The sequence below is a fragment of the Ambystoma mexicanum genome, chromosome 1p (assembly GCF_040938575.1).
Source record: "Ambystoma mexicanum isolate Mex_15411 chromosome 1p, UKY_AmexF1_1, whole genome shotgun sequence".
NCBI lineage: Eukaryota > Metazoa > Chordata > Amphibia > Caudata > Ambystomatidae > Ambystoma > Ambystoma mexicanum.
This window is the reverse complement of record NC_090921.1, coordinates 800,776,343-801,929,775: the sequence shown is the minus strand read 5'-3', so window position 1 is coordinate 801,929,775 and position 1,153,433 is coordinate 800,776,343. Positions and strand designations below refer to the sequence as shown.

The window sequence follows — 1,153,433 nt, the reverse complement described above, 5'->3', positions numbered from 1 at the left end:
AAAAATCTCATGTTAAAGTTTAGGAAGACTCCTGCCCAATACTCGAAGAGGTTTAGAGAGTACAAAAAGAAAGAAGGTAGTACTTGGGTGTCTTATGTTACTGATTCCTTAAAGAACTTGACTGGTTGGGTTAAAGGCGATAAGGTCTCCACCTTTGAGGGTATGATATGTCTTGTCATACTTTAACATATTTTTGCTTCTTGTTCCCCTGAGCTTAAGCAGCACTTGACAGATTCAAAGGAGTTTGATCCTAAGAAGCTGGCCATAGTAGCAGATGTGTGGGTGTCACATAGAGTGTCCCATAAGGACAAGACTCATCCTGGCAAGCAGGAGGAGGGGAAAAGTCCAAAGATAAAGAGGGTGGGGGGTCTGATAAAACTTACTCTCAAAAGAGCCAGAAAAAGAAATGTAAGGGTAAGTCCGATGAGAATTTACAGGGCAGAGGAAGTTATTCTTCCAAACAGAACTCTGGTTACAATAACCCTCCCTATGTCCCAAAATCCAGTGGATCTTGTGTGACTTGTGGAGCAAGTGGCCATGTGAAAGAGGACCCCATATGTAAGGTCAGGACATTGGGGTCCACTCTGTGAGTCTTGCCTTCCCCTCCTATGAGGAGGAAGAGATCACAGGGACATCCTTCTCCTCAGACTCCTTCTGAAGTGGGATAGAATCTGAGGTAGTTCAGGTTTACCTGGGTTCCTGGTAACCTAAAGTCTCAGAGGCTTATGCTAGCATTTCTGATGACACCAAAAACGATTTCAAAGACAGTGGGCCTCATTACAACCTTGGTGCTAAGTGCACCAACTTTACCACCATGGTGTAAACTCCGTTTACACCATGGTGGATGGCGGATTTACCACCCCATTCCAAGGTGAGTGGGGCGGTAAATCCCCATTTCCCATTTTCCCTTCCCCATTCCCATTTTTGCCCCATAGGGCATAATGGGAGTGGGGAAGGCGCTAATTACGCCGCCGTAAATTACGGCGGCGTAATTAGCACCATGGCAGGTTAGCGCCATGGATTTTAACGCCTGCTAAAAGCAGGCGTTAAAATCAGAATCAGGCGTTGAGGGTTAACGGTGGCGTTAACCCTTAACGCCTGAGTTGTAATGAGGCCCAGTGTGATGATCAATGGAGTTGACACTCCTGCCCTTAGGGATAGTGGGACCAGTAGAACAGTAGTGGATTCTACCTTAGTAGACCGAGAGGCACTTGCCAGAGCTCCTTTGATGGCCACTAAGTTAGCTGATGTCCCCCTCTCAAGTTCCCAGTTATGCTGTATATCTTACTATAAATGGTAGAGTGTTCAGGATTCCAGTGAGCATTCAGAGGCAAGCTCCAGGGAAGGTCCTGCTGGGGAATGATCTCAGAGCTTTAGGGCTTGTGGGTGACACAGCAGAGAGACCCTGCACAAGGTCACAAACAAGGGCTGTACTGGCCAAGTCCAATGGTAAACCCAAGCCAAAGGGGAAACCCAAGGCTAAAGAAGTCAAAAAGGCACAAAGAGGGAAAGAGAATATTCCCCGTAACTCACCTAACGCTGAGGTGGAGCTAGCTGGTAAAACACCTGAACCTGATGAGGAAGAGTTGTTGCCTGTAATCCTCAATCCCCACGACCATCCTGAACTACAGAGTTTGTTGGTGGAAGAAGGTCCTGATAGGATTGAGTTCAGTAATGGCCAACGTGAGTGCCCATCTTTGGTAGGCCTAAGGAGACAGGCCTGCTCCCAGCTTGAGGGTGAACCTCCTGGGAAGCACAGGATTTATTGGGAAGGTGGGCTCCTCTACAGTGAGCCCACAGAGTCTACAGAAGGTGACTATAGGAGGTTAGTGATTCCTCTTGCTGTAAGACCTTTCCTCTTGCAGCACACACATGAAGTCCCCCTTGCTGGTCACCTTGGCATCAAGAGAACCAAGCAAAGGTTATCCATGCACTTCTACTGGCCTAAGATGGGGGTGCAAGTAGAAAGTCACTGCAGGAGTTATGCCACCTGTCAGTTATCTGGGGAAAGTGACACAACAATCCAAGCTCCATTGGTACTACTCCCAGTTGTGGGGGTACCATTTGAGAGGGTATGGATTGACACTGTTGGTCCTCTTGACCCCCAAACATCCTCAGGCAAGAGGTTTATCCTGGTGCTGGTCGGCCATGCCACCAGGTATCCTGAGGCCATCCCATTGAAGACTGTGACTGCCAAGTCAGTTGCAAAAGCTTTACTTGCCATATTCACTAGGGTTGGCTTCCCTAAAGACGTTGTGTCTGATAGGGGCAGCAACTTCATGTCAAAGTATATGCAGGCCATGTGGAAGGAATGTGGAGTTACCTATACGTTTTCATCTGCATACCACCCACAAACCAATGGTCTAGTTGAGCAGTTTAAAAGGGCTCTTAAGAGCATGATTGGGGCCCTGGAAGAGCACCAAAGAAGGAAATGGGATCTTCTATTACCATGCCTACGGAGTGGTACCTTAGGAGGGTGTTGGCTTCAGCCCCTTTGGGCTTCTTTCTAGTCATCTTGTAAGGGGACCCTTAGCAATAGTAAAGGAGGAGTGGGAGATGCCCACTCCCTCCATCACTACCAACCAACACACCACCAATGTGTTAGGACTCAGAAAAAGAATGGTACTCCTGAGGGGTCTAGCTAGTGAGAAGCTGAAGGCTGGGCAAGCTCTGGTGAAACATTGGTAGGACCAGAAAGCTGCCCTCATCAACTTCATACCAGGTCAGCAAGTCCTGATCATGAATACTATAAGGCCTAGAGCTTTGCAGGACAAATGGTCAGGCCTTTACACAGTGGTGGAGTCACTGCGTGAGGTCCACTATTTAGTGGACCTTGGAAGGGCTGGACAGGCTCCAAAAGAGTTCTAAGTAAATAGACTGAAGGCTTTCATCCCAAGAGTTGAAATAGCTGTACTGCTGTTGGCTTCAGATGTTGAGGAGGAGGAGTCCGAACCTCTCCCTGACATGTTCCAGGGCAGCCCTTCAAATAGCTCCATTGAAGGTGTCAAAGTGGCCTCTCACCTGACTTCTGATCAACAAGATGAGGTGAGAAATCTGCTGAGGCAGTTCTCCCCCTTGTTTTCACAAGCTCCTGGTTTGACACCTTGGTGCAAACATGATATTGACACAGGAGATAGTGTACCTACTAAAAGTAGGGGATACATCATGTCAGACAAAGTAAGGTCTTACTTTAAGAAAGAGGTCAGCAAAATGTTGGATCTTGGGGGGAATTAAACCCTCCAGTAGTCCTTGGTTGAGCCCTGTGGTGTTAGTTCCAAAGGCAGGTACCTCTGGACTGAGGTCCTGTGTGGAGTACAGGGCTCTGAATACTGTAACCAAGACAGATGCACATCCTTGCCTAGAACAGATGGGCTGGTGGATGTGTTGGGTGCCTCCAAATACCTCTGCACATTTGACCTCAATGCAGGCTATTGGAAAATAGCTCTTGCAGAACAAGCCAAGGAGAAGACAGCTTTCTCAACACAAGAGGGTCTTTACCAATGCAGTGTAATGCCTTTTGGGTTGATGAATGCACTTGCCACTTTTCGGAGGCTTGTGAATGATGTACTTAATAGGTTATATGAATTCTGTCTTGCATATCTGGATGATCGAGCAGTTTTCAGTGCCACCTGGGAGGATCATGTGAAACACCCTTAGAATTGTGTTGCAGGCTCTTCAGAAGTCCCACTTGACCATAAAGGTCAGTAAGTGCCAGATTGTGGTCTACCTTGAGCATGAAGTAGGTGGAGGGAGGATACAGCCTCTGCCCAGTAAAGTACAAGCAGTACACAACTGGCCTACCCCCACTACACAAACCCAGGTGAGAGCATTTATAGGACTCACAGGGTACTATCAAAATGTCATGGCAGACTATGGCACCATAGCTGCCCCTCTGGCTGCTCTCACAACTCCTTAGAAACCCAAGAAGGTAACTTGGTCTGATGAGTGTGGGAAGGCCTTCAATGGCTTAAAAGACTCATTGTGCCAGGTCCCTGTTCTCAGGGCCCCTGATTACCAAAGTCCTTTTATTGTACAGACAGATGCCTCTGACACTGTGATAGGAGGTGTACTATTACAAGTAGATGAGAAGGGTAAGGAACACCCTATTGGATTCATTAGTCACCATTTTAAGGACAGAGAGCTCAGGTGGTCTACAGTAAGGAAAGAATGTTTCTCTGTTGTGTGGGCCCTAGGGAAGCAGATGCCCTACCTCCATAGGACCCACTTCACTGTGCACACTGACCATAAGCCTTTAAAGTGGCTAATGAACATGAAGGGAGAGTTGCTCAGGTGGTCCAAAAGTCTGCAAGGGTTTGACTTCACCATTGAGCATAGGCCAGGTGTCCAACATAGCAATGCTGATGGGTTGTCCAGAATGTTTAACCGACCTGAACATGAGACTCATCCAGGGGTGGATTAATTCCCACTGTTGTTGGTCTGGGAGGGTTGAGTGTCAGGAGGTTTTCCCATTTATGCGTAATTTTTCCTCCAGTTGTGCACCCCCCAACGTTTTGCTGCTGTTCAAACACCATAGTCTCTTTGCCAGTGGAGCACAGCCGTCAGATGCACTCCACTGGGCTTTCACTCACTTTATTATGGTGAAACTAACATGCCCTTAAAGTCAGTCAGTACTAGGAGACTTTGTTTCCCTTAGTCCTTTCCAATGTTGCGTCATTTCTGCAACATATTACAGGTGCACACTGTATCTTACAGTACAGTGTGCTTGGGTCTTCCTTTCATTTCCAAAGGCCCTAAACTCCCTCAAAGGATTTTTTAGGAGAAGTGCAGATGTGCCTTGGACAGGGCTGGTGGCAACTTATCTTTTTGCTTATTTTTAACCGTTTCTGGCCATGCAAATGTGTTTACCGTGGTGGGCACAGGAAGGTGGACTGGCTCCAAATTGGCCATTACATGAGGTTCTTTGTCCTGTTATTTGGCCATCTTGCCCCTTTGCCTTCCCCAGGTCGAGCCGACCCGGGTCACTCCTTATTTGGGCAGGCATTCTCCTGCAAAATGCCAAGCTTTCGTGGGTTTCTGCATGCCTTGTGTCTGTGCCTCCAGGATGTGGGCTGGACTGACTAGTTCGAATACACATCCTGGGTGTCAGAGAGTCTGGTATGCTGTGAATGACTGGGACCACTGTGGTCCGTGATTGGCCCACGTCTGGTGGGCTTTTATGTGAGCAGATCTCCAATTTGGTCCTCTTCGTTTTGACGCGAAAGAGATTCTGGATAAGAGAAGGCTCCAAACACCCACAACAGGTCTATCTGTTGAGTTCTCACTGAACCAATAATAGGATCCAAGTATCCTGACACTAAGAAGCTGAGTCGAGGAAGGGATGGTGACTCGCTGGAAGGTTTGGCACCCTGAGCCCGCTGTTGTCCCGCTGGACCCCTCTGCATCTGATCGAACCAGAAGGTTTGCAAAGGCGCTTTGAACCATTTGAATAGTGGGACCAACTATTCACAGCACCTTCATCTAAACCTTTGAGGGGACCCTTGAAACTTGGTACATCGCAAGCTCTGTGTTCATGGCCCTCACACTGAATATTGTATACTTGGCATTCCAAGGACTGGAATAAAGAGAGAGCGCCCGAGCCGGAGTACACGCGGTTACTGTGTCGCCCGGCAGTGGTGACAAACTTTGCAGGTGCCTTGCTGCTGTGCCTCTCTGTGCCCTGAAGCCTGCTACAGTGAAACTGTCTCGATCCCTTCATCTGGAGCAGAGAGATCGCCACTGTCCCAACAGGGAATCAATGCCATAAATTTGTCGTTGAAAGCCGCAGAGCCGCACAACCGCTGCATATGAACCTGCAACCGAAGTGGACTCGATTGACGAAGTTTGGTCCGGAGTGCGCCGGGGGTCGGTCATTACCTGCAACCCTTACCGGTGGCCCCTAGCGCATCCACCCACTTTTACACACGAATGTCCCCTGAGGGCCACTCACCTTTCCACAGGTAGCCTGTGCTACCGTCTGTTTCCCAACTCCTGGAACCTATTCTGCCCTCTTGGGGAGACCCTCCACGAATAGTGGGAACTTATTCTTCACCCACCTCCCTGAGCTGCTGCAGCCCCTGCAAGAGACCCTGTTTTCACCCTTTTGCACTATCGCGTGCACCAGCATTTGAAAGTACATTGAGCATTAGGCTCCTCTCTTCGTAGGGACTGGACTGCCTCTCAAATAGGGTGTATTTAATGAAGAACTGCCTAAAGACTATTTGCACTGCTTGTTTCCTTTTTAACCATTTAGCCCACTTGGTATTGTAGATATGTGTTATAGTAGTGTTGTATTGGTTTGCTGTATTACAGTTGATAATTGCTTTGTGTTTGAGTTCAAAGGCCTTGAATAATTGTGCATGTATTTCAAATATATATAATCACCTGACTGGGAATGATTTGTAGTGTCCTTTACTCTGTGTGCTCATTGAGGTCTTTCAGTCACCTTCACCACTCCTGAGACCTAGTCTTGACCCCCACAAATGCTACCTTGAGTGGTCTGGCTTGTCCAGAAGGTTACTATGTTCCAAGAAACTAGGCTGGCCTTCTGAACCTCTGCCCACCAGGTCAGAGCTCAGAAATCCATCTTTTTTTTTTTTAAACTTTTCTTTATTGGCAAGAAGTAGCAGCCGATACAGCCGATACAGTGTAGTTTAGCATATTGACACACATTTCACAATACAGCATGGGTTATGGCGTACAAATATTACAGAGGGTCATATACAGTGCCATCAGCGGTTACCTGCGGTAGAGGCGTGCTTCATGTAACAATGTCAGCCCCCCGATCAGGAGAGGGAGGGGAAGACAAGAGCTCCAGGTCCACCTTATTGTTCAGGTAACTACAAAACTCCGTCCAAATGTATTTAGGGCGAGCATGACTAGGCAGCATTTTAACATAGTCTTCTTCACAGGATTGTGTCCAGGTGAGGGCCTTGAGCCACATCTCCAGAGAGGGAGGGGACCTGCGCTTCCAGCACTGCAGAATGCATTTCTTGGCCACACTCGCCGCCACATTCAAGAACTTGGCTACCCGTTTCGGTTCAGTCCCTTCCCAGAGCCCAAACAGGAGAGGCAGGGGTTCAGGATCCACGCGGAACCCCACTATTTCAGAGAGGGCATCGAGTACCGCGTTCCAGAACGGGGCCAGTGCCCCGCACGACCAGAACATGTGTGCATGGTCCGCGTCGCTAGCCCTACATCTCTGACTTGGGTGCGATTGATCTCGGGCAAATTTTCCAATCGCGTAAAGGGGTGTAGTACAGGCGGTTGAGCAGTTTGTATTGGATACACCTAACTCTAGAGTTAAGGGAAACCTTGCGGGTGTGCATGCACATTTTGGACCACATATCATCTGTGATGTCTAATCCCAGGTCCCGGCTCCAGGAATCCCGGACAGTGTGGGGGGGTTCAGCAGCCCGTGCCATCAACATTTTGTATAAGTAGGATACGATACCCCTACAACCAGGGGAATTGGCTATATAGCAGACCTCGGGGGATTCAGGGGGTTTGTTCGGGTATGAAGGCCACAGGCCCTGGACCGCTGCCCTAATGCGGAAGTATTGCAGCATTTCTAGTGGGGATCTGGAGTGGCCGGGCCTCCACGTCTCTGGGGTGATGAATTTCCCGTCAGGGAACAGATCAGAGAATGATCTGTATCCCAGGTCCGACCAGTGGCGTATAAGGAGCTTATCCTGTGTGGGGGTGAGGCCCGGGAAAGACCAGAGGGGAAACCATTTGTAATACGGGGGGGAGTCCGAACCAGGCATCAGGATCTGCTGCCATGCTTTGATAGTGGAGGCCACTGGGTCGGCAGGGGCGTGCGTCTGACACGAGTGAAATAGGATCAGGGACATGACATTCACCTCCTCGGTTGCTAGTATTTCGAGTTTAACATGCGGGGGGGGTTCCTGGTGGTGGTACCAATACGTAGCATGTTGGGCTTGGGCCGCCGTCCAGTACTGGGTGAGGTCAGGAGCTCCAAAGCCCCCCCTCTCGTAAGGGAGGGTCATGTGCATCCACTTCCTGCGCCCAGCGCCCGAGTGCCAAAGGAAACGGGCGAACTCAGAGTTTAGGTCCGCAAAGTATTGTTTCCTAGGCCAAAGAGGAACATTAGCGAACACATGCATGAGTTTAGGCACGATGATCATTTTAATTAGGGATAGTCTCCCTGATAGTGAGAGGGGAAGGTTTCGCCATCTCTCTATTCCGGTACGAGCGTACTCTGCGGTGGCCCCATAGTTATCGGACACCATTAAGGCTTTCGAGAGGGCCACATGGACCCCTAGGTACTTGATGCCCTTGGGCGCCCATTTGAGAGGAAATTCACATGCAGGCTGGGGGGTAGCAGGAGTAAGGGGAAGGATTTCTGATTTAGAATAATTTATGGTGAAGCCCGAGAATGTGCCTATTTTAATGATTTCTCATATGATCGGGTCGAGGTGGACTGAGGGGTCTCTGACGTATAAAAGCACGTCATCTGCGCATAGTGAAATAATTTCAGGGGCGTCACGGAGGCGAATCCCTCTGCGCACGTGGTTGTTTCGCACGCTATCAGCCATGGGCTCGATGGCCATAGCAAATAACAATGGAGAGAAGGGGCACCCCTGCTGCGTCCCCCTGTGGAGCGAGAAGGGAGCCGATAAGCGGGAGTTGACCAGGACTCTGGCTACCGGGTTAGTGTATAGTAGTTTAATACAGGACAACATGTATGGGCCAATCCCCATCTTTTCGAGCATCGCCCACAGATATTGCCAAGAAACCATGTCGAACGCTTTTTGGGCGTCCAATGTCACGGCCACAGCGTTGGCTTGGAGATGACATTAAACAACCATCGAATATTTAAGGCAGTTGAGCGGGCAGGCACAAATCCGCTCTGGTCAGGGTGAATTAGATATTTCATGAAGGGGAGGAACCTGTTTGCTATGATTTTGGCGAAGATCTTGGTGTCGGTGTTGATGAGAGATAGAGGTCTATAGGATCCGCACTCATCTGGGGGCTTGCCCGGCTTGGGGAGCACGGTAATGACAGCCTCCCACAGGGACCGGGGGAGGGTGGCACGGCGCAGTGACTCCTCCCATAGCTCGTGAAGGCGTGGAGCTTGGAGAGCAACATGCTCCTGATAGAACTCAGCGGTCAGGCCATCCGGACCGGGGGCTTTCCCTTTAGGGAGGGCCGAGGTGACTGCAGTGATCTCGTCAAGGGTGAAGGGAGCATCTAGTTGTTCTTTGGTGTCCAGGGATAATAGGGACATTGGGATGCGGTCCGGGAGGTCGTCCAGGTCTTGTGGGCAGTGCTCCGATTGCTGGGCATAGAGGGTTGTATAGAACTCTGCAAAGGTCTCAAGAATGGGGCGGTCGGACCAGTGTCGCACTCCATCGTTGTCTATGATACTATCAATGCGTGCCCTGCCACCCTCGGCTCGGGCGAGACGGGCCAGAACCCGGCCTGGTCTCTCTCCCTCCCCGTATTTCCGCGCCGCGATGGGGCGGGCGAGGTAGCTTATCTCGCTATGGGCAAGGGACTCGAACGTGTCTAATTCAGTTCTAATCTGTGCTAGTATGGGTGGAGTCGGGGTGGCCGCATATTCGCGTTCTAGGTCTCCGAGCTTGGTCTCAGAACGGTGCAGAGAATTTCTTATATCTTTCAGTACCCCGGCCTCCCTAGAAATGCACATGCCCCTGATGAAAACTTTAAAGGCCTCCCATCTTACCCCTTCTGTTGTGTCGTGGCGTTTGTTGCTGTCAAAAAACGAGGTGATATCTGCAAGAATGTCAGCCTTGAAGACTATATCGTGTAGTGCGTCAGATTTAAATCTCCAGTTAGAATGCAGAGGTAGGGCAGGGCGAAGGGCGATATCCAGCGTGATCGGAGAGTGATCAGAGAGTGTGCGAGGGAGAATCTGTGAGGTGAGTGTTTTGCCCATAAGGCCCACAGAGAGAAGGAACAGGTCAATCCTGGAGTGACTGTCATGGACGGAAGAGTAAAATGTAAACTCTTTCGACATCGGGTGGAGAGTCCTCCATGCATCAACCAGACCAGCGGTGAGCATGTGTGCATGGAGGCGGCGGGCGGCGCTGGACAATGTTCTGGGTGCAGCCCCGGATCTGTCCAGGTCGGAGTCCAGGAGGAGGTTCATATCCCCCCAACCATATGATGGGAACCCCAACATAGCCAAGGAGGATATTAAGGATAAGGTCAAAAAATGAGGGTGTATCAATGCATGGAGCGTATGTGTTGACCAGAAGGCACTCTGAATTGGCCAGGAAACAGTGAAGGATCACATATCTACCCTGGGCATCGATATGACTGGCGCGAAGGGAGAACTCCAATGACTTATGAATCAAGGTGAGGACACCCCTGGATTGAGAGGAGAACACAGTGTAATATTTATTGGGGCCCCAAGCCGGGGTGAGCGAGGACGATAATTGTGCAAGGGCATGAGTTTCCTCTAGGAAGAGTATCTTGACCCCGTGCCTCTGGACGTAGGCGGTGACCCTGCGTGCCTTGGTGTAGTTGCTGAGCCCCCTGATATTCCAGGACATTAGCCTAATGGCCATTCATAGCAATTTAGGGGGGATCCGAGTAATGTGTGTCAAACATTGCCAAACAGATGCCGGCCACTAGTGCGGTGGCCTGATGTGTCATTACAAAACTGCCAGTGTCTCACCTTTTTTGTTAATAAAACATCCCCAAATAACACCTCCCCAGAAATCCATCTTAACAGTACCCACCTTGGTTCCTTTGGGGGGGGTGTGCACCATGTTGGGGTTTACCTGTGTTAAGGTACTATGCATGGCAGTGATTTTATCTACTGAATGGGCTGTTAGTTCCGTTTCATTGTTTAGATTGTGCATAGCGCTTTGCACTTTACATTTGTTGCGCTAAGCAATTCTAGTTTGCATATGCTGTAATATGGGTGTTTCATCTCCCTGCATTTGCACAGCACTTGAGCAATGGGCACTTTAGATCTGACAGCATGCTATCGTTGCTACAGAAATGAGCTAGATGGAAGCTGTATGTATAACGGGAATTCAGGTTGGAATAGTACTCTTGAACAGTCTGAATGGAGGAGGGTCCTAGTTCATGGAATTGTTGTTACTCATTTGTGTGATCATGACATAATCTATGCATATTTTAGCATTGATGGCACATAGCACTTCATTATATGTCAAATGTTTTTTAAATCCTGAATATCATTGTGCACTTTACATCTGCCACATTAATTATTATGTATTGGGATTGTGAGTTTTAGATCTTTCTGCATTTGCACAAACACTTTGCACTTTAGATGTGTCTATTGTCCATCATACTATAGTATAGAATATACGAACCCTAATTAATGGTGCAGGCATAACAAGAGACTCTGATCTTCATGATACTTTTCCACTATGTGTTTAAAATGTTATGTTTTGATTAAGGTAATTGTTCTCATCAATCCGTGTGCTGGGCAAGTACCATTTTTAGAAATAAGAAAGCATTTTGCACTTTATATGAGGGAAATGTATTCTCAAATCTCAGATCTTCTTGCATTCACAAAGGCAGTTTGCACTTCAGCTATAGAATATAAGAATACTAATTGCGTATAATGGTTGACATGACACTATTGCACTGTGCATTTCAAATATTATGTTTCAATTGATGTAATTGTTTCTACCAATCTGTGTGCTGACCTACTACTATTTATGGAAATATTATTGCATGAGGAAAGATTGACTACCACTTAATGCAACGGCAAACCTATTCACTGGAGACATCACAGTACTGTATAGTGAAATAAGATGATTTGCCCAGGATCACAGTATTGGCTTATGGCAAAGCGGGGGTTTGCACCTCAATATATTTGTTCCACAGTTTCAAATGTAGCTACAAATTACCTCTCCTAACTATGAAACTATGCCCTTAACTGGGGGTGAATGACCAGTTTTTACAATCCTGGTTGGGAGGAGCCGAGCTCTGGACCTTCACCATGCTGATGCTGTGTTCGTTTTAGAAATAGTGTTATCTGGTGCAGGTACCTGGGTTTGTAGCGAAGCAGGTTCATATACTCAAGTTTATCAAGCGCGCAATGCGCACGCGGCTTTCGAAGGCCGAGGAGGCAAAGGACAGCACCTGCAAAGGAGAATCAAACAGCATCATCTGGAACGGCTGGGAGCAGAAAGTGCTTCCCATCATTGAACTAGAAAGTGTTATAGACTTGCAGGAGGGACATGATATTGGGGTGTAGGGTTCCAAATTGTGGAACAGTCTGCCGATGGAGATCCGTGCTCTGAAATCCCTTTTGCTTTTTCGTAAAGCCTAAAATACCTGCTTGTTCAAGTGATTGACAGGTAGTTATATTAGCTCGACTCTGCCTCTGGGCTGCTTTTACCATTGCTGAATTTGTTTTCCTTTTTGATCCTACTATTGTTCCCCATCTGTGCCTCAATACGATTTAGTTTGTCCAGAGCGTGATACAAATAATTGTTTTTAAAATGCAAAAATAAAGAGTGTGACATGTGCGGTTGACAAGCCCGTACAACCATAGATACCATACATGGCACACAAGCCACTGGCCTCCACTCTATTCAGATACAGCATAAGTGCACACACTCACCAATGACACAGCCAAGAGTGACCATGCACACCGCCCCAACAATAAGGAACACATCAAACCGTCCCAGATCCCTGCCACTGCACAGTCTATGTACACACACAGGTGACAAGGTCAAAGAGAAGCACTAGCCCATACGTGGGTATCCCGAGACACATGCCGTTAGATGGTCCCATATATTGCAATACCTATCAGGCCGCTCCAACTATGCTATTTGTGGGTGGCAATTGGTATTGGGGGACAAAGCAATGCATGTCCCAACAAATGCCCACCAATGGCAACTCTGCCTCCGCTTCTGTCCCGGCGTGCAACATCTCACAGGAATGATCAAGCACAACGGCTGCAGCAGAGCAGGGAAGACACCTGGGGTGGAAGGCTGCAGAAGACACAACTGCCACAGGCACCAACACCAATCTCACTGCCACACACCCTAACAAGGAAACTGCAAGTGGCATTGGAGGAAAGACAGGTCAGGCCCAGGCCAGCGGAGTCTCACAGCACGTGCCAGGCAGTACTGTAGGGGAACATGCCAAAAACCAAGTAGTGCAAGCCAGGAGACAGCTCAACATATCACACATGTGCATGGAGAGGAGGGCGTGTTGCAGCAGACCATGGCAGATGACCAGTTGCTTGACTTGGAGCACGAGGGAAACCAGGCCCCTCAAAATGTAAACCCGCTATTCTTGTGCTACCACACCACCAATGTGCAGCATACACCGTTTCCACTGAATGACTATGGCATCCCAGTCTCACAGCTCTGTTGGTGGAGGAGCAGCATGAGCCCATACTTCATCAGGCTGAGGCAGCCGAATGCCCGGTGTAGCGGGGAAGGGCATTCTACAATGCCTTGTGGAACAGTAAAAGCTGCTCAGTACGCAGAATGAGATCCAAACTTCACACAAGGACTCCCTCGACCCTCACATTGACCCTGCTGGAGCAATAGCGGGAGGACCTCAGTCTGTCAGTAGAAGGTAGAAGGAGATTGTGCTAGCAGAATGCCACAATCACCTGCTCGAACTGAGGTGTCACGCACGCCCTGTCTGCCATGGGAACCCTGTAGAGGGGCTGCTCACATAACGATCTCGGCGCCACACATTCTGTACAGGAAAGGGTGGCCACAGTGTTGGACAGGCCAAACCAATCAGTGCAACATGTTTTGGTCTAGCACCAGCAGACATGGTCATCATTATCACATTAGTTCAGCCTGGCATCTCGGAAGAGATCACCACCATACACGAGTAGCTGTGCAGTACACACACCACCAGCAGGTGACACATCTGAGATACTAACACCACCTGCACAGTAGATACAGTGCCTCTGAGCATTCTGGGGATGGTTTACTAACATGCCAACAATCACTCACATGGAAGGGACACACAGGTTGCAACATCACTTGAGTGTAGGAGACCTTGATGTTTTCTAGTACCCTGCCCTGGGTTGTAGTGTAGCTCCCTGACACTCCTGGTTGACTGTACGGCAGCGCTTGAGGCATCATGCCCTACCATGGATTGATTGAAGGGCATCACTCTACCCCTGGTGGGCTACTATGAGGCAGCAGGTGAGACAGTGTGCCCTGTCCTGGATCCCGGCACCTGTTGGGCTACTTAGTTAGACCTTGCTATGCAATGTGCCTTTGGATCTGGACCGGGCACAGTCTGAACACAGGTGAGTGTTGCATACACATTTTAGGGCCCCTGCGGTCATGCCAAAGTTTTCAGTGACCTGAATGATGGGCATGCATGGCTGGGTGCGGCCATTTGCAGGCTTATCCTGTCACTGCATCCAGGGTCATAGGAATGTGGGATGATGTGAGAGCTATATCCTGTCCCTCCATGTGGATAGTTTGCTCCCATGGCAAGTCAAGCGGCCATCCTGGGCCCCTCCCCGTGCATTTGTTGCAATGCATAGTTGGCCTCCTTATACCTTATGTGTGATTGCAACTGTAAATCTGTGCCTCCTCACAATCGGAAGAAATCCTGCATTAGCGATTATTTCATGGCGGCTGGTTCCCCAAAGGGTATGATAAGACATTTATAACGCCCTGTACACATGGATTTCTAGGTGTGGGTATGGGTGAGCTCTCTGCTTTTGTCTCATCTTGGTCATCCGCCTCAACCTCAATGTTTCCCTCCTCATGTGATGGCAATGGGACACCCCTTCATGTGGCAATGTCATGTAGTGTACAGAACACCAATATGAAGCTACGCACCTTGCCAGGTGCATACATGAGGGCACCTACCGCCTGTGCGCTGCAGGCAGCGGCATCCTTTTTTTAACATGCGTAAGGCATGCTCAACCACTGCACAGGTCTTTGCATGTGCCCGATTTGTCCTATGCTGTGCCATAGTTTGGGGATAATGTACTGGGGGTCAGCATTCAGGTTTTGCATGGATATGTAGCACCCCCTGTGGAAATGGAAGGAATAACAACATTGGTCACGCTGGCAGCCATTGTGGGTGTGTTATCTGAACATTGTCATCCACCTGCGTGGTGAACAGCTGCAGCGCAAAGAAAAAAGAGTCGTAGTTAAACATCGAGGGGCACTTCTATATTTATCAGTGACTTCTTGTTTCCATTGCTTATTGGCTTAGAAGAATATTCTAGGATTTCTGGCGCAGAGGGGTATCGTCTCCTGGCCCATGAAGACCAATTCGAACATATACAAAACTACCCTGTTGTCTCCAACAGGCAACCCCTATGCACTCTGATGGGGTCTACTGACCTCTACGTCGTTTGTCCTGTACTTTTTATGAGTGTATTATGCAGCCAGGTTTACCTGTTGCTAATGCTTCACATCAAACGTGGCAGACTGCTGTTTTGCAAGACCATGGCATCATGGGTGGATCCGGGAAACATGGCGTGGCACATGTGTATGTGAAGACCATCTCGGCATCGCACACAGCCTGCAGATTGATGCTGTCAAAGTCGTTCCTGTTGAAGACCATGTGCTCGTGTACTTTGGGGGCTATGAAAGCCACAGGGTTTCCATCTATGATGCCTGCAATGTTTAGTAAGGCTGCCACTGTTGATGGTGATGTAATCAGCAGGGAAGGTTTGCCACACAGGAGATGAAGGCACCCAGCACCTGCATCAGGATGCCACTAGAAACTGGTTGAGATATTCCTGACACACACCCACTGTGGTCTGACATGACTGACTTGCACAGTCGTGCGGGACACTGATCACCTTTAGGAATGGTGGTATCAATATGCCAATGTCTATCTGTGGCTCAAGGTCCAAATCAAGACATGAAGGCAGGAATCTGCTATGCCCATGCTCATCTGGGGGTCGCTGCTGGGCAGGTAGAATGCCAGTGTCTACGTGATTGCCAATGCGAAGGAGAATTCTTGTGCCCGTTATGTGTTGTGGCGATGTAGGTCCATGGTTCACCAACACAGGACACTGCATGCATTTGTGGTGTTCACCCTGTTGTCTTTGATGCTTGTAAACAGCAGTGGCTTGGAGGGATGTGTGTAACATAAGGCGGGCCTAGGTTGTGCTGCATGCAACATATGCACAGTTTCGGGCACCTCCCACCGTCTTGCCAGGTGCACATGCCTACTCAGGAACACATTTGTGTAGTCCCACTCACCTTGCATGTGGTGCTGCTTGGTCCTATGGTGCTGGGTCACCCACTGATCCATCATCTGCTCCAAATGCACCCTCTCTTACTAGTCGTCTTGCTGCACGTCTCCTTGTACTCAAGTGGTACACTACAAGTGCCATGTACGCCCCCGCTGTAGCCATGGTGCTGAAGGAGTGAGCTGTCTGTTCTGCCAGATCATAGTTGGTGGCATTTTCTAGCATTTTTTTATGATGGTTTCTTAATATATGGGCCACCCGATTATCGACTGATACTCATCCTCTGGCGTATTTTCTATCTGTAGTGGGTCAATGGAATTGGTGCTTCAATGACTGGACTGATGGTGTGCTTACTCCACCTACGCTCCACTAATAATTGGCAGATGAGCGATGGATTCTTGTTCGAAAGCTTTCTGACTTTCTGGCAATTTCCGATGGCTTTCTGTCATACTCTAAATGAGGCCCTTAGTGACCTTCGGATGATCACAACCTGGACCTTTCAGACGAAGGCGAATCTAGGCAGAACGGAAGAGAATGGAATCTGATGATCTGAGTGAGTGATCCTGTGTATATTTGGAATAAGCCACATGGCATCTCATGGGTGACCATACCACTAGTGGACTGTTCCACACTTGTTGGCTTCAGTCCAAGAGGAATGATCCTATCTGTTCCAACTCAGCCCCTGAGACTCCTACTCCGTCTGAGAAATGGCTGATCAGGATTGGTGATCCGCAATGTTAGAGGCCACTGATACGACTGTGTCTGGTCACTCCCTCCATAACGCACTGCTACTTGTGTGTGCCTGGCACACATGTGTGTATGCTCAGTTGCACCACACCTGCTTTCACCACCATATGTGTCCGTGTTATGTTATGTATGTTGGAATGTGGTTGCAGCCTCTTCCTTAGCTCAGGATGTACTTGCTCACGCCTTTAGAAACCCCTTCACTGGTCGCTCCATTTCTCCTCCCAAGGCCGCCTTCTCCTACTGCTGACACTGTGGTTTGCTCTTATGTATCTAAGTGAGGATATATACCCGGAATGTATGTATTAGTAAAAATACGTTCAGCTATATTTTGGTTAACATGTTTCATTTATAATCGAGGCACATTTACCAATATAATTGTCTTTGTCTGGTGCCATTACAGTGGGCAGTAGAATGTTTCAATGGATAATTCCAATCTGGTCTGGGTCTCTACTGCCTTTCAGAAACAGTCAGACTGGTGTTTCTTCTTGATAGTCAGTTCGCCATGCATTCATTTGCATTCTAGATATAATGGACAGTGTGGCACTGGTGCTTGGGAGCTGGTGCATGAAGTGCCATTGATGGCCTCATCATCACTCTCACTGTAGCATTTGTTCTTTTGGGCTGGCCGTTCTTCCACGGATATTTCTCGTTGCTTAATTTGCTGATTGCTTTGACAGCCCTGTGTCCTGCTCCCCCTAAATGAAAGCTAAATAAAAGCACACAGATACCTATTTCATTATATGTCCCATTTCACACTGTTTGCTGGACTGCTCTAATTGATCTCTCCGTCCCCCACCCTACCCGTGGTGCCCTTTGCTTCTGCTCCTGAACCCTCATTACTCCCTACAGCTGGAAATCTCTGAGCACGCCCCATAAAGGAGACACCCATGATTCCAGCAACCACCACTGCCATCAAACAACGTCTCCCCTCACTTGATGGGTCCTCTGCACTTACCCATCAAACGCTGCTTGCAGGGTCCCATCAAACAACGTCTCTCGCTTGGTGGGTCGCCTGGGCCGTCTCATCACGGTTCCTCCCCTCTGCGTATATTATTCAAATATCTATTCACTACTTGCCCTTCGCGTGTAAATATTGTACATGGCCCTGCGTTATCCAAACAAGTGAACAGACCTTTACCTGACTTGGTGCAAAAACGACGCATGTGTTGCCAAATCTCGGATCTCCTCATCGCGTTGCCCGGACGAAATGTCTGTGGGCAGAACAGCGGTGACGTATGTGCATTGCTAACCTGCGACTGCTCTTCTGAAATCTCAAAGCCATCAATAAGCGGAGACCCCCTGATCTGCGACTGCTTCTGGCCTGCTGGCGTGGCCGCCCAGCAACCTCTTCTGTAAGCTCCTAGCAGTCAGCTCGTCTCAGGTTTCCACGGTAACAAACCACTTACATATGATTACAATTCATCAGACCCAACTCTGCGCCTCGTCTGACCTCAACTTCTGCGGTGATTTTCTTTGCCGCCATCATGTCACATTGCACAGTGCACGTCGCCATTCACTGGACTGCATCAACAAGCTCAAGTGGCTGCATTACTGTGGACATGATGAGCTGCCCTCACTGTGGCTTGTGTTGTAACGCCCTTGCATGACGTCCCCTCTGTGAAGGTTGATGGTGTGCATTGTGAGGTGGAATAACGTACGAAAATCCAGCTGGATCCAGGTGGCTGTGCACTTTAGCTCCTTGTAATGCATACAGTCGTAAATACCTCCCTCTAAGTACATGCATGGTCGAAGGCAATTACATAGATTTCAATGGGATCCTTCTGCTTTCAGCAGGTGCAAAAAGCAGGCGGATTCAACCAAAATCAATAGCATCTACTACGCCAGCTTCAAAATAGCCTGTGGGTGGAGATGCTGTCAGATCAAAAGAGGGGGTGGCTGGAAGGTTTAGAGTTAATCTTAACCTCTGGCATTGCTCTGGGCAACTCTGCAGACCATAATTCTTCAGCCTGCCAAGCCACTGCAGACAGGGGAAAGACCATATGCAAATCAGGCTTAGTCCCACCCCAAAAAGGAGCAATGAAGCCTGAACTGATTGGTCCTATCACTTTTACCATGTGATGAAGCAGTTTGGTCTGGATGAAAATATAAACCTTCTGCGTTTTTTTGGCTAAGGGCATTAGACAATTTTAGTAATTTCAGAGGCCCGAAATGTTACGACATCCAAATTGGGCCAAGTGTTTGCAGGTGTGGAGTTGGTGACAGAGTGGAATTATGGGTAGAATCTGCCAATTCTGCTCCACCGGGGGAACATTCTGCATGTCCCTATTACCAAGCATTCGGTAACATTGTGGTTTACTATGAACCAGGGCTATGTAAAGGCAAACCGTGGAAGGGGTAAAATCCTGCAAATTGCCACTTTAGCGTGGCTTTCTGGATTTCTAGCAAGAGCAGCTGTTGTGAGGCATGCTATGCGTTCCAGAGGGGATTAGCCGCCTACAGTGTGGCAAGTCTGTGAAAAGGCTGTAATGTGGAAACAATGGCGCAGCCAGGAATACCTGCCATCTCAGGGCTTGATGTTGATGTTGGCACAGTGGATAAGTGCCACTGAAAGCCCTTCTGGTAGCTTTGCAAGTGCATTTTTATTGTGGTTGGCAACCCATTTTAAGGGGTGACACCAGTATGGCCAATAGGTGTTCATTCGCTTGTAGTGTTGCATGTTAACATTGGGCTAAACTGCAGAGAAACACGGTCAGACTCATCTCAAGTGGAAAAGGTCACTTTAATGTGACAGGCCCAAGCTTACAAACATTGCTAACCTGACCCGTCGGCCTTACAGACTAACCAAATAATTCACATTGCGATGAATTGACACCACTAGGCAATCCCCCCGTTCAGCCCCATCCCAATTCTCTTCCTTCAAAACTCCTCTGCCCCTGCTAAAGCCCCCAGGATGTTCCTAACTCTTGCCCTCTCCACCCCCGAGCCGACACCCTTTCCTCTTCACTACTTCCAAACCCTTTCTGTACCCCTGGGCTCGCCTGTCTGTCCGAACAGATCAAACCACCCTCCTTAACGACAGCCCAAGTCCTAAGCTTCACCCAACCATTCCTTTAACTGGCATGCCCCCTGGAACCTTGTACGCCCCACCATCCTTCTCCGTCAACCAGCCTTCCAGCACCTGCACATAGTAAGACCCCTCCTAACCGCAAAACCAGCCTGACCTGCCATATCAGCAACAAGCGCCCAAGTGTTACAATAAATGGCCCGCCCCCTGATGCAGCCCAGATATCAACTGTACCTGAACATTCACCTGTCGGGCTAACATACCAAGTTGGGCGCTCTGCCCCTATCCCCCGATCCTGCACTCGCTGGCCCATGCAGTGCCTAAATCACCACGCCTATGTGTACCCCCCGGCAGCCATTGCGCCTGTAGCATCACAAATGACACTTTCAAGTTAAACAGAACTCTGTGAGCACCTAGCTGCATGCCGATGCAGCGCTAGCATTACAGGAGAAGTGCAGAACACACCTGTTAGATGCAGTGGCGTCGCCAGGAATCACATTTAGGAGGGGCATAGAGAGGGCCAAAGACAAAGTAGGGAGGCCAAAGACAAAAGTGGGGGTTCCGCCTATTAAGGTAATGTGTGACGTCACAAGCACTCCTGCAGAGAGGCTTTTGTGCACACCAACTACCCACACCCAACTGCACCCCCTCCCCATCTGAATGCAGGCACGAAACCATTCAGTGACTAATGGCCCATCATTAGCAGTTTCGTGGCTACATTCTGATGGGAGGGGCTGCAAGCTGCCCTGCACACTATGGAGGTCACTGTGCAGAATCCGGGCAGGAACACCTGAGAAGTGTTCATGCCATTGCCAGAATGCATACAAAGATCACTGCTAGCTTTGAGACAAAAGGGCAGTATTTGCCGTGTGATATGCAGACATTTGCCTTAGTGAGAGTCACAAATAACACCACGAACTGAGAACACGGTCACTGCTCACCTTAGGTGGGGGGTGGCACATGGGGGGCCCAGGGCTTTAGAGGGGTGTCCCGCCCCCCCCCCATGCCCTCCCCTAGCGATGCCACTGGTGTGATGCTAGCGTTGCCTTTGAGGCTGTGCCGGAGTTCACTGACACCCTCTCATGTTGCAAGACTTAATTCCGCATATTTTCCAGCATTGTGCATATTAGCAGTGCGATTGTACTGTGGGACAGAATTTCACCACTACAGTTTGTCAGCATAATATTGTATTACGTCACAAAGTAGAAATAGCTGAAAGCAGAAAAAGAAAGCAACATGTGTCAAAGCTGCGATGGAGGTCGGTCCTAGTAGATGACGTCAGTCACATGCCTGTTCTTGTTGGTATGAGGGCACAAAGAACATCATTTCAGGGAATATATGTATTATCTGGAATACAAAACCAGGACAGTTTCTAGCCAACTTGGTACCCAGGGCGAAAAACTAGAATGTGCCCCCCTGACTGGCACGTCTCTCCCAAACTATACCTCTAAGCCACGCAACAGAATCCTCCTCAATAGCAATAAAACAATGCTAAACAAATCAAGCTGGTTTAATTACATTGTAATTCAAGTACTTTATAGAAGAAATCTAATGTAAGAAAAACTGCTGTTGCTGCTCAAGTAAATGGTTCTTCTGTCACCTGCACTTAGGGAAGGCCTTGCCTGAATGAAGTTTCAAACTGCCCGTACTGAAACACTGCCTGCCGGGATCTGCGGGCCCACAGACCACTAACCCTGCGTTGCAGGCCTTCTGTTCGAACCACCTCACTTGCATTTCGTAAGGGGTAACACTAGACTAACCCTATGAATTATTTTCTGATAGAAGGTTATCATTCCAAGTTGGGCAGTCTGGTACATGGCTATTGTACTCTCTCAAAATACCCCTATGAGAGAGGGAAAGGGGATAAGTAGCACCAATGAGTGTTCCTGTCTGCTTTGCATTAAATCATAGAGTGTTTTGGGAATATAACAATGATCAGAGATCTCTATTTTTGATAAACAAGTCTGTGATAAAAAGGCTGTATGTGTGAATCAGTAAATACATAGCAGACACATTGCTTGGTGCTCACATCACTGTTCACGCACACTCACCCTAACATAAAAATGTCTGTAACCATGAACCTTGCAAACTCATTCAAACATCTTATGTTTTGGGATTCTAGGCTAAAATGGCTGCAACATCCGCCACTCAAATGGGGTGTAAGGACTCTTATGCTTCTTGTTTCTGGAAAATGTTAGATGTGGAGCGGCTGGGTCTCAGTCTGAGCATACCCAGTCGCCAATACAGAAATACCTTTAGGGAATTATATCTTTAGACAGGAACGGATACTCTACAAGAGACACCTAATAAAGATGGAAAAATGCACAGCCAGGATTATACTTCTTACAAACGTTAGCCGGGCCTGAAATAAACTGATGAAACATTTTAAACAAAACCAGCTTCTGATACGTGGTATAGGGTCCACAGTTTCTCAGCCACTACCTCCTCACCATTGCACAGGCCTCAGGGGTTATTTCTGCAAAAAAGAGCAGGCCCATGCTTTATCTAACAGAGCTGGCATTAGCATCTCTTATTAGTGCTGGCCTGCAGCTGGTGAAAATCATGGTGTGGTGGTGTACAAAGGGTGTTTGTCCTAGTGGAGGTACAATTTGACGGAACTTCTTTGATTGTTTTATGTGTTTAAGTGTGGGGACAGTACGGCACATTCGTTAGAACTGCATACACAAACAATCCCAGTGTGCTATTGCATGGACAATGGACACATCAAACAAAAAGAGTATTATGTGTTGTTACATAGAGGACCAACACATATATGCCTGAACACACAGGCACACAGGGTGGTGACTTGGGCAGCACACAAATCACTGTGGCACACATACTACTGCATTGATTTACCACCGACTACTGTCTGCACAGTGGCACAATAGACCCTGCTTTCCTAATCAAGGTGCCAAGTCATATTGAAAATCCATCTGGCAGTGGTTGGCGTGTTGAGAAAATAAAAAAGTGTTTTGATGCCAAGGGGATGATGCATTTAGACCATGTCCCAAAGCAGCCACTAGACTCTAATGGCCGAAAAGAACAGGAAAGAAATGCCAAATGTGAGTTTTATTTGCATTCACCATAGTAGAAAACGCGGAAAACCATAATGCAGAGCAAGGGCGGTGTGGATTTGCGGGGGGTGGCCCCCGCTCCTATAGTGCAAAATTATGTGCTTTGGGGTTGCAGGGGTGTCCCCCGCTCACATTACATGAAAAGCGGTTGGCAAATGTAAGCATTCGACATTTTCAGAATGCAAAGATGTCAGTTTCGCTGTATTGAGACTCGTTCTTTTTGGCTGATCTTTTTTCACGTAGTTCCCCTCGACCATTTAGGCAAGAAAATTGCAGTTAACCTTCTCAGGCATGCTCCATATGTAACTAAAATTAATATAGAAAGAAAGACTTGGTGTGTGAAAAAAAAGACATGAAAATAAAGAACATAGTTTTAAACTTTTTCTGTGTGGCATGTTAATTATCTTGTAAGAATGTGTAAATTTGGTCAGCTAACTAATGCTTTGTGCTGGCCTTCAGAATAAAAATGCCCCATGTTCAGTTCTTATCCCTGTGGTGTAAAATCAATGGCTTATTAAATGAGCCATCATTTATAAATTGCGCCCACTTTAAAGGCTCCATCAACACAAAGAGCATAAGCTGGACACTGGGGGAGGGGGAGTGTGGGGCAGAGCATCTCATGCTCTGGTCGCAATCTGCATTCTTTTATTTGAAACAAAGGAATGCTTAACTTTTTACTGGCAGCGAACTCAGAGGCAGCAGTCTGGGTCCCACCATTTTTAGACCCCCCATTGTGCCCCATAAACTATGCTCCCCGGGAAGTCACCCTTACCTCTGCCCCAAGAAACAAGGCTGTACAAACCCATCAAAGGTAAATGCGGTGTTATTTACAAAGCATAGCACAGAAGAGTTCAGCAAACCTCTGGCATGATCAGCAAAGGTGTGTGCACAGAAAGTACTTTGATGCAAAACGTCATGAACGAGGAACATGGGGCAGTCATCCCATGAATCAAATTGTTCTACTCATGGTCCTGGCAACCATGGATGGACGGGCCCCACCAGGACCTGGGGCCATTGAGTCTGGTGGTGGTCTTCCCTTGGCTGCATTGCTCTAATGCCTTCTATTGCAGTGTTCTGTTTGATGGTCACTGTGTTCGCCTGTAATCTTCCATTTGTCCACGTGGCAAACATGAGTAGATATGCAAAAGATGGCAGCTTATTGTCATCACTGGACAGCTGTTGCGGAATAAACCATGCCTGAAGAAATTACTGGACGTGGCGTGGCATTGCCAGTGCTGAAGGCTCATGAGAATGCCGGGCTCCCGTGCCATTTTGCTAAAAATATCCTCGGCGGGGCCAGCCTTAGTGCCGACGCCTCCATGTTGCATGGCCCAGGAAACTGTGGTTTTGGGGTCGAGGGGGCTTCGCAAGTCACTGCCCATGGGAGGCCTCATCAGGGGGTGACAGGAAGTGAGCTGCAGCAGGGGAGAACCCCTATGTAAAGGGTGCCGGCAAGTAGGGGCGGCCTCTTTGTTTCCTGCTCCTTCTTCGTGTTGTCCTCCAACCCGCCCCTTCATTATTGTTGTGTGTGTTTTTTCTTGCAGACATGCCGTACTGGCGGATACCACAAGGGAACTGCACAGCCATCAGCTTAGAATGAACGGCACCTAGGAGTATTAGACTCAGGGGAGGCCCATGCAAAAGGGGAGGGCTAGGGGGCTTGGATGACCTTCCAACCCCAAACATGGGTGGGGGAAATTGGGGAGTGTATCGAAGGAGAAGGAGAGTTACAACGAATCCTAACAAGGGGAGGGGAAGGAAAGAAGGGAGTTAGGAGAAAACGGGGCTCTGGGAAGTAATGATGAAACAAAGATTGGGGGTAGGGAGAGAATGGGGAAGTGAACTTGGGAAGAGGAATGGTTAGGGCGGGGATAGGAAGAAAATTGGGGAATTTTAAGGGTCAGCTTAAGAAGCTGGGAAATGTCTAGGATGGGGTCCTTGGAATGCTGTGGGAAGTGGGAAAGAGGAGCAGGGTCGGGAAGATTAGGGGAGGACCTGTAGGAGCTGGGTAAGGGGATGAAGAGGGGGAAGGAATGGCTAACGGGACCCGGACGGGAAGGTAGCTAATTGGGCGGGGGGCCTAGGTAGAGACCAGTATGGCAAAAAGGGAAGGAGCTGGGCAATGCCAGGCCGCGGGGGGGGGGGGGGCAGCAAAAAGATTGAGGAAGTTTGGACTGTACAGCACTGGGTTTGACAAAGGGGGGGGCATGATAGGTAAGGGAAGAACGCAATGGGGTAGGGAAATTGTAAGGAAAATCGAGACTACCAAGGGGAAAGGATAAGGAGGAAAGAAGAGGGTGACGTAGGGGAAAGAAAAGGAATAAGTAATGGGGTGCAAATTGGTAAGTTGTATGGTACTAATTAAAGGAAATGAAGTGAAAAATGGCAAGTGAAAAACGAAATGGGAATGGAAAAATGAGCGATGAAAATGAAGAAAAAATGAAAAGAAAAACTGAAAAGACAAAGTTGCCAGGGGTAGAGTGGGACGGATAGGGAGGGACGGGGCCCTCGATGGGTCCACAAGGACCTTAAGGGGGGGGGTTAGGATGCTACTCTCAGCACAGAATCCTGAGGGTAGCGGCGAAATGGAACACCTGTAACATAACTCCTGACTTTATGTATGTTAATAAAGTTTGCTGTGGCAATTTCACTTCCTCTCAGCCAACTGGTCCTGCCTCTCATTTGGGTATATGGGGGGGGGCTCTGAGGGAGGAAGGAAGTGTGAATGGAATGCAGACACAAGGGGGTGTAAGAGTGTGCATTATCTCGGGACGTTCCCCCGCTACGTGTCAGTGGTATGGAGATTAGTGCTGAAAACCCCTACTTGTCAATGTTACAAGTTAGTCACATGTGGGCAACCCAATTGGAGAAGTCATTCCTACTGCTCCAAAGTCATGTGAACTGCCCGCAAATGCTGAAGATACCACAGTGGCCCTTGCAGGTGCAACTGCGCTCTTTGTGCAGACACTGCTGCAGAGTGAGGTCCCTGGGTTAGAGTGGGCTGAGACAGCAGACCCCCTTCATAGATGCAAAGCGGCTACTCCAGAGTTTAGCTAGAGGTCGCCATAGAGGGTGCGGCAGAGGTGCCAGATTGCAAGCCCTATGCGTGTACACCAGCCCCGGCACTGCAAGAAGGCACAGACGAAATTGGTGGCATGATAAACATGAATGTCGGGCATGAACAGACTGATGACACCACATGCCACTGTGCAAAGGCATTAGCGTACTTATGCCCACGTGGACCGGATTTCAGGGCACGCAAAACCGAGGAATGTGTTCAGTGCACACATTTTGAGGAGCCAGTGGCGATTCTTTTTAATCAGCAACATATTAGCTCGTTTTATGGTCTAATTGTTACATTGGGGTCTTGAGGTTCATGGATAATTCATTGGAAACACGCACTAATCTATAGAACATACAAGAAAAGGAATATAAACTCAAAACCCAGCAATGAAGGAAACATGCGCAAGGGTACGAAATTAATACAAACAGTTTTTTCCCATGAGTTTTTAGCTGAAAAAACTCATTGAAAAATATGAGGGGTGGGTAAGGGGACATATGGAGTAGGGCGGGTTGGGAAATACGGAAGGGAGGCCTGAGGGGGAACCCCCCACAAATAAAAAATACAATTTGTTTATTCGTTTATTTGGCGAAAAACCTTCAGCAAAAAACTAATCGTAAAAAACACTGCCGATGTAGGCCCAGAGAACCCGCGGAAGATATTCACGGCCACTTCCAAACGCCACCATCATCCTTATCATACGCAGCGTCCACGGTGCCAAAGGACGAGCGCGCCACAGAGTTTCCATTAAGTATACAGACAGAAGACCCAGAAGAGGGCAACATGGACTTTAGTGAAAGGGATTTAGTGCAAATGATCTTTTTCTTTCTGTGAGCCTGTCAATTGACGAGCCGTGCATAAAACAGTAAATGGCATGCCATCAACATTTGCACTATCATCTCACATGCTGATACACGTCGCTTTGTCTCAGAGGGCACGCTGCGGCACAGGCAGGCAGAGACGAAAACGTTCTGTGGCGCTAGACGTTAACTGCACCGCACAAGTGTAAGCTTTTGGCCAAATGCATTCGTGGTGCTGCTTGATGACATAAGGTACTAACCCTATGTATATGGTACATGCTTTATTGCCATGACATTTGTACCAGGGTTTAGAGGTTTGTGCACTGCTCCCTCAATAGGCATTGCAGTGTGTGGATGCTGATTTTGAACTGAACCTCTAGTTTTCTTTTCATAATGGCCTAAAATGTATGTAGTAAAACAACAATATCCCCCAACAAATAATAAATAGCTGGAATGTGTATTTGATTAGGGAAGGTGCCACTGAGCGCTTGCTAACAAAGGATGCCAGGCGGCACCCAAACTTCTGGAGGCTTCTACAGGCTTCAGAGTCATGGCTTTGGAGCATTACAGAACAACAAACAGTAGTGCACCCCCATATCGAATACTTCCAATGCCAATGGAAAATGTGTTATGTGAAAATAGGGGAAGAGACCGGAAACCGACACAAGGCACTGTACAGCAAACTGCCATGAGCAGTGAAGAGGACTTTGTTCTTCTTTGAAGGCACTGGGACTTTCCTGGCCTTTGTGGGATCCATTCGTCTTCTGAGGCCTCTTCCTGTTCATGGCAAGAACCTCACATAGCAACATTTTTCTATCAACAAAGGTGAGATCTCTACGTGGAATGGTCCTCTACTTGTCTGACAACCTGTTGGTCTCCACTTAGAGATTGATGCCATCCACAGATCGGGTCAAGGCAAATACTGTGTTCAGACTTGAACTGGCAATAATGGTGGAACTTGGCAATCTCCTAATGATTCAGCAGGAAAGCATTCTGACCTCAGGTCTGCCAACCCTACAATGTAGGATTAGCACGATGGGCACCTTGTTGGGAAATCACTACAAAATGAAAGGATTTCAAAACATTTCAAAATAAATATATGAAGTGCATTTTTCCCAAAGCATTGGAAAGAAACAAATGCAGGGAAATGGTGTGATTTCAGCAGACCAGCTACAACAAAAGTGTATTTGTTCACAGTAAACGACGAGGCCAAAAATGATTATTTTCAGTTAGATGGAAGTATACAGCAATCCGTATTCAATATATGGAAGTCAATCTTGGAATAAAAAGCACAGCACTTTTAAAGAAAAGTGAACATCGAATTGAGGCCTACAACAGTTATGTTTTCTTCTGACTGAGAATCACCCTTATATCATGAAACCTACAAAGGCTTGAATTGTCAATTGTTATCGACAGGAGCTTGATTGCAAAAATGTTATAATGACCCTGTTTAAAGAACAAAATATAATATGGTAAAGAAAGTGACTTCACATGTAACATTTAGGCATAAAACTAGCAACATTGGCTAAAAAGCAAAATGCTATTTTCTCTGATCCCAACAATAGTGCTGAGGAGACGTTTTCCCAAAAGAACTGAGACCAAGGCCTGGAGGCTGAGCTATAAGCTCTATGACAGCATGGTTCCACCAAAGGATCAAATGCTCCCTTTGTTATGAGATAATAAAAACACATGATGCCCATGAACAGTTTCCATTTGTCATTGTGTCTATCCAAATTATCAGCAACTTTCATCAAACAGTCCTTCCATTAGGTAAGCCATTCAGGCTTGCAGAGACATAAAGTGCCCAATTACAAGTTTGGCAGTACAGGAAAAAGTGGTGATAATTCTATTAATGCCAATTCTTTGGGTGGTAATGAGAATACCACAATTTTTCCTGCACCGCCAAATTATAGGTCCTGGTTGTTTTACAACTGGCTGCATTACCATGCAGTAAACCTGACAATATTTGGAAGAAAAGTGGCAGATTCACCTCCATCTTATTTCTGGGGGTAAATTATCCACTTTAGTTCCTAACACTGGCTGATTTACTGCGCGGTAATACCACTGGCACTAAATCTGCCAAAAATCGCCATGGAAATCTATGGACTCCAAAATTGGGAATTACACCGCCCTACACCATCAAGTGGTAAACACACAGGCCAAGTGGTGGTAATGGTAAACATTTGGGCAGTAATTAGGCAGATTTAGCACCAAACTGCCATAAAACTTGTAATGTGGCCCAAAGTCTGTCGTTTGTGACAGCCAGCTAGTATAATCACTTAAGAGGCTGGGAACTGTGTCAACATTTGGGCTCTGAGCAGCCTTATTTCAGAGAACCTTCTGACAGTAGCGCCATGAGAGTCTATAACTCCACTTACATTTTGCAGTGCAGTCATTTTGTAAAAAGCTGCCTTTGCAGCATTCATTTCGATGTCGCCACTGAGAAAATGATCACATATCTTAAGGATTTTGCAGCATGTCGACGAGCGCTGTCTAGCAGCCATAGAAACAGTGCGTTGATAGGACCTAGTGGGGCGGAAATGCAGGCATGGCAGGAATTCCACTGAAACTGGACCTGCAGTGCAAATGTTGCTGCTGGGCGCTAATTCACACCTGACTTTCTGCTGCAGCTTCACAGTGGTTTTCGGGTCCAATTTATAAGCATTCAACACTTGCTGAGAGGACATGTTAAGCTTGTCCACCAAACTAGGGAACACATTCCTTTTGCGGCCTTCTCCTTTTCAAGAAAATGCATTGTCATCCTGCCGAGGGAACAGTTAATTCACCACTGTCACATGGCTTGTGTTCTTGGGCGATGGCCATAACCTGCCTCACTGCCCTTACCAATACAAACTACTGGCATGCCACCTTTCATGTGCTGGCAATGTGGGACAAACACGCATTGCAAAAAACAACACGTAGTTACAACAAAATCAACCACAGAAGGTTACAACAAAATGTATGGGCAAAATGGGGTTGCTGCTATTTGCATTTATAAACTAGCACCAATGGAAACTATGACGAAAGCAACATACCTACAAACCTTTTTGACCACCGCGAAATTGGAGTAAAATACGGTTTACTCAATGTTCACATGAGTGATGACTAACAATACAATTAACGCAGACCCATTTTGCATACAGATTGTGTTGTAACTTTGTGTTGTTCTTTGCCATACTTGTTGCTCATACATTGCCTCGGCAAGATAGGTGGCGTTCCAGTAGTTTGCAGTGGGTAGCAGTTATATTCTCCGGGGCTGTGGCCCAGTGGAGTAATGCATCCACTCCAGGGGCCCGTGTTTCACCCCAAGGGCACAGGTGTGAAGGCCGTCAGTCCACACAGCCCTTTAACTTCCAAGGTAGATATAATTATACTTGCTATTTTATAACGCTAGAGGGATAGGGATTCGAACCTGTGTTGCACGCGTTGCCCCTGAGCTATCCTTCCTGACTGGAAGGATAGCTCAGGGGCAACATGTACCGTTTAGGTGGGTAACAATGAACATCTGTTATCTGTCAATAGCCCCAAGATGCCCCTGTGGGGGCAATTGGGCGCTCTACTTTTTTTTTTTTTTTTTTTAATTTGTTTTGGCACCAGCCTTTACAAAGTAATAAATTTGCATATGCATTTCATTATTGTCCACCAACCCTGCCAAATGTTCCTGATTTTTACTGGATCAAAGTTTACAAATACTCTACTTTATTTTATTATATTAGATTGTCAAACCACTTTCTATTATGACCTGGGTTGCTGCAAACATCAATGCAGCGTTAGTGCCCGAGATGATTCTATCCCAGAGGAAGTCTGTAACTATGTCTTCCTCCCTCCGCACGAGATCTCTAAAAAGTCTAAATCGTAGTGGCCATGTGCCTTCACAATCCATTAGAACATGTCTTAGCGTTTGTTTGGCAGGGTTTCCACAGACTGAGCATAGTTTTTTTGCCATGTCCCCTTGGTTGCGTTTTACCAGAACAGCACCACAATGGACAAGGTTCAGTCTCATTCTGAGGAAGTCTGAACGCAGTTTCCTATTAGGGGACTTCAGGAGATATCGGGAGAGACACCCGAGTTTCTTTTCTCCTTTCAGGAAAGTGTTTTGCATTGGGTCCTCTCTTACTTTTTCTACCGTTTTAATCCAGTCCCATTGTTCGCTCTACAAATACACCTGTTATGTTATGTAGCGGCTATATTCCCCACAAGGTTGTCTTTACCTCGGATCGCACCTGCATCAAAATCAAGCACTTTGGCCTCTGTCCCCTCTTTGTCGTGGCTTCTCTGCACTGGCTTCCCCTTAGGTTGATGACTCTTTCCAAGCCCATTTTAAACCGCAATAATAGACCCGGTTTATCACGTAACCTCCCTTTCAAGTAAGGGCCAGTGGGGTTGCTGACCTTACTGCTTGTCCCCAAATAAGAGGCCCGAGTCTCAAGCACGTTGGGGGTTTTGTGGTACCGCAGAGGCGTAGCCAGGATTGTCTAATAAGCAGGGCCTGCAGCTAATGTAGTTGGTCCTACCACAGTGACGTTAAAATCTGTAAATGGCCACCCTGCGCTGCCGAGTGGGCATTTACAGATTTTGGGTGGGCCGTGTCCTCTCAGGCCCTACCCACCCTGTCTACGGCTCTGACCCCGACTGTGGAGTGATCTCTCCCTAAAGGATTTACACAGCATTGGGAGCCACGTGCAGTTTTGGAAACGGGTCTGCGTTACTCCATGGCACTTTCATCTCAGAACTCAGCCGCGAGACCCCTGCTGTGGTTCTGCCATGAGACGCTTTAGGGCTTTGATCTCTGTGCTATGACGCCAGTCCAAGCGCTGGGTCTACAAAATACTCCAAACGCCAATATCATTTGCGAAAAATCGCTTGTATAGCTCTAATTATTTAGCAACCCTTAGGGTGTACTCCAAATTGTTTACAAAGAGTGTATTTTGGAATAGATTTCCTCAAAATATTTCTTCACAGAAGTTGAAATGCATGGAGATGTAGCGTTAATTTGTAGTTGTTTCCATGGTGGTTCAGGGGACCTTTATACGTGGCCTGCCCTGCAGTAGTAGCTCCATTTCCACATGCAGGTCCAGGTACTGCTACACGAGTATTCTTCCAGTTTCCCGCCTGTGACCCTTGTTCAGATCAATACATCACTGTGTGTCTTTATGTCCTTATCTGCCAGAATATGGAACCCTTAGGAATTAAACAAGGGGTTGCATTTGCAAATCTGTTAATCAGAGCATGAGGCAGCTGGCTGGGAGTGGAGTTAAAAGGCTTTATTCATGAGGTTATGGTCTTGTATAAACCTGTTCAGTAAGTATATACCAGTAGACACCCACCTGCCACCTTGTTCACAATGAGCCCAGCCTCCAACTGCCACACACACGAAACACTCATTCAAAGCACTCACTCAACAGTCTCTGGGCTCCCATGCATCTTCACTCATCAGCTTTTTAAGCTTCACAAAGGATGGCCAGCAGGACAAGCAGACCAGGACAGCACTTCACCTAGTCTCTCATTCCAGACTCACGCCCCAGTCGTACTCTAAGGCAAGACAGACAAGCCTGAGCTTTTTTGATTTTTTTTTTTGTTACCCGCCCCAGTTGTACTCTAAGGCAAGACAGACAAGCCTGAGCTTTTTTTGATTTTTTTTTGTTACCCGCCCCAGTCGTACTCTAAGGCAAGACAGACAAGCGTGAGCTTTTTTGATTTTTTTTTGTTACCCAAAATGACGCTGGTAATTCTGCCCCTGTAAGTGAGATCTGCTTTTCAGGCTCACTTTCATAAATGCTCCACATTGAAAAGTATAGTGCAAACAGGTAATTGTAATTGTTTATTTGTACAGCGCGTATACACAAGTGAATTGCTTCAAAGTGCTTCAAGGCAGGAAGGGAATAAGGGAATACAGTAGTCAATTTTAGGCCTTTGAAATCTCTGAATGATCTAACATAAATTTACTAGCATACTAGGCCTGAGGCATATTTACTAGTGCAAGTGCATGGCAGGAGGGAGGGAGAGAGGGGGGAGAAGGATCATACAATCAATAGCCTGCTGTACTAGGCCTAATGACTTGTCCGATAGTACAAGGGCATGGGAAAGAGTGTGGAGAGAAGGAGGGGGAGAGGGGAAAAGACATACAGCACAATAAGCTACGGTTCTAGCCCTGTCGCCATTCAGATTGATTGATGATAGGTCATCATCAATAATGCACCTATGCACAAGTGTTTCATGTGCAACCAGGCTAGAGAGGGGAGACAAGGGGAGGACGGGACAAACAATCTTACTAGGCCTAATGCATTCAAGGTCGTGTAAGTGTGCAGACAGGAAGTGCGAGGAAGGAAGAGGGAGACAAGTGCTCCCAGTATGTCAGGGGCCGGGGTTAAGTGCAGAGAGGTTGCCCCACACATGGAACATATTACCGGGTGCAGTAGTGCAAGGCAGAGTGCAGAGGCCCGGAGGCAAGTGTGGGACTGGCAGGGGAGCCTGGGACCTTTGAAGTTCTGGAGGTGCACCAGGCGACCTGAGCAGAGTTGGGGAAGATAAAGGACTATCTACCAACACCTCTCAGAAGCTGGCTTTTAGTTAGGCAACATGGGAGTTGTAGAAACATATGTGCCTCCCTGCAAACAGTCTTTTAAAATCCAAAGTACTAACAGCCAAGAACTCCCTGTAGCCATGGGAAGCCCCTATTCAAGTTATATATTTGTGTGCTCTCACGGCCTGGTGAAAGAGTAATATCTGAAAACAACCCATGTCTAGTTTTGACATGTTTGTCACTGGGAATCTACAAATATACTGACCATTTTATTGTGAGCTTGGTTTTTTGTGACCCTTCTGTTAGTGCCTTCTGTGTATTTACTGTCTGGGACCGAGCTTTCCGCAAAAGAGACCATTTGGGCTCCTCCCCAACAAACTGATTTGTTCTCTCTGCGAAAGGCTTGCCGCCTTCCAAGAGGACATGATCTGTGCCCAAAGGGCAGGGAAAGGCCTGTGCTTCAAAGGACAGGCTCTGCCCACCAGGGGAAAGTTGCACCATTGCATGTTTGACTAGAGACTGTACATACAGGGCCGAAAGGAGAAAGGGTAGAGTTAGAATAGCAAGAAGAGGAGCACAAGTTCAGAGAAGGGTGCCACGATCTTGAAATTACCCAGGGCTTCCACACTTGTTATGCCCCCTCCCCACTTACTATAAATAAGGACCATGGGGCTGGTCTCACCAGGAAAAGAGACTGATCACACCAGCCAGGATTGGACCCTTGCAGAAGGCTTGGAATGGACCATTTGCTGTGTCAGGTGGACTTTATAAGGGTGTGGGCCTGCTCCCTCTAAAATAAATAAATCATCTTTATACTTCAGAAGAAGAAGGATTTTGTCCGGACCTCTATCAGGGAATTTTCTGCCCAAATTCTGCTGCCATATAAGTAAAGATAAGGCTCCAAGAATAGAGAAAGACCCTTCTTCGCTCATCCCAGAGCAACATTTGGGGTGAACTCCTGTGTGGACAAGGCCTGTCTGCAGTCCAAACCCTGGAAACAGGACCATGCACTATGGAGGTGACAGGCCCTGTCATCGCTCTCTGACAATCTTCTGGGCTGGGAAGAGCAGACAGAAAACTCTTCCACAGCAAACAACAAGCAAAGGAATAGCTTTGGCCTCTGTCTTCCACCTTGATTTGCTCTTTGAGCCAACTCGCTCATGTTCGAGTCATTTTGTGCCGCCGCAGGACACCTGGAGAACAAGCCTAAAAGGTATTCATAGTGGTACTGTCCCCCTAGCATGCCGTAAAAAGACCTTAGTGACAATCAAGTTCCAACTCCCTACCTTTCTAATGACACCTTAATTCAACATTTATGCTGTAATTATTGACTAGCTAGCCCTGTCTTCAGATCTAGAGCGCCCCCTTTTATTTCAAACGTCTGCATTTCTGTGTCTTCTCTTACAGGGGTGGATTATTAGTATTTATATTAGTTGTGTGTATTCTTACTTTACATTTAATTTAATTTCAATTTTTGTTTACATTTTTAGTTTAAATTTAGGATTGCCTTATCCAGAGGAAACCTGATGCAGGATTTTGCTTAAAGCAGATCAGATTTCAAGAGGAAGAAGCAGAGACCAGTGGGCCTAGCTTATTAAGGAGAATTGCTTTCGAGCCGTGATGATCCACACTGCTCCTGTGCCTTAAGAGAAACATCCTAAATGTACCAAAGTCCCAATGCAGTTAGACATTTGTCCTCAAGAACCATTTATCAGTAGGTCACTAGGGCAACTAGGAGAGAAGTAAATGGAAAGACTGATTTCAAATAGCATTTTCTGCGCACTGCACACAGGGTCTTTTAACTATATCTAATTGATTGCAAACAGAATTCTGTAGAAGTTTTGGTGTGAAAGGCACCTTGCTTTTCTCACCATATTCAAAGCCAAGGGGAAGTCCGATTTAAATTAGTGCTCCATAGCATTCTCTGCTCAGAGTGTTCAGTGCCTTTAAACCATAGCCAAGTAAATTCAACTAGAGATTTTACAGGTGTACTCAAAGACTGAGACTATGAATCAGTGCGTAACATTCCATAGCCTGACACTGTATGAATTAGTCATAACCTCTGAAGGCCATAGTCATTAAAAAGTGGCATATTGGGAACTTCCACACCATTCTAGTGGGGGAGCCTAGCAGAGCCACTTCCATTCCTTAGCAAATGATGCAATTTTGAATGGACATTCAAACCTTGCTCATCACATTGTGCAGAAGGAGGAGCACGCTGTATCAGATAGACCCAATCTGCGAAGTGAAGTGGGAAGGTATTTCTACTTTCAGAAAATCACAAAACTTATGTTGTGTAGATGAATAAATATTATGTACGTTCTAAAATAAAACACAGCCTTCTCAAAACCCAAGCTAGTAGCTTCTAAATTCAACCTACCATTGGTTGTATTTTACTTACATGCATATTCTAGAAACCAACAGCACCACACATACAGGGCAATACAATAGCAATGGGGGGAATGCATGCATACTAAGCGTAACCTATATCAATGTCAATGTTTCTGTAATCTTTATTTGATACCAATACTTGTTGCTGATATTGAAGAATTTTTTTAAAAAATTTGTCATTCAACCAAAGTAAAGTTACATGGTTCATGAGAATCTTTAAATCATATGGGATGATAAGCAGCGATGCTTATATTAAGATATTAAGCTGTATATTGATGTTTACAAATAGTTATTCAGATATTTAGATGTATTTCATTTTGAATGTTAACCTGTAATTTGATTTGGATTTGATTTGAGTTCATTTCTAATGAGCATAACGTTAGGTTATATCGGTACTGCATTTAGGTGCAGTTGTCGCAAAATTGTTGAACAGTGCTGACTTGCTAGAGTAAAGAGAGGATTGTCTAAATAATAGAGCTTTTAGTTCTTTGCGGAATGCCATAAGGGAGTTAACATTCCAGATTTGAGAGGGTAGAGAGTTCCACACACGTGGTCCAGCTGCTGCAAAACATCTGTCACCTCTTGTAACATAGTTTGAGGAGGGGCTAATCAAAAGGTCATGTTCGATGAGCGTAATAAGAATAAAGGGTGATCAGGTAAATGTTTTTCAGCCAAATATTTGGGGTCTGAGCCATGAAGACATTTAAAAACCAAACAAAAGATTCAAAAGGTAATATGCTGGTTAATCGTCAGCCAGTGAAACGCCTGTCGGGATTCTGAGATTGAAGCATCTTTAGGTAACCTTTAGATGAGTCTCACTGCAGCGTTCTGAGCTTTCTGAAGACTGTACAATAGAGCCTGTGGCAACCCCACATATAATGCGTAGTCCATTTGGGTGTTAATCAGGGCATCCACCACCCTAAGATGCATAGATACCGGATGAAATGGATGAGTTTGGTGCAACAGTCTAAAATGGAAAATGGAAAAATTAAGGTTTAACTACTTCAATTATCTGATGATCAAGTCTTACTTCAGAACTCCACGTTTTTCCAAGGTTGTTTAGCTTCTTGGAGAATGGGAAATAAGTCAGAAATAACTGTGGGGGTTTAGGGCATCTTGTTGGATCAGAGAGAAGATGTCTGGGACTCAGGAGAAGAATTTCTGTTTTTGTGGGGTTGAATTTGAAGTTTTTTAGTGGTAAGCAAGGCCTTGATTTCAATAGGTGTTGAAGATCATTTTCATCCGGGCCTGCCACCTTAACAAGTAGTTGGTGTCATTTGGATTTGATTGGAAAAAAAAATTTGTTTGAGAATAATAATCATAAGGGGTAACATTTAAACACTAAACAAAAATTGCAACGGGGGAGCCCTGTTGGACTCCACAAGTAGTGACCCTAGTGGGAATTCATAAAGGTTGGCACATCTGAACTGCCTGATTTCTAGCCAAGAGGAAACTTTGGAACCATGTCAAAGTAGGAGCTGAGAGCCCCAATAAATATTGCAGACGGGAAAGTAATACGCTTTGATCCACAGTGTCAAATGCTGCCGTCAAGTCAAGCTGCAGGGAATTTGGGTAATATCTGAGTGGAGTAGGGCCCCATCCCAAGCTGGTACCAGTTCTGATTTGGTTCCATGCCTGGGGTGGAAGCTGGATTGGTGCAAATCAAGCATTTGATGATTTTCTGCAAAGTATGATAGTTCTTTTGCCACAACTCACTCATTATAGACCTGCTATTGGGTGATAATTGCCCAACGCTGCAGGACCTCTATGTTATAGACCTGCTATTGGGTGATAATTGCCCAACGCTGCAGGACCTCTATGTTTTTTTAATAGAGGTGTTGTACGAGCAAATTTTAATTCTGGAGGGACAAATCCGTGTTTAAGAGAAAGGTTGATGAAATGAAAACAATGGCAGGCAACAGTAGATGAATGTTGTTTGGTCACCACGTAGAACATCAAAGCTGGACTGAGTAGCTTTTCATTTGAGTAGCATTGGGCCAATAACCTCGGCAGTTACCTTTTTAAAGGAGAAGGCATGGGTAGGTGCTGAACAAGTTTCCTATGGTTAAGTGAAATATCATTTGATAAGTTAACTTAATGTTGGTGATTTTCTGAATAAAACGTTTATTAAATTCATCAGACAAGGAATATGACGGTGTAATCCTTTGTGAAGTGTGCAAGGGATTGTCAAAAGATTTCACAATTGGGAAAAGTGCTGAGGTGTTTTTGGCAGCTGATAGTATGCGGCTATGCAAAAAGACTGTTTGAGCTTTATTATTTCTATTTTGTAATTGTTAAGAGCTTTGTGAGCTTCTGCCCAATGAAGGGCAGACCTACGCCATTACTTTATTTGGATCTATATTACTTAGGTTATTTTAGATCCAGGCCATACCATGGATTGCTTCGATTATTGGTTTAGATGCAGAAAGAGGGGCACAGGGATCACTTATCCTTTAGAATGCTAGCCGGCAGTCATTAAAGGAATAATTAGTTGAGTCGGCAGTGTTGCAGGGGAGTAAAGTTGAAGAAATATAATCTGACTAGATTTCAAGAAGTACTTCTTTTAGACTGCTGTTTCATTTAATTTGACATTCCCTGATTAATCCCAGGGTGTCTAGAAATTATGGAGAAGAGACTTAGGTAGGGCTCACTCCATGATAAGTGGTAGATGTTAAACAGAGATCAACATTTTTGGTAAAGATGACATGCTTTTAAATTGCTGCATTCCATGTGTCTTGTCAGTACGATAACTACACATTAAAGGGTTAGTCCTCTTTCTACTTCTTTGGAGGCGGGGCTTTCCCCTCTCCTACACTGGCTCTAAATGTGCTACACCGGCCGCCCGCGCAATGGTCAGGCGCAGCGGGCACGCCGCCAGCGCGCCGTAGGCACGCTTAAGGCAAGCCCATCTGTGCCCGTCCATGCTGGGAAGGGCCGGGAAGGTTTCATCAGTAGGGGTTCTCTCCTCACCCTGGCACCTGTAGATACGATGTGGCTGGCTGGCTGGAGAAACTGCCTGATACCTAACTGCTCTGCTCTTAATAAAACTCGCCCAGAGAAGACGTCTTTGGTTGGAGTACCTTCCCTACTTTTACTAAATACCCGTTCTCTCCCAGCTCACACTGGGGAAATGCATGATCCTATAATGAGTAAGCAACCTTCGATGCTCTGCCTCACTGAAACCTGGCTTGTCCCGAGCTCCACACCGGCACTGGTTCTTGCTATTCCGTCAGAATATCGTATCATCCATCACGACCGCCCCCCCCCCCAGCGTGTGGGTGGGGTGGCTGTTATATTCCGGGTTGAGTATGATGTTACCCTATTACCTTACCCACATGAGCTTAATATGGAAGTGCAGGCAGGAGGGACATGATCGCCCCAGAATTACGGCTTTGCCGACCATGTAATGAAGTGAACCAGCCCGAGTCGGCCAGACATTTGCTGACCGAATGACACAGAATGACAAACACCATTAACCTCGGGCTGGGTAACTTTGTGCACCATTACGGACACATCAAAGAGGAGATATTTTGGTATCATTGCATTAATTCCAATAGCATGAGACTCCTGATGGCACTGTACAATATCTGGTTGAAGGTGGAAACAAGCCTTAATATAACTATATAGGGAGATACTAAGATGAGTTACTGATTAGTTACTGTTGAAGCGTAAGTGAGTTTGCTACTTGTCTTAAGTTTGCACCTCAACATGAACAGCTGTATCATTAAACCTTCACCGATATACTAATCAAATGCCGTAAGTCTCCCTTGAAGAGCAACGGGCATTAGGAGTCATTGTATGGTTCCTGAACTATTATTTATACTGAGGCTATTGCTATTTGAAATGTCAATGATGCTGATATTATGCTCTGCTTGCTTTGGGAATTCGATGTTTTTTCCTATCCCTGTAATTTTTATATTTAAATGTTAAGTGATCTTTTTTATGATTATTTTTTATTCTTTTATGCTATAATTATTTTATGTGTAAAGTTTCAATGAAAACTAAATCACAATAAATTAAATTAATTCAATTTAATATGGAAGTGCTGTTTTTCAATGTGCCATCTCGCCTTCCTGTGTCTGTCTTTTTTTGCTGATATACCACCCGCCGGGGCCTGTAGGTCGGTTTGGGATATCCTTCCTGGATCTACTGGCTGACATGTGCCTACACTATACTAATCTAATAGTGTTAGGCAATTTCAATCTTCGTTATAACACTCCTAGATCGAACAAGCTTAGCTCCTTCTTCGATAGTCTATTTGATCTTGAACTGCACCAATTGACCCACAGTTCTACCCATAGTCTGGGCAATACTCTTGACCTGTTTTTTCTGAAAGATTCTTTGTTGAGCCTGGATACCATTGAAACAGTGGTATGGTCCGACCATTACCTGGTAACTTGTGTATTTCAGTCCCTGAGCCCCCTGATTAAGATCCTCCCACCTAAAATGCTGTTGCGCTCATGGCGCTCGGTTGATACTAAAGAACTCAGCGCCCATATAATTAACAAATGTGACTCTTTGAGGCCTCCGTCTCTGCGCTCACTGTCTCAGTTATTTCAGGAATCTGCCGACTCTTATGCTCCCCTGAAACTGGTACAAGGTCGTAAACTACCATCTCAACCTTGGTTCTCAAAACAACTAAAAATTGCCCGTCTGAAGTTAAGACGGACCGAACGTAAATAGCGAAAGATCTACGATCCCGATCTCAGAAAATCTTATAAAGCCTGTCTGTCCATCTATTTGGCAGACATTAAAACTGCCAAAGCCACTTTTGTCTCCCATATGATTGAAACAGCACTCTGCCAACTCAAAACTCTCTTCTCTGGTGTTAAATCTCTAACCTCCTTTGAAGCCTTACCTCCAGGGTCAAACCTACCCAAGAACTGTGCGACGATTTGTCCCTTTTATTTATCAACAAACTAGAGGTTATTCGCATCAACATTGCTAAATCTCTAGCTATGTCGGCCTCTGGTGCCAGCAATACACCTTCTATCACGTCCTCTGATAATTCTGCCATTTGGTCGACTTTCCCTCTCTTTTCCGAGGCTGAAGTCCTATCAGCTATTCAAAGAATCAAATCCTCTTCTCCCGCGCATGCCATTCCTATGGAGATTATGAAGAACAATGCTCCTGTCCTTCTGGTAGCCCTCACTTCAGCTGTAAAGGACTCTTGCCAATCTGGCTTTGTTGCCCCTGATCTGAAATCGGCTAGGGTTGTACCTCTTTTGAAGAAGCCCATGCACGATCCCACAGTTCTAGCTAATTTCTGTCCTATTTGCTTGCTCCCTTTTCTCTCTAAACTCTTGGAATCACTAATTGCTCCTCTATTATCTTCCTTTCTGGAAACCACTAATATCCTTAATCCTGCCCAGGCAGGTTTTAGACCAGGCAGAGGCACCAAGAGTGTGCTGGTGTCCGTGCAGGACAATATGTCCAGACTGGTTGACTCGGGGGGGTTGGAGCCCTGATTTTGCTCGATCTCTCAGCGGCGTTCGTCATGGTCGACCACCCCATCCTGCTGTCACGCCTGGCCCAGATCGGAATTTCTGGCCAGGTTCTTGCCTGGTTCACCTCCTTCCTGTCGGACCACACACAAACTCTTGCCATGCCTCCTTTTCTTTCTTTACCCTGTTCTCTCACATGTGGTGTCCCTCAAGGTTCTTCCTTGTCCCCGATTCTGTTTAACATTTATATCTGGGCTTTAGTGTGCCTCATCCATGCCCACGGCCTCAACTGTTACTCGTATGCCGACGACACCCAAATCCTGATCCGGCTACATCGGGATCAGGCGTTGGCGTCGGCATGTCTTCGTGACTGTTTGAGGGCCGTGGGCGACTGGATGGACCACAACTGGCTCAAGCTTAATGGGGATAAGACTGAGGTACTGGTGGTGGGATGTTCCCCTGATCCCTCACTGTTGATCTCTGCCTTCTGGCCCTCTACTCTAGGTACCCTTCCTCATCCAGTTAGTAAGGTAAAAAAACTTGGGGTTATTTCTTCTGACACTCTCTCCATGACTAACCAGGTGGCGGCTGTGTGCCAAGCTGGCCACTATCAACTTAAGGTCCTGAAGAAGGTCCTTCCTATGATACCTGAACCCCTTTGTCCTCCGGTTGTTGCAGCACTGGTTCTATCTCGCCTTGATTATTGTAACTCTCTGTACCTGGCCCAGCCAATCGGCCTGATACAACGGTTACAACGAATACAGAACCTAGCGGCTAGGTTAGCCACGGGCACCCCATATGGAGCTCATATTTCCCTGGTTCTGCGTTCGCTTCCCTGACTGCCGGTAAACCAGCGCATCCTTTTTAAGGCTATGTGCATTGTCTATAGGGCTATTCACGCCCAAGGAGCTGAGTTTCTGCAGGCTACATTTCTTCGTTACCACCCTGCACAGGATCTTCGCTCCTCTTCCGCCGACCTCCTCGTTGTCCCAAGGTTTTGGCGTACCAGGATAGGCGGTCGGGCCTTCTCCATAGTTGCGGCTAATCTATGGAACGGCCTGCCCTTCGCTATGAGGAAAATGTCTAATCACCTAGCTTTCAGAAGAGCTCTGAAAATGCCCCTCTTGAAGGCCTTCGTAGTGTGGCCTCAACAACAATGGCTCTGTCCTCCCTCTCTAGCGCCATGATGTCTTTGGGCGACCGCGCGCGGTATAAATGCATATAACATAACATAACATCAAGGCATCCCATGGAGGGTGAAGCAGCATGGGATCTCAAATCAAGGCTAAAAAGGATGGTATGTTTTTCCATACCAAATATTTAAATTTCCCAAGACAAGGAGTTTATTGCATGCAAGCCCTTCACTAGAATTTAAATCATCAACACCATGCAGACAGTGTTTGCATTGGCTTATAGGTCTATAACCCAGAATGAATCTGGCTGTATTGATGGGTGACACTTTCATAAGAAAGGAGCAAATATGAGAGTTTACATCCCAACTAAGGGGCTTAAAATCTGATGTAGCTAGTCCTGATTAAAAAGATATTGCTACCCCAGCCCTAGGCCAGTGTTCTCTATTCTCCCATTTAATAAGGTAGCCATCACACACTATTATAAGGACGTATTTCCGTTAATATGAGCATGTCTAAGTCATGTTCAGTAATAGGTTGAGCCATTTAAAAGTGCAAGGCATAAGGCGAGATAAGCAGCACGATTTTACAAGCAGGTCGAAATCGGTACTTTTGCAGACATGCTGCCTATGGTTATATGTCACTGTTGGCGATTCCTCCACCATAAAGGTAAGATACTACCTTTGTTTGACTTTCATTTAAAAAAAACAGGTTTAACTCCAAATTCAGTCTGTTTCCGGTCCTAGAATTGTGGATTGAATTGTGTTCTAGACGGTGTGAAATCAGATGGTGCACCTTAAAAGAATTCAGTTGCATTAATTGAATATCCCACATGGTTTAGTAGTAGTGTGGGTTGGCAGTAGCAATGAGTAGGAGTTTCCTTAACTGCTCATCCTTTTATCCTGCAGAGCAGTACTATTTTCGTCACACTGGTGCCCTGCAGTGGGGATCTAGTACAGGGTGTCTCCTGCTTAGTCATCCAAATAATAAGAAAAACTGTAAAGGCAACATTAGAAACATTGTCAGGCGATGTTTTAATATTTGCACATGGATTCTATCAAGGGGTTACAATTCAGTACCCTTCTCAATCTGTGTCAGGAAGGGGACTCCCTGAAAGCAGGAAGGTTAGAAAGCACGAAAAGCTGAAACTCCTCTAAGCTTTTGAGGAAGCAGGGGTGGCAGAAGACACCCAGGCAGTGAGCACTGACCTTGAGCCCCCAAGCCAGGTACCATTCCTTGGGGAGGTGGTTATGGAGGGGGACAGCGATGGGGATAACTATTCCCGCAATGTGGGGGCGTGGCTTGATGGCTACGTGAGAGGACGTTCCTTGGAGGAGCTCCCGATGATCCGATCCTGGGAAAAAAGTGATGGTTTTTGGCGGACTTTCGAGCCCACGGTGCAACTAAAGGCGTATGAAAGTGGGGGGCATGGTGCGTGCCCTCCCCAACGGCGAGACTGCATATTCACGGAACTAGACCCCGAAGAAGTTGGCGGTCGCGCAAAGGAAGGGGAGCACCCAAGATGGCCGCCTGTGGACAAAGGGCCATAAAAGGTCCGACGAGCTGAGGAAGACAAGGTTGGTCGGAACGTGGGCGAGCCCAACCAGATAGACAGGTCGCATGCGCCTCGGGCTGAAAGCAAGAACATAAGGGCGAGCCCCTACTGCAGAGGCCATGGGTTGTGGCGGGCTAGCAGAGTGAACCCGCGAGGATACAGCTGGGCGTGTGGGCCCAATCGACGCAACAGGATGTCTTCCAAGGTGGTGCGACCCCGGATCAAGCAGCCTACGATGGAGACCTATGCTAGGTTGCCCTCTGGCGCGGAAGGGGGCAAGAGCAAAGAAACCCCTGCGGCGGCGACGGACCCACCGGGTACCATCCAGGAGGTGCTGGCAGCAATTGCTGACCTGAAGGTGGCCTGGGAGACGAAGCTGGGCCTGGCCATGAAAGAGTTGCAAGAGGGACTAAACCTCAAGATAGGAGCGGTCCGAGAAGAAGTGAACCTGTTGCGCCAGGATGTGCGAATGATCGCGGAGCGCACTGGGGAACTGGAGCAGGAGTTGGCCCCGACCGTGGAGGCGTGCAATACACACGCCAAGGAACTTCATGCCCTCGTGCAGCGAGTGGGCAATTTGGAGGACAGAGCAGAGCAGGCGGAGGGGCGCGCCAGGCGCAATAACATTCGCATAGTGGGGGTACCGGAGGGAATGGAAGGATCGAACCCCATGGATTTCGTTGAAACCATGCTTTTGCAGGAGATTACAGGTGGAGAGCTGACCCAGGGGTTCGCGGTCGAAAGGGCGCACAGGGCCCTGACCAGGAGACCGGCCCCAGGAGCCCCCACGTGGCCGTTGATTGCAAAGATCTTGAACTATCGTGACCGCGAGAAGATTCTCGAATTTTTCCGGAAAGGGGGCACGATAGAAAGGGGGTCAGCGAATATAACAGCGTATCCGGATTACACGCTGCTTGTACAATGGAGTCGAATGAACTTTGGAAAGGTGAAGAGGAGGCTCAGAGAGGCAGGCCACCGCTACATGTTGCTTTACCCCGCTAGGTTAAAGGTGATCCATAAGAACAGATCCCTCTTCTTTGAGACGCTGAGCGACGCGATGGAATGGCTGGATATGCAAGGTCGACCACAGGAATCGGATGCCCAGACAGAAGCGGATGGAGATAAGTAGCACGCTGCAGAGGCACCCGTGAGGCCATAGCTATGACATTGGGACTAGAATATAGTTTGACATTGTGCTTGTGTGGGGGAAGTCACGGCATCTGCCGGCGGGTCCCGTTGAATTCACTTCTCCTAAATAGATGACTGGGAGCTCCTGGGGAGCAACCTCTGCACCCGATAGTAGTATACTTAGTTAGGTCACTGTTAGATTGGTGACACCCCGCGGGGTCCTTGTTCTTGGTCACGAGACGGGTCCAGACGTGGGTAGGCCTGAGATCCAGGGATGGAGCTGGGCTTTTGTTGGGGGTTGGTGGGGAGGGGGGGAGTTGTGTGCAGTGGTGTGAGGTTGGGGAAGGGGGGACGGGGCACAGTTTGTTAATAGAAGGGAAGGAGCCAGGAAACGACCCTACATGGGGAACATTATGGGGAGGGATGGGACGGAGATAGACTGACTAGATGGCATCGGGTAATCTCAGAATTGTGACCTGGAATGTACGGGGCCTCAACAGCTACCTTAAACGCAACAAAGTGATGATGTATTTAAAGAGGATGCGCATAGACATAGCCCTGCTGCAAGAGACCCACCTCACTAGGGAAAGGCTGGAGGTGGTCGGGAGGAAATGGAAGGGCACCGGTGTGGGGGTGGCGTACTCAGCCTATGCCAGAGGGGTCGTCACTTGGGTGGTGCCCCATGTGCCGTTTCAAGTGCTTGATTCTATGGTGGACCCAGAGGGTAGAATGGTGGTGGTAACGGGTCTCTTGGAAAACAGAGAAATACACATCATAAATTTGTACAATAATAACGATACAGCGGCTTACTATAGGACCCTCTACGGTAAACTTGGCCCCCTGGCGGGGGTACGGTAGTGTGGGGGGAGGACTTTAACTGTACCGTAGACCCCAGTATGGATAGGTCCAAGTATAGGGCAGGAAAAATGGCACCGGCGGCTAAAGCGCTGAGTACCCTACTGAAAGACCTAGGCCTAGAGGATGCGTGGAGGAGGCTGCATCCCACGGATAGACAGTACTCACACTACACAGCGCCACATGATTTGTACACAAGGTTAGACTACATGTTTGTAACAGCCGGGATAGTGAGAGAAATAGAAGAAGCAGAATACAAGGCCCGAGTGCTGTCGGACCACTCGCCCTTGGTGGTAGACTGGAGACACCAGCCCCCACGCCCGCAGATCCCTACATGGAGACTTAGGTCCGAGGCTCTGCACGATGAGGGGTTTCGGGAGGGCCTGAGGGACGCCATTGAAGAATATTTTGATAAAAACACGGGAAGCGTAAGCTCTGTGGGCACACTGTGGGAAGCGTTTAAGGTGGTGGTGCGTGGGGTAGCTATTTCCCAAGTTAAAGGGCTACAGGGGGGGGTTGAAAGGGAGCTCCGGGATGCGGAAAGGGATCTAGAGGAGCTCACGCGTTGCGTGAGCACCGCTCATGATAACAGAACCAAAGTAGAGGAGCTACAGTTGTCCTGTAGTGCACTCTGGGATAGACTGTGCAGACTCAGCTACAGGAAATATACAGAGCGGATACACGTAGGGGGCGATAAGCCGGGCAGATTGCTGGCTTGGCTGTACAAGAGTGAGACCCCACGCTCGGTGATTAGTGAGATTCAGGGCGAAGGAGGTAGCATATGCAACACCCAGAAAGAGGTAAATGAGGAATTCCTTAAGTTTTACAGACACTTGTATGAGGACACGGGGGAGGATATGGGTCAAGACATACTAGACACATTGGGGGACATTGAGCTGCCCACCTTAGATGATCTAGAACGCTCTGAGTTGGACGCACCCGTCACCTCGGATGAGCTGGAGGTAGTGATTCGGAACTTGCCCACTTGCAAGGCGCCGGGTTCGGATGGGCTGCCCAGTGAGTTCTACAAAACATACCAGCAAGAGTTGCTCCAGCCACTGCTTGCCACCTTCAACAAGGCCTATGAGAAGGGAGAACTCCCGTTGTCTCTCCGTGAGGCCGTAATCATCCCACTCTTGAAACCAGGCAAGCCGGCCATGGAGCGCGAGTCTTACAGACCGTTGTCCATGCTCAACCAGGACAGCAAAATACTCACGGCGGTGCTGGCTAATAGACTGAAAAGGGTGATTAAGAAACTGATACACCCAGATCAGACGGGATATGTTCCGGGCAGGAACATCACCGACAACCACCGGAGGCTACACCATGTCATGGACCAAACTGAGGAGGACACGGGCGAGCTGGCCATAGTGTCGTTAGACGCGGTCAAGGCCTTCGACTCGGTACGATGGCCCTGGCTGAAAGCGGTCCTGAAGGGGTATGGAGTGGGACCCGGATACCTCAGATGGGTACAGTTGTTTTACAGCACCCCGATGGCGAGGGTCAAGACAGGGTCCATGGTCTCAGATTCTTGGCAACTGGGCAGGGGGACCAGACAGGGATGTCCCTGGTCACCGATGCTATATATACTGGCATTGGAGCCGCTGGCAATATGCCTGCGTCAACAATATGGGGAGGTGGGCATAAACACGGCCAGTGGAGAGCATTTGATATCATTATATGCGGATGATATGCTCCTTTATTTACGCTATCCAGAAGAAAACCTACAGTACGTCCTAGAGGTGATAGAACAGTACGCCATCCTCTCCGGTATATCGGTGAACCCTGGAAAGTCCAGCCTGTTCCCTTTGGGTAGATATAGGAATGTCCCGGTGCAAAGGCTGCCTGTTCTGCCAATACCATGGCAGCCCGTAACATTTAGGTATCTGGGAATAAACATTTACCACAAGATCGAGACAGAACACAAGCACAACACGGAAAAGGCGATAGAGGGGATTAGGAACAGTATGGTATTTTGGTCCAGACTGCCTCTGACCATGATGGGGAGGGCGGCCTTGCTCAAGATGGTGGTCCTGCCTAGACTCTTGCACTTTTTTACAAACGTCCCGTTCGCGAAACTTCACAGCGTGTGTAGGAGTTTTGTGTGGGGCAGCTCTAGGAATAGGGTGGCTCTGTGGACGCTCCAGAACCCGTGCGACAGGGGGGGGGATAGGCCTGCCTAACTTCGAACTCTATTACCTGGCGGGGCAGCTGCAGTACGTGGCCAGGTGGCTCTCGACTGAAGATTCGGCGGAAGCCGGGCTCCTGCGCGAAGATACAGCACCATACTTTCTGATGGAAGTGGTGTGGTTGGGCAGAGATGAACTGGTGGGCAAGGGGCGGTTACTGAGGTTGGGCTGGGAGATCTGGCACAGGACATGGAAGATTGGGGGGGACTCGGAACCATACTCCCAGCAGGCCCCTTTGGCGGCTCTGTGTGGGAGCGACTCCCAACTACTTGAATCGGTCCGCAGATACTGGGAACAGGTAGGCCTAGCCACCCTCGGGGACATATGGCAGGAAGGGGAGGCGGTGGACTTTCAGCGGCTGCAGGAAGAGACAGGAGTACATGGTGGCCAATATATAACCTACACTAGGCTGGTGAAAAAGACTAGAGAAAGATGGCCGGAGACAGTGCTCGCGGAGGATACAGATGCCTCCGTGGAAACCATGTACGATGTATCGGAGGGCGGGCACGAAATATCGAGGATATATGAGCTCCTGTGGGCAAGGGCAGGGAAGGAGTTGCTCCAATTGAGACAAGATTGGGAGGAGGAGGTGGGAGGACCCATGACGGATGAGCAGTGGGAACGGGCCCAGAGGTACCATAAAAAGGTGTCCCGTAACGCGAGATTCCAACAGCTTCAGTTGTATGTTACCCACAGGGCTTATTTAACCCCCGGGAAGATTGCAAAGTTTGGGGGATCAGCTATCCAGCAATGCTCCAGGTGTGGGGAGGTGAACGCGGGACTGCTACACATGTTTTGGGCTTTCCCGGAGGTGCATAGATTTTGGAATGAGGTCAAGACGAAACTGGCTGGCGGGGGGTAGTGCTGGATGTGGAATCGGCCTGGTTATGCTTGCTTGGACTATTCCCTAGACCCCGGCATTTGAAACATATAAGCAAGATGAAGGACCTGGCCTATGTCTTGGCCAAACGTAGGATCGCCATGGGCTGGAAGGCGGCCCATAGACCCAGGGTGGAGTTGTGGGGGACAGACCTCTTGAGATGGGCGGAAGCTGAATCCGTAGTCTGGTTTGAAGCGGTCACCAGGGGGGGCGAAGAAGAAGTAGGGCCCTTGTTGGCCTGGCGGCAATTGGTGTCCTCGTTGGCAAATCCTCACCAGGGTGACAACGAAACAGAGGACCCAGTTGATGGCAGTCTAGGTAGTGTGCCACCCAGTGATGTTCCCGTAAATGATATGTGAGAACTGGCTCTAGTTTAAAGGGGGAGGGGGGAGTTGGGGAGTTTGAAAATGTGTTGAAATATGATGCCTTTTTGAAACGGTTGTAGTGTGTTTGTTTGACCTTAAAAAATAAAATAAAAATATATTAAAAAAAAACCTATTCCCGGGCAGGTAGCCTGGTGTCCCAGAGATCGCGGGTTTCAGCTAGGTTCAGAGTCTCAGACCGGTCCCAAGGTAGTTTTCCTGGGGCCAAAATGGCGGCTAGAAATCTCCTTCTGGAAGAAAGGAGTGAGGCTCTAGCAGTGAAGAAACAGAGGGATTTAGCATCCATAGGTGGACAGAAGCAGAGGGATAGGGTGATGCTAGACCTGCTTAAGCTAGAGCTTGAAAAGAGGGGAGATCCACAGGCTACCCTCTGAGGGGGAGGTAAGCGTTTCAAGCAATGGCGTGCAAGGAAATCCCAGGTACCATATCCCAAAGGACTTAGTGTAGCCATACAAGATGGGGAAATACATCTCTGGCTGGTTTGAAGCACTGCAGTTAGCCTTCAAGCATCTGGAGGTGGAGGACATATTGTGGGTTGCAGCCCTAATAAGCTACTTCAAAAATAAAAGCTGTCATCCTGCGGATGTTTTGTAAAACCCGAATGCAATACCTGAGGAGTTTTAGAGAACTCACAAAAAAGGGTAATAAAACATTTCCGGTTTGTTTCTAAAGTATCTGAGTGGATGGGTGACTGGAAACAAAATTAACACATTTCAGTGAATGTATAATTGAGTTGCATGCAAACATTGTCTTAAACATTGTGAGTCAGAAAAAGGCTCAGCTGCAGAACACCCAAAGCAGAAGAAAAGGCTTCTGGGAAAAGTAAAGACAAGTATGGTGAGGTTGAAGGTTGTCACTCCTCTCCCAAGAAAGGCCCTAAAAAATCTGATGGGAAAACCCCACTACATGGCAAGCAAGCCTCCACAGAAATGCAGAGTGATGGTACCTCGAACACTGGGCCACTAATTTACACCCTCAACACCCATAGGATGTTTTCTGTGAGGGGACTTGACCCATAGAAAGTGAAATCCAACCCTCAAGGGCAAACCCAAGCATGATATAGTGAATGTGGGCCTAGTGGAAGAATTCATAATCGGTTTGGGCATCCTTGCGGATCAAGTCGCAATACACCAGAGGGTGGCCAACTGTCTTCTAGACTCTCTTAGTGGGAACCTGATCGACTCCCCAGAAGAGCCCTGATTCCCTGCCAATACTCTGATCAGGTATTCATAAGTTTGAAGAAAGTTTGTGCACTGCATGACGCAGATGCTAGTGTCACAGCTATCCGGCGCCACTGGGTGCAAGATGTGCAGGATATCACTGGCCCAAATCGCAGTCTAAGAGGGTTTGATGGCTTCAGCCAATGTCTAATGGCAAGCGGAGAGTGTTACTATAGTGGAGAGGCCTCCACACACCACATGTTAGTCAAGGACTTTATTGCCATCGGGTGTCAGTTAGGCAATGACCAGCCTGACGCTGACATTGTCGCAGCAGTCTCTAGAGCGAGAGCTTTGTGAGCAGTGTGACAAGGTAAGTATGACTAGGATGACCTAGTCAAGAGGGAATGGGGACCCCTCTCAGTCTGGGGTGGGGAGCCTACTAGCCAGAGCCATTCCCACCCCAAAGGAGGAAGTTGGCAGTTTGGGCGGGCAGTTCTTGTCCCCTCCCTAAATTACTTTATGTGCGAGGGCAGCACCACTGTTCATCATCCCATATATCTGTATGTATAAGATTCTGGCTAGTTTCCTTCTTCTCATTTCAGGCCTAGGCATCCATCAGCTTTAATAGTGGACCACACACAACATGGCAATCCACCAAAGCCTCCACACAGGGAGCGCCAGTCCTACCAGGGAGAGAGAGCAGCTATGCAGAGCCGCAACAACCATACACGGCAAGGAGCTCTGCGCTGCCAGCTGACTCCAATGCCCACCGAGATGGAGCAGCGGCAACGTAGCTGGCAAAGACAGACATTAACAAACCTGTATAGGAACTGCACCCAGAAATGGACACAAGACAACGTACCTATAATTCAGCTGCCGCGCATCTCCCTGACACAAACGGGAACATTATACAATGCTGGCTGCCATCGAACTGGCACAGTGGAGCAGTGTGACGAAAAGGGGCAGGGCTTAGCTCCCTTTTTATATATTATGATGGCTGTAATCACCTCGCGGGCAGGAAAAAAGGGCACTATTGGTCCAGGGAACCAGTGGGAGAAGATAAAAGGGAACAGGAGGGGGGAGGATAAAGATTTGGGACAGGAAACACGAAGGGAGGGGTTGTTCTGCTGAGCTCAGAGCAAATGGTGTCAGACGAAGTGGTGACAGACAAGGAGCCCAGAAGGAGGAAGGACGGTGGACAGCAGTTTGGAGGTGAATTAAAAAAAGGTGAGGTATTGGTTGGTGAGAGCAAGTGGTACTGTGTTGTGAGTATGTGTGGGCGTGTGTAAGCGTGTTAGTGAAAGAGTAGAGAGTGAGTAGAAGAATGTGACTGGGAGTGTGAAAGGAGGGTAACTGAGTAGAAGTAGCATTGGAGTGGAAGGCAGAGATCAGTACTGGACAGGAGAGGGCAGTGGTGGGATGAAGAGATGAGAGCAGCCTGGGCAGTAGTGTTGTGGAGAGGGGAGCTTATCAGGAGAGAGAGAGCGGGAAAGAGTATCATCAGAGGTTGGAGGGAGGCTGCAGAGAGAGAGAAAGACATTAAAGCCACAGAAACTGAGGATGCAGGGAGAGAAAAGAGAGAACGCGGGCGGAGTTGGAGCGAGGAGAGTAGCTGGAGGGAAGGGAAGTGGCAGAGAGATACAGGGAGGGGAACATCAGGACATGAAAGGAAGGAGATAGAGTAGGTCAAACCTAGGAAGTCCCAGAGGGAGATCATATGGATGAAGTAGTTGCCTTTCAGCCCGCACCATCAGAAAGATGAGAGATAGACAGTAGAGGTAAACAATTAAATAGGGGATTAGGAACAACTGGGTTATGGAGGGTCTTGCTTTCTCTAGATTAAGATAGAGGGACGGCCCTTAGAGCCGCTTTCAAGAGAATTAATAAGAATCCTTGAACCGTAATTTTGGAGTTGGTGTGTTTTTGAGACCATCTGTGACAGCAGCTAGAAAAGAAGTGCTTGGGGGGCCGTTGGCCCCCCTGAAGCTCTTCTGGATGGAGAGTGCAAGACACCTGTCCCAATCTTAGCTTTGAGCCTAGATCCTATGTCCACTGAATTGCCTGTTCCTACATGTGAGGGAACAGCAGCCACTCAAATACCCGGTGTGGTATAAGGGGACTCGGTGATCTCAGGTTTGACTACTGGTGTAGAAAGTCAATCTGAGATGGAGGACACTGAGGATTTAGACCTTAAGGGCATAGCAGAACTGAGCAAGTTGTCCTTAGTTGGAGGTCCAAGTTAGACTTAGGGCCTCATTACACGGAAGGCGGTGAACCATGGCGCTATTAGCGCCATGGTTCATGCCGGTAAAATACCGGCACCGCCTTGGTGGAAAGGGGAATTACCGCCCCATTCCAAGGTTGGCAGGGCAGTAATTCCCCCTTCCACCATTGCCCTTCCCCATTCCCGTTTTTGCCCCATAGTGCTCTATGGGAATGGGGAAGGCGCTAATTACGGTACTGCAAATTGCGGTACCGTAATTAGCTCCACTGGTCCCTTTGCGGGTTGGTTTTTAACGCCTGCAAAAAGCAGGCGTTAAATTCCCCTACCCGCAAAGGGACCTCGTAGTAAGGCGGTAAGGATTTACCGGTACCGGTAAACCCTTACCGCCTACCGTGTAATGAGGCCCTTACTCTTTTCAGGAACATAGTGACAGTCCCACTCTGGCAGGTGTGTGGAAGCAAATAAAAGAGTAAGATCAGGGCAAGGTGCTGGGTTCGTTCAAATGGTACACGGGTAGAGTAAGCCAAATAATGTATTATTGGCTGGGGGCATGTGACAGAAGGCCATCTGTGAGAGGCGCACTACTCATTGGCGTGTACAGCCCATGTGGGTGCTCTCTGGCAATTATCTTGGCTGAGAAGTGCAAAACAAGGACTCCCCTTATCCACGGAAACCCTGAACAGTGTCCCACAGCAACCAAGAAGCAAAGAAACAGTCTTGGGCTCTGGCTCCCGCCTCAATACGTTCCTCGTGTCGACTTGACAATTTTAGAGTTAATTTGAGCCCCACAGGAACCCCCTCAACTGCTTTTGTCACTCTATGCACTTTGAGCAATGTAAACCATTCTTCGATCCATCTCAATGTCGTCTTAACCCGCTGAAAGCAATCATCTCCCTCCGTCTTGAATGTCAACTCTACCCGCTGGAAGCAATCATCCCGACCCGTCTGAATGCTGACTCCCTCTCATGTAAGCAATCATCCCACTGACTCGACCCACTGGGAGGTTATCTTAAAGCTGTCTCGAACTGCAGAGAAGTGCCTAGAAGTCTTTTGCGACACTGACAAGCCTCAAAAACAAGCCTAAAAGCTATGTATAGTGGTGCGGCTCCCTTTCAATGGCCCTAGTAACAATTAAGACCACCTACTCTACCAGATTCAGAGTGCCTCCTTTTATTCAAAAGTCTTCATTTCTGGCTTTTCTTTTACAGACTGGGGTATTAGTGTGTTAGATGCATGTATTTCTACTTTTTTGTTCTTTCAAATGTTTTTATTGATTTTTCAAAATAACAGAACAAACCCCCCAGCCAGTCCCGTCAAGGTACCATCTCCATCGCACCAGGGTGGGACCCGCCAGTGCGTCCCCTGGAAATGAAGCATTCTTTTTCAGGACAGTTTCAAATCGGGGGAAGGCCATGAGAGCATTCAGCAGTTGCCCCCAATCCAACAGTATAGCCTCCTCTACGTCCTCATCTTTATTTTGACTTGACGTAATATTTCACACATCCGACACCCTGGGGGGGGATAAGTGGAACTCTGGGGCACTTCCACAATATCGCTAACCTCCTTTTTGCTAACAATAAAAAAAAATGGGGAATCTCTGTCCTTTGTTTCATTTTCTTAATACCTGGTAATTTACCCAACAAGCAGAAGGCCATTTCACACTCATAGGACTTATGAAGTCATGTATTGATGCTAGCCATCACCTCCCTCCAATAGCGTTTAATCACAGGGCACTCCCAAAGCATATGCCAGAAGCCTGCAGTCTTGAGCACCACTGGGACATGTGGAGGGCAACTCTGGGGCAATGACACGCTTCCTAGCTGGAGTCATATAGACCCCGTGAACCTGGCATTCCTGAATACCTTTTTAATGTGTTCACACATCACCAGCCATTCCCGCTCAGATATAGCATGGCCCAGATCAATCTCCCATTTACCTTTAACTGCAAGGACGGGCGACTGCCTTCCATGTCATGTTATGTTAAATGTTCTTGTACTGCGCCCTGTTGCCACCTGTGTGGTCTCTTGGTGCTCTGGCGCATCTGCAATGCAAGGACGGTGGCAGGGTTTGTTATTTGGATTGAGCGGGAGAAGAGCCAGAGAGCTATGATATGCTGTCGGCATTTTCAGTTTGGAGAAACCGGTCACTGAGAGTAGGTGCATTTTCAGTTGGTAGGCTTCGTGTGGTGTTGAGGTGAGATTGTGTATGGTTTGTTTCCTTGTTGGGGTCTTGTGAAGTGCGTGCGGTTTGTGGTGCTGTAGAGGTATGGTTGTGTTTAGTTCACAGTTTGAGGAGGCGTATGCAGAGGGGTGAGTTTTTGGTATGGTTAGTTAGTGGCAATACTTTTCCTACCACCAACATTCTGACTAAATGCAACCCAGATCTCTTCCCCTGTCGTTCATTCCAGTGCAAAGCAATTACCACCCACACAAATCCACACTTAAGTGAAATGCAACTTTGGCTATCTTAGACAGTTGGCTAGATGCAAACTTCGGCTACCTTTCCTACTAAGGCTAAACACAAACTTTGGCTATCTTACACTCTTCGACAATTGGCCAAGTGCAAACTTTAGTTACCTTTCTAACATAGGTTAAATGCAAATGCTGGCAACCTTGGACAATTAGGCTAAGTTCAAACTATGGCAATCTAACATGCTAAGGTTGAATGCAAACTTTGGCTAACTAACACACTTGTCTAAAAGCAAACTTTGGTAGCAAAATATGACTACGTTACACAATTAGGCTAAATGCAGAATATGACTACCTCACATAATGAGGTTAAATGCAAACTATGACTACCTCACAAAGTTAGGATAAATGCTAAATATGACCACCTCACACAATTAAATGCAAAATATGATGACCTCACCCAGTTAGGATAAATGCAAAATATGACTACCTCACAAAAATTAGGCTAATGCAGGATATAACTACCTGCCATAATTAGGCTAAATGCAGAATATGACTACCTTACACAATTAGGCTAAAGGCAGAGTATGACTACCTCACACAATTAGGTAAAATGCAAAATATTACTACCTCACACAGTTAGGATAAACACAGAATATGACTACCTCACACAATTAGGTTAAATGCAAAATATGACTCCCTCACATAGTTAGGATAAATGCAAAATATGACTATCATACACAATTAGGCTAAATGCAGAATATAACTACCTCCCATAATTAGGCTAAATGCAGAATATGACTTCCTCACACAATTAGACTAAATGCAAAATATGACTACCTCGCACAATTAGGTTAAATGCAAAATATGACTACCTCACCCAGTTAGGATACATACAAAATATGACTACCTCCCACAATTAGGCTAAATGCAGAATATAACTACCTCCCACAATAAGGCTAAATGCAGAATATGACTACCTTACACAATTAGGCTAAAGGTGGAATATGACTACCTCACACAATTAGATTAAATGCAAAATATGACTACCTCACACAATTAGGCTAAATGCAAATTACATTAGATGTCTTTAGGTATATGACGGTAGGTAGTAAGAGTGGTGGGGTTTTACTGGAGTATAGTAATGGCTGTACTCCCTGACCATGACCACACTTACCTTATCAGTCGATGCTGGTTGACTGTGGCAGGTGTTGCAGTCAGGGAGCTGCCCTTTGCCTTGTGGCCCTTAGCTGGTTGCCTGGACAGGGCTGCCCTGGGGCTCTCCATAAAGATGGCTGCCCTCTGGGGGAGTAGCCAATCACAGTCATTGTGGATGGGAGAGGGGCTTGAGTAGGATAGGGGTGGGAGGGTTGGAAGGGATGAACACATGGGCTCAAGGGGAAGGGAATGGAGACTAAGGTGGAGAGCAGACCAAAAGAAAAATATAATAATAAACATGGCAAGAAATAAGTAAATAAATAAATACATTTGGCAATACATAAATGAGCGCGGCAGTAAATAAATCAATAAAATGCAGCAGAAATAAATAATGTGTGGGGCACAGACTACAAAGGAAAAGGAGCGGGAGACTGGAAAGGTGAACAAATGAGTGTGGCGGCAAACTGGATCAACAACTCACCACTTGGAAGGAACGTTGGGCAGTGCACATGTAAAAGAATGTGCAGGACCTCCATGTAATAATATTTTATATATTTGTGAAAGCAAACTTTTCCCTTCCCCTATTGAGAAGTAATCCTGTAGCAATGGGATGGGTTCTGGCTCACATGGAATAACTAGCTATAATTTAGCCATTCTTCCAACTACCATAGCATAATTCAAAAAGTGCCCTTGTGGCATACTCTATTCATACGCCCAGCGATTGAAGGGGAGCAGAGAACTCTCACTGAAGAAATCCCCCACTGACCTACAACCCTTAGAATGCAAGGTGGAAACACATTTCCCTATATATCCCAAACCAAACATTGTCAAACCTGATAGGGAAATAAGGGTAGTAAGGTGTGTTCAGTCTAAATTTTGTCAAAAGTCTCTTCCATGCCATCTAATCTACCTGTGACGTAGCTTTCAACGAGGGATGAACACAGCGGACACACCGCTTCCCCTCGCTCAGACTCGGAGCCACTGGGAACGGCACTTCATTCTCCACACTCACAGTATCACTCACCGGGACGCCTGTGTGGGTACGTACAACTTGATGTTCCCACCGCCCATATATTACATTACTGGGGCGCAGAAGTCATTTTATCTGTTCAGACAGATTCCTGCTCTTCCTCTCCAAGTCCACCCACGAGAGGACACATTCCAGGTTCCACACAGCCTGCATGTCTAATGATGATGACAACTGTACCACATGAGTTTTCCGAGCTCTCCCTCACTCCTACACATGGGAACAAGTGAACACTCCAGATACATTTGCAAACTGCCTACCCCTTTACGGCTCCAATTTTATATCACTTGTTAGAGGGTCCTGCTATCTACTGCCCTGATGAAGGCGGAGTACTTTCCTTAGCTGTGAAGAGTATCTCTCTACTGACTTTGCTCCGCCGAAACGCATTGTTATTTCAGAGGGAAATGAGGTCCTCCACAGAATATTTTGCCAGTTAGGATCTCTCTCTCTGTGTGGCACCATCTACCGATGGGCAAGGATACTTCTTCCTGAAGCTCCTTCAACCCGTTTGTCCGTTCCCCCTGATGCGTTGGCAGACCCAATCCCAATACACAATAATTTCAATTTTGGGATCTTACTATAATTCTAAAACAATACTTGTTACTTGCTTAACTGTTGAATTCTTAGCAAGAACATTGTTACCACTATTGTAATTGATTTCCAATGTAACCCTTTTTCTTCGTTCTGGTTTAAATAGAGCACCAAAGTGACAAACAACTTCTTTCTGTTAATGCTCAGATTTGTTTTATGTTTTTTTCCTTCATGTATTGTTCTTTATTTTTTGAAGGACTCCTTATTCAATTTTCAATGTGTAAATTATGTTATTGATTATATATGTTTCTACATGTTTGATTTTACTATATGCACCACCTTTTTGATATAAAGTTTCATTTCAATTTCAATCATCTTTCATGTTTTCTTTGAAGGAGTGTCTTAATACACAAACTGCATGTAATATTCATAACCTGTGTGGTTATATGAGATCGGGTCAGGTGAATGGTTCTAATTCATTTATACTTCACATGGGCCAACCCTTGATGTACCAGTACCCTTGTTTTGTCATGACTACTTGTACTATGCACCTGTTTCCTCTACACCTGTACTAGCTCGTTCCCTTGACGAGATTTCGGGGGTCTCCCAATAACATGCAAAACCTTGCCCTCCAGTGAATCATTGCAGCGTAGAGCATATTGCAGCTGAGCAGCACGGAAATACAGCCCTGTATCCGGCAGGGATTAACCACCTTCCTGGTAAGGTCTCTGCAGCATAGACAATGCCACTCTACATCTACCAGTACCCTAAAGAAATTCAGTGATTTTGACATCCAACATCTGAAAAAAATACCTGTTTTATCATATACCGGACATTGTTAAAGAAATTCAATAATCACGGAAGTACTATTATTTTACACAATGCTATTTTACCAATTAAAAAAAGACTTAATTTCTGCCAAAAGGTGATTGTATCACAAATCCATGACCGTGCCCTACCTGTATTACACACAAATGTGTCCTCCATTTTATCATGACACATCTGAACCCTCAGATACTTAAATGATTCATTTTCCCATTGCAACCCCCGATCCAGAAATGTTTCCTGGTGTCTACGCCTACTACCAGCTAGGGGAAACAGTATGGATGCATTCCTATTAATCCGGAACCCAGACAACACTCCGAAATTGTCTAGTACCTCCATAATGTTGGGTATATTGTACAAAAGATTACACACGTACAACAACGCATCATCAGAGCATAAGGAGATTGTATGTGTGCGTCCATCCACCCATATACCCCCCCTTTGAAATGCACTTTCTAAAATAGCCAGTCAACGGTTCCAATGCCAGGGCGAACAGTATCGTAGATATCGGGCAGCCCTGTCTATCTTGTAGAAATAAGACTTCCTGTCTTAACCCTTGCCATCAGATCTTGGTACAGTAAGCGGAACCACAGCATTATAGTTGAACCAAATCCATCATTTTGTAACACTTTGAATAACCAGGGCCATTCAAGCAAATCAAGTGCCTTAACTGCATCAAGGGACATTATCGCCAATTCCTCCCTTGACTCTTCAAACATATCCATAATATGATGCAAAGGCCATAGATTCATAGGTTATGTTATGCTATGCTATGTCATTCAGATTTATAAGGCGCCAAAGCCCGTGGGCAGCCAGGCGCCGAAAGACAGCAGTGGTGGAGAAAACTAAAAAGATCCTAGTTGAACAGAATTGTTTTTATCTGTTTACGGAAAGAAGATGATCCTCAGTTTTACGTATATTGATTGGTAGCGCATTCCAGGCTTGTGCACCCCGGACATGAAAGGCCCGTCCCAATCCACGAGATCTTTTAGTACGTGGCGATACCAACAAGCAGCCTTCCGTAGATCTAAGGGATGTATTTGGATGATAAATGCTAATCCTCTCCTTCAGATATGAAGGGGCATTTCCGAAGATGCATTTATGGCACGTAGTAAGCAGTTTAAATTGAATACGAGTTGCCACCGGGAGCCAATGCAGCTTTCTTGTAGCAGCGCTAGTGGGTTCGGAGCTTTTCATCTGGAAGATGATTCGAACCGCTGCATTTTGAATTTTCTGCAACTGTTGAACGTTTGTTTTACTGGCTCCTCCTAGGAAGGCATTGCAATAGTCAACACGTGGCAGAATTACTGCTCTTACGGGTTTTATGCGGTTTTCCACTGATATTAGTGGAGCAACTTGTCTCAGAACCTTAAGATGGTAGTTGGTATTAGAGGAAATGGCTGTGACATGTGCCTCGCTGTCAAGGTTATCCTCCATATAGGTGCCCAAGGACTTGACTTTCTGCACCGTTTTGATTTGATTGCCTTTAATGGAAAAGCAGTTATATTTTTGATTCAGTTTGGATTGAGCATGTTGTGGCCCAAAAAAGCATCAGCTCAGTTTTAGCAGCATTCAAACAGAGCCAATTCACTGACTTCCATAATTTGAAAATATTAGGTTCGAGGTCAACTTTACATGGATAATATCGCAGCCCTGGCAGTGTATTTTGTCCTCATAGAACCCCAGCTCTTTTTTTTACATATTAAGGCTACTCCACCCCCCATATTGTTCTCTCTATGTTTCCCAAAGAACATGTACCCAGTAGGGGTCACCTGCACGATAGTTGGTCCATGTGCTTCAGTGAGCCAGGTTTCCGTGAGGCACATAATATCTGGTTTGTATTCCTGGATGTAATTGTGTATTTCGATGCCATGCTTAACCAGTGAGCGAGTATTTTGAATGGTGTGTTTCTCCCTCCTACAGAGTCGCACTGATCCGGATGCACCAATTTAGAAACTACATTGAACAGCCCTAAATTATTAATATTAATATTAATATTTTGGCATCTATTTTAATCAGTGAAATTGGGCAATAAGTGTCGCAGTATGGGGGCGTGGCCAACCGCCATGTAGAGCGGACGCGACTTCGGCAAGCTCCGCAAGATGAGCCATCGATAAGCTGTTTTTCCTGTACTTAAGCCGGCCTCAGCGCCTACAAATCATCCCGAGAGCCGCCGGCGGCGACGAGAACCTCCTGGACCCTTCACACGCGAGGGTGGAAGCCCGGGAGCCGAGCTGAGAGGATCGCACACCCCACGACGCGGACAGCCAAGATGGCGGCTCACATCTGCTGAGCCATCCGAGAGAGGGCCGCCCTGCGCCGCCGAGCGGAACGGCGAGGGGGTGCCCCTGCTGACCCCCCGGTGGCCACCCCTGCGGTAGGCTCGGGAGCCCCAAGCCCGAAAACGAGTGATCGACTGAGGCGGACGAGGGCGCCTGCTGGCCCCGCTGTCGGAACCGCAGGGGACGGAGGCCCGGCTGGAACCGAGGCCCAGAGATCGCGCACTACACCGAGTGCGAGTGCACCGGCCACCTCGCGCTGCCCCGGTTGGCGATACCACCGGAGCTGCGCACCCCTGCCCGAATTGCGCCACGGGGGGCGGAGTGCTGGAACCGCGGCATTCGGAACGGGCAGCTACAGAAAGGAGTTCCCCCCCCCCACCGGGCACCGAGAAAAGCAGCGCGGGCCGAAACGCGAAGACTTTCCACGAACTACCATATCAGGCCTAGCCAGGCCGTATCGCACCCCGCGGTGCCTGGAGGCCCTTGAGAACCGGCGCCGGAGCGCTTGACGCCCCGCGGGAGGGCCCGAAGCGTGGACCATAACCCTCCGAGCGCCGGAGGACATCAAGCGGGCAACTTCCACAGCGAGGTGAGGGGATGTCCTGCCCGGATAAGTCAGCGGGGAGGGGGACCAGGTCTAAACAGCGGCAGACCACCCTGGATGCCTACACAGCCCCCGAACCCCCCAGCCCTGAGTGCCCGACCATGGCGACTGCCGCAGGGGACACGAGCGCTACTCCAGCGACGCCTGAACCCACTAACTTGCAACTCTTGGAGGCCATCAAGCTAATCCAAACGACTATGGTGAATAAAATCGACGCAGTGGCCATAGATCTGGGACTCCTCCGCCAAGACGTCCGCTCCCTGGCTAATCGAACGGAGGCACTCGAGACTCAAGTACGCGAGAATTCCGAAGCGAACACCCAACTTCTCCATGACATGGAAGGCCTCCAGCAAACGGTCAAAAACCTCGAGAACAAGGTGGAAGAGGCCGAAGGGAGGGCCCGCCGGAATAACATCCGGCTGCTCGGACTGCCTGAGGGCATCGAAGGCCCAGACCCCACCAACTACGTGGAAAACCTCCTGCTGCAGGAAATCGGCGCAGAGAAACTATCGCAGGGGTTCTCCATCGAAAGGGCCCATAGGTCGCTTGCCAAGAGGCCCCCGCCAGGTGGCCCACCCAGGCCCATGATTGCTAAAGTGTTAAACTACAGAGACCGCGAGGTCGTCCTGGCGTACTCTCGGTCAGGGGGCCAGATATTGAGAAATTCGGCCAGGATCGCCATCTACCCCGACTACACTTTTCAAGTGCAGATGAGCAGGGCCCAGTTCATCTACACCAAAGCCAGGTTGAAGGCCGCTGGTTTGAAATACATGCTCCTTTACCCTGCTAGGTTGAAAGTAATACACAAGAACAGAGCCCACCTATTCGACACACCGGAACAAGCCCGGGACTGGATGGACGAGCAGCAACTACCAGACATAGACGACAAGAGGCGCAGGCCGCGCTGATACACCTACCTAAGACTACTGTATTATACCGCACCATAAGAACACTGCAATCCAACCCCAGGAGCAGCTGAAGGGATCCTACCACGCGGAACACCGAGGTTTTAGCTCCCTCAACCCCCCAGGAGCTTGTGTTTTTCTGTTTTTTCAGGGTACGTTTACCCACCCGTAGGGCACCCGAAGACCATGCCAGGTCCTAGGGAGCGGAAACGGGACAGTCACGACGAGGAGCACCTTGTTAGACCAGTTATTTGTTGGGGAAGTTCTTTCTTAGGGAAAGGGGTGCCGGATATCCGCACCCTAGTTGGGATCCCTAAAGTTGACACACCGAGACCACAGGACTCCTCCAATACCACAGCACCTCCAATGAGGCCTCGACCGGGACCTGGACTAGTGAGAGTACACCACCTTGACTATGGCTGAGAGAGTGAAAGTGATGACATGGAACGTCAGAGGCATGAATAGCTACGTGAAACAGCGAAGAATTCAAGCATACCTGCGACGATGCAAGGTAGGGATCGCCATGCTTCAGGAGACACACCTAACGGAGGCTAAACTGACTGCGCTAGCCAAAACCTGGCGGGGGACCTTGGTGGGATCCTCCTACTCCTCATATGCTAGGGGGGTCCTGGTGTGGATTAACCCGTCAGTCCCTTTTAAAGTCACGGACACAAAAACGGATAACGAGGGTAGGATGGCGCTGGTGCAGGGTACCATGGAGGGAAGAGACCTATGCCTGATTAGCACATACGCACCCAACCATGACGCCACAGCTTTTTTCCGCTCCTTGAGCCCTAGACTATGCCCCCACGCAAACAGCACCATGATCTGGGGCGGGGACCACAACTGCACTTTAGACCCCCTCAAAGATAGGTCAGACACCAAACACTCCCGCCCGTCCCCCCCCGCCAAGATACTATCCAAACTGATTTCCAATCTGTCCCTTAGCGACCTGTGGAGGGAACTGAACCCGGAGAGACGGGAATACTCCTTCTTCTCCCCGCCACATAACGTCCACACTAGGCTGGACTACATGCTAGTCAGCCTGGAGCAGCAAGCCACTTTCAGCGAGGCACAATACTTACCCAGAGTATTATCAGACCACTCACCCCTGTCGGTCACTTGGGAGGTACACCCGCCCAGACCCCCTATCCCTACATGGAGACTGCGAGCAGAAGCATTGCTTGACGCGGCCTTCAGGGACCACGTACAAGACAGCACAGACGAATATTGGCTACACAATCTAGGCAGCGTAGATCGCATCAGCACCGCTTGGGAGGCGTATAAGGTGGTCATGAGAGGGGACATGCTGGCAGCGGTAGGGGGAACCCAAAAGGCCATCACGAACGCCCTGGCAAAAGCAGAAAGTAAGCTGGGGGAGCTGGAGAATAGAGCGAACCCGACCCCCGAGCAGGTACGGGAAATAATAGCGCAGAGACAAGCCTGTCTGTCACACTGGGAGTCCCTGGGGAAACTAAGCTACGCCAGGCACACGGAAAGGACACACGCCCTGGGAGACAAGCCCGGCAAACTCCTGGCCTGGCTGTACAAAAGGGAATCCCCTAGGGCCCCCATCTGCCACATCCTCAGACCAGATGGCACTGCGGTGCACACCCAGGCTGATATTAATATGGTCTTCTCCGAATACTACCAGGACTTATATTCTCAAGCCCCGCCCCCGTTAGACACCGGGATCGAGGACGCCCTAGACTGCATAGAGTTACCCAAACTAGACCCACAGTTGGCCGCAACCCTGGAAGACCCAATCACCCCAGACGAGGTCAAGGCAACCATTAGATCTTTACCCTCTGGGAAAGCCCCAGGTATGGATGGTCTCCCGGGGGAATTCTATAAGACATATGAGGAGACCCTCGCCCCGCTGCTGGCACAAGTGTACAATGAGGCTTTCGAACGCGGCATACTCCCTGACTCCATGAGGGAAGCTGTAATCATCCCCTTGCTGAAGCCCGGCAAAGATGGAACAGATTGCGGTTCCTATAGACCTCTCTCCATGCTCAATGTCGACTGCAAAATACTTTCGGCACTCCTCGCCAACAGGCTACGCAAGGTGATCCCCCTGTTGATTCACCACGACCAAACTGGCTATGTACCTGGGCGCTCTATCACTGAAAATTTACGCAGGTTGCACCACATCATATACCGCACTGAGCATGACACCCAGAAATACGCGGTGGCATCACTAGACGCCACCAAGGCCTTTGATTCGGTTAATTGGGAATGGTTGTACGCCACCATGGCCAGGATGGGCATTGGACCCGCCTTTCTTAAATGGACCCATTTGCTTTACACACACCCCGAGGCTAGAGTGCGTACCAACAAGACGTACTCTGACAAATGGCCCCTCCACAGAGGCACACGACAGGGATGTCCCTTATCTCCCATGCTCTATATCATTGCTGCTGAGCCAGTGGCCGCATACATCCGGCAGGAATACGGTGGGGGAGGCATTATACTTGATGGAGTGACTCACATCATCTCCATGTACGCGGACGACACCCTCCTCTACCTCAATAACCCTGAGCATCTCCTGCCCTACATCTTGGAGACTCTGGACTGCTTCCAAAAACACACAGGCATCCAGATAAACAAAGACAAGTCGTGTCTCTACCCCCTCGCAGCGCTACACAGCAATGAGGGCGGACCCCTGCCCCCACTGGCTCTCCAGTGGCAGGTAACGTCCTTTAAATACTTGGGCATTGTCATACACCGTAGCCCGTACACAGAACACATCCTCAACACAGCCAGATCAAAGGACGCACTCACCAACTCCATGGCCTTCTGGGGCAAACTTCCCCTTTCTGTGGCGGGGAGGGCGGGTCTCCTCAAAATGGTAGCGCTCCCACGCCTACTGCATTGCTTCACCAATGTCCCCTACAACATCCCCTCAGCCTTTTTCAGAGAATTGAACAAACTCTGCAGAGAATTCCTGTGGCAGGGAGGCAGGCACAGGGTGGGGCTTGACATCCTCCAGAGACCCTACGAGAGGGGCGGACTGAAAGTCCCTAATTTCGAACTATATTATCTGGCCAGCCAATTGAAACACGTAACGCACTGGATGGCGGATGAAACCACCACTGACACCAGACTTCTCCAGCCGGCCCTGCCACTACTGCTACTTAGAGACTTGTTGTGGGTCGGGAAGGGGGCTCCACAACGTCACCCATACCTGGCCATGTTGGGAACCCAGCTCTGGAAGAGGGCCTGTAAGGCTGTGGGGCTGCGAGATCCGTACTCCCCACAGATCCCCATCGCTGCAGTCATGGCGACACCCTCATGGGGGCACACCGAGGCTCGCTCGGTATGGGAGCCCCACGGAGTAGCGACGCTGGGCGACCTCATGCACGAACACGAACTTTCTACATTCTCCGACCTCTGCGAGTCGACGGGCCTGCCCATCGGGCAGTTCTTGCTCCACGGGGCAATAACTCGGGCCTTAAGGAAGAGATGGCCTGAGGCAGACAATCGATTTACAGAGAATGAAACCATCGAAACCTTGCTGGACACAGCCGAGGGAGGCCACGAAACCTCCAGAATATACGAGGCCCTGTTACAGGCAACAACAACGAATGAACTGAAATGCAAAAAGAGATGGGAGAGCGAAATGGGCCTTGTATTCGAGGACAACGCATGGGAAAAGATTACCCACTACCACAAAAAGACCTCCAGAAATGCACGCCTCCAATTAATACAGCTATACATCACGAACCGAGCCTACCTCACACCTGACGCCATATCTAAGTTCAAGGGGGCCTCGCCACAATCATGCCCCAAGTGCCATGCGCCACAAGCAGGAATGACCCATATGTTCTGGAGCTGCCCCATGGTCCTGAGGTTCTGGACCCAGGTACGAGATAGGGTGGCGCTGGCCGGGATAGAAGTCGAAATTCACGAACCAGCAGCTTGCATACTGGGGGCTTACAAGCGAAGCACCAAGAACAAGCCCCTAAATAGACTCCTGGACTTGATTTACATAACGGCGAAAAGGCGCATAGCCATGAGCTGGAAGAGCGCACGAGGACCTGGTGAGGCCCTTTGGTGGTACGATCTCAAGAGATGGGTCGCCGCGGAGACGGCGGCTTGGGAAATGGCCATCCAGGTACAAAAACTTGACTCCAGTGCAGATCTTCTCCGCTGGGTAGAACTGACTGAGCCGCTCCTCCGTTCAGCGACATCGGCCAGCACTCCAAACAGTCCTGGTAGTCCCTGCTCGACACATGAGCATATTGAATGATTGGGGACTGACCTGTGGTCTCGGGGGGAGGGGGGCGGAACGGGTGGGGAGGGATTGTTGAGGTTGTTGGGGTTTTTTTTTTTTTTTTTTTTTTTTTTTTTTTTTTTTGTGTGGGTGTTACACATATTACACCGCCATACCACGCACTGTTTGTTATATGTTTTGAAAAACCAATAAAAATTTTTCAAAAAAAAAAAAAAGTGTCGCAGTATTTCAGATCTTTCTGGGGTTTGAGTAACACAATAATTGTGGATTCCTCACATTGATCACAGGAGGATTCAGACCCCTGGAGCATGACTGTATACTTTATGCAACTGAGATACCAACAGATAAATGAAGGTTGTGTAAAATTCAACCAGGAGTCTGTCGGACCCCACCGTCTTGTCCTTCCGCAGACACTGAATAGCACACTGGATCTCACCTTTCTCAATCGAAGCTTCTAACATGGGCTTGACTTTATTTGACAAGTGGGGTAATTGCACCTGTTCTAATAAATCTGAGACCTCCCTCTCTTCATAGGTATTTGTGTGTAGGGTTTTGAAATAATCCTGGAATACAGCATTGTTCCGTTTGTATGAAGACACCAAGGCCCCTAACCTGTCGCAAATCTGGGTTATGGTAGACCTGGGCACTTCCCGCTTAAGAAGCCATGCTAGAAGTCTTCCTGCCATGTCCCCTTCACCGTGAATGCACACCACATGCTGATTAAATTCATATTTATTTAGAGACTCCTGAAGCTCCCCATATCTATGAAGTTCCCTGTATAGGTCATCTCCACACTGATTCCCCATTGATTTTTCCCATTGCAAGTCTTAGTGACTTGTGAAGAGTTTTACGCAACCCAAGGGTATGTATAATTATTATATATGCATATTTATAACACGTTCAACACCGAAGAGGTTTCTAAGCGCGGACCTGGGATTCAAACCTGTGTTGGTCTGCGTCGTCTTGCTTCCAAGACGAGCGCATTGCCACTGATCTATACTACCCGTGCTAAATGAATGAATGAATGAATCAATTGTATAATTGGTTCAATGGGCATACATAGCTATACATAGACCCCTGATGGTGACCTTGACGGTCCCCCACATCAGACCTACGTCCTCCCCATTGATGTCAAAGAAGGAAGCTATGTCATCCTTAATATGACTCCAGATCGCCCAATCCTCCCGAGCTTCTGCTGTAACCTCCAAGTGAATATAGCCAGTGCGAGCCCCTTCCATGACAGTGTGGTTGCATGAGGGCAGTGGTCTGAGAGTACCCCACCCACATTTTCAATATCAGAGAATAACTAAAAGTGTTCCCTACTCACAAAATGGGAGAAAAAGGAAGATCCTCTCACTCCACCACAATTTTAGTACCACAAATCCACCAATTCCAATGTATCTGATCTATTCAGCCTTGGATCCAGTTAAACTCCCTGCCCCAAACAAAGATGCCATATCTATAACCCCCAGTCCATTCAAATACCTCCTAAAAATACTACTTGTTATTCACATTCGGTGCAGAGGACTTGATGAGGCATATTTCTCTTCCATTCAAGCTATCCTCCAATATCAATATCCTACCCTCCATGTCCCCCACCTTTTGTCCACCTTCAGATGGTACTCCTCCCGCCACCCAGATCCTAACCCCTCTTGCGTTTCACGAATGACCTGAACCAAATACCCTTTTCCCCCCATCAGCTCTTCACATTCCCAAGGTCTGAATCCGTAAGATGCATTTCCTGTACCAGTGCTATTTGACCGCATGCCATTTCAAATTTTTACATATCTGCACCCATTTCCCTTTTTCACCAAGGCCCTGCACATTCCCCATCACCAGTCTTACTGTATTGGGAACCATACCAGATCTGTCCAGAAACAAGCCTTCTGGCAATCCATGGCATATATGCCAACCTGTGATTTGACACATTCCTTTAAAATTAAAAACTCTGACTCCTCCCTCAACCACTACTAAACATTCCACCCTTCTTCCCAAACTCCCAACATAACAGACTTACAACTCAAGTCCAACCAAAACAAACACAGCATGTGGGAATTGTACCCTCCATATGGAACCGTGGGTAGGGGTGTCCCTGAACTCCAAATCCTAACCGCTCATCACCACATGTCCATGTAGTGTAAATATTTGCAGAATGCCACCATATACATGACATGTATTTCAAAAGTCTGCCTTTATTGCCCATGCTTAATATAGCGTGTGGTCTGCAGACCAGGCCTATTTGCTAAATGCACAGTGCGATGAAAAAACATTCATTTTTAGTGCCATGCAAGCCGCAATATTTGCTTTTTCATGTTTCTAATAGTCTGGGCTGCACACCAATGGCCTTGTGCTAGGTACATCACACTCTTCTTGTGTAAACATCAATGTCATCAATGTCAATTGCTATGCAGACTCTCTCTGGGACGGGAGCCAATGTACTCACAAAATAGAAAACACAGATAACGGCAAACACTACAAAATACAAAAGGCAGTCCTTCTGTAGTTTTATTCTGTAGTTTTAAACACGATTCTGTAGTTCACTAGCACATTGTTGGAACTATCCCTAATAGCCGTTGAAGGACAGAGCCATGTTCTTGGCCATGCTGTCTACGAGAAAGGTGCAGTCAGCTAAAATACAATTGTTGGCACAATCGCTAGCATAGGGAGAATAGGGATTGCCCAGAGGGTATATAACAGAGTAAGCTGAGCCCCTACACACAGCTGTTCAGGGTGACAGAGCTGACAGGAAGACGGGGGCAGACACATATGGCTGGAAGGAGATGATGAGCAGCAAGACATCCCAGATCAGAGGGGTCAACCCACTCCTAATTCATTTCCTGGAATTCTGAAGCCCCAAGCTGGATTCCGGCTATTTTGAAGCGTTCTGAGCAGAACTTGAATTATTTTTGAGCTGCTTGCGGAAAGATGTTTGCTTCCTCCCCCCCCCCCCAAGACCCTTCAGCCTAAGAGCAGACACCTTATTCTGGATTAGCTATATGCTGGCACCAGTAAATCCAATGGACATTTAATTCATTATGAAGCATGTTACCCTATTTTGATGCATTTCTGATGAAAGGCTTATGGTGCAGCAATATGTGTCTTTTGGGATGTTTTCCAATTTTTTCATTTTTCATTTTTTATTTGAATTGTGGATTTTTCCAGGCATCCAGTCTTCTTCAGCCCTCTTTAACTCTCTACCTATGAGTACACCTTTTACCCTTCATTTGATATCACACTGTGAAAGGTTTTGAGGTATTGATTAAGTCAGTTGTTTTTTTGAGAATGCGTATCATGATTTAGTCAGGCAGATGGTTCTGTGAAGATTGCTTAGCGTGGATTCTAAGGTTGAGGCAGGTATCTGGTCTATTAGATGATGATGGTTTCTTGGAGAAGGTTGATCAGTCCTAGTCTTAATCATAGGTAGAGGCAACAACAATGATTTCAGCCTTTTAATTCATGGATTTTTGCATTTTCAATGTGTTGTGTATTGTGACATGCAAACCCAAACCCGACCTTGGAAACGCGAACAAAACCTGACTTACAAAAATTCAGTAAGGGCTTGTAAAATCGCCATTCTCAATGCCAAAAAGAATTATTATAATACTCGTATCACTAACGCAAAGTCTAACACTAGAGAAATATTTAAGATTCTGAAAGAACAGGAGGTGGTCCCTACTCCTTAGACCCTTTGTTGACAAAAGATAAATACTGGTGTCAACTCATTCAAGATGATCTTCAAAATAAGTTGCATAACAGTAGGACTGCAATGCTCGAAAAAAAGAATGCGCCCTCAACATTCGAGCTCAAGGAGCCATCAAAAGTCCCTTTGTGTGACCCGGGGTCCCTCTATTCAATTTTCATCCGATTTCTGAGCTAGCACTAATAAAAATCAATGAACAGATGAAAGCGTCCCATTGCAGAGGAGATGCATGCTCTTCCATGATAATTAAAACCTGCACCATTGCCTACTTAAAGCAGTTTGTCTCTTTATTAACTCTTCACTGAAGGAGGGTAATGTACCTGATGAGTTAAAGCAAACAATGGTCACTCCCATTCTTAAGAAACCAGGGCTACACAGGAACAACCCCCTGAACTATCATCCTACTTCTAACACTCCATTCTTTCTTAAAATATTGGACAGTGTCACTTATAGCCAGAACGCAGAGCACTTGGACCAGTACCCTATTCTTCACTCCCACCAGTCTGGATTTAGGAAACGATTTAGAACAGAGACATCACTCCTTGAGCTGAAATCTAAACTTGTAGCTCAGATGGATAAGGGTGCTCTTTCCCTTCTAATTTCTCTTGATCAATCGCTGCGTTCGATTTGATTGAACATACCATCCTGAATTCAAGATTAAAGGAGGTGGCTAATTTCTCAGATACAGCGGTGTCTTGGATCGCCTCCTTTCTGGAGCACAGATGCAGCAGAGTCTCCTTAGACGTAGCAGAAGCATCACCCATTCCAGTACTCTACGGTGTCCCAGAGGGGGCCAGTACATCTCCTTGTCTGTATAATCTCTTCATGGGGAGGAGGGGTTATGTTTTCAAATTATGCAGACGACACACAATGTGTCGTCCCCCTCACGGGTCTTCATGAGAAGGACGAACAGGAAATAAATAGAATTTTCAACCTAATAGAGAAATGGATGCTGGATAACTACCTAGCCCTTAACAGGGGTAAGACTGAACTTTTGATTGTTGGCAGTCCACACTCTTTGCGCAAACTGAATCAGACTTATAGTTTGTTCAAATTAGGCGACAGTATTAGGTCTCCTCTGCCGAAAACCAATATCTTGGGAGTCACCCTTGATCAGACAATGTCAATGAGAGCTCATGCTACTGTGGTTGTTTCAGCATTGGTTTACTACATCAAGATTTTATCACATCTTAGGCACCTTATCACTCGGGCAAGTGCCGAAAACATCACATGGGCTATAATAGGGGCCAAGATAGACTACTTCTGTAGTCTTCTGTTGGGCATCAGCATGCAAGTCATTCACAAGCTCCAGGTAGTACACAAATGGGTGGTTAGAGTTGTTCTAGGCCTTTCCTGGCGTGACCATGTATCAGAGGCCAGGCGCACGCTTCACTGGTTACCTATCGTACCTAGGGTTAAATTTAGGGTTCTCGTCATCACCTTTAAATGTAGACTACAATTGATGCCACCATATCTGCAGACATATATCAATGCTAATGTTAATACAAGAGCATTGAGGTGCAGCACTCAAAACTACCTTGTTCAACCAAGATGCAAAACATCGAAAGCCGAGAATGGGGCTTTTTTCGTAACAGCACCTAAACTCTGGAACTAGCTGCCGTACAATATGCAAAGGCAAAGTTCCCTACAGGCTGTTAAGATAGATTTGAAGACCTTACTATTCACTTGAGAAGGGATGGATATTTTACCCAACGTCAAGTACCGTCTTTAGCATGGGTTCTTGTAGATCTCGTCTAGAAGCCATTTTATGTGTGTCTTCAGTCCAACATGTCTGCACCTTTTTGCCTGAGGGTCCATAGTGTGCATTACAAATTACTTTTTACATGTGAGTGTAAGACACATTCATTGAGTGTTCATTACTGAGTGTTATCAGATGACTTTGAACATGAATATTGGGCGCAGGTCATCTATTTGAACTACTGTGTACTGATGTGTTATACAAGATACATGTATTTTAATACACACCCAGTGGTAATGGATGGTGTGAGCAGTGGACTATCAATATAAATATAATGTGACTTTGGTAAATCTCTCCTGTGTTGGCATTTGAGAGCAGCTGCCAACTTCAGGGGTGGTTGCATGCTCTCTTTACTGTTGCAGAGTGGCAGGTACATGCTTTCCCCGACCCCTACACCTACCACAGCCCCTGCTGGGGTGGTCATGGACATTTGCCTGGGGGTGGAGGCAAGTCTCTTGATTCCTTTAGAATCACGACACAAGTTAGGAATGAAGCTAATGCTTGAACCAATATAATAGAGATATATTAAAATGGATTTTAACTATACACCGCTTCTGCTGGCTTTTACATGAACAGTAATAAACTGTAAACATAGTATACGTAATCAAAAGTGCATAGTGCATATATAAACACATTTGTGCCTTGTGTTTGTGCATTTACCTTAAGTTTGTCTGTCATGTTTTTCTATACCTGATGTAGCCCCCTGCACCATGAAGGACGGCTTTGCTAGATTATGTTTCTAAGTATCACCTACTTGTTGTAACCTGTAGGTGTGGTCTCGCACTTTTAAGAATGTTCTCCTCGTACTTATTGTAACTAGCGCCCTGATGCCTGAGGGTTTGGCGCACTGAAATAAATGCAAAAAATAAAATAAATAAATAAAATAAAGTGCAGTGTGCATAAATAGTGCATTCATTTATTGTGCATTTGTAAGGTGCTTATACATCAAGTAAATTGTGTTTCAAAGCACCCACAGGTTAACAGGGAGGGAACATGGGAGTGAAATTCAAATAAAGAGAGATAGAGGCGGACCCACTATGCCTTCTGAGCATTCAGAACGTGCAAGTGCAGAGAGAGAGAGAGAGAGAGAGAGAGAGAAAGGGTTGAGGGAGTGGAGGTAAGTGCTAAGTGTATCAAGAGAGAAGTGCTAGGAAGGGTGAGCAGCTGTAAGTGCCTAGGTGAGTGGTTAGCTGCCATTAATTAAGTGGAGGCATGTGGTGGCATAGGCCAGTCGGTGCCAAGCTAGGTGCTGGGAACGGGGGGAAGCTGAAGGCGATTGAGGATGGGAGGCCAGGGTCTAAGAGAACACATAAGGGCCCCGGTCAGCCTTATCTTAGAGTGAAGATTTGAAGTTTAAAATTGCTCCGGAAGTTGGCGCCCTGTAACTGTAGCTGTCCGGAGACCTTTGATTTATTCCCCTGTCCCACTTCACACCCTCATGTAATTTCACTGTCCCCTGCTTCCCCCCCAGATATGGAATCTGGACGCAGGGCCCATTCCTTCTTTGGTAATACTCAGAAGTAACTACTGCATGAAGCCCTTTTCCAGCCCATAACCCGCAGTTCGCCTGACATTCATCCGCAGAACAGGGGTCATCTTGCACGTTTAAAGTGTCAAAACCACCCCTAGCTGCTGACTAGAAGTGTATTCTGCAGGATGGACTGCCGTGCTACAAGCAAGCTCTAACAAATAATCATGCTCTTCTTTCAAACACTCTTAGCCTTAAATGTAACTTTTTCCTAATGCTATTGTTAATTAAATGTGCATTTAAAGTCTTCCATACTGTGAGTTGTGACTCAGAAAACTATGCGAAGGCCATTGATAAATTTGTTGTGAGAGGTCAAGTTGACATTGTTGACAGATTCCTATTCTCTTAAATTAAAAGGCTCTTGAGGCTCTAAGAAAGCTCTCAGAGCAGACCCGCAGGGCGGCCTTGCCTCTGCCGCTCTGCTACCTGAGCCGAGCGGACTCAGCCGAGTGCATTATCATATGCTGCTGTTCAGGGTCGGACTCGGACAAGAAATAGGCCCGGACACCCCAAAAAAAGTGGCCCACCGCTCGCCTAAAAAAAATGGCCCTCAAACCATCATCTGTGAATCGCGTCAATTCACGACTTTACAGAAAATGTTACTTACAGGGTTCATCAGTCTGTTGCATGTTATGTTTTGTGTAAATGCTTGAGAAAGTGCCAACATTCCTTTTGTCCCTGTCCCTGAAGTCATGCGTCGTGGACCGACAATTTATCACCCCACACAGCACTTTGTATTCTGGGACTTGTAGTTCTGTTGTTCCTTCTTAAAATATGCACCAGCAAAGACCAGCATATAAAATAAATTTGGCCAATAGACAGGACGGTCCAAAGGTGTCACACACAACATGGAAGGTGTGGTGGGATTACGGATGCGGGATACCACCACATGAATTCCAGAACCATTGACTGCACCGCAAATCCTTCCACGACTGAGCCACAATTCCAGACTAGAGCATGAGCACTCTGCTAAGCAAGCCTTGGCCCCCCACAACCTCCTGGCCTAATACCATCTGAGATAAGCACAGAAGGTGCAAGTCTGTCCACCATCATGCCCCCGGTCTCTGGGACAATGTACCTCTGCTTCTTCACCTTCAACCAGGCCTTTAATAACCTACACTCTGAAATTCTGTTTATAACTATAGACATGGGGCATGATTCATTAGCTTTTTGCATGGTTCAAAGTGACTTTGCACTGCAAAAATACACTTTGCACTGTTGCATGAATAAGGGTGTTTTTTGGCAGTGAAAAGTCACTTTACACTGTGCAAAAAATTCTATGATTCAGGCCCTTAATGTTAATCACTTCGCACGGTTCCCTAGACTTCCCACTGAACACCATTCTCTTCTGTCTGCCAATCCTCTTCACTCATCTTTTTTTGCCAACTATAGTTTTCTGAAGCGACCATAAGGTGGCCTAGAGCGCTGCATAAAAACTAAAAAGAAACACATTGATGGGCAGAATGCAAACTACGACTACGAGAAAAAAATCCATCCTTTTTAAGAGGTACGAAACCAAATAACGTGACTGCACATCCCTTCTAGTTCTAATACAATCTATTCATTTTAAGGCCAGCTGCGATACATCCATTATTTACTGAAAGCATCAAAACGGGTCACTAAAGAGATATCTCCAACACGAAACACAAAACGACTGCTCTAAAGCAGTGGCTAAACACAGCCTATGCGCCTCGTTGAGTTCCATTATTGTATCCAACACATCCCTGCTTGCTGTGAGCAGTGCAACTGCGCACGGCCTGTGAAATTGTTTGCCATTGCCAATGCCAGGGTTTGTGTTGCTTGTGCACTACCCATTCCAACAACTCCTCTCGGATGGACGGGGCAGGCATTAGGGAGACACTTAAAAGCGGCAGCAGCATCCGCTCCCTGACTGTAAATCTGCGCCTGTTCCAGCCCGCACATACTTTCATTGCAAATATCAAAGTCTGCTTTCATGAGGATGTCCGTGCCGCAGCTTGAGCAGTGTCATTTTTATACAGTACAGTCCCCGGCAATCGATGGCCATGGCCCATCGAGCTGTGGAAATTATGGGGGGCACGGGCTGGGGGCAAATGATTTATCATTGATTAGAGGGACTGGACCATCACCATTCACCAAGAGAGACATTGTAAAGGGTGTCAGAAATGTTATTGATATGATACGGCCGATCGGTTGCTGGCCTTCACCAGATGCGGTCATTGGCGAAAGGCCACTGCGGAGTGAAAGGCTCACTAAGATCTTATACTCACTCAGTGGCCAAAAAGGGCGCGCTGAGCCAATGGAGGCCATACGTTCATGCACTCCCTTACTCCAGTGAGAACTGCTGCTCACTTCAGACTTGCAACCTATAATTGCAAGGAGCTCGGTTAGCCACAGGTCACCGGAGCTGGATCACTTATGGGAAAACGTGTTCCGTTTTATAAAAGTAAAAAAATAACACCCACCAACTTCCACTTCTCAAATTAGTTTAAGTGGTGTGAGGGTGGAAACGTGTGGGTACGAAGTCCTGTATTTATATAACACAGGCCTTAAGCTGCATGGGCTGTTAAAAAATGCACCTTTTTGAGCAAAATAAAACGTGTTTCCACGCCCATCCCCCACTTACTTAGTTGCCGCTGTGGCGGGTGCTGTAGTGACTGCAGTGCTGCTGCTGATGCTGCCTGCCACAGTCCAAGTGAAAATGCCGAGCCCCCCCAACCCCCACCGACTTGAAACTAAGAAACTTTAGTGTGCGACCCACCTCTCTCTCCTTGTTCAGGCCACGCAGAGTCTTCAATGTAATTGGCTCTTACCCAGCCCCAGGGCACTCAGAAAACAAAGTTGCTTTCAACTTTTGCACGTGCATCAACATTTTGTTGTTGGCACCTGCAAAGTTGAAAGCAACTTATAAATGGATTTCTGTGTCTGAGGGCTTGTAACTTACGAGGTGTTACAACAAACAATTAAGAGAACGGCCTGACTGGCGCCAGCCACGCCATCGGATGCCATGGCCAGCCAGGGACTGAGGCAGGTCAGTGAGCAGGACAGCCCCTTTCCCTCTGCATGATAATTCATCAAAGAAAGGTAACCAACGTGTGTGTGCTACTTTGCTTTGATGAATGCTGCAGCAGCCAATCCATCAATCTGCTGCACAGCCAGACCAGAGAAAAGTAACTTGCTTTACTTAAAGTAACGTAAGTTACAAAAATCAATATTAGATGCAATAAAAATCAATATTAGAGGCTGATCAAAAATCCGGCCCCCATTTCTTCAAAGTCGTTTGGCCACGGGCCGAACAAACGATAGCCCCAGTCCAACCCTGCTGCTGTTGGGCTTGGCTCCGGACGGTGCACAGAACATTTGTGGGCAGGAAGGCTAACTCATCTCAGGGCTCGTAAACAGTGAACAGGAACAAGAACAACAGCACGTTGTCAGTTCAAAGTCGGGCATACTATGTAGTGGCAAGAAGTGGTCGCTGAGCAGTGATGGAGCTGCAAGGGTAGCTACTTAAGGGTCAGGTGTGAAACACTCTCGGAAGTGTATTGGGAGCGAGGGGAGCTGGACACCGGACATTTTACTATTGTCTCACAATGCCAATCATGTCGCACTAGACACTACACAAAATAATTGCAACAATCACTTGAACATATATAAATCTATGTATACATATGTCTGCATATATTATATATAAACACATGCATATATATTTTTACAAATTAACAAATATGTATTACACCAAGACTTGTAATATTTATCAGCTATTAGATATTTTCAAAGGATTTCAGAATTAATGCAAAATAATTGCAATTAATCAGAGAATAAGGTTAATTGCAACTTACGTGGCCTGGCCCTGGCATCCACCTTCAAGGTGACTAGCGAGAGCAGCGCCATCCCAAGGACAAAGGGCATCTTGCCTTTTGGATTCTGGGATTTGAAGTTTTTTCCCCCACTTGGAAATGTAAGAAAACTATAAGTCCCAGAATTTCAAGCAAGCACAGGACTGGATGGCTTTCTCGCACATTGCCATGGGAAACTTTAGAGCTCTACTCTGTGAGGCAGTATTAATGTGGGACTTGAAGTAAAACATTTCAATATTTGTACCAAGTACAGCATGAAATGTTTGTCTTCAAGTGCCTAAACTGTACAGTGGGTTAAAATTCTAGCTTCGCTGTTTTAAAGAAACTGTGATCCTGGACAAATATTTGATTATCTTCTAGTAATGAGCAATGGCCTCAGCTCATCCATTTATTTCTTCTCCTTTTCTACCAGTCAGGCAGTCACCAAAGTACATGAGCTGTCCAGACTACTGCCACAAAGCAGGGAATGAGTGAATCACGTTGCTGTGCCCTGTTATGCTATGGCATGTATAGCTCACAGTGTACCATTTTCACTGTTTGATCTGCAGGAGGTGGGGCATGGGGCTAATTTAGGAGCATGCAAGTATCCTTTGTGACAATGCTAATGAGTGCAAATATGTGAGGATAGGTTTCTCTGTGGTGTGTACATTTTATAAAGTTCATGCCACAGTAAGAAATGGCTATGTGAGTATGTTCTCTTAGAAACCTGGGCAGAACACTAGATTGTTAACTTTTATTTAATGGAAGCATGAGTAATCCATTGGGTTTATCTTTTTTCAGTTCATGTGCATCATGGAAAATAGAAATAAATTGTCTGGGTCACAGTATAGTAAACTCAGAAGAAAAAGGGATAACGCAAAAGCAAAACAAGAAGAGTCTTTTCTTAAGTTTTTTTGAGGCACTCCACTGCAAGATCGAGATCGTTCAAAGGATCCCCCTGATACTGAAGTTGAGATGGCAGATATAGCTACTGCCTCACAAGTGGAAGAAGAATTGGAAGTGCAAACTCTCAATGTAGAAAATTAACCAAAGGAACAATTGCAGGTTCAAGATTTGAGAAGATGGGAAAGTGCTGCTGCCTCCATCAGTGTGAGCTATAGTGATCCTGCTACCTCGGCCAATTTTCCCTCCAAAATCAGTGATCATGTCCGACAAATCCTGATAGAATATAGGCCAGAACAGGTTATTCAGTTTCTTTTCCCTAAAAATAGAAACAAAATAAAGTTTTCCTCAAATCTTTACAAACTGAGGCTTCCCAACGAAGATGATGTGCACCGTCGGTGGCTACAGTATTCCACATCAAAGGACACTGGCCCTCATTACGACCCTGGCGGAGAACCATGGTGCAATTTGCACCATGGTCCATGGCGCTAAGCTGCCAACTCCGCCATGGTGGTTGGCGGACTTACCGCCCCATTCCGACCTTGGCGGGGCGGTAAGTCCCCAATCCCCATTTACCCTTCCCCATTCCCATTTTTGCCCCATAGGGTATAATGGGAGTGGGGAAGGCGTTAATTACGCCACCGTAAATTACGGTGGCGTAATTAACAACAAGTCCCGTAGCGCCATGGATTTTTCCGCCTGCAAAAAGCAGGCGTAAAAATCACCATGGCGCTACGGGAACTCGTACTCAGGCGGAAAGGGGCGCCATGGTTTACGCCGGCGTAAACCCCTTTCCGCCAGGGTCGTAATGAGGGCCACTGAGTTTTGCTTCTGTTGTAAGATGTTTAGCAGCAATCCAACCAGTACATCATTTCTTGCTGATAAAAGGTCAAAGGACTGGAACCACATGTCTGCAATTCTAGCAGCCCATGATAGAGGCAGGGAGCATTTAAAAAATATTCAACAGTGGAAGGCACTGGTACTGCGAATGAAAAAAGATAACAATTCATTAAGCAAGAAGAGAAGTATTGGCAGCAAATCCTAGAATGACTGATTGCTTTAGTAAAGAGTTCTCAGTATGCAAAATCTGGCCTTTCATGGAACTCATGGAAAACTGCATACATTTGTTAAAGGAAACTTCCTGAAATTTGATGAATATCTAGGTTTGTTTGGCCCACTCATGTAAGAGCATCTTTGAAAAATAACAGACCAAAAGACACTCATTCACTACCTCGTAAAGATATATAAAATGAACTGATTCAACTTTTAGCCATAACCGTTAAAGAGGAAATCCTAGCCTCAGTTTGGGCTTCCATTTACATTTCAGTGATTCTAGATTGCACACCAGATGTCAGCCAAATTGAACAAATGACAATGATTGTTCGCTATGTGACCACCATGTCAGTGTTAGACTCTGATCATTGTGAGCCTGTGTGCATGAAAGAACATTTCTTAGGATGTGTGCCACTAAAAGAAACATCTGGAACTAGTATGACACACACTATTCTCCACCAATTACAAGAAATGTCATTGCCCATTGAAAACATGGATGGCCAAGGCTATGATAATGGAAGCAATATGAAGGGAAAAGAAAGTGGTGTACAACAAAGAATTTTGAATGCAAATCCACATGCTTTGTTTGTTCTTTTTAGTGCACATTCTTTAAATTTGGCTGTTAATGATGCAGCTAAGTGTTGCATGATGGCAACTGCTTTCATTGACATGGTACAGTGTATTTATGTGTATTTCTGTGGTTCAATGTGCCATTCGGAAGTTCTAAAGCATCATGTTAAAAATCTTACAATGAAACCACTGGGTGACAAAAGATGGAATACTCAAATACATGCCTTGAATCCTCTCTGCTATCAGCTGGGTGATGTGTATGATGCACTAGTTGAGATATCAAATGACACTACGCAAACAGGATCATCTGGTAATATCTCTCGCATGGATGCCCAAGGTCTTGCAAAGGGTATTTCTAACTTCAGGTTTGTAGTTTCCCTTGTTGTGTGGCATAACATACTCTTTGAGATAAATGTGACGAGCAAACAACTTCAGGCAAAAACATTTACGGGGTAATTCATAGAATTCCACGCACAAGTGGCGCACGCGGCTGGCGCACAGCGTGTGCGTGCGAATGTCTGCGCCAGCCGCATGCGCTAAAATCGATTTCCGCGCACAGCGTATTCATGGATTTTAGCCTCCAAAACCAGCAGTGGCGCAGAGTGGCACAGCGACTCTGCAGCAGCGCCAGTTACGCCCCCAAGAACGCCCTCGCGCAAGGAAAAGCCTTCAAAATCCCCAATCCAGCGCAAAGGGCTGCGCTAACCCTGGACCAGTTTACAGGGCTGCCAAACAGCAAACGCCAAGCAGGGAACGTGTATTACTGGGGTTCGCGTGAAGTTTCACACGCGAAAGGGCCTGTGCGAGTGGGGTACGTGTATAACTGGGGTTTGCGTGAAGTTTCACACGCGATTGGAGCAGGGTACGTGTATTACGGGGGTGCGCAGGAAGTTTCACACTTGAAAGGGCATGTGCGAGTGGGGTACGTGTATTCCTGGGGTTCACGGGAAGTCTCACACGTGATTTCAGCAGGGTACGTGTATTTCGGGGATGCGCAGGAAGTTTCACATGCGAAAGGGCCTGTGCGAGTGGGGTACGTGTATAACTGGGGTTGCGGGAAGTTTCACACGCGATTGGAGCAGGGTACATGTATTACAGGGGTTTGCGGGAAGTCTCACACGCGATTGGAGCAGGGTACGTGTATTACGGGGGTTCGCGGGAAATTTCACACGCAAAAGGGCCTGTGCGAGTGGGGTATGTGTATAACTGGGGTTCGCGGGAAGTTTCACATGCACTAGGCCCTGTGCGAGTGGGGTATGTGTATTACTGGGGTTCGTGTGAAGTTTCACACGCTAATGGAGCAGGGTACGTGTATTACGGGGGTGCGCAGGAAGTTTCACACGTGAAAGGGCCTGTGCGAGTGGGGTACGTGTATTCCTGGGGTTCGCGGGAAGTCCACACACGATTTCAGCCGGGTACGTGTATTTCGGGGGTGCGCAGGAAGTTTCACACGCGAAAGGGCCTGTGCGAGTGGGGTACGTGTATAACTGGGGTTCGCAGGAAGTTTCACACGCGATTGGAGCAGGGTACGTGTATTACGGGGGTTTGCGGGAAGTCTCACACGCGATTGGAGCAGGGTACGTGTATTACGGGGGTTCGCGGGTAATTTCACACGCAAAAGGGCCTGTGCGAGTGGGGTATGTGTATAACTGGGGTTCGCGGGAAGTTTCACACGCACTAGGCCCTGTGCGAGCGGGGTACGTGTATTACTGGGGTTCGCGGGAAGTTTCGCATATGATTGGAGCAGGGTACATGTTTTACGGGGTTCGCGGGAAGTTTCACACACGAAAGGGCCTGTGCCAGTGGGGTACGTGTATTCCTGGGGTTCGCGTGAAGTTTTACACGCAAAAGGGCCCTGTGCGAGTGGGGTACGGGTATTCCTGGGGTTCGCGTGAAGTTTTACATGCGAAAGGGCAAAGCCCGTGCGCGATACGTCACAGACGCGCTTACGCGCTAAGGGCCTTTGGTCCAATGAAATCACGTACGTGTGCTGACCCGCTTACGCTCTAAGGGCATTTCCTCGAATTACACGCTGACGTGCAATTTTTTCACGTGCCAAATCACTCCGTATCAAGCTGGCCACGCATACACACATGGAAGACCATGCTCCTGCCATGAAGGCCATTTTCCTGCCCCAGAGAGCCCCGAGCACGCTCCCACCTGCCATCTGCTGCTGCCTGACTGTCTGCTGCCCACGTGCCCTGCTATTTGGTGCCTGGACATCAGCCATCTGAAGGGGTCCAGTTGCTGTGTCCACCCCTGCTGGAACAGAAGACTCCCGACTGGGATTCCATCGCTCCACAGCCCAGCCCCAGGACCCAGTTGCCCACCCACTCCTGCCTCTGTGGTTACCATGTCGGGCACATCTCCATCTGGCACCACTGGCAACCGCCCAGCCAGAGAGGCAGAGGGCCACCAGCTTCACTGCCACCGAAGTTGGTGTCCTAGTGGAGCATGTCCTGGGGCATTATGATGCCCTCTTCGGAACATCACGCGCCAACAAGGAAGGACGGGAGAGGATCTGGGACGACGTAGTGGTTGCCATCAACGCGGAGGGGGTGGCCACCCGCCACATTAAGCACGTCAAGAAGCGCTGGGAGGACTTCAGGTCCAGGACCCTCCACAAGGCCCGGAGGCTTGCGGAGGGGGGGCGGGCACGCATGAGTAACATCCAGATGAGGGTCCTGGAACTCGTAGGCCCAGCGCTCCACGCCCAGATCCTTCAGAGGCAGACCCGTCTGGAGTTGAGCGGTAAGTGGCCAAGCATTGCTGTGTGAGACAGGGCATGTTGCAGTGTGCTGGTAGTCTGATGCTTGCCTGTATGTGTGACATAGGCCATGTATGGATGTGTGTGTACAGGGACATCATGGTCATGCATGTGAGACCAGTTATGTGTGAACCACATGGTTGGTGCATGTGTTTCAATGCAACATGGGGAGCTCTATGCGGAATGCACACATGAAAGCATGGCTGTCTCTGTTCCTGGACATGGAGGGGGGGTGAGGAATGGGTGCTGATGTCATGTACATGTATGGTGCACATGTGTGTGTGTGTGTGTGCCTGAGAAGTGTGTATGTGACTTTGAAACGCCATGGATGCATGTAACTTTGAAAGCAACATCTTGGTTTACAGGGGCCCTTCTACATGGATGTTGATTGCAGGCGCCAGGACTGTTTCTGCATGTGTATTGTGTGCATTCACCCATGTGTTGTGGAATGACAGGATGGAAGTGACATTTGACAGTCCCACTCATGTGTTATTGCTTCCTGTCTAGGGTATTTTGTACTGTACCCTGATGCTTGTGTTCTATGTCTCCCTCTACGCAGCGTCAAGTGAAGAAGAGGGCGGAGACGGCGCTGTGGAGCCAAGCGGCGGGGATGCCTCCACTGGGCAGCGACGCAAGGCCCAGCCACCCTCCCAGGAATTATCATCATCCGGGAGCGAGGGGGCTGGTGCTGCGTCTGCCACAACGGCTGTGGCGGAAGGGCCGGGTGAGCCCCCACAGGGGCTTCCAATGGCGGAAGACGGTGTGGAGACATCCAGGTTGGTGGTCTCCACAGAGGAGGAGGAGCCCGCTAGTGAGCCGCACATGGGGCCTGGTGGGGGTAGTACCACTGGTGCAAGTGGTGCAGTCCAGGGCGAGGGTCAGGAGGCAGCACAGGTCACTGCGGAGTGGCCTATGCATGTCGCTGTCCCTGACCCTGTGACTGCACCACCATGCACCAGCAGGGAGGCCCCGTCCCAGGCCCGTCCGGAGGTAGGGGAGAGTGCCATGTCATCTGCCTCTCCAATACCTGTGGACGAGGGGGCCCACGAACGTATGGGCTCCGTCCTGGTTGGTGGGTTCCTACATGTTTCGCGCACTCTGGCGGACCTCTCCTCCTCTGTGGAGACTATGCGCCAGTCGTTCCCCACACCATCTTCCGGCCCAGATTCCACAAGGGCCCCCTGTGGACCTGGCCCGACCAACACAGCCAGCTTGGTGGAGGACACATCCATGCCACAGTCAGGAGTCGGCGGCCCAGCAGGGGTGGACACCACAACTGGAGACCAGCTGATGGAGGATGTACAGGCACCATCAGACACGGCACATGGACAGCAGCAGCAAGAGCAGGCTCTAGGTGGGAGCAATGATGGCTCGGGGCCATCAACATCGGAGGGGCAGGCATCGGCCAAAGGGCAGGAGGACCCAGGAATGGGAGTGTCTTCCGTGTGGCACCGGTTGGGCCAGCAGATAGGTGCAGAGCGGCGGCGGGCGGAAGAGGCGTGGCTCACCATGGTCAGGGCGGAGTTCTCCATGCGTCGGGCTTTGAGGCGGGCAGAGTGCCTCGAGGCAACTTGCAGGGAGTTGGAACAGGCCATGAGTGCCTCCCTGCGAGACCTCGGGGACAGGACAGAGGCCCGCCTCCGGCAAATAGACATGGAGTTCGATGATGCCCTGGCCCGGGACACCACAGAGTGAGCCGCTGGACTTGACCGCCACCATTGCATATAGTTAGATAGTGTTAGGTTTCCTTTCATTTTTTCTTTATTTTGGTTGCGCTTGGACAATGCAGCACGTTTTTGTATATAGTTTTTTATTAGGTAGTATTTTTGATAGGTTTCATTTCATCAGTTGGGCTCATGGACCTTGGATTGTTCATCTGTACATAGTTCACCATTGGATTGTTCTCTTTTTTTTTATTTTCACCATGGAGCAATGGTTTTCACTTTCTTTTTTCCCTTGGATTTGCTTTGTTAGACTGTGACTTTGGACACCATTTCTTTTGGATTTCTTTGGATTATGATTTCTTGTTTTTTATTCTTTTACGGACATGCAGCTTTTCTTTTATTATTCCCATTGTTGTGTGTTGGATTTAGATTACATTCATGTTGTGTTCAATACATTTCTTTCTTCATACTTTGATGTGTGGTATTATCTCATTGGTTTCATGCATGTCATGATATGGGTTTTCACATTCACTTGCACCCATTGTGTGTGTGTGACGGACATGTGTTCATTTACATACTTGCCATTGGGGTTGTATCATGTAATTGCCTTTTCTATGTGGGTGGATGCAATACTTGGTTGGGTCTTTGGGCTGGGGAGGCTGGCCATAAGGGCCACGATTGAGGATCGTCATGACCTGAGGACAGGGGAAGATGAGTGGGACATGAGTGGGGGCCTGCTGGCAGGTGCCCTGCATTGCAGGGGGTGTGGGTGCAAGGGGAAAAGAGTGGGGGCCTGCTGGCAGGTGCCCTGCACTGCTGGGGGGTGGGGGTGCAAGGGGACATGATTGGGGGCCTGCTGGCAGGTGCCTTGCACTGCTGGGTGGTGGGGGTGCAGGGGGACATGACTGGGACATGAGTGGGGGCCTGCTGGCAGGTGCCGTGCACTGCTGGGTGGTGGGGGTGCAAGGGGACATGAGTGGGACATGAGTGAGGGCCTGTTGGAAGGTGCCCTTCACTGCTGGGTGGTGGGGGTGCAGGGGGGCATGAGTGGGGCCGTGCTGGCAGGTGCCCTGCACTGCTGGGGGGTGAGGGTGCAAGGGGACATGAGTGGGACATGAGTGGGGGCCTGCTGGCAGGTGCCCCTCAGTGCTGGGGGGTGGGGGTGCAGGGGGACATGAGTGGGACATGAGTGGGGGCCTGCTGGCAGGTGCCCTGCACTGCTGGGGGGTGGGGGTGCGAGGGGACATGAGTGGGGGCCTGCTGGCAGGTGCCCTGCACTGCTGGGGGTGGGGGAGCAGGGGGACATGAGTGGGACATGAGTGGGGGCCTGCTGGCAGGTGCCCTGCACTGCTGGGGGGTGGGGGTTCAAGGGGACATGAGTGGGACATGAGTGGGGGCCTGCTGGCAGGTGCCCTGCACTGCTGGAGGGTGGGGGTGCAGGGGAACATGAGTTGGGGCCTGCTGGCAGGTGCCCTGCACTGCTGGGGGGTGGGGGTGCAAGGGGTCATGCAATGGTGATCAGTAGTGCAAGCTGACATGTGGCTTGGCTGGGGGGCATGCCCATGGTGGATGGGCTGCCTGTGGGACATGACCAGGGGTGCAGGGTAGACCCCTGTGGTGTGGGCTGCCTGCAGGGGCCGTGGAGGGTGTAGAGGGAACACCTGGGAGGACCCACACTGCCAATTCACGTGTAGGACTCCCCTGCACCCCCGAAATACACGTGCCCTGCTGAAATTGCGTGTGAGACTTCCCGCGAACCCCAGGAATACACATACCCCACTCGCACAGGCCCTTTCGCGTGTGAAACTTCCTGCGCACCCCCGAATACACGTACCCTGCTGAAATCGCGTGTGAGACTTCCCGCGAACCCCAGGAATACACGTACCCCACTCGCACAGGCCCTTTCGCGTGTGAAACTTCCTGTGCACCCCCGAAATACACGTACCCTGCTGAAATCGTGTGTGAGACTTCCCGCGAACCCCAGGAATACACGTACCCCACTCGCACAGGCCCTTTGCGTGTGAACCTTCCTGCATACCCCCAAAATACACGTACCCTGCTGAAATCGCGTGTGAGACTTCCCGCAAACCCCAGTAATACACATACCCAGCTTGCACAGGGCCCGTTCGCGTGTGAAACTTCACACGAACCCCAGGAATATTGGCCCTGTGCGATTGGGGTACGTTTATTCCTGGGGTTTGCGTGAAGTTTTACACGCGAAAGGGCCCTGTGCGAGCGGGGTACTTGTATAACTGGGGTTCGCGGGAAGTCTCACACGCGATTGGAGCCGAGTACGTGTATTCCTGGGGTGCGCGGGAAGTTTCACACGCGAAAGGGCCTGTGCGAGTGGGGTACGTGTATTCCTGGGGTTCGCGGGAAGTCTCACATGCGATTTCAGCAGGGTACGTGTATTTCGGGGGTGCCGGGGAGTCCTACATGTGAATTGGCAGTGTGGGTCCTCACAGGTGCTCCCTCTACGGCCCCTGCAGGCAGCCCACACCACAGGGGACTACCCTGCACCCCTGGTCATGTCCCGCAGGCAGCCCATCCACCATGGACATGCCCCTCAGCCAAGCCACATGTCACCTTGCACTACTGATCACCAACTCATGTCCCCTTGCACCCCCACCCCCAGCACTGTGGGGTACCTGCCAGCAGGCCCCCACTCATGTCCCACTCATGTTACCCTGCACCCCCACCCCCCAGCACTGTGGGGCACCTGCCAGCAGGCCCCCACTCATGTCCCCCTGCACCCCCACCCCCCAGCACTGAGGGGCACCTGCCAGCAGGCCCCCACACATGTCCCACTCATGTCCCCCTGCACCCCCACCCCCCAGCACTGTGGGGCACCTGCCAGCAGGCCCCCACTCATGTCCCACTCATGTCCCCCTGCACCCCCACCCCCAGCACTGAGGGGCACCTGCCAGCAGGTCTCCACTCATGTCCCACTCATGTCACCCTGCACTCCCACCCCCAGCACTAAGGGGCACCTGCCAGCAGGCCCCCACTCAAGTCCCACTCATGTCCCCCTGCACCCCCGCCCCCCAGCACTGTGGGGCACCTGCCAGCAGGCCCCCATTCATGTCCCCCTGCACCCCCACCCCCCAGCACTGTGGGGCACCTGCCAGCAGGCCCCCACTCATGTCCCCCTGCACCCCCACCCCCAGCAGTGAAATGCCGATCTCATGACACAAACCAAAAGTCAACTATGTACATCAACACATGTCCATCGCACACATACACTGGTTGGCATGGCTTGTTTAAACCCACATTTTCACATGCATCAACCCAATGAGCGAATCCCACACATGGAACTAAAAATTGAAAATGTATTATGTACATGAAATCAAAAATGAAATGAAAGCATACCAAAATATGAAACATGAAATGAAAAGCATGTGAAAAAGATGATTGAATGAAAATGATAACCAATCCAAAATAATTTGAAAGAAAAACAGTCCAAAGTCACCCTCCAACAACGCAAATCCAAAGGAAATGTAAAAAAAAAATCTCCATTGCTTCATGTTCATAATAAAAAAAAAAAGAAACCAATCCATAGTCCAACTATTTACAATCCATTGTCCGGAAAAAATAAATCCATTGCTCCATGTACATAATGCAAAAAAAAAAATGAATACATGATGAAACTATATACAATCCATTGTCCAAGGATGTAAAGGGTCCATGATCCCAACCAAACAAATGAAACCTACCTAACAAACTACCTAAAAATATAACTATATGCACATTTGTGTGGCATTGTCCATTGACCACAAATAAAAGGAAAACGAAAAGGAAACCTAACTCTAAAAACTATTTACAAGGGCAGCGGGCTAGTCCGACGGCTCACTTTTGGATGTCCCGGGCCAGGGCATCATCGAACTCCTGCTCAATGTCCTGGAGGTGGTCCTCTTCCATTGCCCCGAGGGTTCGCAGGGACGACGACATGTTCTCCTCCAAATCCCTGTGAATTGCCTCGAGGCACTCGGCCCGCCTCAGGGCCCTCTGCATGGAGTTCTCCGCCCTGACCATCGTGAGCCGTGCCTCTTCTGCCCGCTGCCGCTCCGCATCTATAGCATGTCCTAACCACTGCCACATGGAAGACACTTCCAGTCCTGCGTCCTCCTGCCCTCTGGCCGATGCCTGCCCCTCCGATGCCGAAGGCCCCGAGCCATGATGGCTCCCACCTTGTTGCTGCTGCTGCTGTGCCTCTGCCTGTGGCCTGGCCCTTGCTGCCTGCACATCCTCCTCCGGCTGGGGTGCAGTTGTTGAGGTGGCCACCCGTGCTGGACGTCCGACTCCCGACTGTGGCAGGGATGTGTCCTCCACCAGCCTGGCCGCAGGGTCAGAGGCATCTCCACAGGGTACCCAGGTGATCCATGGGTGGGAAGATGGCATGGAGGACGACTGGGGCATAGGGGGTTCAGTTGAGGAGGGGGTCGGAACAAGGTCCAGAAAACAGAGGAATCCGGCCCTGGTGAGCTGTCCCAGTAGGTCAATGCGGTCCACGAGCCATTCGAGAAGACGTGCAGTCTCCTCATGAAAAGACTGCAGGTCATCTCGCATGGCCCATTGACGCAACGCCACCCCACCCAGGACAGGCTCAACCCGGTCCCGGATAGCCACGTCCGCAGGGAGAGGAAGGCCAGTTGTTGTAAGCGGATCCCCTCCCTGAAAACGGGTCTGGACGTAGGCATCCCTGCTGGTGCGGGATGATACAGTCACAGGATCGGGGACAGGATTACACACAGGCACCTCCGCTGTGGCCTGTGCTGCCTCCTGTCCCCGCCCCTGTACTGCACCACTAGCACCAGTGGAATCCCCACCTCCAGACCCTGTGTCTGTCCCTTGCACGGCCTCCTCCTACACCAAACCCCCCACCAACCTGGATGACTCCGTGCCATCTTCCTCCGTCGCACCCTGTGGGGTCTCAGCTGCCCCTTCTGCTGCCGAGGAGTCCAACTCCAACCTCCGCCTCTTGGACCTTCCCTCGGCAGCTGCGGCCTGGGACGTGGCACCAGACTCCTACTCCCCGACAAGATGACAACCTGGGAGGGGAGCCGGGCCTTGCGTCTCCGGCTGGCGGGATGATCCCTGCCGCTGTGCTCCACAGCACCCTCTCTGCCCTCTTCTTCAGTTGACGCTGCAGACAGGGAGAGATAAAACACAGGCATCAGGGCACTGTACAATGGACTGATACACACATGACAGTTGCACATGAGTGGCATTGTTTAACTACAGACACGGCATCACACTCCACGACACACATGTCATTTTAACTCACACACATGAACATTCCAACAGCAATATTGCACCAGGCAGCACCATCCATACACATACAACAGCATGAACAGCCAAAGGTGAGCCTGACATCACATGAAACACAAGGAGTGCACTAGACATGCACACACGCCACCACACTTACATGCATGTCTACATCTCCTCCAACTGTTGCAGTGATGAGATCGCCATACATGTCACATCTGCCATTCATCCTTCTACATATCAGTGTCACGTGCATCCATTTTGCATCACAGTTGCACACTTGTCAGATACACATACATGCACATGTACACAGTGCAGATACATGCATTATGAGAACCACCATCCATGCCACAACCATGCCAATGTACATACACAGAAATTCAAACATGTGTGCTCCCACACCTGCATTTTCCCAGCATGCTTACCAACACATACACCATCAATGTGTCTCACAACTGAGAGGACTCACATGTGGCAGCCTCACGCCCATGTTCATACACATCCCTACATGGCCCTACATAAACACATGTGCAACCTGCACACTACTGGCACACTACGACACGCACAGCGTACTAACAACATGCATGTACACTTACCGCTCGACTCCAGACGGGTCTGCCTCTCAAGGATCTGGACGTAGAGCGCTGGGCATATGCATTCCAGGACCCTCATTTGATGGTTCGACAGCTGGCCCCGGCACCCCTTGGCATCCGCTGCCTTCGCGAGGCGCCGGGCCTTGTTAAGGGTCCTGGATCTGAAGTCCTCCCAGCGCTTCTTGACATGATGTAAGTCGCGGACTGCCACCCCCTCCACGTTTATGGCAGTCACGATGTCCATCCAGATCCTGGTCCATCCTTCATTGTCGGCGCGCGAACTTCCAAAGAGGGCATCATACTGCCCCAGGACTTGCTCCACCAGGGCACCAACTTCGGTGGCAGTGAAGCTGGTGGCCCTCTGCCTCTCTGGCTGGGGGTTGCCAGTGCTGCCAGATGGTGTTGTGCTGGACATGGCAACCACAGAGGCAGGAGTGGGTGGGCAACTGGGGCCTGGGGCTGGGCTGTGGAGCGATGGAATCCCAGTCGGGAGTCTTCGGTTCCAGCAGGGATGGTCACAGCAACTACACCCCTGGCTGACGTGAAGGCAGCAAATGGCAGGGCACGTGGGCAGCAGGCAGTCAGGCAGCAGCATATGGCAGGTGGGAGCGTGCTCGGATCTCTGGGGGGCAGTAATTCGGCCTTCTAGGCAAGAGCGTGGTCTTCCGTGTGTTTTCGCGTGGCCAGCTTGATACGGAGTGATTTGGCACGTGAAAAAATTGCACGTCAGCATGTAATTCGAGGAAAGGGCCTTAGCACGTAAGCGCGTCAGCACACGCACGAGATTTCATTGGACCAAAGGCCCTTAGTGCGTAAGCACGTAAGTTACATTACGCGCACAGGCGTTTCCCTCATGGCACGTGATGACAGAGCACACGTGGAAAAACTGCACGTCCGAGTGTCATCGCGTGTAATTGGAGGAAAGCACCCATGTATACACGTATCTGACGTGTACGTGTGGGCGGTTTAAAAGCTATTTATTTTCAAATTTCTTTATTGGGATTTGTGTAATAAAACAGTGCCTCACTGGATCGCACAGTCACAGTAGTAATAGTCAGGACTACACAAAATAGGCCATTTGTGAATTAACGATTAAACAGAAATAACAAAACAATAACAATGTTAACAACATGAACAAGTCTCCATATGGTCGATGATCTAAGCAACAAGGGGGGGTCAAGCAGCAAGCGAGCACAGGTTAGGTACTGTGCCAGTGTTCCGTTCCAGATATCGTGTGTCAACAGGGGTCAGTAGCTCAAGGGGGTTTATCGTCGTTGGAGGGGTTGAGTAAGGCCCAAGTAAGAGTTTTCCAGGCAGCAAGTCCCAAGCTCGTGTTTTCAGGGGATGTGGTGAGGCCGTTCTCCCAAGCTGAGGTTTCTGCCCCTATCCAGCGCTCCAGTCCGTTGTGCCATACCTGATACTGTGGGCCTCCAGGTCGCTTCCAAGCCATAGCAATGGTCCTTTTGACCAGAATGCATGCCAGGTCCATGAGCTTGATTGAGTGTTTGAACTTGGCCAGTCTGGGGTATGTTCCAAGAAGGCACTCCTTCGGGGTCCATTCATATCTGGTCATGCCTGCCTCGCTACATAAGAGTTCCACTCTCGCCCATAGTCGCCGGACCTGGACACATCCCCAGAACATGTGTAAAAGATTTGCTTCGTCTCTGCCACACCATGGGCAGTTATGGTGGGGTAGCTTATATATTTTGGCTATTCTGAGTGGTGTCAAGTAAGATCGGTATAACATGTTGAGTTGTATCAGTTTAAATCTAGAATTTCTGGATACCGCATTAGGGAACGCTAGTGCTCTACCCCATTCGGCTTCAGACAGTTCGTGACCCAGGTCCCTCTCCCATTTGGTTTTGAGGTCCTGACTGCGGGGGTTGGGCCTGTCTATTAGGTGACTATATATGCGGGACACAGGCCTCCATCCATCCGCCAAGCTGTATAGGTGTGTTATGAAGGAGTCGGTTTCGGGCTCCTCAGGCCATGTGTCCCATTTAGTCCTAGCCAATTTGCGGATCTTTATGTACCAAAGGAATTGACCAGCCGGGATGCCAACGTCAGATTGCAAGGAGGGGAAATCCCGGAAGGTGCCCTCATTGTATAGATCCCCCCAAGTGTATACTCCCAGCCTTTCCCAGTGTCGGATGGAGGCGAGGTCCACCGAGTTCTGACATAGGTCGGCTAAGAGCGGTATGTCCGGGTTGTAACTGTGTTTCAGGTGATGAAGGCTCATAACCCTTTGCCATACCTGACGACCCAGGGTAGCTAAGAAAGGAATCCCGTCCATAAGACGTTGAGGGGCCCAAATGAGTTCATTTAACCGGATTGGAGCAATCGGGTGCTGTAAAAGCAGAGTTTCGGGGGTAACATCATCGGCTAGCCATTTAGCCACAAAGCTTAGTTGGGCAGCCAGGTAGTAACGTTCCAGGTCAGGGAGCCGAATGCCTCCTTGTTCGTAGGGGAGGGTCAGCGTGGATAATGCAAATTTGTGCCTACTGGTTCCCCACAGGAAGTCTTTAAGTATCCTCCCTAAGAGACGGAAGAAGGGAGTTCTAATGTAGTAAAAAATATTTTGAAACCCATAGAGAAATCTGGGGAGAACAATCATCTTAATGATGGAAGCCCTACCCATCATGGATAGGGGGAGGCGAGCCCAAAACCCAATTGACTTGCGCAAGGGAGGCAGCGCCGCTACCGTGTTGTTGGCATGCATGAGTTCAGGCGTATGATAAATATTGATGCCTAGATAGCGGAACGTGGTGGGGCACCAACCTATGCCTAGTGAGGGGAGGTCATCTACGTGTATATTCCGGAGGGCGCCCAACGGAAACAGACAAGACTTGTGTCTGCTAAAGTGTATGCCTGATACCTTGGCAAAGTTGCCGAGGACCTCCAACATGGTTGGGACATTCAACTGTGGGTCCCTCACATAAAGGAGAACATCGTCCGCATATAGGGAAATTATATGATCGACCCCGTCAATCCTTATGCCAGCGTCAAAAAATTGTTTTCTAAAGAAAATGGCAATGGGTTCAAGCCCGATTATATATAGCATGGGGGAGAGCGGGCAGCCCTGCCTTGTGCCCCTTTGCCCCTTTGTATGTCCCATTCCTTGGAGATGAGCCGACCAGTTTTCACCCGAGCTCGCGGCTTGGTGTAGAGGATTGTGATCCATCGAATGAATCGTTCTCCGAAACCAAACTCCCTAAGTACCGCAATCAGCCATTCCCAGAAAATTGAATCGAACGCTTTGATGGCGTCCAAAGAAAGCAAAGCGTGGGATTTCCCTGTATGAGTGGGATGTGACAGTACGTGTTGTAATCTACGTAGATTGGCAGTGGTGTTACGGCCCGGCACAAAGCCGCTTTGGTCGGGGTGCACCACCTCTCCAATCACCTTGGACAGCCTCTTGGCCAGAATGGTTGTGAGGATTTTAACATCATAATTGAGCATAGCGAGAGGGCGATAGGAGTCACAGTCATCTGCAGGCTTACCAGGCTTGAGGAGCGGAACCACCAAGGTCTCACGCATGCTCCCGGGCAGGATGCCCGACTCATAGGCTTCTAGGAACACCTCGTGCAGCAGCGGGGACAGTTCCTGCTCGTAGGTTTTGTAAAATTCGGCGGGTAGCCCATCACTACCCGGAGCCTTGCAGGTGGCCAGGGACTCGATGGCGTCTTTTATGTCATCTATGTTGATTTCAGCATCTAGAGCCTCCTTGCATGGCAACGGGAGTGGGGGCAGTCCAATTTCGTCCAGGGTGTTTGAGATTTCCTCGGAGGGCACCATATCAGTATGGGAATATAGTCGGGTATAGAACTGCCCGAAGGTGTTATTAATTCCCTGTTGGGACCGTTGTAGCGTGCCATCAGCATCTCTTAGGGCTGTGGTCGAGTGCTTAGGGTGTTCTTTCCTGCACAGCCAGGCGAGTAGTCTACCAGGTTTGTCAGCGTGGGCGTGTGTTTTATTGGTTCTGGTAATGTAATCAAATTTGGCAAGTCTGTCCCAGGCTTCCTTGCAGGCGGCCCTGGTGCTGGCCAGCCTGTCCTCCTGTGGTTGGGGGTCCAGGGTATTGGATTCTAGCTGTTCTATTTCAGATTCCAATAATTCAAGTTCGGTTCTTAGGTGTTTCCTCATGCCTCCAGCCTTTGCTATGACCTCTCCCCTTACAACCACTTTGAGAGCGTCCCAGACCGTGCTTAGGTGGTCAACACTGTCTTTGTTCTCACAGATGTAGTTCTCTAGAGATTCTCTAAGGCTTTCCCTGAACTCTGAGTCTTTAAGTGCCTCAGTGGGCATCCTCCATGTGGGTATGGGAGAACTGGGTCCAGTGATGTTCCATTCAATTATCAGGGGAGAGTGGTCGGAGATGGTGCGACCCAGGTAGTTAGAAGAGTCAATCTGGGGGAAGCTCTCTCTGCCGGTGAAGAGATAATCGATTCTGGTGTGAAGATTGTGTGGCGAGGAGTAAAAGGAGTAGCCCCGATCCCCGGGGTGTTGTTCCCGCCAGATGTCTACCAGGTCTAGACGATTTAGCATGGTGTTCATGGCGGTGGTAGCGGTTGACGTGCCCGCCAAGGGGGGAGCCGACCTGTCAAGCACAGGGTCGCTGACGCAATTAAAGTCGCCACCCCAAATAAGGTATGAATTGACAATACATATCTCTGTTTGTTCGATGTGGCCCAAGAGTATAACATACCTTCCATCAGGGTCCATTTCAGCTTTGGTAAGCTGGAAGGGGATGTGAGGACTGATCCAGGTGAATACCCCTCTAGCGAATTTGGAGTATGTGGACCCGAACCCCTGTCCACCCCAATATGATTTGAGTGCCGCCATGGATTCCTTGGTTAAGTGGGTTTCTTGTAATAGGGCCAACTCTATCCTTTTTCTGTGCAGATAGGATTTTATTCTGTTCCGGCGTAGATAAGTACCCAGACCCCTCACATTCCAGGTGGCGACTTTAAGGCGTGTGGGCATGATGGTGGTGAAGGAGCCGGGGCGATGGGCCCGAGGCAGTTTCAACCCTCCACGAGCCGGCTCCATGTGCTGAGCGGCTGCCCCCTGGGTCTGTGCATTGCAATCTCCCTGCTGACCTTGATTGTTGCGTTGATGTGTTAATCGGAGACTTGTGAACAAATTTAACTTCCACTCGAACAGGTGGATTGAACAAGAAAGTTAACTGTGTGTTGCCCCCAGCAGCTGTTCTGGGAGGACAACGCTCGGGGGCTACCGCTACCCATCGGCCTGTCCAGGTCATGTGGTGCGGTTGTGGTGTTGGCCTTGGGCCAGCCATGCTTGGGGTGGGGTGGGTTGTGACGATGTCTGTGGGGTGGTCCGTAGGGCTCCCGTCCTTAAAAGAGCCAATCAATCGTTGCTGTAAGAAGATCTATTTGGGTTCAGCCGTTGGGTGTCAAGATGTGATCCTCTCCCTCAGCCAAATTGTTGTGCTCCATCCACATATTGGCTGCTGCCGGGGTCTCCATGTAGACGGCTTTGCCTTTGTATAGTATTTTGAGGCGCGAGGGATACAGGAGCATGTATTTGAGGGCGAGCTTCCGCAGTTGGGCTTTGACAGGTATGAATGAGTTCCTGGCTCGCTGCACTTGTGGGGTATAGTCGGGATAGATTGCGATCTTGGAGCCATCGCGTCTGATCTCGCCTCCGTCCCTCGAGAATTTGAGGATCGTCTCCCTGTCGCGAAAGTTTAAGATCTTGGCGATCATCGGGCGAGGGTGTGATCCCGGAGGGGGTCGCTTTTGTAGGGCACGGTGGGCTCTCTCGACAGAGAAGCCCTGTGTGAGCTTGCCAGCTCCGATTTCCTGCATTAGTAAGGACTCAATAAATTCTGTGGGGTCGGTGCCTTCCATCCCCTCAGGAACGCCGAGGACTCTGATGTTATTGCGGCGAGCCCTCCCCTCTGCTTCCTCCGATCTCGCTTCAAGATGTGCCACTTGTCTCTCAAGTGTGACGACTTTTTGCTTTAAGTCCTTGGCAGTGTCTGTGGTGTCCTGTAGGTTTATTTCCACCTTATCTATTCTTTCCGCTAGGTTGCGGGCGTCCTGACGGATGAGCTGTATGTCCACCTTGAGTTCATCTATCCTAGTCTCCATGCACGTCTGGAGTGCTGCGATAGCCTGTAGCACTTGGGCGTTGCTGGGGTCGGCAGCGTTTGTTGGGGGTTCTGTCTGTGTGGGGATCTCGTGTTGGCCGGGCTGTTTGGATTTAGCCCCCGAGAACGAGTCCATGATTGATGTACCCCTGTTCTTGTTGCGTGAGGTAGACATTTGTCCTTCCTGGTATTGTGACGGCAGGGATGAGCCACCAAACGGCCCCTAGGCAGTGTAAAAACAATGTGAGCCACACCGAACTGCGCGTTTCAGAGAAGTTCGGTGGTATTCTTTGGTAGCGCCGGAGGGCGCAAGGGGGTGTAGGTAGTTGTGTGGCCCAATGCAGGATATTCCCTCAGCAGGACAACGGGGTGCTCTGCGATCCCCTGGCACACCGGGCCGCTATCCCGCAGCCCCACTGGGCCCTGCCGTCTGTGGCTCAGGCGTGTTCCGGCTCCCAAGCGTTGGGTCAGGGTTTACAGTCTTACCGGTGCTTCTGTGCCTGTGCTGTTCGCTCCCCAGCCGCCCGGCTATCTATTCAGGATGAGAGGAGGAGGGACCCGCGTAGCTCGCCGCGGTGACAGGGGCCTGCTTAGGTCTCCGCCGCCCCGACACACGGAGCTCCTCGCCGACGGGGTCTCCCACGTGGTGGCCGCTGTCCGTTCGCACTCCGTGTCTCCTCCGCGGCGATCCCGGAGCCGCGAATATGGCTCCGTCCGCTCCCCCGGGCAATGCGGAGATTCTTTCGGGTGTTCGGGGGCCCCCAGCAACAGGGTGCAAAGGTGTCCGGTCTTTCCACTCCGAGACAGGGGGGGCGGCGCCCGATGGATTATCTCCCCGCTGCCTCGCTGCCAGCTTGGCCCGTCTCTCCGTCAGGCCTCGCCGCCGTCCGCCATCTTGTTTCACCCGGGGGCAGCAGTACGAAGGCTGCGTTTTCGGGAACGCCGGTTCCGATTCCTCTCGTTTCAGCGCCGAGCGGGGTCGGAATCGCCTCCCCCTCCTGGGTGTGAGTTTGGCTCTTGGTTGGGTCGGGAATATAGGTCGAGTAAAGGATCTGGGCCAGGATCGAGACGGGAGCTCCACACAGTCACGTCTTTACGCCATCAGCGCTGGCCACGCCCCCCGGGCGGTTTAAAAGCTATGTGTAGGATGCCATTTCCTTGTACGTGCTTTTCGTGGAGAGCGAGTGGGTGAAATCTGTACTTCTTGTCGGTTCCACACGATTACTTCACAGCGTTTCTAGTTCGTACTCCCCGTTACCTCTGACAGCTCTTTTCTGATTTTTTGTTGGGCCTGTTTCCTCAGAGTTCACTTCTCCTTTTGTCTTGTCTCCTCAGACAGCGTAGAATTCTTCTTTTGGCGGGGGTGTTGCCAACGCGCACATGCGCATATTTTTCACGTTCTTTTTCCAGGCAGACGGTGAGTTCTGCACGTACTTAGCAACTGTGCTTGCCCCGTGTGTCGCGTTCCCCTTCAGAGGTCATTGTAGGCTGTGTGTATTACGCGTATGCTTAGTTTTGTGTTTCTGGGTGCCACAGCATAGTGCGGGTTCATTTTTTCACGCACGTGGTCTACGAGGGGTTGCGTGCACATTAATGTTTGATTTTGGGCTGCCTGTGCGTTGCGTGACCCGTCATCTTCCCCCAGGGGTCACAGACAGCCTTGTTAGAGCACTAGGGTACGAATTCCATCTGGTATCCTACCCCTTTGACCCCCAATTGCCCAGGACAATAGTTTACTGCAACTCCCATACGCACAACAACATCAGTGCCATGGTTGGGAGGCGACCAAGCGGTAAGGGACGCAAAGGTGGCCGACCTTCAAAAGGTGGGCATGGTGGGCGCGGTAGGGGACGTGGCCGGGATTTGCAGGGTGCCCCTATACCCCCATGTGTGGAGGAACAATCAGGGACACCCATGCCTGCCCCCATGCTTGAGGGAAACGTGGCTGACACCATCCCAGCTCAGCCCCTGTTGGACCAGCCCATTGTGGCACCTGACCTGGCACAGGATGACTCCCTGGCTGACTTCCAGGTCAGCAAGTCTAGGCCACGTGTGGCGGTGCAAGTTGTTGTCACCAAGCCACGTGGATCTGGGGCAGCTATGTCATCTGCTGCCCCAAGTATGCAGGGTGGGGAGGCTGCAGGGGCAGCTGCAGCTCCATCCGCCCGAGCTCCGACTCTCCCAGCCAGGACAGTGTCAGTCCAGGTCCATCAAACTGACGTTCCCCCTGCCAACATTACCCTGCAACCAATGCCTGCATCACGACCTATGGTCATTGTGCATTCCCACACTCCTACTACCCAGTCCACCGGTGATTCTGCCCCTACTGACCACAGCGGCATATGCCACTCTGGCTCTGCTCCACCTTTAAAGAAGAGGAAGAAGGGTGCTCTGGCACGACAGGCTGAGACCCCAGACACGGCTACGCACTCCGGTACCTCAAGGAAGCCTTGCTTTAATGATCCGGAACTTGATGCACTTGTGGCCTATGTGTCAGCACATAGCCGCAAAATGGTGATGACTGCAGGGTGCAAGACCACACCTGGTCAACGTAGGGCACACTGGCAGACCATCGCGGACCACATAAGTGCCCTTGGATTTGTGAGGCGCACAGCTGATGATTGCTACAAGCGGTGGAATGACCTGAAACGCAGAGCAAAGAACAAGCTGGCCTCAAATCATGCCGCTACTCTGGTGACTGGCGGTGGGTCTCCACAAGAGGACAACAAACTCACTGAACATGAGTCTGTTGCTGGGGCCTTCGTCACAGAGGAACAGATCCAAGGTGTGGGAGAACAACCTGATTATGATGCATTGTCCGGTGAGTGCCCATGCATGTGTGTGTAATGCATGTGTATGTTGTTTGGGTGACGGGTTCTGATTGAGTGCCAGGTGAGGGTGTGTGTGCCTGAGTGGTATGGGTCACTCATGTGCTTCATCCAAAACATTCAGCGGCCTTGGATTTGGGTGTGACAGTATCCCTTCTGCCCACAGTAGTAATTTAGTGCAACATTATGGCAGTTGCCCTTAAAATGGCATCTTGCAACAACATTGTTTGTATTTTTCAGTGTTCGTTCAGGCTGATTGTTTCAGTTCTCCCACTTTTGCTACACATTCCTCAGCCCTATTGTCACATTTGTGACATGCTTCTGTCATTGATGAACCCCACATTGGCCCACATGTGTTACCTTGTTAGGTGAATGATTTGACCATTCAGGCTGATTGAGTATTGGCCTGATCACATACATTTTTGGGGCCTGTTTGAATGTGGAACATGATAGTTGTTTCCTGTCATGTTGAAGTGCACAACCATTGATGTGTACATCGGCCTGCATTCACTGTATTTTTGTACACTGGATTTGTTGCAGTGTGTGGCACATGCCTATTTTGTCACACTATGTAGCATTTTTCATCTCATCATGTTCATCTCACACGGATGGCTGACAGTATTCATTCACTGACATATGGATGCACTTGTGGAATGTACCATGTATGGTACATGCCATCTGTGTGATGGCATGTGTCATGTATGTGTATTGGACATGCCACTCACAGGCCAATGTGTGATGGCAGTGCTACCCAGCATGCAGCAAATGTGTTGCTCTTCCATCTTGGTGTCATCAGTGTCTGCCTTTTGCCTCCCCTTCCAACTCAGTAACAGTGCATGCATGGGAGGGTTATAGTCATGTGGGACATGTGTAAATCATGTACTGGTTCTGTAGCTTGTCAGGCCTATTTGTGTGCTATGGTGCTAATGCCTGTTTCCATTTTTTATCTTTCATGTTTTTGCAGGGGATGACGCACTTGATGCTGTTGAGGTTGAGGAGATGGTGCAGACCCAGGAGGGATCTCAGGCACGACCGGGCACCAGTGGGGGACGTGGTGTGGTGGTGGGTGAGAACCCCATCTTGCTGCAGACCATTATGTCCAGGGGTGTCTCTGGGTGCACCTCCCCAGACCTCTATTCAGGTGCTGATTCGGATGATGAGACCTATGTGGCGTCGCAGGTAAGTGTTTCTGGCAGGGATTCTGTTCTGTCCAACCCACCTGCACCAGGGGTAGAACCATCTATGGGGATATCAGTGTTGGCAAGTCCGCCTTTGGCAGTTACGGATGCAGGGTCACACTCCACAACATCTGATCCTGTTCCTGGGCGAGCAGATCAGAGGGGGAATGCAGTCCTGCAGCCTCAGGCAGTGCCGGCACAGCAAGGCGCAGATCGCCTTGCCCCAAACAGGTGTGGTGCCCGCCGACGCGGTGGCCGTACGCCACCAGGCAATATCGCATGGGAACAATCCATGTACGGTATGGCAACCCAACAGGCAGCATCAGTTGAGATTATAGCTCAAGCAATGGAGAGGGTAGCCACTTCCATTGTCCCCCCTGAAAGGCAGATGGAGCAACTACAGCAGGCAACAGACTCCATTTGCCAATCACACAGGGAGGACATGTTGGCGTCCAACAGGGACAGACGGGCGGCACTGGAGACTCTACGCCAATCGATATCAATAGAGTCCCAGGGCCACAGGGAAGCCCTGAGGGTAGAACTCCATCACCTCAGGGAGACTCTTGTTGACCTTGAGGCTTCCACTAACTTGAGGACAGAACAGCAGCTGGAGCGGCTCACACATTCGCTCTCAGCTCAGATGCAACTCGGGAGGAGATCCGGGCATCATGTCAGGTGGTGCATTGGGATCTCTGCACTATAATCCTCCAGAACGAGACCTTCCACACCCGCATGCTTGCTGCTATGGAGGACCATACCAGGGCTTTGCGTGGGCTGCCTCCCATAGCACCACCACCTCCTGTGGCAGCAGCAGAGGGTGATGAGAGCGACAGCAGCAGTTCTCCCACATTGGCATAGCCGTGCAGGCCATGAGCCCATGGAGGTGTTTTTTTTTCCCCAACATCCACACAGGTGGCTGTTGGTCCGCACCCTGTCCTCGGACCTCCTGGGTGCCCCCCCCGGCTCCCACATGGCCATTTTTGATTTTTATTATTTTTTTTTTTACAGTGTGTTGCCTTGTGTGGCTCCCGTGGGCATCCACTGTATTCCGGCTGGGCACATGCAGGCTTGTCCTGAGTTTGGGTTAGATGCTTGGGTTCGTGAGACACACACCCCTCCTGCTTCCCATTTCCATGGGCTTGCAAAGGGTGTGCCCAAGTGACAGTGACTTAGACAGTGACGTTGGACTCCCATGAGTTGTGTGGGCAGTCTGTAGTCAATACTGTGTGTACATTCCTAGTGGATATTGTTGTTGTATTGTACACTGCATGGTGTATTGATATGTGCTTGTGCATCCATGTCTTCCTCCTAATTTGCAGGTTCATTCATCATGTCTTCACAAGGCCGTCTACTTTGGAGATGGAGTTCATGTTGTAAGCAGTGCACTTACACATTTGCGTGGCAGCAGCACTGTACAGTTGGAAGTGGTCGATGTGCTGGCATAATTAGGTTGTAAGACTACCACTACTTTAACTTAGTACTGTCATGTTTATGCTATGTTTGAGGTTGTGTAGCTGCATTGTATTGTTGGTAAGTATTTGGTCATGTGTGTTGTTAGTTCTACATTACTGGGAGCATATTGTATGTGGCCAGTTTCCATTAGGGACACTGTACTTTGTGACACTTGTGTCATGTTTTGGGGATTGCTTTGTTTGCTCTCGCATAGCATGACATGCCATGGTGTGTTGGGTGGCGGTGCTGGGGAGGGGTTGGGTGACATGGCACTGTTGTCATGTTGTATTTTGCAAGGGGGTAATGAATTTAGCAGCATGGAAGTGTGTCTTTTGATGACACAGCATTGGTGGTGTTTGTGTAGGTAGGGATGCACACAATGTAACACTTCCAGGTGACCAATCACAGGCTGGTATGGTTGTGACAGTTGACTGTCCCTTATGTCATCATCATTGATTGTCAGATGGTATGTGCCAAGGCTGTGTGCACTCCACAGGGGTGTGATTTTAGGTGAAGTAATTAGCCACCAGCTGCGTACGGGCTGCCTCACCCCGTGCCCTTTCCCCTCCCATGTGCAGTGGGCGTGCATGTGGTTGGGGATGTGAGGGCACCACCATGTCCACGGGCAGGCCCCGGCGTGTTGCAACGTTGTGCAGGACACATGCTGCCACTATGATCCTGCACACTACTGGGGGAGCGTATAACAGCTGCCCGCCAGAACGGTCAAGGGAGCGAAAGCGTGACTTGAGCACTCCGAATGTGCGCTCCACTATGCCCCGGGTTGCAATGTGGGCTGTGTTGTATCTTACCTCGGGTGGCGTGGTGGGGTTCCGAATTGGCGTCATCATGTGGGTGCTCAGAGGGTAGGCACTGTCCCCTGGGGAGGTGGTGATGGGTATCATTAGTGGGGTTGTGACATTACTCAGTATCTGACATGCATTCATGTGCTGTGGCATTTATACTCACCGAGCAGCCATGTATCGCCATGCCGCCCAGCTTCTAGGTCCCAGTTTAGGGTTGACATTCTGTAAATAAAACTGTCGTGGGTGGACCCTGGATAGTTGGCATATACTGAGGTGATGATTCCCTTGGCATCACATACTACCTGGACGTTGATGGAATGCCAGTGCTTGCGGTTTCTATTGATGTGCTTTGATGCCCTGGCGGGACGTAGAGTCACATGGGTGCAATCAATGGCACCTAGGACTTTGGGGAATTGTGCCACCCCGTAGAAATCCTGGACGGCAGCCTGCCTTTCTGCAGGTGTTCTGGGCAGGTATATGTGCCTGCGGACTGATGGGCGTGCAGTCATGATGGCCAAGACCTGGTGTAGGCAGCATGACTGCATGGCCTGTGACACCCCCCCCACTATAGCACTTGTCCGCTGAAATGATCCAGTGGCCAAGAAGTGCAGTACATTGAGGACCTTCTCCAGGGGGCTGAGTGCTTGGGAGCACAGGGTGGGTGATGTGAGGTCATCCTCCCACTCACTGACCAGGTCGAGTATTATGTGAGGTGGAAACCTGTACCTCCCCCCATACATCTGGTCATCAGGCATCCCAAAAAGGCTGGTTCTGGGTGTGAAAATTCTGGGCCTGACTATCCTCCTCCTCCTCCTGCGGTATCCCATGACCACTGCTGCTAGGAACGGTATATTCATCCTGGCGCCTGAGCTTGTTTGTTGTTTGCGTGCACTTTTATGCTGCGCAGATCCACATACGCCTGCTTCCTGGTGGCGTACGTGTTTCCGGATTAGCGCTTCTTTTTTGGCGCATGCGTTAGCCCGTTCGAATCCATGAATACGTGTTTTGAACGTGTGTGTGTGCGTTCCGCGCATTTGCCTCCTGTACTTCCCCCGTGACGCCCACATTTTCATGCGTTGTTCCCCATTCCACATGTCACGCCCTCTGTTCCTCCTACTTTTGTTGTGTGCACCGTGCTATGTGCGATTTCGCTGTGCGCGTAGCGCACGCTGTTTGGAGACGTGTGCGCCAGCGTGCGCCATGCAGAATTTTGGCGCACATCCTGGGATTTACACGTGCACGGACTTCCATGAATCACTGTGCACGGGTTTCGCTGCGATTTTCGCACTGGCACTGCGAATCGCACGCTTTCGCACGCTTTCGCACGCTTTCGCACACTTGCGCTGAAAATTTCAGCGCACATTAATTCCATGAATTGGCCTGTCAATGTTTGTGATGCTATAAAATAACTGGAAGAAACCAAGAAGTTTCTTAGTGAGTGCAGGAATGATGAAGGGTTTCATAAAGCACTTGTCAATGCACGTAAACTTTCAGAAGAGTTAAAATTCCTACATGCTGGGGGGCGCTGTTGCGCTTGAACATGCATGGCGCCTGAGTGGGAGCTCTGCTCCGAGGGAAGATGCTGATCCGAAAATATCTCGCAGCGGTGCTGCGGTTCCTATTGAAAGACCGGTGGCAGCCTTCTGAAGTGGTCCTGCACCCACTGGCTGACTCCTGACCCCAGTGAAGGCACTCTTGCAGAGATAGTCGTGGGCTAAGACTCGCCGTTAGAGCCCAGTGTGACAGCCCGGGCTGCGGCTCCACACAAGGCTGCTCATCTTTTAATTGAGCGGCGAGTCGGCGCAGGCCCATTGGGGTAGGGGCACCATCGTTCTGGACTGCATGCACTGCCCGACTCTCCCTGCACCGAGGCAGTGGATGGAACACTCCCTCTGCCCCTCTCATCAGGGAAGGAACACTTATCTGGCGCCCCTGCCTCCCCATCTCCACTACGTGGCTTCTTAACCATACGGCAGACACTGCCCTGGACCGGAGACTCTGGCGTCACAGGCCGCCACATTCGCTCTGAATCCGCCTTGCCTGTAAGACACTACCTGCTTCCGAGGGCCCCGGGCGAACCATCCAGGCCCGTGCGGTCCATGACGGAGGGCACGGAGCCAAGATACCGCACCACTGGGGCCAACAAGGATCCTGCTGCTGGACTACTGACCTGGTGCACCGGGTCCCCTCTTCCCGATTATAGTTGCGTGCCATAACATGCTGGCAAGGTAGGTGCAACAGGGGGCAGCGTCCATCACTCGGATTTCCTGCAGCCCCTGCGGCCCTGCGCAATGCTGGTGATCACCCACACTACTATCCATTCTGTCAGCATCCAATGCTGCGCCTGGTGTCCTCCATTGCTGTGAGTCTCCCTGCTCGTGCCTTCCCTCCGTGCGTAGCTTGAAGACACTGGAACACTGGGTGAGGGGCTGCGGGTGGTGGGACTCCCGACGCCACCAAGATATGTGATCTTGTACAAGAGCAGTGGAGAGTAGACCGTTAGCTGGCACCTGATTGGCACCTCAGGCCCTGCTGCACGTGACCTTCCACAGTCCATTTGGCGGGAGACCCCGCAACCACGCATACTCCGTGAGGCTTCACGGTGTGGTGCACCTCTTGTGACAGCCAGAGCCACCATTGGACCTCCCAGCTGTGCAGGATGTCTCCTTGGTTCTCCCACAGATGAGGTTTGCGCACGTGAAATATTCAGCCAACTTCCTAAGGGCAATCTACAGAAGCCTTGATACCTAGGCTGATACCTGCCGCACTCCCTAGAATCAGGTACCAGGCAAGTCGAATTACCTTGTTTTTTTTGGGCTGGAGCTCCCCCCTATCCGTCCCATCCTACAATCCTACGTGGAAGGACACAGGCCACCCGAGAGAGGTGGGGCGTCCCACCTGGCACCGAGAGGAGAGCACGACCCGCCTGGATCCGGCCTGAACTGGACCTGCTCGGCCTGGAGATTATTACTGGCCATCCCTACTGTGCCTCTCCTTGACTGTAACCGTGCATAGGTCACTTGCACCGGGACTCTAGATCCCCGACCCAGATCTGTCTATTGCACACCCCGCAGCTATACCCTCCTCCCATAATACCCGTGAGCTTCATTGTCTAGAGCCCTGCCACCCCTTTGTAGTCCGAGTTGGATAATCATCCGGCCTGTGGATATCCGCCAGAGTAAGGCCGCCTGACTCTAGTCAACCACTACAGCTCCCTGTGCAGTTTACCCCCGGTAGCAGCTACTGGGACCATAGACAATAGGGGCTAATAAAAAACAGAGCTCCATCAACATGTTTGTGAAGGCGCCACCTAAGCCTGCTGAGCTTGCACCTGAACCTCGTTGCCTCCTGAGTCCACTGTGTCTCAGAGAATGATGGACTTTGTGCAGAGGTGACCACGCTCTCCAGACAGGATGAAGAATGATGATCTCAAATCTCTGTTCAGCAGGAGCGCAAGACATTCCTGGCCGCCAAGAAGAGGCTGCGAGACCTAGGGGTCAAGTACTCCATGATCTATCCAGCCAGACTCAGGGTTGAACACTCGAACCAAGTCTACTTTTTCGCTATTCCTGAGGAAGCCTCCAAATTTATCGACAAACGCGTCCCGAGATGACCGCACACACCTCAGCAGCGGAGTTCAGGCCGCTTTGTTCATCTATAACTGCATGATGTTATCTAGCTTGTTCTGGAACCTGTTAGTAGTGGACCCTAGAGCCCATAGACTACTCCGGACCACCTGATCCTTTGCTCAAGTTAGACGATTTGTTCTCTTTACCCATTCTGCATTCTCCTCCCGCTATGCACCACAAAAATGCCTATTCTTATCCCTGTTCCGGAGGTACCACTGCTCGTGGTCAACACACAGCCCCCCAGGCGATGCTGCCATCGTTTTTATCTTTGTTGGGAGTTTTTTGGATATTCACCCCTCTAATTGGGAGAGGGATGGGGGTGGGGAAGGGTTGGGTGGGATGTTATGTTGATAATTGCTTGACATGAGACAAGGAGCCAGAGTACTCATACATGCCCAGTCTGTCCCATATAGATTGGGGCCCCATCCACATTTTTGAGGAACCGGTACCCCAACTACTACCACTATGTTTTGTCTTGATACTGTTCGGTACCTGTGTCGATGACTGGTGATAACCTTGTTGGTATGAGCTGGAACGTCAGGGGGCTGGGCAATTACACAAAAATGCGGACATTACAGCTGTACGTCGAACGATATGGAGTGAAACTGCTCTTCTTACAGGAAACCCATGCTCGCATTGGGGGATGTGAGAGGTTTGCTATATCATGGGGCCCTCAGCGATACTATAGAGACTCTACCCAGAATCACAGAGTTATGACTCTGATGCTCAAGAGCCTCAAGTTCCAACATAAAGCAGTTCATGTAGACCCCCAGGGCTGCTATGCTTTGGTATTTGGGACCCTGCTGAACAGTGAAGTTGTACTCCTTAATGTGTACGGTCCCAATGTGGACGATCCTGAAATTTACATGCACCTGGCATCCCTGTTATCTGGGTTTCCCCTTGTCCCTATCATCTGGGGTGGGGAGTTTAACACCATTTTAGATGTAAATTTAGACAGATTGGGCTCCAAGCTACGTCAACTCTCCAGAGCAGCTAGGACTATCATAGATGTCCAGGCCCAGGTAATGGTGTCGGACGCTTGGAGGCTGATGTACCTGGATGCCCGATCATACACCTTCTATTCCACAGTACACAACTCCCATTCACGGATCGACAAGTGGCTTGTCTCGAATATACTTGTCAGATCCATCACGCATATGACAATTCTCACCAGAATATTCTCTAACCACTCCCCGATAACAATCTCCCTAGATTGGGGTACAGATGACAGAGGGTTCTGATCATGGAGACTGAAGCCGCATGCCTTATTAGATATCTCCTTCAAGGCGGAACTGGGGGCAGCCATAGATTTCTTCTTTGTAGAAAACACTGGCTACCCTGTGGGAGGCGTTCAAAGCCTACATTAGGGGCATAGCAATCTCCAAGGAGTCTGGGATCCTTAAAGTGATCCGAAGAGACATCGCAAAGAGTGAATCTCCACTCTCCTCCCTTGAGACTCAATATACCTCCTCACAGTCACCTACAGCCCTCTCCGATACTGGCATAGAGCTAGATGGATTTCACTCCCATGCGGAGCGGGAAAGGAAGATCCTAGATGACCCCCACTCAGATCGTAGGTATGGGGAGGGGGAGCGCCGTGGTCATGTCTTAGCCAGGCTTCTCCGTCAGGAGTCTGGCTCACCCCACATTCCGGCCATTGAGAGAGCCGATGGTACCGTGGCACTATCATCGCAAGCTATTAATGCAGAATTCCGCTCATCCTATGCATCCCTCTACTCCAATGCTGATGGGAATTCAGCGATAGATGTAGAGGCATTTCTGGACAGTCTCCCACTTTCTGTACTCTCCACTGAAACTAGGGTCTCTCTGGATGAACCAATTACACCTGAAGAGATAGCTAAGGCGATTGATTCCCTGGCGTCCGGGAAGGCCCCCGGTTCCGATGGCCTCCCGGTCGAATTTTATAAGCAGTACAAAGCCCGCCTGGTCCCCCAACTGCATGCCCTGTGGGAGGAACCCTGTGAGATGAGTATACTCCCCCCTTCCCTCCGAGAAGCTATAATTTCAGTATTACTCAAACCAGGCAAGCCCCACTCAATGCGGCTCATATCGACCCCTCTCCCTCATCAAATGTGATGTCTAGATCTATGCTAAAGTTCTGGCTCTGCGCCTAGCCCCATATATGTCCTACATTATACACCCAGACCAAGCGGGTGTTATCCTGGGGAGCTCTACTTCTCTTAACCTCAGTCGCCTATTTAATATTCTCGCCTGTATCGATCTGAGCATACAGGCAGTGGCGGCCACCCATCACATACAGAAGGCATTCGACTCCTTCTCCTGGAGCTATCTCTGGCGGGTCCTTGAGAAAAGCAACTTTGGACGCCGCTTTCAGTCCTGGGTCAAACTCCTTTATTCTTGTCCAGTGGCCAGAGTCCGCACCAAAGACAGATGTTCAGCCCTCTTCCAAATTGCCTGGGGCACACGGCAGGGTTGTCCCTTCTCTCCACTGATCTTTGCCATAGCCATTGAACCCCTGGCCGACAGGATACGTCAAAAACATGCACATAGAGGTCTGAGATTGTCTGGCCCTCCCAAGATCATCTCTCTATATGCTGACGATGCGCATCTGTTCGTCCGCTTCCCAGCGGATAACCTTGTCCCAATCCTAGAGGATGTCATTCACTTTAGTGAGATCTCGGGTCTCAAGGTGAATTGCTCCAAATCTATCCTGTTTCTGCTTACAGAGGTTACTCTCGCCCCTCCGGACCCCTTGGGCTTCACATTGTCACAGACTGAGATCACCTATCTCAAAGTAGTGGTCGCCCGCCAATCCGGCTCTATATATACCGCGAACTATGGAAAATACCTTACTACTCCTACCAGGAAATGTACAGGCTGGGCTAAACTACCAATCTCCTTGGCGGGCAAAATTGGGATTCTGAAAATGATTGTATCCCCCAACTCCTCTATAAATTCGTCAATATCCCATTATGGCCTGGCAATGTGTTCTTTCAAATACTGACCTGCACCGTTAATGCCTTCCTGTGGCATTCTGGAGCGGTTTGTCTAAAATTGGACACGTTAACTGCCCCCATGTCTGTGGGAGGCTTCGGCACCCGTGATTTTGAAAGGTACTGGATAGTCACCCTGGCACAGTACACCTCAAACTGGTTTATGCACACTGATCCCCCATTGCATACCAGGCTTGAATGGCTTGCTGTAGAAGGCTGGGATATTTGCTCTTTAATCCTCCCTTCCCAACATGTCAAGTTTGAACATCTCGCCCCAGTAGACTCCACGTCACAGGCCTTAACTACGCTGTGGAAACTGACCACTGTTTCACATCCCTTTCATGGCAACCTTCCCCTCTGGAACTTCTTTCTGGAGGCTCCCTGCATATCCCCCAGCCCTGGTGCGCTTCTGGGCGGATCAACGTTTTGAGACTGTCCGAGATATCTTTGACCAGGGTAGCTTCATCGGCTGGCCGAATCTCCCTATATCCCTACGTAGGAAACCCTCCCATTGGCTTCAACACACAGGTCTCCGCCATTCCCTTAAGAAAAGATACCCAGACTTCCCCGCAATCCCCCCAGACGATCCAATATTAGCTGAAATCCTGAACACTATGTCCTCCGCAGGGAAGGTCTCCAGATATATATATGCCTTACTTCAGTCCAAAGCCACCCCCCCCCCCTTGACAAACTTAGACAAACCTGGGGTGAGGATCTGGGAATCAAAATAACTGACCATGTGCGCTCGTACCCATGATGTATCGTTCAATTCCCGTTATAAGCTGATACAATTCAAAGTGCTCCATAGGTTCCATTACACCCCGATTAGACTGAATCACATGCTAAAAGTTCACTCCCCCAGATGCCCCAGATGTGGTTCGGATTATGTAATATACATGCATATGATATGGTCTTGCCCACGTCTCTCTCGGTTCTGGGAGGAGGTTTGTTCACTGTGTCTGAGGTCCTGGATTGTACCGTTGCACCATCCCCAATGACATGTATTTTTCATGAACTCCCCAGACATAGTCGCAATGCCATGAAACTAGCAGGGTTATGAATGCTGCTAGCAGTCCGCTGTATCCTGTTGTGCTGGCTCCGCCCCGGGGCCCCCACACATGCCCGGTGGCTCCAAGCCGTGACTTGGGCTTCGGATACAGAGGAGGCCTGGGCGGCCCAGCAACCACTAACCTCATGACCCAGGAACATATGGACTCCATTCCGCTCCTATATATCCTCTATATCGGCCGGGTCCGGTGATGACTCTGGCGATCTCTGCACCCCAGCCCCTTTGACCACTTAAATGGCACGCTCTGGTTGGTACTGCAATATTTGAACTCTGTACGTTGTGGTCTTCACTGGTCCCCTATCTTTCTACATATTTCATCCTTGCACTGTGTATGTTGATTGTATATTTGCTAACTGTTTGTAAGTTACTCACTCCATTGTTGTCATGTCAAGCACAATTAACAAAGTTTGAAGAAAAAAACAATCCTACATGCTTTGAACCTGATCATTCTGTCCGTGTCCGAAGGAAGACGAAGCAGTGAACATATGAAGCAGATGCTGAGCCTATTGAAAGCCCAAAGGAGCCCGTCAATCTGTAGATCAAATGCATCAAATTAGTTATGTGTTTGGCTTCCTCTATAACATACACAGTTTGAATACTAAGACAGCACAACAAACCTTTTACCACTGCTTGAAGCTAGAGAAAGCTTTAAAAAATGAGGACTCAAAGGACATTGATGCGTCAGATGTGTGCAATGAATTGCAAGTCATTGCAAGAAGTGTTTCCAATTGTTCATCACCACAAGATGTACTGTCATTTGCATACAATAATAATTTGTCAGAGAGTATCCCCAACACATTTATCGCTCTCCAGATTCTCTTAACACTGTCTGTTTCAGTGGCAAGTGGTGAAAGAAGCTTTTCAAAGGTAAAGTTGATCAAAAGTAATATTCGATCTTTGATGATGCAAGAAATACTTGTTGGGCTAGCAGCCTTGTCAATAGAGCATGACATCGCTCAACACATTAATATCAAGAACCGTGTGTCTACATTTTTGAAAATTAAAGCTAGGAAAGTTAATTTATAATGTGCATTTTCACTTGTTTTAACACACATCTGGTACAAAGTACCATGCAGCCTAGATATATGTGTGTTTTCTATGTCTGGGTTCTGTGAGAAATGCACAGTGGCAACAAGTAAGACAGACACAAGTGAACACAGTTCAAGGGTGTTTATTGAAAAATTAAATGCTGTATGCAGGTTGGAAAAATGCCGAGTATAAACCTAAATCTAGGATGTGAGCAAGCGTCGACCATCAAATGAAAATAAGGCAGTCCTAGTGGCGTTGTGTCATATAAAAAGGGCCTATACTAAGAAACCTATTGGCAAACCTTACAACTAATGCAAAAAAAGGTGTGGGATAGTTTTCAAGACAAGAACGAAGTGTTCTCAAATAGTATGTCAGGATGCGTTAGCATGGGTCTCACATCCTCACGTTTTGAGCACAGGGTAAAGTAAGATTTCGGCACAGACTCTGGCTTCCCCAGAACAAGATGACAGTTCCAATGGCAGCTCTCAGGACCGTCCTCTGCCTTCGAGGGTCTGACGTGTTCAATATAACTAAAACAAAAGTCTCTTCAACAAATGAAAGTTCTTTAGGGTAATGATGGTTCACTCCTTGGTCCCCCTCTTCTGGGCGCTGACCCTTCTCAATTGCTAGCCACAGTTCACAAAGGGTGATGGTTTCACCTCTGGGTCCCCCTTTTCTGGGCACTGACTCTTCCCCTATTGTTCTCCACAAATTATATAACAATTCTTTTCTCAATGAACATTTGGGTGATAGCTTCACCCCTGGATCTCCCTCGGTCGGGCTCAGACCCCTCTTGACTGTCAGTGCTTGGGTGATGGCTACACCCCTGGATCTTCCTCGGTCGTGCTCGGACCCCTCTTGACTGCCAGTGCTTGGGTTATGGCTTCGACCATGGATCTCCCTCGGTCGGGCTCAGACCCCTCTTGACTGCCAGTGCTTGGGTGATGGCTTCACCCCTGGATCTCTCTCGGTCGGGCTCAGACCCTTGTCTTCTCTTAGTTTCTCAATGTCTTTTCAAACAGCTCATAGTGGACATCCCTCAGCCGGGTTCACATCTGTCAACACACTGTTTCTCTGGACTTTAGACTTTGCCCCTCTCGTCAGCATCCCTCAGTCGGGTTCACTCGTGCCAACTTCATCTTCACAATTGTTTGCGGGATTCACCTCCCCCTATCTTTCACACAATTTGTAGATCAAAGTTTTTCGATTGTACAGGGATTTTACTTGACCCCCGGTATGACCACTTTGACCTATTTCGATGGCCCTTCTATGGCCTTCTGGTATCTGTTGTTTTTCTCAGATGGAGATTGATCAGAGTCTCTTGAGTTAGCACCCACATGGTACTGGTTTCCCTCGGCAGCTGGTCTGCCCTTAACACTTTTACAATTCTTTCATACTTCATTGAACTTGGTTCAAACTTGCCACTTTGCGATACTCACTCAACACAGCCAGGTTCTTATTGTTTCTACCCTCGACTCACCGGCTGTGATGAACCACTTGGCTTTCCTCTTCCTTGGAGTCAAGGCTGTTACCACGGTCGCAGAACCTTCCCTCACTCCTGTTTATCGGCGTAGGCTTGCCCCATGTTCCGTTGACATCTGCTGCAAGACACTTGTGCTATTGTTCACGGTCCTCTTCCATGAAGGTTCCACAGCCTGGGACGAAAAGGGCAAGGCCACTTCTCTCCTCACCACCCTCTCAATTTCCGCCGCCTTTCTCCTTCTCTTGAACTGCTGTGCCTGGTTAGCTGTGCCGTCGTGCTGTCTGCCGTACCATCAGGTGTGCGTGATTCAAGTCAATTGCCTGAACTTGCCTGACCCTCCCGTCGGGACATGTCAGGTAAACAGTCATATTACAAGTCCATTGTGCAAAGGTGTTCATGACGGAGAGGGGGGCAGTTAGGGAATTCGAATATATTTCGAGGTATAGAGAGGAAGAGTTGTTGTTTGGGATTTGGGTAAATACGGAAGGGTGAGATTTGTGGGGTGTGTGGAACAAACTGGAATGACAAGGATTATTGTTGGAAGATAAAAAGGCGGGTTTGTGGGAACGGTAGTGTTTTGTATGAGCCGGTTGGGATTGCAGGAAATGATTATTAGAGGGATGGGATTGGTAGGGTTTTGTCAAGGTAGATTTGGTATTCAGGAAAGAATAACCAGAGGAACAAGGATAAGAGTTAAATAGGAATCAGGAAAAGCGGGATTCTGGGAGATGTATTTCTTAACAAGTTTACCAGATGCGAATGGGTTGTTGGCTTTACGTTTGGGTAAGTGAGATTCAATGGGTGGAAGAGATGATGAGCAGGAATAGCTCATAAAAGCTTCAGGGACTTTGCTTCATTCTCCTCACCATCCTCTCTGTGATGGTACCGCATCTCACCTGGGGTATTCCCTCAAGAAAAACCCTGGGTTCCCCCATCCAGGTGATCCTCCACCACCGGTCCAGCCCCAGGAACTGGATCCAACAGCGATGGCCATGTCCTGGCCACCTCAATAAGGAATTCTCGAGGTTAGTTGGGGAGAATACCCTCAGGTTTCTCACAGTTCCCAAAGCCATTACGTATAGTACATGATGGATTTGATGACCCAGACACATATGTTTCATGGTTTGACAACAGGTGGCCCACCACTTCTGCTCCAGTGTTTCTTGGGTTTTTGGATGGTTTTGGAGAGTCACTCACTGATTTTCACTTTTTTAGGTGTTACTAATAAGAGAGATATTGCAAATTATTGTTGAATTTATCCATATCATACTTTGCAAGTATTGGGACCGGTTTAGTATTTTGTATGAGGTACTGCTGCTTGTGTGCTTACATGTGTCTAGTACGTATTACCAAAATAGTTTTCCTACTGTATTAATTGCATTGTCTACAAATAATGTACAGAAATTATCAGATCCACATGCCTCAGTATTACATTTGTTGTTGCGATACTATCATGGACTTGTTTAATAAATCTGTATTTATGAAACACAGAGGCTTTGAAAAAATCTGATGGATTTGTGAGAAACGAAAAAAACAAAGAAAAAGAGGGAATTGTGGGGAAAAAGTCTCCTCCCCAAGTTACTGAGGAGAAATGCTTGAATCCGAAGACATCAGTTGAAATTGCTAAAAATATTTCCCCACCTCAGGAACCATGCTCCAATCGTGCCGGCGCTGGGACAGAGAACCACGGTAAGCAAGAACAGGTAACTGCACATTTTTCCAATCATATTGCACCGCCTCAACCATCGTTGGAGCTTCCTAAAACACTACCTGTGGAGGTCACAGGGCTTCAGTCGAATTCACAGTCTATAAAAAAGGCTCAAGAAGAGCGTGAAACAGGAAATTTACCACACAAGACTCCTGTGAGTTGGAACAGAATAACAAAGACATTAAAGATGAAAACGAGCCAGACTCGTACTCTGTGGATGCCAACCAGATTCCTTCCCATAACTTTCACTCAATTCCGAATGAGATGAAGAACATCATCGGATGGAAGAGCGATGCTAACATCAATAATTCTGTTCGGATTAATCGCCCTTTCTTAATGAATGCTCTCTTTAAGATTCCCTTGCTCCGAATCCTAGCGACAAATGATATTGAATGGATTTGGCTCCCAAATGAGAATAACAACCGTATGCTGTCTAGGATGTTTTCACCAATAATTGTGAAATTGATATGGGAACATTGAAGCGATCTAGAGATACTTGGCCTTAATATGCTTGTCTTCCCGAATATCAAAGATGCAATGGACTTCTTAGAATTTCAACCACTGCCAGTTATAGCTGCTGTCATTAACGGCGAAAAATCCAACTTGCCTTAATGATTCCTCTAAAAACATGATGGAACAACTATCACTGCTCACGAACCCCCTGAATGGGCTAAAATGGCTTGAACCGCAAATTAAAACAGCTGCTAATACAATCACTCCTCATGCACCATCATAAATTCACAACCTCAAGGTTGCTTCGTGAAATTGTTATGTCTTCTCGAATCTAATGTACTAGAGGAGGCAGTTAAACCAAGAATTTCTTCCTCACATTTTGTTGGTTCAAGAAACCATGGGCGTAACTAACATCGACTTGGATGGTTTCGTTTCTTATGTACATCCCGCCACTAGAGGTACAGAGGGTAGACCAGCAGGTGGGTTGGCTATTCTGATTAACACCAAATTGAATTTCACAATTAACCATGTATATGCCTCCGACCTGTTCTTATTGGTGGATATAAAAATCGATTCCCTATATAGTGGAAATCTATTTGTAATTTCACTATATTGGAACCCTTGTCGATATCCAATTGAAACAGCATGTGAAATTCTAAATGATGTCCTCATTAAGGCTTACCACAGTTCACCCTTTGCTGAAATCCTTATTGGAGGGGACTTTAATGCATCATTTTGGACAATGAATAGTAAAATTTCCCGCAGTTCAGCAGACTTCCAGACTGCTGTACAAAAGGGAAATGTATGGAGCAAGTTTCTAAAATGTTGGGATGTTCATCTATTACAACCTGAATGTAATCATGTGAAGTTCACATGGAAACGTGGGGACCTACAATCGTGGATTGACCATATGTTTTCTTCCAAATGCCTACCAGGTATGCTTTCAAAAGTAAGCACTATTGAAACTCACTTGGGCGATCACTTAATGATTGCCACCTCCATTGTAGACTACTTGAAATCTCGACAGTCAGAATCTCATTTAGCCCTCATCCAGATTGATAGACCTAGAGTGTCGATTAACTGGTCCCCCTCTACTTGTCGAAAATTCACTGCTCTTGTAAACAGAGATCTATGGAAGAGCAAAGGGAAAGATTGTCATGAAAATGAAGATATCCTACAGTGGAATTTTCAGATGATTGCCTCACATCTTCTAAAAATGGCCCAAATGTGTGGCGCTCATAACATCATTAAAAATGAGGATGTGCATTATTCTCAAGAAATTGCCTCAACCAAACAGAAAAAAAATGCTGACCTTAGAGAGGCAAGGGAGTCCAGGTTGAGTAACACTACTTCTGAATATGTAACAAGGAAATAAAAATCATATTCAACTATAAATGCGCTTTAAGTCAAATTCGTGCCTTGAATAAGCTAAAGCTAAATCAAAAAATAGTTAATGTTTTATGTAATCGTAAGACTAAAGACATTTGGAAAATCATCAGATCAATAGACAAGGAACAACCCCATGAATTCGACTCGAGAATTGCTAGCTCAACCTGGACTGCATTTTTTCTATCTAAATTTGCTCTTCCAGATAGATTCAGATCGTTTGAACGTCCCCCTGATTGTCATCTAATTCCAAATTGTTGTCCATGGGGACCCACAGATATACTTCATGCAATTTCCAAATTGAAGGGATCCAAATGTGCAGGTCCACATGGTTTACCCCCTTGTTTGATCAAAGATGATCCGTTGTTCTGGTCTTCGATTTTTAGCACCATGTTTCAAGAAATCTTTCGTTCAAAAAAGATTCCGAACTCCTGGCTCACATCAATTATTATTCCACTTCACAAAAAGGGGTCTATATGCGATCCTAATAATTATAGACCTGTGGCAATAATTGACATAGCAGCGAAAATCTTCGCATCTCTAATCCTGCAAGAACTGGAATCATTCACTCGTAAAAACGCTTGTCTAAGTACTGCACAAGTAGGGTTTAGAAAAGGTATGGGCACCCCTCTTAACGCCTGCATTCTTGCCCACACTATTGCTTATGCTAATTGTTCTGACAATAGTCCCATTTTTGTCGCTTCACTCAATCTAAAGGCAGCCTTTGACTGTATTATAAGAGGCAAAATATGGCAAAAAATGCACAAAGCTAACTACCCTCAGTACCTGATCACTTTAGTAGAAATGCTCCACTTTAACACGAACTTCAGAGTGCGAATCAGTCATGCAGGATCACCTACTGAGGCTATACCAAGCAGGAATGGTGTCAAACAAGGCTGAAATCTCACAGCCATCCTCTTCAACCTCTATTTGGCTGACATAGACGAGATATGCAACCCTGATAAATCTTTTGCCGCTCGTATAGGGTCTCTTACCCTATCTTGGTTAGCATATGCGGATGATATCCTGTTGTTTGATCGAACTCAAGCAGGACTTCAGATGAAATTGGAAAGTTTTCTACATTATTGCAATACTAACAATTTAACTATAAACCCTCAGAAATCAAACATAATTGTATTTTGCAACAAGAAAAAAGTCTGGCACTTCTCTTGGACAATCGATGCCTTACCAATAGCTGTATCCATAAATCTACCCTATTTAGGGCTAATTTTGACGAATAATTTGTATTATAAAAGAATGAAAGAAATTATGGTAAAATTGCTTCCTCTGAAGGGCCAAATGAAAATCCTGCTTTACAAAATAGTTTTCACTAATCCCTTTACTGGAATTTTATCAGAAAAAAGTCGAGGCAATTATGCTTTATGGGTGGAATTGTTTCTTTACAATCTTGGTCACCTTCTAGATCAAATCCAAGGTTCTATCTGGAAGTATGCTCTGGGACTACCTGCATCTATGCCAAATGCAATTCTTAGGCACGAATTAGGCCTCAATTCACTATCGGTTAGATATAATTGGCGCCTATTTTCCAATTTCTCCAAAATGATGTTTCCTCCCAAAAATTCTGTGTACATGGGCCTACACCACATGCTTGTCAGTAATACCCTCCCCTCTTTGGTACAGTACAAAGGGCGTATGCTGTCCTTGTTGGAAAAAATCAATATGTCTGTTGAAGATCTAGAACTGTTTCAAGCAAAGGTCAAGAAAAACATGTTTGAATACGACTGGGCGGATTGTTGCTTGCAAATGCAAAGATATCCCTCATTTGCAGAATATTCTAAATTCTGCCATAAGCAATCACCCCGCCTTGCTTATATAACATTGTGTCCTTGTTCACAGGTCCGTAGAACATACATGTTGTTCAGACTTGATTTGCTCCACACAAAGGTGAGAATGAAACATTGGGATAAAAATAAATCAGACAGGAGAAATGAAATATGCAGATTCTGTAAACTAACTCAGGAATCGCTCAAACATCTTTTTATCGTTTGTACATATTTTGAAAATGATCGCTGTAGAATAATGAATTCATTTTTGCAAGCAAATTCTGTTTTAGCCAGAAATTGGATTTGGCTAATATGTATGTGGGGAACTACTAATGCTTCCATACTTAAGACTGTAAGGTTGGTAAATGTTATTGCAAACGAACTCGATGGAGTGAATCACCAATCATAATTATGTTTCATATGTTAAGTTGAATAGGCTATTGCTGGTTTCGTCCAGGCTATAAGCCTGTTGAAAATCTATTACAGGATGTGGTTATTCTGTCAGATGATTTTATTTGTATCTTCTTTTTAATTATTTGTAAAGGTCTTTGTACTAAAAACAAATAAAGAATTAAAAAAGAGGCTTTCATTTTGACTTCTGAAACCTAACACTGTGAGTAGATGTGAGGGTGAGGAAAGTGCAATTGGATCCATACACAGCAGAATACGTGAGCAATGTGTTAGCTGCAGGTAATGGGTTGCAGCAATCGGCAAAAAAATGGGGACGGTTGGTTGAAAATGGTTATCACCCAGAGGAGAGGGGGCGGGGCGCCAATCTGACAGTTTTCCTAGGGTCTATGTCTAAAAATTGGTACTTCCCAATGAATTTTGTTATTGGGGACCAGCTTCACGATGGGAAGAAAACTACACTAGGTTGGCAAAATTCCTCACACCGGCCCAGTTCAGATGATCTCCTTAAAGAGGGGCTCGAGCCCTCTTTTAAAGCCAAGTGAGCCACAATGATTGGTGTAAGCTGAGCCTACCTTAGTGAACAAACCAATCCTGAGGTCCCTACCAACAATTTTCTGTATGTGTGAGGTCATAACTAGAATGTACTTTTCGAGGAACCTTATTTGTTTGGGCTTCCCTTTGAACAACCTCAGCGCCCTGAAAATTTCCAGATACTACACTGTTGTGTTAGGACTTTTCGCTTTTTCGTGGTCGCATGTGATTGTAACCACAGAGTTCCGGTTCCTCAACTCCGTTTTGATTAAGACACAAAAGCAAACTTTTGGTTACTGTTTCTCTCATGCGCCCTTATGCTTTGAGAAGAAAAAATCCACCAGACTCTCCTTCTCTTGATTTTGTAAAAGATGGATATCTTTTATTTAAACAACTTAATTGTACTCTTTATGTTGCCCTTTATGATTACACGTGTTTTGACGAACACATCGTCTTTTTCAAATCAGGGCTGATTTATAGAAAAATTCCAAGACACATAAACAATTAACGAATTTCAAAACATAAACCAAAACATGTACGGTCAAGTACAAATAAAATGACAAGAAATATAATTAACCATTTTTTGACATTGAGTATAAGCAAAACATTTTTTCATTACAATAAACATTCAATGGGATGGCCATTTTGAGAGGGGTTAAGGGTCGGAATGTTGAGGGTTATGAAAAAACACACAAAACATAACATAAACACAGAGAGAGAAATGTTTGCAAAAAAATATATTAGTTAGTTACCACTTTCATGTTGTTCATAAAGTGTAAGAAAGTTTTAGTTTTTAAATTTTGGTAAGTGTGAGTAGTAATTTACATCTTGTTACCTAATGCTTCCTGTTCAATACTCATATTGCTTTAGTCTGTCTCTATTGTTGATAACGGGTTTGTCATGGGTTAAATCCCTGTAAATTAAAATACACTACATGTAACACCAGGGTTTATACTTTTCATTTGTTTACTCAATAGTGTTTGGAAATTGAATCCTAATGTAGCCCGAAATTGATTTAAACGTACTCATGAGTTCTTGACTAATATGAATAAAATGAAGCTCGCTGTGGTTTATTCTGCTTAAAGAGGTCCTTATGTGCCGCACGGTATACTTAAAAAATAATAATAAATCACTTTCTCTAATTTGCCGTTGAGTTTCCTCACCTCCATGCAGACTCACGTGTCCACATTGAAAATAATGCAGCCCCCTCAGGAGACCCTCTCGCACGCTTACCTGTGGCCGCGTGTCCTGTTCCAAGTGGATTGAGAATACAAATTTTCCCTGACCTTACAAAAGACGAGGATAAAGATCTAGCAGATGCCTGGGAAAAGAATTTGAACCAGAGTTCAAACAATATGTTTGAAATTTTGATCGAGCATGCATCCAGGGAACATAAAAGAATAACAGTTAAAATTGAAGAAACTAAAAAAGAAATTAAGGAAGCCAAAGCCCTAGAAGTAACCAAAGAGAAAAATTACCAGAAGATGTTTGAGATCCTAAAAGAATATCAAGATGAGATCAAATTAAGAAAAATGCGAGAATTTTTCAGAGATAACAGAGACTATGAGGATGACAAGGTGTACACCTTTCAGGACAAATACAAACTATTCACCAAACCATCCTCGCATGAAAGTAAACCAAACACTACCCCGGAGAGCTCAGATGCAGACTCTGAAGGAGATCAAGAAACCACAATCGAGACAACAGAAGGACAGGGTTTTTTAAACCAAATTAAAAGGTATAAAAAAGGAAACAGACTTACCTATCAAAATCAAAAACAAGTGCGTTTTTTATTGCCACAACAAACAATCCAACAACAATCACCCACAGGAGGAGGGGGAAACGTGGGAGTGGTAGACTCAGGAAATCAAGATGCTTTAGAAGACTCCAGAAGATTGACAAGAGCCAAAACAAGGGAAGCAGCAAAAAAGAACAAATGAATGATCTGATACTGAACATATCATTGGAAAGAAATCACCAACTAACAGACAAACATGAACTCAAATTCATAGGGCTTAAGAAAGTGACTCTAGGACCAAGAGGAGGTGATCAAGAAGCCAAACTTAGACAAGAGGAAGCGAAATTAATTTGTAAATTCCGTAGAGTTGAAAGGAGTCTTAATTCAGACCATGAAATGGCCTCTTTTCTATGAATTTTATCCTTTTCAATTTTTAATATATGGGAATTAAGACATTTCGGTTAAAAAATTAACCAATATTTGTAATTTACAGAAAAAAGGGAATGTAGACATTGTAGTACTGTTACTTAAAGGAAATTAGTATTTTTGAATTGGATTCGAACACAGTTGATAGATATTATAACCATTCGTCTTTTCCCTTGGTATGGCTTTTTTGAGAGTAGCATTGAAACCCCTAAAAATGTTTTAATTAAAAAAAAAATCTTGCTTCATAGCAATGGGGCCACCGATTAATTTTCAATCCATTTGTATTAAACAAAGTCAATTACTTTCGAAGTGCAAATCACTATAGAACTTCAATATTTTAATGCTGTTTGCCCAAAAGATGGCCGCAGGCGTGGAAACAGAAGAAGGATAAACCGAAAGGGAAGTAGTAATCACAAACAGTATAAAAGAAACTGGCACACGAGTTAGTGTCAGTGTTAGTTAAGTTAGTGCTCAAAACACCAAAAGGAAATAATATTCCAAATGCCAAAGGATTAACATGAATATTTTGTTGAAGACGGAGTGAATTTTGGTTCATTATTTTAGATTTAAAATTGGGCGTTAATTCGATATTTTCATTTTTTCAAATATGCGCACATGCGATTGATACTATTTTTCAATATAGAGTACACACAACAGGACTTGCATATTAGTAGGACCATTACGTTAGCTAAGTGAATCAACATGGCGACCGCAGTAGACATAGTTGTGGGACTCGCTATCCCACAAACCGACATGAAGTAATGTAAACAGGGAGACGAGACAGAAACATTAGGACCACTTGGAACAGGACACGCGGCCACAGGTAAGCGTGCGAGAGGGTCCCCTGAGGGGGCTGCATTATTTTCAATGTGGACACGTGAGTCCGCATGGAGGTGCGGAAACTCAACGGCAAATTAGAGAAAGTGATTTATTATTATTTTTTAAGTATACCGTGCGGCACATAAGGACCCCTTTAAGCAGAATAAACCACAGCGAGCTTCATTTTATTCATATTAGTCAAGAACTCATGAGTATGTTTAAATCAATTTCGGGCTACATTTGGATTCAATTTCCAAACACTATTGAGTAAACAAATGAAAAGTATAAACCCTGGTGTTACATGTAGTGTATTTTAATTTACAGGGATTTAACCCATGACAAACCCATTATCAACAATAGAGACAGACTAAAGCAATATGAGTATTGAACAGGAAGCATTAGGTAAGAAGATGTAATTTACTACTCACACTTACCAAAATTTAAAACCTAAAACTTTCTTACACTTTATGAACAACATGAAAGTGGTAACTAACTAATATATTTTTTTGCAAACATTTCTCTCTCTGTGTTTATGTTATGTTTTGTGTGTTTTTTCATAACGCTCAACATTCCGACCCTTCACCCCTCCCAAAATGGCCATCCCATTGAATGTTTATTGTAATGAAAAAATGTTTTGCTTATACTCAATGTCAAAAAATGGTTAATGATATTTCTTGTCATTTTATTTGTACTTGTCCGTACATGTTTTGGTTTATGTTTTGAAATTCGTTAATTGTTTATGTGTCTTGGAATGTTTCTATAAATCAGCCCTGATTTGAAAAAGACTATGTGTTCGTCGAAACACGTGTAATCATAAAGGGCAACATAAAGAGTACAATTAAGTTGTTTAAATAAAAGATATCCATCTTTTACAAAATCAAGAGAAGGAGAGTCTGGTGGATTTTTTCTTCTCAAAGCATAAGGGCGCATGAGAGAAACAGTAACCAAAAGTTTGCTTTTGTGTCATAACTAGAATGCTTTGCAATAGGAAAAGGTAAAGGGGTGAAACAGGAACAAGGGGTGTCCCATAACCAACATGGCGGAACCCTTCTCTCATCAGAAAGAGCTCTGGGCTCACTCCCCTGTGATAGTAGGTCCCACCAACTGTGAGAAACCTTAAGGTGTCCCACTCGCTAGTCCCCGGGGATCTGTCATCCAGGTGGCCAGGACACGGCCATCGCTATTGGAACTAGTTCCTGGGGGTGGACCAGTGCGGGAGGGTCACCTGGATGGGGGGTTTTAGGGGAGTGGAAGTCATACACCAAAGAGCAAGACGCGGTATCCCCTTCCTTATATAACACCCTTTCCCCATCCTACCAGCTAGGATAGCTAGAAACTCAACCCCTCCTCTCACCTTTGCAACACAAACACTTTCTCATCGTGAGCAACAGCAGACTAACACTAGAGCCGTATATCTGACATGTCCCAACACATGGGTCAGGCAGAGTCAGGATATTAATGCTAATTACACACACCTGACTTCCATCACACTTCCCCAAACTGATAAAAGGTGGAGCACGAAAGCACACTCTGTCAGGACAGGTGCAGTATTTATCCCCTTCTGAGGTGCAAATGCCCCAAATGCCTGAATATCTAATGGCCTGTTGTCATAGTAGGGCTTCGCCCCAGACTTACTCAAAGTGCTAATTATAAGATTTTACATTAGGTTTGGATAAACCTAAGAGAAAACTATTACCTCCTTTACAACCTTCCCTTACAAATATATCCCATAAACCACTCAGACAGAGTGGATTAAATTATCTTAAACAACTAAGAACGTAATGAGACAGAGTTACTAAACCGTAGTGTGCAGTCTAGTTGCTCTAATAACCCACACCTGAGCGGGATGTGAGGAGGACCTTTAAACATTTAGAGGCCTTTCAGGTGCAGGTCAGGAGAAAGCAGAGGGAGCAGCAGGAGATAGCAGAAGCAAGACCCGCCGCTGTACGCTGTGCAGAGAACATGGCAGAGGTCGAGGTTCCTGGGAGATGCAGAGGACGTGCAGCAGGAAGCAGTGTGAAGCCCAGCTGTACCGAGGGGGAGAGAAGCTCTCCTTGTTCTGCATTTTGCCACGGTGGGAGGTTTTCACTGGAGCGCGTGTGGAGCAGTGGAAGCTCTATTGACAAACCATGCGAGTAGCAGAAGGCTGACCAAAGCAGTCAAACGCCAGGGAAATCCTGATGCGTGAAGAAACAGAAGCAGCGAGTCCAAAGGAAATTACTGGAAAGACTGGCGAGTTGGCTTGACATAGGTCACCCCCGTAGCGCTCCAAAGTAGATCGCTGAGTAAGAATACATATTTTGAATACCAAACTTGAATTGAATCAAGTTGAGCGTGACTCTCCTATTAAGGGGAGGGGTTGAATAACAGAACATTGTAGCCCACATTCCCAAAACCAAGATTGGGGAATAATTAGGCAAAGTGAATGTAACATCCCAAAAGGCAGAGTTTGAATAAGAGAACATTGTAACCTGAATTGGTACAGCCAAAGGGAGGCAATGATAAGGCAAATGAGATACAACTTGCCTAAAGAGGGATTTCTAACAAGGGGACATTATAACCAGCACACATTGGCGCACACATTGGCAACCATCATGGAATTTTTGGAACTCATTTATCTTCATAATACTCTTAGAACAACCCCTATTCACACTTTGGTCCTTAATTTCCATTTGCACGACTTTGGTACTTTCTTATTTAATTCAGCTAACTACACGTACCATAATGCACCTTGCTACAGTTATCAATTCCTGGCTATTCCCATTCATCAGTATTGGAACCACAATCCCCAGAAGCCCTAGCGATCAGTGCTGCTTCCACCTTCTCAGGACCAGAGAGGGAGGAGGCATATTACCTTCAGGTGTGCTGCTCCAGGTGCTGCAAATTAGCCTGCCTCAGTATAGGGCAGGGCTGTATTTAAGCAGCTTCCTGCAGGAACCCAGTCTCTTGCATCAAGAGTTCTCCCAGCCCCTTCTTGCCTTGAGCCACAATTTGTATGCTGTTCCTGTTGCCGTATTATCCTCCTTCTGAATCCAGCGATCCTTGCTACCCTGCTCCTCTGGGCTCCCTGCCTTGCAGCCTGCTACACTCGTCTGCCTTCAGCCCTGGTCCTCTGGGCTCCCTGCCTTGCTGCCCTGCTCCTGTGGGCTTGCTTCTTGCTGCCCTGCTCCTCTGGGCTCCCTACCTTGCAGCCTGCTACACTTCTCTGCCTTCTGCCCTGGTCCTCTGGGCTCCCTGCCTCGCTGACCTGCTCCTGTGGGCTCACTCCTTGCTGACCTGCTCCTCTGGACTCCCTGCCTTGCAGCCTACTACAGTCCTCTGCAGTCCACAACAGACTGCCTGCACCGTGTACCATCGGTTACTGCAGCCCTGCTTCTTTGTTTACAGCCCCCCTGTTTCCTGGCTACTGCTCCCTTACTCTCTTCCTTGTTTGCAACCCCATGCTTCCTTAGTCTCTTCCTTGTTTGCAACCCCCTGTTCTTGATCCCTGTCCTTCTCTTCCTTGAGTCTTCTGTCCTCCCCTTAGGTTATCCATTTCAGTTATACTGTTTCATTCTTTTCCTTCTGCTAGCTTTCTCTTGTCTTTCCAGCCCTGAGTTACTGGTCTACTATTCCGTGTACAGTTTCCGGTCACCATTCCCTATAGTTCGATACTAGGTTTCTGCCCTTCCTTTCTTCCGGATTCTGTTCTTAACCTTGTTCTCTTTGACTTCCTTTTCCCTGGATATTTCTGTTCTTGTCTTCACTTGTGTCTTATGTAAATCCTTTGTACAGAGCTTGACTGTTGGTTTCCGGCAGGCAACCTCTGCCCCTTCCCTTGTTGTGTTTTCAGTGTTGTACTTCGTGTCATTGTTTGGTTCCTGCTGGACCCGTACAGGCTTCAGTCTTGTGAAGTACTGTTACCTTGTTCGTGCCTTAGGGTTCAAGTACAGACACCCACTGCTGTTGTTCCCAGCCATGAGCATACAGAGTGGGCCCCTGTTATAGCAATCTGTGCAGAAAGCTGTAGTTTCCAAAGGTCCTGTTACTCACCGAGCCGGAAGGTGTGTGTGACCCCAACTTGGATCGAGATGTAGGATGAGCTGTAGACGTCTCCAGAAACCCAGGTCCCCTGATTTCAAAGAATCAGGCTTCCTCTTAGAGAAGGGCTCTTTTTCACGATGTACCACTCTGCTATTTATGTAAGAACAGACAGAACAGTCTACAATGCAAAAGAGTGGGATTGAGAGCACCGCCAGATCAATGCTGCAAGAGATACAGAAAGGTTTGAGTATTATGCCTAACTTGTGTTTTAAATTATTTCTATTTAACACAATAGAACTGCCGGTACCTGAGGTAGTGTATGTGAGTAGATCTGAGAGGGAATCGTGTACCAGTTTCAATAAGGAACACAAAATCCAAATGGTGGATGACAACGACAGGATAAAATAATAAAGTGGGACGGTCAGTATAGGGAGGACAACCCGAACGGCACGCGGGACGCACTAGGGCCAGGTTGGTGCAGGTCCTGGAAAGCGTTTGTAAATGCACTTCAGTAGAAAAGACAAACAGTCTCCCAGGATGCGAACACAGCTAATCAGGTAGTTGGAGCAAAGGCAATCCTTGATATGCAGAACTGGTAGGATGGGATTTATACTTCCAAATAGATGATTCAGATAGAACAGGAAGAAAAGGACCAACCAGGATACCACTTACGCTATTAGCGAAATTCCCAAGCGTTGCGCTGAAGCAGATCTCAGCAGGTCTTAATCGCAGAGCCGGAACTCAGATGGAAAGCAGAGGCGCTCGTGCAAGTATAAGTTGTATGAGAGCTGGAGTCCAGTTTTGAGCAGAAGTGAAGTGCCGCAGAGCCAGTAGAACTGAAGGTTGAGCGGGGAGGCTCTTGCGGTTTTACGGCAGTAAAGGAAAACTGCACGTGAATAGAAAAAGCTGTGGCAACAAGTCCGTAGGGTAATCCAGATAAGCAGAAACAGAGTACAAAGCCAAGGTCTGGTAACGAGAGTTCAAAGTCAATAAGGTTCACGGAGGGTAATCCGAGAAAGGCAAACAGTGCCGTAGGCGGGCTACGAAAAGGCACGTAGTAACGTACAATTAGCAGCAACGAAGTTCCTGCGGCTGAAGGCTTTAAGGAACAAGAGAGCGTGGCTTCCGTGTAAGCGAAGCACGTCCGATCAGCTGACTAGCATGTTTACATGACCTGAACAGTTTCCAAGGCAACTTGTAACTATGCCAAAGCGGATTCCATGGTCGGGAACTTCTTCGTAAGAAAGCCCTTTGCTGCCGTAGTGTAACAGCATCCGCCTCCAAAAACGCCGGCATCTACCGGGTGGCATGGAATTCCCACAGGAGATCGGGGCAAAACCAGGTGTCCTTAGCGGGACCCGCAAAGGGACCTCGTAGTAGGGCGCAAAGGGATTACCGGCACCGATGTCCTTAACGGTGCCCGGTATCCCTTTGCGCCCTACTCGGAATCAGGCCCACATATATTAATGATACATATGGTGATCCATTCTTGTATGAAATGCACATCACATTAGTGAAATCATAACCATATTTTTCGTAGTGTAGTTAGGAACAATGCTATTAGATGCCACTTCCTGATTTGTCAAGGGGTGAAAGGTCGTGTTTCATCGCTTCTCGGATGTCACTCTGGAGTGGGGTCAAATGACATCACTTACGGTGATGTCAGAGGTCAAGGGCCACTTTTTTGAGGCCAGGGGAGGGCCACTTTTTATTTGGGTTTCCGGGCCTATTTCTTGTCCCAGTCCGACCCTGCATGGCTACCCCCAAACTCGGGTCCGGCTCCGGGTCCTGCGAAAGGGAAATTACCGGGCTATTCCAACCTTGGCGGGCCCGGTAATTCCCCTTGCACGGGATCCAGAGCCGGTAAGTCCCCATTCCCATTGAGCCCCCATAGGGCTCAATGGGAATGGGGAGGATGGTAGCAGCGGTACCGTTCATAACAGTACCGTTGCTACCATCCTGTTCTGCTTGCGGGTGCCGGTCTGCACGCCTGGTCTGACCAGGCGCGCAGAGCGGCCCCCGTAAGCAGAACTCATAATATGGCGGTACAGTGATAAAGGCACCAGCATCACTACTGACGCCGTTATCACTGTACCTCCACAGTTATCATGAGTCCCATTGTGCTCTGCTCTTTGCTCATATTCTAACTAAATATGACAGGGTCAGACTGTGCCTGTAGGCTGTGTCCATGCCAGAGTACATGGGTCTATGTGTTTGTTGTGGTGTGGGCGTAGGAAAATGTGAGTGGATTATCCCCACACATGTTCTTGAGGCAGGTCTACTATCATCCATTTACTTAAAAATGTCAAAAAAGCCCAGGCGAGCCCATTCCCACCATGAAGATGGTCGTATTCCTCCCACAGACCATTTGTGCATACTGGTGAACACTCTAACTTGCTGAACAAACCTTCCAAACTTCCAGCGACCACTGCTGTTTCCCGTCCTGTGGTTTCTAGGTCTGGGCGTACCAAGCTTTGATCATTGCCAGAGCTAATCAAAATACGTACAAGCAAGGGGCCCTGGAATCAGTCACCTGCTCGGTCGTGCATAACCAGGGCATTGTGTTCAAAAGTATGCGACAGCAGGGGCCATTTTTTATAAGGGCCAGTGGAGCCGTTTAAGTTGTTGAGAGATTTGCTGAAAGCTGTTTTTAATGCATTTGTTTCTTTCGCTACTGCCTGGTTGCTTTTCTCGTGTGTGCTTACGTGCCTCTCAGCACTGGCTGACTTTTTTCCCTGATCCGCATGTTGCTCCCCATTTATTGTGTTCCCACACTGTGCTACTCCCCATTTTCCCGTCCTCAGAATAGCTGGGTAGGTCATCTTGACGTCAGTCGCACTGCACAGGCATTTCCAGGAATAAGAAAGGTGAGCCTGGTGTGCTGTGTTTTCTTTCCTTTGCCACTCTCGGCCCTGGCACCAGAGGTCCATAGATATGTTTCACACTACCCCATTGCTCTTTGGCAGCCTGAAAGCCTCCCCCTTGTTCTTGACATCCATGGTCGAGAGCAGCCCACCAGGGAAGGATGCCCTGCAGCCTTCATCATCTGCAGTCAAGAAGACTGGAGCCCTGGATCCCGGGAGACCAAAAGGAGAGACGGGTGGCCTCACAGTATCAAAGGGTAAATGTGGTGGACTCAATGATCCCTCTAGGTCGTGGTAAGGTTAATCTCCTTATTATTATCCTCTGTAACAGATAGCTAGTTGCTTCACTGTATCAGCAGTTCAGCAAAATCTGGATGCTTTCTCATGAGCACATGAACAGATCTACATAAAGTATTTGGGTTCCTCTGTGAGTATTTCAGTCTCTCTCGCTCAGGAGGAGCACAGCGGTGCTTGTGCTTTTGGCACAGAAAACGCTCTTAATGGCTCACCGTGGTGTGTGCCTCGTGCATGTCTGTGCTGGTCTCGCGAGAGTGCCGGGGGCCTGGCATCTCGCGAGTCCTAATCCCCACGTACCTCCTTTTGTTAAGCAGCTTGGTTCTACTCCATCACAAAGTCAGCACACCTTGCAGGTCTCCTCCTCTCATCTTGGGGCCCTTTCTCTCTGCTCTCCTCATCCTGCGACCTCATCTCTGATTTCCCTCTCTGCTCATTCTGCACCACACTTCCTTCATCTTGCACTTCTCCCTGCTCTCGCGAATTCTCAGAAACGCCATCTCTTTCCTGTTCAGGTCCCTCCACGCTAGACCTGTCGAGGCCCTTTCGGTCCTCGGGTCTCTTTCGCTGGACACCTGTTCCGCGCTGTTCCTTCTCATTAAACTCCCTGGATCTCTTCTGAAACATAATCTTGAGAAAGGGGGACATAGCAGCAAAAACCGGGACGTCTGGTCACCCTACCCATCTGCCCTCACAGTTGTGATGTGTTTCAGGTCAGCCCATCACACTTCATGCTCAGCAGCAGGCACATCTGATTGGTTGTGTGCGAACAAACAGCTGTCACGTGCCTTCCCCAAGCAATGCCGGGAGGAAAGGGATCTATGTGATTATTGCCATGGCCGAAAATGCCGACTTTTTTTTAAAACCCCTTTACACAACATATATATGCGGGGGGAGACCCCTGCAGCCCCACATATTAATATTATATTGTATACTATTATATTGTATACCCCCCACATATATATCTGGTGTAAGTGGGGGTAAAAAAAAAAAAAGTCTGCATTTTCGGCCGTCGTAATTGTGAGGGCGACATTTTGGTACGATTCCGGAAAAGGTATGTTGCTAAACTCCACATTGGTGCAAAGCAGTGCTAGAGACGATTTTGTGCAAACGATTTCAGAAAGGCACCATTTGGGGACATTGGTTAAGGGGAGTGCCTAGCTTAGGCTTTCGGTAGCCCAGAATGAATTTCCAATTGCTATCTATTTCAACATCTTTTCAGAAATACACGTAGCAATTTCAGAGAAACATTAACCCGAGGAAGTACTTTCTCTAATTATGGAACACGTCCTAAATGAAACCTGTGCTGGGGACTCAATAACATAATAGCAAGTAACGTCACAAGATGTGCACGTGAAATATGCAGATTTCATTCAATTGGTCTTTGCCAATTGAAGAAAGTTTACAGGACAATCAAGAATTTGCCACTCAGAAGATAAATAATGGGCATGTGAAAAATAGCTTGTGAGGAACGCCTCCTATAATGTTGCTGGCAAAGAATAAAAGGTGTGCACCTTTTAAAACTAAAAAGCTGTGATTGAGTATTCCCTGCAGAGTAAAATCCTAATGAGATAAGCATTTTTAGCAGGCCTTCATTTCGTCTTGTGGGTAAGGGTCTTATCCAGTGGTCGAAGTGTTCGAAAAGAAGAAGTGGAACTATGTTCCCTGCTGGCCTGCCCCCGCTCCCCACGAACCCCATGGCCACACACAATACAAACCCCCCAAACAAACGCACCTGCTCTTTAAGGGAATGTTCAATGCAGTGCACTGAAGTGAAAGTTTAAACTTCTTCCTACACTTTTATTTGAAAAGTAACCCATTCCGGAACTGTTTCTTTTTAAAATTAATGTATAGGAACAGTAAAACGTACCTAAAAAAAGTAGAGGTGCTCCGCTCTCAACCGATCCCACCCACTTCGACCACTGGGCATCGATTGATGCAGGCCAATCACACTTAAACAATTGAGGGGAGCAAGTGGATGCCATTCACTCATGTGCCCCCCTGCCCTATTTAAACCCTGCCCCTAATACTCTATACAGCCCCCTATTGAGAAATGTGTATTCAGAACTAGTGCAAAAAGCACATTTGTGTTTAGGAGCTACTATGGGGGTCATTCCGAGTTGGGTGGTAAGGGAAAAATGATGCCGGTAAAGGACTACCGGCATCGTTTCCCGTTACGGCCCATTCTGACCCACCAGACCGTTATTTACGGCGTCGTAAAGTACGATGCCGTAAATAGCGGTTTAGTGGCGCGCGCCCGACACGCCATGCCGTAATTAGCGGCATGGCGTAAACCGGAGCTGATCCCAAGTAAAGCGGACATGGAAAAAAAAGCCTCCACAAGACCGCAAAGTACCTTACCGCCATGGAGTAAATACCGGCATCGCAGAGAAGGTGTTAAGGACCCTGAGCAGTGTTTCCAAGAGGAACAGGTGCACTCAATCAGCACAGGTGGAGGCAATGGAGTCTGGCACAGCACAAAAGGAGCACACCCACACACCACACCCCCTCCCACACCAAGATGATACAAATTGTAGCAGCATTCCTGGAGCTGGAGGCCCTGCTTGCAAGGCAGCAACTACAACAACAGCAACTACAACAACCACAATCCCCACCACAGAGGATACACAGGAGGAGAAGGAGGGTGAGACAGGCCCAGCATGCCCTACCGGTGCAGCCACCATTACCACGCCGGCAGCCCCCAATCCCCTGCATCAGAGCCACCCCCTTCAACCTCACACCAGAGCAGATCCACACCCTGTACTGGCTTGACTGGGACACCATTACCAGCATAGTGGACATGATACATGATGATATAGTGAGCCGCATAGAAATCAGCACTGCCACCCCCCCTCTACTGAAGGTAGTGTCTGTGCTCCACTTCCTTGCCACAGGCAGCTACCAGCATACAGTGGGGCACATGCATGGCATTTCACAGCCCATATTTTCACGGATACTCAAACAAGTGCTGGATGCCCTCCTCACCCACACAAGGGAATACATATCCCTACCCCGTACTCCCCAGGAGATATATGACACCAAAGCTGCCCTCCATGCACTGGCAGGCATGCCAAATTGCATAGGTGCCATCGACTGCACCCACGTGGAATTAGTGGTCCCGCATGCCATGGGGTGGCGTATCGCAACCGCAAGCAATACCACTCCATCAACGTCCAGATGGTGTGTAATGCCAGTAAATCCATCACACGTTGCAATGCCCGATACCCCGGATCAACTCATGACTCCTTGGTCCTGCGGAACTCAACACTACCACGCTACATGGAGCGACATGCCGGACGACGTGCCTGGCTGCTTGGTGAGTAACCTGAATGGGCCATGGCAGTGCATTGGGGCTGTGAGAAGGTCGCCTGCATACTCCACCTGGGTGGGGAAAAGGGGGGATGGATGCATACTTCACCTGGGTGGGAAAGGGGGGGGATGCATACTCCACCTGGGTGGGAAAGGGGGGGGGGTGCATACTCATCCCAGTAATCATCTGCGGCCATGTAAGACTAGTACAATTCTCCACCATGAATGCACACACACTTACCTCCTTTCCACTTCTATGCAGATGATGCTGGCTACCCTCTAAAGCCGTGGCTCATGACCCCGGTCCGCAACCCACAGAACAGGCATGAGGAGGACTATAATAGATCCCATTCCCGTACACGGGTGGTGATAGAGCAGACCTTCGGCCGTTGAAGGCACGATTTCGTTGCCTCAGCCGGTCTGGTGGGGCACTCATCTACAGCCACGAGAAGGTGTCCAAGATCACCATGGCATGTGTAATGCCACACAACATGTGCATCCGTCGGAACGTGCCACTGCCCCCTGACATGGAACTGCTACCACCAGATGATGATGAGGGGGAGGAGGAAGGAATGGCAGGACAGCAGCACGGTGCCGATGCACAGGAGGGACGTTCAGTGTGTCAATCATTGATTGGACAATATTTCTGACTCACAAGTCAGGTGAGGGTGTGAGAGTGAGAGGACATTGGGCACTGGGTGTGGGGATACATGTACACCATGCAATGTGCGACATTAAAAGACACAAGCAAAATGAGCAATGTACACCCTGTTTTTTGGGAATGAACAACCAGTGTATTCAACATTTATGTAGGAACGTGTACAACAAAACCACCACCCTCACCCCCTCCCCCTCCCCCCCAACTCCCACACACACCCTCACCCCCCTCCCCTTCCCCCCCAACTCCCACACACACCCTCACCCCCCTCTCCCTCCCCCCACAACAACCCCACAATAGTCCCATCAGTGCAACATAGGCCACATGTGTGTGGCAGTATGGTCATTGTGTACTTCCAGAGCCAGGGGTATCCATGTTCTGACGGCGGAGTGTGCGCATTGACCGACGGACAGGGCTGGTCTGCGTGGAGGAGCACTGTGAGGGTGGGTACTCCCACTGGGGCTGTGGTCTGGGGGGTGCTGCCTCCAGGACATCAGCGATCCGGCCCAGCACCTCACAGAGCCGGTTTGTGTTGGCAGTGATGACTTCGCCCAGGACCTGCAGGTCATTGTGCCACTCCGACCTGGATTCACGGTTGTCCCGGATAAAGTCATCAATCAGGCCCGTGAGGCGCTGGGAGTGCAATCCATCCATGGCCGGTGTGGCAGATGTGCTCGGCAGCCGTGGTGTTGAGCCTGCAGCCCTTTCGGGGCTTTCTGCAGGGGAGGTGGATCCAGGACTGGCAGGTGGTGCTCCTTGGCCTGTGAGGCCTGGGGTGTCACTCTCCCCGGAGTCGCTGTGTGCAACTTGACTGTAGGATGGGGTGTCTGGGCTGTGTACAATGTCATAGGGCTCCTCCATGTCGGATACGGGAACTGATGTTGGGCTATCTGGCTCCTCGAGGAGGCACATGGCAGCATTCTCCACTGCCACACTGGACTCCTCTGAGTGCACCGTGGGGCATGTCTCCGTCGGCAGTGCAGGCATGGGTAGGGGTGTGGGTTGTGCAGCCTCCATGGGGGTTGCTGGTGCAGGTGGTGTTGCCTGTGCCTTCTTCCTTCCTGCAGGTTTACGCTGTCCCCTGGCTGTGCCCCTGGAGGTACAGGGCTGCGTGGCTTCCTGGCCCTCACTTTCATGGCCGCTGCCTGTGGGGTGGGAAGAGAGAGATGGCATGAGCTATGATTTGGGGGTCAGCATTTCTTCAAGCCTATGGTATAACAATGGGATTGCAGCGTTTTGTTGACATTTGGGTGGGGAGTGGGACAGTGATCTGGGCTTGGATGGTAAATGCATGCAGGTGTCTGGGTCACTCATGTTGGTGGAGTACTGTGCTGACTCACATTGACTGCCTCTTTGTGTGCTATGGCCAATATGGGTTGGAGCCTTGCACCTGGCATCAGCCTGGGTCTCACTTGTGAAGGCATGATTTGATGGGGGGGGTTCCCATACATGATGTGACTGCTTGCCCAGCCCTTGGCGGTACCTTACATTGGGAATGCATTTACTATCTTCACTCATGACACTCACCTCCATCTGCGGATGACGGGGCACCGCACTCCATCTCGCCGACCCCCTCTATGGCTTCAGTGCCCATCATGTCCGCACACGTTTGCTCCCAGGGCATCATCTTGATGGGAGAAGCTGGGCCTCCTCCTGTCTCCAGGGCCTGTGTTCGGTTGGCCGATAGGATGACCCGCACCCTGAGACGGAGGTCATCCCACCGTTTCCTGCAGTCCCTCGTCGTACGGGGGGTGTTCCCTACGGCGCTCACCCTCTGTGCAACCAAGTCCTAGATCTCCTTCTTCCTGGCAATGGTGGGCCTACGCATGTCACTGCTGAATACTATCTCAGCATTTGCGTGCAGGGTGTCCACCAGGACCTGGAGCTCGTCCTGCGTGAAACGCTCCTTCCTGATGCGGGCGGCACCTTTCTTCAGTGCTTTCGGCATGATACTGGTCAGTGATGGCTTTTTTAATGGTCAAAATATACCTCAGGGTACTGTATTAAGAGGATGCCAATGGATTGTGTTTTTAAAGATGGCCGCCGCGCTCCTTCCCGTTCCTGTGCGATGACGTAATTTCCGTATCCGTTAATTAGCGGTGACCGTAATTTACGGATACCGTAAATTACGGTCACCGCTAATAACGGACAGCGAAGCTTCGGTGGTGGTGTTGTAATGACCGTCTCGCTTTATGCCACCAAGGGGTTTTACGGGCCTTTTAGCGGTATGCCGCTAGGGGATTTACTGGCATGGCGGAAAGCTTGTGCCCGCCAAGTCGCAATGGCCTGTAAATTGCGGCGTCGTACCAGACCGGACTCGGTCTTTCCGCCATACCGGTAAAAACCCAGAATTAGCGCAAAACTCGGAATGAGGCACTATGTGTTTCTGCCATAACATGATAGATACATTTCAGGCAGTCTGTATGTAATTACATCTGCTTCCCGGAGAATGATGAATGGGTCGGCACCAGTTAAAGTAGCAACCAATGAGTGAGACTGGTCAGCATTTAAGGAGACTTCAGCTGCCATTGGTTTGAGCAGGATAATACTGAGCTTGATCTTCCAAGTTTATGGTATCAGTGCTGGATTTGGGCAGGATTTCCCTAGGTTCGGAAACCGGAATAAGTTGTCTCCAAAAGCCCATGCTTACCCGCTGCATGCTGCATTTGCAATGATGAACTTTGCCAGCAGCACATATACTAAAATCGGAACGATACAGAGAAGATTACCATATCCCCTGTGATAAGTGAGATGTCAGTTGGGGTGGGGGGATCTCTCTTGGCACATCGCTGCACAGGTCAGAGAGTTGTCGTCAGCCGTGTGTTAGAACGGGCCGTGGCTAACTGAGCCAGCAGCGGCAGATTTCCCAGGGGCCCATTGCTGAGGCAGGGTGAGGGCCAGGGCACATGGCACCATTGGTGGGTGGATTGCTGTTATGTTCAGGCTGTTCTGCTAAGTGTTCCTGAGCAATTCGCTAACCATAAAATGCGGGTCTGTAACATCTATGATCCCCCTGGTGGGAAATTCACTGAAAACATCATAATATATCTTTAGGACGTGCTAAATTCAGTGAAGCTAGACAGAGATAACGACCTGATTGTGGTGGGTGGGGATTTAATTGCCCTTTGCGTTGACAGCACAGTTCACGCAGAGTATAAACATGTTAGGCCATGGAGTGTAATGCTTGACATTGATTTTGCTTAACGGCAGAGTGGCAGGGGACAACCCCGATAATCAAACCTGGAGAATGGGGGATATAAGTGTGGGGTTCATTCAAAGGCCCCAAACTGAAGGTCCCTTTCACCTGAGAAGCAGCATTTTATTTTTAACACTAACACAAAAAACAGATTTGCATGTGTGGCTGCAAGGGAAAACTGAAGGCCCCTTTCACATGAAAAGCAGGATTGTTCAACACTAACACCAAAAACAGCTTTACATGTGTGATTGCAAATTAAAACTGAAAGGCCGTGTGAAAAAGACCTATCTCTCACTACCCGAGAAAAAGCAGTTTTTTAATTCACAAAGGAAGAAATAAAATCAAAGGTCCATTTCACATGGAAAACAGGATTTTTAAACAATGACACAAAAACAGCTTTGCATGTGTGTTTGCAGTTTAAATGTGAAGAATTGACCCCTGCTAACATTTGAAAATAAAGATTCTGTAGGCTAGAGACAAACCCTTTTGCTTGATGTGGGACACTTCACAAAGGATGTCCCCAACTGCAGGTCTGGATTTACACCCCCATCTAATTCTAACGGCAATAAAGCTTCCTGCTAAAGACGTGAAAAGCTCAGTGTTCCCCAGACTTGCTGGCTCTGAAGGCAGTGACAGCAGGACAAGTTCTTCACTTATGGAGAGGTACTATGGATCTGTTGTGGGAGGGGGATGGTAAATATAGACCTTGTTTTAAGAGTGAGGCAGATGTTGCTGCTTGAAATACTTACATGGGTGACACATGCATTTTCTTTTTCCTGGATAGGACTGTCCCAGTGATTTTCTTCCCCGGTTCAAGAGTTCAGGTTAGTACCTGGTATGGGTGACATACAGCTTCTAGATTGGTTTAACATGTGATTAATATCCTGATGGGTGTTTATCTGTACTCTCTTAGGTGAACTTACACAATTGTGAACGACATTCGGAACGATTAAGCTTTCTTTGCCCTGAAGATGGATTGTTATTCAATCCGAGTCGCGTTGGCCATGTTACATCATATACAGAAGTCTTTTTGGATATTGATACAAAAGAAAGCAATTTGACTGTTCTCTACACACTTGTTAACACCTGAGATTAAAGGGTGGATCTATGATATGTGGATCAAGGAAAGATGTCACAATGTCAATATGCTTTTTTCTGACCAAAAGTGATGTGAAATACTACTTTATGCTTTGAACTGACTTTTTTTGTTTGAATTGACTTGATGTGTATATGAGATTTATGTATCAGCAGTAGACTGAAGCTTTAATTTGCAACTGTAAAATGATACGCCTTGGAACTTATCATTGTGTTTAATTTGTTTGAATTACACCGTATTGGTATTTCCTTTGTTTATTAAATGAAACTTGTTATGAATTTGTACTGAATTGTGTTTGAAGATTCATACGGAAGTGTGTTAAGAAGGGACACCCAGGTTGTGCTGATTCCCTTTACACACACTAACACACCTACTTTGGGTTCGGAGGAGCCCTTTGGAGTGCATTTTGGGGTTACTGTACGGTGATGTATGGTTTTGTTTTGCTCTGCAGGACAAGTTTCCCTTGGCTGGAGCATGACCAAAAGGTGTGAAAATGGAGTCAAGTATCATCAAAGAGCAAGCTGCTAACACAAAGAGAATAATAAAAACTCTGGTTACAGACTGACCCAGTGAGACCATATTGCCTGAAGGCAGGAGAATGGTCATTTGTCCCACATGAAGATTCATAATTTATCTAAAAGGACTATTATCATTTAGGCCTTCTTCACAGCAAGCATAACTCATACTGATTACATGTATGTGTTATTTTTTTATGTAATTTCCAGGCGATTATGGAGATATAAAGTTCATCCACCTGCGACTCTGGAAACTGTGATGTCCATCTAAGATGGATTTCTGGCTGATCTGAAAAGGTTTCAAATATGAGAGTTGGTGAACGGGTGGAGGGAAAAATTAGGAATAAGGGTAACCAATTATATATTCATAAATGTTATGCTTTTTGAAAATGAAAATGGCAGAAAATTGCCAAACAGTCATGCAACATGGTTCGGACCTGGCTGTTTGATTAGATGCTGCACAATTCGCAGAAAAGGAAAATGTATATATTATGGTAGTTACTAGTAAATCACAAAGATTTTGATACATAACTAGTTCTTGCCTAAAAATGTGAAAGGAGGAAAAAATGTCGATTACAAATGGGAATTGTCATATGTTGCTCCAGATCCCTACACTAATCCTGAGAGGGAGGCTGGATTTGGGAGAAGAGAGAAGGGTAACTGTCCAATCCTAGTTGCGGGAACTATTGCAGGGTACTTCTGAAGATTGTAAAATTGGTGGTGTCATCACTGCTATATAAGGGGGACTGACAGCTGTAAGGAAACACCAGAGTAGATTGCTGAGAGTGCATCTGGGTGGAGCTTTCGATTTCTAAGAAGTCCTCAAAGCTGACTGGGTCCTATGGTTGAGAGCGGGAGGCCAGCTTTGAGAGTGGAATGACCAGACCCATGCCCTATCTTTCAAGAGTGTCCTGAGATGCAGCTGGCTTTCCTGAACCTTAAACAGAGGCTTTCTAAGTCAGTAGAACTGAACCTTGGGAAACCAAATGGTGGGGGGTCTGCTTGCCTTAAATCCTTCTCTTTATAGTGGGCGCGGGGCAGCAAAACTGTGTAGATCCTTAGCCCATTTAACTAAAAATATTAATTTAATTAATTCCGCATTTGGCAGAACACTAGCGGGTTAATTTTGTTAAAATTCAAAATTAACAAAGCTCACTTCCCAGTGTGCTCTGAAAACTATAGCCTATAATTTCATTGGGCAAACCTTTTTGTCCTGCTGACCCCAACTTCTTTAAGGAAGAGGAGTGTCTTTGTTCTCAAATCAGTCCAACCTTTTTATCCAGCTTGCCCAACACAGGCCTTTCAGTGGAGGGGTGTCTGAAATCCAAAATTCCCCAAATCGTTCCAATTTTCTGTCCAACTTCCGCAACACAGACCAAAGTAATGGGGGGTCTGAAAAACCAACAGCTAAATCACCCTGTGTTTATTTTAAACCAAAAGTGTGAACAAAATCATAATTGCCATACGTATTTGTACGAATCTTGAAATCCTACTGTTAGCCTATTAAGCCCGCAGGAAAATCACATTTATAATTGTTTTGGTTATTGATCAGTTTCATTATTTCTTGGAGTTAAATTTGTAGAAAGTGAAGGATTGTGATTATGTTCTTTTCAACTCGCTTTTGTGATTTATTTATGCTCAGAGAAGTTGATTGTGTTGTGCCAGGGATAAAGTGGTGTTTAACATTGTCATGTGAATTTATATTACTTTTCATTTTAATAAATACAAATATATTTCCTGTACACTGGCCTAGTTCTTGGCTAATTGGTAACTCAGGGGGAGGGATCCAAGGGGCATTATATGAGTCTGAGATAGGGCTGAATAAAATAATCTGTTAAACAGTTTGTTGTGAGAAACCTTGAGTGGGGAGGGAAAGAACTCCTCGTGTTGAGAGTGGCCTCTCAATAAACTGTTATAAATTGGGGACTCGTGGCTGAGATTTAGCTAGCTATTTACGACCCATGACAAAGTGCATTGAGACAGACTTTTCATTTTGATGCAATTGCATTAAGGTGGAGGGAAAGACATCTTTGTTTTGTTAAAGTGCTGCAAGGACTGGACCCCCGAGTTCCATGGAGGTGTATAGGTGAAAAGGTAAGATTTTGTACGCATTTATTTGTGTGAGGAAATCAAGCAGGAACAGGTTGATTTTTCCCCTGCATTAAGAACGTTTTACTAAGGTTCAAAAAGCCATTGTGAAAATGACTACTGTACAAATTGGTGAAGCCAGGGAGCATCTCCTAACTAGATTATTTATTAAAGGAGAATGGGTTGAGGACGATGGAGGAAACTGGCAAACCATAATTGTACAAGACGTTACCTCAGTAAGCAATGATATTTGGCTTGAAGATGGAATATTGTACAACACACTTGAGGCATTTTATATGACCACAACTGCTTGTGATGAACAGATACAAATGGCTCACCTAGCTGCTCAGTTACATTTTCATTTGTTGTTAGTGAAGAGCGTGGGCAAAATAGTGAGGCTAGTAGGACAAATCGGGCTGGAGACCTGTCACAGGCCCAGGATCTCATTGAACAACTCAAATATGAGTTAATACCCCAGCAGCAAAGGAGTGCAGAGTGTGAAACACAGTTTTCTGCACTGCAGAATACACAGAAAAAGTGTGGAAATTTTGAGCACATTGCAACATACGTTTAATGATCAGAATATTTATAATAGAGTGTCATTAGATGACATTGTGGCCCTCAAGTAACAAATAAAGACTGTAGAAAGGGAAAATAGTCAGTTTATCATTAAAGAAATGGATTCCCAAATGGAGTTTGATGACATTCCCCAAGGTATAAGTACTCTGAAACAACAGAGGACACAGCTGATTCAGGAAAAAGACCTCTTGAATCAGGAGTCCTATTACAGAGGATAAATCAGTTGGAAATGGAGCTGGAAAAGGAACAGTCAGGTTCTCAGGAACTGACCAGAATTAGAGAAGCAAGTAATGAGCTAGAAAGGCGTGCGAGACAAATAGAAGCTGAACTATCAGAGGCAGCGAATGGTAGGGATGAGTAAGAGAAAGAGATTAGTTTCCTGAGGGAAAAGTGCCTTGAATATGCTTAGATTGTACAGGGCTCACAGAGGGAGAATTAATCACTTCAGCATGAGTTGCCGCAAACAAAAGATTGGTTGGCAACTCAGAGCAGGGTGCTTGACACTAATCAGGCCTTAGTGCCAGAATTAAAATGCCAGCTCTCTGACAACCAACATGAAATACATAGACACACAGGTGTGAGAGCCTCATTAAGGAAATTATAAATTATAAACAGGACCTGCGGCACCCTGCCCACTCAGGATATCGGACAAGGCCCACTGATCAAGGTGAGGCACCCTTCCCAACAGGGGCCTCATGCCAGTCATTTATAAACTTCAATGTACAAATGGAAACCAATCTCATGCATGCCATCGATCTAGAACAGGGCGACATGAGGCAGTTAAACCTTACCCAGGCCTAGCCCAACTGATCAAGGAGGCGAGTCCCAGCCTGATATTGATGAGTATTCATCTCTACAACACAGAAGAGAAAGTGGCCGGACCAGTGTGTCCTGGGAAGTAAGGAATAATACTGTAAGTACTTCAGACCATGAAAACTCTTATGAGGAGAAAGTCAGGGAGTAAGATTGACTGAAGATGCGACTACAAAGAGACCACCTTGCCCACCTCGCTGAAGGAGAAAAGCCAGGCCCTCATCCTAGGAAGGGCATTCGAAAAACATATGTATATTCAGGGGAAGGGGGAATTCCCCAGACTCCCTGGTAGGAGGGATGAGGAAATTGGATTCTATCTTGAGCCCGAAACGAACTCCAGGGAGAGTGACCCTGAGAGTTCACTTTGGTCCAGGCGAGAGAAGTCGACACCCCATGGTTCTGGGAGATATTCCAAGTCTCATAGAGATAGCAAGCGCCTAGAAGACAGTCAAACGAGTATCAGTAGCAGCTCTGAGTCAGAAAGTGAATGGACTCCGGTGCAGAGGAAAAAAAAGACAGGGAAAAAGAGCAAGGGTTTTGTAAAAGAACCAATAAGACAAATCAAGGCCATAAAGAGCTTCCTGACCCCATACCACAAGAATGCAAAGTATTTGGTATCCGAGCACCTGGAACTTTATGAGCAGATGATGGCATAATTTCAGATCAGGAATTATGGGAATTGTATAGCGTTTCATAAATGGACTTTCTCACCTGAGTACTTCAGTTTCTTTGCAGAACTGAAAGACCAGGATCATTATAAATGGTCCACTTATAAGGCGGTCATATTGAAAAAAATGTCCACCCGCCAGAACCCACAATAGGGCCGTAAGGCTGCATATATAATTTGGGGAAGATCAGGCCTAGGGAGTTTTTGAAGGCGGGTGAACACCAATAGCAGGGAGTTCATAACCACACCTTCCCATGCGCTCCCCAAATACATAATGAGTCCGTTGGTGCGTAATTTTCATGAGAGTAGGAACTTGTATTGGGTGATTGCACAGGACACCAGGATCTATGAGGTGCAGAAGCCTGCTGAGAACAAAAACACCCCAAACCATCTAACACCCCTGCCGCTGCAAAGGTGGCAGAGGTAAAAACTACCTCTCCGTTGGATCTGGAGACGCGGGGGCCTAAAAGTAACCCTCCTGCCAGCAAGCAAAATGGAAGGCAGAATGGACCCCCCCAACCCAGCCCAAATAAATGGTAGTCAGGCAGGGCCCAGCATAATGATCTCTATGACCCTCCCACCTATATAAGCCCTAGGTACAAGGGAATCAAACCAATCCTGGGATATCTATACACTTCCCCGGCCCGTGGGGAAGGGACCAATCAGGTAAGTGCTGTCCCGGGAAACTGCCCTCCCACCTTCCCTCAGGAGAGAAGTATCACTTCACCTCCCACTCTGAAACTTTTCCCCAGATATCCCCCAAACCAGAACTTCCAAAACAATCCACCTCTCTCTGCCCGATACCTGGACAATAAATCCCTGAACCCTGGAAAGGGGAGATTCAGGGCAGAATATTATTGTGGGAATTCCTAGTACCTGAGATGCTCCAGCAGAAGGGACAGTTACCCTTTTCTGGGGCAGCAGAGGTATTACTTGAGACCTCCCTACCACCCAGACAAGGTCTTGCAACTGGCGCGTCAGGTCCAGCAACTGACCAATGATCTGGGGTGCATGCTGAGGGCTCAGTTCAATCCTCAACCTAACCCTACTTCCCAGAATTCTCCAACACCCAGGGCTGATGCCTCAGGGGGAAATGACGGGAGGAAACCTGTGACAAACCAGAGGTCCCTGAGGAGTGGTTCTGGGTGGAGGGGACATGCCAAGCCCTAGAGAAAATTTGCTTTCTCACCCAGACAGAACCCCTAAAACGCTCTCAGCCTGAAAGTGCCTCTTCTCCCCCCGAAATGTTAGAACCCAGAGAGCAAAGGGTAAGTAGGAGAGGCCGAAAAAGAACCCACTTTGTGGAGGAACTCCTGATTATCCCCTTTCAAAGAGAAGAATCCCTGGGGGATTCAGGTAAGCAGACCTTCTCTTTCAAAAACAGGGAGATCACTCCAAAAGGAAAATGGGTCCCAAAAGACCCTGAGGGGAACAGGGTAAGTATGGAGACCAACCCAGAACAAGAAACTATTGAACCTCAAACATGTGAGCCAGACCGAATGGAAACAGAGGGGGTTTCCTTTCTCCAAATGGGTTCTGACAACTGTCGCCAGGTGGACAGACAAGGAGCCGGGGGAAAAGGAGGATTCCCCAACAACTCCCATTGCGAGTTGCAAAGTTTTTTTTACAGATTCCAACTCCAACACCGAAAATTGACCAAGATCACGCAGTGTCGAGTTTAGTATTACTAAGATGACCACAGGGCTGTCAAATAACTCACACTTTCTTTGCACCTTGGAGGAGAAAGAAGGCTGAATGTATGCACCGGTCAAGGTGCAGTGTCAGTGTGAATTACCAGCTCTGGTGGATACTGGATCCCAAGCCACCCTCCTGTCAAAGAGGGACTTTGACCAACTAAACTCAAGACCAGGGGAGGGCTACCAAATTCCACTCACACCACTTCCTGGACAACTCCAAAATGTTGACATGAATGTTATTTCCATCGAAGGAACTGCAGATCTTGAAATAAAAATTGGACGGCACAAGCTAAAACATCCGGTGATAGTCTTGACTCCCGAGGGCATGCCTTGTTTACTGGGAAATGATCTCCCGAGGAGGTTATGACCTCTGATCGACTGTGTAAGCAAGGTCCTCTGGACTCAGACTAACCGTCCCATAAAATTAAAAATGAGTACCAATTACGTAAGCCTGAATGCTACCTGTTACGTAATTGATCAATGTTCTGAGAATGTAGAGCTCCATTTCCAGAATAAACAAGTTCCAGACATCGTTATCTCTGTAGGAGAACACATTGGTGAAGGCAACCCTCCTCAATTTTTGAAAATCAACATTCATCCCAGTTTTAAGTGGAAGGGAACACCCTAGAATTTTACACAAGTTCAAAATTAGAAGAAACCTTTACTCCCATGAAACCAGACAAGGAAGATCCCACTCAAAGTCTGATGGGAACTCAGAAAAAGGGTGAGCAGTTGTTTTTCCCCATTCAGTTAAATGAGGGGGAGGAGTCGGTGCTCGCCAGAGTATGCCTGAATAATGGAAGGAGCTTTATCAGCGAACAATTATTCAGGAAACTCCCAAAAGATAACACCATTCCCACATTGAAATTGATTGACAAATGGGAAGTAGGTCTGGAAACCCGAAATTTCAAACATCTCCTGACTAGCAGGTGTATGCTAAAAATGTCCATTGGCAACAAATGCGTAGACCATCATTGTTGGGTCGTGAGAGATATCTCTTCTACCTTTTATCTGGGAAGTGACATTCCCAATCGATTCACAATCAATTTGGATCTAATTAATCATAAAGCATAGTCCAGACTGGGGAGTAACCCCATGGAAATTGACAACACTGAAAAAGCATTCTGCTCGGCTCAATTGCTGCCTTATGCGGTTGAAGTTCAAGTGCAAGGTGAGGTTAGCATACCAGGGCAGGTGCAACAGTTTATTCTCCCCCTCATAATTAAGCAAGGAAAGAACCTCAAACATCAGGACACCTATATAAATCTAAATTCCCATCTCCAACAACAAGGTTTGTATTTAAATCCGACACCTCTAGTAGATCTAGAAAATGACACCATTTGAATATTGGTGGATAACAGCGACCCTCGAAGAAACGCTTTGGGTGCAGACACCTTTATTTGAATTGCAGATGATTCCCAACATTATTCCACTGATTTAAGTAATTAAATCATGGGGCCAATCCCAAACGACTGTTTTGACATCAGCAATGGTATTTCTCCAGAAAGGATTTTGACTAGATATAGGGGGAATTTCCTGGTGTACTCTTCTTGCCCCCACGGTGTGGAAGAGGTGACCTATGACATTAGGAGGGAAGAGGTAGTGTTCAGAGTCAAGGACCACTACCTCGAAGCCCCTGTCCGGGTCAACACCATCAAAAAAGATCACTCCACCAAACTGGAGGATACTGCTGAAATTACCAGGCCCAAGGTATTCCCAGGTTTCAAGCAGATGGTTGAAGAAAGGATCAATCTTGTTGATGCCTGTGAGATGGAGGAGTAAAGACAAAAGCTAAAATGGGTCCTCTTGGAATTCCAAGATATCTTTCAGTGTACTGATATGACTGCGGACGCACATCCATTCATTCAACCACCATTCCCACGGACCCCGAGCTGGCTCCAGAATTTGTGAAACAATAAAGGTTACCTCTCGTGTCCATGGAGTCACTCATGGAGATTATTAAGAATTTAGAATCCTTTGGGGTAATTCGTCCGATATACAGTACCTTCAACAACCCAGTACTGGCGATACTCAAACCGAACGGCCAGTTGACACTATGGGCAGATCTGAGGGAGTTGAAAAACAGGTCCACATGTCAAGATCGCCCCTTCCCTACATCAGACAGGGACTGGCCCAGATCCAAGGGCCATAGGTGTACACCGCCATTGACCTGACCAATGGTTACTGGACAGTACCCGTGAGTAGGGAAGACCAGTACAAGCTTGCCTTTACCTTCGGGGGGCAGGAGTACATGTGGACCCGAACCCCCTTTGTATACATAAACTCCAGCAATTAGTTTAACATCTTCCTACATAAGGCCATGCCCGATTTGGGCGAAAGGGGGAACCTGGCCTACGTGAATGATGTTTTGATCAAGAGCTCAACTGTGGAGGAACATATAGCAGAAATCTGCTATGTTCTAACCCAGTTGCAGAAAGTCGGAGCAAAACTGTCCTTTCAGAAGGCACAGTGGTGTAAGACCCGAGTGAACTTCTTAGGGCCTGAGATCACACCTGAGGGTCTTAATCCCCAGGCAAAGAAGGTGGAAGCCTTATTTAACTGAAAAGACCCTACTACTCTCCAAGAATTAAGAAGCCTTCTTTGGCTCACTAATTATAGTTGGAAGTTCATTGAACACTATGCAGAGGTCATTCGACCCGTGGTCCATTTATTAAAGGCCGGAGTCTAGTAAGAGTGGGGTCCGGAACAATCTGAGGCAGTGAAACAACTGAAAAGAAGCCTTTCCCAGGCTCCTTGTTTGACCTACCGCACAAAGAACAAGTAGTTCTTCTTGGAGACAGGGTTCACAGATACTTGCCTAACAGCAGTATTGTACCAAAAGCATGACAAGGTCAACAAAGTCATCTGATACGAGAATTCAATAACTTTGAGAAAGCACTCCTGCCAACGTTATGGGCGTCAAACAATTACTGTCCATTCATCCAGGGGGAGCACATCATTGTTGAGACTCCTCACCAACCCTTGCAATATCTACAAAGTGACAGATTAAAGGAACTCATGGTGACAACAGTAAAGACAGTCCCAAGTGATCACAGTTCAAGGGTGGTTATTAAACTGTAAGTGCAGGGTGGAAAAATGCCTAACCTAAGCCTGAATCTAAGATGGGAGCAAGCGTCGAACATCAAATGAAAAATAAGGCAGTCCTTGTGGTGTCTTGTCAAAGTAAAAAGCCTATACTAAAAATAAAACATATTGCCAATGTCTTACAGCTAATTACAGAAAGAGTGTGGGAAAGGGTATTCAAAATAAATAAGAAAGTGTTTACAAATAATAAGTCAGGATGCGATTGCCTCGAGGTCTCCCTTCCCCGTGTTTTTAGCACGACACAAGGTGGGACTTTGGAGCACAGCACACGCTCGAGCCTTCTCAGTACAAGCCAACAGTTCCATATCAGCTATCAGGTTCTTCGATGATTAAGTCTATTTTCAATAAAAGTCTCTTGCCTTCGAGGGCCTGATATTCTCAACAAACAAACACAAAGTTGTGTTCCACGAATATGTTAGGTGATGACTTCACCCCTTGGTCCCCCTCTTCTGGGCACAGACCCCTTAGAAATCGTATTCAACACATTAACAAGAAAGTGGGCCTCATTACAAGTCCGGCAGTAGCTGTGCCGGTAAAACTGGCAGGGTGGCCGCCGGACTCATGATTTTTCCAGCGTCTGGCTTCCCGGAATTACCGGGGTATTACAACCCCGGCATTCCGGGAAGTCAGGCGCAGGACAAATTGTATTCCCCATTCCCATTCGAGTCCCATAGGACTTAATGGGAATGGGGAAGACGGTAGCACCGGCACCATTCATAATGGTGCCAATGCTACAGTCAAAGTCTGTGAGCAGGGTGCCGTTCCACCCTCGCCAGATCAGACCTGGCGTGCGGGGTTGGCATTTGGCCCACAAACTTGTACTTTGCCGGTCCGGTAACCGGACTGGCAGGGTCGTAATGTGGCCAAGTTTCTTTCTCAGTGAACTTTGGTGATAACCTTCCACCCCTGGATCTCCCTTGTCTGGGCTCGGACCCCAGATGACAAGGGAGGCACTTCCTTTGCCCTTGTCTTGCAATGCTTCTTGCTCTCCCAAATCTTAATGTCTTTTTAAACAGGTTTTCTCAAAAGTGTTCATATTGGAAAAGGTGGGGGTGACATGAGGAGTGATATCCTTCATCCTAGGGATTTTGGTAAACTCAGGAGGGTAAGATTGGTAGGGTTCATGAAACAAATGAAAATGATCAGAGTTTCTACTGTGATCTCAACAGGGGGGATTGCGGGAATGGTAGTGTGTTGTCTGAACAGATTGAGAGTGCAGGAAATAATAATCACAGGGATGGGAAGGAGAGTGACTGGAAATACTCGGGTAGAAAACCAGTACGAGACAGGGATTCTGGGAGTTGTGGTTCTCGAGAGTAACAGTGTTTTGGCTCCTAGGGGATTTGCCAAATTTGAAGGGGTGGTTGGCTTTACCTTCAATGGGTGGAACGAAAGATGAGCGGCAATAGCTTCTAAAAGCTTGAGACTTCGGTCCCCTCACCATCCTCCCTGTGATGGTACTGCGTCTCACCTGGGGTATCCCCTCAAACATAACCCTGATCCCTTCAACCCAGGTGGTCCTTCCCTACTTGTCCACTCCTAGGGTTGGGATAGGAGGGGGCTAGTTCTCTTCCCCAGCCACCTGAGTAAGGGATTCTCGAGATCTACTGGGGAGAATACCCTAAGGTTTCTCACACAGAATCCGGATGGGGAACGTTAGCAATTCCAGAATTACTTCCTGGATTCTGTCCATGCAAGGCTTTCCTGTGGAGGTCAGATATGGCCAAAACAAGAGAGTGCCTTAGCGCAAGGGTTGGCGGACTTGCAAGATTGTGCTCAACAAACCTGTCTTGAGGACAAAAGTCTAATGACCAACAACAAAATGGAGGCGTACTTAACTTCCCCACACAAGGTCTATGAAGAAGACATGTGTCTGGGATACCCACATGGGTGCTCCTGCCATGTTGATAACAACGGGGAAAAAGAACTGGTGGCTGGCATTGGGAATGCCTCGGTGAATGATACCCTAGAGCCCTCTGCTGGTTATAAAATAGGACCCAAAAGTAGTCGGGTTGCAGAGTTGGTGGCTGTCTATCAAGCCATCCTCACTGCAGTGTACCACTGACTCAATGAACTGGTCATAACCAATGACTCTGATTATGTCAGCAATGGGTTTGTGGAGCACCTGATTAACTGGAAGACTTGAAGCATGCATTGTGCCAACAACAAACCCCTAAAGCATGCAAAACGGATCCTGTCAATTGACGATCTGGTGACCTCCATTGAGATGACCATCTATTGGAAGATAAGAGGTCATTCGAAGATAGAAGCTCCAGAAAAGACTGGGAATGACCTGGCTGATTAACTGGTTAAAACCGGAGCTCTGCAGGGAGTTTTCATAGAAACGGGATCCCTGCTAGGTGAAATCCAAATGGCAGCTGTCACCAGGCCACAAACACATGCTAACAGCAAACTCTTGACAGCACAGTGGAGTTAAGATACCCCAGATGCAGATTCGATCACTGCACTGAAAGAGGAGCCAATCATTGGAAAATGTTATCGACACATTGAAGACCCTGTGAGCTTTCCTTTAACAGAGTCGGATTATACCAGTAAAAAGGATCTTGGGAGTTGATGAAGTCTTCTGAAATGTTCTGGATCCAAGATGGTTTGTTGGTAAGGAGACCCCTATCTGGCTGTGACCAATGGGTGGTGCCTACCTCATTCTGAAGCCTGATGTTGAACCATGCCCATGACCGGCCACTGCCGGTAATAGGGGGTTTCATACGACATTGGAAATCTTGCGGGTGTTTGCCTACTGGCCACACATGGGCCAGGACCTCGACATTTACCTAAAGGGGTGTCTAGTGTGTGCTCAATTTCAACCCAGTTCACTCACATACTGAGCCTCACTACAAAAAAGAGGAATGAAACTGCCTTGGTCAGATGTGCAAGTTGATTTCATTGGGCAAGTGATTCACTCTTCTAGAAGAAACAAGTACATGTTGAAAGTGACATGCTTTTTCACAAATTGGGTAGAATGTATTCCACCCCGAATTGTAAGGCAGAGACAGCTGCTGCACTAATAATCAACCACATCTTCTCTTGTTCCGGCCTCCTACAAAGGATTGAGTCAGACTGAGGAAGCCATTTTACCAGTGAGGTGATGGTGAGGATGTGGGAGATTCTAGGGGTTAAAAGAAAACCACACTGCCTACCACCTAGCCTCAAGCAGGGGGTAGATAGATACAACAAAACAATTGGGAGTATCTTAAAGAAGTTTGTGGCAGACTCTGGACCCACTAGTGGCATCCGATTGCCACTTATCCTGATGGCTATTAGGTGTACACCATCTTTTGCAACAAAGATTTTCCATTTGAGCTCATGACCGGATGAATAATTGTGTTACCGCAGCATCTGCTCTATAGAACTCAAGAGCAGACACTGATAAATGCATCCAATACTGATGAGTACATTGAACATTTAAGGAAGCAGCACCAGCATGCTTTTGCGAATGCGCGGTGCAATTTGGAAAGATTGGCTGAAGGAAGACCTATTATGATCTATCGACAACAAAGAAAGAGTATGAAGTAGGTGACAAGGTTTACCTATACAATTTTCAAAGGAAGCAGGCCAAGGGGTGGACATTCCTTCCATCTTGGCATGGTGCCTTTAAAATTGTAGATAAAATATCACCTGTTGCTTACAAGATCTGCATCCCAAAAGGAGAACAGACAGAAGAAAAATGGGTCCACAAAGCTGTCATCCCAGAAACGCTTTACGACTGAGTGATGAGCCAAATGAAAGTCGAGCCGAGGAACCATCTGAAGAATGAAAAGGAAGGATGAAAAATAAATCGGGTGGAAACTAAGACGAATATATATATATACATATATATATATATTATATCACTAACAAAAACATTGTTAAAGGGACATTATGGTTAAGTTGCACTAGCAAAAAGCTATGAAATTCAATGGAAAAACATTGTTACAGGGACGTTATGGTTACAGGTAAAAACTGAAAAAAACAAAATTCACCAGTTATGTTAAGCTAAGCAACCAAATGTAGACTTCCATAGTGCACCACGACAAAGTAATTGTTCGTGACGATGCCAAATATCTCCAAAGGCAAACCATCACGCCAAAACTGCAGTCACTCTGACAGCTCCAGAAAGCATCAACTCCTTCCAACCCGAAATTACCAGCAACGCCTCTTTGCACACAAAACCTGTGCAGATGGTGCACAAAGGTGTCACAGACGATAAGCACTGTGCGTCTCTCCATCTCGACCAACCTCACGACACAGTATTGGGACGAAATGGTACCGCCCCTTCCTGTCAACCACACCCTAAACACCTAATTGCCTATTTCCCACAGTTCCATTTCCATGTCCACCATGCTCATAATGGAAGAATGTGGTACGTGTGCTTTCCCATCTACAGTGAAGGCCATGGCCCAGTAAAGCACACAAATACTTCTTCCCCTTGCACAGGCATTTTTGCAGAACTCCCCATTGGGTGGTGTCAAATTTTCAAACACGCATGCAGCAATCACATACAAAACCATTTCTGTACACCACTCCATATTCACGGTTAAACACAGAAACTTCTGCTAAAGAATGCACGATTGCAGCATCCACAAAGATCCTGAGGCGCAACCAGCACACCTTTGGCCATGCACACAACAGTGCAGCCCTTTCCACACCCACCACAACAGCATGGATCCATGCATGCGACCATGTGGGCACCTAACATTATGCACAACCGTAACATAGCACTTCTACCCAACTCCCCCACACCATAAAACACCAAATCACGAGAATGTGTCACAATTAGCAGAATCCACAAACATACCACAGCCTGAACCACCCCTACCCGCTGCCATTCGCAAAGTATTGTGTCACTGGCAACCTATGCACAACAGCTTCACAACAGTGGGCCTACTTCCAAGCACATGTAAGATGCAATTCGACCATACCCTCTTCCAAACTCACATTACGTAAACACTGCAACACTACACAACTTCTTACTGCACCATCTCCTCCCGTACACCAAATACTGTAGCATGTTGCAACTATCACCACAACCATGGAACGCACAATACACACTTTGCAACTCACTTGTGCTGCTGTGGCACGTCAACAATGTGCTCCACACCCATTGTCCAATGATCACCACCCTGTGCCTGATGCACTGTCAAACCTGCATTGCTGCAGTGGGTCTGCTCCTTGCACACATTCCCCGTACCGTAATGCAACCATGCATGTCAGCATGTCAGCAACTACTACTATGCACTTACGCACCACTGGCACCAGCACTCCTACCCAACCTCCACACTGCAATGGATATGCACAGCCTTAAATGCAACAGTTACCATAATGTACAAACATGACACTGTCTCCGGCAACCCTACACCCTTTCATTCTCATACTATTGTCTTACCCACTTCCACTCAGAAAGTATTGTGTCACTGCCAACCTAACCACAAAATGTTCACAACATTGCTCATGTCAGCATGTCAACAACTACCACTATGCACATAAGCACCACTGGCACCAGCACTCCTACACAACCTCCACACCTCAATGGATATGTACAGCGTTAAATGCAACAGTTACCATAATGTACAATTATTACACTGTCTCCGGCACCCCTACGCCCTTTCATTCACATACTACTGTTTTACCCACTTCCACTCAGAAAGTATTGTGTCACTGGCAACCTAACCATAAAATGTTCACAACATTGCCCATACTCCAAGCAATCTGCACACAGCACACTATCCAAGCACATACAAGCTGCCCTTCAACCATACCCTCTACCACACTGACAGTATGCAAACACTGTACCCAGTACCCACACTGCGTCACTTTTCACTGCACCATCTCCAACCACACATGAAAAATGTTACCATGTTCTAACAGTCACCTGACCTGCAAAACCAAACATACAAGCATGGCAGCTCACTTCTGCTGCTCTATTGCAAGTCACCACACTCTAACTGATGCAGAGTCAAAATGCATTATTGTCGTGGGTGTGCTCAAGCCCTAGGCTCTTGAGTGCTTGGCCTATGGCCTACGCCCTTCGCCATTACAACCAATAGTCTAGGCCTTGCACACACCCACCACAACGTAATGCCACCATGTATGTCACCATGTCACCAACTACAACAATCCACATACATATTACTGCCACCAGCACTCCTACCCAACCTGTGCACTGCCATGGAGCTATGCAGGAAGAAATTGCAACAGTTACCATAATGTACAAATAAAACACTGTCTCCTGCACCCTTGTGTACTTTCATTCAATTACTATGCCGTACCCACTTTCATTCACAAAGTATTGTGCCACTGCCAACCTACCCACATACTGTTCGCAGCATTGGCCCTACTCTAACCAATCTGCACATACCACACTATGCATGCAACCCCTCTACCGGATGCAGAGTGAGACATGCATTGCTGCGGTGGGTGAGCTGAAGCCCTAGGCTCTTGAGAGCATAGCCTACAGCCTACAACCTTCGGCCATGCGCCCAATAGTCTTATCCTTCAAGAGACCAACCACAATTTCAAGCACCCATTCATGCCACCATGTGCCCAACTACTGCTATCCATCTGCATAGCACAGGCACCCGGGCTCCCACCCAACCTATGCCAGGTGCAATTCACTCCCCTTCTGCAATTCACCTGCCACCACTCACCACGGAAAGAGGTTGCCGCCAACAGGTTGTGTTACGCTCACCTGGCTCCCACAGGGGCGTCGGTCGGATCCGGGCGGCTGCGGTCTCCACCAACATGATGCGTAGTGCAGAGATGACTGACTGGACTGGCCCTCCTAATCTTGTCTGCTTGACCCGTAGAAGTATTCTCCTGCAAGTGGAGGGATGGATTTAGCCACCCGTGGATTCAAGTGATGGCACCCCCCACAGTCCTCCCAACTAATCACCTCCGAAGTGCCCTCTCAGCAATCTCACCTTATATTCTAGAAAGATGAGCTCTCCATCCTGCATGGATTGCAGGGGCACGTTGATGCCAGTTACTTCAGTGGTTTGAAGGCGTGGGAGAGCTCCGGAGAGTATTGACTCTGAGGTTCCTGGCAAGGTCCAGTAAGTATCAAGTTCATAGAGTTCAATATGTCTGATGTTTCACTCTTGTCCCCCCTTCCTACCTTGTCCTGCAGCTGAGATCATAAGAAGATGCTCTTGTGGCAGCTGGTGGCGCTCAGGTAAGATTCTGAATTACCCGACGCTGTCCGGTAAATGTTGCATGTGTTTAACGTGTTGTTTTCTCTCTCTTGGCAGGTGCGGCACATGAAGATGTGGAGAGTTATAGAATAATGCCTCCGGTGGTAAATCAGGTAAGTCTATGGTGAATAGAGTTATATTTGTTGGTTTTCTCGGCTTACCTTTCTTTTGTCCCCCAGGTGCCGGAGTTCGGCGAAGAAATGATGGAGGCAGCGCCGAATCGAAAGATGCTGCGAGGACTGGTGAGTATGGCGCGGCGCTGCTGCTGGAGATGCGACGCGTACAGAAATGATGTTCTTTCCAGGTCCGGAGGTGAGATGGATCCGGAATCAGGTGAGGAATTCAAAAATAGTTTGTTTTCTAACCTTGTCCTTTTCTTTCCTCTTTGTTTTAGGAGCTCCAGATTCGAGGCGGGCGTGGCAGAAGACTGGATGCAGACTGCAGGCACGGTGAGCGTTACGCTGCTGGATGCAGAATAACGCGAAGCGTGTGCTGTTGTTCGGGCGTGGTTTAAATAGCCTCCAAAGTAGTTCCAGGTAAGAAGTTCCCTAGAACCACATACCCGGTGCACAACCTCCATGCAGTAGAATTTACGCCCTTACGGAACCCGAAAACCTTCACCTATGACAATACTTGGACCAATACGTTGCTCATGGCTTCATTCGTCCATTCAAGTCCCCTGCATCCTCAGCTTTATTCTTCGTGCCTAAAAAGGAAGGTCACCTCAGAACGTGCATAGACTACCGCGCATTAAATCAGATTACGGTGAAGAACCGATACCCGTTGCCTCTGATCCCCGAATTACTAGACCAAATAAAGGATGCTTGCATCTACAGCAAATTAGATCTCCGAGGGGCATATCATCGGATACGTGTAAAGAAAGGCGACGAATGGAAGACTTCCTTTCGCACCAAGTACGGATTATTCGAATATCAGGTGATGCCCTTCTGGTTGTGCAATGCACCAGCAGCCTTCCAGAATTTTATGAACGATGTCCTTCGTGAACTCATTGACGTCTGTGTTGTCGTATACGTAGACGATATTCTAGCGTACTCCTCCTCAGAATCAGACCATGTTAAGAACGTGCGTGCAGTCCTTGAGAAACTACGCCAGCACAAGTTATATGCAAAATTGGAAAAATGCGTTTTTCATGCTACGGAAGTTGAATTCCTTGGATTTATCTTGACTCCAAAAGGAGTCCGAATGGACTCTCGAAAGGTGGACGCAATTCTCAAGTGGCCATCACCCAGTTCAGTAAAAGGGGTACAAAGCATGCTCGGATTTGCTAATTTCTACCGCAGATTCATTCCGGATTTCTCACATGGTGTACACCCTATCACAGCACTTTTGCGAAAAAAACAAATGCTTCTTGTGGACCGAAGAGGCCGAAAAGACCTTCCAAGAGCTGAAAGCGAAATTCACACCTGCACCTGTCTTAAAGCATCCACGCCCTGAACTTCCATACATATTTGAAACTGATGCATTCAGTTTAGCCATGGGAGCAGTCCTGTCCCAGAAGGATCCTGAAACCGGTCAACTTCACCCAGTAGCATTTTGGTCCACAAAATTCTCGGCACCCGAGTTAAACTATGCAGTTACCGATAAAGAGTTATTAGCCATCAAATCCGCCTTCAAGGCTTGGTGGCATTATCTTCTCGGTGCCAGGTATACTATTACTATAATCATCGATCACCGGAACTTGCAGTATTTAAAAACAGCCAAAGCCCAATCGTCGCACCAACTTCGATGGGCATTGTTCTTTGCCGAGTTCGATTTCGTGATCACTTATCGACCAGGCTGTAAAAATGGCAAGGCAGAGGCCTTATCCTGAATAGGGATGGGAGAAGCATATGCGAACCCGGAACCGATGCCTATAATTTCAGAACAAAGAATGCTTTGCATAGCTACTCTACAGACACTAGAGGATATTCATGTAAAAATCCAACAACTCTTCGATCCAACAGCCCTGCAGGACTGGGTAAAGAAAGGCCCGGACTACTCAGTCATCAATGACCTACCTTATTATCAAGGGCGACTATTTCTACCACACAAGGAACTACAAGAACTAGTCATCTCCAATTATCATGACACCCTGATGGAAGGGCACCCAGGTATCGCAAAAACTGAAGCTAAAATTAAGAGACAATTCTGGTGGCCCACCTGGTGAAAAGACGTAACAAAACAAAAGTCAGAAGAAAAAACCAGCTGGCCTTTTACAACCTTTGGACATTCCACCTACACCATGGCACACCTTATCTTTAGACTTTATTACAGATCTACCTCCATGTAATGGATTTAACACCATTCTAGTTATTGTGGATCTTTTTTCCAAGATGGCCCACTTTATTCCTTTAAAGGGAGTACCTTCTGCTTTAATTCTGGCCAAGGATTTCCTCGAAAACATTGTTCGAATACACGGATTTCCTTCCGTTTTGGTCTCTGACTGAGGTAGTCAATTCATTTCACATTTTTGGAAGAAATGTTATCAATTGGCGCAAATCGACGTGAGGTTATCAACCAGTCACCATCCCCAGACCGATGGTCAGACAGAGAGGACCAACCAGACCCTTGAACAGTACCTACGTTGCATGCTACACCAGACCAGCGCCAGGACCTATTTCTGTGATGAGTCTGGCGCCTATGGCACCAGGACTGAACCCAAACAGCCCCCAGCCGAGGCTGTTGGGGTTTTAATAAGAATCTGGATGACTGCTCCCGGAGCTGATGGGCTTGATCCTGATGCCCGGGGGTAGGCATCATGACAGGTTGCGGCAGAAGCCATCAGGCCGTTATGACAGCTGCCTCCAATCACCACACAAAGTAGGTGCCTGCCTAGATACACACGAACCGGCGCAGTACACACAAATACTGCAGCCACTCCTCCATCTTCTTCCACCTATTTACATATGTCACATAAACCACTTTTCACTCCCCCACCCTTTCCCCCACTTCTTGACACCAACACATGGCGTATGGTATATTTTGCAGACCCTTCCGCCGGCGCGCTGTCCTCCGAAACACCATGGCGGCTTTTGCCAAAAAATGTTGACGCAGAGCACGCTTCCCTCCAGCCAACCACCGGCCGCATCCTATGTTCTCTGACAGCACGCCGTACCGCAAGCCAATGGCACTTCTGTCCGCAGGGTGAACTGGGAAATGGGTCTGTGGAGCGGACTGAGGTATCAGAAATTTTTAGAGACGTACATTTCAGTTGTTTGCAACAAAAGTACTGATCGGATTCCCACCGAACACACAAAAGTATGCTTTCTGACCCAAGCCCCTGCTCCTGCCGCAAATTTGGTGCAAATCTGTCCAGCCGTTCGGGCTGTTTTTCCCCATTCAGTCTATGGCAAAATTTATAATTTTCGGACCCCCCTATAACTTTCCCCCTGGGGGAAACCTCACCAAAGTGCAAGTGCAATGTTGTAAAACAACAAATAATGGCCGTGTAAAACATGGAGAGAGGAGAGAGAAGGGTAACTGTCCAATCCTAGTTGCTGGAACTATTGCAGGGTACTTCCCAAAATTGTAAAATGAGTGGTGTTGTTGCTGCTATATAAGGGGGGTTGAACTAGGAGGAGTGGGCAGAGCTGGTGGAATTTACCATCAGGAGGGCTGCAAAAACCTACCATCTGACAGCTGGAAGGAAACACCAGAGGAGATTGCTGAGAGTGCATCTGGGTGGATCTGTCTATTTCTAGGAAGCCCTCAAAGCTGACAGAGTCCTATGGTGGAGAGCGGGAGGTCATCTTTGAGAGTGGAGTGAACAGACCCCTGACCTATCTTTCCAGAGTGTCCTGAGATGCAGCTGGCTTTCTTGCACTTTAAACAGAGGCCTTCTATGTAAGTAGAATTTAGCCCTGGGAACCCAAAAGGTGGGGCAATCTGCTTGCCTTAAATCCTTTCCCTTTATAGTGGGCGGGGTGGGTAGGCGGTGGCAAATCTGTTCAGAGCCTTAGCCAATTTAACTAAAAATATGAATTTAATTAATTCCTCATTTGGTAGAACACTATGGGGTGATTTTTTTACAATTCAAACTTAACAAAGCTCCCTTCCCAGTGTGCGCTGAAAACTATAGACTATAATTTAATTGTATAATCCTTTTTGTCCTGCTGACTCAGCCTTCTTTAAGGAAGAGGGGTATCTTTGCTCTTGAATCAGTCAAAAAGTTTTACCCATCTTCCCCAACACAGTCTTTTCAGTGGAGGGGGTCTGAAATCCACTTTTCCCAGATCATTCCAACTTTTCCTTCCGACTACCAAAACATAGACCAAAGTAGGTGGGGTCTGAAAAACAAACCGCTAAATCACCCTGTGTTTATTTTAAACCAAAAGTGTGGGCGAAATCATAATTGCCTAATGTATTTGAACCAATCTTGAAATCCTACTGCTAGCCTTTAAAGCCTGCAGGAAAATCAGGAAAATCAAAATCACACAACACTACATTTATAATTGTTTTGGTTATTATTAATATTATTATTAGTGTTAGGAAAGATTTGTCTTTACTGCCCCTTTCCTTCCATTTTAATGGAACCCCAAACATTTTGCTTTTATATTTGAGCCTGACTTGTACTTTTTACAGACAGCGAAGCCTTGAGCTTCACTACACTGTCTTTTGCTCATCTGTTTTGGGAAAACCAGCATGTCCTTCAGGCTGTCAGTACTGGGAAACATTGTTCCCTTAGTGTTGCGACTTTGTTACTACTTTAGTAACTTGTTATCACTTGTGGTAACTTTTATCAATTTACAATTAATCTTACAGTGCAGTATAATTGGGTACGCTTTTTGTTTTGCACTAGACTAACACTTGAAGGATTTTTGGTTACTCTATGTGTGCTAAATGGACAAGGTGGTATTCAGCAGTGACTTTTTACAATTTTCTGGTGCTTTTCATTTTAGCCTTACCACGTTTACCGTGTTTGGTTACTAACTGTGGCTAGTGTCCCAACATGGCCATGTCACATGGGTTTTTGCTTGTCCTTTGGCCATCTTGTTCTTTAGCCTTCTTCCTGGCCTGTGAGGCCAGGAAAATCCTTATAAGGACTTCCAGAGCAGAGGCTTTTGGCAGGCTACCAGAGGGCTATGTGTGTTTGTTGAGAGGATGTGGGCTGGAACTGTCTGGTCCCAATCCACAAACTGGTTTCAGTGTGTCTGAGTGGTATGCATGAATGTTACCACCAGTGGTCCTGATTGGACCACCGCTGGTGTATGTGTGTGGGCTAGTCCTGCTATTGGCTAGGGGGAGTTTCGGCTCTTACCTGGCTTTTAGGATAAGAAGAGGACCCCTGCACCCATTCTTCAGAGAACCTGGAGTAGCCTGAAGGAGCCAAGACTCCTATCCAACTGTGAGACCTTTGAAGAGACCAGAGACCCGACTGAAGGAGGCCTGGCGACCAACCTCTGCTGCTGTCCTGGAGGAGCCCTGTCTTGCACATGATCTTCAGCAGTCCTGTGAAGGAGCTGTGACCTTTGAAGTGGAGGGAACATCCATTCCTGACATCTGCTCGGTACCCTGCGAAGAAGGGCTTTTGGAAGTATCCAGGGACCGTCCTGTGGCTGACCAGCTCGGAGTTTAGGCTATCCATGCTCTGACATCGCCATTCTGAGTCCCGACCTGGAATTTGGGTGCTCCTCAGCTTGTCCTACAAGACTCAGCGCCGTGAAATGTCGGCTTCCTAGCTTCAAGGGGACCCGAGATAGGAGGGAAAGTCTGACCGCGACAAGTGGGGCCCTTTGCGTCGCCGTGCTGTGGCGACCACCTTCTGAAATAGCTTTGCCGACCCGAGTCCAGTCCTGAGAGGGGTCCTGCATGGAGTTTTGCTGCATTTTACATCTGAGAGTTCTTGCAACAGCAAAAGACACCAACCGGAGATCAGCTCAAACCTGCAACACCTGCAAATCGAGGACTGTGACTGATGGCAGGAAAATAAACCTCTGAACCTCTTCCATTGACCTGCCAAGTCTGGTGAAGAATCGGAGCATGGGGGTAAGTTACAGTTGGTCTTACCTGTCCCTAAACTCCCTTTAAAAGTTGTCCTAACTTTTACAAAACTTTTACTATACTTTGGTTTTACCATATCTTGCTGGTGCAAGCCTTACGAAAGTTGGAGACACTTCTATTAGTTAGGAAACATTGTGCCCTAACCCTAGAAACTATTTACTGGACCCCAGAGACATTACCTTCATTTTTCACAGCTTCACAAACTTTGTTGGAACTCTCCTGAACTTTTGGGCATAAGGCCCCAGACAATTTAGGGAAGGACAATTGAAGTTAAGGTTAACTCTCTGTGGACTATTGGTGCATAAACTAATCTGTACTTTCTTTTACAGGGGTTTGATTTGTATTATGCTCTCAACCGGTAAATGTATATATGTGATCTATCATTATTGTTGTGTGATATTTTTACCTGTCAGTAGTCATTTTTCATAGTGTTGTTTGGCCATAAATAAATAACTGTATTTGTATACATACTGTCTACGTGTAATCTGTGATTCCCATTGTGTGTACTCATTGTGGATCCTTTACAAGCTAACCACCTCTTGAGACCTAGCCTAGACCCTCGTCACTGCTACCTTAAACTGGTTTGGCTACAACTCCCCAGAGCTGTCCCTGTCACAATATAGGTTGGCCTTCTATACATCTGTCCGCCAGGTCAGAGTATAGAAAATCACTCCTAGCAACCAGTTTAATTATTTTTTTGAAGTGAAATTTGTAGAAAGTGAAAAATTGTGATTGCGTTCTTTTCAACTCACTTTGTGATTTACTTATGCGGAGAGAAGTTGATTGTGTTGTGCCACGGATAAAGTGGTTTTTGTCATTGTCGTGTGAATTTCTGTTACTTTTAATTTAAATAAATAACAATATATTTCATGTACACGGGCCGGTTTCTTGGCTCCTTGGTAGCTCGGGGGGGGGGGAGTGTGGGGGGATCCAAGGGGCATGATATGAGTCTGAGATAGGGCTGAATAAAAGAATATGATAAACAGTTTGTTGCGAGACACCTTGAGTGGGGAGGGAAGGGACTCCCTGTGTTGAAGGTGGCTTCTCAATAAACCGATACATAAGATCTCCCACCGATTACCAATTTGCGAATGCTATTACATTATCCATGAGCCAGATCCGGGAATGCACATTTAATGCACGAAGTGACCATACACTGATTTCTTTAACCCTTTCCATTAAAAAAGAAAGAGGAAGCCTGCCCTTTTAAGGTAGGAGAGCTAGAGGTTGGGAATAAGGGCTAACGGCTGGGGTGTTCTGATAAATATATGAACGCTAGGTGTAAATATATTGAAATATTTCCCGTTGATCGTATTAGAAGAGCGGATGTTGATGAGCCTCATTTTATTGTAAACCAAGTAATTAAGGTAACTGCTAAGTTTGTAACTCTAGAGACGAATAACATGGTTATGGCTAGCACAAGAGATACAGGTGCATTTGATATTGCAATATGCACCAAAAAGTGAATACTGAGGCAACAAATCAGATTGGTGAACAAAACAAGGCCGGATTGCCTGGAACGTATATTAGAAATACGAGAGCTTCAAAACCAATACTCACATTGAATTAAGAGACATAGGTTCTCAGTTAAGAAAAGTGATTGGCGAAGAGTGTTAGAATTATTGAGAACATCAAACACAAATACATTGTGGAGAATATTTAATAAGACCGAAGGATGTTGGACTGGTCTATTGGTCAACCCAATCTGTGAAGAGAAATGGGAACTGTTCTTAAAGAACAAGCATAACCCACCTCTGCAGAAACGTGACGAAACTGGGGGGAGTTTAAACCTGAGCTCTAGATAGATGAGGAAAATATTTTACACTGCATACATAAACTGAAGAACTCGAGGGTGCCCGGACCTGATGGGTTATCAAACATGGTCATTAAAAGAAACCCTGAACTGTTGGCTAAGGTACTTTATGGGCTGTTCAAGGCGGCTATTAGGAGAGGTTGTATACCTGACACAAGGAGGAGGGGAATAATCGTTACTGTATATAAGAAGGGTGAGAGGAGTGAAGAATGTAGCCTTATTAAATATTCCTGCCAAATTCTTCTCCACTTTCCTATTAAAGGAAATAATAGCTTGGGTGAAGAAGGTTAATTTATTGAGTCCCTTTCAAACATGTTTTAGGGGGGGTTGCTCAACAATCCCCAACATCTTTGTATTTAACACCCTGATAGAAGGTGTGCTGCAGGATAAGCACGGGAGTATAGGCAGGGTCAACGTGCTCGCCTTGGAAACAAGACAACAAGGAGCAACACAGGTTTGATCCCTGGTTCTGCGCTTTAGAAGCCTCTGGGTACTAAGCGCGTTATCATATCATATCATAGCATAAGCTGCCATTGTATGCCCTGTTCGTACACTTCAGCATGGCGAACAGGGGTAAATTGTGGATGAAATTAAGGAACAGGGGTATACCGGAACACTTGCTATGGTTTCTGAATCAACTACACACAAATACCAAAGTACAAGTCAAGATTAATAGCTTTGAGTTGTTGTCTAAAGATATCAAGACGAGCAGCAGAGTTAGGCAAGGGTGCGTTCTGGCCCCTATGCTTTTTAATATATATATATATATATGGATGGCAGACTTCACTGAATACTTAACTTTGGTTAAGAACATGCTGCCTGAAATCCCTGATAAGATATTGTGTGGCTTGCCTACGCGGGCGACCTGCTCCCATTAGACCTCACATATGACAGTATTGCTGGAAGCGCATCTAAGCTATGCAAATTTGTGCAAGATAATGTTCTTAAGATTTATTTTACCAAGAACAAATGTATGAAATTTAGAAGGGACAGAGCCAGTAGAACATCGATTGCTACCTCGGCGGGGATAATTACACATGTATCTACGTATTCTTATGGTAGATAAACGAGTTGGTGGTGAGGAGATCACCAGCAAACAATTGAAGGCGTTGACCCTTATGCAGGTAATAAAAAAAAGTTTGCTAAGCAAAATGCAGGTTATAGCCTTGAAGGTATGCATATGTTATATAAACAATGTGCTATATCCATGTTGACATATGGTTTAATGGCCAACTATTTTCGTCATGGCTCCTGGGTTGAACTATTAGACAGACAGATTTGGAGAAACAATCAATACCCATAGAGGTTATCCAATTAGAACTAAGTTTGACCTCAATTGACACCATCATAATGATTTAAAAAATTGTCTATTGTACATCAAGGCCTACATGTCCCTCTCATCCCAGTTATTGTGCCTATTGGGCACGGCTACATTGGGCAACGCTAACCATGCTTTGAGTATTTACAAAGCGCAATGTGAATCCTTTTTCAAAGCTATGGAGTGATAGCCTAGTTGGGAGCTTGACCATGAGCTATTAAGGCGACAATCCAGGTCCAGGGCCATGGCTTGCGACTGCACGATCACTCAGGAACACATTGATGGTGTGAAGAGCTATGATCATTTCACTTGATTTTATAGGACATTTTTAACTCCTCCCTGCTATCCGACTAAACACCCTTCGCCTAATTATCGTAGGATCATCTAATCGATGAGACTGAACAAATTGCCAACACTGGCGGTAACTGGTAGGTGGCTAGGTACTCCAAAACCTAAGCGCCTTTGTCATTTATGTAAAAATCCAGATATGTTTGAAACATATACACATGTATTGACGCCGCTTTGGTCAATTTAGTCCGCTTTGTGGAAACTAGGGAGCCATTGACCCAGGCGCTAAGTGTTTAACGGCGCCGTAAAAGGCTGCGGCACCGTTAAACACTTAGTGCCTAATTACGAGGTCCCTTTGCAGGACCCGACCTTAATGTTAAAGTAGGGACCCGCAAAGGGACCTTGGTGCTAATTACGGTGCCGCAATTTGCAGTACCGTAATTAGCGCCTTCCCCATTCCCATAGAGCCCTATGGGGCGAAAATGGGAATGGGGGAGGGCCATGGCGGCATGGGGAATTACCGCCCCATCAACCTCGGAATGGGGCTGTAATTCCCCATTCCGCCATGGCGGACTCTGGCATGGACCATGGTACTAGCACCATGGTTTAGCGCCGGAGTCCTAATGAGGCCCGATGTGTTCTGGGAACGCTGTCTTGAGTGTTCGAGCCTGCCTTTGATGCTTGCTCTCTCAACATTATGGATCAGTAGAAACAAGTTGTTGGCAGCGTTTGAGATATCAGCACCGCTAGCCATCCAGGATGCACTATGAGATAGAAGCGTCATGATGCCTGAGACATTGGTCTCAAGTGTTTTTTGAGTTGTAACTTGATGGCTACACTGTTGGTTTAAAGTTCTTTTAGCCCTTATTTTGGAATCCATCTGGATGTAAATGATCGGTTTATCATGATGAATGTAATGCTATATGTATTTAACTCACAGCCGCTGTTTTAATGGTCTAGTGCGTAAAGTTAATTAGAACTGTGCCACACTTAAATCATTTTTTTTAAATGATGAGCTGCCCCCAGCATAGTGTGACAAACGCCGTGCTCAGACGAGCTCTGGTGTCTCTTTGATGTGCTTTAATGAAATTAAAGTATGATTAATGTGAGATGGCTGAAGGTACAGTAGACAGTGGGTGATTGGGAGCCTTTTGTCCCTTCAGAGGTGTCAATGTGTGACGATTAGAAAAGGGCGTGGTGCATAAAGCTGCATGCTGTGAGAAATGAGGATTACAGCAGGTGAAGGGCGCGGTGCATAAGGCTGCATGCTGTGAGAAATGAAGATTACAGCAGGTGAAGGGCGCGGTGCATAAGGCTGCATGCTGTGAGAAATGAGGATTACAGCAGGTGAAGGGCGCGGTGCATAAGGCTGCATGCTGTGAGAAATGAGGATTACAGCAGGTGAAGGGCGTGGTGCATAAGGCTGCATGCTGTGAGAATTGAGGATTACAGCAGGTGAAGGGCGCGGTGCATAAGGCTGCATGCTGTGAGAAATGAGGATTACAGCAGGTGAAGGGCGCGGTGCACAAGGCGGCAATGCTGTGAGAAATGAGGATTACAGCATGTGAAGTGCGCGGTGCACAAGGCTGCATGCTGTGAGAAATGAGGATTACAGCAGGTGAAGGGTGTGGTGCACAAGGCTGCATGCTGTGAGAAATGAGGATTACAGCAGGTGAAGGGCGCGGTGCACAAGGCTGCATGCTGTGAGAAATGAGGATTACAGCAGGTGAAGGGCGCGGTGCACAAGGCTGCATGCTGTGAGAAATGAGGAGTACAGCAGGTGAAGGGTGCGGTGCACAAGGCTGCATGCTGTGAGAAATGAGGAGTACAGCAGGTGAAGGGCGCGGTGCACAAGGCTGCATGCTGTGAGAAATGATGATTACAGCAGGTGAAGGGCGCGGTGCATAAGGCTGCATGCTTTGAGAAATGAGGATTACAGCAGGTGAGGGTAGCATGCGTTTTCTTTCAATGGGTTTCTCTCAACCTTGATATTACTGTCGAAAACCCAGATTTTATATTTGTTATAACCCACATGTGTATGTGTATTGATAATTGTAGGCTTTAGTTCAGGTTGGGGCAAATACAGATACAATCGTACATTTTTTTGGTCAAAATACCACTCTAAGAATGTATTGTCACGTTGTTTTTTTGTGTGTTTTGAGCATGTTTTAAGTCATCTCTATAAAACGGGGTGTTATTTTATTTTAGTCCTGTGTTTTTCTTACTTTTGATCATCCTGTCACTTGCCTGCCATGACTCCACCTCCGGCCCTGTCCCATCCACCACAGCGTCATCTTAAAGCATTTGTGATCCAAGGGTATAGACACATTTGTCCCCCATCAACAAATTAATTAAATGCAGGAATCCAAAATCTTTGATCATATCCCATGTTAGGACGGTTTTTCAAAGTCACTTCCTTTGGCAGGTCTTAAAAATGCCATCCTAGCGTTATCAAGATTATTCACCACTCCAGATGAGCAAAGCCACTCTCATAAGTATTGTTCATCAAGCAGCAAGGTTCCGTTGAGGAGGAATGGGGCACAGTTCTGTACTCCAGTTAACGCTAAACAGAAATGATAAGGAAAAAGACCCAGGGCCTCATTACACGGTATGAGGTAACCATGGCGCTTAGCGCCATGGTTGCCGCCGGTATTTTACCGTGTCCGCCTTGGTGGATGGCGGAATTACCACCCTACTCCAAGGTGAGTAGGGGCGGTAATTCCCGATTCAACAAGACACTTCCCCATTCCCATTTTTGCCTCATACATAGGGCTCAATAGGAATGGGGAAGGAGCTAATTAGCACCAAGGTCCCTTTGCGGGCCCGTTCCTTAACGGCTGCTAAAACCAGCTGTTGAGGTCGGGTCCGGCAAAGGGACCTCGTAGAAAGGCGGTAAGGGTTTACCGGTACCGGTGCCCTTTCCGGTACCGGTAAACCCTTACCGCATTCCGTGTAATGAGGCCCCCAGTCAGGTAAGTTATAAAAATAACACTATTTATTACAATATTACAGCTGGGCACACTGTATATTCTCCAATGAAAGTAAAAATACTTGTACATGTATGCAACTCAGTAAGGTAACGCACTGGAATCACAAGCAGTTATTAACACAATTGCATTCACCAATGTAAGGAGAAAAGATGCTATACTCGTACATCAAAATATAGGACTTATAATTATATTATATACCTCAGGTACTCTAAACCCACACCTGCTATAAATGCATAATGCAATGTTCTGTTTCTCCAATGTTTTGTAATGTATTTCCTTCCCTTCGGTAACCAAGTGTAATTACAAGTAACAGTGCCGCGATGCCTAGGGGCTGCGTTGTGTGCTATACAAATGTAAAATAAATAAATAAAATAAAAGCACTTATTACATATACGAAAACTTAAGAAGTCCAACCCTAACCTGTACCAAGTCTGTGGTAGTCTTTTAGGTGTTCAAAAAGGTTCCTGAAGGAGGAACGGAGTAGTCCAGGAGGACCCATACAACTAGAGCAGGTAAAGTACTGATGTTAGTGCAGAGCAGATGTAAAAAGTGAATTAGGTGCTTAAGGGTCTTAAGTCAGCTCATAGTAAGAGCATAAGACAGTACCATGCCTGAGGTCCAAAAGGATGACCCACAGAAGGACTGGCCTGCTAAGGTAAGCAGGACTTTGTACCCAATGCAAACCCAATGGGGCGAGGGTGGTTTCAAGAGATATAAGTGATCTCAGGCCCCCAAAACCTTAGAAAGTTAGGAATGGTCCCAGGCGACCGCAAATAGCAGAGGGAAGACATACCTCACTGTCGATGTCATAGTGCAGAGTCGTCGGATTAAGAATTCAAAGTTGAACTAAACTAGTTGTTTCTAGGTGCCTGTGGAGACCTCGCACTCTTGAGGGGGGCACCAGGATTTGGTCCCACGATGAAGGATACACCCTCAAGGATGACTTGAATGCATGTCTTGCACTGACCCCAGGCAAGGTTAGGAGGCACTCTGCAACTCGGCAACATGACTTCTGAGTCTCCCAGGAGGATCTTCTTCTGGTGGAGGGCAGCACAGTGAATTTCCAGTATCCCAGTAGAGTCTAAAGGAGGCCCACAATGAGTACCACCCATTTGGCCAACTGGAAGTCCTCGCAACTATGAAATGCTGGATCCGGGGCCTTGCAGAGAAAATGAAAAGATGCACGCTCCAACAACCAAAAACAGGTGATATACCGCGAGCAGGACAGGTGACTGGTTGGTTCCATCAGATGGAGGTAGGAAGGCACTTCACATTTGGTCTTCCCTGTCAATTGGAAGGTTGAGGTTTGCGGTGAAGTGGCATTGGCTGAGCCAATGTTGGTTTCTGCCGCAGTCCTCCAGGCGTCCCTTGGTCATCTTCTTCTTCGGGACTTCTCAGCTCCTGTGATCGACTTGGTTTCTGTGTTGAGCTCACCTCTTTATATCCAGAATCTGGGCTGGGGGCAACCCCAGCCCCCAATAAGGACACTTCCATCCTTCAAACTTGGAGGTGGCAGTCTAATAGTGAGCAGTCAGCCTCCCAGACTGTGCCCAGAAACATACAAGCCCCTGAAGGATATTGACTGGGGCAGACAGCCCCCTACGCACTTCCTGCCAGCTCACACACAAAAGAGAGCCTTTGAGGGCTTCTTGCAAAATGCTCCTAAGTTGCATGATGAAAGGGGATCTCCCACACTGGCAAGGTAGAAGGATGGCCAACAAAGTACTTGCCATCTTGAACGGGACTTAAACACACTGAGAGGCCCTTTCAGGTATATGGTCACCTTAAGTGTATTATTGCAGCTAAAAAGGCAGCGCGTAATACACCCACAAAAAGGGCAGGACATGTAACGACTGCCATCAGCCTGTTCAGAGAATGCTGGAAGGTAGACAAAATGCCACTTAGGCCAAAGATAAGGGGTACAAAGTGCCCCACACACCTCCATGTAGGGTGGCTTGTGTTGCAAAGGTAAAAACACATGTCATAAAAAGGAGATAACTGCTCCTGCACTGGTAGGCCTAGGGGCTACCCAGGAAACCCAAAACGACATTTGAAAAAGGGCCCCTGGGGGTCCTTTTCAGCATGCCACGTAGGGTGGGGGAGGGTGCTTGTAAAGACCGGATGGGGGGTCTGCACTTCCACTCTCTATATGGTAGAGGGGAGGCACAGAGACCCCTGCCAAGATTCTCTATTACGGTAGCAATGGACGAGCAATCAAGGCCTAGCTTCTCGGGAGGTGATGTGAGCTGGTTCTTAAGTACAGTGTAGTCCCCAAGCACCCGCAAAGGAATGTCCACACACTGTATTGGTTACAACACAGTCTTTATATAATTAATATTCAAAGTCATATACACGATCACGATAACTCACTTTGTACTCCGGACATCAACAATGGTAAATATGTACAATTCTAAAGTGGTACCACTAATGTTATTAGATCTCCTTAAAGTGCATATGGTCAGAATGACACACAGATCAAAATAAAGAGGAAACCAGCAGTAGAGAGAGGAAGGAAAGCAAGATGGTTGAGCAATAGGCAGGATACTGGTAACTACCATTAAACACAGCTCTGTGTGGAGATCCCCCCACCTGGGCAACCTGTAGGAGAAAGATACAAGCCCAGTCCATATATTGTTCCCACTAGCCTTTCCAATAGTTCTGCAAACCCAAAGTACCTGGCGTTGCACCGTTCCTCGTCGGGGAAATCGACAACCCTTCTTGAGTGTCCTCCCTTTCAGACAGGAGTCACGGGTCGTCGAACGTCCGACGGAGAACAGGTCGAGCTATGATGGTGAAGTGGCCGCATCGTTCCTAGCGGTGCTCGTTGATGGGGAAGCGTAAATGTCCTGCCAGGAAGAGACGTGCGAGGCACCTGGGTGTTGATAGTTCTGGACTGCAAAGAGTTGAAGAACTGTGGCCCAGCAAGGGCGTCCAGTCATCGGCATCTCTGTGGTCTTTGGGTGGCGGGAAACCCACCGGTGGATGCTCCTCGGCGTGTCGACTGTCAGGCCTTCTCCAGCAGGATACAGCGGCGACGATGCGGACAAAAGCGTCCTTGGATCAATGAAGTTCTTAGGCAATGGGAGCACGGTGGCTCCAGTCGGTGACAGTGGTCGTCGACAGTGGCGGACAACAGTCCGGGCGCTTCTCCTTGGAGTTCCTCAGCAGTCCCCGTATCGGGTCGGCAGCCTGTCGAAGGTCTGTCTACCAGGGAGCTTAGGCAAAGATCACTGTGCACGATGGTCCCTCGTAGCTCGGGAAGAGGGTGCCTTACCAGGTCCTCTCTGGGTCAGTTCTTGAAGTAAGCAGCTTTCAGATTGCGAAGGAGAGCAACAGCAATTCTTCTCGTCCAACAGGGCTTTAGGATCAAGCTTCAGTTACTCCAGTTACTCGTTGCAGTGGACCTCAGCTTCTGAATACGATTCCTAGCAGTGAGAGGTCCCCAGATATACTGTTGATCTCCCATTCATTCCGCTGGGTCACACTCAAGCATCCAATCACGACTACAGGCATTCATGCAGGCAGGCAGCCAATCAGGCACATGAGGTCTTCAGGCCATTCACTTCTCTCCAGACACTCACAACAAGTTATGTGTATTGGGACAAATACCGAGCCATTCAACACTCCAAGCTGCATTCATACCGGTTTCGGGCAGGGCTGTCTCAACCATTGTGTCAAACACCAGATACTAGACAGCCACAACATAGAATGTATATTCGTCACACACTCCATTCACCCAGGTCCCACCCACAGGCGTACCCACAACATACGGTTGTTGAGAAGGCTCCAGCCAGTCTGGTCGGCACTTCCCCACACTACCATATACGGAACTTCCACCCAACAGCCAGTCAGGGGGAAGGGACAGTGGCAGGGCTTTCCGGGAATTTGGGAAGATCAAGGTAACAGGTGATGGAAGGCAAGAGGCCATGGGGGCCATTTTGTCTCCATCCGTAATCTACCGATTCCCAATGACAGGGCCTGGGCATCCCAAAATGGAGGACGCTCAGGGCACCAGTCATTTCAGCACGGAGCTGCCTCAAGCCCGTACCCTGCTCTGTGGGTCACACACAGGTGCCCAAAAACATACACTAGGGGCACAGGGTTGTACCCCTACCCATGGGTGCCATAAGGGTATCCCACGGGTCTGTTCACCAAACCAAAAGAGAGAGAGCTGCACCGCCAGGAGTCCCACATGAACTCCTGCGTGGAAAACATGACAGACCACATGATAAAAAGCAGTAAAGGACAAGGATACAGAGGCCCTGTCCCTCCAATGCATTTCCAGCATCACAGTGCCGTCATAGGAAAAGCATGGATTCCAAAACAAAGTGGAGAGGTCTCTGTAGAGACTGGAGGGGGGTATCTGTACTTCTGCTCTCTATATGGCAGAGTCAAAGCACAGAGCACCCCAGCCCAGATTCTCTATTTGGTCAAAAGTGGATGAGCAATCAATGCTTAAGCTCTCAGGAGGTGATGCAGGCTGGTTCTTAAGTACAGTGTAGTGCCCAAGCACCCACAAAGGAATGTCCACACACTATGGTACAGTCTTTTTAAATAAGGTTCAAAGTTATATACACAATCACAATAACACACTTTGTACTCTGGCAATACTATAATGGCAAATATATACAGGTCGACATGGCACAACTCTTAACTATCGATTCCTTTGAAATGCATCAACTGCTTCCAGCTCAAATGACATGAGAATCAGGTTATAAGATGAATCAACGATAGACCACAGAAAGAATGCAACTTACATCAAGCAATGGCAGAACAGTCTCCCGTCTACATAGAGAATGTTCTGTGTGAGGATCCCCCAACCTGGTTAACCTGTAAATAAAACGTGTTGACAGGCCCAGTCCAGATATGCTTACTATAGTCTCGATTCCTTCTAAAAGTTCTACAACCCCAATGTACCTGGTTTCGTAGAGTTCTTCGATGAGTCATCGACGGGCCATTCTTGAGGGCATTCCCTTCAAGTCAGGAGCCACGGGTCATTGAGATTCCAAGTGAAGAAAAGGTGAACGCTGTTGTCGGGGAAGCAGCTTCGATCCTCTCGGTGCTTGTTGACAAAAAGTATGTGAATGTCGTGTGAAGATGAGGCATGCGGTATACCTTGACGATGATTGTTCGTTGCCGCAAAGAGTCAATGAAGAACTTCGGCCCAGCAATGGCGTCAAGTCGTCAGCATCTGGCGTCGGCTATCGGGACGTGATCATGGCTGCTGTTGGATCTTCAGTGGCGTCTTTGTGTTCTTCACGTGGCGGGAAACCCACCGGTGGATTCTCAGTGGTCAACGACGACCTTGACTTTCTCCAGTCGGACAAAGTGGTCGACGATGATGAGCAAGGGAGTCCTTGAAACAAATGTCTAAGCAAAGGTGGAACGTAGCTGCTCTTGTCGTTGAGCAGCACAATGTCAAGTTGTCCCTGTGTCTGGGCAACACACTTCAACAGGCTTGCAGCAGTTATAACAAACCTGCAAACACTGGTCAACAACGATGGACTTGGATGTCTGGGTGTTTCACTTCGGATTCCGCGGTGGTCCCCTTCTCAGGTCGGCAGCCTTTCGAGGGTCTGACTTCCAGGGAGCTTTGGCAAAGATCAGCTGGTACACGATGGTCCCTCGTAGCTCGGGAAGAGGTCTCCGAGCCAGGTCCTCTCGTGGATCGGTTTCTTGAAGACACAGCAGCTTTCAGATTGCATCGAAGGGAACAGCGGTTCACCTTCTTCTTCCAGCTCGGCTTCGAGAGTAAGCATCAAGTATCAACTTCAGCTTCTGAACGATTTTCATCAGTGAGTGGTCCCCAGATTTACTGTTTGATCTCTTATTCCCTCTGCTGGGTCACACTCCGGGAACCAATCATTCAGAAGGGCATTCAAGCAGGTAGGCAGCTAATCAGGCTCACAGTGCATTCAGGCCATTCTTCTCCATACAGACTCTCACAACATGGAATGTGGACTCGGACAAGCATCCAGCCATTCAGCACTCCACACTGCATTCATACCAGTTTCGGGCAGGGCTGTCTTGGTTATTGTGTCACACACCAGATACTAGACACCCATTACAAGAAATGTGTATTCGTCACACACTCGATTCACCAAGGTCCCACCCCACGGGCGAACCCACAACATGCAGTCATTGGGAAGGCTCCAGCCAGTCTGGCCTGGACTTCCACACACTACCATATATGGAAATTCCACCCAACAGCCAGTCTGGGGAAGGGACAGAGTCAGGGCTTCCCGGGACTTTGGGAAAACAAGGTAACAGGCAATAGAAAGCAAGAGGCCACAGGGACCATCTTGTCTCCATCAGGAATCAACTGATCCCAAAATGGAGGATGGTCAGAGCACCAGTCAAATTCAGCATGGAGCGGGCACCAGCCCATACCCTGCTCTGTGGGCCACACACAGGTGCCCAAAAACATACACTAGGAGTACAGGGTTGTACCCCCACCCATGGGTGCCATAAGGGTAATCCCAATGTCAAAAGAGAAATTCTATCGTGCCTCCTATTGCAATAAATATATGCATATTGGCCTACGCCAAGCTGCTCGAAAGTCGCTTGCGAAAGAATCCGTGTTGCAAGGTCCTGACCTTAAAATCAATGTAAGCCGCCATTTTAGGATTCGCTTTGTAAAGTCACTATGTGAGTTAAAATGGTGGACGATGTCATTCCAAAAATACAACATGGCCGACTTGACCTCTGTACATATCTAATATATAACTTGCCTGCAGGCCACTTGTTGAGGTCGTGAACTAAGACCTTGTCCTTCGTTGACCTGTGTGTAAGGGATTACTCGTGTAAAGAAACTAATCCACGAGTATACTATAAAAAAATGTATTCAAATACTGAGCATAGAACACTTGTTTAACCACATTGTATTAATGTTTAAGAAGACTAACATGGAAAATCCCAGAATACACAGTTGCTGTATAGGCTTGTTGATACATGTATTAAAAGCGAATCAGGTATATGCGGTTGTTCGAGACTTGGCATGAACCCTAGATCGGTGATGTATTAGATGGAATATTAACCCGAAGTGGGGCTGGACATCGTGCTCACAAAATGTATAAAAAGCCAATGCATTCTAATGTACAGCGTCTCTCACTGAACACACTGAACCACACTGGAGTTTGTTGTGGTGTACTGAGGGCCGATAGCTATCTGATTTTGCTCTGTTTTTGTAACTGGATTCAGTATAAAATGTATGTTCCTTTGTAACCCGTGTTCGGTGTATTTCCTTTTGGGGTACTCAGCCTCGATATTTTGATTTTGTTTTCACAGTTGGCGCCTGAATAGGGACCCTCAAGATTGATGCCGGATTGTTGAAGGTTGGCATACGCGATCGGACCGGGATAGGACGGTGTGACAAAAAGGGGCCCCACTGAATGAGACGCGACACCTCAGCAGCGCTGCACGACCCGATCCCTGGACGATTAGCTTGTGGTCTAAGACAACATCTTGACAAGGGTCCACTTATCGAGGCGGGCAGATATGCCGAAATCACCATACACAAGGTAAGATTAGTTAGGTAAGATTCTTTGAAATCCGATTGGACCTCCTTAGGTTTGTTCAGGTGAGTCGTGACCCGACTCTTAATTCAACCCTGAAAATTTGAATTTGGCGCATTGTATCTGCAGACACAATTATTGACCATGTAACACCAATAAATTGATATGCCTGGGAAATTGTCTACCTGCTTCAGGGCGTTGTTCCGCAGCGATAGACAATCTTTGGAATTTAGCCATCCGGCACCACAGGAGGGGTCGCCGGCATGTACTATGTACTGTAAGCATGGTATTGGAAGTATAGTATTTAATGACATTAGGCACAGACAAACCAGACATGCCTCCGAACTTCAGTGGCCAATCAATGGTAGTTTTGAAATCCCTCGTATTGAGTATTTAGAGTCAATTCTATTAAAGAAAAAGGCTCGACCTGCAGCATTTGATGATTTGCAGAATTGGTCAAAAGAAGCGTTGCAACAACTTAAAAGTAGAGAAAAGCATGCACGCCGTCATAAGACGAACGCCGAAAAAGCATTATTGTATGACCAAGATAAACATTCTGAATCGACTAGGAACATGGATAGGGCTTTCTCACTTGGAATTCAAACAATATATCCTTCCAAAGACCTCCATGCTTCCGATGAATTTATAGATCAATTGTTAAATGAACAAAGGCCTGGTGCCTCTGCGCCACCTCTGTATGTTCCTCTTCCTGCTGCTTTGCCTCTCCCTCCTGTTATTCCTGCTCTACCTGCTGTTGTTCCCGTTGTTCCTGCTCCTCCTAATGTTCCCCTTCCTCCAGCTCCTCCACCTCTTCTTATCACACCAGTTACAGTACCTCCATTGAATTTGCCTGCTCCCTCTCTTCCAAGTGGTCCTGAGCTGCTTGTAATCGATCGAGGTGCGGGGTCAAAGGTTGTCACTCGCAATACTGTACTACCGGAGAAGAAACGTGAGTTAATGGGCTAAGTATTGTATGGAGAAGGATGATCAAGCTATTGGTTTTGCCACACTTTGTAATATGGATAATTTTCCTGAGAAAATTTTTTTATTGAAGGTTTAGGGATTCAATTATGTGTAACGTGGGGAAAATTAAATAATACAGATCTCCCGCAAGGGTTAAGGAATCTAAATACTTTAGCGTTTTCTAGAGACACTGTGGAGAAAGTAAATGAGCATGCCGAGAGGTTATTTGGGTATAGAAAGGAGTTAGAAAAGTTGCAGAATAAGGATGACGAGGAGGAAAGTATGTATGTACAGAAACAGTTCCTTCCTTGTCGTAAATCGATATCTGAGGAAGCACGGATATGTACGAAGGACACGCTTAGATGGATTTCGGATATGTCGATAACTCCAGTTGAAGTATATGACACATATAGTCAGTATACAACCAGAAATGTAGAGGAAAGTGATACAGGTAATGATAGAGTACCTACAGGATGATTGTGTAAAAAGAAAGATTAGTTGTCCCACAGAGTTATTTATAAGAGAGCTTTTTCACTTGACACTTCCATGACTGCATTAACGCTCGATTTAGCTCTGTTGCTTAGTAATCGTTCGGAGTCACTTACTTCTTAGTTGCCTATGAAAGAGGTTCCTCCGACATTTGTCCCGAAGGTTGAGATTGTGACCGATGTTGCACGAAATATAGTCACTGGGGACATTCCTGCACATTATGTATCGCAGTTCGTTCACGTCCCATTCTCAAAACAGGAATTGGACACTATTAGGCAATCTATTCCTGATATTAGGAAAAATCCGACAGGATTCTATAAAGAAATAGAGTCCGTCTTGCAATCCTCAGTGTTCACCTTAGGTGATATCGATTTGTTATACCCTGTACTCCTGCCCGTAGATTTGTGGAAGCAAGTTAGAACTATAGACGACGTGCCAGGGTTGGGAGATACATGGGTAAATATAACTAGACTCGATGGAGAAAGGCCAGCTGGTGAAAGACCGCCTTAGGTGATATTAACTTTGCCTGATAGAATCATTGCAAAATTGAAAACCATAATTCCAGAGAAAAGAATTATTTGGGACAAACTTACGGCCTGTGTCCAAGGAAAGTCTGAAGGTGCTACCGAGTTCTTTAATCGGTTCGAACAGGTATTCTCGGATTTCAGTGGACAAGACCTAGGCAGAGAGTCTGGGAAAACGTTATTTGTGGACAAATTTGTGCGTGGATTGCTGCCTGACATCCAGTCACAAATTATGTCTTCTGAGAGCGCTTGGCAGGCAAAATCGCAATCAGAAGTACTGCACATGGCTCAGTACTACGAGAACCGTGTCAATAATGAAAAAGATAGAGTTGAAAAGCGAAAAGGTGATTTGAAAACTAAAGTGCTATTGCAGCAAATTGTTAGAGGCCCCAAAGGGGGTAGTTCTCAGATTAGAGGTCAGTATGTCCCGCATGGGAATGTGCCCTTGGGTCCTGTGTACATTAACCAGTGTGCCTATTGTCGTCAAGAGGGTCATTGGCGTGCAAAATGCCCTGTCCTTCGCCAAAGGTCGAATAACACATTCGGGAATATGGGTAGACGATCCAGAGGTCGCCCGGGTGTAGGGGGCCCTGGTAGAGGTCAGTTTACACAGGATCCTCAGCAACCTTTCTTGCAGGATAATCAGATTTCGAGTATGGACACCAGGAACATATTTGATCATCCTTCCGCTGCATATTTATCTGAAGAGCTTCCTTTTGATGAGATTCTGTTTCGTTAGGATTGCCCGAAGCCGGGTTTGGAACCTACACCTATTCCAATCAATCAGAAAGGTCCCTACGTTGAAATGGTGGTGGGAAATAGGAAACATCAGTTTTTGATAGACACTGGAGCACAGAAGTGTTCCATTGATCATTCACGGGTTCCAAACATTCCACTGTCAGGGAAAACCAATGTTTCTGTAGGGTTTTCTGGCACACCAGTTGTTTGTCTGGTTTCTTCGCCAGTACCTATTTCTTTGGGTCCCTTTACGGACCACTGTCCATTTCTGTTGACTTCGAATTGTGGAGAGAACTTGCTGGGGTTGAATCTGTTAAAAGAATTAAATGCAGTGATTTATTGTTCTTCTGATGGAATGCGCTTGACGATTTCACCACAGGGATTTTCTGTCTCGCAATTCTTGACTAGACCTTTGCCGCCAGAATTCATTAAATGTACCAGGGAGCTTGTGGGCTGTCGACGACAATGATGTCGGTGTTTTAATGATTGAACCTGTTGAGATAGTTTTGTAACACGGAATGGAGCTGCCATGCATTCCCCAGTATAAGATTTCAGTTGAGGGCGAGCGAGCTTTGAAATGCATTGTTTCCGATTTTGTGCATCGCGGGGTGATTGAAGAAATTTCAGGAAGTTTTTGTAATAGTCCGATTTTACCCGCGTACAAGAAAGGCCATAACGCAATTCCATACCGTTTCATAATTGATTTACATGCCATTAATAAAGTCGTCGCTCCACAATTTCCAATTGTGCCTGATGTGACGACAATCCTAACCATGATTCCAGCTACAGCTACTTACTTTAGTGTGGTGGATCTAAAGAATGCTTTCTTTAGTATTCCTATACACAAGCATAGTAGATACTTGTTCGCGTTCACCTTAGGGCATGGGTGCACAACATACGGCCCGCGGGCCAGTTGCGGCCCGCCATGCCCTTTTGACCGGCCCGCGAGGCACAAAGACTTTCCTAATGGAGGGCGGCCCGCGGCCGCCCTCCATTAGGAAAGTCTTTGTTGTCTTCCGGGCCGGTGAAAACACTGGCCCTCATTGGCTCAACACACACACACACGGATCACGTCGCTCCTACGAGCCACGTAATGCGTGTGTGCTGCACCAATGGAGGGCCAGCACTACGGCTGGCGTGGCCCATAAGGCTTGATGCCGGAAGGCATTTCAGCCTTGGACCACGCCAGCCGTAGTACGAGTCCAGCGTTCCTGCTTACCTGCCTGCCTTCCAGCACGTCTCCGGTAAGTGGTCTGTTTGTGTTTGTGTGTCGGGTTTGTTTTGCTTTATGTTTGTGTGTATGAATGTTTGTGTTTGAATGTATTTTGAGTGTATGTTGAGATGCGGGGGTGGGGGGGTGTGTCGGATGTGTATGAATGTTTGTGTTTGAATGTATTTTGAGTGTATGTTGAGATGCGGGGGTGGGGGGGTGTCGGATGTGTTTGAATGTTTGCGTTTGAATGTATTTTGAGTGTATGTTGAGATGCGGGGGTGGGGGGGTGTGTCGGATGTGTATGAATGTTTGTGTTTGAATGTATTTTTAGTGTATGTTGAGATGCGGGGGTGGGGGGGTGTCGGATGTGTATGAATGTTTGTGTTTGAATGTATTTTGAGTATGTTGAGATGCGGGGGTGGGGGGGTGTGTCGGATGTGTATGAATGTTTGTGTTTGAATGTATTTTGAGTGTATGTTGAGATGCGGGGGTGGGGGGGTGTGTCGGATGTGTATGAATGTTTGTGTTTGAATGTATTTTGTGTGTATGTTGAGATGTGGGGGGGTGTGAATGTTTGTATTTGAATGTATTTTGTGTGTATGTTGAGATGCGGGGGTTGGGGGGTGTCGGATGTGTATGAATGTTTTGATTTGAATGTTTTTTGTGTGCTGAGTTGGGGGGTGGGGGTTCGGGTCTGTATGGGTGCTTGTTTGAGAGTTTGCTGAGTTGGGGCGGGTGGGGGGTTCGGGTCTGTATGGGTGCATGCTTGAGTGTGTGTGTGCTGAGTTGGGGGTGGGGGTTTGGAGGGGGGGTGGGGGGTTCGGGTCTGTATGTGTGCATGTTTGTGTGTGTGCTGAGTTGGGGGGTGGGGGTTCGGGTCTGTATGGGTGCATGCTTGAGTGTGTGTGTGCTGAGTTGGGGGTGGGGGTTTGGAGAGGGGGTGGGGGGTTCGGGTCTGTATGGGTGCATGTTTGTGTGTGTGCCGAGTTGGGGGTGGGGGGTTGGGGTCTGTATGGGTGCATGTTTGTGTGTGTGTTGATTTGGGGGGTGGGGGGTTCAGGTCTGTATGGGTGCATGCTTGAGGGTGTTTGGGGCATAGTGTTTGGTTGGGGGTGAGGGGGCCATGGGGCATAGTGTTTGGTTGGGGGCTAGAGGGGTGAGGGGGCCATGGGGCATAGTGTTTGGTTGGGGGTGAGGGGGCCATGGGGCATAGTGTTTGTTTGGGGTTGGGAGCCATGGGGCATAGTGTTTGGTTGGCGGTGAGGGACAGGGGGCATAGTGTTTGGTTGGGGGTGGGGCCCATGGGGCATAGTGTTTGGTTGGGGGTGAGGGGGCCATGGGGCATAGTGTTTGGTTGGCGGTGAGAGACAGGGGGCATAGTGTTTGGTTGGGGGGTGAGGGACAGGGGGCATAGTGTTTGGTTGGAGGTGGGAGCCATGGGGCATAGTGTTTGGTTGGGGGTTAGGGGGATGAGGGGGCCATGGGGCATAGTGTTTGTTTGGGGTTGGGAGCCATGGGGCATAGTGTTTGGTTGGCGGTGAGGGACAGGGGGCATAGTGTTTGGTTGGGGGTGAGAGACAGGGGGCATAGTGTTTGCTTGGGGGGTGAGGGACAGGGGGCATAGTGTTTGGTTGGAGGTGGGAGCCATGGGGCATAGTGTTTGGTTGGGGGTTAGGGGAGTGAGGGGGCCATGGGGCATAGTGTTTGTTTGGGGTTGGGAGCCATGGGGCATAGTGTTTGGTTGGCGGTGAGGGACAGGGGGCATAGTGTTTGGTTGGGGGTGAGGGGGCCACGGGGCATAGTGTTTGTTTGGGGTTGGGAGCCATGGGGCATAGTGTTTGGTTGGGGGTGAGGGGGCCATGGGGCATAGTGTTTGGTTGGGGGTGAGGGGGCCATGGGGCATAGTGTTTGGTTGGCAGTGAGGGACAGGGGGCATAGTGTTTGGTTGGGGGTGAGGGGGCCATGGGGCATAGTGTTTGGTTGGGGGTGAGGGGGCCATGGGGCATAGTGTTTGGTTGGGGGTGAGGGGCCCATGGGGCATAGTGTTTGGTTGGGGGTGAGGGGCCCATGAGGCATAGTGTTTGGGTGGGGGTGAGGGGGCCATGGGGCATAGTGTTTGGTTGGGGGTGAGGGGGCCATGGGGCATAGTGTTTGGTTGGGGATGGGAGCCATGGGGCATAGTGTTTGGTTGGGGGTGAGGGGACCATGGGGCATGGCGTTTGGTTGGGGATGGGAGCCATGGGGCATAGTGTTGCACTCCAAGAGTGAACTCAATAATAAAGCTAAAACAGGCACAGTTAGGAGATGTACATCCTTTGCTTTTTTGAGGAAACCGGACTCAACGAAGGCCATACTCCTCTTGGGTAACCCAAACAGCAAACTATAGAAGTCCAAAATAACGGAATGTCCAATCAAGGGTCAATAAAATATATATAATTTAATTAAACAGACGATATACAATAACTAAATCGAAATAAATGATAGCAATGGAAAATGTGTAGTACAAAATGTAAGTTTGAAATGCAATAAAAATCGTTACCCCTCAAAAACATATCTTTTTCCATGTGTTTAATACAAATTGGGGGTTGAAAAAGCCTCCTGACATGTCCCGCCTACCGCCCCGCCCACTTTTACTTTTCGGCCCACTATAGCCCTCATGTAAGGTACTTTCGGCCCTCTGTCAAAATCAGTTGTGCACCCCTGCCTAAGGGGGATGCTCGTTCACATTTACTCGTGCACCTCAAGGGTACACAGAGAGTCCTAGCATTTATAGTAGGGCTTTGAAAGAACAACTTGATACCCTTGAATTGCCCTCTACTTGTACATTGCTTCAGTATGTTGATGACTTGCTCTTAGCTGCTGACTCTGAGAGTGCCTGTAAGGAGGGCACTGTGTTATTGCTTATCCATCTAGCCAAGCATGGTCACAAAGCTTCGCTTACAAAATGTCAATATTGTTGCCAGGAGGTCGCCTATTTAGGCTATCTCCTGTCAAAGGAGGGAAGAAGATTGACACCTGAAAGAATAAAACACATTTCTGGCATGTCTGTCCCAAATACACAGAAGGAAGTTAGAGCCTTGATAGGTATGGCTTCTTACTGTAGGTTGTGGATCCCAAATTGTTCACTAGTGATCAAACCGATGTTGGCTTTGATAAAGAAGGGCATTTCTTCGCCATTGCCATGGAACGCGGAACACCAGCAATCGTTTGACTTGCTTAAGACTGCATTATGCTCTGCACCAGTTTTGGGCACACCAAACTATGAAAAGGCCTTTGTGTTGTTTGTCCATGAATGTGATGGATGTGCTTTGGCTGTATTAACGCAGGAACATGGAGGGAAGAATAGGCCATGCGGTTACTTTTCTTCCGCCCTTGATCCTGTAGCATGCGCTTTGTCAAGATGTTTGCGAGCTGTCGCTGCTGCATCTGTAAAACAGACTGAGGGAATGGTCCTAGGCCATGATTTAATCCTGATGGTGCCTCACTCTGTAGATGTTCTACTGAATCGAACTCAAACGCAACACCTCACTTCTGCATGGTTGACAAGATATGAATTGATCTTGTTTGAACCTCACTGTGAGGTGGAAGCAGTGGCAGCCGCCCTGGACACTGGGAGAAAGGAGGGAGTTGAGGAAGAGTCCCGTCAAGTGCTGGCCATCAATGAAAAGAGACAAACTACAGATCCCAAAATGCCCCACGAAATACTGCATCAGAGGGGAGGCACAACGATGGGTAAAGAAAGAAGAAAAAGGAAAGGGAGAACCAGGTTTCTTTACGTTAAAACCGCCCGAACACAAACATAGTACAGGGTTAGCCCACAGTGGACGGAGCAGGGAGGAGGTGGGGAATCTGAATCAGGTGTGTTAAAACCGTTGCTGAGAACACATGGGGCTGATTAGGGGGGAGGGGCCGGACAAGGATTAAATGCAACTCCAAGAGACTCACGAGGCGTCTTATTTTTCAGGAGCAGCCCGAGACGAGAGACGCTGCACCCGAGTGGAGTGAGACCAGCCAAGATTACGAGTGGGCTTACTAGTAGTAAGCGGAAAGTTCACAGATTGACACCGTACCCGGACCAAGGCTCAAGACCTTCCATTGGAGAGAAACGGACGCCTAAGAAGAAGGATTCAGAGTGGTGAAGTGTGTACTATTGACATTTTGTTAATTTCGTTTTCATGGCCGGCGGACAGGTTGAAGGGTGAAAAGCCTGTAATCGCCTGGCTGTTATCTTGGAACTAATTAAGGCCAGCAGAGGCCGTTGCAAGTAAAGTAAGACAGAACGCCTGTACCTATGAGGTGAAAAGAACCATCATCAGTTGGCCAAATTTATTGATCTGTGACCAGAATTTGTTGTGCAATAAACCACTGTGAAAGAAAACCTTGTTTGTCTCCAGCTGACTACTTAACACTCACATTCAAATTAAGAGGTGTTGTATTCTTAATCTTGCGGCGATGAAGAGTCACATGATTGTCTGTATACTACCGAACAAGAGACAAAGGGTAGAATTGATTTGAAAGACACTCCTTTGGATAATCCGCAAGGAGAACTGTTTTGGGATGGCTCCTGCTTCAAACTTCCGGATGGTACATCCACAGCTGCTTATGCAATCACCACATTAAGCACGGTTGTAGAAGCTAAGAGAATCACGCATAATTCTGCGCAGGCCGCAGAGATTATAGCATTGACCCGAGCTTGTGAACTTTCCGAAGGGCTTGCAGTAAATATATATACTGATAGTCAGTATGCCTTTGGGGTGTTCACAACTTTGGGAGACTTTGGTCAGAGAGAGGGTTCCTAACTTCACATGGCACCAAAATCCAACATGGCTCCCTAATAGTACAACTAATCTCAGCGCTTGCGCTCCCTACTCAGTTAGCAGTTATGAAATGTGCAGCACATCGAAAGATTACAGATGATATAGGGAAAGGGAATGCTTTCGCTGATCAGATAGCTAGACAAACTGCTACCGATCCCCTTACGGAGATGTATGTTTCAAGGGAGACTGTAAATGCTTATGCAATGGATGAGGGTGTTGGGTCTGTACGGGATATCCAAGCTGATGCCACGTTAGAAGAATCCAAATGGTGGGCTGAAGGCTTGGGGAAACTTGATGATGACGGGTGTTGGGTGGATATAGTGGAAGGGAAATGGCTAATCCCTGACGCATATGTAATGATGATGTTCATCATGGCCCATGGTCCTACGCATGTATGTGCCCAGAAGATCAAAGCACACAAGTGAATAGGTTCAAGAACACTATTGCTCATACATGCGAAATCCCACAATTTTTTGTGTAAACTCTGCCGTTTCTTCAATGAGACAATTCTCAGAGAGGTAATATCGTAGAGAAAAAAAAGACCATACGTGCAATTAAAATGCGGATCTCGGAGCACCGTTCCTGCATCAGAAATAAGGTAGCAGACAAGCCCTTAGTAGATCATTTCACTGCTAAGAACCACAGGGGCATGGATTGAAGGTGGTTTGTCCTCCAAAAAGTTAAACCAGCCAGGAGGGGGGGGGGGTTTGAATAAATCACTCACCCAGTTAGAACAGCGGTGGGTACACAGACTGAACACCGTACATGCTGGTTTAAATGTTTCAGTAGAATGGAAATCCTTTCTGTAACCACTGATTCATGTGTTGTTGTTTTTTTTCCCCAGTGCAATGTTGTTTCTATTTGTTTCAGAGCATTAATTCACCCAGCTCCATCTGTGTGAGTAACTGTCTGAATTGGCCTAACATATGGTTTTCTCTCACTATATGATATATGCACTGCACCAACAAGTATAGCCTGGTGTTTGTTGTGTGTTTTTTGAGGACCATATGAAGCATGCATTCATTTTTCTATGCATTTGTAAGCACTTCTTATTTCAGCATACTATGTATACTATGTGTTCATGACATGCACCACTGCCGCAATGCATTGACCCCCTTCCACCCATTCTTGAATTTATTTGTGGTCGATGGTTGCCATGGCAACCTTTAGATTGAAAATAGCCCCTAAATTGCTTTTTCATAATCACTTGAACATTAGGCACACTCGTATTTGTTTTAGTGCAATTATACTAATCTGGATCAAGTGCTATACACCAATTCCTGGCGGCACTCGATCCTAGCCTGACTCTAAGATGGCTGCCATATGAAACAGCCTCTCTGTCCTGGCAACAGCTTTACTAACACTTTGCTGCCGGCTCTCCCCAGTGACTCAGCAGCTTGAGGAGACGCTGCCCGCTGTCTTTTTCCTGCAGACTACCAGTTCTGCCTGATACACGATCCAAGGTAATTCTACTTCTACGGTCCCCAGCTTAGACTAAAACGAGGATCCTGTAGTTCTGGACTCTCATTGTTACTTTATATTTATCTTTTAGCCGTGCACCCAACGGCGGATTGTTGTTTTTTGAGAGAGCACTCCTTGACCTTCTTACCTGGATTTTGCCGGTGGGAGGTAAGACTCATTTACATTCAACTAAGCATGTACTTTAATAATTATTATGTACATGACACTGGAGGGTTTTTCAACTCCCCACCAATAGTACTTGTTCTGTTTTGTATAACAGGATTACCTAGAGACCAGCCAACGCGGCTAGCGGATCTCTTATACAGTGCCTGTGAATTTACCCCATAGGTAAGCTGTGTGTTTTCTAATCACATTGATTACACAATACCTCTAATTCATTCTTTTTAAATTATTTTGCTCATACACCCGTCTGATTGTGGTCTCCCTCCCCTGTAGCACAGACGTCATTTCACTCAGAACCGTCCTGATGATGGCCATATGAATGATGAGGTTCATCTAGCTCAACTCCAAATGGCCGAAACACCTGGTGTAGACCCACTATTTCCCTGAAACTACAGCACATATATTGCTGTCCACACATGCAAATTTCTCTTTTGTGTCCTTGCAAATGTTTTATGTTGTTTTAAGAACCTTGTTTTTTAACTTCACACCATTGAATTGTGCATTTTTGACAAACCCCCACACAGATTGGGTTTGTTATACACACACTGACTTTATTTTTGCCTGAAAAACGCCTTGATACAGTGTGTTGAAAACATATTCTTGTTTGTTCTGTTGTGGTCCAAGAAACCATTTTGATGTCTGTTTCTCCCTGGAATTGTGCTTTTATGTATACCACTCACACAGTTCCAATATATAAAATAATTGTGTCTGAGAGTTTTTTTTCTCTATGATATAACCTCTATGAGAATTGTCTCATTGAAGAAACGGCAGAGTTTACACAAATAATTGTGGGATTTCGAGTGTATGAGCAATAGTGTTCTTGAACCTATTCACTTGTGTGCTTTCTTCTTCAGTTAACCCTCCTGGGTAGAATAGGTTCCATACCAGGAGCCCAATTATTTGAATCTGTGCCCAGAAGATGACAAAAATGTTAGAGAAAGTTTGGGTAAATGACAAAATTTCGAAAATTGCCCAGCGCTACGTCCAGGATTGCATGATTTGCCTACAACACAATGTGGGAAAGGGGACAGTAACTTTTAGGGGAAGTTTTGGGCCACCCTCTGTCCCCTTCGAAGTGATCCACTTTGACTTTATTAAAATGGAATGTTGTGATAATAAAAAATATGTGCTGGTGGTCATCTGTGCTTTTAGTAAATGGGTTGAGGCTTTCCCAGTTAAGGATGCTACAGCCATGACTACTGCAAAAACCATTTCAAGGGAATACTTCCAGCGGTTTGGGCTCCCAAGAGTTATCTGGTCGGACAATGGTCCACATTTTGTCGCTGCTATAATTCTGCAGATATGTACGGCATTACGAATTGACAAACGGTTCCATTTGGCCAGACATGCTCAGAGCGCCGGACTAGAAGAAAGACACAACGGTATCATTAAGAACAAACTCGCTAAGCCGTGTGCCGGCACCAAACTAAAATGGCCGGACGCCTTACCGATCGTGTTGTTTTCCATGCGTACAACCCCTCAAACTAAGACTGGGCCCTCTCCATTTGAGGTGGTAATGGGGAGACCTGCAACTATTTGGAACCTTCCTAAATGCAATTCATTGAGAAATGTTGAAAATGTATTACTTTCAGATTATTGCAGCCAGTTGACTAAAAACCTGTATTTGATTCATCACCAGGTATGAGAAGCTTTACCTGTGCGATATGAGGGCCCGGGACACAGTATACGGCCTGGAAGCTGGGTGCTCGTCAAAGCATTCGACCGCTCTTCCTGCCTTGCGCCTCGCTGGCGTGGGCCGTTCCAAGTCCTGTTGGTCACCCAAACAGTGGTGCGGGTCTGTGGGAGAAAGAACTGGATACACGCGTCTCACATCAAGAAACTTCCTCACCCTGTGCCACACGTTACAGAAGAAACAGAACCCCTCGCAGATACTGCAACCAACAATCCCAAAGCAGTAAGTAGCACTGAGAGTGTGTCGGAGAATCTCTCTGAGCCTGTGAGGCTTGGGGAAGCTGCCATTTTGTCTCCACACTCTCCAAAGGTTTTGCATCGGAAACTGCTATTTCAAATTCGGCATCTTCACTTGTTTCTGACACATTGCTTCCAGCAGGAAGTGATGACATATTGTTTCGGGACCAATCAGTACCAGGAAAAGTAAGGTACAATCTGCATCCAACAAAATAGACTTACGGCACGGTTTTGCTGTGCATGTGTTAAGACTTACGGCACGGTTCGGCTGTGCATTTGAAGAAGGAAAGGAACATCGAGGGCTTGTTTTTGCCCAAATTTGAGAAAGGGGATTCTGTTGGCTAGGGTTGTGGAAGGACTAAGAAATCACTTGACCGGGAGGTCGCCAGCAACGAATATTGGGGTATAAATAAGGGAGTGACCAACCGGGACAATGGGCAAAATGCCTGGGCCCCGAAAATGTATTGTTGTATTTTTATAATGATATTTGGGTTTTTAATAGTCGCTGCCTTAGGATTGTGGTAACTTGAGGAAACTCATTCTTTAGAACTTTTGTTACCTACTGAAAGTACACCTATTGTTCCTATTCCCTTTGTACATTTGCATACTCTATCCCCTAGGGACTCTCAGCATAGACAAAGGTACCACAATAACACTCTACTGTTTATCATGAATGCTACGCATGCCATTTTTAATAAGTCTAACTGTTGGGTCTGCTCACATTTACCGCAACACAGGGATAAGGGGCTAGGTTGGTATATTCATCCTTTACCTTTGACAACTGCTTGCTATGCTTCTCTTAGAGCACTGTTCTTTGGTCGATGGAATGATAGCATCTCAGGGAACTTTGATGGCACTAATTTGAATAGTTTTGAGAAAATTGTTTTGACTCCCCTGGGATGCTCGCTTTTTGCAAACAGGAGTAAACCTAACGTTGCTTCTATTAGGCCTTCTGACAGACTGTCTCGTCCCTTCCAATCTTTGATTTCCTTTAGGATGGCTCCAATAGGCAATAAGGATGCCATGCCTCCTTACACGGTTAATCATAGCCCCGATTCAGTTTCTTTTTGCATACAGAGGAATGGAACTCAGTCAATGGGAGATTTTCTAGGTTGTGCCAACGTTGAAAATTTGACTGGGGAAAACAGACCTTTGTATGTAGGCAAACCTGTCTACTTTGTTTGCGGTAATGTAGCATTCCCATGGTTGCCCAGGGATTGGCAGGGAACCTGCTATTTGGGGATCCTGTTACCTGGGGTGTTTATAGCTAGTGCAAGAGAAGTTTCAAAGGCTCGTCCACGGCGGGACGAGAATGGTGACACCCCAGCACAAATCTTGGGAGATATAGCAAAATCAGTTGTGCAATTTTGGGGGCAGATAGCGAATTCAGAAGATATCAGAAAACTAGTGAGAGTACTGGAGAGAACCATCAATCGGACCACGGACATACTCTATAATATGACGTTAGGACAGAAGGTGATAAGACTAGTAGCACTTCAAAACCGGAAGGCATTAGATGTCATTCTGGCTGAACGTGGTGGAGTGTGTAAATTAGTGGGGTCCACTTGCTGTGTTTTCGTACCAGATTCCTCCACAACCATCTTCAAGGCAATACAGAATCTGCATGTCCTTAGTTCAGAAGTGCATGTTCCCAAGGGAAACTGGGATTTTAACGCTTGGTTCTGGGACTTCTTGCGATCTTGGGGTTGGAAGGTACTTTTGGTCTTGGTGATTATTTTGGGAATCCTGTTGTTTCTTTGTTGCTGTATTCAGTGTGTACCTGGTATGTGTTCGATGCTAGGGGGATGTTGCGCACAAGCGATAGGTTCGATAGGACATAAAGTGTATCCCACAGATAATACTTCCAAAGAATATGTGTTGAAAGAAATTTTAGCAAATGACCTAATGGCAATAGATATTTCCGACAGTGATTCAGGGTGCATGGACGATGATGCATGGAGTTATTCGCAAGGAGATCCAAAGTAGTTTTTAGCACTTGGCATAGCCCAAAAGGAGGGTTTGTCAAAAGAGAAATTATATCGTGCCTCCTATTGCAATAAATATATGTATATTGGCCTACGCCAAGCTGCTCGAAAGTCGCTTGCGAAAGAATCCGTGTTGCAAGGTCCTGACCTTAAAATCAATGTAAGCCACCATTTTAGGTCAATCCGCCATTTTAGGATTCGCTTTGTAAAGTCACCATGTGAGTTAAAATGGTGGACGATGTCATTCCAAAAATACAACATGGCCGTCTTGACCTCTGTACATAGCTAATATACAACTTGCCTGCAGGCCACTTGTTGAGGTCGTGAACTGAGACCTTGTCCTTCGTTGACCTGTGTGTAAGGGATTACTTGTGTAAAGAACCAAATCCCCGAGTATACTATAAAAACAATGTATTCAAATACTGAGCATAGAACACTTGTTTAACCACATTGTATTAATGTTTAAGAAGACTAACATGGAAAATCCCAGAATACACAGTTGCTGTATAGGCTTGTTGATACATGTATTAAAAGCGAACCAGTTATATGCAGTTGTTCGAGACTTGGCATGAACCCTAGATCAGTGATGTATTAAGTGGAATATTAACCCGAAGTGGGGCTGGACATCGTGCTCACAAAATGTATAAAAAGCCAATGCATTCTAATGTACAGCGTCTCTCACTGAACACACTGAACGATGCTGGAGTTTGTTGTGTTGTACTGAGGGCCAATAGCTATCTGATTTTGCTCTGTTTTTGTAACTGGATTCAGTATAAAATAAAGTACTTTGTATGTTCCTTTGTATCCCGTGTTCGGTGTATTTCCTTTTGGGGTACTCAGCCTCGATATTTTGATTTTTTTTCACACCAAGGGTCTGTTCACCACGACCAAAAAGAGGAAGAGCTGCACTGCCAGGAGTCCCGCATGGACTCCTGTGCATAAAAAATAACACACAACACACATGATAAAAGGACTACAGGACCAGGTCATGGAGCCCCTGTCCCTCCAATGCATTTCCAGCATCACAGTTGGCCCCCCCCAGACTGAGGTTAGGGGGGTCTAATCTCCCACGAGATTGACACCCTCATCCAGACGGTCAACATATCTTCTGGAAAGGCCATCCGCATTATCATGACTCTTCCCTGGCCTATGCTCAATGGTGAAGTCTAGCCCTGGCATGCTAATGGACCACCTGAGCAGTTTCAGGGTTTCACCCTTCATCTGCATAAGCCATTCTAAGGGCTTATGATCTGTTTGGACCTTTAAGGTAGACCCCGTAAGGTAGGGCCTAAAACACCTAAGGCTCCAAACTATGATAAAACATTCCTTTCCAACAGTAGCCCACCTAGGTTCTCTATCCTTGAGTTGTCTACTGATGAATATGATAGGATGTTCTCTCCCTTTGTCATCTAACTGGGACAAGACAGCTCCAATTCCGGTGTCACAAGCATCAGTCTGAACGATAAAGGGTTTGCTGTAATCAGGTGCACACAACACAGGTGCCCTACACAGACTTTTCTTCAGGCAAATAAAGGCTGTCTGATAGTCTTCCGTCCAGTTAACCTTCCTCAGTTGTTTGGGTAAAGTCAGAGCTGTCAAAAGGACAGCTATGATTCCATAGTCCGCCATGAAATTACGGTAATACCCAGTGAGGCCCAGAAAGTCTCTCACCTGCTGGGTTTGAGTAGTGGGAGTCTCACAGTTATGTACATCCTGTACCTTACTGGGGAGAGGTTGGATTCAACCCCCTCCTACCTCATGACCAAGATAAGTGACTTTCCCCTGAGCTATCTGACACTTTGTGGCCTTGATAGTGAGGTTAGCCCTTTTCAAGGTCTGCAACACCTTATCCAAATGAATCAAATTCTCTTCCCAGGTGGAACTGTAGACAGCAGTGTTGTCTAAGTAAGCCACACAAAAGGCCGCCAGCCCACTGAGTGCATGGTTGACCAATCTTTGGAAGGTGGCAGGTGCGTTCTTCAACCCAAAAGGCAGGGCTCTTAACTGGTAGAGCCCCTTAGGTGTTGAGAATGCAGTTGTGTCCTTCGCATGGTCCGTCAGAGCTATTTGCCAATAGCCTGAGGTAAGGTCAAAGGTCCTATAAAATTTGGCACCACCTATGATGTCCACAAACTCATCAGCCCTGGGCGATGGGTGCTCGTCAGTTTTGGTGACAGCATTGACTCCTCTGTAGTCCACACAGAACTGGCAATCCTTGGTACCTGCCTGGGAACTTGCCTTGGGGACAAGGACCACCGGACTGAACCAGGGACTGGTTGAGGGTTCAATAACACCCAGATCAAACATCTTGGTGACCTCAGTCTGGATGTGGTTCTTAACCATTTCTGACATCCTGTAGAATCTGGTTTTGACAGGTACAGTGTCACCAGTGTCAATTTCGTGCCAGCACCATGAGTTGAGGCCTGGTGTCAGTGAGAACAGAGGGGCATACTGCCGGAGCAATGGCCTGCAGGTCCTCTGCTTCTCTGGTGTCATATCTGGAGAGAGATGCACTCCCTCCACTGAGCCATCCTGAGATGCAGCAAATCAGGAAGGGGCTCATTCTCATCCTCTTCTTGCTCTGAAGCTAGCAAGAGGCATGGGACTTCTGCTTGCCTATGGAAAGGCTTGAAACTGTTAACGTGGAAAACCTGAGGGGCTACCCCATGGACTCCCGTGTCAACCAGATGATTGATTTCACCCATCTTGGAAATGATCCTGAAGGGTCCAGTCCACTTATCTACAAAAGCTTGAGGCTTGGTAGGCTCCATCACAAGGATCTCATGTCCTGGAGTCCAATCCACTTGTGATGCTTTAAAGGTCATGCCAGTATTTGTTCAATTCCTGGCTGGCCTTAAGATTCGCCGTCGCTTGGCCCATCATCTGTGTCATCCTCCATCTGAGGCCTAACACATAGCCCCCACTTGCTTGGCAGGACCTGGAGGGGTGGCTTCCAAACCTTCTCTGATCAAGACAAGGGGCCCTCTCAAGTGATGTCCAAAGAGTAACTCAAAGGGGCTGAAACCAACACCCTCTTGAGGTACCTCTCTGTAAGCAAACAGCAGGCATTGTAGGAGGAGATCCCATTTCCTCTTTAGGGGCTCTTCCAAAGCACACAGCATGCCCTTGAGAGTTTTGTTAAATCTCAACCAGACCATTGGTCTGGGAATGGTAGGAGGTGGAGAACTTGTAGGTTACTACGCACACTTTCCACATTGTTTTCATGTAACTCGGCATGAAGTTGGATCCTCTGTCAGAGACAACCTCCTTTAGGAATCCAACCCTGGTAAAAAAAAAAACCAGGAGAGCCCTGGCAACCACCTTGGCAGTAATGGTCTGAAATGGTATAGCCTCAGGGTACCTGGTGGCATGATCTACCAAGACCAGGATAAACCGATGTCCACCTGAAGTGGGAGGGTCAATGGCACCGACAATGTTGATGCCCACCCTCTCAAATGGTGTGCCAACCACTGGCAACGGCTGCAGTGGGGCAATGACATTGCTCCAGTCTTGTCAGACAACTGATAAGTGGAGCAGGCCCTGCAGTGGGACTCCACTTCTACTCTTCTCCGGGGCCAGCAGAAATGGGCAGAGAGCCTTTGCTTTGTCTTCTTGGTCCCATGATGACCAGCCAATCGCACCTCATGTGCCAACTGCAGGAAGGGCCTGTAAACCTGGGGTACCACCAACCTCTTAAGGGCACCAGGTTCAGGCTTAGTGGGCTCACTACAAAGAGGCTCACCCTCCCAGTAAATCCAGAAAGATCTAGGCACTTCTCCTTGTGCCTGGGCCAGGGCCTGTTTCCTCAGACCCTTGAGAGTGTGGCACTCTCTCTGACCCTTACAGAAGTCGCCCCTAGAGAGCCCCCCCTTCAGCCAGCAGACATTGAAGGTTGGGGTGATCCTCTGGGTTGAGCACCTCTCCCGCAGGAGGGTCTTCTGGCTTGGCTCCCTCCGGAGTCGAGTCTTGGGTCACCACTGGATTCAGCCCGTCCGGAGCATGAATCCCAGTGGATGTTGCTGAAGCAGCGGGAAGAGAAGGGGCCCCCTTTGCAGAGGTGGTCTTCTTACTCTTCCGTCTTTCTTGCCTTGGGTTTCCCAGTCGGCTTGGGTACCAGACTTTCCACCGGGCCCGGTGCGACCAGTGATCGGGTGATGTGATCAGGTGACTGCTGCTGCAGTCATGGGTAGACTGTCTGCGATCATCCCCAATTCCACCAAATCATTGTCTAACAAAATGTTAGCAGGTACGTTGTCCTGAAACAGGGCAGGAAGCTTCACTGTATTGTCTCCAATCGTAATGTTGACTAAGGCTACATGCGATAATTTGGGTGGTCCACCAGCTAACCTGAGCTAACCTGGTAGTTCTCAGAGGAGCACCTACATAGTCTTCTGGCTTGAGCAGGGTCCTGTCCACCACGGTCATGCTTGCTCCAGTGTCTCTCAAACCAGTAGAAGGCTGGCCAATCAAGAGGACACTTCTCAAAAACGTATGGGTGTTCTGTGGGATTGTAGCCAGTACTTCTGCGTACTGGTCCCAGGCCCCAAGGGACACCAGGGAAATCTCTACGGGAGCGCTGAATGTGATCCCTGTAGAGGAGGGGAGGACAGTGGCCTCCACCTCAGACATGGGGTAAGAGAAGGTCAGGCTGACAGCCTGGACTCCAAGTGCCTTAACTTTACACTTGGGGTCATTCTTCTTGTGGTCCAGAGCCCCACAGTCCCAACAAGTACCAGTTCTCTCTCTTACTACCCTTCTATGTCTTCAGTCCACAAATCAGCCGCTCTCAGACGTGACTGGCGTAAAAAAAAAATCTGATCTTACTACAGCCCTACTTAAAGGACTCACATCTGACAGCTCCCTTACTCTCACTACAGTCGAGAACGCCTTCCTGGAAGTGGCCAATCTTATGACTCCTCTTAGATTGTCCAAAGGCATTAAGCATAGGTCAGTGCTGTGTTTCTCTGAAGAACATAAGCTAAAAAAAACTGACCTGCAGACAAGCTGAAAGGAATTGGAGAATATGCTATTCACCTTCAGCTAAGCTTACTTTTCGAAACCTGCTGTCTGACTATCACCAGGTTATTGTCCTGGCGAAAAAAGGCCTTTTTTGGGTCTAAGGTAGAAACAGCCATAAACAAACCCAAGGCCCTCTTTGAATTGGTCAGCTCTCTCTCTGCTCCTATCAAAACAGGCTCGGCGGTTATTCCGTCACAAGCTCTGTTTGATTCTCTCGCACCTCAAGAAGCCTCTGTATGCAAGTCTGAGCACTTTAAACTGCCGATCTTGCGTAAGGTGCTCCCTTTCATTCCGGCCAAACATTGTGCCCTGTGGTTGCTGCTCTAGTCCTAAGCACCACGGACTACTGTAACTTCCTATATCTGCGTCGGCCGAGCTACCTCACCAAGCACCTTACATCACGCCTTCTATAAACAGGGTGCCGAATATATACAGGAAATATGTTCCTGTTATGTGCCATCCCGGCTTCTGCGCTCTCAGTCAGCTCTACTGATTTATGTTCCTCGAGTTAGACTCTCCCGGATTGGTGGTCGTGCTTTTTCCGTGATGGCCGTGAAAACTTGGAATAGTCTTCCATTGCCTCTCTGCGCTATTGACAATCATCTGTCATCCTGCCATGCTCTAAAGACACATCTGTATTAGGTTCCCTTGCTGCTGCACCTTCTGCTCCACTCAGCGCCTAGATACCTCCGGGTGAAAGCGCACTTTAGAAATGTTTCTAACATAACATAACATAACATAACATAACAGGAATGCGGGGTATGGTACTGGAGCCACTGGGACCCTGCTTCGCCGCAGGCGGACCACTACTCTTACTCCCACCCATGTAAGACTTATCCCAACTAGATTTCTGGGTCTTAGGAGAGGATGTTTTTGGTTTACTCGACTGTGAATGCTTTTGGGACTCCTCAGTCTTCTGAGAGGTCTCCTTTTCTTTATCCTTGTCCTTCCACTGGGTTCCTTAGTTGACACCCGGTGGGACACCCAATTGTCAGCCAGCCTGACCAGCTTAAAGGTATTTAAAATGTTCTGGTCAGCAACATACTGACGGAGCTCTGATGAACAGGCTTCAGAAAAATGCTTAAAAAACAAATGGTGGGACAACTCAACAAACGTTTTCACTTTGTAACCATCAATCCACCCCATCATGTTCATATGTGCAGAACTCACCCAGTCAATCCAAGACACATTGGGCCTCATTACGAGGTTGCAAGGCTAACTCCAAACTTGCATCCGGGTCCGGCAATCACAAATGGGCAATTACCGGGCTATCCCGGCCCAGCCGGACCCGGTAATTGCCCTTTCGCGGGTGCCGGGCCCGGTACATCCCCATTTGAGCCCAATATGGCTCAAATGGGAATGGGGTTGGTGGTAGCACCAGTACCGTTAACAACGGTACCGGTGCTACCATCATGTTCTGCTCGCGGGTGCCGTTACAGCCACCAGGTCAGATCTGGTGGCTGCAAAGGCACCCCGCAAGCAGAACTCCTAGTATGGCGCTACAGTAGCAACGGTGCCGGTAGCAATACTGGCGCCGTTGTTGCCTTACCGCCATACTTGTAATGAGGCCCATTCTCTCTTTTCTTAAATTCTCTGAATCTTTTAAGGTATTGGGTAGGTATCTTGCCAAACTTGGCAATTAAAGCAGACTTCATGCACTCATACTGACCCCTTTCTTCCACACTCAGTTTCAGGATACAGTCATAACCAGTCTGAGGCACTCTGCTTAACAAATACTTAGCCCAATCTCTTTTATCAACATCATGGATTTCACAAGCAATTTCAAACGCTTCAATCTATTGGAGGATATCAGAACCCTCTGCATACACACCAACCAAATCTCTCATAACCTTGGTGGCAGGGGACCTGGCACTCTCAACTGGTTTCGCTGAAGTCTCCACTCTAGCTTTCTCTAACTGGATTCGCTGGCATTCAGTGTCCTTGGTTTTGAGTTCAAGATCCCTATCCTTGAGTTCCAGATCTCTTACTTGAGTTCTATATCTCTAGCTTTGAGTATCACTTGCTGTGCCAACTCCTCTTTCTTAAGTTCAGCTTCTGTTTCCAACTTTTTATATTCAAAGGCTAATTCCATCCTCAATAATTCAAGTTCGGAGGGATTCCCTGAAGAAACATTGCTCGGGATCAGAATAGAGGCAGCAGGAGTGGTGATACTCCCGGAAACAAATTCAGTAACAACTCCAGGGGCAGGGGCCTCAATGGTTGCATAAACCCCTTCATCAAGAACTTCACAATCAGTCTGGTAGTCCACTAGGGCAGCGATCAGCTCAGCCATAGACGTATCATCAAAGTCTATGTCCCTGGCTTCACAAGCACTCTGTAGAGCCTCTAAGCTCATCCTAGTGTATTTGCCATTTGCAATAGATCCCATTGCTTGTAATGTAGTTATCTAGTACACAACTAAACCTCAGTTTATCAAAGTGTAGATATTTTGTAAGTGGCAAAGTTACACACTGATTCTTAAAACCATAAGCATCCCACCGCTGCCACCAGTGTAAAGACCAGAGGGGGGTATCTGTACTCCTGCTCTCTATATGGCAGAGTCGAAGCACAGAGCACCCCAGCCATGATTTTCTATTTGGTAAAACGTGGTCGAGCAATCAAGGCTTAAGCTCTCAGGAGGTGATGCGGGCTGGTTCTTAAGTACAGTGTAGTCCCCAAGCACCCACAAAGGAATGTCCACACACTATCTTAGTGAAAACACAGTCTTTATATAAATAAGGTTCAAAGTTATATACACAATCACAATTACACACGTTGTACTCTGGCAATAGTATAATGGCAAATATATACAGGTCTACGTGGTACCACTCTTAACTATCGATTCCTTTGAAATACATCAACTGCTACCAGCTCAAATGACATACGACTCAGATTATAAAATGAATCAACGATAGACCACAGAAAGAATGCAAGTTAAATCAAGCAATGGCAGAACAGTCTCCCGTCTGCTTAGAGACAGTTCTATGTGAGGATCCCCATAACTGGTCGACTTTATATAAAGCGTATTGACAAGTCCAGTTCAGATATTCTTAATATAGTCTTGATTCCTTCTAAAAGTTCTACGACCCCAATGTACCTGGTTTCGTAGAGTTATTCGATGAGTCGTCAATGGGCCCTTCTTGAGGGAACTCCCTTTAAGCCAGGAGCCATGGGTCGTCCAGATTCCAAGTGAAGAAAAGGTGAATGCTGTTGTCGGGGAAGCAGCTTCGATCCTTGCGGTGCTCGTTGATGAAAAGCTTATGAACGTCCTGTGAAGATGAGGCGTGCGGTATACCTCGACGACGATCGTTCGTTGCCGCAAAGAGTCAATGAAGAACTTTGGCCAAACAAGGGGGTCCGGTCATCGGCATCTGGCGTCGGCGATCGGGACATGACCACGACTACTGTCAGATCTTAAGTGGCGTCTTTGAGGTCTTCGGGTGGCGGGAAACCTACCGGCAGATTCTCCTAGCCAGGTCTTCTCTTGGATCAGTTTCTTGAAGACACAGCAGCTTTCAGATTGCATCGAAGGGAACAGCAGTTCACCTTCTTCTTCCTGCTCGGCTTCTAGAGTAAACATCAAGTATCGACTTCAGCTTCTGAACTATTTTCATCAGTGAGTGGTCCCCAGATTTACTGTTTGATCTCTCATTCCCTCTGCTGGGTCACACTCAAGCAACCAATCATTCAGAAGGGCATTCAGGCAGGTAGGCAGCCATTCAGGCTCATAGTGCATTCAGGCCATTCTTCTCTATCCAGACTCTCACAACACGTAATGTGGATTCAGACAAGCACCCAGCCATTCAGCACTCCCCACTGCATTCATACCAGTTTCGGACAGGGCTGTCTCAGTCATTGTGTCACACACCAGATACTAGACACCCATAACATGAAATGTGTATTCGTCACACACTCCATTAACCCAGGTCCCACCCCACGGGCGTACCCACAACATACAGTCATTGGGAAGGCTCCAGCCAGTCTGGCCTGGACTTCCCCACACTACCATATATGGAACTTTCACCCAACAGCCAATCGTGGGAAGGGACAGAGTTGGGGCTTCCCGGGACTTCGGGAAAACAAGGTAACAGGCAATAGAAAGCAGGAGGCCACAGGGACCATCTTGTCTCCTATCAGGAATCAACTGATTTCAATGGCAGGGCTTGGGCACCCCAAAATGGAGGATACTCAGAGCACCTGTCAAATTCAGCATGGAGCTGCCACCAGCCCATACCCTGCTCTGTGGGCCACACACGGGTGCCCAAAAACATACACTAGGAGTACAGGGTTGTACCCCCACCCATGGGTGCCATAAGGGTATCCCAAGGGTCTGTTCACCACGACCAAAAAGAGGAAGAGCTGCAATGCCAGGAGTCCCACATGGACTCCTGTGCAGAAAATAACACAGAACACACATGATAAAATGACTACAGGACAAGGACATGGAGGCCCTGTCCCTCCAATGCATTTCCAGCATCACAGTCCCCCCTCTCTGGAAACTCAAAAAGAGGATCCACTGTCCTCAAAACAAAAGTTAATGTAGGAAGTGAGTGAGATAGAAACATCTCAATCACCTTCAAGGTAAATGAACAAAATCCTGGTGAGTACAACAGTAGTGCTGGGAGGCTCAGCTCACAAAAGGTAAGATTTGCAAAAAGAACTAACCCTACCAGCCCAACTTCACTGTCATAATCACCACCCATCACTTGATATTCTGCCCTGGCAGAGATCTAAATAGGCAAGCCCCTTCAAGTCCCCTTACCCTCTTCAACCTTGCTTGAATCAGAATAATAAACAAGTGGTATTTAAAGGCACATTAGCAATCCATGACAAGGGTGCTTGTGATCTAGCATAAGTACATGACAATATTTACAATATAAGCCACAAGGAAGGTGTATGGGCTTCGTGTGTAGATGCAGGACACAGCTCAGTAGCCATACGAAAGGGATGCACAAACCCTAAGTAGGACCCAAAACTCAGATATAATCAGCCTCCCAGAATGCACTGGAGCTCAAACATGGATTAGAGAAAAATAGGAAACAACGAGAAGGTCCACATAGCATAGACGCTGAATACGGATTAGAAGAGTCCTCAGACATGGATTAGAGACAAATAGGAAACAACGAGAAAGGTTCACATAGCATAGATACTACATACGTATTAGAAGAGTCCTCAGACATGGATTAGGGACGTATTGGCAACAACGAGAAAGGTCCACATAGCATAGCCGCTGAATACGGATTGGAAGGGTGCTCAGACATGGATTAGAGACACATTGCAAAGACCCAGAAGGTCCACATGGCATAGACGCTGAATACGGATTAGAAGAGTCCTCAGACATGGATTAGAGACAAATAGGAAACAACGAGAAAGGTTCACATAGCATAGATACTACATACGTATTAGAAGAGTCCTCAGACATGGATTAGAGACACATTGGAAACAACGAGAAAGGTCCACATAGCATAGACGCTGAATATGGATTAGAAGGGTGCTCAGACATGGATTAGAGACACATTGCAAAGAACCAGAAGGTCCACATGGCATAGACGCTGAATACGGATTAGAAGAGTGCTCAAAAATGGATTAGCGACACATTGAAAGCAACGAGAAAGGTCCACATAGCATAGACGCTGAATACAGATTAGAAGAGTGCTCAAACATGGATTAGAGACACATAGGAAACACAAGAAAAGTCCACATATCATAGCAGAGATGCTGATTACGGTTTAGAAGAGTGCTCAAACATGGATTAGAGACAAATAGGAAACAACAAGAAAGGTCCACATAGCATAGACGCTGAATAGGGATTAGAAGAGTGCTCAAACATGGGTTAGAGACACATTGGAAATAATGAGAAGGTCCACATAGCATAGACGCTGAATACGGATTCGAAGAGTGCTCAGACATGGATTCGAGACACATAGGAAACAACGAGAAAGGTCCACATAGCATAGATACTATATACGGATTAGAAGAATCCTCAGACATGGATTAGAGACACATTGAAAACAACGTGAAAGGTCCACATAGCATAGACGCTGAATACGGATTAGAAGAGTCCTCAGACATGGATTAGGGACACATTGGAAACAAGAAGAAAGGTCCACATAGCATAGACGCTGAATACGAATTAGAAGAGTGCTCAAACATGGATTAGAGACACATTGGAAAGAACGAGAAAGGTGCACATAGCATAGACGCTGAATACGGACTAGAAGAGCGCTCAAACATGGATTAGAAACACATAGGAAACAACAAGAAAGGTCCACATAGCATAGACACTAAATACGGCTTAGAAGATTCCTCAGACATGGATTAGAGACACATTGGAAACAACGAGAAAGGTGCACATAGCATAGATGCTGAATACGGATTAGAAGAGTGCTCAAACATGGATTAGAGACACATAGGAAACAACGAGAAAGGTCCACATAGCATAGACACTAAATACGGATTATAAGAGTCCTCAGACATGGATTAGAGACACATAAGAAACAACAAGAAAGGTCCACATAGCATAGACGTTGAATACGGATTCGAAGAGTGCTCAAACATGGATTAGAGACACATTGGAAACAACGAGAAAGGTCCACATACTATAGACGCTGAATATGGATTAGAAGCTACCAGGTTGCATGTATACGACTACATGCCGAGGATAAAAGAGGGCAATGGTGTCCAAGTAGTGTTCCCATTAGTGAGCAAAGAAACACATTACTTGTGGTGTTCAATAGATCAGTGGTTGGTATTATTATATATGAAGTAACACTATAGCCAGTTAAACCAGTGAAGTCTTTCTGAAGGGCCTACCCTGAGAATTAACACACTCCTAGAAGCTGATACTTTGGAAATACTAAGGGTCTGGCAATTTAGGAACTTTGACATTGTAAAAGGTGAAGCCGGGATTTCAGCCCAGTCTTCAATTTCTGCATCGCCCAGTGTTTCCAGTTCTTGTCGTACAAGATGCAGCACTTTCATGAACTTAAATAGCGGCCAGTTTTGTGGACCTGACATGGTAAGTTTACAAATCTCATAATAGCCTATCATGGCGAAGCATGTTATGCAAAACGCGAATGATTCTAGCTTCATGCTCTCCATCATTAAGGGGAATGCCAGAATGCTAATTGGAGTAATTTTATCCAATCTCATCTGGGTATTACTGCTTGAAGCTTAAAATACACCCAACACTTTCACTTACAGACTGTCTTTCATGACCTTCAGAATGCTTGTATTTAAAAAAGCCAATCATTTTATGTATCAAATAAACAGACCTGAAAATAAGCTCCCAGAGACCTATGCCATTTAGTTGCCACTTCTACACAGGACCACTTACACTTAAATGGCCCATATGAATAGAAAGAGCAGACAATAGGCTAAACAATTCGTGCAAAATGTGAGAAGCCACACCTTGTCACAGAAGGCAGCACAGGGAGATACGATGATGTGGTAAAGCTGGGGTCAGAGCCTTTAGACACAACCTGAAGAATGGTCCCTCCAGGAATTAGTTATATATAGAAATGATTTAGGACAATACTTGCCTTAATGCACAAATGTCATAGTGCTTGGCAAATAACATGCCAATCAGACCTTTCGATTCAATCAATGGGGGCGAAAGAAGGAGTTTTTTTTATCATTCATATACGAATACAGACACGTAAACCCATTTGTGTCTGATACATGTCAAGCATTTATTTTTACAAAAATAATTCTTAACACACAGTATAAAGCACATATAATATGCACACATATAACTTAATGACAAAACAGCACATGTCATGTCAAAAGACAATCAGAACTAATGTTCACAGGATGAAAATAAGAAGCAAACAAAGGATCTTTTTGTCAAATCACTGAGACCCAAAAACAATGACTATGTCGAATAGAGAGTCCCTAATTACGTCTCACCCTCTAATGGGGGACTGTTGGAAACCCAACCATTTGAGCTAAGGTGAAGGTTAGGGGGTCAGCACTTTGATGCCACTGCATAGAATTGGGATACCTACGAACCCCTCCCTACTAGCATATAGTGCTCTTAATTGAGGGTGGCTGTCACATGGATGAACCAGGCCCTGGACCTGCACTACACTGAAGCAATGCATGTTCTCTCTTATCACTAGCACTACATGGTGAAGGTATGTCATGTTGCAGGCAGTGGTCGAAGTGAGCGGGAACGGTGGGAGCGTTGTTCCACTACTTTTATTTTTTACCGTTAACAGCTCCACTACTTTTTGCAACCATTTTCACCGTTCCAGAACTGTTCTTTGTGAAGTTAAAGCACACTCCTCCATTTTAACACCGGGTATCAGTTCCAGCTAAACTGAAATCTGTTTTAACTCAATGGGCTGTCAACCAGCATGACTGCAACCCTTGAAAAATGTGTTGCGCGTTGCTATATTCCTTCCCACTGATGGAGTCACAGTTCCACTACCTTTTTTGGTACACTGCTATCACTGGTTGTAGGTCTCTAGGGGTGACTGTCACCAGCGTGTAAATTCGCAAGTATATCAGCCTTCACAGAGGGGACAAGCTGAGCCAGCCTGGCCGGAAAGTGGTACTGTGATCCGGCATACGCCATTTTCTCAACTTTCCTGGCACAGCAATCTATCCTGGTGCACTTCAAATGTGGGTGTTGAACATGCCAATATAATCAGCACCGAAAGGCGAAACCGCTACACGATCTGTGCTAGAGTGGACGTATACACGGTATGTACTACAGTGAACACGCGACATATTGCAGGGTTCATTGATGAGATTGGAATGCACTTGCCAACAGCGCCCAGGCAGCCGTTTCAGCGCCTCAACGGAACGTGCGATTTATGCTTTTCTACAAAGCGGGCACTTCTTTGAATCAGACAGCCACTTAGGGGCCCCTGCCAAGGCGGGGAGTCGGGGATGGGGCCCCTTTTGTCCTCACATAAAGATGTCTATGTCACTGCATCCCCCCCAACTCTAGAGTATTTTTTCCCATTTCCAGCGCTGTATGGCCTACACTTTGCAGAAAATTAAAATGAAAATTGATATCCCATTATTATTATTACGATATTTATGAGCACAGGCCAAGCTTTGACAAGCAACGGAGCGCTTTCCAGAGGTATACAACAGTACAGATGCATAATGGAGCGCCTTCCAGAGGTATACAACAGTACAGATGAATAACGGAGCGCTTTCCAGAGGTATACAACAGTACAGATGCATAATGGAGCGCCTTCCAGAGGTACACAACAGTGCAGATGCATAACAGAGCGCTTTCCAGAGGTATACAGCAGTACAGATGCATAATAGAGCGCTTTACAGAGGTACACAACAGTGCAGATGCATAACAGAGCGCTTTACAGAGGTATACAAAAGTGCGGATGCATACCAGAGCGCTTTGCAGAGGTATACAGCAAGACAGATGCATAACGGAGCGCTTTCCAGAGGTATAAAACAGTACAGATGCATAACAGAGCGCTTTGCAGAGGTATACAGCAAGACAGATGCATAACGGAGCGCTTTGCAGAGGTATACAGCAAGACAGATGCATAACGGAGCACTTTCTAGAGGTATAAAACAGTACAGATGCATAACAGAGCACTTTGCAGAGGTAAACAGCAAGACAGATGCATAATGGAGCGCTTTCCAGAGGTATTCAACAGTAAAGATGCATAACGGAGCGCTTTCTAGAGGTATACAGCAAGACAGATGCATAAAGGAGCGCTTTCCAGAGGTATACAACAGTACAGATGCATAACGGAGCGCTTTACAGTGATATACAACAGTACAGATGCATAGCGGAGCACTTTGCAGAGGTATACAGCAAGACAGATGCATAACGGAGCGCTTTACAGAGGTATACAACAGTACAGATGCATAACGGAGCACTTTACAGAGGTGTACAACAGCACAGATGCAAACGGACCGCTTTTCAGAGGTATACAGCAAGACAGATGCATAACAGAGCGCTTTACAGAGATATAGAACAGTACAGATGCATAACGGAGAAATTTACATAGGTATACAACAATACAGATGCATAACGGAGTGTTTTACAGAGGTATACAGCAAAACAGATGCCTAACGGAGCGCTTTACAGAGGTATACAGCAAGACAGATGCATAACGGGGCGCTTTCCAGAGGTATACAACAGAACAGATGCATAACGGAGCGCTTTATAGAGGTATACAACAGTACAGATGCATAACAGAGCACTTTACAGACGTATGCAACAGCACAGATGCATAACAGACCGCTTTTCAGAGGTATACAGCAAGACAGATGCATAACAGAGCGATTTACATAGGTATACAACAATACAGATGCATAACAGAGTTTTTTACAGAGGTATACAGCAAAACAGATGCCTAACGGAGCACTTTACAGAGGTATACAACAGTACAGATGCATAATGGAGTGCTTTACAGAGGTATACATCAGTACAGATGCATAACAGAGTGCTTTCCAGAAGTATACAACAGTACAGATGCATAATAGAGTGCTTTACAGAGCTATACAACAGTACAGATGCATAACGGAGCACTTTGCAGAGGTATACAGCAAGACAGATGCACAATGGAGCGCTTTCCAGAGGCATACAACAGTACAGATACATAACAGAGTGCTTTGCAGAGGTATACAGCAAGACAGATGCATAACGGAGCGCTTTGCAGAGGTATACAGCAAGACAGATGCATAACGGAGCACTTTACAGAGGTATACAACAGTACAAATGCATAATGGAACGCTGCAGTGACTGAATGTAAGCAACACTAAAGATATCTGGCGCCAGCCGAGTGGGCAGAAGGATGTCCCTCGTGGTAAACTGTGGAATTCCAGGCCTCTTTAGTTGAGGAGTGTGCCGTCCCATCTTAGCTTCACTTCATGGGGCCTCATTACGACTCAGGCGGTAATGGGTTTACGGCAGCGTAAACAGCGCCGACCCTTACCGCCTGATTCCGAGGTCCCTTAGCGCCATGGCGGATTTAACACCTGCTTTTAGCAGGTGTTAAAATCCATGGCGCTAAGGGACCATGTTGTTAATTACGCCACCGTAATTTACGGTGGCGTAATTAACGCCTTCCCCACTCCCATTATGCCCTATGGGGCAAAAATGGGAATGGGGAAGGGTAAATGGGGATTGGGGACTTACCGCCCCGCCGACCTCGGAATGGGGCGGTAAGTCCGCCAACCACCATGGCGTAAACGTAGTTTACGCCATGGTGGTAAAGGTACGACCCAGGTGGTAACTTACCGCCTGGGTCGTAATGAGGCCCATGAACAGTTGAGGTGATGCTTTAGAGCTATGCTTAGAGCTATGCTTAGAGCTCCCAGATGCTTTAAGTAAATAAAGAGAACCTATAACATAGAGAACATGCTCTGTTATGTTACTGTGATGTATGCAGTGCACTGCTGCCATTTGCATAGTGGGTAGGCTAGTGGCAGACAAAAACAATCCAAGACACATTGTTTGATGTTTGCAACTTATTAAAGTAAAGACTTGTCGTTAGAATTATTGAATTCAATTAATACATTCATAAGAACGTGAATTTCCTTTAAAAGAACTAAAGGTTCATTGACATATTTTGATTTGGTTTGGTTTTTATATTTCAATAGTGTTGCTAGTTTTGAGTGCTGGTTATTTATAATACATATACAATGCAACTTTTGAAATAGATTTTACTTCGTTTCAGGCAATGTACAACAAAGCAACCTCGCCTGTTTGGCCACTCCTTAAGTTACACAGGCCACAGCTCTTCTGGGACTCCTTAGCTGTCATGCCACACACTTCCTGGGACCCACAGCCAGATATCGTTTGCAATTAGTTGGGGCGCCCCTTTATTCCTTATGCCACTTAAAGCACCGCATGGGGCGGGCCATGGGGCCCGGGGGGTGTTCGTAGTCGACAGCTCAGGCCTGTGTCCCTCGTGCAAGTTGCAGGTTGGAGTCTGGTGGGACCTCTCGCTCCCTGAAAGGTGTGGTGTACCAGTCAGTGAACTGTCAGTGCTAATTACAGTGCTGCGAGGCTGTAAAACCACGACAGTAGGCACGGTAGATTTGCAAACGATACTTTTTGGGCGTGTTTTGTTTCCCCGGTGCTTGGTGCTTGATGTGTTTTTTATTTGCTTTTGTGCTGCATTGCGCTGTTCTTTTTTATTGGTTTGGGGATTTTTCCGGAGCCCGCCCTGCACAGGACGAAGCAAATCTACATCTACGGAGCCAGACCTATTGCCTTTGACAATGACTTTTAAGATTTTGGACTTCATTCCCTTCAAGGACCGGATTTACAATTAACTAACTCCACGGAGGGGGGGGGAGTTAGGGTTTATGAAAGGAGCTGCTACCAATCAGCACCCTTTTATGCGGGCCATGATATGACCTTCTGTGATCCTCTTGCTGAGATGAGGCAGGAATATTTCCCAGTGTGTTCCGCGTGAGGATGCTCGGCATAGACAAGGGAACTCATTATTCTACCCCTCTCTCTATCTGCGCCCCTTTCTACATTGCAATACTGAACTCTATTTTTGATTTTAGCGCACACATCCTCTTCCCTCTGCTTTCAGATATTGTTCTCACCCTTTGTCCACTTTCCTCAGCCCTTGCTCTTCCATTCCTCTTTTTTCTGCACACCGTATCACTCTTCATCCAGTTTCGCAGTTTTGCATCTCATACATTTCCATCTTATTTCCCTCATACTGGTCCTCATCTTTCTTTCCTGTATTTTTTTTGGGGGGGATTTCCTCCTTTCCTAACCTTGTACTGTGTAGCGACCCCCGCTGCAGCTACGAGGCTGGACCCAGGAACCACGTATCTGGGTGGTCCCTGCTACAGCCGCCGGACGCCGTCCGGACCACACCAACCATCGACGTTGGATCTTCACTGCAGGATGTACGACACTTGACCCAGGGGCACTGGGATATAGGCGGCCCCCGCTGCAGTCAGCCGACACTCCGAAATTCCAACAACACTGCGTCAGACAAAACAGCCCCCGAAGACGCGATGGAGAGCGGCCCGCCGGGTGGAATCTTCGAACAGGAGGGCGGTGTCTTCTCCAGCTGTGCTGCCCCCTCCGCAGCAGCCCCGAACCTTGTCGCCAGTGTAGTAAAGTAGGTTCTGCACTCAAGGTAAGTTCTTTGTACGTCTTTAATGTCTCCAAGTACAGATGACATGTAAGAGAACAGACACCAGCTTCCCCACCCGGCAGGCAGTCACCAACAGACACCTTACGAACACCGCACACGTCACACATACATTCCTGCAAGCGCGTGCATTCCATTCCATCTGAGATCACAGATTACAACATACTGCCTCCCTTGTTGTCAATGGCTGTCCCCTTTCTATGTTCTTGCTTTTTAACCTACCCATTTGCATCTGCCCCTCGTTCTTATCTGCGTTCTTTTCTTAATCTCCCTTTCATTCGCCCATGTCACAATGTGTGTTCCAGATCTTTTCTTTTTCTCTCTGCAATCTTGACAAGATCCTGTCTCTGCCACCCATTGCTGGATTGCATTCCAGTCTACCTTGATGGCACGAGCTGCATGTATCATTTTGATGCCGGATTTCAGAAACATGCATGTGACCAATCAACTTCCAGTTCACCAGTGGTGCAGGAATTAATATCCGTTTGTAAACCATCAATCAGCCCCATATCTCTAGTACACCAGAAGGGATCCGAACAGATTGGAAACACAAGCAAATTATAAACCTCCTTGTTCAATGTTGGTAATGTGGACGGGACAGCAGGCTTAGCTCTGAAAGATTGTGAATCATTGGTCACAGAGGCGTTGTTAGGGGGGTAAAGGGGCTATAGCCCCTGGTCTTTTGGTTGTAGCCCCGGATATAATCTCAGGAGCTACAACCAAAAGGCTAGCTAGCCCCCAGTCCTGACAGTTCCAACATCAGCTTAGCCCCGGGTCTTTTCCAGACCTAGCAACACCCCTGGTTGGTCACCTCCTGTATCTGAAAAGCAAGCTCGAGCACTTCATACCGGTCAAAAACATTCTTCCCCACTTGGTAAACCTGCACGTCTCTGGGGATGTGCCACCGGATCTTATCCCAGGTACCCTGGTTTGAGCTGCTACCGCTGCTTTCACTAGAGGTGGATCAGTTGGCCTCCTTCTCTTCGAGCGCCAACTTGCGCAGCTCTATGGTGACCTTGTCCCGCAGTTTCTGTTCCTCTAGTGCTAGTCTCCTCCTCTCTAGCAGGAGCTTTCTAGCTTTCTAGCCCCTTCCTCGTTAACAGCCGGAACAATTACAGGGCCACTTAGAGACCTCGCCGAGGTCTGCGACCTGTGAACTGCCGCACTAGCCCCTAACCTCACTGACACACTAGAATGTTGAGAAACCACGCTTGCCCCTACAGTGGGATGGTTGGCAAGAAACACTACTCCTGCTCTCTCACTCGTCATCTTCTGTTACTCCTTCCGGAAGGTCTTCTTCATTCGGGTACACAGTGTTGTCCCATGCCCCGAAGTCTTCTCCCCAACCGCCCTCGCTTCTACCCAAGCTTGGAGGATGGCCAGCAACTCAAGTTTATTAAGCTTGTCGCTGTGGAGGAAGTCCCCTCTCTTGACAGAACACGCAAGACATCCTTGCTCATGCCGTTTACAGTCTCTATGTCAAGATCCATGATTATTACAAATACCTAGCAGTGTTCTAAATGTTGCCTGAACAGTACTTTTATCGTTGGGTGTCTAAGCTGTTCGCAAGGTTCCAACTAGATTCAACCGCCTGCCACCAATGTGATGAATCAATTTCCGGGTACCAGTGGTCCATGGGTGAATATTGGGTTCTAAACCATCAATCAGCCCCACACCTCCAGTACACCAGAATGGACCTGAACAGATTGGAAACACAAGCAAATTATAAACATCCTTGTCCAATTTTGGCAACGTGGATGGAACGGCAGGCTGATCACTGAAAGGTTGTGGATCATTCGTAAATTGCAAAACAGCGTAAATACTATTATTACCCAATGATAAAAGGAACTGTCCAGTCAAGGTTGCATCAATATATCTACTTCATTATTATTACAACAGACAGTTCTAGCACACTATGAAATACAACCCACCTTGTAAAGGAAGGCAGAGGACAGTTTCAAAGAAGGAAAAGGGATGCACTCTGGATATTAACAGGATGGTAGTTGTAATAGTAAATAATCGCTATATTTCAAGGATGCTTGGTTTCAACACAAAGGGAGCAATGGGTCGTAAAATGTCATTAGGGGTCTTCGGACAAGGACCATGGGGACAGAATCACAATGTACCTTGTGCTTGTAGGTGTTCTTGGTGCTCGACAGGTTTGAGTCGTTTCAGGGCGCTTTGCAACTTCTGCAACAGAGTTCAAGACGGGAAACAGTTGCGGGTATCAGGAGGCTGGCAGTTCGACAAGCAAAGCTTGGCTGATGGCTGCAGGCTTGCCTACACAGCAGCTCAGGGTCAGGAATCTTTGTGTCAGTGCTGGTCGGCGGTTCTGAAGCACTGGTCGAGGCATCTCCGACAGCTTTAGCAACTGCGGTGTTACAACAGTTAGCGGTGCAGTCCGTTGCAGCTCGAGGGGCTTGACTGGCTCAAAAATGTCCTTTATGGCAGACGTTGGTAGATGGTTGACGTTGGTAGATGCTTGTTGATGCACTCCTCCTAGCTTCTTCACTGGGGTTGTGTCGTCCTTTAAGGTGGATGGCCCAAAGCTGAGGAGCGTGTTGCAGGCAGCTGCCTTGTCCTTGGTTTGGGTCAGAGACTCTCTGGCACTTCCCACCTAGGAAGCTCGCTGCAGAGCATAGCAGGGCATGCTTTCTGCTGGCTGAGTATCGATTCTGCAACTGATGTAGGGTCCTCTGGATTCAGTATCTCCCTCTGTTCCCTGGGAGATGTTTAGGGGGAGGATCTTGCTTCCCTCTTGGAGGCCTGGCCTTCCTTCACTGGTGGAAGGCGTAAGGCAGACTGTACCTTCAGCCAGGGTCCAATTATGAGTTCTTCCTTCTACTTGTGAAGTTTTCAGATGATCTGCCAAAAGAGGGGCTCAGCCCTCTTTTAAAGCCAAATGGGCCACATTGATTGGTGTAGGCTAAGCCTACATTTGGGGAACCAATCCTGGGTCCCAACCAACAATTTCCTGTATGCGTGAGGTCATAATCAGAGTGCTTTGCAACAGAAAAAGTAAAGGGGTGAAAACATATGCTACTAAGTCCCACCCATCTTCTTCCTGTCTGTCCTGGATGAATGGTTCTCTCTGGTTAATGGTGCTCTCTGTGGTTCCTGATTAAAGCGGCAGGTCTCCCTTGAAGCTGCGGTGAGACCAGACGTTCTGTCTCTGTCAAACCACATACTCATACCTTCTGAATGGGTTCTCCCTGTGGGGATGAGTACTGTAAAAACGCAGTCCCAGACATGACAATTCACTGTCAATCGATCTTGAGGGTGGGAGGTGGCATCAGGTTGACACAGTGATATGAAAGGGTGTTGGGGTTTCCAGTGTCCTTTGTTAGCCTCTACAACCAAGCCCCATGTGGACTTGTTTAAATTAATCTCTGATTAGTATATAAATGCTACCACCAGCTAAAAGGACACAGTGGATCCATGGATCCTTGGTTAGTTAATTAGAATGGACTTGGCAGGGGTGAGATTTGCCCCCCCATCCCCACTAACCCCCCTTCTGGAGATGCATTGTGTACTCCACCGTTCAGATCCCAACTAAATATGACAGGGGGGACTGCCCCTGTAGGCTGTGTCCACCCAAAGTACACAATCTATTCATATGTCATGGGGTGAGCGTAGAAAAATGTTCACGGATTAGCCCCACACATTTTTAGGAGGTTTATCTGTCATCATTCAATTTCATTTAAAATTTCAAAAAAGTCCAGGCAAGCGCACACCCACCTTGCATGGTGAAATTGACGCAGTGCATATGAAAGGGTGTTGTGGTTTCCGTGTCCTTTGTTAGCCTCTACAGCCAAGCCCCATGTGGGCCTGTTTAAATTCAGCTCTGATTAGTATGTGAATACTATCACCAGCTACAGGGCTCAACAAAAGGACAGGATGGATCCATTGCCTTGATTAATTAATTAGGCTGCCTTAGCAGGGGGGCGGTTTGACCCTCCCTCTTCTTGCGATGCATTGTGTACTCCACCGTTCAGATCCCAACTAAATATGACAGGGGGACTGTGCCTGTACAAAGTCTATTCATTTGTCGTGGGGTGAGCATAGGAACATATGCGCGGATTAGCCCCACACATTTTTGCAGGAGGTTGATCTACCATCATTCAATTTCATTTAAAATTTCAAAAAAGCCCAGGCAAGCCCACACCCATCGTGTGGACGGTGAAATGATTCACATTAAACATACTTCTATTCCTGGTAGTAACTTTTTTTCATCAAACATTTGCAATGGGTTTATGGTGGCGCTATCAAAAAGAACAGATATGATTTGTGACATAAATGTCATTAGGTTATAAGTCATTAAAGGAATGTCACAGCATTTGACTACAATGACTTGGTGATAAACAAGGCTGCACTGTAAGACAGTATCCAACTGATCTTTGCTTCACTTCGAGGCCATATGAATAACATGGCTATAGGAATGCTTGAAAGACAGGGATAGCCGAGAAGAACCTCCACAATGGACACTTTAGTGTAAAGTCTCTAGATGGGCAATCCCAGCAGAAGTTGGGACATTGTTCTCACCTCATTCTACCCGCCATTGACGCAAAGAGAAAATGACACGTCTGACAATGTTAGGATCAGAGAGCCACCCTGCCACACAATCCTATTTTGGCTCAGAGGTAGGCATGACCCTTCCAAGTAGCCAACCAAGCAACTCTTAACTAGTTCACATGGGTAGGCCCAGCTAGTGACCGAAGGGCGAGACCCCTAACAAAAGGGGGAAAACTCCTTTTCACAGCAATCCTTTGGTCCACACTCATGAGTCTGCACCAGAGGAGTTCCATCCATCCTCCTTTATACTACCATGGAAGCCCTTGGCGAGAAGGGAGCGTGCGCTCTGACGAGTCACCTCACTACCCACCAGCAAACAACATGAAAATAGGCAATCACCCTAAAACAGTATGCCCACCTGGAAATCTATGACTATGATCAATGTCGCGAATACAAGCGCCAGTCTCAGCAACCGCCACAACCACGAATACCCAAACCATGACGAGCAGGACTGCAGGCCTGACAAACACTGTACACCAAGCAGTAGTAGTAGTGCATCACTTGTGCAGCGCCTTTTGCCATTTGTATGATCACAAGGCGCTGCCGGTTGAACGCCATCAGGGGACAGAAGTCCAAGGTATGGGAAATTCGAGGAGGTGCTAGTACGCGCATGTACATTATAGCCAATACGAGGATATGAAGAGGTGGCCAAGTGCCTGCTGGCCACGCCTCTAGTCGACATGTGAATGGGTGGAGAGAGGTCGTTTATAGAGGTAGTCTAGAGGGGGTATCCAAGAGGATAGTCAATATGTGTGTAGTTACAGTTCGAATTTTTTTTTACCCTATTTCCTCTACTTCTCTCCCCCATTTTGCTTCGTTTAGTCCCTTTTTTCTTCCTGTCTTCTGTTGCATTTTTTTCGTTGTATTCTATATCCACCTTCCCTCATTTCTTCCTTTCCACTTTCTTCAATCTTCTATTTCTTTCTTTTTCTCCTTTGTATTTCTTCTTTCATGTTTTGTTTTTTCTTTTCTGCTTGCAATTTATTTCTTCACTTCCCCTTTTCCTCCTTTTTCCCCATCCATTTGCCTTCATTTACTCCGACTTTCTTCTTCTCTTTGTTTCTCCATGTTATCATTATTTAGTCCCTTCCACTTTCTTTCTCTTTCTCTTTCTTCTGTAATGTCTTCCTTATCCTTTTCTGTATTTATTACTTTCCTCTTTTCTTCTGACTACCTGTTTCTCCCTTCGTTGTGTCTATCTTCCTTTGTTTCTTTTATGCCATCGTTTTTTCTACCTTTGCTCAATCTATGCCCCCTTTCTCTTGCATTTCTCTTTTTTCTTTAGTTCCTGTCTTCTTTTTCTTTCCTCGTCCTTTTGTTCATTTCCTGCGTGGCTTTTTTTCGTTATTCTCTCGTTTTCTCTTCTTTTTCCCTTATTCTTCCCACTTTCTCCTTTCTTCCCTAATTTGTGGTTCCTTCTCATCTCCTTCTTTCTTCTAGCGTTTACTTGTGTCCGTTCCTCTGTTGTTTCTGTACCATTTGCCCCTTTCTTTCATTTTCTTTTTCTTTGCCCTTCATCTTTCATTGTATTTTTCCTCTCGTGGTTCCTTTTCTTCTCTCCCCACTTACGCTGTCTTTTTCTTCTCTTTACTGTTCCCCCTTTCTTCCCTTCCTATTTTCCTTCTGTCTGTCCTTCTCTTTTACTTAATGCGTCCTTTAGCCCGTTCGTCCCTCTTTTATCGTCCTCCCCTTCTCTTTCCTTTTTCTTTCGTGCACGTTTTGTTCCCTTCTTGGTGGAACACAGGAACCAGGCTCTGCTTTCACGGACCTAACATGCGTTCCCAGTCTTGCTGTGATGGTCTTTATTCGTGTCGATGGAAATTGAGTGCCATAGTTATTAAAGCTGTACATCACGTTGGGATTCATATGAGAAGGAACCGAGTACCTCATGTCTCTATGTACCTCCCTGACCCCTTTTCATGCCCCCGTGGCATCTCTGCCGGTCTCCTTCATCAGTGCCGCGCCCCCACCCCGCCCCCCCCCCTTTCCCGCTCCTACCAATGCCGGGATGCTTCTGAAGATGTCAAACTGCAACTCCCAGCAGGTTCTGCGTCCCAGCGCACGCTCGCCGCTGGAGCTGGCTGTGGGGGGCGTGGCTAAAAGAGGATTCTCGCGCAGCCAATGAGCGTCGCCCCAGCTGCTGAGCTCCGGGCTCGGCTGCTTAGCAGAGCAGAGTGTATTGACAGAGAGGAGCGGGAGCCTCATGCACTACCTCGGCCTCCTGCACCCTCCTCCCTGCACTCACACAATGCCTCTCTGAGGGACAGTCCTTGGGCCCTGGCCAGGCAGAGCCGAAGCCAAAGAACATGGGAGACCTGCCAAGGCCCTTCTTGTGGTCTGCAACACTGATGTCTTCTCTTCCTGTGGAAACCTTCTGAAAGAGGGGGGCAAGCCTGGGGGGTCCTTGGAAGGAAGCCCAACCAATCCAGATCATGGAAACCGCTGGCCACTTCCATGACTCCGGGGTTGGAGACTTGGATGAAGACCTCAAGTGCCAGTGTGTGCCCGCCGGGGACGAACAGCAGCCACAGCATCACCATCCCCACCTCACGCAACCCCTACACCACGGCCTGTTGAACTCCTCGCCGACAGCCTTCAGGGTGCCTCCTTGCCCCAACTCCTGCCCTGTTGTGCCCACTTCGTCCCGGCATGGAAGTCAACTCAACTTAAATGACCACTTGGCCGGTCATTCGCCGGGGTCCACCACATCGACCGGGGGTGGCGGCGGGGCTGCTGCAGGGGGCTGTAACAAGCACAGACAGGCCAGCCCGTTGGTGCACCGGCGGGACAGCAACCCCTTCACCGAGATTGCAATGAGCTCGTGCAAGTATAGTGGCGGCGTGATGAAGCCCCTGCGCGGCCTGAGCGCCTCCCGCAGGAACCTCATCGAGTGTGAGCCCGAGGGCCAGCTGCCCCTGCAGACCTTTGGTGCCGGGCACCCGCCCGAGATTGTCATCTCGTCGCGGGACGAAAACCACTCCACCCAGACCCTTCTCCACCACCACCAGCTCCACCACCACCACCCCGGTAGCATCGGCAGCGCCAGCAGCACCTTCCCCAAGACCACCAAGAGGAAACACCAGAACATCGGCTACCGCCTGGGCCACCGGCGGGCCCTCTTTGAGAAGCGCAAGCGGCTCAGTGACTATGCCCTGATTTTTGGGATGTTTGGAATTGTTATAATGGTCATTGAGACAGAGCTGTCTTGGGGTTTATACTCAAAGGTAGGGCCTTTTTCCTTCTACTAGTAATGTATGTATATATGTCCTTTGTAAAGCGCTTTCGATTAAAGCGCTATATCAAAACACATTATGATTAGAAACACCCCCATCATCATAAAGAAGAGAATAAATCTGTGCTCTGTGTGTGCCTATAAATACCCCCCTCCCCCACGGCCCACCCCCACGCCCCCTCTCCCCCGCGTGGAGCAGACAGTCCTGAATGCATTAGTAACATCGTGTCTCTGTGGGAGCACTGGGAGTGAGCAGCCGTGGAGCAGGGCGATATCCTGGCACTTCACGTGTTAATAGCTCCCAGAATATGGAATTGATGCTTCAATAAAGATATCACCCGGCGAGAGATTTTCCTTCAACCAACCCCCACCCCAGCACCAGTGCCACCCAGATCGGTGATCTCACTCCATAAAGATCCCTCTTTTTGGAAAGCCTCTTGTAGACTGGTTTCCATTTGTCTTAAAAAAAAAAAAAAAAACAAGAACGCTCCAGTTCCCTTCGATATACCCCCTCTTCCCCCCAGCCCCACCACCCCCCATGCTGAAGTTGTGTTAATAAATTATGGATCCACGTTTGGGTGATGCCCGTCCTTTGATCGCGGTCCCCGCCTCCCACTGCTCCCTGTGCTTTGGCAGCTGCAAAATAAACTTGTTTGTTTTTCTATCGCAAATCGGCTTCCCTCCCCCGCCCCTCCCGCTCTCCAACCTGTTCCACTCCCGTGGGGCGGGGGGGGGGGGGGGGTGCGTGCAGGCGATCTCCCAGTCTGGAGCCTGGAATTAAATGTCGGATTTAAGGCTGTGGGAGATGGAAGCTGCGAACCCTTCCTTTCCCACCCCTTAAAAACCGGGATCCGGCAGCCCGAGCCTGCCGCCGCCGCCGCCACACACAGCGGACCGAAAATGGCTACAGGTGTCTCCGGGAAGAGGGGGAGAGAGGACGGGGGGCGTGTGTGGGAATAGGGGAGTGCTGGAATGACAACCAGAGAGGGGGGCGGCAGAGTGACGGTCAGCGGGAGCGGTGGGATGGATGGACAGGGGAGCCCGAGCTGGAGCGGGAAGAGGGGGAGGGAATATTGGAAGGGAAGAGGGAGCGAGTGAGGAGAGGGAGCGGCAGAGGCGATGGAGGAGTGGAGCTGTGTGGTGGGCAGAGAAGCACCAAGGGGAATGGGCTGGCAGATGGAGGGGTAGGCGGGAAGAGGATGGGCGACGGGAGCAATGATATGAGATGGAGGGATAAGGAGCCTGTCGGAAGATTGATTGGAAAGGGGATTGGGTCACAGGTCGGTTCAGTTTACAAGTGATAACGACACAGCCGTCCGATTATCCGGACGGGGGGTCAGGGGTTCAATGTATAAACGAGGGGCGCATGGCGGCCCCATTTTAAGAGGCGAGAGTTTGGATCTGAGCGCACCCCACCCCGGGCACAAACCAGAGTCCGCGAATTGCACGCTGACCCTTTCCGCGATTGTCTGTACAATCTGGAGCCCCCGAGAGGGCAGGGGGTCTCATAAAACAGCATAGGTCCTAGGTCAATAATGGGGCCTCGGCTACTTGAGCGCCGTTCCTAGAGTACTACATGTGGGCTGCAACAAGGGGGGGGGTCTTAAATTAGATCCGTTAGGGTTCTGGGATGAGGGGGAGGAGGAGTATTCAGAGGCCCGCGGGGTGAGAGAGAATGAGGCAGGTGGGAGAGGGAGAAACAGGAGGAGACATACAAGAGAGGACACTAAGAGGCGACGCGAAACAGCAAGGGGACGAGTGGAGGAACACGCAGCATTCTTAAAAAAAGAGTCACGTGACTGAAAGGGCAAGAACACGAATTCAAGATTGGGGGTATAGATCTCAGGGGAAGGGACACAGTGCTGCAAGGAAAGCGTGCTGGTACAGAGTGTGATGCAAGGAAAGCGTGCTAGTACAGAGTGTGATGCAAGGAAACAGAGACGGGACTAGCAAGAGTGATGCTAGAAAAAGTGTGGAACCAGAGTGTGATGCAAGCAAAGCGTGCTGGTACAGTGTGATGCAAGGACAGAGAGGGGGCTAGCAAGAGTGATGCAAGAGATGTGTGGATCCAGAGTGTGATGCAAGCATAGCGTGCCGCAGGGCTGGACTGGGAACTAAAAGAGGCCCTGGAAATAAAGTTCAAAGTGGCCCTGTATGACACCTTTTCAGCAAGCCCAATGCTTTTCCTATGAGAAAATGTGGAAATCCCACAGAAAAGAGGCCCATGGTGCAGAGGCCCACCGGGAAATCTCCAGAGTTCCCTATGGGCCACTCCACCCCTGGCGTGCCGGTACAGGGTGTGATGCAAGGAAACAGAGAGAAGGAGACTATCATGAGTGATGCAAGAAAAAGTGTGGAACCTCAGTGTGATGCAAGGGAAGCTTTTCGGTACAGAGTGTGATGCACGGAAACAGAGAGGGGACTAGCAAGAGTGATGCAAGAAAAAGTGTGAAACCAGAGTGTGATGCAAGGAAAACGTGCCAGTACGGAGTGTGATGCAAGGAAACAGAGAGGGGCCTAGCAAGAGTGATGCAAGAGATGTGTGGATCCAGAGTGTGATGCAAGGAAACAGCGGGGACTAGCAAGAGTGATGCAAGAAATGTGTGGATCCAGAGTGTGATGCAAGCAAAGCGTGCCAGTACAGAGTGTGATGCAAGGAAACAGTGGGGACTAGCAAGAGTGATGTAAGAAATGTGTGGATCCAGAGTGTGATGCAAGGAAAGCGTGCCGTTACAGAGTGTGATGCAAGGAAACAGTGGGGACTAGCAAGAGTGATGCAAGAAATGTGTAGATCCAGAGTGTGATGCAAGGAAACAGAGAGGGGACTAGTAAGAGTGATGCAAGAGATGTGTGGTTCCAGAGTGTGATGGAAGGAAAGCATGTTATTACAGAGTGATGCAAGGAACAGAGAGTAGGAAACTCACAAGAGTGATGCAAGAACAAGCGTGGAACCAGACTGGGATGCAAGGAAAACGTGCCAGTACAGAGTGTGATGCATGGAAACAGAGAGGGGATTAGCAAGATATGTGTGGATCCAGAGTGTGATGCAAGGAAACAGCGGGGACTAGCAAGAGTGATGCAAGAAATGTGTGGATCCAGAGTGTGATGCAAGGAAACTGTGCCAGTACAGAGTGTGATGCAAGGAAACAGAGAGTAGGCGACTAGCAAGAGTGATGCAAGAGATGTGTTGATCCAGAGTGTGATGTAAGGAAAACGTGTTATTACAGAGTGTGATGCAAGGAAACGGAGAGTAGGAGACTCACAAGAGTGAGGCAAGAACACGTGTGGAACCAGAGTGTGATGCAAGGAAAACGTGCCAGTACAGAGTGTGATGCAAGGAAACAGAGAGGGCACTAGCAAGAGTGATGCAAGAGATGTGTGGATTCGGAGTGTGATGCAAGGAAACAGCGGGGACAAGCAAGTGTGATGCAAGAAATGTGTGGATCCAGAGTGTGATGCAAGGAAAGCGTGCCAGTGCAGAGTGTGATGCAATGAAACAGAGAGGGGACTAGCAAGAGTGATGCAAGAGATGTGTGGATCCAGAGTGTGATCCGAGGAAAGCGTGCCAGTACAGAGTGTGATGCAAGGAAACAGAGAGGGGACTAGCGAGAGTGATGCAAGAAATGTGTGGATCCAGAGTGTGATGCAAGGAAAGCATGTTAGTACAGAGTGTTATGCAAGGAAACAGAGAGGGGACCAGCGAGAGTGATGCAAGAAATGTGTGGATCCAGTGTGTGCGTGATGCAAGGAAAGCATGCCAGAACAGAGTGTTATGCAAGGAAACAGAGAGGGGACTAGCAAGAGTGATGCAAGAAAAAGTGTGAAACCAGAGTGTGATGCAAGGAAACAGAGAGTAGGCGACTAGCAAGAGTGATGCATGAGATGTGTGGATCCAGAGTGTGATGTAAGGAAAACGTGTTATTACAGAGTGTGATGCAAGGAAACGGAGAGTAGGAGACTCACAAGAGTGAAGCAGGAACACGTGTGGAACTAGAGTGTGATGCAAGGAAAATGTGCCAGTACAGAGTGTGATGCAAGGAAACAGAGAGGGCACTAGCAAGAGTAATGCAAGAGATGTGTGGATCGGAGTGTGATGCAAGGAAAGCGTGCCAGTACAGAGTGTGATGCAAGGAAACAGAGAGGGGACTAGCAAGAGTGATGCAAGAGATGTGTGGATCCAGAGTGTGATGCGAGGAAAGCGTATCGGTATAGAGCAGGGGTCTGCAACCTTTGGCTCTCCAGATATTTCGAACTACAGTTCCCATGCCACCTGGCTATTGACTGTCCAGTTTAGGAATGATGGGAATTGTAGTCCAGAACATCTGGCTAGACAAAGGCTGCAGACCACTGGTATAGAATGTGGTGCAAGGAAACGGAGAGTAGGAGACTAGCAAGGGTGACAGAAGAAAAAGTGTGGAACGAGGCAGAGATGCAAGAAAAGGGAGCGATGATATAGAATGATGCAGGAAAAGAGAGTGAAGACAGAGTGATGGAGGAAAAGAGAGTGAAGACATAGAGTGATGGTGGGAAAAAGCAAAGAGCTAGATAACGATGCGAGGAAAGAGAGTGAGGGTGGAGAGTGATGCAGGAAAAGAGAGTGAGGACATAGAGTGATGGAGGAAAAGAGCAAGGAGCTAGAGAGCCATGCAAGGAAAGAGTGATGGAGGGAAAGAGCAAGGAGCTAGAGAGTGATGCAAGGAAAGAGAGTGATGACATAGAGTGATGCAGGGAAAGAGAGTGAGGACATAGAGTGATGGAGGAAAAGAGCAAGGAGCTAGAGAGCGTTGCGAGGAAATAGAGTGAGGGTATAGAGTGATGCAGGAAAAGAGAGTGAGGACAGAGTGATGGAGGGAAAAAGCAAGGAGCTAGAGAGGAGATGCAAGGAAAGAGAGTGAGGACATAGAGTGATGGAGGAAAAGAGAAAGGAGCTAGAGAGAGATGCAAGGAAAGAGAGTGAGGACATAGAGTGACGGAGGAAAAGAGCAAGGCGCTAGAGAGCGATGCGAGGAACGAGAGTGAGTGTATAGAGTGATGCAGGAAAAGAGAGTGAGGACATAGAGTGATGGAGGAAAAGAGCAAGGAGCTAGAGATCGGTGCGAGGAAAGAGAGTGAGGGTATAGAGTAATGCAGGAAAAGAGAGTGAGGACATAGAGTGTTGGAGGAAAAGAGCAAGGAGCTAGAGAGTGATGCGAGGAAAGAGAGTGAGGGTGTAGAGTGATGCAGGAAAAAAGAGTGAGGACATAGAGTGCTGGAGGAAAAGAGCAAGGAGCTAGAGAGCGATGCAAGGAAAGAGTGAGGGTATAGAGTGCTGGAGGAAAAGAGCAAAGAGCTAGAGATCGGTGCGAGGAAAGAGAGTGAGGGTATAGAGTAATGCAGCAAAAGAGAGTGAGGACATAGAGTGCTGGAGGAAAAGAGCAAGGAGCTAGAGAGCGATGCAAGGAAAGAGAAAGAGGGTATAGTGCAGTTCTGGCCCTAGCTCTGCCAGCGCCATGTGCAAGATTTGTGCGCCCCCGCCGCGCCACCACTAATGTAGAAAAGCAGGCGGCCCAGTTCTGCTGTTTGATTGATGCTAGAGCAAGTACCAGCCAAACAACAGAACTGATTATAACAAAAGAATGTCCTAACACTTTTAATTACAGCAAGCATCAATTTGGTTTATTCCTTCATTAATTTACGCAAGTTACTAAGTGCCTCAATTCCCTCACAGAACATCTTGCTAGACATGCATGCTGGTCAAAGAAAATCCCCTATATTCTATGACTTTTGGGGGCGTTTCACATTGCCCTGTTTTATTGATTCATAACACTAAACACTGCCACATTTACCATTTTGTGGTGTGCTGTATTTCACTTATAAACAAGCAGGCAGGAAAAAAAGACAAGTTTACAAAAGTGGACGTGGTGGATAAACAAACATAACCTTCAATTTAAGACATGGCAGGATCATTTCCTACTGTACCGTGCTCCTGGCAATGGTATATTTAGACATTCTTACAAACAAGTAGGACAAAACATTGTGCTGCACCTTCTCTCTTTGTGTAGTCAATACCTTCTTTTGTTGTGAGCATTGCTTAAGTCTTAAATACACAAATGTTGAACAGACCCTGTTGTTCCTATTTCAACAAAGTCTGCACATTAAATTCTTATGTTGACAACATTGGTGAAAAACACTTAATTACTATGGGGGTCATTATGACCTGGGCGCAAAGGGATACCGGGCACCGGTAATGACACCGGTGCCGGTAATCCCTTTGCGCCCTATTTCGAGGTCCCTTTGCGGGTCGTTCCTTAACGCCTGGTTTTAGCAGGCGTTAAGGATGGGACCCGCAAAGGGATACCGGTGCCAATAACGGTACTGCAATTTGCGGTACCGTTATTGCCCCCTTCCCTATGGCGGCTCAAATGGGAATGGGGAATGGCATTTCAAATGGGGATTTACCGGTCCCGCAAAGGGCAGAATGGACCGGTAAGTCCATATACCACCACGTCGGTGGCGGTACCGGTATTGGTGCTAGTCATGGCGCTGATAGCGCCATGACTAGCACCAACCTCGGTATGAGGGCCTATGACTGTTATTTGTGTGTGTTTTTCTATTAGTGCTCCAATGGTATCTGGTATCTAGTTTTTTGTTTTCTGTGCTGATTGTTAGGTAACCCTGTCACAGTAATTAAGTGTTTTTTATCAATGTTGTCAACATAAGAATCTAATGTGTAGACTTTGTTGAAATAGGAACAGGATCTGTTCAACATTTGTGTATTTAAGAAGTAAGCGATGCTCACAACAAAAGAAGGTATTGACTACACAAAGAGAGAAGGTGTAACACAATGTTTTGTCCTACTTGTTTGCAAGAATGTATAAATATATAATTATCAGGAGCACGGTACAGCAAGAAATTATCATCCTAGTTCTTAAGTTGAATTTCATGTTGGTTTATGTAGAAAAGTAAGTTCCTTGGACACATCTGTCAGGTTCCATAAGTAAGCTTTATTCCATACACATAAAGAGCCATCAAGATGACAAGTGTGACCCACTGGGTCCCGGGACCCAAGCAGAGTCTCTCCAACTGACCTCCTCTGGAACCTTCACTGCAGGCATTCCTGCACTCACAGCTAAACATTCTCTCAGACACACTGACATTCCCTCACGCATTCCCAAGCACCTGCATTCACACCAGGCACGATACAACAGTTACGAATCAATAAAACGGGGCAACGTGAAACGCTCACAAAGGTCATAGAATGTAAAGGATGTTCTTTGACCAGCATACATGCCTACCAAGATGTTCTGTGAGGTAATTGAGGGACTAAGTACCTCGCATAAATTCATGAAGGAATAAGCCAAATTGATGCTTGTTGTAATTAAAAGTGTTAGGACATTTTTTTGTTAGAAACAGTGTGTTTTGGCCACAGTCCTAACACTATAGGGCTACCCTTCTGTTAAATAACAACAGAACTGAGCTGCCTGCTATTCTTGTGAAGTGTGTTTAAGGGCGCCTTGCCTCCAGCTCAGTGTCATGCAAATAGCGCCTATTTAAGAGCCATTATGTGACTCTATAACAGGCGCTGTTTACATGACACTGAGCAAGAGGCACGCAGGGTGCCCTGTCCCATGGGGGCGCCCTTGTGCGGCCGCACCCTATGAGCACACCTTGAGCCGGCGCTGGTATAGTGTGATGCAAGAGCGGAGAGTAAGGTCATAGTGAAATTATGCAAGAGCGAGGGAATGCAAGGAAAAGGATGAAGGATGGAAGGGTCAAGTAAGGGAATAGAGAGTGACGTCAGGAGACAGTGCACGAGGACACCTAGAAGGATGCAATAAGAGAAAGCCAGAGAAAAGACAGCGACGCAGGACTAGACAGCTAGGCAGCAGAGACGGGGGCAGGGACTAAGAGGACTAGGGAGTGTTGCAAGGAAAGAAGGCGGAAGCATCGAGAGTGATGTAAGGAATGAGTCGGGGTAAGAGAGTGATGCCGGGAAAATAACTCTCTGCTGCCTTCACTGAGAGCCCACCACAGCGCTGCGTCCTGCACTCACGAATCCACCAGCACAAGGCTCTCCTGTATGCCTCTACCCACCGGACACACACTTCCCCACTCAGCAACCACTGGGGTACACACTATGACATCACCAGAGCCCTGCGTTCTGCACTACACGAATCCACCAGCACAAGGCTCTCCTTTATGCATCCACCCACCGGACACACACTTCCCCACTAACCAATCACTGGGGTGCAGCCTGTGCACACTATGACATCACCAGACCCCTGCACTACACGAATACACCAGCACAAGGCTCTCCTTTATGCATCCACCCCCCGGACACACACTTCCCCACTAAGCACTCACTGGGGTACACACTATGACATCACCAGAGCCCTGCACTACACGAATCCACCAGCACAAGGCTCTCCTTTATGCATCCACCCACCGGACACACACTTCCCCACTAAGCACTCACTGGGGTGCGGCCTGTACACACTATGACATCACCAGAGCCCTGCACTACACGAATCCACCAGCACAAGGCTCTCCTTTATGCATCCACCCACCGGACACACACTTCCCCACTCAGCAACCACTGGGGTGCGGCCTGTACACACTATGACATCAGCAGAGCCCTGCGCCCTGTACTTCACGAATCCACCAGCACAAGGCTCTCCTTTATGCATCCACCCACCGGACACACACTTCCCCACTCAGCAACCACTGGGGTACACACTATGACATCACCAGAGCCCTGCACTACACGAATCCACCAGCACAAGGCTCTCCTTTATGCATCCACCCACCGGACACACACTTCCCCACTAAGCACTCACTGGGGTGCGGCCTGAAAACACAATGACATCACCAGAGCCCTGCACTACACAAATCCACCAGCACAAGGCTTTCCTTTATGCATCCACCCACCGGACACACACTTCCACACTCAGCACTCACTGGGGTGCGGCCTGTACACACTATGACATCAGCAGAGCCCTGCACCCTGCACTACACGAATCCACCAGCACAAGGCTCTCCTTGATGCATCCACCCACCGGACACACACTTCCCCACTCAGCAACCACTGGGGTGCGGCCTGTACACACTATGACATCAGCAGAGCCCTGCACTACACGAATCCACCAGCACAAGACTCTCCTTTATGCATCCACCCACCGGACACACACTTCCCCACTAACCAATCACTGGGGTGCAGCCTGTGCACACTATGACATCAGCAGAGCCCTGCACTACACGAATCCACCAGCACAAGGCTCTCCTTTATGCATCCACCCACCGGACACACACCTCCCCACTCAGCACTCACTGGGGTGCGGCCTGTACACACTATGACATCACCAGAGCCCTGCACTACACGAATACACCAGCACAAGGCTCTCCTTTATGCATCCACCCACCGGACACACACTTCCCCACTGACCAATCACTGGGGTACACACTATGACATCAGCAGAGCCCTGCACTACACGAATCCACCAGCACAAGGCTCTCCTTTATGCATCCACCCAGCGGACACACACTTCCCCACTGACCAATCACTGGGGTACACACTATGACATCAGCAGAGCCCTGCACTACACGAATCCACCAGCACAAGGCTCTCCTTTATGCATCCACCCACCGAACAAACACTTCCCCACTAAGCACTCACTGGGGTGCGGCCTGTACACACTATGACATCAGCAGAGCCCTGCACTACACGAATCCACCAGCACAAGACTCTCCTTTATGCATCCACCCACCGGACACACACTTCCCCACTAAGCACTCACTGGGGTGCAGCCTGTACACACTATGACATCAGCAGAGCCCTGCGCCCTGCACTACACGAATCCACCAGCACAAGGCTCTCCTTTAGGCATCCACCCCCCGGACACACACTTCCCCACTAAGCACTCACTGGGGTGCAGCCTGTGCACACTATGACATCACCAGAGCCCTGCACTACACAAATCCACCAGCACAAGGCTCTCCTTTATGCATCCACCCACCGGACACACACCTCCCCACTCAGCACTCACTGGGGTGCGGCCTGTACACACTATGACAACACCAGAGCCCTGCGCCCTGCACTACACGAATCCACCAGCACAAGACTCCCCTTTATGCATCCACCCACCGGACACACACTTCCCCACTGACCAATCACTGGGGTACACACTATGACATCAGCAGAGCCCTGCACTACACGAATCCACCAGCACAAGGCTCTCCTTTATGCATCCACCCACCGGACACACACTTCCCCACTAACCAATCACTGGGGTGCAGCCTGTGCACACTATGACATCACCAGAGCCCTGCACTACACGAATCCACCAGCACAAGGCTCTCCTTTATGCATCCACCCACCGGACACAAACCTCCCCACTCAGCACTCACTGGGGTGCGGCCTGTACACACTATGACATCACCAGAGCCCTGCGCCCTGCACTACACGAATCCACCAGCACAAGACTCCCCTTTATGCATCCACCCACCGGACACACACTTCCCCACTGACCAATCACTGGGGTACACACTATGACATCAGCAGAGACCTGCACTACACGAATCCACCGGCACAAGGCTCTCCTTTATGCATCCACTCACCGGACACACACTTCCCCACTGACCAATCACTGGGGTACACACTATGACATCAGCAGAGCCCTGCACTACACGAATCCACCAGCACAAGGCTCTCCTTTATGCATCCACCCACCGGACACACACTTCCCCACTGACCAATCACTGGGGTACACACTATGACATCACCAGAGCCCTGCACTACACGAATCCACCAGCACAAGGCTCTCCTTTATGCATCCACCCAGCGGACACACACTTCCCCACTGACCAATCACTGGGGTACACACTATGACATCAGCAGAGCCCTGCACTACACGAATACACCAGCACAAGGCTCTCCTTTATGCATCCACCCACCGGACACACACTTCCCCACTGACCAATCACTGGGGTACACACTATGACATCAGCAGAGCCCTGCACTACACGAATACAGCAGCACAAGGCTCTCCTTTATGCATCCACCCAGCGGACACACACTTCCCCTCCTTTATGCATCCACCCACCGGACACACACTTCCCCACTGACCAATCACTGGGGTACACACTATGACATCACCAGAGCCCTGCACTACACGAATACACCAGCACAAGGCTCTCCTTTATGCATCCACCCAGCGGACACACACTTCCCCACTGACCAATCACTGGGGTACACACTATGACATCAGCAGAGCCCTGCAATACACGAATACACCAGCACAAGGCTCTCCTTTATGCATCCACCCACCGGACACACACTTCCCCACTGACCAATCACTGGGGTACACACTATGACATCAGCAGAGTCCTGCACTACACGAATACACCAGCACAAGGCTCTCCTTTATGCATCCACCCAGCGGACACACACTTCCCCACTGACCAATCACTGGGGTACACAATATGACATCAGCAGAGCCCTGCACTACACTAATCCACCAGCACAAGGCTCTCCTTTATGCATCCACCCACCGAACACACACTTCCCCACTGACCAATCACTGGGGTACACACTATGACATCAGCAGAGCCCTGCACTACACGAATCCACCAGCACAAGGCTCTCCTTTATGCATCCACCCACCGAACACACACTTCCCCACTAAGCACTCACTGGGGTGCGGCCTGTACACACTATGACATCAGCAGAGCCCTGCACTACACGAATCCACCAGCACAAGACTCTCCTTTATGCATCCACCCACCGGACACACACTTCCCCACTGACCAATCACTGGGGTACACACTATGACATCACCAGAGCCCTGCACTACACGAATCCACCAGCACAAGGCTCTCATTTATGCATCCACCCACCGGACACACACTTCCCCACTGACCAATCACTGGGGTACACACTATGACATCACCAGAGCCCTGCACTACACGAATCCACCAGCACAAGGCTCTCCTTTATGCATCCACCCACCGGACACACACTTCCCCACTGACCAATCACTGGGGTACACACTATGACATCACCAGAGCCCTGCACTACACGAATCCACCAGCACAAGGCTCTCCTTTATGCATCCACCCACCGGACACACACTTCCCCACTGACCAATCACTGGGGTACACACTATGACATCAGCAGAGCCCTGCACTACACGAATCCACCAGCACAAGGCTCTCCTTTATGCATCCACCCAGCGGACACACACTTCCCCACTGACCAATCACTGGGGTACACACTATGACATCAGCAGAGCCCTGCACTACACAAATCCACCAGCACAAGGCTCTCCTTTATGCATCCACCCACCAAACACACACTTCCCCACTAAGCACTCACTGGGGTGCAGCCTGTACACACTATGACATCACCAGAGCCCTGCACCCTGCACTACACGAATCCACCAGCACAAGGCTCTCCTTTATGCATTAACCCACCGGACACACACTTCCCCACTCAGCAACCACTGGGGTGCGGCCTGTACACACCATGACATCAGCAGAGCCCTGTTTCCCTGCTGCATGGACTCATCAATACCACCTGTATCAAAGGCCCATGCGAGAGGGGCAGAAATCTCCATACTGAGCGAAGCAAGGGAGTTGTGCTCAATGCCCGGCCAAAACACATTTTACAGCAGGAATTGGGAGAAAAAACATACCTTTTACAGGAAAGTGCAAACCGACAGCATCTTAGCAACAGCTGCCTAAGCTGCTGCGCTATCTTTGCAGCATTCTGCTTTAGGATCCCCTTCTCCCCCCTACCACTCCTGCTTCCATCAAACAGCCTTGGCCTGCCTCCCACCCCGCCTTCACTCAAGGCTCACTTGATCCAATGACGAGGCTGGCTCCCCCCTTGGAAGTGAGCAGCAATTGCTATTTTGGCAAGATACACGCTAACACTCCACCAAGCTCGCGCCCAGTGATCTTCATGATCCCGGCACTCAAGCTCGATTTTGTGTTTTGTTCTTGGTCGTCCCATGCAAACACTGGCAACATCTCAACGGGGACAAAACTACACGTAGGCCCTTGTTGCTAAAGGAGAAGGGGGAGGGTGGGACAATTGCCTCCTGTGCCCCCATGTACTTGGCGGCTATGTAAAGGCCTACCGTTATCTACTTTATGAGATCACAAGACAGCATTTTGCATTCCACAGAATCACAAAGGCAAGAGTTCTCGCTCCATGCAACACATATGGCCCTGCTTTATGCACATTTAGAAATCCCCATGACATGACAGGTTATTTATAACGCCTTAATACCCTGAGGTTTCTAAGCCCGGAACCAGGGATCGAACCTGTGTTGCTGCGTGTCATCTTGCTTCCAAGGTGAGCATGTTGCCCCTGAGCTATCCTCCCTAGCTTACTCCCTCTCTGGAATCAAAAGATCCCAAGCTCCTCCCCTCTTTCTGTTCACCAGGGTTCAGCTGCATCCACTCTTTGAAATCCCTGTACATATCTTCCTCCTCTATGTTTAATTCCCAGGCCCTCATCTGTACAACATTAGCCGTTGGCAGATTCCTTCACTTTACAGAGTGATTAATGGCTTGCTTCTTCTATTGTATGAAAAGTGTGTGGGTAGTTGCTACCGCTGGTTAGCGGTTTGCAAGGCCTTGCTCCCACCACAGCATGGACTGTTCAGCATATAGGCCTACTAGAGCCAGCTGTATATAATGGATACCTTGCCGTGAAAGCAGCGTATTCACCGCAAGGTATCCATTATATGGAATCCCCCTTCCACTGTACAGATACAGACTCACCAGCTTCCTAGGAGTCACCAGGGTATTGCTGCCTCCACTGTGTAAAATCACCAGTGTCTTGTTTCCTCTACTAAGTGGGAAGGCATATTCCAGCTTCCTCCACTCAATGAATCACTGGAGCCCAACTTGTCCCTCAGGGTGGAAACCACAGGCTCACGTTTCTTGGTGGTATTAAATTATAGGACCTCGTCTTCCTCCATGGCAAGGAATCTCCAGGGCCAAACTTCCTCCACCCTATGCAATCATGTGGGCTCAGTTTAACCCCAGGGTCCAGCTTCCTCCACTGACACTTAATCCTCCGGCTCCGATTCCTTCCTCCTCTGCATGGGCCAGTTTCCTCCAGTGTGCAGAATTGCATGGACCCAGCTTGCTTCACTCTATGGAATCCCCTTACTTCAGACCCCTCCACTGCATCCACTGCATGGATTCTCCAGTACTGAACTAGCCGCGTGGAATCCCCAGTGCCGAGCTTTGGAATTCCTAGACCGAGGCATCTCCACTCCATGACGACAAGGGGGCACACAATGCTCCACTAGTTGCAGTCGCCCAGTCCTGCTTTCTTCATTGTATGGAGTCCCCAGGCCCAGGTTTCTGCACGGCACAGATTCCTCAGGCCTCAGCTTCTTTCACGGTCTGTAATCCCCAGAGTGTGTTATCCCAGGGCCCCTCTTCTCCCTTCTTAGAATAATCTGACTCCTGTTTACTGCACTGTATGGAATTACAGAGGGCCAGCTGCTCCACTGTATGGAACCAACAGAGCCCAGGTTTCTGGCCCCAGCTTTTTCGTCTGTGTGTGAACCCAGGTCCCACCACCCCCCCACCCTGTGTGAAATCACACACTATACGGAATGACCCGGTGCTGGCTGCCTCCACACTGCGTGTCATTGTTGTCAGTCTTTTCTTTCCCATGGATGGGGAGGTGGATGTTTAGCTTTTCAGCTGTTTCAGAATTTGACATGGATCTAATTTAGGTCTGGCCACAGCTGTTGCAGGATTGCTGTGGCATTCTACTGGCCTTGGGTGGAGGGATTCTGCACCCTCGCCTTCCCGCTTATTAGGCGGAGAAGGCCCTAAACTTGTGTAGCTGCTGTCTCCCTGCGTACAATGCCCTGATGATATGTAGACTCTGGGAAACACTGCCCTCCACATGGCCTTTTCCTTTTTACACTCTCTTCTCACTGTCCAGCCTGCGGGGTTCGGAATTGAGGGGAGCTGTGAGCTATTTAGCTCCTGCTTGTAGCCTATAAGAGCCTGGTTAGCTTGGCTAAATAACTCCACCCCAAGGGGTGCCACATTGTGTTATGACATGTTATAAAGCTTTTATATCGCACCAAGTCACTACTGTGGTGGTCTCAGAGTGCACAGGCGTTTCTGGAAGTTGGCCTATTGTGCCGCTGACCTGGGTAACACGATCATACCCAGATACAAGATAACTGCATCTGAGTTTAAGGTATGTTAAACTAGCACCATGTCTGTGGACACTTACCGCAGGCACAGCCAGCCATCCAGGCACTATAGAATGCAGCTATGGCTATGCAAACCCGGACTACCAGCTCATACAGCCGTGCACACCGAAACCCCTGGCGTACCTCAACACCTCTGCCATTAGTATACAGCAACAACCTTCAAAAAATGTCAGTCCAGCTGGGCGCACATCGAGTCTCCGGGACTAGCACTCTACCCTAAACCACCAACAGCACGCACCCACGTGCCTGACCTCCGGGATGCTTACTGGAGCCTAACCAGCCACCTAAGCCCTATCCTGGCAGAATGCACAAACGCATCTTAACGTTAACTCTTAGAGTCTCCCATACATGGACTTCGGTCCCTGAGGGCGTTCCAAACACAAAGCGCATTGAGCCCATAGAACTGGGTAAGTGGCACTATATAAATGACAAACGCAGTACGATACAATACTCTGTAAGGGAAAGGGAAAAGGGGATAAGGGCATATGGGGAAAGGAAAAAGGATAAAGATAAAACAAACAGGGATTCAATCCGAGGCAGGTGAGAAGGAGAGGGAGGATGCGCCTGGTAGTTTGGGTGCATATGGTTCCAGCCAGATGGATCCTGGAAACGAGTGCAAAAGAATGTAGGGGGAATTCTAAAGTGCCTGTATGAGCAGAGCATGTTTACTTGAAGGCAGGTGTGAGACTTATACAAGTTAATAACTGTGGTGTGTGGCTGTCTGATGCACTCGGGGTGTGCTCAGGGGAACCCCATGCATGGGGGCTTTTTTCCGAAAATAATTTCATTTTTCTGATCAACACACTCCAGCACGGATGGCCAAGTCAAAAGGCCAAGAGTGGGTAAGCCAAGAATAGACTGGGTGATCGGTAAATGGGAATGGAAACGTAGGTGGAATAAGAGAGGGGTGCAGTGGGTGTCCATCCTTCTGAATGCAGCGAAACACTGGCACCTCAATATTATGGAATGTGCTAGCCCGGCCCTCTGTCATATGAAACGCTATGGTGGGTAACAGTGGCCGAGTTCGGTCGGGTAATGGTTCATCTGGAACTCGCCCAGCCCAAATGAACTAAGAATACATCATGAAAATAGGGTACATGATAGAGTCAGTAGCAACCATCTCTATTGTTACAAATGCCAAGGGCGTAGACGAGACGGCCCCCAAGGTGGATGGTGTTGATCTCCGTAAACATAAGGAAAGGAAAAAAAACCCTGAAAAGGGTATTGCTTGACAATATTGCCCATTTGCTCAGAATATCCCCATAAACAGAAAATCATGACGAGGCATGAAAGGCATACAGGATTAGAAGTTATAGCAAAGTATAAAAAAGGCCGAGCCAGGAAAAACAACTTAGCATCTTCTCTGCACTCTTACCACTGACCTCTGCAGAGAAGCTTTTCACTGGCTCACTTTGCAGCTGTCAAATCCTGCCTCTGTCTGCCTGTCTGCGTCACGCTCTGTCTCTCCACCTTTTTCTCTCTCCTCCCTCTCTCTCTCTCTCTCTCTCTCACTTTCTATGAAAGAGATACATTTTACACTCCGTGCAACAAGGAATTGGTAGATGAGATGAGGGGCAGGGGAGAGCCTGGATGGGGAATACACTCCGTGAAACAAGGATCTGGGAATTGGTAGATGAGATGAGCGGGCAGGGGAGAGCCTGGATGGGGAATACACTCCGTGCAACAAGGATCTGGGAATTGGTAGATGAGATGAGCGGGCAGGGGAGAGCCTGGATGGGGAATACACTCCGTGCAACAAGGATCTGGGAATTGGTAGATGAGATGAGCGGGCAGGGGAGAGCCTGGATGGGGAATACACTCCGTGCAACAAGGATCTGGGAATTGGCAGATGAGATGAGGGGCAGGGGAGAGCCTGGATGGGGAATTCACAACTATCATTTTGTTGTTGTTTGTGTGTGTAAAGAATGACTTATTTTCGTAATTGCTGAATGGCGGCTGGTGTTCAGTGCATGCAGCCACATAATGATCGCTGGATGCATGCACCTGCCATCATTTATCAACCTAAATGTTTCAGGATTTGCTGAAGGTACCATTTCTAGGCATTCACTTGATTATAACCAATGCATGTTTCCTCTCGTACTCTGCGCTTTGGAATTAGCCAAATGCACGGCCACACCCCACATACATCTGCTTTCACGTACATCTCGAATGACACTTTGCACAACACTTCTGCCATAAGAATTTAGCTACCTTTCACGACAAAAAATATGAACTGTAGCTGCTCACATAACTGACTAACCTCTTACACCCACCCCTCCACCTTATTCCCCTAGTGTACCTCTCTCCACCCAAACACAAATTAAACATGGGTGGCTGGCAGGGACTCAGCCAAGCCCTCGTAACCTTTAATGGCCATTATGCATACTAGCACCTCCTAACTTTCCCATACTTCGGACTTCAGTCCCTCCGAGGGCGATTAACCTACAGCGCGTTGGAACTGTACCCATGGTGAAAGGCGCTATACAAATGACGAAATGAAATAAGTGAAGCACCAAGAGTAATGGGAGGCATGAACGTTTGGTTCAGAAAAAGAGCTGCTTGAGAGATGACAACTCCAGATGCTCATTCCACCTTCCTTAGTTTGCTGGTTGGCTCACAGAGTTGGTTTAACCTGCCACTGTCTTACTCAGGTGCTGTGGTCAGTGGACCTGCTGGGATTTTTACCCTTTACAGCAATAAAATAAATTTGTTTAGGCAATCAGTGTAGGGGCCAGCATCCCTTATTGTTTCTCCCAGAGGTCTTCTCTAGTATCGGCAAAAACCCTCAAATCCCTCATTCACAGCGCACAGCCACAAGTTGAAAATCAATTGCCTCTCATGTGCCCACACGAGTCATCAGGTATCGAGGCAGCTCCTTTACTCCAGTTTCAGAATGATGCTGAAACACTGCATGGGGCTGTCCATGGGGAATGCGATGAGATGAGGAGCAGGAAATATGAATAGTTGAGTTTAGGTTCCTAGAAACTGGGTTGGTCATCCGATGAACAAAAGGGAGTGACAGTTGCAGGAAAGAGAAGCATGCTGGCAGTGAAAGAAAGGGGGATTAGGCATAGTATGTGCAATCCAACGACACTAAAACCTCGAATATGCATTATCTCCCGACCCCTTACTAGACAGTGATCTCTGTCAGAGCTCAGTGGAAAGCTCTGTGCACAAGCTAAACAATGAACCATTAGAAATGTTGAATGTGATATTGTCGAATATTAAAGGCAGAAAACAAAAAAGACTGATTTGTTTCAGCCGGTTTGCTGCAGCCTTAATATTCACCAACTTCACTTTTCAGCGTCCCCCGTCCTCGTCACCTACCCACCCATTATTCCTGCATCCTCTCCGCCTGTAACCGTCCTTAAACCCTCCCCTTACTAACACACTAACACAAGCACCAATGCATATACCCCTCGCCCTAGCCCCCACACACTCTAAACACCACCCCTCAACATACACGCAGACGTGCAAACACACACACACACACACAAGCACACACACCTACCTCACTTCTGCCTTCCCATGCTTTTCTCGGCTGCACCTGTCAGCCCCTGTGCACACTCATGTGTGACAGGGGCGTGATAGTTAGATTTAGAAAGATCTCTCTGTGCAGTCACAGAGCGGTCTTTCTAAATCGAGCTATGACAATGTTGTTTTTTTAAACAACATTTTCATTTAGTACGTTACAAAAGCAGGTTTGCAGTAGTTGCCTTATTTTAAGGGATACCCTTCCACAGCTAAGGAAGGGCCGTCAGGTTTTAACATCTGCACAAGGCATGACATGTCCCCGCATATGGTGTCCTGCAGCCTGTAATGAAACTGCCTTACCTTTAAACAGCTATTCTGCAGTGGCAGGAGGGCTTTCCGGAATACAGCAATTGCTGTATTCCCCACCCAGACCATTCTTACCATATCAGTTGCTGATGGTTGGTGGTGGCAGGCTTCCCTGGTGAACACAGGCAAACACGGACTGGAGCTGCCTCTTCGGGAGCTGCCCTTTGCCTTTGGGCCCCTAGCCAAGGGATGCCCAGGCAGGGGCTGCCTTGGCGACACTGTTAAGAAGCACCTCCCTCTTAGGAGGACCCAATCAGGAGAATGGGAGGCGGGTGGGGGGCAGGAAAGAGGGCAGGACAGGGGTTACCTAAGAGAGCCAGTTATGGTAGAGGCCTGGTAGGGTGAAAAAAGGAAGAAGAAAGAGGAGAAAGGGGCCAAATAACAGCAGGAAGTGGCGAAAATGTAATCAGAGGACTGGGAAGATGAACAAAGGAGGAAGGAAGGAAGGAGAGAAAGGGACTGAAAAAGGCAGAAAGGGGCAAAAATTGAGGCAGAGGTCTGGTAAGGTGAAAAAGGTGGAAGAAAGAAGAGAAAAGGGCAGGAAAATGGCAGAAAGTGGCAAATAGGTAGGCCGAGGCCTGGAAAGATGAACAAAGGGGGAAGAAAGGAGAGAAAGGGGCAGGAAAATGCTGAAAGGAGCAAAAAGGAAGGCACAGAGCACAAAGAGCGGCACCTTCTGAGTGGGTCCCAATCAGGGGAAGGGGAGGCAGGTGGAGGGCAGGAAAGAGGGAAGGCCTGGGGTCACCTAAGAGAACCAGGTACGGTAGAAGCCTGATAAGGTGAAAAAAGGTTGACGATAGAAGAGAAAAGGGCAGAAAAACGGCAGAAAGTGGCAAGATTTGAGGCAGAGGCCTGGAAAGATGAAAAAAAGGAGCAAGAAAGGTGCATAAAAATGGCAGAATGCAGCGAAAAGGGAGGCAGAGGCCTGGAAAGATTGGTTGATTCCCAATAAAGATGCTAAAGGAGATGATGTTGTGATCTGACCAGAGGCAGTTCACATTTGGAGCAATTATTATGTTGCAATCACGTTTGGCCAGCCAAACTAGGATTCAGCATTTGTTGTGGCTAGGGCTCAGGATACATTGTGTATCTGCTAAAGCCAGGGCATTGGAGTCAGTGCTGTCATTGTAGTCTAAGTTAACATCATCCAGAAGGACACTTCTAGAGGAAGGCTTGGCATCAGCTGAGAGGAGCTGTGTGATCTTGTCTGCAAAGGACAGCACAGGGCCAGGTGGTCAATATATAAGATGAAAGGTTATGGTGGCTATGTGATACAGTGAGTAGTTCACCTGATTGGATGGCCACGATGTTGGCTTCTTTAATGCCTAGGGAGTCTTTAGCGATAACGGCCACCCCTGGCCCCTCTGGAATACAATCTATCTTTATGAAATATTGAATAATTCTTAGGTATGACAAGGAAAAGGGTAGGGCCCGAGGTATTGTGCAATCACGTTTCTGTGATGGATAATATGTATAGCGCCTTCTGCCATTGATATGGCCATGAAGCGCTGTAGGGATGAACGCCCTATGGAAGACCGCCGTCGGCTGTGGGGTGAAAGGAGTTCTAATTTGTGTGTGTGCATTTTTAGCCAGCAGAAAGGTGGGTAGGGAGTTGCTAGGTCGCTAAGCAGTCTACAGTTATCACATGAGGGAATGGGTGCCGTGACAAATTGTCAGGGGAGTAGGTGAGTCAGAACAGTTGGATTATAAAAACTAGTGTGAATTTGCATGTGGCTTAGTTGTATTCTATTGGTGGTGGTGATGTGTTTTAAGTGTGTGTAGTAGAGTATGTGTTTATTGCATAAAAATGAAGGTGGGTGGGTTGTGACCGTGTCAGCTATGGTTTCCGTTCTGATGGCAAGCTTGATAATCCAGTAAAGAAAGACTGACACCTAGTTGGAATGGTCTTGCAGAGCTCATCATAAAGGACGGACTGAGATGCATTCAATTGGGGTGGGTGATGCTATGTCCCCACCATGTCGACTCATGTGCCCCAGCTTTCCAGTTAGAGGGTAAGAAATAGTTCACCTATGAGATGGGTGTCATTCAGGCTATTGAAGGGAAGAGCTGGGTTTTGAGAGCCACACTGAAGACCAGGTGATCTGTGCGGCGGGTAGTTAATGAGATTGAGTTTCAGATGGTAGGCTTCTTGGACTGAGAAAGAGGAACCCCCTATTCACGAAGTGATCGGTTCTTAGGGGGCCTGACCATGGGATGATATAAGGCCAGGTTGGGCTGGATGGTCGGGCATAATGGGATGTTGTCCATTTGTTGGCTTGCAAGTCTGAATGAATGGAATCAGATCTGTCCACCCTGTGCAAGACCTCTTAGTCCTTTTCTTTAGTTCAATGGGTGGTGACCGTGACTCTGACTTTCGCACACTGCTGCGAGTCTCCAGATGCCAAGGGTCTCCTCCTAGACACCCCTACGAGCACTTATGACAAAAGGTAGGAGACCTACGTTGAAAGATTTCACTGGGGGTTTCTGGAGGAGGATACTGGGGCTGATGAGGGTGCATGCTGGGCCACACAGGGACCAGCATGTCCCATTTGGGACAAGAGGATGGACAACGGTGGGTGGGATTTCTACAGGGGTATGCAGAAAAGGTATGGAGATTGTGGGCTGGGTATTTGGTACTGGTTATAGCAGTGATCCTTTTCGTTTTGTCTTTTACCCTGAAATGAACTTGGCTAAATATCAAGGGTAGTAACTAAGCCCAGTGGGAAGAATACCCGACAGTACAGGCCCCCCAGAATGCGTATGACGCATCGGTACTTGTTATGCTTGGGGGATATAATATTGGGGATAGAGGATATAGAGATTCAGGGTTTAAGCCCCAAAGTAAATCGGGAAAGGCGAGCGACTGGATGATGAGCCCTTATGTTAGTTATTTGTTAAAGATTCTTATACTGTGCACTGTTGCCACTTGCATTATTTCTTGGCGCTCTGGCGGATCTGTAAAGCAAGGAGGGAGGCAAGTAAATTAGTAGGACTGAGCGGGAAGAGCAAGGGAGCTGTGATGTACTGTTGGCAGCTGCAGTGTGATTGACACCGTTCACTGAGGTGTGTTTTTTCGGTTTGGTAGCCGTCATGTTGGGCAAGACTATGGGCCTCATTACACGGTAGGCAGTAACCATGGCGCCGGTATTTTACCGTGTCCGCCTTGGTGGATGGCGGAATTACCGCCCTACTCCAAGGTGAGCGGGGGCGGTAATTCCCCATTCACCAAGGCACTTCCCCATTCCCATCTTTGCCCCCATAGGGCTCAATGGGAATGGGGAAGGCGCTAATTACAGTACCGTAAATTGCGATACTGTAATTAGTACCAAGGTCCCTTAGCGGGCCCATTCCCTAACGGCCGGTAAAACCAGCCGTTAAGGTCGGGCCCCGCAAAGGGACCTCGTAGTAAGGCAGTAAGGGTTTACCGGTACCGTTGACAGTACCGGTAAACCCTTACCGCCTACCGTGTAATGAGGCCCTATGTGTGGTTTGTTTCGATGTTGTGGTGTTATGAAGTGTGTGCGTTTGTTGTGCTGGACAGGTATGGTTGTGTTTAGTCCAGAGTTTGAGAAGGTGTATGCAGAAGGGTGAGTTTCTAGTAGGCTTAGTTGGTGGCCGTACCTTTCCATACATGGGCTAAATGCAGGGCATGGCTCACTAACAAATATGGGCTAAATGAAAGATGGGCTAAATGCAAGATATGGCTCACTAACACAGATGGACTAAATGCAAGATATGGCTCGCTTACACAGATGGGCTAAATACAAGATATGGCTTGCTTACACAGATGGGCTAAATGCAAGATATGGCTCACTGACAGGCTAAATGCAGAGCATGGCTCACTAATGAAAATTGACTAAATGCAGGGCATGGCTCACTAACACAGATGGGCTAAATGCAAGATATGGTTCACTAACACAGATGGGCTAAATGCAAGATATGGCTCACTAACACAGATGGGCTAAATGTAGGGCATGGCTGACTAACACAGATGGGCTAACTGAAGGCCATGGCTCACTAACAGATGGGCTAAATGCAAGATATGGCTCACTAACACAGATGGGCTAAATGCAAGATATGGCTCACTAAAACAGCTACATTTAGGGCATGGTTGACTAACACCGATGGGCTCAATGCAGGGCATGGCTCGCCGAAACAGATGGGCATAATGCAGGGCTTGGCTCACCAAACAGATGGGCTAAATGCAGGGCATGGCTCACTAACACAGATGGGCTAACTGAAGGCCATGGCTCACTAACAGATGGGCTAAATGCAAGATATGGCTCACTAACACAGATGGGCTAAATGCAAGATATGGCTCACTAAATAGATGGGCTACATTTAGGGCATGGTTGACTAACACCGATGGGCTCAATGCAGGGCATGGCTCACCGAAACAGATGGGCTAAAAGCAGTGAATGGTTCACTAACAGATGGGCTAAATTCAGGGCATGGCTCACCAAAACAGATGGGCTAAATGCAGGGCATGACTCACTAACACAGATGGGCTAAATACAGGCCATGGCTCACTAATAGGTGAAATGCAAGATATGGCTCACTAACACAGATGGGCTAAATGCAAGGCAAGGCTCACTAACAGCTAAATGCAAGATATGGGCCACTAACACAGATGGGCTAAATGCAAGATATGGCTCACTAACACAGATGGACTAAATGCAGGGCATGGTTGACTAACACAGATGAGATAAGTGCAGGGCATGGCTAACCAATACAGATGGGCTAAATGCAGGGCATGGCTCACTAACAGATGGGCTAAATGGAGGGCATGGCTCACCAAAACAGCTGGGCTAAATGCAGGGCATGACTCACTAACAAAGATGGGCTAAATGCAAGATATGGCTCACTAACACAGATTGGCTAAATGCAAGATATGGCTCACTAACACTGAATGGCTGAATGTAGGGCACGGTTGACTAACACAGATGGGCTAAATGCAGGGTGTGGCTCACCAATACAGATGGGTTAAATGCAGGGCATGGTTCACTAACAGATGGCCTAAATGCAGGGCATGGTTGACTAACACAAATGGGTTAAATGCAGGGCATGACCACTAACAAAGATGGGCTAAAAGAAAGATGGGCTAAATGCAAGATATGGCTCACTAACACAGATGGGCTAAATGCAAGATATGGCTCACTAGCACAGAATGGCTAAATGCAGGGCACGGTTGACTAACACAGATGGGCTAAATGCAGGGTGTGGCTCACCAAACAGATGGGCTAAATGCAAGCCATGGCTCACTAACACAGATGGGCTAAATGCAAGATATGGCTCACTAAATAGATGGGCTACATTTAGGGCATGGTTGACTAACACCGATGGGCTCAATGCAGGGCATGGCTCACCGAAACAGATGGGCTAAAAGCAGTGAATGGTTCACTAACAGATGGGCTAAATTCAGGGCATGGCTCACCAAAACAGATGGGCTAAATGCAGGGCATGACTCACTAACACAGATGGGCTAAATACAGGCCATGGCTCACTAATAGGCGAAATGCAAGATATGGCTCACTAACACAGATGGGCTAAATGCAAGGCAAGGCTCACTAACACAGATGGGCTAAATGCAAGATATGGGCCACTAACACAGATGGGCTAAATGCAAGATATGGCTCACTAACACAGATGGACTAAATGCAGGGCATGGTTGACTAACACAGATGAGATAAGTGCAGGGCATGGCTAACCAATACAGATGGGCTAAATGCAGGGCATGGCTCACTAACAGATGGGCTAAATGGAGGGCATGGCTCACCAAAACAGCTGGGCTAAATGCAGGGCATGACTCACTAACAAAGATGGGCTAAATGCAAGATATGGCTCACTAACACAGATTGGCTAAATGCAAGATATGGCTCACTAACACTGAATGGCTGAATGTAGGGCACGGTTGACTAACACAGGTGGGCTAAATGCAGGGTGTGGCTCACTAATACAGATGGGTTAAATGCAGGGCATGGTTCACTAACAGATGGCCTAAATGCAGGGCATGGTTGACTAACACAAATGGGTTAAATGCAGGGCATGACCACTAACAAAGATGGGCTAAAAGAAAGATGGGCTAAATGCAAGATATGGCTCACTAACACAGATGGGCTAAATGCAAGATATGGCTCACTAGCACAGAATGGCTAAATGCAGGGCACGGTTGACTAACACAGATGGGCTAAATGCAGGGTGTGGCTCACCAAACAGATGTGCTAAATGCAAGCCATGGCTCACTAACAGATGGGCTAAATGCAGGGCGTGACTCACTAACAAAGATGGGCTAAATGAATAATGGGCTAAATGTAAGATATGGCTCACTAACACAGATGGGCTAAATGCAAGATATGGCTCACTAACACAGAATGGCTAAATGCAGGGCACGGTTGACTAACACAGATGGGCTAAATGCAGGGTGTGGCTCACCAAACAGATGGGCTAAATGCAAGCCAGGGCTCACTAACAGATGGGCTAAATGCAGGGCATGACTCACTAACAAAGATGGGCTAAATGAATGATGGGCTAAATTCAAGATATGGCTCACTAACACAGATGGGCTAAATGCAGGGCTGGCTCACTAACACAGGCTAAATGCAAGATAGGTCTCACTAAGACAGATGTGCTAAATGCAAGATATGAGATACTGACCAAAATGATCTATGTTCGAGTAGGTAATAAGAGTGGTGCGTCTTTATTGCAGTACAGTAATGGCTGTACTCCCCACCCAGACAACACTCCCAAAGGTCTGACCACTTTCTGTATCTGCAAATTAGGGGTTGGCTTTGTTGTCCAAAGCCTATTTTCAGTTTCATGAGGTGGGGTTTAGGCGATACAACCCTGCTGTCTAAGGTCTAACCAATGGAAGGTGCATTATGTGTCAGTTAGGTGCTAGTTCTGTTGTCTGAAGCCTGACCATGCAAGGTGCAATATGTTCAATTTAGGGAAAATCTCTGCTGTATAAAGCTTGACCATAGAAGGTTCTCTATGTGTGATTGCGATAGTTCTGCTGCCTAAAGCCTGCCCGTACAAGATTCAGTATGTGCAGTTTAGGGGTTGGCTCTGCTGTCTAAGGCCTGACCATGCAAGGTGCAACGTGTGTAATATAAGAGCACAGCCACAGCTCTTCTTTCTGAACCCTGATCATGTACTGTGCAGTACGTGCAATTTAGGGGGTATTTCCTCTGCCTAAAGCCAGGCCATGTAAGGAGCAATATAAATGATTTAGTGGATAGCTTTACTGTCTAAAGCAGGACCATGTATGGGGGAGTAGGTACAATTTAGGGGAACCCTGTTATTTTGCTTTTATACATGCCATATATCACCCCTGCAGCAGCGTGTCTGAAAGTTGGCTACTGTACTCCCACCAGGGGTAACCAGTCCATAGTGTTTGGAGGACGAAGGAAAAGGGATAGGGGTGTAGGGCTAGGGGAAAGATTTTAGGGCTGAAACAAAAAGGGAATGAAGTACCGGCAGGTTAAATCGAGAGGGATGATGTTTGTGATAGCATGGATACGTGGGGATCCCACCAAAATGATCATCGATCCGGAGTATAGGAGATTTTACAGAGTACATTCGAAAGTGTCTTTAGGAGCGGGGGTATTTACTTGAAGGCAGTTTAAGAAAGATAAATAAGCATTAATAATTCCATAAATTCGGCATACAAAACCATAAAAGCAACGTGCATAAAATATCAATCAATACAAATAGGCAGTTAATATCAATAAGCAAAAAATACATGCATAATTACAACATGTTACATACAAGGTAAAATAGGGAAAAAATTCCTAAAATCTCTTGTCTCCCCTATATATGATAGTCACTATTTATGCTAAAAGGAATAAAAACAGAAACAAATAAAAATGTTAATTCTTAAAAAAAGAAATGTGCCGGTCAGGACAATGCGAAAAAATCCCAGATCTAATTCCTTGTAACCATTATAAATGTTGCCCATTGCTACACAACACAGTCCTCCTTCTGAGCCACGCTCTATGAATATACTTGGCGATATAATGTAACATATTAGAATCTACACATCCTATGCAAACTTCGAATGCCTCTGACGCCCTCCTGTGACCCTGTTGTCTACATAATGGCAGTAGGTTACCTTGCCCTAAGATCGTTATACCTGGGGCAGAGCAGCATAAAATGAAGAACACTTTCATTCTGAGCGAGCGCCACAACACCGGCAAACAGGGCTGCCTGCTTTAATACATTTTTCATAAGGAAGGCCACACGCAGGTTCCCTGCTCTCAAGTCGAACAGTAATGAGCGAGCCAAGCAAGGACTAATATTATCCAGATATCGTTCAAAGCCAAATGTACCCTTCACCTGTAGATCAGACCGGCCACTAGATCGCCTTGCACAGGATGACACCAGAGCCTGTCCATACTGTTCTCTGCAGGCGCCTTTAATTACTTCCTTGCTGTCAGGGCTAATACGTGCCAGTTGCTCCCAATAATGTTCAAGGCCCACGGTTGTACACATACTTTTAACATGCCTAAGCCAAGGAGTCGTACGGCTTCCTTCTATAGCTAAGAAGTTAACTAATAACCCCTTAAACATGCACAGTCCGGATGTTGAAAATATACGTGACCATATAAAAGAGGTTTGAAGGCCGCTACATGTGGGGCGCACATCGCATTCTAAGTGCAATGTGGCGTTCAGGGTGCTGCTTGGTTGCGACATTATTGACTTTAAAAATTTGTTTTTAGCGACCCCCAGGCTTTTAGACCTTTCGCATCCCAAATCTCTGCACCATATAGAGCTGTCGATAAGGCCTTACAGTGATATAACTCCAAGACTGGAGTTAATGCACCTTTGCCATGCATATGATAAAACATCTTAACTCCACCATGATATTTAATCAAATTTGTCGTGGTTTTAGAGACTTAATCTTGCAATGCAGCATTCTCTGCAAAACACAGGCCCAAATAAGTGTACCTTCTAACCTGCTCTAGCACGATACCCTCCATTTCTACACCCAGTGTTGTTTGTCTTGACATTCTGCCTCTAAAGACCAGTACCTTCGTCTTGATCTTATTTTTCTCCAGGCCAAGATTTCGCAAATATTGACACAGTTTGCCTTATGCTCATAGGCGAAGTTGAAAGCAAAACTGCGCCATCTGCGGAAAAAAGGCCCGGAAAATGAAGAGTACCAACCCTGGGAGGATCCATACCGCTAGTTACCAGCACCTCTAAATGCCTTTTTATGTAAATACAGAAAAGGAGGGGGCGACCTCACAGCCCTGCCTAAACCATTGTTGAACTTCAAATGTCTCTGTATTCTCGCAGGTCTTCCCCAATCTAACGAAAGAACTGTTCTTGCTATACAAGGATTAAATGATAGACAATAAACTGGGTGGAATATTGTAACCTTGCAAAGCCAGGCAGAGTTTATCGCGAGGGACAGAATCAAAGGCCGGTTTAAGGTCGGCGAAAAACGCATACAGCTTGCAATTATCCATGCGTGCCATGTATATTTCTTTACAAGTAAGTGAAGTCTCAGGCACTGTCCTTGCAGTGGGTCTGTTATTCCAGTTGACTCCACCTACTCTTGGAGATGCACCAGGATTACTATTTAGGTGCATCTACATCTGCTCTATTTTTCAGGCAGTCCAAAATATCCCTTTTACTGGATTGGCATTCAGCATCATACCATCCCTGGCCCAGCTGAACCGTTCTCTTGGGTTTGGGAGCTGGTCTAATAAATACTGGTTGTAGCGCAGTGATCAAGTCGTCGTAGTGAGATTACATATCCTGCGATCCTCTATTTGGGTCGCAGATAACCTCAATATGCCCAATAATTCCTGAGTATATGTCTGGCAGACAGTTCTTGGTCACCACCTCTGCCTCCCACTTAACAACCCTACTCAGATGCTCGCTTTTCTCAGATTCTAGGGTCGGCCCTCAAATAGCTCTTGGGTACCATTTCAGTACTACAAGCGATGTGTCTATGTTCGCTGTCGTATCAATCAAGTACTTCAAATGATTTAATCAGACCCCAATCCCTAGCGCCTACCATCACATATTCTATTCGACTGCTACCATTATAGCCAAGGAAGGTATCCTTAGGCGGTTAATCCGCGGCACATCATCCAATACAGGCCCTGACATTAACAGTATTCAGGAGGTGAGCTACTTCCAGTGCCAAAGGGTGTGTTTTCCTAGGGAAATCAGCCACTAACGATGGAATACCGCATGCCTCATCTTGTTCCTGCCACATACCCTCAGTAAGATCTAATTTCTCAAATTGGAGATGTAAATCGCCCACAACAAGAGTTACAATAGAGGCACCAAGTTTACCAACATTGTCCTCTATAAGTTCTTGCATCGTGTGCAAAGTCCCCATTGGAGTTGCCTTTGTAGGGTGATTGTAGATGTTATATAAGTGCACCCTAGTGTCCACTGTTGGTTCGAGAACAAGATGTTAAAGGTCGGTCAGACCAGTTGGCAATTGGGACACTTTCCAATTCAACAAAGTGCTGACCCAGGTCCTCATACCCCCACTTGGACCACGTCTTAATAATTATGGTCTGTGGTTGTATGATGGGCTCGAGTTGTGCTGAAGAAAACTCCTTGTAGTGTGGGTCTTCTGGTTCTCCGGGAATGTATTTAATTTATTGGATCAAGCAAACTGTAGCACAGAAATACTGGGACTGTCAGGTCAAGAGGCCAGGAGTGGCCAGTGAATGGGAATTGAAACGTAGGGGGAAGAGGGGAAGGGTACGCAGGTGTCTGTTCTTCTGAGTGTAGTAAAAATCCAGGCACCTCAACTATGAAATGTTATAGTGGGTAACAGTGGGTTGATTGTTAGGTTCAACCTAGTAATTGGTCATCTAGAATTGCTCTATCAGGGTTGTCCAACTACAGGCCTTGAGGGCCGGAATACTGATGGGTTTTCCGGATGTCCCACATTAATATTCACGGGGAAACATGTGCATATACTTAGAATCATTGTATGAAAATTCATGTCATGAATATTTATGATGTGTATCCTGAAAATCCAGCATGTTTCCGGTCCTCAGGGACTGGAGTTGAATAATCCTGCTAACTGCAGTAAACTAACAATACATAATGTAAATAGGCTGAAGATGGACAAGGTAAAGGAGAGAATTAGCAGCAATCATCTCCACTGGTACTAATGCCAATGGCATAGAAGAGCCTGCCCCCAAGTTGGGTAGATCTTCATAACCATAAGGAAGAACAATGATAAAGAAAATGTGATTTCTTGGCAACATTTCCAAGTTCCCTGCAATATTCCAGCATTCAGCAAATGTGTTGAAGGCTTCCCTCAACTTGTTTCCTCATTAGACACTCAGACAGAACTGTGGAGTTTAGTATGTGTCACCCTTGAAGTGAAAGGTGAAGCTTAGCCATGCCTCACACTTTAAAGTGAAATGTGAAGATTGGCCATGCGTCACACTTGGATGAGTTGTGAGGTTTAGCCATGCGTCACACTTGGAGTGAGGTGTGGGGATTGGCCCTGTGTCGCGATTGGATGGAGTAGGGAAGTTTAGCCATGCACCACACTTACATAGAATTGTGAAGTTTAACCATGCACCACACTTAGACAGAATTGTGGAGTGTGGTGTGCATCACATTTAGAGTGAAAGGTGAAGGTTAGCCGTGTGTCACACTTAGAATTGTGAAGCTTAGCCATGCATGATATGTGGATAGAATTGTGAAGTTTAGCAATGTGCCACACTTAGAGTGAACTGTGAAGATTAACCATGCCATCACGCTGAGAGTGAAATGTTAAGATTAACCATGCGTCACACTTAAATAGAATTGTGAAGTTCAGCCATGCATCACACTTGGAGTGAAAGGTGGAGATTCGCCATGCGTCCCACTTCGATGGAGTTGTGAGGTATAGCCATTCGTCACACTTGGATATAGTTGGGAGGTTTGAACATGCGTTGCACTTGGATGGAGTTGTGGGGTTTAGCCAGGCGTCACACTTGTATATAGTGGTGAGGTTTGGCCATGGGTCACATTTGGATGGAGTTGTGGGGATTGGCCATGCGTCACACTTGGAGTGAGGTGTGGGGATTAGCCATGCATCACACTTGAAATTGTGAGGCTTGGCCATGCGTCGCGCTCAGATGGAGTTGTGGGGTTTGGCTGTGCATCACACTTGTGGGGATTGACCGTGTGTCGCACTTGGGTGGAATTGTGGAGTTTGGCCATGGGTTACATTTGAATAGAGTTGAGAAGATTAACCATGCTTCACACTTAGACAGAATTATGGAGAATAGTCATATGCACTATGCTATCAAACCAGGATCTACCAGTACTTGCAAATCCTACATATCTAGAATTCCCTACGAGAAACTATAGCAAGGAATGTTCTAGCACTTATCTGTTGCTAATCCCAACTATCTGGGTATGTCCAAGCAGAAACACCTATCAGGGATCCGATTTAACAAACTGCCGACAGAGGATAGCGCTAGCAGCTGTGAAGTAAGAACATGAGTTTTGGGACAGATCTCCCTGTCACCACCCATCAGTCTTCAAAAAAACAACTTGACCCATCAAGATGCAGGACGATTCCACACCCCTGACAGGCCCTGGAAGCTGAACAGAAACAAGCCCCCCAGAAAACACACAGACACTCAAACACACCACTATGCCAACTCTTGCCTCTGCACCAACAAACAATTAGTACGCAGCTACACCCATCGAATAATTCAGCCTAGCTGCACACATACTTACACACCTCCACAATCACCACAAAAGGGTTTAGAACGCAGCTATACCCCTCGAATTCGGCCTGGCTGCATACAGAACGTTATCCTCAAGCACCAACGCTGCCAGAAAGCAGGTACCATAGTCCATTGGTCTTACTGCACACATTCTACTGCCCTTACACAGCCACCGCACCACAGCTAGTGCCAGAATGCAGCTACACATTACCTTTTGCATTCTAGTGCACACATAACATGTGCACCCATGCATGCTGTACCACACTACTCTCTCTACTGACCTGGACTGCGGTCCCCGAGGGCGTTCAAGCCATAGCGCTTTGAAATCATAAAAATGGTAAAAGGCGAACTAACATAGCATTAGCTTGAACTGTGATAGGAGTAGTTTCCCCCGGGGCAGTGAGAAATAAGTCAACCCCATTCACACCACAGGCCACCTCATGATTCTTTAACCGCACAGCCCTCTGTCCTGCCACCTCTTTTGGAATGATTGGGAAAGCTTCCCTCCCTCCAATCTCACCATCACCTGAATTGTGTACCGGAAGGAACCATCTGAACGGGGTATCTCCACTCTTCCAGACTGCACCGTCCTTCTGTGAGGCTTTTCAGTCCAGCCTCATTTTATTTATGCTGGCATTTGGGTACCACTCAGCTGCCACTGAAGAGGTCTTGTATGACAGCACTGAGGGCCAGGGGTTGTGTGCATGGGTGACAGAGAGTGTGGTTGAGATGTGTCCTATGGGGGCTATGTTAAGTGTCATGGATCCGTGCCATTCTTGCACCTGATCCGTGTGAGTGTAGCAGTGAGGTGTCAGGGCATACAAAGATGGAGCACAGCCTGGTCCATGCGTACGAAGATCTGAGGGAGCACAGTTGAGAATTCTAGCCCTTGCGGAGTCGGTGGCGCGGGGCCTTGTTGAAGCCCATGTGCAGTGAGCACTTTGGGTCCATCTCTGGCTTGAAAGTGTGTCAGAGGTCTTCTGTCAGAGCCCTCAAGATGCAGAGCGCCACCTTTCCACACTCTCCTTCAACTCCACCCAGACAGGGAAGGACTTGCTGCTGTGACTAGCCCGAAAGGCCAAGGTTGCTAGCCAAAACATGAAGAGAGGTGTACCTGGTGTTGGATTCGGGCAGTGCGTTGGCCCCTTGGTCATCCTTGTGCAGCCCAAAGTGGTGGTGCCCTGGCATTGCCTTGAGTGGCACTGCATAATTAGCCAAGGCTCATCAAGGGGGCGTGGCCTAATGGTGGGGTTCATCTGCTGGCTCATAGGTCCCGCCCCAGCTCAATGGGCTACAGGCACCCTGCCAGGCAGCCTTTTGTAAAGATCAGCACCCTCTACGCCCACTAGGGGAGAGGGTGCTGATCTCTGCTATTATTTCTATAGGCTTGCCTAGCAGGGGACACCGCCTCGCCTTTTTAGCCTTAATGGTGGCGTTGCCCCTCGCCAGCTGGGGAGAGGCAGCATCCCCATTAAGGCTGAATGGGTGAGGCCGCCGGAAGCTGAGGCCTTTTGCCTAAAGACAAACTCCCACGAATGCGCAGGAGCTTCAGGATTTAGAAAACAAGGCCTCTGCTTCCAGCAGCCTCACGTTTCTCTCCATAATGGTGGCGTCGACCCACGGGCATCTCTTGCTTGAAGGGATGCCTCGCAGATGTGATGCCACCATTATGGATTAAAGGCATTTTCTTCTGAAGCCTGAAGCTCTTGCACATGAGCGAGAGCTTCAGGCTTTAGAAAAAAATCCTTGTCATGTAGTGGCCGGGGCCCTGCCTCAAAACGAGATTTCGGTGCCTGCTGGGGCACGGCCCTGGCTGGCCACAGCCCACTTAAAGCCCTGCGCTCTGATCAGTTTCAGACCTAGGTAGTGGGCACATGGGCTGGGCGCCCTGTGATCCTGTAGGAAGAAGCATCAGCAGAATAACCGTGTGATTCCTCTGGTCGATCGTAAGTCATATCTATTTCTTCATGATAATTCTACAAAATAACAAAAGGGGTTCCAGTTTAGACCTTTTCCAAACATAAGGAACTCAGATAGACTTGTACACATTTTAGGCAATTAACGTACAGAAGACGGCCCTAGGCCAGGCAAAATGAGAACTGCCACCAATCCTCAGGAGGTGCCAGACAACGTACGGCCAATCAGAAGTTACACCATTTCCCTGAAGATGGCCCCCAACCACAGGTCCTTTTTCAACAGTTAAAGGGAAAGGGGGGGGGAGAAGTTAATGCTTGCCAATTAAAGAAATTGGCTCCAGTTTAGCCCCTTTTCAAATTAAATAGGGTCAGACATTCCCAAATTGAAACTATTTCAATCTTAGCTAAAAAGGAATGAGGACGCAGAGCCACAAGAACAAGGGAAGTGTTCAAAACTGCTTAGTTGCTGGCTATCAGAACTCTATGGACAATCGCAATACTGGCTGAAAAGAAAATGGGCTCTCATTTCTGTGCAGCCAATCAGTGTGCAAGGAAGGCCATTGTCACAGGTGAATCAGTGAAACATCTGTGCGTGGCTTTTGGAAATCTGAGCCTGTCTCGGTAGGCATGTCAGGTGTAGCTTGTTCCATAGCCTGGGCGCCAAGTGAGCAAACGATTTTCCACCTGCCCCGGCAAGTCTGGTCTTGACCGATATGTTGGCTGGTTACCAAAGATAGCCCGTGAGGGAAGATTCCAAGATTCAATTGCACAGGTTCTCTAATTGGAGTAGACAGTGAAGCTGCCGGGCACTGGAGACAGGTGAGCTCCAAGAGTGTCCACGACTGTTGCCCATCATTGGAGACAAGTGAGCTCCAAGAGTGCCAACCACTGCTACCGAAATCTGGAGACAGGTGAGCGCCAAGAGTGCCCCTCACTGCTGCTGAAATCTGCAGACAGGTGAGCTCCAAGAGTGCCCATCACTGCTGCCGAAATCTGGAGACAGGTGAGCTCCCAGAGTGCCCATCACCGCTGCCGAAATCTGGAGACAGGTGAGCTCCAAGAGTACCCCATCACTGCCGCCGAAATCTGGAGACAGGTGAGCTCCAAGAGTGTCCACGACTGCTGCCCATCATTGGAGACAAGTGAGCTCCAAGAGTGCCAACCACTGCTGCCGAAATCTGCAGACAGGTGAGCGCCAAGAGTGCCTCTCACTGCTGCTGAAATCTGCAGACAGGTGAGCGCCAAGAGTGCCCCTCACTGCTGCTGAAATCTGCAGACAAGTGAGCTCCAAGAGTGCCAACCACTGCTGCCGAAATCTGGAGACAGGTGAGCGCCAAGAGTGCCCCTCACTGCTGCTGAAATCTGCAGACAGGTGAGCTCCAAGAGTGCCCATCACTGCTGCCGAAATCTGGAGACAGGTGAGCTCCCAGAGTGCCCATCACCGCTGCCGAAATCTGGAGACAGGTGAGCTCCAAGAGTACCCCATCACTGCCGCCGAAATCTGGAGACAGGTGAGCTCCAAGAGTGTCCACGACTGCTGCCCATCATTGGAGACAAGTGAGCTCCAAGAGTGCCAACCACTGCTGCCGAAATCTGCAGACAGGTGAGCGCTAAGAGTGCCCCTCACTGCTGCTGAAATCTGCAGACAGGTGAGCTCCAAGAGTGCCCATCACTGCTGCCGAAATCTGGAGACAGGTGAGCTCCCAGAGTGCCCATCACCGCTGCCGAAATCTGGAGACAGGTGAGCTCCAACAGTGTCCACGACTGCTTCCCATCATTGGAGACAAGTGAGCTCCAAGAGTGCCAACCACTGCTGCCGAAATCTGCAGACAGGTGAGCGCCAAGAGTGCCCCTCACTGCTGCTGAAATCTGCAGACAGGTGAGCTCCAAGAGTGCCCATCACTGCTGCCGAAATCTGGAGACAGGTGAGCTCCCAGAGTGCCCATCACCGCTGCCGAAATCTGGAGACAGGTGAGCTCCAAGAGTGTCCACGACTGCTGCCCATCATTGGAGACAAATGAGCTCCAAGAGTGCCAACCACTGCTGCCGAAATCTGCAGACAGGTGAGCGCCAAGAGTGCCCCTCACTGCTGCTGAAATCTGCAGACAGGTGAGCTCCAAGAGTGCCCATCACTGCTGCCGAAATCTGGAGACAGGTGAGCTCCCAGAGTGCCCATCACCGCTGCAGAAATCTGGAGACAGGTGAGCTCCAACAGTGTCCATCACTGCTGCCCAGCACTCGAGACAGGTGAGCTCCAACAGTGTCCATCACTGCTGACCAGCACTGGAGACAGATGAGCTCCAAGAGTGCCCATCACTGTTTCCCAGCACTTGACACAGGTGAGTTCCAAGAGTGCCCATCACTGCTGCTGAAATCTGGAGACAGTTGAGCTCCAATTGTGTCCATCACTGCTGCCCAGCACTGGAGACAGGTGAGCTCCAAGAGGGCCCATCTCTGCTGCCCAGCACTGGGCACAGGTGAGCTCCAAGAGTGACCATCACTGCTGCCCAGCCCTGGAGACAGGTGAGCTCCAAGAGTGTTCACGACATATGACCCTCATTGGAGACAAGTGAGCTCCAAAAATGCCAGTCACTGCTGCTGAAATCTGGAGACAGGTGTGTTCCAAGAGTGCCCATCACTGCTGCTGAAATCTGGAGACAGGTGAGCTCCAAGAGTGCCCATCACTGTTTCCCAGCACTGGAGACAGGTGAATTCCAAGAGTGCCTCCAATGGGCACTAGGCTATGTTGTTAAAATTCTACCTCCTGATGAATGTTCCACACTAAAGCCTTGATGAACAGAAACATGTCGAGACATCTTTCTGGACTATAAACAGAGATCTAAATCTTTTACACATTGATTCTAACAGAATTGGGTACCATACTATTTGCTTTATAAGTACCCTATGTGTTTGTTGTTTTTTCTGTGACACCGTTTTAACTTGCTATTCTAGCTTGATACGTAGTCCTTGTTGCTGTTTTACACATTGGATGTTAAGTTTTGCACTGTGGACCTCTTTTATGTTTTAATCATTATGCTTCATTATTAAAATTTAAGATGCACTTTTTATCTTGATTGGTCCCCCATTGGAATCATTTTGAGTATTTATGTTCTGTATCTCTAGCATCTACACTATAGCTTTGTCTTCTTATATACTGATTATTATCCTCCCGGATATAGACAGAGTATACACTGCTAACTTCCTTTAGCCAGTAGTATACCGGGTTTCCTCTCCTTATAAGGAGCTCCAAGAGTGCTCATCATTGCTGCCGAAATCTGGAGACAGGTGAGCTCCAAGCGTGCCCATCACTGCTGTCGAGCACTGGAGACAGGTGAGCTCCAAGTGTTCCCATCACTGCTGCCGACCTCTGGAGACAGGTGAGCTCCAAAAGGGCCCAACACTTCTGCCCAGCACTGGAGACAGGCTCCAAGAGGGCCCATCACTGCTGGGCAGCACTGGAGACAGGCTCCAAGAGGGCCCATCACTGCTGAGCAGCACTGGAGAAAGGTGAGCTCCAAGAGGGCCCATCACTGCTGCCCAGCACTGGAGACAGGCTCCAAGAGGGCCCATCACTGGAGACAGGCGCTCTGCAGAACTCAGTCAGCGGTGGTTCGGCTTCAGCTGGTGGGAACCGGAGGCAATTCTGCTCTCGCCACTTTTCTCGACGTGTCATGTCGGCCTCCGCCTCCTGCTCTATAAGACTGGGCTGTGGGGGTACAGAACAGACCTTTTTTGAACGTGATATGTTTCTACTCAAGTCCGAATTGAAACACACACATTTATTTTCCGTTGTTCAAGGGTGAGAGGCAGGGCCGGCCTTAGTGGCAGCAGTGCCCCAGGCAGTGAAACAAAAATGTTGTGATCCCCCACAACCCCCAACCACCCCACATGCTGCAGGTTAAAGGAGGCTGGGACGGGGCCGCACATGTTATGGGGGACCCCCCTGCTCCCTATTATTAAAATGCACCCACTGCCATGCTGGAAAGCCTGGCGCCAGCACAAGAGCGGGGTGCATTTGATTTCAATAGGGAGCCTGCAGCGCCTTCTCCAACCATGCCAGCTTGGGGGAGCCCTTGAAAGATTCCTTTGAGCTCTAGCATGGCGGGGGGTTAATGGTGCTCCAGGAACCCGGGCAGCCCTGGCTAGAGGCGGTGCTCTGCACACATCCCCATTTCTAACGCGTCCTATACCACTCACAGAGTCCTCACACACACACACACACACACACACACACGCCCTCAGCACCGCGCTCACATCCCCCAGGCAAGTCCTAAATGAGTCCCCTGTAACCACAAGCACCCCTAGTCAAAATAAAACGCCTTTCTTAAGTATTGTTAAGCTAGGCAGACTGTTTACAGAATGCCTAACTTACGCATTTTCTGAGCATGCATTGGGCTTGAGATATTTAAATGAGGTAATGCGTGAATGCAGATTTGAAAATGTCTGGCAAAAAGCTGCTTATCAACGTTTTGCAAGTAAACTTTTTTTTTTTTTTTTAATGTGTTTTTAGTGTAATACACCTTTACAAACTTTTATCAAGACCATATGATTATTGAATGCAATAAACATTTTAGTAGCTGTTTAATATGCTCATTATTGAACAGTCAGTAAAAAATGTATAAGCACCTCACTCAATCCTTAAAGTATATATGAACTGCTTGCAGGGGAGAAATGCTTATCCCTGCTTGGGAACTGTTACTTAAACATTCGAGCTGCTTGATAGGGGCGCAGGGAATGTTAAGCAAGCATTTCAGTTTGTCTAGGGAGGTCTCGGTGCTCATCTCCTATGTGCTCACCTTGCTGCACTCTTATTACACTCTAGTTGGGCATCTAGCGCACGCGCTGGGAACAGGCAGATACATGCAGGTGATTGTCAGTCAGAGTATCCGCATTGCCTGAAGGGGTGGACTGGGACCCTCAAAGGCGCAGATACCCCTAAAACCTAGTTGCCAAGTGTCCCCATGTCATGCATGACACCTTTTTCCAAATTTTTATAAAACAGGTTTTTATTGATTTTCATTGCACATTCATCAACGTTAACCAATTAAAGCAAAGGTCGACCTGATAACAAATAAAATCCTGTTCCACCATTCCCTTCCCCGAGCAACCTCCCTCACGTCTGGTTGTTGCATGGCACCTTGAGTCAGCCTTTTTTTTTTCTTATTGCATGCTGGGACTTTAGGTTTTGTTTTTCCAATTGTAAGTATGGGCGTACAAGTCTCTGTGTGGGTAGTTAAAAACAAGGACTGGCTCAGGGTTCATGCAATGGTGCAGACGGGCTAAAAATACGGTGTGGTGAAAGGTAGTTGCCCAGAGCAGTGCCAGTGGTTCAGATTAATTCAAAACCTTCCACCCATCACTTTTTTGGTTTGTTTGTCTTCCTATGTGAGAGAGGGTATGCCCAGACGTGGGTCCCTTGCTCGCTGCGCCATAGGGAACCAAGCTGCACCTCACTGTTGAGGCCCAACAAGGCTGAAACCTGTCTGAGTTTGCTTGTGTTTCCATGCAGAGGGGACCTGGCCTAGCAGTTCGGGCTGGGCATTGGTGGCAGTAGCTGACTGATTTGCATATGGCTGGACCCATTTGGCAATGGCACAGATGGGCTAAAACACAGTGGTGTGGAAGGTTGCCCAGCGCTGTGCCAGTGGTTCAGAGTTTTTGAAAACCTTACACCCACCACTTTTGGTCAGGGTGTTATGCATGGCATGGGCCACTTGGCAGCTATGCCTAAATGGTGGAAGTTCAATGGGCATGGCACTGATCTGGTAGCCTATGAACTGAAGCGCACCGTTGCCCCAGAATGTCCTCAGAATCTCCCAGGCATCACCCCCTTATGTCTTGGTGTTTGTGGGCGTTCGGTGGTTATGGAGGTGGTAGCTCAGAATCTCCCAGGCATCACCCCCTTAGGTCTTGGTGTTTGTGGGCGTTCGGTGGCGATGGAGGTGGTAGCTCAGAATCTCCCAGGCATCACCCCCTTAGGTCTTGGTGTTTGTGGGCGTTCGGTGGCAATGGAGGTGGTAGCAGTCGTCCCACTTCACTGTTTATTGTGACCTGTTCTCATCTCTCCATGCTTACAATTGCTCGGCTTGCCGTAAGCCACTGTACAGCCACATGTTATATACTATATGCTGGAGATCTACGTCAAAATAGTGAAAATAAAAAACTGGCCGAAAACCACGATTTCTTTTTGCTCGAATTACCACCATTTTTCTTTTTTTCACTTATTTTTTTTGCCGGGGGAGACCTCCCACCGCCCCACATCTCCCTCCCCTTTTTTATGCCCTTACCCAACCCACCATATTTTTTTTAACAAAAGGAACGAAAATCCTGCAAAACTTCAGCCAAACAATTGTGATTTTTTTCGGTCTCTTTTTTTAGGAATCTATTTTGACGCAATATCATATAAAACACCCGACACCTGGGGTTCATGGTAAGACGGGCACTGTGCTATTGCGGGCGTTCTTGCCATGCACGTAGCTGGGTCATGTATTATCAACGTACATCCATAAAAGAGGCGCACCCGAGGGAGCTCATCCAAAAGAAGGTTAAAAAAGCTGCTATGCCTCAGCTGGCAGGGCCGGCGCTAGGCGTGTGCAGCATGTGCAGCTGCACTTGGCCCCGCGCTTACTAGGGCGCCGCACCGAGGGAGCCGTTGACTCCCTCTTGCAGGCTGCAGCGTGGGCCGTCTGCTCAGAGTCCATAAACTTGCTACAGTACATTCTGAGCGCAAGGCCGGCCCATGCTGCAGCATTCATGATGACAGGGAAGTTTGCTGGCAAATCTTTTTCAAAAGCGGCTGCTCCCCCTTGAGGTTTTTCTCTCTTTTGTTTCTTCCATTAAGGTAACTTGTCACCAGTCAACCTCCTGCTGTGACTCTGGAGAGACAAACACCCCCCCCCCTCCTCTCCAAGTGGCCTGATAGGCCGCAGGGACCTCATAAGCACTCCTGATCACTTTCTTTCTTAAAGCAGAGCGTTTAAAGTGGGTGCAATTTACTATTCATGGCCTATTTAAGAGACCATTCTTGTGTTAAGAACTGCAAAGGTACATTTTGATTTTGAAAGCACATACAAAGCAGCAGTTAGCTGCCTAATGTCTGTGTCTTCCTCCAGCACAATTAAACATATTGCGCAAAACAGTTTTAGCTATTTGCCTTATTTCCACATGTTTATATTTACCCAGCCAAAAAGCGTTTAAGTCGAATGTAACATTTTCCTCACATTATATAAGAAGCATGCAAGTGAGCCATGAATATTTACCAAGGATGTGACAAGAGAGGTTGTCATCCTGGATACTGGAGGGGATATTTTCTCCGTTACTGTCCCTGTACTGATTTTCAAGGCACAAGTCGATACATGTGTGTTGATAGCGTTTCTTTGTTTTTGAGCACAGCATTAAAAAAAGTGTGCTTGCTCAAGTGTTCAGCTACTAGAATTTCACACGAGGTTGTCAAGTTTCCAATACAGGTGCTTACCCACAAGAACACATGAAGTGCCATCAAAGCACACGTTTCCTGTTTGGAGTTTGTTTTCTTTGGAATATTTCATTATAAAATTGTTGGGCTTAAAAGGTGGGCACCTTTTATACTTTGGTAGTGTAGTTATTGGAAATTCTCCTCTCGGATTACCATGTTTTTGCTGCTGCCTACGTATGTAGTTGTCATCATCTTGTGATGTCACATCCTACGATGTCACTTCCTGTGATGTTTATCAAATGAAAATTAAGGGGCCCGTGCTTAATTTGCCGCACTTGGCCCTGCAAATCCTAGGGCCAGCCCTGCAGCTGGACTCTGTTAATGGACAGAGGACCCTGTCCATTCGATCGTTGAAGGAACATCTTTTTGTAAATGTAGATGCTTTGTAGTTGCGAAATCTGGATTTCTTTGTTTTCATCTTCAGAAAACAACTTCTACTGAAAGGGTTGAGTTGCCCGTTCATTAATATTTCGAGGTACAAGCTTTTTTCATTATCCACGTAAAAGCACCAATATTCAGAGGACACCATTTTAATGGTAGAAATGTAAAATAAAGGTTTACACTTCCTTCCATTTTGTCACGATGCTCGTCTGGTGAGGGCATTCTACACATGCAATGGGTGTATGAAGAGGAAGACACGAACAGTTGCCTTTCATCTCCCAGTTTCTTGCCCAGGGACTCTAGTCCTCCCGTTTTTAGTTTTGGCTATTTGTGACGCTTTAGGTAGTACCATTATGGCATTTCCTGATAAATGTTTATCTCTTGCCTACCCATAAGCCAAAGCTATGGGCTTTGCCAATGCTTGTTAGAGCAATGTCACCTGCCTAGCCGCAACCACTTGTAAACACTGTTCATTCTTACTGCTAATCACCTTCTTTCACTTTCCTCGTTGTGCGATTAACGGCTCCACCCCAAATGCTAATAAAGTAAACGTATTGTTCTCTGGCACCCCTATTTATTTATTTATTTATTTACTTATTTATTAAACATTCTTGTATAACGCGTGAAATGCCCATGGGCCTTAGTGAATACAGGACTCAGAATAACCCAATATTCCAGATAACCGAGTGCATAGTTATGTCTTTGGGACTTATACCCGACTACACTGCCACTTTCCATGTTCTCTTGGCTCCATGGGATCTGCAAGAGGGATGGATTGGGTCAGGTTAGTAGGAACGTGTAAGATAGCGTTGCTGATATTTTGGTGCATGCATGTCTGAAGACCCTGTGTTCTGCTTGTGGGTATGTTTTTTGGTGATTTGTAGTGAGGCACATGAGGTATCTGTGTCCAGAAGGGAGCCTTGTGTGCCCATAGTGAGAGGGTGTGTTGGCAGGCACTGTGCTCTACAAGTTGTTTGGGGGGGTGTAGCGTTCTGATGGAATGAGTGTATTGGGAGGGGTGTGCATAGGAAACGTATGCAATGTAAGCATGTTAGTAAAGGTGAGGAGCAGTAGAGCTTCCAATGGGCATTTGGAATCTTCGTCCATTATGGTGGTGTGGACGCTCTAGTAGTGGTGCACCTAGGAGCACCTTCCAGCTGTGCAGATGCCCTACTCGGGTGAACCCCCGCCACTGAGGGGGTGGGGGCACACCTGAGAACATCACAGTGGTGGACCATCGAGGTGCAAATTAAAAGGGGGAAGCGCCGCAAGCCACAGTTGGGGAGCACAAAGGGGCAAAAGTCGGAGGCAGTCGCATAGCATTACACAGAGGATGGGAATATATGGAAAATTGTAAAGTGGGCCCCATAGGAGTAGCTCCTCGCAGGGCGCCTATCTCTGTGCATGTATCCAGCAGGCCCTAGGCGTTGGTCCCAGGCTTCTGTCTGGACCAGTCCATGTATCCAGCAGGCCCTAGGCGTTGGTCCCAGGCTTCTGTCTGGACCAGTCCATGTATCCAGCAGGCCCTAGGTGTCGGTCCCAGGCTTCTGTCTGGACCTACTGACTGGAGCAACTCCTCTTTACAGGGTGTACTATGCACCCCCAGGAACATCCATTCATGTATTTTTGTATATGTTTTGTAACACACTTTTGCAGACACAGGTTCCTTCAAACGGTTGGAGTTTACAGATGAAAAATAGCGCTGTAACAAAAGCAAGGGCCACAACAGGAAAGGGGCTCAGGTAAAGGTAGTGGGACATGGTAGGATTAGGATCTACTGGACGCCTCCTTAGATGGGGATGAAAGCAGAAGTAGCTAACGCCTCCACCTCGGACATGGAGCCATGATCCTGAAATCCTGGCATGGAAGATCATGGGCTTTTAGCTTGCCGATAATGGTGGCGGCACTCCTGGAAGGATAAGTGGACTGCCCGTTGATCTACACAGAAGATGCTACACATCTCCCCGCCTTTTTGGGGGGAAAGAGGCACTCCATGTGTGCATGTCAGTACTCACCAAGGATGAAGGTGATAGAACTACTGTTATATTCTGTACTCTTGCAAACCCAAGCCTAAAAGGCAGGGTCTCCCCAATGAGGGTGACCTTCCTTTTGATACACCCTTCTATTTGTTCAAATAAACACAAACAAAGGTGTAGTTCAAATGAAAGACCACAAAATACCACCGAGTATGTGCCAGGCTGTGGAAATAATTATAGGTCTTAATACCGACACTCTACTGTATATGTGAAATGCGAGAAGTCAGCACTAACCTGGTGAAGCTTGGGGCTCAGCCGGCGAGTCAAGGGGTCATCTGCTGGCCAAAAGGCTCTTTTCTCACTCTAGATAGAAAGAGAGTGCAGAAGCATGAACCAACTAGACGGACTTACGAAGGTTTGCATGCCTTGCCTAGATAGACAGAGAGTGAAGTCCTGCAACTATTGAGTGACCAGAGTAGCAGTTCCAGGGCAATCCACAGGAAATACGAGCACAGAAAAGAGGCAAGAAGGAGAGGAATTAGTAGGGACTTACCGCCAGACGGCACAAGGACGCTCTAACGATGGGATGGTGCACAGCAGAGTGTCCTTAGTCCAATGCACATCACAGCCCTCCAGGGTTCAGCAATCGACTATTGTCCACAATCCCACAGACTCAAAGAGCAAGAAATCACGGAAACATAGGGCAGTCCAGAGAGCAGTCCAATAAACATCAACCATTTGTTACCAGGTAATCAGCAAAAACAGAAGGACCAATTAGGAAGCCAAAGCAGTTGGTAGTGCAAAAACAGGGTCATAGGAAGTTCAAGACAAGAGGCACGGAAACCACGATGTGCAGGTACTAACTTCAGTAAGAAGGACCGACCCCATTGTGAGGCTGTTCTTTATGGTCCTGCGGAAGAGGATGCTGCGCGCTGATGTTGCACCTTGCGTCAGGTAACCATGCTGATACTGTTGTGATATGACCCCTATGTGCATGACGTCTGCCTAAGCGCCATGACAACCGCCAACGCCGTAGGAAAGGAGAGGCTGAGATACGCTGTGTGCGTAACAGATGCACGTTATGGCGCAGGTCCATGACAATGCATCATGAAAGAAGGGCAGACCTTACATCAGTATAGCCAATTTGCGTTGGTGCCCGAAATTTGACTTGCCAACTAATGTGGAGCACACACCCAGCCCTTTTTCTTGGCGAGCAACCTAAGTGTAAGAGAAATCAGAAGGATCTCAGGGTCTGTCCTTTATGTGTAGGGTGCCTGAACTAAGAGCTCCACATACATAATAACACTGATTGTCTATGGAGTGTACCCTACAAACTGAATTGATTCTCAGCACTGACAATAGGGGTCATTACACAACAGAATTGGACCCAAACCTTCGACCTCGGGAGGGCAAAAGGCAGAGCCATCCTGGCTGTGACTCGAGCTCATACCTGCACACAGAAATGTTTAACATGAACCGAATCCCATTAGAGTCTCCCAACAACACGGTTGATTGGATAAAATAGGTTTCTAGTAAATGTGGTACTCATGGGAGCAAGAAAGAAAAAGAGTAACATTATTCATGACATTAAGATTGTAGAAACTCTGGAGAACGACTCTTGGACTGCCCTAGCGTGCACCTATAGAATGTTTGCGTTTGGAATTGAGTATCACTTTACTAGATTAATTATTAGCAATACAAAGAGGCTGTCTCTATATCAAGAGTATGAAAAGCCCATAATATCCTTTGCTTGCTATTCTGGGTCAAATCTTTAGAACTGAACAGACTACAGGAGTTCACGGGTTTGAGACAAAGAACGTGGTATTCTTTAATACAATTGATTTGACTCTGGATCTGTCTGAAGAATTGTCAGTCTTGATAAAATCCTTAGGCAAATTTATGGGATTGTGGTCACAACTATGACTATCCTTAAAGGGAAAATTCACTGGTTAACTATAGTGCATATATGATCAATGGTACGAACCCCAAAACTATTATTTGAAATTCTGCACGCCGAAACATCAGAGGCAATTGATGATACTTAGAATAAAATTACTCCCGACTTTATCTGTATTGGAAATTACAAAAGGAATATGTGCTATGTGGGCTACATAAGTATTATGGTCAAGAGGAAACCATAGAGCACTGACTGACTCAATGCACCGCTGTTGCTCACCTGCATGACATTTATCTTGGTCAATGTATGCATAGGTTTGAAGTCACTGAAACAGAGGCTTTTTGGAGGCGAGGTTTAAAGAACTCCCATCCATCGCTCTCGTCTTTAATCAATTTATGGTTAAGAGTGGAAAGTGTACTTATTAATATTGGTAGGTTCTCAACTAAATGTTCCATATCGGCTGTAAGGATTTAAGAATGTATCTGCGTTATAATTTAATGTGGTGGTAATGTGCTTACTAGACATGTGGATATTATTTCAATGATTGTATCTGTCAATTTAAGAGTTTATTCACGTTTAGGATTTAGTGTGGACAGTTGAATTTCATCCCACCGAGTTATCTTATGGACCTGTATATTTAATGGCCAGGCCATATAGCACTCAAATGCCAGTCCTGGTGGAATTTAGGAAGCTTGGGCACAGCGACTTGAACTTATACTGGTGTTGCCATGTCCGGGATTGATGTATGGTTTACTAGTCTGTCACATCCTATAAGATTTGGCAGTCCAGGATTGCCACCTCTAAGCTTTTCCTAAATTCATTTGGGGCTGAATTTCCCCCAGAGACCCATCTATAACCCGGATCATCATGTTTCCAGAGAGGGTGCAGATCTTCCCTTGAGAATGATACCAGCTTCGTAGGAAAGAGAGGGCACAGCCTAGTTTTTATCACCATTGTGCCCATGCCAGATAGATTACCTGGTACACTAAGCGGAGGGGACAAAATGGGGACATGATCCTGGCTTGTAGATGATCCCGGCTTGCTCTGATATGCTACCACTTCAATAATCATTAATAAAACATTTGCTGAACGGCTTAGTGCTTCATGCCAAACCCCACAACTCCTAAGCGCTGCAATAATCAGCCCACACTTGTGGAATTACAGCAGTGCACTACCATGCATTGAGCCCAGGAGGAGGAGGATCGAGTCGGATCTGTGGTCAATTCTCAGCCTGGCCGGCGCCTCTTGGGAATTTGTGCTGAGTAGCGTCAAATGTATCCGTGGGATAAGGGGGCAATGCCCACTGGGCCCTCCCCCTCCTCTGCCTCTCCCGCCTCAACGACAAACAGCCAGGGCCTCACACAGCCTCAGCAGCAGACCATTTACAACAGGAACGGATTAGTGATGGAACAGATAACTGGGAGTAACTATTGATGTTGGACTTTTTTCCTTAGAATTGTAAACAATTTAATATGCTATTTAATTGTGATTGTTGGGTGATTCGAATATATGGCGGTGGAGAACTAGCTGTAAGATGTGTGAAACAATTACCTTTTCATGCATTTTACCTCACTGTGTGTCGTGTCTGTACAACATTGTAAATTCTCATTCATTTGTGTGCTGGAACTTGCAAGCGTCCATTCACAATGGGAACATATAGTGACATCATAGGGGGTCATTTTCCAAGTCCTGAGGATTGGAAAAGCGGTGGTAAAATCATTTACCGCCACTTTTTATGCCTCATAGGATTATGTACAGCAGACTTAACGTGTTTGCCTGCTATTCCAGGTCTGCCTGCCAAATATGCTCCGGGTTTACTCCAGCTGCTATTTTTATACTGGTGAAAATCAATGAAATCTTTTGGAATCTGCCTACCAAGGTGTTTACACCTTTCCAGTCATGTAGTCGAAATGTTAAGAAGTGCCTGTGTCTTACTATTTACTTTTCCACTACCTGGTGGTAACAATCATCATTGCACAGAGGGGTCATTTTGCTCAAAACTGAAAGCAGGAGAACTCCCCTGTATAAATCTACAATGATGTATATACATTGTCAGGGTGATTTATCATGTGAATTGAATACTTTCTAAGCCATCCGTATCAAATAGAGTACTGTGCTAAGTTTTCAAATCCAAACATTAACACATGTTTGTACTATCTAGAACTGGGAAGATAAATGGTAAAGTACCTACATTTCAGGCGAGGCTCACATTCTGGCTTCACCACTTAACCACAGTGTGTGATCCTGGCCAAATTATGTAATCGCATTGTGCCTTACCTGACAAAATGAGGTGCCTCTAGAAGGGATGCAGCTCACAGTGCATGCTATTCAAAAAAAGTCACTCTTGGTGTGATCGACTAGTGTTGGTCCATATATAATAATAGTGACCCTTCATATTCACCATACAAAGTACATGTTTCCAAATGTGTATGTTGCCCTGAGGATATTGGTTACCTTTCCAAATGCTGTTGCTGATGCACCCTGCCCCTCTTCTACATACTAGCACTCCTTCAAAATGTGCTGCAAATGAAGCCACAAACAAATCCACTCATTTGCTTCAAAATGTCATTTTTTTTTCTTTTTCTTATTAACTTTATTTCCATTTACAACAATAAGGAAAATATTACATATGTATAATCAGCAGATGAATCAGTAATACACTGTCAAATATATGTCATTAAAGCTTCGATCAAAGAAACTATCACATATCCGTTAAACCCTATTCACAAATAACAATCCCACATTCACAACCACACAGAACAAAACACAAACACCCACCCTGACAATATAATTCTTGAGACAAGATGCAACACCTATAGACCCCATCAAACCAAACAACCTTCACCCATAAAGATCATTAAATTTCCCTCATTGTTCATCATAACATGTTTCCTTGTGCAATTTACAGAACATAGGGCCTCATTACACGGATGGCGGAGAACCATGGCGCTATTAGCGCCATGGTTCATGCTGGTAAAATACCGGCACCGCATTGGCGGAAAGGGAAATTACCGCCCCATTCCAAGGTTGGCGGGGCGGTAATTCCCCATGCACCATTGGCCCTTCCCCATTCCCATTTTTGCCCCATAGGGCTCAATGGGAATGGGGAAGGCGCTAATTATGGTACCGCAAATTGCGGTACCGTAATTAGCTCCCTGGGTCCATTTGCGGGTTGGTTTTTAACGCCTGCAAAAAGCAGGCGTTAAATCCCCCAACCCGCAAAGGGACCTCGTAGTAAGGCAGTAAGGATTTACCGGTACCGGTATTTTACCGGTACCGGTAAATCCTTACCGCCATCCGTGTAATGAGGCCCATAGTCTTTTCGTAGGCAGAAAGAACTTGCACATCAAAAATCCAGTCCTCTACCGAAGGTTTCTTCCTCGTCTTCTAGACTTTAAATATCTGTTTTGTAGCCACCAACAAAACCTTGGCGATCCAACTCAATGTTACCCAATCAATTTTATAACCCACGGTCAATAATTGCAAAATTATTGCAGATGAGTTCCTTGGATTAGTAGAGGCATTTTGAAGGTTGGAGACGTTTGGGGGGAGACTGGAATAGTTTCATTTGAGAGGCTGGTGGAAAAGTTTGGGTTGCAAAATAGCGAGTTGAGGAGATATAATATATTGGTGGATTTGGTATCGGAAAGGGTTCGAATGTTGGAAGTGCCGATATTGCAGGAGCCTGAGGTTCTTAACCTATTAGTCTGTGGACTGCGTAACGTGTCTGACATTTTGAAATTCATGAAGTTAGATGTGCGGTGGACTGATTCGTGGGATAAATTGAGGTTGGCATGGACAGAGGAACTGGGTAGAGAATTGACCCCAGTTGAATGGGAAAGGGTTTGGAAGATCCCGATTAGGGCTAAAGTAGATATGCAACTGCGATATATTTTGGGTAGAATCTATTGGATTCCGTCAGGTATGTGTACTCTAGGTATGACTGATAATGATAGTTGTTGGGGTTGTGGGAAGGAGAAGGGTACGTTAATCCATATGTTATGGAGCTGTGAGAGAGTCAAGAACTTTTGGTGTGATGTGGTTGATAGGATTGATCGGGTCTGGGACAAAATGTCATTTTCTAATCCACAAAATATCCCATTCCGGGAGGTCTGTCTTTCACAACAAGTTGCAGGGCCCCAAACCCTGCCCCCCCGGGCCCCAAACCCTGCCCCCCCCGGGCCCCATCCCAGCGGCTTGCTCGAAGTAGAAACAGTGCTCAGGGAGGCATTTTTGGGAGAGCGCTGAAGGTGACATGGAATAAGGTCTGGGGGTCTCATTGCTCAGTCCTCTATGAGGAGAGGGGGCATCATCCTCGATTCTACTCCCACAGGCCAAGTAGGCATGGCGGGGGCGGTAAAGTGGAATGGTGGTAAGGGGCAGCGGGTGGAGCGTGATGGGAGCGTGAGGGGGTGGATGGAATAGGAAGGGGAGAGCATATGGGAAGTAGATTCCTGTTTCCACACTACTTTTCATGCTTCTCGTTTGCTTTGGGGTTGTACTGTTTATTTTATATTTGAATTGAAGACCTAGGTTGAATAAAAGTTTCATAAATTCTAATAATTAGGCAGGATTCTCCTCTCGGTCTCGTGTTCAGGGGTCTGAGATGTACAGTTGTCCTTTTTCATGTTGTGGCAATAGTATTTCTTACAGGGAATGGGAGTGTGGATATAAGAGGATAGTGGAGGGAAGGTCGAGGTAGTTGGGAGTTAGGCCTTATGGAACGAGACGAGGGAGAGGATGGACATTTTGGAAGAGGTGTGGGTGAGCCTGTGATTTTGGAAGGGGTGAGTGGATGAAAGAGGACAGCAGATGTCCTACTTGAACGCATGGGCACATAGATCCGGGAGCTTTCTCCACTGAAAAGGCTTTGCCCATTGAAATGTGCATTTGTAAGTTGCCATGTCTCCATCCTATACATATCCTTATCCCTCTGATTGGGTGGCATTAGACATGTCACCAAAAGGCATGTCAGATTGAGGGATTCTGGGCAAACCACTATGCCAGCAAAATCTGTTGAGGTGATTAGTTTGTTTCCAGGTGGTATCATAGCACTAAACAACATATAACTTCAATGACAGAAAAACTCATTTTAAAAGCATGGAACAATTGTACCAAAAGTTCATCATTTTTGCACTTGTGACAGCCATTGACTCTTCACATCCTAAGCTCCTCCCCCAAGTCCCACCTACTCAGGGCCCTCAGTCGGTCTTGCCCACAGGGCCCTTTGCTTTAAATCCATAGAATCCATAGTTGCCAACATGACCCATTGCAATCTGTAGATGCTTATAAAGTACTGTTTTTTTTTCTTTGCATTCTGGGACTTGTAGTCTGAGTTTTAAAATTGGGAAAGTGGAACTACAAGTCCCAGAATGCAAAGAACTCCCTCTCTCCCCCTCCAAGACTGGATAAGCACCTACAGATTGGAATGGGTCATGTTGGAAAGTATGTAAATCTGCCACTGGTGGTAAGTGTGCTCAAGTAATATTTGGCCAGTTGAGCAAGTCCACACCGCTATGAGTGTGGTACAGGGATCCCTCCGGAATGTGGGCAATGAAGCGCCACCCTGCCACAGGCAGGATCGCACTTGTGGCAGTGCCAGATAGTTACACTATCTGCAGGATGGACAGACCCTCAGCTATAGGTGGAGGTGTAGCCATCATTGCTAAAAGTGCCTTCAACATGAGAGAAATACATAGTGCTCCTATCACATCAGGTGAACTACTATCAGTGAACTTGTCATTTTCAGCTACTGCTACACTGAATATCCACCTTATCTACAGACGTCCAGGGCCTGTACTCACTTTTGAGAATCAGGTAACACAAATTCTATCCTCAAATACCAAACCCAAATCACAAACCATTATATTGGGTGACTTCAACCTATGTTTCAGTGACCCACTTGACAAAAATGCTCTTTCCCTCGCCAACACTATGTCAGCACTCGGCCTCTTGCACCAGAATCCTACACATGCAAAAGCTGCATACTCAACTGGCTAGCGGATATCAACTGCAACTCGACCATCACCTCAAACTCTCCCTATCCTTGGTCAGATCACCATCTCATAACCTTCAATATTGATACCAAGATTAGCCGCACTAACCTCCCTAAACTGGCCCCAGCGGCCCCATCAAGAAAGAAACAGAATATCACGGCCAGTAACCTACTACCCTTGCTGCAACCTGTCTTACTTATACAAAACCTTGATAATCCTGATCCGTCAAAAATGAGTAAACAGTACAACAAAACGATACTAGCCGCCATAGACAAGCTTGCTCCTCTTGCCTTACATTACACCAAATATATATAGCGCACTGTGGACCCGCAGGCATAAAGGCGCGGACAACAGAAAGAGACAAACAAAACAGCGCAACCTATAAATCATCTAAAAATGAATCTATCGATCCATTAAACTAAAGAGAGAGCTGGGCAAAAGAGAGAAATGCCCACTGTGGCAATGTCCCCAAGTTTACTCTCATGTGAAAAGAAAGGTTTTAAGGTCTTTCTTAAAGAGTGCAAGAAGTTTGTGATTGCACAAATGTTCTGGTAATTGATTCCACAAACTGGACGGTTTAAAGGCGAAAGCCCTGTTCTCTGCCTTGGAGGTCCTTGGTCTCAATTGCTCCAGACCTTAAAGATCTGGTATTTACTTTATCTTTAATATAGCATTGAAGATATGGAGGCATCATCTGCATTCTGCACTTGAAGGTTATCACCAGAGTTCTGAACGTAATTCTTGATTTCACTGGAAGCCAATGAAGTGCTCGCCTTGCTTCTGATACATGTTTGCACCTTGAGAGTCCTGCCACAACTCTAACAGCCTAATTCTTTAGCACTTGAAGTTTCTGTAAGACCTGCTTGCTAGTTCCCAACAGTAGACTACAACAGTAGTCCAATTTAGTCCCTATTATCACTCTCGCGAAGGTTTCAGCGCTTTTCTTTGATATGAGTGACCTCAGGTGTGACAATAGTTTGACATAGTAGATTGAAGAGGACACAACCGAAGTAACGTGTGCTTTCATATTGAGAGACTGATCAAGAGTTACACCCAAAATTTTAGTTTTTGGGAGTGGACTTATGATGTCGTCCCCCAGCTTGAAGGAACTATAGGAGATATTTAGGGTCTTAAGAGCATGTGGGCTGCCAACGATCAGTAGCTCTGTCTTGCTCCTATTTAATGCGAGATAATTCTTCAAAATCCATTCCTCAATCAAGCTGGAAACTCTGTTAACTTCACGCTCGTCCTGACCATGAACACCAGTTAGGGGACCTTCACATTGGGTGTCATCCGCGTAGTTTGAAAAGGTCACCCCCTCCTGCTCTAACATATAAAAGAAAGGTGCCATGAAGAGATTATAAATACATGGTGATGTGCAGGCCCCCTGTGGTACTCCATAAAGTACTGAAATTGGGGCTGCTTCTGCCGTGTCCGAACAGACACTACTATGTCTGTGTTCCAAAAAGGAAGCGATCCAAGATGCGGCCTGGTCTGAGAAGTTAGCGACTTCCTTGATCCTTGTGTTTAAAATAGAATGTTCTATTACGCAAAGCCAAAAAAGCAGCCCACTTAAATGGGTGGTTAACTCCCACTTTAAAAGCATTAAGAATTGCGAAAAGAAAAACAGATTCTCAATGGAAAAAATTCCTGACCTAAATAAATAAACTAGAATTTAAAAGAGTCACCCTAGAATACAAACAAGTCATCCTAACAAAAAGTTTGCTGTATAATAATAGAATTACCAAGGCTAACTCAAAAACAAAAGAATTGTTCTCAATCCTCAGGGAATTAGAGAATCTGATTCCTGCAGTGGAAAGCTGCAACAAGGACACAAACTGGTGTCTGAACATACAAAATGCTCTCCAAGATAAAGTTGCACGAATCCAGTCCAAAATCAAAGCAAAAAGAACACTAATTAAAATTCCTGATCCCTCTAGTCACCTGACAACTGCCCCGACCACCAGTGAACTACCGCAATTAGAATTTACAGAGGTCACAAATACAGAACTCCTCCAAATCATATCTAGTCTAAAACCCTCAAGGTGTCAAGGTGACCGCTGTCCGGCAATAGTAATTAACGACTGCGCCCCCCAACTAACTCCATTTATTATGGATTTCATCAATGCCTCATTCAAAAACAATTGTGTTCCCATTGACCTTAAAAACGACTGGATATTACCCCTTCTAAAAAACGGACCCTCGACCCAAATATACCTACTAACTACCGCCCAATAACAACAGTACCCTTTCTTCTGAAAATTCTGGACAGGGTAGCCTACCTCCAAATTCAGAAATATCTCGAAGCTAATAACATCCTTGGACTACGACAGTCAGGATTCTGCCCGAGACATAGGACAGAAACAGCACTATTGGATTTCAAAATCCAAATGGACGAGCTAAAAGATAAAGGGAAGCTAGCCTCACTTCTCCTCCTGTCGGCTGCCTTTGATCTTGTGGACCACAACATATTGTGCAAACACTTGGCTTCAGCAGCACCTTTCTCCACTAACGCTACCCAATGGATCAAATCATTTTTAACAGACAGAACAATGAGAGTCTTCTACCCCAAGGCTGAAGCACCCCCTCCTATTGTCTCATGTGAAATACCCCAAGGATCGTGTGTATCTCCAACATTATACAATGGGCCTCATTACAACCCTGGCGTTAAGGGGTTAACGGCGCCGTAAAAGGCTGCGGCGCCGTTAAACCCTTAACGCTCGATTCACACTTTAACGCCTGCTTTTTGCAGGCGTTAAAGTCCAACCCGCTAAGGGACCTTGGTGCTAATTACGGCACCGTAATTTACGGTGCCGTAATTAGCGCCTTCTCCATTCCCATTGAGCCCTATGGGCCAAAATTGGGAAATGGGAAGGGGCCATGGTGAATGGGGATTTACCGCCCCGCCAACCTTGGAATGGGGCGGTAAATCCGCCATCCACCATGGCGGAATCCGGCATGGACCATGGTGCTAATAGCATCATGGTCCAACGCCAGGGTTGTAATGAGGCCCAATGTCTTTACTAAGCGCCCCTATTTCACTGTCTTGATGATTTGGGTGTCACCTATACTAACTACGCAGATGACACCCAAATCCTCATACCTAGCACTGGGGACCATGTCATTGACACTGCCACACTTAATGCCATCTACCTAACCATCCAAGCATGGATGGCGCATCATGGGTTATGTTTGAACGACGACAACACTGAGTTGCTCATCATAGGCTCTCAACTCAGATTGGCCAAACTAAACGACTCCTTCAAATTTTTCAACATTGATGGTAACACCATCAACGTTTCTAATGAAGTAAAAACACTAGGCTTCTCCCTGGACTCATCGCTAACACTTGCAAAACAAGTAAATGCTACCACATCAACTGCAACATAGACGTATAAACTCATCAATGCATGTAGATCATTTCTGTCACCTGACAGTTGTATTACTTTGGCCAGAGCCTTAGTCCTGACCCGACTAGACTACTGTAACGCCATATATGCTGGCACCAAGATCCAGAACATCCGAAAACTTCAGGTCCTGCAAATAACGCCCTTACAGCCGCACTTAACATCCCTAGATCAGCCCATATCTCTTGAACGAGATGGAAGATTCACTGGTTGCCGGTACAAGAGCAAATCGTTTCTCAAAACACTCACTCTAACACACAAATGTCTTCACTGGGTGGCTCCCTCCTGCCTGGCGGACAAGATTTCAAAACCCCATCTTGTAAGGCCTACCAGAGCAGCCTACATGCACCTCCTCGCCACGCCACGATTCAAGCTACAAAAAGCAGGCGGCAGTAGCTTCCCCACGATTGCTAGCAAGCAATGGAATACCTTTCATGTCCAGCTCAGAGCACAAGAATCCTTCTGGACATTCCGTAGACAACTAAAGACCCACCTCTTTACACAAAGCCTGGGTACATAATGCATACTAATCATGTCTGTTGTACATATTGAAAACTCACCCGTCTCCAGTAGACTCCTCCATATATGAACTATGTGAATAATGTAATGTATTACCTGCTGTATACGTTATTGTCAAAAAATGCTTGGATATATGTAACCATGGAAACAATTGTAACTTTTTTCTGTAAAACAGCACCTAGATGCCTTTGGGCTTGGCGGGCTATATAAGCAACAAAATAAATAAATAAAATAAATGGTGCTTTAGGGGAGGGGCAAAGATAAATGTTTATCTATGCCCAGCCCCTATTGTGATCGACCAGGTGCTTGCTGCCCAGGCCAGGGAGCCTCGGCGCATCGATAGGTAGTCCTATTGGATGGGGAAGCACCTGCATGGGTCCGCCCACGCATTCAGTAATTTAGAAGAAGAAGGTAGATACCGCACTGCATTTACTGCAGAAGCCTTCCGGGCGCGGGAATAGGAATTCCTCTTTTGCCGCCGGCATGCCAGGAATTGCATAGATGCAAGCACTTTGCCAAGCAGCCCCTCCTTCTTTTCACCGTGGGTATTGCTGCCGTTACCCTGCCCCGTGCCTAGCAGCGCTTCAGTAGGAAGGTGTTTTTCTGATTGATCCTGCGATCCGTGCAGGTGTGAGTCGCTTGCTGTTCACTTGCTCGGCGGCGCTTCAAATAGGGGTGGGGGAGGAGCCACTTGACGGACATAAGCCATTCGGCCTGACTTGCAGTTAACAGAGAAGCCTAAAGGATATGATTACACATCAGCGGGAAGCCCAGAAATTTCCGCGAAGATTGAGGCAATTGTAAAACATGATAACACTGCCTTTCATACTCACCTTAATGGGAGAACTGTCGAGGCGGGAAAGCGCTCGCAGAGCCTGCCAAAGCGGAGACGGGAAAAAGCAGGAAGTGTTGTGGGGTGGTCCATTTTACAGGCCACATGGAGTGATCAGAAGTATAACAAAAATAGAAGGACTCGACTCTCTTCTAAACATGTTTTGGAAAGGGTAGTGCTGAGTGTTTGCCCCGGGAGCCTTCGCCTCAACTTCCTCGTCACAGCCCCTTCCTCGTCACCGTCTTTACATGTGCAAGGACTGTGACGAGGAAGACTGGCGAGGGAGGGATTCCTGTATAGGTACTGTAATGCAACGGGGTCTTGTGTAGCACAACTTCTGCTATTTCAGTGGCCTGTAGAAAGCGGGTTAGGCATTGTGCTTGATATGTAGGGTGAGAGAGTATGCATACGTGTTGTATTTGTGCAGCAAAGTATGTCTTCATATTGTTTATGTTGGGTGAGGCATACGTGTTTGTGTATCTACAACAATGGGTATTTATTTGTGTTGCACGCTTAAAGCAAGTATTTGTGTGCAGTGCAAGGGATATATTTTGAATTGTAAATATAAGGTGAGACATATGTGTTGTATTTTATTGTATTAGTGGGGGGAAATATATACTTGTATCATATAGGGAGGCAGGTATGTATTTGTGTTGCATGTGTAGTACAAGGGATGTGCGGTCGGATTGTATAATCTCTACGTTCCTAAAAGATGATTGCCGTCAAAACCGTGTCCACTGGGAAACAATTATTGGAAAGAACTTAATTTAAAAAAAGGATGTCCTAATTTGAATGGGAGGTGTGCGTAGTGGTTGAATTAAAACACATATTTGCAAAAGTTTTTTTCACTAGAATGATCTCAGCTGGATCTTTTCATACATGCGTGAGGCCTGTGGTGGATAACACATCGTGAGGAGGAATGGTCGCTCCGCCACCTGAACACCATCATTTTGCTGACGCGGGACTGCTGCGCAGAGAAGTGGGCCTCGTCAGCCCACCCCCTGTCACAAAAGTAATGAAAGAAGGCTGACTGAACCTCTCCAGCACCGCTCAGAGACGCCTTGCTGGAAGTGCCACTAGAGAAAATGGCCGCCAGTGGAGAGGGATTTATTTGATTTTTGATTGGAGGCTTTATACCCACTGCAGGGATCTCACAATCATTTAAAACAGGCCACATGAACTTTTTTTTTTAACTACCAGTTCTCCTGGTAAAAATCATCAGAGGTCAAGAAAACCACATAGGCAAATTAGGCTCTAATCCTGGTCTCCAAGTTGCTTCTCCTTGTCTTCGGCCCTTATCTTCCTTATTCGTCACTTGAGAGCACTTGAAAAATCACTGTTGACCATTGCCCCTATTCGCAGATATGATTTCTGCTTGCCTGTGCCAGGAGCAAGTAGAAATAAACCTGTATTTTGCATGTATGCAAATTCACAATAATGAAACTGCATTACTGAAAAGACATATAGAGGCTGTTTCAGTCCACACGCAACATGCCTGTCCTGGTGGCAGGCTGAGAAAGTGGCAGTTGCGTCCTGGAGTGCGTCCCGTAGTCTCAAATGGATGCTCTCAACCTGCTGCTCTTTTTCCTGCTCCTGGCCTGCCCTGTTCCAGACAGGGTGCAGAGGAAAGCGCCGTGCAGACTGGAATCTTTTTAAAGCCATACCCATATGGCACTGGCCAACACATAAACAGAAGCCTGAGCATTTCTAATTCTTTTTTAGTGTGGGTTATTATTTGGCGCTATGCGCCACCTATATGCCGACCGAGTACAGATAGGGAGAAATGGTATATGAGGAGTGATACAAAGCTCATAGGTGTTTGGTTATTTTCCCACCCATTGACTGCCCATGTCCATGCAAATCCCTATAGCCATTCCCACCCAATCCCTGTCCCTCCCTGCCCAAACACCTTCTCATGGGAACTCTTTGAGCTACCATTAAACACTCCTTTCCATCAAACTTTGCACTTCAAGTGCCTGCCAGGAGCAGTCGTCTCAGAGTTAATGGGCCTCATTATAAGTATGGCGATAAGGCAACAACGGTGCCGTTGCTACCGTACTGCCATACTACGAATTGTGCTCGCTGGTCTCGCTCTGCCCGCCCTATGGGGCCGAATGGAGATGGGGAGTCCCTTATTACCGGCACCCACGAATGGGCAATTACCGGGTCCGCCAAACTCGGCATGACCCGGTAATTGCCCATTGGTGGGTGCCAGATTTTTTTTTGTATTACAGGCCTTGCTACCTCCAAACTTGTAATGAGGCCCAATGTCTTAATTGGAATTGGAAATGCGCCACTGGTGTAATAAAAATGTCTTAACAAGGTCTGGCTTCAGCCACTCCATGTATAGGAACTATGTGCTTCTTTCACTGAAGTCTTGTTGAAAACAAGCATTGGGAAAGCCAACAGTTTTGCCTTGTGTATAAGTATTAGGCATTTTCCAGGCACTGCTATTATATACCCAGGTACTCACACCATGTTGCACCTGCTACCACCAATAGCCAGTTAATAGCACTATGGCAGTGCCTGGTAAGTGTCTTGCCCAAACCTACGCAAAAGCCCAAACTGTTGGCATTCCCAATGTTTGTTTGCATTGTTACATATGAAGCGGAGTGGAACTTTAAACATGAATTGCCAGACACAGAGATCAATCACTGTCGTTGTGCACTTAGCATCCACATGGGTAGAGTCTGACCACAACTTTCCACCTTTGAGGGCGCTATGACCCAATGCATGTCTAGGTGTCAAGTCATGCCATAACATTAGATGTGGAGTGGGGTTTGGGCAGTGGCGTTGCTAGGGTAGGGTCGTACTAGCCTCCCCTGCAAAATGCTGCGCCACTCTTTGTGCCCCCCCTCATTCCCCAGGGATAGGGGAAGGGACAGGTGAAGACTTGCCCTGGGAGTGTTGCTAAGTCTGCTTAAAATGTCTTGTTGACTGCAGCAAAGCCCATTACATCTCACAGCTGAACAGAGCTCCTTGACTGGCCTGCATGCAGTCCTAGCCATTGGCTTAATGGCCTGCAATTACTCCTTTGTCTTACCTGATGGTTCTGTATTCCATCTCAAAGACTCCTAACAGCAGGTTTACCCAGTTACTTTGGAAAAATCGGATTGCTTTACAGGGAGAGTTAAATGGTCTTCAAAAGTTGCACAACAAGCTGGAGGTTTGTGACAAAAGTCATCTTTATCCTAGTGACTTAACCAAAAAAACTTTTTTTCAGTGATTCCTAAAGTGAGAAAAGTACTGTTGAATAAAAAGGAGGCTTTATTTCAGGCTTGCATTATTTTGCATTCAGCGCCTTCAATTTTTCCTTTCAGGATATGGAAAATAAAACGACAACAATATTCTTTTGGCTTAAAATGTTTCACTAAGTATTTACATATTGTAAGGTTACTTTAATTTGTGATATGTGTATTTTGCAAGTAAACTATCAGAACTCCCAAGCTTCCAGTGGCCAGGCATGAGAAGGCTATCCAGTCCTGTTTGTCCCCATCTGGATTGTGGGACTTGTATTTTTTTCTATCCCATTAGAAATGTAGGAAAACTACACGTCTCACGATTAAATGCATAAACAGTACTGGGTCGCCTTCTCGCGCCTGGCTGTGGGAAGCTTGAGCACTGCTCTATCAGGCAGTTTATTGTAGGCTTTGACATCCAAAATGTACATATTTGTAGGAAGTTGAGCTTGAAAGGTATGTGTTCAAAAACCAAAAGTGTAGATTTGTTTAAAATCCCAGTTTTACTGTTTAACCAGTGTGTGATCCTAGGCAAATAATGTAATCTGTTCATGTATAGTGGACTGACCTCAGCAGAGCCAACTATTATTTCCTCCTCTATTGCTGCCAGTCACCAAAATGGCGTGGGCCGTCCATAATATGGCCCCACAGGAGAAGGTAATATCTATTCTCTTGTTATCTGGTGTGACACTGGTCAGTTGAGCTTTTGAATGGTTCAGGGTCAGAGTGGTGTTGGTGTGGCATTCTAGTGCTTCCGTCTTGGTGAGTCTGTGTATTCGGTCGTTCGTTTCCACCTGTCATGCCTGTCTTTCCGTTGGGATTATGGAAGAAGCTTGACCGGATCGGGGTCTTGGACTAACGCAATTGATGTACAAGGATACCTCAGCTGTGACCTGGTGCTCTAGAGCAAATAAGTACTCAAGGACATTTTGCACAAATAGGGGGTTGAAGCAAGGGTGCCCTGTAGCACATTATTATTCTCCCTGTTTTACACGATTTTTAATCCACATAATGCTTTACGAATGCTAATCCCTCCACTTTTAAAATAGACAAAATTCAGCACCCCGCTTTACGCCAGATGCCACAATTTTAATCAATCTTACGCCCAAAAGGTCTTCTGAAGAGCCTATTTAATGCCAAACCCCAAAGATATTGGTTTTTGCTAAGGGTGAAGTCAAAACAAGCTGGTTTATTAAAAAAGAAAAAAAATCGGAGGTGGTCAGTGTTTATAAATATCTATGCCTGACATTCTCCAAAAACGGAAGTTGGCAGAGCCATTTAAATATGGCGGCTAAACAAGCTGCCGCAGGTCCCAGAGGGCTGCTCCGATTATATCTTCAATATAGGGGTAAAAGGCTCAACAAATGCCTCCTGGTGTTGGAGGCTAAGATCCAGATGGACGTTTTAAACGGTAGAATGATCTGAGGGTTCATATCTTGCAGGTGTTCAGAGGTTATGTAGAACACATTGGGCCTCATTACGACCCTGGCGCTAATGGGTTAACGTAAAAGGCTGCGGCGCCGTTAACCCATTAGCACCTTACTACGAGGTCCCTTTGCGGGACCCGACCTGAACGGCTGGTCTAGACCAGCCGTTAAAGTAGGGACCTGCAAAGGGACCTTGGTGCTAAGTACGGTACCGCAATTTGCGGTACCGTACTTAGCGCCTTCCCCAGTCCCATTGAGCCCTATGGGGCAAAAATGGGAATGGGGAAGGGCCAATGTTCAGTGGGGAATTACCGCCCCGCCAACCTTGGAATGGGGTGGTAATTCCCCATTGAACATTGGCGGACTCGTTACGATACCGGAACCAACCATGGTGCTAATAGCGCCATGGTTTAGTGCCAGTATCGTAATGAGGGCTATTCTTCAGTAAGATTCTGGACTATCGCCCAGTTCCCCATGAGGTGTGTTAAGGCACGAAATTGGGCGTTTTAAGCATAACCTGCCAGGCCCAAAGGAGGTTCTTGGAGTGTTTCCTTGCGGTTCAGCTTGACAGTCCTGAAAACCCTAATCTGGATAGAGCAGTGGCTGAGCTAAATCAGTTCCCTATCAAGGGCCCTGACCGGTTGGCTTGCTTGCAGGCTTGCTCTGATGAAAAGCTGGGGGCTGGGTTGACATAGTAGTAAACCTTTGAACGTAGAGTGCAATGCCATTATTAAACAAAGGGCAGTGGAAATAGAGTTTCATTTAACCCAGGATAGAATTTGTGCAATGCCATCATTAATATACTACATCCCCTCCTGGCTGCACGTAGGGGCAGCAGCTTTTATAGATCAAACCAAATCACAGGAATGCCGTAGGACAATGCTGAGGGTTAGGCTAAATCTGCTCCCTCTAAATGCAGGGATGGGCTGGCTGAGCCCAGATAGGGTATGCAGGTGTGGTTTGGCTAGAGATGAAGATTTTACATATTTTCTTAACAGTTCCTCGTTTTTTTAACCAATTTTAGGAAAAGAGGCTTAGGCCTCATTTGATTAAAAATAAGGACATGCACGAATGCTATGTCTTTATGACATTTATCGATACAGATTTCTTGTATGATGTTTCATATTATGAAAGAGGCAGCATTTAGGAGATATGAATTTGATGAATACTAGCTTTGTTTAATGTTATGTGCAGTTGGTAATTCTTGTTAATGGATAGATTCCGAATAAACATTTAACTCCTCCTCTAAGGGGTTTGACGTCATTGAATAGGCCACTTGTTGACCACTCATCACTATTCCTCAGTAATTTTGCTAGTGAAATCAGAAAATACCACACCAGGTACGAATGCTCCGTTTAAAAACTTTAAAGGGATGGTCTAGTAAAAATGTTTATTTAAAAAATAGATAGGCAACATAAAAAAAAAAATACTAGCATTCTCCGTTTTAAAACTTCCTATGTAAAATTTTGAGCTATTCAAGCTCAAAATTCGCAAAAGCAAGCACATGGGCGCATCCATTTTGTGAAATGGAGGCCCTCCTGTGATGGCTTTTGCTTTTGCGGCACTAATGAAGGAAAAGCCAGCCAGCTGTAGTAAACAAAGGCTGCCGCTGGGTGGCTTTCCCTTCATTAGTGCTGTAGGCGGAGGACGGGGACTGGAGACCAGAGCAGGAAAGCTGCAGCTGAATCTCGGTAAGTGCTATTTATTTAAAAAAATAAAACAAGCACTAGCTGCGTTTTATTTTTAAGTTTTCCAGGCTGGAGGAGCCCGGAAAACTTAGAAATAAAACTGCAGCTTTAAAAACGTATTTATGTTTGCGGTCGCTTTTGAGGCAACCGCAAACATAAATACAACGTTGTGTTGGAAAACGCTGCAGTTTTTCTTTCCAAGTTTCTCAGGCTCCTCCGGCTCGGAGGAGCCTGAGAAACTCGGAAAGAAAAAAATGCAGCGTTTTCCAACACAACTGCGTTGTTTCTGCCTGAATCTGCTTTACCATTTGGGGCTCTCGGGCTCCTGGGGAGCCCGAGAGCCCCAAATGGTAAAGCAGATTCAGGCAGAAACAACGCGGCATTGCAGAAAACAACCGCGTTGTTTCTACCTGAATCTGCTTTCCCATTTGGGGCTCTCGGGCTCCCCACGGGGAGTCCAAAGTGAAAGCCAAGGCAGGCAGAAACACACGCGGTTATGTTTACATGCCGCATAGTGTTTCTACCTGCAGCCGATTTCCCATTTGGGGCTCTCGGGCTACCCACGGGGAGCCGAGAGCCCCAAATGGGAAAGCAGATTTAGGCAGACAACGCAGCATTTAGCATTTCCCATTTGGGTCTCTCGGGCTCGGAGTGTGCTTGCTTTTGCAAATTTTGAGCTTGAATAGCTCAAAATTTTACATAGGAAGTTTTAAAACGGAGAATGCTAGTATTTTTTTTTATGTTGCCTATCTATTTTTTAAATAAAAATGTTTACTAGACCATCCCTTTAAAGGAATCGATCTTGAAAGCATCCCACCACTGAAAAAAACTACACTCTCCACTATCTCAAACCTACCGTCAGCAGCAAAAGCCTTCGATAAGACTTTCTGAAACACCTGATGCAACTGCCCCTCTGAAACGAGGCAAAAACCTAAGGCCACTTAGTAAGCCTTGTTGGTTCTCTGATCACAAAACATGTACAGAGACGAACTAGTTCACCACATGCATAGTCGTGCCTAACACTCAGATATGAAAAGCCAAATCAAAATATTACCCCCAAAGGATGCCTCCATGCTACAAATTCACAAAGGGAGGTTTGCAAAATTCTCACAATTCAGGTCTCCTACTGTGCAATTAACCAAGGTATCCTCATCCCAAGAGCTTGGCAACTGACTTTCAGACCACTTTCACAATCAACTCATGCTAGAATCCAAAATTCAGAAGAAAAACAAAAATCAATGGAAAAAACTATTATGGGGCTTAGGCTTTGGTGTGGTGGGGAAAGGATGACCGGTTTGGGGCTTGTGTTCTGGCCTCTGGCTGTTGAGGAGGCAGTATTGCAGGTATGGGGCTTGGGTTCTGGTGGTGGGGCAGCAGAATGGCAGATATGGGCCTGGGTTGTGCTGATGGGGAGGTAGGCTGTCCTGTACGGGACTGGGCAATGTGGATGGGGAGGCAGAGTACCAGGTATACAGCTTGCGTTCTGGCCTCTGGCTGTTGAGGAGGCAGGATGCCAGGTATGGAGCCCAGACTTTGGTGGTGGGGAGGTAGGATGATTGGTATGTGGCTTGCGTTCCGGCCTCTAGATGTTGAGGAGGCAGGATACCAGGTATGGGGTCCAGGCTTTGGTGGTGGGGAGGTAGGATGCCCGGTATGGTGATCTGGTTCTAGGTTTTGGGGGGTGGGAGGAGGATGCCAGGTATGGGGCTTGCGTTTTGGCCTCTGGATGCTGAGGCAGGATGCTAGGTATGAGGCCTGGGCTATGGCGGTGGGCAGGCACAGTGACAGGTATGGGGCCTGGGCCCTGGGTAATGGGGGTAGGGCACATAGATTATGTATGTCGCCTGGGCTCTGGTGATGGGGAGGCAGGATACCAGGTATGGTGCCTGGGCGATGGGGGTGAAAGGATGCCAGGTATGGGTCCTGGGTTCTGGTGGTGGGGAGGCAGGATGCAAGGTATCGACCCTGGAATCTAGTGGTAGGGAGGCAGGATGCCAGGTATGGGCCCTGGGCTCTGGTGGAGGGGAGGGAGGATGCCAGGTATGGGGCATGGGCTCTGGGGGGGGAAGGATGCCAGGGGCCTGGCCTCTGGGTGGTGGGGGTGAAAGGATGCCAGGTATGGGGCCTGGGCTCTGGGGAGGCAGGATGCAGAGGCCTGGGCTCTGGGTGGTGGGGGTGAAAGGATGCCAGGTATGGGGCCTGGGCTCTGGGGAGGCAGGATGCAGGGGCCTGGGCTCTGCCTGGTGGGGATAGAAGGATGCCAGGTAAGGGTTCTAGGCCATGGCGGTAGGGAGGCAGGATGCCAGGTATGGGTCCTGGGTTCTGGTGGTGGGGAGGCAGGATGCAAGGTATCGACCCTGGGTTCTAGTGGTAGGGAGGCAGGATGCCAGGTATGGGCCCTGGGCTCTGGTGGAGGGGAGGGAGGATGCCAGGTATGGGGCATGGGCTCTGGGGGGGCAGGATGCCAGGGGCCTGGCCTCTGGGTGGTGGGGGTGAAAGGATGCCAGGTATGGGGCCTGGGCTCTGGGGAGGCAGGATGCAGAGGCCTGGGCTCTGGGTGGTGGGGGTGAAAGTATGCCAGGTATGGGGCCTGGGCTCTGGGGAGGCAGGATGCAGGGGCCTGGGCTCTGGGTGGTGGGGGTGAAAGGATGCCAGGTATGGGGCCTGGGCTCTGGGGAGGCAGGATGCAGGGGCCTGGGCTCTGCCTGGTGGGGCTAGAAGGATGCCAGGTAAGGTTTCTAGGCCATGGCGGTAGGGAGGCAGGATGCCAGGTTGGGGCTTGGGTTCTGGGTGGTGGGGTGAAGGATGCCAGGTGCAGGGCCTGCGTCAGTTTGGGAAAGTATACTAATAGCCCTTTTTTGGCAGCCCCTCTACCTTTGCCTGTGGCCCCTTCTGTGGCCCCCTAAATGTGATTCCTGGAGACGCCACTGGGGCTGGGCAGTCAGGCCGGCACTCCTGCATGCATATTCCCTTCCAGACCCAGGGGACCGGGGCGAAGGACATTCAGGATGTAGGGCAGTCGCATCCTGAGTCTGGCCTGTTTTTTTAATTGCCCCCTCTATTCCTAAGCATTGGCCCTGTGGCTTTGAAACACATCTGAACCCGAAACCTGACCCCAAGAGGTCAAATGAGCCCATTGCCAATCACTGTTGCCCGCCTGCTGAGCAGTGTCTATTATTGTCAGACTTAGTGAACTGGGTGTCGCGGGGTAGGGGCTGCTCTTGGAAGCTATGGGGTGGGATGTGGGGGGAGGGGGGAGTAAAACACATTGAGTCATTGCAATCCCCCTGGCAGCGAGGAGGCGAGGAGGTGATGGGGTGGTGAGGTTTCAATCAGAACTTGTTGCTCGAGATTGTTCTGGGACTTCCCTGCTCGCATTCCGCAGCCCAGCAAATCTAGCACTTTGACCCGGAGGTGATGGTCGTAGCTTGATTTCTTGTGCATGTGCAGCCGCAGCCCACGAGCCGATCATTTGGTCCGTTTTACTCCTGAAGATTAATGCACTGGAAGGGGTTGGGGGTGTCAAAGCAGGTCTAAACCAAACATATTTTGAACCAACAATAGGGTAGCGATTGCTTATCGATTACCATCATTATAAGTGACCGTGGTGAAGACGCCCCCGCCCCCCAACATCGTTGCATTGTGTATCTGGGGACCAGGTGGGCCTCGCCTTGCTCAAGAAGTCTATCCAGACTGAAACGCTACAGCAAACGTTTGCACCTAGCCCATGAGCGTGAGGAAGTGTATATATAGCTGCCAAGTTTCCCATTTCCGTGCGTGACGCCTCGAGGCACTTCTGTTTTTTCCCATTGCCTACTGGGACTAGTAGGCGCATTTTATAGCAGAAAAAGACAAATAGACTAGGTATGGGGCCTGGGCTCTGGTGATGGGGGGCAGGTTACCAGGTATTGGGCCTGGGCTCTGGCTGGTGAGGGTGAAAGGATGCCAGGTATGGGGCCTGAGCATTACCTTGCAGGGGTATGAGCGGGTTTCCTCCATCTACTTCATCAAAGCTTATCACTGGTGATCTGAATGCGTTTTTGTTATCTGACGTTTCACTTTTAGTTTTAACTATTATGTGGCACTGTAAGTGCTGTATTTAAGCTGCAACTATTGTCATGCAAATGGCAGATAGGTCAGAGTTGGAATGTGAGTAGGAACACACAACCCGTGGCAGCTGTTTAGTTATTTAACCGCCCTTTGACTGCTTATGACCCTGCTAGTAGCTATAGACAATCCCCCCGCTACCCACCCCAGCCCACCCAAAAACACATCACTTCCGGATCGCTTTGAGCTAGCTCTGTGCTTTCTGAAAGGTAATGGGTTAACTTCAGCTCTAAACCAGCTTCTGGTGCATGTAATAAGAATGTCTTAACCAAATTTGCCTTCAGCCACCTGATGGATGCAAGGGTATGTGTGTCCTTTCATCTGTTCCTTGCATTTAATTCCCCTGAAAACAAGCATTGGCAAACTGAACAGTGTTTTGTAATGAATCAGGAGTGAGAGTTGGACACAGGAGCATTATGTTTAGGGCTATAGACTTTTAGTCAAGGAGAAGGAGGGTTGCAGATCTCACCCTATCGCTACAGGGGATTTCCCTGCCTCAACAGAACTAAAGGATGTCAGTGTCAGAAATGTAAAAAAATAAACAGTTCTGCGTCCTGTGTCCAGAATCCTACCCTGACCCCTTACATGCTAAACATAAAATAAAGTGCATAGGGATATCGTCTTTCAAGTGGCCATCTGTAGCTTTTTCCAATGTTCCAACACAAAGTTACAAAAAGGTGCAAACATTAACAAATGATCAAAGTTCCACAAGGTTTCACAATCCTCAGGGAGAGTCCCCTTCCCCCTGAGCTTCTCAGCTCCTTTACATCTCACAAGCACAGATCTCCTTCTCAGAATATGCAATGTTCCAGTCCAGGGGGTATGGCTCTCTTCCACTGGATTCCACACAAAGGGGCGGCATTTCACCAAAATGCCAGGGGTAGCGGAAGTGACATCACATGACCATTGACCTCTGATGACAACACAGGATGCAATGGAATACAACCTTTCACCCCTTGACCAAACAGTAAGTGGCATCACATAGCATTATTTCTAAGTACACTACGAAAAATATGGTTACGATATCACTGTAAAGTGATATACATCTATGCAAGAATGGATCACCATATGTGTCATTAATATCATCGTGCAGTGGAGTAACTTTGCTGAAAATGTTGGGGGGGACATGACATCTGAGGAAAAGGTGCCCCAGACAAATGAATGGGGGAAAAAACAGTGTGCCATGAAAGTTGGGGGGACAAACACCCCTGCCCCCCCTAAAATTACACCCATGTGTATATGCCCATATTACCAAATTACTGTGAATGCAAGCAGACGTCCAAAGCCAAACGATAATGATGTGATAATATATAGCACTTACGCTAAGCGTTTCATATAGAACAAGATTACATACAATATTACCCGACCTGTGTTGGTACTCATTTATCAACCTCATCAGGATGAAAGGCTGAGTTGACCTTGCCAATAGTCGAACCTGCAACCTGCAGATCACACACACATTGCAGCAGCAAGCGCTCAACCCTCTGTGCTATCTTAATGGCTATAGCTATCAGAAAACCAGCCACTTCAAAAACAAAGAGCCACATGCTGCTAGGTAGGGGTAGCAAGGGAGACTACAGAGGTAGCAAGGGAGACCTCAGGTGCGATGCCTGGCGACCCCTAAATGACATCCCTGTCCACACAAAAGCCCTTCAAATCTACTCCACTAGTTAACAACTGTGGAGTACAACAGGGATCCTCACTATCACTACTATACTTCAACCTCTACCAAACAGGATCTTCAAAAAATACAACATTACATGCTACAACTACACAGACGACACTCATATCATCTACAAAATCGAAGACACTCAAGCAATCACTCAACACTAATAGAATGTCTAAAAGAAATCTTCGATTGGATGACTGGCAACAACTTGAAAATCAATCCAGGAAAGACTGAAATCATGATCATATGCAAAAACCAAGAGAACAACACCTACATTCCCTGGCCGATGGAAATGGGAACCGCACACACACCATCTAAGGTAGTAAAAAACCTCAGAGTCCTAATGGACTACGCCCTAACCTTAGAACCACAAGTGAACGCAATAATTAAGAAATGCTTCTTCCTCCTTCACACAACAGGCAGAATCCTTCCTTTCCTCTCCTTCACCCACAAAACACTGACAATCATCGCCCTCATCATGTCAAGAATAGACTACGCAAACAGCCTCTACCTCGGGATGCCGGAATACCTCCTGAAGAAATTACGACGCATCCAAAATGCAGCAGCCAGACTCCTTCTCGAACTATCCAGAAGAGACCACATCACTCCTGCACTAAAAATTCTACATTGTCTCTCAATCAAACATTGTATCACGTTCAAAACAATGTGCATAACACACAGGGCAATCAGCGGACAGGGAGCAGAATTCCTACAAAAGAAAATAACAATCTACAAGCCAACGAGACTCCTCAAATCAAGCAATGAAATCTGACTGGAACCAAAACCATACGTCAAACAAAAACTAGGGGGCTCTTCTTTCTCCCACCTAGCCACGAAAACCTGGAACAAACTCCCGAAAGAAATCAGAAACACCAAAGACCACCTAAAATTCAGAAAACTTCTAAAAACCTGGCTCTTCAATAGCTCAGAACCAAATTGAAACTAAAACAATCAAACTAGCAACACAAAGAACAGACTGACTGACTATATGATGGCACAGACAACACTCAAGGCCGACTAAGGGTAACCTCTACAAGAACAAGAGAGACGACGCTAGGTGGAATAGAACACAAGAGACAACCCCATGAGAACAAAATTAGCATAAATGCCCAACACTACCAACAACCTAACCCACCCAGAAAGGACGTAGGGTACAGGCGTAGCCTGCAAATAAATCACTCCAAAACATGGTCACAGCAAGGAAAACTGGGATAAAAGGGCTGGCCAAATACAAAGGTGGAAACACGAAAGTAGCTAACTTAGCATAATAACAGAGAGATGAGACAGCCTGATGACACCAAACTTAATTACCAAAAGGAAACTACCGTCTCTAAACTAAATCATCTAAAGGAGATGCATTAAGAATACACATATCTCATAACGACAAGGATACTAACCAATCCCAAAACTACTAAAAACCTCACCCCTCCTCACACACCTCTAACACTCTAATCAAACACAACCAGACCTCTTAAAACTGTAGCAACCCGCATGCAATTTACCACACCACAACAACAACCACATCACACAACCCTGCAAGCAACAGCACACAATGGAATCAGAACCCAATAACATACCAATATGCTTAGCGAACGGTGTTAACCGAACCAAAGCTGCCAACAGTACTCTACAGCTCCCTTGCTCTTCTCCAAACTTTATCCTAACACTCCTAACCTACCCCCCTTTGTTTTTAGATCACCAGAGCGCCAGGGGAGCACTCTGGTGGTGATAGTGCACAGTGCAAAATCCTTTAACATTGACAACATTATCACACTCAAGGGATTTTCTATCTCTGCATGAATCTCACAATTCCTTCAATTTCCCAGTTCAGGAGTTATGGTTCCTTTCCCCTAGACATCACCCACCCATTGCCTCTTCTTGATTCTTATACTTTATTCGCAATTGGGTGCACGTCCCAGACTTGCAATCTTATTACCTGGTACTGAAGAGGGATGGACGAATCCCACCCCTGCACCCCCTCCCATAAGATACATGGCCTGGAAGAAGAACAGGAGATACTGTGATCGCCCATACTATTTCAGAACGATTCCAAGTGCTCCTGTGATAGACAAGTATGCCGAGAGGTACCCACTCAGCCAAACTTACAGCCCAGGAGCAGTGCAAACGCTACCTAGAGTGGACGAGGAGCCCCAGGATGCAACTAAGAAGCCTTTAATTGACAGTATTAACTAAAGGGCCAAGAAGCCGAAGGCACTGAAGTCTTTAAAGACACCATGATATAGCCACATCAGACAGAAGCACACGTACCGTCTACACATCAGGACGCAAACACGCACCCAAATACATGAAGAACACACAAGTAACAGTTCTATAAGTTAGAGGACAGACATATATACGTACTGTCTTTGCTTTATTATTTTGCCATTAGCTAACGCAGCAATGCAGAAACCACAAGAACCAAGAGATCCTGAACAAGTTTGCAGATGCTTACATGCTATTAACCCTATGGAGCTGCAGGAGCACCTATGGGACCTGACAGAGCCATGTACGACTAACGTATGGAGGATGTAGAATAATACAAATATGTAGAAGCCATGTGCTGGTTTAGGAAAATGACAACATGCCACAGACCCTCGGCTGGAGCTGAGCTAAGTTGAATTCAGGCTGAACAGAAGAGCAACCTTGTGAGACAAGGCCTGCTGCCAAGGCCACCATATATGAGTGACATTCCATTCCCTGAACGGCAGTAACACCAGCTACAACAAAGGCGAATAATTCCTCATAATTCAGAGTAATTCAGAGCACCAGAAGCCCAAAACATGGTCTCTGAACACGTGATTTGGCCGGCTCGGATGATGAATCGAAACCAGTGCTGGGAATGAGGAGAGATCTCATGCCGCTAGACAGAGCTTGCAACAAAGTCGTTACAAGAAGACAAGTGTTGCACGATGTGAATGGGTACTCTCATAGACTATGGTGGTACACACACGTTACAATGCAGACACATAGTTATACTTATTACATTGAGATGGTACACCTCGAGCTGAGAATCATTTCGGATCCCAGGCCTGGGGACATCGTCTCTATCCAACCACAGTTCAGCACCCTAGGGTGGGTAGCAATGGGTAAGAACCAATGGTAATACCCGCACACTGCAACTTTGTTTAGTGATAGTAATATTGGGATGAGCCAGGCCTGACACCCGACATGGGAGAGCCAGTAAACTAACATGTATAGGGTCTGCTATAGGCAGACTATCACTCTGCACCCAATCCAGTGATGCATTAGGTTTGCTGGAGAGTGGCCCAGGTTGTTACATTATTATGACATAATGTGCACACAAAAGTGGCCTGCGAGCCAGAGAGCACTGAAATGTCCCAGGATTAACTCCTTCCCTTGTACGAATCCCTGTTGGTTTTGGCTGTAATAAACTGCAGTTTGTCTGGGTGGACCTGCGTTCCTTTTGGGGGAAGGTGTTGGGCCTTCCATGAGTTATTAGTCCACAAACTCCTAGTAGTCCTCCAACCTACCTGGGAGTTTGGCCCAACAGTAGTCTCTCCTGCCAAGACTTTCACTATGTTCACTTTGTAATTGGGTGTGTGTCCCAGACTTGCAACAGGTGGCCTGGTATACTCTCCTGCTAGGGCTTCCTCGACACATAATAATTTGACCCATTCTGCCAATGGGTCTTCGACCCCCCCCTTTTATCTGTTTCATTCCATATTGCACTCAGCGTCCCAGCTCCCTTGCTCGGGTTAATCTTTTGAATGTCTCTGTCTTTCCTCAGTGTGCAGTATATACGCTGCGAAGCACCCCGTGTCACAATTTCCCTCTCTGGGCTCTCTGGGCTCACCAGTGTCTTGTGGCTGCTTCAGCATTCTCTGCAGTCTTTGGTTCTCCAATGAGGGGGCCGCCTCCTTCTGCTGGCGCCGCGTCTGCTCTCCGGTACTCGCTGTGCCTTGGTCTCCTCTCCACAGCGTCTCCTGCTGCAGGCTTCTGTGCGGCGTACCTTCGACCTTGGAGCTTCTTGTGACCACGCTGGTAGGAGTTCTCCTTTCCCCTTCTGCTGCTGGCTTCTTCCTCACTTCCCGATCCATGTCGTGTATAGTGGATCTCCATCTTCCTCGCAGTGGCGGGGTTTTAAATTTCCCAGCACTTATCGGATCCATCCAACCACTGGAGCGTGTCTCTAGTTCTGCAGCTTTAATGCTCTGCATTACTCCCGTGCTCTTCCTCGTCTGTTTTGCAAAAAGTATAGGAAAGAGCCCACTGTCAATGCAAAGTGATGGGCTGGATCTATGTCACAACATGCCATACCGGTTTTGGACATCAAAGGGTTGCTGTCATACCCTGTGGAAAGGGGGATACCATGTTCCTGCCAGTGAGTCTCATTCCCTCCCATGAGGGTTGTCGCCCCCCATTAGTCCTCCCTCAGGCAGTCATCCCCAGGGTCAGGATCAGGTAGCGGCTGCCCTTCGCTGGCCATATAGGAAGAGAGTTTCCCTGGAGCACGAGTGATGCCATCTCTAGATTCATCACAGTTTGCTCTTGTACAGGGATTAGGAAGGTGTTTGCAAGACACTGTCATCAAAATCACACCTAGTAGCCAAATTGAACCTGCCAATACTTAAAACCAGGTCTCTTGTCAAGAACACTATCAATATATATGATTTTATCCTCGAAAATAAAGTGCATGTTATGTCCGTCACAGAAACTTGCCTCTCGGATGCCCACGGACCTACTATAGAGCAAGCAGCCCCACCGGGGTATGTTTTCTTTGGAAAGCATCGAAAGGACGGTTTGGGAGGGGGGGTCAGCATCCTATGCAAAAAAGAGCTTGGTATTTACAAAAGCTAAAATAGAATGTGATGGATGTGATATCTTGCACGTTAAACGTATCCCAAATTTTAACCACAGCATTCATTTTGTATTACTCTAGACCCCCCGGAGAATCGGCAAGTTTTAATGAGGACCTTATAAATATCCTAACCCCCATGCAATCTACTAATTCTGCTCTGGTATTGTTAGGAGACCTGAATCTTTGGAACGGGCACTCCAAGGACAAAAAAGTCATAGAATTGGAAAAATGTCTAAACAATCACAATATAAATATCCATAATACTTGCCCAACTCATATTAAGGGGAACACTCTTGATTGGGTGGGGAGTGGTAATATCCTCCTTACTGAATTCATAACTACACCTTGTGTATGATCTGACCACTTCTCAATTTTATGTCAACTTCAGGTTCTGTCACCTTTAAAAAAACAGCATGAACCAGTGCGCAAAGTTCCAACTAGAAATTATGAGGCCATTAAGGTGGCAGATCTACTAGTTTGTAGGACTGCTTTAATGAATAAGACAGAGGATTCAGACGGCCCCCACACCCTCATCACCAGTTACAATGAGGATATAACTACTATGTTAGACAGACATGCCTCTCTAAAAGTAAGAAACATTAGAGACACCCCTAATCACCAGAAATGGTTCTCCCCAGCTTTAGCACAATTTAAAGCTAGAAAGAGACAGATGGAACAAGCTTGGCTAAAAGAGCAAACCCTAAGTAATAAGTCTGCCTGGAAAGTCAAGGAAAAGGAGTACAAGACTGAGATCATTGAAGCAAAGTCTAGCTTTTATAATGATCAGATAAATTCAGCTGGTAACAAGACAAAAGAGCCTTTTAGACTTCTTAGATCTTGGGGTGGGGGGGGAGTAAAGCTCTATATCCTACTATTAGACCTACCAAGGATGACTGCATACGAGCACAAAAACCTTTCTCAGATGAACAGTGGCATGCCAAAATACCAAAATACCTTCAGCTATCCCTCCGCAAATACCTCCCCTCTCGAGCTCTTCGCTCCTCTACCGCTAACTTCATCAGGGTCAGTCATTTCTCAAAGAAACGAGCTGGGGGTAGATCTCTGTCTTCGGCCGGGGCCTCCCTCTGGAACAGCCTCCCTGCCACTCTAAAACTTGAGGAGAACCATCCCCGGTTCCAGAAGCACCTCAAGACCTTCCTCTTTGCTTCTGCCTTCGCTCCCCTCTCCCCTGCTGATATGTTCTCTCTTGGCACCGTGCACCTGGCCACCCTCTGTCCTCCAGGCCCAGGTACCTGCTCACCCTAGCACTGCCTCCGGGCCACCCCTTGCACTGAGGTCTGTATCTGTACCCATACAGCCTCCCCCTTTTTCTTCCTGCACTTATCAGACCTACCCTGTCTGCTGCCTTAAACCCAGCACTTGCCAATTGCTGGCTGCACTAATACTGTTTGTTGCCTTTATTATTTACTTATTTACTATTATTTATCTGTTTCTCATTTGCTCCACACTTACCATTTCTCCCCCTTCCATGCACTTTTCCCCTCCCCATCTCCCATGCACTTGTGCGTTCTCAATGTCACTGGGCCTAGTAAGATCGTTGTTTTGTTCTCCTCTGTTCCCCTCCCTTGCATTATCGTGCTCTGAAACACTTGTTGTCGAGCACAATAGGAATAAAATATCAGTATCAATATCAATGCCCAAAGTAAGATCAGAGAAGACCTTGCTTAGCAGGAGCTACAGTTAACACTTGGTAAATCAGATAGCGAGCAAGGATGCAAGGAGGGGGGAAATAAGATAGATAACATTGAAGATCAAAATCAAGGGGCACCTTCTTTGGGGTTTGGGTTTTCTGCTATGTCAACTGCAGAAATCCTCAATATCCTCAAAGCTATGCGGCCCAATAGTTGCCCTGGAGATCTCCTCCCCTCTAACATAATTTTGGAATAAAAGGACATTTTTGCGCCATTTCTGTGTAGGTTTGTAAATGCCTCGTTTAGATCATGTGTTATTCCTCATTTAATAAAATGGGTGGTAGTAACGCCGCTTTAAGAAAAGGTGGGTTTGGACCCAAAGGATGCTGCTAACCTAAGACCTATCACCAACACATTGTTCTTCCTGAAATTGATCGATAAAGTTGCAACTATACAACTACAATCCTACATCACCGCAAATAGAATCTTGCACAATAAACAGTCCGGTTTTAAGTTTTCATGGCAAGGAAACTACTTTATTGGATTTGCAGACTCATGTTGTCTATGCTGGAGAAGAGTAGATCCGGACTGCTGGTTTTATTAGACCTATCGGCAGCTTTCGATCTGCTTGATCATAAAATCTTGTTGGATAGGCTTGCCTGTGTTGGAGGTCTTTCAGCGGAGGCAGTCTGATGGTTAAAATAATTTTTGGAGGACCGGAGATCAAGGGTCTGTTGGGGTGAAAACTCACCTAAAGAGGAAATTACCACATGCAGAGTCCAGCAGGGCACATGTTTGTCCTCCCTACTCTTTAATATATATACTCTCCGAGTATATATATACATATCATCCCTCTGTGTATAGGACTAGAAAAATGAGGGCTTTTCTTTTCTAACTATGCCGATGATTTCCAGCTGTCGCTTGAGATCAGTGGAAATTATGAGGATCAGAGAAAGCTCAACCTTGTCTACCAAACCAAAAAGAGTTGGATGACAAATAAATGGTTATGCTTAAATGCAGCCAAAACCAAGCTCATGATATATGGATCACAACATGCCAGAGATAACCTGAATCAGGACTTTAATAGCATTGTGATCGATGGTAGTCAGGTCACTTTTAGAGTGCAAACTCTTGGCACTTACATGGAGGCCAGCCTTAATGGGGGTACCCATGTAGAGGCGATATTAAAAAACACCAATGTCAACTCAAAGTGCTAAGACAGGTTGCACCGCTAGTTTCAAAAGATAATCGGGCAAAACTAGCAAGGGCAGTGATATTGTCACGCCTGGACTACTGTAAATCTCTATTGGGCGGAGAAAATAGAGATGATATCGAGAAGCTACAAAAAGTACAAAATGCTGCAGTACGTATGGTGCACCAGATGATTCGAAATGAGCCCACCACTGCAGCTCGTAGAGCGCTGCACCGGCTGCCTGTCATGGCTAGGATTCTTTACAAACATCTGACAGTATGTCATAAATGTGTTTTTGGTTCTGCACCCCAGTACCTCAAGGAAAGGGTGAACATTTACCGACCAAATAGGGACCATAGATCTTCAAAGGCCTGTCGCCTACAAGTTGATCGTAGAAGAAGAGCACGAGGAAACGGCTGCGCTTTCCCAGTCCTGGCAGCCGGGCTTGGAATGAGTTGCAGGAGACTCTTCGAAAGGAGGAGAATCACCTGATCTTTAGAAAACTGTTGAAAACCAGACTGTTTAAATAAATTGACTAAGTTGGTTTGGAGCCGATGGCAGAAATAGCACCTGGATGCCTTCGGCCTTTTGGGGCTCTAGAAATATACAAAAATTTATATGCCCAAATACTAACACCATTTGCCAGCTGCTCATCTTATAGCCAGGTAGGAACATCATACCATTGCTTGAAAAATGCCAATCCCTAGCCTACTCTGAAGCTGAAACATTTGTGATGAAAGGTAGCCCACATGGGATGTGATTTTGCCTTTATTGGTAGTAGTATCATACAAGATGTGGGTAAACAAGCCCCCATCTACACCACCCTCCTCACACTTTCTCCATCAACCGTCCAACTGATCCTTCCCCAACATTCTCTCTCAACTTATGAATGTGGAACACATTCAACTATAAACATGATGTGCTGCAGCAATCCAAAACACTGGATTGATTCCATACATGAACACTCTAAATGATCCAGTACAACATAACACACCTCACATAACCCAATTCCTTCACAGATGCTGTGATATGGTTTCCTTTATCTCTGCACCCCTTTAGCAATCCTACTCTTATTCCACACCCTACCATCTTCCAGCACAACAGTGCCGTCAGACACTCTTCTGACCTGTTGTGGTTCCCACTACCTACTTTGTCCTTTCAGAACCAATCCTGGCTTCTTCTCATGGACATTCTCTCCCTCTGACACTTTACACCTCTTCCATCTGCTCAAGCTATCAAACCTTTCCTTCATGCGATGAGCCCTGTGCCCAACAACATCCTGCAACCTCTGCTGATCCCACTCTACAAAACCAGCCCTTCCCAACCATGGTGGACACACTGCTGTGTGTGCCTTCCTTCTCCTTAGCACCTCAAAAGGTATCCAGCCCATAGTAGCATTTGGGGCCCACCTGTATGCACATACTCTTCTCTTGACCAACTCTTCCCAGCCATGTCCCGCAAGCAAAGCCATCCTAATGCCTTGCATTAGAGTATGATTGAATTGTTCAACAGTAACATTTGTCTCGGGGTGATACATAGATGTTTTGTGGTGCACCACTCCACCCCCTCCAAAAACAACTCCATCAACCTAGAGGTTAATTGCACCCCATTGTCGGTCAGGCTTTCTGTGGCTAACCCTCCCATTGAAGCACCCCATCCAGGAAATCAATAACTGCTTGTGTGTCATCTTATAGCACAATCCATTTAGAGTAGAGAGCCATAAGAACAATTCTATACTTCCTCCTACCCCTCTCACTCTGAACACATCCAAGGGTATCCAAAACAATGAACTCCCAAGGCATACCAATTTCAAAGGTCCAAGTGGCTGAACATAGTTACTCAACGTCTTAACAGTTTCCTCACACAATGTACATGATTTGATCACCTGTTCAACCTGCGTGTCTAATCCAGGCCACCATTAATTGGCTTTAAGCCTCCCCTTTGTCTCAGTCATCCTAAATGTTTTGCATGCCTTGCCTCTATCAGTTTTGCCCTTATCCCCAGTGGATGCACCACATGAACCACTTTTCACAACAAATGCCCCTCCAGACTGAGCTCATTGTTTACTTTGTGAAAGGCTCCCAACCTTTCTTTGTCCGTCTACCTACTCCAACCTGTCCTAACATACTCTATGGTGCAATTCAACCCACTATTCTCCCTGGTGGCATCATCCCACTCTTTTCTCCCACAGCTGTATCACACACCACAAAGACCTGATCTGTCACTCCTATGTCACCATCCTCAAGCTCGCTCTTGTCATCAGCATGACTGGCCACCCGTGTATTATCCATACCTGATGCATGCTCTACTACAAACTCATGTCCTTTCAGGGAAGTAACCCACCTAACTATTCTTCAAAACGCTCCATCTAGTGCCTTACTCATGAAAATTCCCACCAAGGGCTTGTGATCTGTGCGAACCATGAACTCTCTAGCCCAGAGAAACAATGTACATGTTTTGATCCCCTGAACCACACAGAGGGCTTCATTTTCTATGACAGAGTACAGTGTTTCTGCTCCTCTCAAAACACGTGAAGCAAATGCAATCACTTTGTCTACCCACATTGTCTTTGCATAAGAACAGCACACAGGCCCATGTCACTGGTGTCTGTCATGATGAACAGCTTGCACTTAGGGTCAAAATTCACTAGAGCCGATGCACTGGCAGTCGTCCCCTTTATATCTTGAAATTCCTCCTGACACCCTGCACACCAACCAAACGTGGACCCCTTTTTGCACAGATTCCTTATGGTATTGCACCTGTCTGCAAAGTGTACCACAAATGTGGCATAGCACTCAACAAGGCCCAGAAATGACATGACCTCCTGTTTATTCTTAGGGGGCTCGACTTCAGTTATGGCTCTCACCAATTCACCCCTCGGATCCAGGACTTTTTCACTGAGCTTGTTTCCTAAATATTCAATAGACCTCTCCCTAAACTTGCATTTCTCCTTTCTAAGCATCACTCTAGCTAGCTTCTGGTCATGCTCCTCCAGGTCCTTTCCTCTAACCAGAATGTCATCTTGTAAGTAGGCTACTCCTTCGTCCCTCTCAACAAATGGTGCATCACTCTTTGGAAGAATACATCCGTCAATACCAGTTAGAAAGTCATCCTCCTAAACCTGAAAGTCCCTCCCTGAGTCACAAGTGTGGTACGGTCTCTGCAATTGGAGTGCAGTCTCACCTGGTGATAGGCAGAAGCTAAATCTAATGTGTTGAACACCCTGGCCCCAGCACCCATCAAGACCATTTCTCCAATTTTGGGGAACGGAAACCTGCCCACAACCACCTTGTGGTTCAGACCTTGAAATCTATGCACAATCGCGCCTGACCATTTGATTTGTGTACCACAACAACAGGCACCACCCATAAAGATGCTTTGATAGGTTCAATCCAATCACACCCTCACTTTCCAACCTTATTCTGGCTGTAATTTCTTCCCTCATAGAAATTGTCACAGTTCTTACCTTTTCCAACACAGGTCTGGCACCTTCCTTTAACTGAATGCGGTGATGGTGCCTGTTCAAACAACCCAAAATCTCTTTGAACACTCCTTCATATGTCTCCTCTGGACCACTCACATTACCTTTGGTCAGCACAGCAATGTGACCCAGAACACTGGAGTCCACCACAATTTCCATTTTTCTTTGCTCACACCATCCTAATAGGCATCCTCTCTTCCTTTAGACGTAAACATCCTCTATTGTAGACTTTCCCTTACATCCTGTCCCTGCTCTAAATACCCCTAATAACTCTGTTTGACCCTTCATAAGTGTTTGCACACACAGAGGATGGTTTGAGCTTCGTATCTTTGAACCTCTCTTCCCACACTCAGTTATCCAAAATTGTGTAGTCGAAACCTGTGTCTACCAGAATTGACACACCTATACCGTTCACCAGCACAACAGCATGTGGTTTCTCGCCCCTTAGTGGATTTGAACCCACTTGGCAACAATCTCACCATCTTCATCTTCTCTCTCATCACTCTCCGATTCCATGCTTATTTCTCTAACTACACCCTTCGAAAGGTTTTTGCAACAGCATGCAAAGTGCCCCTTTTTGGCACATTTGTGGCACAGTGCCTTGAGTATTGGACACGCTTGATTGCTTGCAAAATGGAAGGTGCTTCTGCACCTGAAATACCTCTTTACCGCCAATTCCTTTATTGCCTTCTGGGATGTCGTCAGAACTCTTCTTAGGATTTCCCCCTTTATTCATGGGCATGCGTTTCTTCAGTAGAGCCTTACTTTGCTCAGCTTGTCCAGTTATAGTTGTGCATGCACAATTCTCCAGCTGTTGATCCTTTTTATCCAGTGGCTTTACACCTGCCATCTTGTGCTCCATTTTTATTGCAAGTTCTAGAACTTGGTCCAGATCTCCTCCTGTATCTTATTCTCTCGTGTCTGCAACTTACCACTCCTATATCTGCACTCTATGTCTCCTCGGCCCTCGAGACTCTATTTCTACATCACTCTCTCAACTCGGCTGGCTCCCATTCGACCCACAAGTGAAATTTCAATTCCTCTGCCTTGTCTACAAATTTCTCCATGACCTCGCCCCCTCCTATCTTTCCTCCCTGCTCTCTCTCTACTCTGCTTCCTGCCTTCTTCGCTCAGCTGACCAATACCTTCTCACCATACCCCCAGCCCCTCGTGCCTCCTCGCGCTTCCGCTCCTTCCAACTCTTGGCCCCCCTCCATTGGAACTCTCTTCCTCTCCCTATCCGCTCCTCCCCCACCTACCCATCTTTATGCTCCTCCCTGAAAGCCCTTCTTCTCCACTCCCCCCTCTGACTCTCCTGCCCTTCCTGTCCCCCCTACCCATCCCCACCTTCCCCTCGCCCCTCCTCCTGTTGACCATATTGGATGCTGTAACCACCCAAAGGCGTTAAGACCCCTGAGTTCTCTCCTCCCCCCTCGAGCAAATTGTTCTGTATACTGTACCACTGGTTTGTTTTAAGTTTGTAAATCTGCTTCTGTCTTTTTGTACTATTGTTATATGGTAAAGCGCTTTGGTGTCAAGTGCTATATAAACTCCATAAACATAAACATAAACATAACTTTGTCTTGCAAGTGTTCATCATGTGATGATGCAAAATTGTATGTGTTGGCAAGTTCCATGAGCACTATAATGAAGTCCTCCACTGACCCCAACATACTTGGTTCTCATATACTAAAGAAGTACCTTTCCAGTATTATGCTTGTCTGCTTTTCAAAGTGAATGTGCCATTTCCACAGTATGATTGCGCTCTTGGAAGTCGCTGGAAAGTCGCTTGGAGATTTGAAACCCATTACTGTTTGAATGCAAATTATTTGGAGGCCACGCCTCTTCTCCCAGAATCCCTACATATTGGGAGAGCGCGCACTTTTCCACGTGCGCTTTTGGAAGTTGCTGGAAAGTCGCTGTTTGCTGGTGGCGTACTCTTGAAGATTTGAAACCCATTACTGTTTCCATGCGGTAGGGAACAGCTTTGCACCAGCGCTTTTAAAAAAAAGGACTTTAAGTGGACTTTAAGTTGATTTCTTCTAATACATTTAAGTATTTGAAGTATCTTAACTATTTTATTTGTTTAAGAATTATTCACTCAGAAGCACTACATATTGGCAGAGCGCAGGCTTTTGCGCGCGTGCTTTTGGAAGTCATTGTAAAGTTGCTGTTTGGCTGTTCGGCCGCTCGGGGGGTAGGGTGTAGGGTGGGAAGGCATCTTGCTCTGTCCGGTGTTCATGTATTGACACGTACTGATACGGATACACCTCAAAGCAATATTCTTGTCAATATTGCCCGGAAGAAAACTGGGTCAATCGGCTCTGTACATGTTCCGGGACGATCACAATCGCGCAAATAAGTGACCGCGATGACAGACAGAACGTTGAATAAACGTTATGAGTTCCAGGTGAACAGGATACATACGAAAGCCCAGAAGTTATAGTCAGATCCTTAACCTTAACCCCTTTGTTGTGCTATGCTGTGTCGTGCTGGGTAGTTTGTTGTGTAACTGAATGGCTGGATATCAGTACACTATTAGCATACTAGCACATTAGCAGTGCTCTAGCATGTAGTAGTAAAGCGTGGCAGTACAGTTTTGTAAGAATGAGTTACTAAGTTAGTAGTTGACCATCTCAAACTACTATTATCCTATACTGTAAACTGAAGTGTACTTTAGTTCGACTACTGCTGTTTCTCAGATACAACCTCGCTTTGGGGCAGCAGCATTGTGTCAGTATCAAAGCGCAGTAGGATAGAATTCCATTTATGTTGTTATATGGTTGGTTATATTGTGTGATACGTTCATACATGATTAAACAGGCTTGCACACATACTAGATTGTCTGAAGAGTTTGAACATGGGTGAGAACACAGCAGATGTAAGCCCGCACAAAGTATTACGTGGAAGACGTATTTGTCTCCCAAAAATCATTACAAATTCTAAGACATCCGGTATATTGTGTAAACAGCTGACTGAATATTTTCCAAAGAAATCATTTCCGGATGGGCCATCACAAAGTATGGCCACAAGAGAATTGGTTGCTGACTTGACAAACGAGTTGGGATGTGTAAGCTCTAAATTATTTGATGATGTCTTGTTTGGTGCAACAATGCCCCAGCAGAGTGAGCCGTATGGCAATATGAGTCCTCAGATGGTGTGAAATGCAAACTCAGTGACAAAACTATGAGAATTGTAACCTGTAGCAGTTCAGGGGGAATGCTGCGCATGCACACGTCATTGGAAAAGGACTGGACAGACCCCATAGCACAGGGAGCAGAGTGTGATAAGCTAGCCCCCTCAGTAGTCAAAAGTGAACATAGGGTATAGGCTATGGTACACGATGTTGGAGAGAGTGCTACTCAGCCTGCTATTGACAGTCTTGATCTGCTTAATTGTGACTTAGAGGAACCTGATATAGAATATCTTGGCAATATTATGGATATGTCATCCTCTGAGGTCACAACCACTCCAAGAATGTTAATGGAAATGTCTGCTTCTATGGGTAGTCATTCTGTACATATTGTCCCTAGTGTCATCCCTGTGTCGCAACCCAATCAAATTGACGGCCAGTATGATATAATGTCAGAGAAGGCTGTGTTTGGGTTCGTGGATAACCATGTGAAGAATGAGGGTGCCATGTCCAAGGCTATTGCTGACCCTAGTGAAAGTACAAACGTAAGTGTCCATGATACAAGCATGTCCTCTGATGATATGTTTAAGGCCTTTGAGAATCTACTCAAAACACTAATTGCTAAATGTGACCATTTGAAGCAAAAGATGGATATCCAAACCCTATTGTTACACAAAAACCTGATCGTAAGGTAGTATGCAATCATGGTACGTTTACTTCTCCAAGTAGATCTGTAGGGTTAATTGTATTAGATTCAGACATGGTGATAGAGATAGATCCAGCTCGCATGGATATACCTGATAAAAGTGTCAAGCTTCACATATATAAAAGCCTTCGACTCCGTGAGGTGGCCGTGGATGATGGCGGCCTTGAAAGAATATGGGGTAGGACCTGGGTATCTGAGGTGGGTTAAGATGGTATACAGCTCCCCAATAACTAGGGTCAAAACGGGCGCGATAATCTCACATAAATGGCAACCTAGCAGGGGTACAAGGCAGGGCTGCCTCTGGTCCCCCATGCTATATAATCTTGCATTAGAACGACTAGCAATGTGTCTCAGACAACAGTACGGGAAGATAGGGATCCACATGAAGGGGGGACCGCACTTGATATCACTGCACGCCGATGATATGTTGCTATACCTTCACTACCCAGAGGAAAATTTTCAGTATGTCCTGGATGTGATGGAACATTACTCGACCCTTTCAGGCATAGCAGTAAACCCCAAAAAGTCAAGCATTTTCCCCCTGTAAAGATATAGGGGGCCCCACAGGAGGACCTACCTATCTTGCAGATACCCTGGCAGACTATAACTTTCAGATACTTAGGGATCAATATATATCGTACGGTCGCAGACAAATATAAATACAACACGGAGAAGGCAGTGGAAGGCATCGAGAACAGCATGGGGTTCTGGGCGAAACTCCCCCTGGCCACGGTGGGTAGGGCGGCCTTGCTCAAGATGGTGGTTCTACCCAGGCTGTTACACTTTTTCACGAACATTCCATACATGCTCCCCAAACGCTTTTTCACGAAACTCCAGAGCCTATGCAGGGTTTCATATAGCATAATTCCAGAAACAGGGTGGCCCTATGGAAGTTGCAGAACCCGTATGATATAGGGGGCATAAACCTACCAAATTTTGAGATATACCACCTGGCGGGGCAGCTTCAGTATGTGGCCAGATGGTTGTCCGAAGAAGAGATGGCAGAAGCTAAATTACTAAGTAGGGATTGTGCCCCATTCTTTCTAAAAGAATTAATATGGCTGCCTAAATCAGAGATGCAAGGACGTGCAAGATTGCTGGAACTAGGCTGGAAAACATGGCGCAAAGCGTGCTAAGTAGTAGGAAACCCGACCCCATGCTCCCCGCAGGTGCCTCTGGTAGCGCTATGCGGTGATGACATGCAAATGATAAAGGGGATCTGTAAATTCTGGGAACCAATGGGCCTAGTGACCCTTGGAGACATATGGCAAGAGGGGGAGGTACTAGACTTTCAAAAGATAATGGAGGACACCAGGGTACATACAGGACAATACATTACATACACCAGAATCATCAAACGAGTGGGAGAAAAGTGGTACGAGGCAGTACTAGTAGAATAACCTGATGTCATTGAAACGATGTACGATATCTCGGAGGGCGGGCACGAAATATCCCGAATTTATGAATTACTGATGTCCAGAGTGGGTAAGGAGTTGCTCCAACTGAGACAGGATTGGGAGGAGGAGGCAGAATGCGCAATGGGAAAGAGCCCAGAGGTATCATAAGAAGGTGTCTCCGAATGCGAGGCTGCAGAAGATCCAGCTATATATCACCCACAGGGCATACATGACCCCCAGTAAAATCGCTAGGTTTGGAAACTCAGTGACACAGAAATGCCCCAATTGTGGGGAGGTGGATGCTGGGATGATTCACATGTTTTGGGTGTGCCCGGAGGTGGGAAGGTTCTGGGAGGAGGTTAAACAACGCCTGTCCCAAAAGGGGATTAAGGTGGTGGTGGAATCGGTATGGGCATGCATGTTGGGGGACTTTACTAGACCACGTAACTTAAAACACATCTGTAAATTGAAAGACCTGGCCTACATCCTGGCCAAACGGAGAATCTCTATGGGCTGGAAAGCAGCCCAAAGACCCAGATTAGAGGTGTGGTAGAATGACCTCCTGAAGTGGGCAGAGGCTGAGACGGTGGCATGGTACGAAGCAGTCAGCAGCGGAGGGGAGGAGGAAGCGGGACCCCTGATAGCATGGAGGCAAATGGTAGCCATGATGTTGGGACTCTCCCATGTCGAATCCAGTGAAGATGATACGCCTGAAAACGGTAAAGGAGATAAACCCTAAGTAACGAACTTTGAGGCATTGAAGTAGGAGCTCGAGTTAAGGGGGCGGGAGGGGGTAGGACTGTGATGCGTAACATGCAAATGTAAAGACAAGAAGCGTACGTATGGAAATGTCCTACATGTTGGTTAGGTTTGGTGTGTTGTTCAAAAAAATAAAAAATGTTTAAAAAAAAAAGCTTCACATATATAATGAAAAAAAAGAAGCAAAAACTATCAGTGAAACGTAAGTCAACATCAGTAAAACAAGCTTTTATGTATAGTAATAAGGTTAAATTACGCAAATACACAAGAAACACAAAGATATTGATAAATATGCCAGTGAACACCAAAGAAGGTCCACAAATAGATGAATCTCACTTTGTGGTGGCGCTTAAGCCAGATATCTGTAGGCAAAATAGCACCAATGCGGCAGTGTCGAGAGCACAACAAGAAATAATAAGTTTGCCAACTGCACTGGTGCTCAAGTGCTGCTGCCTGGTTCGAGTTTGGGGAGGGGTGTATTAGGAGAGCATAAATCCCTCCCCAAGACACAAAGTACACTAACACATTTATGGCATACACATAAAAACCCTGCTGAAATAACACCTGTAGGAAATGACACTAATGTATTGGATAATGGTCCACAAGTAAAAGCCTTACAAATGACCTTAGTGTACCATGAGGCTAATCAGATGCCATTAAATAGAGCTGCCATGTTGTGTATTTTGCATTCTGTAGTTCCCCTAAGAACTATTACTACACGTGATATAAAGATTGTTGATCAGGTCGAAGTAGCTGCAGAGAATATCACAAATGTCTGGTTTTTCAATGAAACCACCTTACAATATGTAATAAAGTATGAATTCGATTTGCTAAGAATGGGCTACACGTGTAAAGTGGTGTCAGTACCAACAATAAAACTGCATTCCCAGCGGTCGCATAAACTACGCCCACAGGTTACTAACCCATGAGTCTCACAAGTGGATCCCGTGACAGCTGCACGGGATGATGGCATCTCTTGTGGTGCAAGTGGTAGTAAGAAGGTAAGGAACGTCATTGGAATGCGACTCCAGTAGCTAATATAAGTAGAGACCACGGGGCTGACACCCAAGAGACATCCAACACTGGGTATTGGCAGTGGCTCCCGTTAGCTTTTAAGTCCCCTTTTATGTCTGAGCATCGATGATGTTGATTTGTTATACACTTGGAATACCAGGGGACATGCCCATTTATTTGGTATTGAGGGTTTAGTATCCGTACTAGATAATATATTATTTGCGGCACTGCAGGAGACTTGGTGTACGGCCATTATCCAATTTGATGGGTGCTGTGCAATACAGCGAGTAGCAGTAAAGGGGCCAAAAGGGAGACCAAAAGGTGGTTTAATTATATAGGTAAGATTCCCCTGGGTAGTAACAATGTTAGGGGAATCCACACCAAATGTATTGGCCGCAATATTATCCTGTCGAAAGACAGAGATACTACTGCTAAACGTTTATGATCCTCCAAATATGACAGCTACTAAAGAAAATACAAGAGTAGTAGACAATATCCTTAATCTATATGGGCATAAATACCCAGTATGGATTGTTGTTAATAAGCATACATCCTCACCTATTCCATTGTGTGAAACTAATAAACAAGGAAAGCTATGGAGTAAGATAATGTTACAGCACAGTCCAACTATGTTAAATGGGAGCCCTATGAGCGACTCTAAAATGGTGTTTTCGCGCGTTGATGGACTATGTAATTATCAACACTATCGATGTTAGATACATAGTCGACATGGGCATTGTAAGCAGAGGTGAGAGCGATCGTTTCCCTTTATGCTCTCTTTTAGCTCTTCCAAAAATGTGCAGTACGGTTCCTAATCACGATCCGAATGGGCAGATTTATATAAATGAGGGACAAAATCGTATTCACTGGCATAAGACCAATCTTGACAAGGCAAATATAGTGGTTACTAACATAATACCTGTGTTTATATCAGAGGGCTTGCTTGCTAGTAATAACAGTAGCGATAGCATAATGCCTCCGTTTTGTGAGATGGTGGCCGCTATCAGTGCCCACGTCCAGGAGCAAAGGACATATACATCTACCGTAGAAAAATCCAATAAGGTGAGGCATAACAGATGCTATAAAGATAAGTCCATTAGTAAAGCCAAAAAGATCATGCGCAGCGAGATTGCGGTGGCAACCTCACATATCCAAATAGGACTCGCCTCTGAGTGTGTCTCTGCCAAGGTAACATCTATTAAAAATGAGTATAGATGCTGGCTTCGACACTATTTGCACAGTTGTGAAATCAAGCGCTGGCAAAAAATCGCCCCCTCCTCGCACAGTCGCGTAACTCCACTGGTATATGGGAAGTGATCCGTAGTGCAAAGAGCTTTCTATGAATTGCATTTCAGAGAAAGTATGGTCCTCCCATATTACATCCACACTAGGACGCAAAGAATGCAATAGTGAGGCATTCCCATTACCATCTAATAGTTAGTCTTGTAAGGCATCTGTCCTAGATATAATTGACATTATTGTACACCTAAACAACTCACATGCCGCAGGCACAGACGAGGTGTGCAATAAGCTAGGGATGCTGGATAGCCCTTCTAAGATATTTGCACAGGTTTTGTTATTTGAACTGAATGACTGGATCAGTGCCAATGGTGTTCTGTCAGTAAATCAAATTGGGTTCCAGCAAAGGTCTAGCACCACGCACAACCTTGTTATACTTACTTCAGCTATTGAATACGGCTGGAAAAGGAGAGATTCGAGCATATACTGCGCTTTCATAGACTTCTCTGCGGCGTTCGATTCGGTCCTCAGTAATCGTCTATGGAAGAAGCTAAGCAAATGGAACATCCCTCTGGTCCTATTAACAATGTTAATGCTTCTGTACACAGATACATCTGTACATATTAGACTAGATGCGAAAGGAAAATGGTCTGCCCTAATACCAACAAGCTGTGACATTAAGCAGGGTTGCATGGTGGCAGCAACCCTTTTTAACTTATATCTGGCGGACGTGCAACAGGTCTTCATGATACCATCAACCTGCCCTATTAAGATAGGCACCTCCTTCGTGAGGTGGTTAGCCTATGCCGACGATTTGTTGTTGTTGGATTATACCCCTTCCGGCCTACATAGGTTGTTGGACGCACTGGCTTTTTATTAAAAGTAAAGTTATGATCTTCCCAGTAAAAACATCTAAAAAACAGAACAAAATGGATTGGCAACTTAATAAACAGACGCTAGAACAAGTACATTATTAAAAATATCTTGGCATCATACTAGATGATAAACTAAGATGGGAGAGGCAATGGCTTTCGATTAAAGAAAGATGCCTAGCATCGCCAGTGCGATCAGTGCCTTTATAGGTAGGAACAATGGCTATTCAGTCTATACCGTCCTAATGTTGTCCACAACAAAAATGTGTGCAATGCTTCTTTATGCCATTGAAATCTGGGGACATAGATATGTTACAAATCTGAGGAAGCTTGAAGCTTTGTTGCTTCGCAAGCTCATTCGGCTACCTAGTGCATTGAGTCTGAATTTATCAGTAGAATCGTCATGTGTTACGATAACCTTATGAGACTAGAAAAGGAAACAATTGTCTCATATGTGCAGGCTTTTGAGCAAATTGAGAATAGCAAATCTATAGGAAGGCTTGTCAAAATTCAAACCATGCATGCTAAATGGGCTGTTGGATTTGTCCAAATTCCAGTATATAATGTGCATCGACAGTTTAAAGGTTGGCTTAATAAGAGGTTGGTACTAGTTAGCCAGGAACGCCACATTGTGGAGTTAGCAATGAAATCCCACAGTGGCCCTTACTGTCAATTTAGGCTGGAACGTGTATCTAGGCCTAAATATAGTATGGCCTACCCTAGCCCTAAAACCTTTTGATTTTATTTGTTGATGAAATTCAATAATTTAGAAACAGAAAGTGCGCAGCTCGATTGTGCAGATCTATGCAAATGTGCCGCCTATGCGGCAGTGAGGTAATAGAGCCCCTAGAACATTTGATGTTATGCTGTGATAGCCTGTTGGAACGGCGATTGAAATATTTAAAATCCTATGATAATACGATGGACATTAACAATCTTTCCAACATATGGCATAATTTTATGAAGGGCGATGATTCTAACCTTATCTATTTTATGGTGCTATTTACTTACATATTGTTGATATGTTAAACTGCTTTTAGAAACTGGTAATTCCAGTTCTAAATATTGTGACATTTCATCAGGTTTTTATGCTAGAATGATTTTATGTAGGAAAATGTCATTACGTAAATTTTAAATTGAATTAGATACTGGCAATCCCTTTTAGATGTTGTGACTTTGTCATGCCCTCAATGGAATTCTTCCTTTTTAGATTTTGTGTTGTTATTGTAATGTAATATCTGTTGTATATACACAGCCATTTGGCTAAAAGTATATTAATAAAAACTGAAACTGATTGCTCTCCAGCACCTTGAAGTGTCTCATGTGCTAGATGGAATTACCAATAATGATCTCGGCCCCAAATGACCAGACAGACTCAAAGAATATGGCAAAGTACTACTTTTGTAGCATAGAAATAAAGTAGGGCAATCTGGCAAATAGCCGGCAGTAATTCACGCACTCACACCTAAATGTGATTATACAAAGGTTTTATACCTCGATATGCATCATCTGTGATGTCATCCTATGTGGCAAACTAAATCCTATTGAAGGGAGGGATTAATTAAGGGAATACATGTACCTATAGTATATATAAGTGTTAATAACTTAATTGGCTGCCCCATATCTTGTGGGCACGCCTCAAACCACCTCTAAATATGTATAATACTGATTATAGCGGAAAAATGACAGCGAGTTGGTCTTTGCAACACTGTATAGCATGCTGCTATATAGACACTCTGATTGGTTGGCATGCTTTTCCAACCGTGGACATTCGGCTCGTTAGCAACACGTAAGCAAAAAAAAACTCAGGTGCCGCAAGCAACGCTAGACTACTCCCCACTTTCCCAATTAGTCCATCGTCTCTGATCTTCTCCTTTGTAGTTGACCTCAAAGTCTGCTCTCTGTTCTGGGACATTCAAGGGAGTGTAGGCACTCTTTTATCTTCATTTGGGCTTAATAAATAGCCCTTGTTTTTAACTTCTGACTCACGTGTGAGGAGACCACACATTTGTCCATCTTGACCTTCTATTTACTGCTATTGAATTCAATTGAATTGGGTGCCATTACCCTTCTTGGCCTCTAGAGACTTGCTCATTGCATCTAACATGGGTTTTCCACATCTTTAATTGTCTAATACTTGGCTCTTGCAGAGGGTTTCTCCTTTGCTTAATCTAAGAGAACTATGTCTTACGTACATGGCTTATACTTTTGACTCCCCTTGTGCCTTGCAATTATTCCTTGAAGTAGCATTCTTGATCCCGGGCCAATATACTCTTCTTTATTCCTCACACAAAGCTATTGTTCCAGAGTCTTCTGACTCTGCAGCACTGGTCAGTCTCTGAGGTAGCTTGAATGGTTTTAATACAAGTCCGACATCCATCTTTCCATCATGGCCGCTCTAGCCATGTTATGTTTTCCTCTGCAGCAAGCTTCTATATGTCTCATTTACCTTGTGTTTCTGCGTATATACACATTTATTAATCAGCAGGTTACTTTATCTTCTTTGCATATACAAATTCTTCATAGTCGATGTTTCTCTTGTTAGTTCAGTTAAATCCTTATTCTTTGAGTATTTACATATTATTTCACTAAGTCTCAGTGTCTTTCCTCTATGTCATCACTCTGCTCTTGTCAGATTTCACTTATAGCTCTATGATGTCCAATGGTGTGTGCAGACATCCTTGCACCCTCTCAGTGCGAGAGTACATTAAATCCGGTTGTCTGAGTGCATATTGTCCCTCATATACTTGATGCGGTATTGGGATGATACTTGGTGTCCCACATAGGGCTGTTCTCCTACTGTTCCTGATCCTCTACATGATTTAATAGGCATTTAAGATCTCCATTCCACCACTCTCCTCCCCAGGTGGCCCAGTCCTGTCCTGGATTGATTCTGGGAGAGTTTTCAGGACCCCCCCCCTTCAAATCCAAGGCAGTGCATAAGGAGGGCACTGTGCCAGCCAATACTGTAGGATGGCCCATGTACAGCCAGGAAATAGTCCTGGAAGTCCTCCTTCCAAGCTTCCCATTTGATGGGGGGTATTGCCCGGTTCGGGAGAAACTGAGGTGGCAGGCTACCCATTGCAGTATGACTAGTGGCCTATTTCCATGTGTGCTACAGGTGATCCTTATGAAAGCAGTATCTTGACAACCCTGCACTAATGTACTGCCAAAATAAAACCCCATACATTCCAACCAAGTTCAGCAGTATATGGCAGTGATAAATGTATCTTCCAAAGCGAAGCTGGAATCATGCGCTGTATTGGCTACCCTCCATGCTTTCAAAAGAAAGCTGGGTCTTCATGCTGTATTGGTTGCCATCTCTGCGGTCGTGGAAGCCAGCAGAGCGGGAGAGCATCCCTTGTTGCTATGGGAACAGCCCCAAGCAATGTTGGCATGTGACGGCATGCAATGCACATGCCGATGTGCCTTTCCTTTAGCTGCAGCGCCGTCAGCCACCAGAACATTTCCTCTGTTCACGGCCTGCCGCAAGTCGCCTTTCCATCAGGGTGAGTCAATGTGGAAGGTGGCTACCACTCCCCAAACCTCAGCTTCGAGCTCTGCCGCTCATGGGGATCACCACACTCGAGGCAGGGAGACGGACGCAGGCCCTGACTTCCAAAGCCGTCCTTCACAGAGAACCCTCGGTGGAGCACTGTACATGCTGTGCTGGGCGGTCGCTGCTGCTGTACCCGGCACTGCAGGAGGATCAGAGGGATCTCAGCGGCTTTCCAGCTCATCACCACTGATGAAATGTAGGCCACACACTCTAGTAATGTGTTGTAAGAGTGCCTTTATTGGTGGTAGTCTCATGCAAGATTTGGTTAAACAAGCCCCCAGCTACACCATCCGCCTAACTCTCTCTCGCTCAACGTCCAACTGATCCTCCCCACAACATTCTCCACCCTCTTATCGATTGGAATATCGAACACATTCAACTATATACATGATGTGCTGCAGCTAATTCACAACACTGGATTGATTCCATACATATACTGCATGCTAGATGATCCAGTACAACATAACAGTTTGGCTTTGCCAGTTCCTGTTATTATTGTGAGTTTTGCCAGTGCCACCATGGGATCAGCTGATGTGTCCTGGTAGACTGTGCCGCCACTGGTCCATCAGTGGATTTGTCCAGGTAGAGCGTGCACCACTAGTGCAGGCACCCAATTGTAAAATCATGTCCTTAGTCCACGTTCTTCTTCTATTGTTCTCCCAAGCAAGCAGCCTGATGGTTGGAATCATAAGGATCCGGAATGGGTGATGTCACCAATTGGCTCAGGCACTGTTTGAGCAGGGAGATTTTCCCCTTACAAAGTGGTAGCTCACCTCAGTCTACTGATGGCAGCACAGTGATCCACTGGACGCCAGATATGCCCTCTTACCTTGTTTGTAGGACTGCATGTTGAGTGGCACACATCCTCAGAGCATACCATTTTGTTACTGAGAATGACGATGTATATGTGGATTTCTAACCTAGAGGGAACGCTTCACAAAACAGAATTGTTTTTTGGATCTTGTCAAATGATGAGTGATTCCTAATGAGTGATTACCCACCATTCTCAGATTCTTTTGGTTTATATTTTACACGTGAGCACCTTTCACTCAGATTGGACTCTTCCAAGTGTGACATTCCCCATAGGTGGTTTTATGATGGTATTTGTAGCCATAGGCTGATGTGCACTGTAAGGAAGGCATGGTATCAGAAGCACGACAGACACAAGGAATGTAGTTCAGGGTTTGTTATTGAACTTTGCATGGGTTGGAAAAACGCCTATTCTAAACCTAATTGCTAACTATGGGAGCAAGCTACAACCATCAAAATAAAGAAAACGCTGTCCTAGTTATGTCATGTCAAATCAAAGATGGCCTATACTAAAAAAGAAATATTGCCAAACCGTACTCTATACAACAAAAGGGTGTGGGATGATGACATGTATAACAAAAACAGTGTATAACAACATGAAAAGGTCCAAGGGGCTTGGTAGGTCAGGACTGCTGAACTGTAGCTTTCCCTTCCCCACGTTTCAGCTCAGGACGAGGCGGAACAGGAGTCGAGCTTGGAGTACATACGAAGCTCGTGGCACATGGAAGCAGTCCTATACGCAATGCAGGGTCTTCCTAAACAAAGTCTCTCTTTCAGTGTCAAGCAAGAGTCTCTCCACTGGGAAATCCTGCTGTGCAGTTCACATTCTAAATGTTACAAACAATGAATACTTCAGGTGCCCCTCTGTCAGGCTCAAACCTTTCTCTTTTCCTTTTGACATGGACTTCCCTCAGCCGGGCTCGAGTCCATGTACTTTCTCACAAATGTCTCACTAGTAAAGGCTCCCTTCGATCGGGTGCAAGTCTCTTCACCTTAATGATAAACAACAGACTCAAAGTCTTTCGATTGTTCAGAGGGGTTTTGCTGTAACCTTTGCATGACCACTTTGAATTTAGTTCATTCAGTTCTGCACTTTCACTGAAAGATGCGCTGTCAGAGACATTCGACTGGGCACCCCAGGTGCCAGACCATTCTGCAGTAGCTTATCCTTGAGTCTTTTTCTGTATCTCGGCAACTCCCTCTTGCCGCTAAGCCTTCACTCGCATCTCTCAATACGGGCCTTTCAAAACATTGTTCACGTTGCAACAATCTTGCCGCTCCCAGCCTTTGCTTCAAAGCACACCAGTATCTCACAGTTCCCTCCAACTCAAAGGTTTACACAAAGCTGTTTTATCGACGGCTTTGTTACTCGAGCAAAGGACGATACTCCGGCAGCTGTAACTCCTCTCTGCCTCCAGCAGATGTGCAGCAGGGCCCTGGATATTGTGCACAGATTTCGAAGCATTGCTTAGTATTCCTGCTAGGTTTTGCTTGTGAGATAGTTGATCACTGTATGACGGGTTAAAGGGCCTCTCCTCTTTCACTGCCCAGTTCGGGTCTGCCACCGCTCCTTTTCGATACTGCTGTCACCATGGAAGTTTTGTTCCTCCGTGCCTTTCACTTTGCTCCCTGTGTACTCCCTTGCTCTGCCTTTTATCCCAGTGGGGAAGGATAATGGGATTCAGGTCTGAGTCGTTGTAGGCAGTGTCCAGTCAAAGGGTCGAATACATTGTTTCGAATTACAATAGTTTCGAAACAAAAGGACCAAAAAAAAGGTTGAATGCCTTTTTTGAAATGTATTTTTATTTTTTGGCTTCCTTATAGGAAAAAAAAGTGGTTCCAAAAACAGGGGTATGGGGAGCGACCCCCCCAAAAAACAAAAACATTCAACCTTTTTTTCCGGTCCTTTTGACTCGAAACTATTGCATTCGAATCAATTGCAGTCGACCCTTTCACCTACAACTGTTGTAGGCAAGTGCCTGACTCTGTTGTTAGGACATGTAAAACTGACGGCTAGGGTTGAGTCTGTCTTGCCCCAGAGCTCTCCATCTGCGTGAGTGTGAAAGGGAATGGGGGTAAAGTTTCTTGGTAATCTGATGGGGAATCAGGGAAACAAGAGCGGGGATACCATGTCTCACCTCCGGGGGCCCCACTCCCCATGGACCCCTCACCCAGGTGATCGTCCTGCACTGGTCCTACCCCAGGAAATGGATCCGAAAGCGATGGCCGTGTCCTGGCCACCTGGATGACGGATTCCAAGGGACTAAGTGGTGAGACACCCTTGGGTTTCTCACAGCATGTTCTTGCGACAAGTGCATGCTACATAAATGTATCTCACAACGTAAAACAGTACAATATACTATAGTACAATGAAGCATGTTGTCTTGTTACTTTATATTTTATGCTTGTCAGTCATAATTTCCACCAAAAAAAAATGTAAAGACAATAATGTCGAAACGATAATATCGAGAAAAAAAATATTGTTTTTTTTGTTTTATTATATATTTATTTTGGGGTCCGGGAATAAAAAAAAATGGGTAAAACAAAAAAAAAATTTAAAAAGGGGGGTTTGGCGGGGAGCCCCCATTTCGAATAAAAAACATAATTTAAACAAAAATGCGACTTTTTTTATATAATTTTCTTTCGATATTTTGACTTTCGAAATTTTTGTTTTCGAAATTATCACTATAAACCATATTTTATGTAAGATCCTATCTTTCATCTGTCTGGATCATGCAGTTAATTTCAATTATTTTGCATTTCACTGGAAATTATAATAGATTCTTACACATTGCTTTGGAGTGGTGCTGCATGCTGCCACTTTCTTACTTCTGCTGTGTTACGTTCATGTGTGTTGGCAATGGGAGCTGCCCCCTTGCCTTCGAACCGCAGGTCAATGGCCATTGGCAAATAGTGATACTTGAGCTATGCTTGCAGCTCAGTGTTCTCATGGAACCTATGCATTTGCAGAGCATTCATTTTTCTTTCTGGAGCTCTGCAACCTTTGGCTATCTGGATATTTCATTATAAAGCTGCCATCATCCTTAGCCAGCATAGTCAATAGTGAGGGATTATGGGATTTGTGGCCCAGAACATCTAGAGGGACACAGATTGCAGACCCCTGAAAGTGTGAGTGGTTTACAGTGATATGTCGCTTCATAGCTCTCAACATTCGGTGTCTCAAGCGCGGGTGAAAACACGCAATATTTTTTGGTGGGTGTGAGGAATTGCCATCTGGCAAGGGTGTAGATGTGAATAGTTCCATCTCAGAAAGGGTGGTCTGCTAATTAGACCCTCCCTTTTCAAGGCTCCCTAGAAAAAAGCATAGTCACACAGGTGCACTGCTGCATCAGTTTCCTGATCTGCGGCACCTGCTCTACAGTGGCACAAAGTAGGTTCAGAGGTCACAGGAGCCCATTTTGTGACGGCTTCTATAACAGCCAAGCCACTGAAATGCAAGGCTGCATTTAAATATGCACCTCTGTTCAAAAACCACATAATATGAGCACTACTACCCTGTGTAAGTTGTGAACTTTAAATAAAAGCCATACCTGAGTTTGGGTATGGTGTCGAGTATTTCCCATAATTACCGAAGCAACATCTGATTGATGTCATGCAGGGGTGGTCTGGGATGTGGGGGGCAAGGTGGCAATCGCCCCGCAAGCCGGCTGGGCTGTTCGGCCTCAGCTAGAGCAGCATAATGAAAAAGCAATACAATAAATAGACACAATTCTTCAGAATCCAGCATACCTCGAAGGAACGAAGTACCACACAGTCTCCTTGGCTTCTGTGTGGATGGGGCGAGGTATTGAGAGGGATAGGAGTCTAGGCAGCAGGGTTATGGTCATTCTGCCCAGCGGAAATGTATACATTTCAATGTCAGGTTCTTTGACCCTGGGTGGTAACGTTGGTATCACTGTGCACCATACCCCACTGCTCTCTTACAAGCCACAGCAGCTTATCATGACACCTACTAGTCAAGGAAGTAAGGTTTCATATCTAATTAGAGTGTGTGTGCAGTTTCATTCTGTAAGAAGGCCTGCGCTATTTTCTGGTGAATTTCTCAATCACTAATGATTTAAATGCAAAGCGTGTAGTAGCACCATGAATGGCACCCATGGACGTTACTATATGGTGGTTATAGAAATGGCTGTTGCACTGTTTGTGGTACTCACTTTTTGGCACAGTTGGAAAACACAGAAAGATTTAACATTCAGGTATTATTAGTAGGCTACAAACTAAAGGGGTCATTCAGAGTTGGATGGATTTCTTTGAATGAAATACTACTAGAGAAATGTACCAACTCTGTCAGTGGTATTTCTGAAGATCTACCCTAGTCAAACTTTACTTCAGAAATTTCACCGGTAGAAGGTGCTTATTAAACATTGTTTCAGCCACTTTTACCATCAATGTGAAGGTAGAAATGGAGTATGTACAGTTGAGGCTCATACCACTACTGTATATTTTTATGCATAAAAGGGTACATTCATATCCTTTTATGCATTACAAGGGCAATGTGGGGAGAGGTGGCCAATCAAACCTGCCCGCCTTTTCACCCCTTTAATTAACATGGCCCTTTGCAAAAACATTTTTTCAACCGAGTGAAGAGAAGCAAACAGGCTTCCCTGCTGCACAGTCAAAAAGGATTTTCTTTTTTAAATTGGGGCCAATTTTGATTTTTATCTTGCCCTCTTAGGTGAAGGTAAAATAGATGCATTTTCTACAGAATGTCGACCTAAAATACTGCCACTGATATTCCCGTGGAAAACTGCCAATGGTATTTGATCAAACACTGAGGGCCTGATTCGTGGAAGTGTTTTATAATAGTGCAATCCCATAAGAAAACGTTCCATGAATCAGGCCCTGAATTGGGTTGATGGTGAAATTGGTGGAATATGCTCAATATTGCTTATTTCAAGCAACTGAAAGAGTCCCTCAGTCATTTGTCATCATCTTGTCCAGAACACTCTTAACTTAAAGAAAAGACACACAGAAAATCAACAAATCGACAAAAGATGCGAAATCACATAAATACAGATACGCGCAACCTTCCTAGCCTGCACCAATACATTTATTAGGGCACTCTTGCTCCCTCTCCATCACCGGATCCCAGGGGTATACCTGTTGCAGTTCCCTCTGCTTCCATGAATTGAAATATGCAGCCGAATGTCCAAGTAAGTGCAACTTAAGAGCACAATAATAGCCCACTCCCCTCGGTGTCTTTCGTTCTGTGTTGTCACAATTGACGGCAAGACCCTGATTACGGCTTCTTGTCATGTCTTCGAGGCTGACTGGCAAATCAAGTTGGTCTACTGTCTGCATGTGAGGCAGGGCAACGGAAGATGGTGGGGCTAGGCTTGGTGTGATGGGCAATTAAAGGGGGCGAGTGGCAAAGAATTGGTGACCATGCAATATGGGCAAGGGAAGGGGGTGCATGCAAGATAAGGGTAGTGGATGGAGTTACAGGTTAAAGGATCCAGCAAAAGAGGAAAGTTAACTGTAAGGAACAGGGGTGCATCAAGAATGTGGTACAAGGAAAGGATACAGGGGGTGATGGGTAAGGAAAATTGGTTCAATGAGACAGAGATATGCATCTGAAAAAGTAGATCGACAGGTTGATGCCATTGTACCCAGTTGTGGGACTGTCTTTCTTTTCTTTCCTTCTTTCTCTCTTTCTTTCTTTCTTTCTTTCTGTCTTTCTTTCTTTCTTTCTTTCTTTCTTTCTTTCTTTCTTTCTTTCTTTCTTTCTTCTGACAAAGTAATGTATTACTTCCTTTGTGAGTGTCTGTTTCAATTAAGATTGCTCTCATATATTTCTGGTTGCTTTATCATGTGACTTGGTGCTTTGAACATACACACAATTGTATAGAATAAGATTATAAATATAGTGTGTCTTCATTAAATCCTTAGTCTGTGCAATTGTGTGTATTCTCACATACATGTGGCTCAGGATACAGACACTTAATAGGCTTCCCTCTTGCAGATACAGTGGTGCTTTGGAAGCTAGATATTTTGAACAGTGTACTGATGTAGCTCTAGAATTACAACTTTGCAGGAAGTGCTCTGTTGTTCCTAATATTAATAATAATAATAATAATAATAATAATAATAATAATAATAAATAATAATAATATTGAAAATACGAAAAGGAGAAGATGCAGTCTCCCGTGATTTCTAAATTGGAAACTGTGGAATCAGGAAGATGGGGCTCAACTCCTTTCCTTCCCCACTTCAGACATTGGGCCTCATCAGGAGTTGGGCGGTAACGCCGGCGCTATTAGTGCCGGCGTTAATAGCCCTACCGCCAAACCCCCCTGCGCTAATAGTGCGGGATAACGGGTTTGGTGGAACGGGTATTGCCCATTCCCGTCTGAGCTCATTCGGGATTTCCCCATTCCCCATTGGGCTCAGTGGGGAATTTTCGCGCTCTAACCGACGGCAGATTTCCTGCCGGTGGTAATAGTGCAAATTTTCAGTGGATTCCCCCCCAGCTCAGAGCTGGGGAGAAATCCGCCAAAGCCCTGATTTGGCAGACCCTTAAATCCAGCAGTATTAAATCAGGGCTCTGGCACCTAAACCCGGCAGGGTGAAGACTGCGGGGTGCAGGGTGCAGGTGTTGGCAGCCCGCTCTTGCATTTTCCTGCTTCTTTTGGCCCAGGAAGACCACCATACTGGAAGCCATGCCCCCGTGCCTACTTCTGCTGCACACTTACGCCCGGCAGGGTGAAGCCTGCAGGGTCAAGGGCGCGGGTGTTGGTGGCCTGTTCCCACATTTTCCTGCTTGTTTTGGCCCAGGAGAGCCACCATACTGGAAGCCATGCCCCCTTGCCTACTTCTGCTGCACACCTACACCCGGCAGGATGAAACCCGCTGGGTCAAGGGCACAGGTTTTGGCAGCCCGCAGGGATGTTAGCAGACCCAGGGGGTCTGAATGAAAGGTCTGGCCACCACCCGGACTGAGAGGTGAGATTGAGCCGGCTATTGCTGGGAGGTCAAGGACATCAGCGTTTCGGGAGGGGCAGAACTCAACCAACCTGTTATTTTTTACCCCTAGCCTCTGGTCATCATAGAACATTGGCAATGGAAGAGGTAGTCTTTTCATCCCCTTCCCCTCCCTGTACCTCTGCAAGTCTGCCCTTTTTTTAAGCCTGCCAGCCCTCATGGAGGCTGAGCCTAAATCCAAACGTAAGATGCTGGTGGTGCGCAAGGAAAGGGGGACATTACCCACCAAGCCAGGTTGCCACTGGCTGTGCTTTTGACCGTTGACCGTGTACCCTGTACCGACAGAGCTCCGTGTAAGAGGATTCAATTCAACACTACAGCTAAGTCAACGCCTAGCCTAGAATACTGAATGAAACCCTTATTGATATATCTTTATGTCCAGTTCATGCATTCTGGATGACTACCCCTATATAACACCCCTCTCTTGGAATCCCCCTGACCCCACTGAGCCAAGAAGTAGTTCTGTTTTGCAAGTTAAAACGTTTATTTGAGAATTTAAACAATATATATATATATATATATCACACTTTATGATAAATTAAATAATTGGATATCACACTTAATCTGAGCAGTAATCAATAATGGATAGCCTGGCACTAGCACACTTCTTTATAATCAATGATGAGTGGTTATAGGATGGATAAGATAGCAACAATACTTTTATGGTTTCAAATGGATGCAAGGTGGAATGAAAATGCAATACAGAAAATACTCAATATGATTTCAACAAAACAATGTAATCACTTTCCTCTGGCAATCCACTCCCCCCTTTATGCAATGCAAGGAAATGGAAGAAAAGCACACAGTTCTCAGAAATGCAATCAAATGTAATTCAGTTCACCCCAGCAAGCTTAGACTACAGATAGGAGTTTTGAAACACGGACCCAAGTGCTTTGAATATGGTGACAATGCAGTGAGAAATATGCTGAAAATGCTTTTAATTCCCTTCTAGAGGTTCAGGGTGAGTGATAGATACTTTGAATGAGTTCAGGATCACTTTAGCAATGCTCTATGAATGGTTGTCAGGTTGCAAACGAATTTTTGCAACGGAAGGCAAGCAGCTGCAGATTTTTACACGTGAGCTAACCTTTCAATTCGCGGCAAAATGTCAAATCGCGGCAGATTTTTCCGAGTGCGCCGGGCGCGATTACAGAGGAACTACAAGGAGTAGCACTATTTGGGGTTGTAGGACAGCCTAGGATCTCAGCTTCCAGATGAAAGTTAAATTTCGTTCCTAACCCAAACGGTTCCGGAGTTATGAACGATTTAGTAAAGGTAGATTTTCAGATTTAAAACAACTCAAAATGACAAGTGACAGCGTGCAACTTTGGAATTACATATGACAGCTCACAGCTTAAGAATGACAGGTGACAGGATCTCTAGGAGACAGTTCTACTCAAGTTAAAATAGCTTGCATTAGATTATTTTAACTAAGAGATTGGGTTCTGCACAGTTTTGGCGGATACTCACTCCTAATTTTTAGAAGGACTGTCACGATCTGGTCAGCGGGTTTTCTTCACTCGCCACGGACGGTCTCTGCACACAGCGTCTGGGTCAGCTCTACTCTGCTGGTCTGGTCTGGGTCTCTGTTTCTGATCAGGTGTGTGGGTCCGGATACAGCGGTCTCCGGTTCAGCTGGTCTCTCTCTGGATACAACACTGCTTTCTGGCAAATGGCAAGAGTTCTTGCAAAGAATTCAAACAGCTCGCCTGGCTGTGAATAGTTGCAATGATTTGAGGCCTGCTAAAGAGGGATTTAGCTTGTAGTTGACCTCTCTGCTACAAATTCTGAAGTAAAGTCTTGGTCTCTGAAGGTGGATAGATTGAAGTCTCTGTGTTGGCTCTCTGGAGGTTGATGGAGGTAAAGTATGGATTTTCCCGGCAGAGCGTCCCGCAGCAGATGGAATAGAATGTCTCTATCTGTCCTGACTGTCTGCTTTTATGTGTTTTGAAAGTGGGTGGAGAGGCTAGCTTTCTAGGCCCTACCCCTCTCCACTTGTCATTGGCCACTTCCTCCTCTTCCCCTTGATTGGGGGAATGAAATGAAGTGTCATCATGATGAGGTCTGTTTATGATACAGAGAACCCACCCCTGTCAACTTTACACACAATCTATATCTGATCCAAATACATACTTCCCCGATAGACAGTTGTTTGGCATTGCATACACACATCATGCATTTACTGATGGTAGCCCCTGTTCCAATTCTGTCGTTTCTAGGAGCTTGGGTTCAAAAATGGCAACATATTTCACTTTTTGGTCGGGTTACCAATATTGGATTTGTCCCTGCATTTACACAAATGTTCGCAAAGCATGTGGGCATTAGGTGGTGGAGTGTCAGATTTTTAACATATATACATTTAGAGTAATATCCTCTTTTCCGCTAAAAACCCCCCTGAACATACCACCGGGTCCTAACACGTCTTCAAATGTGCACAGAAAAATCACAAGAATAATGATATCACTTATAAAATTTTCACAAGTCCACTCTATGAATGATCCATCTTTTTAGGTTTATGTTCTGGCCCCAAAGGGGTGTGGTTTCCCCCCAGCACAAGGTTGAATTTCTGGTTTTTCCAGTTCTGCCAAGCCAGCTTGCTCTCACAGGCAGTGCTCCTCCCCTTTCCTTCCAGGAGGAAGCCACTTTTACGACCCCCCCAATAAAACATTTGCCTGAGTCAGGACAGGGCTTTGTTCAATTTCCTGCAGAGCCCAGGTAATTCAATAAGAGAAGTGTCATATCCCTTTTGGTGGGAACAGCAAAAGGCAGCTAGGCCTGGGAACACAGCTGTTGTGCAAGTCTCAACTCCTGTCGGGGGTAGCTGGTGGGCAAAATTCCCTCTCTTTTTTTTTAAGCCAGGCCTCAGCTAAATGTCTCTTTGGCTGCCAGTTTCCCTGTCTAAATCAAACTTCCAATTTTTACGCATGCAGCTAGAATGCTGATTCTAAGTTTAAAACTATGACATTTAAACAATTGCAACCTATGTGACACTCAAAAGTAGGTCACTCATTTCTTTTAAACATTTAGATTTTTAGTGTCTTTCAGTCCAAATTTACTTAAACTGCTGAAATCCACAGCTCAGCCAGTTTTGCTATGAACATTATTTTAGGCTCATCCTCTTTCCAGATTTTGTATGCCCACAAGACTTTATTCTGTCAAATGTCTGCTGGTGTTCAGTGAGATTGTTGGATATTCTGCAATGTTTGAAATGGGCATTCTGAGCTTGCCTTCAGAGAAACAAAGGGTGATTTTTAAAGTGCTTTCTAGCGAACAGGCACTGCTGTTTTTCTCTTTGGCACCCCATTTCACTCATGGCTCTTCTGACCCAGCACACCCGCACCGGGGGGTGGCAAGTCAGGCGACCATTTTGGTGTGCGCACAAACTGCGCGGTTTTCATAGATTCTGGCGCACATGTGGGCTTTTTCGGCCATCTTGGATTTCCTAAGCCCACAGCACCAAATGTTGTAGCATAATAGTCCAAACATGGGTCAGAACACCCAACATCCGGCTGCTACTGTAATTGACACTACTAAGGAGCCACCTTGTGGAACACTAACTTGCTCCTTCAATTTCATGGGGATGGTTTACCCTACAACAAACGAGATTGGCCAACCCCTGTGGTCTACCTCTGACATTCCCATTCCCTCCATGCCAATCTCCACAGTGCTGCAGGGCACACCCGAGATCACAAGGAACCCAGAGAGCTATCTCTCGACCACCGTTTCCTACCTTGGAACCATGGACCCTGGAATTGGGGGATTCTGCGAACCTCTTGCCTCTCCATTGGTTTCAACTTTGGCAGTCTGCCCCCCACCCCTTCCTAGCCCTTCCCGACAGAATCTATGCCCAGCTCCTGCAACCCTCTTCTCATTAGACCCCATGCTTGATCCCCCACCTTGCCTGCTCTTGCTCCCCCTGCCCTAGACTCGATGGACCCAGAGCCTGATGGAGCAACGGGGCACAGGTCCAATTGTAGCATCTGGAGTGAGAACATGTTGGCAGCACTATCAGAGACTAGCTCCTTTCCCTGCCTAACCCCACTCAGGGCCCCGTAGCTACCTATTTATGGAAGTCAATCCTGTCTTAGTCAACCACAAAGGGGGATCCACAATGTGGGGCCTGCCCCTGTGCACGGGTGCTCATCGAACTGGAAGCCATAGAAAAGCTTCTACTGTCCCTGATTGAGGCTCAAGGGAAGACCAAGGAGGGAAAGGGAGGGGGGGCTTGTTGGAGGAGTTTTCTGGCACGTCCCCATTCCTGCCCTCAGCCCCTAGCAAACTAGAAGCTAGTACAGTGATCAGACGGCCCATGGCTGAGCAGCCCTCACTCTTTATTGCATCCAGAGAGCTCCACGCTTTATGCAATAAACCAATCCCGATTGAGGCTCGTACTTCCGGTGCACTAAAGACTAACTGCCCCAGTAGGAGAAGATCCAGTGTGTGTAGTCATCGATTAAGGGGGCGTACGTCCAAGCCACTTTTGTATGGGGTGGAAAGAAAAACCACTCTATATCTAAATGGGGTACCGAAATTGCCTCCTGGCAGGAAAGAACTGAGGGATGCCCTCTCTAATAAATGCCTCCACTGGATTCGTACTGTTGGGAAATGTCCCTTTGTGACCAGGGAAGACATGGTGGGCTGTCTTAGAATGCCCGTTGAGGGAGAACCGTATAATGACTCTGTTAAACTGTCTTTTAGCAACGAGCAAACATCCAGGGATGTCCTGGGAAGGTCTGGGCGCCATGGCAGGGTAGTCAATAGTGGGATTTTTCTGAGTTTACACCCATTTATGGGACCTCTAAGCCCCCCTGGAAACGCCTTAATTAACACTGTTCTATCTGGATCAAACCTGACACCCCTGGGTATAAGGGTGGCGGGGAGATAATGAGGCTTGGGTACTTTCATCTGTAAAGGGCGTTCGTTGTCCCCTATCTGCTCCACCTTCCCTTCATTGTTGTATTGTTATGTTGAAAATGTAGAAATGTTTTGTTAGTTTGCACTTTGAAGGCCCACAGCCGAATAAAGTTTTATGATGATGAATGCATGCTGGTAGGGATTCAGGATGCCAAGTCAAGGTCTTATGTTGTAGGGGTGTGGGAAGACAGTGGGAAGGTATGGGTTTTGTGTTGTGGGCTGTGGAGGCAGGAAGTCGTTATGGGTTGTTTGCTGTGCCAGCTTATGTTTGGCCAGACCCCCTGGTTCAGCAATGGCTCAGCTCTGCCAATTAATTCTCTAGCGTTGCCACCTCTTTACATTGGTCTAAAACTATTGATGGGATCAGATGAGATGCAACCTGCTGTCAAATTGCAAACTCGGACACAAGGAAAGCTCAAATCCCAGCTTTCCCTTTTCACCAATTATGTTATCCTGATGAAATCATTTCACAGTGTTTCCCATGTGGGAACATTTCCAACTGGGGTGCAGGTCTCTAGGAAACCACAAACATAACTGAAAGATATGTTGTATAAAAGGAAAGTGTTGTCAATAATGTCTACGGTATATACTTGTGAATGTGTGGGAGTGAGGTTGGTATTGAGTTTACTTGTACAGGAAGTTGGGGGCCCTGCTTTGTGGGCTTTTGCTGCCTTAACACGGGTCCGAAATTATGCTTGCCCCCAGGCTTCCAGACAATTATAATTTTCCGGAATCAGGTGTAAATACTGGATGCTTTCATTGAACCCATCAAGCCCACGAGTTCCAGAAGTTTTGGCTTGTAAATTCATGCACATATTTGCCTTTCCCAGGTTGATCACATCACAAGCAACAGTGTTATTTTTGTTGCGCTGACCTCGTATGTGTGGTTTGTGCTAGTCTGTATCTTAAAATTGATGTTTCCTTTGTAGAGAGTGTTGTGTTATTAGCGGCATGCACGGAATGTTTATGGAGGCATGTCCGCTGCACGAGATGATAGCTGTGGGCTATACAATATCTTGAAGAAGGGCAAACTCATTTCTGATTGACAGATTGAGACAATGGGCCTCATTACAAGTTTGGTGGTAGCCTTGCCGGTAAAACCGGCAGGCTGCCGCCATACTTGCAATTTTTTCCAGTGGCCGCGAATGGACAATTACCGGGTCATTACGGCCCCGACGGACCCGGTAATTGCCCATTCGCAGGAGCCGGAATGGAATACTCGCCCGATGGGGCTCAATGGGAACGGGGAGGTCAGATGCACGGGCACCATTCAGAATGGTGCTGGTGTATCCGACATGCTCTGCTCGCGGGTGTCGGTACGGCCACCAGGTCAGACCTGGCAGCCGTACTGGCACCCGCGAGCAGAGCAGAACTCGTAGTTTGCCGGTCCGGGAACTACGGTACCGGCAAGCTTTCCGGTACCGTAGTTCCCAGACCAGCAAACTTGTAATGACCCCCAATTTGATTTATAATAACATTTCAAGATAGACCTCGATTTTGGTGTTATTTTCACTTGGCTTTTGGTTGTAAATGAGGAGGAAAGTGTGCTCTTATACAGGGGTGCGGCCATGTCTGGAAAAGACCTGGGGCTACACTAATGTCAGGAGTGTCGGGACTCGCTAGCCTTTTGGTTATAGCCCCTCCTAGAAACATCTTCTGCTCTTGTACCCTTAACGCAACAGGCTATACTGTCCATTTAAGGGCCACAGGCCCAGTTAGAAGCTCCAGCAAACGGACCAGAGACAAAGTTAATGCCCAGATTCAAAGGCACTTGAGTGGTTGAACCGTACCACCTAGGCACTAATGCAGAGTACAAAATGGCCTTCAGGGTATTATTAGTTAGGTTAGGCGTCTGCAGCCTTTGGCTCTCTATATTTTTGAACTACAAATCCCACCAGCTGTAGACAGCGCAGTCAATGTTGAGGGATCATGGGAGTCGTAGTCCAAAAAATCTGGAGAGTCACAGGTTGCAGACCCCTGAGTTAGGGACTCTTGCAAGAACAATACATCTTGGACTCCATTGGTTGCTGACTTCTGGAAAACTTTGCAAGGTTTTTCCGGGTGCATGGTTCCCTTACTTGTGAAACCAAAGGAAAGTTAGTTTTAGAATTTTACAAAACATTTAAAGCCCCTCACCCACAAACGAATCCCTGCTTTAGCGACAGTTGTGACATTGTCCAGACCTAGGTCATCATGTTATTAAACTTTCATGCGTGATACTTCTTTAACTGGAGTTGTGTTGGGAAGATGGGATGGTAAAACATTTCATGTTGTTAGCACATTTCATTGGGTGTTCTGTTGGAAACAGTGCCGTTTTCTAGGAGCGGGCCGGGGGTTGGGGGGGGGGCTTGTCCGGGGCACAGAAGGGAGGAGAGGCACAAAAGAGGCAGGTGTCAAGCTCACCCCTGCGACCGCGGAGAAGGGCACCCCATAAACACATGCACCTTGATGTGCAGTGATTACGGGAAGCGGGCAACATGCTGGCTGAGATGTCTGGTGGGAAGTCGGGGCCTGGGTGTGTTTTAGGAGAGACTAACGTCCACACAAAGAAATAAAGGTGCGCGCTGTGAGGCCGAGGCTCAGCAGCTCACAGGAACCAAAAGGGTGTCCTTGTCTGCAGATAGCTCGGATCTGCTCCCCTCCATTCGCTGTTCTTTCCCTCTCTCTCATTTTCGCGGCATGATGACACACCTCTGGGAATACACAAGTGCAGTCAGAACACACACAGATTGATGAAGCGCCACCCCTAGTTTTCAGGGGGTAATCAAGTAGCTGATTAATGGCATTGCTGTTTTAGTCTGGTTTTCTTTCTTCAGTGCGCAATGATTATAGCTCATTAAATATTACAAAGCCACATTTATGAGCTGCAAAACATTGCGATTTCTTTGTAAAGAAGGTGAATTGTCTTGGCTGTTCTAAAGGTAAGTATTTTGCTCAACTCGTTGTTACAATAATATCGTTAATAAGTCTGACTTTTCTGATGAGTTTCAATACTGTAGATCTTGTGGTCTTGTGGGCTTGCAGTGGCATCCTTGCATTTGCCAATGTTTGCAGACATGTGTTCCCAGGGAGCGTGACAAGTGCTAGCGGAAGAGCCCTGATGACCCAAGGTGCTGCTGTACATAGGTTTGGAAGAGGTCTCCTGTGCTTTAATGGAGACAGGGCAATACGCAGCCTTAATGTTCAACCACTGGAGCAGAGTGGCAGTGCCCGCAAGGTCACCACACACCATGGTGGAGTGCTGTTGCGATCATACAAATCCCCTGCTAACAATCAAAAGGTGAAAGTAATGCTTCTAATTCAGGGTTCTACAACCTTTGGCTGTCCAGATCTCCTGGACTACAAAATCCCATCAGCTCTAGCCAGCATAGTGAATGGTGAGGGCTCATGGGAGTTGCAGTCAAAAGCATCCGGAGAACCACAGCTGCAGACCCCTGCTCAATTTGCTTACATATAGTGGTTTACATGGCGTGTTGCCCCTCTCTGGGCTGCATAGTTAAAACCAAACCTGGCACTCTTTTATGCACATGTGGATACTCGAGTTGTGCACAGCATTAACAAAACAAGCAATTCCAAAGTCAAAAGGCTTTGTCGGACATGGGTCAAGTGCAGTCTTAAACTCCCCAATTAAGGCCACCATAGGCTATGGTATTCTGAACCATGAGCAAACTCAAGTATTGGAAAAAGGTCTCTCCTTCGTCCCCACAGCAGTGCATGACCCATTCCAAACTAGGATCGAAATTGCTCAACTAGACCGGAAGATCTGATTAAAACAATTATTCAGTGACAAAGAGCTTGAAAAAAAACTCAGAGTGCAACAGACTTACACAATAAGTCCACATTCAACCCCCGATATCAGGAATCGGTACAGAAACCATCACCTTTGAAAAGGCCCTTCTGAAAAAACAAGATGATTTAGAATCTAATCAACATCAGGGCTTCTCCAACTTCCCCCAGAGAGACAAGATCGTACTGTTACCCCTAACAGATGATGAACGTATAATCAGACCAGCAAACTGTAATTATGAACATTGAAGACTACCGTCAGATGGCCAAAACTTTATTAGATGATCAAAGTAGGTATAGATGACTTGGCAGTGACCCAACACCCAAGATAAAACATCTATTTGATCTTGTTGTAGAGGAAGCACTCCATGAGGGGTACATTTGTCGAAAAGAATATTCATTTCTAATCCCCTCTCACCCCAAATGCCCAGCTTTCTATGCACTCCCCAAAGTGCATAAAGGACTGCATCCTCCACCAGGACAACCAATAGAGTCTGGAATAGGATCCATTCTGGAACCCCTTTCTCAGTTTGTGAATTATTCCCTAAAGCATGAAGTGGTAAAAATGATGTTGCACCTTAAGGACACAACAACAGTCCTACAGATTACAAAAGAACGTTGATTCAACCCTGCAACACAATTCCTTGTGACCCTCGACATTGAGGTATTGTATACAAAAATCCCCCAGGATGAAACACTCCTGGTCATTGACCGAATCCTGAGGGAAAAGGATCCACCATTTGAGACCCCAGCCATCTTTGTCATGCAACTAGCTGAGATAGCTCTGACGAAGAACTTTTTCATTTATGAAAAGGATTTCTATGAACAAATCTCAGGCACCGCTATGGGGGCGATCTTTGTGCCCAGTCTAGCAAATGTATATGCTGCAGAGTTGGAAAAAGTTACCATCTCCAATACTGATAATCCATTTAAGGACAACATCAACATTTGGCCAAGATAAATTGATGCTATCCTTATGGTTTTTGAAGATACAGAGGAACACCTGCAAACATTCCTGCTCTTGCTCAATGACCAGAATTAATTCCTCAATATTATCAGGACATGGAGCCATTCACTCAATTTTTTAGATCTTGTCTTACCGGAAAAGGAGAGGGGATTACCTCAATGGTATACCTCAAACCCACTGCTAGGAATTCCTTCCTCAAATTTCAAAGTTGCCATCCACAAAACCTTAGGCAAAACTTTCCCTTTGATCAATTCCTCCATTACAGAAGGAACTGTTCATCCTTACAGGATTATGATGCACACGCTGCTGACCTGGTGAAAAAACTGCACTCACAGAGATACCCCAAGAAAGTAGTATGTCATGCTTGTAAACGAGACAGACGCATCCCCAGACATATTATGCTGGAACAACACACAGCCAGGAGACATACCTCTGACAATATCACAGCTGTTGTGAGCTACTCCCCCTTAACTAATCGCATCAAGCAGAACATTTTGAAACTGTGGCCCATCCTGAATGTTGGCACCCCCACCATCCTGAGTCCCAGATTTGCCATCAAACAGAGATGAAATCTCTTAGACTCTCTGGTCTCCACATACGAGGACACAACAAGTGACACTCAAAACACTTTATCAATCAACCGGGACGAACAGGACATGCGCCATATGGACATTCTGTAGTATGTTCCCAAACACAACAAAGTATTCGGTCGACACAGGGTGGCATTATCCTTGGGCACAAAAAAGTCACCAAATTTAATACCAGTTTTGGCATTTATCTCATCACATGCCGATGCGATTTAGATAAGTGGGCATGATCACGCGCCCTGTTAAGATCAGAATTGGGGAACATAGGTCGTGCATTCGCACAAGAAAATTGACTGAACCCCTGGTAGAACATTTTGCGTCCCTCAAAAACACACACTCAGAATTTACTTGGACTGAATGTTAGAAATAATTAAAGTCCTACAGCGCGAAGGTGATATTGGGTCTTTCTTGTCCCGGTATTATGTACGCTCTGGAAACAGTGGAGAGCAAATATCTGAGTAAATTAGATCAACTCGACGGGAAGCTCTGGAGACCTGTCCTAGGATTACCTAATGCTGTGCCAATACAAGCAATAAGTTGTGAGTTGGGGCTCATCTCCCTTTTGACTTTGTGGAAAATAGGATGATGTAAACTTTATTTCAGAATAATATCGGGGGATGGGGAGGAAGGAAATCTGCTTAATCTTATAGGAAAAAATAAAAGTGAAGGCAGGTTCAAGAATACTTATATTGTAAGTTTACAAAATACAGTATAACCCTTCCTTGAAGCTTTAGGTTACAAGGATCCTACGGAGAAAGACAACACTGTTTGCATTGTGAAAAATCTAAAGGAAAAAGCATGTATCTGGGATTTGTGTGAAAACCAATCATACCGCTATACTAAGTCACGATACGCTGCTTACGCTCTACAAGGTCTTAAACCTGCCACCCCGAGAGAATATTTGTTAAAAACAGGTAACAGGGCTCTAAGAAGATTCATCTTGCAATTACACCTGAATACCCTCCCTTGTAATGGAGTAACCGGGGCATGGTCAAATATCCCACGAGCAAAAAGACTGTCTAGGCACTGTAAAACAGAGGTGGAGACTGTAAGACACATTCTTACCATGTGTACTAAATTAAAGGAATGATACTACAAAGGGTATGTAAATATAGTTGGGGATCTTCAAATGATTGAATCCGACCAATTCTGGTCAGTTATTTATGACGGAGAGATAAAGGTTTTTATTGGGCCAGCCTTTTACATTTGGAAGCGAGCTATCTGCTAGTTAATTATTTGTAATTGTCTTCTTATTATGTGTTTCTTACCTCCTTTCATGATATCTTTTTACATTGGAAATAACTGTTTGTAATACGTTTGTAAAATGGTTTTAGGATTGAAATGTAATTGTTTTTGTTGATATTTTTTCTGTAGTGTTAAGGTTTCAATTAACCAAATTGCACTTTATACTAATAAAACAAAAAAAAGAAATAATGAAAGTCCTGCAGCGCAGAGGTGATATTGGGTCTTTCTTGTTCAGAAGAGAACAATTATGGATATTTTGACTTTAGACTGATTCAACAGGTCTGAATGAACACACTAATTGGCAGACTTTAGGCAAGTGTTTCAACCGTAGGTCTTTATCAAGGCCCCTAAATATCACAGTGACCACCCATCTTGTTTCCTGTAGCCTTCCAGGCTCCCTTGTGGCTATCCAGTATCCTTAGTCAAGGACCAGCACCCATCTAAAACTCTGCCTTAATAAAGACCTACAGTCGAAACACGTGTTGGCTTTCCTCATGTGACAAAGCACTACCACTGGCCATTACGTGCCGATTAAATGAAGACTAAACACACAATCAAGTGTCTTGACCGCCCATTTACCGCCCATTTACCAAAATCAACCAGATTTGGGCAATTTTCTCACAGATCCAGTGCCAATACTAACAGGGTTTCAACTACCTCTCTTACCTCCACATATGGGAATCTGTGAGCTTGTCCCACTGGAACCTTGTATACTGCAACAGGAAGAAGACCGGCTTTTTGAGAACCAGACCAGCGCAGGTGACCACTTTTCCTATAAGCTCACAACCACCAATTCCATATCGTATTAAAACCAATCAAGCTACCTCAGAGACAGACCAAGGCTGCATAGTCAGTAGATGCTGAAAAAACAGCTTTGTGTGAGGAATAAGGAGGAGTCTATTGGCCTGGGATCAAGGATGCTACTTAAAGAATAATTGCAAGACACAAGGGGAGTCAAACTGATAAGCCATGTACTTAAGACATATTTCTCTTCGATTAAGTAAAGAAGAAAACATCTGCAGGAGCCAAGTATTTGACAATTAAAGATGCAAAAGGCCTATGTAAGACAGAGTGAGCAAGTCTCTAGAGGCCGAGAGGAGTAATGACACCCAACATAATTGAATCAAATAGCAGTAAATAGAAGGTCGAAATGGGAAAATTCAGGGTCTCCTCACACGTGAATCAGAGGTCGAAAGCAAGGGCTATTCATTAAGCTTCAGATTAAGATACCTACAGTCCTTTAAAAGACCCAGAATGAAGAACAGGCTTCAAGGTCAACTACAAAGGAGAAGCCTTGGCTTGGGGCGGACCGATGAGAGATGATGGACTAATTGGGGAAAGTAGGGAGTAGTCTGATGTTACTCTTGGTCCAAGGTTGGGAAAGCATCCCAACCAATCAGAGGGTCTATATAGCCACAAGCTATACAATTTTGCAAAGACCAATCCGCCACCATTATTCTGCTATAATCAGTATTTTACATATTTAGAGGTGGTTCATGGCATGACTAACAGATAAGGGGCAGCCAATGGTGTTATTAATACTTAGACATACTATAGGTACATATGTTCCCTAAACCAAACCCTCCTTCAATAGGTTTTACAGTTTGCCACGTAGGATGACATCATAAATGATGTGTATTGAGGTATACAATCTTTGTATAATCAAATTTGCTTGTGAGTGTGTGAATTTCAGCTTGTTGTATGCCAGATTGCCCTACTTTATTTTATTCTAATAATAAAGTAGTGCTTTGCCATATTCTTTGAGTCTGTCCGGTTATTTGGGTCTGAGATTGTTATTGGTAATTCCATCCAGCACATGAGATGCTTCAAGGTGCTAGAGCACAGTGTGGTATGGGGACTGAGAAGGAGGGAACATGATGTAATGTTATGTCAATTGTTGGAAGATGGTAGGTCGACAGGGAGCATGGCGTTATACCATATTAGTTGCTGGAAGTTGGTAGGAGGGAATGAGGGACAGGCAGCATGTTGCTATGCCATGATAGCTGCATGAAGATGGAGGTGTGGTATGGGGACGGGGAAGGCGAGAACATGATGTAATGTTATGTCAATTGTTGGAAGATGGTAGGCCGACAGGGAATATGGCGTTATACCATATTAGTTGCTGAAAGTTGGTAGGAGGGAATGAGGGACAGGCAGCATGTTGCTATGCCATGATAGCTGCATGAAGATGGAGGTGTGGTATGGGGACGGGGAAGGCGGGAACATGATGTAATATTATGTCAATTGTTGGAAGATGGTAGGCCGAAAGGGAACATGGCGTTATACCATATTAGTTGCTGGAAGTTGGTAGGAGGGAATGAGGGACAGGCAGCATGTTGCTATGCCATGATAGCTGCATGAAGATGGAGGTGTGGTATGGGGACGGGGAAGGCGGGAACATGATGTAATATTATGTCAATTGTTGGAAGATGGTAGGCCGAAAGGGAACATGGCGTTATACCATATTAGTTGCTGGAAGTTGGTAGGAGGGAATGAGGGACAGGCAGCATGTTGCTATGCCATGATAGCTGCATGAAGATGGAGGTGTGTTATGGGGACGGGGAAGGCGGGAACATGATGTAATATTATGTCAATTGTTGGAAGATGGTAGGCCGACAGGGAACATGGCGTTATACCATATTAGTTACTGGAAGTTGGTAGGAGGGAATGAGGGACAGGCAGCATGTTGCTATGCCATGATAGCTGCATGAAGATGGAGGTGTGGTATGGGGACAGGGAAGGAGGGAACCTGATGTAATGTTATGTTAATCGTTGGGAAATGGTAGGCCGGCAGGGGAACATGGATAGGTAGGAGGGGATGAGGGACAGGCAGCATGTTGCTATGCCAAGATAGCTTTGTACATATGGAGGTGTGGTACAGGGAAGGAGGGAACATGATGTAATATTAAGCTATGTCAGTTGGAGGAAGATGGTAGACAGCTGGAACATGGTGTCATACCATGTTAGTTGCTGAAGGGGTAAGAGAGTGAAGTTGGTGTTATGTCACATTAGTTGCAGGAACATGGCAGGAGGGTATGGAGGAAAGGGTTTGCCTAATACCACGCTAGTTGCTCATGTAGATCTTTTTAGGTGTTACGGCCACATTAGAGCCCCTAATGAGCACAGATGGGAAAGAAGGAGAGAAGGTGATAGGGTTTGGGGTAGAGGGACAGATGTAACATGATGCTGGGCCCTGTCACTTGCGTGTGATGCTTTGCCCACTTTCAGGCAATCAAAGCACTCAGATGGAACTAATGGGAGGAGACGAGGACATAAGAAAGGGAGACTGGGATGGGCCCCTACTGGATTCAAGAGCAATGAAGACATGTAAGAAGATGCCTCCTGGAGCCCCAGTTTTTTAATGTTTAAGGTCTAGATCACGGATCTCCCACAAAGACTTGCAAATGTAGGGCCTGTCCGTCAAAACAGGTAAAGCACAGGTCCCTTGTTGTGTTACAATGATTAATGCATGTCCCAAGTCACTCTGCCAAAGATCTCGAACTTGAAGCAAACCCCAGGAAAACTAACATAATATGTTTTGGACCAACCAAAAGTGGACCAGAGTTTGAATAATTTAGGGATGGATGTCCTAATAAATTGTGAAACGAGTACAACTATTTAGGGGAACTGTTAACCGACTGGTGTCTTGGCGGGACCATCAAGATGAGGTAATTGCGGCAGTGCATAGTGCTATAATGGGTTTAAGTTGCTTTCAGCAAAGATTTGATGGCTTTATGTTGTGCTCTCTTATTGAAGTCTCTGAAAGCACAACCTCGGCCATAGCATTGCACGGTCCAGAGGACTGGGCTTTGATATGAGCCTGTGGGTAAAGCATGTGGAATGGAGATGCTGGCTGTACGCCCTGTGCCTACCTGTAGAGGAGCAGGTGAATGCTTTCTCACTAGTTCCCACCCCCTCACCACCAAAATTGGAACAGCAGACAAAGGGATATGGTTGGGACCCTATTTGTAATCCCACTACCGCATTGAGTGTATGAGAGAGGTTATGCGCTCAAAGAGCCATATAGAATGTCCCCTTTCATTGAAGGTGTGGAAGGATGCTGCATGGAAGGATGTTGCCATGCACCTGTGGACATTATGGGGCGCTAAGTGAAATCTGGCAGAGTGACATAATGAAGAAGATATATGAACCTATGCTGAAACGATATGAAAATACTTAAGAGTGACGATGTAACTGAAACACCCAGAGAAATAGGTACATAAAGCTAAAGTAATCATGGAGATAAAGAAGAATGAAGTAACTTGCTGGTTGATAACTGTACACACGCAGTAAGACAAGATAGATGAGACATATATAAGCTTTCTATAGAGTAATATATAATGTGGCAATTATGGCCATGGTAGAAAAGTGGACGCTGGCTCATTTTGAATTCAACCAAGCTACTGCGATGAGTCGAGGTTGGCCTAAAATCAAGGACACTATTTTAAGGAATAATTGCAAGTCACAAGGGGAGTTACCCGGATAAGCCCTCAATGTGAGACATTCCTCTTTGATTAAGGAAGAAGAAAAAAAACTGCAACAGCCAAAGTCTTGGACAATTAAAAGTGAATGAAGTCTATGGAAGTTAATCAAATAGCAGTAAATAAGAGGCTGAAATGGATAAATGTGTGGTCTCTTTACGTGTGAGTCAGAAGTTGAAGACAAGGGCTATTCATTAGAGCCTCAGACGAAGATAGTGGTGTGCTCACACTCCCTCAAACGTTCCAGGACAGTGAGCAGGCTACAAGGTCAACTACAGATGGAAGGTTTTGGTTTAGGGATGACCGATGAGGGGTGATGGATTAATTGGGAGAACTGGGAGTAATCTGATGCAATTCAAAGCACCTAGGTTTAATTTCACGTGCTAGAGAGCCGAAAGTCCAAGGTTGGGATAGTATGCCAGCCAATGAGTGGGTTTAAGGGGAAACCTGCTATGGAATGTTGCATAGACCAATCTGCTGCTACTATGCCCACTATAAATAGTACTATACGTATTTAGAGGTAGTTCAAGGCGTGCCCATCAGATAAGGGCATCCAGTAATATTTTTAGTACTTACATAGTATATATGTTCCCCTAACCAATCCCTTCCTTCAATAAGTTTTATGATTTTCCACATAGGATGACATCATAGATGATGCATATAAGACCTTTGTAATCAAGCTGCTTTGTGAGTGTGCATGCATCAGTCTGATGCCTGTCAGCTGTCCCTGCTTTATTAAATGAGAATAAAGTAGTACATTGCCATATTCCTTGAGTCTGTCTGGTTATTCGGTCCGAGATCTTTATTTGTAATTCCATCTAGCACAAGAGGTGCTTCAAGGTGCTAGAGCACACACCCATCAATCTATCCCCTGACTTTTTCTTGATAGACTTTGGCTTGGCCTCGTAGGGCCCCTAGAGCCACATGTTGTGCCCTAAATCCTCTTGTCGAAATACGTGATGCCTGCCATAACTCTTTCTGGCAGGTTATTAAAGGTGAGCCTATAGGCTAAAAACCTTGGGGTCATCTTAGACTCCACACTCTCCTTCTCTCCTCAGATCTCTGACGTCTCTAAGAAGTCACACTACCAGCTGCACCTCCTCAGAGGTATTCTTCCTTTCCTCTCCTTCCCGCAGAAGTTCACTGTCTCCAGAGCTCTGGTTCTCTCTAGGATGGACTATTGCAACAGCCTCTTTCTAAATCTGCCTGCTTCTACTCTATGCCCTTTGTAACTCATCCAGAACAGGACTGTAAGACTTGTCCTTGGTCTCAAGCCCAGGGATCGTATCTCTCCAGGACTGAAATCTCTGCACTGGCTCCCAGTGGCTCTGAGGATTAAGTTCAAAACCCTCTGCATTGTCCACAAGGCCTTCTGGGGCCTGGGGCCTCAATACCTTCAACTCTCTCTTCCTAAATATCTTCCTTCTCAATCTCTTCGCTCATCCACCTCCAACTCCCTCAGGGCCAGTCGCTTCTCCAAGCATCGAGCTGGTGGTAGATCTCTTTCTTTGGGTGGGGCCTCGCTCTGGAACAGCCTCCCTGCCTCCCTGAAACTTGAGGAGAACCACCTCTGGTTCCGGAAGCACCTCAAAACCTGCCTCTTTGCTTCTGCTTCCTCTCCTCCTCTTCCCTGCTGAATTCCTACTGAATCTGTACTGGTTACCTGGCCACCCTCTGATCTTGGGCCCAGGTCTCCTCCCCCGCCAGTTACACACCTGCACTGCCTCCATGACAACCCCTCCACTTGGAGACTGTTTTCTGTAGCCCTACAGCCCCCCTCCAGCACTTGACACCCGATGTCTACACTTACCCTTGCACTTGCCACCAGCTGGTCTACTTCTCCTATTGTTTATTTATTCTATTATCCCCTGTACTGCACTGTCCCCACCCCCTCCCACTCTGCACTTTTCCTCTTCCCCCTTCCACTGCACTTGCGTGATCTGAATGACACCTTGCCTAGTAGGATTGCTGTCTCTGTCTTCCTTCTGCTCCCCCTCCCTTGCCGTGTGGCGCCTTGAAACACTTGTGTATATGCGGGTTATAAATGCCATATCATATCATAGCCCGTGGCAGGGCAAGAAAGTAGTGGGTTGTGCATCAGCGCTTTACAAACCTAACCCAGAGGAAACCCTGCATTTTGGATTCGTCCACGACCAATAAAAAACTATTCAAGATCTGAAAAAAGAAGTCATCAATACGCACGTGAGCTTTTCAGGGAAGTGGCAAAGAGCGCCGGGGTTTGTGACAGCCTTGCTACCACACATAGAATCTGCAAAATGTGCGGACATGTTTCCACGTGCTATTACAAGCGGCTCTTATATGAGGAGAATGCCATGTATACATGCGACATTACGGAGGACTGGCATGGAATATATTGCGTGGCCAGGGAAGCCGCAGCCGGGAAAGCCTGCTTGCAGAGCCGGCCTTAGGTGGGGGCGAGCCGGGCGACCGCCCGGGGTGCCATGCCCCCCAGGGCGCCTTCCCCCCCACCCCCCTCACCCCCAACGCCAGCTCAGAGGAGTCTTTCAAGGGCTCCCCTGAGCTGGCGTTGTGGGAGAAGGCGCAGCAGGTGCCCTTTTACTGTAAATTGTGCCTGCGGCTTGCATTTAAATGCGCCCCTCTGCCGCGGGCACTTTTCACCAGAAAGGGCACCATTAGCCCCACGCCAGCTCCGGGGAGTCTTTCAAGGGCTCCCCAGAGCTGGCTTGGTGACAGAAGGCGTGGCAGGCGCCTCGTTGCCATTGAATGAACCCGAGGCGGCGGGCTCATTCAATGGTAATGGGGTGCTAACGCGCCCTATTTAACCTCGCTAAAGCGAGGAGGTTAAAAAAAGAATAAAAAAAAAAGTGGCCCCTCCTGGCCCCGCCCCCTGTTAACCAGGGGGGCGCTGTGGGCAAGGGGGGGCGCCAATTCGCCCAGGGCTCTGCTGCCCTTAAGGCCGGCCCTGCCTGCTTGCCATAGTGGTAGTAGAGTGTGAGATCACGGCACAGCAAAATGCTTTTAAAGATTTAGAAGCAGGTGCTGTGGCGTAGGAGAATGCCACCCCTCAGGACGTTATGCAGCGGAATAACATGGGCGTTCTTCTGGCTGGTACTCGATTTTTAGGGGCCATCAAAGGAAAACATTTTAATTGTGTAGGATTTTGAACATGTTATGACTGGAAATTAATTATTGATTTAGTTGGACTCAGGAAAATGAACGTTTGTGTTTTATGCGTATAAACATCGATAATGCTATTAGCTATGAAAGGTTTGTACAAATCCATTAAGTCACTTAAACATGGTTAAGAATTCTTAGAGATTTCCATACGCTTTTGAAGGTGCCGGCATGCAAAATGCATATTTTACTTACTTTATTTATCAGGAGGACTCCCCACTTAAGAGTATAACTCATAAAAACATAGGAACAAGTCATTAACAATCTCAGCAAGTAAAGGGGAACAGAAACCATGGCTCCTACAGTGGAGCCGGGCTGGCAGAAGGAGGGCAGGTGGGCTATCATTCACCGTCTTGCATGTCTGACTGTGCAGCAACCGAGCGCTGTGCAACAAGGTCATGCAGTGACAGGGTGCAATAATATGGATACGATTAGGCTATGCTATTAAGGGCCCACTTGGAAGGGCATGGAGAGGGTACAGGGGGTGGCAGGCAGGGGGTGCAGGTTAGAAGGGGAAAGGCGGGCCCAGTCTTGAGTCATTTGTTGGTGGATCTGCAGCTGGGCCCTCTTGAGTCTCGCATGATGTAATGTGCATCAGTGACTCCATCCCTTGCCTTTTTCTGCTACATTCTTTGCTTTCCAGAAAAAAAATGTTTTTCAGCACTCCATTATAGCATTTCTCAAAAATACCTCACTTGACAAAACCAATCGGCAAAGTGTCATGCACGGGGTCTTTTATGTCAATGACGCCACAAGACATGACCACCCTGTGGTCGCAGAGGCCATGCAGCTGCCTGTGAACCCAGTCCCATTTTTAAATCATGCTTTGCTGTTAAGGCGACCAAAGAAAGTATAATTGGGGGTTCGGAAATGAAAACGTTCTAAAATATCAACACTTTTGAAAATGAGGGACTTAAAAAAAACAAGGTTTTTCAGTGATTATACATGCCTGTATTTGTTGGGGAAGTGCATAGTAAAACATTTTAGGATCAGAAAATACATAACTTCAAGAAAACTAAATAGAATTACGAATTTAGGCCGGTGTCACTGTTCTATTTTAACAAAAAAAAGTCTTCCCATTATTAATATGAAACACAATAAAAAATAATAATAAAAACATTGGACAACTCTGCAGGGGGGACTCTATAAAGTTGCAACTCTAGCGAATCACTGCTGAGGTTGAAAACAGACATCTTGGTACTTTCTTCTGCCTTTTCCAGTCCCAAAGACACTCTAGCGCCACCTACGACATACACAATGTACCTACAACTGAGGCAGGCCACACCTTTATTTTGCTTAATCTTTCATTTGGTGCTGACAAAAGTAATTTGCAAAGAATGAAAAAACATTGAATGTAGCAGACGAAGGCAAGGGAGGGGGTCACTGATGAAGACCCGGGCACATAACAGTGCTGGCAGGAAGCTCAGATGTTGTGGCTAACAGTTGGGTAACCATGGTTTGAGGGGAAAAAAGATGTACAATTTAGTGAGGGGTTACTTTCCATAAAACCATTACTATGTTTTAAAAGTACTCATGCAGAAAGGTTCAGAAGCATTTAGTGGAGGGGTATAGGGCAAGGGTAGAGACGCTCCACGCTCCTCTCTACACCTTGCCCCGTTAGGGACAAATGCTTAATTTCTTTAAGTTTTCTGGTTTTGGGGGTCTGACTCTAGCTAGAGACAGCTGGGCCTCCTCGTCAGGTTTTGTCTGTCTGTGGTGGTAATATTGAATGATCACACCTGAAGCTAATGTTGGAACTGATTGGACTCAAGGCATAGGGCAATGACTTGGGCAATGGCAAGGGACATTACAGGAGATGACATCATGGGATAATTCCTACAGCATGCAGAATCATCTTGTGCATGTCCCGGTGTTCTAGGCCTTACCTTTGGGCCAGGCGCCCAATACAAATAAACAAAATACAAATACAAATTACCACACAACCTTGAAATGTCATTGAACACCACAGACTTGAAGGAATTCACCTTTTAATCTCAAAACATACCAGGGGTTACCCTTTCTGTTGGTGCTGATTGTGGCATTTGAAAGACCCCTTAGCTCCAACCCACCACCTCCATATCTCCTCCAGCTCCATAGGGCCCTGCTGCAGGGCAGTGAATGGAAATGGAGAGGGAATACGGACAGGAGAGAGAGGGAGAAAGGAGCAGGGAACATGAACACTGATGTGGCAGGAGGGTGAAGAGTGGAGGAGGGCAGAAACGTGAGGGGGAGATTGAGAGAGAGGGAAGGCAAGAGATGAGGTGATTGAAGGGAGCCAGGTAAAGGTAAAAGGGTGAATGGGTTTAGAGAATGAATGGCAGGAGATAGGGGTCAATAGTTAATTAGGCAAAAGAGTGAGGGCAAATGCAGGGCAAAGAAGATGAAAGGGAGGGAAATAGAGAGCAGGGGCTTCAGGAATGTAAGGAGAACAGGGAATAATGAAGGTCTAAAGAGTCAGGGAGAAATGAAGAGCGAGGGAGGGCAGGAGAAAGGGAGGGGAGGGAGGCAAGTGAGTGAGGAATGGGGAGTAGAGTAGAGGGGCAGCAATGCAGGCAAATGGTGTGTGATGTGGGTAAACGACAGAGCGAAAAAATTAGTCAAGGAAGGCAGGTGAGAATAGCAGCAAAATGAGGGAGAGAAGGATCTTTATAGCAATGAACCTTTGGCCGAAGTGGAGAAAGAAAAAGGCAGGCGGATCAAGGGAAAGAACAGGGGACGGCATAGTGTTCAAAAAGAGCAAGAAAAAGTGGGATAGTAGGGGAAATTGCTAGTAAGGAAAGAAGAGGGGGACACAAAGAATGCTGTATGGGAGAAAAGGAAGCGGGAGGGAAAGGAGTAAAAGGGGGGCCTATTTGTGATGCGAGGTTAGCGGTTACTTGCCCTATCTGCCCACCTATACACAGTCACAGCTGCAATAGATAAACAAACCGGGAAATCATTAAAATGCAGCCACTTAGATAAGGTTTTATTGAAATAGGCCACAAAGATCCACGTGGTTGATGAAAATCCCCTTTGTGTGGGTTTACTGTGTTCACCTTATACCAAGTTGGCAGCTAAACAAGCCCAGATGAAACCCATGGCCAGGGAACAGGTCTGGGTGTGTATGCAGGGTGGACAACCATCCCACATTTTGCAGGACTGTCCCATTTGCATTGGCCATTTCCTGTGTATCGCACACAGCCGGCTCGGGACAGGAATAAAGCCTTGATGTTCTTCTCTGAAGCAGAATCAGCCGTCCAAAGCCTTCCCTTTTCATGTGACAGTTAAAAGCACAGGGAAGCACAGCACCTTTCCCACTGCCCCCCAGAATCCAGAATCCCTGGGTTCAGCTTTGTCTCAACCTCATTTCAATACACCGATTAGACGTTGATGACCCAGGCACAGGGGTGCATGGGTAAGAATTACTGTGCCTTAGATGGTGCAATTGGTGGGCAATATTACATGGGGCTAGGGGGTATAACGTTGCATGCTGTGTAAAATAATGGCTAAAGCAGATGACCTGATATTAAATTCTCTTTCACTATGAATACCTTTTTAAACACCAAATTATATTGTTTCTAGGTCCACATTCGTTTGCAGGCTGCTACTGCAATCATGTACTCAGGGTGGTGAAAATAAAGCTATGCATATATCTTTTTGCTTGAGCTATTTCTATAAAAAAAAAAGTATATAATGTCAGGTTGCTTTCTTATATTATTTGTGTACTTTGCAAGGCATTGATAGAAAAACAAATCATTTTGTTTTTGGAAACCCACCCACCATATAAAATATTCATGTGACCTATATGTGGTCAAGTGCTTAACTGACAGCCTGGGTCCAAATACTGATTCACCACTTTAACAAAAGATGTGATCCTGGGCAAATCATTTAATCTCACTGTGCCTGATCATCTGACATTGTGGGCCTGATTCACAGAAGCGTTTTATAATGGTGCATTCCCATTGGAAAACGATCTATGAATCAGGTCCTCTGTGTAACTTGAAGTGATTTATGTTCCAATTTTTCCTATGAAGAAAAACCTTCATGATTTATTAAACTATTGAGTTGTTGCATATTAATGATAATGACTATTTATATATTGCACAGCATATTATTCTCCTGGCTTACACATGAAAACATCTTTAAACGTCTTTAGCAATAGTGTTCTAGAATACTGAAGACTGATGTCACTGCTTCTAATGTTATTTACTTTGATGTCTCTTCTGATCCTGGCAATCCATATTGTGCAAATTAGGGCTCTGCATATCTTTTTCTGGACAGGCCTGTAAGCCAAATTAGAACATGCCAGTGCTTTTCTGTTGTTCTGTGTGTGTGTTCAAGAGCCTCAGCTGCCCCTGTTTTGACTACTACACAGCAACATATTTCTTTCATGGCATTAAATGTGCACTTTGCCTTATCCGCATGTTACAGGCTGCCCTTTGCTGCCCGCTGTCACCTTAATTGAAGACTTTAAATGTGTGCTTTGCAGCAAGGTATACATTGTCTTTGATAGCATCCAGCAGTGTTATCACCTCTTTCCCTTTTACTCTGGTTTCACACGAGTTAGCACCTTGCTGAGAGAGCAATTACTAACTTTTCAGTGGCTGTTTAGTGTTTCAGCTCCCCTCTGGCTGCCTGCCCCGTGAGACTACAGAGCATTCCTTTGCATTCATTCTTATTTAAGCAACCCAAGGGTGCCACAGACTGTCTTCACCCTGCCCCCTTATAACCTCCATTTAACTGTAGGCAAGGGGGCCCAATTATATTGTAATGGGCCCCTACAAGCCCTGACAAATGTTTAGTCGGGCCCTGTGAGTGATCGCTAAGACTGCTCTTTGTTATGAGGATGTGTTGTGGCTGATGTGATGAGAGTGGGATGGTGTTGGACCAGGACACAGCAGGGCCCGCTCACCCGCTTGCCCTTTGTCTGTCACCAGAGTGTTAAATTCGCCTCTTCTCTCCACCCTCACTCCTGCTGACTTCAGTGCTCTTCCTTTGGAGGGAGAAGGCTGCCATTAAAAGTTGCTTTGGGGTCTTGGAGCTGGCAATGGAGAGGGGCTTGATAACAGAGTGCAAGCAGGAATCTTAAAAAGTCCTGCCTGCTATCTAGGAGAGATTGAAGGCAGCTGGGACCTGCGCTGGTAACTATAGTAGGAAAACCCTATTTCTGGGATGATACTGCTGTCCTATTGCCCAGATGGCCCTTAAACATCTCTGCACCCATCCTCTGGGCTGCCTTGTTTACAAGGAAGTATATGTGTAAAGCAGATGTTGAAAAGGGATACATTTCTTGTGGGGCCCCAACAGGCCCCTAGAAATTAGTTCTGGTAGCCAATTGGGGCCTGCAGGTAACTGACTTGCTTATCGTGTATGTGTCGGTGTTCAGAGAACGAGGTCATTGCTACAAGAGATGTAAAATGATGGCCAAATATAGATAAAAAGGGGCGATACTCAAGATTTCCTGACAATCAAATGATCAGGGAGCACTCATGGACAGAGATTATGAGTGCACATTGTTATCCGGATGCTTTCAAAGCAGGGCTTGCATTATCTTCTATTCAGAGATGGCTCAAGGAGCGATCAAGTGGTGGCGTCGCACACGGGTGCAGCAAAAAAAGGGTGCCAGCTAATTTATCTTAGTGAGTGTGGCGTGTGACCCTCCCAAGTGTGTTGCCCTATTAAGGGAATGTGTCCCTCCCCTCTGTATTGCCCTTTGAACATGGCGCCTATGCAGACACGTGCACCAGAACGGCTGCAGACTCCCAAAGAGGAACGACTGAGTCTGTCTCTCATTCATGTAGGCCTACAGGCCCCCGCCGAGTGAGCACGGGCCTGCAGGCCATGTTGCCGTGGGACCCTCGTGCCAGGACGGCAGCAGAGGTCCGCATGGTTGTGGGCATGGTTTGCTCTGCCCCCACTCCCAGATGGTGCTGATGCCCCATAGCACCCTGGGGCCTGCTGGATGCCCCTAGTAGCCCCTCCCCTCCTACAACAGTGAGTGACATTCTCTGTCACTCACTGGAACAGACTAATCAATGTTTCTGCTGGACGCAGGGGGCCAGGGGCTCACTCCGAATCTGAGCACCGCCTGCAGTCCAAGAGATGGTGGTGGGGTGGCGTGGCAGTAAAGACGGTGCCTATGCTATGATGCTGCGTGCCTCAGGCACGTGTGAGGCGTGCAGCTGCGACCAACGACGAGCAGCATCACAGTGAGTGAAAGAGCAGCTACGTGTGACCCAGCCTGGGTCCAGACCATCACCATAATCATGCCAATTTGATGGTCACTGAGGCCTACGCGCATGTGGGCACTACTGCACTGGGCATTCAAGTCCCGGGTGGCGAGCCAGTGCTGGCACTGCAGTGAATCTGAATCAGTCACTGACCCTCCCTACCAGTCCCTTCCTACAGGCCCTGGCAGCAGGGACCGTGGCTCACGTACCCGCCGCTTCCCAGGGCAGCTGACTGAGCCAGCCGCAGGTGAGTGAACTGCCAGGCAGCCTGAAGGGCCCAGGGGCTTCTGTGCATCTAGACATCCCCAGTCCCAGAAGTGGAAGTGGAATATAAATCATTGGTACGCGGCACCGTACTACTAGTTTGTTTGCTTTTTACAGAGCGTACCGTTAGTTATTAGCCCGCTTATTAATGCATGCGGACATGAAGAACACAACAAAATATGCTGTTTTTGGCCACCCCAGGGACCAACCAGGCTCCTCTCCATTGTTCACCAACAGTGCCAGCTATTGATTGTCCCCCTCCCAGAACATCTTTGGGCAAACACATGCAGCACCACGGCAACACTGCAGCCCTCCTCCTTTCCAGGGCCGGCCTTAGTGGCAGCAGTGCCCTGGGCGAATTGGCACACCTTCCCGCCCTCCAGACGCGCCCCGAGTCAACAGGTGGAGGGAAGAGGGGGGGGCAGAGCAACACATTTGTTTCCAGCTCCCTGCTCCAGCACCTGGCAGGGAGGTAATAAAAACCGCCTCGCTCCCGTGTCGGAGCGGGGAGGTAATCATCTCAATAGGGTGCTGATTGTTATTAAATGCGCCCCGCCACCGCAGGCAAATTTGCGCCTGCCCCCACTGAGCCAGCTCGGGAGCCCTTGAAAGACTCCCCTGAGCTGGCGTGGTAGGGGGCTAATGGCGCCCTCAGGGGATGGTGCCCCGGGCGGTCGCCCGGCCTGCCCTGCTCTAAGGTCGGCCCTGCTCCTTTCCTTCAACCATCCCACCGCTCCCACGCATCCGGGTTTGGTAGTGTCTAGCGAGGCCGCTGTGTTCGCAATGTGCACAAGATCACTAAAACTAGGTTGCGATGGGGAGCAAGGTACATTTAAACTGTAGCACAGAGAGGGGAAGGGACTTGCCCCAATCACACAATTTTGTGGTTGTGTGCTCGAGCCAGGATTAGAAACTGTGCTCCAGATCCTAAGTGCGGCTACTGAGCCTACTGTGGAGGTGGCTCTTGGAACTTAGAGAGAGAGAGAGAGAGAGAGAGAGAGGGAGGGAGAGAGAGAGAGAGAGAGAGAGAGAGAGAGAGAGAGAGAGAGAGAGAGAGAGAGAGATTGTCACATATGTTACTCACTCATGGACCTGACTAGTCACTCCCTCAAAAAAAAGGTCTCTGCGCTGGCCCTTATGAAATATTGGCATCACATGCTTCCAATCTTTTCCATAGTTCATACAGAAACACTTTTAATACAACACTTTAGAAATTGAATTTTAAAAATATGTGTTTGAGTGAATAAAGCGGGTCATACATAGGCTGAACTGTTCAAAGGCTCTAGAAACGGTCCTGGACGTGTTTTCTTTCTCCCACGCCAATTATAGAATCGGCTCAGGCCGGACATTCAAGCACTGCCACTTTCACAGCTAAGCAGACACACACATCATCCATGGCACTGCAGGTTCTTAAGGTGCTCAGGTTGCAAACACATTTCTTTTATCAGCGGCAAAACCTTTCAAATGCAAGATGGAACATTTCCAACTCAAAGAGCTCGCAAGGCACCAGTTACCTTGCAAATCTGTGATAGTTAAAGTGAGCAACACAAAGGACCATTTTAAAGATTTGTTTATAGCCATGATCTCTACTATCTTGACATGGAAAATATTAATTTGCTTTATGTCACTAATCAAATGTTTTCAACATCATGAATTACAATGAGCCGGAGGTTTGTTGCAGAGAATCTCCATATCTACCCGAGTTTATTACACATCTTTTATTACATGGCTTAAATCACTGAAAGTATGGTGGGGGTTGGCATTATCTTGCATTCTGGGACATACAGTTTAGCATTCAGGATATGAAGATTTAACCACCATGAAATGATTTTGCCTCAACATGTAAGGATTGACATGTTGCCATGTGGCTTTATTATGCAATTTGTGTTTTCTGTTTTCTGTAAGTAAACTCTATAAGACCTTATTAATTACTCTAGGCCTTGAAGTCCACACTATTTGTGCCCAGTAAAGCCTGGTAGGTATGTGGTCATATTCTGTTTGTGAGCATTTGAGAGCAAGCCCATCGGATGGTCCCCAGAGCAGGGTTTCTTTCTGGAGCGATTGTTTACCCATGTAAGGATGGATTAGATAGTGCATAGCATTGGTGGTTAAGCTTCCTCATTCATTATTGCAACGAAAGAGTGTTTCATATCTAAAAGGAGCGTTGATCTGCATGGCTACCATCAGCCAGACGTGAGTCCGTGCGGCTGCCCCGTCTGAGTTGCTGCTGCCTGTCCCTACCAGTGTTGTCAGAACGGTTGGTGGGGGTGGGGGGTGCACCCAGAAATCTCGCACAGGGTGCTGGTAGACCTGGGGCCGGCGCTGCCTCTATTAGCACCCGGGAGAGTGCCTTTGACCAATCAGCTGGCGAAGAAGGTGAGCTGAATTCACCAGTAATCATGTGTGTTCTATCCTGGCCACCTGTGCCTCTTCCACTATGCCCTGCGCCATTTTCCTGCCTTGCGCTGCACCCCACCCCGACCACCTCAACTATCCTCCCTCTCAGCTTCAATCCTGCCCTGCATTTATTGCTTGAGTGCCTTGGGGATGTTTTACCGAGGATCCTACGTCCGCCCACCGGTCTTGGAAATAAAAAGGGTCTATGCCCCTCTACTATTCCCAAACACAGCCATTGTTGTGTAGTTTGTTATTTCGGGATATAGGGGCGCAGACAGCTTCCCTTAAAAAAAAAAAAACTATCAACACACCAGACAAAGGCACCTGGGTGCTAATAGCCATACCCCTGAATGTTACAGCGCCTCGATGCCCCTGGGCTGCCAGTGTGCTTTATAAATTCAAATAAATAAATAAAATAAATATGGGGGTAGGAAGGAGCGATAATGCACCATAGCCCTGGCCATGGCGCTGACTTCTCTTGGGCATACCTTAGACTTGGGCTAGCAGACCATTATCGCCCCAGTTGGCCCCAGGATCTGGGGGGTATCACTATTGCGAAAGGTTCATGGCTAGCCCCAAGTCTGGCCACCTTTTGAATATTCTGCTCAGTTTTGACTGTGAAATTGGAAAATGTTCCGAGTCGACTCACCAAACGAGTTAAAGGAATGGAAAATATGAGTTACAGCGGAAGGCTGCACCCACTGGGGTTTTTTGTTGTTGTTGAGAAATGGAATCTGCCCTGGGATTTGTTTACACGGCTGAAGTGTGCAAATGCGATGCCATCAGGAGTTAGGGGCGAGCGGGTAGGCGAGAACCTGCGACCAGCCATTGAGGTTGCGTGGCAAGTGTTTGGGTCGCTGCCGGACAGGAAGCCTTTTTCTGACAGTGTGAGCAATTCTGAAGCGGAAAAGTTGGGCTTTCTTGCAGCGCCATTACAGATGTTCGGTCTAGGTGAGATGAGCTTTCAGGGAAGCAGGGCATTGGTGGGCACTGGATTAATGCAGGCATTCATAAAAAGGCGGACCCCTACAGGCTTGACATTGCAGGCAATAACCTACTGGTCCACTTTCTACGTCATTACAAGATCAGCAATGGCATACCGACCCAGCGCTCTCTGCCCCTCTCTCTGCATTGCCCCGTCTGTCTCTCACACTCTCTCTTTGCTCTCTTACTCCCCTGTATTCCTCTCTCTTTCAGACCCAGCGCTCTCTGCCCCACTCTCTGCATTGCCCCGTCTGTCTCTCACACTCTCTCTTTGCTCTCTTACTCCCCTGTATTCCTCTCTCTTTCAGACCCAGCGCTCTCTGCCCCACTCTCTGCATTGCCCCGTCTCTCTCTCACACTCTCTCTTTGCTCTCTTACTCCCCTCTATCCCTCTCTCTTTCAGACCCAGCGCTCTCTGCCCCACTCTCTGCATTGCCCCGTCTCTCTCTCAAAACTCTCTCTTTGCTCTCTTACTCCCCTGTATTCCTCTCTCTTTCAGACCCAGCGCTCTCTGCCCCACTCTCTGCATTGCCCCGTCTCTCTCTCACACTCTCTCTTTGCTCTCTTACTCCCCTCTATCCCTCTCTCTTTCAGACCCAGCGCTCTCTGCCCCACTCTCTGCATTGCCCCGTCTCTCTCTCACACTCTCTCTTTGCTCTCTTACTCCCCTCTATCCCTCTCTCTTTCAGACCCAGCGCTCTCTGCCCCACTCTCTGCATTGCCCCGTCTCTCTCTGAAAACTCTCTCTTTGCTCTCTTACTCCACTCTATCCCTCTCTCTTTCAGACGTAGCGCTCTCTGCCCCGCTCTCTGCATTGCCCCGTCTCTCTCTCACACTCTCTCTTTGCTCTCTTACTCCCCTCTATCCCTCTCTCTTTCGAACCTAGCACTCTCTGCCCCGCTCTCTGCATTGCCCCGTCTCTCTCTCTCACACTCTCTCTTTGCTCTCTTACTCCCCTCTATCCCTCTCTCTTTCAGACCCAGCGCTCTCTGCCCCGCTCTCTGCATTGCCCCGTCTCTCTCTCAAAACTCTCTCTTTGCTCTCTTACTTCCCTCTATCCCTCTCTCTTTCAGACCTAGCGCTCTCTGCCCCGCTCTCTGCATTGCCCCGTCTCTCTCTCACACTCTCTCTTTGCTCTCTTACTCCCCTCTATCCCACTCTCTTTCAGACCTAGCGCTCTCTACCCCACTCTCTGCATTGCCCCGTCTCTCTCTCACACACTCTCTTTGCTCTCTTACTCCCCTCTATCCCTCTCTCTTTCAGACCTAGCGGTCTCTGCCCCACTCTCTGCATTGCCCCATCTCTCTCTCAAAACTCTCTTTGCTCTCTTACTCCCCTCTATCCCTCTCTCTTTCAGACCTAGCGCTCACTGCCCCGCTCTCTGCATTGCCCCGTCTCCCTCTCACACTCTCTCTTTGCTCACTTACTCCCCTCTATCCCTCTCTCTTTCAGACCTAGCGCTCTCTGCCCCACTCTCTGCATTGCCCCGTCTCTCTCTCACACACTCTCTTTGCTCTCTTACTCTCCTCTATCCCTCTCTCTTTCAGACCCAACGCTCTCTGCTCCACTCTCTGCATTGCCCCGTCTCTCTCTCACACTCTCTCTTTGCTCTCTTACTCCCCTCTATCCCTCTCTCTTTCAGACCTAGCGCTCTCTGCCCCACTCTCTGTATTCCCCCATCCCTCTCTCACACACTCTCTTTGCTCTCTTACTCCCCTCTATCCCTCTCTCTTTCAGACCCAGCGCTCTCTGCCCCACTCTCTGCATTGCCCCGTCTCTCTCTCACACTCTCTCTTTGCTCTCTTACTCCCCTCTATCCCTCTCTCTTTCAGACCCAGCGCTCTCTGCTCCACTCTCTGCATTGCCCAGTCTCTCTCTCACACTCTCTCTTTGCTCTCTTACTCCCCTCTATCCCTCTCTCTTTCAGACCCAGCGCTCTCTGCCCCACTCTCTGCATTGCCCCGTCTCTCTCTCACACTCTCTCTTTGCTCTCTTACTCCCCTCTATCCCTCTCTCTTTCAGACCCAGCGCTCTCTGCCCCACCATCTGCATTGCCCCATCTCTCTCTCACACTCTCTCTTTGCTCTCTTACTCCCCTCTATCCCTCTCTCTTTCAGTATCACGCTCCCTGTTTCTCTCTGACTCCCTCCATCTCTCTCTGGGTGGGTGGGAGTCATGTAGTTGGGTGAGTGTTTGCTATAGTCACCCCAGTCTTTGCTGGCAGTTGCACAACGAGAGAAAACAAAAGCAGATACCTTTGAGTCTACCCTTATTCAATTGTACTAGTACTGTGAGCTGTTTCTTTTTACCGTTTTGCAGTGTTTATTTGTAATGATCATAATAAGCATATTACCCTTGTCTTACTGAGTAAAGCACATGGTCAAAACCTAGAATAATCATGTCAGTTGGTTTCTGATAGAAGTTTATCAGAGTTGAAGTCATACAACTAAAATAACATGCGCAAAGCCAAATTCCCCAACCCAATTCTGAGGATTGTCCATACTGACCGTACACACCCACATATATATACACTACATGTCTCATCCTCACGTTTGACAGTCAAGCCGCGATGATCAGACAAATACTGCAAAGACATTGGAAGATGTTATTAGCAGATGAGGACCTCTCCAGCAGTTTGAACAAAAACCCAGACATCAGTGTATTAAAGACACACTAGTGCAGAGTTTTATGACTAAAGAGGAAGACAAAAACTCGGGGACCTGGCTCTTTAACCAAAAGAAGGGCTTTTGTAAATGCATGAAGTGCAATATGTGTAAATATGCCAAAAACTGTTCATCATTTCAACATCCAATAACGGGGAGCGCCATCTCCATCTCGGATAGTGAAGCGGATTAGGTGGTGTACGTCCTGTCATGTGCCTGCCAAAAATGGTATATTGGCAGCACAAAGTATACATTAAAGATCAGGGTCCAACAGCATGTATGGGCCATTTTAAATAATGACTCCAATGACCCCATGGGTAAACACTTCATAGACTGCCACAAGAACAATATGGAAAGTTTCGGCTTCTTCGGCATTCATAGGGTTGCACCTGGACCACGGGGAGGCAATAGAGAGCAAATGCTTCGGCAAAAAGAAACTCGCTGCATCCTCGATTTTGAAAGCAAATACCCGAATGGTTACAAAATTGATGAAGAACTGTATACTTTCATAGGACAATGATACGTTTCTGTCAGCGTTAACCAACTCTTCTTTGATCCGCAATGGGTCCCCTCCTCCTCACCTGTATCAAGGTCTTCCTGTTGAGGTTTTTGTAGTTTCCTTTCCCATAAACTCTTTTCTTTGTAAGTGGATATGGCTTGCCATGAAATGAAGCCACAGTGGAAGCTTATCCCAGCAACCAGGTGACCCCTTTCTGGAACACAACCGGTACAGGGGAAAAAGTCCAAAGGCATAAAAAACCCGTTGGAAGGTTCAGGTTACTCTTTAAACCGTAGACGTAGATATAGAATAGTTGTTTGCAGGAGAAGTTGAAGCCCAAGCTGCCGCGTAAGGAGTGGCGGCGGTAAGTATAACTGAAGGGAGGCAGAAGGGAGGAGTCGACCAAAAAGGTAAAGATAAGTATAATAGGAGTGGAGTAGCAAGTAGTACCGGAATAGGTAGACATGGGAAAAGAAGCCAGGAAGAGAGGAAAGCGAAGGCATGAATGAGGCTGGTATACTCCAACAGAGACAGACAGAAAGAAGAAGAAGAAAAGCAAAGCCGCCGGGGCCGGGGAAGTAAGAGGGAGAGAAGCGTACCGTGTGTACGAGTAGAGGAAAACTCCAGCGAAACAGCCCGACAGAGGAAAGCGAAAACACCAAGCCTGGGGTTGCAACGCATTGCCCGCCGGGAGGAAAGGAAACAAGTACCTCCCGGCGGACAGGCTTGCAACAACTAGACCACTGCAGCGCGCTGTCGGAAAAAGTGATGGCGCAAGCAATGGCCGCTTATCCGCCAACGATCCCACAGGCATCTTCCCAAACGGGGCATGACAGTTTCCGATTATTAATCTGCTCCCCTAATCAATTGAGTTGTGCTGCAAATGAAAGATATTCAGGTTTCTTTTTGAAATAATGAGATTTGAAGATTTATAGCTCACTGATAATAATGTAATGCAATGCTATGTGCTTTTACTCAGAATCTTAACTTTTAATCTTCCCCTCTGGGTGGTGGTTTCCTTGACCTTTTGTTGATTGTTGGTTAACAGGCACATTAATGTGTCTGTGCTGTCCAGGTGAGATTGTGTTAGACTATGACAAGGTCAAGCAATTACGGATAAGTTGTGTGTGTATATTATAGACAAAATAAAAAAAAAAACTGGTTATTATCTTGCAGGCGAGCAGACATTGTGAGAGACTAATATTGAATACTATGCATTTCTCTCTGCACACATGTCTGCGCAGCCTCGATTTAGAGATATATATGAGAGGCGCTGAGTCAATTATAACCTCAAATGCCCATTGTTTCGAAAATATTGTGTGATGTAAGGCCGGCTATGTAATGAGGATATATGCAGGTGGTACAAATGGCATTTGACTGGGTACTACAAACATGAAATAGTAGACTTTATACATTATGGGCATACTCTATGTGACAAAGTGATATACAGTACATTCAAACTTTATTTTACGTGCCCAACAGTATTACTGCGGGAGAAAATGCATTTTAATATACTCTAATATGCTCTGAAAAGCACTATGCACTTTATATTGATCTGTTTACATTTAAAATGCTGCTGGCATGTGGCACTTTTAAAATGAAGTAATAGGTAGCACTATGGACTTGGCAGTCACTTGGCTGCTTTTAAGCCTGCTGCTAGCACTTTGCACTTTAATAACGTAGGAGTATGCAGTATTGATATAAAAGGCTGCCAGCAGCTTTGCATTTTAATAATGCTGAAGCACGCAGTATTGACATACAAGTATGGTAGGCACAAAATACTCTATATTGGCTTGTATATAATTCACAGAAAAGGCAAAGATATCACGGAAAAGTAATATGCCTTACACCTCCACTGACAGCTAAAGGATGAATGTTGGGGATAAACACACATATGAGTAACCAGATTAAAATGGCTGACATACACACATACAAAAAACGGGAGGAATAAGTCCTCTTTTTACCTCTGATGTAGTCACACACCAGATATTTTAATGTGCACATTTCTACGGGAGACTAGTTTTGAACAAGCGGCGAGGTAGCTGTGAAACGCGTCAACGCCACCATAATTGGGTGCTACACTATGGAAGTGCCATACCTTATGGCTTTTAATTTTTGAATGCTGTGTTATTTTTTTCCACAAGATGTCCAATAAAGGAAGTATGTTTTTGAATCGAGGTGGATCCTGATCATTATTTTGCAACGACTATGGAGAGTGGCACTCATTTGACTGATGCATGATCAGTAACAAGGAAATATATACATATATATATTCAGTAAAAAAACGTTGTTAAAAGGACGTTATGGTTACAAGTAAAATCGAAAAACCCCTGAAATTCGCCAGTTATGGTAAGATAAGCAACCTTAACTCACGCCACCTACGTGCACTGCTAAGACTAACACCCAGGACATCAAAGATGACATCACAAATATCATTGATGACATCACTGATGACATCACCTGGCTAGCCCCTTCTTTTTTGTTCACTGCCATATCTAGGCCAGGTAGGTTTATTTACTGACAGTCAGAAACTTAACTTTCAAAAATTATTACATTTATAGATATTGCTATTCTCACATGTTCTTACACTACTTTCCTTAGAATTTAATGACATCTTATGATGTACATATATAGGGGAAGAAGCAGGCCTGAAACACAGCAATCTTTTTTGTACGTGAATACAATCATGTAGATTATACACAGTTGCTAATGGTACTGCCTCTTGTTTGCTTACTTTAGTCTCCATATATAAGCCCCATATGTGAATGCATTGTAGTCTATTTATGTTTTGTGTGTATTAGTAGAAATATGTAGCAAGTGATGCATTATTAGCTACTTAGTACATGTTTCACAGTATGGAAAAGTCTGATACAGAAACATTCACTGTGTTATATATATAACTTTGGAAAATTACAAATATAGCACCTGTGTGGTGTATGCTACAGCCAATACCTACATTTCTGTATGAGTAGGTTCCTGTACTAGAAAGAACAGTGCAATGGAATGTTCTTTAGAACACTACATTGCGTGATGAAGTATGTAGTTTATTACACATCTCCTGATAATCCCTGATACTTTTTTGCCAACATTACATTCACAACCCCTTGTATGAAAAGTAAATGCACATGTGATGTCATCAGTGATGTCATCAATGATATTTGTGATGTCATCTTTGATGTCATGGGTGGTAGTCTTAGCAGTGCATGGTGGTGGCGCAAGTTATGGTTGCTTAGCTTACCATAACTGGCAAATTTCAGGGGGTTTTCGATTTTACTTGTAACCATAACGTCCTTTTAACAACGTTTTTTTACTGAATTTCGTAGGTTTTTATTAGTGCAACTTAATCATAACGTCCCTTTAACAAAGTTTTTTCAGTGAATTTCGTAGGTTTTTATTAGTGCAACTTAACCATAACGTCCCTTTAACAACATTTTTTCAGTGAATTTCACAGGTTTTTATTAGTGCAACTTAACCATAACGTTCCTTTAACAAAGTTTTTTCACTGAATTTCATGGGGTTTTACCAGTGGATGCTATTTTCCTACAATTTACTAATATCATACTTACCAAATATAACAATATTTGTGTCCAATTTACAAAGTGTCACCTTAAAACTCTGCCATTTCCCACCTTCTAGAATCATTTGTAACACTTCTATACACGTTTTGCAACTATTTCAACTAGTTTTGTATCCGTAGACATCTACGAACATCTAACTTCATTGCAGACCTTCCAGACAGTGCCACATGACCATATGCTGGCGCGCGGCATGATGACATGTCCGAGAACCAGCCCGCACTTCACGATAAGATCCATCCTTCGCTGACAGTTTGGAACTGCATTTTCTACTGATCTAGGAACTTTCAACTTCAAAATCTCCCTTGCACACCTCTGACACCTTTTCGTACTCATTATCCATTAGCAATCTAGTGCCCAGTACATACTCGGAAGAATGTTATCAAAACTGCTATTTATCTTAAAAATGGCATCAGTTATTGCCATCCCTCCTCCCCAAGAGCCACCACCACCACCACCAGCTGGAGGACCTTCACACCAAAAAAAGCGGAGTACTTTCAAAGACAATGAAGAGGACCAAGAAGATGAGGTAGAGGAAGTGCCTACTTCTAGCAACAAGATCAAATCAGGGGTGTGCCAGTTCGTTGCTACTGTTGGGAGTGTATCAAAGGTTAAAGCTACCAAAGTGAAATGCACTGAGTGCAATTTTGTACTCAGTCGCAGACTACCTGGACAGTACTCCTACGGGACCACCTCCATGTGCCGCCACACCAAATCCAATGACCGCAATGCTCTCAGAAAGGTTATTCCTTTCTCAGTAAGTAGTAAGCTGTCTTCCTCCACCTGATCTTCCTCAACAAATACTGAAACCACACAGCCTGATGTCTGCGGCATTGATGTGTTATAAATAAATAAATAAATAAATAAATAAAGAGGGCTACGGACCATTATCGTCCATTGCAGCCCCTGAAATGGGGGATAAAGGCCATTAGCTCCTCTGGTTCCCAAAGCAGGAACCAAGGGTGCTAAAACAGATTTTTCTTCCTATAGCGGGACGCCTGCGGCGGCCCGCTCTAAGAAGGAAGGATTATCCTTTTCCAAGACAGCCAACAATGAAAGAGAAGGCGGGGCTCCATAAAGAGCCCATCTTCCCTTGCCATGGCAGCCTGCAAAACCCTATGAACATATTACTACAAGCACTTTTTTTCCCTTTCAAACCTGTCCTGCCTTCGAAAAAGGTTACCACATAGCCGGTCCCAGGTAGACATAGCCACTTTAACACCATTTTTCGTCCCTAGCGGTAATGGCCAGTAGCCAGATTGGCCGCGTCAGGACCTTATGCCATGACCCAGTCAATCTGGCTACTGCCCACGGCCACAGGCTATGCCTCAGTCACCAAAGGTATATGACTATTTTTTGTACCTACATTATTACACTTGTCAAAAAATAAAACACAGGCACATTTGCAAAACCATGCTCTAATGTCCTTGCTCGAAATCCACCCATGTTTTATTTTTTAAAAAGTGTCAAAATGTATGTACATACAATAGTCATATAACTTAGCCCCCACTTGACAAAAACCATTCAGTCTTTACACAAACATTGAAGGTTGGGTCTATAATCTTTCTCAAAACTTTTGTCCACATTTGTTTAATATAGCAACAAAGTTCTAAGCCATCTAAAAATGTTGAGACCCCCCCTCTAATTTCGCCCCCTCTTGAGAAAATCCCACCAAACTTTAGTAAACCATTTATATCTAGATCCAAAATCGTTTTGCCAAATGTTGTGCAGATTCGTCAAATGACACCACATTCATATGCCTTTACAATTTTTTGGGACCCCCCTCTAATTCTGCCCCCTCTTGACAAAATCCCGCCAAACTTCACAAAATCATTTATATCTAGATCTATTATCAGTTTGCCAAATTAAGTGTAGATTCGTCAAATGGCACCTAATTTATAAGCCTTTAAATTATTCTGGGACCCCCCATCTAATTGTGCCCCTTCTTTACAGAATCCCACCAAACTTTGCAAACTCATTCGGGATCAGGTCAGGAATATAATTGCAAAATTACATGCAGTTCCGTTAAGTGGTGTCAAAGTTATAAGCCATCCAAGAACTGCTTTTCCCCAAACCAGTAATGCAGAGGTGTCCGTGAACTTTCACAGGACTGTTCGCTGACTTTTGCTGACGAAAAACATCTGTTTTTTTGCCTCTTTCAGCCATATCCCATCCCATCCTCATCACCCCAGAGATTATTTGATAAATTTGACAAGTGCAATGGTGTGTTTTTTGATATATTTTCACCGCAATGTCCGCGGACAACAGCCGATGTCCGCAAATCCAAGATGGCGGGCGCTTCCAAAAATCTGATGCACCTCACATTTCACTTCAACCAATCAGCGAACACGTTGGGTGTCCGCAGACATGACGCAAGCCGATTAACCAATCGGTGTCCTGTCCGCGGACCGAACAGGGAAGTGTGTCCGCGGAGCGGACATAGATATCACTAATTTTTTGAACTTACATTTTGGTCGTTTTTTAAAAAACTACTGGACGGATTTACACCAAATTAACAAAAGCACGCTTTTGGAACCAAGCCGCCGCTCCTGCCGCATATTTGGTGAACATCCGTCCAGCGGTTTGGGCTGTAGGCGTGAGCAAAGTTGTTTCCCATTATGTCTATGGGCAAAAAAGACATTTCGGGAGCCCCCCTATACCTTTCCACCCCCTGGACCAAACCTCACCAAACTTTGCAAAAGAATTCAGTGTGGGCCATATACTTTTTTTGCAAAGTTTGATTCGTCCAGGGAGAGCGAAGTTATAAGCCGCCCAAAAAGTGCTCTTCCTATGGAAACAGCAACGTAACCATAACTACTGTGGCTGTGTAATATAATATATATATATATATATATATAAAGAAAGCAAACATACAAACGTATAAAGTACGGTGCACATGCACTCCTCCACCATCAACTGGCACATATTAAGAGACAGTGTTTGTGGCACAAAGATACTTCCTTTATTCATGGATCCGTCCGAAGGGACATGGAAATCAGCAATGACGCGTTTCGCAACACACTATTGCTTGTTCACATTCAATTTACAGCGCAATCATATATACATATATGGTTGGTATGGAAAAGTTTGAAAAAAGAACAAATGGTGTAAAAAAGTGGAGGGAGAGGCAGAGCAAGGGTAGGGGTATTGCTTGGAGCAAGAAGGAATAGAGGAGGTATTCCTTCTGTAGTATTATATTGAGACCACTCTTAACCTGGGGAGTTCCTTTCCCCCAATCATGGAGCCCACAACAATTTGCTTCAGTTTTTTTTTAAGCACTGGCCCTATTGACGACTCCGATAGAGCCACATAAATCTCCCCCCTGTGCCAACAGTGAGCCAAGAACCAGACCGGGGTATAGAAAGAATATATATTTATTTAAATTATAACCTCAGTGAATCGTACGTTCATTAAATCACACACACCATCTGCTTTGAAATAAAACTTCAATTACAAAACACACTGTTTAGGATGTTACTTTTAAACACACTTCTTCTGCATTTACTTTAGTCTCCCAGACATGGAACACAGGCTAAAGAACCAGTTAAACCCTCTTGTCCCACAGGCCCCTTTTGTCATATTAAAGAACACTTAGTACCATAAGCAGAGCATACACATCAGCACTTCTTGATAAGGGAATACTTTCAAATGACATACACATTTCGGTTTTCAACGCAATCTGACATCAATATTTGTTAGGTTAATTTCCCTGCCTGCTTGAAATTGTTTTCAGTTTTGGAAACATAGATTTGAACAAATGCATGTGGTAAATGGCACCCCGTTTTCCTTTTCACCCAAAAGCAGTGCAAAATCCTTCTTTCGGGGTGACTTACTCTCAGGAGAGAGTGTATATCGTTCACTGGAAATTGCACTAGTTTCATTTTTGAAAACACTTCTCCCCCAGTACCAAAACCCGTGCAGCAGTGCTATGCAACACCCCTCTTTTTAAATGAGTTTTAACATTTAAGATTTTTTCATTTACGATCTATACTTTGTTTTATTTATGTTGTCCAATCTCCCACCGCAGCAAGCCAAAGCAAGGCAGGTTTTCATTCATACTTATACATTGCGAGATCAGGCTGTTTCAAAGTTACAGAACAGTAGACACTCATACAAATTCATAATTCCTGAGCCAGAATGAGGAAAGTTTGCTCCCTTGACAAGTGTATCATTGAGCTGTACACAAGCATACAAAAAGGTATCAGAGATGTACAGGAGTAATCCGCGATTCCGCGCATTGAGTTGCTGAGTCCACTCTTGTCTCCATGGCAACGAGGTAGCGCTGGATTAGGCTAGTTCAAAAGTGATACACCAGTAGACACACAAAACGTAATCTTTCTTTAGCTACAATGAGGAAAGTTCCAACCATGCCTTGCTCACTTGCCAAGTGTAAGATTAAGCTGGATTCAAGTAACAATAATAGAAAAGTCAACAGAGATGAGCAGGAGAAATCCTGCGCATCCAGTTCCCGAGTCCACAATTGCCGACAATGCAACATGGAACCGCGTCATAGACGCAAGCCAGTATTTTATTTAGCGAGTAAACGCCAGGAGGGAAGGAGCTTCAATTCCACCTCAAACACGATGAACTCGGCACCGCGGACTATGTTTTTGTGACTACGAGATAAAACGCTCTCACACATACACAGTGCTGGGTGTTTTCACACTTTCTGGTCACCCACATGGCTGTTTATCACACATACGCACGAGGGCTTGATTGGTCAATTAAATCGCAGCGAGTGCACATTTGACAGAATTAAGCACTGTATGTAACCAACGCGGCATTTAGCAGTAAATACCCAGGAATTTGGGCAAAGGGTCTGTTCTAATCTCCATCTCCAACGAAGATTGTTTGGGGTGCTAGATGTGTTTCAAAGAGATACAGGGCTATTTCAACCTGTAACACAGTGCAGAAGAGAAAAGACACATTTTGTTTGCTTTCCCTTTGACTTCATTCATGACATAGAGAATGGACATTTCTAGATGTGACGTGTGCCCTTTCAAGAACAGCGAGCGAAAGATAAAACAGCACAGTAGAACGTTTTTTAAAATTTGAAATGAAATATTGGTTGAACACTAAGGGCCTGATTCTCATGTAGGTGTTAAGTACCGAAAAGGACGTTAAAAGGCTTAATTACCTTTTCGGTACTCAAGACCTATTCTGAAGGTGGCGCACCTTCAGAATAGGTCTTGTTGCCATTAGAATCCGCCTGTTTCCATTAGAAACAGGCGGATTACAGCGAAAGCACTGTCGTGCTTTGCGATGACGCCCTGGCCCACTTCATAATAGCAGTGGTGCCTGGGCGTCACAAAATGGCGCAGTGAATCGTGCTATTTAGCATGTTCACTGCGCCATGATGAGATTCGGGCCCTAAACAAACAGTTTGGTGGTGGGATGCACACGTGCTTCCTTTTCAGAAATAATCATACATGTGTGCAACTTTGGAGTGAAGAATTTTGCAAAACATCTAAATTAACGTGTGCTGCAAGAAAGTGTATGGGAGTTCTGGCTTGGTGAATGAATAGACATTGGTCATGTGAGAGTGAGTATGGAACTGACAGAAGAATGTGTTTGCTTGCAGAAGCTGCTGAATGAAAATAAAAGGGTCCACCCAACTACTACATTACAGATCGAACATGGTGATACAAATCCCTCGTTATATCCGGACGAAGGCCTAAAAGAAAAACGGAGAGGAGGGGCGCTCAATTTAAGAGCAGACTCCAGCTTGTACAGGCTGAAACACAATGTTGGCGCCATTTTGGTTTTCATGAACAGTGCATGAATAAATCAATGCAAATCTGAAACAGGAAACACATAGGTTACCATCAGTTTGCTGATCCGTTGTGTTTGCCGACCAAACATGGCCCATTGAGATGATCTACATTAATTGTTAATCAGAACGGCCCATTTCTGAAGATTAATGACATCTAGTCCAGATTATTACTGTGTTGTATGGAGTGAAAATACACCATAATTTGATTGTAGCCATTTAGAAGATGATTTAGGTGCACCTTTTTACTAACTCCATCACAAACTTAATTTGTGGAAGATTCCACTATGGGGGAATAGAGACTATTGTTTTTTTTTTTTTTAATTTTAGTTTTATTGGTTTTCCAGGCGGAGGCTTCATCATTCGAATACAAACATTTTCAGTCAAACATGGTATGAAGAATGAAAAGACATTGCTCATAGTACATATTATTGACTATAAGATACACAGCTTTCTCAATAATATTTCTAATAATGTTCATCCTCAACTCTCCACCCCTTCCCCATCCCATATGACCGTAGGTGAGGCAGAAATAATTCCATTATTTCGCGGTGGAGTCTTTGGTGGAACCATAACGATGAGCAGAGGCACACATTAGCACATTATGACTCTTTGCAGGCATTGTCAACTGGTCAACTTAATGTCTATTGTGTTTTGACATATTGCGCACACATTCTTTCATACAATATTTTTGGTACGAAATTCCGACCATTCGTTATCAACAGAGGTACGGTCCCCATGGAGGGCAGCGCTCAGGTTGTCCATTCTGAAAATGTTTCGCGAGACACCTATCCATTCAGTCTTGGTGGGGAGAGTTGCCCTTTTCCAAACGGTCGTGAGGCAGGCCCTTGCGGACATCAAAAGGCCCTGTATAATTTTGGGTACCTTAGTGATCGCCTCTTCCGTTTCGATTAGACCAAATAGAATCAACAACGGCTGTTTCACCCTCTCCTTTTCATCTAACTCTTTAATCAAACTGAGTACTTTGTCCTGTATGCTTGCACCGCCTTGCATTCCCACCACATATGCCAATAGTCTGCTTTTGGTACACAACCCCTCCAACAGTATGAGCTCACATCCTGATACATCTAGGCCAACCTGAGCGGGTCATATTGCCATCTATACAATAGTTTAATGGCATGTAGTTTGTACTGACAAGATATAGATGATTTCGCTGTTCTTCTACATATTTGTAACCATAACCTCTGTGAGAGATGCCCTCCCAAATCTGCTTCCCATCTGTTCTTCAGTGTGACCGAGGGGGTCATGTGAACCTCTACTTGTGCCGTGTACATCGCACATATGAGGCCTTTGGGGCTTGTGCAAGTGTCGAGGATTTTCTCGAAAGGGGTGCGGTCCCTCTGCAGGTGGTCTTTCCATACCTCCCATGTCATGACCCCTTTCAATTTCAAGTATTGAATCACAGAGGGGGGCCCATACAGAGTGCTTCTTCGAGCTCTTGGAGGGTGAAGAAGATCTTATTTCTCCACAATTGTCCCGCCCTGTCGAGCCCTGCCTCATACCAGGATTGGAAGATCCCTGGTTCCGGGAGACCGCCTTGGATCCCTGGTACCCATAGATGTCCTGGGGGGGGGGGAGACCAGGTCGTGGCCCCTCTCATGTCTTTGTTCGGTGTCCACACCACCCATATTGTTCCAAGGATGGGGTGGTTCTTTATTCTATTCTGTAATTGGGGCCCAGGGACCCAAAGCCATTCTCCTACAGTAAATGGGTGGAGGTGTTAATTGTCTAAGACACTGTATTATTTTTTAATATATTTTTGATACTGAACAAATAAATGTATATATTTTCTATATATGAGTGTTTGTGTTGCCCCTGAGAGGTGAGAATGGTATGATTGGACAGAGAAAGTGGAAAACACAGGCTGAGAGAGGAACAGCCAGAGTTACTTAGTTCTAACGTGTCTCCTGTGGGCGATGTTTTTCACAATTTGCACTTCTGACATACAATCAGGTTATCATTCAAAGATGGACAGCCTGCTATACTCATGTTGTACTCTTTAGAAATACCCCAAATTGCATAAATGAGGGCTTCAGGCTGCTCTGCATAAAATCAAAGAGCATTTTGGAAACATAAGAATGAACCGAGATCTTTATATTTGACAAATACGCTTGAATCACTAAGTACATAAGGCACGCTACACTTGTTGCTCATTTAATTTTCTGCGCATCACTCACCCTACCGTTCAAATGCTTGTACCACTAAAGTATATATACTGATTCGTACGGACTCAGAATTTGGTTGTGAGGATGGAATGGTTGTGAAATCAATCACTCATTTAGGTCCTGAGGCCTTTTGGAGGTTTAGTTGGGTCTCAGGGTTAGGGTGACTGTGTACATGCCCAGTTGCCAGTTGACAATTGACAATGGACAGACACCCTAAGATATATATATATATATATATATATATTTATTTTTTTTAAATAAAAATTTCCTTTTTAACTATAATCTGCACGATGTATCCTGATTCCTGCAGGTGTGCTGCTGTCACATAGCCCAGGGAGGGTGGGGGGTTGGCCTAAAGTTATTCATGCGTTTATAAACCCGAACATGCAGGCATTTATTTACAGTTCTGTGAAATCTTATTAGTTATGACATCACAACTATCTGATTATGCTATAACCATCTTACATCATGATATTTTATGTGAGTCACGCTTGTTCACTGCTTTCCCCAGCCAAAGTCCAACTTGCCAAGCATTCATGGGCGTGTTCCCGCACCACACCCAAAGCCCGTCGCTGCTCCTCGCCAATGTCCCATCCCACCTGAAGGCCCACTATCACCCTGTAGCCATCTCCATTTGTGACCAAACCATCCTAAATCCCGCCGCCACCCAAGGCCCACCCACACCCTTTAGTCCATTTCTGTCCCGAGGCCAAATCCTGCCCCATCTTACTTCAATGCCCATCCCTGCCTCTTCCCCTCTCCAATGCCTACTCCTAAGGCCGTCTTCACTACAAAGACCATCTCCGCTCTGAGGCCAATTCCTGCCACCAGGCGCACCCCCACAACGAATCCCACTTCTGCCCTGAGGCCAAAATCTGCTCTCAGGGTCTAGGGCCAGAGCTAGGAAATTAGATAAAATGCTGGTTCACCTAAAACTTCCCAATGCAATTGAATTCCCAATACATTGAGCTTTTGGACAATCACAACAGAAAATGTGTATGTGTGTTACTTTCTCACTTATGGCATTATAAAGAATCCAGTGCTGCCAGCCTCATTCTTAATGTGGCACAGAATCCATTCTGAATTTTCAATATCCTTGTGATGGGTTGGGGTGCATTATTGTTTGTACCTCGAAAATACAGGCAATATGAGTTTGACAGGAAACGTGGGAGACTCCCGGGAATTCATTGGCTAGGTGGAATTAGCCAGCGATAGGGAGGGGCTCACTAAATGCACCCCATCATTCCTCCTGTAAAGAAAAATGTATATTTTCATGGATAGGCAGCTTCTATGAAATAATGAAACAAACAAATAAATGATAGGATGGGTGAGCCGAGAGTGAACGGATCACACATAATTGAATTCCGCTGTGCAAGATTGAATCATCATCCCTCGTTGGGATATAGCGAAGGCTGGGATTAATGAACCTGGAAACTGAAGTATGAAAGTACTCTCAATATAAAATGGAACCTGAAAATGGTTGGATGTCACTTTTCCACTCTCACCGCCTGTTTTTGGCTTCAGTGCCATGAACATTAGCCACCGGAGCCGATACAGAGGGCCTTTGTTTTCCCTGTGCAACGGGCTAACATGTCCCTGATGAAACAGTGGGGCATGTCTCGAAGGTTCCAAGAGGGGAGCAGAGGTTGCCCAGGTTTCTCTCTTGAGGGACATGTGAGTTTGGCATGCATGGTCTATCCGCTCGTTATTCTGTGTGTTTAAACGTTTGACTGTATTGAAGTTATTTTATTTGGCATTTTATAAAATGACACAAGTATCCGGGGTACTTGGAAGTGCAAAGTGCAAGGCGTTTGCGGACCAGGGAGGCAGAAGGGACATCATGGTTCAGAGCAAGCACAGGTAGACATCTGTGGAATAGAAGATAAGGCATTACAAGTGCTGCGTGGACAGCATAGTCTCATCTTCATGGTATCATATTAGTGAAATATAAGTGCATTGGCTGTGCCCTATGCATGTTGCATCTTTTACCACAGATATCCACCCTGTTCTTCCTCCCATTAAAAAGGTTTGGAGTCAGCTCTCTTCCTTAAAGCGAAAGGGCTCAATGTTGACCTTTGATGTGTCCTCCTCGTTGGTGGTAGTGCTCGTACTGCTAGGATAGACCCTCTCATGTCAGGGCATGGCACCAGCAACACTATGAGTGCCACCCCCTTAGGTGCTGTATATTGATACTGCGAGCCAGGGCTCCAGACAGTGGCGCAGGCAGCTTTTGGTGCCCGGAGTGGGATGCGGCTCTTGTAGCATGGAAATGGATGCATCAGGAAGCAGCCTTGCTAAATGGACGATATTGTTGCAGAATGATGTGTCACCCATTATAAACCCCGCAATCTGAAAGGGTGAGGCTCACCTGGGTAAGTCACCCATAAGGATGGGTGAGGATTCTGAATAATTCATGGGTGAGCCCACACTGGTGGTGAACCTTTTCATTGAAGGGGTCTAAATATGTCCACAAATTTGCATAAGTAACTGACTATAGCAAGGGAGCCCAAAATAATTAAAAAGGTTCGTGGTGGGGGGGGATATTGTCCACTCTGAGAATTTCTTTTTAAATACTGTGATGAAATGATGCATTTTGGAGCAAACTTTCTGAGAAAAATTGGGGTTAAAGGTCATACAATGTACAACTGGTTCTCTAGGGAAAAATTAATAAATCGGGTAAATGTAATAATTCACTGTCACTCATGTCTGTACATTTTTACAGTGGAAGGATCTAAATATTTCCTCAAATAGCATGAGCAACCGAATGTAGTGAGGGAACCAAAAATAATTAAGGTGGTTTTCCCCCCGGAGAAATGTTTTAAAAATAATATGCTGCAATGATTCATTTGTCAGCAACATTTGTGGGAAAAACTGGGTAAAATGTCATACAATTTACAAATAGTTCTACAGTAATGATGCACGGCCAGTCATGTCTGGCGAATATTTTCAGTGTAGGGGTCTAGATTCTTCTTCAAAGTAGCACGAGTGACTGAGCGTAGCAAGGGAGTTCCAAATAATTAACAGGAAGTGGGGTGGGTGTTGAAATAATGCAATTTGCAGCATTATTTTTGGGAAAAATCAGGTAAAAACATACATTTTACAGTTTGTTCTCTAGGGTAAAACATTAAAAGGTCCAGTAAATGCCATGTCGCCGACAGCACAATACACAGGATCGATCACTTTATACAATGTTTACGAGGCTGTGGCCACAATCTAGCTATACCAGAAATGGTCAGTGTGAATCGCATGTGCCAGTCTGCGGCCACAAACAAGCTATGCCTTTAATGGTCATTGTAAATACCTTGCATGAGGCTGCTGCTACAGCCTATCCATGCCAGTAATGGTCACTGTATGTCATACGCATGAGGCTGCTGCCACAAACTTGGTTTGCTAGTAATGATCACTGTAAATCACATGCATGAATCTGTTGCCACAATCTATATATGTCAGTAATGGGCACCATAAATTGCGTGACTGATGCTGCTGACACAAACTATCTATGCCAGTATTGGTCACTGTAAAATCCCTTGCCGAGGCTGCGGCCACAATTTTCTAATGCCAGTAATGTTCAAAGTAAAATACCTTGCGTGAAGCTGCGGCCACAATGCATTTGCCAGTAAGGGTCACTGTAAATCACATGCTTGAGCTTCTCTGAGTATACGAGCTACAGTTACTGTAGCATGAAAACTGAAGAAAAAGCATTACTCTACCCCACCTCATACCATACAAACAAATGCATGTATGTTCATTCGAACTGAGGGGCGCACACGCGTGCGCACTCACACACAAACACACACACACACGCAGGTGCTCATATATACAGGCACAGCTTCAGACTCACTCAACTAGTCACCCACACAAACACACCATGCATTACATTCAAACACACATGCAAGCCTACATGCACATCACACAAATTACACTTACCATATATCTTCTCTTCTGCCTTCATTCTGTCTTGCATGGGGCGGTAGCAGGCGTATGGGCACAGCACAAGAGGCAGAGGCACGGGCACAGCATCCGGAGGGACGATTCCAGGTGTACTGTTCCGTTGCACCCTCAAAGGACTAGAACACCTGGGGTGGGATGGTGGCTCCAACATTGATCGGTAACATGGTTGCTAAGCAACTTGAGTTGGTGTTGCACACCGCGCCGCAGAAGTGGACGTGCGTGCAAAGCAGGCGTTCTTTTTTAAAATTAAATTTGAAACTCCAGGGCTGGTACCTCGTGCACCAGCACTGCAGGAGGCATGAGGAGTGAACCAGGCACTAGCCCCCTGCCCCTCCCTGGCTCCAACACTGACTCCAGAAACGATTTTGAAGTGTGAGAATGTTGTTCCTTTGTTTAAATTGGAAGTACAATAGTTTTTTTTTAAATATTTTCTGTTTATTAATTTCATGGAATGGTGCAATATAAACACAATGAGCATAATATCAGCATTTGAAGAAAGAAAAAGAAACAGACCCACATCATCCGTTGTGTTCATACACTTGTAGCAATTTAAAAGACCAACTCATTCAGGTCTAGGTTCCAATGTTACTGCACATTTCTCAAAATTCGTAACCTCAACCATTTGTAAACATACACCAATTTCTGAAGTAATTAACCTCCCTGCATACGCGCCCGACCTGAACATTCACCCCCCAAACAGTGGCATCCTAGGAAATGAGGTGTGGAGTAAGGAGCCAGCCCTCCCTGGCAGTTCTTTCTCACATGGGTGAGCTCTGAGCCTGTATGCGTTATACAAATAGTTCTGAAGTGCTCATTTTTTGAGGGCAGGTCAGCTTATCATGATCAGAGGAAAGGTGGCGAATTATCTGACCACATGTGACCGTAAACTGGCCGGCTAGGGAGAAGGTTACCTGCTCTACTCCCTTCACGCCCCAAATCCTCTGAATCCAGCTCAAGCATGGGGGAGTTGGGTTTCTTCCACCATGCTGCAACAACCATTCCAGCTGTGGTGGGCGGGGATGCCGAAATGCTCATATGGTTATTTGGTTATTTCTTAGGGAGTAAAAATGTTACTCCCATTCACCATTAAGGTATTTTTAGCCTAAGCAATCTATATATTTAAAATGTGCAACAGATATCTTTTCATAATCCATACATCTATTCACTCAGTAATTCAGGCAATGAAAAGATGTATGTTTGCCCTACGGTGGTACTTCTTCAGCCTGCTCTTCTGCTACCACTGAACCAAACACATGCAGCTGTGTGGTTGGGGGTAGCCAGCATGCTCCTGTGCGTATCTTGCTTCCTATTTGTGTCAGCGTATTTTGAATCCCTGTTTTTATTCTTGATTGGGAGTATTTGCCTTTTTTAGGCGGTAAAAGCAGCCGTCAACCCTGCATCCTGGCTGCACTTCCTGATCAGCACTTCCTTGGGCTGATTGCAGCAGGAAAAAGAGGGGGTTTCATGGTGGCATGAACTATCGCTGCCTTAGGTATATTGCTATTCATTTCCATCCTGTGACAGAAGCAGCGGTGGTGGATACAGTCGTCATCCTCTACTCCAGACACAAGACTCTTTCCTCGCCATTTTAATGCTGGCTCAGCTTCTTCTATATAGACCAGCTGCTCCATTCAATACATACCACATTATACTTGAACAAGGACCTACTTAAAATCGCTTGCTATAGCGCCTCGATGCCTTTACAAATCCAAACAATAAATAAAAGATACTTGATATCTTATTAAGAAGTGGAGCCCGCCTGTTGTCAACAGTCTAGAAGATATAATGCACTAACCAAGTGCATTCTATTTTCAGACCTGGCCATGGAGCAGAAGCAGGCCTAGTGTCCCAGTAGCTCCTTGGGTGTCCTCAGGCAGGATAATGCTAACAATCCTATCACTTCTCATTCTATCAGCACTGGATTACATACCGCAGTTCACAGCACTTTGCTGAGCAGTCTCCTGTCGATTGGGCAACGCATCGACACATGTACATGAATTTGTTCCGAACTAATCAACATGGAAACCGTAAACAAAGTCAATATGTCTTCTCATCCCCTCCCATTCCATAAGAGACTTGCAGGGGCGCCCTTTCCTCCTTAACATCTATATTCCCGGCTGCCCGCCCAGGGCTCAAACTGCAGAGTCATGGGATATACCTCGATTACTACATGAATGATGCACAACTGTACTTGGAATAAACCAACAACAAGGGCGATGGCTCAGTCCTGAAGGAATTATTCAGGGACATTCCAGAATGGCTGGTAAATGCTTGCCAAAGCTTAGCGGATCCAGTACGGAGCTATGTGTAATGTGGGTAAAGACTCCATTTCTGAGAGCCTTCCTCCTATTATCTATTACACTCCATTACCTCTATCAAATGAGCAAGAAACCTGGGTGTGGGTTTTGATGAAGACATGTAACAACACTGTCAGCTGTTCAGAGAAATAATGTCAGGTTCAAATCATCTTTCTCCAAGTTACTTCCTTTCTTGTGGACAAAGGGAGGACCTTTGCCATCAATGAGCTTCTCAAAAAAACGTATTGCAATGTCACAAGTAGGACATTCATCTCTCTCACAACGCATTCTCTAGCTAAAAATACCTCATTCAGAACTGCACAGATCGATGAAGGGCCAAACCAAAGCTTAGGGGACACACCACAATGATAGTGTAGAGGATCAGATGTGTACATCCGCAGCAGATCCTACCCCCCCTTCCCATCCCTGGATTGGAGGCATGAGACCGTGCCCTGTCTAACACCAGCTATTGTACCAATACCGCAGCGAGTATTTGGAAGACGGTATCCATTAAGACAACCATATCGAATGTACCCTCGAGTTGATGACAACCTGCAGGAGAAGGAGCTTAGAAGATTGACTGATGGCGTCATAAGAAAGTGTGCACAAAGTCCTGAAATACTGAATGAAGACAATGTATGAATCCTAGAGGAGAAATGATGAAGTAGAGACTCGAGTGAACCTTAAAAGTGTAAAAGACGAAGATGACACTTTATAAAGTGCTGCCGAAATCAGAAGTATAATGCATGTACATACGCTGAAACGCAAGAAATATCAAGTCATCGTATAGGCCAGCTACAAATAGTGAATAGAATGCAGGCGGGGCCGCCATTGTACAGAAACTGGACATTCGTGTCATGAAATAATTAAGCCAAAGAACCATGAAGAGAAAATGAAAGGCTGTGTTGCAGTAGAATAGCAGGTTATTGGAGCTGCGTTGGGAGGCTGTCTGGCCTGAAGTCAAGAACTGAGAAGTCAACGTCAGCTATCTATGCTGAAGAGGAACATGTGTGCGGAGGATGAACCCTCTCAAGTTAAGGTGCAAGAAAGAACCCAGAAGATGCCAAGTCTTAATTCATTAAAACGTTTAAAAGTTTGCAGAAATTAACAGAATTGTTGTCTCTTGTCACGCGAGTCAGAGCTGAAAATAGGGCTTGAACTTGGAGTTCGAGACACGATAGTGAGTGCCCTCCCTCCCGTTGCATTCCAAGAACTAGAATACTCTGCAAGCCAAGTACAAAGAGATTTTCATGCAGACGGCATGGGTGATGAGAGATGTTGGGCTAATTGGGTGGTACAGAAGCTTCATGTTCTATCTACTTGCACCTGGGTCTTGGCTTATGTGCTGATAATTGAACTGAATGTTCCAGGCATGGCAGAAGCATGCCAAACCAATTATATTAGTGCATATAACGAAGGATCTTATAGCTTGAGAAACCAATGAAACACGGTGTAACTGATTTTGCTTAAATGACACGTATGAAGATTTAGTTGTAAATTGTCCACCTGATATCTGGCAGCCAATAACAAACCTAGCTCCTACATAATTGTATATTGAGATGTGTCCCTTAAACAATCCCAACCCTTGATAGGTTTTTCACTATTGCCACATAAGATGATGTCATTCTGACGTACAAAGAAAGTATATAATTGTATTTCATGTGGAAATCTCTGAGAATGAGCTTACGTCCGTCGATGTTCGTTGTAACCTCCTTGTTTTGGAAAATTGCTAATAAAACAGAAACTTGCCATCTTTTTGAGTTCGTCCAGTTATTTGGACTCTGAATTATTCTGGTGTGATCACATCCAGTAACAGATGCACGTTTCCAAGGGCCAAAAGCTCAATAGACATAACTTTTCACTCGATTTTGGGACAAGCCTGCATTGAATTGAAGCTCCAATGCCTTTTGCAGGTATCCAGTGAAAAAGTCTCCTGGGAAATGGCCGCCAGAGGGTGACATTTCCCAAAAAATGCACCTCATTAAAATCAAACACTTTCCCCAAATAGTGGGAGTATATAATATAAAATTACACCCCCTCCTAGAATATTTGGGGAAAGCATTTTAGGGGTCCGGAAAAAAAGTCACCTACCTGTCGACTTTTGTCAGGTGACATTATCACATGTAACTCTTTTGTATAATAGTCCACATTATTGAACACCAGCATCCCTGACAATAACATGAAATTCCATAGATGGAGCTGGGAGCTTTGTTCTATTGCCCGGACCTTCGGTTACTTCTCAAAGTGCACCTACATTTCAATGCAGAACAGAGATTCTCTGCAGCAGGCCCGAAGCTTTGGAACTATGGGGTTTCCAGAAAAAGGTTAACGCCTCCTATGTTCAAATGATAACAATGCTGCAATGTTCTTGTCTGGAGAAAAGTCTGCTATTATACAGGTGCCCGCTCAAGTGCCCCTTGCTTTTATGCCCTCATGAAGAGAAAACGGCACCCCATCTAGCGGATCTGAGGGTAAACCTATATTATTTATCCAGGCATCTGAACACCCATGGGATGGGTGACATTAGGGCTCCAAAAACAACTGCTGTGTTTCGCCTCGAATGAGCTTTCACAAGTTAAGTGCATTACCATGATCTAAAGTGAATGATGAGCAAATTAATTCTGCCCTAACACAAGAAAAGCTGCCATTGATCCATCGACACTGCGCATTGGAAGTAAACTGCGCATTGGAAGTGTGGCGGTGCGCTGTGCTGCATTATTTGCAATGTATTGATGCTCGGCAGGCTGCATGGACTTCTTCAGGGTGTGTACATTTGCAAAGGATGACTAGGCTCTGGCCCATTGGGCTAGCAAGTGTGTATTATGCTCCTAGCCTTATGGTGTGCAGGGTCAGAGGAAGGCCCCGAGACAAGGATCCCCGGGAAGGGATATTAGTGCACAAGGATCCCCCCTCTCCCTGCCGCAGTGAATATACTGGCATTGTTTTATTGTCATTAGCAGCCTGGCCTTGCTACATTGCAAATGGGCATTAAGTGGACGCCCATGGGGCCGTGGTTTTAGGTCTGTTTTCCTTTTCCATGTACTTCTCTGAGTGCTGTGCTCATGCCCCACTATGGGTGCTGTCTGTGCAGCAGTGCGAGTGAGGCTGCACATCCGGGCTGCACATCCGGTAGATGTGGCGGGTGCTCCGGCTACCGCCCCCCTCTGCCATCCTTTCCGCAGGTGCTTGTAGTGTCAGACTCTGCTCCAGGCAGGCGGCACACACTGTTCCACTGAGCTTCCTCTGGTGGTTCCTCTCCATTTATCTGTGCAGGACATTGATCCCTGGATCATCATGAGAACAGCACCAAGGTGGGCATGAGCATATCCCTGCCGCACGATGCCAACATCTAAGAAACAAGGCCACCTCAACACAAAGCGTACCTCTTTTTCAATCACATCTTGTACTATTCTAGACAAATTCACTGGGACAGCAGACCAAACAATTGTACCATGAGGAGTCAAAGATATGCCAATACTCCCGAAGCAGTGTGAAGGCCCAGGCCCAGAGATACCTTCCCTTTGCGTCGCACCACACTGTCCATCCAGCTCCAGTCCCCTATTAAGGGATTTCACCCTGTCTTTTCCTCCTTCTGTCTTCCCTCCCTCTCGCTCCTAGAAACATTTGTGTACAGTTGCCCTATAAATGACTTATCACATCATATCATATCTGTCCTGAAGCGCACTCGGAATAAGCTGGAGTGCAGGGGTTCCCTTCATCTTCATTATTCTCCACGCTGGGCATGCATTGCGACCGCACATGCACTGCACAGACGTAGTAACCTTGCATGTGGTATTGCATGGACATTTCAAGGCGATCAGAATGTCTTTCATTGATTGGATTGTGTCTGAGCTCGCTGCATCAACTTAATCTAGGCAAAATGTCACCGTTTGCATTCTGGGCCGGACGGGGTATCCATTCTACAACTCCAGATGAGCATGCGCGGGGAGAAGATGTACAGGACGCACATTTAGGTCTGGCTCCTGAGGACCGAACTTGGCGACCCTTGATCCATGGTCCTCTTAAATTTGGCTCTACCCCTTCTCCTGAGGTCGCAGGTCCCACGGCTTCCCGTCCCGTCATCCCTTTCTCCTCCGTTGCTAACCCTCTCCATTTCTTGTCTCCGTGGACGTAAAGGCAGTTCCAAACCACTGTAAGTTTCATGCCGTCCCTCACGACCTTCAAGCACTTCTAACCTCTTTCCTTACTGCAGCCCCAGCAATGTTCTTCCAAGAATACAAACCTATTGTAGTTGCACTGCCTGGTGGACTAGGTCCTAACAGCATCCAATTCATTCAGGGATATGATTTCTGCAACCCTACATAATGGCAAATCTTGAACTCGATGCAGAATAAATACAGCCTCGAAAAGGCTGTGTGGCCCCGTCTACGGTGGGAGGAGTGAGGAGGGGCAGAACACCTCAGCAGGGACCCACAGCAGGGGGGATAAGCATTGGAGTGGGGAGGTCATTTACTGACATCCCCAAGGGTCAGGACCGGAAGTGACAGTGGGGGGTGGGGCCTCAAAGGCTACAGACAGCTGGCCAGGCGATACTAGTTGCTAATCTAGAAGTGCAGTGTCCTCTGGAAGGAAGAGTAGCGTTATAAAAATGGATTGCCTGGAGGGTAACTCTTACAATAAAGCAAGGCTCACTTTCTTACAAAGCGCATCTCTGGCCTGTGTTTTTGGTTGTCCCTCCTAGGCAATGATATGAGTCTTTAATACAGTGGTCGAAATGTACGAAAAAAAGTAGTGAGACTATGTTCCCTGCTGACCTGCCTCTGCCCCCCACAAACCCCATCGCCACGCCCCTCCCATGTGCAATCCAAGCCCCCAAACAAACACTCCTGCTGTTTAAGGGAAGGTTCAGGGCAGCGCACTGGCGTGCAAGCTTCAACTTCTTACTACATTTTTTGTTTAAAACTCAAACATTCCAGAAAGGTTTTAAAATAAAAGTATAGGAACAGTCAAACAAAAAATAAAAATAGAGGAGCACCTCTCACAATCGCTCCCGCCAACTTCGACCACTGCTTTAATCACTCACTGACGGGCCACAGCCTGGCTGAAAAGAGCTGATGTGTGAAAGGCAGGGAGTCACTTCAAGTCTTCTCGCCAATAGACGTCCAATCCTTTTCTGTACGTAGTCTGATTTTGGGATTCACTCAGATGACCGTGACTTTACAGTTAGTCTCTCACGGGGTGCTAGAGATGCTGTAACTTAAAAAAGGAAAATTGTGTGTCTTGAATTCCACTCTCGAACACAGCCGAGCAGTAGCGACCGGCGGCATACGTCATTGGCTGAATGAAACACAGCCGAGCAGTGGCCGATTGAAACCCAGCAAAACCAGTAGCGACCGGCTTCATGCGCAAGTGGCCGATTGAAGCCCAGCCGAGCAGTAGCGACCAGCGTCATGCGTCATTGACCGATTGGAACCCAGCCGACCAGTAGCGACCAGCTTCATGCGCAAGTGGCCGATTGAAGCCCAGCCGAGCAGTAGCGACCAGCGTCATGCGTCATTGACCGATTGGAACCCAGCCGACCAGTAGCGACCAGCTTCATGCACAAGTGGCCGATTGAAGCCCAGCCGAGCAGTAGCGACCAGCGTCATGCGTCATTGACCGATTGAAACACAGCCGAGCAGTAGCGACCAGCGTCATGCGTCACTGACCGATTGAAACACAGCCGAGCATTAGCGACCAGCGTCATGCGTCATTGGCCAATTGAATCCCAGCCAACCAGTAGTGACCGGCTTCATGCGCCATTGGACGATTGACAAACAGGCCAATTGTTTTAACAACTGCAGACAGAGGTCGAAGGGGGGGTGGAACTAAAAGGTTCAGTGATCCTCTACTTTTGGTCAGTAAAATCAGCCATCGTTCCCTTACTTTTATGCTGCCCCCTTATTGGGGATTCCAACCTCTGACCTGGTGGGTTTGCTGTAATATCACATCCCCTTGAGCTATTGTGGAGCTCCCGGTTAGCTATTGTTTCTTTCAGTAGCCGGCTGTGGACATAAAGCCCATTCGTGAGACACCCTCATAGCCCTGGTCCCACAGTAATCAGCATTGGTCTTCTGAATTTAAGTAACCGATTAACGAGAAATTGCTGCAGGCACAGCTGTGTGTGAAGGTATTCGGTGGAAGGGAGGGCTGTCTGTAGCATGACCCTTAAAAGGTGTGAATGGTGGATGATTAGAAAGGAGAGGGTGTATGGGGCTGTATGCTGTCGGGGACAATGACTGAAACTAACAGCGGTTAAGATGCATTTGCTGGGGTTGGAGTAGAAGTAAAGCAGTGGCCCACGTCACTTGAGTTTTGGGAAGTTGCTTGCCCATCGGATAGGGCTGGCTTGGCATTCCTGGCAGGAGTCTCTGTTTCACTGCAGATCTCCTCTGGAGCCACAAGTCTCTGATCCCTCTTGACCTGGCACCCTGGCATGCACCTGCAAATTGATGCTTCAGATGACCTACAGAGTGGGCATACCTGAGGCACTCATCCTGTGTTTGTATGTGGGTGCCTCAACATAGTGGCGAAAAGGGCTGGAGCAAAGATGCATGCTGCCCCATCTGCTAGGGTGACCAGATGTGCGGTTTTCCCGGGACAGTCCGGGAAAATCACCATGCGTTCTGGGGTCCTGCGAGTTTGTTCATTTTTTAAACCGTTTGCATGTTTGGGGGGGCTACAGTAATTAAAACCATAATTATTTTTCACAAATTTCAGAATTTTGAAGTTGGAGGTTTGGCTTACTTACTGACTGTGCCACAGAGATTGGCTTGGAAATGGATTCACAGACAAAACTGCACAAATGAGATTATATACAGTTTATAGAAAGGAGAAGTGCTGGAAATATGGTTGTGGGGGCGTGTTGGGGGAGGGGCGGTAATTGGTGGGCTGCGATGGGGTAGCCCCTCTTTTCAGGAGCCGCAACGGACGGAGGAATATAGCCGTATACAAGGGCCCAACAGGTGCCACGCCTGTCTACACGACAGCAACCATTCCAAGACCAGGACCCCACAGGGGGCTCAAGAATTTTGTCAATAGCCTTGATAAGGACCCTTCGGGTCAAAACACGTTTCGGCTGACAAGCAAGGCATGCAATTGCCTTCAAATGTACATGACGCTGATGAATGTAATGTGAGAAACTATCCAATACTATCACGAATAAAAGCGAAGCCTTTATTGCATTAACCACAGTGTTAAAACAATCGTTTCAACAATTGAAGCAAGATAGCCAGGAGGCAATTTTTCCTTATCTACCTAAACAACTTGGGGTACTGGCTAAACCCCAAAGCTCCTGTGATCTTGCAAAACTGAAACAATTTTATTCAGATAAATAGCGGGCCTAGCACAGGCTGTTTCCACATCTAGAGCCAACCTCGACCTTATGTTGTTGGCCGTCCCGGTTTTTTGTTTTGAAAATCTGGTCACCCTACCATCTGCCCACCTTCTCTGACAAAGCAGCCAGATTTTTGTTTTAGGGGACAATGATGCTCGAGGAACCGTAAACAGCTGCTCGAGAATGCCACTTCCGGCTGGTGAGTGAACCAAGAAGTCAATATCCTTCATGAAGTCATGCACAGCACATGATGCTATTAATACATTATTGTAGTGGTGTTACGTTTCCACATGTCCTCTGAGAAAGGCGTGTATCCATTTCGGAGTAGCATTCTGAACACTCGATCACAAGCCTGCCTTTATGAATGAAGTGGTCAGATGCTCAGGGTAGTAAATGGGCGGGGACAAACAGGAGTGGAAATCCGGCAACGTTTGTCTTGACCCAGCGCTGCCAGAGGAGTCTGGAGGCCGGCGAAGAGCAGTAAACTCCCAGATCTGTCCCCGAGCCAGTCCTTCACCCAGGAACAGCTAGACTTAGAAAGACGTGGGTACGCAAGTTGCGTAACGCAACGGTGAATGCACAAACAGCCAAAGTCTTACATTCTCAAGAGAAGCCGCCAAATTGATATATACGTCTTTCAATTTAGAGCCATGTTTTTGTTAGAGTGAGTATTGTGACCAATGAAAAGAGCAGAATCTAACTCGCATTACTCACCCAAAAGGGTTTCTTACTGAAACACTATCACAGACATGTTTGAAATAAAGAATTGTGGGCATTCTTATTTTCCCAAAATGCTTTTTACTTTTATGCAAATAGCAAGGCTTGGGTTCTTGGAAGAGATACTATGTTGCATCACCTGGCCTGGGGCCACATGGCTCCGCCCGGCCCCCCCCCCCAAAGCACCTAGTCAAACCCGACCCGTCCCCAAGAAGAGGGTAGTCACAGTAAATGTTTTCAATTTTCAGCACTGTAGAAACTTATAACAAGTAATTTTGCACCGTCACTGCAAAGGGACATATAAGGGCAGAAGAGAGCAGAATGTGCCTCAGCGCCACCCTGTCATGAAAATAACCAGATCCTTAGAGTTGGAGATCAAAGACCTGCTGAGGGCACAATGAGGCTAGAGAACGTTGCAAGAGCTACACATCCGACGCTATGGAGTCTTTCCGATGGTGTTGAAGGACAGAACCCTGTGGAGAAACTTCAAAACTCGCTCTTCGATTGGTGGTGGGTGATGTAGAGGACAGAGCCCGCTGTATCTTTGCCGCTGTTTGCCTGAAACACAGGAGCAAGGCACAAATGCGCAAAGTACCCAGTTGGCATCCTCGTGATGGCTGATGCGGAACATTGCAGCAACAGTATGCCTGCTGTCTGACAGAAAATTAGAATTCTGCAGTGGAACTGCCAGCTACCTTCCCTGCGGCTGCCACCACTAAAGACAACAAAGAAATGCTTAAACCAGTCTCAGATTGCAAGGTCTTATGCCGCGGTCTTCGGCACCAATGAACCCTCCCCTGCCCCAATGGCTGTGCTTGTGAATATGACCTGGAAGTCATCTAGAAGAGATGATGCTGTCTGGTATCTAGCATGTTTACTGAAAGCAGAACATCTGCGACCTGAATCCTAGCATCACCACTCAACCAACTTGTGTGATCCTGGATATATCTAGCTCTCTGTGTCTATGTGCTCCCAGCTGCCAGAATTGGCATCACAGAAGCAGCCATTAGTTGCCATTGCTCTAGAGCAGTGGTCTTCAAACTGTTTAGGCCTGGCCCACCCCCTTGAGCAAAATGTGGGCAGGACGGCCCTCCCCGAAAATGCCAAATGGACAGTAAGTCCAAATGGCTATGAACTATTTTTCTCCGTCACTGCACCCTACTCCCAGTATAGTCCCTGGGTCCCACAGTGCATAACACAATCAACATGATTATGTCTGTATGCAACACACTGGAGGGACCAGGGAGAAGGCATCATATTTTTTACTGGACATCTATGAAAGATGTCCAATAAACAAATACCACCACCGTCCCCTGGTTTCCACAGCCCCTCAGAAGGAGAGCTGATTTCGGCAGGTGGGTAGGGGGATTGTGCAACAAAGGCATTTTTAGCTCGAAAATCAGCTCAACGGACCAAAACAAACACACACACAAACACACACAAACAAACACACACATTCACACAGCAATCATTCTATCATTCACATGATCACCCATCACCATACACTCACTCATAGCACGCACACACGCATCCATACACATATTTATGCAAACATAAACGTACCTTCTGCCCCGGTCCTGAAGTTTCCTCCCCAGTGCTCCAGTTCTTGCATCAGGAACAGGTATCGGGAAGCAAGAGCTTCCTGGTTCCTGCAGAGGCGCGCAGAGGCGTGCGTGTGTGTCCTGAAACGTCCCCCTCCAGGCTGCTCTGTCCATATGTGTAAGGAGGCGCAGGAGTGCCCCCTCGCACATACAGACATGCAGTTCCCCAGCCAGCATTTCCAATGACCTATGCAAGGTTTGTGAAGAAAAACATCGATCCCCCATCCCCCAGCCTTGCATGGCTCAGTGAGCATGTGCTTCCCTTTGTTCATCCAGCCCAGGAACACTCCCTCAGCTGGAAAAATCAGCTGAGGGAGTGTACAGTGTTTCACTGGGCTGGCTCCTCGGCTCCTCCATAATGGGTGAGGGGCTCACTCGGTAGACGCCCCCTCAACCATTATGGGTGAGCCACCAGGCTTGGACTGGCTATAGGGCAACAGTGCAATGCCTGAACCAAAAATGCAAAACGCTAGTTTGGGTCGTTTTTTGGGTCAAATTGGGCCACTTTTCTGACCAGTCTGGGCCAGTTTGATGAGTTACTTCACTATGAAGCTAGTAGCTTTGACTATTGTTGCTGAATTAATATTCTTTAAATATCACAATGTGCTTACATTTTAACAAGAAACACCGCCATGGGTACTGTTCAAACAGTCTGTCCCTAGAGCTATGATTTACAACTATGGGCCACTTTTTCATTGGCATGCTCCAGTCCGACCCTGTTAGCCACCCCTGCACGTTTCCCCCATTTAAAAAATAAATAATATATATAAATAAAATGTCAGACTGGGGTCTCACCCACCCCCTCGGCCCGCCCCTGGGAATGCCCCTCCCCCCCACAGTTTCAAGACCTCTGCTCTAGGGTGACCAGATGTCCCGGTTTTGCCAGGACTTTCCTGGAATTGGATCCTCTGTCCCCCTCGTCCAGAGATACTTTTCTATTTAAAAACCCTGTCCCGGTTTTGGGGAAAGGGAGGATGACCACTTACATGTTTACAATCTGCCAACTATTTAACGTAACATTTCTGAGCCAAGTAAACCTTGTAATAATTCGACACCACATCTCCGGCATCCCGTGATGTACTCAAACCTTTACCCTTTCAGGGGGCAGTCATATGCATTAACTCAGGTGCCACCGGAGGCTGGCTGGGACAGCGATATATTGTAAGGCTTGTAATAGTAATAAGAGCAAAGGCCCCTTCGTTTTGTAAATGCTTACGTTTACAGCCACATCCCCATAGTTTTTATCCCGGAACATTGCGGGGATTGGAAATTATGTATTATTTACTGTGTGATCCCACCAGCAGCGTGGGCAGGTGAGGGAGGAGCCGGGTAAATGTTGGGGAGTTGAGGGGGTGGGGGGCATTACAGTCCTACTTTTATGTTTGTAGCCGTACCGGTCTTTTTATTTTGGAAATCTGGTCACCCAAATTGCTCACTACATAAGAAGGGGATATTTACATTTGCAATGACACATAACAATCTTTCTACAGCGGGACAACAATCAGAAAATACAGCATGCACGTGACTGCATTGTTGATTGGCCTTATTCCAAGAATCACGAAATAAATGGGCTGCTCTCCCGAACCCTGGGGGTGTGTAGTGATGTACTACATGCCCCCTACATCAGTTCAAACAAATCCATCATCGGAGCCCAGAAGCAGATGCCACGTTATTTGTTCCAGTTGGTAATCACACTCTTACAGCATGACCGATCATCAGCCAGGGTCCAGACAGCCCACAGGCATTCTGCATTGCAATCACTCACTGCAAGGTGCAGAGGCACAGGCAACACGCCAGTGCTACCAGGCTGCTGCCTAGGCAGCAGGGGGAGACCTCTGTGTTTATATAATGCTTAAGGCCAGCTTCGTCCAGCTTCTGTTCCCTGCAATGATATTGGTTCATATGACCTAATGTATTGGCCTCGTTTTATCACTCTGAGTAGGGCTCGCGCCTGGGACTCCCCTTCGTGGACTTCAATGTCCCCCCCCCCATGTTGCATGGGTGGGGCGCATAACTAAAAGAAAACAAGAACTGTATCCTTTGAATAGCCCTGCTCTCTTGGCGACTCATGTAACCCGGTACAAAAAAAGCGAAGACTTCCTAAACAACAGGAACAGGGTGTGGGAGGACAGAGGCACTATCAATTTGTGGCTCTTCTGTTTGTTGACTTGTTCTTTCTTTCTCTTGCAGGTAAAGTTGAGAAATACTGTCTTAGATATTACATCATTTGTACCCAGTGTGATGTTTGGAGACACCCGTATCACGTGAGCGAGGGAGAGCCCACCTCACGTGACAAGGGACGAGGAGGGGAAATAAAGCAAGGAATCCCCGGAAGGGATTCCTGGTAACTATCCATGCTGACTGGCCGTGTCTTATTTGAGCTCCGGCACACACAGTGTGTCCCGATAAGTGAACAAGTGCGATCCCAACCCCGGAACAGCCGCCGGAGGTCAGTGCGTCGCATAGTATCGCACCCGTGTGAGGGCTAGGTGTGTCTGCATCCTTGTATCTACCCCGCTGTTATGGGGGGGACTGGGGTCTCGGGCCCCCACCATGGTGTGCATGCCCCTCCTGGTGGGGCTGCCTGAGGGGCTCATGATCTACGCTGTGCGGAGCGCAGCAGCACCACACGTACACCCATTTCTAACACAACTGCCGAGCGGGAGACCGCTCAGCTCTTTTATTAGAGCGGCCCACGGGTGTAGACTGTGGCCCCAACATGTGACTTGGCACGAGCCACAGTGCTCGTGCTGACGTCACCATATCCCATGCCAAGGGTAAATACAAACAAATCACACAACAATTTGAGATGGCATGTGTTACAATAACCACTAAACTCACTCTGACCTCATGGGTCATTTGGAAACATTATTATACACATTTCTGTATTAGCACGCTACTGTATACACTATCTACATGTTCCGTTTATTGTCACATGAGTGGTGATGGTAACTACTTGCAGTTTTGGCCACCACAGATGACATGCTGTTATGCTGGGCCTACTGTAGATGTATTGCGTTTGTGGTGTCACTGCATTATAACCTTTGTTCTGGCATAGACGTATACACATATATACATTGGTGTGTGACACACCTTTGCTGCTCTATTACTACAAACTTTACTAGTCCAATACGAGAGTGGGCATAACCCCACTGTCCGGAAAAGCCTCACTGGAGATACCAGGGCCAAATAGGCAGATGGTCACAAGGCAGTGACTCTGTGTCTCCTCAACCACAATGGAATGCGCTTCACTAGCCTGCAAAGCCGCGCTCAAGGATACCGTGGGCCACATCGGCTGACGTCTTGCTAGCAAATCTTGACCTGTTCTGCTGTAGGATGGTCATTCCAGTAGGGCCTGGGTGTTCCTTCCTTGCAGGAGATCGTAGTTGCAGTCTTTCAGGCCCCCCCTCCTCCCTGAGGATAGGGGCAAGGGGAGGGCACTCTCCTTGCGTCCCTCATCAGGTGAGGAACAGCTGACGGTAGTGGTCAGGGCCACAGCCGGTTTTCCCCTTCAGGCAGGAATTCTTCCACGCTACCGCCGTGTCGGCAGTCCCACCATGTTGAGGCTCCCTGCAGCAGGAGTTGGCACGTGCAGCGATCAGGGCAACACAGTACTCAGGTCTTCCCTCTTCTTCTCAGATCGAACTTCTGTTGATACAGCAGCAGCAACAGCCTAGCCGTGGCCACGCTCCCCCAGTCAGGAGTTCTTTCTCACCTTCCTGCTGCCTGGCTGCACAAGCACTCTCTTTGGAGAAAGTCACAGCCGGGCTAAATCCAGGCTAAGGCTGTTGCAACCATGTTGTCTCTCCCAGATGGGAGGTGCTGTGGTGGGCTCTGGTGTACAGCCACTGTGGCAGCGGATCTTGCTGCACCGCTCTTCTTGTGCTGATGGTGTCGGGGGCATACGCCGATGCATGACCCGCTCCTGGCACTTTGGCCGCAAGGATAGGCAGAGTCACGTAGTAGCTTCCTGTGAAAGTTGCAGCGGCACCGGTTCTTGCCCGCCCATTCTTCTCCCTCAGGCAGCAGAATTTGTCAATTGTAACGGCATGCTCTGCTCTTCTCGCCCAGACAGAAGCTTCTTTTTGGCAGTGCACCTCTCCCCAGGCAGCGGGCAAGGCCTTCCCTGGGTTTCCTCTTCAGGCGGGAGTTCTTCCCTGCTACCGCCATGGCGGCAGCCCCACCATGTTGACCTTGTTGACACCTGCAGCAGGAGTTGGCACGTGCAGCGATTAGGTCCACGCAGAGCTCAGTTCTTCCCTCTTCTTGGCAGATCGAACTTCTGTTGATACAGCAGCGGCAACAGCTAAGCTATGGCCTTGCTCCCCCAGTCAGGAGTTCTTTCTGGCCTGCCTCCTGCCTGGCCGTATGACCACTCTCTTTGGGGAGAGTCGCGGCCGAGCAAAGGCTGTTGCAACCTTGTTGTCTCCCCCAGGCGCGGGGTGCTGTGATGGGCTCTGGTGTACAGCTTCTGTGGTGGCGGTGGCGCTTCTTCTGTTGTCATGCCATTCTTCTCCCCCAGTCAGGAGTTGATGGCAGCCTTTTTGGTTCAGGCTCTCGTTCATCGCTCACCTTTTGTCTGACCGCATGAGCACTGTCACAGGGGAGAGCCGCAGTCATGCCAGCATGGTGGCAGGGATTTGTGGTGCTTGGGTGCAGGATGGGCAGTGCTCCAGGTCATACCATCTGCAGGCTTCCTTCTAGGTGGAAGGTCACTGTTGTGGGCTCCGGGGTACAGCCACTGCGGCGGTGGTTTGTGCCGTGCGTCCCTTCTCCCGTTGAGTGGTGGGGATGTACCCCGATGCATGACCTGCTCCTGTCACTTTGGCCACAAGGATAGGCAGAGTCGTGTGGTGGCTTCCCGTGAAAGCCACTGCGGTGCCTGTTCTTGCCAGGCTGTTCTTCCCCCCAGACAGGAGCGTTTGTAAATTGTAGCGGCATGGTCCACTCGTCTCCCCCAGACAGGAGCTTCTTTTTGGCACTGCACCTCTCCCCCAGACAGGAGTGCCTCTACTTTAGGCAGTGAATCTCTTCCCCAAACCTGCACATCACGCACGGATCTCTGCAATAGATGCATAAACCTGCTGAGATATCTTATTGCACAGTTGAAAATGCAGTCTACTCTGGATAGAATTCAGAGATGGACAGCACACTATTTTCTCTTTCTATAATTGTAATTAGCCTCCCCCAAACACACCTCCCTTCCCCCCACCACTTCTCCCCCCTGGTGCAGCCTTTCCTCTCGGTGGAACTATCCAATAACTAATGTTGTTTTTAGTACAGGAACCGAAACTGAATGCTATGAATTTCCCCATGTAAACAGTGGGTCTGAAGTGAGATTTGGAACCATTTGGCCTGCAGGAAACATCTGCTGAAACCGGCCAAACCACCGGAATTGAACGTATTGCCTTGACGGAAAACACTTCCTGTTTGATGATGTCACAAGCCTTCTTTGCAGAAGACACGAGTAGAAATAATGAAGTATCCGTTCCTGTGAGGAAATTTTGAGACTGCGCTTCACTAGCCTGCAAAGCCGCGCTCAAGGATACCGTGGGCCACATCGGCTGACGTCTTGCTAGCAAATCTTGACCCGTTCTGTTGTAGGATGGTCATTCCAGTAGGACCTGGGTGTTCCTTCGTTGCAGCAGATTGTAGTTGCAGTCTTTCAGGCCCCCTCTCCTCCCTGTGGATAGGGGCAAGGGGAGGGCACTCTCCTTGCGTCCCTCATCAGGTGAGGAACAGCTGACGGCAGTGGTCAGGGCCACGGCCGGTTTTCCCCTTCAGGCAGGAATTCTTCCACGCTACCGACGTGTCGGCAGTCCCACCATGTTGAGGCTCCCTGCAGCAGGAGTTGGCACGTGCAGCGATCAGGGCAACACAGTTCTCAGGTCTTCCCTCTTCTTCTCAGTTCGAACTTCTGTTGATACAGCAGCAGCAACAGCCTAGCCGTGGCCACGCTCCCCCAGTCAGGAGTTCTTTCTCACCTTCCTACTGCCTGGCTGCACAAGCACTCTCTTTGGAGAAAGTCACAGCCGGGCTAAATCCAGGCTAAGGCTGTAGCTTAGCTTAGTAGTAGAGTTAGTGAGTGCCGATTGGACGAGAATCAGTCCCTATTGCCCCACCCTGAATTAGGCTGCTGGAAGGAAGAATGGCCTGTCAAGACAGCGTTTGCAGGTTATGTTTTATAGAGTGCTAGATTTACTTTGCGGCCATATCATTGCACCGGTCCTCCTTGGTGATAGTGTCCGTGTTGCAGTTCAAGCCTTCTGGGGATTAGTCCCATGACTGTCTGATTGGCCAACAGCTATGTTTTCCTAGTGGTGGGGCCCAATCCATCATCCGAGGGGGATGCCCACTTCCGTCTGCAATGGGGTAAAAGTTAGACCTTGGTGCCCCTGCCAGGAACTAGGAGCTGTAGACATAGGAGCCTGGTGGCCTGTCTAAATAGACAGCGGCAATGTGGACTCATACCCCAGAAGCATCGGTAACCATCCAGGATGGTGAAAAGGGGGCTTTCCCTGGATCCGGCCGCAATGCTGGAGTCTGCAGAATTCGCCCATGGGCGGGAATTGGAAGGAAAACCATTCCCACAAATGTCCCTGAGAGAAATCAGTGCAATGCCAGATTCCTGGTGGGATATGGAGCCGGGGAGCCAGCAAACTGGGTGGATGGGAGCAATGCTGGAAATGCAATTATTTACTGGGGGATCCCACTGGTGACGTGGATGTGAGAGGGGGCTTAGGATGGCAGAGAGGGTGGAATTTTCTCAACTACCCCTCCCCCAAACACAAATAAAAATGTCCTTTCCTTTTCAGGAGAGGTTAATCTTGTTTGAGCCCTTGGAAAATAACCCATGCGAGGAGTGTTTCATTTCCTACAATGTTGCACACCAAAAAAACAACTGCAGTTAAATATTTTCTGCATATTGCTATCCTAACAAGCAATCACACAGGCGCCCTAACCCGACGTTCAATTGGTCTTGTGGTTCAGTGACACAACTGTGGTCATGGGTAGTGGGTTGGAATCCATTATCGGGAATGTGTAATCAGGGCAAAAACACTGAAATACTTGAGGGTGTAAATAGATGCCCCGAACCGGGGAACCATTTTCTTTGCCGGAGCCCAGATCCTGGAAAATCTGGCTCAATGACCAGCACTGGCTTGGTCTAGGAAGAGCCTGCAAGGTGCTACTGGGGCAAGATGGCAGCTCCTGTACTTGACTGTATGTACAGGTCTTTAGTGCCCAGTGCACCGCAAAGCAGAAACACAACAAGTCCCAACAAAGGCAAACCTACCATTAACAGTATCTCAATGTAGTTGTACACAGGGCCTAGAGCTACCAATGAACCAATGGGCCCATCGCACTGTTTACACCTAGTGGATGGAGAGGCCCACTCCCATGGTTGATAGCCCCTACCACTGGGGGTGCTACTATGTCCACGAGCTGGTGCTGGAACCCCCATCTGGGTATCCCAAATGGAACAGTTAAAATATGGTCATGGCCCTTTTCTGACTGAGGACCTGTGATGCGGAAGTAGCTTTTGCACCTCTTTTGTGAATGCCTGCTATTTTGTACCGACGGTGCACACTGTATGTTTGCTCCAACTTCACAATCCAGCTCCCAGGTTGCGGTGGACCAAACGCCTGTTTTAGCGACATGCTGTGTCTTTTGTCAGCTTCAAAATTCACAATGAAAACAATGCAACACTGCATTTGCGTGTGATTAGTGATGGGAAATTGGAGCTTTTGTGTAGTACCTCGGTACAAGCAGTGTTAAAGTGCTGGGTGATATGGAGGGCAGCTTCAAGGGGTTTTCTCTTTGGAGGATGGAGTGGGAGGCCACGGCAGATGGATGTTTGTTGGGGATGCTGCTGGGGTTTTACTGTTTCTGTGGGCGATAAAGGAGATGAACCTCGCAGGGGACAATGCTGTATTGTCAAAGTTGGTTTGCCACTGGGGAAAATGTGTGCATTGAGCAGGGCATTGCGGTGCCAGAGGAACATATGTGTTTTAGGTGGGGACAGAGAACTGCCACATGAGCATTTGTGTTTCGCGGTGGAATTGTCCAATTTACAATAACTCACCTAACAGACCCTTTTCTATTTACATCACACACTGACAGCTCCACCCCAGTGGTGAAAATAGAAAGGGACAAAGTGCCCACAATGGAGATTTAAACAAGCTCTCGACCCCTCAATACCCACCAACTATAGACCCATCACCACTGTACCCTTTTTACTTGAAATTATTGATAGAGTAGCCTACCTACAAATTCAAGACTACCTAGAAACGAATCATCTGCTAGGCTCATGACAATCAGGATTCCGCCCTCTCCATGGCACCGAAACAGCCTTGCTAGATCTTAAGACTAAAATTGAGGAGCTAAAGGACAATGGCATAACTGCCCTGCTACTACTGCTGGACTTGTCAGCTGCCTTTGACTTGGTGGACCACACAGTCTTATGTAGCCACGTAAGACTCGCTACCGACTTTGCATGGGTTCAATCCTTCTTAGCCAACCGGACTATGAGAGTTTTCTCTACATCCTCTTGTGCCGATCCCATCCAATTAACATGTGGAGTCCCACAGGGATCCTGCGCTTCACCCACTATGTATAACATCTTCACCAAACCACTATTTGACAAGCTGGATAGACTGGGTATCACCTACACTAATTATGCAGATGACACCCAGATCCTCATACCCCTTTCGGGCTGTGAAAACAAGGAAATAATATGAGGCAGGGTAACCAAAAAGGAAACACACCAAACACAGGTTAAAAAGGAACATACAAAGTACTTTATTTTATACTGAATCCAGTTACAAAAGAACAGAACAAAATTCAGATAGCTATTGACCCTCAGTACAACACAGCGAACTCCGGCGTGGTTCGGTGTGCTCAGTGAGTGCAAATATTCATTGAACCAGTCAGGCTTTTATACATTTCTCCAGCCTGTTGTCCAGCCTTTCTTCAGGTTAACCATTCCATAAATAAGTTACTGCTCTAGGGTCCCTTGCCAGGTCAAATCTAGTTCATCTTAGGTTTATACATTAACAAGAAGAAATGGTAATAATGTATGCTCTAGGCCTAACATTACAATGCAGGACTTAATTTATACATTATAGTTAAGCAGGTGTTCTCATTCAATTATAGATCAGTTTCGGTGATACAGGTAATCCATTGCACACAGGTCAGCAGAAGGACAAGGTCTCAACTCATGACCCTAACAAGTGGCCTGCAGGCAAGTTATACATTAGCTGTACAGAGGTCATGACAATCAAGTTCTGTTCTGAATAACATAGGCTACCATTTTAGCTCACATGGTGACTTTATAGAGCAAGAAAACCTAAAATGGCGGCTTGACCCAAAATGACAGTTTACATGGTTTCTAAGGTCAGGACCTTGCAATGCGAGTTTATTCACATGTAGTTTATAAGCAGCTTGTTAGCAGCTTGGCGTAGGCCAATATACATATATTCATAGCAATAGGAGGCACGATATAATTTCTAGTTTGACAAACCCTCCTTTTGGCCTATGCCAAGTGCTAAACTACTTCTGATCTCCCTGCAAATAACTCCATGTGTCATCGTCCATACATCCTGATTAGCTGTCAGAAATATCTATCGCCATTAGATCTTTTACTAAGATCTCTTTCAGTAAATACTCCTTAGAGGTTTTATCTGGGGCATACACTTTATGTCCTATTGTACCTATCGCCTGAGCGCAACATCCCCCTAGCATTGAACATATACTTGGTAGACATTGGATACAACAACAAAGAAATAGCAGAATTCCCAAAATAATCAGCAAGACTGAAAGCACTTTCCAACCCCAAGACCGCAAGAAGTCCCAGAACCAAGCGCTAAGATCCCAATTTCCCTCGGGAACATGCACTTCTGAACTAAGAATGTGCAGATTCTGTATTGCCTTAAAAATAGTTGGGGAGGAATCCGGTACGAAAACACAGCAAGCGGACCCCACTAGTTTACATACTCCACCACGTTCAGCCAGAATGACATCTAATGCCATTCGGTTCTGAAGCGCTACCAATCTGATCGCTTTCTGCTCTAAAGTCATATTATAGAGTATATCTGTGGTCCGGTTGATGGTTCTCTCCAGTACTCTCGCTAGTTTCCTGATATACTCGGAATTCGCTATCTGCCCAAATAATGGAAGGAATGATTTCGCTACATCTCCTAAAAACTGTGCTGGAGTGTTGCCATTCTCGTCCCACCGTGGACGAGCCTTCGCAAACCTCTACAGTACTTGCTAGAAACACCCCAAATAACAGGATCCTAGATAACAAGTTCCCTGCCAATCCCTGGGCAACCATGGAAATGCTACATTACCGCAAACAAAATAGATAGGTTCGCCTACATACAAAGGTCTGTCTTCCCCAGTCAAATTTGCAACGTTGGCACAACCTTTAAAATCTCCCATTGACCGGGTGCCATTCCTCTGTATGCAGAAAGAAACTGAATCGGGGCTATGGTTAACAGTATAAGAAGGAGGCACGGCATCCTTATTGCCTATCGGAGCCATTTTAAAGGAAATCAAAGATTGGAAAGGACGAGACAGTCTATCAGAAGGCCTAATAGAAGCAATATTGAGCTTACTCCTATTTGCGAAAAGCGAGCATCCCAGGGGAGTCAGAACACGTTTCTCAAAACTATTCAAATTAGTGCCATCAAAGTTCCCTGAGATGCTATCGTTCCATTGGCCAAAGAACAGTGCTCTAAGTGAAGCATAACAAGCAGTTGTCAAAGGTAAAGGGGGAATATACCAACCTAGCCCCTTATCCCCATGTTGCGGTAAATGCGAGCAGATCCAACAATTGGTTCTGTTAAAGATTGCATGGGTAGCATTCATAATTAGAAGTAGAGTGTTATTTTGATAATTCCGTCTATGCAAAAGATCTCTAGGTGACAAGGTATGTAGTTGCACAGAAGGAGTGGGAACAACAGTTATATTTTCAACAGGTAGGAAATCATTCAAAGGGTACATTCTCTCCAAATACCAAAACCCACAACCAACAGTTACTAAAAGTCCCGTGATTATCACCAGTAGACAACAAAACGTTTTCGGGGCCCCCATACATATCTGCTCATTGTCTCTCCTAGTCACATTTTTATCCAAAAGTTCAGTACGAATGGTAGCGGATGCGGGCATTGTCGTCTTCAATCGAGAAACACCAATTGTTCGTTTGCTGGCGACTCCGGTCGCGCGTCTTCTTAATGTCTTTTCCCACAACCCTTAGCCAGCAGAACCCTTTATGCAATTGGGCCAAAAAAAGGCAAGCCCTCAAATTCTTTCAATTGTACAGCAAGAGCCGTATTGCAAACCTATCTCCTTGGGCGGAGATTATACTTCACAGTTTCCGGTGCAAAAGAATCAGCAGACAGGATGTCGTCACTTCCCACAGGAGGTGGCGAGTGAACGGAAGTTAGATCAAAAGATGGATGATCCACAAACGATGCAGTGGGAGAGCAAGGAGGTAAAATGGCCATTTTGTCGGGCCTTACAACTTCGGAACGGCCTCCGATACTCTCTCTCCACCGTCTGCCGTTTCGGGTACGTTGGTTTCATTGTCAGAAAGGGGTTCTGCGTCTTCGGTATCGCATGGCACTGGGTGTGGGATCCGTTTGGTGTGGCTGCCGTGGATCCAGTGGCGACGTCCTCCTACCCACACCGCAGTCTGAGTGACCAGGAGCACCTGGTAGGGGCCCCTCCAACGTGGTGCGAGACAAGACGATTTATCGAAGGATTTAACGAGGATCCAATCCCCTGGTTGTAGACTGTGACCGGGGCCCTCGTACCTCACCGGCAATGCCTCTCGCACCTGGTGATAAATTGAAAACAGGTTTTTAGTCAATTGGTTACAATAGTTTGAGAGAAGTACATTTTCTACATCGCGCAATGCGCAGCTTTTAGGCAAACCCCAAATATTAGCAGGTCTCCCCATTACCACCTCAAAGGGAGAGAGCCCAGTCTTAGTTTGAGGGGTTGTCTTCATTGAAAGTAACACGATCGGTAAGGCGTCTGGCCATTTTAGTTTGGTGCCGGCACACGTCTTAGCGAGCTTGTTTTTTATGATGCCATTGTGTCTTTCCACTAATCCGGCGCTCTGAGCATGTCTGGCCGAATGGAATCGTTTGTCAATTTGCAATTCTGTACATATCTGTAGAATTACAGCAGCGATAAAATGCGGACCATTATCCGACCAGATAACTCTCTGCAAACCGAACCGTGGGAAGAATTCCTTTAACATGCTCTTTGCAGTGGTCATGGCTGTAGCGTCGTTAACAGGGAAAGCCTCAACCCACTTACTAAAGGCGCAAATGACCACAAGGACATATTTTAGATTGTTACATCACTCCATTTCAATAAAGTCAAAGTGAATCACTTCAAACGGGACAAAAGGAGGCCCAAAGCTACCTCTTGGAGTTGCTGTCCCCTTTCCCATATTGTGTTGTAGGCAAATCATGCAATTTTGGACATAATGCTGGGCAATTTTTGAAATCTTATCATTTACCCAGACTTTCTATAACATTCTCATGATCTGTTGAGCGCACACATGTGTGGGACCGTGTGCCATGGTAACCATCATTACTATATAGGCATTAGGAAGCAACCATTTCCCTTCAACCATGTCCACCCAACACCCATCATCATCGCGTTTCCCCAAGCCCTCAGCCCACCTCTTGGATTCTTCTAATGTGGCATCGGCTTGGATATCCCGTACAGACCCGACACCCTCATCCATTGCATAGGCATTTACAGTCTCCCTTGAAACATACATCTCCGTGAAGAGATCAGAGGCAGTTTGTCTAGCTATTTGATCAGCGAAAGCATTCCCTTTCCCTACATCATCTATAATCTTGCGATGTGCTGCGCACTTAATGATTGCTAACTGACTAGGGAGTGCAAGTGCTGAAAGCAATTGTACTATCAGGGAGCCATGTTGGATCTTGGTGCCATGCAAAGTTAAAAACCCTCTCTCTGACCAAAGTCTCCCAAAGTTGTGAGCCACCCCAAAGGCATACTGGCTATCAGTATATATGTTTACTGTTAGCCCTTCGGAAATCTCACAAGCTCGAGTCAATGCTATAATCTCTGCGGCCTGCGCAGAGTTATGGGTAATTCTCTTGGTCTCCACAACCGTACTAAATGTAGTGACTGCATAAGCAGCTGTGGATGTCCCAACCAGTAGTTTGAAGCAGGATCCATCACAAAACAGCTTCCCTTGTGGGTTATCCAAAGGAGTGTCCCTCAAATCAACTCTGCCTTTTGTATCTTGTTCAGTAGTATACAGGCAGTCATGTGACTCTTCGTCACCGCAGACAGTATTTTGCGGGAAAGGTAGGAGTTCAGCCGGATTAAGAACGCAGCTCCTCCTAATTTGAATGTGGGGAGCAAACAAGATTAATTCATATCTTGTCAGTCGTGCGGAAGTGAGGTGTTGCGTTTGGGTTTTGTTCAATAGAATATCTACAGAGTGAGGCATCATCAGGGTTAAATTATGGCCTAGGACCATTCCCTCACTCTGTTTTACAGACGCAGCAGCAGCAGCGACACCGCGCAAACATCTTGGCAAAGCGCATGCAACAGGATCAAGGGCGGAAGAGTAGTAACCGCATGGCCTATTCTTCCCTCCATGTTCCTGCGTTAATACAGCCAAAGCACATCCATCACATTCATGCACAAACAACACAAAGGCCTTCTCATAGTTCGGTGTGCCCAAAACTGGCGCCGAACATAATGCAGTCTTGAGCAACTCGAATGAATGTTGATGCTCCGTATTCCATGGCAATGGCGAAGAAATACCCTTCTTCGTCAAGGCCAACATCGGTTTTATCACTAGTGAGAAGTTTGGGATCCATAACCTACAGTAAGAAGCCATACCTATCAAGGCTCTAACTTCCTTTTGTGTATTTGGGACAGACATGCCAGAAATGTGTTTTATTCTTTCAGGTGTCAATCTTCTTCCCTCCTTTGACAGGAGATAGCCTAAATAGGCGACCTCCTGGCAACAATATTGAAACTTTTTAAGCAAAGCTTTGTGACCATGCTTAGCTAGATGGATGAGCAACAACACAGTGCCCTCTTTACAAGAGCTCTCAGAGTCAGCGGCTAAAAGCAAATCATCAACATATTACAGCAACGTACAAGTAGGGGGCAATCCAAGGGTATCAAGCTGCTCTTTCAAAGCCCTACTATAAATACTAGGACTCTCAGTATAACCTTGAGGTGCACGAGTAAATGTGAATGAGCGTCCCCCTAAGGTGAACGCGAACAAGTATCTACTATCCTCATGTATAGGAATACTGAAGAAAGCATTCTTTAGGTCCACAACACTGAAGTGAGTAGCCGTAGCTGGAATCATGGTTAATATTGTCGTCACATCAGGCACAATTGGAAATTGCGGAGCGACGACTTTATTAATGGCACGTAAATCAATTATAAAACGAAATGGAATTGCATTATCACCTTTTTTGTACACGGGTAAAATCGGACTATTGCACAAACTTCCTGCAATCTCCTCAATCAACCCACGATGCACAAAATCGGAAACAATGCTCTTCAAAGCTCGCTCGCCTTCAACTGAGATCTTATACTGTGGAATACGGGGCAGCTTAATTCCATGTTTCAAAACTATTTTAACAGGCTCAATCTGCAGAACACCGACATCATTGTCATCAACTGCCCACAAACACTCTGGTACATTACTGAATTCTGGCGGCAAAGGTCTAGTCAAGAATTGCGAAACAGAACATTGCTGTGGTGAAATCGTCAAACGCACTCCATTAGAAGAACAATGAATTACCACATTTAATTCCTTCAACAGATTCAACCCCAGCAAATTCTCTCCACAATTCGAAGTCAAGAGAAATGGACATTGGTCCGTAAAGGGACCCAAAGAAATAGGTACCGGTGAAGAAACCGGACAAACAACTGGTGTGCCAGAAAACCCTACAGAAACATTGGGGTTGCCCTGACAGTGGAATGTTTGGAACCCGAGAATGATCAATGGAGCACTTCTGTGCTCCAGTGTCTATCAAAAATTGATGTTTCCTATTTCCCACTACCATTTCAACGTAGGGACCTTTCTGATTAACGGGAATAGGTGTAGGTTCCAAACCCTGCTTCGGGCAATCCTAACAAAACAAAATATCATCAAAAGGAAGCTCTTCAGATAGATATGCAACAGAAGGATGATCAAATATGTTTCTAGCATCCACACTCGAAGTCTGATTATCCTGTGAAAAAGGTTGTTGGGGATCCTGCGAAAACTGGCCTCTACCAGGGCCCCCTACACCCGGGCGACCTCTGGATCGTCTACCCATATTTCCAAATGTGTTATTCGACCTCTGTCGAAGGACAGGGCATTGTGCACGCCAATGACCCTCCTGGCGACAATAGGCACACTGGTTAATATTCACGGGACCCAAGGGCACATTCCCTTGTGGAACATACTGACCTCTAATCTGCGAACTACCCCCTCTGGGGCCTCTAACAATTTGCTGTAACAATACTTTAGTCTTCAAATCACCTTTTCTCTTCTCGACTCTATCTTTTTCATTATTGACACGGTTCTCGTAGTACTGAGCCATGTGCAGTACTTCTGATTGGGATTTCGCCTGCCAAGCGCTCTCAGAAGACATAATTTGTGATTGGATGTCAGGCAGCAATCCACGTACAAATTTGTCCACAAATAATCTTTTCCCAGACTCTGTGCCTAAGTCTTGTCCACTGACATCCGAGAATACCTGTTCGAACCGATTAAAGAACTCGGTAGCACCCTCAGATTTTCCTTGGACACAGGCCGTAAGCTTGTCCCAAATAATTCTCTTTTCGGGGATTATAGTTTTCAGTTTTGCAATGATTCTGTCAGGCAAAGTTAGTATCACCTGAGGTGGTCTCTCACCAGCTGGCCTTTCCCCATCAAGCCTAACTATGTTAGCCCATGTATCTCCCAACCCTGGTACATCGTCTATAGTTCTAACTTGTTTCCACAAATCTACAGGCAGGAGTACAGGGAATAGCAAATCAATGTCGCCTAGGGTAAACACTGAGGACTGCAAAACGGACTCTATCTCTTTATAGAACCCTGTCGGATTTTTCCTAATGTCAGGAATAATTTGTCTAATAGTATTTACTTCCTGTCGTGAAAACGGGACGTCAACAAACTGCGATACATAATGTGCAGGAATGTCCACAGCAGGTGTACCTGCTGCAGCATTAGCAGGAATCTCAACCTTTGGGACAAATGTCGGAGGAACCTCTCTCATAGGCAACTGAGATGTAGGCAACTCCGAACGCTTACTAAACAACAGAGCTAATTCGAGCGCTAAAGCAGTTGAAGAAGTGTCAAGTGAAAAAGCTCTCTTATAAATGCTCAATACCTCTGTGGGACAACTAACCTTTCTCTTTCAACATTCATCCTGCAGGTACTCTACTATTACCTGTATCACTTTCCTCTGCATTTCTAGCGTATATTGACTGTATGTGTCATATACCTCAACTGGAGTTATCGATATGTCTCAAATCCATCTAATCGCATCTTTTGTACAAATTCGCGCCTCCTCAGATGTCGATTTACGTCACGGAAGAAATCGTTTCTGTACATACATACTTTCTTCTTCGTCATCCTCATTCCGTAACCTTTCCAACTCCTTTCTATACTCAAATATCCTCTCAACATGCTCATGTACTTTCTCCACAGTGTCTCTTGAAAACGCTAAAGTATTCAGGTCCCTCAACCCTTGTGGGAGGTCTGCATTATTTAATTTACCCCACATTACACATAAATGAATCCCTAAACCTTCAATGAAAACATTTTTCTCAGGAAAATTATCCATATTAGAAAGTGTGACAAGAACATTAGCTCGATCATCTCTCTCCATACAATGCTTAGCCCATGCAAACAAATCCTGTTTCTTTTCTGTAGGAACAGTATTACGAGTAACAATCCTCGACCCCGCACCCTGATCAACTACAAGCGGTACAGAACTACTTGGGAGTGAGGGTGCAGGCAAATTCAATGGAGGTACTATTACTGGTGCAATGGGAAGAGGCAGAGGAGCAGGTGGAGGAACAACAACCGGAGGAATAGGAGCAACAGGTTGAGCAGGAAGAGCAGGAATAACAGCAGGAAGAGGTACAGCAGGAGGAAGAGGAACATACGGAGGTGGTGCAGAGGCACCAGGCCTTCGTTCATTTAACAATTTGTCGATAAACTCATCAGAAACATGAAGATCTTTAGAAGGATAGATTTTCTGAATACCGAGTGAGAAAGCCCTGTCCATATTCCTAACGTACTCAGTCTGTTTGTCCTGATCATATAACAATGCCTTTTCAGCATTTGTTTTATGACCGCGCACATGTTTTTCCCTACTTTTAAGCTGCTGCAACGCTTCCCTTTTCCAATTTTGCAAAACATCAAATGCTGCAGGTCTGGCCTTCTTTTTTAACAAGACTGACTCTAAATAAACAAGGAAATAATATGAGGCAGGGTAACCAAAAAGGAAACACACCAAACACAGGTTACAAAGGAACATACAAAGTACTTTATTTTATACTGAATCCAGTTACAAAAGAACAGAACAAAATTCAGATAGCTATCGACTCTCAGTACAACACAGCGAACTCTGGCGTGGTTCGGTGTGCTCAGTGAGTGCAAATATTCATTGAACCAGTCAGGCTTTTATACATTTCGCCAGCCTGTTGTCCAGCCTTTCTTCAGGTTAACCATTCCATAAATAAGTTACTGCTCTAGGGTCCCTTGCCAGGGCAAATCTAGTTCATCTTAGGTTTATACATTAACAAGAAGAAATGGTAATAATGTATGCTCTAGGCCTAACATTACAATGCGGGACTTAATTTATACAATATAGTTAAGCAGGTGTTCTCATTCAATTATAGATCAGTTTCGGTGATACAGGTAATCCATTGCACACAGGTCAGCAGAAGGACAAGGTCTCAGCTCATGACCCTAACAAGTGCCCTGCAGGCAAGTTATACATTAGCTGTACAGAGGTCATGACAATCAAGTTCTGTTCTGAATAACATAGGCTACCATTTTAGCTCACATGGTGACTTTATAGAGCAAGAAAACCTAAAATGGCGGCTTGACCCAAAATGAGAGTTTACATGGTTTCTAAGGTCAGGACCTTGCAATGCGAGTTTATTCACATGTAGTTTATAAGCAGCTTGTTAGCAGCTTGGCGTAGGCCAATATACATATATTCATAGCAATAGGAGGCACGATATAATTTCTAGTTTGACAGGGCAACTATGAAGAGGACCTGGATCTGGTGAACAAAATATACATCCTCATTCAGGCATGGATGGCAACCCACGGCCTCTGCCTGAACGACAATAAAACCGAGATCTTACTCCTTGGATCTGACTCTAACCTAAAAAAACGAACCCCTATCTACACATCTTTTAACATTGATAATAACATCATTAAGGTTATGCCGGAGGTAAACCTTAGGATTTTACCTGGACTTCTCTCTTAATCTAAAAAAAACAAGTTAACTCTCTCTCCACCACTGCCTACACATGTAAATTAATCCGAGCTGCCAGACCATTCCTGTCCAATGCCAGTTGCATTACCCTGGCCAATGCTCTTATCATGTCCAGATTAGACTGCAACGCCCTTTACTCAGGAGCCAACAAGTATGTTACTGACAAACTCCAAAGATTGCAAAACAACGCTCTAAGAGCAGCTTTGAACATCCCTCACAGAGAGCATATCTCTAAATTCAGGAACGAAGCCCATTTGCTAAAAATAAAGGACAGAATCCTCCTCAAAACTATATCCCTCACCTCCAAATGTCTCAACACTCTAGCACCTCCCTATCTATCGGAAATAATTACCAGGAAACTCACCTCCCGACCCCTGAGATCTGCCAATACCTTTCTGCTTGACATTCCCAGATTCAAACTTACCACAGCTGGAGAAGCCAGCTTCCCAGTTAAAGCTGTTCAAGCATAGAACACACTCCCTATTGACCTCAGACGCCCCTTACCGTACGCTAGATTTAGAATCAATGCTATCAAATGGCTTCACGCGAACGATCCATAACCTCTTCACTGTCTGAGAACTTTTGGCAAAGAACCTGTGACTTACTTATCTTCTTACTCATTGTTACAACCATAGGCTCTCAGTAACTTACGTCGTGCTAGACTGACTTCTATCCGGCACACCCCCTTATGCTCCGTGAACAGCAAATGACTACCTTACCTCACTTACTGTATCCACATTATAACACTCGACTGTACTGTATTTTGTATTGTGATCTACTTTGTAATCACATGTATGTACAAAATTTTGACAGGCACTGTAACTAAGTTTCGAGAATTCTTGTATTGCTGCGCCTAGCTGCCCAAGGGCTCGGTGCGCCTTATCAAATTAATAAACAAACAAACAAACAAACAAACAAACAAGCACTGAGCCAGCGAGTGCTTCGCTCTTCCCCATTCTGAGTCAGGGATGAGCCTCAATACCTTTGCACTCACACCGGCATCAAAATGCTACGTAAAATGCTGGTGTAAGGGTGATTGCGCTGTCACTGCTACTAACTTCACAGTCACGTTCACAATTCATACTCTTACTGGATTACAACCCCATTCAGGTTTGGCATATCACATCGGTCATAATACATTTGTGTTATGTTCTGCATAGTTACCTGATAGGTGGTAGAATTTCTAAACTTGTTTTTTTGTGTCACTATTTGAATAAAGGCTATTTTATCATCATATATGTTTCTTGACCATGTGTTGTGTTTAAACCACACAACTGCACTTTTCTTTGTTATTTGACCTATTGTTTCAGTTCATCTCCATATACTGGTGTCTTTCCGTCTTCCTTTAAGTATGCCAGGCTTACAAAATCTTCTTTCTCGAATCACTCCTCCTATTTAACTATTCTCTGATTCTCTTCTTCCCTTTCTTTCAAAACTTGCTTTCTATTCTCAGCGATCTCCTTATCTGGTCTCTAATGTTCCTTGACACCTCTACTGTCAGGGTTTCGTGATTCTTCGTGTTCTTTACCTCTGTGCATTGTGTTCCACAAGGCTCGGTCCTCGGACCCTTACTTTTCTCTGTATATGCTATTCCTCTCACTGCCATTATCCATTCATTTGGCATTCATTGCCATGTTTATGCCGACGAGTTTCAGCCTTTCACCTCCTTTTCCACTTTCTCTTCTCTCTCTGTCTCTCATTGGTCAAGATATCAATCCTCATTCCCTTCATCTTAATCCTACCAACAAGAGATACCCCTTTTCCCTACTATTTCCTCTGATGATCGCTGGCCTTCTCTTCTATCTACATCGCTCCCGATTCACCCTCTCTTTCATAATTTGATAGTGATCTTGGTGTCATTTCTTACCCCTTTCTCTCTTTCGCTAGTCACATTCTCTCTCTTGCTTGTTCTTGCGTCTTCCGACTCAACAACATTAATTTCCAACCTTTTCTGACAATAAAGCTCTTATTCTTACTTTGGTCTTCTCTCGACTTGATTCTTCTTCTTTACTTTCTTGTAGGCCTCCCTGCCTATGCTCTCACACCTCTTCCATCTATTTTGAATTCTGCTTGCTCTGCTCCCTCCGCTCTCACACACCTCGTCTCTCACGGCTCTTTGTTGGCTCACCTTTCCCGCCCATCTGCAGTTCTGTTACTTTTGCATAGTTTTTAAATGCATCCATGGTCTTGCTCCTTGTTATCTTTCCTCTCTTGTGTCTGTCCATACTCAATCTTCCCCTATGTTGCTGTTTACTGTCCCTCGCCCCGCTTGTGCTCATTCTCTTTTCCTCTGATTTGCTCTTCTCGCTCCTCTGTAGCTCTCTTCCTTTGATTCTACACTCTGCCTCTACTCTTTCATGCATTCAGCCTTCTCTAAAAGCCCATCTTCCTGCTACTTCCTGAACTTAAAAGTAACAACACGTTGGCGTCCTTTTTAGTCACCTATGACCATGTTACATTATTGTAAGCATCCTGTACAGCACTTTGGAAAAAGCACTCTATACATTCAAATAAATAAATAACATGCCCCAGCTGGATGCAGTGGCTGAGCGAGCCCGGCAGTGTAATTTCTTTCAATGCAATTGTGACAGCATCAATAATGTGAGAACAGCAGCCCAACCAAATGGATAACAATTCTTAAGTTTAAAGATATCATGGTACAGGACTGTGAAAGCTGGGCAAAACAATTGAACAGCACTTTAAGTATTGAAATCCCAGACAGAGCCTCAAGCTATCGCCTCAGCTTTGCTTCCTTCCCCTCCATCTGCCTGAGTTTCCCGGGGGCAGATGTGTCGCTGTGAGTCTCCAACAAAGCAACTTACGTGAACCAACGCCCTTCAGCCAACCATCTGCCCAGGACCAAGGGCTACAAACTGTGGTTTCTAGAGGGCAATCCCTCGCCCACAAGTCAAATTCTAGGCTTGGGCCAGAGTCGATCTATTTCACACAAGCCCAAGCTACTTCAGGGCCTGGTGGGAGTCTGTGGGATTCCCCAGCTCCACTGGCTTCTCTGGGTCCCCCCAGTGTGTAAAATGGCATGACCTCTGGCAGGGCAAGGACAATAACATGAGCTCCCACGAATCTTCTGTGGCCTTATGGGAAGCCAGAGTGCTGTCTAGAGCCCCTGCATGGCCTGCTGCACCACAGCGGCACATGGGTCCTCTTGGCAACACCTCAAGGCTCTGGAGAGCTGTGTGGGCCTACCATGGGGTCCGGACTCCCTGGCGTGCCTGCGTCTAAAGGGCCTCTTGGATGATTTACTCTTTATTGTGATTTGGCTAAAAGATAACCTTTCACACAAACATAAAATGCAAACAAAAACTAAGAAAGAAAAAATATCTATTTTACATATACAACTTTTCTAACAGAAAGATTAAATAATCAACACATGTACATCATTTGAAATCGGGAATTGAGCAAAAGGGTAGAAATAAATCGCAGTGCCGACCTAGTCAGAGAGATATTCTTCCCACTAAGAACTCTCAGCCAACTATGGGGAGAAGAAAGGATAGCACAATTGTGTAGATGACGAGAAAAGGAAAAACAGCAAGCATCACGGACATCAGGACACTCAATACAAATGTCCTCCAGTGGCTCAGCAACAGAAGCATCTTGGCAAGGTCTACACACTCTAAGGGATCTTGGGATCTGGTCTCGAGCACCCATCACCTTTTAGTCGTTAATGAACTGAGGCGTGGTCTCAAGAATGGATCCCTCCACATCCTACCAGGAAATGTGGATAAATGGGGCAAAACAGTGTCCAAGGGCTTTTCAATACCCGTGCAACTCTTGAAAAGAGCCTCTTTTGGGCCACTGCATCAGAGGAACTCGAGCCCATTTTATTTAAAGAGCCCAGCTATGACTATTCAGCAGAATCCCAGCTAACATCCGAAAAATGGCCGTTTTACAGGCTGCTGCCCCAAAAGCACCAACACAGACAATATGTGTAAAAAAAAAATGGCAACCCTCACATACCCTCTTCATTTGGCCGCAACCCACACCTGCCCCCGCCCTCCATGACACCCAAAATGTGTTTTAGATTTAATGTTTTTTTTTTTATTTTGGCTGCTTCTGGAGTGCTCCTAATGGGCTTAAATCATATGAATGTCCAAGCTTGTCACTCAAGTGTCTAGACTGTTACTTGTAGAATGACGGGACAGGAGTTTTAGTCCTGGTTCACTCACCTGAACAAATTCTATAATCCTGGGTAAATCATATTTTCCTGCAAAATCGCCTGTAGTACTAACCCCCTATCGCCCCTGACCACGTTCCCCCAACCCCCGGTGTTTCTACAGTTTGCTAAACAGAAGGTGCCCCTTAAAGTGCACTATGAGTAGTTTTATATTTGTCTATTTTCCCTATAATAAATATTGAAAGGTAATTTTTTGAAAGCTATTGGTCATGAAAACAAAAGGAGCTCATAAGGATTGATTAGTGGTTATCCAGCCCTTCTAATAAGGAATGCCTCCATATTGTCAGCCACACGGGGGGCTAGGGAGCAGCAATGCTCCTTTCCCTATGTGTGGGGGTCTCTAATGTTGTGCATTTTACATTCTATTTGAACCCACCACTTTCCAATGCTGACTACTTTTACAGCTTCATAATAATAACAACAATGACGGCACCCAGTGAGCTAAATTACCACTCCAGGCCTTCATGAGCAATCTTTGGGGACCTCGTTGATGAACTAATGGAAAACCTTGCTACTTTCGGCGACCTCCCACTGTATTACAGCATGATTTCCTTACTGCAGGCTGCGTAGTCAAACCTCACCCTCCTTACGAGGCCGCCACCCCCTTTGGTACCCATGTTCACCTGTGGAAACAGAAAAATTGATATGAGGCCGGGAAGCCCAAAAGGAAACACACCAACACAGGTTACAAAGGACATACAAAGCGCTTTATTCAAAGGTAAAACAATTACCAAAAGTCAATTGACATACGGATAGCTATTCGGCCCTCAGAGTAACAGAACGAACTATCAACGGTAGTTCACCGTGTTAGTGTGAGAGACCGTACATTGGGATACTCGGGTTTTTATACTTTTTATCCAGCTCTGGCCAACCCCCTCGCGGGTTAACCATTCTCAGAACCAGGCCTAGGATTCGTTGCCAGGTCAATCCCATAATGTATGCATTTGATCGGTTCCGCTGATATGGTTGTTCATTTACACATAGGTCAGGGATAGGACAAGGTCTCAGTTCGCGACCCCAACAAGTGGACTGCGGGCATATTACTTATTCATGTGTGCGGAGGTCACAACGGCCAGAATCCCACTCGAAATGTCATTCGGCCTCCATTTTGTTGTTCAGGGTGACTTCCACACTACGAGAGAACCTAAAATGGCGGCTAAATCCAAGATGGCGATTTACACAATACATTAAGGTCAAGACCTTGCCGCGGAATCTATGTACACAATGTTTTTAGACAACTTGGCGTAGGCCAACATACATTCAAACAATGCGATAGGAGGTACAATATTATTTCGATTTCCACAGACCCTCGTTTTGGCCTATGCCAAGTGCTAAACATCATCCCTAATACTTCTGAAAATAACTCCATGCATTAACATCCATAGATTCCGCATCATTGTCTGTAATGTCTATAGCCATAAGGTCGTTCATAAGAACCTCTTGTAACATGAATTCTTTAGATGCTGCATCTGGGATATATATTTTATGCCCTATTGCGCTCACTGCTTGAGCACAACACCCCCCTATCATTCCACACATACTTGGGAGGCATTGAAAACAGCAACAAAGGAATAACAGAATCCCTAAAATAACCAGAATAACGGAAAGCACCTTCCAACCCCAAGATCGCAAAGAATCCCAGAACCAAGTACTAAGGTTCCAGTCTCCTACAGGGATATGGACTTCAGAACTGAGAGTATGCAAGTTCTGAATTGCTTTAAAAATTGTTGGTGAGGAGTCTGGTACAAAAACACAACAAGCGGACCCCACTAATTTGCATACTTCACCTCGTTCTGCCAAGATGACATCTAATGCCATCTGATTTTGAAGTGCTACCAATCTTATTGCCTTTTGCTCTAAGGTCATATTGTAGAGTATGTCCGTGGTCCGGTTGATCGTTCTCTCCAGTACCCTTGCTAATCCCCTAATGTTCTCTGAGTTTGCTATTTGTCCCCAAAAGGGCACAACTGATTTCGCTATGTCCCCCAATACTTGTCCAGGGGTATCTCCGCCGCGGTCGAGCCTTTGAAATCTCTAGTGTACTTGCTATAAATACCCCAGGTAACAATATTCCTAAATAACAGGTTCCCTGCCAATCCTTGGGCAACCAGGGAAATGCTAAACTACCACAAACAAAATAGACGGGTCCCCCTACATACAGAGGCCTGTTTTCCCCAGTCAAATTTACAACGTTTTTACAAGCTTCAAAATCTACCATTGGCCTAGTACCATTTCTCTGTACACAGAAGGTAACTGAGTCAGGACTGTGATTTATAGAATAAGAAGGAGGTACAGCGTCCTTATTGCCTATCGGAGCCATTTTAAAGGAAATCAGAGTTTGAAAAGGAAGAGATAGTTTATCAGACGGCCTAATAGAAGCGATGTTAGGTTTACTTCTTTTTGCGAAAAGCGAGCATCCCAGGGGAGTCAATTCACGTTTCTCGAAATCATTCAGATTAGTTCCATCAAAGTTCCCTGAGATGCTATCATTCCATCGGCCAAAGAACAGTGCTCTAAGAGAGGCATAGCAAGCAGTCATTAAAGGTAGAGGATGTATATACCATCCCAGTCCCTTGTTCCCATGTTGCGGCAAATGAGTACAAATCCAACAATTACTCTTATTAACAATGGCATGAGTAGCATTCATTACTATCATCAGAGTGTTATTATGATACTTTTGTCTATGTTGGGAGTCTCTAGGGGACAGAGTGTGAAGGTGTACAGAGGGAGTCAAAACAGTTGGTACAATCTCGGTCGGTAAAAAGGGTTTCAAAGGATAGATTTCTTCGAAATACCAAAGTCCTACAGCAGCAGTTGCAAAAATAACAATAATCATTATCAAAACACAACAGTACGTTTTCGGGGCCCAGGCACATTGTTCATTGTTCGATTTGGTCACCCCCTTATTTACAAGTTCAGTACGGGGAGCAGCAGTGAAGGTGGCAGGCATCGTAGTTTCTCGATCGACGGCCCCAATGTTCGTTGCTGGCGACACTACGGTCGCGTGATTTCTTAGTCCTTCCCAACCCTAGCCAGCAGAATCCCTTTTTGTTCAACAAAACTTTCTCATAACAAGACAATTTTCCAATCACTTCCTTTTCCAGATGCACGAAACTCGTGCCGTAGTTCTATTTCCTTGGTCGAAGGTTGTACCTGATGGTACCCAAAATTGTGTGGTCCGGAAGCAAGGTATCGTCACTTCCTGAGGGAAGCGACTTGTGTTGGTGGCGACGGAAGTCGCAGAGCTCGAAACAGTGTTTTCCGGAAGTGATTTTTCAAAAGAGTGCAGAGACGAAATTGACTGTTCCCCAAGCTCCTCAGGCTCAGAGAACTTCTCCGACGCACTCACAGCGCTGTTTGCTACTCCAGGATCAGAGACTGTAGCATCAGCGAGGGGTTCTGCTTCTTCTGTAACGTGTGGCGTCGGGTGAGGAAGTTTCTTGACGTGCGTCGCGTGAATCCAGTTGTTCTTTCCAGCCACCCGCACTGCTGTCCTGGTGACCAATAACACCTGATGGGGTCCCCGCCAGCGAGGCGCGAGACAGGAAGACCTCTCGTAGGCCTTCACGAGGACCCAACTTCCAGGCTGTATATCGTGTCCTGGGCCCGTGAACCGTACAGGTAAAGCAGCATGCACCTGGTGGTAGATGAAATACAGGTTTTTAGTTAACTGGTTACAGTAGTCTACAAGCAATACATTTTCCACCTCCCTCAGGGCTTTAGGTTTCGGGAGACCCCAAATGTTAGCAGGTCTCCCCATTACTACTTCAAATGGAGAAAGCCCAGTTCTAGTCTGAGGCGTGGTACGCATAGATAATAACACAATAGGCAAAGCATCTGGCCATTTTAGTTTGGTATCAGCACATGTTTTTGCAAGTTTATTCTTTAAAATACCATTGTGTCTTTCCACCAACCCAGCGCTTTGAGGACGCCTAGCTGAATGAAATCGTTTCTCAATACATAGGGCTGCACATATTTGCAAAATTACTGCTGCGATAAAGTGCGGACCATTATCCGACCAGATTATCCTCGGGAGCCCAAATCGAGGAAAGAATTCTTTTACCATAATCTTTGCGGTGGTCATGGCGGTAGCATCTTTGACGGGGAAAGCCTCGACCCATTTACTGAAGGCACAAATAATTACAAGAACATATTTTAGATTATTACATCGTTCCATCTCAATAAAATCAAAGTGTATAACCTCAAAGGGGACAGAAGGGGGCCCAAAACTTCCCCTTGGAGTCACTGTCCCCTTACCCATATTGTGCTGCAGGCAGATCATACAGTTCTGGACATGCCTCTTTGCAGTGTCCAGAATCTTGTCATTCACCCAGACCTGTTCTAACATTCTCGTGATCTGCTGGGCACACACATGCGTAGGACCATGTGCCATCGTAACCATTGCCAATACATAAGAATCAGGAAGCAACTATTTCCCTTCGGATGTATCCACCCAACACCCTTCGTCATCCAGTTTCCCCATTCCTTCAGCCCACTTTTTAGATTCTTCCATCGTTGCATCAGTCTGAATATCTCGCACAGACCCAATACCTTCATCCATTATGCAAACATCTCTCATTTCCCTCGAGGCGTACATGTCCATGCTAAGGTCTATGGCCGTTTGTCTGGCTATCAAATCCGCAAAAGCGTTCCCTTTGCCCACATCATCTATGACCTTGCGATGTGCTGCACATTTCATGATCGCTAACTGTTTAGGGAGTGAGAGTGCCGAAAGTAATTGCACTATCAAGGGGCCATGCTGAATCTTGGTCCCATGTGAGGTCAGAAACCCTCTTTCCGACCAAAGCTTTCCGAAGTTGTGAGCCACCCCAAATGCGTACTGGCTATCAGTATATATATTGACTCTTCGCCCTTGGGAAACTTCACAAGCTCAGGTCAACGCTATAATCTCTGCGGCCTGCGCGGAGTTATGCGAAATTCTCTTAGTTTCGACAACTTTGCTCAATGTAGTAACTGCATAAGCAGCTGTAGATGTACCATTCGAAAGTTTGAAGCAGGAGCCATCGCAAAAAACAGCTCCCCTTCCGCATTCTCCAAAGGAGTATCTATGAGATCTATCCTGCCCTTTGTTTCTTGTTCAGTGGTATACAGGCAGTCATGTAATTCTTCGTCACCGCAAACAGTGTTTTGCGGGAAAGGTAAGAGTTCAGCCGGATTAAGAACACAACACCTCTTAATTTGAATATGAAGGGCAAACAGAATTAATTCATACCTTGTTAACCGTGCTGAGGTGAGGTGTTGCGTTTGAGTTTTGTTCAATAGAATATCAACAGAGTGAGGTACCATCAAAATCAAATCATGGCCTAGGACCATTCCCTCACTCTGTTTTACAGACGCGGCAGCAGCAGCGACAGCGCGCAAACATCTTGGCAAAGCGCATGCGACAGGATCAAGGGCGGAGGAGTAGTAGCCGCACGGCCTATTCTTCCTTCCGTGTTCCTGTGTTAACACAGCCAAAGCACATCCATCACATTCATGCACAAACAACACAAAAGCCTTTTCATAATTTGGAGTACCCAGAACCGGTGCCGAACATAGCGCGGTTTTGAGAAGCTCAAATGATCGTTGATGTTCCGATTCCCATGGCAGTGGCAGAGAAATGCCCTTCTTCGTCAAAGCCAACATCGGTTTTATCACTAGTGCGAAATTCGGGATCCACAACCTACAGTAGGAAGCCATACCTATCAGGGCTCTGACTTCCTTCTGTGTATTTGGAACAGACATGCCAGAAATGTGTTTTATTCTTTCAGGTGTCAATCTTCTCCCCTCCTTTGACAGGAGGTAGCCTAGATAGGCAACCTCCTGACAACAATATTGAAATTTTTTAAGCGAAGCTTTGTGACCATTTTTAGCTAGATGAACAAGCAACAGTATAGTGCCTTCTTTACAGGCATTCTCAGAATCTGCAGCCAAAAGCAAATCGTCAACATATTGAAGCAACGTGCAAGTAGGTGGCAATTCAAGGGTGTCGAGCTGCTCTTTCAAAGCTCTACTATAAATACTGGGACTTTCAGTATACCCTTGAGGTGCCCTTGTAAATGTAAATGAGCGTCCCCCCAAGGTGAGCGCAAACAGATATCTGCTTTCTTTATGTATAGGGATACTAAAGAAAGCGTTTTTTAAATCCACAACGCTGAAGTGCGTAGCCGTAGCAGGGATCATTGTCAATATCGTCGTTACATCGCGTACAATAGGAAATTGTGGGGCGACCACCCGGTTAATAGCACGAAGATCAATTATAAACCGGTATGGAATTGCATTGTCGCCTTTCTTATATACGGGTAAGATCAGACTGTTACACAAACTACCTGTAATCTCCTCGATCACCCCACGATGTACAAAATCGGAGACAATGCATTTCAAAGCACGTTCGCCTTCGACTGATATTTTATACTGCGGGATGCGAGACAGTTTCACCCCATGTTTCAGAACTATTTTAACGGGCTCAATCTGTAACACTCCAACATCATTGTCGTCCACCGCCCACATACATTCCGGGACAATGCTGAACTCGGGAGGTAAAGGTCGAATCAAGAACTGTGAGTTAGGAAGTTGCTGAGGTGAAACCGTTAGCCGTACTCCATCCGAAGAACAATGAATTACTGCGTTCAATTTCTTTAACAAATTCAACCCCAGCAAATTCTCTCCACAGTTTGAAGTGAGAAGAAAGGGACAATGGCCCGTAAAGGGACCCAAAGAAACGGATACCGGCGCAGAAACCGGACAGACAGTTGGTACACCAGAAAACCCTACGGAAACATTTGTTTGCCCTGACAGTGGGATGTTTGGAACCCGAGAATGATCAATGGAGCACTTCTGTGCTCCAGTGTCAATCAAATACTGGTGTTTCCTATTCCCTACTAATAAGTCAACATAGGGGCCTTTTTGATTAACGGGAATGGGCGAAGGTTCCAAACCCTGCTTCGGGCAATCCTAATAAAACGGAGCCTCGTCAGAAGGAAGCTCTTCAGAAAGGTAGGCAGCAGAAGGGTGATCAAATATGTTTCTCGAGTCCATACTCGAGGTCTGATTTTCCTGCGAAAAAGGTTGCTGAGAAGCTTGTAAAAGCTGACCTCTATCAGGGCCCCCTGCTCCAGGGCGGCCCCTAGGTCGTCTACCCATACCCCCAAACGCACTGCTTGACCTCTGGCGAAGGACGGGGCACTGTGCTCGCCAATGACCTTCCTGGCGGCAATAAGCACATTGATTAATATTCACAGGACTGAAAGGAGTATTTCCTTTTGGGGCGTACTGACCTCTAGTCTGTGCTGTACCCCCTCTGGGGTTTCTAATAATTTGCTGCAATAATACTTTGGTTTTCAAATCTCCCTTTCTCTTTTCAATTTTCTCCTTCTCATTATTAACACGGTTCTCATAATACTGAGCCATGTGCAAAACCTCAGATTGAGATTTTGCCTGCCAAGCGCTCTCAGAGGACATAATTTGTGACTGGATGTCAGGTAACAATCCACGTACAAATTTGTCCACGAACAACCTCTTCCCCGACTCTGTACCTAAATCCTGTCCACTGAAGTCAGAAAATACCTGCTCGAATCTATTAAAAAATTTGGTGGCGCCTTCAGTTTTCCCTTGGACACAGGCCGTAAGCTTGTCCCAAATAATCATCTTCTCTGGAATTATAGTTTTTAGTTTAGCGACAATCCTATCAGGTAAAGTAAGTATTACCTGTGGCGGTTTCTCACCAGCTGGTCTTTCTCCATCAATTCTAATCATATTTGCCCACGTGTCTCCCAACCCCGGCACATCATCTATTGTCCGAACCTGTTTCCATACGTCTACGGGTAGGAGTACAGGGAATAACAAGTCAATGTCACTCAAGGTGAACACAGAGGACTGTAAAACGGACTCTATTTCTTTATAAAACCCCGTCGGGTTTTTCCTGATATCGGGAACTGATTGTCTAATTGTGTTCACTTCCTGTCGTGAAAACAGGACGTGAACAAATTGTGATACATAATGTGCAGGGATATCCACAGCAGGGGCACCAGTCCCAGCGTTGGCGGGGATCTCAACTTTTGGGACAAAGGTCGGAGGAACCTCTCTCATAGGCAACTGAGATATAGGTACCTCCGGCCGCTTACTAAGCAATATAGCCAGGTCGAGCGCTAAGGCAGCTGTAGAAGTGTCGGGCGAAAAAGCCCTTTTACAAATCCCCAATAATTCTATGGGGCAACTAACCCTCTTCCTTACACATTCCTCTTGTCGGTGCTGTACCATCACCTGAATTACCTTTCTTTGCATATCTACTGTATACTGACTATACGTGTCATACACTTCGTCTGGCGGTATCGATGAATCCGAGATCCATCGAACCGCATCTTTGGTACAAATTCGTACTTCCTCAGGTGCCGCTCTACGGCACAGAAGGAACCGTTTCTGTACATATATTCTATCGCCCTCATCATCCTCATCTTGTGATTTTTCAAAGTCTTTCCTAAACTCAAACAATCTTTCAACATGTCCATATACTGTCTGCTCTGTGTCCCTCGAAAGTGCCAAAGCATTCAGATCTCTCACCTCTTGTGGAAGATCCGGATTTTGTAATTTACCCCACATCACACACAAATGAGTCCCCAAACCTTCGATAAAAACATTTTTTCTCGGGAAAACTATTCAAATTAGATAATGTAGAAAAAACATTAGCTTGATCACCTTTCTCCATGCAATGCTTAGCCCATGCAAACAATTCCTGTTTCCTATCTGTAGAAACAGTACTACGAGTCACAATCTTTGACCCTGCACCTGGATCGACCTCAATCAATACGGGGCCACACGGGAGCGGAGGTATAGGTAAATTTAACAAAGGTGCAACTATCGGTGCAGGGGGAAGGGGCGGTGCGATAGGCGGAGGAACAACATCCATAGGACTAGGAACAATAGGTTGCCTAGGGGGAACAGGAGTAACAACAGGAGCGACAACAGAAACGGGCAGGGCGCCCAAAATAGGAGCATACAGAGGTGGCGCTGAGGCATCGGGCCTGCGCTCATTTAATAACTTCTCAATATATTCTTCAGAAACATGGAAATCTTTAGAGGGGTAAATTTTTTGGACTCCGAGTGAAAAGGCTCTATCCATATTTTTAACTAATTCTGACCGCTTTTCTTTATCATATAATAATGCTTTTTCAGCGTTTGTTTTATGACGACGTGCATGCTTATCCCTACTTTTAAGCTGCTGTAATGCTTCTTTCTTCCAATTCTGTAACACATCAAAGGCTGCTGGTCTAGCCTTTTTCTTTAACAAGACCGATTCTAAGTATTCAATACGGGGGATCTCAAAACTACCGTTGATTGGCCACTGAAATTCTGAGGCATGTCTGGTCTGTCTGTGCCAAATATCATTAAATACTATACTTCCAATGCCATACTTACAGTACATAGTACACGCCGGCGACCCCTCCTGTGGTTCTGGGTGGCTAAATTCCAAGGATTGTCGATCGCTGCGGAACAGAGCCCTGAAACAGCTAGACAATTTCCCAGGCATTTCACAAAAAATTGGTGTTACCTGGTTCAATAATTGTGTCTGCAGATACAATACGCCAAATTCAAATTGTCAGGGTTAAATTAAGAGCCGGGTCATGACTGCACCTGACCAAACCTAAGGAGGACCGTACGGTTTACCAAAGAACTTACCTAACGAATTTTACCTTGTGTTTGGTGGTTTCGGCAAATCTGCCCGCCTCAAAATTGGACCCTCGTCAAGATGCTGTGTCAGACCACACGACTATCGTCCAAGGATCGGATCGTGCAGCGCTGCTGTGGTATCGCGTCTCGATCGGTCGGGCCCGCAGAATCACACCGTCCGATCCCGGTTTGATAGTCTGCGTCAACCTTCAATGATCTGGCATCAATCTTGTGGGTCCCTATTCGGGCGCCAACTGTGGAAACAGAAAAATTGATATGAGGCCGGGAAGCCCAAAAGGAAACACACCAACACAGGTTACAAAGGACATACAAAGCGCTTTATTCAAAGGTACAACAATTACCAAAAGTCAATTGACATACGGATAGCTATTCGGCCCTCAGAGTAACAGAACGAACTATCAACGGTAGTTCGCCGTATTAGTGTGAGAGACCGTACATTGGGATACTCAGGTTTTTATACTTTTTATCCAGCTCTGGCCAACCCCCTCGCGGGTTAACCATTCTCAGAACCAGGCCTAGGATTCGTTGTCAGGTCAATCCCATAATGTATGCATTTGATCGGTTCCGCTGATATAGTTGTTCATTTACACATAGGTCAGGGATAGGACAAGGTCTCAGTTCGCGACCCCAACAAGTGGCCTGCGGGCATATTACTTATTCATGTGTGCGGAGGTCACAACGGCCAGAATCCCACTCGAAATGTCATTCGGCCTCCATTTTGTTGTTCAGGGTGACTTCCACACTACGAGAGAACCTAAAATGGCGGCTAAATCCAAGATGGCGATTTACACAATACATTAAGGTCAAGACCTTGCCGCGGAATCTATGTACACAATGTTTTTAGACAACTTGGCGTAGGCCAACATACATTCAAACAATGTGATAGGAGGTACAATATTATTTCGATTTCCACACACCTGCCCAACAAATCTCATACTTCCCACAGGGACTTCCCACCTTCCTAGCAAACCTTCCCCTTCCAAAAAGTGCTAATTGCCATTGACTTTAATGGGGTCACTCCCCCTAAGGCCTGTGACTTACCCCACCATCTGAATAAACACACTGAGTGATGTGCGCATTAGAGGTTCACAGTATAACTATTATTATTCTGTTCCTGTTTATCACCAAATGTTTTTCAAATATTACAGTATGTATGTACTGTTTCAGCTGTATTATTTATTCCATAGTTAGGGTGTCCAGATTTTAAAAAGATGGAACAGGCCACCAACATAAAAGCAGGACTTCGGTTTGACAGGGGCTACCAGGACTACACTGCAGTAGTGGGAAAGGGGGTTTTAGGCAGGGGAAGGTCCAGTCATTCCCCGGGATATAGACTGTGCATATTTGGCTGTGACTGTAAGCAGGTTCAAACCAAAAGGAACATTTGCTCCGATTACTATTTCAGGCTATGCGTTTTACCCCTTTTCTAAGCAGTCTTTGTGGGAAACTCAGTTAATTCATGTGGCTGTTAAGGGAAAGGTAGTGGGCTCAAGCTCACCCCTGGATGGCTTGGGAAATGTAAAATTACCAAGCTATAATATAGCCCTGCAGACCAAAGGAGGGGTCATTATCTCTGGATACGCCTTGGGCCATGACTTGGAGGTGGGTCACTATCCCAAACGATAATGCCCGCGCCTGAGGTCCATAAGTATATTGAATACTAGCAATACATGTTTTGGAGTTTTGATAGTGAATTAAAAAGACAAATAGACAAACTGAGTTAGTAAATGGAATGTGGCTTTATTTTATAATATTTAAATAACAAGGTTATCTTCATAAGTTAAGCATTTTAATTACAAAGTTGGTTGAATTGAAACAGGTTTATAATGGGCATGTATTAGGTGTCTTGAGAAAGTGAATGCTATTCCCCAGGTTTTAGCTGTCTCTTTCATGTGTTAAACTGCATGTTGCCGCTAAAATAAATGTGGAGGAAGTCTCTTGTTGAAATAAATCTTGCCTGGGAATTGCATTGACGATTTCCTTGTCTGCTTTTGAAGACATAATGTTCACAATAAAGTCATTACGAGTAGTTATTGACTGCACTCTAAATGTTTGGATTGGCTGAGACGAGGTAAACAACAATCTCCATGTATTAATAATGTTTATTAGGTCCATCATTTGGAACTGAGTGAGATGTGATGGTTTCTGCCAGTGGACTCTCCAGACAGGTGCTCTTTATTGCTTCAGTTTAATCAATAGCTTCCCTGCCACATATATATTTGGGGGTATCTCAATCATTGTACCATTTTTTCGTCAAACTGTCACCAGTACCTTGTCGTGTCCTTCCCAACATGTGAAATGGGGCTGCCTTCACAAGTGCCCATGGGAGGTCCCGTCAGTCCTGAGGAAGGCAGTGAAGGGTCCGCTCTTACCCTGGTCACTACATTTCCAGATCCGCGATTGGCTTCGATGCGGGCAATGCCCGTCAGGAGTGGCCCATCTATGGAGATCATTCCAGCATTCCCTGGCTGCAGAGATCAGAGAATGAAACACGTGGCTCTCAACCAGTAAGGGGGTGGGTGGCATCGCAACCTCTTCTCTCTAGCAGCATCTTGTCTGTTTGGTTTATTAGGTTGTGCTATGCATTGTTATTAGTTTTAGAAAAAAAAGTCTTATCATTCAGGCAGAATATTCAGTACATTTGGTCAGACTTGTCAGCATGTGATTCCTGCCAAGTCAGTACCCCAGCTGATGGACAAGGCTTCCTCTTGGCACGGAAACGTATTTACTCTTTAAATCTGAAACAAAAAAAATGCCCTTAACGAGCAGTCCAGTCCTATTCCTGTGCAATGGGATTCTTACCCTGAGATCCTTCGAAAATTCTGCCTGGGGAAAGGAATTCTCATCAGCAGACAGCCCTTCCACCCCAGTGGAGTGAGCAATGTGGCAGCCATTTTATTCTCGCATCCAGATCATGGGGCTGTCCGAGGCAGTGTTCATGGTTCAGTGTTTACAAATATTTTAATGCAAAGTGAGTTTTTAAAAAAAAAAGAAATGAGCACCAAACTCAGTATGCATTTTGTACTTAGTGAATCAAGCGTACAGTCCTTTAATCATACACACATCAGTCAAATATAAACAACTGAGGTAGTTCTAATTTTAGGCAACTGCCATCCCTCCAAACAGTTACTGGAAGGGGTTCTCTGCTGGGAGGGCGGGTACAGGCTGTGCACGTTGGAGAGCAATTAAGGGGAAATAACCAAGTCAATGGCTGGAAGACACCTCATCAGTTGCACATTGGCTGTTTTTGAGGTAGCGGAAAGACGTTTGGGAGGTCAGATCCTAGTCTGGGGGCCTCATTACAAGTAGAAAAAGAGTGCAGTGCAGCAAAACGTGTCGAAAATGGAAAAACTGCCACTTTTGCCGCAACAGCATATTCCAATTTTGGAGGGAGAGTGAGGGAAAACATTTTCCAAGGCCACAGCAATGTCACAGGTATTTCACCACAAGCTCCTTTGTGAAATAAATCACAGTTTCATGAGCATACGTAGTTACTGCTACAAATTAATTTGCCCCAGTTGCACACACTGACGTGTCATGATATCATGAAATATTATAGCCTTATAGCCCGCGGGAGGGGCCCCTCATAGTCCTTGGGTGAGGGGCACTATCCCAAGCAATAATGACCCCCCCTGAGCTCTACAAGTATTACAATACTTGTTTTTAAGTTATCATTATGAAGAATAAAAGTTACTTTAATAGTTTGTAAATAGAGACATTGAGTTCGTACATTAAATGTGTTTATTTTGTAGTATTTGAATAAGCTTGTCTTCATGAATTGAGCATTTAAATGGCAAAATGTGTTATTCTGCAGCAGATTTCGCGTGAGCCTGCATTAGGTGCCATGTAAAAGTAAACGATTTCTCTATAAGAAAGTGAAAGCATTTTCCCGTTTGAGCTTTCTCGTGCGTAATAGGATGTTGCAGCAAATGAAAATCCTCCCAGAGAGGAAGTGCCTTGTTGAAAAAAATCTTGCCTTAAAATTGCACTGTTGTTTCCCTTATTGCCTATGAACACAGAATGTTCAGAATGCAGTCAATACCAATCGTTATTGACCATCTCTGAACATTCTGATTGGCTGAGAGGAGGTCAATAACGAGTCCATGTGCTAATGGGGTGTTTTTGCCCATCGTGAGCTCATTGTCTTGAATATATGATGCAGATTTTCCATTCTGGTATCCACAGGCTCACTCCCATCTTAGTCAATTTCAGCAGGGCCCATTTCTTTAGCTTCAGTATTGTCAGACAATAAGTGTATTCACCTGACAATCAAGTTGCAGGGCTAATGTTATTTCCACATGTATTTGCGATGGTCAGCAAAATAAGTAGGCATAATCCCTGCGCCGTTAATTCCTCTATCAGGTATCAGGTTTTTCCGCAATAACCTGTATCTGCTGGCTTTTTCATATTGCATCACTTCTATAGGCCTGGCATTGGAGGACTAAGCAAGCTGTGGCATGACTGGCATGCTCATCTGCTAAACTGCTTTTTGCCAGTGTATGGCCTGCTCAAAATAATCCAACAGTGATCTGCCTTTACCCCGCAGTTTGCTACTGGAAACCAAGATTCAGTTATGCAGCACACTGGAGCAAATCCTGCGGCGACATTTCTGGGATTATGCGACACATTAGTACTGCAAAGCAGATATCAAAATATATCTGAATAAAGTATTATCTGTCCACATTGCTTCAGTTGTATTAACAAAACATCGGAACATGTATTTATATATTTCGCATTGTAAACCATGACGAATGCGACCAATGGATGTGCCAGAGCCAGAGGTGTTGCTGGGGGAGGGGTCGGGGCCTGAGGGGGCTATAGCCCCTGGTCTTTTGGTTGTAGCCCCGGATAGAAGCTCAAGGGATACAACCATAAGGTTAGCTATCCCGAGTCCTGGCAGTCCCAACATTAACATCGACCCGGAACTTTTCCAGAACTAGCAACTCCCCTGGCCAGAGCAATGCATATGTGATAATTTACCCTTGCTCTTGCAGGCCATCTTGCGCATGATCGATTATACTGACTATCATACAACAGAGATGGCGTTCCTTTTATCTAAACGTAAAGTAAGAAAGATTGAGTCCGCTTTGCCAGATTGTGAAATTAGAAACTGTGATTAAAAAGCACCACATTGGGTGCTTTCCACAGCTGACTATGCAACTAATCACAGACGTTCAAGGGAAAATGGTTGTCCAACAGGCTCAGGTTACAGCCGCTAATACTGACACGAGGAAGCGGATGATATCAAATCACCCTCACTCCAGACCCCTCCCCCCACACAAACCTCCAATAGACACCTGCAAGTCATTCTCTGCACCACGTAGCGGTCACTCGAAAACCCAAGGATGCAAAGTCGAGGCCCCGGCCAGAGAGTGTCCACCAGGGAGAGCCAGGCCATCCAAAGGGTACTGCTGCCTGTGCTCCCCGGCAAACCAGCGGCCACAGCCAGCTCACTCACAAGGCACCGGTAGTGTGGCTAGAGAAAGGTGCAGTATACCACAGCAATGCAACACTGAATACAACAAATGGCGTTCCTGGCATAGGGCGTAATTTTAAAAAGTCTAGAAGTTGCATCCTCTTGTTAATCTGGTTGCATGTTGGCAAACACTATGCAGCCTTTTTCGGTGCCCCGGTACCCGGTAAGTGGGGCAGCTCGTTCGGATAGTCTTTCCATGCTCTTGAATCCTATGCTTGCGTTTCTTTTCAGTGCGTGCATGTAAAGCATGTGTTGTTTAAATTGCACCCATGCATTTCATGAAAGGCATGGCAATTTGATGTATTCTTTAATCATATACTGCTGTCTGCTGCTCTTGCTTATTAGTTTTAGTCTATACTCTAAATATGGGGGGATCCAGATTATCAAGAGGGAGCTGCTCATGAAATCCCCACCTTTTTCCGGGTATGGAGAATTATAAGAATTATAGAGGCAGATGGATATTGGGACAGTTCAAAGAATCATCTACTAGTTTGAAAAAAATATATCAATTTTATTAATAGGACATAGTATAAAACACAATGTAAAAAACATCAATTAGTACATATAAATTGTATATAAAAACTATTAAAAAAATAGCCTGTGACCAGAAAAATCCTGTATAGCATACTCTTAACAGTAGATTTCTTTCGTTGAGGGATTAGAGAACATTTCTAATTCTTATTAAGGCTGTTATAAATACACCTTTCTTATTTGACTTCATCTCGAGTTTTAGGTTTAAGGTACATATTGGCCAATATGGTAATTTAGCATTGATAGCTTACTGTTGTTATGATATTGACAGTTCAAAGACTCAGCTCAACTCTACAAAAACAAGGGGAGGACTAATTTTATCCCTGAATAGAACAGTGACTGCAACAAATTCTCCTGAAGAATGTTCATCATTCAAAGTCCCTGAACAAAAACATGTCGATATAAACCTTCTATAATCAGATACACGGGTCAAATAAGAAAAGTGTATTTATAATATCCTTAATATGAATTAGACATTTTCTCTAATTTCTCAACAAATTAAATCTACTGTTAAGAGTATCCTATACAGGATTTTTCTGGTTATGGACTATTTTTTAATAGTTTAAATATACAATTTATATATACTAATTGATGTTTTTTCCATTGTGTTGTATACTCCTATTAATAAAATGGATGTCTTTTTTTCACTCTAATAGATGATTGTTTGAACTGTCACAATATCCATCTACCTCTATAATTGTTATAGTTTTAGTCTATCCCAGATGGCGAAACCTATGGTTTTACAGATGTTTTGGACAACTACTGCCATGATCAATGAGCATTGACAATGCTGCCTGCAGCTGAGGTAAATTGTAGTCCATCTGGAGAGCCAGAGTTTGCAGACCCCTGCTCTATCCCGTACACGTTAGGATTCTTTATGTTATTTCAAAACTGGGCACTCATGCGTTTCCTTCACTCAAAATGAGTGTGTGATGTGTATGTCTGTACATATATAGGGCATGTACCCCATATGCTGATACAAGATGTGGGGATCTCCGTGTTACCGTAGGATCATATGCCCTAGTGGCAGGTTGCGATCTGGTTTTCAGGTTTGGGAATACCTTACCAGTACCTGGGGCAGCTAATGTCCTTCAATATAAGTAACACTACATACAACTTAATCACTCGAACACGGAGCGCACAGTGAGCAGAACTACCCAGCCCTTGCATTCCTAATTCTTTATATGGTAGCCGTAGTGATTCACTAGCACCCTCCTTATGTGGGGGGTTTAGCTTTTAATGATGGCATATTAAAGGGTACCTGCACCTGCTTTGCTTGCTATTATGAAGCTCACTATGCCCGATTGATCTTCCTTTTTCTGTTTATCTTGAATTAAAGTGGTTAGGGAGGCCACACAAGCAATGCAAAAGGGACCACACAAGCAATACCAGGGATGCAACACATGCAATCCTAGAGAGGCCACACAGGCAATCCCAGAGAGGCCAAGCATGCAACCCTAGAGAGGCCACACAAGCAATGCTAAAGGGAACATGCAAGCAATGTCAGGGATGCAACACATGTAATCCTAGGGAGGCCACACAGGCAATCCCAGAGAGGACAAGCATGCAACCCTAGAGAGGCCACACAAGCAATGCTAAAGGGAACATGCAAGCAATGTCAGGGATGCAACACATGTAATCCTAGGGAGGCCACACAGGCAATCCCAGAGAGGACAAGCATGCAATCCTAGAGAGGCCACACAAGCAATGCTAAAGGGACCACACAAGCAATCCCGTGGAGGTAACACATGCAATCCTAGAGAGGCCACACAGGCAATCCTAGAGAGGCCACACAGGCAATCCTAAAGAGGTCACACAAGCAATCCCGCAGAGGCAACACATGAAATCCTATAGAGGCCACACAGGCAATCCTAGAGAGGTCACACAGGCAATCCTAGAGAGGTCACACAAGCAATCCCGCGGAGGCAACTGTTGTAATCGTATAGAGGCCACACAGGCAATCCTAGGGAAGGCATGCATGCAATCCTCGAGAGGCCACACAAACAATCCTAGAGAGGCCACACAGGCAATCCTAGAGAGGCCACACAAGCAATCCTCGAGAGGCCACACAAGCAATCTTATAGAGGCCGCACAGGCAATCATAGAGAGGCCACACAAGCAATCCTCGAGAGGCCACACAAGCAATCCCGCGGAGGCAACACATGCAATCCTATAGAGGCCACACAGGCAATCCTAGAGAGGCCACACAGGCAATCCTAGAGAGGCCACACAAGCAATCCCGCGGAGGCAACTCATGCAATCCTAGAGAGGCCACGCAGGCAATCCTAGAGCGGCCACACAAGCAATCCTAGAGAGGCCACGCAAGCAATCCCACGGAGGCAACTCATGCAATCCTATAGAGGCCACACAGGCAATCCTAGAGAGGCCACACAGGCAATTCTAGAGCGGCCACACACGCAATCCCGCGGAGGCAACTCATGCAATCCTAGAGAGGCCACAGAGGCAATCCTAGAGAGGTCACGCAGGCAATCCTAGAGAGTCCACACAAGCAATCCTAGAGAGGGCACACATGCAATCCCAGAGAGGCCACACAGGCATTCCCAGAGAGGCCACACAAGCAATCCCACTGAGGCCACATAGGCAATCCTAGAGAGGCCACACAAGCTATCCTAGAGAGGCCACACATGCAATCCTAGAGAGGCCACACAGGCATTCCCAGAGAGGCCACACACGCTATCCCACTAAGGCCACACAGGCAATCCATGAGTGCCCAAGCATGCGATCCCATGGAGGCTACACTGGCAATCCATGAGAGACTATACAAGCATTCCTAGAGAGGCCACACAGGAAATCCTAGTGACGCCACACAGGCAATACCAGGGATGCAACACATTCATTCCTAGAGAGGCCACACAAGCAATACCAGAGAGACCACACAGGCAATACCAGAGAGACCACACAGGCAATACCAGAGAGACCAAACAGGCAATCCCAGAGAGGCCAACCAAGTAATCCCACGGAGGCAACACATGCAATCCTAGAGAGACTACACAAGCATTCCTAGATAGGCCACACAGGCATTCCCAGAGAGGCCACACAAGCAATCCGAGTGAGGCCACGCAAGCAATACCAGAGAGACCACACAGGCAATACCAGAGAGATCACACAGGCATTCCCAGAGAGGCCACACAAGCAATGCTAAAGGGACCACACGCAGTACCAGGGAGGCAACACATGCAATCCTAGAGAGGCCACACATACAATCCTAGAGAGGCCACACAGGCATTCCCAGAGAGGCCACACAAGCAATCCCACTGAGGCCACACAAGCAATCCTACAGTGGCCAAGCATGCAATCCCTGGGAGGCTACCCTGGCAATCTTAGAGAGACTACACAAGCATTCCTAGAGAGGCCACACAGGCATTCCCAGAGAGGCCACACAAGCAATCCTAGTGAGGCCACACAAGCAATACCAGGGAGGCAACACATGCAATCCTAGAGAGGCCACACATGCAATCCCACGGACGCCACACATGCAATCCTAGAGAGGCCACACATGCAATCCTAGAGAGGCAACACAAGCAATCCCAAGGAGGCCACACAGGCAATCCTAGAGAGACTACACAAGCATTCCCATAGAGGCCACGCATGCAATCCCAGAGAGGCCACACAGGCAATCCTAGAGAGGCCACACAGGCAATCGTAGAGAGGCCACACAAGCAATCCTAGAGAGGCCACACAAGCAATCTTAGAGAGGCCACACAAGCAATCCCCGAGAAGCCACACAAGCAATCCTATAGAGGCCACACAGGCAATGGTAGAGAGGCCACACAGGCAATCATAGAGAGGCGCACATGCAATCTTAGGGAGGCTACACAGGCAATCCTAGAGAGGCCACCTAAGCAATCCAGAGAGGTCACACATGCAATCCCAGAGAGGCCACACTGGCATTCCCCGAGAGGCCACACAAGCAATCCTAGAGAAGCCACACTGCCAATTCTAGAGAGGCTACATAGGCAATCCTAGAGAGGCCACACATGCAATCCCAGAGAGGCCACACAAGAAATCCCAGTGAGGGTACACTGGCAATCGTAGAGAGGCCACACATGCAATCCCACTGGGGCCACACAGGCAATCATAGAGTGGCTAAGTATGCAATCTCAGGGAGGCTACACTGGCAATCCTAGAGAGGCCACACAGGCATTCCCAGAAAGGCCACACAAGCAATCCCAGAGAGGCCATGCATGCATTCCCAGAGAGGCCACACAAGCAATTCTAGAGAGGCCACACAGGCAATCCTAGAGAGGCCACACAAGCAATCCTAGAGAGGCACATAGGCAATCATAGAGAGGCCACACATGCAATCCCAGGGAGGCCACACAGGCAATCATAGAGAGGCCACACATGCAATCCTATGGATGCTACACGGGCAATCCTCGAGAGGCTACCCAGACAATCCCAGAGAGGCCACACAAGCAATCCCAGAGAGGCCACACATGCAATCCTAGAGAGGCCACACAGGCAATCCTAGAGAGGCCACACAGGCAGTCATAGAGAGGCCACACATGCAATCCCAGGGAGGCCACACATGCAATCCCAGGGAGGCCACACAGGCAATCATAGAGAGGCCACTCAGGCAATCATAGAGAGGCCACACATGCAATCCTATGGATGCTACGCAGGCAATCCTCGAGAGGCTACACAGGCAATCCCAGAGAGGCCACACAAGCAATCCTAGAGTGGCCACACAGGCAATCCTAGAGAGGCCACACAGGCAATCCTAGAGAGGCCACACAGGCAGTCATAGAGAGGCCACACATGCAATTCCAGGGAGGCCACACATGCAATCCCAGGGAGGCCACACATGCAATCCCAGAGAGGCCACACTGGCATTCCCCGAGGGGCCACACAAGCAATCCTAGAGAAGCCACGCAGCCAATCCTAGAGAGGCTACATAGGCAATCCTAGAGAGGCCACACATGCAATCCTAGAGAGGCCACACAGGCAATCCCAGAGAGACCACGCATGCAATCCTAGAGAGGCCACAAAGGCAATCCTAGAGAGGCCACACAGGCAATCATAGAGAGGCCAGACATGCAATCCTAGAGTGGCCACACAGGCAATCCTAGAGAGGCCACACAGGCAATCCTAGAGAGGCCACACAGGCAGTCATAGAGAGGCCACACATGCAATTCCAGGGAGGCCACACATGCAATCCCAGGGAGGCCACACATGCAATCCCAGAGAGGCCACACTGGCATTCCCCGAGGGGCCACACAAGCAATCCTAGAGAAGCCACGCAGCCAATCCTAGAGAGGCTACATAGGCAATCCTAGAGAGGCCACACATGCAATCCTAGAGAGGCCACACAGGCAATCCCAGAGAGACCACGCATGCAATCCTAGAGAGGCCACAAAGGCAATCCTCGAGAGGCTACACAGGCAATCCTCGAGAGGCTACACAGGCAATCCTAGGGAGGCCACACATGCAATCCTAGGGAGGCCACACATGCAATCCTAGGGAGGCCACACATGCAGTCCCAGAGAGGTCACACAAGCAATCCCAGGGAGGCTACACATGCAATCCTAGAGTGGCCACACAGGCATTCCCAGAGAGGCCACACAAGCAATCCCACTGAGGCCACACAAGCAATCCTAGAGAGGCCACACAAGCAATCCTAGAGTGGCCACACAGGCATTCCCAGAGAGGCCACAAAAGCAATCCCACTGAGGCCACACAAGCAATCCTAGAGAGGCCACACAAGCAATCCTAGAGAGGCCATACATGCATTCCCAGAGAGGCCACACATGCAATCCTCGAGAAGCCACACATGCAATCCTCGAGAAGCCACACAAGCAATCCTAGAGAGGCCACACATGCAGTCCTAAAGAGGCCACACAGGCAATCCTAGAGAGGCCACATAGGCAATGCCAAAAAGCTGCACAAGCAATCCTAGAGAGGCCTTCTCTGTATGAAGAGAGAGATCGAGATCTGAAGCCCACAGAGTTCAGAAAGTATCCCTCCAGCTCTCACACCTTGTTTAGCAAGATACAAATGGCAGCTGTTTCTTTAGAGGCTGCCTTTGGCCAATCCCGAGTAAACCAAGCATTTCAAAAGGTTGCAGGAAACTACAATCAAGTACAATGGAGGGCTTGCTATTTATCACTGGTGTAGAGAAAAGTCTCTGATGGCAGACAAAGGGGTAACTCCCACCATACTCCTCAACATAGTTTCCAATGGTGTCTTCCCTGGGCCAAGTTTGACAACAAAAATACGCTCCCATTTGACCTTCACAGTAACCATCAATTCCAACAATTGAGTACATTTCCAAGAGTCACAATCCAAGTATATGTCTAGTTTGACATTGGCAGTATTTTGCCAGTTTGGAAACACCAGTATTCTCAAAGTTTGGCATTTTCCCAGTGTATTCCCTCTGAGTTGACAACCACTGTTTGCTCCAGCTTGATCACTCCAGTATACTGCCAGTTTGCTTAATTGAAGTGTAGTCCAATTTTGACAACCTTAGCATACACCGAGTTTGCAAAATAACAATAAACTCCCAGTATGACATTCACAGTTTGCACAATCCCAGTATATTCCTGGTATTGCCATCCCAATGTATTCCCAGTTGGCGCAACCACAGTATATTCCAATATGGGCAATCTCAGTACACTCTCAGTTTGACCATCGCAGAACATGGATGTATGTGATTTCTTCGAAAATATTTCACCTAATGGAGATTTCACCAAATCCGTTTCACTGAAAAATGAAATCCACATTTTTCTACTTTTTTTAAAAATATAATGCGGGGGAGACCCCCCCCTCAACCCCCACTCACCCCTCCCTACCCTAACGTATACCCTTATTCCACACCCCACCTATTATGCATTGCACATATACCATTTCACCTACCATTATCGGTGAAATTAATTAAGTGATATCTCATTAGGTGAAATAGTATTCTAAGAGATCTGTGGTCATAGCAGAACACATCAATTTTTTCTTACCTCCGCTATTTGGCTTTAATTGACCCCTCTCTCCGACTTCTGGTCACTAAAGAGGCTGTCACGTTTTGGAGTTCTTCTAATATGCATTATGGCTTCTAACCATAGTGTTTTTTCTCTTTCAACGTGGGACTACAATTCTGGTGGTTCTCTGCGTCATCTCTTTAATTCTAGCACAGCCATCATTATGTCATCTGGGGAAATGATTCGTTTTTTTCTCACATTGAACATTAGATTTTTTAAATCTCATATTTACTCTTAACAATCTTTTTAGTGTTCAAGACCCATCACATAATGGGCTTTTCCTGATTACGTTGCTGAAGGTATTTTTTCTTTTTGTTTCTAAAACGTTGGACTTGTTCATTACAACTAGCATGCTCTCATTTGGACAAGATTTTTAAATCGATTTTCCAAAAAAACAAACCTGCCTCATATATACAGCATCCAAGGGTGTTTTAGTTCTTTATTTCTTTCTAAAACACATATTAAGCTTTATTTTTCAAATTTATTCTACTGTCAAATATACACATTTAGTATGGCAGATAATTAGTTTGTATCTTTCAATCTATTCTACTTTTTGGTCTTTGTCATTTAAAACAATGATTTTTCTATATCAATAATTTCCTAACTTCTTTTCATCCTGTCTGGTCCACTTTCTAATTTTAACATTATTAACAATTATTTCTATAATATTCCTGCTACAGCCCATCCAGACAGTATGTGCTCAATACTTACTATAATTTGAGCAGTATTAACATCCCATGTCATAAAGCCATGTTATGATATCGTCCCATCCTCTTCTCTCTCTCTGTAAGTGTCTTTTTCCATTCCACATTTTCGTTCAAACTTAGTCTATCACTTTGTAATCAGAATATCTTTTTTTGTTCCAGTTCAGTCAATTGTGTCCGGTTCCTCTCCGGGTTGTGTCTGTGTAGTTGTAGGAGTACTTATCTAAAATCTTCGGGTTTGTTTTTGTACTCTAACTAACCTAGTAAATCGCTGAAAAAAAGAAACTATATTTTGATAAGATTGAGAAAATAAAATATTGGATGAATCTCCAGCTTTACTTTTTCTTCAACTTCTTTGAGTTTTTCCATTCAATTGTGCAATTTATGACAGAGAGATACTTGCTGTACTGAGATATTCACGGGGTCTTGCATATTATAGTTTGCCTTTTATGCCTATAGTATGTCCCGTCTTTTGACAATGCATTCAGTCTAGCAGTCCTTCATAGCAGTGATATTGTTTTCTTGTAATTAAGGGATATTTTCTTTTTGTTCTTATAGTCTTTGAGCATGTGGAGGGTGCGACGATGCTTTTCATGTACATTGTTCTGGCTGGGGAATCTTTTGTGAATGAAATGCAAAATTGTATTTATATGTGGTGTTTACGCCTGCGATAAATTGGAAGTTTATGCACAAAGATGACTTTTTTGCAAGTATTAACATTGCTCATTGTATTGCTCCTGCAATGTGACCATGTATGCTGGTCTTAGTTCCGATGCAAGGGTAGAATTGGGGCAGGTTCCACGGTGAGCACAATGACCACTCTTGAGCTGGTGGTACTTTCAGTGCTACTGCCACTGCAAAAGTGGTCATTGCACAGCATCCAGACCAGCCATCCCTGGTCAATGTCCAGAGAGCACAATTAGCATTCCAAGTTCTACGACTCACTTTGGCTGGTTTTACCTCTGGATGGGTGATCACATTTTCACAGGTGTTAGGACTGCCTCTATCTTGGGTGTCTCATTCTTAAACGCCATACTTATCGCTCTAAAAACATTATGGACCCTACTCTATGGCCTATGTAAGCTAAGAAAAGTGTTGTTTCATGGTTTGATTACACTTATCTTCATTGCACATAGTCCTGAAGAATGCTGAATCTGGCGGCAGACCATGAAATCCACCTTTTTGTAGGGTCCGTGCCCTAGGGCAAGCAATAGCCCTAGTGACGGTACATCTGTAGCACTGGCTGTGGAAATGGATCCTCCCCGTTCAATGATTGAAGTGTGCACCACAAAAGGAATGAAAGTACTGCACCTCTGAGGTGTTTTGCCATATGGAGCACATGAAGCGTGGAGCCCTGCCGTGGTGTACTGGCCCAGGAGAGTGGATTCAGGGTCACGCGTGATCCACACAGGGCTGCTGTAACCCTTGAGTGGTTGGGCAGCTAAAGGGATCTGGGTGGCTCTGCTATAATGTCCATTTAGTCACCACATGTGGGGGAGGGCAGAAAGCATCCTGCACAGTAGCACCTCCCCATATACATAGGAATCTACACTTGCGCGCCCGGTGCATTCCCAGGGTGCTGGTGACACTTTTCTGATTTACCCAAAGTGTTGATGACATTTCATTAAATTAGAAAAGTGGTGGCCCGGTCCTGAACCCTAGCGACTCTACACTGCTGCGTCCGCAGTCTACAGACGCCTACACTGCTGCACCTGCAGTCTACACACTCCTGGATTTGCACAGGTTTCACGATGTGGAAAGCACGACTGCTCCCCGCCACTCCTTCCACCAACTTTAAAATGGTGGGGCAGGAAATTGGCAGGCAACGTGTCAGCCTTCCACGCTAGTTTCCCTCAGGGCTGCGTATCAGGCCCTGTGTCTTCAGCCGAGTGCCCACAAAGCTTGCGATCAAAGCTGGTTCCATGAGGAACACTTTGATGGCAGATGCTGGTGCCCTATAAAACACCCTGTTGTGGCACAATATACCATCATAAGGGCACATCTCCTTCATAAACCCCTACTAAGTGAGCATCATTTTAGTTTGCTTGTCTCTTTCTGCCTGCATTTGATTGGGCACCTTCTCATTTTATTGAGGATTTATGGCAGAGGTTTTCAAACTGTGGGGCGCGCCCCCTCCCTACCCGCCCGGGGGCACAGCCGCATCCAGGGGGGGCGCGAGAGCCCAGCATGAAATGTAAAAAAAAAAGGAAAAAACATAACTTTTTTTTTTAGATTGGAGTAAATGGGCAGGGGCGGCTCACATGGTCGGACTGGGCCATAAAACTGTCTCAGGTACCAATGAAAAAGTGGCCCGCTAGTGCAAATGGATATTCATTCCGTTAGTCACAGACTGTTTGAATAGTAGCCAAGGAGATGTTTTTTGTTAAAATGTAAGCAAATTGTGATATTTAAAGAATATTTATTCAGCAACAGTGATCAAAACTACTAGCTGCATAGTGAAGTAACTCATCAAACTGGCCCACATTGGGCAGAAAAGTGGCCAATTTTGACTGGCCTATATTGCCCTATAGGCCAGCCCGAGCTGGGCGGCTCATCCATAATGGGCGAGGGGACATCCACACAGTGGCTCCATCACCCATTATGGAGGAGCCGAGGAGCCAGCCCAGTGAAACACTGAGCACTCCCTCGGCTGCTTTTTCCAGATGAGGGAGTGTGCCTGTGCTGGCTGAACTGTCAAAGGGAAACAATGTTTACATTTGACAGTTCAGTTCCCCAGCCCACATGCTCACTGAGCCATGCAAGGCTGGGGGCGTTTTTCTTCGCCAGCCTTGCATAGCTCATTCTAAATGTTGGCTGGAGCACTGCATGTCTGAATGTGCGAGGGGGAGCTCCTGCACCTCCTCACACATACGGACAGAGCAACCTGGAGCGGGGCATTTCAGCACCCGTGCACAGGCCCCTGCAGAAGGTACGTTTATGTTAATTTATTTTTTTATTTAAATATGTGTATGGATGCGTGTATGCTTGTGTTATGAGTGAGTATTGTGATGTGTGCTCGTATGAATGATAGAGTGATTGGTGTGTTTGTTTTGGTCCATTGAGGTGATTTTGGCGAGTGAGGGGTAGAGGTGGATGGAGGGCTGTACAACAAAGGCATTTTAAAAGTGCCTTTTCTGCACAATCCCCCTACCCACCTGCCAAAATCAGCTCTCCTTCTGAGGCGCTGTGGAGCCCAGGGGACAAGGGATGGGATTTTCTTATACTGGATATCTGCCATAGATGTCTAGTCAATAATAACATGCTTTCCCCCTTGGCCCTCCAGCACCAACTGCAAGCTATTTTTCTTTTTACCCATTCTTTTTTTAAGTATGCTCTAAAATGCAACATTTTAGCCCATTATTTTAACCTTTCATTGGTTCGGGCTCCCTCGCTGCGCTCAGTCGCTATGGCATTTTTTTGGGAAATATGCATGCCTCTCCAATTAAAAAAAACACCAGCCGCCACTGGCCCTCGGACTGTGTTGGGAACAGGGTGGGGGGAGCCCAGGGACTGTGGTGGGAGCAGGATGGGCAGGAGCACTGGGATAGTGGTGGGAGCAGAGTGGGGAGAGCCCAGGGTCTGTGATGGAGTGGGGAGAGCCCAGGGATTAGGTAGGAGTGGGGTGAGGGAGCCCAGCGACTGTGATGGGACTGGTGTGGGAGCCCAGGGACTATACTGGGACTAGGGTGCGGTGACGGCGCCCATTTGTAGATCCTGTCCATTTGGCATTTTTGGGGGGGGGGGGGCAGCCGGGCCACATTTTGCTCAGAGGGGCCCAGGTCAAAAAGTTTGAAGACCACTGATTTATGGCATGTGTCTATCACATCTGAAGTCCTAAAATTACAAATTCTTTGAAGAACCACAAGTAGGACCAGTCACCTTAGCCGTATAACATTGCATTTCACTTTAGTGCCCCCTGAAGTTTCCAAAAGGCCACCTCCTCACTCCGATCACACAATTTACACTGACTTGCCCCCTTCCATCGAAAGAGCGCACGCCAGTTCAAACCCAAGAGACCGAAATGGCGTCTGACTAGGCACTGATGCTTAGAATGCGCCTTTGGTTTGTAGTTTCTCCTTCAATAGCACTTAGCTTAATTCTTATAAATAAAAATGAGTCTGCGGCCGCAGGCAAGGCAGCGTGTTTCATGGATTTGGCAGCAATCTTATGAATGTATGAAAAAGTATTATCTACTTGAGTGAATTGTGCACCACATTGTCTTGTAGCCATGCTCCGCGCTCTCTACATCAAGGACGCGTTGGGCATGTCAATAAAGTACACAGCTCGACACCCCTTGGTACATTCTCCATCCTTTTCTGCCTCCCCACAATGGGGGACTACATCTAAGCCTTGGGCTATTTTACAGAGGCTGCCTGGAAGTTATTGACCGATAAGGGACCGAACCAATCAATTGTATAGATGATTCAATTTGTTTTATAGCCAAGCCAATCAGCATCACTTCTGTTTTACTTAGACCGAGAGAGTGTGTGTACATGTGTGTGTTTATGGCTGTGTGAGTGTGGTCGTTGGTGAGTGTATTTGTGACTGTGTTTATTATATGTAGAATGCTGTTTCTCTGTTCATGTGACTATTCATATATGTGAATATGTTGTTGATTTCTATCTGTGTCTTTTGTTGGTCACATAATATTACTGTGGGAAAGCCAATTAAAAGCAATCACAGATTTAGGGGGGCATTCCGAGTTGGGTGGTAACAGCAAAATTACAGTATTTGATAAATACAGCTGGTTTTGGTGTCCATCCAATTTAGGATTTTAGCAAATACCACTGGTGATGTTCCTTGGGAATATCGGCAGCAGTGTATTTTTCCTGCATAAAATCCACCTGTTTTTACCTCCAACACTTCAAATTGGCCCCATTTTTTTAAAAAAAAACGTGTTTTACTGTACTGAAGGGAAGATCAGATGCTTATCTTCAATTCAGTTATACAAGCTTTTACAAAGGACCATGCTTAGAGGGAAAGAAGGTCTAGATCTCTGATGCCCCCCTCACCACCATGGCCATGCAATACAAAAAAAGGTGAGAATTGACCCTTTTGTGAATATGAATGTACAACAGGGGTGTGAGCAACTACTGTAAATAACCTACTTCTCCCTTCCCAATGAAGGAGAACTGGGTGAAAGACATGTTTAAAAAACACCTTTTCCCGTACCACCAGATGAAGTTGTATTCCTGAAATACCTCAGGAGGTTTTCCAGAAAAATTGCCTTTGCTGGTGGTAAACTCTGAATTGGGTGGATTTTCAGAAAAACCACCAGCAGAGATGGTAATTTTCTCCATCAGTTTTTCATTAAAAATATCCGCTCACTTCTACTAATAATTAATACATGAGTGTTTCATGTGTTTTAGAGTGTTTGAACTGTTCCCAAAAGTGAGCACCACAACCAGTCCAAGAGACAATTCTGTAAGCAGCATAATGTAACATACATGGGTACTATTCAGGGGGCTATTAAACTCTTTTTGTAGTGAACTTAATAGTGATCAGAAAATTCACCAGAACATCGGGGAAGCATTCTTACAGAATAGAACCAAATACAAACTCTATTAAGATAGGGACTCTTACTTCCATAGGGGTCGTGATAAGCTGCTGAGGGTCGTAATAGACTACTGGTGTATGTGCCACCATAGTGCCAGCATTACCATCCTGGGGCACAGCATCTGTCATTTAAATGCGCACATTGGCGCTCGGTGGTGTGAACATGATCCTGCGGCCCAGGCTCCCCCCCCCTCTCACTCACTCTAGGGGCTCACATGTGGGAGCACTATGCACATCTGCAACTGTCCTGAAGTCAAGATCAGTGCCTCGCCCCATCTACTCAGAAGCCATCAGGCCTTACACTCAGTTCCACGGAGGCAGACTGGATTCTAAATAATTTTCTCTTTTTCACTTTTTGTTTTATACATTTCAGCTCCGACCCAGGGAGTAAAAGCCCAGCTAGCCTGTGGGTGCAGGACCTTCAATTGCCCCCTAGGCCCCTCCCCAGCCCTCCCCTGGGGGGAGGCGGGACCTCAGAATGACACTCATATTGGGGTATAAAACCCATAGCTCTGGCCCTGAAAGTAATAGCAGCCTCAATACAGAATGAAAGGTCACCTGAACCACGAGTTGAAATTCCTGGATCGTAGGGCACGTTACGGGTTTTGCATATGACACATAAACTTGCCAGCTTCCATGAACCCGGCCCTCAATGTAATGCTTCCTTCTCGGTGTCCAGACAGTTCAGGATTGCGGTGCACACTGGGTGATATGAGCTGGAGTAGGTTCAAGTGGCGAATCCGCAATGGCGGGAAATTACCTCAGACAACTTCCAACCAGGCTTTTAAGCTGAACACATTCGCGGTGTCCCTGAGGGAGCTGTGGCGAACAAAATGTCGCGACTTCAAACACAGGGGCCTTGTACACACATTTTAGAGAGGCGCGAAGTGAATAGCTGGGACCGGGGTTTGCTTTCTCGTTTGATTGTTTTTCCCAGGTTTGTTGAGTTTGCTTCTATTAATACGCTCGCTTTTTCCTGCTGTCTGACGCTTGGGCCCTTGGGCCGCTTTGTGCCTGGGCTTCTGAGATTGCGTCGCTGGAGCGTCGCTTTCAAGGACTTGGCCCGCTGTGGGGTGTGAATGTGACGTAGGGCTTCATATGGAAGCTTCTGGATTCAGGGTGCGAGCACAGGCACAGAGTCCGACGCCACTGAAAAGCATCCACTCCTTTCTTTTTCACACTGGGTCTGGCCTCCACTGTCCCTCCCTACATTCACAAGGGCTTAGGAATGCCCAACACAAACAAGCATTGACAAAGCCAATCTCTTAGATTGTGTGTGATGAACAGGTGTTCTATGTTGGTAGGCACACCAGCAGGCAAAGGGGCAAAGAGGGGAGGTGGCGGCCAGCAGATGGAGGAGGCCAGGAGGGTGAGGGGAAAGAGGTGAGGGGCAATAGCAGTGCCTAAAAGAGCTGATAGGTGAAACTGGGACTGGGAGATAGAGAGGGGGAGGAATAGCGCTGAAACGAGGTAAAGGGGACCTTTATGGTTGACACTGATATGTAGGGATATCATAGCAGGCATGTGTCTTTGAAAGGCCGCGCTTGGTGTAGAGGTGGTCATGTGCAGTGTGGACTTGGCTCTGACGTTTATCATTCCAAGGGTGATCAAATGAGAACAGCTGAGCTGGGCTATACCTTATGGGAAATATTTAAAGTCAGCAATCAGGTGAGTGTGAGCAACCAATCCGATTCCTCTTAGCGTGGGCTATACCAGCTACCACAAGTCGCATTCCTGGACAAACTATTGGTTGCCCGTAGCCGCTATTCTCTGGACTGGAGGGCATCTAATTAGTAGTTTTCGCTTTTCATGAGCATAACGGGTCGTGAGCTCTTTAGCACACTACATGTTATCCAGGGATGTTTTTGCTGATAAAGCCCGCAGTGACAGACTGCACTGCCCTGTAATGGACGTTAGCACTCACTCATGGCCTGCCCCTTGCTTGAGCCCATTATCTTTGGATGGTTGGCCGTTACTGGTCAGTACAGTCTGACCACCTCTGGCTTTCTTGCCATGATACCAATTTATACCCCTGGCATTCTGTGGGCGAACAAATGAGCAGCATTGACTTTGATGGTATTAAACGGGGAATAATGGCATCTATGTATCTGAAAAGCCAGCCGAGCTGGGGAAGAGTCAGTCGCATCTCACGTGTGTCTCGAATCGTTTCATCCGTTCTATGCAAATAAATAAGTTAATTCATAATGGATTATATCACAATGTGAAGAATGCATATCTGTTTGGTATATCTATCAGTATAACAGTCCGATGTTCCAGAGAGGAAGGATAGCTCAGGGGCAACGCGTTTGTTTGGAAGACAACGTGGCGCAACACAGGTTCGAATCCCGATCCCGCACTTAGAAGCCACTCGCTGGTATTAAGCACATTATAAATTAACAATAAATAAAATAAAATAAAAAAAATGTTATGAAGCAAAGTCAGCTGCCGGCAGGTGTCCCTGACTCAGCCTTTCATCCTTCGACGTGCGATGCAGAGCACGACAGAAGGAGAACCGTAGGGTGATATTACAACGAGTTAACTGAATGCTGCTGGTGTGTAACAGACCCCTTGGGCGTGACTGAATATATGCAGTAGCATGTGGGATGCAGAACTGCTTTCCACGTGCTGTGGAAGGCGAGGAAGAGACCATGCTTTGTACGGACCTGTGCACCAAGCAAGTGTCCAAGGTTCAACAGGACTTCCTGCTTTGCAGCTCTCATGTGGATACAACTCTCTCAACAACAGCCGGCAGACGGTGCCATCACCAGAGTGCCCGATAATAGATGTGTGGTAGCCAAGCCGCAGGCGGGCCAGTACAGATCAGAGGTAGTATTTCGAGCGAGCAAGAGTCAGCGTCCAGCATTCAGATACGAGACTATACCCAACCTTTGATAGCAGAGGTTTCTAATTTTGGGAATACCCTCAGCCCCCGCCCTGCTAGATGGAAGCCTCATTGTTGGGGAGCATTGGGGTGAGCGCTGGTCTGCCTGTTCTGGACACCCGAGAGAGTGGAAGCCTCTGTAGGGGATATGGTGCCCAGGTTGAGAACGCGACAGGTGAGGAGTAGCAAATAGCCCACAAGGCCCCCACCGTAGGGATTTCTGGTTAACCCCAAAGGAAGTAACACAGCAGGAGAGAGAAAAGGAAAGGAGGAGTAAGCGGAAATAAGGAGAAGCGTTGTAGGGACGGAAGTGCAGTGCTCCCTTCTGTGTGTCCCGCAGGCTTTGCCGTTGTGGAATGTCCACATTCACCCGGATGCAGCTGAGCCGTTCCCCCTTGCCCTGTAACACTTGATTGCATTTCCTCCCACAGAGGTCTACAAGCATCGCTGTTCCCGATCCTGTCCAGAGGGTATATCTCCACACGGGCTCGATGCAGCCATCAGGCTGGATAACAGTTTTCTGTTTTTTTCCCAGAGGCTACCACAGAGATTGTGAGCATACTTTATACTGGAGACCCATTTCATATATGTTTGACTTGTCAGTACAGGCCTTGTCCCAAGGCTCAAGGAGGGCACGTGGAAAGATGGATACTAGATGGTGTTAAAGAAGCACGCTGGGGTCAAACAAAGCCTGAACATACGTGAAGCTCTGTGTAGTGTCATAATGTATTGTAATGTAATGTAAGTGGTCTTGTGTAGCGCCCGCGTGCCACTATTTGCGGCCGCGCTGCGCCTGGCTCTGTAAGGGAAAGGGGGGGGGGGTTTCATAAGTGGGACAATGGGAAAGGCAGATGCGAAACCTGTGGTGTTGGTGGGTGCAGGTCGGAAGTACCCGGTTCCTGAGTGCCAATCTGCTTCCTATTGGTTTGCCGTTGAAGCTTGGGAGTGTGATATCCATAGGGAAGAGCCCAAGATCTGAAGGACTATGGTGCTTTGGGCCTGGCTAGCCACTGATGTGGGAGAGTGCAACAGGGCTGAAGAGGAGAGCTTAGTCATGGCTCGGTCCTACCTACCTGCATCCGGACTGTTCCTGCTCCTTGTGTCTCACTTACCTTAAGTCCCAGGCTGCACCCTTTGAATATTACAGTGTGGCGACGAGGATGGGATCAAAGCTCTGGATCTCCAGTATCCCCACACCCCCACAGGTGCACTCTGACATCATCATTTGTAAGGAGGCAGCAGAATTGTACAGAGCTGCTGGTCATCAATGGCCGTATTGGAATTTCAAAACTATTTGCTTAATAAACAGAACTTTTCCTTAATCTTGAGGTTACCCCTTGGTGGTGGCTCCTACTTTCCTGGGGTTGTGGGCCTTCTCATATGGCTGTCCCCTTCCGCAGCTCCTTAAATGCACTGCAGGTTAGTTTCCAAGCCTCTTCAAGGACCACTCATCGCCAGTGTAATAATATAAAGTCTGCCGGCTCATGTGGGTGGAAGTAGGTTCCTTTATTAGGGCTTAGTCATAGGTTGCAGGTAAAGGGGTAAGGAGAATGCCCACCAGTCCCAACCACCCTGGACCCTCTTGGAAGGAACCTTCCACAATATGCATGCATTCCATCGCTGAGTCATGACATCATGGCTACAGGCTCACCACTAAAGAGGGAAGGGACGTGGATACACGATACTACAGCACACAGCCTGTGAATGTGAAGTCTGAGGCAGGGCCCTGCCCTTTCTAGGGGAATCTACCTCTTTTGAGGCGTTGGAAGCTGCATTCTCCCTGTCCTGCCTGGGGCATGAGAGGCAACACGCTGCCCATGCAGGGTGTCCCTGGGACCGCACTCTGCCCCCCCCCCGTACTGGTGGCAGGGAGTTAATGCTGCATTTCAGTCTGCACTCATCCCTATCCCGGCCTCCTGTTCTACGGTGTCTGAGGCTGCATCATTCCCTGGCTTGTCTTGCCATCCTGGAACGTCTATGGCGTCACTCTTCTCTGTCTTGCCTCCCTATCCTGGGTGGGTAGTCTTAGAATGAACCCTTTCCTGCCTTCTTTTCATGCCAAGTCAGCAAGAAAGGACATCCATGAATGGTGTGACATCCTTCTGGGCCCCCGTGACCACCTTTGTTTGTTTATCCGGGCCCTATTCCCTGGTAATCAGAGCAGATTAAAAGGCACAAAATGTGACAGCGGTGACAAGGCCTGGCTTACAACATGGGGGCAGGGTCTGCAGATAAGAGGCCTCCTGGTGTTGCTATTGTAACATCGAATCGCGTATTTGATATTTGGGAGTGCAGTCTATTCTAATAAGTTTGCCAACCTTTAGAACAGTTTTCCTGGGTGTATCAATCAAGCTCGCTGAGATTAACGGCGTGTTCCCTTCCTTGCATTTGACATTGTACCAAGGGGAACCGCGCAGATGCATTTTGAATCGGCGGAATGGCTTTACATAATTTTGCATATATGCATTGTCGGATGCGTTCGTGAGCCCTTTCAGAAGGGACAGAAATGATGCAGTCTGATATGTAACTTGTCAATTTTGGGGGTCAGGGTTTGGCTCCCAGCTTCAAGCACTGGTACTTTGTGATTATGCCTTATTTGCCTTCCGTTGGATCCCTTGGCAGTGTGATTGCAGTACTGCTCATAATATAGTGCCACAAAGCCCCTAGTGCCATACATTGAATTTCACAAATGAATCATACAAGCCATAATAATAATTTTGAGCATGTAAACTGAATTGTCTCTGAGCTCACCTGGGGCAATCTCACTCGTGAGCCACGGTTACCTCTCCCCCCCCTCACCCGCAAAGTGAACTAAGTCACATGTTAGGTTAGATGTATGCATATTTGTGGGGGCTCTACCTTTGGTGCCGGTGCCAAGTAGCTGCAAGTATTTCTAGAGGCATTCCTGAATGTGCACTTCTATCCAAGTCATTTTTTTCCTGCCCCTATCTATTCCACATAAAGTCAATTGGTCGACTTTTTATTGGTTCTGGGTTATTAGCTAGCTGAGCAATGTATTTTCAAGTGCATAAATGATTAATTAAAAACCTACCTGCCTTCATTATTTTCAGACTTGCTAGGGATACTTGATGTTATCATCAGCATGTCTTGGCAAGGAGATAAAGTGTTCAGGCACTCTATTATAGCGGGAAATAAAAAGAGAACATTGTATAGCAAACATATTATAATAATTGCCTCTTGAATGCACAATAGGCCCACCCAAGACTGCCCCAAACTCTGGCCACCAACAGTACCAGCCCATCCGCATCACCACCGCCACCTGCACCGGGCCCATTTTCTCATTCATTCCAACGTGACCCTTTATTTTAAATCTGCAATGGGGGGCTGCACTCTTCCTTGCCATGCCTCCGTCTTACAGAACACCCCAGGCTGCACTCTTCCCTGCCCTTATATTCAACCCTGCGGTGTCTGAACCTCTACTATTGTAGAGGATCAGATTCACACATCATCTCTAGCGCCCACACCTCACCGCCATCATATTGGAACAGCAGAAGAGCCCTATGTAGGACACCAGGTATTATCCCAATACCGCACCAAGTGTATGAGAGATGATATGCACTCAGAGCACCGTATCGAATGTGAGCCCGCACTGAAAGGGTGGAAGGATGTCTGCACACACCATTGGACATCAAAAAACTGTACGTGAAATCGGACAAGGGCAGAGTGACGTCATGAAGGAAAGACACGAAGACACACTGAAACAATATGCAAACACTAAAAGGATAAAGATGTAACCAGAGTGATAAGAGAAACATGTAATCGAATAAGAGGAAATCATATGCATCAAAGAAATAAGTGAGTGGAACACAGAGCAGTCTATTGGCTTGGAATCAAGGATGCCACATCACCGAATAATTGCAAGGCACAAAACGAGTCAAGAGGATAGGCCATGTACGCAAGGTAGATTTCTCTTGGATTAAGCGAAGAAGAAAACATCTGCAAGCGCCTAGTATTGGACAAAGATGCGAAAAACCGATGTAAGGTGGAGTGAGCAACTCTCCAGAGGCCAAGAGGTTTAATGACACCCAGCTTAATTAAATCAAAAAGCAGTAAATAAAAGGACAAAATGGACAAAATTGTGGTCTCCTCGCACGTGACTCAGAAGTGGAAAACAAGAGCTATTCATTAAGCTCCAGACGAAGATAATGGTGTACCTACACTCCCTTGAAAGTCCCAGAACAGAGAACAGGCTGAAAGGTCAACTATAAAGAAGAAGCCTTGCTTTAGGGCCTGACCGATGAGTGTTGATGGACTAATTGGGCAAATGGGTAGTAATCTGACGTTGCTCTCTGCACCTGAGTTTCATTTTACTTACGTGCTGCTAATGAGCCAAAAGTCCAAGGTTCGGAGAGAGTGCCGATCAGAAGGTCTATGCAGCAACATGCTATACAACGTTGCAAGGGACAACCTGCTGCTGTTATTCTGCTATAATCTGTATTATAAGTATTTAGAGGTGGTTCAAGGCGTGCCTACCAGATGAGGGGCATCCAGTGATATTATTAATACTTATATGATATATAGGTACATATGCTCTCTCAACCAATCCTGGGGTGTCTGAGGCTGCACTCTTACTGGTCATTCGTTTTTCTCCTGGGGTGCCTGAGTCTGCACTCTTACCGGTCATTCATTTTTCTCATGGGGTGTCTGAGGCTGCTCTCTTCCCAGTCCTTATTTTCTGTCCTGGGGTGTCTGAGGCTCCACTTTTCCCTGTCCTGCAACACTATCCTGGGGTATCTGAGGCTCCACTCTTCCCTGTCCTGCAACACTATCCTGGGGTGTCTAAGGCTGCTCTCTTCCCGGTCATTCGTTTTTTTCTTGGGGTGTGTGAGGCTGCTATCTTCCCTGTCCTGCCTTCTTATCCTGGGGTGTCAGAGACTGCACTCTTCACTGTCATTGGTTTTTCTCCTGGGGTGTCTGAGGCTGCACTCTTTCCTGTCATTCGTTTTTCTCCTGTGGTGTCAGAGACTGCACTCTTCAATGTCATTGGGTTTTTTCCTGGGGTGTCTGAGGCTGCACTCTTTCCTGTCATTAGTTTTTCTCCTGGGGTGTCTGATGCTGCACTCTTTCCTGTCATTAATTTTTCTCTTGGGGGTGTCTGAGGCTGCACTCTTCACTGTCATTAGTTTTTCTACTGGGGTGTCTGAGGCTGCACTCTTCCCCGTCATTCATTTTTCTCTTTGGGGTGCATGGAGCAGCTCTCTTCCTCGTCCTTCCTTTGTCTTCTGTGGTGTCTGAGGCTGACCCTTTTCGGCCCTGTGCTGCCCTGTTCCGGCTTGTATTTAAATATGCACTTTGCCTGTGCTGGGACGTGTGAGGCGCTTGCACCCGGCCTGCCCTCTGGCGACTGTGCCTGTACTCTGCACATTGCTGCTGTCCAGGGTGCTGTACTAACTCCCATTCAGACTCGAGGCCCTCATACTGACGTTCACACGTCTTCCCGGCGTCCAAGGTCTTTACGTCTGAGTGTGCGCGCGAAATGCTGCATCATGGGCTCTGCTCATCAACATGTATGGTTTAATCACGTTAACCGTGTTTAAAGATGGCCTCGCGTTGATGTAATAGTCCGCCTTTGAAATTAAATCAGTATTCGCCGATACGTTATGCATACTGCTGGCTTCCGCTTCTTTAAAATTTCATGAGAAAAATAAGAATTTCCTGCGATGTACGTGTTTATTTTACTGAAGGCGGATTCCAGAGGGCATTAATATTTTACAATGGCCCCGAGCAGTGTGGCTCTCTTCAGGAGGCGGTGTTGAATGGGGTCATTAGCGCTAATGTTTACGCTTGTTCGTGCTCATGGTGTTTAAATAGACTTGGCACACAAGACTTCCATCGTGGGCTGCACGTAAACGAGGCCGCGGAGCAGACGGCCGAGGGAACACGTGGCGATTAGAGCCGGTAAGCAACGGCCATCCATGGCGCAGCCGCGTAGGAAAAACAGTGATTGGTCGAAAATCACAAACCAGCGGTGTAAACGTGTTCACGTCACTTACCCTCTGCAGCCCTTCAGCCTTCCAGCTCTGCTTGATCTGGGACCAGCGAACGTGACTGTTGATCTCAAGAGGAAGGCTTTAAATCTGAGAGAACGACGTTTTATGGCGACCACAGACCCAAATTAGAGCTGCGCCCTCAAGGAGATCCTCAAATGCTAGGAACAAGCAGTGACCGTATTGGCTAGTTCTAGCTTTTGCATAGTGAAGAGGAGATACTTATGTTGTCAGCTGTTGGCAGACATTCTCAAGTATTTACATCACATGCTCAGGCCTTGCCACTGCTAGCCAGGCATTGACACCCTACAGCCAGATGCTCGCCACATATTAAGCCAGATGTACTATTGGCCTGTTTTTGCCATCAGATTCACAGGTAGACCATTGGCCTGTTTTGCAATCATTTGCCAGGCAGTCATTTCACATGGCAGCCACGGTATACACGCATTTCACTGCGGTATTTTTCATTGCGGGTTTTTTCATCGCCGGGAATAAAAAATAAAAAAAGAGGGGTTTGGGGGGGTAACCCCCTCCCCCCCAAAAAAAGATGAGTTTTTAAAAAAAAACGGCAATGAAAAAACCTGCGATGAAAAATACCGCGGCAAAATAACGTAGAACCTCCAGGCACATGCGCCATTTTCTGTGGGTTAGTTACGCATGCCCAAATCCTCACACTATTTGTAAAGTATTTCCATCACATGTCCAGGAAGACAGCACGGGAATCATATGTCCAGGCCCCTGCATCATTTGTCAGCTCTTGCCATCATATGCCCAATTACCCATTTGCCAATTATTGCCAACATATGGCCCGGTAGTGACACCATGTAGCAGTTATTACTTATGCTCTGGTACTTTTACCACATGCCATGTTTGGCAATCACGTGGCCAGCTACTCACACCATTTGTCAGGAATTGGTATTAGTTGCCTTTGTACTCACATCATATGCCAGGTGTTGCTGCCATTTGCCAGAAACCTACATTATCTGCATAGGTACTCACATCATCTGCCATATATTGCAGCATTGGCTCAAGTACTCACACCATTTTTCAGGGTTCTGCATTGTTACTTCAAGCCCTGTTTGGTTGGTGTACTTTTGGTCAGCACTTTTTTTTGTTGACCGTCGCCAACTAGACCCCCCCTCCTCATTGTTTTCTTTTATGGGAGGTCCTCTCCGTTCCCCACTATGCCTCCACATACCCTCTTCTCCACACTGCTACCCCTTACTACTCCCTAACCTAAACACAGACACACAATTGTGTGTGTGTATATGAATTGCAAATAACTTTTGACTTGCATGAAGGATTATGCTGACATTTTGCAAACAAATCAGATTTGAAGGCGTGCCGCCAGCTATTTTGCAGGGTCCCCCTGCTGTTTTTTCAATACATATATATGTATATATATATAGCAATCTAAAACATATATCTAATCTCTCTCTCTATCTCTCCCCATAGAAAAAGAAATGTCTGCCCAAATATCTCGAAATTGGCTGCTTCCATTCTCACAATGTTTTTGCATTCGTCTAGATTTCATCTGGAATTGGTGCACTGAAATTTCTTTGGCTGTGTGTATATATATGAATATATATATTTACATATATATAAGCGCATGCATCTTTAGTTATGTTTACGTTAGAGACATGGAAGGGACCTCGCATACAAAAAAAGGATTCGCATGGCTTGGGCCATGGTCACCAAAAAAGTGGCGGCCAAAATGACATCGACCGGTTGATTTAACAACGGCATTCCATGTGCCGGGAATTACAATCATATGCTGAGGTAAGCATATCATTTGCTAGGCATTGTCTTCAGATGACCAGTCCAGCAGGAGCGGGTGTTGTGAGGGATTGTAGGAGAGAAGGGAGTCCACATTCCCATCCTCTTCAGTCTGCTAACCTACACGAGCTGGTGTCCTTGCTCCCCGCTGCCCTGCTTCCTTACAAAAGCAGGAGGGCCAGCCAACCTTGTGGAGCAGGCGGAGGGCAGGCATGCTGCATCCTGCTCGCTACTCGGCAGAACAGTGCGATAGCCAGGTGACTTACTCTTGCCCAGTCTGGACCTTCAGCGGTGCCATGGCTTTTGGAAATATCTCGTATTCCTTATCCGCCATTAATTCTCTGCTTGTGACTGCCTCTGCCCCATCTCTGCCAGCCTTACACAGGTACCAGCATGTTGGGCAAGCAATTGTTTTATCCATGAAAGGGACCTTTAATCTAAACCTGGCCCCCCACTCGATGACATGCTGAAACCTCTCTACGGCATCCACCTGCACCCAACTTCTCAAAAAGCCAAAAAAAGTGGACATTGAGAAATTGGCTAAATGCCAGTACATAATTAGTAAAAATACAGTAAAACAATTAATAGAACTTTAACAGCATTAGCCCAGAACTAAGACTGGTTGTTATTCTCCAACAATGGTATGATTAACACCCAGGAGGGGCCGTTCAGCCAATCAGGCTGTTTGGAATGCAGGCTTTATTCACTGGTACAATTATGCCCATGTTCAGAGGAGCTCGAGAGCTGCCCGCCCCTCGCCTCCGGCACCGCTGCTGCCGTGGAATCGCGCTCCTTGCTCCCTCGCTACCATCAGTCCAATTAGCAGGTTTTAAAGTATTTAATCTAAACATTAAAGAAAAGCAATACCTAACTGCTGCTGCTTCTCCATCACGGTGTCCTTTCGGATGTAGTCCGTTATCAGTGTTCATTACTGCTCTGTAACTGAAACTGAAAACTGGCTACCTGCATCTGAATGTGACAGCAGAGAATCCCTCACGGCCTGAGGTACTTTTCAAAGTGTAAATTCCCTGCAAAAGCAGATTACAGCCTTCATGGTGTGGCGTCCCTCTTGGCAAGCTATTGCTTAGATGCAGGTCCTGCCTTCTGGGTAGTTATCGCCTTAAATATATATGCCATGGGGGTGCATATATTTAAAGAAGCGTGGCGTTGCATGTTGCCACTAAAACCCAAGTTACATATATCCTATGTTAGCATGTTAATGGGTTTTTATGCTGCACGTAGCAGTCTGACAGCATGTAGTCTCCCACTACAAGCCTTTATCATCTTCAAATCCTGTTACATCATCTACAAGGGATGTTCTGTTGTGTCATCGCCAGGAGTATAAAAGACGAAGTATACTGCAAGGCTATCCCCACATCCGACCCCTTTTTGCAGCCCCCTTACCTCGGCACATTTACAAGGCGATGTGACCCTCCATGTTTCTTCGGATCCTAGATGCATTCTTCCTGCAATTTCGCGGGTCACCACCTCAGGTTCTCTCCGACCTCCCTTAAAAACCGCAGCTTAAGTATTAGAAAACAAAAATGTCTACCACAAAATGCTACTTGCCCGTGGAAAATACGCCCAGCGTCTCTTCCTTTTCGCAAGCATCAGGTTTCTGGCCTATCTGGCTGCGTCACAGCCTGCGTCAAAGCCTGCTCTGTGCCTGCGTTACTTGCCGCTCGAGCAAGAGCCAATGGGTAGCAGTCGGTCCCCTGAGGGTGCAACTGAGAGAAAACCGAGACTTACAGAGACCCGTTCTGTAGTCCACGCGAGGCAAAGCTGAACCCTTGCGTACTTGTTCCTGCAAGTGTATTTTCAAGTTACACAACTCTCTGTATATATGTCACTGTGTCATATTTACTAAGGGACAACGGAATTGATTGAGGTTGGACTGTTTAGGACAGTAATTACCATTGGAAGTGGAAGGATTTAGCTGCTGTAACACCTGCTAGTGGACACATCATTTCATTTAATGGGGAAGGTGGGTCCTAAAACTCAGCATCACAGAGGTCTCTGTTGTGCAGGCGCAGGTGTTCCTCAAACCTCACCAAATCAGTTCACTGCAGAGTCGTTTGGGGAAACCTTGGATGCAAGGACATACATGCTAGGAGTTGCATGAGAATAGTGGTTTTTTTTGGATGCACCAAAAATATGGTACGTGTAATCTAGGGAGGGTCTTTTATTGAAGTATGTATGGGGGCTGGGTCGGTGTACAATGTGGCGGTGTGGTGGGACTTTAACCCTACTATGTGTGCCACGTGTTCGTTCTAATGCCTAAAAATGTATGCATGCAAATGCAGTGCTTTCAATGAGACGCTTTGCACTAGTAATTGCCAGCCCATGGTTAACTTTTAAGTCGCAGGCACTTTCTGTCCTGTCACTGCTCTGTAGGTCAGCCAGTTTAAGTCAACATTACCCATTGCGCCACTGTGGGAGTCTACAGGGCCTTTGCTGAACAGGTATTGGGGGCAGTGGGGTGCATTTGTGTAATGGAGGGACTGAAAAGGACTTTGGGAGGGAGATTTCTGGCTTGTTACAGTTTGATGTCAAAACAGGCTTTCATGTTCGAAGTCAGAACACCCTCATAATCGTTGAAGAAACATAGAACCCTACCAGGCTGTCATGCTAAAGTCCACAAGCTACCTCACTGAGAAACTCAGCATCTCCGGAGGCCTGCGATCCACCAGGAGTAAGGACATGTGCAGACTTGAATTACGACAGTGCAGGAAGGAAAGAACCAGAAGACAGGCCTTCTCTGTGTCTGCTACAATACCCTGGAACCTCCTCCCCCATCAACATCAGACTTGCCCCATCACTTCTGCAGTGCAGGAAAAAGCTCAAGACCTTCCTCTTCAAGGAATGGCTCCTCCCTCACACCTAGGCCCATAGACCCTATGCTCCCCACCCTACCTAAAGTCTGGTGATCTGCTCCCCACTGTCTTCCACCATGCTGCCAAGTGCCCATCTTCCCCTGCCGTCCTTTTGGCTGGACAATGTTCTGAAAAAGGGGAGGCAGATGATTTTTCCTAAAAAGTGGTGATGATTGGGTTGTGTTTTGTAAGAGGATTCAATTCAACACTACAGCTAAGTCAACGCCTAGTCTATGATACTGAATGAAAACCCTTATTGATATATCTTTAGGTCCAGTTCATGCGTTCTGGATGACTACCCCTATATAACACCCCTCTCTTGGAATCCCCCTGACCCCACTGAGCCAAGAAGTAGTTCTGTTTTGCAAGTTAAAAGGTTTATTTGATAATTTAAAATAGATATATATATCACGCTTTATAATAAATTAATAATTGAATAGCACACTTAATCTGATATGATAAAGATCAACAACGGAGAATCTGGCACTAGCACACTTCTTTATAATTACTAAGGAGTTGAGATGAAATGGATAAGGTAGCACACTGGTAAATAGGAACAAAAGAAGAAGGTGGTACAAAATGCTTTATAGAGTTCAAATGGATGCAAGGTTGAATGAATGAAATGCAGTATAGAAATACTCAATATGATTTCAACAAAACAATGTAATCACTTTTCTCTGGCAATTCCCTCCCCCCCTTGATGCAAGGCAAGGAAATGGAAGGAAACACACAGTTCTCAGAAATGCAATCAAATGTGATTCAGTTCAATCCCAGCAAGCTTAGACTACAGAAGTTTGAAAACACAGGCCCAAATTGCTTTGATATGTGCTGGCAATGAATTAAAAAATATGCTGGAAACGCTTTTAATTCCCTTTCAGAGGTTCAGGGTGAGTGGTATCTAGTTAATATTAGTCCAGGCTCACACTAGCAATGATGCAGGAATGATTAGCAGGTTAAACGAATTTCTGGCAAATGGAAAGCAAACAGCAGCAGTTTTTACACGTGAAGAAATTGCAAATCGCGGTAAAATTCGCGGATGCGTGTTCCGCGATTGCGGTAAAACTATAAGGGGTAGGAATGCGGTTCTAGGTGCGATTCAAAGCTAAGATTCTAAGCTTTCAAATAAAAGTTATTGCAAGTCTCTAGCCCAAACGGTTGCGGAGATATGAGCAATTTAGTAAAGGTCGTTTTTGGTTTTGTAAATTTTAAACGCACACTTTTTCAAAATGACAAATTTTACTAGAAATGACAGGTGACAGTTAGGAGGCAGTTCTACTTAGGTTAAATAGATTGAATTAGATGAATTTAAACTAAGAGATGTGTTCTGAGTTTTGCTAAGTACTCACAAGAGATTTTGAACAGGAAAGCGGCTTTGTCACGATCTGGTCAACAGTCTGGTCAGGTCTTTCCGGGTTCTGCTCACAGCGCCTGGTCTGGTCTCTGCTAAGCACAGCACTGCTTTCTCTCTGGTCTGGTCTCTGCTAGGCACAGCACTGCTTTCTCTCTGGTCTGGTCTCTGCTCTGGATAGATTGAAGTCTCTAGTTTGGCTTTCTGGAGTTTGATGGAGGTAAGTATGGATTTTTCCGGCAGGGCTTCCAGCGGCAGATGAAATTGAATGTCTCTATCTATCCTGTCTGTCTGCTTTTATGTGTTTCTTGAGAGTGGGTGTGTTCTAGCATCACTGACCCTACCTCTCTCTCAGCTTCTAATTGGTCAAACTTTCACTCGTCCCCTGATTGGCGAACTAAGTTGTGTCAGAGTGATGTCATCCATTTATGATCTCTTGAAACCACCTCCCTTATCATCTGTGCACCCAAATCTATATATGATCAAAATACATACTTCAGAGTTACACAGTTGTTTGAAATTACATACCCATGTCACCTATCACATGAGGTATACTCTGTCCCAAATCTGCTGTTTCTAGGAGCTTGCATTCACAAATGGCAACTTCTAGCACTTTTTAATGTGCTAAACAACATTGGATCTTCATTAAATTTTATACAACTGTTCCTCACATATCTACCCACATACCAATGCATTTTCGTTTGTCTAGCTGAAACAGGGAGTTTGTAATATTAATAAACAATGGGGTTTTGCCCCAGAACATCACACAAATTCGAGTTTAGTCTTGAATTAAAGGTACATTTTTTAAATTAAAGCTCTCAAAGTTATACATTTCTGTCATTTGATTACAAAGAGTTATCAGTGTTTTTGTAAAATATATATTTTACTTCCAATTCAGTCCTCAGAGTGTTGAGGTCCGCCTCCAAGACTTGGGTGGGTCAGTCCTCTGGGCAGGCAGGGCTTTGTTGACATTAAACAGACAAAATTAACATATTCCTTTCAGAGGAAAGGGTCCTTTGTGTGGTCTCTGGGAAGCTCCCAGCCAGTCTGCCTTCTATCAATCAAGAGGTCATGTGAGATTCTAACTCCTGGTGTGAAGCTCTTGAGGTGATAGGGTTTCCCAGGCTTCAGGCCTCTGGGAACAGCATGTGGCTAATTTTTAATTAAAATGCAGCCTTTGAAGTCAGCTGAGTCAAATCCCTTTGTCAGCAACTGCACTCAATTCTCCTGTCAGAGTTTAGACCGCTAGCTCCCCCTTGAGGATTTTGTTGGTACTGCATGCAATTTTGGGATTTTCTTGGATTAATGCATTCTAAACAGGAATGGTTCTTACATGGTAGTAAATCCTTGCTTAACATTGTTTTGATGGGGCTCCTTACAGTAAAATGGTTATGTGGAACCCCACAAAAGGGTTGAATCTTTAAAGTGGTCCAATGAGTCACGATTTCAGCAACTTTTTGACATCAGTAACAGTGGATTTTGTTAACAAAGACCTTTCTTTACACTGGTGGGTGGCAAGTTAGGTAACCATTTTGGTGTGCGCACAACTGCGCAGCTGTCCTGGATTCTGGGATGAAATGATGGGCGGCGACAGCGCATCCCCATCTTTACCCACTCCAATTATTTATTTTTGTTCTGGGGCAAAATGATGGGCAGCGACAGCTTAATCCCCATATTTACCCCGTCTAATGATTCCACATGGGTCAAAACAATGGTTTCAGACTACTGTGCGGGTAGTCCAATGGTGGTTTTAGGCAGCGTCCTTCTGTGCCCATAACATCGGCAAAAATGGGTGGCAGCCTATTCTTCCTGCATTTCCCGGTGCATTTTCTGGGAAGCTCTGGTCATCATGATGTTTTCATGTCAGTACTGCACAGTTTTGAGGTAGGGCTAGGATGCATGGGTAAATACATCCCACAAGCCCCCCTCTTGCGATGGCCATCCTATTTCACGAATGGGACTCGCAAGATCTGGGATGTTTCCTCATCTTCTTCCAATAGATGGCATAGTTCAGCATCTTTTCCTCCATCCGGTACTGATCGATCGGTTCTCCTCGCCGGTCCTGATGGGAAGATTGGGCGGTACCCCGAGCCCGTTGCGTCTCAGCTCCCGGTCTCCGGATCGTCCTCCTTGGCCCGTCTCAAGGTTTTCTTTCTCCTAGGACGACAAAGGAAGAGCGGCAATACCTATTCATAGACGTTTTTCCACCACCGTTGAGATAGTGGGGCAGCATATGCATCTCATCATCACGACACATTACCTTCTTATTTTGAAAAAACAACAGTATAACTAAGAGACAGTTTCATGCAAATCACAATATTTTAGAGACTAGATGTGGTATGTTTTATGATTGGAACTGAATTAGTCTGAGACAGTACCCGCTAGGATTCCAGAGGATTCCTCCAGTTGTTGCAGAGTGTGCCTGGGATGGCAACATTTCAACTGGTTTATGTGGACCCACTTGTCTTCCCCCTCTGCCAAAGGACCCTTGGGGATGTGGATTTTGTAGGCCACAGGAGAGATTTTGTCGATGATCTCAAAGGGTCCCTTCCATGTAGGCAAAAATTTGCGCTGCTTGGCCTGGTTCCTTTGGAAGTTGTATAGATAGACCCGGTCTCCCACCTGATATTCCTTCCTGGAAGTTTTCAGGTCATAATGGGTCTTCATGCTATCAGCTGATCTTTCTAGATTCCGCTGAGCATAAGCAAAAGCATGTTGAAGGTGTTTCCTTAAATTCTCTACATACTCATGAGTAGTGGAGGCATTTATCAGTGTCTGCTCTTGGGTCCTGTAGAGCAAATGCTGAGGAAGCACCATCTTGCGCCCAGTCATCAACTCAAATGGTGACATTTTGGTTGCAGATGAAGGGGTAGATCTGATAGCCATTAGGACCAGAGGTAATCGGATATCCCAACTTGGCCCAGAATCTGCCACAAACTTCTTTAATATGCTCACAATTGTCCGGTTATATCTCTCTACTGCCCCAGAAGAAGCTGGCCGGTAAGCAATATGCAGCTTTCTCTTGACCCCCAGTATCTCCCACATCTTTGTCATTACCTCACTGGTGAAGTGGCTACCTCTGTCTGACTCAATCCTTTGAGGTAGACCAAAACGGGAAAAGATGTGGTTAATCATCAAGGCAGCTGCAGTTTCTGCTTTGCAATTTGGGGCTGGGAGACATTCCACCCACTTGGTAAACAAGCATGTCACAGTCAACATGTACTTATTCCCCCTAGCCGAGCGAATCACAGGGCCCACAAAGTCGATTTGTAAATCTGACCATGGCAGTGTCATTCCCCTCTTTTGTAAAGGCGCCCGGTGTGTGAGGGATGTCGGCTGAAATTGTGCACACACAAGACAACCCTTCAAATATTGGTTGAGGTCCTGGCCCATGTGTGGCCAGTATGCAACCTCTCTTAAGATTTCCAATGTTGTGTGAAACCCCCTATGACCGGCGGTGGCCGCATCATGGGCGTGACTTAACATCAGGCTTCGGAATGAGGTAGGAACCACCCACTGGTCGTGGCCAGCTTTGGATTTCCTTACCAACAAACCGTCTTGGATCCGGAACATTTTTGGACATTTCATCAACACTCTTAGGTCCTCTTTCCCAATGTAATCGGTATCCGTCAGGGGAAAGTTCTCAGGGTCCTCAAGGTGCTGGTAAAATTTACCAATTATTGGATCCCCCTTCTGAGCAGTAATCAAATCAGCATCAGGGGTCTCCTTACTCCATTGTGCAATTGAGAGGTCGTTGTGAGCATTTGTCTGGGACCTAGTGATGGCAGTGACCTGGATTTCCCCCACCAGGGACTCAATCTCAATTAGATCCCCTTGGATGGCCCCGGTTTTGGCCAGCTGATCAGCTAAGTCATTTCCAGTTTTGTCTGGTCCCTCTACTTTGGAATGACCCTTGATCTTCTTCCAATAGATGGTCATCCCATTCGAGGTGACCAGATCATCAATGTTTTGGATCAACTTCCCATGTTTCAAGGGTTTGTTGTTAGCACATACCATGCCTCTGGTCTTCCAATTAACCAGGTGCTCCACGAACCCGTTCCGTACATAATCCGAATCTGTGATTATGACCAGTTCGTGGAGTTGATGCTGGACAGCAGTGAGGATGGCCTGATGCACAGCCATCAATTCTGCCACCTGACTACTTCGGGGACCAATTTTGTATCCAGCGGAGGGTTCTGGGGACTCATTCACCCATGCATTCCCTACGCCGGCCACCAGTTCTTTCTCCCCGTTGTTGTCAACATGGTAAGAGCATCCATCCACATAGACAGTGGGCATTCCCTCACACTTGTCTTCTTCAAAGACTTTGTGTGGGGAATTAAGGTATGCCTCCATGTTGTCCTTGATTTTTAGACTTTCGTCCTCGAGACAGTTTTCTCTGGCACAATCATGCAAGTCAGCCAGACCTTGCGCGAGGGGACTCTTCTTGTTTTGGCCATATCTGACCTCCACAGGAAAGCCTTGCATTGACAGAATCCAGGAAGTAATTCGGGAATTACTCACATTTCCGGCCCGGATTCTGTCACTTTGGAGATATTGCAGAGGCTGGTGTGGAGTCTCCACTATGATGTGTTCCCCCTGGATAAACGGGCGGTAATTCTTCAATGCCCACACCGTTGCCAGGAGTGCCTTCTCACAATCGTTGAATTTTTCCTCCACAGAGGATAAAGTTTTGCTCGCATAGGAGATTACTTTATTGACCTTGTCATGCTTTTGGTATAATACTGCCGTCAAGCACGTATTAGAGAACCCCGTCTCCAGGAAGAACTCCTTGTTTCTGACAGGGTAAGCTAGGCAAGGCGCTTGTGAGAGGCTTCTTTTGAGTTGTTTTACTGCTTCGGCTTGTTCTGGACCCCATTCCCACTTGACCCCCCCCTTCAGGAGATGAATCAGGGGTCTGGTGATCTCTGCGTAGCCCTCAATGAACTTTCTGCTGTAATTAGTCAGTCCAAGGAGGCTCCTTAGTTCCCGCAGAGTTGTGGGGTCTTTCAGTTTCTGAAGTGCTTCCACTTTCTTTTCCTGGGGACAGAGGCCCTGAGGAGTAATCTCATGCCCCAAGAAATTAACACGGGTTCTACACCACTGTGCTTTCTGAAAGGAAAGTTTTGCTCCGGCGGCCCTCAACTGTGTCAGAACATAACGGATCTCCGCTATGTGTTCCTCAACAGTTGAGCTTTTGATGAGGACATCATCTACATAAGCCAGGTTACCCCTTGCACCCAAGTCAGGCATGGCCTTGTGTAGAAAAATGTTGAATTCATTGCCGGAGTTGAGGTATCCGAAGGGAGTCCGGGTCCAGGTGTACTGCTGGCCCCCAAAGGTAAAAGCCAGTTTGTATTGGTCCTCCCTACTGACAGGCACGGTCCAGTATCCATTGGTCAGGTCTATTGCAGTGAATACCTGTGACCCCTGGATCTGGGCCAGACCTTGGTCAATGTAGGGCAGAGGCCATCGGGAAGTATGGACCCGTTTGTTGAGCTCCCTAAGGTCGGCGCAGAGTCTCCACTGGCCGTTTGGCTTCAATATTCCCAGCACCGGATTATTGAAGGTGCTGTGGACTGGACGGATTATTCCCCGGGACTCAAGGTTCTTAATTATTTCAGTAAGGGACTCCATTGATGCGAGAGGCAAGCGATATTGCTTCACAAACACAGGAGTCATGCCAGGGTCCGTGGGGATTGTTGTTGTGTGGATGTCAGTGCGACCACAGTCATATGAGTCTACCGCAAAGAGATCTTGGAAATCCAAGAAAACTTGTTTCAACTTTTGCTTTTGTTCCAGAGTCACACAGGCATCAGCTAGGTTGACTCTCTCTTCCACCATCTGCCTGAAGCCTGGAAAGACTTCTGGTTTGGCTATCTCAGCGGCCTCCTCCAACTGGGTGGAGAAGTCCCTGGTCAGAGTGCTGATTTGGACCGGAGGCTTCAGGTGGAAAAGGCAGCCCTCATGGACTTGGAAAATCACCTCATCCCTCCTGAAATCACAAGTCACATCTTCCTTACCATAGGGGCAGGAAGTGTACACCAGGAAGTTCCCCCCATGCCGGGTAAAAATCCTGTCTGGTGTTGTGTGGTCCTCACTGTCACTGTCAAAACAGTCCTTGGGGATTGGTCCTAACAGTTCATTTACAAGATCAATGGAGAAATGTCGGTCATCAACCGCCATTCCAATAATGGTGCCTGCGGCTAGAGTAATACTCTTTAAGTCGCTGTTATCCACCTCTATTGGAATGGTGTCATGTTCTAGGTTGACTAATGGAGTTGGGTTTACCCCCAACCCTTGCTGTTGGAGAGAAGCATTTAGATGTATGTAAGCATCAGGGTTTTTCAACTCTTGTCCCCTTTTAACTTTCACTTCCAGGGAGAATTGTCGGGTCCTTTCTGGGATGGTGACTTCCTCTTTGATCTGAATTTCAACTGCATAAGGTAGCAATTGAGCTGACCTAAATGCTTTTTCTGGATCATCAAAGCCCATGGGATTATCCGCTAATCGGGACCAAGCTTTGAAGTTTATTAGGTCCAAACTAATGGCAAAGCGATTGAGAATGTCACTGCCTAAGTAAAAGGCGGCAGTGACGTCTCGCACGACCCAACAATTGTGGACTATGCTCTTGTTGCCAATGGAGATTTTGAGCATACACCTGCTTGGCAGGAGATGTTTGGAATTAGGTACTTCCAGGTCCATTTCCCATTTGTCTATCAGTTTGAAGGTGGGAATGGCTGGATCTTTTGGAAGTTGGCGAAACATGGCTTCGCTGATGAAGCTCTTACCGTTGTTCACACACACTCGAGCGAGAACAGAGTCCTTCCCATCATTTAACTGAACAGGGATGAACAACTGCTCTCCAATTTGCTGAATATCAGCCAGGCTCTGAGCTGATTTCACATCTTTCTGGACTATAGGAGTGGGAGTTTCTGATTGTGGATTAGTATAGAATTTCAGAGTGTTTCCTTCCAGCGTGGAATACCACTTTAGACTGGAAGGAAGGTTGATTTTCAGAAATAGAGAGGACCCCCCATCACCAGTCTGTTGTCCTACTGCTATTACTGTCACGTCTGGAATTTGGTTGTTCTGGAAGTGAAATTCTACTTGGTCAGATTTTTGTTCAACCATGTGGCATGTGCCGTTTAAACTAACATGGTTGACACTCTGTTTTAATTTTATGGGTCGGCTAGTCTGAGTCCAGAGGACCTTGTTTACGCAATCTATTAGGGGTGACAACCTTCTCAGGAGGTCATTCCCTAGTAAACAAGGGGTGCCCTCTGGGGTCACCACTATGACCGGGTGTTTCAACTTATGTCGCCCGATCTTAATGTCCAAGTCTGCAGTCCCCTCAACGGGAATTTCCTTCCCGTCAAAGTTCTGCAGTTGTCCAGGAAGAGAGGTGAGAGGAATTTGGTAATTCTCTCCCCTTCCTGCATTCAGTTCGTCAAAGGCCCTTCTGGACAGAAGGGTAGCTTGAGATCCAGTGTCCACCAGTGCCGAGATTGTACCCTGCCCCTGTACTTGTACCGGGGCATAATATCTTCCCTCCTTCTCCTCAAGGGGGCACAGATAATGTACATTTTTGGACAACTGGTGGGCTAACTTTCTGGTTTTGGACATCGCTAGCGAAGGGATTTGGGCAGAATCTTGTGGAGAGCCTTGGGAATCTGAAAGAAAAATTTTGCAACTGGAGATCAGAGCCATTGTGGGTTCCCCTGGCTCCGTTTCTGGGCCGCCCCCCCCTTTTTGGAGGCAGTCCCCAGGATGGGTTTGAACCAGGGGATTTTCTTGCTGTTGGTTCTGGGATGAGATGGTGGGCGGCGGTAGCTCAGTCTCCACATCTCCCCAGTCTGGATTTGCATCCCTAGGGACCCATTTTTCTTTGGGAGGAGTTCCCCCCTCTCTGAAGGAGAAGATCCTTTTCCCAGGATCCTCTGAGGATCCCTCTCCCTCAAATTGGAAGATCTGTACCTCCTCCTCAAACTGAGTCTGTTTGGGTCTTTTGTTTCTCCTACCCCCCCTCTGCTCCTTAGGAGGCAGACTTTCAGGGGCAAGAGATTTTGTTTCCGGTTCCTGGGTTTCCAGGGGCTGTTTACAAATGAGGAAGGAAGCTTCCTCCAAGGCTTTACACCCCCCTTCCCCTTGTGCCTCCTCCCTGGGAACCGGTGATTTATCGGGGTGCTGCCCCCGTCATTGTTCTGGAGCACCAGGTCCAGAGTTGGGTGCATTCTGCGCTGGCACGCCGATCTGAGGGTTCTGCTGCGCCCTCAGTATATGACCCATATCCCGCGCCATGTTTTGAACCTGGCGCTCTAACTGGGACACCCGCTCTGGCTGATACGGGGCCCTGTTTTCTCCCCTGGGCTGATCCCGGGAAGGGTAGCTGCCCCTCCTCTGGTAATACCCCGGGTTGGGAAGATTTGGGTACCCCTCCACCCTTGGCCTCCCCTCTCCCGGATTCAGTGGTCTGGGCTCAGGGAATTGAGGAAAGAAGGATGGATGATTTTGGGGTTGGAAGTCGGGTGGATATCTGGGGAAAAAGTTCTGCCCAGGGTTTGGTAAATTTCTGCCCTCCTGTGGGAAGTTTGGAGGGAAGTTCCCTGGGTTAGGTGCTTGGCTGGATCCCCCCCCTTGGGCTGGAGGAGTCCACACATAACCCAGGATGGGTCTGTTACCTTTGTAGCGAGGACTTACATAGTCAGGAGAGCGAGGGACCCCCTTTGTGGGGCTGCCTCCCTGGCTCCCTGTCTGTGACTGGCCCGAGGACCTTCTGGGCCTAGCATTATTAGGTGCAGGTAGGTTTTTAGGCCCCCCCATCTCCAAATCTAAAACGGGGGTGACCTTTACCTCTGCCACCTTGGCAGCAGCAGGGGTGCTGTTGGCTTTGGGGTTTTTCTGGGCATTGCTTTTATTTTCTATGGGCTTCTGCACCTCATAGATGCGGGTAGCCTGTTCAATGACCCAGTCTAAAGATCTTTTCTCGTGAAAATCCCTCACGAGCTGGGTCATGATATATTTGGGCAAGGCATGGAAAAACGTGTTGATAAATTCACGGCTATCCGTGCGCACCCTTCTTGTGGTCTGTGCAAAAGCCCGCTTTAACTCCTGCACAAATTCTTGTGGGGCCTGATCCTCCCCACATTGCAAATTGTAGGCTGCCTTGCGAGCCTCTTGAGGATTTCTGTGAACAGAAAAATGTTTCAGGATGGCCGCCTTATAGGTGGACCATCTTAAATGATTTTGGTCCTCCAGCCCCGCAAAGAAACTGGAGTATTCCGGGGAGAATGTCCACTTTACATATTGAATACAGCTTTGGCTGTCCTTCAAATGGAAAGTCTCCATCATTTGTTCAAACAACTCTAAGTGCTCCCAAACAGAATACTTAGCGTTCTTATGGTAAGGCGTGATGACGCTCCTGATCGCCTTAATCTGCTTTAAGGGGTCCTTGAGCAAGGCCCTTTTTGCCTTATTGGCCTTTTTGGTTCGGGTAACCCTTGTCCATTCTTCCTCTGACTCAGAGGCACTGCTCCCAGAGGTTCCCGTCTGTTCTTCCAGGTTTTCCCGGATTCTGCGAGCCTGGGAATGGCTGGCAGAATGTGGGGACCTGGTCTCCTGTGCCCTTCGCAGTTCAGAGGAGTCTTCAGATTCCTCCTTGCGGCCAGGATTTGATGGGTACCCCCTCCACTGACCTAACTGGGCAGAGGTTTTCAGGATGCCCTTAATGGGCCTACTCTCCTGGGGTTCCCCATTGAACTGTACTGTACTTGAGTGCCCATACCCGGATGCCCACCCCTCCATTCCTGAGTGGTTCTGGCCTATGAGCCCCATACTCTTAGCTGGATAGTAATCTGCCATCCCTGTGGCCCTGTGCTCATGTGCGCCAGGGAACATGGGGGTGGCAGAGTCCAGGGACTGAGAGGTATGAGGGCCTCTGGTACTAGGGCTCCTGAGGTTATGCTCCGGAGTTTCCCTTTCCCAGCGAACCTCATCTCTATCCGCCCCTGCTCCCTGTTGCAATGCAAGAGCCTGCATTTGTGCCTTCAGTTCTTCAGTTAAGGCCTTACTGGACTCTATCAGTCTCTCCTGCATCGCTACCTGTTGTTGGAGCCTATCATTGTGTTCACAGAGGGCCTCGTTTTCCCTCTGTGCTTCCTGGTTGGTCCTGGAGAACTGGGCCAGTCTTTGCTGCAGGAGGGTTACCTCCTGAGCTGTGTCCCTATTGGCCTGCTCCTTTCTTGCTAGAGCATCCTCCACCCTCCTGGTGTGCTCTAACAAGTTCTGGTGTTCTTTTTGGAGATCACCCAGTCCCTGGTGGGCCAGGTGATTTTCTTCCATTTTTCTTTTTAAATGGCAGACTTCCTGGCCTAAGGCGTCTCTTTCCTGACTGAGAGCCTGCATTTGTGCCGCCAGGTCGTCCCTTTGCCGTTGAAGGGCACCAGCTTTTTGGCGCTCCTCATCAAACTCTGCCTGGGTATCCAGGTCTTTCAAGATCAGCTTGTTGCTCTCTACCTTCACTCTATCTAGATGACTTTGCAGGGTGGCTACCTGCTCCGTGCATGCCCTGTTAAAGTCTAATTGTTGCTCCAGCTTTTTCTGGCTCTGCAGTAAGGAGTCCAAACTGTCTTGGTGCTCCTTCTGCAGGGCCAGAAATCTGGTATCCTGTTCTGACTTTTCCTTTTGCAGCACATCCATATCCTCCTTCATTTTAGTGATGTACAGTCTGCTGTCATTTTCTGACTCCTGGCTCCTCTGCAGCCTCTGCTCAGAAGAGACCAGGTCAGATTGGACCTTCTGTAATGCCAGCAGTTGCCTACTCGCCAGATCTTGGCCTTCAGCACATTTGTCCTGCACGGCTCCCATATGTAAATATAAATACGCCGCTACCCTGGCAATCTTATTGTGTTCATCTTTGGCTTTAGGAGCCATATATAGTTCACTCAGGGCCACATGTAAGGGACCCTGATCTCTATATATATCTGACCCTGTTTCAGTGACCTGTTGTGTGATGGCCTGCAACCACGCATCCTGGCCCTGTTCGGTCCATTCACCTCTCACAAATAGCTTATGCAAGAGGTGCTCTCTGGCCATTTTCATGTCTACTAAGGTCGTCATTCTAGAGATTGGTCTCTGTCCTGACTTACAGAAGTTTGTATTTTATTTTTGCAGAACAGAACTTTTCTTGGAGTGTCCCTTTTGAGGAATGCTTCACAGCGTAATGCAGCGTGGTGATCCGACCGGATGTATGTATCCCGTCAGTTAGCACACTGTATTAAGCTGCACAAGTGGTAAATCTAACCCAACATCCCGGACGAGCCCCCAATTTGTAAGAGGATTCAATTCAACACTACAGCTAAGTCAACGCCTAGTCTATGATACTGAATGAAAACCCTTATTGATATATCTTTAGGTCCAGTTCATGCGTTCTGGATGACTACCCCTATATAACACCCCTCTCTTGGAATCCCCCTGACCCCACTGAGCCAAGAAGTAGTTCTGTTTTGCAAGTTAAAAGGTTTATTTGATAATTTAAAATAGATATATATATCACGCTTTATAATAAATTAATAATTGAATAGCACACTTAATCTGATATGATAAAGATCAACAACGGAGAATCTGGCACTAGCACACTTCTTTATAATTACTAAGGAGTTGAGATGAAATGGATAAGGTAGCACACTGGTAAATAGGAACAAAAGAAGAAGGTGGTACAAAATGCTTTATAGAGTTCAAATGGATGCAAGGTTGAATGAATGAAATGCAGTATAGAAATACTCAATATGATTTCAACAAAACAATGTAATCACTTTTCTCTGGCAATTCCCTCCCCCCCTTGATGCAAGGCAAGGAAATGGAAGGAAACACACAGTTCTCAGAAATGCAATCAAATGTGATTCAGTTCAATCCCAGCAAGCTTAGACTACAGAAGTTTGAAAACACAGGCCCAAATTGCTTTGATATGTGCTGGCAATGAATTAAAAAATATGCTGGAAACGCTTTTAATTCCCTTTCAGAGGTTCAGGGTGAGTGGTATCTAGTTAATATTAGTCCAGGCTCACACTAGCAATGATGCAGGAATGATTAGCAGGTTAAACGAATTTCTGGCAAATGGAAAGCAAACAGCAGCAGTTTTTACACGTGAAGAAATTGCAAATCGCGGTAAAATTCGCGGATGCGTGTTCCGCGATTGCGGTAAAACTATAAGGGGTAGGAATGCGGTTCTAGGTGCAATTCAAAGCTAAGATTCTAAGCTTTCAAATAAAAGTTATTGCAAGTCTCTAGCCCAAACGGTTGCGGAGATATGAGCAATTTAGTAAAGGTCGTTTTTGGTTTTGTAAATTTTAAACGCACACTTTTTCAAAATGACAAATTTTACTAGAAATGACAGGTGACAGTTAGGAGGCAGTTCTACTTAGGTTAAATAGATTGAATTAGATGAATTTAAACTAAGAGATGTGTTCTGAGTTTTGCTAAGTACTCACAAGAGATTTTGAACAGGAAAGCGGCTTTGTCACGATCTGGTCAACAGTCTGGTCAGGTCTTTCCGGGTTCTGCTCACAGCGCCTGGTCTGGTCTCTGCTAAGCACAGCACTGCTTTCTCTCTGGTCTGGTCTCTGCTAGGCACAGCACTGCTTTCTCTCTGGTCTGGTCTCTGCTCTGGATAGATTGAAGTCTCTAGTTTGGCTTTCTGGAGTTTGATGGAGGTAAGTATGGATTTTTCCGGCAGGGCTTCCAGCGGCAGATGAAATTGAATGTCTCTATCTATCCTGTCTGTCTGCTTTTATGTGTTTCTTGAGAGTGGGTGTGTTCTAGCATCACTGACCCTACCTCTCTCTCAGCTTCTAATTGGTCAAACTTTCACTCGTCCCCTGATTGGCGAACTAAGTTGTGTCAGAGTGATGTCATCCATTTATGATCTCTTGAAACCACCTCCCTTATCATCTGTGCACCCAAATCTATATATGATCAAAATACATACTTCAGAGTTACACAGTTGTTTGAAATTACATACCCATGTCACCTATCACATGAGGTATACTCTGTCCCAAATCTGCTGTTTCTAGGAGCTTGCATTCACAAATGGCAACTTCTAGCACTTTTTAATGTGCTAAACAACATTGGATCTTCATTAAATTTTATACAACTGTTCCTCACATATCTACCCACATACCAATGCATTTTCGTTTGTCTAGCTGAAACAGGGAGTTTGTAATATTAATAAACAATGGGGTTTTGCCCCAGAACATCACACAAATTCGAGTTTAGTCTTGAATTAAAGGTACATTTTTTAAATTAAAGCTCTCAAAGTTATACATTTCTGTCATTTGATTACAAAGAGTTATCAGTGTTTTTGTAAAATATATATTTTACTTCCAATTCAGTCCTCAGAGTGTTGAGGTCCGCCTCCAAGACTTGGGTGGGTCAGTCCTCTGGGCAGGCAGGGCTTTGTTGACATTAAACAGACAAAATTAACATATTCCTTTCAGAGGAAAGGGTCCTTTGTGTGGTCTCTGGGAAGCTCCCAGCCAGTCTGCCTTCTATCAATCAAGAGGTCATGTGAGATTCTAACTCCTGGTGTGAAGCTCTTGAGGTGATAGGGTTTCCCAGGCTTCAGGCCTCTGGGAACAGCATGTGGCTAATTTTTAATTAAAATGCAGCCTTTGAAGTCAGCTGAGTCAAATCCCTTTGTCAGCAACTGCACTCAATTCTCCTGTCAGAGTTTAGGCCGCTAGCTCCCCCTTGAGGATTTTGTTGGTACTGCATGCAATTTTGGGATTTTCTTGGATTAATGCATTCTAAACAGGAATGGTTCTTACATGGTAGTAAATCCTTGCTTAACATTGTTTTGATGGGGCTCCTTACAGTAAAATGGTTATGTGGAACCCCACAAAAGGGTTGAATCTTTAAAGTGGTCCAATGAGTCACGATTTCAGCAACTTTTTGACATCAGTAACAGTGGATTTTGTTAACAAAGACCTTTCTTTACACTGGTGGGTGGCAAGTTAGGTAACCATTTTGGTGTGCGCACAACTGCGCAGCTGTCCTGGATTCTGGGATGAAATGATGGGCGGCGACAGCGCATCCCCATCTTTACCCACTCCAATTATTTATTTTTGTTCTGGGGCAAAATGATGGGCAGCGACAGCTTAATCCCCATATTTACCCCGTCTAATGATTCCACATGGGTCAAAACAATGGTTTCAGACTACTGTGCGGGTAGTCCAATGGTGGTTTTAGGCAGCGTCCTTCTGTGCCCATAACATCGGCAAAAATGGGTGGCAGCCTATTCTTCCTGCATTTCCCGGTGCATTTTCTGGGAAGCTCTGGTCATCATGATGTTTTCATGTCAGTACTGCACAGTTTTGAGGTAGGGCTAGGATGCATGGGTAAATACATCCCACAGTTTCCAAGGCAGATTTGACGAATTGTAAGTTAGTACAAAATGCGATGTTGGATGCATGAGCGGCTTGAGAGTGGGCTTAGTCAGTCATGGAAGTTTGGTGCCATACTTGTCTGGGTTTCTCTGTACTTTGTAGCCCAGGTCAAACACCAGAATGTTAATTCTGTGACTGCCAAAACTGAGCCAGGGGTTGCATAGTCAAGAACAGACTGTGTATAAAGACGAATGTGGTTGGTAACTGAAGGTAAGGGAGTCGAGTGGTAAAATTAAAAAAGACAGAGCACCTTTAGGCCAGAAAAGTGAATAATAGTTTGCTCCATGTCATGTTGTGCTAGACATTGTTTCAGTTCAAGTTGAGACAGGGTGGTGCCCTACTTCGATACACAGTAACCATTTAAGGTAAGTGCCCAGACATTGTCCACTGACCGTTAGCCACTGTTTTAGGCAGAGGTTGCCTGGATCATACGGCTGGGGGACTTCAGTCGCATACCAGTTGCACATGTGTGGCTGGTTGTGATGCAGCCCTAATGGACTTTCAGAGTACCCAGCAGGCCTCTATGTCTTGGTAGTAGATGTGTTCTAGCGACTAAGTTGCGGGCTGTGGTCCCGGGTGACTGGTGTTCTTACCCTGGCTTTGCACTGTACTGGACTGAGCAATTATTGGCAAATCCCATGACCTTCCTGCAACCTAGTGTCATTGTCTGACACAGTTGTGAGCATTAGAAACGAACTACAGGCCAAAATATGAGTATAAGAAAATGTAATAAAGCACGGTCCAGGCTTCTTAGTAAGTTTACTTCAGTTTCTTCAGTTACATATTACAGGATTTGGACATCAGGAATAAGACATAAAAACACTGGCACCCATCACCCAAGCAGGGAGCGCCCAACTGACTCAACATGGAACACTCACCACAGCATTCTCCGACTCATACATCAACATTCCACAGGCACTCAGGTGACATCATAAATCACATGACAAACTACATCAGACTAACCAAGCACTTCACAACACATCCCCCTCCTTACCAAACACACTCACAAACAAGTACTTCACAAGACATGTAATCACCTAAACAACAACACACATCACACCCAGTCCAAAGTACCGTGGATATTCTACATGAAAATCCCACAGCTATGCAATTCCAGAACTCCGCCTATCATTCTTCAAGCACCATCATTATAAACACTAATCACCTTCTGTCTACCCTTGCCACGGGCAAACTCTAGACTCCCGCTCTAGACACCAACCAGCCCAGATCCAAGGCTATACCTACCCAACAATACAATAACCTACAAACAAACTTTGGTCCTTCTGCCCACCCCCGCCACAGGCGAGCCTTCAGGCTGCCACCCTGAAGCACTACTTGTCAACCTGACGCAATACTAGTCATCCAGGATAACAATGAAATCACCATAGTCAGATAGGAGATTCAGTAAAACTCTACAACCATCACTAACACATATCCAACAGCATGCAAGCCTCAGAAACACAAATATACAAATGGACCAAGCCAACCGAACAAAACTTAACCATACCATGGTGTACATTCTAAAACAACTTGAAGATGCTGGCCAGTCATCTCCAAGACCACCTACGAAAACATATGGGTAATGCTATCACTCTTCTCAATGGCAGTACTATTAAGTCCCATAAACAAACCCTGACCAACAAAAACAATAGCCAGGATTAACACATAACACATAAAGATAAACAAATCACCATGCAACTCTTCATCTTGAACAGCATCTTTAACTTTAACATAGTATTAACTAGAGGGCGTCCCCTACCAGCAACACACTTCATCTAACTTAACCAGCTGTCCCTTAAGATAAGAATCGGCTCCTCCAAAGAGTGCACTACTGCCATAACAAAAGACACTAGGCTTACCACTCCCATTCTCCTTAGTGCAACTCTAACTTACCACTCAATAACAATCCTGACAAGGGCGCTACCCCCAGGTAACTATTGGAAACTAATAGAGGAGGGGTTACCGCCTAGAACGACTAGAATCGCAAGATGGAGGCGCTACCTCCTGTTAACTTAACAGAGGCCCTACCTCCCTACTCTCAGTGATGCATAGAACACAAAAAAAACCTCACATCTGCTATAAGAGGCGCTACCACCCATCAACACTCATATTAAAACACAGAGGCTCTACCTCCTGTCAACTTCAATGGAGGCGCTACCTCCCTAATATCTGTCTTTCATGCCAATTCTTCACTTCCATACTTCTCAACTAAGCGCTTATACTTGTGACATTTCTTCACTACTATACTGTGTAACTTATTGACTCTACACGTGACATTTCTACTCCTTCTTCATTTAGCAATTCTAAACACTATAATTTCATACCTAGCATTTGCAAAGTTCCTTCAAATTCATATACGAAAGATGCATTTTTCTATTAGTCCATGTTGTTATGTCACATACCTATAACTTAAAATCCTCAAAGCTTTAAGATAACTTAATCCCTCTTAAATAGGCTTCACATTGCATTAGCAGCTTGCATTGCATTAAGATCTGCAAAAGAAAAACAAATAAGTCCATTTACCTGCAATTGCTTGAATCATGTTAATTCCCTAACACATTACATCTTTACTCGCCACGCACGCCACAGCATAAAGTGTCTCAAATGCAGTAAATTACAACTTTACTCTTGGCAATCATACACTTTACGGAACCCATGCTATGTAGCCTCAAATCTGCTTGGCAGGTGTATGTCTTCACAACGACTTACTGCTCTGCCAAAACTTCAGATTGTCACACCATTACTTTGCCTCATAGTGACATAATGCTCTTTTAATCCTGATACAACATCAAATTACGACAATTTGCCTACAAAACCTGTAAAATCACCGTCGGCCGCTAGACAACACCCTAACAGGTGGAGCGTCTTTGCCGCACTCACTACTGCAAAACTTGATACAGTGTGAATGCTTCCTGTAAGCCAAAACCTTTCCAGCATAAGTTGCCCAGCGATCCATGCACTGCTTCCAAAACACTGGTTTCCAAAATGTTCCTCGTAATGCTTCTTGATCTCCATAAGAACGTCTTGTTTTGCAGATTCGGCACAATCTGGCACGTACCCCTCACTTCGCATCTCCATTGCCAAGTCCGCTTTCGGGTTATCAGTCGCGTACTACTAAACGTTGCGACTCCATTACAAAGTCCTCTAAAACTACCACGTGAGGGCGTCACATTACGCTCACTTGTAAGGTCCTTTACTTTAGCAATATCACTCTCCCATTGCTCCTTTCATTATGTGTCACATATCTTTCCAGAACAAGTGGAATTGCAACGTTCCAGTACTTTGCCAACTCCCCCAGTTGTATACTGACGTCATCAGTTTCCAGAATGTCACAGGTTTCTCAAGTACTGCTGCGCAGACCCATGGACCAATGGTCACTTCGCAGGTACTCCAGTTGGGCGCACAACCTCTTTAAATAAATGTACTGTAAACACTTCACTTCTGGGATACACTGCTCATGTGTGTACACGATCTCTTCACAGGCATTCCCTACAAACCGCTCATTCTTAGGACCCTATTTTTCACCAAAGAAACATTTCAAAAGACAAAAAGCACACAATTCTACTTCACTAGGGAATCCAGCTTCATGACTGTGATGAGCCGTCTCTCTACGATTTCACAGCCATGTGCAATAATGAGACTCACGCATGTCTTATCTCTTTTGAATATCTCCGAGTGTGGGCCGTTTTAACTCCTTGAGGCTTCACAAGCTCATGGGTCCCAACTTAATACCGAGCTCTTCTTAATCTTGTTACAGCTTCACATCCCCGCGGACCCAGCACTCCCACGACCTATGGTCTGCCGATCCTAACTGCAGGGGCTCTCCTGCAATTACCATTTATTCATAATATTTTGTCCAACCAAATAATCCCAGGGACTCCCCTCTCACATTGACCACTTCAAACTTTAAAACTTGTTTTGTCCCGGGATGCAGCACTCCCAATAACCTATGGGCTGCTGGTCCATTAAACCTCCTCCCTTATCCGTCTTGGGTGATGGGTTTGCTTACTTGGGGGTGGTGTTGTCTTGTTCACTCCTTCTGGTCCTTATGTCCACTGCCCCCCCCCCCCCCCGCAGCAGTCCTCTTAAGTATCTGTCTTCTTTCCCTGCACCAGGGGTCCTTTCTCTTAGTGATCCTTGTCGCCAATGTTATGGGGTTGTAAGACTTTTTCTAGAAAGCGAATATTGAAATTAAGGCAAGAGGGGGAGACAATTTGAAGAGGGAGAGCCTCCTTGTGAAAGAGAAAAGTCGAGAAGTACACAAGTCTGATGTTTAACCTGGCACTGAAGTATGAAGAATGGAGAAAGGCACTGCGAACGTGTACACGACTGCACTGTGAAGTGACCGTTGGTCAGCGCAGGAGTTCTTCTGTGCTATGTGCCATTTTAGACACTGATGACGTCAGTTCAGGAGCAGAGGGATTCGGTGAAGAAATCGAACACTTTGGTTTCAGTGTTCTGTCAAAGCAACAGATCTCATTTGGAACTTCTTTCTATTGATGAAGTCAGTAGCGTCTGTCTGAGCTGCAGTTTACGACTAACGGTCCTTGTTGATGTTGTCCGGTGCGTCATGTCACACTACTGTGTTCCAGAGATCCTCATCGCCAATGTAATGAAGCACTGTCCACACCGCTTTGAGGTACTTCTTCTTAAGTTTACTTCTGCATTTCTTGGCCCTTTCCTGAGACTATGAAATACTGCTCGTTCGGGATACTTAAGCAGTAGCAGCGCCAGTGATGTTTTAGAAGTAATTGAAGGTGCCGTGTACACAATGGGAATGTTAGCTGAACACAGGAAAGGGCCAAGAAATGCAGAGTTTAAAATCTTTTTTGAAAAAGATGTGTGTACAACAGAGATGCTGGCTGAATGACCATTAGCCCAGGAGTCAGACCAGCAGAACCTTTGTTTGCTGTGCCATTTTCAAGTGTGATGATGTCACACTCCAGCAGAGGGATTTGGCGAAGCTTCCAAACACGTTTTTGATGTGAGGTTAGGTGTAAAATGATCTTTTGGAGGCTTTTAGGAAGGTCACATGGTGCAGTTGCGATAATGGGTTTATAGTATCAAACACTTTTGGCCTCATTACGACCCAGGCGGTAAGTTACCGCCTGGGTCGTACCTTTACCACCATGGCGTAAACTATGTTTACGCCATGGTGGTTGGCGGACTTACCGCCCCATTCCGAGGTGAGTGGGGCGGTAAGTCCCCATTAACCCATTTACCCTTCCCCATTCCCATTTTTGCCCCATAGGGCATAATGGGAGTGGGGAAGGCGTTAATTACGCCACCGTAAATTACGGTGGCGTAATTAACAACAAGGTCCCTTAACGACATGGATTTTAACACCTGCTGAAAGCAGGTGTTAAAACCTCCATGGCGCTAAGGGACCTCGGAATCAGGCGGTAAGGGTCGGCGCTGTTTACGCCGCCGTAAACCCCTTACCGCCTGGGTCCTAATGGGGCCCTTTGACACTTGTCATGTGATAGTATAATGTGACAATGATTTTGAAGTGGGTGTGTTTGTTGCATGGATGACTTTGACTGATGACTGTGAGTATGATGTGCATTTAAATGTGTCTCATCAGTGCGGTCTAATATTTAATTTTAACGAATTCGTGGATTTGCAGGTTGTAGTCTGGCATCCTGTAAATGTCAACATTGGACTTTTACGTTTTGGTATTGACTTTGGAATGAAATTCTGGTGTGCATGCCGTTACTTCTTTCCCTGACATGAAAAGCTGAGGGCACATTCTGAAATGATGCTTCCTCTTCCTGATGAAGGCACGTGACAGCGTCACAATACGTGCCTTCCATAATGTCCATTACTCAAGCATCTCTTCGTCACACCTTACTCCAACCACAGACGAAGTCGCTCGAGAATATTGAGGAAAGTTCCATGTTCGGAAACTTCGCCAACTCCCTCTGCTGGAGTGTGACATCATCACACTTGAAAACGGCACAGCAAACGAAGGTTCTGCTGGTCTGATTCCTGGGCTAATGGTCATTCAGCCAGCATCTCTGTTGTCCACACATCTTTTTCAAAACAAAATTTTAAACTCTGCATTTCTTGGCCCTTTCCTGTGTTCCGCAAACATTCCCATTGTGTACACGGCACCTTCAATTACTTATAACGCTTTACTGGCGCTGCTACTGCTTAAGTATCCCGAACAAGCAGTATTTCCATAGTCTCAAGCATATTTTACAGTACAACATTAAATGTGCAGCTCCAGTGATAAACTCCTTTAACATGACACTGTCTCTCGATTGGAAACCCCTGATACAGCACTCCCAAATTCTTAAGGGCTACTGATCCTGTCTGATAATACCAGGGGCATCCTTCACACATGGACTTGTTCCAGCTACTTATTTCCAGATCACAGCACTCCCAAGATGTATGGGCTGCTGATTTAAACCGTTATTGTCCATATAAACCCTCCTCCCTTGTCCGCCCTGGGTGATGGGTATGCTTACTTGGGGGCGGTGTTGTCTTTTCTTCTCTCCTGGTCCTGATATTTACCGCCCCCCCCCCCGCAGCAGTCCTCTTCCTTATCTTCTCTTTTTCAGCTTCCTCTGCAGCAGGGTTCTGGGTTCCAGAGATCCTTGTTGCCAATGTAATGAAGCACTGGCCACACCGCTGACAAAAAGCGCACAGTTCAACTTCACTAGGGAATCCAGCTTCCTGATGTGATGAGCCGTCTCTCTACGATTTCACAGACATCTGCAATAATGAGACTCACGTATGTCTTATCTCTTTGGAATATCTCCGAGTGTGGGCCGTTTTAACTCCTTGAGACTTCACAAGCTCATGGCTCCCAACTTAATACCGAGCTCTTCTTAATCTTGTTACAGCTTCACATCCCCACGGACCCAGCACTCCCACGACCTATGGTCTGCCGGTCCTAACTGCAGGGGTTCCCCTGCAATTACCGTGATGCTTCTGTCAATTTATTCATAATAATTTGTCCAACCAAACAATCCCAGGGAATCCCCTCTCACATTGACCACTTCAAACTTTAAAACTTGTTTTGTCCCGGGATGCAGCACTCCCAATAACCTATGGGCTGCTGGTCCATTAAACCTCCTCCCTTACCCATCCTAGGTGATGGGTTTACTTACTTGGGGGCGGTGTTGTCTTGTTCACTCCTTCTGGTCCTGATGTCCACTGCACCCCCCCGCAGCAGTCCTCTTAAGTCTCTGTCTTCTTTCCCTGCACCAGGGGTCCTTTCTCTTAGTGATCCTCATTGCCAATGTAATAAAGCACGGTCCAGGCTGCTTTAGGTTACTTCTTAGTAAGTTTACTTCAGTTTCTTCAGTTACATATTACAGGATTTGGACATCAGGAATAAGACATAAAAACACCGGCACCCATCACCCAGGCAGGGAGGGCCCAACTTACTCAACATGTAAACTCACCACAGCATTCTCCCACTCATACATCAACATTCCATAGGCACTCAGGTGACATCATAAATCACATGACAAACCACATCAGACTAACCAAGCACTTCACAACACATTTCCCTCCTTACCAAACACACTCACAAACAAATACTTCACAACAGAAATCATGAATGCATGATTACCAGAACCAGAATTGCTTTTCTGTGAGAACTAGAAGAATTTCATAGGTTCCACCGCAGTTCACAGTTGGCATATGTTCATAGTCCACTTTCTTTACGTTGTATGCCAATCGATCTATCCCTGCGATAAAAACACACAACAGTGTTTAAAGTTCAGATTGTGAAGCTGGTGTATATCATTTTACCTAGTAGTGCCCCAGTTACCTTGCTCTACGCCAGAATTTGGAGTGCGTTGGTGTGAGCGGAATGCCAGTAAAGCTCTATTAAATAGACATTACCGCCGTTGTGGTTCATGGGGTTACATTTCACTTGGAGCGGTGCCTTGTAGAGGGTAGCAAAAATTATAAGATAAAAATGCCCTGTTTGCGACTATTAGTACACATTCAATAAAAGAAACTCATTAAACAAAAGGACAGTTACGAGAATAATAGCTAGTTTGCGCTATTGCAGAGCAGTTTTATACGTTCTGTTAAAGTGTATATTTGATATATGATCATATGGTAGATTATCGTATTATCAACAGTAATTACTTCATGGTAATTTACTATGAAGCAATTACTTTGAAATTAATACTCAATATGAGTATTTTAGGGTATAGGGGCAATAAGGGGATGGGGAGGGTTTGGGGGAGGGGTAGTTATGAAGGAGAAGAGAGGTTATGGGGGAAAGCCCCCGAAAATAAAAAATGCAAAATGTGTAGTAAAATGTCAATGTAATTACGCCGTAGTAAATTACCACAAAGTAATTGCTGTCAATGAAATGACATGGAACCATATATTATTGGTTTTCGAATGTGCCAAAAACATAACTGTGTAGTAAGGCTTTTAGCAAAAAAGTAATGGACTGCGGACCATGTAGCCGTGCTCTAGAGTGTTTGGCAGGCAAATGGTATAACCGAAGTAACCACAAATTCCACAAAGCAATGTAATGGCATGCCATCCAATTTAAGGCGGGATGCATACACATCCAGGTGGGCACAGCAGGACATATTCACCAGCAGAGAATGGACAAAAAGTGAAGGCCTGATGCAGTAACAAGGAGTAGACCGTCCCCATGATACCCTTGGTATCTCAGATCGGGCTCTCGACTGGCTGACCTCCTTCCTCACTTACAGTCCCTCCCAGGTTATCGTGGGTTCTTTCTGCTCACCCACTTCTGTCTACACCTACGGCATTCCCCAGGGATATATCCTTTCGCCTTGGCTCTTTAACATATATCTCTCCCATCTTGCTCACCTTATCACCATTTTCTCCCTGCCCTTCCGGTGTTATGCAGATGACACCCAACTCTTCTTCAGCCTACCCTCTGCATCTCTTCTGACTTCCTCTGTCATTCCTGATTGGCTGTTGCCATCCAGTCTAGGTGCACCTCCAATGATCTCTGTCTCAATGCCAGCAAGACTGAGATTCTTCCTATTGGGACACTCATGTTCCCTCTTTTCACCCTTCACTATTACCACCCTCTATGGGCTCTCTCCCCTCCCCTTCTTCTGAAACCAGAAACCTTGGAGGCATCTTCGACTACTCTCTCTTTCATTCCTCACATCTTGGACCTTGCCAAGAAGGCCCATTTCCAAGTCTACCTCCTCAGAGGCATCCTTCCTTTCCACACTGTTCCCCAAAAGTGTAATGTCTCCAGAGCTCTGGTACTCTCCAAGCTGGACTATTGTAACACCCTCTTCCTCAATCTACATTCTTCTTCTCTCTGCCCCCCTCAGCTAATCCAGAATAGGGCCACAAGGCTTATCCTTGGCCTCACGCCCATGGATCATATCTCTCCAGCCTTAAAATCTCTCCAACGGCTCCCAGTTGCAGAATACATCACATTTAAATCCCTCTGCATCATCCATAAGGCTGTTGGGGGCCCGGGGACCACGCTATCTGCAACTTGCTCTCACCAAATACTCTCCTTCCATATCCCTCTGATCCTCAAGCTCCAACTCTCTGCTTGTCAAGTGCTTCTCTAAGCAGAGAGCGGGTGACCATTCTCTTTCCTCAGCTGGCTCCCTTCTCTGGAACAGCCTTCCCCTTTCCCTCCATCTTGAGCCAGATCGCCACAAGTTCTGCAAACACCTCAAGGCGTTCCTCTTCTCCTCCTCCTTCTCCCTCTCCCTACTGTGCTAATCCCCCACAGTCACTGTGATTGGTGGCCTGGGCTCTTATGTGTCCTTCTGGGTCCTGACCTTCTGACCAATCACCCGCAGCATCTGCCCTCCCCCTGCACTTGCCTTCGGCCACCAACTGGCCTGCAATGTCTTACAGCCCTGCACTTATTGTATTGGCTGGTGATCCCTCTTCCACCAAGTGGTCACTACCTGGCACTTACCTGTTGCCTTTGCAACTGGGTCTCTGGCACTCATCCCCCCCCCTCTGTGGAACCTCTAGCACTTACCCCCCGTCCCTTCTTTCTCTCTGAACTTGCATGCTCCGAATGTCCAGAAGACTAATAGGAACGCTATTGTACTCATCACTGTTATCATATTCCATTGTCTTGCTGTTCCCCTCCCTTTGCCCTGTGGGCGCTTTGAAACACAATTTCTTGATGTAAAATTGCTTGAGAAATGCCCAATAAAATAAAATAAAATAAATCCCTCTCATTAACCGGGCTGCTATCACAAAAGAGGAAGAGCCAGCATAATTAAATATATGCAAATTGAGATTTTATTTTTACACCCTGCAGGAAACCCACTCCCCCTGGCGCTTAGTGGCAACATGCTCCTTTTGGAAGCAAGACGACGCAGAGCAACACAGGTTTGAATCCCCGGTCCGCGGTTAGAAACCTTTTTGGTATTAAGTGTGTTTTAAAAAAGCAATTATAATTAATTATAATATAATCCCTTGGCAACTTTCCTTACTGATTTCATAAGATTAATATTTTCGTCTATCTGTGGGGTCTCAGAAAGCCAAACCCTTGTAATCAAAAGGTATCATATGAATATATTTCCTCAAGCATATCTCTTTATAATGAAATATGTTTATGCAGACGCATGAGGGAGTCTGGGAATGGTTACACAAGACATAGGTGAGATGCATTAACTCTGATTAAGATACTGTGCAGCCAAGACACATCTGTTTTCAGGGGACAAACGTGTGTATGTTTTTTTTTTGTTCCACTAGACGAGGACCATATGTTCCTTCACCCCAGTGGTCAAAGTTGGCGGGAGCGGTGGGGAGCGCTGCTCCTCTACTTTGATTTTTTACGTTTTACTGTTCCTATACTTTTATTTAAAAAATAAACCGTTCGGAAATGGTTTTGTTTTAAAATAAAAGTGCAGGAAGAATGAAACTTGCAGTTTGGTGCACTGCACTGAACATTCCCTTAAACGACAGGTGTGTTTGGTTGGGGGTTTGGATTGCGTGTGGGAGGGGGCCAGCCAATGGGATTTGTGGATGGAGAGGGGCAGCAGGGACAATATTTCCACTACTTCTTTTCGTACCCTTCGACCACTGCTTCACACACCTGATTTTTTGTAAATCTTCCAAATCTCGATGTCCATTGGTAAATGGTTTTCGAGTCTCACCAACAAACATTTTGGCAACTGCGGTGGATCTTACTTGCAATCTTGTACCTGCAGCCTGCTGTATTGGCCCCCGCAAATTCAACATAATCACTATCCTATGAGGTCAGTACCCTCCAAACAGGAATTTATTTCAACACAGCTAATACAGGTGTCCTGTTCAGGGGTCTGTTTCTCGTTTAGGAAATAGTTCTTCCATCATAAAGACTCGTACGAGCTGTATTAACAGGGTGCTCTTTGCCCTAAACCCAACGAACGCGGCCTTAACTGTTTGTGACTTTTTATCAACCTCCTCAGTTGTGCTCAATGATTGGTCATCATGATTACACAAGGACTGAGCTTCATCTTGTAAGGTTGTCCTAGAGATTGCGCCGTCAGCCGCAATTTCCAAATCTCCCGTTTTGAGCACCTAGCGCTTCCTCTCACAGTCCTGTGAACTCTCAGGTTTAACCGGAGGTACACCAGCGGATAGATTCCCATCATTTACTAAAGGTTCCGCTGCAGCTTGCTCTGTGTTCCCCCTCATTTTTGCCACCCTTCCTGGTCGCCCACATCATTCTCAGATCTTTATAACTTCGGCCATGCTGCGGAAGAGTAGACTGGTTTGACTTGGTTCTTTGCTTGGACCCTTTCTTGGACCCCCCTATACAAGACTCATCTTTCGTGATGTCAAGCGCTCTGTCTTTCGTTTGGGTATGTTTGGTTTCCTTGGAGTCTTCGTCTTTGATTCAATAATAGACTTGGTTTTGGTTGCGCCGTCTTTTAGCCCCTTCTTCTTTGCCTCAGTGCTCCTCTTCTTGGGTAAGTTCTTCTCACATTTACCCTAAATCCATTAGGCCGATAGTGTATAGAGCCTTCCGGTGTTTTTGATTCGACAGCAATAATGTTCTCATCCATGGATTTATTTTAATGCTCTCCTTTGCTCGATGCTTCATTGTTTGTTGGTTAATAGCTTCATTTCCTAAATTTAAATCTACCTGTTCCAAATTGGGGACACATCGGGGCTTATTAAGGATTAGAGAATTATCCTCTTTCAACTGTACAGTAACTAAAGTAATATTACCACTGGCAGGTTTAAATATAGATTTTCATTGCTCCATCTTGTACCCATGATGCCAGTTTATCATATCATTTAACAAGTACTTTAAAAACAAGGTGTAGCACTCATAAAGATGAGGGAGACAGAGTTCAATATTTAAGGGTAAATTGTTCTTCATCCAATAATTTTGGAAGCAAAACTCTGTTGGGCAAATGCAAATCACGGGCTTCTTTACTAAGCAATGGTGATGTCAGTGTCCTTTCCCGATTAAGGAGAAGTATGTAACATAGAGTTGGTATTGGGCTAATTGCTCGACCAACAACTGCTCGAATTGTTTTGGGCAAATATTTGTCATCATATTTTACCACCAAAACGTGGATGGTGGTTTGGGGTCAGCCAATATTGGTGAGGGGCTGCATTCCTCTTAACTCTCTTGCTTTTGGAAGGCGTCACCTGCCCTGTAATGTTACTCACCCGCCAAGCCCCCTACACCCTCATACATTTCAATGGGTTCCCATCGGCCAAAACAAAACCAGGTGCTGCCACCCATCTTTGGGGCACCAAAGGTTCAGATCTGTGGACGGAAGGGTGGAGAGGGTTGCGGGGAGGTCTCCCCCCGCACTCTGTGGTAAAATATTAGATGAAAAAATTAACGAATGCAAAAAATGTAAGCCGTTTTTGTTCGATCAATACCCCTACATGCGATACAGTATTTCCCCATTGCCTGATCTCAGTTGTTGAATGGCCATGATCCACTTGTGGGCGAGACCCAAACTCTTCTAAGCCTGGCAAACTATCCACCTCCCAGAGAAGGCATTCATCCACTCCTGCCCTGCCCCAGAGAATTCGGCTCAAAAGAGACTGCACGGTTTCAATTTCGCTCTGTAAGCTTCTAAGTCGTTTTTAGGGGGCCTTTTCATTGGTGTAATGGGGGCTCCCGCAGCCCCACAGTGTGGGGAGTCCTATGCTGCCCATGTCCCGTGGCGGCGCAGTGGCAGTGGGGGCCGCACTCAGCAGGGCTTGCAGCGGGGCCCCCACATTTTGTGTTACGCCAGTGGGCCTTTCCCAAAGATTTTTGTCCCTATATAAAGACTGAGAAGTAGCAAAACATAAGAAGTAAAACATAACTAAAATGTGACACAGAAGTTTGGTAAGTTTGAGGAATAACACAATGGACGTTTTCAAACAAATTCTTTACTTTAAAAGGATGTGGGGGAGAGGTGGTGCAAGGGAGAGACTATTATGGATGATAGAGAGAGGGTAAAGCACCGCAGATGCCAGGTTCATTGCCACAGAGAAGGGTCTCTGGCAACTGCGACCATCTGAGGCTTTGGAAATGGACGGGCATGGTCCTGCGTAAGATCCTGCCCTGCATGGTCTGCCAGTGAGCCGTAGGATGATGCCGGCTGAAAGAAGCGTCACCTGGAGAACATGAAGGGAGATTGCCCTGCTTGCCACAAAGGACTGTCAGGTTGGAAGCCTTGTCTGGCCTGTTGAAAAATTGGGGTTTACCCCAAGTTACCAAGGGTGGTCTGGACACGGACCCCCTTGCTCACTGTGCTCAGAGAGTCTTAGCATCACCTCAGTGATGATGCCCAATATGAAAGAAACGCATGCCTGGAGTTGTTGTTGGTACTCTCGTTCAGAGGAGCATAGCCCATCACTTCCATGCTGGAGTGGCCTTGTGGGCGGGTCCAGAGTGATACGCTATTTCTCCTCTGTCAAAGGTACCGTGAGCTAAAACATGGCTGTAGACCCTCCTGAGTGGGAACCTTCCCATAGATCAGGTTATTTGACTGTGCTCGCCCTCAGTCATGGGGCTCCCATATTTATGCATATATTTGTTTAAAACGACCCAGTAGTCCATTTCATTTTTGGCAACCACTGAGGTGGAGCTTCCAGAAAAAAAACCTTCACCATCTCAATTGACATTTCACTGTTAACTTTCCCTTTGGGGATTCTTTACAGTTTTTCCCAGACTTAAAGTAATCTGAGAACACAACTGCACCTGTTCCCTAGTCACTCATTATGAGGCTAAACAGGGTCAGAGGACTGACTGGTCCATGCTGGCCTCTTTCCCACAGTACATCCTTGCTCCACCTCTAAACGTGATTAGCACATCTCCATAAGAATCTTTTGTCCTGACCCCCACACCATCATTGTGGATTGCCCAAGCTACTGTATGTGAACAAGAGACTGGAGAAGGCAGACATCCAGTGGCTCCAGACTCCTCCCAGAAACAGCCCTTCTGGAGAGTTAAACATGTAGACCAACAGGTGGTGCCCGTCCTTCTCCTCGGGTGGATGAACCTTTGCAGGTGGAAGGTGATGGAGGCACTTCCAGGAGGGGCCTGAAAATCGTACGACGACTGGGTGGACGTTTACAGTGCTCATGCCCATGTATTCCATTGTCCAACCCGCCTCATGACCCATCAGACCTGCCCCCCCCCATTCTAAGGTGACAGGGCAGACAAAAGAACTAATCGCATCCATGCCCATTTCATCTTCACGTGTCCAAACACATAGCCCTATGGAGGCCAGTACGGCTCTTTAATTACCCATCATTTATCCTAATCTCAAGGTTCCTCTGTATTTCTAGGATTGTGCAATGTTTACTCTTTCAAAAGGCGTCTGGCATATCCCTTCCAAAGCTTGTCTAGAACATCTTTCATCAGACTCTGAGCGAGCCTTCTCCGGGGATTCTCTGTGCTGCTCTTTCTCTGCTTGAATGGTGATCTTATAGACTTTCCCCTATCTAACCTAGAGTGGGCTTCACCTCTGAGGGAGAGGCCAGTAGACAGCATGATAAATACCTGCCCCCTACCCAGCCACTCGTGTGACTGCACCAGGGCCGGGCTCATCCACCACCCCCTGAATAGTGCAATCCACTCATGCTTTCACGCGATGAATACCCATAAAGCCCAGGCACCTTTAATTAATTTGCATAGAGATTGTTTTCATCTTAGATTGGTCAACGAGCGCAGAGCTAGGCCACATCTCTAGCTCCCAGATAAGAAGCACAGACGTCCGGGGACAGTCTGGGGAAATCACCCTCCATCCCAGGGTCCCTGTCTGGGGTTTGCATGTTTGGGGGGGCTACGGTAATTAAAACCGTAATTATTTTTCACAACACTTTCAGAATTTTGAAGTTGGAGGTTTGGCTCGAAACCCAACCTCTCAGGTACAAGTCAGAACACTTACTGACTGTGCTACAGAGACTGGGTTGGAAATGATTGCATGGCAAGCCATGTAATATCAATAAGAGCTCACGATCGTTTTGAATTAACATGCCACGATTCAGAGACAAAAATGTACAAATGAGATTATATACAGTTTATAGAAAGGAGAAGTGCTGGAAATATGGTTGGTGGGTGGTTGTGGGGGCGTGTTGGGAGAGGGGCGGTAATTGGTGGGCTGCGACGGGGTAGTCCCTCTTTTATGGTGTTGGCCGTCTCGGTTTTTTGTTTTGAAAATCTGGTCACCCTAAGTTAACATTAGGCAAACTGAAGAGGTTCGGGGAGTAGTGAAGGATTTAGCCCATTAGTTGAGCCTTGTTTGCTTGCCGTGCATATCCACCTCGTGTGCCTGACCTCCTCTGTTTCATTTGGAACACGGATACATTGGCCACCACATGCCTTAGAGAGAACATCAGCACGGCTACAGCTGGACCGCCGCCATTGTTGATCCGGCAGCTGGCCGAGGCCTTAGAAGCTCTCTTTGTGGCGTCCCTTGCTCGTGGGCCCGCGCCAAGGCAGGTCAAGCGGCTGGAACAATGCCTTCATCTAAAACCTTGTACTGGCAGCACAAACACGCCGACAAAGAAGCACTGACGAGTAATGCATTATGGGACGCACATCCTTGGCACTGGTGCTGGGGTTGTGTTGTTTACAATGAAGGATATGGACCAAAGGCTATAAAATCCCAAATAAATATAGATCAAAGTAATCCGTACACGCACGATGATTGTGAAAAGCGGCCAGAGCTACATTTGTTGTATATCTAATCCAAATAGCGGCTATGCAGAAATCACTACAGAGTGTAGGAACATCATACTCTGCTGCGAGGATGTCACTCACCCCTGCACACCTACCTGCACCACTGGCCTGCCTCACAGAAAAGGGATCACTGACCTCCTCCTCATCAGGACCCCAGGAAGCTGCCTCCTGAGCCTCAGGAACCCATCTCCAACCACAGAGCAGTTCATCGCTGAAATCATGGTGCCACGCTGTCTTCTAGCCTACTGAAGGCGAGGATCCTAATTCCTGCTGCCTCTGGCGCGGGAAAACACACAGAGAAACTGTCTGTCATCACTTCACATGGCGCTCAACAATGTTCAAGGAAATCAGCCATCCCACCCGGGAGCGCGCATCCAGCCCACCCCACATTACCTAAGCAGCGGCACATCAATAAAGTAAACACGGCCCCGGGTGAAAAAAGGGCCTTCCTTCTGTGCTGCTAATCTGCCCATTCAACCAGCCCAAGTCACCCGTGGACTCGCATCAAGGGCTGCTGCACACAAAACCAAATAAAGCCCAAATGCAACTCAAAGCATGCTCGCTGTGCTGTAGAGAAAACACGCAGGTTGGATCACCAGTGCCCAAAACAATCCACACATAGCGAAAACACCCCAAAATCAGTGTACTCGTTAAAGAATTACAAAAACAGCTCTAATGCCTGTGACGACGAGAGATGAAACGAAAAATGGAGGAGGCACCCCGATAACCCGGGTGGTGTCCTCCTCCTTCCTCCCCCATGGACAAGGGGGAGGTGCCGGCCAAAGCGTGGCAGAAAACAAGAAAGCCCGCGAAGGGCAACAAAGAAAAGGGGCGGGGTTACCTCTTTAAAATGGGTGGGCTCCTGGCTGCAGGTAGCATCCAGCTTCTGCAGAAGGACGCCCGCCCGTACCACAGAGGATTTCATTTTTCCACCCACCCTACAGACAGGGCATAGGCACGGGCAAGCCTGGTCGTCGACATCGCAGGACGGCGAGGCGGTGTGCCAGTGTTTGGGGGCGACCAAGCACAAGAGACAGACTCCGGATTAGCCAGGAGAAAGCCGGAAGGGTCTTCGCTCTTCTCAGACCAGCGCCCCTTGGGAGCCTAAGCGTCAGGGGTGTCTGGGGGAACAACAAGGGCTCAGCTTCCCCCAAGGAAACGGCGCTCTGCCTGCCCAGGAACACCGGCATGGGCAGACGAGGCTCAGGAGCAAAGGGTTGGGAGAGTTGGGCCTATGCTGGACTTGTGGAAGGAAAGGGGGAAGCAGGTTGTTTGATACGGAGCAGTCACTGCATCTTCAGACTTATTTCCACTAATGTGTGCAGTATGGTTTTTATGATATTGTGGAAAATAAATCTGCAGCCTTTTATGCCAAAAAACAAAAAAAGACTCATTCTGCATGTTTCTGGGGGGAAAAGAGGAATGAACATTTATTATATGATGGGTCCAAATGGACAGATGCACGGATTATTGGATTCAATGGAATTCATACACAGTATGCAATTAAAGATGGGTGGCTATTAACTGGCAGGGATACCTCGGATTTCAGAGTGACATCTGCAAGACAATGCAAGCTTTACGTGTGTGGTCATTCAGAGGTCACTCACAACATCAAGATGGAATACAATACGTTCTCGGGGCCATCAACACTTCCTCTTTTTCATCTTTGAGACAGTCTCTGTACTGCAACGTCTGTAAATCATGTCTTTTCACTGGCCTACATGGTCCTCCCACCTGATGGCACAGTATTGGTTTGCAATGATCAACTCCTCACATCGGTAGTAGTCCCAGGTTGACATACGTCAGGCATGGAGGGTCCTCTGTTGCATGAAACGACCATCCAGCTCTCATGTCATCTCCCAACACCCTTAAACTTCTAATTCGATGGAGTCCATTGTGACGTCTCAACTGTGCACATCTGTGGAAACTTCTTCTCTTTTGGATGATAGCCAAGGCAGTTTTCAACCTATTGAAAACATGGAGTCAGTATTTGTGGCGGCCACTGGTGACCTTAGGAGAGAGGTTGGTTGAAGGTAGTGTCAGAGGCCTGATTTGGTAGATCTTCCAGCTGCATTTAACACCATCCCATGCTGCAGCATTGACTACTGCATTTTGGCAAATGGATAGAACCATAGCATGCATTCAATCTTTCCTTATATTCAATCTTTCCTAAATATCTTCAGCTATCCCTCCACAAATACCTCCCCTCTTGAGCTTTTTGCTCCTCTACCTCTAACTCCCTCAGGATCAGTCGTTTTTCAAAGAAACAAGCTCGGGGTAGATCTCTGTCTTCGGCTGGGGCCTCCCTGTGGAACAGCCTCCCTGCCACTCTGAAACTTGAGGGGAACCATCTCTGGTTCTGGAAGCTCCTCAAGACCTTCCTCTTTGCTTCTGCCTTCGCTCGCCCTCTTCTCTGCTGAACTGCTCTCTTGGCACCGTGAATCTGGCCACCCTCTGTCCCCTGGGCCCAGGTACCTGCTCACCCTGCCACCATCCTGCACTGCCTCCTGGCCACCCCTTGCACCGGGTACTGTATCTGTACCCATACATTTCCCTTAACCCCCATTTTCTTTTTTCTGCACTTATCAGACTTACCCAGCCTGCTGCCTTAGACACAGCACTTGCTGGCTGCATTACCACTGTTTATTGCCTCTATTATCTATTTATTTTTATTTCTTATTATTTATATGTTCTCCTCTGCTCCGCACTTTCCACTCTCCCGCTTCCATGCACTTTTCCCCTTTCCCTTTCCCATGCACTTGCGCTTTCTCAATGTCACTGGGCCTAGTAAGATTGTTGGTTTTGTTCTACCCTGCTCCCCTCCCTTGCTTTGTCGTGCTCTGAAACACTTGTGTACGAGTGCGATATAAATAAATGATCATATCATATCATACTGGGTATTCTCAAACAGGGGCTGTCTCCCCTTTTGAATCCTCCCCAGTAACAGTGGACTGTGAGTACAACACAGGTCTTCAACAAGTCTGCTACTATTCAAGATATACATGAAACCATTAGCAGATTTGGTTGGGGCTCATAGGCTGATGTTCTACACAGATTATACCCAAATCAACCTCCGTTTGGACAACAATTTAGGATTCTTGTGTTCAGTGGGAGCCAGTGAAGGTCGATGAGGGCTGGGGTGATGTGGTTGTATCTGTGTAGACCCTTGATGAGGCATGCAGCTGCATTTAGGACAATTATCAGAGGCACAAGGGAGGACGATGGTAGGCCTTCAAGGAGGCACGGCCCCCATCCAGGTGGCATAGGACCAGTGCTTAAAGCTGTCCAGAGGGAGGAAGGGCTTCACTTTTCACAGGAGTGAAAGCTGATACCAAGCTGTCTGAGTTTTCCTAGCTATGTGTGTCTTGAAGGAGAGATGTTGGTCGATGTGGAACCTGAGGTGCTTGGTGCAGGAGGTGATCTCAGCTGTGAAGCCCTTAGCGTTCATGGTTGATAACCAGATCTGTACGTTTGGGTGTTCGGTGTTGTTGGTGAGAAATCGGAGTTCGATTTAGAAGGGGTTAAGCTTCGAGTATGCACTGGACATCCATGACGGGATCAGCGAGAGCCAGGTTTTGAGCCTGCGGGTGTCCTTGATGGAGTCGATCTTGAGGTATAGCTGTGTGTCATTAGTGTATTGGTGGATATGGATGTTGTCTATGTCTAGCTCCCAGCTATTCCATGTTTACAATGAAGATCACTGCAGAGAGGATCTAACCCTGCGGGGCTCCACAGGTGATGGATAGAATTGGCGAGCTAGAGGAGTCCATCTGAACAAACTATTGGTGGTTGGCGAGGTAGGAATTAAACCAGTGTAGGACAAGGTTGCTGATCCCCAATGCACCGATGTAGGGTGTCCGTGAGCGCCTGATGGTCTACTTTGTCGAAAGCAGTTGATAGGTTGAGTAGAGGACCAGAACAGGAGGGAAGGGTGACATCATCAAGGATGTTGAGGGTGTCATCGACCACCTGTATAGTTGCTGTCTCCGTGCTGCATCTTGATCTGAACCCGGATTGGTACATTTGGAGGAGATTGTTGGTGTCGATGAGTTGCTGCAGTTGCGTTGCTACCTAGAAAGGGAAGATGGGTAATGGGGCAATAGTTACCTAGGCTTTCGGGATCCAGAGTGGGTTTCTTTAATAGAGGGAGGATTTGTCCTGTCTTTAGGGACAATGGGAAGGTGCCTTGAGTTAGGGAGCTGTTGATGATCTCTAGGTAGGAAAAGAGATTTTCTGCCAGGAGGGTCTTGAGGATGGATGCTGGGCGGATGTCGTCTGTATACGATGTCACTTTGAGGTTGGCCAGGGTTTTACCAGAGTATCTTGAATTTTGCCCTGGGTGTGAAGATTTCATGAGGAGGGGCATGAGGTGGATCTGTGGATGCAGAGCTGGTGTCTCTGTGCTGGCAAATCTTGCTGATTTTGTCAATGAGAAGGTGTTGATGGCAGTGATTTTTCAATGGAGTGTGGTATGGCAGGGTCGGGTAGCGGGTGTAAAGACTGGAGGAGGTATCTGTACTTCTGCTCTCTATATGGCAGAGTAGAAGCACAGAGCACCCCAGCCAAGATTCTCTATATGGTAACGCTGGACGAGCAATCAAGGCTTAAGCTCTAAGGAGATGATGCATGCTGGTTCTTAAGTACAGTGTCATCCCCAAGCCCACACAAACGAATGTCCACACACTGGGCCTCATCACAAGTCTGGCAGTAACCCTTAAATGTGGTGGTAGCGCTATTACCGCCGCATTTAAGGGTCCGCCAGATCATGGCCTTGGCGGATTTCTCCCCAGCTCTGAGCTGGGGGGAAATCCATGGCAAATTTGCTGATTTTCGTCGCTGTTACCGCTGGCGGGAAATCCGCCAGCGGTAATAGCGCGAATTTTCCCCATTGGGCCCAATGGGAAATGAGGAATTCCCGAATGAGCCCAATGGGGAATGGGCACTAACCGTTCCGCCAAACCCGTGATCCGGCGCTAATAGCGCCAGGGGGTTTGGCGGTAGGGCTAATTGTGCCCAACTTGTAATGAGGCCTACTATGTTAGTGATAGCACAGTTCTTTATATAAATAAGGTTTAGAATATATACACACACAATAACACACTTTGTGCTCAGGCAATACTATAATGATAAATGGGCAACCTCTATGTGGTACCACAATTACTCTTTGCTCCTTTAAAATGCACAAACTGCTGACATTTTCAAATAGCATACAAATCAATAGCAAAAGGTATCAACAATAGACATAGGAGGAAAACAAGTTGGTTAAACAATTGGCAGAATACTGGGCCCTACCACTAGGCACATTTCTTTGTGAGGATCCCCCCACCTGGGTATATTGACAAGCCCAGTTCAAATATTGTTTAGCAGAGTCTTATTCCCTTCTAAAAATGTTCTTCTACCCCAATGTACCTAGTTTAGCAGAGTTCGTCGATGGGTCGTCGACGGATCCTTCTTGAGTGAACTCCCTTTAAGGGAGGAGCCACGGATCATCAAGATCCCTCAAAGAAAAGGTGAACAATGTTGTCGAGACAGCAGCTTCGGCCTTCGCGGTGCTCGTTGGCGATCCTCATGGACGTCCTGCAAATATGAGGCTTGCGGTGCACCTCGAAGAAAAAAGTTTGTTGCCGCAAAGAGTCAATATAGAACGTATGCCCAGCAAGGCCGTCGAGTCGTCGGCGATCGGGACTCGACCATGGCTGGCTTTTGGATATTCGTTGGCGCCTTTTTGGACTTCGGGTGGTGGGAAATTCACCGGCAGATTCTCCTCAGTTCGTCAGCAACCTTGACTTTCTCCGGTGGGACAAAGTGGTCGACGGTGATGAGCAAGGGAGTCCTTGATTTCAAAGCGTTTTAGGCAATGGAGTGTTGCGGCCATGGTTGAAGAAGTTACAGCTGTCCCCCAAACTCAGTCGACGGTGGTGGTCATCAATGGCCTTGATTTACTAGCGCTTCACTTCAGATTCCTCAGCGCTCCCAGTCTCTGGTCAGCAGCCTTTTCGAGGACTAACTTCCACAGACCCTTGGTGAAGGTTAGCTGGTGCACAATGTTCCCTCGTAGCTCGGGAAGAGGTCTCCTAGCAAGGTCTCTCTTGGATCAGTTCTTGGAAACACAGCAGCTTTTGGATTTCTTCGAAGGAAAGCAGCAGCAAAGCCTTTTTCTTCCAGCTGGGCTTCAAGGTTAAGCATCAAATTTTGACTTCAGCTTCTGAACAATTCCAGTAAGTGAGAGCTCCCCAGATATACTGTTCTGTCTCTCATTCACACTGCTGAGGCAGGCTCAGGCAACCTATCATTCAGAAGGGCATTCAGCAGGCAGGCAGCCCATCAGGCTCACAGTGCATTCAGGCCATTCTTCTCCATCCAGACACTCACAACATGGAATGTGGATTGGGGCAAGCACCCAGCCACTCAGCAATCCACACTGCATTCATTCCAGTTTCGGGCAGGGCTGTCTCATTCATTGTGTCACACACCAGAAACCAGACACCCATGACATGAAATGTATATTGGTCACACACTCCATTCGCCCAGGTCCCACCCCAAGGGTGTATCCACAACTTACAGCCACTGGGAAGGCTCCAGCCAGTCTGGCCTGGACTTCCCCACACTACCATACATGGAACTTCCACCCAACAGCCAGTCAGGAGAAGGGACAGAGTTGGGGCTTCCCTGGTCTTTGGAAAACACGGTAGCAGGCCATAGAAAGCAAGAGGCCACAGGGGCCATCTTGTATCCTATCAGGAATCAACTGATTCCAATGGCAGGGCCTGGGTATCCCAAATTGGAGGATAGTCAGAGTACCTGTCAAATTCAGCATGGAGCTGCCACCAGCCCATACCCTGCTCTGTGGGCCACACACAGGTGCCCAAAAACATACACCACGGGTACAGGGTTGTACCCCCACCCATGGGTGCCATAAGGGTATCCGAAGGGTCTGTTCACCACAATGGAAAAGAAGAAGAGCTGCACTGCCAGGAGTCCCAAGTGGACTCCTGTGCAGAAAACAACACAGAACACGCATGAAAACCGAGTACAGGACAAGGACAGGGAAGCCCTGTCCCTCCAATACATTTCCAGCATTACAGCAGGGTGACACAGTGTTTGACCATGTTGAAGAGGGATCTGCTTTTGTTGTCGGCTTCTGCTATGGTGTTCTGAGATGTGTTGATTAATTGTCGGCAGGTTTCTCAGAGTTCCTTGATGAATGAAAATCACCTTACATTTAATCCATCCAAGAATGAGATTTTACTTTGTAATATTACTAGAAAAAGAGCTAAACCTACTTTTACTATCAATCTTTGGCCAACCTGCTTGGGATCCTGTTCATCAGTGGCTCCACTGGTAAGCAATCCTGTCATCTTATTGATTATTCTTCATCTTATGAATCTCAGATAAGTCAAATATCGAAATCCCGATTCTTCCATCTATATGCTTTGTGAAGGTGTTGTAGTTACTGGGTGTGTGATGTTATGCATGTGAGAGTTCTCTGATGACACTTGGTGTGGAATGCTGGTGTAAATTGAGTGTATGCATTCTAAGGTGGACAGTTACTGAGGACTGGGAGAGAGTCAAGATTAGCCTGGGTGGCGGTCCCAGTTTACCCCTATGTTACCCATTGGATACCTACGTTATATCTTCATCATACATGTGTACTGGGCCCTATTGAAGGAGGCAATGAAGAAGACTTATGCACAACTTAACTGGTGACTCCTGCCTCTCCTTTCAACCTGAACATTGGCGATGAGTGGAAACAGGCCCTCCTTTGCTGCAGCTGCTGGGGTTGGGGGGTGCAGTGTGGTAAACCGCCCCTCAAGTCACTGCCACCGAGGCCCCCTTAGTTGGCCCTGAGATGCTCCTCAGACCACGTTTTCCAGCAAAGAAAGAGAAACGTGGCAGTATAGCCGGCGCCGCTCGTGGAGCTGGGGCGAAGTCAGGCTGGGGCAAAGTTGAAGTCCGCCAACCGCTGTGTGTAACAGCCAACCCAGCCACAACAGAATCAACGCTGCTCAAGGGTCTGGGGCAAAATCGAACCGCAGAAGGTGCTGACAATAAACTCGAGTATGGCCACCTGGAGAAAAGATGTGCAACTTTCACCAAGTGCAGTTGATCCTCCGTAGCCAGTAGGAGACAATGCAGACCTGAAAAGATGGTGGTCACGTTTGCTTTTACTGGAAGCAACACCCTATCAATATCGCAGCCGGGAGATCCATCTCTTATGAGCGATAAAAGAGTTATGATGACATCTGCACTCAGGAAGTCAACGGCTGCACACGCTGTGTTAGCGTTGCATGTGATTGGAAGCAGGGACAACAATAGATGCGTGGCAGAGAGTCACGTGCTTCGTAAAAGAATGCAAACAGTGGATAGTGCCACGAGTGAGCAGAATGTCAGAAAAGAAAATGTGCAGTTACTTGTCATTACTTGTCCGGTGGAAACCCTGCCCGTGCTACAGGCGGGTTGCCGCCGGACCCGTAAAAGATTACTGGCGTCCAACTTCCCGGTGCCACCGGGCTATTCCAAGTCCGGAGTCCGGGAAGTCAGGGGCCGGTAATTTCGTTAATCCCCATTCCCATAGAGTCCCACAGGACTCTATGGTAGTGGGGACACGGAAGCACCGGCCCCATTGTTAATGATGTCAGTGCTTCTGTGAGTTTTGCCTGCTGTGCCCAGCAGGGTCATACCTGTCGGCAACAGCGGCTCCCGAAGGCAAACCCATAGTGTGCTGGTCTGGAAACAAGGGTGCCGATGAGCTCACCGGCACCCTAATTTCCCAAACGGCAAACTTGTAATGAAGCCCATAGTCCCTGCAGGTACATCCCCGATGATATGTGTGGTGATCTGTGTGAAAGCTCGGATAATGAGGAACTATTCCGACCGAGGATCGAATGATTCTTTTTTCCGTCTCTGCAAGTTTTAAATGCTTGGAGCAAGAGGGGATGCTAGCGGCCGTCCTCAGATGCTGCTTGATATGTGGTCAGTTACTTCCTCTCAGAGGAAGAGAGCACAATAAATTGCTCCAAACGTTGAATCCAGAGCTATTAGAGCTCTATAAAAACATGATTATAGGATCAGCATATTTCTGATATAATGCATAAAGTGGAAGAAAGCTTTACCATACATATTTCTCTTTGTTTAATGTGTGGGACGCTACTAGATGTTGCAGAAATGTGTATCCTTATGCTCACCAGGTGTCAAGACCACAGTTTACTAAGTTTCTTAAGATGTAACCTGAGTGTCTAAAGTGATCTGTAGTGAGATTAGATCTGTGTAGATAACAGTGATGTGACTGTCCTAATTTTATAGTGTGCGTTCAGAATGGCAATATGAAGTGCATGCTTGAATGTATGACACAATAATATCCTGAAGATTTTTAACTGCATTTTTGAGTTACAGTTAATGGATAATAATGTTTTTTTTATATATGTAACGTTCATATGTGGTTACGCAATTAATCCTATCAACAATTGTAGAAGAGGTCCGACATACAGCCTTCACCCCAGCCCCCCACTTTGAGGTACCTGAAGCATACTCGCCAAGGTATGTGGCGTATAAGGAGCAAATAAACCAACAGAGAGCCACAGTGGGGCTCTGTCCAGTACCCATCAGAAGGACTTGTATACCTATCGAAGCACCAATCACCAGACAACCATGGGCTGCACAGTATCCATTGAGACAACCATACCAGCAGTTGATACGAAATGAAAATTACGCACAACCTGTCCCTGAAGAGACCCAAAGGGCCTTACTCGAAGGCAAAACGTGAACAACACAAGGGCCCAGACAGATGCACGAACGAACAAGACACGGATTAAAAGAAGTCACGCAAGAATGAAATGCTATGGATAATGACGTAATGGACTTATCAGACAAAACAACGTTGCAGCACGAAGAACATAACCATGAAGAGAGGATGAAAATACTCAACTGGCTGAATGCATGTAAATAGGCTTGGAACGCAAGAAGCTCAGCAAACGGTACTGCTTGCAATGCTTAGTAGAAGAATAGAGCGGCAAGTGCCAATTATATATCTACCTCAATGAAGCACATTATACAAGTGTGACTCCATTTTGTACAGCAGAATCAAGCCCAAGCTGCAAGGGGCAAAACAGGCCAAGATTCATATTCCAGCCAAAGCCAAGCAAAAGAGCGGAATCGAAACTCAGTAAGAAGCAGCTCAATGCCTGGGAATTCGAGGTCAACCTAAGGAAGGGAGGAGAGCAGCAGCCTCGAAGAATCGAAACTTCAGAGCATACCAGCCAGCCAGTGAAGGTCAAGATAAAGAGGCCCCAGGCAGGTGGTGAGGCTATAGAAGAATCAAATACACGAATAACAGGAAAATAAAGCAGATTCACTGTGAACAGACACGTGACCAGCAAAGGGCGAAGAGGTACCAACGTCTGATGTCACCCACAACCCGAGGATGCCATAACTTTTCCTGATAAGAAGCTACAGTTTCGAGGCCATCCTAGCCAACTAATTGACACATAGCTCTAAAAGTGCTGATTGATGGAAGAGAGGCAGAGTGAATCCTGGGACACTAGGCACCTGGGTGTCCATTCTACATGCTGCTAATTAAAGTGGAGATTTATGTCTAGGGTTGTAACCTACCCAATCACAATGGACCAAATAATCTGGTGTCCTATAGCTGTAGAACCAATTAGACGTTGTACTTGTAGTGATGTCTGTCACGAGTGATGTAGAGGGATTGGCGTAGACGCCCATCCGATAAGAGTTATCCAATCCTCACGCTCTGTTACCATATACAGATATAGCACCTATACTTAAGTTACCTTTTCCAACCAATAGACTTGCATGACAAACTTATGAGTGTTACACGTCAATAATGATGAATTTTGGGTATAACTGTTGCTGTTTAAATGAAGAATTTGAAAGTTGAAGTGAGACAGGCGATCGCAACACTGCTGATTTCCGTTTGGTTCCCCGCTTTTTGTACTTGTCATTAAACGGACTTCCCTTTGCCAAGCCATTGAGTTTTCCTTATTGATTTGTGTTGGAGTAAGAGAATCCTGCACCCCATCCTCCACAAGGTGCAGCTACCTCGTCTTAATAGTACTTGAGGGTGAGCTCTGACCTATGGGCACGTCAGAGGTCGCTCCGCCCTCTTGTACACAATGATAGTGATCAATTGTGTGCGTATTTGTGAATTGTTCAATCCAGGTTCTTTCGTGATTAAAATTGAGGGTAGTCAGTGTATAATATCTATCAAGTCAATGGCTGATGAGGTTTGGAGCAGCATGTTTGTATGCTCAGTGACTTAATATTGGGCTTTTTGCCATGCCTGCGTGGCATTTGTTTCTGCTGTGGAGGAGTTGCCTGTGTGGCTATAACCTAGTATTCGGAAGGGTACCTGGTTACTGCCTTGCTCTGCCCAGGTCGGTACAATAATATCAACAAACGAATGAGCAAGGTCAGGTCGATCTCGGCTGAAGAGTAACCACTGATACACCCTGAGTGGGTAACCCCTTGTGTGGGTGGTCACAGAATTCTCATGAAACTGTTCTTCTGCACAAAAGGGTTTTCTTTTGAAGTGCAGTGGTGTAGTAATACACTGGTATGTTTCAAAAACATAGGACATTCACATTTTAGGACAAACAAAGTGTAGTACCTAAGTACGAATGATCAAGTAGTCAATATTTGAGGCATCTACTTGTACAGTTTGTTCATTCTCTATAGGTTCCTTGGGAAGGAAACTTAGAGAATTCAGTAGAATCATTGACAGGTAGAGGGCCCATAGAGTGTGGGCACAATCAAGAGTTGAACAACAACATATAATACATGTCAGCACGACAGTGTTTCGGCCAATTTTGCGTGGAGCTAGGTGAGCTCTAATGTTGTAGGCCTTCATCAGGACAGGAGTGTCTTTACGAGTGGAGGGTCCTATGTGGTCAAATCCGAGGAGCTTAGTGTCTCAGATTAAGAGGTGGAAGGATCCTCGACATCCGAGATGACACACTGCTGCTTCAACGATCCTGGCAGCTGAATGCACTGGCAATAGGCGTGACCGTGCCTGTTGACAAGATGACAACTGCATCCTAAAGAAGTGGATCCTTCCACCTCTTAATCTGAGCCACTAAGCTCCTTGGATTTGACCACATAGGACCCTAGCTCCACACAAAATGGCTGAAACACTGTCGTGTTGACATGTATTATATGTTGTTGTTCAACTCTTGATTGTGCCCACACTCTATGGGCCCTCTACCTGTCCATGATTCCACTGAATTCTCTAAGCTTCCTTCCCAAGGAACCTATAGAGAATGAACAAACTGTACAATTAGATGTCTCAAATATTGACTGCTTGATCATTCGTACTTAGGTACTACACTTTGTATGTCCTCAAATGTGAATGTCCTATGTTTTTGAAAAATACCAGTGTATTACTGCACCACTGCACTTCAAAATAAAACCTTTTTGTGCAGAAGAACAGTTTCATGAGAATGCTGTGACCATCCACACAAGGGGTCACCCACTCAGGGTGTATCAGTGGTTACTCTTCAGCAGAGATCGATCTGACCTTGCTCATTCGTTTGTTGATGTGTGTGGCTATAACTACCTTGTTTAGCTGTGAGCTGTGCCTGTGTGGCATTTTTGTGTTTCTGTCAAAACCTTGTGTGTGCTGTCAAGGAGCTGCCTGTGTGCCTTTAACTACCTGGCCTGGCTGTGAGCCATGCCTGCATGGCATTTTGTGTTTCTTTTGACACCTTGTGTGTTGCGTGGGAGTTGCCTGTGTGGCTTTAACTACCTTGTTTGTTTGTGAACTGTGCCTGCATGGCATTTTTGGATTTGTGTTGAAATCTTGTGTGTTGTTTCGGAGTTGCCTGTGTGGCTGTAACTACCTTGTTTGGCTGTGTGTTGTGCCTGCGTGGTGTTTTAGTATAAGGTAATTTTCACATTAAGAAAAATGAGTTGGAGGCTAGGTCTGGTTCACTTGGCATAGGTGGCAGTTGGAGAGCGCTTCTGTGGGTTCTCCATGTCTCTGGAATTCGGTGATTTATGAGGGATTCAGTAGTCTAGCCAACGGACTTTCAATGCATTTTGTGATAGAAGGACCGTGACCCTCGGGTTCTGTGATAGTTTGGATAAGAAAGACGGTAGGAACTGGCTGTGCTAAGAGTTGTCAGTGGCAGTGCGATGTACAGGTTGTTTGTCTATGTCTTCTGGTGCCATAGATGCCTGGGAGATCCAGTAAGTAATCCATAGTTGGTTATGTTGGGCAGGGATTGATATCTGCCATTAAGTATGTTGTTGGCTGGTATAAGAGGTTGTGGAACAATGGTTGCGTCTGTTGGGTGATTGGTTGCACGACCATGTTAGAATTGTGTGGAAAACAGTTCCATACTTTGTTTGGAGAGTTGGCATCTATAGTATCAGTAGTGGATGCCTGGTGGAGTAATGGGTGAGCATCCGGAATAATGCTTTAAACTTAGTTATTGTGCTCATCACTTACAAAGTTTTATGTTTTGTTATTGTGTTTTTGGAAGGAGTGAGGGCCTCTAGTTAGTGTCTAGACTCTGTTTTGCTGTCCACTACTGGACTCTGTTATGTCGAACCATAACATTAGGGAGCATTTGGATTGTTAATAGAGTATTCGCTGTAGGGAGCATGTGCATGGTGAATGTGACATCTTCAGTACTGCATTTGCTAGCCTTTATATAGGTATGAATATAAGTGTGTGTGGCTGTGAGCATTGATTTCCAAACTGTCATGGATCTAGGGTACTACGTATAGTGTTCTTGTGCAACTATTGCATCACCTCATTCATTGCATTTAATAACTACTTTCTTCCTCTGCTACTAAGGAATTTCAGGAAGGATATTTCTCCCTTGTGCAATTATTTAGCATATGGCTTATGCTAGCCGTACTGTACCTTCTTTATGTCATGCAATAAGCATGCTCTGTGTTCAGTATGCGTCCTTCCAATTTCCTTTTATTATGAATAATATAGGTGTGCTGTGTTTACCTGGTGTGTGATGTTATGCATGTCAGCGTTCTGTGATGACACTTTGTGTGGAATGCTGGTGTAAGTTGAGTGTATGCATTCTAAGGTGGACAGTTACTGAGGACTGGGAGAGAGTCAAGATTAGCCTGGGTGGCGGTCCCAGTTTACCCCTACATTACCCATTGGATACCTACGTTATATCTACACCATACCTGTGTACTGGGCTCTATTGAAGGAGGGAATATAGAGGACTTGTGCGCAATTTACCTGGTGACTCATGCCTCGCCTTTCAACCTCAAGAGAAGGTTTCTGGATTACTTTCAGTTCCCTCTTTGAGTGTAACTGATCAACGCATTTGTGTCTAGTTTTCTAGACTACTGCCATGCTGTTTATCTTGGTCCGTCTTCTAGTGTTCTGCACCAATGTTAGCTTATCCAGAACGCATCTGCTCGTCTTCTTTTAAGATTAGATCACCTATCACCAGGGCACTTTGAGCACCTCCTTGGTTCCCCGTCAGGGAAAGGCTACAGTTTAAATTGATTTGTTTGGCTCACAAGGCCCTTCATCATAATGTTGCCAAGTCCTTCACCTGAGGTTTTCACACTGATATGATTATGATGTGTTTGGTTATTTATAGCATGCTTAATAACCAGAGGTTTCTAAGCGCAACCCCGGGAATTGAACCTGTGTTGCTCCACGTCGTCTTGCTTCCAAGGCAAGCACGTTGCCCCTGAGCTATCCTCCCAAGACAAAGTGACATTTAGGACACTTAGATCGCCTCCCCAAAATCAAGTGTCAATTACGCGGCTCTGACTGCTGTGGCAGATTGTGTACGGAGCAGGCGACACACCTTTTGAATTCATTACCATTAGAACTTAAACTGATCTTTCATCACCTATTAAAGGCATTTCTTTTTCCGTGTTAACTATCCGAGTTATTATAATCTCCAACTGCTGGTTGACCTGTTATCTCAAATCGTTCATAGTCAGTAGCTCTAGCACCAAGATACCCTTAGAGGTGAACTCCACGCTTTACAAATATCTTACCCACCTCCATAGTTCCCTCATGCACACCTTCTAAATCCAGTTGCAATGCTGGCCCCGACCGACAGCACAGAGGGTGGAAAAGCGACACAGGAGGGCATTACAGAACATAAAATAATAGGTAGCTTTCAACGGCGGGGTGCACACCACCTCTGCGTTCCAAGTGACATCCTGGGCCACTGCCACTTCCTTCTGGTTGTCTTTCATACGTCTTTCAGAACATCTGAGGGAAATACACATCCCTGTAGTAGACAGCCAGCTACCTCTATTTCTATTTATTTTGTATAGCACCCATATTAGAAATATTTGACACAGAAATTGCTTTCCTTAGTGTCGTGATGTATCAAATAAGATGTATTCTTGCTTGTATCCAAACAGCAAAATGTTGTATTGTAACTAATTTCTGCACACGGATACCCAAGCAGCTTGTTTCCAAGATCATCTACAAAATAGTGCATAACTGTAGGCTTGGAAGCCCAGTGCAATTTCCCTCTGCCTCTGACATGGCCCTTAATTGCAGACTGTTTGCGCAACTGTCACTAGATCAGTCCTTACAGGGGACGTCACGGCTGCAGCTGGAAAGGATTTCTGAAAATAAAGCTGTACCACTGAAGTGCTTCTTTCATGGGACCAATCTTAGAACAAAGTCACCATGACAAAACAGACAGTGGACTTCCGACCCAGAAAGACAATCCCATTTACTAACTTGGGAATCGTACAAAAATGTTGCCCTCATTTGTGCGCCCCCCGCAGTTACTGCAAATTTGGGGGCGCACAAAATGAGGGTGACATTTACTGTGCCCAAGCACAGCAGGGTTTGCGGGGGTCAGAGGCGTTGCTAGAGGGGAGCTAAGGGGGCTATAGCCCCTGATATTTTTATTGTAGCCCCAGATAGAATCTCAGGAGCTACAACCAAAAGGCTAGCTAGCCTCCAGTCCCGACAGTTCCGACATCAGCGTAGCCCCGGGTCTTTCCCAGACCTAGCAACACCCCTGCGGGGGTGTCCCCCGCTCTGCTTGGACACCGTAACGGTAGTCACGGGTTGCGGGGGTGTCCCCCGCTTACCACTTTTGGTAAGCGGGGGACACAAAATAAAAATAAATAAAAGCACCCTGTGGCGTCAGCTCTAACCCACGTTAGTGGAAGGAGTGGGCGTCGCAGGGATAGCAGGGTGCAGGTGGCACACACAGAAGTGTGCTGCCGTAAAAGGTAAGTTGTGGGGTGGGGGGTGGGAAGGGAAAAGCAGGCCAGGGAAGCGGGCACAGTGATCTATATGATCACTGCACCGCGCCGTAACTGGCGTCGGCATTTCGGCCGTCGCAGTTGTGGGCGGCGCAGTGATCACATAGATCCACTAACTTGGTCTCTCAACTAAATAACAGATGTTAATATGAGCACCGATATGTACATACGAGCAATAGGGTAAACTGGCCTGCATTGCTACCAGAGGATATCTTGAACCTCATAATGTCGCCACCAGAATTGGATCCAGTTGAGCTTTGCCAATCGAGTTTAGGTAACCTTATGTGTGGCAAACGCTGCTGAAAAAGTACAACGTTCTTCCAAACAGACAACTTTGTGAACTGCAGGCCTGGTGGTGGCACTTAAACTGCTCTATGGTAAGCTTCCTCATCCTCAAAAACGAGGAAAAGGGGTCTTTTTTGATGTGCAAAAAACGGAGGTCTGCCTCCTTGAAATCCCAACAAAGGTTTTTTTGTTTGTTTTTTGTATAATGCAGGTTAGCACTAACGAGGGCTTTGAAGTAACAATGACAAGCTATGGTAAACGCCAGAGCTGGGCTTCACAGGCCCCCAGGCCATTCCCTCAGTCTGTTTGTTTGATGTCTTATCTTTTATTATTGAGCTGAGCAGGGGCGTTGCTGGGGGGGCTAAGGGGGCTATAGCCCCTGATCTTTTGGTTGTAGCCCCGGATAGAATCTCAGGAGCTACAGCCAAAAGACTAGCTAGCCCCCAGTCGCAACAATTCCGACATCAGCGTAGCCCCGGGTCTTTTCCAGACCTAGCAACTCCCCTGGAGCTGAGGCAGACACCTGTGAATTGGAGAGTGCTAGCCCCTTTCCCCGACAAGTCACAGCTCACTGGAAAGGGGCTATAAACCTTCAAAAGCACAGCATCCTGCCTAGTACACACAGTAAATGGCTGCACCACATTGGCCTGAAACTGTGTAATGCATACACACTTGCACATTTTATTCAGAAGGTGCTTGTGTAAAGAATTCTGTGATGTGCAGACAAGTAGGGCCATCGACAGAGATGTCTGGGTGTCTTGTGCAGGTAAGACATTTTCAAGCATCAGGGTGTTGTAAATGTTTACGGACTCCTTGATTTCGATAAGGGGTGTTTACCTTTTTTTTTTTAAAGAAGGAAAGAGGTTGTTTTTATCAAATTGAGATGAGCATGGGTGCAACTTTTTAGTTTAGTAGATTTTTAGTAGGTTTTAAGATCAAAAGTCAAAGAATACATAACATCAGATCATAGTTTGCTAGCATATACTTTGAATGCCATATGAAATAAACATTCATAATGCACCTTATTCAATAAGCATGAACAGCAAAAAAACATGAAAGACCGGGTTATATCTCCATTGTTCATTGAGAAAGAGATCAACTAACCAATGCATTAATACAGGGTTAAGCCTGCAATCTTTTATGATCTAAATCTATTCAACTATGGGATGGACAGACAAACATAGGGATGGACAAAACCAACAAGACCGAACACGACACACAAGGAAGAAGTGAAGGAATGAATGGTACAATGCATATAACACAGCAAGGCCGGTGCAGGTTTTTCAAGGGAAAAGGAGATCATCTATTGTACATAATATTCTGATGAACATTTATGAGGCAGGAGCTGTCATATTGTGAAAGGTTAAGTAATTAGCTAAGAACATCATATTTAGAAGTCAGGTTGAGACGGGTAACCATACAATGTTCAAGTCTGTGAATGTGACAAATAATGTCCCACCAACCTTTAACAGTTTAAACTTTTCGATGATTTCCAATTGGCTGTAATTAGTTTAATCGCAATGGCTATGAAAAGGTCAAATAAAAGAGGGAAGGAGTCATTAATAACCTTACCACAGGCAATACTTCCCAACACAATATTTGTAAACGATAAAGGGAGAGTCATATTAAAGATCTTTTCTAATACGGCTCAAACATTCTGCCAAAATGTGTGTACATAAGGACATTCATAGAACATATGAACATAGGACACACAGTAATTTCCACACGACCAACAACCACCATTGCACCCATATGGAGTCTTGAGAAGTTTGATTGGGGTTGTAAAGGCTCTGTGCATGAAAAAATACATTTTGAGTAGTGTTTGCTCCGGGAGATATGCATTTGATTCTAGACCATAATTTGCACCAGGTAGTGTTATCAAACTTAGCGCCACAGTCATTCTCCCATTGGAATTCAACATGCCATCTGAATTCCGACTGTCTAACTACCCCCCAACACCTTATAAAAATGTGTGGTTCTAACATCAGAAGCTTCGACCAGAGTCAATATTCTAACAGGATCAGGGATTAATATGTTGTTGGTAAAGTGATCAAATGTAACCAGGCAAGCATTAACCAATTTATTATAGAAAGTATATTCCAATGGAGGAACATGGAAATCATTTCTGAGATCATGAAATGACTTCCAACTGGATCCCTGATATATTTGATAAATAAACCTAATTCATTTATTTAGCCAGAGGTTCCAATAGAGCGGTCTACCTTTAAAAGTAATACTTTATTGTGCCATAGGAACGGCGAGAAAGCCCTGGAGGGGGCATTAATCTTGGGGAACAGAAAAGTTCTTAGAGCACGTGTAGAGGCTTTGATAGGACTGGTGAGTTTAGAGCATGTGGAACCAAATATATAAACCAAATCACAAATATTAATTAGGGGAAATTAATTCTTTCTCCAAAAAGTACCAGGCAGTGGAATCCACATTAGCACCCGAGCCATACCAAGAGCAAGTTTGTTTGGGAGTGATGGCCTCATGATAGTGCCTAAACTCTTGAAATCTAACTCCACCATCTTCATAAGGAGCTCAAAGTTTGCTTATAGCAATTCTTTTACTTTTTCCCTTTCCCTATAGAAAACCTACCAGAATTGAATTGACAGATTTAAAAAAGGTATAAGGGAGGGGGACCGGTAGCATTTGCAAATAGTAAAAAATAATAGGCGAGAGCATAATTTTGATTGTTTCTAGCCATCCCCATCAAGACAAGTACAAAGGAGACTAAAGTGATGTTGATTGGCTAAGGCTATGTGGAAGGGTGTCTGTGTTTAGTTTAACAGAGCTACTTACTGAGGGGTGGGGGGGAGAAGTCCCAAATATTTAAATGAGCTATCACACCATTTAAATCCCTAGGAGTCAATTTCATGTTTGAAACAGAAGGCATTTAAGGGGAGAATCTCAGATTTATCTGTGTTAATTTTATACCCCGATACCATGGAAAAGGAGTCTAATACCGCAAGTAAATTTGGGAGGTGATCTTTAGGGTTTCTCAGGAGAATGAGAATATCATCTGCATAGGCAGCTATCTTAGAATCAAATTTACCACATCCCGTACCCGGGATATTTGTATTGTTTGTAATACATTCAATTAATGGTTCAAGAGATAAGATGTATAAGATTGGGGATAAAGGACAGCCCTGCCTACTACCCCTCCTAAGAGGGAAAAATACGGATGATTGCCCATTTATAAAAATCGAGGAATTAGGATCTGAGTATAATAGTTTAACAAGGGATACAAAACCATCACCACAACCATGCCAACGTAAGGCCCTAAATAGATAGTCCCAGCTGACACAATCAAAGGCCTTTTCAGCATATAGGGCAATCGTTGCATAAGCATGTCTGTCTGTTTTATTTTTGGCCACAAAGTGTATGATGTCAAATAATAATCTTGCATTTGAGGAAATAGTCTTTCCTTTCACATATCCTACTTGGTCAGAATGTATTAGTTTTGGTAGGAGAGATTTCATTCTGTTTGCCAAAACTTTGACAAAGATTTTGCATTCCACATTAATTTATGAAATAGGTCTATAATTCTTTGGTAGGTCCAAATCTTTTTGAGCTTTCAGGAATAGAATTAATAATGCTTCCACGAATGTTCCAGACGAGAAATGCCTGTTACTAAAACAAGAAAACAACGCCTTCAGGAAATAGAAGTAGAGAAGTGATGAAATAATTCAATGGATAGAACATCTGGCCATTGGGCCTTGCCTGTTCGTAAATTAGAAATCATGTGAGTTATCTCATGGATATTGATAGGAGCATATAGGCCTTCAAGATTGGTCTCAGGATATAAATCCCTTTTGATGTTCTGGAAAAATGATTCCAAATCTGTTGGTGCAGTATTAATTTCCGGGAGTATAAATTAGAATAGAATGTTTTGAATACCTGCAGGATGTCATTAGATTTGTTAACATTTAAGCCATGCACGTTTTTAATGTGTGAGATAAAAGATTTCTCTTTTTGGGCTTTGAGATATAACGCAAGAGCTTTGCCCGCTTTATTGGCAGTTTGGTAAATCTTAGATTTATATTTCAATATAGTGCCAGATGGCAATTCAGTAAGTTTCTTATTAATTTCAATTCGCAAGGACAACACCTAATGATTTCCTGTTAGAGAGGGGAATAAATAGTATTGTTTCTCAGCTTTATTAAGTGAATTAAATAATGTATCTAGACCCTTTTTATATTGCTTTTTCCTTCTACTCACGTAAGTTATGACATGTCCTCTAAGGGCAGCCTTAAAAGCATCCCAGTTATTAGGTGTTGATGTATCATCATCCTTTGTTACCTTGGAAAAACTGCTGCGTAAAACTAATAACTGTCTGCGTAAAGTGTTTGTCTTGTAATCATATATTATTGAATCGCCATCTGGTGGGGTGTTTTTGAATATCACGGATATCAAATGTGGTTATAACGGGGCATGGTCAGAGATAATAATTTTGGCAATTTCAGAGTCGATGATTGTACCCAACAAGGATTTGGCAACAAAGATATAATCAAGGTGTGAGAGAGTGTCATGTGGGAGGGAATTAAAGGTATATTCAGCATCCGTAGGGTGAGAGAGCCCTCAAGTATCTATCAGACCTAATTCAGCTATACAACGAATGAATGAGTCATGGGACTTAGAGCGTTTAAAAATGCATCTAGATCTCCTGTCAAAAAACAGGTCAAGAGCATTATTAAATCACCACAAACTATAAGGTTGGTAAGATTAGATTGTAATACATTTTGTAAGAGGATTCAATCCAACACTACAGCTAAGTCAATGCCTAATCTGGGATACTGAATGGAAACCCTTATTGATATATCTTTAGGTCCAGTTCATGAGTTCTGGATGACTACCCCTATATAACACCCCTCTCTTAGAATCCCCCTGACCCCACTGAGCCAAGAAGTAGTTCTGTCTTGCAAGTTTAAAAGGTTTATTTGAGAAATAAAACAAAATATAGATACCACGCTTTTATAATAAATTAATAATCGATATCGCCCTTATAAATATAATGTTAATCAACAATGGGTAATCTGACACTAGCACACTTCTTTATAATCAATGAGGAGTGGGTGTAGGATGGATAACGTAGCAAAAATACTTTTATGATTTCAAGGGAAAAGCTATGGGGAGTAAAATGCAGTACAGAAATACTTGATATGATTTTAGCAAAAGATAAAATAATCACTTTTTCTCTGGCAATTCACCCCCCTCCCCTATGCAATGTAAGAAATGGAAGGAGATGGAAAGAGGAGCAAACAGTTCTCAGGAATGCAACGAAATACAATACGAAATTCAGTTCCCCCCCCCACCAAGCTTAGAGGAAACAGGTAGAAGTTTGAAACACAGGCCCAAAATGCTTTGAATGTGATGACAATGAAGTGAGAAATGTGCTAAAAATGCTTTTAATTCCCTTTAGGAGGTTCAGGGTGAGTGAGAGATACTTGGGATGAGCTCAGGCTCACTTTAGCAATGATTCAGGGATGTTTATTAAGAGACAAACAAATTTTTAGCAAAGGAAAGCAAAAATGCTGCTATCTTTTTACAGGTAAAGAAATCAGGCCAAATCGCAAATCGCGGCAAAATTCGCAAGTGCGTGAATCGCGATTACGGCAAAAGTATAAGGAGTAGCAAGTTAGATTCGTTGGAAAGCTTAGATTCTAAGCTTTCAGATGAAAGTTAAATTTCGTTCCTAGCCCAAACGGTTCCAGAGATACGGACGATTAAATAAAGGTAGATTTTTGGATTTAAAGTAAAACTCAAAATGACAGGTGACAGCTTGCAGCTGCAGAATTGACAGGTGATAGTTGTGCAGCTTTAAAAATGACAGATGATACGATTTCTAGGAGGCAGTTCTACTTAGGTTAAAATAGTTTGGATTAGATTATTTTAACTAAGAAATTGGTTCTGCACAGTTCTGCTAGGTACTCACAATATAAATTTGAAATAGGCCTCGCCACGGATCTGGTCAGGTTTTGGACTGGACTCCGGTTCTGGTCTCGGCACTTCACAGTGATCTGGGTCAGCTCTCTGGTTCTGCTCACAGCGGTCTGGGTCACTCTGGATCTCTGGTCTGGTCTCTGGCAATTGTTCTTGGCAAAAGAATTCAAACAGCTCGCCCGGCTGTGGAATAGTTTTCAAATGATTTTAAGGTTGCTGAGGCCTGCTGAGAAGAGTTCTCAGTTTGTGGGTTTAGGCCCTTGCTTTAAGTTCTGAAGTAAAGTTCTGGTCTTTGGAGATTGATGGATTTGAAGTCTGGATCTCTGGATGTGAAGACGTCGGTCAGCATGCTCCGCAGCAAATGGAATTGAATCTCTCTACCTGTCCCAGCAGTCTCTTTTTATGTGTTTTGAAAATGGGTGTGTGCCTGGGCCTAGCTAAGCCTGCCCCTCTCTACTTGTCATTGGCCCAATTCTCCCCTCTCCCATGATTGGGGGAAGGAAATGGATTGTCATCATGATGAGGTCTGTTTATGGGTCAGAGGATCCTCCCCTGGTCAGTTTGCCCACAAATCTATATTTGATTCAAATACATCTTTCCCAGATATACAATTTGTTGAAATTACATGTGCACATTATATATTCCTTATGGTCCATGCTTGTCCGCCTCTGATCTTCCTGGGGGCTTGCATTCAAAAATGACAACATTTTGTGCTTTTTAACTGGTTTTGCAATATCGGACATTTACCCAAAATTACACACATGTGCGCAAGGAGTATGGACATTAATTGACGAAGTGTCAGATTTTTAACATGCAGACATTTGGAGTGAGACCCTATTTTCCGCTAGCAACCCCCCAGAATACACCACAGGGTCCTAACGCCTCTCAAAATGTTCACAGAAAAATCACAAAAATAATGATATTACTTATATAATTCTGACAAGTCCGCACTATGAGTTATCTATCTTTTTAAAATTATGCCCTGGTCAAAAAGGGGTGTGGCTTCCCACATCACAGGGTGGAATAACTGGTTTATCCACTTCCCCCAAGCTCAGCTACTAGCAGATGCCCTGCCCCTCCCAGTATCCCCTAAGAGGAAGCCACTTTACGACGCCCCCAATATAACATTTGCCTGAGTCAAGGGAGTTGCATTGTTCTGTTCCTTCCAGTCCCAGGTGCTCCACCCCTAATCTAATCAGAGAGGTGACAACTCCTTTTGGCAAGGGGCAGCAGGATGCAGCTAGGCCTGGGAAGAGTGGCTGAACAGGTTTCTCCTGTCGGGGGTAGTTGTCAGGCAGAATCCAGTTTCACTAAGCCAGGTTTCAGCTAAATGTCACTTTTTGTTCCCAGTTTTCTACATTCAAATCAAACTGACAATTTGTACCTATACATTAAATAATTACTTCCTTCAAGTCATTTCAGAATATGGTTTTACATTCTTCCACCTCTTAGCAAGTCTTTCCTTGGTCTGGTTTTGTTTCATTTGTGCAGTTTTACACAAAAGTCTGGTGGTTTTAAAATGCCGGCTTTCTGATAGTGGTGAGTACTGGTAATGCAACCATTTTTGGGATTAAGAAAATGAATTCCCCACAGTTCTGAGTTGCTTTTTTGTCAATCAGCATTGCCATTCCCAATGGTTTCAGGCTACTGTGTGTGTAGCCCAATGGTGGTTTTAGGCAGTGCCCTCCTGTGCTCACAACATAGGCAAAAATGGGTGGCAGCCTATTCTTCATGTTTTCCCTGTGCACTCTCTGGGGAGTTCTGGCAATCATGATGTTTTCCATGCCAGTACTGCACAGTTTTATGGTAGGGCTTGTATGCATGGGTAAAAACATCCCACAAGCCCCCCCTCTTGCGATGGCCATTCTGTCCTTTCGCTGATGGAACTCGCAAGATCTGGGATGTTCTCCTCATCTTCTTCCGGTAGATGGCACAGTTCAGCATCTTTTCCCCCATCCAGTTGGATCGATCGGTTCTCCTTGCTGGTCCTGATGGGAGGATTGGGCGGTACCCCGGGCCCCTTGGGTCTCTGCTCCCGGTCTCCGGATCGTCCTCCTTGGCCAGTCTCCAGGTTTTCTTTCTCCTAGGACGACAAAGGAAAAGCGGCAATACCTATTCGTAGACATTTTTCCATCACTACTAATGGTGTGGCAGACATATACATTTTATACTTTAACATACCTAACATTTTACTTTTGAGATACAAGTTATCATTCAAAGACAGTGGCTTACAAGAGTATAATATTTTAGAGACTATATGTGGGATATTTTAGGGTTGGAACTGAATTAATCTGGAGCGGTCCCCTCTGGTATTGCAGAGGACTCCTCCAGTTGCTGCAAAGTGTGCCTGGGATGGCAACACTTTAGCTGGTTAATATGGACCCACTTGTCTTCCCCTTCCGCCAGACTGCCTTTGGGGATGCAGATCTTGTAGGCAACAGGGGAGATCTTGTCTATAATTTCAAACGGTCCCTTCCATGTAGGCAAGAATTTTCGCTGTTTGGCCTGGTTCCTTTGGAAATTGTATAGATAGACCCGATCACCCACCTTATATTCCTTTCGGGTAGTTTTTAAATCATAATGGGTCTTCATGCTCTCGGCTGATCTTTCTAGATTCCGCTGAGCATAGGCAAAAGCATGCTGAAGGTGTTTCCTTAAATTCTTCACATACTCATGAGTTGTGGAGGCATTTATCAACGTTTGCTCTTGGGTTCTGTAGAGCAAATGCTGGGGAAGCACCATCTTGCGTCCAGTCATCAACTCAAAAGGTGACATTTTGGTTGCAGATGAAGGGGTAGATCTGATGGCCATTAGGACCAGAGGTAATCGGATATCCCAACTTGGCCCAGAATCTGCCACAAACTTTTTTAAGATGCTCACAATGGTTCGGTTATATCTCTCCACTGCTCCAGAAGAAGCTGGCCGGTAAGCAATATGTAGCTTTCTTTTGACCCCCAGTATCTCCCACATCTTTGTCATTACTTCACTGGTGAAGTGGCTACCCCTGTCTGACTCAATCCTTTGAGGTAGACCAAAACGGGAAAAGATGTGGTTAATCATCAGGGCAGCTGCTGTTTCTGCCTTGCAGTTTGGGGCTGGGAGACATTCCACCCACTTGGTAAACAAGCATGTAACGGTCAACATGTACTTGTTTCCTCTAGACGAGCGAATCACAGGGCCTACAAAGTCGATTTGCAAATCTGACCATGGCAGTGTCATCCCCCTCTTTTGGAGAGGCGCACGGTGTGTGAAGGATGATGGCTGAAATTGTGCACACACAAGACACCCCTTCAAGTATTGGTCGAGGTCCTGCCCCATGTGTGGCCAGTATGCAACCTCTCTTAAGATTTCGAGTGTTGTGTGAAACCCCCTATGACCGGTGGTGGCTGCATCATGGGTGTGACTTAACATCAGGCTTCGGAATGAGGTAGGAACCACCCACTGATCATGGCCAGCTTGGGATTTCCTTACCAACAAACCGTCTTGGATTCGGAACATTTTTGGACATTTCATCAACACTCTTAGGTCCTCTTTCCCAATGTAATCGGTATCCGTCAGGGGAAAGTTCTCAGGGTCCTCAAGGTGTTGGTAAAACTTACCAATAATTGGATCCCCCTTCTGAGCTGTAATTAAATCAGCATCAGGGGTCTCCTTACTCCATTGTGCAGTTGAAAGATCATTGTGAGCATTTGTCTGGGACCTAGTGATAGCAGTGACCTGGATTTCCCCCAACAGGGACTCTATTTCCATTAGATCCCCTTGGATGGCCCCGGTTTTGGCCAGCTGATCAGCTAAGTAATTTCCAGTTTTGTCTGGTTCCTCTACTTTGGAATGACCCTTGATCTTTTTCCAGTAGATGGTCATCCCATTCGATGTGACCAGATCATCAATGTTTTGAATTAACTTCCCATGTTTCAAGGGTTTGTTATTAGCACATAGCATGCCTCTGGTTTTCCAGTTAACCAGGTGTTCCACGAACCCGTTCCGTACATAATCCGAATCTGTGATTATGACCAGTTCATGGAGTTGATGCTGGACAGCAGTGAGGATGGCCTGATGCACAGCCATCAATTCTGCCACCTGACTACTTCGGGGACCAATTTTGTATCCAGCGGAGGGTTCTGGGAACTCCTTCACCATGCATTCCCTACGCAAGCCACCAGTTCTTTCTCCCCGTCGTTGTCAACATGGTAAGAGCATCCATCCACATAGACAGTGGGCATTCCCTCACACTTGTCTTCTTCAAAGACTTTGTGTGGGGAATTAAGGTATGCCTCCATGTTGTCCTTGATTTTTAGACTTTCGTCCTCGAGACAGTTTTCTCTGGCACAATCATGCAAGTCAGCCAGACCTTGCGCGAGGGGACTCTTCTTTTTCTGGCCATATCTGACCTCCACAGGAAAGCCTTGAATTGACAGAATCCAGGAAGTAATTCGGGAATTACTCACATTTCCGGCCCGGATTCTGTCACTTTGGAGATATTGCAGAGGCTGGTGTGGAGTCTCCACTATGATGTGTTCCCCCTGGATAAACGGGTGGTAATTCTTCAATGCCCACACCGTTGCCAGGAGTGCCTTCTCACAATCGTTGAATTTTTCCTCCACAGAGGATAAAGTTTTGCTCGCATAGGAGATTACTTTATTGACCTTGTCATGCTTTTGGTATAATACTGCCATCAAGCACGTATTAGAGAACCCCGTCTCCAGGAAGAACTCCTTGTTTCTGACAGGGTAAGCTAGGCAAGGCGCTTGTGAGAGGCTTCTTTTGAGTTGTCTTACCGCCTCGGATTGTTCTGGACCCCATTCCCACTTGACCCCCCCCTTCAAGAGATGAATCAGGGGTCTAGTGATCTCTGCGTAGCCTTCAATGAACTTTCTGCTGTAATTAGTCAGTCCAAGGAGGCTCCTTAGTTCCCGCAGAGTTGTGGGGTCTTTCAGTTTCTGAAGTGCTTCCACTTTCTTTTCCTGGGGACAGAGACCCTGAGGAGTAATCTCATGCCCCAAGAAATTAACACGGGTTCTACACCACTGTGCTTTCTGAAAGGAAAGTTTTGCTCCGGCGGCCCTCAACTGTGTCAGAACATAACGGATCTCCGCTATGTGTTCCTCCACAGATGAACTTTTGATGAGGACATCATCTACATAAGCCATGTTACCCCTCGCACCTAGGTCGGGCATGGCCTTATGTAGGAAAATGTTGAATTTATTGCCGGAGTTGAGGTATCCGAAAGGAGTTCGGGTCCATGTGTACTGCTGGCCCTCAAAGGTAAAAGCCAGTTTGTATTGGTCCTCCCTACTGACAGGCACGGTCCAGTATCCATTGGTCAGGTCTATTGCTGTGAATACCTGTGACCCCTGAATCTGGGCCAGCCCTTGGTCAATGTAGGGCAGAGGCCATCGGGAAGTATGGACCCGTTTGTTGAGCTCCCTAAGGTCGGCGCAGAGTCTCCACTGGCCGTTTGGCTTCAATATTCCCAGCACCGGATTATTGAAAGTGCTGTGGACTGGACGGATTATTCCCCGGGACTCAAGGTTCTTAATTATTTCAGTAAGGGACTCCATGGATGCGAGAGGCAAGCGATATTGCTTCACAAACACTGGAGTCATTCCAGGGTCCGTGGGAATTGTTGTGGTGTGGATGTCGGTGCGACCACAGTCATATGAGTCTACCGCAAAGAGATCTTGGAAATCCAAGAAAACTTGTTTCAACTTTTGCTTCTGTTCCAGAGTCACACAGGCATCAGCTAGGTTGACTCTCTCTTCCACCATCTGCCTGAAGCCTGGAAAGACTTCTGGTTTGGCTATCTCAGCGGCCTCCTCCAGCTGGGTGGAGAAGTCCCTGGTCAGAGTGCTGATTTGGACTGGAGGCTTCAGGTGGGAAAGGCAGCCCTCATGGACCTGGAAAATCACCTCATCCCTCCTGAAGTCACAAGTCACATCTTCCTTACCATAAGGGCAAGAAGTGTACACCAGGAAGTTCCCCCCATGCCGGGTGGAAATCCTGTCTGGTGTTGTATTGTCCTCACTGTCACTGTCAAAACAGTCCTTGGGGATTGTTCCTAACAGTTCATTTCCTAATTCAATGGAGAAATGTCGGTCATCAACCGCCATTCCAATAGTGGTGCCTGCGGCTAGAGTAATACTCTGTAAGTCGCTGTTATCCACCTCTATTGGAATGGTGTCATGTTCTATGTTGACTAATGGTGTTGGGTTTACCCCTAACCCTTACTGTTGGAGAGAAGCATTTAGATGAATATAAGCATCAGGGTTTTGCAATTTTTGTCCTCTTTTAACTTTCACTTCCAGGGAGAATTGTCGGGTCCTTTCTGGGATGGTGACTTCCTCTTTAATCTGAATTTCAACTGCATAAGGTAGCAATTGAGCTGACCTAAATGCTTTTTTCTGAATCATCAAAGACCATGGGATTATCCGCTAATCGGGACCAAGCTTTGAAGTTTATTAGGTCCAAACTAATGGCAAAGCGATTGAGAATGTCACTGCCTAAGTAAAAGGCGGCAGTGACGTCTCGCACGACCCAACAATTATGGACTATGCTCTTGTTGCCAATGGAGATTTTGAGCATACACCTGCTTGGCAGGAGATGTTTGGAATTAGGTGCTTCCAGGTCCATTTCCCATTTGTCTATCAGTTTGAATGTGGGAATGGCTGGATCTTTTGGGAGTTGGCGGAACATGGCTTCGCTGATGAAGCTCTTACCGTTGTTCACACACACTCGAGCGAGAACAGAGTCCTTCCCATCATTTAACTGAACAGGGATGAACAACTGCTCTCCAATTTGCTGAATATCAGCCAGGCTCTGAGCTGATTTCACATCTTTCTGGACTATAGGAGTGGGAGTTTCTGATTGTGGATTAGTAAAGAATTTCAGGGTGTTTCCTTCCAGTGTGGAATACCACCTTAAACTGGAAGGAAGGTTGATTTTCAGAAATAGAGAGGACCCCCCCCCCATCACCAGTCTGTTGTCCTACTGCTATTACTGTCACGTCTGGAGTTTGGTTGTTCTGGAAGTGAAATTCTACTTGGTCAGATTTTTGTTCAACCATGTGGCAGGTGCCATTTAAACTAACATGGTTGACACTCTGTTTTAATTTTATTGGTCGACTAGTCTGGGTCCAGAGGACCTTGTTTACGCAATCTATTAGGTGTGACAACCTTCTCAGGAGGTCATTCCCTAGTAAACAAGGGGTGCCCTCTGGAGTCACTACTATGACTGGGTGTTTCACCTTGTGTCGCCCAATTTTGATGTCCAAATTTGCAGTCCCCTCGACAGGAATTTCCTTCCCGTCAAAGTTCTGCAGTTGTCCAGGAAGAGAGGTGAGAGGAATACGGTAATTCTCCCCCCTTCCTGCATTTAGTTCATCAAAGGCCCTTTTGGACAGAAGGGTAGCTTGGGATCCAGTGTCCACCATTGCCAAAATTGTACCCTGCCCCTGTACTTGTACCGGGGCATAGTATCTTCCCTCCTTCTCCTCAAGGGGGCACAGATAATGCACATTTTTGGACAACTGGTGGGCTAACTTCCTGGTTTTGGACATTGCTAGCGAAGAGATTTGGGCAGAATTCTGTGGAGAGCCTGGGGAATCTGAAAGAAAAAGTTGGCAACTGGAAATGGTTTCGGGTTCTGGGCCACCCCCCCCTTTTTGGAGGCAGTCCTCAGGATGGGTTTGACCCACGGGATTTTGGTATTGTCGGTTCTGGGATGAGATGATGGGTGGCGGTAGCTCAGTCTCCACATCTCCCCAGTCTGAATTGGCATCCCTTGGGACCCATTTCTCCTTGGGAGGAGTTCCCCCATCTCTGAAGGAGAAGATCCTTTTCCCAGGATCTTCTGAGGATCTCTCTCCCTCACATTGGAAGACCTGTACCTCCTCCACAAAGTTGGTCTGTTTGGGTCCTTTGTTTCTCCTACTCCCCCCCCCCCTCTGCTCCTTGGGAGGCAGGCTTTCAGGGGTAGGAGATTTTGTTTCCAGTTCCTGGTTTTCCAGAGGCTGTTTACAAGTTGGGAAGGAGGCCTCCTCCAAGGCTTTACTCCCCCCTTCCCCTTGTGCCTCCTCCCTGGGAACCAGTGGGTTATCGGGGTGCTGCCCCCGTCATTGTTCTGGAGCAACCGGTCCAGAGTTTGGGGCATTCTGCGGTGGCATGCTCATCTGAGGGTTCTGTTGAGCCCTCAGTATGTGACCCAGATCGCATGTCATATTTTGGACCTGGCGCTCAAGTTGTGAATCCCGCTCAGGCTGATACGGGGCTCTATTTTCTCCGCTGGGCTGATCCCGGGAAGGGTAGCTATACCTTCTCTGGTAGTACCCCTGGTTGGGAAGATTTTGGTGCCCCTCCACCCTTGGCCTCCCCTCTCCCGGATTAGGTTGTCTGGGCTCAGGGAATTGGGGAAAGAAGGATGGATGATTTTGGGGCTGGAAATTGGGTGGATACCTGGGGAAAAAGTTCTGCCCAGGATTTGGAGAATTTCTGCCCTCCTGTGGGAAGTTGGGAGGGAAGTTCCCTGGGTTAGGTGCTTGGCTGGATCCCCCCCCTTGGGCTGGAGGAGTCCACACATAACCCAGGATTGGTCTGTTTCCCTTGTAGCTGGGACTTACATAGTCAGGGGGGCGGGGGACCCCATTTGTGGGACTACCTCCTCGACTCCCTGTCTGTGACTGACCCGAGGGCCTTCTGGGCTGTGAATTATTTGGTGCAGGCAGGTTTTTAGGCCCCCCATCTCCAAATCTAAAACGGGGGCAACCTTTACCTCTGCCACCTTGGCAGCAGCAGGGGTGCTGATGGTTTTGGAGTTTTTCGGCACATTATTTTTATTTTCGATGGGCTTCTGCACCTCATAGATCCGGGTAGCCTGTTCAATGACCCAGTCTAAAGATCTTTTCTCATGAAAATCTCTCACGAGCTGGGTCATTATGTATTTGGGTAAGGCATGGAAAAACGTATTGATAAATTCTCTGCTATCCGTGCGCACCCTTCTGGTGGTCTGCGCAAAAGCACGTTTTAATTCTTGCACAAACTCTTGTGGGGCCTGATCCTCCCCGCATTGCAAATTGTAGGCTGCCTTGCGAGCCTCTTGAGGATTTCTGTGCACAGAAAAATGTTTCAAGATGGCCGCCCTGTATGTGGACCACCTTGAATGGTTTTGATCCTCCAGCCCCGCAAAGAAACTGGAGTATTCTGGTGAGAAGGTCCACTTTACATATTGAATACAGCTTTGGCTGTCCTCAAATGGAAAGTCTCCATCATTTGCTCATAGAGCTCCAAGTGTTCCCAAACAGAATACTTGGCGTTCTTATGATAAGGCGTGATGACACTCCTTATTGCCTTTATTTGTTTCAATGGGTCCTTAAGCAAGGCCCTTTTTGCCTTATTGGCCTCTTTGGTTCGGGTAACCCTGGTCCATTCATCCTCCGTCTCAGAAGCGCTACTCCCAGAGGTGCCCGTCTGATCTTCCAGGTTTTCCCGGATTCTGCGAGCCTGGGAATGGCTGGCAGAATGTGGGGACCTGGTCTCCTGTGTCCTGTGATGCTCAGAGGAGTCTTCAGATCCCTCCTTGCTACCAGGATTTGCTGGGTATCCCCCCACTGACCTAACTGGGCAGAGGTTTTCAGGATGCCCTTAGTGGGCCTACTCTCCTGGGATTCCCCACTAAATTGCACTGTGCTTGGGTGCCCATACCCGGATGCCCGCCCATCCATTCCTGGGAGGTACTGGCCTATGAGCCCCATACTTCTAGCTGGATAGTAATCTGCCATCCCCGTGGCCCTGGGCTCATGTGCGCGAGGGGACATGGGGGTGGCAGAGTCCAGGGACTGGGAGAGACGAAGGCCTCTGGTACTAGGGCTCCTGATGTTATGCTCAGGAGTTTCTCTTTCCCAGCGAACCTCATCTCTATCCGCCCCTGCTTCCTGTTGCAATGCAAGAGCCTGCGCTTTCAGTTCCTCAGTTAAGGCCTTACTAGACTCTATCAGTCTCTCCTGCATCGCTACCTGTTGCTGGAGCCTATCATTGTGCTGACAGAGAGCCTCATTTTCTCTCTGTGCCTCCTGATTGGTCCTGGAGTACTGGGCCTGTCTCTGCTGTAGGAGGGTTACCTCCTGAGCTGTGTCCCTATTGGCCTGCTCCTTTCTTGCCAGAGCATCCTCCACCCTCCTGGTGTGCTCTAACAAGTTCTGGTGTTCTTTTTGGAGGTTACCCAGTCCCTGGAGGGCCAGGTGATTTTCTTCCATTTTCCTTTTTAAGTGGCAGACTTCCTGGCCTAAGGTATCCCTTTCCTGACTAAGAGCCTGCATCTGTGCCGCCAGGTCATCCCTTTGCCTTTGGAAGGCACCAGCTTTCTGGTGCTCCTGATCAAACTCTGCCTGGGTATCCAGGTCTTTCAGAATCAATGTATTGCTTTCCTCTTTCTCTCTGTCTAATCGAATTTGCAGGGTGGCGACCTGTTCTGTGCATGCCCTGTTGAAGTCCAGTTGTTGCTCCAGCTTTTTCTGGCTCTGCAGAATGGAGTCCAAACCTTCTTGGTACTCCTTCTGCAAGGCCAGAAATCTGGTATCCTGGTCAGCCTTCTCCTGTTGCAGTCTATCCATGTCCTCTTTTATTTTAATGATATACTGCCTACTATCATTTTCTGACTCCTGGCTACTCTGCAGCCTCTGCTCAGAAGAGACCAGGTCGATTGGGCCTTTTCTAACGCCAGCTGTTGCCTATTTGCCAGATCTTGGCCTTCAGCACATTTGTCCTGCATGGCTCCCATATATAGATACAAATATGCTGCTATCCTGGCAATCTTATCATGTTCATATTTGGCTTTAGTGGCCATATATAGTTCACTCAGGGCCACATGTAGGGTCCCTGATCTCCCCATATATCTGACCCTGTTTCAGTGTCCTGTTGCGCGATTGCCTGCAACCAGACCGTTTGGTCCTGATGAGTCCACTCACCTCTCACAAATAGCTTATGTAAGAAGTGCTCTCTGGCTATTTTGATGTCTACCAGTGTCGTCATTCTGGAATTTGAGTTCCTTCCTGACTTACAGAAGTTTGTATTTTATTTTTGCAAAACAGACCGTTTCCTTAGAGCGTTCCTTTGAGGAGTGCTTTACAGCGTAACACAGCGTGGTGATCCAACCGGATATGTGTATCTGGTCAGCTGGCACACTGTATTAATCTGCACAAATGGTAAATCTAACCCAGAATATCCCGGACGAGCCCCCGCTTTGTAAAAGGATTCAATCCAACACTACAGCTAAGTCAATGCCTAATCTGGGATACTGAATGGAAACCCTTATTGATATATCTTTATGTCCAGTTCATGAGTTCTGGATGACTACCCCTATATAACACCCCTCTCTTAGAATCCCCCTGACCCCACTGAGCCAAGAAGTAGTTCTGTCTTGCAAGTTTAAAAGGTTTATTTGAGAAATAAAACAAAATATAGATACCACGCTTTTATAATAAATTAATAATCAATATCGCCCTTATAAATATAATGTTAATCAACAATGGGTAATCTGACACTAGCACACTTCTTTATAATCAATGAGGAGTGGGTGTAGGATGGATAAAGTAGCAAAAATACTTTTATGATTTCAAGGGAAAAGCAATGGGGAATAAAATGCAGTACAGAAATACTTGATATGATTTTAGCAAAAGAATCACTTTTTCTCTGGCAATTCACCCCCCTCCCCTATGCAATGTAAGAAATGGAAGGAGATGGAAAGAGGAGCACACAGTTCTCAGTAATGCAACCAAATACAATACGAAATTCAGTTCCCCCCCCAGCAAGCTTAGAGGAAACAGGTAGAAGTTTGAAACACAGGCCCAAAATGCTTTGAATGTGATGACAATGAAGTGAGAAATGTGCTAAAAATGCTTTTAATTCCCTTTAGGAGGTTCAGGGTGAGTGAGAGATACTTGGGATGAGCTCAGGCTCACTTTAGCAATGATTCAGGGATGGTTATTAAGGGACAAACAAATTTTTAACAAAGGAAAGCAAAAAGCTGCTATCTTTTTACAGGTAAAGAAATCAGGCCAAATCGCAAATCGCGGCAAAATTCGCGAGTGCGTGAATCGCGATTACGGCAAAAGTATAAGGAGTAGCAAGTTGTTAGGTTCGTTGGAAAGCTTAGATTCTAAGCTTTCAGATGAAAGTTAAATTTTGTTCCTAGCCCAAACGGTTCCAGAGATACGGACGATTAAATAAAGGTTGATTTTCGGATTTAAAGTAAAACTCAAAATGACAGGTGACAGCTTGCAGCTGCAGAATTGACAGGTGACAGTTGTGCAGCTTTAAAAATGACAGATGATACGATTTCTAGGAGGCAGTTCTACTTAGGTTAAAATAGTTTGGATTAGCTTATTTTAACTAAGAGATTGGTTCTGCACAGTTCTGCTAGGTACTCACAATATAAATTTGGAATAGGCCTCGCCTCAGATCTGGTCAGGTTTTGGACTGGACTCCGGTTCTGGTCTCGGCTCTCTGGTTCTGCTCCCAGCGGTCTGGGTCACTCTGGATCTCTGGTCTGGTCTCTGGCAATTGTTCTTGGCAAAAGAATTCAAACAGCTCGCCCGGCTGTGGAATAGTTTTCAAATGATTTTAAGGTTGCTGAGGCCTGCTGAGAAGAGTTCTCAGTTTGTGGGTTTAGGCCCTTGCTTTAAGTTCTGAAGTAAAGTTCTGGTCTTTGGAGATTGATGGATTTGAAGTCTGGATCTCTGGATGTGAAGACGTCGGTCAGCATGCTCCGCAGCAAATTGAATTGAATCTCTCTACCTGTCCCAGCAGTCTCTTTTTATGTGTTTTGAAAATGGGTGTGTGCCTGGGCCTAGCTAAGCCTGCCCCTCTCTACTTGTCATTGGCCCAATTCTCCCCTCTCCCATGATTGGGGGAAGGAAATGGATTGTCATCATGATGAGGTCTGTTTATGGGTCAGAGGATCCTCCCCTGGTCCGTTTGCCCAAAAATCTATATTTGATTCAAATATATCTTTCCCAGATATACAATTTGTTGAAATTACATGTGCACATTATATATTCCTTATGGTCCATGCTTGTCCGCCTCTGATCTTCCTGGGGGCTTGCATTAAAAAATGACAACATTTTGCGCTTTTTAACTGGTTTTGCAATATCAGACATTTACCCAAAATTACACACATGTGCGCAAGGAGTATGGACATTAATTGATGAAGTGTCAGATTTTTAACATGCAGACATTTGGAGTGAGACCCTATTTTCCGCTAGCAACCCCCAGAATACACCACAGGGTCCTAACGCCTCTCAAAATGTTCACAGAAAAATCACAAAAATAATGATATTACTTATATAATTCTGACAAGTCCGCACTATGAGTTATCTATCTTTTTAAAATTATGCCCTGGTCAAAAAGGGGTGTGGCTTCCCACATCACAGGGTGGAATAACTGGTTTATCCACTTCCCCCAAGCTCAGCTACTAGCAGAGGCACTGCCCCTCCCAGTTTCCCCTAAGAGGAAGCCACTTTACGACGCCCCCAATATAACATTTGCCTGAGTCAAGGGAGTTGCATTGTTCTGTTCCTTCCAGTTCCCAGGTGCTCCACCCCTAATCTAATCAGAGAGGTGACAACTCCTTTTGGCAAGGGGCAGCAGGATGCAGCTAGGCCTGGGAAGAGTGGCTGAACAGGTTTCTCCTGTCGGGGGTAGTTGTCAGGCAGAATCCAGTTTCACTAAGCCAGGTTTCAGCTAAATGTCACTTTTTGTTCCCAGTTTTCTACATTCAAATCAAACTGACAATTTGTACCTATACATTAAATAATTACTTCCTTCAAGTCATTTCAGAATATGGTTTTACATTCTTCCACCTCTTAGCAAGTCTTTCCTTGGTCTGGTTTTGTTTCATTTGTGCAGTTTTACACAAAAGTCTGGTGGTTTTAAAACGCCGGCTTTCTGATAGTGGTGAGTACTGGTAATGCAACCATTTTTGGGATTAAGAAAATGAATTCCCCACAGTTCTGAGTTGCTTTTTTGTCAATCAGCATTGCCATTCCCAATGGTTTCAGGCTACTGTGTAGCCCAATGGTGGTTTTAGGCAGTGCCCTCCTGTGCTCAAAACATAGGCAAAAATGGGTGGCAGCCTATTCTTCATGTTTTCCCTGTGCACTCTCTGGGGAGTTCTGGCCATCATGATGTTTTCCATGCCAGTACTGCACAGTTTTATGGTAGGGCTTGTATGCATGGGTAAAAACATCCCACAATTTCTTTGTAAGGTGTCCCAAAATCCTGGCTGTTGGTCCATAAATGTTCATAATGGATATTACATCAGGTCCAATTTGCAGTTTTACTCAAACCAATCTTCCTTCATTATCCATGCCCTGATCGAGTAACTTATAGGGAAGATTCTTGTTGATTAACATCGCAACACCATTTTTATTCTCAAGGGCAGGGCTAGAGATAACCTCCTGTACCCAATATGACTTAATTTTCATGGATTCCATTAAGGACGAATGTGTTTCTTGAATGCAGACAACAGAGGGATTACATTTCTTAAGGTACGCAATCATTTTATATCGAGTGATTGGGTTATTTATACCTTTAACATTCCATGAGACACAATGAAAACCCATCATAATAACTCAAGATCAATTAATGAGGCATATAAACATCATACAGATGAAATTTAGCAACATATTATGAAAAAGAGCCAATTCAGAGATCTGTATCTTTGTGATTATACAAAGTGCACCATAACTGGGAGGGTAGCACATATGGGGTATACACAAAAGGAAGGGTAAGGAGAAGTAAAAGCCTGACATTAACTAGAAGTAGTCTGAGTGAAGAGATGAATCGTAGAAAGAAATAAGCACGTCAAGTTTACAAAGAAGGGAAGCAGAAAGAATAATAGGGGAGTGCCTGACACCAAGGAGGACCAAAAACATATCCAACCAGAGGATGACTACCCAAACATCATCTCTAACCGTGAACTAGAGAGTTGGTAATGTGACCGCAATGCAAGACCAATAACAAAACATGATGTGAAGTGAAACACCTTAGAAAACTCCTGTGACAGAGGACGAGGGATATATAGGCAATGATGTATCCATCTCGTCATTTTTTAGGGATCTTATAAAAGCCTTTAGATTGGTCGGATCATCAAAAACGGAAGGTTTTCCATTGATAGTGACCTTAAATGAACATGTACGGTAAAGACCATATCTTGCGTTGAGTTTGATCCCCAGGTCCGCGCTAAGATACCTCTGGTTATTCAGTGCGTAATAAATAACCAATTATAATTATAAAAGCTCTGTATCATGCCGAATTGCAGTGCACCCGCTTCGATGCAGAGGGGAGGGTGAAGGGTAGCGCAAAGTGGGGTATAGCCAATGAGAGAACAGGGGACATTTGTCAAAAAAGCAATCTGGTAATTGCATGGAAGCAGATCTCGGGTTGTTTTTGGGGGCGTGGTTCCTGCTGCAGGGGAGAGTAAGTTGGGACCTGTGTTTGTGGACTTTGCACAAGGTCTTCAGGAGGATTCTTTGTTCCACAGGGAGCCACAGCAGAGATTGTAGGGCTGGCTAGATTCACTCCCAAAGTTTGAGTGTGAAGATTACTCCTGCGGCCTTCGTTTGTAGCAGTTGTAGATGATGTATAAGGCCTTGATTTAAGCCCATTTAGTTATGATCGAGTCTTTGACACTTGGACCTTCTGTGGCATTTCCTTGTATGGGATGATTTTCCTGATCATGTGAAGCAGGAAATGTGACTTTTGGATGACGTGACTGATCTGAGGAATGCCCGACAGGGATTTTGTAGGGGAAAGGGTGGTGAACCCCAGGAAGTATGCCATTCAAAATGGGGGATGCGTGTCTCTGGAACACCAAAACAGAGAATTTGGGTTTTGGTAGGGTTCAAGAAGTGGTTTCTGTGCATTGTCTAATATTGTAATCTCTGGAGGAATATTATGACAGAGAATATTTGTTCACATCCTTAGGATCGACATTAAGCATCCGTTGAAAGTCTTGGGCGTCCTTTTGAAATATCGGGTTGAGGGACTCAACCCCATTTGCCAGGGCTTGAATTAAGTGTTAAAGCGAAATGCTCACATGATTAATCCTTGGGGAAAGCTACTTATCTACCAAATCGGTGAATTGAAACCACCGATTTTAATTATTTGGCAGCTGAGCGCTATCTAGTCAAGGCGCATGAAGGCATTGAATACATTGAGTTGGTTTACAGTGTCGAAGGCAGGAGAGAGGCCAGAAAGGATTTGACTAGCCAAGTTGTTATCCACGGAGACAAGGATTCTTTTCTCTCATGTATAGGACCCGATCTTTAGTGCTTCTGCAACATCCGAGGCATGATTAGGTTTCGTGGACCAATTGGGTGCTTGGCGATGTGGCATGTTTTACGTGGCGGTAACCTTTTATGTATTCTACAAAGGAAAGAATGCTAGGCAAAAGATGCTAGGTCCCCATTAAGGTGGGATCTGCATTAGGCCTGGTTAATACTAATAACATTAAAAACAGCAACAATAATAATATTTATAATATGATACTAATCATATTTTATGTATGTATGTACTATTTATTTAATAATATAGGTATTTTGTAGTACTCTATTGGTCACCGTGTAGCCAATTGAAGGAGCTTCCACATGAAATTGTCTTACATCAGTTGATATTAGATATTATTATTATACAACGGCATTGGATATCCATTTTACCAGACTTGAAAGGATGGAAAGGTGTGTTCAAATTGTTAAGTTTCAAACCTATGAAATGTTGATCTCGCAGAGATCAATGTGTGGGCGCTTAGCCCTGTGAACTATCTCACCAGCCTTTTCATAACATGGCTTTACAAAAATTAAATAACTTTGACACCTGTCGGCTTGATTGAATAGAATCTGGTTAGAAAACTATCTTTGTGGTGTTGTAGATCACTTTATGTTCAGGAGGGGCTCACCATAATTTCATTTTTACTTTGGAAGTTAGAAGTGCATAACCATATTACAAAATATAAAGTGCTCTTTCCACATTTCTCAAGTGTATTCCATGGAGGGTGAATGATTCTGAATTGTATTTTTCAAAAGCATCCCTAACTATTTTTTTCAACCTTATTTATCTATTTCATGATATCTTTTCACCTGAATTCAGTATCGACTGGATCTCATGCAGTGATCAGAGGGGTTGGAGTGGATGGTGAGCCTGATATTCGCTACTTTAGAAAAGGCATTTGTGTGTGGCCTTTGCCACAGCAGGTGTGCTGTGTGGCTTGTATTGTTTTGTTGATCTTCAGCAGTGTCAGTGGTGTAGTGGAAGCCCCTGCAGCCCCATGCCCAGAGGGTGGCGAAGCGGGCAGGGCGCTCGTTCTGCCTCAGCCCTCTCCCTGACTAAAGTGAGGATGAGGGCTGTACTGGGGCCTTTATCACTTGCGCACACCAATAATGGCCGCCACCTTCCTTCTCTTGTTGCCTCCGATCCAAACACAATCCCTGTTTTGTACTTCCACACCCATGGACCTGAAAAACCAAATGGACGATGCCAGAGACATGGGCAAACCAGCTCTCCTCCTACTCCTTGACTTATCGGCAGCGTTCGATCTCGTAGATCATGACGTCCTCTGCCATCATCTCTCCTCCACTGCCAAGTTCTCCCCTGACGCCACAGCATGGATCACATCCTTCCTACAAGACAGAACCATGCAAGTATTCTCTGACCTAGCCTCTGCCTCACCCACTACCATACTCTTTGGCGTGCCCCAAGGCTCATGCCTCTCCCCCACACTCTACAACATTTTCACACGACCCCTCTTCCTCATCCTCGACGCTATGGGTATATCCTACACTAACTACGCGGACGATACCCAGATCCTCCTTACCCTCACAGGCAGCTACGACACTGACGCCATGACCCTTAACAACCTCTACAACACCATCCAAGCCTGGATGTCAGACAATGGACTATGCCTCAACTCTGACAAGACAGAACTCCTACTGATAGGTTCCCCCGAAACGCTAAAAAAACTTGACTCCCAATTCAGTCACTTCACCATCGACACCATCAAAATACCTGTATCAGACTCAGTCAAAACTCTTGGAGTCTATCTAGACTCTAACCTTTCCATGGACAGACAAGTCAACGCCATTGCCTCCTCAGCCGCATATCATGCTAAACTGATCAACGCAGTCAGGCCTTTCCTCTCCAAAGAGAACTGCACAAACATAGCCAGAGCCATCACCGGCTCCAGGCTAGACTACTGTAACATACTCTTCCTAGGAACCTCTAAAAGAAACTTGGAGAGGCTACAAGTCATCCAGAATAGTGCTCTCCGAGCAGCCCAAGGTATTGCCAAAAGGGACCACATCTCAGAAGCCAGAAAACTAGCCCACTGGCTCCCAATAAAGGAGAGAATAATTTTCAAAGCGCTCACACTGACACACAAATGCATCCATCTCACTGCCCCCGACTACCTCTCACAAAGAATCCACTCCGTCACCTCTACAAGGCCAACAAGATCACCCTACACCAACATGCTCTCTGTGCCACTAGTAAAAATATCCAGAGCAGGTGGATCCAGCTTCCCCTATCTCGCACCCACTCATTGGAATGCCCTACCTCCCACCATCCGCAGTGAGCCCTCCCTCCTAGCCTTCCGCAAAGCATTGAAAACCACCCTCTTCTCATAAGGTCCCTTGCAGCAGCATGAATACCAACCATAGGACCCACTGCTTAAGTTGTATTGCCCAACCGCATAATCTGCAATGATAACCTTGCTTGTTCCTTTCTGTAATATGCCTCTTATTGATACCCTGCCTGTAACTAAGCTCATGCAAGTAACAGCGCCTCAATGCCCCTGGGCTGCTTGCGCGCTATACAAATTTAAATAAATAAATTACAGATACCTCAGTGCATATGTTCTGTCTCCCCATCCTATTCCAGCAGCCGTGACCAGCCATGCAGAGAGTAAACACGTCTGCAATCGTTTCCGGGCTAAGAGAACGGAAGATGACATTGGCGCTTAATCTGTGGTCTATTTGCCACTGTTGTTGTACTGTGTATGTCACCCATCTGGTATTACAAACACAAACAGATCTATGTTTCTAATCCCCAGCCAGGAGCTTCAAGCTCATATGTTTTTAGATCTGGGACACAATCCTCGCATTGAGAAGTGGCAAGGTTGCAGATTGCATTTATCAATTTGCAAACCTCCATCTGCCAGACCTATAAGCCTGGGAATGTAATAAGCTGTCACTCTGGACTGCTGCTCTGTTCTCTGTTGAGGGGTTGGCGCTAGGCCTTGTCTTGCTTCTGCTTTTCAGAACACAACTTGGACTGCTCTGAACATTTCTCTTGGGAACATTAAGTGATTGGAGCATAAGCTAATTTTCCTGCCCCACCTACAGGCATGCCCGTCCTTCTCCACGCTTGACCGCCCCCGCCCCAGTCATCGGCAGTTATCCTTAGGATCCTTTTACCTTGGTCCTGAGCATGATTGTGACCTGAAAATACCTTTCAGAATGTCTTGTGCTATAGCAGTGGTTGACAACACATAGGACTTACTGTCCCATGCCCAGCCCTAGGAACTCTCATAGTTTAACTGTGTGCTTCTATACTAGCTATTATGCATCTCCCCTGCACCATCTCAGGGTTTTACCACGGTATGTAGGGCTTGTGTTACATCCCTCGCCTACCCTCAGAGTTCTACCAGGGGCTACAGAACCACATTTCTGTCTCAACCTAAGTTATCTAAGTGCTGCTACGCCTCCCTTCTTGCCGGCTCATGTGACCCTCTGGCTACAGGAGAGTGCCCAGAAACATTTGTTGTACATTAAAAAGAGATTCCACAGTCAAATCAAATTCAAACAGGGAACCTAGTGTACACAGGCTACTGCAGTCAGTACCTGCTTCTGCACCTGCTGTGATGAATTGCAGTCTGTCAAGGGGGTGATTTGCATTAAATAATAAAATGATGCAGGTAATTCCATCTCTGAAAGGGCAATCTGCTGTTCAGATTCCCCTTGTATAGACTCCATGCCCAAAGCATAGTGTTATCTGTGACCTTCTGCATCAATATCCTGATTTATAGCGCCTGCTCTATCAGTGGCAGAGAGCAGATTCAGAGATCACAGTTGCCCATTTGACAGCTGCAGCGATAGTCAAGTCTCTGCAGTGCCGGGGCTGCATTTAAGATATGCTCCTTTGTACCACAACTATAATGACCATAAGTTGCCATGATGGTGGTAGAAAAAACTGTATGAACAAAGCTATGCCTGGATTAAGGCACAGTGCATGGTCCTACTTATGATCATTGCAGCAACATTACATTAATATTGCACATGTATCAGTCCTTTTTGGTGCCCAGTTCAGCTGTGGAAGGATTATGTATATTTCTGCCAGACAAGGCCCACGCCTGTCCACTGTGAGGACTGTAGACTTAGGGGATTGCTTCTCTTTGTTCCTTTGTATGGGCAGGTTACACCCTTTCTCCCAGGACAGCCACTCCACAGGATGCTGGCCTGGAAACAGAAACCACGAGCCACAACTATTTACAGAGAGCCAAGACTCACACCAGAGGGCTGCATTCCTAAATGCCCTTGATCTTACTGAGAAGGAAAGGGGGTGGCGTTAGTGTAGCCAGAGAGGGATCCGTACTGTTTTGGGAGGGTTCTACCATCTTGATTCTCTCTGCCTCTCTTTCTCTTTCCTGTCCCCTCACTTCCTCAGTAGCAATATCCTTTGGGTGTAACATCATGGGGGCAAAGTGCTTGAATCACCTTGGAAATCATCTTAAAGCATCTTTGGATCCTCACTTGAGAAGATTTCGTTGGGCCCTGCTGAGAGGGCAGTCCTTTCTAAAGTCTTCCAGTTGTGAAGTGAGGGCAGGTGTTCCAAAGGCACAGGTACGCTCAGTCCACTAGCCATCCCTAGAGACCATTGGGGGTGATATGCTGCTGGAACACGGCCTGCCTCTCTGCCAGCCACAGCAGTACCCAGGACCACACCGTGTTGGAAGGCCCTTGCAGTTGTGTGCTAGGCTCCCCCGTGTTTGGGAGCCGGAGAATAAGGACAAATCTTGTCCCTGAGACCCTGGAGTGGGACTCACAGCAACCTAAGAAGTGTCCTTCTACTGGAGCAAGACCGCCTCTCTGTCAGACACAGTGGTACCCAGTACCTCAGTGTATTGGAGGACCTCTGCAGGCAGTTGTGTGCCAGCCTGCTTCATGTTTGAGGGCACGGGAAAAGGGTTAATATTGTCCCTGAACCCCAGTATTGGGACTTACAAGACCCTGAGAGCCAAGACAGCCGGGATCCTAGTGTTTTTCGCTGTTGAACTGCTTGGAGCATGTTCAAGAACTGTTCAGCATATTTAAACCAGCAAGACAACCTGTTGCTGCCTTTTGCTCTCTCTCTCTCTCTCAATCTTCACACAGAGCCAAGATGTCTAGTTCGGCACTGCTGGACCACCAAGAACTGCAAAGAAGTTACTTATTGACTGCTAACTGCGCACTTGGTCAATTTTTGGGCCCTAGAGACTGATTAGGTCACTTTGAACACTTTTTGCTCACAAGTACCTTTCTTCAAGAACATTGTTGCTTTTTCTTGCCTTTCACCCCTCATTAATTTCCCCAGAGTGCTGTATTTTATTTTTTATTTGCATTTTTTAAATCGCTCACGCTGCCCGGGGACATCGAAGCTCTGTTACAGGGATATGTCTCTTAGTTGCGTATTTATAACGTGCTGAATACTCAGAGGTTTTTAAGCAAGGACCCGGGGATCAAACCTGTGTTGCTTCATGTCATCTTGTTTTCAAGGCGAGCATGTTGCTGCTAAGCTATCTTCCCGGGGCATCTACTATCTTTGCTTATTCTGTGTTCATCCCTCATGGTTGAGTTTTGTGTAGTGTTTTTCTAGTTAGTTATTATTGTGTATGGTATGTCTAAGGCTTTTTATAGAACCTGGATTGGACATTCCTTTATTTTGGACTGTTATACTTCGCTGTTTGGGTTGCTAGTGAACCACATTCACCCCTCTTAAGAGTATTGCCTTCCCTCGGGCCACGTCACCACAAAAGGCAAAGGAGATATCTCTTGACTGTGCCTGTTTTACCTTTATGATTGTGTTGGCTCTTGGTTTGTAGAAGTGTGAGGGCTGAGTGGACGTTTAGCCTCTACCCATCCTTGTACACCTGCAGGGCAGAAGTCGATTTTTCACAACCGCCAACTCCTCCACACGAGTCCTTTCCTTCCACTGCCCGCAGCTGGATGTTTTGTTCACAGCTGTCGGTTTGTTCCACATTTCTGTCTTTTCCAATGTTACTTGCTCGGTGTTTCAGATCGCCAGTTCCCATATTTAGCTCTGTGTCCCTCATTACGCCGTTAACGACCAATTCCAAGCAATGCAGCTTGAATCTGTTCTCGGAAGCTGCACCCGATTGTCCTTTTCTCCCAAACCTGGAGTCTAACCCACGTGGATGGACTGTGCCCATTTGCTATCAGCTTTCCTTTTAGCTGCTCAATGATACGTTTCTTTGGTGACCCATCCAATTTTCTGTTTCCCCCTTTGCTGAATATAACAAGAATGTATAGCAAGAAGCAGGAGGAGACAACTGAAACCAACAAGGTTATTTGTTGTTACACCCTAGAATCGGGAAAAGGTTTGTCGAGCTTCAGTCCGGTCTGTAGCTGATCTTCATCTTGTGCGGGAGCAATCCTCTTGTTTCCGGAGCATTCTGTAAGTTTGCTGCCTGTGTCTAACACCTGGGTCTGCCCTGCGGCATAGAGCTACCAGGGTGCTTCACAAGGTGTCCATTTAGAATTCCCACTGCGCTTGCCTCAATGGGTCCTCTGGGTCTGCATTGATCGGGGTTCTCCTGAGGTGCTAAGGACGGCTAACTGTGAAGTGGGATAGCCAGTGAATCTCAAACTGAAAGGAGTACAAGGTGATCCTAAAACGTAAGGGTGCTGACAAGCGTCTCAAAAGCATGACCAACAGTGCCTGAGTCACATGTATATAAGACTGAAACACAAAAAAAAGGTCCCAGGCCCGTAGTAAGGCGTGTCGCACCTGGACATCATCTACAGTGTTTCAGAGCAGTAAGCCAATGTATGGGTTACCCTTCCCCTGCTCAGAGCAGAGCAGCAAGAGGTGCCATAAGCTCCTCAATGGAATCTGCTGAATGTGAGGCTCAAGGAAGTCCAGACAGGGGTTTATGTTCTTGAATTCAGTACTCAGCGGGCCTGAACTTTTACAGCACAAGTGTTCGTACCCGTATAGGGGGCCAGTTGACTGGTTCTACTACTCTTTAAGAAGATGCAATTGGGGGTTTGAACACACTTCAGCTGCTTGTCTGCTTTGCTTTATGGTCTAACAGAAAAGAGCACTTTATACCATGATGCATGTCTATGCTTCCCCATTTCTGGGTCTGTGGCTCAGTGGACTAAAGCATCCATTACAGGGACCTATGTTTGACCTCATGGTCACATGTTCGAATCCCGGCAGGTCCACTCAACCCTTCATCCTTCTGAGGTCGATAAAATGAGTACCATTGAGTTGGGTAACAGTAAACATCTGTTATCTGTCAGTAGTGCCAAGGTACCCCTCTGGCGGTCAGCGTGCGCTCTACAAGTATCCCTCTTTATGTTTATTGCTGTAGGAGCAGTCAGTGTTTGACTTTAAGCTGTAGTCTTCTGCAGTCTCCCTATTTTCCTAGCTCTGGCTGCGTATTTAACTTCCATGTTGCAAGAGCTAGGGCCGCATCACAAGTAGGGCGGTATCCCAGTGGTAAATCCGCTGGGACCAGCCAATGCAAATTGTGTTACCGCAACTCGGTCCAGCACTATTAGTACCGGATCCCGAGGTGCCAGGGGGGCTGGTGGTGGCAAGTCAGCATTCCCCTTCCTAATGGGGCACATCGCGGCGCTATTAGCACTGTGGTAATACCGCCGAAAACAAGCAGAAAGTGGTGGCAAGATTCTCCAACTTTCTGCCCAAACTCGGGATTGGGTGGAGCAGCAATAGTGTTACCCCTGCATGTGTACTGCTCTGCCCAACCCATGATGAGGCCCCGAGTCTCGTAAAAGCTTCCATGGCACCACTTGTACCCTCCATGGAAGCCCATATGTTATGGGGTCCACGATTTCAAAGGCCTTTGTGGCAGGTAACACACCAGCGTCACCAGCTCCGTTGCCTGTCGCCTCAGCAAGTTGATGACCTAAGAGGTGATGAAGTTCCCCTCTGGTGCCGGTTGAAAATGTACCCTCTCTTACCGAACTCAGATGGTCTCTGTCAGGTGCCTCCACTTTGATCCTGTACCATATTTCTTCAGCCGGGCAGGGAGGTCTTTTCGAAGGATAGATTGTAATGCGCCGTTCTGTGACCTTATGCGGAGGATGGAGCTCAAGGATGACTCTTATTACCATGTTGGTTTCCATCCTGCCCTTCTGACAGGACCAGGATGCCACAGTCCAAGTGCCAATAGGATTCTGAATCCATTGGTGTTCTGCCACTGCAGGGCGCAGGATAGCCAACCGTTAGTGAAAGCTCTTGCGGGCAAGTCTGGTAGTGTCTCTTTGCAGCCACCAACACATTAGTGTTTGTGGTTTTGACTTTCCTGCTCACATTATTATCTCCTGCTTTGTTAGAATGGGGTTACATGCGTTATCTTAAAGGTGTCCGGAAACACATCTGTATGCAAAGAGGCATTGATCATCCCTCTGAGAGCATTAGAGGCACAGATTAGGATATCTAGTCCTTTAGAGACCCTGGGTGAAGAAATGTCTGCTTTGACTTTGTGTAGCGTGACACAGCATAACATAGCCTAACAAGGCATAATATGTCATAACTAGGCAGAGCAAGACATGCAAAGGCTTGACAAAGTATGAAGGGCATAACTAGGTTCCACATGCCTTACAACATCTTTACCACTTGCATCTGCATTTTCACTCTCTTCATTTGCCGTTGTTGAGCTCTCTCTCAAACTCTGTGTGTTTCACTCTCTCTTTTTCCGTCACCCCTTGCTCTCCCTCACTCTCTTGGTGTTCATGTATTTTGTTTATTCCTTGCTATTTGTTCAGTATGACATGTATGATGTGTAAACCTAGCTCACTAGGAATAAAGGAGTGGTATACAATATAAAATGCAGGTACCCTATATCAAAGAAGAAACATACCTTCAACGTATGCTACTCATTCTACAAAGTATTAAAATATACCATAATAAAAAAGCTAAACACATATAAATATTGCATTTCTATTCAAATGTGGTCCAGAGGGTATGCTCATTTCATAGTCAGTAACTAAAGTGTATTGTTCACAGTGTAACGTTTCCTTAGCATACTGCAGAACTAGGACAGTCTCGTGCTCTTGTTCGATTTTCAGCAAAGTTGTACTCAAGCGAAATGACACTGGGAAAAGGCTTCAAGAATGTTGCAGCATAGTCAGAATGTCCTTGTTTTGGGAGTCCTCTCTCTCTTTATTTTAGGAATTTCCAGTCACATGTAGTGTAGCTCTTGTCCTTTGTGCGTCTCCTGACATCAAAACCATTTAAGGGAGTTTTTACTGTGTCAATGCCTTATTCATTCATTCATTTTTGGCATTTGTATAACACCTTTCAGCATATTTATGGTCCCAAAGCACTGTTTGATTGCACATCCTCGGAGGGACCAGAGTCCAAATGTGGGAGAATTGGGAAGTGCTATTATGCGTTTCTGCATTTCGGTAATTACAGTTATTCAATAAATATGTCAATTTAAAAAAAAGAATTAAAACAATGACAGTTATGTGAGTGTGGCCAAGACCCTGCTAATCACCCAAGTAGGAAAGGTGTGTGGATGGGTGCAGTGGAGGTAAACTATGAACTAAAGAGGGTTGTTTGTGTTTAAGGAGATTGAGAATTATGTGGGAAGCTATAGTTCTTTTTTTTGTCCTTAAAGGTCGCTACATTCTTATGGCAGAGGTGTTGTGCAATAGTGTTTGTGTTATATGTGAGTGCAGGGTCTGTCGAATGAGCCCTGTTTCTTCAGTTACGTTACAACGCTACAGGGTGCAAGGGGATAGAATGGGTTAGCTGTACGAGCAAACAGTTTTACAACCTGAGTTCCGTCTATGTAGAAAGAGCAGTGCTACGTATCACCTAGATTCAAAAGGAGAGTCGGGTCTAAAATGCATAGAAGATGTAAACACTTAGATTTAAAATGGGGGCATGGCCTAAAAGGTGTAGGCAAACATTGAGTGATTGATTTTAGAAAAACTGTATGCAATATATTGCTACCTTACAAAATTAGGCCAAATGCAGAATAAGGCTATCTTACACAACTAGGCTAAATGCAGAGTAAGGCTACTCGTAGGCCAAATGAAGAATAAGGCTGCCTTACCCAATTAGGCCAGATGCAGAGTAGGACTACCTTACACCCTTAGGCTAAATGCAGAATATGGCTGACTAACACATATTAATCAAAAAGCAAGGTAAGGCTACCTTACCCACTTAGCTAAATGCAAAATATCATGATCCTTTCACACTTCGGCTAAATGTAAAATATGACTAATATGTCTGACTAACACATATTAAGGTAAAAGCAAGGTAAGACTACCTTACCCACTTAGGCTAAATGCAAAATATGGCCACCTTACACACTTAAGCTAAATGCACAATATGGCTGAACAACACAATTAAGCTAAAAGCATGTAGGTATATGACATCATATTAGATAGTGAGAGTGGTGGGGCTTTACTGGAGTACAGTAATGGCTGTACTCCCCGACCAAACCACACCTACCTAATCAGTCGCAGTAGGTTGTCTGTGTCAGGGGTCCGAGGTAAACACAGGGAAACACAGAGTGGACTGCTCAGTAGGAAGCTGCCCTTTGTCTCTGGCCCTTTGCCGGATGGCTGCCCAGGCAGAGGCTGTCTTGGGCCCTCAGTTAAAAGGGCAGCGATCAACATAGGTCAACCAATCACAGGCAGGGAACGCGGGCAGAGGGCAGGATGAAAACATTCCTTTTCACCCATGCCCACAACCATGGGGACAATGCCCTGCAGGAATAAAAAACATATTGAAGATAATATAGGCTTCCAATAACAGCAAATGTGAACATGTGAAAACAGAGTAACCACAAACAAACTTCCCATTAATCACTATCAGTTTTGCTGCTGCTGCATGAAAAACTGTTTATCATGGGAGAAGTGTAACTTGAGGTCAACCCATGAACAGGACCTTTCCGCCATAAGTATGGACTAACACTGAAGTGTGTACTGCTGATCGAAAATTCCCAGTAGGTACATGTGGTGGATGCAAAGCTGAAAATGGGTTCTCTCAGGTTTGCCCATTCATTGAGAAAGGTTTATATACCCTGAGACGTCCTGGGAGTGTCTTTCTCTTTCTTAACATCCCTAGTAGAAATAACACTTTCTGGACCGGCTCATTCTGAGTCGGGTGGTATGGGCTGTGAACTTCCGGCAGGCCTGATTTACCGTAGTTCAGGCCCCTACCGGCAGAAAAATCACTGAAGCACCAGCACCATTAGCAACGGTGCCGATGCTTCAGTGCTCCCATTCCCGTGGCGTCCTATGTGACGCCACGGGAATGGGAATTTACCGTTCCATCCATAATATCCCGGAATTACTGGGATATCGGGCGGTGGAAACGGTAAGCCGAGGTTGCCATTAGGCAACACCAGCAACCTTATAATGAGGGTCAAAGTGTCCTTCGAAACAAGGTGCACCCAGGAAAGCAGAGAGAACAGGATGTCAGTGAAAGAACAGGGGGAGGCGGGGGGTGGCGGGGGTTGCTGTGGCATGCAGTAACATCGCAGTCTTGGCCCCTCACAGTCCTTTGGTGCTAGTGTTATTATCTCCTGGCTGCCTTTCTCTCATGTGGCGGCCTTGCTAGATTTGAATTCCTGCTGATCTGTTCACAGTAGGCCTGTAGACATAAGTACTTACATGAAATCTTGAACCATTGGCATACAGAGGTTCCTCACAGGCCCCCTCATCCCAGAACGCTGGCACCACAGGTCTTACATCTTAAATGGCCTCTTAGAAGGCACGGTTAGCTCAGCCCAGTCCTGTGCGAATTCTGGGACTTGCTGTCCATGAGTTAAGAGTGGGGAGAGAAATGTTAGATATAGCCGTCTGCAAATAATAAAACCGGGACTAGACGCGCTGCGCACACCTGACACGGAACAGATTGAGACCTCTGCTGCGACAGAACTTTACAAGTGAGACCGCACTCTGCAAGTAATTGCTCCGAAAAGGCTTTCGTTTGTGGAACGATTGTCTTCACATCAGTGCTCTGCAGAGCTCCTTTGGGGCGGGGAGGGACACACGCTGCGCTCATCTGCTGTCTAGAGTGAGAAAAGCTTCAAATGAATCTCCTGTCAGGGCAAACGTTCTTGCTCTTTCTGAGAGCAGAGCTGGCTGGGCAGAGGTGTGACTAGTACCTAGCTATTCTAGTGGTGCACGTAGCTAGCTGTGTAGATGGGCCCAGTATAGCTAAAAGCTAGATAAACGAGGGCTGCACATAGCTAGCTATGTAGCCAGCTGAGCAGCATTGTAGCTAATACTAGCTACACTTGGGTGGCGCATAACTAGCTATGTAGCAAGCTGGGCAGCAGTGTAGCTAAAAGCTAGCTAAACTAGGGTGGCACAAAGCTACCTGTGTAGCAAGCAGTGCAGTGGGTTACCTAAAAGCTAGCTAAACTAGGGTGGCACAAAGCTACCTGTGTAGCAAGCAGTGCAGTGGGTTACCTAAAAGCTAGCTAAACTAGGGTTGCACATAGCTGTGAAGCCAGCTGGTCAGTGGTGTAGCGAATAGAGTGCATAAGTAATAGGGTGTAGGTGACAGCGATGGATATTTTCTTTTTAATCCAGCTTGAATACATAGATTTTAACAAAAAGGTGGGCCAATTTGCGGTGGCCTATGTAGGAATGATTCACGTGAGTGACTTTGGCAATAATAACATATCCTTTCCGTAATTTTCCAATGATATCTGTGTGATGGCAACTGAGCATGTGAAAAGCTCAGCATTCCCTCTCCTTTACTCCTTTGCTAAAATTCTGGCTCATTTGGGCCCTCTTCTCCACAATGGAATAACAGATGTTGCATCCCCTTTATCATCCCCTTTATCCTCACTTCCAAATACTGAGGCTGACAGACTGAGCATATATGGTTCATGGTTACAAACACTTTACTGTTAGGATGAGTGCTGTGAAAAATAATATGAGCCCCAAGCTCATTGTGAATTATGTACATAGTGATTCAAGCATAAAACCCTTTTATCACACACACTTTTATCAAATATAAAGCTCCCTGGTCATTCTGATGTTTCCAAAAGGCTCTTTGATTTTATGGAAAGTAGCCAGGTGCCCTCATTGGTGCTGTTTGTCCCCTTTCCCTTTTCATAGAGGTATTTTGAAACAAAGAAAGGGAGTATACCATATTGTCCATCTTGGAACGCCAACTTTCTATCAGAAAATAATTTCCATAGTTCTTTTTAGTCACTACAATATATCGTAAAAGATCCTTAAAAATGGCATTGTACAATTTAATTTAAAAAGCCAGTTTATCATTAATGTTAGTACAATTAAATAATTTCCTTTTTTAAATACCTTTTTTTTTGCCAAGGATATACACCTTTTTGTCACTAAAAGGCATAATCTGTTTCTTCTGTGCGCACCATAGCAATGTTTAATTATGTGTGCTGGCCATATATTGCACAAATACTAATAAAAAAAAAATAGAAGACACAAATTCAACAGACCCTGCAGCCTGTTCCTCTAGTCACAAATAGAACACATACAAGGCGTGTAGGAACCCGAACACATATGATGACAATGGTCCTCATTACAAGCATAGCGGCCGGGAAGTACGGTACCGGTAAGCATGCCGGTATCATAGTTCCCGGACCGCCATACTATGAGCTGTGCTCGCAGGCGTCTGCCAGCCCGCCAGGTCTGACATGGCGGGCAGAGCGGCACCCGCGAGCAGAGCCTGTTGGATGCACCGGCACCATTCTGAATGCACCGGTGCATCCGGCGTCCCCATTCCCATTCAGCCCTGTGGGGCCGAATGAGGATGGGGAGTCCCTTGTTTCCGGCACCCGCAAATGGGCAATTACTGGGTCTGCCGAGCTCGGCATGACCCGGTTCTTGCCCATTCGCGGGTGCCGGAAAAAATGCAACTCCGGCGGCAACCGTGCAGGTTTTACTGGCACAGCTACCGCCAGAGTTGTAATGAGGCCCAATGTATTTCACCATGTTCATTTACTTTTAACCAGAAAAATCATTGCACCCACTCCACTTTCCAGCTCTCATATCAAGCTTAATGCCAGACTCCTCTGCCTTCCAAACGCCAGACCCTGTATCAGACCCATGTTGCACAGCATTGTCTTGTTCCCAAGGCAAGTGCGTTGCCCCAGAGCTATCCTCTGAGCCTCTGTGCGTCACTCAGAGAGACAGAGAGACACAGAAACATCGAGTGTGACAGAGAGAGGGACATGGTAGAAAGAGAATACAAGAGAGAGAGAGAGAGAGAGAGAGAGAGCGCACTAGATCAACTTATGATAGGATATGCCTGGTAGAGCGACTGTAGATGTGTTCAAATTATCCACCAGCAAGGCACCCGTAAAGACTGGACCAAGCCTACATACCCTGGACCCCCCTCAACCGATAGACATCTCAAACTCTTAGACATTGGCCAGTTTTAAACAATAGGACACATGTATTTGCAATCACTGAGGCCATTAACTTCAGACCTTTTACCACATGTAAGAAAGCCATGGGCTTGGGCGCAAAGATACCCAGGGAAGAGGAAGAACGAACCCGCGAATCAGCACTAAAACAGAGATGTGGACCTCATTCTGTACCTCACTAACATACCATACTCCCGCATGCAACACCGCAGGCATGGAAGACACTTCCGGGTTGGTTTCCCCCGCCTCATTAAACGGAGGTGGAATAGTAGGAGCTGCACATACAAAAAAAAACAACAGCTCAACAAAACTGCCACAACAGTTGAACAAGAGATTGGCAGGGGCAAGGTCAATGTAGGCTTGAAAACACCCAGGATAGGAGGCCTTGCTAACCAATTGCCCACTCCCACACTAACCAACTATCCCACCACATGACACTACTCACACAGTCAAGCAACACACACGTCAGCGATCTGTCCAAAAAAGTCCACTGTAACCGAGCAATGCCCGTGCTTACACCTCTAGCTCTATCACATGCCCCCGTTCCCCTGCCCTGGCCAATGAATAGCCAGGTCTCAGAGCACGGACTTCGATTTGATTGACCTTGGGCACACTTCCGGGTGGGAATCTCACTGCTGCAAGCCACTTGCAACCACAGCAGCATTCAGGACTCCGTGCTTGCAGCTTGCACCCACCCACATCTCAGGATTTGCATCTGCCTCTCCCTCTATCCCACTGGCTACCTATCCCAAGCCATTCCTTTCTCTCATGGCCATGTGCAAGAAGGACCAGAAAATCACAGCGGTGTGCTGCGCAGTATACAGTCTTCTCATCGAAAATGTTTCAGTGAAAGATGTTTCATCGAAAATGTTTCATTGAAAACTTTTTTAATCGAAAAAATCTTTCAATTATTTTTTTTCTTATTTAAAATATATGTATGTATGTTTGGGTCGGGTAAAGTGTTACATTTGGAAAACAGGGTTTGGGGGGAGCCCTAAAAAAATATATATTTGGGAATGTTTGGGGTCTTTTAAAGGGCAGAAAACGGGATTGGGGGGACCCTACAATAAAAAAAAAAATCGGTAAATTCGATATACACATTTTCGATGAAAAATGTCATTATCTACATTTGATGAAACATTTTTTGATGAAAAGACATGTAACCGTGCTACGCAAGGCCACTTTACATTACATATATGCAAAAGGGGATGTCCGCAATAAATAGTGCTATGTATTAAGTTATTATTTATGGAGAACATACATGGATCGCTGCATATACATATATGTGTACATGCATACAAAACCGTGCTGATTAGCTGGCAGAGCTGGCGTTTCTTCCGATCACCTACTGGGTGTAAAGGCAAAGAGCAGAGCCCACAGTGGCAACGTGAATGAATGCGACCAAGCAAATGACAAGGTCTTCAGTCGAAGGCCAACATATGAAGGTCCACGACACAACCAACCTCAGTTGCCATTTGTAGGACCTCCATGTCTGCCCGGTGGGGTGGGGTGGGGGACAGATTCTGTTCGGCGGTCCCGACGGAAGCCTGCTTGAAATGGATGAATAATATTAGAAGGTTTGACAAAAGCTGGAAAAGTGTGTGTTTGTGTGTTGCCACCATCATGTGATGGCAGTCATTTAACATTTGGAAGGAGCTCCCTGATATCACCTATGTCTAGTGATGGAAACATACGAGTTGAAGACGAGCCATGTGTGTCCGTATGGGGCTTAAGTGACAGTGAGTCTCATCGGGCTCTCACCTCCCAGAAGCTTCAAAGCAAACACTGTGAGAAACTCACAACCAGGAACGAACCAAAACTACAGTAGCCTGTTCTATGGGCTGCCGTTGCAAACCCGGGAGCGTCTCAGCCTGGCTGTATCTCTGGGTTCCTTTCAGAAAGTCAAACATCCACAGCCTGTGTCTCAACCAGGTGGGTTCCATTGGTACCAGAGCCGGCCTTGTTGGGGGGGGGGAGAGCCGGGCAGCCGCCCAGTTCGCCATTAGCCCCCACCACGCCAGCTCGGGGGAGTCTTTCAAGGGCTTCCCCGAGCAGGCATAGTGGGAGAAGGCACGGCATGCAGGCTTTTGCTGTTGAATGCGCCTGCAGTGGCGGGCGCATTTAATGCAATAGGGTGCTGTTGTCTGCACCCTATTGTCATTAAAGACACGCCTCTGCCGCGGGTGCCTTTAATGACAAAAGGCGCCATTAGCCCCTCACCATGCCAGCTCTGGGAGTCTTTCAAGGGCTCCCCCGAGCAGGCGTACTGGCAGAAGGCGTGGCAGGCACCTCATTGTCATTAAATGCACCCACGGCGGGCTCGTTTAATGACAATAGGGTGCTGACGCACCCCATTCATATCATTGCCTTCCCGCCGGAGTGAGGAGGCTAAAAAATGTAAAAATTTAAAAAAGTGTCCCATCCTGGCCCTGCCCCCCTTCCGCCCCGCTCCCTGTTAACAAGGGGTGTGCATGGGTGGGGGGGTCAATTCACCCAGAGCTCTGCTGCCCTTAACGCCGGCCCTGATTGGTACTCCATAAAACCATCAAGATGACCTGCAAAGGCCTCACCCTCACTAACGTCTCTCTCAGATTCGCCCGCCATTTCCTACCGACTCGTCTTCGTACAGCTGCCCCATCCACCTGTCTGTCCATTAATTTCGGTTTCTCCTTGTTTGCATCATACCTACTCCTGTCGCCTCTATCTCACAATAGCGCACCCGTCTCCAAATAGCAACATTTCATGTTGTCTTTCTTTCTCGGCGTCTCTTCAATCCCCTAGCTTTCAGCCCCTCCCGTCCCCCGCCCCCACCCCCACTCACCGTACCTTAAACGCTACCTATTCTAGTTTTCCCTCCCGAACTCTCACCCGCTGGAGAGGTTGGAGCGAGCGAGAAGTGGAAATGGCACGCGTGAAAAGAAGTGCGACTCCAGGGCTCGGTGGCCTCGCTCGCATTGCGTTCTCGCAGACTGGTGACAATCCGCGAACAAAAAAACACCTTTCCCAAAGAGATAACATGAGTGAGACTCACTGCAACCGAGCGAGGCGTGTAGCATAGGGGCGTGTCACTTGGACCCAATTTCCTGGGACTCACCCCTCCATGGTGAGACACATCCTGGCCTAGTTCACTGGAGTAAAGCCGTATTTCACCTCTCTCCCCGGGCCTAAAACTCGGCTGGGACCAGAAATGACAGTATGTTGTGAAATGTTGCCAGGAGAAAACAGCGAGAGGAAATGTGTTCCAAGATGCGGGCCTTATTTACAGCCCATTGTATGTCTGGCCTGTCTGGCGTTAGGAACACAAACGAATCTATATTTCTATGCACCCGCCATGGGACTCAAGCTTCTCGGGCCTGCATTCCTCAGATTGAAAAGAAACGAGGTTACAGATGCAATTCCTCAATGTTACTGCCTCTTGACTGTTTAGTACCAAGCCTTGGAAGTTAATCAAATCTCTCCAGCTCTTTGTCGGACTGCAACTAGATGCCTGTCCTGTTATAGGAGATGCTGCTGAGCCTTGCGTGCTCATCCAGCTTGCCGTTTCCCTGGAGCACACATAAAGGTCAACTGTCACCCAACCTTTTGTGCGGTCATTGCTTGAGCCTTTTCTGATTCTGTGCCCAAATCTAATGAGCTGACAGCTCCATATCGAGTGACACCTGGGGTCTGCTCCCCCTTTCCTTTTGCTATCCCAGGGGTTTTCAACGTGCAGATCTCCAGACTGTGCTTTGCTAGGGAAGATGGGAGTTGTAGTCCAAAAATTTGATGAACAAAAGATTGAGCCTCCCTGCTGTGTACCAAATCACACTTGGGGTCAGACCGTTTGGGTTGTCCCTGTATCGAGGAACTCTGGGAGACTGCCCCCAGTTGAATGGTGCAACCTTTGCATACCAGTAATCTCTGGAAGTCTGACTGCTAGTCTCATGGCATGATGTGTCCATCCTGGAGATCTCTGGATGTCTCTTTGACAGTCTCATGTCATGATGTCTCCATACTAGAAATCTCTGGACTGCTGATCACAACCCGTATGTCATGATTTATTCATAACAGACGTCTCTGGAGGTCTGAAGCCCAGTTTCATGACATGATTTCTCCAAACCATGGATCTCTCGAGGTCTGACTCTAGGTCTCTTGGCATGATGTTTCCATACCAAGGATCTCTGGACGTCTAACCTCATTCTCAAGGCCAAGGCAAGATGTCTCAACACTGAGGATCTCTGCCGGTCTCACTCCCAGGCTCAAGATGGCAGCATACAGATTACCTCTGGCAAACTAACCTCCGATCCTCCGTCACATGGCATGATTCTACCATACAGAGGATATATGGAGATCTGACTCCCAGTCTCAAAGGCATTGTATCTTCATAGCCAGGATCTCTGGTAACCTGATCCCCCACCTCATGGCATCATACCAGGGGTCTATGGCGATGTGACTCCCAGTCTCACGGCATCATGTCACCATACCAAGGATCTACGGAGATCTGACTCCCAGTCTCATGGCATGATGTCACCATACCAGGGATCTATGGAGATCTGACTTCCAGTCTCATGGCACGATGTCACCATACCAGGTCAGGTATCTATGGAGATCTGACTCCCAGTCTCATGGCATGAAGTTACCATACCAAGGATCTACGGAGATCTGACTCCTAGTCTCATGGCATGATGTCACCATACCAGGGATCTATTGAGATCTGACACCCAGTCTCTTGGCATGATGTCACCATACCAGGGATCTATGGAGATCTGACTCCCGGTCTCAAAGGGGTTGTATCTTCATAGGCAGAATCTCTGGTAATCTGATCCCCTGTCTCATGATATGATGTCAGCATACCAGGGATCTATGGAGCTCTAACTCCCGGTCTCATGGCATGACGCTCCCTTAACCATGATTTCTGGAGGTCTAGCCCCACTCTCTTTGCACTATGTCTGCATACAGAGGATCTTTAAAGGCCAGGCCAAACCCCCAGTCATGTGGCATTATGTGGTGCATACAGATGTTGTTTGGAGGTCTAACTCCCATTCTTATGGCAAAGAGGATAGCTCAGGTGCAACACTTTTGTCTTAGAAACAAGATAACGCAGAGCATCACAGGTTCCAATTCTGCTCCCCCGCTTGGAGGCTGTTCTCTGGCATTACAGCCGATATAAAAACTCAATGTAATTTGTTTTTTTAAGTCTCTTCACTTATCAACTTTTACAGTCAGATTCCCCTATTATTATTTGGTACCGCCATATTGAGAAACAGTCAGGGCATGACCCTGAGTCTCACATCTTTCTGTTTCTTCTGCCATTGAGTACTCAGTGCCTGACCACCAATCAATGCCTTCCTACCTAACTTGATGTTTTTTATACCAAGAAATTCTTGGGGTTCTATTCCCAACTGACATTGCTTGGCATCTCCATGTGGTGATACCCCGGGGAGCATATTAGTCGATGCCCGGGGGAGCCTAAACCTCAGTCTCATGATGTGGTAGTTTCATATTGTGAAACTCTTGGAGCATGGCCATCATTCTGATGACATGCAGCCTCTGTACCGAGAAAATACTGGTGTTTGCTCCCAGGCTCATGACTGTCATGAACTGGTATGTGCATAGTGAGGCATCCTCAGAGCCGTGGCCCAGCTTCAGGGCTTGCTGCCGCTATAATGGGGACCTCTCATACTCTGATCTGCAGTTTCGTTAACCGGCTCCTCTCAAGATGTGATGTTTGCTCTCATGATTGCGGCCTCAAGTCAACACAGATAATATGAGGTGTGCAAGTCAGTGGAGAGACTTACAATTTAATGGGACTTAAATTTGTCAAGGTTTGTGAAGTTTCTAGGGTATGGTCGCAGACATAGGCCCTCATTACGAGACTGCCAGTAACCCACCGGTGCTACCAGCGGATTACCAGCAGTCTCGCCTTACTGTTACCGGCACCCGATATCCTGGTCTTACTGGGATATTACGGGCTCATTCCATGGACTCCCATCGGACTCCATGGAATGAGAACCACTGAAGCACCGGCACCTTTGTTAATGGTGCCAGTGCTTCAGTGATTTTTCTGCCGGTAGGGGGCTGATCTACCAGCAAGTGAAGCCTGCTGGTAGTTCATTACTCCTACCAGCAGAATCGGAGTAACCCAGTCCGATAAAAAGGCCAGAGCCGGTAGCGCCAGCCACTTTACCAGCATTTTTTCTGGACCAGTTACTCATATTGAGGTCCATAGTGTGCGTACAAACAGTAGCTCCAGGGCCCTTTCTGGTTATTTGTATACATGCAGTAGCGTTCATATCTGGGCTAGGTCAAATATTTAGGTAGTCTTTGAAGGCTCAGAAATATAGATAATATGTTTCCACAGCATATCCGCATATATTCTGGTTCCCTTGTCCTTGTTGATACGCGATTAATACCCAGAGGGTTCTAAGCGCAGACCCGGGATCGAACCTGTGTTGCTCCGTGTCGTCTTGCTTCCAAGGCAAGCACGTTGCCCCTGAGCTATCCTCCCGAGACAGCAGCATCTAGTTACTGCTGAAAGCTGTATCTACATGCTTTCTGGGAGGTTATATAAAAACTAGTACAGCGACAGAGCTTCCGATTGCATGTTGGTCCTCATTATATATTGGGTATGGCAGGAGACGCTGTACAAGTGCAAGATAATATAACATATGCAGTAATCCTGAAAACCTGCCCTCTGGCAAGAATACAGCAGATATTGTTGTAACCAACAGATATCCTGCATGGATTATTATTATATATTTTTTTAATTCATTTGGAGGATGCACATGGTTTGAATCCAGTAGCTGATTATATCACTACCGTACAATGTATAACAATGCACAGGAAGGTCAGTATTGACCATTCTGTGCATTCCATTCCGATGAGATGGTGGGCATCAAATATGCCCACTTTTTCGGCGCATTTGATTGTCCCCCTGCAGAGCTGCATTTCCCTGAATTGAAGGGATGTGCTAGTATGGGCGTAGGTGCTTATTCATGGCCAGGGGTGTTGCTAGGTCTGGAAAAGACCCGGGGCTACGCTAATGTCGGAACTGTCGGGACTCGGGGCTGGCCATCCTTTTGGTTGTAGCTACTGAGATTCTATCTGGGGCTACAACCAAAATACCAGCGGCTATAGCCCCTTTGTTCCCCCTTAGCAACGCCTCTGTTCATGGCCACAGAGCCTTCAGGGTTTGGCCACAGGATGTTACCCTGTTGGCACTGCCCCCTGGGCATTGCTTGCAACCATGCTATGGACACAGTTGTCTCACAGCATGGATGCAGGCCATGCCCGGCAGAAACTGTAGTGGCTATGAGTACCCCGCTCATGAATGTCCAAAGGCCATGCCCCAAATACACCGGGACATATATGTGTTTTACAAATAAATATATAATTAGATATTCCAAATCATGAGTTTCTTCCTAGATTCAAATCTGACCCTATAGTGCCATGCACACATACTATTCAGTAAACCATGTCCCATTCCAGTTGCATGCAGCCATTGCTCCCCGGAATCTTGCATTGGTATGTGACATTTCAGCATGCACGGTACAGCTGTTATGACAGAATAGGCCATTAAAGGAAACATAAGAATACACGGCGAACAGCACCTCCGTTTGGATGAAGTCTTCAAGTAAAGTCTTACTGTCGGTCCTGGCACTCACACTTCAGGCGATGGGCCACCTGTGCCAGCAGAATGACTTTGGGGAATTTGATGCACATTTGGGTACCTGTCAAAGCGTGCACTGCCTTAAGATGCCTGGGCCATCATTTACAATTCAGCCCACCCGGGAAGCCTAACTACTTAGCATCAAAATGACATCTGTAAAATCACAAGCTGAGCACATGAGCCAGTGACGGCCGGCTGCTGGGAATCCCCAGGAGAAAGACACCGAGCGTGCAAAATCTAGGGCCTGCTCCTTCTGGAAGGTTCCACAAGCCAATCATTGATCACTCAACAGTCTGCTGTTCGTCCAACAAAGGTTTTGACCCCATCCATTCCCTATTTTTCCACAGTGATGGGATCGACCCTAGGGCCATCTTGCTAAAACCCTCATGGGCTTATAGTGAAAATGTCGACTGCAAAAATGTCGGAAAAAAAACATTTCGAATTTGTTTTTTTAAAATTAATTTAATTTTTTAATGGGGTGGTTCTCCCCCCAACCCCCCGTTTATTTTTACTAGCGAGACCCCAAAAAAAACATACAAATAAAAAAAAAGACATTTGAATTTTTTTCGACATTTTTTTTTTCGACATTTTTGCATTTGACTCTTTGCAGTCAACATTATAACTGGACACCCCCCTCATGCCCACCTGAGGTAAGGTAAGCCTGCTTTGGTTACTGCATTGCTTGGCTGTGCCTTTTCATGTTAAAGTTTATGTATCTGACTGTTCCCTTATTTTATTTTATTGAGCATTGGCAAGGCGCTCTGTACAACCGAATTGTGTTTCAAGGCGCTACAAGGCTACATGGGAAGGGAACAGGGGAAATAATAATGGCAAACAGTAATATACAGTCGTGTTCCTACTAGGCCTTGAGGCATTCGGGCTTGCAAGTGCATTGAGGAGATGTGCAGGGGAAAGGGATGGAGGAGGGGGGAGCAGAGGAGGGGCCAAGTGCTGGAAGATGGGCCGAGAGGGAAGTGCTAAGGGGAGCCCAGGAGGAGAACCTCAGGCTAAGTGCTAGTACAGGCGACTCTCATGGGTGCGATGTGGAACCACCAAGCAGGGGCCTGCAGGGCAGTGCAGTGGGGTGCTGGTATTGACTGGCAGGAAGGGCCTGGGATCCTGTGAGATTCATGAGGATCAGGCCACTGGTCAGAGCGGTAGTGGGGTGATTAGCAGGGAAGGGAAAGAGGTGTAGAAGAGCAGAGTTTTGAGCAGTTTCCAGAATTTAAGGAGGCCTTGCTCACAGAAGAAGGTTAAAGTGGCAAGGTCAACACATGCAGAGAGCCTTAAACATGTGCAGGCCAGCACATTAATAACCTATGTTTTGTGATGTTATCTTATGTAACGTTATTAGGATGTGTATAGCACAGCATTGGCATGTTCATGCTCTCTTGTAGCCAGTAGGATGGGGCACTGTGCCAGTGAACATGCTGCAGAGAAACCGGTCAGATAAAAGTGATTGCATTCATAGTTTACATTACCTTTCACCACATGTGTTTAAATGCCTTTCCTCAAAAATAAGTATCTTTTCATGAAATGTACAATATCATCTATGTATTAGATAAACATAAGAAATCAATAAAAACAAAATGTGGAAACATCAGACAGAAAGATAGACAGGTAGGTAGGTATGTGGGCAGATAGATAGATAGATAGATAGATATACAAAATTAGTCTTGGGTGCTCCTCTATGAGAATGAACACGGCAAAAATGGCCTGTTCTTTAGTAAGTTACCCACTCTAGAGTCTGCAGCCACACTTTAGCTCACTGTGCCTTTCACAGATGGGAAATATTCATTTGCATATCAGTCTTTGTCCCACCCACATGGGCAGTCCAGCACCGAAATGCTATGGCAATTCCCTTCTGAACAAGAGCACCAACAGCAACCCCATACATGTGTTACAGCCTTTTTGGGCATGATCAGTGAGGTGGAGCTGTGCCTCTCTGAGCACAGTGAGCAAGGGGTCCACGTCTTGATGACCCTGGGAAATGTATTGTGACTAGACCTGAGGCCCTTCAAAAATTCAAGAATTAGTCATGGGCACTCCTCTATGAGAACGAACACGGCAAAAATGGCCTGTTCTTTGGGAAGTTACCCACTCTAGAGTCTGCAGCCACACTTTAGCTCACTGTGCCTTTCACAGATGGGAAATATTCATTTGCATATCAGTCTTTGTCCCACCCACATGGGCAGTCCAGCACCGAAATGCTATGGCAATTCCCTTCTGAACAAGAGTACCAACAGCAACCCCATACACGTGTTTCAGCCTTGTTGGGCAACATGTTAATGTTAATGTTAAAGGACATTTGTACCGCGCACTATCACCACCGGAGTGGTCCCCTGGCGCACTGGCGCTCTGCAAAATGGAGGGAGGGCGAGTTAGTGGGAGAAAGCAGGAAAAGTGCAAGAGAGCAGTGATGTGCTGTTGGCGGTCTCAGCCCGGTGGGTCTGTTGGCTGGGCCCGGGGTGTTTGCGGCCGGTAGTCGTTGTGTACTGTTGTGGAAGTCTATGTGTGTTTTTTTTGGTGTTGTTGCAATGTAGTGAAGTTTGTGCGGTTTGTTGTGCTGTAGGTTTGTGGTTGTGTTTGGTTTGGAGTTTGAGAGGTGTGTGCAGAGGGGGAAATTGTTAGTGGAATTGGTTAGTTAGCATCTCTACCCTGAATTGAGGCGCTGGGCTTGTGTAGTCTCTACTGATGCGCCACAGATATAATCTGGGCCCATCTTGCCTTCAATTTCCCTTTCACATCTTTTCCCCCACCTCAACCAGCCTCCCTCATAACCCCACCGGTCCTCCCTTCCTACTCCTGTGGCCAGAGCTCCTGCCAATGTCCACCACCCAGCTAGTGTGGTGATTGTCAGTATCTTGACAATTCAATTGACACTTGGTACCTGGTTTCCAGTTTAGTTGTCCCTTTTCTCTGTTGTTTCGGTTTTCAGTTTGATTCTGTGGTCTTGAAGAGCCAGGTTTTTAGTAATTTCCTGAATTTGTGGTAATCTTCAGTGTTTCTTATCTCTTTTGGGATGTTGTTCCAGGTGTTTGCGGCTAAGGGGTAGAAGGAGGTGCCTCCACTTTCTTTCTTAAGGTATGGTTTTAGTTCCAAGCGGATTTCGTTGCTGGATCGGAGGGGCCTCTTTGGTTTGTAGACTGTTATTTTCTTTTGAAGGAATTCTGCTCCTTGTCCTCTGATTGCCCTGTGCGTTATGCACATGGTTTTGAAGGTGATGCAATGTTTTACTGGGAGCCAGTGTAGTGTTTTTAGGGCAGGAGTGATGTGGTCTCTTCTGGATAATTTGAGGAGTAGTCTGGCTGCCGCATTTTGGATTCGTTGTAGTTTCTTCAGGAGGTATTCTGGTATTCCGAGGTAGAGGCTGTTTGCATAGTCGATTCTTGACATGATGAGGGCAACGATAGTGAGTGTTTTGTGCGAGAAGGAGAGGAAAGGTAGGATTCTTCTTGCTGTGTGGTGAGGTGGAGCTGTACCTCTCTGAGCACAGTGAGCAAGGGGTCCACGTCTGGATGACCCTGGGAAACTTAGGGTGACTAGACCTAAGGCCCTTCAAAAAATCAAAAATTAGTCATGGTCGCGCCTCGATGAGAAGGAACACGGCAAAAATGGCCTGTTCTTTGGGAAGTTACCCACTCTAGAGTCTGCAGCCACACTTTAGCTCACTGTACCTTTCACAGATGGGAAATAGCCATTTGCATATCAGTCTTTGTCCCGCCCACATGGGCAGTCCAGCACCAAAATGCTGTGGCAATTCCCTTCTGTACAAGGGTACCAACGGCAACCACATGCATGTGTTTCAGCCTTGTGTGTGTGTTACATGCTTCTCAAACAGGAAAGTTAGAAAACGACACTTGTATCTGCCCAGCAGGGCCCGACTGCCCACTTGACTTACCTTAAGTAAGGCGTAGCTGTCGAGTAGAGTCTCTGTCTCTCTCTCTCTCCCTGCTCAATACTGCTGTCAGTGGAGGCACCCTGCTGGCAGTAACAGTAACGTACTGCGCCCCCTCATGCATGGACCTGATGATTTTTTTTTTATATAGCGCTTTCATCTAAGCGCTTTACATAGGACATATTTAGATACATTACTATTGTTACCCAATCGAAGTTGGTACTTTATTGATCTCAGCTGGAAGTAAGGCGTGTTGGACTTTCTGGTATTTGGACCTGTATCCACATATCAAAAAGACTGATCCCCGCCGCAGAAGCGTTTAACCCATTGAGCCAGCTTGCCGTCTTATTAGCTCTTTTCATTCATGGGGTGATATCTTTTAAACAAGTGCAGGATACTTATTTGTCCTGACCTAGTTTTTTGGACTGCTTTGTATTACACTGAAACTTTTCTCACAAAGGCCAGCAGTTTCCCAGCCTGGGCCTTATACGAAAACACAAACATGTGAAACTGTCTCTATTTTCCACTATACTTATCTAGTTTTTTCCACCACAGGGGTTTGCTTTCTGCTGAATGTTAACATTTTCTACCCTTATCCCCCCATAAGATATCTGGGACCGCAAACTACGCGGGCACACCTATCCCGGTGTCCTTTGCTAGGGGGTTTTCAATATTGGCGTTGAATGTTCAGGGTTAAACTCATTTCCATTTGCATTACCCTGCATTCCGGAGCCTGTAACTCTTTTACTCCCGGGAAAATAAATTATAATCCATTATCCCATACATTTTCTGTACGGTTGGATTGTCGACTAATCCCTCCCTATGGCAGGCTCAATATACCGTTAAAAAAAGCGAGCCGGTGAAGGGTCCCCCCGTTCATTGCGCTTCTGGGCACTGGGGTTGTCGTTGACGCTTGGAATATTACCTTTCATGATCAGCTAGCGAGCATTAAATGATATTTGTGTTGCATATTTGCCCTTACCCTTAAACTGCAGCAGGTTACACACATTTTTTTTTGTTGGGGTGTGGGGGGGGGAGAAAAGCTGACCAAAACATGCATGTAACATGCCGTTTCTATAGATTCACAAGGACATAATGCTTAAATCCTTATACTTTGGGGAAAGGGAGGGCATAATATAATTAATGCATACTGCCCCATTTTATATAGCGCTTCTATATGCCATAATCAGCCCACTTCTAAGTGCTATAAACTGGGGTGTCCTTTAAACGCCATTTTATTTTATTGCTTTTTGTTTGTCATCATTAGTTTAGGGGTGCAGTTTGTACATGGATAGCATTGATATGATATGATATGATATGATCGTTTATTTATATAGCGCCTATACACAATGTGTTTCAAAGCGCTTCAAGGCAAGGGAGGGAACAAGGGAAAATACAACCACATTCTTACAGGCCATGAACAGTAAGAATGTGAAATTAACTATCGTACTTGGCCTGACGACATTTCAGATAGTGCAAGAGCTAAGACATAGATAAGGAAGGGAGGGGGAGAGTGGGAAGGAAATAGAAACAGACAGGCGACTACTGTACAAGGCCTGACGACATTTCTGGTAGAGCCGGAGAAAAACAAAAGGTGAGGGAGAGGGGTGCAGAAAGGGAGGGGAGGAACAAAACAAGCGACTATCATACTAGGCCTGATGACATTTCAGATAGTGCTGGAGGGGTGGTGGGGAGGAAAAAAACAGTAATGGGAGGGTGGAGGAAACAGACGAGGTTGCTATCATATTAGGTCCAGGGACAATTCTGATAGAGTAAGTGCATAGAAGAAAGTAAGGGGAGTGCGCTGTGCCACACTCTAAACCACTTCCCCAAAACACTATTAATTACACTTCAATGGTGGGGCCACTCAGCCTGTGACTGGGATCCAACCCTGTGGCACTCTACAGTTGTTAGCTTTGGGGCCAAAGCGTTGCTCCCGGGCTATTTTCCTCAGCCCATCTCTAGCAACTTAACTACTCCTTGCAGGCCCCTTTACTGGTGCTATCTCTGTAAATGAAACATGCGCGTTCAAGGTAACGGGACCCGTTGGCCCTTTAACACTTACCAAAACTTCTCAATTATGCTGTGACGCTTGCGACAACCCGGCTGTGCGTTTTCATGCGCCTCTGCTGCCTGTGCTCTTGACGCGGCTTACCCAAAGGCCCTGTTGTCCGCCTTCTTTAGTCTGCTGACTAGAACGTTGGCTGGACTACTATCCTTTCCACTTCTCCATGTGCTCTTTGTAATGCTGAAAACGATCTTACTGTGACTGTTGCCTCGATTTGCTTCCGCGCTCAGTTTGATGAATTGCAACATTTCCCCGTGTTCACTTCAAACTTCCAACTTGCCGTATTTCAATCCTGCTGCCCACCGTGTCCAAATCCAGCAGAAGTGCGTGAGGAAAGGAAACAGGAGTCTGTCTGGAGTTGAGGGGTACACTGTGTACACCAAGCTGGCAGGGAATGTCAGCTAGTCGTTCTGGGCTCTGTGCACAGGGCCCATGCGCCCTGACCAGGTTAAACTCTAGTCCCTCTGGGCAGGCGTAGCACCTCCTGGCATGAGCCTGCTAGCATTGATTTAGGGTCCCCCTGCTGACTCTGAGCAGGTCGGACAGGTGCGATTTTAATCTGGCTCGTGGAGGACCGGTCACGGAAGCAAAGGGGGCTTGGGGCAGAAAGATAAATGTGAAATGGAGTAGCACTCAAAAGAGAAGAGAATGAAGGGCCTGGGAGATAGGAGACAGGGATGAGACAGTAGAGGAAGGGACCTTTGTGTGAGGGAGTGAAACAGCAGGAAAGCAAAGGGGATGGGGGAAAGATGGGGAGGGGAAGAGAGGAGGAGGACATTCATTAAATGAATGGAGAAAGAAACAGAGAGAAAGAAAGAGAGAAAGAGAGAGGAAGGGGCAGTTTGAAGTCAGAGAGGTCTTTAAAGAGACAACTCACTTGGAGAAGAGCGGCGAGGGGGCTAAGCACAATGACCATGTCCTGGTTCCTTTCCTCACTGCTTTCCTTTTTCTTAATTTTCTTCTGTTTTCTTTTCTTCTTTTCTCTTGTTTTATACAGTGATGATATATGTCATTTAATACGTACTGCTATTTTAATTTTGTGAAAAGTCGAGTTCTTTGACTAAAACACAATAAATAGATATGGCAAATCCCCTAAGGTGTCCCCTTCCACCCCCCCCCCAGATTTTATGTGTCTCCTACACCCCTGCCGAAGAGGGTGGCCAGAGGGTAGGAGTAAAAGAGGGCACATGTGTGAAAGGCACTCCTATACCCTTAGGGAGGTGGCCCACGACACTGAACACTCTATGAATAAATACAGTGAAAATGGACGAAATGCAGTGAGAGAAGCCGGGGGGGGGTGGGGGTGAGGGGATGTGTTCACCTCCTCAATATTCAATTCGGCGGGACCCTGAGGAGTATTCCAATAAGGGATCTCCAACCTTTAGCTCTGCGGATATTTTGGACTACAACTCAGTGGCAGAGGCGGCTTTTGGATGTGGGGGTGTGTGGATAATAGGGTGCCCCCCTGTGGCTGAAGGGTGCACTGGGCTCCAGGGGGAAGTGAGAGGAGGCTGCAGAGGCAGCATAGTCCATGGTGAGGTATTATTGAAATTGTTGTCCCAAAGATCTGTAGAGCGATGGGTTGCTGACCCATGCAGTAGGGCCTGGGTCTCTTCTTGGACCTTGCATGAAAATGAGTCCAGAGTGGAGCTGCTTTTGCAGACTGTCATGTCTCCAAGGATGCTGCTCCCTGAGTCTTCACGCATATTGAGAACTGGTTAGATGATAACATTCCATGCGCATTGACGAGCAGAGCAAGTCAGTGCCCGAACAATGTTCATACTCGACGCCATACCCTGGCTTTAAACCATTACTATCCATTCGGGAGGGCACAGTAGGACAACCCCTAGTTGTAATTAGTTTCCCAGGAGAAGCTATTAACAGCCTCCGGATGCGAATAACTGGTCAAAATACATAGCGCTGAGGACATAGATGGCACGGCAGTATGCCTGTTCTGGGCTGCTCCGGTTACTCTCGTTGCCAGAAACACCGCCCTGCACTGTAATCTCGCACAGCACTCAGGAATCCAGGGGCTAATCCCACGATGCACTTTACGGCTCTCCCTGGTTGGCAGTGGGTTAACCCAATCCCAGCCGCCATTGGCTGTTATTGGCAGTGGAAGCGTTGAGGAATCAACATCTAATTAGAATTAATTCTAGGCATCCCTGCTTCAGACACCTCCTTCTAAAAATAGGAGCTGTGAATAGCTACACTGGCGGCGCATTATCATAACGGGACTCGGCGCGGGAAAGCGCGCGTGAGAGCACTGGCAACGAGATGGCCACAGCCGGAGCAGGACGCAGCCATTCCTGACACGCCGTCTCCTCATTCCAATCCCCGCGGCACCTGGCACTCTGCATGCGCAGTTCATAAAGGGAGGCCTCGCGTGACCCGCGTAGACTGATCAGATCAGCTGCTGTCGCCACACTGGGCCTCTCACCTCAGCTCCCGCCATATCCCTCTCGCTGCCACGCTATTCGCCGCCCCGCACTCTTCCATTCAGTTCTCCTCTGCCCTCGCCTCTCTTTATAACCTTCTTCTCAACTCCTTCCTCTTCCAGATGTTCCCGTCTCCTCCACACGTTTCCTCTATTCCTTTCTAATACACCCCCTACTGTGTTCCTCTTTCCTCCACGCTCTTCACTGTGCATCTCCTCTCGCTTCTATTCATGTTGTGTCCTTTCTCTCGCTTTTTCCTTTCTCCTTGTATTCCTGTCTTCATTTCCCTCCCATAGACCTTTTTCTTTTCTGTATGTCTTTCCACCACCACCTCCATAGGGTCCCTCAGCTCTTCCACTCTCTACTTTGGCCCTCACTCATCCATTCGCCCCACTGCCACCTTCTCCTCCAATGTGTAAACGCCTCCTTTTGTGCTTCATACTCTTCACATTCACCCTCCATTCTTTACCTGTCTATCTTGTCTCTGTGCTGCACTCTATTTCTCCCACCATCGCTCCCCATACTGTTGTTGTGTTCATTCTCTTCACTATCCTCTCCACAATTATCTGTAATACCTCTCTTCTTCACCTAATAAATTGTTTCTCTCTCCTCCTTTCTCTTCAGGGACCTCCATTCTCCACAGTATCTTTCTCCGCTGTATTCTCCATTGTCCCTCCCTCCTATTTCTCCATCGTGTCCCTTTCTTCTCTCGTGTCACTCTCGCCATCTTCGAACATTGTCCCTCCATTCTCGACAGTGTCCCGCTTTCCTCTTTTCTCTACACTATCCCTCTCTCCTCCTTTCTTCATGGCATCCCTTTCTCCTGTATTCTCCACAGCGTCCCTCTCTCACCTATTCTCTAGTGCCCCTCTCTCCTTCTTTCCTCTGTGTCCTCCATTCTCCATGGTGTCCCACTTGACTGTCCCCCTTTCTCCACTAATGCCCCTCTCTCCTCTTTCCTCCAGTGTCACTCCCTCCTCCATTCTCCGCAGTGTCCTGTTCTCTTCCATTCTCCAGAGTGTCCCACTTGACTGTCCCCCTTTCTCCACTAATGCCCCTCTCTCCTCTTTCCTCCAGTGTCACTCCCTCCTCCATTCTCCGCAGTGTCCTGTTCTCTTCCATTCTCCAGAGTGTCCCACTTGACTGTCCCCCTTTCTCCACTAATGCCCCTCTCTCCTCTTTCCTCCAGTGTCACTCCCTCCTCCATTCTCCGCAGTGTCCTGTTCTCTTCCATTCTTCAGAGTGTCCTGCTCGTGTCCTTTCTCCACAGTATTCTTCTCTCCTTCATTTTCTAGTGTCCTTTGCTCTTCCTCCATTCTCTACCGTGTCCCACTCTTCTTCCTTCTCTATCCCTCCTGTCCTTTCAGCATTTTCTAACAATGCCATGTTTTCTTCTGGGTTTTGTCTGCTTCCTCTCCCGTCCATTGCGTATGTGGGTCACTCCCTGCTATTCTCTATAATGTGCCTCTCTCCAGCCAGTGTTACTGATAAATATTCTTTAAAATGCATAAGTTGCATCATATTTTATCAAAAGCCTGCCCTTTTGGGTACTGCTCAAACAGTCTGTCACAAAAGGAATGTCTTGACATTCGCAACTGTGGCCCACATTGTCATTGGTATCCGAGACAATTGCATGCCCCAGGGCGACCCTGCCACTCTCCTCGATTGTTTCTCTCTCCTCCCCGCATCCGTAGCGTCCTCTTCTCCTACGTCTGTCCACTTTTTCGCTCTCATCTCCTCTCTACGTAGACCATCTCCCCTCCTCACGCGCTTACCTTCTCTCTGCGAACACTCTGTATTTCCGCATCTTTTTTTCACTTGGTGTGTTCCTTTCCTTTACCTTTTTTTAATCCTGCTTCCAGTGCAGTCAAGACCTTCATGACCTTCACTGGCTCATGACCTTCACTGGCTGGGGAGAGCTTTTCTTGAGCAAAGAAACAAGGCCAAGATGGATGAGAGGGTGAAATCATTATTATTAATGCAAGCTAAAACGTGCACAAAGTCGGGGAAAAGGTTACTCCACTATTTGGGGGAAACCACATTCAGGAAGACCTGTCTGTGGTCAAGTAAACACGAGTATGACTGTAATAATGGGAGCACACTTTTGATTTTGGTTACGGGGAAAGACATTCCCACTCTGAGCATTTTACAGAACATTTTGCAGCAGGATTTGGGATAAAAGACACAGGATTTACAGGAAAGTCTAAACATATAACATCTCCTGCCGAGCTGTCTTTGAAGCTTTCGTCTTTAGGGCGACCTAATTCTCCCACACCAAAGTCAAAGAACTTTGGACTGTACCCCTGCCCTCCCCCCTTCTCCTCCCCTCCCCGCTTTGCCCCCTCCCTGACTGTCACCTCATTATTAAGGCTTAGGTGTTCCCTTGTTGATTCAGTTGAAGGGAGCATTACTTGCTATTTATGCAGGATATGCATTCCAATACTTGGCCAAGCCTGAGCCCAACAGGAGAGGAGCCAGGAGCCATGTAATTCTCAGGAATTTAGAAGAGCAGCCTACAAAATAAGGATTGTTTTGTTTTGATTGGTCGCATCATACAAATGCTTCCAGAAGCTCCATGGGGGCACTCCTGCTCCCGTTGTTGATGGATAATGGGGCTATTGCCCCCCTAAGCCTCATGTACTTGGCACCTGTGATTGTAATCTCTGTCAATGGCATACATATTCTTACCACAAAGCCTGTCTTTATGTAAATATAAGTTTCCCCACCTCCTCCCCTCATAGTACGCTAGAACTCTTTGGCAAGTCATTCCAATAGGATAGTATCAGCAAAGTGATCTACTATAATCCAAGTCCGAAGACAAGTAGACGAGTAGACTTGATGGGAAGTTTCTCCCACAAACGTTACTCTCCAACGCGGACGAGTTAAGGAACTGGCTCCATGCCAGGATTGGTCTATCCAGGTCACGTGTTTACAATCACATGATCGTAGCAATCAAGCAAAATCTAGTGATCTGCCCCCCAGAAGGACTGCTCAGTCCAGATCACCCGCTTAACCCTCAAGGGAACTACTCACCCTTCTGCTATAGACCTATGACTTTTCTGGCAAAGGTTTATAAAGACCTAAGAACTAAAAAAAGAAAAAGGGCGATTTCTGAGTGGTCCTTTTGGAGAGTGGTAATAGCCAAGGGGCAGAAACTTTAATTCTCAAGCACCCCATATGCATCACATTGTACCCAACTCTCATATCGAAATCGAAATCCCTACCATCGCACAGACAAGCAAACCTCATCTGCACCACACATGTACGGCAAACCTAAAAAAAGAACACACAACCTCATCCACCTATCAGGCCGGGAGGATAGTTCAGGGGCAACAAAGCAAGACCACGCATAGTAACACAGGTTTGAATCCTGTGCTTGTGCATAAAAACTGGTTCCCGGTAGAACAACTATAATTATATCACACAAAGCAAACCTCTTGCTCATCAACACTCTCTTATCAGTCTTCACATAACACCCATCATTGCTCACAACTGGCTCCAACTTCACACACAAGATAATACAGGACTGGGGGATGTTTTCACCACCTGATCCTCTCATTTCCTCAGCTCCTAATATTTTCTATTGCCTACTTAAACTGACACTTTCCACCTAAACTGCAGTCCATCAAAACCCATCAAAGACTTCAATGGCAATTTCGCTGAACTCCGGATCACCAAGAATGGTCTCTGGCCCCATCCTGGCCATCGTCAATGCTTTCCTCAAGCAAGGATCCTTTGCTACCAAGACAGAACAGATCCCCCCACCCCCAAAGACACCTACTGACGACCCCTGCATCAATCACCACATCAACCATTTCTCCTTCCCCAGCAAAATCATTGAACGAGCCAGAGCCCTTAAACTGAAATCCCACATTGACAGCGGCAACCTCCTACAGACTTTTCAATCGGTAGTGAAACCCCTGAAAAAATCACCATTCAAGTTATATATGTCACATTTCTCGTTCTGCACAAAGGCTGCCCCTGCCTCCTACTGGTGCTGAATCTACATATAAGCTTCAACTAAGGTCAAGTTGAATATCCTCAACATCCTCCGAAGTCTAAAAGTCCAAAGTCTAAGTGAACTGAAGATAACATCCTTCTGCTTGATGGAATTACACCAGTTTGCCCAGAAGAGTCTCTCCAATTCCTCATCACTACAAGTCACCTGTAGAATCCACTAGAATCCATCCTCCAATCTTCAACCCATACCGGGAGCCCTCAACAAACATTCTGGTCACCAACATTACCCACATATATAAATATACCAATGACAACCAACTCTCCCGGAAGATATCCTGATGAATAATATTTTTTGTTGTTGTGTTCATCACTTTTTCATTGAGTTTACAAAAGTGTTGTCGAAGAAATCTTAGTTTCTGTGTTTTGTGTTTTCTCTTATAACAGTAATTCTATTTGTCCTTCGTGTCTTTAAACTTGGTCTTCTGTCTCTGTTTCTGGGGACCTTGTCAGTTGGCTTTCTGATCTAAGGCACTCCGCCAGCACCGCTTCAAGAATCTTGGCTGTCGCGATCGTCCAGCTTGTTTTGTTTTGTTCCCGCTCATGAGTCAATTCCACCAGGTTTCTTCTTCTCGCAGTTCAAACGAGTTCAGCAGAGGAGTTAAGTAGGCCTTTATCAAGGCCGAGGTTTCCGGGCATTTTGTAAGAAGGTGGCGCACTGTTTCGATTTCTGTGGGCTCTTTGCACAATCTGCAAATGGCGGAATTCGCTTTACCTCTTATTGCTCTTATCTCGTTTGTTGGGAGGAGGTTTAGTCTTGCCCGTATTTGCCTTAAGCCTTTATCTGGGAATCTTCTAATGACTAGGTTGAGATCATTTAGTTTTTTGCTTTGGCACAGAAGATGGGCGAGATGTTTGTTGGATGCTGTTATTTCTTGCGTGTATATCCGATCTTTTTCGTCCATCTTCTTCTTGATTTTGGTTAGATTTATGAGTAAATCTTCTTTGGTGTAACCAATTTGTTCCAATGTATTTTCTTTTCCTTTTGCCCAAGCTAATAATGCTTTGCATTGGCCCTTTTGAATTTCTTGGTTGATCAGTTTGTAGTGCGCTGGGGCTTCTGTTATGGTTACTTTTCTGTAAAGCAACATTTCATTAGTGTCTACTGATGCTTTTAGTGAAGACAATCCTAGTTCTCTTCTGATTCCCGCAATAGATGTTGATTTTGGGAGGCGCATCACTTCTCTCCAAAAGTGGCCTTCTAGCTTTGCCCAGAGACCCGATGGGATGGCGAGGGAAGCTTCACCTCCATAAGTCAAGGAGGGGACAACATTGGCTTTGTAGAATCTTATAACCGGGAGCATAGAGAAGCGTCCACATTTTCTATCCATGGCTCGTGCTTCGGCAGCCAGGTTCCTAGTTTTTTCCCACAGGTAGGTCTGCATTTTTGCCTCATTCCTCGTGCTGTCAATCATCACTCCTAGATATTTGAAGTCTTTTACGACTTCAATTGAGATGTTCTCGATATTCCAGCGGTGTGTTTTCTTCTTTTTTGCTGTTTTTTCTAGAATTAGGATTTTTGTTTTTTCAATGTTTATTTCAAGGTTGTTCTTTGAAATGTAGCTGGCTAGGTTGTTTAGTTGATGTTGCAGCCCAATGGGGGTTTGGTCAAGGAGCATGATGTCATCTGCGTAGAGGAGCCTTGGAACTGTTGTGCCTCCCAGCTTTGGAGCGAAAGTTCTGAGCTCTTTGTCAGAGTCCTTGTAATCGCTGAGAAAGGCAGTAAAGAGCGCTGACGCCAGCGGGCATCCCTGCTTCACCCCTCGGTTCATTGGGATTTCTTCCGATAGTGCTCCATGTTGGTTTAGCTTTACTTTTATTGATATTTCACGATGTAGAGCTTTAATTGGTTCCAGGATTCGGTTTGGGCATTTCCATGCTTCCAATTTGGCCCATAGCAGGGTGTGATCAATCTTGTCAAAGGCCTGTGTTAGGTCGACAAAGGCAAGAAAGACCTTGGATCGTTGTGCCCGCATTTTGTTCTTTATGATATTCAGAAGCATAATATTTGCTGATGCTCCGATGTTCTTTGTGAAGCCTGCTTGGAATGGATCCCAACTAGGGCAGTCTTTTGCCCAATTTTGGAATTCTTTTTTGTAAGAGTGAGCTGTAGAGTTTTCCAATTGTATCCAACAATGCTATCGGCCAATAGTTGCTGGGGTCGGATTGATCTCCCTTTTTAAAGATTGGCACCACCATCACCGTTGTCCAAGATCGGGGTATTGTCTTTGTGTTTGTTGTTGCTTTGAAGACAAGACTAATGAACGGGGCCCAATCGCTGGGGTTGTTTTTCAAGTCAATATTTGTTTTTCCGTCTGGGCCGGGGGCTCTACTTGATTTTAGTTTGCGAATGGTTTCTTCAATGTCTTCGATGTTCGAGAGGTCTTCCCAGAGAGAAATGCAACTGAGATTGTATGACGAGATTGAGCCTTGAGGTGTTTGAAAAAGGGCAGAAAAATGGCTCTTCCATCTATCTTCGCTCACAGTGTTGGCTAGAATGAGCTCCTTTTTTTTGTCCACTGATTTTATGAGAGACCAAAGTTCCCTGGAGTTTCTTCCTATGACCTTTTTAAGCATCTCCTCCGAGTCATTTCGGTAGAGTGTCAGGCGGTGAGATTGTATCCAAGACCTTTATTTTTTGCTTCTTCTTTGAATGTTTTTTTTTTTTTTCAACTCTTTATTTCTCATTTTCAACAATATTCAACAAGCAGTATCATCATCATAAGTCATTGAACTGCAAAATATACAATAGCAGGAAGCAATACAGAGAATTTCATACCATAACCCCATATCCCACCATATCAAAATGTAAAATTAACTTAAAACCAAACCAGATATATCAAACAAATAACAGACAAACAAGACTACACAAAACAACCACATAAACAACACAATCCCCCCCCTATATGTAAAGTACCTGAAAGTAAACCATTTCACTCCACTCTATAATTCAACCTAGCATTATCCATAAAGGTCATTAAAACTCTCCCACATTTCATCATAAAGTTCTGCCTTGTTTTGTTTACTAAACATAGTTTTTTCAAATCTTGATAAAGCTCTAACATCCAAAATCCACTCCTCCACTGTCGGCTTTTTTCGTGTCTTCCAAACCTTCAACACTTGTTTAACCGCCACCAACAAAACTTTACGCACCCCGCACAATATCACCCAACTTACATTACGCCCACCACCATACGACAGGAATATAACTGCTAAGGGATTGCGTGGGTAAACAATGTGCCAGACCTGATCAATCCTGTCAATAACCTCCCTCCAAAATCTTACCACTCTTTCACAATGCCACAACATATTTAACAGAGATGCAGCGGTTCTTCTTTGAATTTGATGTGGCTCGATCTGGATTTTGACACCTGACGTTTTAATTTCCTTATCTCGCGGCGTTTATCCAAGAGTAGTTTGTCGTATTGATGGGGTCCTTCTCCGCCTTTTTTCTGATGTTTTGAGGGTTTCACCTGATGTTGAATCAGTAGCAGTCGATAGTCAATTTCGGCCCTATTCTTGTCAAGTGTTTTTTCAAGTTTCTTTTTGTAATTAGAAGTCAAATCAGATATCCTTTCTGCTGTTAATTTTAGGCGATTTCCTTGATTTGACACTTCCACCTTTTCCTTCATTATGGGCTTTGTGTAATGATTCATGGACCATGTTATTTGGAGAATGTTATGGTCACTTGCTTCCATTAGTAGAACATTGAACAAGGTAATGAAATTTAACATTTCTTCCAAGGCAAATATATAATCAATGGTTGCCATTTGATTGGTTCTTTCCCAAGTTGGGATTTGAGGTGTTGTTGGTTGGAGCTGGGCTGCATTGTGAATATTTCTTGAATTCATACGTTTTAGCCATTGCTGTCCTCTTGAGTCGCCTTGAAGATTGGATATGGTTGTAGGCAGGTGGAGGTTTTCATTTGGGCATTTGGCATTTAAATCGCCACAGATGACTATCTGCTTGATTTCTGAGTTGACCTGAATCTCGTCGATTTCTGATTCGATTGTTTGAAGAAATGTATTGTCCGAGACTGAACTGGAATTCCAGTAAGTTGTTATGATTATGATTTGGGATTCCCAGGTCTTAGTTGTCTTTTGGTTCTTGTTGTACCCACCTCACCAGTACCGATAAATGGCTTTGCGAGGCGGATAGTTGCTTTACAATTGATAGACCGCTCCTTGAGCGCACTGCGACCAGTAGGTCAGCGGAAGGGCAGCCTTTTTATCCTCTTGTAGCTGGGGAGGCAGTTCTTTCGTATTCGTCCATTGCTGGCGTGGCCGTAAGCCAGGTCTCTTGTAGCGCTAGGATATCAAAATCTCCCAGATTTGTTATTCCTGTTCTCATCAAGTGTTTAAACCCCAGTGTGTTCCACGAGGCCAGTTTTAGTGTTGTCGAGGTCTAGAGCGGTTTTGTCGGTTTTTCTCCCGGTGTTTCCATTTCCGCCCTCGTTGATCGTTGCTATTTATTAGATGAGTCGGAAGTTGCTTTAGGTAGCCAAGCCCAAAGTTGTTTTATTGGAGCAAAGGCGAGGCCAGTTTGGTTTGTTTTTTTCTTTAGTTTCAGGTGGTTCTTTTTTTGTTTGATCCCCTTCCCGTGTTTTTTCTTTGTCCGTATTTTCTTTTTCCTTTTCTTTGCCACCCCGATTTGGGGATAATTCCTTTTTTTGCTTATCTAGCATCACAGGTCTAGAAGGAAGACAATGTTGGCTGCGTGGGCTGTTTTCCGGGCTATGGCTTGCTGCGGGTCTCGACCTGTGTTCAGTTGACTGGGCTCTTGCTGAAGTACGAGAAGTGTGCTTGTCGATGGTTTGGGCATTCGCCTGAAGCTCTGTCAGGTGATAGCCTCTTTGTCGTAGGGCCTCATTTGTCTCTTTGGACTGTTTTATTGATGTGGTTTCTTTTATATCTATGTAGGCTTTTGCCTTTCTGTCACTGTGATAAGGTTCTACTAGGGTGATGTCTTCTGGGTTTAGATGTTTGAGGGCCCTGATGTTTCTAGAAATCTTCATTAGCGTCCTGCGATTTAGGATTACTGCTTCAGAATTTTGCTTAGTTTGTTCCATCTTGAAGGTCTTTGTTCGCTGCCAATACTTCTTTTGTACTTGCGAGATCCATGTTTTTCTTGGTCTAATCTGAAGGTCTTGACCTCTTGAAGGCGAACAACTTGGGGTTCTGCGTAGAGTAGCTCTTTCCCTATATCTTTTTGATGTTTTTTTTTACTGGTGGATTGTTCACCTTGCTGTTCTCGTCTCGTCTGTTGTCACGAAACGTTGTTTGTCTTTGTTTGTGCGATGGCGTTCCTGTTTCAAGCTTGTTCGAAGTCGCCGGCCCTTTAGGGTATCTCAAGCTTTCTCTCGAGTTTGGAGATGGACAGGTTGAGCTCTTGTGTCTTAGTTGTTTTGGTGACAAATTCTTGTTTGTTTTTTTGCAGTGTTTCTAAATTGATTACTGTGTCCTTTTTGACGTTTGGTTCTGGCGTTGAATGTGTGGTGAGGTTAATGGAGGTTTTATCTGCCATGAAATCTTCGATCGATCTTGGGATTTTTGTATTTGGTGTTGTGGCGCCGTTTGAATTGTCAGTGCACTTTTTTTTTTATTGGAAAAAGAGAACACATTGTTTTGTTTGGTCTTCTCTGGGCCTGCTTTCTTGACACTTGACCGTTCTGTCTCTTTGATTAATTGTTTTTTTTTGTTGTTCTTCTGAATTGCTTGTTTTCTCCTGCTGGGGCCTGTGATGAAGGCCAGACTTTCTCGGTGATCCTATTGTGATGCAGTCTTCGTTATCTGTATTTTGTGTCCTATAAGCCTCTTTTTCTTTGGGGTCTCTGTTTTTCTTTGTTGTTTGACCATCATGTACTTTGCTAGTAAATCTAAAGAGTGCAGGGCTTGGCAACAGCTCTGTTTGAGATTCCTTTGTTAATTGGTGTTTTTTTTCTTCTCCCCTTTCGACTCTCGGAGTCTGCCCTTTTGCTTTGTCCTCTTGATTTTTAGCCATGATGAAACCTTCAAGGAAAATTAGTTTCATATGCATTAGTGCAGTTAGAGTCGTGTGATCCTTTAGCGTGTCGTTAAGAGCCTCATAAAGTTTTCCGAAGGGTGCTAAAGCTATTGTGATGGCCGACATTATGGTCATCATGTCATTTTTCTATTGATGGCGGGTAACTTTTACGATGGTGCCTGACTGGCGTACTTTGGGATGACTTGTGTCTTGGTCTTTCTGAGGACTGATTGTGAGATGGATGGATTTCTCTTTGGGCCCTCGTTGAGGAGCTTATTATCGTTGAGGGCCTTGGCGTTCTCGGAATCTGCCAGTCTTCTTCAATTTCTGTAGCCGGATTGAGTTAAGGTTGCTCTTTGTCATTCCGGGGCTCTTCATTGAGGATGGAAACCAACAAGGGCAAGGGCTGCAGGGTGGGGCTTGGCTCATTCTCCCTTTCGCTAGCCTCTGCTTGGACAGAAGGTGCCTCTTCCAGGGGGATCTTGGAATCGCCCTGGGGGGGGTGAGCCGGTGACGAGTGGCGTTGGGTCATCCACAATCGTGTCTGACTCTTCTGTCACATCTCTCTGGGCTATGTTGGTTGTCATAGGTGTTTCAGAAGAGAGTTTGTTAGACCTTTGCTCAGGGAGGTTTCCCAGCTCTGGGGTTTTGATTGTTTTTTTTGTCAATTCAATGCTTTTGGCCATCGTTTTACAGGCTTTTGGAGCTGGCGTACGATCCATTAATGCCTCTAGGATCTCATCGTCTGTTAACTCGGTGAGGACTTCATGTTTCCTTTTGCCTTGTCTTTCAAAAAAGTCTTTGAGAGAATTACAAAATGTTATTTTTAGACTCGCTTCTTTTGTTGTGTCTTGTTTGTCTGCTTTGTTTTTGCACTGTTTTCAATTTTGTTTTAATTTTCTTTTTTCAAGCAAAGGGTTTGTCGGCAGCTTTTTATAGCTTTTTAGTCCTGGGTGCCCCAGGTTCTTTTTAGGTTGGGCAATGTCCACTTTGTTTGACTGTTCTTTAGTTATTTTTTCCTGTTTGTCCGTCTTTCGTGGAGTGAGTTCCTCTAAATCGCTGATTGGGTGCGTAACCTCGCACTCCTCTAGGGGCGCTCTTGCAGCCAGCCAGGACGTCGGAGCAAGGAGCGAGTGAGGCATATTTTGCTCTGCCCGCCACTCACGGGGCTCCACCCCCTCCTCGACCGCCGCCGTGTGGACCTGGGCAATGATCTCCAGCGCAGCCCCTCTGCCGGTCAGCCTGTCCATATCCGGGGGGCACGACTGGTCCACGGGCGGGGCCTTGGACTGCCACCCGTGTTCTAGAACGTCGTAGTCGGGCGTCTGGCTCAGCGATTCCACCAGCTGATCGGACTCCGCCATGGTTCGGGAGGGCGTCCCCTCTGCGCGCTGCCGCTCTCTTCAAGTATGTTTCCCAGGGCTTCTGTGATTTCATGTTGTGACGTGTTGTCAGGCCCGCTTGTACTCGCACCACCCGTTTGAGCAAAATCCCTCGCAGCCTGGCTGCACTGGGCTGCTGCTAACAGGTGGGAGTTGCTGTGGGGCAGAGCCTGCCAACAGTTCCATTTGTGCCTGGTCATGGCGAGTTTCGCTTTGCGCCTGGTCGATGTTCTTTTGTGGTTTGCCCTTGTGGACTGGGTCTTGAGGGAGCAGTTGCTTTTTTTGAAAGTCCTCGCTCTTTGATCTCTTATTTTCCTTTGTTTGCACGTTGTTACGCTCCAGCGAATTTCCAAAAGGTGAAGTGGATTTTGTATGTGGGGGCGTAGAGGGAGACATCAGGCTTGTGTTTGACAGACCTGGGAGGCATAATCTGGGGATTTGATTTGGTGGAAAAAGGCACGTTGATTGGGACGTCAGGCGCGAACTTCTCAGGCGGCTTTTTTCAGGGTCTTCATTTTCCATCGCTGATTTCGCCAGTGGGCTTTGTTGAATCATTTCTGGTAGCTTTGCAGTCTTTCAGTCCTGACAAGGACTGCAAAGACTGCACACTCGAGACCACACTCCGCGGCCTGCTCCGCGGTGTGGTGAAGGATTTGTAGTGAAGGTGCTCCGCCTCTGGCAACAATGGAGACAGGAGAAAGACTGCAGACTGAAAAGACTGCACACTCGAGACCACACTCCGCGGCCTGCTCTGCGGTGTGGTGAAAGATTTGTAGTGAAGGTGCTCTGCCTCCGGCAACAATGGAGATAGGAGAAATCCTGATTAATGACATTCACTAACACATGCCATGCTTCGTACTAACCTTCTTTTGGCTATACATTGCATTCCCCAAAACTAACCCTGCTCCCCAACAGATACACAAAAAACCCGAACATCCAGAACTGGCTGTCTGCCATGCAACTTGAACATTTCACACCACAATTCAAACCAAGTTCCTTAACACTACACCAAAAGCTGCTTTATCGTAAAATCACTCATAGCAAGAAGGCACAGCCACAATATATCAGCATTCCCTTCCATGGATTAACACCCACTTGCTTCCAGCAATGCTGGCAGTAGCCCTGTACCAGCTAGATGAAACAAATACCCTGCTCATGAGCTTAACCAGCTTGACCCTGACACCCAAATGGAGATTCCTTCATGTCACAGGTTGCCTGATATAGGCACGTCAAAGGTGTGACCACACAAATCCCACCCTGGCCATAAAACACTGCTCCCCCTCCCCCTAGCACGCCCAAATCACATTCAGAGCCAGCTGTACCCCCTAAAAAGCTGTGATGATGCAGTCCTGCACATACCTGTGTTGAAATCCACCCATCTGTGGTGGATCCCGAAAATACCAAAACCCATACCATTATCACCATCAAACCCCAGAAATACAAAGAAGTGAGTCTGGGAAATAGGCATTTCCAGTATACACCCCCAGCACATGGAACCCCGCCCTCCCTCAATGTCCCTGTGACCATTCAACAGTTATGAAAAAGCTGAAGAAGAAGAATACGCCCCAGATAATAGACCTGCTTACACTAATCGCCCATTCCGTACTTTGAGCATCCTGCACGTCCTCTCCATGCCAAACCACCCCCACTCCTCAAACCTGCTCATTAACTTCCTACTACTGATTTACAATCGGATATGTTCCCTATATGTGCAGTACCCTGTTGCATAGCAAGGCACTCAATAAATACCCCAACCAAAGTCAATCAAATGAAAAGCCAAACCTGACATGGGGTCACAAGCTAAAGGTGGCACAGGTGCTCTGGGGTGACCCTTTACCCCACCTCCTAGTGGTCATGGGCCAGTCTTCATGGTTGGGAAGAGCAGTACTTATGGGCAGACAGGTCAATGCAACCCCTCCAATGTATTGTTATTAGGAAGATTGTGGCAGTGCTTGAGGAAAAAAATGCAACCACTTTTGTGCCATCCCAGGGTACTGAGGGTGCTAGAAGTTGAAGGAGGTGAAAAGGTCAGATGGCTGGATCAGCTCAATGCAGACTATGTTCCCACGAGGAGGTTGAAGTCTCAACTGTCTTGCATGATTGATGTTGTGACCCTTCCATTTCAGGAATTCATTAAACAAACAAGTATTGACAAAGCAAACAGCTTTGAATTTTGTTTAGGCACAGGATAGGCATTTGCAAAGCACTCTCATAATGGTACTACATGACCATACGATGGACAGCTGGAAAATGATGAGAGTATATGATAGCAGTCCTTTGCAAATACATATCTTATACCTGCACACAAGCCAGAACTGTTGGCTTTGTCAAAGCTAGTTTTTTTTACAGAACTTCAGTGCAAGGAACAGATGTGAGGGCACAGATGCTGCTTATAAATCAAGTGGCTGAAGGCACACAAAGCTAAGCCATATATTTATTACACCAGTAGTACATTTACAGCAGCCATTCACTCTCCGAAAAATGCATAGAAATAACAGATTCAGGCCATGTACATAACAACATTTGATGTTACTGCTTGATAGAACTAGCTCAAAGAGATCCTAGCAGGGTGTGTTTCAGGTGTAATGGGGAGGGTAGTGGGTGGGAATAACCCTATTGACTAGCATGGGGCCTTGGCAGTTAGTGGATTTGTAAATAACTAAATACCACCCACAAACTGTGTGTCCCCACATCCCATCTCCCTCTATTTGCACGCCAATGCAAACGTTTCGGCTTATAGGTGGTGTTTAAGCTCCAGCTACTAGCTAAAACCAACAAAGGGAGCTAAGACGAGCCAAGGCAATCACTTTCATTGCTCAGCATTTAACAGTGGCCCTGACAGGTGTGAGGGGTCAGAAATGCGACATGGACACAAAGTTGTTGTTTTCTCAATTTGTCATTTTGTATTTCAAAAAAAGAGTGGTGAGAAAAACGCCTATGTATCCCTATCCTAATGAGAATGCTCCTACCTAGCAAACTAAAGCCAAAGAAAGATGACCTAGTGTCCAAATGTATCTGACCCTAACACTGATACACATATACCCAAAGTGAACAAGGTAAACGTAGCTGACTTCAGCTCAACAAAACAGTGTAAACGTTCAAACTCGTAATTCTTATAAGTACTCCTTGTAACCAGGTTTGGGCTCCCTTACCTTGGATCAATTCAGCAAAACCTTTCAGCAAGTCCTGATTTAACCGAGTTCTGTTCAGTTCAACACAAAATATCTTTTCCATCCAATGGGCCCTTCCACTTGGCAAAGTAAATGTCTCTTTCACAAAACACTTGTTCCTTCCACTTAGCAAAGTAAAGGTCTCCTTCACGAAACACTTGCTTAAAAACCAAATCAATTGTTTTCCTCCACATACTATCTTTTCTGGTAAAGTAAATGTCTCTTTCACACTTATTCTTCCAATGGTATGCTTTTGTCAGGATAGCATAGCAACTGTCTTTTCTGATGCAGCAGTTTGTCAGGATCATAAAGTTAACAATTTCTTGGGGGGCGTGGCTTGGAGTGGCCGCGAGCAGCATGTCTTCTTAGAAGCTCCTGGCTGGCTTGGTGCGCAACATATGAAAACGCCGTTCCTAACCTCCGTTTTTCAATGAAAATTAGACACGGCGCGGAGGAAGGCCGCAGCAGCTACACAGCGAGCGATTCCTGGAACAGTGACCGAATCGCTGAATTCAGACCCAGTTTCGGTTCCGGAGATCGCCCGGCGGCAAAATGGCGGCCGAGCTTCTAATCTGCGCAAAGCTGTGAGGCGGGGGAGGTGCAGGTGTCTGATATCTGTCAGCACGAGCCGTCGAACGAACTGGAGCTAATCAGCCCGCGCTGCCCTGATGTATGCTATCGCCTGCCCGGAATTTAACAGCGGGTCCCGGGGGGAGTGCAGCTTGGCTTGCCCGGGCTCATGCTTGAGAAGGAACGCGGCAGAGCCCTGCAGCGGTGCGGAGGAGGATACATGGTGCCCGATCTCGGGGTGCTTGGTGAGATTCTGAGGCTTGGCTCCTCCCCGGGACCCATCCCCGACATTAATTCATGCTCCCAGGACATGGAGGCCAACTGAGTAGCGAGAGAGGCAGTCTTCAACGCGCCGTAGGTGATCCATACGTTCCACGATCCGGGACTTGTTGGCGTGCATCGCATTTGTGGTGCTGGAGCACGGTGTTCCTCCGAGCCTTGCTCGCGTCTGGGGAGCCCTCGCCTCGGAGCGTGCGGGGGAGGTCCGGGTGAGGTGGTGCGGTCCACAAGTCGGGACACGGCCCAGCGAGGAGCTCACAGGCTCATACGTTCAAGCTGCTGGCAGCCGTGGATAATTCATCAGAGCACTCACTGCGCCGGAGACAAACTACCGTCAGACCTGCAGTCTGGCTGACGGTGGGTGAGAAGTGGGACAGTGGGCCATTGAATTAAGCGGCACCCTTACACATACACCCACTCCGGAGTCTGAGAGACCAGCTACAGCAGTGGGGGATCTGGATAGAGAAGCAGCTCCCCGTGTGCTCTCAGGTGCAATTAATCGAGCAGCCCGGCCCGCGTTTACACACACCAACGCTTCTGCAACTCGGGAGCCATACAGCTGTCAAACGATGCTCTAGTGTCTCCAGTGGCACATAGCACTAAAGAGGGAGAGATACAGCCACGGCCATCCTCCTACTACAGACCAAGGAGCGGGATCATCTGAATACACCTCTGCACTGATAGCTCGTCAAGTAAAGCCCCTACTCAGCGGCACTGTGAACATAGAGGCGTACCCGGCCCCTGCATCCAACGGGAGGACAAGTAAGCAAACACATTCTTGAGAGGGAAGTGCAGGAAGTAGTTGTGAGCAGGAAATGGCTAGAAGCGGGAAGATATCTAAACAAACGGACATTGCGGCGTTAATGGCTAGCGCCTCGACTGAGCGCTCAAAAAAAGGGGAAGCATCTGACGGTCTCTCCAATGAGGACGCCCATACCACTGCAACGTTGGCTTCTATCCCGTCACAAATGGTAACCAAGGCCAACTTGCAGGAGCTACTTACTGCGTTGACAAAAGACATTCAAAAGAGTACAGAAGAGGTGACGAAGAAAATAAACTCCTTGGACAAAAGAGTAGTGGAGGTGGAGAGGAGAACGGCAGAGCTTGAATCTGAGGTATGTGATCAGCGGTTCGAAGATGAGCTGGATAGAGACAGAATCAAAGCTCTGGAAGCGAGATCTGATCTCCTAGAGGCTAAACAAGAAGATGCAGAGAATTGGTCGAGAAGAAGTAATATTCGCATCAGGGGGATTCCATCATCTATACCAGATACAGAGCTAAGAAGTTACGTCTCAGAGCTGCTCAGGTTCATCATAACCCTACCGGATGGGGCCCCTCTGGAGCTAGATCGGGTACATAGATCAGTCCTGAGATCGGCATCCAACCTTCCCCCAGATGTTCTGGTAAGGGTTCACTTCTATCAAGTCAAGGAAGAAATAATGCATGAAGCAAGACAAGTGGGCCAAATAACGTTTCAAGGTTCCACAATATCGCTGTATCAGGATCTAGCGAACTCCCCGCTTCAGAAGCGAAGATCCTTGCGAACATTCACAGAATGGCTCCGGGGGAAAAAGATCGCATATCACTGGGGCTTTCCAACCTCGGTCAGGTTCATATGGGAGGGAGCTCAGAGACAAATCCAGTCACCAAAAGAAGCTGACAAATTTATGGGCATCTGAAGGTCAGGGGGGGCTCGGACTCCGAAGCACCATCCCAAGTTCAGCAAAGCAAAACCTCTGACGGACCATGGTCCAAGACAACCCGACGGCACAGACCTCGAGGCCCATGCGGGAAAAACACCAATTCGGGATGATCCACTCAAAGACCCATCAAGGTCGGCAGGTCACAGAAATCAGATAATGGAACGAATGGATATGCGATGAGCGCGACGGATGGATTTACTCGCTCTGTAGAAGGCGTGAGCCTCACATTGATCTAACTGTCATCATAGTCCAGCGATCAATGCCCCGGCATACTGATCCAGCTCTAATTTACATTTCGTTCGGCGGCCAAGTTGGCCATGATGAGCGCAATGGTGCCACCAGTTTCACAGTGGCAGTAGGATGTCGTTTTTCCTACATGTTCATTTCAAGGGGGGTGGGGGTGAGGGAAGGGTTTACTGAAAGGCAAATACATGCCCTGGGCCTTGGAGCTCCGTTGGCTCGGCCCAGCGTTTAATCTTACTTCATGACATACCAGCAACACCATTGAAGCATCACCACCGCAATGAGGAAATCTCGGAAGGGAACGAGCAGGATCAGCCAGCGGGAATGAGTCCAAGCTCAGTCATAATTGGACTAGGAGACTATGACTGACATAAGCGAAAAAACAATCCTATCGTGGAATGTGCAAGGACTTAACTCGCCAAGGAAGCGGAAATCCGTCGAACACAGGCAACAGCAATTATCCAGGGACATTGTATGCCTCCAAGAAACTCATTTGTTGCAAATAGATGAACGCAGAGTCAGATTTCATAGGTACAAAAAAGCATACTTTGCCTCTTCTGGCCAGAAGAAAAGAGGAGTGGCCGTACTTCTGAGCGACAAAGTCCCGCTAACAAAAAATATGATAAAAAGAGATCCAGAGGGGCGCTTCCTCCTACTCAAAGGGCTCTTTGAAGAGCTCCCCATCACCATTGTTTCAATATATGGTCCCAACTCTGCTCAATCCAACTTCATCACAAACCTTATCCAAACTATCTTAGCAATCCAAGAAGGCCACCTCATCAGAGGCGGGGACTTCAATTCAATGCCAAATCCCCAAATGGATAAGACTCTTCCGCCCACCAAATCTGACTTTACACAAGCACTATCACTAGTCAAGCTCTATAGGGAAACGGAAACCGTAGATGCCTGGAAGCTCTTTAACGGAACTGCTAGAGACTACACCCATTATTCCCAGGTACATAAAGGCTTTTTGAGAATTTATCTCCTATTGGTCTCAGGGGCCCTTTATCCGTGCTTGGATGCAACGTCAATACACACCTGTATGATCTCGGATCATGCCCCAGTGACTGCAAAATTAGCTATATCAGGGCAAAAATGTCCAGTCCAATACTGGAGATTGAATGACTCTCTGTTACTGGATGAATGCATCAATATGGAAGATGAGACCACAATAGTCAACTACTTTAATGAAAACAGAACGGGGACTTCCCCTATCAACATTATCTGGGATGCAATGAAGGCAGTTGTTAGAGGCTCTCTGATCAGCGCAGGGGCTGAACAACGAAGGGTCTCGGCCATAGCGGCATCCAGGTTGGAGGAGAAGGTGAACCAATTGGAGACAGACCTGAAAAGGCAACATTCCAGGAAAACGGAGAGAGAACTAAGAAAGGACAAAATAGCCTTGGAAATGCACTGTGCAGATCGGACTGCTAAATCCTTAGCCTTCATAAAGCAGTTTTATTACATGAAAGGGAATAAAGCAAACAAAGTGCTAGTGCAAAAGCTGCAAAATATCCGAAGCAGAAATAACATCCTAGCAATAGCCGGTGCGGGTGGGAAAGTCTTCTACAATGAGGCGGATAAAATCGACGAGCTGTTGAGGCATCACACAGACATTATGAATGGGTCTCCAACAGCACTAAACGATCTGCCAAAATATTTGCAGTCAATACCCAAGCAGAGCCCAACGCGGCTGGAGCACCTTGAGGCACCCATCTCGGCGGAGGAAATAATCAAAGCCATCAGGTCCCTAAAATCCACGACTCCTGGCCCAGACGGTTTATCCGCAGCCTTCCATAAGAAATATTCCAGGCTCCTAGTCCCTCAGCTGATGACATTATTCAACTCCTTTTTGGTTTCGGGCTCTGTCACCGGGTCAATGGCTGAGTCACTAACTGTCCTGTTGCACAAGCCCGGGAAGGCACCTGAACTGACCGCCTCTTATCGTCCGATTACGATTATGAACAACGATGGTAATATTTTTGCTAAAGTGCTAGCGGGCAGGTTGGGAGCAGTCTTACCAGGCCTTATTGACAATGACCAAACCGGGTTTGTGCCGGGGAGAGGGACTCATGATAACATCCAGAGAACAATATACATTATAGAGCATGCACATAGATCTGGGGTTGGAATGGCCGTAATATCATTAGATGCTCATAAAGCATTTGATCTGGTGGACTGGGGGTACCTTCGCGCAACTTTAGAGCACTTCGGATTTGGTCCAAATTTTATCACATGGGTAATGGCCTATTACAAAATCCCCACGACACAGCTGCATATCAACGGCAGGAGATCCAAGGCAATAAAGATATCAAGAGGGACGAGACAGGGGCGTCCACTCTCTCCTCTGATTTTCGCTCTATCAATGGAGCCCTTTGCAACCAAAGTCAGGCAGAACAATAGGATCCGGGGGATCAAGGTGGGAAGTCAGGAGTATAAAATAGCTTTATATGCAGACGACGTACTAATAGCAGTGTCAAACCTGCCATCATCCCTTGAATCCCTATGGAAGGAAATTAATGATTTCGGAAAGTTCTCAGGGTTCAAAATTAACTTAGACAAATCGTCAGCCCTGGCAATCAATATCCCCGATCAAGAGAGAGCTGCCCTCAGCCCCCTAATGCCGATCCCATGGGGGAAGGAAACAATTGAATATCTAGGAGTACACATCACTAAAGACCCATCCCGTTTATATGAGGCCAACTTCCCACAACTCATTGCGAACTTTAAGAAAGACTTAAATAACTGGTCTTCTCAGGAAATTTCATGGTTTGGGCGAATTGCAGCCATAAAAATGAATTTACGCCCTAGGTGGCTATACTTCTGCACAGCACTGTCGACCCGTATCCCGGGCCCGGTACTGGTGGACATGCAAAAGAAACTATTGGGATTTGTCTGGGGGGGGGAAGCCTCGCATTAACAAGCGAATAATGACCCGGGATGGAAACCAGGGAGGGTTGGGAGTGCCGGAGATAGCTAGATATACTCTAGCAGCCCAATTATCGCATGCATTCTCCTGGTTGCAAGAAGAGGATGCGCCGAAATGGACGCCAATCGAGGAGGGCCAGGGCAACCCGGCGGATCTTCCGCACCTGCCAGAAAAGCAAGTGCAAATGAATAAAGGCCCCCTCTCCGCCACGGTCGCAATTGTCCGAAGCTGGAGGACAGCAGATCGGAAATGGGGCATCTGGGGCACTCTGGGCCCCCTAACCACTGTCTGTAACAACCCAGAATTTTCGCAAGGTTGGTGCCCCATTAGCTTCCAGTCTTGGAAGGAGGGAGGTCTACTTAAAACGGGTGACTTTCTGGAGGAGGGTTACCCCATTTAATTTGAAAGATGCAAAATAAAATTTGGGGTATATGAGCGGGAGAGATTCCATTATACCCAAATAAAGCACTGGCTGTCCCACAAGGCGGTTCGAGAGAAATGCGCCAGAGAGCTGACAGCTTTAGAGGCTTCCCTCATAATCCCAACAAAAAGAAGCAGAATCTCTGCCCTGTACCGTCTTCTGGACAGGGCTGACCTCACGAAAAAAGAAAGATACATGATCGATTGGGAGAAGGACTTGGGTCGGGAAATAGAGGTAAAGGAATGGGTTAAGATCTGGACCAGATTGCACAAAAGCTCACAATGCATTACAAACAGGGAGGGAGGCTACAAGCTCTGTTATAGGTATTATGTGACCCCAGTCCAGATCAACAGAGTTAACCCGAATCTCTCTGACCGCTGCTGGCGCGGCTGCCCCACCCCTGGCTCCCTATTTCATATGGCATGGACCTGCCCAAAAGCAGAGACATATTGGAGGGAGGTGCTCAAACACATCACGGACATCACTGGTCTCACCATACCCTGGGATCCGGGAACTATTCTACTAGGGGACACGGGGGAGGGGGCACTACCAATTTCGGGGCACATTCCCTGCTTGTGTACGCACTTGCTCCTTGCAGCTAATATTACTATGGCCCGCTTATGGAAAAATGAAGACGGCCCCTCAGTAGCTCTATGGTGGTCCAAGTGTTGGGACATCGCGGTTGCCGAAAAGGTGACTGCAATCCGAACTAATACTTTTAACAAGACCATGAATATTTGGGACCCATTCATGGAATATGCATCCAGATTCCCGGCGTTATCCAGAAGGCCACCACTCACTAGATGGCTACAAAGCAGTCCCCTTTATTAACCAAACCACGGACATCAACAGTAGATACTCTACATATGTGAAGCGGTCTGTATACCTACTGAGAATGGGTATTTGATCGGACAGTGGAGCACTAGATACCATCAGCTGATCCCTCGTTATCCCTATGAACATATTTCAATGAAATATAGCAATCATTGGCTATTGTGTTGTTGTTAATGTCATGTTCATGTGTAAAACATAATAAAATGTTGTCATGAAAATAAAAAGTTAACAATTTCTTTCCACAACAATTCTTTACCACAACCACATTCCTTGTATACTCACCTGCCAGGAAGAACAACTCCTACTACTACAATTGGTCACCTCTGTTATCAGCAATGTTTGTTCCAAGGTTCTCCACACCAGCATCCCATGTGAGGAGGGTTGAGCAAAGGTTGCCTGTGTTTTGAGTCTCTTGACAATTGGCAATATGAGTTACAGATTTCCCCACACTGGTGTCTCAGGAAAGGAGAATTACACCCTTGTTGTTATAGTCTCTTGGTTGTTGGCAATGTGGGATACGAATTTCCCCAAGTTGATATCTCATAAAAGGAGAATTGTGCCCTTTCTGCCTTCCCACTTCTTCTTTTTGGCCTGTTGGCTGTTGGTAATGTAGGTTAAGAATGTCCCCAAGTCAACAACTCATAAATGAAGAATTGCGCTCTTTTTGCCTTCTTATTCTATTTGCTTGGTATTTAAAATTGTCTGTTACTAGGAAATGTTCTGCTCGGAGTGCCCGAGGGTTACCTTTTCTTGCAGGCCAACACACAGACTTTATTCACCATCTCTGCATCACTCTTTGTTGCTGCGGCAGACCCTCTGCAGACCGGTAATCTGGTTGACAGCACTCCCGTAGTCACCACCGCCTGCACAGCTCTTGCCCGGAGCTCCACCAGCTCCGCCAGGTCTCTGCGGCCTCCAGCATTTCTGAGCGACACTCGTCGAGGCGGGAACACATCTCCCGCACAGCTGGGCTCCTCTCCCTGCTGCTGACCACAAGTCCGCTTCCTGCTGTGCGTCCTGTGCAAAGCTGCATGCCTTCTATTCCTGCATCAGCTTCGGCTGGTGCTCACACTTGTACTTCATCTCTAGCCTCTTCGGTTTCTCCCCTGACTGCTTCTGGGTCTGCTACTCCTTCCCCCAGCTGTGGCTCATTCCCAGGTTTAAATGTCCCGCTCAGGTACTTGGACTTCAAACAACTTGACCACACATTCCTTTTAACAGCACCTTTTATCCCATTAACTCGTGGTCCTTCTTCCTTGTCCCAGTACCAGAGGCATTATGGATCTTGAATTCCTTAGTGGTTTGGGCTCTTCCTTGTCTCTTTGATTGTATTTGATTTGTGAACTGAATATAATCAGAGCTTGTAGATGTTATGTGAATAGCAGTTACATTGTTTGGCTCTACTTTACAATATGATATCAGTGTTTCAGGGAAAAAAGAGGGTTCATGAGAAGGAGTTACCTCTTCCTCCTGATATGGGTCTCCTCCCATGTGATCCTCCCTCATAATACCGCCCCTAGGGTCAGGATCATGTAGCAGCTGCCTTCTCCTGACCACAGGAGAGCAGGCCCATACCTGTGTTTACGTGATGATTTCGCTGGATTCATCACATATCCTTCCCCTGATGTCCCTGGTTTTTACAGCCTCTATTGGGAATCGAGAAAGGAAATCTACATTACTGTGTTCTTTTCCTTTCCAATGTTCTACAGAAAAACAATAGGGCTGTACATCCAAAAAACAGCACATGACTCTGGCGTTAGTGTCCATTTGAAGGCTTAGCATTTAAGGGGGCCATGATCTGTGACAAGTCTGAACTTCCTACCCGTTAAATAGTATTTTAAGTAGGTCACAGCCCCCTTAATAGCCAATGCTTCAAGTTAATGAGTTGCATAAATCTTCTCTCAGGGAAATAACTTTCTACTGACATAGAAGATGGGATGTTCTATACCATCATGGCGTTGCAACAGAACTGGCCCTAAACCAGTATGTGATGCATCGGTCTGTAGGGTAAATTCCTTATTGGAGTCTGCCATCTTCAATACGGGTTCACTGCGCAAGATGTGTTTCAATTTATCAAAACACACGTCATCCTCTGGGTGCCATTTATGTTTCTGGGGCTCTGCATTCCTAAATTTGACTGTCAAGAGAGAAGTGATAGATGCAAAATTAGGAATGAATCGCCTATAATATCCAACTAGATCCAAAAAGACCCCTAGTTCTTTCTTGGTCTTAGGGGCTTCAGTTTCTTTGACAAGACAAACCTTTACAGTTTGGAGCTGGGCCAATCCACTTCCCACAAAGAAACCTAGATATTTCACTGCTGATCTGGCTAGATGACATTTCTCTGGATTTGCAAATTGAGCCCAATTTTCCGTAAAGCTCTAGTAACCTGGTATAAATGGTACATATGTTCTTTCCACAATTTACTATGGATGATAATATCATCAATATAAACTCTGCAGAAAGAAGCATATGGTCGAAGAACTTGATCGATCAAACTTTGAAAGGTGGCTGGGGCCCAATATAAGCCAAAGGGTAAAACCTTAATTTGAAACAGACCTATAGGAGTGGAGAAGGCAGTTTTTAATTTATCAGCTGGATTAACTGGAATTTGCCAATATCCTTTAGTCAGATCAATTGTAGAAAGATATACTGTATCATCCAATCTATCAATAAGATCACCTATCCTAGACATGGGGTAACTATTGTATTGTGATACTTCATTAAACTTTCAGAAGTCAATACAAAATCTCCATTACTGGTCTGGTTTAGCGACTAGTACAATAGGAGAGGACCAAGGGCTTTGTGATGGTTCAATAATATCAGTATTCAATATGGCTTCCAACTCTTCTTGAATAATTATTTTCCTACTTTTAGGAATTCAGTAAGGATTTAGATGTACAGCCTGGAGGGTACAAATATAATGGAAGACTCCTTTATCTCTCTGTTTTTCGGTTCTAAACACATCAGGAAACTGTCGTAGAAGGTCCATTAAATCTTGTTTTTGATTCTGTGCGAAATCTGGAGAAATTAACTGGTTAGTGTCATTTTCAGTCAGTCAGTAAACTGGGTGATAATACTCAGGTTTCTTGATAGGGACTTTCTTTCCGACTCTTTAAGATGGTTAATATGATAGATGTGAGTTTGAATTTTTCTATCTGGTCACATGAGATTCAATAGTTGGAAGGCCCTGTTTGTTCTAGGATCTCATAGGGTCAATGCCACCTGGAGAGCATTTTATTTTCACAGGAGGTAAGTAGAACGAATACCTTTTGACCCACGGAAAAATATCTTCTTACTGCCGCCTTATAGTATTCCTTCTGATGTTCTTGTGTTTTGGCCATATTTTTCTGTACTATAACTCGAACTGCTGCCATATGTTCTTTCAACCGTTCAGCAGTTTGAGATAAGGGTAGTGAAGAATAGTCCCACACAGTTTCCAGTGAGATAAAATAAACTTTATTACAGGTCCTGAAGTACAGACCCCCAGCTCAACCTTTCACCTGGCTGGCTAGTGCAAACAGTAATAGAAGCAACATTAAGAGTAAACATTCTCTGGTCACAGACAGGCTATGACACCCTATGGCACCCACAGGCAGGCTATGACATTCCACATAGAACTATACTACATCATACACAATGAACACCCTGCTCAGAACTATATGACCCTGTGACATTCCACATAGAACTATACTACATCATACACACTGAACACCCTGCTTTCTATGAATAGCAAGCATGGCCATAACTATTTATATACAGTGAGACAATTTCATAACAGTTAGGATAGCTTTTTCTCTTTCTTCCCAGGTCTCCCGTAACATATCTAGCCCATCTCTTGATTCCCTCCCAAACAATAACTCGAACGGGGAGACACCAGTAGAAAATTGAGGTGTTTTCCTAATGGCAAATAGGGCCCATGTTGTCATGACATCCCAGTTCTTTCCATATACTTCTACCAACCTCTTTAGGATGTGTTTCAAAGCTTGATTAAATCGTTCAACCAAACCATCAGTTTGGGGATGGTAAATGGAGGCACGCAAAGTTTTATTCTGAAGGATCTCTTTGACCTCGGCCATAAGTTTACCCATAAACGTGGATCCTAGAACTGCCAAAATTTCTTTTGGAAATCCAATTCTAGAGAAGAAAGGAAGTGTTTTAAGATTTGCTGTGAAGTATTATTCCGTAAGGGAAAAGCCTCAGGGTAACGATTTGCATAATGTAAGATCGCAATTATATATTGATTCCCTAGTTGAGAGGTTTCTAAATGACCCACTATATCCATACGAGAAAAAGGTACATCTATAATTGGCAAGGGTTGTAAGGGAGCTGGAGAAGGAATCTGAGTACTGGTTTACTGGCATAAGGCACACGTACTGATAGCATTCTTTATATCAACATACGTTCCTGGCCAGTAAAATCAATTTACAATTTGCGCCTGAGTTCTTGCAGTTCCTAGTGTCCCCCTGTGAAATGTGAGTGAGCAATTTCCAGAAGAATATTCCCATGGCTTTTATGATCTGTGACCTAGGAAAACCATCAGGGTAAGATGAACGCCTACTTATCCCTATCCAAATGAGAATGTTCTTAGCTAGCAAACTCAAGAAAGATGACGTAGTGTCCAAATGTATCTGACCCCTCACACTAATACACATATAACCAAAGTGTACAAGGTAAATGCAGTTGACTTCAGCTCAACAAAACAGTGTAAAGTTTTAAACTCATAATTCTTATAAGTACTCCTTGTGACCAGGGTTGGGCTCACTTCAGGAAAACCATTGAATAAGTTCTGATTTCATACATTTCTGTTCAGTTCAACACAAAACATCTTTTCCAGCCAATTCATCCTTACACTTGACAGAGTACATGTACCTTTCACAAAACACTTGTTCTTTTCACTTAGCAAAGTAAATGTTTCTTGAGAGGGAGACCTGAATGTGGCCCTTCATTGCACCCATCCCGGTCTCATCTCGGCAAAAGAGAAGCAAGAGGTGTACATCGTTCCTGGGCCCTTCCTCCCCATCATCGATGTATCACAGGTGTGAGAAGTGCTACTCTCTCAGACAACCGTTCAGACCATATCCTGATGACAGTGTTGAAGAGATACCGCTGCAATCAATGGAACAAGTTGACTGACTGTAACCTCGAAGAACACTGATGATGTCACGACTGACACAATGACATAGATGCACTAGACATGAAACACATAGTCATTCCTGCACAAAGGTAGGCAGACATTTAGATGTATTGCTGGCAGACACGAAGAACATGCTTATGACTCACATAGTTAGAGGACTGACATACATACATTTTTGCCACACGGAAACCACAAGATGCACAAGAATACGAATGAACGGCTTGCTAGTGCTTAAATGCAACTAACATGGGCGGCCATGCAAATTAAGATGGAAGCCACATGTACATTGGAGTGAATGGGAGAAGCAGAAAGGACTCAAGAACACAGAAAAAGCTGACAGACTGATCCTGCTGAAGCACACAGACCAGGCTTCTAGTGCAGCCACTGTGCACAACTTTGCCAATGACACAGAGAGATGGAAAGGTTCAAGTTAGCAGAAGAGAAAGGTCAGCTGCAAGGAATACAAGCCAAACATCCTCATAATTGCAAGCAGGAGAAATCCATTGTGTGGTCCGTACACATGTGATCTGAACCTACAAGGCAGAGCCTATTAATTCGAGCTATACTGAGGTAGCTGTTCCCATCGAACAGAAGGCAGGATGATACAAGAGTAATATAGGTTCAAAGCCAAATGTTCTGTCTCAAGGCCTAGGAGATCGGAGATGGTAACTTGCACTTGGCCTAGTAACATTCCAAAGCTCCAAAATTGAGAAGACCCCTTCTATCGAATCCCTATCTTCCACGTTAAGCATACACTTTGTTGCAACAGCAAATCACCTCACATTAACCTGTAATTTTTGTATCTGTATAATTTGGAGGTGGACTCAGGAGGAGCCACCAAATCTGGTGTACCCAATTGCCGCACTAACCTCTTATAGAATGTGCATATAGTTTACCTTACTAACGAATCCCAATCCCTGTTAGGGTTTGTGCGATGTAACCTCATTTTGTGATGTCAGGCATTAACACAGCTGGACGACAGGCTCAAGGAGAGCTAGCGAGTGTGGAAAATGTTGCATTGTTCATGTTACAATCCCTGTAATTGAATTCAAATAAAGACAGTAAAACGTTGCCCTATAGCTGGATCTTCAATTTTTGGGTGCAGGGGATTTCCTGGGCCCAGTTCATCTTGCATGTAATCGGGAGACTGATAATAGTTACCCTGCCATTAATACAAGTGGCAGCAGAGGATGGACGCTAAGACCCTCAGCAATAAAGACCATCGTTTTTCCCACTGTGTGCCCGAACGAAGTGTGAGTATAGACTCAGCCATACAGCAAATATTGGGAAGGAGGAAATTGTTTGTGGTTCGTTTTATGTTGCTATTGAGGATCCCTGTTTCAAGGTGTTTTTCTAGGTCACGGATTCATTATTTATGAGTTCCTATTATCTAGGTGCTAGCTTAGTTAAGTGGATGATGAGGTTTCTTAGTTTATCTTTATAGATGTATTCCTATGCTCCGGTAAAGAAGAAGGACCACATATTTGTTGGAATCCCCTGTGATTTGAAAGCAGGAAGACGGCCATTGTTGTTGTATCTTAGGGTATTGTGGGATTTGTGAGTACGCGCAAACTATTGGAATTTGCACCTTAGGCTCATGACGTCACTGTTATGTCTTATAGAATGTGGAATGCAGTGGGAATGGAACTGGAATGGGGATGGAATGGAAAGGAGGGACAGGCAGGCAGTTGATATGGAACAATAAAGGAAGATGGATGTATACACCGTCTAATGGTATTATTTAAGGTAATCAAAGTAGCACTAATAAAGTACACAACAATTGGCGACGAGGTAGAGACTGGAACCCATACTGCAAGAAAAAGAAAAAGAGAGAAGCGGAACAGCAGTAACCCATGGAGGTGATCGAAGAAAGCAACCAGTAAAGAACAAAAGAGAGCCTATAATGTTGACTGATGATATTGGAAGTGAGAAGGATTAAAGAAATACAGGAGCCTAAGAAAGAAAATGAAAACAGCCTGTGGAGGTGCCTGACGTAAAAGAGATAGTTGAGAAAACAGATGGCAGAATTAAACATAAACAGGCGATATGAAGAGTGGTTTATAATTCAGATAAACTCAGAGGAGAAAGTAAGAAAATCAAAAGCAAAAGGAAAAAGTAAAGGCTGCTGACGAGACAGACGAATCACGAACAAGATAAGGTGCAGGCGACTGAAGGAAAGGCAAGGCTTCATAGTAACAGTAAGCCTGAATAACTGAATATCTCAATTTAGGTGATAAACATGAGCTGTAACGTCGAAACGCTCAAAGGAAAGGAACTCAAAGCGTGAAAGAACGTGCTGCCATATTTGCTTGGAATTGTCATAGCAACGTAACAGATATGGAAATGAAACGAAAGTAATTCCGATGACAATGCAGAGAGAAAGATCAGTGAACATTATGAAAGCAACGGCTTATGTAATATAAAAGTGTATCACCTACCGACCTACATAGGGTTTGAAAGAATATATCACGTTGGTAACAAAACGGTTAGAATTCAGTTTCACTCAAACTTTGGATTAACAAAATGAAATAATTAAAGGCACGGATTCTCACAAATAAGGTCATACAGGTGGAAATAGATGTGAGTACGACAAGTTAATGGCCAAAAAAACAGAGTGAATAAGAATATACATTACAAAAGTTGTCATGGCAATGCAGTAATGTAGGATGTAACATTACACAGCATCAGTGTTGGAAAGAAATAATAACAAAGTGCAAAGCCAACAACCCTGCACTACATCAACACAGGACAAAACTACCAATGCAAAAGCAGCAAAACCAACTAACAGAGCAAATAAAGACAACAGAATTAGACTGCTACAGGGGCCTAGCAAAGTCAGTAAGGATTTGTGACATCTGAGCTAATACTATAGTGGACAGTGGTGTCTAGCGTATCACATTCAAGGCACTGAAACATTAATCATCAAGACGAACAGAGGAAGGAAAGTTAATCAATAGGGACTGCACAAGCCTTAAAGCATATTTGAAACCTAATGAGTAATCTAACCCTAAAATAATACAATGATGCCCGCTTCCTTACATCATGCACAGCAGCATAGTGCATATTTACAAACACGCAGCAAAAGTTTGGCCACGGCACAGAAGAATAAATAGACTGTGCATGCATAATTAAAGAAGACTACGCATCGCTAAAGTGGCTAAAGTGGCTAAAGTGCATTGATAGAAAAGCTAAAAGTATTTTCTCACGGCAGTCTAATGAAGAAGAAATGTGTGAATGCAGCATGTGCACCATACACAGTGGCATAGCTAGTGCATAGCTGAGAGTAAAGCAAGCAAAGGCCCCCAAATCGGTCCCTAATTGAAGCAAGCAGTGAAACTACTAAATTTGCATCTGCACAGTGCAGTAGGTAACAGTGCGATATTTCAGAGCAGGGCAACAAACAAACTTTGTGCATACAAAGGCTGAGGTGAGGAAAGGCTATTTACTAGTTCAAAATGCCAGATGCAATATGGGTGGAGGTCCAAGGCCAGCTCAAGACATGTGGGGAGTTCCTATATCATCGAGTTTAGTCAATTATCTACACCGCCCAGAATCCTTTGATCTTGAGCCACATGATAACCAGGGACGACGCTGATAAGAGTGGGTAATTGAGTTTGAGGACTTTCTAACGGCACTAGGAGATGAGAATGTTCCAAACAAACTAGACATATTGATGAATCCGGTGAGAAAAGAAATGAGGAGTGTCATAAAGGCATTGACGACGACTGAAGAGAGAACATCGTACCAGCTTCTTGTTGCTTCTATAGGTGAACGTTTAATAGTTGCTCCTAACAGAGATTATGAAAGATATGTATTTTACCAGTGCAATCAGGGGCCACTGGAGACAATTGCATAGTTTGTGTTTTGATTACAAGAGAAGAACAAGTTACTTACCAAACTGGTAAAGTTCTTTAGATGGGATGTTCCTCCGACGTATTCCTTATCTTTGTTAAATCCACTTCCAGCTTGCTGGCCTCCGAAAAAAATGTCCACAGTAGAGGGTGCTGCACGTCGACGTCCTTGAGTCGGTGTCCCTCGAAGGCCTCTGTATCTGCGCCGACGTCACCATGGGTATAAATAGTCTTGCGCAGCGTCCATTGCTCAGTTCCATTTTGAGGTGCTGTTTTGCTTTGCATGAATTGGTTAATAACCTTGAAGGAGCGTAGGCTGCAAATACAAGGGAATTTCTACTGCTGGGAAGGATGGGAGGGGCAATAAGGAATACATCGCAGGAACATCCCATCGAAAGAACGTTACCAGTTTGGTAAGTAACTTGTTCTTCGAAGGGATTGTGTCCTCAGACGTATTCCTTATCTTTGATAGACTCCCATAGCAGTAGTATATAGAGGAGGCGGGAGTAAAATGAAATGTTTCCCTTTAACGATGCACAGAGTGCAACACAGCTTTTCCAAATTTCATCTCCTGGCTAGAGGAAGAATCAAGACTGTAAAATTTAGTGAAAGTGTGTGCGGACAACCATGTGGCAACCGCACATATGTCCTTAATTGGAACTCCTCTTTGGAGAGTTGAAGAGGCTGCGAGCCCTGAGATGTTGAGGGGGCTCTTCTCCTGTCAATTTATAGCATTTTATAATGGTTAAAATAATCCATCTTGAAATTGTTTGTTTTGTAATGGGCAAACCTAATTTGTGCCCTGCATACCCCACAAACAATTGGTCTGCTTGCCTGATCTTTGCAAGTCTGCTAATGTAAAAACTTAAGGCACGCCTTGGATCCAGCCTGTGTAATCTCTCTTCCTCTTTCCCTGGATGGGGAGGAGGATAGAACAAGGGTAAGGTTATCTTTTGTGTGATGTGGAATTCTGAGACCACCTTTGGGAGAAAATTCGGCTTCACTTGTAGAACAACCTTATCTTTGTGAAAGATTGGATGTGGAGGTTTGCAAGATAAGGCTTGTAATTCGCTCACTCTTCTGGCAGAAGTCAAAGGCTCTAGAAAGACTGTTTTAAGAGTACAAAATCTTAATGAACAGGAATGAAGGGGTTCGAATGGAGTACCAATTAGCAATTTCAAGACTAGGTTTAGGTCCCACATTGGAACTTGAAAAGGAGTTGGGGGAAACACGTTAGTTAACCCTTTCAGAAATTGAATCACTAAGGTCAATTTGAAGTATGAAGGCTCCTCTGCAGTGCGCTTGAAGATTGGCAGCGCTGCAAGGTAGCCCTTGATTGTGCCAACTTGAAGACCTGAATTTTCTAAATAAAGCAAAAATGATAACACCATTGGTGTATTACATGAAAGGGGTTCAATATTCTTTTCTCTAGACCTGCTACAAAATGTGTTCCAACGGCAGCGGTATAAAGATTTTGTTGCTGGACTTCTGGCTGAAAGCAACACCTCCATTACATCATCCGCGAGATCCCAATCCTTGTATCTCAGCCTTTCAGAAACCAGGCGTGAAGGTTGAGGGTTCTGATATCCAGATGGAGTACCAGACCTCCCTTCTGCAAGGGAAGATCTTCTCTTTGCGGAAGACAAATCGGAGGACAGATGGACATGTCTAGAAGATCCGGATACCACGTTCTCCTAGCCCAATCCAGGGCAATTAGGATCATGGGTTTCCGGAATCTTCTCAACCTCCTGATCATTTGAGGAGTGACAGGGACTGGAGGAAGCGCGTACAGCAGTGGAAACTCCCAGTCCACTACGAATGCGTCCCCTAGAGCTCCTCTCGGGGGAAATTCCTTTGAGCAATACTGATCGCACTTCCGGTTGATACTGGTGGCGAACAGATCCACTTGAGGGGTTCCCCAAAGGGCGAAGATCTGTTGAAGGACTTCCTGAGCTAGTTTCCACTTGTGGGAGACTGTGTTCTGCCTGCTCAGAGCGTCCACCGTCAAGTTCTTCTCCCCGGCTAGGTGAACTGCCGATAGAGAGATTCCTTCTTGAATTGCCCAAAACCAGAGCTGCATTGCCTCTCTGCACAGGTGCAGTGACCCTACGCCTCCTCTTTTGTTGAGGTAGTGCATGGCCACTGTGTTGTCCATCATTATCAGGACATTCTTTCCCTGTACTGATGGCAGGAAAGCCTTCAGCGCTAGTCTGATCGCTCTCAGCTCTAATAGGTTGATGTGTAGTCTGGACTCCGATGGAGACAAACGATCGCTGATGGTCAAGTTGTTGGCCTGGGCTCCCCACCCTGTGAGTGAGGCATCCGTGACTACTGTTATCTCCGGCCATGGTTGCCAAAACTGTTCTCCTTTCAAGATCTTCTCCCGACAGGCCCACCACTGAAGGTCTCGAGCTACTCTGTCTGGAATTCGTAGGAGATCTGACATCTTTACTGAGAATTGTGACCACTGGGTTCTCAACGCCCACTGAAGAGATCTCATCCTCAGGCGAGCCTCTGGCACTAGGAAAATGCAGGATGCCATGAAACCGAGCAACCTCAAAAAGTCAAAGGCTGGTAGACGCTGGGAATTTTGAAATCTGGTCACCATCTGTAGAATATCTTGAGCCCTCACCTCTGGTGGTGAGGCTTTTCCCAGGGATGTGTCCAGGACTGCTCCAATGAACTGGAGTCTCTGCGATGGTATCATCTGTGACTTCTTTAAGTTGAGGGAGAAGCGCAGCTTGTGGAGGAAGTGGCGAACATAATCTAGATGGATCTGAGCTTGTTCCGGGGATACTGCTCTGATCAACCAGTCGTCCAGGTAGGGATAGACGTGAATCCCTTCCTTCCTTAGACTTGCAGCCACAACCACCATTAGCTTGGTAAAGACCCTCAGGGCGGAGGTCAGCCCAAAAGGCAGAACTCGAAATTGATCATGAGAGTTGCCAATTGCGAACCTCAGGTATTTCCTGTGTTTGGGATGGATTGGCACATGGAAATAAGCATCCTGAAGGTCTAGAGATACCAACCAGTCCTGAAGCTGGAGGGCCTGAAGGATCTGAGAAAGGGTTACCATCTTGAGCTTGTCTTTCCTGAGGAATTTGTTCAATTCTCGCAAGTCCAAGATGGGTCTCAATCCTCCGTCCTTTTTTGGTACTAGAAAGTAGGGGGAATACCAACCCTTGTTCCTCTCCACTACAGATACCGGTTCTATGGCACCTTTCACTAGCAGGTCTAAAATCTCCTGCATAAGGAGCAGATCTGGAAACTTCAAATAGTTGTTCCCTGGTGGATGGCTCTGTAGGAAAGGCAGGCAGTAACCTTGGGCAACTGTCTCCAATGCCCAAGCATCTGATGTAATAGCCTGCCATTCTGGCAGATGTTGAGTTAACCTGCCTCCTACTGGTGTCTTGTGAGGGGAGGCCTCAGAGGGATTTATAAGCAGCTGACGCAGATGCTGAGGGTAAAGTAGCACCTGCTGGTGCGGATTTGGTACCTTTGACCCGTTCACCATGGGTGAATCATCTCTTGCCCCTTTGAACTGGCTGTCCTTTGCCTTTTGTGAATGCGGAGTAAAAACGAAAGGATTTACCCCTCCAGGGTGTACCTGTGGGGCGATTTGGAGTTTGCCGGATTGCAGCACCGAGTGATTTCGCTGCTGCTTTGGATGTCTGCAATTTCTCCAGGCTGTCATCAGCCTTTTTTCCAAATAGAGAAGTGCAGTCAAAGGGCATATTTAGAAGTCTGGCTTGTACATCAGGAGCAAAACCAGACTTACGCAACCACGCAAATCTGCGGATTGTGGTACTCACCGCCATGGCTCTTCTGATGATGTCAGCACAGTCAATACCTGTTTGGCGGGACTCACACATCGCATCCTTCCCATCCTTGTTGATGTTCAAGAATGCTTCTCGTTCTTCCCCGCTGGAAGACAGCCAGCCGCTGATGAAGCACACTGCCAAAGGGTGTGGCTGAATCTCGCTAGCGTGCAAGTGGCGTTGATAGATTTAAGCGCCATACTGCATGCCGAAAATACTTTTTTTGACATGGCGTCAGATCTTTTATCATCCCTGTCTTGTGGTATAGTGGGGTATGCTGACTCACGGCTTGATGACGTCGCTGCCTGCACAACTAGACTATCTGGAGTTGGATGCTTGCTTAGATTTTCAGGGTCTGAAGCTGACACTCTGTATTTAGCAGAGAGTTTTTTTATTTACTGCAGGGATAACTTCAGGTGTCTCCCAATTTGCAGATATTTTCCTTTGCAGTGCAACATGAAAAGGGACAATAGGATCCTCTTGGGGCCCTTTATCTAATATATCAGTAAGATCATTTTGCTGGAAAGAGGGTGCAGGTGTAGTCCACCCCATAAATTGCATAATTCTAGCTATAAGGGCCCTGTAAGGTATTTCTGCATGTTCTCCAGGTTCTGGTCTAGCAGATTCTGTCTTCTGGAGAGGTATCTATACCACTGGCCTCCTGTAAAGACTCTTGTAGATCTTTCAATCTGTTTTCTTCAGAGATTAATTCCTCTGGAATGGGTACTGTTGTTCTTTGTAGTCCAAAAGGTCTCTCATTGTCAGAGTCCTCCCCTTCCTCATATATAGAAGGTAAAGCTCTGAAGTAATCAAATTTGGCTAGGGAGTAAAACCCATTTCCAGGGAAGGATGCAAATTTGTGGTTACTGCTCGTGAAAACATTGTGGTTGTCGATGTAGACGTTGTAGGTTTCGACAAACCCGTAAAAGGCGTTGAAAATCTCAAAAAGGGCCTCGGTGTACTCGAGAGGACCGGAATCCTACTCAAAGTTGTCGACGCCACTCTCGACGTCTTGGTCGGAGCTTTCGATACCTCTGGTCCCGTGGCGTAGTAGAGGTTTTAGGCATATCTTTCATTAGAGTGGACGACAGCGTCGATGATACAGATTTGTGCGTCGAAGGTACCTTCGACAATGGCGTCGATGACGCAGTCTTATCCGATAATGTTTTGCCTTTACTCAAGGGTTCATGATGCTCTCGAGTATTTTTGCTCGCCGGGTTCAACGAATCGCAGCGTTTTTGTTTTTTGGGTCTTTCACCCAGGGTATCCCCTCTAGGCATCTCCGAGGGGGTCGAGGCCGCTTTCTCGAAGACCCTAAGCATTTTTTAATGAAATTCTTCCCACTTAGCCGGAGAGCTGTGTTTTGTGGGGCAGGTGACCCTTTCCGGGGAACTTGAGGAAGAGGGAGATCTGTGATGCCTCTTCTTAGAGTGTCTCGATCTCGAAGAGTTATGGGAACCGCTTCGAGATCTCGATCGGGAATGTTTCTTTTGACGGCGAGGAGACGAATGTCTTGACTCAGCCGAGGATACTTTTGAAGGGGTAGAAGTTTTAACAGCCTTACCTCTTTCTAACTTCCCCTTACACTCCTTCAAGGCTTTCGCCGTCATGGACATGCAGTCCTCACACTCTGAACACTGATGCTCTGATCCCAGGCACCACAAACAGATCCTGTAAGGATCCATTAGAGACATCTTCTTTCCACAATCTCGACATTTTTTAAAACCGGATCGTGCCGTTGATGGTTCGGATGAAGATGCCATTGTTAGAAACTTTAGATTTTCTATGAATTTCGAAGATTTTTTCGAAGAATGGAACCCAGCGTTGCGTCTCCGAGGCTCACGAAGAGCCGAAAAACGGAACTGAACAACAGACGCTGCGTGAGACTATTTATACCCATGGTGATGTCGGCGCCGATACAGAGGCCTTCGAGGGACACCGATTCGAGGGACGTCGAAGCGTAGCGCCCTCTATTGTGGAAAAAAGTTTTCCAAGGCCAGCAAGGTGGAAGTGGATTTATCAAAGATAAGGAATACGTCAGAGGACACAATCCCTTCGAAAGTAATGTGTTGTGAGTTCGAAAAATTTGACAATGAAGAAGCGATTAGGCTGTGAATAATTGAGAGCTGCACATCATTGGAGTTTCGGAGACATCTTCTAAGGGTGCTCCTCCCGTTGAAAGATATTTTGGAGTTAGCAAGAACATATGAAAGAGTTGCGAAAGAAGTGGCCAATATGGAAAGCAAGAAGGCAGTAGCTGGCATCGGAAGTAATGTGCAAACACAGTCCCAATACTCAAACATGCCACTTGGTCAAGGCACATGGAATAGTATCAACAGAGGTAGACTGGGAAGATCGTGTTATAGGTGTGGATTTGGATTTCCGCATGAAGGTCGGGGTCCGGCCATTGACCGAAGGTGTGTGAGATAGATCACTTTTGGGCCATGCGCAAAGAGAGAGCATCTGTATTGACAACCTGTGGGTCCAATGTCCAGTCAATGTTGAATGCGAGACAATGTATGGTCATGGGACATTCTGAGAATGGGGAGGTGAGCTGGAGAGATGTGAAGAGACTGGTAAGAGAACAAGATTAGCAAAATGATGTGGCCACACCAGGTCGACGACTAATGATTATGAGGAAGTGTCTGCCTCAGGAAAAGCTGCAGGACAATCCACAACTCTTAAGAAGTCGTTTGAAATATTTCCCATCAGTAAACAGGATGTGCTCCCGTCGAAAGTATGATCAGATATCAGCGGAAGGACCATTGTCCAGGGCATGGAGATTATAAATGTATAAATGGAGAAAGGAGTGGTGGAAAGGAAAAGGAAGTAAAAAAGAGGGACAAAGTTAGGAGAACTTGCAAGAAAAGAACTGAAGAACAGGAAGAACATTGCATGCCTGAAGATGAGATTATGTTAAGGGGGCAGAGGCAGCGAAGGAAGATGGACCCTATTGATGAGTCAGAGCCCTTCATTGTGATGGTTGTTACAAGCCCCGTGGTCACTGCCATGAGGGATGGCAGTAAAGTGACTGGGGATGCTTCGTTCTTTCATGCAATGTTTCAAGATGATTTGGGCGGGGAAGAAGCACATGAGAGGAGATAGAATGAAGAATTGCATGAGGAGCGGGGAAACGAAGGACCTATTGATCTCCTGTCACTTAAGGATTGTGGACATTCTCCACCATGTATGACTGGTGAGGAAGTTCGAAAGTCAGCCAATGTTCGGACCCAACAAACTATTCGTAAGCCCTTACGTCTGATTGAGCAGATGTAGAGGTGATCCTGCTGGACAGAACTTACATGATAAGCAAGGGGGTGTGGGGTGTTATGTCTTATAGAATGTGGAATGCAGTGGGAATGGAAATGGAATGGGGATAGAAGGGAAAGGAGGGACAGGCAGACAGTTGATATTGAACAATAAAGGAAGATGGATGTATAGACCGTCTCATGGTATTATTTAAGGTAATCAAAGTTGTACTAATAAAGTACACAACAGTCACATACAAGGTTGTTAAATAGGACATGGTACGTTGATGTGGAGGAGGAGGCCCATAGTGGGGTACCGACGTGGTGTTAAGAGAAAAAGAAGTAAAAAGGAAAAAATAAGAAACATGAAGAATGGAGAAAGAAAAACAATGATCTTTAACTAGATGAGATGATGTTTAAATTGTCAAAGACTGTTATGCCTTTTAGGTTGGGCTTGAAGAGCACGTGAAGGAATTGTGGTTTGGCCTTTAAGGGTGGAGAATACAGTTTTGGCGGTGCATGGAGGATGCTCCTGTTGGTGGTGGTGAGCCAGAGAGGCTGGTGGAATATTTAGAGAGTTGTTATGGTTTCGGAGGATTTGATTGATAATTAACGATAATTGTGAAATATATAAATTGACAAGGTGGTGAAACGTGTAGAAAATCCGAACTTTAGGCCAAGTAAGTACCAGCAGTCAGCAAGTGACATGCCACCATGGGGGATAGGCCGCTTAAACACGTGTCCCTTCCGCGGTATCAAGACAAAATATGCAAGTATAGCGTGCAACGGAATCGCGATACAGAATGCAAAATGGCAAAGCCATGGCCCTTGGATGGCAGTCTTTACAAATCTGTGTTGCAACACATGACCACGCATTTAAATGCTGCATATAAAGGGAAGGAATTGAGTAACCGACTAGCTGTATTGGAGCTTTGGAAAATGTTTGAGGACAGGGAAGAGGACCCACCTAAGAAGGAGTGGAGGCTGAGCCAGCATGATGAGGGCGGCCAAGCGCCCACAGTTCCTCCTCCCTCTCCTCAAACCACATACCCCACGACAGAAAGCCAGGGATTTTACCCTTTGAAGGAATTAAAAGCAGCGGCAGGATATACCAATCCTGTGTATGCACCACCCATGCATAGCAGCGAGGACAAACTTAGTAGCATGTGGCAAACGAACAAGAGTATATAGGCTATAATTGATGAATGCAGCAGTGCAGTGACATGCAAGTGAAGCTGACTGGGAATGACAAAGGGACATCGGACATAGTGGGGATAATGAAGCGACAGTCCTGCCAAACGAGTGGGTAGGAGGACAGATACTGCTCAAATTGGACGAAACGAATGCGTGGACCATAGAAGGACTGGGGAGGCAGCTCAGACACACAAGGGGCAAGAGGAAGAGGACAGGGTAAGGGCAGAGAAAGTTGAGGAAGTGAAAAGAAGAGAGAGAGGAAGAGGAGTGGTTGAGAAGGGAGATAAAGAAAGCAGAAGAAAAGGAAAGGGAGGAACGAGAGAGGAAAGGGCAGAAGCAGATAGAGGAAAAGGCGACGAGAAAGGCTGAGGAAGAAAAAGAGAGGCAATTGAAAGTGAAGAGAGAAAAGAGGAAATTGGAAAGTGACAATGACAAAGGGAGGAGGCCAAGCCGCCACCTCAGGGAAGTGAGCCCAAAGGACGTCTTGAATATCCCAAAGGAAGACCGCATAGCGCAGACCAATTTATTCCATATGCACAGAGGCTGAGAGCCTTACCAGCACAGAAAAGAGCCATTATGAAGAGAGTGTTTGCTACCACAAAATAACTTAGGGAAGCATGACAGAGTAGTAGAACTGACACCATTTCCATTGCTAGAAAAGGGTGGCGGGCGAGCACAATATATACCATGGCAACAGATGGGCAAAGATAATTTGAGGTGTAAGTTACTCTTGCTGACTGGAGGAGTGGTGAAATGGATATATGAGTTAGAAAGACTGACAGGAGGAACAACATTGGCAGTGGGTGACATGGTGAGCTTACTCTCATCCATTCTTGGGGAGGTAGCTGACGATTTTTGGAAATGGGCAGGGTCCCCCCAGAGTGATAGCACAGAACACAGTGCATGATGGTGTACCATTTAATAACTGCAGAGCAGCCATATGGCAGGCTCTGAGAGTACAGCACCCAGACACATCTGACATAAGCGTGATTATGGCACGCAAAATGCGTGAGGGTGAAGACCCACTTCAATATATTCAGCAGATATAAGAGCATTGGCATATCGAGATGTGGAAACCATGGGATAAAACGGCGGTTTATTTGATCACCTATTAAGCGAAGGGATACCAGAGCAAGTACAGAAGCAACTAAAGAAATTAGTGGGGATGTAGGCGAAGCCATGGTCAGACATTCAGTTGACTATAGTATATTATTGTTGGCTAATGCAAGAGAACACAAGGAAGAATTGCGAGGAAAGAAAACAGGAGGAGGCAAAGTTAGTACAGAAGAACCTATCAAAGTATACAATGGAAGGAGCGATGCTGACGAGCGGAGAGGGAGTAGTTACTCGGAATGCACAAAATCGACAACAGGTTGCAGGGGAAGTTTTGCATTACGACAGGTATTATGGATTTGGAAGTCCATGGTGGTTTGGGCTCTTTCTTGTCTCTTTAGTTGTGATTGATTTGTGAACTGAATATAATCAGAGCTTGGAGATGTTATGTGAATATCAGTACATTGTTTGGCTCTACTTTACAATATCCCATCAGTGTTACAGGGAGAATGGAGGGATCATGAGAAGGAGTTACCCTTCCTCCTGATATTAGTCTCCGCCCATGTGATCCTCCCTCATAATACCGCCCCCAGGGTCAGGATCAGGAAGCTGTTGCCTTCCCCTGGCCACATGAGAGGAGGCCCATACCAGGGTTTTGTGATGATTTTGCTGGATTCATGACACAGGATAATGCGTCTCACATTCAGATATGATAGTAGTACATGGTCTTTTCCTCACACAGAGTGGTGCTTGGGAAGGGTTGCTCCTTATGGAGATCCACCAGGATATATAGAACAAAATAGTAAACCCACCACAGAAATGCAGCAGGTAGATGGCCAGGGAAGTCTCGAAGCCGGTACAAGGACCTATACTGCCCCAAGCAAAATGCCTTTTTTTGTGGCCCTCCTACCTTACAATGAAGCAGGAGTGTACTTTTTGATGCCAAAAATGGCACTCCTTCCTTCCTCCCCTGTGTAGGCTTTTCATTTCCTTGTTGTAGCACCAGCTCTTCTCGCAGATAATGCAGTAATGGACCTACGGGGGAGATATCGGTCTGGGTACTGGTCGCTGTCCTCTTTTGTAGGAGGGAGTCACAGGAGCAAGAAGTGTGTTTTTCAAGACTCCTTGCTCCTGGTACCAAAAGGGCCCTGTTCACTGGGGCACAAATGTGGCTCTGCAGGAGATCAGCATAGACAAAAACAAAAAGCATGTGTGCAAAATGGATGTGACCAGGAAACCACGCTTTATCTATGGAACTGGCAGGTGCAGGGCCCCCAAGCGCGGGCATCGAGCTTCAGCTAAAGCTGGGCAATCTGGCCAGGAGCCATTTTGCTGAGTCACTCCCCTCCCCCAGAGAATGAGCTTTGTGCAAAACCTAATAACACGTGGGCTGATCCATGATCCAGTAACCGGCAGAGTGGCCACTAGCCTTCTACACGTTTAATATGATCTCACACCAATCCGAGAGCATACACAAAGTTCTAGGATTAGCCAGAAATCTCCAAGTTATTGAGGGAGGCAGTGGGAGCCCTGCTAGGATCTCTGTGGATAACCCACTCATCTGCCTCATGCCTCTGGATGAGAGAGGGGATGAGGAGGGGGCACGGACTGATCACGTAATGTACAAATTGTGGAGCACTGAGGTAGCCAGACTCGCCTTCACACACACAGAAACAGTGAAAGTCCACTCAGACAGCCCAATGGGTTTCCAAATTAACCAGAAACCCTGCATACGTCTCATCACTAGGCACCCAGACGTTGGTGCTAGGACTACCTTATTTCTAGGTAGGTGTCTAGTGCTACATATTGTCAAACTGGTGGTGTAAGTACTCATCTAGTGAGGGAAAACATTTTCCTTCCTTTTACAGACAGTCTTCGCACACAGCGGCAGTGGTCGTCATTGATTGCCATGGGTAAAAGCACAAGGGTGTTGCACTTTGCACAGAGTACAAACATGTGGTTACATATGCAGCAGATCTACAAGCAAAACATCTCAGTTTCGGAAATCCCAGGCATGAAACCCCACTGCACCCCATACTTTTTTATTTTGTATTAGTGATTTGGTTTACATTTAAACCTTTCCACTATGCATATAAATAAACACAATATCATGTGTGTCTTCTCTCTCATTGATGGAATAAGAAAAGAAAAACATGTACATGATTTCCTTTCGGACAAATATAAAACAAATGTAAGGCAACAAAAAAATAATATCCTATTTACAATTGAACATTCAACATTTTTAAACACATCTAAAATCATCCAGTATAAGTGGAGCAATTTAGATATACTATTTCCCCTGCCCAAACAATCAGGTCACTTCCCAAGGTGTAAAGGACTCGAACATAGGCGAAATGGAAGTGACTCGTAGCTACACACAACAGGAAAATATGTTTAATAGGCTCCTTATGAATGGAATTTTTACACAATTGGCGTGTTTTATTTTGGTCTTCAAACGATAACCTGGGCACGATGCATTTCAGCATAGGAAGTATGTTCCATTTAAATCTTATGTAGGTTGATCACGCTTTATGACCGGGAAATAAGGATATATATTTGGATAAAATCCATCTGTTCCTTGGAAAGCAGCAATACTCCTTATACGAGGAATACACTGCCAAACCACCAATGGTCAAGCACCAATCCAATTCAAAGAGTTTCCTCTTAACCATTTCTGGGGTCTCTCTTAAGTTAATTTCTTTCAAGCTTAGAGTTTCCAAAATAGATGTCATACTAGACCGAGAGCAATTCAACGATGGAATACACTTTTTGTTGAGCAAGAATTTTAAGGACCCAAAAGGAGAATTGTAAGGCGGGACCAACAACTTGTGGTACAGCTGGGCTTTCGGCCAAGAGACTCTAGCAGCTAGCGACACCAGCCCGAACTTTGGCACATTACACAATTAGGAATGTAGAGGGCAAGACCTAGCCCCCACTTTCAAATAGTACCCTCACGAGACCTCAAAAATGGGGCATGATCATAAAGGGAGCATTCAAGCCTGTATATTAAAATAGCACCACCTAAGACAAATAGTAGTCATGAAAAGGGAGCAAGGAGAAACTGCACAGCAATAGGCGCAGCCATTTAAGATGGGCAATAAAGGATTTAGATTTCACTTTCAAAAGATCTTCAGCAGCCCCCCTTGACTCCCTGTATGTTAGATTAAAGCCCAAATACATAATCGATTGGGTACATTCCAAATGAGCATTACCCACTTCCCATCACTTTGGACTTGCGTTTTTTTAATAAGATATCTGTTCTCAACTTGTTTGCGTTGACAATGAGACTATTCTCCTCTGCATAGGATGTAAAAGCTGTCAACTTGCATTCTAACCCGACTGGGGTCAGGTCCAAGTATAGTAGATCGTCGGCAAAGGCCAACCAATTTATTTTCCCTAGGTCCAGCCGGATGGGATAGGAGGTTATGGATTCGCACAAATTCTCCACGTCTGAGAGATAAATGTTTAAAAGAAGGGGTTCTAGGAGACAGCCCTATCTAAGACCAAGAGAGGTTTTTATTGGTCTGGACAGAGAGCCACCTTGAGAGAGCCTAATCTTGACAAAAGTATTGAGGTGAAGTAAAGAACTCAACTTTACCAAGGGGAGAGGAACCCCTTCTGAATCAATTTATGCCACAATTTGTGTCTATTCACTCTATGAAATGCACTTGTGAGATCCAACGAGGCCATGTAGACTGTGCCAATGAGTCCCCCCGCGACTGCCGCTCGATTGTGGGATAAGATGGTTCCGTTCAAGATCGTTCACACTTATTTCAAAAACTGATCTGGCTGGGAACTAAGATGTTGAGCTTATTCACCCAAAGCATAAGCTCTTTCAGGACAACAGTCACAAAGATCTTACTGGTAGCATCTAAAAGGGTGATAGGTCTATGGTTTGATGGATTAGACCCATCAACCCCTTTTTTGTATATGGGAATTATATAAGCTACACTCCACAAAGGGGGCAGCTGCCCCGTATTCAATATCTCTATAAAAATTAGCCCAGGATAGAAGCCCAGAGAGAGGGATCATATTTTAAAGTTACTGGGGCCATACTATCTGGTCCCCCTACTTATCCTTATTAAATGGGGACGATATCCTCTTGATCAAATTATGTCCATGTAAGAACCTCCTATATATCAGTAGGAAGCGCGGGCGTCTCTATCTCTTTAGTTTTCATAATCGTATAAGCATAATGTGCCACCCATCTGTCCTCAATAATTAAGGACAATTCCTCCACCAACTCCTTCTCTACAGTTTTGCTCATTAATTTCCAAAATGTCGCCACTTCTTGCTTTATCAGTATTCCACTGCTAGTTGGCCATCTTTGACTCGAAGAAAATTCTTACTTTTAACAAAATTCTTGTATTGCTGCTTCGATTTCCTTTTTTCAGAATCAGCGTATTCTTTTGGTAAATTACAGTCTCAAAGGTTTTGTAGCTGCATATTTCTGATTCTTTTTGCCTTTACTACCCTACCATGATACCCATCAATGTGTCTTTGCTGCTTGAGTACTTGTCCCATTTGAGTAGATTTTGCCAAACAGTTGGCCACTGTATCTTTCATTTTTCCACATGACAAGAATTCAAGCATATCCGACTTTCCAGCGGCCACCGTAATCTGAGTTGGAAATCCATTCATAAGAGAGGTGTTCCATCCGACCCTCACACCCATATTACACATTTCAAAAAAGGGCAACCACAGGCAGAATTAAGTTTTATTGTACCCAAGCGCTAGCTCTATGGTCGATGGTAGAGGATCACTGGTGTGCAATTTTGATCTATTCATTGCCGAGGATTGCAAATCCAATGAGGAGGAGACTAAAATATGGTCAATCCAAGAAGTAGCTGAGCCACGTGACCATGTATAAAACAAATCCCCCCCTCCTTATTCTTATGCACCAAGATGGAGAGGTCCCAGATCTTTCAAAAATCACACCAGGATTCCTCCCCTCCTCCTGGACACCGTGTTTTCTTTTTTCACCCCATACTAAATGCTCAAGATCAGGGGTCTGCAACCTGCATCTCTCCAGATGTTTGGGACATTGACTCCATTATCCCTCAACGTGATTTATTCTAGCTCAGGCTGATGCAGGCCACAAGTCAAGAGAAGACGGACTGGATGTCAACCACTCATTTTATTCAGAGTGCAGACCCCCCCTACTCCCTCCGTGTGTTTTTAAGGAATTAAAAAAAAAAATTCTGCACCCACCTGAAGTGAACAATAAAGTGACCGGGATTGGAACTGGGTAGCGGCGCTGGGAGTGTAGTCTCTTAGCTACCAGAGCACACACAGTTCTTATCATGAAGCAGCAAAACGTCTCATATTGACATTCTGCTATACAGAACATGTTTTGTTACAGATTTTTAGAAATAGACGTTGTGCACATAGCCAGCAATGTTATAGGAAAATCTGTTCTATTGGCAAATGCTTATGTCCTACGCACTTTCTTCAATTAAGAGAAGGAAACTGTCTCCAGTGGGGAACACAAATCGAGTGCATTTTGAATATTTCACTGTAAAATATTTTTACTTCATATGACGTCACTTCCCATTGCGTATGTCAGAATCCCCCCACTTTTTTTAGGACTTGAGCCAAGGGCTGATGGGAGTTAGTTAACCCCTGCTTACATGCTGTGCTATAGCTCTTCCAATCCCAAAAATGATACACAATGTCCTCTGTGGTAGAATGTCTGGAACCCTGGCCCAGAGCACCGAAGTGCCTCCATCCGGGTGCACTAGGAGGAGAAGCAAATGTTTAAAATGGCTCTCCCGATCTGGCTCCCGGTGGCCCTCTGTGTGCCCTCTCAGATGTCTGTGCCAGCTACTCCTTCCAGTTTTCCATGGTTTCATTGTCGGCTGTGCCAGCGTCTTTCAATGAAAATGGTTTGCAGTTTTTCAGGACCCGATCTGTTTGCCCTTCAGCGTGTTATTGTGTTTGTATCCAAGTCACCGGGAATTTCCGCAAAACAGAAGGAGTAATTCACTCTTGGTCTGACAGAAAAGCAACATTAGGCGCCGAGGAAATGTCATCACGGAGGAAGGAAGAGGCAGATTTGGCCTTGGCCGGCTTTGGACCGTCTGCGCCACCGTACCTCTCAGAGGTGCCAGGTTGTCATGAGCTCTCCCTGTTGCCTCTGGGCAAGTCAGCGCCTGGGCCCAGGTTCACAGGGAATTGACAGGTCAGCATTGTTTCCTTGAAGGATTGACACTGAGCTAATTTAATTATAATGAAAGAAAGGTCAGTTGGAGGGATGAGTTACGTCTGCATGAAAAGATACCAGTTAATTTGAGGTGGGAATTGCATTCCCTTTTTAACACGTGGGAAATGTAATCCTTTCAGAAAACTGGGCATTCCCACCAGGGCCGTTCTTATCTGGGGTTGCACAGTGCTCTGTGCCTGCGTTAGCAACAACACAATTATCCTATGGCTGCTTCTGCGAGCATTTGTGTGCTACCGGGGCATGTTCGATAGCTATGCCAGCATAGCGCACGTGGATAGGGAGTTTGTTTCCTAAAAAGGGGCGTGGCCTGTGTGCCTTTACAAATAACAACACTGTAATTGGGGCTTGGCTTTTTCCTTAAGTGCTGGATAGTGTTAAACGTTAGCATGCAATTATAATCAGGCAATGAATCGTTGGAGTCAAATGAGACACAGAGCCAGGAATATGAGCTTGTAACGCTTTACTCATCGCGCGCAAACTAACTGTCTGGCGGCAGCCCCACCCACACGTAACCCGTGGGTCACAGCCCACTCAAACAGAACAACAGAAAGGAGACTTGACTCCTCATAATAATAATAACAGTAGAAATGGGACGTTACAGATCGTTTTAAAGTGTCCTGCTCACCACGGCCTCAGTGAGCAACTGTAGTGGTAGGAGCACGCACCTCTGAAGGAGCGTCTCGTGTGCCAGCGACAGCCACCTAGACACTGCTCTTGGAACTATGCCATCACGATCACCAGCAGACACCAATGGCATGCGGACTCACCACAAAGGCAATGGGCGCATTCTGACTAGGATTGCAGTCTGCTTAGGAGCTCGCGCGCCAAACACATCACTTTTCACACAGCTGCCCACAATTTAATAAAATAAACGTATGCAAGTGCGTAAGAAAATATGGATTCGAATAAACTTGACATAATCTGTGTATGGTTTAATAAAATGCACGTTTTGTTCATCCATACTGCCGAGGGCCGCTCTTTTCCAGTGGTTTGCTTGCTTTATCAGCAAAAGGTAGCTCGCCTTTGAAATATAGGAAACACACGCTGATGCTTATAGCAAACTCTGAGATCGAAGTTGGCAGGAACTAACAGGTGTGACGGTGCTCTACATTTTAGTAAAATCCACCATTGTTCCTTTTATGTCACCCAGAGCAGTGTTCCTTGAGAGCAGGTTGGTTGTTTGCTTCGCCACTACTGGGGATTTCAATCCGGCGCTACAGGGAATTCTCCAGTGTCACCGCTGGCTGAGCTATCTTGCCAGCGCTGGTTTACGTTTGTTTATTTCTATAGCCTGCTTGAGACATTACGCCTGTTCCCAAGCTGCCACTTAGCCCTGCACAGCAGTGATCAGCGTGCGTCTTCTGCATTTAAGCACCATTCAAATGAAGCTGATGTGGGCACAGCTGTGTGTGCAGGTAATGGGTGCATGCGGTTGCTATAGCTCTTAGCTCGTCCCTTAAGAGTTGTGGATGGTGGATGATTGGGAAGTGGGGGGATTACGATTTGATTCCTCCAAATCCCCATAGGAAGAAACACTGGGTTATAATAACTTTTAACACACAAAAGGAAAAATAAACAATGAAATGCTGGTGTGCGGTTTCTTTAGTTGGCATTTTGATTAGTTATTTCCTTTCTCCAAAAACACTAACAGTTTCTTAAGAGTTTGATATGAAAAAGGGAATCACAAGACACTACTTACACTATAACTAAGCAGCTGCATAACTAAAAAAATTAAGAATTCCAAATACAAAAATTAGTCCTTTGAAAAATATTAAAGTTCTTTAAAAATATAAAATAAAGTCCTTCAAATATTAAGAAGAGTCTCCATACAGAGCAATGTACACTACACATAAAACAACTTACCTGAGCCACAACTTGGGCAGGGCTGCCTGAAGGTCCTTCTTCACTACAGTCATTTTTCTTCTTCTGCTTGATGATGTTTCTCTGGTTGGCAGGAAGCAGCAACAGTGAGTGTGTTGGGGTGGGGGGGGCTAAAGTCCTTATAAACCAGGCTGCATATGCCAAGGTGTAACCCGGCGTTGATTTCAGTGTGGGTAACCCAAAATGATCACTCAACCTGGGCTGTTCTGCCAGCAGCAGCCTGTGGGGTGCATTTAAAGGCCCCAAACAGAAGGCCCTTTCACATTTTATAGCAAGATTTTAAATACTCAAACATAAACGGCCTGGCAGTTGTTTCTGTTTTTCAAGTAAAGTTAAAGAGCATGTGGAAAGGGGCCTACCTGTCATTACCAATGGACAAGTAGCTTTTAATTTACAAAAGAAGGAGGGATCAAAGATCCCTGTCACATGGAAAACATGATTTTTAAACATTGAATACAGAAACAGCCTGCACATGTGTGTGCAAATAAAAACAGTTTGAAAAAGGTAAACGTTTAAAAAAAATCACTGCTCACAGAAAAATGTCAGAAAAACAAAACATGATGTGTGGGTTGAGAAAAGCAATGCATATTATTTTTCATCTACAAAGCTCCAGTGACATTTGAAGAGCCACTTTGTCTTCATGGAAAACGTCAGGCCAAGGCAGACCCTGTTTCTGGCGGTGGGCAAAACTTCACAAAGGAAAACTCCCACTTTCAGCCTGGATGTCACATCTCCCAACTAATGACCACGCGCAATACAAATGTCCTGCTCAAGGCATCGAAATTTAGTGTTCTCCAGACCTGCTGGCTCTGAAAGCAGGGACTTCAAGGAAAGTCACCCTTGGCTGGAGCACGACTAATATGTGTGAACATGGGGGCACACAATTCAAAGAGTAAACTTCCAACACAAAGGAGACTGATGAAGGTACAGGTTGACCAAGTGAAAACAAATGGCCGGAAACAGAATTTGCCATTTGTCCCACATGAAGATTCATAATTAAGATAAAAAGGACTATTATCATTTAGGCCTTTTTCTCTGCAACCATAATGTGTATTGATTTCATTTTTGTACCATTGTTTATGTAATTCCTAGGCGATTTTGGGGATATAAAAAATGCATCTACCTGTGACTGTGGGAACTGTAATGACCAGTTAAACTAGGTTTATGGCTGATTTAAGCATGTTCCAAATGTGAGAGTTGGTGAGCGGATGGAAAATGAAATTGGGGATATGCTCATTAACTTACATATTTATAACTGTTGTGCTTTTTATGGAAATGGCAGAAAGGTGCCACATGGCCATGCTACATCGTACGGATTTGGTGGTCGGCTTATCTAATTCTCCATGATTTGCGGAATCAGAAAATATGTTTAGTCTGGCAGGTGCTAGTAGAATTATGAAGTTGTGATACATAACTAGTTTTGCCAAAATGTTGAAAGGAGAACAAAGGATGGTGACGAATGGGAAATGCCATATGTTGCTCCAGACCCCTAAACTAATCCTGACTTGGAGGCTGGGTTTGGCAGGAGAGAGAAGGGTAACTGTCCAATCCTAGTGGCAGGGATTATTGCAGGCTACCTCCCCAAAATTGTAAAATTGGTGGTGTCATCGCTGCTATATAAGGGGGACTGCACTAGGACAGGGAACACAGAAAAAGTGGACACACAGAAAAAGAAGACTGACAGGAGACAGAGAGGGCTACTGAAACATACATCTGACAGCTGTAAGGAGACACCAGAGGATGTTGCTGAGAGTGCATCTTGGTGGAGCTGTCTATTTCTAGGAAGGCCTCAAAGCTGACTGGGTCCTATGCTGGAGAGCGGGAGGCCACCTTTTAGAGTGGAGTCACCAGACTCCTGCCCTATCTTTCCAGAGTGTCCTGAGATGCAGCTAGCTTTCCTGAACCTTAAACAGAAGCTTGCTATGTAAGTAGAACTGAGCCCTGGGGAAACCAAAAGGTGGGGGAGTCTGCTTGCCTTGAATCCTTTCCCTTTATAGTGGATGGGGGGGTTTGAGGGAGAACTGTGTAGATCCTTAGCCTATTTAACCAAAAATATTAATTTAATTAATTCCCCATTTGGCAGAACACTACAGGGTGAATTTTGTTAAAATTAGAAATTAACAAAGCTCACTTCCCAGTGTGTGCTGAAATCTATAGCCTATAAATGAATTGGGTAATCCTTGTTATCTAGCTGACCCCGACTTCTTAAGGAAGAGGGGTGTCTTTGTTCTGAAATCAGTCCAACCTTTTTATCCAGCTTCCCCAACACAGGCCTTTCAGTAAGGGGGGTCTGAAAACCAAAATTCCCCAAAGCATTCCAATGTTTCTGTCTGACATCTCCACATAAACCAAAGCAAGGGGGGGCGGCTGAAAAACAAAGCGATACATCACCCTGTGTTTATTTTAAACCAAAAGTGTGGGCGAAATTATAATTGCCATATGTAGTTTTACCTATATTGAATTCCTACTGCTAGCCTTTTAAGCCTGCAGGAAAATCAAAATTGCACAACGGTACATAAATGCCTTCATTATTGATCGGTGTAATTACATTGTGAAGTGGAATTTACAGAAAGTGAATAATTGCGATTGTGTCTTTTTAACTCACTTTTGTGATTTATTTATGCTGAGAGAAGTCAATTGTGTTGTGCCACGGATAACGTTTAAGAAAAAAACATTTTTTCGTGCTAATTTCTATTACTTTTAACTTAAATAGATACCAATATATTTCCTGTACACCGGCCTGGTTCTTGGCTCATTGTTAGCTCAGGTGCGCGGGATCCAAGGGGCATGATATGTGTCTGTGATAAGCTAAAAAAAGAATCTGTTAAACAATTTGTTGAATAACCACTTGAGTGGGCAGGGAAGGGACACCCCGTGTTGAGGGTGACTTCTCAATAAACTGCTACAGGCTTGGGCACTCGGTGTGGGCCACCTGGCGGGGGGCTTTTACAGTTCCGGGGTGAGGAGCGGTGCGTAATGTAGGAGCAGCCCGGGCAGGGAGCTGATGAAGCAGTGACGGTGCGTGGTGGGGTTTTCACGAGGAGGCAGCCGTGAGGTTTGGCCCTCCCCTCGCTATCAGGGGAGTGCCACCTTGTTAGCCTGGGAAGTGGTGGTGACAAGAGCCAGCAAAAGGCACACAGTGAAGCTCCAGCTCGACCCTCTGCTGTGATGGTCGGGTTCTCTACCCTGTAACAGCAGCACTCCGCTTGCACTGTGACTAAGGGTTTTCTTTCTTTTTTGTAAAGGATCCCCTGCATGGCATCATGGCATCATGTGCTGGGGGGTGGAGATTGCTCTTTATTTTCTAGTTTTTGATTTGAAGGATCTCCCTTGCAGCTTCTCCCTCCAGGGGATCCTTCATTTTTTGTTTCCTTTCTTTTCCTTTTTTTGCCCACATGGAAAAAGAGTACCTTAGGTCTGGATACTCCTGGCGGGGCCCACTCCACGGACAAGCATAGGTGCTCTGATACTACTGAGGTTATTTGGCACAGTATAAAAGCATATTAGCATAACATAACATCCGTTCTGCATGAGACCACAAGCAACCACTGTCATGTGTCAGTCTCCCTGGGGATTGTTTGTGAGGTGTAGCGTCTTGGGCCTATAAGCACAGCAGGCTCAGGAACCACATCTGAGCATACACATCACACTACGGGTGACTTTAGCAAAACAGAATAGTGATAGCAGGAAGGTCTTGAATTAATCATAACCACAAGCATTGCCCAGGACACTGCCACTGGTTAAGATTACATCAAAACCTTCCACCCATCACATTTTTTGCAACGCCTTAGAAGTGATGAGAGAGAAAGAATACGTATACCCCACTATACATCCTCACAAAGAAAAGCTTCAGATCCTGTTAAAAGTAGAAGAACTGGAGTTCCAGTTGGGTAAAACACCTAAATAAGAATGCGGATAGTCCCAGCAGGAACAGATGTTCACCAGGCTAAAAAGCGGGAAACTTGACCTTGGCATCCAAGAGTCCTTTACTGCAAAAAAATAAATAATAATATGACGTATTCCGATGGATAAAGGCACCATTTCTTCTTAATTGCTATAGCTCCGCGACCGTAGGCCTTGGTGAGAATTGGAATTGTATCACTATTGACAGGTAGAATGGCGTATCTTTGGATGAGTGTATTGGTAAGCGGAAGAACACGGTTCAACTTTGCTCCATCTGAGGCAGGTCACAGGCCGATGCAATGGAAGTTATCTGACACAATGCAAGATCAAATGGCCTCTTTGCACACCTGCTGGTAAGCGTGAGTGTGATTCGCAAAGAATCGGCGTGCTGGGTGAATGTCAGAGGAGAGGGCCTAGAGCCCTGCAGGTTTATGGGAATTAACAGAACAGTTGCCCATGGCAATGATCCCACCTGTAGCTAAAATGCAAGTGTTTTAGTTCATTTGCATGCAAATGGCGCAGCGCTCCATGGCTCCGACCTTGAGGTGAACTTCCGGGGATGGCTACTTGTCAGCACTGTGGCATGTGCGGCTTGTTAACTGAAATGGCGTATTTGTACTCTTACCAGAACGTAGCCCTGTCTCACCATCTGGCTGCTGATAAAGAAAATGTGAAAAGTCTTCAAAGAGAATGATTTGTTAAAATATGCGGGACATTCTACTCTCACGGTACAGGTAGACAGGTTAGTTACTTGCATTTATTGACCCACCATTAAATGTATAGGGCCTCATTACGACCCTGGTGGTACAGAGTGAACAGCGCCGTAAAAGGTGCCGGCGCCATTCACCCTGTACCGCCGCATTACGGGTTCCCCTCGCGGGACATGGTAAGCACGCTTGGGAAAACCAGGCGTGCTTACCGGCTCCCGCGAGGGGAAGAGGGAGCAAACAACGGGCCATCTTGTAATGGCCCGTTGTTTGCTCCCTCTCCCATTCAGACCTATGGGGGCTGAAATGGGAATGGGGAAGGACCGTGTCCGGGTCCTTGGAGGGAGGAATTACCGGGCCTTCCAAACGCGGAATGGCTCGGTAAGTCCTCATTCCGAGGACCCGGACCCCAACGGGATTTCGGCGGCAGCCATGCCGCCAATAGCGGCATGGTTACCGCCAAACTCGTAATGAGGGCCATGGTGTTTAACATGTGCCAATGCTGCAATCACGAGAACATTGAAATGGCGCGCGCGAATGACCCCAATTAGGTTGAAACACATACGTGGCTGCTCCGTTTTGGAGAGCTGCGGTCTTGGGGTGATAAAGCTGGAGGTGCCGTATAAGACAACAAGAACGGCCTTTGAAATAGAGGTGAACTTCCAGCAGGGGCTACTAGGTGGCGCTGTGACATACAGGGCTTGTTAACTGAAATGGCATATTTTACTCTTCTCAGAACATGGTCAGACTGGGAATAGCCCCATGTCACCCTTCACATGTTCTTTAACAAAATGTTATAGGGCATTTTAGAGCCAACACACCAGCCCCCTCTGAGAATTCAGTTGGGAGTATGGACAGGTTGACCTTGTTGAACGGCAAATTGACAGACATGTTTACATGTGGAAGGTGGTTCTCCCTAGGGGTGGGTGAAAATGAGCAGCAACCTGTACTAGTTCTAAGCCAGGGGTACTCCACCTTACCGCACACATGTGCGAATGTGAACCCAGGAGGGAATGGTCTAGGCTTATCCCTTTTTGGTTACAGCCCACCCCTGGTGGCGAGCCGTACCAAGGTTGCCCAAGTTTAAATAAACAGACCCAGCCTCAGGTGCTTTGAATAGAGTCAAAATCCTTATTTATATCACATTATTAGACCAAACAGGAATACTATTAGATAGGCCCAATTAACAAGGCATTTACAATGCACTCTAGTTCAGTTGATGCCCAGTTATTAAGGATTCACTCTTACATTTCCTCCCATAGTTCTATTTTTTTTTTCTTCTTATCCCAATGTGGTCACTGGGGGTGGAGGGACAAGACCCTTCAAAGTGGATAAACCAATATTACAGCGTGAACACTTATGGTTTAGCTAACATTGGAGCACTACATAACTGTATTTCCTTTAGAGGGAATACCTTAGCGCCCCATCCTTCACATATGGTAAATAACCAACACTTTCACAGGGATGTGGAGCCTTTGCGAGTAAGATTTTTCACATATGATAAATGAATAACTCTTTCACTTCATAAAAGACATTTGCGAGCCAGATTTGTCACATTTGATAAATAAACACCTCTTTCACCTCAGGGGGGCGTTTGAAAGTGGGATTTCTCACATTGGATAAATAAATAACTCTTTCATTTCATAAAAGGTATATGCAAGCAAGATTTCTCACATTTGAGAAGTAGACAATTCTTTCACCTCGGTGGGGCATTTGCGATACCCTCCCACCCGTGGAGGCGTTCTCTAATCCTTCCCTTCTCCAGCTCGGCTCACATGAACCCGCTGCTGATTGAAGTATACCATACTATGATAATCCGTATCCCCCGACGTTCTCTTAGATCAAGCTGTGACAGAAAATATAAATATGCCGCCAAAGCTGAAAAAACGTGTCAGACAGTTCTACTTTTCCATCTCCAGCGCGCCGCCCAAAGTGCCGGCTTCGCAAAACTTTTCCTCTCCTACCTCCTATGCCGGAGAGGGGAACGGCAGACTCACGTCTGTAACCCGACTGTACTATCGTCTGACACGAACACCAACGGGAGCTAACAACCTGCGCTGGGCTCCTTCCCTACCAAGCAGCTCGCTTCCTTCACCCCGAAGAGGGGAACAAGCAAGCTGGCCTGGTTCTGCTTTCACTGGGGAACTCGTCAGCAGGGAGAGCCGGGACACCCAGCATGCTCATCCAACGGCACTCTCGCTCTATGCCGCTTGCTGCCTCTATAACAATCTATGGTCCTGTCCACCTATCCCCCAGGACAGGAAGACAGTGACAGGATTTCAGATAAAATCACCTCATCCACCCTCTCATTCCCCCTGCCAGTGGGCTGTACCAAGTCCCCCGAGATTACGAAGAGAAATGCCTGCAAAAGTAAAAACAGGACTGACATTATGCACATAAGTTCACCCGCCATACATTCAAATGAAACTCCCACGCTGGAATGAGGGGGTTTACACATGTACAATGTAACATGTCTGGATTTGAGTTTACATCCCAGAAATAAAAGAATGACTTGAGAATGTTGGCAATGTGTTTCTTTTTAAGAAGGTCTATTGACATGTTTTCATTACTCTCGTTAATAAAGTGGGATTGGCTATTGATTTGGCAGACCCGTTGTTCCTTATATGTATTGCAGGCTTCTTTGACAATGGCTAAATACAAATTATTGAGGCAGTCTGGGGAAGAACCGCCAGTAAAAGAACTATTGGAGAAAAACATAACCACTTTGGATTTGATTCTTGACTGCAGCAAAGTATTTAAAGCCTGTACCCATTTCAGGCATAATAACTATACACGCCATTACAAGTCTCAGAATCAGAAAGGAATAGGTTAGTCAGGCTGAGTCAGGGAAGTCAGGCGGAGTCAGGGAAGTCAGGCTGAGTCAGGGAAGTCAGGCGGAGTCAGGGAAGTCAGGCTGAGTCAGGGAAGTCAGGTGGAGTCAGGGAAGTCAGGCGGAGTCAGGGAAGTCAGGCGGAGTCAGGGAAGTCAGGCGGAGTCAGGGAAAGTGACAACAGATGATTATGTGGATGTGATAAAGAGGTAAACGCTAGGACTCTGGTATGAGATCAGTTGATTTTCTTAAGAATGACTGCATGTAGTATGCCCCGAACACATGCAATACATCAGGAAATTGGCAACATACCAGGGATACCAGAAATACATCCTGTGGGGCCTCTCAAAATCTGCATGCATTCTTTCAGAATGTTTTTAGCCCACTTTAATCTTTATTTAGTGGATGGAAATTGATTGTGTAGAGTACCAGATCATGCCGCTGCTGTAACAATGTTCTATAATGCAGAGAAGGGTCATTTCTGATCCTTCTCTGCATTACTTTACAGCGAGCGTAGCAGACATGCTCACCTTATCACCCCCTTTCCTGCAGAAAAGGGGAGTGCAACATTTTTTCAATCTCAGAAAATAAAACATTGGCCATAATGTGGGGCGCGTTACCGCCACCTCCTGGGTAATTACGTTCAGAAGTTGTACTGTGGATGCAAATGATGTCATCATCAGATAACTTTTATCAAGTGTAAAACATCAAGATCTAAAATACATATATTTACATTATCCGGATGAAATATATACCTAATGACGAGTTCATTACAAACAATCTATATATACATTGTGGATATACATCTAAAATCACACAAATACATACACTTCTGAGAGTAAAACAGCTCAACATATTAGGGGAGAGGGCACTCGCAACCCCCTACGATGAGCTGATAAAAATCAATCCAAGTAAATAAATAATTAACAAAAGAATAAAAATGTTAAAACCAATCCTCATGACTAGAAATATTGCCCCTACTGTACTTTAGGCCATAACAGCCACGGTCAGTGATACATGTCGCCACCCTATGTACTTTATCCATGTCATCACAAGTGCCACAGGGCGGGAAGATACCTGAGTTATTTGTGCCCCAAGATTTGGTAAATGAGACCAACATAAGGCTGCCCATCCTAAAATTGTTAAAAAAAAGGCTTGTGAAAACAGAGGATCAATTCAGTCAAGGCATATTTCAAAGCCAAAATCCAATTTGTTTCTTAAATAACAGAAACCTAATTTCAATCTGTCACAATCATTTACCATGATCTTCCTGGTGTATAATATAGATGTTCCCCTTTTAAATCTATTTACCAGAGCCATTCTAATGTCCTCAGGACTTGCCCACACATCTTGCTCACCTACTTCCAAATGATTTTTTTTACATGAGCTACCCATGGCAGACTCATTCTCCCTTCCAATCCCACCTGTGGTGTCACGAGAAATCAGTATTAGGGAGGGCAAACCGAGGGATGAGGGGGTTGAAAATACAACATGGTGGGTTGTGGTGGTGGCACACCAAATAAAGGTCAACAGGCCAAAATGTCTTAAGTATACCCATGTTTTACCAAAACATGTCATTAAGCATGTTCAGAATAGGGTTAATGCAATAAAGGTTTTGCATCAAGTTAATATACATCCTAAAAAGTTAACTTGTGCAACAGTTGCACAATTGCCCTTGCAGTCAGCAAGAAATTGCATTCTTTTACTTCAAGCAGACATCACTCCCAGCACAGCTTCAAATAATGTGTGGTTCGAGGTGGATTTAGCAGAAGAGATATCACTTTCGGCTCAGCTTTAAAAAATAGCTAGTCAACAATAGTCAGTTTGACAGAAGAGATATCCCTCATATCTCAGTTTCAAATAATAGTCAAGTGTTTAACAGATGAAATAACACATAAAGGCGCCAAGTACAATTGTGCAACTGTTGCACATGAGTTAACTTTTTAGATTGTATATTAACTTGATTCAAAACCTTGTATTGCATTAAACCTATTCTAAACATGCTTAATGGCATGTTTTATGTCCCTCCAATTAAAATATTCACCAGCTGCAACTGGGGTGTACAGCCAGAAACTGAATGATACCAGTAATGATACTATAAAATATCAAGTCCATGCTTGTATATGGCAGTATCTCCATGTAAGAACATACTCCAGTTGGCTTTACCATTAAAAAAGCCCTGCCAAAGTATGAAAATATGTCCAAACTGGCTGCAATAAAATGCCATTCTAGCTATATTATAAAACGTATCATGCTTGCTTTATCAAAGATCCCCAATACAAAATGTCATGCAACAGTAAGAAATGGCTACACTGGCTGCACCAAAATGCCAGCCTAGCCACATAATAACACTTATCACGCTTGCTTTATCGAAGATGCACAATACAAAATATCATGCCACAGTAAGAAATGGCTAGACTAGCTGCACCAAAAATGCCAGACTAGCTACACAATAACACTTGCTTTATCAAAGATGTACAAGACACATTGCATACCACAATAAGAAATGGCTAGATTGGCTGCATCAAAATGCCAGTTTAGCCATGCAATAACACTTAACATGCTTACTTATTCAAAGATGTCCAATGCAAAATATCATGCCACAGAACGAAATGGCTAGACTTGGTGCAATCGAATGCCAATTTAGCTACATAATAACACTTACCATGCTTGTTTATCATGATGCCTAGTAAATAAATACCATGCCTGCTCTCTGGGTCCCCCAGCACCATGCACACACACAATGTGATTATGTGTGCATGCGAGGTGCTGGGGGGCCCAAAGAGTAGGCATGGTATTTTTTTTTTTACTTGCCATCTATCATAGATGGGAAGTAAAAGAAAACATGCCTGCCCCCCTGGGCCTACCCAGCGCCTTGCACTGGGAGCTGATTTTGGTTGATGGACAACCCCCTCATTCCAAAATAAGCTCCATGTCCCAGAACAAATTCACAAGCACACATATTCACACAACCTTCACACGCAGCATGCAGTTGCGCATTCATATGCACACCCATCATCATACACTCACTCATTACACACAACACAAGCATACACACATACATACACATATTTAAATTAACATAGCTTCTGCCCTGGTCCTGATGTTCCCTCCCAGCATTCCAGCTTCCTCGTAGCATGAACAGGAAGCAGGGAGCAAAGACCATTTCCTGTCTCATGTGTGCAAGAGCTGGAGCGCTAATGACAAAGTGGCCCACTCTGTTTGTATGTGCGAGGAGGCACAATAGTGCTTCCCATCGCACATACAGACATGCAGTTCCTCAGCTAGCATCTCAATAGGCCATGCAATGTTGGGGAAGCAAAACACCCCTGGCTTTGCATTACTCATTGGATATGCAAGGCTGGGGAACAGATCTGTCAAAGGAAAACCACGTTTTCATTTAACAGTTCAAGGAAGCCGAGGAGCACTCCTTTATCTGCAAAATGTAGCTGAGAGAGTGCTCAGTGTTTACAATGGGCTAGCTCCTTGGCTCCTCCATAATGGGCAAGCGTGCCCATGGGTCAGCGACCTTCACCCGTTATGGAGAAACCGCTACTGGTACACCGCCAATGATCTATGCACGTGGTCAGTGTAGCTGGAGATTAAATACTGTTGACTTTAAAGTCATGTTCATGAACTGCTCTGTTGTTAATGCAGCGTTTTGGAACATGTTAAGGAATCCATAAACATGTCCTTACAGTAGAATGCTACCAGGGTAGCTCAGCAGGTTGAATGACTGTTGCTATGATGTTATATATTTAAAACTGGCAGTAAATCTTATGACTTTTTGTAATTCCTTTAAAAAAAAAACCAAACGCTGTTAGATGAGTTCCGCCAGGGGATGGGTTGGGGTGGTAGCTTGCTTATATTCAGGGTGAGGGTCGGGGAATTTCTACCCCATAGTGACAATCAAAAGCTGGTGCCCATGAATCCACAGTTTAACTTCCTAATAACTGCTGTCAGCACAATAGAAGCATTTAATTGCAATTAAGGAGGTTGACAAGCACATAACAGCTTAAAAAATATATCCTGTGATAAAACACAAAGGCAGGGGTACACGAATCACAGGGTATTTGTGTGGTAGTCTGTCAAAAAAAGAAACACATAAAAAAAAAGTGAATGTAAGTTTAAGAGCATGTTTCCGTTTGGAAACCTCCGTTTGGAAACGTCTTTTTTTTTCTTCTTCAAGACAAGTGTAAGATGCAGATTTGGAAAACAATAGTGTTCCCAGCATGTGGTAACCTGCTTTTAACAGCGATGGGCCCCACCCCAGTGATATTCATGGTCCATTGATACCTGTGGTGTCCCTTTCAGGCCAGAAGAAAGAGCTCAGGCTAGGCAAATGGGACATCCAAACGAGCAAATGACAGCTGAGTGAAGAAGCACCTTTAAGGCTCCTGGAAAATAGTTATTTGCCAGAGGGGGAGCAAGCCACCAATTGAGGGGGGGCAAAGCAGCCAATAGGGGGGCTATTACCCCTCTATGCCCCCCTCTAGGGATGCCTATGAAGCCCATTACATGAGTCAATTCATTACGCGATTGCCATAACCGTAACCAATACAATATTGGTTTCACAGAAGCCATCATGTCGACGGGGCAAAGGTCAGTTTCCAGGTAGATTGGCATATGAGGTGATCCCTGGGGCAATAACAGCACGTTTTTCAAGAATGTACTTTGGACTTTTCCCAAACTTGTCATACTGGCATTGCCCCACAACTGTGCCCCATAAGTGGCAGAGGTAATTTGCTTGCTTCGTGTAGCACCATTGTGCTTGTCATGTGTTGCACAAGCTTTGACCCTCTGCGCTGACCGTTGCCCATTCTCATGGAATTGTGTGCATAGGTAGACGCGAGAATCGACCTGTTCAAGCTTCTGGCCATATTCTCTAATGCCCATGGCTTGATATTGGGCACGCTTTGCTCTGAGAACTAAGGACTTTGGTTTACCAATGTTCAGTTGCAGTTTCAATGCCCCACATTTCCTCATGGGTGCAGGCATAGTGACTCTAAGCCACCCAGGGGATGTGGATAACAGCACTGCATCATCCGCGAAGAACAGAGCAGGGAAAATGTCTAGGCCCATTTTCGGGGGGGGGGAGGAGGGGTCCAAGCAATCTTGCAACAAAGCTGTTATCATTTCATCTATAAAGATACAAAAGAGCAGGGGGCGAAAACGCACCCCTGCCTTACACCCTTAGAGACGTGAAACAGAGCAGTAGTTTCGCCGGCTAAGCCATACCTGGCCACTGCCTCATTGTGAGTGTGAAGCAAATGCATATAAAAGATCACAGCATTTCACTTAATGTTGTGAAGGCAGCATTAAGTGAAAGCACAGTTCAGGAGTCTCAATGTCTAGGATTGATGCCAAGAATGCTCAGTACTGGGTACTGGCTTTGGGTGTTAGCCTCCGAGTTGGGTGAGGAGACCTCAGTGCAAGTTGCAAGGTGATGGCGGTAATAATGGTAACGAAGAGTAGTGGGGAGTGATATAAATGGGTTATCTGCAGTAGGTCAATGTTTAAAGGTTAGTATGTCACGAGGTGACAGAATGGGATCATGCATGGGATGCTAGAGTTTGCTTTTGCTAATGCCAGAGGCAAACCAGAGGCAACTCATCAGATGCAGATCTGAATTATATACTAAGACTTATCAACATTAATTGCAATAAGGTGTCTGTGCTGAACTGAGTAAGGTCCGTATTTACCATTAGAAGAGATTTTAGATTAAATTAAACGCCGTATTTGTGGACCTAAAGACGGAATTTGATAGTATACCCCGCTATCTACTTTCGCAGATTTTGGAACTAAAAATATGCCAAAGTAGAACATGGGGTACACTATCAAATTCCGTCCTTAGGTCATCAAATACGGTGTATAATTTCATCGTCCACCAACCTTCTGAATTATTATTATATGTAAGCGGAGGTTTTGATTGATGGTGCCCTTGCCAGCTTGAAACCCCACTTGAAGTGTACTGATGATACAGTTTTCATCCACCCACGCCTGTATATACTTCAGGATCACCCTGGCAAACAACTTACCAGGACAGTCCAGTAAAGATGTTGGCTGATAATTTGCCGGCTGATTCCCCTCCCCCCCCGCTTACAAATGGGGACGAGTTCTGCCAGTTGCCAGGACTCTGGTACCATATACCATAGAGGCAGAGAATACTTCCAGTAACACGGGAGCCCATATTTATGGCTCATCTTTATAGATATCAATGGGAATTCTAACAGGTCCAGATGCTTTGCCAGCCTTCTGGGAACTGATAGCAGTACCAATTTCGTCCAGATTAAAGGCTAGCCCATTACCTTCACGCATCAAACTTAAGCTGCTGCCACTTGGTGTGCTGAAACCTTGACCCGCCACCATATAGGTCTGCAATGTGGCTACGCCAACCATCAGGTATTACGCTACACTGGATAGTCACACCCCCTTTTAACGCCACACCTGAAACCAGCTTCCAAACAGTACGAGAATCTACAAGTGTTTCAAGGCGCAACGCGGCAAATGACGGGGAACAGAGGGAAGACAGAGAAAGCGATCCTACTAGGCTAAGTGTTATTCAGATCGCCCAAGTGCAGGGCAAGGGGAAGAGGAAAAGTGCGGAGTGCAGGGGGGTGGGGAAAGTGCAGTACAAGGGATAATAGAATGCATAAAACAATAAGAGAAGTAGGGCCAGCTTGTGGCAAGTGCAAAGGGTAAGTGCAGACAGCAGGTGTCAAGTGCAGGTGGGGGACTGTAGGGATACAGAAAAACAGTCCCCAGGTGTGGGGGTTGCCAGGGAGGCAGTGCAGGTGTGCAAGTGGCAGGTGAGGGGACCTGGGCCCGAGATCAGAGGGTGGCCAGGTGACCAGTAAAGTTTCAGCCAGGACTTCAGCAGGGGAGAGGAGGAGAGACAGCAGAAGCAAAGAGGAAGGTTTTGAGATGCTCCCGGAACCAGAGATGGTTCTCCTTAAGTTTCTGGGGGACTGTTCCAGAGGGAGGCCCCAGCCAAAGAAATAGATCTACCACCAACTTGTTGCTTGGAGAAGCGACTGACCCTGAGGAAGTTGGAGGCGGATGAGCGAAGAGCTCGAGAAGGAAGATATTTAGGAAGACAGAGTTGAAGGAATTGAGGCCCAGGCCTCATAAGGCCTTGTGGACAATGCAGAGGGTTTTGAACTTAATCCTCGCAGCCACTGGGAGCCAGTGCAGAGACTTCATTCCTGGAGAGATACAATCCCTGGGCTTGAGGCCAAGGACAAGTCTTGCAGTCCTGTTCTGGATGAGTTGCAGAGGGCGGAGAGGAGAAGCAGGCATATAATGCTAAGAACCATTCTTTCTTTCGTCAATGCGAAAACGCAAGTTGCAGAATAAACGTGGACCAAGTTTGCATATGCTTTATTGCAACTAACTAAGAAGCCATGAAAACACAGATGGAACCTATAGAGTGACTGTAGTGAATTAGGTAGGAAAAGCCAGGCCTTAAGTACATGGAACGGGAGAGATGATCCCTGCAGCACGAGGCGCAGAGCTGGTTTTCACAGCCAAGGACAAGGGCGGGTGGAAAATTCCTGGTTCCCGAGGCAGCAAGCCACCTGCAAGAATTCAGAATTTAACCCTCATAATTGCAGACAGAAAGACTTTGTTTTGCGGTCCATTCGCACGTGACCCAGCAGAACAGGACAATGCTCATTTACTCATGGCGGGAAGAGAAGCTGTTACCAGAGAGACAGAGTGAAATGATGCAAGTGTTGCCCACCAAAACTGTAACCTGCAGGCACTGTCCCATGCTAGGTGGTCAGACCAGTAGCAACAATGGGGAACACACAGCCCTCAATGTCCCTTCCCATCACCTTAAAAAGGTACACCAAGCTCTATGACCAGGAAAGGTCCCAGGCCTGGGAGGACCCGTCCTAGCCAATCCAAAAGCTCGATTTGTGAGGTGGTGTGGAATGTTGTAAGGGCCAATGGTCTTCCTGCAACCGTGCAACAGTGTAGTTTGTAACAAATGGAGGGAAGTCTCAGGCGAAGCCACCTGATGTCGACAGCCAGTAGGACTAACTCATATAGGTCCTATAGGTAATTAGTCTAAGCTGACCAACGGGAACATCCTATAGGTTTTCTTGGGGTGGACCTCATTTTTGTGACATCACTCATGAATAAAAACATGTGACACAGGTTCAGGAGCTGAGATTGCTGGAGATTTGTTTTCCTGTATGATCCCTGTCTGTATTGGATAATGAAAGACAGTATACTTTGCCCCATGGCTGAGTCTTCAATTTTTGCATTGGGGAGTATTTGATGCGCCTGAGATTCTCTGCTCATGTGGGACATTGTTACTGCAAATCCCCATTTCCTCTGGCACACAACAATTCTCAAACTCCATGTCAACACCTCCTTCTGCCCCTTGTAGGGTACCAACTTGCCCTTAATTCAGACCTCTGCACCAGGAATTTGCTCTCCTGATATTTGTGTCCAAACCTGGAATTGCACCAGGAGGAAGCACCGGTGAAGCACCGCTTGTGCCGGACCCCTTGCTCGTTGGAAATCATTGGACTTGCTGACTTTCTCTCTTGCTGCTGGTATTTGGATATATAGACAGTTAAGCTCTTGCTTAACTTTTGGACATAATACTAAGTATATAGTACTCATTCCATACTCATATATACTTCATATTCACTCCTTTCAGCTACTTTAATTGTGAAGCCACGCCCCCGTGCTGTGATGCTACAAAACAAGGCAGTCGCGCGCACCAGGAGGAAGCACCGGTGAAGCACCGCTTTGCCGCTTCGCCGCAGCGTTGTGCGGTGTCATGCGGTGTGCCTCCGGTGATCGTTCCGAGCGGCCGTGGGCTGTCTCTAATGGGAATTCTCTAGTGTTGAGTGAGTTTCCCCTTTTTGTTTTCCAATGAAACCTCTGTACTATACATTACGCACGGGAATGCCTTCACAACCCACAGATCCCGAGTCCTGTGTAATGATAGAAAAGAAACGTACGACGTCCTACAAAAGCTTTTTTGAATCTAAGAATTGCTCGACCCCGAAGGGTGGTCAGGTTGCAGATTTTAATGGTGCTCCTCAAGCCATAAAGGGGCTGGGCACCGCTGATATTCGTGGTTTTTTTCCTGTAAACATTGAAAGAGTGATTGATACCCCGCCCCCAACTGCAGGTACTGTGAAACTCGGGCCAGTGCATTTTGGGGAAGGAGCCAATAAATCAAAAACCAGGCTCCATCTGCTCCCTTATAGATAGCATGGTGGTATGAGGGGCTTCGGCTATCATGGTGGATTATGCAGCTAGTAGGAGCTTTAGGATAACACCTGCGGATGTAGCAGTGATCGATTTAGATTCAATGCATACTGATTATTCGGCACAAACCATCTCAGAAAAATTATCCTTTTTGCCTAATATGTTTCCGGATGTCAGTCCGCCAAGATCTAATAAATCTTCGTCTTTTTTCAATCCTACTCCGAGGCATATTACGCAGAGAGAAGATGGGTCGCCTGCCTCTAGGGATACTAGAATGGTGCACTTGGCCTTTGATGCAATGAATACCACCATGAACACTTTAGTGAAGCTATTTGAATCACTTAATGATAAAATCTCGGCTCAGAGCCTGCAAATAGCTAATATCATTGCTTGGCAAGGCAAACCCAGAGCTGTGGAGAACAAGGAGAGTGCGGGTCTCCAGACAATAGCAGTGTCTCCAAGTAGAGGAAATCTCATGGATAGAGCTTCCTCCCCTATAGCTGGGATTCCTTTTAGGCTTCCTGACTGGTCATGTCCCTTGATTGAAGAGGTCCCCGCAGTTCCATTCTTCCCGAATGTTATTCTTGATCCTCTGCCCTCGGGCATTGATGAGGGTGTAATTCCCCCACATTGACCTAATTTAATGGAAAGACAAATGTATACCATTTTTGCTAAAGCTACCAAAGCACCCCGATCTCAGAATAATAAACTGAATTTGGGGGTCAATAATGGACACAGCATCATAACTACTGCTGTAAAGCAAAAAACTAAGAATCTAAAAGGTAAGAAAAATATGTCCTCTGGGGCGACTAAACAGTTCATTAAGGCTCTAACAACCCCAACTAAAAGCGCCTGTGCAGCCTCGGCTGCTAATGTGAAGAAAAAATATGTGGAGTTAAATCAGTTAAAAAAGATGAAGCTGGGGCTATTAAAATATTCTGTTACGAAGCAATATGCTCCCTTGGATAATCTTATGGAGGCCATGAGCGATCATTGCAAACCCTCCTCTGAAAATCTACCGTTGAAAAATGGGACTCTGGCACCTCCGCTGGCTCCTAAGGTCATCTCTTTGCCTTTGGAAGAAAAAAAAGGCGAGAGGAAATTAGAAAAGAGGTGGATGCGTACATGGTGAGATTTGTCCAGCTTCCCTTGATAGGTGCTCCCAACACAACATCTAAAGTGGTGTCGTTTAGTGATAAAGGGTCAATCTTGGGAGCCCCACAATTGATTGAGAAATGCCCGAATGTGGTGAAATGCTTGCCTAAATCAGCGTTGAAACAAAGCCCTCTTGTAGTCAATACAAATGAGGATCGCCGCGATTGCCGTCCGTCTGTGGTCCCTGGATCTGTTCCATCAGTTCCAGCGAGTACAGACCCTTTTGAGGGGAGGGGGCATGAGATTGCTAAATTACTAAAGGCCTTGCTCCCAAAACAACAAGTGAAAATTACAGCCCCAGTTGAAACAACTCAACATTGCCATGAGCAACTTTCTAAAAAACCAGTGGCGAATGGTAAACAAGATGTTCATGCAAACACGGTTATTTTGGGTTGCAGGCACGCTCCTCATCCGCAATATTTGTTAAATAGGAATAGTGTGCTCAAAATCTTTTCTGATGTCAAACAACTTGAGGACATAGGATCAGCGGATATCGAGCAAATTGAATTCCTGAATGACAAAGTTTTAACTACGATTTGCCTGAAATTACGCTCAAGGTTGGTGCGTAATATAATCTTGGCTGCTAAGGATGAATTATTTGATTTGGGCTTTGTTTTACTGTTGGGTCCTGCCCCGGGTGACGAGTTATTGGAATGTAACATCCCTAAGATAACTCCAAGTAATGCTACTGCCGGTGTTCAAGCAATGTCAGTGAAATGTGTTTGCAATTGTGGGTCAAATAGTTAGCCAACGCATCGGTGTGGGCAGGATTTATTAAAACCTGCTTCGTGGAACACCTGTGGGCATTCCCACTTATTTAATAACCAAAATTCTATCCTAAATAATTTTGACATTATAATGTTACAAGAAACGTGGCTAACCACATCTCCAATCTGGAATGATCACATTCTGCATTGTACACCCGCGTTACAAGGTGTTAAAGGGCGCCCCATGGTGGGACTGATTACGTGTATCAAAAGTAGTGTTGGTCATAATTTGATCTCTACTTTCTCGCCGAATCCATTCATGCAATTGACGATAATATCTGTCCGTACCACACAGTATGTGTTGGTTAATATTTATTGGAACTGGCAGGGGATTGATGATATGACATACTTTAATGACCTTGAGAACCTGTTAGATCAAGTTGTTTTGTCACCTGACATTGTGCATACGGTGGTTGGAGGGGACCTTAACTTGCATCTCTTCTCATCGGGTAGAGCCTGTGAAAATGTGAGGCAAACACAGTGGAAACACATAATGACCTCGCGCGGCTTAGTTATGCTCAATGGATCTCGCATAAATGTTAACCAGTCAAAGGTCATTGACTACATATATGTTGAACCAAAGCTGATGTCGGAAATGGAAAGCTTTCACATAGTCCCCTCGGTGGATAGTGACCATCGTTTACTATCTTGTTCCTGGAAAGTTCCCTGGAGTGTGGCTCCTAGCGTTCAATCTAAGTTTCCTGGAACCATAAAGGCAGATGTGCAGGGCAATCGGATAAGGTGGTCTGAAGATATCCTAATGCAATTTTCAAACTTGCTTACAGCGGCTTTTTGCAAATTCATGACTATCGGGTGTGATGGGGAATGCGTGCTACTATGATCTCATGCAGAGATACTCAGTGAGTAATAGGAACATCAAAAAACCTTTTAATATACAAAGGCACGCTTATGATGCCCAAGTTAAAATGAAAAAAACGGAGTACCGTGCATCGAGACGTAGAGCAGCCTCGCTTCCAGATGAGCTTAAATTAGCCGCTTTGAGAAAAGCTAAGACAAATTACAAAAATTGGCTGCGCTTACATTGCGCTACTCTGTGGCAGAAAGATGGTGAACACATGTTGAAATCATTGGGCAATCAGAATACCGCACAAATGTGGGCTACGCTCAATGAAGCGGTCTCTACTTCCCAGATGATAACACAGATACACAATGTTTCAGAGCATGCTTGGGTTGATTATTTTACTAACATGTATGTGATAGCAAGCCCAGTTCAGGAGCAGGAGTGTTTGCCTCCGTTTCATCTTGATATCTCAAGGGCTGATATTCTTTACTACATTTCTTCAATAAGCCAATCTCGAGCCCCTGGGCTTTCGAATAAAATCTTTAAACATAACCCTGATTTGTGGACCGAGATTTTGTTTCAAATCTTTCAGCACATCAATTTAACTCAAATGATTCCAAAATCATGGACCCACTCCATCATTATCCCACTGTTTAAGAAGGGTGACTGCTCCAAACCACAAAACTATCGTCCTATAGCCTTGCTGGATGCGCCTGGTAAATTATACAGTCGCATTATTTTGCAGGTTTTGAATGAATGGACGAAATCTAATGGGAAAAGAGACCCTTTCCAGTCAGGATTTGTCTCAGGGCTGGGCACTTCACCTAACATGCTCCTTCTTAGTTTGATCAAGAGTAAGTACGCTGGTCGTAAACAAAACCTATATGTGGCATTTGTCGACTTTAGTAATGCCTTTGATTCAGTCAATCGACTATTACTCTTTAAGAAACTTGAACAGTACGGCTGTCCTGCCTCAATACTTACGCTGATCAAATTACTGCATTCTAACACCTCAGTGCAAGTTAGACTGGCTTTGATGGTTCATTATCTGCCCATATCCCAACAAATCGCGGGCTTAAGCAGGGGTGTATCTTGGCGTAAACATTATTTAACTTGTTTCTGCTAGACATAGGTTTGCAATTTGAAAACACCAGGTCGGATGCTCCAAAATTGGGCTCTCAGAAAATCATTTGGTTATTATACGCCGATGATCTTGTTCTCTTGTCATGCTCTCCGCATGGTTTGCAAAACTTGTTGGACAAACTTCAAGAGTATGTCTCCGAGAACCAGTTGACCATCAATCTAGCTAAAACTCAAATTGTCACTTGTCTAACCTCTCTTAATAAAAAGTCTGCTAGGTATAATTGGTCCCTATTAAATCAGGAGGTGGTGCGAGTTTCCCATTACAAATACTTGGGGCTGCCTTTTTCGGAACTGCAAAACGACCTTCTATATACAGCAACTTTGGACGCAAAAATGCGTTCCTTATCTTCTCAAGCTAGAATTTTGCTGGCCAGATATGGAAAATTTACGGTAACCCATATAATGAGTTTTTATCAACAAAATGTGGTGCCTATTATTTCCTATGGAGCGGAAACAGGACTCCCAAAGTTAAGATCGTATTGGGACCACTATGAAGCATCCTTTTGGAAAAATGTACTAAGGCTCCCCCAATCTACACCTTTACCATTACTTCGGCACGAACTGGGCAACATTTCCTTGTACATTCAAGTAGTATGGACATTTTGTTCTCTATATAGAAAATGTATAGTGGGTGCCTCTTCTTTGAACATATTGGGTATTCTCGCAAATCATCTACTTTCACCATGTCTTGCTTTCTCCAAAAAATGGACTGAGTACGTGCTGGAGGCACTAATTAAGGCGGACATCTCACTTGAACTATTAATCTTGAATCCAACTAAAGCAAAATTTAAATTGTTTCGTGTAGATTGGATTCATATTCATAACCAATGTATGGCCTATGTGGACGGTGGTATCACGCTGCTAAAGCATAAAACAATACGTTGTATGGAACCTTACTTAGTGAAATCTCCCTCTGGTAACATGAGATCTCAAATGATGCGCATTCGCCTAAACTTATGCGCCACTAGGCAGATTCTAGGAAGGAGACGTCTTATCTCTAAGGAAGAGACATATTGTCGATATTGCAAGGATCCTGCCCAAAGCGAATCTCTGTCTCACTTGATAATTGATTGTCCCGTCCTGAGTATGCTTCGGCATAAATTGTTTGGTAAATGCTGCCACTCCTTTTTACCTCGGACTAGGGAGGAAATTTGGGCTCATCTTTTGTCCAGTTCCAAAAGCTCGATACAGTTAGCACTGGTCCAATTTGTTAATGTGGTAATTCTAGAGTAATTAATATAATACCTATTGCAGAGGCTCTGGGAGTTGACACTGAATGGGATTTTGAGTATGGAGGAAGAGAGAGGTAATCATTCCTTTATGGACTCATGAAGGTTTTATGTTTGTAGTTTATTGTACTCCTTTTCCCCTTTTTTCATTCTGTGTGTCTTCTTAATTTGATGCCTATGTTCTCAGAATTCTGCAATAATGTTCAAGACTGTATATGATTGTTTTATGTATTGATGACATTTTTTATTAATTTTTCTTTTGTTTTATTGGCATTTGTATAATAATATGTTGTAATTTTGAAAGGTTGATCATTCAGCCAACCAAAATAAAAAAAAATTAAAAATAAAAAAAAGAATTGCAAATAAGCACAAGATCTCCTGCCCTCCAATTCAATGCATTGGTTTTCTTTTCCTCATCGAAGACGCTCCTATAATTTCCTGCCCCTCTCTTATCACTTTCACCACTTCCTTGTGTTCAACCAACACAGAAGCGGCCAAACCAAGCCAACTGGGACACAGTTTGGTGTCCGGCTCTTGCCCCTTAAATGACACAAAAGGAGACAACCTTGTTATATAATGTGGAGTGGTGCAATAACCTCATATCATGTGATTCAATACCACATTCCCTAGTAAACTGGAACACATGGCCAGTTGGATCCCACCCTTAAAGAATCTGTTAATGCGCTCCACCAGCCCATTCGGCCTGGGGTGGTGGAGCACAGTGTGAATATGCTTGATGGAATAACCCTCCCGAAATGTTCTCATAACTTCAGAACAAAACTGGGCGCCAATGTCAGTCACAATCTTCATTGGAAATCGTTCCCAAAAAACACTCCATCTTGAAACCTTATCAATTCCACTGTCATTGCCTCCTTCACAGGTGTCCACTCCAACCCATTTGGTATGATAATTTACCATCACAATACACATTTTAAGCCACCCCAACCCTTAGATAAGACCCATCGCATCCACTGCAAAATTGCACCAAGGCTGAGGTAGAACATCAAAAGGAATAAGGTGAGTTTCACAAACCACTTTATTTTTGTCACTCGCAGAACAAGCCACACACTCTCATAACTTTTTTTCTATGCAACCATTCATCGCCAGCCACCAGAAACTCTGCCTTTATCTCCTTTTTGTGCCACTTGCACCCAAATGCCCCATATGCGGCAAATCAACCAATCTCTCCCTGAGACCCTCAGGTGAAACACTTTGGCCCCCTCCTAAGCCTTTTCCCTATCATGGATCGTTGAGTCCTTTACTTCAAACCAAACCTCAAATTTCTTCTCCAAGACCTCTCTACTGGGCCATCTAACCACCATCCACTCTTTGATGCACCTTAACACCTCACCATCCTCTTCTGCTAGCTGCCACTATCATTGACCCACAGCCTCCTGATCCACACTAGCTACCACTACTTCCTCTCTACACGTCTCCTACCTTGGCTCTGACACCTCCACCAGTAACCGTGACAAACTGTCAGCCACAGAGTTCTTACTGCCAGGAAGATAGCAGACTTGGAATCATAAGATGTTAATGCCAACAGCTACCTCAAAATTCTCGATGGGCCACTGCTCCATCCTCCTCTCAAGAGCATCTGGGCTAGGGCCTAGTGGTCAGTTCTCGCAACAAAATGCTGTCTCCATAGAAAAACCTAAAATGCAGGATGGCCCAATACACAGCTCGTGCCTCCCTTTCAACAACTGAATAGTTTTTCTCAGCACCACTTAAAGGCCTAGATGCAAATGTCACCACACGTTCCTCCTTGCACCCATCACATTGAGTCAGTGATGCTCCCAACCCAAGCATGCTGGCATCCGCTGAGAGAATCCTGTTTTCCTTAGATCGAAACTTTCCCAGATAGGAAGCTTTAACTATGTCCGCTCTGATTTTCCTGAAAGCATGCTCACATTCCTCTGACTAGTTGTACCTCGCTCCCTTCTTCAACAGAGACCTGAGCGGAGTATATATCACTGCAAAATTAGGAACAAACTTGTGATGATACTCCACCACGCCTAGAAATGTCAATCTTTTTCCTTCAGCTCCAGAGCCTTGATAATAGCCTCCACTAAACTCACTTTGGGGCTGAACCCTTCCGCAGATACATAATGTCCCAAATGCTCCACACTCTCCACACCAAACATGCACTTACCACACTGGACAGTAAGACCTGCATCCTTCAACCTACTCAACACAACTTTAATAGAGAATCATGCTCCTCTGTACAGCTTGTATAAACCAACACATCATCCTGAAACACCACTGTGTTTGGGAAGCCTTCCATTACTTTCTCCATTACATGTTGAATCACTGCGGCCACAGAAGCTAAGCCGAATGGCATTCTACATAACTTAAATGCCCCTGCTGTGGTAATGAAAGCATTGACATGCTGACAATCTGCTGACAATGACACCTGGTGATAAGAAACAGACAGATCTCTCACAGTAAAAATGTTCGCCTCTCCCAGCGTCACTAAAACATCCAAAACAATTGGTAACAGGTGTTGATCTAGCTAAATTTTTCCGTTTAGGTCCCTCAAGTCCATGCAGAGTCTCAGATTCCCATTACTCTTAGTTACTAAAATAACAGGAGGCAGTCAGTCTGAACTTTCCACCCTTTCTATGATTCCTCTCAGGAGCAACAAGTCTAGTTCACTCTTCAAATTCTCCTTTAGGTGATGGGGAACAGGTCTGATCTTATGAATGACTGGGATCACTCTATCCTTGACCTTGATAAAATGTTCAAAGTCCCTCAATCTTCCCAGTTCATCTGTGAACACCTTCAGGAATTCCCTAGCCCATTTGTCTGCTACCTGCGCTACAGGCACTCGTTCATTTGAGCTAGCTTGAATTTGAAAATCCAGTTCAGCTTGTTTGTCCCAGCCCAGCAGTGATGATCCCCTCCAGCTCGGCACCTCTCTCTCCATGCATCCTACCAGCCCCAAAAATATTTAGTGAGGATGCCGGAAACACTCCTCTGTAGTTCCGGAAGATGCCACAATGCACACAATGGGCTGCTTATAGCGGCTGTCCACCCACCTTTCACCGATACTGCTCACCCGTGCAGGTGTTCTCTGCTGGACACTGCCAGGGGAGGCTCCACAGGCTCCACCCACCCCCTTACAGCCACCAGCTTGACACCAGTGTGAGAAAGGAATTCCTTTAGAACATAAACATGGGAGCACAGATACATTATAGCAGAACCTTAGGCCAGTGCAGGCTGAGGCCATTGTTGGTGGGACAGAAGCAGTGTTCTGTGCTGTGGTATAACTATTGTTTTTCTGAAGAATGTCCTTAAGGGGCAGATGCTTTCTTGAGTGCTGTGTTTGGTGTACGAGGGCAACATTTTGTTTCTGGATGGAAGCATTAAACAAAGACATGTGGGATTGATTGTGCTGCATTTATTTTCACTATTTTATTTTGTGAACACTGGTTTTTCATGGGTTTGTCCTTTTTTAAGTCTACAGATTCATCCCAGGACACATGTTGTATTGTTTATTTACTGCATATTGTATATATCATTTTAGATTTTTGGTATTGAGATTGCCATAATACATGAATTAAATGATTGGATCTACCAGATTTATAAGCATTCTCTGCTTCTTAGTTTAAGTCTTGCATCTCAATGGGGTTGCAGTAGGGATAACCCCATCGGGTTGTACAATAATGCCATGAATGTTTGTTCTTGAATCATACACCAATCTCAGTCATTCCGGGTGGGAACACTCTCTGTTTCAATATTGGCTGGTCCCAGTTCCCACTGTGGTCAGGACTTGCCCTCTTCTGTGGATGGAAGTATTGTTGCAGAATGAGTGATGCAAGCAATGAGAGGATGAAGAGGAGAGTGTTGGGCCCTGGGAGAGGATACTGGTGGAAGAAGACAGCTATTGGTGCTGGGTGAAGGCACAGTGCATTATGAAAAGGGGGTGTTTAATATTGGAAGAACCTAGTGCGAGATGTTCAGTGGCAGCAGTGTTGTGCACTTGCAGGAGTCCAGGTGGAAGATGATAATATTGGACTTTGGAGTTTTTAAAAGTCTTATAAGTAGTCAACAGCCGTCCAGATAAGGTGCGTATTGTGCCTTTTTTCGCATGTAGTTATGGCCAATACGGATGATTTCATTTTCTACTGTGTACCATGTACGCTTTATTCATTTAAAAAACATACTTTCCACCACTAGATGGCACTGTAGTGTTTCTTTTGTCATAAGCAGCATAGCAAGCGAGCAAAACAATAAAGCATGCCCCCTTTTAAAATGTGTTCATACCCATAATGTCTGATAGCTTGATATGCTAAAAAGTAAAGTTTGCTTTGATGTCCTTAGTTGAATGTTCTTTAAACATACATAACACGCTGGAGGTTTATGACGAATCTCCCAAGCTATGTGAGTTTATGGCACAACTTATTTTTTTTGTGTTTTTAAATCACTGAAAATAAAGTGGGTAAATCAGGGTGCTTATAAATGATTAAGTTTACACCCTTACAATAGGACAGTTTTAATAAGTGTACGGACACATTGGTGTATCCTGGTGCTCCTCTGCTACTGGCACCAATAATGCTGCATAGAATTGCATTATTGCTGCACTGGCTCTCCTCCAATCTTGTAACACTGGATTTGACAGGCAGGCATATTCTTACCAGCCAGTCAGTGCACCAGAGATTCTAGTATAGCGTACTGTGGTAGAACCAACATTACATTTTCTCCCCTGTTGCTCCCAGCCACTGAAGGTGCTTGGACCGTCCAGAGTATTGCCCCACACTCTGCAATGTCCTGTTATGCTATGATATTGAGTGTTACATTGCACACCATCTGCCATTTTCACACTTTCTAGGACCTTTAGGTTCTGCAAGAAGTGGGTGTTTCAGACTCAAAGGAGAGAACAGTTAACTGATTGCAACATTGAAGCTGCACTAGAATAGTCTTATTACAATGAGCAATGACGTTAGCTTCCCCTACACACGTAAGTTTGCCATTCCTCAAGCCTCTGAAGTTAGTGCCTCTCCCAACATTTGAAGGGTTAGCCCCTGCCTACATTTTAGCCCAGGTGCACCACTGGATGTGTGCACTTGCATTTTGATAGGCAGAGAGGTGAGGGAAGCCTTTCCCCGAAACTGGCGGTGTTCAAGTTTTACTTTTTAATTCAGAAAAATGTACTTGACCAAACGCAGTAAAACCTTAAAGCTTTTACTTTCAAGAAAGTCTTCTATCACCTCTCTGCATATTGCGCTTTAAAATATACTATTTAATAGTTGGTCCCCACACCAGACCATGCAGGGAGGTGGGTAGAACAGTGGGTGCAGAGCCTCCAAGTTTGCCCTGCCTATTTTCTGAAGTGGCCTCTCCCATCACGACTTAATTTCCCCCCTCCTGCCCTCCGAAATGTAGGTTTTGTTGCGCCCCTGCATGGGAGGGAGGTCAGATAGGTCGGCTTACTCTCACAAGCCACCAGCCACCCCCACCTCTCCCCTCAAAGTGCTGAAATAAAGAGGCGGGAGCCAACACATCTGCAATTATTCCTTTACTTGCTGCATCATGGCCCGTTGCAAACCTGCTCTGTAATGTATCATTTATAAAGTTATGCTGGCTGTAGTAAGATGTGCGCTTGCTGTTGGTCTATACCACGAGGGATGGGCCATTACCCCATGCAGGGATGAACGGTTCCATTAGCCTGAACTGAATATATTTGCCAATAGCACATGCAGGGAGGCTGCGCCACTGGCACATGCAGAAAATAGATGCTCAGTTAGCATGTGCAGAGCGGAGATGTGCTGCTGCATTTGTACGGAGGCTATGCCAATAACATGTGGAAAGGGAGTATGTGTTCTTACATAGCGCTTTTAGCCAAATTCCTTCAGCTTTTAAGCACTGTGGTAACAGTTATTATCCCATTTCGAATGGTACTCGATTTATTACAGCAAAACCAAGCAGAATGCCAGGGGAGCACTGTTGGACATTGTACAACTGCACATTCCGTCGCTGCACAGGATGTGCAGTTAGTACGTGCAGGGATAGGACGTGCAGTTAGTATGTGCAGAGAGGGTATGTTCCATTAGCATGAGCGTAGAGAAGGCATATCATTAGCGTGCACCTCTCCTCTGTGCACATGCGCGCATTTAGCACGCATGTACAGAGAGCTGTCCCACTAGTATATGCGCAGAGAAGATGCACCATTATCAGACGAGAAGAGATGTGCCAATAGCATGCGCAGAGAAGAGATTTTAGGTCACTATGCGTACATATATGTCCTGTCAACGTGTGCAAATATCAGGCTTGCTAAACAGAACGTGTTCTATCAATATGTGAAAACAATGTCTGCCATTAGCATATGCATAGAGATGTGCTGTTCGCATGCGCACTGTGTAAAGGTGCAATTTACACATGCAAATGACACAAATTGGTTCTTCAAATGGTAACAGCACATCTCTGAAAATGCTCAAAGGAGATGTGCTTTTACCATGTGCACAGAGTACGTGTGTTACTCGTTAGTATGTGCAGTGGTCTAAGTGAGCGGGAGCGGTTGGAAGCGGTGCTCCTCTACTTTTTTAAATTAAGTTTTACTGCTCCTATACTTTTATTTAAAATAGAAACCGTTCCGGAACGGTTTTCGTTTTAAAATAACAGTGTAGGAAGAAGTTGAAACTTGCATTTTCAGTGTACTGCACTAAAGGTTCCCTTAAACAGCAGATGCATGCCTTTTATTTTATTTTTTAATTGTGTGTGGGAGGCTGTGTGTTGATGGGGTTTGTGGGGAGTGGGTGCAAGCTAGCAGGGAACATAGTTCCACTACTTCTTTTCATACACTTCGACCACTGAGTATGTGTCATGAGGCGATGCATAGCTAGCAAATTCAGGAAGGATATATGCCATTATCAAGTGGAGTGATGTACTGTTACTATGTTCTCAGACAAGATGTGCCGTTTGCATGTGGAGTGAAGGGCCCTGCACAAGCCAGACAACTTTGATCTACAACACTTTTGGTATACAGGTCTGATTTTACGTATGCGTTGGGTGTATGTATTGGATAGGTTTAACTCTCTTGCAGAGGAGAAAACTCATTTTTACTCTCTTGAAATTGCATTTACTCTCTAATTTGAAATATCATGCGTAAAATACTCCCACCTCAAAATCTTATCTGGAGCACTGGTAGTCAATATTGGGTTTTGGGAGACATCACTGTTGTGTTTTAGAAGAAGGCCATGTTACCTGTTTGAAGAAGATGGTGGTGGATGCAGAAATGGCATAGTACTGTAACTGTCATTGTTTTTTTATAACGCGCCGCAGAGGTTTCTAAGCGCAGACCCGGGATTCGGACCTGTGTAGCTCTACTTCGTCCGGCTTCCAAGACGAGCAGGTTGCCACTGAGCTAGACTACCCGTGCCATTAGGTGTTGGAGGAAATCGATGCTATGTATAGGCATAGAGAAGTGTTGAATGGTCTAAGAAGACATTGTTGAGTGTGAAAGGAGGGTAGTTTTAGCTGTGGTAGATATCAATACAAGACAGGAGTTGGGTGCTGTTCATGAGTTAGCGACGATGACAGTGATTGGTGCTGCAGAAGGGGAGTGTTGATTGGTGGAGGAAGGCAGTGATGTGTGTCAGAAGAAACCAACTTTGGTGGAGGAAGAGGCAAGTATTGAGTACTTGAAGAAGGCAGGATTGTGTGCTGGAATATAACAGTATTTAGTTTTGGATGCAGGATGGATTGGGTGCTGGGAGATACAAGTGTTGCGTTTGGAGACTGTTTTTTGGGTGTCAGAAGGCGGCAATGCTGGCTGTAGATATAGGGCTAAAAGCAGAAATGTTGATTTCTAAGTATGTCAACGATGGCTGATAAAAGTGCATGTAATGAGGATTATGTTTATTTTTGCAGCAAAGACAATGATCCTTTTTTTGTCATGAACAGCAATGCATTGCTCCCATGAGTGGGGGCGCAAAGCCCTTTTCCTCGGGAGAAATGCAGCAGACTTTCTCTGTTCTCCTCTAATTAAATGTCCTTTTGTCCTGCAGGAGTCTATGTTTTCTCTGGCCTTGAAATGCCTTATCAGCCTATCCACTGTCATCCTTCTCGGCCTCATTGTCGCCTACCACGCTCGAGAGGTGCAGGTGAGTGCCCCGTGTTGCCTGATGAGAGTAAGCGCACATGGGTGGAGTATGAGTAAAAGTGGGGGAAGGGCTGGAGCAAGCATGCGCCTGTCTGTGTGCCACCCTTTCTGGGCTGTCCGGAGATCCCCATTGCCCGGCCCCTGCTGTCACTTGCAGAGCGCCCCCGTGCATCAAGAGCTTTCTGTGGCTCTCCTTATTGGGAATGCACGTGCACATTCCACTAGACGCTGCCCTAATGGGTGATATTAATCACCCGGATACGCAGACGACTTCGAAAGAGCCGTAAGTGTGGCGAGGCCATATACACAATATTCGCCAAAACGACATAGAACACCGCCCCATCTTTCGGACCAGTACAGGTGCCGGATGTGTTCTCTCCTCGCCTGAATCACCACGCTTTGGTCAAAACAGCAGAGATGCAGCCTTCGTAAATTGGTGCTATTTTCCGTCTCACTCTTTTGCAGCCATCACCAGGTGACACTGTTAGAATCAACTGGCCGCCTCGCGTCCAATCATGAGGTCTATTAATGATGCCCAGTAAAAGAATGAGTGTCACCCACCTGCCTTCTAACTGGACCTAATTACTGGCGAGAGCGGCGTGGCTCTGCCTTATTGCTGTGAGCCACCCCAGAATGCTTTCTAACATAATGTTTTCATTTTTAATACGCTGCTAATCTAACAATGGAAATCAAAGATGGGAAATGATTGGAGAGGACAATAGGTGCGCAACAAGCACTCCATCATAGCGATAGACAAAGTGAAAGAGAAAATAGTTCCCAAAGAACTTCTATTTTCCCCGAATCACTTCAAATGTCTTTTCTTCTTGTGAAATGTGAAACGGCGACCTTGTAAGAGCAATAACATGTAGCCCAAAAGCACTGAGCAGGAACATTGAAACCGAAGTCTAATTGTTGACATGTTTCATCTGTACTATTTCTTTACAGATTTCATCAGGACTAGATACTGAAAACAGCAGTTAATAAAACAATAAAAGAAGCATGTTGCATTCTTATTAAAAAAAAAAAAAGATATAAGTAATCCAATTACAGTAAGACAGTGACAGGTCTTAGTAGAATGTTTGGAATAGAAAAAGGCAAATGATAAAGTCATTCTATAATCACCAAGTAAACAATATATCACAGCCTTTATATCTATTTTATGTAACAATTGAATGTATTTCGTAAATGTATCTACTTGGTATTTCACTCATAAATCTGTATTGTTTCCTGGGACGGATGCAAAAAAAATCAAAAAGTAAATGCTGATATTTAATTTGTTCTTTTTAGAACACCTCATTAAACAAACATTGGCAAGGCCAACAGTTTTGGCTTTTATGTACGGATGGGATAGGCATTTTCCAGGCACTGCCATAATACTACTACCTTCCCATACGATGTCAACAGCTGGAAAAGGGTGTGAGTATCTGGACATATAACAGTAGTGCCAATAAGTGCCGCTCTCGTATGTAGACGCAAGCCAAAAATGTTGACTTTGCCAATGCTAGTTCTTAACAGGACTTCAGTGCAAGGAACAGATGCAAGGACACACATATTGCTTATAAAACAAGTGTCTGAAGGCATACACGCGTAAGGCATTTTTATTGCAACCGGAGCTCGCTTACAGCAGCAATTAAGTCATTAGCTTTCAAAATGATGCTTAGAAATAACACTGGAGGGCCCCATACAGCAGAAACCTTGATGTTACTGCAGGATAGAGATAGCTTAAAAAGATTTCACAAGTACCTGTTTTGTGTAGGCAGGGACAGGTAGTGGGTAGGAATGGTCAAAGGGATTAGCATCACCATGGGTAGTGAATGGGTGGTTAAATAACCCAAATAATGATAACAGCCTGTGTGTCCCTTTTCACATCCCATCTCACTCCTATATGCAATCCAATGAAATCGTTTTGGTTCATAGATGATGCTATAGCACCTAAATTGCCAAAACTAAAAAAGGGGAGAGGGCAACAGATCCTTTGATGTCTAGGACTCCCTTGTAAATATGCTACTGGTTCTGGAAGTAACCGTTCTCATTATTCTTTAGCGGTTTATTCACTGACCATTATGGGATGGTTTGGGGGGCTCAGTCCAGTGCGTATGGAGGGACAGTTCCCCTCACCATAAAAGAAAATTCTGCCACCGCCTTTTCCGTTGCCTAACAGCATCGTTGGATGGCTTGGTAGGTAAGCAAAGACTCAAAGTGACGGGGCCCCGAGCTACCCCTGCCACTGGCTAGTGCCTAGTTGTGGCAGAATGTGCAGGGATTGGGGAATGTTCCCCTGCCCAGACTGGGAATACTGCATTCACAGATAGTGCCTAAAAACTGCTCACGCCTTCAGGTTGCGGCTTGCAGGTGGACTGCAGGTCACCTTGATCATGGGTCTTTCACTGCCCCTTTTCCCAACTCTCATTGTCTCGGGAGGATAGCTCAAGGGCAACGTGCTCGCCTTGAAAGCAAAACGACATGGAGCACCACAGGCTCGATCCCCGGGTCTGCCCTTGGAAACCTCTGGCTATTAAGCACCTTATAAATAACCTATCATATCATGTGTGGGCACAAAGGAAGAAGCTTCCTCCTGCTCTTCCATTTTTAGATTTACCTATAAGTTGAAACTACTGCATTGGAATACAGTTAGGAGGGGGTTGGGCTATGAGGGAGACACACCGTGTGGTGTTGTTCGGCTATTTACCAACCCATTCTTTGCCCATGCCCATGGTAATCCCTACAGCCATTTCCACCCACTACCTGTCACCCCTGACCATCCTGGGATCTCTTAAGAGATAGCTTTATCAATCATTAAGATCAAACTGCCAGTGTTGTTTCTAAGCAGCCTGATGAGCGTTAATGCCTTAATTGAACCTGTAAATGCACTAGTGGTTTAATAAAAATGTTTAACCAAGTGTGCTTCCAGTCATATGATTTATATCTGTACTTCACACTGAAGCCCTGTTAAAAACAAGCATTGGCAAAGCCAACTTCTCTGACACGTATATCGGTATTAGATAGGCATTGACCCTGTAATAATTCTGTCCAGGTAGTAATTTTATGGCAGTGCCTAGTAAATGTCTATCCCATGCCTAGATAAAAGCCAAAACTGTTGGCTTTGCCAATGCTTGTTACCTTCCCCGATCTCCCTTTGGCGTTCACTACACGCGGTGTCCCATTGAGCCTCCAGCAACAGAAAATAGCAATTCACTAAGACATTACAGAGTTTTAAATGGTGTTCATATGATGCTTCGAGTATGAATGCTTTGCCGGGTAAAGTTTGTGCGCTTTCCTCCTCTACGCCTTAAAAGCCCCGACTCACGTGCAAAGGATAAGTGACGCATCGCGCTGCGGGTCACGCGCGCCTCTGTGGGGCAGAGAGAGCTCGGGCCCCAAGACAGCGATAGACTAGCTTGCCATCTGCGTTGGAGGAGGTGAGCTAAGGTCAAGTCTCAGGGAATCTGAGGCTTTTTTCTATTTCTTATTTTTTTCTAATCGAGTACAGTGGTGTCCACGTGAGCCACCTACGCTCTCTGCGCGAACCAATAGCATTACCACCATAAAGACACGCCCATCCTATGTGACCAGAGGATATACAAACAGCATATTTTCTACACAACAAAAATACTTTTAGGAGTGGTTGGAAAATTACAGCGCAAACTGGAAAAAACAATCTGGAAAAATCTCTGGCAGGTAAGTACAAACCAAATGAGTTGCTCCTCCGTTGATTAAACAATGATTCTATTACAATATTGCAGATTACTTTTATATAAACAAATGGCAAAAGAAAGATAGAAATCCTACTGCTGGTAGCACAGTGGGGGAGCACACTACGTCCTCCACACTTGGCATAGCAATAAAGCAGGCGGGTCCTCGTTTACCCACCCGCCCCCCCCCTCTAAAGTTGCTTATGTAACTCCCCTTCTCAAGAAACCTAGGTTTGGTTCGGGTGACTTGGCAATTTTCCAGCCCAGGACGGATGTTCCTTTTGTGGCTAACGCTCTGCAAAGGTAAGTGGAGCAGCAACCCCAGAACCTTGTAGAAACTATCACAGTAATGGACCCACACCAGCAGGGCGTCCTTCCCTGGCATGAATGTCACAGAATTCCCCCTTTCTCACCTGTGAGTGATCCTTGCAGGATTTCTTGGCCGGTGTCTTCTTACGCACGGACCTGGTCTTGTATAAACCCGCGCAAGCCTCTTCTGACTCCAGCGTGCGTTCAGAGTTCCGGGATTCAGATACTCCGGGATCCAGGAACAAAGAAGGTGCGCACGCGGCGCACGAGTCCAGGAAACAAGGGAGAAGGAAGAAGGGTATGGGAATGGAATTAGGAGGTCCAGGAACAAGGATAACAGAGTAGCGAACTACGGAGCACACGTCTAGTCACTGCTTCCAATAGCATTGAGACGCACGGGGCTGCGGGGGCGCGGCCTATTTGTAAAATACGCTACGTCTGACGTAAAGACAGAGGAAGGCGTTCCATGTTAGACGGCCATGTTGGAAGTATCAAGGAGTACAAGCCCCGTTGTGATAAGGACCATGAAGTCCAAAAGGGGCGCATTCTGTGGGTCATGACAGCATGCCTCCTCCGGAGACCCGTTCTACCGGGTTTGCCCTGGTGTATGAGATGGTATCTTCTGAGCAATCAAGGGGTGTTCAGATTAGAAGTTGGTTCCCAGGTTCTTTCACTTGAAGGATATCCTTTCCATTCAACCAGGTATTGAAGCTGACCCCGTTTATACCTGGAATCGCATATTTGGGACACTTCATATTCCACTTGGTCGTCCACCACCACAGGAGGCGGTCTGCAAGATTTCCCGGAGGATCGGATGTAGGGTTTTAATAAAAAAGTGTGAAGAACTGGGTGAATTTTCTTCCAGGAGTCGGGTAGCTTGAGCCGGTATGAGACTGGATTTATGATTTCCTTGATGGAAAATGGACCATAGTACCGGGGGGCCAATTTGTTTGGTCGTAAATGTCAGGGTAGTAGCTTCGAGGACAACCAGACTTGATCACCAACTGCATAAGAAGGCCCTGGTCTTCTTTTAGAATCTGCATATCGCTTAGTATGTATTCTGGCCTTCTCTAAGTGTTCTTTGGCTTCCTAATGTACATTGATGAGTGTTTCCATCCAGGGGTCGACGGTAGGAACTGGTGTGGGATGTGGAAGAACAGAGGGTAACACTGATGGATGGAATCCTTGACTGCAATAAAAGGGGCTGGTTTTAATTGCTGAGTGATCGGAATTGTTGTATGCGAACTCAGCCACAGGTATTAGGAGCGACCAGTCATCCTGAACTTTGGTGGCGAAACAACAAAGGTATTGTTCCAGGGTCTGGTTTACACGTTCCGTAGCTCTGTTGGTTTGTGGATGATAACCTGATGAGATTCCTAGAATGCGACAGAGATGTTTCCAGAATTGTGAGACGTATTAAGGTCCTCCGTCTGATATGATCTTGGAAGGGAGTCCATGAAGGCGGAAAATGTGTTCCAGGAAGATTCCAGCAAGTTCTGATGAGGATGGTAGTTTATACAGGGGTGTAAAATGAGCCATATAAGTGAACAAGTCAATGGTAACCATGATAGTCGTGTATCCCCTGGAAGGTGGCAATTTCACAATGAAGTCTGTAGCAATGAATTCCCATGGTCTTGTTGGTAGTGTAGGTTGTAGTAGGAGACCTGCCGGTCTCTTGTTATCGTGTTTGTTCTGACTACAAATAGAACAGGCTCGGATGTACAGTTGTACGTCAGTCTTCCTTCTAGGCCACCAAAACTGTCTTTGTTTGTATAAGATGGGGGGGTGCTGGTGATGCCACGATGTCCGGAGTGAAGGGTATCGTGGCAGAGGTTTATTATCCTTTGTTGTAATTTCTGTGTGGGGATGACTAGAGCATTATCCTTGAACAAATATCCATCCCTGGTTCTCAGATTCCATTGATTCTTCCTTGAAATATCCTTCCAGAGCTCAGAGGATTGGGTTTGCATCCGAATTTCTTCCAGGAGACTGACTGCTTGAGCTACAAAAATCGTATAGGGAAAAATCTTGGGATAGGTCCGATCTCCAATAGTTTCGTAGTCTGGACGTCGAGATAAGGCGTCAGCAATTATGTTTTGTGATCCAGGGACATGACTGATGTGGAACTGGTACTGGGCAAAGAAGAAGGCCCAACGGGCCTGACGACTGTTCCTACACTCCAAGGATTGTAGAACTTGAAGATTCCGATGGTCCGTGCTGACCTGGACTGGATGTCTCGCTCCCAGGAGTAGGTGTCGCCATTCGGTGAAGGCTTGGCAGATGGCTAACAGTTCCTTTTCCAGGACGGAATAATGTGTCTCACTGGGAGTCAGGGTTCGTGAAAGATAAGCAATGGGGTGTTCCATCTTGTCCTCAAATTCTTGCTTCAAAACTGCTCCTATGGCATAGTTAGAGGCATCCGTCTCCATTAGGAATGGCCGATTAATGTCGGGTTGGGCTACGATGGGGGCTTGAGTAAACTCTGTCTTTAAACGTTGGAATGCCTTGTCTTGAGGTGTAGACCAGAGAAAGGGAGTGTCTTTCTTCAAGAGTGCAATGATCGGCTGAACAATCTCAGAAAAGGTTGGAATGAACTTCCGGTAGAAATTGGCAAGCCCCAGGAAGGATTGAACTTGTTTCACGGAAGTGGGAGCCGGCCAAGATAGTATGGCCTTTACCTTCGAATGATCCATACCAATTCCTTCTGGACTAAGGACAAATCCTAGGTAATGAACAGAGGTGATGTGAAACAGGCATTTCTCGGGTTTGGCTATGAGTCTATGTTCATGTAGTCATTGTAATGCTGCTTTTACATGCTCTTCATGCTTTAGAGGGTCCTTGGAGTAGATCAAGATATCGTCCAGGTAGACGATGACGAAGAGGAACAGCATATCAGAGAACACCCTATCCATGAAACGCTGAAAGACGGCAGGGGCATTAGCAAGTCCAAAGGGCAAGACCAGATATTCGAAGTGTCCAAAGGGTGTTCTAAAAGCTGTTTTCCATTCGTCTCCTTCCCCTATACGAATCAGATGATAGGCATCCCTGAGATCCAGTTTCGTGAAGATTACAGCTCCTCTCACTGCGTCCAGGATATCCGAGATCAAGGGTAAGGGGTAGCGGTCCTTGAGGGTGCATTGATTTAATCCACGATAATCGAGGCAAGGTCTAAGTTCCTTGGTGTCCTTTTTGGGAATAAAGAACAACGAGGCTCCAGCTGGGGATTTCGATGGTCTTATGGTGCCATTATCAAGGTTGGTATCCAAGTATTCTCGTAGGGCTCTTTTTTCAGGTTCGGATAGGATGAACATCCTCCCGAAGGGAATCACTGCTGAAGGTTCTGTGTCTATGGCGCAGTCTTCAGGTCTGTGAGGGGGTAGAGCCTGGACTATGGCAGTTGAAAACACATCAGCATAATTCTGATAGGCCTTTGGAACCTGTACGATATTGGAAACCATGAGTGGTACTTGCTGATCTATTGATGGTTCTTTGGAAGGTGTCAAGGAGGATTCCAGGAATAGACAGTGAGACATACAAAACTCAGATCCGAGAAATAAGGATCCTGCTGCCCAGTTGATATAAGGATTATGTTTCTGTAACCAGGGCATACCCAGGACCATGGGGTAATGAGCAGACTTGATGATGTCAAATCTGATCAGCTCTTGGTTATGGTTTATTGAAAGCTGGATCTCTTTAGTCTGCAAGCTTATGGGTCCTGAAGGGAGAGGTCTTACATCGATCGCTTCCACCGGTTGCATGGTACTTCGAGTCTCGTATGGAATGTGGTGACTAAAAACCCAATCTTGATCAATGAATACTCCCATAGCTCTGCAGTCAACCAAGGCCAAAATGGAGTAGGTCTTATTCTTGGATGGTGATATGAGGGCCTGTAAAATCACCAGGCTGTTTTGGCCAGGATAGTTCAAGGATGGAATAGACGTGGAGCAAACATCTCTCTCCCGAAGCCTTGCTCCATCTAGGATCGGGATCTGGCGTTTCCCGAATGCCGAGGAGGGGCTAGAGGACATTCTCTAACGAGGTGTTTATCCGAGGCACAGTACATGCATAACCCGTATGAATCCTTCTCATCCTCTCTTGCGGGGATATGGGTCCATGGAAGGTTCCTATCTGCATAGGTTCTGGGTCAGTAACTGACCCTGGATTATTGTCAGTTCTGGAGGTAGTTTGAAGGATACCTTTGGGGGGGGTTACTTTGGATTTCTTCTTCTCTGCCTTTCTTTCCTGGATACGAAAATCTATTTGCATGGCAAGGTCCATACGAGCCTGGAATGAGCTTGGGCGAGCCACTCTGGCCAACTCATCTTTTATCTCCTCATTCAGTCCCCTTCTGAACAGAGTAAAACTTGCTTCAGGAGACCAGTCAGCTTACTTGGCCAATTGCTTGAATCGGGTTACATACGTAAGCATATCCTGGGATCCCTGTTGAAAGTCTACCAGGCGCTCCTGGGCACTATAGACCTGCTCTGGGCGGTCAAACATGGTTTTAAGGGCTTGTATGAAACCGTCGTAGTCATCCAGGAGGGCATCACCGGAATTGACTAAGGGCATAGCCCAGGTTAGAGCATTTCCGGAAAGGTGTGATATTATGAAGCCCACCCTAGCCCTGGGAGTTGAAAAGTAGTAGGGCTTAAAAGTAAAATGAACCAAACAAGAATCAAGGAATCCACTAAGGGTTTTTGCTGACCCATCGTATTTGTCAACAATGCCGCCCAGCAATACACTTTCCTTTGTGGCAGAATCACGGGATAGAACTAATTGTTTGAGAGCGGCGTTTTCCGCTTTTAAATTTTGTACCTTGGTTGTTAGTTCTTGCATGCCACGCATGACATCCTGAACAACCCCTTCCATGTCGACTTCGAGTTCGGTCGTTTGGCGTCTCAAACTGTCACGGAATTCCCCCTTTCTAACCTGGGAGCGATCCTTGCAGGATTTCTTGGGCGGTGTCTTCTTACACACGACCTGGTCTTGTATAAACCCGTGCAAGCCTCTTCTGACTCCAGCGTGCATTCAGAGTTCCGGGATTCAGATACTTCGGGATCCAGGAACGAAGAAGGTGCGCACTGTTTAGGGGGGGTGGCCGCTCCCCCGACCCGCATGACTACACCACTGACCGGAAGTAGTATTCCCTCTATTCTGGATGATTGTGGAGGAAGCTGGATAAGGGCGGCACTGGGCCTTTAATTCTCCTTTTTCAATCGGCCACCTTCGATACAGCGAATCTTGCTTGGCTTTTTTGCATCCATGGGGGAGGGGGGCGGTCAGATGGACCATCCTGAAATGGGTGGCATATTTTCTGACACACTCTGCCAGAGGGTACCTTTTGGTCCGTTTCTTTAATGATGCTTAAACTCCTTGAAGGCCCCAGGTCCAGATACCTTTTAGCAGTGAAAACATGGTTGAGTCAAACATATTTTAAATAAAACCCCTCCTAAACTGAGATCTTTGTGGACAGAAACAGTATCAGCATCTGCCCACTTGATAGTTGCCCTCCCCTCCATTAGGGGTGTGCCCACAACCTACATAAATTGTGAAAAACTTTGAGGTGGTGACGCTGTTCCTTCAGATTGCGGCTGTAGTCCCGAAGGCTTTTTTCAATCAAACCCCCACGCGTATTTCCCGCAGAGGGTCGAGGCAGTCATTTCACGTGTCTTATCCCATCTGGATTACTCTATCACTGCCCTCTCTAGCGCTTACAAATGGCCGGCTCTGGAGACTAGCACAAGTCCAGGATTCAGCTGCCTGCCTCCTCCTCCATCTGGAGAAATCTGACTACAGTTCAAGTGAATTTCTGGCCCTGCACTGGTTTCCATTTTTCATGAGAGTCAAATAAAAATGTCTCTGGTGGTCCACTTGGCCTTACAGGGGCAGAGGTCGCAATTCCGCAGGGATAGGTTCCCCTCTGTGCTCTTGAGGCCTAGGTAAGTACCCCAAGCACCAAGAGATCCATATCTTAGGAAAGACCTTCTAGTTCTTGATTTTAAGATTGTGGAACAGTTGCGTAATCAGGGCAGTTATAGATCATGAAAAAAGCAGGTGAGGACTGAAAATGGCCCTTTTGCTTTAATAGATTACTTGCTATTATTATTTCCCAAGGAACTCCGCAGCTTTTCAGTGCGTTGTGGCCTCCTTGGTGGTGACAGTAGCGCTTCACAAGAACTCTAACTAACTGCAGCATAAACAGCCATACGGTGGCAAGGCACTAGACTAGAGGAATGGCAGGAAGGATCGGCTGGGGAGGGACAGGCAGACAAAAGAGATCTGAAGTAAATCAGGTGAGCCGTAACATGGGCAGCAGCTGGCGCCAGCCAAAAGATGCGGGTCTTCTGTGCGGAAATACCCCAAAATGTCGAGAAAAAAACCCAAAGTGTAAAAAATACCGAACCGAAAATGTCGAATTAGAGCAGCGGGGGTTGCAGAGGTGTCCGCGGCTCCCCTTGTTTGAGGTTATGGGATTTTGGGGATAGTGGAGGTGTCCCCACTTTCCGCTACATGACACGACAAAATAAAAAGAAAGAAAAGAAAGGGACCCTTGCGGCGTCAAGTCGCACTCATAATTTGGAGATGGAACTGACATCGCAGGGAGAAGACGGACGCAGGGAGCTGAAGGCTTTAAGGGCTATGGAGGTGGTGGGTAGAGGGGATAAGGACGTCCCAAAATCGATTTTCGAAAGTTTCACCCGCGCGTAATCACGCAGCGGTAAAATCTGCCACGAAATGATCACGCACAACCTTCTGTGCTTCCTATTCATGGAACACAATTCTGTTGCACATGAAATTGGCTCGTCTCTCCTGCACTTGAGGACTAAACTGAAGGCCAGGCTCTTCAAGTAAGACCGTGTTACCCCGTTGACCTCTCTGACAGCACTTCTCTCCTCCCCTTCCCCCGCTCCACCTGTACTTCTCCCTGTGTCTTCTACTCATTTCTGGTGGTTTTGGCACCATTTTATGGTCAAAGCACCGATACATCGGAGGAATATTGAGAAGACTATTTGGTTGCCATGGCAACTGGCAATGCTTGTAGTGTTCCTCTTGACTCACTTGGTACACTCGTTCATGCCATGAACTCAGCATTCCTCTGAGTTGCTCAGTAATCCCTACACGCACTCAACGCTCATCCACAATGCAAAGAGGGCCAGCAGGACAAGCTACAACACAAACCCAAACACAGCCACCACATGCCTCTCTCCGTCACAGATCATTCAAACCCAGGCATAACACAGCATTGGTGCCATCCGCATAAAAAGCAGAGGAATTCTTTCGAACTGTGCCAGTAACCCCGGATCAGCGCTTAGAAACCCTGGGTATTAAGCTGGGTATTAAGCACGTTATAAATAACCTATCATATTAGAAATGTACATAATGCATAGCAGCCCTATTAAGTTGTGCCTGTACTGTTTCATTTAAGTATAGCAACTCTGCTGAGAAGTACGAGTACACTCTCATTACAAGTATGCCTGCCCTGCTCAGAAATAACAGTGATGTCCCATTTAAGTATAGCAACTCCTTTAAGACGTGTCATTAATATCTCATTAAAAGCATTGCAACATTTCTAAAAAAAAGTGCCAGTATTGTTTCATTTTAAAATGTAACAACCTTGCTGAGAAGGACAGGTCCAGGCCCATTAAAGGTGTTCTAAAGTCAGCGCATCCGTCATCGCAAGCACACCATCCAGTGTGTCCTTCATCACATGCGCACCATCCAGTGCATCCGTCATCACACACACATCATCTAGTGCATCCTACATCACAAGCGCATCATCCAGTGTGTCCATCATAACACGCGCATCATCCAGTGCATCCGTCATCCCACGCGCTCCATCCAGTGCATCTGTCATCACATGTGCACCATCCAGTGCATCCGCCATCGCAAGCACACCATCCAGTGTGTCCATCATCACACGCGCACCATCCAGTGCACCCGTCATCACACACACATCATCTAGTGCATCCTACATCACAAGCGCATCATCCAGTGTGTCCATCATCACACGCGCATCATCCAGTGCATCCGTCATCACACGTGCTCCATCCAGTGCATCCGTCATCACATGCAAATCATCCGGTGCATCCGTCACCGCAAGCACACCATCCAGTGTGTCCATCATCACATGCGCACCATCCAGTGCATCCGTCATCACACACACATCATCTAGTGCATCCTACATCACAAGCGCATCATCCAGTGTGTCCATCATCACACGAGCATCATCCAGTGCATCCATGAACACACACACGCTCCATCCAGTGCATCTGTCATCACATGCAAATCATCCAGTGCATCCATCCTCGCAAGCACACAATCCAGTGTGTCCATCATCACATGCGCACCATCCAGTGCATCCGTCATCACACATGCATCATCAAGTGTGTCCGACATCACAAGCGCATCATCCAGTGTGTCTATCATCACACGCGCACCATCCAGTGCATCCAGGGCTGGCTTTAAGGGCAGCAGCGCCCTGGGCGAATTGGCGTCCCCCCACCACCACGCCCCCCTGCTCAACAGGGGCAGGGCCAGGGTGGGCAACTTTTTAATCATACATGCACCATCCCGTGCATACGTCATCACACGCGCATCAGCCAGTGCATCCGTCATCGTTCTCACACTATCCAGTGTGTCCATCATCACACGTGAACCATCCAGTACATCACGCGCACCATCCAGTACATTATCATTACACATGCACCACTGCTGGCCATCAGATATGTAGCCGGATCTCGGGATCCGGCCAGCCTCAGCGCCAAATAGCCCATCACAAACTAAAGGGTTTGTGAAAGAAACACAAAAACAAAAAAGAAAGCGCTTTCCGCACTTCGGTAGGGAGTGGGGGGGCAGAGCCGCATATAGCACATTGAAACCATGAGCGCTCTTCTGGCTCCACCCCCCTACCCATGTCACAGGCAGCAGGAGCCAAGGCAGACCCTCGGCGAACCTGAGGGCTCGCCTCAGCAGATAAGATCACTGAGGTGAACCCCCAGGTTTGCGAGGGTCAAAGACCCTGTGACTGAACAGAAAGCGCTCTGTGCGCACAAAGCAGAATCCATTTGGAAAACACAATGATCACCGAATCCCCAGATTTACCCAAATGAATTCTGGTTTTTGTGGTTTGGGATGTCAAAATACATTTTGACATGGATGGTGCATGCTGTGATGGCTTGAAAAGTACACAAACCATAGCAAGGTATGCTTACAATGGTTTGTGTACTTTTCAAGCAATGAAAGAAATTGCACCATTTAAAAAATATAATTTTTTACATTTCCTTTGATCGGAGTTTAACTGGCAGCTCCGTCTCTTCTGAACTCTGCCTCCTCGGAACTCTGCCCCCTTCTCCAATCTCTGCACCCACACTGGCCCTTGCGGGATCCCCCTCCAAATTAGTTCCATTTCCACCACTGACGCGCACGATCCAGTGCATCCGTCATCACACACACATCCTCTAGTGCATCCTACGTCACAAGCGCATCATCCAGTGCGTCCATCATCACACGCGCATCATCCAGTGCATCCATCAACACACACACGCTCCATCCAGTGCATCCATCCTCGCAAGCACACAATCCAGTGTGTCCATCATTACATGCGCACCATCCAGTGCATCCGCCATCACACATGCATCATCAAGTGCGTCCGACATCACAAGCGCATCATCCAGTGTGTCTATCATCAAACGCGCACCATCCAGTGCATCCGTTATCACACACACATCATCTAGTGCATCCTACGTCACAAGTGCATCATCCAGTGCGTCCATCATCACACGCGCATCATCCAGTGCATCCATCAACACACACACGCTCCATCCAGTGCATCCATCCTCGCAAGCACACAATCCAGTGTGTCCATCATTACATGCGCACCATCCAGTGCATCCGCCATCACACATGCATCATCAAGTGCGTCCGACATCACAAGCGCATCATCCAGTGTGTCTATCATCACACGCGCACCATCCAGTGCATCCAGGGCCGGCCTTAAGGGCAGGAGCGCCCTGGGCGAATTGGCGCCCCACCCACCACCGTGCCCCCTGCTCAACAGGGGCAGGGCCAGGGTGGGCAACTTTTTCATCACACGTGCACCATCCAGTGCATACGTCATCACACGCGCATCAGCCAGTGCATCCGTCATCACTCTCACACTATCCAGTGTGTCCACCATCACACGTGAACCATCCAGTACATCACGCGCACAATCCAGTACATTATCATCACACATGCACCACTGCTGGCCATCAGATATGTAGCCGGATCTCGGGATCCGGCCAGCCTCAGCGCCAAATAGCCCATCACAAACTAAAGGGTTTGTGAAAGAAACACAAAAACAAAAAAGAAAGCGCTTTCCGCACTTCGGTAGGGAGAGGGGGGGCAGAGCCGCATATAGCACATTGAAACCATGAGCGCTCTTCTGGCTCCACCCCCCTACCTATATCACAGGCAGCAGGAGCCAAGGCAGACCCTCGGCGAACCTGGGGGCTCGCCTCAGCAGATAAGATCACTGAGGTGAACCCCCAGGTTTGCGAGGGTCAAAGACCCTGTGACTGAACAGAAAGCGCACTGTGCGCACAAAGCAGAATCCATTTGGAAAACACAATGATCACCGAATCCACAGCTTTACCCAAATGAATTCTGGTTTTTGTAGTTTGGGATGTCAGGATGGTGCATGCTGTGATGGCTTGAAAAGTACACAAACCATAGCAAGGTATGCTTACAATGGTTTGTGTACTTTTCAAGCAATGAAAGAAATTGCGCCATTTAAAAAATATAATTTTTTACATTTCCTTTGATCGGAGTTTAACTGGCAGCTCCGTCTCTTCTGAATTCTGCCTCCTCGGAACTCTGCCCCCTTCTCCAATCTCTGCCCCCACACTGGCCCTTGCGGGATCCCCTCCAAATTATTTCCATTTCCACCACTGACGCGCACGATCCAGTGCGACCATCATCACTCACACACACATGCACCATCCCGTACGTTCCATGATCACATGCGCACCATCCAGTGCGTCCATCATTACACAAGCAGCATCCAGTGCATCCATCATTACACAAGCAGCATCCAGTGCATCCATCAACACATGTGCAACATCCAGTGAATCCATCATCACACGTACACCATCCAGTACATTCCATCATCACACACGCACCATTCAGTGCATCCATCATCACACGTGCACCATCCAGTGCTTCCATAATCACAGGCGGACCATCTAGTACGTTCCATCAGCACATGCGCACCATCCAGTGTGTGCATAATCGCTCACACGCACATAATCCAGTGCGTCCATCATCACACGTGCACAATTCATTACATTCCATCATCACACACGCACCATCCAGCGTGTCCATCACAGGCGGACCATTCAGTACGTTCCATCATCACATGCGCAGTATCCAGTGTGTCCATCATCACACACGCACCATCGAGTGCGTGCATCATCACTCAAACGCACACCATCCAGTGCGTTCATCATCACACATGCACCATCCAGTGAATCCATCATCACCCACGCACCATCCAGTGCATCCATCATCACACATACACCATCCAGTGTGTCCATCATCACAGGCGGACCATCTAGTATGTTCCATCATCACCTGTGCACCATCCAGTGCGTGCATCATCGCTCACACGCACATCCTCCAGTGTGCCCATCATCACAGACGCATCATCCAGTGCATCCATCAACACACGCGGCCCATCCAATGCATTCATCATCACATGTGCACCATCCAGTGCGTCCATCATCACACATGCACAATTAATTACATTCGATCATCACACGTTCATCATTCAGTGCGTCCATCACAGGTGGACCATCCAGTGCATCCGTCATCGCAAGCGCATCATCCAGTGTGTCCATCATCACACGCGCATCATCCAGTGCATCCGTCATCACACGCGCTCCATCCAGTGCATCCGTCATCACATGCAAATCATCCAGTGCATCCGTCATCGCAAGCACACCATCCAGTGTGTCCATCATCACATGCGCACCATCCAGTGCATCCGTCATTACACACACATCATCTAGTGCATCCTACATCACAAGCGCATCATCCAGTGTGTCCATCATCACACGCGCATCATCCAGTGCATCCATCAACACACACACGCTCCATCCAGTGCATCCGTCATCACATGCAAATCATCCAGTGCATCCATCCTCGCAAGCACACAATCCAGTGTGTCCATCATCACATGCGCACCAACCAGTGCATCCGTCATCACACATGCATCCTCAAGTGTGTCCAACATCCCAAGCGCATCATTCAGTGTGTCTATCATCACACGCGCACCATCCAGTGCATCCAGGGCCGGCCTTAAGGGCAGCAGCGCCCTGGGCAACTTGGCGCGCCCCCCACCACCGCGCCCCCCTGCTCAACAGGGGCAGGGCCAGGGTGGGCAACTTTTTCATCATACGTGCACCATCCAGAGCATACGTCATCACACGCGCATCAGCCAGTGCATCCGTCATCGCTCTCACACTATCCAGTGTGTCCATCATCACACGTGAACCATCCAGTACATCACGCGCACAATCCAGTACATTATCATCACACATGCACCACTGCTGGCCATCAGATATGTAGCCGGATCTCGGGATCCGGCCAGCCTCAGCGCCAAATAGCCCATCACAAACTAAAGGGTTTGTGAAAGAAACACAAAAACAAAAAAGAAAGCGCTTTCCGCACTTCGGTAGGGAGTGGGGGGGCAGAGCCGCATATAGCACATTGAAACCATGAGCGCTCTTCTGGCTCCACCCCCCTACCTATGTCACAGGCAGCAGGAGCCAAGGCAGACCCTCGGCGAACCTGGGGGCTCGCCTCAGCAGATAAGATCACTGAGGTGAACCCCCAGGTTTGCGAGGGTCAAAGACCCTGTGACTGAACAGCAAGCGCACTGTGCGCACAAAGCAGAATCCATTTGGAAAACACAATGATCACCGAATCCCCAGCTTTACCCAAATGAATTCTGGTTTTTGTAGTTTGGGATGTCAAAATGCATTTTCACATGGATGGTGCATGCTGTGATGGCTTGAAAAGTACACAAAACATAGCAAGGTATGCTTACAATGGTTTGTGTACTTTTCAAGCAATGAAAGAAATTGCGCCATTTAAAAAATATAATTTTTTACATTTCCTTTGATCGGAGTTTAACTGGCAGCTCCATCTCTTCTGAACTCTGCCTCCTCGGAACTCTGCCCCCTTCTCCAATCTCTGCCCCCACACTGGCCCTTGCGGGATCCCCCTCCAAATTATTTCCATTTCCGCCACTGACGCGCACGACCCAGTGCATCCGTCATCACACACACTTCATCTAGTGCATCCTACATCACAAGCGCTTCATCCAGTGTGTCCATCATCACACGCGCATCATCCAGTGAACCCATCAACACACACACGCTCCATCCAGTGCATCCGTCATCACATGCAAATCATCCAGTGCATCCATCCTCGCAAGCACACAATCCAGTGTGTCCATCATCACATGCGCACCATCCAGTGCATCCGTCATCACACATGCATCATCAAGTGCGTCCGACATCACAAGCGCATCATCCAGTGTGTCTATCATCACACGCGCACCATCCAGTGCATCCAGGGCCGGCCTTAAGGGCAGCAGCGCCCTGGGCGAATTGGCTCGCCCCCCACCACCGCGCCCCCCTGCTCAACAGGGGCAGGGCCAGGGTAGGCAACTTTTTCATCACACATGCACCATCCAGTGCATACGTCATCACACGCGCATCAGCCAGTACATACGTCATCGCTCTCACACTATCCAGTGTGTCCATCATCACACGTGAACCATTCAGTACATCACGCGCACAATCCAGTATATTATCTTCACACATGCACCATTGCTGGCCATCAGATATGTAGCCGGATCTCGGGATCCGGCCAGTCTCAGCGCCAAATAGCCCATCACAAACTAAAAGGTTTGTGAAAGAAACACAAAAACAAAAAAGAAAGCGCTTTCCGCACTTCGGTAGGGAGTGGGGGCGGGGGGGGGCAGAGCCGCATGTAGCACATTGAAACCATGCGCGCTCTTCTGGCTCCACCCCCCTACCTATGTCACAGGCAGCAGGAGCCAAGGCAGACTCTCGGCGAACCTGGGGGCTCGCCTCAGCAGATAAAATCACTGAGGTGATCCCCCAGGTTTGCGAGGGTCAAAGACCCTGTGACTGAACAGAAAGCGCACTGTGCGCACAAAGCAGAATCCATTTGGAAAACACAATGATCACCGAATCCCCAGCTTTACCCAAATGAATTCTGGTTTTTGTAGTTTGGGATGTCAAAATACATTTTGACATGGATGGTGCATGCTGTGATGGCTTGAAAAGTACACAAACCATAGCAAGGTATGCTTACAATGGTTTGTGTACTTTTCAAGCAATGAAAGAAATTGCGCCATTTAAAAAATATAATTTTTTACATTTCCTTTGATCGGAGTTTAACCGGCAGCTCCATCTCTTCTGAACTCTGCCTCCTCGGAACTCTGCCCCCTTCTCCAATCTCTGCCCCCACACTGGCCCTTGCGGGATCCCCCTCCAAATTATTTCCATTTCCACCACTGACGCGCACGATCCAGTGCATCCGTCATCACACACACATCATCTAGTGCATCCTACATCACAAGCGCATCATCCAGTGTGTCCATCATCACACGCGCATCATCCAGTGAACCCATCAACACACACACGCTCCATCCAGTGCATCCGTCATCACATGCAAATCATCCAGTGCATCCATCCTCGCAAGCACACAATCCAGTGTGTCCATCATCACATGCGCACCATCCAGTGCATCCGTCATCACACATGCATCATCAAGTGCGTCCGACATCACAAGCGCATCATCCAGTGTGTTTATCATCACACGCGCACCATCCAGTGCATCCAGGGCCGGCCTTAAGGGCAGCAGCGCCCTGGGCGAATTGCCACACCCCCCCACCACCGCGCCCCCCTGCTCAACAGGGGCAGGGCGAGGGTGGGCAACTTTTTCATCACACGTGCACCATCCAGTGCATACGTCATCACACGCGCATCAGCCAGTGCATCCGTCATCGCTCTCACACTATCCAGCGTGTCCATCATCACACGTGAACCATCCAGTACATCACGCGCACAATCCAGTATATTATCATCACACATGCACCACTGCTGGCCATCAGATATGTAGCCGGATCTCGGGATCCGGCCAGCCTCAGCGCCAAATAGCCCATCACAAACTAAAGGGTTTGTGAAAGAAACACAAAAACAAAAAAGAAAGCGCTTTCCGCACTTCGGTAGGGAGTGGGGGGGCAGAGCTGCATATAGCACATTGAAACCATGAGCGCTCTTCTGGCTCCACCCCCCTACCTATGTCACAGGCAGCAGGAGCCAAGGCAGACCCTTGCCGAACCTGGGGGCTCGCCTCAGCAGATAAGATCACTGAGGTGAACCCCCAGGTTTGCAAGGGTCAAAGACCCTGTGACTGAACAGAAAGCGCACTGTGCGCACAAAGCAGAATCCATTTGGAAAACACAATGATCACCGAATCCCCAGATTTACCCAAATGAATTCTGGTTTTTGTAGTTTGGGATGTCAAAATACATTTTGACATGGATGGTGCATGCTGTGATGGCTTGAAAAGTACACAAACCATAGCAAGGTATGCTTACAATGGTTTGTGTACTTTTCAAGCAATGAAAGAAATTGCACCATTTAAAAAATATAATTTTTTACATTTCCTTTGATCGGAGTTTAACTGGCAGCTCCGTCTCTTCTGAATTCTGCCTCCTCGGAACTCTGCCCCCTTCTCCAATCTCTGCACCCACACTGGCCCTGGCGGGATCCCCCTCCAAATTAGTTCCATTTCCACCACTGACGCGCACGATCCAGTGCATCCGTCATCACACACACATCCTCTAGTGCATCCTACGTCACAAGCGCATCATCCAGTGCGTCCATCATCACACGCGCATCATCCAGTGCATCCATCAACACACACACGCTCCATCCAGTGCATCCATCCTCGCAAGCACACAATCCAGTGTGTCCATCATTACATGCGCACCATCCAGTGCATCCGCCATCACACATGCATCATCAAGTGCGTCCGACATCACAAGCGCATCATCCAGTGTGTCTATCATCACACGCGCACCATCCAGTGCATCCGTTATCACACACACATCATCTAGTGCATCCTACGTCACAAGTGCATCATCCAGTGCGTCCATCATCACACGCGCATCATCCAGTGCATCCATCAACACACACACGCTCCATCCAGTGCATCCATCCTCGCAAGCACACAATCCAGTGTGTCCATCATTACATGCGCACCATCCAGTGCATCCGCCATCACACATGCATCATCAAGTGCGTCCGACATCACAAGCGCATCATCCAGTGTGTCTATCATCACACGCGCACCATCCAGTGCATCCAGGGCCGGCCTTAAGGGCAGGAGCGCCCTGGGCGAATTGGCGCCCCACCCACCACCGCGCCCCCTGCTCAACAGGGGGCAGGGTCAGGGTGGGCAACTTTTTCATCACACGTGCACCATCCAGTGCATACGTCATCACACGCGCATCAGCCAGTGCATCCGTTATCACTCTCACACTATCCAGTGTGTCCACCATCACACGTGAACCATCTAGTACATTACGCGCACCATCCAGTACATTATCATCACACATGCACCACTGCTGGCCATCAGATATGTAGCCGGATCTCGGGATCCGGCCAGCCTCAGCGCCAAATAGCCCATCACAAACTAAAGGGTTTGTGAAAGAAACACAAAAACAAAAAAGAAAGCGCTTTCCGCACTTCGGTAGCGAGAGGGGGGGCAGAGCCGCATATAGCACATTGAAACCATGAGCGCTCTTCTGGCTCCACCCCCCTACCTATATCACAGGCAGCAGGAGCCAAGGCAGACCCTCGGCGAACCTGGGGGCTCGCCTCAGCAGATAAGATCACTGAGGTGAACCCCCAGGTTTGCGAGGGTCAAAGACCCTGTGACTGAACAGAAAGCGCACTGTGCGCACAAAGCAGAATCCATTTGGAAAACACAATGATCACCGAATCCACAGCTTTACCCAAATGAATTCTGGTTTTTGTAGTTTGGGATGTCAGGATGGTGCATGCTGTGATGGCTTGAAAAGTACACAAACCATAGCAAGGTATGCTTACAATGGTTTGTGTACTTTTCAAGCAATGAAAGAAATTGCGCCATTTAAAAAATATAATTTTTTACATTTCCTTTGATCGGAGTTTAACTGGCAGCTCCGTCTCTTCTGAATTCTGCCTCCTCGGAACTCTGCCCCCTTCTCCAATCTCTGCCCCCACACTGGCCCTTGCGGGATCCCCTCCAAATTATTTCCATTTCCACCACTGACGCGCACGATCCAGTGCGACCATCATCACTCACACACACATGCACCATCCCGTACGTTCCATGATCACATGCGCACCATCCAGTGCGTCCATCATTACACAAGCAGCATCCAGTGCATCCATCATTACACAAGCAGCATCCAGTGCATCCATCAACACATGTGCAACATCCAGTGAATCCATCATCACACGTACACCATCCAGTACATTCCATCATCACACACGCACCATTCAGTGCATCCATCATCTCACGTGCACCATCCAGTGCTTCCATAATCACAGGCGGACCATCTAGTACGTTCCATCAGCACATGCGCACCATCCAGTGTGTGCATAATCGCTCACACGCACATAATCCAGTGCGTCCATCATCACACGTGCACAATTCATTACATTCCATCATCACACACGCACCATCCAGCGTGTCCATCACAGGCGGACCATTCAGTACGTTCCATCATCACATGCGCAGTATCCAGTGTGTCCATCATCACACACGCACCATCGAGTGCGTGCATCATCACTCAAACGCACACCATCCAGTGTGTTCATCATCACACATGCACCATCCAGTGAATCCATCATCACCCACGCACCATCCAGTGCATCCATCATCACACATGCACCATCCAGTGTGTCCATCATCACAGGCGGACCATCTAGTATGTTCCATCATCACCTGTGCACCATCCAGTGCGTGCATCATCGCTCACACGCACATCCTCCAGTGTGCCCATCATCACAGACGCATCATCCAGTGCATCCATCAACACACGCGGCCCATCCAATGCATTCATCATCACATGTGCACCATCCAGTGCGTCCATCATCACACATGCACAATTAATTACATTCGATCATCACACGTTCATCATTCAGTGCGTCCATCACAGGTGGACCATCCAGTGCATCCGTCATCGCAAGCACATCATCCAGTGTGTCCATCATCACACGCGCATCATCCAGTGCATCCGTCATCACACGCGCTCCATCCAGTGCATCCGTCATCACATGCAAATCATCCAGTGCATCCGTCATCGCAAGCACACCATCCAGTGTGTCCATCATCACATGCGCACCATACAGTGCATCCGTCATTACACACACATCATCTAGTGCATCCTACATCACAAGCGCATCATCCAGTGTGTCCATCATCACACGCGCATCATCCAGTGCATCCATCAACACACACACGCTCCATCCAGTGCATCCGTCATCACATGCAAATCATCCAGTGCATCCATCCTCGCAAGCACACAATCCAGTGTGTCCATCATCACATGCGCACCATCCAGTGCATCCGTCATCACACATGCATCATCAAGTGTGTCCAACATCCCAAGCGCATCATTCAGTGTGTCTATCATCACACGCGCACCATCCAGTGCATCCAGGGCCGGCCTTAAGGGCAGCAGCGCCCTGGGCAACTTGGCGCGCCCCCCACCACCGCGCCCCCCTGCTCAACAGGGGCAGGGCCAGGGTGGGCAACTTTTTCATCATACGTGCACCATCCAGAGCATACGTCATCACACGCGCATCAGCCAGTGCATCCGTCATCGCTCTCACACTATCCAGTGTGTCCATCATCACACGTGAACCATCCAGTACATCACGCGCACAATCCAGTACATTATCATCACACATGCACCACTGCTGGCCATCAGATATGTAGCCGGATCTCAGGATCCGGCCAGCCTCAGCGCCAAATAGCCCATCACAAACTAAAGGGTTTGTGAAAGAAACACAAAAACAAAAAAGAAAGCGCTTTCCGCACTTCGGTAGGGAGTGGGGGGGCAGAGCCGCATATAGCACATTGAAACCATGAGCGCTCTTCTGGCTCCACCCCCCTACCTATGTCACAGGCAGCAGGAGCCAAGGCAGACCCTCGGCGAACCTGGGGGCTCGCCTCAGCAGATAAGATCACTGAGGTGAACCCCCAGGTTTGCGAGGGTCAAAGACCCTGTGACTGAACAGCAAGCGCACTGTGCGCACAAAGCAGAATCCATTTGGAAAACACAATGATCACCGAATCCCCAGCTTTACCCAAATGAATTCTGGTTTTTGTAGTTTGGGATGTCAAAATGCATTTTGACATGGATGGTGCATGCTGTGATGGCTTGAAAAGTACACAAACCATAGCAAGGTATGCTTACAATGGTTTGTGTACTTTTCAAGCAATGAAAGAAATTGCGCCATTTAAAAAATATAATTTTTTACATTTCCTTTGATCGGAGTTTAACTGGCAGCTCCATCTCTTCTGAACTCTGCCTCCTCGGAACTCTGCCCCCTTCTCCAATCTCTGCCCCCACACTGGCCCTTGCGGGATCCCCCTCCAAATTATTTCCATTTCCGCCACTGACGCGCACGACCCAGTGCATCCGTCATCACACACACTTATCTAGTGCATCCTACATCACAAGCGCATCATCCAGTGTGTCTATCATCACACGCGCATCATCTTGTGAACCCATCAACACACACACGCTCCATCCAGTGCATCCGTCATCACATGCAAATCATCCAGTGCATCCATCCTCGCAAGCACACAATCCAGTGTGTCCATCATCACATGCGCACCATCCAGTGCATCCGTCATCACACATGCATCATCAAGTGCGTCCGACATCACAAGCGCATCCTCCAGTGTGTTTATCATCACACGCGCACCATCCAGTGCATCCAGGGCCGGCCTTAAGGGCAGCAGCGCCCTGGGCGAATTGGCTCGCCCCCCACCACCGCGCCCCCCTGCTCAACAGGGGCAGGGCCAGGGTAGGCAACTTTTTCATCACACATGCACCATCCAGTGCATACGTCATCACACGCGCATCAGCCAGTGCATACGTCATCGCTCTCACACTATCCAGTGTGTCCATCATCACACGTGAACCATTCAGTACATCACGCGCACAATCCAGTATATTATCATCACACATGCACCATTGCTGGCCATCAGATATGTAGCCGGATCTCGGGATCCGGCCAGTCTCAGCGCCAAATAGCCCATCACAAACTAAAAGGTTTGTGAAAGAAACACAAAAACAAAAAAGAAAGCGCTTTCCGCACTTCGGTAGGGAGTGGGGGGGGGGCAGAGCCGCATGTAGCACATTGAAACCATGCGCGCTCTTCTGGCTCCACCCCCCTACCTATGTCACACGCAGCAGGAGCCAAGGCAGACTCTCGGCGAACCTGGGGGCTCGCCTCAGCAGATAAAATCACTGAGGTGAACCCCCAGGTTTGCGAGGGTCAAAGACCCTGTGACTGAACAGAAAGCGCACTGTGCGCACAAAGCAGAATCCATTTGGAAAACACAATGATCACCGAATCCCCAGCTTTACCCAAATGAATTCTGGTTTTTGTAGTTTGGGATGTCAAAATACATTTTGACATGGATGGTGCATGCTGTGATGGCTTGAAAAGTACACAAACCATAGCAAGGTATGCTTACAATGGTTTGTGTACTTTTCAAGCAATGAAAGAAATTGCGCCATTTAAAAAATATAATTTTTTACATTTCCTTTGATCGGAGTTTAACTGGCAGCTCCATCTCTTCTGAACTCTGCCTCCTCGGAACTCTGCCCCCTTCTCCAATCTCTGCCCCCACACTGGCCCTTGCGGGATCCCCCTCCAAATTATTTCCATTTCCACCACTGACGCGCACGATCCAGTGCGACCATCATCACTCACACACACATGCACCATCCAGTACGTTCCATCATCACATGCGCACCATCCAGTGCGTCCATCATTTCACAAGCAGCATCCAGTGCATCCATCATTACACAAGCAGCATTCAGTGCATCCATCAACACATGTGCAACATCCAGTGAATCCATCATCAACATGCATCATCCAGTACATTCCATCATCACACGCACAGCATCCAGTGCGTCCATCATTACACAAGCAGCATCCAGTGCATCCATCAACACATGTGCAACATCCAGTGAATCCATCATCACACGTGCACCATCCAGTACATTCCATCATCACACACGCACCATCCAGTGCATCCATCATCACAGGTGCACCATCCAGTGCTTCCATAATCACAGGCGGACCATCTAGTATGTTCCACCAGCACGTGGGCACCATCCAGTGTGTGCATAATCGCTCACACGCACATAATCCAGTGCATCCATGAACACACGCGCCCCATCCAGTGCATTCATCATCACATCTACACCATACAGTGCGTCCATCATCACACGTGCACAATTCATTACATTCCATCATCACACACGCACCATCCAGCGTGTCCATCACAGGCGGACCATTCAGTACGTTCCATCATCACATGCGCAGTATCCAGTGTGTCCATCATCACACACGCACCATCGAGTACGTGCATCATCACTCAAACGCACACCATCCAGTGCGTTCATCATCACACATGCACCATCCAGTGAATCCATCATCACCCACACACCATCCAGTGCATCCATCATCACACATGCACCATCCAGTGTGCCCATCATCACAGGCGGACCACCTAGTATGTTCCATCATCACATGTGCACCATCCAGTGCGTGCATCATCGCTCACACGCACATCCTCCAGTGTGCCCATCATCACAGACGCATCATCCAGTGCATCATCAACACACGCGGCCCATCCAATGCATTCATCATCACATGTGCACCATCCAGTGCGTCCATCATCACACATGCACAATTAATTACATTCGATCATCACATGTTCATCATTCAGTGCGTCCATCACAGGTGGACCATCCAGTACGTTCTATCATCACACGCACAGCATCCAGTGCGTCTATCATCACACGTGTATCATCCAGTGCGTCCATCATCAAACACGCACAACCCAGTACATTGCGACATCACACGTGCATCACCCAGTGTGTCCATCATCACTCGCGCATCATCCAGTGCATCCGTCATCACATGCGCTCCATCCAGTGCATCCGTCATCACATGCAAATCATCCAGTGCATCCGTCATCGCAAGCACACCATCCAGTGTGTCCATCATCACACACGCACCATCCAGTGCGTCCATCATCACACGTGCACAATTCATTACATTCCATCATCACACGTGCACGATCCAGTGTGTCCATCACAGGTGGACCATCCAGTACGTTCCATCATCACATGCACAGCATCCAGTGCATCCATCATCAAACGTGCACAATCCAGTACATTCCAACATCACACAAGCACCATCCAGTGCATATATCAGCACACACACACCATCCAGTGCCTTCATCATCACATGAGCACCATCCAGTGCATCCATCATCACACACGCACCATCCAGTGCATCCATCATCACACGTGCACCATCCAGTGCGTCCATCATCACAGGCGGACCATCTAGTACGTTTCATTATCACATGCGCACCATCCAGTGCATGCATCATCACTCACACGCGCATCCTCCAGTGCGCCCATCATCACACTTGCATCATCCAGTGCATCCATCAACACACACGCCCCATCCAGTGTGTCCATCATCACAGGCGGACCACCTAGTATGTTCCATCATCACATGTGCACCATCCAGTGCGTGCATCATCGCTCACACGCACATTCTCCAGTGTGCCCATCATCACAGACGCATCATCCAGTGCATCCATCAACACACGCGGCCCATCCAATGCATTCATCATCACATGTGCACCATCCAGTGCGACCATCATCACACATGCACAATTAATTACATTCGATCATCACACGTTCATCATTCAGTGCGTCCATCACAGGTGGACCATCCAGTAGGTTCCATCATCACACGCACAGCATCCAGTGCGTCTATCATCACACGCGCACCATCCAGTGCATCCATCATCACACACGCACCATCCAGTGCATCCATCATCACACGTGCACCATCCAGTGCGTCCATCATCACAGGCGGACCATCTAGTACGTTTCATTATCACATGCGCACCATCCAGTGCATGCATCATCACTCACACGCACATCCTCCAGTGCGCCCATCATCACACTTGCATCATCCAGTGCATCCATCAACACACACGCCCCATCCAGTGTGACATCATCACAGGCGGACCACCTAGTATGTTCCATCATCACATGTGCACCATCCAGTGCGTGCATCATCGCTCACACGCACATCCTCCAGTGTGCCCATCATCACAGACGCATCATCCAGTGCATCCATCAACACACGCGGCCCATCGAATGCATTCATCATCACATGTGCACCATCCAGTGCGTCCATCATTACACATGCACAATTAATTACATTCGATCATCACACGTTCATCATTCAGTGCGTCCATCACAGGTGGACCATCCAGTACGTTCCATCATCACACGCACAGCATCCAGTGCGTCTATCATCACACACGCATCATCCAGTGCGTCCATCATCAAACACGCACAACCCAGTACATTGCAACATCACACGTGCATAACTCAGTGCGTCCATCATCACACATGCATCATCCAGTGCATCCGTCATCACATGCGCTCCATCCAGTGCATCCGTAATCACATGCAAATCATCCAGTGCATCCGTCATCGCAAGCACGCCATCCAGTATGTCCATCATCACACACGCACCATCCAGTGCGTCCATCATCACACACGCACAATTCATTACATTCCATCATCACACGTGCACGATCCAGTGTGTCCATCACAGGTGGACCATCCAGTACGTTCCATCATCATACGCACAGCATCCAGTGCATCCATCACCAAACGTGCACAATCCAGTACATTCCAACAGCACACAAGCACCATCCAGTGCATATATCAGCACACACACACCATCCAGTGCCTTCATCATCACATGAGCACCATCCAGTGCATCCATCATCACACACGCACCATCCAGTGCATCCATCATCACACGTGCACCATCCGGTGCGTCCATCATCACAGGCGGACTATCTAGTACGTTTCATTATCACATGCGCACCATCCAGTGCATGCATCATCACTCACACGCACATCCTCCAGTGCGCCCATCATCACACTTGCATCATCCAGTGCATCCATCAACACACAAGCCCCATCCAGTGCATTCATCATCACATGTGCACCATCCAGTGCATCCATCATCACACGTGCACACTTGATTAAATTCCGTCATCACACCTGCACAATCCAGTGCGTCCATCACAGGAGGACCATTCAGTATGTTACATCATCACACCTGCAGTATCCAGTGCATCCATCATCACATGCACTCCATCCAGTGCGTCCATCAAATGCAGCAATCCTAATCATGTCAAAAAGTGACTATGCAAACAGCCTCTACCTCAGAATACCAAAATACCTCCTGAAGAAACTGCAATGGATCCAAAATGCAGCAACAAGACTACTCGTCAAACTATCCAGAAGAGACCACATCACTCCAGCCCTAAAAACACTATACTGGCCACCAGTAAAACATTGCATCACCTTCAAAACAATGTGCATAACGCACAGGGCAATCAGCAGACAAGGAGCAGAATTCCTACAAAAGAAAAAAACAGTCAACAAACCAACAAGACCCCTCCGATCAAGCAACGAAATCCGCCTGGAACTCAAACTATACCTTAAGAAAACACAGAGGCACCTCCTTCTACCACTTACCCGCAAAAACCTGGAACAACATCCCAAAAGAAATAAGAAACACTGAAGATCATTTAAAATTCAGGAAATCATTACAAACCTGGCTCTTCAACACCACAGACTAAATCTGGAAACCAAAACCGGAAAAAGGATGACTAAACCGGAAAGGACACAGACATCCCCGACCCGAGAGCGTAACTCCCACGGCACCTGGACGGGTGACACCGGATAGACTGGAACACAGGTGGCACGCATGGAGACTACTACCCCAGACAATCCCACCAACACTTTCGCCCGCCCCTTAGTTACAGCCAGGAACCACAGTGGTGTGGAATTGTCGAGATATTGGCAATCACCACACTACCTGAGAGGTTGACATTGGCAGGTGCACTGGCCACAGGAGTATGAGGGGGAATAAGGAGACCTATGAGAGAGCATGTTAGAGGTGGGGGCCAGAGGAGTAAGGAACCTTGTATACCAGTCGGACACAGATCAGGACAGAGCTGCATCAGGGGAGACTACGCAAGCCGAGTGCCTCAATTCAGGATAGAGACGCAAACTAACCAACCCTACTAACAATTTCCCTTTCTGCATACACCTCTCAAACTCCAAACCAAACACAACCAAAACCTACAGCACAACAAACCGCACAAACTTCACTACATTGCAACAACAAAACAAAAACACACATAGTCTTGCACAACAGTACACAACGACTACCGGCCGCAAACACCTCAGGCCCAGCCAACGGACCAACCGGGCTGAGGCCGCCAACAGCACATCACTGCTCTCTTGCACTTTTTCTGCTTCCTCCCACTAACTCAACCTCCCCTCCTCTTTCAGAGCCACCAAAAGACCCCTCCGGTGGTGATAATGCGCGGTACAAATGTCCTTTAACATTAACATTAACATTCCAACATCACAAGCGCATCATCCAGTGCGCCTATCAGCCCACACGCACCATCTTGTGCGTGCATCATTGCTCAAACGCACACCATTCAGGGAATTCATCATCACAGGTGAACCATCTAGTACGTTCCATTATCACATGCGCACCATCCAGTGCATGCATCATCGTTCACACGCACATCCTCCAGTGCACCCATCATCACACGTGCATCATCCAGTGCATACATCAACACACGCACCCTATCCAGTGCATTCATCATCACATGTGCACCATCCAGTGCATCCATCATCACATATGCACAATTGATTAAATTCCATCATCACACCTGCACCATCCAGTGTGCCTATCAGCACACACGCACCATCCAGTGCATGCATCATCGCTCAAACGCACACTATCCAGTGCATTCATCATCACACATTCACCATCCAGTGCATCCATCATCACACATGCACCATCCAGTGCATCCATCATCACACGTGCACATCCAGTGCGTCCATCATTACTTGCGCACCATCCAGTACATCCATCATCATATGTGCACCATCCTGTGCATCCATCATCATTCACACGCACATCATCCAGTGCGTTCATCATCACACACACACCATCCAGCGCATTCATCATCACACACACATCATCCAGTACATTCCACCATCACACGTGCACATCCAATGCATCCATCATCACTCGCGCACCATCCAGTGCGTCCATCATCACTCACACGCATATCATCCAGTGCGTTCATCATCACACGTGCACCATCCAGTGCACCAATCATCACACGAGCACAATTAATTACATTCCATCATCACACGTGCATCATCCAGTGCGTCCATCACAGGTGAACCATCCAGTACGTTCCATCATCACACGCACAGGATACAGTGTGTCCATCATCAATCTTCACCATCCAGTGCGTCCATCATCAAACACGCACAATCTAGTACATTCCAACATCACACGTGCATCATCCAGTGTATCTATCAGCACACACTCACCATCCAGTGCATTAATCATCACATGTGCACCATCCAGTGCATCCATCATCACATATGCACAATTGATTAAATTCCATCATCACACCTGCACCATCCAGTGCGCCTATCAGCACACACGCACCATCCAGTGAGTGCATCATTGCTCAAACACACACTATCCAGTGCATTCATCATCACACGTGCACCATCCAGTGCATCCATCATCATACATGCACCATCCAGTGCATCCATCATCACACGTGCACATCCAGTGCGTCCATCATCACTTGCGCACCATCCAGTACATCCATCATCATATGTGCACCATCCTGTGCATCCATCATCACTCACACGCACATCATCCAGTGCATTCATCAGCACACACACACCATCCAGTGCATTCATCATCACACACACACCATCCAGTACATTCCACCATCACATGCACACCATCTAGTGCGTCCATCATCACTCACACGCACATCATCCAGTGCGTTCGTCATCACACACGCACCATCCAGTGTGTTCATCATCACACGTGCACCATAAAGTGCACCAATCATCACAAGTGCACAATTCATTACATTCCATCATCACGCGTGCATCATCCAGTGCGTCCATCACAGGTGGACCATCCAGTACGTTCCATCATCACACGCACAGCATACAGTGCGTCAATCATCACACATGCACCATCCAGTGCGTCCATCATCAAACGCGCACAATCCAGTACATTCCAACATCACACGTGCAGCATCCAGTGCATCTATCAGCACACGTGCACCATCCAGTGCATCTATCAACAGACGTGCAACATCCAGTGTGTCCATCACAGGTGGACCATCCAGTACATTCCATCATCACACCCGCAGCATCCAGTGCATCCATCATCACACGCGCACCATCCACAGTGCATCCATCAAACGCGCACAATCCAGTACATTCCAACATCACACGCGCATCATCCCGTGCATCTATCAGCACACACACACACCCTCCAGTGTGTGCATCATCACTCGAATGGACACATCCAGTGTGCTCATCATAACATATGCACCATCCAGTACATTCCAACATCACACACGCATCATCCAGTGCATCTATCAGCACACACACACCCTCCAGTGTGTGCATCATCACTCAAACGGACACATACAGTGTGCTCATCATAACATATGCACCATCCAGTGCCTCCATCATCACACCTGCACCATCCAGTGCGTTCATCACAGGAGGACCATCCATTACATTACATCATCACACCCATAGCATCCAGTGCGTCCATCATCACATGTACACCATCCAGTGCATCCATCAAATGCACACAATCCAGTACATTCCAACATCACACGTGCAGCATCCAGTGCATCTATCAGCACACGTGCACCATCCAGTGCATCTATCAGCAGACGTGCAACATCCAGTGTGTCCATCACAGGTGGACCATCCAGTACATTCCGTCATCACACCTGCAGCATCCAGTGCGTCCATCACCACACGCGCACCATCCACAGTGCATCCATCAAACGCGCACAATCCAGTACATTCCAACATGACACGCGCATCATCCAGTGCATCTATCAGCACACACACACCCTCCAGTGTGTGCATCATCACTCGAACGGACACATCCAGTGTGCTCATCATAACATAGGCACCATCCAGTACATTCCAACATCACATGCACATCATCCAGTACACCTATCAGCGCACACGCACCATCCAGTGCGTGCATCATCGCTCAAACGCATACCCTCCAGTGCATTCATCATCACAGGCGAACCATCTAGTACATTCCATTATCACAATCGCACCATCCAGTGTGGGCATTATCACACGTGCATCATCCAGTGCATCCATCAACACACGCGCACCATCCAGTGTATTCATCATCACATGTGCACAATTGATTAAATTCCGTCATTACACCTGCACTATCCAGTGGGTCCATCACAGGAGGACCATCCAGTACATTACATCATCACACCCGCAGCATCCAGTGCATACATCATCACATGCACACCATCCAGTGCGTCCATCAAATGAGCACAATCCAGTACATTCTAACATCACATGCACATCATCCAGTGCGCCTATCAGCACACACGCACCATCCAGTGCGTGCATCATCGCTCAAATGCACACCATGCAGTGCGTTCATCATCACAAGTGCACCATTCAGTGTATCCATCATCACACATGCACCATCCTGTGCGTCCATCATTACTCACACACCATCCAGTACATTCATCATCACACGCGCATCATCCAGTGCATCCATCATCACAAGTGCACCATCCAGTGCATGCATAATCGCTCAGATGCACATCATCCAGTGTGCTATCATCACACACATGCCCCATCCAGTGCATTCATCATCACATGTGCACCATCCAGTGCGTCCAACGTCACACATGCACAATTCAATACATTCCATCATCACATGTGCAGCATTCAGTGTGTCCATTATCACATGTGCACCATCCAATGCGTCCAATCATTAAACGCGCACAATCCAGTACTTTCCAACATCACACATGCATCATCCAGTGCATCTATAAGCACACACACACCATCCAGTGCATGCATCATCGCTCAAACGCACACCATCCAGTGCATCCATCATCACAGGTGGACCATCCAGTACGTTCCATCATCACATGCGCAGCATCCAGTATGTCCAGCATCACATGCGCACCATCCAGTGCATCCATCATCAAACGCACACAATCCAGTACATTCCAACATCACACGTGCAGCATTCAGTGCATCTATCAGCAGACGTGCAACATCCAGTGTGTCCATCACAGGTGGACCATCCAGTACATTCCATCATCACACCCGCAGCATCCAGTGCGTCCATCATCACACTCTCACCATCCACAGTGCATCCATCAAACGCGCACAATCCAGTACATTCCAACATCACACACGCATCATCCAGTGCATCTATCAGAACACGTGCACCATCCAGTGCGTGTTTCATCGCTCAAATGCACACAACCCAGTGTGTTCATCATCACACGTGCACATCCAGTGCATCCATCATCACGAGCCGACCATCTAGTACATTCCATCATCATATGCTCACCATCCAGTGCGTGCATCATCGCTCACACGCACATCCTCGAGTGTGCCCATCATCACACGTGCATCATCCAGTCCATCCATCAACACATGCGCCCCATCCAGCGCATTCACCATCACATGTGCACCATCCAGTGCGTCCATCATCACACGTGCATCATCCAGTGCTTCTATCAGCACACATGCACCATCCAGTGCATGCATCATCACACGTGCACCATCCAGTGCATCCATCATCACACGTGCACAATTAATTACATTCCATCATCACATGTGCACGATCCAGTGTGTCCATCCCAGGTGGATCATCCAGTACGTTCCATCATCACACGCACAGCATCCAGTGCGTCTATCATCACCCGCACACCATCCAGTGCGTCCATCATCAAACGTGGACAATCCAGTACATTCCAATATCACACGCGCATCATCCAGTGCACCTATCAGCACACATGCACCATCCAGTGCGTGCATCATCCCTCAAACGCACACCATCCAGTGCATTCATCATCACAGGCGGACCATCTAGTATGTTCCATTATCACATGTGCACCATCCAGTGCATGCATCATCACTCACACACACATCCTCCAGTGCGCCCATCATCACACGTGCATCATTCAGTGCATCCATCAACACAAGCACCCCATCCAGTGCATTCATCATCACATGTGCACCATCCAGTGCATCCATCATCACACATGCACAATTAATTAAATTCCATCATCACACCTGCACCATCCAGTGCGTCCACCACAGGAGGACCATCCAGTACATTACATCATCACACCCGCAGCATTCAGTGCATCCATCATCACATGCACACCATCCAGTGCATCCATCAAATGCGCATAATCCAGTACATTCCAACATCACATGCGCATCATCCAGTGCGCCTATCAGCACACACGTACCATCCAGTGCGTGCCTCATCGCTCAAATTCACACCATCCAGTATGTTCATCATCACACGTGCACAATCCAGTGCATCAATCATCACACGTGCACATCCAGCATGTCCATCATCACTTGTGCACCATCCAATACATCCATCATCATATGTGCACCTTCCTGTGCATCCATCATCACTCACACTCACATCATCCAGTACATTCCATCATCACACATGCAGATGCAGTGAATCCATCATCACGCGCACACCATCCAGTACATCCATCATCACATGCACACAATCCAGTGCATTCATCATCACACATGCACCATCCAGTGCAATCATCATCACACGTGCACCATACAGTGCTTCCATAATCACAGGCGGACCATCTAGTACGTTCCATCAGCACATGTGCACCATCCAGTGTGTGCATAATCGCTCACACGCACATCATCAAGTGCATCCATGAACACACGTGCCCCATCCAGTGAATTCATCATCACATGTGCACCATACAGTGCGTCCATCATCGCACATGCACAATTCATTACATTCCATCATCACACATGCACCATCCAGTGTGTCCATCACAGGAGGACCATTCAGTACGTTCCATCATCACATGCACAGTATCCAGTGTGTCCATCATCACATACGCACCTTCCAGTGCATGCATCATCGCTCAAACGCGCACCATCCAGTGCCTTCATCACACATGCACCATCCAGTGAATCCATCATCACACACGCACCATCCAGTGCATCCATCATCACACATGCACCATCCAGTGTGTCCATCATCATAGGTGGACCATCTAGTATGTTCCATCATCAAATGTGCACCATCCAGTGCGTGCATCATCGCTCACACGCACATCCTCTAGTGCGCCCATCATCACAGGCGCATCATCCAGTGCATCCATCAACACACGCGGCCCATCCAATGCATTCATCACCACATGTGTACCATCCAGTGCAATCATCATCACACGTGCACCATACAGTGCTTCCATAATCACAGGTGGACCATCCAGTACGTTCCATCATCACACGCACAGCATCCAGCACGTCCATCATCACACGGGCACCATCCAGTGCGTCCATCACAGGTGGACCATCCAGTACGTTCCATCATCACATGCGCACCATCCAGTGCGTGCATCTTCATACGCGGACCATCCAGTGCCTCCATCATCAAACACGCACAATCCAGTACATTCCAACATCACACGTGCATCACCCAGTGTGTCTATCAGCACATGCGCACCATCCAGTGTGCCTATCAGCACGTGTGCACCATCCAATGTGTGCATCGTCACTGAAACGCACACCACCACATGTGCACAATTTATTACATTCCTTCATCACACGTGCATCATCCAGTGCGTCCATCACAGGTGGACCATCCAGTACATTCTATCATCACACACACAGCATACAGTGCGTCCATCATCACAAGTGCACCATCCAGTGCGTCCATCATTAAACACGCACAATCTAGTACATTCCAACATCACACGTGCATCATCCAGTGTATCTATCAGCACACACTCACCATCCAGTGCATCATCCAGTGCGTCCATCACAGGTGCACCATCCAGTACGTTCCATCATCACACGCCCAGCATACAGTGCGTCAATCATCGCACATGCACCATCCAGTGCGTCCATCATCAAACGCGCACAATCCAGTACATTCCAACATCACATGTGCAGCATCCAGTGCATCTATCAGCACACGTGCACCATCCAGTGCATCTATCAGCAGACGTGCAACATCCAGTGTGTCCATCACAGGTGGACCATCCAGTACATTCCATCATCACACCCGCAGCATCCAGTGCGTCCTTCATCACACGCGCACCATACAGTGCTTCCATAATCACAGGCGGACCATCTAGTACGTTCCATCAGCACATGTGCACCATCCAGTGTGTGCATAATCGCTCACACGCACATCATCAAGTGCATCCATGAACACACGTGCCCCATCCAGTGAATTCATCATCACATGTGCACCATACAGTGCGTCCATCATCGCACATGCACAATTCATTACATTCCATCATCACACATGCACCATCCAGTGTGTCCATCACAGGAGGACCATTCAGTACGTTCCATCATCACATGCACAGTATCCAGTGTGTCCATCATCACATACGCACCTTCCAGTGCATGCATCATCGCTCAAACGCGCACCATCCAGTGCCTTCATCACACATGCACCATCCAGTGAATCCATCATCACACACGCACCATCCAGTGCATCCATCATCACACATGCACCATCCAGTGTGTCCATCATCATAGGTGGACCATCTAGTATGTTCCATCATCAAATGTGCACCATCCAGTGCGTGCATCATCGCTCACACGCACATCCTCTAGTGCGCCCATCATCACAGGCGCATCATCCAGTGCATCCATCAACACACGCGGCACATCCAATGCATTCATCACCACATGTGTACCATCCAGTGCAATCATCATCACACGTGCACCATACAGTGCTTCCATAATCACAGGTGGACCATCCAGTACGTTCCATCATCACACGCACAGCATCCAGCACGTCCATCATCACACGGGCACCATCCAGTGCGTCCATCACAGGTGGACCATCCAGTACGTTCCATCATCACATGCGCACCATCCAGTGCGTGCATCTTCATACGCGGACCATCCAGTGCCTCCATCATCAAACACGCACAATCCAGTACATTCCAACATCACACGTGCATCACCCAGTGTGTCTATCAGCACATGCGCACCATCCAGTGTGCCTATCAGCACGTGTGCACCATCCAATGTGTGCATCGTCACTGAAACGCACACCACCACATGTGCACAATTTATTACATTCCTTCATCACACGTGCATCATCCAGTGCGTCCATCACAGGTGGACCATCCAGTACATTCTATCATCACACACACAGCATACAGTGCGTCCATCATCACAAGTGCACCATCCAGTGCGTCCATCATTAAACACGCACAATCTAGTACATTCCAACATCACACGTGCATCATCCAGTGTATCTATCAGCACACACTCACCATCCAGTGCATCATCCAGTGCGTCCATCACAGGTGCACCATCCAGTACGTTCCATCATCACACGCCCAGCATACAGTGCGTCAATCATCGCACATGCACCATCCAGTGCGTCCATCATCAAACGCGCACAATCCAGTACATTCCAACATCACATGTGCAGCATCCAGTGCATCTATCAGCACACGTGCACCATCCAGTGCATCTATCAGCAGACGTGCAACATCCAGTGTGTCCATCACAGGTGGACCATCCAGTACATTCCATCATCACACCCGCAGCATCCAGTGCGTCCTTCATCACACGCGCACCATCCACAGTGCATCCATCAAACGCGCACAATCCAGTACATTCCAACATCACACGCGCATCATCCAGTGCATCTATCAGCACACACACACACCCTCCAGTGTGTGCATCATCACTCGAACGGACACATCCAGTATGCTCGTCATAACATATGCACCATCCAGTACATTCCAACATCACACACGCATCATCCAGTGCATCTATCAGCACACACACACACCCTCCAGTGTGTGCATCATCACTCGAACGGACACATCCAGTGTGCTCATCATAACATATGCACCATCCAGTGCCTCCAGCATCACACCTGCACCATCCAGTGCGTTCATCACAGGAGGACCATCCATTACATTACATCATCAAACCCACAGCATCCAGTGCGTCCATCATCACATGTACACCATCCAGTGCATCCATCAAATGCACACAATCCAGTACATTCCGACATCACAAGCACATCATCCAGTACGCCTATCAGCGCACACGCACCATCCAGTGCATGCATCATCGCTCAAACGCATACCATCCAGTGCATTCATCATCACAGGCGAACCATCTAGTACATTCCATTATCACATGCGCACCATCCAGTGCGGGCATCATCACACGTGCATCATCCAGTGCATCCATCAACACACGCGCACCATCCAGTGTATTCATCATCACATGTGCCCAATTGATTAAATTCCGTCATTACACCTGCACTATCCAGTGGGTCCATCACAGGAGGACCATCCAGTACATTACATCATCACACCCGCAGCATCCAGTGCATCCATCGTCACATGCACACCATCCAGTGCGTCCATCAAATGAGCACAATCCAGTACATTCCAACATCACATGCGCATCATCCAGTGCGCCTATCAGCACACACGCACCATCCAGTGCGTGCATCATCGCTCAAATGCACACCATGCCGTGCGTTCATCATCACAAGTGCACCATTCAGTGTATCCATCATCACACGTGCACCATCCTGTGCGTCCATCATTACTCACACACCATCCAGTACATTCATCATCACACGCGCATCATCCAGTGCATCCATCATCACAAGTGCACCATCCAGTGCATGCATAATCGCTCACATGCACATCATCCAGTGTGCCTATCATCACACACATGCCCCATCCAGTGCATTCATCATCACATGTGCACCATCCAGTGCGTCGAACGTCACACATGCACAATTCAATACATTCCATCATCACATGCGCAGCATTCAGTGTGTCCATCATCACACGTGCACCATCCAATGCGTCCATCATTAAACGCGCACAATCCAGTACTTTCCAACATCACACATGCATCATCCAGTGCATCTATAAGCACACACACACCATCCAGTGCATGCATCATCACTCAAACGCACACCATCCAGTGCATCCATCATCACAGGTGGACCATCTGGTACGTTCCATCATCTCATGTGCACCATCCAGTGCGTGCATCATTGCTCACATGCACATCCTCCAGAGCGCCCATCATCACACGCGCGTCATCCAGTGCATTCATCATCACATGTGCACCATCCAGTGTGTCCATCATCACACGTGCACAATTCATTACATTCCATCATCACAGGAGCACCATCCAGTGCGTCCATCACAGGTGGACCATCCAGTACGTTCAAACATCACATGCGCAGCATCCAGTATGTCCAGCATCACATGCGCACCATCCAGTGCATCCATCATGAAACGCACACAATCCAGTACATTCCAACATCACACGTGCAGCATTCAGTGCATCTATCAGCAGACGTGCAACATCCAGTGTGTCCATCACAGGTGGACAACCAGTACATTCCATCATCACACCCACAGCATCCAGTGCGTCCATCATCACACTCTCACCATCCACAGTGCATCCATCAAACGCGCACAATCCAGTACATTCCAACATCACACGCGCATCATCCAGTGCATCTATCAGAACACGTGCACCATCCAGTGCGTGTTTCATCGCTCAAATGCACACAACCCAGTGTGTTCATCATCACACGTGCACCAACCAGTGCATCCATCATCACGAGCCGACCATCTAGTACATTCCATCATCATATGCTCACCATCCAGTGCGTGCATCATCCCTCACACGCACATCCTCGAGTGTGCCCATCATCACACGTGCATCATCCAGTCCATCCATCAACACATGCGCCCCATCCAGCGCATTCACCATAACATGTGCACCATCCAGTGCGTCCGTCATCACACATGCATCATCCAGTGCTTCTATCAGCACACATGCACCATCCAGTGCGTGCATCATCACACGTGCACCATCCAGTGCATTCATCATCACACGTGCACAATTAATTACATTCCATCATCACACGTGCATGATCCAGTGTGTCCATCCCAGGTGGATCATCCAGTACGTTCCATCATCACACGGACAGCATCCAGTGCTTCCATCATCAAACGCGGACAATCCAGTACATTCCAATATCACACACGCATCATCCAGTGCACCTATCAGCACACACGCACCATCCAGTGCGTGCATCATCCCTCAAACGCACACCATCCAGTGCATTCATCATCACAGGCGGACCATCTAGTATGTTCCATTATCACATGTGCACCATCCAGTGCATGCATCATCACTCACACACACATCCTCCAGTGCGCCCATCATCACACGTGCATCATCCAGTGCATCCATCAACACAAGCACCCCATCCAGTGCATTCATCATCACATGTGCACCATCCAGTGAATCCATCATCACACATGCACAATTGATTAAATTCCATCATCACACCTGCACCATCCAGTGTGTCCACCACAGGAGGACCATCCAGTACATTACATCATCACACCCGCAGCATTCAGTGCATCCATCATCACATGCACACCATCCAGTGTATCCATCAAATGCGCATAATCCAGTACATTCCAACATCACATGCGCATCATCCAGTGCGCCTATCAGCACACACGTACCATCCAGTGCGCGCATCATCGCTCAAATGCACACCATCCAGTATGTTCATCATCACACGTGCACCATCCAGTGCATCAATCATCACACATGCACATCCAGCATGTCCATCATCACTTGCGCACCATCCAATACATCCATCATCATATGTGCACCTTCCTGTGCATCCATTATCACTCACACTCACATCATCCAGTACATTCCATCATCACACGTGCAGATGCAGTGAATCCATCACGCGCACACCATCCAGTACATCCATCATCACATGCACACAATCCAGTGCATTCATCATCACACATGCACCATCCAGTGCAATCATCATCACACGTGCACCATACAGTGCTTCCATAATCACAGGCGGACCATCTAGTACGTTCCATCAGCACATGCGCACCATCCAGTGTGTGCATAATCGCTCACACGCACATCATCAAGTGCATCCATGAACACACGTGCCCCCTCCAGTGAATTCATCATCACATGTGCACCATACAGTGCGTCCATCATCACACATGCACAATTCATTACATTCCATCATCACACATGCACCATCCAGTGTGTCCATCACAGGTGGACCATCCAGTACATTCCATCATCACACCCGCAGCATCCAGTGCGTCCATCATCACACTCTCACCATCCACAGTGCATCCATCAAATGCGCACAATCCAGTACATTCCAACATCACACGCGCATCATCCAGTGCATCTATCAGAACACGTGCACCATCCAGTGTGTGTTTCATCGCTCAAATGCACACAACCCAGTGTGTTCATCATCACACGTGCACCAACCAGTGCATCCATCATCACGAGCCGACCATCTAGTACATTCCATCATCATATGCTCACCATCCAGTGCGTGCATCATCGCTCACACGCACATCCTCGAGTGTGCCCATCATCACACGTGCATCATCCAGTCCATCCATCAACACATGCGCCCCATCCAGCGCATTCACCATAACATGTGCACCATCCGGTGCGTCCATCATCACACGTGCATCATCCAGTGCTTCTATCAGCACACATGCACCATCCAGTGCGTGCATCATCACACGTGCACCATCCAGTGCATTCATCATCACACGTGCACAATTAATTACATTCCATCATCACACGTGCACGATCCAGTGTGTCCCTCCCAGGTGGATCATCCAGTACGTTCCATCATCACACGCACAGCATCCAGTGCGTCCATCATCACCCGCACACCATCCAGTGCGTCCATCATCAAACGCGGACAATCCAGTACATTCCAATATCACACGCGCATCATCCAGTGCACCTATCAGCACACACGCACCATCCAGTGCGTGCATCATCCCTCAAACGCACACCATCCAGTGCATTCATCATCACAGGCGGACCATCTAGTATGTTCCATTATCACATGTGCACCATCCAGTGCATGCATCATCACTCACACACACACATCCTCCAGTGCGCCCATCATCACACGTGCATCATCCAGTGCATTCATCAACACAAGCACCCCATCCAGTGCATTCATCATCACATGTGCACCATCCAGTGCATCCATCATCACACATGCACAATTGATTAAATTCCATCATCACACCTGCACCATCCAGTGTGTCCACCACAGGAGGACCATCCAGTACATTACATCATCACACCCGCGGCATTCAGTGCATCCATCATCACATGCACACCATCCAGTATATCCATCAAATGCGCATAATCCAGTACATTCCAACATCACATGCACACAATCCAGTGCATTCATCATCACACATGCACCATCCAGTGCAATCATCATCACACGTGCACCATACAGTGCTTCCATAATCACAGGCGGACCATCTAGTACGTTCCATCAGCACATGCGCACCATCCAGTGTGTGCATAATCGCTCACACGCACATCATCAAGTGCATCCATGAACACACGTGCCCCATCCAGTGAATTCATCATCACATGTGCACCATACAGTGCGTCTATCATCACACATGCACAATTCATTACATTCCATCATCACACATGCACCATCCAGTGTGTCCATCACAGGCGGACCATTCAGTACATTCCATCATCACATGCGCAGTATCCAGTGTGTCCATCATCACATACGCACCTTCCAGTGCATGCATCATCGCTCAAACGCGCACCATCCAGTGCCTTCATCACACATGCACCATCCAGTGAATCCATCATCACACACGCACCATCCAGTGCATCCATCATCACACATGCACCATCCAGTGTGTCCATCATCATAGGTGGACCATCTAGTATGTTCCATCATCAAATGTGCACCATCCAGTGCGTGCATCATCGCTCATACACACATCCTCTAGTGCGCCCATCATCACAGGCGCATCATCCAGTGCATCCATCAACACACGCGGCCCATCCAATGCATTCATCACCACATGTGTACCATCTAGTGCGTCCATCATCACACGTGAACAATTCATTTCATTCCATTATCACACGTTCATCATACAGTGCGTCCATCACAGGTGGACCATCCAGTACGTTCCATCATCACACGCACAGCATCCAGCACGTCCATCATCACACGGGCACCATCCAGTGCGTCCATCACAGGTGGACCATCCAGTACGTTCCATCATCACATGCGCACCATCCAGTGCGTGCATCTTCATACGCGCACCATCCAGTGCCTCCATCATCAAACACGCACAATCCAGTACATTCCAACATCACACGTGCATCACCCAGTGTGTCTATCAGCACATGCGCGCCATCCAGAGTGCCTATCAGCACGTGTGCACCATCCGATGTGTGCATCGTCACTGAAACGCACACCATCCAGTGCGTTCATCATCACACGTGCACCATCCAGTGCGCCCATCATCACATGTGCACAATTTATTACATTCCTTCATCACACGTGCATCATCCAGTGCGTCCATCACAGGTGGACCATCCAGTACATTCCATCATCACACACACAGCATACAGTGCGTCCATCATCACAAGTGCACCATCCAGTGCGTCCATCATCAAACACGCACAATCTAGTACATTCCAACATCACACGTGCATCATCCAGTGTATTTATCAGCACACACTCACCATCCAGTGCATTAATCATCACATGTGCACCATCCAGTGCATCCATCATCACATATGCACAATTGATTAAATTCCATCATCACACCTGCACCATCCAGTGCGCCTATCAGCACACACGCACCATCCAGTGAGTGCATCATTGCTCAAACACACACTATCCAGTGCATTCATCATCACACGTGCACCATCCAGTGCATCCATCATCACACATGCACCATCCAGTGCATCCATCATCACACGTGCACATCCAGTGCATCCATCATCACTTGCGCACCATCCAGTACATCCATCATCATATGTGCACCATCCTGTGTATCCATCATCACTCACACGCACATCATCCAGTGCGTTCATCAGCACACACACACCATCCAGTGCATTCATCATCACACACACACCATCCAGTACATTCCACCATCACATGCACACCATCTAGTGCGTCCATCATCACTCACATGCACATCATCCAGTGCGTTCGTCATCACACATGCACCATCCAGTGCGTTCATCATCACACGTGCACCATCAAGTGCACCAATCATCACAAGTGCACAATTCATTACATTCCATCATCACGCGTGCATCATCCAGTGCGTCCATCACAGGTGGACCATCCAGTACGTTCAATCATCACACGCACAGCATACAGTGCGTCAATCATCACACATGCACCATCCAGTGTGTCCATCATCAAACGCGCACAATCCAGTACATTCCAACATCACACGTGCAGCATCCAGTGCATCTATCAGCACACGTGCACCATCCAGTGCATCTATCAGCAGACGTGCAACATCCAGTGTGTCCATCACAGGTGGACCATCCAGTACATTCCATCATAACACCCGCAGCATCCAGTGCGTCCATCATCACACAAGCACCATCCACAGTGCATCCATCAAACGCGCACAATCCAGTACATTCCAACATCACACGCGCATCATCCAGTGCACCTATCAGCACACACGCACCATCCAGTGAGTGCATCATTGCTCAAACACACACTATCCAGTGCATTCATCATCACACGTGCACCATCCAGTGCATCCATCATCACACATGCACCATCCAGTGCATCCATCATCACACGTGCACATCCAGTGCGTCCATCATCACTTGCGCACCATCCAGTACATTCATCATCATATGTGCACCATCCTGTGTATCCATCATCACTCACACGCACATCATCCAGTGCGTTCATCAGCACACACACACCATCCAGTGCATTCATCATCACACACACACCATCCAGTACATACCACCATCACATGCACACCATCTAGTGCGTCCATCATCACTCACACGCACATCATCCAGTGCGCTCATCATCACACATGCACCATCCAGTGCGTTCATCATCACACGTGCACCATCAAGTGCACCAATCATCACAAGTGCACAATTCATTACATTCCATCATCACGCGTGCATCATCCAGTGCGGCCATCACAGGTGGACCATCCAGTACGTTCCATCATCACACGCACAGCATACAGTGCGTCAATCATCACACATGCACCATCCAGTGCGTCCATCATCAAACGCGCACAATCCAGTACATTCCAACATCACATGTGCAGCATCCAGTGCATCTATCAGCACACGTGCACCATCCAGTGCATCTATCAGCAGACGTGCAACATCCAGTGTGTCCATCACAGGTGGACCATCCAGTACATTCCATCATAACACCCGCAGCATCCAGTGCGTCCATCATCACACGCGCACCATCCACAGTGCATCCATCAAACACGCACAATCCAGTACATTCCAACATCACACGCGCATCATTCAGTGCACCTATCAGCACAAATACACACACCCTCCAGTGTGTGCATCATCACTCGAACGGACACATCCAGTGTGCTCATCATAACATATGCACCATAGAGTACATTCCAACATCACACGGGCATCATCCAGTGCATCTATCATCACACACACACACCCTCCAGTGTGTGCATCATCACTCGAACGGACACATCCAGTGTGCTCATCATAACATATGCACCATCCAGTGCCTCCATCATCACACCTGCACCATCCAGTGCGTTCATCACAGGAGGACCATCCATTACATTACATCATCACACCCATAGCATCCAGTGCGTCCATCATCACATGTACACCATCCAGTGCATCCATCAAATGCACACAATCCAGTACATTCCAACATCACACGTGCAGCATCCAGTGCATCTATCAGCACACGTGCACCATCCAGTGCATCTATCAGCAGACGTGCAACATCCAGTGTGTCCATCACAGGTGGACCATCCAGTACATTCCATCATCACACCCGCAGCATCCAGTGCGTCCATCATCACACGCGCACCATCCACAGTGCATCCATCAAACGCGCACAATCCAGTACATTCCAACATCACACGCGCATCATCCAGTGCATCTATCAGCACACACACACACCCTCCAGTGTGTGCATCATCACTCGAACGGACACATCCAGTGTGCTCATCATAACATATGCACCATCCAGTACATTCCAACATCACACGCGCATCATCCAGTGCATCTATCAGCACACACACACACCCTCCAGTGTGTGCATCATCACTCGAACGGACACATCCAGTGTGCTCATCATAACATATGCACCATCCAGTGCCTCCATCATCACACCTGCACCATGCAGTGTGTTCATCACAGGAGGACCATCCATTACATTACATCATCGCACCCATAGCATCCAGTGCGTCCATCATCACATGTACACCATCCAGTCCATCCATCAAATGCACACAATCCAGTACATTCCGACATCACAAGCACATCATCCAGTACGCCTATCAGCGCACACGCACCATCCAGTGCGTGCATCATCGCTCAAACGCATACCATCCAGTGCATTCATCATCACAGGCGAACCATCTAGTACATTCCATTATCACATGCGCACCATCCAGTGCGGGCATCATCACACGTGCATCATCCAGTGCATCCATCAACACACGCGCACCATCCAGTGTATTCATCATCACATGTGCACAATTGATTAAATTCCGTCATTACACCTGCACTATCCAGTGGGTCCATCACAGGAGGACCATCCAGTACATTACATCATCACACCCGCAGCATCCAGTGCATCCATCATCACATGCACACCATCCAGTGCGTCCATCAAATTAGCACAATCCAGTACATTCCAACATCACATGAGCATCATCCAGTGCGCCTATCAGCACACACGCACCATCCAGTGCGTGCATCATCGCTCAAACGCACACCATGCAGTGCGTTAATCATCACAAGTGCACCATTCAGTGTATCCATCATCACACGTGCACCATCCTGTGCGTCCATCATTACTCACACACCATCCAGTACATTCATCATCACACGCGCATCATCCAGTGCATCCATCATCACAAGTGCACCATCCAGTGCATGCATAATCGCTCACATGCACATCATCCAGTGTGCCTATCATCACACACATGCCCCATCCAGTGCATTCATCATCACATGTGCACCATCCAGTGCGTCCAACGTCACACATGCACAATTCAATACATTCCATCATCACATGTGCAGCATCCAGTGCGTCCATCATCACATGTACACCATCCAGTCCATCCATCAAATGCACACAATCCAGTACATTCCGACATCACAAGCACATCATCCAGTACGCCTATCAGCGCACACGCACCATCCAGTGCGTGCATCATCGCTCAAACGCATACCATCCAGTGCATTCATCATCACAGGCGAACCATCTAGTACATTCCATCATCACATGCGCACCATCCAGTGCGGGCATCATCACACGTGCATCATCCAGTGCATCCATCAACACACGTGCACCATCCAGTGTATTCATCATCACGTGTGCACAATTGATTAAATTCCGTCATTACACCTGCACTATCCAGTGGGTCCATCACAGGAGGACCATCCAGTACATTACATCATCACACCCGCAGCATCCAGTGCATCCATCATCACATGCACACCATCCAGTGCGTCCATCAAATTAGCACAATCCAGTACATTCCAACATCACATGAGCATCATCCAGTGCGCCTATCAGCACACACGCACCATCCAGTGCGTGCATCATCGCTCAAACGCACACCATGCAGTGCGTTCATCATCACAAGTGCACCATTCAGTGTATCCATCATCACACGTGCACCATCCTGTGCGTCCATCATTACTCACACACCATCCAGTACATTCATCATCACACGCGCATCATCCAGTGCATCCATCATCACAAGTGCACCATCCAGTGCATGCATAATCGCTCACATGCACATCATCCAGTGTGCCTATCATCACACACATGCCCCATCCAGTGCATTCATCATCACATGTGCACCATCCAGTGCGTCCAACGTCACAAATGCACAATTCAATACATTCCATCATCACATGCGCAGCATTCAGTGTGTCCATCATCACACGTGCACCATCCAATGCGTCCATCATTAAACGCGCACAATCCAGTACTTTCCAACATCACACATGCATCATCCAGTGTATCTATAAGCACACACACACCATCCAGTGCATGCATCATCGCTCAAATGCACACCATCCAGTGCATCCATCATCACAGCTGGACCATCTAGTACGTTCCATCATCTCATGTGCACCATCCAGTGCGTGCATCATTGCTCACATGCACATCCTCCAGCGCGGCCATCATCACACGCGCGTCATCCAGTGCATTCATCATCATATGTGCACCATCCAGTGTGTCCATCATCACACGAGCACAATTCATTACATTCCATCATCACACGAGCACCATCCAGTGCGTCCATCACAGGTGGACCATCCAGTACGTTTCATCATCACATGCGCAGCATCCAGTATGTCCAGCATCACATGTGCACCATCCAGTGCATCCATCATCAAATGCACACAATCCAGTACATTCCAACATCACATGTGCAGCATTCAGTGCATCTATCAGCAGACGTGCAACATCCAGTGTGTCCATCACAGGTGGACCATCCAGTACATTCCATCATCACACCCGCAGCATCCAGTGTGTCCATCATCACACTCGCACCATCCACAGTGCATCCATCAAACGCGCACAATCCAGTACATTCCAACATCACACGCGCATCATCCAGTGCATCTATCAGAACACGTGCACCATCCAGTGCGTGTTTCATCGCTCAAATGCACACAACCCAGTGTGTTCATCATCACACGTGCACCATCCAGTGCATCCATCATCACGAGCCGACCATCTAGTACATTCCATCATCATATGCTCACCATCCAGTGCGTGCATCATCGCTCACACGCACATCCTCGAGTGTGCCCATCATCACACGTGCATCATCCAGTTCATCCATCAACACATGCGCCCCATCCAGCGCATTCACCATCACATGTGCACCATCCAGTGCGTCCATCATCACACATGCATCATCCAGTGCTTCTATCAGCACACATGCACCATCCAGTGCGTGCATCATCACACATGCACCATCCAGTGCATCCATCATCACACGTGCACAATTAATTACATTCCATCATCACACGTGCACGATCCAGTGTGTCCATCCCAGGTGGATCATCCAGTACGTTCCATCATCACACGCACAGCATCCAGTGCGTCCATCATCACCCGCACACCATCCAGTGCGTCCATCATCAAACGCGGACAATCCAGTACATTCCAATATCACACGCGCATCATCCAGTGCACCTATCAGCACACACACACCATCCAGTGCGTGCATCATCCCTCAAACGCACACCATCCAGTGCATTCATCATCACAGGCGGACTATCTAGTATGTTCCATTATCACATGTGCACCATCCAGTGCATGCATCATCACTCACACACACATCCTCCAGTGCGCCCATCATCACACGTGCATCATCCAGTGCATCCATCAACACAAGCACCCCATCCAGTGCATTCATCATCACATGTGCACCATCCAGTGCATCCATCATCACACATGCACAATTGATTAAATTCCATCATCACACCTGCACCATCCAGTGCGTCCACCATAGGAGGACCATCCAGTACATTACATCATCACACCCGCAGCATTCAGTGCATCCATCATCACATGCACACCATCCAGTGCATCCATCAAATGCGCATAATCCAGTACATTCCAACATCACATGCGCATCATCCAGTGCGCCTATCACCACACACGTACCATCCAGTGCATGCATCATCGCTCAAATGCACACCATCCAGTATGTTCATCATCACACGTGCACCATCCAGTGCATCAATCATCACACATGCACATCCAGCATGTCCATCATCACTTGCGCACCATCCAATACATCCATCATCATATGTGCACCTTCCTGTGCATCCATCATCACTCACACTCACATCATCCAGTACATTCCATCATCACACGTGCAGATGCAGTGAATCCATCATCACGCGCACACCATCCAGTACATCCATCATCACATGCACACAATCCAGTGCATTCATCATCACACATGCACCATCCAGTGCAATCATCATCACACGTGCACCATACAGTGCTTCCATAATCACAGGCGGACATCTAGTACGTTCCATCAGCACATGCGCACCATCCAGTGTGTGCATAATCGCTCACACGCACATCATCAAGTGCATCCATGAACACAAGTGCCCCATCCAGTGAATTCATCATCACATGTGCACCATACAGTGCGTCCATCATCACACATGCACAATTCATTACATTCCATCATCACACATGCACCATCCAGTGTGTCCATCACAGGCGGACCATTCAGTACATTCCATCATCACATGCGCAGTATCCAGTGTGTCCATCATCACATACGCACCTTCCAGTGCATGCATCATCACTCAAACGTGCACCATCCAGTGCCTTCATCACACATGCACCATCCAGTGAATCCATCATCACACACGCACCATCCAGTGCATCCATCATCACACATGCACCATCCAGTGTGTCCATCATCATAGGTGGACCATCTAGTATGTTCCATCATCACATATGCACCATCCAGTGCGTGCATCATCGCTCACACGCACATCTTCCAGTGCGCCCATCATCACAGGCGCATCATCCAGTGCATCCATCAACACACGCGGCCCATCCAATGCATTCATCACCACACGTGTACCATCCAGTGCGTCCATCATCACACGTGAACAATTCATTACATTCCATTATCACACGTTCATCATACAGTGCGTCCATCACAGGTGGACCATCCAGTATGTTCCATCATCACACGCACAGCATCCAGCACGTCCATCATCACACGGGCACCATCCAGTGCGTCCATCACAGGTGGACCATCCAGTACGTTCCATCATCACATGCGCACCATCCAGTGTGTGCATCTTCATACGCGCACCATCCAGTGCCTCCATCATCAAACACGCACAATCCAGTACATTCCAACATCACACGTGCATCGCCCAGTGTGTCTATCAGCACATGCGCACCATCCAGTGTGCCTATCAGCACGCGTGCACCATCCAATGTGTGCATCGTCACTGAAACGCACACCATCCAGTGCGTTCATCATCACACGTGCACCATCCAGTGCGCCCATCATCACATGTGCACAATTTATTACATTCCTTCATCACACGTGCATCATCCAGTGCGTCCATCACAGGTGGACCATCCAGTACATTCCATCATCACACACACAGCATACAGTGTGTCCATCATCACAAGTGCACCATCCAGTGCGTCCATCATCAAACACACACAATCCAGTTCATTCCAACATCACACATCCATCATCCAGTGTGTCTATCAGCACACACACACCATCCAGTGTGTGCATCATCACTCAAACGCACACCATCCAGTGCGTTCATCATCACACGTGCACCATCCAGTGCGTCCATCATCACACGTGCACATCCTGTGTGTCCATTATCACTCACACGCACCATCCAGTGCATCCATCATCACACGTGCACCATCCAGTGTTTCCATCATCACAGGCGGACTATGTAGTACCTTCCATCATCACATGCGCATCATCCAGTGCATGCATAATCGCTCACACGCACATCATCCACTGTGCCTATCATCACACATGCGCCCCATCCAGTGCATCCATGAACACACGTGCCCCATCCAGTGCATTCATCATCACATGTGCATCATCCAGTGCGTCCATCATCAAATGCGCACAATCCAATACATTCCAACATTACACACGCATCATCCAGTGCATCTATAAGGACACACACACCATCCAGTGTGTGCATCATCGCTCAAACGCACACCATCCAGTTTGTTCATCATCAGACATGCACCATCCAGTGCATCCATCATCACAGATGCACCATCCAGTGTGTCCATCATCACAGGTGGACCATCTAGTACGTTCTATCATCTCATGTGCACCATCCAGTGCATGAATCATCGCTCACATGCACATCCTCCAGTGCGCCCATCATCACTGCGCGTCATCTAGTGCCTTCATCATCACATGTGCACCATCCAGTGCGTCTATCATCAAACGCGCACAATCCAGTACATTCCAACATCACACGTGCAGCATCCAGTGCATCTATCAGCACACATGCACCACCAAGTGCATCTATCTGCAGACATGCAACATGCAGTGTGTCCATCACAGGTGGACCATCCAGTACATTCCATCATCAGACCCGCAGCATCCAGTGTGTCCATCATCACACGCGCACCATCCACAGTGCATCCATCAAACGGGCACAATCCGGTACATTCCAACATCACACGCGCATCATCCAGTGCGTCTATCAGAACACGCGCACCATCCAGTGCGTGCTTCAACGCTCAAATCCACACCACCCAGTGCGTTCATCATCACACGTGCACCATCCAGTGCATCCATCATCACACACACACCATCCAGTGCATCCATCATCACATGTTGACCATCCAGTGCATCCATCATCACGAGCCAACCATCTAGTACGTTCCAACCTCACATGCGCACCATCCAGTGTGTGCATCATCGCTCACACGCACATCCTCGAGTGTGCCCATCATCAGTGCATCCATCAACACATGCGCCCCATCCAGCGCATTCATCATCACATGTGCACCATCCAGTGCGTCCATCACAGGTGGACAATCCAGTACGTTCTATCATCACACGCATAGCATCCAGTGCATCCATCATCACCCGCACACCATCCAGTGTGTCCAACATCAGACGCGCATCATCCAGTGCGTCTATCAGCACATGCGCATCATCCAGTGTGTCTTTCAGCGCACGTTCACCATCCAGTGCATGCATCATCACACACGCACCATCCAGTGCATCCATCATCACACGTGCACCATCCAGTGGAACCATCATCACAGGCGGACCATCAAGTACGTTCCATCATCACATGCGCACCATCCAGTGCGTGCATCATCGCTCACACGCACATCCTCCAGTGTGCCCATCATTACACGCGCATCATCCAGTGCGTCCATCAACACACGTGCCCCATCCAATGCCTTCATCAACACGTGTGCAGCATCCATTGCGTCCAACATCACACTCGCACAATCCTGTATGTTTCACCATCACATGTGCACCATCCAGTGCGTTCATCATCACATGTCGCTATACAGTCTGTCCATCATCACACAAGCACCATTCCGTTCATCCCATCATCACACGCTCATCTTCCAGTATGTCCATCGTCACAAGGACACCATTTGCAATCTTATTAGGCCTTGTGTTGCAAGGTAAATCCCTTTTAAAACAGAGGCAGTAGTCACGTGATACGTGACGTGGGAAGTGTGAGGGGGATTGAAACGGCAAACCAAGTTAGTTACTGTTTGAACTGCGAATGAAGAAGACGCGCGTTACTCCCCTGGTGTCGAGTCCACACTAATTCCTCACGAGCCGCTAGGGTTCAACACCTTACACTTATCAGGTCACACAATGTTTCCATCAGCGTCTGCTTCAATGTTGTCACAGGTTCACAATACTCTTCATCAGGCAAGCCTTGCCCACACACCGATCGCGCACGGTGCGCGAAGCGCCCACCCAACCTTGTGATGAGAGGAGTTATTGAGAATGTGTTATATACACAAAACGTCTTATTCTGAGTTGCTCACACAATGCTTGCGTTTCCCAGGTGCTTTTGATTCGCTCTTTGTAATGCACTCGCTACCTTGGAGCTTTTAATGGATTTCCCTGCATTATGAAAGGGCGCCTTGCTGACACAAGCTTCGGCTCTCCAGAGGCACCTTCCATGACATCTTTTTAATGTGTCGCGGTGATTAATCGGCCAAGTGATTTGTCCAGAGGCTCCTGCCAGAGATGGTTTCTCAGCGCCCCCTAATTAGAGCTGATTTATGTGCGAGGCTACAGGATCAAGCGTCAGGGATTGGGCCTAGTCTCAGTAGCGCTGTCCATGAAAGTGGCTTTTCATTCCCACTCCGCTTTCACCCCAACAGTGCCCGGGTATCGCTGGATAGTCTCTGCATAGTGCACCGCGACTGACAGCGTTGCTGCTTATTGGGCGAACTGACCAGCAATGTCATTGTTTGAAAGCCCTACCACTGATTATCAATGTTGCTCTTGGTTGACATCTTGATTGACAGCATTGCTGTTTATTGGCACTGCTGTCTACTGGTGCTACTGGTTGGCCGGTAGTACCATTAATTGAAAGACCTACCGCTGATTAGCAATCCTGCTCTTGATTGACAGCATTGCTGTTTAGTGACACTGCTGTGTACTGGTGCTACTGATTGGCCGGTAGTGCCATTAATTGAAAGACCTACCGCTGATTAGCAATCCTGCTCTTGATTGACAGCATTGCTGTTTAGTGACACTGCTGTGTACTGGTGTTATTGATTGGCCAGTAGTGTCATTCATTGAAAGACCTACCGCTGATTGGCAATCCTGCTCTTGATTGACAGCATAAGTCCTACCGCTGATTAGCAATCCTGCTCTTGATTGACAGCATTGCTGTTTAGTGAGACTGCTGTGTACTGGTGTTATTGATTGGCCAGTAGTGTCATTAATTGAAAGACCTACCGCTGATTGGCAATCCTGCTCTTGATTGACAGCATTGCTGTTTATTGACACTGCTGTGTACTGGTGTTATTGATTAGCTAGTAGTGTCATTAACTGAAAGCCCTACCGCTGATTAGCAATCCTGCTCTTGATTGACAGCATTGCTGTTTAGTGACACTGCTGTGTACTGGTGCAATTGATTGCCCTCTAGTGTCATTAAATGAAAGCCCTACCGCTGATTAGCTATCCTGCTCTTGATTGACAGCATTGCTGTTGATTGGCACTGCTGTGTACTGGTGTTATTGATAAGCCAATAGTATCATTAATTGAAAGCTCTACTACTGATTAGCAATCCTGCTCTTGATTGACAGCTTTGCTGTTGATTGACACTGCTGTGTACTGGCGCTACTGCTTGGCCAGTAGTGTAATTAATTGAAAAAACTACCGCTGATTAGCAATCCTGCTCTTGATTGACAGCATTGCTGTTGATTGACACTGCTGTGTACTGGGATTATTGATTGGCCAGTAGTGTCATTAACTGAAAGCTCTACCACTGATTAGCAATCCTGCTCTTGATTGAGAGCATTGCTGTTTATCGAGAGGACCCGACTTTGCCGGACAGTGGTGTAACTGGTGTCATTCATTGACCAGTAGTGTCATTGATTGAAAGCATTGACCGGTGCTGCTATGGACTGAAACCACTATCAATGGCCTTTGGGTGACAATGCTGCCATGGATTCTGTGGTCTGTCGGGCGTGCCTTTGACAGCAGTGCCATTGATTGGTGGTGCTTCTGGTCATTGTTAGCACTCGCTTTGTTTTAGATGTATTCCGAGAAGCTATTTGTATTGCTCTTTACTAAACTCTGTATACAAGTTTTTATTAGCGATAAAAACTTAATCAAAGTTGATTTCAAGGAAAGTGTGCAGATGATTGGTAGTACAGCAGTTAATTGATAGTGGCGATGTTGATTTACGGAGCTGTCATCGACTGGCAGTAGTACCATTGACAATGATACCATTAATTGTCAATACATGTATTGATTGACAGTGGTGTCACTGACTGACGTCCTGTTTCGGCCCTGTTTTTGAGTGGGATCAGTGCCTTTAAGTAACTGGTTTCATCATCGTAGAATGGATACGCCGTGGCTTCGGGTCAACCCTCCACCTTCTTCCACAGAGCTATATGGACTGGGCATAAGTGGACATCATCCTGGCATCGAAAGCGTTCCGGGCCTCTGTGTACTGCGCAGCCAACCTTTCCCAGATGCTTCATCACAATGCATTGGCGCCCTCGACTAATGCAGCTTCTCCTGTGATGAGGACACCTGTGGCACCACCTACACACAACAAGAGAACCTGTAGCACAATAGGACAATGTCTTCATTGCTGTGCCAACAGGTGACTGTGGGCTTGTGTGATGGCATAGTTTTGACCAATGCTACTGACCGACATACTCTGACTGGCCTATAGGGCAATAGGGCAATGCCTGAAACCAAAAGCGCAAAATGTTAGTGTGGGCCAAATTTTTGGTCCAAGTGGGCCACTTTTTATGCCAATGTGGGACAGTTTGCTGAGTTACTTCACTATGAGGCTAGTAGTTTTGACCATTGTTGCTGAATGAATATTCTTTAAATTGCACAATTTGAATTACAATATATCCAAAAAACTCCCCCTTGGGTACTATTCAAACTGTCTGTCACAAAAGGAATGAATTGCCATTTGAAACTACGGGCCAGTTTTCATTGGGGCCTGAGACAATTGTATGCCCCAGTCTGACCCCGCTGGCCAATGTGCTTTCAAATGAACGTTTTGCTGAAAATACTACCAAAATTATTCTGCCAGGCACCACTCAACAGTTATTGGTGCTGGACCTATTTTTTTGATTCCAGCCTGCCCCTGCAAGAAAACTCTGCATGAAGGCTCCCCGTTGCTCACCTCGTTAGCTTCAAATATCCAAGTTTACACTGTGTTGTGTCTAACAAGCTCTGAGGGGTTTGAAGACCACAATAAGCATGTAAACCCCAGACCAAACGTGAATATTTATTTATTTTTGTATTTGTCAAGCGCATGCAAGTCCACAGGCAAGTGGGCGCTAGTTACACAAGGTACAATTGATAAACATGAGGGTAGCAAGTATCAATGAAATGTCAAGTTTCAACGTCAGGAGGGAGTTGTAAGGGGATAAAGGCGTCAGCGCAGTGTCTTGGCAGGTGGCAGAATAGGCAGTTGAAAAGCCATGTCTTAAGTTGTTTCCTGAAGGTTTTGGAAGAAGGTTCTGTTATGAGAGCAAGTGGTAGGGAGTTTCAGAGGAGGGGGGCAGTGACAGGGAAGCTTGACCCACTAGCTCTTGCTCTGAGTCTATTGAATCTTGGAACGACCAGCTTGTGACTGTTGCAGGAGTGTGTGGGTCTGATATGTTTAGTCGGGGCCAATCTTTGTGAGAGGTCGGATGGTGCAGTTTTGGAGAGGCATTGATGGGCGAATTCCTACATTTTCTTTTCGTGAAACAGAGAATGAAGATTTGGGGTTGTGGCCCCACACTGGATGAAAGCACCCCATATGCCACCACCAAACCCTTCAGCCCTGTATTGCACGTGTTATTCTGGACCCTCTTCTCTTTTAAAGAACATTTGTCCTTATACCATTTAAATGGGTATTGACAATGCTTATGTTCTTTGCAAAGGCATTGTATATGCATTTGCCAGGTGTTGCCGTCATATACCCAGGCCCTGCCATCATTTACCAGATCTTGCCAGGATCTGCAACGGTATGTACAATACATGGTATAGCAAGTATTGATTTAATATATCAAACATTGACATCAGAAGTCCAGGAACAAACAAAACTGTTAGCTTATGCCGTCAAAAGCCCAGCTACTCGTCCTATTTCTAGACATAGTCCTAAAATGCCCAGGTAATAAAATTGTTGTCTGGTATCTCTATCAAAAGGCCAGAAATTCACTTTCTTGCCAGGTGTTTCCCAAAATGCCAGGAACTCTCGCTATTGCCAGGTATTGCCTACAGCCCCGGTGGCCCCAACAGCGTTCTATTGAACTGCTAGTTGCCCTCTATGTACCCCAGGGCCTGGGGGAAATGCCTGCTTTCTTGGTGGCCAGGAATTGGACAACGGTCTAGTTCGTCCCTTTGATAGGTCTGTCTTTCTTTGCCCTTGTTTGAACAGATAGAACTCAGCGGTGCTCCATGTAGGATATTTTGAAGTGGAAATATTTTAATCCTTATTTTTTTAAGTTGGGAGTTCAATGATTTTCTTCTGGAGTAAAAAAGTACGTTCCATTCCCAATGGGAGTATTTTATAAGCAAGTCAAAATATGTTTTAACTATAAAACAGATTTCTTTTGTGATAAATATTTGTTTGCACCCAGCTATTCGTGCACATTAGAAGATAAAGGTTTACCTCATCGTATCAGGCGATAACAACTCCAGTTTATCCCAGTAGTGCTACTGGTCCGAACAGATCCATGGAGCTGTGTGTGAAAGCAGGGGGGACACGCTTCTACGAGTCTGTTTTCCAATTTCAGTTGGGAGTATTTTTACCCTCTATTTTTCTTTTTTGGGAGTATTTGCCAATTTGTCGAGAATGAAAGTGCTCGATGCACTGCTTATCTGTAGGGCTAACGCTCAATAATGTGGCTCTCTTTATAAAAGCCCTTCGGCTGGTCAGCCATTGGGGCTTTGCGACTATGCTGCAGCGCTTCACCTGTCTGTGGTCAATTTGACAAATCTCCTTCTTTTTGATGGCCACTAAGTGTGAAACGTAGACCCCCAATGTAGATGGCATATTTTCTACAGAGAAGCAGGTGATCCGCTATGGTGGGATAATCTCTATTATAGCACGGGTTTAGGCATTATACTATAAACCTCATCAAGGTGACACATGCTTCAGTGACCCCACTGTGGAACTAAGTGAACCCCGTCACTCGGATTCCATGACAGTAACGGCACATCGATCATTTGAAAGATCTCTCTCAAACCCATTTCCCTATCATTCCAACAGACACCATATTGTTTAATGGGTGCGTACAAGGTATGGGGGATTTGCTTGGTCAACGTTTTATTACAAATTAAGGAAAATGTAATACATGTCAGCCATGTAAACCGTGTCAAAGTTTGAATAGATCTGCTAAAATTGTAGCGGCTTCCAGTCGTTCTTAAAATATGTGCGTATGTTGTGCCCAGAGGGACATATTGCAGCATGTCCAATTCTTACAAGAGGTTCATCTCAGATGACCAGTGCCATTTTTAAAGCAGTGAATGTCCAAGGTCGCTGGTGTCCTGCATTGCTATTGCAATGACACCTCCTCAGTACTCAGGAAATAAGAGCCTCATGATCCCCAAGGAACAGAGGAATTCTCTTTCAGTCAAAGGCCATCTCAGAAGGAAGTCTATTGCTGTTGCTTACCTCCAAGAGGGTAAGGCTTGCCATTAGAACACCTCGGAAGGCTCTTGTGTTTGGCAGCTGAGTTGTTCCTTGCCTAGATGCTGCCTCTCAGGACATGTGTTGGAAAAGGCAGTGTATGGCATTTATAAGAACAGGAAGGGGCAGTTAGATTATTTCTATCACCCAATGGATGCCCCAATCCAACAGAGCCATGGTCATGAGCATTTAATCATTGCACTCCCTCCATTATTGAGGCAATCCATTCATCCTGATAAATACACAGCCCCATTAGGCACAGCATATTCATATACACAGCCCCGTTAGGCACAGCTTATTCATATACACAGCCCCATTAGTCGCTGCATATTCATATACACAGCCCCGTTAGGCACAGCTTATTCATATACACAGCCCCATTAGTCGCTGCATATTCCTATACAAAGCCCCATTAGTCGCTGCATATTCATATACACAGCCCCATTAGGCACAGCAGATTCATATACACAGCCCCATTAGACACAGCATACTCATATACACTGACCTATTAGGTGCAGCATATTCATATACACAGCCCCATTAGACACCGCATATTCATATACACAGCCCCATTAGGTTCAGCATATTCATATACACAGCCCCATTAGGCACAGCATATTCATATACACAGCCCCGTTAGGCACAGCTTATTCATATACACAGCCCCATTAGTCGCTGCATATTCATATACAAAGCCCCATTAGACACAGCATACTCATATACACTGACCTATTAGGTGCAGCATATTCATATACACAGCCCCATTAGACACAGCAGATTCATATACACAGCCCCATTAGACACAGCATACTCATATACACTGACCTATTAGGTGCAGCATATTCATATACACAGCCCCATTAGACACCGCATATTCATATACACAGCCCCATTAGACACAGCATATTCATATACACAGCCCCATTAGGTGCAGCATATTCATATACACAGCCCCATTAGACACAGCATATTCATATACACAGCCCCATTAGTCGCAGCATATTCAAATACACAGCCCCATTAGACACAGCATATTCATATACACAGCCCCATTAGGAGCAGAATATTCATATACAAAGCCCCATTAGGAGCAGAATATTCATATACACAGCCCCATTAGGCACAGCATACTCATATACACTGACCCATTAGGTGCAGCATATTCATATACACAGCCCCATTAGTCGCTGCATATTCATATACACAGCCCCATTAGGTGCTGCATATTCATATACACAGCCCCATTAGACACAGCATATTCATATACACAGCCCCATTAGGTGCTGCATATTCATATGCACAGCCCCATTAGACACAGCATATTCATATACACAGCCCCATTAGGAGCAGAATATTCATATACACAGCCCCATAAGGTGCTGCATATTCATATACACAGCCCCATTAGACACATCATATTCATATACACAGCCCCATCCGGTGCTGCATATTCATATACACAGCCCCATTAGACACAGCATATTCATATACACAGCCCTATTTGGAGCAGAATATTCATATACACAGCCCCATTAGACACAGCATATTCATATACACAGCCCCATTAGTAGCAGAATATTCATATGCACAACCCCATTAGGCACAGCATACTCATATACACAGCCCCATTAGTCGCTGCATATTCATATACACAGCCCCATTAGTTGCTGCATATTCATATACACAGCCCCATTAGACACAGCATATTCATATACACAGCCCCATTAGGCACAGCATATTCATATACACATCCCCATTAGGTGCAGCCTATTCATATACACAGCCCCATTAGGTGCTGCATATTCATATACACAGCCCCATTAGACACAGCATATTCATATACACTTAGACACAGCATATTCATATACACAGCCCCATTTGGAGCAGAATATTCATATACACAGCCCCATTAGACACAGCATATTCATATACACAGCCCCATTAGGAGCAGAATATTCATATGCACAGCCCCATTAGACACAGCATATTCATATACACAGCCCCATTAGGAGCAGAATATTCGTATGCACAACCCCATTAGGCACAGCATACTCATATACACTGACCCATTAGGTGCAGCATATTCATATACACAGCCCCATTAGCCGCTGCATATTCATATACACAGCCCGATTAGGTGCTGCATATTCATATACACAGCCCCATTAGACACAGCATATTCATATACACAGCCCCATTAGTCACAGCATATTCATATACACAGCCCCATTAGTTTCAGCATATTCATATACACAGCCCCATTAGGTGCTGCATATTCATATACACAGCCCCATTAGACACAGCATATTCATATACACAGCCCAATAGTCACAGCATATTCATATACACAGCCCCATTAGGTGCAGCATATTCATATACACAGCCCCATTAAGTGCTGCATATTCATATACACAGACCCATAAGGTGCTGCATATTCATATACACAGCCCCATTAGACACAGCATATTCATATACACAGCCCCATTAGACACAGCATATTCATATACACAGCCCCATTAGTCGCGGGATATTCTAGTACCACTGTTTTGAAAACCAGACGTGTTAAAATTCACCCAATAAGGATGTCTGCAACTGAGCAAATCCCACCAATGTGTGAAGAGGCTTCGTCACAGTCATGGTCAGCGGCGTACATTGAACCATTTCTCCCATCACGAAAAATCCTTGTTTTTACATGTCTTCTGTCACGTTAGGCACACAATTATGGAACCCCTCCTCAAGTCCTCAGTGGCGTAGACAGCTTTTGCTGTCGGGGGGTGGTGAGTTGGGGGGGGAGGATAGCTCCTGAAGGAGCACCAAGACTTCTAAATGTTTCATGGGTTAGCAAGCCCTTGCTGGGTGGTGAATACTTTCAGAAGGGGTTTTAAATGCCCCCAATGAGTGCCAGCAACCAAGCGTAGCGAGGGAGCCCCCAAAAATCGAGGGTGTTCAGGGGGTGGGGGGGGGGGAGTTCGTCCGAAAATGTTTTAAAAACAATGTTCTGAAATTATGCATTTTTCAATATCATTTTTGAAAGAAAAGAGGTCAAAATCATTGCCATTTCCAGCCAGCTCTCTAGGGTAACACATGAAAATATCCAGTAACTTCCATGTAACCAACAGTGCACTACACGGGAGCACTTTATAACATGTTCATAAGGCTGCAGCACCAACCTATCCATGCCAGCAATGGTCAGTGTGACTTGCATGCAAGAGGCTGATAGTTCAATCCATCTATGCCAGTAATGGTCATTTCAGCAGTCTTTGCAAGGGATTTTCTTGGCCAACCACATGGTTGGTCATATAAGTCCCTTGCATAGATGCTATACCTGTGCACACACACACATGCCCACATACAATCTTATACTAATATAAGCATGCATACATAGTGTGAAGGCATCATGAATGAGACACAGTCAATTTACTGAAAGTTTGGGCTACAAAGGTTTATTAAAAATAAAGAAGGTTGGAAACAGGCCTATCTTGTCTCCTAAACTAAGGTGGGAGTTCCCTACCTAAATAAAACTATGGATAGTCTGTGTCAGGTAGTCCAAAGCAAATGTCCGTCTGTGTCCAAAACCTATACTTGCCCTCAAATCTATTTGCATACAATGTGTAGGGCTGTCATCCTCAAAATGATAAGTGTTCAAATGAAAGTTCTGAGCTTCGTCCAGCTCTTGGGCAAAAGGTTTCCCTTCCCCAATGTTCAAACAGTTCACAGTCCAAAAAGGGGTTCCCTTGCCCAAGCTTTCAAGTCTTTCAACTGTTTCAACACACACAATTCCTTGAAATGCTTCCCAGCTTTTCTGTCTTGGTTATCTTTCACCAATGTCATACAGTTCAACTCCTTACTTTCAAATTACACAAGGTTTGCTTTTAGAATCAATCACTAGCTTCTTTGTGGTGCTTTGGGTGGTGTTTCCATTCAGGGGTGTCCTCGGTGTAGGCACAGTTTTTGGACCACACGGTCCATTCATTGCAGGTCATGCAACAGACACACCTCACTTGCTCCTTCTTCATAGACACGTTGCCACTGTCTCATCTCTACGGTGGGGTTTTGACTTATACTCATTCCACATCTTGATAATGCTTTACCATTTGCATATTGCACTTTCACATACTCTTATAGTTTTTGCCAATCTTTATTCTCACAAGTTATACAGTTCATGTATGGCTCTTGCCAATGCTTGTTCTCTGAAGCTGCACAGTTTGCAATTTTATCGTTGTTGCTCTTGCCACTGTTTGCACAGTTCCTTTAACTCGTTTGATTCCACAAAACAACTTTCATACATAACAGTATTCAACAATGCTTGCTTTCATTCAAATCTATATTCAAAGTTAAAAGTACTTTCTTTCATGTAAAATTCAATTTACTTGTTTTCATCAAAGTGCTTGCATTCATTTAAATCAGTATTCAAGATACTTGTTTGTAAATCTTACATGCCCGCCTGCAGTCCCGCAGTCCCCTTCTGTAGGCAAACTCTCTGGTCGGTGCTTACGCCATTCCAGCAAGGCTTACGGCTGTCCCAAACGCTCTCTCTCTTGGGCAGCACCTCGCGTCTTCTCCACAGTGGCTCTCTGTTGCTTAGCTCATACCACTGATGCATCCCTCACAGCTCAGGCCTCCCTCGGCAGCTTCTCCCACTCACACTGGTTCCTCTTACGTACTCTGCAACCGGCCTCCAGCATCCTTTAGCTGAGCTTCCCGTTGCATACTCTCTGCATCATCTCTGGTTCCTCAAGCTCTCTGTCTGCCACGCCACCTTCCTGGAGTGGTCTGCTCTCACACAGCTGTCGCAATACTTGCTTCCACAGCTGTTTCCATGTTCTTCAATCTTTCTGCTTTTAAACCTCCGGCTAGGCTGATTGGTCACAAAAAGACTAAACCGCTCATTGCTGGTTTGGGAGTTCAGTATTACTCTTGGTTGCCTCCTCCTTATCCCCGTACCTAACTGGTGTTTGTATATGTGTGTATCAATAAAGAGAGGCTGTTTGTTTCTAGTTGGTCTCTTCCTCGTCCCAGCATATAACTGGTGTGTTTTAGGGAATGATTCACAGGAAAAGTAGGGAAGGGATTGTCAACAGCCTATAAAGGCTTGGGGGACATTGGATTAATGGTGAAAGGAAAATGGGGAATACCATGTCTCACCTAAGAATGCCTTATCCCCACTCCTCTAGTCTCCTCCACCCAGATTATCCTCCCTCGCATATCCACCCTCAGTGTCAGGATCCGATAGCAACATCTTTTCCCTAGCTACCTGGGAGGAGGATATGTTGGGAAAAGAAGTGAGGATGCCCTCAGATTCCTCACAATACATAAATACACGCACAGGTACTCACTGAACTAGTCCTGCACATACAATACCTTACATTTGAACGCACATTCATACGCAGTCATGCAGGCATTAGAATAAATACATCCATTGCAATACATGATACATGCATGCATAGAATACATGATGCATACATAACAATAAAACATATATTATACACTTTCCAATGCTGTCCATCTCCACTCTAGGCCAGGGCTGGGGCACAACGAAGCAGCATGCTGGGTGTGTGGCAGGGATGGTGTTAGGGCCTTTCAACCTTTTCAAATGAAAATGGCATTGAGCATCAGGGGGCACGTTACCAGTAAGCAGTATTGTAACAGGCAAAATATTAATTTCTCTATTTTCATTCTTGGGATTAAAATGTGTACTTTGCAGTGCTTGCATTAAAAGCTGAGTTTTCTCTTCCCACAGGATAGACATATGTGTTATCACCTCATTGCCTTCGAACACTGGTTTCTCCAAATGAACCTCTTGCTGACAAAGAAGGGTTTAGAGCTCTTCCCCAGTGAACATTTAGGGGCCGATTCATGGAAATTTGTGCCGAAATCCCTGAAGGGCTGTGCGCTGAGAAGGACACTGCAGGAGCCTATGTGCAGAATAAAAAATGAATGCCGCGTGTATTCATGGAATTGTTTGCACAAAGTAACCGTATTCACAAGTCGCGGCCGGATCACCCTGACACGCCCACACGCAAAAAGAGCCAGATCGCCTACCTTTGCATGCTCCCTTTGGGTGCAACTACACACACCCTTCAAATAGTTTGCAGGGCCCCCCACAAGCAGAATTGCATGTCGGGGACCCTGCGCAGGGTGCCCCGTAATTGTTCCCGGCACCCCCCGACAACCTGCGTATGAAAAATTGTAACTCGGCTAAACTCGGATAAATGTGTGTGAACCCCCGTAAACCGTTCCTGCACCCCTAAGTTACATCAGAACTCCGATTGAGTACAAGCACCCCAAAATCTGACATTCAACCCCACATCCGCACTGCAAATCCTACGCACAAGTGTACTTACGCCTGCCTTTGGGTGGCGGATCGTATGAAGGACTTGCGTGGCCATTTCCCAGCTGAGACATTGCGCGATTGAATCCATGAATACGTCTCATGCCGTGCAATCGTGGGCATGCGAGGGACTGCCTGCAGGTCGTCCCTTGAAATGCCCACTTTTTCGCAAGTTCTTCCCCATCATTGTTGTTCTGCACCCTTCCCAGCCCTATGGGCAAGCCAAGCCCCCGGTCTGCTTGGAGTCTCGCGCAAGGCACTTGACGGCTCATACAGACGTGCCGAGCTAGCGCGAACTCCACCCAAGTCCAGGAAAAGTACCACGCATTCGATTCCATGTATCGGCGAAGGCGGATTTGGATGCAGTTGCATGTGCAAATACCCTATTCTCTGCGCCGATAATTCCATGAATTAGGCCCTTAGTGTTTAAGCTGCAATTAAGCTCCCTGCTGGGCATTCATCTTTAACTCAAACAGAAGGGCACCTAGTGAAGGCCTTCCATGAGATCGTTTTTGTGGTTTTCTCAACTTCAGTGGTAAGCGACTGCTAAAGGACGAAGGGCTGCATCAAGTTGCTTTCACTTGTGAATGATTTTGTCCCGTTTTATCGGCCATTGCGAGGTAAATGTTTACGAGGCACAAACTCTCCATATTGTAATATCACCAACTCCAGTGTTGCTCATGCGAGGCACCTCGGAAGGCCCGTCAGAAGGTTACACGTCTGCCTCAGACAGTTTTTTACTCCCCCACACATCTTCAGCCAGGCCTGGTGCGCAATGACGGCAGACCCCGGAAGGACTTGGGGTGCGCTTACGCTGCGCTGACCACTGCAACCATGTGAGTGGCGCGCTGCGCTGCACAGGACAGCACGCCACCCACAGGATTTCTTTTTTGTTTCAGCTCTGGCTGGCTATTGAGCGCCAGCCAGCGCTGATATTAAATATAAAAAAAACTCTGTGTGGCGTGCTATCCTGTGCGGCTTAGCGTACCATTAATGGGGTGATTCTTATTTTTTTTCCTTTTAAATCAGGGCTGGTGCTTAAGGCGCCAGCCCTGCGGCAGGCTTCTGTGGGGCGCATCGGGCACCAGGGGGAAACCAGAGGTGGCCACCCCCTTTTATCCCTCTCAGGCTCTGCCCATGCAAGTCCTAACCCCACCAATTTACCAAATGTACACTCCACGGACCCCCAGCCCTTGCAGGGACCCCTATAAAAGTCTTGTGAGAGCGAGCTTAAGGTACCGCCTGTGCATCAGACAATATTCCGAGATCAGGGTCTACGTGGGTGCAAAGCGGCCCTCACAGGACTTCTCATGAATATACCAGCACAGGCCATATTTACAACAACAAAGGCAAACTATATCCCTGCCCTTCTACTACAAAACTGCAAGATGGGCGCGGATGGGACCATTCCAATGTGCCGCCCAGTGTAGCCGAGGTTCTAACTTATTTCCAGGGAGGAGGGTGACCAGACGTCCCCCTGACCCCAATTTTCCATTTAAAGTCCCCTCTTGGTTTTGAGCAGAAGGAGGTCTTCCAATGGCAGAATCCCTGCTGTGACTGTATACATTGTAAACAAATATAATTTTGTATAAATTGGCAATTTTTCTTTAAAACACAAACGCCACGAAGGGATAAGCTACAGCCCCCAACCTTTCAGTTAACAGCCACATGCATTAACTGATTGTGCCGCAGAGACTACTTGGGAAAGGCCGTTATAGCAAGGCCTGAAATAGTATTCAGAGCAAAGGGGCTTTCGGTTTGAACCTGCTTACAGACACAGCAAATCTGCACAGTCTATATCACGGGGAATGACTGGAACCCTGCCCCAAACAGCTTTTTCCACTACTGAATTGAAGTCATGGTATTCACTGTCAAATTGAAGTCCTACTTTTATGTTGGTGGCCTCTCAGGGTTTTTCTTTTTTAAATCTGGTCACCTTATGCACATCCCACTGAGCCTTCACTGCAAAGAATATTTACTATGAACAAATGCACCCTGAACTTGCAAACTGTGATGCGGATCCCGTGATGAGGCCTACAAAGGAAGCAGGGATATCATTTGGGGTCGCACCTGCGACCCCTGCAGTCTCTTTTGCTACCCCTGCTGTCTCCCTTGCTATCCCTGGCCCCAACAAAAATAATAACTGGCTGCAACCCGTAGCCAGTGGGAATTTGTCAAGGTCTATTGGACAGGGGAACATGGTACCCTCTCATTTGGTGGTCACACAACTAAATAATCTTGGTAATATGGGCCTGTACACACCTATATTAACACTGCATATGGTGATGAAATGTATATCATATTACAGTGATTTTGTAACCATATTTTTCATAGTGTACTGAGCAACAATGCTATGTGACGCCACTGCCTGTTTTGTCAAGGGGTGAAAGGTTATGTGCCATCACTTCCTGTGATGTCACCTGGCGGTGGGGTCAATTTACATCAATTGCTTTGATGTCATCAGAGGTCAAGGGTCATGTGATCTCACTTCCGCTACCCCTGGCAATTTAGTGAAATGACCTCCCTGAAAGGAAGAGAGAACATGATTGGTTGTAGGATTCTGGCCTCCTGGTGCTAAGCATAGTTCTTTAAAAATGTCTATTTGACCCAGAGACTTTTTTGGGCAATCTTTAAGGCTACTAGCAGAACAAGATACACAAATCTATGGCCCTCGAAACCCACTGCACTCCAGGTGTTTTGGACTAGTTCTCCCATGATCCCTCACCTTTGGCTATGTTGGCTAAAGCTGATGGGAGTTACAGTCCTAAAAAATCTGAAGCGCCAAAGGTTGCGGACCCCCTGTGCTAATTTATCCCGGGGCACAGTTGATATTGCTTTGGATTCCTAGATAATGTTTTATTTTATTAAAAGACAGAATATTTGTCACTCTGCACTCCACTATCTTGAAGGCGCTGAAACCGGTGCTTTAAACATTCACCCTTCTCTTTCCAACTTTCTAAAGCTCACCTATTTTTTAAATCCTATTCTGTCACATTTGTATAGGACTTGCTTACAGTGCCACGCATCAAAGGATCTGTGGCTATATGCCAGTCCGTGTGCTCAGTGCCACTCGACCCACCGCCAACCTGCCAGGTTTTGTTTTGTGTACACTCTCTGGTGGAGGTTGCTGCATAGGCCAACCTTTCTTGTAAGAACATGCTCCCTTGTCTTTCTCCCAGTTCTGAGCATCAGCCCCATCCGCCCAGTACAGCATGTGTTGTCCAGACCTAGAGCCTCTTATTTGTTGAATACCACCTGCACCTTTGAATTATTTATAGGACTTTTATTACACTCTAAAAATGCCTGCCTTCCCATTACCCAACAAGCTATCACATCCCTCTGGGAAATATGCAAGATGATTTGAGGTCATGTCCCGGCACAAGAGCGAGCCTCCTCAAGCACACAGCTCTACGGGAAACATCTATTGTGAACATATATTACATATCGTTAAGACCAAGCCGGTGACCGAATGACCCCACTGCTGACCTAGGCAGACCACCTCACTCAAATACTGTGACCATCATGCTCTCGCCATATGTTGAAGGGACCCTCTTCAGCCAACTCCCTCATCATTGCAACACACAGCGTATTGTGTAACACACGTGTCAGAAATGGTTGTCTAGCTGGATCGTTGTTTTACTGTGGCAGCACAAGCAAGGCAAATATACAGATACGCGCGTTTTTTCAAATCCAGACACTGAATAATGTTAGCGTGATCGCTCTTATCATATTGTGAAAACAGTTTGTGAGGAATTCAACCATCCACACGGTGGGTGTGCGCTCACCTGAGCTTTTTTGAACTTGTATATGAAATTGAATGATGGGAGATCAACCTCTGGAAAATGTGTGGGGCTAATCTGCACACATTTTCTTATGCTCACTGCATGACATACACATAGACCTGTGTACACTAGGTGGACACAGCCTATAGGCGCAGTCATCCCTGTCAGATTTAGTTGGAATGTGACACCCATGAGTACATCAAGGCATCGCAAAAGGGGTGGGGGGGGGCAAACCTTCCTCCTACTATGGCCAGCCCAATTAAATAACAAAGGCTCCATGGATCCACCCTTTCCATTGTCAGTTCTGCTCGTGGCAGCCTCGCATACTAAACGGAATTAATTCAAGCAGGCGCACGAGAGACCTGGTCACAGGGCTAACAAAAGACAGGAAACCCCAACACCTTTGATATGCATCTGTGTCAACCTGAAGCCAGCTCCCGCCTTTTAGTGTCAAGGGCAGTGAAATGTCATGTCTGGGACAGCTAGTTACAGTAGGCAACCCCTGCAGGGGGACCCAATTCAGAGGGTAGGAGTATGTGATTTGATGGAGACTGAAAGTCTGGTCTCACCACATATTCAAGGGAAACCTGCCGCTTTAATCAGGAACCACAGAGAGCTCAATTTAACCAGAGCAACCCTTTGATCTACAACAGACAGGAATATGGGTGGGACTTAGTAGTATATGTTTTCGCCCCTTTACCTTTCCTGTTGCAAAGCACTCTATGACCTCACGCATAACAGAAGATTGTTGGTGGGGACCCAGGACTGGTTCATTAAGGTAAGCTTAGCCTACACCAATCACTGGGGCCCATTTGGCTTTAAATGAGGGTCGAGCCCCTCTTTTGACAGATCACCTAAAGATGGAGTAACAAGAAGAACTAATTTGGACCCAAGATACACAACCTGGCAGAGATAAGCCAGCCACTCTGTCCACTTTACCAAAATTGGACAAGTAGGTTTATAATATGCTTGTGTTTCCAAGCTGTTTGGATCCCTTCTGGTGTACTAGAGGTGTGGGGCTGATTGATGGTTTAGAAACCGATATTCATCCCTATACCAAGTTGATTCGTCACACTGTTGTCTGAATTGGAATTGATCACAGGAGTTGCATCAATATCTGCATATTATTGGATCTAAGGGAAATATTGCAGGTCATCCAGTTCCCCCAAGAGGTCACTGCTCACTTACCCGGGCCATTTTTAAAGCAGCCTGCAATGCATTAGCACAAAATAGCAATAATTGATTGATACCACTAATGAAAAGAAACAATTCCCTGTGGGTGTAGACAACAGCCACCTCGATAGGATACCTGACAGAGGAGTGCCCACCTCTCAAAATAATAGGAACTAATCCACTAGCACGGTGAGTGCACCAGACCCCACAGCCAACATTTTGGAACGGCACAGGCCATACTTAAGAAAATTAGCATCGCAAACATTGTACTAGTGCAAAAAGTGTATTGTTTCAGTTGATTTTTGCACTAGTGCTAGGACTAGGGCAAACATTGCCCCGGTACAACAATGGGCCTCATTACACGGAACGCAGTAAGGGTTTACCGGTACCAGTAAGGGCACCGGTACCGGTAAACCCTTACCGCCTTACTACGAGGTCCCTTTGCCGGACCCGACCTCAACGGCTGGTTTTAGCAGCCATTAAGGAACGGGCCCGCAAAGGGACCTTGGTGCTAATTACGGTACCGCAATTTGCAGTACCGTAATTAGCTCCTTCCCCATTCCCATTGAGCCCTATGTGGGCAAAAATGGGAATGGGGAAGTGCCTTGGTAAATGGGGAATTACCACCCCCGCTCACCTTGGAGTAGGGCGGTAATTCCGCCATCCACCAAGGCGGACATGGTAAAATACCGGAGGCAACCATGGCGCTAATAGCGCCATGGTTACTGCATACTGTGTAATGAGGCCCAATAAATTGAAAGCTGTCTGTAATTCTGCATTGATTTTTGTAATACCGCTCAACATATTTTAAAGCCATCCAAATAAGTATGTTGGTAGCAATTTATTAAAAAGTACCACTACAGTCATTGTTAGACACACTGCACTATTCCCATGTTACTCCAAAGTCTTAGTTTGTCATAGCTGTTTTATCTTAGCAAAGCCACAATCTTGAGAACCCACCCAGAGCTCTAAACCCAAGTGTGCAACCCGACCAACAGTCAACAGGAGCGTAGCCAGGATTATCTAACAAGTGGGGCCTGAAGCTATTGTAGTTGGGCCCGCCACAGTGACATTAACAACTGCAAATGCCCACACAGATTTTGGGAGGGCCTTTCCCGCTCAGGCCCTACCCTCTCTACGTCTCTACCCCTGAGCATCGCATCTCATCCAGGAAGCAGGAGTATTTCGGTTGATGGAAGGGGGACTACAGCAGAAATGAACTTGCATACGGGGAGCAGGCAAACAAAGTGCTCTTCTAGTGCTACCCCGCATACGGGACAGGCTGCAAAGCTTCCTCCATTTGATGGGCATGGCGGCTGGGCGGCCAGGCTTATCAGGGGCGTTAAAGCACTTTTTCTTCTTTCCAGATCACGTGGAGGGAGCAGATCCCACGAGTGTTGGGCCAAGAGAGGGAAGACTTGTTTATGCTGGCTTGGGTGCAGCCCTTTACCACCTCTATCATACATCATATCTACAAGCACAGCTTGTGACAGCAATGCCTGGGTGACTCCAGAGTGCTGCTATTGGCGGATGTGTTTCCTGTATCCTTTCCTGCTTTTCTTTTAGTCTTATCCTTATTTTCTTTCATGGTGTCTGGATGGTCATCTGTACACTGTCAGGGGTCAAGTCCTAAAAATGAAAGGGGGGACTCCTCAACAAACGCAATGGGATGTGAGGTCACCAGAAATTAGCATATCAAGGTGAAATATGCACATTTCATTAAAATTGGCCGTGCATAACCACCCAAATTGCACAGGACGAATGGGATTTGCCTTTCCTAAAATCAACACACACAAAACCAAGAGAGGATATTTTCTTCTAATAGTGTTTTTGAAATCGTTAAAAGGTGTGTCTGCTTTAAACTCCAAGAACCAACACAAATACAAACGCTTTCCATGGGACTTACAGTACAAAAATGGGACATTTCACCTTTAGTTATTCGTTATTTTTCATCAGGTTACATAGTGTAGTGGTGAAGTGTCCGTCCGGCAATCCTGACAACTGCGTTTCGATCCCCTAGTTTGGCTTTAATTCATAAATTCAAAGAGGACATTCAATGTTTCTCATTTTATCTGGGGGTGGGGGGCTGTAGACACACTGAAAAAAGTGGGTAGACTCAGTCCACCCCGCGTGTACCCTCGACTTGAGCCCTGATGATGCAGGGTACTCCATGGTGGTGTGAAGGGTGCAGTGAGCTAAAACGTGGTTGTAGACCCTCCTGAGTAGAATATGTTCTATAGAACAAGGTATTTGACCCACGTTCTTTCTCAGTAGAGGGGCTCCCACACTCCTTTTCCTACTCTGTGGTATACATGGAACCTTATTTGGTGAGCGATAACAGTCAATTAACTAGCCAGTTCTCTCAGCTCAATATTGGACCTCCACATTGGAATTTTAAACATCATTTGGATTGCCTAAAGAAACCAATAGCTTTCCACTCCGAGTACAGTACTAATTACAGATTTCTTAGAGTATAGAAGGGATTATTAATACATAGTAATGAGAACAGTACATGTTGCTTAAAATTGTTGCAAAATACATTCCCCATGATGCCAGCATCGCTGTCACATTGGACACTAACAATATACAAGGGCTGGGGCATGGTATTGTCCGTCTCTCTTTTGACCAACATGTGACTGTAAATCACACTTCTTAGGACCAATATGAAATTGTCAGGAGGCCCCACTTGCAATTACATCCCTCCACTGAAGTGTGGCATCACCGATCTGGATCGTGTGGGTGCTCATCTCACACAGGCTATGAATGTGGCATGACTCACGTGCGGCCTCAATTAACACAATGATAAATGGGGCAGGGCACCTGTGCATGCCCAACTGACACACTGATGAATGTGGCATGGAAACTATGCCACCTCAACTCACAGAAGGGTGACTGTGGCATGGCACCTGTGCGGCCTCAACTACACATTGATGAATGCGGCATGGATTCACTCTGGCCTATCTGCACGCAAGGATGAATGTAGCATGACATCTGTGCGTCCTCAACGAGCACATTGATGAATGCGGCATGGAACCTCTGCGGCCTAATCCCACACAAGGGTGAATGTAGCATGGCACCTGTGAGGCCTCAACTACACACATTGATGAATGCGGCATGGAACCTCTGCGGCCTAATCCCACGCAAGGATGAATGTAGCATGGCACCTGGGCGGCTTCAACTAGCACATTGATGAATGTAGCATGGCACCTGTGCGTCCTCAAGTAACGCATTGATGAATGCAGCATGGAACCTTAGCGGCTTCAACTAACGCATTGATGAATGCGGCATGGAACCTTAGCAGCCTAATCCCACGCAAGGATGAATGTAGCATGGCACCTGTGCGGCCTCAACTAACACATTGATGAATGCAGCATGGAACCTGTTCAGCCTCTTTTTACACTGGGATGCACGTGGCTGGCATGGGACCAGCCCTAGTGAAATTGACCATTCGATTCTGCCCATTAGAAGGGTCAAAGCCTGCCCTTGCCCTGCTCTTAGAAAGAAACTACTATTGAGATCAGTCCTTTAACCTCTTAATTGCCAAGGATTAGGTAGCTCGTCCTTGACATTACATTTGTAATCTTTTTGGCAATCTGTTTTGTGCGATCCCTGCAAAGCAGGGATCGCACAAAACTTAAATCCAACCCCCGAGCTATGTGAGGGGGAGGTTCCTCCTCACGGCCCGGGGGTTGGATTTCTTTCAGTTTCACGCTGGCGTGCGTAATGCACGCCGACATGAAACTGAACGCAATTTTCACTGTAGGAGCCATTTCGGGCTCCCGCTGTGAAAATGAACGGTGAGTCTCCACCTTTTTCCACCTCCATCTGCATGGCTATTGTGCCATTCAGATCGAGGGAGGTGTCGTTGGAAAGAGACTCTCCCCTTTCCAACGACACCTTTTTTAGAAGCATTGATGGGCGTGGTTCGGGCACAGAGCGCTCGATCCGCGCCCAGCAATGCCACTAGACCACCAGGGATCTGTTTCTGACATGAGGGGTAGGGGGCTGCTCACAGTAAGCAGCCCTCTCCCCACCCGACCCCCAAAGCATGGGGCAATAAGTATTGGGCCCCCTGGGGCAGATGGGTGTCCATGGGATGTGTCCATGGGTGTCCAGGGATGAATGTGGCATGAAACCTGTGTAGGGATGAATGTAGCATGTGGCCAGCCCCAGCCTAACTAGTCATGCGTCGCTGCCCACCAGAGGAGGCAATACCTGCCCATGCCCTGCTCTTGGAAAGAAACGACTTTTGAGGTCACTCACTAAAGCTTGCAAGGACCCTAAAACCAAGGAGGACTCATCTGAGACAGGGATGAATGGAGATTTTGGCCAGATCCGGTCAAACTGGTCATGCTTCGCTGCTCCTCAGAGGAGGCCATGCCTGCCTTTGCCCTGTTCTTGAAAAGAAATACTGTACAGGTCAGCCACTAAAACTGTCAAGGACCCCTTAAGTCTCCACTACATTGGGAATGCTACTCTAAACAAGCATTGGCAATGCCAACCGCTAGGGCTTTTGTGTAGGCATGGGAAAGGCACTTGCCAGGCACTGCTGCACTGATATTAACTAGCTATTGATGAAAGCAGGTGCTAAATTTTGTGAGTACCTAGCCATCTAATAGCAGTGCCTGGCAAGCGCCTAATACTTATACAAGCCAAAACTGTTGACTTTGCCAATGCTTGTTTTTAACAGGACCCCAGTGAAGGACAAGCATAGTGCTTATAAATTGAGTGGCTGATGGTAAGCCATTTTATTAAAACAGTAGCTCATTGGAAACTCCAATTAAGTAATTAACTCTCAGAAGGCTGCTTTAAGAAAACACTAGCAGGCACTTTGAGTGCCAAGTTTGATGGTAAGGCTTAACTAAAGTGAGCTCATAGAGTTCCCATGAGGAGGTGGTTTGGGCAGGGAGGGGCAGGAACTGGGTGGGAATGTCCATAGGGATTAAAATGAGATGGGAAGTCAATGGGTGGGAAAATAACCAATAAACACCTACAAGCTTTGTGTCCCTCCTCATACGCCATTTCTCCCCATCTGCCCTCTAATGCAATAGTTTCTGCTTATAGGTGTCGCACGCGCCACTTAATAATCCGAATTAAAAAGAGCAGAGTAGCAAGCACATGCTGAGCGGCTGGCTGATGAGGCCTGACTATAGAGCCTGTGCAGTGATTCTATTGGCTCCTCTGAGCTGACAACACCCTGACTAAAAATGTAGTGTCACTCTTTGGAATCGAGCTGCTAACTACATTCCCTGATCTTCTCTGGCAGAGAGTGCAATTAACCCGACAGCTGCCCCCGTGACGGGGCTTCCTGTTTCTCACAGAGGCTACTATGAACAACTTAGGAAGCACGCCAAACATGTAAGCACGCTCAGACACAGGACTCTCTCTGCATATTCCCTTAAGTAAGCTGTTACCCCCCCCCCCCCACTGTAGAGGTGTAATCACACCACTCAACTCATTTCCATGAATATCATTTACACAAGGAGCATGATAACCCGAGGTGCCCTGCATTCGCCGCAAAGCAGCGCTAAACCAAAGCTGTGTACTCAGAAGCGCTGTGTACGCATGGATGCTGGTTCTGCACCGCACAGGTGACGTCAGACAAACACAACTACAGAATGCAAAACAGGCAAGCCCCCTGGCAAGTATAGACTTCCTCTTTAGCTAATGCGAGCATCGAGAATCACTTCTCACGGATTTGAGCAAATATGGACGTGTGGTATGGAAATATTTCTAAAGGGAGGTGATATGTATGTTAGGAATGTCTTGAAGCCGGGGCTGATGAATTGCCCTAGTGTCAGGCTTTCTTTTTTTAAATAGATATTAGGTTATTGTTTCGGTTTGTTCACTGCGCCATGGCTTGATGTCAGCCCACATAAACACACATAAACAGATGCCAGTGACCTTATAAAATCGTCACACCTTCATAGAAACTGTTAACTAGCAAGCACACGTGACGTACCTTTACTGGAAAGTGGCTTGCGCGTGTCTATGTTTTGAATATGATGGTTGTTGAGGTGAGGAGGGCACAGCCTCACCCGCCCTCCCCTCCCCCCGCCCGTTGAGACTGCCAGCTTCTTTCAGGCTGTAAGTTAGTTATCTCCCAACTGCGTGCGCAGTTTATGTTGCTTGGCGCGCAGCAATCTCTGCCGACTGCCGTCCTGTGCACCGCGGGCCAAGGGAAGCTACTAGATGAAGTACTGCGTCCCAAACATCCCCTGCTGTGCGCATGCTCCAGTGGAGCGTGCGCTGGCCACGTGGAATCACGTTCTCTTATCACCCCAGTTTCACAAGCCCAGCAAAATCCTTCACCAAAGAATCCATTTCCCACAAACCTTGCATCCATGTGGAGTAGTTCCCGCTTTCAAATGAAGTCTGGGCTCACCCAGCAAGATAGAATCCGTTTTTAAGGCAGTTTAAACAGGTTTCCTTTTATTTTGGATGCAAACTCTGTATTTCTAGAACATTTTTAGCAAGTACAATAAGACCCACATTACAGCACAACAATGACACTCCAGATTACACAACTTTTGCACTGGTACAAGGGCAAAGGTGCACAGTATTAGCACTAGGGCAAAGCTGCCTTATTTCTGAAAACACTTGTAAATATTAAAAAACCATTGCACCGTGACAAGTGCAGTCTGGCATGGTATAAGCGCCAAGGCAAACATTTCCCAAGTGCAAAAAAGATACCTTTTTTAAGCATTTGTGCACCGTAGCAAAGTTTGCCCTAGTGCTAATACCATTCTGTATTAGCACTAGAGATAACTTTGCCCTGGTACAAAAATAGAGTGACAATGTATCTTTTTTGCACTAGGGCAATTTTTGCTCTGCTGATTATGACATGCCAAAATGCACTTGACAAGGTGCAATATTTTTCTAATATTTGCAAGTGTTTTTAGAAATAGGGCACACTTTTCCTTAGTACTAATACCGTGCTTGCATCAGTGTAAAGATTCTGTAATCTGGCCCCAGGCTGACAAGTAGAAACACCAGGGAGGGGTTAGCAATAATGACCATTGTGCAGGTTTCACAATACTGATAAGCAAGTGGGGGGTTCGCTATAATGACCAAGAAGCAGTGAATTGATTGTAATGCAAGCAGAGAGGTCATTAGAAATATTAATTGCGGGGGGCGTGGCCAAACCCCCAAAGTGGATGGCTGCTTAGTTCTGAGCTCCCGACTAGGCTTTAAGATTTAAATGTTCCCCTGTGAGTATATGGAATAATACAGTCCATAAACTTACTGGCGCTTCCTTAGAAACTTCGGCAGCAGTTTTGAAGCGGGAAGTATGCCCCTTTGTAATGGAGTGTTGAGTTCCTGAGGAGCTGCGCAGTACAAAGGGCGCGGTCTGCAGAGCAGCAGGGTCACGTTAAGCTGAAGCCGTACAACACGTCAGCTGATCTGATTACATCTCTCCACTGAAGTGTCGCATCACCGATCTGGATCGTGTGGGTGCTCATCTCACACAGGCTATGAATGTGGCATGACTCACGTGCGGCCTCAATTAACACAATGATAAATGGGTCAGGGCACCTGTGCATGCCCTATGCCATCTCAACTCACAGAAGGGTGACTGTGGCATGGCACCTGTGCAGCCTCAACTACACATTGATGAATGCGGCATGGATCCACTGTGGCCTATCTGCACGCAAGGATGAATGTAGCATGATATCTGTGCGGCCTCAACGAGCACATTGATGAATGCAGCATGGAACCTTTGCGGCCTAATCCAACGCAAGGATGAATGTAGCATGGCACCTGTACGGCCTCAAGTAGAAACACAAGGGAGGGGTTAGCAATAATGACCATTATGCAGGTTTCACAATACTGATAAGCAAGTGGGGGGTTCGCTATAATGAGCAAGAAGCAGTGAATTGATTGTAATGCAAGCAGAGAGGTCATTAGAAATATTAATCGAGGGGGGCGTGGCCAAACCCCTAAAGTGGATGGCTGCTTAATTCTGAGCTCCCGACTCGGCTTTAAGATTTAAATCTTTCCCTGTGAGTATATGGAATAATACAGTCCATAAACTTACTGGCGCTTCCTTAGAACCTTCGGCAGAAGTTTTGAAGCGGGAAGTGTGCCCCTTTGTAATGGAGTGTTGAGTTCCTGAGGAGCTGCGTAGTACAAAAGGCGCGGCCTGCAGAGCAGCAGGGTCGCGTTAGACTAAAGCCGTACAACATGTCAAATGATCGGCGTGCGAAGCACAGAGGCTCCGCTGTTGTTAGGAAGCACTTTTGCTTCACCACACAGACAGTTTTTCCTCACGCAAGTAAATCTAAGCCCATAATTTCTTTAAATACATAAATATAAAGTATTTTTAAGATAAAACAAGTTACACCAACAATTAATACTATTTATAAAAAGCAAAGGAGCGGAAATATTGGAATTTGGTGCATTTATCCTATAAAATTCATGTTGGAGCTCTCATTATGGGATTTAATTTTAATTTTAAACACATATGTCCGGATAACATTAAACAACGAAAATAAACATCTGAGGAGCAGGAATACATGTGATGTGCTTCTCAGTATGTAAAGGACACATTTTTCTGGATTTATTGAGCACAGCTAATTTGAACAATTACTGTAAATTGGTGATAAAAGGTGTCGGAACATCTCAAGCGAATTAAGTACCTGGAATACTTTTTTCTGAAACATAATATTTAATACCTGGATTTTCTACATTAGACAAAGTCATACATACTTATCGTTATTAATTTATAGAACAAAGTCAAGACCGCCTTGCTGATGCTTGCATGGTGAGAGTCTAATGTGGCTGCTATGTGTTTATGACCAATCTACATTGTGAACACTGTAAATTGAGGCCACTTCATCGGACATCATTTTATCGAGATCTTTGTGGAAGAAAACTACGTATGGGGCAATAAAGAGCTCTTCTGTGCTCCTAGCTCAATCATCGATAAACAACCTTTTCAACCTTTGTAGAAGAAGTCGTTGCTTCTAGTAATACCTGCAGTGCCTCAAAATGGCCTAAAAAAGGGGCAACTTAAGGAAAATGCATCAATGTCTAATAGCAGTGCCCCCAAATGACAAAACAGTGACCCTCCTACTCCGAAGGAAGAGTTGCAAGATCCTGGTATGCAGACTATTCTAATGGAAATTAAATCACTTAAACCCTTCATGGAAGCCACAACGGCCAAATTACAAATGCTTAACGATAAGTGGTCTACATTTGAAACCAGGATACACGAAGTGCAAAGAAGGTTGAGCGACGCTGAAGATGTTGCAGGAAGGGTGCAGTCCTTGGAAAGCACAGTTCTACCCCTGCAGAAGCAAACAGAAAACCTAGAAAATAGGAATAGGAGGAACAGCATCCGTATTGTTGGTCTTCCCGAAAACATTGAAAATGACAATCCAACTCAGTTTCTTTACCATATGCTTCTACACGTTGGTCCTAGAAATCCATCAAAAAATATTCTGAGAACTCTGATCTTTGCTTTACTTGATTATACCCACGTCATGCTCATATTGGGGAAAGCCAAACAGAAGAAATCTCTGATATGGGAAGGTACCAAGATCTTCATAACCAAAGATGTCTCCAATACCACAGCAGTGAGAAGGAAAGAACTTTTGAAGTTTAGACCAGCGCTACGGCAGCTCAATGCCAGATATGGGATGATTCACCCAGCATCCCTAAATGTTACACTTAATGGTCATGCTTACACTTTTCAAGACCCACTAGACTTGCACAATCTTATTCAAAGCCATAGAAGAGAAGAGATGGATGTTACCAGACCGCATACTTGAAATGGAAGTTGCACACGGAATGGTCTGTTCTATAATATGTTTATTTCACCGGATTTGGCACACGGAGTGGCCCATCCAGACCTGGCTCTCCACTCCTCCCCCACACCTTTAATAGACTTCATATGAGCATGGTTTGGTTTGACTGTATCCAGTTAGCCACTACTCTTTTATATACTAGTAGGTTGTTATGCAAATCGCAAAACTCCATGTTCTCCATGTTTGTCCCTCCCTCTCCCTTTTGTTCCATTCCCCTATGTGTTTTTGCCTCATCTGCCTATTACTATAAATACAAGATTGCTGATACCACTTGCATTGTAACTCATGGCACTTAAGGTTGTAATATGGAATGTTAAAGGATTACATAATCCTGTTAAAAGGCAAAAAATACTGTCACACCTCAACAGAGCTAAACCATCCATCGCATGCCTACAAGAATCCCACCTCTCACAGAATGAGACTGCCAAATTGAAACAACTATGGGTGGGTCAGGTTTTCTCAAGTGGAGCAGATGGGAAAAAGAATGGGGTTATTACTCTTATTAACAAACATCTTCAATGTAAGGTAATAAATATCCTCAGAAACAGATGATGTTGGTAGATGGGTTTTTGGTGAAATGGTGGATTGACTCCATTGAGTACTCCATTTTAAATGTATATGGCCACACTAATGCAGACCCAGGAGTCTGGACTCATTTAAGAAATCACATATCCAAATTGTATCCCAACAACCTAATAGCACACAGAGACTTTAACAAAATCATTGACCCCATCCTTGATAAAAACAATCAAAGGTACGATATAAAACCACCAAGTTCCACCTACAATTTGTCAACTTTGTGTTTGAGCTCGGTCTTATTGATACCGGGCGTATTACCCATCGCTCAGATTTAGACTATACCTTCTTCTCTCCCCCCATAACTCCTTCTCAAAGATAGATTACATTTTTATATCTAAATCCCTGACCAATGGTCTATCAGATGCAAACATAGAACCCATTGTTCTGTCCAACCATGCCCCTGTCTATATTACATTGTCCAATACTCAAAACACACATAAATAATAGATGGAGATTCAATTCAGCCCTCTTGAAGGATGAAGAATTTGTTAAATATGTACACCAATGGCATTTGTATATTTTCACAGAAAATTCTCGTACAGGTGCATCAGTTCACAACAATTGGGATTGCTATAAAGCAGTACTTAGAGGACATATTATAGCTTATACTGCGGCTAAAAGGAAAAAAAACTTAAAAAAGAAACAGAAGATGTTCTCAAACAAATAAAACTACTACAATCACAAGATATGCAGATTAATTATACCCTATTCATCAAAAACTCATCAAACTCAATATACAATACAATAATTTAACTACTGAATACTCATGTGCAAATCTTTTAAAATACAAGTCCAAGATATATCAGTTCTCTAACAAATCTGGCAAAGCATTGGCACCATACCTCAAATTTAAGAAAGATAAAGCAAAGATTAAATGTTATCAAACATTATATTCGTCTGAAACCCTCCCTAATAGCACACATGCATCAGACTTTCTTAAAAATATACATTGCAATTCATATACTAGTCCTAACTTCAAATCTCTAAACAACCCTTATCTTCAAGCGAAATCTTTAAAGCCAATAAAAATCTCAAAAAAGGCCCCTGGTCCAGATGTTTTTTTTTATTGATTATTTCGCCCATTTTAAGGAAATATTGGTTCCCAAGCTTAAGGAATTATATACATCCTTTATTAATAATAAAAAAGCTACTGGTTCCTTTTCTGAAGCAGTACTGATTGCATTTCCCAAACCCAATAAAGACCCTGAATTAGCCCAAAACTATAGCCCTATATCCTTAATTAATACTGATTGTAAGATATTTGCCAACATTTTAGCCAATATACCTATTCCCCTTCTTTCAAATTTGATTAAGAATAATCAGGTGGGGTATGTCAAGGGTAGAACATCCTCAGCGAACATTAGACTATTTACTAATATTAATAGTATTATTCATAATTCTCCCAATTCCTACGCGGCCATAGCACTAGACGCTGAAAAAGCATTTGATTGAGTGGAATGGGATTTTATGTTTCAAACTCTGGCCTGGCATAGGATCCCTGATTCATTTATATCAATGGTTTAGGTATTATATTCCAATCCTACAACATCCATTTTTATAAATAACTAAATGTGCCCACTATTTCCTCTTCATTGAAGCACTCGTCAGGGATGACCTTTCTCCCCTCTTTTATTTATATTGGCATTAGAACCCTTTTTAGAAGCTATTAGACAAGAAAATAATATAATAGGTATTCCGTTTAAAGATATTAAGATCAAAATGTCGCTTATGCTGCTGATGTACTACTTTATTAACGACAATGGATACTTGTCTACAACATCTGAAATACATAATTACACAATTTTCTAAGGCATCAGGTTATAGACTTAATACGGACAAGTCTGAAGTTTTACCACTTAATATACACTGTAGAAGTAGTCATTGTTCGAACCCTGGTATGAAATGGTGACCAAAGGATATTAAATATCTAGGTATCCAAATCTCATTCTCAATTAAGAATATTGTTAATCTAAATAAAGCTAACATCATTACAAAAGTGAAAGAACTAACAAATACATAGTCACTTCTTTATCTTTCTTGGTGGGGTGATTGGAAGATGTTTAAATGATGCTTTCACCTATTGCATTGTATTTTCTTTATATGCTTCCTATTCCCTTCTCAGCACCTTTTTTCAAATCTTTAGACACCTGTATCCTCAAATTTCTATGGGGGAAAAGAAAATCAGGATATCATTGTGTAAACTTAAGAAACCCAGATCTGAGGGTAGAGTAGGATTCCCAGATTATAAAAGATATCATGTTGCTTTTGTTCTAAAACAAACACAATTTTGTTTTTTTCCTGATGGTACTGATCTACCAAAATGGCTGCTTATATAGAGAGCGATGGTCTCCCCTCATGTTTTCTTTGACTGTTCCTACATCAATAATAATAATAAATGCTTTATTAGCACACGTATTAATATCGCCATTAAGTGTTTACGTTCATACCTATTTCTACTCCATACAAATAGCCCTAAGCTTATCTCTCAGTATATTTGGATGAACCCCCTAATAAAAATAAATAAGAGAGCAATTTGTTGGAGGCCATGGCTATCTCTCGGCATTAAGTATATAGGACAATTGTTTCTATAAGGTACTCCATTAACTTTTGAAGAATTTACAGCCAGTTGTCTAGTTAGTCTAGTTAGTTAGTCTAATTAATGCTATTATAGAAAACTATGAAGTGTTAGTTTTCAATTCTAATAGCTATCAAACTCAAAGACTACTCCATTTATCAAATCCTAATGTTACACCATCTATGTTTTATAAAGTTTTGTCCGCTACGTCGATAGATGAAGTTCTGCTTAAATGCCATGAAACTTGGAATCAAGATTGCTCCCCCAACATCACAGAATTTAGATGGCCTTGTATATCGATCAATATCTCTAAAGTAAGTCTGCCTGTCTGGACTTAACACCACCGGTATAACCATACCGGCACCGTTTCCGTGATTGACAAATTACGACCTACGATCCCGGAAATACCACCACCACAAACCGCCACCATGGAGTTAAGGCACCCGTAAACTGTGTCGCTGGGGAAACCCCCCAGTTACCGGCAACACCTAACACCGTGCGCATTACGAGTATTACGGACATGGAAACACTGCCATGAAAATGTCGGAAAAACCGTGGAAACAGTGGCGGTACTGGCGCTACCGCGAACATGACATTAAACAGTGCCTAGTGAGCTGAATCAGGCCACAGGTGCACCAAATGAGCCCAGCTGGACCCAGCAGGCCACTGGGAGTCTACAAAAGGGCCACACCCAGGCCAACTCCAAACACAACTATGCAGGCAGAAGCAGTAGCAGCTTTGGGACTGGGGCTATTGAACCTACAGGCAGCACTGCACATGGTGGCAGTAATGGTGCAGAGGAGGAGGATGCGGAGGCGGAGGAGGCGGAGGAGGCGCAGGCGGCAGTTAGAAAACCCTGCACCCATGCCCAACCCAATTGTGCAGCTGGCACGACCCCGCAGGCAGCCTGCAATACCCTGCATCAGGGCCTCACCCTGGAACCTGACCCCAGGACAGATCCATACATTTTACTGGCTGGACCGTCCAACAATCATGTACATCACCACCATGATTGAGGACGACATCAGCAGCCACATTGGCATTCCGACCGCAATCCCCCCCTCCTGAAGGTGGTGTCAGTACTGCATTTTCTTGGCACCTGAACTTATCAGCACACAGTTGTTGAGCTGCACAGGCTCTCACATCCCTGTTTTTCTAAAATATTGGGACAGGTACTGGATGCCCTGCTGCGACATGTGTCAGCATACATCGCCCTACCCCGTACCCTTGACCTGGTCATTGCCACCAAGTTGGCCTTCCATGCCATTGCAGCAATGCCAAATTGCATAGGTGCAGTAGACTGCACCCACATAGAGCTGACAGTACCACATGCAATGGAGATGGTGTACCGCAATAGGAAACTGTACCACTCACTGAATGTACAGATGGGATGTGACGCCGCACAAGTGATAACACATTGCTGCGCACGTTTAACGGGGTCAATACATGACTCAATGCAAAAGCAAATGGCTATTGAGTGAGTACAACTGCCAATGCACAGGCCCAGTGGAAGGGGTGTGTGTGTCCAGGGCAATAACCTGTGTGAGTGGCCTGCTACAACTGCATATGCATCACCCACCAGCCCATGTAATGGACCGTCAGCACATCCCACACATCACAAAGCTACACATGACAGGTTGCCACAGTGTGCCCGTACACACCCTGCCAAATGAGACACACAACCAATACTGCCACAAGCCTGTACAACTCCAGCCACTCAATACATCCACCCACATTATGCACCACTGCCCCTCCAATGCACATGATGCCTGCACATGAGTCATCCTGCATCAACCACATCATCACAGTCCATTGATTGACTCCTCCATGAGTGTACATCACTGCACAATGCCATATTTACCAACCACTATTGTCTGCAATGGGAACTACATATGCACAGCAAGTCTTTGGGCAATGTCCAAATGCCAACGTCAACAACTATGACCCAGGAATGGAAATAACCCACCGATCCCAGCACTGCTTGGCCCATATGGATGAATGAATGATGACTCAAGATTGCACTGCATCTGAAGAAGATATGATACCAACATGTCCCCCACATTTACATCCCATGTAGGTGATGCTGGATATGCACTTACGCCATGGCTGATGACACCTGTACGGAGGCCAAGGAACAGGCATGAGGTGGCCTACAACAGGGCACACGTCCGCACACGTGGCATGATTGAGAGGACATTTGGCCTACTGAAGGCCAGGTTCCGCTGCTTGAGTAGACCTGGCGGATCACTGCTCTACAGCCCAGTGAAGACGGGTAAAATTGTGCTCGTGTGTGCCATGCTGCACAATCTGTGCATGCGCAGGAACATTCTGCTGCCCCCAGACACAGAGGATGATGATGGAGTTGAAGATGGGGATGGGGTGGCTCCACTCCCTCCCGGGGGTGCACAAGATGGCCAACAAACACAGGATACACTCATTCGCATTTACTTCTGAGAGACTGCACAATGACAGCATTGCATGGATATGACGATGCCAGTTAATACTGCAAATGAAATGACAGATGTCCACTCATTATAGAGTTTTCAAAGGTGAGATATTTATACAAAACAGGAAAGAAGGTGCATTGTGTAGGGAAACTGTACACCCATGCCCACCCACCACCCAAACATACCCACCCCTAACCAGGCCCCAAAAAATGAACCCCTAATGTACCTCTCCCACCACCCAAACGTACCCACCCCCAACCAGGCCCCAAAAAACAAACCCCCTAATGTACCTCCCTCACCCCCCAAACGTACCCACCCCCAACCAGGCCCCAAAAAACGAACCCCCTAATGTACCCCCCACCACCCAAACGTACCCACCCCCATAACCCATTGTGTCCCTGATTGTCTCCTGCACAGCCAAACAGACATTGTATTATTTGCATATGCGCTTCTGCGCATGGGCGTCCTTGCCAGAGGGCCCTGTCAGACGACTTGAGCGCCTCCATGGGCTAGCAGTGGTGGAGCTAGATGGGGTGGTGCTGGTGGACGGCACGGTTGGTGTGAGTGTTGGCATATGTCCTAGATACACATGCTGGTCAAGCAACGTGGACTCTGCTATGGAAGATGTGTTATTGTTGCCCTCCCGGACATGGCGTGCCAAGGTCACGATGGTGGTTGTAAAACGTCCAATGGCCCTGGAGATCCGACGCACATAACTCTCCCTCTGCAGCCTGGCCTCCTCCTGCTGCAGCCTGGACTCCTCCAGCTGCCTTTCAACAAGCTGAGTAAGGGTGGCCTGCTGATCCTCCATCCGCTGCATGCGGCCATTCAGCTCAGCCATGGAGGGGGTTGGCGATCTCATGAGACTATACAGTGATGCGGGGCTGAACAGGAGGTCGTGGAGGGATAATAGGTCATCCACGTTGGGCCCCTCCCCCTGTGGCCCTACTTCAGCCTGCCAGGCTGGGGCACTGTTGTCACTGCCTGCAGCCTCCTCCGCACTGCAGATGTTCTCAGGGATGGGATCTGTGAGCATGATGGGTGGGCGTGGCACTTGTGTGGCAGCAGGCAGCATGGGGATGGTGGTGTTGACTGGTGAATCCATGCCAGGTGCAGCTGGTGGCTGAGTTGCAGAGCAGCTTGCGTCGTCCTCCTGGGCAGGGGTGCTGCGTTGTCCACGTGCAGGTGCACATTGCGTCGCCTGTTAGGCGTTGTCGCTGTCACTTGAAATGGCTGTGGGGACACAGAAGGCATGCTATTAGTTGTGTGCTGGTACCTGATGGGTCCATCACATGCATCAGTCAGGTCGATCAGTGAGCACTTGCATTTACACGCATATGACTGTTGATGCACTCAGGTGTATGTGCCTCTGCTTATAACCAGTCACGTACTGTGAGCATGTCCAATGGCCATGTATTGTGGGGATGTTGCTTCTCATCAGGCTAATGAGTGAGTCCTTTGGGGCCCTCCTGCCCTGACCGGGGGGGTTATGAGTTTGTCCTTTGGGGCACTCCGGCCCTGACTGGGGGGGAGGGTTATGAGTGGGGCCTTTGGGGCACTCCTGCCCTGACTGGTGTGGCACATGGGGGTTATGAGTGGGTCCTTTGGGGCACTCCTGCCCTGACCGGGGGTGGTTATGAGTGGGTCCTTTTGGCCACTCCTGCCCTGACTGTGGGGCTGGGGGGTTATGAGTGGGTCGTTTGGGGCATTCCTGCCCTGACCGGGGAGCAGGGTGGGGGGTTGTGAATGGGTCCTTTGGGGCACTCCTGGGCTCAACAAGTACTCATGGCATTGTAATGTGTGCACTTACCGGCATCTGCAGGTGGGCTCACTCCTGCCTCTGCATCGCCAATACCATGTATTGCCTCAAGGTGGAGGACACTGCTGCAGCGCTCCTCCCATGTCTGCAGTCTTAGTGGTGAAGCAGGCCCTCCACCTGTGCCACTGTTCTGCTGCCGGTGTGCAGCAATGCGGTTTCGCACCCTCAGTCTGAGGTCGTCCCACCTCTTGTGGCAGTCCTTCACGCTGCGTGTTGTGACACCGACTGCTGTGCACTTGCGTGCAGCTTCTGCCCACAACTCCTTTCTACGCTGCTGGGTTGCACGGCGCTGGTCAGCGCTGAACAGCATTTCTGCATGCTGCACAATGTGGTCCACTAGTACAGTCAGCTCTGCCTCGCTGAAGCGCTGTTTCTGCTGTGTTTGTGCACGGATCCTGGCTGCCATGGTTGTGGTCGTTTTTGCCTTCTCAGAGTGATTTGGCCAGTGCTGACTCTGGATGGCTGTGGATTGTGGTTTATATAATGGCCGACTCTCTCTTTCCGGTTTTCGCGGTTATGGTATTTCCGCTTCCGGTGTTTCCGTGTCCATGAGGACGGTGGCGGACGCGGTTTTTGTAATGCTTTTTGGGGCGGTATGTCCATTTCCGTGGGTGTTTATGTGGCGACGGTGACACCATTTCCGCGTTGGTGTGCTGCGCACAACCGACAGGCCGTAATCGGCCACTCTTTCCGCAACCTTGCGGACACGGAAACTGTATCACCGTCGTCACGGAATCACTGCATTCCAGACCGGCGGACTCGTAATGAGGCCCATTGTCTCTGCTAGTTTGCTTCAAACACTGTATTTCTTCCACCATAGGGCTTTCATTACCCCACTCATGCATTTTAAAACTGGAATATCTCAAAATGACAAATGTTGGAGCTGTTTAAATTATCAATGATCTTTCAAGCATATGATTTTTTAGTGTCTTTATCTTAAAGCATATTGGGAAAATTTTGGGGAACCCCTTAGTAGCCTCTTCCAAATACAGGTGATTATCTCCTTTGATGTTCTATTCCAGAGTAGTGAAATGATCCAACCTGCTATCGATAAATATAAAGGTTATTTGGTTGATTTATTTCTTACCATAGCCATCCAGACTATTACCTGAAATTGGAAACATCTTATAAGTGCACACTTTAAAATGTGGTAGAATTCAGTTTTTAATATTCATAGGACGGAAAGGTGCAACGCTGTTTCCCCACTCATATTGCATAAACACCTATTAAAATTGCAATCTTTTCTAGAAGTTTTGAACAATGAAATACCCAGCTAAAATGAGAGAATATGATGAAGCCTTATTAGTTCTTACTCTTGTACAATATTACCCCCTTCCTACCCTCCTTATGTGCATGTTAGTACTGTATGTCCTGTACGTCCATATGACTTGTCTTACAAATATGCTATATAACTATTAGCTTATTAAAACTGCATTCTATGCATTAGAATAGAATATTATACTGTTTATATAAGGTTCTATTGTTGCTTAAATGAAATGTTAATGAACTTTCCATACTATGGCCATGTGTGGCATTGCAATATTATATTTGTTGTTTAAATTGGTATATGAATCTTATATAACTGCTGGATTTCAATAAAAGACTTAAACACAAAAGAAATATTATTTGTATGTGATACTATAAATAGAGACTATCAGATTAGGTTAGCTATATTGATGTTATGCAGTATTACCAATAATTGCACATCAGACAGCTGTGACATTGCATTGCTTGTTTATGCAACCCACACTGTCCACCACAGACATAACATCCTTCTTCCTTCAAAGGAAAATCCCCACATCCACGTCTCATCATGCCATCTACTCAAACACCCAGCAGAAACATTTCCACACTCTACCCTCCATGCACCTTCCATGCACATCTCCTCACTCTATCCACCTAATCTACCTCCGCAGGAACATTCCCACACTTCGCATTCACCACATAACCCCACCGGCAGAGCTTCACACTCCATGCTCCGCCCACATCATTCAGTCAACCCAGCCACTGCCACAGACACATTCCCAGACTCCATCCACTCCCACACATGCACTTTTCTCTCAATCTACGCTCACTCCTCACACAGGCATAGCACTGCTCTAGCAACACCCCTGCAGGCATATCCACTACAAAGCACATTCGTCCACAATTCTCTGCTAACAGGCACATCTCTGTGACCCGTTGAGGCCCCAATCTGCCCAGTCACCATGCCATGCTCCATGACTACTTACACAGGCACATGCCCCTCATCTCTCCACACTGCCCCACCAAGCACATTTACAAGGAAGGGGAGAAAATAGAAGGGGAAAGGGAAGAGAGGATGTTTAAGAAAGTAACGGAAAATAAGTGATCTAGTGGATAAATTGCCAACTTTGGAACTAGAGGATCCCAGTTCTGATCCCAGCTTCCCCATATGAACAAAATTGTGTAGCTTTAGCAAGTCAATATATCACCCTTTTCTTCTTTTCCCCTATATGTAAAATTGTCTAGAAACAAGTTGAGCACCAGTGTTAGCATGCTTGATTTGCCCACATAGACTGTGTCGTGATCTAGCAGGTACATTCCAGCCTTTGTTACCAAAAGATATGTTTTTTAATTCTGGATTTCACATTTGACCAAATTGTGTGATCTTGGGTACATTAATCCATATGCCTGCAACCCATATACCTTCTCTGTGATTATAAGGAACTCCATAATAATGTATTAAATTATATCAAAAAGGTTCTTGAGGAAAGGGGATAGACGCAGTTTAGCAGAGACGTTTCCAACTTAAGAACCAAGGTCCCACTCCAAGCTTCCTCATTAGACCACAATTGTTTGCGATGGCAAATCACTAAACACCAATATAAAGTAAAGTGACATAAAAAAACATTAGCTGGGAAAAGAGGCATGATTCAGTGGATACATCACAGACTTTGGAACTGGAAGGTCTTGATTTTATTTTTCTAATGGGCATCATTTCAGTGTAGCAACTGGTACCCTATGTTGCTGTGTCTAGCATTTGTAAAATGCTTTGCCACCTCCCAGTTTCCGGATCTCTCAATAGTCAGTATGTCTCTAGCTTTTGGTAGTTTTAATAGTTTGGTGGTTTTGCCCATTATCAATTGTTGTTTATTAACATGCTGCAATCTGAGCTTTCCAATAGATATGTATTTTCAAAAGCATTCACGACTGTCATCAAAGTTGTGGGCCATTTGATGTCCCTTCCAATGATGTCATTGAGTCATGTGTCGTGTGATGCCTCTTTCGCGCCCCACGGAAAGATTTTGCAGAAAGAATAGCGCCAATTCTCATCTCGGTTTCCAAAACTTTAGTGATCGTTCCCAAATATCTTTACCCTTCTGTGTCCGCTTTCTTGTCGCCAATCATCATCAATTGTATAGCGCCTTTCACCATTGGTATGGTCCCAACGCGCTGCAGGTCAAAGTGGACAACAGTATGAAATCGTATATAAAAAATGAAAGGTAAGGTGAGAAAATGGAGGGGATGAGGCAAAGTGCAAAGTGAATGACTTTAGAACGAGAAGACCTGAACCCTAATCTGATCCCAATCTGGAAAAGTTTCATGCCTTGTGACTGGTTGGTATTTTCACGCTTCCATGGCAAAAATGGCAAAATAAATGAGTGTTTTGAGTGTCAAAAGCTTATCTCTGCTCTATATCCGATTGGCGAAGGGCAGCGAAGGCCGGAGTTTTCTCCCAATCCACCATTCTGTCTGCTGCAAAAAATCTTCCGTTTTGCTGACCCGTGGTCAACAGTGCACTAAGACCTTGTCAGAAATAACTCAACAAAGATAATTGCAAAATTCCACACAGCACCCGGCCCCACGCCTTGCACATACATACAGTGAACCTACAATCCCACACACTAGCAACAAAATGTACTTTCACTATTTTAAGGATAACAAGGAACCTTCCAAAATGAGAAAGCCGTCCCTCTAATCTCAAAATGACCTTAAATCAGTTAACATGAGAGCTTAAATGTAATGCCAAACCCATGGCTCCTTTTTATCACACTATCCTGTGCCTTCTACTGTTGGAATCCTGGTCATGTGTCCACCTACCAGTGGGTAAACTGGTATTTCTGACTCGACACGGTTCTGTACATTTAATTCATTAGGTGAGGATGTACTCGTAGCCACTAGAACGTGTGACAAAGGTCACACATACGTTATCCAACAGTGAGGGGCTTTCCAAACTGCCCAGCAAACCAGGTTTTAAAGATGGAGAGGCCTTCTGACACCACCAGTCCAGTTGAGGTCAACAGGTCTCCACTGACGGTTGATCGGCCAGGCAGCACCAGTGGGTATGCCTCCACTGAAGATATAGTCCACTTGCAGCAGTAGTGTAGTGGGTCTCCACTGATGACTGTTTCCCGACAGAAGAAATGCAGTCTCTTCCTGCTGATGATGGCTTTTGATGCCACCAGCACGAGTGGGTCTCCACAGATGAGTTGTTCCTCTCTTAACAGAGCCAGCGCAGCGAGGCTTTACTGATCGCTGCCTCCCCAAACAGCATTCGCCCAGTAGATACCCACTGATGATGGATTCCTGTCCTGAAAGCACCAGCGATGCAGCTCTCTACTGAACATAGAATCCCCCAATAGCACTAGATTGTATTTTCGATTTACAGTACCACCAGTGCATGTCACCACATCTCCATTGAGACTCAGTCCTAGAGGTTAACATCCTTATGCATTCAATGTCCCAAGCACTGCATGTTTCCGACAGTTAGGCGGAGAAAGCTTTCGAAGGTGACAGCATGTATTGGCTTAATATTGCCTCCTGATAAATTACCTTGTAGGGATATTCGCCTGAGGTTGGCTTCTCAACCGCCATGTGCGTGTGCCTGTGCCTAAACTGAGCTGAGAACATGGATCTTGCTGTATCCACCTCTGATCCTCTGCCTCTAATTCATGTTCTTGGTTCCCTTTCTCCAGCTGTTTGTGATCGACAACGGAGCCGATGACTGGCGGATAGCGATGACCTACGAGCGCATCTTCTACATCAGCCTAGAACTGTTAATCTGTGCCATCCACCCAATCCCTGGCGAGTACAAGTTCTTTTGGAATGCCCGCCTGGCCTTCTCCTACGCGCCGTCCGTGACGGAGGCGGATGTGGACATCATCCTGTGCATCCCTATGTTCCTGAGGCTGTACCTCATTGCCAGGGTCATGCTATTACACAGCAAACTCTTCACAGATGCCTCGTCGCGAAGCATCGGCGCCCTCAACAAAATCAACTTCAACACGCGCTTTGTGATGAAGACACTCATGACCATTTGTCCGGGGACGGTCCTTCTGGTGTTCAGCATCTCCTTGTGGATCATAGCAGCGTGGACAGTGCGGGTGTGCGAGAGGTGAGATGGATCCCCCGGGGGCAGAAGGGGAAGACGGGAGAGCCAGACAGATACTTGAATGGCGCTATAGGACATAGGGTTTGAGTTAGAGATGTGAAGGTTCAACATAAGTACGAAGGTGTGTCTAGGTGCATCAAGATATGGCTGGGGCGCCCGGTCGAACATGGGCAATAGGAGCTGTACTGGTTTATAGGGTCCAGCAAGAGCTTTGCAGGCCCGTGAAGTGCTGGGGGAAATACGTGGCACATTCGAGGAAAGGGCAGTGGGCGGCCTATGAAATTCATTGCTATTTCCAACCGTAAGCGCATGGAGAAATAGCCAATGGCCCTGGTAGAGTGGTGAAGCATGCTCTGTGGGGACCAGGTTAGTGTGGCGAGGAGATGAGGGCAGAAAGGACAGATGCAGCTGTGCAGGTAATTGACCAGGTACATGATGAGAAAGGGTAGGGGTCACCACGTATCATGCAGGTCACCACGTATCATCCACCGGGGCTACCATATTTCCTTTCCCTGAGCTTTCTTTTAATTACTGAATGTATGATCTCCTAGGTTGTTATGTTGTGCAATTCTGTGTTATGCTGCATTATGTTAGTTGGGCTGTGGTAGGCTGGGTTGCATATAATAATGCATTCACAGAGATGTAGTCTTTTGTCGCTTCAATTCAGCTATTTGAAAGAAAGTCCCAGATTGCCATGGTTTGTATAAGGCAAGCCCAGGACTGGAAATGTGGTGTCCGCAGAAAACATAGGACCATCGCGTGAAAACAAGCAGCACTCACAATAATTTAGAAAGTACAGGTAACACAGCACTAAGTAAGTCATGTATGAGCACAAACCAAAGCAACATAGACAACCTGCACCAAAACACCTGCAGTGGTTGCAGACTAAATGACCGATGCCATCTTGTACATCACAAACATACATGTGCCCGTGGAAGCAAGGGCAGTTATAAGCAAGACTTAGGGACTGGGTGTTTCATCCTTTTAACACGCTGGCGGTCAGCAGCTCTCAACCAGGGGATTTATTTATTGTGGTATGTGTAAAGCGCTGACTAAGGCCCAAAGGCATCTAGGCGCTAAGAAACAGACAAGCCATAATCCAAAGTAAAAGCCAGCTAGAACAGATGCGTTTCCAAAACCCTACGAAACCGGGTGTGATCACAAATCGGGTGTGATCAGTGATAGTTCTTAAATATTCTTAATCACTTCATTTGATACCATCCATGGAGGCTGATATGTCAGAATGACGATGTACTCACTATGACGAATTTCCCCATATTTAATTTTTTAGGTGAATGTTATTTGACGAATTGCCTTTCTTTTTCTTTTCTTTCTGCTTCTTTTTTCTTTTATAATTCTCTAACCAGTCACCATCAAAGAAGGACGCAAAAGATCTTTAAGACAGCCCTTTCAAATGAAACCCATATACACAAGGTTCAGTTATGGATGCTTCCAGAATGAGGCTGCTTGGTCTTGAACCCTGACAGAGTGCTCAAAGTCCAGAGCGTAAGGGTTTTCATAGCAAAGGTGGAAAAGACAGGCAGTCACACATATTTATTCTCACGGCCCTTGTGGAACTTTGCAATTTTGCAGCTGTGCCCCCAGTTAAAGGTCCATAAAGTTGCTGGGCTCTCCTCGGGACACAAACAGTATGCAATCCAAATGATGTGTGCCGCAACTTCCCATTCACGGAGAGAGAGCTGTGATACACACACGTGGCCCTGAGACTCTATGCAGGACCAGATCTCCACCCGCCAGACAGTACCTGAACAATGTGGCGCTTTTCCCTACAAGGACAACATCCATTGCGGTAGATCATAATGTAGGCATTAGCCGGTGTTCAGAAGCGCTCCTTAGACACTGCAAGGAAAGGCCAGGAGGGTGCTTAGAAGAGAAGTGCTCTGTGCAGATAAAGACTTCACAGGAATGACAGTCTTAAAGGGTCTCCTCATAGATGCCAATGCAAGGGTTATGGCGGGAGGCACCATCTTGTTCACGGTTAACCACAGAACGCTTACAATTCGAGAAAGCTCTTGTAGGCACCGCAGCATCTGTCAGAAAGGTGGGCTGGGTCTGGATTCTTAGCAAGCATTCAGTCAGTGTTGTCTCTTTGAAGACTTTTCTAAAGCATACAGTACTGTCTTTGCCATTCACTTCAGGATGCTGAAACTTCAACACTATAAGAATTATTATCCTGGTGGACAAGAGACTGGGGAATGTTGACCAGTTCGACATGTTAGACTGCTTTCTTTATAGTGGGAATAGGAGTAGCTTGCAGACAAGCTAACCAATAACATGCTCTTCTCGAAAGGTAACATTGCATCATACAACGGGACTTTCCATTTAAGTAATTCCACCATTCCACTGCCAGTATGGTGTATGCCCATTGCCCAACTTAATAGGTATTAAACCGTCTTCCACCACCCACCAGTCTGGACTTCCAGTCAGCACTGTCCTTAGTGTGAACTGACTATGGGAAAGTAAAACTGAATACCAGCACACTAAGTCTCAAGCCACGGGTTGGCCTCATTTATAAAGCAGGAAACAATGTATGGCATTGCATAGTTTTGGGGAGGTTTCCTAGTTTCTCTGTTTTGTTTTTGCCACCAGCCTATTAAAACATATGACAAAAAACATTCCTTGAACTGCCTCATCTTTCATTATTGCAGGGAGATAATATTCCAGTTATAATAAAAAAGAAATTATGAAACCTGCGCTGTGTGTGTTTATCATGTCCTCCATAGTTAAGGTCCAACTGTAAAAAATGAAGAAAAACACAACTGAGGCATTCCTACAGTATTTTCTAGACGTCAAAATAATTATTCGAAAAGGTAGTCATTGAAGGATATTTGTCAGAATGTAGTTGTCCTTCTGACTGGGGACACTTGTGGAGCACAAGGCGTCATTGGTTGCACTTCTTGTTCTCTGGAAATGACAGACATTTAGGGGCTTATAGCTTTTTTTAAAGAAGAAAAGCTTGAAAACGCAATCATTTAATTTTAAAGGTTTGTTTTGGAAAGAAAAGGGAAAATACAATCTTACATGGATGTAACCTTAATTGCGATAAGACATAATTCTGGTCCCTGGCTTTCCTCTTTCTGAGCCTCAAATGCCCTGCCTCTGCCCACTGCCTACTATAGGCTCGTTGCGAAAAACATTGTTCCTTTTGAAAATCCTGGACAAAGTTGCATCACTTCAACTCCAATCTTACATGGAAAATCATAAGCTATTTGGTGACAGGCAATCAAGCTTTAGACGGAATAAGGGTACGGAAACAACTCTTCTTGATGTTAGGGAAAATCTCCTCCACCTGACTGATGCCAATGACTCGGGCATCTTAATGATGCTTGATCTGTTGGCTGCTCTTGAAAACTGTGGTTTATGGGATCGTAGGTATGGACCGAGAGCCCAGACTCTGGTTGAAGCCTTTTCCTCAGTATATGGTTTGGATGGTCCGACAGGATTCTGTTCAATCATCTCGCTCTGCCATGGATTGTGGTGTTCTTTGTGGATCTTGTCTTTCTCCTACTTTGTTCAATGTTCATAGCAAACCCCTCCTTGATCTTCTATCTCTGGAGGGAGCGTTGTTCCTTAATTATGCGGACGACACTTAGATACTGTTGAGCCTCATGGGCACCACTGAGGAGAATCTCAACAGCGTCTATAGATTGTTTACCATCTTTGAAGTATGGATGCGAGATGAGTGGCTCAGCCTTAACAAAGCACAACAGATTCCAACGGCTCTCTAGCAACCATCTGAAAAGCAGGATGAAAGCTTTATATCGTAAAATCTCCATCTCCCAGCTAAAGATCCACACTTAAGAGAAGGTCACATTTCTGGGCGCTATTTTTGATTCAACACTAACAATGTCTGCCCATGCCAGTTCCATTGTTCATTCCCAGAGTTATCATCTTGGGATCTCAAAGCAGATGCATCCCTTTCTATCTGAGTCCAGCTACACCACTGTAGCGCATTCTATAACTTATGAAAAACTGGACTATTGTAACATTCTCTTTTAGGGTAAAAACAAGGGCATTACCCAGCCACCTCCAGAATACTGCTGCAAGAATCGTTATCAGGACCCCTCCGCAAAATTCTCATTTTCCCTGCTCTGAATTGTCTCCATTGGTTGCCTGTAAAGGATAGAATTTCCTTTGAATCCCCCACTTTATTGCATAAAGCACCTTATGGCCCACCTCCCCACTAACTTAAGGAGAGTTTTCCAGGGGTATTAATCCAGGAGAACCCCACGCTCCTATGATCTAAGGTTAGCAGTGGTCCCTAATTTCAAGCGTGAAAAAACCTTTGGATGTGCTCTCCAAGCTCAGGTTCTTATCACCAGAATGTCCTTAAAGTGGGGATCCGTAAGATTGAACACATCACCTCTCCTTTTTTAGCTTCTGCAATTGGCCATTTGTGCTCTGATTCCCTTTCGGGTGGTGTTGCACTATATAAATCCCCAAATCACATCATCACAAAACACCAACTAACTAAATAAATAAAGATCCTCATAGGACATAATGAATCCTAATAAATCTGAAACGAAGGTTATCTGATTGCACAGACAATGGCATAAGCTCCGTAACACAGCATTTTAGACCTGAAAAAACCTGTAGAAATGAAGTTGGGCCAGTGTACTGGAAATCAAGGGTGCACCTTGGTTCCCGGACAACTCTCCAAAATGGACCTTAATGTCAGCTCAGATCAGCAGCTCCAAGTTCCACTCTTGGCTCATGGGTAACTTATAGTAAATAGGTGAATACGTAGAAACCGGTGTTTGCCCGCTTATAGTCTGAAAGTAAGTCTCATAGAGGAGGCCCATCATTTTAGCCCAGCCAGATGATCCATTCGGGGGGCAGAGGATCCTCAGGCTTCCACCTAGTACCAGCAGGCCCCTTGCAGAGCTTGGCCCGTGAGACCACAAACTGGACTACGTCATAGGGCAGAGTGCTGATGGAGTTAACGCATGAGCCTTGCGGGCTCTCACAGTCCAGCATAGCTCTCACCCCCTCATTGTGCAGCGGGTGCCCAGGATCCACTGAGAATCTGGTACTATGCATTACTTGGAGCGACATTCCCAATAAGAGAGCACCTTCCTGCATTCAGTGTGAAAATATATTTCTAAAAAAACATCTTTTGCATTAATACCTTCTGAATAACAACTTTTGCTTTGATACAGACTTTGTATTAAATCCATCATTTTGTATTTTCTTTTTTTCTGTTCTCTCACTTTCTTTCTCCCCCTTTGCGTTTCTCCTCTTTTTGTTTTCTCCTCACCACGCTTTCTAATATTTCCTCATGCTGCTTGTCATTTTGTCCGCTTTCCATTTTCTTTTCTAATTTGCCTTTCCCCTGTGTCCTTTACTGGGGCTGCACCCACACCACCCTACGGCCACTCCCTCCCATTCCCCCAACTCATATAGTTTTGCTTTTTTAAAGTGGTTATTAGAACAGGTGTTTTTCAGCATGTATTTTCCCAAGTTACCCATCACGTGATTCGCCACAGTACCAATAAAGGAGAGAGGCTGGAGCGCGGTGGCGGTGATGGTGCTCCTGCTGGCCTGGGCAAGGGAGACAGTGACTTCGCTCTTTCGGTTGAGCAGGAGGCCCCATAGGCCTGACAGACCAAGAGCTTGGCCAAGTAAGGACAGCTGCAAGCAGGCTTCTGAAAAGCAGCTGCAGGTTCTTGCAGTTAGCCCCGCTCCACGTGCTCTCTTAGCAATGTGTGCAGATAAAGACGGTGTGTGCATGAGCAGTCCTAAGAGGACTGTGAGCAGAGATGCCATGCTTACTCTGAAAGGTTCCGATGCCTTTGGAGTCATATCCTAAACCAGGGATTCATTACTCTGACCATCAACCTGGTGGTCGCTTGATTCTGTCTTAGAGAAAAGGGTAGGTTATGCGCCTACGTTACTGTGTGTTGAGTTCAGGCAGATGTTGGTTTATGTGAACACCCAGATACGACAGGAACTGAGACAAAGCAAGGCACCCCAAGGGGAAAGGTGTGAGCTGGCCTCTGCCAAGGAATCTCCTCCTGGCAAAGCAAGGCACCCCAAGGAGAAGGGTGTGAGCTGGCCTCTGCCAAGGAATCTCCTCCTGGCAAAGCAAGGCACTCCAAGGGATCTCCTCCTGGCAAAGCAAGGCACTCCAAGGGATCTCCTCCTGGCAAAGCAAGGCACCCCAAGGGGAAGGGTGTGAGATGGCCTCTGCCAAGGAATCTCCTCCTGGCAAAGCCAGGTACCCCAAGGAGAAGGGTGTGAGCTGGCCTCTGCCAAGGAATCTCCTCCTGGCAAAGCAAGGTACCCCAAGGAGAAGGGTGTGAGCTGGCCTCTGCCAAGGAATCTCCTCCTGGCAAAGCAAGGCACCCCAAGGAGAAGGGTGTGAGCTGGCCTCTGCCAAGGAATCTCCTCCTGGCAAAGCCAGGTACCCCAAGGAGAAGGGTGTGAGCTGGCCTCTGCCAAGGAATCTCCTCCTGGCAAAGCCAGGTACCCCAAGGGGAAGGGTGTGAGCTGGCCTCTGCCAAGGAATCTCCTCCTGGCAAAGCAAGGCACCCCAAGGAGAAGGGCGTGAGCTGGCCTCTGCCAAAGAATCTCCTCCTGGCAAAGCAAGGCACCCCAAGGGATCTCCTCCTGGCAAAGTAAGGCACCCCAAGGAGAAGGGTGTGAGCTGGCCTCTGCCAAGGAATCTCCTCCTGGCAAAGCAAGGCACCCCAAGGAGAAGGGTGTGAGCTGGCCTCTGCCAAGGAATCTCCTCCTGGCAAAGCCAGGTACCCCAAGGAGAAGGGCGTGAGCTGGCCTCTACCAAGGAATCTCCTCCTGGCAAAGCAAGGCACCCCAAGGAGAAGGGTGTGAGCTGGCCTCTGCCAAGGAATCTCCTCCTGGCAAAGCAAGGCACCCCAAGGAGAAGGGTGTGAGCTGGCCTCTGCCAAGGAATCTCCTCCTGGCAAAGCCAGGTACCCCAAGGAGAAGGGTGTGAGCTGGCCTCTGCCAAGGAATCTCCTCCTGGCAAAGCAAGGCACCCCAAGGAGAAGGGTGTGAGCTGGCCTCTGCCAAGGAATCTCCTCCTGGCAAAGCAAGGCACCCCAAGGAGAAGGGCGTGAGCTGGCCTCTGCCAAAGAATCTCCTCCTGGCAAAGCAAGGCACCCCAAGGGATCTCCTCCTGGCAAAGCAAGGCACCCCAAGGAGAAGGGTGTGAGCTGGCCTCTGCCAAGGAATCTCCTCCTGGCAAAGCAAGGCACCCCAAGGAGAAGGGCGTGAGCTGGCCTCTACCAAGGAATCTCCTCCTGGCAAAGCAAGGCACCCCAAGGAGAAGGGTGTGAGCTGGCCTCTGCCAAGGAATCTCCTCCTGGCAAAGCAAGGCACCCCAAGGGATCTCCTCCTGGCAAAGCAAGGCACCCCAAGGAGAAGGGCGTGAGCTGGCCTCTGCCAAAGAATCTCCTCCTGGCAAAGCAAGGCACCCCAAGGGATCTCCTCCTGGCAAAGCAAGGCACCCCAAGGAGAAGGGTGTGAGCTGGCCTCTGCCAAGGAATCTCCTCCTGGCAAAGCAAGGCACCCCAAGGGATCTCCTCCTGGCAAAGCAAGGCACCCCAAGGAGAAGGGTGTGAGCTGGCCTCTGCCAAGGAATCTCCTCCTGGCACAGCAAGGCACCCCAAGGAGAAGGGCGTGAGCTCGCGTACAATTAACAAACACTGTCTGGAGCAGAAATCTGGGGTTGTGATGTATCCACTTCCTTTCCTTCACAAACGTTGCCAGCGAGGCTATAACATCGTGTGTATTGGTGGACCCTCGTTGCAGCCATGTTCATCCAGTCTGCCGGATGTGACCACGTTCATTAAAGCAATGCACCAACACTTTCTTTGTATATTCCTTCTTAACCATCTATATCTTTATATGGTCCTGAGACAGTAAAGAGATACATTTTATGCATCTCTGGTGCACATTGCAATAGGCGGCACAGGTAGTAGTGCAAACATAGTGCTCCAGCTGCACCTTCATTAGGGTCATGACGCACATGGTCAAAACAAAAAAAAGGAGGGGGACAAACCAAAGTCTCTTTCATCCTTAAGCCGCAACCCAACACTACAGGTATTGCAGGGGCATAGAGCGGCCATCAGGACCAAAGATGAGCGTGGAGACGAGGCGACAGGCACAGCCGAGAACTGCTTTGATACTTTGTGGGGCCACTTGAGGAGGCCAGCAGCCAGGCTGTCCTTCCACTCTCAGTGCCCATCCACACAAAATGGCATAGGCGCACACAATCATTTGGACACAAAAATACTTAGGCCTGTAGGCAAAGAAAGACACAATGAATTACTTTGGGTTTAAAATGAGCCGCTTCACACTAAACACCCTCAAACCTTGGCAGCGCACGCCCAGTGATCCTACTAACACCAGCTCCCAATGGAAGATGATAAGACCATTGCGCTGGGCCCCTAAATCATGCATTGCTATTCCTTGCATAGGGAGGTCCAGCCACCGGTCTGTTTGCTGCCCCTACCCCCTACAACTCCTCGCAGCCTGCAGGCCCGCTTCCTGGCAGCGCGACCAAGGCCTTGGGAGAATGTGTTCCAGCTTTTCCCTTCTTGTTTTGTTTCCCTTTCCCCCTGTGTTCTTCTCTTTGTGTCACTCTTTCTTGTGTCTGTCCTCCTGCAGCCTTTTGCTGTCTCCCCTTCTACCCCGTTTCCTATGGACTTCTTAGATGTCTCTGCCCCTTGCTCTATCCCCATGTTTCCCCTGCTCTCTCCCAGTACACGCTCAGTTAACTCTCGCACCAGGACTGAAGTCTTCTCTTTCCCTCTCAATCATTTTTCCTCTATCTATACCTGTAACTTCACTCCTCCATATCTTCTTTTCCTTCCGTCCCTGCCCTCAAATGACTTTCCGCACCCTCCTTTTCATTCCCATCACCCTCCCGTCTCCATTCCTCTTCTCAGGACTCCCCTCCTCCATCGTTGTCATCCTGCTCCCCTCCGCCATCTAACACTTTCCCTCTCTTCCTGCTCCCTCCTCGTGCATCTCTCCGATTCCCTATTGCGCTTCGCCCCCCTCTCCCCTCCTATCTGCCTGGGCTCTCTCCTCTTCCTATCTTCGCCCTCCCTTCTAATGATTTCCTGCTTATCTCATTTCTTGGCTTCCTCATTGCACCGTCATGTTCCAATCCCATGGACCAGCCGTACAGACCTTTCGCTGGGTAGCCTGTTGCTTAGCAACGTGCTCCAATGGCTGCCGATCCTAAGCTTGGTGCCAGCACGCAGGTTAAGAAATCAGCTGCCCGAGTCAATTTCCTGAAGGAGGCTAGAAGCAAGACAGAGGGCATGGCATGCTGATCCCGAGCCCTACTCACTTCTCCTCTGGGCCACGAAACAGACTCCTCAGTACTTCTATGCGCACACACGTCCTAAACGCCCTCCTAGTTGCCCTTCTCAGGACACCCCCTTGCACCTGACCACACCACACACAAACCATAGTGCTACAATGCACATTTCTCAGCACTCCTTTACAGAACCTTTAGCGCTCCCATTTATTCTCATTAATGCGTCTGTACGCACACTTATAAGCACCCCTTTAAACACTCCCAGGGCCCTGTTTAGCTGTGGTCTTCAAACAGGAGCTGTGACGCATCTTCTGCCGGCCTTGCCTCGACCCAGTGTGCGAACAGCACTGATGGGAGAGGGACAGGCCAGCATGCTACCATCGCCCCCCATCTGCCAACTGCCTCACCACACTCCCCACACAGTCCCAGGCCTCGACCACCCACCACCCACAGAGCCGCAGAAATTCCCCTAGCCCTCCCCCGCAGAGTGCCAAGGCTCCCCTTTCCTGCACAAGACTGGGCCGCCCCCTCGCCCTACTCTCACACAGGTGCAACCCACATCCATCCCTACCCAACCCGGGGATCCAGCTTACCTGGTTTCAAAGCTGGTCCCCCCAAACCTTCCCTTCTCCGACACCCTTCTCTGGCAGAGGGAAATAGCCAGACCTCGAAGAGCGCTCTCTCCAATAGGACAGAGAGCGCTCTTCCCGGGTGTATATTTTCTTAGTCAGCCACGCTCACTGACCCTAAGCCTAGCCGGCGCCACACTGAGCATGTGGCCATGTTGGGATGGGATGTGCTCAGCAGTGCATCCCAAATCCCCATCAATGTTTTACCCTTCTAATATTAAGCTGTGGTGTAGGGGTCGAAGTGTAAACAAAAATAGTGGATCTATGACCCTACTGCCAACCCCCTTTTTCTCCCCTCTTCTCCCACTCCTCACAAACCCTCTTATCCCCCAAGGGAACGGTGGCAGATTTCCCAAAAATTTAAGGGAACATTGTACCCTTTAATTTCTGCCTATTTGGACTTCTTGTGGTGCTGACGTCCACCTCCAGTTTGAAGACCATTTCAGAAATTAATACTTTCCATTTCATCACACACCTCATAGTGATACTGTAATACGGTATAAACGTCTCAAAACTCTTATACACAACCTTCAGACCTCCTATATTTCGTACACTCCTTAGTGCTTCTATACACACGCTCCTCAGCACCCCATTACACACTTTTCGGGGGCCCATGTAAACTCCTAAGCATTCTTCCACACTCGGCTTAGTTATACTGTACACTAATCTGTAGTCGTCCTACACTGGGATCACTTGGTAAGGTTTTTAGGGCCTGTGTGGTGCCTTGTTGGAGTGATTTATCTGTGTTTTTACTGTTATTTTCTGCCAGTTTTTTGTTCTTGACTGCTCTTAGATGGCATTGTGATGGGACCTAAGTCCTTTGTTAGTGTCTGTTTTTTCCCCTCTCACTACCCATTCCATAGCAATTAGCTGAGGCAGTCAGATGTCCTTATCCTTTTTGTCTGCAGCTTTGCTTTACCGCTGGCCCCTGCTGTCCTGCTTTTAATCTGTAGCCATCCTACACACAAATAACTTGGTACGTTTTTTAGGGCCTATTTGGTATTTTGCTGGGGGGATTTATATGTGTTTTTACTGTTATGTTCTACACTGCTTGGGGCCTAAGTCCTTTGTTAGTTTCTGCCCTTTTCCTTTTCCCGCACACTCTCCATCTCTTCGGCACTGCTTCTAGAGCAGCCACCTCCCGGGCAGCCAGGCCAAGGGCATTGGCAACTGGGGTCTCCTGTTAGCCTGTTGGCCTTGGGTCCCAGCCCTGTCCATATTGCCACCACCGTTTGGGCAGCGAAATCCCATCATGCAGGTAAGGTTAATCTATGCTTAGTTTCCCCAGCATTCCTAGCACATAACCTTTCTGAATCTACTCACTGTATGCATCTGTACCAGTAAATCTGTTTGGATCCCGATATATATGCATTAATACGTTAGCACATATCTAGAATAATTCATTATGCTAGCCACACATGTGTATGGCTAATTACACTGCAGCCCATATCAGGCGCATTCGCTGGTGCGGCTCACTGTGTTTTTTGCCTGTATACCTTACACATGGCGTTTTTAGACTCATTAGTTTGTGTATGCACACCCCAACTGTTGAGCTTGTAATATCTGCCCCTGAACATAGGTCGCTAAATTCTATAGAATCGTTGTGTTGGCCTACATAATAGGTATAGCTAATTATACTGCCCTATAACACATAGCTAGATTATCCTTTGTCTGAAATCGTAGCAAAAAAACCTTTGACCCATTGTGGTAAACTGCATGACTAGCAATTATCTAGAGTGAATCTTTGGGTTTTAGAATCCAGTACAGCTTACTATACTCCTAACCCCATAATAAATCTACAATGACCTTCTTGTTGCCTGAAATTCCAACTATAATCTTGTGTTTAAACTAGCAATTATCCAGAGTGAATCTGTCTAGCAACCAACACAACTGCGTAGCTCGTCATATCGCTGACCCCATAAAACGTAGCTAGACAGACTGAGTTTTGCCTGAAATTCTAGCTAAAAATATTGACTCGTGTTTAGCTTCCATGGCTAGAAATTGTCTTCACTAAATCTGTGTTTATCATCTACTACATCTGCACCTAAGTATTGTTGCATGCATACATAACACATAAGCGGCTAATCATTGAGTTAGACATCTCAAAAACTTTGCGTATCACGTACTGATCACTGCATACCTAACACATAGCTGAATGTCAAGCTTTGTAATTGCCTGCATACCAAGCACATAAACACAAAGAGGGACATTACAAGTCCCTTGGTAACCTGCTGGCGGGTTGCTGCCAGACTGTAACACCGTTGCAGCCGCCTGAGCTACCAGTGCCACCGGGACATTACAAGTCCCAGCAGCCCGGGATATCGGGCGCCGGGAAATGTTAGTCCCCATTCCCGTGGAGTCCAAAAGGACGCCACGGGAATGGGGACTCTGTAGCACTGGCACCGTCAGTAATGGTGCCGGTGCTTACATGACAACTGTGCCTACTGGGGCCGTTGCGCCCAGCAGGTCAGGCCTGCCACTCACAACAGCACCGGCAGTGTCTGTTGGTGTTGTAAGGAACCCATGGTGGCAACAGTAAAGACAGACACAAGTGTTCATAGGGTGTTACTAAACTGTATAGGTAGGTTGGGATAACTCCTAATCTAAACCTGAATCTAAATAGGAGCATGCTACGACCATCAAATAATAATAAGGCAGTCCTAGTGGCGTCTTGTCAAATAAAAGGGCCTATACTAAAAAAAAACGATTGGCAATCCTTACAACTAAATACAAAAAGAGTCTGGGATAGGGATCACAAGAAAATAAGTGTTCACAAATGATAAGTCAGGATGTGGTAGTCGGGTGTCTCCCTTCCCCACGTTTTGAGCATGGGACAAGGTGGGACTCCGGAGCACAGCACACGCTCAAGCTTTCCCAGCCTGAGGCTACAGTTCCATTCTCAGGTATCAGGACCTCTGGTGGTATAAGTCTCTTTTCTACAAAAAGTCTCTTGCCTCCGAGGACCTGATGTGTTCAAAATAATAAACAAAAAAGTTCCTTTCCGTATGTACGTTGGGTGATGACCTTTCACCCCTGGATACGCCTCTTCCAGGCTCAGATCCACCAAAAGTTTCTAGTGATATCAGGAACTTCAGTGGTTCAGTATCTTGCTTCCAAGGGCCTGGCATGCTCAAAATAACAAACACAAGTTTCTTTCTGATTCTTCACCCCTGGGTCCCCCTCTTCCGGGCTCAGACCCCTTTGGAATCTCCGCCAGGTTCACTATGGCTTGTATTTAAACAATGTTCTCTGTTATGTTCATGTGTCAGTCGGTGATGGCCTTTCACCCATGGATCCCCCTCCTCCGGGCTCATGCCCTTCCCGAATAGCAGCCTCCCTCTTTCGGGTTCACTACAGCACTCTTTCACATGCTTTCTCCTTTTGCATTCACAAATCTTTGGGAACAGCTTTTCACCCTTGGAGCCCCCTCTTCCGGGCTCAGACCCTTCTTGAATGTTAGCCTCCCTCTGTCGGGTTCACTATGGCTTGGTTTCCAAAACAATTTTACCTTTCGCATTCACAAATCTTAAGGGCCCTCATTACAACCCAGGCGTTAAGGGGTTAACGGCGCCGTAAAAGGTGGCGGCGCCGTTAAACCCTTAACTCCTGATTACGAGGTCCCTTTGTGGGTGGCAATTTAACGCCTGCTTTTAGCAGGCGTTAAAAAACCAACCCACAAAGGGACCTTGGTGCTAAGTACGGTGCCGCAATTTGCGGCACCATACTTAGCGCCTTCCCCATTCCCATTGAGCCCTATGGGACAAAAATGGGAATGGGGAAGGGCCATGGTGGCATGGGGAATTACCGCCCTGCCAACCTCGGAATGGGGCGGTAATTCCCCATTCCGCCATGGTGGAGTCGGTAAGTTACCGGCATGGACCATGGTGCTATTAGCACCATGGTCCAATGCCTGGGTCGTAATGAGGGCCAATGTCTTTTTAAACAGTTCAATGTGGACACCCCTCTGTCGGGTTCACTCTTGTCAACACACTGTTCATTGGGACTTCATGCCCTGTTCTATCGGCATCCCTCCGTCGTGTTCACTCTTGCCAATTCTTGACAGTTCTTTCTCTTTTCTCGTTTTTCCAATGATTTGTCGGTCAAAGACCTTTGACTGTACAGCAGATTTTGATAGACCCCTGCATGACCACTTTGACCTCTACCTTGTGGCTCTCCTAAAGCCTTCTGGTATCGGTAGTTTCATCAAACGGGGGATCAGCCAGAGTCTCTCGAGTGAGCACCCTCATGGTGCCGGACCCCTCTGCAGCTAGTTTTCCCCTAAGAGTTTAACAGTCCTTTGAACGTCCCTTAATTTTCCATTTTGTAACTTTTGTCCAACGCAGTTTTGTTTCTTATTGGTTCTCCCCTCGACTCACCGGCTGTGATGAACCGCTTGGCTTTCCTTGTCTCTGGAGTCAAAGCCGGTAGCACGGTAGAGAGGTCATAATTGCCAATAAGTCTAGTTTGTCAAAAGGTGGTAACATGTGGGTCATTGACTTCAGATTTACATATTCTGAAATGGATGTATCGCTATCAGTGCTGACAACTCGATATGCCTTATGTAGTGAAATCATCCATCAGTGGATAGTTCTATCCACAACAAAAACATTTTTTGAAGGAGATATTTTCTGGGGGGGGGGGTCAATTGTCTATGTACTCATAGATACACATATTGGAGAAATAAAGTGAGTTGTTGCTTTACTATAATCATGAACAGGGAATATTGTGGAGCGTTAATACATTTCTACAATCCTTAGTAATCTATCAACAAGTGCGGTCTGCCTTGCTTGTCGTGTGCTCTCGTGCACCACCTTTTATCTCTGTGGGGAAAGGAAAGAGCCGTCTGTGTGTGTGATTCTGATCAATTGCCTGACTTTGCCTGACCTTTGTGTTGGGTCAGGTCAGGAAAGAGACAGATGTTATATTTCAGAGGAGGACATGCTTGGGATGAGGTTGAGGTGGAATGACAGCATCCTTCTCAAACTGAGGGGACATCGGGAGAGGAAATTACAATAGAGGAGGGGAAATATCCTCTCTTGTCTAATGGTGTTGTACTCTTTTGCCATTCGTCCCCGATCTTTCCACTCTGCGGCAGAGAGGAAGAAGACCATTGGGTTTTCTACAGTGTGCACAGACACACAAAATGGAGCTACTTTGAAACATTGCACTTTTATGGCTTTTTCTACTACAACCATGCCTATATATCATATCACTGAATTATATTCACCCACTACCATGTAGTTGACTCACTGTTTTGCCTGACACCTAGCATGAGCAAGGTTGATTCGACTGTATTTATACAGGCGTGTATAACAATTGCTTAACTTAATATGAATACATGAAAACCTAGCACAAAGCCAGAATGGATTCTTTGTACATACCTTTATAGTGCTTTGCTATAACACAAACCACAGTCTTGGGCCCCTACATTCCCAACCTCGCCTACTCACCTGCAGAGTACCTCAAGGATCCACACTCTCACTTCTACTTTTCAACAGCTACGTGACACCCCTACTTGACTTCATGAATACACCTGGGATCTCCTGTTACAACTGTGCGGATGACACACAAATTATCTCCAAATTTGTGAACCGCACATCACCAAACTCACCAGACATTAAAAACTGCCTTGCACAGGTAGATGCATGGATGACAGCAAACACACTTACACCAAACCCCAGCAAAACAGAGTTGATGCTCTGTAATCCTACAGGTTCAAATTCCATCACAATTTCATGGCCTGATGAGATGGAACCCTGCTCAAGCCTGTCAATCAAGGTAAGAAATATTGGAATGACAATGGACAATGCCCGTCACTCTTGATCCACAGTCAAAGTCATGGTCAGAAGCTGTTTCTCCCAGATGTGCATGCTACACCGCATCTTACCTTACTTAACATTCGTCCACAGGTCCACAGCCATGAATTCTCTAATACCAGCCAATTTACACTATGCTAACAGCCTCTATTGCGGACTCCTAGATTACCTTATGAGGAAACTTCACAAATTCCAAAATGCAGCATAGCCCATTGTTCATACAAAGGAGTTGGCCCCCTTCAGAAGTACATTTCAGCACTACACTCTTTCTAGAACACTTAGGTGCAGCAATGTTTCACTAGTGCTAGGCCCTAACTTCAGCAAGAAACAGCAAGGATGATTCTCTATTTCAGTTCTAGCCACAAAACTGTGGAACACCTACCCAAACTTCTCCACCTGGAAGAGAACCTCCTGACTTTCAGGAAACAGCTCAAGCCTTGGCTTTTTAACCAACCGCTGTGAAAGAAATTAAAAATAATAGCAACCAACTAAAAACTGTGCCCCAGAAACATTTGTGCTAATTTACGGGAAGCATTTTTCGAAACTCTTGGCACTTCCATCTGCAGCAAACCAAGCTGACTTATGGGACCTCTCCTGTGTGGCACTGGTCCGTACCTTTAATCTCAGTGAAATCTACCACCAAGAGCAAGGAAGTTGTAGAGGAGCAGGTGGAGGCCACTTCTCTAGTCCCCGTCTCTTCACCACCATCCTATTAGAGTAGCAGACAAAGAGCTACAATTGGGAATTCATGCACAGGTTTATGTCCATACTGCGTCAATTGTGCAAAAGACAAATGCACTCAGACAGCCATTCAGAAGACACCCTCACATTGAGGCAATGGAAGGAAGTTACCAAGAAGGATGTCCATTGCCGAAATGCCAGAATGCGGCAATGGGAATCATGGACAAACTCTGAACAAAAGTTTGATGACAGTAACATGATGTCATGAAGAAGATGAGTAAGCCTATGATGAAACGATATGAAAATACTTAAGACTGACAGTGTAACAGAAGCACTAAGAGGAACGTGTGCCAAAAGATGAAGTTATCGTGAAAAGAAGATGAAGTAACTTGCTGACCAATAACTGTAAATACGCTGTAACCCAAAGTAGAAAAAGCATATAAAAGCTTGCTAAAAAGGTATATATATATATATATATATATATATATATATATATATAACGTTTAGGACGGCCATTGGAAAAAAATGGATGACGGCCCATGTTAAAGAATCAACCCAGCTACCTCAAAATGCTTGAACACCTTGGTTTTGTTTTGTTAACGTGCTGCTAAGACAAACAAAAAGTCCAAGGTTGGATGGGGTTGCTAACCAATCAAAAAGGCCTGCCACGCACTTTCATATACAATGTTTCAGTTATTAGCCTGCTGCCATATTCTCTGCTATAATCAATATGAAACGTACGTAGAAGTAGCTCAGGGTGTGACCTACAGCCAAGGGGCAGCCAATGAGATATTAACACTTATATAATTCTATAAGTAGATATGTTCCCTTAATCCAATCCCTCCCGGTGTTAGGTTTTTAGGAAATGCCTCGTAGGATGACATAATAACTGACGTATATGAAAGTATATAAACTCTGTGCAAGCAAACCTGGGTGTACATATGTCGAACATCTACTTGATAGCTGTATTTCTCCCTGCTTCCTTTCATTGAGATTAAAGCCGTATTTTACCACCTTCCTTTGGTCTGTCAGATTATTTGGTCTGTGATAATTCATGGTAATTCGATCTAGCACAAAGAAGATGCTTCAAGGTGCTAGAGCACAAAGTGGCAACACTCTGCACCACTCATCCCTCAACTAACACTTCACTACTAAATGTGTGCATCCTTACACTTCCTACATGGCTGCAGATGACCTTTTAGCTCTAGTGTAATTAACAGATTCAGACCCTATCCATCTTCTATCAACAACCTGTAAATGTTTGAACTCCACAATCTGGGTGGTGCCCATATGGATAACCTGCCCACTCCGTATCAATCACAAACAACTTAGAAATGTCAATTTCGACACACAGGTAACTGGTACTTCTGACCTGCATTGATCAACACCAAATGTTTCTGCATCTGACTTCTTGCTATCTGACTAACACACTGTGCCCACCTTTCTTACAGAGCCATGCGCAGTGAGGCCAACATTATTGGTAGAAGAGCGCTAAATAAGACCACTTTACATTACATTGCATAGCACTTCTCAGCACTCCTGTACACACTCTTCGGCATTCCTATGCACACCGCTTAGTACTTATTTACACACTCCTCATCAGCCTCGTACATACTTGTCAGAAAATACACACATATTTCTTAGAACCCTGACTCTCCTCATTATTCTCTTACACAATGCATGTGCTATAGTATACACTTCTCAGCACTCCATTTCACACTTCACACACACAGTGATTCTACAAACATTCAGTAGATCCCCTACACACACATCTCAGGACTCATGACTGAGTGTGACTACAAACTCTCATAATCATTCCTTATTGCTCCTACAGACACAAACACTCTATTGTGCTCTCCCATGGGCATGTGATAAGATCCTAATGCCAAGAGAAGGCAATTGAATCATAAGAGAATCAAAGATTCTAGTTCATCAACAAGCAGTGGTAGTTGAATGGCTAAGACCAAGCTCTGTGGAAAGGAGTGTGACAGAGCGAAATCATCATACAGCTGCATAGGATTCAGTCACTGGCCAGTCCGAGCTTCTTTTGAAAGATAAATAGCCCCTTAAATTGCATATAGCAAAGGGCACACAGTGAAAATATTCCAAGGAGCGCCAAAAGGGGGTTGCAATGATTTAACCTCGGAGTGAAGACCAGACTCAAATCTTGGACCCTCGTATTCAAGATGAAGAAAGATCTCACTGTCCTTCAGGGGTAGGGTGGTTTGCAAGTCTCAAAAACCAGTGATCCTACCCTTTGTCCCTCCTCACCTTGGTCTCCTGATGAACTTTCTGAAACTTCTGGCTTCTTTCTTCTGCTTGCCTTGGGCTTCCTTGTCTTCTTTTCCTTTTTCTCGAAGAGATATGGGCGAGCTCCCCCAGAGGCCACCTTGCATGGGTGGAGAACACACCAAGCAGAGGGGGACTCCGAGGAGCCAACCCCTACCAGGGAATAAGCCTTGCGGCAGAAAAAAACCCAGGAAGTGGTGGAGGCAACATGAAGTCTTGGAGAAGGAGCTGGGTGATACCGTCCCAGAGAACTCAGGGGGATCCTTGTGATGTGGACGCTGAGCTGCTTGAAAATCTGCTGCTGCGTGGGACAAGATAGAGCAAGTGTGATTGCAGAAGTAAGAGTCAGTATAGAAATTGGTATGGCAACACTCATAGTTAAGGCTGGCAGCGGCATTGATTGAGAGCGAAAGGGAAGCCCTCCACAATGGAGAGAGCACACACCAAGCCAGCAGTCCTCCGACAGGAGAGGGAGTCAAGGTGAGAGAGGAAGAGAGAAATGAAGGAGGACAGCGGGAAACCCGGGAAGCCAGAAGAAATGACTCTGACCGCAGAAGGAGACAGAGAGGGAGGAGCGTCTCTGAAGGCAGAACGCTCGACAGGGGAAAATAACACGGGAGAGGCAACGGGTGGAAGGACAATGCAAGAAAGAACTGCGAGCGTAATCAGCTGTTTAGAATGGGTAGCCATGCTCTGAGCCGCAGTCTGAGGGCTGGTAAATTGTGGAGGCGGCCATCTTGGAAGTAAGCTAGAATGCTAACATAACAACTTGGACAACGTCGCAGCATTCATAATGGTGCCGGCAGCATTTCCAAAGTTGCCATGGATGGAACATGACAGCAGGTGGTAGAACAGTAGTGTTCAGTTTATGGCTGCACCAGTGGGAAGAACACTCCATTTGGGGGGCCTTCCTGTCATGCAGCCACCCAGTGCACCAGAATTCTAGATCTTCAACTCACAGGGGAGGACTGTTTGGTCACACCACCTGTTGCCATTCTTCACTTCTCAGTCAGAGATTTTGAGAGCACCGTGCAGCAGCTCATCTAGGCCTAACAGAAGATGCCTTTAGGTTAGCACCCCCGGGAACAGTGCTTCTTCCTTTTGTCATTAAGAACACATAGAGATATCTACATGGGCAAATCTCTGGTCTGGCCATGGCTGGTTGCCAACTAACTGAGATCAATTTGGCTAAAAACACAGAGCTACGACTGACATGAGGCATGCTTCCTATTGCACCTGTGCTTTTTGAAGAGAACAGACCTCTGGAAACTTAATCGGAACAGGTTTATCCACAAAAGGCAGGGCTTACCTATTGGTACTTGGCGCTCGGTACAAAAGATTTAGAAATGCAGGAAGGTTGGGTTCTCTGTCTCTTCTTTAGGCCAGCCTGTCTCTCCATCAACCACATCACATCGGAGGTATTAGCTCTAGAGTCAACTCATTTTGCAGGAATTCGGGGACATTCACTCCCCTTATCTAGTCACAATTGTACATTGTTCAGAATTCAAACCGGGCGGTTACAATAGCCAAGCATGATTTGAAGATTTAAGTATTCCACATATCAGGCATCAGCTAAAATGCAGCACATCTATTCAATTCCTAGCTGTCCAAGAAAGGATGTGTGTGTGTGTGTGTGTGTATATATATATATATATATATATATATATACATATATATAAATATATATATGTGTGTCTGGTGCAGTGAGGGGAAACTCTTGCCAGAACCGGGTTGAGGGGCACCAGACCAGGTGTTCCTGCACCAACACCTCTTGCAGTAGAATCCTGCACGCTTTCGTTTTTCAAGCAAGGGTTCTCTGTAGATGAGCTGGTGTGGTAGCCACAGCACATTTTGGTTGTTACGACCATGGTTAATAGGGTCATGCAACCACCCTCTTCGATTTTATTAAAAAATGGGGGCGCTCGGAAAAGCCGATGTAATTATGTCATGGAAGGTTGGGGCTCAATAAGGACTACCTTTTTCATACACTGCCTCCAAATCTTGTAGGAAATCCTCTGGAGGAGAACTGTAAGATAGGGGTTTTCATGTCAAGATTGTAAATGAGACTCCCATTGGGCTGCACTGAACTGGACTCACCATAGCTCTTGCACTCCTTCGCCTATTCCGATCGTCATCCCTGCTGAACACCTCAATGTTCCCAGCATACTGTGTTCAGTCCAGCAAGGCAAGTTGTTAGAACTTAAAAGAGGGGCTCTTCCATACATGTCCATTCCAAAGCCTTTGTAGTTGTACATGAAGTTGTGTTTATTTGAAGAACGGGGATGTCAATTTCGATCGGAAATTACTTACAATTCCCATGATTAATCCTATCAGCGGCCAACAGTGGACGGCTTTTCTCCTGACCCGTAATATCCCAGCCGGAGCGAAGGAGCAGAGCACCACTTTTACTATTCCCTCGAAACTGCCGTTTACTGTCACAACGGACCAACTAATTATCAAGATCAAACGTTTGAAATCCTCAAGAGCGCCTCGCCCGAATGGCTTGGCAAATGTGGTTCTCAAGAGTAATCTGGAATTCTGGGCACAGCTATTGAAAATTCAGTTTGACAAAATAATGGCGACAGGTGAAATCCTAGCCTCCTGGCAAACCTCCTTTCTAATTCCGATATTTAAGAGGGGACACAGGATGGAACCCGGAAATTATAGAGTACTTTCCATGCTCGACTGCACTGGTAAACTTTTTGCATCACTTCTACTGGAGAAGCTGGAGCAGTGGGCCGACAAAGCAGACATACTGAATCTGTTTCAAAGTGGCTTTAGAAAAGGCTATTCAACCACCCAAAATTTGATAATCCCAGATCTCCTGCATACTAGGGCCAAGAAGAATGGCAATCTCCCACTTTATGCCCTGTTTATCGACTTCAGAGCTGCCTTCGAGCTAGTACCCCGCGCTCTCTATGGCGGAAACTGGAACTACTGGACTACCCTGAGGGACTCCACTACTACCTGACGCTCCTACATCACAACACCACTGCCAGACTTAAATTGGACTCCCAGGGTACAATGACTATGCTAATCGTCCAGAACAGGGGAGTCAAGCAGGGCTGTGTAACGGCTCCATTTCTGCATAATTTATTTACTCACGATATTCCAGCAGCGGTTTCAGCAGTGCATAACTGCCCCCCTAAAATTGGATCCGAGCACTGCCCTGTGCTTGCTTATGCCGACGATCTCATTATAATGGAGCACACATTTAGCGGGTTACACAGGTCGGCTATCGCATTTTGGGACTATGCAGAGTCCAATGGCCTTATCATCAACCAAGAAAAGACACAACTGATATGATATGATATGATATGGCATTTGTAACGCGCCTATACACAAGTGTTTCAAGGCGCGACGAGGCAGGGAGGGGGGAACAGGGGGAGGACAGACAACGATCCTACTAGGCCAGGTGTCATTCAGACCGCGCAAGTGCAGGGGTAGGGGGAAGGGAAAAGTGCAGTACAAGGTAAGTAGAATAGAAATAAATAAATAGGGCCAGCTGGTGGCAAGTGCAAGGTAAGTGCAGACAAGTGCTGGGAAGGGGGGGCTGTAGGGATACAGAGAACAGTCCCGCAGTGCAGGGGTTGCCAGGGAGGCAATGCAAGTGGAGAGTGGCTGGGCCCAGGTCCGAGGTCGGTGAGAGTGGCCAAGTTTCAGATTCAGTGCAGAATTTAGTGAAGAATTAGCAGGGGAGAGGGAGAGAGAAAGCAGAAGCAAAGAGGAAGGTTTTGAGGTGCTTCCGGAACCGGAGATGGTTCTCCTCAAGTTTCAGGGAGGCAGGGAGGCTGTTCCAGAGGGAGGCTCCTGCCGCGGAGAGAGATCTACCCCCAGCTCGTTGCTTCAAGAAGCGGCTGACCCTGAGGGAGTTGGAGACGGATGAGCGAAGGGCTCGGGAAGGAAGATATTTAGGAAGAGAGAGTTGCAGGTATTTAGGCCCCAGGCCCCAGAAGGCCTTGTGGACAATGCAGAGGGTTTTGAACTTAATCCTCGCAGCCACTGGGAGCCAGTGTAGAGATTTCAGTCCTGGAGAGATACGGTCCCTGGGCTTGAGGCCAAGGACAAGTCTCGCAGTTCTGTTCTGGATGAGTTGCAGAGGGCGGAGAGTGGAGGCAGGCAGATTAAGATAGAGACTGTTACAGTAGTCCAGCTTCGAGAGAACCAGGGCTCGGGAGACAGTGAGCTTCTGGGGGAAGGAGAGGAAGGGATGAATACCTCTAAGGAGGTGCAGCTGGTAGTGTGACTTCTTAGAGACGTCAGATATATGAGGAGAGAAGGAGAGTGTGGAGTCAAAGATGACCCCGAGGTTTTTTGCCTTGCAGGTAGGAGCAGGAAGAGGCCCAAGAGAGGCTGGCCAGAGAGCTGCAGGGAAGGAGGGAGTGGGTGTGCCGATGAGTAGAATCTCAGTCTTACTAGCATTAAGGCGGAGGTCGTTGGCAGCACACCATTCCTGGATAGCAGACAGACAGTCAGAGATGAGGGCAGGAGAGGAGGAGGCCGAGGGTAGCCTGAAAATGAGCTGGGTATCGTCCGCATAGCACTGAAAGTTGGGGCAGAGGGCGGCAATGCGGTGGGCAAGAAGTGCCAGATACTGGTTGAAAAGCCAGGGAGAGAGATTAGATCCCTGGGGAACACCACAGGTGGAGAAAAAGATGTCAGAGAGGAAGGACCCAAGTTGGACCTGGGAGGGTCGATTGGAAAGGAAAGAGGTCAGCCACGCCAGAGCCTGACCAGTGATACCCAGGTTATCGCGGAGACGGTTGAGCAGGATGGCATGGTTGACAGTGTCAAAGGCAGAAGAGAGATCGAGCAGAATGAGAACACACGGAGTGTTGGAGTCGAGGTTCAAGAGCAGGTCATCACGGATGTTCAGGAGAGCAGTTTCCGTGCTTCTGGCCGCTCTGAAGCCGGATTGGTGGTCATGAAGACTACCAACAGCTTCAGCATAGAGGTTAAGCTGGGAGATGGCCAGTTTCTCCAGGAGCTTGCCCAGGAAGGGAGTGATGGAGATTGGGCGATAGTTAGCCGGGCAGGAAGGGTCGGCAGAGGGTTTCTTAAGAAGAGGGTGCACAAGGGAGTGCTTGAGGGGGGATGGGAAGACTCCAGAGGCAAAGGAGAGGTTGCAAAAGTCAGTCAGGGCAGGAGCCAGGGAGTCGATGTGGTCCTTGATAGTTTTGGAGGAACAGGGGTGAACCTGTTTAGACGAGACTTTCATAGATCGGACTTGTCTGGAAACTTCGTCAGCAGAGAAAAGGGGAAAGGCAGAGAAGGAGGGAGGAGGGGTGGCTGCAGAAGGGCCGGAGGAAGAGCAGGGAAGCGAGGGAGGGAGGTGATAGGAGGAGAGTGAGGACAGGATGTCCTGAGTTTTAGAGATGAAGTGAGAGGCCAGTGCAGTACAGAGGGCCTGGGAGGGGACAGGAGAGGTAGAGACTGCAGCAGGGGAGGCAAGCTCCTTGCAGTTTTAAAGAGTTCGGCCGAATTGTTAGATGCCGCAGAGATGCGGGCTTGGATAAGGGCTCTCTTCTTGGTGAGAACGGAGAGACGGTATTGCCTTTGGAGCAGGCGGCAGGCCAGTTTGTCAGAGGATGAACAAGAAGCACGCCATTTCCTTGCGTTTTAGGGTGACGAGATCCGAATCATACCAGGAGTTACATTTGGCTTTGGGTTTCAGGCGGATTCTCATGACAGGGGCAAGGATATCAAGACTATCAGAAATAGCAGAGTGGAGCAAGGAGAGGGCTGTGTCAGGGTGGGAGTCAGCCGAAGGGGGAGCGGGGGGGGAGAAGGTGGCAGCGAAAGCCTCAACTGACACGCGCTTCATGGGTCGGATGACCGAGAAGGTGGGTGGCAATGATGAGGGTGGCTTGGCCTGTGGGGTAGGGAGGGTGAGGTGGGAGGATAGGAGAAAGTGATCACTCCAGGAGAAAGGAGTGGAGAGAGGGACTGAGAGGGGAAGGTCAGAAGAGATCAGAGCATCAAGAGTGTGCCCTGCAGAATGAGTAGGCCCAGATGGGAGAATAGAGAGTGAGAGAGAGTCGCAGAGGTCACGAAAGAGTCCAGTGGGGGGACAGGAGGCATCTAGGTGGATGTTGAAGTCACCAAGAAGGAGGAGTTGAGTGGTAGTGGACAGGAGTGAGGAGGAGAGGTCAGCCCACTCGGAGAGGAAGGAGGAAATTTGACCAGGTGGCCGATAGATAGTAGCCGAGAGAGAGTCGGCAGACAAGACATTCAAAAGAGGAATAGGTCTGCGTAGGAGTGACAGTGGCAGGAATCCACTCAGGGAAGATAAGGGCAACACCCCCCCCTGCACGGTTGGGCCTGGGCACGGAGAGGATCTGGTGTTCTCAGGAAGGAAGCTTGTCCGATCCAAATTAATTATTCAAGATCATGAAATAAAATATATTCCAACATATAAATATCTGGGAATAGAAATTGATGCTACCAGCGATATCTCCTGTATTAAATCACGCACAACTAAAGCAGCGCAAATAACAGCCTTGATCCATCAATTCTCAACCAGGAATTGTGGATATACAATAAGAGGTGTTTGTCAACTATATACGCAGGTCCTTGCTCCCATGGTGGTCTATGGTTTGGATGCGTTGCTATCCATCGATTTGAAATGGCACCAGTTGGTGGAGGGAAAATTCTGGAGGAGAATACTGGGCCTCCCACAATGTATACTCAGGGCCATCATTAGGCTTGAATTAGGCCTCTCATCTCTAAAATCGATTGTGTTGAAAAGAAGAGTTGAGATTTATCGCAAGATGTGCAAGAACCCGGTGAATTCTCTTATGGCCTCCATCTATCAAGAACTTTCCAAGAAGTCATGTAACTACCCCTTTAAAGCGAAAATGGAATCCTTCCATAAGGCCATATGTTGGATTCCCAGATGGAAACTGTCTTGTCCAAACGGGTTGATCTCTGGGGCTGGCTAGAAAACTATGAGCACTTGAACACACTTAAAAAATACCAGTTTGTCCATTATATGCTATATTCATTCAGTAGACTCAGACGTTTTCTTCTTCTATTGAGAATAGACCATCTACCGGTCCTTGCCAACAAAGGATGTTATAACCAACGGACCCCAGGAGACAGATTCTGCCGGGTGTGTAAAAACACTCAAATGATTGAAACAGCTAAACATTTATTGTCTGCGTGTCCATTCATGCTAAAAGCATACTGTCTGCACTATGGTAATCATGTTCACGATCTGGAATCCATCAAGGTACCTATGTTTTGGTACCACTGTGTGAACTCAAATAGTCTAAAAGTACATATGTCAATGTGTAATATATGGCTCAGGATTGAAATACTGTTGGACATATCTATTTAAGATCTAAGTAACTGCCCACAGTGATTCATCTGTATTCTTGTTTTCATTTTAATAACCACTTGCCCCTTACCATTTCCTGAACAATTGCTTTATACACTTTTGGCGTAACACCATACTAGCCAATAATATTTCTATTGCTTTCTCTAAAACGTGATCATTTATGGTACTTAGTTCCATATGTTCCTAATTTCTTCTAGAATTATGTTATTAATTCAATTTTCTTCTTCTCTTCTATTCTGATTTTATATAATCATGTGAAAAGTTGAAATACAAACGGTAACACATTATTAAATATATAAATAAAGAACACATTTACAGATATCAGAATCATTCCCATGAAGGGTGCCTGTGTAATAGCACAAAGATGAGAACAAGTAGTGAGCCAGTTTATGAGGTTGTAAAGAATCAGGTCATATACCAGGGACAAAACAAACAGAAACAAAATGTATATACAAAAATGGATGACTTATAAAGGTAACATTAACCTAAGGGGGTAGTACTTCAAACTAAAGAGGGGTACTAATTAAATATACAGAATTACATTACGTGACATGTTATGTTGATTCATACTATGCACCATTGCCATTTTCATGGTCTCCAGGCACGTGGCTCTGCAAGGAAAAGTGTATTTTTGGTTAATGCGAGAGAGAGGGATAGGATGATGTTGCTCTCATCTTCTGGTGCGTGCAGAACCAGGAGCAACTGGCGTCTGTGCGTGTGAGCTTTCTGGATGCGCTTTGTTTTGTGAACTGGGCTTGGTGTGTCCCGAAGGGCAGCGTCCAGTGTTTGATTTGTTGGCAGAGATGGTTAGGTTTGTTGCTTGGTTAGAGCGATGTGCAGTCTGTGTGTTTTGGTCGGTCCTTCACTAGCCCTCTGGACATGTGTTGTTGGTAAAGAGTGTGGGTTGTGTGGGAGAGAAGAAGTGGTTAGTGGGTTTTGGGTGATCCCTGGTTATTTGTAGTTAAGATATTGTTTTCCATTCTGAATGTATCCCTTGTTTGCCTTGTTTCCGGTTACATGGGAAACATTATGCTGCAATCTACACCCTGGTGGGAGAGTGCACCACATGTGCCTCTACAACTCTCAGTTCGGCCTTCAGGTGAGAGATCTACTGGCTAATTTGATTGCGCATCATCGCGGTACTGACTGGCTGCAATACACGGTGCAGAGCTGAGAGGACATTTCCTTATCCGCACTTACTACCATGCCTGACAATGCAATGAGTCGACACCTTTTCTTCCTGGGTCTCCATTATCACTTGCGCGATGCTTCTCACTGCATAACTGCTAAGAAGTGCAGAACAGACATTTTACCACCATGTGCCTGAACGTCCGCCTCGACAGGCTCCATGGATATCTATTCCTCAGCATCAATGGGAGGCTTCCATGTTGCTATGCCCACTCGAATCAAATAACTTGTCCTTAACCTGTCCATCAATTTCCAATGAGCTTAATATTGGGAGTAGGCACCTCCCCATCTGCAAGCTGCAGTATACAGTTCTGCATTAAAGGCAGCCATGTAGGAACACATACCCCCCCCCCACTACAAAATACAGTTTATCAAAAAAGTCTAAATGACCTTTACATAACATATGAACTTGACAGTACAACAACGACAATATAGTATTCATCCTGCCACAGGTTGATGATCGTACACCTGCTGATATAGCACCTAAGCAGGCCCCTGCAAGTACTCGGCTCGGTGCAGAATTAAGGTACAGTTAGAAGCATGACCAATAATCCTTTGGATGGGCAGTGGGGACCACCAATTCTCTGTATGTGTCGTCCAGCTCATTACATCAAGTGAGGTCTTTAAGCCAATCATACGCCATCAGGGGTAGCTGCGCCCATCTCTCATCATAACATAGTTTTCAGTAAGACGAGGCTTAAAACCTACAATCTTTTTTTTTAAAAACACCTAGTCAGGTCCAAAAGACCAATTTCTCGATTAATTTGGATGTCAGCTCAGATTATTTCAGCAAGGGTCTCCTCTATTTCCCTCCAGTATGAAACCACACCAGGACAACTCCAGACCATATGCAAGAAATCTGCATAATTTATGTTGCCACATGGACATGCACCAAGTGAGGTAGGGTCATATTTTGTAATCTCCTTAGGGTGACATACACTCTGTGAAGGAACTTGATGTGAAGTAACCTGTACTTCTAGTTCTTGGAGACCTCCCTAACTTGACTACACATCCCTAACCCCCACGGTAGAGCATTTGCAGCTTGAGTGACACCACGCCCATGTCAACGAATTCCTCAGCTAAAATCAATGTGCCAGCTCTTGACCCATCCTTCGTTCTGATGATGCCCATTTTAGCTAGCTCCTGTCGTATCCCAGCATCGAATAAGATATGTATGCCGCAGATCTTGTTAGAAAGTATACCAGCCGGTGGGGGGCCCTTGATTGTGTTTCTCATGGAGGTCGACGCAGTGCCTGAATAGATGTGTGAATCGGGTTGATCTTGCTACTACTGTAGAGCGATTCCCCCACAACTCCCATGTGACCCTACCCGGGATACAATGGCTTTTTCCAGAGCCACATGTTGCACATAGAAGGCTGTTCCATGCCAAAGCTTTGTATGACTTGCCTGAGCTACCTAATAGTGGAGCTCAAAATCCAGGACAGCCATGCTACCCTCCTCAAGTGATAGCGTAAGGAGTTCCCAAGCCACCCTCGCCTGCCTACCAGCCCATGTAAACCTTAGAAGGACAAAATGCAGCCTACCAAAAATACACATTTGGCGGTTTGATAGGGACATTGAGAAATGTGTAGAGAAATTTAGGAAGAACTACCATCTTAATGACAGAGACGAGTGCAGTAATAGACATCGGATGTCTATCCCATCTCTCTAACTTGGTGTCCGCCGCGTTAATAGTTCCGATGTTGTTATCTGTGAACAGTTTACACGGGCTAGTAGATATACTGACACCCAGACATTTGACCCCATCAGGGCACCATCTGAACCCCCATTCAGTAGGAAACAGAACCATAGCAGGCGTGAGCGGGAAAAGTTCAGATTTAGTCCAATTTGTCCTAATTCCACAAAAGTCTCCGAACTACACCACAGCCTTCACTGCGGGCTCCAGGTTATCTGCAGGATCCGAGACATAAAAAGAAATGTTAATGTGGCTGTTAGCTCGCCAACAAACTACCATTAGGTTGGTATAATTCATAACCATCTTGGGAGGCCCATACTCACCACCACAACACATAAATAACTTTGCCAACAGTAATTACTTTGTGGTGCTTTACGATGAAGTCATGACTTTGAAATGTTTAATTGATTTTTATTTGTTTTTATTTTGGGGGGTCTCCTCCCCCAATGCCCCCTCTTCCCCTTCATTACTGCCCCTACTCCAAATCCTCCCCATCCCCTCTTTACCTCTTACCCACAAATACCTATAATTTATGGATAACTTTTTCAATGAATTACCTTGTGGGAAAATACCACAAAGTAATTGCTGTCGGCGAAACACCGGGATACCAAGTAACTGTTCTGGCATACCACTTGCATTCATGCCATTGTCAGAGTAGTGCCTAAAGTGAACTAACTGGAATGATCATCACACTTTAGGCTATAATGAGCATATTAGTAACTATCACCTGTGTCCAAAACTTGAGAGCGATTTGTTAGACCAATTCTATGTAACTCTGTGCAACTCACTGCCCTGGTCGGACTTTGCTGGCGACTCCATCATGTTTTCTCTCTCTCTCTCTCTCTCTCTCTGTCTCTCTGTCTCTGTCTCTGTCTCTCTCTCTCTCTCTCTCTCTCTCTCTCTCTCTCTCTCTCTCTCCCTTACTCTCTCTCTCTCTCCCCCTCTCTCCCTCTCCCTCCCTCTCTCCCACACTCCCTAACCCCCCCTCTCTCCCATCCCCACCCCTTCCCCCTCCTCCTCTCCCTCCCCCTCTTATTGGGTACCATTTGCTGCCTGATGAACTTTGTGTCCAGGTCAAAGGTAACAATGCCCTTCCAGCAGGGCTGAATAGACAAGCCCACCCAACCACTCGTCCCACCATCCACCGACCGCCTCTTGGCAACAAATCAGTCATGACACTTTTGAACGAGTTACAATGACACATGCTGGTACTGTCTTCTAATCAACTTCGAGCAACTGCCTTGTTCCCCTTTCACACCTGTGAGTACCTGGCGCAGGCCATGCTGTGGTCCTAAACATTGCCCATCACAACGCTGATAAATCGTTGACACCAAACACAAGTGGCACACGCCTAGCATTCAACCTCACCTTAGGCCCTGTTGAGGTACTATCTGCCCTCATAGAGAGTGGTGATTTGCCACACTCATCTTAGGAGCACTTCTAAAAGCACAATCTGCAGTCAATAAATCTGGTGTCAACCGTGACAACCTAAATATTCACTCACTCCACAAACTGACCAAGACATTAGGCTAATTGACAAGGACAACTTCATTTTTGCATATCGCCTTTCTCCAAGTTATAATAACATTTGCGGAAAAGACAGCTAGGCAAGGGCAGTGGAGTCAAAATGACCTACTGCAACACTGTCTTATTTCAGGAGCCATCCAAGCCCAAATACAACACATTTGAATATACCCTGGCCAAGGGCGCAACTCTTCTCACCACCTACCTTGCTATTGCATTGATCTACCAGCCAAGTACGTGCAAAGTAGCTTCCCCAGTGGAATGGAGTGCAGCTCAGCGACTTGACCCTACACATGATTCTTCTGTGCAACTGGTTGTGCATCCCGGGAGACTTTAGTATCTGGGCTGAGGACCACTCCAATACATTTGCACGTGGAGTGATTAGACATGTCGACCTTATGAGCTTTATTTGGGCAACACACAGCACAGGTCATAGCGTTGGTGTGATGATCACCTGCGCAAATGTATCCAACTATATAACACTGACTTGATTGGATCATTCCTTGATTTTATTGGGTATGCTAAATGAACTCCAGCCTACACCTGGGACCAATGCACGTGCAAAAGCATTGTGACACGGTCCATGGACCCGAGCGGGGTTACCTCAGGCAACTTCACCCAAACAATCGCTGTTAACAATTCTTTACTTGATAGCCCCATAGATTATATACTTGCCCTCCTGAAGCATAAGGGTGAACCACGCTCTAGAGTTTGTGCGGTATCTAGTAAATCCATCGATGGACTTTCCATCTAATTAATTTGCATCGAGGGATTTGCATCGAAAAAATATGCATCGAATGCGTCTTTTTAAAGGGTAAAGGGTTAATTTTTGGGGGGGGTTTTAAAGGGTAAAAATTGGGGGATTGGGAGGGGGGGAAACGCCCCCATAAAAATAAGTTTAAAAAAATTCATTAAATACACATTTTTTCGATGCAAAAAATTAACTGGAAATCTCCCTCGATGCAATAAATTTGATGGAAAGACCATAAACCGTTTGTGCTGCACATCAAAGTATGATACCTATATCTGTCACAGCTCAGACCAGTACACAATTCAACAATGACCTTTGCAGCCCAAAGTGCCGATAGTTGAGCTCTTGGAAGATGTTTTAAGTAAATCCACCCTCCTTTTCAGCCAACCAGCATACTTTATTCATACTCAAAGATATGTGAGGCTTGTGCACTTCACCAAGATGGTCTATTTTCAGTGTAGTTTCATTAATGGCCTGCAACTGTCAGAAAGAGCTCGCTTTATCTTCAGGGATAAGATCCATTCATCTCTGAGTACCTCCCCCTACTGGCTCAACGACAACACTGCAAAGGCTTGATGAAGTTCTTCCATGATAAGATTGATGACCTCTGACTGTGGGAACTGTTTACCAGTTAGGTTCCTCACTGTCTCAACATCACCACCTGCGTTACCAAAGCTTACTTTAGCCTCTGCGCTTCAAGCCACAAACATGATCACATCATTCAAACTCTAATCACCAGTCAATGACATCTGTAATGCCACGGAGGCCAAGCTGGGTTTGCCACTTATTACACCTAGTCTCACACGTCTCATCATTACATCCCTAAACCAAGGCAAAGGACCACACAAACATTAGCACTCTTATCATCACCCCAGTTCACCAAAAGCCTAAAGTGGGTACTTATGTCTCTTATAACTTCAGGCCTATCTCAGCACTTCCTGCCATAGCCAGAGTCCTTGAATCTATTGTAAATCGCCAAATGGAAACACTGCTCAAGCAAAACGGATCAATACGCGACTTTCAGTAGAGTTTCCACCTTATTGGAGGAACTGAAACTGCCCTCATGAAGATCATCGAGGCTGCGCTACAGGCTGACATGTGGTTCTATCATGAGCTTTCATCCTTCTTGACCTTTCAGCTCAGTTTGAAACAGTGGATCACAGCATCATTTTCATTCTTCTGAAAAACCTGAAAGGCACCCAAAGCACTGCTCTCAATTGACTCGCCGCCCTTTGAATGATCCCCCTTGCCAGGATCCACTAGGTCCATTTATGCCCAGAGCCTCCACATAAGTATATAACGGCAACCCTGCTGCAGTCCCTGTTCGACAGAGTGATCACCCATTGCACCCATTATTACTAAACCAAAATAGGGCAGGGACAAGCAGCTCTCATGAGTATCTGCTACAGGTTTCCTGGTACTGTTCTACCTCTGTTTAATTCAGAGGTCTTTCCGTAGCTTACTGATGCGGAAAACCCTGAGTACACACGCGCCATTGTCACTTAAACGTGACTCCGTTGTTCAAATAAGTATAGAATTGCTGTGTCTTGTGCTTGTCAAACGCATTGAACAAAAGCAAGCAAAGATAGCTGTAACCCCTTATTATTCAGGGCAATACCACATACTTTCTATCAAGCTACCTTCATTTCACACTTCATTACTTTTAAGAGAAGCACTCGTGAGACTGAAAGAGATACAGAGAAACACCTCTGCCAGCCGAAGGGGCTTGGGGCTAGTTAGTGGATAAGTGCACCATTCGTATATTGAAAAATGTGCTTCTTTATTATCACCGTTTTTTGATTACAAGACCAAGTGATGGGGCTTGTACTTGGTTCTCTGCTTCCTGTAGGACCATCCTTGTCAGTCCTATTCTCCTTGGTTAGGGTTTTCGACCTATGCAGGTTAAACTCTTGCTTACAGTCTCGAGGATTGTGTAGTGCTGCTGCTGAGCACTTCTTTTTTGGTCTTGGGGCCTTTCTTGGCCTGCACACGATTCTTCACGTTTTTCCTCCTGGACTTACTCCTACCAGGCGTCCTCATCCGACTCCCTTTGGTGGCCTGATAGGGGTCAGGTGTTGGACTCTTCATGGACAGTTGGACCTCTGGGTTCTGTCACATTCCTCTCCTGGTAAGGCTTTAGGTGTTCCTTTTATCCCTGGGCTGTGCTAGGGTTTGTCTCTTCTAGTCTATATGCACAACCTGGAACTGGCCCTGAGACTGCAGCCTGCTCCACCAACTCAAGAGCACCCTTCCAACATATTTGTTAAACAGCACGTCACTCCTCCTTTTCCTCTTCCTGTCTCTCACCATCTTGAGGTTTCTCTTCTGTCTTTACTTTATTTTTCGAGCTGTCCCATCCACTTCCTCTCTTTCTCTCTCCCTCTCTCTCTCTCGATATCCCTCCTCCTTCCCCACTCACGTTCTCTTGATATTTCCCTTCTCCCCCTCTTCTCTCACATGCACCACCCCTTCTAGTCCCTGCTCTTTTGTCTGTCTTTCTCGTCACTTGCCGCTCTCTCTGAGTTCTCCAACAACCTCCGATCTCTCAAAATACCATCTAATCAGGTGTCCTTTTCTATCCCTCGCTGGACTGGAATTGGCGCTTGAGCTAGTAATCTGGAGTGCCTGCGTGGTGAGAGCTTTAAATGCCAGTCCTCCATCTTGGAGTCAGGCGGTTTCATCCCAGCTCCAGTATGGTGAGCCTATGTTGGCCCTCATTGTACATGTGCTATCCGGACCCCAAGCTCTCCCTTCCAAGCTCAGGGATACAATGGGCCTCATTATAAATGTGGCGGCCACGGTATGAACGGTGCCGGTGGGGCACCAGCTCCGTTCATACCAGGCCGCCGCATTACAAGTTCTGCTCGCGGGTCCCGCGATCAGAACTCGTGATTGCACCGGCACCGCTACCAACGGTGCCGGTGCAACCATGCTCCCCACCCCCATTCTGCCCTATGGGGAAGAATGGGGATCGGGAGCCCGCCATTACTGCCTCCTGCGAATGGGCAATTACCGGCCCACTCATCTCATAATGGGCCGGTTATTACCCAATCGCGCGAGGCGGTGATGGAGGCGAGCATGGCGGTAGCCGTGCCTGCCATACAGGTACGGCTACCGCCATGCTCGTAATGAGGCCCAATGTGTTCCATGAACTATATTCATGATCTGCCATTCTGTGGTATGTACTTTCTCTTTGATGCAATGCCTGGCTTCTGGAGTTATGCAAGCTAGACCCCCCCATGACCCAAAATGGTGTCAACCTCAACATGTCTACTTCTATTTCTTCTGAATGCATGCTACGTTTTATGCTCAGGGCCCACAGGTGGGGTTCCCAGCGGCTACGTGCGGGGTGGGGGGATCAACATAGGGTCAACACTGAATAAGGTTAAAAGCAGCCTGGTAAACAATTGATGATAGCATGCATTGTACAACCAGAGCAAAACAACAGCATCTGCGTCAACGGGTAAAAGTGAAAAGTACTTAAAAGCAAGAGTCTCCGAGCCAAGTAGGCAGTAAAAGAGAGTAACTACTTAAATGTAATGGAACTGTCTGGAATGTCTTGATCATATATATTCATATATATTCTTAGTTCATGTCCATTCATGGCTGGTCCTAAGCATCGTAAGGGAGAAGGTCCCTACAGTCCCAGACTGCAGGTTACATGTACACGAGAAGGCGTTTTAAACAAGGGCACTTTTAATATGCATTTGAGCCTGGTGTACCTTTTGCCTAATTTCAGGAGTTTAGATAGGTTATTGCGTTGTCTGGTGGCATTTGCTCTGAAGGTCCTACCTCCATGGTATTATCTTTTGAATATGGGTGATGTCAGAAAGTTCTCGTCTACTGATGTAATTGTCCTGTTTGGGTGGTAGGGGTGATGAGGGATGTCAAATATTTTACCTCTTGTTTTTGAGGCTGCAACGGGCAGACCCAAGTCTTTGGCTTGGATGCGGGATCCAGTGGGCACCCATCTCAAAACCTGGAGGCTTGAGGTGACAGAATCCTGTGCATTGAGGACCAAGTTCATTCTTTCTGCTAGGTTCTGTATTAGTTGGATTTGCTGGGTCTGGCATTTGTTTAGTCCATTGCAAATACGATTGCAGTAGTTCTAGTTTGGATAACGCTAGGGCTCTTGCAAGGGCAATTTTGTTAGTTATTCCAGGATATGAAAAGGTTCACCTTAGCATTTGCAGTTAGAAATTGACCTTACTGGCTATATCCTCAATCTGAGGAGCGAATGACATTGTTTCGTCAAAGGTGGCACCTAGGCTTTTGATTGTCTTGTATATAGGAGGGCTGGGTCCTAAAGTGTCTCATCATATGAACAGGATGCTGTTGGGGCCCTTGATAGGTCAGACATAGAAGACAACAGGAAGACATGGTTAAACTGTCTTTATTTAAGGAAAAGTGACATCAACTAGCCCTATGTCTAGGATGACAGATGCTGAACTACAAAGAAAATAACAAACTGGTGCTCGTTAGGATGTCTTACGTAAATTCTGTCCTCTGTCCATAAAACTATTCTCACCTATGCTTGCTCTGTGTCAAAATCAGACAGTCCTTATCACAACCCCCTCTTTGCCTGAAGCCAATTTGCAGCCAGACTTTTCTCACAAGAGCACAGTCTGTAGGAGTACGAGAAAGCACCTAACAGACAAGGGGCTTGAGTGAAAAGGCAGGAGCAGCAGCAACAGAGCTAGAGGAAACAACAATAACAGCTGTTCAATACTTTGATCAAAAGGTACCAACCGTGTCAGCCACCACCCCCTATTTCCCACTCTTACCTGCTCCGTGAAGAACAAGACCCGAAACCTACTTAGCCACAACGGAGGAAGCGGAATGAAGAACCGGGTGAAGAACTTCCAGGAGAAGTCCAGTGATCCCGATAGAACAGATTAACAACAGTTTGTGTCGTACTGCAGAGCGTCCTGGTATTAGTGAAATGAGTGACCAAAGAAGAAAACAGGAGAGCGTCCACAACAGTCACTCTTGTATCCAAATGAACAATCCTCGTAATTCAGCAGAGCGTCCCAGGGTGTAGGTAAGTGAGTCCATGTATGGAGGTGTGGAGGAGGGGACAAAATAAACAAGGATAGGAGGAGAAAAGGAATGGAACTGAAAGAGAGGAAATAAAGGTAAGTAACGGGTCAAAGCGGGAAGCGGGAGGTACTTGACCAAGTTTCAGAGGCGATTACGCCGGGTTGCAGAGCTCCGGGATAGCAACGTAACAAAACGGTAGGCAGAAGAAATCCAGGTAACTTGTGCCGCGTCGGGGGTAACAGGAATCAATCCGAAGGAACCGAATACCAGAAATCATGGGCAGTTCAAAAAGGTTAATCCGTATTAACAGGCCAAGGAGTCAAGAACAGGTTCAAAAATAACAAAATTGCAGCAAACTGATGCTACAAAACTGGCCGTAAAACTCAGTTAAGGAGCACCCGCTCCGTGCGTGCAAAAAGAATAAGTACTACTCGCATACAGACGGGAAATGACGGTCCGTGCGTGTCACGTGACCATAGTGCCTGACTCGAGCACTAACGCGGAATGCTGGATGCTGCAGTCTGCACAGAACCGCCGCGTTTTTGGTGTTGAGCCAAATGCCAAGGAATTCTCCAGGTAATTGGAGGGGCAATCGCAAGCCTTTGTGACCTTAAATGGGGTCGAGTCACGACACCCTGGCACTGAACTAAACAATATAATGTGGCTTAAGTCAGTTAAGATTCACTATACTTTGGCTGTGGGTGGCTTGTTTCTGAACCCCACCCACTTCTGTCTTTAATTCTCAGTATCTCTCAGGCCTTCTAAAATTGGTTCTTTCAACTCTTGGAAAAGGTTACCTTCAAAAATGTGTTCTTTCAACTCCTGGACAAGGTTACCTTCAAAAATTGGTTCTTTCAACACCTGGACAATGTTACCTTCAAAAATTGGTTCTTTCAACTCCTGGAAAAGGTTACCTGGAACCCTTGTGGAATGTGAAAAGTATCTATCTTAAAAGTTTAAACAGTTCTTCTCCACCTCAGAGTAGTTGTTGTTATGGGCTCTGTTGTCCTCAACAAATACAATAAGTCTCTGGGTTATCCTCAGCAAAATTACTGCTGTTTTTGTTGTTCTTAGCTTGGTTTGACCTATCTGACCCTTCAAGGCATCTGATTCCTGTTTTGGGTTCTACCCTCATTGGGTATTCTCATTAGCAGCATCTCATTGACCTCTCAGACCTTTGGCTTTGTGCTTCACATTCACCCCTTCATGGGGTACTCTCGGTTTTGACCTCTCATTCTTTTCCCAGTTTGGGTTCCCCCTCTGTCTAGATATTCCCAGTTTTAGCCTTTCATGGCTTCTAAATGTGGTTTCCCCCTCTCTAGTGATATTCTCTTTTTCAGTCATTTGAGGCTTTTTTCGGTGCCTCTGTGTCCTCCACCTGCTCCTTATCTCCAGCCGTGTACCTGTGTTCTTGGGCGGTGAGTGTTGGGCAAGGTAGTGTCTTCAGGCACTGCGGAACCACACTCCCAACTTACTTGTGGCCGGGTCTTCCTCCTCAGTTCCTACGATTGCCAGAAGACAGGACTGCAGCATTGGGTTGGCTCGGCGCCGGCCTGCTGCTTTGGTGGTGACTGGTTTCCTGGTCAGGAGGTGGTCCTCAACTGTCCACCTGCTTCCTAGACTTGACAGTGTTCCTCTGGGTCTCCGCCCAACACATTTCCAATGTAGCCCTGCCTCCAGGATGCAGCAATGGATGTGGCTTCTCCTCTGCTCTCCAGCACAGACTGCTGGCCTCGTTCGGTTGGCTTACTTGTTTCCCTATCTCACTGGTGCCGAGTCTATTCAATTCCTCCCTGGAAGGAGAAAAATGATTCCATTGGTTCTGAGCTGTATCTGGGGGTATCAACAACACAGAGTCAGAAACCAAGCCAACCCTTTAAAAGGGCTCTGCACATCATAACATTGCTCAGTTGCCATATGTCATATAAATGCTTGGGAGTCAGTATAACATGGAGGTAGATTGTCATACCTACTTGGGGATATCTTGTAGCCTAAGAGTGGGGTTATCCACAAGTAGATCCTGATTGGCCTGTCCCCTAGGGAGTGTTATGCATAGCAGACTCATGCCCCTAGTCTCAAGGGGGTGGCTCCCTGTTGGGGAGAAGGGACAACAAATTATCTGGATTCATCACAGGCCTTACAAGGGTGAAAGGGTAGACCCTTGAGGATCCTCCTTCAGTAGGTTTGCACGGCCTTACCTAAAGTCACCTACCTTAACCAAGGTGATTCTGTGACTAAGGAAGGATTTTATCCAGGTACAGCCTGTACCCTCAACCCATATGGTGTTTGCGTTTGTCTGACATAGGTTTATGATCCACTATGTCACAGGCTGCTGTTGAGTCAAATTAAGAATTGAAGGGCGAGACCCATCCAGTAACCATAGGATTTCCTCTTTCATAAAATTGAGGGTTGTTTTAGTGATTCTCTCTGGTCTGGAACCTAGCTGACTGTTCTCAAAGTAGTGGTAAGCCTCACAGTAGTCAGAGAGTTGAATTGTAACAGGCTTATTGCTATGAAGGGAATGTTTGAAATTTGGAGATTGTTTTCAAGTTTCATTAGGTCACCTGTGAATCTCGTAAAGAGGGGAGAGATTGAGAATGTCTGAAAGAGTGTAGCAAGTGTTGAAGACTCGTCAGCTGTGAGTGACCCGAGTAGTAATCCAGTCTATATTCAGGAAGGCTATACAAAGTTCTGTTTGCATCTTTGATACTTTCATAGTTTGGATCCATTTTCCTATTCCCACCCGGGGAGCATTGGTTTAAGTGCTAACGTAAAGCTAAAGGAGCCTCATAAAAGGCCCTATGCTATTTTTGGAATGAGTTTTGGGATTGTGTCCACAAATAGTTTTACCATCTTATCTTCTAGATATTGGGAGTGGTCAATAGGGCTGGCATTGGTTGAGGAGGAGAGCTGAGTTTCCTGAAGATTTTGAACACTTCAGAGATGCTATTTAGTGCTAACACCACACAACCCTGAAAGAAGATTTTATTTTTTCTTTCAATCATTGCATGTTAGTCTCTGGTTTGGATTGTTCATCACTGTTTATCACTGTTGAATTGCTCTTTTTCCATTTTATTCTCTAGCGTTCTCTTTACTCTTTTTTACATAGGTCCCTTGTATGCACATCTAGCAAGCAAATTATGTTTTGATTAAGTTTTTCCAGTAGTTGGTCTAGGTTAGCCAAGCCATCTGTTGTGAGCCTCTATGGGTTAAAGTTCTGTTGAAAGTTAATGTTGTTATCTCTTTTCATGGGTCTTTTGAGCTCAGCAAGAGAACCTCTGCACACAATTGACAGGGTAGTAGTTCATTATGTGACCAGTGGACTTTTATTTAGGTTCACTTAAGTGGTTATTAGAGCTTGGTATGATATCAAGGGCATGGCCATCTATATTGGCTTTTATCCAATTTGTGAAATTCAAATCGTTTGTTGTAAACTGGATTTGTTGGGTCTCATATTCTTTCAAGAACTCCAGCCATAGGTTCACTTCACCTTGGCCCATGGTATTGTATGATGATTCCAGGGCAGTAGCTAGATGTGAGTATTTTTCCTTTGGTGCCCAGTAGATAATGAAACAGGTGATGGAGGTCTTCTCATCAACGACACACTTGAATACTAGCTATTCTAGGGTGGTGCTTTGTTTGGTATTCTTTTTTTTAATTAATAATGTGTCAATAGTTCAAAAGAACTTTCCACATATGTACAGAATAACAAAAACATAGGGCCTCATTACAAGTCCAGCGGTAACCCTGCTGGTGCTTGTAAAGCTTTACCGGCGCCTGACTTCCCAGTGCCACCGGGAGATTCCAAGTCTGGCGGCCCAGGAAGTCAGGCACCAGTAAATTGTAAGTCCCCATTCCCATAGAGTCCTGTAGGACTCTATGGGAGTGGGGACACTTAAGAGTCCTGTAGGACTCTATGGGAGTGGGGACACTTAAGCACCGGCACCTTTGCTAACGGTGCCGGTGCTTCCTTGACAGGTCTGCGCCCGGCAGGGTCAGACCTATCAGGCACAGCGGCTCCAGCAGACACACTCAGAGTTTGCCGGTCCGGAAACACGGATGCCGGTAAGCTCACCAGCACCCTTGTTTCCGGACCGGCAAACTTATAATGAGAACCCTTGTATCATTATTTTCATGTAAAAACAATGAAATAAAGGACAACATGATACCATCGTCCTTAGTCTATCATTAATCTCCCTCCAAATACCATACAGGACAATTATAAGGTGCATGTTCCCAGAGTTGACCCAATATGCCCAGAACGCATCCACTTATAAGGAGGCTACATTGTGAACAAACCCTGTCAAACTATGCATATACAGGTGATTTATTGATGTACAGGAGGTCAGCAGATGTTGAGCCGTTTCAAGATTATTAGACACTCTACACAAACGACATTGACGGCCCTCAGGAGGGATCCCCAACTGGGGGCCCAGGGTGGACATCATCAGTAAATGATCAATTCGAAGCCATAAATAAAGCCATCTCACCAGTCCAGACGGACACTTCACCAAGTAACTCTGCGGCTTCATGAATGTATATCTGATCATGCTGTGTCTCAGATAGCGTTTTAGAGCCTCATTACACGGATGGCGCTAAGGGATTACCGGCACCGGTAAGGGCACCGGTGCCGGTAATCCCTTAGAGCCATACTATGAGGTCCCTCAGCGGGTCCCTTCCCTAATGTGTGGCCAGACCACACGTTAAGGAAGGGACCCGCTGAGTGTCTTCAGGGCAAATAACGGTACCGCTAATAGCGGTACCGTTATTTGCTCCTTCCCCAATCCCATTGAGCCCGATATGGGATATGGGCGATATGGGGAATTGCCGCCCCGCCAACCTTGGAATGGGGCAGTAATTCCCCCATTCACCAAGGAGGAATCGGTAAAATACCGGCGGCAACCATGGCGCTAATAGCGCCATGGTTACCGCCGTCCGTGTAATGAGGCCCTTAGTGTCTCTATATGACTGTAATTAGAGAACCAGTCCCAGGCATCCCACTTGCACTCACATTCAGCCTTGAGAAGGCTGCACTGATTTGCCCAATTGGGGACCAATCAGTTTGTCTAAACCATTCACATACAGAATCAGCCCATATACGTAGGTTACAGGGAGAATCCTCCCTTTTCATGACCATTCTCATTAGCGACAGCAGCGGACATGTGGGGTCTTGATTGCCTTGATAAACAGTGCCCTTTTTTCCCTAAATACCAATGTTCGGAGGGATCTAAGCCCCAACTCCAACCATACCCATTCAATGGGCACCGATTGTGCTAGATTCAAAACTGCCCTCCAACACACTCAGCCATTTGAGGTTCGTCATCCCTAGCCGCTCCAATCCATAAGTGACAGAAGCGCTGCTTGTAGAGCATATCTATCCTCTCATAGCTATAATCTGCTGATTTTTTTGGCAAACATCTTGATTAACAAGGTAAGGAGTCTGGCTTTCCTTTACTTCTCAGACATGATCTCTACATATTTTCCCAGTCCAATATCTAGACCTAGATACTTCAATATCCAATTTTCCAATACAATATCAGCAACACCAATGGACAACGTTAGGGGAGTTCTCTTCCTATGCTGGTTACCATAGCACATGAATGTGGTTTCATCCTTGTTCAGCAACAAGTCATTTTCCTCCACGTATCCGCATAGTGCCGTGGTTGCGCTATGCAGACCAACATAAGTATGGTCCAAAAAGACAATGGCCTCATTACGAGTATGGAGGTAGCCATGCCCTTAAAAAGGACATGGCTACCCCCAAACTCGGGTCCAGCTCTGGGTCCCGCAAAAGGGGAATTACCGGGCCATTCCGACCTTGGAGGGCCCGGTAATTTCCCTCTCGGGGGACCAAGAGCCGGTACGTCCCCATTCCCATTTGAGCCCACATAGGGCTCAATGGGAATGGGGAGGAGGTTAGCAGCGGTACCGTTATGAATGGTACCGTTGCTACCATCCTGTTCTGCTCGCGAGCGCCGCTCCGCACGCCTGGTCTGACCAGGCGTGCAGAGCGCCCCCTGCGAGCAGAACTCGTAATGTGGCGGTAGAGTGCCGTTATCACTCTACCGCCAGGGTCGTAATGAGGCCCAATGTCACCCACATAGGACAGTCAATCCACATGCACTCCACCAACGTTTGGGGAAAATTCCTGGCCATGTCCAAATACTTTGGCAAATCAGCAATGTACAAATTGAAGAGCAGCGGGGCTAGAAAACACCCCTGCTTCCCTCCACGACTAGAACAAACAGAGGCCGTGCCCTCCTCACGTTCTCCATCTGCACACATACTGTGGTGGGTTCAAGAAGCCACTCATCAATGCCATAACTCCTTAGCTTCTGCCATAGCCTACCTAGCACAGTTCACGGTATCGAAAGTCACTTACAGGTCGACAAATAATACACTGAGGACACTAGCACCTTTCACCAGTGAATTACGAATCAAAGTGCAGCAGCATACTATATACTGTGGAGGAAACTTTTCTGAATCCTGTTTTGAAATGTGCCCAATATCAGGAGTGAGTCAACCCTTCTCCGCAACTCCCTGAGGAGGAGAGTTGAGACGATCTTACTAGTCACGTCCAACATAGAAGGAAGATGGTAATTGATAGGTACACTCTTGCTCCTATGCTTGTGGAGCAGTATCAGGATTGCTCACTTCTAGCAACTAGCCTCCAAACCTGCCCCGCAGTTCTTATCAAACAGGATAGCCAATATGGATGCCCACACCTCCGGAGCTTGCTTCAAACCACATTAGCCAGGCCATTTGGACCAGGCGCTCTAGAACTTTTAAGGCCTTTAATCATTGTCTCAATGTCTTCTCTATCATATTTGAACTCAAATGGAAGACCGTGTTGAGGTCGACAAGGGACAATAAGAGCCCTTTCTACATTGAAGGTGGCTTGCAAATACTCCAACCATTTATTCGCGGCTAGGGGATTAACCACCTGATAGGCGGGGCAACAATTATAGGTACCAAGAACTTCCCAAGTCCGCTTGATTATTCCCCCAATCAGGACCTGGATCATATGTTGCCATTGAGCATTTTTTAAGGACAACTTGTGTCTCTTGACGCAGTTAGAAGGCCCGTTCTTTAACCTTCTGAGGAGTCAGTCAACTATGAAGGGGTCTGTTTGTTCTCTGAGTTAAGTGACTTCAATTCAGCACTCCAACTAAGTCAATGCCTAGTCTGGGATGCCCAAGGGAAGCCCTTATTTATATATTTGTATGACAAGTTCATAGATCTGGATGATAACCCTTGTATAACGCCTCTCTCTTTGAATCCCCCTGACCTCACTGAGCCAAGAAGTAGGTTTGTTTTGCAAATTAAAAGATTTATTTTACAAATTAAACAGTATATATGTATCACACTTTTATAAATAAATTGTTATTTGATAGCACACTTATGAATATGACAGTGATCAACAATGGATAATATTACACTAGCACACTTCTTGAATTACTTAGGAGTTGGTATAGAAAGGATAAGGTAGCAAAGAATACTTTTATGGTTTCAAGGAAAATCAATGATGGAAAAGAATGCAACACAGAAATAAACTGATATGGTTTCAACAAGAGATAATATGATCACTTTTTCTTTTGACAATTCACTCCCCCCTATGCAATATGAAGGGATGGAAGGAGAGCACACAGTTTTCAGGAAGACAATCACAATACAATACAAATTCTAGTTCCCCCCTAGCAAGCTGGGAGCAACCGGTATGCTTTTAAAACATGCAGAAATACTTTTAATGTGATTTACAATGAAGTGAAAATATGCTAAAAATGATTTTAATTCCCTATAGGAGATTCAGGCTGGTGATAACTACTTAGAATTAGTTCAGGTCAACACTAGCAATTAATCAGGAATGATTATCAGATTGAAAACGAATTTCAGCAGTTGCAAGCAAAAGACAGCGGGCCTCATTACACGGTAGGCGGTAAGGGTTTACCGATACCGGTAAGGGCACCGGTACCGGTAAACCCTTACCGCCTTACTACGAGTTCCCTTTGCAGGACCCGACCTTAACGGCTGGTTTTACCAGCCATTAAAGTAGGGTGCCGCAAAGGGACCTTGGTGCTAATTACGGTACCGCAATTTGCGGTACCGTAATTAGTGCCTTCCCCATTCCCATTATGCCATATGGGGGCAAAAATGGGAATGGGGAAGTGCCTTGGTGAATGGGGAATTACCGCCCCCGCTCACTTTGGAGTAGGGCGGTAATTCCGCTATCCACCAAGGTGGACACGGTAAAATACCTGCGGCAACCATGGCGCTAATAGCGCCATGGTTACCGCCTATTGTGTAATGAGACCCAGCGATTTTTAACAGGTGGAGAAATTGAGTCAAATGTTCAATTCGTGGCACTTTTTGCGAGTGCGTCGAGCGCGATTACAGAACAACTATGGTCTTGTTGGAAAGCTTAGATTCTTAGCTTTAAGATGACAGCTAAATCTCGTTCCTAGCACTTATGGTTCAAAAGATACAGACGATTTAGTGGAGGTAGATTCTCAGAAATAAAGTAAGATTCAAATGACAAATGACACTTTCACAGGTTTGAAATTACAGAATGGACACACGATTTCTATGCAGTTCTAAATAGGTGGAAATGGTTTGAATTAGATTATTTTAAACTAAGAGATTGGTTTTGCACAGCTCTGGCTGGATACTCACTCCTAATTTTGGAAGGAATGGGCCTCGTCACAGATCTGGTCAACAGGTTTAGCTGCGGTTCTCTCTGCTCTGCTGGTCTGGATCTCTGGTTCTGGCAAAAGTTCTGGAACTGCACAGCGGTCTGGTCTGGGTCTGGTCGTCTATCGGCACTGCACGGCGGTCTGGATACAGCTCTGCTTTCTGGGTTCTGGCACAGGGTTCTAGCCAGAATCAAAAAGCTCGCCCGGCTGTTGAATATCAGGTTGCAAAAGATTTTGAGGCCTGCTGAAGAGGATTCAGCTTGTGGATTGGCCCCTCTGCTTTAAGTTTTGGAGTCTAAATTCTGGATCTCAGGATCTGTCTGGATTTGAAGTCTGGAGTCTGGTCTTCTAAATTCTGGTTCTGGAGTCTTCTGGCAAAGCGCTTCACAGGAAATCAGTTTGAAGTGGAAAGTGAATGTCTCTACCTGGGTTTCAGTGGGTCTTTTTATGTCTTTTGAAAGTGGGTGGGAAGGCTGACTTTCTATGCCCAACCCTCTGAGGATGCTGATAGGCTATAGGATTCTCTGTCGCCTGACTGGGGAACAGAGTTGTGAGTCATCCAGTGCTACCATTTTACAATCTATTGAAGAAACGCCCCTTTGCTTTTACTTAGAAAATTAATTTTTCATAACTAACAGGTTTTCCAGATACACACGTCGTTGAAATTACATGTACACATCACAGATTGCTTAAGGTACAGTTTGGTTCAAGGCACATGTTTCTACGAGCTTGGGTTTAGAAACAACAACATTTTGCGCTTTTTAGTGACTTTCGCCATATTGGTTTTTCCTCAAAATTTACACAGACCTGCACCCTCTCCCTGAACATATTAATATAAGTTATCATGCCTCTAGCATAAACCCAGTGTCTGCAAGATTAATAAATCGCAGGGTTCGGTCTCAGAACATCACACAGAGTTGAGCTTAGACTCAAATTGTAGGTACATTTTTCATATTAAGAATCTCCAAATTGTACAGTTCTGTATAGGAGATACAATATTTTATAAGCAATTTAATAAAACATACATTTGCCCTTAATGGAATTCACATCTGAGTCAGGGTCCGCCCCCAGGAGCTCGGCTTGACTCAGAGATCAAATGTCTTCCTTCCCCCAGAGCAACTGTTGACAATTACACCTCAAATCAGCATATCCTATTCAGCTGAAGAGTCTATTGTGTTGACAGAGGTCAGCACACCAGGGTGCCACTCTGCATTTGATTAACACGACCATGTTGCTGGTAAGGGCAGGCGTGAATGTTTCCCATGGACAGAGGCCCCTTGAACTTTTAATTGAATCAGACTGCCTTCTTGTGAGGAGTTCTGAGGTGTGAATGCTTCCCATTGATCAGCAAGGCTTTGAAGTTTCCAGCTAACTCAGGTTCCTTGTCAGCTCCCGGAATACAGGCCTCCTGTCAGAGTTTAGACTGCTAGCGCCGGTTGGTGTCGAGCGCCGGTACTGCACCCCTTTTTGGGAGCTGTCTTGAATTAATACCTTTCAAAAGAAAGGATTTTACTTGATAGCATATGATCCTTGCTAACATTGCATTGATGTGGATTCTGCAGTAGAATAATGTAGAACACCCAACCAGAAGTTGGAGTTTTGTTTGGTGGTTTCGTGCCCATGATTTTATCAATTTTTGCCATGAATTCAAACAGATTTTGAACAGCACCATATTCCTTTGCACTGATTTCGCTCATGGCACTTCTGGCCCATCACGCTCGCACTGGTGGGTGGCAAGTCAGGCGACCATTTTGGTGTGCGCAAAAACTGCACAGTTACCCTGGATTCTGGCGCAAATGTGGGCTTTTCGGCCATCTTGGATTTTCTAAGCCCACAGCACCACATGTTGTAGCATAATAATTCCAACGTGGGTCAAGACACCTGACATCTGTGGACCATACACCTCTCGCATCTGAGATGGCGCTTAGACTCAACAATCGCTCTATGAAAGAACTTCTTTGCGCCATCCTCTCCCTCCTCAAAAATAACAGGATGATTCACAGTGGCAATTGATTTAGTAAGCCTGATAATCCACAGCTCCAATTTGTTCATGCTTAACCTCCACAATGAAGGAATTTCTAAGGACAGATTATCTGTCAAGTGCTTAATAATGTTTTCTATGTTACGGGCCATCCAACAGAAATGATTACCACCCCTATTAACCCTCCCACCAAATGTAGGTTGTTCAACCCACCCCGCCGCCCCCACACAGATAGGCAATGCAGTCATCAAAGCCAGTACCTCATGGTCACTGTCCTTATTAGGGATTACTTGCAATGCCTTCTTACTACCGCAGTTCCAGGTATCGCCCGCTGTCCAACCATTTACCATGATCATTTCCCACTCAAAAGGGAAATTATAGCACTGTCTCCCCTGCTTGTTGACCTTGGTGTCTTTCAATATGCTTTTTGCGTTCAACCATTCATTTGAAGCCAGTTCTTCATAGACCATACAATATGCATTCAAATCACCAGCCAGCAGTATGAAATCAGGCCCCCAAAAGGGGGCCTCAAATTCCCTTTCATGGCCAAATTCTGGTACACAACATAACCATCAACAATTAAGTCCATGGTCAACCAGCTCTCTTGCAGCATAAAAACCATATATTCCCATATTTGACCACCTACGCCACTTGCATCAAAAAGATGCTGATGGCCTCTAGTGTTCTACCTTACAAAGTTAATTCCAATGTGGCCTCTAGGGAATATAGGCAAGAAGTTACCCAACTAGTTCCAGTCCTGTTCATCGCCGATTAGATGCTGATTGGCTATCACAATTGGTTTATAGGGCTTAATAGGCTTTTGGGTAACCATCAATTCGATAGTGACCAATCTTTGATTAATGAGCTCAGATAACTCATCAGCCACCTCAAATCCTATTTTTAGGAAGCTAGAGGTATAAGCCTTTATCAGATCAGCCACCGCCGAATTAATACAATGCACTCATGTCATGTTAGTACCCATGCCCTCCATGATCTCAACAAAATCCAAATCATTTTAACTTAGAACTCTTAAAGACAAAATTTGCTGCATTAAATTCAAAAATACAGAACAATTAATCAGATGGTCGCAGCTGTTGGAATACAAACTTGGTATGGTCAGGATTTTAGAATTTTACTGAGGTCTCCTGCTGAAAACTTGATTGTCCAACAATCGCTTCACCTCACCATCCCTGCACAGCAGACCCAGAGTTCCAGCAGGGAGGTCAGGAGTTTAACATCTATCAGCTCCCGCTCCATCACTAGAGTCTGAGTCGGAATCCATAGAACATAATTCTTCAACCGTCTTAGAGGCCCTGCAATTGGTCTTGTCTTGATCCTTAACCAATCAACTGGTAAGTGTGCCAGCCTTTTTCGCCAGCCTCAATTTCCTCGTGTTAGCTTTTTTTATAGCCTGCTTATTAGAGTGCTGGACCACAACGCTAGTCTCTTCATTGAATCGCTTCGATGTTACAGTCCATCAAGTTGAGTGGAACATTTTTGCTCTGGATCTACTGCTGTTGTCTTTTCTCACGAGTAGGACAGGAAGTAGTAGATTTGGAACTGTCTAACGCCAGCACTGCTTCTGACACTTTGCTATCGCCCTTGGCAGGATTAATGTAGGTGTGAGAAACCTGAAGGTGTCTCTCTGACTGGTCCCCAGGGCTCTGTAGTCCAGGTGGCCAGGACACAGCTATTGCTAATGGATACAGTTCTTTGGGGATAGACCAGTGAGGGAGGATCACCTGGATGGGGGCTCCTCTGGGAGTGGAAGTGGGACACCAACAGGTGAGACACGGTATCCCCTTCTGTTAACACCTTTTCCCCAACCTACCACGTGAGATACTCAAACACTCTACCCCCCCTTTTTCTGACGAGAACACTTTTGCATATCATGAAGGATGATGGACTAAAACCCTAGCCATTTACCTGACATGTCTCAACACAAGGGTCAGGCAAAGTCAGGAAATCACACACACATATGACGGCCCTGTCCCTGCCACGCAGAAATAAAAGGTGGAGAACGGGAGCACAATACAAGCAAGGCAGACCGCACAACGAGAGAGCTAACTCAGCACGGCAGTTCAAGAGAAGGAGAAAGATGGCGCAAACCGAGAGGGTGGCAAGGAGAGAAGCAACCTTGCCCTTTCTGTCCAAGGCCAGTGAAACCTCTGCGGAAGGAATCGAAAGACAGCAAACAATAGCGAGCATGTGTTGCAGCAGATGTCAACGGTACACGGGGCCCTCCTCTGCTGATACCCAAGCCGGGGAGAGATGCTAGTCTCCGTGGTACCAAACTTTACTCCAGAGAGAAGAAAAGCCAAGCAGTTCATCACAGCTAGTGAGTTGAGGGGAAGGCCAATAAGAAACTGAACTGTGTTGAACGAAAAGTAGCAAACGGCTAATTGAACTGTGAAAGTACAAAGAATTATTGATACCAAAAGGGGGAAAACCAGCAACAGAAGAGTCCGGCACCACGTCAGTGTTCACTCAGGAAACTCTGGTCGATTACCCAATAGGTGAAACCACTGTTACCAGAAGGCCTTGGGAAAGGGGAGAAAGAGGTCAAAGTGGTCATCCAGGGGTCAAGTAAAATCCTCTGTACAGTCGAAAGTCTTCGACCGACAGATTATTGTGAATCTAAGGGAAGTGAATCCTGCGTCGTAAGGACTGATTCAGAAAATGTGCGATTGACAATGTTGGCAAGAGCGAACATTAGGAGGGATGCCGATAAACAGGGCTGAAGTCTGAAATCCCAATATACAGTGTTGACAATAGTGAACCCATCAGACGGATGCCCACAGTAAACTGTTTAAAAAGACATTAAGGTTTGTGAATTTCACAGATGAGATTGTGTTGAGAAGCCTAGTGGACCTGACAAGGGAAGGCAAACATTCGGGAAGGGTCTGAGCCCATAAGAGGGGGATGCAAGGGGTTAACAGCTGCCACCCTAAGATTTGTGAATGCAAAAGATGAAAGCGTGTGAGTGATAGCCGTAGTGAATCCGACACGCAAAGGTAACAGACCAAGTTATTAGAATACAGGCCAGACTGAACCCAACGGAGGGAGGCTGATATTCGAGAGGGGTCTCAGCCCGGAAGAGCTGGACCCAAGGGTAAGGAATCATCACCCAAAGTGCAACCTGAAAATAACTCTTGTTGAACTTTTGTTTAGTACTTTGAACTTGTCAGGCCCTCAGAAACAAGAAAACATAACTACCAAAGGTCCTGATATCATTAAGAACTTTTTGTGGATCTGAGCCTGGAAGAGGGGGCTCCAGGGGTGAAAAGTCATCACCCACTGTGCATAAGGAAAGAAACTTTTGTTTGTTATTTTGAAACACATCAGGTCCTCGGAGGCAAGAGACTTTTTGTAGAAAAGATACTTAACCATTGATGGCCCTGATTGCTGAGAGCGGAACTATTAGCGTGTGCTGTGCTCTGGAATCCTACGTTGTCCTGAGCTTAAAAGTGGGAAGGGAGAAACCTGGCTACCGCATCCTGACTTATAATTTGTATTCCCTGCCTTCTGTCTTGTGAACATTATCCCACGATTCTTTTGTATTTAGAGTAAGGCAATAGGTTTTTCTTAGTATAGTTGCTTTTATTTCACAAGACACCACTAGGACTGCCTTATTATTGTCAAAGCTTGCTCCCATCTTAGATTTAGGTTTATATTAGGTGTTTTTCCAACCTACTTATACAGTTTAATAAACACCCTTGAACTGTGATCACTTGTGTCTGTCTTTACTGTTTCCACCATGAGGTCCTTACACAGGGCCCCCCCCCCAGCAGATGTCCAGGGACCATAGGATCAATCAAACCCGTATTTGTATGAGGGTCCAGTGTTTTAACTTGAGCAGATGTTAGTCGTTCCTCAATGAGTACCATTTGAGCTAAGCTCCTCATTCATCCTCTCCATTACATTAACATAAGCAGTATTTTGATGGCAAACTGCAGAGTGATATTTGTCTCCAAATCAAAACAATTTGAGCTGCTTGGGGACGAAACATCTCAGGCATAGTTGTCTGTGAAGAGCACAGGATCAGTACTCAGCCTTGCTCCAGGGGTGCAGTTAACAACTCTTTCAGGCTCCACTCGCCCAGGCAAGACCCCAGTCACATCAGATGGTAGGACCATCACCGGAGTTGTTTCACATTCAGGTAGTCCTACCCCGGCCACAATATCAGCTTGTAGGGAATAACAGAGGTTGAGGAGAGAATTATTGTTGTCAATCTCTGTGGCCAACAAGAATCCATGTATACTGGAACCTTGGCCATCTTTCGCCACATTAGTGCAGTCACCAGCAGCGAAATACGAGGTGATCATTTCCTTATTCGTCACCTGATTGCCGGTTTCATTGCCTTCACAAGTATTATGAATTTCAACTGCATCCAGGGCCGTTTAAATTACAGGCAGGGCAGGGTCCGAGTTAGAGGATTGAACTTTTCAGTTTCTCTGGTTATAAACAGTCCTTTTACCTTTCTGTTTGTACACCTTTTCAATAAACATTGCAAACCGAAACACAAGCGTCTGTGGTCGCTTGCAAGAAACTGAAAGTGGAAGAAGCAATACGTTATGTGCTGTGCACTAGTCGGGCAAGTGCCAAAAACTTCAAGATTTACTTGTCAAGAGGCACCAACCTGCTCCCCTTGCCTACACACTCTGTGCTGAACCGCAAAACTGCACTGCACTCAGCTGAAGCACTTGCGATGAGAGTGCGTGCAGGAGCGTGCCTTCCACAGTTTAAATAAGCAGCAGGTGATGTAGGTGGAGTCAGTTACAGCTCTTGGTGTGTAGCAGGCTTCCAAAATGTAGACAGGTAGAGCAGAGACACACTGCAAAATCACACTGCACTCAACTGCAGCACTTGCAATGGTATTAAGCATGGAACCCTGGTATTTGTCGGGAAATATCAGAACTACACACCTGTCCTTTTTTAGGTTTCCTAAGATTAATGAGTATAGCGGGTATTTTTGGTCCATTGGACCCAATGGGGCTTTTTTTCTGGAATTACCTTAGCGGAATTACAGGTGCAGTAATTCCGCCAATTCGGCAGATTTGTCCCAGTTGAGTGGAAAGATTTACCTCCAGAGTTTTGCTGGAGGTAAATCCTCCACTCAATACCAAAACTCATAATTTGGCAAAGTGGTAAAATTGGCAGTAACTCATTTTAAGAGTGTGGAAGTAAGGAGCCCAAGATGGTGGTGAAGTTATCAGTAAATTGCCTTTGGAAGAAGCCCATCAGAACATTTTGGAATTCTTCAAGTAGGATAAGAATGCTCCAGGCATACTTTACAGAGAACCTGGTAACGATGGTCCCTACGTTTATGGTATTTGGCAATTTGTAATATAGGGGCACTGGTTTTGATTCTGGAGCATAGCTAGCGCATAAGTTAAAAATGCTACAGGCATACTTTACAGAGAACCTGGTATTGATGATGCCTACGTTGATACTATTTGGTGGTTTGCAATATTTGGGTTGTGTGTTAGATTCTGAAGCCAGTCCAACGTCTAGATGGCTGGCTAAGCTCTGGTACTTGAGTGTTTGTCTTTTATCTGCCATTCTGGTTTTTTGTGAGATGGAGGTAGCTTTGTCTCTTTTGAACGGTTGGATCTGTGCCCAGGTATTTTGAGTTTCTGAGCCTCATCCAAAGGCCTACATTTTGGTTTAACCCTTTGGCTGCCTACGTTGTGAGCAATCATGACATCCTGTGTGAGTGGAATCTGTTCATTTAGCATCGTGGGTTGCAGTATCGGTACGGCCACTGCAATCGTTTTGCAGTCTAGGAGAATCCTGGCCAAGTCTAATAGGCTAGGCTGTTGAACTTGGAACATAACTGTTAGAGACTGATAATCCTTTTGTTATTTATTCTCTGTAGTGATGTATTCCAGTTTATGCCTCCATGTATCATGACATGTTTGAAAGAAAGTGCTCATGATTATCTTGCATGTATTTGTATAAAATGTGATGACGAGGACATCAGTGACCAATTCATTGGAATGTAAGTACCAGTAGCTGGTAGTGCATGGTGTCTTGGGGTGTTACCTAATGGTATGTGTTTTAAAAATGCTCCTAGCATTTATTGTGTTTGCAGAAGCCGTGATATTGATCTCAAATGTGTTGTATCTTTAGGTGCGGTTGGGCAATATTATAGTAAGCACAGTGGACAGACATTGAATATTACAGAGGATGGACAAAGTATGTTGAGTCAACTATGTTGTGTTTCAGCCTTCTTATTTGATAGCAAATGACTTTACCAGAGCCTTCATCAGGATTGAATCCTGCTTTGCATTCCATTCAATGCCATGTTTTTGTTGCTTAGTGTTCTGTGCTTCACAAGCATCCCAGAGCTTTGGTGGGGATGTTATAGTTATCTCTGTCTTGGCATAAAAGGGTATTCATCTTTGGTGTGACTGGCTTGGTCCCCTGTCCGGTGGTTTCTGATCTACTTGTGTGAAACATATTCTGCTATCGTTATCCTCAGACACCCACTTTATCGTTACGCACCCGGGAGATTCAAATGATCCTCGTTCTTTGCCCCACACAGTCCTCTCATCAGTGCTGAGAGCAGCCGGTTGCAGGTTAGCAGGTGGCATCAGTCTTCCTTGGCTGGCTATGTGAGACAGATCTTGCGGCTACGGCCTGGGCACCAAGCAATATGCCCATCTCAGGGATTTTTTGCACCATGTCTTAAGGTAGGTGGCAAAAGCTTAATGACATCTCTTGACACTGTGATTTGTCCTGGTATTCATAGCCCGAGCCCTATCCCTAAACAGAGAGCGCAGAATCCTTTTTATTTTTTAATACATGTATCGTGCACTTATTCATCTATTAGCCAATTCATCTGGAAGGGTTGTTTCACCAAATCTCTTCTTGTCTCACAAGTGCATCTCTGGTTTTATTTTTATAATGATATGAGACACAAATACTGGTTCATGGTTAAAAAAAATTCTGGTCAGAAGGTGGGATGAAAGGGGTTAGAGGACAAAAGAGAGTGTTTTCCTATTAGGAAAGCTTTTTCCCCTGCACACTATGTAAAAGGCCAAAGCCTAATGGTGATTAGAGAATCGTTAAAGATGGAAAGTCTTTTAAAGGCATTTCAGATATATATTCAAAATTTCACTAAATAATTACATTTTGACAACTTGAAGGATAAATTCATAAGCAAGACGATTTATTATTCATACAAGATGGTAGGCCCAACGCGTTTCGAGTAGCAAACAACTCTTCATCAGGGGCATTTTTTCTTTAAGAATAACATTTCTATAAAGAAAAGAAACATTTTAAATTTAAACAATATAATATTTTTAGTCAATAAGCAATTTCGAAAGCAACAATTTCAAAACAACCTCAATTAAAGGGCATCTCTGAGATGCATGTCAACACACAGATCCTGGACTTAAAGTGTACAGTGCATAATTCAAATGGACTTAATTGTTTTAGAGTGTCTAACAGCCTTTAGAGTGAAACCGTTATCAAAAATTGACAAAAACTTAAAACTCTTAATTTGAATCAAAACAGATAAATTTTTCATCAAAACAGATACATTTTTTTGTACAACCAGGTTATTACTGGTGCTAAATGCCTGTATATGCTATTCACGGAGAGAATAATTCAATGCTCTAAGTGTTTTTGAACAAAAATGGATAAACTGAAGTTGTCACATAAGGAACAATTATAGCTAGTTGTTCTTACCTATTTAAAATAGGCCAAAAAAGATGGCGTGTCTTGTATGGCCATAGATGAAAGTGTTCCTGAGATGATTTCGCAAAGTTTGTTCTTGACCTGTCATGAGATCTGGTCTAAGAAGCAATATTCAGATAAGGAGAAAGACGCTGTCTTAATGACAAGAATATAGGTATCTGGTTGTCATGTTTATGCATAAGTGAAAACACACTTACAAGTCTTTGGTTGAACAACTGGTCCAATGGTAGAGCTGACCAGTCAAAGGTCACTGGGTATCTTAATCTGGTAAACGGTTAATCGATGAAAACTAATCCAAATCAACTGTTTCCAAAAAGAGTAACCTAAAAAACCAAGGTGGTAGAGGTAAGTAAAGGGGAAACGGGGTATTTTTTAGAAAAGCTGTCACGGACCAAGTAAAGGCTATGTGGCCAGAATGGAAATGGTTAGTCTCTTATTATGATTCTACATAAAAGTGTTTGGCAGAAGAAAAGCTTTATTCCCCAAAGTACCTGGCATAGAACAAGTTAAGGCTATGTGGCCAGATTGGAAATAGTAAGTATCTTATTTCGATTCTACATAACTAAGTGATACCAAAAAAGTGATAAAGTCCAAGTCAACTTACTTCTCTTCCTTTTTTACAGGTCCCAAAATGGAGCAACATCCAGACCGGCGAAGGCTGTGGAGGCGTCTGCCATTTTGTGATGGAACTCGGCTTTATGTACCTTTCGGACAAACTGACGTCATTCGCGCATACGCGAGTGACGTCACTGTTCTTTATATATTGAGTGAGTGACGTTGTTCGCGCGTGCGCGTGCAACGTGTAAATAAAGGTGTCTATGTAATCAACATGGAATATTAGGCGATCAGGTGCTCCAAGGGGCATGTCGTCTTGTTACAGCTAGAAAATAAGTGGGAAACGATTCCAATGAAGGTGGAAAAGGTGCATGTCACATTATAGGTAATGACTCCAACTTAGTGACGTCAATCGCACATACGCGTTGTACGTCCACCAAGTTAAATCTCTATATGTGTGTTAAAACACTTAGAGGGGAGAATGAAGAAGATAAGCCAGTGATAGGTTTGGTGCAAATGGCTGTCTGTATTTTGACTAACGTCATGTTTACACGTTTGACTAAAAATACAAATTAAATTTTATCGTATGTAACTGTGAGGTCTTATTGACTGCTTTTCAAAGGTCCACAGGACATGCTTGGGTAAATGAGGGTGTTAAACCTAATGATAAGTAGGAAAACCTACATGGGCACATGGTCATAGATGCAAAATAGTCATGGAGTACCTGCCTGATTATTAATGGTTAAAGAAATGGATAGCTTAGTGTCGACCATTATCCACATTTAAACATGTGATTGGCCTATTTGACAAATCTAGGACCTTGTGTAAACCATTATACACTTTGTATCATGTTGTGAACCTTTTTGACAAATATAGGCCATTGTGTTAGCACTACCCCAATTGTATGGGTGTACAATCTAAAGCAAAAGCAGCACTAAAAGCAGTTTCTTGAAGATGAAAATCACAAGTGAATTGACAGCAGATAATGTAACTAAAACACTCATATGCGAAGAAAATAAAGGTCTTTGTTCTGATATTCGATACCCCAGTAATGCTAGGGTATGTTTGATGGGAGAATCTATTTAAAAACAAAGAAGCAATAGTAACCTATAAGGTTTAAACTGGTAGCAGCAATTGGTTTACTTTCATAGATGTTAAAACTTTAGAGGAATGGTCCAAGGTAATAGTCCTCATTCATGCCTAGTGGTGTCATTGCGTCAAGCCGTTGGATCCAAAAAAGTTCTCTTTGTAAAAGTTGTCTTTGTAAATCGCCACCCCTCGGGAGTGGGTGTATTACTTCCAATATGATCATTTTCATCTTTGAGATGTTGTGGTTTTGTGGTTATGGTCTCGGAAATGTCTTAATACAGGAGATTTGATATTTTTTGTTCTTATGGAAGACTTGTGCTCTGTCCATCTTTCTTTGGCTTTTCTGTTGGTTTTTCCTATATAAAAGACTCCGCAGGGGCAACGGATGGCATAGATGACGTTTTTGCTGTCACATGTAGCATAGTGTCTCAGACTGATTTTTTTACCTGTATTGGGATGTCGTACATATTCTCCTTTAATGATGTTGTTGCAATGTTGGCAGTGGAGACATGGAAATGTGCCTGCTTTTTGTTTAGAAAATGTTGTTTGTAGTGTTTTTTTTGGCCTTTCCGCTTTAATGAGTTGGTCCCGTAGATTTCTTCCTCGTTTGTATGCCATCATAGGGGGATCTGGAAACAATTCTTGTAAGGTTTTATCTGACTTAATCAGGTCCCAGTTTTTGTGTATTATTCTTTTGACTTGAAAGCTTTGTCTAGAGTATTTCAATGAGTGAATCAAATTTTTGGGAACTGGTTTACTGTTGTTTGCTAGGAGTTCTTTTCTTTCCTGTGATTCGGTTCTTGTTATGGCTTTCTGTATTGTTTCTCCTGGGTAACCTCTTTCAATGAATCGATTCCGCATGGTTTCATATTCCATCTGTAATGTGGTAATATCAGATGTAATATGTTTCACCCTTAAAAGTTGGCTGTAGGGGAGGTTCTCCTTTAAATGTTTCGGATAAAAACTGCTATGATGTAAGCAGCTGTTAACATCTGTTGGTTTCCTGTATATTTTTGTCTTAAGACCTGGTCCATGTATTTCCACTGTAACATCCAGAAAATTAACTGAAGGTTTCCCAATTTCAATTGTGAACCCGATTCTTTCATTGCAGGTATTTAGGTATTTCCAGAATTGGAGAAGTTTACTTTCTGTGCCTAGCCATATACCAAAAATGTTGTCAATGTATCGTTGCCAGCATTTAATTTTTTCTTTCCACTGTTGGTTTTGTAGTACAAATTTTGTTTCAAATTGGTACATGAAAATGTTGGCATATGAAGGTGCCACTGATGAACCCATTGAGGTTCCTGAAATTTGTAAATAAAATGTTCCATTATGTCTAAAGTAGTTGTTATATAGAATGATGTTGATTAATTCTATAGCTAGTACTTTGTGAATGTTGACGTTTTTGTTTTCTAGTAGAAACCATTCCAATGCTTCTATCCCTTCTCTGTGTGGTATTGAGGTATATAGACTGTTCACGTCCATTGTGAAAAGAATTGGGCTCTCCTCTGTGAGATTAACAGAGTTGATGATGTTCAGGAAGTGGGTGGTGTCCTTTATATAGGTTTGAGTCCTTTGTACAGCTGGTTGTGGTGCCGTGTCCAAATATATGGCTAACGGCTGAAAGATACTTTCTGTCCCCGCAACTATGGGTCTTAAGGTTTTAAGACAAAAATATACAGGAAACCAACAGATGTTAACAGCTGCTTACATCATAGCAGTTTTCATCCGAAACATTTAAAGGAGAACCTCCCCTACAGCCAACTTTTAAGGGTGAAACGTATTACATCTGATATTACCACATTACAGATGGAATATGAAACCATGCGGAATCGATTCATTGAAAGAGGTTACCCAGGAGAAACAATACAGAAAGCCATAACAAGAACTGAATCACAGGAAAGAAAAGAACTCCTAGCAAGCAACAGTAAACCAGTTCCCAAAAATTTGATTCACTCATTGAAATACTCTAGACAAAGCTTTCAAGTCAAAAGAATAATACACCAAAACTGGGACCTGATTAAGTCAGATAAAACCTTACAAGAATTGGTTCCAGATCCCCCTATGATGGCATACAAACGAGGAAGAAATCTACGGGACCAACTCATTAAAGCGGAAAGGCCAAAAAAAACACTACAAACAACATTTTCTAAACAAAAAGCAGGCACATTTCCATGTCTCCACTGCCAACATTGCAACAACATCATTAAAGGAGAATATGTACGACATCCCAATACAGGTAAAAAAATCAGTCTGAGACACTATGCTACATGTGACAGCAAAAACGTCATCTATGCCATCCGTTGCCCCTGCGGAGTCTATTATATAGGAAAAACCAACAGAAAAGCCAAAGAAAGATGGACAGAGCACAAGTCTTCCATAAGAACAAAAAATATCAAATCTCCTGTATTTAGACATTTCCGAGACCATAACCAAAACATCTCACAGATGAAAATGATCATATTGGAAGTAATACACCCACTCCCGAGGGGTGGCGATTTACAAAGACAACTTTTACAAAGAGAACTTTTTTTGGATCCAACGGCTTGACGCAATGACACCACTAGGCATGAATGAGGACTATTACCTTGGACCATTCCTCTAAAGTTTTAACATCTATGAAAGTAAACCAATTGCTGCTACCAGTTTAAACCTTGTAGGTTACTATTGCTTCTTTGTTTTTAAATAGATTCTCCCATCAAACATACCCTAGCATTACTGGGGTATCGAATATTAGAACAAAGACCTTTATTTTCCTCGCATATGAGTGTTTTAGTTACATTATCTGCTGTCAATTCACTTGTGATTTTCATATTCAAGAAACTGCTTTTAGTGATGCTTTTGCTTTAGATTGTACACCCATACAATTGGGGTAGTGCTAACACAATGGCCTATATTTGTCAAAAAGGTTCACAACATGATAAAAAGTGTATAATGGTTTACACAAGGTCCTAGATTTGTCAAATAGGCCAATCACATGTTTAAATGTGGATAATGGTCGACACTAAGATATCCATTTCTTTAACCATTAATAATCAGGCAGGTACTCCATGACTATTTTGCATCTATGACCATGTGCCCATGTAGGTTTTTCTACTTATCATTAGGTTTAACACCCTCATTTACCCAAGCATGTCCTGTGGACCTCTGAAAACCAGTCAATAAGACCTCACAGTTACATCCGATAAAATTTAATTTGTATTTTTAGTCAAACGTGTAAACATGACGTTAGTCAAAATACAGACAGCTATTTGCACCAAACCTACAACTGGCTTATCTTCTTCATTCTCCCCTCTAAGTGTTTTAACACACATATAGAGATTTAACTTGGTGGACGTACAACGCGTATGTGCGATTGACGTCACTAAGTTGGAGTCATTACCTATAATGTGACATGCACCTTTTCCACCTTCATTGGAATCGTTTCCCACTTATTTTCTAGCTGTAACAAGACGACATGCCCCTTGGAGCACCTGATCGTCTAATATTCCATGTTGATTACATAGACACCTTTATTTACACGTTGCACGCGCACGCGCGAACAACGTCACTCACTCACTATATAAACAACAGTGACGTCACTCGCGCATGCGCGAATGACGTCAGCTTGTCCGAAATGTACATAAAGACGAGTTCCATCACAAAATGGCAGACGCCTCCACAGCCTTCGCCGGTCTGGATGTTGCTCCATTTTGGGACCTGTAAAAAAGGAAGAGAAGTAAGTTGACTTGGACTTTATCACTTTTTTGGTATCACTTAGTTATGTAGAATCGAAATAAGATACTTACTATTTCCAATCTGGCCACATAGCCTTAACTTGTTCTATGCCAGGTACTTTGGGGAATAAAGCTTTTCTTCTGCCAAACACTTTTATGTAGAATCATAATAAGAGACTAACCATTTCCATTCTGGCCACATAGCCTTTACTTGGTCCGTGACAGCTTTTCTAAAAAATACCCTGTTTCCCCTTTACTTACCTCTACCACCTTGGTTTTTTAGGTTACTCTTCTTGGAAACAGTTGATTTGGAGTAGTTTTCATTGATTAACTGTTTACCAGATTAAGATACCCAGTGACCTTTGACTGGTCAGCTCTACCATTGGACCAGTTGTTCAACCAAAGACTTGTAAGTGTGTTTTCACTTATGCATAAACATGACAACCAGATACCTATATTCTTGTCATTAAGGTAGCATCTTTCTCCTTATCTGAATGTTGCTTCTTAGACCAGATCTCACGACAGGTCAAGAACAAACTTTGCGAAATCATCTCAGGAACACTTTCATCTATGGCCATACAAGACACTCCATCTTTTTTGGCCTATTTTAAATAGGTAAGAACAACTAGCTATAATTGTTCCTTATGTGACAACTTCAGTTTATCCATTTTTGTTCAGAAACACTTAGAGCATTGAATTATTCTCTCCGTGAATAGCATATACAGGCATTTAGCACCAGTAATAACCTGGTTGTATGAAAAAATGTATCTGTTTTGATGAAAAATTTATCTGTTTTGATTCAAATTAAGAGTTTTAAGTTTTTGTCAATTTTTGATAACGGTTTCACTCTAAAGGCTGTTAGACACTCTAAAACAATTAAGTCCATTTGAATTATGCACTGTACACTTTAAGTCCAGGATCTGTGTGTTGACATGTATCTCAAAGATGTCCTTGAATTGAGGTTGTTTTGAAATTGTTGCTTTCGAAATTGCTTATTGACTAAAAATATTATATTGTTTAAATTTAAAATGTTTCTTTTCTTTATAGAAATGTTATTCTTAAAGAAAAAATGCCCCTGATGAAGAGTTGTTTGCTACTCGAAACACGTTGGGCCTACCATCTTGTATGAATAATAAATCGTCTTGCTTATGAATTTATCCTTCAAGTTGTCAAAATGTAATTATTTAGTGAAATTTTGAATATATATCTGAAATGCCTTTAAAAGACTTTCCATCTTTAACAATTCTCTAATCACCATTATGCTTTGGCCTTTTAGATAGTGTGCAGGGGAGGAAGCTTTCCTAATAGGAAAACACTCTCTTTTGTCCTCTATCTCCAGCCTAGGTACCAAGGCTGAGCACCTCTCCCCCGCACCTTTACTTTGTTTAATATCTCTAGATATATATAGAAATATACAACCCATATGTAATAAGATCGTCCAAATCAAGGTGTGCACAGTGTGTTGTCCACGTTTCATGAAAGGGGTTAGAGCCATCTTTGATTGATATCATTTAGTGCACTTGACAGGTACAAGACACAGCAACTCCACGCCATGCAGATATGAAGAATGACTTCACGTAACATTAGTAAAGGACATGTGAGTACCAGGGCCTGCCTGCATCACTGAGCTAACTGAAGAGCTCAAAATGACACATATAGATACGCTGGGCTGTATCTAGCACACACTAAGCTGGGTGCCAAGGGGCCACAGGACCTGGGTACAATAATATGATTACATTTAGAAGGATAGGCAATGAAGGGCGTGCATGCAAGGGTATGGAGATGGGGCAGCTCAGGTCAGGGAGGGAAAGGCAGACCCCGTCTTGATGAATGTGTTTCTGGATGAGCCGCGATGCTCCCTGTGTAGCTGGACTCATCTAGGTTTCAAGTAATCTGACCTTCCGAGCTGTGCCTCTGAGTCACTGGGTTTGCATCAGTGCTTGCCTTCCCTGCCTGCCTCTGCTTTCAGAGAGGAAGCAGTGTGTTGCCTTTTAATCACCCTCGAAAACAACAAAGGTGACAGGCCGTCAAGCAACCCTCTGCAATTTTCCTGTCTTTCCTGTGCCAGTCCCCCAACAAGACTCCAAAGGCGACGAGTCCTTTGGCAACTCCTCCCGCATATTCTGCAGGTTCTTCGATGCCAGGGTGCCCTGGTTTTAGAAAGCAGTGCTGAATGAAATCTTTTTTTTTTTCGCTCCAGGATGACTCACTTTTGATTATAGTCACTTCCTATATTTGAATGCATTTGATGTAGATCTAATCCAAAGAAAATATCCATCAAGCAAAGAAGCATTAAGTGCATTGGTAGGTCTCCAACTTGACCCTTAGCTGTTATGTTAAAGAAGTAAAGAGGCAGCCTGGCAGGGATATGTGGGGGATCTTAACACTGGAGTAAAGAGGGCATTAGAGATGTGTGAAAAAGGAGGGCGATCAGTACGAACATTTCAGAACTAGAACACAACAGCTGAGATAACAGCACTAGCAACACATGAGATTAACTCTTTCCTGCCCTCTTTTGGTTAACTAATGAAAACCTCCAAGCTCCAGTAAGGGCCACCCAGAGATCCGCACTACCTGGGGTTCTGTTTAACATTCACAAGCCCCTCATCCCCACACTCAAATCCTAACCCCGCTATGCGATTGGCTTTCAGATGTGTGATGCTGATGGCATTCAGCTGCATATCAAATCCAGTGGGTTATAGACATAGAACCAATTAGGGTGGCAGGAAAGTAGCTAAAACCTGCATAGTTTTCTGTCTCACGCACATACTCTCTCTCTCTCTCTCTCTCTCTCTCTCATTGTATGTAAGGGATCACCTCACTAGCACTGCACTTGATTCCCCAATATCACCTCACTAGCACTGCACTTGATTGCCCAATACCCTGAGTGCACATTGTATGTAAGGGATCGCATCACTAGCACTGCACTTGATTCCCCAATACCCTGAGTGCACATTGTATGTAAGGGATCGCATCACTAGCACTGCACTTGATTCCCCAATACCCTGAGTGCACATTGTATGTAAGGGATCGCATCACTAGCACTGCACTTGATTCCCCAATGCCCTCTACGCACATTGTATGTAAGGGATCACCTCACTAGCACTGCACTTGATTGCCCAATACCCTGAGTGCACATTGTATGTAAGGGATCGCATCACTAGCACTGCACTTGATTCCCCAATACCCTCTACGCACATTGTATGTAAGGGATCACCTCACTAGCACTGCACTTGATTGCCCAATACCCTGAGTGCACATTGTATGTAAGGGATCGCATCACTAGCACTGCACTTGATTCCCCAATACCCTCTACGCACATTGTATGTAAGGGATCACCTCACTATCACTGCACTTGATTGCCCAATACCCTGTGTGCACATTGTATGTAAGGGATCACCTCACTAGCACTGCACTTGATTCCCCAATGCCCTCTACGCACATTGTATGTAAGGGATCACCTCACTAGAACTGCACTTGATTCCCGAATACCCTCTACACACATTGTATGTAAGGGATCACCTCACTAGCACTGCACTTGATGCACCAATGCCCTCCACGCACATTGTATGTAAGGGATCACCTCACTAGCACTGCACTTTATGCACCACTGCCCTCTACGCACATTGTATGTAAGGGATCACCTCACTAGCACTGCACTTTATGCACCAATGCCCTCTACGCACATTGTATGTAAGGGATCACCTCACTAGCACTGCACTTTATGCACCAATGCCCTCTACGCACATTGTATGTAAGGGATCACCTCACTAGCACTGCACTTTATGCACCAATGCCCTCTACGCACATTGGCCCTCATTACGACCCTGGCGGAAAGGGGTTTACGCCGGCGTAAAGCATGGCGTACCTTTCCGCCTGACTACGAGTTCCCGTAGCGCCATGGTGATTTTTACGCCTGCTTTTTGCCTTCCGAGCTGCTAGTGAGGTGATCCCTTACATACAATGTGCGTAGAGGGCATTGGTGCATCAAGTGCAGTGCTAGTGAGGTGATCCCTTACATACAATGTGCGTAGAGGGCATTGGTGCATCAAGTTATTGTTATTGTTATTGTTATTTTGCATTTATATAGCGCCTTATATACCATTGGTATGGTCTGAAGGCGCTGGTAGGTTGAACGCCCTTGGGAACCGAAGTTCAGGTCAGTATAGAGAGTAGAGGGAGTCCAAAAGTGCGTGTGCGCACTAGGTATGTGTGCAGCTGGTGCGGAAATCGAGTGGTAGCTGCTTCTTAGTTGTACGTGTGGTGGTTGAGAGGTCAGGAGTATGTGTTTGCTCTGGTCGGTTTTACCCAGAACGAGTGTGGCTGCGTTAGGCCTGAGGAGAACGCCTGGCTGGGGGGTGTGAATCCAGCAATGATTACTTAGAGTGATGTGGAGTAAGAGGGAGATGTGGATATGAGAACAGTTATACCGAATGGTGTCATAGTATCTCTGTGTTCTAGATGAGTGGTGGTGTAAGAGGGAGAGTAAGCGTGGGGTGTGGTATGATGTATGTTTTCAAGTGTTTCCTTCATTCCAAAGCATATTAAGCATCGTCTGTTGTACAAATTCGTCCGTTCCTCATATTCGTCCGCTCCACACATTCGTTCAGTCATTATCATCGTCTAGTTCACACCCTCGTACACTTCTAAACGCTGCTGGGAACAGTTCTGAATTCAACTTTCACAGAGAGGCTATTGGGTGCAACTTTCAAGTGTAACTGGGTACACTTCTAAAATGCTATTGGGTACACTTCTAAATTAAGGTGGGAACCGTTTTACAATCAGCTATCAGATAGGCTATTGGGTGCAGCTTCTAAATGCAATTGGGTATATTTCTAAAATGCTGTTGGATACACTTCTAATTGCAAGAGGGTACAATTCTAATTCAACTTTCTCTGAGGAGGTGCGGGGTACAGTTCTAGTTGCGAGTGGGAACAGTTCTTTATTCAACTTTCACAGAGAGGCTATTGGGTGCAAACTTTCAGGTGCAACTGGGTACACTTCTAAATGCAAGTGGGAACAGTTCTAAATTTCAGCTTTCACAGAGAGGCTATTGGGTGCAGCTTCTGAATGCAATTGGGTACACTTCTAAATGCCGTTGGGTACATTTCTACATGTAAGAGAGAACAGTTCTAAATCAACTTTCTCACAGAGGCTAACCGGCGCAACTTCCAACTCTAATTGGATACACTTCCAGGAGCAGGTGGGAGCAGTTCTAATGCGGGTGGTAACGGATTTAAATTCAACTTTCGCAGAAAGGCTATTGGGCGCAGCTTCTAAATGCAATTGGGTACAATTCTAATGCAGGTGAGGACAGTTCTAAATTCGACTTTCTCAGAGAGGCTATTGGGTGCAGCTTCTAAATGCAATTGGGTACACTTCTACATGCAAGAGGGAACAATTCTAATTCAACTTTCTCAGAGAGGCTATCCGGCGCAACTTCAACTGCAATTGGGTACACTTCTAGATGGAGGTGGGAGCAGTTCTAATGCGGGTGGTGACAGATCTAAATTCAACTTTCACAGAGAGGCTATCGGGCGCAGCCTCTGAATGCAACTGAGTACACTTCTAAATGCAAGTGGGAACAATTTTAAATTCAACTTTCACAGAGAGGCTAATTGGGGACAGCTTCTAAATGCAAATTCTAGTGTATCTTTCTCAGAGGGCTATCTGGCGTACTTCTAAATGCTAACATTCACAATTCCATCTAAGAGTGGACATGCTAACATTCACAATTCCATCTAAGAACATGCTATCATTCACAATTCCAAGTGCAGTGCTAGTGAGGTGATCCCTTACATACAATGTGCGTAGAGGGCATTGCCCTCTACGCACATTGTATGTAAGGGATCACCTCACTAGCACTGCACTTTATGCACCAATGCCCTCTACGCACATTGGCCCTCATTACGACCCTGGCGGATTTTTTCCGCCATCGGCGGACTTTTCCGCCATGGCGCAAAGTCCCTTTACGCCATGGCGGATGGCGGACTTACCGCCCCATTCCGAGGTCGGCGGGGCGGTAAGTCCCCAATCCCCATTTACCCTTCCCCATTCCCATTTTTGCCCCATAGGGCTCAATGGGAGTGGGGAAGGTGTTAATTACGCCACCGTACACTACGGTGGCGTAATTAACACCGAGGTCCCATAGCGCCATGGATTTTTACGCCCGCAAAAAGCGGGCGGAAAAATGACCATGGCGCTATGGGAACTCGTAGTTGGCGGTAAGGGGTCGGCGCAGCTAACGCTGGCGCAAACCCCTTAGCGCCAGGGTCGTAATGAGGCCCATTGTATGTAAGGGATCACCTCACTAGCACTGCACTTTATGCACCAATGCCCTCTACGCACATTGTATGTAAGGGATCACCTCACTAGCACTGCACTTTATGCCCCAATGCCCTCTACGCACATTGTATGTAAGGGATCACCTCACTAGCACTGCACTTTATGCCCCAATGCCCTCTACGCACATTGTATGTAAGGGATCACCTCACTAGCACTGCACTTTATGCCCCAATGCCCTCTACGCACATTGTATGTAAGGGATCACCTCACTAGCACTGCACTTTATGCCCCAATGCCCTCTACGCACATTGTATGTAAGGGATCACCTCACTAGCACTGCACTTGATTCCCCAATGCCCTCTACGCACATTGTATGTAAGGGATCACCTCACTAGCACTGCACTTGATTCCCCAATGCCCTCTACGCACATTGTATGTAAGGGATCACCTCACTAGCACTGCACTTTATGCACCAATGCCCTCTACGCACATTGTATGTAAGGGATCACCTCACTAGCACTGCACTTGATGCACCAATGCCCTCTACGCACATTGTATGTAAGGGATCACCTCACTAGCACTGCACTTTATGCCCCAATGCCCTCTACGCACATTGTATGTAAGGGATCACCTCACTAGCACTGCACTTTATGCCCCAATGCCCTCTACGCACATTGTATGTAAGGGATCACCTCACTAGCACTGCACTTGATGCACCAATGCCCTCTACGCACATTGTATGTAAGGGATCACCTCACTAGCACTGCACTTGATGCACCAATGCCCTCTACGCACATTGTATGTAAGGGATCACCACACTAGCACTGCACTTGATGCACCAATGCCCTCTACGCACATTGTATGTAAGGGATCACCTCACTAGCACTGCACTTGATTCCCCAATGCCCTCGACGCACATTGTATGCAAGGGATCACCTCACTAGCACTGCACTTGATTCCCCAATGCCCTCTACGCACATTGTATGTAAGGGATCACCTCACTAGCACTGCACTTGATTCCCCAATGCCCTCTACGCACATTGTATGTAAGGGATCACCTCACTAGCACTGCACTTTATGCACCAATGCCCTCTACGCACATTGTATGTAAGGGATCACCTCACTAGACACCAATTCCTAGATTTACTAAAAGAAAATGTGAAACCAGAATAAGATAAATTGTAAAAATGTGATTATTGATCTATGCTGATTTTTCGGTTATATAGCCAATATGATGATTAAAAGGAATCAATGTTATCTGCTTTATTGGAGTCCTGGTGTCACCTTATGTTTGAGATGTACACAACATTGTTCCCTTTAAACTAATTTTTGCTATTAATATGCTATAGTTTATCTTTTTTTTCTTCAAAATAATCATAAAATGATAATTATTCCATAACAATTTTATTCGCTAATCTGGGTGTGAGACTAGTCGCCCACCACTGGAAAAGCAGCACGCGCGTAGTCAGCTGCATTAATGCGGGCATATAATTACTTCCTATCGAAAACGCGCGTGTGAATATTTTCCCACTTATGCAGAAATACTGCCTTGCCACTTACCTTTGCTCGTCTCATAAAACATCTAATAATTATGAATGCCTCTCCCTCTTTTATACGGAGACAGACGAGGCCTGCAACACCCCAAGCCAAGGAAGAGTCGCAATATCTGTGAAGCTCACCACCAATATCGCAGAAGAGAACATTGTGTCCGGAAACGTCAGGTTCCCGGGCACTATTGTGATATAGTGAGGAAATCAAGAACCTCAGTTCCAGTTAAGAGTATGTTTTAACATATGTAAAAGGAATTTAGTCTATTGACAACGGCTTGTTTCTTCAACTAAACCACCTTCCCCGAGATACTGTAGGCCTCTCAAAACCTAAACATAGACTCTGCTATGTTCTTGCCTGGCTGCTGGACCTTGGGGGCAAGGGAAGTCTCTTCTGCTCGGTGACCACTGTCCAGGAGAAGCAAGTATCACACAAGCACACTGAGCCCGCGCTTAACCAAAGCATGATTCAGGCCTTGGGTCTTCTACCACAGTCTTTATTGAGAATTCTAAATTCCACTATAATATATTCTCCTATGCTTTGCCATTCACGCTTTCATGGTGAGGACACACTTTCTTTTATATATATGATGCTTACACTGGTTTTGAAAGTTTGGTCTACCCACCCTCATGGCAATTTCAGTATTTGACAATTTGTTTACAGTTGCGGAAGTTGCTCATTATAATTATAACTGTTATTTCATAAGGCGTGGTCGGGATTCGACCCTGCGTTGCGCTGCGTTGTCTTGCTTCCAAGACAACCGATTGCCCTCTGCACGCTCATGGCATCATAAGTGTTTCAGTTTGATAACTCGTGAACTCCATCTTTTATATACAGCATTAGAATGGCCGAGTTGCCAGTCCACATTGTAACATAACTGTTCGGTCCTTCAGATCGCTTCTGGAGACCCTACGGCTGATTTGCTGTTGCACTTGAGCGTGGGCTCCAATGGGCTTGCGACATGCTCTTTCATGGTCAGAGGCAGGGAGGTGTCCAATGGGATCCTTACTGTGTTCAGCGCCTCCAGGCCTCGGTGGCTCATCCTTGCTGGTTTGGGGGCAGCAGAATCTCTGGTGGGGAAGTGTACATCTTCCCTCGTTTGGGAAAAGAGGGTAACATCTAACCATGGCCATGGGTCCCAGCTAGGTCCTTCCCCTCGAGACATCATTTAAAAGCCCTACCGTGCCTGGCCCCTGATGGCACTGGGCCACTTAAAGACTACATTGTAACATTTCCAGTAATTCAGTTACCACTTTTTTGTAGTTTACTGTAAACTCCTCATGAGGCTCTGAGTGTCCTTCCTGATCCATTGAACAGGAGGGGCATCACGAGAGAATGCAGGATGCCAGTTTCCGTATCTGTCCGGAACTGAAGATTGATTTTTTTTCTCAGTAATCAGTTACCTTGGGACATAGAGCAAATCACAGAGCACTCCACCGAGAGCTGTTTTCCGGTTTTGCGTCGGTCGAGCCGAGGCCTTGCTAAAACGGTTGGCAGAAGTGGAAAGCTTCGGGCAAGAGAAGCACGATATGGGTTTCCCAGACCCTTGGAGCAAGTCCCTCCTGCTTGGGCCTTAGTGTGTACCTACCTTGGAGATCAGCTTCTCAGCGTGGTTCTCTAGCCAGCGGCAGCATTCGAGGTCAGTGCCCCAGTCTTGGCTAGGTGCTGCGCTATGCCACGGTGAAGATGTGGGAGAGGGAACTACCGCAAGCTGCAAAGGGGGCCCTTCTCGATCGGCACTGTTATGCGGCAAGAGTGCTTCCTGCGGAACCTGGAGCACACACAGGATTCTGTCTGAAGTTATTTCGATGCATGTTCAGATTTCATAGACATACAGCACCGGAGATGAAGCCTGAGTTTCTGAAGTGCAACACTTGCCTAGTGCTAACAGCGCAAGTATGCCAGGCCGCAGCGTGTGACAGCCAGCACAGGGAACCTTGTGCACAGTCCTGGTCAATCCTTCTTTTTAAAATAAAAGATGTTATTGTGTTTGGTTTGCAAATAATCCTTTCACAACATTTTCAAAAAAGAGAGGAATTGCATGCAGCAATACAAATAAACAATATAGACTAATTTATCCTAAAATCCATATTTACATTGGCTATAAAAACAATTACACATTGCGCCAACATTTTCACAATATAAAGAAAGAAAGAGATAAGAATCGAAATAAAATACAAGCAATCACAGAGCGATAATCATTCAAATGTATTCTTGAAGCAATCTAAAAAGCATGCTTCTGCTTCCTGTTATGTTATGTTACAGTTATTTATAGAGCGCACGAACGCCCAAGGGCATCTTGGCGCTAAGAGTAGAGGAGGATCATCGGCAGGAGCCTAAAAAAGCAATGTTTTAAGCGATCGTCGGAAAGAGAGATGGTCAGCAATAGCTCGCAAAATGAGCTGGAGTTTATTCCAGGACATTGCAGCCGCCACAGAGAAAGCACGACCTCCTATCCTAGACAGCCTGATCCATGGGACCAGGAGCAGGAGAGCAGACTGAGACTGGAGAGCAAGTGAGGGAACAGATTGGGTGAACTTTTCCTGGAGATATTCAGCTCCCTGTTTATAGAAAGCACGGTGAACAATGCAGAGAGACTTGAACAGAATCTGCTTCTCCACAGGAAGCCAGTGCAATTGTCTGAGCAGGGGAGACATGTGAGCCCGTGGGAGAGGACGAGAGATTGCTCTGGCCGCAGCATTTTGGAGCAGTTGAAGTCTGTTTACAAGATAAACAGATTGGCCAAAATAGAGCGAATTGCAGTAGTCGACTGCGCTGAGAACCAGTCCTCTCTCGAGTGGTGGACTGTGCCCACCACTGCAGGCTTTGCTTCCCGGGGCTTCCATGAGTTGTGTCTCACGCAGTGGCCAGACTCAGCACTCCAGACACTGCTGCAGAAGCCTCACTCTTTCTGAAGACTTACTCTCATCTCTGGAAACAATTTTACGCCCATCAATCGAACAGCAGGAAAAGACAGCTTTGTGGGGCTGGAATGCCGGGCGGCTACTAATCGCTTCAGCGGGTCCCTTGACTCTCGGTGTTTGGAAGTGGTAGAGCTGAGCTTGGCCTCATGCAGAAGAATTCAGATATAGGATTGGTGAAGTTATAGGCCTAGGTTACCAGTCAGCAGTAAATGCTGTGTGCCATAGTCTCCAGCCGCCTTTTACTGAGGCGATATTCACCGAGGTAGCCGGCAGACACTACAGGTAACAGCCCGCCTCCCAAGTTAAGGGCCCAAGTGAAGCCCGGGTGTGTTTCCAGCAGGGTGCCCGACTTGGCCCAACGATCACATGCGGGTGCCAAGGGCCCAACTGAATAAAAATAATAATCATCTTTCCCGTTGACGGCTGAAGCCACGTTTCACTTCTTAACTCTGTTTTCCTTCTTGATGACCATGACATCTTCAAAAAGGAAAGGGAACTTCATGATCCCTCTTCAGGGATCACCTGGTAAGATTTGCTTTTTCTTTGATTTGATTCTAAGAGCACAATAGCACGAGAAGAAGAAGGGCTATGAATGTTCACTCTCTCACACTCCCACAAAGACACACAGGGCCTCATTCCGAGTGCGGCGGAAAGAGGTTAACGGCACCAGTAAGGATGCCGGTGCCGTTAACCCCCTACCGCATCATTGCGAGGTCCCTTAGCAGGTCCCTTAGTGGGTCTGGCTAAGGGCGGCTGGTTTAGGGACCAAGAAGCTAATAACAGGCCCGCTATTTGCGGGCCCGTTATTAGCTCCTTCCCCATTCCCATTGAACCCTATGGGGTCTCGAATGGGAATGGGGAATGGTTTTTGGAATGGGGACTTATCGGGTCCGCAAAGGTCAGAATGTCCCGGTAAGTCCCCATTCCGACACCACAGACCCGGACACGCGTTTGGAGGCAGCCATGGTGCTATTTGCACCATGGCTGTCTCCAAACTCGTAATGACCCCCACAGACTCAGTTGCAAAAAGACCCTCATTCATGCACAATGAAAACTCTACTAACAGAAACTACATATGCACGAATGTGGCCATGGATTCATATCACGCACACGACCATATGCATTGCGCAACTGCATCTTACAAAGTTACACACACATAGGGGGTCATTACGACCCTGGCGTTAAGGGTTTAACGGCGCCGTAAAAGGTGTCGGTGCCGTTAAACCCTTAACGCCTGATTACGAGGTCCCTTTGCGGGACCCAACCTTAACGGCTGGTTTTACCAGCCGTTAAAGTAGGGTGCCGCAAAGGGACCTCGGTGCTAATTACGGTACCGCAATTTGCGGTACCGTACTTAGCGCCTTCCCCAGTCCCATTGAGCCCTATGGGGCGAAAATGGGAATGGGGAAGGGCCATGGTGAAATGGGGAAATACCGCCCCGCCAACCTTGGAATGGGGTGGTATTTCCCCATTCCACCATGGCGGACTCGTTACAACACTGGCACCAACCATGGTGCTAATAGCACCATGGTTTAGCGCCGGGGTTGTAATGAGGGCCATACACACACTTATCTCTGCCAATCACACACACACTCAATACACATGCATACAGCCACACAAATGCACAATCAGTAGTGACAAATACATAAACACATCTACAACCGCATTGGTAAAAATACCTGGACGGCGGCATTTGTGAAATCTCCCTTTCGTAGGCACTAATTTTATAGATGGCGAGGATGCCTGGGAGGGCCCTTGGAGAAAATGAGATTGATTGAAGCGCTGTAGGGGAAATGGTTTGCGAAGGGGGTGTTCAGATACTATTCACTATGGCTTGTGTGTTTTCTTGTTTAGATGAACAATATTAATTGCCTCTTAAAATGTACAGGATTATGCATTAGGGCCATTTTGATCACCTCTGGGTTGGTCATTTCATGGAAAAAGCTGGAGATTTCCTGCCATTGGCCCGGTTGCCTTGTCAACGCAACCAGCTTTATGTTACGCCTGCGACTGTCTTGCGCTGAGCCCATTCTGTGTGTTTCTCATAGAATGGCACATAGGGTCCTTTTCTCTGCAGAGTTGGATTTGCGGCTGCCAGGTCAGGTGTTCCCTGTGAATTCAAGTAGATTGTGATGAATCTTCAGTGCATTCAGAAAACACGAGGACTTGACCATCTATGATACGGGGGCCCAAGCCCTCAGCCGAGGTAAAATTAAAAAAATGTGCAGTCCAGAAAAACAAAGCGGTTGCCCTGTCAGTGCAGGTGGATCTCCTGCACCCATCGGCAATATTTTCTGGGCCATCAATTGTAGTTGAAGTACCAGGCAAACTATTTCATCTGAGAAGCGCCCTGCTACCCTGGTGACAATAAATCACGTCTGTGATGAATGACATGCCAGAGGTATGACAATGGCACCGCATGATGTGTACATTGTGTCTTCGAAATCAATGAATGCCCGCTCCTCTCAGGGTGCTTCTGCACGTCCACCTACCCTCCTGGACTCCCTGTTTCTCTGGGTATAATGAAGGACGGTGCAAGCGTGCCATCAGACATGGGGGTCGAGATGTCCGCAAGCCATGCATGCCTCTGCGAGTCCAACTAGGTGGCATTAATGAAACTAGGTCATGGGTGTCCAGGAACCGTGTGTGGCCTGAATGGATGTTAATTAGTTCTACTTCTGCTAATGTCTTAGCCTGTGAAGCCCACCCGGGAGCGAGTGATATCTCATTCTCCGCAGCTGTTTCAGTCTGTGTATGGTGAGGAGGGCTTTCCACCACGGAGAAGCTCGGATGGAGGAGTTGCGTTGTGGGGCATCATCATTTGTGTCTGCCCTACTTAAGCTGCATCTTGCGTGATAGGTCTTGCTTGCTAATGATCCCCCGGGGAATATGTGACTTGGCCACGTTGTCTTTTTGGAGCCGCCCTTCTGATTTCATATGCGTTGATACACAGCGCAGGGAAATTCATGGTTACATTCTTGCTCTGACACTAATTTGCTGGTGGGCTTAGCTGTTTTGATTGAACATCACAGGGGGGGCACACATTCTTTCACCATTCCACATCTTGACATATTACCCCCTCATTCCTCCTGTTGCTAGACAGCATCTTCTTCTTCTACCAGACCACCTTAGTGCCAACAGACTGCCACTTATTGTATCAGAGCAGATCTTTGGGCTTGTAGTCTAAATCTCCTGCCACAAGATCACACTTTCTTCGACAGGCGCACCTCTCCTACCTCTGGACCACACCTTCACTGAGTAGACCCAATCCCTTTCCAAAAGGCCGCATATGCCACTAGAGAAATCCTTATATATAGCAGGTCCCACACAAAAATGCTGTTCTTTCTCCTCCCGGGTCTTCCGCGGGAAGTAACAAAGCTGGTCGCCCTCTTCTCGAAGAAAGTGCGCCCATAGAAGACAAAGGAATTGAGTAGAAGTTGGAAGCAGTCCACGGTGCACCAAGGCAAAACAAACTGATATAGAGACAAAGCACCCAGGAGACCACCAGGACAACACCCCACAAACGGAAATGAAAAAGATCCAATGTCGATAAGATAGTGATATAGGCTAGAGCACCTTTCACTGAGCCTATTGCAGGGGACCCCACACCCCTACTTTCTCTGACATTAAACTGAGTAGCATTGGTGCATCCGCCTGGCCGCAAGTACCTCCCTTTGGTGTCCCCAAATCTAAATCAAATGGAGGCCCAAAAAGGCAAAGTTCCCGGGAGCCATTGAAACTATCCATCTAATGTTCGCTGACACGTTACACATCGCGAGAGAAAAAGACCCGCTGCTCTGTCAGAGAAAGGATGAGTGCACCACTTTTGAAAACACGTGCCCTTCCCTAGCTTACCCCCAGGCCTACTTAGGAGCGCCCTTTTCAAGTTTATCTGTTTGTTCTATTTGTTCCCATGATCCCTCCCCTTTGCCCTGTGGGCGTTTGAAACACAATGTATTTATGTCTAAGTGCCGTACAAATGCAAAATAAATAAATAAATAAATAAATAAAATATTCCTGCCTCACTTACTCAAACATTCCCCTCGCATGCCCTACCTTCTCCTCGCCCTTTATACCATTATTAAACTAGAGTACATGTGGCTTGGGCAAGCCTGGCGTTGGGGGGCACCTCCTGCTACTAGCGCACATTTCATCGCACCATACTAGAATCCCTGTCACTAGTCTATATCTGCCCCCCGCTAGGCACTCCTCCACCGCAAGGGTCCCAGTTCATACCACCCGACAACATCTCAGCCTCTGAAATCACACTTGCTGCCACCACTTGGCACTTCTCGCCACCCTGCTTCCCGATTTCCTTACCACCCTTCCCTACCTCGTCTTTCCATGCTTCCGGTTATTCTCAGTCTATTATCGTCTGTCCTCTCTTCCTCCTGCCCCCTCTCGCTCTCTCTGCCAATCCCTCCCTTCCTCTCTGTCGCTCTTCATCTATTGGTCCTTTGACCTATTCTCTCCACGTGCGATTGGCTCATTCTTGTGTTCTTCCTCACAGGTACCACGACCAGCAGGATGTCACCAGTAACTTCCTTAGTGCCATGTGGCTCATATCCATCACCTTCCTGTCCATCGGCTATGGCGACATGGTGCCAAACACATACTGTGGCAAGGGTGTGTGCCTCCTCACCGGCATCATGGTAAGAAGGGGCGGGCTGTCATCGAGGATGGCGTGTATGTCTGCCTGAAAGGGGGCGATGACCTGTCTGCTTATTATACTGCGGCGCTTAGTAAGAGGGGGGAGTATATATATATATATATATATGTGTGTGTCTGTTTGGAGGAGGAGGTGGGGAGGATTTCATGTCTCAGATGTTTTGGGGTACACATGTGCTCAGCAGATGGGATGGGTCCAAGCACTGGTCAATAAGTATGGTCTATTGATGTAAGCGAGGGTTGGGATGCGTGTCCACCGGACAGAGCATGCGCGTTCTCGCCAGAGAAGAAAGGCCTCTCGGTCCATCAGAAATTCAAGGACTGTGCCTGGGCTCGATGGAGGGAGAAGCCGATGTCTCTTCACTAGATAGGAAGGTAAGGGCTCTCTCATTGGCTACAAGGAACGTCTGCCCACTTGCCAGTGAAGGGTGGAGCATTTCATTCTCAATACCACGTGGGGAGTACAATGTTGTCCCCTTTCCAGCGAAGGGAGGACCATGTGTGTTCTGCAGTCTGGAGTAAAGTGTGTGCCCTGTTGAATCGGATGGGTAGAGGCATGTCTGCGCACTACCATGGCATTGTGCTATCATGCAAATTGCACAAAACAGAGCCCATAGAGCAGAGAGCACATCTCTCAGGCTAGAAAAGACACCCACTGGCTCCCTATCAAAGAACGTATAACATTGAAGGCCCCCACAATCACACACAAATGCCTCGCTCAGACCGCCCCGGCATACCTAGCAGAAACAATTCACCAGGCCCCGGCCTATAGACCAAAATGTGACCAATACGCTCACTTACTCTCAGTCCAAGGCTTCAACAGAGCGAAAGCTGGCAGCACCAGCTTTCAGGTCTTAGCCCCAAAAGCCTGGAATGTGCTTCCACTCAGCTTAAGAAATAAACAATCCCTCACATTATTTAGAAAGGTGCTAAAAACAAAGCTATTTAATTAATCCATTTGCCAAAGGTACTGCCTCTAATATTGTTCCTCTGTCACCTTGGAACACCATCAGCACTGTCATGCCAACATGTGCTACTGCCTATGAAATATCTGTTACAACTTGTATTACTATGATTAAGTGAATATCCTTTAACAGCGCCACGATGCCTCTGTGCCGCTGGACGCTTTATAAATCCAAATAAAATAAATAAATGCATCTTCTCACCAGCCACAGGGATGGGTATGCATCTATTCACCAGGGTGCCAGAAGAGGGTAAAGGAGCAGAGACTGGTTGGGTTGCGTTGTCTGACCACCTGGATCATGGTCAGAAGAGGCATGATGTTGCCCAGTATGCTCACTGCCATCAAGGTCGGAAAATGAGTGTGTGTTCAAGTGCCTTGCTTTACAGACCGTCTGTTTAGCTGGGCCCTGTTCTCCCTGTCTGTAGATGGGTGAGTACTGGGAACCAGGCGCAGTCTCACACGCACACTCTTGCTTTGCTCAGCAAACACCATGTTCTGGATTCATCTCCATGTCTCAACCGGGAGGGGTCACGTTCTCGAATTTTAGATTTGCACACTCTCTGCAGGATTATTAAAAAGTTACTGGTATGGTTTCAGAAAACTGACCTTTCAAGAGATAATACTCATACTTATCTGAGACTATCTCCAAATCCTCCTCTACACGCCCCACCAGGACACAATACACTAACCAACTTCACATCCCACGCATCAATAGAGCTAAAGCCGGCGGCTTAGGCTTCCCATATATTGCTGCCAAATCCTGGAACGCACTACCCACAGACATCAGAGCAGAAAACTCACTCCCTGCTTTGCAGAGAAAACGCAAGTTTTCACTCCTCGCAAAGTAAAATGTAACTATTTGCTAACCATCTCGATCTCTGTAAATATGTACAATATCACCTTGCCTGTAACATCATGTATGATCATGTTATTTGTAACTAGGCTGTTTGTAACAAGCACCACGATGCCCCAGCGCTGCTGTGCGCTTTACAAATCCGAATACATAAATAAATAAATGAAGAATGATTTGCAGTTCACAGAAATAGACCCACCACTCTCAGAAAAAAAACATGTATTACATTCATTAAAAAAAACACACAGAAATGTTTTAAAAGTTAGGGCATGTGAGATAGGCAGTACAAACTAAAGAGCAGAAAACTCAATAAAAACCGGTTTTGATTATATTGAATGGGATTTTTAATCTACAAACTTCCAATGTTCACATTGAAGGCGCGTCTTGGCATCTTAAAGGTGGCCTGCCAGTCAACATGCATGTCCCTGGCGTTTTAGCTGAAGGCGGCTTGCCACTCAGCATGCATGTCTGTGGTGTTCTAGTTGAAGGTGACGTACCAGTCAGCAAACATGTCCATCGTGTTTTAGCTGAAGGCGGCCTGCCAGTCAGCATGCATGTCCCTGGCATTCTAGCAGAGGACGGCCTTTCAGCATGCATAACCGTGGCGTTCTAGTTGAAGGCGGCCTGCCAGTCATCATGCATGTCTGTGGGGTTCTAGTTGAAGTCAGCCTGCCAGTCAGCATGCATGTCTGTTGTGTTCTAGCTGAAGGCGGCCTGCTAACATGCATGTGTGTGGCGTCCTAGCTGAAGGCGGCCTGCCAGCATGCATGTCTGTGGTGTTCTAGTGGAAGGCAGCCTGCCAGCATGCATGTCCATGGCATTGTAGCAGAGGACAGCCTTTCAGCATGCATGACCGTGGTGTTCTAGATGAAGGTGGCCTGCCAGTCAGCATGCATGTCCGTGTTGTTCTAGTTGAAGGCAGCCTTCCAGCATGCATGTCCGTGGCGTTCTAGTTGAAGGCGGCCTGACAGCATGCATACCTGTGGCATTCTAGCAGAGGACAGCCTTTCAGCATGCATGACCGTGGTGTTCTAGATGAAAGTGGCCTGAAAGTCAGCATGCATGTCCGTGTTGTTCTAGTTGAAGGCAGCCTGCCAGCATGCATGTCCGTGGTGTTCTAGTTGAAGGCGGCCTGCCAGCATGCATGTCCATGGCATTCTAGCAGAGGACAGCCTTTCAGCATGCATGACTGTGGTGTTCTAGGTGAAGGTGGCCTGCCAGTCAGCATGCATGTCGTGTTGTTCTAGATGAAGGCAGCCTTCCAGCATGCAAGTCTGTGGCATTCTAGTTGAAGGTGGCCTGACAGCATGCATTTCCGTGGTGTTCTAGCTGAAGGCGGCCTGCCAGCATGCATGCCTGTGGCGTTCTAGTGGAAGGCGGCCTGCCAGCATGCATGTCTGTGGTGTTCTAGCTGAAGGTGGCCTGCCAGCATGCATGTCCGTGGTGTTCTAGTTGAAGGCGGCCTGCCAGCATGCATGTCCTTGGCATTCTAGCAGAGGACAGCCTTTCAGCATGCATGACCGTGGTGTTGTAGATGAAGGTGGCCTGCCAGTCAGCATGCATGTCCGTGTTGTTCTAGTTGAAGGCAGCCTGCCAGCATGCATGTCCATGGCATTCTAGTTGAAGGCGACCTGCCAGCATGCATGTCCTTGGCATACTAGCAGAGGACAGCCTTTCAGCATGCATGACCGTGGTGTTCTAGATGAAGGTGGCCTGCCAGTCAGCATGCATGTCTGTGTTGTTCTAGTTGAAGGCAGCCTGCCAGCATGCATGTCCATGGCATTCTAGTTGAAGGCGACCTGCCAGCATGCATGTCCATGGCATTCTAGCAGAGGACAGCCTTTCAGCATGCATGACCGTGGTGTTCTAGATGAAGGTGGCCTGCCAGTCAGCATGCATGTCCGTGGCGTTCTAGTTGAAGGCAGCCTGCCAGCATGCATGTCTGTGGTGTTCTAGTTGAAGGCGGCCTGCCAGCATGCATGTCCTTGGCATACTAGCAGAGGACAGCCTTTCAGCATGCATGACCGTGGTGTTCTAGATGAAGGTGGCCTGCCAGTCAGCATGCATGTCTGTGTTGTTCTAGTTGAAGGCAGCCTGCCAGCATGCATGTCCATGGCATTCTAGTTGAAGGCGACCTGCCAGCATGCATGTCCATGGCATTCTAGCAGAGGACAGCCTTTCAGCATGCATGACCGTGGTCTTCTAGGTGAAGGTGGCCTGCCAGTCAGCATGCATGTCGTGTTGTTCTAGTTGAAGGCAGCCTTCCAGCATGCAAGTCTTTGGCATTCTAGTTGAAGGTGGCCTGACAGCATGCATTTCCGTGGTGTTCTAGCTGAAGGCGGCCTGCCAGCATGCATGCCTGTGGCGTTCTAGTGGAAGGCGGCCTGCCAGCATGCATGTCTGTGGTGTTCTAGCTGAAGGCGGCCTGCCAGCATGCATGTCCGTGGTGTTCTAGTTGAAGGCGGCCTGCCAGCATGCATGTCCTTGGCATTCTAGCAGAGGACAGCCTGTCAGCATGCATGACCGTGGTGTTGTAGATGAAGGTGGCCTGCCAGTCAGCATGCATGTCTGTGTTGTTCTAGTTGAAGGCAGCCTGCCAGCATGCATGTCCATGGCATTCTAGTTGAAGGCGACCTGCCAGCATGCATGTCCTTGGCATACTAGCAGAGGACAGCCTTTCAGCATGCATGACCGTGGTGTTCTAGATGAAGGTGGCCTGCCAGTCAGCATGCATGTCTGTGTTGTTCTAGTTGAAGGCAGCCTGCCAGCATGCATGTCCATGGCATTCTAGTTGAAGGCGACCTGCCAGCATGCATGTCCATGGCATTCTAGCAGAGGACAGCCTTTCAGCATGCATGACCGTGGTGTTCTAGATGAAGGTGGCCTGCCAGCCAGCATGCATGTCTGTGGTGTTCTAGTTGAAGGCGGCCTGCCAGCATGCATGTCTGTGGCATTCTAGCAGAGGACAGCCTTTCAGCATGCATGACCGTGGTGTTGTAGATGAAGGTGGCCTGCCAGTCAGCATGCATGTCCGTGTTGTTCTAGTTGAAGGCAGCCTGCCAGCATGCATGTCCGTGCTGTTCTAGTTGAAGGCGGCCTGCCAGCATGCATGTCCATGGCATTCTAGCAGAGGACAGCCTTTCAGCATGCATGACCGTGGTGTTCTAGATGAAGGTGGCCTGCCAGTCAGCATGCATGTCGTGTTGTTCTAGTTGAAGGCAGCCTGCCAGCATGCATGTCCATGGCATTTTAGCTGAAGGCGACCTGCCAGCATGCATGTCCATGGCATTCTAGCAGAGGACAGCCTTTCAGCATGCATGACCGTGGTGTTCTAGATGAAGGTGGCCTGCCAGTCAGCATGCATGTCTGTGGCGTTCTAGTTGAAGGCAGCCTGCCAGCATGCATGTCTGTGGTGTTCTAGTTGAAGGCGGCCTGCCAGCATGCATGTCCTTGGCATATTAGCAGAGGACAGCCTTTCAGCATGCATGACCGTGGTGTTCTAGATGAAGGTGGCCTGCCAGTCAGCATGCATGTCTGTGTTGTTCTAGTTGAAGGCAGCCTGCCAGCATGCATGTCCATGGCATTCTAGTTGAAGGCGACCTGCCAGCATGCATGTCTGTGGCATTCTAGCAGAGGACAGCCTTTCAGCATGCATGACCGTGGTGTTGTAGATGAAGGTGGCCTGCCAGCCAGCATGCATGTCTGTGGTGTTCTAGTTGAAGGCAGCCTGCCAGCATGCATGTCCGTGGTGTTCTAGTTGAAGGCGGCCTGCCAGCATGCATGTCCATGGCATTCTAGCAGAGGACAGCCTTTCAGCATGCATGACCGTGGTGTTCTAGATGAAGGTGGCCTGCCAGTCAGCATGCATGTCGTGTTGTTCTAGTTGAAGGCAGCCTTCCAGCATGCAAGTCCGTGGCATTCTAGTTGAAGGCGGCCTGACAGCATGCATTTCCGTGGTGCTCTAGCTGAAGGCGTCGTGCCAGCATGCATGTCCGTGGTATTCTAGCTGAAGGCGGCCTGCCAGCATGCATGTCCGTGGTGTTCTAGCTTGCAACCCGTCAGAGTGGCAGCTTTTGGGCGCTTTCCTTCTATTTCTGGTGTGTAGCGATGTGGCAACCTGAGTGCGATTGAACTAAAAAAAAGCAGGCGTCGATGGTTCTGCCAGTGTCAGCTAAGGTCTGTGATGTAATTCTGCTCTTGCAACCTATACTATAGCCATGGGCCATTTCCCTTAGTTATTATTTGTGCAAAGAAATAAAGAGGCATGAAGAAAAGGCAACACAATGTCGTCCCACAGCCCACCACTGGTCTGCCCGGGGGTCTGACACAATGTCGGACCAGGGGTGAGTCCATTAAGCACAGGCATTCCTTAGTCCCCAGTGGGTCCCTCCTGCACTTTGATTTCCTGGGCGCAAATGGCTTAGCTCCAAATAACCATGCAAGGACATTTCCCATGGCAGCACCACTCCACTGTGTGCGCGGGCAGAGCAATATGCCAGTGCTTGTGCTGCCCGTGACGACGTGTTTGATTTGTTGTGCAGGCCTCTGCTGCTTGTTGGACGAGCTTGCGTTGATGTCGGCAGTGTGTGTTAACCCTTTCCCAGGGGATCTGTGTTATGTAAGCTCTGTGCATATAGTTACATTACTTATGTGCTGGGCGCGGGGGGGGGGGGGTGCAAGGGAATGCTTGCTCCCGTGTAATATAAGCTATTCATTGCACGCACGGGTTCAGGCTGTGAACTGTGCCCTGTTACAGAAACATGCCTTGCCTGTGCTCATAGGCGTCCCTAGAGTGGGGCAAATGGGGGAGGTTGCCCCCGCCTATTTGCTCCTTTGACCCCCTCCCCACACCCAATTGCTGTCCTGCCCCCCATCCCCTATGGCAAATAACTCTTTCCAGGGGTTTTAAAGGTACTCCTTTGTCCATCCGTCATTGCGCGTTTGCAGGTTCTATTTGCTCAGCATCTGTTCTTTTTTCTGGCCTGAAAGGGACACCGCGGGAATCAATGGGCCATGCATATCACTGTGGCGGGGGCCATTACTATCAAAAGCAGGCTTCCTGCATTCTGGGAGCACTATTGTTTTCCAAATGTGCATCTACACTTGCATAGAAAACTGAACAAATATTCTTAAACTTGCAGTCAAAAATGTGCTCCGCCCCATTCCCTGCGCTGTCCCCACCCCCACCCTGAACATAAGCAAATGGCCAGCCCAACCCAGCCCCTGCCAGAACACATTTTATAGCACTTGTTTTTTATAAGGAATTTCAAAAAGTCATATGATTAACAACCAGTTATAAATATATAACACCTCAGCAACTGTTATTCAACCTGCTGAGCTACCCTGGAAGCCTTCCACTGTAAAATGTGTCTAGGGATCCCTTAATGTACTCAAACTCACTGCATTACCAACAGTGTAGGTCATGTACATGACTTTAAAGTCAATAGTATTTCATCTACAGGCACACTGACCCTGTGCATAGATTCATTGAAGGTGTACTAATGGTGGCTCGTCCTGAATGGGCAATGGTGTGCGGGTCCCACCCATTATCGAGAACCCGAGGAGCCAGCTGAGAGAGTGCTCCTAGGCTGACTCCAACTATCAAAGGCAAACGGTTTGCGTTTGACAGCTCTGCTCCCCAGCTTTGCCTGTCTAATGAGCCGTGCAAAGTCGGGTGCCTTTTGCTTCCCCAACGTTGCATGGCCCATTGGGGATACTGGCTGGAGAACTGCATGTTTGTATGTGCAAGGGAGCGCTCCTGCTCCTCCCCACACATACAAATGGAACAGGGCACTCTGTCATCAGCGCTCCGGCTCTTGCGCACATTTGCATGAACCAGGAAGTGCTCTTTGCTTCCTGGTTTCTGTTTGTGTTACGCGGGAGCTGGAGTGCTGGGAGGAAACTCCAGGACCAGCGCAGAAGGTAAATTAATGTAAATATATGTGCGTATGCATGTAAGCGTGTGTTGTGTGAAACAAGTGAGTGTATGATGATGGGTGCATATGTGAATGAGGGAGTGCACACTAAGTTGAATGGGTGTGCACATGTGTTTGTGCTGGGCTGCGGAGCTGATTTTGAAAGGAGGGGGTTTGTTGCTCAAGCCTCCCTCCACTGGCCAACATCATCTTCCCAACTGAGGTGCTGGAGGGCTGAGGGGCAGGCATGGTATTTCTTTAATGGCCATCTATGAGAGATGCCTAGTAAAAGATGCAATGCCTGCTCCTTGGGCCACCCAGAGCCTCACATGCACACTTAATCACATTGTGTGCTTGCAAGGTGTTTGGGGGAGCTCAGATGTCAGGCATGGTATTTCTTTTACTGGGGATCTATGATAAAGCCAGCATGATAAATGTTAGTGGGTAGCTGTAGTTGTACTGGCATTTTAATGCAGCCAGTCTAGCCATTTCTTACTGTGGCATGGCATTGTGTATTGGGCATCTTTGATAAAGCAAGAATGATAAGAGTTATTATGTAGCTAGACTAGCACCTTAATGCAGCCAGTCTAGCCATTTCTTGCTGTGGCATGACATTTTGCATTGGGCATCTTTGATAAAGCAAGTGCGATAAGTGTTATTATGTAGCTAGACTGGCATTTTAGTGCAGTCAGTCTAGACATTTCTTAGTGTGGCATGACATTTTGCATTGGCCATCTTTGATAAATCAAGCATGATATGTTTTATTATGTAGCTAGGGACAGGCGTTTTAATGCAGCAAGTCTAGCTATTATTTACTGTGGTGGGACTTTTGTATTGGGCATCTTTGATAAAGGAAGCATGCTTTGTGTTATTACGTGGCTAGACTGGCATTTTGGTTCAGTTACTCTAGGCACTTCTTACTGTGGCATGAAATTTTGGATTGGGCTTCTTTGATAACGCAGGCATGATAACTGTTATTAAGTGGCTAGATTGGCATTTTGATGTAGCTAGTTTGGACATGTTTTCATACTGTGGCATGGCATTTTAATGGTAAAGTCGACTGGAGTATGTTCTTATGGGGTGATACTGCCATATATTTGCAGAACAAGCATGGGCATGCTTTATTATAGTATCATTACTGGCATTATGCGCTAAGCATACGTGAGTATGTTCTTATATGGGAATACTGGCAGATATTGGGGCAGCCAGCATGGAAATGTATGGGCCCAGCCATCATGAAAATATTTTTATACTGGCATATATTGTGGGCAAAGGCATCATGAAAATGTGTTGGGGAAATGCTCCTGTGCGCTGTTAATGACTTGCATCTATTGGATTTTTTCATGAGTTACCCTAGAAAACCAATCAAAAATGGATTGACTTTTTACCCAAGTGCTGTAAAATGCACCAATTTAAGTCATTTCTCCGGGGGAACCGCCTGGCCCCCACACACAACCCCTCAATTGGTTGCGGCTCCCTCGCTACGCTCAGTCGCTCGGGCATATTTCGGGGAAATATTTATGCCCCTTCAATAAAAGAATTCACTAGCCGCCACTGGGGTGTACAGCCAGAAACTGAAAACTGTAAACAGTTCTATAAGGGCAAAGTGATATTTCTAAAACGATTGCTAAAGGGAGTCGGTGCCTCCTTTCCCCCTGTACTCGTTGCCTGTATGAAATATACCTCAGTTTCAAATGATAGTCAAGGACAGTTTGTGTAACAGAGGAAAGGAGTGATATCTTTTCTGTTAAAATGACTCTTTTTGACTGACTAATATTTAAAGCTGAGCTGAAAGCGATGTCTCTCCTGCTAAATACCACCTTTAACTACACATGTTTTGAAGCTGTGCTGGGAGGGATGTCTGCTTGAATGTAAAGAATACTGACTCTTGCAGAGTGCATAAAGCATTTTTACAACTGTTGAACATGAGTTAACGTTTTAGGATGTATATTAACTTGATACAAAACTTGTATTGTCTTAAACCTACTCTGAACATGCTTAATGGCACATTATTTGTAAACAGCGTGTTAAGATATAAATATACTTAAACCAGTTTGGCCTGTTGACCCTTATATGATGTGCCACCACCTGCCCCCTTGTTTTATTTGTGCCCCTGGGTCTGCCCTCCTAATACTGATTTCTAGTGACGCCACTGCCTGTGCTGTAATCTGTGAGTTATTAAAGGCATAGGATGTTATGAGTGGGCTTCTGTGTTGGATCGGGGTTGTGTTTCCGCAGAACACTTGTCTGCCGAACATGAGCCTGCTTACCTTATTTTCGCTCTGGCCTGCTCCTCTTCCTACTGCCGGTGTCCACCTGTCCCTGGTGCCGTCCCCATCATCTCCTTCACTCCCCTCCCATTCCCTGACACTGCCCCACCCCCTTTTTAGTTTTGGCTACAGCGCCACCTATAAGCCGAAACTAATACATCGGGGTACAGCTAGAGAGAGAAGGCATATGAGGAGGGACACAATGTTTGTAGGTGTTATTTACCCACCCATTGACTGCCCATTGCCATGCTCAGCCCTATGGCCACCCCCTCCCACTTCCCGCCTCTCCCTGCCCAAAGCACACCCTTATGGGATCTCTTTGAACTAACTTTATCAAGACATAAAATCCAACTTTGCACTAAAAGTGCCTGCCAGTATTTATTCAAAGCAGTGTTCTGGGACCTAATGGTTTAATTGGGACTGTAAATGTGCTACTAGTGTTATTTTTTAACCAGGGGCCTCGTTACGAGGTGGGTGGTAAGGGATTACCGGCACCGGTAAGGGCACCGGTGCCGGTAATCCCTTACCGCCCTACTACAAGTTCCCTTTGTGGGTCCTTCCTGAACGCCTGGTTTTAGCAGGGATTAAGGACGGGACCCGCAAAGGGATACCAGGGTCAATAATGGTACCGCAATTTGCGCTACCCTTATTGCCGCCTTCCCCCTTCCCATTGAGCCTATGGGGGCTCAAATGGGAATGGGGATTGGCCCTGGTGAATGGGGAATTACCGGTCCCGCCGACCTCGGAATGGACCGGTAATTGCTCCATTCACCAGGCCGGAGTCTGAAGTATTTTGGAGGCAGCCATGGCGCTAATAGCTAATACCGCCATGGCTACCTCTAACCTCGTAATGAGGCACCAGGTCTTCGTTTAGCCACTTGACGTATAAGCAGTATGTGTGTTCTTCATTGAAGTCCTGTTAAAAATAAGCATTACTAAAGCCAACAGTTTCGGCTTTTATAGATATTAGATAGGCATTTGCCAGGCACTGCTATCACATGCCCAGAAATGTGCACCATTTTCAAGCTGTTAACATGAATAGCCAGTTAGTGCCATTACGGCAATGCCTAGTAAATACCTTTCCCATATCTACACAAAAGCCAAAACTGTTGCCTTTGCCAATGCTTGTTTTCCTTTTTTCTAGTTCCTTTTCAAGCCACTCTTCCAGCCTGCACAGGAACGTCTATTGTGCATTCCGGGGCGGGGGTAGGGTGGGTGTCACCCCCATGACCCCTGTCATTTTTTTTTTACCTTACAGTGGACACCCCTGCAATGCCGTTGTTCCCTATTTCAGTTGGGGTAACGCAGTCTGGAAAATCGCAGGCACGAAAAGGAGACCTGGTTAGCAGGGAATAGTTCATATTTACAGTTTTGGGGTACATGTAACAGTGCTGGGATGAAGAAGAGGCAACTCTAGAACGTGGTCCTCAGCAGGGAAAGTGAGCTGGTAGGGGATGTATCCTTCCGGGTTTGAAGAAGTTTCTTCTTGAAGAGACATGTGTTGAGTCTGGTGTTGATGGGTGTGAAGTTCGCAACCTTGAGGTGTACATCTAGATTGCTTGTATCCCGGTTCTTTCTTTTTGCCTTTCTGCTGCTCTAGACTGGCCAGGTCCTGACTTGCGATGATGCAGTGACTGCCAGAGATGGCAACTTTGTCTGCCAGGTAGGAGGCAACATGCATAGAGAAAGATTTATAGATGATGAGCTGGCTTAAAGGGTGATGCATGCTTGCAGGGGTAGGCATTATGTGGTCATGTTTGCAGAGACCACTAGTGAAACTGGCAACGGCATGGAGGATGTTTCCCATAAGTGCAAGGACGGTGGTGCAAATTCTGGTGAGCAGGACATTTAATTAGCCGGGTCAGATAGTATAAGGCCCTTTCTGGTGGCTATGAAGCTAGTGTATGGAATGGAGGAAGGAGTTCATTTTTGCAGGAAGGGGTACTGAGTACTATGATCTCTGTGTTTTCTTCGCTATGTTTGTTGTGAAGGAGCGGTGGCTGTCTATGTGAAATCCTGGAAACTTGCCTGAGCGTGTCAGCTCTTGGATGAAGCCCTTGAGGTTCATGGCAGGTAAAGAGCAGGATTTTCATCTTGGCGGGGTTCAGTTTGAGCAAGGCGCTGGACAGTCACATCTGGATCACGGTGAAGCAGGCCTTGAGTTGGTGGATTTCTTCAATGGATTATATTTTCATTTAGAGTTGTGTATCATCTGTGTATTGGTGGATATCCATATTATGACTAGCAAGGAGGGCGTTTAAGGGCTTCATGTAGAGGTTGAAGATGATGGGTGAGGGGATGGATCCCTGTTGGACTCTACCGGAGACAGGTGATCTGGAGGTATCCATTTGGACAAATAGATGGTAGTCTTCTAGGAAGGAGGTGATCAGTTTAGGACATTGTTTCTGGTGCCTAAGCACTTATGCAATGTTAACGAGCGCTTGACTGTCTCATGTGCCCACATGGCTGTGGAGTGATCAAGGAGTACAAAGAAGCAAAGATTTCTGTCATCGAGGATGCAGAGTGCATCATCTACCACTTAAATGGTGTGGTCACTGTCCCTGTGCGGTATCCAGGCCTGAAGACTGATAGATATGCCTGTAGGAAGCAGTTGGTATAGATATGTGCTTGAGGTCTAGTAGTTACAGCTCTTTAATGAATCTTGCCTAGTAAAGGAAGGTGTGTGATAGGGTGGTACTTGATGAGATCATCAGGGTCCAGCATGGGCGTCTTCAGCAGGAGGGGTTTCTTAATTGTGGAGGGTAGTGTGGAAGGTGCCCTGAGTGAGAGATGCATTTATGATTGCTAGGATGTGGTGGAGAGTTTCTGTGAGAAGGGGTGCTGAAGATGGAGGCTGGAAAGATGTCACCTGAGTAGGATGTTGCCTTGAGGGATGCTAGGACCATTGTTATGAATATGCCATGTTGCTGTATTACATAGTCGAAGAGGTGGGCAGTTGTCTGAATTTGCCTCAGTGTAAATTTGTTTTTCAGATGTTGCTGAACTTGATGGCATTGGATTTCTTGATGGAGTGTGGTGTGGGAGGATAAGGAGGGGGTTCATGGACTGATTGACTTCTTCCTTGAAGGTGGCCTTACTTGTGTTGTTCTCTTCGACTGTAGACACTCAGTACTAGGAGACATTTGGTGTGGTGGTCATTTGTCTATAGGTACGTTTTGATTTAATTTCCTAAAGTAGGGTCAGGGCAGATGGGGTTTAGCTTTGTGTGCGGTTTTGTCTTGCTATCTGATGACGCTTTTGCTTATGTTGAATTATTGATTGTCCTAGGGACATGCTGGTTTAGGTCTGATGGATCAGATATTTTCTGCAGCATGTGTGTTGTTCAGGGTGTTGTTGTGGACTTATACTAAGATGATGCAGTCTATGCTGTGGGGATACCCACAGGGTTGTAGTGGGGTTGCTTGAGTCTTCGATGAGTGGCTGCAAAGGGATATCCTTTGAGGATCAGGAGTTCTGCTTGATAGGCATCTGTTGGGTGAAGCTGTTTGGGGAAACATGGTGAATGGTGGAGGGTGTGATGAGGTGATCGGATCAATTCAAACAGTGTACGGGGGGTGCAGGGCAGTGTACATTGAAGGGATGGCAGGGCTTTGACGGTGAAGTCCAGGATGTTGTCTTTGATGTGAGTTGGATCATGAAAGAATATGACTAACAAAGTGAGGAGGCGTGGATAATTATAACTATTCAGTGTTTTGGTACTGTTTCTGAAATATGTGACCCCAACTTTGAAGCCTATTCAGAATTTGGAACCCTTGTTCATGCACATGAAATATCTCCAGACTTGTAATTACAAATCTTGTTCTGTGTTGCACACACGCAAATGCTATGACTTGTGCACCGCACAACACACCAAGCTGACCCATCCCCAAGCCCTTACATGTGGAATATAAGGGCCCACATATATTTAGGTTTTAGAGCACTTAGTTAGTACATGGGACACTGATTGGGGAACTTCCACTTCTGCTAGATCAGTGAAATGAGGCACAGTGATATAATAAGCAATTTGCCCAGGATTACACATTGTTGGCCAGAAGGGAATGTCAGGATTGGAACCCATGCCTTCTTCGTGCAAATTCCATATTTACTCGCTTAATGGTTTGATGCAAACAATAAAGTGCCACAGAAAGCACACTTAATAAAAAATATATACGACTAACATGCTTCTAAAAAAGAAACTTGCAACAGTGCAGATTCAGGAAAAGAACATATGTGTTCTCTAAACAATACTCTGTTACAACAACTAACCAGCACAATGGCACCAGTTAGCCCTGCTCTGAGGCTAGGCCAGTGCATAGCTATGGCAAGATATGTCCCTTGCACATAATGTATACATGCAGAAAGAAGTTGTTTGCCAAAGCAAGTGGCAGAATGTTCTCATGTCTCAGAGTGCAAATTGACTATACAATGTGCCTCATTCCGAGATTGGAGGTAGTCTTGGCGCTATTTGCGCTAACAGTACCGGCACCAGTGTGGTTCAATGGGGATTTACCAGTGTAGTCCGACCTTTGTGGGACCGGTAAATCCCCATTGAAAAAGCCATTCCCCATTCCCATGTGAGCCCCCATAGGGCTCAATGGGAATGGGGAAGGCGCTAATAACGGTACCGCAAATTGCGGTACCATTATTAGCTCTGAAGTCCCTTAACAGGTCCCGTCCATAACGCCTGGTCAGACCAGGCGTTAAAGGAGGAACCCGCTAAGGGACCTCGTAGTAGGACAGTAAGGGATTACCGGCACCGGTCTCCTTACCGGTGCCCGGTATCCCTTACCGCCCTACTCGGAATGAGGCCCAATGTCTCTTAACACAGGCCTTGTCTGATTTTACTTAAAGTGTGTGCGCAAACTTGTTTTCATCTTTGTGTGAAATGACCCACACATTTATTTAAATCTCAAAAACAAAGAAAGGCCTTGTGCAAAATGGCTGAATTGAGTGTTGCTACACTTCTAACCAACACTCAATTAAGCCATTGGTATAGTCAGTGTTTTGGTTGAATGCTGTGCCCTGTCACGGCCCATTTGCTAGCTTGATTGTTATCTGCAGCTTGCTGGAACAGGCAGATGGCGTATTCAGACTGTTCATGTTCCATCTTGAGTTAGTGTGACAAAATTACTACTGCTCTGCAGGAGTACAGGGATGAGTAATGAATACAACTCCTACCCAGCCCCACAATGCTACTAAACCAGCACTGATCCCAATCATGAAGGAGTAGCAAGTGACCAGAGCAAGGGAGTAACTGGATGCAGTGTGCTCAACTTTCTTAAATCATATCCGAATGCAGCGGAAACTATACATGAGGTTCCCCTTGACGCCTCAAATAGTGATATACAATAGTAGTTATGGTGTATAGTTGTACTGCGCAAACAGATTTATAAATCATGCTAGTCAATACTTTCTAAATAAGATTGCAATCTCATAGCAAGTTCAAAAATTATGCATGAAACCATCCAGTATGTGATGGGTGATTTATTCCAAATACAGCCAACACGTGTTTCGACCAGCAGGTCGTTCTCAAGGCCAAGGCGTACTGGGGGTTAATCCCTAAATGGTTTTTTAAGTAAACGTCATGGATGAAGTAGATAGTTGGAGTTAGTACAGACTGTTGCCTCTTCAGTAAACCCGAGGAAAAAGCCTGGTTAATGCCTCGCTCAAGAGCCTTATGAAGTGTAAAATGGAGCGTGTTGGCATGTTATTTCAGGAAATCTCTAATAGAAAAGCAAAGTTCCAATACCTTGCATTTTCTTGTTGGGTTAAATCCCAGCTGAGAGTCTGCAAGACGTAATGACCTTGCTGGTACGAGCGAGTATTGTTTGTGAAGGAGAAGCAGGCACAGCTCCAGAGGTATACATACATCCGTCGCCTCTTCTAGTAACGTGAGCCAACTGCAGGCCATACTCCTCAGGAGCGGTGTAAGGTAGCACAGAAGCACTTGAAACAACTATAAAAACCTGGCACCGAAATAAAAGAACGCACACTAATACCAACCCCTGTAAGAGAAAACGCAGAAAAAGCAGTCTTTATAATGAAAGAAGCACTATGGGTCTGAACACGGTGCAGCACATTTTAGCACCAAAGTCAAGTTTATTGAAGCTGTCTTTTAGAAAGGAAGAGAGGGGGTCTTCCTACTCAGTAGTGCCTTTTAAAGCAAGTTAGGGGGGCAGAACAACTGCACAGACCTTTTAGGCTTGTTCTTGGTGCTTGGCAGTGTTGAGTCAGGCTTCTGGGGGTTTTACAGTGGGTTCAGTGGGTGTTAAGACATTTTGAGTCAGTTGTTCCCAAAGGATCGTGGTCATCGAGACTGTCGAGTTGGCTTGAGATGGTCCATCGAAGCGGTGTGGTCCTTTAGTGGGGATTTCCTCGCAGCACGTGAAGAACAGGCAGGCAGTGGTCAAGTTAGTGTCTAAAATCGGTGGAGTCAGCTCAAAGGGTCCAAGGATGAGATAAAGTTCTTCAGTGGCGATTGACTCAAACAACAGCTGGAGCGCAGGTCAGGTCAGCGGCTTTATGGCTCAAAGGCACATTGAAAAGTGATGAGTGTCAAAGGCAGCTCAGGTGCTAGCAGCAACTCAAAAGGTGTCTTTCCCGAGAGAACTTGACGGATCCGTCCCCTCCAATGAGCAGGTTCCTGGGTACCAGTTATCTCAGCTTGAAGTAGGCCTTGTCCAGCCAGCAGATCACCCCTAAATGTTCCACTGGGATGGTTGAGGAAATGGTCTTAATCCCTTCTTGAAGCGTTTATCTTCAACTCTGTGCAAGAGGACTTTGGAGTAGACTGTAACCCCAATACAATTCAGGTGAAATCCTTCTTCAGTAGTCCAAAGATGATCCAACAGAGTCAGTGTTTCATCCCCTCAAATAAGCAGTCTGCTGCATCGGATGGGTCCATTACTAGCCTTCTGTAAAGATTCCAATCCTGGCTGCCGCGTTCAGAGTCGTTTGCTTGGTGAGTGCTTTGTCTGCAGGAAGTGTTGTAGCCCTGGGGGAATCCAAGATTGTGGAAGACGTCTGTTGACCAGTGCTTCTCTCCTGACTACTCTAACACCACCCTTTCTCCAGTCTGCAATGCATCAACGAGTCTCTGTTTATTATAACCCTTGTGTGAGCTCTCCTGTGTCCTGAAAGAGCTTTCCTTTGAAGCAGCCTACTCCCTGGGGAGATTTCCTCTCCTCTGGTGGAAGTGGTAAAGGTGACAAGCCATCCCTGAGAGATCAAAAGGGGTTTGCTGGGCTGGACTCAAATGGTTATTTGGGTCAAACCCAGTCCTAGAAGTTGATGCACATAAGGTCCTGTTAGTGAAATTCATCACTAACCTGACACCAATAAGTGTTGGCCAGTATGATTCTAGACTCCCCAAATCCACCATGTCAAAACTAGACATGGCTTGTGTTTAGAGTTTCACCTACCACAAGGCCTTAGGAGCAAACAATTATATAATTTTGAATCGGGGCTACCCACATTTAAAGCCAGATCCTGGCTGCTGGAACTTTAGAATGCACCAGGCTGTTGGCTGGAATGCTGTAGCTTGGCAACATAGCATGTTATAACTGTCATGTTGCCAAACTGCAGAGCAGTTACTAAGAGCTGTCACTAGACAGGCTCAAAAGGGTTAGTTGTTTGCACTATACTTTTCAGTAAGGAGCATTTTGAAAGTGGTGTCTGATTTGCAGACCTCGCTTTCATAGAGAGATTTACCCGCTTAATTCATATTACAAATCAAAACAACTCTGGCCATTCCGCCCTCACAAATGGCAGTCTGTCACAGGCACATTTTGGTTAACCTTTCAGCATTTTAATGTGCACTTAGCCTATATCATTGTTTATAATTACTAGCTGAACAATGCACTTAGTATGAGTCTGTGGAAGAAAAAAAGAAGCAGCGGCACAAGAAACTGAATGGAAGTGAAAGAGGGAGCTCTGGGTTCCCACTAATAGTAGCAACCTCAGATGAAATGAGGGACACTGTGGGCATCGGTCTTGGGTATCCTTAACAGGATTTGCTAGGTACAGGACCTATGAGGTCCCAACCCAGTAAAAACCCTGGCTGACCCTCTACCCTGCCCCCCCTGGATTCATGATCCATCATCCATATATCATTACAAATACATTGCTTTCTATTGGGCCCCGTCGCCTATGCTGTACATTCTGTATCATTATAAACCCAGTGCATTGTGCTTTGCCGCTGTACCCCATGCATGCTTGGAATCTCTCACAGGTGAGCCCTGATTCTTAGGGATTTTGGTCCAAATTCAGGATCTCACATCCAACAGGTTCTGTTTTCCTAGGGATACCCACCCAACACATACCAAACACACACAGAGAAACTCTTCTTGAAAATTCAACTGGATTTTATCGTATTTTTTTGCTGCTTTTTACACCGGTTACAGTGTCCTCAGTATTAACTGCATGTATATTTATTACACACTGTTTGAGAATCTGCATATTTTTTTGGGTAAAGTATGCTTTTTAGTTAGGTGAGTTGACCCTTGTATATGGCTAGCCCAGATTAGACCAGTTCTCTGTGTAAATCTGATTTAAATGTTCCGAGGTATTGCACCATGCTCTTTGAGCCATGGCCTATCACAGCTGCAGGATGTTGCACAGCTCTAGCACTCACTGGTCCTCATCAATGTTCCCTCTAAGCTGTGCACATGTGCGCTTGCCCAGCTTCTTTCTGGGTGCTGCTCAAAAGAATTTTAGCAGCACACATAGCCAATTCCCACCTATTCTAAAAGATTTAACAAGGCACAAGCCATAGCAGGTACCCAACATTTGCTTTCACTCAAAATCTAAAATTTTGGTCTAGCCTATTAACATTGCCCAACTGTGCAAGTTTAACCTTAAAAACCTAAACATATAATACACCCACACGAGGTTAAAAACTAATATGAAAATGTGGTTCCATGAACAGAAAATACAACTAAGATATGCTTGCACACATTAACCACATTGGGCCTCATTACGAGCTGGGCGGTAAGGGTTAACGGGCACCGGTAAGGAGACCGGTGCCGGTAAACCCTTACCGCCCTATTCCGAGGTCCCTTAGCGTGTCCCGCTATGGGCGCCTGGTTTTACCAGGCGCCCTAAGCGGGAGCCGCTAAGGAACCAGGGAGCTAATAACAGGCCCACTATTAGCGGGCCCGTTATTAGCTCCATCCCCATTGAGCCCTATGCGGGCTTGAATGGGAATGGGGAATGGTTCTCAGAATGGGGACTTACCGGGTCCTCCAAGGTTGGAATGACCTGGTAAGTCCCTATTTCGAGAACCCGGACCCAGAATCCGGTAAGGGAGTAGCCATGGTGCCAATAGCACTAAGGATACCTCCTACCTCATAATGAGGGCCATTATCTTCCATCCCCACCCATGACTGCTATACTGGACTCTACCACCTTATGACTCGAACCTCCACCCTAGACCACATTCAGATATTGTCAGACAACATTGACTCTGCCTTGCTTGGCTCTGCAAAAGGTTGCCAGAATAGTACCTACATCCACATCTTTTATGTTTGTTATAATATGAATGACGTTCAAGCACAAGAATTTCTGTTACTCATGGTGCCTTAGAAAAAGCGTCACCCAGACTATGTAACCCAACTGTCAGCTCAAATATTGATATCAAGCTCAATATCAAGCTACTTTGATGTGGAACCTCATCCCATGCTTCCAATTCTGCTTACATATGTCACACATGCACTTTGTAGCCGCCACCTTGCAAGTTAATGCATTATAAAACTCAAATATTTATTTGCCCTCTTAGGCTTTTGAGTAGGCAAATGTCAGGCTCAGCGTCTCCTACTTTAGCATTGCTAACATTACCCTATAACTAGAAAGCAGCACTGCACTATCATGTACTTGGCCTGCAAGGGACAATGGGTATGGGCTATGCCTGGCATTATTTGTATATAGCATTAGAGCAAAGGATATTCAGATAACTAGAATGTTTTACACACAATCTGCAACTGTTCCAAGTTTTCAGGGATCCCTGGAGCATAGGCCTTAGCAAATGATATGGTAATTCGCTGCTATACAAAAATGGGTTCACTGAGCACTGACATAATCCTGCCATCAATTTAAAGGGGTGGGGTATTTTGCAAACAATCTTGTATGCACTTCATAATAAGCGTGCACATGCAGATTCATGACATTTTCTTCATGACATTTTCTTAAACTGCGCATAATATGGTGAGGCTTTAAATATTTTTTGCTTGCAAAGTATTGTGGGCATGCAAAAATCCCAGTGAGTGTTTTACTGTTACAATGCCTCACTTTTTATAGAGCCCTGTCAAATAGTATTGGAGGCTAACACAGGAGTCAGGGAGGGGTACGGGTGAAAGGGCACAGGAGAAGACTCTTGTTTGTTTGTTTGTTTGTTTAGTATTTATTATGCGCACCAGACCCTAGGGTATATGGGCGCAGGAGTTAAGAAAACGTACAGCTTGGTGCAAAGTTACAGGTTACAGAATGTCATACATGTGAAAGGTTAACAAGTTAGTAATTGGAAAAATAGCAGTCAGGAGATAACAGTTGTGGCAGGCATATCGGTAAATAGGCGGGAGCAGGTTCATTAATTCATTTAACATTTGTTGCAATCAACCAGCTAATCACATTTTGCATGCATTTGGTATAGGATTGTTTTGTTCTCAGTGTGACGGGTAACTCATTCCACAATTGAGCAGCTTTGACTGGGAAGCTAGTTCCGCCTATAGTGGTGAGTTTGAATTGGGGTACTTGGAGGCGATTGGTGTTAGCTAGACTAGTTTGTCTAGTGGAGTTCGTGCTGGAGAATCTGTCGGCTATGTATTGAGGGGCAATGGATTGAAGAACAAATCAGCAACTTACAAAAACTAAATCAGACATTTTGCCAATACAGTACTGTGAGGGAAATGTGTTTTCTTTGTTGCTAAAGGATAGGAACCTCTAGTAACAGTCTAGGAAACTGCACCTTCTGTTTCGTTCTATGCTAAGCTGCTGAGGCTTTTCAATATAATCATGTGCTTATGTTTATTGCCTCTAGCATCCCCATGCATCTTGTTCAACTGATAACAGGGAATTTCGGGAGAGGGGTCCTTAGTTAAAGAAGACTTAATCTGTTGTACCTGTGAACCTTGCTGCTATCGACTTAAAAAGCAAATATATGTGATTTTCTTCAATGGGGCTCCAGAAGAAACCTGTTCTTTCCCCTTAAAATACCTCTTGAGATCAGGCAGTAATACTATTAGAGTTCCTTCCTATGCCACTGCTTTGCTGGTCACTGATTCAAAAACTTATCAGTGGAACTTTGTGGATAGAAGCAGGGTATAGGCTCCTGATGGTCATGGTTTCCCGTTGGACACATGTTCCTGTTTTTAGGGAGTAAAAAGGTATAGTCTATATGCCTCTAAACTGTAAGACTTGTTTTGAGTAACTCTTGGCACAAGTCACAGGACAATGTAACATGAATAGTAAGCAGAGGCCCAGAAATTCTCATTATAATCATCAAATTCTGAGGTGCAGTTATTCTGATGAAATGATTGTCCTTGCACAAATGGAGAGGCATGCTCTCCCGGCCCTTGAATTACTTAAAGTGGAACATGAACTCCTAGTGGCATGTTTTCTGGCACTTTCATATTGGTTGCCATTATTCCATTTGGAAAACTTATATCCTGTCTGAATTTTTCTGACAGCCACATCAGTGTTCAGCGATATTCGCTTTTTGTAATAAACAGGAGTGTTTTATTCCAATGGCATTAAACACTTTCTGCATGGTCTCTGAACAGTGTCAACAAATGAATGGCCTCAAATAAACCTATTGTTTATCCCTATGATACAAAGCTTTTTTTGTGCAGACACGCTCTTTTCTCTGCTCAGGAGTACTTTTGGTAGGTATTATGGTATATCTTGAAGTCTTGGACTGGTTGATGAGCTCTACTTATAAATCACATATAAAATATTTGTTTTTTTAGCATATGTGTTTGGGAAAAGTGTTGTATGGTGCACCTTTTACACCGATTTATAAAGAATTGCAGTGGATGGGAAGGGAACATTCCCTTCCAAACTTTTCGGAGATGCTAGCTCACGAAATAAACATATCCATAAAGTGGCTTACCTTGTTATTCAGTTGCGCACATGGAAAATAATGTGTGCACAGAAGCTAACCATTTCCACACTTAGGGTAAAATAATTAGAGGGAACATTGGTCCTCATTATGAGTTTGGTGGTAGTTCAGCAGTAAATCCACTGAATTACGGCCAAACTCGATTACCGTTATTACCGCTTGGTCCCGCGGATTTGCTGCGGGAATACAAGTGGTGGTAGGGAGGTGTTAATCCTCATTTTCGGAGTCCCCATTTAGGACATTTGCTGATTTATATCGGTAAACTGGAGAATTTACCTTCAGCTTTTTGCTGAAACTATTCCTTCCCCTTTACCACCAAATTTGCAACTGGCAGTGCAGTAATTTGGTGGTAATCCGATGGTAATGGAATTACTGCTGTATTACCGCTGTTTTTACCTGCACTGCTGTACCTGTCCTCAGAGCATTAACTTGTTAAAGGTGGAGAATGTTTGTTTGGACTGTGAAGGCATCAGGAAGTAGACACAGACAACAGATAAAGGTTTAGGGTACAAACATTTATTAAAAACCACAAAGGTGCCTACCTTGCCCTATGTTAAGGTGGGATTTCCCTTTCTAACTAAAACTAATTAAAGTCTGTGTCAGGAAGTGCAGAATAAATGTCTGTGTCCAAAGCCCTTTCCTGCCCTCACATCTATCTGTTCAAAATTATGTAGGGATGTCAGCATCAACTGGAAAAGTGTTCAAACAAAGGTTCAGAGCTTCTTCCAGCTCTGGGTCGGAAAAGGGCTCACCCTTCCCCAGGATTCCAACCAGTTCACTTTCCATCACAAAGGGGCTCCCTTCCCCAAGCTTTCCAGTCTCTCTCTGTTTTCACAACACAATTAATCTGGATTCTTCCCAGCTTTCAGCCTTTTTGGCTCTTTTATCAATATCACAAATGTCAACTCTGTCAGTTCATCATTTGCAACCTTCTCTGGCTATTCAAACATAATTCTACAGATTAATCAAGTAGCTTCTCTTTAGTGGGGTGTAGTCGGTCTCGGCGCAGTTGTCAGACCACACAGTACACGCATTACAGGTCACGCAACCAACACAATTGATTGGCTTCTTTTCCACAGTTGCACCACCACTGCTTCAGCTCAAGAGTGGAATTGGTCTTAGATTCTCACTGTTCTTTTCAACACTTGTTTTGCCACCATTCACTTGTAAGATTATCCGGCTTTCTCATACTGTTGCCTCATTTTCAACTTGCAATTTGTATAGTTCTTCTTTTCCTTATGGCTCTTGCCCATGTGTGCTTTTTCATAACTTATACATTTCACAGTTCTTTAATTCACTGCCAATACTAGCTTTCATCAGTTTCTATGATTCACAGTTCCTTTGTATCAGGGGACGCTTTTCTCCACTTTCCACTTGTGTGGCATTCCCTCATTATTACTTTCCTTTGGTTCGGTATTCAAAATTGCCGCTCCTTCATATTCAAAATAACAAATTTGAAAATTCCCAGTTCACTCTCCTGCTGGGAATTTGCATCCTGCTCACAGGCTTCTTATTCAGCTTCACGTTTGCTGCTTTTTCGGGCCTTCTCTGTGGCCTTCTCAATTTTGTTACAGTTCGGTATTCACCAACCACTTCTTTCATCACATTCTCGTAGGCGTTCACAATTTCAATACCGGCCATCACATTGCTCCACTGTCGCTCACTCACTTGCGAGCGCTCCGACCTTCTTTCACCACGCGGCTCCATCACAGTGTCCCGGAGTCACTCAGCCTGACTTGACTCACTGGGTACACTATCTTCCTGTGTCTTTCTCTGCTTGGTCTGTCCTGTGCTGCTGCAGCTGTTCACGGCTCGGCAAGCCCCTCATCCTGGGCAGCCGACAACTCAGGTTACCAGGGCGGGAGTACTCTTGACTCCAGGAGGTCAGCAGCCTAACTTTGCCACCAGTGACGCCAGTCACACTCTGCTTCCGCTGCAGCGAATCTGCAGCGCCTCAGGATTTTGGACACGTGCCTCTCTTTCTTTTTCTCAGGCTATTCCGTCTGCAAGCACCTGACTTCCTTCTTCTTCCCCTTCTCTTTCTCTATTAACCTCACCTGACCAGGCCATTTATACCGCCCCTTTGGCTCCAGGTGCAGGCTATTCACATTGCGTTCACACCGGTCTTGGTACTCGGCATCCCTCTTCTTCGTCCCAGTACCAGAGTGGTGTGTGTGCATGTCTGAGCCAATAAAGCATGATTGTAAGTTCCTGTGTGGTCTCATCCTCGTCTCAGTACCATATTGGTATAAAATGGGAGATGGTTTTCTAGCAGAATAGGGAAGGGTTTGGTAATATCCCATGAAAGTCTGAGGACATTTGATTCTTGATGAAAAGGAAATGGGGGATACAGCGTAGCACTCAAGGGTGCCTCACCCCCACTCCCCAAGTCTCCTCCTCCCAGGTGATCCTCCCTTGCATATCCACCTGGGGGAAGATATTTTGGGGAAAGAAGTGAGGACGCCCTCAGATTCCTCACAGGACCCTGCATCTATGTGTCCCATGTGTTCCTGAGGTTATAGTTCTGATGTGTCTCTGGGCTCCCTGTGGTTGTATCATAGATCTTATGATGAGCCCCAGTAGTCACTATTCTTTGAGGTGTATGAAGCATCGGCACACAGTGTTGTGTGGGCCTAGTATTCCCTATCAGGTGAACTCTGTGCTGTGCCAACCCTTCTGCTGTCTGCCCTGTGAGTGTATTGCTTCCGACACAGGGTGTTGTCTGAGGCCTCTGTGCTCCCTCTCCCAGCAGCTGTGAGTTGTTAGAAGCAGGAAAGGACCTTCTCTCGAACCATCTGCTGACTGCTGTTAATACGAGTGTCTGATATTGCAGGACTTTGCATCCGCACACAAATTCAAGAGTAGCATTTCACAAACTTCTGGAACTTGTAAAGTTTTCCCCTCAGGTCGCATAATCTTCAAAATCATGTTTAGCAGATGCTTCATTATGCACGTCTTATATTAAAGGGATGAATGCTATACGGGGAGATAAAAAAAGTAGAATTTTTTCCTTCTCAAACAGCTTTAACCAAAAGAAAATTACACTAATTTATGGTAACTCTTTCCATCAAAAGATCTGTGAAGAGAATTCTCACAGAATAGTAATTGCTAAAATTATTTCACACAAACCACTAACAATTACTTTCAGTTCAAAGGATGCTAGAGACGAGAATGCTGTGCACTTAGGTGAGCCATTGGGCAACCCCGGGGGCAAAGCCAATAAGAGAGACAAGACCACGGCAGTTGCTAGCCAACTTGGTGCCCAGGGTGAAACATTAGAATCCCCCCCTCATATCGGTTCCATGTGTTAATATCCCCGCAAAAGTATCGCCATACAAGGAACCTGCGGGGGACACCCCTGCAACCCCTGCATTATTTTTAAAGGAGCGGCGGACACCTCCACAACCCCTGCTCCCCAAAACCCCAAAAATGATCCCCCAAAACAATATTGCCTATGGCCGTTCCAGACGACCATATATATGGCAATATTTTTGGTGGGGATAATATGTAGTGATACCCTCATATCCCCCAGGACTGGCACAAGTCACTCCCAACTACACCTCTCTGTCACACGAAAAAACCCTCAACATCAATAAATCATTGCTATATAAATGAAGTTGGTTTCATTAAATTGTAATTCAAGTACTTTACAGAAGAAATCTCATGTGAAATACAGCTGTTGCTTCCCAAGTAAATGGTTCTTCTGTCACCCTCTCTTAGGGAATGCCTTGCCTGAATGCAGTTTCAAACTGTCCATACTGGCACACTGCGGTGTGACCAGCCTGCCGGGGTCTGAGGGCCCACTGACCACTGGCCCTGTGTTGCAGGCGTTTTGTTTGTACCACCTCACTTGTATTTCACAGGGGGCAATACTAGACTAAGCATATGAATTATTTTCTGATAGAAGGTTTTCATTTCAAGCTGGACAGTCAGGTGCACTCCTATTGTACTCTTTTGAAATACCTCTGTGAGAGTGGGAACGGGGACACATTGCACCAATGAGTGTTTCTGTCTGCTTTGCATTAAATCACAGAGCATTTCATGGATATAACAGTGATCAGAGATCTATATTTTGTGTTTGATAAAAGGGTTGTATGTGTGAATCTCTAAATACATAACAGACACATGGCTTGGTGCTCAGATCACTGTTCAGAACACTCACCCTGTTTGCAACCATGAGTCATACATACTCATTTGGACAGCTTACATTTTTGGTTGGGAGTATAAAAGGGCTGCAACATCAGCCACTGAAATGGGGAACAAGGGCTATTTTGCTTCTCATTTCTGGAGAATTTAAGACGAGTAGGGCCTGAGTCTCATTGTAAGCATGCCCAGCCCCCAAGACAGAAAAATCTTTCAGGAATTATATCTATAGACAGGAAAGGATACCCTATATGAGACACCCAATAAACAATTCACTGAAAGGATACACAGAAAGTATTGTACCTCTTACAAACTTTAGCCTGACCAGAAATAAGCTGATGAAGCGTTTTAAACAAAACCGGCTTCTAATGCATGGCAAAGGATCCACAGTTCCTCAGCCACTACCTCCTCACCATTATGCAGGGGTTATTTATATTTAAAAAAAGAACAGTCCCATGCTTTATGTATCAGCTAGCATTAGCATCCATAGCACTCAACTCACATGTGTTTGGCAGGTGTCACCCACCTTGCAATCAGTTTGCTCAAAAGGCTCCCACCCGCCAAAAAAAAAGAAGTGTCTGTTTTCACCCACCTTGGCAGCACAAAAGGTTGAGAGCTGTGGGCATCTCTTATTAGTGCAGGCCTGGAGCTAGTGAAAATCATGGTGTGTAGAAAGGGCATTTGGCCTAGTGGATGTGAGGCAACTTCTTTGATTGCCTTATGTGTTTAAGTGTGGGCATACTCGGTAGAGCCACACACACAAAACATTCCAGTGTGCTTTTGTATGGACATGGGACACATCAGACAAAAACAGGCATATGTGCTGTTACATAGAGGAATACCATACAGCTGTCATTAACCAACAGGGTGGTGACCTGTGCAGCACACAAATCATTGCTGAACACATATCACCAGAGGCATTGCTAGGGGGGAGCTAAGGGGGCAATAGCCTTGGGTCTTTTGGTTGTAGCCCCGGATAGAAGCTCAGGGGTTAGAACCAAAAAAGACTAGCTAGCCCCCAGTCCCAAAATTAGCATAGCCCCAGACCTTTTCCTGACCTAGCAACACCCCTGCATATAACTCCATTGATTTGCCATGGGCTACTGTCTGCATGGTGACACACACACAATGAACCCTGCTTTCCTAATCAAGGTGCCAAGTCACAATGAGGTGCCATCTGGTGTGCGCTAGGCAGTGATTGGCTTGTTAAGAAAATTTAAAGATCTTTGATGCTGAGCGGATGCATTTAGTCTGTGTCCCAAAGCAGCTTCTAGAATACTTAAACAAATAATTGACAGTTAACCTTCCCAGGAATGCGCCATATGTAACTAAAAAGTAATATACAAAAAAAAATGTGTGTGTCAAATAAAAAGACATGAAAATAAAGAACATAGTTTAAAACCTTTTCTGTGTGGCTGTTTAATTCTCTTGGAAGAATGAATAGATTTGGTCAGGTAACTGATGCTTTAGGCCGGCCTTCAGAATAAAAATGCCCCATGTTCAGTTCTTAACATACTGTGCAAAAACAATGGCTCGCTCAATCAATTATACATGGCCCCCACTTGAAAGAATGTCAAAGAGTGAGGGGGACAGGGTGTGTCTCCAGAACATCTCAGAGGCTGCGTTTATAATATGCATGGTTTGTAACAAAGGAATACTTAGCCTTTTCTCTGGCGAGCTCAGAGGCAGCAGTCTGGGTAGAGCCCTTGCGGCGCCGCCACTCTCCCCAAGATATTTATCTCTCCTCCCCGGGCAGTTGCCCCCTTCGCCCTCCCCAAGAAATGCTCCTGGACAAGACAATTATAGTTTGAATGGCGCCCTTGATAACTGACTACACCCCCAGTTCCGTTCTCCGCACACTTCCGTGCCTAGCTTTCGGTGAGTGCCAAGTATGGCTGCCTCACCATAAAGCCTTGAGCCTTGGCCCCCAACTAGGAGGAAAATCTCTCTATACGTGTCCCAAAATGACACGGGGACCAGTATAAAGTCAATGTAGATTCTGGCCGCAGCCCTCCTTGCTGCCGTACCAGGGACGCGCTGAACAAAGAGGGGCGCACCATATCCCACTTCCGCTTCCTGTTTTCTCTCCCGGCTGGGCAGTGTTGAATCCTCCAGACTAGATGAATTCAGATCCATCCTTTGTCCTGCTGCACCTGCCTTTTATTTGCATGCTAAAATTATGTACATGGTGTACTCTTTTACTCTTTTTTGGAGGATGGGGAGTTGAGGAAGCACACACATGTTTTTATTTTTTATTTTAGCTTTACATATTTAACTGGTTTGTCACGCAAGTAGGCTCACTGAACTCAAATACAATTTTGGAAGTGGAGTAATGCATATTTTGTCGGCTGCTAAACAGTATTTAGCCAAGAAACCTCCAAAACTAGGGCTCTATGTATTTCATTCTCTACACACACCTGGTCAGTTGATTTTTAGCTGTAAATATGACAAGAGGAAAATTGAATTGGCTAAAATTGTTGTGCAGCCAAAAATCTTTGAAATTTACCTCCGGTGTTTTTTCTGGTCTGACCTGATCCATGTCCTTTGAGCTGTGTTTTGTGCTAAGTCCCATGCGCCCTGCCTAATCAGCTGTGTGTTGTGTAGTTGTAAACTGAGTCTTGGTGCTCTGAGATCATGTGGTTAAAGGTTCAAGGTGACGTGCGGGCCCACTTTGCCCCCTCCCCAGTGAATTGGGGAGTGTTACTGGAGTAGGGTGTTATGCAGATGACTTGTCCTTTGTGTGGCGGCGGTTATTGCTTTAAGTGGCGTGAGGAAGGGCTCTAACAAAGGGTCATGCCTTCAGTGTGGGGGTATGGCCTAAAGAGTGCTGGCTGTGTCACAAAGTGGTCAGAGGGGAGCTCTGCCCCAAACAGTAAAGGATGAGACTTTTGAAATATGTATTTGCGGTCACTCAGTGTGGTCTCGGGTCTTCTTGTTTGCAGCCAGACAGCATACTGTAAATACATCTCGACCAGGCTAGGTTTCGATATAAATCACTGTAACTAAATCACTCACTCAATATGTAAACAATTAATTAAGGACACCAGAGGTAATAAGGCCAGTGTGCCTCAGCTCCACTACGTTCACTAGCCCCTTTGCCCCCCACTGGCGATGGGGTGGGGGCTCGTGTTTCAGGGCGTGGCCTAAATACACTCATACTTACGACACGCCGCAATAGGAGCACTCCCCCTTAATCCAATGGAGACAGACACGCTGCATCGTTTCATTTTCTAGGAGACTCGAAGCACATGCATCCTCCTCGTGCAATGTTGCATGTGGCTGTGCGCAGGGAACTGAAACACTGTGCTGTTTCCTCCAGAATGCGGTTCTCAGGTACCATAAGAGCGTGCCTGTAACAGGCCTCCTGCACACCATCCTGCCCCTTGCAACCAAATCCCTCCTCACGCCACACAAGTGGCGCCATTTCTCCCTCAGGGCCTCCTCTCTGTGATTCGTTGCCGCCACCGCACGCTGGCGGGAGCGTGTATACCGCAGCCTGTTCCATGCGCCAGGGCCGTGGGCTCGGCCTGCTCTCAGTGGCAGCCCATTTACAGTTGAGACATTACGCATTTTAAATTGCTCGCCGTCGCCCCGCAGGTTCCTGACCTACATATCCTCTTGTTCTGAAATCAGACGGCTGCACTCACCGATGCTCGGCTTCATCTCAGCATTAGCGGAACTGAGGCGTGCAGGGAAGAGAGTCCCCGGGGACACGCAGGGTGGTAGCGACCCTCCATGGCAGCCTACGAAGCATGTAGTTGAAGCAGTGGAGTAACTTTCCTGAAAGGATTGGGTGGGACATGACATCTACAGGAAAGGGGCACCTGCCAAATGAGGGGGGCAAAATGGTTTGCCACGAAAGTCATGTCTGTCTAATGAGTATGGCAAACCGCAGTAACATTATTCCCTTCCCTCACCAGTTCCCATTAAATTAGCCCCAATGCTACATTACAACATTAAAGGGGCTATCTAGAGAAGGGTCTCTCATTTCACAGCCAGACCTCATTAAACAAAGGGACGGTGCCACCAGGGCCGCCCCTCTGTCCAAGTTAATAGGCCAGCAAGAAATGCAGGCCGTTAACGCAGACATTGGATCAGTGCCACTCCATATGGTCTGCCAAGCATGGCATTATTGCTATTAGCCTCCCATGCCAAGTGTCTGAAGAGCTGAGGGCTATTTTTTTGTGTGGAAGCCCATGCTGTGGCAGGTGCACGACCCATGTTTCCATACAAAACGCTACAAAGCCACATCTTCTAAGATGCCCACTATATAAATGGAGGCCGGGACTCCATGAAGAGCCCTTTTCCATTTCCACAGTGGACGTTGTTTGTTGCCCAATGCGGAGCAGGAAGCCAGAAATGGAGGCGCCTGTGAGGCAGCGTTAGCTGCAGGTATGATATGAAGGGAACTTTTGTGGTGTAAGTGGTGGGGGGGTTCGTACAGTCGAGGGCTATGTGAGCAGAGAGAGGAGGGCATCTTGTCTGGAAGGCTACAGAGGATGGGTGCGAGAAGCTCTAAGCTTTCTCTTAATGTGGGCTTTCATCCGTTCGTAAAGCCTGTGTTCGGAGCAACCTCATTGGCAGATACACCCGCCATGGTGGGAATTGTTTTAGTCAGCAGATAGCCCTATTAAAAAAACGCATGACTGATCACAGTGAAAGATACAAATTTAAATGAAACAAATATTGAGAGAAAGCAACTCAGTATTAAGCCACAAGGAAGAATTGTCCAGTGGCTATTCCATGAATACGCTGAACACGCGAGATTCTGAATGGCTACTGGCCTATAAAGGTTACAGGGAGAACACCTGACCTTATCATTGTTCCTGACAATTTGGGGTTTAGGGTCAACTAAATGTGTTTCTGGGAACTGTCCTGCATAGGCTCTGAAGGCCAGACCTGGATGGGGAAGTACAGTCTGCACCAGCAGAACCAAGATTTCAAGAGCTCCCTACCGCGGAGGACTAATGATGGCGATCTAGCACGGCCAAAAGGCTGCTACAGGAAACTTGACTGGGATGCCGCGTCTGAATGAACGGACACACAGAGCATGGATGAGAGCAGGGTCAAGTCCTAAAAATAAAAGTGGGGGGACTCATCAACAAACACAATGGGACGTGACGTCACCAGAAATTAGCATGTCAATGTAAAATATGCAAATTTCATTAAATTGGCTTTGCATGACCACCCAAATTGCACAGGACGAATGTCATTTGCCTTTCATAAAATCAACACACACACACATAACCATGAGAGTATATATTTGTCTAATAGTATTTGAAAACGTTAATGGGTGTGCATGTTTTAAACTGCAATAACCAATAGAAATGTTTTGCCTGAGGAGGCCACCAGTGGGCGCACAGGCAATGGCTGCCTGAGTGCACAGCTCCCGCCGAAGCCCGGGAATCCGAGGGGATTGAGCCCCCCCCCGATACCCCCGTGCAAGTCCAACTCGATAGACTGACTCGGCACCCCCCCCGGTCCTCCAACGAGCGAAAGAGCGGAGCTTGAGCTCCCCGGGGAGCCGGAGCTCGTAACCCGTGGCTCCTGGGCGGCAGACTCAGCAGGTCCGGAACGGCCTCGGCGCCGCAAGAGAAGCGGTCGCTCCTCGGGCGCGCACCGCCTCGCCGCCCGACCAGCCCTCACCCTCCCCGAGACTACCCCCCCCAGTGTGCAAGGAGTGGCCAGGTCGGGGTCCGGGCCCCCGAGACTTTGGATACATGGCCGCGGAGCGTGGGTCGGCTCTCGCCGCCCCTCCCCCCACACCCCGAGCCAGAGCGCAATGCGCTGAGATCTCCCTTGCGACCAGGAGGCGAGCACACGCCCGGCATCCGGGGGTCTGGAGCGGCGCCTCCAGGGTCCCGGCACCCCCCCCCCGGGAGTGAGAGGAGGGATCGGGACTGTCTCCCCCCCAGGAGTCTTCATCGCGGGCGCCCGCGGCCCACCAGAATCTGGAGAAGCGGAGTCGGCGAAGTCCCGGAGGGCCAGGGATTCACCCCCCACGGGTGAGCAGATGACGGGGTGGGGGCTCCCCTGCACCCCCGCTCGAACGGAGAGGAACACCCGGGAACACGAGGGCAAACAGTGTGGATTTCCGGCTGGGGGCTCCGGACCCCTCCCCCCCTTGGAACACAGAGCCTGCACAGCCTGACGTGGGGGCGACCTGGGTGCGAGGCCCCCGCCAGCCGCTGGTGGGGCATGTGCCCGCCCAGAAGTGCCCCCCCCCAAGCCGAGCCCTGGGGCGTGAGCCACGGTGCCCTCCCCCACCAGCTATGCAGGGAGAGCCCTTTAGGCCTGGACGGTGGGGCCCCCTTGAATCGCCACCCCCCCTCCACAGGGAGACCAGAGGAGGCCTCAGATTACCACGAGGTGTTTGGAAAGGGTGAGCGGCCCCCGCCTGGGAACAGGTGGGGCGTGTGCCCGCCCCCCCAGACTTTGACACCCCTTTCGGGGCATCTGAGGAGCATACAACCCAAGCAAGGAGGGACTGGCCAGCAGGGGGCCCTCTGCCCCCCGCTGGAGCCGTGGGATCCAGACGACAGGACACAGGAAAGTACCACATGAGCTGGAGGGAAGCCTTACAGAGATACCGCTTCCAAGAGGTTGTAAGAAGTGACATAGGCTCGAACCGTGAAAGGACCATGGCCCAATCTGGGGACGGAGCCCCCTCCTCGGCGGCAAGGGAAAGGGGCTTCGCCTCGATATTACAGGAAATCAGGGACATGCGCTCCGACATCGCCCAAAAATTTGAGAAAATGGACCAAAGGGTGGATAAGATCGAGGACAGAATGCTACAGGTCGAATCCAACCAATCCTCAACAGCAGTCCAAGACGTACAGTACAGCATGAGGCTGGAGGCCCTGGAGAAGAGGGACGAGGAAAGGGCCCGGCAGATCGATGATTTCGAAAACAGGTGGAGGAGGAACAACCTCAGAATCTTTGGGGTGCCCGAAATGGAAGGGAAACGGAGAGGGACATCACCCGTGCTGTACGAGATATCATAACCCTCCTGTTCGCGGAGGAGATGACAACTGAGCTAACATTCGACAGGGTGCACAGGGCGGGGGGCAGGGCCGGGGCCCCCTGGTCGATTCTGGTCCGGTTCCACTACTACTCGGAGAAGACAAAGGTGCTGGAGGAGGCCAGAAAGGCTAGGGAAATCACCTATAACAACGCCCAGGTCTCCATATACCAAGACCTCTCCGCCTATACGTTGGCAAGGCGTAGAATGTGCCGCCCTCTTACACAGGTGCTTAAGGAAAAGGGAGTGCGCTACAGATGGGGCTACCCTTTCTCCCTGTCTTTTGAATACATGGGCCAAAGATCGACCCTGATCACGGAAGAGGACATAAGGGGAGCCATACAAGAGTGCACGGTGGACATGAACCCCCAGAGGGGCCCGAACGCCCTGGAACATGGTAGACCCAGTGGATCTGGTCCGCCTGGGGAGAGGAGAAGGCGCACCGGTGCGAGGAAATTTAGGAAAATGAAAACCCCCTCCCCATCAAAGGATGGAGAACGTAATGACTCCGAGGGCTGAACATGGGGGCTCCCTGGAGTGCCCTGGTCGGAGGGACGCAGACTCAGAGGACTCACTACTAACAACGTCCCTACGATCAGCAAGTAGGTGGGGTCCATAGAGGGGTCACAGCCGCGGGGGGATCTTAGGGGGCTCATGGAGATGAGCTTCTTATGCAGATTGCCTGGCCGAGGTGGGCAGGCTGGTGGTTCGGCCAAAAGCCAGCGATGACAGAACTACTTGGCTGGACGCCGGGGCGGGGGGTCGGGGGCAACACGGGAGTTGGGGAAGTTCAGTTACGGTTCGGGGAGTGGGGGCAGTTGGGGTTTTGTCTTAGGCCCACCCCGGGGAGGGGGTGCGGGGAGAAGAGGAACACAGAGCTGAAATAACAGAGCACGCGGGGAAGAGCCCTGGTGTCAAGATGTGCGTCCCGAGGACGCTGCGTACCTGTGTTTCCTGAAGGCTTGTGTGCCGGGGTCGCCAGGACGTTGATTGTAGAATGAAAGATGACAGGGTAACGCCAAGAACCGGCCCAGGTCCCGTCCTGATTTGCAGGATTGAAAATGGGTCCGATTCCTGACGCCACGGATGGACACTTCCCTGGATTTACGTGGCACCAGAACAGTGCGAGCACTGAACAGGGAAGGTCGGTAGATGTTAACAGCAAGCTTGAGTGCGTTGCTTGTGATTCAGCGGAGACCCTCTCGAAGATGGTGGAAGAAGGCAGCCGAGACTGTAGTATGGCAGCAACTGCAGGCAGCAGAAAAGGCACCGTAGAGGCACTGGTACCCAAGCACAAAGCAGAGGAGTATTCAGGCAAGGGAAGGTGGCAGGCAGGAGAGGGGTAATGCGGCAAGAAGGGAAAAGGAAGGGACAAAAGGCTCCAGACCAAGACCAGACTAAGCCCAACCCAGGGGAGCCAGACCCCCAACCAAGGAACCAGACCAACAGGACAGGGGAAGGCAGGGCAAACTGGAAGGGAACAAGGAAGGCAAGCGGAGTAACCGAGTATGGACAAGGTAATCCAGTAGCGAGCGGGAGGTCAGCACCAAACCGCGTTGAGACGCGGCGAGTACAAGACCAGGAAGCTCTTTTATAGAGACTCGGCATGGAAGCGAGGCTTGACCCGCAATCCGAGTCGGCGCATGCGCGGAATCAAGGTATTCATGGAAACGAGGCTTGAACCACAAGCCCGTTCCCTGCCGCTTCCGCGTATGAACGCATGCACCCCGACTCGCCCGGAGCGGGCACGCACCCCAAATGAGCGATGACCTCGGAAAATACACCTTCGGCCAAGACGATACCGCAGGTACAGCCGCCAGGCATCTCCCCGCCCACGAGGATACGGACGTTCCTGTTCCCAGGTGAGTGTCCTAACACCTGGGAAGACGTTGACCGAGAGAGAGGAAGATAGAGATCATGGCTGACAGTCTGTCTGCCCGCCCTGGGTGTAGGCTCACTTAATGTACGTGGCTTAAATACCCCCACCAAGAGGTCCATGGTCTGTAGGGAATTTAGAAGGGCACACCTAGACTTCCTCTTCGTGCGAGAGACTCACTGGCCGCGGGGGAAGAGCCCAAACTGCGGGGAGGGGGAATTGGCGAGGTTTATAGTGCATCCCACAAGTGCAAAAAGAGAGGGGTGGCCATCTTAGTAGCGAAGCACGTGGGCTTCGAGAATGAAGCCATGCTGAAAGACCAAGGGGGCCGCTACCTGCTGGTGCAGGGGTCCCTGCAGGGGACCCCACTGACCCTAGTCGTCATTTATGGCCCAAACGAAGGCCAAGGCCAATTCTGGGAGGAGGTGGGTGACAAACTCAAGTACTTCGTCCATGGCACAGTGGTGGTGGGGGGGGGACTTCAACATGGTTCTAGACCCTGCCTTGGACAGGAAACGTGTAGGTCCGCAGTCCTCCAGGGCAGCAGACGAGATCATGGCGCGTAATTTCCAAAGAGTCAACTTAGAACTGGGTCTGATGGACACGATCCCCGTCCCCAGATCAGACTCCCCCTCTTTTACATATTACTCAGCCATCCACATGTCGTTCTCCAGGATAGACTACATCTTGGTGGACGAGACCCTACACCCATTTATTTCAGGCCACAGGGTCGACCCCGTCCCCTGGCCTGACCACGATTTGGTCAGAGTCAATATAGCAAGGGGGGGACTAAGCGAACGCAGGGGGAGATGGAAGTGCAATGACTCCCTGTTAAAGGACGAAGTCCTAGCCCAGGAGGTCCTCGAGGTCATCACGGAATTTTTCGAACTCATTGACAATGGGGAGGTAGGTCTACACACCCTTTGGGACGCCTTTAAGGCGACCCTATGGGGAATCTTGATCAAAATGGGAGCCCAGAAAAAAAGGGAAAGGGAGGCCCAGGAAAGGTATCTTAGGGAGAAAATCACCCCACTCCAACCTGGGGGTCTCCCCATGGTTCCCCTAGACCGCGACCAGGTGGCCGCCCTGGACGATTATAGACTCCAACTGAAGGATCTTCTCCTCCACAAGACAGAGAGGAGTCTTCAACTGGTCAAACAGAAGTACTACGAAAAAGAGGACAGGGCGGATAGGATTCTGGCTTGGAAACTGAGGGAGGTGCAGAGAAGCCGATTAGTGAAAGCGATAAAGAACGAGGCGGGAAAGGTGGGCATTGATACACCCCACATTGGCGAGGCCTTCTGCCGATACTATGAGAAACTATATTCGTCTGAATATAATGGGGATGAGGCAGAGATGGAGGGGTTCCTGAACTCGATCCAGATCCCGGTCTTGACCAGGGAGATGGCGGAGGGGTTGGAGGGCCGTGTGACCGAGGACGAGGTGGAGCGCGCGATAAGTGGGATGAAGGTGGGCACTTCCCCGGGCGAAGATGGTTACTCGGTCTACTTTTACAAAAGGTTTCGCTCGACCCTTTCTCCCCACCTGGTAAAAGTGTTTAACGCGGTGCTGGAAGGGGGGTCACTCCCGGACTCCATGATGGAGGCAATTATTGTGGTGCTCCCCAAGGACGGCAGGGACCCCAGGGAATGCTCCTCCTACCGACCCATCTCCCTATTGAATGTCGATGTAAAGATTCTAGCCAAAGTAATTGGGGGGCGCTTGGAGGGGGTCCTACCGAAACTGGTCCACGGAGACCAGGTGGGGTTCATTAGGGGAAGACAGGGTTCAGACAATATCCGGAAAACCATAGATTTGTTGCACTATGCCCAGGGATCGGATCTGAACACGAGCGTCCTGTCCCTAGATTCGGAAAAGGCGTTCGACAGGGTGGAGTGGAGATTCATGGAATTTACCCTCCAGAAAATGGGCTTTGGGCCACACATCAGGGATTGGGGGGCGCCTTTATACAGGGCCCCAAAGGCCAGAGTCGCAGCCCTTCCCCCTTTCGCAGGGGACAAGGCAGGGATGCCCACTCTCGCCTTTAATTTATGTCCTCTCCATGGAACCCCGGGCCATAGCAGTCAGAGCACACTCAGAGATTAAGGGGATTAAGAGGGGGGAGGTGGAATTCAAGCTCTCCCTGTTCGCAGACGATATTCTGGCCTATCTGGTTGACCCAAGATCCTCGCTTCCCCCACTCCTGTCCCTGATGACCGCGTTCGGGCGCTTCTCAGGACTCAAGATCAATGCGTCCAAATCAGTCCTGCTCCCCATGAGAACCCGGGACCCGGGCTTAGACCCTCTGGACAGCCTGGAAGGAATAACAGTGGGGAAGGCCTCCATTCGATACCTGGGAGTCCTCTTCACCCGGGATTTATCCAATCTTGCCCCTGCCAACTACGACCCCGTTGTGTCAAGAGTCACCGCAGACTTAAGGAGGTGGAGGTCAATGATCCTGTCCTGGTACGGCCGCATGACGGCAGTGAAGATGAACATTCTCCCACGATTATTATATCTTTTCACCGCCCTCCCAACTGTTGTCCCCGACCGGACCTTCAGGGTCCTCCAGAATGCGGTGCGTGCGTTCATATGGCAGGGCAAGACCCCGAGGACCGCAAATAGGGTCCTGACCTTACCGGGGGAGGAGGGAGGGTTCGGGTTGCCAGACTTTCAACTTTACTTCCGGGCCGCCCAGCTGCGTGTCCTCCTGGAACACATGAAAGAGGGGATGGGCACTTACTGGTCCTATTTAGAGGACATGGACACCCACCCACTAAAGATTCGGGACCTCCTGTGGGCTCCTAGCAAGTTCATCCCGAACAGACTCAAATCTCATCCAACCTTGGGAGTTCCGACTTGTGGATAGAGTGGGCGGGGCAAATGTTTAGGGAGGGGGAATTCCGACCATATGAGGAACTGAGAGACGCCCTCGGTCAGGGGTCCCTTTCTATATTTGAATACATCCGCCTGAAGGGAATCCTATGTGACCAGGCCTGGGGCCAGAACCTGAAAAGACAGCTGACCCCCTTCGAGAAACTCCTGGACTCAGCAACCTCCAGGAAGGGTGCGGTATCAGGGATGTATAGACTACTGAACATGGTTAACCTGGGGGAGAAAAGGGGGTTCCGCACTTTCTGGAATGACCTAGCGGGGGACGAGATCTCGGAAGACGCATGGTCGAGGATATTTAAAATAGCTTTCCATGGGAACTTATTCACAGCGGACATGGAACACAACTTCAAGATCCTACAGGGATGGCACAGAGACCCGGTGAAGTTGTCTAAAATGTTCACGGGAGTGTCCCCCGCATGCCCAAGGGGATGTGATCAGGTCGGCACGAGAGGGCACATGTGGTGGCACTGCCCGAAAGCTCAGGCATACTGGGAGAAGGTGAGGGGCTGGATCGCCGAAGTTTCTGAAGAGCTTCTCCCCCAGAACCCTCTGACAATGCTGCTGGGCCTCCCCCCGGAGGACACGGACATACCCCGATACCCTAGAATGTGGTATGTCCTTTAACATATGACCTCTTAGTGTAGACCCAGTGATCCGTCCACATATATCAATGTTAAGGGTCAAACTTCTTGCATCCATCCACACCCCAGGACAGTGCAAAAGTGTTTTCTTAGCATTGCCGAAGCATTATAAAGAATATAGAATGATTCTTCCCTGTCAGCATAGATGTGACTTTTGGGAAACTTAAGCTACATCTTTTTAAAGTAGTCCAGAAATAAGTGTACACAATATATGATTTATTCTTGTTGCGGTCGCAACAAAAATAAATCATACATTGTGTACACTTATTTGGAAGACGGAATTTGAATGTCTCATTTAACAATATTAATAACTTACCTGTGGCAGTGGGCAAGTCGCCATTTTCCAACCAAATTGGACTCATTTACAGTAGCAAGGCCCTGGTTTGGGTGGGCCTTGTGGAAGGGTCAACGCTGCTTGCCATTAATCCTTTTTTTCCTTTAAGGTGGTTATTTAAGCGCAAAGGTACACTTCTCGAACCCATCACCCTTCTTCTTTCTTACATCTTTTTAAAATCATCACACAGAGCTTATATAACCAAGGAAAGAAAAATAGCCATTGAAAATAAGTTCCCTTAGGTGAGGTTGAAAGATCTGAGAATAAAAAATCCAACTACTGTGTTCTGTCAAAATTCCAATGTCACCACTGGCAATAAAGAGACAGTGAACGCTGCTGGTTCATGTGTCTGCATAAGCTAGGGTGTGGGTATGTGTTGGAGCAAGGGCCTCAATGGCTTGACTGGTTCCCTCTTGGTGTTTTCATCAATTTGAATCCATGCCCTGCTTGCTCTGGAGGAAAGTCAGGCTGACACTGCTTTCAGGAAGATATATGGAATAAGAGTTAAGGCGACTACCTACACAAAATGCCAGTCACCCAGTGTTTTAATTTGTCTTAATTTTTATTGGATATTTATAAACACGCTTATACAGCAAATGGTGTTTCAAGGTGCCACAAGACAAAAAAGGTGGGGGGAACAGGGGAGAAAAATAACAATAACTGTCCTACTAGGCCTTGTGTCATTCCGATCGGGCAAGTGCAGTAGCAAGAAGTGCCAGGTGGGAGGGTATTAGGGGACGGGGGTACCAGACGGGTGGCAGGGATAATGCTAAGGTGGGAGGGAAGAGTGGGGGAGGCAAACAAGTGCAGGGGAGAGGAGGGCCCCTGGGGCTATTCAAGTGCTAAATTGGAGGACAGGTGGGCAAGTGTAAGGGGATGCAGGGAGCGAGGACCAAGCAATCTGCACGGACTAGGTGGAACAGGCTCGGAAAGGGAGACCCACTCATGCCAGGCTGATCAGGAGAAGGGGGCCCAGACGGGCAAGTGCAGATTTTAGGAAGGGGGGGTCAGGGAGACCAGAGAGCAGGGGTAGACTGGGTGAAGAAGGCCTGGTGACCTGTGGGACTAAGAAGGGACTAGGTAGCCAGTCAAAGCAGCAGAAGGGGGCATTAGCAGGGGAGAGGAAGAGGGAAGGAAGACAAGAAAAGGAGGATCTTGAAGAGCTTCCAGAACTTCAGGAGATCTGGCTCAATCCTGAGAGGGCCAGGGAGGTCATTCCAGATGGAGGCTCCTGCGGAAGAGAGAGATCTACCCCCACTCTCTGCTTAGAAAAGCATATGATCTGCAGAGAGTTAGAGTTAGAAGACCGAAGGGCTCTATCAGGGAGGTATTTAGGGAGAGAGAGTTGGATGTAACAGGGTCCCAGGTCCCATAAAACTTTGTGGATGATGCAGAGGGTCTTGAACTTGATCCTCACAGCCACCGGCAGCCAGTGGAGAGATTTAGGGCTGTAGGGATGTGGTCACCAATTAATGGTGGAACCAGATGGGAAGTACTCTTGGCACACTTCCCATCCTCCAGGTGCATCATTAATGTGTACCAGAATGGCACTGTCATGGCCCAGGGATTTCAGCCCAACCTCCTACTTCTTGATGGGTGCCTTCTGTCGCTCATCAACTTCCTCCCTTCTCAGGCCACTCCTCCTTCTGCAACCTCCCTAGCACCTTCGCCACCACCGTCAGGTGTAGCACGTCCCTCTACCCTTCCTTGGAAGACCTTCAAAGGTGGCACCAGCTTCACTTAGCTACCCTCAACTCTCGCTCTGCTGTCAAACATCCCTCTTACATCTGTCACCTCCTGGAGGACTTTAACCTTGACGTCCGTGCTCTCACTGCGATGTGGCTCACTGCAAGCTCTGTCACTGTTTTTGACACAGTCCTCCTGGAGGGCTACAAGTTCCTCTCTAAGCCCAGGCCAAACCGCCCTGCAGGTGGAGTGACCCTGATCTTCCCTGAAAGGGGTCCTGCTACTATCATATCCACTCAGGTCTACTCTTCCTTCAAATGCCTCGTCTGCATGCTTGGCATCTCTCCTATCCTCTCACTGACTCCTGGCACCATCTACAGGACCTCTGGGCCGGTCTCCTTCGTTATGGAATGGTTTGACCTCATCTATTTTCTCCGGAGCACCACCTCTAAGCTTCTCCACCTCAGAGACTTCAATATTCACCATGACTCTCCTGATGCAGCCACTGGACCCTTCCGTGGCCTCTGTGACTCTCTTTCCCCCACGATTCTTCCCTCCGGTCCGATCCACTCAGCCGGAGACACCTAGGATGCTCTCATTTTAGCAGACATCCTCATCTCCAACCCTCTCACTACACATCTCTCCTGGTCTGACCATACTATTCTGTCCTCTCACCTTGATCTCATGGGTCCCCCGATTAAGCCTCTGCACGCACCTTCAGTCTCCTTCTCTGTCATTTGACTGATGACGCGAGTGTCAGTTGCTGCTTTTGCCGCCACTTTCCTTCCCCTCTCCCACTCCAGCTATCGACTCTCACATTACCACAGCTCTTGCTAACCTTCACCTCTCCATCTCCAAAACCCTGGACATCCTTGCCCCTGTCATGAAGATCCGCTTGTAGCCTGCCTCCAGGCGTAACACCTGGTATGACTCCGACCTAGCCTCTCTGAATGCAGATGCTAAGGTACGACTACTTAGTCTAAATAAAATGTTTCCCTAATACAAAATCCATTACACTACCGATTCAACCCCACTGCGCCACGACTTCACAAGACTCACATTAGCCACATCATGCATGTGAGCGACCTAATATTTAAAGAAATTGCTGTGAAGTAGTGGCGTGGTGCGAGTTAGGGTTTAGTATATAAGGAATGGCCATTGTGCGAGGGATGCTTTGACTGCATTTTTTTCCCTTCACGTTGGCATTTCTGACGTTTGTCGGATCCATCTTCTTATAGGCAGTAATTACAACTCTTTTTAGCAACTTGTTTTTAGCACTGATTTTCTCTTTTTTAAAGGTAGTGTTTCCCCTATTACCAGCATATTATTCAGAGAACATTGTTCCAGGCATATGGTTGGTCATGATGTACTCAAGGTGTCCTTTGAAAAATCATGTCAATAAAAATATATCCCGAATATAGCCTTCCCGGGTAACTGCACTAAAATACATACTGCAGAATTCTCGGATGACTTTGCAGCTTAGCTTTCCTGAGGTATAAAATGGCGTCTGTTGGGAAAATACAGGACACTGACCTCGTAGCGCAGAGCATGAGGATTGAACTGCTACCCCCGCCTCATTTACTCACCTCACGATGGTCCTCTGAAGGGCAGAGCGGGACGACAATCTTTACTTATTTTATATTGGTAAGCATGGTCCACTTCGAGAATTGGCAAAGTGAATGCTGCAGCCAGACCGGTAAACTAGAATGCGAGACTTCAAAGGCCAAAAATAGAAAACATGCGATTGCTATAAGGAAGGAGGGCTTTAGATTTCTAATGTGGGAGAGACTCTTCTAGAAATAAATAATAACAATGCTATATCAATACCTGCCTGGTGAAAAACGTCTTTTTTCTGTATCTTGTATCTATTGCAGAGGGAAAAAAAATAAAATGGCTTTGATTATCTTTTTTGGCCCAATCACCGTAGGCGTTGGGCGATACTGCAAAGCTCAAATCGCCTTAGTGTTGTACCACACATTGCAGAAAGGGCAAATATCACTAGACTTCACTGGAAAATATTCCACTAGTAAACCTCCTACCCCTAAGTGGTCTGCTGCCAGCAGGAACAATTCCTCTGGTGTCAAGTGTATTGCCGCCAGGAGTAACTGCATTATCATCAGTAATTCTGGTTGCATGAAAATATCTCATGATGAAATGTGTGGTAATTACCACCAAAAATGAGATCATCATAGGGAGAGAGTATCCTAGGAGCAATATACGACAGATGGTGTAAGAGCACAGCTCCTAGGTCTCTGTGCGTCCACTTCCCATTCATTTGATTGTGAGAGGCCTGCAGCACAGGAAAGGTACGTGTCGAGCCTCTGCAGGACCCCTTTTATTCAAAAATCAAATTTTTTATCTTGTGGATTTTAATTTGTCCTTGGACAACACTGAATGACTGGAATTGTGGGTTTTTTGAAGTTCGCAATATCACCAAAAGTTTACGTTGATTACGTTAAAAAAGGTCCACCAAGGGTCTCTGTGGATTATGGGAGAGACACGCCATTATCTCTCGCATGGCTGTAACCAACCATGCTGCCTAGGTCCATTGCTCACCCCCATCACATGCTAGATATAGCAAAAATACCATTCATGCCAGGCAGCTCTAGTCAAGGACAGCTTCAGTCACTAAAGAAATGTAAAAAAAAAATAATTCTGGTGTGGGAGTCCCCCTCCCCCCCAATTCTGTTTCCTAACATAAATACTATTGTGTTTCTATTTTTAGCATGTGAAGACTTATTTGAGCTGGAAACGCAATGCATATAACTGCCCACCTGCTCTAGAAAGAAGTATGTTTTCTATTTCGAGCGTGGGTGGGCCTCGCACTAGACACATAATACATACTATTTCTAGCACTGTGCCGTCCCTGGTGGAAATATTATTCCTTATATTTCTAGTGCAGGGCAACTGGGACAGAAGTTGTTTTTCTATTTCTAGCACGGGTTCTATCTGAGTTAAAGGGCGCCCAAATCCGACCGCATTTCATTAAGTCTGAATCACACTGGCAGAAAATGAAATATTAAGATTTTTTATTTGTATTTCTTGTATTACATTCTTAGCGTAGAGCAAGCGTCTGCAGCCTTTGATCCTCTAGATGTTTGTAACATCTAGAGAGTCCAAGGCATTGCACAGTCAATGGTAAGGGATCATGGGAGTTGTAGTCCAAAGCAACAGGAGCTCCACAGGTTACAGACGCCCTAGACTAAAGCTTGAATCATATCACATTATATAATTAGCTTTGCCCACACGAATTTCGCACTTGTATACTTTTTCAAGGCTTTGGGCATTTCATTAAGTACTAACTGTCCAGGTACTTAATAAAATTCCAAAAAGCCATGAAAAAGTAAGCAAGTGAGAAATAAACGTTGATATGGCTAATTATCTAATATGATCAAATTAAGGCTATAGCCTAACAATGTAAAACAAATGAAAAACGATACCATTTTGATTAGTCCCCCCCCCACCCACCACCTTACAATGTTGGACTTTTTTTACTCAGCCTGGACAGAACAGGACACATATGTTAAACGGTGCCTGGCCTTCGCTGTTAACAAAGGCAATTCAATTACTAACGTAAAGCATTTCCTTGTTAGCACCTGCTTTCATAACCTGTACCTGTTAGCATGGTTTTTTAGGCAATTGAAATCGTGATGTGGGGTTAGTATTTGCATGCCAGAGGAGTTATTAGAAGGGTAGAGAGGGGCCAGGACCCCGCTCATTCTCACAGCATTCCTTAAGTGGATGCTTTCAGACTTAAAGGAGAGAGTTAACTACATGTAACATTGGAGTTGAACTAGAATAGTCTCATTAGAATGCACACAGAAGTTAGATGCCCCCCACACAAATATGTTTGCCCCTCCCCAATCGTCTCTGAAGTTATTGCCTCTCCCAACATTTGACGGGTTAGTCCCCCCACTCCCCAAAATGTAGGTGTTGTTGCGCCCCTGATAAGCCCAGTCTGTAAAGGGAGAGGTAAGGGCCTAGCTAAAGGAGGCTCATGAGGCTGAGGTGTAACTCCTCAGGAAGTGCAGTATGTCGGCCGAAACACAAGACCAGAGTCCTTGAAGCTGAGGAGGGATTGCAGGTGAACTCTTGGTGATGAATGCTCAGCGCTTTAAGTGGGTAAGAAATTGAGGGGGGCCCTCGTTTAGGTGCGTGGTTTGCATGATCGGCATGGTCTAAGACTTGATGGGCGTGGCCTAAAGATGAACATGTAAAAATGGTCTGGCCTATATAACTAAGTGCATATCACAACACAGTCTGCTTGGTACAAACTAAATAGATAAATCAGAAAGTGCACCCAGCACACAATGCATAAATAGATAAACTGGGTCATGTATGCAGGTGAGGCTTTGTGACCCAAGAACTGTTCCCGCTCAGCTCACTACCAGGTTTATTTATTTATGCATTCTTTGTCAGACACACCTGCGAACACCTTCAACAATTCTCTTTGTAGTAGTTGTTCAGGTAGCCCAGCAAGAGCAACCATGTAGAACCTTGGAAGTGGGTCTCACTTACTGTCTCAAAGGACCACAGTGAAGGTAAACTGGAGCCGGAGGCCATGGGGGTGGCAGCATGGGCTTGATGACTGAGGATGGCTATGCTGTGTAACACAACTTTCAATGTGTTGCTAGCAATCCCCCTGCATGGGTGTTGCTCTGTGTCATGAATGCTGTGCGGCATCGGAAGAGGAATAAACAGGTGGCACCTTTTTGAGATAAGAGGCTGTAGAGGAAATGTGTGGGACCAAACACTTCAGCCTATCAAAATACTAACAAGGTCTCAGGGACAATCAAGATTCAAGGAAAACCAAAATGAAACCGGAATGTAGTTGTTGAGTGCCTGTGCAATGAGTCTGTTTATGCATGCATGAGGTCAGACTGCTGTTAGGTCATTTTACATTATTTCAAGAAGTGTCTTACGATGTGCGTGATGAGCGTTTTGTCAGTTAACTCTTCTCCAGGCTCCCTGTCATCCCTTTCTTCTAGCCTTTCCTTTTTCCTTGCTCTCATTGCTTCACTTCTCTGCTCCATTCTCCTGTCTTTCCTTTCCTCTCTTTTCAATCCTTTGCCCCTCTTCACCAGTCTCACCCCTTTATTTCCTCTTTGTCCATCTCTCCTCCTTCTCTTCCCTTCCTTCACCCCTCTTCAGCATTCTCACCCTTGTCTTTCCTCTCCTCTTTTCAATCCTTCGACCCTCTTCACCAGTCTCACCCTTATCTTTCCTCTCCTTCCATCTCTCCTTTCCACCTTCTCTTCCACTTCTTCTCTATTCGCACCCATCTTTTCTTTCCTCTCCTCCTCTGCTCTCATTCCTTCACTCCCCTTCTCCATTCAAACCTTCGACTTTCCTCTCCTCCTTTTCTTTCACCTAATTTCTCTCATTCATTCTTCTGTAACATCGTTTTCTGTCACTTTCCTGTGTTTCCTTCCTCCTTTTCATTCTCTTTCCATAGTTTTCTCCCCAATGTATGCCCCCCTCGACTATGTTGTGTCCCTATCTTTCCTGCCCTAATCTTCACGTTACCTTTTCTCGATTTCATTTGAATATTTCACCACTTTTATTTCTCACTCTCTTTTCCTCTCCTTCTTTTCCCTTCAGGCTCACTTGTTACTCTACTTCTTTTCCCGCCCGCCCCCTCAACTTACTTCATCCCCTTGTTCCTTTCTCTATTCCCGCACCTTTGGTTTCACAGACCTGGTTTATTTATTTATTTATTTATGCATTGTTTGTCAGATACACGTATCGGACAAACAATGCACAAATAAATAAATTAACCACATCGTGGGCAGAGCGGGAACAGACCACTACCCGGTTTATTTTAATAAAGTTACTCACCGTAGTGACTAGCTTACTCCTAGTCCATAGTCCCCTTTCCTCCATACTTATGGGACATTCCTCCGTCCTGTGGGACGGGACCGGAGCACTTTGTAAAAAGCATCACATTTAAAAATAAATGTGTCCTTCGTCTCTTTTTACGCAGGGTACCACACGTGGCCGTAACTCCGCCCTCCTTAGCTCCACCCAGTGCATCGCCCATCAGTCCTTTTCTATCGCCAGGTCTAAGACCTTTAAGCAAAAACAGAGGACACATTTTAGAGGGGACGGCAGGCGGGCGTATGGAGGAAAGGGGACTATGGACTAGGAGTAAGGTAGTCACTACGGTGGGTAACTTTATTATACTCCTGTGTCCCGTCCCCTTTCCTCCATACTTATGGGAGATTCCCAAGCACTCCTGACAGGAATTGCGGGTTGATAGAAAACTCCTTACTGAAACAGGTTCCTAAACACAGCTTGACCCAACTGAGCATCATCCCTGGAGCTCAGGTCCAGACAGTAACGCTTACAAAAAGCCAATGGGGAAGCCCATATAGCTGCTTTCGCAATGGTCTCCCAGGGAACATATTTTTGGAAGGCAACGGCAGCCGCCTTGCCCCGCACAAGATGAGCATGAATTCCCTTTGGGGCCCGAAGACTCTGAATGGTACACGCCTCAGAAATACAGGCAGCGATCCATCGGGAGATGGTTGCTTTCGAAGCCAGCATTCCTTGCAGATTTCCGAAGGTCACAAAAAGCTGCAAAGAGTTCCTAACCTTAGATGTTCTGTCCAGATAGAACTTAAGGGCTCTTCTAACGTCCAGGCAGTGCAGAACCCTTTCGTCCTCTAAGGCCGGGTCTGGACAGAAGACAGGCAATGATATTGACTGATTCAAATGAAAATCAGAGACCACCTTCAGAAGAAAGGAGGGATTCGTCACAGGACGACCTTATGCTTATGAAAAGTAAGGAATAGATGCTCCACCGACTAGGCCTGAAGCTCACGTACACGCCTTGCCGAAGTCACAGCAATCAAAATGGACACTTTCCACGAAAGGTACTTAAAATCGACAGTAGCCATGAACTCAAAAGGCTTATGACACAAGGCCGTAAGGACCACATTCAGATACCACCTTGGATGCAGGTTGCGAACTGGAGGATAGAGATGCATCAGGCCCGCAAAGTGTCTTTTAATAACTGGATTAGACAGTGAAAACGAGCACTGGTAAGTAGGCAAATAAGCGGCAACAGCCGATAAATAAGTCCTGCAGGACAAGACATGAATGCCAGACTCTGCCAGATGTGAGACAAAAGACAAGACCATGTCGATAGTAGCCTCCCTGGGGTCCAGCTGCCTAGCCAAATACCAGTGGCAGAACCGTAGCCATTTACTTCTATACTGAGATCTTTTAGAGGGTTTCCTGGCCACCTGAATGATGCGCATGTTATCCGCGGACAAATTGAAACACTCTAAAGATCTGAACTCAGGCATCAGGCCGCCAAGCTGAACGCTTGTGGGGAGGGGTGCCACAGCTGCTGATCGCTCTGATGAAGCAGATCGGGACCAGCGGAAGCTTGAGCGGCGGGCACACCGATAGATGCTGAAGCTCCAAAAATCAAAACCTGGCCACTCACCAAGGGGCTATGAATAGCAGGGAGCAATTCACTGTGTTTATTAGCTTGCAAAGTGCCAGATGGATCAGAGGAAGGGGCGGAAAAGCGTAGGCCTTCATGTTGTGCCATGGAATTTCAAGAACATCCCCCAGTGAGGAGGCTCCGAGCCCCTTCCTGGAGGCATACAAGGGAAGCTTCCTGTTTGTAGACGTCGCAAAGAGTTCCAATTCTGGAGTGCCCCAACAGCGACAAATCTCTGAGAGGATCTCCGTGTTCAGTTCCCACTCGTAGCTGACAATTGCTTGTCGGCTGAGGGCATCTGCAGTGACATTCAGCTGACCCGGGATGTGTACTGCTACCAGCCAGATACCATGCTGAATGGCCCATTCCCAAATCTGAATGGCAAGATCGACAAGAGGAGGAGATCTGGTACCCCCCTGCTTGTTGATATAGAACATGGACACTGCATTGACCGTGTGGACACGGATCACCTTGTTGACAATGCCTGGTTTGAACGCTTTCAGTGCCAGGAGCTCCAGATAATTTATATGAAACTGTCTGTCCTGTGGCGACCAAAGATCGAAAACCTGAAGATGATCCAATGTCGCACCTTAACCCAGAAGAGAGGAATAGTCGTGACTGTCAATAGTTGGCAAGGGTCCTGGAAGGGAGCGCCCACCGACAGATTGCTGAGAGACGACCACTACAAGAAGTCTGCCCTCATGAAAGGTGGAACCAGTATCATTTTGGAATCTGGGTCCACTGCTTGAAGCCATGAGCTCCGAAGAGCCATCTGGGTCCGCCTCATCTTAAGATGAGCAAGAGGAAGAGCCAGCATGCACAAAGCCATAAGGCCCAGAAGCCTCTGGAACCACCAGGCCGACATGCTCTCCGACTGCATAAACACCTGACAAGTGGCCAACAGATCCGCCATTCTGTCCCCAGTCAGGTACACTCTGTAATCGACCGTGTTCCAACAAAAACCCAGGAAAATCAAGTCCTGAGAGATCGTCATGGAGGATTTCCGCCAGTTCACCGACAGTCCAAGGTAGAACAGGAGCTAGAGGAGAGACTGAAGGTTGCTCGAGGCTTTCAGTGGACAAGGACTGTGCAGCAGCCAATCATCCAAATACGGATACACATGGATACCCTGTAGCCGAAGATAAGCTGCGATGACCAACATCATCTTCGTAAAGACATGCGGTGCCGAGCTGAGACCAAACGGGAGCACACGAAACTGGAAATGTTCCTCCCCCATGGAAAACCGTAGGTATTTCCGATACGGGCTCCAAATGAGGATATGCATATAAGCATCCTGAAGGACCACCACGCTGAGCCAGTCACCCTTCTGTAGAGAGGACTTTATCTGACAGGTGGTGATCATCTTCAATTTCTCTTGGAGGAGAGAAAGGTTGAACTGGGAAAGGTCTAGGATGGTGTGCAAGCCAGCCTGGTTGGGTTTGGGTACCGCAAACAGATGGGAGTAGAAGTCCTCCCCTCGCTCCCCTAGGGGAACGGGTTCCACCGCCTTGAGATCCAGAAGCTTCTTCTGTGAGTGAGGCAGGGGTCTCCACAGACGGGTCAGGGGTCTTGACTTTAACCTTGACACAAGGAACCTCGGCAGAGCCGGCATTGTGTGGCCTAGGATGTTTCTGAGACATACTATCAGCCAAATTAGCCTCTAAAAGAGGAAACTCGGCCACGCCGGTAACAGAGGAATTACGGTCAGCGACCTCACTCTGTACCCCCTTGACAGAACTGGTATCACCACCAGGGCAGGAACGATGAGGAATCCACCTCACCGACAAGACCTTGACAGGCCTCTCAGTTCTGTCGGTCACCTTAGCCTCAGACAGAGGAACCTCGGACCGGAGTCCGGTAACAGCTCCCTCACGAGGGGCCTCAAACATTGGTTTGGTACAGAAAGCCTCTACCAAGGCCTCAGGGGCACCCCAGTGTCTGTATGGGAAGCTCCAGACAAAGAGACCTCAAAGCATGCTGCGGTACCCCCACCCTCAGTCTAACTGTGCCGTTGAATAGCCCCAACAGTCAGGGCAGCACCTTACGGAGGCCCTCGGAGAAAACTCTGGTAACTTTTCTAGGCCTGAAAGGCACCTCAGGGGAAACCCCGGTAACAGAGCTTTTGAAGCCCCTCCCGGACCGGCAAGACACCGGGAAGGAGTCCCCCGGTTGGGCTGCCCTAAAAACTAAAGAACTTACTGGGCATTTCTTCCTTCTCGTCAATGAAACTCAAAATGCGGGGTAGGCACGTGCTGAAACACCTCCTCCCACTGCTCCAGACGACGGGGAAGTGCCCAGACCGAAAGGGAATCGCAGTAGAAGCATGAGTCCCACCGGTGATCTGGACCCAAACATTCTAAGTAAAGAGGATGGGAATCCACCCTAGCAAAGCGTCACTCTCAAGAAGAACAAGAAGGAAAATCTAACTGAACCGGCATAGACGGACTACTACACGACAGCTAAACCGGAGCAGGAGAGAATGACACTGGAAGGAAAAAATCTTCCGAAGATGCAAGTGCGTCCAGTCCCGAACGTGCGGAGAAAAGGACTGATGGGCCTTGCGCTGGGTGGAGCTAAGAAGGGTGGGGTTACGGCCGCGTGCAGTACCCCGCATAAAAAGAGAGGAAGGACACATTTTTGGAATTTGTGATGCTTTTTACAAAGTGCTCCGGGACCCGTCCCACAGGACGGAGGAATGTCCCATCAGTATGGAGGAAAGGGGACGGGACGTAGGAGTAATTTATTTATGCGTTGTTTGTCAGATACACATATCCGGCAAACAATGCATAAATAAATAAACTGGGTCTTTTCAATTGTGGGCTCGGTTCTTGAATCTGCAGCGCACAGTCCCCAGGTTCACCAAGGGTCCTCGGTGACCTGGGGAGCGGGTGCGGGCATGATTCTGCCCACAGGCAACAAAGGAACTGTAACTTCGTCTGCTGCCCCCTCGTGAGGGGTCAAGAGGAAGCTACAGTTTGGAGATGCTGCACTGTGTTTCCTGCAGGCAGCTGTGACTGACAGAGATGTTAGCCAGCCACAGCATCACCGCTGTGGCTGGCTGGCACTTCTGTCAGTCACAGCTGCCTGACTCAATCATGGTGGCAGGCTCGTCTCCCGTCGCGGCTGCGGCTGTGGCGGGATAATGACCCGCCATGGCATGGTGGGACCAGGGCGCCCTGGCAGGTCCCCGGCTCAGCCTCACATTTTGGAGACTGCCAGTGCTCGGCCTCGGCTGGCCCCGGCCCACTTAAAGCACTGGGAATGCTTGTATCATTGGCATTCATCGGCGCTCATTGGTAGGCTGTCTCTTCTGGGTCTCGCTGTTTCCCTGTCATCTAGTTCATCTTTTGCAAAACTCATCTTTCACAGCATCCGTCCTTTGAATATCGCTCGCTTAGGAAGAGTACAAATGCATTGCAGGCTCTGGCGGACACTAATGGGAGGAACAAAGTGCTCTCATGCGCAATTTTTCATTGGCCGCAGAAGAGAAAACAGCAGTTCTTCCGTTTGCGTGTCCTGGGGAATCATAAACGACTCTCAGTGGGAGCCTGCCTGGGGCTGCCCAGAGAGCTAAGTGGCGCGCTTTCCTCCCTCGCAGCCAGCAGATAACGCCCTGATATGCTGAGCCGTACACCGTTGCAATCACCAACCCCTAGCGGCAGGTCCTCGAGCCCCTTTATAAGGCTTTAGGGAATTACTCTCTCTACTGTCTGGCCACCCAGGGCCATAGACGGCACGCTGAGGTATTGATGGATGTGCGTTTAGCCGGCACTTTCTGGATCCATAAAACAAAGGGAAGAAACTGTCCAAGCAATTGTCAGGTCGAGGTTGGATAGTATATTATTTATTGACCTGCTTATCTACTATTATTTGGCACTCGAGCAATCAGCTGGTATAATGTGTGCTGGTAGATCCTGACATTAGAGGTAATGTGCTGGAATTGGAAAATATTCACTGACGGAACCCTCTCATCCCTCTGTACCCCAGCAAAGAACAATGGCAAAATGGTTCACCCCACTATTGAACGACATGAAAAAGAAAACAAAAGATGGAATTGGAATGGAGGAAAGAATACAACCCATGGAAAAAAATACTGTACCAGAAACAAATCCGTGCATACAAGAAGGAAATTCAAAAGGCAAAGAGAAGACATTACGATGACAGAATCAATAATGCCACCAACACACAAACTGAAATGTTTATCATCATTGAAGAAATGAGAAACCCACCAGGCTGCGATAACACCCCAACCCCCTCAGAAAAACTAGGCAACGACCTGGCAGACCACTTAAAAAAAATCAATGACATCCGACAAACCATACAGAAGCGACCAACCAACCACAACATACAACCCAACGAACCTAACACGGAACCACAGCACAAACTCCAATGCTTTCCTGAAATATCAGCAGAGGCATTCGCAATGCTGGTAAAACGAAGCAAGAAAGCGGGATCACCCATGGACCCCTGTCCCCCAGACATCTACAAATCAATCCTCGTGCAAGGATCACCAGCAGAACACTACAGAAACCATCTAAATCTATCACTATCAACAGGGACTGTACCGAAGATCTTCAAATCAGCATACATCAAGCCACTCTTGAAAAACACAAGTGGTGACGTAGATGACCTTTCCAACTACAGGCCGATCTCTAACATCCCCTACCCAGCAGAAATTCTAGAAACCTACGTATATAAACTAACCCAAGAACACGTAGAAAAACACCACCTGCTGGACCAAGCTGAAATCGGTTTCAGACCAGCGAGAGGAACGGAAACAGCACTAGATCCATCTGGGACGACCTCAAAACTAACGCAGACTCAAACACTACCTCAGCCCTTATTCTGCTCGACCTCTCCACAGCCTTTGACACAGTTAGCCACGACACCCTGACCAAAAGACTAGAAGACAAAGGCATAACAGACACAGAACTACGCTGGACCAAATCATTACTAGCAGACAGAACAGAAACCATATGGATAAAACCTTTCAAATCCACTCCACGAGTTAACGACCGTGGAGTGCCACAAGGATCCTCACTATCTCCACTATTTTTCAACAACTATCAGACTCCGGTCATCAGAATCTTCAAAAAATTACATGTTACAACTACGCAGATGACACTCAGATCATCTACAAAATCCAAGACACCGATGCCGACCATTCAACCCTAACCGCCTGTCTAAAAGAAGTCTTCAACATGCCAACAACCTGAAAATCAACCCAGGAAAGACAGAAATCAAGATCGTATCCAAAGCCCAAGAGAACGAAACCACCATCCCATGGCCTATGGAAATGGGAAACGCACCAACACCATTGAAGGTAGTAAAAAATCTGGGAGTCCTAATGGACAACTCTCTGACCCTGGAACCACAAATAAATGCAACAGTGAAGAAATGCTTTTCATCCTCCACACGGCAAGAAGAATTCTACCTTTCCTCTCCTTCACGCACAAAACACTCACTATCGTCGCCCTCATCATGTCAAAAATCGACTATGCAAACAGCCTCTACCTCGGAATACCAGAATACCTCCTGAAGAAACTGCAACGGATCCAAAATGCAGCAGCAAGACTACTCCTCAAACTATCCAGAAGAGACCACATCACTCCAGCCTTAAAAACACTACACTGGCTCCCAGTAAAACATTGCATCACCTTCAAAACAATGTGCATAACGCACAGGCCAATCAGCGGACAAGGAGCAGAATTCCTACAAAAGAAAATTACAGTCTACAAACCAACGAGAACCCTCCGATCAAGCAAACGAAATCCACCTGGAACTGACACCATACCTTAAGAAAAAACTTGGAGGCACCTCCTTCTACCACTTAGCCGCAAAAACCTGGAACAACATCCCAAAAGAAATAAGAAACACTGAAGATCACCTAAAATTCAGGAAATCGCTAAAAACCTGGCTCTTCAACACCACAGACTAAATCTGGAAACCAAACCAGAAAAAACGAGGACTGAACCGGAAAGGACACGGACATCCCCGACCCGAGAGGGTAACTCCTACAGCACCTGGACGGGTGACACCGGATAGACTGGAACACAGGCGGCACGCACGGAGACTGAGTCAACTACCCCAGACAATCCCAGCAACACTTTCCCCCACCACTTAGTTACAGCCAGGTATCACAGTGGTGTGGAATTGTCGAGATATTGGCAATCACCACACTACCTGAGAGGTTGACATTGGCAGGTGCACTGGCCACAGGAGTATGAAGGGAGGATAAGGGGAGCTTTGAGAGAGCATGTTAGAGGCGGGGCTAGAGGAGTAAGGAGGAGGCGGGGCTAGAGGAGCCGCATCAGGGGAAACTACGCAAGCCGGGCGCCTCAATTCAGGATAGAGACGCAAACTAACCAACCCTACTAACAATTTCCCTTTCTGCATACACCTCTCAAACTCCAAACCAAACACAACCAAAACCTACAGCACAACAAACCACACAAACTTCACTACATTGCAACAACAAAACAAAAACACACATAGTCTTGCACAACAGTACACAACGACTACCGGCCGCAAACACCCCAGGCCCAGCCAACGGACCCACTGGGCTGAGGCTGCCAACAGCACATCATTGCTCTCTTGCACTTTTCCTTCTTCCTCCCACTAACTCACCCTCCCCTCCTCTTTCAGAGCCCCCAGAGCTCCAGGGGACCACTCCGGTGGTGATAGTGCACGGTACACATGTCCTTTAACATTAACATTAACATTAACATCCTTGGAAGGGCGGGGCCATGGGGCTGAGGAGCGGGGTCCCAGGCTAGGTCAGCAATACAGTATCTCTTTTTAGGACCTAATACTGGCAATTTGCATAAAAGCAGAGGGCCTCATTATGACCCAGGCACTAAGTGTTTAACGGCGCCGTAAAAGGCTGCGGCGTCGTTAAACACCTAGCACCTACTTACGAGGTCCCTTTGCGGGACCCAACCTTAACGTTTACCAGCCGTTAAAGTAGGGACCCGCAAAGGGACCTTGGTGCTAATTATGGTACCACAATTTGTGGTACCGTAATTAGCGCCTTCCCCATTCCCGTTGAGCCCTATGGGGCAGAAATGGGAATGGGGAAGGGCCATGGCGGCATGGGAATTACCGCCCCACCAACCTCGGAATGGGGTGGTAATTCCCCATTCCGCCATGGCGGACTCCGGCATGGACCATGGTGCTAATAGCACCATGGTTTAGCGCCGGAATCCTAATGAGGTCCAAAGACCATTAAGGGAATATGGCCATGTCCACAATTTTAAATTTGAAACAAGTCTTTTAGTGATTCAGTAAGAAACCCTTTTGAGCGAGTAATGGAAGTTGAGCTCCGCAGTTTTGATTGGTCACACTACTCACCCTAAGAAAAAAATGTATGTACATTGCAGGACATATATACCAGTTTGGATAGCAGCAGTAAGTATGTGAGGCTTTGGCTGCCTTGAAAGTGTCTGCTTGTTGAAACATGGGTTGAATGGCTTCAGGGCAGATCTTGCTGGGAGGATCCTGTTCTGAAGCTGTTGTTATCACAACAATCTGTGCTCCAACTAACATACTGCCTTCAGAAAACTTGGCAGTGCTGCCGACTCTTCTGAAAGTCACCTGCTTGGTTAAGTGTGAGTAGCATGTCTGTGTGATAATGCGGCTTCAGAGCGGATCTTTGAGTGTTGTGGCTTGCTGGAGCACTGCTCTTTCTTGTTCCGGTCCATTTCCTGCACTGTGTGAGATGGGTGTTGTCTGCGTGCCTAGGCCTACAAAAAATGGGGCTACTGAATAACACGTTCACAGTCAAATTCAAGGACATTTGAGGAGATTCAAGAAACATTATGGCTGCCATGAAATCGCCTTGAAAGCATTGACCCTCAAGGGAAGCTGGGTGTCGCTGGAAAATATTGAGGTGGGTCAAGCTGCAGAAGGGGACACTTGCAAGACCCAAATAAGGTAGCTCAGAGGCTAAATAAACTTAATGCCGACTTCTTTCTGCAACCCATAGTTTGCAGGCTTGAATTTGGTCAGCAAGAATTCAGCCTTTCATCACTTCTGAGGTCAATGAAATTAGTACCACTAACAGCCTCATTCTGATAGCTGCGGACATGGTTTTAGCTTCTGCACATTTTGGACCCTCGTGGCATTGGCAAAATCCTTGCCAGTGGAGGACATCTGAATCCATTTGAGAATCCCATGCTTGGATCAGCACCTGCACAATCGGCTGAAATGAATGGTCCAATGACGCCTTCCCTAATATAGTGTCTGCAATTGCAGATGATCTCTGTGCCAATTTGTGCACAGTGAGATTACCATGGATTCACCACATGCATCCAGCGAAAGGCATGGCAACCCAAGCAAAACACAGTTTGTGGTGCTTTTCACCACAGGCATGCAGTGACTGACTGATCCATCCCCACCATCTGCGTAAATGCATCGCAATGGGGGGAAAGAGCCCAACTGTGCGGACACGCTGCCTGTTGTTTCTTCTAATGAAGCAACAGCAATCAGAATGAGCCTTTGAATTAGAAAATGACTCTGGGTATTGCACCAAGGCAATATTCCATTTGTGAGTTGTGCTGCAGGCAATATTACTTACTATTGTGAGATTATCCTTAAGGATTCCTCAGGTATATCTTCCTTGGAAGAAATGAACCCTCTATGCAAAATGATTGATCCCCCAATTAGTTCTCTCTTTTGTGATCTTAATCTAGCAATTAGAAATAAAACAGTTTCCTCTCTCGTCAACTTTGCTAGAACTGTTTTACCACCCGCCCAGGGTGAAAAGGAAACCTTTTGAGAGAGATTGGAAAAACACATTAGAAAATATGAAGTCATTTTCTCTCTTCTCTGAATACTCTAAAGTTTTTAGAAAACAGGACTCATTTCCTAAATATATTTCTCTATTTCCCTATCACAAGGCTAGACGGATCTATGTGAGATTCAGGTGTACCCAAGTACCCAGCTTGGAATGTCTGGGTTTCATATTAGGTTTGAAGAAGGAAGATAGATTTTGTAGACTTTTCAAGACTGAAACCTTGGAAACAATCAAACATATTATCTTTTTCTGCAATAGCACATCTAATCTCAGAATTATTTCCTTCCAAAAGATCTCCGATTTTCGTATTTGTACATACTGAAGAACGCCTTTAGATTAGATCAATGCAAGAGGATCATATTTTTTTACTGCTCGAAATGATTACATTTGTAACTATTTTGTTTGATATGCTACCTAACGTTGATTTGAATTAAGAATTAGATTTCATGAAGATATCAAATAACTTGGTTAATAACTTCTTGGTCAATATTTGTAAATTAAATTGTTTGAATTGAGTTTAGATATATTTCTACCAATTCTGTAAGGTTTTACAGTACAAACTTTTCATTAGATAGCAAAAAAGAGAAGTTTACAGACTAGGTTTACATACAAATGTTATATTTATATTAAGAAAAGGCAAAGGGAAAAACAATACAATAGCAGGTAAGTACAACTTTGTAAAACAGAGAGGCCACAACGCAGACAGTATCAATTTCAAAAAAGAGTTATTTCTAAGTCGAAGTCATTCCAGAAAAAGAAACTGCAGTTACAGATATGTAAAATGTCGTTCGGTTCAGGCAGGCAAGTTCACAAGAGACCATGAGGGACCACTATGTAGAATAGGGACTGTCTTAGGTGGGAGTCAGTTATCTCAGTGCACAAGCCCCCCCCCACGAGCAGTTCCCAGAGTTCCATTGAAGGGAGACACTCAAGAGTTTATGAAGATGAAGAAGAGGCCCAAGGATGAAATGAAGACAATTCCCGCCAGCAGCACTGGCAGGTCAGGAGAGCAATACCCTGGGACTCTGTAGGCAGTTCTGCAGGGGGCATTTGACAGTTTCCTGAGGCAGCTGCTTCACAGGTTGCTCCAGTGACAGCATAATGATGCAGATGGAACCGCCTAAATCTTGGAAAGGAATGATTATTCTCGATTTGAAGAGTCCCAGGTCAGAGGTCAAAGGTCAGAGGAGCAGAAAGGCGTGGCAGATGCAGTCAGTGATTGCCTGGGTTATTTACGGTATTGGTATTATATTTTACTGTGATTTATTGTAATGAATTCTTTATATTGTTAACTGATGTTTCTGAATAAAATAGTTGAAACAGGGCTGCAGAGTTCAGACGTCGTCCTCAGGCACATGATGCGGCCTCTGAAGGAGGAAGTCAGCTTGTTGAGACCCCAATGAAGAGCGGTTATTGAAGAGTTGAAGAAAGCACACCTGAGGGGAGCCAGCCAATGAAGATGGGGTGTGGGGGGAGTCGAGGTTGGTGGTGTATTTGCAGCATGTGAGGAAGCACAGCCTCTGGAACTTCCCAGGTGAGGGCAGACATTGCCTGAGCTCTTGCCTGGGTGAATATTCCTGAGTCAGTTTAACTTGGAGAGTCTCTAGGGTCCTGGCAGGAAAGGGGTGCCTGCTTCTGGGTCTGGCAAAGCAGGCACAGCCTGGAGCATCAGGGAGATGAGGCCTTCAAGCAGGAGCTGTGATCCATTTCACCCCACTCGATTAGGGGGAAGGAGTGACACCATCTGCTCTGAGCTCCTCTTTCAGATTTATTGTGATGACAAAGTGTGCTCGACCTAAGCTTTGTTAGTTCTTGCTCGAGCACCAGGCCTTGCAGAGTGCAGGTTCGGAGATTCTGCTGTGGACAACGTGAGTGGACAAAGGGGGTCTGTATGTATCCCCCTTGGGAACCAGTGAGTGAACACCACACCCAATTACACACCAAGCATAATTCAAACAGAGGAGTGGTCAGCCATGGCAGGTCATCCCTCAAAACATAGCAAGGCATTCACACTGTACAAGACTGGCATCTGCATATGCCAGTCAGAACTGGTTTCAGGCTGACAACAACCCACAGTCCTGGGACACACACATCAAGTGGCCAAAGATGGCTACCTCCTCTCTCATACATAAAGCGGGACACGGGATAGTCATGGGACCCTTCAGGTTTTTGAGGAAAACAACTACATCCTCTATTTTGATGAATGAAGGAGGGGGTCAAAAAGGACATAGCTAGGTCAAATGGAGTCTACCCATTGCACCCATTTCATAAAGGCAAAAAAGCCAAATCCAATCTAGCCCCATGACAAAAGGAGAGAGGGTACTCTCTCTGGGAGACTAAGGGGTACCTTTGGAGTAGCACTGCCTTAAAAGGCAAAAGGACTCTTAAGGCTGAGCACAAAGATACACAGCCATACCCTCAGTCAGGCTTAAAGTGAAGCCTTTTGGGGGGAGAAAAACAATTCACAAAAGCCAGAAGAAAGTGCAGGGGGTTACCACATGTGGTAAACAGTTGGCTTTCTGCTAACCCTTACCATCGCATTACTCTAGTAAGTCAACTGAGGGGGTAATGGCCCTCCTGCGGACATCTAGGAGCAACATTTATATAGAATTTCTATTACGCCTTACACTTTCAATTCACAACATGTATAATAAATAGTACAATCAAGGCCCAAAAATGAAAACCAAATGTTTAAATGTATAATTGTGCATAAATTATGACATTGCATTACTTATTTAGGGATAAAGGGCCTCATTACGAGTTTGGAGGCAGCCATGGTGCTACTAGCACCATGGCTGCCTCCAAACCGGGCTCCATTACCGGGTTCCTTCAATGGAGAATTACTGGGCCATTCCAACATTGGAGGACCCGGTAATTCCTCCTTGAAGGAACCATTCCCCATTCCCATTTGAGCCCCCATAGTGCTCAATGGGAATGGGGAGGGAGGTAATAACGGGCACATTACTAATGGTCCGTTATTACCTCCCTCTTCCCCTCGCGGGATCCAGAAAAGACGTCTGGTTATACAAGACGTCTGGTCCAGGTCCCGCAAAGGGAACCTCGTAATCGGCGCTCCCGTAATGAAGAGTGCCGGTCCTGTACCGGCACCCTTCATTACGGGAGCGCCACCCTTGTAATGAGGCCCATAGATCAAGAGGTGTTATATGCAGAGACATCTGGTTTTATTTTGTGCGCATTAAAGGGAAAAGAGAAAAAAAGCAGGCTAAATTGATCAAATGCACACCTCTCATCAAATTGATTCTTGGTGCCTTTTTAAGAGTCGTTTTCCAACTGTTATACTCATTTCATTCAATCCCTGACTACATTCAAACCTATGTTCGGCTGATCAGATAGTACAACGGGTTGAGGGCTCGTTTCTGACATCTGTGTGTAGCCTGCTGATGCAGGTACGAATCCCGGCAGGGCCAACTCAAACTCATCCTTTCGAGGTCGATAAATTGAGTACCACACAGTGGGTAATGATATCAACTGTTATTACAGTGCTTTGATGCCCTTTGGTGAGCTAGTGCTATATCAAAAATTGTATTATTATGATCTACATATTGCATGCAGATCTCATCAGCAGGAAGCAGGACCCTTAACCCACTAAGCTGTCTTATCAAAGAGTAGTAGGAAGGAAGGTTGTACTGATGTAGCTCAGACAACTGTCATTGCACATATGTGCCCCTCTGCACATGCCAATTGTGCTGAGATAATTTTCTAGGATCAAGCAGAGCAGAGGAGAGGGCCCTTATGCACAATGATAGTTTGTCGCTATTGCGCCGCCAAACCTACTGAGTAGGAGCGTTGACATCCTTTTCGCCCAGAGCTAGAGCTTGTGCTAAAACTCTGTCTGTGTTCACCTCACAGGTTCTGCAATCAGGTCCCTGGTCCTCTTTAGCCTATTTGCTTTAGAGGGTGCTGATGGCTGCTATGCCAGGAATTTAACTCGTACACACGTAAAAGAAACCTGTCAGTTCCAGTTTCAAAGCAGGTGTTCTGTTTGGTAGTTGGTCTAAGCAAGGAAAAACCTTTGGTGTTCATGCAGTTGTGAAAGCCTTGTATCATCTCGTCTGCAACACGTTTTTTTTTTAAAAAACTCTTCTTAAAAAGTTCACGTTTGCATTTGCTTGCACCAGCTGCTAAACTGCACACCTTCATGTATTGAGACATAAAATTAGCAGTTTCCTTTTTTCTAAAATTGTGTTGAACCAGCTGGAATATTTTTAAGCCAGTTGCTTTAAAAATCCAGAAGTGTGTGTGATCTGGTCGAAATCGCTAAAATTGAGGATGGTCAACTTAAACTCTTATCAGTTTGCCTATTGGTGATGTATTGGCTACTGGGGACATCTGGAACATTATGAATCCCAGGGCCATTGGTACGGCATGGGATAATGGCAGCGTGTAGTGCTTTATAGCAGAAAAGAGCCTTGCGGCCGAGTGGTGTTCAGAGAAGTGCATCGTGGAAAGGAACAACCAGTCCGGACGGGCTCTTCACCAAGCAACTTGACTTCCACCAACTCTCGCATACAGAATGTCTACAGTGCTGTGCTGGCTTCACCCTCCGTCATACCCTATGGGTCCGCACCTGTGGGGCTCCTGCCATAATAATGCAACATTCCCGGGCCCACCTTGGCGCCCTTTTCATCAATTCAAATCAGGCAACACCCACGTTAGGATGTCCTGTGGTGCATTAGCTCGGGAGCATTTATTAGATATCTTCTAGCAATGGCAAAGCTGCTTAACTACTTAACTAAATGGATTCCTATAGAGCCCTTTGAAATCTCTCTACAAGGCCATTACCGTTGCGATGGTAAAGGAAAGGTCTATGGTGACAAAATGATTGCTGCTCTGCAGTGTGCAGCACTGCACAGTGCTGTACACCCCAACTCATCCCCACACTCCCACTAAGCTAACAGTGACCCGAATCATAACGAAGAACAAAGCACAACCTGAATGGTATATACACTTCCATCGCCTCTTAGGATAGCATAGGCCGGCGACAGGCTATACTCCTGAGAAGGCCAAGTGATAACAGTAGACACCCAAAAGCATCACTACAATGAATCCAACATTAAAGAATTCCCAATAAAAGTCCTATACAAAATAAGACCTTTAAGTAAGCTTAAAATGCACACAAATAATACTAACACCCCACCCCTGTTAGACCGAACACAGAGAGTGCATACTTTTTGTTTAGTGAAATGGCACTTTGGGTCTTGAAGACATGGGTAGACAGGCCACCACTCCAGCGGCCATGCCCAAATGAAGAATATGTCCTTGGAAAAAAGGTAGAGCGTGAGGCCTTTCAAGTCACTAGGGCCCTCATAGGCAGACCATGGGGGCAGGACCAATTCAAATACATTTCACTCTTGTTCTTATGGCTCAGCAGCGTGAAGCCAGACTTCAAGACGCTTTCTGAGTTGGTGATTCAGCAACAGGTTGGTGAACCTGGAGACTGCATATAGCACAGAGTGCGGCTCACAAGCAGCAACATTTTTATTTTAGATTGACATGGCACTTTCACCAAAGCAGTGCCCAAATGGACAACACTGGTACAACAAATAAGAACAATGATAAAGCTGAATAAATCCGTACTTAAGAAAAACAAGAAAGAAAACAGGGACGTCATTTAGGGGTCATTGCTACCACTTAAACAAAATGGGAAACGTCCTTTCGGGGACGCCATTTCACCAAAATGCCAGGGGTAGCGGAAGTGACATCACATGACCCTTGCCCTCTGATGACATTACAGGAAATGATGTCATTTGACCCCATCCCGAAATGATATCACAGGAAGTGTTGCAACACAAGCTTCCACCCCTTGACAAAACAGGAAGTGTCATCACATAGCATTGTTCCTAAGTACGCTACAACAAATAGGGTTACGATATCACTAAAATGTGATATACATTTCATACAAGAATGGATCATCATATGTATCATTAAAATTAGTGCGCATAGGCCCATATTACCAAATTATTGTGAATGCAAGCAGATGTCCAAGGCCAAATGATAATGACGTGTTATTTATTATACAGCACTTACGCTTAATTGCTTTATACAGAACAATGTCAATCAAACTGTGCTGGTACTCATTTATCAACCTCAGAAAAATGAAAGGCTGAGTTGGCCTTGCTGGGATTCAAACCTGCAACCTGCAGATCGCACACACATTGCAGCAGCAAGCGCACAACCCACTGAGCTATCTTAGTGGCTATAGCTATCTTACCGGCTACAGTAAAATGGGCAATTACATGTCTGAATGTTCTCAAAGTCAGAAAGCAAATTACACTCTGAAGTGGATCACATTAAACTGGTAACTGAGATTTGACAGCAGGCCAGTTCATCTTCAGGTGTGGTGCAAAGTTGGCCACATGTCAAGCCGGCATGGATCTACAAGACTTCAGAGGTTGGCAAAATACACACCATTGGGAGGGTTCATAACTGTGTATTAAAGAATTTAGAGTAGCGCAGGGAAAGTAGCACACTCACACAGCATCCAGTACTCTGGGCACTTGTTAGCTCATACATGCAAACTAACATCCTGAAAAGCATGCCATGCATATAGGAAAGAGAGACACATTACAACAAAGCATTAATTGTGACACAATGAAATCAAGGGCCACTCTATGTGCTATAGTCAAACATTTCTACACTGTACACAAGTTTTTAGGCACAAGGATTTTGTCAAGTGACCAAGCGCACTGAGATGGATTGTCTTGTGATGATCTTAACCAAGACAACGGCAGAAAAAACATGCTACAACCGCAACTTGCAAAAAGCAAAATATATAGTTCGAAATGGATGCTTATTCTACTGTAAATGCTTTTTGGATGTTTATGGCTGCATTGTGGAATTGAGGTGTTTAAGAACACACTAAATCAGTGATTCACCCCCTGGCGTGTGTCTGAAATAAACCTTTAATGAGTCTAGAAATTATTGTATAGAGTTTCAGAAAGGCAAATTATTTGTTATTCCTATTCTTTCTTAATTAGGGTCACTTCTCAAAGCGTTACACTTGTGGAACCCTCTGTTTTTTTTAAAGAGGCCTGAACACGAAAACACAAGCCACTCCTAAAGTAGTCATAGCCCAGGAGCTTTAATTTAAAACAAGATTTTTCTTAGGGGTAGCAAGGTGTTTTACTTTATCTTGGCCATGTGGGGAGACCTCATACTGCTCCACTGACCCTTGCAAAATCAGTTATTGGACTCAGATAGGCAAAGAATTACACATATAAAGTTGGTTATAGTTATAATATAAATGGCACGTTATAGGCCCTTTATTCACTCATAACATACAGAAAGAAAAATAAACACATCATCAGTTATACATAGACAAAGAAAAAACTCATCACTGTTAGTATAGTTGCAGAAGACACCTTCATTCCGGCCACTACGACACCAGTGGTCGAAGTGGGCGGGAGCGGTCGGGAGCAGTGTTCCTCTACTTCTTTTAATTAAGTTTTACCGTTCCCATACTTTTATTTTAAAAAGAAACAGTTCCTTAATGGTTTCATTAAAAAAAAAAAGGGTAGGAACCAGTTGAAACTTGCACTTTTAGTGCACTGCACTGGACGTTCCCTTAAACAGCCGGCACATGTGTTTTGGGGTTTGTATTGTGCATAGGAGGGGGCGTGGCGATGGGGTTTGTGGGGAGCAGTGCAAGCCAGCAGGGAACATAGTTCCACTACTTCTTTTGGTACACTTCGACCACTGTTAACGACACTGCTTAGTCCCACAGCAGGTAGTCAAAGAGAATGCTCGTCCTAACGGGATCTGGAACGAAGCGTCCTCCCCCTCCACGAGACTGCATCACCTGGGGCCCAAATTCTAACTGCTTTCCCAAGAGGAAAACCTCTTCTCTTTGTGGGGCTACTTTCGATGCCCACCCCTCATGGGTTACCATGATGCCCTCGTCCAGAAATCAGACAGTAAGCATGAGGCGCAAAAAGAGTGGACTATTCCAGTGAGAAGCGGAAGAAACCAAGCTTCTCGCCTTGCTTTCGTTCCTATAACCCCTTATCACTGCACTTGCAGAGCGCTCCAACTCCCTTTCTGGCTTGTCCTTTGGTGGACAATACAACAACTATTCTCCCCGGCTTGGTCATCTGACATGAACATGTGACCTTGTCTTCACTGCAGAAATGCACGTTTACTTGGTGGGCCCAGAAAACTTAGGCTTTCATTGCTCTTTCATTGTGGTAAATGGAAGTGAATGTCTAAAATGGCCGCGCATCGGTGCCATGTTTTCTGGGTCATTTCGCACACACACTAGGCAAGGGAGACCTCAGGGGTCTCAGGTCCAACCACCAAATGACATCCCGGGTGCCTTTGACTACAAAGGCAATCCCACTACCAGTTTAGAACTTTGGGCTTCAGCAGGCTGTACTCAGGAATGCACATGTGACCTTTGAACCTGCTCTGGTCTGTTGCAGTGGTTGGTCAGGAGACAGCCTGAGCAAAGTCACATGTTTTTTTTAATCCTTTTACTGGCATGGAGCATTGAGGGTGTGTGATTTTACCAGAAAATCAATTACCTACATCATTTTATGAAATACAAATCAAAAAAAGCTCAGGCTATGCAGCCTCACAGATGGCGAATACGTCTATAATTTTGCACACTGCAATCCTCATTCCAAAGTATAAAAAGGACAATGTTATCCATCACTATCATTTTTGCAAACCACACCGTTTTGCACATATTTTTTAGGAACAGAATGGCTTTTCTGCTAATATTGTAAACAGGCTACACAGCATAGAACATTAAAACCGGAGCACTCCGCATTAGTCCAACAATCTTTGGTGATATTTTGTACCTCGCCCAATGTTGAAGTGCTACTTTATTTATTTTATAACGAGCCTAGCCCGAATCCCGGATTCGAACACCTGTTGCTCTGCGCTTGTTTCCAAGACCAGTGCATTGCCCCAGTGCCATCCTCGGTTCACTGGCAGGATTGGGGCCAGCCTTGACTCAAGAATTGCATTGCTCCTTCCGCAAGGGACAGAACACCGCACCATCCACTTTTCAGCGGTAGCTACACCTGTCCCCCGCTATTCACGCCCTAGTACCCTCTGGGTTTTACGCGGCCTGTTTGTGCTACCTCCTTTAACCATGACACGAGTTCTTTCCTTTGACCCTTGCGCATAAGAGTAAATTGCAGATTAACAGACTGCAAATTGGGCCATTTTACCCATGCTACCCCAGTCGTCTCGTTCAGCTCTCGGATCGCACTGCCCTCCCCTGCTGCTGGCATCCCCTCTTTGTTTGTCATCGCAGCACTTGACGCCAGGGCCCAGCTATCGTTGTTGTTAACCGCCCGCGAAATCTTTAAAAACCTTGACAGATGTAATCAGATTCTTCTGGCCGTGGCAGTCTTGAAAAGCAATCATCAAGGCCATTGCCATTCCAGGTAGGACCACTCCCTTTAAATGTACTCCTACGGTATAATCCTGCTACAGGAGAGAGAGAAGAGGAGAGAAAGAGACGGGAGAGAGAGAGAGAGAGAGGGATGGAGAGAGACAGAGAGAGAGAGAGGGAGAGAGAGGAAGAGAGAGGGAAAGATGGGGGAGAGATGGAGAGAGATGGGGTGAGAGAGAGTGAGAAAGAGAGAGAGAGAGAGATAGCGAGAGAGATGTAGAGAGAGCGAGAGATGAGAGAGAGGGAGAGTGAGAGAGAGAGAGATAATGAGGTTGCCTGGAATGACCTTTGGAACTAGCTTACCTGCAGGATGGATGATCGATGGGTGCTATCAATACATGACACTTACAATCATGCTTACTTACTCATCCTAAAGATGGCACACAGGCCTGGGGATATGTCCCAGGCTTGTGTATTCTGTGTTACCTGCTATGGCTTCAGGGTACTGCAGATTGACGGTGAACGTTCTGGTCATAATTTGCGAAAGGGGCACTTCAGTATTCTCTGTAGCGCAGGGGTCTGTGGGGTGGGCAGTGCCTGGGGTGTGCTAAGCTTCCAGGTGCTTGTCAGAGTGCTGGTCTACAGGGGAGTTGCTAGGTCTGGAAAAGACCCGGGGCTAATCTGATGTTGGAACTGTTGGGACTGGGGGCTAGCTAGTCTTTTGGCTGTAGCTCCTGAGATTCTATCAGGGGCTACAACCAAAAGATCAGGGGCTATAGCCCCCTTAGCCCCCCCTAGCAACGCCCCTGCTGGTCTACATTTCATCCTTATGCTTTATGATTGTGTTACCTAATGTATACATATGGGCCTATCCTTGCTCGTGTGTATGTCCTGTATAGGGGAGCTGTTCCCACGCTTTAGGCATTTCTGTGGAGTGTTTGTTCCCATTATCCTCATTAAACGTGTATGTCTCATCCTTAGGAGAGGGTGATCTTCAGTAGATAATGGTTCATGGAATGTCAGGGGGAACACGATTGCCTGCAGGATGGATAATCCGGTGGCCGTCTTCCTAACATTACACCTGTAAGACAATAGCAACCTGTAAATAGAGAGGCATGTGACTAAACAGGCTTCCTTGTGGACATACCTGATTCTTGTGACTGCCTACCCTGGGTTATTACACCTACAACCTGAATGAAAGGTGAGGCAACCAATTATGATTATTAGTAACATTATTATTAGGGCTTTCATTGGGCGCGGACCTAGCTTCAGGAAGCAACAGAGTACTTTACAATCACAGAAGGAAGAACACAGGAGGGGAAGCAATGAAAACAGGAGCAGGGAGCGAGCAGGGGTGGGCAATTTGCAGCAAAGAATATAGAGCAACCAGGGGAGGAAACAGCGAGGAGCAGATCACAAAGTCTCAGGTAGGGTGGAGAGTGCACGGTGTGGGGACCTAGATATTAGCAAGGAACCATTCCTTGAAAAGGTAGAACTTGAGCTCTTTTCTGGACTGTAAAGTGGTGGGGCAGTCTGATGTTGATGGGGAGGAGGCTCCAGAGTCTTGGGGTGTAAACAGAGAAGGCCTGTCTTCTGGCTCTTCTGCACATGTCCTTACTTCTGGTCGATCGCGGGCTCCAGAGGTGCCGGCTTGCACAGTGAGATATCTTGTGGACTTCAGAGTGACAGCCTAGCAGATGATGCAGCAGGATTTGAAGATGATACAGGCTTGCAGCGGGAGCCAGTGTCATTCAGTGAGGGTTGGGTGATGTAGTTGATGAGTCATGCTATTGCCTGTAGGACACATCTCAGGGTTGCCATGGTAGTCGCTGGAAGACCTTCCAAAAGCGCATTGACACGGGCAAACTATCAGACATTTACTTGCCCAACACATCTCAAAAGGCTCAGGCATTGTTTGTATTTTGCACTAAATACATACTGCCTCAATGCTTGTACTGTCCATACTTGGGTTGTACTTTCATGCTCCATAACCAAGGAATTGCACGACTCTGGATGCAAATGTCACATGATGTTCTTTCTGATATTGTTTATCTATTTTATTTAATTATTGAGTATTTGTTAGGCGTCTATACAACAAATGGTGTTTCCAGGCACCACAAGACAAAAGTGAGGAAGGAACAAGGGGGGTAAATAAACAATAGCAAAAACAGTAAATAAACAATTGCGGTCCTAATAGGCCTTGTGACATTGGGACATGCAAGTGCAGTGACGAAAGGGCAGGAGAGAGGGAAGGGAGGGGGGCGAGGGAACAAGGTGTGGACATGTGCTAGTGGGAGCCCAGAAGGGGAAGTGCCAAGGGGTGCCAGGGGAGGAAGCCACTGGCTAAGTGCTAGGGCAGAGGTGTCCCAAGGGGGGATGCACAGCCGCCCGGCTGTGGGCCAAGAGGGCAGTGCTGAGGGGGGATGCTGAAGTCGACTGGGCAGAGGGGCTGGTAACCTGTAAGGCTCATGAAGGACCAGGCCACCAATCTCAGTGGCAGTGGGAAATTGGCAGAGGAGGGAGAGAGGGAAAGAGGTAGAGAAAAGAAAAGTTTTTAGATGTATCTGGAACTTAAGGAGGTCTGGAGAGAAAGTTGGAGATAGCAGGGTTCCAGTGCCCAGAAAGCCTTGTGGATGATGCAGAGGGTCTTGAATTTGATCCTCTCAGCCACTGTGAGCCAGTGGAGAGATTTTAGGGCTGGAGAGATATGGTCCCTCTGCTTGAAGCCAAGGATAGGTCTTTCAGCCCTATTTTGGATTTGTTGAAGGGGGCAGAGGGAGCAGAGGGGCAGATTGGGGTAGAGGCTGTTGTAGTAGTCCAGCCTAGAGAGGACCGGAACTCTGGAGACATTGAGCTTCTGGGGAAAGGTGAGGAAAGGGAGAATGCCTCTAAGGAGGTGAAGCTGAAAGTGGTCCTTCTTGCAAGGTCCAAGATGTGAGGGGTGAAGGAGAGAGAGGAGTCGAAGATGACCCCAAGGTTTTTGGCCCCACTGGCTGGTGAGGGTAGAAGGCCCAAGGAGAGTGGCCAGAGGCCAGGAGAGAAAAAGGGCACAGGTGTCCCAATACTGGCATTAAGACAGGGAACATTAGCTGCACACCATGCCTGAATAGCGGTCAGACAATCAGGAATGAGGGAGGAGAAAGAGGAGCTAGTAGATGGAAGTTTGATGGAAAGCTCTGTTTCATCAGCATAACACTGAAAATGAGGGGAGAAGGAGGAAATCAGGTGGGCAAGAGGGATGCGGTAGATATTGAAGAGCCAAGGCAATAGGATAGAGCCCTGGGGAATGCCACAGTTAGAGTGAGGTGGTGGAGGAGAAAGGGCTTAGTTGCACCTGGGAAGGGCGGTTAGTTAGGAAGGAGATCAGCAAATCAAGTGCCCGGTCCATGACGCCGAGGGCATTGCAGAGCCGTTTTATGAGGATAGAATGGTTGACTGTGTCAAAGGCAGAGGAGAGATCAAGGAGAATGAGAACAGCAGGAAAGTTGGAGTCAAGAGTAGCGAGCATATCTTCACGGGTGTTCGGAGAGCAGTTTCTGTGCCTCTGGATGCCCAGAAACCATATTGATGGTCATTGAGAAAACCATCAAGTTCAGTATGGTGGATCAGTTGGGGGATGACCAACTTCTCCAATAGTTTGCCCAGGAAGGGGGTGGTAGAGATAGGGTGATAGTTAGATGGGCAGGAAGGATCGGCAGACAGCTTTTTTAGGAGAGTGTGTACATGAGAACGCTTGAGGGATAGAGGGAAAGAGCCAGTGGCAAAGGAGAGGTTGCAGAAATCGACAAGAGACAGGGCAAGAGTAGAGATATTGTCTATAATAGTTCTGGAAGAGCAGGGGCAAGAAGGAGGACAGTGCGGGTGGAGGAGGGGGGACAAGGGAGGCAAGAGAGAAGGAAGGGGAGTGTGGATAGAAGTTGTAGAGAGTGAGTACAGAATGTCCTGGGTTTTAGATGTGAAGTGGGAGGAAAGAGCAATGCAGAGAGCTTGGGAAGGAAGGGGAGGGGTGGAGACTGCAATTGGATCTGCGAGTTCCTTGCAGATTTTGAAAAGTTCAACCGTGTTGTTAGTGGCTCCAGAGATGCGAGCTTGAATGTGGGCCCTCTTCCGGGAGCAGATGGAAAAACGATCCTGCCTTTGGAGCAGGCGACAGGCTAGTTTGTCAACTGATGTACCCGAGGTCTGCAACTCTCTATGACAGTACCCCCTGCCAAAGCCATCGCATCAACAGTGATGATTTAGTTATATCAAATTTTCACCAAAGTGCTGTACATAAAACATATTTGCATTCAATTATCACCCAACCAAAGTTGGTACAGGTTTATCAACCTCCGAAAGATAAAAGGTTGAGTTGGCCTTGGTGGTCTTCCAACCTGAGACCGGAAGATCACACACAGGCTGCAGAAGTGAGCGCACAACCCGCTGAGCTATCTTACCAGCAATGAAACTCCTAGTAATAATGTTGAAGATGTGCTTCCATCATTCTTTCTCTGTGGTCGTAAAGCTCTTTTCCTGTTCTTCTCCCTAATTGAATCTCGCCATTCCCTTCAAAATCCTTCCAAGAGTTTCCACCACATCAGAAAGGGCACTCTTTTTTGCTGTGCTTACAAACACCTGCAAATGAAAAGCATTGTTTCATAGCTGTGTCAAGTTAGAGAATACATCCCAGCTGCCCACAACACCCTTAACCCCATCTTCCTTAATCCCTCTTGCCACCCCCCACCTCCTTAAACATCTCCACCACCCCCGCCCTCCAAGTAGAGGCCAGTCTCTAGTATGGAGTTAAAACAGACTGCATGTTTATTGATAGAATAAAGCTGGAGAGCACAGGTGAACCCTTGACAAATATTCTGTTAAGGCCATCCCACTTCTGGCCCATCTTTCTGTGTGCCGTGCCGGTCGGTCGGTTGCCTGGCCATGATAGCTCCCAAGGGCCCTCAGACCACTTTGCTGCTACGTCTCCTTCTCCACAGTGGTATTAGCTTTCCCTGGGGTTACAGGACTGCCAGGTACCTCCGCTGCGACAAAGCCAAACACATCCCATTATCCTCGCTACCTACCTGGTGTGAGCGGGTGGGAATTGCAGGCCCGTATTGGCTTGCTGTCCGCTAAAGGCTTACCTCAAATTCTCACCCACTTCTCTCCTGATGTCTAATGCCTGTGCTAGAGTGGGCAGGTCAGCACTCCTTGATTCTTTTATTGCCCGCCTACCCTTCCTGCCTTCTTGCTCGCGGGGTTGAGCCCCACAGCACCAACAGAACGGTGGCCTTTCTAGCCATGCTGCACCCCCTAATGGGACAATCTTTTCATCTACTTGGGCAAATTGAATGCCCTGGAGAAGTTTACTCAAGGGGTTTACCTATTCACAAGACGCTGTGTGCTTCAGATAATGCACCTCTCATCTAAATGATATGCATAGCCTGTAGCAAACGTTTAGTTTATTTATTTGTAGAGCGTGCCAAGCCCGTAGGCATCTTGACGCTAAACGTACAGGTTACAGAAGGTACAAACAGCGAGTACAGTAGAAGGTACAGAGGTGAAGCATGTATACAAGATATAAGAGAGAGTGTAGCAATGAGAAGCATGAGGCGTTACATATATACATCATATAATAGAAAATAGGAAATACATACATACATGACAACCTATGGTCTAATGTCTTGCTCCTGTAGCCAAGCTTTAATCTTTTTCTGGAATAGAAGGTCGGATGGTTCCTCTCTTAACGATATGGGGAGGGTGTTCCAGTTTTTTGCTGCTAGCACTGGGAAGCTGACTCCACCTGCTCTTTGTTGCTTGAAGCGTGGGATATTGCCACTGTGTGTCTGGGCTATTCTAGTTGGGCGAGTTGATGTGTGGCGTGTGATACTATTGGACAGGTAAATAAGAGCCTGATTATGTAAACACGTGTGGGTGAGGAATAGTGTTTTCAATGCAATTTGATGCTTAATGTTAAGCCAATTCAGGGAGTGTCTCGTTTCTGAGATGTGTTGTTTCCTTGGAATATTCAAGGCTGCTCTAATAGCTTTATTTTGAATCACTTGCATTTTATTATGGTTTCTTTGAGAGGTGCCTTAGTACTGGGCATTATAAAGTAAAGACCATGTTCTTGTGTAGTACAGAAATAATTGTGTATCAGCATGATATAGGGGCTCATTACAAGTCCCCCAGTATCCCGCCGGCAATTCCAGCAAGATACGGGGGAACTACCGTACCGTCTCCGCTGCTGATATCCCAGTATTACCGGGATATTACAGGTGGCGGAGATGCTGGTAAATCCCTATTGCCATGAAGTCCCACAGGCCTCCCACAGGCCTCCATGGGATGGGGATGCCACAATCACAGGCACTAGTGATACCGGTGCTAGGGATTGTGGCAATTGTCGCCCGCTAGGGTCCTGAATTACCAGCAGGGCAGGCCTGCCGGTATGTCACAGGCCCTACCGGCACACTTGGGGTTTGCCGGTCCTGAAAGGTGCTGGTACACGTTGTTACCGGCACCTTATTTCCAAACCTGCAAACTTATAATGAGCCTGATGTCTTCTTCGATTTTTTAAAGTAATAGCAATCATCCTAACAACAGACAACTGGTTTGTGTCCAAATATGAGGTGCATCACACACCACCTCAGATGCCACTGATGCGAGCCCGAAAAGTAGGCAAAGAATACAAGAACTTTCACTTCGGGTACCAAAAGCGAACAAGTCACTTAAATCCGAGTCACGCTCCACCTGGTGTAGACAGAACATAGGTCAAAAGTGGACTAAACTTTTGCTCAGCACAAAACAGCCTCTCATCAATGATAGGCATTGGATGTGCAACACTACTTATATTGCTTGTATGTTGTCGTTTACAGCGTGAACCTAGCTTAGAACATGGGGAAGCCAGCGTTGGACATGGTGTTTTTGGACAGTAGCGTAGTACTGCTGGCCGAAGGGAGGAAAAAACTTGAATTTAGTTGTGCTGCAGGGAGTTATTGATGGAAGAGCCACATTGTTAGTGTTTTGTGGAACTGGAGAATGGTGGGGGTATTCTGAGCTTACACCGGGGACTAGTTCCAGAGGGTTGGGAAGTGTCAGGAGAAGGACTGTTTGCAGGTCTTTTCTTTGCCGGCTAACTTTGACCCCAACCTTTCAATGGATGATCCAATTTGCAGGTGCCTGTAATGAGGCGGGCTAAAAGGCAGTGGACAGCCTTCAGAGGGTCCTGAGGTGAAGGAGCCTGATTAGGAGGGTGTTTCCCCCGTCAATGTGGGAGATCATGAGGGATCACTGCGCGGAAGTACCTTTTAAGTCATACCTCGTGGGCAATCATTATTTTTTTATCTACACCCTCATTCTGTAAAAACATCTGAGAGTGATTTCATTCATTTGTTTTCTTGTCTCCGCCCACGTGATATTGTTGATATTGGTAATGTTGGCGTTGTGAGGCACTACAGCCCACTAAGCGTTCGAGCTAAGAATTGCATGAAGATGTAATCAGGTCAGAAGAAAGGGGAAGTTACACAATTAAAAATGTCAAAATGTTGATGCTTTTCTGAAGATAAGTAGCTCGGTGATGCTTTGGAGACTAGCTGGTAAAGCTGTCCAGTGCTTGGCTGTCAAGCAGGGCTCAAGACGAGGGCACACCTGGGTCGATGGAGTCCCCCACTTTTTTCAGAGGGTAGCTTGATACGCTAATTTCTGGTGACGTCACAGTCAATTGGTATGAGCCCCTTCACTTTCTTTTAGGATTTGACCCCTGCTGTCATTGCTGAGAGAGCATTTGAATCTAGTAATTAGTAGCATGCTTCGCAGGTTAGATCTTAACCCCTTAAGTGCCATGCTATTATGCAAGTCTATGCAAAAAGGACGAGCATACCCGTCCTTGGCACTTTGGATTAATAGAACAGTGGGCTTTAATGTACACGGGGCAGTTTCCATGTAAAGCTTTGTGTGTAAAAGTAAGACGTTTTTAAATTATCTTTGATTTTACTGGGACACAATGTAGTCTCCTCGGTGTAACTCCTATGTAAAATAAAATTAGTGGGACACATAGCCAAACAACACAAATGCATCCCCATATGTCATCTGCATTGAAAAGCATTAGAGACTCCCATTCAAAGCCCCTGTTAGAAGCTTGTATGTTGCTCTTATTTTAATGACAATAGTTTTGGCTTACAGGTAGTGCTTTCAGCGCCACCTAATAGCCAAAACAAAAAATGAAGCAACGGGTCCACCTGCGTGTGCTATGTGGGTGGCCTTTCAGCCAAAAACAAACATGGAACATTAAAACGGCACGAGCAGAGCGCCGTTGGGGTCATTTGAAGAGAGCTCGCCCGTCACCTCAGCGCCACCTAAAAGAGAAAAAATAACACAAATGCCTGAATTCACCTCTGTCGCCTGGTCTTTGCAGAGACAAAGTGCCTCGTTACCAGGAGGGGCGCTGTACTGAACATCACCAGCACGGCCCGGTTCAATTGTTTAGTGCTCCCTGTGAACTTCTTTAAATGAAGCATTTTTAAGATCCCTAATTTAGGGCCTTACAGTATCCACACATTCCCTATTTTTTGCAGAAGACATGGATCATGTGTACACATTGAGGATTCACACTGGTTCTAATGTGACTCGTCTCTTGTAAGGATATGAGCAAGCATTCAAACTGGGAAGAAGCAGTCGCTGGTGTACTACCCTCCACAGAAGAGCCATAATATTTGGCCTTACAGTATCCACACATTACCTAATGATTGCAGAAGGACATGGATCATTTGTACAAGTTGTAGGATTCAGGCTGGTTATAATGTGTCTAGTTTCTTGTAAGAATATGAGCAAGCATTCAAACTGGGAAGAAGCAGTCGCCTTTTTAGTGCCCTGCACGGAAGAGCCATAATATTCGGCCTTACAGTATACACACATAAAGTTCGTCTTTAGGGAGAATAACAAATAGGGATGACAGATTCTTTGAAAATACATCCCTCACTTCCCTACTAACCCCACTCACTTTTTGTGATGATAACATTCAATTTAGACATCCTTTTGTGTTATTGCCCTAGGTACTCAGGGTTGTTGTAACTGTCAGATCATGCATTGTTGTTTTAGATGTTTTATAATGTTAATCATTTTTATGTTTCGTACATAATGATTAAAATATGTTGAATTTGTGCAGCTCTGTCTATTTTATTTTAGATTACAGTATTTACAACCAAAAAACATCCAAAGAAAACAGTAATCGTAACAACAAGTTCACAAAATGTATATCCTGTACATATTTACAAACCCCCCCCCCACCCAATCCCAGGGTTCACATCGACATGGAGTTTTAATCAATACATTGTGAGGAATTTCCCCCATATTTTCTCAAATAGAGCAAGCTTTCTGTCTCTCCGAAAAATTTCTCTTTCCATCTCTGCCAAACTATGAATTTCATCAATCGATATCTCAATCAGAACTGGGTTCACCGTCTTCCAACCTCTCAATATAATTTTTTTTCCCACCATTGCACCCCGATAGATCCATTTTCTTCGACATGTGGACAATTCCTCAAGTAGAACATCACTACCAAGTATGAAGGTTTTAAAATCAAAGGCAATCCTTTCATTTAACACATCACAGATTCTACCAAATTCAACCCAAAAGTTTGCAATACCATAACATATGTTCCAGTGTGCTAATATCATGTACACATGCCCAACAGTCAGAACTGTCAGCCATACCTCTACTAAATAGCCTTTCCGGAGTCCAATAGACCCTATTGATGATTTTGATTTGGCGGGACCTCTCCGTCAAACTTAAAGAGCAAAGCCTTATGTTCGCACACATACGTGACCAGTGATCTTCATCAATGGTATTCCCAATTCTTCTACACCACTCCTCCCTCAACAAAACATTGCTTTTAAATTCTCCTACAATCAATCCATAAACACGACTTACCAGACCACACCCACCCACTTTTGGTTTTTGCCATAGTAACATCCAGGCTTCTCTCCAAGTCAACCTCACCTATTGCTTTTCGGATTTTTCGATAATCACTCACACAGAAATATTAAATTTAGGTTGTAATCTTCTTGCACTTGGGATTGAACCCATGATTTATTTGAATTTGCTGAAAAGCCGTGTTCCGAATTAGAAACCAATACCATTTGCCCTGATTTGAAAAAGACGGCCAAGTCTGTCGAAACACGTGTCACCATAATAGGGCACTCATTCATGCAAATAAATACCTTTAAAACTATAATCCTATTGAGTGGAGTTTTTTCTTTGTTTACTTGGCGCATGAATGAAAAAAGTGTAACTACATTCTTACTACCCTTTTAGAAAACTGAGTGAAGGAACCACTATTTCTCCGTTGTTTCCTAATTCATGCGACAAACACTATTTTTCCAACAAACAGAAGGGCGCTGAGGTCTACCCTTACAAGTGTCCATTGTGAAAAGGTTCCTCAACTGAATTTGTTTTCAATACTCGTTTTACCTTCTGCAAGATCTATGTTATAAGAAGGCAAGGCTTCTAGCAGCATGACACCAATGACTGTACTTCTCAGCTAATCCTGGAAAACCTGATCAGAGTCATCTTCCAAGGTGGTTGGGGAATTTCCGGGGCAAGATCAGATTTGCAGGTGGCTTGACCAACAGATCTGAGAAACTCCTTGGATGCAAATCTGGGCAACATTCTGGCACAGGGTTTCAATACTGGCCTCACAGTCTGATGCAGGAGAGTAGTGTCGGCCGAAGTAGAGAAAGGTTCAGGCATGGCCACATAAGCCATGTGATTGAGTGAAAGACTGGCATCTGGGGTGCCAACTGCAGCATCTTCAGAAGCAGCATCCAACCTTAGATTAGATACAGGATCAGACATGCGTTGCGATATAACTGCAGATTGAACAGAATTCCTAACTTCCTCAACAGGAGAAGCTAATTCTTCACCAGCGTTGGGTCAGTCTGCAGTTACTTGGCTGGTGAAACAAACTGAAAAAAAAAGAATATCCCTTCCAAACGTTTTCTGGGAAACATATGCCAAGGACTGGAGTGCCCCCTTTTGCTATGGGACAAACATGATTTGCATATGGTCTTTCCCCTTGCTGTAATGACTTGGCAGGTGAGGAACGATGGTGTGGAGGTTGCCCAGAGCAATGCCAGAGTGTTATATTAATACTAAACTTTCCAGCCATCACCTCTTTTGTTTTTATTTAGTCACCTCGAGTGGGATGGGTATGCCCAGATATGGGCCCCAAGCCTACTGGACTGGGGACCAAAGCTACACCTAGCTGATAATGGCCAACGATGCCATGACATGTCTGGGATTGCTTGTGGTCTTCAGTGGAAGGGATGTGGGTAAGCAGTTCAGGCTGGACTGCCCTTTTTGAGTTGAGACCTACCCTGGTTTGCATATGGTCTTTCTCCTTCCTGTAATTGCTTGGCAGGCAAAGAATGATGGTCTGAAGGGTTGCCCAGGGCTAAACTGGTTAAGATTCATTCTGAATCTTCCAGATAGCACCTCTTTTGTTTTACCTTCTTTAAACCAAAACACTTGCTCTGCTTCCTGAGTGGCACACAGGTGCTCCAGACCGAAAGTAGTGATTGTCTTCAAAGCGCTACACAAGCACCACTTCCCAAGTGTCACATAGATCCTCCTAAATGAAAGTGTTTTGTTTGTCTTGGAAGCACTACATTAATGCTGCTTCGCCAGTGCCACACAGGTGCTCCATGATGATTGGCTTCAAAGTGCTACGCAAGTGCCTCTTGCCACACAGTAGTAGTGGCATGTTGATGCCAGTAATCTCAAGAATGCCACTAAACAATTGCAGATTATATGTTCTCCTGCTTAGTTCAGTTATATGACGGGGTTAAAAAAGAGCCCCATTCTTATAAGAGCCTTGGGTTCAGGTATCTGCCTGCATTTTATAGCTGGATCTGTGCACCAGGTTGGGGATTCATGTTAAACGTTGAACATTGTTGAATACATGGAATTACACTTCTGCTGGCTGGAGTTTCGTTTTATTGGTATGTGGTGTTCTCTTATCCTCCGAAGAGGTTATTAGAGGAAGGGGCACCTACCTGCCCCCGCACTCTTATGAAGAATGGTAGGTGGTGGCACGTTTGAAATATATATCAATATGGCTATTTCATTTCCTACGTGCACCAACAAACGATATCTTGTGTATACAGGTCCCACTCCCGATTAAAGGGCATTGACATAATTATGCCTCTGACCCTTTAGGTACAATTCTGGCATCTCCAGCGTACATTGTGTTCTCTGGGGAACATGAGTAGAAGCATGGAGGGGCCTAATCACTTACAATCTTTAGGAAAGACTGCCCAAAAGTGCCAGGGGCAGAGATTGTTAGATTTAGAGAAGATAGAACTTGAGTCACAGTCGGCATTTCACCAAAATGTCAAGGGTAGTAATGACAGCACGGGAAGTGACGTCACGTGACCTTTGACCTGAATAGCACCAGGGGTGCTGCCACGTGATCTTTTACTTTGATCATATCATAGGAAGTGGATTCACTGATGTGAAAAACCTACTACAAACCTAAATATATACAATAACAAATGGTTTCTAAAGAAGAGAAACAGTTATTCAAAAATTATTTCTAAACCACACAAAGGGTTAACGTGGTTCTCAAGCCAATATTAACTAGGGTACTGCCCTGATATGCCATGGGTGCAGTCATAATGTGACTGCCTCTCAAAGCCCTCTTGTCTGAAGAGGCTTTGCCTCAATGTCGTGGGGTTTAGGTGGCTTGCACACATAGAGTTCCTCAGCCAATCGTGGTGTAACATAGTTAGCGTATGTCCCAGATCTTCCATCCTACGAAATATAATGCAGCTTTTTATAGTTCTGCATAATAATAATATGCTACCGTTTCTAAGCGCTGTAATTATAGATGTCATTGGGACATAATTTAACTATATTTATCCACCTTTGGATGATGAAAGTGTGAGGTTCCATCGTAGGACTACAGGCTGCGCGCTGTTCTCTGAGGCGAGCGCGCCACTCACTGAGCTATCTCCCCTAGTGGTGTGGGGAGCTGCACTGATTCCTCAAAGCACTGTTTCATATGTAGCCTAGGTCTTAAAGTTTAAGATCTCTTATTACATGTTGGTGATCTCTTAAAAATATTTTGCTTTTCTGGCATATACATACTTACTAAATCGGTCTTCAGTAGGCACACATGTCAAACATCTCAAGTTGTTCCATAGAAGTTACGCATCGTTTATCCCGTTCGTATTTCTTTTCTTTGCATTCTGTTACATATCATTTTATTCTCACTATTATAAATGCACCACTACTGCTGACAACAGGAGATTCCTTGCAGAGTTGGAAGCGTTTTCATAATTTCCATACACGAATAGTGAAGTCCTTCTAGTGTTGTGTTGCACTAATCTGACACATGACAGTAAAGAGTTCTTGCTAAAATTGACAGTCGCAGAGAATCCGTGTGATAAACGTTCTAGACGTTTGAGAATGTGTTTTCTCGGGAATCACACTGATCTTAAGCAAAGTAGCATGTGATAGGATTTAGCATTTCATGCGGTGCATGTGTCGTTTTTTTAAAACAGCTTTTAAATGGTGGTGTTTTCCGTCTACATTGAACTGAATGCCTCTGAGCAGTGCCAGGGGTAGCAAGGAAGTTGCCATGGTAGTTTGGCTACCCCCGAATGATGTCCATTGCTAGAATCCTCTTTTCTCTTGTCAGACAGGGGGTGCAGTGGGTTTGAAAACGTTGACATGTTGTCAATATGTTTCGGTGCTGTACACGGTTCGCCTAATATTCTGGCCAACTGGCAGGCGATGCGATGACTGGCCTACAGGCAACCTGGTGCCAATGAAAGGCTGCCAGTGCGTAGAGAGACTCGGTCACACTAAATACACTTGAACAGATGGCAGTGGGCTAGGTAGGTCATATGACGGCTAGCAGATTGTGAAGTTCAAGCACATGTCGGTTAGCAATACCATATAACATTTTAACGTGTTGATAAATATCCCTGTTTGCTGTCTTCCCATTTCCGAGGAGCTCTTCGCATAGATACAGCATCGCTTGTCACATTTTTTCAAATCGCCATTAATCAATGCGTATCTTGCCCTGAAAGATGGCAGCCGTCCCCTCTTCACGCATGCGCGTGCATCATTGCCTGGCTCCACTGCCTCCCTTTCATACACCATCAGATGGTATTGGTGCAGTCCTTTGCACGTGCACCTCTGTTGCTTTGTTCGTTGTTTCTCGCCCGCCCAGCACACTCCAATATCCCGTTTTTTCCCCCTACACACTTAACCTCCCATAACTTTAATAGCATTTTTACTGCCCCCGACCGTTTTTACACTCTCTGGGTATTTATACTTTCCTTTACACGAATGGGTTTCTAGTTTTATCCTTACCCAGTAACAGGTCTCGGTGCCTGTAATCTTACTTCTCCCGTTGGAACCTTTGCTATGCTCGTTCATGTTAAGGTTTGCACTGAGGGTTTGTAGTTAGTCTGTAATGTAAATTGTCGCATGAAAGTCATCATTGACCCCCTCTCGTCGAATCAGAATGCCCGGAGTGGAGTCAGGAGTCAACTGACTGATATTGACTGAATTCCAAACACTCTAACCCTAGAGGCAAGTTGGGGAGCAACAGAAGACATTTCTCTGCATTCAAGATAAAGCAATGCGGTTTCCATGCATGATAGCTTTCCACAATATCCTTCTCTGGGGATCTTTTTAGTTTTGAGCTGTTAGGCTTTCGCTTGCCACATCTATAAAGATCAAACTATTGCATTTGAGTACAGATTCAAGTACAGAAAGGGAGGAATGGCAAATGATAAGGGACACAGACGAATGACATTTGAGGAGGGACACACAGTGTAAAGGTTTTGTCTGGTTATGAGCCCACCCATTGCCTGCTCATAGCCATGCTAATCCCTATAGCCGCTTCCCACCCATTCCTGCCTCTCCCCACCCAAATCTCCTCCTCATGGGGGAGACGGTATAACAATATGGAAGTATACCAAAGCTGGCTTGTAGTTCTATTTGTCACCCTAATTACCTATTTCGTCTTCTTTGCCAAAAGGTCAAAAATGATCTGAGCCTATACCTCAGTGGGATTGTCACACGAGAACGCAGGAGGCCTAACAATAAGATGCACAGCTGAGGCTAATGTGGGAAGGGATGAGACTTTGAGAGGAGATTGCATGAGAACTGAGAACATGACAGCCAGAGGGAAGACCAGGTAGAGGACTATGTACAGGAATGACTGGAAGTGTGTCATGTCACAGGAGCACGGCACTGCAGAAGAGCAGAGCCTTGTCAGAGGCGGGTAAGTTGATGAGGTCTGTCAGCCACAGATTGGTTTTTCAGAGATGGCGAATGCACATGGAAAGAGTAGACTTATACGTGGAGATGTGCGTGCCAGATGAACGACATGTTTGCCGCAGGAGTGAATTGTTACATGTTTTTCGCGGGTTCGGGGAGCGGAGTCACAGGAGAGATACTCTGATATTCAGTTTCACCATATTTCATCTGACTTGTGCTCGGGCCCGCCATGAAATTGACAGGGCCTTGGTTGGCAAAAGATGTGTGGGGTCCACTCACTTGCCTAGGTAGTGACATTGCAGACAATGACATCACACAATCATTGTTTGCTACTCCAGGGGCAGGGGGTCATGGTAATGGGGTGACCAACTTTTCAAAATGGTTTCGCTGTCCTCTTTCGCTGCAGAGGCCCTTCTGAAACAGTTTGCAGGCCGCGCTGTTCCGTACAGCTCCGTTCTCACTCCTATGCCCCCACATATCCACATTTACGATAACATTAGTGGCAAGGGCCTTTTAAGATGACCAGCAAAAAGAAAGCTAACACACCCATAAGACTGTCATGCATACAAGGCACTGGCCTGTTAAATCTTTCTCTAGAGCCTGCCCTGGGATTTCCAGTGCCCTGAGCAGCAAAAGCCATTCAGACCCCATTAGTTGAACATGTAGTGACATGATGAAAAGAGACATTACAAACGGTGTCACCAGACTTTGATAATCGAGTGTATCACTGGTAGTGAAATTAAACGAGGTTTTGATGCATATGCCAAGAGCCAACAACTTCCTGGTGTGCAATATATGAATAGTCACTATTTGTGTACATGCAACAACTCAATCGTCTAGCATTCCATGGGAGCAGAATTTATCTGCAGAATTTTCATTTTGTTATAGAGAAAATGCAGACTGAATCATTTCCAGGGTCTCCCAATTTTAGCAGATAAGACACCGAGATGAAACATTTGCCCAGAATCACACACTTTGGTTAAGTAGTAAAACCGGGATTTGAGCCCAGTGTGTGCAATGTCAGCACTTAAGCACGTATCCTTCCAGCTTTAGTTCATGTCATTATTTGGTAAAGTTTTGTGTTCAAAAGCCTAGATTTCTTTTATTTCAGTGCCTTGAAAAGTACGCAAACGACATAAGAAACTGACCTGGCAATGTATAAATTGTCATAGGAAAAACATGCTGAGCAAAAACAATAAGATTAGAGCTCTAATTTTCCACATCCTAAACGGAAATTTACATAAGCAGCCTCTAAAGATATGTGAACGTAAAAAAAAGTAATTTAAAGTTTAAACCTGTATCCCCAGTGAAATAAAATGAAAATAATGCAATATGAGTTAATCTGAATGAGGCATTATTTCACGCTGCATGCGCTATTATCCTACCCTCCCATTTATGATCACCCACAATCTGCGCCCCTTAAAGGACAATAGTCCCCCTCCCCACCCGGCACAGGGTGCCTGTGCCAGCAACCTCTAACAGCTCTTATTGTAATGCTTTGTTATCACAAAGCGAGACCTCGGGAGGGCGGGAGCGACTGTGCTTCCCTGTGATTTAAACTATTAAATGGAAAAGTGTGAATTCTGTGCTGGGAAGGCTTTGGAGAGGTTATTTTGCTGTAGACGAGTCAAATTTGAACTTTTACCCATCCTGGGCAGGCTCTGCGCAGGACACAGCTCACTAAGGGCCCGATTCATGGACTATTTTGCCGGGAAAATAGGGACTTTGCAGCCCATTCTGCGTGCAACACACCCCTTCGTAGATTCATGGAATCGACTTTGCAGGACTATTCCGGACCTTGCATGGATTCTGCGCTGGTCCGGCACGTCTCTGCGTGCAGTCGAGTGCATTATGTGAGACTCCGCGCAGGGGCGTGGGTGGGGTCTGTGTAGGGACAAAAATAAGGGGCAGAATATGCCTATACCCGATTAACGACGCAGAATGAGGAATAATGTGGGCATGTTGAGGGACAGGATACGCAAAGCAATGGCACGGCCAACCCACTGCAAACCAAAACGAATTCACAGATTCCAATGCGCAACCGTACGTCGGGAAAAGTTCCACGCAAACCCTGTGATCCAACATCCACATGATAGCAGACGTAAACTTCAGCAGGCAAGGGATCTAATGTGTATAAAGTACGCAATGTACACCATACTAATGTCAAACAGCCACGATGAACGCTGCCATAATGGTAGCCATCGTACTTGGACACAGAAGGAGGAGGATGCCCAGGCCCCGGATATTTGCTGCATGCACCACTCTGTTTGGGATGCCTGATGACCAGGTGTATGCCAGATACCAGTTCCCATCTCATATCATCCTAGACCAGTGGTCTTCAAACCTTTTTGGCGTGGGGCCCCCCCTGAGCAAAGTTTGGGCAGGCCGGGTCCCCCAAAAGTGCCAGATTGACAGTATGTAGAAATCGCTATGAACTTTTGCGTGCCGTCACCGCACCCTACTACCAGTACAGACCCTGGGCTCTCCCCACCCTACTCCCACCACTATCCCAGTGCTGCCGCCCATCCTGCTCCCACCACAGTCCCATAACATAAGCATACACACATCCATAAATATTTAAATAAAAAATAAATCGCCATAAACGTACCTCACGTGGTTGGTAAAATGCCCCACTCCAGGTTGCTCTGCCCGTATGTACGAGGAGGCGCAGGAGCACCCCTTCGCACATACATACATGCAGTGCCCCAGCCAGCATTTCCAATGAGCTATGTAAGGCTGGCGAAGCAAAACACCCCCAACGTTGCATGGCTCAGTGATCATGTGCGGCTGGGGAAATGAACTGTCAAAGGCAAACAAAGTTTCCCTTTGACAGTTCAGCCAGCCCAGGAGCACTCCCTCAGCTGGAAAAAGCAGCTGAGGGAGTGCTCAGTGTTTCACTGGGCTGGCTCCTCGGCTTCTCCATAATAAGTGAGGTGGCCAGTAGGTGGACGCCCCCTCACCCATTATGGATGAGCCGGCAGGCCTGGACTGGCCTATAAGCAATAGGACGATGACCATACCAAAAATGCAAAATGCTAGTGTAGGCCAGTAAAAATGGGCCACTTTTTTGGCCATTGTGGGCCAGTTTGAGGAGTTACTTCACTATGCAGCTAGTAGTTTTGACCACTGTTGCTGAATAAATATTCTTTAAATATCAGCATTCGTTTACATTGGAACAAAAAACAACCCCTTGGGTACTATTCAAACAGTCTGTGACTAAACACTGAATATCCATTTGCAACTGCTGGGCATTTTTTCATTGGTGCCTGAGAGAGTGTTATGGCCCAATCTGACCATGTGAGCTGCCCCTTCCCATTTCTTCCAATCTAAAAAAATAAAATAAAAAAAAAGATTTATATTTTTTTTTACATTTCATGCTGGGCTCTGGCGCCCCCCTGGGATGTGGCTGTGTCCCCCTGGAGGGGCACGCCCCACAGTTTGAAGACCTCTGTCCTAGACCTTGTCAGGGAGTGGGAGCAAGACCTAGCATCCCCCCCCCATATGCTCCCAGGCCCTTATTCCCCTTGAAAAGGTGCTGACAGCACTACATGTCCTTGCAACTGGCTCATTCCAGCGTACCACTGCCATAGTTGGTGGGATATCACAAGCCACAAAGTCCCGCTGGCTACACCAGGTCGTGGCCTGCATAACATCAAATGCAAGTTTGCGTAGGCACATATATATGCTGAGAATACTGGAGGAAAGGCAGCGAGTGTGCCAGGATTTCTATGCAGTTACACACTTTCCACATGTACTTGGAGCCATACTATACACATGTTGCGCTACTGCCCCCCCCCGAATGCCCGAATGACACAGCACATATACTACTATTGCAAGTACTGGCATTCTATCAACATGCAGGTTGTGTGTGATGCAAACGCAGTGATCATGCGAGTAAATTCCAGCATACATGACAGCTACATTTAACACCAGTCAACACTCCACCGTGTCCTAGCATCAGGGAAATATGGCAACACATGGCTCATTGGTGAGTCTGAACTGGCACGCAGATGCATGCATGCACGTTACATACTGAACAACAGACAATGACAAGATGTGCCAATAACAACCATGTAAAAATTTTCAGGGGACAGTGCCTACCCGCTATCACTGTTCATGATGACACCATACAAGAATCTTGCCACACCAGCTGCGGTAAGTACACTTCAGCACATGTGGCCACAAGGGGTATAGTGGAGCACACATTTGGGGTGCTTAAGTCACATTTCTGCTCCATAGATCACTCTGGTGGGGTATTACTATATGCCCAACCAGTAGTCTATAAATTAATTGTCGCAGCATGTGTACTGCACAGTGTAGCCACACAGCGTGGCGTACCAGTCAAGATGCAGGTGGGACATCGCCCTCATCCACAGGCACCACCCTTGCTCTTGGTTGGCCAGCTGGTGCAATCATACTTTATGTGAATGCCTGTCCCTGTGGAGCACACACAGTGAGGCCACAGCCCTGGTCCCATTCAATGATGAATTGGGGCATATCCTCTGTTCCCATAACAGTAGCCTGAGAATGCATGTCTGTGAGAGGGAAACATTGTGTGTCCACTAGACATAATATAACATGCACCAAACACCAACACAATCATAGCAAATGGAAACTACAGAATACATTTTGTTGTCGGGAAGCATGTTCAAATCCCAGCCCCACCCAAATGAATGACATCATGGAATGAACACTAGCATGTTGGAAATGCATATGCGTGGACATAGGAGGCAGGGAGAAACATGTAGGTAGAGGTGACTAGTGGGGGGCATGTGGATTGTAGAAGCACATACATATTTAGGGTAAAAGGCCCTCTTGCTATGCAGAAGTGTCACATACAATACATTGCATGTGGCTGTAATACAAAACATGAACGAATACTGTACCTGACAGTAGCCCTCAATCCCCACAGCCTGTGTTTCAAACACAGAACAACAATGCCTCTCTTCTTGCTTGACTATCACATCACAATCCCCAGGCACGGCTGGGAACACATACACACATACAAACATATGAAGTAACAACTTGGTACAATAAGACAAGAATTCAAGCAGTCAAATGGGAGAGGGCTGTTGCCGATTGTGAAGGACATACCCATGGGATCCAGGGCAGAGACCCCGAGCTGCAAAAGCATGAGCAGAGATTTAGGATACCAGCGTCCATCAGGCTAGTGGTCATCACATTTGAATCACCAGACGCCCAGGGAGAAAGATCATGAATCCATCATGAATCAGATGGATCATTGGGACATGCAGGTACCCCAGTTCTACCCCTTGGGAGGAGTACCAGACCAGGGAAGTTCCTAGGTCTGGAAAAGACCCGGGGCTAAGCTGATGTCGGAACTGTTGGGACTGGGGGCTAGCTAGTCTTTTGGCTGTAGCTCCTGAGATTCTATCCGGGGCTACAACCAAAAGATCAGGGGCTACAGCCTCCTTAGCCCCCCCCTAGCAACGCCCCTGTACCAGACAAAGGGGGTATCAGAGAACAAGGTCCATCATTGTTACCAGGGAGAGGAAAGGGCAATGTCAATAACATTGCAGTGGGAAGGCTTCATGGGTGCGTCTGTGTTACGGATGAGAAAACAGTCTCCTTGTTTACAAGCACCAGGCTGACCCTGAAGTAGTCTACTGATCACATGTTGATGGCCATGTGTGCATCACGTGGTTAGAACCCAAGATACGGTGGAGAAATCAAAAGTTTAACTAATAATTCCAGTTACACAAGGTCAAGAGGCCATCACCCATGTGTAAATAAGCTGCAGGAGACGATGAGACGGCCAATGTGAGACTGTTCATCATGTGAATATAAGCAGGTGAATAGGCAGTAGACGATGAGGATGATGGATGAACACTCTACATGAAATGTGTCACACATGACGAACTATGTGGCCATAATGGTCTGCTTGCTAAGATAAAGACTCTGTGGCAGTATACCATGTTACCATTTCCATATTCCGTATACAAAAACAAAGCTCATGTACATCCCGAAAAAGGGACCACCAAGCTCTTTTCCCTAGTGGGATGTCATTTCAATGTCTGTTTGTTGTGAGGTTACCCTACATTGTCCACAATAAAGCCCACAACACAACCAACAAAGTCCCCAGCCACTTTAGCCTGTGCCACACTGAGTGCCATCCAACAAATGCAAACAAGAACTCCCCAGCCACTCATCACCATGTGTCCCCACACTCATGCAGTCAGATCCACACACCTTCGGCAAATGCAGTTCAATTACCCCATACAGTGACACCTTCCCCACCCACAACACCTACACTGCCTGCCCCCCAGAGTGCCATGCAGTGAAGGAGCAGGTACCACTTACCTCTTGTCCTGGTGAGGGGACGTTGTGAACATGCTGATCTTGCTGAGTCAGAATGACACTGAGAGGACTCTCAAATAGAGATCACTGAGAGATTGGAAATCCAGGATCCCCTTGCAAGTACTCCTAATGCCACGAAATGGCATCCCCTGATTAACATGGCATTAGGACAGTGCAGTAAACACTGGCAGGGGATCTGATGATGGAAAGTCCAAAACGACGCAATTCAAACATCTCATCGATTGCAGTGAAGACACAATCTGGCACAAGGCAGCTGGTCAAAGAGGCAGCAGTCATACAAGAAGGCAGGGCATAGTGGAAATTGGCATAAAAGAGACATGCCGACAAGAGAAAGGAATGAGAAAAGGCGTCCAAGGAGACTGCCACACAAAAGGGAGTAGGGAACAGGCAAGAGTAAGGCAACGCAGAGTCCACAGGACTGGACTGAATGGGGACCAATGTGCTGGGAACAGAAGGGAGCATTGAGATGCACTGAGCAGCAGTCAGCAAAATATCTGCTGGTGTGCCGTGCATGGAACATGTTCATCATGGCCAACAACACCAGGCCAATGGCATGTGCCTGGTGTCTGTGGTGAACATGTCATCCCCAAATGCCTGCAATGCTGTGCTGATAGCGGATTTGTCTCGGGACACCACCCACAGAAGGGTCAGAAGAATCAAGAGTGGACTGCCAGTGTGGGTAGCCATGACATGAACAGCTGAGTGAACCGTAAGCTGGGCGGCAGGGAACACACATTCAGAAACTGCTACATGATGTTACACCAAGCAGAGAAATGGAATGGGCTCCTTTCATTGAGGATTACAAAAAATCGAGAGGAACACTGTTGCGTGCCAGTCGCAAATGTACCTTCCCGATTAGCCATCAAGACTCCCAGTGGTGTCCCGTTTGAACAATGGGGAGGGAGGAGGGGTAGGAAGTTTGGAATGTAATCTCTTGTGTTTTATGTTAAAGCTTTTTGAGTACGCATTTGTTGCTGTATAGAAGTCCTAGCTGAAAAATGCTCAATAAAAGCAAATTAAAAAAAAACTGAAAAATGCTCAATAAAAGCAAATAAAAAAAAACTGCAGGCAATCACACACTAGACTGCCAATGCCCATGCAGATGGATGTCCCACCCTCATGACAACTCACCAATAAACATCCTACAGTGCCAGCCTCCCTCACAAAAAACCCTGCAACCAGTTCCCCCTGATTGACATGCAAAAACAGCAAGCACACAACCACCAGCCAACCGACACCATGTGTACCCTCACCCATGAAGCCAGATCCACTCACATCAGAACAAGTAAAATACACCCCACACAGTGCCAGACTCCCTGCCACCAAGAACACCACAAGTGCCACCATACGTGCATTCAACTTACCTGCACACAGTACCCACCTGTCTGGCATCCCCAGCATCCCACCTGAAACAACATTCTGAACTGGAGGCATGAATTGCATCAATGTAAAGATACTGGACAGCCATGTGAACTCCCATATGGAACAAGTAAATGGCCATGGACCATCCACTGTCAATGTCCAGAAGTGCAACAAACCAAGCGTCCTCGACTCTCAACATACCACCAGCAAAACTCATCACTGGCAGGTAAGGAAACAGATTACTAGCACAGCACGACATGCACACTGGGAACAGGCTTCAGTCCTCCCACCCCTCCGGATATGACAATAGGTGTGGACATTGTTTGCGGCATACAAGTCTTGCACACCCACTGGCAGGTGTCACATGTGCCTTTGGGTCATCCATGGATTCAGGGGAGGAAAAGTACTCCAAGTGAGGAATTGATGGTCTTGGGAGTGGAAGTACAATTGTGGTTGCTGATGAGAAGGATGACAGAGGGCAAGAGTGAGAAAGGACATTGAGCGATGAATGAATAGTAGTGGAGTGTAGAGAGAAAATGGGATTGCGGTGCAAGGAGGAGACTGACTGGTGGGGAGAAGAGGAGAGACATGTAGTACATTACAGTGGGTGAGGGTAGTGCAAAGGCAGGCAAGAGAGGAAGACAGACACAGAAAAACAAGAATAAAATCCAGCATGGTCAGAGAGCCTGGAAGTCACATAGGGAGCGAGGAAGGACAAAAGTCGGTGATGGAGAAATGCAGATTTGAACAAATAAGGCCACCTGTGAAAGGTCAATCAGCAGCTTCACCTCACAGAAATAACATGCATAAATCACCATGCCTATCAAACCGAAAAAAAAACCATGTGTGGAACTTCCCCGCAAATAAGTGCCACCAACCAAATGCCCTTACCTTTCAACAACCCCGATAGGACACCACTATAAATGCACATGAGGACAATACGCAGCTGTACAATTACACTCCAACAGACCGCACACCATGGATTTGACTGTCCCAGTAAGTGTGCGTGGATCACAGGGAAACCTGGCAACACCAACAGGGACAACAGATGAACAGAAGGTGGGTGAGTGGACGATGCACCACATGCATGTGGATAAATACACATCTGCACTGACAGTTACCGTGACTCAAACATAACATTCAAACATAACACTCCCAGGAAGAAAAGCAATGAGAAAGTAGGCAAATATTGTGATGACGACTAATACAGATATAGCACGAGAGACTGTGCTCATACTTATCTGCTGACAGAGCTGTCTTGATGTGATTCCATCATCAACTCCACCAGAAATTGTACCTCCACATTTGTGAACGGAGGACCAGTGCCTGGCAGAGGGCATGGGGTCTAGGGAGGTGAAAGGATACAGGGTGGGCCCCTATGGAGTGCAGTCTCCGGACGAATCAGGATCACTGCAACAACATGGGACATGGTATGTCACCAGCCATAGTACCAAATCAGGCATACGGCATATATGTGGAAAAGTACATCAACCCATTCTTACCTGCACATATCATCTTGTTTTCCTCAAGGATGGGGTAGGGTGAGGGTGCATGTCCAAATCCACATGAGTGAACAATAAAACATGAAAAAGAAAGAAATCCCTCAATGGGCTCATAGACATCATGGCAACGGAGGTTGAGGAGGCGTGGGTGTGCTGGGCCCCCATTCTGTGATTGATCTGCAGGTGGCTGGGGTGGTGGATCCAATCCACGCAGTGCCAATGCCTGGTCTTCATTGGCCAGCTGTGACACTGAAGCATGCACCAGCATCCCAATGGCAGTGAGGTAAAGATGCGCTTCCTCACGAATGGCTACAGAGTCTGCATGCACGCTCACTCATGATGCATCAAGTTGCTGGGACAGTGTCTTCATCTGGGCATCCATCTCCTCGTGGAGCAGTGCCCTTGTGGCTGAGAGTTCTTCGTGCAGTGCAGTCCTCAAGCTCTCCATCTCACAGCGATTCGATCTGCGAGATACCATCATCTCACACCTCAGGGCAACTCTCTGGGCCTCATCACGAGTTTGGCTGTAACCCTTAAATCCAGTGGTAGCGCTGTTACCGGAAGAATTAAGTGCCGCCAAATCAGGGCTTCGGCGGATTTCTCCCCAGCTCTGAAAATTCGCGCTCATACCGCCGGCGGGAGAATGGGGCATTCCCGAATGGGCTCAGTGGGAAATGGGGAATTCCAAATCCACCAAACCCGTGATCCGGCGCTAATAGCGCCGGTGGGTTTGGCGGTAGGGCAGATAGCGCCAGCGTCACCCCCCCAACTCGTGATGAGGCCCTTTGTGCCTTAGCATCTACATGCAGGAACTCCTGCAGAGACCTCAGATCAGCTGGTCGGCCCTTGATGTTGGCCTCCACGGGTATCGGCACTGCTAATTTTTGATCACATTGAGTATGGTACTTCTCCAAGCTCCAGGAGATGATGGATACTAAAATATGTGATGGGCATGATGTAAAAAAAAAAGGCATGAAACTGAACTGCAATGAAAGCTACCATGGCTTCGGCTGTGGTAAGAATTCTCCTTTGCCCAATACCCTCCCCATCAGGCACAGCGATGCATTCGGCAATCTCTCCTCGCAAACACAAATAAACAAAAGCCAAACAATTACCTGCTGCTCCACCTTTAAGCTCACATGGCCCATGAAATGGGAACCACGTGGTACCCTTCTCAAGACACTGCTTAATATCGGTAAATGAGAGGGCTGAAGCCAGGAGAGCAAAGAACATTGAATGTCCTCATGACACTTAAAACCTATTTGTCATAAGATTTCCTGTGATGGAAAATCTTGAGTGCAGCTGTTTATTATGATAAGCATGTTTGCAGCCTACACATCTCAGAGTCGCGTGCAGCTGACAAAATCATGATTTGCGAATTGGTTCAGTTGAAATGGCAGACATACAGAGAGAGAAATATAAGGATGACAATGTGACAAATCAATTTCCAGGGGAACCAGTGGTCCAGGGATGAATATAATTTTATAAACCATCAATCAGCCCCACACCTCTAGTACACCAGAAGGGATCTCAACAGATTGGAAACACAAGCAAATTACAAACATCCTTGCCCAATTTTGGTAACATGGATGGAACGGCAGGCTTATCTCTGCAAGGTCGTGGATTGTTGTTAGTTGCAACACAGCAAAAATACAATTATTACCCAATGATAAAAGGGACTGTCCAGTCAAGGCTGTATCAAAATATCTACTTTATTATTATCACAACAAGCAGTTCTAGCACACTACGAAATACAACCCACCCTGTAAAGGAATGCAGAGGACAGTCAGTTTCAAGAAGGAAAAGGGATGCACTCTGGATAGGAGAGTAGTTGGTCAAGTAATTAATCTCAATAGTTCAAGGATACTTGGTTTTTCGGCACAAAGGGAGCAATGGGTTGTAAAATGTCACTAGAAGCCTTCGGAGAAGGGAGACTGAACCACAATGTACCTTGTGCTTGTAGAAGTTCTTGGTGGTCGAGTCAGGTACAGTCGGTTTCAGGGTGCTTTGCACTCCTGCGACAAAGTTCAAGATGGGAGACAGCTTCGGGTATCAGATGGCATGCAGTTTGGCGAGGTAGGCTGGACAGGCGGCTGCAGGCTGGCCAACATGGCGGCTTGGGGTCAGGAATAATTGTCTCAGTGCTGCTTGGCAGTTCTGAAGCACTGGTCGAGGCGTCTCGGGTGGCTTTAGTGACTGTGGCGGTATCCGGTCATTGCATCGACAGCCAAATCATCTAATGCCATACCATCTAAAAAAAGCATTAAAAAAAAAGCATTGAATGCATTTTTTTTAATGGTAAAGGGTTTAGTTTAATGAAAATGGGTTTTAATGGTTAAAAAAAGGGGTTTGGCGGGACCCTCCCCTTTAAACATTTTTTTTTAAAAAATGCATTCAATGCTCTTTTTTCCAACGCTTTTTTTAGATGGTATGGCTTTAGATGCTTTGGCTGTCGATGCAATGACTATAAACCACTGCGGCAGGACAACAGTCAGTGGTGCAGTAGGTTGCAGATCGATGGGCTTGACTGTCTTGAAAATGTCCTTCCAGGAAGACGCTGGTAGATGCTTCTTGAGGCCCTCATCATAGCTTCTTGCTGAGCTTGTGTCATCCTTTAAGGCGGAAGGCCCAAAGCCGAGGAGAGTGTCTTTGCACGTAATGCTGAATGAAGAACGGATACAGTTTTGAATCGCAGAAGGGGTTTCCCGGAGTAGACTGATTTAAAACAGCGGGTGGTGTAACGCCGCCACGCGGACGGAAGAACTACTTTACACGGGACTTACAACACAAACATTGAGATTCTGATTGCTGGAAGTTCTGTTCTGTTTTGGCCGCCTATAAAAAGGATTTGAGCAGTCAGACATAAGTGTTTGAGAACTCCCCTACCGAAACCATTGTTGAAGTAATTTTGATAAAGAATAACACGGTCCTGAATTTTGTGGCACAGAGTTAGTGGTGCACAACAAAGACAAAAAATAGTACTTTTTTAAAGATTTGTTCTACCTCATTTGAAGAGAGTTTGGCGAAGGGTACAGATGGTCCCCCTGATGAAGTTCTTTTACACTTGGTCAAAGTAAAAAGCTCTGAACGAAACATGTTGGGCAATAGAGTATATTGTGATTGAGTGACAAGTTAAACAGTATCTCCGATTTTTTTCGGATACCTATCCTCCCCAAGGTAGCACAGATGGGGTTAGGAGCATACCTTAAAGACAGAAGTCGTGGTGATTAGTATCCTTGATTTATAGGGAACTAACGAGCTACTGACCATTTGATCTCTTTAGAGTGAGTGTTCACCCGAAATGTTGTACATTATTAAGTTTTGTATAGGCAGGTGATGTAAGGGTGAACAGGTTAGAGGTGATTTACATATGAGAATTGTTTTATCTGAATTTTTTGTAAAAAGGTTTTTATGTATTTTTGCAAATTTTAATCCAATTATGTGGTGTTTATGAAATTAAAATTATGATCTATGAATTATGTTTGTGACTAAGTGCCTATTTGTTAAAAGCACTTGGCTGGTTGTGACCTGTGGGATATAGGAGGTAGTAACAGAGTGACGTGGTTTGACCTTTTGTGTTAGGATTGTCCCGAATTCGTATTCAGGAACCTGGTCACCACGTCATTAAATTGGTTCCTAGTGTCTAGATAGTATTTGTATTGCAGGCAAAGGCCTTGTCCTTGGTTTGGTTCAGAGACTCTCTGGCACTTCCCACCTAGGAGGCTTGCTGCAGAGCCCAGCAGGGCACGCTGTGTGCTAGCTGTGTACCGGTTCTGGAGCTGCCGGAGGGAATGCTGGATTCAGTATCTCCCTCTGTTCCCTTGGAGATGTTTAGGGGAGGGATCTTGCTTCCCTCTTGGATATCCTGGCATTCCTTCACTGGCAGAAGCTGTAAGGCAGACTGTACCTTCAGCCAGGGTCCAAATTAGTTCTTCTTGCTAGTTCTTTTGGAGTCTTCAGATGATCTGCCAAAAGAGGGGCTCAACCTTCTTTTAAAGCCAAATGGGCCCGAGTGATTGGTGCAGGCGAAGCCTACCTTATTGAACCAATCCTGGGTGCCCATCAACAGTCTTCTGTTATGCGTGAAGTCATAACCAGAGTGCTTTGCAACAGGAAAGGTAAAAGGGTGAAAACACATGCTACTAAGTCCCACCTTTTTTCCTGTCTGTTGTGGATCAATGGGTCACTCTGGTTAATTGAGCTCTCCGTGGTTCCTGATTAAAGGCAGGTCTCCCTTGAAGTTGTGGTGAGAACAGACTTTCTGTCTCCATCAAATCACATACTCCTACCCTCTGAATGGGGACCCCCTGCGGGGGTTGCCTATTGTAAAAACATGTACCAGCCATGACATGTTACTGCCCTTGATACTGAGGTGTGGGAGCTGACTAAAGGTTGACACAGGTGCATATCAAAAAGGTGTTGGGTGTCCTGCCCTTTGTTAGTTCTGCGACCAGACCTCTCACAGGCATGCTTCAATTAACTCACATCAGTATGCCCTGCTACCAGCAGAATTGACAATGGGCAGGGTGGAACCATTGAGCCATTGATAGTTAATTGGGCTGGCCATGGCCGGAGGAACGTGTTCCCCCCCTCCTCTTGAGATGCCTTCCTGTACTCCTGGCTGTCACATTCCAACTAAATGGGACGGGGGGGGGGCAGCACTTGTAGGCTGTGTCCACCCAGAGTACACATATCTATGTGTTTGTTGTGCGGTGAGCATAGGAAAATGTATGCGGATTAGTCCCACACATTTTCCGAGGTTGATCTTCCATCATTCAATTTATTTAAAAAATATCAAAAAAGCTCATGGGAGTACACACCCACCATTTGGATGGTTGAATGCCTCACAGACAAGAGAACCAAAGGGTACACAGATGAACAGAGAAGGAAATGTGTGGATGGCGAGAGAACCAAAGCAGGTTACACAGACGTACAGAGCGGGAAACATGAGGATGCCGAGAGAACCAAAGTGGGGTACACAGGCATACAGATGGAAATATAAGGATGCAGAGAGAACCAAAGTGGGGTACACAGACGTACAGAGAGGCAAATATAAGGATGATGAGAGAACCAAAGGGGGTACACAAGCGTTCAGAGGGAAATATGAGGTTGCAGAGAGAACCCTTGGGCATCTAGGCGCGGGTTACAGACATGATGAATACAGTACAGTGGGGTCATACAGTCAGGGGTTTTGGTAGGTCTGGAAAAGATCCGGGGCTACGCTAATGTCGGGACTGTTGGGACTCGAAGCTAGCTAGCCTTTTGCTTGTAGCCCCTGAGCGTCTATCCATCTACAACCAAAAGACTGGAGTTATAGCCCCCCAGGTCCCACCCCCTAGCAACGACTCTGCATACAATGTTTAAAAGGTGTGGCTGGAGCTTTTTTCTGAACAGGTGATAGGAAGGTTCAGATCAAAGGGGAATGGGTAGGTTGTCCCAAAGTTTTGCTGCCACCACTGGGAAACTCGATCTTCCAGCTCCTTTATGACTGAATCTTGGCCTGACAAGGCAGTGGCTGTGGATAGATCTCAGGGGTCTAGACGGCGTGTGAATGGGGAATTCCTGGGCTATGTATGTAGGAGCATTGTTAGACAGACATAGATGGGCAATCGAGAGAATTTTGAATTTAATTCTTTCTCTGAATGGGAGCCAATGGACAGATCTTCTGACATCAGAGATATGGTCATACTTGTTCAGGTCCAACACAGCTTTGAGGGCATTGTTTTGTGTAACTTGGAGCCTGTTTATATTTTTTCAGAGGTGCCGCAGGGCAAGGCTTTACAATAGTCCAGTTTAGAACCCACAAAGGCACAACGCAACAATGAGGCGATTGTCTGAGGATAAGAATGGTTTACTGACTCGTATCAACTTGGTAGTGTAGGTTGCTGTTGAGGTAACATGGCTGATTTGGCTGGAGCTATTGAGCAATGCCTCAAGATGAATGCCCAGGGTTTTCACAGCAGAGGAGACAGGGTTCTTGTGGCCGTCGATGCTAAAAAACCTGAATGCTGGGCTGAGTTTTGCCAGACGGGCTGGTGTACAAACTATAAGGAGTTCTGTCTTCTCATCATTCAGACAGAGACTGTGTAAGGCCATCCAAGTTTGGATCATTTCATAGATCCTATTAACATTTGCTGAGTCCTGTTCATGGATGCCAAAGAGGGGGATGAGGATTTGGGTGTCTTCAGCATAGTTCTTGAAGGTAGTACCCAGTGAATCGAGGTGGTCAAATAGCAGTTCTGTGTTGATATTATAGTGGGTGGGGGAGACACAGGAGATAGGAGTGGGAGATAGGAGTGGGTAGGGTGGCCACACCGCCAGCGAAACCTCTGGAGATTCTATTATTGAGGAAGGAGGCAATCCAGCTGGCAGCCGACCAAGGTGAGATGGTTGCAGAGAATCTGGTGGTCGACGAGATCGAATGCCACCCATACTTCGAGGAGCAGACGTAGGGATAGCTTTCCTTGTCATTGGCCACATCAAGTTAGTTCTTTAAATTGAGGCAAGCTGTTTCTGTCTCATGTTGGGAGGCAGAAGCCAGACTGGCTAAGGGCTGAGGATGTGGTGTTTTTCCAGGAACTTTTGAATTTGGGTTTAGGCAACTCTGTTGATGATTTTCATGAGGAAAGGCACAGTGGTGATATGTCTGTATTTGGTGTGGATGGTTGGCTCTAGTGACATTTTTTAGCAAGAGGGCGATCAAAGACTCTTTAAGGCAGGAGGGGATATTGCATAAGTCAGAGGAGGAGTTAAGGATGGCAGTAATGAGTGGGAGCAGGGGGTTTGCACACTCCTTTACCAGGGCCGCAGGACAAATGTCACATTTGCAGCGAGATTATGAAAGGGTTTGAGCCCTTTCATAATGGTGACCAAATCAGACTCAGCAGTCGGTTTGAATTTGAAAGGTTGGGTATGGGCAGGTGGGTCAGCCTGGGTGTGGACTGGTCGGGTGGCTGAGGAAATGGCTGGTTTGGACTTGATTTTGTCTTGCAATTGTGTGACTTTGTTGATAAGGGCCTCTTGGATTTTGCTACACCAGGTGTTGTCTTTCTTGACGACCATGGGGGGGGGGGAATAGGGATTCCAGTTAATGAAGGATAGTGTCCAAATACTCCTCCCACTGCCAGGTATATATGACAAGGACTCTCTTACCATCAACAAAATCTATTCAACAATACACGCTTGAATGGCGGTGAATTACTTCTATTCTACTGGTGGGATCCCTTGCACTGCTGAAGAAATTCGACCCCCAGGTCACTTCCTTCACCATAGATGGGATACAGATCCCCATCTCAGCTTCAGTAAAAACATTGGGTGTCTACCTATCTGCATCCCTCTCCCTCACTAAACAAGTGAATGTGATAGCCTCCTTAGCTGCACACACTGCTAAACTTATTAACGCAACTAGGGAATTTCTCTCACCGAACAACTGTCTAACTATTGCCCGAGCAATCACCAGTGCCAGATTTGATTATTGCAACGCCCTATTTGCATGGACTTCCAAACAGAACTTAAACAAACTACAGATAATCCAAAACAATGCTCTACGGGCTGCACTAAGCATCCCGAAAAGAGACCACATCTCAGCTGTAAAAAATAAAGTTCACTGGCTCCCTATTCGTGAAAGGATTATTTTAAAATAATACCTGTCGCAGAAAATTGTGAGAACAAAATCTACCAGACTGGTAAGGTCCGTCCACGCTCACTGATTGGCCCTACCAAAAACAAAAAGAACCAGAGGAGGAGGCTCCAGTTTCCTGACCGTTGGAGCGACCTATTGGACCAACCCTCCCACTTGCCTTAAGAGTGGAAACCTCTTACTGCCCATTCCGAAAGGCCTTAAAAACATGGCTTTTTGCCTAAAGTGTGCCTATCTGTCTCGCCGAACTTGAATATGAGACTCGAGTTTCCTTAGTTCCTGCATCTTGTTGCACTGTTTAAGAACTTTTCTTCTTGTGTGTAACTGGGTTCGCGGCAGTGCCCTGATGCCCCCAGGCTTAGGCGCTTTACAAATGAAAAAATAAATAAATAAATTATGAACAATTCTTGGGAGCTCGAGGCATCCTTGACAATCCTTTTGTTGTAGGAAGTTGCTTTGGTCACCTGGATAGATTGTTTATATTCCCCAGAAAAATCGCGGAAGAGCGCGTTGTTGGTGGTGGTGGCGCACTTCTGCGAAGCAACTTCTGCTTCTCGTTTCTTTGTATGTAACGCTTGGAGTTCCGCAGTGAACCAGGAATGTATATGACTGGAATTTTTTGTTTTCCGAGGCTTGAATGGGGCGAGGTGCTTCACAGAAATGGCTAGCATGGAGTTATAATGCTCTACCAGCGAGTTGATGTCAAGTTTAGCAGGTGTCTGAAGGTTAAACAGGGGGAGAAGACGGACACTAGTTTAGTTGCAAGAGCTCCGTGGTAAGGTGGGGGTAAGGGAGAAAGAGTTTTGGAATGACTCTTTGGGATGGGGATGGTGAAGGCTATACTATGATGGTGGGTCTATGGGCAAGCTACGTTAGAGAGAATAAAGATATTGCAGTTATGATCCAGGACCCAATCTAAAGTACAGTCAAGTAGGTGGGTGGGGTTGAAGATGCATTGGGTGCAGCCAAGAGCAGCCATAGCTTTAGCGAGGGCTGATGAATCTATATCCAAGGGGTCATTGTAGCCCAGATTGAAGTCTCCCAGGATGATGAGCTGAGTGGTAGTTTTAAGGTTGGCGGAGATGAACTGGGTGAGGTCATCTTCAAAGGTGGCTGAAGGACCTGGAGCTTGGTAGATGACGGAGGTGGAGATGAATGTGTTATTTCATTTATTTGTTTTATTTATTGGTCATTTGTAATGCGCACTATACAGCAAAATTGTGTTTCGATGTGCATCAAGACAAGGAGGGGGATAGGGAAGAGGGTGAGAGGTACAAAATAAAAACAAAAAAGTTCTTAAGTGTCTTGAAACATTCAGAACTTGCAAGTGCTAAAGCATGTGAGCGAGGGGAGAAGGTGAAGGAGCGGTAGAGGGGAGGAAGACAAACAGAAACATTCTAACTAGGTCGTGAGATGATTTGGAATGTGCAAATGCTGAACATGAAAGGGGGAGAGGGAATGAGGGGAGGAGAAGAGAGGAAAACTAAATGACAAAAACACATAGCTGTAGGGACAAGTAGGCAGAATGCATTAGGTAACCGGAATGCAAATATGTCAAGCAGGAATGAGTATGCCTCATGTAATGAGGGGCTACATCAGGCATGCAGACACACATTTAAAGACTCGGCAGGTAAGTGAGTGCAGACTGGACCACCTTGCCTCATGGAATGAGGGTCTACATCATACATGCGGATACACAGTTAAAGAATCGGCAGGTAAGTGTGCACAGACTGGAAAAACCTTGCCCCATGGAGTAAGGGGCTACATCAGACATGAAGACACACAATTAACGCTCAACAGGACGGTGACTAAGAGCTGGAGAACCACATCGAGGGCAAGAAGGGAGACAAACAAGCAGAAAAGTGAATGTGAAAAAGGAAGCAGAGGGATTTTAATAAAACAGAGGACATAAGAGCCGTCAGTAAGGAAAGGAAACAAGGAGCACATAAAAGCAATGCAGCAGAGACATGAGAGTAGAAGAGACAAAGGAGGAATGGAGGAAAGAGAGAGCTGCCAGGCATCGAGGTAAAGCCACACCCACGGGACATCAAATTGCAAACAACATGGCAAAATCATCATTATATACTGGGCAAGCAGCAAGATAAGGATAGTGCATGCACAAAATAGCATGAGGCCAGGAGGAGAGAAATACCATTGTCTAGAAGATGTTAGACTCAATGGGAGCATACTAGGGGATAGCCACACAGCAAGTTAGGCGATTAGGCAAGCAAGTTAAGCAGTTAGGTAAGCAAGTTAAGTTTGGCATAGATGAGTTCACAGTGTGGGATTAGGGTGTTTGCCATAGGGCGGAGTTGGATAGAATTCTTGTAGATAAAGTTGACCCCTTCCCTCCCCCCTTGCTGGCAGACCTGTCTTCTCGGTGTATGGCAAAGCTGGGCAGTTCACAATGGATAGAATAGGGCCAGCTGACGGTTTAAGTAAAGTTTCAGTGATGGCCAGGATGTCAGTGTTATTAGTGGTTACAAGATCATGGAAATCAACGGTGTGGGCAACAATTGATCTGGTGTTCATAAGGATGCATGAGAATGGCGAGGTTGATGCCAGACTAGGGGTGACCAGGCTGGAGTTAGAGGTGATTGTTTGAATAGTGCATGAAGACATGGGAAGTTGAAGGGGCAGGGGACTAAAGTGGGGTAACTCAAAAAGGAGTTACGAGTTCGAGTGTCACAAGGGAAGGCCTATGTGGGGGCGGCAGGCGACTGAGTATGGGCTGCGAGAAGGGAGAGTCGGTCTGGGCAGTATGCATCATAGTGGCTGTTGCTAGCAGGGCCACACTGCATGGCATGATAGAGGCTTAGGCAGGCAGAGGTGTCTGCTAGTGCCTGCGTTCAAATGCAAGGTCTGGGTTGGTACGGTCTGGGCATAGGACTGAATGGTTTAGTGTGCCGTATTGAAGCTGCTTTATGGCCAATGAGCTGGACTGAGGTTCTGCTGCCGGTGAGCAGGTGTAGCACACTGCAGTTGAGGCTGGGAGGCACGCAGAGAGGCCTACTGGGGCTAGCGCATGTAGGAAGCGAGGAGGGAGGTGCAGTTTTGGCGTATGTCTAGCTTGGCCTGAATGATTTGGTGCTGGATTCATATGATGCTATACCATTCCTGACACTGGAAGGCGTGAGTAGGGTGGCATGATGGTAGCCATGTTATAGTCATGGCATGCTACTGTTGTTACCCAAGTTTGGTTGTAGCCAGGCCTATGCAGTGTAGGCACACTGCAGGCATTCTTTAGACATGGTGAGGTGGGGGCGCATAGTGATTTATGTAGTCTGTTGCTGATGTGTGGGTATTGGTAGCAGAAATAGACGCACGGCGGAGTGCTGATGGGAGCCAAAAATGCTGCGGGCCGGTTGGCATATGGGGGGGGTTCCCTGGGAAAGGCCTCTGAGCAGTGGAGGTAGGGAAGGAGTGGGGGGTGGCAGATAGGAATCTTAGCTAGCCAGAACACATGGAGCGTTGTGGGGCGTGAAACAAGAGGCAAAGCTCTCCTTACCTTGTGGTATGGTGATAAGAGCGGACGAGGCCTCCACTCTGGTCATGATGTCCCGCAAAGATGGGACAGCTGAGCTGTGGGTGTGCATATGTCCAAACAAGACAGAAGGGTAGAGTCTGAGGCAGCGCCTTGCATGCCTGGACAGGCCCAGACAGGGGTATCGGGCCTTAGGAGTGGGCCTTCGGAAATGGCCGGTTGCACCATCTGGCTTGGGGGAACCTTCCCCAGCTCATCTGTTGGCAGCCAATCAGGTTGCTTGATCAAAGCCAGGTCCTGCAGAGCTGGTGGGTCATCAGTGTGCACAGGATGCACCACAGCGGCTGTCTTTTTATGGGGCTGCAGTCCTTGTGAGGACAACGCATGCAGTGCGTCCATGGTTGGTTGTAAGGGCGTGCTCTACTGGCCAAGGGATGTGTGAGCAGCACGTATCGCCCAGACAGGGGTATAAGGATTTAAGAGTGGGCCTTCGGAAATGGCCAGCTGCACCATTTGGCTTGGAGGAACCTTCCCCAGGTCATCAGTCGGCGGCCAATCAGGTCGCTCGATCAAGGCCAGGTGCGGAAAGGTTGTGGGTCTTCAGTGTGCACAGGATGCACTGTGGCGGCCATATATACATGGGGCTGCGCTCCCTGTATAGCAAGTGCTGGCAATGCATGCATTGGGCCATGGTTGGTTGTAAGGGCCTGCACTGCTCGGCGAGGCTGTTGTGGGCAGCAGGTATGGCCCAAACAGGGGTATCAGGCCTTAGAAGTGGGCCTTTGTAACCTAGAGTGAGACACACAGGGTATCACGTAGAGAGGGTTATGGGGCTGTACTGAAAGTTTCTGGGTTACAAAAATAAATAAATAAATAGGGAGATCAGGAAAGACCAGAAAGATACGGGCCAATTGCACTTTTAGATATCCCAGGAAAGATTTTCACACGATTAATACTGAGAGATTTTTTATCATGGGTGAAATCACAAGAATTATACATGGCATTTGTAGACTTCAAAACTGCGTTTGACTCTGTCTCAAGAGATCTATTATTTGATCAAATGGAAGAGGCAGCCTGTCCTTACTTACAGACCCTCATTAGACAGCTTTATACAAACACTTCTATCCAAGTTCGCTTACCATTAGATGGGAGATTATCTTAACCTATCTCCACTCCACGTGCAGAGGCCCCAAACAGGGATGCATTTAGCATCCACACTCTATAATTTCGACATAGCGGACATTGGCAAACACTTTTGTAATACAATTTCTGATTCGCCAAAGCTTGGCACTTAGGTTTTACCGTGGCTAATGTATGCTGATGACCTTGTTGTCTTCACTAAAACCACAAAAGGCCTACAGAATATGTCATCAGCTTTGGAGGCTATTGCAAACACGAACCATCTGACTGCAAATTCAACCAAAACTAAGATCCTAATTTGTGCATATAGCGGTCTGCAAAGAAATCATCTAATCAGTGGTCATTGTGCAACTCTCCCCTGGAAGTGGTCAGTGATCGTATCTGTGGTGAAAACGAATAACCATTCTGCTGATTGGCCTTATTAGAATAAGTTAAAAAGAAACGGTTAAACGGCTACTGCGGAAGCAAAATCACTAATGAAAAATATGGTACATTTTCAGCCACGCCACTTCTTTTATACTATAACAAAAATGAGTCCCGACTGTCACCTATGGTGCAGAAACCAAAGCCTATCAGGGTACGATCTTCTGGACCATGCTAGAGGGCCAGTTCTGGGAGAAAGTACTCTAAGTACCATCTAGCCAACCAATGTCCATAGTGCAACATGAACTTAGTCTATTGTCGCTTAATAACATACGCATGTGGAAAATTATCGCTATGTATAGGAAATGCATTATGGAATTGAACACATGTCCCTTGCTCTCCACTATAGCTTATGTACTAAACTCCACGGACGATAAATCAATGCACCTGTGGAAAAGACAAGTCTTTGCTGTGATGGAGGCAGCTGACATTTCTGTAGATTTGTTAACAACTAATCCGGATCGAGCGAAAGAAAAATTACGGTTACATAAATGGCGAGTGACACAACAACAATGCAGTCAATACAAGGGCTTCAATAATGCAGATTTCAGACTAAAGAGCTTTAATGAACCTGAGCTGTATTTGACAAAATGTCCAGCACCCTAATACAGAAAGATTTGCTTGCGCTTTCGCTTGAATTTACGGCCTACGAGAGATGTAATGTAAAGTAGACTGAATACCACACATGCGTATAGAGAGTATGTCGATTCTGTAGCGATTCCCTTGAATCTGAAACATTGACACATCATCTGGTCTTTTGTCCAGCCTTGCTAGCCCGGACAAAACTATTCCTCCAACATCTATTCAAGGATCATAGATTCCTAACTCCTGACACTTTATGGGTTATGATTTCTAAATGCAATCACACATCTATTATTGTAGCTGCAATGACATTTTTAGAATCACTTGAATTACAAGACACTGTCAAATCAGCATAAACCATTGATGACCATTTTTAACAATTTTCTTGTCTGGTTACTAATATTTATGATGCATTTCTGTCCATTTTTACTTATGGATCTATTTATATGGCCTTTTAAAGTATGTCTTTTAATCCTTAATGATGTTATGTGCGATGTTAAATATGATATATTAAATATTAAATTGTTATTGTCAACTCTTCTTTCTACTGTAACATTGAAAAGTTGGCATTGCCAACTATATCAATAAAAAATAAAAAATAAATGCATGTTGAAACAAATATAGAAACTCATAAAGAGGGGTAATAAGCATCATGTAAAGGGGGGCTCATACGAACAGGGAGAAGGATAGTGCAATTCATAGCAAGGGTTGTGTAGTTGTGTTGCCAAAACAAATACATACACAATGAGACACACAATACCCCAATAAAATAGGGTAATAAATACACAGTGAGACACATCCAAAGTGAGATAAATACGACCACAAATGGAGAGAGATCAAAAACAAAAATAATTATGGGGGACACATACAGACGAACAAATGCAGAACAGCTCAAATAGACAGTGAGACAATCAGAGAGGGGCACATGCATGAAGAAGAGTGAAAGGTTTTAAAAGAAGATGGAGTGTGAGATAAAGAATCGGAAACAGGGAGATGAGGGAGATAACGCGTGTAGAGATGTATACAATAAAATATACTAACGTTGTGACAGCAATAGGGAGAGAAGAAGAGGCAGTTAGTGTGTGGGTGTAGATGGGTGTGTGCATGTCTGTGTGTGTGTGTGCGTGTAGAGGAGAGTGGGGCAGAGGGTAAGCGAGGCAGAAGAGATTAAGAATAACACATGGAGAATGAGGGGAAGGTGGAGGGTGTTGAAAAGACATTGGGGGTCATTCCCAGTTGGGCGGTAAGCATTTATGGGCACTGGTAAGGATGCTGGTGCCGGTAAACCCTTACTGCCCTATTCAGAGGTTCCTTAGCGGGTCCCAGCAGGAACGGCTGGTCTGACCAGCCGTTCTTTGCGGGACCCGTTAAGGGACCTTGGAGCTAATAATGGGCCCGCAATTTGCGGGCCCATTATTAGCGCCTTCCCCATTCCCATTGAGCCCTATGGGGGCTCAAATGGGAATGGGGAATGGTCTACTGAATGGGTACTTACCGGGTCCTCCAAGATCGGAACGACCCCGTAAGTCTCCATTCAGTGAGACTGGACCCGGACCCGGGTTTGGAGGCCGATTATAAATACGCTCTTCTTTCTTAAGTTAATTGATAAGGCTGCCACATTGCAACTCCAGACTTATGTTCTGGCAGCTGGCATACTGCATAAAAAGCAATCTCACTTTCAGGGCTTTCATGGTACCGAAATTGCACTGCTAGATTTACAGACCCATATGCTTTTTGGACTGGAACAAAGTAGGTTGGGGCTGCTGATGTTGTTGGGCTTATCGGCAGCCTTCGACCTGCTAGACCACGGGATCCTTTTAGATCGGATGGCCACTATTGGGGGTCTTTCAGTGGAGACAATAAATTATCTCACATCATTTTTTGAGGGATGCTGCTCCCGAGTTCACTGGGGCGAAAGTGCCTCTGAAGCTGAAATAATTACCTGTGGAGTTCCCCAGGGGGCTTGCTTCTCCCCTCTTTTGTTTAACATTGATATTATTCCCCTTTGCATGGATCAGGAGACTTTGGATTTGTGTTTCTGCAACTATGCAGATGATTTCCAGCTGGCACTGGAGATCAGTGGGGACTATCAAAAGGATCAACAAGTATTAGACTTAGTCTACTTGACCATTAAGAACTGGATGACAACAAATTGGCTGTGTCTGAATGCTACCAAGGCTGAACTTATGTTGTACGGTCCTCGACAAGCCAGAGATAAGCTTGGCCACCTATATGCCAATTTCAAAATCGATGGTAGCCAGATCACAGTAGTACATAAGCTAAAGACCCTAGGTACTTACCTAGAAGCAAGTCTGAACAGTGGTGCCCATGTGGATGCCATTACTAAAAACACCAACTACCAACTTAAGGTACTACGGCAAGTTGCCCCACAAGGTTCTACAGAAAATTGCGAGAAACTGGTTAGAGCAGTGATTCTACCCTGTGTAGACTATTGTAATACTCTGCTAGGAGGTGCAAATAAGACAGATATCCATAAACTACAAAAGATCCAAAATGCAGCTGTCCGCATTATCTACTAGATGAAACGTACTGAACCAACACCGGTGGCGCGAAAAAAACTCCATTGGTTGCCAATCTTGGCATTGATTCAATTTAAACTGCTGACTACCTGCCATAAATGTGCTCTGGCGAGGCACCAGCCTATCTTAAAGAGAGGCTAAATGTCTATCAACCTAAGAGAAATCTTCGCTACTCTACGGCCTGCCTATTGGAGGTAGATCAGGTAAAGGGAGTACGTGGGCATGGCCGTGCCTTCCATGTGCAGGCAGCACAAGCCTGAAATGTGCTGTCAGAACTCCTACACAAAATGGATAACCATTTGGCTTTTAGAAAGCTGCTGAACACCGTCTTGTTTGCATAAGTTGAACTCTCCACCTATTGTCTTTTTTTTGCTATGGCGCCTCGATGCCCACGGGCTTTGGCGCCCTATACATTTATTAAGATAACATAACATATATGATATTGCATTTATAACACGCCTATACAGAAGTGTTTCAAGGACCGAAGAGGCAAGGGAGGCGAACAGAGGGAAGACAAAAGACAGCGATCTTACTAGGCCTAGTGACATTGAGACTGCGCAAGTGTAGGGTGGGGGGAGGGTGAAAGTGCCGGGAGAGGGGAAGTGCGGCTAAGGGGACTGTAGGGTTATAGATACAGACCCACAGTGCAGGGATTGCCAGGAGGAAGTGCGGGTGTGCAACTGGGCAGGCAGGGTCCTGGATCCGAATTCAGAGGGTAGCAAGGTGGCCAGTGCAGAATCAGACAGGAGATCAGCAGGGGAGAGGAAGAGGGAAGGCAGAAGCAAAGATGAAGGTCTTGATGTGCTTCGGGAACCGGAGATGGTTCTCCTCACATTACAGAGTGGCAGAGAGGCTGTTCCAGAGGGAGGCGCCAGCCGAAGAAAGAGATCTACCCACAACTCGTTGCTTGGAGAAGTGACTGAAACTCAAGGAGGTGGAGGTGGAGGAGAGAAGAGCTTGAGTAGTAAGATATCTCTGAAGAGAGAGTTGGATGTACTGCGGTCCCAGTCCCCAGAAGGCCTTGTGGACAATGCTGAGGGACTTGAACATGATCCCTTCAGCCACTGGCAGCTAGTGGAGAGATATCAGGGCTGGAGAGATACGATCCCTGGGCTTGAGGGCAAGGATAACTCTGCAGTCCTGTTCTGGATGAGTTGCAGAGGGCGTAGAGTAGAGGCAGTTTAAAGTGCACCACTTTCAGACACAAAGCTTTTATGATGCTGGCCTTCATTCGTGAGTATGTGCCACACACCCCTCAGTCTGCTGAGATCCCCCTCAACGCTTGGCAATATGCTGGTGTTCAGTCATCTGTCTGTTTGCTAGTAAGCCCCCCCACATGCCTGTCAGTATGCTGAATATTCCCCTCCAACACAACTCTTTGTCTGGTGACATTACACTGCACCCATCCCAGGCTACTGAAGCCACCTTTAACTTACACAACGGCCTGTCAGCTCGCTCCACCACCCACTCACGTTTCATTTTGATGTCTGATGGAGTACCAAATCTCTGCAAGTCTCTGGGTCTTCCTAACACCAGCCTGCCATTACTGGACACCACCACTACCTGTGTGTCGACTGTAGCCACGCTCTAGCCCGTCTCTTTGAGAAAAGTGGGCATGAAGGGTGCCCCTACTTGATCACAATATTTTCTCGATATGTAAAACTTGAGAGGCCAATGGGTTGTCCAACTCCAGGCCTCGAGGTCCAGATCCATGCCTGGTTTTCAGGAAGAGTTACGAAGCAAGCCCACAACTTTTGTGTATTGATATATCATGATATTGTAATACTGTGTATTAATTAGGCTCCCTTTTCCATCCTTCCTTTTCCCCCTTAATTTCCCTCAATCCAAAACGTTTCCTATTTCTGTTCCCCTGTTCCTTTTGCTCTTTGAGTTCCCCCAAAATGTAAAAATGAATACCCCATTTGGTTGTGTGTTTGTCCTACTAGGCCTTTGGTGTCTTGTTTAATTTATTTCCATTACCTCATCATTTCCGCCAAAAAGAAAACAAATCCTTTTTGCATTCCCACTTGTTTGTGAAACTTAAAAAAAAGTCCCATTTGTGTATGAACCAGAGAATCCTTCTTGTTTTAGTCAACTTCCTTTGTGTGTCTCAGAACCCTGTTTGAATCAATTTATTTTTGCCCAGGTCAGTCATCTGTTATTGACAGATGTGGTAGTCGTCCTTCCTAAGAAGAAGGAATCTGAAATGAGGAAGTGGGCCAAGGATATGGATGAGGAAGCGGAGACTGAATTCTTATGGGATGAGGCGATTAATTGCTGGGTGATGGTCTTAAATGAGAATAGTGTATCTCTTGTAGTTGTGGTCTCTGGATGCCAGATGCCCACTGCCAGAGCGGGTATTGCCTGAGGTGTGAGAGTCATTGAGGGACAGTTCAGGAAGAGGAGAAGAGGGTTTGCCACAACCGCATGGAGTAGGAAGAGGAACCAGGCAGACACCAATGGGTGGTTTTCTGTTGGTTCTATGTTAAAATATTCTCAGAACAATATTCCGGACTAAAAATGAAGCTGTATAATGAGGTGAACATAACACATTCTACATTGAAAGTAATGCAAACAGTGCAATAAATAGAAAGTAAAAATATGTTTTTTTCTTAAAAAGTACATTTTGTGCAAATACATGTATTCTTTTTATTTATTTATTTATTTATTTATTTACTTACTTATTTATGCATTTGTTAAGCGCACTAAGCCCAGGGGAATCAAGGCGCTGGTTACATACAGGAATATCACAAGCAAAACAGTTAACATGCGTGGCAGTGTACTTGGTTAGGCGGACAGCTTGTTTTCAGAAAAAAGTAGATTCTTCAGTATTTTCCTGAAGACCCAATAGGAAGGTTCAGATCTTAGTGAAAGCAGTAACAAGTTCCAGTTTTTTGCAGCTACAGCTGGGAAGCTAGACCCACCTGATCTGTTTTCGCTTGAAGTGGGGTATGTGGAGTAGGTGAGAGTAGGTGGCGTGGCTGAGTCTTGAAGATTAGGCTTTGGAGAATTATTGCGATAGGTATTTCGGAGCAGTTGGAAAGGCGTTTGTGCGTGATCGCTAATGTTTTAGAAATTACGCGCTCACGGATAGGTAGCTAGTGTGCATTTCTTCTTGCCGCTGAGATATGATCACACTTCGGTATGTTAAGGGCGGCCCTAAGGGCAATGTTTTGAATGATTTGCATTTTATTAATGTTACCTGAAGAGGTACCTGCAAATAGGGCATTGCAATAGTCCGGCCTGGACCCGTTCAGCGCCATTGCAATGGTGATGCAGCTGCCAGTGTTTAGGAAAGGTCTGCATGTGTTAATGAGCATGTGAGAGCCGTTTAGGAGCCAATTTTACGTTATTGTTAGGGTGTTATTGCCTTCAATGTTGAAAGATTTGTAGGATTGCTCCAGCTTATTAAGAGCCACTTGGGAGCCCACCAGGAGAATCTCTGTCTTCTCGTCATTGAGGCAGAGGAGGTGGGAGGCCATCCAGACCTGTGTGGTGTAGTAGAATGAGTGCAAATTCTTGGTATCAGCCTCATAGTTTCCAGTGAGGTGGAGAAGAATCTGCGTGTCATCCGCATAGTTAGTGTATAATATTCCTTTGACATCTCATCTCTGAAGCCTTACGTCAGGGCGACAACTGCCCCGCACAAATAATCAATGATGCTGCGAGAGACATAGCGTCTTTCATCTCAAAGCTAATTAATGCCTCATTCAAGACCAACACCATCCGAAGCAACTTAAAAGAGTCCTGGGGTCTACCTCGGCTCAAGAAACAGACCCTAGACCCTTCCATCCCTACAAAGTACAGACCCATCACCACGGTACCCTTTCTCCTTAAAATAATCAACAGAGTATCGTACTTGCAAATTCAGAACTACCTTGACGCAAACCACCTACTAGGCTCCCGCCAATCTGGATTCAAGCCACAACATGGCACGGAAACGGCATTAATTGACCTAAAAACACAAATTGATGAGCTCAAGGACAAAGGTAAAACGGCCATGCTGCTCCTGCTTCACTTGTCGGCGGCCTTCGACCTGGTGGACCACGCAGTTCTGTGCAAACACCTAGCGTCGGCAACCCACTTCTCGAGTGATGCAATAGCCTGGGTCCAGTCCTTTTTAGATAATAGAACAATGAGAGTCTTCTCCCCTTCGCCATCAGCAGTCCTGATCCAGACTACTTGCAGCATTCCACAAGGATCATGTGTCTCGCCAACCATGTATAACATATTTACCAAGCCCCTATTTGACAAATTGGGCAGACTGGGTGTCACCTACATGAATTATGCGGTGGACACCCAGATCCTCATTCCCCTTTTGGGTATTTTGGACAAGTATACTGCCTTGGTAAATAAAATATACCTCCTCATTCAGGCATGGATGGCATCCCATGGCCTCTGCCTGAACGACGATAAAACAGAGATCCTGATTTTTGGATCCGATGCCAACCTAAAAAAACTGAACTCCAACTATTCCGCATTCAACATAGATGGCAATACAATCAAAGTAGCTAAAGAAGTAAAAACGCTAGATTTCTACCTTGGTTCCACCTTAACCCTAAGGAAACAGGTTAACTCCTTGGCATCTTCTACCGCTTACACCTGCAAGCTCATCAGGGCCTGCAGACCATTTGTAACTAAAGCCAGTTGCATCATCTTCGCCAACGTCTTAGTATTGTCAAAATTGTATTACTGTAACGCCCTATGCCTAGATTTTTTGTTGTTGAAGATATTATAGAGCTTTGGGGAGACACAAGACCCTTGTGGAACGCCGCAATTGACAGGTGCAGAAGGGACTGTGGTGGTCATTGAGAACACTCTCATGGAGCTCTCAGAAAGGAAGGAGACGTTCCAAGAGATAGCATCTGGAGAGAAATGTGCTGCAGACGCAAGGTGGCGACAGAGGATTTGGTGGTCCACCAAGTCAAAGGCAACGGAAAGGTTAAGCTGGTGGAACAGGGCTAGATTGCCAGCATCTTTGATCCCATCCAATTGGTTCTTAAGATCAAGCAAGGCCGACTCAGTGCCTGGCCAGGCCGTAAGCCAGATTGGCGCAAACCTAGGAGGTTGTAGGCTTCAAGGTAGAGTTGGATCTGTATGTAAGCCGCACGGCCCAGGATTTTAAGAAGGAAGAGGACAGTGGGATGGGCAGTAATTTGTCGGGATGTCGGGGTCAAGGGAAGGTTTCTTTAAAAGGGGGAGGAGCCAAGCATCCTTGAGGTTGGCAGGCACAGTGTAAGAGTAAAAGGAGACGCTGATAAGGGTGGCGATGAAAGGGGCCAGAGAGGCGGAACAGTCCTTGATAACTGCCTCTGGACAGATATCTCCTTGGCAGCAGGAAGATTTGAGGCCTTTTGCTGATTTGGAGGACTTCACTTACAGAGATTGATTGGAACTCAAAAAGTGATAGATCGTGTAGGCTGGGATAGAGCATAGGTGAATGGGTGGTCACTCCTACACGGCTTAAGGAGTCTTTAAATGATGATCGTTTTTTGGAGTGTCTTGATTTTGAGTAGAAGGGCATTTTGGATAGACGCACACCAAGTGCTATACTGTGTGCAATTTGTAGGTGGGGCCATGGGAGGCTCAAACTCACGCAATATAGTGAAGAGCTCCCTGGCATTAGAGTTCACCTTCATGTTTCCTGAGTTGTAGGTGGAGCTTTTTTCTAGGAGAATGGCCTTCTTGTATTTATTGGCTGCCAACGTAAAGCAGGCTTTGTTTGACGCAGACAGGTTTTTATTCCACTTGGTTTCCTCTTCACGTTTAAGTAGGCGGAGCACTTTAAGGTCAGGAGAGAACAATGAGTTGCAGTGTGCAGCAGCTTTGGGTTTCCGTGGTATGAGGGGGGGCGCAGTGTTTATGGCTTGCATTATACAGGTCCACCAGGTTGGCAGGGTCATTGATTGTAGGCTGCGGGTGGATTTGCTCATCCAGCAGCGGCAGGATGCAGGACGGAGTAATGTTTCTACAGCTCCTTATGGCTTTGGGGGGAGGGGCAGGGAAGGGGTTGGTGGCAGATTAGAGGCAGGTATAAATAAATGGATGATGTTATGAGCTGATAGCATTAGAGTTTAGATCAGCAAGCCAATCAAGGATACAGCCTTTAGAATTAGTGTGGCTCAGAATACTTTAAGCAAACCCAAGTGCCTTGTGAGTGTTGTCTAGGGATGGAGCATTGGTATCAGACTCATTGTTCAGTCCCAGGTTAATGTCACCAAGGAGTAAAGTCTTAGAGTAGGTTTGGAGTTGAAGAGGGGGTGCAGGATATCCTCTTCAAACGAGGGGGGAGGGCATGATTTACCAGGTGAATGGTTATCATGGAGGTGTGGGACAGGGTCTCAATAATTCTACTTCTATACAATAAACTTCGAGCACGTTTTAAACAATTCTCAGTTTCAGAGCGCTTTCTTGTGGCGCATGTATACATGTGAAGAAAACCCATTCCTAACCAGTCATTTCTAACATTCTGTGACAATGTCAAGAATTTCCAAGAAAAGGTAAAGTGAAATTGTCAGGTAATAAACCTGAATGTGGGCCAATTAAATGCACTAGTCGAGTCATATTTCGTCCTGGTGGAGGAATCTTCCACCGGTGAAAGATGTTGGATTTCAGAGCAGCGGAGTCAGTGGTTCATGGATTCGAGAGTGAGAGAGAAAGTCAGGCACTTGCGAGGCTGTGTATGGGGTCAGATGTACGTGGTTGGGACCTAAGTGATTTGCAGTGTATCTTGCAACAGGAATGCAAAGGCTTCTAAGATATCCAATTCAATCTGAATATTGGTGTGTGACGATTCCGTCCATAGTGATGTTTAATCTAGGAAACATTGACACAAGAGCTTTTTCAAAAAAAAAAATACATTGACACAAGAGGGACACTCAAACTGCTTACCACATTGAGCCATCAACGCGGAAAGAATAAATGACATGGTCCTACCTTGTCGGTATAATAGACTGTCTCGCTCAATGTTTGTCCTCGACTGGGTTCGTTGAGGTGTCGGCAGATGGAGGAATGAGCAAACTGTGGGCTGTGGGTTTTCCTTGAGAATTCAGTCAAAAGGGTAGTGCAGTGGCTGAGCAGCACCTCACTGAAGCAATAGATGTTCTCACTTCCTTGCTGGCCACTCAGTGATTGCGGCGTGAAGCTATAGTATGGCGCTACATAGACGAATGGTTAGAGAGTGTGGATGTGGAAAATAGATCTAATGTTGACCTTAAATCGGCTGTGAGGGAGTTTAAATCTGCGACGCCACTCCCACCAAGTACACCCATGTTTTGAGGAGAAGGTAATTGTTGTCCAGAGCCCCCACTGACAGACAATATGTCAGCTCAAGTTGTTCTCGGTGGTGATGAGGAAGAATGTATGCCTCCCAGTCAGGATATTAGCAGCCAGCATTGTGGGGAACTGAATAGCCCCAGCAGCATTCCCACGATGGATGAGGCAAATATGGGACCGGTTGATGCTAATTACTGGGACACTGGGCTGGTGAAAATAACACTACGTAATACCAGGTCGCTTCCTAAACACTGTCGATATATATGATTATATTGTAGATAATCATATAGATATTATGTGCCTTACCAAGACATGGATGAAGACATCTAATGGGCCAAAAATTGAACAGATGACTATCAGGTTATTAATTCTTTGGGGAAAAAAACAGACAAAAGGCTCAGGGGGCGAGGGAGCCATAATCTGTAGAAAGGAGCTGGGGATGTATGAAACCAAGAATGCGAAGGGTATTAAATTATCCACACAAAAATCACTCCAAATGATAATGATAGTGTAATTGTCATATGAATCTATAGACGCCCTTTCGAGATGTCAACATTTAAGGATCACTCGGGGCAACTACCCCTACCTTTACATAAATCTAACTGTGTGACTATCCTTTTGGGGGATTTTAACCGATGGAAGGAGATCCTAAGGATAAGCAAGCCATGGATTTACAGTGTATGTTAAATAACACGGGCATACATGTCCACAATCCGGATGCCTCACATATTAAGGGTCATACCCTAGATTGGGTTGCTGTAAGGAATCTAAACGTGGCAACTGTAAAAACGGTACCGTGTATTTGATCAGACCATTCTTTTATTGCACATTAAGTGCAGTTACCAGCACCTCGGCAGCGAAATTATAAGATTTCAAAACAAGTTTGTAGTAGGAACTTCAAGAAAATAAAAACCCAGGAGCTGGTTACCTGTTTAGCAGAACTCATGAATCTGACAAATGATCATGATTCTCCTGACTATTTAGCAGCAAAAGACTGAGCTCATGTCTAAGCTTTCTTGAATAGAATTTCTCTTTTTAAAATTAAGAATGTAAGAGACTGCGTAACCATCCAAGTTGGCTTACTCCTTAATTGACACTGCTTAAAAAAGCTAAAAGGCAGACCGATTGCAATTGGTCTGAAAATAAAACATAGGAAAATAAAGAGGCCTGAAATTGATTGAGAAAGAATATAAATTGAGAATCACAGAAACAAAGAAAAATTATTATAACGTGCAAATAAGTAGGGCAGAAAATGAAACTAAGAAACATTTTGAAATTTTTAAGAAATGGGAAAAACCTAGTGCCCTGGAACGACAATTTGTTACCGGATAACGACGATTGCTTTAAAATCCAGAAGGTCTTTGTGGACAAAATCATTTTAGCCCGCGATAAAATCAGTAAGGACTTGAATATAAAGAATCCCTTAGTACAGATAGGTACAGAAGGGACAGGGGTCACCATGACCTCCAAGAGCTGTTTGATTTCAGTCCTGTATCAATTATTGAAATGGAAAAGCCTCTGAAGGACATGCATCCCACTACCTGCCCCGGAGACATCTTATCCTCCAAAATTATTTAGGAAAATGTTTGCACCATTCTTTAGGAGATTCGTTAATGTGTTGTTTCTTCACAGATCTATTCCATCTATGATCTAGGAAGTTGTGGTAACTCCTCTTGCGAAGAAACCTGGATTGGATCCTAAGGAACCATCCAATTTCAGGCCAATTAGAAACACCCCCTTTCTGCTCAAAATAATGGACCAAATGTCCACTACCCAGCTACAACAATATATTGAAACCTTTGAACTTATGCATATGAAACAATCTGGGTTCTGCAGCAACTATGGAACTGAGAGTGCGCTTTAAGACCTACGCACCCAGATGTTGACTGTTCTGGAAAAGAGTTATACTTGGCTGCTGATTCTTCTTGACCTATCAGCAGCGCTTGATCTGCTTGATCACAAACGGCTACTTGCTACACTGGCAGATACCGGCAACTGTTCACAGAATGGGATCAAGTGGGTGGACTCTCTCCTCAGTGGTAGGAAATCCAGGATTTGTTGGGGGGATGCGTCATCAGAACCATCTCAGATTTTCTAAGGGGTACCACAGGGCGCTTTCCTGCCCCCGTTTTTGTTTAATATTTATATTAAAGCACTGTGTGTTAAAATGGAAAAACTCAGCCTACAGTTCACTAATTACGCTGAGGACATACAGCTGATTATGGAGCTTAGTGGTGATAACGTACTAGACAAGGAACATGTTTATCAAGTATGTAGGGTTATTTAAGATTGAATGACAACAAATTGGCTCTTTTTGAATAGCACTAAAATCGAGCTGATGGTTTACGGGTCCAAGCAAGCTAGGGCAAACAGCCATGCCAACAAACCGTTTAAAATTGAAGGATGCTGAATTCCAGTCTTAGGCAAGGTAAAAACATTAGATATCTACATGTAAGAATCTTTGAACGCAGACACCCCGTAAATTATGTGGTAAAACATTCTTATTATTTTTTGAAGGTCTGGCTGCAGATTAGCCCATTAGTTACTCAAAAAAACGGTGAAAAGCTGATCCGGGCTATCATACTAGCGAGACTTGACTATTGTAACTCCCTTTTTTCGGAGGGGAGAGCACAGAATACTTGGGGAGATGGCAAAAAATCCAGAACGATGCTGTTTGCATTTTCTGCAATATTTCTAAGAGGGAACCAGTATCCAGGGCCTGGAAAAAGCTCCACTGGCTCCCCATGGCGGCAAGAGTTTGGTTTAAAATCCTTACCCTGGGACATAAAGGCCTTTTTGGGGATTCCCCAGCCTATCTGAATGAAGAATTTGGAATTTTACAAACATGGCCGCCCGTTGCGGTCTTGTTATGCGCAACAGCTCCCAGAGAACTTTCCCCCTTTATATCCAAACCTGTCAATGCCTCATTCGCCTCAGGCACTGTGCCGACCAATCTGAAACAATCTTGGGTACTGCCACTATTAAAAAAACAAACCCTTGACCCCCTCATCACCACACACTACTGACCCATAACAACAGTCCCATTCCTGTTAAAAATCATTGATAAGATTGCATATACCCAAATCCAAACATTCCTAGAAAAACACAAGCTCCTGGGAGTACGACAATCGGGATTCCACCCCCAACATGGCACTGAGACTGCCCTCATCGACTTGAAGGCCCAAATAGACGAGCTTCAGGACAAAGGTCAAACAGCCCTCCTCCTACTTTTAGATCTTTCAGCCACATCCGACCTCGTTGATCACAAGGTCCTCTGCAGCCATCTCAATTCCGCTGCACACTTCTCCAAAGAAGCCATTACATGGGTCGAATCCTTCCTCAGTGACAGGACTATGAGGGTGTTTTTCCCTTCAGATGCGGCAGACCCAATCCCCATTTTGTGTGGCGTTCCACAGGGCCCCTGCGTATCCCCCACCTTATACAACATATTTACCAAGCTCCTTTTTGATGATCTGGACCTTCTTGGTATCACCTACACTAACTATGCAGATGATACCCAGATTCTCCTCCCACTTTCAGGGGATTACAACAAGGATTTGGCCTTGGTAAATAGGGTGTATCTCATCATCCAGGCATGGATGGCAACTCATGGTCTATGCCTGAATGATGATAAAACGGAATTAATCATCCTGGACACACATTCCAATCTTAGAAAACTAGGCCAAGACTACTCATCCTTTAAGATTGATGGGAACATTATCAAGGTGGCCAAGGAGGTGAAGACACTTGGCTTCTATTTGGATGCCACGCTCTCCTTCAACAAACAGGTGAACTCACTAGCATCAGCCACCGCTTACACATGTAAGCTCATCAGAGCTGGTAAACACTTTATCTCAGCTGACAATTGCATTATTTTAGCCAGGGCTCTTATTTTATCTAGGCTCGATTACTGTAATGCCTTATACATTGGTGCCAATAAGTCTATCCCACGTAGAATCCAAATTCTATAAAATAATGCATTGAGAGCATAAAAGATCTCATATATCAAAGATAATGCGTAATAACAACTGGCTGTCAACCAAAGACAAAATACTCTTAAAAGTTGCTTCCCTTACACATAAAGCTTTGAATAATGCTGCACCATGTTATTTGACGGATAGATTTGTAGTAAAACATTCTTCTAGACCCTCAAGAATCTCTCATATCAACAGCCTTATCATTCCCAGATTCAAATTGACTACGGCCGGTGGTGCTAGCTTCCCCGTCCGAGCAGCCCAAGTTTGGAACTCTCTACCCTATCCTTTACTTATCACGCAATCCTACCAGAAATTTAGAGCAAGCTATATCAATCAGCTGAAGTCCTATAATAACTAGACATTTCTGACTAGCTCTCCACACGACCTGTACTTACTCCACATTCCACCTGTATATATTCCTCCCTTACCTCTATCCCTGCTTATCTGTGTTTCCCCAAAGCCTGTACATGATTATCTGTATTTTATTATCCTTATCATCGCTATTACTTGTACATCATATATTATTGCCACTATATATGTATTCTACCTGTATATGTGTATTATTATCTGTAGTATCGCCTGTATATTATCTTCTGTAACCATGTAACCCAAGCTTTGCATATTGAATACGGCTGCACCCTTATACCCTCGGGTCTTGTGCGCATTATAAATGAATAAAACAAACAAACAAACAAACAAACAATTCCACAATTTAAAAGAGCCAGAGGGAATGAGAGATCATTCCCAGTATTGGTTGCACAGGAGTAGAATGTATTTATTCATTTCATTTGTAAAACGTGCATACAACCCGTAGGCATTGAGGCGCTGTTGCAGGTACAGAGTACTAGTCAAACTTATTGTAATACAGGCATAGTTTCATACAAGTACATGGTGACAGAGGTATAACCACATGGCAGTTATTATAGAAAACATACAGAATCACACATTACATAGGTATAAAACCAGGTGCCAATTATCCTCAGAGCAGGCTGGTGAACGGTGTGAGATGGGGGAATTCAGCTTTAGGTGAATAGTTGAGTTTTTAGTGCTTTGCAGAAAATCGAGTAGGATTTCTCTGCCCTCATGGAGGGTGGGAGGTTGTTCCAGACCTTGGCAGGAAGGTATGGGAAGCTTGAGCCTCGGGCTTTGCATCGTTTAACTTTGGGCACAATAAGTCTATCTGTGTAAAGGGTCCTTCTCCCTATCTAAGTACAAAGGGAAAAATGCCACCTAACTTTCAGAAAACATTTAAAAACCATCCTTTTCGAGTAGAATAAGTTAGATGGTCTTCGTATCATAGCATGTTTGTTTCCTCTGTGTCTTTGTGTTTGTGTAAGCGCACAGATGTCTACAGGCTTTGGCTCTCTATAAATAAACATAACATAACATGGCAGCTGATATGACTGCGCATACCTAGGTTGAGGTTTCTTTTTCAAAGCCCTTACTATTGCAGTGCAGATCCATCCTGAATGAGACAAGTGAATATTAACCAGAGCTTGAAATAAAGAACTGGCTCACTTTGTTTATTTAAATTCAGATGGGTGAGGGCTATATGTGCAAGGGAAAGAGTTCCTAATTTTCGAGTTAAGATGTGTGAACATATTGGTAGGGGGATGAATGGTTCTCGCCTGGGATGCTTTCTTGAAGGTTGAGCATATTTCTTGTCTGAGGGTGTAGCTCTTGGATTGACACAATGTCGCTGGGCTTCTTAAATAGAGCAATGGAGGGAGTGTACCAGAGGGCTTACTTTGTGGTACTGCATGCCTTTTGTATTACTGGGTTTGAGGGGGCTGAATAGGGTCTGAAAGGGGGCATGGTTTGAGATCAAGGATCAGGGTTGAGTCCAACTATTGTCACTGGAGATTCTAGAATGGTGGGCAATGGAGTAGCAGCTTAGCTCAACAGCTCCTGGACCTCTCCCTGAAGACATTTCCATGATATTGATATGAACTCAAAGAAGAAGGTAGAAGAGGCTGAGAACCCTGCTTCAAAGAACCCTTAACAGATTATGGAAATGGGTGAAACTCCATTCAGGATGTCTACAAAATCCTACTCCAGGTGGCCCAAGATGTCTATGAAGTTAAACTCTCTCTGGCCGATCTCAACTTAAAAACAGGTCAGCTTGATGGCAGAGTGACTGACCTGGAAAAATCATCTTTATCAATGAGCACTGCAATTGAGGGCAGTTTTCAGGCTTACAATCTGAAGTCTGATTTACAGAAAGAAAAATAAATGCGTTTGGAGATGGAAATGAGGCTGAGGGCTAAAAACATCATACTGGTTGGTGTAGAAGATTCAGCTGGTAATGAAGACTTGTCATCTTTCATTATTCAAGTGTTTAAGGAAAGTTTCAACTGTGATTCAATTACATCTAGTGACATTGACAACTTCTACAGAATTGGTAAACATATGGGAGCCAAGGCAAGACACATCCTTGTGACCTTTTTGAATCTAAAATCAAAGGAGAGTCTGATGAATGCAGCTAGAATGAAAGGAAATGCCTCTTACAAAGGTAAACCTGTTTTTATTTATCCAGACTTTCCCAAAGAAATCCTGCTGCTGAGGAAATCCTTTAAGGGTGCTAAGGACGGACTTGGCCAAACAACTTAACTTAAAAGCCTTTCAGAACAAGAGTAATGTTTTTACTATGGTGATGCCTGATGGGGAGAAGAGCACTTCTGACCCTGCACGAGCCTTGGATTATTTTTTATCTGACCCCCCCCCCCGCTCAGTTTGGATTTCTTTCTTTTTTCATAATTTTATAGCCATTTATTCATAATTTTCACATTTTGCAAATGGCGCTAGTGAAAATGGTCAGTTAACGTTCATGGCATTCAAACAACAATGGAACCTCATTCCCGAAGCACTGGGCTCCTGCGGTCCTTTAAGCGTTCCATCCGTCACCGCTGATGTTTGCGATTCCAACTTTAAACTTTCTAATACGATGGATTTGCTCAGAAGACTGATCGCGTTGTGTTCTGATTAATTGTTACTATACGTGACTGAAGGATCACTCACGACCGCGTATTGTTTCATGCACTTGCTGGCATCCCTTTCCGAGTAAAGGACCCGTGATGTTCTGGTCAGCTGACCCGGAAATAGCCTTGCTGAGTTCCCGGATGTTTATCCGTGCCAAGAATACAGCGATGGCCTCAAGTACTGCGGAACAGGTCTCGATGGAAAAATGGATTTAACGATGGACGGTACCTGTCGGAAACATACACGTGTGAGTTTACTGCCTTTTGTTTTAATGCACGTGACCCCCATACTCTGGCAGATGTATTTTGATGTAGCTGGATTCTTGACTTCATTGAATGGCAAGCGGAGCAAAGCATGCCCTTGGATTATGCCGTATTTTGGAATGAAAATGTATTTGTTGAAGATCTTTGTTGACTATGGATAGGTGATACGTGGGGCATGAGGAGGGACATCTGATCCTGAATGTTGGCTGTTTGTTTGTTTATTTAATATAGCGCAAAACCAAACCCGTGGGAAGCTGGGCGCAAACATTACAAGGATACTTGAGAACTTAGTTACATACGAGTAATAAAAAACAGTTGAAACAGGGTGGCATAAATGCAATCACAAATTGGCAGTGCTTGAGGGTGGGACCCAATGACATTCCTAGATGCAATTAGCAAATACCAGAAGTATATACGGCAAGGGTAACGTGATCAGAAAAGGGCAAAGGGTGGCCCGGTGAAGGGTCCTAGGGAGGAGTAGCAGTCAGGTTAGGCGTCATTAGAGCGTAGCCAGGCAAGGGCCTTTCGCCTGAAGCTGGGGTAAGGTTGGTCGGTTATAAGGTCTAAAGGGAGTCCATTCCATTTTTGGGCGGCTATGGCAGGAAAGCTAGAGCCACCGGCAGTGCTCTTTTTGTATCTGGGCACCACTAAGGTGTGGGCATTGGACATTCTTGTGGGACGGTCCAAGGTTCTCTTGTTGATTCTCTCTGCCAGGTAGAGGGGAGCTATGTTATTGAGACATTTGGACGTGAGGGAGAGAGTTTTAAGGGCAATCCTGTCCTTAATTATAAGCCAGTGGATATTTCTTCTGGACGCAGAGAGATGATCTCTATTTGGGATATTTAAGGCTGCTCTAAGGGCATCATTTTTATACTTGTGCAGTTTGTCGAGAATGTACTTGTTAGATCCTGCGTATAAAGCATTGCCGTAATCGAGTCTGGATATAATAAGTGCATTGGCTAGTGTAATGCAGCTAGTCTCAGAAAGGAATGGTCTGCAGGCACGGATCAATTTGCAAGTGTATGCTGTGGAAGATGCTAAGGCATTTATTTGTTTCTTAAAGGTGAGTGCCGAGTCAAGGTAGACCCCAAGGTTTTGACTGCAGGCATCACTTTGATGACATTATTATCGATGTTGAATGAGGCATAGTTAAGGTCAAGTTTTTTAATCGCCGTCTCTGTGCCAAGGATCAGTAACTCCGTTTTGTCATCATTCAGGCAGAGGCCGTGAGATGCCATCCATGCCTGAATGAGGAGATATATCCTGTTTACTAAGGCCAAGTCCTCCAAGAAATTGCCCGAAAAGGGGATGAGGATCTGAGTGTCATCAGCGTAGTTAGTGTAGATGACACCCAGATTATCCAACTTGTCAAACAGGGGCTTAGTAAAGATGTTGTATATCGTCGGAGATATGCATGATCCTTGGGGGACACTGCAGGAGACTTGTATAGGGTCAGCAACTGCTAAGGAGGAGAAGACTCTCATTGTACGGTTTGCAAGGAAGGATTACACCCAGGTTATGGCATCCCTTGAGAAATGGGTTGCAGAACTTAGATGTTGCATAAGACTGCATGATCTACTAGGTCAAAATCCGCCGATAGGTCAAGGAGGAGTAGCATAGCTGATTTGCCACTCTCCTTCAACTCGTCAATTTGGGTCTTGAGGTCAATCAAGGCGGTTTCAGTGCCATGAAGGGGGCGGAAGCGAGATTGACGTTATCCTAATAGGTTGTTAGCTTCTAGGTAATCCTGAATTTGCAGGTAGGCTACTCTGTCAATAATTTTAAGTAGGAATGGGACAGTAGTGATAGGTCTATAATTAGTAGCTATGGAGGGGTCTAATGTTTGCTTTTTGAGCAAGGGAAGCACCCAAGATTGTTTTAGGTTGTTGGGCACTAGGTTTGCCTTAAAGGAAGCGTTGATGAGCTTAGAGATGAAGGGAGCTAGATCTCTAGCTGCACCTTTTATAATTTGGGCAGGACAGTTGTCTCCTTTACAGTTAGAAGGTTTCAGTGAGAGTATAATTTTTTCTGTCTATAGTATAGATATTTGTTTGTAGCTGAAAGGATGAAGGGTTTTATTGGGTGGGTTTGGGGGTGGATGTAGCTGGGGTGGGGGCTCAGCTGGTAAGAGCAGGGAGGCTTTCTTGTTTGCAATTTTAATTTGGAGAGAGCTGATTTTGCCTGCAAGGGCATTTTGTATATTCGTGCACTAGGGCTTATTTTTGGGCGTATTGTCAATCTGAGGTATAGGTGATTCCATTTTGCGAAGGATGGAGAATAATTCCTTAGTATCTGATTTGGCCATGGATATTCTATCATTAAAGGTATTCTTTTTAGTGCTAATGATTTGCTTTTTGTACAGTTTAGAGTGATTGGTTAGTTTAATTTTATTCTCCTCAGTAGGCGAATGGTGCCAGATTGATTGCAACTTTCTTTTTTGAATTCTTAGTTCTTTCAATTGTGGTGTGAACCAGTTATTCAGATGAGATAGTTGTCTACTTTTACGGGTTTTGATTGGGGCGATAGGGTCGAGTGCCTTAATCATGGTGCTATTGCAGACTTCCACAAGTAAGGTGGGGTCTGAATTATTGTCTAGGTCAGGTGTCTGCAACCTGTGGCTCTCCAGCTGTTTTAGACTACAGATCCCATCAGCCCTACCCTGCATGGTCAATGGTGAGGGGTCATGGGAGTTGTAGTTCAACACATCTGGAGAGCCCCAGGTTGCAGACCTCTGGTCTAGGTTGTCAAGAGTGGGAAGAAGGTGTGGTAGGAGATGTTCTGCTGTGATGTCTTTTTTACTCCTAGTAAAAAAGTGGTGGGGCCATAAGTATTGGTTTAGGGCGGATAAGGTCGAGTGAGGCAGAAAATGAGATTAAATGGTGATCAGTCCATGATTGAGGTATTATGTTGGTAATGCTAATGTTAAAATTGAGGTCAGCGACCCAGTCTAAGGTCCTTCCTTTAGCATTTGTGGACGTAGAGACTTTTTGCGTAAGCCCATAATCATTCAGTAGTGAGGCTACGGATAGGGCATGTTTATCATTGCAGTCATTGAAGCCGAGATTAAGGTCTCCCAGTAGTAAAATTTGCGTGTGGTCTTTAGTATTGTTAGTCGGGATACTGGTTAGGTCGTCCTCAAAGGATCCTAGTGGTCCAGGTGGTCTATAGATCACATAGCTGGTGAGGGTAAGGTTACATGAGAGGTGGAGTTTGGCTGTGAGGAGTTCACAGGACTGAAGTGGCAGGGTGGTAGCTAGCCTAATAGGTAGGTTAGATTTGTGGATGATGGCTAGACCACCTCCTCTAGTGTTGGGTCTGTCAGCTCTTAGTAGTTGGTAACCATCTGGTACCGCTAACATGATGGCAGGGCCAGAGACCTTGTGGAGCCAGGTCTCAGTTATGACCAATAGATCCAGGTTATCATTGGTTAGGGTGTCAGAGATATCGGTGGCATGAGCTACCATAGATCTAGCGTTAATGAGTGACCCAGATAGTGATAGGGTACTGGATGGTTTAATGGTGGGGCATTGTTTAGTTTTGGTACGGGAGACTCTTTGTGAAATTGTCTGGATAGTTTCCGGGAGGACAGGGTGTAGTCAAGGTGTTGTGAGCGTTTGTTACCTAGGTCGGTGTGTTGGGCAGCCTTCTGAGAGAAGCCTCTGAAGGTATGGTAAGATGACGGTTCATGGAGACGGGACAGTCTTGCCCGCAGTCTCATGTTTCTGTCCTTGGGGGGGGCATGAGGCAGCAGATGTGAAAGCCATGATAGTGAGGAGGCTTAGTGCAAGGTGTATTGTCAAGGCTTTAGTTGTTTTTGGCATGGTCGTAGGCTGGGAAGGGCAAGCAATGGGTCGGTGCAAGTTCGGCTGTAGGTCTAATCTGATACGATAGTCTTGCAGGTGAGAACTAATTACAGCATTCAAGTAGTAGGCAAACATAGGCTGTTACAGCATTCAGGTAGTTAGGCAAGTCTAAGCAAGTAGGCAAATGTAGACTGTTGCAGCATTAAGGTAGTTAGACAAGTCTAAGCAAGTAGGCAAATGTAGACTGTTGCAGCATTCAGGTTTTTAAGCAAGTCTAGGCAGGATACAAAATGAGCTGTTACCTAATTAGACAAGAATTTTGGGCAGCATTCAGTTATAGGGCCAGTACAAGATAAATCTATGAAACGGTAATGGGGGGTTAGTCAGATGTGACATTCACGTGGGAAGCAGGGGATGTTAGAGGCATCAGACATATAGGGCCTCATTACGACCCAGGCGCTAAGTGTTTAACGGCGCCGTAAAAGGCTGCGGCGCCGTTAAACACTTAACGCCTATTTACGAGGTCCCTTTGCGGGACCCGACCTTAACGGCTGATTTTTCCAGCTGTTAAAGTAGGGACCCGCAAAGGGACTTTGGTGCTAATAACGGTACCGCAATTTGCGGTACCGTTATTAGCGCCTTCCACATTCCCATTGAGCCCTATGGGGCAAAAATGGGAATGGGGAAGGGCCATGGCGGCATGGGGAATTATCGCCCCACCAACCTCGGAATGGGGTGGTAATTCCCCATTCCGCCATGGCGGACACCGGCATGGACCATGGTGCTAATAGCACCATGGTCCTCCGCCTGGGTCGTAATGAGGCTCATAGTAGGAATCTAAACCGTGTAGGAATGGCAGGGCAGAAATTGCTAATGCAATATTAAACTAGTAGGCCGGGCAGGGAATCAATCAATGAATCAAATAACAAGAGTGTAAACGCTAAATGCAACCGTCACGTAATGAGGCATGTGAGTATAATACATCCAGCATTGTGTGGCAAGCAGAGAGTATAGTAAAGTTTGAGTCACAGATAGGTGCTAGGGCAGTATGTCTACAGACGTATGACGCAGCATGTTTACAAGGCTAGTGCTATTTAGGTCAGCATTGCATTTACCAAGACATTTTAAACATAGTAGATATAGGTAAATTAGCGGTCAACAGTATTAGTGTTTGCCGGGACAGTCTGGAAATGTCTTAGCCCTTAGTGGTAGGAGTGGCGTGTCGGCATGGCCATGTGGCAGAACAGGACACGTGTAGGCAGCCGAGCAGAGGAGAGGCTCAAACGAGTTTGGTGATCACAGTACCTTATAAGTGTCTTCAAATGGGGGCCACGAGACAGGGTTTCAGGCAAGAGGCAAGTGTCAGGCAATGACAGGCTAGGACTGGGGTAGTGCCTTAGTGCTCGCCTTCGTGCTGATGCCGGCTTGCGCCTGCCTGCTGATGATTGGCTCGTATCTAGGCAACCTGAGCCAATGGCAGGGCCACTAGCAGCCTTGGTGGACCCAAGCAGGGGGAGGCAGTGGCTAGTCGCGGTGGGTGGCCATCTTGGAATGCCGGCCTCGAGATTCCAGCAATGGGGTCACAAGTGATTTGAAAATGAGCGTTGAGAAGCGTGGGCAGTTTCCGGCAAGAAAGATTTTCATATGTAGACTAGAGACGGAGCGCAAGCGAGCGTGCTGTTTCTGGCGAAATTCGCCTATTTCAATGAAAAGGTAGAGCGAGCCCGGGGCCTACCTTGGAGTGGGAGGAAGCTCCAGCTTCACTACCAGGCGAAGCACTGCGCCTGCAGTGAAGGCGGGTCTCCTGATCCTCCGAGGGCCATGTGCTAGTGAGAAGACACAGGCTAGAACAGGGGGTACTGCCTTAGTGCTCGCCTTCGTGCTGATGCCAGCTTGCGCCTGCTGGCTGATGATTGGCTCGTATCTAGGCAACTTGAGCCAATGGCAGGGCCACTAGAAGCCTGGGTGGACCTAAGCAGGGGGAGCCAGTGGCTAGTCGCGGCAGGCGGCCATCTTGGAATGGTGACCTCGAGATTCCAGCAATGGGGTCACAATGATTTCAAAATGAGCGTTGAGAAGCGTGGGCAATTTTTCGGCAAGAATGATTTTCATATGTAGACTGGAGACGGAGCGCAAGCGAGTGCGCTGTTTCTGGCGAAATTCACCTATTTCAATAAAAAGGTAGTGCGAGCCCAGGGGCCTACCTTGGAGTGGGAGGAAGCTCTAGCTTCACTCCCTGGCGAAGCACTGCGCCTGCAGTGAAGGCGGGTCTCCTGATCCTCCGGGGGCCGTGTGCTAGTGAGCAGACACAGGATAGGACAGGGGGGCTGTACCTCATGGTGGACTATTTGTCTGTTGTTATTCTGTTGCTGTTTTTTTTTTTTGCATATCTAATCCTGAAATAGTGTACCTCTCTGGTCATATTATAGTTACATGATTGGTCTATTGCTTGCTTGGGAGCTCGACAGGAATGCTCCATATTTTAATCACATTGTAATTACTCCTTATTCTGGCCTGCAATCTCTTCAATCCCTCTGGTCTGCTTTCAGTTTGCATGTTGGGCTATTTTATACTTATACTTCAGTGTCTTTTAGATTTATACGGTCTATTTTGATGATGTGCTACAACTGCTGATTGTTGTCATATGTTTTGAAATACTGTTATAGGCTCACAATGGTAAAATGCGACTCCACGGAAGTAGGACTACTCATGGAAACTATGAGGTATTGTTTTGGTTTCCAGCTTTATTTTGTTCTGATGAATCTAACGTTGATAGCCTGCATCATTTTCTTTTGATCTAGAGGGTTATGAATGTAGATTTTATTTATACATATAAAATATTAAGGGCCTGTAATGTAATACCCCTTTTTTTTGTTACTCTAGTGACCGCACATGCAGTTTGCTGTGGTATGACTGTTCTCCGTATATTTGGGCAGTTTGATCTAACTTGGGCTTACTCTTACTTTTAAAGTGTTTTCTTTCTCTTTTTCGGGGGATTTGAGGAGGCAGTATTGTTTTCATTAGGGGAGTCTGTTGACTTCTAGGGTCCATAAAGCTCACCTTAATGTTTAGGTTTGATATTTTGTTTTTCTTTTACTCACAAATGGTTTCACCTTTGTTGGTTTATAATTGAAATGTTTTTAGTTATGGGGGTTCTTTTATTGGGTTCCTTCACTCTATGTTGACATGTATTTTTACTTTTGAGTTCTTTTGGGACTTGGGAGAGGTCCTAGAGATTGTTCTTTTTAATGTTTTTTCCAGTGTTTTCTGGGCTGAATAGGCTTCACAGTTTCGACTGTTCTTTTAATGGTTATTTATTTTTTTGTTTTTTCTTTATTGTTTTTAATTTTTCTACTGAATGTGAAATGATGGCTTCAAGGCCAGTTGGTAAGGTTAATGAGGTTTATGTGTAGTGTCTTGGAATATAAAAGGAATTAACAACACCCTTATGGAATCTCAAAGTTGGAGAAAGATTGGGTCGGCTTTGCCTATGGCTCTTCTTTCACAGCAAGATCCAGGGGAGTGGCCATTCTAATTCGCAAAAGGCTACCTATTAAAATTTTGAGAAAATGTGCTGACAAAGAGGGAAGAATGATTGCTTTATTGATTGAAACTCAGGGGGAGCAAATAACTTTTTGCAATGTCTATGCACCCACAGTGGGTAATGGCTCATTTTTTAGAATAGTAGCCCAGACTCGTCTGGATTTAAACTCGCCTAATATCCTTCTTGGATGGGATTTCAATACTATTGTTGATCCTCTAATTGGTAGAAGTCATGTCAGACGGGTGAGTTGGAGTGATTCTCATCATCAAGCACTAATGTCGCTAATAATTGAACACAACTTAAAAGATAATTGGCGCCTTGTGCACCCGGGCAAACGCAAATACAGTTTTTTCTCAGGTGCTCATGGTGTGTACTCAAGATTAGACATGCTTTTCACTGGCGGGGCAGTGACAGAAAGCTTTGTTTCTTGTGATATTGGGAATATTTTGGTGAGTGATCACGCTGCAGTAACAATGCACCTGAAATTTACATTTCAATGTTGCAGATCTTTTTCATGGAAACGGAATACTTCAGTTTTGATGGATGATGAAATATTAGACAGAATTGTTTTGGAACCTAACTTTTTTGTTGAGGAGAATCGTACATGTGAGGTCAGTTTACAAAGCACGTGGGAGGCTTTCAAATGTTGTATGCGTGGGATTTGTCTGGGATTTTCAAGTGGTAAAAGGAAAATAGAAGAAAAAAACAGACTGGAATTTGACCTGAAAATTGGTGAAGTATCTAGGGACTTGATGCTTGATCCGTCTAACTCTGCTAAAATGACGATTTTAAAGAAACTTAAAAGAGAAATGGATGATATCTTGTCATTGAGGGCAGAGTGTAGTTTGTTCTACTCTCGGTGTACTTATTATAAAAAAGGGTGAGAAATGCGATAGATGGCTTGCATACAGATTGAAAAAGAAAATGTCGGATTCTGCTATAACTTCTATTATTGATTCGGAAGGAAGGATTACATTTGACCCGGATGCGGAACGTAAGCTTCTTGATACTGAACTGATGATTGACGAGGTGAAAACTGCAATTTCTGAACTGAATGTTGGTAAATCTCCTGGTCCAGATGGGCTTCCTTGTGAATTTTATAAAATTCTTCCAGATTCGGCCCTTGAACTTTTGAAAGATATGTTTATCGCTAGTAAAATGGATAAGGCACTACCTAAGAGTACATGTCATGCTTCTATCTCAGTTTTTTCTTAAAAGGGAAAGGACAGCAATCATCCAGCAAATGATCGCCCTATCAGCCTCATCAACACTGATAACAAAATTTTAGCTAAGGTTTTGGCTTTAAGATTAGAACATTTTCTTCCTAAATTAATTGATGATGAACAATCTGGTTTTATGAAAAATAGACGCAAGTCTAGCAATATTAGGAAATTACTACATACTATGGAAAATGCAAATGAGGTTGATTGTGATGCTGCTGTCTTCTCCCTTGATGCCGAAAAAGCTTTATTGGGATTATCTATTTTAGGTTTTAAGGGAAATGAATCTTGGTGATGAGTTCATCTTGTGGATTGAGCTTTTGTATTCCAACCCTACGGCGGATGTAAAAACGAATGGAATAAAGTCAGAACCCTTTGGTCTGGAACGGGGCACTCGTCAGGGGTGTCCGTTCTCGCCGCTTTTGTTTATATTGGTGATTGAACCATTGGCTATTTCTCTCAAAACTGACCCTGGTTTGCTTGGGGTGAGCTGTTGGGGAGTTACGCAGAAGACCTGGTTTTATGCTGATGATCTTTTGTTGGTTCTTTGGAATTTGGATGAATCTCTCCCCTGTCTGATGCAGATTCTGTCTGGTTTTCACAAATCATCTGGTTACAAGATAAATTAGTTAAAATCGTAGGTTTTGCCTCTTTCTCATAGATGTGATAAAACTCTAGTCACAGGATTGGGATTTAAATGGTGTGATGCACGATTGCGCTATTTGGGCGTTTGGCTAACGTCCTCTGTTTCCAGTATTGTTGATGAGAACATGTGTGCGATCAGTAAGGAATGCAGAATGGATCTTGATAGGTGGTCACTTCTTAATCTGTCGCTATGGAGTAAAATAAACGCCCTTAAAATGAATTTGGCTCCCAAAGTTAATTTTGTAACTAGTATGCTACCTTTGAAAATTAAAAATCATTACTGGAAAGATCTGGACCGTCTAATGCAGGAATTTCTATGGGATAAGAAACCGTTGAGGCTTAGTATTTGGAAACTGCAACTTCTGGTTCATCAGGGTGGGCTAGGGGTTCCACATTTTAGAGCATATCATTTGGCCTTTTCATCACACTAATTCATTCCTTTTTTGAGTAAAGCTACGGACCGCTGGGCGGGAGCAGAATCGAATGCCTTTGGACTGCTTGGGCGGAAGGCTTTGTTAACTACAAATACGAAAGATCCTGGTTGTAGATCGATGGTGATGACATTTTTACACACTGCTTGGAGCGAGTTATTGGTGCTTTTAGGCAAAGATACTTTTAAATGTCAACGGGCTTCAATTTGGCTGAACCCTAAAATCTGAGACATCAAAACCACGTTTTGGCCTGATTGGTATCTTGCTGGCATTAAACAGATTGGTGATCTTGGTAAGGATGGTCGTTGGCTGACTGCGAATGAGTTGAGAGAGAAATCAAAGTTGGGAGCTTGATGGATTCTGCTTATAGGCGTCTGAAGAGGTCAGTAGGTGATGTTGATTGGTCGAATACTGTGGACCTGAATATCTTTCTTGCAAATCTAAAGAAAATTAGGGTGGTTTGGCAAGTAGGATATATAAATTGATTGTGTCAAACTATCGTGGTAATGACAAACTTCGGGATCTAGGCAACCTGAGCCAATGGCAGGGCCACTAGCAGCCTTGGTGGACCCAAGCAGGGGGAGGCAGTGGCTAGTCGCGGTGGGTGGCCATCTTGGAATGCCGGCCTCGAGATTCCAGCAATGGGGTCACAAGTGATTTGAAAATGAGCTTTGAGAAGCGTGGGCAGTTTCCGGCAAGAAAGATTTTCATATGTAGACTAGAGACGGAGCGCAAGCGAGCGTGCTGTTTCTGGCGAAATTCGCCTATTTCAATGAAAAGGTAGAGCGAGCCCGGGGCCTACCTTGGAGTGGGAGGAAGCTCCAGCTTCACTGCCCGGCGAAGCACTGCGCCTGCAGTGAAGGCGGGTCTCCTGATCCTCCGAGGGCCATGTGCTAGTGAGCAGACACAGGCTAGAACAGGGGGTACTGCCTTAGTGCTCGCCTTCGTGCTGATGCCAGCTTGCGCCTGCTGGCTGATGATTGGCTCGTATCTAGGCAACTTGAGCCAATGGCAGGGCCACTAGAAGCCTGGGTGGACCCAAGCAGGGGGAGCCAGTGGCTAGTCACGGCAGGCGGCCATCTTGGAATGGTGGCCTCGAGATTCCAGCAATGGGGTCACAATGATTTCAAAATGAGCGTTGAGAAGCGTGGGCAATTTTTCGGCAAGAATGATTTTCATATGTAGACTGGAGACGGAGCGCAAGCGAGTGCGCTGTTTCTGGCGAAATTCACCTATTTTAATAAAAAGGTAGAGCGAGCCCAGGGGCCTACCTTGGAGTGGGAGGAAGCTCTAGCTTCACTCCCTGGCGAAGCACTGCGCCTGCAGTGAAGGCGGGTCTCCTGATCCTCCTAGGGCCGTGTGCTAGTGAGCAGACACAGGCTAGAACAGGGGGTACTGCCTTAGTGCTCGCCTTCATGCTGATGCCGGCTTGCGCCTGCTGGCTGATGATTGGCTCGTATCTAGGCAACTTGAGCCATTGGCAGGGCAACTAGAAGCCTGGGTGGACCCAAGCAGGGGGAGCCAGTGGCTAGTCGCGGCAGGCGGCCATCTTGGAATGGCGGCCTCGAGATTCCAGCAATGGGGTCACAATGATTTCAAAATGAGCGTTGAGAAGCGTGGGCAATTTTTCGGCAAGAATGATTTTCATATGTAGACTGGAGACGGAGCGCAAGCGAGCGCGCTGTTTCTGGCGAAATTCACCTATTTTAATAAAAAGGTAGAGCGAGCCCAGGGGCCTACCTTGGAGTGGGAGGAAGCTCTAGCTTCACTCCCTGGCGAAGCACTGCGCCTGCAGTGAAGGCGGGTCTCCTGATCCTCCGAGGGCCGTGTGCTAGTGAGCAGACACAGGCTAGGACAGGGGGGCTGTACCTCATGGTGGACTATTTGTCTGTTGTTATTCTGTTGCTGTTTTTTTTTTTTTTGCATATCTAATCCTGAAATAGTGTACCTCTCTGGTCATATTATAGTTACATGATTGGTCTATTGCTTGCTTGGGAGCTCGACAGGAATGCTCCATATTTTAATCACATTGTAATTACTCCTTATTCTGGCCTGCAATCTCTTCAATCCCTCTGGTCTGCTTTCAGTTTGCATGTTGGGCTATTTTATACTTATACTTCAGTGTCTTTTAGATTTATACGGTCTATTTTGATGATGTGCTACAACTGCTGATTGTTGTCATATGTTTTGAAATACTGTTATAGGCTCACAATGGTAAAATGCGACTCCACGGAAGTAGGACTACTCATGGAAACTATGAGGTATTTTTTTGGCTTCCAGCTTTATTTTGTTCTGATGAATCTAACGTCGATAGCCTGCATCATTTTCTTTTGATCTAGAGGGTTATGAATGTAGATTTTATTTATACATATAAAATATTAAGGGCCTGTAATGTAATACCCCTTTTTTTTGTTACTCTAGTGACCGCACATGCAGTTTGCTGTGGTATGACTGTTCTCCGTATATTTGGGCAGTTTGATCTAACTTGGGCTTACTCTTACTTTTAAAGTGTTTTCTTTCTCTTTTTCGGGGGATTTGAGGAGGCAGTATTGTTTTCATTAGGGGAGTCTGTTGACTTCTAGGGTCCATAAAGCTCACCTTAATGTTTAGGTTTGATATTTAGTTTTTCTTTTACTCACAAATGGTTTCACCTTTGTTGGTTTATAATTGAAATGTTTTTAGTTATGGGTTTTTTTTTATTGGGTTCCTTCACTCTATTTTGACATTTATTACTATGTATTTTTACTTTTGAGTTCTTTTGGGACTTCGGAGAGGTCCTAGAGATTGTTCTTTTTAATGTTTTTTCCAGTGTTTTCTGGGCTGAATAGGCTTCACAGTTTCGACTGTTCTTTTAATGGTTATTTATTTTTTAGTTTTTTCTTTATTGTTTTTAATTTTTCTACTGAATGTGAAATGATGGCTTCAAGGCCAGTTGGTAAGGTTAATGAGGTTTATGTGTAGTGTCTTGGAATATAAAAGGAATTAACAACACCCTTATGAAATCTCAAAGTTGGAGAAAGATTGGGTCGGCTTTGCCTATGGCTCTTCTTTCACAGCAAGATCCAGGGGAGTGGCCATTCTAATTCGCAAAAGGCTGCCTATTAAAATTTTGAGAGAATGTGCTGACAAAGAGGGAAGAATGATTGCTTTATTGATTGAAACTCAGGGGGAGCAAATAACTTTTTGCAATGTCTATGCACCCACAGTAGATAATGGCTTATTTTTTAGAATAGTAGCCCAGACTCGTCTGGATTTAAACTCGCCTAATATCCTTCTTGGATGGGATTTCAATACTATTGTTGATTCTCTAATTGGTAGAAGTCATGTCAGACGGGTGAGTTGGAGTGATTCTCATCATCAAGCACTTATGTCGCTATTAATTGAACACAACTTAAAAGATAATTGGCGCCTTGTGCACCCGGGCAAACGCAAATACAGTTTTTTCTCAGGTGCTCATGGTGTGTACTCAAGATTAGACATGCTTTTCACTGGCGGGGCAGTGACAGAAAGCTTTGTTTCTTGTGATATTGGGAATATTTTGGTGAGTGATCACGCTGCAGTAACAATGCACCTGAAATTTACATTTCAATGTTGCAGATCTTTTTCATGGAAACGGAATACTTCAGTTTTGATGGATGATGAAATATTAGACAGAATTGTTTTGGAACCTAACTTTTTTGTTGAGGAGAATCGTACATGTGAGGTCAGTTTATAAAGCACGTGGGAGGCTTTCAAATGTTGTATGCGTGGGATTTGTCTGGGATTTTCAAGTGGTAAAAGGAAAATAGAAGAAAAAAACAGACTGGAATTTGACCTGAAAATTGGTGAAGTATCTAGGGACTTGATGCTTGATCCGTCTAACTCCGCTAAAATGACGATTTTAAAGAAACTTAAAATAGAAATGGATGATATCTTGTCATTGAGGGCAGAGCGTAGTTTGTTCTACTCTCGGTGTACTTATTATAAAAAAGGGTGACAAATGCGATAGATGGCTTGCATACAGATTGAAAAAGAAAATGTCGGATTCTGCTATAGCTTCTATTATTGATTCGGAAGGAAGGATTACATTTGACCCGGATGCGGAACGTAAGCTTCTTGATACTGAACTGATGATTGACGAGGTGAAAACTGCAATTTCTGAACTGAATGTTGGTAAATCTCCTGGTCCAGATGGGCTTCCTTGTGAATTTTATAAAATTCTTCCAGATTCGGCCCTTGAACTTTTGAAAGATATGTTTATCGCTAGTAAAATGGATAAGGCACTACCTAAGAGTACATGTCATGCTTCTATCTCAGTTTTTTCTTAAAAGGGAAAGGACAGCAATCATCCAGCAAATTATCGCCCTATCAGCCTCATCAACACTGATAACAAAATTTTAGCTAAGGTTTTGGCTTTAAGATTAGAACATTTTCTTCCTAAATTAATTGATGATGAACAATCTGGTTTTATGAAAAATAGACGCAAGTCTAGCAATATTAGGAAATTACTACATACTATGGAAAATGCAAATGAGGTTGATTGTGATGCTGCTGTCTTCTCCCTTGATGCCGAAAAAGCTTTATTGGGATTATCTATTTTCGGTTTTAAGGGAAATGAATCTTGGTGACGAGTTCATCTTGTGGATTGAGCTTTTGTATTCCAACCCTACGGCAGATGTAAAAACGAATGGAATCAAGTCAGAACCCTTTGGTCTGGAACGGGGCACTCGTCAGGGGTGTCCGTTCTCGCCGCTTTTGTTTATATTGGTGATTGAACCATTGGCTATTTCTCTCAAAACTGACCCTGGTTTGCTTGGGGTGAGCTGTTGGGGAGTTACGCAGAAGACCTGGTTTTATGCTGATGATCTTTTGTTGGTTCTTCGGAATTTGGATGAATCTCTCCCCTGTCTAATGCAGATTCTGTCTGGTTTTCACAAATCATCTGGTTACAAGATAAATTAGTTAAAATCGTAGGTTTTGCCTCTTTCTCATAGATGTGATAAAACTCTAGTCACAGGATTGGGATTTAAATGGTGTGATGCACGATTGCGCTATTTGGGCGTTTGGCTAACGTCCTCTGTTTCCAGTATTGTTGATGAGAACATGTGTGCGATCAGTAAGGAATGCAGAATGGATCTTGATAGGTGGTCACTTCTTAATCTGTCGCTATGGGGTAAAATAAACGCCCTTAAAATGAATTTGGCTCCCAAAGTTAATTTTGTAACTAGTATGCTACCTTTGAAAATTAAAAATCATTACTGGAAAGATCTGGACCGTCTAATGCAGGAATTTCTATGGGATAAGAAACCGTTGAGGCTTAGTATTTGGAAACTGCAACTTCTGGTTCATCAGGGTGGGCTAGGGGTTCCACATTTTAGAGCATATCATTTGGCCTTTTCATCACACTCATTCATTCCTTTTTTGAGTAAAGCTACGGACCGCTGGGCGGGAGCAGAATCGAATGCCTTTGGACTGCTTGGGCGGAAGGCTTTGTTAACTACAAATACGAAAGATCCTGGTTGTAGATCGATGGTGATGACATTTTTACGCACTGCTTGGAGCGAGTTATTGGTGCTTTTAGGCAAAGATACTTTTAAATGTCAACGGGCTTCAATTTGGCTGAACCCTAAAATCTGAGATATCAAAACCACGTTTTGGCCTGATTGGTATCTTGCTGGCATTAAACAGATTGGTGATCTTGGTAAGGATGGTCGTTGGCTGACTGCGAATGAGTTGAGAGAGAAATCAACGTTGGGAGCTTGATGGATTCTGCTTATAGGCGTATGAAGAGGTCAGTAGGGGATGTTGATTGGTCGAATACTGTGGACTTGAATATCTTTCTTGCAAAATCTAAAGACAATTAGGGTGGTTTGGCAAGTAGAATATATAAATTGATTGTGTCAAACTATCGTGGTAATGACAAACTTCGGGATGTTTGGAGTGCAAGGATTGGCTCTGAGATTACACCTGATTGCTGGCAAAATATTTGTAGAAATGTTTCCTTGTGCTCACTGAATTTGGGTGAAAGGTCACAACAACTTAAAATACGTAATCATGTTTATTGGTGTCCAGAACTCTTAAAAAAAGAGGACTAACAAATAGTGATGAATGTTGGGGATGTGGACGAGATGTTGGTTCTTTAGAACACATGTTGTGGAGTTGTATATGGGTCTGTGGTTTTTGGACTGAGGTGTGTGATGTATGTGTTATGATCACCGATGGGGGTCCCACTTTAGATTTCAAGACAATGATCCTAGGAGATGACTCTGGGTTATCTGATCTCTGCTCTGCCAATAAAAAATGGCTTTTCAGGGGTGCCGATGTGGGCAAACGCTTGGTACTTCGAGGCTGGAAAAGCAGGATTCCTCCTTCTCTTGACGAATGGGTCGAGGAGATGACAAACTTTCGAGAATTGAAAAAATAATTTATAAATTGAAATGCAAATTGACCTTGTATGGTAAGATCTGGGGAAAGTTTAATGACTTCTTTTAAAGAGTTTTGTATTTCTCTTCTTCCATTGATGTTTTATATGTATCTGCTGTTTTCGATGTATTATATATTTTACTGTGTACTGTCTGTTTTTCTCTTGCATTTTGTACATAATTGTAATTTTAAAAAAAATTGTTTTTAAAAAAAACTATTGGCACTGGTCGAGCAGCCCCCATGGCTGGCAGGTTGAGAAAGGCTATACAGCACTGTGGCTCTGAGGGGACATAAAGCTCCTGAAGAGGGGGAGTAGGCAGTGACAATTCATGCACAGCATCTGCATCGGGTGGGTCCGGGTGCTAGAAAACTGATCTTAATTTCATTCAAAGTCACCTGCTGGCTCTTGTCACAACAGAGTTGGTTGGGTGATTATATAAGCAGGTGTGGGATGGATTAGGTTCGTTGTGAGTGGTAGTGAATGAATGAATGACATTTGTATAAGGTCCAACACGCTCAAAGGCCTCAGTGCGAACACAACAAGTGATCATAGGGGAAAAAAGTCAACCCAGAGAATCAAAGCAGAGAACTACAACGCCTTAATCCTTGGAGTTGAAGAGAAAGGTTTTGATGGCTTTCTTGAAGTGACACAGGTCAGGAATATTTCCAAGATCAAGTGCAATCGAGTTCCAGATGAGTAGGGAGCAAACATCAAAGCTAGTACTGCCAAAGTTCTGTCGTTTATAACGCGGTTGAGAAAGCTTTTCCAGAACATTAGAACGAAGGACCAGAGTAACAGAAGCCTTCTGAATTATTTTTGCCAAATTCCTCGGAGCTTGATTAGACAGGCATGTGTATGTCAGAGATAACATTTTGTGGGTAATTTGGTGTTTGACCGGGAACGAGTGCAAAAATATGCGAGCCTGGAATATATGTTCTGTTCTAGCAATTCCACAAACAGCTCTAACTACATTGTTTTGAACAACCCAGTGTCTTGATGTTATTTCTGGTGGTACCAGCAAATAGGCTATTGCAATAGTCAATTTTAGAATTGACAAGTGCTGTAGCCAGTGTGTCAACATTAGTATCAGGCAAATAGGGTTTAGTCTGTTTTATGAGCTTAGTGGTGTATGTGCAAGTAGCCTTAATGTAAGAAACATGCTTTTTCATATTGAGGTTGGCATCAAGAACGACACCCAAAGTTTTCACCCAAAGGCCTGTTTTAATGACACAGTCCGAGATGATCAATTGGTCATATTTAGCCTCCGGTTTAGCTAGGCGTTTGCTAGTGCCCACAAACATGAGCTCTGTTTTGTTCCCATTTAAGGTAAGGGAGTTTGCATTCATCCGCTGTTGTATAATATCCTAGGTCTAATCAACAACACGACAATCCCTTTCATAATCACCCGTAAGTTCTAGGACTAGTTCTAGGGTGTCATCGGCATAATTCGTGTATATAATGCCGTGATCATCCAGGAGGTCGAAGAGAGGGCGGGTGTATAAATTAAAGGGTATGTGGGAGGCTAGCTCCCCGCAGAACTCCACAAAGAAGTGTCTGTGGGGAGGACTTAAATTCTCCCACAGCCACTCTTGCTGATGTAGGTCCTAAGAAGGAAGCCAGCCAAGAGAGAGCAGGTTTCGAAAAATTTGCTATTTTTTCTAGTCTCTCAAGAAGCAGGCTGCGATCAACAAGATCAAAAACCGCTGAGAGATCAAGCAACATAAGTAGGGCTATCCATCCCGAATTCACAATATGGGTTAGATATGGGGAGGGAGATAGTGATGGGTGCTGAACCATATGTTAAAATGTGTGCAGGCAGGGTATTGAGTGGTGCAAGGCACTCAAATAACTCTGTGGGGGGGAAAGAGGCATGTTTTCAGTGCTTTCCTGAAGAGGAGGTGGTCCTCTGTGCGGCAGATGCTTACAGGGAGTGAGTTCCATTAATTGGGAGCTTGTACTGAGAAGGAGTCGCCAATATGAGTTGAATTGGTCACTGGAATTATGAGTGGGAGAGCTGAGCCAGATCTGAGGCTTCTGGTGGACCTGTATGGAGAAGACATTTGCTCCAGGTATTCAGGACCTTTAGTGTAGAAGACTCAATGGGTGATACACATCACTTTGAAGGTCTTGTGGCGACCGTTCAGAAGCCAATGTAGAACTTGGAGGGGAGGCGAGATGTGCACTGTAGGTCCTACGTGTAGGAGCAATCTTGCAGCTGTCTTGTGGACTCATTGGAGTTTGGACAAGTAAGACGGGAGCTCCAAGGTAAAGTGCATTGGCAAAGTCTAGGCGTGATAGTATGATTAGCAATGATTGTGGTGACTCTGTGAGGAAAGTTTAGAAAAGTAAAGAAGCGTCAGAGGATGCGGATGTGGAGGAAGCAGCTTTTTACAACTGAGTTGATGTGTCAGGGTCTAGTTGAAATCCATAAGTCAGCTGAAATATTTTACTGTGTTAGAAGGGGAGGGCCTAGAGAAGAAGACCAGGGGATGGTTTGAGGGAGCAGGGTAGTTTGTCCACATGGCATGATCTTGGTTTTTCCAGGGTTGAAGAGGAGGTGATTGGCAGTCATCCAATGTTCGATCTCGGAGAGGCAGATTGCAAGGGCAGGTAGGAAGAAGGAAGGATTTTTTGAGATCTTGAAGATTAGTTGAGTGTTGTCAGTATAGTTGTAGCACGATAGCCCGTGGGTTCATATGAGGCCAGACAATGGCTTGGTATCTATTGATAAAGTCGCCTGGAAAAGGTTGCCAGGGGGCGACATTTCACCAAATTTGCACTCCCACGACAATCAAGCTCTTTCACCAAATATTCTATGACTGGAGTTAGAATAATAGTAATTTATACCCGTCCTAGAATATGTGAGCAAAGGCTTTTAGGGTGCATGAGAAAAATTTGCCTACGTGGCGACTTTTTCCCAGGGGACATTTTCACATAGAACCAATGGCTCAGGTAGAGATTAAAGAGAAGGGGGGCGAGTGAGGTACCTTAAAGCACCCCGTGATGGATGGGGCGGGTAGAAGAGGACAACGGCGGTAAGTATAAAAATGTGTGATCTGTTAGAGAAGGATGGAATCCAATTCAGAGGTAGATCCCTAACGCCTAAGTTGTGCTATCTATTGGTGAGAATCCAGTGGTCTATGGTGTAGAAGGCTGCCAAGAGGTCCAGAAGGGAGAGAGTGGTGCTTTTGTCTGAGTCTGTGTATCTTTTAAGACCATCCCAAATGCAAACTAAGCATGATTTCAGTGTCAAGCATGACAGAGCAGAATGTAGGATGTTGTTGGATTCAGGAAAACAGCATGATTATGAATATGCTGCTCAGTCAGTTAGTTTGGATATAAAGCGGTTGTTTTGACATAGGTCTGTAAATCGTTGCATCAAGAGGGTCACAGCATTTTTAAGGAGAGGCTTGATGCAGGAGTTTTTAAATTCTGCAGGGAAGATGCCAGAAGTAAATGAAGTGTTGATAATGAAAAGTGAAAGATTACCTGCACAAGTTGAACATAGGAGTGCCTTTAGCAGGGTGGGAGGGAAAAGGTTTGCTGGGGAGCCTGCTGGATGGCTATTTGACAGAACCTTGAGGAATTCCAAGCGAGTGAGTGGAGAGAAGTAGGAGAAGAGGGGAAATCTTGCAGAGGGTTCTGATCGCGTCCAAGAGATGGCCAGGAAGAGGGCGGAGAGGGTTGAGATTTTTGACAGGATGGAACCGTGTCTCTCCCAGGTTGTGTTGTTGAAGTGGTCAGAGAGAGAGTCAAATAGGGATGTTGTGTGATTAGGTGAGTTAGTGAGGGAAGCTGGGGCTTTACATTTTCAGATGAGTTTAAAGAGTTCTCTGTTTGACTATCATCTTCAAAATTCCTGGAAAAGTTTGAATAGCTATTTGAGATTTGATGCATTGAGAGATCCTACCGACTCTGTCTGGCTGAATCTGAGTATTAAGTTGGAGGGAAAGACTTTGTTCTGGTCTGAGTGGTTTCTAGCCAGTGTACAATGGTTAGAGGCCCTTTTTGAAAATGGAAGATGGATGAATGCTAGAGAATAACAGTCAAAATTGAATATTCCAAATTTCTGCATGGCTGATTATCGAAGAATTAGGAAAGCAATTGGTGAGGTTGACTTGGAAAGGAGCTTGACGTTGAAATGCTGTGGCAAAAACCAAAGGTGGGTGAGTGTGGATTGGTAAATCGCGTTTATGGCTTGATGATAGGAGAATATAAAAGCAATGATTTGTTAAGAGAGGAATGGAGTCGGAGGATTGGGAGTGACATTAATGAGAATCATTGGTCACATATGTGTTCGAACATCAGGCTTTGTTCTTTGAGTTTGACGGAGAGGTCACGTCAAATTAAGATCATGAACAGGGTCTATTGGACACCGGAAAGATTACAAAAAAGAGGTATGTTGACAGTTCTGAATGTTGGGCTTGTGTCCATGACACTGGCGAGTTGGAACATATATTATGGAATTGCACCAGTGTGAGGGGATTTTGGGTCGAATATGGCAGAATGTGCAAACATGTTCTAAATGAAAGGATTGCCTTTGACTTTAAAACCTTAATACTTGGAAGTGATGTACTGTTGGAGGATAGGTCTACATGTAAAAAAAATGGATCTTTAGAGGCACAATGGTGGGAAATAAAATAATACTTAGAGGTTGGAAGACGGCGAACCCAATTCTTATTGAAATATGGATTGATGAAATGCATAACTTGGCAGAGATGGAAAGGGTGATATTTCAGAAAGACAAAAAACTTGCTTTATTAGAAAAAATGTGGGGGAAATTCCTCACACTGTACTGATTAATGACCTACAATGTGAATCCTGGGGTGGGTGGTTGGGAGGGAAATTGTAAATAAGTATAGGATTGCATTTGTGAAGTTTGTGTTTAATTTATTATTGTGTTTTTGTTGTTTTAATTGTAAATACTGTAAACTAAAATAAAATGTTTAAAAAAAATAATTCTCTGTTTAAGTGTAGGGCTTTGGAGATTTTATCCCTGTAAAATGATTTTTTGGCTTTCTGTATTTTGGCATTATAGCGTTTTAGCTGACAAGCGTAGGAAAGTAACTGAGTTGTATTCAAATCCGTCTTGGCCCCCATACCCTCCCTCGTAATGGCAGTTGGCAGAGAGATAAGCGGCTAAGATAGTGCAAATATATGTGGATATGAACGCCTCAAAATGTTGTCAATCACAAACTGTCACTTGCAAGGGCATTGTGGCACTACTGAAACACAGATCATTTCACGAGCCAAAGAACTGTAGCTGGAACTTAACCGTCATTCCACCTACAGACCACAAAGTGTGTAGAGGTGTTCTGATGACAAAATCGTATGGCACCAGATGAATATTGTCAGGAAATCTGTTTCAGATTCCAATAACTGCCATATGGTGAGAGTACCAGGGCAAGGGATGGCAATAGCTTTCACGTGGCATTTTTAGAGCTCTAAAATTCCATTGGTATATTCTGCTAATACTGTGGACTGTCCTGTTCTAGGTTACCAGTATTTAATAGTTTGGCACTGCCTAGCAGAACAACAGTTCATAGTATAAATTAAAGCAGTGTATGCCTTCAACCACATAAGGATCAAGATAAGATTGAGACAAGTGCACTACATGATTCTGGGTTCCAGTACCACAATCGGCATTGCATAGCAAAATGATAACACATGGGGCCTCATCACGAGTTTGGTGGTAGCCCTTAAATCCGGCAGTAGCGCTGTTACTGCCGGATTTAAGGGTCCGCCAAATCACGGCTTTGGCTGATTTCCCCCCAGCTATCAGCTGGGGGGAAATCCGCCGAGATTTTGCCGATTTTCGGCACTTTTACCGCCGGCGGTAAAAGTGAAAAATTTCCCCATTGAGCCCAATGGGGAATGGAGAATTCCCGAATGGGCTCAATGGGGAATGGGCAATACCCGTTCCGCCAAACTCGTGATCTGGCTATTAGCGCTGGCGTTACCGCCCAACTCGTGATGAGATCCATAGAATGCATCGCAACAATGTATGTGTATGGTGGATAAGAACATTGCAAAGCAAGATTGCATATCCCTGGCAGAGGTCTTTTTCCATTACCCTAACGTGTATAGGGATTAGAGTGTGATGTCCACTAGTTATTTAAGTTGCTAATGCAGGGTTGGTGATGGGTCTAAATGGTGAATAGCTCTTTTGATTTCTGGTGCAGGGTATAATGTGGTCTGTAAGTTTGGATGGTTGCTGGGGCTATATCAGTTGCTGGTTTGGATTAACTGCTTAGTGACACTTGATGGGAGAAGAAGCAGGATGGCTTTTGTCCCCAGGCTTTGTGTGACTGGATGAGCGAAGTAAGGTGAAGAGGGGCGAATGGTTGGGGAACCTGTGTCACTGTGCCTCGGTGGGGTTGATGCAAGGGATATGTGGGAATGGGGAAGCAAGTGGGCAGGGTTTAGAGAGGTAAGGGTAGTGCTGTAATGGGATAATGCTTAGATAGGATTGGCAGTGTCTAGGTGATAGGTATAATATGATACTTTATTTGTATTGCGCTCGTACACAAGTGTTTCAGTGCGTGACAAGGCAAGGGAGGGAACAGGGGAGAACAAAACAACGATCTTACTGGGCCCAGTGGCATCGAGAAGGTGCAAGTGCAGGGGAACTACAGACAGGATGGCGTTTTCAGGTCTTAGGAGTCAGGGGTAGCCAGTTGTAGTGACATGTGAAAGTGTGGTGAAATGCGGCACGGGACAAATAAGAGAGAAGAGAGGGGTGATGTGTAGAGATATTCCGTGGCGGGTGAGTGATGAAGATGCAGATGGGCATGAGTGTGGGGAGGTATCAAGAGGAGGCATCGGGGGTCGTGCGTGTGATGGAAAGCGTGGGAAAGCTGCTTAAGTGGAGTTGAGCAGAGAGGGGCGCGACGGTGACTGCAGGCAGTAAGGTTGTGTTTGGTGAGGCATGGTGATGGAGTTGGCCATGAATGTGAGAACTGGAGCAAGATGGGGGCTTGGAGGGATGTTCATTTGGGGAAGGGTATTCAGGCATGTGCGATCTGCATAGGTTAGGAGATGGTAGATGGTTGAGGTGCAGTACGACAGGCAAAAGGTGAGGAATGAAGCTGCGTGGGAGATGACGTGCTGTCATGAATAGATGTGGATTGGCAGCTGTGGTTAGGGCGGAGGTGGTAGGTGGGTGGGGTGGAAAACGTCTGGCAAAACCGGGGAAGGAGGTGGAGAGGGAACTGTGTGAACATAGATCACAGGACAATAAGAAGATGGCCGTGGAGTGGTAGGAAGTTGGAAGTAGTGGGTGGGTGGTAGGAAAAGAAGGGTAGTTGCACGAAGGTGGAATGGTTAGGAGAGTAGTGTGAAATCTTTTGGGAGTTCTTGGGTGTACGGTGTCAATACCTATCATGTGCTGCGTGTATATGGTTTGACTGTGCCACTACATGAAACATGGTAATTGTACCTATGCATATAACAACACTACCTGCCATCTGCAAGAACCAGGGCATATCAAGGCAGCTAAACAGAAGGTTTTGAATTAATCATAACATTTGACAGTGCTCTGTGCAACCCTCCAGACCATCGTTTTAAGCCCTACCCTGCATATTACAGAACACGAAAGACCATATGAAAATCAGGCTTGGTCCCATCTCCAATGGGGCAGTCCAGCCAGAACTTCGTGGTCGCATCCATTCTGCATGAAACCCCAAACAACCTCAGACATGGTTTAGCCTCAAAGGGCATCATCAGTGAGGTGCAGCTTGAGTCTCAAGGCACTACAAGCTCAGGACTCACATCTGGGTATGCCCGTCCCACGCGGGGTGACTTTAGAAAGTACGTTTAGGGAGTAAATGGGCATATGATGGGTCTACCTTGAAAAGTGATGCAACTAACTGGTCTTATGATGGCAATACCTGCCCTATGGCAGGAGTTCCAGGGCACACAATGGCACAAAGGCATTGGGTGGGAGTCCCTGGGCATGCGATGACAGTACTATTTTAGAAGTAAGTGACCATGCATTATCAATACCTGTTATCGTGTAAGTGGATAGTCATTTAAATGCACTGCCTTGCCATGATAGAAGGCCATATCAAGCCGTGTCCTGGGAATATAATGCCAGCAACCGGTGTATTTGGACTGCCTGGGCTTTTTATGGCAATACCTGCCATGGGGTAGGAGTACCAAGCAATATGATTTTGTCAAAATGTTATATGAGCGTTGTATCAGGCCATATTATGGAACCATGCACCAACAAATAGAGAACGCTAGGCCCATCGCTCTCAAACAAACTCAAAATAAAATCTCTAGGGCTGATGAGCATGAGGGCCGAAATTCTGCCCTGACCCCCTTCACAAGGTGGACAACGGCTTATGAGTGGCTAGCGGTGGCATGTACTGCTTGATAAAGCACTTACACGATCAACTAAAAATACAGCCAGGCACGTCTCCACTCATACAACTGCATATGTAAACATCATGCACCCGAAAAAACGCAGTGACATGCAAAAACATATTCCAAACATCAAATCCAACCACTCTTCACCAACATGCAATGCATGCAATATAGGGCAGTACACACACACTTTCAAAACACGATTCCTCATGGTTTGCAATGAAGACACTGTTTATTCTAAAGTGCAGTGCTTGGTAGGTGTGCTGTGGGGGAAAGGCGAGGGGGCATGATGTAGAGGGAAGTTCTCTGAACTCAGAAACCACGTGATGAAGCACACCACTGGCCAAGGTTCAGAAGCGTGCTTTGTCAGGCCGGTATTCTGGACGGTATTCCAAGGCTTGGCGGTCTGGTCGCAAGGAAGATGCACTGTTAGGCGGCGATTCCAAGACCTGGGTCCCTCAAGGCCTGCTTGGTTGCAGGCCTTGACTCTTCCGGGAGCCATGCTGTCGCCTCCCGAGCTCGAGAATAGCACCAGGAAGTGGAGCACACCGAGGCGGCCCACAGGAGCACACGATAAGGGGGGCCCGGGGAATGGAAGGCTGGGCTGCCTGAGGTCGGCCTTTCTTTCCTCGGCGCAGCGCTGTTAATCTTTTCCTGCCTTGTATGAACTCGCGGCCTCGCGCTGACGGACGCTTTTCTCTAACGCTTCTCTGGGTAAATTCAGCTTGACATGGTCTCCCCACAGTGCAGGATGTAGAGGGAAAGTAAACAATGGCGTAAATTGATTGCTTATTACTTGCCTCCACGAAGTGACAATGAAACAGAAATCATCAAAGAGGGGGCGACGGTGAAAGAAAATAAAAACAAAGGGGTTATAGCAAAAGTGTGCTCGATCAGTGTAGGGCTGGCCTAACGGAACTTTACAGATTTCCAAGCGGGCCTCGACACCATGGGTCTCTTTTATGTGTGTACCCAAGGCCTCTTACCCTCTCTACTATTCGCCGCACCCCTTCCTTCCATTTCCCCTCATCCCGCATAGCCATTTGAAGCTAAGACTGTGTTATTAATCCTCGAGTTAGCTATTTTCACAGTTGCAGATTTCACTCTTCCTTCTGAACCCTATATGAGGATTGGGCTTTTTTTTCTGCAGTGCATTTGATTGTACAGTGTAAAATGTGACGGTTGTTGAATTCTTTAACTGGAGAGGCGTACATATTTGGCCCAGATATGCCACAGCGCCCTACTGTAGCAAGGGTGCCTGCACCAATCAAGGGGGCATTGGGGGAGTTCTCCACCGAGATTTCTTTAAAAAAAATTGTGTTAAAATGGTGCATTTTAGAGCACGCTTTTTTTAGAATAATTGGGTAAAAAGCCAAACAGTTTGCAATTGTTTTTTTTTAGGGTAACTCATGAAAAAATCCAATAGATGCAAGTCACCAACAGTGCACAGGATCATTTCTCCAACACATTTTCATGATACCTTTCCCACAATGTGTGCCAGTATAAAACATTTTCACAATGGATGTGCCCATACATTTCCATGATGACTGCACCATTATATACTAGTATTTCCATATAAGAAAATACTCATGTTTGCTTTGCGCATAATGCCATTAATGATACTATAAGAAAACATTGTCGATGTTTGTTCTACCAATATATGGCAGTATCCCCACGTAAGAACATACTCCATTTGGCTTTACCATTAAAAATGCATACCACGATGATACAAAATTATTAATGAAATAAATCGTGAATGAATCAAAAATGGAACAACAATGAGATGCAGGTAAAATCACAACTATAAAATACAGGTGACACAAATCATTCCGATGCAACAATTAGGTAATCTATCCTAAATCATCCATTCATCAAGAACTATCTATTCACATGTATGTGCTTTTTGTCTTTTTTGGAGTGGATCTTAGTAGCTGTTTAATAGAACACGATCACATATTCAAAACTGTTTCAGGACTGACCTTAATGGTCCAACACAACGGGCCTCATTACGATCTCGGCGGTAGCCATGCCACTATTGGCAGCATGGCTGCCGCCGAAATCGCGTCCGGGTCTGGGTTCCCAGAATGGGGAATTACCAGGCCATTCTGAGTTCGGAGGGCCGGGTAATTCCTCCCTCCAGGAACCCGGTCCCGGACCTTCCCCATTCCCATTTCAGCCACCATAGGGCTGAATGGGAATGGGAGAGGGAGCAAACAACGGGCCATTACGAGATGGCCCGTTGTTTGCTCCCTCTTCCCCTTGCGGGACCCGGTAAGCACGCCTGGTTTTTCCAAGCGTGCTTACCGTGTCCCGCGAGGGGAACTCGTAATGCGGCGGTACGGGGTGACTGAAATGGGAATGTGATGCGCGTGAGTCTAGTTCAGCACCAGCTCCATATTGTTTGCAAAGAGTTTTGCTGCTCTCGTTCTCCTTGGTCCACCGTGGATCAGAGCAGACCACTCTTTGCTTCCGCTCTATGTCAAATGATAGCATCTGCAGCATGCCTCCTAAAATAGATACGTGAGGTCATTAATAATAAACAATATACTCTGTTCTATCTGTCTTCGATGAAGTGTCTGCCCAGCATTTTTGAGTGATATTTGTCCCCTGACGAAGACGTGGTGAAACTACACCTACACGTTGAAACCAGTCAGACCTGAAACGGTTTTGGATATCTGATTGTGTTCTATTAAACAGTTACTAAGATCCACTCCTAGAAAAGAAAAAAAACCATGTTTTTTTTTAATATTGTTTATTAATTGGTGTTGGTATGAAAAGTTGTTCTGTGATTTGTGTAAATGTAAACAGATAGTTGCTGGTGAGCAGACGCCCCACTTCAGCCTACTCTGTTTACATGTAGGAGGAGGCGCAGGAGCAACCCCTTGCACATACAGACATGCAGTTCCCCAGCCAGCATTTCCAATGAGCTATGCAAGGCTGGGAAGTAAAACATCCCCACCCTTGCATGGCTCATTGAGATTGCACGGCTGGGGAACGTTAACTGTCAAAGAGAAACAACGTTTCCCTTTAACAGTTCAGAGCGCTCCCTCAGCTAAAAAAAAAACAGCTGAAGGAGCGCTCAGTGTTTCACTGACCTGGCTCCTCCCTAATGGGAGAGAGGGGACCAAGACACGGTGGGTCGACACCCCCTGACCCATTTTGGACGAGCCACCCCTGATATGCAGCCACTTTAAAAAACATTTCCAGGACCACTTTGGGTTCCCAGTCCAGCCCTGGTGCCAGTGAAGATAACATCAGGGGTTGGCACAGAAGGGGGCATCCGAGTGCTACAGGGAAAAGACAACAAGCGTGACTGTGAACAAGAAATTATGGATTAAATTACAAAGAATTCGGGGGCTGTCACTGAATGAGAAATCAGGGTGACACTGAATGAGAGATCATCGTGCCATCGATGGCCGAGAAACCAGGGTAATGAATAAAGAACAGCCAGGTGGGGGACCATGAAAAATAAATGAGGTGGTGATGATTTAGCAGAAATTAGGGGTTCTGGTGAAATTGAAGGCTGACGGTGAAAGAAAAGTAAGAGGATGACGTACAAGAGACGGGGAGTGAAAGAGAACTCAGTAGGTGATGATGAAAGAAATTAAAGTTTCCAACGAAAGAGAAACCAGAGTGGTGATGAATGCAAAATCAAGGGGTAAACATGAAAGAAAAAACAGAGGTATCCAAGATCTAGGAGGGAGAATGGGGACAGTAAGAAAACGTATAAAAGCGGAGCATAGAATTCCCTACAGTACTAAACAGGCTACGGTCATTTGCTGTGGGCAGGAACAGCATGCATTAGTGAAAGAGTAGGTATACTTGTAGAGGTTAACACTCGCCAGGCAGACAAATGGCGAGCGGGCCCCTGTTCCCTGCCCTACCCCTTCCCAGTCTTTCAGAGACACGAAGACCCAGCTCCAGCTTCAACAGCTACTCCACCTTTTCATTTCCTCCATTCCTGGGTCAGTGGAGAGCAGTTACGGTGGACGTTTCTACGTCACCTATACGTGCCTCCCACAAGGAAGAAGAAGCTGCCATGGCCACCGGGCCTATATGTAGCAGGGTCTCGGGGGTCATGGTCTGCACTCTGTAAATGTTCTGCTATGTGCATGCATGTTGAAGGCCCGGGAGACACTGCAAAGAAGAGAGAAGTTTGTTTCTGCAGCATTGGATCGCATAGGCAGCCAGGAAAACCAAGTGTTAACCCTGTCTCTCCCTTCCTGCCTGCTTGCATTGCGCACTTCACCGACCCATGTTGCTGTGACCTGGGCCCTGGGGGTTTAATGGCCCAGCCCCACACCCATTCCTTGGGGCCCTGTCCTGATTTCCTGGTGCTTCTTCTCCTTTCTAGTCCCCCCACTGCACCATTCCCCCTCCCCTTCTGGTTCACTGGGGCTGGATCGATTATCTCATCCCCCAGGGCCATCTCCCCTTTTCTAGGCCTTTGTGGATCACTCTGAAGCCCCCCATACCCCTCTGTTCCTGACCTTGGGGGTTACTTTGGCTGAGCCCAAAACTTCAGTCCTGTGGCGCCCTGCCCAGATTGGCTGGATTTTTCTGTCCAAGCTGCACTGCATCACCATCCGTTCCCAGGCCTTGGGGGCTTCCTTCCCCAGCCTTTGTGCCCCACACTGTAAATAATCCTCCTCCTGCCACTCCACCACATGCGGGGAGCCACCTTCCCTTGACAAAAAGATTTTGCAGGCCACTTTAGGCCCGATGGGAATGGAAAATCAGAATCAGTTAGTGGCACGCACAGTTGGCATCATACAAACATACCTCTTATGGTATCATTTGTGGCAAAAGGCATTTAGCTTATACAGAGCACAGTGAAATAACATATTCATATTAGGACTCTTAGGAATCTGAGGCACTGACAGATTTTTCTTTGTGGCCTGCCTAAGTTTTTGAAGGCTCAGTACAACAAAAGACATGCAGACTCCCTAATTCCTATGGTATGGCTTGACATGAGAAACATCACGGAAAATAACATTACAAAAAGTGACATTGATCTTCGATACTCTATGGAATCATTGGTATTAACATTAAGAGGTTTTAATGTGTAAGCCAAGAGGAGTTTCTTGTGCACTATATGAATCGACAATATATTGTTAATATTTATTTATTTATTTATTTATTGTGATATAGTTTAAATTATAAACTTTACACAAAGCAAAACAAATAAATATAAAATTAGAACATGCAGTAAAAAACAAAGATAAAATATCATCTTCATGAGTCCAATGTTGACCATACAGTTATCTATAATACATATATTAATATACAATTATTCAGTCCCTACAATTATTTAGAGTGTTATGTCCAGTCTGACTTCAATCCTCAGCCAGATAGTATACAATGCTGTCAACAGATGCATGCTGTTAGAATTAATACAATGGTTCCAAAAAAGATCATCCTTAATATACTCATTGTCGAAGACATAATTATCCAACAGGGGTTTGAATGTGCTGGCCATCTCAGTGCATTCGGTTAGAAGATGCTTTGCACTTTCCAACAAATCTAGAACTTTACATAATCGGCATGTTCGCAAAGAAATAGCTATCTTGGCCTTTCTTCCAGTAACAGTCAGCGTAGGCAGTTGATCCAGTCTAAGCAACAAGATAAACCGTCGGAGTCTGACTGATGGACATATGTTGAGGTATCTCTGTGGTTTCTTAAAGTCATAAAGTCTATGTTGAACGAATTTGTAGCTTCTCAACTTCCCTAGATGCTCAAAATTTTCAATCCAGTCCCAGAGATCTATACGTTTACACAGAGCCCTTTCAGCTTTCTCTGAGTAACCCCCCTCCTTATTTTGCCACCCAATTTCAGAATACAGTTTAGTCATTTGATCAATAGTTGTGGTACTCGATTTCTCCCTGGCCATTTCTTGGTGGACTGCTATTAGTAGACCATTACTGGTATCACAAGTCATTTTTAGATAGATTGATGCTCGCTTCTTCAGTAGGAGTGCCTTAAGAGAAATCAAGCCCAATTCTAATCTTATTATAGCCATTGGTATACAAGGGGCAAGGCCGAGGATACTACGCCAAAATTTTCCTTCCATCACCTGTAGCCAGCCTAGACCCATCTCCGATAGGGATTCTAAGCCATAGATTATGGCCGGAGAGAAAGCCTGTATATACAGCTGCCGGATACCCCACAGCATAAAACCACACTGCTTAATGGTGAACCTGTGGAACAGGGCCGTCAATTGGGCCGCTCTAATTACGCGCACCTGTTTACAGGCCACATAATCGCCAGTTGTTTCAAAGTCTATACCCAAGTACCGATATTGGGGAACGTAGGTAATATTCACCAAACCTACCTTAAGTGATACACGTGATACTCTCTTTTTTGTGTATCTCATAACCTTTGTTTTCCCCAAATTAATACTCAGGCCATTGACCTCTGCATATCTCAGAGATATTGTTAATATGTAACAAGGTATCGCAGTGGGTTGAGCGCTCGCTGCTGTGATGTATGTGTGATCTGAAGGTGGAACACTCTAATACTGAAAAGCCCAACATAGCCTTTCATCCTTCCGAGGTCAATAAATCATTCCCAACTTTGGTTGGGTGATAGTTGTAATGGAATATGTTCTATCTATAGTGGTTTGGCGAAAGCGCTATTTAAATAACAAATAATTATCATTAACTGGCGTTTAGTGTCTCTTGAGAGTAGATTTCATTTCATAGCAACAGTTGCAAACTGAATTGCTTTTATGGGCTCCCAATGTTGGTAGATCAGGCACAATAAGATTGCATGATTTGCCCCGGATTAAACACTTTGTTTAAGTAGCGAAACCAGGATTGTGTCCCACCTGGCGATGTAAGAACTTGACCACATATCTTCCCAGGTATACATCATATCAGTATTTACTGCGGTTTGGTAATCAAAAGGTTAAATCATTATTTGTCCAGCAATGCCTTAAAAATTAAACAAATCACATAATAAATTGACCTGACAAAATATATACATTATGTAAACGGGTCAATCAAAAAGAATGTGATATGTTTATTTTCCCATCCTTGGTGCATGGTTTTCATGTGTAAGCCAAGAGAAGTTTATGTTGCGCACTATATTAATAGATAGTATATTATTATGTAACAAGGTAGCCCAGTGGGTTGAGCGCTCACTTTTGCAATGTGTGTGTGATCTGTAGGTCAGAGACTCGACCTTTCATCCTTCCAAGGTCAATAAATCAGTACAAACGTTGATTGGGGGATAATTATATGTGAATATGTTCTATGGGTAGTGGTTTGGCAAAAGCACTATTTAAATTATCAATCATTATAATTAACTAGAGGTTAGTGACTCTTGAGAGTAGATTTTATTTCATCGCAAAAGTTGAAAACTAAATTGCTTTTATGGGCTCCCAATGTTGGCATCTCTGGCATGATGAGGTTGCATGATTTGTCAGGGATTAAACACTTTATTTAAGTAGCGAAACCAGCATTTTGTCCCAGGCTGAGATGTAAGATCTTCACCACTTATCTTCCCAGGTATAATTCATATCAGAAAATAGTCCATAGGCGCCCCTCATTGAGAAAAAAACATGGCTAAATGACCTGTTCTTTAGGAAGGTACCCACTTGAGAGTCCGCAGCCACACTTAAACTCAATGTACATTTCACAGAAGGGAAGTATCCATTTGCATATCAGTCTTTGTCCCACCCACATGGGCATTCCAGCACCACCAGCAATCCCATACACGTGTTTCAGCCTTGTTGGGCCTCATGGACCTTCCCATTTAGCCGTGTTCGTTCTCGCACAGCTCCACCTCACTGATGAGGCCCAACAAGGCTGAAACACGTGTCTGGGGTTGCTGTTGGTACTCATGTTCAGAAGAGAATTGCCATAGCATTTTGGTGCTGGACTGCCCATGTGGGCGGGACGAAGACTGATATGCAAATGGATATTACCCTTCTGTGAAATGTACAGTGAGCTAAAGTGTGACTGCGGACTCTCGAGTGGGTACCTTCCCAAAGAACAGGTCATTTAGCGTGTTCGTTCTCCCAGAAGGGCGCCTATGACACTTTTTTGATTGTTTAAGGGGCTTAATTTTAGTCACCCTATGTTTCCTAGGGTCATACAGACGTGGACCCCTTGCTCACTGTGCTCAGAGAGGCACAGCTCCACCTCACTTATGAGGCCCAACAAGGTTAACACACGTTTCTAGGGTTGCTGTTGGTACTCTTGTTCAGAAGAGAATTGCCATAGCATTTCGGTGCTGGACTACCCATGTGGGTGGGACAAAGACTGATATGCAAATGGATATTCCCTTCTGTGAAATATACAGTGAGCTAAAGTGTGGATGCAGACTCCCGAGTGGGTACCTTCCCAAAGAACAGGTCATTTAGCCATGTTCGTTCTCGCAGAGGGGCGCCTATGACTATTTTCTGATAATTCATCTCAGTATTTGCTCAAGTTTGGGAGTCAGAAGGTTAAGTAATAATTTTCTAGCAATGCCTTGAAAAGTACACAAATCACATAATAAAATAACCTGACAGCATATATATTACTATAGAAACAGGTCAGGCAAAAGAATGTGATTATACATTTATTTTGCCCATCCTGGATGCCAGGTTTACCTGTGATAACCAAAAGAATGTTGCGGTGTGCAATATATGAATGGACACTTTATATTAATATGTGACAACTATAGTTTGGGTGCACTCCTTTAATTATATCTGTGATGTTTAATGATATTTCATGTGTTGGGGTAAGGACACAGGGCCATGCATAAAATGGATCTGCATGCTGTAGGAATTATCCTGTGACATCACATCCTGTGACGTCTTCCTATTGCCCATGTTCATAAGGCCCCCATTTTTCTTTGTTTTTCTTTTTAAGACGTGCCCTGCCACGCACCCATGAGTGTCAGTCATCAAACATTGGATCCACCTAACCTTCATTTTTCTAGGAAATTGGGTGGTCTTGATAAACTGCAAGTAATTCTCTATTGCCCTTAGCCTTCAAACATGTTCATTTCCAACATTAGTTTCAGGCTTGATCATCCAATATTACCATTGATAGCAAAGCCTGCTAAGGAGGCCCAGCTGTTTCCAGTTAGTCAGACCCCTAAATAGAGGTACATGTTATAAAGACACATTAAAAAAAAGTTTGTCTCGAAGGTTCATCATTGTGCACCTGTGACTGCAAATAACTCTGCCCACCCTAAGCTCTTCCTCCATGACCCACCCACCTAGGGCCCTTTGTCAGGGGCTGCCCACTGGTCCCTTTGCCTTAAATCTGGCACTGCTGAATAGCCTGCTTCGGGCACAGCTGGCCAGAGTAGTTTACAATGGCACCAACTATGAGTTCTTCCTGGGACCAGAATATCTGATGTTGGCACTAGTGCTTGAAATTGAGCAGAGACAGCTTTGCTGCTTGTGTAATATGGAAAGGAACAAACAGCTTTTCCCACAATTAATATTACATAACGTTTTTTGCACTGTGGCAAAAACGGAGAAGTCTCATGTGTGTGCAGGTGCCTTTGAGCATAGCAGCTGATCAAGTCAGCCCCTCTTCACGAGTTAGGGCCCACAAGCCCTGACGGCACAGAATTCAATAATTGCTGTTACCACATCTCAGTGTCGCCGCCCGATTAGGGGTTTACCACATTACCTGCAGTAACGAGAAATACTGAAATCGATTCAAAATGGAACACTTGAAACCCGCATGTGGTGTTACAGAAAAGTCAACACATACCCCAATGCCGTTTCTAGATGCGGTAAAGGTAATATCGCACTTATGCAGTATATCAGCGCACAGCGGCCATTACTGAAGAACACACAATCCCACAATTCCAACCACCACATCTTCACACTACAGGCAAATGAGTCTCCCCTCTGCACACAAATACTTCAAGTGCTCTCGACATGAACCGCTTAAACGCAGGCCCACATTGAGAACCTGGGTACTTCTGAATTACACAAAAGGAAAAGCACTTGTATTTTCCCTATTTCCCCACTAACAAAGTCCCCTCTTCCAGGGGCACCAGAGCACCAAGAGAATGCAAATGGTAGTGGAGCATGGCAGTAAACCAAATAATGTAAGAAGCACAGATGTTGCCTCACACAGGTGCCCCTCTTTCACATTGGAAAAGTGGAGCAGCATTTTTTGGTCCCTTATTGCATGAACAACGCCCCGCCTCCCCCCCACACGAAAAATCAATTCCTCTGCACACTTTCAATACCTTAGTTCAACCCGTTATGATCCCGATGATGTAACAAAGTCCTCGCTAAATCTGGAGCAAATCTTATTTGCTCCCTTCCTTCTGATGCTGGAAGAAAATGTCACCCTCCCGCGTCTGTGGATGATTGAATGGGACAGAGGCAGCCCTTTGTGTCTAGTGCACACCGGGTGGGGCCTGCTGTGATGACACGCCATGTGATTCCCAAGGGGTGGTGTGCAACCTGTAAGAAAATGGTATGGCACATATGCCCCACCTGCAAGACAAGTGTGGGAAGAAATGTGAGTGAGCAACTTGTGAGATGGTACAACACAGGAGACGGATAGCAGCACTCATAGGGCCTCATTACACGGTAGGCGGTAAACCATGGTGCTATTAGCGCCATGGTTCATGCCGGTAATTTACCGGTACCGCCTTGGAGGAAAGGGGAATTACCGCCCTATTCCAAGGTTGGGAAGGCGGTAATTCCTCCTTCCTCCATTGCCCTTCCCATTCCCATTTTTGCCCCATAGGGCATAATGGGAATGGGGAAGGCGCTAATTACGCTACCGCAAATTGCGGTACCGTAATTAGCACCCAGGTCCCTTTGCGGGTTCGTTTTTTAACGCCTGCTAAAAGCAGGCGTTAATATACCAACCCGCAAAGGGACCTCGTAGTAAGGCGGTAAGGGTTTACCGGTACCGGTAAGATACCGGTACCGGTAAACCCTTACCGCCTTCCGCAGTGGGGTGTATCTATATACGGCATCGCAGATACCCTGTGCTAACAGCACCTGTAAACAAATGTGCCTCCACTTGCTGTGCATTTTAGGGGCAAACTCAGGGGCCCTCCTAGAGGCAAACACAATATACAAACACAACACAATGCAATAAGGAAACGAAGACAGTATTTTTCTGATTATTATTAACCCTGAAAGGGGGCTGAAGCGCATACCCTCACGTTGTTCAGTGGTAAATGAAAATCAGTGTAAAGAAAAGGCGTTTGTCCTAAATGAGACAGTTTCTTAAACATTAAATATGTATGACACACAAGAAATAGGCACTGCTGACAAATACAAGTACACCTGGACTAATAAATAACCCCTAAATACTAGGTAGGTAGTATATACAGAGCAGTAATGAATACCAAATCCATATTTTGTGTACCAGACAAGACAATGGGCCTCATTACACGGTAGGCGGTAAGGGTTAACGGTCACCGGTAATGGTACCGGTGACCGTTAACCCTTACCGCCTTACTACGAGGTCCCTTAGCGGGTTGGTACTTTAACGCCTGCTTCTAGCAGGCGTTAAAAACCAACCCGCTAAGGGCCTTGGTGCTAATTACGGCACCGCAAATTTGCGGTACCGTAATTAGCACCTTCCCCATTCCCATTATGCCCTATGGGGCAAAAATGGGAATGGGGAAGGGCAATGGTGGAAGGGGGAATTACCGCCCCGCAAACCTTGGAATAGGGCGGTAATTCCCCTTTCCACCAAGGCGGTGCCGGTATTTTACCGGCATAGACCAAGGTGCTATTAGCACCTTGGTCCACCGCCTACCGTGTAATGAGGCCAGTGTAACACACACACAAACCAATCCTTACAGCCTCGGCTTTTGTTATAGTCTCTTTGTCCCAGCCATGTGCAGCCAGTTCCTGACCAATTTTATCTGTAAGCAGGGCACCAATCCTCAGCTTTAAAATGATGTTCACTCTGATCCCCAAACGCCAAACCATACTCCTAAAAGCATACTCTGACCAACACGGCTGCAGATTGCAAAAACATATGTTACAAAAACCAAAAGAGGCCGCTTAATGTATACATAAAAAACGTACGCATGCTTACAGGTATTCTGCAGCACCCGTCACCTCGAATCTGATTTCTTCTTGGGGTGCCTCAATGTGGATGGTGGGGGCTGGGAAGCTCACTTCCAGGTACACGTGTAAATACGTCTTTTGTGAAGCCAGAATGAAGAGTCAAAGCCATGGTTAATGGAGCAGCTTGGGTTGGTATTACCCAAATTGACCTTTTACAATTGACCTTTTGTCCTAATTGACCTAATAACCATGGTACAAATTGACCTTCTGCACAATTGACCTTTACCTTTATTTTACTTTTTCTATATATGTGTGTGGTGGTTTTGGGGTAGTAAATAAAATAATGGGATTGGGTAGGGGATGCAGGTTTTTTTGGAATGAGTGTGAGGTTGCAGGGGGTTTCCCCCGCATATATGTCTTAATTGACCTTCATTTCGCGATCAATTGTGAAAAGGTCAATTCTCCCGCGATCAATTGTGAAAAGATCAATTAGTATAGACCCCCTTGGGTTTACTGTATTTTATATCTCTTCCTGAGACATTATTTACATTTAAAAATACTGCCAGGAAGAGTAAGAAATGGCTGTATATTGGTGGGTTCGCTTTTATAATGTATGTACCACTCAATATCCACATCACTTGCTCGTTGCTGTGGAGGTGGGTAGCGGGCCCTAGAGTGAGTACTCTTTGAGGATGGGCGTGCAGCGGCATACTTGATTTATTTTCCTTTTCTTGGCATAGGAACTCTGTCACTACTTCTGGCTAATGGGCACTGCAGCTCTTTACTTTAGCGGAACCGTCTCCTGCATCAGTGGTCGCATGGCCTGGTCTACCCTTCCTTAACCCTGTGCCGCGTCTCAGTGTGCCAGTGGGCCAGCAGGGATTCTTCCTGTTTTTTTATAATTTATTTGGAAAGCTAACATGGTAGACTGGTGGCCCACGTAGGTTGGAAGGCTTTATGTATCCTTATCTTGTTTGACTTTCTTCTGGATGAACTTGGGGTTTACTTCAAGATGCCTCACTGGGTGCGGAGACTAGCGCACATATTAGAGTGGGAATGCAAGGGGCATAGAGCATCAACCTCCGTCCTCCTGGAGTGAAAACAGGTAGTGGGCTGCCAGCATAAGTGGCGCCTGGGCACCTTCTCTCTCCTCAATCGGGTCTCCGCAATCACATGGGCCCTCTGTTTATCAGTGGGCAGTCTTTTGCTTGGTTGGCTGACACAATAGCAAGAGATTTCCTACCTATGGACCACTTGAAACTTTTAACACAATATTTCCTGGGTTTGCTCACTAAAACTACCCATTTGCCTGAGTCGATATTTAGAGCATTGTTTTTAACATAGCTTTCTAGAACCTTCAGCGCTCGTTGTAGAACAAATTTGTATTATGGCTAAAAGGATGATATCATCGGCAAATAAGAGCAGCAGTACTTTTATAGAGCCCAATTTCAGGAGAAAAAGTTATGTTCTGTTGAATCCTCCGTTTAGATTGGCCAAGCATAGCTTAAAAAGGAAAGGTGCTAAGACACAACCCTGTCGAAGACCAGTGTTTGTCACTATGCGTGATGACAAAACACCACTGGTATTCAGCTTGATCTGGATTAAAGTGTCCAGGTGGAGATTGATGATCCGTTTCAAAAGACCTTGATCCAGTCCCCAGACCAGAGCTTAATCAATGTCTATTGACGAAATCAAAAGCTGATAAGTCAACCGAATCAAGATATTTAGGTGACCCCTTGACGCAACATGATTGGCTTCGGAGTATGTGTAATATAAACCCATTCAGAGTTGTACCCACAGATGTTTAGAAGCATTTTGGAAGACGGATATAAATATGAAAATCTATATAGAAGTATGTTTAGTTAAAAGAGTATGATTGCCATTTTCCCGCATCTTGAATGGAAGACAAGAAATACCCGAATACAATTCAGCAGAAGGCTAAAAGAAATGGGCTATAGGTTTTGTGAATGTACTTTCAAGACTCAGACTCACAACAAATTAAAATATGTGAAAAGGTAAACCTGGTTGCTATTCATTGCGTGACAAATGCATGCTTCATATATGACGTGTAGAAATGTGCCAATCTACAAAAACAACGCTTGTTGCTGTGTCAAATACAAACACATGAAAATAAGGGATAGTTACAACTTTTTTGTGTGGCATATGTCATTGGCCTCGGAAGAGGGCGTTAGTTTGGGTGGCTAACTGGTGCTTTCTGTGCGCTTTCCTAATGAAAATGCTCGTTTTTCATTTCTTAACATGGCAACGTTAGTAACTGTTGTCTAGAACAAAGGTATACTAAATGAGCTATCAATTATAAATAGCTTCCACTTTCAATGCTCTGTGAAAGCAAACATTGACAAGTGGTCAATCATTTGAGACCATATTGGGGGTTATTTGTCACCAAATCATCACAGTTGGAGAAGACTGCCAGCCTTGCTGGGATAGGCAGAAAAAAACGCCTGTCTGAAAGCAGCTCAGCCCCTGTATAATACTATGCGTGTTACTCCAAATATATGCGGCAGCTGTTCCCTGGGGGGCCTCCATGAGCACAGGGCCCTGGGCTATGACACAGACTGCCATTCCCAGGGCCAGCTGTGGCCAGGTGTATTGATGCTGGGGCACAGTTGCAGCAGTAGAGCATGGGGCAGAAGATGGACTCTCTCTCCACCCATCCCTGCAACCCTCACCATGGGACATGTAGCGTTGCGGAGGGGTTAGGTGGCAGTCATTCTCGCTTCCTTTGTCCCCTGTGAATCCTGGGAAAGCGGCAGCTCTTTAAGTGGATAAATACCACTGGGGAAGTGAGGGGAGAAGGCAGGACACACGCCTATACCCTCAGTTAGGGCTTGCTCTCTCTCTTTTTCCTCTTTGACTATGCAGGTGCCGCAGAGTTCGAATTTGGCTTTCTCCTCCTGTTTTTCCTTCACACTGCAAAACTCTGGTCCCTAGAAGAGCACATGGTGTCGTAAATCTCCCCTCGTCTCACCTGGGATCGCTTCTTGCTCTGTTCCGCGGGAGGATTCCTCTTGTGGACGGATCGGGTCTTGTATAGACTCGCTCGAGTCTCGTCCGGCTGCAGAGCGCATTCAGAGTTCCGGGAAGGCCGCTGTTCCAGGATGTCCAGGAAAGTAGGTAGCGGTCGCTAAGAATGGGGATTCCAGGAGTCGAATAGAGGGAAAGGGAGAAGGAAGGAGGAAGGAAATCAGGATCTTGGATAGAAGATTCACCGAATCGCACATACACGTCAAGTCACTACCTAATGATAGCGTTGAGATGCGCGGGGCTGCGGGGGCGTGGCCAATTTATAGGACGTGCCGTGTGCGACTTGAAAGCTGGTGTGAGGCAAGTCACTTGTTGCGGCCATGTTGGGAGTAACAAGGAATACAAGCCCCGGCGCGATAAGGACCAGGAGGTCCAGAAGGGGCAAGTTCTATGGGTCATGACAGCATGCCTCCTCCGAAGACCTGTTCCACCAGGTTTGCCTGGGTGTATGAGATGGAATCTTCAAAGCAGTCGAGGGGTATTTAAGTTAGAAACTGGTTCCCAGGTTCTCTCGCTAGGAGGGTATCCTTTCCATTCAACCAGGTATTGAAGTCGACCCCGTTTATACCTGGAATCGCATATTCGGGACACTTCATATTCTAGCTGATCATTCACAACAACAGGACTAGGTCTGCAGGATTTTCGGGAGGATTGGAAGTAAGGTTTCAATACGGAGGTGTGAAAGACTGGGTGTATTTTCTTCCAGGAATCGGGTAGCTTGAGTCGGAATGAGACAGGATTGATGACTTCATTTATGGAAAATGGTCCATAGTACCAAGGAGCCAATTTGTTTGGCCGTAGATGTCGGGGTAATAGTTTTGAGGACAACCAGACTTGATCACTAACAGAATAAGAGGGCGCTGGTCTTCTCTTGGAATCCGCATAGAGTTTGGTGCATGTTTGGGCCTCTTTCAATTGTTCCTTGGCTTCCTTGTGAATGTTGATGAAAGTCTGTATCCAAGAGTCGAGAGTAGGTACTGGAGTGGGATGTGGAAGAACAGAAGGTAAAACGGACAGGTGAAAACCTTGACTGCAATAGAAAGGGCTGACCTTGAGTGCTGAATGGTCGGAATTGTTGTAGGCAAACTCGGCCAGGGGTATGAGGAGAGACCAGCCATCCTGAACCTTGTTGGCAAAACAACGAAGGCATTGCTCCACAGTTTGATTTACACGTTCCGTGGCTCTGTTGGTTTGTGGGTGATAACTTGATGAGAGAGCGCGTTGGATCCCTAGAATACGACAGAGATGTTTCCAGAATTGTGAGACATATTGAGGTCCTCAGTCCGATATGATCTTGAAAGGAAGTCCATGGAGACGGAAAATATGTTCCAGGAAGATTCCAGCAAGTTCTGATGAGGATGGTAGTTTATACAAAGGTGTGAAATGAGCCATATGGGTGAACAAGTCTATGGTTACCATGATGGTCGTGTACCCTCGGGAAGGTGGTAACTCCACAATGAAGTCTTTAGCAATAAACTCCCATGGTCTTGTTGGCAGCGAAGGTTGCAGTAGAAGACCCGCCGGTCTCTTGTTATCATGTTTGTTTTGACTGCAGACCGTACAAGCCTTGACATACTGTTGTACGTCGGTCTTCATTTGAGGCCACCAAAATTGTCTTTGTATAAGACGGAGGGTGTTAGTTATACCACAATGACTGGAGTGAGGGGTATCATGGCAGAGGTTTATTACCTTGTGTTGTAATTTCTGCTTAGGAATGACCAGTGCATTGTCCTTGAATAGATATTCTTCCTTGACTCTTAGATTCCATGGATTCTTCCTTGAAAGTTCCTTCCAGAGGTCAGAGGACTGGGTTTGCACTCAGATTTCTTCCAGAAGGTTGATTGCTTGAGCTACAAGATAGTTTGGGGAAACATTTTAGGATAGGCCTTGTCCTCAGTGGCTGCGTAGTCTGGTCGTCGAGATAAGACGTCAGCAATCATGTTTTGTGATCCGGGAACGTGAGTGATTTGGAACTGGTATTGGGCAAAGAAGTGGGCCCAACGGGCCTGACGACTGTTCCTGCACTCCAAAGACTGTAGGATTTGGAGATTCTGATGATCTGTGCGGACCTGAACTGGATATCTAGCACCCAGAAGTAGGTGTCGCCATTCAGTGAAGGCTTGGCGGATGGCCAAGAGTTCCTTTTCCAGGACGGAATAGTGAGTCTCACTGAGGGTCAGGGTTCGTGAAAGGTAAGCAATGGGGTGTTCCAGTCCATCCTCAAGTTCCTGTTTCAAGACCGCCCCTATGGCGTAGTTAGAGGCATCCGTTTCCACTAGAAATGGGCGATTTGTGTCGGGCGGGGTCAGGATGAGGGCTTGTGTGAACTCTGTCTTCAATCGTTGGAATGCTTTATCTTGCGATGTAGACCAGATAAAGGGGGTGTCCTTCTTCAATAGAGCTACGATCGGCTGAACAATCTTGGAAAAGGTAGAAATAAACTTCCGGTAGAAGTTGGCGAGCCCCAGGAAGGATTGCACCTGTTTCACAGAAGAGGGAGTGGGCCAAGCCAGGATGGCCTTTACCTTCGAAGGGTCCATGCCAATTCCTTCTGGGCTAAGGATGAATCCTTGGTAGTGAACAGAAGTAACGTGGAACAAGCATTTTTCGGGTTTGGCTAACAGTTTGTTTTCACGAAGTCGTTGTAGTACTGCCTTTACGTGTTCTTCATGTTTTAGAGGATCTTTGGAAAAAATCAATATTTCATCCGGATAGACAATGACGAAGAGGAACAACATATCAGAGAACACCCTGTCCATAAAACGCTGAAAGACTGCGGGAGCATTGGCTAGTCCAAAAGGCATGACTAGGTATTCAAAGTGACCAAAGGGTGTTCTAAAGGCTGTCTCCCATTCGTCCCCTTCCCTGATTCCAATTAAATGGTAGGCACCCCGGAGATCCAGCTTCGTGAAAATTACGGCTCCTCTCACAGCTTCCAGGATATCCGAAATCAGGGGCAGTGGGTATCGATCTTTGAGGGTGCATTGGTTTAAGCCTCGATAGTCGAGGCAAGGTCTGAGTTCCTTGGTGTCTTTCTTGGGAACGAAGAACAACGAAGCACCCGCTGGAGATTTCGAGGGTCTTATGGTGCCGTTTTCAAGATTGGTCTCGAGGTATTCCCGAAGGGCCTTTTTCTCTGGTTCGGAAAGGATGAACATTCGGCTGAAGGGAATTACAGCTAAGGGATCTGTATCTATGGCACAGTCTTCAGGCCTGTGAGGGGGTAATGCTTGGACTATGGCGGTAGAAAATACATCAGTAAACTCCTGATAGGACTCTGGAACTTGTATGATATTGGAAACCATGAGCAGTGTTTCTTGGTCTCTTGGAGGTTCTTCAGGAGTTATCGAGGAAGGGTCCAGGGATAGACAGTGGGACATACAGAACTCTGAGCCCAGGAATAATGATCCTGCTGTCCAATTGATATACGGATTGTGCTTTTGTAACCAGGGCATATCCAAAACCATGGGGTAATGGGCTGACTTAATGATGTCGAATGTAATCCGCTCTTGATGATGATTTATGGAAAGTTGGATCTCTTTAGTCTGCAGGCTTATGGTTCCTGAAGAGAGGGGTCTTCCGTCAATTGCTTCCACCGGCTGCATGGTGTTTCGTGTCTTGTACGGAATATGATGACTAACAACCCCGTCTTGATCAATGAAAATTCCATTAGCTCCGCAGTCCACCAAGGCCAGAATGGAATAGGTCTTGTCTTTGGAGGGCGAGAGGAAGGCCTGTAGTATCACCAAACTATTTTGTCCAGGAAAGTTCAAGGATGGAATTGATGTGGAGCAAACATCTCTTTCCCGACACCTCGCTCGATCTAGGATCGGGAGCTGGCGTTTTCCCGAACGCCGAGGAGGGGCTAGAGGGCATTCTCTAACAAGATGTTTATCCGAGGCACAATACATGCACAGACCTGTGTGGATCGTTCTCATCCTTTCTTGAGGGGAAATAGGCCCATGGAAGGCTCCGATTTGCATGGGTTCTGGATCTGTGTCAGGGGTTGGGTCAGAATTGGTTTTAACAGAGGTCTCAAGGGAATTCTTTTAAAAAGGTTTCTTGGTCTTTCTCCTTTCAGCCTTTCTTTCCTGGATTCGAAAGTCTATCTGCAGGGCTAGATCCACAAGAGCCCGGAAGGAACTAGGACGAGCCACCCAGGCTAATTCATCCTTAATGTCCTCATTTAGACCCCTGTGAAATAGAATGAAACTTGCTTCAGAGGACCAATCTGCTTCCTTGAACAGTTGTTTGAATCTAGTAACGTATGTTAGCATATCCTGGCTACCCTGTCAGAAATCAAGTAAGCATTCTTGAGCAGTAAAAACCTGTTCTGGGCAGTCAAACATAGTCTTGAGTGCCTGAATGAATCCATCATAATCATCCTGGAGGGCATCCCCTGAGTTGACTAAGGGCGTAGCCCAGATTAACGCGTTCCCTGTGAGGTTCGAGATAATGAAGCCCACCTTCGCCCTAGAAGTTGAAAAATAATAGGGCTTAAAGGTAAAATGCAACAAGCAGGAATCCAGGAATCCACGTAAGGATTTTGCCGATCCATCATATTTGTCCACCACTCCACCAAGTAAGCGCAGCATTCTCAGCCTTTAAGTTCTGTACTTCAGTTGTGAGCTCTTGCATGCCACGCATAAGGTCCTGGACTGCTTTCTCCATAGCAGTATCATTGTCGGTCGTTTGGCATCTCAAACTGTCGTAAATCTCCCCCGTCTCACCTGGGATCGCTTCTTGCTCTGTTCCGCGGGAGGATTCCTCTTGTGGACGGATCGGGTCTTGTATAGACTCGCTCGAGTCTCGTCCGGCTGCAGAGCGCGTTCAGAGTTCCGGGTAGGCCGCTGTTCCAGGATGTCCAGGAAAGTAGGTAGCGGTCGCTAAGAATGGGGATTTCAGGAGTCGAATAGAGGCAAAGGGAGAAGGAAGGAGGAAGGAAACCAGGATCTTGGATAGAAGATTCGCAGAATCGCACACACACGTCAAGTCACTACCTAATGATAGTGTTGAGACGCGCGGGGCCGCAGGGGCGTGGCCAATTTATAGGACGTGCCGTGTGCAACGTGAAAGCTGGTGTGAGACAAGTCGCTTGTTGCGGCCATGTTGGGAGTAACAAGGAATACAAGCCCCGGCGCAATAAGGACCAGGAGGTCCAGAAGGGGCAAGATCTATGGGTCATGACACATGGCAGGGCACCAGCATAATGACGAAGCTGGGGCTACACCCTTCGGTCACCTCCTTCCTATGCTCTGCTTGTGGACTGCTATGCAACTTGTAGGGCCCATTGCAAGTGGGTCTCAAACATTAGGCACACAGTCTATCCAGGGCTGACCAGACAGCTCACAGCAGCAGCAGTTTGCACCAATCCAGGGCCTCCGTTAGCTCTTTTAACATTTTGGCCAGCACTTCGCTTTGAGGCGGCCAGAGAGCCTTACTAAGAGACATAACCTATCAAACTCAACTCATGAGCCACCCAGCATGAGTTTTATCAAAGGGCTCAATGTCATCAGTAGCAGCATGTTCTCAGTCCTACAATTTGATTCCACGACCTAGTACACTTTTGGAGTTGTGTGCTTCATTTTAACCAACTGGATTGCCATTTACAACAGTTCGTAAAAGCAATGAACTGAAACATAGGGCCTCATTACGACCCAGGCGCTGATGGAATGAAGGGGGCCGGTACGGAACCGGCCCCCTTCATTCCGTCAGGGCCGATTACGAGGTTCACTTTGCGGGACCCGGATCAGACGTCTGGTAAAACCAGACATCTTTTCCGGGTCCCGCGAGGGGAAGAGGGAGGTAACAACGGGACACTTGTAATGTGCCCGTTGTTACCTCCATCCCTATTCCCATTGAGCCCTAAGGGGGCTCAAATGGGAATGGGGAATGGTTCCTGCAAGGAGGAATTATCGGGTCCTCCTATGTCGGAATGACCCGGTTATTCCTCATTGCAGGAACCCGTTAATGGAGCCCGGTTTGGAGGCAGCCATGGTGCTAATAGCTCCATGGCTGCCTCCAAACTCGTGATGAGGCCCATAGTGTCACATTGGCGTTTTATCTGGTTTTATTAGATATTTGATCACGTTTTAATTGTCTCTTAAAACAAAATAAAAATTTCATTTCTCTTATAATAAATATTAAGAACAACGAGTAAACTATATGATACTAACAATGCATGTCCTATACATCAATTATTTTACTATATCAATTTATATAAATAAGTATGCTAAATTAGATATAACATAACAGGCGTATTTGTAAAGCACACAATCACCCCCAAAGGGGCATTTGGCGCTAATAACAGATGTTTATTGTTACCCAACTTAATGGTACTCATTTTATTGACTTCGGAAGGATGAAGGGCTGGGTGGACTTGCCTTTCGAACCTGTGACCATGAGGTCAAAGACAGGTCCCTGTAGTGGATGCATTAGTCCACTGAGCCACAGACCCGGCTGATGCAAGATAAAACAGTGAAGATCATCATAAATGTGATATAACATAAAAAGTATCACAAGCATAAGGTTTCTGCAAGACGTCAGAAGTGTACTGTGTTCAATCAGCTATAATAGAGCATTTTCAGACAAATTTGTATGACAGAACAGGAGATGAAATATAACACACTACACATACACAAGGGAAAAGGGAAAAAACAAAGGGAATACACAGAGGATATACTATACTATGCAACACTACACATACATATTCAGCACCTATTTATATCAGTGATAATAAAAACATATGCTTCCCAATATTGTAAATACATGAGCCGTGCACAGACATATTGTGATACGATAAATAGTTTATAAACAAATGCCACTTTGATTCGTGTTTAGCAAAGAGTGTTGGTGAGTAAGCTATACACCACTCTAATTTATGTATATGACAGATATTGTTCCACTAACCACTGAAAGTAATTTTTGGGAAATCTTTCCATTTAGGTGTAATTATTCTGAATGCAATAGTAATAAAACGGTCATATAAGATGAATTGATAGTAGATTTCAAAAGCATTAAATGTCCTGCTGCCAAGAAAAATGCTGGATAGGGATAAAGGAATATTAACCGTAAAACTATCTTTAAGATAGCTCCATGCCTTTTCCCAAAATAGGTTAACTTAAGTGCATTCAAAAAACATAGGTCTGAACGAGCCTAGGTTAGTATTACATGACCAGAGCAAATGCCATCATTAACAAGTTTAAAGTATTCACTAGTTTCATAGGAGCTAAAATGCTCTATCTGTAAAGAGGAATATATTTTGAGCTATATTAGTGGATGCTGAAATTAATTTGACTTTCTTCCAGATTGAAGCCAAAACATGTTCATCAAATACCACCTCACAATCAATTTCCCATTGATGTTCAGAGGACCATTTAACTCTGGGTAATCTATTATGCGTTATTAATCTGTAAAGGTTAGCAGCTTTAAACAGTGAGATTGACAACAAGCATTGTAGTCTAGAATTATCAAGCACCAATCTGTTTTCGATAAAGGAATATAAGTTATCCAAACAAGTCTTCAGCTATCTATTATATAAATTGAAATCTGCATTTGTGAGTGAGAATGTAGTTTTACATTCATCAAAGTACAATATATTAGTAACTGACAATAGTTGGTGCATATATTTAATACCTTTGTTTAGACACAATTTCCAGAGGATAGATCTCCCATTTATTACAATCTTTTTTTTACACCACAAACAAGGTGAAAACAAGCTTAAAGGATTATCACCAGTAACAAATAGAAAATCCTTACGATTGAAGGCATTCACCCCAACAGGTCTGGAATATTCAGAGCTGGCTTGGCCAAAAATATACATGAATTCATTAGTAATAAATGGATAAACGATCTCATTTGTAACTAATGGCCAAACAGGAGAGTCCCGATTGTCATCCATTAGAAACCAATATTATGCCTGCCTCAAAATAAAAGCTTTATCATAAGATTGAAATCAGAAAACCTAACACCACCATTTTCAAATGGACACTTCAACTTATTAAGAGCAATTAATTTACTCTTTATATTACCCCATAAAAAATTAATTAAAATTGAGTGAGTAGATTTAGACATTGATGAGGGCAACCATGGTCGCGTGAGAGCAGAAAGCGGCAAATTCCAGTCATGTCTTCCACGCTGATGCATTGAGCAGATCTCTGTGAACATGTTTAGCACCATTTACAAAGAAACAAAGTATCGGTAAGTCTCCTTCCTCATGTATGGATGGGCGATAGGCAGTTTGGCGGCTATTACTCTTGACGCCAAGCCACACATCCCTGCAATGGCATTTTGACCCTGTTTGACTTTGAAGGGCACATCATTGAGATGCTAGGCCATAATGAAGATATATGTGGCCCCTTCTACCTGACTTCAAGTGGAGCTATGGCTGGGCAGTCACAACCTCTACTTTACCAAGCCATCAGTGTCGAGATCAGGCCCCTTTTCACAGCTTGCTCAAACTTATATTCTTTTGGAACTCAAGGCAATCTTAAGATTTGTTATGAGAACTGCTTAATGCTTGAGGAAGGGGAGCTGAAAGAACATTACAAGCTGAACATAGCTTTGAACGTTATTCTGAACACTGTTCTGTTGCTTGCTGACATCCCTACATGTTCTATAAGCTTAGTTGTGAGGGAAAGCATAGGTTTTGGACACAGACAGATTCCTACGTTAAACCTATTGACTTTGACTTTCCTTAGTTTTGGTATAGTAGGGAAATTCCACCATAGTATAGGGCAAGGTAGGCGTTTTCCATCCTGACATTTAATTTAATAAAAGAGATTGTTCTGAACTTTGAATAGGTCTGTGTCTTACTCCAAGATGACCTTGCAGATGGTGCCAGGAGTGGGGTGCAGCTCAACTGATACAAGTTGGGGAACTCTACAATTTGAGAAGCTGAGTACCAGAGCATCGTACCCTTCAGTGGCTACCAAGGGCTGTATCAGGTATGATATCTATAGCAGTAGGGATGAAATAATTCCCCCAGGAAAAACAAAATTAATATCTACTGACTTAATATTGATTCCACCCCCTAATACATATATTAGACTACACCCAGGTTAGGGTTGGCCTGCCGATTTGGGATTGATGTCCTAGCAGGGGTGGTAGACCCAAACATCAGAGGTGAAGTTAAAATATAACTTCAAAACTATGGTAAGAAGCCCTTCCTTATTTACCAAGGCCATATGATTGCTCAAGGGGTGATTGAGAGGATAATCTTTCCCATAATGACAGAGAGAAAAGACACACAAAGGGGAACACAGGATTCCGTGTAGGAGAAGGAAGCTATCAATGATTCCCCATCCTCTAAGTCCAAAAGAGAAGATCATGAAGAATCCAATTCCCCTCCAGACTAAGCCATAGCCCAGAGAAAAGACCCCTTCCAAAATAAAAAAACCTTTTTAACAAGTAATTTCAGAAAAGAAGGGATCCGAAAGAAAGAACCATTTTTCTTTCTAAAAGAAGGAATTTCGTATAAGGGAAGACCCACTTCAGAAGGAAAAGTAACACTACAATTGGTAATTCCAGAAAGTCATAAAAAGATGGAAAAGGCTCAGTCCCATTCGACAAAAGATCACATTGACCATGAGAAACTTAAACATTATTTAAGAGAAGGGTTTTTCTGGTTTGGGATGGATGCCGATATTAAAAGCCTGATGCAAACCTGTATAACTTGCCAGAAAATTGAAACACCCCATATATCTATATATTTCTCTGATGAAGGGATAGAAACACGCGCAACATTTTCTTATGAGTCAATCCCACAAAACTTAAAAGTTGAAAGGGAGGGCAGTCCTCATAACTCAAGGGAACATCAGATAGGGGTAACCTTTCAGCTTTGAGCATGCAGGCCATACTTCCCATCAGGAAATCTGTAGAAGGAAATGATAATCATCGCGTTTGTCCGTATGACTGTCAAATACCAGAAAGAGAATAGATAGTAATTTCCTTTGGCCTACAAATACGCCTTGCCGAGGGCTTGGCATTTATATACTACCATTTAAAGTAAAAGGGCTAAGAACGCAGCCTATACTCCCATGGCGGGAGGAATTAAAATATGTCCTTTTGAACCACATTGAGATCAAAAGAGGTCAGCTGATAGGAATTCTAAGATCTAAAATATTAAGAGAACATTCTGCCTTTCGAGTCTCGAAGAGAATTATCATTAAACCATCTCAGTGAAGGAAAGAAATAAAGATCTAGGCCCCAAATCCTTTGAAATAGACACACAAAACTCCCAGGGGGGAACTATGCCATCCAGTTCAACTATTACCTCAGAAAGGTTGGGAATATCAGAAGCCAGGACAGAGCAGGAGGGGGTCGTAGCTGTCATGATCTCTGCTTCCAAAAGGTCAGGGTTTTCCCAACTCCCTTGGAAGCAGATCCATAACCCAGGTTCCGAGTGCCAACCAGTCCCAATTGGGACCTTTTGGACCCAGTCCTGCTGCCAGTGGCACCAGGCTCATAAATATGCCCAGTCCCAGCGCTGGAAGCGCCGGGCTCATAATGCTTGGGTGGACTTACCTGCAGCAGACCATGCTGCTTACTTGCCTGCCAGTTGAGTCTCTGATACTTCTGTTTGGAACTACTTTTCCTGTTGGGTGGGGCAGGAGCCACTCCCTAGATTCAGAACACTGGAACTCTTCTGGAAAGCAGGAACTCTTTTCTTACCTAGGCGTGGCTGTGGAAAGAGACACCTAAGCACTACAGGAGGCTATTTAAACCACACCCGATGGATGAATCTTGCTTTGCGTTATTCTGCATCCTCAGCAGCAGAACGCTCATCGTGTCTTCTGCATCTGATCCTGGGCCTAAGGAAAAAGGCTTACCATTCTGAATCCAGTCTTCAGCAACACCTATAAAGACAAGAAAGAACAGGTTAGCATTACGGTCTTCAGTGACAGCTCTTCACTTACCTGGACCATCGGCTGTCACCAACGCCTCGCGCTGCATTCCGGCATCTGAAAGACAAAGGCTTACCTACTCTTCGTGCGCTCCGGAGGTCTTCACACTGCATTCCGGCATCTGAAAGACAAAAGCTTACCAACTCTTCGCACGCTCCGGAGGCCTTCGGCGCTGCATCCCGCATCTGAAAGACAAAACAAGGTGCGTTTAAAGACATTGGGGAACTTTAATACTCACGTGCCATTACTCCTTTCCACATCTAACCCAGTGGGTATTCCGGCACCCTGCAGCCGCCCCGAACTTGTACCTGCAAAATAAAAAGACAGTTAGAGCGCATCGTGAAGCAGGCAACAAGCGCTTACTTACGTGCTTCCAGGCGCTTCTATTCATCACACGGGCTCCATCTTCAACTCACTTCAGCCCGCCATCCGCCATCGCCGGAACCCTGCAAAACAAGAGACATCATTACTAAAGACTTTAAAGACATTAGAATTACTCGAAACTTACCGTTCGTGCAGTAAACGACGGACAGCAGTCCTCTGAAGTCAAGAGGCCTGCTCCCCTTATCCAGTGAAGAAACTGGTTACAGCACCCTCCCTCGAGGCAGATGGAGAGCACGGCGTTCACTTACCTAAGACATCTTACCCTTCGAGCCAGACATACAGTGCACAGAGGTCCAGCCCAAAGAGCCAGCCGTGTGTTACACATCACCTTTGAAGATACGGTATACGCCCAGTCAAGACCGGCGCCTCTACGGGAATCAGGTGAGCGTTACAGAACGCAAAGCCTACCACAAAACTCCCGTCCAGGCGCTATGGAAACCTCGGATACCGACCAGCTAGCCCAGTTACTTGGGGAACTAAGGGCAGAAGTGCATGCAGCCCGTCAGGAAACGAACGCTCTAAGAAGGGAACTGATTATTTCCAAGGAGCGAACAGATGATCTCGCTAGACAATTGCTACAGTCACAAGCCGGACAGACCCCGTTACCCGCATCTGGGGGAAATCTTCCTTCTACATCCTCTATGAATCCAGTGCAGATCAACCTACCTGGGAATGTACCTCTGGCTCCGCCCGAACGATTTTCTGGTGACCCAAAGAGGTTTGCAGTATTTATCAATCAGTGCCGGTTGCATTTCTTATGCCGGCCAGCAGCCTTTCCAACTGATCAAGCTAAAGTAGCTTTCGTGCTTTCGTACCTTAGTGGCAATGCGGCAGACTGGTCGATCCCTCTAGTAAATCAAGATGATCCGGTCCTCCATGATTTTCAAGCTTTTCAGCTCAGTATGGAAAAACTGTTCGCAAGACATTCACAGGGGCAGGCCTTGGACAATGAGCTTCTTTCGTTGCGACAAGGTAATCAAGACCTTTTGGCTTATATTGCGTCTTTCAACAGACTGATAGTGGAAACTCACTGGTCTGAGGACAAAAGGATTACGCTGTTTTATAGAGGTCTACGCGGAGAGCTCAAAGATGTGTTAGCCCAAGTAGTGAATCCCCCACAAGATTGTTCGGACTATATAGACTTAGTCGTTCAAATAGATCACAGACTGCAGAACAGGAAGGTCGATCGTTCCAAGTTTGATGCTCGAGTATTTTCCAAACCGCCAACTCCTTCCAAAGGAGTAGACTCCGGGGAACCCATGCAAATAGGGGGTCTGAAAGGTCCTCTAACACAAAAGGAGCGGGAAAGGAGAAAACAGTTGCAATTATGCCTCTATTGCGGAAACTCAGGGCACTTTCTTCGAGACTGTCCGGTGAAACCTGCCAAGAAGGCAGTAGGAGCTGCAGTTACCAAAGTTACAAACTCTGAGCAGGGAAACGACCTCGCCCGACAAGAATAGAGGTCCTCTTGCCGAGCGTGAAAACCAGTTCCGTGACCTTGCATTTCGTGATACCTATGGTCCTCATCAGCCCTGATAATCCGGATCGATTACATGCAATTGAAGCTTACGTCGACAGCGGTGCCATCGGCAATTATGTGGATCATGAAATGGTTTTGAGGATGAATCTAACTCTTTGTCCCAAGGCTGTAAAGGACGTCATTACTACGGTGGATGGTACGGAGATAGCCTCCGGGCCAGTAACGCATACCACTCAAGAAGTGACGCTAGTAAGTCAAGATGGACACCATGAGAAGATCGTATTCGATGTGATCAAGGCCCCTCAGTTTCAGATTATTCTAGGAATACCTTGGTTAGAGAAACACAATCCTCTGATCGATTGGCGAGCAAGAACGGTCCAGTTTCCAGAATGTGTCTCTACTTGTCACCCTCCACCTGGTGTTGCACTGGCAGCAATTTCTTCAGAGACTCCCCAGTTACCTCCCGAATACCTAGAATACCAAGATGTTTTCCGGAAGGATCAGGCTAACTCTCTACCTCCTCATAGGTCTTATGACTGCCAGATCGACCTGATACCTGGATCTACTCCTCCTTGTAGTAGAATTTATGCCCTCACCGAGCCTGAGAACCTTCACCTTCGACAATACCTGGATCAATACCTGGCAAATGGGTTTATTCGTCCTTCCAAGTCCCCTGCTTCTTCAGCTTTGTTCTTCGTTCCAAAAAAGGAAGGAGACCTTAGAACTTGTATAGATTATCGCTCCCTGAACCAGATCACCGTTAAGAATAGATATCCGTTACCTTTGATCCCTGAACTCCTGGACCAAGTCAGAAAAGCATGCATATATACAAAGCTGGATCTTAGAGGAGCTTACCACTTGGTACGAGTAAAAGAGGGCGATGAATGGAAGACGGCCTTCCGCACCAAGTATGGGCTATTTGAATATCAGGTCATGCCCTTCGGACTTTGTAATGCCCGGCCGCCTTTCAATATTTTATGAACGATGTCCTCAGAGAGCTCATAGATGTGTGTGTTGTTGTTTACATTGACGACATCCTCGTTTATTCTTCATCGGAATCTGAACATCGGAAACACGTGAAAATGGTCCTCGAAAGATTGCGTCAACACAAACTTTTCGCTAAGTTGGAAAAATGTGTTTTCAACGTGACTGAAGTTGAATTCTTGGGATTCATATTATCACCTGGCGGAGTGCGTATGGATTCAAAGAAGGTCGATGCAGTTCTCAAATGCCCATCACCATCCTCCGTAAAAGGTGTGCAAAGCATGTTAGGCTTCGCTAACTTTTACTGCAGGTTTATCCCCGAATTCTCTCGAATAGTCCAGCCCATCACTGCCTTGTTAAAGGAAAAACAAACGTTTTGAATGGTCTACCGAGGCGGAACAAGCTTTCCAGGATTTGAAGACTAAATTTATCTCTGCACCAATCTTAAAACACCCTCGCCCCGAACTCCCCTACATCGTGGAAACTGATGCTTCAAGCCTTGCCATGGGGGCAGTTCTATCACAAAAGGACCCGGTAACCAATCAGTTGCATCCCGTGGCATTTTGGTCCTGCAAATTCTCGCCTCCTGAAATCAATTACACGATTACTGACAAGGAACTTCTGGCTATCAAGTCTGCCTTTAAGGCTTGGCGGCATTATCTGCTGGGGGCCCGACACACCGTTACTGTGATTACGGATCACCGAAACCTGCAATATTTGAAAACCGCAAAAGCCCAATCCTCTAGACAACTCCGTTGGGCATTATTCTTTGCCGAGTTTGACTTCATAATTACCTATCGACCTGGTACAAAAAACGGTAAAGCTGATGCCCTTTCTCGGATGGGAGTGGAAGAACACTTGATCAACCCTAAACCTGTACCAATCATTCCCGAACAAAGAATTCTGGGTGTAATCGCCACAGAATCCATAGAGGAAGTTAAGGATAAAGCCAGGCAACTTGTAACTCCAGCAGACATACAGAATTGGCATCTGCAGGGAAAGGACTTTGCAGTAAAGGACAACTTATTGTATTTCCAAGAACGATTATACCTACCCAGCACAGATTTACAGAAAAAAGTAATCTCTTGTTATCACGATTCTTTAATGGAAGGACATCCCGGTATGGCCAAGACCTCAGAAAAGATCAAGCGCTACTTCTGGTGGCCGTCTTGGAAAAAAGATATCAGAGACTTTATAATGTCCTGTGGGGTATGCGCCCAAAACAAGAGTCAAAAGGAAAGACCAGCAGGCCTCTTACGCCCTATTGACATCCCACCTCGCCCTTGGCATACGCTTTCTATGGACTTCATCACCGATCTACCTCCATGCTCCGGATACAATACGATTCTAGTAATCGTGGACTTATTCTCCAAGATGGCGCATTTCATTCCGCTCAAAGGCTTGCCAACAGCAGCAACTCTGGCCCGAGAATTTCTCGAAAACATCGTCCGACTGCACGGTTTTCCTTCGGTTCTAATTTCGGATCGAGGTAGTCAATTTATTTCTCATTTTTGGCGAAGTTGCTGTCGGTCGGCTCAAATTGATGTGAGACTATCGACCAGTCACCAATCTCAGACCGACGGACAAACCGAGAGGACCAATCAAACTCTGGAACAGTATTTACGCTGCATGCTGCAACAAACTGAAAAAACTTGGAAAGACATCCTTTGGATAGCCGAATATGCCTACAATAACTCTGTCGATTCGGGAACTGGGAAAACCCCGTTTTTTCTTTTGTACGGCAGTCACCCTCGAACCTCGGAGTTGGATCCCCTCCAAGATCTTGAAACACCAGCAGTAGACTACCTGCATTCTACAATCACCCAAGCCTTTAAGGAAGCTGTTTCTCACCTTCAAAGGGCTAAAGAACAATACAAGAAAGGAGCAGATCAACATCGGAAGGAAGCCCCTCAATATCAAGTAGGGGATCAAGTCTGGTTATCCACCAAATATCTACCTCTAAAAGGGCCACGCACATTCAACCCAAGATACCTTGGTCCCTATTCCATCACTACCATAGTAAACCCAGTAGCGGTCAAGTTGGACTTGCCCCCGCACATGAAGATACATCCGGTCTTCCACGTCTCTCTATTAAAACCCGTGCAACCTCAAACCCGACTAACCAAATCTCCAAAACCTATCCTAGTTGATGGAGAACTCGAGTTTGAAGTCAAAAGCATTCTGGACTCCAAGATCTCCAAATCTAAACTATTCTACCTAATTGACTGGAAAGGCTACGGCCCCCAAGAGAGATCCTGGGAACCTGCTGAATATGTCCACGCTCCTCGCCTAATCAAAAGATTTCACCGAACATTTCCTGACAAGCCAAAACCCCCGGAGAAGCCCGGTTTGGGAGGGGCCTTGAGGGGGGGTACTGTCATGATCTCTGCTTCCAAAAGGTCAGGGTTTTCCCAACTCCCTTGGAAGCAGATCCATAACCCAGGTTCCGAGTGCCAACCAGTCCCAATTGGGACCTTTTGGACCCAGTCCTGGCGCCAGTGGCACCAGGCTCATAAATATGCCCAGTCCCAGCGCTGGAAGCGCCGGGCTCATAATGCTTGGGTGGACTTACCTGCAGCAGACCATGCTGCTTACTTGCCTACCAGTTGAGTCTCTGATCCTCTTCTGTTTGGAACTACTTTTCCTGTTGGGTGGGGCAGGAGCCACTCCCTAGATTCAGAACACTGGAACTCTTCTGGAAAGCAGGAACTCTTTTCTTACCTAGGCGTGGCTGTGGAAGGAGACACCTAAGCACTACAGGAGGCTATTTAAACCACACCCGATGGATGAATCTTGCTTTGCGTTATTCTGCATCCTCAGCAGCAGAACGCTCATCGTGTCTTCTGCATCTGATCCTGGGCCTAAGGAAAAACGCTTACCATTCTGAATCCAGTCTTCAGCAACACCTATAAAGACAAGAAAGAACAGGTTAGCATTACGGTCTTCAGTGACAGCTCTTCACTTACCTGGTCCATCGGCTGTCACCAACTCCTCGCGCTGCATTCCGGCATCTGAAAGACAAAGGCTTACCTACTCTTCGTGCGCTCCGGAGGTCTTCACACTGCATTCCGGCATCTGAAAGACAAAAGCTTACCAACTCTTCGCACGCTCCGGAGGCCTTCGGCGCTGCATCCCGCATCTGAAAGACAAAACAAGGTGCGTTTAAAGACATTGGGGAACTTTAATACTCACGTGCCATTACTCCTTTCCACATCTAACCCAGTGGGTATTCCGGCACCCTGCAGCCGCCCCGAACTTGTACCTGCAAAATAAAAAGACAGTTAGAGCGCATCGTGAAGCAGGCAACAAGCGCTTACTTACGTGCTTCCAGGCGCTTCTATTCATCACACGGGCTCCATCTTCAACTCACTTCAGCCCGCCATCCGCCATCGCCGGAACCCTGCAAAACAAGAGACATCATTACTAAAGACTTTAAAGACATTAGAATTACTCGAAACTTACCGTTCGTGCAGTAAACGACGGACAGCAGTCCTCTGAAGTCAAGAGGCCTGCTCCCCTTATCCAGTGAAGAAACTGGTTACAGCACCCTGCCTCGAGGCAGATGGAGAGCACGGCGTTCACTTACCTAAGAAATCTTACCCTTCGAGCCAGACATACAGTGCACAGAGGTCCAGCCCAAAGAGCCAGCCGTGTGTTACACATCACCTTTGAAGATACGGTATACGCCCAGTCAAGACCGGCGCCTCTACGGGAATCAGGTGAGCGTTACAGTAGCATTGACTAACCACAGTGAGGAAAACCTAGAGTGTTCTAGTGGGTCAACAAATAAGGCTATATCTTCCTCGGCGGAATTACTGGACATTCAGATAACCACTACTCCAGAAGCAGGAATTGGAAACACTGAGTCCCGAGGAGAAACCACAGGAAAAGGAGGGTACCCTACAATAATAATTTCCTTCCTTGATCCATATCGGAAATGTTATTCATGCAAAGGTTTCGGAAATCTGGTAAGAAATTGTCCAGTACATATAGTTCAATTTCCTAAATCTATGTCATCCAGTCAACCCAATCATCCTCAAAGAAAGCCTAATGTCCTTTTTTTATACAAAAGGAAAAAACACCTATGAAGATCCTGTTATATTAGAGGAAAACTACTTTGGGCAGAATAGACACCGAAAGTAAAGAAAGTGCCATAAGAAGAGAGGTACTTCCCCAGGGGTGGCGAAAAAGAGAAAAGGAAGCAGTAACTTGTATACATGGCCATTCTCAGAAATATCCATTGGAATAAATCCCTATTTCTATTCTGGGAAGGGAAATGGATTTGACTATAACAGTAATTTCCAACTTGCCAACACAGTTAATGTTAGGGAGAGATGTACCTCGCTTTGATCAATGGGTCGCATCAATAGCCCAAATAAATTCAAAAATTCTTGTAGTTGGCTCTTGTCAAACTCACAAAGGGAAGATAGGGTACTCGACCCCCTCTCCTGAACCACAGAAGCTGAATAGATCGACCCTCCCACCGTGGTTGGTACGGGCGCCTGATAATGAATAACACAGGAAGCCACATGGCAGCCAATGGGGGGAAGAAGGAGTTAGGGAAAGGGGATGGAATGACAAAGGGAAGAAGGGGAAAACATACCAAGCAAGCACATGACAATTACTACAATGTGGGTCAAAACTCCTATACCTGTACTCTACTCCTGGACCCTTAACCTGTCCTCCTAATACCTAAAATAACCTCCTGCGTACAAGGATAGAAAACCATAGAGTACCTAGCATAACATATCCTTAGCACTGGTCATATAAGACATCACTTTCCAGACAAATAATATGGGGTTAAATACTCAGACATGATATAATACTGAAGCAAACGGTGGGATATTCCACTTGACACTGGCAAACAGGCGAAATGGCACAAACAAAGGGATATCCCTTGCATGAAGAGACAAGACTCATGGCCCACGGGTCATAGTGAAGCGACAAACAATGAGTCACAACAACTATACCAAACACGTGCCCTCTTGCTGTGGGACACTTTGTAATGTTTCATAAATCAAATGAACTAGAGATGATTCTCTCCTGGAAATTGCATATTGGGTTAGGAATAATGTTAATCAGTTCGTCGCTTAGTGGCGTGATTCCTCTAACCCTCTCAGCAAGGTAAAAAACAGATCAGCAGCCAAAATAACACAGATTTCAGAAACAAGCCAATGAAGAAATGCACTTAACTGGCGGTCCGGATGCCTCACGAGGACATCCGGACCCTGAAGTCAGTTGCCCATCACGTAAAGTAGTTGATTCACCGCTGAGGCACAGCTCCTGCTTTCTTCTGCAAATAATCACTGCTGCGGCCTGGGGAGAAGCTTCACAGTCCTTCGGCGTCCCAGCGTTCATCTGCTCGCATCCTCAGCTACCGCCCGTGCTGATAAACTGTAATTACCTGCACTGAGGCACGGGCGACGGTGAACTTTAAGCAGTTCCTAATTAATCCCAGCTGGAGGGCCGCGGGAAACCTTCGAACTACACACTCTCAAAGCATGCTGCGAAATGTAGTTTTTCCATATTTAACGTCTTTTTGGGTACAGGAAGCGCCGCCCCCTACCCCAAACCTTATCCCTGATAGCTCTCATGTCCCTCCAAAGGCACAATCTCCTAAATTGAAACAGAAAACTGGTGAGAAGTAGTCTATTACTTTATTGGACATGGAATCGACAATACGACTAAGAGAACCTAACTTTAGAGGAATGTAGGATTTCTTGGACTGTCGATCTGGTGACTTCACAATAGAATTCCCAAAGGAATTAAAACAATATAAGGTAACTTTCCCCTCTCGATTTCCTTGTGAACTCGTGAAGCACCTCGGTCCAACCCGCATTGGGGAAGGGTATGTGAGAAACCTGAGGGTATTCTCACTCTTGTTCCCCATAGAGCCTCTGCGCAGGTGGCGAGGGAAGGGCCCTGGAGTGGACAAGTGAGGGAGGATCACCTGTGTGGAGGGTCTGTGGGGATTAGGAGTGGGAAGGGTTAATTGGGAATTCACGCCTGCAGCTTGTTACAGGGCTGCAAGTGTATATAAAGCCCCACCTAATGAGTGTGAGGAGAGGAGGAATGGTGACAGAAGCGGCAGCAGTGATTTTGCAGCAGCAGAGAGGTCAAGAAGTAAAGCAAGGTTCTGTTCATGAGCGACATGCTTTTGGTATATATGGAGGAGCGGCCCGCGAGCAGGGGCTCTGTTGAGCCAACAGAAGCGTGAAAGGGGAGCCATGTTGGAAGGCTGCCCCTGCTTTGACTATTCGAGGTGCTTGTCCTCCTGGGGCCAGAAGCAGACCCAGGTGTGCCTGAGGGGCAGAGGGTGGAGTCCTGAAGAGAAGGTGAGAAGGCCGGAGACTCTGCACTGCCAGCATCAAAGCAACTAGGGAGTTTCTGGACAGACGGAAACCCGGTATGCAAGTGTTTGATGCCGTGTGTAAGGATACTTTGTTATGGAGTGGTCGCGTGGATTGAAAGACACATTGCCGAAGGTCGCCTCGTAGAATCCTTACGAACCAATGAACATTGTTAACTCATGAAAGCCGAATGAATATTTTGTTACGGAGTGGTCGCATGCAAAGGAAAGTGTATTATCGAAAGTCTCCGAAAGATGAGAACAATTTAAAGGCACATGGTAGTTACAATACTTATTTAACTAAACAAGAATATTCAAACCCTAAAACATGCATCAATTCTGAATGCCGCAGTGAAAACCAAATTGCATGAGAGTAACCAAGTTACTTATCTCAAAATCTATAAATGCTACAGAGGTGCCGAATCGCAGAGAACCTTTCAATTATAAAACTGCACTACTTTGAAAACCGCATTATAAGAAAACATTTACTTATGAAAAAGCCAAGGGAATGGATATTTTTTTCAATATATTGACTTACACCAAACTTACACAAGATGATCATTTTCAAAGTGAAAGAACCTTTACATTGCAAACAACTTTCAACTATGTTATTTATACTTTTATGATACAAAGACCAGCAATATACAGTGGTTGCCAATGTGGCATAGAACATCAAAGAAAACGGGAAACACCCTCAAATGAAAACATCATTAGAGTTGGAATTGTTTATTTGTCTTGAGGACGGTGCCTCAGGATATTTTGTGTTTTGAAGTGTGCTTTAGAACTTGGGAAAGAACTGAGTTTTGTTCAAACTCATATTCTTTTTGAACTTAAGGCATTCTTTAAAATTGTTATGAGAACTGCTTTATGCTTGTGGAAGGTTGGCCGAAAGAACCTTACAAGCTGAAACAAGCTTTGAAATTTATGCTGAACGCTATTTTGTTGGTTGCTGACATCCCTACACGTTGTATAAGATTTGTTGTGAGGGAAAGCATAGGTTTTGGACACAGACAGATTCCCCAGTTGAACTTATGACTTGGACTTTCCTCAGTTTTAGTTTATTAGGGCAATTCCACCATAGTATAGTGCAAGACAAGGGGCCTCATTACGAGGTATGCCGGTAAGGCAAAAAAGATGCCTGTGTGGTAATACCGGCATCGTTTACTGTCCCGTTGCATTCCGACCCGCAAACCCGGTATTAGCGGCACACTAAACAACGGTGCCGCTAATAGCGGCATAGGCGCGTACACGCGCCCCTTCAGGGAGCAAATACCGGCATGCCGGTAATAGGGGGTAATTCCAACCCACTCATACATGCAAATACAGGCATCGCGAAGCCGGTAATCACGGCCTGCACGATGCCGGCCATACAGACATCGCGGACCACCCGCAAACAGCAAGCAGGATACAAGGCAGCTGCCACAGGTGCACACAATCCCCACAGGTGGAGTCAATGGAGGCAGTGCCAGTATAAACTGAGCACACCCACACACCACAACCCCCCCCCACATTGTGTAGGCAATGTAGAGTGGCCCAGTACAAAAGGAGCACACCTACACACCACACCCCTTCCTACACCAAAATGCTACCACTAGCAGATGCAATCATGGTACTGGAGGCCATGCCTATACTGCTACACCTACAGCAACAACAGCAACAACTACAGCATCAAGTACAGGCTGCACAGAGGAGACGCAGGAGGAGAAGGAGGGTGAGACAGGCCCAGCAATTACCACCAGCACAGCCACCAGTGCCTCGTAGGCAGCCACCAATCCCTCGCACCAGACCCAGCCCATTCAACCTAACCCCTGAGCAGATCCACACCCTGTACCGGTTGGACCGTGACACCATCACCACCATAGTGGACATGATACAGAGTGTCATTGCCAGCCACATAGAAATACGCACTGCCATCCCCCCACTACTACAGGTGATGTCTGTGCATCACTTCCTGGCCACAGGCACCTACCAACACACAGTGGGCCAGCTGCATGGCATTTCACAACCACTATTCTCACGCATACTGAACCAAGTGCTGGATGCCCTCCTGAAGCACACAAGCACCCATATATCCCTACCACGGACTGCCCAGGAGATACCCGAAACCAAAGTAGGCTTCCATGCACTGGCAGGCATGCCCAATTGTGTTGGTGCCATCCACTGCACCCATATGGAATTTGTAGTCACCGTGCCATAGAGGCAGTGTACCGCAATCACAAGCAATACCACTCCATCAATGTGCAAATGGTATGTGACTCCAGCAAGATCATCACACATTGCTGCACCCGATTTCCTGGATCCACACATGATGCCATGGTATGCGCAACTCCACGCTACCCCGTCACATGGAGCGACATGCGGGACCACGTGCCTGGATGCTCGGTGAGTTGCACAACAGGGCCATGGCCATGCTGTGGGGTACTGATGTGTGCGGATGCAGAAGGGGGGGGGACTACTGCACCCGGGTGGGGAAGGGGGGGAATAGTGCACCTGGGTGGGAAAGGGGGGGAATAGTGCACCTGGGTGGCACTAGCCAGTGAGTGGAGAATGCATGCAGAGCTAAACACTCCTCACCTGAACCAGCCAAACAGAGTCACTTGGCCGCATATCACAAATATTGCATATGGATGACAACAAGTAAGAAGCACAACCAGGGCACCATGGTGATGGCAAGCAATGCATGACTGAATAGGATGGCAACAGTGGCAATGCGGCTAGTGTGACCATGCATAGTAAAGAATATACAAGTAAATCAGAGGAAGGAGGGTGACGCGGGGCAAAGATGCTAGAGAAATCAAGCACAATAGGTAATCATCATGGAAAGAGCACAATGAGGGGATAGGCCAGGCCAAGGATAATATAAAATCAAAAAGTCTTTATTGTTCACATATCAAATCACAATGCATATAGTGCTGAATTCATAATAAAAACAGCATAAAAACAGATAATGAATGAAATATTTACAATAAAAAGGCCATATTAGTTAACTGGGCTCCCTGCGTAGCAGGAAGAGTATAAAGTGCAGTCATACCCCACCAAATGGAAAGAGAAGTGCAATCTTGAGGTCCAATCACAAATTGGGCCGGGGGGGTAAAGAAAACCAGAAAGGGGGGACTCACCAACAGAAATTAGAGGAAGGAGTACCTTGGTAGGGTCCTAATGCTCCCCCCAATATTAAGCTACATACATGGTCCAATAATCAATTCTTAATCTGGCTGCAACTTATTCCATTGTTACAGAGAAAATGAAAATACAAAACTGACAAAATCACAGCACCTCTTCAGTCTCGCATTCTAAAGAAGTGACAGTTATTGATACAATTTAAACGGACAAGGTTGTAATGCAAAAATTGTTGAAAAAAACAGCCTACGACACTTGTCACCATTTCGACCACAAAAGTCAACCACCGGTACCTAGTGTGACTATCACCGTTCTCGTGTGCCACATTGGTATCCCAAGGGTAGGTAGTTTCGACGACTACAGAAAAAAGCGGGTGTCTAAGTCATCTGTCTCCTTGGGAAAGGGAGAGAGAAGACTTGACTGTCGACTTCCTCAGGACAGGACAGAAATGGTTATACAGTATAGGAACAACAATGGATACAACTGGTTAGTGGATAAGTGACTCGAAATTAATCCATAAGTCCTTCCATAGCCTGATTCCTCTTGTGTTTGTGTGTAATCCTTGCGTTCCTTCTTTATCCGTCAACTTCACTGGGGAGTGTAGGCCCCCGCCTGTCGCCATTGCGGCCCTCCTGTTATCCACCAGGATCTTCCTCACCCAGAGGCGGTGGTCATCTCACCGCTTCCTAAAGTCACGCACACTCCTTGGCACACTCCTTGGGGTGGTTCCCACTGCCGACACCCTCTGTGCGACCTCCTGCCTGTCTTCTTTTTTTTTTGGTTTGGGCTGCATGCTTCATGTCAGTGCTCCTGATCGTGTCCACATGCTGGGCCAGGGTGTCAGCAAGCATGCTTAGTTCAGCGTCTGAAAAACGCTGTTTTCTCTTCCTTTGGGTCGCCTTCTTGGTAGCCTTCGACATCCTGCTTCTATCCTGGCACAGAACAACACGAAACAACTGGTGGTTGTGGAGGATGGCAATGGATTGTGTTTTTAAAGATGGCCGCCGGCCCATTTCCCGTTCCTGCGCGATGACGTAATTTCCGGGTCCGTTTTTTGCGAACACAGTAATACCGTGCCGGCATTACCGTGCCGGTATTTAGGGGTTGGTATGAGGCAGTAACGCTATGGGTGGGCCCCGCAATACCAGTATAGGGGGTTGGTGGCCCTTTACCGGCATGGCGGTATTGCCACTACCGGCATGGGGGAACGCGCGTGCTCGCGCACTCGTAATCACCCGCTGTTAGTGGGTTTATACGAGCACTGACCCGCTCATTCCGGCAAGCCGGTAATTAACCCGCTTTTACCGGGCAACTCGTAATGAGGCCCAAGGTGTTTTTCCATCCTGACATTTAATTTAATAAAGGAGTTTGTTCTAAACCTTTAATCTGTTGTATTTGTCTTACTCCAACATGACCTCACAGTGGTCTCTTGGATGTACCATCTGGGTATTACAGTACAAATATCTTATATTGGATACAAATGGTGGAAATGCATAGACATCTATAGAGAAAATACTGCCTGAGTGACCCCGGGTTGCAGAGTTTATAAAATTTGCAAAAGGCAAAGGTGTATCCTAAGAATAAAATAAGGAAGGAGAAGAACAACAGATCAGAGAAATACAGTTTTGAGCGTTATTTGCAATATAAAACCATAGAAAGAGATAAATAGAATCCACAGAGGGAAATATCATTATTACTTCAAAAGTACAAGTAGTTTGTAAGGCTGTAATGTATTGGGTATTTGTATATCGCCTTTCACCATTGGTACTTGGGGACAGAAGTCCAAGCATTTGAAATTCTTCAGAGAGTTATAGAATGCGGGTGTGCATTTTAGCCAAACGAAAGTAGGTAGGGCTGGGCAAGTCCCTACTTGTCACCCAAGTTGAGCAGGCTTGTGGGTGGGTGAAGAAAGGTAGTCTAGAACGTATGCATGAGAGATATTATGTGTGCAGCTGGATCATATTTCTATCATGGGGAATGGCTGCATTCTAATGACAGAGGTGTTGTGCGGAGTGTGTGAAGCACAAGCAACATTATGTGTGCAGCTAGACCAAATTATACTGTGGAGAATAGCTTCATGCCAATGGCAGAGGTGTTGTGCAAAATGTGTGAAGCCGGAGAGACATTATGTGTGAAGCTAGTCCAAAAGGATAAAGAATAATTCAAAATTGGTGCTGTACAAGTCAGCAGTACCTGATAGTATGTGATCACTATTTTTAAAAAATATTGTTAATGTGACGTTGGTTTAAATAAACCTTTTTCACATCACAATACAAAAGAAGAAACAAAGAGAAAAAAAACTGTTATAAAAGTACATACATTATTTACAACAATGCCTTATGTTATACATAGCTGAAAAATATCTCTAAAACCACAAGATTGGCATGATTCCAATCCATTCCTAAAGCATCCAGCAAGTAATTAACATAATAACCGCTGTAGCCACAGATATCTCACTTGCGCTAATAATGCAGTTCCAGATATTTGAAGTCGATAACTTTCCAAAGTTGCCAGTTAATTGATAAAACTGCTTAATGCATTCATCATGAAGCTGTGGACAAAATCTCAATACATGTTCCAAGATTTCTACCTCATTCACACTTCCACAATGTCTTGCAATCTGTGTATGACTAACACTCATTTCACATGTAGCGAAGAGATGTAGCCTAAATCTTAAAACATGTGTTCTCCACTGTCTATTGGGAGATTTACTAAGGTATATGGGATATTGCCTATTTCTTTCTCTTTATACTGTACACATCAAAATAAATTCCAGTTCCTTATATCATCTTCTGTTCTTATCCAGTCCATTAATTGTAATTTTATTTTTTAAAACTTTAAATGGATACTCTATTAGATCTTACTCAGAAGTGTCAATTTGGTCTAAGATCCTATGGGCTTTTTCACAACACTGATTGACGACTGGACAAGAGTTTTCCCTCAGAAGTTCATGCAGATTAGAAAACTACGAACATGAGGGAGGTCTCAGTATTTTAGCATAGAGTAGTATGGACTTCCAATCAAAATATCCTTGAAGATATTTGAGTCCCATTTCAAAACATATGTCTGATATTGGAATCCTTTGGGTAGATTTAGTTATTTCCCAAATCACACTCTCCAATTTTTCACACTCTTTCTTTGCAGAGATTCCTTCCGTCCTGTATGTTATAAACAGCACGATTATTCGGAGTAATATCGAAAATGTACCATATGTGCAATCGATTATTTTTCATTTGTGTCGCAGAAATATGAGACCTATCCCTTAGGTCTCTTATGGCTTCCATATGAGAGATGTCTGTTTAATGATGCAGCCCAGATATTTTCATCTTTTAACTATTTCTACCTGTGTGTTGTTTGTATGCCATCTGTACATCTTGTGCTTGTTACTCCTGGGATTAAAAATAACAATTCTGGACAACCCATCTTGATAATTTTGCACCGAGGTTTGGCCCAGTTAATCTTGTCTCATGCCTGGTTTAAGTCTATGAACGCCAGAAAAATAGGCTGCTTCAGGCTTTGAGAATGCTTTTGAATTAAGGACAGAACAAGAACAATTAATGAAGGATCTAGGCCTTGTCTGAAGCCTGTTTCATTTTGATCTCTGACTTCTCTTTCTTCCATCTGTAATTCCCAATTTTCCTTCACAGTCGCTGATAATGTTGTACTCATAGAGTCCAGGAGGGTGATGGGTCTATAGTCTGAAAGTTGGTCTCAATCGCCTTTCTTATAAATGGGAACACAGGTAAAACTTGTCCATGTCTGAGGAGTGGTCTGGGTCTGAAGTATATAAATAAATAATCGATAAAGAATTTGAGACCAGACTATGGGATTATCATTCCTTACAAATTACCACTGGCAACCCACCTGGACCTGCCGCATGTGATAAATTCACGCTCCTAATTGGATGAAATATATTTACTTCATCGAAGACGATAGACATGGGGTCTGCAATCTGTGGAATTGCTAAAGTGATATTTTAGCAATTGCCACCTAAATTATTTGTATTTTCAGACTCAAAAATTATCCTTCTATATTAGTTAGAAGATTTTACCTACTGTTGAGGGTTGATCATCTCCCAACGTTGACCACTAAGGGACCCTAAATGAACATTCCTAGGGAACTTAAAACAGGTTGAATCTTCAAATAACCCAATGTCCCTGAAACTGCTGTGAGGGGTCAGAAATGTGAGACAGACACAAATGTATAATGTTCTCAATGTTTGCCATTCATTAAATGAAAAAGGGTGAGAGAAACGACCTAGCTTTCCCTACTCTAACAAGGATGTCCCTACCTAGCAAACTAAAACTAAAGAAAAATTACCCAGTGTCTAAACAGCCTTTGGCCCTCACCCTAATACAAACAACAAAAGTATACAAGGAATATGTGGCTGTCTTCAGTTTGGCAAAACAATGTATAACTTCAAATTCAGAAAGTACTCCTTGTGACCAGGGTTGGACTCCCTTCCCCTGGATCAATTCAGGAATACCCTTGGAAATGTTTTGAGACAATGAAATTCTGTTCAAAATGTCTTTCCCCTCCACTGAATCCTTCCACTTGGTAAAGTAAATGTCTCTTTCACAAACACTTGCTCAAACTCAAAACACTTGTCTTCCACAATATCCTTCTTGGTAAGGCAAAGTCCAAAGTTCATAAGCCAAGGTAATTGTTCTCTTCAGAATATTAAGCAATTACTAGCATATTACACTTATTCGTCCAATGGAATACTTTTGTCAGGAAAGCGCAGCAATGACCTCTGGTGATTCAACAGTTTGTCGAATTGGTAAACGAGTTAACAAGTACTTTCCACCACACATTTCTGCCACAAGTACACTGCTTCAAAACATGTTCTTTCCTGGTTCCCTCGAATGCCAGGACTAACTACTTTGATCCCTTTCCTGGTGTACTCTCCTTCCAGGAAGAAAACTCCTACAACTGCAATTGGTCTTAGTGGCAATATCTGTTCCAAGATTAGATTCTCCACACCAGTATCCTAAGTAAGGAGGGTTGAATAGTGGCTGCCTCTTTTTATAGTCTCTTGACTCTTGGCAATGTGGGTTACAGGTTTCCCCCAGTTGATATCCCATAGAAGGGGAGTTGCAATCTTGTTGCCTCTTTATTACTTCTTTACAGCCTCTTGGCAGTTGGCAAGGCAGGTCACAATTTCCCCCAGTTGGTGTCCCATAGAAGGGGAATTGTGCCATTGCTGCCTCATTACTACTTCTTTACAGCCACTTGGCTATTGGAAATGCAGGGTACTGGTTCCCCCAAGTTGATGTCCCATAGAAGGGATTGACTCTTGACTTCATTTTTTTGGTATTCAAAATATTCTTTACTGTTAAATGTCCTGCTCGGAGCACCCTGGGGTCACCTTTAGCGTCACGCCAACTCACCAGTCATCTTTGGCATCTCTGTTTCCTTGGCTGCTGTTGTGGCAGACCTCCTGCTTCCTGCCCGCTTTGCTGCCAGCTCCTGCGTAACTTCAGGTGGCTGCAGGGCTCTTCTCCGGAGCTCTGCCAGCTGCGGTGGTCCTCTGCTTTCTCTCGCTCACCTAAGCACCACACATCGGGTTGGGAGGAGGTCTCCCCTTCAACTGGCCTTCTCTTCCCAATGCCACTTCCCGCTGCACGCACTCTTCAATGTTGCACGCCTTCACTTCTCACGTTGGCATCGGCTGGCGTTCCTCCTTCTGCTTCTGCTGTAATCCCAGAACTCTGGGCTGCCTCTTCCTCAGCTACTCTGTCCATGTCTCCCCTCGGCTGCAACTCATTCCTCCGTTTAAATGTTCTGCTCAGGTGTCTTGCTCTATAACAACTGGGTCCCACATTCTGGTCAACAGCACCTTAGATCCTTACTAACTCTGAGCCCTTCTTCCTCGTACCAGAACCACAGGCATTATAGATCTTGAAGTCCATAGTGGGTTTGGTCCTTGTATCTTTAGTTTGTTTTGATTGTTTTGTGTATTGAGAGTTATCAGAGTTAGGGAAGTTTATGGAAAAGGTGTTTGTTTCAATATTGGGTTAAGGACCTCTGCCTAAGACAGAATCATGACAAGTAGAGGATGTTATATTTGATTCGTGAACTCCCAAGGTACAAACTTTATTCTGCTTAGATAACTTTTCACAGAATGTTCTTTGGGCAGTTTCATGGAAGGGACTTGTGCGATGACAGCAGGCCATTAAGCATTTGGGAAGTGTAGGACTCCCAGGACAATGCATATTACGTTCCTCCTAGAGGAATCACCACTTCTCCTGGATAACCATCTCCTCCCATGTGATCCTCCCTCTTGAAACCACCCTGAGGGTTAAGAACAGGTAGCGGCTGCCTTCCCCTGGCCACATGGGAGGAGACCTTTGGCTGCGTTTCAGTGATGACTCTGCAGGATTCATGCTCAGCATGTTGTGACTTCCTATATGGTATTGACTTGGCTGTATGTGAACAGATTAGCCTGGTTTGTACATAATTATGAAGCTATCTGTAGCGACGACCTTTGCCATTACTGCCTTAATTCAGGAAAAACTGCATTGCAAATTGCTTTGTTTGGTATTTGGAAAGAGGTAGAGAGCAAACTAACTATTGAAATAGGGAACTCGAGGTAATCTTAATATTGCACTGATTAAAATTAATAATTGACGTTTTAAGAAGAAAATGCTACCATTTTATAAATTCAATTTGTGTGTACGATTTTATGAATTTGAATGTTAGACTGTTAATGTGAACTCTATTTTTAGAGTTTTAAGCATAACTGAAATGACTACGTTTTACTATGTATCTTTTGTTGTTTTTATGTGGAAAGTTCTGCAGAACTAATATCACATTATATGAAATACATAAAATATATATATTATTGACGTGTCTAGGGATACATCTTTTGTCTGTTTTGAGTTATGATCTTCTTTTCCCTTGTACATTCGAATTGATGTTTTGTCTTGCAGCCGTTTCTCAGGTAGACGCGATTTATTTTTTATTGCGTCTACCCGAGAAACTAGTGCAAGACGAAACATAGTTTCTGCATAATACTAGGGATCCACAGTACAGCAACAGGTGTGACCTGCCACATTCAACCAAATGGTTATTCTGAGCCTGAGTCACAAGTGTGACCTGGCCAGACTGAATGTCTCCTTAAAACTATTTTGAAGTGAGATTGTTCCTTCATTATATTTGATTCGTAGATACATGTCAGTAGTGGCCAATACATTTGTAGCCATTTTTAGAGGAGCAAAAACGTTTTGCAACCAATAAAGAAGACAGTCCTAAAGAAGGTGCCATTAATCATATAGACCATCAAAACCGGTCAACGCATACTTGGAGACGTAGGAAGATTCCTGCCGCACACCACCCTATAGCCACAGGGAGACACAGAAATCTTACTCTCTACCCCTCTGCCTCAGCCTTCAAAATATGATGTTTTTAGCTCTCAAGCTAGAGTTATGTTTTTCATTGGGGTACATTAATTCTCAGTATTGGCCAATGAAGTAATCCTTGCCATAACACTGTCTGGGAATTAAATCCTCCAAAGAAGTGAGGCTCCATGCGCTGACCACCCTGTATACACTACGGTAGTTTATAAGCAATATATCACCTATGCTGTTAATTAGCAACCATCAAATAAGATAACAAATACCAAAAGAAATGCAATTATTTAACTCTTCTTATTCTATCCAATGTTAGACAAGCGGCACACCAGCACTGATTAGGGATAGCGATGAGGACAGGCAGGGATTGATAGAACCTTCTCTGTCCTTTGACCCTCTTTGTTCTTGACAGGCCCAGGTAATTTAGATTAAATATATAGACAACCTAGAAAGTGACATTTGTCTTCCAGATACATGATAGGTTGGCACAAGCTGCCTTTTCTTTTCTCTTCTGCACCATTTGAGACATCCTAGATCACAGGATTACTCACCAGCATTACCTATGCTCGCCTAAGCAAATAACGTGTTGGGTTTGACTGCCCCTTTTTCTTTTCCTGAGTCAGCATGTGACTCTCCAGCGGTTCAAGTCGGGTCTTGCATCAAGCGGTTCATTTGATCATAGCAGGTGATGGTCTCAAAAAGGGCATGATGGAACATCGAGCAGGCCACATGTGAGAGCAATTGTCCGAAGGTTCAGAGGAGTTCCAGAAGTAGCATCATTGGGATCCCTCAACGTCAATGGTGCTGAATTAGCTTTGATGTCCGTCTGACCGGTTTCACAGCAGTGGAATGGGGAGCCTTAACAGATCTTAGCCACCAGTTGCTGTGAGACCCAATTCAAGGGCTTCACGACAGGGTAAGTCCTTTCAGAGTCTGCCCTCGCAGCCCTGGGGAGAGTCTGGTGCAGAATAGCAGGTTCTAGGTTCTGGTCTGCAGCAAATGGCATCCCCTTTGTGCCCAGGTAGGGGGCAGACCTTTCCTCTCCCTTGTAGTGCTCCTTCTTCACCTCATTAGATTAGGGCTTTTGAAAGTACAAATCTCCCAAAAGAGGTCCAGTGTATCATTTTCAGGTGCTGTTCCAGAGTGAATCAAAGAAGTGGTGGGAGGCCTTTCTTTTAAAAGTAAAATTCCACAGGTGATTGGACTACAGCTAGTCTGCCTTAGTGGTCCAATCCCTGTTTTAGAAAGAAGTGAACGTTGCCCTTCTGAAATCACATCCAAAGTGCTTTGCTCTAGAGGAAGTGGATGGGACAGGTAGGAGAGAGAGGCATAGGGAATCAAAATGGTGGAAGTATCATTCCTCTGTGCAGAGCCCTCCTGACTACTCTAACCCTGCCCCCTTCCCTTCTCACTAGGATCAAAGATGTTCAGAAATGCAGCACCCTTGCCTGAGGTTGCTCTCTTTGAATAGGTGTGCTCCTTTGATGCCTGGGCCCAGGGTAGCTGTCTCTGGCCATTCTAGTTCCTGTCCTGTCATTTGGCAGGGTCAGCCAGTCTGGCCAGAATACATATCACCTTCCACAGCTGAGCTGACTCACTGGAGCTGACACATGTGTGATATCCAATTGGATGTGGCTGCAATGGTCATAAATTGTGCCATGCCCCATGCCTTGATTCAGGCATAGCTTTATTTTTAGAGTTTACCCTGCCATCGTCATGGGCTATTTATGATCTTCATATTGTTGGTACAGGGGTGCATATCTTAAATGCAGCTCCTGCACTGCAGAGACGTTACTATTAATGTAGCTGTCAAATGGGCAACTGTGAACCTGCTCCGTGCCACAGGTAGAGAATGTTCTGAAAATCAGGATACTGATGCAGCAGAACCCAGATACACACTATGCTTTGCATTTACTGTAAAATGATTGGTTAGACTTTAAAATGCACCACCCTGTCTCAAGATCTAACCGTGTGATGTGCACCTGGCCCTCAACATGAGCTCAGAAGATAATTTTTAGGTCAGCCTAGACTTTGAAAACAAAGCAACTCTTTTCTCATCCCAGACACGCAGGCGCCACCATCCTTCCTCCCCGCTGAAATCTTATACGCATTGGCATCGGCCGTTGCTCTCTCTGGTACAAATCATGGACCTTGTTGTTCTCTGCTTCCCCCTTTATCAGCTACTCCTCCCAAAGGACCGGCTTGGAGTTCATGACTGTCATACAATGTCATCTAATTTGTGTAGGATTTAGGAGTTTAATTCCTGGCCATCTGGTAGTTCAAATGGAGTGACCATTGTTCTGGGGGGTGCTGATGTCCTAAACCTCTGCTCATTTTTTGGCAGCTCAGGACCTCTGGCTCCCAGGAGTATGGCCTTCAAACACAGCCATCGCTTTGGCTGCTCATATCCCTGCCTAATTGTACAAAGTTGTAACTGGATACATTTGGATGTGTGTGTGTGCATGCATATTCCCTACCTGGCCTGGGTTTTGGGGTGTGATAATCAAGTTAGACAAAAGGCTTCATTGTTCTGTGTTTCCAACACGGCCTGCAACGATTCAGGCCTACTCGCAAATATGGTCTTGGTTCATGTTATGAATATAATGTATTCTATGTGACAGTGCCGCAAAGCAAATGGTTAGTTTCCCTTGAATATATATAGACTTCCACAATAGATGTATCTCCTGCCAGTCACCTCTACCCACAAGATTCCCCCCTCCGCCCTATGCCTCCCTCTATGCGTTCCCCACGTGCTATTTATTTTCCGCAGTCTAAATTGTTTGGGAGGGGCTGGGATCTGAACGTGCATCCCAACAGGATTTACAATGATCATTATTACTGGCATAGACAGGATGTGGTGGAAGCCCTGTTAAAATATTGTAAAAGGCTTCTATGTACTTTTGGTAGTCTGTCATTTACTGTTTTTTTTTCATGTGTTACCCAAGACAACACATAGTGAATTGTATAGCCTTTTACCAATTTTCTCTCAAGAATGGTGCTGTAAAATGCACAATTTCAACACATTGGGCCTCATTACGGGTCTGGCGGTAACCGTGCCGGTACAACCGACAGGTTGCCCCCGGACCTGTAATGAATTACCAGCACCTGATTTCCTGGTAACACTGGGGTATTCCGACCCCAGTGGCCGGGAAGTCAGGCGCAGCCAATTTTGTAAGTCCCCATTCCCATGCAGTCCTAAGGGACCATGGAAGCGCTGTCACCGTTAACAATGGTGCCAGTGTTTTTGTGAAACTCTGCGGGCGGGTGCCATTCCGCCCGCCTGGTCTGACCCTGGCACTGTTGTTTGTCTTACCGGCACTGTTGTTTCCGGACAAGCACACTCATAATGAGGTCCATTATCTTAAAAATGTCTCGGGGGAGAGCCCCCGAACTGCCTAAGATTAGCTCCCTTGCCATGCTCGCACTAATTTGATTAAATATGTGGCCCCCTCCACTGACAATATTCATCACCCATGACTAACCATTGTTTCTCTGTAAAGTACCAATTGTAAATTGTATGGCTTTTAACTCAGGTTTTTCTTAAAATATTGTGCTGTAAAATGCACCATTTCAACACAAATAATTCTTGTGAGTAGAACCCGCCCGACACCCCTAAATTATTTTGGGCACCCTCGCTACACTTGATTGCTTGCAGTAATTTGGGGAAATACATAGGCCTCGCCACTAAAAGAAAATAATGACAGGCGGTGATTGGCCATGCAGCATTTACAACCCTGGTGCTCTTTGGTGCCATCCACCCGCCCCTTTCGCCTCTAGCACCAACCGCTGCCTACGCCACCCACAAATATTGTTCCTCTCCTTTACATTCAGGCCTCTGAAATCACGCTATGCTTTCATAGGCCAGAAATAAAAACGAATTATTATTATTGAGAGAGGCTTTATCATTACAGACTGTTCTGTGAGAGCGCGTGGCACGAGCACATGTTGCGCTCGCCTCTTCTGGGATACAGTGTGGGTTGTGGATTGCTGGGGTTGGAGGGAACGATGACGGAGGTTTGATTTCTCCTCTCCTGCTCTGTATATGGCAGGCAATCTATCCAGCCAGTACTCTCACACAGTGGGCTTCACTCATTCTCAGGAACAACCTTCCCGGTTGCTTGGCAATTGAGCTCCCTGCTCTTTGTCAAGTATGCTGCTCTGTGATTTTATTTATTGGTCATTTGTGGGGGGTCAGCTGAACAAATTAGAACCCTGCGCCCCCCTTCGCGCTTTGTGTGCCCTCTCGTTCACCATACTGGCAGGGTCTTTTATTTCGGGATGGGAACAAGGGATGACTGCTCCTCGCTGCCATCTAGGGCATGGGAAAAACGGGGCTGCCCTCCATTGCCAGCTTCTGGGCTCACTGGCCTTGGCACGTGGGAAGGCTTTGAAGGAAAGAGAATGATGGAGGCGGGGTGGGGCATTCTACTGCCAACTAACACATTTAGATTAAATGTCTGATTGGAACTTGGGAGGGTTAAGCAGACATGAGTGGGGCACAGTGTAGACCATCAGCTAAAGTAAGGAGTGCAGGAAAAAAGACTAGAGGAGACCAGATAATGGGGGGCGGGGGGCATCGTGGGAGAGAGCAGGAAAAAAGAGGGGGGATGCGAGATGGTGTGAAAATGGAGAAAGAGAAAGAGGCATAACGAGAAAGAGAGGTGGCAATAGGGAAGGAGGACACCAGATAATGCAGATTTATTGGCGGTGCCACGCAGTGGATGGGCGCAGTGGGTGCGCTGTTAGCGTGCCGAAGGCGTTCTTAAGGCGAGCCCGTCTGTGCCCGTCCGTGTCCCGGATGTACCGGATGAGAGGCGCCTTTTTAATAGAAGATCTCTCCTGGACCTCGCCCCAACTAATGCTATTTTTCCCAGGGGCTAGAAAGGGGATATTGAACCAGCAAACATATATCAAAGACAGCCGCCCTCTGTGGTGGCACGTAGCTGTAAAGATGCCGTATTGATGTTGCTTAATTCCCGCTCCCTCCCTGCCCACGCAGCTGAGGTCCATGACCTCCTGTTAGACTGTCTTCTGGAGTTTTTCTGCATCACAGAGACATGGCTCCAAGACAGCTCGAGGCCCTGCATTGGTGCAGGCTATTCCAAATGATTATAAAATAATCAACCTCAACCGTCCTTCATCCCATGCTTGGGGTGGGGTGGCAGTTATTTTTAAATCTGAATATATTGTTTCCAGACTTGCCCTCACTCCTCACTCATGCTCTTAATATGGAAATATGTATGAACATTTCTCACCCTACCTATCACCTTCTGCTTGTATATCGCCCTCCTAGCTCCTGTGTAGGGTTTCTTGACCCGTTTGTTGACCTGGTAGCTGACCTTCTGCAAAAATATACTAACTTGAGTGTGTTAGGTGATTTTAATCTTAAATCTAACCCGCCCAGATCCCCTGCAATTGATAATTTTTTACTAGCCTAAATGACTCATGTTCTAAACATTGTGTTACTGTGTTTCGTTTTGCAGTTCCTTGTGTTTTTTCGGGGGGGTTTGGGTGGGGGATGGTACTCCCACCGTGTTTTCCAAAAATGTGCCCTTGTAGTGGACGTGTGGGCTGATTCATGGCCTAGAATCAGGTGCAAACTGTTAGGGAGAATTCTCGTAAAAGGCTAATTTCCCTTACCTATAGAGTCCCCAGCAGCTTTGCTGGATTAGAAGGGTTTATTTTTTTCTCCTGCTAACAGTGAGACTCTTTTTCCCACTCTGAGAGAGATGGCTGATGTGTGTTTTAGGCTATTTGTGTGCTTATGGTCTATGGGGTTTTTGTCACCCTCATAGGATCATCTTTTTACATGTGTGTTGCACAGCACCCTCAGTGCAGTAACACAGGGGTGTCATAGTGGCCCCCAAACATAGACTCCATGCCCTGGGACTGACTACTGTCTCCCAGGGCATCTAAAGTCCCGATTGACTTTACTAGTCAATAGTTATGAACAAAACCAGTACAACCCATCTTACTATGGAAGTACTGGGGAGGGTTAATAGTTTTGCTCTGGTGTTCATTTTCGAGAGGGTACCGTCCAGTCCCTCTCTCCAAAGTTTCTGGCTAGTGGCAGTGGTTACTACCATAAATATTCGACTGCAAATATTTTCCTCTGGGATTTTCCCATTGTTCGAGGCTATCACTTTTACTGACAGCCTCTAACAAACCACCACTTTATTTTATTATTAACTTTACTCCAGTAGGGTTTTATTGCCAGATCTTTGATAATATTTCTTTCTTGTGTCTTTCTCTGAAATCCTAACCCAGGTTGGGGATCCTTTGTACGTCCTTTTGGCAGGCTTCTGCACAGAAACACTCCTTTCGGCGCCACTGAGTCTGGGGTAGACAGGATGTGTGGGAGGGGGAATAGGCACCCTGGACAGGGTTACCTAGGCAACCCAAGTCGCACTCTGCCCTGATCGGCTGGGGGTTTATCCCACCAGGATAACCACCCCGCTGTGTGAGTGTCAGCTAGGCAGTATGAATGGGGGGTTTTCTGCATAAAAGCAGGGCTCTGAGGACTGGAGGACAAGACGTTGTCACTGGAGCTAAGAAATCCAAAGAGGAGAGAAGCCAAAGACATCTGCAACGACTGAACCACTGGTGAAGCCCTGCTGCAGATCCTCACCACTTTTCTCCAACGACCTGAGAAGATCTTCACCTGCAAGAGTCTTCTTCCCTTGAGCTGGTGGGGCCAACCAGTTCGCCAATCGTCTTCCAGTACCTGCCTTGGTCGAATCGCCAGTGCCAAGCACTAGGAGACCGGATAGCCAGGCACCCGTACACTACGACCGCGATTTAAAGGAGCACACCTTTTATTCCGTTTTGGCATCACCGCAGCTGGCTTCATCCCTGGGCAGTGCAGTGACTCGAACCTTCCTCCATGACGAGAGCCTCTCTTCCTCTGCTGGATCTCCCGAACTGCAGGAACTGCCAGGAACTACCGCCACTGCAGGAGCCTCATCCACTTTTCAAGGTACATTGTTCCGCCAGGCCTCCCGTTTCGTTGGGTACTGCTAAAGGTGTTTTAAATCCTTTACTTACCTCCTGGGCTGGCCGCCCCTTTCGTCTAACATTCTCTTTTACCTTCTGCAACCACCTTTTCAAACGTTAAACAAAGACTTGACTGCAGCTATTAGAACAGTTTGATCCTGGGCACTTTGCCTTGTGCCACTGACTCTGGCACAGGCCCCTTGACTCTGGCTAAATCTGTTACAACTGCCTTCTCTAGATTGCTTTTCATCAAGAAAAGTGTTGGTGCACCTAAACTCTTATAACCACCTTTTCCTTCTCCCTTTTTAATATTGTGAAGTGCCATTTTGCTCGGTTTTCACCTAAGTATTGCTTATGCTAAAGTACTGCCTTGCCTAACTTGTTCACAATCCAATTGGTAAGTATTGCTGGTGTGTTTAGGAGTGTAACCCTGTACAACTAGACCTTTCCCTCCCTCTGAAGAAATTGTTAGAGTGCCATTTCTGCTTGGTTTTACAGTGTGACATTTTGCTCAGTTTTCACTCTTGCTCAAACTTGTCCACAATTTAATTAGGGAGTTGTGTATACTTTTCTTGACTGCTTTAACTTGCCTTAATGATAGTGATTTGTGTGTTGAGTTAAGAGTGTTTAAAATAAATATATATTCTTTTTGATACAAAGGTTTGGTCAGTGTTTACTTGCTCAATAGTATTGTAGTCCTATTGTGTAAACCCTGAATACTGCTCACCTCCCTCTTCAGATAAGTCTGACTGCTCAGTCACAGCTACCAACTAAATCTGTGTGGTACAGACTGATACCAAAGGGGATGTATTGCATATACTTGTAGTCCTAATCTTCTGCAGTGCTCCCTAAGGGAACTGCATAGGATTCTGCCTAACACTGGTGTACAGCGGTGAGGATAAAGTATTGGATTTACATTTTAGAGTGCTGCTAGTACCTTGGTGCAACTAACCACAAGGCTTAACAATCACTAAAAAGTTTATTTTAAACAAAAGTCAAATATGGAAAGCTATAGCCAGGAGAGCCCCCTTGTAAATGCTGCTGATTATTTAAGGGATCTGTGCAGACAGAACAGTCTTCCTGCCAAAGGCAAGAAATCAGAGTTGATTCCAAGATTTTTAGAGAAACAAAGTCTGGAGAGTGGGGCGGTAGTGCCCACTCCTCCAGCAATTGTAGCAAATATTGAGGGTGATAATGTTGATGATGTTATTGTTGAAGCAGATGAGGAAGAGGAGGCTGACAATGTAGGCCTCACTGACCCTCTGCCTGCGCAAAGGCCTCAAGCCTTGTCTACTAGACCTTTGTCAGGTCCCACATTAAGTCCTGAGTTTATCTCACTAGAAAAAATGAGGATTGAACTTGAATTCAAAAGACTTAAGGCCCAATTTGAACAGAAACACCAAGAACTAAGGCTCAGAGTAATGTAGCTCAATCATGAGATAGAGATGAAGAAATTGTCTTTGGAAAATTCTTCTCTCCCCGGATCCTCCAGATCTTCCAGTCCAAAGAGACCCCAGATGCCTACTGAGATTGTGGGTATGTATGAACCTAAGTTGGATGTGTTAGATTGGTTAGCTATGTTTGAGTACAATCATGGGCTCCAGGAGATCACAGGGAATCAGTTGCTTCCCTGGTTATTCTCTACGCTCCCCCCTGTTGCCTCTGATGTGGTAATGGAGTTGGGGTAGGTGGATAGGATGGTGTTATGATGCCTACCCCCGGGCATCAGGACCAAGGCCCTCAGGTCCGAGAGCAGGCATCCAGACATTTGTTTAAACCCCAGCAGCCCCGGCTAGGGGCTGTCTGGGTTCAGTACTGGTGCCTTAGGCACCAGGCTCATCATAGAAATCAGTCCTGGCGCCATAGGCGCCAGGCTCATAGACTTTACTTACCTGATGCAGACCATGCTGCAAAAGAGTCCAATCCAACGTGAGGCCTGGATGGGACTATTTTGTTACAGGGACTATTATTTACTCGGGCGTGGCTCTAGGGAACTTCTTACCTGGAACTACTTTGGAGGCTATTTAAACCACACCCGAATAGCAGCACGTGCTTCGCATTATTCTGCATCCAGCAGTGTGACGCTCACCGTGCCTGCAGCCAGCATCCAGTCTTCTGCCACGCCCGCGTGCCTGCAGCCAGCATCCAGTCTTCTGCCACGCCCGCCTCGAATCCGGAGCTCATAGAATAAAGAAGAAGAAAAGGACAAGGTTAGAAAACGAACTTATTTCAAATTCCTCACCTAATTCCGGAACCATTTCATCTCCGGACCTGGAAAGTACATCAGTCCTGCACGTGTCGCTTCGCCAGCTCCAGCACGGCGCCATACTCACCAGTTCTCACAGCATCTTTCGATCCAGCACTGTCTCCATCATTTCTTCCCCGTAATCCGGCACCTAGGGGACACAAGAAAAAACAAGGTGAGCCAAGGGAATCAACAAATACAACCTCTTACCACCATAGACTTACCACCGGCGGTATTATTCCATAACTCTCCACATTTCCATATGCCGAAAAACAACACTTTAACGCATGCAATAGTTACCGGACAGCGTGGGGTAACACATACTCTTACCTGAACGCCAGCAGCAGCTACGAGACCTTCTTCTGACGAACTCAGTTGCAACTTAAGGAAAGAAGGGGACAAGAGTGAACATCGGGCACATTGAACTCTTTGAACTTGATACTTAACAATCCCGCAAGGGACTTCAGAGTCAAAATTTACCGGAACTCTCCCAACGCCTTTAAACCAGTGAAGTAACTGGTATCTACGCGCCCCTGCAGGATACGCAGGATGGAGAGCTCATCTTTTACGAACATAAGGTGAGGTTACTAAGGGGATATCGGAGGTGATTAGTGGGGGAGAGCGAGAACAGCTGGGAGGCCATCACTAAAACCTTCAGGTGGTTAATCCCTGTCTCCACTTGCAGGAAAATACTTCTTCGGGTCCAGCAGACAAGACTAGGCGAGCCAGTCCAGACATTCATCTCTGCACTACGCATCACGTTGAAGGAGACCGCAGCTGTCCGGGTCCGATCGAACCCCTGTGGGGTCCAGGTGAGCGTAACAGATGGACTATGAATGTGTGAAACTAGCTTTAATTGCTAGATTTGGGAAGAACCCTTCCCAGTACCTTAAGAGGTTTAGGACACTCAACAAGCATGATGGTACCCCTTGGGCTACCTGGGTGAGTGAGTGTTTGAAAAACTTAGAGGGATGGATTAAGGGTTACAGAGTGAACACTTATGAAGGAATGAACAATCTTGTCATGTTGGAGTATATCTATGATGCCTGCTCTCCTAAGCTCAGACAGCACTTGGCTGATTCAAAGGAAATAGATTCCAAGAAACTAGCTAAAACTGCAAACTTGTGGGTTGCCAACAGGGCTACTCACAGGGATTCTGGGGTCACTCAGCAAAAGGATGAGGGGGAACAGCCTAAGAAAGACAACAAAGAGAATTCAAATAATTCCAATTCCAAAGAGGGCCACAAACAAAACTATAAGGCTAAGACACAAGGGAAACCAAATCAGGCTAGTGTTCCTTCTGGTCCCAGACCAGAAGGAGGTCAGACCAAACCACCATTCATAAAGACATTTGGAAAATGTTATGTTTGTGGTTTAACTGATCATGTGAAGAGGGATCCCAGATGTAAGGGAAAACCTTCAGGTCTCCTTAGCCTTCGCTCCAGAGGAGGAAGTACCAATGGCCAGTGGAAACCTTCAACTACCAGCTAAAGACCCCATCAGAGTCTCAGCTAGTGTATCTTTAGTATCCTTGGGGTTGTGGGAACAACAGAATTTAGATGTATATAATTCTATCCCAAATAATACTAAAGAGTATTATAAGGACAGTGTCCAAGTGAATGGTCAGGAGACCCCTGCCATTAGAGACATTGAAGCCAGCATAACTGTGGTGGATTAATCTTTTTTCAAGATGGAGGATGTTGCTAGGCACCCAAACGCCTCACCAAGTTAGCTGGAGGGCCTGTGTAAATGCTTCCCCAGTTACCAGCTTTCATCCAGTGCAATGACATGACTGTCAGGATACCTGTTAGTAGTGTGCAATCTGAAGTACCTGGAAGGGTTCTGCTGGGAAATAATCTTAAAGATCTTGAAGTAGTGTCAAGTACTCCAAGACCTCCTAGTAAAAGATTACAGGAGCTCACCAGACCTGCCAGGGAGAGGACCTTGAGGGGTTCTCCTGAGGAGATGATAGAAAAAGAAATCACTCCTACTCCCCTGGAGTTACTAAATGCTATTTCTGAACAACCAGAAGCAAAGGGGAAACCCAAGACTTCTAAGAAGAAACCAGCGGGAAGCACTCATGTGCTTCCAACAAGGACATCCCCTAGGTTGTCCAAAGTCACACCTGTGACTCCTCCTCCAGATGAGGCTGAGAGTGAGGTACAACCCTGTGTGGTTGAACTAGAGCCTGAGGATAGGATTCAGATCTAGTAGAAGGCCAGGATCTTATTGGAGATCTGGACCATTTGGACCATCCTGAGCTGCAGTCTTTACTGGGAGAAGGGGGACCCAACAGGGCAGACTTCAGTAGGGGGCAAAGAGAATGTCCAACTCTGGAAGGTCTTCGCCACCAGGCAGCTTCTCAGCTTGAAGGGCAAGAGCCTGGGAAGTATAGGTTACACTGGGAAGATGGCCTCTTCTACAGTGAACCGACTGAGTCAACCCCTGTACACTACAAAAGACTTGTGGTCCCCCAAGAGAACAGACTCAAATTCTTGCAACTAGCCCATGAGATACCTTTGGCTGGTCACTTGAGATTCAATAAGACCAAGGAAAGGCTCTCTTTCTACTTTTATTGGCCTAAAATGGGGGCTGAGGTAGATAAGTTTTGCAAGAGTTGCCACACCTGCCAAACTTCTGGTAAGGGTGACTCCAAGAATGTGGCACCTTTGGTGCCTCTCTCTGTGGTGGGAGTACCATTTGAGAGGGTGGGAATCGACATTGTCGGTCCTCTTGACCCTCCAACCTCTTCAGGCAACAGGTTTATACTTGTTGTAGTAGATCATGCTACTAGGTACCCTGAAGCAATTCCTATGAGGACTGGTACAGCTCAGGCTGTGGCTAAGGCCCTCCTTGGTATTTTTACCAGGGTTGGGTTTCCTAACGAGGTAATATCCGACAGGGGGTCAAATTATATGTCCCACTACATGAAGGCCATGTGGAAAAACTGTGGCGTTACCTACAAGTTCTCTACCACATACCACCCTCAGACAAATGGGTTGGTAGAAAGGTTCAACAGAACCATGAAGAGCATGATAGGAGCTTTAGAAGACCCCTTTAAAAGAAAGTGGCCAACATGGTTGAGTTCGATCAAGACCAGCTAGTTCTTGTTATGGTGCCAACAAGGCAGAGGGCCTTGCAGGACAAGTGGATAGGACCCTTCAAGATTGTGGGAAAGCTTCGAGAGGTGAACTATCTGGTGGACTTAGGCAATCCTAAAGAGGCTCCCAGAGTCTTTCACACCAACAGTTTGAAGGCTTATGTCTCGAGACCAGAACTGGGAGCTTTGCTTCTAGCTTCAGCTCAAGAGGAGGAGGAGAGTGAACCTCTGCCTGACCTTATCAGAGGCAAACCTTTAGATGAGAAAGTAGAAGGAGTTAATCTCTCTTCTAATCTGACTTCTGAACAACAGGAGGAGCACAAAGTTTTGTTGAATCAATTTGCCCCCCTGTTCTCACTTTCACCAGGCTTGACCCATTGGGGCCAGCATGATATCAACACTGGTGACTGTTTACCTGTCAAAAGCAAGGGTTACAGAATGTCAGAGAATGTAAGAACCCACATCAAAGGCGAGGTCAACAAGATGCTTGATCTCTGGGTAATAGAGCCCTCTACTAGTCCATAGTCTAGCCCAGTGGTGTTAGTACCAAAGGCAGGATCCAAGGAGTTGAGATTCTGTGTGGACTATAGAGCTCTAAATGCAGTCACTAAGACTGATGCCCATCCTTTGCCAAGGACAGATGAGCTGGTGGATAGGCTTGGTTCAGCCAAGTACCTCAGCACATTTGATCTCACGTCAGGCTATTGGCAAATAGCCCTGACAGACCATGCCAAGGAGAAAACTGCATTTTCCACCCCAGCTGGCTTATACCAATTTAAGGGTATGCCTTTTGGATTAAGGAATGTACCTGATACATTCCAAAGGATGGTTAATCAGGTTCTGAATGGGATGGAGGACTTCTGCATGGCATACTTTGATGACATTGCAGCGTTCAGCCCTACTTGGAAAGAACATGTTGACCACCTAGGGTATATTTTGCAGGCTCTTGAGAAGGCCCAGCTGACCACAAAGGCAAGCAAATGACAAATTGGTCAGAGTAAAGTGGTCTACCTTGGTCATGAGGTAGGAGGTGGTGAAATAAGGCCATTCCCCAGCAAGATAGAAGCTGTGCAAAATTGGACAACACCTAATACTCAGACCCAGGTGAGAGCCTTCTGAGGCCTCACTGGGTATTACAGGAATTTCATTGAGAACTATGGGACCATAGCTTCTCCACTGAATGTAATCTCCTCTCAAAAATTCCCTAAAAAGGTCAAATGGAATGAGGAGTGCAATCAGGCCTTTGAAAACCTGAAAAGAGCCCTTTATCAAGCTCCAGTGCTAAGAGCTCCTGGCTACCACCAACCCTTCATTGTGCAAACAGATGCTTCCAATACAGGTATAGGTGCAGTCCTTAGTCAACTGGATGAGAAAGGTAGGGAACACCCCATTTGCCTCATGAGTAGGAAACTGAAGGAACCGGAGACAAGGTGGGCAACTATTGAGAGAGAATGTTTTGCCATTGCGTGGTCTCTGAAGAAGTTTAGACCATACTTCTATGGTCTAATTTTGTTATTCAGACTGACCACTAACCCTTGAGATGGTTGATGCAAATGAAAGGGGAGAACCCAAAACTGTTAAAATGGTCAATCTGCCTCCAAGGGTTTGATTTTACCATTGAGCACAGGTCAGGATGTCACCACCAAAATGCTGGTGGTCTCTCTAGGATGTTTTTAACCGACTAGAGGTAAGAGACTCATCCAGGAGTGGATTAGATCCTCCTGTCCCTTAGTCGGGGGAAGGGGGCGAGTGTTAGGGAGAATTCTCTTAAAAGGCTAATTTCCCTTACCTATAGAGTCCCCCAGCAGCTTTGCTGTATTTGAAGGGTTTATTTTTTTCCCCTGCTAAAACGCACATGTTCCGCTCCATTATCTCGTTGCCAGTGTCATGTTTCTCCCTGCCGGTGCTCCCGGTGTAGAGAAGATAGAGTAGGATCTGCATCAGTGGCCCAGCTGGTGGAGTACAGGAGCTGACAAAGGACACGACATGCCAGTGTTCGTTTGTGCCTGGATCTGCCTGCCTTCCGGCATTTTTATTTATTCACATCACTGTGCATGCGGGACGTGAGGCGGATCTAACAGGCAGAAGACAGAATCAGCATGTGAGAGGGCGGTGGGGGGCTAGAGATGGAGCGATTGGGAGAGAAGGTTGAAAACTGGAATTTTTATGGAGCGAGGGGAGCCAGAGAATGAGTGAGAGAAAGTGTTTGGCTGTGGGTCAGTGCGAAAAAGAGAGGGAGCAAATTAAATAACTGAGAAGGAAGGAGAAAGAGTTTGAGAATAAGAGAGGAGCCAGTAAGTACAAATAAAAAAAGAGGAGAGCTGAAGGAGAGACAAAAGTGGCAGGGGTAGAGGACAGGCATGCTGCATGAAAACTGCAGCATCAGCAGAGAAGAGTTTGACATAAGATGGCGAGAAGGGATACAGTGGTAGTAGAAGTTAGAGATATGGTAGAAAAGGGTTAAGACTATAAGACCAGATGTAGGGGTGGAGGGCACAAGAGAGCTAGATTTCACTGGGATCAGAGAGATAGTGAGAGGTGAGGTGAAACAGAGAGACAGAAGGATAAAAGTAACTACACAGACAGATATGTATGTTGGAGCAAGTTTAATGGTAGCTCCCCACAACAACCATCACAGGACCAACTGTCACTGGCTAACCTCACAAGGTTTCACCGGCTTTGGTCCTGGAAGGCTAGCACACAGTGCAGCAGCATTATACAGGGACTGTTATTATTATTATTATTATTATTATTATTATTATTATTATTATTATTATTGTATTTATTGAGCACAGACCTAGCTTCGAGAAACAACGAAGCGCTTTACAGAAGTATACAACGATACAGATACATAAGTGAGCACTTTTCAGAGGTAACAACAGAACAGATGTACAGCGGGGGTTGTATACAGAGGGGCACAAGGGAAGAGCACATTCTCAACACAAATATATGGCAGGCTTAAAGCACTACATCGGTTCTGGGTGTGCATTTCAGAGTAACAGTCCCTTTTTGTGCACATCATTGTGAAATGTTAAAAAGAAAAACATATTTCTATCCCTGTTGGAGGGATAGAAATGCAGGTGTAACAGCAACAGTTTTTATCGCTGCTATTCCGTTTGAAAGAAAATGCATGACAAGTTGGCAGTCACTCTGTCATGCACTGCACATCCCCTTGCGCCTATTGCAAATGGACGAAGAGGAATGTGAATATGCATTGGGAATTTCAAATTTGTGCCTTTGTGATGCACTTTGACATCCACATGCATAACCCATTATTGACGCAAATGTGCAAAGGGGTGAAAAAGGGCATCTGAATGTGGACATCAATGATGCGTACATTCAAATGCCCTTTGATAATAGGGCACAGGGTTTTTTTATAGCAAGTGCTGCGATATCCAAGCATATTCCAATACTTGCACTAATAAATGTTTTGAGAATCTGCACCACCCTTTCTTAAAATCCACATGGATTTAAAAAAAAATGTAACTCAATGCAAGCTATAGTGATCTATGGCTTGAATTGGGGCGAGCCTATTCGATACCAAATCAGACAATTGGTGACTCGGCTCAAATTGACTTGGGAGCCAACACTATGGAGGCTTGAATGGTTTTCGTCAAAGGTTTGCACCACCATTAAAGTCGACCACGTTAAGGCTCGCCCTTCCCTACTTTAAGGATTATTCCCTGCTGTACCCTCTTGTATTACCACTTGTTCAGGGAACCTAAAAATCTGGTTAATTGCTGTATGAAGCAGAGAATGTTCCCTGTTTTAATCGCCTTCCTTTTTGTGTCTGAGAAGCCTGCGTAAATCCATTTCTTTCCCCTAGTAAGTCACTTTTCTTTGCTGTCACTGCGTGTTAGTCCTTCCTCAGAAGCATGGAATTGAAATGATGAAGCATGTCAAGAGAAGTAGGGGGAGCTGACAGAGGCAGAGGAAGTTAATTTCTCGTGGATAGAGGGATGTTAATTGCCACGTAGAGAATGGTGTGCCTCTTGTGGTTGTGGGCCCTGGATATGTCTGGCACCCAGAGCCATATCGGATGTTGCCTGATGTGGTTGAGTCATTGGGGACAGCACAGGAAGAGGAGAGGAGGCAGGGCTGGTGGAGGGGTTGCTACTGCCAAAGGTGTAGGGGATGGAATAGGGGGCAAGGCTGGCAACAACTGAGAGTTTGCCGCTGCCACAATAGGAGAAGGTGGCGGGAGGGGAATGAGGCAGTGCTGGTGCAGGGTGTCCAAACATGTTGGACAGGGTTGGGGAGGATTGACAGGTAACACTTGACTGAATGTTGGAGATGACATTGCAGTTGCAACCTCACTAAAATCACTGACTTAATGCAGAAGCGGTGCATTGTAGTTGTAAATCCACTAGATTCATTGCTTTAACCACCTTTGAGCTTGTGGAGGAGATGGGGAGGTTGCAGCAGTGGTGTTGGCCTGTCCGGAGCCAGATGATGAGAGAGTGTAGAAGACAGACGAGCAAGAAGTGGCAGTGACAAAGGTGGTTCCCTTTTGGATGTCTCAGTGTAGGAAAATGCTGACTCATGTACGTTTGTGCAATTATCATCTCATTAGCCTTGGAGAATGTGAACTCCTCGTGAGGCAGCTTGGTACCCATGTGTTGAGTATGGTAACATAATGGGTTAATACAGCAAAATGCCATAAGTACAAAAAATAGTGTGAACTCAATTAGAGACAGCTAATTAAATTTAGTTTGTAGGAATCTTACGCAACAATATAGTAGGTTCTGTTTTCATAACTGTCATGCTACTTGTAGATTATGAACTCACTCGAAACAGTGTCACCAATGAGAATTTACACGTGTGTTCACTTAAGAATCTAAACCCTTCCTGACCAGATTGAAGCAAGCGTGTTCCAACACAGTTATTGGGCCTCATTACGACCCAGGCGGAAGACCATGGTGCTATTAGCACCATGGGCATTGCCGGTAAGTTACCGACTCCGCCATGGAGAAAGGGGGAATTACCACCCAATTACAAGGTTGGCGGGGCGGTAATTCCCCCTTCCTCCATGGCCCTTCCCCATTCCCATTTTTGCCCCATAGGGCTCAATGGGAATGGGGAAGGCGCTAAGTACGGTTCTGCAAATTGCGGTACCGTACTAAGCACCAACATCCCTTTGCGGGTCCCTACTTTAACGGCTGGTCTACACCAGCCATTAAGGTCGGGTCCCGCAAGGAGACCTCGTAATTAGGCGCTAATAGGTTAACGGCGCCGCAGCCTTTTACGGCGCCGTTAACCCATTAGCGCCTGGGTCGTAATGAGGCCCATTGTTACAGGACCAGACCATCCCAGCGGAATATCAGTCACCTTGGATCAATATCTAATAAGATTACGTACGAGTTTTCCATGTGGCACAGAGGAGAGATCCATACTCCGTTTTGCTCTATTTCCGAACATGTCATGTATACAGAATTTGAATATCTATTTATCTTCTGTGCCAGTACGGTACCAACGACTTTGACAGCATTAATATAGTGACTCCTCACTTAGACCAATATCTAATATGATCACGTGCATGTGTTTTCCATGTGGCACAGAAGAGAGATTCTTACTCCTTTATGCTCGATTTTCTAACACGTCATCTGTACAGAAATGGAATAGCTATTTATCTTCTGTGCCAGTACGGTACCAAGGACTTTAATGGCATTGAATAGTGACTCTTCACTTCCATCACATTTATCTGCAGTTCATGGATAACCCTATTGGTCAAGGTTTGGGACCCAAGACACTGAGTTACATATTATGTAACTCCTCTGTATTCCTTAACACATTATGTGCCCACTCACAATAAGTTTCTGGTACTTTACTTTGGAGGCTTACACTGGGCATATTTGTACCTTAAAGGACCTCTTTCTTACCCGAGGTTTACTACCTTACATTGCATACTATGGGTGATAAATAACACAGCAGCTCCACTCATGCTCTGTAGCTGCCAGAAGCTCTTTCTCAATAATCTTTTTTATGAGTGTTTGTTACATACTTTGCATACGACACAAAAAAATCTGTGTCCCATAAACAAATTACAGGGACTTGCTGGATAAAGTTATTTTGAATTATAAAAAACAGAGTGTTGTTTACATATGACGTCATTGGCCTAACAACGCAATGACCTCAACAGTACACGCTGCTATTTACTAGTAGACATTTTGAATAATTAAGCTATTGCTGTCCTGCGCAGCCTTGTCACTCGCGGCACTATTTTCATTCATTTGTCCCGTTTGATGTCTGTAAGTGGACACTCTTTACGGCTATATTTATAATTATTTGCAAGGCTTCCCAGTCAGAATCGTAGACTTATAGGGACTTTTTGTCTTTTTTCCATTTATATAGAAGCTGAAGAGCTGCGATCCATAGCATCACTACCTATTATGAAATGCCAAGTAGCTTGAGCGTCTAGCACCAGTTCATTCATTTAGAGTCACTTGAGCATTTTCCCGTGAGTAGCCATCTCTAATTACTTCGAATTGCCTAGCCTACCATTTTTTGGGTATTGAGTGAACTTTTTCTTTTATAGTGGATATCTTGGTCATTGAGCACCAGCTTAGGCTGTCTGCCTTTCTTGCATCCCTTATCCGATGAGAGTCAGCAACATACGATCTACAGGAGGTCCCTGGTAAGATCTCCTTTTAATTCTTGTTGTAACACACTCGGTTGTCAGCTGGTTCGTTTCAGTCATATTCAAGTCACACATGAACCCTTTTCTTCCACCCTTTTTCTAGTGAATATTATTCCACTGAGTTACAAGCAAGGCGGACTTCTGCATTGACAGTAGTCACCTGATAAGAACCATCTACGCATTACTTCCAGGAGGACAATTTCCTGGTAAGTAGGTGCTTTGGTATTTGTGACATTACATATATACTTAATACTATTTGTATCCATCCTATTTCGCCCACCAATAATCACTATAGTGAATAAACATCTAATCATTTCCATACAGGGTGCACAGCATATCTGCAGACTAAGCAGGTCAGAGGAGTTCAACCTCAAGAACGGAGTAGACTCTGTCCCAAGGAACAATAAGGACAAGGTGTGGATTGTTTTAGCAATGGTGGAGTTATTCGTGGCGGGATTCCCTTTCTCCTGCGCACCTCCTCTTTTCTTGTTTCTGAATCTAATCAGCAGCCTAGATCCTGGTTTGTCGAGGAACCAACTCCGGGGTTCCCATTTGTTTAGAAGAAGTGTGGGGATGACAAACTCTGGATCAGTTGGGCGCTGGTAGGGTACGATGGTCCAATGGTCGCTGTTGAGCAATTTAATCAATTATATGGTCCAGTCAGGTCTTAGTCATTAATTTGTTTATTTTTGGTTAATTAGCACAAAAGAAAAGATCATTGTAGAAATGAATGACAAGTTTTTGACATGGTAAATCGCTACACAGCCGACACGCGTTTCAACCTAAGTCTTTTTCAAGGCAAATTGAGTTAAGGGGTGGACTTCAAGATGCTGTAGGCTGGTCCTCCCAGATAAGGGCGCCAGGGGGGCTGGATAGGCGATCGTTGGCCGGGTCCGGCGAGTTCGTTGCGTGCGAGCGTTCTCGGAAATCCGTGTGAAGACGTCTGTATTTACCAGGGTCACATATTCTGTAATTATAGTTGTTGCTGATGCCCTTATATTGCAAATATTGCTTAAATTGCCCGCTATAGCTGCGTACGCCTGTCTCCAGGGGCCTCATTACGACCCTTGTGCTGATGGAATGAAGGGGGCCGGTACGGGACCGGCCCCCTTCATTCCGTCAGGGCTGATTACGAGGTTCCCTTTGCGGGACCCGGATCAGACGTCTGGTAAATACAGACGTCTTTTCCGGGTCCCGCGAGTGGAAGAGGGAGGTAACAACAGGACACTTGTAATGTTCAATTATTTAACAATGTATTCCTCATATTAGTTTTACTCTGATGTATGTGCACTAACCAGTGTATTTTACTTCTTTGCTTGAATTAAAATCTGCAACGGAAAGGTTTGCATAGGAAATGTACGCACTACAAATGTTTGTACATTTCCCATGCGAACATCCAATAGAAAACCATACATACATACATACACCCACACCCACAACACACCCCCACCCACACCCCCAACATACCCCCACCAGCCTACTTACCTTTCCTTCCTACGCGCTGTGTCCCTGCAGCACCGGTTCCCTTTCACTTCCGTGATCGGGACCCGACGCTGCAGGGTCCTTTCTTTTCTTTTTTGGGGCAGCTGCAGGGGTGTCCCCCTCAGCCCCATACAGACCCCACCGAAACACCTAAACACATACTACGAAAAGTTCAAACTTTTGGTAGTTAGAACTTTTCGTACTGTGTGTTTTAGGTCTTTTGGTGGGGTTGGTAATTTTTTATTCGGTCATTTCGTCTGAAACCTGGATGACACCTCGGCCTGGATGGACTGTGTCTGGCCTCATCTCAACTATCAGAAGATGGAGGTCATCCTAACACTATTACATTATCTCTCCAACACCCCATCTCTCCCTGATTTTTGTAAAATCTATCAAGCAGTTGTCTCAGGTTAGATGCTTAGAAGATAGAGTTGAAAAGGTTCAGGCCATTTTCATAGAATTGAATTTTAACATCAGGTGGCTAAATGGGATTTTCCTCTTCAGGGCACTGGACAAGTGTGCAGTTATAGTAGGAGTCTTAGTGACTAATCACTTGGATTACTTGAATGCGCTCCTGTGGGAGACGTCAGGGCCAGAGACTACCCATCCCTAGGACTCTGTCAGACCATAGGAGATTAGACTTTCAGTCTTCGGATCCAAACTTTGCAATACACTATGCACATTCTATTCATGACAGCACACATTTGTCTAGTGGCAGGCCCCTGTTGAAGCAGCTGCTGTTTAGGTAGTTGTTAAGCATGAGTTCCAGCACAGTTAAAATCAGTGAGTAGAGCTGATTGATGTCAGAACGGCCATATATAAATGTTCCAACTGACTGGCCAACTAAGAGAAATTAATGAAAAACAATGCAGAGGACGTCATTTTGCCTGTTGCACCCTCCACTTGGCTGTCAACATGGCCCATCCACAACCCCTTGAAACGTGTGTTGAAAGTTGGTCTCGCCCGCATACCCCGTCCCCCGCCAAAGTCACAGTTGCACTACCTCTTTGGTCACACTTCTACCACTACTTAAAATGCATAAAGTGCATGCACCACAAAGCCGCATCAGCACACTTCCCTAAAAACTGTGAACATAGAAAGACATGATAAAGCAATAACATCAATATGGGCCTGACATTATCCAGAATGGTCCAAATGTGAAAGCCGAAATAAGCAAAGAGTCAAAGAGATGCACGCTGGAATCAGGAATCGACTTAGCAGCAGTAGCGGAGGCACCAGGGGCTCCTAATAGGGCGCCAGTGGAGCCTGGGGGGGCGGGCACTCTGGGCACCAGGGAAGATCCAAGAGGGCGGCCGCCCCCCTGCCTCCCACCTGGGTCCACAACTCCTGAACAGCACATAATAGCTTAACCTAGCTCAAATAAATGCTGCTAAGAAGCCTTCTGAAAAGTTGAGTGCTGCCCTGACAAAGGAATTGAAACAGGCAATGAATTTCAAATGTGAATACCTCAAGTTTACCACCGAGCCGTTTGCTCTTAAAAATGAAGGGCATCACTTTAGATGTGGTGGAAGAGTGAAGCAGCCTTTATGTACAACCAGGAATTTGGCATGTTCCGACATCCCTTCTTAAGGTGTTCACTGCCCGCTTGAGGCACAAGTCCTTCTCACCATGATCCAGATCTGACCATTGTCCAACTATGCAGGAGCAAACACAAACAAGCACACTAGCAGGAGCCATCCTGACCTTTCCAGCCTAAAAGCAGCCGTTCAGTTTTACCTAAATCTCCTACTGCACTCATGCCCTGCTTTTCTCTTTTTAAGATGTGCATTATTACGTCTTTGTCATTTCATCATTCACTGCGACTCCACATTAGCACATGAAGATTGTTATTGACCTCCTCAAAGCAAATCAGAATGCTTAGACTGCAGTCAATAACTAAGGGTGTTGACTGCATTCTGAACATTTTGAATTCCACAGCAGACAGGGAAACACCAATACCTTTTCCTGGGGGGATTTCTCACACCAAGATGCTTCCTCTGTGGTGGGACCTTTTTTTTGCTGCAACATCAAATTCAACTCACCAAGAGAAAGCTAAAACATGGTAAATGCTTTCACTTTTTTTATAGACAAACTTTACTTTTGCATAACACCTAATGCATGCTCATGTTATACCCGCTCCAGTTTAACCAAGTTTGCAATTAAAATGTGTAACCTATGAAGACAACCTTGTTATTTATATACTACAACATAAACCCACATTTAATTTACTTACTATGTGTGTCTATTTACTTTACTTACTATTAAAGTTACGTTTTTTACTTAACCACAAAAATGTCAAAACATTTATTGCTACTACCCCTGTATACTAGCCTTACAGACCTAAGTGTCATTGTCACTTGGGATAGTTGCCCTTACCCAATGTAGGGCCCTCTACTTCGCCTAAGGCCCTAACTTAGTGTTGGGTCAATATCCCATGATAATGACACACCCTCAGTTTATATGGCTATAATAATCAGCATCATTTTTGTCACCCTTTATTACAATCTAATTTAGGTTATGTCTTGACAAAGGAGCCCAAACTTTGCATCAACCCATTTATGATACTTTTCTTTGGTCCCCCAAAGGCCTGAATTGTCCCTTCAATCTGTTACTCCCGACCCATAGTCCCTGTCTAATTAACAGGCTGTGTTATAGTGCTGCACTTCTGTGCTCAATACATGACTCACTACGGGTTGGGCGGTAAATCCGCCCAATAGAATTACTGTTACTGGTTCGGTGGAATTTCCACCGGATTGCAAGTGGTAGTGGTGGTGTAATTCCCCATTTATTTTGAGTCAATTGGACTCGCCTTTTTTGGGGGATTTAACGCAGCAGTAATTACGCCGATACTGGCAATTTTTCGGCGGTGAGTTGGGGGATTTACCTGGAGGCAAATCCTACACTAAAGGCCTGAACTCATAATTTGGCATAGTGGTAAACTTGGCAGTAACGCAGTAACTGCCAACTTTAACACTTACTGCTAAACTCGTAATAATAATAATAATTTAGCATTTATATAACAAACCTCGGGCATCTGAGTGCTGCTTAGTATTACTCACGATGTGTGGTACTCATTTATCGACCTTGGAAGGATGAAAGGTTGAGACTGGCATATACCAGGTTTCAAACCTGCGTCAGCAGTCTCTGCACAGCGAGCGCTCTACTCACTGTGCTATCGGACGAGCTATGATGCTGATATTCCTTTAAACATCTCAGTGGACATTAGGGTAAGGCCATTTTCAGCCGAAAACTCTCCTTACAAGAATAATTGTATCCCAAATCAATCCATTTCCAGAAGCAATTCAGACACATGTCCCTAGTATCTCTGGGTGAATTCTAAATAGGTGCCAGTCACCTCCCACTCTCCTCTATGTCTACCCTGACCAGTGTGATGGCCCTAATGCTCTTAAATGTGTTTTTCTTGCTCACTGTCCCTTGTCTGGGTCTTTGGATGATGCACAGTTCGCGCAATCCCACCTTCTATCCATGGATCTTGTCCTGAGATTAAGTGGTTTGCCTTAATTTATCCACTCTGCCCATAGGAATCATTTTCAATAACCAACTCGTCAAATATTTTGCACAACAGTTATAGGGTCACAGCTGTCAAGGGTCCCTGTTTCATGAATGTGAAAGCCATCCAAGACCATTCTTTTTCTTGGAATTCGTGGATTTGTAGTCCTCAATTCAAAATAGAAAATACAGAACTGCAAGTCCCAGAATTCCAAGAATATACAGGACTGGTGGCTATCTCATGCGTGGAAATGGGAAACGTGAGTGCTCACTACATTTCTTCCTCTTGACTACTCCTCACTGATATATGTCTTTACGGCACGTAACTCCTCCTTGCTGTCATCTTCTATAACCAATTCTTCCTTTCCATGGGCTGCTCCTAGCACACTCCCCCGCCTTCATCAACCCCTCCCACTTCTTTCCCCATTGGGAGTCCAAAAGACAACGCACTCCCTACCAGGTGCTTGAAACCCAAAACATGTTCAATACAACATTTATATTCTTGAACTTGTTAAGCTAACTGCAGCGTTCACACTGAATCTGTGCACCCTCATTCATGGCTGCAATACGCGTGACAGCAATGTATGGTCAGATCCTAGCATAAATGTACACCCCCCATTATGTATGATCTAGAATATTTAACTGTCCAACCCCAACGTCTATTTCTGTGATTACTTTATGTGAGAAGTAAATGCTGCCACTTTTGCCGCATTGTGTCATTTCTGCTACAAAGTTGCTCCAAATCCGTATGAGCTTGTATACACAGCAATCATGAATTAATCACACGCTATATGTCCCACTCGAAAGAGCAGTACATCGGGCCTCATCATGGGTTGGGGCGGTATCCCTTGGATACCGCTCACCTTTATTTGCGTTAGCGCCCACCCGTCGGCGGTATTACTGCCCCATCACGGGTTGGGCGCTAACCATTACTCCTCATTGGATCCATTGGTAATACTGCGTGGTAATTGCGCCAAAAATTTGCATTTTCCCGGTGAGCTTACCCCCAGCTCGGGGTAAATTTGCCAGGTTCGAGATTGGGCAGAGCTGTAAATGCAGTGGTAACCCCGTTACCGCCACATTTAAGGGCTACCGCCCATCTCATGATGAGACCCATAAAGTCAACTTTTTCCTCTACTGATCACTGTGATTTAACTCTTTTTTTGTAGTTTCCTGTAGGGCCTCATTACGAATTTGGTGGTATCTCAGCGGATTTAACACCAAACTGTAATACCGTTACCGCCACTTGGTCCGGCAATATTACCACTGTATTACAGGAAGTAGGGGCAGTGTTAGTCCCCATTTGTTTGATGTCCATAGGACACCATGGGGCCTTTCGGCGGAATTATCATTGCGTTAATTGGGCGGAAAGTTGGCGGATTCACCTCCAGCTCATAGCTGAAGGTGACTGCACCAGTGTACCACCCAACTCATAGCTGGACGGTGCGGTAATGCAGCGGTATACAGTAATACTGCTGCATTTAACCCGCACCAATCAACTCGTAATGAGGCCCATGTATCAAATGCTTCAGCACCACCTTGTCTGAATGCACATGGATTGAAGTGGAATAGGTGAGGGGAAGAAAAGGTGGACAGAGAGCAAAAAGGGGGCTGAATGCATTTGTATTTATTTAAAGAACAGGGGTGCCTGTTTCGATTAGAAATGACTTACAATAACATATTTACAGAGGGTGGAGGCATTGCGCAGAAGGGTGACTGTACACCAGCACAAAGATGAGAACACATGATGAGATAGTTTGTGAGGGAGTGAAAGAAAAGTACATCTAGTAAGCTCTTGCAGGAAAAGGCTGCAGTATTTCGCAATGCAGGACCGAAGGCGACGGTGGCCATCGATACATAGCATGTTGTGCTACGTCCACACATCCAAACCTTTAAGAACCAAGGATCAGAACCTCTGTAGCAAAGCCCTCGCAGGGCAAGGCTGCGGCTTTGTGTCATGCAGGACCGCATAAAACGCTGCCCGTCAATACGTAGCACATGCGCTACATCCACGCATCCAAACCTTTAAGAACCGAGGATCGAACCCTCTGCAGCAAAGCCCTCGCAGGACGAGGCCGCAGTGATGTGCGAAGCAGGACCGCAGGAACGCTGCCTATCGATACGTAGCATGTTGCACTACATCCACGCATCCAAACCTTTAAGAACCGAGGATCAGACCCTCTGAGGCAATGTTCTTGCAGGACAAGGTCGAAGTGTTGTGCGACGCAGGTGTTTGGCAACGAAGGGGTCGGAACGCAGAGTGTGAGCATGCAGTACAGCCGTCGACCAGCAGCGACCATAAGGTAAGACAGGTGCGGGCGTGGGACGCAGCCATTACTGCATCCTCTCAAACTGCCCTACCTCACACTTACTTCCACTTCAATGCGAATCTCACTATGCACTGCCTCTACGCAACCATTAGGCTGTCCCTTTCCCAGGCAACCGTACTTTGTTTTCTCTGCATTTCTTTTGCATCTTCTGGATTGTTTTCTGTATGGGTGATTGTTTTGACCTACATCCCTGTTTCTCTACTTTCCCCTGCTGTGTGTTGTGCATTTTTCCCGTCTTGGTGAAGGTATTGGCCTCTATCAATGTTCTTTGCATTTCTCTTGCATTCTCTGCATCTCCCCTCTAGGCAAATGTTCCTGGGTGTGATTGTACAGGGCATGCTGTGTGCACTAGGCCTTTCTACTCTTCTCTAGGTTCCCTTCTATGCTGTGATCACTACTGCTGCCCTCCAGGTCTTTTTCCCCCTCTAGGTTGAGCTGAGACTGGTCAGCTCCCACTGCTTTCTCCACTCACTGCCTGTTGCTGCCCTTGCTTACTTGTCTCTGTCTGCACTCTGCTGTTGGCCACTGCTCCCCCTGTTTACCCCCCCCCCCCATTTTCACTAATCCCCTCCTTGGGCACCCTGTTGGGCGTAGCTCTGTGCAGTGTTTCTTTCTCTTCTCCTCCTCCCACCTGCCCTTTCTCTTCCTTCTCTTCTCCTCCTCCCGTCTGCCCTTTCACCTTCCCTCTATCACACCCACTATGAAGCTCTCAATTTCCCCCATCTTCTCTAACAGCTTTTCTATCTGCTTTTCTATCTCCTATCCTACTCTTCTCACTAAAACTGTACGGAAGAAGCTCAAGAAGGACACCCTGGTCTCCAATGCAGGCCTTCCCATCGCTCCAGACAGACTCTCACCGACATCCTCTTTGTCGTTCCTTCGCCCAACCTATGGACCCTTCATATGGTCGCACTTCTCTCTCCTTCCTCCTCTTCTCCAATTAATGGTGGCACCCAGTGGGAGCTCCTCTTGGCCCCCTTCCAGTCCTCCAGAGTCATCATTATCGTCTATCTAAATGGCACTGTCATGGCTCAGGGCCCTCAGCTAAATCTCCTACTATTTGATAGACACATCCCTCGCCTCATCAACTTCCTTCCTTCTCCTGCTATTCCTTCTACCACTTCTCTGGCTCCACTGCCACCTCCTTCTTCTACTGCCCTGGCTCCTATGCCATCTACTACCGCTCTGGCTCCTTGGCCACCTCTGTCCGCCACCTCTCTGGCTCCCTTGCCTTCCACTACTTCTTGGCCTCCTCTGGCACCTCCTCCTTCCACCTCTCTGGCTCCTCTGCCACTTCCGATGGGTACGCCTCTCCCCTGTTCACCACCCACCCCAGAAGTCTTTCAAAAGTGGCAACCTGCTCAACGTGGCTACTCTCAATTCTCGCTCTGCTATCAAACACTCCTCTGACATCTGCCACCTCCTTGAACTCCTGGACAAGGATGTTCTCGCTCTTACCGAGACATGGTTCAAGGCCAGCTCTGTCCCAAATTTTGACACACTCTTCCCCGAGGGCTACAATATCCTCTCCAAGCCCAGTCCCAATAGGCCCAGAGGCGGAGTGGCCCTGATCTTTCCTGAGGGGATCCCTGCTTTCATCATCCTCACTCAGACCTATTCCTCCTTTGAATGCCTGGTCTGCAGGCTCTCTATATTGCCTGGCCTCTCTCTGAACTTGGCCGCCATTTACAGGTCATCTGGCCAGGTCACCCTCTTCCTCTCTGAATGGGCTGACCTCACTTCCTCTCTCCTTTCCTCTACCTCCCAGCTTCTCCTTCTTGTGGGTCTCAACATCCACCTGGACTCCCCAGACTCCTCTGGGCTTTTTCGCAACTTATACAACTCCTTTTCCCTCTCCATTCTACCCTCTGATCTGACTCACTCTGCTGGGCACACCTTGGATGTTGTCATCTCTTCTGACATCCCCCTCTCTAATCCTCCTACTACTCCTCTCTCCTGGACTGACCACTTTCTTCTTTCTTCTCACTTAAAGTTTCCTGTTCCCTTGACAAAGACCCACCAAGCACTACCACCTTCCTTCACGGTCATTCGACCTATGAAGCGAGTGTCAGTGACCACCTTTGCCTCCACTTTCTCTACCCCCACCTACTCCTGTGACTGACTCCCATCCTGACACAGCCCTTTCCAACCTTCATCTTTCCATCTCTAACACTCTGCATATCCTTGCCCCTCTTATGAGGATCGGACTGAAGCCTACCACCAAGTGCAATTCTTGGTATGACCCCGATCTGCCCTCTCTGAAACGAAAGTGCAGAGTAGCTGAACGGATGTGCAGAACTTTGGGTGCACCCTCTCACGAACTGGTCTGCCGTCTGCTCCAAAGGCAATACAGACTATCCTCTCTAAGAAGAGGGTCCATATTCAAGCCTGCATCTCTGCGACCTCCAACAACACGGGCAAACTTTTCAAAATCTGCAAAGAGCTGTCCAATCCCACTGCAGTATCTACCTCTTCTCCACCTTCTAAGGCCCTCGGCAAAGCTCTGGCTTCTCATTTCACCACTAAAATCCAGGACATTCTGTCCGCACTCTCCTCCTCTTCTCTTCTCTCTCCTTCCATGTCTCGCAGGCCCTTCTTGCCTGCCCCCCTCCTCTCCTTCTCTCCTCCCTCTCTCCTGTAACACCAAATATGTTTACAGACAAGTCCAGTCTATGAAAGTCTCATCCAAACAGATGACCCCCTGCTCCAGAATCATTAAGGACAACATTGGTTCTCTCGCTCCAGTCTTGGCCGATTTCTGTAATCACTCCTTTGCCACTGGATCTTTCCCCTCTCTTCTAAAGCACTCTCATGTGCACCCTGAACATATAGTCCTTAATCAGTAACATGTCATGCATAGGATGGGATGCAGGGTAGCTCTTACGCCAAATAATCAGACTGACTCAGGAAGTTGGCAAAGTCCAATTTGACTGTTTTAATATCAATTGTCTAAAACAGGGCGTTACAATGGACATCGATGGACGTTTGCTCAAGCTCCCAATACATTTGACATAAAAACACACTTATGTACTAAAGATTAATCGTAAGTGACATCATACTACGTGGCAAATAAGAAAAACCTACCAGGGATTGTGGTTGGCTCAAGGGGAACATCGAAATATACTTTCTATAAGGGTTCGGGTTGTGATAAGACATCTACTGTCAGGTGGATAACTTAAGCCTGCCTCTAGTGCAAGTCACCCTCAACATTTATTAACTACACAGAATACTATTGGCTCTTAAACTATAAGCCCCTTCGTTATATGGCCCTCTATAACTGGTTGGCACGCTCATGCCACGTCTGAAACATCTGGCTCACTAGCAGCACGTAAATTCATACACCAGGTGCCGGGAGGTGGACTTGACTTTGCGTTCCCACCCAATTAGCCCAACATCTTTCATTGCCCATGCCTTCTGCCATTAAGATTTGCCTTTGAACTTGGCCTTGCAATGTATTCTCATCTCTGGGAATATAAGGGAGTACGGGCACACGCTTATCACAGTTGTGGTCTGCATACCCAACTCCTATTTTCATCCTTAGTCCACGTGACTCGCAATTCGGTCATTTTTTCAGTAATTAATTTTCATAGAATTAATAAACTTGGCACTCATGGTGTTCTTTCTTTGTCCCCTAACAAGGGATGATTCAGCGTCTCCCGGTTTCTCTTCTTCAAAGATAGATAACCAGTTCTTGGCTGCTTCAGCTTTGAAACCAGGCCAAACAGCTTCACACTTCAAGTCTGCGATCTTCAGCAAATTTTTGCTCCGACACAGCGCTCTCGATCCTTCTTTCTCTGTGGGTTTGAACTTACTAAAATGTGTGACACCGATGTCCAGACACCATACAATAGCGGCTTCGCCTGCAGTCTATTTATTGGGTATATCTAGCTTCTAAGATTACTTGATCTACTCTCGTTGCTGCATGTGTACAATTTTTAAATGGCTTGCATTTTCTGCAGTGCTCTTCACACGTGCAATGTTCCTGTACGTATAAGAACTTCACTCGATTCCTTATTTCGTCATCAGTTTCTATAAGGTCCATACATCTTTTTATTATTATTTTCTTAGTGTGTCACTCTCACTTATTGTGACGTCACCAGCTTCTCTTTCTCTTGTTGTCATGTTCCTTCAGGGACCTCTTCCAAGAGATTGTCACCTCTTCGGGCATATATCAGCTGTGGCTTTCTTAATGGATACCTTTTCTCGAACACTTGTCGCGGTATAGTCATAACTACTGGTGTCAAGCATGGTGCAGTTTAAGGCTTCCAACATACAGGCAGTAGGGGGGCAGGACTTCCTGCAGAGGCATCAGGTTGCTCCTTACAACCCCCTACTAAAAAAGCCTTCTGCAGACCCCTCCATTCCAGCAAGCTATTGCCCGATATCTATCACTCGTTTCTTGGGCAAACTCCTGGAGAAGTTGGCTATCTCCTACCTAAACCTCTACACTGAATCTGTTGGTTGTCTCCATGAGCATCAGTCTGGCTTCCAATCAGCTAGAGGTATGGAAACGGCACTCCTGAACACCCGTGAAGATTGGCTCTCTAATCTTGACTTTAGCTCTCCCTCTGTCCTCATTCTCCACAACCTATCCTCTGCATTTGACGGTCAACCACAACATCCTGATTACTCGTCTCTGGCATCGCAGATCCAGCTCTGGCATGGCTGACCTCCTTCATCCTGGACCATCCCAGGTTCAGCTTGCGTCCTTTCTCTCCACCACCTCTCTTTCCACATGTGGTGTTCCCCATGGCTCTATCTGCTCCCCCTGCCTCTTCAATGTCTATCTGGCCCCTTTGTCCCTCTTGATCTCTACCTTTTCCTCTAACTTTCAGTGTTATGCAGATGGCACGCAGCTTTCTTTAAGGCTACCCTCGGCCTCCTCCTCCTCCCTGACTGTATCCATTTTTCAGGCATAGTGCGCCTCCAACAATCTCTGCCTTAACGCCAGTAAGATTGAGATCCTTCTCATTGGGACCCCTGCTCCCGCTTTTCCTCTATCACTCTGGCCGCCCTCCTTGGGCCCTCTGCCCTCACCTTCTTGTGAAGCAAAAAACCTTGGGGTCATCTTCGACACCACTCTCTCCTTCTCTACACACATCACAGACCTTGCCAATAAAGCCCATTTCCAGCTGTTCCTCCTCAGAGGCATTCTCCCTTTTCTCACCATCCCCCAGAAGTTCACTCTCTCCAGAGTCCTGGTTCTATCTAGCATGGACTACTGCAACAGCCTCTTTCTCAATATGTCTATCTCCACTCTTCACCCTCTTCAACTCATCCAGAACAGGACCGCAAGACTTGTCCTTGGCCTCAAGCCAAGGGACCGCATCTCTCCGGCCCTGAAATCCCTCCCAGTGACTGCAAGGATCAAGTTTAAGACCCTCTGCATCGTCCACAAGGCTTTCTGGGGCAGTGGCCCTCACTACCTTCAACTCTCTCTTCCTAAGTACCTTCCTTCTGGAGCCCTGTGCTCATCTACATTTAACTTTCTGCGGGTAAGTCACTTCTCCAATCAAAGAATGGGGCTAGATCTCTCTCTTCCGCAGGTGCCTCCCTCTGGAATGGCCTCCCTGCCTCTCTCCTCCTTGAGCAGGATCTCCTTAAGTTCCGAAAGCTCCTCAAGACCTCCCCTTTCTCCTCTTCTTTCTCGCTCACGCTCCCCTGCTAACCTTCTATTGCCCCTGGCTAACCTTGCACTTGACCTAGGACCCTGCTACTCTGGGTGCACTTCTCCCTGTCCTCTCCCCCTGCACTTCTTGTTGCGCACTTGCACGATCTCAATGACACAAGGCCTAGTAAGATTGTTGTTTTGTCCTCCCTTTGTTCCCCCTCCCTTGCCTTGTTTCTCCTTGAAACACTTGTGTTTAGGCGCATAATAAACAACAAATCAATATATCTTTGTCAGTAAGTCCACCATAAAGAGTGTAAAGGGTCAATGAGGTAGTCCCCCTCCCACCAGACTCACTGCTTCTGCTCTATTTAGAAGAAAGGAGGGACAGAGCTTTCACAGGCACCACTGCTCCCTTCCCCCTTGCCCACCACCTCTAAACCAGAACAGTGGTTCTAGATGTGGGCCTTTTGGAGTAAGCGGGTGGTGGCAGCAGTACTATTGCTCCTTCCACCTCATCTCAAAGCTGGTGAGAGTTCATCCCCCTTGCCCTTCTCCAGAACCCAGGATGCCACCAGAAATAACCACACCCAACACTGCATGATGGGGTATTCCCTGATCCTTCTCCTGGGCTCTGGCAGGTCTGGCTGGCCCTCAGCCCATACGTGGTGGGCTGCCTCTCTGTGTATTGAATTACAGGCATGACTGTCTGCCTGGTAGAAGAGCTTTCACCTGACATTTATGCATGTGTGGACCATCGTATGTCATACAATCTATAAATAGCATAGATGCATAGTGGTGGCCTCATGGAACCTCTGCTGAAGCGCAGGCCTTAATTTATCACCTTTTATTCCAACCCCCCGCCCCATACACACACACACCACCTGTTATCCTTACTGGCTTCATGCGTACCCCAATATTAGAATGCAAAGCAGCAACATTGCAACCCCTAGCAAAAGAAATTGAAGCCTTTCTTTCCTTGTTAAAAAGCTCCCGGATACTTGTTTACGAGAACAGTGTGAGCGTGACATCATCTAAGTGAGGAGAAACACAGCAAATAGCCCATTCTCGACTTGCCAAACTGACGCATGTGCAACTACAAGTAAATACAAATAACCGAAGGGTACGTAAGGAGAATTACAACATAAGTAAACTGGGGACATGGCTGTAATGCAACAATAACGCCGTGAGTGTAGGTCCCCAAAGAAGTCGCAGGAGACCCTGAGGAAATCTAGAGGCAGTTTAATTTCCCCATGCCGCTGAAACATGTCAGTCGAGTTCACTGCTAACTACGAAGTGAATATGGAGCAACTCAGACACTGGATGGGATTCCATTGCTTTAGGAACCTTGCACTTGTTTTGGTATGGATTATGAACATTTACTCCATTAACCAAAGGTGCACATGTATATATTAGGTCAAGAGTGGTATATATTAAATATACTTGGGGTGCGGAAGGGGGAGTACAATAGCCGTGGCACAAGGCTGACTAATACAAAATGAAAGGAGTAAGGGCCTCATTACACGGAAGGCGGTAATGGTTAACGGCCACCGTTAATGGTAACGGTGACCGTTAACCATTACCGCCTTACTACGAGGTCCCTTAGCGGGTTGGTGCTTTAACGCCTGCTTTTTGCAGGCGTTAAAAACCAACCCGCTAAGGGACCTCGGAGCTAATTACGGCACCGCAAAATTGCGGTGCCGTAATTAGCGCCTTCCCCATTCCCATAGAGCCCTATGGGGCAGAAATGGGAATGGGGAAGGGCAATGGCGAAAGGGGGATTTACCGCCCCTCCAACCTTGGAATGGGGCGGTAAATCCCCTTTCCGCCAAGGCAGTGCCGGTATTTTACCGGCATGAGCCATGGCGCTAATAGCGCCATGGCTCACCGCCTTGAGTGTAATGAGACCCAAAGAGTCCTAAACTTAAGGACCCTCGCGCCCCCTGCACAACATTATACTGAAACCGTCAGCTATAGACAGATATGCCAATAACATTTTAAGAAAAAAGTTGCAGAAAGCAGGACTATCAAATACACGAACATGTTTATCAAAACAATAATTTCATCCAGCATTGGATTCAGAGCTCTATGCGTTTCGGGTAGACGCCCTTCGTCAGGAGCAAGTTATACATATCATGGTTCCAGACTCATATATTCATCAAAGATATTGGGGAGATTATTTTTATTATGTTCAATTTAGAAGTAATAGTTAGGTATGCATTCTCTGGATTTAATTGTATGAAAAGGCCAGATTTCTACTGGACTTCTTCTTACAGGAGACCAATAGAGGCTGCTCACAAGCGGTGCAAGGTCAATTGTTCACAATAGAAAACATAAAAAAATAAAGGGCGAGTAGAATCAGTGCAGGGACCTAGATTCTATGCTGCTGTCAAGGCCATACTCTGTAGTTCAATATAAAATATATATAAGGCACCAGGTCTTACCTACTATTCCCGGATATACCAAAATCACAAGGGGTGTCTTCTAAGAATGGGTCACCACATAAGTGGTTATTATCCTCAATTGGTCAGGTAAGTGGTGAAGTCTCGCTCTATAAAGTAAAGAATTGAAATGGAGGATAATATCCTTCAGGGGTGTCATGTGAGAGAATTTGCAACTATAAAGGTGTACGTCATGGTTTGCTAATGGAGTTTATGACCATAGGGGCCCCCCACATATTATCTATACCTAGTAAAGGTAGAATGAGGTCGCTCTCTCTAAAGTAAAAATAGAGGGTAAAATAATATCCTATGAGGATTTCGGTAAATATAAGGGTATACATTCTGAGCTGTTGATGGATTGTGGAACCCTAGGAATCCCCCACATCCATCGTTTCCTGACAGAGGCTCAAACGCCTTACATATGTTAGGTATGTTCAGTTGCAGAAATGCTGGCATCCTGCTAAGAGGGACCCAGGGTTTCGAAAATGGCCGCCATATGTAGTGCGTGGATGTGGGGTAACTTTTTTCTCAAAATGTTATTGACATCTCTGTCTATAGCTGTTTTCAGTAAAGCGGTGTACAGGGGGGCAAGGGTCCTTACGTTTAGGACTCTTACTCCTTTAATTTTGTTATGGATTATGTCCAATTTTCTGATATGGTGATATTTCATTGTATTATTAGTTTTTGTTATGATGAATTTGTATTTTTACACATATATATTAAGATGTCGGTCAATTCTTTGGCCTTATAGAGGGAGGGAGGGGTCATTATCACAGGATATTGACCCACCACCACGTTATATTTTTGGACACCGAATCCCAGTTATATCGGATAAGAAGCCCCTCATGCCCTTCAGACTGGGGTCTACAGTAAAGACCCATACAGGGCTAGAATGCTGGCTACTTGAGCTCCAATACTAGTTTCTCCCTCCAGTTCAGAGTTGGGCCAGACACCATGCAGATTACTTGTCAAAGCACTCGTCGTTGCAAAAGAAAGCAGATGCTGCCACCAGTGACGAGGTGTAGGAGTATGTGTGGATCCATTCACAAAAACATGTCCCTTCAAGACATTGTGATGGCCACTTCATTGCACAAGGGCATGCAAGTTATTGTAGGGAATCTCAGGATGGGGCAATGTTGGAACATCCTCTCTCAACATAACCATAGGACAGCAGCGGCCCAAGCATTCTTTCCAGACCTCTTGATAATTCGTAGGAAGGCGTCCTACTCAGAGGCTTCCAGCTGGTTACAATGGCAGCTGGTGAGTTTGAAAGCTGGTGGGGCGTAAATTTCCCAGGGCGAATTTAGTAGCGAGCGCGCGCAGCTCGCTACACTATTCTTACGTGTGCAAGTGTATTTTACAGCAGCTTGTATTGAGAATAGCTGGTACTATGGTGTATGCATAAAGAAATTCATTATATAGTCAGTAATGATGGAAACATATGTTTGTCATGCTGTTACTGGCATTCACATGCGTTCATCCTCTTACTAAGGTGGGATTTTAGGCATTTTCTGAAAGGGGGAAACTAAGCTAACATATTACTTTAGTTTTTAACCACTTAATTAATGCGACATTTGTCCTACCTCTAATGGCTGTCTGCCTCGCTGAGTTGCCATTGCTTCAGTTGCTCAAAGTTGCAACACTTGGTATGCACATTCCCTGCCCTTTTAATGGGAGTGGCTGGCAGCCTGCAAATGGAAAGTGTGTTTCATCAACTTTCAAACAGGCTATTTATTGCAGAGAAATACCTGATCACAGGCTGCTTCTGGGGCGCAGCCATTTAAACATTGGGCCTCATTACAAATCAGGCGGTCCGGAAATAACGGTGGCGGTAAACCCGCTGCCACCGTTGTTTCCGGACCGCCTGATCCCGACTCCTGCAGGTGGGAGGTGATGTTCCCCCCATCACGAGATGCTGCCGGTGTTTCCATGATCCCCATTCCCATTGAGTCCCATAGGCCTCAATGGGAATGGGGATTAACACTGTTCCGCCTCCGTGATTCCCGGGAAACCGGGGTTGTAATGCCCCGGTAATTCCGGGAATCACGGAGGCGGAATGGTAATACGAGTCCGGCGGTAACCAGGCGGTTTTACCGCCTCGGTTACCGCCGGACTCGTAATGAGGTCCATTGTGTTCCAAAGAGAGAGATAACAGACTTACATGCTGACTAGACTCATCTGAAGCATTCACACACACAGCCACTTTCTCTAAGGCCCTGATTCACAGAACGTTTTCCAGTGGGGTTTTGCCATTATGAAACGCTTCTGTGAATTAAGTCCTAAAGGTCTTTGCACATGCAGGATGGGTGGTTGATGCGCTGAGTATGGCGGCAGTAACATGATTTTCTTGTACGACTGAATGGCCAGCCTGGACAGTAGCATCCATACCCCACACAGCCATTGCGTTATCCTGGCATTTGGGGTCCATCGACGGAAAGTTTGTGGCTGTTGATCACAATAGCAGTAGCAGAGTCTACGCTGTGCCCACCTAATCAGCAATCTTAAGGCTCTCCTCTGTATGTGCCTCAAACACTCCCAGAACATTAAAAACCCATGCATTCACAAGCTACCATAGAGCACAAGCAGCAAGCTACTACTCAAGCGTTTCAGACTCACCGCTCTCAGCAAGCGTCCTTGAAAATGATATCAGCTGTCAGTTAGGGAGGGCAGGCTGATTGTCTAAGCTTCCTGCGCTCACTCATGTCTGTCCTGATACTGTTGTCTCATCCTTATAGGGCCTGCTTCTTATTGCCTAGAGGACAAAGGCTTAAGTAAACAGAAGCGGCTGACATAGTCACTTTTAATGTCCCTAGGTACTTTTATGCAATAAGATTGTATGTCTTTTCACAGACTTAGCCCACTGTTCTCAGGTTATGCTAGTAATTGACAATTCAGCAGCAAAATATGTGACATCAATGGTGGATGAGCTGTGCCTCCAAAGGGACAACCCCGCCCCAAACCCCCTGGGGCATCCCTTAGAGCAGAATTCTGGAGGAAGTACCTGCCTGAACCCTTAATGGTATCACGAAAACATGACATTCCTCGGTGCCCCAGGCAGGCAGCCACTGCTCCTGAAGTGCAGGGCATTCTTTCATTGGAGGACACGCGCTTCGTAGGGACTACCCCGCTTCCTGCTAGCATTTCACGCGGCAGAGGAAACGCATCCTCTCTAAAGAGTCCGCGAGAGTCCCCAAGTGAAATGTGTGCCACCTGCACTGTCAGAGAAATCGTCCCTTCTGGATCTCGTGTTCCCCTCACTACGCCTCCGATACGAATTGTACGCAAATATCTATGGAAGAAACCAAACCTGCATGCACGCTGTAAAATGTTTGCCCCAAGCAACTGATCCAGTCTGTCGCCTGTGACTGTTGAGGGGTGATGCTCTCCCACTGTGGTGGTATGGAAATTCCCACCTCGCATTACATCGCCCTTGAGTAACAGAGGGATGCTCGCAAGCAACCAAACAAGCACTAACAACGTACACGTCAACATCTTCCATGTAGTTTTGGAGTTGCTCATCTAGTCCTTGCTTTTGCTCTGCATTCTGGGACTTGTAGTTACAGATTTATGGTTGGTGGAAAAAACATACCACAAGACAAAAATGCACAGAAAAAAACGACAGGATGAGCATCTCTTCTACTTCGCTCTCAAGCTTCCGTGTGGTCGTGCACGAGAAGGACAACCAGTCTTGCGTTTTTCCTTTGGAGTCTGGAAATTGTCCTTCTTACCCATTTGAAATGTACGAAAACTAGAAGTCCCAGAATTCCAAGCAAAAAGAGGACTCGATGGCCTTCTCACTGCATGGCCATGGGAGACATCTGAGCTCTGCTTATGCACACGCGCACAGGAGCAGATGCATCTACCACGAGGATGGCAATGTTTGGTTGCATTCATTGTTGGGGTGTCTGAGGTGTATCTGTCAGCAGTGCATCGTGACAGAAACAGCCCAGTAAATAATACACACTGACGGGTTTTAAGCATTCCTGGGCCACATGTTAATCACACATTACTCACTGCAAATGTTCATTGTAAGGACCGTGAACTTGCAAATTGTTCTGGTGCTTAATTACTGAGGGGATGCCAGCCACGTGGCTCTGACTTCAGAAGTGCCGAGTAAGGAAACATGCCACCCCACCTGTAATAGATTAAACCAACAAGAAAAGGACATACGTGACAAACCGTGCCCCCCGCATTAGAGCAACTAACCAAAGACCTCTGGGCACTGCATCAAAGCCCGTAACCTCTGAGGTGAATTTCTCACACTTCCTATATTTTTCACCCACCTCACAGAGCTCGTTTGAGATATTCTGTGCATGTGCGCCTAGCAGCTTGCATGCGCTCCCCTCACGCTGCTCTCTTGCGCTCTGGTACAGACTTCCCAGAGAATCAATCGCCTGTCGACCAACATCTCTATTGCAGTCTGATCAACCGGACCCAATCAGTGTGGAGCAAGTTCATTAAGTCCAAGAGAAGTTGTCTCGGGACTAGGATAGCTCAGGGGCACCGTGCTCGCCTTAAAAGTAAGAGGAGTGGAGCAACACAGGTTCGATCCGCAGGTCCGCGCTTAGAAACCTCTGGTATTCCGTGTGTTATAAATAACCAATCATATCCTCAGACAGGGATCCGAAGCCAAGACGTTGGCCGATCCAATATGCAGCCCTTTCAGCGAGGTAAACTGATGCAGTCATTGCTCCAACACTGACCTCATTTCCAAGGACTGCCTCAAACAATCCTTTTGGTCCTGAGCAGCCGCAGCCCACGACCACTCCTGCATCTGCTAATTGTGCCGTTTTTTATTTTCGGCATTTTTTGACAAAAATGGGCTGGTCACTGTGCAGCAGCACACTCGTGTGTTGTTGTTGACTCGTCGTCAGGCTGAAAGAAAAGAAAGAGAAACAGTCAACAGACGTGTGAAGGCGGCGCAGGCGCACGCACACACCCTGCGCCGCCAGTCATAGTTACAGTAAGTCATTGGCTGTTTGCCAGCCAATGACATTACTGTATCCATGGCAGGGGAGGGAATAAGTGTGCCGTTTGCGCACATTTTATACTGGCGGGGCCACCCCTGAAGTGCCCCGCCAGGCTTGTAGTTAAAGGGGCTACGTAGAGTGCGTGGAGCTAAGAGCTCCACGCACTCTACTTTAGAAATAAATATACTAAATTGGGATGCGCCCCGCTGTGAAAGCCGGGCCGGCCTATACGCTATTGTTTCCTTGCCACAGCGCCCCCGCGCTGTTGGCAAAAGAAATGCAGCATCTTCTAAGCTAAAAGAGATTCAATCAGAGAAGTTCTCTGATTGAATCTCTTTTAGCTTCTCTCTTTTTTCTGGGGGGGCAGCGCCCGGCTGCCCTATGATAGCAGCCGCCACTGGCTGGTTATTACCACAGACCTTATGCCACAGATGATAACTGTCTCATACAGGCCATCCAGGGGATAGCTAAACCAAGGCAATGTTGAGGGAAACGGTCTGATTCCCGACCTTAAGAAAGAAATTGACTCATTCCTGGTGTGAGTAATCTGAGGGCATCCTCACTTCTTTCCCCAATATATTCTCCTCCCAGGTGGCCCGGGAAAGGCCTTCGCTATCAGATCCTGACCTTGGGGCAGGATATGTGAGGGAGGATTACCTGGGTGGAGGAGACTTGGGGAGTGGGGATCAGGCACCCGTAGGTGATACACAGTGTCCCCCATTCCACTTTCACCATGAGTTCAACGTCTCCCATGCCTTTATAGGCTATTGTAAATCCTTTCCCTATTTCTCTCCTAAATGCTTCCCAATAGACACCAGTTTGGTACTGGCACAAGGAAGAGACCAACTGGAGAAATACATCCTCTCTTTATTGACACACACACCTACAAACACCAGTTATGTACTGGGATGAGGAAGAGGTCAGCAAAAGCAATGCAGGACTCCCGAGTCATCAATTGAGCGGTCTTGTCCTTTTTGGACCAATCAGCCTGGTGGGATGTTTAAAAGTAGGAAGAATGGAGAAAATTGAGTCAGCTGTGTAAGCTGGTCTGCAGACAGCTGGGCGAGAGCAGACCTCCCCTGGAAGGCGGTGTGCTAGACGAAGGGCCTCTGGAAGATGCAGAGTGTATGCAGCGGGAAGAGAGGCTGAAGGAAGCTAGAGGCCGGATGCGGATCGCGGAAAGGGAACTGGCATGACCAGGTGAAGCTGCAGTGTGAGGCCCGAGCGGTGAGAGAAGCATCGGCGGGGTGAGCGAAGCCACGGAGAGCTGCTGAGGAGACGGAGTGAGGTGCCACACGAGAGAGAGAGCTCGTACTGGCTGGAGGCCTCACTGGAAAATCGTGAGCAATGACCAGTGAATCAACCTAGGCAGGGGGATACCGGAACAGCAGGTGAGCACGTAAAGTTTATGAACACTTTAATGAATGCCAAACTAAATGAAAGCAGGTACTTATTGAATACCAATTTTATTAAAAGCAAGTTTGGGGAACTTCCTGATATAAGGAACAGTGTAATTTGAATGAGAAATCATTGGCAAACAAGTATTGGCAAGAGCCGCGAGAATATAAGGAACTGTGTAATTTGAGAAAACAAGCATTGGCAAACAAGCTTTGGCACGAGCTATAAGAGTAAAAGAAATTGTGTAACTTGAATGAACAAGCATTGGCTAGAGACAGGAGAGTATGTGAAAGTGCAGCAAGTGAATGTTGGCAAAATAAGCAATAATAAAGCATCATGAGGATGTGAAGTGAGAGTGAACCAAGCACGACTGCAGAGCTGAAGCAGTGCCAACGCGCATATGAAGAAGAAGCCAGTAAGGTTTATCGGTTGCGTGACCTGTAATGGCTGGACCGCATGGTCCGACAACTGCGCCTAGAATGAATACACCCATCTATGGAAAAGCCACTTAAAGCACTGCAAAGAAGCTTGTGATTGATTCTAAAGGAACTCTTGTATGAAGTGAAACTGCGGAATTGAGCTATATGAAATTGGTGAAAGGCAACCAAACCAGAAGAGCTGGGAAGTGTCCCAAGGAATTGTGTTGTCTTGAACTGTTGAAAGACTTGAAAGCGTGGGGAAGGGACCCCCTTTTAGCATTGTGAACTATTTGAACCTTGGGGATGCAAAACCCTTTGAAAACCAAGAGCTGGAAGACGCTATGAACTTTTATTTGAACACTTATCATTTTGAGGCTGATATCCCTACACATTGTATAAAAATAGATGTGAGGGCAAGTATAGGTTTTGAACATAGACAGACATCTGCTTTGGACTCTGTGACACAGACTATCCTTCGTTTAATTCAGGTAGGGAAATCCCACCTTACCATAGGGGAAGTCAGGCCTTTTTCCAACCTTCTTTTCTTTTAAATAAAAGTTTATTGCCCATCTTGAATTGCTTTGTCTGTGTCTACTTCATGATGCCTTTACACTGGCCAGTTGCACTTTGTGCTAAGCCTCTGTCACAGCAACCCGCCCCTCCTGATAGATTCTCTGTTAGGGAGTATGACCCTTTGGTAGTCCCTGAGTATTGACTTTTGGACAGTGCTGCAATCCCAGCCCTTTGTTGTCATACTGTATAAATTATCCCACCACTCAAAGGTCAAATTCATTTAATCCACAGCAGCAGGGTTGGTACTGCCTATCATGGTAGAACTCTTTGCAGCACATGGCATACTCAAGTCAATATGGTCTTCTGAATTACCCATGAAAAACAGGAAGCCCTGGAAGCAGCACTCACACCATTCCTTGTGGTGTATCGGATGGCACCTCACACAGAAACATGTGTAGTCTCCATCGGCGCACTCTGAATAGGAAGGCGTGCTCGATTTTATCAGAACATGGATCGAGGCGGAAGCAAGAGGTTGACGTAACAGAAGCCAATTGCCGACAGGTGGAGATGAATCAGAAGAACAGTGTCAGGAGGAAACTCCTTCATGCATCCCTTGCAGTGGGAGACCAGGTTCTCATTCACACTCACCAACCACATCACACGCTGTGTCTCCCATTTGTAGAACTCTCTGGACTGTGACTCTGAAAAATGTTTTGATGGTCACAGCAGAAGATGGGAATGTCTGAATGACTAGGAACTGCAGCTGACTTCATAAGATTAGGGGCCCAAGGGTTAACTTTAACCAGTGCAATGAAGATGACAGAATCGAAAGTGGCCCTGAAGTGGTATCGTCAGGCACAGAGTCCAACTCAGAAATGGAAGACCACAGAGGAGTGGATGAAGAACCTCACCATATGTTGGTTAACCCACAGAACACGATGGTGCCACGTCACAGATACCCCAGGAGACGCTGCTGGATACCCCCATCAAGCTAAAGATTGATATGCTCTCACAGAGTGTTCCAAATTGTGTTACATGTTAAAAGGGATGTTGTGACGAGAGATGCGCCAATCACGCAGGATGTCCAGTATCACTATGACGTACCATGTTGTTGTGCTGTTTATAAAGAGGAGCTCTCCCTTGATGTTAGTTATTCGGCAGCTCTTTCTGCACTCGGTCCTTACAACACTGCAACAAGCAAGACGCATGTTTGCTGGCCCAGGATTCCCAGCAATTACAGCACCTAACAGAAAAAAGATGTTAGGGCAGTGAATACAGTCTTAGATGTTAAGAATATTTGCATTACATCCTTTAATATTTCCCCCTGGTATAGGAAACGTAGAATGGTGAGGTCATCAGTGTTAGCTCTGGTTTCTAATTGTTCAGTTTAAACCTATGGTGCAAGTTTCAGGAAATTACGTGGTTTGGTAAAGTATGGAACCTTTTCGGTGAGGTCCTTATTTCTTGAGTCTATAATCCTTATTTCCCAGTCTGTTGCTGACTCCTTGTATTTTAGTCTACATTATCCATGCTTGAGGGAACAGCCTTACCATCCATTGTCTTTTCATTGGGTTGGGCATTCTGGTATTCCTCAGGCATGTCCTTAATGCCTGCCATCAGGAGGGATTAATCTTGCATCAGGTTTGTCTTTGAGTTCTTCTTCGGAAACTATCTTCTCCGGCCTCGCTTACTAATGTCATTCCCTCATCTTTAGAGCTATGTAGCCACAATGCCAGATTTTACTATGACAAAATCCAAAGGATCTGTACTCACCACCCCTCGCACTTGTTTGGGTAAAGCGAGTGTGGGCTTATTTCCGATTCTTTCTCCTCTGTTACTCGGTGTGCAGTAGCCAAGCTAATATCTAAAATCTGGCATTCCTTTAGATTCTTGCTATTTAAATATTTTGAAACAACCACCTGTCGGTCTCCCTCCAGTATTTACTAATATAATCAATGTGTCCCTCAGATCATTTATTGTACCCCCTTATTTTAAAAGGAAAATGTCACTTTCAAGGAAATGTTGATTTAATGACCTTCATCCAGCTAATGTTTGCCCATTCGCTCTTTATTTGGTTAAAGTATAGCTGAGGCCAGTAATGCAAGTGGCCTGTGATTTCATTGAGTCGTCTGGTTTTCTGAAGTGAGCAAGCTGATGTTTGCCTTTTTCATACCACCGAACTGTCCTCCTGTCAGTCCTCGACCAGATGTGGGTGGTGGCAGTGTTACGGCTCTAGTCTTATATGATCTTCCCGCTGCCTTGGACTACATCGATCAATTGCTGCATTTGCATGCACTGGAGAATGCTGGGATCAGCAGGAAGGCATTCATTTTTGATGGACTGCCCGCAAATTGTTTCACATTTTATCCCACATCTTTTCCCACTGTCACGTGAAGTGCTACAGGGCTCCTCGCAATCCCCCATGTTATATTATCTTTACATTCAGCCGCTGACCAGTCTCATCCACCTCTTTCTACCCCGAGGTTACTTCCACGTCAACAACACTAAAATCTTATTCAGGATGGGGTGAGCTGTACATTCGTCACTTGTCAACTGTAGGAGTTTCATGGTTGCCATTGATGAGTGGATGGTCTGCTACTGGCTGAAGATAAATGCAAATAAAATGGTGGTGCTTCTTGTAGGAGGTTTTGGACTCTGGGAGTCCGTCTACTGGCCTCCTTAAATGGGCTCTTGCACTTTTTCCTCCCCATGATTTTAGAATCTCGGGTTTAAGATTGACTGCATTCCTCAAGTGAATGCAGTTATTGGGTATTGATGTCTCCACTTGACAATACTACGCAAAATTTTATGTTCACAATATCTGTTGCCTTCTACCAGGATTTCAGAAGTCAAAGCTATTACGTCCTTCTCTTTTGACTACTGCAATGAAGAGGATTACAAGCTGTTGAGAACACAGTGGCTTGGCTAGAGACCAGTTAGACACTTATTATTGCCTAGTCAAGCAGGGTTGTCCAACTCCAGGCCTCAAACATTTTACGGATACGGACCCCTCATTAATATTCATGGGATACATTTGCATACAATGATTCTAAATGTATGCAATTATTTTCCCTTGAGGCCCAGAGCTGGATAACCCTGGCAGTGGGTTCAGGAGTAGTGATTATCAATTGCTATTGCTGGAACAGCATGGAGGAGTGAGATCAAAATCAATTTTTTCTATTGTTTTAAGAATAGTTAGTTTTTCTACTCTTATTTCCTTCTATCATCTGTAGTTTCTCTCGAGTATAATTGTGTGATGTTCTACCGTGTATGAAAGCTTATATTTTTATATTAACTTTCCAAGTCCTGTGACGAATCCAGACAATTCACCAATTCTCCCCAGAGGAGAGCCATCCCCTTTGAGGCTAGGGAGGTGAGCCTGCTACGCAAGACCCTCCCTAGGGGTCTGGGCAAGTGGGACCTCACTGGGAGTGACTCCCCTCTTGGGGACAAGGACTCCCATTCTCTAATGGAACTCCCTGTTCAAACCACCTTGTCTGCATTTATGAATATGGAAAAGACTTGTATATCGCCTCCAACCACAGTATTTTACAAAGATTCTTCTTTACCTCTCTTGACTGCAGGCAATGCTGAACACAACCTGAATGCTCTGGTCAACAAACAAAGACACTGTTCAAATTGTTTCTGTGACGTCCATAAGAAGAGGACGGATTGGAAAGCAAAGGTAGACTCCTACAGAGGCAGTGGCCTGCTATGCAGAGGTGAGCCTCTGCAGTATTGACGTCCTGGAGAGGCAGAGCCACGTTGGAACACAGAGACAGCAGAAGCAAGGAAGGCGAGCAAAACGCCAACCGAACACCTACGGGTTTGGATTTCTATCCGACCTAGAAGCCCAGGTTGGAACAGGAGCAGAGACGGAAAAACACCTGTCTCATCTGGTGGCTCTACCATGCATGACCTGTGGTGGCCTGGGAGGTCGGTAACAGATGCTGAGACCAGACCGTATGATGGAGCCTGGGTCCCCTAGCTCTGTACACGTCGGACCATAGCTACAGAGATACGTAGCCACAGGGAAAGCTGATGAGGCTTTGGGAGCTTGAGAAACCTGACGGAAGACATGCTGCTACAAGGTACAAACATTGTGAATAATAGCTGGGAAACACATGCGGTTTATGAGAGCCTGAGAAAGCCAAGTGTGCAAATACCCCATAAAAGCAGAAGTGAGAATAAAATGAAAACTGAAAAATCGCTGGAAAAGCTATCCAGGTTACGGTAGCCTGGGAAACATGATAAAAAAATACCTATGAAGTTGGGACTGAGAAAAGCATTAACACTGTAAATAACGGCTGGAAAAAGCTCTTCAGGTTACGGGAGCCTGAGAGACCTGAGTGGGCAACTAACACATGATAGGGGGAAAGAAGGAGATAAGAATAACTGAATTAATGCTAATTAAGTCAGAAAGACTGCAAACTTGCAACAACCAAGGTGGACCATCACCCTATCCAAAATAACTTGTGTGAAGGAAAAGTAGCTGTCTGGGGACTACAAGACTTTGGTGACTCCCAGCGCCTCGTTTGCATCAAGTAACAGTTTTCTATATTAAGAGGAGAGACTGCAAAGCTTGACTTGGTATCAAGGCTGGAAAGAATATTCTGTTAGGGAAAATACACTTTGGAAGACTGAAACCAGGTCAAGTATAAACTGAGCCAGGCAGAAGCCTTGCTGAGGCTAGAGTGCAAAGCCTCCCCTTTTCCTTCTTCTAGTTGGGTGCTTTCTATAGTGGTAGGGCCCATTAGCTGGATAGAATTCAGACTAAAGAGCTTTTAGCATCCACCCTTAGCTTTTGTTTTGTTAGGTAGGGAACGTCCCTCATAGAAATAGGGCAAGTTAGGTGTTTGATTCCTTTTCTTTTAATAAAACTCTTGAAACATGACTCACAATCATCCGAGTCCTTCTTCTGGCTCAACAAAGTCCCCATTTATTTATTGAGTTTGCATCTGTATGTTATGCTGTAATCTGGGCGTGCTCATACACCTTCAACAAAGTTCAGCTTAAGTGTTCAGCCTCTCTTCCAAAAGGTGAACCAGCCATTCTTGTGAATCCTTTGCTTGGCTTTAGGCTAAGAGTTTAGTTTTCTTTGGCCTCAGGGACCCTAAGGAGAACCACCTGCTGACTTCACCGAATTTCCCCTTAGGGTTGCATAACAACTTGCAGTCTCGCACCCTCAAATCTTCTTTGCAATTAATTAAATTTTGCTTTGAAAATCCCCAAAATACAGAAACATTACAACAGTCGGGCAAAGGTGAGTGCCACGATACCTACCTTAAACCAGAAATACATGCTCTTCTTTAAGCAGAGGCTTCTGAAAACATGCCAAAAGCCTTACCCACTGAAACATATAATGCATGGTAGGAATTGGAGCCTGTGCGTCCACTCCGTGACCCATGTATTGCTACTTGTTCCATGGTTCAGACTGTACCCAAATCTTCAGCCAGAACTTAAGATGAGCCAAGTCCTTTTGTCCTCATTCGAGGATAGATAAGGGCAAGTAGAATAGGTCTGAGGTTAGCGAGACAGAGAAAGACCTGAGGGAAAGGAAAATCATTGCCCTTCAGAAAGTGGTGTGAGATCAGAGACAGCAGAATACTAATAGAATTAGACAGAAACAGGTGTGCATGATGGCATGGGTAAAGGAAACAAGGAGGAATAGAGACATTAAAGGAAGCAGGAGAAGGAATGGGGGCAGAGGCAGAGGGAGAAAAAGAGAAATGTAGACAGTAAAAAACAGAGAAAAGGAGAGACAGGGAGAGGGGGAGACAAAGATAGGGACAGTGAACGCTGGATTAATATGTGCAGAAAAAGATTTACAGGAGAGAATGTGTGAAAGAGGGAGGTGGAGTGTTACAGGCCTAGGTATGGTAGTGAAATAGGGACTGGAGGATCTTGAGGACTGAGAGCATGGTTCTGTCCTTGGTCTCAAAGATATGGAATTTCATAAATGTGTTGTAAAATGGATTAACACCGATTTCATACATTCTGCATGCTTCGGGTGTTTACCCTAAACAGAGGTACTTGTTTCTTGTGGCTCCTTCAGCTCTTGCCATTGTATAACCGATTTCCAAGCTGATTGTAGAATTGCAAGAACTGAAATATGAAATATCCCCTTGATCAGACTCCATCTCCAGCATATGTTCACATATACAGCTTTTGATTTTTCGTTCTGTTTTCCCTATTTAGATTTTCTTACAGGGGTACCAAATGGCATATGAAACCTATGAGGTGTTGCAATTTGTCGGACTTCTCTGCTGCCAAGGTTTATTTAAACCAATGTCTACCTCTACTGTTCTGTTTGTGTGCATCATCTGCATCCTCCACACGCGCCTGCATATGTGAACATAAAAGTTGCATTAGGAATAAAGTAGTAACCGCACCTATGGTCGGACATTTTATAGTGGCAGACCATAACTGTGATGAATTAAAATGGTCGGTGCCTAGGAAAGAGAATCTAAGTAATTACAAGAACCTTGACAAAAAGAGATTAACCAAGGAAGAGATGTGCCTTATATATTTAACTAGGAGTCGCTTAATAGGACTGAATGAAAATGTTAAATGGCGCAATATGTGTACCTAACGAATTGTTCACAGACTGAGCTGCAAGAGATCTTACAAATATCTCCACGTGAAACACTTGAGTAAGTAATGCATTGATGATCATATGACATAACACACTTTATGCCTGCACCAGCGATACTAAAAGGACCATTTTTGGTTTAAGAGTAAGTTACACATTTGTGCATACATAGCACTATATAATGGTTACTGTAAGAGCAACGGATATTACGATCTTGGTAATCATGTACTACAGGGATTGAATGTGAACCTGAGAATTATCCCATTTTATGATTCGCATCAGCCCAGTCTTGCGATACATACATATCTCCAAGAAGGCAGCATGTAAACGGAAAAAGCTTGAGAGCTAGCTCCCATTTAATTAGAGTAGCTTTGGAGTAGAAAGTAGGTACTCAACGTAAGGAGTAATGCATGATGCATGTTAAACAGTCCTAGCTTATATAATTAAATGTATCTCAACAAATGAGCGAGTATGAATAAACTAGTATGCTAATGAGATTTCAGTGAGTACACCGAGTAGCAATACGAATGGGAAGTAATAAAAAAATGAAATAAATTGATATATTCCCTTCAGTGAATTCTTTAGCACAGGAGAAATAAGGTAACTTAATGTACTCTTACTAAGTGATATAGTCATTCTAGCAATACGACACCTTTTAAATATGGCTGCCAGGTGATACGCTACAATCAGAATGATGTTCAAAGTAAACAAAGCCGCCAAATATGCTAAATACATGCATCCGTTTGAAGTTGCACATAAGCAGAAGGACGGCGAGATAGAAATCTGAGCACCAGAGGGACCCCTACAATAGAACATGCAATATTAAGTGAAAAGAGAATAGACAACATTATTATTGAAACTTATCACAGAACTAATTAGTTCAATTCAAGAACAGCGAAGCGGTGCCTACTGACACTTTTTCACATTAAATATTCACACAGGGTTTACGCTAGAGATATTCATTGATCTCTACTCTGAACAAGCAATAATGACAACAGTAAACATTTCCTAACTTTGGATAGTCGCCCTTTCCGGATTGGGACCAATTCGATTATGCCACATGAATAATGCTAACCAGTAGCGTAACGGACATCTCAGTTTCGCCAACTTAATACAAGTAAGTATTTGTTTTTTATTGAACAGCATTTTCGCGTTGAATTTTCATCTACTTTAGTCTATAAGCTCTCTGCACTGACTGAACAGACAATATGATGTCTTTTTAGTATCCACAACCTTCGCAAGTAAAACACAATCTTTAAAAGGCTCCGATTTGAGTAATCACCAGAAATTGAAGTTCTATTACAAAAGAAAGTAAGCACCAGCTAGTAAACATGCAGGAAACTAGCAACAGAGATATTTTGTGGAAAATGTGATATTGCCAGTAGTGACCGATGGGTTCACCGTTTATGTCTCCATAGGAAGAGTGATAAGTGAGAAATTAAGCTTCTCCCAAAGACCTATTTACAGAATGTATAATAAGTAAGAAAGTAAATTAAGCATGACACTGCACTAAATAAACCATTATAAGCGTATAACGTAATATGCTATACAACTATAATAGGATCTAATTACAGTTTTTATGATACAGGGTACCACAGAAATATAAGGGAAGTCTGATATTTACCACTGCACTCAACCTAAATGGGTTTCTGAAAATACGAGCCCAGAGAACACCTGACGACGTTCCAATAACATCTAATATGTTTTGGAAATTAACAAAACATGTTGGATCAAGATAAGTTTTAAGTTCTAAGGCTAAATGTATTAGAATTTAATTATTACCTCCAGCACTTTATCAAAGCTATTTAATAGGTTTGCTGCTGTACACGAATTATTGTTATGTGCAATACTGTCTCTGTGTTAATGAATTATCTGTTTTAGATTCTCCAATTGTGTTGTGTATCGTTTTAGTGTTTTCGTAGGTATTAACTATAGGAAGCACTTTTTTGGCTTGCCTGTAATTTTAACCTGTTAGCTTTTTTTTTTTTTTTTGCAGCCGTCCTTCTAGCTTGTTAGCTTTTTATATGAATACTAATACATTGTTTAGTATTGGAAAGAAGTGAAAGAGAGCAAATTGAATCCTTTTCTCTCTTTAATCTTTATAATGTGGTCTCCTGTATTTTATGGTTCAGAGCAGTGGGTCCCTTATTATATAGTTGGGAGGTTTGCAGAGGTCATTGATGCATGAAGGGAGCACTGAAGAGGCTCTTGCTGTGGCTATTTTATGTGAGGGATCTGGCATTAGTAAGGCCTATGTAATGTGTATCGTATGTGGTAGTCTCAGAGCACAACATGATGTGGCAAAGCTTGCGGGGAACCTGAATGCATGAAGGGAGTACTGCAGAGGCCTTTGCTGTGGCTATTCTAGGTGAGGGCAACAGCCGCTACCAAGGCCCATATTGTGACTGTTATGTGTAGCAGTCTGGTAGCAGAACATAATGATGTGGTGACATTTGCAGGGGACCTAAATGCATGAAGGGAGCACTGCAGAGGCCTTTGCTGTGGCTATTCTAGGTGAGGGCAGCAGCCGCTACCAAGGCCCATATTGTGACTGTTATGTGTAGCAGTCTGGTAGCAGAACATAATGATGTGGTGACATTTGCAGGGGACCTAAATGGATGAAGGGAGCACTGCAGAGGCCCATGCTGTGGCTATTCTAGGTGAGGGAAGCAGCCGCTACCAAGGCCCATATTGTGACTGTTATGTGTAGCAGTCTGGTAGCAGAACATAATGATGTGGTGACATTTGCAGGGGACCTAAATGCATGAAGGGAGCACTGCAGAGGCCCATGCTGTGGCTATCTTATGTGAGGGATCTGGCATTAGTAAGGCCTATGTAATGAGTATCATATGTGGTAGTCTCAGAGCACAACATGATGTGGCAAAGCTTGCGGGGAACCTGATTGCATGAAGGGAGTACTGCAGAGGCCTTTGCTGTGGCTATTCTAGGTGAGGGAAGCAGCCGCTACCAAGGCCCATATTGTGACTGTTATGTGTAGCAGTCTGGTAGCAGAACATAATGATGTGGTGACATTTGCAGGGGACCTAAATGCATGAAGGGAGCACTGCAGAGGCCTTTGCTGTGGCTATTCTAGGTGAGGGCAGCAGCCGCTACCAAGGCCCATATTGTGACTGTTATGTGTAGCAGTCTGGTAGCAGAACATAATGATGTGGTGACATTTGCAGGGGACCTAAATGCATGAAGGGAGCACTGCAGAGGCCCATGCTGTGGCTATCTTATGTGAGGGATCAGGCACTTCTTGAGCCCATATTGTGATTATTACATGTAGACCATGCTGTGGCTAATCTACATGAGGAATGTACTGCTGGGCCACATGCTATGCCTGTTACACTAGAAGGCACCTGCACTTTGGAGGCCCATGCTGTGCATGCTCTATATAAGCAGAGCTTGTACTGCCACTACAACTGTGTCCGTTCTTTGTGAGTGAAGCATGGACTACAAAGGCCATGCTGCAACTGTTGTAAATGAGGGAAGCAGGCACTACAAAGGCCCATACTGCGATGAATATATGTGGGGAGAGATTGCACTTCAGAGGCCCATACTGCACCTGTTTTACTTTCGTGAAGCCTACATGTGGGACTCAAATGCTATTCAACATAAGGGGAGCTTGCACTAATGAGGCCATTCCTACTATGATGGTTCTTTGTGAGTGGAGTTTGAACTTCTAAGGACAATGCTAAGACGACTGTATGTGAGGGAAGCGTTCACTGCTGAAAGCCATGCTGAAAACATTCTACCTAATGGAAGTCCCATGAAGTACCTATTGTTTATGATGAAAGCTTGCACTGCTGCTTTCCGGTCCTGTTTTGAAAGAAGGCACCTTCCACCAGGCAAGCCGCAAGGTCCTTTTCTATTTCAGGGAAGGTTTCGCTGCTGAGACTGAGGCTGATGTTGATTTCCTCTGTGCAAGAGAAGCTTGCACTACTACAGTACATGGTTACTTGTTTGTGAGGGAAACATTAACTTCTACAGCTCATGTTGACAGACTCTGTTTGAAATAACATGCACTACTGTGGCCCATTCTGTAACGATCTGTTTGAGGAAATGCCCTTCACTTCAGGCCTATTGTGTACTCTGCGAGGAAATTTCATGTTGGCACATTCTCCGTATGTGCAAAAAACTGAAAAGCTGTAGTTGTTCTGCTTGCGTTACTGTTGCACATGATGTGACTAGTTCTGTCATTAAAACTTGCAGTGCTACTGCCCATAATGTGCATGTTCCTGGTGAGAGAGAGAAACGTGCCCTGATGCCCTACCAATCTGGTTGAGGCCACTACAACATACCTTGAATGAATGTTCAAACTGCTTCAAGTGTGAATTGGACAGCCAGGCCCACCACCCCTTCAAAAGTCAATTGCTACAGCCTCAACCACCCCAGTCACACACTTGTCAGGCAGGATTTAGGCTAATGACATTAGCTATCAAAGATGACCACCACAGGTCAGGCTGACCTGTTCTGTGTGAGAGAATCGTTGCAGAAGCTTGCACTGATGCTGGACGAGTTCTACATGTGTGAGAAGCCTGGATTGCTGAGGCCCAGGCTATGCCTGTTCTATGAAGATTGGTCTGCTCCACCTGCACCTTTACCTGTTGTTTGTCTAGGAAGCTTGCACTGCTGTTAGATGTGTTCTACGTGTGTGAGAAGCCTGCATAAAACACATACTCAAATGTCACGGCCAAACCACATAGAACCATACTGGCACTCATGACTCGGGTACCCTCGGCTTGCACTCAGCAACACATCAGGTTTCCCACCTGCCTCCCCCTCACTCCCACTAACAGCCTTAACTCCTCCTCTTTCCTTGCAGAGCCATGTGAAACAAGGCCACCCAAATAGCAAAGGTTCCCCATACAAGACCACTTTACATGTCATTCCATTATATTACTAAACACATTCCCCCTTCCGATTATATCTTCTGATCATTAACATGACACTCCTTGTCCCTTGACTTCCTGGAACAGATTGTTCATTTCACTTTCAAAGCAGTATGATTTGCTGGGTTGATGAAAGATCAATCAGTGACCTTAAACCTTTAATCAGTTATACATTTTCTTTATATATTGTTAACTCACCTCAAATGCTGCCTACTTGTTCCTCGCCGTGGCTAAAATAGGTTCACTGTGATTATAGCCATATTTTCTTATCACAAGCATAAATGTCTTGGAGGCAACGCTCATGAAGGCCTATTAGAGGCCAAAGGCTGGAGCCCTTATGATATAAGCCTGCGATCTGAGCGAGCTGATGACGCTTGCCCCCACCTCAAACTAGTCCCTCCTTCTACATCAGGCTACCCGCTTCATTCTCCCCTCCATCCCCACCTCCCACTTACCTAATGGGGTTACGGTGCTCCAGCTCAACTCCTTTCATGTCTGCCGGGCCACCAATCGGAGCATGGCTTCTGTTTCCATGATGGCCATGCGAACTTGCCCGGATCAGTTGTTTCAACAACAACAAAAAAATACTATTACCATCCCGGGACATAAACCAGAGGTGGTAATAGCCATAATCACTGGTTCTGAGTGCCATACCAGATGGTAACATCTGAGGCCCTCATTAAAGGCCCCAGTTTAGCTAGGGCCTATTAGCTTGGGCTTGCGGCTGTTACCACACCGTACGGCTCTAGGATACTGTGATTATGGTTGTAGTAAACCATGTGTACAGTTTAGAATGTTGTCGGACCCAAGACTGGGAAACCTCTGAATCATACCCTTGCTATTCAAGTGGAATGTAGTGGCAATCCACGGCCAAGGAGCAGAGTTCCTAAAAGAGAAGAACAAGTTACTTCTTACCTGGTAACGTTCTTTCGATGGGCTGTTCCTCCGACGTATTCCTTATCTTGATAGATTCACTTCCAGCTTGCTGGCCTCGGAAAAAATGTTCAGTAGATGCCGCTGCGTGTCTACGTCCCTCGAGTCAGTGTCCCTCGACAGCCTCCGTATCGGCGCCAACGTCATCGTGTGTATAAATAGACTCATGCAGCGACCGTTGCTCAGTTCCGTTTTGAAGCTTGAAATTAGCTGTGCATGAATTGGTTATAGACCTTGAAGGAGCGTAAGCTGCAACCACAAGGGAAGTTTTACTGAGGGGATGGATGGGAGGGGCGATAAGGAATATGTTGGAGGAACATCCCATCGAAAGAATGTTACCAGGTAAGAAGTAACTTGTTCTTCGAAGAGATTGTGTCCTCCGACGTATTCCTCATCTTGATATACTCCCATAGCAGTGGTGTGTAAACGGAAGTGGGAGTAAAATTGTCATATTCCCCTTTAAGAGTGAACAGAGTGTAACACAGCTTTGCTAAATCTAGTCTCTTGGCTAGAGGACGAATCCAGATTGTAGAATTTTGTAAAGGTATGTGCGGACGACCATGTGGCAGCTGCACATATGTCTCGAATCGGTATCCCTCTTTGAAGGACCGAAGAGGCTGCGATACCCCTGGTTGAATGAGCCCTAAGATTTTGAGGGGGCTCTTTCCCTGCCAGTTTGTAACATTCTAGAATGGCTAAAATAATCCATCTGGAAATGGTCTGTTTTGTGATTGGCAATCCTAATTTGTGCCCTGTGTAACCTAAGAACAGTTGGTCTGCTTTCCTAATCCTAGCAAGTCTGCTGATGTAAAAACTCAAGGCTCACCTTGGATCCAGCCTATGTAGCCTCTCTTCCTCTTTCCCTGGATGGGGAGGAGGATAGAATGAGGGTAAGGGTATCTTCTGAGTGGTGTGGAATTCAGAAACCACCTTCGGGAGGAAATTAGGCTTCACTTGCAGGACAACTTTGTCTTTGTGAAAAATTGTATGAGGGGGCTTACAAGATAGGGCTTGTAATTCGCTCACCCTCCTGGCAGATGTCAAAGCCACTAATAAGACAGCAGTGCGCTTGAAGATCGATAGCGCTGCGAGGTAGCCCTTGATCATACCAACTTGAAGACCTGAATTCGCCAAATAGAGTAGAAAGGATAACACCATTGGTATACCACATGAAAAGGGTTCAATATTCTTTTCTCTACAACAGCTGCAAAATTTGTTCCAACGGCAGTGGTATAAAGTCTTTGTTGCTGGCCTTCTGGCTGAAAGCAACACCTCCATGACGTCATCTGGGAGGTCCCAATCCTTGTATCTCAACCTTTCAGAAACCAAGCGTGAAGGTTGAGGTTTCTGATGTCTGGATGGAGAACCTGTCCTCCCTTCTGTGAGAGAAGATCCTCCCAGTGTGGAAGACGAATCGGAGGGCATATGGACATGTCCAGAAGGTCCGGGTACCACGTTCTCCTGGCCCAGTGTGGGGCAATTAGGATCATAGTCTTCCGGAATCTTCTCAACCTCCTGATCATCTGAGGAATGACAGGGACTGGAGGAAACACGTACAGAAGTGGAAACTCCCAGTCCACTACGAACGCATCCCCTAGACCTCCTCTCGGGGGAAATTCCCTTGAACAAAACTGATCACACTTCCTGTTGATACTGGTGGCGAACAGATCTACTTGAGGGGTTCCCCAAAGGACGAAGATCTCTTGAAGGACTTCCTGAGCTATCTCTCACTCGTGCGAGACTGTGCTCTGCTTGCTCAGAGCGTCCGCTGTCAAGTTCTTCTCTCCGGCTAAGTGAACTGCCAATAGAGAGATTCCTTCTTGACTTGCCCAAAACCAGAGCTGCGTCATTATTAGGACATTTTTCCCTTGTACAGATGGCAGAAAAGCCTTCAGCGCTAGTCTGATAGCTCTCAGCTCCAACAGGTTAATATGTAGTCTGAACTCCGATGGAGACCAACGACCGCTGATGGTCAAGTCGTTGGCATGGGCTCCCCAACCCGTGAGTGAGGCATCCGTGACTACTGTTATCTCCGGCCATGGTTGCCAAAACAGTTCTCCTTTAAAAATGTTCTCCCGACAGGCCCACCACTGAAGGTCTCGAGCCACTTTGTCCGGAACCTGAAGGAGATCTGTCATTTCTCCTGAGAATTGCGACCACTGAGTTCTTAGTGCCCACTGGAGAGATCTCATTCTCAGGCGAGCCTCTGGCACAAGGAAGATGCAGGATGCCATGAGGCCTAGCAACCTCAAAAAGTCGAAGGCTGGGAGACGTTGGGCATTTTGAAACTTGGTGACCATCTGCAGAATATCTTGAGCCCTCTCCTCTGGTGGCGAGGCTTTCCCCAGGGAAGTGTCCAGGGCCGCTCCGATGAACTGGAGTCTCTGTGATGGTATCATCTGTGACTTCTTTAAATTGAGGGAGAAGCCCAGTCTGTGAAGGAAGTGGCAGACATAATCTAGTTGGATCTGAGCTTGTTCCGAAGATACTGCTCTGATCAACCAATCGTCTAGGTAGGGGTAGACGTGGATCCCTACCCTCCTTAGACTTGCAGACACTACCAACATTAGCTTGGTGAAGACCCTCAGGCGGAGGTCAGCCCAAATGGCAGAACTCGAAATTGATAGTGAGAGTTGCCAATTGCGAACCTCAGGTATTTCCTGTGTTTGAGATGGATTGGCACCTGGAAATAAGCATCCTGAAGGTCTAGAGATACCAGCCAGTCCTGAAGCTGGAGGGCCTGAAGGATCTGAGAGAGAGTTACCATCTTGAACTTGTCCTTCCTGAGGAATTTGTTCAATTCTCATAAGTCCAAGATGGGTCTCAGTCCTCGGTCCTTCTTCGGTATCAAGAAGTAGGGGGAATACCAACCCTTGTTCCTCTCCGCTACAGGTACCGGTTCTATGGCACCTTTCTCCAGCAGGTCTAGAATCTCCTGCAAAAGGAGCAGATCTGGAAACTTCAAAGAGTTGTTCCCCGGTGGATGACTCTGAGGGGTGAGTAGAAACGGAAGGCAGTAACCTTGGGCAACTGTCTCCAATGCCCAAGCATCTGACGTTAACCTTCCCCCTACTGGTGTCTTGTGAGGAGAGTCCTCAAAGTGGTTTAGAGGCGGCTGATGCAGATGCCGAGGGTAAAGAGGCACCTGCTGCTGCTGCGGCTTTTGTACTTTTAACCCGTCCACCTCGGGTGAATTTCTTTTGGCCTCTTTGAGCCGGCTGGCCTCTGCCTTTTCCGAATGCGGAATAAAAACAAAAGGACATACCTCTCCAAGAGGTTCCTGAGGGGTGATAGGAAGTTTGACGGATTGCAGCTCCAAGGGATTTTGCTGCTGCATTGGATGTTTGTAACTTCTCTAGGCTGTCATCAGCCTTCTTACCAAATAAAGAAGAGCCGTCAAAGGGCATATTCAAAAGTATGGCCTGTACATCTGGAGCAAAACCAGACTTTTACAACCACACAAATCTGTGGATTGTAGTAATTGCCGCCATGGCCCTGCTGATACTGTCAGCAGAATCAATGCCAGTTTGAATGGATTCGCACATTGCGTCTTTACCATCTTTAATGATGTTCAGAAAAGCTTCCCTTTCTTCTCCTTCCGGGAGGCAGTCACCCGCTGATGAAGCACACTCCTAAAGAGTATGGCTGAATCTTGCGAGCGTACAAGTAGCATTAATGGATTTAAGTGCCATGCTACACGCAGAAAGACCTTTTTTGACATAGCTTCAAATCACTTATCTTCTCTGTCTTGAGGAACAGTAGGGTATGCAGATCTACTGTTCGATGAAGTTGCTGCTTGAACAACCAGACTCTCTGGAGTTGGATGTTTGGAAAAATATTCAGGGTCAGAAGCGGATACCCTATATTTGGCAGGTAGTTTTTTGTTAACTGCCGGGATAACCTCAGGGGTTTCCCAGTTGGTCGATATTTTCCTCTGTATTGCAGTATGAAATGGAACCACAGGATCTTCCTGTGGGCCTTTAATTAAGATGTCTGTAAGATCATCTTGTTGAAAAGCAGGTGAAGGTGTAGACCAACCCATGAAATCTATTATTCTGGCCATTAAAGTTCTATAAGGAGTCTCAGCATGTTCCTCTGGGTCTGGTTTGGCAAATTCTACTTCCGGGGAAGTATCTAACCCACTTGCATCATGCAAGGACTCTTGAAGGTCTTTCAACCTATTATCTTCAGAGATAAATTCCTCTGGTACAGGTGATGCAGTTCTCTACAACCCAAAAGGTCTTTCCTGATCAGAATCCTCCCCTTCTTCATAAATAGAGGACAAGGCTCTGAAAGAAAAAAGGCTTAAAACCCATTTCTAAAGCAGAAGGGGCTAAGCTTGTGGTAACCGGTTGAGAAAATATCGATGTTGTCGACGCAGATGTCAAAGGCTTTGAGGAAACCAAAAAAGGCGTTGAAAATGTATGAAGCGACCTCGATGAACTCGAGAGGATCGGAATCCTACTCAGAGTCGTCGAGGTTATCGACGACATTCTCGAGGTCATGGTAGAAGCCCTTGGTATGACTACTGACTGTGAAGTAGTGACAGTCGTAGGTTTATTCTTTATCGGCATCGACATCGGCGTCGAGGACAGCGTCGATTCGACCGATCTATGCATCGATGGGCCCTTCGATAATGGCGTCGATGACGCAGATTTATGAGTCGAAGGGGCCTTCGATGATGGCGTCGATGACGCAGTCTTAGTGCCTTTACTTGAGGGTTTGTGACGCTCTCGGGCAGTTTCTTTCGCCGGGTGCAACGACTCACGGCATTTTGATTTTTCGGGTCTTTCACCCAGGGTATCACCTTTAGCCGTCTCCGAGGGGGTCAAGGCCACTTTCTCGAAGACACTAAGCATCTTTTTACGGAATTCCTCCCACTTAGCTGGAGAGCTGTGTTTTGTGGGGCAGGCGACCCTTTCCGGGGAAACAGAAGAAGACGAAGAAGAAGGAGCTCTTCAACACCACTTTTTTCGAATGTTTGGATCTCGAAGAGTGATGGGAACTGCTTCGAGACCTCGAACGAGAATGTTTCCTGTGACGGCAAGGAGACGAATGTCTCAACTCTCCCGAGGAAACTTTAGAAGGAGTAGAAGTTTTAACAGTCTTACCTCTTTCGAGCTTCCCCTTACACTCCTTCAAGGCTTTCGCCATCATGGATATGCAGTCCTTGCATTCTGAACAATGGTGCTCCGATCCCAGGCACCACAAACCGATCCACTGAGGATCCGTCAACGACATTTTCTTTCCACAATCTCGACTCTTTTTGAAACCGGACCATGGGGTCGACGGTTCAGATGAGGAAGCCATGGAAAATAGTGAGATATACTCTAGGAATAAGTAGAATCTACTTGAATAACGAACTGAGCACACGATTCTGAGGCCCACGAAGCGCGGAAAAACAGAACTGAGCAACGGTCGCTGCGCGAGTCTATTTATACACACGATGACGTTGGCGCCGATACGGAGGCTGTCGAGGGACACCGACTCGAGGGACGTCGACGCGCAGCGCCCTCTACTGAAAAAGATTTCCGAGGCAAGCAAGCTGGAAGTGAATCTATCAAGATAAGGAATGCATCAGAGGACACAATCCCTTCGAAAATAAACATCTACCACCCGACAAGACCACTCAGATCAAGCAACGACATCCACCTAGAACCAAAACCATACAACAAAATAAAATTCAGAGCGTCATCTTTTTCCTACCTGGCACCAATGACCTGGAATCAGCTACCAAAAAACATACGCAACACAAGGGATCATCTTCAATTCATAAAACTACTCAAAACGTGGCTCCAGAACCAGAAGGAAACGGCTAGGAGGCATATACGCAGCAGGAAACAAGAATCCCAGAGAGGGAGCCATCATCCCTTACTTTATTTTCCCTAACCGTAGGGCAAGGGGGAGGATGCCATGTCCACATACCGCTAGTCCACAGAGGAAACATAGGTAGGTAAGGACCCCACAGGAGAATAGGCTGGGAGGGACCTAAATCCTCTAACCTAAACATCACCAGCCCCAGGGTTGGGGAACACGCCTGCTCCAGCCAGGTACACAAACCACTAAAGTAATACAGAGGAAAACTGCCACCCCTCATCATACCTGCCAACTAGGTGGACAAACTACAATACCAAACAGACACGATAATCATAGATGTGGGGCAAAGAAACGCAAAGAAAAAGAGGTAAGAAAAAACATGCTAATCCAACTCTAAGATCTCAACTTTCCCCATACACTTCTCATACAGAAACCCACACAACCACTTCTCTGCACAGCAATCCGCACGTACTTCACCACACTGCAACAACCGACAAACAACACATAACCCGGATCAACAGCACATGGGGACTTGCACTGACCTGATAACCGCACTCAAGCTCAGCGGACGGTGCAAACCGAACTGAAGTTGCCAACAGGACCTCGCAGCTCTCACTCTCCTATTCCCACTACACCCTACTAACCCCCCTACCCCTCCTTTACAGATACACCAGAGCACCTGGGGACCACTCCGGTAGTGACGGTTTGCGGTACAAATACCTTTAACATTAACATGTTTTCAATATAAACTAATAACATTGTGATAAATGCGTAGTTTGATTTTTTTCAATTCGTTACAATTTTATTTCACAACTATCAAAAAGTACCCATTCTACAAAAGGGTTCTGTGGACAGATATGACAACACTCTCATCAATTGTTGAAAATCAATGATCCTGTAGGTCGCTGTTCCGATTCGCTCTTTGCTTGATGTGCTTTGCACTCTGAAGTAAACTGCACTAAGAATGGGTGTGGCTGGCTCGCTGAAATATCCCAGAGCAGACATTGGGGGGAGGCAAACGTTGGCATACTGGGAGCTACTGTGCTCTCTCCCAACCCTTTTGCCTCACTGTGGCATGGTGCAGTTTGTTGTGGTGCATTGCGGTGCAAATATCCCAGAAACCGTGCATTCTAGGGTTAGGACCAGTCCTTCTACAAACACATTGATGTTTCGCCAATTACAGGGAACCATCTCATGTGTGAAGGTGCTGAAATCAAGGGAAAAGGGTGGGGTGTTCGAATGTCATGTAGCCTGTAATGTCCAGAGGGTCCTAACAAGTAACTATGCAAAATCTGATGCAAATTGGTAAAACAGTGTGGAATGGTATGAGGAACAACAGTTCGCAAAGCCACAAACACATTTAGAGTTTTGTTGAAATCCGGGTAAAGGGGCGGGGTGTCCACATGTCATTTAGCCAGTAATGTCCAGAGGGTCCTAACAGGTAACTATGCAAAATTTGGTACAGATTGGTTAAACAGTGTGGAATTGTATAAGGAACATGCTTCACCAAGCCACAAACTCACACATTTTCACTTTTATAAATATAGATAGAAGATTGTGCATACAAACATTTTCATCTACAACTGCGGCTCGGTGGAGAAGTATCAATTTCGGAGGGAAAGTGTACCAAAAAGAACAGAAGCAGTGCTATATCCAGATTATCAACCAGAAATGGTGCTTGTCGTCATGTTGTTGCATAGAAGAGCACAACTGGTAGGATGATGACTATAAGGGGAGAGATGATATGAGGGGTAAGTGGGACAATGAGATTGTAAAAGGGATGAGGGAGTTGAGGAGATTTTGGTGGGCTGCAGGGGGCTGCCTGAAACAACAGAATGCAGACTCACATGTTCCCTAATGAGGCATCAGTGTTCAACAACTCAATGCTGTGCCATTTTAAATGTGCAAAAACAGACCAATCCAAAATATGTTCAATAACCACAGACATAGTTTAGCCTGCTATTAGCTCTTTGGCGTGGAATAGCAAATATTGTTGATGATCAATGAAGTTTAGGGTAGGTCTCATGTTAAACAATCTTAATGGTAAAGCTAAGGCAATCACTCTGACAGAATGGCCAGCTGGTAAGGGTGGGATACCTGAGATGTTTTGATTTACAACATAGAATGATGCAGGTAATTCGGTTTCAGAAAGGTAGGCATGCTAATCAGACCATACTTTCATAAATGCATAAATGATCCATGACTAAATTATAGTACACATTCGTCTTTGCTGTAGCCAGTCTCCTGACATCTAATGCCCCAGCTCTGCAGTAGCATAGAGCAGGTTCAAAGGTCACACGTACATTCCTCACAACTGTTGGGACACAAAGTCACTGCAGGCAGCAGGGGCATTTTAATCTTCTGCATTTCTGATCTAAATTATAATAATTGTATGTCTTAGTCAGTCTGCTGGCACATAAATCTCTAAATATAAGCCATGGCTGCTTGTGGCATGGTCACTGCAAAGAGAACACAATTATATAGACGCAGTCATTTGATATCACACTAGGGTCAGCCCATTTAGCTTAAATTGTTTGGGTTGCTTCTGCTCTCACCTGGCACCCCTCCTGAAGAGTTTAGCCTGCATGCGACACACATTACACACAAAATGTGGGTTGTGTCTGTTTTTTACCTTTAGGATTGGGATCACTGCAGGTTTAGTATTAGTGTGGGGCTAAGTAGGTGGTTCAGCCATTCCACGTCCCTTTACTCCGGCAGAGCAGTAGTCATTTTGTCACAATCAGCCACTGCAATGTGCATTAGGAAACATATTATTAATTATAATGGATGCACCACACAGCTGCCTCTCCTTTCTGTGAAAGGAGAGCCAACGCGCGTTTCGACCGTGGTCTTTATCAAGGTAGGAGAGATGATAGGTGATCCTGTGTAATATTGTAGCGGCAGGTGAATTACCTGGTGATTGCCTCCCAATTCATCTGGGCGGAGGGCTGTATAGCCAATCTGAATGCGGCGAGTGCAGCTCCGTGGTTCGGAACACACTGAAACTCACACAACACACAAAAGATAAAACTCACAGGAACTGTAATATCCTCAACCTCATCATCTCTGCCCTGCCCCCCGCCGTCAAAGCTCTCCAATCCTGCACGAATGGTCAGCCCATATGGCAATCCCCTTTAATATTAGAAAAAACTGATTAAAACACACCCATCCGAAGCCCTGCAAACATGCCTCGAGATCATTAAAGAGCTTCCCGGTGGAGGCTCTCCTGGAAGACCTTGCCAACCTCAACCTCACATCGACCGATCCACTTCAGACAAACCAAGATTGATACTTGCTTCTCCAAGAACACACTACCCTCCCAACAAACATCAACCATCATGCCCCAGTGAAACAATGCACCCTCAAGCTGAAAGTGTCCACGCCCTGGTACACTCAAGAACTCAACTACAACAAAGAACATCAGAAAAGAAGGAACGATTTGGCAACAATTCTGCAGCACATCCAATCTCACCCTGCTCAAGGAACCCTGTGCTACACACAGATTAATTATCACCACTGCCATAGCCAGCTACTACCGAAACACCATAGCCAAGGCCAACAATGAAACCAGAGCCCTCTTCAAAGCCATCAACCACTGCATCAGCCCGCTGTCCGAACCCCCATACCACACTCCATCAAAAGATCCACTGCCATCAACTCTTTCTTCATCAACAAGATCAGTATAATCTGTCAATACATAGACACCATGCCACAACTGACAGCACGCTATAAATCACATATCTAAAAACCGCAACTACCTGGACAACTTTCAAAACATTTGCTAGGGAATACCTCACTGCCGCCATAGCATCCCTCAAGGTCACATCCATCCCAATATCTGGCTCGACATTCCCACCAAACCCATGACCCACCCACTCGTCGACTGCCTAGATGCGCTTAACCTCCACCTTCACATAAACGGCCCAATTCACTCTAAAGGACAGACACTTGATGCCATCTTTAGCTCCCAAGACTAGATACATCTAAGCCCCCCTATACCTATCATCTGGTCTGGTCACTTCATTGTGCCTTTCACCATTCCTCGTCCGCCCTCATTCCCATACATGAACCAGAACCCCCCCCCCAATCAATGCAAATGCTGGAAGAAACTAAAGATCCTCCCTGACCTAGCCAATGCCCTACTTTAAACTCCTCCCTCAGCCATCCCACGTAATGAACCTTTAACCATCGACTCCTTCGACTCATGGCTCAATATCTCGCTAATCCCGCTCACCCCCACCTGCCAATCCTCTGCTCGCCGTGGCCCTTATCCCAAATGGTTACACCAGAACTGAAGACTGCAAAACAACTGTATAAATCCCTCAAACGCAAATGGAGGAAAGATAAAAACAACCTGAGTAGATCCACCCTGGCCCAGCACCAACGCCACTACAAAGCCGAAATCCGAAAAGCAAAAAAAGTCCATTACAACTCTAGAATTCTCAACTGCGAAAACCCCAGCAAAGAACTCCACAAAATAATTTCTGTATTCACCAAACCAACCTGTACTTCCACCCATTCAACCCCATGTCAGTCACTTTGCGACTCACTCTCTCTCCACTTCTACACCACTAGTGTCGACAAAAAAGAAATCTCTCGACAACAAACTGGCCCTCCTGTCCCTGCCACGTAATCCACCCGCCCTACCAGTCACCTCCCCGCCTGCCACAACAACTACAACCCAGCCCACTTTCGACTCGTTCACACCAATATCGAGAGACACATTTCTCAAGCTTCTCTGTGCCCGGAAACCATCTGGCTCCCCCCTTTATTTATTCACACTTGTAGAGCGCACAACAGCCCTTAGGCAACGTGGCACTTGTTACATGAGGAGAGCTTTGCTTAGTTACAGTAGCAGCAGGATTGCAATTTGACTGTTTTTTTTTAATAATAATCCAACATTAATCAGTATATACAGCATTTAAAGGAGGGAGGTGGGGTAAATAGCAGGTTGTGGGTGAGAAGATATGAGGGGGAGTGTTAGTTGAAGAGTGAAGTTTTCAGATTCCTCAGAAAGGTATGGAGAGAGGTTTCAGCTCAGAGAGAAGTAGGGAGAGCGTTCCATAGCTTTGGAGCTATGTATGGGAAGCTTAACCCTCCTGCTTTGGCCTTGGGCTGTAGTGAGAATTTTAAATGTAATGCAGTATTTGACTGGAAGCAAATTAACTGTTTGTCTGGCTTGAGAGATGTGGTCCTTTCTCGGGATACATAGTGCTGCTCTTAGTGCGTTGTTCTGGGTGATCTGGGGTCTCTACATTTTTAGGGAACTGTCTGCAAAGAGTGAGTTACAGTAGTCTAACCTAGCACCTACAGTGGCTCTGGCAATTGAGAGGCAGTCAGACTTGGTTAGGAAGGGTTTGATGGCATTGATGAGTTTGGTGCTTAAGGCTGAGGCTATGGCATTGACGTGCTTATTCATGGATAGCGTGGCATCAATGTGAACCCCTAGGGTCTTGACGGACTTAAGGCTGGGGATGATGGAATTAACTATGTTAAAGTTGGAATAGAGACAGTCTAGTTTTGCTAACATAGTCTTTTGACCCAGGATGAGAATCTCGGTCTTATCTCCATTTAGGCATAGACCTTTTTCCGCCATCCAAGCCTGGATGGTTTCGTAGATTTGGCGTAGAGCAGCCGCATCGAGGGCTTATGAGCCAGTTAGCAGTAGAAGTCCTTGGGTATCGTCCGCATAGTTGGTATATGCGATCCCAAATGCATGAAGCTTATCAAAAAGGGGCTTTGTAAAAATATTATACAATGTTGGCGCAGTACACAAGCCCTGAGGGACTCCACAGTGAATTGTGGTGGGTGCTGCATTTGCTGTATATGAAAAAACTTTCATTACTCTCCCTTCTAGGAATGAGGTAATCCATGAGGTTGCTTGTTTGGAGAATTGAGCTGCTTGAGTGAGGTGAGTGCTGAGAGTTTTGTGGTCAACCAAATCGAAAGCTGCCGAGAGGTCTAAGAGGAGGAGGAGGACAAGCTTACCTTTGTCTAGGATTTGTGTAATTTGTTTTTTTTTAGTCTAATAGGGAAGTTTCGGTGCCGTGCCCTTTGCGAAATCCAGACTGTCTTTTTCCTAGGACAGAGTTAGTCTAAAGGTGCAGTTGGATTTGAGTATGAGCTGCTTTGTCCAGAAGTTTAAGAAGGAACGGTACAGTGATTATGGGACGATAGTTGTTAGGCTGTGTGGGATCTAGCGTAGGTTTTTTCAGAACAGGGCGAACCCATGCCTCTTTAAGGCTGGCGGGGACAATGCCAGTATTAAATGAGGAGTTGATGAAGGCGGTGAGAAGAGGGGCAAGGTCCTTGGCGCAGTCTTTTACAATCTTAGGAGGGCAGATGTCCCCTTTGCAGAGTGATGGTTTATGTGTTTGAGAAGGTCTATAACTTCAAGTTCTGTGATGTCCTTGAAGGAGAATTTAGGGAAGTGGGATGTGATGTCCGCAGGCGTGGTCTGTGCGGCCTTTTTGTTTTGTACAGCTTTATAGTGAGCTTGGATTTTATTTTGCAGGAGGTCTATTTTATTTAGCATAGCAGCTTGGATGCTTGCGCACCAAGCTTTGTCCTTAATGATTTCATCTGTGCTGGTGGGCGGTGCAGTGAGTTCCTTTAATATAGTGAATAGTTCTTTTGTCTGAGAGTTGGCATTGGATATTCGTAGGTTAAAACAATTGGATTTTGCAATGAAGATAGCTTCTTCATAAATTCGCGCCACTGAACTCTGCCCCGCCTCAATCCTCAAAGAAATATTTGCATCCACCTGCACAGGTGGGTACGCAAGAACCATCATAAATGACTCCCTCTCCTCTGGAATTTTCCCCGATGCCTTCAAAACTACACATGTCAAGCCTCTTCTAAAAGAAGCTTCCCTCGACCCCCTCGACCCCAAAAACTAACACCCCATCTCAAACACCAGGTTCCTTGCTAACCTCATCGATCGAACTGCATACTCCCAACTAAATGCCTTTCTCGAATCCAACAATCTCCTAGACCCTGCACAATCATGCTTCAGACCACAACACAGAACCAAAACCACCTTGACCTGAGGGGCGTGGCATCCTGTAATATCCTGCGTTACGAAAAGGTGAAATCGCGAAAAAACAATAAAGTCGGGCAGCGGAACATTATAGCAGCACCTAGCCGTGAAAAGGGCCGAATCCAAGCCGGAAAACGCAAGATATCGGCGTTGGAAACTGTAAGAAGGTATCGTGCAGCCCCAACCAAGATGGCCACCTCCGAGTCGCGATGAACTAAAACGAAGACAAGCGTGGGCAGCTGCGAATCCCAACCGCCGGAGCAGATGCGGTGCTAAATACCCTTGGAGCAGCCGGGTGACATACAAACCACAGACCCCGCGCAGCGGTGGACCATATCCTGTTGGTGTTGCCGAGGGTGGGCGGACTGTGCAACACTCCTCCCCCCCCCGGCACACGCGACGGCGGAATCGACCCGAGTAACAACACCACTCCCGGGCAGCGGCACCTCGGAGCACCAATCGGCTCTAGGACGAGCGGAGCCCAAGTGGAAAGATACGAGATATCTGTTCCGGGACACTGCGGAAAGCACCGCCCGGCCCAGTCAAGAGGACCAAACCAGACGTGAGGGGCCTGGGAACCCCCCGGATCACCGGAGCACCAGCGGCCCCGACATCCCACGCCACCTGGCAACCCGATGAGGCAACCTACCACACTCCCGCTGCGGTGCGGTCGCCTGGGGAGGAAATAATCGAGAACTTTGTGCAATACGGGAACGGAACCATCTTGGACGAGCTACAAGATCACGGTAGCGGCCCGAGATAAGGTGCGAAAAAACGGCTCCTCCAGACAGGCAATAAACAAGCCACGCAAAGCAACACCATGGGCAAAGAAAGGAACAAGAAAACCTCGACCCAATGCACCATGGACCAATACGCCACGAGCACAACTACGGCACTAAGCACTGAGGACTCGAGAGTAACCCCCTCCCCGCCAAAGGAACCGGAGGAACCACTCTCATTAAAGGATGTGATGGCTGCCATTGAAAACTCACGCGCCTCGGTGGAGCAGAAGATGGACACCATCTCCACCGAAGTCTCCTTCCTCTGTCACGACCTCCAGAAACTCTCGTCCCGGACCGGGGAAACGGAACAACGAATCTCCGGAGTAGAGGATGACCTGAGCGGGGTGCACCAACAACTCGCGCAAACGTTGAACCGACTGAAAACCCTGGAGGCCCGAGTCAATGAGGGAGAGGGAAAGTCCCGCCGCAACAACATTCGCATCTTGGGACTGCCGGAACTTGCGGTGGGACCCAGCATGGAACTTTTCTTGGAGGAATTGCTTGCGGATCTCTTTGCACCAAAGACCTTCTCAAAAATTTTCTCTGTGGAGCGTGCCCACCGCATGCCCACGGGACGCCCGACCCCCAGGGCTCCCCCGAGAACAATCATTGCGAAGCTGCTTAATCACCGTGACAGAGACGCCATCCTACAAATGGCACGTACCAAAAGGTCAATGACATATAACGGAGCCAGAATTGCCTTTTTTCCAGATTACACCTGTGAGGTCCAACGGGCCAGGCAATCCTTTGAACACCTACAAAGGAAACTATGCTCCATGAACGTGAAATATGGACTGCTGTTCCCAGCCCAAATGAAAATCCTGCATGAGGGCAAAACTCTACACTTTACTGACCCGCAGGAGGCCTGGAGATGGGCAGAAACTCACATTGGAGGTGACTGGACTGGACTGAATCAAAATCGCAGAAGTAGATCAAGACCCCGACCACGGGGAGAAAGACCTGCACAGCAACCCAGACCAGAGGTCCTAATCGAACCAGACGGAGACCCCAATAACTAACGAGCACTTAAGAGAAAAGGGGTGCAGCGGCTGGACACGGGAACGGGCTGATTCACTGCGTACTCAATGCCCGGCCACTTCTTCTGGCAACAACCAGCAAGGAACACTCCTTCGGGAGTGTCATCGACGGCGGGCTACCCTCGTCCCCCTGCAACGGATCACACGAACCGCAAGCAGTCACCAGTAACACACCATGCCACCAGCGGACGCCACGCCCCCGACTTGGGACCTGAGACACCAGATCCATATGGTTATAGTAAGTCGGAGGGGTAGTGTGAACAATTCATGTTAAGTTAACCTGGCGACATAGTCTTTAAGCGCCAGTAGAGTTCGGGCCACAGATACTTCATGTTGGGGAGGAGTATGGGGAGGGGGGAAGGGAAGTTGTATTATGTTAATCTTTTTCCGGGAAATCACACCATGCAAACGTCCATAGCGAATTCACCAAACACACAGTGCTCGCCACCCACGCTCCCACCAAATGCGAACATAATGTTCCTACGATCATACATACCACGCACCCGCAGGGCACAACACTATAAACCCCTAGACAGCAATGGCCACACAACACCATAGCGACCACGATAGCCAAAATATACAAGCCTCATCCATGCCTAGTGAACGCCATAGGTCTCTTAAGCTCCTTACTTGGAATGTGAATGGTATGGGCACAAGTATAAAACGCTGACTGATCCTGCAATTTCTTAACAGGCGCTCCCCTGATGTAGCTCTTCTAACTGAGACCCACTTAGCTGGCTCAAACTGCCAGTTCTTCCGCAGATCTAACTATCGATCGGCGTACCACACAGGGTATACAATGGGCTCCCGGGGGGTCCTAATCCTCCTACATAAGCGACTCCCTTTTGAACTATCTACTGTGGTGCAGGACCCCAGAGGCCGTTTTATGATGATTCGAGGTACACTCTGGGGGGAGACAATGGCTATTCTAGCGATATATTCCCCACCAGGGTTGGGGGAGGCTCTCCTGAGGGAGGTGACGGTCCTGAGGGCACAACAACAGGCGGAGGTGTGGATCCTGGGAGGGGATTTTAATGATGTTATGTGTAACACTCTCGACCGGACCCATATCCGCAACCAAAACCCGCGCCGGCCCACGGGTCTAGCGACCTTTGCATCGGCGCTTGGTCTGAGCGATGTGTGAGAGAACTACACCCCACAGACCAGGGATTCTCCTTCCACTCGGGAGCACACGCATCTCTATCTAGATTACTTTTTCCTCCCAACCCCCGAAGCATATAGGGTAAAGGCGGCAGAGCTACTCCCCCGTGGCATATCAGATCACTCTCCCTTGGAGGTAACACTCCATACGGAGTGTCCCCTACCTCCCAAAACATGGAGACTAAACAGCTACTACCTGGGCCTCCCTGAATTCGTGGAACATATCACTGTAAAGTCAGACGAATTCTTCGAAATTAACACGGGCTCGGTGGAGGACCCAGTGACACTTTGGGAAGCCCACAAGGCGGTACTTAGAGGGGAAATGACGGCCTGGATATGCAACAAAAGAAGAGAACATCATAGGAAAGTAACTGAGGCAGAGACTGAGGTAGAAAAATGGGAAACCAGTTACATAGCAGACGCTACCCTAGAAACACACCGCTCCCTGTTAAAGGCCAGAGCCACCCTGCATAACACAGCGCTGGATAACGCTAGACAGGCACACAGGGAGTCGAAAACCAGAATTTATGAACAGGGAGATAAAACAGGTAAATTATTGGTGTAGCTGGAGCGACGGGAGGAAGGACACAAACATGTTAGATTAATCATGGACAGCCCAAATGGACCTGCCCAAACAGATCCATAGATAGCGGAGGCTTTTGCCAACTTCTATGCCTCGCTCTACGCCGCCCCAACGGCCCCCACAGACTCATCTCTTCTGGAAGAGATCATGCTCCCGCAGTTGTCGGAACCCCAGAGAGCACACCTAGATAGGGAAATAGACAAAGCTGAGATCGCGGAGGCCATGACCCAGCTACAATCGGGGAAAACACCAGGCCCAAATAGCTTCCCGGCCGAGACCTGGAAGAAGTTAGGCACCAACAATATGGCGGCCCCGCTCCGCGATCTGCTCCTAGCCGCCAAGACGCAGGGCGTCCTTCCTCCGGACTTACGAACCGCCAATATCGTGGTCATTCCCAAACAAGGAAAACCTCCCGGCCAGTGTAAGTCGTATAGACCGATATCGCTCATTAACAGCGAAACTAAAATCCTGGCCAAGGTATTGGCCAACAGGCTCCAAACGGTCATATCTGCACTGGTCCATCAAGATCAATGCGCCTTCATGCCGCAAAGATCGACCAGAATGAACCTACGTCGTTTACACCTGCTACTGGAAAGGGCCCCAACCCTTAATACACCACTTGCGCTACTTGCAATTGATTTTGAGAAAGCATTCGACTCGGTGGTATGGGCAAGTCTCTGGACAATAATGCGGCGTATGGGCATAGGCGAAACCTTTCTCAGCTGGGTTCAACTTCTATACGAGGCCCCCTTGGCCGCAGTCAGGGTAAACGGTTGGACCTCTAGAACCTTCCCATTGGGCCGGGGCACTCGGCAGGGCTGCCCACTGTCCCCCCTTCTCTTCGCCCTGGCAATCGAGCCACTAGCCCGATGGCTCTGACAGGACATGGTCTGGATTCCAATGGCCAAACGGACGGGAGGATAAACTCTCCCTTTATGCAGACGACCTATTGTTGTACTTGAGTAACCCGGACCATGCATGCCCCATCATAGCCCAAATGCTGATGACCTACGGGGATTTCAGTGGCCTCAGGGTAAACTGGCGGAAATCAGTCCTCTTCCCAGTTAAAGGTGACGATCTAGCAATTCCCCGGGACACCCCATGTCGAGTGGAGAGGGAAGGTTTTCGCTACCTGGGCATATGGGTCACTGGGACACTATCAAACTATGTGCTGCATAACCTACATCCGCTGGTCGACCGCTTCGCTGGTGATGTACAGCACTGGATGCTCCTGCCACTAACACTCATGGGGAGGGCGGCCCTCTTTAAGATGATGGCACTTCCACGTTTCCTCTACGTCCTGCAGAACGCCCCGTTGGCCATACCGCACTCTGAGTTTACCCGGGCAGAGGGCCTCTTAAGGAAACTGATATGGAAGGGGGGGCAGCCTCGAATAGCACTAGCCACGCTGCAGCGCTCTATTTGGGAGGGGGCATGGGAGTCCCACATCTCAGATCCTACTACTGGGCCAGTCAATTAAATATAGTCAATGGCCTCCTCCATGGGGATCCAGAACTCCCACACATCAGAGCGGAATTACCTATTACACAAGACACCCCACCAATCCGAAAAATATACCAAAGCCTATCCAGAACCCCCGCACAAACTACCTCATCCCATATCACGATTGTCTGGAGGCAGGCCCATAGGCACATAGGCTGGGGGAACAGGATCACCATGGCACAACCACTATGGGGTAATCAAATGCAGGCGGAGGTTAAAAAGCTGACCACATGGACCCGGTGGGTGAGGGACGGGATAACAACAGTGGGAGATGTTATCGCGGATGGCACCATCCTCCCGTTTGAAACGCTCCAACAGAAATTTGGAATCGCAGCAACGGAGCAATATCACTATACACAAGTAACACATGCTCTCAGGGGCTACAGGCAAGAACTTGCCGACGCACCAGATTATACACCCTTGGAACGTAACCTGTTAACACAACATATCCCCACCAAGGTAACGACTATACTGTATAAAGCCATCAATGCATTCGCTACTGCGGAGCTGACCAGCCTCAAAACTAGATGGGAGCGGGATGTTGGGGATATTGACCCTGAGGACTGGATTCAGGTCCTCGTGCACCCTCGCGAAATCGCAATAGACTTCAGAATAAGACTGGTACAGCTCAAGATACTCCACAGGGTATACTACCCCCGTGTGGCCCTTTTCAGTTGGGGAAGGGCAACAGATCCCAACTGCCTGAGATGCCGGGGGGAGGAGGGCACTTTTTTTCATCTCCTCTGGGAATGCCCTTAAATCAGGAACTTCTGGACACAATGCTCACAATTACTTACGAGAACTCTGGGCCGTACAATAACACTAGAACCCGCAATAATGCTACTGGGCGCTCCGGATGAAAGCACCTTGAACAAGTGGGAGGGTATTTTTCTCTCCGCGGCAATGGGCCTGATAAAACGGGACATAGCACAGAAATGGGGGGCCCCGGAATGCCCAACAGTCGACCAATGGGTCAATGAAATGGACATCTGCGCGACGAAAGAACACAGACTATACACGGCACGGGGGTGCCCTGCAAAAGCTACAAAAATCTGGGGAAAGTGGGAAGAGCGTGAAACCTGAGAACTATTGGTGGGTAGCGGCGGGAGCACTGGGGTCCTACTTGGAACATTACAGGCGATATACTACCGGAGGTGATGCATGGAGTGACAAACACGAAAAGACCAAGGAATCAACCCGGGATGGGGGGGGAGGAACGGGGAGGGGGGAAACTGTTGATATGTTGTATGAATGTGTTTAAATCACCAATAAAATATGTTTATAAAAAAAAAAACACCTTGACCTCAATCTGGGACGACCTTAAGATCACTGCAGACTCTGCGGGATGCGCTGCACTAATCCTTCTAGACCTCTCTGCCGCCTTTGACACAATCAACCACTCAATCCTCCTCAACCGCCTCCACTACCTAGGAATCTGTGAAAACGCTCTCAAATGGATAGCATCCTTCCTCAACAATAGGAAACAAATAACCCTCCTCTCCACCTTTGCTTCCGCCGCCCGACCATTCAAAATCGGAGTTCCACAAGGAGCATGCCTATCAGCCTTCCTGTTCAACCTCTATATGTCCACCCTCCCAGGAATAATCCGCCCACACAATATCCTGTGCTATAACTACGCCAATGACACCCAAATAATCCTAAAACTCCTCAACTCAAACTCCAACTGTCAGCCCGACCTCGCAGCCTGCCGCCTTGACATTGATCGTTGGATGACTACAAACCACCTCCTCCTAAACCCCACTAAAACCGAAATCATGCTGTGCGGCAACACTGACCTTCTCCCCCACCCTCTACCATGGCCCACATCCATGGGCAACCCATCCACCACCTCGACCACAGTAAAAAACCTTGGATGCACTCTCGACTCTGACCTTACCCTCTCTCACCAAATAAACAACATCTCTAAGTCCTGCCATTACCACCTCAAAATTCTTAGACGCATTTTTCCGTACCTCTATTTTCCCAACAGACTCGCTGCTGTCCAATCTATTGTAATGTCGAGACTGGACTATGCCAACTCCCTCTACCTCGGGGTCCAAGCATACCACCTCATTAAATTACAAAGAGCACTTAACGCTACTGCCAAAATGCTTCTAACACTTGGCCCAAGAGACCACACCGTCTCCAGCTCTCAGAACTCCCCACTGGCTCTCGGTTGGACAAAGGGTGACTTTCAAAACCTTATGCATCTCCCACCGAGCAGTGCATAAAACCGGCCCTTTATACCTACAGGACAAGCTGAAACCCTACCACCCACCGCGCACTCTAAGATCAAGCTTTGTCCTCCTTTTAGTGATAACAAACACCAACTAAGTCAGGTTAGGAGGATCTTCATTCTCGGCCTTGGCCCCCACTCTATGGAACTCGCTTCCCCCCCACATTCGACAAACCGAAGACTACCTGTCTTTCTGCAAATTACTGAAAACGTGGTACTTCCCATAAAGAATCAACGCTTAGAACAAATAGAATGAATAGTCACAATAAACAGAAATCCAATGTTGTTTGAACAAAGAAAATAAAAGAGCAAATGGAGTTGACGGAACAAATAGAAAGACTAAAACAGATAGTGGCCCTCATTAGGACCCTGGCGGTAAGGGGTTTGCGCCAGCGTTAGCTGCGCCGACCCCTTACCGCCAACTACGAGTTCCCATAGCGCCATGGTCATTTTTCCGCCCGCTTTTTGCGGGCGTAAAAATCCATGGCGCTATGGGACCTTGGTGTTAATTACGCCACCGTAATTTACGGTGGCGTAATTAACTCCTTCCCCACTCCCATTGAGCCCTATGGGGCCGAAATGGGAATGGGGAAGGGTAAATGGGTCAATGGGGACTTACCGCCCCGCCGGCCTCGGAATGGGGCGGTAAGTCCGCCATCCGCCATGGCGTAAAGGGACTTTGCGCCATGGCGGAAAAGTCCGCCGACGGCGGAAAAAATCCGCCAGGGTCCTAATGAGGGCCAGTGTAACTAAAACAGAGCGAATGAAATGGATAGAGTAAGTGAAACGGGTGGAATGGATGGAACAAATAGAGTTGATGAAACGGATTGAGTAGATGAAACGGATTGAGTGGATTGAATGGATATAGTGGATGGAACGAATAGAGTGGATGAAACGGATAGAGTGGATGGACCGGATGGACCAGATGGAGTGGGTGGAATGGATGGACCAGATGGAGTGGACGGAACGGACAGAACAGATAGAACGGATGGAACGGTGGAGTGGTTGGAACGGGTGGAACGGATGGAGAAGATGGAACGGATGGAGTGGATGGAACAGATGACTGGCTAGAACGGACAGCGTGCACGGAACAGACGGAACGGATAGTGCGGGTAGATTGGATGGTGCGGATGATGCTGATAGATTGGATGGTGCGGATAGATTGGATGGTGCGGATAGATTGGATGGTGCGGATAGATTGGATAGATTGGATGGTGCGGATAGATTGGATGGATTGGATGGTGCGGATAGATTGGATGGTGCGGATAGATTGGATGGTGCAGATAGAGTGGATGGAACGAATGGAGTAGATGGAACGCTTGGAGCAAATGGAACAAATAGAGTGGATGGAACAAATGGAATGGATGGAGTGGACGGAACGGATGAGTGGACGGAACGGATGGAGTGGATGGAACGGATCGTAAGGATGGAGAAGATGGAACGCATAGAGCGGATGGAGCGCATGCAAGGACGAAATTGGATGGGTGGATGGAACATATTGAGTGGATGGAAAAAATGGAACGCATGGAGCAGATGGAACAGGCTGAATGGATGGAACAGATAGAGTAGATGGAACAGATAGAGGGGATAGAACGGATAGAATAGATGGAACAAAAGGAGTGGTGGAATGCATGGAATGAATGGAGAGGGCAGAACGGATGGGAGGAATGGAACGGACGAGGGGAATGGAACGGACGAGAGGAATGGAACGGATGGAGTGGATGCAACAAATGGAATGGATAAGACCGATGAAGTGGATGGAATGGATGGAGTGGATAGGATGGATGGAATGCATGGAGCCGATGAACAGATGAAATAGATGAAATGCATGGAACTCATAGAGCAGATGGAACAAACTGAATGGATGGAACAAACAGAGTGGATGAACAGATAGAGTAGCTGGAACGGATAGAGTGGTGAAACGGATGAGAGAGATGGGACAGATGAAATGGATGGAACGGATGTAATAGATAGAATGGATGAAATGAATGGAACGAATAGAGTGGATGGAACAGACGAATGGATAGAGGGGATGGAATAGATAAAACGGATGGAGTGGACGGAATGGATGGAGTAGATGGAACAGATGTAATAGATAGAACCGATGTAATGGATGAAATGGATGGAATAGGTAGAACTAAGGAAACAGAGTGGATGGAACAAATTAGTCGATGGAACAGATGAGTCAAAAAGAACGGATGGAATTGATGGAGTGGATGGAACGGATGGAGTGGATGGAACGGATGGAGTGGATGGAACAGATGGAGTGGATGGAGTGGATGGAGTTGTCGTAACAGATGAAGTGGATGGAACGGATGAAGTGGATGAAACGGATGAAGTGGATCGAACTGACAGAGTGAATGGTTTCTCCATGAAGTCGATGGAACGGAGAGGATGTATATCCCCTATATATGCTATATACTTTTATCCCCATGTTATATGTATCACATGTTTACCCCTATCCATCCTGTCGCTTTATATACGTATGCTGCTTTGTACGCCCCCCTGTCCAGCTCTCGTGCCTGGTCGCAGGCGCTTTACTGATAACCACCATATCACACTACTACACTTACTCTCTCCTATACATCATCATTCAACTAGAACACAGCTATGCCATGATAAATTCGGGCTAGCTGTTCCCATACTAACATCACCCCACGAACTCCTCATCATCCTAATAAAACACAGCTAGCTAAGCGCATTCCGGCTAGTTTAGGCATCTCCTCGGGCCTAACGCAGCCAGAACTCAGTCTAGGTGTCCACCCCCCTGACTGAACACATCCAACTGATTTCCTCAGCACCACATCTACCTCTAAGAAGCAGCTATCATGCAACAACCACACCAGCTGCACACATATCAGGTGCGCCCACGCACCATACGACACTCTCTCTCTCTCTACTGACTTGAAGTGCGGTTCCCGAGGGCGTTCAACCTACCAGCGCTTTGAGGTCATACCAATGATATATAAGGCGCTATATAAATGCCAAGTAGCATAACATAACATCATACGTGGACAACATCCTCCATGCTTCCCTACTGAAGACCCTGCCGACTGAAGAACTCCTCCCTTCCCTGACAATCATCAACAGTTCCTAACTCAATGTAACTTCCCCTTAACAGTCAAGTCTGACAAATATTCCTGCTTCTCAAGAAACCAACACTGGCCCTGATGACCTCAATAACTACATCCCCATCACCCATCTTCTTTTCCTATGTCAGATCTTTGAGAAAGCAGTAGCCAAGCAACACCCCAACACATCGAAGCCAACAACCTCCATATGCAGAAGAGAAACGGCTAGCATAAAGGTAATCGACAATGCACTTAAAATCATCAAGATTGGCCAGCTTTGCCTCCTGGTTCTCCTTGACCACACAGCAGTATTCGACACAGTAGACCACCAGACACTCACTGCCATTCAACATCCCTGAATGGGGATCAGCGAGATCATCCTCAGCTGGTCGAAATCATAATCAACATCTCTATTTGTCACCTGTGAAGTCCCGCAAGCATCCATCTTCTCCCCCGTGATGTTCAATTTTTACATGGAACCACTCAGAACCATCCTGGCTCCACACAACATCCACATCCACCAATACATAGATGACTGACTGTTCTACTTCTAGATATCTTCCAGTGAAGACTTCCACAGGAGCAGGGCCTGCCTCTCATTGATCCAGTCCTCGATGTTCAGTGCTTACCTGAAGCTCAACAGCTCCAAGACAGAATTCCTACAGCTGACCAACAACAGGAAACCCTGACATCCAGGCCTGAATCTCTGCTATGAAGCCAGAGGACTTCACACAGCTGTACAAATGCACCAAGTCTCTTGGTTTCGACAGCGACAGACACCTCTCCTTCCAACAGCACATAACACGGAAGACACAAACGGCTTGGTACCAACTTTCTCTCCTGTGTAAAATCAAACTCTTCTTCCCAGAAAACAACTTCAGATCTGCTGTCCAAGCCTTGGTCTTCTCCCATGTGGATTGTGGCAATGCCTTTTTGGAAGGCCTTCCGGCATTTACCCTGGCACCCCTAAGATGTGTACTACATACTGCAGCACGACTCATCACAGGAATCTGCAAATTCCCAGATACAGCATACATTTCACGCCGAAAGTCATTGTGTGAAAACAGACTGCGCCTTAAAAAGTAGTGTATACTTTACACCCAAGAAGATTAGTCAGCACTAACCTTGTCCCCGAGAATGCTTCCTTTGTACTGCACTTTTGTTGATTTCCAGTGCGTGTTCTGAACGTACTGGTAATGCAATGATCAGGGCCTTGCCTCACTAACCACAGCTTCACAATATGTCCTGAGTGGGAGGATGCTAGAGTAATGTTCAGGGAGGCATCATGGGAATCCGTCTGCAACACACTGTCGCCACCCCAAGACACAGTCAGGGCTGCTGTGTCCATGTCTAGGGCTGTGAGATCACAGCTCCGTGTGAATGGAATGCCTTCGGACAACTGCCTCCACTTGACCACCTGCCCACAGCCCCAGCGTGGAATGCATAGTGGGCTGTCTGGACACAGCACCAGAAGCCACGATGCTTTGAGAGCCTCCATGGCGCCATCCTGTTATTTATGAATCAATCCCTGGCCCTCAACAGACAGGCAGAAGGAGTTGGTTATTGTGTGTTACATGATGAAGGTTGGCCAGCAGGTCTGCTGACACCTGCCCTCCAATGGGAGGTTTGTCAATTGTTCATTCTTTCCTTTCTCATGCCTAAGGCTTTCCAAGGTGGGGTACCCCAGCCCTGTACCCCTCCTCGGAAAACCTTTAAAGGGGACAACCAGCTTCACTTAGCTAGCCTCAATTCTCGCTCTGCTGTCAAACACTCTTTGGACATCGGTCACCTTCTTGAAGACCTTGGCCTTGACGCCCTGGCTCTTACTGAGACGTGGTTCACGGCCAGCTCTGTCACTGCCTTTGACACTCTTCTCCCCGAGGGCTACAAGATCCTCTCCAATCCCAGGCCCACCCGGTCTGGGGGCGGAGTGGCCCTGATTTTCCCTGAGTGGGTTCCGACCACTGTCATTCCCGCTCAATTCTACTCCTCCTTTGAATGCCTCATCTGTAGGCTGGGTGTCTCTCATACCCTCTCCTTCACTCTCGCCACTATTTATAGGCCCCCAGAGCTACCCCCTTCTTCTCTCTGAATGGCCGGTCCTCTCATCCTCTCTCCTGGCCTCCTCCTCCAATCTTCTCTTCTTTGAGCACTTTAACCGCTATCTTGACTCTCCGGAGACAGCCACTGTACTCTTCTGTGACCGCTGTGACTCTCTTTACCTCACAATTCTTCTCTCCCGTGTGACCCACTCTGCCGGACACACCTTGAATGCGCTCATCTCAGCAGACATAACTGTCTCCAACCCTCCAACTATCCCTCTCTCCTGGTCTGACCACTCTCTCCTCTCCTCTCATCTTCAGTTCCCGGGGCCCCCGGTGATGCCTCTGCCTGCACTGCCATTCTCCTTCTCAGTTTTCCAACCGATGAAGATTGTGTCAATCACTGCATTTGCCCCCACCTTCATCCCTCACCCACCCCTGCTTTCGACTCTCATACTGACTCAGCACTGGCCAACCTCCATCTCTCCATCTCTAACACTCTGGACATCCTTCCCCCGATCATGAGGATCTGCATGAAGTCTGCCTCCAAGTGCTCCTCTTGGTATGACTCTGACTTGGCCGCTCTGAAACGTACGTGCAGAGTTGCTAAGCAGAAGTGGCAGGCCTCAAGTACACCCTCTGACAAACTGGCCTGCCAAATGCTCCAAAGGCAATATCGACTCTCCATCCGCTCCAAGAACAGGACTCGCGTCCAAGCCTGCATCTCTGGAACTTTGCAATCCCACTGCGGTCTCCTCTTCCCTCATAGGCCCTCTGCACTACACTAGCCTCCCACTTCACCACCAAAACTCAGGACATCATGTCCTCACTTTCCTCTACCCCCCGCCCCACCCCCCTCCTCTCTTGCCTCCCTTGTCCCCCATCTCGGTCCACCCATACTGTCCTCCTTATCCCCCATTGCACCGAATGCGGTCTCTAGAGCAGTCCACTCTATGAAAGTCTCCTCCAAACAGGTGCTCCCCTGCTCTTCCAGAACCATCAAGGACAACATCTCCTCTCTTGCCCCTCCCTTGGTTGACTTCTGTAACCAGTCCTTTGCCATTGGCTCTTTCCCACAACCCCTTAATCACTCTCTTGTGCACCCTCGCCTAAAAAAGCCATCTTTTGACTCTTCCTGGCCGGCTAACTATTGCCCCATCTCCATCACCCCCTTCTTGGGTAAACTCCTGGAGAAGTTGGTCATCCCCCAACTGACCCACCACACTGAATAGGCTGGCTGTCTCCACGATCACCAGTCCGGCTTCAGAGCATCCAGAGGCACCAAAACTGTTCTCCTGAAAACCTGTGAAGACCTGCTCTCGAATTTGGATTCCAACTCTCCCTCTGTTCTGATCATTCTTGATCTTTTCACTGCCTTTGAGATGGTCAATCATGCAAGTCTCATGAATCGTCTCTGTGATACCCTAGGCATCACGGGCCGGGCAGTGGCCTAGTTGACCTCCTTCCTTTCTAACCAAGCTTCACAAGTGCAACTGGACCCTTTCCTCTCCTCGACCTCACTCTCTACCCGCGGCATCCCTAAGGGCTCTAACCTATTGCTGTGGCTCTTCAATATCTACCTTGCCCCCCTGACCCACTTAGTCTCTACCTTCTCTCCTCACTTCTGATGTTACCTGATGACACACAGATCTTCTTTAAGCTCCCATCTTCTTCCTCATCTTCTTCCTCTCTCATACCTGTTTGCCTGACTGCTATTCAGGCATGGTGCTCTACTAATGATCTCTGCCTTAATACCAGTAAGACAGAGATCCTTCTCATTTGGATACCTGGTCCCTGTTTCTCTCCCATTCTCTGGCCGCCCTCCTTGGGTGCTCTCCCCCACCCTCTTGTGAGGCAAAAAACCTTGGTGTCATCTTCGACTCCTTTCTCTCCTTCTCTCCTCACATCACAGACCTTGCCAAGAAATCCAACTTTGCGAGACTTATCCTTGACCTCAAGCCCAGGGACCACATCTTTCAGCCCTAAAATCTCTTCAGTGGCTCCCGGTGACTGCAAGGATCAAATTCAAGACCCTTTGCATCATCTACAAGGCTGTCTGGGGCCAGGGTCCTCCCTATATACCTCCCTGCTAGAGTTCTACGGTTCTCCAGCTCAAACTCTCTGCAGATGAGACACTTTTCCAAGCAGGGATTTGGGGGTAGATCTCTTTCTTCAGTAGGAGCCTCCCTCTGGAATGGCCTCCCTGCCCCCTCAGACGTGAACCAGATCTCCTTAAGTTTCTGAAACTTCTCAAGACTTTCCTTTTCTCCTCCTCCTTCCCTCTCCCCCTCCCGTGCTAATGTCCCCTGCGACTGGTACCTGGTCCTTTATGAGTTCTACAGAGGCCACGCTCTTCTTGACCAGTCTACTCCGGCACTGCTAACCAGCACTTGTCCTCAGCCTGATTCTGGTCCACCCCGTCCATCGCACTAGCATTCCTTTTCCCCTGGTTTTCCCTTGGCACTTGCTCTTCTTAGTTCCCCTTAGCACTTACGCAGACCCTTGGGCCTCCACCTTCCCTTCTCTCAGCCATTCCGCCCTGACCTTCCCCCTCCTCTTGTACTTTCTGTCACTGAACTTGCACAGTCCGAATGTCACAAGCCCTAGTAAGACCGTTATTGTTGTTTGTTTTCCCTATGTCCACCCCCACCCTTTTGTTCTGGCTTGTGGCGTCTGGAAACACTTGTGTATAGGCCCTGTACACATGTCCAATAAATATATAAATTAATAACCCTTGCTTGAACGTCCTTGTGGGACTTAGTTGGCACCAGTGGCAGTTGTGGAAATAGGGTGCAAAGCTTGTGCACTAGCAGAAGCACATCTGGACAAAATCCTGCTGTTGAGAGTAGGAATGTGTGATGTTCTCTTAGCTTGGCACATAGGGCTTGTGTCAGTGACTTCCAACTTGCTTCACTGTGTTGAACTGTCTTCTTGAGCATGCCTATTTTATTTTGATTTATTTATTGCATTTAGTTACACGCCCAAACCCTTGGGTGTCCTTCATTCGATTGGCTTACAGCCAGAATGGCGTGATCTATAATTCACAATACCTTGTATTTCCTACATTTGGCAAAGTCACAACCTTGAAATGGGGAACTGTTACCTGTTTTGGGAACTGTAGGGATTCCCCACATCAAAAGATGTAATGTTTATTATGTTCGTCGGACATGGATGTTACAGACTTTACGATTGGGTATCTGAATATAACCCCAAAAAGGAATCCCCCTAGGGGTGTGGCGCATCTGCCATGATTCCTTTTTGTGGTTGAATTTAAATAGTGACACAGGGGTAGGGGGTCACCTTTCAGACAGGTGCTTGCCCCCCCCCCTATAACCTGGAAAAGGTTTTTTTCTTCTTTTTCTTTTAATAGGGTATGAGGACGCTCAGTGGAGGAAGTACCCACTTTTGCATAGGATTTGGTATCGTGAATATACATCCATTGCATTGGGGATTTGTTTGCTGTCTTTTAGCATTCCAACCTCCATGAAGGAGTACGCATTTTGCTAATTCTGACAATCCTTCCTGAACGGGCTTGAACGCTTGCATTCCACCAATATCGATAACACCTGGCTGACACCAGCATCTGTTATGAGTTCCCTGCTTCCTGTGCAAATTAGTTTGAACAGTAGAGGTCTAAGGACTAATCCTTTTGGAGCCACCGATAGCCAGGGCAGTAGGGTCAGAAGTTTGCAAGTTCCAGGACATTTTGAAAGAGCAACATTGCAGGTATGAGGCAATCCAGGCTAGAGCAGAGTTGTGAAACCCAAGGCTTTGGAGAGATAGGAGGAGAAAGGATTGGTCAACAGTGTCAAAAGTGACATAGAGGTGCAAAGGGAGTATAGAAAGAGCTTAGAGTGATTAGCATTAGAAAGAAAGTTGGAGATATGCATGAGTGCAGTCTTGGTGCTTGTGTTCTATTGAAGTGGACACTCAAGGTACTTATTGATCTGACTAAAGACCACCCGCTTTGAATAAGGGAGCATAAGGGAAACTGTGTGATAATTTGCATAGATGCTGAGACACTTAGGTGAGCCGAGGGTTTCTTCAAAAAGAGTTGGACAGTTGCAGATTTGAAAGAGGCAGGGAAGAATCCAGCAGAGAGAAAGAGGTTAAACAGCTCAGCGATTCAAGGGCAGGCAACTGGGGCTAAGTATCCGACCAGTTGAGAAGCAAACAGGTAGATAGGAGGTTGGACTTCGAAGCATGAGTCCTAATTTGGTAGGAGAGGTAGAGGAGAATTAGTTGAGAGAAGAAGGGATAGTGGGTATAGGTTTTGGACAGAAGGAGGGTGACGGAAGAAGAGAGAGGAGGGCTGGGAGAGTGTCAGAAATGTATATGGTTTTTGAGGGAAAGTAGCAGACGAAGTCATTAGCAGAGAGAGAGGAGGCATTGGAAATTGGCTTGGGAGGTATGAGCAAGGCGCAAACAGTAGATGAAAGTTATCTGTGGTGACTGTGAATTAAAGCGATGAGGTTAGTAAAGTAGGAGGATTTGACAGAGTCCAGTGCAGAGGAGAGAGCAGCAAAGAGATGGTTGTAGATTAGTAGCAGGGTAGGGCCGGTGTCGTAAGTCATGGTGCATGTTTTTTTAGGGTCTGAATCTCACAAGTGATGCAGGGTTGAGGATGGGGGTGGGAAGTTTTAAGTGTGCATGAAAGATAATGTTGGCCCAATGAAGTCATAGTTATGATATATGATAACTAATTTATAACACACCTGCACACAAGTGTTTCTAGGCGTGACAAGACAAGGGAGGAGCGACGGAGGGAGGAAAAAACAATGATGTTACTAGGTCTTGTGACATTCGGATTGGGCAAGTGTGATAAAGCAAAGTGCGGGGGGAAGTGCCAGAGAGGGAAAGGGGAAGTGCAATGGGGGCAGAAATGCTCTGTGTGAGCATAGCAGGGCAGCGCGGCTCTGGGTAAGTGCAAGGTGGCAGAGGACTGTAGGGCTACAGTTACAGCCCCTAAGTGCTTTCAATGAAAGAGGTGGGTGGGGAGGTCCCCACCCACACAATAATAATGGGCAAGAGGGTGCTGATTGATTTTCATTTTGCCCATTGAAGAGGGGAGAAGAGGAGTAGAGGGTGTAGTCATCAAGATGTTACATGGAACAAGAGGGGAGAGAACGTAGTAGAAAGAAAGATTAGGTCATGCAGGTTTCCACCAGAGAGGGTAGACTGGTTGTGAGGGGAGAAAAGGAGGTGTTGAGATAGGAGGAGGTTAAACTTCCAGGTGGTTAGCTGCAGAGGGCTTGGGAAGGTTAAAGTTCCCCAACTTGACAATGGGGATGTTGGTGGGAAGTAACAGGATGAGAAGTTTCAGGGCAGAGAATTAGTTGAAAGGGCCAGGTGGTTGATAGAGTAAATACCAACACTGCCTTCTCCAGCTTCCAATCCCTACAATATGAATTATTCTCCTCTTACTTTCACCCCTAAATCTCAGCATCCTCAACCATGGGTCACCACATTCATACGCTCTTGCCACACAAACATGCGCCGGAATCTGTGAAAATGGAGCCATACCCACTCACATGAGGACCTGCAACTCTACCTCTCTGCCCTGATAGAGCGAAAAGGGAATTCTACCTTACCCCTATTAACTATCACTCCAGCCATCCTCGCCGACTACAAGGCACCCTAACCTCACTCCTCACTCCTCCTAAGTCCATGGCTATACAATCGACTCTCACAACAAATGACTTAGCTGAATATTCGCTGTGAAGATTTCCAAAATTAGAGACTCTCTCCTGACCTTCCTCACACTCCCTTCTCCTACATATTACACTTTCCCCTCTTGTGCCCCATCAGACCCTCTTGCTCGTCAGCTAGATAAGCCAATTGCCTCTTTAGTGGCCTCTCAACTAGCTGAACTCTTCAGCCTGTCCTTCGACTCCGCTTGCTTTCCATCTGTTTTTAAAACAGCCACGGTCATCCCTCTTCTAAAAAAAGCAAGGGGCTGATCCATACCTAACGGCCAACTTTAGCCAGAGGTGGACATGGCCTATAGGGAACTCTGGATATTTCCTGGTAGGCCTCTGCACCAGGGGTGGACTGGGAACCCAAAGAGGCCCTGGAAATACTTTTCAAAGTGGCCTCTTTTGTGTGGGATTTCCAAATGTTCTCATAGAAAAATCGGTTGAGCTTGCTGAAAATGTCTAATATGGGGCCACTTTGAAAATTATTTCCAGAGCCTTTTTTGATGCCCAGTCCACCCCTGACTTTAGCCCTTTGTCTCTCCATCCGCACTAAAGTGATTGAAAGGGTTGTGTTCAACTGTCTTACCAATTTCTTAGACATGCACAACCTTCGAAACCCCCTACAAGCAGGTTTCTGCTCCTGTCACTCCGCGAAAATTGCTCTCATGGATGTGCCCAACTTCATTGCCTCTGCTAAGCACTCACACCTATCCTCTATCCTAATTCTCCTTGACCTGTCTGCTGCCGTTGACACTGTCGATGACTCTGATCTCCTTAATACTCTCTTTCTTCTTGGGATTCACATTTGCGCCCTTGCCTGGATTTAATCCTACCTTGCACTTTGCCTATTCTCCATCCCCTGGAGCAACAACACCTATCAGCTCACTCCTCTAACTGTTGCTGATCCACAAGGCTATGTCTTGGGTCCACTCCACTTTGCACTCTACACCTCTAATCTCCTCCTTTGGGTTCTTGTACCAACTCTTCGCGGACAACACCCAAATCTTGTTCTCCTTTGCTGAACTCTCCACTGATCTCTCTATCAAAATTTAAAACCGTCTCTCTGCCATTAAATATTGGATGGCTTTGCCCTCTCAGATGTTAAACTCTACCAAAACAGAGATGATCTCCTTCCCTGCCAAAAGCTCTCTCTCATCTCTTCCTCTGCCTATCCAGTTCCCACCGGACACTCTTCCCAACTCTTCTTCAGCTAGAAATGTCAGTGTCATGTATGAGCCTTCTCACACCTTCTCTACTTTCATCTCCAAAACTGGAACAGCAGCTCGACTCAACCTCCTAAAGATTAGGAAAATCAGACACCTCCTTCCTTTCAACACTGCCAAGCAACTCTTAACCACCCTTTTGTTCTGAAAACTGGACTACAGTTCCAGCATCCTCTTTGGTCTCCCCAACTATGCTTTCTGTTCTCTCGACAAGATCATTAACTTCGCTACCAGGACTCTTTGAACTCCCTCACTTCAGGTCTACTTCCTCGGACCGTCAGCAGGCCAGATTTCAATTTCTTCTCCTGGTTCACGAATCTATCCATAATAAGGCACCACTGTATCTATCCTGCTCTATCCAACTCTGCAAGCCTTCTCGTAATCTCTGCTTTGCCTCCTCAACTAGCCTTTGTGGGTCCTCGCCCTCCCTCTGCTTCCTCTTGTTTCTGCTCTTTCTCTCTTTTTGTTACACTTGCATGGAATTCTCTTCCCCCGGACATCAGAGAAACAGTCCACACAGATTTGTTCAGAACCAAACTAAAAGCCTACCTCCTTGAGTATGAGTTACCCTTTTAACCTAACTCTCATCTGCCTGCTAGCTAACATTATCCCTCGTCTCTAACGTGCCTCTGTCCCTCACTTCCTCTGCCTCCACTCTAGCACTTTGCACATCATGGTCACATCCCAAACACAGCTGGCCGTACCACCTATCTGCCCTTAAAAATGGCCAATGTTGGTTATCTTTAATCTATGTATGTCCACTCATGTATTGTCCCCAGTGACTGTTCCATTTACTCCCCTCCACAACCTGGTCTGGCTGTCCCTCAAACTCACTGCATTGTAAGAAGCTGAAGGCTTCCCGTCAAATCTGATTTCTTATCTATTGTATGTTCTTTTGTGGTCAAAAGAGTATTTATTGTTCGTCCTGTATATAAATAAATAAATAAATAAATAAATAAATAAATAAATAAAGCCAGAACAGTGAGAGAAGTTGGAGCAAGGAGGAAGGAGTTGACTAGTGACAAATTCAAAAGAGGAGGAGGAGATGACCAAGAAGGGCAGTGCTGAGGGGCTTTAACATAAGGGACCCCACTCCACTGTCTTCCAAGCAGGTCACAAAAATTGGGAGAAAGTGGCAGAGTCAGTGTGGAGAGATGCTTGTGTAGCATAGTCATAAATTGAGATCCAAGTATCCATGATTGCAAGAAGCGAAAGGTCAAGGTAATAAGAGTCGAAGTTGTAGTGGTGTGGGAAGACTTGTTGCAGAGGCCAAATGAAAGAGTGAAATGAGGTGTGGGACAGGAGCAGGTTTTGTGTGGTTGGTGAGGGGCAAAGATCAGATTGGAGATCCTGGACGAACGGGAGCATCAGGCATTGAGGACACGCGTGCAGGGGGAGAGGAGGGAAATGGGGAGAGGACGAGTGAGGTAGAGGTTAGACCAAGTTTGTGGCTGGAGACTACAAGATAAGATGAGGAAAAGAGTTAATACAAGGAGGAAAGGCACTAAGTGAAGGTGCACACCAGAAGGTATAGTAAGTAGGCAGCAGAAGGCAATGGAGGAAGGGCACAGCCCAAGAGGGAGAGGAAGAGGCAGAGGTAAGGTGGATGACTGTCAAGGGGGAAAATGTTAGCTGGGAAGGAGTGGGTATAGGTTCTGAGCTGGACTCGAATGGAGATACAGGTGACCGGTGACATGCTGGTGAGCGGGCCTCTGATTCGTGGACAAATCAGAGCTGAGACCCATGAGGGGGCCTTTTCGTTTTAATGAATCAAAGCAGAGAGTCACAGATGAGAGGGTCTTGGCTTTGATTCATGACATCAAAGGCCCGCTGCCTTGATTCATTACATCAGAGACTCCCTTACCAGCTTGGTGAGCGGGCCTTTGATTTGAGAATTAACCAAGAGGCCCACTCACTAGCATGGTGAGTGGCGCTCACAGTGCTGGTGAGCGGGCCACTTTGATTTAATGAATCAAAGCAGAGTCCCGCTGGTGGCATTTTGGTGCAGCCAATCCAGCCATTTTTTATTGTGGCATGACATTTTTTACTGGGCATCTACGATAAAATAAGCATGATAAGTGTTATTACGTCGATGGACTGGAATTTTGGTGCAGTCAGTCTAGCTATTTCTTACTGTGACATGGCATTTATTCTGGGTATTTATGATAAAGCAAGCATAAGTGTTATTACGTGTCGAACATGTTTTCTTATTGTATCATGGCATTTTTAATGGCAAAATCAACAGGAATATGTTCTTACGTGCAGGTACCGGTAAATATTGGCAGAGCCAGCTTGCATATGTTTATGCACAAAACAAACCTGAGTATGTTCTTATATGGGAATACTGCCATGTAAAGGTGCAGCCAGCATGGAAATGTACGGGCAAAGCCAGCGTGAACATTTTTTTTATACTGGTACATATTGTGGGGAAAAGCATCATGAAAATGTGTTGGGAAATGCTGCTGTGCACTGTTGTTGACTTGCATCTATTGGATTTGTTCATGCTTTACCATGCAATACTGGTTAGAAACTGTCTGGCTTTTTACCCAATTTTTCACAGAAAGTGTGCTGTATAAAGCACCATTTTAATCCATTATGCAAAGCATGTTCTCAGGGGGGGAAATGGACCCCCGCCCCGCACACCACTTACTTGGTTGCTTGATTTCGGATCCCTCGCTCTGCTCAGCTGCTCATGCATATTTGTGGCAAATATGTTTGCCCCTACAATGAAAGCATTCATCAGCAGCCACTGCACTAAGCACTTTATTTCCTCCTAAACTAGAGGTTGTAGGTGGTTCGGTTCTCTCTTGTGGTGCTGTGCTATGGGTTTTACAAACTTATCAGTGTGCAAGGAGACTTGCATATCCTTTCGTTTGCCAAGTCCTTCAAACACATTGTGATGTCGAGACAGTGGGTGACCTGTTGATACTAAGATGTATATAGCGGCTATTCCCACCTGAATGTCCTAAAAGGTTCTTTCCAGGTGCTTCTCGTGTGAGCACATGCATTCCCCCATCATTTCTTTGTTTGTGTGTTTAATGGTTGCCATGAATGTTCCACCGTTGCAGACAGGGTGTTTGGCAGCTCATGTGAATACTCTCAGATCGGAGAGTATCAGTTCTGGTTTGTCAGGCATCGTTTTGTGTTCCGTGTCCTCCTCTGGAAACATCATGTGTAGGTATTCTTCAGGAGAATCTTCTGAACCCAGCGCAGGTGAAGCATCAGATGTAACTTCCTTGCTGCCAAGGTTCCTCCTGGGATTTTCTCCCGCTCCAGTTTGCTTCTCTTTTGACGTTGATCTACAGACTCTGGAGAATGTAGTTTCTTTCCACACTTGCTGCACTGATAACCTTACTGCAGCATTTTCTTTCATGCAGTAGCGGCAATCCACATCAGTAATACTTTTTGTCACTGAGAAAGAGCCTTGCTTGTGATCTTTGGTTTGTCACAACCTTGATATTTGGCACACCAGTTTCTCCTTACCGGCTTTTCCTTTCTCCATGTAAGTTGCTTGTGTCTCTGCCCTCGCCTCCAGGTATGCGGGTGTGCTATTATGAGAATGTTGGCTAGTGGTGCTGACTCTTTCGGTAGGCATTTTTGTAGATTTGCTGAGGAGCATTCTTCGATGATCCTTAGTCTGACGGTCACCTCATTTTTGAACTTGTGGGAATCACAGTGACCATTTTGTTTTTTGAGTCTCTTGAAGAAGATGTCAATTCGGTAGCTGCATGTATGTCTCCAAGTCAAGATTCCTTTTCTCAGGGATGTAAGTATTCAGTGGGGCTTTACTCGATGCCTTTGTGTGAGTTACTTGTGTCTTCAGGGAATGTTGGCAGCAGGTCCTCTACCTCATCACCTACAACGTGGATTTACAATCATTGTGCGTATGAGTCAGAGAAATTATCCTGCTGCACTTTCAAGTTATTTTCGAAGTGGCAGAACAATTTTTCCCTGATGTGCCCTAGCACATGGTTGGTTAAAATGCGGAACAGACGTGGACTTCTGAAGGCAGCCACCCCTTTGTTTACCTCTGCTTGATTGTCTTCTGACATTTTGGGCTGACACTTGCCTAGATTCAGTGTGCTGCTGTTCGAATTAGGATATGAGGTTCCCAAGGTGATGGCACGGCTCAGATTACCTTTAGAGAATGCTGACTTCTCGCCGTATTAGTACCCAGCGAGGGACAATCCGATTGTAACAATCAATATGATTGGCTGTCTCCGGGCCCTTACAAGCCCGACAAAGATTTACCTGACTTGCAGTTCTGTCCCTTTCTCTGTCGGGCTGCCATGGAAAGCGGGGCTACACGTTGTCCCTTCGCACCGATCCATGGCGGCCATTTACATTGTTTACTTTTTTCTTATCTTTTTAATGGCCGCCATGGACAGGGAGAAGAGACTGCATGTAGTCCCTTCTCCCCGTTCAATGGATTACATGTAGTCCCTTCCAGGGGAGCCGACTTATGAATTTCCTGGGGCGGTGGGCCCAAATACAGAAAGTGACATCGCTGGCAGTTATATGACCGCAAATTTGCATGTAGTCGCCAACTTGGTGCAAAGGCGCGCGGGAGGCGGATGTTGGCGCGCACAGCGCAGAACAGTGGAAACATTGGCTAGTATGCACTGCATATACTAAAGTCAAGAAAGAAGGAGATTTAAGCCTTCGAGTCGCATTCCAGTAAGACATCACTACCCCTACTCCACCGCTCTATAATCGTCCAGCAACACAACTAGGATGGGAGAATGAAATGCTTGCTAAACAGAAGGTAAAGCTGCAAGGTGGGGTACCACCACCACTATCAAAATAAAAGTTCCCAATTCAAGGGAAATGAGAAGTAAAGACGTTTCCCGATTAAAAACTACCAAGCAGGACGGGTGTGGTGCCATAGTTCAGTAAAACATCAACAATTCAAATTTACAATAGTGCTGCTGTAGATTGGCCAGCCACAAGTGGAATTTGCTAAGATGTTACCTCTGGGTAACCAGATAGAGTTAGGGATGTAGCTTAATCTTAAACCTTTCAGTGGACACATCAGATGTGCTGCTGAAGTATAATGCAATCCTGGCTGAAGTATAATGCAATCAAGTGTGGTTTCATACTTGGGGGAAGAGTGTTAACTGCTTTTAACATTGTAGTTTACCAGTAATTCTGGTAAAGTAGTGTACAATCTTAAAAAACAGTTACCAAGGCTCACCCTGCACCCAGGTGATGTTTGGGACTGATGGAAGCACTCGCGTTTAAATGTTGTAGCCATGGTTGTCTCCATGTTTTAAAAACTCCTGCTTTCCGGGTTTTCAACATTCATTTGAAACACCCCTTATTCAAAAAATGAAGGAGTCAGTAAAAAAGCCAATGCTGAAAAGCCTATTTCGCACAAGTAGTAAGACCCAAAGGGTAAGAGCGACTGTATAGCAGACCATGCCAATGTAGGATACTCCAGGATTACCTTTAGTCAAAATTCACACACTGCAATGTTCCTAAATTCAGATTGCAGAGTAGTGTCCGACTGAACCTCAATCAGCTCTTCCTGGGCATCAAATGGATGATGCACCACCTCCTCTGCCAGAAAGGTCTGCATCACCCAGTCATTAATGCCAGCATTTACTTCAGGGAAGTATTCATCAAAGCTGGACCTTAATGTTGCTAGGTGGCTTTCCCAGCTCCAACTGTTCTTTTGCAAAGGTTTAGCTTCCTCTTGCAGGCCAATACTTTTTTATTCATTCTTTCCTCTGTGTTCCCGTGTCCACAGGAATGCCCCCAAAGGTGGGATTGGGAGTTTCTGGGGTGGTGAGTTCTAGTGGTCTTAGTTTCCTGTATAAAATACACAAATCACATAGTATGTCAACCAGACAATGTATCATCGTGTACAGCTTAAAGGGGGCCACCTGACCCAAAGCAGCACACTAGGAGATGTATTTTGGAACAATCAACATTGTAAACACACCTCTAGTTTAGATTGTAAAGAGTGCTTGTGCTGCAATTACAAGCACCCAGTTAATAAAGTCCAGACTTAAAACACTTGATCAGCATTCAGTGAGTAAAATAACCTTATAAAAATAAAATGCAGCTTTGCATAAAATTACAGAGAATTTTGGGATTATGGGGGTAATGCCGCTGAAATCCACCATGGAGTCCTATGGACTCCAATTAATGGGGACTAACACTGCCTACCACCACTTGTAATCCGGCAGTAATACCGCCAGACCAAGTGGCAGTAATGGTAGTACAGTTTGGTGGTATCTCAGCAGATTTACAGGCCACACAGAGACATCACCTCTCTCCATGTTGTCTTTTATTGTAAAGTGGATTACCAGGTTTCAGACCTTTAAAATACCCCTGTATCCTCAGGTGACTCAGACCCCCACCATTCCATCCTACATAAACTTGATGCCCCCAGGCTGTTCTTCTAGTCTACTTTTATTCTAACCATGTAGATCCAGGAACGTCATACTCCTGTTACTTTCATGGATTATTTTACTTCCTGTTCCTTAAAGCCAAGGGTCTTAAAGATGTGGCTCTCCAGATGTTTTGGACTACGACTCCTATGATACATCACCATTGACTATGCTGTATGGGGCTGATGAGCATTGTAGTCCAACACATCTGCAGAGCTAAAGGTTGCAGAACCCAGCATCCAAGCAGAGGCCTGGAACTCCATACTGCCACAAGCACCTTATCATTTGACTCTGGCTCTGAAATAGAGACTTTATGCCGGCCCTTTACCCACATACACTGGTTGTTAATATTATACCTTGGAGCTGCATGCGTTAATAGCACTAGTGCAAGAAACGTTCAGGACGGGCGGTAAAAAGACTTCTGTGGGTTTTATGCAGGTTATGAGTTCACAGGGTTTGGTTGACCAGGGAATAGCACACGAGGCATGGAGTTGGGACAGGATGGCAGGTTAGCTGCTGGCAACCTTTCAGGTGGCAACCATAAACCCATGAAGAGGGAGCGGAGATGTGCAGTGCTTCTTTGCCCCCCTGATTCTCTGATTTGTCAGAGCTACATTTTCAAAGCCTCTCTCTGAATGGAGCATGAGTGCATTCATCTCTCAGTTGACTCACACAGTTATTGTTCTGTCTGCGTCTTTCATTTGTAATAAAACAGCACCCAAGGTTGGTGGCTCTCAGGGGGTAGGGAGCCTGGGACGCTCCAAGGACAATGAACTGGCAGCCAGGGGGTTTTAGCAATGCGCTACTTTTATAAACAAAATGCACCCCCAAAAAATCTTTTTTTGTGACTGCACCAGTAAATCATCACGAATCGATGACTGGGAGAGAGGCTGCAGGAGAGCGATTCCGCCTAATTTGTATGGTTCAGTAGCACAGATAAGAAAAAGAGGTTGGTTGGCTCTCGACTTACATCTACCTGTTCAGTAGCACACCTGGGAGTGGGTAGTTGAACTGGCTGGCTTTGGGGTCCCCGTTTCTCTGTGATAGCATACTCTTGAGGGCATACTTTTTTAATGAACATTTAATTGCAACTGCATGTATATACCAAGTACTTAATTTGTAAAACAGGAGGTGCCTGTGCCCAAATATGTTCTAGCACTTCTGTGACACTTGGGCAGTTCCACACCACTGCTGCCACCCAGGGACAGACTGGGACAAGAAATAGGCCCGGTCACCCAAAAAAAAAGTGTGACCCACTCCTCGCCTCAAAAAAGTGGCCCACCCCTCGCCTCACGACACTTGACCTCTGATGATATCACCGCAAGTGATGTAATTTGACCCCACACCAAAGTGACATCCTGGGAAGCGATGAAACACAACCTTTCACCCCTTGACAAAATAGGAAGTGGCATCAAATAGCATTGTTCCTAAGTAAACTACACTACGAAAAATATGGTTATGATTTCACTAAGGTGATATACATTTCATACAAGAATGGATCACCATACGTATCATTAATATCTGTGTGTATAGATCCATATTGTCAAAATACTGTGACTCCAAGCAGACGTCCAAGGCCACATGATAATATGGTATTATATAGCACTTACCCTTAAGCTCTTTTTTATAGAACAAATATGCATACAATATCACCCAACCTGTGTTGGTACTTATATCGACCCAAGAAGGATGAAAGGTTTTTGAAGAATAAAAAATGAAAAAATAAATGTGAAAAAAATGAATTTTTCCGATTTTTTTTTTCAAACCGGCCCAAGCATGGCCTGAAACTGGCCCTTACTCCCCAGGGACGATTTCGGCCCGGCCAGGGGCCAATCCGACCCTGCTGCCACCACCCATAGTGTGACAGAGGCCAGGCCTTTGTGGGGCCTCAGGCTCCATTAGGAGCCTATTCATGAAGACAAAAAAGCACACACATTCTTTTGCCAAGATGACCATCATCAAGGCAAAAGAAGGTGTGTGCTTTTTCTTTTGTCTTCATTAATAGGCTCCTAATGGAGCCCGAGACCTCACAAAAGCCCGGCCCCTGTCGCACTAAGCATGTGTGGCAGGGGCCGTGGATCGGGCTGCTGCTTGTTAATGAAGCAACAGCCCGACCCTTTGGTCATTTATCCTTTTTTTTCTTCTTTTTTTTTCAAACTGTGGATGCGCGCCCCACAGTTTGAATACAGCTGCGCCTAAGCCCTCCCATCCAGAACCATACACCAATATGAGTCCTAGAGGGGAGGGCTTAATAATCGCACATTTTCGCGATTATACCCGGCCGGAGAGAAGTGATGCAGTATCGATGGAAAGGGCCATCGATGCTGCATCACTTCTCTCCGGCCAGGGGGGGGGCTCAGCCCTGACTTGATTTTGCCGGGGGGGGGGCTCGGGCACCAGAGCCCCCCCGTACTTGGCGCCCCTGGACACTTCTCCCCGTTCCATGACAGCCATTTTATTTGTTTACTTTTTTCATTCACTATTCAATGACCGCCATGGAAAGGGAGAAGGGACTACATGTAGTCCCTTCGCTCCGATCCCTGGTGGCCATTTTATTTTGATTTTTGTTCTTGAGTTGAGAACGGTCACAACAGCATGTCTTAACTTGAGAACAATTGCCATTAGTATCCCGGTACACCGTGCCGGGGTACTAATAGCTATAGAATCCTTAGAGGGGGAGCATTACTGGACCTGGGGCATTCATTATAACTGTCCCCATGGGGCATTACCCAACCAGTAATGCCCCCCTCCTCAGGTTCTACTGCTTTACTGATCACCCAATTGTAATTCTGTTAATAATGATTGGGAGCTGAAGTCGCTTGTGTGGTGACACCCGGAGAGATAGGAAACGCTGCTGCGTCACAACATCCGCTAGTGGTGTTCTGACATCTGTATTTGCGATGGTCATAGCACCTGAACTTCACACTTGACATTGTTGTAGGCACTTGTTTAAATCCCACCTTGAGTGAGGGTATATGATGTATCCGCATGCTCTTCACTTCTCCTCATTTTGCTATCCTTGGTGGCTCCACAAGAGCCCTGTGAAGCCCAGTGTTAAGAAGAAGCATGTAAACGGAGGGAGGGCAGGTGTCGGGGGGGGGGGGGGGTGGGTGAGCGGGGGAGATTACCAGCCTGTGCAGAATTCGTTCATTGCTACCATCCATGGTGGATCAGCAGGAGGAAGGGTTCCAGTGAGATGGCAGGGCACAGCAGTGTGTGCCGCATCTCAACCGTGCTCACCGCAACATGGATCCAGCACGTCGCGCTGACTGCAGGCAACTTCTTTGGAGATCAGCACAGTAAGCTGCTTGGTAGGTGGTCAGGTGTTATGGGATGCACTATTTATCATCCCAGCTTCGTTGCCATATTTCGTGTCACTCTATGGGTTCAGATCCCAAAATACATAAAGCATGTGAATACTTGTATTATTACAAAACACTGCATTCTACATGAATAAGCCTCGGTCTTCTTCCGAGGCCCACGCTCTGCTCTAACCTGCTTCTGATGCAAACTGGCGCCCCTCGCCTTAACTCCTCTCCTTGCTAGGGCAAGCAAGCAGATCTCCTCCTTCATACTGTTTCCGTCCAGTGAAGTGACATCTGATCATTCTGCCGGCATCCTCCCCCATGTGATGGGACTTTATTGATGAGCATGTTGTTGGCCTGTCAGTTCTAGTTTCTATCGTTCGGGAGATCGGACTCCTTCCAGTCGGTCGCCAAGGGCCCCTTTAAATGGAATCAGAAAGATTAGGACTTCTCACCCCGAGACAACCACTCAATATCTTTCCACTCAACCTGAACAGTTATCTGGAACCAAGAGGTGAATTTTCGCTAACCCAATCTCATCTCTCCTCCCCCAACTAAACAACCCACGCCTGCATCAGTTATACACACACAATCAACCCTTGCACACAAAATCAGCTTCCGACAAACATACCACACAAACGGATCAACACCACTGCTCACTTCTCTGCCCCCTCCCCCCGACCCCTCAAACACACTCATATGCCAGCGGCCAACGCTGACTTCCAATTTATTTAGAAGTCTCCCCTCCAAAGGAAACGCCCAGCCAGTGTCTTTGCCATGAACCAAAGTAGCTTCATACTGGCACGCAGGACTCTGGGGCTTCCAGTCTCAATGCTGCAGAACCACGGGGTGTGCACCTGCTGCTTACTCTACAAAGCAATAACACACGGTCCTGCACTCAGGAATCCTCTAGTCTATGGGAGAGTGGTAAGCCACACCTACTGTGTACAATTCAGACAAAACAATTCTCAACATAAACGATGGCACTTAACCATAACGTGTACCTCCTGGATTTGTGTTCAAACATAGTACAGAACTGTCGTGTCCTTGAAAAGATGCCCTTGACAAATGTAGTCTTAATCTATATCTTGGATTTCTAATTCCCAATTTCCCAAAATTTATAACATCATATTACAGGGCTGCCATGACCTTTGAATCCTGCCCTTAAAAAAATATAGTCAAGGGGAGGATTCTAAGGGCATGACAGCTCTGCAAGATGATGGTGTATATTTTGTGAAATTGACTATATTTTTCAAGGGCAGGATTCTAAGAGCATGACAACCCTGTAATATGATGTTATATATTTTGTGAAATCGAGAGTTAAAAATCCAAGATATATAATAAGACTACATTTGTCAAGGGCATCCTTTCAAGGACATGACCGTTCTGTCATATGTTTGAACACATCTTGTGAAATTGTAAAAATCCAGGATGTATAACCTATGGTTAAGTGCAATAATTTATATTGAGAATTTTTGCATCTGTACTCTGCAAAGTACACACATCCGTTATGCAAAGGTTGCGCTGAGATGCTTGAAAGAATGTTGCTCCACTGGCCTGGCAATGCCCATTTCTATTAATCAGGCCAGGCTTGTCTGCGAAGCAGCCATTTCTTCACACATCAGCCTTGCCCAGAGCCATGCACAATTAGGAGCAGAGCAATGCCACCCGGGTTGACCCCCACCTCATCCCTGCGACCAGCCCATAGGTCATCCAATCCAGAAGCCCACCCGCAGTACACCTGCTCCTACCTGAAGCACGTCAACACTCTGCCCAGACCAGAGGCCCAATATCACTGTAGGCTTGGACATTTCCCAGCCCAAATCTCAGACCAGTACCAAGATCTGAGCCAGTGCTGGAGTAGAGCACAATCTTGGTTGGACACCTACTTATGCCAGAGTCCATCACTGTGCAGCTCAGCCTTTCCCTGATGCCATCATTGTGCCCCGAAACCACCCCAGTCTGGGGCACAGATTTAGAACAAAGCCTTGTTCTGTACCATAGCTATTCAAGGCCCCACGCTGCCAAGAGCCATTCTCAATCCACAACCAAGTGTCATTAGGCAAGCATGTGAACGCATTATCAAGCCCACAGCCCAGTACAGACCTGATACCGAATTAGGCTGGTGCCCTGTTTGGGGCTCCGAACGCAGCCCAGCACGGCTATACTTAGATAACTCCAGGTGAGCTTATCCCAGAGCCCAGCCCAGTCCAGCCCGGCTCATCATCCAACACAACCCACGCTAGTCCAGAAGACTACCCAACCTAAGCTAGAGCTGATTCAGCACCCCTTTCGAACAACATCATTTTGGGGAAAATACTAGGAGCAGCAGAAGCAGATCCCGAAATAGATTTGTGTATGTTCTGAATTGGAGCTCTTTTGTAGTAGAATCCTCAGTGAACCTGGGCTTTACCTGGAGGAGAGGAGCATCAAGTGAGTCTAGATATTATCAAGAGCAGGGCAGCATGTATTTTGTGTGCTACCAGTAGGGTCTTAGAGACAATCTGTGCACTATCAGTAGCCGAGCTCAGAGTGGGTATTGCTTTAGGCAGCTTGCAAACATTTGAAAAATAGCTTATACAATAAAATATAAAAACTATGAATATATCCTCATGTCTGTCATTTACATGGATTTCTGGAGAAACATACAAACGCTATTGAGACAAGGACATGAAAGCCTTTTTCCTAGGAGTATTGTTGAACCTATGGAAATTCATACATTAATATGTACTTATTGTTGTTCTAGACACGTACCCTTGTTTGATAAAGGTTTTTTTTTTTAAATGAAAACTGTTGGCATGGAATTGCAAAGGCCATGAGAAAGTATAAAGGGATGAAGGTCTCCTTGTCAGCACCAAATAGCTTTCTCTGACCATCAGACTCCTCAGACAAGTTCACATATTGACTGATATGTGCTCAATAAATATCTCTTGAGCGCATACTTGCCAACGTTTGAACTTAATAGTTTCCTACACGCTTCCATATTGCTAAACAAGTACTGGCCGCTGCGTGAGTCTGCCATGAGGGCAGTAAAAAAATCAGTGCGAGGTCTAGAAGCTAATTTTTCCTGTGCTGATTTATGCAGCCATCCAGTCCATAGCTTTGATTAAAAATGTGGGACAAGAGGTTACATAGTTCCATGCCTTAAAAATCAGAAGTCTTTTGATTTTGATTTTTTGGGGCATTTAAAATAGGCCGTACTTAAAATGTTTATGGTAGGACTTCCATGAAAAATAAATGCAAGTCAGTGGTTAGATAAGGAACCAGGTAAAATATTATTACTCTGTTTTCAAGTCTGAGATAAGGCGGAACAGCCAGAGTGCAGTTTGCAATGGTCCCAAGTACAGCAAGGGTGTCTTGAGTATTTCAGGCACAAATACTGGCCATCGGAAAGTGTTAGGACATTTCTCAAGCTCCACAACTAGAAACCAAACTTTAAACGCAGCACAAGCACTGGAAGGCACGAACCTCTTGTCCCCTATGTTTGGAGGTTTACTTTGGCCATGTCTGGACTTTAAAAAGATGCAATAAGCTGAGGCAGGGGGTCAGTCACTGTAGACCCTTAGAATCTTGGGGTCTGTAATGTAGAGAATGCGCTGCTTCCGGGTCGGGGTTCAGGGGCGTGGGGCGCACAGTGCGCATGCTCAATCAGCTCGTGAAGCAAGGCTATGAGAGAAGAGCTTTATAGCAGCAGCTCTTGTCTGTCTCCCAACCTACCTAAATTGGTAGGGTTGCCAACTTGGCATGTATGCTCTACATAGAGCAGAGAAAGGGTATCCACCCGTGACATGTTTAACTGGTTCGGACCAGCAGTACATCTTCACGGGGAATGCTAACGTCTTAAACGCATTTTGGCCTCTACAGAGCAAGATCTAGTCAGGTTAAAATAACAGGAGTAGTTCAGAAATGATAATCCAATCCCTGGAGCAGAGAACGGGGGCCAGCACCTCGTTAGCAGCACATTTCAGGGGGAAGTATGTGGCCATCTTGGTCTTCACCACCTAGTGGTATCCAGGAGCTTTTCTTTTACATAGCGCGACGCCCAGAACGGGAGAGCCTTCAAGACCTTCCCTGAGCTGGCGTGTGGTGGACCCAGGCTCCCATTTTTGGGGGGATTGGGTGTGGCTGGTTGACAGTTTTGAAAGCTCGTCCTCGTAGGGTATATGTTATCACCTGGGCGGGCTTTTGACCTCTGCCACTGTATGTTGGCTGCAGCTGCCACGTGATTGAATGCTGAGATGTAAATAGTCGGCTCTTCCAGGTGAGAGGATCTTGGTAGCCGCCCTTTCCCATTAGAGCCCAGGGCTTAATACTCGGCCACCAAGGCAGAGTGCTGCCTTCTTCCTGCAAGCTCCTCAAAGTGGGAGGCTTAATACCTCCCAAACCATGGACTGGCGCCACCCTATTTAAGTGAAAAGACTGTGCTGGCACCGGTCCTGCCTTAACAGGGACCCGGGAGGGGGGGTTCCACATTTTGGTCCATCAAAGCAAAGGCCGGCCCTAGTTGGCATGCATGGTGTACATGCCTAGAGGAGAGAAAGAGTGTCTACCTGTGAAATATGTAACTGGTAGGGACAAGGAGTGCATCTTCGCTGGGATTGCCCGTGTTCAATGCATTTTGGCATCTACAGAGCATGACGTAGTCAGATTAAAATAACAGGTGTTGCGGAGAAATGATAATCCAATAGCTGGAGCGACCGTCTCGGGAAAACAAATTGTGACTGGTAATATGTATATGCAACATCGAAGGATTGCAAATGTCAGGAATATATTATTCTTTTATCTAAAATATATTCAGCCTCTCCTTGAGGGAAGGCTTATGAAACATGCTGAGAACTGCTGTATTTTTCTTATCGCGCGTGGTGATGACATGTTGCCCTACAATTGTGAAGTGGGTAAGCTTCTGGGAGATCCGAAGCGGATTTTCGGGCCAGATGAGTAAATTAACTGAGCCGAGAAAGTGCAGTTATTTCTGTTAACCTCTCGGCGGATGGATTGTGAACGTTCCTTCCTTCCTGTGCTGGGTCTCTGGCTGGTGGACTCAGGGAACCGGTGCAGGGATTTGTCTTTGGCTTCATCATGGTTGTTGTGTGTCTCCGCTAACGGAGTACCGTGAGCCCCTCCCCCATCAACAAAGGCCACACGCACACACTTGGTTCTGAGTTAGGCTCCCCGGTCACCTGCACATTTGGGCATAATGGTCTGACGCCCCACAGCGGCCACATGACTTCCCCTGCGCATGGCACTCTGCGGGGTGAGGGAGGTCATATCCGCACTTCATGCATGTGTCCATTGTTTTTGTGCCCCGGTCACGCTGTTTCCCACCTGGACGTCTAGCGCCTCGGTCGCCCTGGCCACAGCCTACTGCACAGACTTCTTCTGATTACCCTGGGCGCACCCCTGCCTCCATCCGGGATGCTCTGACCTCCGACACTTCCTGACACTGTCATAGCTCCAAGATGCGAGGCAGCGTAATTCCTGGTTCACGCAGCACCTGCCTGCGTAACTTGCCTGATGCACAGCCTTGGATAAGTTGGTTACGGATCATCGCATCTGGATAGTCCCATGCACATGGCAGAGCCAGCTGGTGCAGGCTGCAGTAGAAAGTGTCCAAAGTCTCATCCTCCTCCTGGCAAGTGGAGCCCATGACAAAGCGTTCATAGTCAGTGTTTGCCGGTGGCAAGAAATATTCCTGCAGAGTGGCCTTCGCTGCATCATAAGAGGTATTGGAAGGTTGCAGAGACCTAAACACCTCATGTACCGCAGGCCCAGCAGAATACAGCAGTGTCGCCACCTTGCTGTCGTCCTTGGTCTCCCCCGTGGCTCCGAAGTACATGTCCAGCCTGTCGATCCACATCTTTCAGCGTGGCCCCAGACTGGATTGAGCACCCGGGATGTTAAATTCAGGCATTGGTTGGAGTGCCCCTTGCTGTCTCATCCCTAGCGGTGCCTGGGGCACCGGAGCCTGGGGCACCAAGGGTACTCCCACTGCTTGACCATCCTGCATGATGGCGAGCGCACAGGCACCCCACCCAAATTAGATGGGGCTGCAACTCGCCACTCTGCACACAGAGGATGAGTGTGACAATATCCGCTAGGCAGAGATGATGTAGCACACACAGGATGAGTGTGAAAATGTTAATGAGCCCCTGCTCCTGTGATCTTCTGACGACTCCTTCTACCATCATGCAACCAGCAGGCATGTACTTCCTTCCATGCACCCCGGAAAATGTCCACAATGATGAAAAATTGGGGCACCAGGCATGCACCTAGTCCAACAGTGCACAGATTGGGTAGATGTTGCTGCCAAGGGACCACCCATAAATTGAGCAGGGCTGGCCTAGGGGAACAGAAAAAGGAACTTGCAGGCCTCCCCCAGCTCCTTACATCATAGTCAAGTAAGTGAAACTGAAGAAAACTTACATCAAAAGCACAGCATGTGCATTATCAGCTGTTGCGCTGATAAAGTATCCAAAAATTCAGCCTGGATGGTGCACAGGCACTCTAGTAAAGAGCCACGACCATCCCGTCCCCTCTCCGCAGCATTTAGAACAGTGAAATAAAGATCAAACAAAATGAAAAAACTTCACTGCCTTGACCGCCGTGCCCGGGTTTGTCAAATCGCATGCTTTGTCACCACTGTTGTGTGTCTCAGCTAACGGAGTACTGTGAGCCCCTCCCCCACCAACAAAGGCCACACGCACACACTTGTTGCTGAGTCGGGCTCCCTGGTCGCTCTGCTGCGGCCGGGAACGCCCACTTTATTTATACTGTACGCAGCAGAGTACAACGTCACCCCGCCGCGTGCATGTGCCCTTAAAGGGCTAGCACCACAATGGTCACACTTGTGAATGGCAGCAGACTCTCGCAATCCTTCATCTTTCCGAGGCCAAAAAATGAGTGCCGTTCTATTGGGTAGCAATACACACCTGTTTCCTGTCAATAGCATGAAGAGGCCGCGCTGAGGGTTCACATGTGCTCTGCAGATACACCGATTATGCTAAGGAAATAAAGAGTGTAACCAATGCCTGCTGCAGCTCTTGCTTATAGTCCCACTCTTTAGTTTAACATAAATGATTTTGTAAACACAAAATATTCGACATGCTTCTATGTAGTTTTCCCCAGTAACCTATTTTTCCATGCCCATGTGTTATCCCATGGTTTGGTCATCCTATGCATTGCCTCCAGTCGCCTTTTTGTGCACAGTTATTTTTTTTAACATTGAACTCCTTTTCTCACCACATCCTTCTCCCTGCCCCCCCCCATTTGGTTCATTTCCCATCCTGACACTGGGGATGTCCCCCAATCTCCCCTTCAAGGAGCCCTACGCTCACTCCCCTCCCAGCCCAAACCCGTAACTGCACTCTCCACCCGCTCTGACTTCTCCCACGCTGCACGTATTGCTCCCCCACCACCAGGGGCGTTGCGATGGGGGCGCTAAGAGGGCTATAGCCCCTGATCTTTTGGTTGTAGCCCCGGATAGAATCTCAGGAGCTACAGCCAAAAGACTAGCTAGCCCCCAGTCCCAACAGTTCCGACATCAGCTTAGCCCCGGGTCTTTTCCAGACCTAGCAACTCCCCTGCCCACCACACTGTCCACTTACCTGCCTTTCTTCTCCCCACCCACCCCAATCCGTCTCCCGCCTCAACATTCTTTCTAACCCCCAGATGACAAATACACCCCCCATCAACCCCTCTCGCCACTAACCTTACGTTTATGACTGACACCCACACCACCACGACGCTTCCCACGCCACGGCCACGCCTTACGTTTATGACTGACACCCTCACCCCACACCACCACGACGCTTCCCACACCACGGCCACGCCTTACGTTTATGACTGACATCCTCACCCCACACCACCACGACGCTTCCCACGCCACGCCAGATCACAGTCGAAGGAGTGATATGTCTGTATGCGCCACATGGTCGACAACACCGTGATACGCTTTGACAGAGAACACAGCGTCTGTGGTAGGTGTGGAACAGGATTCACTCCAACGCGTTCCTCATGTTGTTTCCTTGGATCTGTGAGGAGTCGGGGTGCGCCATCTCCTGCAGTTCTTTCTTTCCACTACACCTCCCCCACCCCCCTGACTCCCGATTTCAAATTGTTATAATATCTGTCCTATATGTATTTGTCTGTCTCCTGATTGTGCGCCCTTAAGCATCGGGTCCCTTGGTTGCACGATACAAATGCTGTAAAAGGGGAGCCCCCCACCCCATCTCCAAAGGCCTGCTTTGCTGTTGTCCTCCGTTTTCCTCCCATCCCCACAGCTTTAGAAGGGAACCCTCTCCCCATTCATTCCCCGGACCCCTTTTCACAGAACCCCCACGTACCTATCCTTGCACCCTCCTGTCCCACCGCCGCCTCGCTCATCCACAATGCGGGCTCGCAGGCCCAGCGGCTGCATTTACGTCTCCATGATGGCGGGTCGCACCCAGTCGGTATCAGTGGGCTGAGCGGGTGGTAACTCTTTCCTTTTCTTTTTTGTTCTTCTTGTTTCACCTTGTACATTCTTTTCCTTCTTCTCTTCCTCACTGTTTCCACGCTTCACGTTCTTTCTCTTTCCCTTGGTTCGCCTCATCCTTGTTCCTGTGTTGCCCTTGTTCCACTTCCGTTCGCTATCCCTCGCCCCTTTCGCTTCTTTCCCCCGTTTTCCTCTACGCTTTGACCAGAGCTTGTGCAAGGATTTAAGCTGCTTCTGGTGGCCATCTCTCACTGGAAGTGGGACCAGATGTGCGACTTGTTGAGCTAATCTGTGCGTACACCCTCCTCCTGATGGCGCCATTGGCGATCGCCTTGTTTTGCCCTATGGTCGAAACGGCCGTGGTCTTGCTTCTCTGTCACTTTGTTGCTCGGCTTCTTCTTTTATTGTTTTTTTTTTATCTGATTCACTTTATATTTCCTTTGATTCTCTTCTTACTCTTGGTTACCTTTTCTTTTGCTCCTCCTTTCAATTTGCTTATCCTCTCTTCATTGCTTCTCCGCATCCTCTTTTCCTTGCCCCATTGCCTTTTCTTCTGATCTTTCATTTCTCCGTATCCTCTTTTCCTTGCCCCATTGCCTTTTCTTCTGATCTTTCATTTCTCCGTATCCTCTTTTCCTTGCCCCATTGCCTTTTCTTCTGATCTTTCATTTCTCCGCATCCTCTTTTCCTTGCCCCATTGCCTTTTCTTCTGATCTTTCATTTCTCCGTATCCTCTTTTCCTTGCCCCATTGCCTTTTCTTCTGATCTTTCATTTCTCCGCATCCTCTTTTCCTTGCCCCATTGCCTTTTCTTCTGATCTTTCATTTCTCCGTATCCTCTTTTCCTTGCCCCATTGCCTTTTCTTCTGATCTTTCATTTCTCCGCATCCTCTTTTCCTTGCCCCATTGCCTTTTCTTCTGATCTTTCATTTCTCCGTATCCTCTTTTCCTTGCCCCATTGCCTTTTCTTCTGATCTTTCATTTCTCCGTATCCTCTTTTCCTTGCCCCATTGCCTTTTCTTCTGATCTTTCATTTCTCCGTATCCTCTTTTCCTTGCCCCATTGCCTTTTCTTCTGATCTTTCATTTCTCCGCATCCTCTTTTCCTTGCCCCATTGTCTTTTCTTCTGATCTTTCATTTCTCCGCATCCTCTTTTTCTTGCCCCATTGCCTTTTCTTCTGATCTTTCATTTCTCCTTATCCTCTTTTCCTTGCCCCATTGCCTTTTCTTCTGATCTTTCATTTGCTCCTTGCTTTCTCTTTTCACATCGATCCTCCCCTTACCTTTGCCTCGCCTCTGCATTTAACTTTTGCTTCTCTCCTTTGTTACATTTGCTCCCCCTTTCTCTCTTTCCTTACTTTCTCCTTTTCCTGTTTGCTTTGACTCTTCTCTTCTTCTTGTCTTTTCACCTCCTCTTTCCCTTATTTCTGTTTGTTGCTTTGATTCTATTCTATGTCTTTCCTTTGGATCCTCTCTCCTTCTTTCTTTTTATTCTCCCCTTCCCATCATGTGTCATCTTCCTCTTCTCCTGCTCCGTATTGCCTCATTTCCTTCCAGTACTTTACTTCTTGTTATTTGTCACCTCCTTTCTTGTTTTGTTTGCTTTTCGTCTTTCCTTTGATTTTCTAATTTTCGTCGATTTTCTTCAGTCTGTGTTTTTCCTACTGCCAGCTCTTTTGCTACATGTATTCCTTTCTGTTGCTCTTCCTTTTCCTCTTTATTTTGCCTTTCCTCTTCCTGGTCAACCTGCTTCTCCTCTTTCCCTTTTGACTCATCTCCCCTCTCATTCTCCTCTTGCTCTTTACCTTGTTTGTCTTCCTCTTTGCTTTGTTTCACCTAATCTCTTTGCTTTTCATCTTTGTCTTGTGCTTGCTTTTCACTATGATGTTTGCTCCTCTGCTTCTCTTTTTCAGACCTTCTCTTCTTCCTGTCTGCTTTGCTTCCCCTCTCTTCTCTACTTCACGTTCTGTTTCCTCTGCTCTCCTCTTCATCTGGCCACCTGTTGCTGGCACTTCCTCCCTGACTGTGTTGTTTTTCGATGGTCATCTCCATTCCCAGGGGGCTGGCTGGGCAGTTTTTCATTGTGTTCCCCTCTTGCACAAGTTGGGATCCAAGGTGCTGGCTGCACAGTGATGGTTGAGTTATTCTGTGTTCTTCTCTGGTCACAGGCGCTGGCAACACTGCGTTGGTTCATTTATTCTTTGGGTTTCTTCTCTGGCCGCAGGGCGCTGGCTGCACCGCATTGGTAGTTGCAGTGGTTGCAAGAAAACTCGAACTCACAAAAGCAGAAAAACATGTGCACAACTTCATGATGGACACTCAACTCACCAAGCGGGTAAGATACGACCTGGCAGTGGTCTGCTTATAATTACGATGAAAGTCTAATGTTCCAGCTGATAGCTTGCTTTCAAGAACAACTGGTATACCATTTGGATCCGAAAAACAAACTGCCCCGATTACGTCATGGGGTTTCTAAGGGTGAAAATAGGTAAGAGGCACTGTTGGATGCAACACACGTGCAGATTCCCAGATTTGGGTTTGAAATGTCGTCAGATTTTTACTCGAGGGCATAAGAATGTATACGCTAAGGGTGCCTGGTAGGCCTTAATCTTCCAGGCTTTCATCAACACATACAGAACAAAACGATCAAGGCCTTCATATCACACAAAAAAACTCGTCTATATCCTTCTACTGGCACACTTGTAGGTATTTATGCAAAATATAATTTTTATTTCTATATCAAAAGTTAAAAGCATTAATATGTACACATTTTACAGACAACATTTAGACATTTCAACATATTCCTGTAACATCCATTTGAGTCTATTTTGATTTGTATACGCAAAAAACCTATATTTTCAACCTGATACTGATATTTAGATCCGACATATATGTATAAACTGTAAACCCAAACCCCTGGCTAATTCAGAGGCCTCTCAAACCTTGTTTGTACTTTTAAGAAAAAATATATGTTGTTACCTGGCATTTGTTTGCAGTGTCATCATTGTTTCTTGGAAAGTCGACACAGTGGGCCTCATTACACGGTAGGCGGCCGCGGAATGAATGGTGCCGGTAAGGGACTGGCACCGTTAATTCTGGGCCGCCACATTACAAGGTCTGTAGCGGGTCCCACTCTGGACGCCTGGCCAGGCCAGACGTGCAGAGCGGGACCCACTAGCAGACCGGGATGCTAACAACATGCCCGTCATTAACGGGCCAGTTGTTAGCATCCTAACCATTCCCATTGAGCCCTATGGGGGCTCAAATGGGAATAGGGATGTACCGGGTCCAGGTCCCGAGAATGGGAATTACCGGGCCTGCTAAAGTCGGCATGGCCCGGTAATTCCCTATTTCTGGAACCCAGACCCTGTACCCAGTTTGGGGGTAGCCATGCCGCTAAAATCGGCATGGCTACCTCCAAACTCCTAATGAGGCCCAGTGTGTTTCGTCCGTCTCTTGAACATTAGCTGTAGCCCCTATCAATCATGGCCTTCATCAGGATGTTAACAATTTTCAAATACAACCAAATGTATTTTTATGTCTTGGTAGTAGCCAGACCACTAGCAGGGAAAACAATGGCCCATTTCTTTATATTCGGCGTGAAGTCACACTTTGCCAAGCCTGCTCTGTGTAAGCCAACCTCTCTGGATACTGACCTCTGTGTTTCTGAAATTATTGCTGTGGAGATACTGTGGGGTGAATCCTACCAGGCGGGTGGATCCTCCGACTCAGTTCTGGAAGACCTTACGGGGGCCGCCAACCAGAACTGGGGTCAGCATTCAGAGAGATTGGCCTGCACGGAGCAGGCTTGGCGAAGTGTGACTTCCCACTGAATGTAAAGAAGTAGGCCATTGTTTTCCCAACTAGTGGTCTGGGTACGACGGAGACACAAAAATACATTTGGTTGTATTTTAAAATTGGTCACGTCCTGATGAAGGCCGTGATTGATAGAGACTACGGCTAATGATCAAGAGGCGGGCGAAACACACCATGTCGACTTTCCAAGAAACAATGACGACACTACAAACAAATGGCAGATCACAACATATATTTTAAAAAAGTACAAACAAGGTTTGAGAGGCCTCTGAATTAGCCAGGGGTTCGGGTTTACACTGTATGCATATATGTCAGATCTTTGTTTAATATAGGTATCATGTTGGAAATATGTATATTATTTTGTGTCTGCAAATCAAAATAGATTCAAATGGATGTTACAGGAATATGCTGTCTGTAAAATGTGTACTTGAAAAATGCTTTTAAATTTTGATATATGGATAAAAATTATATTTTGCATAAATACCTACAAGTGAGTCAGTAGAAATATATAGAAGAGGTTTTTTGTGTGACACAAAGGCCTTGATCATTTTGTTCTGTATATGTTGAGGGCATAACATACGGTCAGACTCTCGTATGTGGCTATGAGACATGGTTATAATTTCTCACCTTTATGCATAAGGCTCCCATGCAATTCTGATCTTTGGGAATTACAAACTCTTAGTCTATGTTTATGAAAAGCCAAGAGGCAGGAGACCTTCTGATGTTGGCAATCTGGGATTCTCACCTTTAGGAATAAGGTGCGTTGGGATGATACACCAGTGGATTTGTGCTTGTGGGTATGAGACAGTCTGATATTTTCAATTGCAGAACTAATACACCCTGAGATGCTCACAAGATGCTCACATGTTTGACAGAGTCAGCCTGAAAAGGAGATTACCTCAGATTATCACCTGCGATCATTAGGGCGCATGTGTGTTTGGAGGTTCCCTTGGATACGCCCCTATAATTATTAGACACCCGCAAATTCATACCTTTGTGTATGAGACTCTGTCAGATTCCCACCTGTGTCTATTGACACCCACAAATTACCTCCCTTGTGTAGTTGACTCCCCAATTTTCTTTTGTGATTGTTAGATTCCTTTGAACTGTCTCAGGATTTAAAAGAGACTCACGCCTTCACTAGAATAAAGAGACATGGACTGATAATGATGGTGTCCCTCTCCAATATTTATTGAATTATTTGGTTGCAAGGATTTGCCTTTCAACCAGCCCACTTGTATAGATCGCTAGTATTCTATAAGAACTTTCCCCTCTTTCATCACTTTCGCAACCAGTCGGCAACGGAGCACTGGGTAGCGCTGCGAGAATACGAGCATTCTGTTTAACGGATAACATCTCGGCCTTGCGAGCCGCCAAGGGGCTCTTGCCGCATTCAGCTCGCTTCCTGGAGGAGGCGGAGCCAGCAGAAGCACGTGAACAATCAGGTGATCCATCTCACATTCAAAAGCCATACTGAACCGCCCGAGTGGCGAGTGTTACTGGACTAAGGAAAAGTGCTTCTTTTTTTACAGAATACGAGCGTTCTGTTTAACGGATAACATCTCGGCATTGCGAGCCGCCAAGGGGCTCTTGCCGCATTCAGCTCGCTTCCTGGAGGAGGCGGAGCCAGCAGAAGCACGTGAACAATCACGTGATCCATCTCACCTTCAAAAGCCAGACTGAATCGCCCGAGTGGTGAGTGTTACTGGACTAAGGAAAAGTACTTCTTTTTTTTTACAGAATACGAGCGTTCTGTTTAACGGATAACATCTCGGCATTGCGAGCCGCCAAGGGGCTCTTGCCGCATTCAGCTCGCTTCCTGGAAGAGGCGGAGCCAGCAGAAGCACGTGAACAATCACGTGATCCATCTCACCTTCAAAAGCCAGACTGAACTGCCCGAGTGGCGAGTGTTACTGGACTAAGGAAAAGTGCTTCTTTTTTTATAGAATACGAGCGTTCTGTTTAACGGATAACATCTCGGCATTGTGAGCCGCCAAGGGGCTCTTGCCGCATTCAGCTCGCTTCCTGGAGGAGGCGGAGCCAGCAGAAGCACGTGAACAACCACGTGATCCATCTCACCTTCAAAAGCCAGACTGAACCACCCTTGCGGCATGAAGCCCGTCAGGAGTAAAGCCCAGGGACTGTTGTGCGGCTGTTTGGTGGCGATGGTGCAAGGCAGCGGAAATTAAAACAGAACCTGGCGAAGACAATCCTCACGAAACAAATAGTGTCCAGGGAAGAATTGACAGTGGAGACTGCGGGCTTGTAGCCTTTGATCCACTGCAAGATACAACGGTCTGACAGATACATCCAGACAAGGGTCCTGTGAACGGAACCCAAGGAAACAACGACCAAATGATTCGGACAACAAAGCGCGGAAAAAACGCTAACTTAACACCACCGCATATGAATCTTAGAGGAAAGGCAATGGAGACGCCTGAAACACAACACGCAATAATCAAATCAGGCTCCATTAACAGAGACACCACCCTAAGGGAATGTAATACCGAAGCCCCAAACACCTGCATGGAAAGTGACACCAACAAATGTGGAGAAACAGAAATGAATTCAATAACCCACACACACAATGAAAATGAGGGAAATACAAGCAATTCTCCATCTTCAAACATGACAGAAGACACAACAGAAAACCCCCCTGACCAAAGTGATAATAAACGCACTTGAAATAAACGCGAACCCTGTACCAGGCTACTTAGCACTTGGGGAAATAGAGGCCATAAAGGTGGAACAAAAAAACAGAACTCCCTCCAGCCCAAAAGACAAAACAAAAACAACTTTGGAGGATGAGGCAAAGGATAATGAGAAGACACCCCATTTACTGGCACTACAAGAACGAAGAGAAGACAAAGAAAGAAAAATTATAACACAACAAGAAAATGCTGCCAAAGCTCAAAAGAAATGGCAGGCACTGTATGAAAGTCGCAGACACTCTCAACAACTTGACCCAAAGAAAAATGAGAATACAAATCCTAAAGCTGCAAGATTATCACTTGACATAACTGAAATCGAAAACCTAATGATGAACCATGAAAGAAGAAAAGAAGTCTTTGGAAATTCATCATTACCGACAAAGAAAACAGATACAGATCCATGGATACAAAAGTCACAAGAAGGGAAAGTACCAACATCAAAAGAACAAGATTTCCATAGCAGAGATAAAAGAGCACAAAACCCAAACAATACAAATATAGAAGGAGAAAAAACACAAATTCCAAACTTAGAAACAGCAGATAAATGCAGCTGCGACCTCCGCTCGGACCACGAGCTAGCTTCAATACCAACTTCAATGCTAGACTTACAAAATATGCTGATAACAACTACAACGCAATCTTTATTACCATACATGAAGCTACAAGAGGCACTAGTAGACTCAATAAAAAACCAAACAACACTCATGGCTTTGATACACTCCAAACAAAGTTATCTAGAGTAACGCATGAATAAAATATTGGAGCGACTAGACATCGAAGCACAAAATAGCCACTTATGGCAAAGCAGACTATTTGACAATGCCCGTAGCGACAGAGCTGAAAAGACAGACCTCACTCACGCACTAATCAAAATGATGACAGAAACTAACCAAGTAAAATCAAAACAGATGCCTCATCCAAAATACCAAAGTCATAGTAATATGAAAAAACAGCAAGAATGGGCTGAAAACAACGAACCCTCATATTTACTGGAAAAACACGAAGCAAATAGAAACCTTACTCCTGCAGAAATAAATCTTATTGACCTTACCGGAGAACCCTCCAAGGAAAGGAAGGTACACACCCATATAGACACAGACAAAGGAAAAGAGATTAACAAACCGATTGACGATGAGGGATTTATACCCCATTCAAAAGGGAAAGAGACGTATGAAATCTTCTCCAAAGGAAACAAGATACAGCCCAACACAGAGCAAGAAAAAAAAGGAACAATAATCAATAAACAAAAAAAGCAAAGGAGCTCACGAGCATTCTTGAGAAATATAACAAATCCTCCAAAAGAATTATACCCCAAGATGAACAAAGCAACACAGCAGAATAAACAAAACAAACTTGAACCCAAAGCAAAAAAGAAAAACCCAAACAACAATGAAATAGACACAGAATTAGATGAACTAATCAACCTATCAACCTACACGGAGGACGAAATTGATCAATCTGAAGAAGCCCAAATCGAAATGGCAGAGGCGTCATTGATTACGGTAGATGAATACGAAGGTGAGAAACCAGAAGAAGACCAAAACCTCGAAGAATCAGGATATGAAATGACACTCGGTGAAATATCCAAAATAGAATGGGAAGACAACGATGAAACAGCATCGGATACGAATAACCATCCCTTACCCATAAGGGAGACCCAAAGCAGCCACGATGATGATAAAACAACCGATGGACAAACAGAAAAAATAATAAAACTGCCAATTTTTTGTGCTTCCACAAAAACAGCAGATGGAAATAAAAGTCAAGAAAATTAAATTATCAAGAATAACAACAAAAAATGATAACCTAATCATGACCCGCACAAATGTACTAAGATTGATACAAGCCATTCCTAACATGAAAGAAATTACAACTAAAGATATAAGAACAGTCGAATTCTGTGATGAAATAACATTGGACCAAGTGAAGATATTTTTTGATTCTGAAAAAACACTGAACAAAATGATAGACAATAAAAATATTTATAAGCAGCTAGGATTTGAAGTGACGCTGATCGAAGAAAAACATAACACAGAGAGGAGAAAAAAACAAAAAACAGTAAGCTGGAACCAGCCTGAAAAGAACCAAAGCAAATACGAACTGGACGATGCCTATAGAAATACAGCACTAGAACACAAGAACGATGGCGACATGTATGAGAGTATAGCAAACGACAACAAAGATTATCAAAGTCGTCATGACCTCTATAGAAAATATGGAATATGGAGGCAATCAGAGAACCTACTCACAAATACCGAAGATATACACAACCAAAGAAGATAACAATTAAAGGAAGAAAGTCTACATCCAACCAGGATCTTCTCATGGAACACGCGGGGACACAGCCATTTATTCAATACAACAAATTCAAATCTCATAATGGCTGACATAATCTGCATCCAAGAGTCATGGATAACGCAACAACCAATAGCAGATGGATACACCATACTAATGAACCCTGCAATTCAAAAGCAAAAAGGCAGACCGTCTGCCGGACTCCTAACTTTAATCAAAAATGGACAAAACATTGACATACAAGAACACGACAATTTAAACCCATGGACTCAAATTACCATACTTAAGCAATGGTCGGACAATAAAGAGAAAGAACCCACAACTAAGGATCACAAGAAGGAATGCTTATGGGCCCTAATGAACCTATATTGGAACCCAGCAGGAATAACGGACGAGAAATGTATAGACACAATAACATCAGCAATAGATAACACCAAAGGAAAATACAACGAGATAGAATTTATATTATGCGGTGATTTAAACATCCATATATTCAATGCAAAAGGAGAAGAAATAGAAAAATCTAACCTATCACCCCGAGCCAAATGCTGGACTAAAGAATTATATTGCAGAAATATTAGGAGATCTGACAGTATCGACACAACCACTGGAAAACAAAAGAAAACGTGGGCAAGAAGCAAATCCACCGCCATAATTGATTACATATACATGACCGAAAATGTACACAACGATTTGCGGGAATCAAGAAATATCAAAACGGAAGAAAGTGATCATTACATACTGGAAAGAATGATGAATACTAGAAAAATGGTGAAAGATAAAGCTGATTCAACAAAAATCAAAATAAATATCAGCAACAACAGATTAAGAATTGGGAGGAAAAGAATGGAAGAATTGCCAAAAATAATGACCAACTCAACACTAGGTGATCTAGAAAATATCAACTATGGATGGTTACTGTTACCTAACAGATGCAATAATACACAAAATGGAAAATCAACAGCTAAAAACCACATCCACGCATACAACAACAATATAATGAACAAGAAAAGAGAATTGAGAACAAAAATAAAATTACTAATGAAACAAAATTTACCGGATAAATATAAAGAAATCAAAACAGCAAAACAAAATTACAGAAATTGGCGAAAGAACAACAAAGCCTTGATATTACAAGAGGATGCAGAACAGATGCTGCTGACACTAAAGAACAGAAACACAAAACAACCTTGGGCGTTACTACACGACAAAACCCACACACAAAACAGCATGGTAACTGATGTACCAGAAGCAAGTTGGACCGAATATTTCACAGAGATCTACGGGGGCAAATATCCAACGAAAGAAGCAAACAATATACAGCAACACATATGGCAATGGGAATGGAACCATGAAGAGCTAAAAAGGGCGATTAATACTCTAAACGCTTCCAGAGCCCCAGGCCTGGACGGCCTGTCCAACATGATAATCAAGCAGAATGCAGCAGTATGGACAGAAATATGCGAAAGCATCTTCCAAATGATACAAAACACTAAAACAATTCCAATTACATGGAGGCAAGCCACCATCGTACCCATATATAAGCAGGGCGACACAAAAGATCCACGGAACTACCGACCGCTGGTGCTCCTAGACCCTTTGGGCAAAATTTTTGCTAAAATATTACTTGATAAACTAGACAGATGGGCAAAAAAAGAAAATAAATATGCTACAAGACAAACTGGCTTCATTAAAACACTGGGCACCAATATCAACTTATTTCTACTAAACATATTAAAGCATGAAGCCATAAGAAACAAAATCCAAATCTATGCTGCTTTTGTTGACTTACGGCTAGCATTTGACTCTGTCAACAGAGACATTCTATGGGACAAACTGACTGCTTGGAAGTGTCCAACAGACATCATCGAACCGATCAAACTCTTATACGCGGACACCAGCGTTAGAGTCAGATTATCAAAAGAAGGGGCACTCACGGATCAAATCAGAACATGGAATGGACTAAAACAAGGATGCCCATTGGCTGCCACTTTATTTCATCTCTATATGGCAGATCTCGAACGAAACATCTATACACCTCAAACGAACCCCCCAAAAATCAATAACACAGCGATACCTTGCATTATATATGCTGACGACATAGTACTCCTGGCTAAAACTCTGAGAGGCTTACAGATTGCACTTGAAAAATTAGAAATATACATGAAAAAGAACAAACTGCAAATAAATACGAAAAAAAGAAAAATCATGACTCTAAAAAAAGAAAACAATATCAATCGTCAGCTCGCCTCCTTTTATATAGGCAAGGAAAAAATGGAAACAGTAAAAACCACAAAATATCTTGGAATATGGATATCCCAATCAACAACAGAAGAAGAATTGGCAGAACATATTAAAGAAAAAACCTTGTCCCTAGCCCAACAAGCAAAAACAATACATCAAAAGTATGGAAAATTCTCCATGACCCCAGTAGCTACATTTTACAAACAAAAAGTCACGGCCATCTTAACATATGGAGCAGAAAGCATGATAAACATCAACAATGACATCTGGGATAAACTAGAAGGGAGCTTCTGGAAAAAAGTGCTAAATTTGCCAGCTTCATTACCTACCATACGAATCCGAGCTGAATTTGCACTTCAATCGCTTGAGTCCATTGTTTTATGGAAACAACTTGACTTATACAGGAAAATAATGACTAAAACCAACACCCCACCTTTGGAAATATTCAGAACAGAAAACAGCTACAACTGCGATCATGTCTTGGAAAAATGGAAAACAGCGACAGAAGTGAAAAGAAAAGAGCAAGAAAACGATTGGATGAAAACCAACCGAGAGAAAAACAAATACCGGCACAACATACAAAATCCATCTGACAACAGAAGACTCAATCAAATGCCCTTCATACTTACAAATATTTCCATCGTCTAAAACAAGAGACACATTTATTAGATTGCGGCTAAATATCCTCCCGACCCGAGAAATAATGGCAGCCAGAAAACAAATACCCGAATGCAAACAATACTGCCGATTTTGCAAGAACCCTCAGATGACCGAGAGCCTTCATCATATAATTATGATATGCCCGGCACTGAATAAAAAACGACAACAATCGAGAGAATGGTTCATGAACACACAAACTGTTCTAACACCAGAAGATCGTTGGGCAAGAATGCTCTCTGGAAACGAAAAAAAACTAGTATTCGCACTAACATCGTTCTGGAACAACATCATGTATAATAAAGGAACAGCGTAAAATATAAGCACGCGGGATCAAAACAAGAAGAAAGAACAAGAATAAGGACACAATTTCATTGGCCCACACTTTGCAATTTGAGCAATAAACACAATGAAAGTCAGATGAAAGGTTTAAAGCGCAAACCAAACATCAAAAAAAAAAAAAGAACTTCCCCCTATACTTTAGCCTTATTCTCCCCGAAGTCCCTACTTAAGTACCTTTAGACTTCATATGTAAGGTCGCTGTGAGAAGGGGCTAGCCCCTTTCATTCTGTGTGCCAGCAGGCTGCAGAGACCTTTTTAATGGGGTCTGCCCTTCCACCGCTTCACCCCTGTTCTAAACATCCACCTCCACCTGTAGCAGGGAGAGCTCTCCTTGCAGACACATATCTGATAGGTTAGAGATTTGACTTATAGTGTAGCGTGTTGACATCTGGCCATGTCAATACGCTCATGGGCAGATGGGAACCCTGAGACGGTGGGGAAATGGACAGAATCCATAAGGATGGGCTCCCTCTGAGAGGCGGCAAACAGGTTTGCCAAATTCTTGTATTTTAGGAAGTCTGCCCACCATCGTCCTGGCTTTGCTGCCTGGAATCACACCAATGTCTTCCCTTACAGGAGATCCCCATTTGGGTTCTCCCCGGAAGAATGTGATCATATGGCTGTGTTTGTGCCCTGCATTTCCCTACCCACCTTAAAGGTTGTACTCTTTAGGGCATCTCTTTGGTCAAACTCCTTAGAAGTCCCTCTCCTTGTTGTTTAAGGTATTTAAATACCTTGATAAATTACAGGATATTGCGCACAGAGGCATCTTGCATCACCGTCCCCTGCTTCTCTCTCCGACATGCCTTGGTGTTAGAGTACCCTCAGAATGGGGGCATAGGGCAGAACGCAAAGCGTTTCCCCCCGGGGTGATTTTGGGTGCTGCACAGGCGCGTAGAGCACCGAGGGAGGGTATAAAAGGGGGCAGGGAAGGTTTGGGAGCAAACGACAGTTGGGACAAGCGTTGTAAGTGTTTCTTTGTGAGCTGTGGCCTGTCACATTAAAGCGACCTTTTCCACCTAAAAGCGAGTCGGGGTATTTTTGTGCAGGAAGCCCAAAAGCCCACTCCCTTTTGGTGCCTGGACTCTGTTAATGGTTCCATGGACTCCAGCTTCCCCCTGTAACTACTCAGTGCGTTCTTCCCAGGACCCCCCACCCCCTTGCTGTGTGCACTGTATGGAATCTGATACTCATTGTGGGAACACCCTAGATTTCCGTAATCTCCTTGTTAACTGTGTCCACTGGTGATCCCACTAGTGCCTGGGTTTTCCTTTTCTCTCTCTGTAGATCAAGAATGCGGCAGCCAATGTTCTCCGGGAGACCTGGCTCATCTACAAACACACCAAGCTGCTGAAGAAGATCGACCACGCCAAAGTGAGGAAGCACCAGAGGAAGTTCCTTCAGGCTATCCACCAGTAAGTGAGTCACTCGGGTTGTTTGAGTGGAGCTGAGCTTTGAAACGATGCTAAGATGAAAGCAGAAAGCGCAAGGGAAAGCAGCAGATCTCAGACATCAAGAAACAGAGGAGGTGAAGGGAAGGCAATTGATTTCAAACAAAAGGGAGCAGGGAAGAGAAAGAAATGTTGCAAGTCTGAGTCAGGGAGGAGAAGGGAAGGCGATAGGTCTCAATCAGAGGGAAGCAGGGAAGAGAAAGAAAGGTTGCAAGTCTGAGCCAGGGAGGAGAAGGGAAGGAGATAGGTCTCAATCAGAGGGAAGCAGGGAAGAGAAAGAAATGTTGCAAGTCTGAGCCAGGGAGGAGAAGGGAAGGCGATAGGTCTCAATCAGAGGGAAGCAGGGAAGAGAAAGAAATGTTGCAAATTTGAGCCAGGGAGGAGAAGGGAAGGTGATAGGTCTCAACCAGAGGGGAGCAGGGAAGAGAAAGAAAGGTTGCAAGTCTGAGCCAGGGAGGAGAAGGGAAGGCGATAGGTCTCAATTTGAGGGGAGCAGGGAAGAAAAAGAAATGGTGCATGTCTGACCCTGGGAGAAGCATAGGCAGTGGGCCGGGGCCGGGCCCCGCCAGTCTCCAAAAAGTGGGGCTGAGCCGGGGCCCTGCCGGGGCCCCCGGTTCCACCACGCCATGGCAGGACGCATTATCCCGCCACGGCCGCAGCCGCGACGGGAGATGCGCCCGCCAGTGTAACGTTAGGCAAGTGGACAGAAGTGCCAGCCAGCCTCAGCTTTGCTGAGGCTGGCTGGCACTTCTGTCAGTCACTGTAACTTCCCTGATGACCCCCCATCTGAGGGGTCATCAGGGAAGTTACAGTTCCTTTGTTGGCCATCGCCAGGTCACTGACTCTCTGTGAACCTGCAGGCTCCATGATTTAATGTGTAGATTAAATCACGGAGCCCGCGGGTTCCCAGAGGGTGAAAGACGCCTTGGGCTCTGTGATCTCTGTTCAGAGCAGCGATCACTGAGCCCGAGGTGCCTGTCTCCTTTGGCAAATCTTTATAAAAGATGCCTTGAAATGTGTACGTTTCAAGCCATCTTTTATAAACGTAGAAATATTTCTACGTTTATAACAGACGGCTTGAAACGTACACAATTCAAGGCATCTTTTATAAAGCTTTGTCGACGGACAAAACCACCTTGGGTTTTGTCCGTCCTCAACGCTTTATAAAAGATGGCTTGTACGTTTCAAGCCATCTTTTATGAACATAGAAATATGTTACAAATGTCTATGTTTATAAAAGGTGGCTTGAAAAGTACACAAACCGTAGTAAGGTAAGCACACAAGTGTGCGCAACTTACTATGGTTTGTACACTTTCAAGCCACCTTTTATAAACATAGAAATATGTAACATTGCAATGTTTATAAAAGAAGGCTTGAAAAATACACAAACCATACTAGTACGCAATGCTCTACTACATTTATATATTTGTTTGCGCACCCTACTATGTTTTGTGCACTTTTAGGCCACGCCCACAGCGGATGCCACGCCCCCAAATGAGGCCCCCCCCCTCCATTTCTTACCCCACTTAAAGCACTGAGCATAGGCAATAGGTCTCAATCAGAGGGGAGCAGGGAAGACAAAGAAATGTTGCAAGTCAGCGCCAGGGAGGAGAAGGGAAGGTGATGCATCTCAATCAGAGGGGAGCAGAGAAGACAAGGAAATGTTGCAAGTCAGCGCCAGGGAGGAGAAGGGGAAGGCAATAGGTCTCGATAAGAAGGGAGCAGGGAAGACGAAGAAAGGCTGCATGTCTCAGCTGTTGGGGAGAAGCAAAGAAAATCCAACTCAAACAAGAGGGTACCTGAAGTAGAAAGGATAGAAGAGTATGTTCAGCGAAAAGCTACCATGGATGATGAGTGGTGTGTCTTGGGTATTAATGCCTCTCTGCTCCGCTGGCCATCTATGAGTGCAGGTCGAATGTTGATGCATGGGTATGTTTGAGCAACAGGAGAATGGGGATGTATGGTTGGTGTGAGCAGGGGCGTTGCTAGGGGGGGGCTAAGGGGGCTATAGCCCCTGATCTTTTGGTTGTAGCCCCGGATAGAATCCCAGGAGCTACAGCCAAAAGACTAGCTAGCCCCCAGTCCCGACAGTTCCGACATCAGCTTAGCCCCGGGTCTTTTCCAGACCTAGCAACTCCCCTGGGTGTGAGCATGGTATTTGTGAGCCTGAGCTGGAGAGGACAAGCGAGTATAGCCTGTGATCTATCTTACTGTACATCGTCTTAAGAGTAACTCGAACTGTACATAGTCCCGAAAGGACCCGACAGGGGAAGACAAATGGAGTGTTGCCACTAAAAGAGAAAGCACAAATCAGCCCGGAAATGGGTCCCCGGAAGTGAGGGAAAGATTGGACCTTCACAGGATGGCTATTGGATGACTAGGAAAATCCCAGCATCTCCCCAATATGGAGGGCCCTTAAAAGAATAACTTTATGATATCGTGTGGAAAATAGCAGCTTGTGGGCCCTTTAAACGTGAAAGAAGAAAAAATCACAAGATTATTAGACAAGGCAGTGCGTCTATAAAATCAGTAGGATTAAGGAGGGGTCAGTCATAAGACACATTGACACGTAATTGAAAGCCACAGTCAAAGAAAACTAGCCTGTTGGTTTTCCCAACATATCAGGACCCCTTTGTGAAACACCGAGTCTCTAACAGACTGGCATTCTTTTGAATGTATTCACAAGAGTGTTTGCTGAAAAAGAAGCTGCTGTATCTGCCCAAACACTTCTGCATATTTCCACACCCCCAGATCCGAGCCCCTGTCCTCCAGCCCTTGGATTGTGCAGGCCGCTCAATAAACCCACACCACAATAGCCTCTTTTCCTTGTTCGCGCCTTTTTGAATCTCAGTTAGAGGCCTCGTGGGTCTCACAGCTCGACCATCATCCCCTGGTATTCCAGAAAATCCACTTTGCATTTTTATTCTAACTAGTTTTACCCCTTCCACCCCTAATAAGGGTGAAAATAGATAGTGTAGAAATGTGTTTCATACCACTTCCGTTTATATTTTCATGCACAAAAGTGTCACTGCAGACCCTTTTAAGACATGAGTAAGGTGGCGAGAAGGCTGGCACTAGAGATGCCCACTTTCTCACCCCCTTCCAATGTCCCGTTTATAATGGTTGTTCGCTGTATTGAAGGAAAGGGCCTGCACTTACTTTCTGTGCAGGAAAAAACATTTGCCTCCACTTCTGGAGTGGCATTAAAAGTAGGCAGATTTTCATGATAGAACACCACCTTCTTTTTAATTTTTTTATTTTAATTTTAAATATTGTAATGATCTAAATATACATCAACGGGTGTAATATAGTTGTCTCATTACCACATTTTTCAAAGAACATTCGAACTGTAATAAGAAATATAAACCGAAACTCATAACATATTTGATGCCCCTTTTGTAGGGTGGAATTTACCTGCACCGGCATTCAAATAGAATACCACTGGAGGTAAAAACTGCCATGCCTGCTATAGCATTGCTGCCAATGTTGTAATGAGTCGCTAGGTATATACAACTATTGGAGGAAAATGAAAGAAAAGGCATCCTTTTAATTTGCCCTTTTGGTGCTGTAATGGAAGTGCACACTGCACTTCCGATCTGACCGGGAAGTCACTTCCATCTTAGGGGTTAGTTAACAAAATGGCGGACAACCTAATTAAGACAACCACTTCTAGAAATGTTAAAAACAAGATATGTGGGACGAGAAAAGAAAATATTGATAAACAGGCACGGTATAGTGTACATTTGTAAAAACATTATATTCCCTTTGAAGTAGCTAAAAAATAGAAGTAGCCAAACAATAGAGGAGTTACATTGAAACTATGATACTTCTTGGGCGAGTAAGGAATTTCGAGTCGCTGACTAGGGGTTATAGAGACCTTATGGCACAGGAAGGGTGAATAATGGGATTTTCGGAGGAGTCTCCTCGATCTCTGTGCTTGAAGCAATGTGCCCTCCAGTCTGCCATCAAGCCTGATTTAAGTTTCTGGTCTAGATTGCTTTTTGAAGTGTCTGACTCATACAGTGGTCTGACTCTAACCAGAACCCGTCCAGGGATGTAGCTGGGTTGCTGGCTGCAGAACACCCATAGCTCGGCCTATTGGCAAATCAATCTTATTAGTTTCCAGGTGAAGGTACTGAAGCTTCCAACACAGACATGCCAATAGGCGCGTCTATTCCTAGCCTTCACCGTGACACCACCTGTTTGCTAATTAAGATGCCAGAGCATGTAAGCATCGAAGGATGCTACCGCCCACCGCTTTCGGGGGTGTTCCTTGCACAGCGGGGGTCTATTTTACCCTTGGCCACCATCCAGTGGGCTCCTTCAGTGACGGAGGGTTATGGTGTGACAGAGTGTCTTGAAGCTGAGTGAAAGTGGGCTGTGGCTTGGGCTATTAAGGGGGTTGCCTTAGACTGGGCTATGTAATCAAGCGAGAAAGTGCCAGATGGATTTCTGATCCAGATCCCAGAGTGCTGCCATTGAGAAGGGCAACATTAGACATCACCTCATTCATTAACTGGCTTAATGCTCTTTGGTGTGTGCTATTTGTGGGGAATACTTAGTTGTCTTATGGATTGGCTGATCCTTCATTGTTGACTCTGCCGCACATTTATCTGCAGGCTGAGGAGTGTGAAGATGGAGCAGAGAAAACTCAGCGACCAGGCCAACACTCTGGTAGATCTCTCCAAGGTAAGTCTTCTGAACACCCTCAAGAAGGCACCCATCTAGCTCGTCTCCGATCAGCATGTACAACAAGGTTTATAGTGATAATGTCGAAAAACATAATGTCGAAAGTCAAAATGTCAAACATAATGTCAAAAAAAACATTTTTGAATGTCTTTTTTTCTTTGTTTTTTGTTCGAAATGGGGGTTCCCTCCAACCCCCCTTTTTAAAAAAATAAATTCTGTTTTAGCCTTTTTTTTTACTTGCGGAACCCAAAAAAACCACTTAAATAAAAAGATAAAGCATTAAAAAAAAAAAGTCTACATTCTTTTTTCGACATTTTTGTAATTCGACATTATGTTTTCGACATTATAACTGCACACCGTACAACAAGTCTTGTAAAGTCGAAGCCATTTGAACCCACTGCAAAGGAGACTTTATTAATCCTCTCTTTGTTATGGAAACGGGGCTAACCCTTCAAGATTCCGTAGGTGATATTTGCACGGAGAGCATGAGTGATTGTGTATATAAAAGAGCGGCTGGGGGCGGGCAAGGTGATTGAGTCCTCAGCTGAAGATCTCTGTCCTGGGTGGGCAGGTATTTTCAGTGATGTGTACTCTGCTCAAGTGACTACACTGGAGTGATGAGGATGAAGGTGATGTGTGGGGACAATTCTACAGCAGGATAATCCTAGTCAGCTGATTAAGGCCCCACCAGCACAGGGTCTCTAGCTTGCCTCTTGAAAGAGCCCAGTCGTTAGGAAAGCAGTGCAAATGGCACTGGACTTGAGGTGGCAAAAAACTGAGCACTGTACCAGGTGATGTTTTCTCAGCTGAAGGTCTTTCAATGGATTGGCAGGGCCTGAGGGCGATGTGTCCTCACCTGACGATCTCTGAATTACCTGGACAAGGGATGAGGGCGATGTGTCATGATCTGAAGGTCTTTGATGTGTCCTCGCCTGACGATCTCTGAATTACCTGGACATGGGATGAGGGCGATGTGTCATTATCTGACAGTTTTTGCACTGGCTTGGCAGGGCCTGAGGGCGATGTGTCCTCACCTGACGATCTCTGAATTACCTGGACATGGGATGAGGGCGATGTGTCATTATCTGACGGTTTTTGCACTGGCTTGGCAGGGCCTGAGGGCGACGTGTCCTCGCCTGACGATCTCTGAATTACCTGGACATGGGATGAGGGAGATGTGTCATCATCTGAAGGTCTTTACACTGGATTGGCAGCGCCTGAGGGCGATGTGTCCTCGCCTGACGATCTCTTAATTACCTGGACATGGGATGAGGGAGATGTGTCATCATCTGAAGGTCTTTACACTGGATTGGCAGGGCCTGAGGGCGATGTGTCCTCACCTGACGATCTCTGAATTACCTGGACATGGGATGAGGGCGATGTGTCATTATCTGACGGTTTTTGCACTGGCTTGGCAGGGCCTGAGGGTGATGTGTCCTCGCCTGACGATCTCTTAATTACCTGGACATGGGATGAGGGAGATGTGTCATCATCTGAAGGTCTTTACACTGGATTGGCAGCGCCTGAGGGCGATGTGTCCTCACCTGACGATCTCTTAATTACCTGGACATGGGATGAGGGAGATGTGTCATCATCTGAAGGTCTTTGCACTGGATTGGCAGGGCCTGAGGGCGATGTGTCCTCGCCTGACGATCTCTGAATTACCTGGACATGGGATGAGGGAGATGTGTCATGATCTGAAGGTCTTTGCACTGGATTGGCATGGCCTGAGGACGATGTGTCCTCGCCTGACGATCTCTGTATTGCATGGACATGGGATGAGGGAGATGTGTCATGATCCTAAGGTCTTTGCACTGGCTTGGCAGGGCCTGAGGGCGATGTGTCCTCGCCTGACGATCTCTGAATTACCTGGACATGGGATGAGGGCGATGTGTCATTATCTGACCGTTTTTGCACTGGCTTGGCAGGGCCTGAGGGCGATGTGTCCTCACCTGACGATCTCTGAATTACCTGGACATGGGATGAGGGCGATGTGTCATTATCTGACGGTTTTTGCACTGGCTTGGCAGGGCCTGAGGGCGACGTGTCCTCGCCTGACGATCTCTTAATTACCTGGACATGGGATGAGGGAGATGTGTCATCATCTGAAGGTCTTTACACTGGATTGGCAGCGCCTGAGGGCGATGTGTCCTCACCTGACGATCTCTTAATTACCTGGACATGGGATGAGGGAGATGTGTCATCATCTGAAGGTCTTTGCACTGGATTGGCAGGGCCTGAGGGCGATGTGTCCTCGCCTGACGATCTCTGAATTACCTGGACATGGGATGAGGGAGATGTGTCATGATCTGAAGGTCTTTGCACTGGATTGGCATGGCCTGAGGACGATGTGTCCTCGCCTGACGATCTCTGTATTGCATGGACATGGGATGAGGGAGATGTGTCATGATCCTAAGGTCTTTGCACTGGATTGGCAGCGCGTGAGGACGATGTGTCCTCGCCTGACGATCTCTGTATTGCCTGGACATGGGATGAGGGAGATGTGTCATCATCTGAAGGTCTTTGCACTGGATTGGCAGCGCGTGAGGGCGATGTGTCCTCGCCTGACGATCTCTGAATTGCCTGGACATGGGATGAGGGAGATGTGTCATCATCTGAAGGTCTTTGCACTGGATTGGCAGGGCCTGAGGGCGATGTGTCCTCGCCTGACGATCTCTGTATTGCCTGGACATGGGATGAGGGAGATGTGTCATGATCTGAAGGTCTTTGCACTGACAGGGGCCGCTGGTGATGTGTCCCCCTTTGAATATCTGGGCACTGGACAAGCAGGGACAGGAGTGATGTGAGCGTGCTGTGTCCGCATCAGATGATCTCTGCAGTGGATAGACTTGTGTTGAGGGTGATCTGTGTACTGGAGGGAGAGGGGTTGTGGGCAATGTTTCCTCTTCTAAAGATATGATTACTGTATAAACAGGGGTAAAGAGTGCTCTGTTCTCGTCTGAAGAGCTCTGTACTGGATAGGCAAGAAGGGATGAAGGTTATATGTCTTCATCTGGAATTCTGTGCACTGTATACACAGGGGCACAGGGCGATGTGTCCTCATCTGAAGGGCTCTGTACTGGATAAGTAGGGGATGAATATGACGTGGCCTTTGCTGAAGATATCTAAACTAGATAGGCACAGGGTGAGAGGGAAATGCCCCCTGCTGGACATTGTATTGTATGAACATGTATAGAGCGAGACTATGGCCAAACGGCATCTAGATGCTAGGCAACACAGATAGGGGGGAGGGCCAACTGAACAGGCCAACTCGATATCGGAAAAGATGAGTTTTCAGATTTCTACAATACTGAAGGTGATTAATGAACTCCCGAAGACATTAAGAAAGAGAGTTCCAAAGAACCAGGAGTCAAGATTAAAAAGGATCGGCCTCTGGCTCGGGCCCCGCAGTAGCTCGGAATCTTCAATATAATTTGTGGAGAACAGAAGGGGGTCTGGGAAACTCTCTACCAGCACGAACACAGCCCATTGACTTGTTCTTGGGTGGATGGCCCCTGGGAGAGTCTCAACCAAGCCTTTAGCTCGCTGTTCTTTTCACAGAGAAGAAATGTCCCTGCATATCAGTTTTTGTCCTGTGTTCGTGCTGGCAGATTCCCAGACCCCCCTTTGTTTTGCATAATTTGTGGAGAATAATGCAGGGTTCTAACTGGTTTATATAGGGTCAACTTGGAACACAGATATTCCCTCCGGTATTGTAGATGGCGCGACGTATCAACATGAGCCAGAGGGTGATGTGCCACCTGTTAAACATGTCTGCATTGGATAGACAGGGGGTAAGGTTGGCGTCTCCCCTCCTAAGCTGTCTTCACTAGACATGCAGGAGGCTAGGGAGGCAAGTTCCCAGTGAGACCCTAAGCCAGATGCACATGTTTACATAGGAAAGAAACGTCCGGGGATATGTGTTCTCAGATGCTGATCCCTACATGGAAAAGAGAGGAGCTAGAGGGTGTGCTTTCAGATGCAAATCTCTGTATGCGATAGAGAGGGCTGAGGAGATGTGTCCTCAATGGAAAAGAGAGGAGTTAGAGGGTGTGCTTTCAGATGCAAATCTCTGTATGGGATAGAGAGGGCTGAGGAGATGTGTCCTCAATGGAAAAGAGAGGAGTTAGAGGGTGTGCTTTCAGATGCAAATCTCTGTGTGTGATAGAGAGAGCTGAGGAGATGTGTCCTCAATGGAAAAGAGAGGAGCTAGAGGGTGCACTTTCAGATGCAAATCTCTGTATGGGATAGAGAGGGCTGAGGAGATGTGTCCTCAATGGAAAAGAGAGGAGTTAGAGGGTGCGCTTTCAGATGCAAATCTCTGTGTGTGATAGAGAGGGCTGAGGAGATGTGTCCTCAATGGAAAAGAGAGGAGTTAGAGGGTGCGCTTTCAGATGCAAATCTCTGTGTGTGATAGAGAGAGCTGAGGAGATGTGTCCTCAATGGAAAAGAGAGGATCTAGAGGGTGTGCTTTCAGATGCAAATCTCTGCATGGGATAGAGAGGGCTGAGGAGATGTGTCCTCAATGTAAAAGAGAGGAGTTAGAGGGTGCGCTTTCAGGTGCAAATCTCTGCGTGTGATAGAGAGAGCTGAGGAGATGTGTCCTCAATGGAAAAGAGAGGAGCTAGAGGGTGCACTTTCAGATGCAAATCTCTGTATGGGATAGAGAGGGCTGAGGAGATGTGTCCTCAATGGAAAAGAGAGGAGCTAGAGGGTGCACTTTCAGATGTAAATCTCTGTATGGGATAGAGAGGGCTGAGGAGATGTGTCCTCAATGGAAAAGAGAGGAGCATGAGGGTGCACTTTCAGATGCAAATCTCTGTGTGTGATAGAGAGGGCTGAGGAGATGTGTCCTCAATGGAAAAGAGAGGAGCTAGAGGGTGCACTTTCAGATGCAAATCTCTGTATGGGATAGAGAGGGCTGAGGAGATGTGTCCTCAATGGAAAAGAGAGGAGCAAGAGCGTGCACTTTCAGATGCAAATCTCTATGTGTAATAGAGAGGACTGAGGAGATGTGTCCTCAATGGAAAGAGAGGAGCTTGAGGGTGCACTTTCAGATGCAAATCTCTGTATGGGATAGAGAGGGCTGAGGAGATGTGTCCTCAATGGAAAAGAGAGGAGCTAGAGGGTGCACTTTCAGATGTAAATCTCTGTATGGGATAGAGAGGGCTTGAGGAGATGTGTCCTCAATGGAAAAGAGAGGAGCATGAGGGTGCACTTTCAGATGCAAATCTCTGTGTGTGATAGAGAGGGCTGAGGAGATGTGTCCTCAATGGAAAAGAGAGGAGCTAGAGGGTGCACTTTCAGATGCAAATCTCTGTATGGGGATAGAGAGGGCTGAGGAGATGTGTCCTCAATGGAAAAGAGAGGAGCAAGAGCGTGCACTTTCAGATGCAAATCTCTATGTGTAATAGAGAGGACTGAGGAGATGTGTCCTCAATGGAAAAGAGAGGAGCTTGAGGGTGCACTTTCAGATGCAAATCTCTGTATGGGATAGAGAGGGCTGAGGAGATGTGTCCTCAATGGAAAAGAGAGGAGCTAGAGGGTGTACTTTCAGATACAAATCTCTGTGTTTGATAGAGAGGGTTGAGGAGATGTGTCCTCAATGGAAAAGAGAGGAGCTAGAGGGTGCACTTTCAGATGCAAATCTCTGTATGGGATAGAGAGGGCTGAGGAGATGTGTCCTCATTGAAAAAGAGAGGAGCTAGAGGGTGCACTTTCAGATACAAATCTCTGTGTTTGATAGAGAGGGTTGAGGAGATGTGTCCTCAATGGAAAAGAGAGGAGCTAGAGGGTGCACTTTCAGATGCAAATCTCTGTGTGTGATAGAGAGGGCTGAGGAGATGTGTCCTCAATGGAAAAGAGAGGAGCTAGAGGGTGCACTTTCAGATGCAAATCTCTGTGTGTGATAGAGAGGGCTGAGGAGCTGTGTCCTCAGGTGCAGATAAGGGTGAAGGTGATATGTCCTAGGCTGCAGGCCTCTGTACATGATAGAGAGTGGCAAGGAGATGTGGCCTTAGCGCCAGATCTCTAGGCTGGACTGGCAGGGGTTGGAGGAGATCTGTCATCAGCTGCAGATATCTACACTGGATAGACCAGGGCGGAGCAGATATGCCCTCAGCTGTAGGTCCATACGCAGGATCGTGAGGAGCAAGAGGATGTGTGCTCCCGCAGCAGATCTCTATTCAGGATGTAGCGAGCTGAGGCATACACGCCAACATTATCCATTTAATTTGAGAGACACGGGTCCAGTCCTGTTTTTAACTTTGCATTCTGGGACTTGTAGTCCTGGAAGTCCCCCGTTATAAGCCCAGACTACAAGTCCGAGAATGCAAAGTTAAAACTAGACGGGACTAGTCTCCTGAATGGAATGGATAATTTCGGCATGCCTGGTGGGGAGATGGTTCCGCGGCTGCAGTTCTCTACACTGGAAAGATAGGACGGTGGGTAGGGGGCGCGGGCGGGTTGAGGGGCGCGTTGGTGTCTCCTTTTCTCAACTGGGGATTTCTGCCAGAGGGTGACAGATGTACCCCTGCTGGCGCCCCCGATCTCGGAGTGCAATTAATTGTGTAATAGATACGTGGTTACAGCGATTGGCTTGAGTGTGTAAGGGATTTTTATGAAGGAGAGAGTGGGCAGTTTGCCGCCGTCAGAGGCGTGAGGGGTTGGGGGAGGGGTATGTATATGTGCTGGAAGGCTGAAGGGCTTATCCGGGAGGTCTGAAATAATGCAATCCATGTTATCTGATCTCCTAGAAGGGCTGACACGATTGCAGTGGTCGGTGGATCTGCTGGGGGAAGGCTGGGCTCTGAGCGTCTCTCTCTCTCTCTCTCTCTCTCTCTCTCTCTCTCTCTCTCTCTCTCTCTCTCTCTCTCTCTCTCTCTCTCTCTCTCTCTCTCTCTCTCTCTCTCTCTCTCTCTCTCTCTCTCTCTCTCTCTCTCTCTCTCTCTCTCTCTCTCTCTCTCTCTCTCTCTCTCTCTCTCTCTCTCTCTCTCTCTCTCTCTCTCTCTCTCTCTCTCTCTCTCTCTCTCTCTCTCTCTCTCTCTCTCTCTCTCTCTCTCTCTCTCTCTCTCTCTCTCTCTCTCTCTCTCTCTCTCTCTCTCTCTCTCTCTCTCTCTCTCTCTTCTCTCTCTCTCCTCTCTCCCCCCCCCCCCCCTCCCTAATATCCTGTCACCAGGCAACAGAAATAGTGATGCTGTGCAGTCGTGTCCATGACACCGTCCGCGTTCAGTTCCTTCCACCTGCCACGGGTCCCTGCCTTCGTCCCTCCCTCTGGCGTCGACTCGTCGCCTTCCTACCCCCCTACCCCCGTCCCCCCTTTGTTTCCATCATCCCTCTCATTTCATATCTCCCTCGGGTTCTTGCGCCTCTTCTCCGTGTCCTTCCGCCTCTCGCCTCAGTTTCTATTTCTGTCGCCCTTTTGTTGTTTCTTGTTCACTGTCTCGCTTGACCCCGCCGTTTATAGTTCCCACTTCTGCTTCTTTTTAGTTTCCGTGCTTTCCCATATCAGTTTCCTTTCCCTGCCTTGCCTCTTTCCGCTTATTCTGCCCTTGTCCCCATCGTCCTTGACTGCTCTCTCTCTCTCTCTCTCTCTCTCTCTCTCTCTCTCTCTCTCTCTGTCTCGCGCCTCCTCCCCCATTCTTCATTGCTTGCTCTCCCACATCTTTCTCGGTTTTTGTCACGTCTTTTTCGTGATCTCATCCCCGTCTTTTGTTCCCTGTCAGTCCCACCTCTAGAATGCTTTCTCTTTTCATTCACCTCCACTCTCTCACTTCCCCTCGCCCCTCCTTCTTCATTATTCCCTTAATGCCTGTTGCTCCCCTTAACCAAATTAACCAACTCTTTATTAATATTCCCACTTCTCTTTCCATTACATTTTTCTCACGTTACCGCCAGCCACTTGGTGCCGGTGGACTTGAGTGTACAGAGCCTTCTTCCTATTTTTAGAGAAGACACGAAGTCACCCTCTCTACTTATTAGTAGACGAAGGAATATTTAAAGAGCCAAACGCCAAGATGCCTCCAAAAATATAAAAGATAGAGGCAGAGATTGCAGGAAGAGGAGGAGTGATGAAAAGGACATAAAGGGGAGTAGGCCTGGTGGGAGAGAAGACAAAATGAAAGTGTAACCAAGTGTTTGTTAGAAGAGGGGAAAGGAATACAATCACACATAGAACTGCTCGTTGGTAACTACCAACTATGGGGGAATATTCTACCTAGGGGTGCATTGTCTATGATGTGACTCTGAACCCCGAGGTGAAATATTGCTGCTTGCTTGATAGTCACCCATGTACAATTTTATGTTTTATAAGGGTGTCTATACTAGGCCATTAGGCATTCCAGCGGAAAGGTGTATTACTTTCCTCTAAGCAATCCCTCACTTCCTGTTTCAGTGCGGTCTGCATGCGGGAAGAGGGGGGCAGGGTAGGAGTCGGGCTCTCTACTCCTGTGAGACATCATACACAACAGCTTGAAGAGGAACCCGCTTAGCTTTTGTACCGGGGATTGCGTACAATGTAGGTGTACGGATGTGTGATGTCACCACAGTGAAATATGATTATTTCATTGCGCTGATGGCATGGCAGGTAGTTATGACTGTTAGAACGTTGTTTAGCGGCTGAATGGGTTCAATGAAACCCATATGCAGTGAACCACTTTGTAATGGGATGCAAAATGGATTACACCGAGAAGAAAATTGCAATCAGTTGACGGCTGTTGAATTTGTGAACTGGAGGGGTATACATGTATGCGCCCAATATGCAGGAGAGACTGAGCATTACGAGGAACCCAGAACCAAACATGAGTTAAGGAAGAGCATTTTACAGCACTTACTGTGAAACATTGGGTACAAAACCACACAGTTTTCAATCAGTTTTGTATGGTAGCACATGAAAATAGATACAAATCACCAACAGTGAACAGGACCATTTTTTCAATGCCTTTCCATGATGCCTTTGACCACAACATATGCCAATCTATAAAACATTTTCATGGCTTCACTAATACATGTCTGTACTACCATATAAGGACTTCCAGCCAGTAAAAAATGCCATGCCAAAGAACTAAAGTATATCCAGACTGGCTATACCAAGGTAGGCCAGTGTACCACTTATTCACACATGTTTGCTTTTACCTTTGATGCAAAGAACAAAAACTGCCGACACACAAATAATTTATGGCCAAACAGGAGCCACCAATGTAAGCCAATCCAGCCACATAATAACACTTTTTTTTCAAATTAATTGTGACATAGTTAAAATAACTTTACACACTATATACAAAACATTTAATATCATAAAATTCACTTAACACCCATTAAAACACATAAAAAAATTATACATCAATCCGGGACTCAATACATTATTTTGCATTACTTATCGAATCAATTCTCTTCCAAAAGTGCATGAGTGCTAACATCAGAGAAGTGGAGCATCCAGAATTCCCAGAGAAAACCTAAATTGATCAGTGGTATACCACTCCGGTTTAACAGTAAAATGCCCCAGGTAGTTACAACGTGTGTCCTAAAGTTGACTACATTCCCTTATTAGGGGCCTCGTACTTTTCAGAGTATCAGGATTCCCACAGATTCTACATATTCTTTTCTCCCTATCAACCCTGCATCTTGCCCCGATAACCAAAAGGGAAGGGAATAAATTAAATCTTAACAACATTAAGAATCTGCATGCTTTAGGTGAAGGGCACATCTGTAGATACTTTTGCAGACACAACAATGGAAACATCTGTAGGGCAAATTCGGAAAAACCTTTGTATTAGATAGGTATTCAACATTCATTGACCAGTCCCACAATCTCATCCTTAAGTTAAGTTCTTTTTTCCAGGACATCATATTCCTTAGACCATTCTGGTGCCCAGTCAATTGTCCTAAAAATATTCTGGCAATGCTCTGAGAATATCTTTAAGGCGGCGCAACTATTGCGACATAATATTAAGCCCATCATGCCAAATAGAGAGTCATAATTTGTGGTATAGATGCTCATATGTAGCAGACATTTACAAAGTTCCACCAGAGCAGCCACTAACATAAGACCTAGCTCCAGTTGGATTTATTGAATGGAGACACAATAGGGTAGACCTAACAAAGGTTTCCAGTACTTTCCCTCCAATGATATGCATGTTAGGCACAAGGTTAGTTTCCAGGCCATACGTTGCTAGTGACATGAGTCCCAAATATGAGCCAGAAACTGTCTTTTTCTGCCCAATCGTGCCGTAACGTTGTTATGAGTGGTCTCTTTAATATATTTATTCATGTTCACTGAGCCAAGCGCTACACCTAGGTATTTAAATAGTGTAACCTCAGAGACCTTATTACCATTAAAACTCCTGTTTATTTTGTTACGCACATTTTCTTTAACAAACCACATTTTAGTTTTGCCAAAGTTAATAAATAGCAAGTTAAGCGTAGCATATAGGTGCTGAGCGTCCAGTGTATGTCTGAGACCTACCTGTGTTTGATCAAATATAGCAATGTCGTCTGCATAGGACAACCGCACAGTTTAGATGCCACCCATTCTTGGAGAAAAGTACCTACTATGTTGTAAAAATTCAGGAAGGTCAGCCAGATATAAATTGAATAGAGCAGGGGTGAGTACACATCCCTGCCTGAGGCCTTTATTAACTGTGCATCAAGGGTAAAGCAAACATGATGAGTATTATTACGTGGCTAGACTGTCTAGTCACGTAAGTGCTATTATTATGTTAATTTATCATGTTTGCTTCAGCCTTGATGCACTGTGCATCAAGGGTAAGTAATAACACTCATGTTTGTTTTACCCTTGATGCACAGTTCCTTCATCTCTCGCTCTCTCTCTCTGTCTCTCTCTCTGTCTCTCTCTCTCTTTCTCTCTTTCTCTCTTGCGCTCTCTCTCTCGTGCTCTCTCCCACTCTTGTTCTCTCTCATTGTTGTGTCTATATATTATGAATATGCATAAATCACATAAAAGGCACCAAAGAGGACAGAGTTGCCTTCTGTACAAACTGTCAAACATGGATTCACACCAATTCAGAGAAAGTCATCTGCAGTTTTGCGCATGCATAACTTAAACATGTCATCTTCTTTCACCATTTCGACAAAGTATGGAGTTGATTCAGTGACATGCAACCATGGATGTATACTAATTGACCTTTTCACAATTGACCTCGAGATAATTGACCTCAGGAGAATCGACCTAATTTAAAAGGTCAATTAGGACATGTAGATGCGGGGGAAACCCACTGCAACCCAATTCAAAAACCGCCACCCAATCCTTTTATATTATTTATAATCCAAAAGTAACCCAATACATATATAAAATAACTAAAATAATATAAAAGTCAATTGTGCAGAAGGTCAATTAGGACCACTATGATTAGGTCAAATAGGACAAAAGTCAAATGTAAAAGGTCGATTTGGGTAATACCGCAACCATAGGTGCCCTCGACTGAGGCCTAGATTTCAGACTGCATGCCATTCAGAGTGAGGCTATAAAAGGACCTTGGGTTTTGTAAATGTACTTTCAAGAATTAAAGATACACAACAAAAGATATATACACACTAATTAAGGCACTGGTTGTTCTCTTTGATTAAGGCATGCTGCTTGTTATTATATATGATGTGAAGAAAAAAGCAAATGCTATTTGTTGTGTCAAATTAGCACACATGAAAATAATGTGTTTCAGACATTTGTAGTTTTCGGCATGCTTGCATTTCTAGTTTTCCGTTCAAGATGTGAAAAATCATGTTAAATTCATACTTTTTTTCTGCTTAACATATTTTTATAACAATGTATATATTTGTCAAATTTTGTTGATGCAATATAAAAGAATCCCAAAAATGTGCACGCACTGATAGCTCTGCAAATGCCCAACTAAAACTTAGACACAGGTTATGAATATCATAATGATTTAATGTAAACAGTGAAAACACGCGGAACACCAAGCACGGCAAGGATGATCTTTAACCAGGCATCCTTAATTTCATTAATTGGAACGTATCTATTCTAAAAATCACATGTGCGCAACTGTGGTTTTATACAGCATAATCTGGTGAATTTATGAATTCTACTCCCACAACATGATATTGGTAAGATTACCATGGAATCAAGAGGCTTTCACATGAGATATTTCCTAAAAGAGATTCCTAGATATTTTTGTCTAAACAATTTTATCAAATTGTGTTCAAACAACAAATGTAAGAAGTTACACTGTGAAGGCTTGAGAAAGACCCGCAAAAGTCAAAACATGTGTTGGCTAGGACAAGAATCTATCTAGTTACCGTTTTCATTAAATCATTATGATATGATAGTCATAACCTCTCTCTAAGTATTATTAATTGGGCATGCACAGCGTTATCACTGTGTACACATTTTCAATATTACTAAGTAGGCGCTGGGAAGAGCGTATCACACACTTGTACACGCAGCAACCCATCAACATAGTGATGAGACACTCGGGTATATATTTTTTCAAACCTCAGCTGCAGTGCAGCCTGGTCTTGCCAATCTTTGACTGCCATAGGAAAGGACACATATCCCTCAGCAGCCTTTAATTATAGCTACAAGTGAAGGGTGTCCACTAGGGGGATTTGTCCATCAGTTGCACAGCATTGTCTCATAGGTCAGGGCCATGATTCTCGCTCTTTCTCATGTAACAGAGTGGAAGGCGGGACTGGGTTGCTGGGTAAGAAAGGGCTGTCACACTGTGCCACCAAGGACACAATCATATACAGAAAGTTGGTCCACCTTCCAATCAGTGTAGTCTATCCTAGGATATACCCATACCACAGAAAATGATTAGAAGAAAAAGGTATTCAATTAGTGCGCCAAATTTTATGAAATTTACGTTGTTAGTTTATTATTCAAAAAACGTTCACTGTCTAGTACGTGTGCCTGTCTTGTTTGACATTTGTTTAGGCCCACTTAGGCCCTTTTCAAAAACCGGGCTAGTCAAAAAAATCACTATTCAAATTGCAATCGATTTAGATTTGAAAATATTCATTTCATATACAGGATAAGTCCCAGGCACCTGAGACAGGTTGGCTGAAGCTGGGAAACCACACAGGGGCCTGGGACGTATCCCGTATATAAAATTAATATTTCAAATCTAAATCAATTGCAATTTGAATAGTGATTGTTTTGACTAGCCCGGTTTTTGAAAAGGGCCTAAGTGGGCCTAAACACGTGTCAAGCAAGACATGCACACGTACTAGACAGTGAACGTTTTTTGAGAAATTAACTCAATCGATAATAAACTAACAACGTACATTTCATAAACTTTGGTGCACTAATTGAGTACCCTTTTCTGGTTCTTATGTAACAATGTTGACCGTCACATCCAAATCCAGAATCTTACACACTCCGGTTCCTGCAGGACAAGAGAGTACTGCTACTTTCTTTACCCATCCTGTACACTTCCCCATTCCCAGACAATAAGCTCAAGAACTTGCAAAGATCCCCATTGTAGGTCCACGTAACCATGTCAGAGCAGCAAGCAGGTCTTTCGCTGTACTCGTTTCCAAGCTCTGTAACCCTCTCTCGTATTCTTTGCACGACCCTGTGGTCTAGACACCATTTTGCAAACAAGTGAGGGCCTGACTCCTTCCTCCTCATGTTAGCACTCCAACAGCAACCAGTTTCAAATTTCAGTCTTGGGTTTGAAAAGCATAATTCGGCCATATGTTTCTGCAAGACATCTGAGATCTGCCAGTCCATGACAGGGCATAAGCAGTCTGTGTGGTCCCCCGTGGACCAGCACCGACGGGGGTCTCGCAGGCAACAGATGCCAGGTGTATACTAATAATGTAGGGAGTGTATTCTTGTGGGGCTTCTAGGCACAATGCCCTTCTTGACTGTCTCCACCATAACCCGCCGAGGCGCCTGAGACAACTCCTTTCTCCATCCTCCGCAGCCCAACAGTTTTGGCCCTACAGGTCCCACTGGGGCCTCACTAATACGTACATATATCATATTTGCTTTTTTTTCTTTCAAATAACTTTTATTTAAATCAACATGTCGTGAGTACAGAAACAGTTAAGCTTTCAATCTTATGTAGTATGACACTTTTGAAAATTTCTGGGAGGTCCAGTCGCTTGTAAGGGGTTTGATATCTCGCCACTCCACCACAACGGGGGTTGGGTGCTCCACACAACTACTCATAGCAGCGAGAATCGTTGCAGCATAAGGGATTTGACCACCAAGGCAGGGGAGTTTTCAGCAAAGTCAATAAGCAGGGACCAAACCGATACATATTTCGTATAGCACCCCTCGCACATAGCTGTGATATTGTCCCCCGCCAGTATGTCCCAGGACCTGACCCACCACATCTGTGCCATCGGCCCCTCAGGTGGCTTCCAGGTCCGGGCTATGACCAGCTTTGCCGCTAGCAGAAGATATCTTATCAGGGTGGCCACTGAACCTGTTAGGGGGAACGCCTCCCCGGTATCTCCCAAGATCACCACTTGCGGGTTTGTGCGAAGAGTTAATCGTGTGATGTCCTTTATCCTTGCCAACACCTCCTTCCAGTGCAGTTCCACCTTAGGGCAAGTCCAGACCATGTGAAACAAAGTTCCCACCTCCCCACATCTCCGGCAACCGGTGGCCGGGTAGCTTCTGTCCATGTGGTGTAGCCTCTCGGATGTTTAGTACCACCCGTAGGAAAATGTGTAGGCGCATTCTCTGTCCGTTACACACCTGAAGGACTTAAGCATTTGTCCCCATATACATAGACACTCCTCATCTTCTATGGGACCCCCCAGGTCCTCTTCCCATTTAGACATGTATGGTAGGTGCGGCATAGGGTCACCCGTGTCCAGAAGTTTATACAGCTTCAATGTCTTCCCCCCACTGTGCCGTCCTGCAATGTCAGTTCTGAGGCAGAAAGGGTTCTCATCGCCCTTCCCCATATGCGTGAATGGGAAGCCTGATGCCTCAATTGGGTGTATCTGAAGCGCTCTGATTCTTGATCATTAAAGGTGAGTTTACATTCTTCGAATGTCAGAGGTTTTCTGTCTCTGTACAGCTGCTGTAAGTGTTTCAGCATGCCCTCTTTCCACTTGTGAAACCCCCCCCTTACCACACTGCGTGCGAAAATCTTGGTTATTCCATACTGGTGTGAGGGGCCCTATCCCCCTTTTTATGCCCCATCTACGAAGCACCCTACCTATGTAATACAGTGTACATTTGGTAGTTGCCAACAGGGAAAACCCCTCCTCCTGACCCAGAGATCCCCCTTCCACATAGGGTGCCCCTGCCAGTTCAACCACTGGGCCTGCTGAATGATTTTCCATTTTGGGGCCGGGGTCTGACTGTTCCACGTGAGGGCATGTGAGATCTGAGCAGCTAGGTTGTAGCGAAGCACGTCCGGGACCCCCAAACCTCCCAACCTCGCTAGCTTCAACAGTACCCTCCTGGATATCCGTGCCCTTTTGTTCCCCCAGTTGAAACCTAATATTTCCCCTGGAGAGCTTGGAGGTCTGAGTCCGGGACCCTGACCGCCAACGCAGAGCTCGCGTACAACAAGCGTGGTCTTAAATTCATTTTAATCGCCACTACGTGGCCAAACAAAGAGACCTCCTGTTCTCCCCACCTCCCAAAGTCTGCACTCAGCTCCCCGAGCAGTGGGGGAAAGTTAGCACGGTATGCTTGGGCATGGCCTGCTTGGGATGCGAATCCCCAAATATGGGATCGAGTCACGGGACTACTGAATAGGAGCTAGGGCACTTATGGTGTCCCTGTCTCTGGACCCGAGGGCCACAGCCAACCCATGTGATTTTCTGTAGTTCACTTTGAACCCGGACGCTCGACCAAACTCGTCCAGTTCCCCCAGCACCGCCTCCAGAGAGGCAGCGACATCGCTCAGTGTGAGAAGGACATCACCCACGTATAGTGACACCTTGAAGTCTGTGGCCCCCACCCTCACCCCCTTGATTGATCCAGCCGCATGGATGTGGCTGGCAAACGGCTCCATGCACAAGGCGAATATTAGGAGAGAAAGCGGGCAACCCTGCCGTGTACCCCTAGTGATATTTAGACTGGCAGATGTCCCTCCGTTTACTTGTAGGTGTGTGGATTGGATCTGGTAAATCGCCATAACCCAGCTGGTGAAATTCAGCACAAATCCAAAACTATCCAGAAGCCTCCTCAAGAAGCCCCAATCCACTCTGTCGATGGCCTTATTGGCATCCAAAGCTATTATCCCCAGGTCTAGACCCGATCTCACCCCTGTCTCCAACAGCCCCAGCGTCCTCCTCACATTATCCTGTGCTCCCCGACCATAAAATAAATCCCGTCTGGACCCCGTCTGTGAGCCCAGGCAACACCCCCATCATCCGACGGGCCAGCATTTTTGAGAATATTTTTGAATCCACATTAGTTAGTGTGATAGGCCTGTATAAATCACATTTGGTCAGGTCTTTACCCGTTTTAGGCAAAAGGACTGTTGCTGAGGTGCCCATGGATGGGGTGACCTTCCTGGAGGCCAAGAAAGAGTTGAACAATCCTACCAACGGGGGAACCAGAATGCTGCTGTATTTTTTATAGAAGGGCATCGACAAGCTGTCCGGGCCCGGGTTTTTGTTCTTCAAGGACTTTATGTCCAACTCCACCTCCCCAGATGTTATCAGAGCCTCAAGGCCTGCCTTATCCTCCTGCATTAACCTACGTAGATGTGCCTCCCCCAGGTAGCGAGCTTGTGCCTCCTCTAACGGGAGCTTTCCCTTAAATACTGCTGAAAAGTGTGCCTCCAAGATACCCAATTTAGCAGTATCATCCCACTGCAGCTGCCCTTCCTCATCCCGTAGAGCCTGAATCGAGTTCCGGGTCTGAAGCTTCCGTAGTTTAACCACCAGCAACTGGTCAGCCCGGTTTCCCTTTGCATAATAATGCTGCTTGGTTTTCGTTATTGCCTGCACCGTTCTATCAGCCAAATAGGCTTCCTGCTGTTTCATTGCCACCCTCACTGCCCGCAGCGCCCTGCGTGACACCAACTTCTTATGCTCCCTCTTAACCCGCTCCAGCTCCCCCTCGAGCCCCTCGCGAACCAGTCTCCTAGCCTTTGTGTATGATGCGGTTCTGCTGAGGAGTTCCCCCCTTACTACTGCTTTCATGGCATCCCATATTGTGTCTCGTGGGGGGCCGGACCTTTTATTCTCTTTGAAAAAGTTGGAAAGTACCCCCCTCCCTATATCCCCCACTAGAGTGGGATCCGTGAGAATCGGGTCATAGAGTTTCCACGGGCGCCTAAGGTTGACAGGTCTATCTGCGATTGCCAATGACACCGATACGGGAGCATGGTCGGATAGTGTTTGTGTGCCTATATTTGCCATATGGATGCACGGATAGAGTGCGCTGGGCGTCAGTAATAAGTTCAACCTCAAAAATCCCCCGTGGACGTGCAAATAAAAAGAGAAATCCCTCTCATCCCCATGAGCCAACCTCCATGTGGCCATCAGCCCCAACTACCGAATGAAAGGGCAAAATGCTGTCGAGTCTAGCTTAGTGGGGGGTAATGTCTTGTCCACAATTGGATTTGGAACCAAGTTAAAGTCTCCACCCAGTAGAAACTGCCCTTCCACAAATGGTACTATCCTGGGCAAGAGGTTTTCCAGAAATCCATCCTGCCCAACATTTGGGGCATACAGGCATACCAGGGTTAAGGCCCTTAACACAGAGATATCTCCCTTGCGGGTCTTGGAGAACCTTGATTTTTTTGATTGGGATTTGATCGCTGATCAAGATAGCTACCCCCCTCTTTTTCTCTCCACTTGAGGCGAAGTATTGGTGCGGTTACGCCCTGCTTCTCATCCTCCCCTCATCCTGGGTTAACAGGTGAGTCGCCTGCAGGAACATGATACACAGTGCCATATCCCTCAGCATGCCCAGGATTGATTTCCTTTTATTTGGCGAGTTCAGGCCCTGGACGTTTCATGTGCCTAAGACCATAGTATCCTCTGCCTCGTTTGCCCCCACCTGTGTCAGTAGCCATTGATTATTGTTTTAGAGCCCTGTTCTCGCCTCCCCTTCCACATGTCACGCCTCCCATTCCACCTCCATAAGAGTGTCTGCCTCACAAACACATTTTCAACCCTTGGTATTTCCCCCTCACCCCCGCTCCCCAGACTCCTCCCATAACAAGCTCCAACTTGAGTATTTAGCTAACATTAAGTAAAACCGTCAAGGGCCCGACTTAGAGGGCGAAGGAGATCATCCTCTGTTGGTTTCCCGCCCTCTCCGGCCTCCCATACCAACCCACTGTTGCCCCTTCCACTCTAGAGCCCAATTCCCCCCTACCCCAGTCAGCCCAGGCCCACCAACCTGTTAACTGGAACCCTGAGAGCAAACCTTCATGACCTTGACTCCCTCAGGACTTCTTGCGTGGGCCCCTCAGCCACCTCCCTCTACCCACCTTGTGCCATTTTTGCATGGATCCTGGTATCGCTTCCCCCTCAGGATCTCTTCTCTCACCTGCTGCCCCGCCACCAGGACTCCCCTCCACTTCACCAGGGAGCACACCAACCATTGCCTACCCTGATGTGTGAAGTGCAGAGCCGTGGGGATCCCACAACGGTACGGAATCTCCTTAGTGCGCAGCCATTCCGTCAAGGGAAGCAGCATCTTGTGTTTCGACAGGGTGGCAGCCGCCAGGTCCGATTACAAAGAGACTGCCATGTTTCAAAAGGAGAAAGATGCCGTGGGTCTGGCTGCCGGCATTATTCGCTCCTTTAGTTGATAGAAATGGACCCGGGTCAGAAAATCCGCAGGTCTATCCTGTGGCGTCGCAGTGCGAGATCTAGTGTGGTGTAACCTGTCCAACTCCACTTCCTGCTCGTGCGGTGCTTTAAGAATGAAGCAAAATAAATCTGCTACGAATGTCCGCAGGTCCTCCTCCTTTACTGCGGCCAAGATACCCCGGATGCAGACATTGTTCCTGCAGGAACGATTCTCCACATCTTCCAGCTTTTCTTCCATACGTTCACAGCGTGCCTTCAGAGATTCCAGACACTTGTAGCACTCCTCCACTGCATATGATTGCTCACACAGTGTGTCTTCCACTTCTGACACCCTATGTTCAGCTTCAGCTACCCTTGTGTCGAGAGCCAGAATTTTGTGTAAATGTTCCTCCGTGCTCTTGTGTATCTCCTTCCGAATTTTAGCCAGTAGGTCCTACAGGTCTGATTTGGTGGACATCTGCGTAAACATGATAGGCAAGGGTACCATATTGTGGACCTGCGCCGTCACCGTCTCCACTTGCTTGCTTTTGTCCCCCGCCTGCAACATAGTCGAGATGTCCCCTTGCTTTTGCCATTGCCACTGACGTATAGACCAGGACCCTTAGCCCCGGGGGCCTGCTCGCTTTGGCTCTCTTCACTGTCAGTGTGCAGGTTCTCTCCAGGTGGTTTCACCTCCAGGGCCTCCTCCTGCTACGCAAAACGCATATGTGATCTCCCTCCGCTGACTCTTTATATAGGCTGAGCCTCAGCTCCTTGATGCCGGCCCAAACGCCTCCAAAACAACGGTGCTTACTGCTGATGGGATATTGGCTCTGAGGAAGAATGCCTCTGCAGGGGAGAACCCCCAGGACAGTCGGGTCACCACCCCTCCAAGGCTCCACCACCTGCAGGCAGTTCCTGACTCCTATTTATGCTGCAAGCCAGTCCCTATTATTGCTTTCATCTGCCCATTTGGGGGAATTCATGCTGGGCTGGTCTGAAGTGCAGTTGAAGCTAATGCTTAAATTGCTCTCATGCAGAATGGACGTCCATGCTGGGCCGGCGTGGGTCGTTGCTCCAGGCAGCTTCAGGGTGCTGCTCTCCCATGCAGCCTATTGTGGGCTCACACCTCTTGCGTCATTGCAGCCTCACTGCATCAAGGAGGCCGCTATGCAGGGGGCCTGCATTCCCCCCGAATGCCTCCTATGCTCAGGTCGCTGCGTTGGCTCTTCTCTCCCTCCTCACCATGCCGCTCCTCCTCCTGCGGCGCTGCTACCCGGGCTGAGCCGGCAAACCAGCAGGCAGCTTCGCTCCACGGGACGGGAGAGACAGCAGGGGGGACAGGGTGAGATCCCCACCCCTCGCAGTAACCCACACTGCAGTCCCAGAGGGTGCACCCCCCACCACTTGCTCTCCCCACCGCTCCCCTCACCTCCCGGACCGGGACGCCGGCTCCAGCAAATCCACTGCGGCTGGGTGCACCTCCACTCCGCTGGCCTCCTCTCTCTTCTGGGGACACTGTTGCCACAGCAGCCGACTCGCTCCTCACGGGGCACTCGGTATGGCCCCAGCCCAGTCCTCGCCAGTCCGCTCCTCTCCTCGCTCGACAGCACCTGCAGTCCCAGCTCGGGCAGCCGCCGGCCGCAGGCTATCCCAGCCTGTTACTTCCTCGGATCGGCGGCCACTATTAACGGCCCGCCATATGGCATCTCCTAGCACCCTTTGCCGCAGGTGAATCCCGGCCTCTCCAGAGCCCACAGACCCAGCGTTCCGTTGCAGCCAACCTTCAGGGGCTCAATCCGCTGTTTATTTCAAGAGGCGAATTCCATGGAAGGATGTTTTTTCTCCTCCTCTGCCCTCCATGCGCCGCAGGCACTTAGGCTGCCATCTTACCAACGGAGCGCCAAGCCACGCCCCCTCACACTTGCTTTTTTATGGCAAGCATTAAAATGCAAAGCTCTTTGTTAGTGATGGTTCAGTGGAATAACTGGTTTCCCCAAGCATGTATTACTTTTTAAGTTCAGATGGTAAGAACTATGCATGGTGCATTTTTCTTATGAAAGCCCAGCCAAAGCTCCAGATATCTATTCAAACCTATGCATTCTTACAAGGCAATTAAAATGTGTCGCAGCCCACCTTTCAAACTTTCTCCATTTGCATCTCCATTATTTTTATATGAGCAAATTTGACACATCAAATAGCATGTTTTTTTTGTGAAACTTCACATTTTCTTCACATCATATATAATAACAAGCAGCATACCTTAGTCAAACAATCACAAGAACCACCGCCTTAATAAAAAAATGTTTTTAATTGTTTGTCTATAATTCTTAAAGTACTTTTTCGAGGGGCGTGGCTTGGCGCCATGGCGCCATGGCGGACGGTCTGGCCCGGTGAGAGCTCCCGGCCGAGACCGCGTGTCTATCTAAAATGCCCCAGTAAAGTCAAAACTTCTGCGCAAAAACTCGGCGCCCTGAAGACCAGGAAGGCTGAGGCAGCTCATCCTACAATCTCAACGTTCCTGACCCGGCGGAGACAGAGTTTTGGCCGGGCTTCCTAACGAGGCGGCTTGGCGAGTCTGACGTGCTCTCAAGATGGCGGACAGCAGGGACAGCAGCGGTGACTAAACCGATCCCCTCAGCCCGATCAGCCCTGGCAGGGGAATAAGAGATAACCCAGAGGACTGCGGTGGTGAATCCCCCGTTACGACACAGGACAAATCTGCCAGCAACCTCTGGGGGGTGCGCTCACCCATTGGCGGTAGTCGGCGTGATCGGGTACGAGCGTAGCACGGACCCGACACCCGCCGAGACCCAGCGGACCAAGCCGCTCCGGCTAACAAAACACCAGCTAAGCAAGACGAAGGCGGCCAACTGCAGCGCAGGGGGCCCCACCGCAAAGCAACGCAGCGAAGGCTACTTTTGCCCCCCCAACAAACCAACCTTCCTCCACCCACATCTCTGGACCGGCGGCCCCCTGCTGGCCTCCACCGACAGTCCAGTGCAACCAGCGCCCCGAGCAGCTTCGGGGATTCAGCACGTCCCGCTGCAGCGGCTCGTTTCCAGCACGCGCCCGACGTGGGAGGCGGAGGCGGCCTTCCAGTGGCCCTACATCCTGATTACTGCACCCGCTCCTGGACGAAGATAGGGCGGCACCTGCCGCACCACCCAGGCCTGCGTAGCCCCACACTCTGGCTCTACAGCCTCCATCTCCCCAGCACAACAGTAGAGCACTGAGGACTGCCACGCTTCAGCGCCCCACGGCAGAGCCGCCAAACAACACACAACAACCCTGGGAAGCCTCCAGAGCGCGAAATTGGAGTCTGAGCTAGAAGAGCGCCTACTGTTAACCAAATCTGCCCATCAGACGTGAAGGGCTGAACCAGATCCTCGCTACAACTACACAGAACAATGTCCAGAAACCCTAAACCTTCCAAACAGGCCGATATATCTATCCTGCTGTCTACTACCATGGGGGAGAAGTCAAAGAAAGGGGAACGCAATGACAATGCAAATTCCAACACACACCCTGAACCCAATTCCGACTTGCCAACCCAAGCAGTCAAAAAAGCAGATCTCCAAGAGCTCCTCTCTGCCATAACCAGGGAATACCAAAAAGGCACAGAAGAACTAAAAAGCAAAATCTCGTCCCTAGACAAGAGAGTTGGCGAAATCAAAGCCAGAACAGAAGAAATTGAAACAACTCTCGATGAGCAAAACTTCGAGATTGGGAAGGGGGTCGACAGGCTCACTGTGCTGGAGGCCCGATGTGATGCCCTCGAAAACAAGCAGGAAGAAGCAGAAAACAGGTCAAGGCGCAACAACATCCGCCTAAGACGAATCCCGAGCTCTGTCCCTGAAGAAGAACTAAATGCCTATGTCAACGACTTATTCCGCTTTATTCTAACGCTCCCAGATTAAGCCCCCTAGAACTGGAAAGAGCCCATAGGGTCAGAGCCAAACAGAATGCAACCTCTCCACCAGATGTCCTAGCAAGAGTCCACTTCTATAGAGTCAAGGAAGAAATCATGCACGAAGCCAGAGGTTCGGCCCGAATTGGCTTCAGAGACGCCTCAATATCCCTCTACCAAGACCTAGCAGCGGCCACCCTTGCAAAAAGAAAAGCCCTTAAACCACTGGCCGAATGGCTGCAGGAGAGGAAGACAACCTATCGATGGGGGTTCCCCACAGCTCTCATTTTCACATAGGATGGAAAGCCACGACTAATCCCCTCCTCCAAGGAAGCCGAGCGCTTCATGAACCCGGACAATGAGGCGGGGGATCTTAGGGGGCCCGCAGAATACATGGAAAGACCCCAAAGAGACCCCACCAGGCCCTGGACTAGGGTAGAGGGGCGACACAGACTACGGGGCCCTCCGGCCAAAAATAGGAGGAATAACAACCTCTAAGAAAGAAGCCCCTCCAGCTACAACCTCATTTTGGGGGAGTCAACAGGTCCCCCCCAAGCCTCCAAACGCCAACCTGGCGGGGAGTGTGTCCAAGACAGCTGCTGCTTGACCTAAACCACAGACTCTCCATCTTCTTGGACCCTGAGGCCAGTATGATCAATCGATCCAAAAGGATGCCTGGCCCGGGGAAGAAGGCCTGAACACCTTCAGAAAATTTGTAACAGTTCCGCTCAAGATCAGAAAGCCGAATTTTCTCAAACTTTACTGTGTAGCAGAAGAGGCGCAATTGCCTCCATCAGCATTATTACACTGGTCCGGCCGGTTGTCCCATTGGTTCAAGGCTGGTCCGGGAAAACCTGTTATTTTTGGGGGGGGTAGGAGGGGATAGAGAGGGAGGGGGTTCATAGAGGGAGGGGGGTCCACGCAGAGGGGGGCGGGAAGCATTGCGGAAAAAGGAACCGACAAGCTGGGAACAAGTAACCTCCAGGGAAGACAACAAACTGAACTATCATGGGCTCAAAGGATGGGTTCGCTAGATAAAACACTCCATCACGACGTGGAATGTACAGGGCCTTAATGCCCCAAGAAAGCGGAAATCGGTGGAACATAGACTGGACTAATTAGCAGCTGACATAGTCTACCTTCAGGAAACTCACCTGATTGCAGAGGATGAAAAACGAATACGCTTCAGATGTTACCCTAAATGCTACTTCGCCTCCGCCGCACAGAAAAAAAGAGGAGTTGCGATACTGCTGAGTCAAAATCTGCCATTAACTCAGATTACTACCAAAAGAGACCCGGAGGGGAGATACTTGCTCCTAAAAGGCTTACTAGTTGAACTCCCAATCACCCTAGTGGCAATCTATAGTCCAAACAAAGAGCAAGACCAGTTTCTTTGCAACCTCCTCCCGATCATCACTGCCTTCTCCACCGGCCACTTACTAATCGGAGGAGACTTCAATCTCCCACCAGACCCGAGCTTCGACACGACCCTACCACCTTCAAGGGAAGACTTTAGCAAAGCCCTGGCCAAGGCCGAATTCCTACGGGAAACCGAGACAATTGACATATGGAGACTGTGCAACCAGGGAGAAAGGGACTATACATTCTTCTCCCATGTCCACAGAGGGTACTCGAGGATTGACCTCTTGCTCGTCGAAAAAACGATGGCCCCCTATATGGAGGAAATCCAAATTGGGCACATAGCAATCTCAGACCATGCGCCGGTCACAGTGAATCTGCTTCTGCAAGGAGTTCCAGAACCTGTCCAACGGCAATGGAAAATGCAGGATCATATCTTGTTTGATGCAGCCGCCAGCTCTGACCTCGCTGAGGCGCTTCAGAATTATTTCATAGAAAACACAACCCCAGACTCTCCAATGGCAACTGTGTGGGACGCTATGAAACCTGTAATTCGGGGGGTAGCAATGGACACAACAGCTAGACTCAGGCAACAAAATTCACTGAAGCAACGAAAGCTGGAGGAGAGGGTTGTAGAACTAGAAAACAAGCTCAAGAAGCGCCACACGAAAACAACAAACCGAGACCTAAAAAGAGCGGAAAGGGAGCTAGAAATACACCTAGCAGACCGGGCTGCCAGAGCACTAACTTACACTAAGCAATTCTACTACCTCAATAGCAACAAAGCTAACCGTCTCCTAGCGCATAAGCTGAAAAAACTGCAAACAAGGAACTACAACTAATGCCTGGTCGACAAAAATGGCACCCCGCACCACATGGAAATAGAAAAGCTTGAGACAATGGTTCAGCATCACGAGGAAATCATGGCAGGGTCCCCAACACCGGGCCTGGCCACCGTGCAATTCCTGGCCCCGGTCCCAACCACACCCCCTAATGCCTGACCTAGAGCGCCCAATCTCAGTGGATGAAGTAAGCGAGATGATCGGCCGCCTGAAAAACACTTCTCCCGGACCAGACCAGACGACCTCAAAATTTTACAAGAAATGTGCTCACCTTCTAGCACCCCAACTGGCAAACCTATACAACTCACTTCACTCTACTGGCTCCACTACGGCGGCCATGAAAGAATCTTTAACGGTGCTAATCCCAAAACCGGGGAAAGATCGGACGCAATGAGCATCATATAGGCCAATAACTCTTCTAAACAATGACGCTAAAATATTGGCAAACAGGCTGGCCCCGCTCCTCCCAGACATCATCCATTCAGATCAAGCAGGCTTCATCCCAGGGCAGGGTACTCAGGACAACATCCGCAGAACCATCAACATAATAGAATCGGCAAATAGGATGGGCTCGAAGCTGACAGTCCTCTCCCTAGATGCGCATAAGGCATTTGATATGCTCGACTGGGGGTACATAAAGGAAACCCTACTGCACTACAGTTTCGGCCTGAACTTTGTAAAATGGGTCCTAGCCAATTACCAAAGTCCCTCCACAAGACTACGCTTAAATGGTGCCAAATCCGACAGAATCAACATAACCAGAGGCACAAGGCAGGGATGCCCCCTTTCCCCATTCATCGTGGCCTTGTCTATGGAGCCATTTGCTGACAGAGTTCGCCTTAACCCAACGATACAAGGTCTCACATTCAAGAGGGAATCCTACAAAGTGGCCCTATACGCAGACGATGTGCTGCTAACACTCACCCAAACGAAAGAATCCATTGGGGCCCTATGGCAAACCTTGGAAGAGTTCCGAACAGCCTTGGGGTTCACAATAAATATCTCAAAATCTGTAGCGATGGGCATCAACATACCAAAAAAGCTCAGAACGGCACTGGAAGCCGAGTATCGGATCCCATGGGCAAAGGGGAGTATCAACTACCTAGGAGTCCAGTTACCCAGCAGAACGGAGAAGCTGTACAGGATAAACTTTCCTGCACTCTTTAAAGAGTTCAAAAACGACATTGGACGCTGGAGAAAACCAGAAATCTCATAGTTTGGTCGGATCACGGCAATAAAAATGAACCTAATCCCACGGTTGCTATACTTCGCACATGCCCTTCCAGTGACTTTCCGGGAAAAAGCCCTCCAAAAGCTGCAAGGGGACATACTGAACCTTGTCTGGGAAGGAAAGAAGTCACGCATCCCGAAATGCATCATGCTCCGGAGTGCCGCGATGGGCGGCCTAAGGGCCCCGGATGTGGCCAGGTACTACCTCGCATCTCAGCTAGCCCCGGCCTTCGCATGGAATCTTCTCGCTAATCGACCCCGGTGGCTACAATTGGAAGAAGATTGGAGCAAGACCCCGATTGAGACGTTGCCCCACATCAAAGAACCCAAGGAGACCCAAGACTCGGGCCCTCTACCCTCAACGAGAAATACAATCGCTAGCTGGAAAAAGGCAGCCCGCCTATGGAAATGCAGAAGCACAATGGGACCCCTCACACCAATCTGGGACAACCCCGACTTTTCCCCGGGAATTGCACCAAATCATTTTGCGAAATGGAGAGACAGGGGCTTGGAGACCATGACAGACTTCTTTGAGAATGGACGCCCACTGAACTTCGAGGAGTGCAAAGCCAAATTTAAGGTCCCGGAAACTGAAAGGTTCTGCTACATGCAACTGAGGCATTGGCTCTCGAGTGAACTAGCTAAGAAGCATGGCAGCACAGAACTGACAGCGCTAGAACACACTCTCACTGCCAACCCTCCAAGGGGGAAAATCTCCACATTATACAAACTACTGGACAGAACGGACCCAACCAAAAAAGAGCCATACATGCTAAAATGGGAAGACGACATAGGAAGAACGATCGAACCGGAGGAATGGAATCATATCTGGACCCGGGCGCACAAAAGCTCAAAATGTGTGACAAAGAAGGGGCGTTCAAAGTTTGCTACAGATGGTACCGCACCCATGAGATCCTAAACAAGTGCAAACCGGCAATCCCTGCTCAGTGCTGGAGGGGCTGCCCGGACCGAGGAACCCTGTTCCACCTCTTTTTGACGTGCCTGAAAGCCACCCAATTCTGGAGGAACACCCTTGAACAGATTAAAACAATAACTGGGCTCACTATTCCCTGAGACCCGGGAATCGTGTTGCTGGTGGCGAAGGGGGATGGTCAATTCCCCCTAACAGGCTGCATGGCGGACCTCTGCTCTCACCTCCTGACAGCCGCCAAAATTTCCATCGCCAGACTATGGAAAAACCCAGAAAGTCCATCTACGCAAATGTGGTGGTCCAAATGTTGGGAAATCGTAGCAGCCGAAAAAGTCACGGCCATCAGACTCGACAACAGAACCAAATTCGAGCGTATCTAGGCCCCCTTCCTGGAATATGCACAACAATTTCCTGGGATGGTAAAATGGCCCACGGCGCTTCGTTGGATGGAAACCCAGGACTGAAAGGAAAGGGGCATAACAAACAGCCGGTAAATTGAAAGACTCCTGTTTACAACCGCTAAATACTGTGCAGACTAGGTTGCAGAAATCCACAGAAACTTCCCCGGAAGAACCCATCCCGAGCACTGAGACATAACGGCATCTTCACAATACGCCAACTGTGAAAGAAGCAGTCTTCCCGTTCCTACCATGAACGTTGCCCCCCTCACCCCCTCTAGTTATTATTTGTTCTGTTCTCAGAGGAAGTTAATGATTTATTATGATTCAGTTGTATTATTGCAGTTTTTTTTTCTTGTGTGCCATTACAAGCCTCAAAAGCAGGTAACACTTGAATATTTGCAAAGCCTGTTGTGCCAAAAACAATAAAAACAATTTTGGGGAAAAAAAAGTACATTTTCAAAACTCAAGGCCATTTTTAGCCTCATACTGAATTGCATGCTTGCATTTGTAGTTTTCCGCATGCTTGCATTTGTAGGTTCCGGTTCAAGGTGTGGAAAATAAGATAGCGTTAACACCCCGTTCTAAGGGCTGGGACGGGGGGGTAACAGCCTGAGTTATGACGTTATCCCCGTTGCAGCCCTTGGAACAAGGTGTTAACTCTATTAGCACCCCGGGTTTCCAAAGTGGTAACTTGAGGTGTTAAAAAAAGTATTTTCGTTCGCAGAACAGGACGCCACATGCGCCCCGTTCATTGAAAGAAAATACTCTGCCAAGATGGCCACCATGCTTATGGAAGGTGGGACTCCATACGGAGTCCCTCTTCCATTTCCATGCCAGCCGCAAACAGAGAAGGAGGTAAGCTGAGGCAGCACTGCCGCCACAATCAGGTAAGTGGGCTGGGGAGGTGGATGGGCTAATTTTAAAAAACAAAAAAGGGGGAAAGGGTGGGGAGAAGATGGCGGCCCGAGGCAGGGGAGGAAGCCTGCGGGTCACATGGAATGCGGGCTGAGATCAAAGATTTCAGCCCATGATCCGCGGAACCTGATTGGCTGCGCCCCACCGCCAAAGGTATTAATATTAAATTCATGCTATTTTTCACTTAACATGTTTCAAACAAATTTATATATTTATCAGGGTGGTTTATTATTATTTGTGTATTTTCCAGGTCATCTCTATCACACAGAGAATTGTTGAAAGTCAAACACATATTGCTACCAACTACAGCTGGGAAGATATGCAGTCAAATGCCTAAAATGCAGACTGGTCTGAAATCCAGGCTTCACCATTTAACTAAAGTGTGTAATCATGGGCCAATAATTTGATCTCACTGTGCCTTATATACCGCTACTTATAAAAAGCCTCACTCATTGTATTGCTCCATATATCATAATATTAATAATACTGATAAAAGTGACAATTCATATATTTCATACCACAATGTTTATTTGTCCCTTGTTTTTACTCATGGCATCTTCTTGTAATGTAACTTTTCATGATCCCTTGAAGCAGAGGTACGCCACTTTCAGCTTTCTAGATGTTTTGGACTTTGACTCCAATGATCACTTATCATTGACTGTCCTGGCTAAGGCTGATGGGAGTTGTCCAAAACCTCTGGAGAGCCAAAAGTTGCAAACCCCCACCCGAAGAGTGAGACTCATGTAACGCGCTATGATGCCATTATCTGTGAGGTCACTGTAATGTCAATACATAGACAAATGAGGTGGCCTTGCAAATATTTTGCAGCTTAAGGTCTCACAAATCCTAGGGCCACAAAGGGATGCTCATCTGCAATCTGCATTTAGCCCAATTGTGTAAGGTAGCCATATTTTGCATTTAGCCTAACTGTGTAAGGTAGCCATGTTTTGCATTTAGCCTAATTGTGTAAGGTAGCCATATTCTTGCACAGCTAACCCAGGTCTCCCCTCGCACACCGCACCTGTGTAATTTAGCAGAAGGTGCGGGCTCATTCCACACACCCTGCACTCACATATAACACAAACACTATTGCACAAGACCTCTGACATAAGAATGAAGCTACCTTTAACGACAAAAATTCAAACTAACTTCTCACATAATTCTCCATCTCCTTAAACACAACCCACCCTTGTTTAGGTCATAGTTTACCTCTGCTTTGTCCATTCACACGCCATTCAGACATGGGTGACTAGCAGGTCTTGGCCACCCTCACAGAACTTTAATGGCTGAAATGCACACACGCATAATAGTACCTCCCATCTTTTCCCAAATTTTGGACTACGGTCCGTTGGAGGGCACTCAACTGGCAGCACGTTGGGATTATAATTATGGTGAAAGGCGCTATACAAATGACAAAATGAATGAATGAATTCAGAGTCCCACACACTGGAATCATTTATCAAGACATTTGCAGGATGTCTAAAACTGTATACCTTTAGATGAAGAGATGTTACTTTCAGAGAAGAATCCAGTGATACCGGTGGTAGGCATCCCTGCTGCCGCACAGCTCGCGGAGGTAGCATGCCACGGGATTAGAGAACCAGCTATTTGGACACATTGCAAAAACAAAACAGAGCTCAGATTAGATACAAATCATACACATTATCATTGTTTCAGAAAATGGAACAGCCACGCCCGACTTTTTGTTTTGGTTTTGAGACGAGAGCAAGCTTTAGAAGAAAAAAACATGGTCTGCAGACCCCCTTCAGCTTTTTTGGTATTTAATGACATTTTATGAAAAAACACTCTAAGCTTCAAGGTCTAGCTGTGCGATGGAAAATGTGCTAGAAAAACTTGAGAGAGTGAAAAAAGAAAGAGCACACGAAGTATGGACCACATGTCCCAGATGTCCTTTCGTAGGTAGTCCTCCTGGGTGTGGGCATTATCCAACTGCTCCTTCTGAAAATGCACAAGTGTTTATTTTCAGCTGGATTGATGAATAGGTGCTTTATTGTACACACACCTAGGCATTGATCCAGCAGATGGTCTATAGGCGTGCATCTCTGTGGCATCCCAACATATCACCTTGATGAGGGCAACTCAGTGAACTGCGGTACTAGTCGTCAAACAGCATTCAACATGTGAAGTCTGGCTGAACATATACACGGTATAATGTGGTTGAGATGGCGTTGCTAGTTAAGCATTCACCTAGAGAAAGGAGCCACGAAACGTCAGGGGGCTGCCAGCAACTACCCCCATGTTAGCAGTCAGCAGTCTTATGACATGGAACTATATTCCTTTCTATATTACTTTCGTTCTGAGGTTTTAAACGTGTGCTTAGCAGCGTTCCCGTTCCAAGCTGCGCTTGCTCGCGCCCTTCTAGCTATCACTTTCCTCAGGCTACACAGAAGTGTTCTTGTCACCTCGTTGCCTTTTAACGCAAGTTTCTCCACATTAGCCCCTTGCTGATAAAAAAGGATGTATAGCTTTTTGATGGACATTTAGTGTTTCAGCTACCTGCTGGCTGACCCTCTTGTTATAATCGGCTGCTATTAACCCTGGCTATGTTTCTTTGTCCCCATTATAATGTATGCACCCCGGGGCGCTTAAGACTATTGTTTTCCCCTCTAATCAAGGGGCCCCCCAACCGTCATGTTGAAATGGGCCCCTGCAAGCCGTGACAAATCTTCAGCCAGACCTGCATTCACCTCTAACCTTTTTGTGCAACCTGCAATGACAGGTTTGAATCCCTACAGGGTGAGCTCAGCCTTTTATCATTCTCAAGTCTACAAATCGAGTGCCATTGACTCGTGTAATTAAAACAACTGCCTCATTTTTTTTATCAGATACCACACCACAACAATGAACTGTCTTGTCTACTGAGAGAAACTAACTTTGAAATTCAGCTCTCCTCTCCCAACCAAGAACACTATTTAAATCTAACGGACATCAACTGTGCCACAGACACAAATAGAAATGCCCCACACAGACACACATTCAAAGCGGCTCCTCAGTGACCCCAGGAAACCTTATTATAGCTTTATAGACCTCGCCAGAGGGCCGTACCGGGCGTTATGGTCCCTGAAGAACGAGTTGTGAGGGCCTATAATGAGGTATGAGGGCCCATAACAATGGTACAATAAAGCTATTAGAACCCATGGCCAAAGAGAAAAAAGTTCATTTAAAAATATATATTTTTTATTATTACATTGTTTTTTGGGACCTTGAATATACCCTATGGATTATTTAAGTTTTTTTTTAAAAAAAACATGAAAAATAACATTACAAAAAGCTATGAGAACCAATGGCCAAAAAGAAAAAAGCTCATTCAAAAATATAATTTGTAAACTGATTACATAGTTTTTGGGGACTTAAATGTTCCATGAAAAATAGCATGACAAAAATATAAGTCATGCTTATTTATAGTAAGCTATTCTTTTCACTAACAAACTATTAAATGAAAAAGGACGGTATTTGTAGGAATATGCTTTTTCACTTTGACCACTAGAGGGGGACAAATCACTGTTAATGCACAACTTTCTGATCTGAAGAGAGCAAAGGGTAAATGTGCGGGCTATAATGAAACTGCGAGCTATACCGACTCTTATAGCCTGCAAATTGACCAATGGGAAGGGGTTTTTCACCCGCCCAGGGTTCTAATTTGTCAAATATCAAATCACGAGGGTCCAATAAACTCTTATAAATAGTTTGATTCGCCTGGCCCTTTCCCCCAATAAACAGACAATAGGGGTATATTCCTGCAGATGCTCTCCTTTCTCCCTTCAGTCAATTCAGTGGGAAGTTGTTCTGACCATGACGTCAGTAGTTTAGCATTTTTCTTTGCTTTATTCAAGTATCTGTACAATGTCAAAGCCATGTGACTTTGTTGGCCTGCCTGTCAGTGGCATGGCTCAAATTTAGGGGCCCCCCCAAGCTCAGCAACAAATCACGGGTCGCTTGCGCAATACACAATCATGCTGCTGCAAGGGCACGCAACACACGGCACTAATAGAAAGATATAAATATAGGTTTTAATGCATTATACAGCACACTTTCTGAGAACAATTGGCTAAAAAGCCAGAGCGTTTGCAATTGTTTTGTAGGGTAGCACCCATCCAAAAATCCAATACAATCCAAGTCACCAACAGTGCACAGGAACATTAATGCTTTAATTAATTTAATGCTTTACTATTAAAAATGCCATGCTACACTGAAATCGTGTCCAACTGGCTGCACAACGTACACCAGTCTAGACATGTAATAAACAAATTACAGTAAAACATGCCATGCCACAGTAAGACCTACTTAGACTGGTCGCACCAAAATGCCAATCGAAAGCAAAAACTACTATCATGGTTATTTTATGACAGAAGCACAGAAAAATATACAATGCCATTGTAAGAAATAGCAGTAGTGGCGGATGAATTGTTTAAGTGGAGGGGTGTACATATTTCCCCCAAATATACCTTAGTGACCGAGCGTAGCAACGGAGCCAGAACCAATTAAGTGTGGTGTGGGGGGGGGAGCTGATTTTGGTGAGTTGGGGGCAGAGCAATTGCCGCTAGTCTAACCATTTCTTATTGTGGTATGACATTTTATATTGGGCATCTTCAAGAAAGCAAGCATGATAAGTGTTATTATGTAGCTAGACTGGCATTTTTGGTGCAGCCAGTTAGGATATATTTTTATACTGTGGCATGCATTTTGTTAAAGCCAACAGGAGTATGCTGTGGGATTACTGGCATATATTGGACATATTTTCCTATATTATCATTACTGGCATTATGTGCAAAGCAAACATGAGTATGTTCTTATATGGGAATACAGACATATATTTTGTTCAGCCAGTATGAAAATGTATGGGCACAGCCAGCATCAAAATTATTTTTATACTTGCACATATTGTGTGCAAAGGCATCATGAAAATATTTTGGCCAAATGCTCTGAGGCACGTTGGTAACTTGCATACCCTACAAAACTAATTGCAAACTGTTTGCCTTGCACCCAATTTTTTAAATAGTGTGCTGTAAAATACACCATTTCAACCCATATTAAAAAAAAGAAAATACACAGTATAAGATGTGCCTGATACAGAAGTACTGGGATGAGGAAAGGCTAGGAGTAATGAAGATTACAGGAAGCTAAGACCTGCATTAAACACAAGCACACACGCCTTCACACACCATTAGCCATACACTCACACACGCACACCCAGACACCCATACATCTACACGTGCATCCTTTCACGATACACTCACACACGTGCACCCAGGCAGCCACCCATACATCATGTCCTCACTCATTCACACACACAACATTATATAAATACACACACTTACATGCAAGCACACACATGTAAGCAAAATAGATGTTCTTACCTTTTGAACAAGTTGGTGCAGGGAACAAGGCCTCCAGCTCCATGCAGGAGGCATGCTTGTCATGCCAGGGGAGGATTCCATGTGATGGCATGAGCACGGAGCCCTATAACTTCAAAAAGGAATCGTTTCTTTTTCAAGTCACTCTATCTTCACAAAGAAATGATTTCCATTAAGGGGCCGAACTATAATGGAAATCCTATATTTCGAGGCATTCCTAGCATGCGATGGGTCTTATCCAAGTAGTTCGGACATTTTCAACCAACCGCCTCTCAGAAAACTCGGACGTGTGTTGGTCTCCTTTCTGTGTCTATTTCTCGTGGTCAGTATTGCTCCAGGGTCCAATGGTCCATTCATATTAGCCTCAGCTCGTGTGCATTCATTTGAAGAGTTTTCCAGAAATTGTTGCAAATGCCTTGACATGAAGGCAAGATGGCACTGGCAACATTCTGTACATTCCTCCCCCCTTTGTCGCATATGCTAATTGTCGTTTCCAGAACTGCATTCTTGTGGGTTTGTGCTCCCATAGGAATTCCTGAATTCATGCGTCAGTGCCTTCAAACGAGCCTTTGATAGTGGCAAGAGGGATATCATCTTTTGCACCATGTATGGTGGGCTCGCCTAATAGGCCCAGGAGAAAAATGGAAAAGGGACTCTAGGAACTCACTGCTGATAATTAGATAATATGTCAGCAGCCCGCACATGAAACACCCTTGTCTTCAAGGCTTCATTAGAGACAGTTTAAATACGGGGCCTGGGTATGTTGCTCAAGGGATAGACCATATAAAATGGGACACAGCACTGATAATCACTAACTGAGCAGGGCCATCACAAAGGGGGGGGGGGCGGAGGGGCCAAAGTGCCCCAGACCTCGACCTTCAGGGGGGCCTCCTGGGTGGGGGAGAGGGGTGCCTGATTGCTGCCTTTAGCAATCACCTGCTGTCACCATGTCTGGGGGTGTGTCACGCATACAGAGGCAGGGGGCAGCGTAATGCTGCTGGCATCACGCTGCACACACGCCGTCATGCTGTCATGGGGCTGGAGGCCTGTGTGGCAGCCGTGAAGCCTCCTGCCATTAGCACCTCTCAGTGGACGGCAGTGCCGGGAACCTCCAACAGCAGCAGACGGGGCAAAGGCAGACAGGCCCGTGTTGGAGCATGATTGCAGCTCCCTCTGTGACCATACCCGTTTCGCTGTCCTCCCTGCACGGGGAGAGGAGCACTGTACAGCTGTGCTTCTGGAACGCCGGCCGGTCTGCAGGTATGTCCGAGGCATTCCTACACAACCGAGTTGCATTTACTAGAGGAGTGAACCTTAGGTTTACAAATTCTGTATCTTCAGCCTCATGTCTGTACAAAGTAAAATATGCCCTAGTCCTAAAAGCGCATTAATGTCTTAACTTGCTTTGCCACGGTCCCGGATCCTCCTGTTAAGGACTGTTGCAGTCCCACCCCACACCCGCCTCAATGCCTTCACGGACCCATCTCCCCACCCCCATGGTCTATTACAGACCCCATTACTTGCTGTGTACTGGGGTCCAACAAAGACAGCATCCACCGCATTGTGGGGTTCGCTGTGCTGATAGGGGCTTTGTCTCAGGATAGGGGCAGGCCCCAGGTGCATTTTGGGCCACACCCACTGGGAGGTGTTGCCATAGCAATGGGGGGAGGGCAGTCTGGGACACGAGGCAACAGGAGTACTGGGTGCTGAGGCAGGATACATACCCGAGGTGATGATAATGTAAAACCAAACCTTACATTTCATGAAGAAAGTACTGTATTTCTTGACATTCGTTCACATTCAATAGAGCATACATTAGAAAAGATGACAGGGTGAAACTAGTTCACCCTGTGCAGAGCATGCTAATCTTTCCCCGCTATATCAAATGATATCTTATAAATGCGGGCAGGCCACAGCGCCATCAAAGTAAAACAACCACTGTTACCATGTCAGCTGATTCACACACATGTGTCCCTATCTGTACCCTATACATCAAATGAAATATTGTGAATATATACAGCACTATGAAATGAGAATGTGTATTTTAAATACATATTTTAGTATATTAGAATTTGTGTTGAGTAATGCTCCCCATCCAGCGGGTCTCTGAGTTCCTTACAAGGTTCAAAGATTAAAAAGATGGGAGGTAAAACAGAAGTTACAAGATGTTTTCAGGATAGGCTAGAAAGATTCAGATAGACAAGTGGTATCAGGGGAGATGGAGGGGTAGTGTTATGGATCAGGGGAGATGGTGGGGTAGCGTTATGTATCAGGGGAGATGGAGGGGTAGCGTTATGTATCAGGGGAGATGGCAGGGTAGCGTTATGTATCAGGGGAGATGGAGGGGTAGCGTTATGTATCAGGGGAGATGGAGGGGTAGCGTTATGTATCAGGGGAGATGGCGGGGTAGCGTTATGTATCAGGGGAGATGCCGGGGTAGCGTTATGTATCAGGGGAGATGGATGGGCAGCGTTATGTATCAGGGGAGATGGAGGGGTAACGTCATGTATCAGGGGAGATGGATGGGTAGCGTTATGTATCAGGTGAGATGGGGGGTAGCGTTATGTATCAGGGGAGATGGAGAGGTAGCGTTATGTATCAGGGGAGATGGCGGGGTAGCGTTATGTATCAGGGGAGATGCCGGGGTAGCGTTATGTATCAGGGGAGATGGAGTGGTAGCGTTATGTATCAGGGGAGATGGAGAGGGTAGCGTTATGTATCAGGGGAGATGGAGGGGTAGCGTTATGCATCAGGGGAGATAGAGGGGGTAGCGTTATGTATCAGGGAAGATGGAGGGGTAGCGTTGTGTAGCAGGGGAGGTGGAGGGGGTAGCGTTATGTATCAGGGGAGATGGAGAGTGTAGCGTTATGTATCAGGGGAGATGGAGGGGTAGCGTTATGCATCAGGGGAGATGGAGGGGGTAGCGTTATGTATCAGGGAAGATGGAGGGGTTAGCGTTGTGTAGCAGGGGAGGTGGAGGGGGTAGCGTTATGTATGGAGAAACAGGAATGTTTTGAGGTTCTTTCTGAAAGTGGTGATAGAGGGTGCAGTGCGGACATACACAAATATTAATCCGTTTTCATCGCTCTCTTTCCCATACTATCTGATAAATGACAACGTTTTCACTGTGGTTAACTGCCTCCGTGCACAAATAATTTATGAAACGCTCATATGCAGTTTCTTTCCCTGACATTAATCGTGGTATCGGGGCAAAGGGGCCGAACACTGTCTTCAGATATCTTTAGCGATTCAGGACACATGGCCTGTTAATAAAATCATGTCACTGTCCGAATATCCTCTTTGCATTCTGGGACTTGTAGTCATGGCTTTGTAATGGAGCTACAAATTCCCGACTTCAAATAGCATGGCTTGCTTGAATAGATTTGTAGTCATAATAATAAACCACATTTGGGTTCCTCCATACATAAATCGATTTAACAGGTTATTGGAGTTGGGGGGAGTATGAATTTAGGAGATGTTATAAAAACAAGGGCAGGTGAATTTCTTTTGGGATTTGCATACTGAAGGAGGAGATGTTATCAGTATTTGCGACTGTGCCATGGCAGCCAAGTACAATGTAAGGGATCATTTGATTTTCCAGAAGCTGCCATGATTGAACGGTATGCTGGCTAATCTGAGATTCAGTCTAAGCGATGGTGATACCCAAAACCAACTGCTTAAGCTACAGGCGAAATGGGAGACAGCCATCTGGGAAATGGAGGACCAAGATTGGAAAGACGCCAGGTTCTACTTAGTTAAATTCGCAGTCCTTCAAAAAGCCTACTGTTCCCCTAAGCTGTTACAGCAAATGGGAATGTACTGAGTGCCAGAAATATAAGAATGTTTGGTGACATTCTTTCACATGCTTTCAAAGGTGTCCTCGACTTCATCAGTACTAGGAGAAGGTTTTTAATGAGATGGAATATTGTGGGTAGACACAGAGATATGGCAATGGCCCTATTGGGTGTTTGAGCGTTGCCCTGCACGAAATGTGCGAAACTATTTATAGACATGGCTATGGTCATGGCAAAAGAGGGATATGGCAAAGCTACGGTGTGTGCCAGAGGTTCCAGCCGCAGCGCAATGGAAACAGGGACATGCGACATGGATCAGAATTTGGAATTGGAAAGACTAGTCTACAAAAGATGAGGTTGCCTGAATAACTTGGGAAGAAAAGGGATGACATGTATTCTTGTGATAATCCATCAGAGGACGGTGATAAATGTTGGGACACAGATACCATCCAGTGGGTCCTGGTAGGGTTGGTGGGGGACGTAGGTCTACCGAGTAAGAGGAAATGATGAAGGGATTATGTTACACAAGCCTCCAGATAAAGTGCCTACTAGACATGTTTACAGCATGAAAATCTTGTAAATACGACAGCTTTATTATTTTCCTGTGTACATTTACACACAGGTTTAGAGCAGAGGGCAGTGCAAAGGTCAGGTTACTTGACAGAAACCAGAAGGCTTCTTTTGATTTTTATCTACATGGATGTAATTGCAAGCCACCTCTGAAACAGAATGCATTTCTCTGAAGCCTTTCAAAAAAAGAAACTGCACACTCTGATAAAAGGAATGGTTTGCTAACATTGAGCTTCAGAAGCACGGTGCATATTTTCCTAGAATTTTAGGATTGTATAATTAATAAGATGGAAAACTAAGTTGCACTTAAGAATTAATATGTAGCAAATTATGCATTTTTTACAGTGAAAGCAAACCAACAGAGTTCTGGTGCTATGTGCATAATCTTGCAGAGGCAGATCATGTTTACACTCTAATTATAAAAACTGTGTGTAAAATGATGACTGTGCACATTATAGTTTACATCCATTCAACCTTGCAGTCAATGGGGTACATTACTATAGATGGTCAGTGGCGGCAGAGTCTTTGCTCAAGGGTGAGTGATTGTCATTACACCAATCACAGGTATTCTAACCTCTCAAATCTTCAAGACTACAATTAAAAACATCCAAAACCTGACTCTCCAGGAAGTACAAGCGCTGTTCAAAAACAAACAAAGGAAAGTTACATTGGTAATTGAAAAAGAACCTCGGCAAAACCTGTCCCTGTGATAATCCTGATAGGCATTTAACTTTATATAGCACTTCATAAATTGTTCGTCCAAAATCTAGGTACTGTCATTATTATACCTCAGTCGATACTCAGTTAACCGATCTCTGAAGGATGTTAGCCAATAAGATAGCTCATCCGGGTGAGTACTCGTTGCTGCAATCTGTGCACGATCTGTAGGTTGCAGGTTCGAATCCCGGTAAGGCTAACTCATCCTTTCGAGGTCGATAAAGGAGTACCGACTTTGGTTTGGTGATAATTGTGATAAATATGTTCTATGTACAGCGCTTTGACAAAAGCGATATATAAATAACCATTTGGCTATTAGATCAGATGTAGAATTTAGCATGGAGTCTGTGCCTCTCTGCACTGTTGTATCATAACATTGGCATACCATTAGGTAGTAACTGCAGGAAATTAGGACTTTCATTAAACATCAAAAGACAATTCTGCTATCGAACGTCAAAACACACAATACAATTCATGTTTGCTTTACTATTTAATTGGCTAGGTTTTTTGATTTCAACATTTAGCTATATACAGGAGGGATCAAATGTCCAGACCTTAGAGAAATAATGAAAAGTGTATTCTGTCACAATGCAGAAAACTGCAGCATAGTAATGATTACCATATAGTTTTTGAACTCGTTGGCTGGATGGCACATACATTTTACTCTCTTGCAAAGGAGAAAAGTCATTTTTACTCTCTTAAAATCACATTTACTCTCAAAGTTTAAAAATAGGGTGTAAAATACTCCCCACCTCAAAATCCTATCTGGAGCACTGATGTTACCAATGGATCATCAGGTTTGTTTTCATCTATTTTGGCCATCATAATGGTAGCAGGAACCGAAAGAAGGGAACCGAAATCTGTTCTGTTATTTATTGTTTTGCTTTTGACTGCAAACTTTAATTTAAAAAAAGATGTATATACAAATTGTGTATGCTAAGTATCAGTGCAAAAGCTGTGGCAAAATCTAGATAGGAATGACCAAATGACACCTGATACTGAGTAGGTGCAGATCATATCTAGACTGTCGCCAAGGCTCCGGAGGCCCTGGTAATGTTATTGTGTTTTCTCAGCATCCCTATGTGTATTCTTCCCAAACAGCCTATGTCACCACTTCCAAAAGTATGTATTGTTTTTGCTTTCATGCATTCGTTTGTTTAAACTTCATTTCTGGAATCTATCGCATAAAAGTGAAATACTTACAATTAAACATACATTAATCCAAAGAAATCATCTCGTAAAATGGTCATTTTTACACGCAATCTCTTAACATATAGCACATATGCAAAGCAGTCAGAGTATAAATTAGACCTGACTAAACAAAATGTTTAAAAACAAAATATCTCGCAATATGTTTTTCCGTCCTGTGCAAAGCTCTGAGTAAAAATTGCACAAGTGCCCAAGCCGCCGCCAGCGAGCCCGAACACATCAGAAGCAGCAATGCTGTGCCACAGTGCAAACATTTAAGTCTCTTAAAGCGGTGCCAATTGCAGCCCTGTGACTGCCCCCCTCTAAAGGACAGGGGAATAGGATCTGCATTAGGGATTCAACAGTTGGTGGACAAACTGGGAAAAAAGAATGGCAGAACAATTTCCTCCGCCATTTGCCAGTGTTTACGTTCATTTGTAAAACAGGAAAAGCGCGTCGCCCAGGTCAAATATTGTTGCAACACATTTGCTACACAGATTCCCTGAAGGGAATGATTGGTCGATGTATGCAGCTCAGTGTTGCCCCTTTTCATTTTCTCGCGGTCTGCATCTGCCTGGGCTGCGTATGTGTATATGTGAGTGTGTACATGCAACACCTCTCTCTAGAAAGGGTGACTCATTAGATAAGGATGAGAGGCGTTTTGCTGATACAAAACACTGCCAACTGGCAACAGTGTTTCCTTTCTCTGACTGAATCGCAAAGCCGTAATGGCCAGTTTTTGCAGATGCAGCATGCGGTTACCAGTCATTTGGTCGAAAACCAAAGGATCAAATGCCATTTGATCGACAGTCAAATGGTCGAAAAAAATGGTTGATTTTTTTTTTATTTTTTTTTTTAGGGGGGGTCCCCTCCCCCCGAACCCTCTGTTTTCTTTATTAAAAATATTTTTTAACCAACCAAAACTAAAATATATATATATAAATAAATAAATAAAAAATGTGACCTTTTTTTTCCGACCATTTGACTGGACACCGCAGCATGCCACTTAGCGAATTGCTTTTTACTAGCTGCAAAGAATCGCAAACTTTGCACTGTTAAATGGTGTGTTCATATTTCTGGCGTGGTGTGGGAAGTCGCAGGCAGCCATCTTTCCTTAAGGAAACAGACACAACGTCCCTTCCATAGATTTTAGTTTGCTCATCATATGGGAAATAGTGGCATTCCTTTTAGTTAGGGGTATGTTTCATTACTAGAGGGGTATGTATCTGTGCCCACACAGTATGTTTTCTTGAGTCTCAAATCACATTATGCTGTTTCCCCCCCAGATGCAGAGCGTTATCTATGACCTCATCACAGAACTCAACGATCGCAGTGAAGACTTGGAGAAGCAGATCGGCAGCCTGGAGTCCAAACTGGAACAGATCACGTCGAGCTTCAGCACCCTCCCGCTGCTCATTGTGGACTCGCTGCGGACACAGCAGCAGCAACTTCTGACCGCACTGTTGGAGGCCCGGGGAGTCAGTGCCGTTGTGGGCCCTCCTCCCACCCTGATGACTGACAGTCCCATTGGGGTCAGCTCCACCTCTTTCCCGACCCCGTACACCAGTTCCAGTAGCTGCTAGGTAGACGGTAAACTCCCCTCAACCGCCTTTTTGGGAAGAGGTTCCTTCCACAGTCTTACAAGTCCTCCTGGTTCTCTATCTTGGTCCGAAATGGTCAGGTGAATTTAGTATCATAAGGAATCCAGAACATGACATCTGCTGATAAGGGCCTGGATCGGAAGACGCATAGTTGCGCACAGGGTTCTATCCTGACCAGGGAACACGGCTGCAGGCAGCAAAGCACACATGGGCCCGGGAGGAGAGGGGGACGGATGGGGAATGCACACTCCCATCAATTCTCAGGTCTTCCAGCGGAAGAAGCCTAGGTGGATAATTGACACCACTTGCAGAGATTTAAAGTGTTTGGTTACATGGTTTAAGGACCCTCCTCCTTCTCTCACTGGAACCAGGTAGGCAAACAAAGCAGGTCATGGAGGAAGGGGACTAAAACAGATTCTAGTCCTGTGAACTTTGCCACATGATAGCAGAGGGAAGTATCATGTTTCTTAGGATATCCCTGAGGAAGTGGTAACAACCTGCTCAATATGATGCCTGATTCCCGGGATGCTACATTTAATGTCAATGGCTAGGTTGTGGTCCTATGAGCTAGTTAAGCGACTGACTTCACACACTAATGTCTAAGCAGTTGGCAGGGCTCAAGCACACAAGAGCTAATGGGTCACTTTACAACGCGTGCAAGATCCTAAAACTAGAATTAGTATATCAGCTAGCACTTCTCTTCCCATTCACAAAGGGGCTGGATCATAGAGAGAACAGCTAATAACTTGGTTGGTATAACTACTAATAAGCACAATCCACATTTCCCAAAAAGCAACCAATATAATATACCACAGGATCCCTGGTGAGTCCAGGATGAATCCTTGAGTGTTCGTCGCCACTAGATTTCAGGATCCGGTTGACTGACAAATACCATCTAAATAAGTCCTTGTGGTCTCCCTCACAGTAAAGGTACCTTTAAACTCACTAAAAAGTCAAATACAGGTACTTCTGGAAACCCCATAGCGTGAAGTTCAGCAGCACACACCCCAGCAAGTCAAAGTCAGGAAAAGAAGCATATTAGGTCAGCAGTAGGTGAGATACGATATGCTAAGCGAAGATAGGAAGCCACGTCTTCCCCTTCCATGCTCCGTAACATGAAAGTGCTTTAACAAAATTAGATTTAAGTGACTAATCTTGGCACTCGCTCTGAACATGCTCAGTCCACCAATGCTACTGTACTACCCATGCCAAATACATGTATAAACCGCGGTCATCTCAGTGTTCAAGAACATCTCTAGAAATATAGTCCCTTCAGCACAGCTGTAAATGTTACGTCCTAATGCCGCAGCAGCCGCACTGTACACAAATGCACACACTGCAGAGGTTGCAAGCTTTGCAGCTTCGCAGTGGGACCCATCTCTCTGCAGACATCCCTTAATGCACAGGTGGAGGCCGTCACTTTCACAGCATCTATGGCCACGCTCCTCTTCCAGAGCAATTGATGCGCGTGGCGTGGCGGTCATCTCCAAAATTACACCAGTGGTTCTACACACTCTTCCGCGTTAAACATTAACAGTAATGTGAAGGACACTCTCTGCAATCCACAGCAAACACTTCTCTTTATCATCATGTGTTCGTACCAAACTATGAGCATCTCTCTGTGGCCAAAGCCTCCAACCTCTCCCGCACCTGGCTCTGGAAGGGGGGCTGCCTCTACAATGTCTGTGTTCCTACTGCCTACCCACTCATAAAAGTCTCCTGCCAGTGAAAGGATCTTCTGATGCTTTTGGGTAACATAAAACGCATAGAATGAGCCCATCCCCTCAGCTTAATCTTCAGGTCCATCATGTTTCCAATATCTCATGCAGGATAAACCTCCCCTTAGCGCTCATAAATGAGGAATGTGTTGGTATTGCTGTGAGCACAAGGGTTCAATCCCACACTAACAGTCTTTGCAGTAAGCAGTCAGATCATTATTTGATCTAACAGGTCTGAGCAGGAAGCTATAAAACCACAAAATGCCCCTAACAGCATTTTCATATGTTTGGCAATTGTTTCAATCGGGAGATCCACAAAATGAGATTGCCATGGCAATGCATACACTACATCTCCAAGTTCATGGAACTGAGCTGGGTTTCCCTTAAACTCTGCATACTTGCTGTGATATTCCTGCAGTCTGAAAATGTTCTGAAAACCCGGAATTGTTGCACGGTATACCCTGCCATTGGCACTCAATCCTGTAGGGCATCCCCAGGAAGATATCTGCAATGATGAGCTTGTGAACCAAGAAACAGTGAGACCCATTGGAGTCCATTTGAACCATTACTATAAGCAAATGCCCCTATTGGTGGAGAAGCAACGCACTTATCTTGGTGGGAAGACCTGCACTATTTCAAGGATTAGTCCAGTTCTGTATAAGGTCTCCCTTTTTGATCCAAGTGATTATGGATGAAAGAAAATGAGAATACAGTTTAGCTCCATCTGCAAGAGAGTACTCAGTCCTCTATAAAAACCTGAAGATTAATGATATGACATGATCGCGCACCACCCCAGATGGTAACTATTTTAGTGTACATGTTTCCGCAAGACTATGTGAGCCAATATTAAGGCAGAAGGGCATCCAATGGAGTAAAGTGAACCAATGCCACAACTACAAATGTTATAGTTTTATTTTGAGAGACTGACAATTAGTAATAAAAAGCATGGACACCATTTTGCATTGCTCATTTCCCACTTCCGTTGGCAATAGTAACCTGATTGCTTTCCTGTGGCTTCTCTTTGCCCGAGCATGCACCAAAATACTTTACATAGCCCTCAATATATTTATTTATGCATAGAAGGGCACCAAAATGGTCCATGTGCTAGTCTGCAATAATTGACTATAAGACTGCCAACACCCTCATATTCACTTATTTAGGGGTCAGAAAAGGCTGCTTATGCTTCCCAAAGATATCTTCGTGCAGATGTTTGTTCGATTCTTCCCTCGATCGCTCTGACATGCTGAGCGACAGCAGTGTTTCTATTGCCTTAGCGTCGCACAAAGGCAACTCAGTCGAATGCTCAATTCAATCCAAAGAAATGATATGTAACGTTTCTGGCCTGGAAGTGATCTCCAGCTCAGTTAAAACTATGGCTCCTCCATCCCTAGTATGCAACGACAGAAAGAAACCTTGTAAAGAGCAACGGTCACCTATCAGGCTTTTCATCCACACGCTTCACCAACTTCACATGGACTAGACATCTCAGAAGGTTGTTCTGTGCCCTCCAAGTACTTGCACCGTTGATTATAGGGCCAATACCTCCTTATTAAACGTATGGTAACCCCCTTCTTCATTCAGAAGCAGACAAGCAAAGCCTGGGATGCATTTTCCCATCTCGCTGTATCTAAGGCAGGGGAGCATTTGCTGAAACGTTTGAGGCACTTGTCTCCAAAGGAGGCATCTCCATACAGTTGGGTTGTTAAAAAATAGGGACGGGACAGAGAATAAAGAACTCTGTCAATTACACCTTTAAACTCTTCCTCTACCCATAAAGGAATGTGGTTGATGGTGCCCCTTCAGGCCAGCGTACCTGTACCACTGAAATATTAAAATGTATCTCACAGGCAATGACATTGCAAGCACTCTGCATTATTGTAAGAGGTTCCGCTGTCCTTACTTGGCTCCAGCCTCTGGGCAATCATTCTCCTGAACTCTGGATTGAAGGTGCCATCATTGTTTAGCTCTAGGAATGGATTCCCTTTCTGGATTGAGGTACAGTGCACACACATACATTCCTGCTATGGTTAGACATTAGCAATTTAACCCTAGCTTGCTATATAGGACACACCGTCTGACATTTGAGAAAATGTACCAAGCAGTGACTTTTGGAAGAATAATTATTGTGTGCATCCAAATGGAAATATTCCAGCAACAGTGTCGGGAGTCCACTGACCCATTATCACTAGAAATGTTGCACTGAAACCTGTGAATTAGAGAGTAGTGGAACCTTTTCTGTAATGACTCTACTTTCCCTGGAGGATAATTTCAGAGGTAGGCATCTTGATATCTGCACTTAGTGGACTCGTAGCAGTCTCTCTTTGGGTGATATCCTTAGACCCCCATCTGCTCAGGCGTGTTTGTTTACTTTGGTATTGGATGATGTCAATCCCTGAACACACTGTAGCTTCTGGGTCACTTACTCTCCATTGAGGGCGAGGGCCTCCTATTAGAAGGAGTGCACTAGCTGGAAGGAACCTCCTCATAGGTGATGAGTACTGGTTTCTTTGAGCAAACATCAAGCAGATGTCCAAAAGAGGGGATTTGAAACACATTCAGAAAAAGCCTTGAGCCTGTTACCGGCCATTGTACTTTCAAATGAAGGACTCATTTGCTATCATACTTTCTGCAAAATGGCATGAGTTTTCATAAAACGGATTGGTGCCAATAGCAAAATAAATCAGATACTGATATACCCGCATCGCAAACTAGGCCAGTCGCCAGTGCAGGAGTCCCACACCACAGAGTGCATCAGTCACACGAAACAAACACAAGTCTGTGAAACCCAATACACAAAGGACTAAAGGCAGCCCCTTGGAACTTCGAGGGTATAGATGATGTGAGCAAGTACCAAAGAGGGAACAACAAACGCCTGAAGGGGTATTGGATCCGTTTTGCATGGGCACATCTGTGCGGTCACGCAGCCAGTGTGGCTGTGGTACAGTAGGTTTAAAGCTGCATTGTACCCCTGAATAGTTCTGTGAATTCCGCTGTGAGTGGCGCGCCAGAATGGCTTTACCCTTTAGAGATCAGGATGTCTTGGACACAAATTGAAAGGTCAAACACGGGGGGAAATGTGTTTGTGTGCCTTATTCCAACAACGGATGGCCTCCGGCTGCTCCATCAGCCTTAGCATTAGGCTATGGCCTGTAGTTGGTACTGGCTTCTGCTTTTGGTCTTTGGAGAATAATGCCTGTATCTGTGGTCTCAATTGCTGCTGCCCCCCTCCTCATTGGCTAGCACATGGATTGTTATCTAATAATCCTAGGAGGAGCCGCCTTCTGGCCAGTGTTAACATTTTGAGATATTGTGAATGTTTGCGTTATTATTTCCTTAGATCGGGCACACTGTGAGAATCATTAGAATAGTGAGTGAGGTAGAACATACTGCAGATGCTTGATATTCACAGGGAATTCATGAAAGGGTTCAGTAGCAGAATAAGTTCTCAGAAGGCTAACGAGGCAGAGGCTTTACTTCTATGTAGAACTGACAGGCAATACTCCTGACAGCAGTATGTGCCTACAGGGGATCATTGATAGAGGTTGCAGCTGCAGTGGATTGGCAGAGATTCCAGGATGGAATGTTTATGCATTAAGCTTCCTCTCTAGAGTGCATTGGCATATCCATGTAGAATATTGGGTGTTTGGTATTAGACCTCTGAAGTATTCTATAGTGTGTCAGGCTTTATTTGTTTATAGAGCTGTGAGATATGAGGTGTTGAGTGATGGGTGAAGTTTGTTGTCTATGTTGCGTTGGAGACCAAGGATACTTGTTTTGGGGAGCGGGTGAGTGGCAGGCCAGTGGTGATCGTGATTGGTTGTGTGGGACGGGTGAAATGGTGCTTACTAGTTGTATGGGCTGCCAGTCGTGGTGTTTATTGCCTTGGTTTTGTGGGCCACACAGGTTATTTTGATTAGGTCCCTCGGACGCCGCGTGTGATTAGACTAGTTTGGGGCACAAGTGTTATTGTTGCTAGATACGCTGTGTCGCTTTTCATTTGTGCTGTGGGCCCCGTCTGAGTCGTCTTCTTCAGCCCCTCAACAGGGATTTGAAAGGGATAAGACATTCAGCTCTGATGTACCTCAGCAAACTGCTGTGGGGTTTGTAAATCAGGAAACAAGGCTAACTGGGCTCTGTGCTTTTCCCGGAGTTCTTACAGGTTAGTAAAGCTGAGTGCTGTCCCAGGTGTGAGAATTGTTGTCATAGCTGCATTGTTCACAGAGGTGAGCCCTGTGGCTAGACCTACGTGAAGTGCCAGGGTTCATATGTCTTTATAGAGCTAAGCATCCCTCAATGTATGCCCCTTCCCTTGGTAGTTTCAGTATTGGGGGAAAGAACAATGTCTCCTATGTAAGGTGCATTTCCACCTACTTGTTGCCTCCTTCCTTCCACCTCACTGAATATGAAACGTCCAGCTGTGGGTCTGGTGCTTAACTCCGAGGAAGGCGCCTTACCTACCCCCACTAATATTCACTGCACATCTGACGGGCTCTACATCAAAGATGTCAATTTCCATTATTTTGGATATAGAATAAAGTCACCACTGGCGCCCAATCAGACAATCCTTGACAGGCAATCCAACCACCGCCAACACCCACAGCCTTCATTCCTGGCATTCACTTTCATCAATTTCAATACATTAGACCCCCTTCCACAGCATCCCTGGCACCCGATTCAACTTCCAAATCTCAATTTGCAAGGTTAGTATCTGTCAATACCCCAGACTAAACATGTTTACACAGCCAACTGAAGAATTTAGGGATCAGGCTGCAGGCCCCGCCAGCTCGCTTTCAAGAAAACAAAAAAAATACCACATACTCCACTTATAGCAGGGGCCACAAGAGACAAAAGCACAAGGAGCATAGAGAGCATCACAACAGCTAGTTGAACTGACTGAGAATCATTCTTGCCCTATTAAGATGGAAGGACAGTGAAGTCCTACGCAGAACGAGCCCAATCACACAGATCAGTCACTCTGAGCCACACATTTAAGTCGCTCATCTAGAGACCAATTTTGAAAACAGTTTTCCACTGGCCATGAATCAGGGTTAGACATAGGTGTCCTACAAAAATGGCAGGAAGCGTCACTCTGCACCCAGATAACAGGGATGGATTTAGAGGTCCTATACACACGGATTAGGAAGGTTACAAGAATTAATTATGTCTATGGACCAGGGCTGAGCAAGGTAACCCCATTGTCATGGATCTGGTTTTGCTACTGTTTTCACTGCTGGAGATCAGAGCTTAAGTGCTGTCCAATGCCCATTGACTAGGTCAGCATCCTCAAGTCCTAGAAGCAGAGATGGTTACTGGATAATGAGAACATGCCTTTGCCAGGGCCGGCCCCAGAAATCCTATGACCAAAAGAAAAGTAATGGATACGTGAAGTTATACGCACTGGGGCTGGGTCTGATAATCACGTCCTACACTCACTGACCAAGGTTTGGCGTTGAAGTCCTACATCCAGTAGCAGGCCTGGACATTGAAGTGCTAATCGCAAGGTCTAGAAATTGAGATATAATGCTTACACACAAGACGAGATTGGAGAACAATGTCAGGGATCGAAAATTGCCTTTATGGGCACTGGTCACTCAGTACGTTCTTTATGCTGGGGGGATTCTTGGAGAAGTGGTGGACAACGGAAATGTAGGGCCACTCTCGAGGTCTGGGTTCTTCAATGAGTCAGCTCATGCCCCTCAGAAGCCGCAGGTGTTCCCCAAAGCAAAGGGCACTGGGCACATTACCTCCGCTTGCCCACTACGCCCACAGCCGAAGGGAAGTCGAAAGGCCAGTGACGAGAAGAAGCAGATGAGAGAAACTGCCAAGCTCACAAGAACTAAACATTTGTACTCAAGATGTCTAGGACAAGATGAAATATCAATTTACATCTAGCCTCTGTACTGCTTGCTTTTTTTAAGAATAGGTGAATCCTAATAGTTTATTTTAACTATGAAATATATCATTATATTATAAAGGATATTGCTGTAACATGGTTTGTTCTTGGTCCACTTTGTTGCCTGCTAGTCGTGGTGATGTGCCGCCATCTGCCTGCGAGGAAATACGACTGTGGTGTTGATTTGTCACGGAGACCGCGTCGGGGGATGGGGGAGCAAACTGGTGCTGGGCTTGAACGAATGTGGGGAAACCTTTAGTTTGATGGAAACTAACCAAAGTAGGGGTAGTCCAGAAGAAATCGGGCCGAAGGGGCAGAGAGTATTCACCAACAGAGAAATGACCAGCCTGGCGCAGCAGTGGGAGAACTGCCACTAACAGGGAAATAATCAGCATGGAGCAGCAGCAAAGTGGGGGAAAGCCCACCAACTAGGACATGATCAACAAAACATAAACATTATCAGCAAAGGTCAGTGGAGTAGGAGAATGCCCCCCAACATAAACATAATCAGCAAAGGTCAGTGGAATAGGGGAGTGCCCACCAACAGGGAAATAATCAGAATAGAGCAGCAGCAAAGTAGGGGAAAGCCCACCAACTAGGACATGATCAACAAAGGGCAGCCGAGCAGGAGAATGCCCCGCAACATAAACATTATCAGCAAAGGTCAGTGGAGTAGGAGAATGCCCCCCAACATAAACATAATCAGCAAAGGTCAGTGGAGTAGGGGAGTGCCCACCAACAGGGAAATAATCAGAATAGAGCAGCAGCAAAGTAGGGGAAAGCCCACCAACTAGGACATGATCAACAAAGGGCAGCCAAGCAATGCCCTGCAACATAAACATAATCAGCAAAGGTCAGTGGAGTAGGAGAGTGCCCACCAACAGGCAAATAATCAGCATAGAGCAGCAGCAAAGTGAGGGAAAGCCCACCAACTAGGACAAGATCAACAAAGGGCAGCCCCGCAGGAGAATGCCCTGCAACATAAACATAATCAGCAAAGGTCAGTGGAGTAGGGGAGTGCCCACCAACAGGGAAAAGATCAGCTTGGAGTAGTAAAGTGGGAGAATACCCACCAACGGGTAAATGCTCATCCTAAAAGGCCAGCAGGCAGACACAATGTCCACCGCCATGCCAATGATGCCCACGAACCAGTAGAGAATGAGAACGCCCTCAAACAGGTAAATAATCCGCTGGGCACATCACCCCTTAACAGATGAACAGTAACCCCAGAGGGGCATAGGCATCCATTCACAAAAACAACAGCAGTGGCCCAAGTGACATCATATGTCCTTTGATCCTCCCATGACATCACGAGAATGGGCTTAGTATGACCTTTGACCATTACCAGGAAGTGGGGTTACATTTTAACAAAATTAAATGAAAACTCAAGAAACCGCAATTTAATAAACAATGAGTCGTTATAGACAATAGCTAAAGGGACACTTTTAAGAATCACCTCTGGCGGGGTAAATCACAGAGACTGCAAAGAGGCCCAGAGGGGTGGCAGAAGGCGCCACCCTTGATGGGGAAAAGAATAGCGTGTGGGAGTACAGAAAATGGAAATACTAGTCTAGTCGTGTCTCGTGTGCCCGGGAGATCCGGGAAATGCAGGCCTTTTGACCTAGTCTCGGGATAACAGGGCAAATGATAATGTCTCTAGGTTTTCCCAAGTGCAAACGGAAATAAGTGAATGGGTGCCTTTCCTGCATCTGTGCGTGCTTGCAGACCTGCTTGAGCGCGTTTCTCAATAGCCCCAATTGCCAACATGGCATGAGCAGTGTAATAAGCTGCATATTTTGTGGTGCTGGTTACCCTGATTTAGCAGAGACCTTGCACAGTGATTTCTCTGAGAAATGGCAAGTTTCGGCACATCCAAAGGTTGTCATGTATGGAATCAGCCAAAAGAACCGATAAAAATTGACCGAATACGTGATATGGCCCAATTTCAGGCGTTTCGAAAATTCCGAACGGCTGAAAAGTTCAACCAGATCACGCATTCGGGACCGGGGGCTGCGAGGGTGTCCCCCGCACACTTGCTCACTAAACTGTGAGCGATGGTTGCAAAGGTGTCCCCCGCAGCTGTCCCGAACAAAATAGAAAAAAGGACCCTGCAGTGTCAGTTCCTGATCACGGAGGTCAAAGGCAACAGGCGTCGCAGGGACACAGCGAGTCTGAAGCAAGGTGGGTAGGGGGGTGGGAGTGTGTTGAGGGTGTTGGGAGTGTGGGGATGTGGGTAGGGGTGTGGGTATGGGTGTGGGCCAAGTCAGAAATGTTCTGGGGAGAAAAGACCAAAGGTTATTTTGGAAAAATAATCTTCAGTATTTTCTCCCTCGAACATTTCTACCTCAGTCTTTCAACCTCGATCCGTCATGTATGCCCAGTGGGAAGCTCCACATACTAGGAAACTGACACATAAAGGTCAACCCATGAACTACCAGCACAGAGAGATATTTGGAGCCTGTTGGAGCAGCAGAAAAGCTACGGTGCTCATTTTAAATTGAGCGCAAATCCTACGGAAAGAATCACGTAGTGGGGCTGTAAAAAAGACATGGGAATTCGGGTGGTCCTGAATTCCTGCACCTTTTTACACCTAACCAAAAAAGAAGCTACACCCTGTGCACGAGCAGAGCAGCCTGCATTACAATGCATCCATGTGGAGTCCGCCTGTTCTGTGTATGTGCAGAGAAGCTTGCATTACAATGCATCCTTGTGGAGTCCGACTGCTTTTGTGTACGTGCAGAGCAGTTTGCATTACAATGCATCCCTGTGGAGGCTGCTTGCTTCAGTGTACGTGCATAGAAGCTTGCATTACAATGCATCAGTGTTGAGTCTGCCTGCTTCTGTGTACGTGCAGAGCAGCTTGCATTACAATGCATGCCTATGGAGTCCGCCTGCTTCTGTGTACGTGCAGAGCAGCTTGCATTACAATGCATCCCTATGGAGTCCTCCTGTTTCTGTGCATGTGCAGAGCAGCTTGCATTACAATGCATCCCTATGGAGTCCTCCTGCTTCTGTGTATGTGCAGAGCAGCTTGCATTACAATGCATCCATGTGGAGTCTGCCTGCTTCTGTGTATGTGCAGAGAAGCTTGCATTACAATGCATCCCTGTGGAGTCCGACTGCTTCTGTGTACGTGCAGAGCAGTTTGCATTACAATGCATCCCTGTGGAGGCTGCCTGCTTCAGTTTACGTGCACAGAAGCTTGCATTACAATGCATCAGTGTTGAGTCTGCCTGCTTCTGTGTACGTGCAGAGCAGCTTGCATTACAATGCATGCCTATGAAGTCCGCCTGCTTCTGTGTACGTGCAGAGCAGCTTGCATTACAATGCATCCCTGTGGAGGCTGTCTGCTTCAGTGTACGTGCAGAGAAGCTTGCATTACAATGCATCAGTGTTGAGTCTTCCTGCTTCTGTGTACGTGCAGAGCAGCTTGCATTACAATGCATGCCTATGGAGTCCGCCTGCTTCTGTGTACGTGCAGAGCAGCTTGCATTACAATGCATCCTTGTGGAGTCCGCCTGCTTCTGTGTACGTGCAGAGCAGCTTGCATTACAATGCATCCTTGTGGAGT

At 46.4% G+C, this 1,153,433-nt stretch overlaps 1 protein-coding gene across 1 annotated transcript; it reads left to right on the top strand.

Annotated features, from left to right (window-relative positions):
• The first annotated feature begins 213,356 nt into the window (after positions 1 to 213,356).
• On the top strand, positions 213,357 to 1,148,819 carry KCNN3 (potassium calcium-activated channel subfamily N member 3). The gene is made up of 8 exons (XM_069652077.1): positions 213,357 to 214,394; positions 617,966 to 618,061; positions 711,126 to 711,544; positions 786,810 to 786,951; positions 1,084,739 to 1,084,849; positions 1,095,867 to 1,095,994; positions 1,100,650 to 1,100,719; positions 1,141,937 to 1,148,819. Exons 1-8 carry the CDS (start codon positions 213,603 to 213,605, stop codon positions 1,142,231 to 1,142,233), a joined length of 2,055 nt encoding a protein of 684 aa, XP_069508178.1. The 5' UTR covers positions 213,357 to 213,602; the 3' UTR covers positions 1,142,234 to 1,148,819.
• The last annotated feature ends 4,614 nt before the right edge of the window (positions 1,148,820 to 1,153,433 follow it).

Bases quoted from the DNA above. Each gene is read 5' to 3' on its own strand.
- KCNN3 (XM_069652077.1), top strand. From the start codon at position 213,603: ATGGAAACCGCTGGCCACTTCCATGACTCCGGGGTTGGAGACTTGGAT. The intron at 711,545-786,809 runs GTGAGATGGATC...TCTTCCTCACAG, and splicing joins ACAGTGCGGGTGTGCGAGAG to GTACCACGACCAGCAGGATG. The intron at 1,095,995-1,100,649 runs GTAAGTGAGTCA...ATTTATCTGCAG, and splicing joins TTCCTTCAGGCTATCCACCA to GCTGAGGAGTGTGAAGATGG.